General features: G+C 40.4%; 8 protein-coding genes, 2 non-coding genes and 1 pseudogene across 12 annotated transcripts; 7 read left to right on the top strand and 4 right to left on the bottom strand.

Annotated features, from left to right (window-relative positions):
• Positions 1-37,448: 37,448 nt before the first annotated feature.
• RCSD1 (RCSD domain containing 1) lies at positions 37,449-48,673 on the top strand. The gene is made up of 7 exons (XM_054388318.1): positions 37,449-37,508; positions 37,823-37,930; positions 40,421-40,510; positions 41,820-41,891; positions 44,744-44,947; positions 47,150-47,786; positions 48,610-48,673. Exons 1-6 carry the CDS (start codon positions 37,449-37,451, stop codon positions 47,771-47,773), a joined length of 1,158 nt encoding a protein of 385 aa, XP_054244293.1. The 3' UTR covers positions 47,774-47,786; positions 48,610-48,673.
• Positions 48,674-52,843: 4,170 nt separating this feature from the next.
• On the top strand, positions 52,844-52,915 carry TRNAP-CGG (transfer RNA proline (anticodon CGG)). The gene has a single exon. It is a non-coding gene; the product is annotated as a tRNA-Pro (tRNA).
• Positions 52,916-53,354: 439 nt separating this feature from the next.
• TRNAP-AGG (transfer RNA proline (anticodon AGG)) lies at positions 53,355-53,426 on the bottom strand. The gene has a single exon. It is a non-coding gene; the product is annotated as a tRNA-Pro (tRNA).
• Positions 53,427-57,616: 4,190 nt separating this feature from the next.
• MPZL1 (myelin protein zero like 1) lies at positions 57,617-90,191 on the top strand. The gene is made up of 6 exons (XM_054391202.1): positions 57,617-57,746; positions 70,148-70,302; positions 73,461-73,674; positions 79,291-79,423; positions 82,661-82,766; positions 89,967-90,191. The coding sequence occupies exons 1-6, from the start codon at positions 57,617-57,619 to the stop codon at positions 90,066-90,068; spliced, it is 840 nt and encodes a 279-aa protein (XP_054247177.1). The 3' UTR covers positions 90,069-90,191.
• A 9,693-nt stretch (positions 90,192-99,884) lies between these two features.
• MPC2 (mitochondrial pyruvate carrier 2) lies at positions 99,885-109,294 on the bottom strand. The gene is made up of 5 exons (XM_054386805.1): positions 109,118-109,294; positions 104,954-104,994; positions 103,037-103,121; positions 100,791-100,902; positions 99,885-100,170 (listed from the first exon to the last, which is right to left on the bottom strand). Exons 1-5 carry the CDS (start codon positions 109,221-109,223, stop codon positions 100,134-100,136), a joined length of 381 nt encoding a protein of 126 aa, XP_054242780.1. The 5' UTR covers positions 109,224-109,294; the 3' UTR covers positions 99,885-100,133.
• A 757-nt stretch (positions 109,295-110,051) lies between these two features.
• DCAF6 (DDB1 and CUL4 associated factor 6) lies at positions 110,052-203,234 on the top strand. The gene is made up of 23 exons (XM_054391004.1): positions 110,052-110,145; positions 126,648-126,709; positions 132,628-132,720; positions 142,255-142,440; positions 148,593-148,706; positions 149,759-149,894; positions 151,735-151,949; positions 154,315-154,408; positions 159,125-159,244; positions 159,487-159,732; positions 161,098-161,102; positions 163,910-164,075; positions 170,915-170,974; positions 177,366-177,471; positions 180,024-180,136; positions 180,940-181,023; positions 181,186-181,513; positions 185,891-185,932; positions 192,098-192,236; positions 197,357-197,513; positions 198,669-198,757; positions 201,168-201,273; positions 202,810-203,234. The coding sequence occupies exons 1-23, from the start codon at positions 110,052-110,054 to the stop codon at positions 202,872-202,874; spliced, it is 2,820 nt and encodes a 939-aa protein (XP_054246979.1). The 3' UTR covers positions 202,875-203,234.
• Positions 203,235-255,076: 51,842 nt separating this feature from the next.
• GABRR3 (gamma-aminobutyric acid type A receptor subunit rho3) lies at positions 255,077-294,385 on the top strand. The gene is made up of 9 exons (XM_054384824.1): positions 255,077-255,201; positions 262,785-262,897; positions 279,248-279,315; positions 280,737-280,960; positions 287,212-287,294; positions 288,116-288,256; positions 291,685-291,837; positions 292,924-293,120; positions 294,083-294,385. Exons 1-9 carry the CDS (start codon positions 255,077-255,079, stop codon positions 294,383-294,385), a joined length of 1,407 nt encoding a protein of 468 aa, XP_054240799.1.
• Positions 294,386-314,849: 20,464 nt separating this feature from the next.
• RIOX2 (ribosomal oxygenase 2) lies at positions 314,850-333,821 on the top strand. Its single transcript, XM_054386066.1, has 10 exons — positions 314,850-314,871; positions 315,933-316,368; positions 317,866-317,985; positions 319,118-319,246; positions 323,013-323,116; positions 325,031-325,133; positions 325,788-325,953; positions 326,459-326,547; positions 332,250-332,357; positions 333,602-333,821. The coding sequence occupies exons 2-10, from the start codon at positions 315,937-315,939 to the stop codon at positions 333,758-333,760; spliced, it is 1,410 nt and encodes a 469-aa protein (XP_054242041.1). The 5' UTR covers positions 314,850-314,871; positions 315,933-315,936; the 3' UTR covers positions 333,761-333,821.
• A 104,597-nt stretch (positions 333,822-438,418) lies between these two features.
• On the bottom strand, positions 438,419-454,988 carry ARL6 (ADP ribosylation factor like GTPase 6). Of its 2 annotated transcripts, XM_054383989.1 has the most exons (8): positions 454,866-454,988; positions 451,128-451,189; positions 449,345-449,413; positions 446,945-447,039; positions 443,055-443,184; positions 441,570-441,625; positions 441,446-441,458; positions 438,419-438,483 (listed from the first exon to the last, which is right to left on the bottom strand). In XM_054383989.1, the coding sequence occupies exons 1-8, from the start codon at positions 454,986-454,988 to the stop codon at positions 438,447-438,449; spliced, it is 585 nt and encodes a 194-aa protein (XP_054239964.1). In that variant the 3' UTR covers positions 438,419-438,446. The 2 variants fall into 2 exon arrangements, with proteins under 2 accessions (XP_054239964.1, XP_054239954.1); XM_054383979.1 differs by lacking the exon at positions 441,446-441,458 and having other exon boundaries at positions 438,458-438,483.
• A 16,062-nt stretch (positions 454,989-471,050) lies between these two features.
• LOC128974830 (ephrin type-A receptor 6) lies at positions 471,051-1,075,318 on the bottom strand. 2 transcript variants are annotated; one of them, XM_054391568.1, is made up of 19 exons: positions 1,075,216-1,075,318; positions 1,014,257-1,014,321; positions 919,470-920,133; positions 758,020-758,175; positions 749,054-749,389; positions 643,126-643,250; positions 620,421-620,468; positions 619,815-619,977; positions 607,165-607,273; positions 602,088-602,158; positions 598,402-598,527; positions 590,220-590,405; positions 571,384-571,506; positions 551,949-552,010; positions 538,435-538,644; positions 495,506-495,655; positions 485,454-485,647; positions 474,344-474,493; positions 471,051-471,165 (listed from the first exon to the last, which is right to left on the bottom strand). In XM_054391568.1, the coding sequence occupies exons 1-19, from the start codon at positions 1,075,316-1,075,318 to the stop codon at positions 471,051-471,053; spliced, it is 3,156 nt and encodes a 1,051-aa protein (XP_054247543.1). The 2 variants fall into 2 exon arrangements, with proteins under 2 accessions (XP_054247543.1, XP_054247550.1); XM_054391575.1 differs by lacking the exons at positions 620,421-620,468; positions 1,075,216-1,075,318 and having other exon boundaries at positions 1,014,257-1,014,313.
• LOC128974986 (U2 spliceosomal RNA) lies at positions 938,978-939,154 on the top strand (annotated as a pseudogene).
• Positions 1,075,319-1,104,669: the final 29,351 nt, after the last annotated feature.

Here is a 1,104,669-nt window from a genome sequence, read left to right as displayed (position 1 = left end):
AAGGGGGCTTGTTTTGGTCCCCCATTTTCTTGGATGGGTAGCACAGAGTTGAACCTAATAGGATGAGGGATATGGTCTTTATCTCTTTTAGGTTTGTCTGAAACAATATGCAATTAGAAGTAAGTCTCCAGGCTCCTCACTTCCTTAGTTTGAGCTCAGAGAAAGGAGAAGGATTCTCTATATTATGGTGCAATATGTCTAAAGGCTCCCAGCATCCTTGCGTAACAAGGTCAAGAAAGTATTGCTAGCCACTAGTTCCCCTTTTCAACTCCTGCTTATTTACATTAAAAAAAAAGGAAAAAAGAAAGAAAAAGAAAGAAAGAAAGAAAGAGAAAGAAAGAAAGAAGGAAAGAAAGGAAGAAAGAAAAAGAGATGAAAGAAAGAAAAAGAGAAGAATGAAAGAAAGAAGAAAGAAAGATAAAGAAAAAAAGAAAAAGAAAAGGAAAAAGAAAAAGAAAAAGAAAAAGAAAAAGAAAAAGAAAAAGAAAAAGAAAAAGAAAAAGAAAAAGAAAAAGAAAAAGAAAAAGAAAAAGGAAAAGGAAAAGGAAAAGGAAAAGAAAGAAAGAAAAAGGAAAGAAAGAAAAAGAGAAAAAGAAAGAAAAGAAAAGAAAGGAAGGAAAGAAAGAAAGAAAGAGAGAAAGAAAGAAAGAAAGAAAGAAAGAAAGAAAGAAAGAGAAAGAAAGAAAGAAAGAAAGAAAAAGAAAAAGAAAGAAAGAAAGAAAAAGAAAGAAAGAAAGAAAGAAAGAAAGAAAGAAAGAAAGAAAGAGAAAGAAAGAAAGAAAGAAAGAAAGAAAGAAAGAAAGAAAGAAAGAAAGAAAGAAAGAAAGAAAGAAAGAAAAAGAAAGAAAGAAAGAAAGAAAGAAAGAAAGAAAGAAAGAAAGAAAGAAAGAAAGAAAGAAAGAAAGAAAGAAAAAGAAAGAAAGAAAGAAAGGAAAGAAAGAAAAAGAAAAAGAAAGAAAGAAAGAAAGAAAGAAAGAAAGAGAAAGAAAGAAAGAAAGAAAAGAAAGAAAGAAAGAAAGACAATAATACCTCACCATAGATTGAGTCAGTTTACTCCCTGCAGAGGCTGGCCAGGTCATCAAACAATCTTAATTTCACTGTGGTTTACATGTGATGTGGCTGAACCTGGGGGCTGTGTCTCTGGAGAAGGTGTATTTTAGCTAGAGAGTAAGCAAAGTCTCCATCCTGGCTAACATATTATCGTGCTGTGTTTGCCTTCCTCATAGTTGGTTTTGCCTTGAGCTAGCTCTCTTTAGATAGCATGGTTGTTGGACAAGCAGGGCAAAGTTTCTCTTCAGACACACAATCTAGCTACTTGCTGGGCCAGGCTTCCTGTCTGTGAACAGAGACCTTTCTTTGTCCAGATAACACTTACGGGCTGTGCGGTGTCTCTGTGTGTAGTGCTTGTTTTCCCAGCCAGTCCAGCTCTCTACACCCAAATGACAGCCAAAGTGATTAAAGGCACTTGCCTCTGCATTTGATAGAGGCAACGAACCTGTGAGTCAGCTCTGGCAAAAACTGAAGCACTCAGTGCTTTGAAGTGCCAACACTCCATGCCACATGAGACCCACCATGCAAATTGTTTCTAAAAAAAAATAGTTAGATGTCCTCCTGAGGTGATACCATCCCGGCTGAACAATGCAGTGCTACTGGTATTAGAAAACGGCACACAACACAGACCTTTGATGAATGCAAAAATGTGTTGCATGCTTGTGCATAATACATTTATTTGTTCTCATCCTCAAAAGTCTCAAATTAACTTGGCTGAAATGTAGCTTCTGACACTTTTATCAGTATATTTTTTAAAAGATGGGTAAAATGAATATAGCACTGGCCTGGTATTCAGCTAAAGTCCTTTTAATATTTTAACAGCCATGAGTGGCAAGACAAGCTTCCTCTGTGCATAAGTTGTTAGGGACCAGAAATATTGTTCCATTTTCAGTTAGAAATTTTAGATGTTCAGTCAGAGCTTGTGCTACACGCTGAGGAAGCTGTTGCAAAGTCAGCTGTGACACCGCTTTCTAGGATGCTGAGAGATGGGCAGTAGAACAATGTAATCAAAACCATGGTTGTATCCAGCACAGATACCTGAAATTGTGTCAGCACCCGTGTTCTGACTGTAATTTTTTTATTAGTCTATATTAAGCCTTGTTGTGTGTTAAAACTAGCAACTGGTAAAGGAAATGTTTAGTCTAGAAGCAAAATGTCAATATCTGACACTAACAATATCTGTCCCACCATTACATTAATATAACAGGATGGAATGATGTCTCTTACTACCCCTGCTCAGTGTTCTTTGAAGTCAGGCAGATCAGCAGTGAAAGAAGAGCTCTCCAAAGAAATTCAAGTGCTTAGGAATAGGCTTTTGCCCAGAGCCTGTGAGTTAAGAAGACTGGTTAATCTGCACCGTGATGTTAGCCCTCACATGCAGGGTGACAGTCAGGAGCCTGTGGAACGATGCAATCTTTCAGTTAGTCTCTATCACCTTTTTTTTTTTTTGTGGTCATGGTGCAACACACACAGTCTCACAGTCTCTGTCCAATACAGCTTAGCAAGAGCAACTTATAACCATATCCTTTCAGTTAATTCAAACATCTTTGGTAATGGGGCTTTCCCACTCACATCAGTTCCCAGGGGTGCACAGTGCCTGGCACGCTGCTCTCTGGCACGCTGCTCTGTGCGTACACATGGGTGCTGGCACATGCGTGTGTGTGTGTGTGCGCATCTGTGTTCTCAGACATGCTTCACTGCAGCTGCAGAGTTACAGCAAAAAATGTCAATGGTACAAAGGGATCCAGCTGACTTCATTTCCTGCTGATAACTCCCTGAAGAGGAGGGTGAGGCTCAGCGTCCACAGTGTTGGTTTAATGCTGAGGAGTGAAGGCAGGGTTGGCGGGAGCAGACACTTAAGAACACAGCAGAATGGGGGTTTCAAAAAAACACGTTCTCCATAGAAAACACTGTTCACGTTTTCTTCCTGTCAGTTTGCCATTGTCAGAGGAGCTGATGTGCAAACCTAATCCAAAACAGGATGTTGGCTTTTTGAGTTGATTAATCTTTGAAATGCAAAGGCATTTCTTTTTTTTTTTTTTTCCTGTGGTTACCTTCTTTTTTTTTTTTTTTTCCTTCAGTTGTGAGTTGAGTTGCTTGAGTTGGAACAGGAAGAAGTGAGACCCCATTTTGGGGGAGTCAAAAGTCCAACATGGTAGCAGGTGCTAGTTAACAATATGAATTCTGGAAGATTGTATGGATGTCAGCAGTCCGAGTCAGAGCAATCTCAGATACTGGTGCTGATAGATGAGTTTCAACAAATGCCTTAACAAAGTGCAGAGATTCGACCTGCCTTACAGGGATCCACAGCTACTCCGCTCTTTATTCATCCACCACTACCCAGACAAACACATCTTCCCAGACTAAGCACCTACACAGACATATCCAAATAAGATAAATGTGTGGACACAAATATCAAAAATGCTTTCTTTGCTGAGTGAGCAGTCTCCAAACAAAGAATTGACACATCCCTGGATCTCCTATTTGTCTATCTAGCACCCTGTAGAGGCCCCATTGTCCGTACTTCGTAGCCAAAATGCAAGAGGCCGATAAATATTACACATGCTCTTCCTGAGCATTGCAGAACTAGTTATGCTACCTCTTTTGCAAGCATGCTAGTTTGAAGGACTTCCGTGTACCATTCCTTCACATGCTACCTGTAGAAGGAGTACTGGTCATTTGGCCTGAAGCGAACTTGCTGGTTTGGCCTCACATGCTTTGAAAAGAATCAGCTGGAAAGCTGCAAAGTCTAGGGGTCTACAATGGTAACATTTTCTCACTCAAATTAAATTTCCCCCTAGAGTCTGTTTTATTTGCACTTATGATGACTGCATTTATTTCCTCCTGAACAGAACAGATGTAAAAACTAATTTTTTTGCATATATGAACAAGTTAGTCTCATAAACACTGCTATATCCCAGGTCTGTAAACAAAGATACAGACATGCAGAGAGTCATACTATAAAGTACCTCACATTCATACTTGCACATACTCATCATGTAAAAGAGCCAGTTCCTCAGTATAAGCTGCCTTAATAACATTTGTTGTAAGGTTCTTGCAGTTAGAGCTTGTGGTTTGTTTGTTTCAGATTTTCTGGACTAGAGCAAATCCATACCTTATGTCTTCCTGGAGAAAAACATATATCCTATTTCTTCTTGCTCCTTCAGGAAGATTTAGTATTAATAAACTGAGTTCTGTGTACCATGCTCAGAGCAACAGCATCTGGGAATCCTGCTGGCAGAAAAGATTTGCCTTGTGGCAAGATACTTGAGAGCAGATAGAACAAGAAATGCAGTGAGGCAGCCTCAGCTACTTTTGCTTTATTAGTACTGGTACAGTGATACAGTCTCTGTCTAGCAGTTTCCTTTTCTGTAGACCTAGAGCAAACCATTTCCTCCTCAGAGTACAACCCTTGAAAGCAGAAAGAAAATACTGAAAGAGGCCGAGTGACATAAAGTAACCATTGGAGTTATGTGATTTTGACAGTCGGTTACATGGCAGACATCTTGAAAATGACACTTGTGACCAGTGCCCACAGTGGAATCCTTGAGCATGAAATCCTCCATGTGTCCAGACAGCAGGCAAAGCACAGGCAGCCAAAGCACTCTGCCCTCTTCCTCATTCTGTTTCTCAGTTAAGTTCCTGTCCCCACTCCTACTATAGCATTGTTTTGACTTCAGTAAATCAATAGAATTTCTAATCAAGAAGGAATTTGATTTTTATATTACTTTTAAAATTTAAACCTATTTTCTTCTATCTATAATCAAAGCATCTTCTGTTACTTACAGCAGAGGGGTTTCAACTAATCCAATGTTTCAGATTAGTCCTCTTTACCCAGTCTCCAGCCTGCAGCAATGCAACCCATCATTCTTTTGGCTAAGTACCAAGTAACCATTGTATATTGAATTTGGGAGATAACAAAATAATGATTTAAATCTTCTAATTTCACAGGAGTCCTACAACATGCAAGACAGCAACAGTTAACTATATTGTAAGAACAACTATGCTGAGATGATTTATTGATAACAATAACCTAGGATATTGTGATGGTCACTTTTATATCCATTCTGGAGTGTTTTCTGCTATAGCCAGCAGGGACTTGTGAAACACTGCAAAGGAAAAGTATGCATCCCTTTCAGATGCTTTAACCCTCTTCTGCCCCCATGGTGGAGGGGGGTCATTTTGCATCCCAAAATGACGGCATGACATTGTGTCACTTTGCAGCTGCATGCAAGGCAAGGAAGCCAGCGGAAGACAAAGGGAATGTTTCCAAATTCCTCTGCACCACCCTGCTCTCAAGAGGTGGGGACTGAAGTTCTTGAGAAAGAGCATATGCAAGCAGTTGCTAAAAGAGACATCTAGTTGACAATGCTTCTATCTGAATGGAAAGGGAAATTGTAATAAAACACCTCTAAGGATTATTTTTTTCCTGTCAGATTTTTTCTACTGCCACAGAAGCTTCTCACTTCCAGTGCACAAGTCTGTCCTTCCTGGTGAAGGGAGAGAACTTCCTGCACCTTCTGACCTGGTAGCGTGCAGCACAAATTTAGGGTGGAAAAAGCTAGTTCTGCTTTACAGCTCCCCAGTGACACCTTGCATGGGGACCAATGCTTGTTTGCCTGTTTCTGTAGCACCCTTGAAGTGGAGCCCTGAGATCTCCTTGGGGAATCATCCGGGAGAACCAAAGTGCTGCAGATACTATTATCATCCCTTTAAGTCCCAGCTCTGCACCAGACACCAATGCCTTAAATTGTGTTCAAATGCAATCACCCTCACTCTTCTCCTCTTTTGTCCTTCCAAAAACATTAAAACAGTCCACTGCTGACTGAAATTACCCAAAAACGTGCAGGAAGAGAGAAGGGAAGCTGCAGTTAAGGGGAAAAAAGATCCTCCTCACAAACACCAAGGAAGAGACATTGCAGACTTGGAGAGGGAAGTGTGGAGAGGGGAGAGATACAGGCAGAGACACCAGGGAAACAACTGCAAACAATGGAGAGAAAGAGAGGCAAAACGGGGCAGGGAGGGGAATAAAGATAAGGTGATAGAAAACACAAAGGAGAAAGGAAAGGAGGAAAAGCACACACGTGGTGTCCCTAAGTTTGGGTGCAGCAGCAGAGTTTGCCGTTTGTTGTCTCATGAGCTCAGCACTCCGGGAAGGACAGTATCTGCTTAGATTTGTGTCTAAATTTAAACCCTGATTGCCTTGCCTCCCCCTCCTCTCCCCTCCCTCCCTCCCTTCCTCTCACCCACCCGCCCTTCTTCCTTGTTCGTAGTGCAGGGCCACTCGCTAGGCTCTGTCAGTTTTCAAGCTGAGCAGGAGCTTGGATATTACATACCTTTCACAGCAGCACGATTTTGCTCTGGCTTGGCTGAAGTTTTCCCACAGATAAGGTGTGGAGAAGCAAGATTGCCCTGAGGACACCTCTCTCTTGCAGGATATGGAGGTAAAGAAAACTTTTATTTCCACTAGCTTGTGAATGGCTCCTCGATCTGCATTTAGCTCCACCTTGCAAAGCAATTTCTTATAAAGGCAAGTCAAAATATCTCTTTGCCGAGGTTCAGATAAATGGCTTTTTCTTTACACTCTTTTCTTTACACTTTTTCTTTACCCTGCCATGCACCTCAGATAATTTTGCAGGTTTTAGTTAAGATTTGAAAAGTCAGGGGACAGTATGGGAAGAAATTACACCTGTGAAAGGGGACCAAGGAGGAATGCCATTTACTTTTTCAGTCTCTGAAGTGGGAAAGTTACATTTAAAAGGTGAAAGGAGGTTTTAAGAATTCTGTAAAAATGGAAACGTAATGGGATGTGAACAAATTGCGCAGGATTAGTGGGCTCCCTGATGTTGATTCCTACCCAATCCAGGCAGCAGCAGCAGCTGCTGTGATTTGGACCCTAAGTGCTCTGTGTTCGTGTTCCACATGGATTGGGTGATCTCACTTTCATATCAATAGAGCATTTTGCTTCAGAAAAGAGGACCCAAGAACTGTTGTTTTGTCAAAGTAAATGAGAGTTTCCTGTGCTTTTCTCTCCATGCTGTGCGTCCCATGCGCCAGGGGAGTCAGACTTCTTGTTTCTGGGTGGGCAAGTCTCCTGTGTATCAAGGCAGTTCACCTCCCCTTGCCTCTCATCCAATTCATATGAAATGGGAGTCATGGTGCTTGCTTTGCTCACATCAGAATGGATTTGCTAGCTTTTCAAACAGTTTTTTAAGTGGCAAAGAAAAAATATTTAGGAAGGGCATGGGAGATAGAAAGGCTATTACAACATGGGCAAAACCTCAAATGATGAAAGAGGACTTTCAGTATTACTCTCAGCTACACATAGATCTTACTAAACATTTTATATTATCTTCCCAGATAATATTTTTTCTGCATCATTGCAGACTCAACTGCAGGTGACACACAAAAAGGGCAGGGAGCAGCATGCTTGAGGCACCACTACAATTTTTCTTTGAAGATTTCCAGCCCAGAGCTCAGATAATGTCCAGATGCTAATACTGCAGTCCTTGCTATCTGTGTTTGCCTGCCCCACAAGCAAGGGTTAAGCATCAGGCGTGTTCATTACAAGAAACATCCTCAACAAACTATCTAAACAGATTTTGTTGTGGAGAAGGACCAAGCAGTGATCAAACAACTCATGTGGCATGAAAAATACATAGCTTTATAAGGGGTTTTAGTTTTGCAGAGCATGGATCAGTAACAGTTACTGGTACAGGCTTTGTTAAACCTAAAACTTGCTTTATTCTTTTTTGCTAGGTAGTATCTTGAGATGTCTCAGAGGAGAGTGGGAGTTGAGCTCTTAATTTGCTTACTGCTGTTCACAGTAAGCCTCACATGGAGTAAAGAATAATTTAGGGCTGAAGCAAATATTTTGGCATGTTGAGGACACTCTCCCCCACTCCCTCTCATTTCCCAACACAGAGGACTGCACCTCTCAAGTATTTTCTGTTGTCTGCTATAGTGGAGTTTCAGAGTAGAAAGGGACAGACCTGTAATTTCCTTCTGGGAGACAGATATGATACACAGCAGGTCTGCTGGTTAGGAAGCTTCTCTGAGTATTTAACTTAACAATTCCCTCCTCTTGATTCTGTCCCTTTGCTTCTATATCCCACTCTTTATCCATGTTGCCTTGATTTCTGGTCATCTGCAGATTCCTGTCGCATTTCTTATTCTTAAAATATCTCAATTCCCAAGACAATTTTTAAGTAGTGTACTTGGTCTTCCCTTCCTTGCCCCCAAACCTCCAAGAAGGTGGTTAATGTCCCAAAGGTAACAAAAACCAATAGAGGCAAGAGCAAGAATTTGAGTTCCCATCTGTCAATTCTCTGTTCTCATTCTTCCTGACAGCTTTTGACAGACAGCATGAGCAGGGCAAAAACAGATTTAATGGTCCTCGGCAACAGGAATGAGAAGTTCTGTCATTTCCCCATTTGTTTCGTTAGTGTCTGTCAGAGCTGCTCTGTGCTTTCCTGCTGGCATAATTGGCAAGATCTTTGCTCTAGTGGGACACATGAGGGGAAAAAAGGGCAAAGGGCTGACCTAGCCAGCTGATTTCCATCATGTCTTTGGCAAGAAGACCCTATTTTTAAGAAAAACACAAAAGCAAGATAGTTGGGATCTCTTTCTTAGAGTGTTTAGTGTGGTTCTACTACTGCTTATGGGCTTGTACCTACAGCCTTAGCCATTCTGCTGTCAGGAATGTGACCACATTGAAAGCAGTAACTATAACCAATGAATATCTCAAAGAGGGAGAAAGATGCAGCAAACTCACATTTTTGCAATTCATTTAATTTTGTGAGTCTGCTGATCTTCAGATTTTTTTTTTTTTGGTGAAGACCCAGCTTCTTGATGCAAGACAGATTTGAGATTTGAGAATAAGTTTTATTTCCAGTGTTACAACTGATGAGAGGAACTTCAAATCATGAAGCTTTGTATCACAGACTATTAGCATGGAGAGTTCATATCAAAAATGTTTAAAGCTGGAACTGATGAAAACTAATCCACTTGTAAAAAAGCAGCCACTAAGCATTCTTTGCATTCATGCTACAAAAAGGATTGAAAATTATTGTGTTGGTTTGGTAGTTTACATCTTCAGATTTGGTCCAACCTGTCTAATTCCCAAAGCTGCATCAAACCTCGCTGCAGATGTTGTGAATTAAGACATCCACTGAAAGTGCTTGTGGCTTTCTGCAGCCTGTATTCAACAGCAGCCATGACATTGCTTTTGCCAACCTCCCTGTAGGAGCTTGGGAGCTTAGAGGCATTTGAACTTTACTCACACAGCTAAAGGAAGCAATTCAAGACCAAATCTCACGTTGGAGGCTTCCTATAGTGCTATGGGTTTCCTAAGTTGCAAAGGTGCAGCAACCAGGTTTATTTTGGGAAGGTCCCCCTCTTCTTTGTGCTTACCAACAGATTTTTTTTCTTTCTGTGACATCTCCATTTTGCCTGTTGCTACACTATCTCAGGAGAGGGAAAGCTTTTTCAGGGCCAAGAGCAGTTCTCTGCTCACTTTGCCACTTCCCATCTGGCAACCTACTGGACACAGCTTCTAGCCCCAAGCACTGCGCTCTCCCTACACCACAATGTTCTCACCTGGGAAGTGATGGGGCCACTGCTCTTTTCAATAAATCCCCCTCCTGTATCAGGTGAGGATTGCACAAAGAGGCTCTGGGTCCTGCTCTACTACTCTAGCAAGAAGAAGAGCAGCATAGAGAAAACTTCTCAGAAGCCTCTATACCCTGTCTCAGTGGGAAGATGCAGAAACCTCCTGGAGTATCCACTCCCACAACAGAGGTGACATCAGAAGCCATTTCTTCCTTTGTGTTGTGATCAGCCATACATAACAACTGAGCACATTTCCAGGTCCGGTGTCCCAATTGTTGCATTCTTCTAGGAGCCATGGGGAATAATGCTCTTGCTTAGACTACAGGACAGCTTGCTTTCAGCATAGGCACTTACCTTTTCCCTAGGAAAACTGCACTAAGGATATGTGATGAGTTACCCAAAAAGACTGAAGTGGAAGGAATGGAGGAAAGTTAATATGCAGAGAAGGGGGCTGAAATCTGTAACCATTATGGTCCCCAGTATGCCCCACACAGGTGAGCTGGGCTGATTAAGGTCTCTGTCCAACTTTGCACCTGTGGAGTCAAGATTAAATACAGGCATTACACCATGGTTAGCTCTGCTAGGAAACAATTTCCCTTCCTCAGGAAGCTCTGTTGCATGGCTTTAATTCCAGAAGTTAAAATGTTCCTTTTCACTCTTCCTTTTGGCTTAATAGAACATTTTAACCTCAAATACATTTGTTTTCAGTGGTTCCTCCCAAACTCATGACACATTAATGCAGAGTACCTGTGTAGATGAAGGGAAGAGTATTTAAATATACTAGGAGAAGTACTGTATGACCTCATTTTACTCCTCAAATCTGGACAGATTTAGAATCTGCCTGACAGTAAACAGCATCTCTGCAGCAGAGGATCCCGGAAAGGATCATCTTTGCCAGACTTCTACATCCCAGTGACTAGATGAGCCCTCCTTCTTGAAGGACAGAAAAGAACAAACCCAAACCTCATGGGCTGTGCTGTGACCCTTTCTTGTGTGTAGCAGAGACCCCAGAGTGAATGGTTTGCAGAATTAAAGTTTTTCCTGTGTCACCAGAGAAGGATGATTCTTGGGCATCCCTCCTCTCTCCTTCCCGATTTTAACTTCTGTTCTTCTGAGAATATCATGTCATGATGAAAGCCTACTGGAAAAGCTGCCTTTCCTGTACTCCAGCGGCATATTATGCATACCTTCTCATACATTCTGAGGATGTGCTTATCTGAAGAACAAGGGAAAACATCACCATTGCTTTACTGATTGGTGCTGCTAGGAAACAGCTGGTTTTCGTCATGGAAATGACCAAGCCCATACAAACTAGGGTGGTTTTTCTTTCTGTTTCCACGTGGTTGGAACACCAACTCTACAGCCTGAATTTGGGATCTGAAATGGCAGCTTTAACCAGCAGAAAGAGAACCAGTTTGGATGACCTGTCTATTTTACTGGGAAAGCCTTTACTCTTAGGGAGTGTCATGTAGGCACAGATTTAAGTTTCATTTCATCCAAGCCACAATGTATCCAGCTATGAATCTTATGCCAGAAATGCTTTTACATTAACATCAAGTCTAAGGTGTGTATTTATGATATCTTATCATCAGTCTTGGATGAGGTTTATCTGCTCCGTTAGTGCCAAAGGCAGTTTTTACCTGTTAGAAATAAAAAAATATGTCAGACCAAATTCTTGTCAGATATGAACACATTGCTTGCTAAAGGTATTTCTGGAAATCTTCTCCAAGCAAAGACCCTGACCTCACTTGCCAGATTGTCAGCTAGTATAGGTGCATGCCTGTGATGGTTTGAAACTGTCTTTTTAATTTTTCCTTGCAAAGTTCAGAACAGAGAAAGTGAAAGAATGTAAATAAGTCACTATTGGGTGTAAGAAAGCAAAATAACGATTGTTCTAAACACTTCCATTGGATAGATAGAAATGTTTAAGAACTATTACCCAAAACAAAGTAGGCATTCGGCACATTCTGCGTTCGGCAGTGGGGGCAGTTGCTGGGCTGTCTGGCTGCTGTTTTCTTCTTCTCTTCTGGCTGAAGATAACACACTGACCTTGGCAGCTAAGTTAACAACTTTCTGCTTAACTAACTCTGCTTCTCTGTCCAGGGGGGTCTGGGGGGGAAGCTCCTGGGAGAGAGAGAGGCCCCTTTGGGAGGGTCCCCTTGGGGGGAAGCAAAGGGAGATCGATTGTGCTTTTTCTGTTGATTGTATATATTTGTGAATGTTGTGAATTTTGTATATTTGTACATATTCATTGCATTTCAATGTAGATTTTAGACTCTGCTTGTAAATACAGCTTTTCATTTGCTTCCAGACTGAGCTAGCCTGGTTATTGTCAGTGGGGGGGGGGAATTTCAGCTCACACCGACACACTTTTTATTTTTGGCGCTCCAACTCAGGGCTCGATTGCTTGTTTGATTTATTTCTGCTCAGATTAGGAAGCAAAATGAAGCTGTTTTGGATTTTGAGTCATTTTATTTCATCTATTATCGGTGTGATTGTTTACAGATGGGCCATTTCTTGCATGATAGACAAGATTGTGAGATATGTGGCATATAAGTCGTTTCTTTGGGTTAAGAACAAGTTACTGAATGTTGGTGAATTCTGTTGTGGTCTTATTGGGCTAAGAAGCTATGGTAACTCAACTATGGATCTGCTAGCAGACACATATGAGTTTGTTACTCCTCTTACAACTACAGAGGGTCTTTGGAACCAGTGGTACCCTAGATATCTTGTGCTTGCCTTAATTTTGTTGCTTCTTGGAATAATCATATGGCTACTGATAGCACTGTGTCAAGAAAGACATAAGGCTACTTGCTCTTCCAACTCTGCTGTGAATGTGAAAACCAAGCCAGTAAATTTGGTGGCCACTGTAACCAGAAAGCGTAAAGGAGATGCAGATGCTGCAGGAGATGGTGCAGATGGAGATGAGGGTCCTTCTACTCAGGGTCCCTCTGTTAAGAAAGATCCTTCTGATGAGGAAGAGAGGGTTAGCCTTAAAACTCTGGTAGACCTCTTGAGACCCCACATGGATGATGGAGATGTAGGTCAGGATGTAGACCCTGGTAGATTAGCAACTGCTGGCAAAGCCTCTGAACTCAAAGAAATTCAACGGAGGATTAAAATAGGATTATGGGGACAGCGACCTCAGGATGATGATGATGATGATGATGAGGATGACATACAGTCAGCTAATGCACCCAGACAGGAAATTAGACATGTGAGGAAGGATTACATCAGAGGAGATAATGAGCCAGTCCTGTCTTGGCTAGCCAGGTGTTTTGATATGGGAGCCCCAGCATTGGTGGTAGGCGACAAGTCGGCCTCTCAGTTGGGGATGCTCTCAAAGGATACAGGCATAGACAGGCACCTAGGCAAGTGCATTGGTAAAGTTTCTCTGTGGGCACGCCTCCTACTGGCAGTCTCGCTGAGGTACCCCAGCAGAGATGATTTACCATGGAACCCTAAGCCTTGGACCACAATAGCTGAGGGAATCAAGCGTCTGAGAGAGTTTGCTGTGAGAGAAGTAATGTATGGAGATCATAAGACTCTGAATCCTGATGAAATTCCTGTTGGAACAGGCCTTGCCAAAAAGCTCATTAAGCTTGCTCCTCCTAATTATGCTACTATTCTGGCAAGCAGGATTGTGGCAAGAAATTATGGTGGAGTGCCTCCTACTGTTGGCCATTTCACTGACCAAATGAGGCAGTTGGAGGATAGTCTTGCACGTACTTCTTTGGTTTCAGCCATTGAGGCTATGTCTGGAAAGATGGAGAATTGCATGAAAGAGCTGAAGGAGGAACTTAAAACCTCCATATCCAACTTGATGAAGGGGGATGATTCTGATTCCTCTTCCTCCAGATGGATACAAGTTTCAGCTGTTAGGAACAGACGTGCTCCAAGGAGGCCATTCCAGAACAGGTCAAACCAAAACAGACAGCAGAGGCAATCACGTGGCAGTATCTGGATAACTCTGCGTGATCAGTTTGGTGAGAACATGAACAGATGGGATGGTCAACCAACTTCTGATCTTTTCAAGAGGTTACGGGAGCTGCAGAGAGGCAGATCCCGAGGTAGCAATACCAGGAGGGTAGCTGTCGCTTCCTCAGTTTCCCAGAACAACTCTGATAGCTCCAACAGTGATCCTAATTCTGGTGCTGGACGTTGTGCCAGCTGTACATGTGGAGGTAATCCCCACCATTAGGGGTGCCCTGCCTTCCGCCAGGGGGAGGTAAGGGATAATGGAGATAACAGAATCTATTGGGATGTGTACATCCAGTGGCCTGGCACTTCAAAATTTCAGAAGTACAGGGCCTTGGTTGACACAGGAGCTCAGTGCACCATAATACCATCAAATTATCAAGGGGGAGAATCTATAACTATTCAGGGAGTCACTGGTGGATCTCAAGAGTTGTTTATGATAGAGGTTAACATAAGTTTAACTGGGAAGCAGTGGAAGAAACATACTATTGTAACAGGACCTAATGCACCTTGTATTTTGGGAATTGACTTTCTGAGAGAAGGGCGTTTTAAAGACCCTAAGGGTTACAAATGGGCTTTTGGAATAGCAACTGTAGAAATTGATGGAGGAAAATTGAAGTTGTCCATTAGATAAATAAAAAGTGTGTCGGTGTGAGCTGAAATTCCCCCCCCACCGACAATAACCAGGCTAGCTCAGTCTGGAAGCAAATGAAAAGCTGTATTTACAAGCAGAGTCTAAAATCTACAATGAAATGCAATGAATATGTACAAATATACAAAATTCACAACATTCACAAATACATACAATCAACAGAAAAAGCACAATCGATCTCCCTTTGCTTCCCCCCAAGGGGACCCTCCCAAAGGGGCCTCTCTCTCCCAGGAGCTTCCCCCCCAGACCCCCCTGGACAGAGAAGCAGAGTTAGTTAAGCAGAAAGTTGTTAACTTAGCTGCCAAGGTCAGTGTGTTATCTTCAGCCAGAAGAGAAGAAGAAAACAGCAGCCAGACAGCCCAGCAACTGCCCCCACTGCCGAACGCAGAATGTGCCGAAGTGCCTACTTTGTTTTGGGTAATAGTTCTTAAACATTTCTATCTATCCAATGGAAGTGTTTAGAACAATCGTTATTTTGCTTTCTTACACCCAATAGTGACTTATTTACATTCTTTCACTTTCTCTGTTCTGAACTTTGCAAGGAAAAATTAAAAAGACAGTTTCAAACCATCACAATGCCCTTTTATTTTTTTGTTCAGCACCAATTTTTTAAAGAGCTCAAACACCACACAACAGGCAGCAAGGTGGTAAGCTGTTTTTTGCATACAAGTGTCTTTCGCAAATAAACCTATTTACCCTTTGTAATGAGACACACACAGTGTTTTGGTCAGTATAGATTAAGTGGCTAATCTGCAAAGGGTATCAATTTACCATTGCCAGCTCCAGCAAAGTTACTGTTCATCTCAAGCTTCTCAAGTGCATGCTCTCAGCATGACTGGACCACAGCTCAGATTGTGTGTTTGTACAAGTTGGTAGCTGTGGCATGAGTGGTGTTTTTCTGAGTGTCTTGAAGTACTTCACAAAATATCATACCTTTCTCTCGTGCTCTGTCACTGAACCAGAGCATGCTGCTTCTTAAGGCAAGAAATTTGTTGCTCACGTAGATCACTTTTAAGCACAGAGAATGAGCATGTGCACTTTGGAAAGTCTCAGAATCTAAAGGATGAAGACAAATGACTTGTTTGGAGACAGACACAAAGATGCAAAGGAGAGGGAGAACTGACTCAGAAGAATGGACTTGAGTCAGTGTGCCTTTACAGTGAGGCAGAGGATAGTAGTCTAAAACTTTTTGACACAGAGGAAACAGTGCATCAGAAAAGCAGCACACCTGTGAGTAATGGGATACAATCAAAAGGAAGATGTGAATTTCACCAAATAGTAGGAAGGGCTTCTTACAGTGAGGTCTAGCAGGGTTTGGAACAGTGTAGAGGAAACCAAATGTAGTGGAAACCTCTCCCAACAGAGTTTCAAAAATGGACTGGACAGAACATTAGAAGGGCAGGAGTGATCTCCTGTTGCATTCAAACAATAGTATTGATAGGGCCAACAGAGGGGCAGGACCATACTGTTTCTGCAGTTCTTCCACATGTGGGGCTGCTAGCAGAAGCTAGTGCCTATTCAGCATCAGGCCCAAAAAGTGTTTTATTATTTCCTGATACAATACATTGTTCAAGTCCTGCAAAATTCTACGTATGGGAAGCTTAGGTCAAAATAATTTGCAGGAATCTGGGAAACTTCTTTTACTGCTTGTGTAAAACACAAACCCAATTTTCTTTGTATACTTTCTTCCTGTTTTAAGAACGGGTGTCTTTATCCTTAAAACTGCATACTGCAACAGCAATCATGGGTTATTCCCATTTTCTGATGAGTGCCATGTTCCCCTGATGTAAGTTCAGATGAAACAGGTTCTGTTTCATATATGCACACATGAGCTGTGTGACAGGTTTCCTAGGAATTTTACCCATTATGCCCTGCAGCAAATGTGTACTTAACTTGTGAAACATGCACATTATAATTTGGTTTCCCACTTAGTCTTTACAAAGCATGCAGAGTTGTCAACACTCTCCCCTCAAGAAAACCCAGTGCTTTCATTGCTAGTTTCATAGTGTTCATTCCCATTTAGCAGCACCAGGGCTGTCCATGCAAACAAATGCAGGCAGGCACACCAGTCCCCTGGACAGCAGGTGCCTGTAAAGAGGGCAGAGTGGAAGAAAAGGGATGGCTGGCTGAATACAGTGGAGCATGAGGTGATGGGAGTCATAAAGTTAACCAAGTCAGACAAGTCACCCATACTAAAAGGAAACAGTTTTAGCACCTTCCCTTTCATCTCCCAGCTCAATTCAAATTTCTGTTTTCCACTCATATCAGGACTTCTAATCTCATGTAATATCAAGTCCTGGTCTGTACAGCTCTGTACCCTCTCCTCCTTCTCCTTCACCTGCCTTGACTCTGCACTCCCACCCCAGCTTCCTGCCCTTGGCATGGGTATCTCACACTGCTCCAGTTCTGACCTCAAGCTCCTGATATGGGTGACCCACCCATTCTCTACATGCTAGGTCCTGCAGGGCCTTGCTCAGGACGATGATACTGCAGGTTCAGCCTCCTAAGGTTTATCCTCCACTGCAGCTTCACACTCTGATCCAGAAATATGAAGCCTGTGTTATCTACAGCAGCTCATTAAACCTTTGTAGCTGGCACTAGTCTCATCTGAAGACTCTTAAAGGCGAAAGATGGAAGCCTTTTATTTTTGTAGCTCCTGGTAAAGAAAAGCTATCAAGTAATGAAACTGTCATACATTATTTCTTCTGCCTCTGCTCTGCAACTCAAAAATTGCTGGATCATTCACTTGTAAGTTGAATATAGTTTCTCTTCTCAATACCTTTCATTCTAAGGTTCATGAGTTCAGTGACATGCTGGCCAGAGCTTCCTAGTGCTGAGCAGGCATGCAGGCACTGAGCGAGTGCTTCCTGGACACCTGGTTCCAGTGGCCCAGCATTAACCTGAAGAAACTGTGCCTGAGGTTGAAGGAGCTTAGTTCTGTGACAAGATGTCACAGAAAGAACATGTAGGGGTTTCAATCAGTCACTAGGAAAAAGAGAGTACTGAAGTAAGTAGGGTTCTTTAGAGCTCTTGGAGCTCTTTAGAGCTCATAATTGGGTTTCTCCTTTACAGAGTTGCTGAAAATTATTTAAGCAGGTTAACTCAGAAGCAGAGATAATTCTCTTTCTCAGATCACAGAAAAAAACCCAACATGTCAAAGGCTAAGCTGCAGTTCAAGAATTCATAGAATGGTTTGGGTTTGAAGAGATCTTAAGGATCATCTACTTCCAGCCCACCTGCCATGGGCAGGGAAACTTTACACTAGACCAGGTTGTGCAATGCCCGGTCCAGCCTGGCCCTGAACACTTCCAGGGAAGGGGCATCCACAACTTCCCTGAGCAATCTGTTCCAGTGTCTCGCCACCCCCACTGTAAAAAATTTCTTCCTAATATCTAGCCTAAATCTAGTCTCTTCCGGCTTAAAGCCATTATGCCTCCTGTCATTACAAAGCCCTTGTAAAAAGTCCCTCCCCAGCTTTCTTGTAGGCCCCTTTCAGGTACTGGAAGGCTGCTATAAGATCTCTGCAGAGCCTTCTTTTCTACAGGCTGAACAACCCAAACTCTTGCAGTGTGTTCCCACAGGGGAGGTACTGCAGCCCTCTGATCATCTTCATGGTCCTCCTATGGACCTGCTCCAGCAATTTGATGTGCTTCTTGTGTTGCAGGCCCTAGAATTGGACACAGTATTCCAGGCAGGGTCTCATGAGAGTAGAGTGGGAGAAGCCTCCCTCATCCTCCTGGTCACACTTCTTTTGGTACAGCCCGGGTCACAGTTGGCCTTCTGGGCTGCAAACATACATTGCTGGCTCATGTTGAGTTTTGCATCAACTGACACCCTCAAGTCCTTCTCTTCAAGACTGCTCTTGAGCCATTCTCCACACAGCCTGTAGCTATGCTTGGGGTTGCTCTGAGCCAAGTGTAGGACCTTATATTTAGCCTTGTTTAACTTCATGAGGTTAGCATGGGGCCATGTTTCAAGCCTGTGCGAATCCCTCTGGATGGCCTCCAGTGTGTCAGCCAGACCACACAGCTTGGTGTCATCTGCAAACTTGCTGAGAGTGCAGTCAATCCCGCTGTCCGTGTTGCTGACAAAGATGTTAAACAACACTGGTCCCAGTACTGACCCCTGAGGGACACCAGCCATCTCAGGTCTCCATTTGGACATTGAGCTATTGACTGCAACTGAGTATGGCCATACAGCCAATTCTTTATCCCTCAAGTCCATGTTTTTCCAATTTAGTTACCAGGATGTGATGTGGGACAGTGTCAAATGCTTTACACAAGTCCAGGTTGATGACATCAATTGCGCTTTCCGTATGCACTGGTGCTGTAAAGGCCAAAAAAGGCCACCAAATTCATCAGGCATGATTTTCCCTTGGTGAAGCTGTGTTGGTTGCCACCAATCACCTCTTCTTCATTTTCCGTATGCCTTAGAAAGCTTTCAGGATGATCTGCTCCATGATCTTGCCAGGCACAGAGGTAAGACTAATGGCCTGTAGTTTCTGGGTTCTTGGTTTTTTCCCGTTTTGAGCATTTGTGAGCATTTTCCTTAGTAGACTCTTACCTACAGAAATCATTAAATTTTTAATGCATCATGAGAGTTGATCCAGACTGGACTGAAAATTCAGACAGTCGTTTTTAAACATTAGAGCAAATCTCAGCTACCTGGATCTATTTGCTCAGCATAGGGCCTGGTTTTCAGGGGTCTTGCAAACTGGAGACTCCAGACAAAGCTGAAGGGAGGGCAGCTGCTGAGAAAGCAGTTTTGCAGACCTGGATCCTCAGTGCCACTAGGGCTGCTGAGCCCTCCAGGGGCCAGTTAAAAAGACATCTCTGTGGATATAGATTAATTTTCACTACTCAATCTGGCTGCTGGCTCAGTGCTTGCTATTACTTTCTTCCATTCCATATCTGTGTATCTTTTTAGACCAAATTCCTGGCTCAGATAAATACGAACCTCCTTCTCTGACCTGCCTGTATCCAGTGTAGATCTAATTTTATAGCAATGTGTTACAAAGATAGCACAGTCCTAACTGAGGTGTCCTGGAAGCTGCAGCAGTTGGGAGCTCTGTGTAGGCTCACTTACCATTGTGATTTTCTGTTCCCAGCATGATAAATTAAGAAGAGTTGAATCCCTGTGCTGTTACTAGACTGGGTCTAGTATTTTGTTTAAGTGGGGAGGTATCACAGTCTACTTAGAGCATTTATCAAAGGTATTTCAAATTGTCCCTGCTTCTAGCATTCTCTTTGTCCCTTCTTTGACAGTTCAATGATTTCCATTTCCACTTTGACCTTCTGAATAGCCTCAGATTAGATAATTAACACATACAGTATATGCATTTGCTTAAGTTTCTTCCTTTTAAACCACTCTGTCAGTTCAAGACTGGTTCCTTCCTTGTTCCATATGAAGCATCTTGCCTTCTCCAGTTGAAGTTCATTTTATTTCAGATCTCTGCTAAAAGCAGGGCTTTTTTTCCTCACCTCATGTGAGTCAAGCAAGGGAGAAGCTAAACTGAATAGCAGCTGAAAAGTGATTCATCAGGCTGAGACCTTTCCTACTATAGGGGCTGTTCCACTTAGCTGGTTTCCTTCACAGCACATGCCCAAATGTATCTGTGTCTGTAGGTGAGAGCAGAATGCAGCCCAGCATTGTGTCTACAGCGACAGGGCTGTGCAAGTCACTTAGAGCAACACTATGATTTGGATGGTTTAAAATAGTGGTATTTTGCAAGGCACATTTTAACCAACAGAAAGCTGCTCATCTTAGAGGGGGGAATTTTCAACCCACCGCACTGTGGTTCATGCATTTTTTTCCCCACCTAACTAGTATGCACACGTACCCAGCCTTCCTGGCCATCTCTCTCCCCTGTGCATCAGTTGAGAAGACTCTGCTCATGGGAGGTTGGATGCACTTGTCCCTTAGACCACGCTATTTCCCCTCTCTCTGCAGGCAGCCTGGGAGGTTTTGTCAGTGTTCCTCTGTTAGCTCATGCCTCATCCTTCTAGAGCAGCAAAAGCTCCCCCAGAACAAGGCCTGAAAGTACACACAGAGAGGCACCAATTAATTTGGGAAAACTTGACAGGCTGTGTACAGTTCCCAGACCATTAAGAAAAACAGATGTTTGAGAGAGAAACATCACGAAGCTGAGAAGGATCCTGGGGAAAATCCTGGCTAGAAAGTGAGGACTGTACAAGCAGCTGATGCAAACTGTGCACTAGAAAAGCATCCATGTCTTACGGTGGCATCACTGCTCTTCTTCAGAACTGCTATCTCAACCCTCTACTCATGGAGGCATTTGCTAGTAATCGGAGTATCTCAAGGACAAATCACAGATACTGGTTATACAAGCTACTAAAGACACTTAGGGAGCAATAAGCTTCAGTCCAGCCAGACCACTGTCTTGGTTACAGCTGTTGTCAGCTGTGCATTAAGACATCAGCATCACTCTAACATGACTGGAGATCAATCCTTGGCTCCAAAGGAGCTATTCCACATGTGGAGTGTCTGTGGATTTCTAAAACAATACAACCTCTTTCTTTCCCCCATGAGCCTTTCACATAATTATATGTGTTTTACATACCTGCAGTAGCTCATGGCTAGATCAACCAAACTTTCAGCATTTGTTGCTAGAGGCTCCTATCAGATGGAGAGGAGTTAAGGACAGAAATATATATCCTGCCTGACACAGCAGAAAAGTGAAAATTCTTCCTGAACTAAGCTGAAAGTTTAGTGATGTTACTTAAAAGAGAGAGGAGATCTTCAGTTATTTAGGAAAGTGGTGCATTGGCTCTCCAGATACTGAAATCCTGCCCACTAGCCTCCTTCACTGTGACATTCTTTGAGAGAGGAGCTGAAGGCTGTATTTGACAGGGTGTTTCAAAGTAAGAGACCTTGTTTGCAGCATCCCAATACAAATTTTCCTCACCTTGAGTAATTCGAATGTCGGTGTTACTTGCTGCAGGATTTTGCTTCACTGGTAGCACTTATGTTTTAGAGTATTTCTGCCAAAACAGAGTTCTTTTAAGACCAAATGGTCATTATAATGAGCAAAAAAGTGAAAAGTAATTTTTTGAAACTGTTTGTTCTAGATAAACACAGCTAGTATTTTAAAAACAGAAGTATTAACTCAAAGGAAATAATAGGACACTGAGTTTCCAAGATTTCAGAAAGGCAGGTGACACGTAATTTTAGTCTTCTAGTGTAGTCGAACTTAGTGATTGCAGAGATGTTTGTTAAACTAGTTGAGCCTTTGTATCTCTGTGCTTAATGTTACTGATGGCTCAGTTCCAGTTTGCAATGTACAGGGTACCACTAGAGAGTAGTTATGTGATTTGAACAGGGGGTATATAAGGAAGCTGCCCGAGCGCCAAGAGACCTGGTTAGGAAAGCTAAAGCACAGTTTGAATTGAATCTAGCCAGGGAGGTCAAAGGAAACATTAAGAATTTCTACAGGTATATTAATGGTAAAAAGAAGACTAGGGAAGGTGTGGGCCCCCTCAGAAAGGAAACAGGTGAAATGGTCACAAGTGACCTGGAGAAGGCTGAGGTTCTCAATGACTTCTTTACCTCAGTCTTCACTGCAAGGGCCTCCAGCCACACTCCTGGAATAGTCATGGAATCTAATGGCAAGGACCAGGAGGAAGAACTGCCCTTCATAAGTGAAGATCGGGTTCGTGATCACCTGAAGAACCTGAAAGTGTTCAAGTGGATGGGACCCGAAAGGATACACCCAGGGGTACTGAGAGAACTGGCAGATGAGGTTGCTAAACACCTCTCTATTATATTCCAAAAGTCCTGGCAGTCTGGGGAAGTCCCCACTGACTGGAAAAGGGGAAACATTACTCCCATTTTCAAAAAGGGAAAGAAGGAAGAACCAGGGAACTACAGGCCAGGCAGTCTCACCTCTGTGCCTGGTAAGATCATGGAGCAGATACTCCTGAAGGCACTACTGAGACAGAAGAATAATGAAGAGGTGATTGGGTACAGTGAGCATGGCTTCACCAAGGGCAAATCCTGCCTGACAAACCTGGTGGCCTTCTATGACAAAGTCACAACATTAATAGATGAGGGGAGAGCAACTGATGTCATTTACCTGGACCTGAGCAAAGCCTTCGACACTGTCCCACACCACATCCTGGTCTCCAAACAGGTGACACATGGGTTTGATGGATGGACCACTAGACGGATAAAGAACTGGCTTGATGGCTGCACCCAAAGAGTGGCTGTCAATGGCTCCATGTCCCAGTGGAGGCCAGTGACAAGCAGAGTCCCTCAGGGATCAGTCCTGGGACCAGTCTTGTTCAACATCTTTGTCGGTGCCATTGAGTGGCATTGAGTGCACCCTCAGCAAGTTTGCTGATGACACCAAGCTGTGTGGTGCAGCAGACACGCTGGAGGGAAGGGATGGCATCCAGAGGGACCTTGACAGGCTGGAGAGGTGGACACAAGCCAACCTCATGAGGTTCAAAAAGACCAAGTGCAGGGTCCTGCATCTGAGTCGAGGCAATCCCAAGCACAAATCCAGGCTGGGCAGTGACTGGCTAGAAAGCAGCCCTGAGGAGAGGGACTTGGGGGTGCTGGTGGACGAGAAGCTCAACATGAGCTGTCAATGTGCACTTGCAGCCCAGAAAGCCAACCAGATCCTGGGCTGCATCAAGAGAAGTGTGGCCAGCAGGTCAAGGGAGGTGATTCTCCCCCTCTACTCAGCTCTGGTGAGACCCCACCTGGAGTTCTGTGTCCAGTTCTGGAGCCCCTATTACAAGAGGGATATGGACATGCTGGAACGTGTCCAGAGAAGGTCCACAAGGGTGATCAGAGGGCTGGAGCACCTCTCCTATGAGGACAGACTGAAAGAGTTGGGGCTGTTCAGTCTGGAGAAGAGAAGGCTCCAAGGTGACCTTATTGTGGCCTTCCAGTATCTGATGGGGGCCTACAGGAAACCTGGGGAGGGACTTTTTAGGATATCAGGTAGTGACAGGACTAGGGGGAATGGAATAAAGCTGGAATTGGGGAGATTCAGGCTGGACGTGAGGAAGAAGTTCTTCCCCATGAGAGTGGTGAGAGCCTGGAATGGGTTGTCCAGGGAAGTGGTTGAAGCCCCATCCCTGGAGGTGTTTAAGGCCAGGCTGGATGAGGCTCTGGCCAGTCTGATCTAGTGTGAGGTGTCCCTGCCCATGACAGGGAGGTTGGAAATAGATGATCCTTGTGGTCCCTTCCAACTCTGACTGATTCTATGAAATACATTACCACCTAGTAGCCTGATAGTAAACCATCAGGTTTTGAACCTTGCTGAATTATGTTTATTTTATTGAAGCTGTAGAATCTGAAATGTCTTAGTTTCCTCTAAAAAGAAATTACTTGCCTTCATCATGGCAGTGTGAGTCTTGAATGGAGACTCTAGTGCACCCTTAAGATTCAAAAAGGAGAACCCCATGTAGTATGCCTGGTCTTAAAGCCCAGCACAGATGAGTTTTTGAAGGGACACTGTTTCAGATGACAGGAAAAGCCCTCTTGCAAGGAGCTGCTTCAGAGAAAAGTTGTCATATTGCTTGTGTGGGCACAGCCTCTGTGCCTTTCATTGTTTATCCATTTGTGTGGCTGGGTATGATCATATTCTATCAACTATCCACAAGCCTTTTCCTACTGCCTGAAATTATTTCCATATTGGCTTCTTGACCTGTCTGCAAGCAGCTGTGTCAGGCTGGTATTAAGGCAATTATATACACAAGTATGTTTTACAGGAAAGGCCTAGCCTGTTTCTCCTTGAATTGATTGGAGGCTTATCTGTTTTCCCTGCTCTTTCAGTCAAGCCAGTTGCCTTGTCCCTAGACAACTGGTCTTCTGGTCCCCACTTAGACTTCCTAAGCTTTCCTCTTCAGTGCCTGTGAACAAATGTTGTCATTTATCTTTAAAACCTAGTGATCGTAATTATCACAATCTCTTCTTACTGTATTTAGCAAGGCTTCTCCCCACTGTATCCTCAGGGCTCACTGGTACCTAACAGCCTTTTATTTCACCTTTCTACCTCTCATCCCAGCACCCTGTCTTCTTACTGCACCAAGAGTTGCCTTGCCCTTCTAGTAGCTTTTGGGCTTTCCTCTTAAATATTCATCCCTCTGGCACTAAATCTCATTTCTGTTGTTCTCTTGTTACTACTTTCAACATCTTTGAGCTTCTCCTTCCTCTTAGACTGTTGACTTAGTGGTCTAAGGGAACCATCATGTGACTGCTTTGCTGAGCCTATAAAAGTTTACTATGCATAGAAAATTGTTAGGGTACAGCCCTGCAGCCGCAGGCAGGAAGGGTGAGCTGAACAAATGGGATGCATGTGACTGAAATGTGAAATCTGTTGTGTCACTAGCAAAGTGTCTTTAATACTCCCTTAAAATCATGTTGATTATTTTGAAATTTTAAAAAATCTTTAGAAACCAGACTGAAATCCCATTAAAAAGTACAGTGGAAGGGAATCAGTCCTTTGTGGGTGCTGAGCATCCTTACAACTTACTTAGGAAGAGTTTAGGGGCCACAGGCCATCTCAGTTAGTACATGCCCGAAGTACCCTATACTACAGAAAATCCAGATAGCTATTTCTCATGTGCAGAGGTGAAATACAGATACCTGGTTTGGGTACATGACCATAGAGAGCTGTAACTGGGCTAACAATCCCTTTGGTATGAACATAGCACCAAGAAAATGCATCTAGTTTGCTGCCACCATGAGAAGTTGTGCATTGACCATGGAGCTCAGATCTCTTACTACTAGTTTCCTTGGGCTGCTCTGCATCATAGTGTAGCTGTTCTCAGACACATGCATTGCAGAGAATCAGTCTGCCATGGAGGGCCAAGTGTCAAGGTGGAGGACTAAAATTCCGACTGATTTTGAAAAGCTCAGGGCAAGTTATTGTGTCCTAGATCAGCTGCAGTAGTAATATGGAGCCAAATACAGCAATCAATATATCTTCAGCCTGGAAAAAACTTTGCAACCATTGTTTGACTTTGCTGGTTCCTTTGCTTCACTAGGTATCTGCTTGCTTGACATAAAAATTCATCCAGAGCCCCAGATACTGCTGCACAAACCTGGAATTATTCCACCTGACCTGTCCATGGGTGCTTCTGCCCAGGCCAAGCTGCCATTAGAAATTAGGCATTTCCCTGTTACACTTGCCCCTGCCCCACATCCTCATCTGTCCTCTCCACTCCTTTTCTTATGAGAATACTCTGAGCGTGCTGTACACAAAATAGGATCAAGTGTCTTGTAAAAAGCACAGAGAGGAAACTCTAACAGCCAGGTGTTACTGGAGGTTTCTGCAATCACCTCAGTAAAGGACTCACAAAACACTGTACATATAATTTAAATAATTTATTTTAATGGTCTGCCACCTCCTTCCCTGAGAAGTAAGTCATGGCTGAACAGCCAGATGCCTTATCCTACACAGGGCAGAGCAGAGCCAAGAGATGCTCATATCTCTGTGGGGGACAGGCTGAGGTTACATATGTACTGCCCCTACAAAGGCACCCCTGTCTGGCAGGGACCAGATGCTGCTTCTCGGTAATGATGGCACTTGATCAAACCATTCCTGGCAGTCTCTGACAGACACAATGAGACAGTTGCTCAGGAAGTGCACAGCCTGGGCTCTGTTCTGCTTTCATGGGGATGTGGGCTTCAAACTCTTTGGTCCGTGTATGAAGAATCATAGAATTGGCTTTGGTTGGAAAAGACTAAGATCATCGAGTCCAACCATTATCTAACCCTCCCAAGTCTGCTGTTAAACCATGTCCCTTTAGCACCACATCTGTGCATCTTTTAAATACCTCCAGGGATAGTGATTCAACCACCTCCCTGGTGAGCCTATTACAGAGTTTGATAACCTTTTCAGTGATGAAGTTTCTTCTAACATTCGATCTAAACCTCCCCTTGTACAACTTGAGGCCATTTTCTCTTGTCTCATTGCTTGTTGTTAGACGACACTAACACCCACCTTTCAGGTAGCTGTAGAAAGCAAGAAGGTCTCCTCAGTCTCATTTTCTCCATACTAAACAACACCATTTCCCTCAGCCCTTCTTAGAAACCCTGTTCTCCAGACCTTTCATCAGCTTTCTTGCCATTCTCTGGACCCTCTCCAGGAGCTCAATGTTTTTCTTGTGGTGAGGGGCCCAAAACTGAACACCAGCAGTCAATGACTGGTCTCACCACTGCTGAGTACAGTAAGACAATCACCTCTCTAGTCCTGCTGGCCACACTATTCTTGATATGGGCCAGGATGTTGCTGGCCTTCTTGGCTACCTGGGCACATGCTGGCTGTCAATCAACACCTGCAGGTCCCTTTCTGCTGGCAGCTTTCCAGCCACTCTCCCCCAAGCCTGAACCATTGCACGGGGATGTTGTGAGCCAAGAGCAGGACCCATTACTTGGCCTTGTTGAATTGGCCTTGGCCCCATCAATCCAGCCTGTCCGGGTCCCAGTGATTTTTAAGAGGTGATTTTTAATTCAGTGTTTAGGACTAGGCCAGTGCAAGCTCTTGCCAGCCTGCCTGTTAAAGTCATGCCAGGAATTCAAGGTTCCCTGGAGCACAGGGGAGCTCACAAGCCTGCCTGGTGATCTGAATGCTCTCCTGATAGATAAAGTCCTGGCTTCCCTCAGGACAATTCTGTGGGATGTGCAACAGTGCCCATACATTGCCTTTTCAGCAGAGGCTCCTAACTGTGAAGGTTCGAGGTACTGCTGCTGTAAAGAATGAGCCTGTGTAGTGTTGGGAACACGTAGGCACTAGGCAGTTGCCAAGTATTGTCATCACTAAAAGGGAGATTCAAGATCTTGCTTGTAGCTTTCCCAGTGATATTTGCTAATCTCATCAGACTGGTGTTCAGCAAGCACAGGCCAGGCATTCCTGAGATCTACATACCATGGCATGAAGAACAACTTGCATAAATCCAGCCTCAGAAATTTCCAACACCAGCCAAAGAGTAGTGTGAGGTGGCTGGCATATACTTCCTATGTAAGGGCCTTTCCAGGCCAGACTCTTAGGATATATTACAAACTCCATGGAGTCAAACAGGAGGCTGCTTTCTCCACTTTGGGCCCAGAAGACTGAGGACAGCAGCAACAGTCCTACTTTATCAAGTTAAATGGAGACTTCATGCAGCCACTGTACTGAGAAGGGATGCCTTTTGAAAGATGTAGAGAAAGCTGGCACTGGTACCAACTGTCCATCATGACAAACAATGCTACATAACACTTGCACCCACTTTGCTGGCAAAAATGCATCAAAAGCAAAGGGAGGGACTTCTCGGAGGGTAAGATAAAATAAGGATTCTCTCATTTTCATTGTAGTCACTCTCTGAAACCAAAAGTAGATGGTGTATTCAGCACTTCTTACTTTCCTGATTTCTATAGATGCTTCCTGTAATTCTGTTACAAAGGACACAGCTCCTTGCCTGCATGTCTGACACTGGCTGTGCTGTGCTGCCAATCTCCTCCCAGGCACTGGCTGATTTTACTGACAGATGCAGCCACAGCATCACTGGAGCAATGGAGATGCAGCTTCAATTGTGATGTTCTTGAACCTCACCATCTAGTGCTCCCTGTTGCCCTGCTCAAGTAGCATGTTTTTTTATTCATAGATTCATAGAATGGTTTGGGCTGGAAGGGACCTTAAAAAACATCTAGTTCCAACCCCCCCACACACCTTCCACTAGACCAAGCTGCTCGAAGGCTCATCCAACCTGGCCTTCAACATGTCCAAGGAGGGACCCTCCACAACCTCTCCGGCAACCTATTCCAGTATCTCACCACTCTCACTGAGTCAGAAGAGTCTTAAGCCTATCTTCAGGTCTTGTTGTTTCCACAGAATGTCAGCTCAAACTCCAACATTCACAGTATTTTCCCACAACCTGTAGTTTGCTTTCCTTGGAGCTGCAAGATTGAAGACTGAATTTGTTGGATGTGAGATCAACCAGACATGGCAGCTGCTCTGCAGTGGCTGAGGCTTGACCTTAACATAGGAAAAGCTTTTTCTTGGAAGTGCAATGATTCTGCACAGCTGTGCACACTTCCATGTGTTGCAAGTCAACCTGGAAATCTGTTTGCATGACCTTTAAAATGCCAGTCCTGGCAAACAACAGCCAAGGATTTTGCAGAGTGTGCTGGCATCATTATTATGCACAACATACAATTATAGGTATGATTCTTTCACAGCTGGATTGTATGTCCTGATATCAGCCCCATAATTCTCTTCAAATCTTTCAAATAGAAATCTTACCTTGCTCAGCTTTCTGTTGTGTTTCACTCCTGCATGTTGGCAGTGGGGGACCTATGGCAGTAGTGGGGGACCTGTGGCAGTTTGAGGCCAGTTATTTCTCTTTTCCCAGCCATCTGATGGTATCTTGGAGTAATAGGATATGTATGCTGCCATTCTTAAAGCTCATAAAATTCTCATCTGCAATGTGGAGTTGTTTAGCTTCTGGTAAATGTTGATCAAAGAAATCACAATAGAAAGAGACAAGAAGAAAAACACTTATTTTCTAGCATTTAGGATACACCTGAAAAATCTGCAAGATATTCTGGTCTTGTCCTCTCCTGGAAAGTAAATGTGATACAGGTTTGATACACAAAGTTTGCAGAGCTAGCTGAGCCCCACAAGAGGAAGGTATCACAGAGCCACGGCTGCATCCACTTCTAGCTGGTGCTTCTGCCAACAATTAAATTTACCACAATCAGACAAGGAGCAGCTTCATTGCCACATGAATAAATAAACCACATAAATCCCTCCTGAAGCAGAGAGCATTAAGGTCTCCAGAGAGAATGAATTGTGAAGAAGGGTAATGAGAGAGATGAGAAAAAGGACGCTTCCCTGGGATGAAGAGGGGCCAGTGTAGCAAGAAGCAGCTTGTTTATTCAGGGTTTGGGATATGTTCCTTCTTGAACCAGGGGCCCAGCGTGCTGCGGAGCTCCAAGTCAGAAAAAGTATCATAAGACTTCCTTCTAGGAATGTGAAAAATGGGCTAGGGGCAGCATGAGCCCACCCACTTCCTGGGCAATCTGTGCTCAGCCTGCATTGATGCTGTCATGTACCATGAGCAGAATGAGCAGGCTCAGATTGTGGGTTACAGCCTCACCTGATTTTTGCTGCCCAGTTTCTCAAACTGTGATTCAGGTATTTTCCCATCTTCTTGCCTTTCAGTTTGCTCCTTTGGGAGACTTTGCATTTTAAATCTACCCTGCTGACTTACCTCTCCTTTCTCAGCCCAAACAATATCCTTCTTTCAATATGATCCTGATGCAACCGCTGTGCTCACATGGACACAGATAAATTCATCGGTTCAGGTTATGTTGGCAGGCAGGTACAACCCAAGATTCATTTAAATGGCAGATGCAGAGAGATGGCTTTGAATGAAACCGCAGTCTACATATTAGGCAGTAACTTGGGTCCCATCCTAGTTGAAAACTATTCTTGAGGGGTTTTTTTAGTTCATTTAAAGAGAAATTCCTGAAAAGCTGCCCATCTAATATTGTGTGCACTTACAAAGTGTGAGAGCCAAAATAAATTGTGCCTGTAAGAAGAGGCTGAAAATAAAAACTCATTTACCTATTTTCTGCCATTGAACAAGACAAAAAAAAAGTTGCAGATTTGCCCAGGTGAACCTAAACTTGTCCATTCTGTGCTGTTCTCTGCATTAAGGCTAAGACCCACACCCAGGCACCCATTCCAATTTTATTTAGATTATCTTCATCGAATAATAAATGAACCTAAGGGTAGGAAAGGATGGTTTGGTGGATGATAGTTTGGTGGATTGGCCTCTTTGGACACTTGTCTGTAGAACAGGTACTAAAGATACTCCTTACTGAAGGAAAGATTTAATTACTTCAATTCATGAAGACACATTACTACTATGTTTGGCGTCAATGACTTTTCTTGCGGCCTTTAAGAAGGTAGGACTGGTCTGACACACAGCTGTGTTTGGCTCATAATGAGATGCATTGATGATGCATTTTCCAGAGCATAGGTTCATGTCCTATGATAGATCATGCTGCATATGGATTTTCAGTGGTCTTGCCACCAGCTTCCTCAGCTGTGGAATAGAAGATGGGGCAGAGAGAAGGGATTAGCTCTCACCTATGGAAAAGGTCACTGCAAATGAGTGGGGCAGTATAGGAGTAGCTAGTACTGTCGTCACTTCCTTGCTTGATCTGCAAGCGGGTAGGACATCTGGATTCTAGATGCTAGATTCTATGGTCCTGCTCTGGCAGGGGTGTTGGACTCAATGATATTCAGAGGTCCCTTCCAACCTCTAACATCCTGTGATCCTGTGATCTTAGGTTCATCAATCTCCATCTCTCCATGGGAGTCTTTTGAGGAAGGAGGCTGCAACACCTCACTGCAGGGGGAGGAGACGCCTCCTCCCACCCCTGGATGTCCTGAAAAGTGGTATTTTCCTGCTACAGCTTAACATGCCATTCCCAAAAATAATGCTTTATGTGTCAGGAACAGGTACTCAAGAAGTTTGAGAATGGCTCTTCTCAGCCCAGCTGGTTGCAAATGAGTTCATTTACACTAATCAGGAATCTCTAAGGCTGTACTGCTCCTTGTGCAAGCTGAAAGACTACACCCCAGTGTAGGTGGTATAAGTTTTCCCATGAAGACAAGGTCTACGACTAGTTGGCTCCTCAAATCTTTACATCTACCTTACTGTAAAATGAGAAGGGTAGGTATGTCTGAGAAGGTTTTGTAGAGAGATCATTATAAATTGCCTTCAGAAGGCTGAGTCAGGCAGGGAAGAATAGGTCTGCAAGAGGCTCTGTTCCCTCCTGAAATCCAGTGCCTCAGTGAGGGTTGATGCTTTATCTTCAAAGGAAACCACAGCACTGTTTCCCAGAGTTTCTTGATGATCTTCAGCAGAGTGTGGTGATGGTTTATTTTGACTTAAGTAGTTTCCTCTCCACAGATTAGTCCCACATCCCTTCCTTAGCTATGTGGGTCCCGCAGGTGTAGATCCTAGCCTCTACCATGCAGTGAGGAAAACCTGCTCCCTAGCCACCTGTGTGGCTATTGCTGTTTGAAGTGGGGCTTCTGGAGATCTCTGACGCAGTATTTGTGGGGATTTGGTGGATCCTTTACAGAAACAACTTAGCCTCTGGTAATGTGCTCCCTGGGATGCTGCATCCCAGATGGGAGGCAACAGATTGCAAGATGGGATATCAGTGCCACAGACCAGAACAGTCTTTACCAGGAGGCATGCAAAAATATTATTTTTCTGGCTTATTAGCCAGATAAAGATCACATAAGGATGCAGTTTTCTCAGCCCACTCTCCCCACTTGCTATGGTAGTGGAAAGGTTTGTCAGGCTGGGCTGTGAACTGAATTGCTGAAATTGTCTGGGTTAAAAATAACCTTTTAAAGAGTTAAGAGATGTATTTTTAGCCCAGATCATTTCAGTGATCTAGTTTACTGCACAGCCCCACAAACTTACATTGCTGCAAGGGAGGCGGCAAAAGGGGAAGGAAAGGTCAAGGGAAAACGAGCAGTTGAAAACATAAGATGCCCAAACCAGGACCTTATGAAACTGCACCCCAAAAGCACTGACCCTCTCTTGTTTTCATCTAGCATACTGACAACTTCCTGTGGCACAGTGCTGAGAACTGGGTGCTGAGGATCGCTATTTCTGGATCCAGTTTGTGTAATCATGACATTTACCCCTGAGCCTTGGATGCCTTGTTGCCCCTGCCTCTGACACATTATTTGTCATTATTTTTTCCATATTTGCTTTTGCTGAGGTAGAATATATGTGCAGCAATAAAACCCTTCACTGGAGTCACAGGGGAGCTTTGCAGAGCCTCTGTGAGTACAAGGTGTGGGAAGCTGGCTAGGACAATGGACTGGTGTGAGAACAGGCTGCTCTTTAGAAGCAAGGGAGGGATGTAGCAGTAAGGGACTGGTCTCAGAACTATGTTTAGATGCAGCTGCATGATAATAGAGATGGAAAATGCACAGGACAAATTCCACCCCCCCAAAAAAAAAAAAAAGGATAGTGTAACTCACTAATTTCATAGCTACTGAATACTCTAGCCTTGGTGCTATGAAGGTCTTGCATCTCATGAAAAAGTCTCTCTGTCTGTCTAAAATACCATTACCTGCAAAATCAGGCAGGCCAGAGGATTCATAAGGGAGGGAAGGAGAATAAGACAGTGTCAATTTCTGCTGTTACTCAGCCGGCATTCAAGTACTGCTTAAGACAAAAGTCTCCACTGTACAGCAATTAATAGATCTTTGCTCTATTCATGAGCCGAACCAGATGCACAAATCCAAATGTGAGCTTCTCCTTCAGTATCTGCTTCTGACTCCCACTGATACCTTTTCAGACTATCACTTCCAGTACCATATTATGGACAGTGACAAAACTGGTGGGATATCAGTTGTGATAGCTTTCAGTTGCAAGGGGGTGTGTCATGACCAAAACTGCTAGCTCAATGCTGTTGGAGCCAGCACCTCTGGCTCTCCAGTACTCCCCAGGAGTGTTTGCAGTTTTGATTTCATAAGAAACTTGTCTGCAGTGTAGCTTAAATTGATGATCTTTAAGAAAAACTCTCATGTACTCAAATGGGATACACAGGGAAACTCTTCAATCTACCTCTTCTCCGTGGACCTTTAATATGAACCTTCTCTCACCTCGTGCCTGCAGTGGATCTCTCAGGCTCTAGCAGGAGAACTGGCAAATGTCATTGAGCTATGTAATGACATCGGTGTCTGTGAAACTTTATTACTCACATATCAGGCAGCCTTCCTAGCCCTCACATTTTCTCGCACATTAAATTGTCAGTGAAGTCAGCATTGGTCTTCTCCAGTGCTACCAAAGCCCCCAGGTACGGTTTTAAAAGCAGATAAAGAAAGATGGGGTTGAACACCATTTTCAAATTTGCTTAATTTTATAAAGTTATTTGGAAGAAGAAAGTGAAACCCCTTACAGAGAACTTGCAAAGCTGCATTTCCTCTTTTGCAGATACTGCCATGCTTACATTGATGGTATAATTCAATTCCTGTTTTGCTGATCTTTCTGACGTATTGTATTGTATTGTATTGACGTATCACTGTATGTGATGCTTAGACACTTATTTTTAAGGAACACTAAAAGACGTCAGAGTAGCAGTCACCAAATTACTGATGGAATAAGTCTTTTACCTTAGCTTGCTGATTTAAGTCCGTGCAGTCTGACCATGTTTTTATTCTGAAAAGAATCACCACTTGGCTGCAGAGTGCAAAATTAGCATCTGAGTAATTTCACCTTTTTTGCCAAAAAAAGAGCAGAAACACTTCTCTTCATCTTTCATAGAGGTGGTGAGCACTGAGACAGAAAAAATGACCAGGAATGTGAGAGGCTACATTAATATCATGCAGCAGGAGAGAGCTAGCACTGAACTCTTAGGTGAGAAGAGCAGATGCATGTCTTAGTCATGGAAGAAACTGAAGGGTGGTACATACTCTGGGGTGAGAGTGAGACAGTAAGAAAGAAAGGCTTCCCCCCTTCCTCCTGCTGGGAGGGCGATTGCCAGTCCATCATGTGGAAGTCAGGGGTACAATGTTCTCCTGGCAGTACAAAAATGTGAACTTTTGCATGCGAGTGCCCCAGTATAGTGCTTTTACTTGACTGGAAGACATAGAGCCTGGCACACCAGCTGGAGGGAAAAAAAAAAAAAAAAAAAGGGAAAAAATATGGATACAAACTGGCAGTGTAATTAACAGAAAGGATCTGAGAAAGGACTTTTCCTGTTGCAAAGTGCATAACGTAATCTGAGAGCCTGCAGCTGGCAGGATTGCTCAGAAGGACACAGCCCATGGGCTACTTGCGCTAATCTTAGAATGGCATGTCCACTGCTTCCTGCGCCCTGGCCGGCAAGCTTCATGCCGCAAGAGCTACGTTGCAATCAATGCCTGCTGCCAGCAAACCAAGAAACACACAGAATCTTTCCAGCCTCACGGCTTTGATCCAGTCCAAAGAAAGGGAGCTGTGTTTTCAGACTGTAACTGAAAAAAAAAAATAAAAAAAGGAAAGAAAAAACACAACCACCCCAAAACAAGAGGTCAAAGAAGTCAAGAGGAGGCACAGTGAAAGAGGATGTTGGAGGCAAAGGGACAAAGGAGGCAACCCTTCAACCACAGACAGTGAGCTGAGTCCTTAGTTTAGGTGTCCGTTCTGCCAGACCCAGGTATCCTGAGAGCTGGAATGCAGAGCCATGCCTCCCAGTCTGTCCTACCTTCCCCAGGTTCATTCTTTGCTTCTTCCTCTTTCTAGCCTGCCCTCCTTTCACAGAAGGGAGGCAGCCTGCAGCTGAGACCCTCTCTTAGCTGTTACTTCCCCACTCAGCCCAGCCACCATTCTATGTGCAGTAGGTAGCCCTGCTGATGTGCTTAGCTCACGGTTTCTTCCTTTCCCCTTATCTGCCACATCCCCTGCCTATAACTCTAACGAGGACTGAAAAGGTGCTAGAAGTTCAGAGAGAAGACAGCACGATGTGGCTTTTGTGTATGGATGCAGGAAAGTTGATCTGAAATGTATGGAAAGTTTAATGAAGGAGACAGTCAGGATCCTGGAAACAGGGAACGGCATCTACTGGGGCTTGTGGTCCAGGGAGAAAGATGCTAGCATTTATTGGGAGTGCTTATTCACAGCTCTCTGATAAAGGGAAAAGCGATTTTCCACAGTGCAAACAGTCCTTAGCCATGCTGCTCTCTACCAGATATTTCAGACTAGAGACTGCTTCAAGCTGTGGATATGATCCTTAATGTAACCTCTTCAATTTGTGTTTAACCTGGAAAGTAGGAGTCTAAAGACATTCCTTCTTTAATGTGATTTCAAGTTTCCACAGCTCTATCTCCAGCCCCTGTAGTGTGGTGACTCAAATGAAATGACCCATACAGGGGCCAGATGGTTGTTTCAAGGGCCTTTCACCTCCAGCAACGCTGAAGGAGTGGTTGTGTTGATGAGACAGCAGGTCACTCCCAGGCAGACTGGTGTAAAGGAGAAGGAAGGACTCTGCTGGAGCCATTGGCTAGAGGAATGTATTCCTCTAGCACGGACACTGAGGAAACTTTCTGACTGAGTAACAGAAGAATACTGTGGCAGAGGGGTGAGAACTGTGGTGCTGTGTTGTTTTTCTTTCCCGATACGGGCTGCCATTAGGCGACAAATGAAGGCACGAACCCTGTTGCCATATAGCAACGAGATTCCAGAAATGTAGAGGGCAGAGAATCTCAGAAGTTCTCCCCAGAACTCCTTTATTGCTGCATTGTAGAATCCCCAGCATTACAGAGTCTCAGAGTCCCACTTACAGAAGAAGTCCTGGAAGCCCTTAACAGATGAAACAGCTAACCAAAGTAGGAGTCCCAAGCATATCCCTTGCAGCATCCCTACACTGAAGCCCTAGCCAGAAGAAGTAAGTGGCAAACTAACAGAAGTCCTTAGCAACCCTAGCCGAAGCCATTCCTACCTAAGTCCCTAACCTGAGAGAGAGTTACCATTCCTCAGAGTGGCTTTATTTTTTATACTCTTTGTTATCAGTCCCTGTACCAGTAAAATCCAGCCACATAGGTAAGCTAAGATCTTTTCCCAATAAGAGGTGCCAGCATGTCAAGGAGGTGGCTTCTGCAGCATGTTCTGATCAAAGGCTGCCAACGTGAGGCTATTGTTCTTGGCACACATGGAATGTTATTGTTTTGCTCTAGGCAGCGTGCTAAGAAATTGTTCAGCTAAGGAATCATGCACTCTGCATACGTCCAGCAGCTGCCCTCAGAACAGTGGCTGCAACAGTGCTGGTCATATGTTTGTGTTGTGTTGGTGGTACGAGAGGAAAAGGTATGAGGTTCCTTGCTGATGATTCATAGCCTGGTTTGTTGTTTTGAGGTCTCCACTTCTAACAAAACAAAGATTGTTGGTTAGTTGTCCCCAATTCCTCTGGTTCAGTTTTCACTGGCATCAGATATGAGAGAAGAATCACGGAATATTAGGGGTTGGAAAGGGCCTCCAGAGATCATCGAGTCCAACCACCCTGCCAAAGCAGGATCACATAGGGCAGGCTGCACAGGAACACATCCAGGTGAGTTTTGAAAGTCTCCAGAGGAGAATCCAGAGCCTCTCTGGACAGCCTGTTACAGTGCTCCATCACCCTCAACAAAAGAAGTGTCTCACCAGGGCAGAGCAGAGGGGAAGGAGAACCTCCCTAGACTCGCTGGACACACTTTTATTAATGCACCCCAGGATGCCTTTGGCCCTCTTGGCCACAAGGGCATATTGCTGTCCCATGGACAACTTGCTGTCCACTAGGGCTCCAAGGTCTTTCTCCATGGAGCTGCTTTCCAGGAGGACGACTCTTAGTCTGTACTGGTGCCTGGTATTATAGCTCCCCTGATGCAGGACTCTGCACTTGTCCTTATTGAACTTCATGAGGTTCACCTTTGCCCAGCTCTCCAGCCTGCCCAGATCTTAATGGATGTCAGCACAGCCTTCCAGTGTGTCAACCATCTCCCCAGTTTCATAGTATCAGCAAACTTGCAGTTGCTGATGCACTCAGTCCCCTCGTCCAGGTCACTGATGAAGCTACTGAAAAAACTGGACCCAGTACTGATCCCTGGGGAACACCACTGCCACAGGCTTCCAAATGGACTCTGAACTGCTGATCACAACTCTGAACTCTGTTGTTGAGCCAGTTACCAATCCACTTCATACTCCAATCATCTAACCCACTTTACTTGAGTTTACCTATGAGGATCTTACAGAAGACGGTATCAAAAGAACAAAAATTTGCTTTCATCAGCTTTGACTTCCAGCCTGTCTACTTATATTGCTTGATACACATATATCAAAGTAAACAAGAAACAAGGGAAATGTGGGATGACACTAGGCCTGTGTGCTGTGGGAAATGCTGCACCATCCAGGCTCCAGCAAGCCTCCTGCTTCTCAGCTTGTTGTTGACCCAGGGAAGGGGAAGCTTCTCTCAGCGCTGGTATTTCCTCCCTGCTCCCCACCCACATAAGCATTTCACTGCCAAAAAGGCAGAACAGCACAGGGACATCCCCAAGCAGATGCTGGCTTGCCACAAGGACAGGGAATGGCTTTTCCTGGCAGAATCACTGGAAAAGGAAGGGCACCACTGACCAGGGCAGTAAAAATGGATGAGAGGGCTGAGAAGGTGTATAAGAATATCCTTTACTGTCCCACTCCATGTGCTCACTGTGAGAAAAAATGGGGAACAAACACTTGGCTTGAAATGCTTACCTTGAGTCCAGTGAGAAGCACTGTGTAGGCTCTTCAGCTAGAGCTCAAAGGCTCTGAACGAATTACTGTTTTTCTGGGATGTTTGAAAATGCTGCTGGGTTCTGCTTTCCCAAACCTCTTGCTCTCAGGATGGATTATTGATGCCAGATGTGCAAAACTCTGCTTTAAGTCCCTGCTTACTCTTGAACTTTATAACACATGCACAGGCTTCTCTCTAGCCTGTTTGTTTTCCCCAGCATTTACTCATAACTTCTTGTTCCTGATTTGTCAGAACAGGCCAGCAGAGACCAACTCAGAGGTAGACAAGTCGGCATCACCCTCAGTGGCTCAGCTAGCAGGGAAATTCAAAGAACAAGCAGCCAGTAACACTGGCAAAGAGGTAAGGAGCTCTGCAGCCACCAACAGGTAATTGGGTGGAAAATGAGGCACTTGCCTCTGCCTGTAGAAGTTAGAGCATCAGTGATCTGAGCATGAAGCCACCTTGATTTTGAATCTTCACAAAAGATTTGTCTCCTAGTGCAATGCAAACTATGACAGTATCTTCCATGCATTTCTGACTTTTGAATGAGTATTTTGGTACATCTCTACCTTAGGACATCTAGACACTGTAAACTGAGACACTGTAAAGCTATACATGTGTGCATATATACCTTAACGGTAGCTGACAGCAGTGCATGTGCTATTTGTGCTGGCTTTTGTGCGCAGAGGGTAACAATGAATAATGAAAAAGCTGATACTGAGACATGGAAAAAGAAAGCAAACAACAAGTTTTGCAGTGTAGAAACCAGTGGCTGGTCACCAGCACTTTATTCACAAGGTTTCCTGTAGACACTTCCTTCTGTATGGGTCTGAAAGAGAAAGCTGTCTCTTTAGTTGCCTTGTTACCTCTTCCCAATGACATTTCAGACTCTGTGTCTATTTCTGTCATGCTGAAACTTTATTTTATTGAAAGCCCACTAGGCCAAGCATTACCTCACAAGCTGTCTTTCACCAGGTAAGCAAAACACTTGAATATCTCTCTTAGGAAGAAATGAAAGTCAGACTATTTATGGATGGAATTTGACATTTTAGGAAAGCCCCCTGTATCATTATGCACTTTTTAGAAGCATAAATGTTTGCTTTAGTCAGTGGGTGCCCCTTTAAAATTGAACTGCTGCCTTCTGCTGCTCCTCTAATTTCAGTATGTTCCAGGCTGGGCCTGAGGGGATCCTCCCTGTCACCTCTCCTGTCTTTGGGTGAATGCAATGATGACCTGTGTCCTGCAGGGCTGGCAAGCCACCTTCTTTCAGAGGTTAGCGCTCCTATAGCCAGGCCAGGATGGGAATAGCCAATCTCTTCCTAAACACTTCCCCACCCCCCATATTCACCAGCACACCACTCCCATCTGTCCCATTACAGTAATTTCCTCTTTTTTTCAAGGTATGGGATTTAATTGCACTAAGTCCCTAACCCTTCAGAAGGCAAGTTCCCAGACCTCTCCTGTTATCTGCAGACCTCGGCTACTCCCAAGCCAAGGCAGTGTGGAGGGGCCTCACAATGAGGGGAAACTAATTTTCTCCATAGACAGAGAAGGGCAAAGTTTCCTGTCTTTTCTCTCCAAGACATCTGTCCCTTCCCCACAGCTTTCTCAGACTGGCTTCAGATTAGTGGCTGAGTCTTTAACCCTTGACTGACCCATGCCAGCAAAGGGAAACTTATCAATCAGGGAATGTCTGATCATGAACAGCGTTTCATGTTTGCAAAATGGTGAGGTTTCGATAAGACATGATGTTATTGCTTCCTAGTGTGACATAAGGATAAGGGCCAGGATGCCATTGGCTGCTTAGAGATGCAGCATTGCCATGGCTGGGTGCAGCATCAACAGAAGCTAAGTGCCATCGAGTCTACAGGTCTTCCAAGACAGAAAACTCTACAGAGGTCAAAGATGCCATAATCCAACTTTTCACATGCCTGCCTGTTAGAAGGTAAAAAAAAAAAAATATTATATTGTGGATGTTATCCAAGATCCACAATATTATCCAAGTGTTTTGTCTGTTAACACACAGAAAGTGTGTTAACAGCTTGGCAGGAGACTACAAACCTGGTGTAAAAATAGAGACTGTTTGAATTCAAGACCAGCATAATAGTTATGAAGAAGCAACTCCATAGGTGCTGTGCCATGCATTTCTTGCTACTGGTGACCACTTTCACATTTATGAGAGCCCAGGGACATTCAGAAAGAACCATTGTCCCTGACATTAAGTTGTCTTGTTCCTCCTCCCCCACAGAATCTGTTTCTTAGTTAAATTACAGGTTACAGCTGATGGCTTGTCTCTGTGAGCTGCTCTTTCTTGTTAGAGAGAAACAAATGAGACTTTAGGGCATGTTGAAAAAGTCAGAATTCACCTTTTTGCCCCTAAAATATATCAGATGCAAAATAGGAAAATCATGAACCAGGTAGGCTGCTGGGACTCAGTAAAAGGAAATCCTGGTAATAAGACAGGAAAGGGAACAATAACAAGCTGTTCCAATGTGAGGGGGTTTCTAGTAAGATGAAGCTTCTAAGAAGGCTTCTCCACCCTCCACAGCTTACAAGAGTGTTCTTTGCACAAAGTCTGAAGTGTTGAGGTTCATACTGTGGAAAGAGATACAGTCTACTTTTCTAACGCTAGGACTGGACTTAAGATGCTACAAGTACACCTAGCATGCTGCACACATACCCATATGCTAATATCTTGTGTTGCTTTTGGATGACTCCTTTAGGCAAGCTGAGCCCTGCCATCCAAGCAGGTCACTTACAGAGCATGCCCTTTGATGCTTAAATTTAACTTCCTTTTCAAAAAACCCTACTAATTTCCCTGCTGCTGAGTTGGTTGTTTTCTTCTCTTAGGTACCACCACATAAGCCAACTCGGAGGAAACCACCATGCTCCCTTCCATTGTATTCCCACAAAACTGAGACAAGTGACAATGATGAGCAAGTGAGTATCAGTTTAATAGGGGGACAAGGCCTTTCCTCTCTGCAACCTGTTCTCTCCAGAGATGCAAGGTTGGAGGTAGCAGAGAGCTCAGGCTGTGCAGCAAAAAGCAAAAAATCATGCAGCATCAAGCCTTCCCCTGCTCACACATGTACCGACTCAGTCAGCTCCACGCTGGTTCCCACTCCTGTAGCACAGATACTCATCCCATTTCTATTGCTTTTGGTTTTAACCTTAGAGCACTGATGGGATTCAACCAATTACCAGCTTTCAAGCATTTTAAAGCAGGAACTGTTGACATTTTTTAGATTTGAACTGCACTTAGCACAGATAGCATCCATGCTGTTTGTTGCCTTCAGATGAACTCTAAGAGGTTTGACTATAATAGCATAATAGTTCTACTTTAGAGATTTTTCCTTCTTCAGAAAAAGGCAATAATTAATCCAGAGTGAAGAGAGGATTTGTCAGCAATACTCACAGAATACTGTCTTGAGGTGCCCTCCATACAGCATCCTTGAATGAGCAGGTCACAGTAAGGTGGCCGCTACTCAGTAATGTTTTTCTCAGGCACTTACCAGTCAGTTCTCCCCTTATGTAATTCAGAGTATGAGATCTACTTGCCAAATTTCATATTGTCATTTGCCCTTAACAAGGGAGTGGTTCCTTGTCTTTCTCTCCTGACAGCTACAGGCTCTTGCTGCCTCTCTGCCAAAGATGCCCAAGCTTTAAAATCCTTCCTTTTCCTTTGGAACTGATAAAAGCAATATGCCTCTTCTCAAAATGATGTTCTCCCTTTCTTAAACTGTTTTCAGCCTTTCATAGCTCTCTACCTTTCCAGCTACTTAGGCCTTTTCTGCCAATACTAAATGGACATGCTTTAACTCTATTAAAGTCAAGTGGTGGCAGAAAGTCTTTCCCATCACGAATGGTTCACAATGTTTACCAACATTAAGGCTTGTGTCCTTTAAGAGGTATAATTTTAATCTGTCTGGTCCTAAAATAAGAACAGAGTTAATACCTCTCTCATACTTTGGATACTTTAGTGAAGGCTATGTAGCAGCAGAACTATTACACATCACGTAATTCAGATATTTCAGCCAGAAAGCAAGCAATCACCTTTTCTCCCAGAGGAAGGATACTGCATGGCTAGGTAGCAAAATGGTAGCAGGGTCAGGAAAGAAGAAAGCAAACTTTTGTGTGAAGACACTAAATGAGGCTTCATTTGCTCCCCTAGTAGCAATTTCTGATTATCCCTTCCAAGTTTTCCTCTTTTTTACCTACTTTACTGTGACTTTTTCATTTTGTTTTCCAGAAGCGGTCTCCAAATGCCTGCTCTTTTCCCAAGGTCAAGGTGAAAAGCTCCCCCATGATTGAAAAGCTACAGGTAGGTCCATATGGTTGCCACAGCAAATAAAACTGATTGGCATTTGTCACAGCTGCTTCCCTTGTGGAGCAGCCATGGGGGAAGGTGATCCTGAAGCCAGTGGTGGCAGCTAGATAAGCAGGGCAGTGGTCTCACTAATGAAGGCCCAGTCCGACAGTACACAAAGAAGGCAGAGCAGGTCTAGTGATGGTAACCAGCATCAGAAACAGTTTGGCAGTCCTCGGGCATGTTCATAGGCATGTCAGTGTATGGGTCAGGGTCATTTGATTTGCAGGGTACATGGCTGGGCACAGGCACAGCAGCAGCACAGCTCAGGTAGGGAGCAGGAGCCTCAGTTTAAATGCAGCTGGTAAGAGAAAGTGAGGGAAATCCTGTCTGAGACTTCTTCCAGCTCTTTGTTCATGGCTTCTCAGCCTTTTGGCCTGCATCCTACTAGGGAGCTGGCCTTGAGCACAGGCAGCTACAATCCTGGCAGTGGAGAATGCACTCTGGGCTCTGGCACTCCCCTGCATATGCCTGGAAGCACTAAGCTTTCCTTGCCTTGATTGCCCCAGTGTCATGGAAAGGGGGATTAGGGATGGAGGATGGTGATTATGAATTATGAATGATGAAAATATGAATTATGATAATTAATTTTTATTATTATGAATATTCGATTAATCACTTAATATATATAGATTTGGATGCATGGTTGTAATAATATAGACTATAACTAGTTTAGTATTTACAATTATACCCAATTATAATATTTACAGTCAATTTCTAATTAATGGAACAAAAAGGTGCAGTTCTGCCACTTCTCCACTAGATGGAGACTCGACAAGATGCTTGCGGCTGCTAGCTATGTATAGAGATATATATAATGTTATCACGAGGCAAGTTAAGCTAGAAATATCACGCAGCTACGCGTGGGCACTTTGAATAGAATGTTACTGAATGTTATATACATGAAAGATACATTCTGTCTTTCCGTGTAGTGAGACAAGTTGCCGGGTCACGCTGGCTGCTTGCTGCTTATCTGCCCAGGGCTCATATCTGGGTGGCGACTTTCTTTCTCCCTCCCGGCTCTGTGGGAAGGGGCAAGGTTTGCTTTCTCCTCCCGCGGTCTGCGGGAAGGGGCGGTTTGGCTTCTTTGTCCTCCCGCGGTCTGCGGGGGTGGAGTGGCTCCCTGACCGGAGGATCGGCTCAGCAGGGCCGGGTCCTTTCGGTGGTCAGCCCTCGCAATCGAGGGCGGTTCCCGCAGGTGGGTTTCGGTGGGGGTGCGGTGAAGCGATGCTTTCCCCCTCAGCTCAAGGTGAGCTGACACTGCCGAATATCAGCGACTGCTTTCCATTTAAATTACAATGCGGCTGTCATTGCCTTTGACTTCAGTGGAGAGGCTATCTTTTGCTCTCTCTTTCCCCGGGGAAATCCCAGATGCTTTGCCCTGGCACGGGGCTTGCAGAGCTGCTACAGCTCCCTTTCTCTCCCGCAAGCGGCGGGGGCTATGCAAGACACATTTCTGCTTATTTGGCTGCTTATGGCTACTTAATTAGCTTGCAGCAAATGTGGACTGCCTGGTTCGGGCTGGTCCTTCCCCCTTTGGGCTTTCTTACCCTCTCTCGGGGCTTCCCTCAGTCCTTTCGACTGGGCTTGATTTCACCCTCTTTCGGGCGTACGACACTGAGGTTCTGTGTCAGCGAAGGGGTCTCCTTTGCGGGTCCTCGAGTGTCTCGGTGGGCTGGCTTCTGTATTCACAGAGGCTTCCAGTGTGCTTGCGTGTGAGAAGACTTACAGCTTATGCATCACGAGTTACATAACGAGTGAAAGCAAAAGGAGAGAGCAAAGTAGTAAACAAATGGAGGAGTATTTATAGATTCTTGAGGCTGGAGCTAGCCAATGGGCACACTCGCCAACAACCTGCTTCCACCTATAGAAAAGGTGAGGCTAGAATTATGCCCTTAGATGGCAAGAGCATAGGCATGCCATGTGATGGGTGCATGCAATTGTTTACCCCTTAGGAGACAGGCTGGTGCCTAAGCCTTTTGTTCTCCTCTCCTGAAAGGAGGGTGGAAGGGGGGACTTACCAGAACATGTTGGGACAAGTTAGCTGGTATCTGGGGGCATAATTCTGGGCATGTGATGCCTTCACTACACCCAGTTACTCACAAACACACCAGTGCTTCTTGCCCTTTTTTGCATTTCTCCATGGCACCTGATTCATGCTACTGAGGGCAGCTCAGCACACAATAGCCTGTAGACTTAGTGCCCTGCTGCTGCCAGCTGCCTCTCCTGGCATCATCTGTGACTCCAAAGCACAGTGCCTCCTGGCTGCGCTGACACAGTGTAAACATAGCAATGCAGCCAATGGACATTTGTCTGTGAGACCTTCTTAGTGACAGGCCAGCAAGAAGTGTTTTGCCAATTAACCACAAGCTCACTTCTTTCCATGATCTTCTCACTCCTCATGACTGCACAGATCATTCAGAAGACATGCAGACTGAGCTTGAAAATGTGAGGTCTGCTTGGGCACACATAAAAGGCCGATGGTTTAAATCTTGAAATCTTTGCTGGCTGCTTGTTCAGACTTTCTCCTGGCTCAGCCACTGTAGACTGTGCTGGCTTGGCTGGGTCATTGGAAAATCCCAAAAGGCCTCAGGATAACAAAAGGACACGTCCTGAGATCCAGCTGCTGGGACAACTGTGCAGTCATAATTTCTCTGCTGGACTTGTTTGTTGACAGTGTCACCAGGAGAGACCCATAGCCAGAAGGTGGCAGCTCCCGTGGCAAGAGCAAGGGCTCCTCCCTGTGGTTACCGCCTGTAGTACACGTTGATGTTATGCACGCCCGTGACAGGGATTTTTCTTTGCAGGCCAATCTGGCTTTTGCTCCAGCTGCTCTGCTGCCAGGAGCATCTCCTAAGAGCCCTGGTCTGAAAGCCCTGGTTTCTCCGTTCAGTACTCCTCCCTCAACGCCCAGCAGCCCAGGGATTCAACCCCAGCCCAGTGAAGTGACTGAAACACCGGTCAGCTTTGATCAACCCCCAGAAGGCACTCAGCTGCAATTCTATAACAAGGTAGAATATGTACTAGGACTTACCATCACAGGTAAGGCTTGCTTACCACTTGAGCATGAAGAGGAAGAGGAGGACACAGTTCTCAGTTCTGCCATGATACCGTGCATTTGTCGCCAAGGGAGGAGGAGATCTGCACACTAGGTTCAAAACAGCCTTTTAGTGTAACTCTGTGGAGTCTCCACTTTGCCCATCTTCACATGGAGCTTCATGGTCCAACAGCTCTGGCAGCCTTCCTGGCCAAATGGGTAAAGGGAAGGGGTGAAGTGGCAGGATCCAGTAACTTCAGCTCAGCAGTAACAGAGTGGATGGTACCTGGACAAGGAGCACTGGGAGGAGATGGTGCCACATGCCAGCTGAGTGGCTGAGGCGCAGGTTAGGGAACCATGCAGAGCACAATGATTTGCCAGGTGTCCCCATAGAGTGCTCAGCACTTAAATGGGGAGCTGTAATCTGTATTCATCATCATCAACTAGAGTGCTGACTCCTTCCTTCCTCAACCTCTAAACTGCCTAAACTCTAAACAGAAGGCTGGGAAAGGAGGCCTACAAGAAAGCCGAGAAGGGACTTTTTACAAGGGCTTCTAAGTGACAGGACAAGAGGGAACAGCTTTAAGCTTGAGAAGGGTATATTTAGGCTACATATTTGTGTGGTCGAGCGGGGAATTATTATTAGTTAATTACCCTCACCACAATAATAAATGATATGGCAAATGGGTATTAATAAAAATAGTAACCCTTCATTAATAAAAATATGCCAAAACTCATTGAATAGGATCATTGTACGGTTGGAATATATATTTACAATGGGAATATGCAGTCTTAGGGCAAATACAAACTATTCTATGCAAATTAGGAGGCAACAACTTGGAAAGAGAAAGTCCCTGTGAGCAGATAGCGCTCGATTACAGCGGGGTAGAGGCTCAATAAGAACCTTTAAGCCCAAAGGGCTATGAATTAATTACTCACAGCTACTTTTACCCACATGGGGATGCTGCTGCTGGTGCAGTGTGAGAGTTTACCGCGTGGTCCCAGGCTGACCTGGCTTCAGCGGACGGTGGGCAGTTAACGACACTCTTTGCGACGGGCGCTTGCTGGGTTTCTGGGTAAACTGAGGCACAGCACAATTCTAGTGGCAAGGGGAAGCAGTCTAGGCTTGTGGCTTCTCCAGCTTGCATGTGTATGGCTCATGGCTTTACCCCAGGCTCTGGACCAGGCACTTGAGGCAGGGCAGGGCAACTTGAGGCAGCTTCTACAAGATGGGTCCAAGTAGGCTTGAAGCAAGATTTGAAGCAAGGCAAGGCAAGGCAAGGGTGACTACCAAGTCATTTGTATATATACATCTTGCCAGAGATCAATTGGTCCAATGGGGCACTGAAGCTAACATGTAGCTGCCCAATAGAAAAGCATTCTACCAGGCTATAGCCATAAAAGGCAGAAACAAGAAACTTGTATCTGGGGGAACAGTGGTCAGTTTACGTGCTCTCACCCCAGACAAACAGCTTGTTTACCTGACAGGCAGGAGTCCTGTCCCCTTTGTTCTTTTTCCCGTGTTGCCCTGTTTTTCTGCAGGAAGGAGGGGAGAGAAAGGGACCTTGTCTGGACATCTTAAGGCCTGTCTGGGTTTGTACTGGGCCGCGTCATCGCCCTACCATGACAATATTAGGAAGTAATTCTTTACAGTGAGGGTGGTGAGACATCAGGCTGCCCAGGGAGGTTATGAATGTCCCTTAGCTGGAGGGGTTCAAGGCTAGGTTGGATGAGGCCTTGTGCAGCCCAGTCTAGTGGAAGATGTCCCTGCCCATGGCAGCGGGGTTGGAACTAGATGGTCTTTAAGCTCCCTTCCAACCCAAACCATTCTATGAATCTATGAATCTATGAAATCCAAAGTTAGCAGCATGTCATAATGAATGCATTGCCCTTGGATGCAGGGTCTAACTTGGACAAAGAGCCATAGTTTACGTTACAACAATGATCTCCAGCATGAGCTTTACAGAAAGAAAGAAGGTTTATATTGAAAGCTGCTTGTCCTCTAGTCTTTCAGGGGCAGGAGCCCTCATCTCCCTGTCTCTCAGTAGCAGAGCAGGAAAAGTGAGGCCAACAGGGTAGCAATCAAGTTTCCCATGGTATTTTCCTCTGTTGTACTCTCCTGCTTTCCAGTACCTCTCTCTTGACTGCTTCAATGTCTGCTTTTCCTGCCTCCAAGGTCCGGACGCGGGGATCAATAAAGCGCAGGCCTCCCTCAAGGAGGTTCCGAAGATCTCTGTCTGAGTATGGAGATGGGGAAAATCTAGGAGTCAACATTTCTCCAGAAAATGGTGCAAAGGAAGACGGGGATGAGCTGCTTGGGACCAAGGCCAAGAAAGAGGAGGCAGAAATAGGGAGCAAAGCCCAAAAGAAACAGAGAGAGTCTGATGAGAATCCCTCATCTAGGAGAGGATCCAGCAGATCAGAAGATGAAGAAAAAGGGGAAAAACGTGCAGATGAAATAACTCCTTGCAAGAGCAACACAGGTGATATGAAAGAGGAGGAAGTGTGTTGTGGTATTGCAGGGAAGAACAACTCTCCCCAGCCTTCCTCTGGAAACAAGGAGGAGGTGTGTGAGGGTCCCCAGGGAGAAGAGCTGCAAGGCAGCGCCTGTGAACAGGACAAGGGGGACATGGAGAAGGAAGAAGCTGAAGCAAAGGAGACCAGTGAAAGCACAGACACTCAGAGAATGCCAAGCACTGAAGAAACACTGCTGGCACCTGAACCACTGCAGGATACAGTGGGCTTAGAGACTGCCAGTGAGCCTTCAACATCAGCCATGCAGGAACAGGGCACAGCATAAGCATGACACACAGGTAAGATGGGCCAGTATGATTATGGCTCCCTAAATCACCGAAGGGGTTTGCTTATTAATGAAAATGGTATTTTTGCTGCTTCTTACACCTCAAGTATCAAATCTCAGACCTGAAGAGGCCTCAAGGCACTTAAAACAGCCAGCCCTCCTGTGTGGTGTTATAAAGTCAATGGAGATGCAGCAAAGCAGCTTCTTGATTCAGTAAAATGGAGAGGCTTTGCTCACCAGGCACCTGGCTCAATTGCTGTTTTGAAAGCAATTTGAAATTACTACCACTTTTCCCCAGCGGTAACCACACATACACTATCTTAACAAGCCTCCTTTACCTATACATATTTATATGTCTATGTGTGCACACATTGTATGTGTACCTGCATGCATGTATATTCTTTCTATATATATGTCTATCTTGTTAGCTTTGCCAGCAAAAATAGTGTTTGCATGCGAACCAGCCTTGTAATCAGACAGGGAAGCACAGAAACACAGGCCTTTGCCACTTGGAATAAAAGGGGATTTCCACGGGCTAGTGCAGGGCTTACACTGTGTAGCTCATTGCATATTCTCTAACCACAGAACACGTAGCCACAGATGCCTGTGGTAATACCTCATTCTACCTCAACCACTTGTGCCCTCTTCGAATGCTGCCTTGGTTTGGCAAGAAGCAACTGAAGGAAGCAGGATGCAGCCCAGGCTGCAGCTCTCCTTTGCTTCCTTGGTGTGGAAACTACCAAAAATACTCATAGGTTACAGACTCCCCAGCACTGTAATTACTTAACGAGTCATGATTATTTTTCATAATATACTTACTTGTCCCCTCTGAAAAGGACATACCCAATCAGGACACAGGAGAATAAACAAGTGAATAGGAGCCATCTAACCCAATCAAGGTGGAAGCTACTGGAAGACCTACAGTGGCAGGAGAGGAGCAGAATATGGATGTCCCTTGAGGTCCAGACTCATCCCAGAGCTGAGTGGCCACTTGCTGGCTCTTTGCGTTGCACTGTCCTATTTTGGGACAGTCAGAAGACACTTTGCTTGCAATCATTTAGGAGTTCAAAACTGATGTGTTGGCTGACATTCCTTGCTGATATTTGTGGACTGTGAGATCTGGTATGTGCTGTCCTCGAGCTGACAACCACCACCACTCCTGGACCTTCTGCTCCTTCATCCTGCTTCAAAATGCTTTTTTCTTTTCCCCTGCATTGGTCTTAGATGAAGTTCATCGGTTACATACATATGCATATGGTGCCTTTTTGTAGCTTCTTTTGAACTATTTTGGGAGTTCAAATTTCAGTAAATAATGTTTTAACAATTTGAAAATGTATGTTTTCTCCACATGTGCCATATGACAGATAGTGTGAACCCTAAACATGGGGAAAACTCTTTGGGCGTTGTTCGTAACATATGAAATACCCTTGAAATAGGAGTTAAGCTGAATGATCTGTGAAACAGCCAGGCATAGTAGACAATTATTCTGCGTGCTTCAACTTTGGGGCATTTTTAGTGGTAGTGGAAAGTAACAACCAACAGCTTTGATGCACAGAAAAGATGTGCTGTGTAGAGCAAGTTTTCTTATCTGGCTCTGGGCTCCAGCCCAGCCATTCAATCTTTCTCACTTCCAGACCCTATCTAATCTTTTGACTGTCTTTTGAATCTTTCAATGTGTGGCCACTGAGTCCCACTTACAAGAGCAAGCATCCTGGCTTCCTGGAAACAGTTGGTCAAAAAAGAGGTCTTAGGTGACTTTTTCCAGTTGTATGGCCTGATGGAATATAAATTGGTGGTCAGATGGCCAATCCCTCTTAGGTATTGTTCTAGACATTGTACAATGCCTAAGAGGGCATTGTTTTTAATTGATTTTAATTCACTCCTGGGGTACTAGTTAAGACATGGATCTAGCATTTGTTAAATAAAATAAATTTTTAAAAAAGCTTTTCTATGTGGAGAGTATTTGTTGCCCAAAAGAAATAATTTATTTGGGGATAGATAGACCCTGAGCTGAGCAGCTTCCTGACAGTAGTGCTAGAATCTGTATCTGCAATAGTGAATAAAAAGCTGCCTTGGCTGAAGGCCATGTGGATAGCTAGCCAGACATGCCAATAGTTGAGTCAAGAAGATGTCAGGCAATGTGCATGATCAGTGGCCATCCAATACCCAGCAACACAGACCCAGCAACAGAGACTGAGAGCCAAATCAGGCAGCTTTTCTTCATTCATCACAAAGCTGCTTCTAGCAATCATTAAGCAGAGCAGGGTCAGAGGCTGGGGTTGTCCCTCTCTCTCTGGATACACATAAGCCTTGAGTGGGCTCTGCAATGCAGCAGTTTTACAAACCAAATGGTTTTAAGAGATATCCCCTTTCCATTCACCAGCAATAACATCTCAAGGAAAGAAGTGTTTCTGGGCCTTTCCTTTCTCTTTCCCAGGTGAAAGCACTGAGGTATAATTTGCTGAGAGGCAGTGGTGTTGCCCCTCCATGTAGCACAGGTTTGTTGGCAAATGTGACCGCCAAATCCTTTGGAGTCATGTTGTGGAGGATTGTTGCATTTGAATCCATTTTAACCTGTTTGTTAGAGCTTGTATTCCAGGGCAGGCTGCAAATATTCACTGTAACATTTCTTCTCTCAGCAGAGTGTACCATCTGGATGTGAGTGATTGTATATATAGATATACGTGTGCCTGCTTAGGGAATGTGTGTCCCGAGCAAGGGAATGGAACTCTGAAGGAGAGGCAGACGAAATAAATGGTGGAATTAAACCAAACCAAAGTCTGTGTGTTTCCTCTTGCAGAGATGAATGAACCTGAGGACAGATGGAGAGCTGGTAGTAGCAGGCAAAATAGGGGTGGGATTTCCACTGCCATTGTAACAGTTTAATGTTCAATTTTAACTTATTTTGTGGTATGTTTTACGTTTGGGGAACCGCAATAACCAGTGTACTTAATCCACAAAGAAAGGTATTCTTTGGGGTAAACAGTGACACCAGTCTGACGCACTCCCTGTCCCAGCCCTGCAGGTATCAGATATCTAAGAAGAGAAGGCAGCAAAGCCATCTAACTTAGTGCCATTTCTCCAACAGTTCCCTTAGTTCAGGGCATAAAAAACTCAGGGTGACACACAGAGACCCTTCCTGTGAGATTTCCCAGCTTCTGGCAATCAACAGTTTGGAGACTTTCTGTGCTGGAAGTTGCATCACTATCTTCATCCTTGATAGCTTTACTCGTTGCAGGAAAAAAGACACTCGCTTCTCAGCTCAAGGTATCCACATCCCTCTCAGGTGATGTTTACTGAGGTGGCACACAAACCTTGCCTCATCTTCAACCCAAGTGAGAGCAATTTTAGAAAAGACTCTTTGCCAGTATTAGTATTGTGACACTGCAAAGCAGAGGATACATGTAGGTTCAAATCCCTGCCCCATCCATACTATCAGGAAATGGTGGCTTGGGCAGTGTGGTCTTGTATCCATGAGGTGTACCAAGTCAAAAAGTTTTGACTGAAATGTAGCCCATGTCATGCTTTGGTGTATGAGGCAGCGGTTTTTGAGGGGTGGTGTGCCTATTCAGACCTATATATGTCTCTCAAATTGCTGAGTCTGGAATGTATAATCATTGACTCATAGAACACTTTTGGTTGGAAAAGGCCTTTAAGATCATTGAGTTCAACCACCAGCACAACACCACCATTGCAAATAAATCATGTCCTGAAGTGCCATGTATGCACATATTTTGATCACCTTCAAGGATGGTCACTCCACCACCTCACTGGGCAGTCTGTTCCAATGTTTGACCACTCTTTCACATGTATGCTGTAAGAACGCTGATGGCTGAACATGAAAATTACTTTGACAAGAAAAATCTTATATAATTTATGCAATTCCTCTGGTGTGGATGGTGCCTGAAAGACTGGGGCAAAAAAGTAAAAGCACAAATTTTATGGGGCAGTGATGGATAGAAAACAGAATAATAAAGATAAAATGGGGAAAGGAATGCAGCACAAGAGCAAGCTGTTTGGCAGAGTTCTTCCCTTCATGGTTATTTTATGATTGGACCATGTTTAAACTGTAGCAAGCCACAACAGAGTGTTGGATGGTAAGGACTGGGAGCAGTAACTGATGGGCGGGATTTTTGAAAGATGTGGGATGCAAAGAAGGCTTGTACAGAATCGTGGAAACATGAAGGAGAAGCTTGAGGATGACAGGGTGTTATTAACAGGATACAGCATATCGAGGCTGAAGTGGGAGCTGAAGAAGCAGCATGGAGCGAGTTCAGAAATCAAAGGGAGTCAAGGGCTCCTCTGGGCCCCAACACATAAGAAACACAACCCAACGCTGAGGCACCTTTTCCAAGATGCCCAAGGCCCTTTCTCCTGTACACCTCAAAGGCCACTCCTAGGGCCTCCTGCTGTCGCCCACGGGCCCGGCCACCTCACAGGCCGTCGCTTCAGCTGCCCGGGGGGTGCTGTCATGACAGGATTCACTCACGCTTGCATACGTAGTTGCTTGCGTATCCCCCACCCAAGACCCGACCGGCACAAAGATGTCGGAGTTTAATATCCCCGCCCCTCTATCGAGCCATCCGCACCAGGAAGGGGGCGCAGCGCTCAGGGGTTAGGGTGGGATAAACCAAACCCGGGAGGAAGGGGAGAGTGGGTGGTATCCCACTTCCCCGTTTTCATCCGCTGAGAACGCGCTTGCCCATCACGCACGTCTGGCGCGGGCACGAAGCTAGCGGGGGGAGTGGTACCTGCGCGCCTGTTACTCATGAGGACTAGGCATCCTCTCTGTCAAGTGCAGCCGGGGGGTACGGGAAGGGCATGCCACGGGTTACGCTGGCACGGAGGAAGTTGCTGTAGCCTCCGCAGTTAGGGAGAGGAATGGAGTGTTCCGAAGAGGTGGGCAGAACCATTTGGAGTCAGGGGGAGTAAAAGGGCAGCCCCACAAAGATACTGATGGTAGGTGGGTAGCGCTGGTAGTAGGCGGGAAGGAAGGAAGTGAGTGGAGTGAGTGGAGGGAGGGAGGGAGGGAGGGAGTGAAGTGCTGGGCTGGGAAAGCGGATACCGAGCGGCTCGTTGGTCTAGGGGTATGATTCTCGCTTCGGGTGCGAGAGGTCCCGGGTTCAAATCCCGGACGAGCCCGCTGGTAAAGGAGGCGTGCTTAGAGTCTCCTCTTTTGCCGAATCTGTTAGTGCCGGGATTTTTTTTGTATCTCGGCGGCTCAGGCTCGCCTGCAGCGGGAGGGAGTGCGTGAGTGAAGGAGCTGGACATAGCGCCCGCGGGGAATCGCAGTCTTCGCGGTGTTGCAGCAGTTGTTTGCTTCTTTTGGGTTAATTTCGGTCCTCTGTGCGAGGTGGAGAGGGCATAACGCCAGAGGGGTAATTCCTTGTATGTTTTTAACGTTGATTCCTTGCTTTAAAAAGGAACGTGTCTCGGTATATGACGCCCGTATCCCCGAGTTAAGCGTGGAAGCCTATCCTGCCTGAAGCAGAAGCAGGGGAGGACGCTGAGTCGGTTCCCTGCAGCTGGGCAGGCAGAAACGCTGGGAAGCAGAGAGAAACGAATGAATTTTTAAAAAGTCGGGCTCGTCCGGGATTTGAACCCGGGACCTCTCGCACCCTAAGCGAGAATCATACCCCTAGACCAACGAGCCGCGCTACGGCATGTTTTGTTCCCTTGCAGAGGAACGTTCCACTGTTGCGGCGTTGTTCGGCTCTATCTGTGGCCGCCGTTTCGCTGCCACGGCCGTTGGGGCTGCCCGCCACAGGAGGTGGCGCAGGCCTGCGTCTGCGACCTCGGCTGGAATAGAAAGGGGCTGCCAGTCAGCACGGGGATCACTTTCTAAGATGCTCTCTTCAATTACAGCCGTGCCTATGAGATCATGGTAGAGACACATGAGAAGCCCCAGAAAATCGCATAAACGTGGTAAACAGGATTCGTGACAGTCAAGTGTGCGTAGTCCGGTCATCTGACTCGTTGAAGCGGAGTATGACGTTTCACCCCTGCCTCAGCCTAGGAAGTCGCGACGGCCGTGGTCTACCCCGGCCGGTGTCCGCTCGGGTATGGGGTGCCCGTGTGGAGTGAGCGTGTCCCGCCGGCAGCCACCTGAACCTCTGCCCTGCCCGTGCGCCAGCCGCGCCGCTGTGGCTAGCAGCCCACCAAGGAGCCGTCAGTGCTTACGGGGACTGTTCTTCACCACCGGCCTTGTTGGGACAGCTCAGACTCAGTTGTGCAGCCTGTCCCATCTGTTTTGCAGCGCTCCATATTCGTAATGAGACACAGGCGCTGTTCCTGCGTGTGTTGTTCTCCAGGTTTTCTCCAATCACTGGCAAACCCTTCTACCCCTGTGTGCAAAATCGGTTTAATCTGTCTAGCCGTTGACCGCAGTAGCCAAACTGCAAACCCCAACTCAAAGAAGGGAAATTCATGGTTCATTGTGGTAATTTAAAACTGCACTCAGCCAAGTTGTCCTACTTTACGGGTGATGATTTTATGCAGACTTTCCTACTTTACAGGTGATGATTTTACGATATTTTATTTAAATACCAGAGCCTTCTTACCACAAACACTGATGCTGGTCAAGCTAGAGAAGTCAGTGGTACCCTGTCTCTGCATAGTAACAGGTACCAAACTGATTTTGCCTGTATACCAAGAAACTATAGGGGGAGGAGAGAGGAGATGGGTGGCAAAGTAGGAGACAGAGAGAGGAAAAATGATTGCTTTAACTTTGTGGGGTTTTTTATATATATCAAATTTATTGAGAATACCTGTGGCTCAAGTTTTTCATTCACATCAATTCAGTACTGGAATATCTAGTCATTAGCATAATTTTTCATTATAAGGTTTCCTCAGAGCACTTACCCTTGCATGGTGGGTGATTCAAGACATTTTTCTTAAGTTAAGGACAAATAATTATCAAACTCTTTAAATTCCATATGCAATTCCCGTGCTGCTGCCAACTCGTGAGTTTTGAAAGAACCCCTATGTTTCTGTTTAACCAGAGGAAACATAAATAATGCACTACTTGCCAGTCACAATTTTTTTCAACTTGAAGAGGAAAAAGTAATATTGTAATAGACACTAAATATTTTCTTTCATAAATAGAGCCTGGTTTTGTTTGTTTTCAATTCTTCTCACCCTGTTTCAGAATAAGCATGTTGGGTGGGTTATTTTTTTTCAGGAATGCACATCTCTGCACACTAAACAGTGTCTACTATACAGTTCCTTTAGGAGGTACAAAGGTGCAAGCTCAATATAAAACCATCAAAATCATTAAAAGTGTAAAATCAGTCACAATATATTTGCTTCTTCTCCTAGGGATGTTACCTTTACTTTCTTTGACATAATCCTGCTTGTCTCTCTGGCAAGATACTAGAGAGCTCTACAAAACAGTAGGCTACCACAGGTCAGAATTTCTAACATAAAAGGCAGCCATGACACAAAATGATTTTTCCTTATCTTCTGAAACTGGATGTTGATTTTACTGCATGTGAGAATGCTCAGAAACCAGTTAGGCAACTTGACAGCAGCCTGCCTCACTGTCTAGGCAGTCATGCTTTCTCACTGCTGATTGTCTCACCTTGCAGAGACAGATTCAGTGTGATGAGAAGCAACTTCCCACCTCTCCATATTCAGATAGAAGCACATGCACAAACAAACAAAGAAAAAAATAGTTTATTGCCAGCTAAGTGAGCTGAATTACTAAGAAATTTGATAAATACCAGTATTATCACTAGACAGAGTTGCACAGCTGTACAGAAAAAGGATGGCATCAATTACAGCTTTATTTGGGTCAGCTTTTGTGCCCAATGAAGGTGACAATGGGATGCTCACGAGGGCTGGCACAGCCGAGTGCTTGGCACAGCACTTGGTATACTTCGTTCTTAGTAATAACACATCACAGCATACAAATGTAATATATGTTCCTCAGGACAAATTAAGTTGTTCTAGCACCCTGCATCCTCCCTGGAAATAGCAGAAGACAACAATTTGATCAGTACTATTTGGTTAAAAAAGCATGGTCAACAGGGGGCAGAGCAGATACTCTCCCAGATGTTCTCCATATTGAACAGCAGTACCACTACACAGCAAACAGGACACTCATAAGGCTGTACCTGTGGCAACATTATCTCATCTCTATCAGGGAAGGGAGAGATTGTAGGAAGCCTCTGGCATGGGGCATATGTGGCTGAATCTGGCTAATTAGTACATGAAAAGTAAGCATGTGAGCTGTATGAAGGACAATAAATGTGACAATAAGGATATATTTTTTAAAAAAGCTTTAGGTTGGCTCTCTTGAAAAAAAATCTAGAAAGGTGAAGCATGACCTGTTCAGAGAACTAAACGTTTTTAAACTCTGGAGTACTGAAGGACCTGAAGGTGAATAGTGAACTGTGGGTACTGAGGTGCTTCCATGTTTGCAGAGCATTTCCCATCACCGAGGAGAGCTGTAAGGATGGGTGAAGTTTCCATAGGAAGAGCTCTGAGGCAAAAGGTCTTGAGATGAAAGGCTTATCAGTGTGTATCTGCTCTGTTGGGAAAATGGGGATATTGATCCGTTGGCTAAAGACTCAGCTGCAAGGGAAGTCAAAGTTACCTGTGTTGATCTTTATCCCAAATTGTTGCCCTGGATTCCTGGAATTCTAGAAAACGTGCAAGTTATCTGAGGAAAAGGCTTGGAGCTTCCCTCCAGGGTGTAAATAATGACTGCATACACTGTTACCATTTTAAATGTCATGAGAACTGTAATCCTGTGGTTTATATCGGGGTGGGGAGGAGAGAGGGGAAAGCCTGTGTTTTGCAGCAGCTTACTTTGTCATGGCCCTCCTCAAAATGGCACACAGTAGCTGGGACTTTCCTGTAGCCTCTTTCATCTCCAAATGTGCATAGACGGCCAGAGAGTGACAGAGAAACAGGTAGAACGTGCGTCTGGGAGAGGACCAGAATCCATGGAGCACTGGGCAGGAATGAGGGGAGCAAACCGCATGCCTCTATAGTCTCATGGATACCATGAGCAGTAGCTTTGTATTATGACTAAGCTTGAATTCAGCTGTGATCGTCGTAGACTGCACAGCAACAGACTCACAGCTCTTGTGTAGATCTTGACTAACAAATAATACGTTTATGTGGCTGTCAGCTATTTTCAGTATTTTAAAATGTAAAATAGGAAGACCGTTAGCGTGCCTCCAAAGTATTCAGCCGCCCACACAGGTAGTTATCTGGGACCTGAGACGACAGCATTGAGCGCTGGGCTACTTTGTGCTTCCTCGCGATGTCCCTACGGAGCCAGGGCAGGACGGAGGCAGGTCGGCGGCCGCCGTACCGGCAACGTGAAAGCAGGCACCCAGCAGCGCGGGCAGGTTGCGGCCGTACGCACCACGGCACAGGCTCGTCCTGATGCCTGAAGAGGCAGAAGCGTTTTTCTGCGGCCACACCCGGCGTTTCTAAGCATTTCCCGCGACAGCACGGCTGGGGACCCCTCCTCCGCCACGCCTCCGACCCCACACACTACACCCAACCCGTAGCAGCTCCAGCTGACCCCCATTTCCTGGACCCGCCACGCTTGGGACGGCTCTCCCACAGCACCGCCCGCCGTCGGGGCGGGAGGAATCTCGGTACGTGCCCTCCTCGGAGGTGGGCAGATCCGTAAATTCCCTGTCTGGATAGGGCTCCCAGATTTGATGGATCGCTTCTCTGACCAAACCTCGGGAAGAAGCTGGGCAGGGTCGGGGCGGGGACAAGAAGGAAATAGGAGGTGTGTGCGAGTGACAGCGGTGGGACCCTATCCCGGCGAGGAAATGGGGCTGCGGGGCATAAGGGGCGGGCCCGGAGCCGGGGCGGACAATGGGGGCGCGGGGAGGTGGCGGCTGGAAGATGGCAGCTGCTGGAGGCACTGTGAGGCGCCTGGTGGCCGTCGTTCCTGCGCGGTTCTCCTGCTCGGCGTGGCTGCTGGCCGCCGCTGCACTGACCGCTGGTGAGTGAATGCGGGCCAGGCGCCGCCGCTTGTCTCCGCGGGGCTGCACTCGTAGCCCGGGCCGATTTTAATGCGGCGAGGGGAGCTGCCCTAATCCACCTGAGGCGCGGCTGGCAGTGGCGGACTGCGCTCGTCGGCGTGGGTCGGGCCCGGTGAGGGAGAAGAGAGGGGTCGGCCCAGGGCCGGCCTTTGAGATGGAGGCGAGGACCCTTGAGGTGGAGGCAGGTGGAGGCGAGGCGACGCGACGCGACTCGACTCTTCCCCGGCCTGTACCTCGCCCCTCGCGGAAGGTGCCGCACGGGATGAGGTTTCTTGGGGAGGCTCTGGGTCCAGCGGGATCGTCTCTCTAAATACAGCTCCAGATCGTCGTCGCGAGGTTACTGGAATGGAGGGCGGTTTTGCGGGCATCGACCAGTTTTACTGTTTCTGTTCACCCGGTTCAGAGTCGGCACTCTCCGCCTCAGTTGGTGGGGCTAGGACTGGCGTCGTGGGTGCATTTCCCGCGTGGCTGCGGGACGCTGCTCGCTCCCTTCTCGGCGCGCCGGCGGCAGGCCTGGCCCACGAGGGACACTTGGGTTCGTGAGGGACAAGGAGTCCGGTCCCCCAGGAGAGAAGGAAGGTGTAGCGTACCGGGGCCCTCCTGGGCAAAGCCGGCATTGCGAGGGCCCGGTGATGTGTACCGCCGGCGCCATGCATGACGGCTCCATAACAGCGCTTGCCAGTTTTGTCTTGGTTGGATTATTAAGGCAGAGGACGCGAGTCGTCTTTGTTGAGAAAAGGTACAGCGTGGCGTGGAGGTGACCGGCAGATGGGGACGCTGGAATTGCGGTAAATGACTTGGAAAACCTTTGATTTTGTCAGTCGTGGTGTATTTGGGTGGAGGAGTAATTACATCAGCTAAAATGAAGCGCTTATTACTTGTATAGATGGAGAATAAGCATAAAGCAATGGAGCGGTAACACTGTCAAGGGTAATGATTAACTTTACTGTGGCTTGTATTCTTACGGAGCAATGAGTTCTATGTTTCACGTAGCATCCTGATGTGAAAAGGTCATGCACATTTTCTGGGGTAGCATAGCATGAGTAGATTTTAGGTGTAGGCAGTGATGGTACATTATCTAAAGAGATTTTTGTTTGACAATACTTGCTTAGTGGGTAAAACTTTGCAAAGTTTTCTATAGGAATCATCAAAGAAGCCCAATGAGTTCTCAGTTCAAATGTCTGGAAAACTGTACATCTATAAGCCCATTTGGAAAGAGGTTTAAGAAGGAACTGTGCTGAGTGGTAAGAAACTTAAAACTTATTTCTAAATAGTGCTGTTTGGATTTAAGATTGCCACATTTTGCAATAAAAGTAGAAACTGTGAGGGCTTGCTGTAGATCTTCAGAGACAACCTTAACATTTAAAATTAAATAGGTAGATATATACATAGCTTGCAGTAAAACTAAGTTCTTTGAAAGTAAATGTAGAGACAAGAGAAGAAGGAAGCATATTTTCCCTGACCACAACAAAAGGTGCAACTATAGTAATGCTATGGATAGCTGAGAGTTGTAGATCATTCTACAAAGTCTGAGGTATGTAACTAAATGCAGTATTTTTAAACCAAGCAAAGTACAAGACACTCTTTTAGAAGAGACCTTCCCTAGGGTGGAGACTATCTAAAAAGTGAGATTGCAATTTAAAGGAATAAGATAGTGCTTTTAACCCTCATTTATCTTTCTTGAACTTTTTTTGTACTCATCCCTACAAATGTTGTTTTTTTTTTTTTTAATTACTTTTATTTGTTTTCCCCAACTCCAAGTCAGAAGTTATTTCCATGTTGGCTACTCTCTGCACTTATACTGTACATCTTTAATCCTCCTATCTGCTTTGAAAAGACACTTATAATTTTTTTGTCCTTGTGTGGAGTTGGCATAATGTTTATGTATTTGCACAAGTATAAATGACCAAACTGCAGGCTTTTCACTTCTTTTGCATATGTGAAATAACTTGGTGATTGTTAAGGAAAAGATGGCCTTCTAGAGTTTGAGGTTGTAAGGAGTCCTGTGTAATAAATATGCTGCCTTTTTGGCTTGTATGTGTCATTCCAGTTCCCGCTGATTTTCATGGACCCTTTTTCCATTCCCTTTTCTGTTGGATTTTCATTTAGTGAGAGGTTCAGAAATCAAAAACTGCCAAGCAAAAGGGGAAGGGCAAAAGTGGCATTTGCAGAGAGCTGTTACTGCTCAGTTGATCATCCGATGTGATGTGTGGCTGGGTAATGTGGTGCATAGCTTAGCTACCATGGCTTGTGGCTTCTGTTTCTTCACATGTCCAATGACAGAGCTGTTTCTTGTGGCAAATAACCTGCAGTGCGAGAGAAATATTACTTGGGGGACTGTGTTGTATGGACCTGTTTTTTGCCAAGCCAAGCAGGCTACTGTTTCTTCACAGGTAAATACACATAACGGGTCTAAGCTTATTTTCTTGTGTCCATCCATGTGTGTGCATTAGAAGTTCATCTTGCAGTGATAAGTGGGTTCTGCAAAGGGAAAAAGTGAAGGGGTGGATGAACTCTGCTGGTTGGGCTGAGAGTGAGACTGTTGCTCAGGTCACCTCGCTTGCAGCAGCAAGATTTTGAATATTCTGAAAGGACTGTAGCTCAATATTTTGGTGATAAAATGTGGTTTAGTGGCACCTTGTAAATTGGCTAGGTTCTTCACCACCCCAGCTACCCAAGAGTTGTCTACCACTATGTTAAATAACAGTGCTCATGACTCTTGCTTGCTATCTGAATTGCAATTGATTGTGTTAAGCAGCAGTTCCTCTGTCTGTGAACTTACCTTATCCTAAGTGGTGATAGTAGACAGTGAATGTCTTGTCTAATGTACTGGGTACCTTTAGTCTAGATGGAAGACCAAAGAAATGAAACCTAGTTTTACAAGGCAGATGTCTTATACTGCAGAGGCAGAGAAATAATATTTTGTGATCCCCACAGAAAAGCAGCTAGAACACAACTAGATTGGTCTTCAATCTAAATAAGCATCTGCCCAAATATGTCAAGTGACTGCCTCTGCCATGGATGCATGAAGCAGTGCAACTATAATGCTTACTTGTTCATGGATCTTGGTGCTTTTGCACGCATCTCAATTTTATGCTTCCGAGATTGAGAGTGATGCATCAGTGAAATTTATTTTCTTGGTCATTAACTGGCAAGGGAACTCAAATGTTCTTTGCTGTTTCTGATGTCTTTTTCTTGTATCTGATTAAAAGGAGGGACTTCAAAAGTAAATCTCAGCATAGGTTTTTCTGCTGCCCTTTGGCAGAACAATGAGGAACTCTGCATCATGTGAAAAAGACTACTTGAAAAACTGTCTCTCTGGCTTGGGAGTAGAAGGTAGTGCCAAAACTTATTGACTGACAGAATTTAAAAACAAGACTTCAAAGTAGGTGCAATGGAGGTACACAGGACTGAGATACATGGATTTTATCGACTGCTTTGACAGCTTTGCCACAACTCGCTTAAGACTTCTCAATGAAACTGTTTTCCTTTCACTTGGAGTGACAAGATGCTATTTTTTTCCCCCTCACTGAGTCAGGCAGAGCTTAGCTGAATGTGCAAAGAGGCCAAGAGAAAGTGAATATTGTATTATTAGATGCTCTTCTGAGCTTGTCTCTGCTTAAGGGATGAATATTCCCAGCATCAAGGTGACAGGAGGTGCTAGGTGCTCATGGAAGGTGTCAGCAGCTTTTATTTCTTTTCCATAGAACTAGTAGAGTGCTGCAGGACTGACTGTGTTACTGAAGACAGGAAGTTCCCTTTCCTTCAGCAGCCTGAATTTATGAGATTGGCAACCTGGGGAGCTGTTGCAGCAGCAAAAGGTTGGTCTGGTGATTGGCATTTGAGAGTGAAACTAATAGGCAGCAGAGTTTTAGTTGCTTTGAAACTTAGATGTCAACATTGGTTCTCTTGACTGTCTAGTTACAATTTTTGTAGCTGATGTTACTTTAAATCATATATGAATGAGTGGGGTGTAGATGGCAAGGTTTTGATGCTGGTAGGGATGCAGGAACAGTCTACGTGAAGAGTGGCTGAGGCTGCTGTGTGCCTTGTTTGAACATAGCCAGTTCCAGCCAGGTTCATCAGACTCAGGGAACAGGGGCACAGCAGAGTCCCTCAGTTGAGCTGGTGGCCCCTCTGCAATAATGTTTCAAGAAAGGAGAAAGCACTCGTAGGCAGTGAGGAGTGAGGGGAGAAAATGTGTGAGGAACAGCATTGCAAATCCCAAGGGGAGAAGGTGTTCTAGGTGCTGGGGCAGAGGTTCTCCTGCAGCCCCTGGGAGTTTTGCAAAGAGACTACAGTGGAGCAGATACTCACACTGCAGCCCATGTATGACCTCAGGCTCAGTAGAGTCTCCTGAAGGACTGCAGGCTCATGGGAAGAACCCGTGCTGGAGCAGGGGTGGGTGTGAGCAGCAAGGTGCTGTTATGGACTGACCACAACCCTCCTTCTCTCCCTGGCTACCTGGGAATGACAAGGTAGAGGAATTAGGAATAAAGGAATGAATTTGAGCTGGAGGGAAAACAATGTAAGGAAAGGTATTTTAATTTTTGTCTGGTTTGCACCTTTCAACTCTGTTTCAATTGGCAATAAATTAAAGTAGTTTTCCCCAAATTAAGTTTATTTTGCCTGGGACAATAATTGCTAAGAGATCTCCCTGTCCTTATCTCTACTCATGAGCATTTTCATCATAATTTCTCCCCGTGTCCAGTTTGGGAAGAGACAGTGAGAGATCAGGTGGATGGACATCTGGCACCTAGCTGCTTTGCAGAAGAAAGGAGTAAATGCCACACACTGTAGTTGAGAGTCATTTCAACAGTAGACTTCTATGTTTTCCAGTCTTGACGATGTTTCCCAGTCTTGGCGTGTCAAGTAAGAGTATTACTGAAAGCACTGTTTCACAAGAGTGTGTTGGTTTTGTGACTTATGACCCCTAGTCATTAGGAAATCTCACATTCTCCTTTCTGATGAAACTTCTAGTCTCCTGGGAAACCATAGTGAACATACTGGCACTGACTTTTCTGTCATTTTATTGAGAGTTTTAAATGTGAACTGCTCAGAGTCTCTTGTATTAATGCATTTCTTTCCATTTTCCTGCTCTGTGACTGTCTCATCAACTTGTTATCTGTAGCAGCCTGTCTGAATCTTTTAATCTTTCATCAGATTTTTTTTATTTCCTAATCTGTAAATGCTTTATTTATAAATTTTATAAATTACTTTATTACCAGATGTCTAAGATAAATAAAGTGAGTTGCTTGTATCAATTAACAAACCGATGACTAGCAATTTCAAGAGGAAGCAAATGTAATGCTTCTCCCAGTGTAGGATGAGAACTCCTGCAGCTGTAAGCATCCAATATTTAGAGATCTGATAAAAGTTTCTGCTTAGGCTGTGTTTGTGCTTGTGAAAGTAAGATGCCTATGATTACAGTGTTAGTTTTTTGCACTCGTGGTTTGTGAGGACTCTTAATGGTCAAGCTGAGTTGGACCCAGGGGAATTGAATTTGTTTTGGTGTGTTCATAGTCTTAATTAACAGAACTTTTTCATTGGTTCCATGATCTCAGTGGAGACTGGTCTACAAAGAAAGTAAGAGCTGTGTGTTAATCAGTGTAAACTTTCAGTGCAAGGAAGGATTTCTATCAGAGTGGGGACTATATTTCTATATACAAAAATGTAGAATAGAAATGATTAAATTCCAAAAGTTTTTTGTTTTCAACCAGTGTGAAACAGGTGTAAGCAACCAGGGGATACAAGTAATCATAGGGAAATAAACACTGTGGCTTTAGTAGGTATTGTTCTCCAAGCACTGTCAGCTTAGGCAGTGTTGGATTTATACAAATACTGTTACCAAATGTTTTGGAGGTGCTTAAGAGGGCCTGAGTGAAGTAAAATAAGTTTGCAGGTTTTGAGCAGATCCTTGTAAATGAGAGAGACAGTGCTTAGGAGAAAGGCCTACAATTTGAAAAGTCTGGTGAAATCAATGCTATAACATGGTTGGGGCCAGGAATCTTTTAATACATAAACAAGTCTGGATGCTTGATGAGTCTTGGCTGAACTGGCCACAGATGTCCTGGAGAGTATGATGTGGGGAGGACTCCCATCAGTGTGCTATAGACAGTGCCTGGCTGTCCTCTCGAAGAGTTTATTGAGCAAGGATTCCAGTTGAATTCACTTACCAGTGCAGTGGTCTTTTATGTTACTCTAGTGAAAACTGTAAGCTTGACTGCTTTTAATATCACTAAAAGATAAATAGGGAACCACAACTTGGTTAACTCACTAGATGTAAACTCTTGTGGTTAGGAATGCTTATCTGCTATCAATTCTGAACGACATCTTTCCATACTTTGCTGCTTGGTAACTGTAAAGGCCTCTTCCACAGGTGAGATTTCAGAGCAGTATATTGTTGCCTCTCTTTAAGAGTATCAGCGATGGTACAATATGTGGGAATTGTGAGCTGGGACAGGGATGAACTGCCTGAAAACATGTAGTCTTTTCACTAGTTTTGTGCAACCTCGCAGACATGTTAGGTTCCTACAAAGTTTTCAAGAAGCTCTGCATCTTCAGATATGCTTAAGGTCCTGGAGAGCTACGTATTTGGAGTTAGGAAGGTCTCGTTCATTTGCAGCAAGTACTTTAAAACAGTATAAAGTCAGTGAAGTTGATGAGGTGGTGATACTGTGTAATGAATAATGCTTGCTCTGGGCATGCTTATGTTGAGTACTACACCTTCTATAGTCAGTTCATGGAAGAAAGCAATGATCTTGCATATACTATGCCTTCCCTTTAACAGCACCCTTGGAGCAGCTTGGTTACAGGAACTGCAGTACTTACTGGTCTGTTACTGACCTTTTTCCAGAGCAAAAAGGATATTGCAGTAATGAAGGCCATGATGCAAAATGAACTTTAGACCTGTATAAGTTGAACAGGTAGCTGGAAACTCTGCAAGACTCCCGCTTGACCTTAAAAAGGTTAAAAGCCGAAGCTACTGTACGTGTTATGAGTTTGAGAGACATACAGAAGTTCCATGGTGATAAATGCAGTTCTGGAGGGCTCTGAGGGAAGCAGTCAGCCCTGTTGCACCCCCATTTAGTGTGAGCTGGCAACCTAGCATTGACAAAGATGTCAGACTGAGACTGTTGTTTGAAAATAAGGACACAGTTCCTGAGCAGAGACACAAATTTGAGTGGTCAGCGTAGTGACTGGGAACAGAACTGGTTATGCAGATCAGATCCCTGAGATGAGATACTAAGGAAAGAGACCTGAGAATAGAGAGAGCATTGAAGAATGGAAATAGTGATGATGAGAACAATAAGAAAAGGTTAGTAAGATTAGTAAGTTAGTAATTACCAAGTATGTGTATTTTGAGAATAGGAGGGAAGATTAGGATGTAGTCTTTTCATTGAAGTGCGAGGGCTAAAATTTAGCTGGCTAAAGTTTACAGTTAATGTAATTGGAGTAAAAGTGCTCTAACAATGCTAGAAATGTAAAAGAAATGTCTGAAGAAGCACAGGTGGGCTGCTTTTTTCCCCAACAGTTTTGATGGTAGGTAAGAAAAATAGAAGCATTTTTCTGTTGAACAGAATTAAATCAACTGAAGGGTAGAAGAGATTTTCAGAGGGAAGTACTTGGGATACAGGCAGTTGGACAGGGTGACAGGATCAAGGAGGATCTATGGTAGAAGAGCAAATGTTTATCTTTGCCCTGTATACCTTACAGATCCCTGCCTAAAGCTCTTGTCTTTCTCAGTCTCCTATGATAAATGATTTCCTCTTGAGAGGAACCAAGGCTGAGTAAGCTTGAGGAATGGAGCAGCAGGCAAGTATGACTTGAATATTACTCAAAATTTAACTTTCTCCGAAGTATTTAAAATAGATGGAGGAGCTGGAACAAGGATGTAATCCTGGCAAATGTGGAAAGGAAATGAGCTAGAACTGGAGATGATCGTATGGATTTTTTATGGCAGAAGAAGCCAAAAGAGTTCAAGGTACTGAGAACTGCCACTGCATCAGTGAAAGTGTGGGACCAGAGTGCTAAGGTTGTTGAATTGATGTCAAATGTTGTGGCCTCTCTGCCACTTCCAAGCTATCACATAACTATTTGAGGAGCTTATGTCTCATGCTGCAAGACAGCAGAGGCAGGAAACAATTTTTCAAAGTGGTGCACACTGAAAGAGCAGCTAAAGTAAGGGACGTTTTTAGGCTGGAGGGAGAGAATGAGCTAAGAAAAACATCAGTTGGAGACACTAGTAGAAAAATTAAACTAGCTGTACTCTGTACAAGATTGTATAGTTCCTGCCTTCCTAGACTGTAGGGAGAAGTTGTTTGTTTTTTCTTTTGCGTTGCTACGGTTCTCTGGTGTATTGCTAGTGAGTTACAACAGTTCTTCAGATTAAGTTGTCTGTGCTACCCACTGCCTCTGTGTGTGTGTGGCAAGGAGTTTGTGGTACCACATACAAACAGACAATGTCTGTGCAGACTCTTTTGCTCCCACGTAAATGCTGAGGGCATCTTGCTTGTTTTATGCTTGAAAGGAAGGCTTGTTCTGTGGCATGGACTCAAAACAATGGATTTTATTTTTCTTTTCTACTCCATTATCTGGAAAAAATACATAAAGAACAGCAGTTCTGAGTCTATTTCATTGAATTACTAGAAGCCTTTATATGTTCCAAATAAATATTTGGTAATTGTTTTACAAAATAATATTTTTATGGCTTATAGAGTACATACAAGGAAAAGGAAGTTCTGATACAACCTCTTGATGAAAATCCCCCTCACTTAGGATGTATTTCTCTTTCACTCATTTGAAGTGAGAGCAGTGATGACAGGGCAGTCCAAGGGAACAGGGATAACATGACCAGACTGAGGCATTAGTGAGTTTGAGAAGTGAACAGTGTGGGTTCTGACTGGCAAAGTAAATGAGTGGTTGTTTCTTTTGGGTTTGGTTATTGTAATTAAACTGGTATGCTTAATTCTCTCATCCCTGCAGTGCTTAACATTCTCATTCCGTATCCTCTGGGTATGTATTCTGCCTTTCCCTGGGTTGCTATGCTGGTTGGGTGAGAGACAGCAGTTCCTACACAGCCACAGTGGTTGTTGGGTATACCCACATGATCAGGGCGTTTTCCATCTCTTTCATTGTTTGACCACTTCACTGACTGAACTAGAGCTTCTGGGACTTGCAGGTGGCCTGTATTGCAGGGCCAGTTGCTGCTCCTTGCTGTGTTTGTGGCCCTGTGTTATAGCCAGTCAGCTCGAGTTGACCAATATAGTTGGTAATCTGGAGAAAGGGGAAGTGGTGCAGCTCATGTGAACTTTGTTTTCCTAGGAACAAGGCTTAAAGTTGTGTATGTAAAAGATGGTCTCTAAAATTATCTGTGAAGCATGGAGTTTGCTTAATTTTAAGCTCTGATAAGCAGGAGGAGTTGGGGATCTGTGTTCTGTAAGCATGTGTTAGAAGCAGATCACAGAAAGGAAGGGGTTGTAAGGGACTTCCAGAAATCATAGAGTTCAACCCCCCTGCCAAAGCAGGATCACCTAGGGCAAGCTGCACAAGAACACATCCAGGTGGGTTTTGAAAGTCTCCAAAGAAGGAGACTCTACAACCTCTCTGGGCAGCCTGTTCCAGTGCTCCATCACCCTCACCATAAGTGTCTCACTTATTGTGTTGAGGTGGAACCTCCTGTGTTCTATCTAGCTTGTACTGTTGTTCCTTGTCCTATCACTAGGCACCATCCAAAAAGAGACTGGCACCTTCATCTTGACACCCAACCCTCAGATACTTCTAGATATTGATAAGATCCCTTCTCAGCTCCCACCTCATTCAGCAGTGGGCCCACATTTACCCTACTCTTTCTTTTACCACTGATGTATTTGAAGAAGCCCTTGTTCTCTGTTACTTCCTTTGACAGATTTAATTCCAAGAGGACTTCGGCCTTCCATGTTGCATTCCTACATACCCTGACAATATTCCTATATTTTTCCTACAAGACCAGTCCCTTTTCCCACATACTATGAACTTTTCTTCCACATGACTTTTTTCAGCAGCTCCTTGCTCATCCACACAGGTCTCATTCCTTCTCTGCTTGATTTTTTTTTTATTCAAAGGAATGCACCTATTGTGAGCTTGGAAGAAGTGATGTTTGAATATTAACCAGCACTCTTGACCCATGGAATTCCTTGAAGTAGGTCTTTGAAGAGGACAATGTTAGCCCTCCTGAAGTCCAGGGTTGCAATCCTACTTATTGCCCTGCTTCTTCCTCATAGGATACTAAACTCTACCATGTCATGTTCACTGCTGCCAAGCCTGACTCCAACCTTCACGTCCCCAGACATCTCTCCTGTGAATAAAGACTGAGAGAACTGGGGCTGTTTAGTCTTGAGAGGCGAAGGCTGAGAAGGGATCTTATCAATATCTAGAAGTATCTGAGGGTTGGACGGACAGGAAAATACTAGAGAGGGTCCAATGGAAAGCTATGAGGATGATTAGGGGAATGGAACATCTGCCTAGTGAGGAAAGGCTGAGAGACATGGGGCTGGTTAGTCTGGAGAAGACTGAGAGGGGATCTTATTAATATTTACAAATATCTGAAGGGTGGGTGTCAAGAAGAAGGTGCCAATCTCTTTACAGTGGTGTCCTGTGATAGGATGAGGGGCAGTGAGTACAAACTAGAACACAGGAAATTCTACCTCAGCATCAGGAAAAACTTCTTTATTGTGAGGGTGCTGGAGCACTGGAATAGGCTGCCCAGAGAGGTTGTGGAGTCTCCCTTGGAGACTTTCAAGGCCCTCCTGGATCTGTTCCTGTGTGATCTGCCCTAGGTGACCCTGCTTTGGCAGAGCAGTTGGACTCGATAATCTTCAAGAGGTCCCTTCCAGCCCCTACCATTCTATGATTCTAAATGACCTGATTTATGACAAATCTATACCTCCTGAGTGTCATATTACTTTAAAGAAGCCTGCCATCTCACTTTTGAAGTTTGCTGAGCTTGTAGCTCTCACTTACTAAAAGTATAAACCCTATGATCTAAGGACTGTCATAGATGGACTTTTCTTTTTCTTCCTTTTTTTTGGGGCGGGGGAGTGGACACGTTTTTGTTTGGATTTTTTCCAATTTTTATTTGTTTTGGTTTTAAACTGTGTTTAACTGGAATCTTTCTCTTCAGTTGCCTACTTCAAGAGCTAGTTTACTCAAAGCTGAGAAATAAACAGCTAAGATAGAAGAAGCAGAAAGGCTTGCTCTCCTCTTCTAATAAGGGAGGAAACCCTCTGAATTTGAAGATATACTTGCCCAGAAACAGAATGATGTGATCGGAAGCAGATTACTTGTACCATCTCTGTGCAGACAATTATGGTTTAATAAAAATCAGACCTTACATTTGAGTTGCCAGGGATGTGTCACATGTGCACCTATCCACAGTGATTTTACAGGATGTTTGCTTTCATATGGATATGACACTAACACTGAAAGACTCCTCTGTGATGCTACAAGGTCATGCTTTGTTTCTTAACATGAATGAATGTACAGGTGTATCTTTGCTTAAATCTGCTTAGGGATACTGTCTGCAGTTCAAGGGTGCCAGATAAAGTATATATTCAACAGGTTTTCCAAATCAAGCTGACTTTCAGTATTCTGAAGGAAAACTAACAGCACAAGCACAATATTAATCTTGATTCCTTTAAATTTGGAGAGTGATTGTGATTTGCTTGCTATTTTGATCATGTGTAGGTCTTGTGGTAGAAAAAAATTAACTACTCTGTTGCTTCTGAGCTATAGCTAAGTTACCATTTAAGAGCATTTAAGCACATAAGTAATGTTCCGCAAAAATAACCAAAGACCTCGTAGCGTGCCAGCGAGCAGAAGCAGATGGCATAGCTGGAAGCCAGAGAGATTTACTCCTCAGCTTTCTAGGGGTGAGTTTTTGTACTGTGTACAGCAGAAAAAATCAGGAGATAGGAAACAAGATGCGAGACAGAGGGGAAACTGAGTAGTAGCTGGATCTAAGATGTTAGTTCCTCCAATGGGGCTGATTTATTACAATGTCTGCTCACAACTGGTAGGAAAGAGTTTTAAACTTATCCTCTTCAGTATATAGAGTTGACTTCCACAAACTGTTGTAGAGGAAACATCTGTAGGTGGAAAACATCCTGTAAAAGATAATGCAAGGAAAGAAGTGAACTAGTCTGCTCTATACTTGTTTGTGTTGCAGGTATAATGCAGTGACTGCACATGCGCTTGTTGTAAGAGCTGTTGACATCTCTTCACTTTTTCCCTTGCAGGCAGTGTGATAGGAACTTTATAATGCTTGTAACAGCACTGATGCCACTTTTCCTTCTGCCTCCACCTCTTCACCTTTCTCACACAGTATCAGCAGTAGAGGTCAACACGCCGGAAGAGATATTTGTGGAGAATGGGACAGATGCAAAGCTTCCATGCACATTTACATCTGTGGAAGTGATCAGCAGCGCAGCATCAGTTTCATGGAGTTTTCAACCAGAGGGAGCTGCAACTCGTATCTCAGTAAGCAATGGCTGTAGGGGAACAAATCTGGGAGGGGAGACTATGATAAATGTGCAGAGGTCTTGGTTCTGAGGAACAAGCAAATGTGGATTTGGAGCCTTCTTTCATGTGTCTTGTCTCTGTCACTGTGATTTTGGGGGTGCTTTTTTAGAGTTGTTTAAAAATATTGCCATATGCTAAATCTCTGGAAGGAGTAGAGTGTGCAGTGGTAGTAGTTTTAGTCAGAGGAGAGGGTCGTTGATGGGGTAGCAGTATTTAGGAAATAGTTGAGCATATAGATGAGTGAAATTTACTGAGTTCTGCATCCTCTTGTGCTTGAAATGAGCTGTGGGGCTGTGAACAGAATGATAATGGTCACGGAATTTGAATTACTGTTACTACAGTGTTACATTTTGTTGTGCATGTTTTTTATTTTCTACTTATGTATAGCCTCTATTTGCAGGGGTTTAATATAAGACCAGTCTCCCTCATTTCTAAGCAGAATTTAATCGGTCAAATCAGTAAGCAGTTACAGCCTCATATTTTAGTTATTTGACAAGTGAAAAATCAGACTTGCATGCAACTTAGGCTATTTTAATAATTGCCATCACCCATTTCCTGTATGTTGATCCCAAGTGTGCTCAGATCCTTTGAAGGTGTGAACCTTCAAAGAAAGTGGCTTTGGTAGGTTGTTAGCTGTCTTTTTCCTCTGTTGTTTAACCTGTGTACTTCTGAGTCTGCTCTCTGATGTTTCTGTTTCTGTCTTATTCCTTGCCCTGAGTGAGAATTAAGAGGAAGCAGAACAAAGGGTTCTTGGGCAGCAAGGAAGTTCTGGGGACAGGAGGTTTCTCAGCCTGTTAGTGTTTGTCTCTTTCCCTCTGCTGCAGACATGAGATCATTTCAACCCTAGGAGCCCTTCAATGCTCCGAACAGAGATGATCCAAAACAGTCTATGAGCATCTTGCTTAATATATACAGCTCTGAAGAGTCACCTTCTGAAATTTCAGTGAATAAATACTTAGTTTTGAAAAGGGAGCTCTTTTCTTTGGAAAGTCAAAGCAGTAGCTGGGCATATTTCCCACTAATGTTGGACAGGATGGTGATGTTTTCTACTCGCCATAGAAATATCTGCCATATATCCTGTTTTGTCCTTCCCTTTCAGCGTCACTGTTCAGATCCCTTATTGTAGAAATACAACTTCAGGGCATAACATTTTTTTGGAAGTGAAGTCAGTTTAGATATTCTGCCTGAATGTAGTTATCAGCACAACTGAAAGAAAAGATGTTATCTTTGAACAGATGTGACCCCTTATGATCTGATGTTTACTGCCTGTTTCTTTTGAGGGGCTGGGAGGGATGGAGAAGGAAGATGAATTTTTATGTTTATGAACCTAAGTCATGTCAATTACGTGGATTGGTGGACATTAATTTGAAAGATCAATCTCATGACCACCTTATGTCTGAGCTAAGTATTTGCTTGTGAAAAGGATGGTCATGTGCCTCTTTAAAATCAGCACTGGCAATCTTGTGGCCATGTGGGGAGGCAGACTTGACTGAAAGCTTCACCTGCTTGAGCCCTTCCTTCCCCCTCTACAGGCCTGGTCATAGAGGTATCTCTGCTTGAATGAAACCTCTGTTGACAGCAGAGTTGCATAATCAGCTTTAGGCTTCAGAAGAAGTCTCGTGTTACATCTCTTAAACACAAACATGGAGTGGCTTGAGTAACTTAGCCTGTGCTTCAGGACATACTTTGTGATTTCTCCTCCTTCAGGTGAGCGCACGTAGAGAGCTGAGGAATCTGCCTCTTTCTGTTAAAGACTTCCAATCAGATGATTCCTCCCTGTGCACAGAGGTGTTGTAATGCAGTGTCTCTGTGCTAAAGGTTATAATCCATCTGGAAATGCTGCAGACTGATGCAGATTTCCTCTGATATGTTGACAGATGACTGTGTGCTAGCAGACTTCCTACCAGATGAGGTAGTTTGTTGGATTCATGTTAACCTGACAACAGATTGTCAAATTGACTGCAGCAAAACAGGTGGTCATGTGCACATATGTGATCTGGGCAAGATTTGTGCTGCTATATGATCAGGCCTGATATTCAGGGTGAGGGTCTGATAGAGAGGACGTTGGGAACAGGAAAAGAGATGAGAGACGACTTCAGTGGAAAGAGGACTTGTTTTGTTCTGTGTTGAAGGCATAGCTTCCCAAAGAAGGCTGTGGAATGAGGAAGCTGGAATATTGTCTTAAATTTTTTTAAACATACTTCAGAAATTGAACTGAAGAGAGTTCAGGTTGATTCTTGGTTAAGTTTGTGAAATGAAGAATGCATGTGCTCCTGCAATACAGCTTTGATCCATCTCTTACGGTTGTAGACAAGTGTTTAAACAAACCGTGTTTTTGAAAGCAGAGTTGTCCTGTAGACATAGTGCACAGACAACTCTGTGCACTTCTGTTGTAAATTCCAGATTTGGTCAGGTAGAGAGGGGAAATATGCAGTTCTTCCTCAGACTTTACTGAATGGTTCATTCTGCAACGATTTTTGGTTGTGTCCAGGAAACGCAGGGCTCGAGTGTAACATAGTCACCTAAACCCTGAGAAACTATTGTATTTAGTCACTGTGAAGGTTTCTGGAAAACAGATGTGCTCTAAATTGTCCATAGCATTTTTTTGGGGGTAGAAGGTAGGAGAGGATTGCATGTTAATTTAGCTGTTGCAAGTAACACACAGCAAAGGATGAGGCAGGAAACTTGGTCTTTTCCTGTGCAGAAGGTTTCCTGTGCTTTAAAGACAGATGATTGTGGTCCAGAACTGTTGTGTCCTTTAATTATTCCCAAGTTACTATCTCTTTCCCCCACCTCGTTGTCTGCAAAACCTTGTTTCCCTCAGAGCAGGAAAAAAACACCCTGAACAATCCAACCACAAACCCAAACTAACAGTAATCCAAACCTTGCAGTCTGTTGTAGTAGTATGATTGAAGTATAAGCCATATCATGATTATGGGATCAAGAAGCAACAAACCAGACTAAAGTGGTGAGGCAGGAGGGGAAAAAAATAATCTCAAAAACTAACTGTGTATAATACAGTGGATTCTGGGAGAATAATGTTATCATAAGAGAAGCATGGTAGCTCTGTAATCTCTAATTGGATTGTTCTTATATCCTCTTTTCCTTGACTGCAGTTTTTCTATTACTTTAATGGAAAGCCATACCCTGGAAAGGACATACCATTTAAAGACAGGATCACTTGGGCTGGAGATCTTAACAAGAAAGATGCTTCTATCAGTATATCAAACATGCAGTTCCGAGACAACGGCACTTACATTTGTGATGTCAAGAACCCGCCTGACATTGTTGTCAAACCAGGAGAAATCCGAGTTAGAGTTGTGGAGAAAGGTATTCCCCTACTTATGATTATTTTAATTCCTTCATTTTATTTATTTGTTTGCTTGTTTATTATTTTCCCCTCTTTGGTATCTATGTCACTTTTCTTGAGGGTGAGGGGGAGTAGCCTGGAGGGAACAACTATCTTTTTAATTCTTTCAGGTTCTAATAATGGAGCAGATATTCTGAGAGCTGTTTAAAAAAACTGTATGTCCTTTGTCTCTATACCCAGTGATTTCTATGCTTTTAAGAAGTATTAGCAAAACCAGAGGGAAGCCTTGATGAAAATCCATCTTCTTATTTCAAAGTCCTGTGAATTTTCTTGGTAGTTTTTTTTTTTTAATTTTTTATTTGTATTATGCTACATCAAGGGTTAGGATGATTTTTGAAATCTGGGTAGCAGGGAGAGAAAGTGGCAGAAGCTTCTTTTCAGAACCCACCTTCTATACATACTGGAAAACAAAACTAATAACCCAGCCTGAGCATGTACTGACTAACAGTGAATACTACTGTCTTCCCTGCAAAGGTGTTTGTTTGGGATGTGCATTCAGTCTTTTACCTGGATGTTCTTACAGTATCTGTGATAACCCTTATAAACTGCAGGGCTGGCTACTTGCAATTATTCAAGGCTTCTGGTTAGCATTTGGTAACAGTGATCACACTTGATGAGCACTTATGTTCTGTATGTCAACTTGGCTCTTTATTGCCTTTGGCCATCCAAACCATTTGATTGTTCTGTCTAAGCTGGAGGTCAGCCAAGTGGGACTTTTTCTACAATAAACTGGTTCTTACAATGATCAAATTTCCAAATGTATATAAATTTAATAAGGACAAAAATAAATGTTGAATTAATGGCAGTGCTGAGACAGCTTTTGAGACAGATTTTAACATGTTAGGGTAGATACCTGCATGTATACTCTAACTAGAGTGCTAACTGCTGCTGTAACAAGTGTGTAACCCTGCTCATGAGGTTGTTCCGTATACTTATGTAGGCAAGGTCTATCTCTAACTATTCTCTTCAAAGAGCAGTTTGAGTTGCATGGGATCTCTGCAGATCCTGCCATCACTTAGAACTTCCTGTTTATTTTTAGCTTGAATTCTGTGTACAATGAGGTTTATTTTATGATGACATACTGATAGTCTCTATGAAGAAGCAGTAAAGTAACTGCTGTCTTGGTAAAGCCTCTTTATATTTTAACCCAGGTGAAGCAAATGAAGGCTGGCTACACTAACTTGGCTGATTTTTTTCCAACAGAATTGCATGCTGGCTTCCCCATAGGTCGAGCATCTGGACAGGAGAATCTCGCTGGTTCTGAGGGGAGCCCTATGTTTCGCATACTTCTTATCTTCAGAAAAATGCTGCAACAATTGTCTTCAGACTTCTAGGAAGAGTTTGAAAACAGGTTTTTTCAAGCTATAGCTGTAAATGTCTTGCATTCTCACTTAGCTTGAAACTACTGTTTTGCTGTTGTAATAGGCTGTGACTCATGCTGAACTGAGATGGAGAAATCTTTTAGATTGAAATAAGCACATGTTGACTCTTCTGCATTTTTAAAAAATACATTTAATTGTTCTGAATTACAATTCTGGTGGTGTAAATGGCTCAAAGCCACCACTGTGGTTTAAGCCCACCCAGCTGGCACTAAACACCACACAGCTTCTCACTCTCTTCTTCTCCCTCTGGTGCGATGAGAAGAAAATAAAAGGCTTAGGGGTCAAGACAAAGGACAGGGAGGGCTCAGTTCCCAGTTATGGTCATAGGCAAAAGACGGACTTGACTTGGGGAAACAAAACCAACTTCATTTAAACAACAAAACCACAACTAATTTACCAATTGCATGAGAGAAGGATAGTGAGAACTACAACTAGATCTTAAAAATATCGTTCCCCCCTTTTCGCCTTCTTCCCAGGCTCAGTTCTGCTCCTGAGTTCTCTGCCTCATCCACTACAGAGGCACAGAGGGGTGAGGAATGGAGGTTAGGGTCAGTCTGTCCTGTGTTGGTTTTGCCACTCCTTCTTCCTCAGGGAAAAACTCAATCCTCCCCTACTCCAGTGTGGGGTGCTCCACAAGTGGCAGACAGGATTCGCCAGGAGCTGCAGTGGGTCAGCCTGCCATCTCATCATGGGCCACAGGGGAACTGGTGCTCCAGCACAGTGTCCCCATGTGTCCCTCCCCTTCTTTGCTGACCTCTGTCTCTACATGGTTGTCTCACACATACCACTGCTCTCCCAAACAAAAGAACCTCCAAAGCAAAAGAACTTGCCAACAGAGTTTCTCCTCTTAAATATGTTAATGCAGAGATGGTGATTGGCTTGGCCTTGGCCAGAGCCAAGTCTGACTTGGAGCTGGGGGAGCTTCGTGAAGATTCTTACAGGAACCATGCCAGTAGACCCCCCCTTTGCTACCAAAATCCTGCCAGACATAAACCCAAGACAGCTACATGCATACTTACACATTTAAATGATCTCGTAGATGCTTGATTAGTCTTGATTAGTTTTGATTAAACATTTAATATGTTCTGGGTTGGCTTAGCTGTTTTGAGTTGCTAACTTGGCATCATTCATCTGATTTTCACTGCAGTATCTATGTAGATTTTGCACAAACAGCTCTATGAACTGTCCTGGAAGAACGTTACAGGTAGGGATGAGAATCAGGACTGTTCTTTTACTTGTGCACCTGATACTGGAAAGGACTATTGTTCAAAGCCTGAATGGCAGAAATTTGTAGGGAATCTCATGTCCTTACGTTAGGCTGTCTCTACTCGTAATAGGAGGCTGTATTCAAGAGAGTTTGTATTCTCTGGAGGTAGTCCATCTCTGATCTGAACTTTCATGGGGAAAATAATTAGCATTGTCATATTAACATCATTATAATTTGCAGAAGTGGAAAACTTCATTTTCCTGCCTACTTCAGAAAGCTGAAACTAACATGTTTCTAGCCAAAATGGCAGTTGCTTTGAATTCTGGTGACATTTAGTGAAAAGTTCTCTTTGGGAGGCAGTATTTTTTTAGCTTGTGTTAAGCTATTAAGTGTTAGCTTTCAGAGATTTGGTTGTGTCGCTGGGACTGTTACAATGAGGTGATCTGCTACTCTGCAAGTACTTATAAGGAATTGTGGAACGCTGAAAAATAAAAAAGAACTTTGCACTATGTAATTGTAAAATTGCGTGAGTTTTTCTTTGGTCTGTTGGACCATGTTCTGAATGGCAATAAAGCCAAACTCTAGTTTCATGTGCAAGCAGATGTATTTTTTTTGGTACAGTCTTAACCTAGAACATAACTGTTCTGTCCTTTACTCATTTTCAACCAATCAGACTCAAAGAAACAATAAAACTAAGAAATGTTAGTATCAATCTTTCAGCAGGCACTGCTGTATAGTTTTGGAATGCTGCTTACTTTTTTGCTCTGAAAAAATATTTTTTTTCTTGTTTCAGGTCTCCAGGTGCTATTGGGAAAATTTGTATTATTCTGGGCAAGACCAGACACACATTTAGGGGACATGATAACAGAAACAGGCTCATGATGTCCTAAGGATATTTAAAACCCTCAAAAGATGAAAAAGTGTTTTCTGTTCCTTCTGTCAGCTGGGTGAAATTACTAATAAATGGTGACACAGCATATGAATACCAGCTTAACCAAGTGACCAGTGGAATAACGTGCCAGACATACCAGTAACGAGCACAGTACCACCATAGCTTTAAGTCAGTTTGTTGAGGTGAAAAACAGTACCACAGAGGACACCATGTGGAGTACAACTGCATTATGCAGCATAACCAGAAAGAGAAATGCACTAAATGCGTTATCATTGTGAAAATACAAAAGTGAATAATAGGAAGCATACTGGAGCAAATAAAACAAAATTACTTTAGCAAAACTGAATTCTCTCATCTCATCTCCTTATCGATGCCCCACATTGGGTGCCAAAACAGTCTGTCCTGGTTTAAGACAGCCTGCTTTCACAAGCAAACCCACACACACACAGACAGAAGGGAAAGTAACACTCACCCCCAGGTTTAGATAAAGAGTTTAATGAGATGATACAATGTAGAATTACCTTAGCCTTTTTAGCAGAAAAGCACAGGAAAAGCAGAAGCAGCAGCAGAAGCCAGTGATAAAATGACTCCTCTGCCCCTCCAAGCCTGCAGCCAGTACAGCAGAAAAGACCAACACCCCAAAACTGGAAGCAGCAACTGGAAACAGAAAGCCTTTCATGATACAATCTGAACTACAAGCCGAATGATGCTTTGCTCCAACCAGCACTTTCGTTTTAAAGCTGGCATGACATCAGCGTGGTATTGAATACTCATCCACAGAATCAATTGGCTAAACACACCTTGTGCTAATTCACCTGTATTTGGTGCAAGTAACTAGTGTAGCATGGAGTCTTTCAAGAAACCCTCTGGTCTAAGATGTTCCTTGCATTAAATATGATGCAAAGGGAGGGACTTTGTTTCTTACGGGGGAAAACTAGAATGGTAGTCTGTGTGTTCTTTATCTTGTATGTCCAACTGGCTTATGTTTCTGGCTACTCTTTCTTAAACTACACTTCCCCAAAAGTACATTAGGGAAAACATGAGTAAAGCAATATTGTGTTCTTATAAGCATATGTAGGAAGATAGCAAACCTTTGAACAACTTTTGAGAAGGCTATGTTTTGTCTTTGAATTGGAAAGAATGTAAACACTTTGTAACTGAAGAGAAAGACTAGGCAGAAGTTGATTGGATATGTTGAGAAGATTGTTTGTCAGTATTAACCTATTGTATGATTTGCTTGGACCCATGTCACTGAAAGGATAGCCAATTGGGATGTGACAGCTCTGTATGTAAGGTGACTATGTAACAGAGTAGTAGACTTGGGCTTTGGCTTTGCCTTATGCTTCAGCTTTTGCTTTTGCCTGTGCTTAGTACTTTGCTTAGTTACAAAGGCAATAAATGCTTTTGCCTTTCACAATAAGAGTCTTCTTGTCTTGGCATCACCTGGAAACACCATAACACGCAGTCTGTGAGAAGAACACTACTGCTACAATTATAAGCATATTTCTAGTATCTTACAATGATTGTGGTTTAAGAAGGGAAAGACTGATTCTATAGAAATATACAGAGATGTATTATAAGACATGAGAATCACTTATGAACACTCTTTAAGAGTGGTCATGGGTAGTAACCAGGCTGTTTGCTGCATGTTACCCAGGGAACACCCAACCTTCAGCACTCTTAGTTGGTTATTAATGTGCTACCTTCAAATCTGCTTTCAAGTGTATCTGTCTTTCCCTGTTGGCCTCACAGGGAATTGCCGTATGAATGTAACTTGTGGTTTTTTCCCTTCTGATACAAAATGAGATGGGGTAATCCTTATTGTCACTTTGGTTCCATGATAAAAAAACTTTTGGTTCACTATAAACTCTCTTCTGAAGGACAGTGACATTAAAAACCCTATTGGTGTGTGCTCTCTTTGTGTGTTATTCTGTTGGCTACCTGCTTTCACTACCACTGAGGCTGTATGCTGTAATTCCTGGATATTAAACTAGTGCCTTCTGCTCTAAACCCAAGGTCAAGAGCATTTGTGATTTGCACTTCTGTTAATCAGGGAATGCAGAAGAGTTGAATGTTTTCTCCCTTTTCTCCCCAGACAGCCTGCCTGCGTTCCCAATTGCCATGGTGGCAGGGATAGTCATCGGTACGGTTACAGGTCTCTCACCGCTCATCTCTATTGTCGTGTGTCTTGTCATCAGAAAGAACAACTCTAAAAAACGATACTCTGGGTAAGAGATATCCCTCCTCACCTGTGGATGATGTGAGGAACAGTAGCAGGATCAGAGGGAGGGCTTAGAGGCGGTTGTTTCAGCCAGGTCTTAGAAACTGTGGTTAGAGGTAGGGTATGACCATGTGTAATACTGGTCATCTGTCTATGATTATTTTTGTACTGTGCTTGAAAAGCCCCACTGACCATGAATTGCACCTGAAAATTACTAAATGTTGAAGTCGTTTCCCAACCACAAGCATGTATGCTCTAAGAGCATTTAATCCAAGATTCCCTAGATCTGGTCTATTCCCCTTCCCTTCTCTCCAGCCCTCTTTCCTGCTACTACCCCCATCCCCCAAAGGAAAAGTATCACACATGCACTTTTAAGGAATGCGCTGTGCTGAGATTTGAGATTGGATTTTTCAGTTACTAGTGTCTGGTTTCTGAACCTGAAGTATACTTGCCAAAATCCCATTTATCATACACTTTAAAGTAAGGAAGAAATACCCACCTTGCATCCATTCTCATTCACTGTCTGGTTTTGTTAGCAATTACAATCACTGCAAAGTTTTTAATGCTAGAGAGATAACTCCAAAGCAAGGCACAGATCTTTGTGTGGGAATACAAAAAAGCAACGAGCTAACAAAAGCAGACTTGAGTCCTGTGGAGATGGAGGTTGGTGTTGGTGGGGGAGGCACATCCTTGTTTTCTCCTCTCTAATTAGCTGGTAGTTTGCTTCTAATAAAAATAATTACATATGTAGTCTTAGAAACAAAGCCCAAACTTAAAACTTTCTTCTGTTCTTTCCCCAATAAATACTCCTGCTTCCTACAGGTTCTTTCGGTTGCCTGTGGGATCAAAGGAAATACCTCAAAAATAATCTTGTGGGCATTTCTAAATTAAACTTTGCCCTGTCCTTTTCCCAGTTGGAGAGCTTAGAGAAAGTCAGTTGGCTATTGCCCAATGGTAAGGCTAAATATAGCAAAGGTGGCGGTGTGTGCTCAAAATTGTGTCGGAAGCCTGGTTTTCCCCTTCTGCATGTGTCCTTTCCCTAAACTGAAAAAAAGCCTGCAGTGGTGTGCGTGAGGGGGCCCACTTGCCTTGTTTCCCAGTGATCAGGTCTCCAGTGTCTTCCTGATGAAGGGCACATCCTGAAGCAGTAGTTTGTGCATTGTAATTTCTTGTGGTAGAGTTAACTGCTGTCTTGGGAAGGTAATTTCTGAAGTATAAATACTGCTTTCACTGACCGTGCCAGCTCTGCATGACATGTAAAGAGAAACCAAGTGTGCTGCGACCTCTTCCAAACTTGCAGACTGTCTTCCACATGATGCTAACCCAGTGCGTGGTGCTGGTGAGATACACTTCTAGATAACTATTCTGCCTTGAGCTGAGATGGGCTGGGGTACTGTGTGGCACCTGGAATCCCTGCATGGCCATAGTCTCCGTTCATGCTCTGACTTTGGTGTTTTTTTATTTTTATTTTTTCTTTCTGCCCTGTTGTGCTGGGATCGGATCCTGCTTACCTTCCTCTCCTTACAGAGATCCTGATATAGATGCCAGATTGGGAATGTAACGGGGCTGGGCCTTCTCTTCCAGTCCCACTAGACACCATGGTAACTAATCAATCAAGTTGGTGGTTGCTGTTAATACTTGTGTGTATGTGTACACATTTCCTCTTCTTTTGCTGACTAACCAGCTAGCTCTCTACTAACATAACTTCACTGTAATTTGTGCTGGAATCTGTTGGCAAAGGGATGATGCATTTCACTGAGTGCTTGGGTTTCATTGTCTCATGTCTGGCTGGGGTGGGATTGCTGCTTATCCCAAATGGTGTCCCTCCATCTCTTCCACTAGTGAATTTGCCAGCCCGTTGACTGAAGCACAGGAAATTCAGAGCCCTTTCTGTGTCAAAATAAAAGTAAATTCCTTGTAGGTGTTCCCTGGCTTAGGCAGCTCAGGTGTTTGCAAACTTGTAGTGATCTAAGTACACCTGCTTAAACTGGAATTATGACTTTCAGATATTATAGATCTGAGGGATTTTGTGGATAAACCAACTCATGTTTATATAATTTTGGTAACAGAGTGGCAGATTTGTCTCTGAGACAGTAGATGCCTCTTGCTGTGATGGCTGGGGCAATATTTTTTTTTTTTCTTACTGCTGCATATATGAGGAGCTAAGTTTTCTATGGGTAGACCTACCAAAGGATGAAAAATTATTGCCATGTGAGAAGGTGGTCTTCTTAATGTTACTGTCCTCATTTGTTTGTTTTTGTACAGTGTCTGTTTACAAACACTGGGGGAAAAGGATGCCTCAGTGGTCAAAGGGTTATAGTAGGAAGGGGAGCTCTTGTGTCTGCAGTCCAGAAGGTGGCTAGTTTTCTTTCCTGGGTGCCTGGGTATGAGGAGGTAGACCTAGCATTAAAAGACCCATTATTTTATTGCTTAGAAATTACTAACATTAAATTTAAGAGCATTTACTCATATGCTTAGCTCTGTGATATTAATTTCTGTCTGTCACAGGCTTGTTTTCAGTCTTGCTTTAAGCAGATGGAAAGAAGCAGAGAGTAAAAACTGGCAACCTTATTTTAAGGGTATTGGTTCTCACTACCAGACAGTTTTCTTGTTTGAAAAACAATATTTGTGTGATTAGATATTCAAGTAGCTATATCAGGGCACATAGCTTACATGTCACATATGATTCTTAAAGTATTGCTACAGAGACTACTGTCTGCTGAGTGGGCAGAATTATTTCGATATTGTAGCCCAACCAAAAGAAAGGGAACTAATGCAGAGTTGGGTAGGAAGTACCTTTCTGGTGTGGAGAGCTGGTGGCTCTTGCAAGTGTTCACTCTAACTATAGTATTGGTATAACACTTGCTTCAGGGACTGGAACTTTTTAGGTTATAGTTAAAAGAGAATTCCTGTTTACCACTGTTAACTGAGTCTGAAGCCTCGGTGAAGAAAATACATATGGTTTTAGACTGGTTGGGTTGAATGGGAATATCTAGAGAACAGGGATTTTGGAGGAGCTTCTGTCCTATGTTCACGCTGCCTACCACTGAGACTCTGGGAGGAAGGGGAGAGATGGAGAATTGTATGTATTTCAGAATCCATTATATTTGTTTTTATTTTGGCATAATCTGCCACATTCATCTTTCCATCACTCGTTTTTTGTGTTCTTTTTTTTGTTTGTTTGGTTCCCCCTTTTGTGCCTCTTGAACGTTGTCGTGCAAACTCTGCTCTGCCACCTCGTCAGCTGCAGTACATCTGAGAGCTTGATGTCACCAGTTAAGCAGGCTCCGCAGAAGTCGCCCTCCGACACAGAGGGTCTGGTAAACAGCGTGCCCGCCAGATCACACCAGGTAAACTGCTTCCTGCTGCTTCCTGAAGCAGGATCCTCCCAGAGCGTAGAGGAGGTGGTATGGAAAAGATAAAGGCAGGCTGGGACACATGAATTAGGTGCTGTCTGTCAGTGAGGGCTGAGGGGTAAAAGTGCTCTGATCAAGGCATGGGCAGTAAGCTGGAACTGGTGAGCTCTTCTGTAGAAGGCTGACTGCAATTGAAAGAATAGCATGTTGATGGTAGTTGAGATAAAGTTGCATGCCCTTTTAATCACAGAATCACAGAATTAACCAGGTTGGAAAAGACCTTCAAGATCATCAAGTCCAACCTATCACCCAACACCACCTAATCAACTAAACCATGGCACTAAGTGCCTCATCCAGTCATATTTAAAACACTTCCAGGGACAGTGACTCCACCACCTCCGTGGGCAGCCCATTCCAATGGCCAGTGACTCTTTCTCTGAAGAATTTCTTCCTAACATCCAGCCTAAACCTCCCCTGGTGTAGCTTGAGACTGTGTCCTCTCGTTCTGTCACTGTTTGCCTGGGAGAAGAGACCAACACCCACCTGGCTACAACCACCCTTCAGGTAGTTCTAGAGAGCAATAAGGTCTCCCCTCTTAGCCTCCTCTTCTCCAGGCTAAACAACCCCAGCTCCCTCAGCCGCTCCTCACAGGGCTTGTGCTCCAGACCCCTCACCAGCTTTGTTGCCCTTCTCTGGACACGTTTGAGCAACTCAACATCTTTCTTGAATTGAGGGGCCCAGAACCTGACTCAAGGTGTGGCCTAACCAGTGCTGAGTATAGGGACAGAATGACTTCCCTGCTCCTGCTGGTCACACTATTCCTGATATAGACCAGGATGCCACTGGCCTTCTTGGCCACCTGGGCACACTCCTAGCTCATGTTCAGAAGTACTAATGTATCAAAAAAGATGGCTCTGATCTTGTTCACTAATGTACACAAGTGAATTTCAAGGATGAGAGCCTGTCAAGAATGAGAACTGGGCAGTAGGTAGCTGTTTAATGTAGAGACAGCATTATCTACTACATGTGTAATCACTCCATAAAGCTGCCTAACCTGTCCTAGGATTGTATGGGGAGGAATTCTACTTAATTTGTCATCCTCGTGAACGTGCATGCTCTGTGGCATATGCTTCCTTCACAAGGAAATGAACCAGTGCAGTGCAAACGTTGACCAGTGACTATTGCTGCTAAGAGCTCTCCACTGCTCAGCCACCCAACTTTTGTGAGCTTGAAATTGCCACACTTTATCTTGTGCTTGCTCCTGTTGGCAAAGTTCTGCTGACTTTGAAGGAAAAAGGTGGCTTTTATCCAGACTTAGCATCCCAAGGGAAATCAGTTGGAGGGGAAAGAGCATGAATCTGACAGAGATTCTACACAATATATAACTACCTATTAACAATATATAATTACTTCTTAGCAGTGTACAAGATTTCCTTATTTGTAAGCTCTTTCTTGCCTCTTGGTTTGGGATTTCCCAGCAATTTTCCTGGGAAGGTACAGATCCTGAGTGAGTGTAAGGCTGAAATTAGCCACCTTTTAGCAAGTGGTGGCAAAGTAGTGTGTGAACTAACAACAGTTCTAAGAGTTACTACCTGCTATCTTAATTTCTCCCAACAAAATGGTGGAAATGTGTGTTAATGTGTTAACACTACAGGAAAAAAAATACAGTGCTAACAGTAAGCTAGATAAAGTGAAAGTCCTTGCTCAGTTTGGCTTCCAGTCTGGTTTTGAAATGCATCTTCTTGGCAGGTGCAGTATTTCCAGAGTTTTAGCACATGGGCCCACAAAGCTATCAGTTGACTTCAGAGAATATAAAGGCAATATACTTAGGTTACAAAGTTTAGAAATACTTCAGATTTTGGCTGGTGTGGGTCTAGTAGCAGCAGGCTGCCTATAAAGCCTAGGTAAAGCTCTTATTTTCTAGTGCACAGAAGGGTTTTTTGAAATGGGTGAACAAGACAGGTGATTCCCACCTCCTCTCCAACTCCCACTGATAAAAAAAGAAAAAGGTTTGTGTGGGATATATGTTGCAGTAGCTGTTGGTGTCAACTTCCCTATGGCAGAAGACCAAGATGTTTTATGTAATTACTGTAATGGTGTGAAGCAGTACATGCACATGGCCTGAAAGCTACATAGAGGAAGAGTTTCGCACTTTTATCTTGCAAGCACAAGTACTTTCATCTTCTCCATTAATGTTTTGGTGTGAAGAGTTGCTGTGCCCTCACCCTTCCATGTCTCCAGTGTTTTGGATCTTAAGGTACTGTAAGGAACATGTCAGAGTAATTTTAAAGTTTGTAAATATTACTCAGAATCAGTGAGCTTTTGCCCTTCTGTAGACACTCCAGTCTGTTTGTTCCTTGACAGAGTCCTCCAGGACCTTCCCACAGGTAAGTTCCTAAAGCAAAACCTGAAGTGTGAACAATCCTGACCTCAAAAGAAAAATAGAGAAAATAGTTTTAGTTTTGTTTAGGTTTGGTTTCATTTTTTAGACTTAAAATCTGTTTTGTCAGGCAAAGAGAGCTCTGTCTATATTTTCTTTGCTTGGCAGACATTTGTGGCAGAAAGTGGTTCCTTTACGTTCTGCTAAGCATTTGGCTCAACAGGAAGTAAACATATTTACTTATCTTTAAAAAGATCCACAGTAACATCAGGGTAGTCAGATTTTGAACATATTGTTTGAATCAGGGAAAAAATTAAATTTCAGTGCTAATACTCAGATTCCTAGCAGTTCCCAAAAAGCTGTTGCAGCCTCCTTGTTGATTCAGGCACACTTCTGTGTCTTGGATTGCCTGGCAGTTTTAGACCAGTGGTTCACACAGTCAGTGGTGCAGTCAAAGAGGAAAGAGTTGTGGACTTCCATTTACTCAGGTAAGATGTGCAGAAAGTGACCGAATGCTTTGTGCTTCACTGATGGTGAAGAGCTGTGAATACAAATGCACAACCTCTGTTTCCACAAATTAAAAGAACTGATAGAGGTGTTCACTCTCAAAGAGTGACATTTAAATTAAATTTATTAAATTTATTCCTTTTAGTATTCATATATTGGTTTAATAATCAGTGATGAAGAATTTGTCCACATCAGATATGAAAGTGAACTTGAGGCTGCACTTTTGTGGTTTGGGTGGACATTTGTCAAGTGTAAGCCTTGCTTTTTAGAGTGCCCCAGAGTGTGTGAAGTATGAGTATCTGATTCTGTGAATGTTCAGCTGGTGGAATGACTCAATTTGTTTTCACTATATCTTCTTTCTCAGCAGGTGTGCTTTGTCCCATAAAATTTGTATGTAGTGTTTCTTCTCCACACCACCATTCCATAGTGACTGGTATTTGGATGAGTGAGAAAAGCATTTCCAGTGAACGTGAGAACTATGTTTTTCCACATGGATGTTCTTGTTTAGCTATTAATCTGGGCTGCAGCAGGCAAGCAGGAAGGCAGATGCGTGTTGTATCAAGATAAGGCTAATGCCAGGATGGCTGTCATTTATCTTAATGCTTTGCAAGTAACTGAGTATTTTGTCTGGGCAGGCGGAAGGACCACTGATCTTAAAGTGTAATCTCCATAGAAGTGCATTTCTGATGTGCAGAGCAGTATGGTATAGAATTCCTAAGCAGGACCTGTCAGTGTAAGAGGCAGGAAGCACTAAAGCTATATTAGCTTAAGTGCAGATCTCTGGCTTTGCTTTTTCCAGTTTAAGACATACCTGAGCAGGCTATATTTGATCTCTGTTCCAGACTCTGAATGGAGCCCAGGACCCTGTGAAGGAGCAGTTCATGGTCCAGGAATTTTGATTTATATTTTAGTTAAATCTCCTGAAGTTAGAATCCATGGTAGCTTCAACATCTTTCAGAATCTGAACAATCTGAAACTACTGTAAACCACAGTTGAGACCATGATGGTCTAACTTTGAAATTCCTTTTTCTTTGCTGTAACTTGTAATTCATGACTTTGACAAACTATTAGCATGGCATTGGTACACCTGCTACATTTTTCCCTTCAGCTATGAAGGGAAAAATGGCAAGGTTTAGGGAAATGCTGGATTTATATGGCAGTGCTGGTCATCTTCTGGTTCTGAAAAGTCAAAATAATATGATTTGGGATTAGGTGAAAGTTCTGAATTGCTTAGACTTTTTTGAAGCTTCTAATTGTGGAAGAAGATCTTTTTAAAAACTCAGATCACTGGAGGTATCAAGTACAGAGGAAAAAAATGGCCCTGGTGCAGATTATAATCAGCTAGAAAATCAACTGGCAGCAAGTCTATGGTCCTCCTTTTCTCTGCGTTAGCTAATCTACCACTTATTTAGGTAAGAGTGAACCCATCAAGACAGTGATCACACCAGTTGGTCTCTCCACCACCACCTAACATTCTGGTTACAGCAGAATAACTATATTTAACTTGACAAAAGTCATAAGTGATCCTGAGTAAAATCCTGTGGTGGAAAACTGATGTATCAGAATTACTTACCCAAATTTGAAATGCCATACTTTATACAGTTGTAGATTAAAAAAAAAAAAAAATTAACTGAGAAGAATTGTTTTCAAGCTGAATTTGTTATATCCTTGACCTTTGGCCTCAGGCAGATGAGACTTCAAAAACTGCTCTACAAATAAATTTCAGGGTAATTTTGCCTTAAAGTTGATATAGACACTGCACTCTAATTGGAATTAGTAATGTAATCCCGATACAATTCTGGGGACCAGAATAACACGAGAACCAATAGCAGAAAAGAAAAAAAAAAAGTAGCTCTAATAAGTCTTGAAATACAGAATTTTCTAAGACATCTGCAATGAGTTTTAAGCATTTTCTTAGTCTGTTATTTACATTCAGGATTTTATATCCACTCTCAAGTTTTCATCTTTCTGTCCATCTCCTTCCTGTACTCTATCACTTGGGAAATACTTTACTCAAAAGGAAGAAAATTTGGATTTAAACTACTTCTGAAAGAGAACAAGGTATTTATTGGTGTGTGCTTTGCTGTTGTGTTGGGGTGATAGGGAGGAACAGCTGTGCATAACTGTACCTGTGGTCCTTCAAGAACTTAGTTTTCTGCACAGAAGGTCTCTTAATCTCTGTCCCCTAATTGCTTTGGAAGATAGGTGGAGTCTGGGTCAGTTCCATAGAGATGTTTTTTAATTTGTCAGGATACCAAAAGGACTGGGGAGAAAGGAGTAGGAGAGATGCCTGTGAATCACAGAATTTTAGAGGTTGGAAGGGATCTCCAGAGATCAAGTCCAACCACCCTGCCAAAGCAGGATCACAAAGGGCAGGCTGCACAGCAACACATCCAGGTGGGTTTTGAAAGTCTCCAGAGAAGGAGACTCTGCAACGTCTCTGGGCAGCCTGCTCCAGTGCTCCGTCACCCTCACTAAAAGAAGTTTCTCCTCACGTTGAGGTGAAACCTGCTATGTTGGAGTTTGTATCCATTGTTCCTTGTCTTATTACTGTGTACTACCAAAGAGATTGGACCCCTCCACTTGACCCATCAGATACTTATAGACATTGATCAGATCCCTGCTCAGTCTTCTCTTCTCAAGACTAAACAGCCCCAGATCTCTTGGTCTCTCTTTATAGGGTAGGTACTCAAGTCCCCTAATCATCCTCGTGGCTCTGTGTTGGACTCTGTCTAGCAGATCCCTGTCTCTCTTGAACTGTGGAGCCCAAAACTGGATACAGTATTCCAGGTGTGGTCTCACCAGGGCAGAGTAGAGGGAAAGAAGAACCCCCCTAGACCTGCTGGCCACACCTTTCTTGATGCACCCCAGGATACCACTGGCTCTCTTGGCCACAAGGGCACACTGCTGTCCCGTGGAGAACTTGCTGTCCACTAGGCTCTAAGGTCTTTCTCCATGGAGCTGCTTTCCAGCAGGGCAGCCCCTAACCTGTACTGGTGCCTGTTGTTATTTCTTCCCAGATGCAGGACCATGCACTTGTCCTTGTTGAACTTCATGAGGTTTGCCTTCACCCAGTTCTCCAGCCTGTCCAGATCTTGTTGGATGGCAGCTCAGCCTGACGGGGTGTTGGCCACCCCTCACAAGGCTACTTCTTTGTTGGTCATAAGGGAAACAGAAACAGAGTTAAATGGATGAAATGATTTTGAAGCAAAACTGTTGAAAAAGCTGAAACCAAGATAAAAGACTTCTCCTTGCAATTTTCACACCCCCACTACCCTAAAAAGAGAAAAAAAAAAAAAAACAACAAAAAAAGAGAACAGTCCCTTTCCCTCCTGCACAGGGCCATGTGTATGGGTGTATGGTTCCTCTGCTGAGGTCACCTGGTAGGTGGTTGCAGCCTTCTCTGTGCTAATGCCAGGTGGGGCATACAGAATGGGAGCTGCCGGTAATACGTTTCCGTGAGGTCCCATCTGTCTTGCTGGGTACTTTCTCTCTATAGGCTACAGTCCTATCCTCAGCCCATCTTGAATAGCTGCAGTTCTCTTTCCTGTGGGATATGTTTTGGAGGACATGGTGTTTTAGGAGGTACTGGCATGCTTGTGTGCTTTGCTGAAAGATGGTGCTGTACTGCCCTCCTCTGCACCCCAGCAAATATAATGAGGGTATGTGGCTGTGCTTGCCCAGTGTGTCTGTGGAGGGGCTCACTCCCTGGGTTGACTCAAAAGTCAGGTAAGAATTCTTCATTACTGCATTGTTTCAGTATATGCTGGCTCACTGCTGTGTAAGTCTTGATCCTATCACTTGCTTGGGCAGTGACTGGTGTCATAAGGTGGCTGCAGGTTTGTTCTCTCCCTCCGTATCTGCATGGTACAGCTTTGCTGGGATTTGCAGAACTTGAGTGGGGCAGTACAGGAAGTGTGCTCTGCTGTCTACTGGTAAATCTGTAGTACAGTTCCTCTTGAGATATATCTGGCACGCATCTTACTAAGCCTGCATTTTTGCTCCATAGCATGTAAGAATTGCTGCTTTTCAGAACAAAGGATTCCAGATTTTGCTTTTTGTGAGAAGCAAGCAATCTTAACAGTATGAAAGGGAGTAAATGATGCTGTTTGGCATGCTCCTGATAAGAGAAAGGTGGCAGACTAGAGCTCATTTGTAATTGAGAGTTCATTCCACCTGCTTCAACGTGCTGTTAGCAGTCATAAAAGCTCTGTGGTCTTGGTTTAGCTTTGGTTTTGCTGCCGTGCAAGCAAAGGGTAATATGGTCTTCTCTGAAAAACACTGTGCTTTTTTTATTCTTTTCCCAGGGCCCAGTCATATACGCGCAGTTAGATCACTCCGGAGGACGGCACAGTGACAAGATTAACAAGTCAGAGTCTGTGGTCTATGCTGATATTCGGAAGAACTGAGATGATATCCTAAGCTATCCAAAGGAGAACACACATTCAGACTGGAATTGCTTGAACAAGATTTGACCAGAGAACTCACATGTGGCCTTTGATGCCTAGGCTAGGACCAATGCATGTGCATACAGAGGGAAAGATATATATGTATTGTGTGTAAATAGTCTATTTAATCGTACAGAAGTGAGACCAATGTTGCATGTTGAAATGCGGTAAGAATTTTGCTTATAAATTGCCAATATTCTTTTTTGTATCATGTATGACGAGAGAGAAAGTGAAAACTCACATCACAATTTCAAAATATTTTTATCTTGATTAATAATGGAGAAACTGGAAGATGCCTGGAGATTCTAGATTGACTTGGAGATTCTTTTTTTTTTTTTTTTTTGCTTCTAGGGCTCAATTTATTTTGTTGAGTTGAATATAAAGAAGATATCTTCTTTATAATTCACAGAGTTCTTTATGTATACAGAGTATTCATCTTTCCTTGGTCAGATTCTCAGTACAAGCTGCCTTCTCATATAAACCAGATGCACTCACTTGGTCTTGTAAGCCAAATCGTGACTCCTAGTTATCAGAAATGTATGTCTAAGCAGTGTTAGTGAAGGAAATGTTTAGGCCTACCTGACCTGTGTAACACAGGCTGCAGAACTACTTACTTCTCTATTGAGGCCATCTATTTAAGCTTGATTGTTTAAAGCACAGGGATAGTGTTGATCTAATGAATTTTGTGAAATGTTAGTTTTCCCATGAAAACTTATGAGTGAATTAAAGAGATAGGAAGCTATAGGTAGTTGCCTCAGTCTCCATTGAACCTTTCAAAAAAAGATTTCCTTCTCTTAAGTTCTGTCATTTCATATAAGCATGAAAAAGGGCTCCGAGAGATCTAGAAGCTGTAGTACTCACTCACCTCTCTCCCAAGGCTCTATTATACCACTGTCACTTCCTTAGAGATGCTTTATCTATCCTTAAAAACCTGTAGTGGAGGCTGAATGACCTCTGAAGGAAATCTAGGGCTCCACTACGGGTTTTTTGATGTGTGTTTTTTTTTGTGTAAACTATATTTGCACAGAGGATGTGGAGGGCAGTTTATTTCCTTCCTCTCTGCAAGTCTACTACTTGAATATTATTTCCTAGCATCTTATTTCTGAATTAAACTCCTCATAGATTGTTAAGGATCTCTGATCATTCTCTTCTGCTGAAGAGGATCTTTCTTTTGCTGACTCATTTTTATCCTGAAATCCGGTACTCAAAACTAGAAGTGGCATTCCAGCTGATGTCTACTCAGATTAGCGTAAAGTAGAAGGATTTCTCTTTTGTACATCCTAATGTGGTCTTGGCTATTTGGTAGTACAGTAAGTTTTCAGTTTGATTTACTATAACCCCTTCTCTCCAATTCTTACCCATTTCCTAGTTCAGTCTATTTCGCAGAGTCAGTCACAAAATGGTTGAAATTGGAAGGAAACTCTGGATAGCATTTAGTCCAAACCCCCAAGCAGGGTCAGCTGGAGCAGGTTGACCAACACTTTGTCCAGTTGGTAACATCACACAGATGGAAACTCGACAACATTTCTAGGCAACTTGTTCCAGTGTTTGATCATTTAGAGTGATTCAACAGTGAAAGAAGTGTTTCCTTGTGTTCAGGTGGATTTTGTTTTCAAAAAATTCTATCCATTGCCTCTTTTCCTACCAGTGAGCAGTACTGGGAACTATCTATACATGTTGATACAATCCTCCCAAGCTTTTGCTTCTTCAGGCTGAACAATCCCAGCTCTCTCAGCCTTTCCTCATATGAAAGGTGTCCAAATTCCTTTGTCATCTTTGTGGCCCTGCACTGGACTTGCTGTGGTAAGTCAGTATGTCTCTCATACTGGACAGCCTAGAAATTCCAGGTGTGGTCTCGCCAGTGCTGAATAAAGGGGAAGGATAACCTCCCTTGATATGCTGGCAACACTTTGCTTAATGCAGTCCAGGAGAGCATTTGCTGCCTTTGCAGCTGGAGTACAATGCTGGCTTGTGTTCAATCTGATGTCCAGCACGACTTTCACGGTAACTTTTCTGTAAAGCTGCTTTTCAACCAGGCAGACACCAGCATGTACTGGTGCTTGGGGTTGTTCTTCCTCAGGTGCAGGACTTTGCTCCTATCCTTCTTGACCTTCATGACATTCCTCTTAGGTCAAGTCTCCAGTTTGTCCAGGGACCTCTGAATGGCAGCACAACTATCTGATATGCCATCTGCTCTTCCTGTTTTTGTATTGTCTGCAGTTTTGTTTCTACTGAAATTGTATAATGGGGTTTTTTTCAACCCCCAGATGTAAGAAATCAGGCAAAAGAGGCAAGAGTTCAACACAGCTGAGCCGACAGCTGAAGGTCCAGAAGGAAATACACAGGCAGCAGAAGCAGGGACAGGTATCCTGGGAAGACCATAGGGACACTGCCTGGTTGTGTGTGGATGGGGTCAGGAACACCAAGGCATGGCTGGCAAGGGATACAAAGAATAATAAGAGCTTCTGTAGCTATCAGTTAGAAAATGGTCAAAGAAATCTTACCTACCCATGATGAGCAAGACTGGCAAACTGGTAAGAATGAGACAAGGAAAAGGCTGAAGTAATCAGCAACTATTTTGCCTTGGTCTTCACTGACAACCTTTCTTCTCACACTTGGACCATAAGACAGGGAATGGGGTAGTAAAGTCTCGGTTTCATGGCCATCCAAGGAACTTGAGCATGCATAAGTCTATGGGACCTGAAGGGATGCATCCCAGAGTCCTGAGGAAATTGATGAGTTGCCAAGCCATGATATTTGAAAAGTCATGTCAGTCAGGAAAAGTCTCTGGTGAGTGGAAGAAAGGAAACATTGCACTCATTAAAAAAAAAAAGGTAGAAAGGGGGACCCTGAGAACTACTGACCTCTCAGCTTCACCTCTGTGTCTGGGAAGATCATGCAGCAGGTATTTCTAGAAGCTTTGGTAAGACACGTGGAGGACATATGCTGGAGGGAGCCAGCATAAGTTTCACCAAGTGCAAGTCCTGCCTAGTGGCCTTCTGTGATGAAGTGACTACAACAGTGGACAAGGGGAAAGCTATGGATGTCATCTATCTGGACTTCAGTAAGGCTTTTAACACAGTCCCCCACAATGTTCTTCTCTCCAAACTGGAGAGAGGTGGGTTTGATAGGTAGATTATTCAGTGGGTAAGGAATCCATTAGATAGCTGCATGAAGAGGGTAGTGGTCATCAGCTTGAGATCAGTGACAAGTGCTGTTCTTCAGGGACTGTACTGGGACCAGTGCTGTTTAATATCTTCATCAGTTACATAGACAGTGAAGTCAAATTTGCAGATGACACCAAGTTGAATGGTGTAGCTGACATGGCCACAGGGGCATGATGCCATTAAGAGAGACCTGGATAAGCTTGAGAAGTGGGCCCATGCGAACCTCATGAGGTTCAACAAGGCCAGGTGCATAGACCTGCACTTGTCTTGGGGCAATCCCCAACAATACAGGCTGGGGCATAAAGGAACATTGAGAGCAGCCCTGCAGAGAAGGTCTTGGGAGTACTGGTGGAAGAAAAACTGGACATGAGCTGGCAAGGTGCACTTGCAGTTCAGAAAGCTGACTGTACCCTAGGCTGCATCAAAATTAAGTGTGGCCAGTAGCTTGAGGGAGGTGATGTACTGCATCTGCTCCTTTGTTGTGAGACCTCACTGGGAGTACTGTGTGCAAGTCTGGGGCCACTGTCACAAGAAAGACCTGAACCTGTTGCAGCAAGTCCAGAGGACGGCCACAAAAATGGTCAGAGGGCTAGAACACTTCTATGAAGAAAGGATGAGAGTGTTGGGGTTGTTCAGCCTGGAGAAGAGAAGGGAAGACCTTGTTGCAGCCTTTCAGTGCTTAAAAGTGGCCTACAGGAAAGAATCTTGCCTGCTGCAATAGGACAAGGGATAATAAACTAAAAGAGGGGAAATTTAGACTGGATAGAAGGAAGACATTTTTTAAAATGAGGATGATGAAACACTGGGACAGGTGACTGGACAGGGCTTTGAGCAGCCTGATCTAGTTAAAGATGACTCTGCTCCCTGCCGGGGGTTTGGACTTGATAACCTTTAAAGGTCTCTTCCAATCAAAAACATTCTATATTTCTATCTTCTATAATTTTTCAGACCTCATCTTCATTTTGCTGGCTGAAAACTTGATTTCAGTTCTCATCCTGTCTTCCAGTAAGCTTGAAACACTCTTAGCTTGATATTTGCAAACTTAGACCTATGTTTCACTGTAACATCAGTTAAATGAAATACAGTTTTAGGCCCAAGGCAGGCCCTCTTAGAACCACATTAGACAATTCTTTAAATTATAGCAATGCAACTTGAAACACTGTTTTGGCTACAGTGGAGTTTTTTTCCAACAAGGCTGGGTATGCCAACACTACTTTCTTTCATCAGGATCAGACTTCACTGATTACCTGACAACACTTGCCTTTCTTAGAAGCCTCATTAAGATCAGGATGAATCCTGCTGCTGCTTTCCTTATCTACCAGGCTTGTTACTTCCAAATATTTGTTTTACACTTAGTAAGATATTAATGCTTTTGACATGGTTGGTAGAGAAATTTAATTTTGATCTGTGTTCATCCCTGTACATCACCATCTTTCTCCCTAGACATTTTACAGTAAGAGGGAGAAATGTGATGAATGTAGTGATCAAAAACTTGCTGCTGTGAAAAGACAGGGCTGTTGTTTGCTCTGAAGTATGCTACTAATATTTGTTTCTTTTCCTGCTGGAATATACTGGAGAATATGAGTTGTGATCTGATGCTGACTTTAAGAAACACACTGATCTGTCTGGTGCTAACTTTAAGAAACTGATCTGATTGGTGCTGACTTTGAGAAACATTCCATTGCTTTTGTTTAGCTATGGGTATGTTCATAGTGCCTGTACTGAGGACACTCATTGCAAGGCTGCTGGTATCCTCTTTGTGAAGGCAAAATGAACTTGTAAGCATTCTTTTAAATTTCTAAACATCTTTTTACAAAGAAACAAGTCCCTTCCCTCAGGTTCAGCAGAAATCAGTCTGAATCCCTTTCTAGTGTGAAGGCTGTTAAGAATCTTTTTTTTGGGTCATGTTTCTGTGTAGCTATTAAATAACTTACTCAGGCTAAAGTCAAAAGAACTTGAGGCAATGTGAGACAACACTTAGGAACCTTCTATCCCTCAGGTTATCTTAGCTTGTTTAATCATATGATAACCTGTGCTAATGAAAGGGAAATTGGCTTATTTAATAAAGTGTCAGAAGACAGAGGACATAGACTTCATTGATGGGTAGCAAGCAGAGATTAAAGTCAGACAAAGGTCATCATGCCCTGATGTTATAGATGACCAGAATTTTAACTCTGTTTGCTCTGTCTCTATTCGCTTGATTCTCTGATACTGTTTGTCGCAGATGGAGAGGACCAGCTTGGACTTTGAGGAACTCTAAGTATGTTGTCCTTGTTCTACTGTAGTACTGCTGCTAGCTCTCTTTAGGACCATTGTTTTAAAAACAAATGCTGTGTGACAGGCTTGCACAGCACAACTAAGGGGTAGGCAGCCTCTCTTTGGACAGTAGCAAATGGCTGAAAATGTAACATGGGTCATCACATGGAAGCTAGACTTGGTCTGTGTGATGTAAAAGACTTGCAGTGAATCATCTTTTATTAATCATGCAAACAAAAACTGGGATCAATCTGAAATCCATTTCTCAGCTGAGGGGAAAAAAATTAAAAAGTTCTTCTGCAGTTAAAAGTGACTTTTTATCCATTGCAGGAGTGCTGTTCTGGCTTGCCAACCTGGCTCCAGCAGCTAAGCCAGCTGGCCCCCCCTAGAGCCAAGGATATGAATGGCATCGTTCATCTTCCCTGCTTTTAACAGACCTGCAAAACTGTGAAAAAGTTTTGGCTTTTTACTAAGAGTGGATATAGTCTTAATTTTTTTAATTACTTTTATTACCTCTTTTGAGAAGAGGATTACAAATAATAATAAAGTATCAGTCAGTTGGTAGCTGCATTCAGTATATCAAATCTCCATTGCCTCTTTTGACTTCAGGAGCTGTTCTGTGAGGGAGTCAGTCAGCGTGTTCACAAAATGTCATTGAGAGCCATTACAAGGTGGCAGGTGGCATTACAAGGTGGCAGGACATCCCTGTAACTATTTGAATGATGTGTCATTTTTAACCACAGACCCCTAGGGTTTTGTTTTCTCTCAAAGCTTTAGTGATATTTCAATTTGTGACTAGAAAGGCTGGAATTAGGTTTTAAACTTTTTTCTAAACCTGTGAGAACTATTTAGGTAACTATCTGTCTTGTAACTGCAGTAAACGTGTATATGCAACTTAGAAGCTGCATTGCCTTAGAGTGGATCCATTGAGATCAAGTGTGAGCTGTTTTGATTTATACCCAAAACACCTTTACTCTGTATTGAAATCTTATCTTGGGATTTTACATTATTAATGTATTTATCTAGGACCTCAAATACAAAATGTTCTTATTGTGTAATAGGTGATGGAAATATTTTCTCCTTAAAACCATCAAAGCTGAGAAAGTGGGTAAGACTTCTGGGCTGTAGCCACACCCCTGTGGTGCTACTCTTTAGGTAACTTTTATATGAGAGACTACAAAATCATATTAACTCTGCTCAGCAATTATACTCATTCTGAGGTTTCTCTTTCCCTTCTCTTCACTGTCCTAAAGCTAATAAGCCCTTTCATTTAAAGGTATTTTTCACTCTAAAATGTAAGTTCAATGCCTTTGGAGTGTGCTGTGCAATCTTTTCTGTCTCCCTGCAGTGCCAGCTGTTTCTGTGTGGTAAATGTGATTGGAAACATAGACTGAGTACTTTCATTTTATAAACCTCTGTCTTGGAGGTATGTAAGAGAACAAATACCTGTAAGACAGGTGTATAATCTGTGTGAGGGAGCTAGATATGCATTGCATGGCCTGCTTACATGAAGAGATAGTCAACCAACTGTTAGTGCTTTCGCTTTTACAGACTCATCTGGAAATGGTTATCTTGGATATTTTTTCTTGAATGGACTTTCATGTTTTCTATTGTAATCTTGTGAATATTTTAATACATTTTTTCCCCCATTACTGGTTTGCTGGACAAGTCTTACTTGATTAGGGACTGGGGAGGGAAGGGGACAGAAATACACTACATCTCTGACAATATTCTTAGTCACTGCAGTCTCTGTTGGCTCACAGAACAGCAAAGCTGGAGAGTTCACTATTTGAACTGATACTCTGTATAACAACTTCAGTAGGAGAAATGTGAAATGCAAGTGAAACTAGCAGAATACACATAGAAGAGAAATAGCTTTGTGGCCAGGACAGCCTCTGAAAAAGGCGGGGCTGACAGACTATCAGGTACATGTCTTGAAAATGCTTTCCTTAAAGTATCCTGCACAAAGACTTTGCACAGGTTAATACAACATTATACATCAGTGCCACAACAGTTTGCTGTAGGTCTTGTAACTATAGAATGGTTTCCTTTCCTCTCCACCCTTACCATGCTGGTGTGAAAACGGATGGGACTGGTAGAAAGTAGGGGTGAAGAAAGGCTTAATAATAGGACTTTGCAAAACTCCAAGCCTTCATATCCTGAAAGCCAAGTCCTGAAGAACCTATTCTTTTACACAGTTACCTTCTCCTGGATATAATATCGCTAATGATACAAAACTAGGGGAGGGGGGGGTTGGCTGACACCCTGTCAGGATGTGCAGCCATCCAACATGACCTGGAGAGGTGGGAGAGCTGAGTGTAGGCAAACCTCATGAAGTTTAATAAGGACAAGTGCAGGGTCCTACATCTGGAGAGAAATAACAACAGGCACCAGTACAGGTTAGGGGTTGCCCTGCTGGAAAGCAGCTCCATGGAGAAAGACCTTGAGTGCTGGTGGACAGCAAGTTCTCCATGGAACAACAATGTGCTCTTGTGGCCAAGAGAGCCAATGGGATCCTGGGATGTATCAAGAAAGGAGTGTCCAGCAGGTCTAGGGAAGTTCTTCTACCTCTCTGCTCTGCCCTGGTGAGACCACATCTGGAATACTGCATCCAATTTTGGGCTCCCCAGTTCAAGAGAGACAGAGACCTGCTGGAGAGAATCCAATGGAGAGCCATGAGGATGATTAGGGGACTTGAGCATCTCTGTGAAGAGAGACTGAGATCCCTGGGGCTGTTTAGTCTTGAGAAGACTGAGAGGGGATCTCATCAATGTCCATCAATATCTGAGGGTTGGGTGTCAAGTGGAGGGGCCAGGTGCATTTCAGTGGTTTACAGTGATAATACAAAGAACAATGAGTTCAAACTAGAACATAGAACATTTCACCTCAACATGAGGAGAAACTTCTTTACAGTGAAGGTGACAGAGCACTGGAACAGGCTCCCCAGGGGGGTTGTGGAGTCTCGTTCTCTGGAGACTTTCAAAACCCACCTGGATGCAGATTACCCTAAGTGATCCTGCTCTGGCAGGGGGGTTGGACCTGATGATCTCTTGAGGTCCCTTCCAAACTCTGATATACTGTGATAAGTTCCTGAGCTCTCTTACTGACTCCTTGCTTTGGTGGAAGATGTTTCGGAGTACCTGCCAGGGAAGCTCATTGATGCCATGCTCTGAGCACAGCTGTACTTCTCAGTAAACAGATGAGCTTTTGTGATGTAATGCAAATCCTTTGCTCAGAAGCTGTTTCACTTACACATTTTTCCTGTTTATGGGTGAGCAAGTAGGGAGAGATGTTCACTTCCAGGGAAGGGTTCAGTGTTTATTCACAAACATGTCACAGATGGAAGCAGACTACTGCCTCCAAAGCTTTGGAGAAATGACATGTACATGTTTCCTGAGTACAGACCTTCACAGGAAATCTGTATATACTTAAGGAGGAGGTGAAAAGTGAGTAATCGAAGTTCTGGCTGTTTATTTTTTACACTTCCAAGAGCCAGGTACTTAAATGCACCCACTGCCTGCCTCTAGTTGTAAAGATGTCTGGTGGATTGAAGTTACTCCCCAAAATAAAATCGCCAGACCAGCTCAGTTGGAAAGCAAATGAAGCTATATTTACAAGCAAAACTACAAACTAGAAATATGAAATGCAATGAATATGTACAAAATATGCAATATTTACATGTATTTACAATTTATAAACAACACAAGAACCCCCCTGGACAAAACCTTCCCCCCACCTTGTACAAGGGAAAACAGGAAGAGAAGAGCCCAGAGTAGCTAAGTTAGTATTTAGCCACAAGAAGAATGCAGCCAAGGTCAGCAACAGCCAAGCAAAAGCACCAGCTGGTATCTGCTAAAGCAAAGAAGCTGAAAATAGTTTATACAACTTTGTTATCAGACCAATGGGATTATTTAGACCTTATCATTTTGCATCCAATGGTAATTTATTTACATTCTACCACTTTCCTACTCAATCTGTGGAAAATTTTCCTAGGCATCAGCCTAGAACTACTCCCAGGTGACAGAAGCTAAACCAACGTGGCACATACTAGCTTACCTTCCTCTTGTGAAAAGACTCTGGTGGATGGGGAATGAAAATATACACAGCTGGAAAGAATATCCTTACACTACCAGGAAAGAGCATCAAGGGAATGAAATGCAAATGCTACTGCTGTTGGTTACTGAAAGTATGGTAAAACCCCCTGCAGGTCTGACTGTGACATGAAAGGTGATTATTTCAGCCTGAGGCTCTGGCTGACCGTCTCCAGTATCTTGTCACTGCTGGTACTGTTCACTAGAGTCAGGTAAAGTGGTGCACACCAATTACATCTAGGCACAATCCACAATCAGTTTCTTTTTAAAAAGGACAATATAAGACTCACAATTTTACTTCAATTTAAAAGGTTGTACTTTATTTAAATGTAGAAATGTAGAGAGATACTTTGTTATTTGCAGTTAGAAAACACTTGCTCTCTAAACATTTAGATTTCCTCTTTCATTTTCTCAGAAGGAAAAACATTAAAATTAGTGAAGCTAGGTCCCATGGGGAAGGGTTTGTGCGTTGTTGGATTTGACTCATTGTATTAAGCATCTCTTTGCTGCAGCTATTCTTGTTGCTTTGCCTTTAGCTCCTGGTTATACCTGTAGGGGAAAAAAAAAAAAAGCACATACTAAAAATATAACACCAGTTATAATAATAGTGTCTTCCTAATGATCTGTTCAGCAAAGGAGGTTTAAAATTACAACAGCCTTGAGGGTGAAAACTCAGGATAGGATAATCTAGTTCATGTAAGGAGTTCCAAATTAGTTGTTAAGGTTGCATCATTCCTAGTAGAGAAAACAGAAGTACACATTTTCCCACAATAAATAATAACAAAAAATAAAAACTCTGCTCTGCTTAAGAACTCTTTGATCCATCTGGAATTGGGACAATTCAACACTGAAAACTGACAGAAGTGCAAATCTTATGAGGAGGAGGAAGTCCAGGCTGTTTTGCAAGTCAGACCTACAGCTTTTAGGGAATGCCTCAAAAAGCACAGCTTACATAGATAATTCCTTAAAAACATGCTCAAACTATACAGAAAATATTTAAAGCTTTACTCCCACTCAACTGGAAAACTAACAAGGTATCAAAAGAACTCTGCAATGTTTAATTAACTGCTTAGTTCCTCTTGCCTGTTGCAATGTATCAATTCGTGGTTAAGATGACCTTGTATGGATGCTTGGTTGTAGTATGTAGAGTAACCCTTTTCAATACATACCTCCATATTCGGAAAAGCTGAGAGCCACCAGCACAGCCAACAAAGAAGTTCACAGCAAACAGACTCCAGTTTTTCGGAATAATAACTAGAGAGTACCTTGACCAAATGAGGCCTGTTGAATGCAAGGGAAAGTTTAAAGATGTTAAGTCTTTAAAGTGAAATATTCAAACATTACTCTAAGTTTGGAGACAGAATTAGGGGCCAATTTAAGTAAACAAGTGTTATAACTTCTTACTAGAAAACTGATTTTCTTATTACTATCCATTTCTCAGTGGGATAGCTGTAGGTATGGCATTCCCCCAGGGATCAGTGCTGGGCCCCATCCTGTTCAATATCTTTATTGATGATCTGGATGAGGGGATTGAGTCCATCATCAGTAAATTTACAGATGACACCAAGCTGGGAGCAGGTGTTGATCTGTTAGAAGGTAGAAGGGCTCTGCAGAGGGACCTTGACAGGCTGGACAGATGGGCAGAGTCCAACATGATGGCATTCAACAAGTCCAAGTGCCGGGTGCTGCACTTCGGCCACAACAACCCCATGCAGAGCTACAGGCTGGGGTCAGAGTGGCTGGAGAGCAGCCAGGTGGAAAGGGACCTGGGGGTACTGGTTGACAGGCGCCTGAACATGAGCCAGCAGTGTGCCCAGGTGGCCAAGAGAGCCAATGGCATCCTGGCCTGCATCAGGAACAGTGTGGCCAGCAGGAGCAGGGAGGTCATTGTACCCCTGTACACAGCACTGGTTAGGCCACACCTTGAGTACTGTGTCCAGTTCTGGGCCCCTCAGTTTAGGAAAGATGTTGAATTGCTGGAGCATGTCCAGAGAAGGGCAACGAGGCTGGTGAGAGGCCTTGAGCACAAGCCCTATGAGGAGAGGCTGAGGGAGCTGGGACTGTTTAGCCTGGAGAAGAGAAGGCTCAGGGGAGACCTCATTGCTGTCTACAACTACCTGAAGGGAGGTTGTAGCCAGGAGGGGTTTGGTCTCTTCTCCCAGGCAACCAGCACCAGAACAAGAGGACACAGTCTCAAGCTGCGCCAGGGGAGGTTTAGGCTGGAGGTGAGGAGAAAGTTCTTCACAGAGAGAGTGGTTGGCCATTGGAATGTGCTGCCCAGGGAGGTGGTGGAGTCACCATCCCTGGAGGTGTTCAAGAGGGGATTGGACGTGGCACTTGGTGCCATGGTTTAGATAGGCATGAGGTGTAGGGTGACAGGTTGGACTCGATGATCCTTGAGGTCTCTTCCAACCTTCTTGATTCTTGATTCTTGATTTTTCACAAATAACTAAACAATAAGGTCAATCACACTGTTAGTATCAAACAAAGATCCTCTGTATAGCAGTCTAAGCCTTAATTCTCCAGCACAGTTGCAGGGTAGTGACATTCACAGTATCACGGTATATCAGAGTTTGGAAGGGAGCTCAAGAGATCATCAGGTCCAACCCCCCTGCCAGAGCAGGATCACTTAGGGTAGTCCGCATAGGAATGCATCCAGGTGGGTTTTGAAAGTCTCCAAGAGAAAGAGACTACTGACATCCTACTGTAGTATATCCATCTTGTTGCACCAGCTAAGGGATTACAGAAACTGCCAGTCAAGAAAGGTTTATATATCATGCAAAATGCACAGCACTACATCAGATTCAAAATAAAGTCCAGAGAAAGGAGAAAGTGGCAGCTGCAGTTTTGATTTTCAGCTTTAGCTTCCACCAGTCTCACCCTTGGCAAGATCTGGTGGAACACTTTGAATACAGAATATTGTTTCTGGCACTGTGAAAATTCACAGCAGGCAGCAGTGCAGCAGTCCATGTACCCCTGCTTCCAAGCTCTTTTAACACAGAGACATTCTTTCCAGTTACATTAGTGTCATTACCCTACCATTGTTTAATTCCTTAAAAGTCTGTTCTAAAAAAAGTCACCATATCCTGGACAAATTTCAAAATTACGTGACCTGAAGCAAAAGAGGTCCCTTAGTGGAACGAGTGGCATTATTAGAACTTAAAGGATTAAATTCATATCCTAACTCATAAAAACTTACTCTGGACAATTCCAAATTAAGACACGTGTAGAAAACTGTTACGTAATCAAAGAACCCTTACAGGTTTAAAAGCGAGTATAGATCTGTCCTAGAATAGCAATAGTGAGAGCTAGCATAAGACAGTTTTCTAAGAGGTACTGACACAGGCCTCAGAAGGAAGCATATATGGCTTTAGAGAGAGTGTTGTAGAAAAGCATGGAGTAACTTTGCCTTTACCTGTCGCCATTAGTACTGCAGACTGTGCTGTGCTGAGCTTTTCTGCTGGTCTGGCCATATCAGCCAGTCCAGCACATACCAAACCCTGTGAAGAGAAATTCAGTGGACACCAGTTGAGTACCAGGAAGGACCTCCTGTAACAGATCAAACACTTTACAAGGGGAAGTTGCTTCATAGCTCAGTGCTCATTCTATACGCATTATGCAGGAGATGGGATCCAATATATGAGCAGAGTAATTAGATTCATGGAGACAACATATACTTTTATTCCCTTGTGGTAGAAATAAGAACACAATTATGGGGTGTGCAACTGGCTTGCAGTAACATCCCAGGCAGTGGAAATTTTGTATTCATTTAAGAACAATGTTAATTTAATCCCAGTTGCTTAAGAAAGCAATTGAAAAAGAATTGGTTTTCATGCAACAAGTAGATTACCTAAATAAGGCCTAAAGCTTCTTCCTAAAGCTCAGCATGAGATATTGCTGGTAAAGATATAGGTGTGACACCATACAGTTTTCATTCAGCTTCATCTGAGGAGGTAAAACTGCTTCTTTTTAAATATAATTTCAACAAAGGTTTAAAACTTCCAGGTGGAGTGAGGAATAGCTTGGCTGATCTACTTGACACCATTGCTAGCAAACACTTGATTTTTTTTCTGTTAAGTCATTGCCCTCTACTGGAAATACAATTTCACGCTATATGAGTTAAAAAAACCAACAAAACACCAACCAAATCCCACAGATAAGAGAGTCCTAATGTTTTAAATTAACTGACTGCCACTAGAGACTCTTTTGGCTCCAATTAAGAAACCAGTTTTCAAAGGCAGACTTCCATGTGCTCTTCTCTTACAGGATTGATACTGCCACACTTGTGCCATGGAGACTTTCAGCACACTTGGGTAACTGCAGTAAATGCACCTTTGCCATCTAGGGGGGAAGTAATTTTAAACTTCTCAGTGAAGAACTTCACTGTGAGCTTAGAGAAGTCTTCCTGTATGTTCAATTAAAAAAAAAAAAATCTGTGTATAAGCTCTTTGATAGAGCAGCAGTAAACAGCAGCCTGCTCAGAAGATTTCCCTGTATGCTCAGGCTCAAGAATATGCTGCCTGGGTGAGTCTCTGAATAAGGGAGAGGTTAACCATGCTACTGCAGCTCCAGTTTAGCTTGACATCAAAACCAAGCTACAGCTCAGAGCACAATGCATTGCCTGTGACCTATAAAAAGCTGAGGTTCACAATGGACTTACGAACCAGATAGCAACTAGAAGAGTAGGTAATGTCAAACAAGTTATCAAACAGTTTTATGAATGTAGAGGTAATTTATCTGTACCAATACAATTGGGAGGAGGTACGACTGTAGAAAGAGACATATACTTCACTAGTGCACAAACATAACCAAGGGGTGTAACCAAGTGGGAACCAGAATTGCAAAGGAAACAGAGAGCTACTGACAGCCAAAATGGCAGTTGCCTTTTTAATTTTGTTTTCTCAAAATTACCTCGCACTCTGACACACTTTAACCTACCTTCAAACTATGAGGCTTAAGAACTGGTTTCCTTAAGATAGTCTTCAACTTCCTCTATCTCAGAAGAAATACATGGTTTAAGAGTTTTGAATTATGCCAGCTCATGCCTATCTTGAGCAACAGTTAGTGTTTCACAGGAGAAAGCTCTTGTGAAACTTTCAGTGAATATTACAAATTTTCCTCAAACGATTTTCACACACACTGCATTCTCTGCATGTTGTGCTACTGTTATTAAGGCTAATTTTGTTTCTCCCTGCATATTAAGAATTAGAGCCTTAATGTGAAATCTTTTCACAGGCTCAGATATCTGCTGAGAAACCGTTTCTTGCTGAAAGGGTTACTGCTGATTGCTCTCTGACTGACATCCGGACAGCAGCTGGCATCTCATACTTACCCATTTCATAATAGGTGCCCAGAAAAACACTGTTTTGGGACCTGAGGGAGTGAAAAAAAAAAGTTAAATTATTCAGACAGATGTGGCTATTAATACATATAGTAAGCTTGGTTTGTTTTAAATAACAAATTGTGTATGGTGAATTTTAGCACAAGATGACAAGAAACTAAGTCGGTACATCAACATTCTGTTGAGCAATCAGTCCACCCATTTCTGCCACAGATGAGTAGGATTTTGTATTTCCACATTAAAGCAAACAAGGACACTACAGCAGGTAAAATGCATTCATAATGAAAAGAGTTAGGATAAGGTGTAGGAATAGTGCAGACAGTTTCTGCAGAGTGATTCAAAGCTGCCCTACAGCTGCACTAGCAGAATTAGTATTTGAAATCTTTATAAACTAAAACACCACAGTATTTTATTACTGATACAAATCAGTTCCTCCTTTCCTTCCCAAATCACAGCCCACTTCTTCCTGCTACAGAAGACATGCTGCACAGCAGTATGACATGGTTAAATTGAGTATAAATTGCAAACATAAGTAGCAGTAAATGGCAGGAGGACAGTGTCCTCATTCACCTCTAATTTGCACCTCTGAATAACAACGTCTTTCCAGCAGAAAGAATCTTTCCACTCAGTCAAACCTACAACCTAATAATCTGCCAAGAGGCAAAGGACAAAATCGACAGAAGGAAGGGAGAAAACTCAATGGAATAGGATCTAGGAGAAAACATCTCTCCTATAAATACATACTACAACAGTGCTAATATGGCCATTAGTTGATTAAAACAAAGTACTGTAATGCCACACCTACAACATACAGACTGCCAACAATCACTCATTTAGGAATGCTACTCAAAGTCTTAAAAAAGAGAACATGATACAAGGTATCAATGATCTCAGAGGTATTTTCCAGTCAAAATGATTCTATGATCAACCCACCACAATAGTTCCAATTTCATCAAAACACATTAAGTTTTAGATCTTGCTCAGCATTCTGATAATGTGCAAGATGAATCACAGAATGATAGGGGTTGGAAAGGACCTCCAGAGGTCATTGAGTCCAACCTCCCTGCCAAAACAAGAACACCTACGTCAGGCCACAGAGGAATGCATCCAGGCAGGAAGCCAAGTTTTCACTATAATAAGTTACATATTATGAGTAAAGTTTTTGAGTATAAACAATAAAGACTTTGGTGGCTTGTTTTTTATGTAAGCTAATTTTCCACTAACTACTCACCCTTTAAAAGGCCTTGCAGTAACTATTTATACCCCTGTTTTAAGAAACCTCACATTTAAAACAATGAATTCAGAAAAGTTAATCATCAGATTTCTACAGCAAACATCTGTGAAGCAACTTATCATTTAGGGGATTGTTACAAATATCAGTTGTTCCACCACCTTAAAGTCAACTATGCCCTATAAAAGGGGATGACAACTGCAGCACAGAAAGCAACAAAAACTGGCTTGGTAGCTTTGCATAAAGCCCTGTTAGACACACTGCTTGCAACACTGATCAAATTTCAAAGTGCGGTTAACAACTACTAGCACGTTACTTTTTGCTTGGATAACTGAATGGTTCTACCTACACGGGATGTCATTTTTTTTAGGATGCCTGGGGCTGCATATCCACTAAAACTGTCTAGTTTTATTGAGTAAATACAGCTCAATATTCATGCTTTAAAGATATAACTTTGTTGCTACTCTCTTAGGCAGCTACTTAGTATATTAATATCAGACTGCAAATAGAGCTCTTAATGTATTAGTCTTACAGAGGTCCCACAGGAATAGCTTTAATTACTGTCATCTATTTTCTTCTACAACACAAATTCACATATGGGAGTACTAGGCAACAGCTAGTGAAGTTTTCAAGAAGACTGAAATAAGTTTTTATCAATAATAGATGACCAAGTAATTTAAAACTGTTGACTACAAAAGTAAGAAATGAATCAAGAAAAGTAAGGAACCAAGCCAAGGTTGTTAGAAGGGGAGACTCTCTGATGCCTTAAGCAGAACATCTCTCCTGGAAGCACTCCAGTAAGCACTCAGCCAGAGTGAACTCTTCCTAGATCATGACATCCAGAATTTTTCATAGATTAATTTGACAGTAGCACATCAGAGCAGAGGCATACCAGAGACCAACTTGGATATTATGTGTGTGACCACTTTATAGAATTTATGACTGTTATTAAATGTAAGAAGTCTTTGTCCTGGAGAACCTAGGCAAAGTGAAAATCAGGCAAGGTGAACCAAAGAAGCCAAAGGAAAGGGAGTACAAGCTCAGGCCACATTTCCCTGTGTCTGCCAAGAGCAACATTCCCTGCTGTGTGGCAGTCTGAAGAGTTGGTGTGATGTGCCGCAGGCCCTTCAATGTCCTCCAGCAGCCTTGCTCTGTGCAGTGTCAGCCAGAGAAACAACTTTTCAAATCAGATATCAATTATTTTACTGGAAGTTTACTTTGTGCCAGAAAAGAAGTAAGCCTGGTTCCTAATTTCTCATATGTGATTTATAATTTCATGATAATGACACTTAATATTCCTTAATTAGACTAGAAACTTAGATATCACCAGAACTAAAACGTGAGCTTTTAATTTTTAACATACTTGTTTTGCAGCCAGAGTGACATCTATTGCATAACTTTGTCACAGACTCACCTTCAAGACATTCAAGGCTGAAACAGAAGTGGCAGAGGTTCAGTTTTACTACCTGCTTGCTCTGTGAGTTTTCTCACTTATACCATCAGTATGGATTATGGCAGATATATAGGTGTGTGTATATACACACACACACACACACACACACACACAGAATCCCTAAAAATGGATTTTTACTAAATCAACATTATGATTCTGAAAAAAAGTTTCCCACAGGCAGTTGCATGACGTGAAAAGCACTGCAAGAGAACCCCCAAAGCCTTTTTCAGTTAGTATTATAGTTCTAATGAAGAATGAACACAGATGTTCCCAGAGCTCGCCACGCCTTGTGTTCAATAAAAGCAGCTGGGAGCTGCCACATTTCACACAGCATGTATATGTCAACCAGAGGCTTGTCATCTTTACAAAGGAAGCGGTGGATATACTCCTGATATAAAAAAATTACATTAATATTAAAAATATATATTCATCTAGTGAATTCAGTACATACCAAACATTTTGATAACTGCAGTTTTCAATCTTTAATTGTGATTTCTTTAATGCAACAATTTCTGTGTCAAGAAAGGACCATTACAGGAGGAAGGAGCAACTGACTAAAAACTAAAGTCCATTTCCACAGTGCATATTCCACGTAGGTGAAGAGTTAAGGGTGCTTATCACACTGAAACAAAACAGTAGGAACAACAGCCTATGGAGCTGCAGGATTTTATTGAGTGCTCTTTTTAACTACCTTATGCAATTTGTTTACATGGCAAACATCACATAGATGGTACTGAACCTGATTACTTTACAACAGATTTCTCCCTAACAGCACGAACCCCCCTATGTTTGCTCAAGTAAAGGTAAGCTTTAGGTCAGGTAAGGGTAGCTCATTTCACAGAAGGCTCGAGCTCTTCAGCTAAGAGAATGGACTCCAGTTGTCTCTGGTACGAGTGCAGAAAAAGAGAATAAAGCAAACAGCAGCTTGACTTAAATCAGACTACATTTCAAGATCAGACACCCATGCAGTGCTTCCCCCTATTTTTTCAGCACATCCATTTAAAAGAAGTGACTACTCCAAAGCCTTCAGGCCCCTTTGGAAATCATCACATCCCCTGACCTGGGACCACGTAGCCCAGCCGTCCCCGTATTCAAATCGCGGCGTAACGTGACATTAACAAAGACTCAAGTACATTGCGGTAGACGGGAGTAACAATTCTTATCGTGTCTGCCTTTTTCTTCTTTTCTACATAAAGTATGTTTCCTTTCGTCAGAGTAGCAGAACTTCGGCCCCGATTCCGCGCTCTCAGCCGCAGGACACATCCCTACCCACCCCCGACCCCAGCGGGCCTCACTGCCGAAAGCTCTGACAGCCTCGTCCCCTCCCCCACGCCAGGCAGCTGCAGCAGCCCCCGGAGGGACCCGCAGCAGTCCTCCACCACCTCCGCGGACCTCACCGGGGGTCGAGGTGACCCTCAGACAGCAGACCCTAGCGCGAAGGCGCCCTGACCGGGGAAGAATGCCCTCTTACCTGCCGGATGGTTGTAAAAGGGCCGGAACCGCGGCGGCAACATAAGCTCGATACGGTCGAGCAAGCGGTGGTAGGAGGCACGGAGCCCCGCGGCAGTGGCCGCCATGGCGAGACGACGAGGGAGACGCGGGGGCCGAGTAGCAGCGACGGGTCAGTAGGTAAGCAGGTACCGACAACTCCGTTCCTCCGCGACCGACCGTCCTTCCACCGCCCCCCACAAGCCCCGCCTATCTGTCAACCTCGTGCTGGGGGGAGGAGCGCTGCGTTTTGCGTGCTGATTGGCGACTTCTGCAAGAGGCGGTGCGGGGCGAAGGCGTTCGCGAAACGCTACTGGCTAGGGTAGCCAGCCCCCGCCTCCTGAGGAGAGCTGGCGCCATGGTGCTCCGAGGAGCTATCCCGGCCGTCGCGCGAAGGGCACGAGCGCCCGGCTCAGAGATGGCCGCTAGCGCCGCTTCGCTATCTCATTCAAGATGGCCGGCGCGAAAACCCCTGAGACGTGACTATACACCCAAATCAAAGATGGACACTGCGGCTTCATCGTTTGGCCCGAGAGCCGGTTTGGCCGGCGAAGCGGAACGCGTTGACATCATCCGTCATTTCCGCCACAGCTGACGGAGAGGGGCGGGGCACGGTGTCCCGAGGCAACGTTTCCAGGTCGCGCGAGATTCCTGTAGTCTCGGAGCGCGGCACTCCCTCCTTCCCGGTAGGGGGCGGGGCGCGGTGGGGCGGGGCGCGATGCATGGGGCGGGGCGTGGAGCTGTCTCTGGCCCCGTCGCCGCTCGCTCCCCGACGGTGGCTCAGCGCGAAGCGGGCGTGAGAACGCTGCGCGTGCGGGCCGATCGGTTTCCATGGTGATCGCGCGGGACGGCCGGTACCAGCGGAGCGCCCGACGCCCCTCCTTCCCCTTCTCCCCGCGCTCCTTCCGCGCGGGGCCATGTCCCGTGGGCACTGCCCTCATCTGCTGTGGGACGTGCGGAAGCGGAGTCTGGGTCTGGAGGAGCCCGGCCTGCTGCGAAGGCACTACCTAGGTAAGGGCGGAGGCAGGCGAGAAGGGCATCGTTGAGGTTTTCTTAGTTGCCCCCCTAGGCGAGGAGAGAGGCGGTCGACCCTTCTAGCCATCGCTCTCCGTGCGGCCGGGCGCCCCCTCTCCCGAAGCGTGGGGCCGTAGTAGGTAACCGCGGATTCTGCCTCCCCACGGCGAAGCGCGCGTGCTGGGGGCGGGGCGCGGTGGGGAAAGGGTTCGCGCGTGGTGGGGGGCGGCCGAGCGGCTCCATTCCCGAGCCCCATTTCCCCGTTCCCCGCCTCGGCGCTGTCGGCGCGTTCCGCTCCCCCTCTCAGCCCGGCTGTCCCGCCGTAGCGGTGGCTGCCGGTTGCGAAGTTTCCTGTGCCCTGTGTGGGGCGGCCCCCTTGCTCCCCTTCCCAGCCCTCCGTGCCCTCGGGAGGATCCCTGGCACGGTAGGGCCTTCTGCTTTCTCCGTGCGCTCGGTTTGCTGCCCGGCGGCCCTCGCCCGCCACCCCTATCTCTGTCCCTGAAGGAACTGTTGCATGAGGAGAGATCCAGCGGGGAAGTTGGGCGGCGGCGGATCGCGGCGGCTCAAAATAGACCGGGAGCCGTGGTTTATGCCTAGGGCTGAACAGGCTCCGGATTTACCGGCCTTGAGCCTCTAAGGATTGCTAACAAAACGCGTAAATGCCGGGATAATAGCGTCATTGTTCTCTGGGCTTTTAGGTGCTTCCTGGGTTTTGAAAGCTGAATGCTGGGCAGAGCCAGTTGAACGTGTTGGGTGCCGGCTTATTTAGCGTGCCTTTGTGTTCGCAACTGCTCTGCAGAGATCGTAGGGGGGGTCTCCAAGTGCGCTTCAGCGTCTTGATGCTGTCTCTTTCGAAGGCTACCAGAGTTATTTTCGCTTTCCGGGTGCTCTAATTTTAATTAGTTTCCTTTTTAGTAGAGTAGGCTTCGAGGAGATTCCTTCAGTGTAAAGGAACTGTTGATATTCTTTGTAATGGCGCAGGTTACATGCATTCTGAATCTCCCTCTTCGCAAAAAACCCAAAAAATCTATTCGCGTGGTTTTGGAGGTGTTGCATATATCTGTTGCATGTATCATAATGACGTTTTGGTTTAGTGGGGTGGCTCTCCAGGGAAGATGACTTAGTGGTTGTAAACACATTCTTTTATGCTTATCTAGCAAAATAATTCCTGCTTCTGGTCGAAACGTTAAGTACTTGAGGTGGAATTTATGTACAGCATTGTTAAAAGTCTGTATTTTTTTTTAACTTCCTAGGCATTTCTGACTGGTTGGTATTGGTTTTCATTTCGTTTCCTGGAGGAATTTAAGGTGGCATATCACATTACCAAGTCTAATTCGGTAGTTTTCTGTCTGTGGTCCTTGAGCGCTCGGTAATCCACAAAAGGTAACTGAGAAAAGCAAGGTTATTACCGGTGGGTTTCCACGTATTATAGTATAACACCTATAAGTGGAGGAGTCCTTTAGGAAAAAAAAAAAAGGTCCAAAAAGTGTAAAAACCCCTGAAAACTAATGGTCTAAGTGCCTCTGAATTTTCTTATGTATTGAGAGCTGTTCTTGGTCGAGTCTTAGCTGAGGATTGTTCTCACTTTTGTTAGTGCTCAAATATGAATGTACTTTCTTACTGGGTTCTTAAGGATTTTTTTTTCCCTGCTCGACTGGAGCAGAACAGCTCAGTGTTAAAAGTAGGTCTGTAGTGTGTAGATTTTGAAGAAGCAGTGCAAGACTGTTTTTTTTATTTATTTTGCTTTTCCATGATTGTGTCTCTGACAGTTGAAGCATTAAGATTTGATCAGTAGAATCATCCTTCTGGATTTATTAAGATATTTTTTCTGGACCCTGCTCCCACAAAACATTGATAACTCCAGCTAAAATTAAAATCCTTCCGGTGACTAGGTTATCATCTCATATTTACTGTTTTTGATTTAATCTAAACACATTCAGTGGCTTTATAGCCTTGAAAAAATAGGATCTGGAGATGCTTTCCACTGAAATGATTTTAAGATCTGCATTAATGGTGGTAAGAGTTGCTCAGTCCTTAATGACTGTTACTTTTAATGAGAGGTTAGTACATGGTCTGTTACTCTTGTAGAGCCAACTCACTTGTGTTCAAAATTGCATTTATGGCCTTAACAGGCCCACTAATTTTGTTGGTAGTCGGGAGTGATTGCTCGAGTGTGCATTTACCAGATGACAGGCCTGTTCTGCTTTATGTACAGTTTAGTGTATATATATATATGGGTCTTTTTCAGTGTTATGTAGGAGCGTTCTTATTTGGACATGAATTGAGACCACAGTGATTGGATTAGTAACACTGTTGGTTGTTGCTGATCTAGTCTGAATGAAAGGTAAGGTTCCTTCCTATTTACACTGGTTTTCAACAGTCTGACAGACAGAACACAAGTACAGGTCAAGCATTTAATTTTGACTTAGTAACGGCCAATAGGGAGACTCGAGGCATTGTCTGTGTGCATTGTTTGGTTTTTTGTTTGTTTGAAGTTTTTTTTTAGGTGGTTTTGGGTTTTTTTGGTAAATTTGTAAGAATAGTTATGGATACCAGTGCAAAATAAAGAGGATGGTATATCTTTGTTGTCTGGTGCTCTTTTTCAGACGACAAATCAAAGGAATACTCTCATAGCAAGTCTGTAACTAACAATGCAGTCCACAACGTGTTGGAAGGAAGATGTGTGTGCGTGAAGGATACTTTCATAATGAACCATTCGTTTGGATGATGTTCTTGTGCTGCAGTGTAAAATATGGGGAATATTGAAGGTGGTGTTTTGAGGGAAGGCATCTGACAGCTAACTGCTTTCCTATTTACTCTGTGTTTTAGTTTCATGTGAACTGGCAATCAAGTGACACTCTATTTATAGTCTCTTTCAGCTTTTGAAAACAGCTGCTCCAGGAAGGATTGGTGCATCATACTGTACCTTTCCATGCAGATAGTTAACTCCTGAAATTTGTGTTCTTGCAAAACTCTTTCTGATTTTGCAGGATCTCTAAATAATTGTTCTGAAACCTACACTGTTCTGGACAGAGTCCCAGAGGAAAGTCTTGGGCATATGGGGCAATATATATGTAGCTGGGACGTGTCCTTCAGATGTGATCATATGATAAGAATTCTCACAGTTCTGAAGGAAAATGTGGGTCTTATCAGTGTATCTGCTAGCTGCAGCATTTGTAGGCTAGTTAGTCTCAATTTCAAGCAGTACTTTTATCTGAGGTCTCCAGAGAAACCCAAGCCTCGGAGAGGCTGTCAGTAACACTTACCTTTAATTCAGTTAGAGCATAGTCTTAGCCTAATGCTAGTGGGAGGAGTCCTGCTGCCGCATCAACTTTCCCTTGTTAAAAACCTCACAGTGCTTTAACACTGAAAAACATTGATAGTAAACAGTAGTATTTACTTAAAATTCTGCTTTGAACCTGGCAAGTGTTCAAAGTCATGATACTTTCCCAAGAATCCCCAAATCTGTGTTGCAATTTTGTATAATTGTGTCAAGTTTTCAGTGATTAAGTAACACATCATTTCTGATTGCAGGTAGAATGATCAGTGCCATCACAATAAAGGTCTCTATGTAGATGAAGTACAACATATAATAATTTGACTAGAGAAATGGCGGTACGGGTTCCTTGTAAGAAGGAGGAAAGTCCATAATTTATCTGAAGTATTTTGTGTGATGGGTTTATTTGCTTTTCTGTGAAGGGTCTTGCTGCTGAGGAAGGCTCTGTTTAGCCAGGAGGAAGACTGAAGAATTCTATATTTGCTTGCTTGCTTGTTTGCTTGTTAACTGGCATGGCAGGTTATCCAGAGAAAATCTGCATTAGTCTGAAATGGTAGGCAGAGAAGTTGATTCAATTTTTTTTAGCTCAGAGTGATTGTCAGAAGTTGTAGTGCAAGTACCAAGATAAATCAGTTCTCCCTAATCTGATATCCTTGCTTACCTTGTGCTTTGAATTTTTAAGTTTATTGGATTTCTTAAATGGTGTTGCAGTACTACCACCTTGTTAAAGTCCATTTAATATTTTGCTAAGTTTTGCTCAATAGATGTAGATAGAGTTGGGTATTGCTGTTGAACATGCAGTTCTTCCTAAAAATATATTGCTTCGTGGTGCAAGACTGAAATTAAATCCTTAAAGTACCGAAAATATTAATTCTGTTGTTTTTCCTTAGACAAACACCATCAGAGATGGAAACTTTAGTTTTTGGGTGAACAACTAGAAAAAGATGTGTTATTTTCCCCCATTTTTACTCCAGCTGTATTTCAATACATGGTATCTTAGTCTTTGAAAATAATGGTGAGTTGGAAGTGTTGGACAGCTTTAAATGATCAGCTTTGCAGCTTGTGCTCTTGCAGACTTGAAGATAGTCACAGAGTATTTAATCAGCCTTTCTTCTTTAACTCTTTGCATAATACTTTTGATGGTTAGTTATTTTCAGGTGCAGTGCTATATTTCACATCCTGAACCTCTGGCATCAATTTTCTTTTCCAGCATGGGTTAAAAACGCTCATCTGTCACAGCTAAACCCCAGGATTGCTAGAGGTGTTTTATGTGTTTTCCTTCTACAAGTCTAACAAATTAACTGCTGCTTGAAAAAGGACCATTATAAATTTACCTGACTGTCTGATTATGAGGACACATATGATTGACTGCTCTTGTGTTGCTTCCTGATGTGTGGCATCTTCCATTGCACTTTGGTGTGTGTTCAGAAAACTGATTCTGTAGTGATATATTCTGGCATACACCAAATACTTTGTGAAATGAGACTGACCCAAGATTTTAGAATACAATTGAAGTCTCCTTTTTTTTTTTTCATTAGTGATGTTTTCTGAATAGAAATAAGCAGAGCCAGATTTGATATTCACAGTGTAATGAATTAATTGTAGGTAAATACACCCTTGAATCAAACTCAAATATCTTTAACAGGCTCAATCTAATATATTTTAGGCAGGAAATTTGGTATAGTCACTGGTTTTCAGTGGTTGTATAGAAAAGTTTAAGATGTTTCAGAAAAAATAATGTTGCCTGTTATTTATAAGAGAGTATAGCCATTAGGTATGGTCATAGCCTGGGTATGATTTGGGTGTTTTTCCCTGCTGATAAAAGCAAAACTCAATGACTGCAGTTCTTAAAAATGTGTTGATGGGCACTTGAAAGAGAAGTGCATCATTGGGACCTGTTGATAACAAATTGAGTTCAGAGGATTTTAATTAAAAGACTGTCTAAACCAAATTGCCTGATACCATCTCACTTAAAACAATAACAAGAAATACTAGGGCACAATGGATATGTGTAAAGCAGCTTTTTGAAAAAATAAAGATTAATGATTTTTTTCCTAGTTCCAAGTAAATCAACTGAGATAATAAAGACAGCCATCAAAAATGTCTTAATATAATAATTTGTAGGAAGTAGCACATTATATATATTGTTAAAGGAGAATAAAAACGTAGTGTAGCAGAACGATCTGGACAACACAACAAATAAAGAAAAGGTGGCTAATTCTAATTTGATACATACCAGAAAACCAGAAAGATAAGTGAGCTGGGAGGCAAGATTAAAGTTGCATGAGTATTTCTGGCGTCAGAGTACTGAATACTTAGTTTTCATTTCAGTCTAATCAGCCTTCTGTTATCTTTGGGATTATTTCACTCACAGATTAAACAGCGCTATGGAAGTGGAGGCACAGAAGCCAGTTGGAGGTGCAAGAAAGCCCTACAGCCATGTAGCACTACACTATGTAAATTTGATAGCTTGTTTTGTTACTATTTCAGGAACCTCTGCTTGTAGTTAACAGTATGGTTGACCTTTTCTCTGTTACATCTTCCCTGTGTGTTTTGTGGTTTAATTGTTATGGTTTGTGTTATGGCTTCTGTCTCCTCAGTGTTGTCCCACTTTGCTCCTACTCAGTGATGAAGTGTTGACATTCACTTCAGTTGATTTATGAAAAAAAAAAACCAATTACTCCATGCCTTCTGTCAGTATGTTGTGAAAGAAGAAAATAATATCTAATAGTAGTTTTTAGAATGTTTGGGAGTCCAGCTTCAGTTTTTTATGTATTAATTTGTGAAAAAATGTAGATCCTTGCAGATCACATTTGTGTGTCCTTCGGTGGGACTGCTTTGCTGAAGCTTATTTTTTTGGTGGTTTGTTTTTTTTGTTTGTTTGTCTTGGTGTTTGTGTTTTTTTAAACAATTGGTTTGGATTAGGATTTTTTTGGTTTTGTTTGTTTTTAATAGTACTGTCTAGATCAATTTTCAATAAACCTACTTACTGAGTCTTCGTGTTTTAATTTTCTAAATCACTGATTTTTTTTTTTAATTATTTTTTTCCCCTGCTATTATATCTGTACACACAGCATAAAAACATTAATGGAAGAGGGGTTTCTGGCATTGCATAGAAATGGCAGCCAGCATAAATGGAGCTAGGAGGAAATAAAAATTGGAAAAACTAGTTTGGACTGTTGCTTTTTTTCTGTCCTTCAGAAATTCAAGAGGCCTTTTAAATTATCTGCAGCTTTGTGAGTTTTGCTTGACATAGGCTGAATGATACAGATGTATTTGTGTATTTTAAGGAGGAATAACCTTATGTATGGTGTGTGTTCACAGAACATTAATCACGTGTGTTAATGGTTGCCAAGAAGTATGAGTAGTATATGTGTGTTGTAGTCACAAGGCTTTGCATGTATAATTATATTGTTTGAAATACACTCTGTCTTAGGATACGAATGTATTTGCTTTATATCCTTTGCAGTCTCAGTCTTGTCATGCAACCAGATGGAGACTGTAAAGGTTTGCGTGCACTTCAGATATATTTTTGGTTTTGATTGCAGCATTTGATTGAATTTACATTGTATGCTTTTAAAGGCAATCTTTGTAAAAGTAATGCATTTGCTTTGTATATAACTGCTTGTGTCTTGATACTGAGTGTTTCAGACAGCTTCATAGTTAAGTTGCACCTTGATCTTGTAATAAGGAGCTTTGAGTACACGCAAGCTGTTTCTTGCTGCAAAAACAGCTCGTGTACTGGATTTGTATTTCAAGATGAGACAGTGATGTGAGAGATCACTTCAGATTTTTTTTTCTCAATATTATTTTCCTGTAGCCTTCTTCCAGTTGGATTGCTTCCATTAACTGCATTAGGGTAGACCATTAAGCATATCTGTGTTTAGTCACTTTCAAGTTGTTGCACTGCAATGCTATGAGTTCCTGTGATTCCCGATTTTCTATTGTTGAATGTCCCCAAAATAGTCTAGTGGGATATAACTGATTATGTACCCAGAACTTGTTGACTCTTCAGACTTGTCCTGTCTCAGCAGTAAGGAAAAATTCAGTTTCAGGTATAAAGTATGCCAGCATTCAAACAAAGCTGAATTTTTCACTGATTAAGCGCACAAGTCTCAGCATTTTCATGTCTTCGGGGCCTAGTGAGCTGCTGATTCAGATATGTCCCAAATGCTTTAGTGTGTTGAACTGAATCGTTAAATATTGAATGTGAGTATCGTGAGATGGGATCTGAGTCACATCAGTGAATTTTAATATCCCCTGTTTTCCTCATTTTGTTCTTCCAGGATTTGCAGGCTTTTATCAGGAAAATTGAAGATGTTGTTAATGCCACTGCTCTGTACTTAGCAGATATCATGAGTAAGATGAGGATCCATCCTTCCCCTCCCTGTGAACTGAATGCATTCCAAACCATTTGTGATGTTTGTTCAGCCTTTATTGTACTGCGGAAACTTCAGCAATATAGAAAGCTATTATGCAAACCCAAATCCACCTCTTTCTTGTGGTTATATGGCTTTGTTATTATTGAGGTGTGTTCCCATTATTTGCCTTTCCTAGGAAATAAGGAAAAATGGGGTTCCTTTTTAACTGGTTTTTATTTTAGAAACATTATTATGTCCTGAAAATTCTCTTCAGTAAAAAAGGAGTCTCTTGAGTTAAACAACAGGGCATTTTGGTCATTAGGATGAATACATACAGTTTAATGCAACAAACAGCTTTTACAAGTAAGCTTTTTTTACATGTTCAACTTGTGTCACAGTGTTACTTAATAGCAGAGTTCAAATAAAAGCACCATGTATGAATGATTTTACACCATAAACTTGTGGAATAGCCTGCATAGTCAAATGCTATTTTACTCCAAAACCAGAAATTACAATGCTGACTGGAGATAATGGGGCTGAGAAACCCCTGAGAACCAGAAAAAAAATGCTCTGGATGGACTCAATGAATCTGAATCTGGTACACCATAGTATTGCATTTTTCTGGTACAACCTGTGGAACCAAGTCACTAGCTTTTGAAGCTGTAAATACTATGTGTAGTTCTTCAACTTTCATTCTTTCCAATTCTGATAATTCTCCATCGTCAATGGGGGAACCATGTCTTCCCCTCCCCCCGCTCTTTTCTTTTTCTACATCATCATCTAAACACCACCAAGACTCAGATTTCTACTTTAACTCACACTATCTATCTTTAAAGCCTAATCCTGGACAATTTACAAGTGTTTACACTAGTAATATCACCAGATTATGTACCTATATCTGTTAGGGTGTGTGTATCTCTGTCTGTTTCACAACTTCACCCAAACCTGGCAGTGTATAATTTCTATACCTACCCAGGATTAAATGGTATGTTTAATTAGGTAGGTGTGTGGATTAGTAAATGCTTTAATTCGGTTCTACCCTGTCCAAAATCTTAGTTTCATGGAGATATCCTTGTGGGAAGGCAGGCCCTACTTTTTTTGCTAGGTATGTCTCTTTAGGTATGCTGGCGCACCTATATAATTGCTTCTTAATCTGTTTAAAAATGTGTATTGAGTTAGTTTAAACAACTTTATTTACCCCAGAATTTTTGTCTGAAATGGACTAGGGGCTATTCATGTGACTAGCCCTGTTGGCTGATCAGAGGAAGCAGTAGTCTAAGACTTAAAGATGGTGGAAAGACTGCTGTATTGGGCACATGCATCTCAGCTGTGAGAATATGTGCCTGCTAGGAATGTGATTAAGGGCAGATTCCTGTAACTTTTTCTTCTGCTGGTGTTTTTCCATGTTCCAGTATTCATTTTGTCTGGTTGCTTGAGACAGTAGATCATGGTTCTGTTGCTAGCAGTATTAAATTATGCACTGGGGTTGTCGTACCCCTGTTTCAGCTTCTTGGACATTGTCTCTTCTTGATGAAAAGTAGAGCTCCTAATTAACATTGGTTGTTACACAAATAAGTAGTACTTGAGAAAATACAGCAGAGTATGTGATGTGATATGTCTTTTTCAAAATTTCTTAACAATTGTCTGTGTTACTACATTAATACCATTTTTACAAGAAAATATTCACCATACAGTAGTGTTGCACATGCTATTTAACATAAAGACTTTTCAAAGTCAGAGAAGAACATTTCCAAAGACATGTTGAAACCTGCAGTAATGCTATTTACTTTAGCTTAATATTTTTGTTTTCAGTTAATAGAAGCCTTCTTTCGTTCCTTTGATTAGAAGAAAACAGGGCTCAATTGTATTTTTCTTAATTTGGTAACTGTTCAGTTTTGTATTGGTATCTCTTTTAGAATTCCAATTTGTTTACTTGAGTCATGTATTTCAGTGCTGGTGAAGAAAACAGAAAATGCTTTTGCATTCGTTTATAGTCACAAAGCCAGTTAATCACACTTAAGCTATTTCAGGTAGTTTTGTGTTGAGAAGAGTAAGATGGAGCATGTTATCTTTTCGCCTTTGGTTGTTTTTCCCATGAATACAAATTCTGTTTGTTTTATCATGATTTCTTTTGTCCTCTGCTCTGCAGGCATTAAAAATATTTGTAAAATAATATGAAAATTTCAAGTGTCTTTCAGTGAGTAGTTTGTATATGAGCATTGGACTCCTTTAAAGTACTGAATGAATATCAAAATTGCTGAAACCTGCTGTGTTTTTTCTTCTGTCACAAAAACATGCTTGTTTTATCATCTTCTCAGCTGCAATCTGTGGCAAAAACAATGCAGAAGGCTTTATTATGGGCAGTGCAAGTGGGGACAGGATAGCTGTCAGAATGTGGTGTACTTGTGAATGAGATCCACTTAGTGCTAGTCAATATAGCACACTCACTCAAAAGCCAGTTCTTAGAATTCACAGATAAAATGCCTTCTCTAAGACAGGTAGTTGTATACTTTATGCCATGATTTTGCAGCTGAGAACACCTTAAAAATTATATTGATAAAATTAAATTTTATATATAAAGTGTCTTTCAAGCATAAAATATGGTAATTATCAAACAAATTGAACACGTTGGTCTAAACTGAAAATGCTTGTAGCCTTACCAGTGATGGAGCCCAATAGAAGCCTATATTCAGGAGTGGATACCTTTAATAACTGAAATATGTTTGAAAGTTAATTGCAGGCATTGCTAATAATGCAAATAAATCTTACCTGTGCTGTTACCTATAGTAACTTACTCTTGCAGGTTTGGTAGAAGCAAATCCAAAGTATTTTCCAAAATGCTTATTAATTACCCTAAAATATATGACATTGCTGAACCCTTTTTTTGTTCCTTCAGCAGATATCCTTTTGTGTTTCTTTTGTATTTCTTCATACACTAGTATATTGATTTCTTCAAGATACGTGTGATTTCTTCATAAATAGAATCATAGAATAGAATCATCCAGGTTGGAAGAGACCTTAAGATCATCCAGTCCAACCCATCACCCAGCCCTAACCAATCAACTAGACCATGGCACTAAGTGCCTCATCCAGTCTTCTCTTGAACGTCTCCAGGGATGGTGACTCCACCACCTCCCTGGGCAGCCCATTCCTATATATATTGATACAAAATTTTCTATCAATATACTTGCTAGGAGATACAGGCTTGCTACATTGTAATTCAGGGCATAGTGTCTATATTCTGTAGTTTCTGTCATAGTGTTAATGCATGAATGTTTTGTGTTTCTTAATACATGAAGCTTATTCTGACGTGTATCTTTGGATTTTAGTGAAAGCTTGATTAACCAACAAGCTGCTTGATGCTGGATGTTTAGTAGCAAAGCTCTTGCATATTAAAATTGCAAGTTAATCTCTTCATAGCAATTAACATTTTGTATTTTCTGTAGTGTTCAGACCTTCAAGCTTAATGCTGTGAAGAGCAGAGAAGAATTTGGATTATCTGTTTCGAATTTAAACCATAATGAAGTAGCTGCTCATAGTAACTTGAAAGGTAATCTTAAACATTGATGGAACCAAGAGTTACCATTTTTTTACATTTATACAGTAGTGCAAAACAATAAGGAAATACAATGCAAGGCCTTGTTCAAAGGACTGGAGGTCACATCAGTGGATTTGGTTTCTGGCAGTACTGCTGATTCACCCTCTTCTTTGATAAATTGTTTCAGTTTTCTGTGTCACAGTTTCAGTGTCTATAAAATTGGTCTGCTGTCAGTCTATGTAGCTAACAAATGTTTTCCATTATTTTACTTAATATTCAAGGATTTTTAACACACCTTGATGGAATTTAATTCAGTGCATACAGCATATAGAAGTGATTATGCTATATGGAGAATTCTGGAAAAACTGTGTTGAGATGTACATCAAAAGTTATGCTATGCAGAGTTTGATGTAGTTAATCCAGAAAAATACCCTATATACATATGAACTGGGCTTGCCATATTTTCGTGGAGTGGCTTCAGAAATACGTCAACTCTACCCTGGAAAGTTGAGTAGTTTTAAAATGCTCTTTGAGTGCAAGATAACATGTGCTCTGCATTGGGAGCAGATGCTGGCTCTGTTTCAGTTTTAAACTAGAGCATTCCAAATGTCACTGCAAGCTAGTGCTGAGGGACTTGGCCTTGGAAGGAGCCAGCTTGACATAAATGAGTGTTCATTTGACAAATAGGATCTATTACTGGTTTTCCAAATAAGTGTGTTTTTTTTTTTTTTTTAAACATCTTATACCAATGTGGTGCTGCTTTGGACCAAAGTTTAGTTGTACTTCTGTAAAGCACAAATGTACTTTAAAGCTAGACCTTCATCATTTAACCATCTGTACTTTTTCAGTGGTAAATTCTGGAATATAGTTTTAAATATATGAAGGTTTTACTTACTTAACGCATCAAACTTCAGTGCCGTCATCAGTTCTGAAGTAGCATTGACTAAATTGCTATAAATGTGATCAGGCCCAGTCAGCATGTGTTTGTGAAAGATAGGTCCTGCTTGATGAACTTGATCTTCTTCTATGACAAGATGACTGGCCCATGGATGAGGAAAACGCTGTGGATGTTGTCTGCTTGGACTTCCGTAATGCCTTTGACACTTTCTCATAGCATTCTCATGGGAAAACTGGCAGCTCATAGCTTGGGTGGGTGTACGCTCTGCTGAGTAAAACACTTGCTGGATGTCTGGGCCCAAAAGTGGTGAATGGAGTTAAATCCATTTGGTGTAATCACAGGTGATTTTCCTAAGGGCTCAGTATTGGGAGCACTTTTGTTTAATGTCTTTATCAATGACTTTATGAGGAGATAGAGTGCACCCTCAGTAAGTTTGCAGATGACACCAAGTTGGGTGGAAGTGTTGATCTGCTTCAGGGTAGGGAGGCTCTGCAGAGAGACCTGAACAGACTGGATTGATGGGCTGAAGTCAGTGGTATGAGCTTTAACAAGACCAAGTGCAGGTCATGCACTTGGGCCACAACAACCCAATGCAATGCTATGGACTTGGGGCTGAGTGGCTGGAAAGCTGTCTGGAGGAAAGCAGCCTGGGGCTGTTGATCAACAAGCAGCTGAATATGAGCTAGCAGTCTGCCCAAGTGGCCCAGAGGCTTCGTTCTCTGAAAGGGTTGTCAGGCATTGGAACAGGCTGCCCAGGGAGGTGGCTGAGTCGCTATCCCTGGGTGTATTTAAGAGCTGTATAGATGTGGTACTTGTGGATATGGCTTAGTGGTGGGCTTGGTAGAGTAGGGTTAATGGTTGGACTCAAATGATCTTGAAGGTATTTTCCCATCTAAATCATTCTGTGAAAAGAAAAGCATAAAAAGTGTATCTTTGCCAAAATAACCCTGTAGAAAGCACCTGATCAGCAATTCTAAAACCAAGCATTGCCACCTAATTGGTGTCATAACTGCTTTCAGTGGGGAGTAAAAGGGACATTGCGTATTTTGGTATTACTCCCTGAAATGAGATTAGAGTAGCATGTACATGCGAAAATACCCTTGTTAGGTAATTCTCCAGAGGGGAGTGGCAAATCATCCTTTGGTTTGCCATTGTGGAACATTTTGAAGAAGTTAAAAGGAAAGAGCTGAAGTTTCTCTTTTGCCTGCTTTTCCATATTTAAATTCATATTATGAATGACTAAAGGTAGTGCTTTAGTCATAGTGCTTTAGCATAGAATGTAGTCTTGGAAATTGTCCTCTAGTCTCTAGCTTAATGTGAACAGAAAAAAAAAATTGTTAGTGCACAAGGAGTGGTACTATACATTGAGGCGTCAGTTACTGCACAATATCTAGTGAAAATGCATGGGTGGAGCATTAGTTTGAGTGCTCAGATATGTAAACACTTCACAAGGAGGTCATCATTTGCCATTTGGAATTTAACAGCTTTTTTATTCTTGTTGATAGTTTCAACTTAGTGATTTCAAAGCAAACCTTGCCTATGTTCTGCACAGCTTGATCACTGTATGACTGTTTTAAAGAAGCATTACTGAAATATAAGAAATGGTATATGGAAGCATCCTTGCAGAATTAAATTACTCCATTTGTGGTAGCACATAATGGGGGAAAAGAAACAGTTTTTAGCTCTTACAGAGCCTGTTATACAGTACTGGGGGAAGAGGGGAACAAAACTCTACAGAGGTCTTGATGCTGATATTGTAGAAAAAAGTACTCTACAGTATTTTGTTAAAAGATTGGGTTTCTTCCATCATCTTAGCTGAAGGAGGGGAGTCAGGAAGGACCACCTTCATTGGAAGGTGGAAGGAAGAGGTAATCACTGGATTAGATGAATGAGAATTAAGGATTGTGAAGAGTCTTTCACCTGGTGGAGCAGAGTCCTTGACATGGAGAATTTGACTGTTTAGATCTAGCAGTAAGAGTTGTAATGCATCTGGAGAGTAAAAAAATGAATGTAGCCCGCTAATAAACCAGATAAACAGTATTGTTCTTTAAATTTTTTAAATGTGACAAAAATATTCAAGTGATGTAAATATCAGAAAGCTATACTACTTACTGCTGAGTCTATCTTGTCAAACCAATCAACCTGTGAAAGTCATTGCTGAAGTACAAGGAACACAGATTCACTGACCTTACTCAGCTTTTAACAACAGCAAATGTGGAGACAGTATTTTCTTCAGATCAGTCTGAGTAGTTCTTGTTTTTTATTTTAGAAAAAAAAGTCAGGATCTGGTTTTCTAATTTTGAGTGTTAAGATAAACTAGAAACAATTCATTCAGTTGTCTTATTGTGTTTAGTACTTCATCAAATAGGAAGAGTTTGGAGCCAAACCACTGTTTCCTCCATTGCCCCCTTTTTAGTTTAGAGAATAAGGAAACTGTTCAAGTGTTGTAGTTTTGCTTGGTTTTTATTCCACCCACAAGTCAATATTTAGATAAATAATGATCACATGATAACTAACTAATCATATTAAAAAATCACATATGCTAGCATGTGCAATCCTAATAATGTTTTTAATGTTTTAAATGGTGCAATGTAAGTATACAGGGTTATCTCAAGTTAAACACTTAATGAAACATGTATAGCTACTGTAGTCTTATTAAGACCAAAAAATCCTAATCTAACAGCAACAACAAAGCAGTTTATACCTAATTTTGTCAACAGACTTCTTCAAGGAAAGAAAAAAAAATGCAATCAAGGATGTGATTACATACCCTTACTGTTTCTTGCTTGCTTGCTGGTTTAAGTGATTTGGATTAAAATTAAAAAACCATGGTCCTTAAATTTAAGTGCTTTTAGGATTTAAGCACAAAGATTAAGTTTATCAGTATTTGTCTTCTCTGAAAGTGCATTCTGGGAATTATTAGGTTCATTAATCTGGGTGATCCTGTTAGGGGGGTTGGCCTAGATGATGCTGCATCAAAAGATCTAGTGAGGTGATTCTGCCACTTTACCCTGCTCTGGTGAGACCTCAGTTGGACTACTGCGTCCAGGTCTGGAGCCTTCAATATAGGAAGGACACAGACCTGATGGAGCAGGTCCAGACAAGTGCCACGAAAATGATCAGGGGTTGGAGCACTTCTGCTACAATGACAGGCTGAGGGAGCGGCGGTTGTTCAGCCTGGAAAAGAGGAGGTTCTGGGGAGACCTAATAGCATGGTAGCCTTACAGTACCTGAAGGGAGCCCAGGCCTACAGGAAGGATGGAGAGAGACTGTTTACAAAGGCCTGTAGTGATAGGATATGGGGCGATGACTCCAAACTAGAGAAGAGCCGATTTAGATTGGATGTTAGGGACAGGTTCTTTACCATGAGGGTGGTGGAACACTGGAAGAGGTTGCCTGGGGAGGTGGTTTGGACCCCATCCCTGGAGATATTTAAAGTGAGGTTCAACAGGGCTCTGGACAGCCTGATGTAGTTGATGATGCCCCTGCTTACTGCAGAGGGGGTTAGACTAGATGACCTTTGGAGGTCCCTTCCAACCCAGACCATTCTATGATTCTGTGATTCTATGATCTTTCAAGGTCCCTTTCAGCCCCTAACATTCTGTAATTCTCTGTGATAATAGCCTACTTTCATAAAGTGGTTGCACTTGAAATGAAAGTTAGTGCTATTGTTTAAACATTGGGTTTAAACATAGAGACCACATTGTTTTCAATATAATTTATTTTCCCCTCTTCATGTGTATAGTATAGTAGTGTTTTTAAGTGCAGTGGTAAATCAGCTTGTATATAGGGAATAAGGACTTAAAGTTCCTGGGCCCTTACCTTATTCAGTATGCATCTATAGATTTCTTCTTCATTTCTTCCTGTCATGTCAGCTTTCCAAAAGTTTCTTTTGCATTTTATCCCATAAATATATGTCAAATGGAATGGTAGTGAACTTCAGTGTTACTTTTCAAATGGCAAAATTAATAATGGAATTTAAATTTTGTTTTTTGTGCTTTAAGAGATGTAGAGTTGTAGGTAATGCTTGGAAGATCGACTTCCTGTTCATTGTTGAAATTCTAAGACCACTTTTTACTTTCTGCTTGAGACCTAAACCTATTCTTCTTTATATTTCTATAGAAAATATTGTACTTCAATTGTTTGTTATCTTGCTGTCTTTCAGCTAAGTTAACCAAATAACCACAGTTATTTGCTGCTTTGTAACTGTTAGCTTTAGAGAAAGCATCAGCCTGTGAACCTGTGAAATGGTCTGTTTGTTAAAAGAATGCTGTTTCTGCACTCTTATTAAAGGTGAAGAAGTACTATCAAATGTGATGCTTTATTATTTAGGTCTTTATCTATTAGTGCGCATTAGTAGGATCTTGATTACTTCTGCAATGTTACTGTTTTGAAAAAGTATGTAATTAGTATTTTTCTTCACAGGCAGAAGAGAATTTATCCAAAGGTTAAAACTTGAAGCAACCTTGAATGTGCATGATGGATGTGTAAGTCACTTGTTGCTTTTTTTGTTTGTTAAAATATGTTAAATTGTAATTTTGTTGCCATGATGTTAGTTCCTTAACATAAAAAATGCAATTACTATGTATTAATGCTGAGCTGGTACTTGGTGAGACCTACATCTGAATTCTCTAGGTACATGTCTTTTCTTAAACATGTGATGCTTTACCTTTGAAGCAAAACAAAATCCCATTCTTATACCTATTACTGAATGAATTAATCTTCTATGCTAGGATAACACATGCTTATCTTTTCAGTTAGAACTCATCTTAAACCTTTTACATGGAATCTTTAGTAGTATTGTGTTATGTTGATATATTTTTTTGACTTGAAGATGTATTACAGTTTTGAATGATTCTAAAAAGCAAATGGTCAAGTGCTGCGTGCTTTTTTAAAGAGACAATAAAACCAAAAATAAGGTTCCCTGAAAGGCAATAATATAAGTTAAAATATTGTTTATTGAATTTTTGCAGTTTTTGAAAGTGGTCAAAATATTTTAAGTCTTTCTTTTAAATAAAAGATTTCACTTTAGGTACAGGGCAAAGAGATTGCCATATTACTTTTGATGAATAGAGCAGAAATTAATGATTGTTAAAGCATTGTGTTTGTTGTACAAGATATACAAAAAGTGAAAGGATACTAGATGTGGTATACAATATGAAAATGTGTAAATTTTGTTTCAACACATACAATTACATGTGAGATATTTCAAAAGCTGTTCAAATGTAGAGATTTTTTTTTCTATCTTGAATTGCTTACACTTGTAGCTTTACTTCAAGGAGTGTTATAATTGTAAACTTACACAGCAGTACTTTTAAAGAAAAAATATTAACAAGCTAGCCTTTTGGCTTGAGATCAGAAGTGTGATTTTTGACTTCTATGTGTTTTTGAGAGACTAGGAAGACTGGGAAAGGTAGATATTAGAAATGCTTTATATAAAAGTCAGCTGCTTTTGTTGTATGGACTACCATTGTAAGTTTAATGTTCTGGTACAGGTGGTGCTGACTTAGAGAAAACAGATGCATTAATTTCTGATTTATTTTCAAGAAATGTTGTAAGAATAACAATGCAAGGTCTCTTTGAACCCTGGCCATTTTGTGGTTCTGTGTGTAGAAAGCTATTTATCAGGGTTTGCATTCAAGATTGTAACAGTGATTTTTACTTCAGAATTTCTTTCCAAGTATTTTTCCATCTCCTCAAATATACATAAGATGACATTTTTCAAGTTTCTTTTCCAGAAGTTGGTTACGATTCTTGATTTTTTTTTTTTTCTTTTTTAAAAATAGTTATTTTTGCTGATAAAACAGGATACAGGAAAATAGTGTTTCTTTGCTTCTTGTTAAAATTTGAGTGAATTATCTCTATTTCAGTTAACTACCTCTGTGTCATGTCACAGAAATATATATTATTTAGTTGGTGTTGCTTGGGTAGGCCCAGTGGATACATATTTGAAAATTAATTTTTAATTTATTGGGTTAGCCTTTAAAGTATGCTTTATGTGGTCTAATTATAACATTTCCCAGTAAAACAATTAAATTGTGATTGTTACAGCATTGTATGCAGATGCTTAAAATACTGCTGCAATTTGAAAAATTTCTTTAGAATTTAAATTTGCTCAGAACTATCCACCTTTAAAGAATAGTGGTAGTTTTTGCCTCCTTTACTGTGCCTTTTTTTTTTTTCCTTTAGTTCCCAGGGAATAGTCTTTTATGGCTAACAACAGTGCAGTATAATTTCTTACTTGTTTCGAAAAAAAAAATCTGTAAATAAATAAATAAAAGTAAAATGAAATTGCTGTGCCTTTACTGATTAAAATGCTTATATCATCAATGGCAAATCACTACATCATAGTTTATTCTTTTTACACTACAGTTGTTGAATCGGTGTGAATTTCAAATGTGAGGAATAAATGCCATAGGTGTCTTAAGGATGTTTTTAGGTTTGTGGGGGGTTTGGGAGTGTTCAGAGTTTTTTGGAGGGCTTTGGTTTTGGTTTGGTTTTTTTGTGTGTGGGTTTTTTAAGAACATTTGCGCTCTTCTGTGAAACAAATTGTGGCTTTTATTTTCTCTGTAAAGCATGCTGAGTAATTGGACATGGTGGTTAACTTAAGGCAAGAATTTTTTTTCTAGCTGAAGATAAAAATAAAGTTCAACTTCCTGCCTACCGTTTGATCTATGTTTCCCAAAAGAGAGGTCCTCTGGGACCCTTTCTAGGGCATGGATTGCCTCTTTCAACAATGTTCATATTGTCCAAATTTGGAGAGGTTGTATGTATGCCAGAAGTTACCATTTTCCATGTGAATTCTAAAGGGAGCTTAAGGTGATAAGGAAACGTCTAGACTTAGGTGAGATGCTTTCTGTATGAAGTGTTGAAAAAGAATCAGTTTGGACTAGCAGCAATATAGCATGAGGAGAGAAGAAAGCATCTCAAAACCATATTGAATTGGAATAAAAGTACTACTTATTTTCTTCCAGTTCTGGTCCTGTGAAAGTTGAGGAAGGTACAACTGCAGAATGCATAGGTAGATGAAGCTTCTGACAAGCAAATACGAAATTTTAAAATAAAGGGTTCATTAAGTTCAGTAACAAACAAGCATCCTGAGTGGTATACATCTCCAGGATGGCACATGTGAGCAGATCGTTTTGAGAAGAAGTTCTCAAAGCTATACCTAAATTACTATAGGAAGTTTGTTTGCATGTTAGAATATGCAGTTTTTACCTATTCCTCCACAGATGAAAAGTAGTACCTTTTTCACTCGTTTCCTTGCTTGGGAGATCTTTCTGATGTTCTGGGTATCCACAGATATTTGTATTTCCTTTGTTCTATTTCTTGCATTCTGTTAATCTATCTTGTTCACAAAAGAGTAGATTCTACTGTTACATTGCATGGAAGTGTGAAGTTTGCTTTTTCCATTTTTTTTAAAGGATTGGCTGTACTTCCTCCTTCATTGTCTGGAGAAAGTACAGAGAAGGCAAATTTATTTTTGACATTTTGACTAAAGAATCGGAAGTGCCTGCTGCTTCCTTTCAAGGCTAGTTGAGTGGCAAATAAAACTAAATACAGTTGATGACATGGAGTGCTTAGAAGAAAAGAGCTACTCACCCATCCTTTGACTGTTCTTATCTTGTTTGTAACCGTCATTTCCATTTCTATGCATATCCTTTGTTTTGGCTTTTACATTATGCTTTTAGTTGGGTGCTGAGTGGCTGTGAAGGTAATAGATGCATAGCTGTTCTAGAGGGCTTTGGGAAAAAAAAAAATTCCATGGTAGAGACCTGAGAACTTTTTTTAATTTGCTTTCATTGAGCATCTGGTTTTAGGCATTGCTTCATATATTTATTGGGGTTATTCACTGTTGGTCAGTAGATTGTACTGAACACTGAGAAATGTGTATTGACTGATTGCTTATTGGAAAGTTGGTGTTCTCTGAAAAAAAAAAAAGAATAAAAATCAAGCCTATTCCACTGTTATTTGACTTATTTTTTGACAATAACATTGAGAAGGTGATCTGGTACAGAATAAAAAGCCTACTTAGTTATGGATCTCTAGCTTCAGGATGTTTGAGAACCAACTTTGTCCTGGGTAAGGGTGTATTGAAGCTGCTCAACCCTGAGGCTATCTGTGCAATGAAATTGAAATTTAGAAGGAGGATGATTGATGTGTTGTGCAGGCTTGTGATTCTGCAATTTAGATAATCATGTCTCCCCTTTGCATCTTCAATGCTTTCTCTGCTTTTCTGTCCTCCAGATTTTGCTTTTGGTTGCACTCACCCATCCTTCTCTATTAGTTTAATTTTTGTGATAGTTTTTTCCCCTCTTCCTTTTCTTTTTTCCCTTTTAATTTTTGCTCAGTTTCCTTGTTTGTATTTATACCACCACCACCTCTGCCTCCCCCCTCCATCCCCCCAATTCTTGTTTCTGATATTCTATCCTTGTATTAACATTTTGGGGGTTTTAGGTCAATAATAGTATTTTTCTGCCTGAAAGGAAATGTATTCTTGGGTTTTGCGTTTGCCCTAGCTGTAGCACTGTGCTGTGGTTGTCAACATTTTGCAAAGTATATTCATTCACATTGTCAGGACAGGTTACTTCAATGATAGATGTATCTTGGGGCCAGTTGAATGCATGGTGCTTGATTGACAGACAGGGTTATAAAACCATAAGAGTAGCCAGTGCTCAGTCGAGCCTGATAACTGGTCCCTGGCAGTAGACAGTACTCATTTTTGAGGGTAGTTGAGATAAGGCAATCAAGCAGTATTTGAAGGGTATTCCAGGGAACACACCATACAATAATAGAGAGGTGCTGGTGAAAGTAGCATTTTTGGTTTTGATAACTTTTAATTTAATTGATGAATATGTATATTCTTCCATTTTTGGTGTTTAGGACATTCCATGACAGTGAATTCCAGTTTAAATAAAATGCCATGTGTGTTATGTGGTGATTTCATTGAAGGCCTTGTCTTTTTTTACTGTAAATATTCACAGAAAATGATTTCTTTTTCCATGTCATTCATGATTTCATAAGCTTCTATCCTATCCCCTCCCCAGAACAGTACTAATTAATCGCTTGTTGCTGTAAAAAGTAGCATAAGCTTATGGCCACCTTAGTCATTCTTTTTTATAATTTCTCTTTTCAAATGTGTAGTAATAGAAACGGAGAATATAGAAGTGGGATATGAATCAAAACTGTATAATGTGGAAGACACAGATTTGCCATGCGTGATGTATACACTGACAGAATGATGTTTGCTTTTCTGTGCATTTCCTAATGATTCTTAAAATTATTTGACTGCTGTTGAGCATTGAGCTAACTCTGCCATAGGCATGCGTAATGTAACATGAAGATCCTTTTTTGAGTTGCAAAAGTTCATTTAAAACTCCTTAATAAGTCAAGTTGTTGTGCATGTGATCAATCTAACAGCTAATTCTGATTTTGCAACTTTGCCTAATTAAGGACCCAACTAAGCTTGATATTAAAATAGTAACTAAAATGGCTATATTAATTTTAAACAAAAAGCTTTTCATCTTTTGGAATCAGAATGAGAGATGAATTTTAAAAAGCATAAGAAATGGATTTAGAACAAAGTGAGTTTTCTACCAATTATATAGTCTGTTCTGATACGTGACACTAAGGTAGTTATTCTCCCAACACAATATAGCCAACAAGATGTTGATGGTTGCAGTTTGACACTTCAAGCTATTTTAGAGGCTGTTTGCAGTAATAATGGTGATGCATGCAATTCTGTGCTTGAGCTGCTGCTTGAAAACAGGTTACTGTAAGGATAGTTTTTGAGCTTCCTAGACTTTGAGTGCTTTTACAGATTTAGTGCAGTGACACATTATTTAAACAGTCATGTGAGAAGGAGTATTGATAAGGAAATATATTGTAAAGTTCTCCCAATACAATTCAGTACCTCTTGGATTCTTCATTCCCAGCATACTTGCTTCCCGAAAGGGGTATGGGACAAATTCTGTGGTGTTTTTCACGTGATCCTTGAGAAGGTGTGGTCACTGAGAAGTATACAAAGCAGTGGATGGTCAGAATGTAGATGTGGTGAAGACAAAATATGGGAACATTGTGATAACCTCCATTTAAAATGCAGAGAACTCTGTGGAGTACTTTAGTACATTAAAGCACTGGAATGTGTAACATTGCGGGTACTGTGGCCTTTGTGGGAAGGCTTAATTTACCTGATGGACTCTTCTGGAGCAGAGGAAGTAACTGAGATTCCATAGGTGAAGCAAGTGATTGATTCCCTTATAAATTTGTTTTTAAATTATTTGTGTTTGTGTGTGTGCTAGCTACTTAGAAATTACATTTGTTAACTCCAGTTTCTGTAGTGTTGGGTGAGTATTGATGTTAGAATATTCTGAAAATGTAAATATAACCTTTTTGTTTCATGTAGGTGAATACAATTTGTTGGAATGATACAGGAGAATATATTTTGTCGGGTTCAGATGACACCAATCTGGTAATCAGTAATCCCTACAGCAGAAAGGTATGTTCGTTCTGGATACTCAGTAATTTTCAAATAAGATTTACATTATTATTTTTCAAGATATTAAGGTATTTTTCAAGGTATTATTTGAAAATTATAATATCAGGCACTTTATAGTTTTATAAATGGAAATAAAACCTCACAGTGCTTTAAAGCCTTAGTATTCTAATCCTTTGCAACATAGGTATTATCCCATTTTACGGTGGTGGTCTGCCACAAAAGGAACATGGTCTCACAACAGATTAGTGTCAGAATTAGCAATAGGATTAAGTAACTCCTGTGAAATCTTATAGTCATATAAATTGTTTTCTGTTTCATTTTAGTTTTAAAGTACTGTCTTACTTTTTGCTATACTCGATATACTGAATTGTCTTTCTGCGCAATGTTCAAGTGTCAGTGTTGATTAAAATATTACCATTTGAAATTACATTGCCTTGTGTTTGTGTGTATTTGGCTCCTAAATAAGGGAAGTACGTTTGTGAAGGGGAAAGTGCTGTAAAGGCCTCTGCTTTTCCAGTTCTGCACTTACATGGGTTACAATGAAGTCAAATGGCTTCCAGTAATGTCAGCTGGTACCTAGCATGTAGTAGCAGTGTTCCATGCTTTGTTCTTTAAGGATGTGTTGGTGGTTTGATACAAGAGACACTACGACCTGTGCCCCTCAGTGCTATGCAGCAATGTTCAAGTGAAGTCTTCTCTCTTATGCTTTCTCAGAGGTTGAGAACTAAAACCTGAGGAGGTGCTGAAAAATTAAATGCAGTGGGGGAACGAAAATGTATGGTTGATATGGTGAAAGAGAGTTTGAATACAGAAGGTTATGGAAGTAGCAAAATTTTACCTTCCTGTAAAGCTGTGGTGGGAAAATAATAGTAATCAGGAACAAAGCCTGTGCCTATAGGTAAGGCCATTTTCCTCCCTTCCCAAAATGAACTGTAGCTTCTAAACTTACTCTTTTCCTTTCAACCATTGGTATCAGATTGACAATGTTCAGATCAGTGGGGTTAGACCAGAGTTTCTCAGACTACAGTTCAGCTGAAGAATGGCTATCTAAGACATCTATAAAACAGATTAAGGCACTTGAGAAGTAAAAATTTTTCATGCAAGTAAAGGATGTTCAATATTGTAGAGAATTTATTTTATTATATTGCTGTGGAATAATGTTATTGCATAATTATGCGTCAATTTAAACTTTATTTTTTCACGGTATCATTTTTTCCCCCACTGTGTACTACTGTTGCCAAATGAGAAATACAGAGATACACACACATACCTTTCTTTTCATAGAATGGGAAAGATGTTTTGTTTTCTTACTTTTAATGGTTAGTTCTACCTAAGAGCAGAGCAGATTTACCCCCAACCCGTATATGCAGATGCAATTATAAAACAGCATGTACTAACAAGAAGACTTAATAATCAGTGTTTTTCCTGAAATGTACTAGAGATGCAATTTTTAATGACTTACAATTGTGTTACCTTATTTTCTCTGGCTTCAGTAACAGAATCAATATAGGAAAAGGCAGCAAATTGGTATTGGTAGCAGAAATGTACTGTAATTTGTCATTTTGGCAGATACATTGTCTGTTATGAACTACCTAGAGTAGCAAAAATACACTTCAGCCATCAATGTAGTCCTCTGTGTTAATAAATATCTAATCTGATAAGGAAGCATTTAATCTTGTTTATTTAATCTTATTTTTTGTGAGTTTTAAATAAGTAATGTCACTTCATGTAATGTATGGACAGATGCAAATATTAATTGCTACTGTGTGATGTGTCTCAGAAGGAGAAATTTTTGAGTGTTAGTCAAGCTTGAATGGGTTATGTGTTTATAGTGCTTGTGCATCTCTTACATTACAGGTAAGATCCTGTGTTCTGCCTGTCTCAGAGCCCAGGACTCTTAATAAAACTATTTGGCAAAATTAATGTTTGCCTCTCATTTTCTGGTGCCTCAGGGACTTGCACTGACACAGCTTCAGAAAATTTAAACAATCAAGTTGATTAATTGTCCAAAGCAACAGATACAACATATTTGGAATTGCTGGTGTTAAATGCACTGATTGCAAGATGATCTCACGTTAATAAAACCTGGATAACATCATAGAATTGTTAGGGTTGGAAGGCACCTCAAGGATCATCTAGTTCCAACCCCCCTGCCATGGGCAGGGACACCTCACACTACATCAGGCTGGCCAGAGCCTCATCCAGCCTGGCCTTAAACACCTCCAGGGATGGGGCTTCTACCACCTCCCTGGGCAACCTGTTCCAGTGTCTCACCACACTCATGGTGTAAATCTTACTCCTAACATCCAATCTGAATCTCCCCACTTCCAGCTTTATTCCATTCCCCCTAGTCCTATCACTACCTGATATCCTAAAAAGTCCCTCCCCAGCTTTCTTGTAGGCCCCCGTCAGATACTGGAAGGCGACAATAAGGTCTCCTCGGAGCCTTCTCTTCTCCAGACTGAACAGCCCCAACTCTTTCAGTCTGTCCTCATAGGAGAGGTGCTTCAGCCCTCTGGTCATCCTGGTGGCCCTTCTCTGGACACGTTCCAGCATGTCCATATCCCTCTTGTAATAGGGGCTCCAGAACTGGACACAGTACTCCAGATGGGGTCTTGCCAGAGGGGAGTAGGTAAGGAGAATCACCTCCCCTCGACCCTGCTGGCTATGCTTCTCTTGATGCAGCCCAGGATCTGGTTGGCTTTCTGGGCTGCAAGTGCACACTGGTGGCTCATGTTGAGTTTCTCATCCACCAGCACCCCCAAGTCCTTTTCTTCAGGGCTGTTCTCAAGCCAGGCACTGCCCAGCCTATAGTGGTGCTTGAGATTGCCCTGACCCAGCTGCAGGACCTTGCATTTGGTCTTGTTGAACCTCATGAAGCTGTCATGAGCCCACCTCTCCAGCCTGTCAAGGTTTCTCTGGATTCCCTCCAGCGTGTCTGCTGCACCACACAGCTTGGTGTCATCAGCAAACTTGCTGAGGGTGCACTCAATGCCACTGTCCATGGCACCGACAAAGATGTAGAACAAGACTGGTCCCAGGACTGAGCCCTGAGGGACTCCGCTTGTCCCTGGCCTCCACTGGGACATGGAGCCATTGACAGCCACTCTTTGGGTGAGACCATCAAGATCGTTCTTTATCCACTGAATGGTCCATCCATAAAACCCAGACTTTACCAGCTTGGAGACCAGGATGTGGTGTGGGACAGTGTCGAAGGCTTTGCTCAGGTCCAGGTAAATGACATCAGTTGCTCAGCCTTCATCTATTCATGTTGTCACCTGTTCATAGAAGGCCACCAGGTTTGTCAGGCAGGATTTGCCCTTGGTGAAGCCATGCTGACTGTACCCAATCACCTCTTCACTATTCTTCTGTCTCAGGAGGGTTTGCTCCATGATCTTAGCAGGCACAGAGGTGAGACTGTCTGGCCTGTAGTTCTCTGGGCCATCCTTCTTTCCCTTTTTGAAAATGGGAGTTATGTTTCTGCTTTTCCAGTCAGTGGGGACTTCCCCAGACTGCCAGGAATATAATTTTGGAATATAATAGAGAGAGGTTTAGCAACCTCATCCACCAGTTGCCTCACCACCTGTGGGTGTAACTCATCAGGTCCCATGAACTTTCAGGTTCTTTAGATGGTCACCAACCTGATCTTCACTCACAATGGGCAGTCCCTTCTTCCAGTCCCTGCCATTATCTTCCGTGACTCCGGGCGTGTGGCTCGAGCCCTTGCCAGTGAAGACTGAGGTAAAGAAGTCATTGAGAGCCTCAGCTTTCTCCATGCCACTTGTCACCAGCTCCCCTGTTTCCGTTCTGAGGGGGCCACACCTTCCCCAGTCTTCTTTTTACCATTAATATACCTACAGAAATTTTTACTGCTCCCCTTGATCTCCGTGGCTAGATTGAATTCTAACTGAGCTTTGGCTTTCCTAACCAGGTCTCTTGCTGCTCGGGCAGCTTCCTTATATGCCCCCTGTTCTAGCAGTCCTTTCTTCCACTCCTTGCAGAGTTTCTTTTTCTGTGATAGTGTGTCCAGCAGCTCCTTGCTCATCCAGGCAGGTCTTCTAGCATTCTTTCCTGCTTTCCTCTTTGTGGGGATACTTTGCTCCTGGGTACAGAGAAGGTGATCCTTGAATACTGACCAGCTGTCCTGGGCCCCTCTTCCCTCTAGGGCTTTGTCCCACAATACTTTAGCCAGTAGATACCTGAAGTGATCAAAGTTTGCATGCCTAAAATCCAGGGTTGTAAGCCTGGGATGTACCCTCCTAGTTGCCCTGAGTATCTTAAATTCTATTGCATCATGTTCACTGCAGCCAAGGTTATCCCTGAGCCTCACATTGGTCTTCGACCCTTCTCTATTGTTGAGAACAAGGTCCAGCATAGCACCTTTTCTCATTTGGAGGAGGAAGTTGTCATCTATGCATTCAGGAACATCCTGAAATGCTGGTACCTAGCTGTGTTGTCCCTCCAGCAGATGTCAGGGTGGTTGAAATCCTCCAAGAGGACCAGGGCTTGTGCCCGTAAAGCTGCTTCTATTTGCCTTTGGAGGGCCTTATCTGCTTGGTTCTGCTGGTCAGGTGGCCTGTAGCAGACCCCTACAGTAACATCTCCTTCCCCTGTCTTCCCTTTAATCTTCAACCATATGCTCTCAACCAGCTCTTCATCCTTCCCCAGGTGGAGCTCCACTGATTCAGCTGCTTACTGATACAGAGAGCAACACCTCCTTCCTTCCTGCCCTGCCTGTCCTTCCTAAAGAGCTTGTACCCATCTATCCCTACATTCCAGTCATGGGAATCATCCCACCAAGTTTCAGTAATAGCCACTATTGCATCCTAGCAGCGCAGCGGCCCTTAACTCGTCCTGTTTGTTGCCCAAGCTGTGTGCATTTTCCTAGAGGCACTTCAGCTGGGCTGGCTGTGGTACCCTCTTAGTGAATCCCTCTTGATTCCTTTGGGGTGTCCCAGTGCTTTGTTCTTGGCTTGTCTCAGGGCAACATGTTGAGAGCCCTCGCTAGCACTCCATCCCTCTGCCTCTGGTGAGCAGTGTTTGTCACAGGCAAGCATGAGATTAACAACCCCTTCCCCCTTTGAATCTAATTTAAAGCCCTATCAATGAGCCCTGCAGACTTCATCCAACACTCATAAGAGATGCAAACCTTTGCAATAGCTCTAATATAACAGAAATGTAGCCAAAGTTAAGCCATATATTGAAGGTGCAATTCTTACCGAGAAAGGTGTCCCTGTCTTGGGTGAAGGAAAAGGAGCACAGCCCATCAACAGTCCTTGTCTGTATCTTTCCCTCCTGACTGCTGATGCACCTATTGCTGCTGGTACTGGTGCCCCTGAATGCTGAGAAACGTTCTTCCTGTGGGCTTTATTCCCTAGCCCCAGCTGTTTCTGCCTTCTGGGTGATATTTAGCATGATTTGGGAGAAGAATTGAATAACATCATTATATGTGTTTAACATGTACTCAGTTTTGTTCATTGGCATACCGAGGGGTGTCAATGTTAGTATTAAAATTGCAGTTAATTAGGGCAAAGTCTTCGCTCAGCTACCCTGAGCCTCAAAATCTGTTTTGAAGTTGGGTGTTTGCTATTTTAGCCTTGTTTCATCAGTTCTAGCCAAAACAGGGCTAAAGACTCTTCCGTCAGCTTTTAGGCAGGCCAGCTTGGCAAATCTTCATTTAACACAAATACTTACTGGTTGTAAAATGACCTTGGTCCCAAAGTGTGCTAAATCAATTTGCATTCCTGTCCCATGGTAAGGTAGGCAGGCATCCCACAGCAACTGAGGAGAAATAGGTTACTGTGATTTCTACTAGTAATTGCAAATCCAAATGAAAACGAGTGCTTTATTATACTTTGGAATGGCTGAGAAGAATTCTTGTTGTAGATCTGTTCTTCCTCATTTGTTTTAGGCATCACATTACTAAGGGTGGGGAGCAGAAAGAGTTTGGCTGGAGCTAAAGCTCTGTCTGTCAGAAATATGGTACAAATATATGGGAATTTATGTATTTGCCTCTGGTTGAGCACTCAGTTTTCAAAGCCTTTGAATGAAGTCTGAGACTTATCTTGGCTAATACCAATGTGAAGACATGATTCTTATGAGTTTTGGGATTTTTGAGTCACTCAGGATTTTTGAATCTTTAGCCTGGTTTGCCTTCTGGAAGAGGAAAGGTTCAGCACATGTGAGAGTGTTGGGGAGACTTTAGAAAGTGCTTGGTGAGGCTGAGGGTATGCAGCTTTTCTATAATCTGGATTGCTACTTTTTACTTTAGGGTGGGGTTCCATTAAGTTTGCTTTACTTATAAAAATGCTTTAACCTCTTTAAAGGAAGTACTATTGAAGAGATTGGATTGTAAATTGTTCTGCACTGAGTGTCTTGAATGGGAACCCAAAATTAACTGATATTTGATTTGCATTTGTTTGAACAGACTTTTTTTTTTTCTTAAAAAAAAAAAAGGTAAACCAGAGTGGAAATAAAATCTGTTTTAAAAATGGTTTTGTTTTTTAATGTGGCTCTAAAGATACTGTTTTGTTCATCATGGTGACTTTTTATTGGAAAGATTTTCCATTTAGATAGGGAACTTAAACATTTCAGGTTTAATGAAGCCAACAGGGTAGCTGCCAGAAATTCTGTTTTCTTGGAGGAAAGTACTTGCTGTTATGGATGGAAGCTTGTATGCAAGATTTTGGGATTGCCACATGAATTAGTAATCCTATTTTAGAGATGTAATCTGTGATTTTATGAGATGCAATTTGAATTCTTTAATTTGTTGCCTTTTCAATTTTTTTCTGTATGCCATATTACTTAAGCAATTGTAGAAGGTATGAATATATAATTACTACACCAAGTTAAGAGCTTTGAAGAACATCTGAAATTCCTTGCTTCCCCCCTCCTTCCCCTTTTCTTCAGTCATTAAGTGTTTATAGCCTCCTACACGTTGATAGTCAAATGCTCAAATGGAGTGAGGTGGTGGTATTGTTTTACTCTACACTGTGTAGCTAACAGTAGGCTTTTGAGGGATGATTGTGTGTGGAACAGTCTCTAATCTTTTTCTCTACCTAGATACCAGCAACTTTTATACCTCTTTCTCCTCTCTGTAAGGCAGTAGAAGAGGATGTTCAGTGCAAGCAATAAAGGCATGGAAAATATTGTGCATGTAATACATACTGTAATACTTTATTACTTTTCATTGCAATGCTGTGCAACAGTCAGGAAATTGAGGGGCAAGCAAGGTGAGATCTGCTTTTTGAGAAAACTTTTTACTGAAAATGTTTCAGTTTACAGTGGATGAGAGAAGGGAGGGAAAGCAAAACCTGAGGTTTTCTCAAGTTTGTGGGCAATCATCAGATGCAGATTTCTGTGTCTAAACTGAGATCAGTAGATGTGAAAAACTGAAGGAGAAGACAAGAATAAGTTAGGTGTTGTGACTTCATGAAAACCGGGGGCATTAGGTTGAGGTTTGTCAGAAAAAGTGGGAAAAGTAAGAAGCACTTGTACCTTGGTAAGAGGACTCTGTACAGCAGAGTAAAGAGAAAAAAAAGTCTGCCTGGTTATATTCAGTAATAGGGAGGAAGTGGTGAACTGGCAAGATCTAAGCCCCTAGTTTAGAGTTTTGGCTTTTTTTTAGTTATCTGTTTTTATTGTGGAGATCAAAAATAATTTCATGTCAGGAAAAAAATTCCTTCATAGTAGCAATAACATAAAATCAGAGGTGGGACATCTTTAACTTTTATCTGAATTAGGGTACCTTACAGACCTCTTCTTCTGAGTTGCTCCTTTGAGACTGAGTTCCTTCTTTCCTTTGAATGCCTGGGTTTTGAGTGTTTTCATTAAAATGCAGAGATCTGAACAAATCTAAATGAAGAGACAGATTTATTGATACATCACATCTTTTTTTTATATATATGTGTGTTTGTATATATGTGTATATATTAAAAATATTAGGCCTTGTGGGTCTTTCAGCTGTATTGGTTTAAGCTGACTAGCCCCAGTAGAAAGGACAGGGCTACCCCCTCCCCTGGCAGTGGTGCGATGCAAGCTGGCTGCTGTATTCTACACCATGCTAACATCATGATCACTGCATGGCAGGAAGGGGTTGACCAAGGCTTAGTGGACTTGGAATATATTCTATAGCTTCTAAAGTTTTCTGTTCCGTGTGTTGTGTGGAGTTTTGGGGGTTTTGTTGTTTTTTTGTGTGTGGCTTTTTTTTTTTGGCTCTGCTTTGTTTGTTTTATTTTGGTTTGGTTTGGGGTTTTCCTGTGTTTTGTTTGTTTGTTTGTTTTTCTCCCCTGGCTTCCGGGGCAGGGCTGCCTTCAGTTTTGCGGTTTGGGGGCGGTTTGTGTTTTGCCTGTTCCCTTGTTGTTGCACAGTGCCAGTACGGCTGTTTTCCTTTGTGTAATCTGATATCCCTGAAATAGAGTAGTAAATTGTCCGTATCTCAACTAGCATCTCTGCCTCCCGGGTCCTTTTCCTCCACCCGGAGGGGTCAGAGTGGGGGAAGGAGAAATCTCTCCGTTGTGAGCAGATTTACCCGGGCTGAGCTGCCAGCTGAGTTAAAACCAGGACACAGAATATGCAGATACACCATTATTATGTGCGTGTGAATTGTTTAAAAGGTGCAAAATAGCACTTGTGAAGTATTAGTCATGAACTATCTCTGAGAGAGCAACTTCATTTGCATAATGTTTTATCGGATTAAGTTAATTGAGTGGAATTTTAGAAGTAATTAGCATACTGTAAACAACTTGGTAAATATCTTTTTCCTATTAGGAGTTTGCTTTAAGTGCTGCAGATGGGAAAAATAAGAACAGAATGTTCACTAATGTTTTTTTTTCAGTTTTCAGAGGCTAATAAAAAATAGGTTAGGAATTGTAAAGAGTTATCACAGTGGATGGAACCAGCTGCAATAGTGAAGTAAATTATATGCTTCTCTGCTGTACTGTGGGTGAATGACATTCATTGACATAAAGCCAAATTTCAATTTATTGCCTTGTAATCATGTTCTTACATGTGGTTTGTTTTTTTTTTTAACTGGTGTCAAATCATCCTTTCTTATAAACTTTGGTTCTCCTTTTTAAAGTGAGTTTATTGTAATAATATAATAATTTTTAAAGCCTATAAAGTTGTCTTGTAGTACAGTGCCTTATTCTTGACCCAGGATATCCTAGATCCTCAAGTTTTTTTCTCATTGGCATGCTGTCTGGCTGCACTATCCTGGACTGATGTTTTACTTTGAGAAACCTGATGCAATATGTAACTAGCATTTTAAAAACAGAAGGTGGCAGTTACATTCCAGTCCTTGAATTTTGCAGATTACTTTGTACGAGTGCGTAAGTGAATGTCTCTTGTGGAACCACATTGTTCTTAGAAAAAATTTTGGGTAAAGACAGGTTCTCTGTTCTATTAAACTATGGGTTACTGGCAACCTGTAGGTAAATGATGTTTTATAGTACCAGAGATTGTGTTATTTTCCCATCGTTTATTTGCTTGGGAAATATCAATCTGATACAACCTTCCTTTTCCTTTCTTCCTTAGGTTTTAACAACCATTCGCTCAGGACATAGGGCAAACATTTTTAGTGCAAAATTCTTACCATGCACCAATGACAAACAGATTGTATCTTGTTCCGGAGATGGAGTAATTTTTTACACTAATGTTGAGCAAGACGCGGAGACCAACAGACAATGCCAGTATACGTGCCACTACGGAACTACCTATGAGGTACCTCACAAAAGTAAATCATGATTTCAAACTAGGTAGAATACAGTATTTTCTTGTATTGTTGTCCAAGGTTTCAAGCAGGCTGCTAAAAGCTTTATTTAAGTGAGAATTAAAGAACTTTCCTTATAGCTTTGTTGTGCTGGTTTAGTTTTGGGGTTTGTTTTTGGTGTGTTTCTGTTGTTTTGGGGTTTTTTGGGTGCTTTTGTTTGTTTGGTGGTGTGATTTTCTTTCTGTTTGTTTTTTTTTTAAATAATTACAGTATGCTTTAAAAGAGAAACACATTGTCTGAATTATATGGAGGACTTTCCAAAACAGTGTCATTAAGGCCATTTTCTTTGCAAATACGTCACTGAAAGAATCCTCTGCAGAGCAAATGTGATTTAAATTGTCCTGTGAATTTGTTATCCAAAGTAGGTTAGGGGGTGGAGGCAGTGGCTCTGTTCCCCAACCCAACTTTTCATGAGTTGAATGCCTTTTCCACACTTGAAATTCTTCTAAGACATGCTTATTTTAGTATGTTTGAATTAGTTAATATGAAAAATATATTTAGATAATCTCTCTACTTTGTATGAGAGATAAGAGTAAATTTCAAGCCACTGCATTCAATCCTACCTTGGAAATTTTTTTCATATAAATAGACAAGTGAGGAAGTAAAGTATTATGTTAGGAAGGTAATCAGCAAAATCTACTGCTTGTAAAACTATGCTTAAAACAAATAAATAAAACCTAGCTACTTCCTAGGTTATAAACATTGCAGGTTTTTTGACTATTTTTGGTTTCAGATTTTTTTTTTTAACATTACCACAGTACGTGCATGGGGGGAAAAATCACAAATGCATTACTTGTTAAACTAATGTAGCTCACATTTCATAACAAGTTTTTCTGTCTCTTTCTTTGTATTGTTAAGTGAATTAAACATTTCAAAATCTGTGTTAAAAAATGGAGTCTCTGCAGGGTTATGTGGAAAAAAAAATGATTGAGGTACTGCCAGAATTTTTGATTATGTAGTGAAAGTATACTTAGATATTATCCTTACATGTGTTCTGTTAATGGTTTTGTCAAAAAACATTTTTTTGTCTACAGGAGAACTTCGTAGATCATTTGAGCAAGCCTTGTGATACTCTCTTCGAGATTTGTGGTTTTCTTGTTGTCTAGTTTGGTGTTGCCTGTGTTTAATATGAGACTGTATTTTCAGTTTTGCAAAACATGGTTCTGGATCCCAGGCTCACATAATCTGCTTTTATTTTTAACATTTGTTTGAGAAACTACTGCTTCCTTAGAATAGCAACAGTCCTTTTGGCCTCAAACCAGAAGCTTAAATTGCTTCAGTTCTCACTGAAGTTTACTATATATAGTAGTCTGTCTGCTAGACTGTGGATTCTGAAAGTTGTTGATTGGATGTTCTCTGTGTCCCAAGGAAAGCTTGCCTTTTCATAAGAACATCTGGAGACTGAGATGCTCTTTCTTAAAGGTGAAATGTCCTTGTTGAACAGAGGGTCTATCAGGTTGTTGTATTGTGACTTCCTGGGGAAATAAAGCTTCCCCTTAAGGAGTGGTTGCAGGGTTGATGAGTAACCAGTTACTGGCTCACCTAGTGCCTCTATGTCCTGGATAGCTTGCTATGAGTATTATATAAAACATTTCTGAGCCTGAGAATAAGAGAATAACTATGGGTACTGTGCAGAACAGATGTGAAGGTATAGTGGTAGAAGTGGGAGTGGGTATGTGCAATTGGAGGTCATGGGCTAGGCTGCTCAGAGTAATGCAAATGGAAGAGTTGGTGGCAGCATAGAATGCATCAGGAGAAGTCACTGCGGCTGTTTCAATCTGCCCGAATTTAGGTTGACTATTTGTTTGGTTGATTACGTGAAGTGGCTGAAAGGAAGTGCAAACCAGTGATCAAACGTGGAAAAAAATCAGTGAAAGCAGTTGCCAGTTGTGCTTAAGGGTCAGGACTAGTAATAGAGACTGTAACTATAAGACTTTTAGCCTGTAATATGAGATGCCAGCTGTCTCTTTGCAAGGTGTCATCAGTAATGATGGTAACACATGTTGCAAGCTACTAAAGCAATGATAAATTTGGTAGGAACAAGAAATTGGCCAAAGACACTGGAAAAGTTTCAAAAATATTTTAGAAGAAATATGGGGAACCAAACAACCTAGCAAATCAAGATGCATGTTTTATTGTTGTCTGTATAGAATGACTATAGCTGAACACTAACTATTCTAACTAAATATTTGTATGAATATTCAAAGTCATTTCTTCAAAATCATTAGTTGAGAGTATGGATGTTTGACTGCTATATTGCACAGTCAACATGGTGGTATTTAGGATGATTTTTATTTAGAAAATAATGTTAAGGGTATTACTGTTGTTTTGAATGATAGTGGAGTGATACTGTTTTGTTCATACTGTTTTTAAATGCACTTAATGGAAGTAATCTGGAAACCCCTATATGACTTGGATTATTTGTAAAAGGTTAAAGCGCTGTGAATGGGTTAACTTGTTTTCCCTAACAGAGAAATGAGGGAAAAGTAACACCGGCCCCGCCCCCCAACACCTCTGGGTTTAGATAACATAAAAGGAGTTTAATATAAATGTGATAACATAATGCACAGTTACCCTAGCCTATTTGCAGAAAAAGCACAGTAGAAAGCAATAGCAAGCAGAAGCAAGCGAGCCAAACCACTACATCAGTCCTCTTTCCCCCCAGGAAAAAAGCCAATACCTAAAACCTTGCACCCAAAAGCAGCCATCAGAACAGGAAGCCTCTCATATTACAATATGAACTTCAAGCCCCATAATACTTTGCTTCAGCCAGCACTTTCATTTTGAAGCTGGCATGAGGCAGGATGGCATAAATAGCAGGAAATTTAAACACAATCCAAACGTGGGTTTAACAACTGTCTCTTTTTGAAGTTACTCTTCTTAACCTGTTTTGCAGTGAGGTTTCACATATTTATATTTGATCTCTTGTCAAAATGTCTTTGAAAAGACAAGTTTATGAAACATTTTGAGAAGTACTTTTTATAAAGCCTATAAATTCTGTTACTGTGTCTGAAACCTGATGTTTGAACATTCAATGCATGTGTTGCTATGTGGTGTAGCAGACCTTTTTTTGAGCCTTGGCATATGAAAGTGTAATAGAGTAAATAGCAGGATTTTTTTTAAAGCTGTATCTCAGCTTCAGCTTCTGACATAACACAACTTTGTCATTGAGAAGTTTCTGGAGTGGGAAAATAAATTCAAAATATGACTTTACTACCCAGCTGTATGTAACCATATAATTGTATTAAATATAGAACTGGACTCATTGGACTCTCTAAATAACAGAAGCTAACATCATCTGTCCCTGACATACTAATTTTAAATTTGAATGTGGTTAGAATTTATACTCCACCTTAAAACTGAAGTTAGTGACAGTTCAAGACATTACAAAACCCTCTGAAACAGAGGAATGTGGAAACTCATGTACTTTGTTATGAACTGTGAGATAACCGGACAATTGTTTTTATATCTGGAGGAGAATAAAGTAGAGAGGGAAAAGGAAGCTCTTGAAATGCGTTTCTGGAGAACTTGTTGTTTACACAAGACCATTACAAGTTTATTTTCACTCAGATGAATGCAGTTCTTTGTTGCCCTACATGATAATTGCATTTAAGAAAGAGAATGTGCCTTTATGGATAACATTTACCTCTGTACTTTCAATACAATAAAATGATCACATAGCTATACATTTTAAAAATAAATAAAATATGAAATAAAAATACTTTTTACTTAGGAAAAATGATTTAATGTGTGTAATGTGTACTTCTTGAATTTAAATGTAGTAACAAGGACTCTTAATTGTTGGAGTCTGCACTTTATAAACACTTCTAATAGAGAAATTGAAAAGTACTTATGTTTTTAAACACCACAATAAAAATTGACATATACAGCTTTATTACATGTATAATGTGAAACGGTACCAGTGTGAATAAAATAAAATACAGCTACTAGAAATAAGTTTGCTGTGTTGTACCATAACATTCAGCAACATTCTTAGAACAGAGTACATTTCCAGTGAAAGCTCTGCATTGATATACAGCAAAGAGGATGGAAGGATTTAGTGGATTTAAGAACAATTGCTGGCATTATGACTACAATAATAAAATTAACTTGCGTGAATGTGTAGTGAAAACCATAATTTTCAATATTTTTTGCTAACGTGTTGTGAAATAATGGTCATAGCTCAGATGTTATTGTTCCATTGTTATTAAAGTGGCATGGATTGATTTGAACCTGCTGCTGTTACTCATAGCATGCTGCAGTCGTACCAGCTTCAAAAAATGAAAGTGCTAACTGGAGCAGAGTGTTATGAAGCTTGAATTTCAGATTGCAACATGGGAGGCTTCCTGTTCTGGTTTCTGCTTCTGGGTTCCATATTCTTGGGTGTTGGCTCCTTTTTCCAGGCATGGTGGCAGAACAGGTGGGATTCAGCTAGCTGCTGGTTTGGGATTTTTGTTTTATGCTGGGTTTTTTTCCTGTATTTCACGGTGTTCCTTCTGCAAATAGGCTAAGCTAAGGTTGTCATGCATTGTATTATTAGATTAATTGGATTATTAGCTAAGGTAATTATACATTGTGATTATGATATATTAAACTGTTTTCTCTTTATCTCAACCCTGAGTTTTGTGTGTTACCTTCCCCCTCACTTTTGTGTTGGGGGAGCAGGGAATTTAGTCCTTGTGCTAAACCATTACAGCTTTGTTCCGTCTGTTAAACTTCTTGTTTGTCAGCGGTAAGATTTGGCACAGCACACAGTAAGTTAATGTACTAAACATTAAAAGGAGAAATGTTGAATCCTGCAGAGACTGCCTTTGTAATCTCACTTTAGGTAGTGATTTACAGATATTCATAGATTACTTTTAAGAGTGGGGATGGGATGAGAATAAATCATAACATAAAGTGTAAAAAGAATCACTCATTTGCTCTGTGTTCAATTCGTGTACTACACTATTGCTGATTTTTGTAGATTTATAAATTACTATTAAGTTACTGATAGTAGCTGTAGTGTAGGAAAAGAAAATACTGTGAGTTTCTGCAACAGTCTTTGTTTTGTATTTAACATCATCTTGGTTTAGACCTGGCTGGCAGCTGAGCTCCACGTAGCTGCCCCTGCAACACTCTGGTTGGATGGGAAGGAAAATTGGGAGGAAAAAGGCAAAACCCCTTGGGCTGAGATAAGGAGAATTCAATAAAATAGCACAAAGAGAGAAAAAGCATCAGTAATAACAAAAATACTAATGAAATAGTATATAAAGCAAGTGATACAAAATGCAGTACTGACTGAGATGACCTGGCCTGACCCAAGCCGTCTTCCTGATCCTGCCCCAAACACCCTCACTTGCTCCAGCTGCCCCTCCCCTTACAGTCAGCTATCTTGGCTGTGGCTCCTCCTAGCTTACTGTGGAAAAAATGGACCCTATCCCAGCCAAAACCAGGACAAACATGGTATTTCATTATATTCATTGACCTGCGGAATGAAGCTTTAACATGATAGTTCCTTGCCTTTCTATTTTGTCTTAAGCAGGCCTTCTTGAGTGAAGCCATACATGTAAGACCCAATCTGAATCTCCCATAGTTTGAGCAGGGCTGAAGTAAGGAAAATTGTGCAGTACAGTGCTCTTAAAAAAAATGACCAGTGAGGGGATAGGTTAATAACAGCCTTTAATTCACAGATGCCTCAGGAGACTACCTTTATTCCCAATGGGAATAAAAGTCATCTGTTATTTTTATATCATTCAGACTTCTGAGGGTTTTGTTTGTTATTGTTGCCTATTACCTGATAGAGAATAAACTCAGCTTCCAGTGAATTATTGCAGCAACATTTGGAATATTGATTGCAGTTGTTTATTAAAAGATAATTGAAATAATTGTAAGCTTTCACCTGTAAATAAGCTTTAACCTTATGTGACATCTACAGTTTTATCTTTATTTAGCACAAGCCTTTTTTTGAAGTAGCAGTTCTTCCATTTACCTCTTTATTTAAAAAAAACCCTTGACTTGAGTCATAATTGCTTCAGTCTTTACTGCTGCTTAAAATGTTAATGCTTTTATTTTCAGATTATTGGTATTTCTGCACGCATTAATAATTTTCTTTTTTTAACAGATTATGACAGTACCAAATGATCCCTATACTTTCCTCTCTTGTGGTGAAGATGGCACTGTAAGATGGTTTGATACTCGAATCAAAACAAGTTGCACAAAGGAAGATTGTAAAGATGTAAGAGTGAAATCTTTTACTAAAGATGACCTAAATGTAGAGCTGTACATCATACAAACATAGGATATGAATTCTGGTAAGGCTTTTAGAAATAATAGGTTTCAGGGTCGTTGGTGGAGATGACAACATGTTTCCCAAGAAACAAAAAAAAAGTTTGGGGAGTCTTTTTTTCTTTCCTTTTTTTACTTTTTAATTTATTTTATTGGAATATCTACTTTGGCATTTTTTAGTTTATGAACTTTGGTGTGAAACTTCTGATATGACTGAAATTTAACCTCTTGCTCTGCTTTATGTTAGTTTCTATAGAATACAGAATTGGAGACAAAAAATAAACTTTGACAATCATCTGCAGCCCTGTATTTTTGAGCATCCTTTGTCCCTCCATTACAAAAAAGAAAAAATACTGATAATTAATTATACTAGATCAAATTAGTCACTAGTATTACTCCCTCAGAGGGCAAGGTATTTGTGATTTGTGTTTTGATTTCAGAAATAGTTTTTCTCCAATTATATATTAAAACTGACACCAAATATGTATTACTACTGTCAATTAATTTATTCCAAATATGCATTGTGCATATTCACCAGTTCTAGGGGTTTCTTTCTTGATTTTCTTCTATCCAGTTATTTGCTCATATATGAAATCTATTCTAATCCTTTAAATCAATTTAGCTTGTTTCTGCATATTTAGTACTTTTCTGACTCAAGAGTTACGCAAGTTTCCATAGGAAAATCTAAGGTGCAAGCTAGTTCATAAATCTGCAGTTGTTACACTTACCTGTTCTGAAATATTTGTTCCTATGGCTTGTTTTGGTTTATTTGTCTTCTTCATTTCTTTTTTTTTTTTTTTTTAATTTGAGATACGTTACATTTCTTTCTCTGATATTTTCCTGCTCTGCAGTGTCTTTGTTTGACTTATTTACAATCTATCTTCACAGGGCCAGACCTAGCTTTCTCAAAACCTTCTTGACTTCTATCCTGAAGCAATAAATAGAATTAAGCTTATAATTTTTAGAGTTATTATTTGAATGCTGTGTTTTGGTTTGTTTCAGGATATTTTAATAAACTGTCGGCGTGCTGCCACTTCTGTTGCGATCTGTCCACCAATCCCATACTATCTCGCTGTAGGCTGCTCTGATAGCTCAGTAAGAATATATGATCGGCGAATGCTTGGTACAAGGGCAACAGGTAGGAGCTATACCGTACAGTAAGCTTTTCTAACCGTTTGTGGTGCCACCTTCAGGCTCTTCTTTTCATGGTAGATAGTGAATGACTGAAGTGTGTTATACTGAGTGAAGTAGATTTCTCTGAGAAGTATGATTTGTAATAGTATTCCTCTTACTCTAATATTTGCTAATAGAGAAATCTTTTGTAGGTCTTAAGGAAATCTTTGGAAATCTTAAGTACACTTAATCCTTCTTAGAATATGTGGTATACTGGATGCAGAAAAAGACATTTTGTAATGTCTCTTCTTGAATTTTGATTAAGATCTTATCTTCTTGTACTCTGCCATGCTGGAATGTGTTGCTTCTTATGGAAAGGGATTTTATGAGCTCTGTATCATGCAATATGCTTACCTTTCCAGTGGTTGTTGCTGTTTCTAACCATTTCACTGAAAAGCTACAAATTCTTCAGGTGAAAACTAATGTGCATCAGATGCTTATTTAAGGATTTTTATTAAAAAAATTCAAGTCACTTGAAGCAAAAGTGCATTATGTATTTCTAACATACCTCTTTCTCGTGTGGTATGATCAGTGTTTGGACACATATTAATCTACATAGCTGTGCACACGCATTCATGCAAACAATCAGTGTCACAAAATCTGTCATTTCTTGCAGCATTTTCATGTTGATCATTGTGATGGAGGAGAAAGGAAACAGTAAAGATGATTCAATAAACAAATCTACCCCTCTCACCAGGCTAACACTCTCATAAGATCTCTCCCATCCATCACAGTGGTCAGCAAAATTCTGTGAGAACTGCCTGAGAAACAGGTTTCAGGGGACTGATGAAAAGGTACTATGTACCTTGTATTGTAACAATACGAGTATAAGACAAATTCAAATATGCCAGCTTATGGAGTAAAGGAAAAACAAAAATTTCAAGATTGTAATTTTTCTGGATATATTGATATAGTATTCTGTTTGGGGTTTGTGTGTTTGCTTTGAATTTTTTAAGAGGTGAAGTATTCTATGACTACTGAGGAAACTATTGGTTTTCATTTAAACTTTGTTTTAGTCCTAATGTAAAAGGAGATAATAAACTGAATTTTACTTTGGTCAAGGACGGATTGTTGCACATACTAAGCCACAACAGATATGCCAAGTGGGAAACGGCTACATGAAAAATTATGAGGTTTTGGAACAGTCTGTTTTACTCAGTACTAGACCTTCTAACTTCATCTCTTCACAAACTTGTAATTCTAGAATCTAAGATTATTTACTGTGTGGGATGGAGATGAGTTTTAAGGGGGAAGCATAGTAAGTCCAGTGGGTTGTATGGTTCTGGTGTTTCAAATTGATGGTATTATTATGTCTTGAAGAAAACCTAGTATTTTTTCAAACATTTTGGGTAGAAAAGAGGAGATGTATGTCTTAAATTTTCTAAGTTTCATATAATGAATTTCTTTCTAGTTTGGGTGTAGATAGATTTATATTATTACTGTGTAAATGTCTTAGCTTCTAAAATTTCCATTTGTACTGCATTTGACAGGTAGCATTCATACACTGTCATGTGGGGAGTATGACATAGAAGAATGTACTTGCATGTGCGTTTTTTCATAGGTTTTTAATAATGTATGTAGTGTTGGTAAACAAAATCATATTAAGATTTGATATGTCACTGTTCAGACCCAGCTTAATGCAGAAGATACAGACTATGTAGCCTTTCTCTAATCCTCTGTTGTTGAATGTAAATAAGCAGTATACTGAAACAGTTGAAAATTTGCAATAGTAAATGTGCCATTTTTGTCTCTCTTCCCACCCCCCAACTCTTTTTTTTTTTCCTTTTTTCTGTTTTTTATTACAGGGAATTATGCTGGTAGGGGCACTGTTGGAATGGTGGCACGTTTTGTTCCTCCTCATCTCAGCAACAAATCCTGCAGAGTAACATCTCTGTGTTATAGTGAAGATGGTCAAGAGATCCTTGTTAGCTACTCCTCGGATTATATATACTTGTTTGATCCCAAGGATGACACAGCACGAGAACTTAAAGTTCCTTCTGCTGAAGAGAGACGGGAAGAGGCAAGTGATTAAGATGACCTGTATGCATGCTTGTTATTTTTTTTCTAGTGTCACACTTAATATTGGTTGTATTTCCCTTTTAGATTAATCTTAAATTATTGCAGTTCATAGATTGAGATGTGCCAAGTAGATTGTTAAAAATTTGCACATTTACAATATTTAATTTTTTTTTTTAACATTATTTTGTCACTTGGTTTTCTTGCTTACCTGGTTTAATTCACTTAGAGATGAGCATGCATGTATGTGAACCTCAGGTTATAAGATCAGCAAGGGTGGCAGGTTATTCTTGTAGTTGAGGCATAGTCTGTTACTTTCCTTGCCACCAATGGCATATTCCTTGAAATCAGGTATAAATACCGTTTCTTAATGACAGAGATGAAGGGAGGTAAAAGGTTTAGATCAAGGAGGTAAGCCACTCCTACTGATCAGTAGTAAAAGTTTTGGCAGCGTAACCAAAACACCACAAATTTTTCAGCTATAATTTTAGTCTAAATTTTCTGATCAGTATAAAACAAATTTCTTTAACTCCTTTATATCCTAAGTTCATTACCTTTAGTCTGCGACAGGAGCCTCAATGGAGTTTACAATGATTTGTCAATATCCTGCTATCTTCAGCTGGAGTATGAGTATGATAATAACGACTGTGATTTCTTCTTTGTATTTGCTGAGACAAGCATGATGTTGATGTTTTCTTCCTTATTTTCCTCAAAATCTATTTGGAGGCCATTTTTAACCCATTTTTCCGGATATTTTACATGACATGTTTTCTTTATTTGTCAGACACTACGGCATGGTTTTGCTGTTAAATACTTGTTCTTTATCCTTGTTGTTGTCCCTAAAAAAGCTGTTGCTTGGGTCCAACTTTTATAGAGCAGGTAACAGTCATGTGTGAGTTGCTGAGATGTCTCTGGTATTCTTGTGTGTTCACATCTGCAGGATATCACCCTTAGCCTGTGCCTGTACTACTTTTTGTTGCATCGATATCCTGTATTGATAGGTATTTTTTTTCTTGCAGTTTAGCTAGCTGGCATTGTTATCTCTCTCTCTCTCTGTGTATATCTATCTATCTATCTATATATATATATCTATATATCTCAAAATTGGTACACCACATGTCTATGCAAATCTAAGCAAAACTAAAGCAAATTAGGTGATAATCACCTGGTCACTAGAGAATTGCTTTTGCAGCTAAATAAGCTAATAAAAGAATGGGCCAAGCAAGTGAAGTCCAGACAAAGCCTGACACATGTGAGTCTTCATGTTAAGTGTTAGTTTCATATTAAGCCTGTGGCCTGTTGCTAGCAATGAGCATCTTGTATTTACCAGGCCATAGGCTTCTGTTATTATTGCAAATATTGTTGATTAGAAGGGACTGTAGATTGATAGTATGAGGGAAGAATGTCCAGCTCAGTTACATTGTTACCTCACTGACACAGAAGAAAACAGAGGAACCCAGAAAAATTGTGATTCATGAATGGCTCTGCCCTTCTCCTTTTCTTCTGCATAATTTTGATTTTGAAGTAATTTGGTGGAGATTTGACTGCCCAGTTCTTATAGAAAAAGATGATTGTGGCCACCCGTTAATCACAGATCCTATGTATTTTTTTGTTTTGTAGGCACAGAGTATGTCCTGTAATCTCTTCTATTGGATCCTGAAAGTTAGCACTTTAATATGCTGTCACCACAGGGGTTTTACATTTAATTTAAAACTGTCAGCACAACTATTCATGGTTTTGATTTTTTTTTTTTTTTAGAGCCAGAAACATCCATCCAATAAACTTAATTTCAAACTCTGTTTTGCCTGTCTGAATGTATGAAGCATTATCTGTTTCTGTTCAAGTCACTGAAAGTAAAACTACTTATAGAGTACTTTTATTTCCTACTGGCAGAAAGAAAAAAAGTTATAAAAATTTTAAACCCCACAATGATTAAAAAGTCAAGCTTATTTTCATAGAATTTCTTTATTTTGTTAATGTCCAGCTGTTTGGTTTGGGCTTTTTTTTTTACTTAATTGCAAATCCACATTTCATTAAACTGAAGTTGCCATGTAGGTTTTTTTTTTAATGTATAAAATAAAGCCTGCATTAGTTGTGAGTATTATTGATTTACAATGTTCAGCTTTTGTTTAGCTAAGCCTCTTGCAATTCTGTTGATAGTATTGTGATTATTCCTAGCTGATCTGAACATATGGCTGACGTTGTTTGTTTTTTGTTGGTTTTTTTCTGGCACTGATACAAATTTATGTAGCTTAAGGAAATGGAGATACTACATTTACATTTGGACTTAGAATTCTGTTCTATCCAACATAAATAGCTTTGTCATGCCTTCTTTTTTTAATGCTATTTTAAATGTTTTTTCCTCATAGTTACGGCAACCTCCTGTTAAACGTTTGCGTCTGAGAGGGGATTGGTCAGATACTGGACCAAGAGCAAGGCCTGAGAGTGAACGAGAAAGAGATGGTAGAGTATTTGCATGTTTGAAGTTGGAGGGGAGTTGTTTTCTTTGATGTGTTTTGTCATAAGATGATTTTCTTAGAATTTAATACAACAGTGATTTTTTTAAATGTCTAAATTGAAAAGATTCTTATCTGAAAAAATTGTTGCTTCAGTTAGACCTATGCAAATCAAGAGAAGCTTACTTCATTGTCATTGGTCAGGTAGTAACAAAAATAAATACTTAGGCTTTTGTGGTCAGGTCTCATACTGCATTCAAAGTTACAAATGAAATACTCTGTAACGGTTACAGTAGAGAGCTGAGAACTGAAATTCAGAGCAATAGGATTCTAATATTCTTTCATTTTTTTATGAAACAAATGCAATGGCTAAATTTATATGCCTATATTTTAATGTTTGAAATATATGATTCAATTACTTGAAGTTTCAGTAGTCTAAACATTTCCAAAGCTTTAGTGTTGGACAAGATACACCAATGCAAGGCAGTGAAGGCTTTCTCACTGATCTTACTCTTCATCTAAAGATGTTTCTGTTTAAATCCAGCAGGTTACAGGGGTACAAGTATTTGGTTTAGTTCCCTTAAATCTGTCTCCTTTTTCTGCCTATCATTTCCCTTTCCAGATTTTCTGTGTTCATTTTCTCATCTTCCCCATTCCCCAAACTAGAACTGCATAGCTGTATCAGACCAATAGTCTATGTAGAGTATGATTCTGTATCCAACACAGACAGTAGGAGGTGCTATTGAAGCAGCAAACACAAGCCTGTCCTCTTACCCTAGTCTGTTGTCTTTGTTGCTCCCCCAGTATTTGAAATTAATGGGTTAGAAATGCTAGAGAGCACATTCCCATCTCTTCCTTTAGAATCTGTGTATGGTTTTATTGCCTGTGAGTTTCTGTAATTCTTTTATTAACCTGTTGCTAATATTTCCTATGGCAAAAAATTCCAGCAGTTCAGTGCCATTGTGTAAAGGAATACTTTATTTACTTTCTCTTAAACTCCTCTCATGTGCCTTCTTAATCTAATATTGCTGGACTTGATTATTGAGAGGTTTACATTCTGCTTACTTGGTGCTTCCATTCCACAGACTGTATTAAGGACAATTCTACTATCAATTTTTACAGGTTTTTCCCATCAAAGTCACTTGTGGTTTTTGCCTTTACACAAAGTTACTTTTTAAAAAGTTCTTTTTTCAGCTAAGTATCTTCAGTGTCCTTTTAGCTGTTTATTATTTCTCCATATCAGTTTACTATTCCTCATCTAGCTGATAATAGTATTTCCACATAATATGAAGCAAATCTGCTGGATAAAAAAATAAAGCCTGTAAAAAGGCAACTCCTCTATATAGACAATGCTAGACTTTATTGTCTCAAAAGAAAGCTTCAGTATCTTTATGGTGTGTTTTGATACGACTGTATAGTGACTGAGAGTTGTGTTAGTTAGGCATATGATGACCTGTGACTTACTTTTCTGTTAACTGTTAATGTGCCCCTCTGTCCATCATCATCCACCTTTTGTCTGTTTTCTTCAACTGGTGCATTCCATTATTTGTGTTTCAAGCTTCTCAGATCAAAACACCTCTGTCTGAGGTACAGGAAAGGAATGAAGGGATCCCAGGGGAGGGTCAGGGGAAATGAGGATAGACAAGGGTATTTGGGTCAGATTGAGGAGCACTGGTTTTTGGTGGGGGGTTGGTTAATGTGTTCCCCTTCCCTTCTCCATTTCCAACAAAATCTTTTAAACTCAATCAAATAATCTAAAACAAAGTCTAGTGAGTATATATTCATGCTATATACTAGAGGTGAAGATTATATGCAGTCGTGAAAGATAGTCACTTGCTCCAGGTATTTGATTCTTTCAGCTTTTATAACATCTGTGTGAGGAGCAGCACTGATCTTTGAGAAGCATAAACTCACGGTACATATACTTCCCAAGTACGCTACATAATCTTTCGGTGTTAGCTTTTGTATGTTATACTTTTCATGTATGTCACAGAACCTCTGTTTCTTAAGGTCTTCAATTGCAAAACTTTTCCAAAAGTTCCTTACACATCACATACTTCCAAAGTGGCTGAGGGGCCAGCAAAGTTAATACTTCAGTATGAGTGGAATGATTTAGTCCAATAGAATGATCTACTGGAAGATGCCAATGTGTTTTTAAAACAAATCCCAAATGACCAAAACAAACTGAAAACCCCCGAACTTCACATTTCATAAAATACACAAAACAGAGATTCAAATATTCTATTTCAGCCCTCTACAGATTAAATTTTTCATGTCTTCTGTCTTGAAACAAATGGTTTCATATGTAATGAAACCAGAAACAAAATGTTTTGAGTTTTCATAATCCTGGCACTTTATGCAAAATGTGAAAATGACAAACCCTAGGAGAACACTGCTGTTTCATTAAATTGTGCTTATAAGGAGAACCTAAATCATGAGAAGCCTTTTGGAAATGTTTAAAACATCACATGCTGATGTTATGTTAGTCTTTTTGTTCTTTCATTGTTTAATGATAAAATGGGGTATTTTATAATTTGCTGGAAAAACATAAAGTTCTAGACTTCTTTAACTTATTTATAGGATCACAGAATGGCTTAGGCTGGAAGAGACCTTAGAGATCATCTAATCCAACCTCCCTGCCATGGGCAGGGACACCTCTCAACTAGACCGGGTTACTCAAGGACCCATCCAACCTGGCCTTGAACATCTCCAGGGAGGGGGCATCCACAACTTCTCTGGACAATCCATTCTAGAATCTTGCCACCTTCTTAGTGAAGAATTTCTTCCTCAGATCCAATCTAAACCTCTTCTCCTTCAATTTAAATCCATTTCCCTTTGTCCTATTGGTGGACACCCTTGTAAAAAGTCCCTCTCCTGCCTTCCTGTAGGATCCCTTCAGGTATTGGAAGGCAATAAGGTCCCCTTGGAGTCTTCTCTTCTCCAGGCTGAACAATCCCAGTTCCCTTAGCCTATCCTCATAGCAGAGGTGTTCCTCCAGTTCCTGGATCATCTTTGTGGCCCTCCTCTGGACTTGTTCTAACAGATCTATGTCCCTCTGAAAGTGGGGACACCAGAACTGGATGCAATATTCAAGATGGGGTCTCACAAGAGAAGAATAAAGGGGGAGAATCACTTCTCTTGATCTGCTAGCCATACTCCTGATACATGGCCTTCTGGGCTGTATGAGCATTCTGTCAGCTCCTGTTGAGCTTCTCATCTATCAACACCCCCAAGTCCTTCTCTCCAGGGATACTCTCAACCTGCTCTATACCCAATTTATATTTGTGCCTGGGATTAGCCTGACCCATGTGTAAGACCTTGCACTTTGACTTTTTGAACCTCATGCAGTTTGCATTGGCCCAATTCTCAAGCCTGTCAAGGTCCCTTTGGATGGCATCCCTTCTCTTGAGTGAGTCCACCACACCATGCAATGTCATTGGCAAATCTGCTGAGGGTGGCCTCGATGCCATTGTCCATGTTGCTGACAGAGATGTTGAACAGCACTGGACCCAGAACAGACCACTGAGGAACTCCACTTGTCACTGATCTCCACATGGGCATTGAGGTGTTAACCACAACTCTTTGAGTGCAGCCTTCTAGCCAGTTCCTTATCCACCAAGTGGTCCATCCATCAAATCCACATCTCTCCATTTTAGAGACAAGGATGTCATGTGGGACAGTGTCAAATGCCTTACACAAGTCCAGGTAAATGATGTCAGTTGCTTTTCCCATGTCAGCCAATGCTGTAGCTCTGTCATAGAAGGCCACCAAATTAGTCAGGTAAGATTTGCCCTTAGTGAAGCCATGTTGGCTGTCACTGATCACCTCGTTATTTTTCATGTGCCTTAGTACAGTTACCAGAAGGATCTGTTCCATGATTTCACTTGGCACAGAGGTGAGGCTGACTGGTCTGTAGTTCCCTGGGTTTTCTTTGCTTCCCTTTTTAAAAATAGGGGTTGTGTTTCCCCTTTTCCAGTCTGTGGGAACCTCACCATACTTCCACGACTTCTCAAATGTGATGGCTAGTAGCCTAGCAACTTCATGCGCCAGTTCTCTCAGGACCCATGGATGTATCTCATCAGGTCCCATGGACTTGTGCACTTGTCCAGGTTCTCTAGGTGTTCCTGGACCTGATCTGTTCCTACCCTGGGTGGTTCTTCATTCTCCCAGACCCTGCTGGTACCCTCTGTTATTTGGGTGGAGTGGCTCAAGCAGTTACCAGCGAAGACTGAAGCAAAAATGTTGTTGAGTACTTCAGCCTTCTCCATGTCCTCAGTAACCAGGTCACCTGTATCCCTCCAGAGAGGCCCCACGCTCTCTCTTGTTTTTCTTTTTTTTTTTTTTTTTTTTTTTTTTTTTTGCTCACATAGATGTAGAACCCTTGCTTCCACGCTTCATGGATTCCTCTTTTGTATTTGATTTTGGTCAGGAGTTCCATGTTCATCCATATAGGTTTCCTGGCATTTTTGCCTGATTTCTTCCTTTTAGGGTTGCAGTGCCTTTAACAAGCATTCTGCTTTAAGCAGAAGTACGTAAATTTCACCATGTCATGTGTAGCTCTAGGTAATTGTAAAACAGAAAAGGAGGAAGGATGAGATGTTTTAGGCAATTGTAAATTGCACAACTTACAGTGCAGGGTTTTTCTATGGAAGAAAAAATGGCAGGAAAAAATAAACACTGTTGTAAACTTGCAAATAAAACTTTAGCATTGCTTGTTTTACAGGGGAGCAAAGTCCTAACGTCTCTCTAATGCAGAGGATGTCAGATATGCTGTCAAGATGGTTTGAAGAAGCTAGTGAAGTTGCACAAAGCAATCGAGGACGAGGAAGATCACGTTCCAGAGGTGATTTCCTTCCTTTTTTTCAAGAGTAATAATTACAACAGAAAGTATGTACTGGATGTAGAGACCTTGAATATAAGCCTTTCTGAGCTGTAAACTAAAAAATTTCTGAGCTGTAAACTAAAACTGAAGACCTGAGCACACTTATTTGCCATATGAATGGTAATGCAAAGGGATCTTTAGAGACAGTTGTATGTTTACCTTTGGACCCTTGTTTTTCTTGTTTTTTTTATTTTTAATCAAAGGTGGGACTAATCGGACAGATGCTCCGACTGCTACTAGCATTGCACCTAGTACAGAATCAGAAACTGCAATGGAAGTAGATGGTTCTGAACAACTTCCGTCATCTTCCTCCTCTACAATGTCAGCCCAAGCTCCTTCAACATCATCTTCAACAGAAAGTCCCCCTTCAACTTCATTATTGTCCTCTCCCGATAATGAACAAAGGCCTTCTCTAGGGGCCTCAACTCAACCTGTATTCCATCAGTCTGGTGAGAAGAAATCCATCTTGCCATTGTTTATGACAAATGCTTTCAGTAAGAAAAAAAATTAGGATATTCTGAGTAATTGATCTCAATCTGCACATCCTTGATAAGACTAGGTATTTTATAGTTACCAAGTGACTGCAGCTGTGGTTTACATAAAGAGTAAAACCATCAAGTGTATATATATTTGTCTGAAGAAGGAATGTCAAAGGGAATAACCAGTATTGTCTTTTGAAGTATAAACTTAAAAAAATACTGCTTTTTTTTCCTAAATTTACTCCACAAACAATGTCATTCCTTCTTCAACTGTGATTTCTCTGTAGCAGCATCAGTGCAACGAATAGCACAACCTATGCCTGTTACAATCAGAGTAACAGAGAATATTTCCTTCAGCACTAATCTACATACTCAACATTTCAGATTTCAGCAATATTGATAGCAGGGCCCACCTCATATGATACTCCATTATAGGTTAATAAATTGTGTTCCATATTGTTTTTTAAGTTTGTAAATCTTGAAGAAACTCTTCTGTATTTAATGCAGACATACATTCTTATTGTGGAAAAATGAATAAATTTTCTATTTGAAACTTATTTGGGTAGCAAAGAGCACCTCATGCTTTGACTTGCCCTTTTCCATCTCTGTGTGATAAAAGATGCCACAGCCTTTAGAGTTAAATATTTGTGTAAGTGTTTATTTTTACTTTTTGAAAGTGACTTTCTAAACCTCACAGCTGTGGTGGAAAGGCTCACGTGGTCCAAAACCATCTGCAGGTTCAGATCTGATTGTCTTAAAATCAGGGTTGTTCCATAAATTCGCCTTTTGTCTTGTACCAATTCTGTGGTAAACAATCAAGGTCTTTGTCATTGGAAAAGGTAACTGATAGCATCTTCAGGCCCTAAACTGGATTAAAGGAAAGATGGGGCTTTCCCTGGGAAATGTGTGCCATGTGTACTGTGACTGTTGCAGGCAAAATCTTTGAGACAGGTGAGAAATAATTAGGTATCTGAAAGACAGAGAAGCTAAAGACACGTGTTGAAATTCATTAAATGTATCATTCTCACCCTTTAAAACCTTGCAACTAGTCTGATACTTACTTAAAGGAAATAAACAATGAGCATAAGTGTTACAATACACACAGCCCAGATACTGTTTCTATAGTAAGTGAATGGTAGAAAATTTGTTAGCAGAGGCTTTTAGTCACCTATAGTTTTTATTAGTATTAGTGTCAGTTTGCTGCAGTCTCAAGTTTTTCACAATATACACTCAAAACATTAAGGAGTCTACTCTAATTCAGTGTCACCCAGTTTAGCGGCCACTATTGTTGGTACAGGGAGACAACCACCAAAGAACACACATACCATTACCAAGAGTTCGTTTTGATCTATTTATTAATGTCAGTGGTACATTCTGGAACTTACACTGGCCAGGAGAGTATGTCCTATATTAAAATAATTGCTTCAAGCTAGATCACTGAAACTTTGTGGGTTGCATAATGATAATAGGCTAGAAAGAATTTCTGGAATTAAAATGCATTTTCTATCCTGCATTTTAAAGAATGCACGCTGACTAGAAATAGTGTTTTTCTCTGTTTTCTCTGAAGCTGTCTGAATTTCTAAGCAAATGCTTATTCTGCCATAATGAAGCTGAAGTTGTTACTTCTTATTCCAGGTCTTCTCTAAGAGCACTTCTTCTTTCCCAGTATTACTTTGGACTAAGACTTTCCATATATACAATTTTGACAGGGGTGGTAGTGTTTGTTTCGTTGACAGACAGTGGATATTTTTTAATTTAGTATATAATATTTGATGGGTTTTTGGACTACACCTAAACAGGGTGTCAGATTGGCTACTGATTCTTAAAAAAAAAAAAAAGAAAAAGAAAAAAGAAAAAAACACTACTGCTCCTCATTCCTCCACCCAAATTCAAAACCAACAGATATAAGCCAAGCAACCTCTATCTGGTATTCTTTATGGCTGTAGGCAGATTTTTAGTGTTAGGACAAGGTGTCATCTTTAAATTGTCTAAAGGAGATTTGCAGGACTATACTTAATAGTACTATATGTTTGCACATCTAGTAAGCATCTTCTCTACTTTGCACACTTTTAAAGTGCTTCAGTTACTGTAAAAGAAATCTTTGGGTAACATGGACATGTTCAAGGAGAGGGGAGACTCCTAGGCAGAAGGCGCAGGTCATGGCAGAGCAGTAGCCGTGTGTATTGTGCATTGTCTGTATACATTATGAGATTTTTGCTTTCAGTCTCTAGTCTGTAAATGTGAAAGCACTGCATTCTGCATCAAGAACAGGATTCCGTGTGTTTGTATAGCTGCATTTAGAGGTGAATAAAGCCTGCTACTTTTGGGGGTGACAGGATAGGGTTAGTGGTAATAGGAAGAGTAGTTTAAATACAGTGGGGTTGAGTAGGAAGACCAGATAAAGATGCATTGTGAAAGATGGATGACTGGGGAAGCATTTTAGAAAATGGAAGAAGGAAAGTGAGATGCTTTCAGCCATTAGTTTGCATAAAGTAGTGGTAGATACAAGATTTTAATGCTTGCCACTAAGGAGAAAACCCCAATATTGGTGTCATTGAGAGAGGGAGGGTAGCTGGGCTTTTATTTTAGATTTTGAGTGGGAAAATGGCAATAGGTGGTTGGATTTTTTTATTTCTATTTCTTCATTTCATTTGCTAGCAGAATAAACATTTACTTAGAAATTCTGAAATATGTTAAAATCTGTTGTCATATTCAAGATAGTACTTATCTCTTCATATTTTGAATTGTAGCTCTTGTTACATCTTAACTTGTAACTGTGGACTGAATGGAACTGAGTCAGCTGCAAGTACTGAAAACTGCAAATTTAGACATCATTGAAATTTCCTTTTAAACCTTTTCTAGACTGTTTGGAGTTGTAATTTCCATAAGTATTCATGGCACATGAAAACTGTTCATAGAAGGTTTCTTTGATGCCATGTCTCATCTAGGAAGTATATATTTCCTTCCTTTATACCTCATCAACCATAAACTGGCAAGATACATTTTCACAAAGTAATATTAGATTGAGGATGTTAGAGCTCATAACTACACAGCATTAACTGGTGTTTGCCACTAATTTTTGATTGATCAGATTCTGTCTTTGTGCTTGTTTATGAAAGAAAACTTAAAATTTGCTTTATAAATATTCTCTAGTTCTATTTCGCTAAGTGAGTAAGATCTACAGAATATTTATAGAGCTGTTGCTTGGACAAAAGGCTATATGCCAATGTGCGGCTTTCCAGTATTTTAATATTTAAGATTTTACTCCAGAGTGTCCTTGATACGCTTTCAGGATAGGTCTAGGCTTGCCATTTGTAGCAGAATTAGCTAGAGCATTTGATGTGGATATTTGACTCTGAATTAGCTTCTCTAGCCTATTGTATTATAGATAAGAGTAGTTCAGCAGCAGTTCAAGTCAATGTTGTGCTTCAGCTGTTGCTAATAAGGGCACAATCTATATTGTGTAAAGAAAAGCACTTGCTACACAGCAGCTAAGTGGAGGAAATCAGCAAAGAGCATAGAAAGAATTAAAAATTACTTGGACATGTAGTTTTATAGTAGTAGGCAAAAAATACTGTTAATCACACAGTGAACTGCTACATGCCAACATGGTATAGCTGACAAATAAATAAGGGCAAAATAGTAAAACTAACAAATTTTATAATGATGACACTGAAAAAACAGTCTTTTAAGAGAATTATACTAAGAATTGTTTTTGGTGTAATAAACTACTTTCTCTGTAGGACCACATAATAGTATTTTTAGATTTTGAACCCTCACCCACTGGGAATGTCTGATTTAAAAGAGAGTTCATAGTAAACTGTATTTTTTTGTTAGATGCTGTTCTGCCACCTGTTTCTGTGGTCCAAGTTTTTTTCCACAGGTTTGTTTTGATCAAATTATGCTAAATTTCATGCATTTCAGAAGAGAAAAACAATTTCAGTATTTTTTAATAGTTTCTAAATGCTACTACATTATTTACATAATTTTTGTCACTGTAATTGCACTTAGTATCTGTTTCTTGTCTCTTGATCAGTCCCCTATCCCTCTTCCCTGTTCTGTATATTGCATGTTCAATGCGTCTTTGTTTTACATACCTTTTTTTTTTTTTTTCCCCCTCCTGCCTCCCCCTCCCTGTTTGTCAGAGTTAATGGGACCTGAGTTAGCTATAATCCGTAGGGGTCTACAGCGACTGAGGCTGAGGAAGGCAGAACAACAGAGACAGCGAGAGCTAGCTGAGGGTTCAGCGCCACAGTCATCCTCCTCTGATCAATCTTCCTCTAAGGGCTCCTCACAGGACCCTCAGACATCAGGTTGTCATTTGTCAAGGTTACTTAAGCAGCTAACGTAGTTTATAGTTTGTGCTGCTGTTATTTGCTGAGATGCTTCTCTTCCAGAACAAGACAGTTAATGCATTTGCTGCTTGTTTTACCTTGCACGTGGTGGTGGTTATCATCACATGGTTAGGCAAAGAGTAATAGAGTTTTCATTTATCTAACATGTTTGGATTATATAGCTACAAGATACTGTATGAAGAAAGTTTCCTAGGTGCATGGTATTGGATATGTGCAATGTTTGTTAGAGCAGTTGAGCAAGGAGTTGCTGTGTCCTGAATAGAGTAAGGTACTTACACACTTGAAATTTTCATGTTAATTGTACTGAATATTTAAGACTTTGCTGTTGTTTAGCATATGTTCTAAATCAGTAAAACAGAATTTTGGCAGTCTTAAATGCTATGCTTTTACAATAAGTGTAGTGAAAATACACTGTTTTGAATACAGTGACTTTTCAGTTCATCATCCTCTTTCTCTTGCCTTACTGAGATTTAAAAATATTATAAGAAAGCTTTGGAGATTTGAGAAAGTTAGTGTAGAAGCATGCATGTGAATAAAGTAAACCATAAAGCATAAACTTGAAGCAAACTCTGTTATGGTGCCATGTAAAAAAGACTAAGTTGCATGCTGTGTGAAAAATCAATAGATTTTTGTGTTCTGAAGTAATGGCTAGCAGTGTTTCTTCTGTGAATAAGTTTTGTGACAATTGAGGTGTGGCTAAATTACTGATAAGGATTGTCATACATCACAGTTTTACTTGCTATGGTTCAATATATTCATTTATCTAGAGCCTTTTACAGAACAATTTCATGTAACACTGGCTAGTGCTCTAGTAACAATATGTGGTTATTGAATTTTTAATAACTCTGTACACTAGAAAATACTACAGTGAGTAGAATTTTCAGAATGTTGGAAACCAGTAAATCCTGGAGGGCTGTGTGCTTGTCCTAGGGGTGGTGGCCATAGGTGCTTGTTACTTCTAGCAGAACAAGAAAAAGAACAGTAGCAGTGTTCTTGGCTGCAGTTTAGTTTCCTGCCAGGAAAAAAACCCCAAACCTAAAAACATGAAACTACTGAAAAGCAGAGTCAACATCAGAATTAATTAACTCAAAGAAATGTATTGATACAGGCAAAACCATATCTAAAATTTGCAGTCAATAGATTTAGATCTTCCAATTTGTTTTGGAATGGCTTCAAATCAATTCATTTTTTTACTAGATTGTTTCCCATTGAATTGAAATAGTAAAAGAAAAAAAATTGGTTACAATCATATCTGCAGAATTTTCACTTGGGGGTATCGCTGTGGATATTTACTATCTCTGAAGTGTGTGTGCTCTGGGTTTCACTTTGTTTCACTCTGGGTTTCACTAAGAAAGATACTGTCTTTCTTAGAGTTCCTTCAAGGATGAAATGTAATTCTTTACTCCCAGTTCCTTGTAGGTCAGCGTACTGTAGGCTCCATGCTGACTCACATTTGAAGCTTTAAGCTGAGTAATTGCTTTGACAGCTCAAAGGAGTCAACTCATTAGGATTTTTTTTTTTTTTATTTTGTTTTTTTTTTTTTCTGTTTGGCCTGATTGCTAGAATTTGTTAGTGTCAGCGTTATAGACAGTGGAAGAGTTAAAATGAGGAATTCAAATGTAAGTATTTAATGTGTTTGGTCAACTATTCATCAAAAAAAATGATTAAAAAATATCTTTTCCTTTCTACTTCTATGTGTAAATACAAGATATTCCTGCTGTGCTTCATCAGCTTCTTATATGTATTTCATAGAATCATAGAACGCATCAGGTTGGGAGGGACCCTTGAAGGTTGTCTTGTCCAACCCCCCTGAAGTGAGCAGGGACATCAACTAGATCAGGTTGCTCAGGGCCCCATCAAGTCTGACCCAGGGATGGGGCCTCCACTACCCTCGTTGTGAAGAACTTCTGCCTTATATCTAACCTAAATTTATTCTTCTCTAGTTTAAAACCCTTGCCCATTGTCCTATCACTACAAGCCTTTCTGAACAGCCCCTCCTCAGTCTTCCTGTAGGTCCCCTTTAGATACTGAAACGTAGCATAAGGTCTGCCTGGAGCCTTCTCTTCTCTGGGCTGAACAACCCCAACTGCCTCACCCTGTGTTCACAGGTGAGGTGCTCCAGGCCTCTGATCATCTTTGTGGCTCCAGTGGGTCCATGTTCTTTCTGACTGGAGGGCCCCAGATCTGGACACAGTATTTTACACAGAGCAGAGTAGCAAAATCACCTTCCTTGACCTGCTGACCATGCTTCTTTTGATGCAGCCCAGGATGCCATTGGCCTTATGGGCTGCAATTGTACCTGTTGGTTCATGTCCAGCTTCTTGTTCACTGGTACTCCCAAGTCCTTTTCTGCAGGGCTGCTCTCAATCTCATCATCCCCCAACCTGTACTGATGTTAAGGATTGCCCAATCTAGGTGCAGGACCTTGCACTTAGCCTTATCGAACCTCTCCTGAAGCAAATGAAGCTCTTTTATTTTTTTTTTTTTTTTTTTTAATTAGAGAACCCATATAACCTTTGCATTGTCTATAGACTTTATTGCACCCTCAACATGAAATATTCTCTGCATTTGCTCATTTCCTTTTATGCTAGTTACTTTGTTCCCTTTTTCTGGCTTCCTCAGACTTATTTTTGGAAGGTGCGTATCCACAATCTATTCCTTTGGAAAACCAGAGCTGTTGATTTTCGGTCTCTTGCTTCTCCATAACAACAATTGCTTGATGGCTCTGTGGTAAGCTAACATTTCAGAATAGTGATAGGAGAAAAAGAAGTTCTTAGTTTGTTGTTTGGTTTTGGGTTTTGTTGTTTATTTAGTGGACGGGTTTGCTTGTTTTTTTGAGCAAATTCCCATACATCAACAATCTCCACGTTTTCCTGCAAGGTTGACTTTGATGCTCTGTCTTGAGGGAGGTGTTCTGTTTTTAGGCATATCCTAGTTGTAAATTTTCACACAAAAAACTACACCTCAAAATGTGTCTGCCACTATGTAGAATAGCATCGTAGCTTCTGGCCAAGGGCTGCAAGGTCTCAGCTAAAGTTCTCTGACAAATGTGATTTCTCCTGAGGTGTGTTTAATTCTTAATCCTTATCCTCAGTTGTAATTGCAGACAGAAAAAATACGCCAGCCATGTAAGAAATTATCAGTAGAAAATGTCAATAGCTGAAAGCTTTTACAGGTATAATAGAAACTTAGACTGCATGGTAGTTATTGTGTCCTCTATACTAAGGACCTGTAATATTTACATGAGGATTTGTGACCTGTATCTGTAATAGTTAGCCTTCACTGTTTAGAAAAAAAATAGTCAAAAGTTTATGTTGTTGAATGTGATAGTGAGTTAACTGAGTAATGATACACAGTTATTAAATTTTTTTAAATCAGCATTAAAAATTAGTATTCTTAAGGGTTTCTGAAATGGCCAGTGTGCATGATCTTACAGAAATATGAAAGGGAAAATTTGATTTAGACTGAGTTATATATTTCTATTTTTTATATATATAACTTTGTTTCAAGTGTGTTTAAAGTGGAACAAATTGGGTTTTCATTTCTGTGTTAATACTTTCTGTGAAGAACAAGGGAATGACTGGAGTTTTAATTACTAGATGCTTTGCACACTTTGTACAACACACAGATACAGAAATGTGTCTATTTGAAGCCCAAAGTATATAACTGTGCAAAGCGATTGCTCCTAATTATTGAAACAAGTACTTAATTTCTTAGTATAAGGTCCACTTTATATACCAGCTTTAGGAATTGGGACTCTCTGCTTCAGGCCTGATTGTCACATTGGAACTGGTGTTATAGTGATATAAAGAGGAATTATTTTTTTTAACCAAAACAATACAGGTGGAATTCTAATACTTAAGTCAGCTGCTGACTGCCCAAACTATAGGAAAATCCTTCAGCATATAACTGACTTTAAAATTATCTTCTATTTTCTGTTTGAGGTTCCCCAAATTTATGAATCTCCAGTTGCCTCTTTTAAGTGGTGGTCCAGTTTAGAATGTACTGGTGGCATTACAACCAGTGAACTGCATTGGGATATAGACCCAGTCTGTGAAGGCTCAGGTAAGAGTTTGGATTTTTGTTTGTTTTTTTTACTATATGGCACAGTTTTGGTAATACTTTTTACAAAAGCTTTATCATCAATGATGAAAGTACTTTTTCAGAATTTTTACAAAACAAAGCCATATATTAAAAAAAGAGGCATTTACCTGAACTTCTCCAGGCTGGTTTCATGGTCGTGTTTATTTCCCTGCCTGAGGTGTGGGATTCCAGACTGCAGTGCCACTTCAAGAGATACTGGTTCTCTGTGGCTTCAGGAGACTTGAAAAAAGGGAAAGAAAAACAAAATCAAAAAACCCCAAACCGAGCTCTTTTCTTAACTACATTAATTGGAATATTTAGGAAGCTTCCTTATAATGTTTAAAAAAATCTTGTGTTACAGGCGAAACACATTCACAAAGTTGTAAGAAAACATCAAAATAATAGTGAAATGTGGGAGATCCAAGCTTGCACTGGCATGGACAAACTACCTAGAAAACCTTTCACTTTTTGCTGACTGTGATTGCATGATGTACATGGTGAAACACACCTACTTTTTACTTACTGTTGTATAATGTGAGGTCTTAATAAAGTGCTGATAAGGGTAGTAAATGTAATTTCTTATGTTTATATTTAAAATATACTAGTTCAGTCATACTTTCTGTGTTCATCTTGGTCTGAATTAAACAGCTGATGAGATTAGCTTTTCCAGCCAAGTAAAATGCTTGGCAGGATGATATGCCTTTTTAATAAAGGATATTTAAGCTCATAGAAAGATTGACTGTGTAAGAACAGAGCGCAACTGAGAATCACTGTCTTTTGTTATTAGTCTTCTCAGTTTGCTGTCCAAGACCTTCCCTCCGTTTAGCACTTTTGATACAAGTTAGTCCTAATCACAGGCTTCACAGTGGTCAAAGCCAGCCTGCCCTTGAAAGATGCACTCAGATTCCTGTGCTGAGTCAGCTGCAATGCAGCTAGATTGTGTTACGACTAGTGAATCTTTCCATGAGCTCTTTGTTCTGATTTACAGTCTGAAAAGTGGATTACTAAGCCACTGAAAAAAGTCCACTTGAAATACTTCTATTGCAGCCTGATATAGTTGGAGACATCCCTGCTCACTGCAGCGGGGTGGACAAAATGACCTTTGACGGTCCCTTCCAACCTGATGCGATCTGTGAATCTGTAAAATTGTGTGAAAAGCACACTTCAGTTTTGAAAAGCCAAATACATTTAATGTTACATGTTCCATAGTTACGAGCTGTGTCCCAAATCTAGATTGACAAATACAGTGGTCTGGCCTAGGTGTGTTTGGTGCAAAGCGTGGCTGAATAAACGTGAAGACAAAACAGGACCAATTTTATGTTCCCCAATTATGGAACTAAAATGCATAAGCCTAGTTACCAAAGCAAGCCATCCTCCAAAACACACTGAGCTTGCCTCAGACTTTCCTGGCCTCTGGTCTTCACTCCTTCTCTCCTGCCCTACGCTAGGTTTCAGTGTAATGATGGAACAGACTGTGATTCCTGTACCAATGACTGGGAATGAAGTATCATTTGAGGATGTGTTTTTAAATCATCTTGTCAATTTGGCAGGTTTTGTGGCTGTATTACAAAATGGGTCACGCTGATGATTCTAACCAAAACTTGGAAGCTAGCCTCTGTAGGAGGGGATATATAATTTCATTGCTTTCCTTGTACAGGATTTAAATTTATGTTAAAATTCCTTCAGCATGCTTTGGTGTTGACAGACTGTGACTCAGTTTATAATACAGGATATCAAATCATTTTAGCTTACATGAATTTATTTGTAACAGAAGATTAGCAAATGGAACCAAGATAGCCTAGCCAATGTCTTTGAAATACTGCACTAATCTATGTAGACCAGCTCATCTTACAGTAATACAAAGTAAGTCTTCAGAAGTGACAAGGAAAATACAGAAGATACTGAATGTTGCATCTGTCAATTTTCTGTGCAATGAGTGTAGTGCTGCTGATAGTTATTAACTGGTAGTGTCCAGTGCTGGCAGGTGTGGAGGGAGGCATGTTAACTGCTGAGGGGTTTGATTCATTTTATTTATTTTTCTGTGATGAGATGAGCATTTTTGTAAGTCTGACTGGTGTGGTACTGTGATAAACTCACAAAGATATGTTCTCGGTCTTCAGATGCTACAGGTGCATCATGGAACGCAGAACTACTGGATTGTCATATGAATGGGATGTGTTTTGGTGCTTTAATATTTTACAGTCTATACCCTGTTAAATCTGTAAATAGTCTCATCTTCTACATTTTATGCTTATAGGTATAAATATTGAAGACATTGGTATGCCACTGAGTATGTTATGTTAAAGTATATATACTCTGAAATTTATATTTAGCACATGATTTGAAATACTAGTGTCACTTGGTACTCAGAGCAAAGGCTTTAGGAGTCTTGATTCTTCAGTGTTTTTCTTGACATGTCAGAAGTTAGAAGAACATGGTAAAAACTTTATTGATGGACAGGCCTTTTTAATACCAACATGTCAGCAAGCTTCAGGCTGTTCAATGACTACCTAAATGAGTACATAATGGTTTGAAACAAGTGGCTTTGCTTTTGTCATGCCTGAAAAATGCAATATGTCTGGCTGCTCATAAAACAAACCCAAAGCTTCCTTATGTTGCTGCTTTTTTTTATTTTAAACTAACATTTGATCGTGTCATTGCTATGCAGTTCTCTGCTGCTTATGTTTTAAGTTGAAATCTCGTTTTTGTTTCAGATTCTCCTTCTTCAGTGGTTAACAAACAGCTTGGATCCATGTCACTTGATGAGCAACAGGGTGCGTGTGACAGGAAATGCGCTATACGCAGCCATAGTTCATTGCAATGCTTCCTTTTAAAATTGCCTTTCATGATGATAAACAGTCTGAAAATGCTGTTCATCTACATAAAGTAGAATTCTGTAAGCAGATCTGCTGGAAACTCGTTAATTATTTAATCCTCAATATGAGTACCAGAGTAAGGCTAATTGTTGTTTTCAAAAGCCATCTGATGCTCAATTCTTAATGCATTCGATGTAGGTACAGTAAATATCTTGTGTACTATAGAGACATTTCAAATATTTGTTTTTAAATGCAAAGTAAACTTAATTCTTTTTACAGTGTTTCTGAATGATTCTTCTTGGATCAGCGTGCAAATATGAAGATTGAATAACTTCTAATCATATAATGCCAAATTATTTTTCTTATGCAGAAAAGAAGTGCAGCTTCTACCGTTTAAGTAACTCAAGAACATCTCTTGCACTTAGGTGCATCTTAATTCTGTAACACTTTGACCTACACCATTTCTGCTAAACAAGTACTAGTGTTTCTCTGCAGATGCCCCTTGGGGTGGTGGTAGAAAGAACAGTTGTGAGCTTTCTCTATGCCCATTATTCATCTGTTTTTTAATTGTGAAGTGACCCTATTTCAACTGCACCAGTGTCATCTGTAGTGAATATTTATGTGTGAATAATTAATGAGTGGTAGACGGTAATTTAAAAATAGGTTTCCGTACACTTACTTCCGTATCAAAGCCTTTGCAGAGATTTACTCAGATCCCACAAAAGAGTTGGCTGTTTCTTGTTTCGTGTTCTAAACTAGAATGCCATTTTGAAATTCCTTTTCTGAAAAGCAGTCTATTTGGCATCTCTTGAGATTATGGTTTATTTTAGCATGCCAGAACACTAGAGAGAAAAATAAAACAAGCTTTGTTTTATATTGACAAAATCATGATGTGAAACTACATTTTGTGATTAAATAGCCTTGAATCTCAATGCGTAAACTTGCTAATTCACAATCCAGTAGTCTACATCACTCTAATAGTCAGGTTTAGCTGAAAACTTGCTTATAATTAGTGGCCAAGTTGTGCTGTCTGTTACAAACACAAAATAAATTATTATTTGATGAGAGTAGAATAAACTAGAATGAACATAGAAAGTCTGTACGCTTACTGAACTTCTTACAACTGCAAAAATTTAGGAAAAATGTTTTCAATGATGTTGAGATTTAAACCCATCTGAAAGCAAAAATAAAACTAGAAGTTTGGGTCCCAGAAACCAGTTCCCAACTCTGCATCAGATTCCTTTTCAAGTAGCCTTACAAACTAGTTTGTGTACTGCTATTCTTAATTGTATAGTTGCAGTAGACCCATAGTTATAGTAGATTCTTAGGAGTTATTTCTAATATTTTTTTCCTGCACTAAGAAATTACTTGAACTAATGTAAAGGCAATTATTCTCATAAAAACATTCAGGTTTTCAAATACAAAAACCCCCCAAACGCAAAGCAAACAAAACCCACCAAAAAACAAACCCACCCCAAAATACATTTGTTTATCCAGGCTTTATTTGATTAAGACAGTGTTTTTCTGTTGTGATGATAAGAATCACCTGAAGAGACACATAACATTACTTCTATGCTGGAAAAGTAGGAATTTGGAAAAGGAGGTAATTTATTAGAAAATCTGTTGTCCAAATGATAACCAGAAAGAATCATTTTGCTGAGATGCAGTTCTGTTTTTCAAGTTAAACTGCAATAGTTTGAATGTAAATCTCAAAAAAATTACAAGTAGCTAATGGAGGAAGCAATATAAATTCTTTCTATATACACATGCCTTCCCCACTCCCCATTCCTATCTTATTTTGGTACTGAATCAGCTGTTGACCTTTATAAGACTGTTTCTGGGTTTAAACCTATTTTGATACTTATTACAAAGACATAAATTTATAATGCCATTATACTGATACTCCAGCAGAAGCTCTTCAGTCATTCCCATATGTACAAAATTAATTTACAGTGATCTATATTGGAATTTTTATTTTTAACTGTGTTTGTAATATGGTGGGGTTTAGATTTGCTGCAGTGTAAAGGCAATGTTTTGAGTATAAGGTACTCCCTGAATTGGTGTGATTAAAGAGGGAACCTGAAGCCAAAGGGATAGTTTGGCATCTTAGAAGCGTAAATGAGCGTACGCATCACGTGCCATCTTAATGCTGCTTCCTACACATAGAGAAGCCATACCAATAATTTGTATTACTAGATATTTGCAAGTTAGTTAATAATCCCTTCTGGTGACACCCATACCAGGCTGTTCAGTGCCACATGACAGATAGTTGAGCAGGCCCAGGATAAGCGGTATGTCAGCTATTGCAGAGTTAGCTCCTCAGAAATGGTAGTGTGAGTACGTTAAACTGTGCTGGCGTGTGTTTGTCCCAGCTAAGTAACTCTGCCTCCCAGTCAGACAAACTGGTTGAGTGTTGGTGTGGATAGAGAGCTTTCTAGACCTATTGTGAGCTCTGCAGGTGAGCTCCATAATTGCAGACCTGTGCTTCATCGTAAGGCCCTGGTGTGGTTTGTACCACCTCCTACATAAAAGTGCAGTACTCAATTAGTGTAAGAACCACCTTGGCAAAGAAATTGTGTGCCATTGGCTGGAAAAATTGATTGATTTCTGGTCTTCCCTTAGATGTCATTGTGCTTTACAGTGACTGGTATCCGTGTAACACTACTCAGTCAGTATTCGTCACTAGATAAACGAATCTCCACCCATCCCTCATTCATCAGCTGCTTCTGATGAATTTTCATTTGTTACTGTATTCATGGAATTCCTTTGTTATGAAATATATCACTTGTCTTCTCTTTGGATCACTTTTTCCCCTTTCAAAAGTAACTGTCTTTGATTTTCACCCAGGATATAACGCTGTCTTCAAAATGTACAAAGCTGATTTTCTTATGATATCATGATTACTGCTGGACAGAAATTATTTTTGCAGTTTTTCATGCAAAGTTGTCTGTGCTGTTCTTGTGGGGTTGCCAATAGACTAGTGAATAGGTCAGCATTTGAGATGTGCGAGGCTAGCTTGAAGTTCCCTACAATGTTAGTTTAACTTGGTAAACCTTTCTATGCACTTACCACTTCATAGTTAAGAGCCCCAAGCTTTGTGAATTTACACTCGCACAGGTTTATTTTCTAATGGAAAAAAGTGTGTATGAAGGATATTGCTTTCACTTGCAGGGTTTGGGTATGTTGTTTTTTGGTGTTATGTGGTTTTTTGGGTTTTATGTTTTTTTTAAGCATAGGAATGAAGTTCTGGTCTTCTGCTTTAAGGGTAGTAGTATAAAAGGACCTTCCTCCTGTAGACACACGGAGAATGGAACATTTCATGGAAGTGTCTGGTTTTGGACAGGGTTGCTTATGAAGTAAGAGTGTAAGTTGTTCATAGTGTCCTTAAAGTATAATGTGTTTGGCTCTAGAATTCAAGTAAAATTTCAAGGCATTTTTGAGGAACTGGAAACAGAGTTTAGTAAGGTGTTAACAAGCTACAACTTTCTCTGAATCAGTTATTGCCCTACTAGAGCTTGCAATCAGATTTATAGTTTTGGCAGTAGATCTTCTCTAAATCAAAGGAGCAATAGAGTTTTTCCTCATCTTCCTTTCTATTTTTTTTTTTTATCAATGTTAAGTAGGTCTGACCTGGGGTCAACCTAATAGTGAAAGAGTCCTTCATTCTCATCTAGTCAGTCTTTCGCAATCACAGGGTTCTTGAAAACAAAGAGCTTGTGACTTCAGGATTTTGCATGGCTTCTCTAAAAGAATGTTCAGTTATGTACTAGGGAAATGTTATTAGTTTTCTTCAGAGGCTCCAATTCAGCTTTCATTAGCAGTATAAGTTCAATACAAAAAAGCGAACTACATATCTGATTGTTACCAGATTCTAGTCTCATCTGTGTTTTAAAAATTTTCTTGTTCTTATTAGTGCCAATTTCATGCTAGTTTAAAGAAGAAACTGACCCAGTCTAAACTGTAGCTTATGTTACTAGATTTAAGAAAAAGCTATTATGCAATATGGTTTAACAGCTGTCCACAAAAATAATTTCTCAGTTAGTGCCCTCTTTAGATAAGTCTACAGCAATTCTTCCAGCTTTTTGAGTGTGAATAAATATGAGCAGTAAGTGTAGTCAGAATATAGGCTGTATGCATCTTGGTTACATTTTTTGATGTTGAGGTTTTAAGACAGAAAAGCACTGTAAGATGGTCTGAGCTTCATAACAGAAGCTTTATAGTCATTTAGGTTCATTGTAGGGGAGCAATGTTTGGTTACTTTGGTCAGTAACAGTAACTTGTTTTGTGCTGAAGCAAATACTGCATAGCAGTATCATTATTGCATAGCAGTTTAATCATTGTTTGGTGGCTGTCTTGGACTATTCAAGGCAGTAAGTTGTCTTTTTTTACCTATCTGGGTTCCCAGTTCAAAGATATGTCCTGTCTGAACTTGTTACAAGGAAAGTAAAGAATTCTCCAGCAATGTATTTTTGCTTTTGCAGTGTCCAGCTCCTGTTGACTTGTGCAGTATATTGGAACAGTCAGTATATGTACTTGCTTAAGAAGAGATGCTCAGAATTTGAACAGGCTTTTGTGTTAAGAGATGTTTGCTGATAGGTTGCCAAAAAAAAAAAAATAATCTTAGATAAAGCACCATTTTGGTTAAGAAAGAACATGTCCTTTTTGTTCCAAATATCTTTGTACTCCCCTATAAGATATTTTCTTATGTTTGTTTCTTTCCTTACTCAGTTTATTTCAGGAACTGGAAATTTTCCTTTTGATCAGTTTCATTCTTACTCCAGTGTAAAAAGTGTAACTGGGACCTGTATTTTAGAGAGACTGTGAGCTTTTCTCTGCATAGAATGAGGCCCATGCCCTATGTGTGGTTAGGATCATGGTTGTAATTGGTTATTCCCTTTCACGTATATAAACATTTTAATTTTTCTTCCAGAATTTTTGTGTTTGGAGGGAGGGGGTTGTTGTTGTTGTTTGGTTTGGCTTGTTTGCTTTTTTAAATGTCTCTTCAGAATTTAAAGTTCTTTGGAGCAGCTGATCACTGCCCCGATCTTGTGAGTGGGCTTCTCTCTGTCAGCAGTTAAAAAATAGGAGCATTGATTATTAGGTTAAATTGTTATGTGCTATTACATGGTTCCTATAATTTAATTGCATATTTTAAAAGATATATCCTGTGGCAGTATTGTAGCCATTGCTGTTATAATAATAGCCTTTTCAGTGGGGGAATTCGTAGGTTTGTGCTTGAATCAATTGTTAGATTTTAATTGAAGTTTCCCCTAATATGATCTGAAGTTTTAACTTTATAATAAAGTGTCAGTTGGCTGCCAATAGTGCAAGTATACTTAAGAGTCAGATTTCTGTCCTTTATAAGACAAAGAAAATATGGTGTGATTTTGTCCAAACAGTCACAAGATAAAAAACTCAGCATTCATGAAAAGCAAGATGAACATACGTAAGCTACTTGCTGTCTAGTACTGAGTAACCTGTCCTATGTGAGTTCTGAGAGAATGGCACCTCTGTAGTGAGGCTGAATCTGATGGTACTTTACATAATTTTTCAGTATTGCCCAAGGCCAGCTACACTATTAATGGCAGTTGTGCCATGCATATAGAAAGACTGTGACCATGAATTTTACTCAAGGGTGGTGGGTGAATGGATGTCTTAGCAGTTCAGTTTTAAAAGGAGTCCTACTGAACATTCTTAAAACTATGTATGCAGCAGGACTCATAGTAGTAGACTCATAGTGGTTTTTGATTTGAATAGTTTGCAAGTACTTACTGTCATTATAATATGAAAGGTTTTTTTAAACCCAGAGTTCTCAGTGTTTGTATGACAACTACTTGACAATTTGCAGCAGGTCTGAGGATATTGTATTGGTAGTGAACTGGGTTCCAAGTAGGAAAAAAGTAGAAGGGATGGTGATTCCTCTAGACAACTGATTATGTCTAGGTCTCATAATCTTCATGTCTGTTATAAGGAGGCAAAATATAAACTGAACATCACTTTGAAAAACATGTTATATTCTTGCTACTAATACACTTGATAAAAAAGGGGTCTGCTTATAAAGGATAATATTGTGTGTACACATACCTATCTGCAGTTTTATTTACCTGCATGTTGAAGGACACTGTCTTCTTTGTTTGCTCTTAGGCCCTTTTTAAAGCATTGCAAATTTGGTGTGTTTACTCTAAAGCTTTTTAATTTTTTGCTTGGGCTGTAAGGGTTCTTAAATAGACATTATAATGTTACTACCACATTTGGCCTTTTTTAGGATAATTAAATGAATCTTTCTAATGTAACAGCTCTACGTATATTACTGATACCCATCCCAATTTTATCAACCCCATATTTACAGAGAATGATAAGCCACGAACAGGGACAGGAGAGCCAGTTTTAAGTTTGCACTACAGTACAGAAGGAACAACTACAAGCACAATAAAACTGGACTTCACTGACGAGTGGTAAGTTATTTTTGTTTGTCACTGGTTATTGATCAGCACATACAACTTACAGTCATCTAGCACAAACAGAGGTTTTCTGTATGGTATATGTATATTTTTAGGTGTATACAGACAGTTTGAAATGACTCTAGTCATTAATGTATTCAGAACATAAGGTGGTCATACTTTACTGTGAAGTTTATGCGGGAGGGTTTTTGTGATATTTAATGTAAATATTTTTAATACTAATATAATTTGAAACATTCCATCTTCTTCAAATCCTAGTTCACTATCTTACTAAAGTAATGCAGTAGAGTGATGGAAAAGTGGTCCAGGGTCTAGCACTTAAGATTTAAATCTCTGCTCTACCAGACTCCTCATATGTTATTCTGCAAATTTGTCTTTCTGTGGCACAGTTACCAAGTTGTAAAACACTAAAATCAGTATTTCTGTCTGAGGAAAGTTGATAAAAGCATATGGTTAAGATATCAACTTTGTAGACTGCTTAGATATCACAGTGATGGCATCCTTTTCACATAGTAAATACATACACTGTCTATAACTGCCCTGACTTGAATTGGTATTGAAGTCTATCACTAAAGCATCTTAGCATCTCTCAAAGTAACCACAATCCTTGTTTTATCCCTTCTTATATCTATTCCTTTGCTTACGTTTTCAAAATTATTGTAAAAGGCAGTAATTAGAAATGCTTGCTGGTATTTGTTACTGGGGGAAAAAAAAAACATAACACCACATTTAGCACCTCTTAAATGCTGTAGCTTTAGACATAAAACGCACACCTTGCCCATTGCAGTCTGGAAACTTTAAACAGTGAACTGTGAAAATGAAGGTTTTGCTCATGTGAATCTCAAATACTGTGACGGTTGTCTTCAACCAATCTATCAGGCTGTATTTCAATTTAGAGTCCAAATCCAGCAAACTTTGAATTAATTAATTTTGCTGTAATGCTTTTAACTAATTCTGCATTCAGTGTTCTTTCATTCATCTTTGTTTAACATACCAGGGTAGGCAAATTTCACAAGAGGACCATACCATTAGCAAATATTTTGTCCATTTGTTCTAGTGGGTTTATAAATGTAATAATAAAAATATTGCTACCACTGTATCATTAAACAACATTAACACTCTGTTTCCATGTTTATTTTAAAACAAAATTTGAAAATTGCATTTTACACTTCCAACAATTAATGATATAAGGGGTTCTGAGGATTGAAAATTTGAACGAATAATTACCTCAAAAATAATATTAAGGAAAAAATAGAGTGTGAAAGGAATGGGGATGATGGATAGGAAGATTATTTGTTAGACAAATCTATATTTGGGAAGTAGAGACTAAAACTTCATGTAGATATTCTGTCTAATAGCAAGTATTTTAGCAAATCTCTTGGGCCAGAGGGTGAGCACCACATGAACAAGAAACATCAAATGTAATACCAAAGGAGAATGAAGGACTTACACATAATGAACTTTTAATGCTAATGGTAGCAATAGACAAGGTTTTAGGACAGTTTTTGTCGAAAGACATATTAAAACAAGTATTACATGGGAAATAAACCAAAATTATGGGAAACAAGATTGTGCGTAATTCAGTACCTTTTATTTGAAAGAATAATGGGTTCTAGAAACATACATGGCATAACAGAGAGAAGCTGCCTGGATTTCCAGAAAGTATTTGATACTTTGCCACATGTTGAACTTGTATTAAAGGTGGGACAGATAGCTTACTACCATGTTCAGTTTCTTTATTGATCTAACTTAATGGAGCTTTCGTATCGGGTAGTGTAGTACTGGCAGCGAGAGGAAGGAGCGTTTCCTAGTGGGACAAAGTTGGAAGGCATTTTCAGTTCAGAGGCTAATTAAAAACATCGTGCTAAGGAACAGAATAATAGAAGTAGGATGCAATTCCATTTAACAAAATGGTGCAGTTGAGGACCAATAACAAGAAAATAATATGAAAATTGGGAGCATTCTGAAAATGAACTAAAGGAAGACATGGACCTACTGGTCACTTAATTTCCACTATCATGCAGGTACTAGAAAGGCAAGAATTACAATCCTAGATGTCAACAGCTGAAAGACTTCACCCAGGGGTGACAGTTACTGGTGCTCCTGCACAGTTCTGTTTTGCTTTATGATTTAGAATGTTGTGTGCAATCTTCATCCTGCTTTTAAGAAAAAAATATTCAAATTGACACATTCAAAGAAGGGGTATGCAGAGAACTGGGCAAACAGAAAACCTTATATGGAAGCAGATAGTAAGGCTTAATGTAACATAAGCACAGGTTATTTTGCTTTCTCAAATGCATCTTCTTCATGTAACTGCTGGTATGAAAAGTAACATTTTAGTAACAATTAAAGCAGAGGATTACATGAATATAAATAAGTTTGGGGGATTTTTTGTTTTGTTTTGGGGTTTTGCTTTTTCGTTATTTTAGGGCTTAGACTGATTAAGTTCATAGAAGTGATTATATCATCTGTTGCATGAAATAGCAAAAATCCTTGACTTGGTGTCTAGCAGTACACTTTTTTTTTTTAACACGTTATGTTTCCAGGAGCAGCACAAATTCAAGCTCTAGAGGGAATGGAAGTCATTGCAAAACTGAAGGTCAAGAAGACTCTGTAAAAAAAGCCTCAGAAGAGTCAGGGATTGAAGATGAAGAAAGAAGTAAGATACACCGTAATTTCTGTAGTGTTGAGGCAATGTCCGTGACTACCTTTGAACAAAATGGGATCCTCACACACAAGCATACAAAGGCAGCATACAGCCATAATAGAACATGGTTTTTTTAGTGTATAAAAAAAAAATTACCAACCTGAGAGAGCTGCCATAAGCAAAATTTAGTTATCCTATCTTTAGTTCTTAAATCCTTGCTATTTTTAATTCTTACAGACATACTCTGCCTCAATTTGTATTTAAAAAAAAACAGAACTGCACTTTGCAGTTGTAAATGAGTGCTAGGTATTTGCTATATTTCTTCCAAGCTTTCACTGTATTTTGCTACATGTGGTTATCTTGCTTGGTTAATTGCCAAAAGAACAGTCAGGTCAAATGACTGGTCCCAGAGGTATGGGACTTTTTTTAAAAAATACTTTTAATAGAAGGATAATTTAATTTCTGTCTTCAGAAATAATAGCTTTCAGTAAGTGATCATCTGTTTAAAGAGTATTAGTGCTATTTTTGCAGCTGAAGTTGTCATAGTATAGGATATTACATATATTAAGGAACAAGAAAGACTTTTTTCCTTTGTTAGTGTATTGACTTGGGCAACTGGATAGTGACTGAGATGTGATTAGTGTCTGAGATTTCAGTAAAATGATGTGGACTTTGGAGGGTATTGCTCTGATTAGTTGGATATAGGAGTGCTAGTATCATTTAGATTTTCTTACATTTATATATATATATATATATATGTTTGTGTGTGTATCTAAATGAAATCATGGGATTGAGTACTATCTTGCTTAATTCAGGAGTTCCTGATGAACATCACAGGGAAGATGCAAGTGCTGAAGATCTGAAAGTTACAGATCCAGCTGTAGAGAAGACAGAAGCGAGTATGTATCTGTATTCTTTCAAATACAGTTATATAAAGTAGAAAATGAAAAACTAAATTTCAGGTATAAACTCAATACACATAATTTAACTTCTGTGACCATTTAGAATGTCTTCTAAAATAGGCTATAATCATTAATGCTTTCCTCAACATTTTATTTTAGCTGCATCAGATAAGCCTGGTCCTGAGCATTCTGGAATCCAGCCAGAAGAAAATGGTCCTGATGATGACACTGTTTCTGGAAATGTAGAGGAAGAAGCATCCTGTGAGAAAAACATAAATCAAGAAGTTTCAGGTCAAAGTACTGAACCCACTGTCAACTCTGTTGCTGCAAATGATGAACCTCAGCTTCAGCCATACCCAGAATCCTCAGGGCTTGCAACTCCGGATGAGTCCTCCACCAGGACCTCAGCTCTCCAAGAAACTGATGATAGTGATGATGATCCTGTTCTGATCCCAGGGGCAAGGTATCGAGGAGGACCAGGACACAGGTTAGGGAAACACTTTTCTCTGCTATTGCTTGGTAAAGTGCCTTTATTTATTTACTTACTTTAAAGGAAAAATCTAGAAACCTGTGCCTCATATCCTTAATTAAAATAAATTGGTCCTTGACAATTAGCCAAAAGCTTCATGTCTGAGTAATTTGTCTATATGTAAGATAGCTCTTTTTATACAGCTATATATGTATAGCCATATTTCCTTCCTAGCCAAGCAAGCTCCTACAGATCTAATACCTGTTTGTGCTTATTTCTTGCCTGCTGAATACCCCAGTGCTAAATATCTGCAGTTCATTTTTTATTGTTCTCCCCATAGGAATAAGTATAGAAAGTTCATAAATTAGTGTAAAGGGTACTGGAACCTATGTTTTCTTTAAGCTTTACTTCAGGTGTTCTTACACAGGCAAAGCAGGAGCTTTCAACTGTTGTTGTTTAGCAGTGCTGAGTTTGTAGGACATATGTGAAGACTGATGTTCAGTTTTTCACTCTTTCTTGGAAGGAGAAAGTCTGTAATTCTTTTCATTTTGATGGTTATTGAATACCAGTATGTGATGGTAGGTGGAAAAGGTAGATTACTAATTGTAGTCATTAATAAAAGACACAGTAAGATTTGTGTTTGTTTTTTTCATTTTTTTTTCTTGTAAAATATAAACAGCTCATTCTGATCATTCAGTTTCACTAATTTAAATTCTTGGACTTTTTAAAAGCTGCAGTAACTATTTACCATCTCTTAGCATCTGTTAAGTCTACTATTAGACTTAAGAAAATACCTTTCTTACTTGGTATATATGTTATGTAATCCAGTGTCTGATGCCTTAGTTTTACTCCTAACCTGTTCAAAGACAGTGTTGTTTTGCTATTCATTTCCTAGACCGGCAATGGAAATTCTTTACAGGATGCATTACAGTATGTATTCATGAGAAAATCAGAAATAATTGAATAACTGTGTATTTAAAAAGTTTTGAATAATTTGCAGTTAAAAAAATGAAAAGTCATAAGCCACCACATTGTCAAAAGTAACAAAAAGGCAGCCATTGGCAGCACAACTAATTCTGCTCCCTAAATGACAGTTTTTATTTTGGAAGCCAATATAAGATTCCGTCTTAATCCACTGAATTTCCATACAATTCTAAGTAATTGTAGGTAAATGTATAATGGTAGAAAGAGTTTCCACTGCAAAGCCAGTGTTCATTACAATCAGTGATAGAAGAACAAGCTATGACATTTTAATCCCATTTGTGTTTTCAGGCAGGATTCTTAGCTTCTCTTCATGCACATTATGTTGTCTAATAGTTATAGTAATAGTTATTGTAGTAATGTATTAAGAATGACACTTCAGATACTGTCTAGCTGTTACCATTTCCTGCTAGTGAGGGCATCTTAAATGAAGTTACACTTTATCTGAAATGCTTTTTTTTCCATGTGGAACAAGATTTCTTCCTGTCGCAGTTTAAATTTATCATATAGGAAAAATCATTAAACTAAATTAATGACATAATTAAAATTCTTTATGGGGCCCCTTGCTCCCTTATTCTTTCCCCAAATACAATCTGACAAAAGTTGCTGTGTAGTCAATACTGGTTTGGTTTAGGATTGTCTCCAGACTTTCATTACTCAGGTTTAATGCCTGGCCAATTCATTTTGCTTTGCTTTTGTGTGTAAGCAGCGAAGTTTTCCAATTCAGGTTCTGAGCAGTCAGATGCATGTTTACAGTGTATCCCTACTATTCTTCTGGTTTCAGGAATTTTTAAATGCTCTCTGAGATACTGAAGAGAAATAAAACATCCTAAGTGTACTCAAAGGAATTTGAATTTCCAGAGGGAAAGCAAGCACTGGTGGTCTCAAAGGCTAGATATAAGCCTTCTTAATATTTGTATCTTACATGAAATAGAATGAAAGGAGCTGTAACTCCTCTCTTCTGTTACAGTTGCTGTATCATATAATCCTTTTCATAAACTGATCAGATTTATATCAAATCCCATTGGCCCCTTAACTAGCAGGAAGCTACCTCAAAACTTTGCTGCTATGATGGGTGCAAATTGATGATGGTTTGTACTAACTTGTTTTGATTGAAATAAGTTTTTCATACCCACTTCTTATTTAAATTGTGTTCATAGTGTTCCTTTTCAGCTAAGATTGCCAAGTTTTTCTCACTCTTAACAGTAAACATTTGCGGGTTTCCTGACATCATGCTGGTTCCTTTCTGTGCTTCTCCATGTTCCACTTCTTTCCTGAATATACTAGACCAGAATTATGCACGGTGCAATGTTTGGATTTTGCTAGGGTTAATGGTATGAGTATTACCCTTGGCTAGAGAAGATTCTCTGAGAAAAATGTGTGCCGTAGTTGTATCATTCTGCTCTCTTGCTTATGGCTCTCTTTGTTTAAAAACTATCAACGATCTACTGAACAAAACTTCCTTCAGGACTGGTGCTTAACTCCACCAGTACATTTTCTCTTTTTTCACTTAGTAAATTGTGTTACCTAACAATTCCTTTACTAAATCTCATTTTTGCAAGTTTATCTAATAATTTTGTTTCATGTGTTATCCTATAAGATAATTAATGGCATTAATATAGATGCAATGAAGTAGATTTTTCATTTGCTTTGAGGCTTATTTTCTTTGTTTGGTTATTGTTTGGTTGGGATCTTTTTGTCTTCTGGAAAAGGTAATAATGGTCTACCTTTTGTGAATGTATTTTATGCAGTGACAAGATGTGTACTTGTAAATTTTCTCTAGGACCAAACCGAAAAAATAGGCTGCAGCCTTTTGAAACAAAATGCTTAATGCTAAAAGATTAATAAATCTTTTCCAGTATATATCATTACTAGTTTTATTTGCAATCAATTTTAGGTTTCTTTAGGTGCTGTTATTTATACACCTAATAAGAGAACAAATTTCACAGTTGAGGAAACAATGATAAAGCCTCAGAGTCATTTTCCCACTTTAAAGTACAACTTTTTCCACTGAGAAAGGGCAGACTTCTGATTCTACTCTAAAATGGAGAACTTCCTGCTACATCACACTTTAGTAAGATTAAGTGTAGAGTTCAAATTCACAAATAAAATGTTGTCTGTTTTGCAAATCTAATATTTACAGAGCTTCCATTATTTGAATTTTGACTACAAATCCAACTTTTAATGTTTTCATACCAAGGATTGGATCTTTCTCTCTCTCACATAATCTAAGAATAGATACAAGAGACATAATTTCTTTTTTTTTAATGGATGCTTATAAATGAGGATAGCTAGTTTCTCACTAACTAACCTGAAACTGAAGTGTTGGGAATGGCTGTGCAACAGATCGGGAAGCACAAACCTTGGACTCGCTTTGGTATTTTGAGAAGGACTTAAAATAGCAGCAGCAAAATTTATAGAAATGCCATGACCCTTTGGTTGATAGATAGGCTAAGTCAGCTGAATGTTGATTAGGAATCAGCTAGGAATAGTTTTGGCACAGAAGGACATTTATTTGAAATAAATTGAGAATATGACATCTGACTCTTTTTCTGTAGGATTTCTGTAGCTATTGAGCATCACTACAGAAAAAGCGAAGACCAGTGACTGAAAGAATATAGTTATTTAACTTTTTGTTGTCATTGGCTATGAAGAACTGCACAGGTTATTTCTAAATTAAAAAAAAAAAGAAACCTGTTTTGTGCAACAGAGGAGTTTAGCTGGATATTCAACACACAAAATAACTTCATGGGAATTTTAGGGAATCCACAGAAAAAGATCTTTTGTCTTATAAATATGAGGAGATATGCAGGTTTTTAAGTCTCTAAGTAAGTGCATAGCACATCTTTGAAACTTACTAGATCCATAAAATTTAGGTGGAATAGGGATAGATAATATGGCTTGTCTTAGCACTGTACTTTGTAATTTAGGATGAACAACAGATCTACACAAAATGCAAGTTCTTCCTGAGCAGAGAGTGTAGTTTTCAATGAATTTGTCTTAATTTGCACAAATTAGCCAAAATAACTCTCCGACGACTGCTTTCCTATTTAAATGACTGAATTAATTTTGTTTACACTTTGACAGAAGTGTATGATCTATGAGCAGAGGCAAAGCATGGAAAGTTGAACTAGTAGGTTAAATTTTCAAATGTGCGTGTAAAATGGAAATGATTATTCATCTGCTTCTACTTCTACAATATATGAAGAATCGCTGCATTTTATAACATCTTTATGTATCATTATGTAATTTGAATTCTATTTTTGCTGAAATCAAAGGTTTGTACTAACACATTGAGGGGAAAGAGTCTTCTCAGTTGAAATACGTAGAGCACATTTTGCAATCGATGCTAACCTTTTAAAAAAATGATACACAGCATTTTTTAATGACTTCAGTTGTTGTTCCTTTTACTAGATATAATATCAGAGGAACAGCGATAGGTGATAGAATAATGAGGTAATTAATTATTTTCTTCCCTCTTCCTTTTTATTGCCATATAATGGACTTATTAGGTTCTTGTTTTTCATATCTAACTGACATTTTAAGAATTGCTGTACTGAAAATGCTATGAATTAGAGAGCGTATTGCTTGAGTTATATTTAGCTGCATGTATTGCATGGAAATTGAAAAGAAATGGCAGTGTATAAATTTAACACCCTATTAACATTTTTATTGTATGCCATAGAAATTAATGGAATTTGAAAAGTGAGTACTTTGTGAAAAGCACATTTTTTAAATTTTTTTTTTATTTAGCTGCTGAGGAATGTGTTATATTTGCATGTGCCACTGCTGACTTGCTTTGTCTGGTAGCAGAGAACACCCAGTTCTGGACAAAAATATAACAATACGTGTATCAAAGATAGTTTCTGGTTTTTGCCTGAACAAGGTTATGGAACTGAGCATAATTTTAAAAGCTATATTTGATAATACATATTTAGGAAGATGCATCCTAAATTTTATACAGTATTTCTTTTAATGAAGTTTAATGAAAAAGTCACTTGAACATATAATCTTCATTGAAATACTTGAGTGAACGGACTATAAGAACATACAAGGCAATTTACGCAATTACGTTTGGCTACACTGTGAGAGGGACAAGCTGTCTACTGTGATTTAATGTAAAGGCTATATGTAGGGAAAATGGCACAAAATAATTCTAATGATGAAAATTATGTCTTGGATTTATGTTCCTGAAAATGAAAAGACTCAGGATATGGTTTCATAAAAGACTTAGCCTGAGTCCTATATTTTAAATGCCTACAGGAAAATAATACAGGTATTTATTTCTTTGTCCTATATTACATTCTTAGCTGCAGTTAGCATGCATGGATTTAACTGGGCATCTTTCTTAAAGATTTAGGAATCTGTATGTTTTTTGTACTTCAAATTTCACATTAGGCATTCTTTCTATATTAAGCATGGAGTTCTATAGCTTGTGAGCATAGCCTATGGGAATATTTGTTTCATATTGCTGTAAATTTAATGGAATTTTTTATCAGTGTATTTTTCTCCAGTTTTCACTGTCTTTCTGCAGCCTATCAGGTGAAAATTCTAAAAATATTCTGTAGCTGAGAATAGCAGAAACATGGTTGTTTTGGAAAGCCAGGAAATTACTTAGGAGTTCATTATGGCAAACATTTTTTTTTATATGATCAGCAGTGAAATAACTTGGACTTTAGGGCAGAGTCACCATGCTATTAACATGATGGTTTTGACCTTGGTTTTGAACTATTTCAGTGCTCAAAATTTGACAGCATTAGAGAATCTCTTTCAGAGATTTGGAGGCTTCTAAAGGAGCATGGTTATCTGGTCATTAAAATCAGAAATACAGTTAAATTCTTGATATTTAGAAAAGGCATCTATTGTAATGTGATGATTGTGAATTAACCCTGTCATGCAGCTCAGCTTCACCACACCAGCTTACTCACTTTCCCCCAGTAGGAGGGGGGAGAAAATCAGGAGACTAAAATAGCGAGAGAACTTGTGGGTTGTGATGTAAAGACCAATGCAGTGGCTTGTTAATTTGCCACCTTCCTGACTCTCGTGGTGCTCGTAACAAGCCAGCTTGTTAAGACACATAATTGGAGTTCTTGGATAAGAGCATGGTAGCTGACCAGTGAGTTCTCCTACATGGTCAACAAAGAGTGACCATAGGGCATCACAGAAATAGGTTCTAAATTAATACTTATAAGCCTTAGATCCTATGCAGTTGTTTTGCATTGGGGAAAATAGTTCAAATGAGAAGATAGCAGCAAAAGGGAGGGGGGAAAAGTAATCTTAACTGTAAAGAGCAGAAGAGAAGGAGCCAGTGTTTCTGGTACTTTGAAAAAAGATACTGTAGTGAATATTATTACAATATTCATAAAAGAATATGTGATTTGTGTCAACTAAAGAGTTAAGTTCAGTGAATTTCTTTTAAAAGGCTCGAATTGACTTCTTACCAGACAGACCACAGATAAAAGCGACCTTCCTGGCTCTGCCTTGGAATGTGCGGATTTCAGATAAGAATGTGGGAGGCCTTTCAGCGTTCTGTGAGAAAGATTGTCTTACTCTCTGATCCTGTTTTTCTCCCGAGTACCTCAGAACATTCTGGGGACTCATTGTCATATCCCTGCCTTCTTTTTAACATAGGCCTGTTTATCTAAATGAGATAGCTATATAAGAAGGGAAAAAAGCTATTGCCTTTGCTGTATTTTCATCCTTTTTTCTCAGCCCAGCGCAGTGTTTCCTTGCTTGCTTCTTTATTCCCAATAAAACTTTAAAAGATATTTTTGGCTAGTTTATTCACTACAGAGAGAGTGTTTTTATGTAAGTGCATTTAGAAATACAAGAAATGACAAAAATCCTTAATCCTGGAGAATAAATACTGAGCTCAATTCTCAGTACAGAGCTGAGATGAGAAGGATGGAAAATGGAAGCAAGTCTACGTGAGCTTTACAGCCTAGCTCACAGCCTAGCTGCCTAGCTCAGGAGGCAATCAGTCTGATAATGGTGTTTGGAAGAAACAGGATAATCTAGGATACAGCATTAATTTTATGGCAGCCTCTACATCTGGACTTCTAGTGGCACAAAGTTTGTACTAGAATTCCTCTATGTAGATTTTACTTTTGAAAAACATACAATTAATTTTGACTGCCTCTGTTCTAACTAGTAGATGACCATATTTGTTTTAAAACATGTGGGGCTAGTTAGCCAGAAACTGTTGAGTAACTGAGGTCTGCAATTGTCTCAAAGAGTATTATTTTAAAAGAGTAACATGTGACATACTGTGCTCTATGAAACAAGCTAGTTGTTTACTTGTGCAAATTGTATAGATGTCAGTTTAAAAAAAATTCTTACTACACTTCAGAATTTCTAAACATGCAGGAAATGCCCTGAGAGGCAACATTGGTAAATTAAGCCTTTAAAAAAAATTTTTTTTTTCATCTTTTTAATTTCCCTATGTATAATATGTAGTTGTGAATTACAGGGTTTTCATGGGTTCTGTGATGGGGGGTTTTGTTGACTATTTTTTTTTAACCTGTGCTTAATTGAACAAATATAATGGCTTCACTTCTGAATCTCAATTCAACTCATTTAGGGATTCATTTAAATGGGCTCTTGATAATTAATGTTTACAACAATCGACTTTGAAGACTTCAAACCTGGCTGATAATAGTCAGTTCATGTCTGTATTCTTAACTTCAGCAGCAATATTTCTAAATTATCTTTCCATAAGGTACACTCCATTGAAGTAATGAGTGTCACACATCATCTTGGGTTCAGTCTTACTGAAGAATGCACACGCAACCTGTATTGTAATGTATTACTCTAAGATACTGCAAAATTTGGCAAAACACAATTAAATGGGCTGTGTGCCTGCAGACCAGACCATAGAACTGAATTATTCTCAAGTCAGAGCACTACCTACAGTATAGGGGCATAACTAAAAGTTATTTTCATTGGCTTTACAATACCTAACATTTTCTGTACCATAAAATTAATAACATTAATCTATATCAAACCTTTCTCAGGCTTCTTCATTATTTGATTACTGAATGTGAATACATAATACAACTGTGTCAATTGATGGAGGTGCTTCAGGAGTGTTGGCACAATGTGCATAAATGTCATTATATGGCATTTTGTGCTTAGAAGTGTACACAGATTGGAAGAGAAGCAGCGACTTACAGTCAGGCTTAGCTTAGGCTGAACATTGTAACAGTATGAATTGCACAGTGTGCTTCTGTATCTGCTGTGCTCCAAGTGATTAAGCTGCTATCTAAGTTTTATGTTGGTACAGGCAGGAATTGCTTCTCACAAATATAAATTAAAACATTTTGGTTGGTTGTTTTTTCTTTGTGTGACTCTAAGACTATAGAAGCCTGTAATTAGGGACAAGTAATGCCTCTCAGAGAGAATCCTTTTCCCTATGATGTTCTTTATTCTGAAATATCGTTAGATTGGGCTCATGTTTATCTTTTCTGGGAAAGACTTGATTCTGTCAGGCTCCTGCTTTTGTGGCATGTTACTAGAGTGCCCAATAACAGTATTAGCGTTATAGCCATGCGTGCTTGGCTGCATTCTCTCTGGTGAAAGGTAATGATCAGCTTTACAAAATAACTAAATATCACTGCATTAATGCTTTTAAAATAAGACACAAAGCCAGGATTTTATAGTAAGAAATGAATTTAGTTGAAAGACACTGTTTTTACCAAATGTTGTTTCTGTGCTTCTGCTTTTATTTAAAAATGCATAATTCTGAGCCACTGCTGAATAGCCTCCAGGGTTGCTTTTGTTGTTTGGGGATTTTTTGTAATGTCTGCATTCAAGCCTAGGGATATTTAGAGGAGGAGATTACTTTTTCTAGAGATACTATGATGAAAAATCATGCACAAAACTACTTTGGATTACCAGTTAGGTACTTTAATACCATCTTCTAATCCCCAAATTTGCTATTGCTGTCTAGCAAGTAACTCTCCTGAACAAGCTATACAAGCTTTGTCAGTACTAATGATGTTTAACTTCTCAATTTTTTTCACTGCTCATCTTTTATTAATTAATGTAGAGAATACTAATATATAAGTGATAGGTGTAAAGCTAGCAGGTTTACTCCTGAAACCAAAAGGGTCTTCCTGTATTGAAGAGTTGTGTGTGATGTTTCCAAAGTGTGTGGTCACTTACAGGGTTGGCAGCAGAGTAGTTGTTTTCAGATGATTCTTGCTTTCACTTTTCTCACAGAAAACCATATTTAAAAAAAAACAAACAAAACAAACATGTACAAATAATTGTTTGAGGTTTCTGTGTTCTATGTAGCCTATCATATAGATGCCACTCTTCTTTCATGTAGAAATAAGCTGGTGGGGGGAATAACTCTGTGATCTTTAATGTACAGATGTGCTTTCTATTCTTGATATCTTTATAATGATAAAGAATGTAGCCTTTTGCCCCCTCTACTGTATGATGACTTTGTTACAAACCCTCTTCTTAAATCTATTTAAGTTTGAGAATCCAGCAATCTGGGATTGTTAGCTAGACAAACTTCAAAGAACTGACACTGTTATATGTGTCTGTTGGCTAGTGCTTATAAAAGTCTTCTGGTTTCTATAAAATCTAAGTATTAAATTCAGTATTAAACGCTTAGTTGTATTAGATGATCTGCCTTAGTATGACAGTTTGTGTTTTGGTCATTTTGTGTTTGCTTTTTTTTTAAAAAAAATCTGTATTGATGACTCACTACTTGCATTCCTTTTCCTTCTTTACCTAGCTGTAGGACAACACTTACTTTAATTTTCTCAGTCCAACTTTCTGCTATGGCAAAAATGAAACATAAATTCCTGTAACAGTCTGACTCCTTTCGTTCTTCTAAAATCTCTGCCTGCTCCTTCTTGAGAGTGACATTCCCCTGGGACTGTGTTCAAGACCTCAAAGCTAATAGCAGCCCTGGCTTGGAATAAAAGAAGAAAAAACTTAGGTACAGGTGCTGCAATGTGACAGTTTGCTTATTACAGACATCTGCAAACTTAGAGCTAAAATTTGCCACCAGGGTCTTTCCACAGAGTAATCAAAAATAGCCTCCTGAAATTAAACATTTACAAACCAAAATACATAATTTCTCCATTTCTTTTTATCTTATTCTAGGAAATTTTCTGCTGTATCACTCACTGCTAACGTAATGGGATCTTGCCTTGCTAGGAACTTTTTCAAGCTGTCTAAATCTTGAGTCTTGTCATACAGAAACAGTGAATGCATTTAACAAATTTTTTAAATTTTCAAAACTTCTCGTTCGGAATAGATTCTTCACTTTAGAGTTTTGCTTCCTCTTTACAAGTGGGGGATATCTCTAGCACTAAAGAATAAAATAGCATGTGTATTTTGCCAACAGCTGGAGTTTGCTCTTCAGAGGGGAAATCCAGTTTTGCATCATTTGACGTTCCACTGTGTTGCATGCTATTCTTGTTCTGAGCCAGGATGGAAAATGAAAGTCTGTAATTTTACATTAGGGATTAAATTGTTATATGCTCCAAATTTATGGAGAGTGTGTTTGAGTGTTTAATTATTATTTTATAGTCCTTTTTGATAGCCTATTTCAGTATTTAGAGATGGGCTCTCATTAGTGTTCTCTTTGTCTGCAATTTATAGACGGTCTGCTGTTGCCCGCATTCAGGAGCTCTTCAGAAGAAGGAAAGAAAGAAAAGAAATGGAAGAACTGGAAACGTTGAATATTAGACGCCCTTTGATAAAGATGGTTTATAAAGGTCATCGCAACTCCCGAACAATGGTACAAACTCTTTGTACACTAAAAAAAGTACTCTGAAAAAATTACTGTTTTCTGAAGCAGTGGTGCAGGAGAAACCAATGCTGTTTTTTCTTGCTGTTTCTTTTTTTTGTTTTTTACAGTATTTTGAAGAAGGAAGTTCTGAGTAGTAGGTGGTATTTTGTAGAAGTAGCAGGTGTGTTATGGTGCAGATGATCTGAGGAATAGCACCTCTGCCTCTAAAGGCAATTCTCTAGAGTTTGTGTGAACATCATTCATTACCTTGGAGAAAATGCTTCAGTAAATGCATATTTCAGTCTACAGAAGAAAAAAGGCTTTGAAAATACTTTGATTAATGACAAGGAGTTTTGCACTGCATTTGAATAATTAATTCTAATTGTTTAAAAATTCATTAATTTGAAAGTAATAGCATCAAGAACTTTGTAGTTAAGAGATAAGAGACTCAGCTTTCCTAAGTGATCTTAATTCAGTCTCTATCTGCATACATGTTGCTATACACATTATTTCATAGTCTGTGTTGTTTGTTTTCTTTTGGATGTGGGTTAACGTTTTTGCTTTTCTTTCACATGAATATATATGCCATATATATGACAAGGAATGCACACAATGAAAGCTGATGTAATTTTCCCAGTTGGTTTTGATGTTGACAAAATGAATTTCAATTTCTTTTTTTGATCAATACCCTCTTTCCTGCAAGGCAAGGGCTGATGGTGTTTCCCTTTTACATTTGTGAAGAAGACTGCTTAGAGAGGTCTTTCTTCTTACACAACTGAGCAGCCCAATTAAGTGAGCATGAATTATTTTGATACCTCTGTGTGTGTGTGTGTATATATATATGCATATACACACACACACATATTAAATATATATTATATATATTAATTGTATATATCCATGTAATTAAGATTATGCAGGCAAATTGATTATTTCTGATACTTCCATAATTCTGAGAACTGAATTTGACAATACTGTAATGATTTTAATAAGTGTATTTTAAGTGTCATTCTTTGATTGTCAAGCAGCAATAGAAAGAGCATTATATTGATGTTTGCTTGCACCATTGTCAGGGTTAGAACATTTTTATATCCATCAAACAGATCCCTGCCATGTAACCCACTCGAATGATGTCATTAGAGCCCTGAGTATGGCCAGCTTTTCATGAAACAGTCCTGGAAGTATGGCAGCTGGGGGTGGATGGTAGTGATGCAGGGTGGGATTTCCTGTTTCTCTTTAGGTCGTGGAAGAAAAAATCCTCTTGTGTGCTCAAATTTCCCTTTTTTTCCCCCCACGTCTGTCTTTTGCTATATACCTTCATCTGTTCTTTGTGTGTCTTATCTCTTCCTCAGTATTTTTCCCTCCAATCCTAGTCTTATTTCCTTTTATATATACACCATTCTTCCTCTACTCCACTCACCCCAAGTCCTCAGTCCCCCCTACAAACTGTTGAATTTAACTTTTCGTCAATAGAGTATCTGTGTGTAACCAATAAATGGGTTAAGTTGTGTATGCATATAGAAGTGTGTATGTGAACTTGAAAACACCTTTTTCAGATGTGAATTTTTATTCTTAATTTATGTGGTACTAAAATTAGATTTAATGAATATTAAAAATGTAAAATCAGCAGTTAAATAGCAGAATAAAAAGGCAGGAAGAAGTCATAATTGAGAAATAAAATATGAAGTTATTTATTATTGGAGATAATGTAGATGTACTTAGGATAATAAAAATTTATATTAGGAGGTACTGTAAGAGAAAAGCTGCTGTAAGATGAATGTATTGGAAATGGGTCTTTCACTAGAGCAGCTAGGAGTGCAGTTTCTGTGGCTTATTTTTAGACATGAGGACAATTTTATTGTGCTAACTGCAATCAGTGGTACGTTTTCTATAGCAAAGATCTAGCAATCCTGAAATGTAAAACTGGATGTACTCAGGTTGGAAATAAAATACATATTTTTAACAGTGGTAGGGGTTAACTTGCTAATATGATTCTTTATCACAGTGATTTTTAAATCAAGATAGCTGGGGCAAAGCACAGAGCAAGACAATGTCTCTGTCCTTTTCTCTAATGCTTTTCTGAGAAAAATATGCACAAAGAAAGATAAGGATTCAGGTGCAGTCTCCCTTATAGCTTTATTATGATGTGTTACTTGAAAAATAATTCCACAGTAGAATTCTGTGTAAATGATCTCAAAATCAAAATTTGGTCCCTTATTCCAAAGATACTCTAAAATACTTAAAATTATGAAAATACTTATGCTAAACTTCAAACATTGGACATGCAGTTACCCTTCTCCCTCTGCCAACCTGTCTAATCTCACACCCCATAGATGATGTAGGACGGCAATGGAAAAGGATACCACTGAAATCAGAAGTGATTTCTGAAGAAAATTTTTGTCATTAGTGAAGGAAGTGACCCATTCTTGTTCAGTCAGACTAATAGTTTGGCTTTGATTGGATCAGGTCTCTTTATGAAAGGAGGACAAGTGAGGCATGAAGAGATTATTCTACATTTCACAAACCTAGTAGTTGCTTCTTTTAAAGAAAGATTCTACGGTGGCTTTTTATGGCTCAAAAACTGAATAAGCCACTCTAAGTCTATAAACATAAGAGTATTTGGAATGTAACAGGTGAAGAATAATATCAACGTTGTATTTCAAGGAAATTGATACCTGATACTACTGCAACTTTTTCCTGGCTTGCAATTCCTCTGTCATTTGTATAATTACTTTCATTGTGACGCTATTGTTTCATAGGACAGACTGTTTCAGCTGCCTTCAGATGAGATTGCAGATCTATGAAACACTGGAGTCTAGATTTTCCCAATGAATTAGTAAATACACAGTTAATAAATAATACAGCATATACTAAAAAAGTAGTTATTTATAAATAAATAACATTTAAGAAATAAAAGTAGTCTAATATAAATAATAAGTCCATACAAAAAATATAACTAGTATGCAAATATGATAATCAGATAATACATTATTCTTATGATCCTATGATAATATCTCATTTTAGGAAGAGGGATGGGAACAAAGAGGAGAAGAAAGTTCAGATTTCTTGAGTTGCTTGTCTTGCGAAGAAGTTTTCAAGTCAAGTACTTGTCAAGTTAGCTATCCTGTCATTGAGTGTATCTGCTATTTTCTTTAGTTCTCAGAATCGGCACAAGACAGCCTAGCCATTCTAAAGGGAGAGCTGGTTACTTCATTTGAAGAGTATTCACAGCATTGTTAGCAAATGCATGCCCAGAACAGCAATGCTGACAAGGCCATGAATATTTAGGGAGCTCAAGACAATAGGTTTAAATACCTACTGAATTATAGCACTTCACACAAATAATGGGAAGCAGCTGATGTAATAATCTGTTATTATATAGTAACTAGCCTAAAACATGGGCATACTGTTCCCTGAAACCATCCTTTTTCTTTTACCCAGAGGATGATGATGTTCCACTCTTCAGAGGAGGCTGTGTTTTGATGGCAGGGGAAGAAAGGCAGAATGCAATGTTCCAGCTTTGCCTTCTCTGCTGACATGGTCCCCCTGCCCCAAAGGAAGCCTTTCGTCAGTCTCCTTTACTGCTGTCAGAGCTTCCTGGAGAAGCGCCAGAAGGGAAAGGCCCAAGTGCATGCTGTCTGCATCACTTCCTTGACTGTGAAGTGCTGCAACACACTGAAATGGCTGTTTTCCTGGAAGCTTTTTGAAACTTATACAGTTGAAGTGAGAAGTGGCTGGTTTTCTGGAAGCTTTCTCCAAGGGCCTTGATCTTTCTGCAATACCCTTCATTTGATGATGTCATGTTCATTCACAAACTGATGTGCACACTTTTAAACCCCATTTTGTGTGTGAATGTTTGTGAATTTCCTCACATCTTTCTTGGTTTATGAAAAATTCTCAAGTAATTTGTGTCTTTCAAGTAAAAGTTATCACAATGTTACTCTCAGAGGTGTAGAATTTCCTCCTTCAAACATACAGTTCTCCAATCAGAGAAGTCTTCCTTGAAAGTTTTAATTATGACCAATTATAAACCAGAGTCAAACTACTGTGTTATCAATAATATTAGAGAGGAGTTAGCTATAGGCCAAAACCAAAGTTTGTAACTTCTGGGAAGTGAGTGACTTTACTGTAATTTGTGTAATGCTAGTCCAGTCAGTGCAAAGTAAAATTCCATAAACTGGCCCAAAATGCTAGAATAACCACTCAGTGTGAACAGTAGGCCCTCAAAAAATTCACTTCCTTTGCAAGATAGGTTTTGCCTTGCTCTCTAAATTTATAGCAACATGTGTATTTAACTTTATTTTTTCAATAATAGATAGTCCATGTTGGCAGTCTATCACAGACACTCTTTGCCGATAGCAAGACTGATATGTGACACCTGTGAGCCATATCACTTCAAATCTTTTGCAAAGACTTGGATAATTCAACAAAGTAGTGAAAGGAATGACTATATAGAATAGAATATATCGTGATGATATTGGTTCAGCTTGCAGGCAGAGATGCTTTTACTTTCATCAGCTATAACCATACTAGCTGAAGCTGAAGTCACTTTTACCTGGATACCTTCCTTGTTTGCTGGCTTATAACTTTACTTTTGGCCTTGGACTAAGAATTCCTAGTTCTTATCTGATTGAATACAGAGAGTTGAGAGAAAAATTCCTAAGTTTGATTTCATGATCCTTTTTTTTTAATCTGTCAGATAATTCCCACCTCCCAGTTTTCATAAGCTTCTGTCTCATCTCTGTAAATGGAAAATCCCCAACAGATTAGCCTGTCACTCACTTTAACCTACCAAACTCTTCACAGAAACTGTTTCACATAGCCTTGTCTCCACTATCGTTCTTGTCACTTCTGAAAGTGACAAATCTGCTGTCATTTGTTTTCAAACTGCTCAGTCTGCCCCAGCTCCTCTTATTTTTTCTGTTAGCAGCCACTTTGCTCTGAAGATTAACCTTCTGAATTTTCTTCTTTGATAATTTCTTTTTAAATGTTTCCTTTAAATTTTTATAATTTTTATAAATGTTCTAGAGCTCTTACTTCAGAGGCAGTGTTATTTCAGAAATGGAAGTATACTTTTTTATATGCTTTCCAAGCTACTCAAGTAATTGTTATTTTTGGTTTCACTGCAGATAAAGGAAGCCAATTTTTGGGGATCTAACTTTGTCATGAGTGGTTCAGACTGTGGCCATATTTTTATATGGGATAGACATACTGCTGAACATCTCATGCTGCTGGAAGCTGATAATCATGTGGTGAACTGTCTTCAGCCTCATCCATTTGACCCAAGTAAGATGATAACTTTTCATGGTTTGCAAGTTCAGGTTATCTGTAGTAAAGCATTTTAAAGCACAGCCTTAAATTCTTTGTTCAATAGAGTGTTGTAATGATTAATGAACTATTATTCATTTCTTCCCACGTTATCTAATTTATACGGCTTTTCATTTTGTCTTTTACTACTAATGACTCTTGGCCTTTAAAACCCTCCTTACTCAATAACATATTGGAATGAAAATATAACTAATGTAGTACTTGTAGAAAGTTAAGATGAAGAATATCTATTTTTCAATCCCCTCAATAAACTGAATGTTTTCTCTGACAGTAATGAGAGAAATATGGAGTCACTGAAATACCAGCAACCATTTGGGAATTGATATTGGAATCTGGTCTCTACTTGGCTCTCAGTGCTTAATTGAAATTGTGTTTCTGTACGTGTTTGGAGTGTGTGGTTAGGTTGGACACATCTTTTGGAAGCATCTTTCAAAATACCCTGTAGCTTTACTGATTTCTTGGAGTATGACTGTCTGAAATGCAACAAAGAGGTCATCTTCCTTGCAGGACAGTTAATCATGCACAGTTTTCCAGTTATTGATACCTTTCTATGCAATTTTTATTCATATAGGTGCTCTGTGATTTAGAGAATGTTCAGCAACTTCTTGTTTTCCATGTTTTAACAAGTGTTTATAAGAGCATCCATTACACCTTCATATTTGAATATTTAATAAATGTACATGGAATACACTGAAATTATCAAATGCCAAAGCACGTTGGAAATCATCTTGCTTCTGCTTTTGTATCTGGGTCTACAAATTCTAAGGCTTTATCATTAATGCGTATCCTTGTTAGGCCATCAGCAGAAATATATTAGTAGTGGCTGCATTTGTTCTTGCTTTCTGCTTCTATCTTATGTATATTCTGATGACTTCTTTGAATTAAAAAGAATAAACGTTTGCATGTGTTTTCATCATATATATATATTTTTAAGTGTACAGCCTAGCTCAGATCTCATATGAAGACAGTAATCAGATGTATGTTCAGCATGAAAGCTGACATTCGCAATTAAGTGCTTCAACTGAAGTATTTTTCTTCGTCTCCAGTTAAGTGCAGGAAATACTGATACAGATATAACACATTTAATTTAGAATTGCTGTTGCTTACTTCTAGTTCTGGCCTCTTCGGGTATTGATTATGACATAAAAATTTGGTCGCCATTGGAGGAATCCAAGATTTTTAACAGAAAACTTGCAGATGAGGTAAGAACTTTTCCTCCTTTTTCACAGTAATGTTGCATCTTGCAATCCTATAAAAGCCTTTGGTGCAAATTACTGATACTGATTTAACAGTTATTTAATGTTCAACAAATAAGCTACAAATAAAAAGCTACCCTTTATAATATCTAACTTTCATATCACTGGCAGCACACAAAGGCACTTTCTATTTCAGTAAACTCTCCTAAAAATTATATGATGTGATCTGGTATTATGTACATGAGAAAAGTACCAACAGTCAATACAGAAGGAAAACTGGGAAGAATTAAGAAATGAACGTCATGCCTGTTTTTAAACAAGTAAGTTAGCTGAAGGAAATACACTGATATATAGAAGAACAGGGATTGCAAAGATCAAGCCTATTAAATATTCTGTGGCATAAGAGGGAGTTAAGGTTAATTTTGCAAATCAGGAAGTTCATGAAATAAAGAAAACATTGCAAGCCCAATCAATTATAAAAATCTTTCTGTAAAGTCACGTAACATACTGTTTTCATACCCCCAAAACAATAACAATGTGTTTAGCAACTGGCCTGTGATGATCATATGCTGCATAATTGTATTTTAGTGATTTACGTAAAATAATTTATTGAAATGTTAGATGTTTTTCTGTAAATAATATATTAGGGCAAATTCGGCCATGGGGTGGTTTGAAAGCTTTTGTGGTGCAGTGTCTTGGACAGCAGGGATATGGTAACCTATGTATTTTTTAAATTGCTAGTTTTCGGAATTAGTGCTATATATATCTTGAAAACAAGCAGAAATCCATAACCCTCAGCCACCACCTCCCCATCACACTGATAAAAACCTCAAACCATACACTTGAGAGTTTTGAACCTTTTCCATTATTTTAGCAACAGTAACACAGCGTGAAGTGATGCTTCGTTATATATTGTATGATAGTTTTAATCTATTGTGTGTTTTGGAGCCTTTAGTGTTTAGAAATACTGCTAAACACAAATATGTGCTAAAAGTAATCATATACTATATTTTTGTTGCTTAATTTTTAAAAATAGTAAATTATTTAATTATTTTTTCTTTAATAAAAAATTTAGACCTTTCATAAAATTTGTCTGCTACGTGGTTTGCAATTCTACATATTGGTTGAGTTTTAAGGTAATAATTTATTGAAATATCTTTGTAAAGGGCAGGGGAGGTTTACCATGTTAAGTTTTGCTACAGTAAGTATCTAAAATACCTAAACTGAATTTTCCATAGAAGGGAATTTGTCTAATGAGAAAGTATTGTGTTTGGGGAAAGTTTAGTATAGTTATAGAGCTGTATTTAAAACTGCGGCAAGCCATGACCTTAGTGAATAGGAAGAAACAGCAAGGATGGGAACAAATCTCTGAATAGAGAATAAGCATCAGAAATAGTCTGTCAAAAGGGTGTTACTGATGATGCACTGGAGAAATAGAAGGCAAAAGGCAAAAAATTGGCACCCTGCTGTCATCTTAGTTTGCTTCTTTTCAAGAATGATCAGCAATTCAGAGTGCCTGGTAAATAGATAAGAATGACATTTGCAATAACGTGTTCTTACCAGAGCAACAAGGCTTTTGAGGAGTCTCAGAGAGAAAAAAAAGAAATGCATTATTTCCCTGCCTTGCAGCACCTGATCTGGGAGAAAGGTCAGAATTTGTTACTACCTGAAGTTTTTATGCCTAGTGATAAGGAAAGAGAGACAGTGTGGAATTAGAACTTAACAGCAAAGTGACAAGGATGTTAAGGAAATACAAAGAGGAAGGAAGGAAGCAAAAAAGCTAAAACTTTGTTTAGTGATTTTTTTTCTTTGAAACGAAGACAGTAGGAATTGGTTCTTTCAAGTCATTTGGAGGCAAGCTGTAGGTCTGTTTAGGAGTTACTATGAAGTTGAACCATGTTAATGAACAGGGATAGAATAATTGCTTGTGTTCCTTGGAGTTTCTCCACAAGTTTCAAGCAGCATGAAGGTAGGACTTTAGGGTAATGTCATCTCTTTTCCTTCCCAGGTTCTAGGCCAGTACTGATGCTAGAACTTTGTTTTTTACAACAGCTGCTACCTCTAACAGCACTTTCTCTCATTGGTCCTCCTTACTCCTTGCAAAATCTCATTTCCAGAAGTTTTTCTCAGTTGTTTGTCTTAATATCTGCTATACTTATGTACAATGCAATAATAATCTTACTAGAATATTCTCTAGATAGACAATTAGATGTTTGTGGGCAGTGGCCACTCTCTGAATTTCTTACCACATACAATAAGCGTAATTGTATGCAATAGTAATCATTAAAATATTGCTCCCTTATTGTAATTTTGGACTCTGTATATATTTTTTTTTTCATAGGAACTTTATATCTGCCACCACAGTACAGTTCTGTGTTTATTTTTGATGCTGTTTTTTCCCCTTCCCTGCCTCCAGGTTATAACACGTAATGAATTAATGCTGGAAGAGACCAGAAACACTATTACTGTTCCAGCTTCTTTTATGTTACGAATGCTGGCTTCATTGAATCATATAAGAGCAGGTAAGAGACTTCTGAAGAGCTTGTCCACTGCATTGGCCTAAGAAATAGGAGATAGATTGGGGAAATATCAAGAGCTTCATCTGTCTGTAGCTACACTTGGGGTTGGTAAGAAAATTCAAGGGTTGTTCAGTGGTCTCTTAATAGAAGTAGTAAGGAATTGTGTGAGACTTTTTGCAGTGTTTTTGCAGCTGTGGGTGTGGTTTTGATGGTGGTGTTTTTGTGGGCCTTTTTTTCCCCCTCAACACAAAAAGCAAGAAAAGAGAAAAATGTATTTTCAGATGTTACTGTACTCTCCATCCTGGAAGAGCTGATTTGTGATGTAGTACTAATTAGATGTCGAAAAATACTCTCTTTAGTAGGGAATGATCTTTAATGTGCAATGGAAAAGCTATTGGGGATGACTGGAATGAGTTGCAAGATAAACCGAATGTCTTTGTTGGCTTACAATTGTGTAGAGACAACGGAGGGTGTGGGAGACATTAACGTTGCTGCTGGGAGCTGTTCCTGGGGCAGCAACAAGGCAGTTCCCCAGGGGCTAAACCTGGTGATGGGTTTCATGGAGAATCGTGTTCCTGGATGTTAGTTATGAAGAAGCTGGATGCAGTGGGTTCATACTGAAGATGTAGGGCAATGGGAAGACATCATGCAGGGCAGGAAGCAAGAAGATGAAGTTCTGAGAGGCTGATGTGGCATATGGGGTGGAAGTCTTAAAGTGACTGTAGTTATTTAATACAGGGACTCTGGCACTGACTGAGCAGAGCAGTGGGCTTACAGTGATGAGGTATGAAGGAAGCTCTGCCTGGCAGCAGCTGCTGTTCCTCTTTCATCTCTTGTTGATCTGTGAGAGAGTGAGGAAGATGCCACTGTATCCAGCCCAGTGGTATGCTTCAGCACTGCTGTAACTGAATATATTGGTTTAGGTTTTTCTTCATTCAAAGAACTGCCCAACATTTGAGTTACAGCAGTTTCAGCAAAAATCTGTATTATGGCTGGTGCATGTTGTTTGAGTGATAGATCTTGAGCCAATTATGTTTCCTCACACATTTCTGCATTTATCTTTCTCCAAACATGAACATCAAGAGGTACTTTTTCTGATGTATACACTGACAGACAGTGATTCCCCAGTTTTCTGGAGTATATAAATGCTATTTGTATGGTATTTCTGGAGTATACAAATGCTAATACTACAGCTATTCTAGTTTTAGCTCACCAGAACAGTCTTTCAATTCCTTGTATTCACCATCTCTTTTTAATATTATGTTCACAGTCATCCTTTCTGTGCTGACAGCTGGTCAGCAGCTACAAGGTTTCTCCTTTGGTACACAAATTTTGCTTTTATGCCTAGAAAACCTTTTCAGCTTTTCTTCTGTTCTCCTCTCCTGTGGTAACATTTCTGCTGTCAGTCCATAGAAACTTCTTCTGTATAACCCACAGCCACTGTGTTGTTTCATAGCCCAGGGAGATAGTATGCTATAAATTTTTACCAAAACCAGAAAACTTTAGAAGTTCTCTTTATTGTATCTCTGTGTCTTACAGACCGATTGGAAGGTGACAGGTCAGAAGGATCTGGTCAGGAAAACGAGAATGAAGATGAAGAGTAACTGGCAGTTGTGTGCAAGCACCTAGACGTTAATGGAATTTGTATAAGACATTAATTATATTTTTCCTTACAGAGCTTTAGTGCAATTCTAAGGTATTGCTTTTGGAAAACTTAACCTTTTGTTTTTGAATGACTGTGTGCATGACTTTGGGAGAGTGTGCAAGTAAAATAAGCAAAAATGTTTTTAAAATGTTTGCCATGTATGAGGGGTGCTAGAAGATGCAAAGTGCAATATTTTCCTGAACCTGCAAATGTGGGAGCTTGGATTAATGTTTTAAAGTAACTTTCATTATAGTAAAAACGTTGGTTCAGATAAATTTCTATACCTGCTGTTTGCATGTTTCTTGCTTTCTAATTAAAAGATTTGTTTGGTTTAAGTAGTTCTGTGTTTTTTTTTTTTCTTCATGCAACCATTGGTTTTTCACCTTGCAACTACAACCCCATTACTGCCTTCCTTTGCATACTTTCTTGCAATGTTTGTGAAGTGATGAATACAATTGTTTGTTATGATGAGCACTGGGATTTTCAGAATCACAGAATTAACCAGGTTGGAAAAGACCTTCGAGATCATCAAGTCCAACCTATCACCCAACATCATCTAATCAACTAAACCATGGCACTAAGTGCCTCATCCAGTCTTATTTTAAACACTTCCAGGGACAGTGACTCTACCACCTCCCTGGGCAGCCCATTCCAATGGCCAATGACTCTCTCTGTGAAGAATTTCTTCCTAACATCCAGCCTAAACCTCCCCTAGTGCAGCTTGAGACTGTGTCCTCTCATTCTGTGTCATCTATCTACCTGGGAGAAGAGACCAACTCCCACCTGGCTACAGCCTCCCTTCAGGCAGTTGCAGACAGCAATAAGGTCTCCCCTGAGCCTCCTCTTCTCCAGGCTAAACAACCCCAGCTCCCTCAGCTTCTCCTCATAGGGCTTGTGCTCCAGATCCCTCACCAGCTTTGTTGCCCTTCTCTGGACATGTTTGAGCAACTCAACATCTTCCGTAAACTATACATCTTCTGTAAACTCAACATCTTCCTTGGACACAGTACTCAAGGTGTGGCCTAACCAGTGCTGAGTAGAGGGGCAGAATGACTTCTCTCCTCCTGCTGGCCACACTATTCCTGATACAGGCCAGGATGCCATTGGCCTTCTTGGCCACCTGGGCACATTGCTAGCTCATGTGGTGACTCTGACAAGCCATGCCTCTTGGTTCTTGCATTGCCATGGGTATAAGCCCATGATGGCAGTGGGGAAGAGGAAGTGAAGGAGGGAAAAGAGAGCAGGGAGAAATGCAGCTTTGCTCAAAGACTTCTTGTCAGGGGTGGCAGATGCTGAGAGACTCCATTGTGAATTACAGAATGCTGGGAAGAATTCTAAATCAGCTGGATGAGAGTACTGGATAATGATAATTCTGTTATCATTAAAGTATACATTCATCACGCAGTCCTCACTAATTTTGCTTACATCAGCAAAAATAATTGCCTGCACCAAGGTCTAAACAACATTATCACAACATCCTGGTATCCTGATTCATGATGCAGACAGGCTGAAAGGTCTCGGGGAAGGGATCTGAATCACAAAAATAGAGTGAGATGGGAAAAACAGAATTATTTGAGGAGAGGAGAGATTTGTGAGGAATGAGAAGTAGGAATTATATGGAACTCAGCTGGCAGTCACAACAAGACACTTGGACAAGGGAAGAATAACATGAGGGGAGAGGAAAATGTGCAAAGATGGACTGAGTTGGTAGCTTTTCAAAAAAAGCAGAAGATAAGAAATCACAGAGGAGCAAAGTATAGAAGCTTTGAAAGTGATCCAGTGAAATGAATTTAGGAAAGGAGAAAATAACTGGGTGGGAGAGAAGACTTTGGAGACAGAGGGTGCTGAGAATAGAACACTGGAACATTGTCAAGAATGAAAAACTTCACACCAAGAGAAGTGTGTGACAGAGGCTGGAAATCTGGTAAGCATTTGAGAATGTATCCACTGCGATTGAGGGAGAGTAAGAGAATGCAAGGTAAATTGTTAAAAGTATGGAGTGAGTGTAATGTTCAATATGGGTTTGTTGTTGTGTTTTGGGTTTTTCTGGTGACACAAGGAAAAAGCCTAATCAGTCATTAGAGATCAAAATATTAATTTATTCCCATGGCATATCATTCTGGGCAAGCATTTCAGACTAGCAAGAAATGAAAGCGTATATTATTATTTTTTTGGTACACCTGTTTGGGGAGGGGGGAACACAGTGGTCTGGAACTCTTCAAACTTTGCCTGCTCATAGCACTGCACTGAGCAGTATCTTTACTATTTCATGTAAGTTAGCCTTGAATTTTTTAAACGGAGCAGTGTTCCTCTCATATTTTAAAGAACTATACAGTAAATATATATAGTGTACTTAGTGTATATGTAAGTAGAGTTCTGTGCTGAACTTCAGCTGTTAGCTTTATTTCTCATGTTTGTGTTTTGTGTTACGTGTCATCTATTGCAGTGGTGGTTCTGAGCATTTCTATGACGGTAACATAATGTTTGATGCAATTGTTAGGTCTTCTGTAGATATTTGAGATGCATCTGCTTTCTAAAAGAATGGCCGTTGTGTTTCTATAGAAGCCTGACTTTTTAATTAGAAATTAGTAATTTCTACCTTTTTAAACCAAATTCCTTCTCAAGAGGATACCCCTTTGTCCTCACTAGAGAGGTTGTGTAAATCAGCACACATCTTTCTAAAAACAGAAAAGCTGCTTCTGCCGCTTTTGCTTTAGTCATAACCATTGCCAGCAAAGGCATATAATAAAACAACAGTGTTGTAAATATTTCTGTTCAGAGTTTCTCAGTAAGTACATTATTCCCAAAGGGTCTCTTACTTATTCAAAGGCTAAATAGTAATTTTAATTTGACATGCTTAATTGTGGGTTTACTGATTAAAAGGAGGGTCAAGTCTCAATTAAGGGCAAAAGTGTAATAGTTGGAAGATTTTTTTTTTCCCCCCAAATTTCAATATCCATAGTTGTCTGAGTTGGTTATTTTGATAAACATTTAGCTATCAGGCTGTCTCAATTCCTGGAACCATGCAATAGGAGCTGTTGTCAGGAGCAGGAGAGATACTGGTAATTCTAGAGTTTGTAACAGAAAAGAACATTTGAGCATGTTGTTCAAATGTGCATAGAGGTGAAAAATAAATAAACCAACCCACAATCCAAAACCTTGCCATTTTAGACACAAGTCTTGTGATTAAAGTCTGATTTCAGACTTGAGTCTTTGAGGTGGGTGATGCTGCAGGAGCTCCCTCTAGTGCTATCGTTCGGGCTGCATTGGTAGAAGCATGCATCCTGTGTGCAGAAATTAAAACGGGAATGTGTACCTCACACTAATACTGATGCAAGAATTGAGACCATCATTCTTTTCAGTGAAGCCAATGAAAAGACCAATTAGCAACAGTCTATAATGCTCCTGGCAAAAATCAAATGACCAGTTGATTTCGCTGGCCACTAAAATATATCAAAATCTTTCAGTTTCTAATTACAATAATATCCCAACTTTGATAGATAGGACAGAGAGTGAGACTTTGGGGAGGACCTTATTTTCCCCCTTTGCACGCTGGAGATTGCATATATGCTCAAGCTGATCTTGCTGTCCCATGACAGCTTGCTGTTAATGTTTACATCCTAGGAAGAGTACTTGCGAAAGCAAGAGTTCAGGTGGCATTGAACTCAGTTCTACGAAGGACATTTCTTAAGACCATTGCAAAGATCATAGGCAACTTTTTTTAATGTGTTGATAGAATTCCTAGTAAATAATTTGGTATCTCAAAGCTTGGATAGATGGTTGCTGTAGGAAGCAATCTCTTGTTTAAATGCCAAAGATGTTCAAACCACTATCTGTTGAAGTTTAGTTCTTCATGCCTTGATGAGGGTAGGACAAGGTTCATACAACATCCTGAATCATCTTTATTCTGAAATATAGCTTGAATAAAATGTTATCATAAACCATTGTGTATGTCCTAAGCTCTTTAGAACAACCCAGAGGATGTTTCTGAGAAGAAATTGTAGAAGTAAATGTTTAATACAGGTTTCACTGCATTTGCACAACCAAAATAGCTATCATTGAAGTGTGTTCTTGTGTGCAAGGGATGGGAGAATATGCACAGAGATGCTGCCTTGGAAAGCTGAATGGTCATGTCTACAAAGTAATTTTTTTCTGAGCTGGGTTCAGTGTGTGAGGCTCAGGCCTATTGCAAAGGCCATTAACAATTCTTGGGAATTCTTCATGCTGCACAGTTTCATGGGCCAGGCCTGACAACACTTTTGAAAATATGCTAATTAGTACCAGTTAGGCCAGAACCCATGTTCCTTCTGGTCCACAGTCAATCCCTTACAAGAGGCCAACTCTAAAAGCCACAGCTGTAGTGCAGAAAATAACATAGAAGGCAGCTGTGAGTACATCTGCCCTGCCTAAAAAGAGATTGATACAGATTTTGAAATGTGGGGTTAAATCAATTAAAAGCTATTTTCATGTATTATAACATGTCCAGATGCCTTTATCTGTATACGCATCTAGTTTGTCTCAGTGATACCTACTGTTGAATCTGAGTTGCATTTTAGGGTCACAGGCATTTATTTTCTATTATTTCCAATTGGTTTGTTCTTTAGATGAAAAGGTACCACCTATCTTTTCAGTGCCTTTAGGGCTGTACACTAGCATAATCCATGGAATTTGACAATATCCAAGTCAGAACTGATGGCTACTAATTTAGGAAGGTCTCACTTTAGTCAAAAAACTCTCTAAACAGACTTTAATAATGGGCTTTGTTACTAATTGGAAAACAAATCCCAGGAGATCTGCAGCTCTTCTCAAACAGCACCATAGACCTTCTCCTTCCCCTCTAGGATGACAACGCTCAGACCTCATTTCCAGTATTTTCTCCTTTCTTCTTAACCCCATGCAATCTGGCCACTTCTAGCTACTATTTTTAGCACTGGTGTGTAGTGACAGAAGGAGAGCCAAGAAGAAAGATGACTCTTTTTGATAGCTAAGAACTGCCTTTGCCCAGCCAGCAAGGCAACCCAAAGGCAAATCCTCAGTTATTCTAGCTCCTTTATCCCTGGTAGACTCATGCATGCACCTCAGGTATGCTCATTTCCATGCTTTATTGTTTTCCTCTGATAAGCTGATGTCCCCTCTGAGTCCAGCATAAATGCACCTTCACCTCTGTTTATACTGACCATCCCACTCTACTAATCTGGCATGGCTATGGCAATGCCATGAGCCCAGGACGAAGAGTTCTGGCCCTACTCTGCACCTTTGAAGCCAGCTATTATAGACCCAGGTCTTCTACTAATTATCTGGCTGTTTTGAACTGAATACAACTGCTTCATGTTCTATAATTAGCACAATAATTTTTAACTGGCCATTTTGTTATTCAGTTTTCATTTGTTTCCAGGGATAGATAAACCACCAAGAAAGATTCACCTATACTGAGACTCTGATGTTCCTAATCTATCTTACACATAACATTTCTTGCATCCTAATTCTCATTTTTGCATTGGATCCCCATGCATGACTGAAGAAATTTTACTACAGTCAAGGCAGATTAAAAATGACCCTGTAATTGTTAAACCATCTAAAGGAGCAACAGTTCATACAAGGTACTTTTAATGGTGAGTTCAAAGGTGATAGACTATTTCAATTCCTCAGGATGTGATGACTATTTGGTAGTAAGTGCAAGATGCAGTAGGTGCTCTCACTTAGTTCTGGGTGACTCAATGTTGTCTTCATTGTCATGCTAGCTCTGAGAGCATATGATGCTGATTCAGCACTTTTGTCCATGGAAAAAATTGTCTGGGACTGCTATCTGTCTCATGTCATGAGCATTCAAAGAGAATGTTTTAAAATAATGTGTGCTTATTTCATCTAGGACTATGAAGAGCAAGAAAGGTTTCTGTAAATTTTTAAGTCAGTATGGCTTTTAAAATAAAGTTTGGTGCTGTGATAAAACCATTTGACTTGAATATTGGTTGCACTACAGCAGCCTTACAGGCTCAAGTACTAACTACAAAATTATCTTCATTTTTTTCTCCTTCCTGGGGTCTAATTCAGCTTTTCATTTATCTCTCTGTTTGCTTTCTGTGTGGAGGAAGTGGAGAGCAAGGAACTCTCAGTAAAACTCAAAAATAAAAAGGAGCTTTACAATATGTGGAAAAAAGGACTAGTTAATTGGGAGGATTATAGAGGTAGAGCCAGAGAATGTAGAGATGCAACGAGGAAGGCCAATGTCCTCCTGGAACTGAATCTCACCAGAGGGGGTGAAAGAGAACAAAAAGAGTTTTTTCAAATACATCAATGATAAAAGGAAGAGCAGGGGAAAGGTGAGCCCACTGCTGAATGAGATGGGAGATATGGTAACTGATGATGCAGAGATGGCAGAGTTGCTGAATGCCTTCTTTGCCTCAGTCTTTACTCCTAAGACCAGCCCTCAGGAACCTCAGTCTCTAGAAGCAAGGGAGCAGAACTGGAGAGATGTGGACATCCCACTGGTCAGGCAGGACGTGGTTAGAGATCTCTTATACCAACTCAAATCCATGGGGCCCAATGGGATGCATCCACGAGTGCTGAGAGAGCTGCTGATACTGTTGCTGAACCTCTCTCCATCATCTTTGAAAAGTCATGGAGAACAGGAGAGGTGCCTGACTACTGGAAGAAAGCAAATGTCACTCCAGCCTTTAAAAAAAGGCAAGAAAGAGGAGCCAGGCAACTACAGACCAGGCAGCCTCACCTCCATCCCTGGAAAGATGATGCAGCAGCTCATCCTGGAGGTCATCTCTAACCACACAGAAATCAAGAAGGTTATCAGGAGCAGCCAACATGGATTTACCAAGGGGAGATCCTGTCTAACTAATCTGATAGTCTTCTATGAAGTTATGACCAAGTGGGTAGATGAGGGCAGAGCAGTGGATGTCATATATCTTGACTTCAGTAAAACTTTTGATAATGTCTCCCATAACATCCTCACAGAAAAGCTCAGGAGATGTGGCATAGATGGTTGGTCAGTGAGGGCGATTGAAAACTGGCTCCACAACAGAGTTCAGAGGGTCATCATCAGTGGCACAGATTCAACTTGGAGGCCTGTGGCCAGTGGTGTTCCCCAGGGATTGATACTGGGTCCAGTTTTGTTCATTGTCTTTATCAATGACCTGGATGGGGTGGGGTGGCTGACACCTGTCAGGCTGTGCAGCCATCCAACGTGACCTGGACAGGCTGGAGAGCTGGGTGCAGGCAAAACTCATGAAGTTTAATAAGGACAAATAATAACAACCCTGCATTTGCAGGGTCCTATATCTGGGAAGGAATAACAACAGGCAGCAGTACAGGTTGGGGGCTGCCCTGCTGGAAAGCAGCTCCACAGAGAAAGACCTTGGAGTGCTGGTGGACAGCAAGTTCTCCATGGAACAACAATGTGCTCTTGTGGCCAAGAGAGCCAATGGGATCCTGGGATGCATCAAGAAAGGTGTGTCCAGCAGGTCTAGGGAAGTTCTTCTACTCTGCCCTGGTGAGACCACACCTGGAATACTGTATCCAGTTTTGGGCTCTCCAGTTCAAGAAAGACAGAAAACTGCTGGAGAGAATGAAATGGAAAGCCACAAAGGATGATTAGGGGACTTAAGCATCTCCTCTATGAAGATTGAGATCCCTGGGGCTGTTTATTCTTGAGAAGACTGAGAGGGGATCTCATCAATGTGTATAAATATCTGAGGGGTGGGTGTCAACTGGAGGGGGCCAGGTGGTTCACAGTGATAAGACAAGGAACAATGGGTTCAAACTTGAACATAGAAGATTTCACCTCAGCGTGAGGAGAAACTATTTTACAGTGAGGGTGACAGAGCACTGGAACAGGCTGCCCAGGGGGGTTGTGGAGTCTCCTTCTCTGGAGACTTTCAAAGCCCACCTGGATGCATTCCTGTGGGGACTATCCTAAGTGATCCTGCTTTGGCAGGGGGGTTGGACCTGATGATCTCTTGAGCTCCCTTCCAGCCTCTGATACACTGTGATACTGTGATTTTTTTTCTGAAGTGAGGACTTTTTTCTTTGAAAAAATTAAATGTATTGTGCATCTGTACTGTCACTGTAAGTGCATTGCATGGGATGGCCCTCTCTCTAGCAGGAGCTATGGCTCAGTACCAGTGCAGGGAGATGGCTGGAGCTAGTCGTTGCCTCCATCAGCACACCTTCACTGTGGCAGAAGCAACTCCCAGCCTCTTGCCCATTCACAGCCATGCTAGGTCTGTCACCAATGGGGCCACTTGTGCACTTTCCCCCACCATGCTGAAGACCCATGTGATTGCTCAGAAATTCAGCTTAATTTGCACCATATGAATTTCATATTACTGCAGTGAATAGACTTGCTAGCAACCCGGAGGTTCTAAATTTGGTCTGTTACATGCTCTTATAGAGGAGAGTTGGGTGAAAGAAAGGAGAAACTGAATGAGCGTTATTTAATTTGAGAAAATATTTCAGCCCTCTTCTCACAGTCTCTCTCACCTTGATTAGCTGGCTATCTATAAAGTGGTCTGGAGTGGGTACTAAGATGTAAGACAGGGAGCCCAAGACGCAGGGGGTAGCTGGAACCCTGGCCCTTTGGGCCATCCATGGTCAGGCAGAAAGCAGGCATGAGGTGCTGGAGAAGAAAGCACTCCACTTCCTCCATACAGAAAGCAGAGAGCATCTGTAAGAGAACAATGTGAAGATAAATGAGAAGCTGAATTAAACCCAAGGAAGAAGAAAAAAATTCAATGCAGCAATCATTTCTAGTTCAGTGATTTTCAATAAAGAAAGGGATGCTGGAAGTGTAGCAGAGCTGCAAGAAAACACTCCAATGCCACCTGCATGCACTCTGGCAGGGGGTATACTGCATTAAAATTGATTGTCAGATTAATATGGCTTCCTGTGTGGCTCTGTAACAGCTGTATGACAGCACTATAAGAAAGCATTTTTTAGTTGCAAAGATGCAGGAAAATAAGCTCTGCTGTGCTACAATATCCTGAAGAAGAAAAAACTCTTCTTTTCTATGAGAAGGTAACTGGTATCTTAGGGAAACTGCAGGTTGAAAAACATACCACATGCACTAGGATATGTTACTGAAGAAGGAGTAGACAGGAAAGTGAGGCTAGGAATCTCTTCTGTTTGGCACTGGAACCTAGGATTTGTCCCCACCAGGGTTTTGAAGCTAAGTTTGTTGGCAACCAGAGAGACAACAGAAGATGCTCAAGCAACACAAGGTTATCAAAGTCCGAGGCTGTCATCTTCTGACAGTGCTCCAGAATCACCTGAAATGACAATGTAAGTGTGATGATGTTAATATTTAGCTTTAATACAGCTTTGCCTTGAAATGCTGTTGGATCCAGTTTACAAAGAAAGACACCAGTGTCAGAATTCCCCTTCAACAGATGGAGAAATTGGGCATAAAGGAGGGAGGATACAAATTTCTTTACAAACACTAACAGGGTAGTAATGAATCCAGAATGCAGATTATTTAAGACTTCTGAGGTGCATCCTTTACCCCAGCCTTTATTACATCTTAAAGAACAGGAAGTCAAAATTTTTGATCACAGTCCTTCACTTTGGCAGCTTGAAATTCTCTCTTGAGGCAAGAGAGCAAATATATTTCTTGATAAACCATTAGTGGCATTGTTGCTGTACAGATCTACGTGATAATAAACCTGAATGCTCCTAGGGCTCTGTCTCAATACAGTAAGTGTAAAGAGGCTGGTACAAAAATGCACTTACTTGTGATTGATATGGGAATAGTAACTCTGAATGTGGCTGGTTTGTGCAGGTATGACCTGAGCTCTTCAGTCACTTCAGATCTTACAATAAAGACTATAAAATGTGTCTTCCACTTACAACTAGTCTGTTAGTAATTTAGCTGTAGCCTGACAGAAGTGGAGCTGCAGCAGCATTGGCATCTGACAATCTGTCCCTGGGTTGCCATGGTAACTACCTAGAATGGGATGTGTTTAAGAGAAAACAATTTCTGGGCTGGAGGGCAGCAGATGAATGGGATTCTGCTGCTTCAGGGGATGGTACTCCACAGCCAGACACAGATTCAGAAATCTTCCTGGGTAGATGAGTTGGCAGTGGGGAGGTTCTGCCCTGGAGAGGGAGAGAGGAGATCCAGTTACAAGCAAAATTTAATTTAAAACATTAATTTGTTCCCAGATTTGCTCACTGAGCCATGAAACATGCAAGGTTTGATGAATTCTTGCATACCCTAAGCCTGCCTGAAAGCCCTATAGATTGCCCCAAGCCCAGGACTTAGCAATTCCTCAGCTCATTCTCAGGAGCAGCCAGCTGAGACAGGTAGGACTTCCCATTTCACTGGGAAGTTAAGCTATTTGGCAGCCTTTGGTACACCCAGAGCCAAGGACTTGGGATCCCAGGCAGCTGCAAGCTGGAATTGATGTCAGAGTCATTGAACCCTTCTCAGAACACAGGAAACATAATCTGTCACAGGAATGTTTCCAAAATTAAATGTCCTCAGAATTTTCTGTTTGCCAAGCAATTTGAAATGAAAAAAAAAGGAAAGAAGAAACATCTTGTTCCAACATGGCCCAAGATCGTGTTTCAACAAGGACATTTCTCATAAGGGAAAGCATGTGGTATGGAGTACACAAAATCTGAGCAAGTGGGATGCTCCCATATCTAGGGGCAGAAATCAGGAGAGAGGAAAAAAAAAAAAAAGAAAAAGAAAAGCAGCAACATAGGTGTATAAAAAGTCAGTTTAGTTTGAGACAATTGCTGCTTTGGGCTTTCTTTTGGTGGCGGTGGGGAACCACTTTTATTGTGGTTCCTTTATACTGTGTGCAGTGTTAATTCTATCATAGCATAAGTGGTGTTATATTAAATTCATTTTCTAACATTGTTTTCAGAAATGAAATATTTCCCAGTATCCACAATCTATGGACAATCTCTGTGTGCCATATTTTCCCTGCACTGCTCAACTATGCTGTTGCTTTTCACTTGCAGCATTATTTAAATAATTCCTGTTTTACTGGTATCTCAGGCTAGGTTCTTTGGGGTGCATTGAAGTACTACTTCTGATAACAGATTTATCATCATTCAAAGGTAAAGAATTCATATTTAACAGACCTGAGTATATAAGCTAACTAGATTATGAACAATGTATTCTACACTTTGAAAAATGTAAACAAATTTTAGGATGAGCAAGCAAGTATATAGCAGACAGGTCTTTCACTTCTTAATCATATTGTCATTTACTGAGGAAGAAAGGAAATTAAACATTCTCTTCTCCCATGCCTTCATTTTTCTGAAAGAAATTTGACCTTCCTAATTATGACAAAGCAAAGAGAAATTAAAGTCTATTTCAAGAGATGATTCTTCCTGTAAATAGTGCCTGGGCACTTCTGCCTCATCTCATTGCATTTGGGCTGTCAGATGAGCACAACAAATAACTCGACCTATAACCTCCATTTTGTTGTTCTTTTTTTTTCTGTTGCAAATATTGTCAGTTCTAGCCTTTGCCTGCATGTCACCAAATGAGTTTCTAAAAGACAAGGATATGGGAGCCTTGGTTAAGCTGGAGATAATTTTAGCCTCTCTCTTCCAATAAAAATTGAATGGGCTAAGTTTACATACCATTTTCTTGCTGAACTAGTAATATCTGGTTTATCTTTTGTTCTGTTTTTGTTTTCTGCTTGTTCAACAGTCCAAGTTATTTATTTTAAATTATTTAAGATAGACTATCAGTGTGTTAGCTTTTTTTTTTTCCTAACCAAAGTATCTACCTGTTCTGCCAAGGAACATGATACATGTTAACAGTTTTTAATGCACTGTCTGGCTTTACAAGAACATTTGAAAACCCCTTAGCTTCCCTTGCTGAAAAATGCAGACTGTGAAGAAGTTAATTGGGTCTTGAGGAAAAACAAAGTACCTTTTTGCTCACTCAGAAAAACAGCATAAGGAACTTCACAAATATTCTGATTGTAGAGCACAGTGAACCCACCTAAAAGCCTGCACACATTTTGTCATTTTGGTAGAATTCACTTGTATCTACTGTGTTCCCTGGTTTTTGGCTGTAGTGGCAGGAGTCATCCTAGGCTCAGGGGTCCAACAAAAGCTCTCAAGCAATCAAAAATGCATTTCTTGTTTAATAATATTAATGTTTTCTCAGACAGACTGTACCAATAAAATCTGTGTTGTTTTTTCCTTTCCTGATTCCAGGTGAGCTAGATTTTCTGGATCTGGTAAGTAGAAGTGTAGATCAAGACTCTAGATCAAAGGATGACCAGGACTCTGACACATCAGGATAATACATCAAAAGCAGCATCATTAGATAAACCATACAAAAGTGATACATCAGATGTTAAAATCGTGGTGAATGCTGCAGAGATCCCAAACTTATTTTATGTAATAATTTGTAGTTGCTGTCATTAAACTCAAGGATCTAGTTGAATTTTTCAGGGGTGTGACAAGTGGAGTGATAATTTGTGTAAAATTTAAAGAAACTATGAAGTGAGACAAGGAACCAGACACCAGAAACTCTGGTATATGCTTGTGTAACTTGTGTAAAATGTTCTTTATTATATTGTTTGCCTTTGCTATTAATTGTTTATATTTTGTTTGCTTTAATGCATTTATGTAGAAGCCTGGATAATAGAGTGAAATATCAGCATAACTAAGGGAAGCTAACAGCTAGCAGTTTGTGTGAAAAATAGCCTATGTAGCAAAGTATATATATATATAACAGTAACAAGTTGCTCAAGGAAGAGTCGGTTGCTGGCAAGAAAACATGGGAACAGGAACTGGGAGTAACGCTTATGCCAATAGAGACATAATGGCAATCAGAAGGACCTTGGATGTAACCAACGAGCATGAGACATGCTGCTGACCATCTGAAGGATTACATCACTAAACTACCACTAACTACACCTGTGCAATATGCCTATAACTAATTTAACACATCTTTTTGTATGAATATGAATTAGGAATAGAATATTTAAAGAAGAATTAGATCATGTAGTGCGTGCATGTTGGTGGAGTGTTTACTCCACAGCACACCCAGTGCTGTTTCCCTGCCTTTATTGCCTTAAATTGCCTTAAATTGCCCTTTTCAAAATAAACTTTTTTTTTAAATTCCAAGTTTGTTTGGCTTTGGCATTTATAACACGGGGGGAAAAGGAAGTCTTAACTCCCCAACTGGAAACAAGGATGTGATGTGGCTTTTGGTATACTGTTTAGAAACTACCTTCTTATGAGGAAAGGCTGAGAGCCTTGGGGCTGTTTAGTCTGGAAAAGACTGTGAGGAGATCTTATTAAGGTGGGTGTCAAGAAGAAGGTGCCAGTCTCTTTTCAATGGTGTCCTGTGACAGGAGAAGGAGCAACAGGCACAAACTGGAACACAGGAAGTTCCACCTTAACAGGAAGAAAAACTTTACTATGAGGGTACTGGAGCAGGTTGCCTAGAGAGGTTGTGGCATCTCCTTCTCTGGAGACTTTCAAGACTCATCTGGATGCATTCCTGTGTGACCTGCCCTTGGGGATCCTGATTTGGCAGTGGAGTTTGACTTGATAATTGATCACAGTCCTTCGCCTTGGCACCTTCCCTTCCAACCGCTACCATTCTATGATTCCAGTTCACTCCTGTTCTTTATATTCCATATGCAGTAAATGAATGAACATTTGAATTGTATCAACAGGTTTTACCACCATCCTCTGGATTTGCCAAGTTTTGCCTGAAATTTCTCATCTGTATCCTGTTCTTTTAAGAAAGCCAGCTCCAAAATGGCAGAACCAGCAACGTCCCTTTGCCAATGAACAAAGGAGAAAAAATATAGGAGACAACAGGAAAGGGGATAGTTAAAATTACTGAATAAAAATGACCTTGTAATAGCAGCAGTATAGAGAGTTTTCCTCCATTCTCTGCATAATTCCTTGTTCATGACTTCGTGGTCTGTCATCTCAAACAATACATGGGCTTGTCATGGTAAAAAAATTGCAGATCTTTTTTAGGGGGTCATGGACATTTTGGGGAAAGAGGAGGGTAGTCTCTTGCCCAGTTCCTGATAGGAGAAAGGACTGCAGCTCTGACATCATAGCTTTCATGATGACATTGTGAAGCTTCCACCTTCAAATACTGGACAAATGGTGTCCTACATACCTGTCGAGACACCCTCACCCCAGCTTCCTCACCATTCCTGGTTGAAGTTTTGCCTGGGCTAGGGGGAGTGGGGCTGGAGGACATGGGTGGCTATAAGGAGGGCTGTGATTTAAGCATCACAACAGTATGTGGTGTGGGTCCCAGCTGCCAAAAAGTCAGTGTGCTTATATAGATCAAGTCCATTGTCTCAGATGAGGCCCATTTGGAGCTATTTTTGACACCCATTTATTTCTGCTGCCTTTGTGCTCAATATCAGCCATTTACAATTTGAATCGTTTTGCTTGAAGGTTCTCAATGCAGAATCACTTCAGAAGTCCATGCCTTAAACCATGCAAGGCTGAGTATGGTTTCCTATTTCCTTGATTTCTTACTCCGGGTGGCGGAGGTGGGGGGGTCGGGGGTCGGGCGGAGAGGGGTGATACAAAAAAGTGGCTGTTCTAAATCCTCTCTAAATACTCCACTCAGGCTTTCTGCCTCACTATAAATATCTCAAATTAGAAACCCTGTACCGTACAAATCTGACACATATCCCTTTCTGCTTCTTGTGTAAAGCAGTCGCCAGCTGGCAGATGTGCTGCTTTTAAAGACTGTGGCCTTCAGCTGTAAGGGATGGTGGCTGTAGAACACATTCATTCATTCTGGGGTCTGTGTCATCTGTTTGCATGATATAAGCTGGAAAGTCCAGGATGAATGCACCAGTTTTATTCATATATCAACAATCTTGCTTGAGGGACAAGTTCAGAGATTTTATGTGGCTGAATCTGCACATTAATTAATCTGCAGATTAATTGAGCATGTAGTAATTGAATTCTAGAACTTCTTTAGAGATTAATATTCAATCCTACAGCCAAGGTATATATTGGGGGGAGCTCCTAAAAATCAAAAGCCAAAACAAGGAGTATTTCCCAATACCACATTGCAGTTTGGCATACAATGAAAAGCGAAGAACACACCAGATTTCTTATTATATAACACAGAGTAAAAAAAAAAAATCCTTATTGTTTGAGTGAGATAAGGATTCTTGTTCAGTTTCACTTGAGAGATCATCAGCAATATTTTTCTACCCAGTGGGAAATTGCGCAGCTTGGCATTTTTGCTAAACTGTCGTTTTTTAAAGGCACAGAATCTAAATCCTACAATTAAACTGAACAATTCTGGATCAGGACAAGGAAGCACCATTTTTTGTCATTTTTGTTAAGACAGTTGTTCAGTTCTGGCTACAAGGAAACACTTGCCCTTATCCTCGTGGTACTCCAGTGAAAGTAAAAGACATGGCACTTCATTGGTTCAACAACCCTACAATTATTTTCAGTTATCTAACTTGTGTACCATCTACACCGCGCTTCAGAGACTGTTCATGGTTGTGCAATCTGAACTGTAAACTAGCATTTCACTGAATCACTGAGAAATTAATTACTTCACATGAAAACAAAACCAACAAAACCCCCACAAAACCCCCAACAACTGTAACCTATTTTATATACAGTGATTTGCATTACGCATAGGGATCTTTTTTCAAGTAAGATAAATTCCTAGGTGCTACTTTGTCACAAGCATCTATGTTTATAGAATCTCTTCTACCTTAGCACTAAGATAAGGTCTGAAGATCATATACTTATCAGCCCATGGTTTTATTATGAAGATGAATAATTACGGTACTTGTCTACTTGGATGTGCGTAATAATTTAAGTCAAGGTTGTTTCTTCTTTTTGTCACAAGATGAGCACAGTTGGTTCTGTCAGCTACAAAAAGTGTTTGGCGTTTCACACCTGTGTATTTTTCTGTTAAATGTTAAATGTTGTCTACATAGAAATGGCACTGCTAAATGTCTATACTGCTGATCTTAACCAAATCACAGAATCACAGAATCAATATGGTTGGAAAAGACCTCAAGGATCATCAAGTCCAACCTATCACCCAAGACCTCATGACTACTAAACCATGTCACCAAGTGCCACGTCCAATCCCCTCCTGAACACCTCCAGGGATGGTGAATCCACCACCTCCCTGGGCAGCACATTCCAACGTCTAACAATTCTCTCTGAAGAACTTTCTCCTCACCTTGAGCCTAAACTTCCCCTGGTGCAGCTTGAGACTGTGTCCTCTTGTTCTGGTGCTGATTGCTGATTCATGTGATATGTCTCAGCAGTGATATGTTGATGTCAGCTGAATTCCCAAAGCATTTAAGCTATCAGACTCTGTTGTACCATCAACTTGGGATCATGGGGGTGGCAGAGGCAATGATAAGTGGTGGACTGGAGTACAGATCTAGTCTCCTAATGATTTCCTTCTGAAAAGAAAAAAAAAACAAACAACCAAACCTGTGGAAAACAACGATTTAAGATATTCTTTCATGTTCCTTTCTTAACACTTTCTTTAGCCATTCCCAAGAAGAGTTGATGCATTTTCTCTCACAGGGTTAAATTTCAGTCAGAAAGCATTTCAGACCATATCTTCAGTATCCTCTTGGTGAACAGCAATGTTTCTTCTCACTTTCTTTTGCTGTCTTTGCAATAGCTAGAAGACAAACCTTGATGGGCAAAAAGTATATTTCCATATCTGGTATTTAATCAGACCCTCTGGAACAATCACACTACTGCAATCTGAAGTAACTACTGTGGCATGAAAAATGATCAATGGAGCAACAAAAAATTACTTGTATGTAACCACTTGTGTTATGCTTTCTTTTCTCATTCTAGTTTCCTGTATCTTGGATGGAATTCTTGGACATATATTATCATTTTCCTAACTGGTCTATCAGTTTAATAGATTTTAAGACTTGAAGGTGCCAGGATGATCAGACCATGGAATTTTTCATCACTTTTTAGTGTATCTTGCATGCATTTTTATCTCAGATATAGACCCACAAGGAATGGGAAGTGATCTCTGTGATGGAATGTTCTCACTGCAATATTTAAATGTATTTTTATTCTTCCAGCCCACCATGAGATAGAAAAATTGGTATGCTGAAGCTGAATTTAATATTCCAAGGATGATCTCTATGAATTGGCACACTAATGCAATTACCTCCCTATATCCAAGAAGTAAAGGATGAACTCTAGATTTTTATTGACAATTAGCTTTTAGAATTACTCTTTCATTACTTGAATTGTATAATGCATGTTTTCTTAGGACAGCTGTAATAACATTTCAGAGGAAAATGGAATGAGACAATGCAATTACCACCTGTAATTACTCTTTCTCTTCTTGTCTTAGTCAGTTCTTGGGGGGAGAGAGGGCTTCTTGTTTAGTGCTTCATAAATTATCTCCTATTGTAACAGTTTTAAGGCTACATTTCATTACATGATTTGCAGTGGTAGAAGTGCCAGCAGAAAATAATTATATTCCTAAAATGAGGTATCAAATGCAGAGGACAACTAATGTGAAATGTAACGTGGGAGTAAAAAACTGGTACATAATGACAACTAAAGAAATGCACTCATTAAAAATAATAATGTATTGAATTATGCTGATGAGCACCAACTTTACCGCAGAAAAACAAGATGAAATACATACTGGGTTTACAGATACATCTATAAAATACCTTTGCATATTATACATGATGCTCTTGCGAGACTCTTCAGTGTTTGCAGCACTTGACTCAAGGTATCAGTAACTGTAGTGTCAAACATTAACAGTTTTACAGAAGATGCCAAAAAGCTATAAATTGGAAACCACCTGTGGTCACAGATGGACAGTGAGAAAAGGTTCCAGATTGTACCTTGAGTTTTCAAGCCAGCAAGCTAATGCCAAAACCAGCAACATAGGAGTAAGGTTTTCCAACCATTTTCAATGTCTTTGAGCCAGCTGATCACCTCCCCGTCTTTGCCTTCCACAAAATGGGTCCCCAGAGTCAACACATGACTCTTTGGGAGCCACTAATAGTTTTCTCCAGGGAAAACATCCTTATTCTTAAAAAGTCCCAATGGACATTTTTTATCATTTACAGAAACATTTTAGCAGAATATATATATCATTGATGGTCTCAAAATACTGAACTCTCAATGACATGACTTGTGTGGCTTGTTGTAGTTTCAAGTAAGCACTGTTTACTGGAGTTTTATGTGCCTCAGTCATTTTTCTCCAGATGACTGAAGTTAGCAAGAGCTCATAAACCATAGACAATTGGGCTTGGAGAACATTTAATAACCCAAATTGCCTTTTTCAAAAATTATTGATGGAGAAAATTAATTTTGCCTATAAAGATACTGAAGGTCTTTGAACGAATCAGCAGCCAACTCTGAGTTGCACAGTATCACAGTATATCACAGAGTGTCAGAGGCTGGAAGGGAGCTCAAGAGATCATCAGGTCCAACCCCCCTGCCAGAGCAGGATCACTTAGGGTAGTCTGCACAGGAATGCATCCAGCTGGGTTTTGAAAGTCTCCAGAGAAGGAGACTCCACAACCCCCCTGGGCAGCCTGTTCCAGTGCTCTGTCACCCTCACTGTAAAAAAGTTTCTCCTCATGTTGAGGTGAAATCTTCTACGTTCAAGTTTGAACCCATTGTTCCTTGTCTTATCACTGTGAACCACAACTATGAGTTGGCTGTGCAACAGTAAATGCATTAAGCCAGCTGTTCCAACTATGTTAGTTCTTCCAAACCAAACAAAAAACAAGAAGGAAAAGTGAGATTTCTGGGATTTTTATGTTTGTTTGGTTTTCCGACATTTTTTGGTGTTTAGGGGATTGCTGGGGTTTTGGTTGGTTGGTTGGGGTTTTTTGTGGGTTTGTTTGTTTGGTTTATCACTGATTTTGGTGGTTTGTTTTTTTTTTGTAGTTCTTTTGGTGTGTTTGTTTGTTAATTTAAAGGAAATAATTGATCCCAAGTGCCTCTGCCTAAAAGATATGAAACATGAAGAAATTTCAAAAGGTCATTATGATCTTGTCTTTTACTCACTCTTTGTTTAAAAGCATTGATTCATGAAACTATCACTTTGATGTATTCTGATACACAGATTGAAAAAGATGCAGCATTATGTTAAGATGGTAAAAACTGGACTGATGTTGACTTTCGCTCTGCTGTTAATTGCCATATAATCTGTTCAAATTCTCATTTGCAATGTGCGGTAATTTGAGGAGGCAACACTTCTCAATTTCTCCTACAAAGCCCTTACTGTGCAGTTCTGTTGCTGCATAGCCTTAGGAGGATGGGATGTCCATATGAGGGAGAGGTTGGTGTACATCTGAATTACATTTCCAAGTTGTCTGCAGACTTCAGGTAGCCATGTTTAGGGACTAGGATTTTAGGGTGACAAACCTAGCCCTAAATCTGCCTCTTTCAGCATCCAAATGAGTAAGGAAGCAAATTAAACCAGCAGTATCAGTACTGCTAAGTACCCTTATGGTCAGTATCTAATCTTCCTGCTGTGAGAAGGATGAGTACTCAATGAAGTGTTAGAAACTTTCAAATCCAATTCTGTTTTAACTCACAACAGAATTACACTGCACATTTGATTTTTAACTTTGCACCAACCAATGTGACAGCTGTTGCAGGGGTAGAGAGGGTCTTTTGTTTGTAGGCAAGTGGATACTCAGGCATTTTCATGTTAATGTTTATTAACTGTGGAATACTAACGTAGAAGAAATTATTTTTGTTGTGATAGCTTATCTCTGAGGTGCAGTATGCTCAGAGGAACCCTTGTCACACGTGTTTTGATGCAACAAATGGCTGGTTGCAGCATGCAGGGCAATGTTGAGGTTGATTGTACAATGCAATGTGAGGGCTGCTGGAATATAATGTGTAGTGAGTTTTTCAAAGTGACCCAGAGGCTTCAAATCTATCCAGCTACTTCAGACTTTCACTGCTTCCTAGGGGGCTGTACCTTACCAAAGTATGCCCTTGAATTTTTTGGACTGCTGTCATCTCAAGCCTCAATAATTCTAGAGATGACTAGAGAGAAATCTGGCCTTAAACTACAACATATGTTAAGCAGATATCAAATTCTGTGCAATACTGAGCCTTTGAGGCAGTGAAACTGAAAATACTCTGTCCAGATTAAATTTGGGTAAAGTAACACTTCTTGATTAATAAGCAAAGTTAACTTCATTGTATTTAATGTGATTATAATATAATGTACTTTAGTATTTATTATAATTAAATATTGTTCAGGAAGAATCTGGAGCTTGTCTTTGCTAAACAAGAATTGCAAAACAGTTGCCAGCTTTAACAGTTGTCAGTGCAAATGGAATAAATTGTCTTTCTCTGACTTTAATATAACATCTTACCTACTGATGCACTTTACATAACAAAATCTTAAAGTTCAGAAATCTTTCCTGTCTTTGCCTAAACAAGGAGAAATCAAGTTCAGTTTTGAGGAGATTAAATCTAAATAACTTCCACCTGAGAGAAAGATGGGGCTTGAAAGTTTGAGCAGGGAAAGCTGCACACAGGGTTGTATCCTGTTTAGGAGCAGTGGTGAGTAAAGGCAGTTTGGACAGGGGAAAAAACAGTGTACAGGGGTTGTACCTCTATGAAAGAGAAGCTGTGTGGTTAAGAACAAGGCAGAAGGAATGCAAATGTATATTTAGTTGAAATTAGAGCCACCTTTCTAAGTCTGCAGGCAAATTATCTAGGCTCTTCTTACGCAAGGCAAGAACTATCCTGGTGACTTAGCCTCACAATGACAAATGTGCTCATGAACCAGTTAAAAAGCACAGTCACATATTGTTGGAATGTTGTACATGCAGAAGTTTTCTCCTGGTTTTGCTACCTCTAGAAGATCCGCAAGTCAAAACTTGCGGAGAAATAAATAATAAAATTACTTCCAGATTTCCCAAACTGAGGAGCTATGGCAGGAATATAATTTTCTATGGGCTGTCAATGCCAGCTGGGAGCAGGGAAGCCACTCAATATGTGACGCAAGGGAGCTATTTAGAGCACTAAGAAGCTGATAGCAGCACAGCTAGTGGCAAGGAATTTGCTATGTGGCTGTGGATGAAAATCACTCCACTGTGTGTGGAGCAGGCGGAATATTGCTAAGCTGATTACAAACAGAAATTCTGAGCATGCTGCAATCCATTCAGAAGCAAGGACATGCTGGTGCCTGAGGTGAAAGGTACTGATCCAGGCTAGGGCATCAGCACAGGCCTGCTAATGGTTTCCTCTCCACTCAGTGACGGTATCTCTGTTTTCTTTGAGTTAGCCTGTCTGCACATATTTTTCTCCTCATTCTACAGGAGTTTCTCAGTGTTATCAAAAGATGCTTAGGACAGAAATACGCTCTCCATAGTTGAGAATAAATGAGATTATAGCTTTCTTGCTGGAAGGGGGATTGACAGCTGACCAAAGATAAAAGCCCAGCCTGCTGCCCATAAAAATCACTAATAAATTGCAGTGTTTTTTGTTGGTGTGGTTTGGGTTTTGATTGTCTCTTTTTTTTTTTTTTATACATATATGTGGGATTAGAGGATGTATTGGTCCGTAGGGAGACAGAGCTTTGTTGGCCATGGCTTTTTTTTTTCTAACTACATATCAGACTTTTTGCAGGAGCTGAGCCTATATCCTCTATGCTGAGAAAATCTGACCAATCTCTAGTCTCCATTTGGAGAGCACGAACCTTGTTCTCTTTGGTCTCCACCCAAGTGTCCCTCGTTTTAGTCTGAGACTTGATGTTAGTATTAGATGCCTACCATCTGCAGAAATGTAGCTACAGAACGCCTCTTTCTGAAAGGACAGATATCCCTATGGGTCAAAAACTGGAATAAGGCAGTTAAGGAGACAGTTAATAATATTTTACAGGCCTCCCAAACCAAATTATTACAGACTACATTCCAGTCATAGCTTGATAGTGGAGAAAGCTAAGCAGGTATTTTGGAGTCTGCTTACCTTCATTTTTTTCTACTACCAAATAACAGTGCCACTACTACTACTACTTCTAACAACAACAATAACAATACTTTTTAAAGCCTTCTCAAAGTGCTGGTTTGGGTGAAGAGCTTGAATATTAGGAATGACTGCTCTTCTCCCCTTACCACAGGTTTGCAGCTAGACGCTCAGCTTGTTTCCAGATACAGCTTAAGACTTTAAATGATGGTAGAAGAGATGAGAAGCAATCTTTCTCACCTGGTTTGATTAGAATAATAAGCAATAAGTCTACAACATTTGATATGAAACCTGTTGTTTGACTCTGTTGAGCTGCTTAAACTGGAAGTGTAAAAGCTGAATTACCACTTGCATTTTAACTGTACATATAAAGTAAGGACTTTTTTTATCTAGTTTTGTGGGAGAAACAGATGAGAAGATGTTAAGCAAATGGCTGGAGGTACAAAGCTATCCAAGGCTGTAGAGATGGGGTAAAGGAGCATTTAATTTTGCAGTCAGCAGCACAGAGCTGCTAGGTGAAGGGCTCCAGTGAGAAAATGTTACAAGACAGAGGAAACATTCTGGCTGATGCACAAACAGAAAATTGCAAAAGTTTAGTCAAAATAGTCTGTGAAGCAGGCAGAATAAAAAGAGAGCAATCATTGACAGCCAGGGAAGGAAATGTTCATTGAAGTGGCAGAACAATCGGGTAAAACAGCACCAGAAATGTCTCCTCTAACTTAGCAGTTACTGTTGAAGTGTACTGGAGGAAAACCAGGGAGCAAGCTGTCAAGGGAGAAGACAAGGTCCCATGAAAAGACAGCCTGCCTGAGACCTATGGTGGCAGCTTGAGGAGATGTGATATTGTCATAGAGGCACCAGCTAGTTTACTGAAAGTCAGAAAGGTAGTGGGAGGAAGGGTATTTTTTCCAAGATTAGAGTAGTACAGCAATTGTAAGCAAAGAAGATAAAGCAGTTGAAAATAATGGAAGGAACACTAGGACATGAAAAGCAAAGGAAATGAAGGGGCAGTTTAAGCAGCACGCAAAATGGATTAGCTTCCCCTGAGGCGGCGCAAAGACCAAGCTTTTAGCACAATTGCCATCTTTGTAGAAAACAGAATCTCCTGAAGGCTGACAATAATACCTACGAAATCACAAACTCCTAGAAAAGAACTGCTTTACTGGGTTTCAAGATTAACTAGCAATATTCTAATGTATGGATGCTGTGATGACCAGACCATCAAAGGGATCTATTCTATACTTCCTACCACCCCTCAACTCCCTTAAGATAATGGAGCCTCCATTTGCTCTTCACAATAGAGAAAAGCAAAAACCTGTGGTTTTCCTTGGAAGGAGCAGAAATTCTGCACAGAAAAACAAATTTTCTCTGCCTCCTTTTCATGGTGATGCTGGTGGGTAGGACCAGTATCTGATTAATTAAGAGCTACCAAGATTAGTTTCAGTTAAGCATGCTTCAAAAAAGAACAGCTGTTACCATCTCATCTTGTACCAAGGATACATCTTAAAGTGAACATCTAATTCTGTGATAACCTCCAAATCTTTATCTTACAGCTCTGCCTTTCATCAACTTCTCTGAGGAATGCTCCTTTTCCTCTTCTGCTTGTGCCACAGGATTTCTTTCTTTCAACATCTTGTGCACATCCAAACTTGCCAGTAAGTAACAAGGACATTAATACAGGACCTTTACTCTTTAAAAAGAGACACAGAGAAACCTGAAGCATTACTTTTAAGTTTCATTTGCTCATTTGCCTCACTGTGGCTAAGAATAATGGTGATAAGAGCACAAAAAGTTTAAACTGCAGAGGTTTAAGAATCCTTTGATAGTTCAACAGAGAGTGGCAGTAGCAGAGATGCCAGTCCTCTGTTTTGTTCTCCTTTTCCTTTTCAGAAAGGAACATATTCCTCTCTAGAGTGACTAGCACTCCTGGTAACTACTGAGGGGTCACTTCCACAGCATTTCCCTCTGCAATTTAAGGGTACTGTTCCACAGCCCACATCTGCCTGGTCTCTGGGTCTTGTTCCTTCTCCCTTGCCTGCCTGGGAGCCACTTGTTATTTGACAGCAGCACAGGCTGTGACTACATAAGGTAGGAGTGAAGAATGGCAATGCCTCCCGTAGCTTTTCAAAAGCTCAGAATGATTTGTCACTCGTGCAAATAAAAGTCTGACAGAAACATATGGGTAGGAATGAGCAATAGCCCCCTACGCTCACTCACATGGAAGCTGGCAGAATTGCTTGATGTACAGAAGAAAGGAGAAATACATTTCTTTAAACTAGGGAATTAAAATGTTCTCAAAAGTGATCTGTGCAAAATAGCTGCAATTCCAACTCTTTGTGTATGACATTTATCTGCAATTGTGTCTCTCTGAGTCTCCTCCAGTCTAACTGTTGCAGAAAACAAGCAGCAATGTACTCAAGTTCTCCAGTATGGTCTATCTTGCGTTTGAGCTGATCTCCTTGCCCTACCATACTGTTGTGCTTCCTCATCACTTTTGACAGCCTACTGTTCAGATGCAGAGCATGTCTGCTATCATCCTGTGAGTTTTGCCCAGACATCAAAAATTTTCAGAGCCTTGCTGGGTGAATTATGGTCTTTTTTTCTTTGTACATACAGTAATGGTCTACAGTGGGATTAAGAGACAGAATTGCTGAGATTCAAGCAAGAGGTGAACAGCAGCTTTATCTTGGCAAGTCTTACAACAGGATTTTTCACACAGACTCCTCCAAGGTTCTGATGCTGCTGGATCAAGTGGCCTTGGGCAACCCCAGCCCATGGGAAAAGACACAAGGATCCAGGCAATATCCAGCACCAAAATTCCACTCCATACAGCTCTTCTCCTTCCCCTGTTTTATCTCAGGTGTTAACATGGTAGTTTACTTTTAGGGAGTCTTCCTAAAACATAGAAAATACCTGAGTATTTTCTAAACTACGATCTACAGAAAAAGAAGTGTAAGCTGGGGGTCATGGGGAAAGTTCTGGATGTGGAGGCTAGAAGGACATCATTTGTGGCAATGACTCCAACTGGTCTTTTAGAGCAGTAGAGGGACTGCCTGCTTACACCATTGCCTTTTTATATCTCTATATAAACTAGGGGAGGGAGGCTCTCCAATTACATGCTTCATTTTGTTCTCCAGAGTAGTACCTCTCTGCCAATGGCCTCTCTATACAGTGTTGGTGGCAAATTAAGATTCAACACTGCAGGTATGTGAAATGTAAGGGTATCAGGGAAGAACTACATAATTCCTTTACAACTGATTATTCAGGATGTAGCATTTTCTCCCTGCTGCTGTGAGGGATATTGATCAGAGAACTACCCAACGTTGTTTTTAAAATAATCTTGAATTTCAGGGATTTTGCACAACCTCAACTCCCAAGTCAACCATACCTGAAGGGATTGCCTTCAGAATACTCTCTTACCCTGCCCACTTGAGTCTGCTAATTCTCCAGCACTGTGCATACTTGGTATCAACTTGTCTGAATAACCACCATGTCCACATAGAGAAAGAAAACAAAAATTAACGCAGTTAAAAATAAGGCAAGAGCACAGCATAGTTTTTTCTTTTCTTTTTCTTTCTTTTTTTTTTTTTTTTAAATCTTCCTCATTCAGACATTGAATTCCTGGGCATGCCTACTCAAGATGTTAAGCTGTAGGTCAATGGTCTGTATCTGTTTTCTATAGGCTGTTCCTGGTGTATGGTCTGTATTGATTAATGATAAAGATGATATCCACTTGTCTCTCATGTTTTCAATCTTCAGATGACAAATTTCTTTCAGATTTTCCTCAGTAGAAGCCAAGATCACATTCTCTGTAATTTTAATCTGCTGAGACGGCAGTCTTCCTCCTGACTGCAGGGTTTTGATGCTTTTCTCATTTCACAACAGTTGCATACTGCAACTGCTTCATAAGCACAGAAAGGTGGAGCTCCTGTAGTGTGCAGTAGTCCTCCTTGGAAATGCAAAAAACTCGTACTTTCTTAGTTCCACTGTGTGAAGCAATGAGTTTCAAGACTGACAAAAGAAGAGGAACTTGTAACCTTATGCTCAGTTAACATGGCTTACATGGCTAGGCTTACAAAGAAATGCAATATGCATCTGTGTGACTAATTAAAAGCTGCAGTAACACAAAGCTTCCACATAACCAAACAAAAATAATTATGGCATCAAATTAAAAAACAGAATGGATCTTTTAACTAACTTGTAATTGGTGCAATTGCCACAGAAAGGGTATAAATATCCCTACTTTTCTCCCACACTTCCACCTGCTTAAAATTCACTAGACTTGAGGACTTGCAGTGTAAGTTTAAAGGCTGTTTTCGGGTGTCTGCATGACCTGGAATCTGAAGATTTCCAAGGAACTGTGTCCCAGACTTCTCAATGCCCATTAGCTACACTGTGCCATTAACTGGCAGGAAATCTCATGAAGTTGGTGGAGAAATTGTGTTTTGGATTCAGGCCAGACTAAAGTTAGGAAAAATTCTGAATTAAACAGACTCTTCCATCAGAAGTTTAGTGTTTGTGAGACATTGTTCCTGACCATCCTTCACAGCTAAACAGATATCCCTGGGAAAACACCACTACTTTAGCCTCTTTGGGTTGTTGTTTTTGTTTGTTTGGTTTTGTTTTGTTTGTTGGTTTGGTTTTTTGTGTGGTTTTGTTTCATTTTAAATCCTGGAGCTAAATAACTTAAGAAAAGTTGTTATTTTGATAGGTATTTGTTTAACAATTCGTTTCATGGTGGATATCCCTTCATATCAGATACTTGTGTGAATTATCTTTTCTATCAGTCCAGTTCAGTCTCTAGAAAAGACTTCTGTTTTTTTGATGAAAACAGTATTTTCTATTTTTGAATAAATGAAAAAATGCTTTTCTGTAACTCTTTCTAATCTTGTTGAATGTATAAAATGAGATATAAACAGAAATTAAATTAATTTTACTCTAGATGCTAGATTTATGCAGTCATGAGTGTGCTGACTTCAGCTATGAGCTATATTCAACATATGAAGCCTGTCTGCTTGATGATGGTCTCCTCTTTCTCCTTGCCCTCTCTGCTGCTGGATTTATTGCTGTCCTCTCTGCTGGGAAAAGGCATATAACCCCTGCCTGCCAGTAACAGCAGCATGGCTTACTTGCATACCAGGTGCTAAGACAGCTGTGATCACCTTCCTACTCATCCCCTGCATCCAGGCTCCTCTTGGACCTGGATTAGGAAGCGACTGCATGAGTCAGGCTTTGCAAAGTATTTTATGTAAAAATGACAGAGAGAGAATGTTGCAGGGAGAGGGAAATTGGTTTCCTCCTTCAAGATTATTCTAATGAATGGACAAGAATTCTGCACAATCTCATTTCTATGGCACACTAAAGCTGGCCCAAAAACCACAGCAGCAAGGAGCTTGATGGCAGCTAATTTCTACTGCTCTGCCTGTGCTGAGCTCTGCCCGAGCTGCCAGGCTGCTCCTGGGAACCAGCCTCACTGACAGTCTGCTTGCAAATCTCTGTGTTTCAGAGTCTGCAACATCAAAGTAGCTTTGGATTGTCTATAAGCTGGGAACAGACCTATAGATGGATGGATCACAGGCTTCATGGGTCTGTAGGCAATGACACTGAAGAAATAACATGCTGCAGGCAGCACTATGCTTAGCTCTGCCTGTCAGCTTCAATTTTAGATTTTTAATTTCCTGTGGTTGCAGATGATGCTGAAGGGCTGTGCTATCACATAAAGACTCTGCCTTATACTATGTGTTGTTTTGGAGATTTTAGATTTTTTTATATCCATCCATAGGATATTGACCTCCTGCTGCTTCTTGACTAAAGTCTTTAGAAACTTCCCTAGGTTAAAACTACTAATTTTTATTAAGATTTTAAAAATACATTCAAGTGGCTGAAAAAAATCAGTTGCTGCCTTCTAACCAAATAAATGTTGGGAGCCATTTGTTTTATTTCTAAAATTCACTACTAAAGAAATAGGAATTGTGTTGAGCCTGTCATATTTGTGTGCTGTGCTGTTTCGATGAGGTGTGTTTGCATTTGCTGTCTTTCTCCTTACTGTCTGCTAATCAATCCACTGGGTTATGTAAAATGGAGAAAGTGGAATCTTACATCTGTTGTGAAATGAAAGCCAGTGGCCAAAACACTGGATGGCACTTTTAGACCACTTTAAAGACTCACCACCACCACTACCAAAAGGGGTAAAATGGATTTGTGATGATCTCCTGTTTTTTTCTTGGATTGTTTACATTGATAACAAGTGCTCTGCATTCGCATTTTAAAAATTAAATAATAAAAAATAAATAGAGAGGCTTTGACACTGAGTGAACCATGCTGGAGATGATTCATAAGCTTTTAATTCAGTATGATTCTCACAACCTATACTTCTCTTTCGAATTACCCTAGCTACATCATGGTAGATACTATCACCTTGTCTTGTGTAAGATCTTAGAAAAATAAGGATATTCCAGTGTAATGAATATACATTATTTCCAGTGATGATAAAGCCAATAATAATACCTTTACCTAATCCTTTTATATACTTGGTAGGGTTTGCTGAGAGTTACAGCCTTTATTTGACGAGCTGTGTTCTGGGCAGGAGAAGATGAAAGTGAGAAATTGTCTTGTGAAAACACAGGTCCCCAAAAGAAACTGTAAAGCAAAGAGGATTTTCAAAGTAAATAAAAATGCAAATCATTGCCAATATTGGGGTGTAGAACCTCGTGACTAGTTTTTACTTCAGCTTGCAATGTTGCACTTCCATGATGACTCTAGGTAACTAGATACAATCTTTCTAAACCCTTCATTTTCTTTCTGTAGGTAAGGCTTCATATCAAAGCATTGTTGATCTAGTGTTTAAGAAGCAAAAATCTTTAGCAGCAGTGATAGGGCTGCCTACCTCACTGTTGTGGTAGTAGTAGTATTTGTATTAATATATATTTTTATACCAGTTTTATACAGGCTGGAATTAAGATTGTGCAGGATCAGGAGTAGAGGAATAGAAACTCTACAGACACTTAGCAGTGGATGCCTGCCCAATGCTTTCAACTAAATACGATAAAAAAATACCAAAATAGGTACGTACATCTAATGCTGCAGGACTGAAAGTAGCTTTTCAAACACCTTTCCTTAAAAAATGCTGAAACCCCTGCAGGCTGTAGATGGTTTAATAATTGACCCTGTCTTCCTGTTGCATTGAATCATGATATGCTGCACTCTGTATCCTTTAGACCATTCTTTTCTTTATTACTGAACGCCTTGATCTGCAGGTAAAACAAGCCTTGTGAAAAGCAGAAAAGAGAGAAATAGTTTTTCAGTGAAACAATCTGAATGCGTTTCTTTCCCCTTGGCATTTCACAAATTGTGATTTTTAGAGCCCTGAATCTCTTGTCTTTTATTCAGTTCTCTCTTGATGCAGTGGAAAGAGACTCAGCTGATGCAAATGGGGATGCTATCACATGTATTTTCAGTGTGATTTTTTTTAAAAAATGCTATGAATAAAATCCCTATCAGCATTGGTGGGAGGCACCCAAATATCCAACAAGCCATCAGGGCATACAGATCTGTGTTTGACAGAAGCTGACAAGGCTGGGAGTTGGGTGTTGGCTGAGGCTGCTGACTGTAAGTCTGGAAGCCCAGGTGTGTTTGAGTCTGCCTGCACTGGGACTGGGTGATACCTGCAGGAGGGTCACACTCTTTGGGAGTGATTATGCCCTACCAAGTTACACAATGGGGTGCATTGGTAACAGCTGCACGTTGCCCTCCACATGTTGAGCAAAGCTCCTTTGTTAAAGAAAGAAAGAAAAAAAAAAAAACACTTCAAGAATAATGGAGAGAATTCAGCAGCAAGTCTAAAGTACCAAGTCCCCAAGCTTGTGAAATCCATGGCTTTGCTACAGGTTTTAATCAACTTGGTGTTTACCCAGAAAGAGACAAAAAATCTACTGCTCCTAAAAATTAACCTTATTTTTGACTAAGACTCAAGGTCATGTCTCATCTAGCTTATACTTCTGGAAATGACTCAGCCAGAGTTTGCATGTACATTCCCCCATCCACACAGTACTAATCATACTCCTGCCATCTTAGAGTACTGGTGTTTCTCTGTGTTTCCCAAATATGAATTTTTTTTCTTTATATTCTCCAAGTCCATGCACTATGGACTAACCTCCACAGCTGTATCTAGCAATTGCCTTCCTTTCTATGGCATTTCCTGAACGCTATACATCTAGGAAAGATTGTAATGTAATATTCTGCAGATCCACACTCCATGTAAAACCAAACTTTGTTTGCTCTTGTTATTGGAAAAGCTGTTAAATGTGACCACTCAAGACTAACAAAGCAGAAAGCAAGTGAAATAGTATATCGTGTCTGCTGTTTAAACTCACTAATCTTCAAGCCATCCTGAATTTTTTGCTCTTGACAGATTTTGAAGTCTAGGGGCAAAACGCCTACTATATTGGCCCCCAAATTATTTCCACACCAGCAAATCTGTGGTATTTATTTGTACTACACATTTGCTTAGTCCCTAGGAATGCTTTGTGCCAATGTGATCAGATTAAAAGTCAAAAAAGGATGTGGGTAAGAAGCCTCTGCTCTCTTCCCCTTCTTAACGTGCTACAGAGTGATGTGATGATTGAAGAAAAGGAGGAAAGCCCAACAAACAGGAACCAGGACTTCCATCCCCTGTATAGATAACCTTTGACTTTCTGTGAAATATTGCCATCCCCTGTCATCCTTAGATAGATAACCTTTGTATAGACAGGAGGAAACGGGGTTGCCTGTGTAAACCTCAACATCCCTCTCTCATTTTCACATTGCTGTATTTCCGAATAAGAAGCATGGACTATATAAGTTTGTACTGAAATCTCTTTCGATACACAGGTCATTTGGAGAGATCCTGCCTGTGTCCAGCGCTGTAATAAAGGCATAATACAAGAAACTTACTGAGTTTCCTGTCCTTCTCTAAATCATTTTGGCGACCGAGGTAGGACCACTCTGTTTGGCTGCGGGACCTGCTGAGGAACAGGACCTCTCAGGGTGCCCCCAAGATATTCTCGAGGAGAGCTCCTCTACTCTACTCCTCTACCAGATCACTGCAGAACAGACAAGACTGCTGACGGAGAGAAGGCATGCTTATAAAAGGAGGAGGAGTTGTATCCATAAGCCGCAGAGGGACGCCCTGCACGGGAGAGGAGCATTTATTGCCACCCCTAGGGAAAAGAGCTCTTAGATTGGGCCAGGGGGGTCCAACCCCCCTGTTTATATTTTAAGTGTGCAGGTTTATATATGAAGTGTGCAGGTTGGGACCAGGGGGGTTCCTAAAGGACTTAAAGTATTATAAACACTGTTTATAATTTGAGTGTGTGGTTGAGTGTGTGTGACTGAGATGTAGAAAATCTACGAAGCGAGAGGGAGTCCCACTCTGTGGTTCCATTTCTCCATGAGGAGGACGGCCAGAGAGGGACAAAGTGAATGAACGAATGGGAGTGTGGCCAATAATTGTATGTTTGGGACCGGTCATTTTGTCATAATTGTATTTGCTGTGTGTTGCAAAAAGCCAGTACTGTGCTGTATTGTGTAGAATGGGGGGGAGAAAAGTAGTGAGATCCCAAAACATACCCCACTTGGTTGTATACTTGCCCACTGGGATGAAATTGGAGGCCCTCCAGGAGGGTCGACAAAACAAAAGACCCTAATTAAATTTTGTACCCAGTGGTGGCCATTATATAAGTTAGGCGATGGAGAAAAATGGGCTGTAAATGGGAGCCTAGAGTATAACACTTTATTGCAATTGATGTTATTCTTAAGAAGAGAAGAAAAATGGGAAGAGTCAATATATGCTGACATGTTTTTCTATCTCCAAGAACATCCCGAGCTTCAAAGGGACTGTGGTATAAGAGCTCCCTCAGATCCATTAGTTTTGGCCCTTGAAAAGGAAAATAAAGCTAAGAACAAGAGGCAGGCACGTTTGAAAAGGTGTTGTTCTGCATGTAGCATAGGGCAGAGATGCCTTAAACTTGAGGAACCAAAAGACCTGCCTGAGTTTTATCACCCCCCAGGAAAACTGCAAGGGGTAGTGACAGCAGGTCCAGGAGATAACACAGAGGGTCCTGGTAACAGCAGTGATTCTGATAGTGACACTGCAGTTAGCTCCACAACCCAGGCTCTGGGAAGCCCAGTGGCAAGAAGGACCCAAAGACAACAAGTAACTGCCCTGGCTCCCCAGATATCCATTCAGGCCCCTCTGCGACAAGCAGTAGGGCCAGAGGGTGACCCAGTCTGGATTAAGGTACCCTTTACAAGTCAGGATTTGGATAGCTGGAGGAAAAAGGCTAAAAATTATCGTAATGACCCTACAGGGACAGCTACTCATTTTATCAAGCAGCATAACCCAGACTGGCATGATATCCAATTACTACTGGAACAAATGACTGAAACAGAAAAACAATTAATTGAAAGACATGGATTGGAAGTGGCAACAGAAGAAATACAATCCCGGGGAGGGGGAGCAAATACAGGGGATGTATTTCCACTCCAAAATCCAGGATGGAATACAAACAATGCCCTGCAAAGAACTAGACTGGAAGAATACTGGGAATTTATAGCCAGGGGAATGGAAAAAGACATCCCGAAAACAATTAACTTGTCTGTATTATACTCAGTCAGACAAGGGCCTGGTGAATTGCCCTCAGAATTCCTAGATAAATTGAGGGAGTTCATGAGGAAAAATACCTCTCTTGACCCTGGGTTAGAAGTAGGTACACAACAACTGGTATCATTATTTATTGGGCAATTTGCTGGTGATACCAGAAAGAAGTTGCAAAAATTGCCAGCTCCACAGGGAAGGGATTTGGAGGCACTTTTGGATGTAGCATGGAGGGTATTCTCTAACAGGGAAGAAGAGAATAGAAGAAAAGAATCTGTAAGAAGAAGGGACACTGGAAAAGAGAATGTCCAGAAAGGAAAAGAAATTGGAGTTTCTGGTTGATACGGGAGCAACCTTTTTAGTCTTAAATGAAGCTTTGCTACCTTTGGATGAGAGCTATGTTTCTCTGGTAGGGGCTACAGGTCAGACTGAGAAGGCGTATTTTTTTAAACCTCTTAAATATAAATATGGCTTACATAATTTTTTATATATGCCAAATGCCCCAAAGTCATTACTAGGAAGGGACTTGTTAGAAGCATTGGGAGATGAAATTAAATTCAATAAGGGGAAGGTAAAATTTAGGGTAAGGGAGGAACAGTTAATTGAAGTTTTAAGTCTTGCACTAATGAGCCCTCAATGAGAGGAAAACAAAATAATAGAAAGCATAAAAGATCAGAGATAGCCTGGGGTTTGGGACACCGAGCAACCTGGAAGGGCCAAAAATGCCTTACTGATAACAACAGATCTTAAACCTGGAGCCCAACCAATCAGGATAAAACAATATCCTTTAAGGAGAAAAGATAGGGAAGGAATTTTGCCCACTATAGAAAAAATCATAAAATATGGGCTGTTAACAGAATGTGAATCATTATACAACACCCCAATTTTGCCCATGAAGAAACCCACAGGAGGGTATTGGCTAGTACAGGATCTAAGGGCCATAAATAAAATCACGAGGGACATTCATCCGGTAGTAGCAAACCCATACACTCTCTTAACTCGATTGAGGACTGAGTTAGAATGGTTTACTGTCCTGGACTTAAAAGATGCTTTTTTCTGCCTACCTCTGGCCCCTGAAAGTCAGTCATTGTTGCTTTTGAATGGGAGAATCCAGAAACTAACAGAAAATGCCAACTGACCTGGACAATGTTGCCCCAGGGATTTAAAAACAGACCCACTATTTTTGGAAATCAACTGGCAAAAGAATTGGAGAAGTGGGATCAGCCAGAAGGAGACGGAGTCCTACTACAGTATGTAGATGACATCTTGATAGCAACTCGAACCACAGAAGAATGTGAAAAGTGGACTGTTAGAATGTTAAACTTTCTGGGACTTAATGGGTATCGAGTCTCCCCACAAAAGGCCCAAATAGTACAGGAGCAAGTGACTTACTTGGGATATGAACTGACTGCGGGACAACGAGTACTGGGCCCTGCAAGGAAGGAAGCCATATGCTCCATTCCACTTCCCAACACAGTAAAAGAACTCCAAACCTTCTTGGGAATGACAGGCTGGTGTAGGTTGTGGATTTATAATTATGGCCTGTTTGTCAAACCTCTTTATGAATTATTGAGAAAGTCTGGTAGGGCTCTGCAATGGAATGGAGAAGCTAAACAAGCCTTCCACACTTTAAAAAGGGAACTGATGAGGGCACCAGCACTAGGCCTATCTGATGTCACTAAACCCTTTTTGTTATATTCCCATGAAAGTCAGGGAATAGCACTTGGGGTCTTCGCACAAACTTTAGGACCCTATCGAAGAGCAGTGGCATACTTCTCTAAACAACTGGATGAAGTAAGCAAAGGATGGCCAGGATGCCTGAGGGCTGTGGCTGCAGTCGCAGTCAACATTCAGGAGTCCCGCAAATTCACAATGGGACAGAAAATCACAGTCCTGGTATCACATGCTGTCTCTGCTGTGCTGGAAGCTAAAGGGGGACACTGGTTGTCTCCACAACGATTCCTTAAATACCAGGCTGTATTAGTGGAGCAGGATGATGTGGAGATCAAAGTCACTAATGTTGTCAATCCAGCCTCTTTCCTCCAGGGAAGTAATGGAGAGCCAGTAATCCATGATTGTTTGGAAACAATCGAGGCCACTTACTCCAGCAGACCTGACCTGAAAGAAGAACCCCTGGAGATGGCAGATCATAACTGGTATACTGATGGAAGCAGTTTTGTGATCCAGGGAGAAAGAAAGGCTGGGTATGCTGTAACTACAGAAGAAGAGGTGATTGAGGCAGAAGCACTACCAGGTAACACTTCTGCCCAAAAGGCAGAAATAATTGCTCTGACTAGAGCCTTAGAGCTCTCTCAAGGAAAAAGTGCAAACGTATGGACAGACTCGAAGTATGCCTTTGGAGTAGTGCATGCCCATGAAGCCATCTGGAAAGAGAGAGAACTATTGTCAACCCAAGGAAAAGGCATTAAGCACGCAGAAGAAATATTGAGGTTATTGGAAGCAGTACAAAAACCAAGCAAAGTAGCTATAATACACTGCAGAGCACACCAAAAGGGAAACACTGGTCAAGAAAGAGGTAACTGGTTGGCAGACAAAACAGCTAAAACAGTGGCCAGGGAAGGGAAAGAGGTGGCAGAATTTGTTTTAATCCCAGATGGTAAACTGACAATTGAGCAAAAGGAACCAGAGCCTGTGTATAACACAGAAGATCAGAAATTAATTAAGGTCCTTTTAGGGACTAGGATAGAGAAAGGATGGGCTAGGACGCCGGATGGGAAATTAGTCATACCTACTAACCTCCTTTGGGCATTTGTTCAGATGGAACATGGAAAAACTCACCGGAGAGCAGAAGCTCTGTATCGAAAATTGGTTCAGGAGTGCACAGCACGAAAACTGCACACCACTGTAGACCAGGTAACTCGACAATGTGAAGTATGTCTTAGGGCCAACCCCAAGGTGGTGAAAGAAGTCAAACTGGGACAGATTAGTAAAGGAAATTTTCCAGGACAACAGTGGCAAATTGATTTCACTGAACTCCCAAGAAAGGGGGGATATAGATATCTTTTGGTACTTACTGACACCTTCTCTGGTTGGCCAGAAGCGTTTCCCTGTCGCACAAACAAAGCTCGGGAGGTTACCAAAACAATGTTACAAGAAATAATACCCCGGTTTGGGGTGCCTGCTACTATTTCCTTAGACAGAGGATCACATTTTGTGGCCAAGGTAGTACAACAAATAAGTAAAATCTTAGGAATTGATTGGCAACTCCACACTCCTTACAATCCACGCTCAAGTGGACAGAACTTGAGTGGAGAGAACTTGAGTGGAGAGAAAATGAACAATTTAATTAAGAATCAGATAATAAAAATTGGACAGGAGGCAAAACTCCCTTGGCCACAAGCATTACCAATTGCCCTGCTGCGAATTCGAACTAAGCAAAGGACTAAGGAGAGGCTAAGTCCATTTGAAATTCTATTTGGAAGACCCTATGTGGTGGGAACAATGGATCCTTCTGAACCAGGGCAGTTCAGAGAAGAGATGCTGAATAAATATGTCCAACAGATTTATAGGAATTTAAACATGATTAACAAACAAGCGACTGGAACCAATGTGAGGGGACTAGACAAACCAGTTCATGATGTAGAATCAGGAGATTATGTCTATATTAGACCTCTTTCAGAAAATCCCCTGGAACCCAAGTGGACAGGACCATATCAAGTGTTGCTGATATACTTCACAGCTATCAAAATCAGAGAGCAAGCTGCTTGGATACACCACACACGAGTAAAGAAGGCAAAAGGCAGCCCTTGGAAAGCAGAAGAGCTGGGAGATTTGAAGTTGAGAATAACTCGTCAATAATGTTTACTTATTTGCTGTTATTTAAAATAGTAATAGTGGTAGCATGGGATAATAATTTGTGTGTACAAGTAATGAGAAATGTAACTTTAGGGTTTAAGCTAGAATCATGTTGGTTATGTACTACTCTCCCAACTGATCAATTAGAAGTGCCACTTTATGGAATACCTCATAAGAATTGGACATTTGAAGTTAAAGTAGGTAAAGATTTTTCAGATCTTACATGCCAATATGGAATGGGGAACGGAGAAAAGGGAACAAAGTAAAGGTATTCCATGAAGTGAGCAGGGATGATATATTATACGAATTTTCAAACCTCTGGGAGAAGTTAACCTCGTGGATGCCCAACATTTTCTGGCTTAAACAATTATTAGTAGGAATTGTAATGATTATCATATTAATAGTAGTCTTGATTAAGGTAATTATGTGTATTGGAAAGAGTGATGTAAAATCATATCAGAGGTATAAAAATGATAAACATAGGCATGAGTTGGAAACTGGAAATTATTTTAAGAAAATATAGTATAGGAATATACTATTGGATGTAAGAAAGGGGGGAAATGATTGAAGAAAAGGAGGAAAGCCCAACAAACAGGAACCAGGACTTCCATCCCCTGTATAGATAACCTTTGACTTTCTGTGAAATATTGCCATCCCCTGTCATCCTTAGACAGATAACCTCTGTATAGACAGGAGAAAACGGGGTTGCCTGTGTAAACCTCAACATCCCTCTCTCATTTTCACATTGCTGTATTTCCGAATAAGAAGCATGGACTATATAAGTCTGTACTGAAATCTCTTTCGATACACAGGTCATTTGGAGAGATCCTGCCTGTGTCCAGCGCTGTAATAAAGGCATAACACAAGAAACTTACTGAGTTTCTTGTCCTTCTCTAAATCAGATGCCACCTGCATCAGGTCACAGATGTCAGGCACATGGTCTGTCACCTTATGTAATCTGACAGGGACCAGACAACAGTAGAACACTTTGTCTGGGTGAGGTTATACAACAGAGTATCTGTTTGAGTCTGATAGCATTGAACCAGCATCTGGACTGCTGCGTGTGTCCCTCTACATGCAACACAAATTACAAGGATTCAGAGAAATCAGGACCTGTATTTAATGTCAAAATAAATTAAAGTATTTTACTTCAGATCACCAACATAACTAATCACAAGTAAATAAAGAACAAAGCAATGCACGAAGAATGACAGTAAAAGATGGTGGCAGTAATAGCACAAGTACAAGGAGCTTCCTTTTTGATGTAGACTGTTGCAGATGCTGATGCTTTAAGACTAGGTCTCTGTAAACAAGAACATAATTTCTCATCAGGTTCCTCCTGTATACTATCATTAACTAAAATGTTCTTAATCCACAAAAGGTAATTAGGCTATTACCAATGCTACATTATTTGCAGAGAGGTGTGCTCATTTCATACTAATGAATGCCTTCACCTTTTCCTAGTGTTATTACTTCCTATCATCCTGATGAAGGCCCATTTCACAGGATCACAGGATGTTAGGGTTGAAAGGGACCTCTGGAGACCTTTCAAGTCCAACCCCCCTGCCAGAGCAGGACCATACAATCTAGCATACTTCACACAAGAATGCATGCAGATGGGTCTTGAAAGTCTCCAAAGAAGACTCCACCACCTCTCTGGGGAGCCTGTTCCAGTGCTCTGAGACCCTTACAGTAAAGAAGTTTTTCCTCAGGTTGAGGTGGAATTTCCTGTGCTGTAGTTGACATCCATTGTCCCTCGTCCTGTCACAGGACACAAGTGAGAAGAGGCTGTCTCTTCCTTCTCGACATCCAGCCCTCATATATTTAAATAGATTTATTAGATCCCCTCTCAAACTTCTCCTCTCCAGATTAAAAAAGCCACAGGTCTCTCAGCCTTTCTTCATTTCTTCATCTACAGTTGTTTATCATACTTTATGAAGCTCCTACCTCTATTTAAATTTTGAATCACTTCTAATGATCTCTGGTACCATGTCATATACCAAGGATGAGGTCAGTGAGACTCTGGAATAGGCTACCCAGGAAGGTTGTGGATGCCTCCTCTCTGGGGGTGTTCAAGGCCATGCTGGATGAGGCCTTGAGCAGCTGAGTCTAGTTGATGTGTAGATGTAGATCTAGATGATGCAGTAGATCCCTTCCAATCTAGGACATTCTACGATTCTACAATTCTCTGAGTACTGAAGGAATTAAGATTATAGTCACCAGAGCACATTTTAGTCTTGTGCTAAGGGCTTGGAAATCAGTCCCTGTAAGGAATGTCACAGAAGTTGCTGTGGGCAGCCTGTGGCAAAAGTCTGCTGAAGAAAACCAGACTGCTGAACACAAGCTTGAGTGAACACAGACTAGTGGCCAAACATTGAACTAGCCTCACAACCACTTGCCTTTGTCCTGTTGTTGTCTCATCCTATCTGCTTGTATTTTCTGAAAAATTCCAGCTCAGACCGCCTGCTGCTTCTTCCAGCTTTTCTCTCAAATCGTGCTTAGGACCCTCTCCCTCGGGCTTGCTCAATAGCCGCCCTCGCCCTCCATCAGGGCCGCCCTCGCCCTCCATCAGGATCGCCCTCTGCTCCGCTTGCCACCGGCAGAAGCCATTGTCTCTCCTTCCCGCCTTCCCAGCCCTTCTCGCCCCACAACCTTCCCCGCCGTAGCCGCGGGAGGGGAAGAGAGGCCGTACAACAGCCGAACCGCGGGCCCTTCCGCACGCCAGCAGGCGCTGAACCTGCACCGTTGTTAGCTAGGGTGCGACCCCCGGGCGCCGGAGAATCTCGGGGCCGCGGCGGCGTCTTGTCGCGGTGGCGAGGAGCGCTGCACGGGAGTGGCTGAGGCTACCATCTCGCGGCTGTTCGCCAGTTACTTCACAGCCGCCGTACCGGCGTTAACCGCCGCTCAGCTCCTGTCACCGCTGAGCCGGAGTGCGCTGGTTTCTGGCCATTTATCTTGTGGCTTCGAAAGGGAACGATACTCCTGTGGAAAAAACTAAGATACTCAGGCTTTTGCCAAGATGCTTCCAGAATGCAAATAACAATTAAATGAGGAAAATGGGAGAGTTCATCTCTCTTGGGTTCCCTGTCAGCATCCAATGCTTAATAAGGAAGAGCTGGAAGAAGGAACTAATTTCTCATCATGCTCTTTTGTCTGCTTCTTTCTCTGTCAGTTCTTCTGTTGTGATGGAATTGAGATAGAATGTGTCTTTACAAATAAAGATACTAGTATATGAAACTTGAGATAACAAAGAGAGGACCAGGCTAGGACTATTTGGGTTATCTCAGCAATTTGACCTTATCTTTGTTTCCTGTAACTAACAAAGAGTCTTCGCACCCTTCACTGAAGCCTCCTCATGGATCTTTCCCTAAACTGTGCCCTTTGAAGACAGCAAAAAACAGGAGTAACTAGATACCGCCTGAACTTTTGAACTTTTAGGGTACTGTTCAGGCTTAATAGGGTAACGAATATTGACTTCTCCACCTGGGGACGTGCAAAGTATTATTTTAATGAATGTGCGATGTATGATGCAGAGAGGTGTACATGTCGGGGGGAACATGTTAGTAGGCAGACTGGGAAGTCTGTATATTTCAATTACCTCAGCTGATGGGGAAAGGAAGAGCATTACTTGCAGCTGGGAATTTAGGATAAAAGGAGGCTGCGTCCTCCAGCAATTTGAGAGACCCCACAGGGATATGCCCTGTGGAATCTCCCATTGTTCAAGTAAAGTTTTACAGGACTCCTCTGTCTCCTTTGTGTCATTAACCTCTAGTGAGAAAAGTTTTCCTTACAGTTACTTATTTTGATGCCTTTTTTATATTTTATGTGTACACATTTGTGAGTGATTGTACAACTTTTTATTATATTACATACAAGTAATCCTCTGTGCACTGACAGCCTGTAGAAACTTCCATTGATTGTGGAACATCTTTATAGAGCTATGAAGAGATATATCTCTGGTCTGTCTTGGCTTTGAAAAGCTGTTGCTATGTTCTTTTTGCCTGCGGGTGTCTGTCTGTCTGTCCTTTTGTGACAAAAAACACTTGTAGCTCTTAGGGAAACTGTGTGCACACATTCAGATAGTCCCTATAGCGTTTCCTGCACTTAAGGGCAATTACCAGTTCAACATTTCTGCACTGAAGGCAGCACAAGAAAGGGTGATCTTGCAGTGAAGGTGTGCCATTTTGTTTGTGATCTCAGCTATACTTTACATATCTTTTACAGATGGAACATGGCATAGCTAGGATACCTGTATTGTAGCTCACGGCCCAAACTTTTGTATGGCATTATCTTTATATTAACAGGGAAATAATGGACAGGTGAACTAGAGCTTGGGCAAGGTCTCAGAAAACAGATTTGATATAATGCACATTCCTGTTCGCCTCACCTGTCAGTCACAGAAAGGTGACAGACTTGTTGAATGCCTACATCACTGTGTCTTTCAGTAGACACTGTGAGACACTAGGACACTGAAAAGTGCAATCACCAGCGTAACCATCTTGCCATTTTGTGGGACAGTTTGGCATGAGGGTCTGATGACTGGAGGAGTGACTTGCCAGTACATGGAAGTTTTCAGCAGATAGACTAAAACTTTTTCTCCTCCCACTTCCATCCTGGTTATATCTGTCTTGATTTGAGCAATTTTTATTGAAGTTATGGGAAGGAACAGCTTCTGCTGGGAACATGCATTCTCAGACATTGAGCAAATTTAAAACCAACTTTCACTGCTACTGTCCATTACTTAATTTCTCTCTCCAAGGTTTTGTTAATGCCCAAGTATTAAAAACATGCGTGAAAGAGAAATGGAAAAAGCCCAGCAGTAGCATTACCTGTAAATTCTCCAGGAAAATATTCCTGTTGTACACTTGGATGCTTCATCTTGGAGCTATTGTTTCTATAACATGCCAATATGAATTTATTAATTTTTATCAGTTGCTTCACTTAAAATATTGCTCATTTCCTCTGTTTCTGGATGAGTCCTTTGTTCATTCTACTTTGCAAGGTATGCGCATTTGTAGAAAAAAATAGTGGTTTTTTATTCATTGACAGGAAACTCGAGTTGTTCAAATGTTTAATATTTAGAATTACATTCTTTTGGCAACCACTAGGAAAACAGTGGTTGTAAAACCTTAGTAGACCTAAATATGGGTTCCCCTTGCTAAGTCTTAAGTGTATAAAACTTAAGAATAAAATTAAGATAATTAAAATTGGCTTCCCAGTTTGAAATGAGCACCTGCTCTGTGATGTCAACATATGTTTATCTGGCAGTTATCCAAGGAAAAGAAAAGTCTGGAAAGCAGCCTTCTGAAACTGTTTTGTCACCAATAGAGATCAGGCTTTAATCAATAAATCTGTCCCTGTTTTGACTGTAAGATGAAAAAAGTTTGCAGTGCCAAAGCTGAAAGGTACAGTTTCCCCACTATGAGTCACTGGTGGCAGCAAATTAATTTTGAAGAGGTGCAATAAATTTCATAAATTACTTCCCATTGGAGGTATTGTTGACTCATAGACAACAAACTGGGAATGTTCTGATATATCCTTTTTAGAAAATGCTTACTAGGCATCAGTGTGGCAGCAAGAAAAGGGAGAACACAGTTGCTGAATACTTTTGTTTCAGTCTGTGGAGGAAAGTGAGCCAAAAGAACTTGACAGCAAATGATAACTCTCGAATAAGAAGAAAAGTCAGGCTACTGAAGTTACATTTGATTTCTAGAATTTTGACTGCTCATCAACATGTGTTTCTGACTTGACTGTGTACAGAGTACAAATTTTAAGATATATTTACCACTCAGTAGCCAACTAGAAGCCAAATATTTTGTATTTCTCATGCTGGCTTCTGAATTTATGTTATTTCCCAATTGTGCTTTAGAGTCTAGATTACATATTTGAGATTTAGCTTTACTGATAATAGGAATGTTTGAAGGGTTAAAATAGTGGATTACGTTCAGATCCATGGCAGAAGGAATGGTTAGAACACAGAATTTCTTAGGCAAACATGCTGGAGACTCCGTGATCAACATGCTAAAGCAGTTGTGAAGTGGGACAGACTTCACAAGACATCAGAAGCAAGACGAAACTGGATCCAGGTGATCTGCATGTGCAGGCTGTAGCTGGTGACTGTGCATTTGTAGATGGTCATTTTCCTTTGCAGTATGCTTTGTCTGGTGTCAGGCATGCTCCCTTTAATGATAGGAGAATTCCACAGACAGTGATATAAGAAAATATAAGAAACAATAAGTCCAAATTCCTAATTTCACAGGAGGTTTGTACTTGGCCCATCAAAAAATATTGTGCTTACTTCTATATTATTGCTATTTTTCATATTGCCTAGCAGAAACCAACTGTACAGTTTCAAGGTTGGCTTAAACCAGACTAGCCAAAGAGAGGGGGCTGGTCCTCCCTCCCACATTGCCCATTCCTTTAACAACTGCTTAAACAGTTGATGATGGTGAAGTAAGGGTAGCAAGTACTAGAGCACTACAGGGATAAAAGGGGGGACAGTGTTTCATCTGTGTCCTGCTAGTTCTCTTTAAGCTGGTTATAAAAGCACAGAATGACAGTCCATCTCAGTAAGCACCATTCTAAAATTTTGCATAGATTTTGAGCTGAGCAGTGGTTTTTGATGGCTTGTAATTGTTTCCTCTTTTAGTATTTTGCAGTCCTTATTGTGCCTGGTTTTGTACCTCAGACTATTTGGGGCAGTTGATGAATGCTCACTCCCGTACTAGGAGACTTAATAAGGAACAGGAATTATAAGAGCTGAGTCCCACTACAAGTGTTAAGTAAAACACTTAATCTGTTTGAGATATGTAAACTGGAGTCATAATACCCAGTTTCTGCTTTCCTTTCTCTTTGTCTTGTTAGGAAATGCGAATTACTACCTTATTTCTGGTAACTTAGTTTCTCCTCTGTGTTAATATAAGCTGGACAAACTGTCCTTAATTCCGAATAGTATTTTTGCAAGTCACCTGTCCTGGTTTTGCTGGGACAGAATCACAGACCAGCCACAGGCTGCAGGCCACCAGTGGTTTCAAGTCAGCCAGGACATCTGATTCAAGTTGGCTTGCAGCTGTATCCAATATCATGAGCACCACACTGAGTATAAATTAGGAATTTTGGTGGTGGTAGAGGAGTCTTGTTTGGACACATCCTCACACCCCTTTCCTGTTCTTGAGGGCTGCCTTTCTGGCTATCATGATTGCTGTGCTTTTGCTGGGCTGAGTATAACTTTCTATGTCTTGTATTGATACTGGTATTAATTTGACTATTTCATTAAGTATGTTTTCATTTCAGCCTTTTGTTTTTTTTCCTGATTTTTCCCCTTCTTTGCTGGGAAGGGGTCTTTGGGTGATAAACTAATTGCTATGGTTTAGCCCAGACGCACACTATATGTAGACATCACAATATAAATGGTTAAACGTTACATGCTGAGTCTGTTACCATGGAAAAGAAAAATGCTCCCTGTTTGTGTGCTGTAGTATTGCATTCACACTCTTGCAGTCATTGCTCTGTGATTTTCTGTTTTTTTTATGAGAAGAATACTTTTTAGAAGACTCTTGGGAATATCACCATCCCTGGAGGTGTTCAAGAGGGGATTAGACGTGGCACTTGGTGCCATGGTTTAGATAGTCATGAGGTTTAGGGAGACAGGTTGGACTCGATGATCTTTGAGGTCTCTTCCAGCCTTCTTGATTCTATGATTCTATATAGGGCTGTTTTTTTGGTTTTTTTTTTTTTTTTTTTCCTTGTGTTTCATCCTCTGATCAGGAGAATAAAAAAAAAATATGTGCCAGGTAAAACTGTGTGCCCTGTTCCACATCATATCTCTTCTCACTGCAGCTAATTTACAGGTTGTTAAGTACTAGTGTGCTATGGCATTTCAGCTCTTTATGTCTAAAATGTCCTTTAGATGTGCCCAGATTTCTGCAAAACTCCAGCCTCTGAAACATGTCTTAATCCCTAGAATTTTTATGTTCTTGTTTTTATAATAGCTGTTGTCAATTTACTTTGCTTTGTGGTCTGTGGCAGAGAGGGACCTGTAGTTACAGTCTGTAATTATCTGAAATAGTTTCATTTTGCTTACTAAAAAAAGGTGTCTTTTTTTTCTTTCTTTAGCTTGTTTGGTTGTTAGTAAACCGTTTCTATGAGCTTATGCACTGCTACCATGCACTGGGTTTTGTCCTTGAAAGATCAGCATTACAAAACTCTCATGGGCTATAGAGGGGATAATTTAAAAGAAATATCAATGTTAGCAAAGAAAGCATGTTTTGCATTTAAATATGAGGACTTCCACAATACAAGCAAAGTGTATTAGCTTGTTTTTATTCTTCTGCGGAGATGGGTGTTTTTAGAATTTATTATTGAAAAATGCATGGGAGATTAACCTGTTTTTTTTAATGGTCATTTATAATGATATTATAATCTGCTTTTGTAATACTCTGTTATGCACTCCCCCGCTCCTCCCACCTGGGAATGAAAACAACTCTATTGTGAAGAAACACTATTGCTGTGGGTGACACCTAGCTGCCTTCACTGATATTACCCACCCATTCATGGAAGTGTTCATTTCCTTCTGCAGGAGTTCAACCTGAACTATGCGTGCTAGACCATTAGTTTCTGGAAATAGACATGGAATGGTGGTGCACAGATGTTCAGTTTAGTTAGGCAAGGCTTCTTAAGGTAATGTAGTGTTATGACATCAATGATGTGAAGGTGGTCGAACATGTCGGTGCATCTGGTTCATTTTCATTAAAGCTGATTTTTAGTAACAACATTACAGCTAGCAACACAGGTAAGTAGTAAAGTTATTGTTACAGCCAGGAATAATAAAACATCGGGGTGCTGATAGCTGAATGAAAGCAGCACGTAACTGCTGCTTTATTTTTAAGACTCCCCTCTTTGCTGACATCCTTCTGGAGGCTGGGATGTCCACATGCAGCTTGGTCAGAGGCCCAGCAGTCATTCTGGGAAGACAAACTGTTTGTCTTTCAGATATTTCTGGTGCAGAGAGGTTCTAACCACTCCCTTTTTCAGCTGGGAAACAAATGAACAAAACAACTTCTAATTATTTTTAGTGGGTTCTTTAGACTTCTTTGAGATCAGCACACAAAATCAACACATCTATGTATTCACATGAGATGAACTAACCTTATGTCCCCCTCAGAGCTCCTGGTGAATAACCCCAGCACCTGGAATATTCTCTCCTTCATCATTCTGTGTCTCCTACTTCAGGAAGAAAACAACTAGCAGTTTCAGCTAAGTATGATGTCAATGTCTAAATTACAGCTTTCCCAAGTGTTACTGGAAATAATATGGATGATTGCTATTAGCAGACAGTATAAATGCATATTGTTATTTTTTTGTAGTTGAGCAGAATGGTTGGAAATTAGTTAGCACTGATGAATGTACTGATAGCTGAGCATGCAGAAATGTGGTAACATTTATCAGGCAGCCTGCAGTGTGGTTAGCTTTTTATGTGATTTGCTATTGTTGCTGCTACTGTTGGGCCTGTGCCCGAATGGGGAAAGAGAAGAATCCAAAGGCTCTTGGATTCTTTTTCTTATGTGATTTAACCAGGTATGCTGATACTTTGGTATATGTGTTGTGGATGAATGTTTGACACAATCTGATTTTTCATCAGTTTAAGATGTATTAATAAAATGAGATAAAGCAAAGGCTGGCTTTAGCAACACTTAGCGTAAGAAGTGATTTAGTAAAACAGTGACTTCATTTGACAACAAGGTTCATGAAACTTACTACAAGGTATCTCAAACCAAAGTATGTGTATGTACATAAATGCAAAACATACAGACACAAAAATACTTAGCCAGTGAAATATGTAAATACCCACACTCATAAATAAATGCATAAAATCAAACACCCAGGTAAGGAGACTGTTGTGGGTGATTAGGGATGGAGAACGATGGTTATTAATTATGATTTGTGAAATATGAATTATGAAAATTATTTATTACTTATTAAATTATGAATAACCAATTAATCACTGTATATATATTGATTAAAATGCATGGTCGTAAAAATAGAGTCCATGACTGGTTCAGTATTTACAATTATACCCAATTATAATATTTACAGAATCAATTTCTAATTAAGGGAACGAAAGGGTGCAGTTCTGCCGCTTGTCCACTAGATGGAGACTGGACAAGATGCTTTGCAGCTGCGGCTATATACAGAGATATTTATAATGTTATCACAAGGCAAGTTAAGCTGGAAATATCACGCGGCTATGCGCTGGCGCTTTGTATAGAATGTTACTGAATGTTGCACACATGGAAAGATACACTCTGTCTTTCTTTTTAGTGGGGCAGATTGCTCGGTTACGCTGGCTGCTCGCTGCTGATCCCATCTGGGCAGCGATTTTCTTTCTCCTCCCACCTCTGTGGGTGGGGGCAAGGCTTTCTTTCTCCTCCCGCAGCCAAGGGAAGGGGCAGCTTGCTTTCTCCTCCCACAGTCGCGGGGAGGTGACTTTCTGCCGATCTGCAATTTCCCTTAGCAGGGTTGGAGTGGCTCCCTGAACAGAGAGTCAGCCCGGCAGGGCCTGTCTGGGGAGTAGTCCTACACGATCGAGGTGGCGGTTCCTGGTGGGCAGGGTCAGTGGTCTCTGATCCCAGAGACGGGTTTCGGGAGAGGGGTGCGGTAAAGTGGTGCTTCCCCCTCGGCTTGAAGTGAGCTGACAATGCCAAATCTCAGCGACTGCTCCCATTAAGGTGATAATGCTGCAGTCTTTGGCTTCATCTCAATGGAGAGGATATCTTTCACTCTCTCTCAGGAAATCCCGGGTGCTTTACCCTGACGACACAGGGCTGTGGAGCGGCAACCGTGGGCAGCTCCTCTTATCTCTTTCTCGCAAAGTGCAGGGGTCACACAGAATGCATTGCTGCTTAATTAGCTGCTTGATTAGCTTGCAGCAGATCTGGACTGCCTGGCTCGGGCTTAGTCCCTTGCCTTCTGGGCTAAAGTTTACCCTCGGGGCTGTTCCTAAGTCCTCTCGACTGGGCTTACAACACTGGCTATCTGTAGCTCAAGCGAAGGGATCATCCTTTGCTGACTCCTTAAGCAGCTTGGGGAGCTGGCTTTCTTTCCGTGTTGCAGAGGCTTCTAGTACGCTTGCATGTGGGAGTGAGAAGACTTAGGGGTTGCGAGCTTCTGTAACTCGACCAAAGTGAGAGAAAGCAAAAGGAGAGAGCAAGGTAGTAAACAAATGGAGTAGTACTTATAGATTCTAGAGGCTTGATCTGGCCAATGGGCACACTTGTCAACAACCTGCTTTGGCCTATAGAAAGGGTGAAGCTAAAATTATGCCCTTAGATGGAAAAAGCATGAGCATGCCATGCAATGGGTGCATGCAGTTGTTTACTCCTTAAGAGACAGGTTGGCACCTGGGCCTTTGTCCTCCTCTCCTGAAAGGAGGGTGGAAAGGGGGGGGGGGTGTTAACAAAACATGTTGGGACAAGTTTGCTGGTGTTTGGGGGCATAATTCTGGGCATGTAGTGCCTTCACCATAGAGACAGGTGGGTAAAAGAGGCTAGCCTATAATCAACATTTCCCCCTTGGACTTTAGGGTAAACACAATTCATAGGTGTATTTGGTTTGGCTGAGCTGGAGTTAATTCTCCTCAAAGCATCTGTCTAGTGCTGTAGCTGATAACACAGCAGTGTTTTGGCTGCTTCTGAACAAGCATTCAGGCTTTTCCAACATTTCCCTGCCCCAAGAGTATGCTGAGGGGTGGACAAGATCTTGGGAGGGGACACACCCTAGCCAGCTGACCCCAAACTGGCCAAAGAGGTATTCCATGCTCTATGATGTCAACTCATATATATGAACAAAGTGAAAGAAGAAAGAGTGGGGATATTTGTCCATGGCATCTGTCCTTCAGAGTGTGTAGAGCCCTGCTTCCTGAGACTGACCACTGTCTGATGATGGGAAGTAGAGATTAACATTTCTTTTCACTTTTGCTTTCTGCATGTGGCTTTTTCTTGTTGTTGTTGCTCTTATTATTATTAAATTGCTCCTATCTTATTGCTGTCTTGTGTTATATTTCCCCCTCTCCCCTGTTCATATAAGAAGGGGAGTGACAGAGTGGTTTTGGTAGGCATTTGACCAGGGCCAATCCACCACAATAGGCATGTCTCAATAGGTGAGAGTTGAGACTTGAGGAGATGGTCTTGCACAGACCTTGTATCAACTCTACCAACAGACAGTCCTGAGAGGCATCCCAGCTTAGGGAGATGCTGGATGCTGCCCAGTGTGATTAAGGAGAGCACAAAGAATCTCATTTTCACAGAATTGCCTAGATTGGAAAAGACCTTTAAGATCACTGAGCCTAATCATGAGCCTAACACTGAGAAGTCCTTGACTAAACCACATCTACTTGGACTTCAGCAAAGCCTTTGACACCATGTGCCACAACAAGCTCCTGGCAAAGCTGGCAGCTCGTGGCTTAGACAGATTCACTCTGAAATGGGTCAAGTACTGGCTGGAGGGCCAGGCCCATAGAGTGGTGGTGAATGGTGCTACATCCAGTTGGTGGCCAGTCATTAGTGGTGTCTCCCAGGGATCAGTGCTGGGCCTGATCCTGTTCAATATCTTTATTGATGATCTGGACAAGGGGATTGAGTCCATCATCAGTAAATTTGCTGATGACACCAAATTAGGAGCGGGTGTCGATCTGTTGGAGGGTATGAGGGTTCTGCAGAGGGACCTTGACAGGCTGGATGGGTAGGCAGAGGCCAATGGGATGAGATTTAACAAGGATATAGTACAAGGTTCTACACCTTGGCCACAACAAGAGAAAGGGACCTGGGGGTGCTGGTTGATAATAGGCTGAACATGAGCCAGCAGTGTGCCCAGGCAGCCAGGAAAGCCAATGGCATCCTGGTCTGTATCAGGAATAGTGTAGCGAGCAGGACAAGGGAGGTTATTCTTCCCCTGTACTCAGCACTGGTCAGGCCACACCTTGAGTACTGTGTCCAGTTCTGGGCCCCTCAATTCAAGAGAGATGTTGAGGTACTGGAATGTGTCCAGAGAAGGGTGACGGAGCTGGTGAGGGACCTGGAACACAAGCCCTATGAAGAGAGGCTGAGGGAGTTGGGGTTGTTTAGCCTGGAGAAGAGGAGGCTTGGGGGTGGCCTCATTGCTGTCTACAACTACCTGAAAGGTGGTTGTGGCCAGGTGGGGGTTGGTCTCTTCTCCCAGGCAACCAGCAGCAGAATGAGGGAACACAGTCTCAAGTTGTGCCAGGGGAGGTATAGGCTGGATATTAGGAGGAAGTTCTTCACAGAGAGAGTGAATGCCCATTGGAATGGGCTGCCAAGGGAGGTGGTGGAGTTGCCGTACCTGGAGATGTTCAAAAAAAGGCTGGATGAGGCACTTAGTGCCATGATCTAGTTGATTGGATAGGGCTGGATGATAGGTTGGACTGGATGATCTTGGAGGTCTCTTCCAACCTGGTTGATTCTATGATCCCTACACACTGCATCTACATGACTCAAATACCTCCAAAAATGGGGCTCTACCTCATCTCTGGGCAAGGTGATAATTTTTTATGAGGTCCAAAGTAATTGTCTATTGTCAGATACTTTTTCACTTCAGTCTAACTCAAGTGATGTAATATTCTGATTTGCACATGCCCAGAACTTGTTAGATTTTAAGGTTTGGTAGTTTTCTGTTACTTTCTTATGCCCTAAACTTGCTGCATACTGGGGTTCTGATAGCCCCTCTTCAGGCCACAACTCAAATGTGCCAGTTGTAAGAGGGTCAACTAATCATAATTGTCCTTGTTTTCCCCAGAGAATAGGGGAGGCAGGAGCCAGGTATTTTGAGGTGATGCCTTAATACTCCGGTACACTGCCTTTCACAATGGATTCACTGACTTTTCCAATGGATTGATTCTCAGCACAGAGAGAATAGTCACATACTGTACCAAGCAACCTATGAGTGAGACTGAATTGTACCACTACAGTATGTAGGCTGGACAAGACTAGACAACTTAATCACACTGGCTCAGGAACAACTATTATCTCTACCTGGAATAACTTATCATTAAGGTTATTGTTTATTTTTCCTTTTCTACCCAAGTGATAGTGCAAATTAAAGAACCTTGTTATAAAGGATTTACTAACTATATCTTGTGTCTGCCTTATCCAGAAACACCCTGCCAATACACCAGACCTTCTGGAAGCACTCCCTGACTATCCCTGGGTCAGGCTATAAATCTTCCATAAATGTGCTGAACAGGAAGGCTTTGAGCTGCGTCCACTGTAGAATAAGGGTAACAAGGGTGAAAGCCTTTTTGATATAGGACACTAAATTCAGTCTAATACTGAGAATATTTTATGCATGGTTGGGAAGTACTTGTTTTTATTTCAAATTATTTGGCAGTTCAACTGCAAGTGGAAAAAGCACTAGGAATTAGCTGTCCTTTGGTAACCTCCTACTGAAAATATTTCTTTGCCCAAATAAAGTTCGCTGGGAATCTCAGGGAACTCCTGAGGAGGCAGAGGCCCACATCACAGAATTATTATCCCAGTGTTGGAGTTAACAGCCTCAGCGGACATGGTGTTGAATTCCTTTTCATTCCTCTGTTTGTCTTACATAGGAAGAAGCCTACTGCTGGGAGACCTGAATTGCTTCTAGATCTGTTAGATATTGTTGAGTATTTCAAATTCCCTACTTGTGTCTCTAATTTTCTAGATAAATTAAAATAAGCATATTCTATCAGCTTTATAATTGCTCAGTTGCTGATGGCTTGAAAAGGATAAATGTGATTGCCATCTAAGAAGGTGTGTCCAATGTTGTATAGTTTTAAGCCCACAGAAATCTTATCATCTTCATAGGAGAAGCAGGTTTGTTCAAGGTGTTGCTGAAGCAACATTTTGTTAATGAAATATTTTGCGATTCATCTGCTATTGAACAAGCGGAGCAGGCAAAATGAAACAAAGGTAAAATTAGGAGTGGTGGAAGGATACTAGATCTTAGACATGCACATTACATTTAGGGCAAATTAAATTAATATCTGCAGAGGTTAGTAAAAGGGGAAAAAATTATTGGTATTTCCAAGTGTTACTGAGGAATATTGAAACAAAACTTCATTTCTAGTTTGGACCTATTCCGCAATATTGCGCTGTCCGATAGTAGTTCTCTATCTATAGACCAAATACTTGCTGCCGCAGATTACAGAAACGGTATTAATGATTGGGAAGACAATACAACGTAGCCAGTTAATGAAAGAGCTTTATCTGTACAGAAAATTATTTTGAGCAGATAGACATATAGAAAGCAAGATTAATTTAGAGACCTTTGTCATTAAAGCAGATTTTTGTATGGTTTTGTGTGGGATTTAAGGGGGATTAAATGTTTGACATCACTTTGCCTGCACAGACTACGTTGAAGAGGTTACTGTGTGCGTGATGGAGAATTCAAGTATGCGCCTGTGCTGAAAGAGTGGAAGCAATGGATCAGACCACAGCCTGGACAAACAAATTGCTGTATCTACTACATTACTAAAAGCAAGATGCTTCTGGTTTGACAGCAGATACTGCAGGGATGTAGAGCTGAAGGAATTTTCATGAGGGAAACTCAGTGAGGGTATCAGAACTGGGATGCTCCTGTCTTCTCTCTTCAGTGATGCCTTGCTTCACATTCATCCTTTGTATGCTATGTTGTTTCTAGACATTAAAAACACTAAAAATAAGTCAGCAAGGTGGATTGGCTGATCACGTGCATTTCTCTTTTTTTTGGAAGAGATGGTCCTGGTTATGAAACTTCTGTTCCTCACCTGCCTGTGGCCAACAGCAATGCTACACAGTTCTCAAAGTCAGCATCACCATCTTCATCAGCAAAAATTCTCATTCTTGAGAAAGCATAACAGGTAAGCAATATACCGTGTCTGTTCACTGACAAACTGCTGTCGGCAACCTTTCAATGCACCCTTTTTGTTCATAGTTTCTGGATTAATAATATGTAAAGTATTGATAGGATATTTCCAAAACAAAAATGGTGTACTATTAATTTTTCATAACTAGACATTTCATATTATGATTTCATGAATGCTTCATGTATATGCAGGTATGTACACACACACACACAAATCTTAACTTGTGTGATACCAGGCTACTGTTGTGGTACCAGCCTACTATTGTGATGTACCAAGTATTCTTGTCCTGTCCTTCTCACTCCCATTACAAGAAGCTGAAATGCCTTCCAAAGCTCTATGACAATGTTATGAAGTGACTTCCACTAATGGAACAGCACAGTAGGTATGATATCAAGATACAAAAGGTATTTTTATGCCACTAAATTAGGGAAACTGTACCTTATTAGTAGTGACGATATAATGTGTTGCATTTTTGGGATATATTTACGCTCTGAGATGTGAAAATTGTCTCTATTAGTTTTTCTAATCAAGTAGCTGGTTTAGAATGAATAGTAATACAAAAGTTTTTACATGTAAGTTTCTGTGCAAAGTGTTAGTGATTTTCACCACAAATGCAGTTTTAAATCTTCCTTGTGATGTGTTCACTTCCTCTAAATGTGTTCACTTCCTCTAAATGTGTTCCTTCCTCTAAATGTGTTTCCAGATTAAGAGTATGTAAACAGACCAGTGACTCCCAGTGATAATCCAAGCAAAATCTCCCTCTGTTAGGAAGTAGTAGAAATTGTAATAAGTAGCTCCATTTAAGGAAGGTGAAGGAATACAACTTTTAACATTTTTCTACATCTTTGCCCTGCCTATTAAAATAATCAGGGGAACTCATAGTTTATTCATACAGTGTCTCATATTGAGGAAAAGTGACATAAGTGGGCTCCTGATATGTTTAAGCTGTTTTTTCAAGTTGCATGCTTTACAGCAGGTTGTCATGGCTTAAACCCAGCTGGCACCTATGCATCATGCAGTGGCTTGCTCACTCCTCCCTCTGCAATGGGACAGGTTTGTGGGGGAAGTAAAACTCATGGGTTGAGCTAAGAACAGTTTAACCAAAATACAATATTGATAGCAATGTTGATTATGATGATGGTGATATTAATATCCATCTCCCTCACCAGCTCTCCTGAGTTTATATACTGAGCATGATGTTCTATGGTATAGAATATCCGTTTGGGTAGTTCAGGTCAGTGGTCCTGACCATGCTTCTTCCCATCTTGTTGTGCACCTGCTCACTGGTGGAGCATGGGAAACTGAAAAATCCTTAATTTAGGATAAGCGCTGGTTAGCAACAACTAAAATGTCAGTGTTATTAACATCATTCTTACATTAAATCCAAACAACATCACTGTACCAGCTACTAGGAAAGAAATTAACTCTATCCCAGCCAAAACCAAGACACAAATGTGAAACTATTTACCTTCTGTATCACTTGATAATCCAGTGGTGACATCTCTGAGTCCCTTCATGTCTTGATAAAATCATGTTTAAACAATTCAAGGCAACAGAACATATCCCAGTGACACAGTGGAGGTGCCTGGAGATGCTGTATCTCTTAGGGCTTCTGGATTTCAATTTAAGGCTTAGACCAAACTTGAACTTGTGACCAAAAAGCTCATGAAAGGAATGATTATTCAGCAGAGTATTTCAAACTCACTGACAAATTTGGAGTGAGTGCTAGTGCACGATTATTTGTAATAACAAAACAAAATAAGCAGAACTATCCTTAATACCTACATAAGGTCTAATCTAGTGCTTTGCTAATCTCAGGAAACAGTTAAGAATCAAATAAACAGAATAAAATCTTATTGCTGTAGTGGTAAGGAAGGTCTATTTTAAGCTCAGATGATAGTTCTTTGTTAGTGGTAAAAGGGAAGCAGATGCCACTGCTGCTTGCATTTATCCTGTTCTGCAATAACTGAGAAGAGTTGCTCCATCACTGATATAAAAAAAATCACAAAGCAGGAGGGAAGCCTAGTGGTAGAAAACAGTGTATTTTGTGGCTTTCTGCTGGGCATCCTCTTGCCACAGGACAGCCGTAACAATACTCGCACAGTGTCCTCTCCGTCTTCACAGATCTTTGCTAATAAATACAAATGAACCCATACAACAATCCTATGAGACTGGCAGAAGAGTGCTAAGAGAAAGGAAGAATAGAACAAGGAGGAATGCCAGGACTGCATTCTCAGCTGATGCTGACTGCTGTGGTGCTTTGGCCTCCCATGTCTTCGTTTCCTAAGTCTTAGTGATTTGGAACTGAATAGAAGACTAAAATCAGAGCCACAGGAGATCCCAAAGCTTGACAGCTGCAAATCAGCTTTTCTGTGGAGAGGATCCAAATACGTTTAATTTTTTCTTTGCCCAATTCTCTGGTTTTGTTTTAAAGGCAGTGTTATCCAGCAGTATCTGCAACAGGGTCTGACTTTCCACCAGTCTTTTTCTTTCTGGGAAAAAAACCTTTCAGCAAGCACTTGAGTTATTAGGGACATGGTTGACAGATGGCCTTGGTTAAATGGGTGGCATTTTAAAAAGAATTCCATGTGAAAATGTTACTTAACCTACAACTTCCACTGTTTTAATATAATAACCCAATTCTCCCTCCAAAGCTGTATTCTCTTGTAAAGAAGATTTTAAAGCATTAACTAAAAGTACATGAGAAAGAGATTATTCTCATGGTCCATTTCTGACAGCAAAGCACAAAATATTTGGCTGTCAAAATATTTAGGCATTTTGACAGTACATGTTGCTGATGCTACTGAACATTTAGAAATTTATACTTATGTGAGAACTGTGCAATTTTGATTATTACGTTTATCTAGACCTCAAGATTTGATAAATATGTTAAAACATTTAAGAGACCATACTGCTATATAACTCCACAGTCTGTTGGGAGTAAGATTTCTGTAACTTCTGCCTTTTGGATAACATTGATTTGGGAGTAACTAGCATATTTTTGGGACATAACACTGTAAAGAAGCTTATGGCCATTAAATCTAAGTATTCTTGTCATAAATGGGTTTGTCATTTGCTGCCTTTTATTCTGAATAAAAGAACTTTTTTCCCTGTTACCCCCATACCGCTGGAATAATGAAGTGAGGTATCTTTTATATTAAATTAATGTAATTGAACCCAAAACACCTCCTAACTGTACTTCTTAAGGCATGAGTTTCAAATTTTTCAAAACCTGTCATGATGAGGATGGTGCTGGAAATGTGTTTATATCTTTCCTATTACCCACAAGTGCTTCAGCCTTCCTGCAGTCTCCCACCAAGAACTTTTACCATATCATTAGTTATGTAGGGCATTAAAAGAGAAGGACAGACATACAGGATCTTACCAAAGGTCCATGCACTACAGTGACATGTTTCAAACAAAGGCTGTATGCACAACTTTGGAAAAATATGGACAAGGCAAATAGATATTTTCCCCTTATATAGGGGAATGCATATGGGGAATGCATATCCCCTAATATGCATCCAAGTCCAGATACCAGATTTCCCTTAGACTTCCTGTGTTCAGTGTGATTTCTGCAGATTTAGTGATCTTCAGCGGATTTAATTTCCATGAACTTGTCTGATTTCTCCTTGAGCCAGCATAAACTTTTATAATGTTGTAAGTTAAAGATAACCAGATGTGATAATAACCACATGAATCCCATGGATGCCACTGGCTATGGAAGTATGCTGATTTAAATGCTTTAACCACAGAAGCTACTCAAGTATCCTTTCATTGACCTTTCATTGACTATTAGGTATTCATTTGACCTTTGACTTTTCATTGGCTATTAGGTATTCAAGGTTATGTAGGAACAACTAAATTTGTTTTTAAAAGCCTGCCACATATTTGTCCATTATTAAAGCATACTGAGTTGCTTTGGTTTTGCAGGCAGTGACTAACTGCTTTCTGAGATCTCCATCAGATACCAAGGTAGTGAGCCATGAGTCTATGTAATGGTATTGGGTAGTGAAGTGTCCAAGGTGTGTACCTCACTTTTTTTCATCCCAAGAGCTAGTGCCTCCACCAGCAGGGGTGTCTTTCCTATGTGATCTGAAATGCTTCAAGTACTTTTTATGACCTCTATTGGAATTTAATTATAGGCTACCATTCCATCTGCATAATGTAATATGTTGTCTGGAATACAGCTGTGGAAAAGAATTATTATGACTGGAAGCAAAATCTTCTTCAGCATGTGCCTCACTGAGACCAGCACAATTATGTTTAGAATTGCCCAGATCTATGCCAATAGTAAGGCATCTGTCAGAGTTCTCTTTATTAGTAGTACCTTAGATAGGTAAAGAGAGATTTCTTTCCTTAGGTGCATGCACCTGCTGCTGATTTCACAAAACTTTCTTTACTGAAAGGGATATTCAAGGAAGTGGTTAGGTTACCATCCCTGGAAATATGTAAAAGAGGTGTAGGTGTGGTGCTTGGGAAGTGGCTTAGTGGTGAACTTGGCAGGGTTAGGTTTATGGCTAAACCAAATCTTAAATGTCTTTTCCAGTCTAAATGCTTCTAAGAGTCTCTAATTCTGGGTGGACTTTTCTCTCAAACACTGTAGCCTGACATCTACCCTACAATGAATGTGCAGAATCCGTAACTGCATTTAGACTTCTAGATTACAGCCAGCTGGCCAAAGCTGTGTGATAGAGACCAGGGTGCTAGGCCACCAAAATATAATCTGTACTTTGGCTGTGCTTCTGGAAGACTGAAAAGTGTATCTTGACTGACCTTGGGAAGCTTTTCTGAGACCTAGGCCAGCTAGATGTGCCTCTTCCTGCTTTTTAATGGAACTGGTACCATGGAAAGAAAACATCTACAGATGATTTCTCAATGCTATAGTGCTGATCAATAGATAGACATGTGTCTAGGATATCTTGGAAGTAAACAAATACATAGATGTCTACATGGAAGCCTATTTTCCTTTACAGTTAAAATATATTTTGCCAAAGGAAGATATTGGGAGAAAAAAGAATGTACCATGTTTGTAATGAAAATGGTGTTTTGAACCCTGCGAGAATTTACCTAGCTTGAAAAACCACTTATGATAGCTACTAGAAATAATCATGGCTACTTCACCATTTGTATATAAAACATCATCTGTTTGTGTAAGTGGGCACAAAAGATGCTTTTCATAGGGGCAGCATTTCTGCTTAGTTTGCCTCCATCCAGGAAAATGAAATGAGTATTAAAAGCCCATACATCTAATTAGCTCATTTAGAAAAAATATTCCTGCCCCAGAAACTTGTTTTTTTTACGTCCTATGACTAGGGATATTCTTCCTTAGTCACAAGACTTGCTTCTACTAAAAAGTTGTAATACAGATGCATAATAGTTTTAGCTTGCTTTTCCCAGTGAAATCAACAGAGCATCAAGCAGGTATCTTCCTTGGCACATCAGATAACCACTAACTTAATGAGCCCAAATTGCATTAGCTGTGCCATGGCATTCTGAACATACTTCCTCATTTTCTCTTATGCCAGTTCCCAAGCAGCAGAATTTCTCTGTTGCAAACGTTCAGTTGTACTGCCCATTCTGTTACGGTACAGGTTTGCTCTGTGGTGATTTTAATTCTCTGAAGCATGGGGTTTCATTTTAGCATCCACATAATTTTCATGCTTAGAAAACTAAAATCTGTGTTGGAAATGTCTGATGGATGTTCTAATTGCCCTGATAGTTTGGTTCAGACAGTGCTGCCAGAGACATTCAAGATTACTAAGGCAAATTAATTTGTTCAAGCCCAATGGTTCTGACTAGCCCAACAGCTACTTCAACATTCCTGCAAGAGAATTTTAAACAGTAATTTCTTGGGCTTCATTATTAAGAAAAAAGGGGGAAAGGAGCAAAATAAATAAATAAATAAATGCTGGCACATATGTTATTCAAAGGTATTCAATGCCTCATCTTAAGCAGTGTCTGACTACAGGACAAATCTGCAGAACAGATTTCTGTAATTCAGTCTAAAGTAATAATTAGAGCTGCTAGCAGTGAAGTCCCAGAGAATCACAGAAGACATGAAAGAAATTATGTCTAGGGAGAATCCCTGGTCTATGACAGAGCAACTGTATTTAAGTAAATCCTAGACAGATATATGTCTAACCTATTCTGAAATAGCCTTAGTGAAAAGAGTCTCAAAATTTGCCCAAGCAATATGTTCCTGTGTTTCAACTATCCTCCCCATGAGAAAGGTGTACCTAATGAGTATCATAAATCTTCCTTGTTGCTGCTGCTTCCCTTGATGGGGAATGCTGTCACTTGGAACAAAGGGCCCTGTAAAAGCTCATCATGTATTCTGAAGACTTCTGTGTTCCCTTAGTCATTATCTTCTAAATTAAACTACACAGGTTTTACAATCTTCCCATGCCTTTCCTGAAATGGGGGTCCTAAAGCTAGGCATAATTCTGTAGCCAAAGTATGGTTAGTTCTCTTCTTACTCAGGGCCAGCCACTTAAAAAGCAGGACATGCTACAAAGAGTGGAAGTGTAAGGAGACAGCATAGAATTTTCTGTGTAGGAGACCCAAATAATGTAATGGATTCTTTCTAAAGCCTGTACCCTGAATTGCCAGATCTGACTGTAGATCTTGTCTGTGCTTTAATCCAGTATCTTAGTAATATGGGCATGTGCCACACCTCTCTGCTCTCTATGCCATGGTTTCTGTTTACAGGAAAAATGGAAAGGGAGTTTGCATTATGATGAGCATCTGCTGTTCATTTTAAATGCAGGCCTAGCTCATGAAATTTCCATCTGGAAACCTCAAGTCCATTCTTAGATGTGAATTTCCCCATGGATTTTGGGATATTGTGTAGTGCATTCTGTGAAGGAAAGAAAGTTAGCAACAATCACCAGAAAGAAGTACAGAATTCATGGTGTCCTTTGTAGAGCACAGGTTTGTCTGTGTTGCCTTGATGCTGTGTTGAAGCTCAGTTATGCATGGCATGGGAAAAAAATGCAGAAACAGGACTCTAAATGCAAAGAAATGCTGCCTGACTGATCAGCAAATAAAGAGATTAATAACTTGGCCAAATCTGAGTGATATTTAAGAGATCTCAGAAAACAAGTCCCTGAGTCTAGGACTATCAGTTTCTCAGTCCTTCATAAAAATTACTAACTTATTTGAGCTCCTAGGGGCAAAAAAAAAAAAAAAAAAGTATTTTTGTCTCTGTAATATGAATAAGGTATCAAGTGGTTTAAAAGCATAGATACACGGTGTTACTTCCAAGTCTGAGTTGCAAGTGGCTATGTGAATAGTATTTTTTTTTTTCAGGCAGCTCTAATCTCTTATATAATGGTAGATACAAACCAAAGAGCTAGATGTTCTTCCTGGGATGTTGTCACAGAACACCCTCTTACCTGATTTCCCTGCCTTTTCCAATAATCTTTCTCCAACTTTATTAGCATGGTTGTTTCCCTTCTTTTACCAGATTCAGCTGTCCAGTATTCTTTGATGTTTAACTAGCACTCTAAATGTAAGGCAGAAAAAACCCCACACAAACAAAACTTTCTTAACTTTTTTTTTTTTTTTTTAAATAGCAAACGAGAAATTAAAATGAGGAAACTTGACAGCACAAAAGTACGGCCACTTAAGTCTGAGCACCTTCTTCACATACAGGACCATGACTTTGCACTGAGACCTGGATTTGGAGGTAAGCAGCGCATGCTTGCCCTGTGCTGGTTAATAGTTCATTCTCTTTCTGGAAGCTTACTTAAATTGTCTGGCAATGCCACTTAAAATGGAATGACAGACTTAATTACAGCTCACCTATTTTGTTGTACTCAAGGAAATAAAGAAAGAAATCCAGAAACAGTTGCAGGCAAGGGACTTTTTTTGTGTTTAGCATATTGTGTCAGTGTGAGCTGATATTCCCCCCACACCAACAATCACCAGGCTAGCTCAGTCTGGAAAGCAAATGAGAGCTGTATTTACAAGCAAATCTACAATCTATGATGAAATGCAATGAATATGTACAAATATACAAAATTCACAACATTTACAAATATATACAATCAACAGAAAAGCACAACCAAGCTCCCTTTGCTTCCCCCCAAATGGGATCTTTCCCAAGGGGCCTCTCTCCCAGGGACCTCCTCCCCTGTGGCCCCCCTGGCAGAAAGCAGAGTTAGTTAAAAGCAGAGAGGCTGTTAACTTAGCTCGCCAAGGTGAGTGTGTTATCTTAAGCCAGAAGTGAAGAAGTAGCAGCAGCCAGACAGCCCAGCAAGAAAGCGAACTCCCCACTCCGACTGCCAAAACTCCCCAACTTTGTTTTGAGTAGTGGTTCTTAAACATTTCTATCTATCCAATGGAAGTGTTTTGAACAATCATTATTTTGCTTTCTTACACCCGATAGTGACTTATTTACACTCTTTCACTTTCTCTGCTTGAACTTTGCAGAGAAAAATTAAAGAAACAGTTTCAAACCATCACACATATCAATAGGGAAACTGTTCAGATTGTCTCTTTTTCAGAACTAATTAAAAAAAAAATACTAAAATTCTTTGAGAACAGTGATTAAAGTATTCCTGTAAACTGCATAGTCTAGTAACAATTAGCAAATTACCTATTCACCGTATTTTTTTGAGAGATTGAAATGAACATTCAATTCCTAAATGTGTTTGCTCAGTACAAAACTACCCACAGTTTGTTATCATGTTGTTTCTGTGTTGTTGGACACTTTGATTATTTATTCATTTAACTAAATTGCATGAGGATAAAGGGAGTATTCAATGAGATTTTCACAGTTTGGATTCCATTTTGACTCTCCTTCATGAAATGTAAAATGACAAAGCTGCCTCAATAAGCTTTGTCCTAGCCTTTGCGTCACCAGTTCTGTGTTCATGATTCATGAAAATAGACTGAACTGCTCTGGATTATGAAGGCAAAATAAAACATATGAAGACCAGTAATCTTCTGTGTAAACAAATATAAATCTGGGAGACTAGCTGAAGTATGTGGAGCTATTCTTGTTGACACCTGCTGCTGGGACCTTGGGCCTGGCAAGCATGCTAGGAGAGACCTCAGATAAGAAATACTGCTCTGGAGAGGATGTGAAAGTGTTTATTGTTACCCTACGAGTTCTGTCTTGTTAGAAAGCAAACGTCTTGTCAGATTTTGAACAATAGTTGAGATACATCTGTTTTCTGACAACCAAAGTTAGGATTGCCTCTTGCATAATGCCTGTCTAGTCTAATATCTTTCAGTCTGGACATCTTGTTGCCACCTGCTTTGCCACACAAGGAATTTAAATTTTTGAGAGTGTTATCTCAGAAAGGAAGTAGCATGCATTTCTATGAAAGCAAATAACATTCTGTGATGTACTTTATCACTGGATCATCCCAGAAAACAATAACTATGTACATAAAAGCAGCTTTCAGAATATACCCTGTTATCTGGCAGTTGTAATTTTCCACAGGCACTGAGAATTGTTTTACACCCAGCAATTCTGTACTAGGCTTTTCCCCCTTGTCCTTTTATTTTCAGGTCACTACTTATAGAGCCCATTCAATTCCTATGGAAGCCAGCTGTAGTTTTTCCACTGACTTCATTGCACAAGCCTCTCAATAATCGCGTTGGCAAGGGTATGATCTTAGCTGTACTCCCATCTTTCAGAAATAACTTTCAGCAGAAGTGTGCATCAGCTTTCCTTCTATCATCCATGGGGCATGGAAGGCACTTCTTCCTGTGACATTCAACAGTTCATACACTTCCAAATTTTTCAGAACTCTCTTAATGTGTTGAATACTTATGCTTGAATCTCTCTAAGGCTAAAACATGGATCCATTAACAATGTTACAGCAAACAATGAAGAAAGTCTCAGTGAACTGAATGTTTATCCCAATTTTTCACTCCATTATTTCTGTCTTACCATTGTTTGCAGTGATGTTACAGTAATAAAAAATGGTTTGTTTTTCACAAGTATGACCTCATCAGAGGACTAAGCTCACCAACTGAAATATGAATCCAAATAATATGCCCAGAATTATCCTACAACAGCAGAGACAGGTTATGGGTTTCTCTGAAGAATGCTGATTAAGAAGTGTGCAGCAGACAGAAACTTAATTAGAGGAAAATGTGAAACAAGATTGCTAGTCATTGCCATGGCATTCATAACATAGCCCTGAACTGGATAAAAACTTTCAAAACTGTGGCTTTATGCACTTAAAGTAGGTGAAATTTTGGGTTTGTTTTCACATTCAATGAAGCGTTTCAGCACTGTGGTTCATGAAGGGCTTGTATCTATCACATGCCACAGTGCATGATCTATTCAGCTGAGCACAATGCATCAGTTCGCAATACTGATCAAAAAAACCTAACAACAAAAAAGAAAACTAAAAACATCTGAGTGAAAACCAAATATTTTAAAATTATTCTTTCCCTTCATAAGGGGACAAATTTTTGCCCTCTTCTATATCCCCATTGTGATTTTCTGAGTATGTCAGGGAGCTGGAATGAAAAATTTTGTTTATCTGGCTCCACTGTGCCCCTTTCCCCAAGAAAGTAAATCATCCTCTGTGCCAGTCTGGGAAGAAAAGCAACTGGAAAATTCATGCTGTTTTGAACCTGCTGGAGATCCCTCAGTTCAGAGAACTCTTAAGTAAACGAGGCAGACTACAGGACCCAGAATTTTTAGTATTTATGATAAAAGTAACAAAGGAAAAAGTGAGAGGGCACATCCTGAACTGAATTTGTAAACTGAGCAAACATGCACAGGAAAATCTGGGGGTAATGAACATAGGATTGTTGGATAGTGATGCTACCAACTGCAGTGTTACTGGAAATAATTGTGACTTTGTTTACATGACTGACTGTTGCATTCTCATGAAAAGGTATCGTTGCATGTGAAAGTAAGAGATCCTGTTTTTGACCAAGTGAACACAACTCTGCTGTCATTTACATGAATACATTTTGGCATTTTTCTTTTGATTGCAATGCCATTTCAGCTGCATTCCAGTCAAATCAGAATTTGACTCTCTGGCTTTTGATCTTAACCTTTAGTTCTGTCATTGTCCACTTACTATCAGAGCAGAGATCAAAGGCTGAGAAGCATACTGTGTCAAGATAAAGCAAAGTCAGTAAGCTGCTAGTAAGCTGTTTCTACATTTTTGCTATAGACATGTTACTTTGTTTACGGTTCATTTTACAGTGATGTTGAGTGAAATAAACCAATAATTTGGTACACCTAAACCTTCTAAAAAGTAAACGTACGTTGTTACATAGCACTTACTCTCTAAGCCAGGCTCCTGGATTGTTGTTTGTGGGAGGTTGTTTTTTGTTTGTTTGTTTTTTCCTTTTTGTTTGGTTGGGTTTGGTGTTTTGTTTTTGGTTTGTGTTTTTCTTTCCTGGATTTTTTGTTTTCTTTTGTTATTGCCTTCTGTGTAATGCCATGGTCCTCTTTTGTTTGGAAGTCTCCAATAGATGAATCCCTGCTGATGCTGACAGATGTGGACAAGCATAATGATTTGAGTAATTCCACTAGACATTGGACTAGGTGCATGGATGTTTCCTTTGCTCGAACAGCTTCAACAACTGCATCAGTGAACATTGTAGGAATTAAATTTAGCCCATGCTGCTTCCAGAAATATTGATAGAGGCCAGGAGATGGGTATGTGATGGGTCCTGCAATGGTACAATAATGCCTGCCATTTCTGGTAAGTCTGTTTGTATAGGTCCTACCAAAGGAAACAAAAGACTGTCACTAGATTAAAATCTTTTCATAACTTTTAATTTTTGTACTACTATAGCCTAAACTGGTTTTTAAGTAGCCAAATAAACTGGTTCTCTGTGAGAAGGTATCTTAAGTTTGCACTAGAGAAATTAAATTATGTTGCCAACACTTCTTGGAATGGTTATACCATGTTTTAAACTCAATGAAAAAGAGTGAGCATAGGCCAGTATCAAGGAATGAACTGAGACTTCTAGTACCTTGGATCTGAGGGCCACAATGCAGGCTGCCTTAGCAGTCAAAACTATGTACACTCTTTTAAAGTGAATCCTTGCAAACACTTTAAAGTTACTTTCTTCTCTTCTATACTTCTATTTACCTATATCCTATTATTTTCTGAACTATCTTATTTCAAAACTGGCAGAAGTATTACAACTTATTTTTCTTTTACATTTTGTCTTAAGGACTTCTCATTTCCTGTGGTAAATGTTAGTTAAAGAAGTTTTAAACTTATACTTTTACTACCAATATAAAGGATATTAATATTATTGAGTATTAGAAATGATGGAAAATAATTTAGTAGTGATTTTAGACAATTTGCATCTCAACCTGCAATTAAGCATAATCATAATTCCAAATTTTCAGGGGATCAGAAATCCCACTAGCTCACTGTCCTTTATGCCTTCTCCCTCCTCAATCTAAATTAGTAGCATCTATATTTATCTGAAGGTAAAAGGGAGGGAAAAGAAAGAAAAATAGAGCTCAATAAATGTTAAAAAATGCTGCACTTCTAATAGCTCTTCTCTACCAAGTTTCTGTACTCCATCCCACCCTGAAAGGTCAGAACTATTGTCTCACTGTGGTGAAGATTCATTCTGACAAAACTGGAATGGCTATTTTCTCATGTGTTACTGGAAAGAATAGCAGGAGTCCAGAACAGGAGGGAAATAATTTGCAGGACAACTTATAGGCTCCTTCTGGATTTTTCCTTTTGCATTGCTAATTCTTCCATTCCAAGACATGGCTACTGCTGATAGCAATCTTAATTTCTCATATAAATTAGAAAGAAACAGAACAGTAACAAGAAGAAAATACCATTGCTAATAATCCTTTTGTTCCAGTCATTACCAGAGAAAGCAAGTACCTCCACATGGCTTCACTTTGCTGGGTTTACATTGATAGCCAAATTTTCTTTTTCTACTGGCCCACAAGTCTTTTAAAGAAAAAAGTACCCCTATAGAACTTCATTTGTCCCTGGTCTCTGTTTCTTACTGGGAGCTTTCTGTAGACCTAGCTTTCCCACCCCCCCCTCCCTTCTGTTTTTATTCCCAGCATATGCTGTTACAAAGGCAATTGGGATATAGTGGCTGGTTTTTCTAAATTAAACATTTATCACACAGAATTTCTGGTGAAATCCACTGCCTGTTCAAAGGTCTGAGAGTTAAGAAAATACTATAGAATCATGAAACCAGTCAATTATTACTGTAGAAATTGATTGCAAATTGCTAAAAGGATATCCTTTTTATGTAATACCTGTTCTAAAAAAGGTTTTACAGAATTTGTCTGCTGTGCTATCTATTAAAAAATTTCCATGTTCACCTAGGAATTCTTTTGCTATGTTTAAATCTTTAAAATGAAAGATTGGAAATGGCTTGTGTGAGGATAAACCGATCTGAAAACAATTCTATTTTTTCTTCTGAGGAGTAATTATCTTGCAAATCTGTGGAACCTCCATTGTGAAAATCACTAATCCATCTAGAATAATGATTTGTAGGAATGCTACAGAAACAACTGAGGCTGCTCAATTTAATAACTAAATCCTCTCTGCTATCCCCAGTTTTGTCAAATGGGGAAATAAAAACACACAGCTTTGCTCTGGTTGCTTTTTTTTCATAGTGAATTTGCTGTTCTTGTGTGATGGTCAGCCAGAGATTGAAATTCTCAGTATACTAGCAGACATAGAGGTAGACAAATCACTGTTCTGGCTGGTTTAGAATTTTTTCCAATGTTTTTTGAAATGCCATTAAAAAAAACCCCAAACCCACACGATAGTGGTAAACCAAATCCAAGTGATGTGCAATCTGCTCTGCATGAGCCTCCTCTGCATGGGGACTGGTCTAGATGATTTCCAGAGGTCCCTTCCAACCCCTATCATTCTTTGATTCTGTGTTAAAGAAATTACAGTTCTCCCAAATGTTAATTATTACTTTTTCTAGTGGAGCTGGTTTTTAATCATAAAAAGAAAGGTTCCCAAAGCTCAGAAGGCCTAGACCAGAGAAAGGACAATATGTATCTTATGGGGGTGGTGGATTTGATGATAACAATCTAAAAATGCTTCAGATTAGAAAAGTGAAGAGCCCACTGAAGCGACTTGAGTTGCATATATGTGCAGTGTTCAGTGCCTTTTTCATCTGCTAACATTTGTTGCCAAGGTAGAGTCACAATAGGAAGAAAATATTTGCAGATGCTATGATCTGTCAATAATAGGTCAGGACTAGGATGTGGTTTAATAATTGTCTGTGGTGAATGCTAGACTCAACAGTATTTTCTCATTAAGCAGCATGAGTACAGTCTCTGTCCTTTCCCCAGATACAGAACAGAAATCTCTTTTTAGGAGTCTGTTTCACAGTTCCCACATTTCTACCTTAAAAGGAACATATTTCATTGTAACAGTTTCCTTTTTATTTAAATCACTTTACAACCATAATACCGTATTTCTCCTGGCCAGAGCTGTTCATCTCTTTTATGCCATCCAGTATCCTCACTGACTTGGTTTTGTAACAGTTTCCAAGTTAGTGCAAGCTGTCCTTTCAAAGAATCAAGTGCCTCTGTGTGTATTTATGTATAACTTGCACTTCAGTTTGTGTGCAGGTAACCAGTGTAATCATGAGTTGCCACTAGTTTCTAGTTCTGTGATCAGTTCCTTTTTGTCTGCCCAGATAAGGTAAACTATTGAAAGAAATTGTGCCCACACTGGAACAGTGCCTGTTAGGGTAGGAAATTGTCTGTGATTTTTGCAAATCCCAAGAATGTATTAGAACTGCCATTATCACACTTTGAGCAGCTGTCAATAAGAAAAACCTTTCCCTCATTACATATGGCATGTGCTTAGAAAGCAAATTATCCTATTGATCCTGTGATATGATTTGTGAGTAGCTCCTTGCTTGTTTGAAGAGTGTTGATGGTAGATATTAATCTTAATTTACTTTAGATTTGTCCTTGACTCAGAAACTAGTAAAGCCGTTGTTTTATGTAGAGAGCTTCTCACATCTCCTCCCCTTCAACTCACAGAATCCCACATAAATAGGACTAAGTTCACTGTTTCTAACATGATAGTCAAGCAAATAATTTCCCAAAGTTTTCATAATAGCAGTTAAAATCAAATGTATGTCCAGATATAAGCATTTTCAGTACATCCTACCATGCTCTGCCAGAGTCCCTGAGCAAGAGCTTGGACATACATTAAATATCAAGAAATTGAAGCTTCATGGTGGATAAGGTGAGATAATGTACAATTTGCAATACTCAGACACAGGCATTTCCAAGTCCCAAGCCACCTCACCTCACCTCAGCCTAAGTATGCCTGTTGAACTGCATGGACTGAGGCCAAAGTCTGAGGCCAGATTTCTGTCTTTAGTGCTGTTCACTTATTATTCAGCTTTTATACTGATCATGTTCCTATACTGGAGCACTGTACCTGCTCCCCAAGCCACCCTGCCTTGTGTACTGCTAGCTCAGGTGTCAGCTCTGAAACATAGGCTTGATCTATTTCATTATACAAATGAGGAGCTTGATAGACAACATCTCATCTTACTGTCTTGTTTGCATTTATGTGTTATTGTAATTTGTGAACAACTTCACATAAATCCCAAAATTACTTCAATTTAGGCTAAATATGACTTCAGAAGGTAGGTTACATTGCAACGGAATATGGAGAAGATGATTCCATTCAGATTATAGCAAGGCATTTTTGGTCCAGTACTTACAGAATTTTGTATTTAGCATACGTAAGCTATTTGTGTGTTGAAAATAAAGACAAGATGGGGTCAAAACACAATGCATCTTCACCTGTTCTGTGCAGAGTCAAACTCTCCATTAAAAAATGCAAGTCAAATGAAGAGATTACAGCTCTAGATTTTAAAACACCTCTAAAATAGTTCTAGTTCTCTACTGGTAAGAACTGGAGGCAGCTGTATAATCCTCAAGAGCTGCTATTTTAGTACAATTCCAAAAAAAAAGGCACAGTATTGTGACCAGTTATCAGGACAGTGATATTTCTGGTCTATTTTGGCTTGACAAAGATAGAAGGGAAAGACAAGTTAAAAAAGCCGTTGCTATCTCCTGCTGTACAGACTTCCTTATTGTCATATTTTGTACAGACTTATTTTAAATGCATACTTTAAAAATATTTTAACTATGTTAAAAAAATGTAATTGGAACCCCATGTACAATAATTATTATTGATTTTCACGCCAAATGCAGAACATCCTTCAGGATAGGGTGTATACATATAAATGTATTCATCTCTCCTCTCCCAACTCCATAAGGAAGTGATTAGTCAGGTGCTTTAGTGTAGTGACTTGCTTGATGACAATTAAATGGGTACCTGTTGTGATGGTTTGAAACTGTCTTTTTAATTTTTTTCCTTGCAAAGTTCAAACAGAGAAAGCGAAAGATTGTAAATAAGTCACTATTGGGTGTAAGAAAGCAAAATAATGATTTTCTAAACACTTTCATTGGATAGATAGAAATGTTTAAGAACTATTACTCAAAACAAAGTGGGCACTCTGCACTCTGCATTCTGCAGTGGGGGCAGTTGTTGGGCTGTTTGGCTGCTGTTTCTTCTTCTCTTCTGGCGGAAGATAACACGTACTGACCTTGGCAGCTAAGTTAACAACTTTTTCTGCTTTAGCTAACTCTGCTTTCTGTCCAGGGAGGTCTGGGGGGGGGAAGATCCTGGGAGAGAGGCCTCTTTGGGAAGGGTCCCCTTTTGGGGGAAGCAAAGGGAGGTTGGTTGTGCTTTTCTGTTGATTGTATACATTTATAAATATTGTGAATTTTGTATATTTGTACATATTCATTGCATTTCATCATAGATTGTAGATTCTGCTTGTAAATACAGCTTTCATTTGCTTCCAGACTGAGCTAGCCTGGTTATTGGGGGGGGGGGGGGGGGGGGGGGAGAGTGGGGGGTTCATGTCACACTGACACATTTTTATTTTTGGCGCTCCAATGCGAGGCAATTGCTTGTATGATTTATTCCTGCTCAGATTAGGAAGCAAAATGAAGCTGTTTTGGTTGGTTTGGCATTTTATTTATTCTTGTCTGACCCTGGTGATCTACAAATGGGCCATTTCTTCCATGATAGACAAGATTGTGAGATATGTGGCATATAAGTTGTTTCTTTGGGTTAAGAACAAGTTGCTAAATGTTGTTGATTTCTGTTGTGGTCTTATTGGGCTAGGGAGGTATGGTAACTCAACTATAAACCTGCCAGCAGAAGCATTTGAGTTTGCTATTCCTCTTGCAGAGGATTATGTGAACCAATGGAATCCCAAATTGATTTTTATGATAATCTTGATTCTGGTGTTTGTGGCAGTAAACATTTGGCTATTGGTAGCACTGTATCAAGAAACACATAAGGCTACTTGCTCTTGCAACCTGCGTAGACGTAAGAGGAAGCATAGAAAAGCTCAGAGAGATTCAGAATTAGGTTCTGATTCTGATTACAGTGTCCAGGAGATCACAGTTAAGGTTTGTGAGAAAGCTGCCGATAACCTTGACTCAGAGCCAGCAGCAGTTGCTGCGGGATCTCTGCCAGAAAGTCTGGGAAGCATGCCAGAATCTGAGATAACAGCCATGACTACCCAGGCAGACGCCATTAACGAGGCACAGGCAGACTCCATTAATGAGGCACAGGCAGACTCGACACAGGCAGACACAGCTGCGCAGGCAGCCGCCATCGATGAAGCACAGTCTCCTCCTCCTCCATCTGCTGTCGTGACGGACGCAGAAGTGGCTGCAGGACCTCAAAGCGTATCTGCTGACTCTGCACAGCTTCCTTCTGCTCCTGCTAACTCTGCACAAAATTCCTCTGCTCCTGCCAGCTCTGCTGTGAATGTGAAAGCTAACCCAGTAAATTTGGTTGCCACTGTCACCAGAAAGCACAAAGGAGGGAGAAGGTGCAGATGGTGCAGATGGAGGTGAGGGTCCTTCTACTCAGGGTCCCTCTGTTAAGAAAGATCCTTCTGGTGAGGAAAAGGTTAGCCTTAAAACTCTGGCACACCTCTTGAGACCACACATGGATGATGGAGATGTAGGTCAGGATGTAGACCACGGTAAAACAGCAACTGCTGGAAGTGCCTCTGAACTCCAGGAAATTGCATGGAGGATTAGAGTAGGAGTATGGGGACAACGACCTCAGGATGATGATGAGGATGACATACAGTCAGCTAATGCACCCAGACAGGAAATTAGACATGTGAGGAAGGATTACATCAGAGGAGATAATGAGCCAGTCCTGTCTTGGATATCCAGGTGTTTTGATATGGGAGCCCCAGCCTTGGTGGTAGGCAACAAGTCGGCCTCTCAGTTGGGGATGCTCTCAAAGGATACAGGCATAGACAGGCATCTAGGCAAGTGCATTGGTAAAGTTTCTCTGTGGGCACGCCTCCTACTGGCAGTCCTGCTGAGGTACCCCAGCAGAGATGATTTACCATGGAACCCTAAGCCTTGGACCACAATAGATGAGGGAATCGAGCATCTGAGAGAGTTTGCTGTAAGAGAAGTGATGTATGGAGATCATGAGACTCTGAATCCTGATGAAATTCCTGTTGGAACAGGCCTTGCCAAAAAGCTCATTAAGCTTGCTCCTCCTAATTATGCTACTATTCTGGCAAGCAGAATTGTGGCAAGAAATTACGGTGTAGTGCCTCCTACTGTTGGCCTTTTCACTGATCAAATGAGGCAATTGGAGGATAGTCTCGCATGTACTTCTTTGATTTCAGCCATTGAAACTCTGTCTGGAAAGATGGAGAATTGCATGAAAGAGCTGAAGGAGGAACTTAAAACCTCCATATCCAACTTGATGAAGGGGGATGATTCTGATTCCTCTTCCTCCAGATGGATACAAGTTTCAGCTGTCAACAACAGACATGCTCCAAGAAGGCCATTCCAAAATAGGTCAAACCAAAACAGACAGCAGAGGCAATCGTGTGGCAGTATCTGGATAACTCTGCGTGATCAGTTTGGTGAGAACATGAACAGATGGGATGGTCAACCAACTTCTGATCTTTTCAGGAGGTTACGGGAGCTGCAGAGTGACAGATCCCAAGGTAACAATACCAGGAGGGTAGCTGTCACTTCCTCAGTTTCCCAGAACAGCTCTGATATCTCCAACAGTGATTCTAATTCTGGTGCTGGACGTTTTGCCAGCTGTATATGTGGAGGTAATCCCCACAATTAGGGGTGCCCTGCCTTCCGCCAGGGGGAGGTAAGGGAAAATGGAGATAATGGAATCTATTGGGATGTGTACATCCAGTGGCCTGGCACTTCAAAATTTCAGAAGTACAGGGCCTTGGTTGACACAGGAGCTCAGTGCACCATAATACCATCAAATTATCAAGGGGGAGAATCTATAACTATTCAGGGAGCTACTGGTGGATCTCAAGAATTGTTTAAGATAGAGGTTGATATAAGCTTAACTGGGAAGCAATGGAAGAAAGATACTATTGTAATGGACCTAATGCACCTTGTATTTTGGGAATTGATTTTCTGAGAGAAGGGCGTTTTAAAGACCCTAAGGGTTACAAATGGGCTTTTGGAATAGCAACTGTAGAAATTGATGGAGGAAAATTGAAGTTGTCTATCAGACCTGAGCTTTCAGATGAATCTGCAGTTGTGGGACAACATGAGATAGAGGATGTAAAGCTGCCGGTTGCTTCTCAAACTGTGCATCACTGACAATACAGAACCAACCGTGACTCTTTGGTGCCCATTCAAAACTTGATTCGTCAGTTGGAGAGTCATAAAGTCATCAGCAAAACTCATTCACCTTTCAACAGTCCAATCTGGCCTGTGAGAAAGCAGAATGGAGAGTGGCGTCTGACAGTTGATTTCCGTGCCTTGAATGAAGTAACTCCACCCATGAGTGCAGCTGTACCAGACATGATGGAACTCCAATATGAGCTGGAATCCAAGCAGGCCAAATGGTATGCTACCATAGACATTGCTGATGCTTTCTTCTCTATTCCCATAGCAAAGGAATGCAGGCCTCAGTTTGCCTTCACCTGGAGAGGCATTCAGTACACATTCAATCGTTTGCCCCAGGGGTGGATTCACAGTTCAACCATCTGCCATGCAGTGATCCATGATGCTTTGGAGAAAGGTGGAGCTCCAGAACACATTCAGTTCATCGATGACATCATCGTCTGGGGTGAGACTGCTGAAGAAGTCTTTGAGAAAGGTAACAAAATCATTGACATTCTCTTGCAAGCTGGTTTCGCTATCAAGCGAGACAAGGTGAAAGGACCTGCCAGAGAAATCCAGTTTCTGGGAGTGCGGTGGCAAGATGGTCGCCGTCACATCCCAATGGATGTGATAAACAGAGTCTCCACCATGGCAAATCCCATCAACAAGAAAGAAACTCTGCGCTCCTTAGGCATAGTGGGATTTTGGAGACTGCACATTCCTGGATACAGTCAGATTGTGAAACCTCTCTCTGATGTGACTCGAAAGAGAAACAGTTTCCAGTGGGGCCCTGAGCAACAAGCAGCCTTTGACCAGATAAAGCGAGAGGTAGTCCAAGCGATGGGTCTGGGACCTGTCCGAACTGGTCCAGACATTAAGAACATTCTGTACACAGCCACGAGTGACAATGGTCCAACCTGGTGCTTATGGCAAAGAGCTCCAGGAGAGACACGAGGATGTCCTTTTGGTTTCTGGGGTCGTGGCTACAGAGGCTCAGAGGCAAACTACACTCCAACAGAGAAAGAGATTTTAGCTGCTTATGAAGGAGTGAAAGCTGCTTCTGAAGTGATTGGAACTGAGTCACAACTTCTTCTAGCTCCTAGATTGCCAGTTCTGAATTGGATGTTCAAAGGCAAAGGTTCTTCACCACATCATGCAACAGATGCTACCTGGTCTAAGTGGATGGCTCTGATAACACAGAGAGCTCGAATGGGAAATCTCGAAAGGCCTGGTTTGGTGGAGGTGATCACAAACTGGCCAGAAGGCACAAGCTGTGCAAAACCTCCAGAGGAGAGAGTAACTCGTGCTGAGGAAGCTCCTCCTTACAGTGATCTGTCTGATGATGAAAAGAGATATGCTTTGTTCACAGACGGTTCCTGTCGTCTTGTTGGGAACAAGCGGAGATGGAAATCTGCAGTGTGGAGTCCAACGCGCAGAGTTGCAGAAGCGAGAGATGGAGAAGGAGAATCCAGTCAATTCGCAGAGGTAAAAGCTGTCCAGCTAGCTCTTAACGTAGCTGAACGTGAGAGATGGCCAAAGCTTTATCTCTACACCGACTCGTGGATGGTAGCCAATGCCTTGTGGGGTTGGCTGAAAGACTGGAAGAAGAATGGCTGGCAGAGGAAAGGAAAGCCAATCTGGGCTGCAGATCTGTGGCAAGACATTGCTGCTCGCATTGAGAGAATCCCAGTGAAAGTGAGACACATCGATGCTCACATTCCTAAGAGCAAAGCTACTGAGGAACAACAACACAACCATCAGGCAGATCTAGCTGCAAGAGTTTCCCAGGTGGACACAAACTCTGATCCTGATCCTGATCTTGACTGGAAACACCGAGGTGAGCTGTTCTTAGCTCGGTGGGCCCATGACTCGTCAGGACATCAAGGCAGAGATGCAACCTACCGATGGGCTCGTGACAGATCCATTGACATTTCCATGGATGCTATCACACAAGTCATCCATGACTGTGACATTTGTGCTGCTATTAAGCAGGCAAAGCGGATCAAGCCCTTGTGGTACGGTGACCGATGGTCCAAGTACAAGTATGGTGAAGCCTGGCAGATTGATTACATCACTCTACCTCGTTCTCGATCTGGTAAGCAGTATGTGCTGACTATGGTAGAGGCAAGCACTGGATGGCTGGAAACTTATCCAGTTCCTCATGCAACTGCACGTAACACCATTCTTGGTCTGGAGAGACAAATCCTGTGGAGACACGGAACTCCAGAGAGGATTGAGTCAGACAAAGGAACTCATTTCAAGAACAATCTTGTAAAAAACTGGGCCAAAGAGCACGGCATCGAGTGGATATTCCACATTCCCTACTATGCACCAGCTGCAGGGAAGATCGAACGCTACAACGGTTTGCTGAAAACCACTCTCAAAGCCATGGGGGGTGGATCTTTGAAAAACTGGGAGAAACATTTAGCACAAGCAACCTGGTTGGTGAATAGTAGAGGTTCAGTGAATCGAGCTGGACCTGCCCAATCAGATTTGTTGCGAAAGGAGGAAGGTGATAGAGTTCCTGTTATCAGAGAAAAGAATCTGTTAGGCAAAACTGTTTGGGTATTTTCTCCTTCAGGAGAGGCCAAACCTGTCCGAGGGGTGGTTTCTGCTGAAGGTCCTGGTCACACCTATTGGGTGATGCAAGAAAATGGTGAAATTCAGTGCATTCCACAAAGAAATCTAACTTTGGCTGAGAGAGGTTAAATTCAGAGTGTTGTGCAGATACAGCATCGCGCCCAAGAGGAGAGTTCATGAGATCTACGGTGCACGAACCCTGAGAGCCCTGAGTCACCTGAGAGTCCCTGTTCCTTTCTTCGCTCCATCTGCGAGGAAACAAGCTGTTTGCTGTTTTTCCTGTGATTTGACTCTTTTGAATCATCTACATCTGGGATAGCCGGAATGGACTATGGTCTTTATTCACCTATTGTTGTAGATATTATTTTAGATTAGATAAATGATAGAAGCAGCCAATGGAATTGTTTAGAAGGGGTGGACTGTGATGGTTTGAAACTGTCTTTTTAATTTTTTTCCTTGCAAAGTTCAAACAGAGAAAGCGAAAGTGTGTAAATAAGTCACTATTGGGTGTAAGAAAGCAAAATAATGATTGTTCTAAACACTTCCATTGGATAGATAGAAATGTTTAAGAACTATTACCCAAAACAAAGTAGGCATCTGCATTCTGCGTTCGGCAGTGGGGGCAGTTGCTGGGCTGTCTGGCTGCTGTTTCTTCTTCTCTTCTGGCTGAAGATAACACACTGACCTTGGCAGCTAAGTTAACAACTTTTCTGCTTAACTAACACTGCTTCTCTGTCCAGGGGGGTCTGGGGGGGAAGCTCCTGGGAGAGGAGGCCCCTTTGGGAGGGTCCCCTTGGGTGGAAGCAAAGGGAGATCGGTTGTGCTTTTCTGTTGATTGTATATATTTGTGAATGTTGTGAATTTTGTATATTTGTACATATTCATTGCATTTCATTGTAGATTGTAGACTCTGCTTGTAAATACAGCTTTCATTTGCTTCCAGACTGAGCTAGCCTGGTTATTGTCAGTAGGGGGGGGGGGGAATTTCAGCTCACACTGACACATTTTTGTAGGACTAAATCCTTCTGGAAACAATGTTTGTGGGGTTTTGGGGTTTTTTTTTATTAGTAAAATTTATTTTTTAGTCACTTCATTGTAAAAATGCAAATATGGTTTTACAATTCATTCAGATCCCATTGTGTTATAAACTCATTGCCTTTTTGAGTAGCATGAAGTAGTGGAGTACTATACAAAATAAAGTCACCTAGTGCAGTTCAATATGCATTGCGCTTGTTAATAAATTATGTACTCAGTAAAACACAGTTCTCCAACACAGAACATGCTTAGTAAGTGTACAGCTTTTCCCACATGAGGTAGTGATCAAACAATCTTTTTTCACAATTTTCTAATCCAAACTTTAAATAGATAAGTAACTAAAGATAGTTATGGGGTGTAATAGATATTTTGCTTGTAAGTGTGGGAATAAGCATGGGAACCAGTAAGAAAGCTTTGCAGTCTTTGCTGTATTTGATATATTTACTTAGCTTTTCCCTGTCACAGTTCTAAATAGCACTCCAAGCAGTTCATTAGGAAGCTGTCATTGCTGTCCAAACTGCAGTGCCAATTACAACTAGTCTGGCCACAAAAGGATCACTGAAAATGTTGTACTTATTTTTACAACAGTTTAGTATTGGGTTTTACTTTTTTGTGATGGACTTATTCAGTGTACTAAGGTGGATGGACCATAGTAACTGCTGGGATGGGGCCCTCTGTTTGTTAATAAACTGTCTTCCCTTTAAAAAAATGGATTTATGTTCCTCATCAGTCTTTCACTCTGTTACATTAAAGGGTCTCCAATTCCTGTGGGCATTGATGTGCAGGTAGAAAGCATTGACAGCATATCCGAAGTTGACATGGTAAGTCGATTAGTAGAACCGGAATAAAGAATTTCAGCCAAAATTCAGGGGCTCAAAAAACCTCCAGCTGGAGGATCTAGAATAACACACTTCAAAGAAAGCAAACCCTTAAAGAGCAAAACCTTTCCTTGAACCATGCAAGTAATTTTGTTTAAACTAATGTTATATGAGAGCACATGCTGAATATCTCTCTGTGCAAGATGAACAGATTAGAATGGGCAGTGCTCTGATTTTAAAATGCCAACCATTCAGTAAGCTCCATAGGCTTCCACATGAGCTCTTAGTGCTCTGCACGTTAGATGATAAGGTTTCACGCCCTTGCTTATGCACATCTGAATATTCCCACAGTTTCTGTCATGGGTGGAGCTGTGGCCATAGCAAACAGAAATAAAAAGATTAAGTTCCAGAAATGGTTCTAGGAACGAGACATCCTCACTGCAATCAAAGACTTGTGGCACTGGAATGTAAGCTGTTCATTCCTCAGCCAAAATTTCCACTAATAAATCCATCCTAGAACAGCAGGGCATGTTAACTTTGCAAAAAGATCTCATTTACAGTATCGTTTGAGAGTGACTGAAGCTCCAGTTTAAGTGTTGATTTTGCAATGTCAGTATGAACCCTTGCATTCCTCTGCAAACCTACCCAAATCATAAAAATAGTGTTTTAGGGGAAGACCTAAATGTCTTCCCAATAATCTTATCAGAAGCAAGTCTTCTACTGAGATAAATGATGTCTGCCTAATAATGCAAATTTCTGTGGATGAATACAGAGCACTCAGTATGTGCAGAAGCTCAGATGGGGCTGCAGCATCCTCTCCATCTCTTTCCACATGTGTACTTGCTGTCATGTTATTTCTCTAAATAGGTATTTTCCAACTGAAACAATTCTAGGATCCTATGATATTAATAATATTGTTACTTTATGATGCATTTTGTTCATAAATTTACTAATCTAAAACCCTGTGTACAAAACATAGAATTTAGTGGATTTTGCAAACTGACCTAATGCTGAAGAAGAATTTAAATGAATATCTTTGTAAAGGAATGACAGCTGATTCTGGGAAAAGCTTGTGAAGATATTCAAAGGAAACCTACTTTCATTTGCCTTTGATTAATCTTCTAGTTTCTTTGTGACTTCCTTGATGACCCAATCAGGCAGACCACTGAAATCTGTACAAGTTTTATCTAAGCATAAATGAAGTATAAACCTCAGATTTAGACACCAGTGACAAGACAAACGGCCAGTATCTCAGAGAGAGTTCTAATCTGTATTTAGTGGCATTTGATTCCTCTCATTGAGGATCTACCAGATGATGCCCAGAGAAGAAATTGATCCTTTGCATGAGTCAATTACATTGTTCTGTTTTCTATTGTATGTGAATAAAATAAGTGTTGTCTTCTTTTATTTTTAATTAAACAAAGGACTTCACAATGACTTTATATCTCAGACATTACTGGAAGGATGAGAGACTTTCATTTCGTAGTAACAAAAACAAAAGCATGACTTTTGATGGAAGACTGATAAAAAAGATCTGGATACCTGATGTATTTTTTGTACACTCCAAAAGATCTTTCATCCATGATACAACTGTGGAAAATGTCATGCTTCGAGTATACCCTGATGGCAATGTACTCTTCAGTCTACGGTAAGAACAACATCTTTTATAAGAAAATATATGACTACAATTGTGGACCAATAGTGTGTACAGTGAGAAATTACTGAAAATACCTGCAGTTAAGATTCTGATACTGAACTGGCATTAATCCCCTGGAATCTGATAGCAGAAACTGGTTACCATTGTATTAGTGGGAAAATAAATTTAGGATCTATAACATATAGATAACATCATCCACATATTGTTTCCTGTCAAAGGTTCATGGCATTTTTTCACCTGTTGCAAATGGCACAGAAGCTTGTAAAGTGTTGATTCATTGCCAGTGGTTTTAGCAATATTGTGGGAGTTCACAGAATCACAGAATTTTAGGGGCTGGAAGGGACCTCAAAAGATTATCCAATTTCCCTGTCAGAGCAGGATCACCTATACCAGATTACACTGGAATGCATCCAGATGGGTCTTGAATATCATCAGACAGGGAGACTCCACACCCCCCTGGGCAGTCTGTTCCAGTAGCCCATCACCCTCATAGTGAAAAAATTCTTCCTCATGTTTACATGGAACTTCCTATGCCTCAGCTTCCACCCATTGCCCCTTGTTCTGTTATTGGACATCAGCGAGAAGAGCTTCACTCCATCCTCTTGGCACTCACCCTTTACATATTTATGAACATTAATGAGATCATCCCTTGGTCTCCTTCTCTCCAAGCTAAACAGCCCCAGCTCCCTCAGTCTCTCCTCATAAGGAAGATGTTCCACTCTTTTAATCACCTCTGTGGCTCTTTGCTGGACTCTCCAGTAGCTCCCTGTCCCTCTTGAACTGAGGGGCCCAGAACTGGACACAGTATTTCAGATGAGGCCTCACAAGGGCAGAGTAGAGGAAGAGGAGAACCTCTCTCGACCTACTAACCACACCCCTTCTAATACACCCCAGAATGGCATTGGTCCTCTTGGCCACAAGAGCACATTGCAGGCTCATGGTCAACCTTCCATCCACTAGGACTCCCAAGTCCTTTTCCCCTTCACTGCTCTCCAGCAGGTCAGTCCCCAACCTAAACTGATAGATGGGGTTATTCTTTCCCAGGTGCAAGACTCTACACTTGCCCTTTCGAATTTCAGTAAATTTCTCTTTGCCCAGTTTCCATTGTGTCTAAGTCTCACTGAATGGCAGCACAACCTTCTGGTGTGTCAGCCACTCTGCCCAGTTTTGTGTCATCAGCAAACTTGCTGACAGTTTTCTCTGTACTCTCATCCAGGTTGTTGATGAATATATTGAATAGAACTGGTCCCAGTACTGACCCCTAAGGGACTCCGCTAGATACAGGCCTCCAACTGTTGGAGACTTCATTGTACTGTTGAGTACAATGGAGCTCAAAATTATTAGCAAAGAACAAATGTAATTTTTTTTCCCCTGAGTCTTTGTTCTAGTTAGATTCTGAAGTGGCCCTGGTCCTGCCAGACCCATGGACAAAGGCACTCACACACATACTCATATATAAGCAAAGCATTCAGTGTGTCACTTTATTGATTCCCAAATACACACCAGCCTGAATGTAACCACAGAAGCAAGGGTCCAGGTGCTACTGCTTTTCCCCATGGTAGCTGCACTGGTTGGAGGTCAGTTGGTGTAAGTCTTCACAGGCATCCCTGTGAGGGCAGTGTAGGCCCTCAGTCTTACAGCTGCCCAAGCTCCTGGTGAGAAGTCCCCCGTTTTATTGTACGGTGGTCCAGCCCCTGTCCCTGCATGTTTGGCCAGAACGTGGAGGGAGAGATGCTAAACCCCACCTCTACATACAAAAGGGTGAAGGATCCTGCACATGCATATGCTAGGTTTGGGGAGGTCAGAGGCACTGGTGAGGGTCATTGCTAAAGTTCCAGCTGTTGTTTTTCCCAGTCATCCTTGCATGCTTTCCTAATCAGCCTTCAAGACTCCCTCCTGCCAGTTCCTTATCTTGGAGCAGTCAAAAGTATTCGTGGGCCAACCACAGACCATTTCCCAATTAACCCATTCTAATACATGCCATATTAACCTGTCCTAATACAGTCTTTTAAATCTGTATCACCTAGTTTTGCCCTGGTGTACTGAGTTTGCATGGCAAGGTTTTAGTAGTGGGAGAGCTACAGGGGTGGCTCCTGTGAGAAGCTGCTAGAAGCTTCCCCCATGTCCACTTTCAGTCATCTCCAGATGGACAAACAACTAGTCAAGGCTGAGACCATCACTAATGCTGGTAGCACCTCTGTGATAATGTATTTCAGAAGGGGGAGCAAATCTGCACAACAGCAGCTGGAGAGAAGAGTGTGAATATATGAGAGAAACTCTGCAGAAACCAAGGTCAGTGAAGAAGGAGTGGGAGGAAGTGCTCAAGATGCCAGAGCAGAGATTCCCTGGCAGCTGCTCTGGTGAGACAACAGGCTGCTCCGCTGCTTCCCATGGAGGTTAACAGCTGAGCAGATACTTATGTGCAGCCTGTGGATCATCGTATGACAGAGATGATGAATGCCTGAAGGAAGTTGTGGCCTCATGGTCATCCCATGCTTGAGCAGGCTCCTGGTAGAACCTGTGGACCTATGAAGAGAGGAACCCATATGGGAGCAGGTTTGCTGGCAGGACTCACACGTGAACTTGTGATGGATTCACACTAGAGCAGTATTTTCCTGAAGGACTACACCCCATGGAAAGCACCCATACTGGAGCAGTTCATGAGGAATTGTAGCCCATGGGAGGGACTCTCATGCTGGAGAATTTCATGGAAAACCCCATGCTGGAGTGGTGTGAAGAGTCCTCCCTGTGAGGAGAAAGGAGCAGCAGAAAAAATGTGTGATGAACTGACTGCAGTCCCCATTCCCTGTCCCTCCAGTGCCACTAGGGGAGAGGAGATAAAGAATTCAGGGGGAAAGTTCAGTCCAGGAAAAAGGGAGGAGTGGAGGAAAGATGTTTTATGATTTGAATTTATTTCTCATTATCCTACTCTGATTTCATTGGTAATAAATTTATTTTTCCCCAAGTTGAGACTGTTCTGCCCATGATGGTAATTGGTGAGTGATCTTCCTTTCCTTATCTTGACCTGTGAGCCTTTCATTGCGTTTTCTTTCCCCTGTCCAGCTGAGGAAGGAAATAATAGAGTGGCTTGGGTAGGCACCCAGAGCCCAGACAGTGTCAACCCACTGCACCTTGGATACACCTGAAAACACAGAATTTTTATTAATTTGGGCTTCAAATAGACATAGAGAGCAGATTATTGCTGATGATACCAGAAGTGTTAGACAGGTGCATTGTGTTACTACAACTGGAAAGCAAAACAGAATCCAGGACTGGAACAACAAGGTCATCAAATATGTCTGCCTTCTATCTACATGTTATTTCTTTTCTTGATGAACATATTTGGATAATGTATCAGAATTAGTTTTTATGGAGGAATTTTTCCCCTAGGGTAAAGGCCCTGAGGCCTATGCGTTGTAGAAACTATGGTTCTCCAGTTTGTTACTAATTAGGCCTGTGCACAGAGGTGAATAATTCACCTCATCTGGGTAATTTGAATATTTATGCAAGTAGTTGAAAATCTGGCTGTGTAATAATTGTTCCAAAAAGTAATGAATTTATCTACTCGGTCATGAAGTCATGCAGAAACCCTCACAACAGCTGCATGCTACTTTAAAACAGTGTATGTTCGAAAATCACACCAGCCAGCAAGAAGCAACCAGGTGACATAGGTATTTTATTGCTATATTCATTTCCGTGCTTCATGAGAGAGAGGAAGGGAACAGAGAAACTGCATTATTACACTAAGGCTTATAGCAGTGGCTCTCCATGTGAGGGGTATGATGTTCAATCAGCTGGGGGAAGGAAGAGTGGCACAGAGACATACGATAGGTGAACACATTCTGTCAGTTTGCTGGAGAGGTAAAGTGTCCTCAAAATTAGCAGTAAAAAATTGTGCACATATAGTTATAAACCAAAGGGAGGATGTGATGGGAAGGACAGAAATGGAGAGAAAGGGAAAAATGAGATGGAAGGGATAGAAAAGTGGGAAGTAGAGATGAGGGACAAACACAGTGTGAATCAATTTGCTAAGTTTTCTTGTTGCATGGAATCCTCTCTGTGATGGCAGTCCTTGCTGTGTGTCATGCATTCCATTTGCAAGCTAGTGCTCCACTTTTCTCCTTGCCTTTGGCCTCTCTGCTCTCCCAGTTAACCTAACCCTGATGTGTGTACTGGATGAGTCTTCCTTGCCTGGACAGGTGAACTTGCAGCCAGACCCACCTTCCTGTGCCAGTGAATAGCAAAGCTCTCAAACCTGTGGATTTCTTCCTCAACATAAGCAAGAAGGGCAGGTGTCATATCCTCTTCCTTTCCTTCTCTATCAGTCCTTATCAAACTGAGAAGCAGGGAAAGGAGTGACCTAAAGGCTGCTGAAGCAAGGTTTTTAAATTATTAAAGTGAAACAAGGTGTTTCTAGCCTGAGTGGTGTTAACCACAGAATTGTCAGGGCTGGAAAAAGAGCCTCATCTAGTTCCAACCCGCCTGGCCATGGGCAGGGACACCTTCCGTTAGATCAGGTTGCCCAGAGCCACATCCAGCCTGGCCTTAAAAACATCCAGGGATGGGGCTTCCACCACCTTCCTGGGCAACCTGTTCCAGTGTCTCACCACCCTTATGGTGAAGAAGTTCTTTCTAGCGTCTAATCTAAATCTATCCTCTTCTAGCTTGGATCCATTCCTCCTAGTCCTATTGCTACCCAACACCCCAAAAAGTCCTTCGCCAGCTTTCTTGTAGGCCCCCTTCAGATATTGGAAGGCCACAATAAGGTTTGCTCAGAGCCTTCTCTAAACTAAACAACCCCAGTTCCCTCAGCCTGTCCTCATAGGAGAGCAGCTCCAGCCCTCTGATCATCCTTGTGGCCCTTCTCTGACACGCTCCAGCACGTCCACATCTTTCTTGTACTAGGGGTGCCAGAACTGGACACAGTACTCCAGGTGGGGTCTCAGGAGAGCGATGTATAGGGGAAGAATCACCTCTCTTGACGTGCTGGCTACACTTCTTTTGATGCAACTCAGCATACAGTTGGCTTTCTGGGCTGCAGATGTACAGTGGCAGCTCATATCGAGCTTCTCATCTACGAGCACCCCCAACAAGTTAATGCGTATGTTCCCAAAGAATCAGATGTTCATTAAAATATCCTTTTTGTACTGTCAGTTTGACATATAGTCTAAATACTTATGTCTGAGAAATTTGCATATTCCACAGTTTTTATTCAGTGCTTAGAATCCAGGATTTTATTAAATGGAATGAAAATCCAGATTTGTTGCTAAAATAGTCTTTCTCCTTTTTTTCTGGCCAGCATTTTCTTGTTTCCCTAACCCTTTAGTCAATAGCTCAAAGACAGAAACAACTTCCATAAATGGAAGTTCTACACATAATTTTAAAGATGTAGCACTCTTACAATCTAATTTTAAGACAGTAAAATCCTATACTTGTAAAAATTCAATTACAGAGTCATTACTGATCACAAGTTTTCAAAGAACACTTATATACCCACTTACATCACTTATCACTTAAATCATTCAGTTTGGGGAAAGCTGAAAAATCAGAGTGAAAATTCAAATTACGTGCAAGCTGTGATAGGAGAGGAAAATTTGTCAATATTTATTGTATTTCAGTTTCTGCCTCTAGTCTTATTTTTTTTATTGTTTAAAATGTCAAGGGATGTTTATCTTCTAAACATTCGTGAAAAAGCAGGTGGAATGCAAAATAATGTCTTTACCTATATTTCCTTAAGCTTTTTAGAGTATAAGGCATTTCCATGATGTTGAAGAGAAGAAAAGGCTTCCAGAGATTGCAGTTTATCTTTTTATGCAATTAAATCTTATTCTAGCTGGGAAAATAGCACTTGGAATAATATTTGCTCTAATCTGTTCTACTATCTACTTCAATCTATGAAAAATCCAGTCATGAAATATGAACTGCATTTGTTAATCTATGTAAGTGTAGCTCTTCAACGCAAAATGTGTAAAAGTCTAATGAAGGATCAGGCCAGTAAAAGGTTTAAAAATTGTAAGTAATGTACTTAATAAGAAAGACCATTTATGTTTAAAAAGATATGCTTTCTTACTGATTTAGATTTATCTCACTATCTTGAAGTAATTTTAGAAGCATCTATAAAAATTAGGAAAACTCAGTCATTAAGGATTCTAAACAGCAGATTGATTGGACAGTTGTCTGCACAGCCCCAAGAAAGTGTAAATATTTTGATTTAATGTCTGTTTTTCTGTTCCTTTCTGCAGAATAACAGTGTCTGCTATGTGTTTCATGGATTTCAGTAGGTTTCCTCTGGACACTCAAAATTGTTCTTTAGAACTGGAAAGCTGTAAGTTTAATTCATACCTGTTCTTCACATGCACTCTTACCAGCACTCCATCTTGTTCATAATGCCTTTTTCACTTACTTTGATGCGTGACCTGAACCATTCAACCTCTATTATATTAAACTGTGACCTGTTGGGGATCTTTCTAGAACTCAATGAGTTTTGGGACAACAGAAAACCCATAATGCACCCTGCTTTCTTTTTACTGGGTTGATATTCCAAGGCCTAAATCTGAAAATGCTTCCTCTGTCAAAAATCATGGATTTTTTTTTTCCTGGGAAAAAAAAAGGTGCAAGTTAAAAGTAAAATGTCAATATTTGACCTCATGAAAAATGGAAAATGTGTGCTTGTGTTACTGTGAAATGCCTGCTTTCTCAGCCCTGACTCAGCCTTTTGTAGTAAGCTGTAAAGATGGACAACAAAAGGTAATTCTGTTTTGCAAAGCCTTTTGATGTCTTAAAATATATTCTTACTTGGATTGTGAGTAAAACTAGGATGCTGGCTTGTTGTTTAGTCTTGGAAAAGAGAACAAATCCCAAGCACACAGCAGCTCCAGAGCTCTGGTCCTATGTGCCCTATGGCCCTGAGCATGCCCATGTCCTCCATCTGCCAGATAAGCTGGTGGCAGGGCACAGGACTGGCCTCCACTGGGAACAAGATGGAAAATGGTTCTTGCCATTTTTTCTATGTCAATTAAATGGCAAATTGATGTGAAAAAATATTTCTTTGGGGTTTTCCTAAATTGTTGGAGTGGTCTCTTATCCCTAAGAAAGGAAAACAGGAGCATTATTCCAGCAGGTGATTAAATTTTTACTTTTTCATAGATGCATACAATGAAGACGATCTGATGTTATACTGGAAACATGGAAACAAGTCCCTGAGCACAGATGAGCACATCTCCCTCTCACAATTTTTCATCGAAGAATTCAGTGCTTCCAGTGGACTAGCTTTTTACAGCAGTACTGGTATAGTAAGCCTCTGTCATTAGAAAGAGGAGCATGGGATACAATAAAGCAGAATCTTTCACATCCAAACTCATTACTAAAGAGAGATCTGTTACAATGAGGTCTGTCAACCTAGGTCCTTTGTTCTTTTTATATTTTCTTGATATTACAAGAAAAGACCATAGTAATACTTGCAACAACATCTGACAATAAGAACCTGAAAAAAAAAGTACAACAACCAAATATATGCTGTTGTGAGCTCCTGCAAAATTGTGGTGCTTCTCTGAAGGCCCCTGGATCATTGAGTTATACAGAAAAGCTTGAAAATGCATACCCTAAAGGATGAAGTACTGGGAAGCAAATAAGAGGAACTCCAGTTTGGTTTATTGTCTAAAATCTCCTCGTTTTTGGAGCTGTAAAATGTCCTTAAAGGTGTAAAGAAAACAAGATTTCCACATGACATCATTTATAACCTATTGAACTCTAATTCATGGTTTGCTTAATGTTCCATAAAGCTGTAGAAAACAAATCCCATTATGTCAGTGCTGCACTGTTTAAATACGAGTATCTTCCCCAGACAGGTTTTTATTTTTCCCTGTAGATCCTTTCTGGCAAACTGCACAAGCCTTTAGGAGTTTATCATAGTTTGATTTCATTCAAGGTGGGCTTTATTTTCTTTGTATTTGTGCATACAATTTTTAAATACATTTTTAAATACTTCTCTCTGAAAGTAGACTATAACCATACAGAATCACAGAATCACAGAACATATTTGGTTGGAAGAGACCTTCAAGATCATCTATTCCAACCTTTGACCCAGCACAGCAGGGTCAACATTAAACCATGTCCCTAAGTGCCAGGGATGAGGACTCCACCACTGCTCTGGCCAGACTATTTCAGTGTTTGATAACACTTTCAGTGAAGAAATATTTACCAATATCCAGCTTAAACCTCCCCTGGCACAGCTAGTATCCATTTCCTCTAGTCCTGTCACTTCCTCCAGATAGCAGGGGCTGGACCCTCACTCCAGCCTCCTTTCAGGTAGCTGTAGAGAGCAATAAGGTTTCCCCTCAGCCTTCTTTTCTCCAGACTGAACAACCCCAGCTTCCTCAGCTAGGGACTTGTGCTCTAGGCCCTTCACATGCCTCATTGCCCTTCTCTGGACATGCTCCAGCACTTCCATGTCCTTCTTATAGTGAGGGGCCCAGAACTGAACACAATATTCAAGGTGTGGCCTCACCAGTGCTGAGTACAGGGGGATGATCACCTCCCTGCATATACTGCTGACTCAGTTGACTATCAACCAATACTCCCAAGTCCCTTTCCAAGTTTCAGCTTTCCAACCACACATCCCAAGGTCTGTAGAGTAGCATGGGGTTGTTGTGACCCAGGTGCAGGAGCTGGCACTTGGCCTTATTGAACGTCATACCATTAACTTTGGCCCATCTGTCTAATGTATCTAGATCGCACTGTAAAGCTTCCTACCTTCTAGCAGATTGACACACCCAACAAGCTTGGTGTTATCTGCAAATTTACTGAGGGTGCAGTCAATCCTCTCATTCAGATCATTAATAAAGATATTAGAGAGAACATATGCTTTTAACCAGATAAAATAGCAAGTTTGCTATTGTCCTGAGGCAACTCATTTCAATGTGGATATTGCCCTTTATATCAAGGTGGATTAATGAAATAGCAATTATTCAATATAATACAATTAAATGCATATCACTTTAAAAAAAAGGCCTTTAAGACATCCAGGAAAGCTGCAGATTGATTTATTTACTGTATCTTATTTACAAGATAGCTTCTTTTTGCATTTTAAAAAGAGCCATTCAAGTTTGCAGTGCCTGATATGAATGCAGAAATCCCAGTTTAACTTATGGTGCAGCCTAAGTAGTGAGGAATTCACAGCTCGATCAGGTTCCTCATGCTTATCTCTAGCTTGTATATAATCTAACAGCTCCAGCTTTCAAGAACCACTGTCACATGAGAGGAGAGAGAGTGATACCTTGCTATCATAACTGCTGTGCTGAGAGCTACATCAAATTTGTCCTTGTTGTAAGAAGGAGACTAGGATATTTTCCACCAAATTGCTATCACTGTGTTGAAATTGGGTTCTGGGAACTCAGCTGACTTCTATCCGCCTTGCTATTCTCATTAAAAAAAAAAAAAAAACACGCAAGCAAATACGGCCTAGGGCACAACAGTGGAACCTCATGCCACCCCTTTATCCAGCCTTTTGTAGCACCTTCATAGCACCCTTGTCTTTGCAAAGTTTAACTGCTTAAAATTTAAATGCAGATATTTTGATGATGAGTTTACCCAGTAAGGTAAAGGTAAGAGGAAGGATTTTTTAAAGTCACACTGGGAAGTACCAGAATAATGTGTATGCCATATTTGTTAATTAGAACAATGCCTTTGTAGACATACACCTCTATTTGGCTTTGAGGTTTTGCTTCATCTAGGATGCTCCACTTTCTCTTGTTCTTTTATTTTGCTTCTTGTTGGAAGAAAACAATTACACACAGACCCTGCCTTCTGAAGTAATAGTGGGGATCAATCAGCGCAACTCTAATGGAATCCATCTCCTCCAGATGAGTATTGAGCAAAAAGGGACAAAAATGATGCTCAAGAAGCAGCCCTCTACATTTTAGGTTCTGTATATCCTTTCCTGTGAATCTCAGTGAACTACACAAGCACAGCATTTAGGCTTTTGGAGTTCTTTGGCATCCAATGGAACAGTAATGTCAATCTATTTTTAAGACAATAATTTGTAAAGCAAAAAATCTTGTCCACAACTGAAAATACATAGTGCGTGTTAAACATTAATAGGGTAATTATTGAGATATTCTTTCTTACAAAGTCGCTCTTTGTGGTAGCATGACAGCTTCAGCACAGGCTCATCGATGTCTCCATTTGCACTGGACAGGCAGATGCTGCGCAACCAACCACTTTTGTCTTCTCACTTCCCTGTAAACTGATTTCTCTCCCATGGCAGCAGGTATAGCACACAGGCACACAGGCAGAGCATGCCTAACAATTCACTAGATGGCAGCCGCTCCTCTAAAGTCAGCACTGAGCAGGCAAACCCTCCTGACTGCAAGGAATGAAGTGCTGTTTATCCCTTGTAGCTTGAGAGAAGGCAGCTACTTTTTTGAGGGAGGCAGGGTGTTGGCTTCACTGTCCTAGCTGGACTGGACAATTACATTCTGTCTGTATTCTCCTGGGAGCTTAATTTGAAGTCTATTTACTCTTCTCTTTTTTTACTTTTTCCTTTTCTTCCCCTCCCAGCAGTATGCAAAACCAAGGTGGTGGTAATGTATCTTAGGCATTTAGTATTACTGATGTGGATACACCATTTGTACTGGAGGCAGGGTGCCAGTGCAAAGAGCTCACAAATAACACAGCTCTCTTCTTCCCCAAACCATTCCTCTCTCTTTCTTGAACAGGTTGGTACAATCGACTTTTTATAAACTTTGCACTCCGGAGACATATTTTCTTTTTTCTGCTACAATCCTATTTCCCAGCCATGCTGATGGTGATGCTGTCTTGGGTTTCATTTTGGATTGACAGAAGAGCTGTTCCTGCCAGGGTATCACTAGGTAAACCTTTAATGTATGTTCTTTTGGGAAGTATAGAATGGATACAGGAGAGGTTTTGCAGTTACCATAGCTACTTATTTAGACAGGGCAAGAGAAGTTTATCAGACAATTGCCTGAACAACACTTATTAGTGCCACTGTTGTCACTACCATAAACTCTTTTAGTTAATGTCAAGATTTGGAAATGGGATGTTTGATCAGCAAAGTTAAGAGATATTAATAAGTAATCAGATCCCTCTCTGCGTCCATGGTTATGAGAGAGACTTAACAGATGCAGCACAATCTATCTAAAAGCTTTGCAGCTCTGCTTATTCTCTACAAACATTTGATATCTTCCTACCAACCTGAAACCATTTCTTGATTTGTCCTATGTAGCAAAGTCTTTTTTTTTTTAGGCACCTGGGAAATATTTGCTTTAGTGTCTTATCTCTGCAATGCACACAGGCTTCTGTGGAAGCTGAAGAGTAAAATGGGCATGTTTCTGCTCTCACACTTCTAATTCAGAATACCACAGCTCAGGAGAAAAAGGTTAATTAGCACCTCTGTCAAGATCTGATGGAAATTTGTTACCTAATATAAATATAATGCAGCTGAGTCCTGAACCATTGACTTAAGAATTAATAAAAAAGCTTCTGTTCTTTCTTCTCACTGATGCTGAGAAACAAACTATGTTGCTTCATTTCTCAGACAAGTGAAAACTTGAGGAACTTGTGTAAGAAACACACTTGTGTGTACTGAGAGAGCTTCAATGTTTTCCTGTACCTGTAACAATCTAGGAAAAAATAGGACTGTAGCTACCTCAGATCCCTTTCTAACTGTGTTCCTTATGCTACACAGTCACCAGTGTTGTGTCTGTCCTATTAGAACCTGGTGTGCCACAGCTCTAACTGCACACACTGAGCAGAAGGATGATTAACTGGTTTCAGTATTGTATGTGATAAGTCCTTCATGGGTCACTCCACTGTTCAGAGCCTGTGCAATGAAGTTAAAGGCAGTGTCAATCATATGCCCTTACAAAGTTGTGCTTTCCAAGCTAAACAGAAGAAGCTGGCCGGTATTATAATAGCCTCCTCTTTTTCTTTGGCAGGTATAACTACAGTGCTGACCATGTCAACCATCATGACAGGAGTAAGTGCCTCAATGCCTCAAGTGTCTTACATAAAGGCTGTGGATGTGTATTTATGGACCAGCTTCCTTTTTGTCTTCCTGTCTGTCATTGAATATGCAGCAGTGAACTATCTCACTACAATTGAAGAGAGAAATCAACTTAAAAAGAGGGGCAAGGTACAATTCTCTGTTTTATTGCCTTCAGAAAGCATCACAGAAACCAGAGTAATCTTGATATACACTGTGATAACAATACAGTAACCATCTCTGTGACTCCACTCTGTATCTCACTTGGCTGAAGGGAGGAAATATATCATCCTCTTGAAAAGGTCTGTGCTTTCTCTCCCTTCTTTTTCCTGTGGCAGAGATTAGGGAATACACTTCCTGCTTTATTTATGCTCCCCCTTTTTTTTCTTTTTGCCCAGAAGAAGGTAACATGCATTCTGTTCTCAAATATTTATTGATCAAGGTATTTTTTTCTCTCTCTGAAAAATACTCAAGAATGCACTTATGTAATATTTCTTCCTGAGTCTATTTTTCCTTCTCCTGCTTCATCATTTTCAGTTAGGAAGATGGGTTTAATGATGCCTTTTCTCCCAAGATCAGATGAATGATCATTTTAAGAAAAGTTTCTCTGAAGCAGAAATATTCACATTAAATACTTGATTTCTATGAAGCACTCACTTAAAATCTTTGTTTCAAGAATATCTGCCATGTAAACTCATTTGTTGGAAAACCACAAGGGGGAAAACACAAAAAAGGTGCCTATGTTGCTCACATGATTTGATAATCTCATTAAAAAACTACTCATGGAAATTTTGGAAGTAATTTCCCACAGCTCCAGCAGCTCAGACCTTCAGGACAGGCAGAATTTGATTTTTTTCTACTTTAGAAACCAGGGCATATATTGCCAGACAGAATCTGGCAATAATCAGTCAGACAAGTATGTTTTATCATATGCATCCCTTTCCTTGCTCTTGCCCTGCCCAAGGGAGCAAAACTGTGAGGTAGCCTTGTTCTCCATTTGCTCTTCACAGAGGGACCAACACTAAAGAGTAACCTTTCTTTTCTGTATTATTTATTTATAATTTACTAAGATGGCTCCTGCTAGACACAGAATAACTATTTTTTGTTGCCAGGCTTCAGGAATGTATAGTATTGATGCAGTGCAAGCAATGGCTTTTGATGGCTGCTTTCACGACACGGATGTGGACATGGACCTGACTGCTTTCTCAGACCGCTGTGAAGAGAATGAGACTCGGGCACAAGCAGCAGGTGTCTCCAGTACAGACACAACTCGCATAAAGAGGAAGAGATCTCTGAAGGGAAACGTGGGCAGGATTATCTTACAGAACAATCATGTTATTGACACATATTCCAGGATTATATTTCCCAGTGTGTATATTGTGTTCAATGTTTTTTACTGGGGTTTGTACATATGAACAAACCCACCATAAGCTAGACATTAATTGCGTATGAGGGTAGCATCATACTCAAAAGTAATGCAACAGCAATGGAGGAGAAGGTTAAAAGTTTCTGAAACTGACTTCTGCATCATACCAGGACTACTTTGGGTAGCAGCAAAATTATTTAATGAAAAAAGTTTGATTTCTTTTCCAATTGGACTGTGCAATGCTTCAAAGGGGCAATCTAATGCACATAGTACTACTACAGTAGCATAGGAGTGGTTTGCTCACTAAGGGAGCCCTTTGTCACACACCTAAACAGCAGCTGCCACCTCAGGTAGTATCCAGTTTCCATCTACATTCTAACCACTCCTCTGTGATCAGCCTTTCTGGTTGTTCTCCACTTGTAGTCCATTTCAGTAGACAGCACCAATCACCTTCAAATATCTCCTACCCTTATTTCACTTGTTGCATTTTAATTTTGCTAGGCACCTCAGCAACAATTGTGCTCAGATGGTAACTAGGAGGAAAGTGATCATGACTTAGCAGTGAAGTAGGGGCCAGCAGAAAGCAGGAAGCAAAGCTGATGAGACTTTGTATGTTGCACGTAGTCCACACCTCAAGAAAACCCCTCAGCCTGTTTAGCTGTCCCTGACTTTCCACAGGACAATTAGGAAGGGCCTCGATTTTGAAGAAATCTGGCTCACTAATGCCTAAGTCAGCACAGAAGCAATGTCCCAGACCCTATGCATGCAGTGTTTTACAACCACCTCCGAGGTAGATGACTAGCATCACCTGCACAAGCTCTGCCTCTCTAGTGACATCTACACACTTGGGCCTCATGTAGACCTGCTGTAGTAAGCTGCTTTCCATATAACTGTTCATTTCAGAAACATAGGCTTTGAGGAAGAGCTTTTAGAAAACTTTGTGAAGAAAACAAACCATGTCTTCACCAGAATCCGGTTCTTCTGCTTTGCATTGCATACACAAGTGTGGGATTTTGCCCCCTCCCTCTCCCTTTGGCTTTTAAGATCAAATGTTACAGTGTGGAGAAGCTACAGATGCTTTCTTGCAGCAGTGATCCTGTGCACAGTTCAGGATATCACAGGAAATAAAAGGAAGCAGCTGTTCCAAAGCAGACCCATATACAGGAATTGTGTTGGTCCCAGATGAATCCTGCATGGCAACAGCCTTAGGTTCAGGCTAAGGAAGTTGAATTAAAGATGTTCAGGGACACACACAAAAAGTGTTCACAGCTCTAGAAAAGAATCAAGATTATTTTTGTCACCTTCCCAAAATAAGGAGCATTTTCCACTTAAATTCCTTGGGTTTGTCTATCATTTAATGAAGTGAGTTTATATTTACAAAGTCAATTCAAAATGATAAGTCACAAGGCAAATGCTTGGTCGCTGCTTGGTCAAGATGAGGAAATGGGAATAAATTTGGAAGCCTGAAGCACTCTCTGGTTTGTTTGATTTTCCTGCTCCAGCCAATACTGTTTGCTCATAGCATGGTGATCTCTCTTTCAAAAAGATGTATTTTTCAAGCTCACAGTTACAGAGCTGGAGAAGCTGTTAACACACTGCATGCCAGCTAATTGAAATCTGATGGAGTGAGTGGGTACTTTGGCAGCCAGTTCACTGCCGAACAAATGATCAGAGCTAAGATGGCTTTGATACTCTTCCATGAAATCCTGTCACAGAAAGCAGAGCTGTACCAGGAAGGACAATACTGGGAAAACCAAAGGACATGCAGCTTTGGCAACATCAACATCACACTAGACATCAAGTTGAGAAAATATGTAATACAGATACATAAAAAAATTACCATGACATCCTCTTTATTGCACTGCCATTATTGAGGCACCCTGCATACATGTTTGTGTCAGTATGAACTGACATTCCCCCCCCCCCCCCCCGACAATAACCAGGCTAGCTCAGTCTGGAAGCAAATGAAAGCTGTATTTACAAGCAGAATCTACAATCTATGATGAAATGCAATGAATATGTACAAATATACAAAATTTACATCATTAACAAATATATACAATCAACAGAAAAGCACAACCAATCTCCCTTTGCTTCCCCCAAAGGGGACCCTTCCCAAAGGGGCCTCTCTCCCAGGAGCTTCCCCCCCCCCCAGGCTCCCCTGGACAGAAAGCAGAGTTAGTTAAAGCAGAAAGTAGTTAACTTAGCTGCCAAGGTCAGTGTGTTATCTTCCGCCAGAAGAGAAGAAGAAACAGCAGCCAGACAGCCCAGCAACTGCCCCCACTGCCGAACGCAGAATGTGCAGAGTGCCCACTTTGTTTTGGGTAATAGTTCTTAAACATTTCTATCTATCCAATGGAAGTATTTAGAACAATCAGTATTTTGCTTTCTTACACCCAATAGTGACTTATTTACACTCTTTTGCTTTCTCTGTTTGAACTTTGCAAAGAAAAAATTAAAGAGACAGTTTCAAACCATCACAATGTTCCAGATTGGTTGAGAAGATCCTGTCTAATAATTGCTCCAGACGTGTGCATCCTAAACTTTCCACATGAACTAACATAACACCATTGTTTTCACACAATTTTTAAATCTGCCTTACAGGAAGAAGTATTTGTTGTGTAGCCAACAACAAATCCTCAGTCTCCAACAGAAAAAATACCCATGTGCTTCTTGACCCAAACCCATTCACCCGTCTACATTTCTTACGCGATCTACAGCAGAAGCCCCACAGCGCAGCAGAAGCCCCACAGCACAGCAGACCCACACATGGAAGTGTGGAGGTAAAGAGATTCCTGCCTACCTTTACCTTATGGGCATGTCCCATACAGGTGCCTGAAAGCCGCACAGCTTGCTTTGACTGAGGAAACAGTTAGTTACCTTCAACTGTGAATGTACTCACTGACAAACTGTCTCCCCTGGGGAGTACTACATAGCAAGTTTTGTTATGATAATGAGTAAGACTGCATGTTACAATGATGAAACTCAACTGCACACCTTTACAGCAAACCTGATAATTTTTATTTTCTTAATCCAGTGACAGGGATGATATCAGGATCAATTATTACTTCAAAAATCTATTTCTTGTATAAACAAGTAAAAATTAAACATTATTTAAAAAACATTTCTTGTTTAATGCTAGAGGGCTGACTAAAACTCATATGATCCCCATCTGAAGCTTGTCTTATCTTCCAGAAAGGGATGTTAGTAAATACTTTGAATCAATTTGTCTAGACAGACTAGCGTGGAAGTCTTTAAAAAAGCATTCACCAGTATTTGCCATCCCTGTTATTTGTGGCTGGTTTTGCAGCCAATGTATGGAGTTTACTTCCCACAGCATTTACTAAAAGTTAAAACATCACAGCCATTTTGTAAATACATATTTGTTTGAGTATTCATCTTAGTGGTATTCAGGCAGTTATGCTGAGAGTACTTTGTGGATTTTTGGAACAGAAGTAACAGCTTGCAATGATTCTGTGATCAGCTGAAGTGCAGGATGTAGCCTCCCTATTTTTAGCATCTGCTGCTACAGCCACTGGCAGTAAGAAAACATCCTGTAAGTGTTAATGGAGGTCATAGAAACTTTTGCATTTGAACTACTTAATTCTTCAAAGCTTCATAATTCTCATGAAAAAAGTAAGCAGAATTTCAAATATGTGACCTTTTTTTTGAGAGCCAAAAAAATGCATGCCTTTGAATATCCCAACTATTGGTGGGTGTTTACACTAAAATACTCACAATTTAATAAATTTTGCAGTGTCCAGAATGTTGAGTGACATCATGATGAACCACAAATGAATTAGGAAGTAGAAAATGTCTTTTTCTTCAAAATGAAATGGGTGAGGCACTAGCAGAGCCACAGCTTTGGCAGGCTATTTAGAATCACAGAATTGTCAGGGTCGGAAAGGACCTCAAGAATCATCTAGTTCCAACCTCCCTGCCATGGGCAGCGACACCTTCCACTGAATCAGGTTGCTCAGAGCCCCATCCAGCCTGGCCTTAAAACTTCCAGGGATGGGGCTTCCATCACTTTCTTGGGCAACCTGTTCCAGTGTCTCACCACCCTCATGATGAAGAACTTTTTCCTAACATCCAATCTGAATCTACCCACTTCTAGTTTCGCTCCATTCCCCTTAGTCCTGTCATTACCCAATATCCTAAAACATCTCTCACCAGCTTTCTTGTAGGCCCCCTTAAGATACTGGAAGGCTACAATAAGGTCTCCCTGGAGCCTTCTCCTCTCCAGACTGAATAGCCCCAACTCTCTCAGTCTGTCTCCATAGGAGAGGTGCTCTCTAAACTGATTGTAAATGATCAGATTGCAGAGATCAGCCTCCAAGATCAGCCTCTGGAGCCAAACCATCCCCATCTCGGTTTGGTAGAGTGGCAGAGCTTAGCAGATGGGGTCGTTTTTTTTATCCTGAAGCTGGGTTACAGGTGGCAAGCAGAGCAACACCCCGTCACCTAACCAGCTGGTCTCGCAAGAGAAGCAACTGAGGTATGAGCGGAGTCGCAGCTTTGGTGCGCTGTTTAAATGGCCTCTGAACTGATAGTAGTGGTCAGTTTAAAGAGATCAGCCTTCAGAGCTGAGCCATCCATGTGGCAGTTTGGCAGAGCTCACTGGATGGGGTCTTTATTTTTTTCTTATGCTGGAAGTCAGGAGTCAAGTGGAGCAATCTGTCACCAAGCCAGCCAGTCTCATAAGGGATGTGGCTGAGGTGTGGGCAGAGCTGCAGCCTCAGCGTGCTGTTTAAATGCCCTTTGCACCGATTGTAGTGGTCAGATTGCAGAGATTATCCTCCAAGATCAGCCTCTGGAGCCATACCATCCCCACAGCAGTACAGCTGGGTGACAGACCTCAGCAGACAACAGACCTCAGCAGACAGGGCCTTTTTTTTCCCAAAGCTGTGTTACACGTGGCGCGTAGAGCAATCCCTTGTTAGCAACCTGGCTGCTCTTGCAAGATAGGTGGGTGAGGTGTCGATGAAGCTGCAGTCTCAGCAGGCAATTTAAATGGCCTCTAAACTGATTGTGGTGATCAGGTAGGTACCAGCAATCAGCCTCTGATAACAGTCTCTGGAGCTGAACTGTCTGGAGCTCAGCAGAGTGGCAGAACTAGGCAGACAGGATTGGGTTTTCTGGTTTGTTTGGTTTTTGTTTTGCCCCTTTTTTTTTTTCTTTTCCCAAAACTGGGTTACAGGTGGTGAGTGGAGCAACCCCCCATCAGTAAGCAGACAGTTCTTGAGAAATAGTTGGGTGAGCTGTGCATGGAACCAGAGCTTCAATGGGCTATTTAAATGGCCTCTAAACTGATTGTAGTGGTCAGGGAGCAGAGATCAGCCTTTGAGATCAGCCTCTGGAGTCAAACTGTCCCCAGGTCAGTTTGGCTGAGTGGCAGAGCTCAGCAGACAGGGTCTTTTTTCCCCTAAAGCTAGGTTATATGTGGTGAGTGGATCAACCCTCTGTCACTAAGCTGGTCACTTTTGCTAGAGAGGTGGTCATGGTGCTCTAGCACCGTGGGGAAGCCACAGACTCAGCTGGCTATTTAAATGCCCTCAGGGAGCACAGAGATCAGAGATCAAGGTTGAAGAAGGGGTCACCTGGGTATTCTGTGGCAGTTTGCACAGTTAGTCATATGAGAAGGAACAGCTATGGTGGCAACCCTGCCATTAGCTGGTGGCAAAAGAAATGTGGCAACCTAGCCAGTGGTCCCATGTAAAGAGGTAGGCTGCAGGGAGCGCCAGAGTCTTTCACTTGCAGTGGTGGACTGCAGAGATAACATCTGTGTTTGTTGTGACCAGGTAAATTACCTGCTCTGCCTAGTGGCTGAGCTGAAAAAGGAGGTCAAAAGGATGAAGGTTATAAGGGAGTGTGAGAGGGAGATAAACTGGTGGAGCCAGACTCTACCTTCCTTGAAACAGTCCCAGCTGGCACAGAGAGCTAAGGAAGCAGAGGGTTCCCCATCCTCTCTGCAGCTCACTGCACAGGCTGTCTTAGAGGATAAGGTCAAGTGGCAACAAGTTCCTGCCAAGTGTTGTGGGCATGTCACCTCAGTACCTACTGCACCTCCACAGGTGCCCTTGTAAAATAGACTGCTCTGCAGGGAGAATCAAGTACCAACAAGGGTGAAGATTCAGGTAACTTCAACTGGAGTTGCCAATACTAAGTCAGACTAAGCCTTGTATCAAAACTGCCTCAGTAAAGAAAAAGATTACCCCCTTGTCATAGGGGATTCACTTTTGAAGGGGACAGATGGCCCTATCTGCAGACCTGCCCCACTTTTTAAGGATGTCTGCTGCCTCCATAGGGCAAGGGCCAAGGATATAAAAAGAAAACCTCCCATCTTGTTCAGCCCCCAGATTATTGCCTATTACTAATTTTTCTTGTAGGTAGTGATGAATTTAAATCGAGAAGTCCATGGGAAATGAAGAGAGACTTCAGGGCCCTGGGACACCTTGTGAAGGGACTGGGAGTGCAAGCAGTGTTCTCTGTCCCACTAATTGCAGGGATTGATGAGGGCTTTGACAAGATGGGCCATCAGATGATCTTTGATCAGCTTTGAGCCTGGTGTCACTGGCAGAACTTTGGGTTTTTTGAGCATGGGTTGGTCTATGAGACACCAGGCCTGCTAGCAACAGATGGTGCCAACTTGTCTCAAAGTGGGAAAGGAATCCTGGGACAAGAATTAGCAGGGCTTATAGGAACAGCTTTGAACTAGATTCAAAGGGTCATGGAGTGGGAAGAAATTGGGCTTGCCTGTAACAAAGAGAGAGTCACCTCACTGGGAGCTCCTGAGGCAGAAGAAGCCAGCAATGAAACTCACATGAAATACTCAAGGAAACCAAGGGGAGCTCTGCTAAGTGATGCAGCCAACTGCCCAGATGAAGTGCCTCTACACAAGCAGACGCAGCATAGGCAACGAACAGGAGGAGCTGGAAGCTGTGGTGCAGCTAGGAAACTATAACTTAATAGCTTTCACCGAGACTTGGTGGTATGAATCCTATGATTGGGGTGTGGCTATGAAGGCTACAGACTTCAGAAGGGACAGGTGAGGAAGGAGTGGTGGAGATGTTGTCCTCTATGTCAGGAAATGGAAAGAGTGAGAAGAATTGTCCCTTAAGAACTGCCACAAACAGGTTGAAAACTTATGGATAAGAGTCAGAGACAAGAGCAACAAAGGTGGTTGGCATCCACTACAGGACACCTGATCAAGGGGAGCCCACCAACCTTCCTACTCCAGGTAGAAGAGGCTTTGCACTCACAGGCTCTTGTCTTGCTGGGGTGCTTTTGACTACTCTGACATCTGGTGGAAAAATAGCACAGGATGTTCTAGGCAAGCAAGGAGCTTCCTTCCGTGTCTTGATGATAACTTCCTGAGCCAGATAATAGACAGCGCTACCCAAGGGAATGCAATACTGGACCTGATGATCACAAATGTAAGTGAACTGATCAGTGACATCAAGACTGGGAGAAGCCTGGGCTGCAGTGATCATGCAGTGGTGGAGTCTGCAGTCCTAAGAGATATGGGACAGGCAAGGAGCAGAGTCAGGACTCTTCTTTTTTAGGAAGGCAAACTTCTGGCTGCTTAGGGAGTTAAGTCAGCAGGACCCCATAGCAAAAGATTCCCAAGGACAGGGGAGCAGAGCAGAGATGACAGATCTTTAAGGACATTTATCTTTAGAGTGCAACACTTCTCAATTCCTGCATGTAAGAAATCAGGTAAGGAAAGGAAGAGACTGACATGGCTGAATAAAAACCAGCTGGTCAAAATAAAGAACTGTACAGGCAGCGGAAGCAGGGACAGGTAACCTGGGAGGAGTGTAGGAATACTGACCAGTTGTATAGAGAGGAGGTCAGGAAGGCTAAGGCACAGCTAGAGCTGAGCCTGGCAAGGGACACAAAGAATAACAAGAAAGGCTGCTACAAGTACATTAACCAGCAAAGAAAGGCTAAACAAAGCATTGTGCCTCTGAGGAGTGAGAATGGAGAGAGAAGAGAGAGGTGTCAACAGAGAGAAGGCTGAGGTACTCAACTTTTTTGCCTTAATCTTCACTGGCAATCTTGTTCCATCCCCTTCCTGGGTTGATGGACCACTAGGTGCAGACCAGCAGAGTAAAGTCTCTCCCACTGTAAAGGAAGATCAAGTTCAGGACCACCTGAGGAACCTCAAAAATACCTAAATCTATGGGACCTGATAAGATGCATCCCAGAGTTCTGAAGGAACTGGATGACGTAGTCACAAGGCCACTGTCCATAATATTTGAGAAGTCCTGGAAGTCAGACGAAGTTTCTTGAGACTGGAAGAAGGGAAACATTACACCCATTTTTAAAAAGGGTAAAAAAGAAGACCCTGGAAACTACTGACCTGTCAGCCTCATCTCTGTGTCTAGGAAGATCATGAAACAGATCCTCATGTGAGCTATACTGGAACACATGGATGATAGGGAGATGTTTCAAGACAGCCAGCATGGCTTCACGAAGGGCAAGTCCTGCTTGACCAGCCTAGTGGCTTTCTACAATGGTGTAACTACATCAGTGGACACGGGAAGACCAACAGATGTCATCTGTCTGGACTTTTGTAAAGCGTTTGACACAATCCCCCACAACATTCTTCTCTCTAAGCTGGAGAGTTATGGATTTAATGGATAGACTGTCCAGTGGATAAGATACTAGTTGGACGATTGCATACAAAGGGTAGTGGTCAATAACTCAATGTCCAGATGGAGAATGGTGACAAGTGGTGTCCCACAAGGGATCAGTGCTTTTCGATATCTTGATCAATGGTTATCATAGGTTGAGTTGAATCTGCTGCTGATATTCATACCATGATATGTCATGCCAGCTTCAAAATGCAAGTGCTGGCTGGAGCGAAGCATTATGGGGCTTGAAGTTCAGATTGTAATATGAGAGGCTTCCTGTTCCAGTTGCTGCTTTCATTTTTTGGGTTTGGGTTGTTGCTTCTTTTCCACTGGGATGGCTGCGGGCTGGGACTGGGTAGGAGGCAGATTGCTGGTTTCTGCTGCTGCTTCTGCATTTTTCTCAGCTTTTCATCAAATAGGCTAAGGTAATTGTGTACTATATTATCTCATTTCCAGTAAAATTCCTTATCTCAACTCTTTATCTCAACACAGAGAAGTTTTTTAGTGTGGGGAGAGGGGGGGCAGTGAGAACGGGCTGTGTTAACCCAGCACAAAGATAACAGAGGTCAAGACTGAGTGCACCCTCAACAAATTTGCAGATGATATGAGGCTAAGTGGTGTGGTTGATAAGACTGAAGGATACAATGCGATCCAGAGGAACCTGGACAGGCTGGAGAGGTGGGCTGAGGAGAATTTCATGAGGTTCAATAAGGCAAAGTGTAAGGTCCTGCACCTAGGTCAAGGCAATCCTCATTATCAATACAGGCTTGGGGATGATGAAATTGAGAGCAGCCCTCCAGAAAAGGACTTGCAGGTACTGGTAGATGAGAAGCTGGACATGAGCCAACAATGTATCACAGAATCACAGAATCAACAAGGTTGGAAAAGACCTCAAGGATCATCAAAGTCCAACCTATCACCCAAGACCTCATGACTACTAAACCATGTCACCAAGTGCCACATCCAATCCCCTCTTGAACAACTCCAGGGATGGTGACTCCACCATCTCCCTGGGCAGCACATTCCAACGTCTAACAATTCTCTCCGTGAAGAACTTTCTCCTCACCTCGAGCCTAAACTTCCTCTGGCGCAGCTTGAGACTGTGTCCTCTTGTTCTGGTGCTGGTTGCCTGGGAGAAGAGACCAAACCCCTCCTGGCTACAACCTCCCTTCAGGTAGTTGTAGACAGCAATGAGGTCAACCCTGAGCCTCATCTTCTCCAGGCTAAACAATCCCAGCTCCTTCAGCCTCTCTTCATAGGGTTTGTGTTCGAGGCCTCTCACCAGCCTTGTTGCCCTTCTCTGGACATGTTCAAGTATCTCAATGTCCTTCTTAAATTGAGGGCCCCAGAACTGGACACAGTACTCGAGGTGCGGCCTAACCAGTGCTGAGTACAGGGGCACAATGACTTCCCTGTTCCAGCTGGTCACACTATTCTTGATGCAGGCCAGGATGCCATTGGCCTTCTTGGCCACCTGGGCACACTGCTGGCTCATGTTCAGTCGGCTGTCAATCAGTACCCCCAGGTCCCCCTCTGTCTGGCTGCTCTCCAGACACTCCAACCCCAGCCTGTAGCTCTGCATGGGGTTGTTATGTACACTTGCAGCTCAGAAGGCCAATTGCAAAAGCATGGCCAGCAGGTCAAGAGAGGTGATTCTGTCACTCCTCTGCTCTGGTGAGACCTCACCTGAAATACTGTGTCTAGCTCTGGGGTCCTCAACATGAGAGATGTACCTGCTGGAACAGGTCTGGAGGAGGGCCACAAAGACAATCAGAGGACTGGAGCACTTCTGCTATGAAGACAGGCTGAAAGAATATGGACTGTTCAGCCTGGAGAAGAGAAAGCTCTGGGGAGACTTTATAGCTACATTTCAGTATCTGAAGGGGACCTACAGGAAAGCCTGGAAGGGACTGTAGTAATATGATGAGGGGCAATGGTTTTAAACTGCAGCAGAGTAGATTCAGGTTAGACATAAGGAAGAAGTTATTTACAATGAGAGTGGTAAAACACTGTGTGTCGGTGTGAGCTGAAATTCCCCTCCCACCGACAATAACCAGGCTAGCCCAGTCTGGAAGCAAATGAAGGCTGTATTTACAAGCAGAGAAATGCAATGAATATGTACAAATATACAAAATTCACAACATTTACAATATATATACAATCAACAGAAAAACACAACCGATCTCCCTTTGCTTCCCCCCAAGGGGACCCTCCCAAAGGGGCCTCCCTCTCCCAGGAGCTTCCCCCCAGACCCCCCTGGACAGAGAAGCAGAGTTAGTTAGAGCAGAAAGTTGTTAACTTAGCTGCCAAGGTCAGTGTGTTATCTTCAGCCAGAAGAGAAGAAGAAACAGCAGCCAGACAGCCCAGCAACTGCCCCCACTGCAGAACGCAGAATGTGCAGAGTGCCTACTTTGTTTTGGGTAATAGTTCTTAAACATTTCTATCTATCCAATGGAAGTGTTTAGAACAATCGTTATTTTGCTTTCTTACACCCAATAGTGACTTATTTACATTCTTTCACTTTCTCTGTTTTGAACTTTGCAAGGAAAAAATTAAAAAGACAGTTTCAAACCATCACAGTCCACCCCTTCTAAACAATTCCATTGGCTGCTACTATCATTTATCTAATCTAAAATAATATCTACAACAATAGGTGAATAAAGACCATAGTCCATTCCGGCTATCTCAGATGTAGATGATTCAAAAGAGTCAAATCACAGGAAAAACAGCAAACAGCTTGTTTCCTCGCAGATGGAGCGAAGAAAGGAACAGGGACTCTCAGGTGACTCAGGGCTCTCAGGGTTCGTGCACCGTAGATCTCATGGACTCTCCTCTTGGGCGCGATGCTGTATCTGCGCAACACTCTGAATTTAACCTCTCTCAGCCAAAGTTAGATTTCTTTGTGGAATGCACTGAATTTCACCATTTTCTTGCATCACCCAATAGGTGTGACCAGGACCTTCAGCAGAAACCACCCCTCGGACAGGTTTGGCCTCTCCTGAAGGAGAAAATACCCAAACAGTTTTGCCTAACAGATTCTTTTCTCTGATAACAGGAACTCTATCACCTTCCTCCTTTCGCAACAAATCTGATTGGGCAGGTCCAGCTCGATTCACTGAACCTCTACTATTCACCAACCAGGTTGCTTGTGCTAAATGTTTCTCCCAGTTTTTCAAAGATCCACCCCCCATGGCTTTGAGAGTGGTTTTCAGCAAACCGTTGTAGCGTTCGATCTTCCCTGCAGCTGGTGCATAGTAGGGAATGTGGAATATCCACTCGATGCCGTGCTCTTTGGCCCAGTTTTTTACAAGATTGTTCTTGAAATGAGTTCCATTGTCTGACTCAATCCTCTCTGGAGTTCCGTGTCTCCACAGGATTTGTCTTTCCAGACCAAGAATGGTGTTACGTGCAGTTGCATGAGGAACTGGATAAGTTTCCAGCCATCCAGTGCTTGCCTCTACCATAGTCAGCACATACTGCTTACCAGATCGAGAACGAGGTAGAGTGATGTAGTCAATCTGCCAGGCTTCACCATACTTGTACTTGGACCATCGGTCACCGTACCACAAGGGCTTGATCCGCTTTGCCTGCTTAATAGCAGCACAAATGTCACAGTCATGGATGACTTGTGTGATAGCATCCATGGAAATGTCAATGGATCTGTCACGAGCCCATCGGTAGGTTGCATCTCTGCCTTGATGTCCTGATGAGTCATGGGCCCACCGAGCTAAGAACAGCTCACCTCGGTGTTTCCAGTCAAGATCAGGATCAGGATCAGAGTTTGTGTCCACCTGGGAAACTCTTGCAGCTAGATCTGCCTGATGGTTGTGTTGTTGTTCCTCTGTAGCTTTGCTCTTAGGAATGTGAGCATCGATGTGTCTCACTTTCACTGGGATTCTCTCAATGCGAGCAGCAATGTCTTGCCACAGATCTGCAGCCCAGATTGGCTTTCCTTTCCTCTGCCAGCCATTCTTCTTCCAGTCTTTCAGCCAACCCCACAAGGCATTGGCTACCATCCACGAGTCGGTGTAGAGATAAAGCTTTGGCCATCTCTCACGTTCAGCTACGTTAAGAGCTAGCTGGACAGCTTTTACCTCTGCGAATTGACTGGATTCTCCTTCTCCATCTCTCGCTTCTGCAACTCTGCGCGTTGGACTCCACACTGCAGATTTCCACCTCCGCTTGTTTCCAACCAGACGACAGGAACCGTCTGTGAACAAAGCATATCTCTTTTCATCATCAGACAGATCACTGTAAGGAGGAGCTTCCTCAGCACGAGTTACTCTCTCCTCTGGAGGTTTTGCACAGCTTGTGCCTTCTGGCCAGTTTGTGATCACCTCCACCAAACCAGGCCTTTCGAGATTTCCCATTCGAGCTCTCTGTGTTATCAGAGCCATCCACTTAGACCAGGTAGCATCTGTTGCATGATGTGGTGAAGAACCTTTGCCTTTGAACATCCAATTCAGAACTGGCAATCTAGGAGCTAGAAGAAGTTGTGACTCAGTTCCAATCACTTCAGAAGCAGCTTTCACTCCTTCATAAGCAGCTAAAATCTCTTTCTCTGTTGGAGTGTAGTTTGCCTCTGAGCCTCTGTAGCCACGACCCCAGAAACCAAGAGGACGTCCTCGTGTCTCCCCTGGAGCTCTTTGCCATAAGCACCAGGTTGGACCATTGTCACTCGCGGCCGTGTACAGAATGTTCTTAATGTCTGGACCAGTTCGGACAGGTCCCAGACCCATCGCTTGGACTACCTCTCGCTTGATCTGGTCAAAGGCTGCTTGTTGCTCAGGACCCCATTGGAAACTGTTTCTCTTTCGAGTCACATCATACAGAGGTTTCACAATCTGACTGTATCCAGGAATGTGCAGTCTCCAAAATCCCACTATGCCTAAGAAACGCAGAGTTTCTTTCTTGTTGATGGGATTTGCCATGGTGGAGACTCTGTTTATCACATCCATTGGGATGTGACGGCGACCATCTTGCCACCGCACTCCCAGAAACTGGATTTCTCTGGCAGGTCCTTTCACCTTGTCTCGCTTGATAGCGAAACCAGCTTGCAAGAGAATGTCAATGATTTTGTTACCTTTCTCAAAGACTTCTTCAGCAGTCTCACCCCAGACGATGATGTCATCGATGAACTGAATGTGTTCTGGAGCTCCACCTTTCTCCAAAGCATCATGGATCACTGCATGGCAGATGGTTGAACTGTGAATCCACCCCTGGGGCAAACGATTGAATGTGTACTGAATGCCTCTCCAGGTGAAAGCAAACTGAGGCCTGCATTCCTCTGCTATGGGAATAGAGAAGAAAGCATTAGCAATGTCTATGGTAGCATACCATTTGGCCTGCTTGGATTCCAGCTCATATTGGAGTTCCATCATGTCTGGTACAGCTGCACTCATGGGTGGAGTTACTTCATTCAAGGCACGGAAATCAACTGTCAGACGCCACTCTCCATTCTGCTTTCTCACAGGCCAGATTGGACTGTTGAAAGGTGAATGAGTTTTGCTGATGACCTTCTGACTCTCCAACTGACGAATCAAGTTTTGAATGGGCACCAAAGAGTCACGGTTGGTTCTGTATTGTCTGTGATGCACAGTTTGAGAAGCAACCGGCAGCTTTACATCCTCTATCTCATGTTGTCCCACAACTGCAGATTCATCTGAAAGCTCAGGTCTAATGGACAACTTCAATTTTCCTCCATCAATTTCTACAGTTGCTATTCCAAAAGCCCATTTGTAACCCTTAGGGTCTTTAAAACGCCCTTCTCTCAGAAAATCAATTCCCAAAATACAAGGTGCATTAGGACCTGTTACAATAGTATGTTTCTTCCACTGCTTCCCAGTTAAACTTATATCAACCTCTATCTTAAACAACTCTTGAGATCCACCAGTGACTCCCTGAATAGTTATAGATTCTCCCCCTTGATAATTTGATGGTATTATGGTGCACTGAGCTCCTGTGTCAACCAAGGCCCTGTACTTCTGAAATTTTGAAGTGCCAGGCCACTGGATGTACACATCCCAATAGATTCTGTTATCTCCATTATCCCTTACCTCCCCCTGGCGGAAGGCAGGGCACCCCTAATGGTGGGGATTACCTCCACATGTACAGCTGGCACAACGTCCAGCATCAGAATTAGGATCACTGTTGGAGCTATCAGAGTTGTTCTGGGAAACTGAGGAAGCGACAGCTACCCTCCTGGTATTGCTACCTCGGGATCTGCCCCTCTGCAGCTCCCGTAACCTCTTGAAAAGATCAGAAGTTGGTTGACCATCCCATCTGTTCACGTTCTCACCAAACTGATCACGCAGAGTTATCCAGATACTGCCACATGACTGCTTCTGCTGTCTGTTTTGGTTTGACCTATTCTGGAATGGCCTCCTTGGAGCACGTCTGTTCCTAACAGCTGAAACTTGTATCCATCTGGAGGAAGAGGAATCAGAATCATCCCCCTTCATCAAGTTGGATATGGAGGTTTTAAATTCCTCCTTCAGCTCTTTCATGCAATTCTCCATCTTTCCAGACAGAGTTTCAATGGCTGAAACCAAAGAAGTACGTGCGAGACTATCCTCCAATTGCCTCATTTGGTCAGTGAAATGGCCAACAGTAGGAGGCACTACACCATAATTTCTTGTCACGATCCTGCTTGCCAGAATAGTAGCATAATTAGGAGGAGCAAGCTTAATGAGCTTTTTGCAAGTCCTGTTCCAACAGCAATTTCATCAGGATTCAGAGTCTTATGACCTCCATATATTATTTCTCTCACAGCAAATTCTCTCAGACGCTTGATTCCCTCATCTATTGTGGTCCAAGGCTTAGGGTTCCATGGTAAATCATCTCTGCTGGGGTACCTCAGCGAGACTGCCAATAGGAGGCGTGCCCACAGAGATACTTTACCAATGCACTTGCCTAGGTGCCTGTCTATGCCTGTATCCTTTGAGAGCATCCCCAACTGAGAGGCCGACTTGTTGCCTACCACCAATGCTGGGGCTCCCATATCAAAACACCTGGCTAGCCAAGACAGGACTGGCTCATTATCTCCTCTGATGTAATCCTTCCTCACATGTCTAATTTCCTGTCTGGGTGCATTAGCTGACTGTATGTCATCCTCATCATCATCTTCATCATCATCCTGAGGTCGCTTTCCCCATAATCCTATTTTAATCCTCTGTTGAATTTCCTTGAGTTCAGAGGCACTGCCTGCAGTTGCTAATTTAGCAGGGTCTACATCTCCATCATCCATGTGGGGTCTCAAAAGGTCTGCCAGAGTTTTAAGGCTAACCTTCTCTTCCTCACCAGAAGGATCTTTCTTAACAGAGGGATCCTGAGTAGAAGGACCCTCATCTCCATCTGCACTATCTCCTGCAGCATCTGCATCTCCTCCTGTAGCTCCTTTACACTTTCTGCTTACAGTGGCCACCAAATTTACTGGATTGGCTTTCACATTCACAGCAGAGTTGGAAGGAGTAGAGGAATTTTGTGCAGGGTTAGCAGGAGCAGAGGGAGTCTGTGCAGGGTTGGCAGGAGGCGTGCTTTGAGATCCTGCAGCCACTGCTGCGTCCGTTGGGGCAGCAGAGGGAGGAGGAGGAGACTGTGCCTCGTTAATGGCGTCTGCCTGCACAGCTATGTCTGTCTGCGCAGCCATTTCTCTCTGTGTAACTATGTCTGTCTGCACAACCATTTCTCTCTGTGTAACCATGTCTGCCTGCACAACCATTTCTCTCTGTGTAACTATGTCTGTCTGCACAACCATTTCTCTCTGTGTAACCATGTCTGTCTGTGCAACCATTTCTCTCTGTGTAACTGTGTCTGTTTGTGTACCCCTGTCTGCCCGTGTACCCCTCTCTGCCTGTGTAATCGAGTCTGTCTGTGTCGCCGAGTCTGTCTGTGTAACTATGTCTGCCTGTGTACCCGAGTCTGTTATCTCAGATTCTGGCAAAGGTCCCGCAGCTACTGCTGCTGGCTCTGAGTCAAAACTATCGGCAGCTTTCTCACAAACCTGAACTGTGATTTCCTGGTCACCGTAATCAGAAACAGAAACCAATTCCGAACCTCTCTGAGCTTTTCTATGTTTCCTCTTACATCTCCGCAGGTCAGAAGAGCAAGTAGCCTTACGTCTTTCTTGACACAGTGCTATCAGCAGCCATATGATTATTCCAAGAAACAACAAAATTAAGGCTAGCACAAGATATCTAGGGTACCACTGGTTCCAAAGACGCTCTGTAGTTGTAAGAGGAGTAACAAACTCAAATGTGTCTGCTAGCAGATTCATAGTTGAGTTACCATATCTTCTTAGCCCAATAAGACCACAACAGAATTCACCAACATTTAGTAACTTATTCTTAACCCAAAGAAACGACTTATATGCCACATATCTCACAATCTTGTCTATCATGCAGGAAACGGCCCATCTGTAGACAATCACACTGATAACAGAGGAAATAAAATTACTCAAAATCCAAAACAGCTTCATTTTGCTTCCTAATCTGAGCAGGAATAAATCATACAAGCAATCAAGCCCCACGTTGGGCGCCAAAAATAAAAAGTGTGTCGGTGTGAGCTGAAATTCCCCTCCCACCGACAATAACCAGGCTAGCCCAGTCTGGAAGCAAATGAAGGCTGTATTTACAAGCAGAGAAATGCAATGAATATGTACAAATATACAAAATTCACAACACTTACAAATATATACAATCAACAGAAAAACACAATCGATCTCCCTTTGCTTCCCCCCAAGGGGACCCTCCCAAAGGGGCCTCTCTCTCCCAGGAGCTTCCCCCTCAGACCCCCCTTGGACAGAAAGCAGAGTTAGTTAGAGCAGAAAGTTGTTAACTTAGCTGCCAAGGTCAGTGTGTGTTATCTTCAGCCAGAAGAGAAGAAGAAACAGCAGCCAGACAGCCCAGCAACTGCCCCCACTGCAGAACGCAGAATGTGCAGAGTGCCCCACTTTGTTTTGAGTAATAGTTCTTAAACATTTCTATCTATCCAATGGAAGTATTTAGAACAATCGTTATTTTGCTTTCTTACACCCAATAGTGACTTATTTACAATCTTTCACTTTTCTGTTTTGAACTTTGCAAGGAAAAAATTAAAAAGACAGTTTCAAACCATCACACACTGGAATAGGTTGCCAAGGGATGTGGTTGAGGCCCCATCCCTGGAGACATTCAAGATCAGACTTGATGTGGCCCTGGATAGCCTGATCTAGTTGGAGGTGTCCCTGCTGACTGCAAGGAGGTTGGACAAGATGACCTTTGAGGATCCTTTCCAACCTGATGCAATCTGTGAATCTAAGTTTTTCATGTGCACAGTGAGGACTGTAAAGATTTCTTCAAGGGAGACTCAGAGGAGTTCTGGAACAAGATTTTGGTTCAGGAAAAAACAATGCAGCTAAAGCCCAGGCACTTTCGTGTGTGTGTGAAGTAAAATGTTATACAAATAACAAACAGAACAAGGCTTTGTGTTGTATCTTCTAATTTAATCAATGTACTATCTTGGATGGAAATATTGTTAATTTCCTATTGGTTTAAAAAATAGTTTTCCCTCTCACAGATACTTGAAGGAGAACTATTTCTTGCACAGGTTATGCTTTTAAGTGGTGATTGCTTTAAAACTTTCTGTTTGGGAATTAAAAAATGGGTGACATCACCATTAATAAGGCTCCATTAAACAAGGCTAAATGGCCTGAAACACTGGCCACCATCACCTGCCAGCGTTATTCCCTCTCGACAGCTTATTATATGTCTCTTCATCCACAGACTCTTTCTTCACCCTCAGCAGCCCCGACAAAATGTTCACCACTGCAAATCAGGTTTCTCCACCATCTGGCACACGGCACCCACTCCCACGGTGGAGGCCGGAGCACAGGGAAACAGGCCGGAGCAGATCCTTACTCCCCGCTCTCCCGGTACGCGGCCAAGTGCGCGGGAGGGCTCCTGTTGGCTCCCGAAGTGGCGGCTCCCCTGACAGCCAGCACCCCAGCAGCAACCTCCCCCTCCTACGCCAGCCCGTCAGCGCCCAGGCCGCCTGCCTGACTCGGCACGGCCATCCGAGGGCGCCCGCGGCACCCCCCTCTCAGCTCTACCGCCATTTCCTCCCGGCTGCCGACCGCCTCCTCCGGCCCCGCCCTGCCCGCTGCGTCTCGCGTGCTCGGGTGAGTGCGTGCCGCGGGGTGGGGGCGTCCGACCGCCCGGGGCGTCGGGAGGCTGTGCTGGAGAAGGAGGGTTGAGTTGATGGCGGCGGAAGGAAGGAGCCAGCCGCCGCCCCGCCGGGACGCAGGGCACAGCGTCTGTGGGTGCGGGGCACGCTGTGGCGGCGCCGGGCCCGGCGGCCGCGTGGTCGACCCACCGGGGCGCCGAAGGCGTTAAAGCGACTTAGGCGCTGCCCCTCTGTCCCAGGGCTAGTTAAGTCGGGGGAGGGGGTCCCAGCAGCCCGGCTACTCCTGTGAGACTGGCTGGGGGCAAGGGTCGTCAGCTGCGCTCTGCTGCAGATACAGAAACACAATTGTCTGCGTTTTTCCCTTATGGAAGGATTTTAATAGTAGCCCGATGGGGCCCTGCGGGGGGGGGGGGGGGGAGGCCTGTGTGGCCTCAGGATCGCTTCTTCCCGATAGCTTGGGAGGGAGGCGAGCGTTTGGGCCGGTTTAGAGACATGCATGTGGAGTGCGAGTTGAAAAGTACTGATCTGAAATTACTGTTTCAGGAACAGGTCCATTCTGTTACGCGTTTTTTCTCTAGCCCTGCAGAGCAGGTGTTGGGAGTATTGGTATGCGGTAGATTCTATGGTCCTGTTAGAGGGGGTAGGACTAGATGATCCCCGGAGGTCACTTCCAACTCCTATGTGAAGACTGGACCTGACTCGGCAATGTGCTCTGGCACACAGAAGACCAATCTTATCCTGGGCTGCATCAAAAAGGCTGTTCTGCCTCTCTACTGCGTCCAGCTCTGGGGCTTTCAGCACAAGAAAGACATGAACCTGTTGGAGCCGGTCTAGAGGAGGGCCACAAAAATGATCAGAGGGCTGAAACACCTCTCTTACGGAGAAAGGCTGAGAGAGTTGGGGTTGTTCAGCCTGGGAAAAAAAAGTTCCAGGAAGATCGTCCTGCAGCCCTTCAGTGCTTAAATGCTGTAAGAACGATGGAAAGAGATTTTTTTTTTTTTTGACAGGGCCTGTAGTGACAGGACAAGCGGTAATCATTTAAAACTGAAAGGATTTAAAATAAAAGGTTTAGATGAGATATAAGGAAGAATTTCTTTCTGATGATGGTGGTGAGGCCCTGGAAGAGGTTGCTGTAAGAACTTGTGGATGCCCTATCTCTGACAATATTCAAGGTCAGATTGGATGGGTCTTTGAGCAATCCAATCTAATGGAAGATGTCCCTGACCATGGCAGGGGGTTTGAACTAGATTATCTCTTCAAACCCAGGTCATTTTGTGGTTGTACAGTTGTAATAAGTAACAAAACACTACAAACAGTGCACTGTGTAAATGAAGTTGCATTCTATGAATAGTATTTTAACTTTGTTAAATATTTCAGTGAGCTGAGAGGTTGATACAGATTTAGGTCTGGAATTTATTTTATTTTATTTTATTTTAGTATTTTATGTTATGTTATTTTTACATAATGATAGACAAACATATTACCTACCTGGAAAAATGAAGACTTCCAATTTTAAAATTAGAAAGTGGATGAAAGTACTTTTTATTCTACATAAACAAGAAAGCTTGACAGCTTTGCAGAAATTAAGGCAGAATTTTAGCTTTTGGTGTAATTGCATAGCATCAACAGAAAGGCCAAACAGTGTTTCCTCTTTTTTGTAAACTTAGTTTTACTAAACCTGGCCATGCATGGAGAGCCTGACAGAGGATAAGATGTCAGCTGCTGTTACTCTGCGGTGAGCATCACTAGACACATGGCACTTCCACATCATTGAGCATAAAATTGTTCTGAGAGCCTTGAGACCTCGAGCAGGTGTCAGTCCTTCATGTTTCTAAAATCTGCTCCACCTGCAGGGGAGTCTCCTCTTGATTTTCCTGTTTCTTTGGAAGCAGTTTTAACATTCCTGCCAACTGAATCATCCTTGCTCACTGAAACTGGTTAAATACTCCTTACCTCACAGCAATCTGTTCTTGCACTTTGCCTCCCTCTTTCCCTACCCTAATTCCCTGTGTTTTCTGTTCACTGTATTCTTGCATACCCCTTAGTGCATACCTTTGTACTGGTGTCAGTTTCTTCTCACTGCCATACCTGCCTTCTCTGAAGGTCCTGCTGAAGCTTTAAATTGGTAGCAGGTACAGCTATATAAACACTGGGTTTATGATACATAAGTCAACTTGACAGGAAAGCTTATGTCAACACACAGCACACCAGCCACTGCGTTTAACTGTTTGGGTTCTGCATTTGAAATACCATCATACATTCCCCTCCATCCTGCTCTGTCTGGAAAGTCACTGGGAAATATTCATTGTGCTTTTTTTTTACCGCCCCACTGTAAATATATCTCAAGAAAGTGGGCACAAATTTCTGATCCTGTCCCATCTCTCCACCCCTCTCTGCATATTGCCATTAAGTCTCTTAAAGCTGAGTTAATTTGTTATTAGTTTGCAGCTCTTTATGCATAAGACCAGTCTACCACAGGTTCTTTGGGTGGATTATTGCATTTTTAAAGATCTATTGTGCAGCCATTGGGTTTCATTTTATGTGTTTTAATATAAACTCAGGTGTGGAATTTGTTCTGTGAACAGCAGCTCCTAGTAGAGCTTTTCAGTTTGCAGAGGTTTGAGACAGGATTGGAGACCTACGGTGGGCTTGGTGCTAATAGCGAGCATCTGAAAGAGCTGTTTCTAGCATACTGTGCTATGGCATTGGATACAGCAAGAGGAGCTGTGCTAGGCCCATGAGCTCTTGAGGTTGTGTTACTGGATGACTGTTTTGGTTCTTTCTCCTCTTGAGCAGGAACATGCCCAAGAAAGGAGGGAAGCATGCTGAAATGGGAAAAGAAATGGAGGCGCAGTGTAAACGAGCAAAGGTAGAAGCAGCTTGTTCTCTGTCAGTCATGAGTTTTGAGAACCCAGACAGCCTCTTCAGAAGCTTGATCTCTCCCATCAAACAGGAGACCTTTTTCAGGGAATATTGGGAGCAAAAGCCGCTGCTGATTCAGAGAAATGATCCTTTGCTGGCTGCTTACTACCAGTCCCTGTTTCAGCTGTCAGATTTGAAGGAACTGTGCATCCAGGGTCTATACTATGGACGAGATATAAATATCTGCAGATGTGTGAACGGAAAAAAGAAAGTTTTAAATAAAGAAGGCAGAGTGAATTACATGCAGCTGAAGAAGGATTTTGACCAGAAAAAGGCAACAATACAGTTTCATCAGCCTCAAAGATTTAAGGTTGGATCCTTTCATTGAATATAATTAATGCATGCTTTATAGTATGGTATATATTGCTTGACTTATGCTAGACACAACTTCATCTCTAGCCCTAGTAAATCCAGGGGAAGTGTCTGACATTGATGACCTGCTGCAATCTATACATTAACTATATTAATTAAAACATGGTTTATTTCTGATGGTGCTGTCCGTCAGAACAAAATCTGTTTAATGCTGTAATATTAAGTATTTTCTTTTTAAAATTACTTTTTCACAGAAAAAATTTAGAAAAAAATAAATGCACAAAGTTGATAATTATGCATGTGTCTGCTTAAGTGATCTCTTCTGCCTTGATGTTTCCTTGTGCAAATGGAGGTTTTACCACTTTTCTTTATTGAAGGGCAAGGTGTGAAACCGTGGATATGGAAAAAAACATGAAACCATGTGAAACCATGAAAGAATATTTCCAGGACACTCCACTGTTCTTGACAATGGACTGTCTTTTGACTTGCACCATTAAAGTGTACCACCCCTTTTAGCTGAGTGTTTCTGTCTTGTTCTTTTGATGCCTCTTTTCCCTTCATGTATGGAGAATGAGGCAGTGTTGAGTAGAGGACTCAGATACTGTAGGTACTTGTATTTAGGGAGTAATAGAATCATAGAATGCACTGAATTTGAAGGGACCTCTAGAGATCATCTGGTCCAACCCCCTTGTAGTAAGCTTGGATATCTCCAACTACATCAGGTTGCTTGGAGTTTTTTGTCCCACAGTGTCAACGTATTTTGGTTGTGAAGTGACCCATAAGGACTGAAATACACAGCTTGCGCCCAGGTACAGAGTTTCTGGCTGATTTCAGTTTTGAGTGTAGCTGTAATGGCCAGTAGCAGTGTGATCTGCAGGTGAAGTTCATTGCATGGCTTGTGCTGAAATCCAGAGCTTGGCCTGAACAGAAATAAATTCTGGTTGAAGTTGCACTTGCACAGGTCTGGTGGTTAGCATCATCTGATACCATCCCTTTGGTGCGTTGTCTGCGCACGAGATGTGGATGTGTAAAGTTTGTTCTCAAATACACCCAAGCAATTGCAGTCAGTGGAAGAAAGTCTCTGAAACTTTGTATACTCTGATGCTAGGGCATATAATGCAAGTCCTGCATGTGTTTATTGTTTTAACGTATTTTGTTTGTGGGATGATGGGTGGTTTATTTTCCTCTATCTAGCTCTGTTTAATTGTTTTCGCAACCTAAAAATGGTGGGGGGTGGAGAACAAATACCAACGCCTTGTTGGGGCAGTAGACTTCTTGGCTTACTGATTACCTTCATGGCAGATGTTTTGGGTCTGTAATGCTCGTGTTCAGGAGAAACACTCATACAGAGCATCTGCCTTCCTAGCCTCTGTCTCCTTATACAGACGTGGTCATTCTTTAGAAAAACCTCTCAAGTGATGGGGGGGTTGTGGGTTGGGTGGCAGCCTGGCTTGGCTGAGCTCTTCAGTAATAACAGCATCATTTCTTTTTAAAGGAGGAGCTGTGGAAGATTCAGGAGAAGCTGGAGTGCTACTTTGGGTCTCTGGTTGGGTCCAATGTTTACATTACTCCGCAGGGGTCACAGGGCCTTCCCCCTCACTATGATGATGTTGAGGTAGGATTGCACAACCTTGTCTGTGAAACTGTGTGTGGGCTTTTGCTGGTGGTAGTGAATAACTGCGAGTGCACATCTTTCCCCCCTCTCTCATAAATCAACTTATTCTAGATTTTTTTTTCCTCACTGAAAACTTGTTTGCAAGTGTTTCTTTGTAGTTGTTTTTCTTCTGTAATTTTCTTCTGTAATTTTTACTGAAAAGGTGTGTTTTCCCAGCTGCAGAAGCTTTCTAGCACCTTCTTTTTCATTTTCACTTTATTCAGACCCCAAAAATGTAGAAATCGTTTTTCCTTCATTAAGTACGTGCTCTTCAGTTGGACAGTGAAAACAGACTGGTTGTTCTGGTTCCCATTTGCTGGTCATACTGTTTGTAAGAAGCTACTGTTAGAAGTCCTGTAGTCCAAATTAATTTTAAAGTAGCTTCTAAAAGAAATACTCAAATAGACACTGCACTAAAAGAAAAAAAGGGCTATCCCACTTAAACCAAACCAAGAAAACTCAACCCCTCACATGTACTTTTCTGCTTTTTATTATTTTATTATTTATATATTTCCATTAAATACATCTGAGTTTTATATTCCTTATACTCAGTGTTCAGCAGCCCTGCAATCTGCATGGTCTGGTGTATGTTGTCAACCCTCACAGCATCCCCTAGATGTTTCTGATGCTCTGTTTATGGATAAATTGGTGATAAGACCTTTCTCACCTGATATTTTGAGTATGTTTGTGGCAGACATTACTTTTGAGTTTGTACTTTGGCACTTAAACGACTGGAGAGAAACAAGGATTTCCAGATGCCTACTTTAAGATAAAATAAATTGCACTTCACAACTCTTCCCTCTGTGGTCTCTAAGTTGAGCCTTTGTAATGTAAACTTCTGTATCGTAGACATCTAAAAAGTAACTTGAGAGGAATCCTGTTTGCCATACTGTGGAGTAGCTGGGAGCAGGGAAGGTGAAATCTGTTTCTTCTGTTGTTGGAAAAGCAACCAAGGTTGCTACTGTTTGCTTTCTAGCCTTGATTTCTGGCGTGGTTCCACAGACAAGAAAGAAGATGATTGAATTTCTGATCAGTTGGATGAATGTGGTGCAGCAAAGGTTCCTTATGCTTTTGGATTTGTGGTCTTTTGCAGGTGTTTATTCTTCAGCTAGAAGGAGAGAAACATTGGCGACTCTATAAACCAACTCTGCATTTAGCTCGGGAATATAATGTTGAACCAGAACATAGGATTGGGAGTCCCACACATGAATTCATATTAAAGGTATTATAATTGAATTGCTTTTCGTGGTCTAGGATATGGTTGCCAGAAAAGTAGTAATGTTTTAAATGGTCTATTTCTTGAAGACAGTGTTTTGAATGATTGTGGTTATTAAATTGAGGGGAGGATTGGTGCACAGAACACTGTGAGCATGAGAAATCTGGGTAATAGTCATCTAACCCATCCTTTCTCAAAGGTATTCTTTTTTAGAAACCAGTTATTTCTGGAAATTCTCCAATATTCTCCAAGTTGGACACCCTGACTCCTGGTTCTAACTCCTGTGGAGTTAGAATCATAGAATGGTAAGGGTTGGAAGGGATGTCTGGAGATCATCTAGTCCAAACCCCCAGCCAAAGCAGGATCACCTCACCTAGGGCAGACCACACGGGAACATGTCCAGATTGGTCTTGAAAGTCTCAAGAGAAGGAGACTTCACAACCTCTCTCATCAGCCTGTTCCAGTGCTCTGGCACCCTCACTGTAAAGAAGTTTTTCCTGATGTTCAAGTGGAACTTCTGTGATCTAGTTTGTACCTGTTGCCCCTTGATCTATCACTGGGCACCACTGAAAAGAGACTGGCACCTCCTTGACATCCACTTTTCAGATATTTGTAAACATCCCCTCTCAGCCTTCTCCAGAGTAAACAGCCCCTGGTCTCTAAGCCTTTCCTCATAAGACAGATGTTCCAGTCCCTTAATTATCCTTGTACCCCTCTTGGACTCTTTCTAGTATTTTACTATTCCTCTTGACCTGGGGAGCCCAGAACTGGATACAATACTCCAGATGTGGTCTCACTAGGGCAGAGTAGAGAAGGAGGAGAACCTCCCTCAACCTGCTGGCCACACCCCGGGACACCATGGCCTTCTTGGCCACAAATGCACATCGCTGTCCTATAGAGTCATGTGCAGGGAAACTATTTGGTTTATATATGGTTATGAAACGTGTTATGCTTTTACCTGCTGTCCATAAACAGTCTAATCCTTCTGAGCACTAGGACTTGCATTACTGAGGGTTGTCACTGTGCTGATGAATTAGATTTAAATATTTGTCCTTGGCTGATAAGCAAAAGCATGAACTAAACCCCATATTAATTTGCTGTATCAATTGTTTTTCCTTTACTCAAACCTGAAAATCAAGTATTTGGCTGGTTTTTTTTCTTTTTTTTTTTTTTTTTTTTTTTTTTTTTTTTTTTGTTTTATTTAAAGTAAAAATAACATTTAATGAAGATTAATGAATGCAGCCCCTTTGACAGCAGGGCCTCTGCTGCTTGTCTTGTTCTGTTCTACATGCCTGTGCTTTCAAAGCATGTTATTTATCCAGCAGACAGCGCTGCTTTGTGTTGGAAGCCTCATTAATTTCCCTGCCTTGTGGCCTGTCATAGGGCCTTTCTCTGCAAGGTCTGTGCTCTTCCTGGCGTTCAGACCTGCCTTTGTCTGCAGGTAGCTTAGGAATGCTCTGACACATTGGGTATGACACTGACGTAACTTGCTGTGTCATTCGATAGAAGGTAATACTGAATTGTCTTGATGTATGTGTGATACAAAGTCTAGTGGAATACAGTTCCCTTTTTAATTTCTGGAACACTTTGGGCTGGACTTCAATGCCTTTGACTTTTATTGAGTAGGGATACATTCCATAAACCATTACACTAACACTAGTGGAGTGAAAATACTGATCTCTGAAGGATTTAAAAATGAACTAAAATGTCTTCTGTTTGATGTGCTTCACTTCTCATGACCCATTTATTTGGGTGACCACTGTCAGATTTTGATTATCTGTGTGGAGCTGTCTCTGACAGCAATACTGGCAGATTACCCCTGTTTCCTCCCTAAACATGTTTCTAGAGTATTTCCTTCTTTTTTGCATTTCTGTCTGCAGTCTGCCATCCTCAGGCAGATTAGACAAATGGACCAGTTAGAGACTATGTTAGTGGTGTTCTCCCTTCCCACCAAAAACTGGTAGCTGACTGACAATAAAGGCATACAGTTTTGTATATAAGGTCCCAAGCTGCAGAGTGTTTTGGTGACAGCAGGCTATGGCTGGTTCGTTCCTGATGTCAAGCACGGGCTTACTTGGTAGGGGGCTATCTAGCCTACTTCATGTATGATTTTCCATTTAATTTGTTGTTGTTTCGCCCTTGTCTGCCTTTCCTTCCTCCAATTCAGAAGAAGACAGCAGAGTGATCATATCTGTGTTGTTTCTTGTCGCATGCTCTGTCCTGCCCCTACCCGACTGTTGCCATCTGGAGTCTGATTGTTTTAACTGAAAAGGGTTGTGTTTGCTGGCTCATGTGTATGGTGTTGATGAGAGTACTGAGCAGATAAGATGAATAAGAGTTGTATTTCACAGTGAAGACTGCTTTCAAAAATCATGATCCCAGCTTCTTAGTGGTAGGCATGGGATACTACAGCATGAAGTAACTTGCAGACTTGTTTGTCATTACTCTGGTAGGTGTTCAAGGCTCTTACCCTTCCTTTATGTAACTTTCCCTTCAGTTTGTTTTCTTGCTGGGAATGTGAAGTGTAATAAATGAACAGAGTATCTTGATGTAGATGTAGGTGTTCCTACACTGGTAAGGAAGGCAGTTTAGTAAGGGCAGAGAGAGGCCTGCTTCAGAACTAGTAAGTTGTATGTAGCTGATTTATGCTGCTTTACAGCTTGTAAATGCATGGAGAGACTTGATCTTGTCAAGTCCTGTGAAGCCTCATAATCTAAAAAGACCTTTCAATTTGGTGAAAAAGTAAGCAATATTTACTTGAAATACATGTGTGAAGTGTGGTTTGGTAGGCTCTTAGTAGGTTATGTGACCAAATATAAGGAACAGTAAAATTAATATGGAATCAAATTGCATCATTGTTGCTTTATGAATTTTCTCTTTGACTGTGCTATCCAACTATATAGATGTTTGTAGGAGAAGCCATAAATAAACTGACTTTTCCTTCTTGGGTGCATTTCATGTGCTTTGCACTTCTCTTTTATCTTGACTTTCTGTGATAAAGACTGTCTTTAATTTTTCTTCTCACAAAGTTTGAGCAGAGAAAGACTGTAAATAGATCACTATTGGTTGTAAAAAAAAGCAAAATAATGATTATTCTAAACACTTCCACTGAAGAGATAGAAATGTTTAAGAATCACTACTCAAAACAAGGTTGGGCAGTCTCGCAGTCCGTCTTCTCTCAATCTGCCATAAAATCAGAAGAGGCTTTCCTAATGCAAGTTTTTATCAGTGTGGAGATTTAATTTAGATAGGGGAGAAGAAAGATAGGAAGGACAAAGGTTGTGTTTATTTTTAAAGTATTTTAACTGAAAACAGTACTGTACAGATGATTATCTCTATGGACTATTTGGCTTTTCTTGTGGAATACTGGGCTTTCCTTTTGGTGTGATTTGCACTGTTCCTCTGCCAGCCCATGGTATTGTCAGCAGGTTCATCTCAGTTGCTTCTTTGTCCCCTTTATGCAACTGAATTGGGGTGTTCATGTTCTATAATAGTGAAAGCTTACTTTGTTTTTTTCAGACACGTGTACAGTAAATACTGATGGAAAGTTAGAATCATAGAATGAACAAGGTTGGAAGGTGCAAGGTATCCAACTTCTGACTTAGAGTACTGTATTTTATGTTATTAAAATAATGGAGGATCTCACTATTTTGTGATTTTAAAAACCGTATGTTGTTGGTCTGTCTGCTCAGAGAGTATTTTTCTATTTTTGACTACAATAAGGTTTGACCAGGTGCCCTAAATACATAAATTCTCTTTAATTTTCTTGCAGCCAGGTGACTTACTGTACTTCCCAAGAGGGACTATTCACCAAGCTGACACTCCACTTGGGATATCCTATTCTACACACGTGACCATCAGTACCTACCAAAACAAGTAATTATTCTTTACCTTTTTTCCTTTTTTGTTTGTATGTTTTTTTCTTAAAATGGCTTTCCTCTGCTGGATGATGTGTGAGTAGTACAGACATGAAACCAGTATTTCAAAGAAGTGATGTCCTGTTTCTTAAAAAAAACACCTTGTAATGAGCTCTGTTTAGGTCTTTAATGTGTTCTATTTAGCCCTTGAGTGACTTGATTTTGTTTCTGTAATACAGGGATAGGGCAGGTCACCTTCCCCTGAGAGATGTGGGGACATGGAATGTGTGTAAGCACTCCACATGGCTTAGTGTTAACCCTTCAGTGCTGGGTCAAGGGTTGGACTGGATGATCTTTGAGGTTTCTTCCAACCAGATATATTCTGTGATTCTGTGATTATATATGTGCCCTGCTGTTAGTAATGTAATCTAAGATAGTGTTCAGGTAACAGTAATTGAGGATTTGGGGTAACTAGGGGAGTGAGACCCTTGTGGTTTTGAAGCAGCCTGTTTACCAGGTTTTCATACAGCAGGCTGATTGCTTTTTAAGAGCTTATTTTATTATTTATTAGCTGTAGACTTTAATGTGGGAGATAATGTTACAGCTGCAAACTCAAGTGCTGTGTTTCAAAAATCTCTCACCAGTGGCTGAAGGAAAAAAAAAAAGTTCAAAAAGGAAAAAAAAGAGTTTGAAAGCACTGACTGCTGTTGCAAAGAATGTTTGATTCCATTTGTTATGCAGGAGGGAATATGAGTGTTAAACTGCTTTGGCAAATTTCAAAGTGACTAGCAGTGAGTGACCTTCAAAGGGATGTCCTGCTCCTCCTCTCTTTCCCTGCTTTTTTTGTTCCACCACTTCCTTGTGTTGAATGGGTGCTTCTCATCCCTGGTTCAGTAAATTGTGTGAAGTGGGTGTTTGGCATGTTGATGGAGGCTTGGCTGAAATGATGTTTTACTGACTAGGAGTCCTCCTGAATTCACAGAACAGGGTTTGTCCAGCTTAATCCATAAAGAGTTATTGGTCAAGTAGTGCTAGGGAGACAAGAATTCAGTTCCTTATAACAAGATTGCTGGAGATCTGACAGGCTTGTGTGGAGTCAGTGTAGTTTCTCTGTGACAGCATAAGCCAAGCACCAGTCCACTGTATAACATGAGCCCTAGGGGACCATGTTCCTTGTGTCAGAATGAAGAACAGGGAAAGGGAAAAGCTTGAAAAATGCTGTTCTTCTAGAGATAAAAAGTGGAGTAGTCATTTATTAAGGTTGTTGTTAATGAAGTGTAAGAGGTGGAGGTGTTCAAGGCCAGGTTGGATGGGGCTTTGAGCAACCTGATCTGGTGGAAGATGTCCCTGCCCATGGCAGGCAGTTTGGAACTAGATGATCTTTAAAGTCCCTTCCAACTCAGAGCATTCTATGGTTGTATGACACGAAGTGATCTGGTTCCTGGGGTCACAATTAAATTCGTAGCAAAGCTAAAAAATGATACTATGTTGGATTCTGTAACCCTGGGTACATTTCCTCCTTCAATACCTGGGTCTCCAAAGCATGTTAAATTACATCGGCTCATTGTGTGCAGTGGGACTCTATGTACCTGCAGTTGGATGATAATGGCCCCAGTGGGAATTTCTTCATCACTGAGGTCAGCTTTAAGATGATAAACGGCAAGCACCTGAAGCAGAACAAACTGGACACTTCTCAAGCTAGTTACTTCCTCTGGAGGTGTGCCATTGACCTGAAGGCTGAAGACACACATACAGTTCAGATGAGAGTGAGCTGTTGCATGATACTACAGAGTGGTAACGGAAGGGCCAGAGGAATAAAGATTTGGAAACAGAGCACTGTGTTTCTGGCTCTTGACATCAGTTAAGATGTCTGTTTTATTTCAGTGTGACTATTTTAAAAAGTTGGGGTTTTTTTTTCCTTCATGTCCCTCAGCTCTTGGGGAGATTTCTTACTGGATACAATTCCTGGCCTTGTGTTTGAGACAGCAAAAGAAGACGTGGTGCTGCGCACAGGCATACCAAGGCAACTGCTTATGGTAAGTAGATGGGACTATGGGAATAACAGTGCATCCAGATAAAACTTCAGCACTAAGAAGCAAGCTTGTGTCTTCTTGTTCTGCTCTGAAAGCTCAATGCAATGGCACTATTTTGTCTAGCAGCACAAACACTTCCTTTGAAGTCTTCAGGATGACTGTTCAGAGGTTTGTTTCATCTGAAGCATTGCTTAGTTCGTTGCACTGCCTTTCTTTCTTATCACAGTGTCCTTGTATGGCCTATTTAATTCTGTAAGTACTGGTGGTAGCTTTGGAGCTGTCAGACAGGCACAGTTCTGTCACACCAAACTTCTGAATCTTTAAAAGTTAGCAAAGCTGTAAATTGTTCTGTGACCTTTTCATGGTAGTTGTTGTGCTGCTGATTAGCTCATCGGCATGCAGAAGGAACGAGTGTCTCTTTCACCTACACTTGCAAGTCCTTTCGTGTTGCAGGTAGTCCCAGAGTGGGGAAAGTGAGCATTGGCTTTGGTATGTGAACATCTCGTGAAGAATATGTAAAAGAAAGTTTGTTGTTTTGAGAGTAAATGTTGCCCTTTGCAAAGATAAAAGTGTCCTGATTTTCACTGCATTACTGTACCTCTTTAGGCTAGTTTGTTTAGCTTGAATTCATGTGAGAGCAACTCTGTGAATATTTAGCAGGTGGATATAGGTGACTCAACAAAAAAACTCAGTAGCCTTTTGCGAAGGCTTGCAGACCATCTGGAAAACACCAGAGAACTGAGATCATCTGACATGAAGAAGGATTTCATTATGAACCGATTGCCGCCTTGCTTGGGATGTGACTCTGATCATTTGACTCCAGGTAGAGTTTTTAAACTACCAAACTGGCTGATGTGATGGCAGAGCTGTTGCCTGCTCTGCCTCTTATGACTGTGTTTTTCTTATGCTAGACTCTGGTATTTTATGATAGGTAGTGTCAGCTTCATGTTGTGCTAGGCTCTGTGTGTGCATTTGCACACCTTTTGGTTAATTCCCTGTGTCTAGCAGGAGAGATGATGTCTCCTAAAAGTCTCTTACATGGAAATTGGCAGCTTTACTAAACTACTGTGCACTGAGAATATTTAACTGGCAGAATTCGCCCTTACGGTCTAGCTTGCTATTACAGCTAGTTGTAGACTGTAAAGGTGATAGACTTAAAAAGTATCTTGTTTCCCTCCCCTGCCCCTCCAAGTTTGAGAACATGATCAAATACTGGTTAACAAAAAAAAAATTAGCCACAAGAGAGTGAGTAGCACAGAGAGAGCTCAATTTGCACTGTTCATCTGGTTTCCTTCCTTTCTAATGGAGAATGATATTTTTTTTCTTAGGTGGGAAATTGCCAAAAATAGATAGCAAAATCAGGCTGCAGTTTAGAGATCATGCTATTATTACAGTGGAACCAGATCAAGAGAATTATGTAAGTATGAATTCTAGTACGCTTGGGTTAGGAGTGGGAAATGTGAGGTATGTGAATTGTTGCTTTGTTGTACTGGTCTGAAAGGATCACTCAGTTTTACTTAGTGGGATCTGCATCCCATTAGGGATTGATAGGAGATCACAGGGTTGTTGTCAAGCAGTAGTGTGGCACATTGTTTCCTTCTGGACGAGAGCTACAGAACTAAATTTATGTGATTCTGCATGGTAGTATGATGGCTTTTATCTGCGGTTAGATGGAGAGATCCTTACAGTTGCTACAAATGGCCATTATAGCTCTTGATACTGGAATTGGTCAATTTTTTATTCTTTGCATTCAAGTGCACGACTAAATTATAAAAATGCATTCCCTCAAGAGAGGGAATTCTGTTGGTTACAGCTTGCTGCTTGGTGTGGTTGCAGTTAGTCTTTATTTTGGAATTAATTTTTGTACCTAAACAGGTACCAATGGTGTGCTGCTCAGTTGTTCCACAAAATAGATGCTGGCATCTTGGATTATGTTGTGTTCAGACTACTTCTTACCTCTGAAGGGTTATTAGTATGAAGCTGTAGAAGTGCTTTTTCTTGGCTTAATTTAAAAAAAATAAGTAAAAAATGGCAGAACTTAAGGCCATTTCCTCTCATCCTATCACTTGTTGCCTGGGAGAAGAGGCCAGCCCCTACTTTGCTACAACAATCCTCAGCCTCCTCCTGTTCTCCAGGCTGAACAACCCCATCTCCCTCAGCTGCTCTACGCAGGACTTTCGTTCAAGAGCTCTCATCAGCCTTTTTGCCCTTTTCTGAACACACTTTAGCACCTCGACGTCCTTCTTATAGTGAGGGTAACAGAGTACTTGAGGTGCAGCCTCACCAGTGTCAAGTACAGGGGCGCAATCACTTCCCTGGTACTGCTGGCCAGGTCCTGATACAGGCCAGGATCTGTTGGCCTTCTTTGCCACCTGAGCACACTACTGGCTCATATTCAGTTGTCTGTCAACTCTCCAAGAAACTTTCAAGCCACTCTTCCCCAGGCCTGTAGGGTTGCATGGGGGTTTTGTGACCAAAGTGCAGGATCCAGTACTTGACCTTGTCCAAGAAGGATCATAGAATCAGTCAGGGTTGGAAGGGACCACAAGGATCATCTAGTTCCAACCCCCCTGCCATGGGCAGGGACACCTCACACTAGATCAGGCTGGCCAGAGCCTCATCCAGCCTGGCCTTAAACACCTCCAGGGATGGGGCCTCATCCACCTCCCTGGACAACCTATTCCAGGCTCTCACCACTCTCATGGTGAAGAACTTCTTCCTCACATCCAGCCTGAATCTCACCACTTCCAGCTTTATTCCATTCCCCCTAGTCCTATCACTACCTGATATCCTAAAAAGTTCCTCCCCAGCTTTCTTGTAGGCCCCCTTCAGATACTGGAAGGCCACAATAAGATCACCTTGGAGCCTTCTCTTCTCCAGACTGAACAGCCCCAACTCTTTCAGTCTGTCCTCATAGGAGAGGTGCTCCAGCCCTCTGATCATCCTGGTGGCCCTTCTCTGGACATGTTCCAGCATGTCCATATCCCTCTTGTAATAGGGGCTCCAGAACTGGACACAGTACTCCAGGTGGGGGTCTCACCAGAGCTGAGTAGAGGGGGAGAATCACCTCCCTTGACCTGCTGGCCACACTTCTCCTGATGCAGCCCAGGATCTGGTTGGCTTTCTGGGCTGCAAGTGCACATTGACAGCTCATGTTGAGCTTCTCATCCACCAGCACCCCCAAGTCCCTCTCCTCAGGGCTGCTTTCTAGTCAGTCACTGCCCAGCCTGTATTTGTGCTTGGGATTGCCTCGACCCAGATGCAGGACCCTGCACTTGGTCTTGTTGAACCTCATGAGGTTGGCTTGTGCCCACCTCTCCAGCCTGTCAAGGTCTCTCTGGATGCCATCCCTTCCCTCCAGCGTGTCTGCTGCACCACACAGCTTGGTGTCATCAGCAAACTTGCTGAGGGTGCACTCAATGCCACTGTCCATGTCACCAACAAAGATGTTGAACAAGACTGGTCCCAGGACTGATCCCTAAGGGACTCCGCTTGTCACTGGCCTCCACTGGGACATGGAGCCATTGACAGCCACTCTTTGGGTGCAGCCATCAAGCCAGTTCTTCATCCATCTTGTGGTCCACTCATCAAACCCATGTGTCACCTGTTTGGAGACCAGGATGTGGTGTGGGACAGTGTCAAAGGCTTTGCTCAGGTCCAGGTAAATGACATCAGTTGCTCTCCCCTCATCTATTAATGTTGTGACCTTGTCATAGAAGGCCACCAGGTTTGTCAGGCAGGATTTGCCCTTGGTGAAGCCATGCTGACTGTACCCAATCACCTCTTCACTATTCTTCTGTCTCAGGAGGATCTGCTCCATGATCTTAGCAGGCACAGAGGTGAGACTGCCTGGCCTGTAGCTCCCTGGTTCTTCCTTCTTACCCTTTTTGAAAATGGGAGTAATGTTTCCCCTTTTCCAGTCAGTGGGGACTTCCCCAGACTGCCAGGACTTTTGGAATATAATAGAGAGGGGTTTAGCAACCTCATCTACCAGTTCTCTCAGTACCCCTGGGTGTATCCCGTCGGGTCCCATGGACTTGAACACTTTCAGGTTCTTCAGGTGATCACGAACCTGATCTTCACTTATGAAGGGCAGTTCTTCCTTCTGGTTCTTGCCATTAGCTTCCATGACTCCAGGAGTGTGGCTGGAGGCCCTTGCAGTGAAGACTGAGGTAAAGAAGTCATTGAGAACCTCAGCCTTCTCCAGGTCACTTGTGACCATTTCACCTGTTTCCTTTCTGAGGGGGCCCACACCTTCCCTAGACTTCTTTTGACCATTAATATACCTGTAGAAATTCTTAGTGTTCCCTTTGACCTCCCTGGCTAGATTCAATTCAAACCGTGCTTTGGCTTTCCTAACCAGGGCTCTTGCTGCTGGGGCAGCTTCCTTATATACCCCCCATTCTAGCTGTCCTTTCCTCCACTCCTTGTCGAGCTTCCTTTTAAGTGATAGTGTGTCCAGCAGCTCCTTGCTCATCCAGGCAGGCTTCCTAGCATTCTTCCCTGCTTTTCTCTTTGTTGGTATACATTGCTCCTGGACACAGAGGAGGTGGTCCTTGAATACTGACCAGCTGTCCTGGGCCCCTCTTCCCTCTAGGGCTTTGTTCCACGACACTTTGGCTAGCAGATCCCTGAAGCGATCAAAGTCTACACGCCTAAAGTCCAGGGTCGTACGCTTAGAATACGTCCTCCTGCTTGCCCTGAGGATCTTAAATTCAACTGCTTCATGGTCACTGCAGCCAAGGCTGTCTCTGAGCCTCACATTGGTTACCAGCCCTTCCCTGTTGGTGAGACCAAGGTCCAGCATAGCAGCTTTTCTTGTTGGTTCCTCTACCATTTGGAGGAGAAAGTTGTCAACTATGCATTCCAGGAACATCCTGGATTGCTGGTGCCTTGCTGTGTTGTCCCTCCAGCAGATGTCAGGGTGGTTGAAATTCCACAAGAGGACCAGGGCTTGTGACCTGGAAGCCACTTCTATTTGCCTGTGGAGGGCCTCATCTGCTTGGTTCTGCAGGTCAGGTGGCCTGTAGCAGATCCCTGCAGTAACATCTCCTTCCCCTGTCTTGCCTTTAATTTTAACCCATACACTCTCAACCAGCTCATCATCCTTCCCCAGGTGGAGCTCCACTGATTCCAGCTGGTCACTGACATTGAGAGCAACATCTCCCCCTCTCCTTCCCTGCCTGTCCTTCCTAAAGAGCTTGTACCCATCTATCCCTACATTCCAGTCATGGGAATCATCCCACCAAGTTTCAGTAATGGCCACTATGTCATGACATCCCAGCAGCACAGTGGCCCTTAATTCATCCTGTTTGTTGCCCAAGCTGTGTGCATTTGCCTAGAGGCACTTCAGCTGGGCTGGCCCTGTCCTCCTCTTGTGCCAATTCCCCTTGATTTCCACAGAGTGTCCTGGTGCATCATTTGTTGCTTGCTGTGGGGAACCATGTCGCAGGCTTTACTAAAAGTCCTGCTACACACATCCACAGCCTTTCCCTTATCCACTGAGGGTCTCCTTGTTATAGAAGGGATCAGGTTCATCAGGCAGGACCTGCTTTTCATAAACTCATGCTGACTGGCCCTGATCCCCTGGTTGTCCTGGATGTGCTGCATGATGGCCCTTGAGATGATCTGCTCCATGACCATCCCCAGCACTGAGGTCAGACTGAGAGGTCTGTAGTTTCCCAGACCCTTCCTATGGCCTTTCTTATAAATGGGTGTCATATTTGCCCATCTCCAGGCAAGTGGAACTTATCCAGTGACCCAGGAGTGCTGATAGATGATGGAAAGGGGCTTAGAGATCACCTGTGCCAGCTCCCTCAAGCACCCTGGGGTGGATCCTGTGTGGGCCCATAGACCTATGTGTGTATAAGTGGCAGAACAGGTCCCTGGCCATTTCCTCCTGGATCATGGGAGCTTCATTCTGCTCCCCATCTTTGTCTTCTGGCACAGAGGGGTGGGTATTCGAGGTTCTTACTATTAAAGGAAGATTGAGGCAAAGTGGGTGACAAAGAACCTCAGCCTTATCCTCATCCTTTGTCACTGTGGTTCCCTCTGTCTTGTGAAAGGTGGAGGTTTTTCTTGGCCCTCCTTTTGTTGTCGATACATTCAAAGAAACATTTTTTTATCTCTCACAGACTTGGCCAAATTAAGTTCTAGTTGGGCTTTAGCCCTTCTCATTTTCTCCCTGCATGACCTCTCTTCATCCTTGTAGTCATCCTGCATTGCCTGCCTCTTCTTCCAAAGCCCACTGACTTTCCTCTTTTTCTTGAGATCCAACCAAAGTTCTCTGTTCAGCCAGGCCGACATACATGTCATTGTTTGGGTCCCCTTGCAGAGTACTGTGCCTGTTTTGCATGGAGACATGGGAGGCTGTGTCAGGCAGGGACTTGTTGACATTGCCTCCCATCCTCTAAGTTACCATGATTGGGCAGGCAGAAAAGAAATGGGAGTCCTCTGTGGTGGGAGTGCTCTGGCTACCTGAAGGGTTTGTTGCGGGGAGGTCAGGTTGTCTCTCCAGTTGTCCATCTCTTCCTTGCACGCCCTGGTAGTTCACTTCTTCCTGATGCTCCTTCACCTGTGCGCACCTCCCACAACTGTGCACACTGCTGCCATCTGATACTGGTGCAAGAGCAGTGCACACCCTGCAGCTTGACACCTGGGTGGCAGCACGCTCAGGCTGCAGTGCCGTCTGGGAAGCTGCGTGGCCCCTGCTGAGTGCGGAACACAGGGAGGCCATGGCTTTCAGCTGAGTGGTTATCGTCTGTCCCTAGCTGTGTCTTAGTGCCCTGCCTGTGTGGAATGCCATGCAGACTGCCATGCCACTGTCTGCAGTGCTCTGGGTTGCTGGTGATTCAATAGCCCAAGCTTTCTCCTGGCAGTGCCCACTTGGTGCTAGGTCAGCCTCCCTTGTGAGAGCTGCTGAGTCCTGGCAGGACTGTGCTTGGACACTGACTGCCTGTTACCAGAAATCCCCCCAATCTGCCTGAATCTAGCACCCAGCACTTTCTGGTGAGACCACACTGTCAGTTTTTTAATTAGCTAGAATTAACTGTCACTTGAGTGAGATGAACTTGAGGGTATGGATCATCAGTAACTGTTTTCCTCCTACTGTCTTTTTAGGATGAAATTCGCAGAGACATGGTTTACGTGTATCATTCTTTAAAGAACAGGAGAGAAACTCATATGATGGGGACAGAAGATGATACTAGTGAGGAAGGCACAGTACAGGTTTGTTGCCATAAACACACACCAAAAGCCACATTGCCATGTTGGGTTTTGCTGCATTAGATGAGCTTGACTGAGACGGTATAGCAGGGGCCTAGGTTCTGCTGTGTTCCTCAGTACCCAAAGCATTTCTGCTTATCCCCAAGTACCCAGAGGAACTGAGGCTGCAACACAGAGGCAGTTAATAGTAGTACTAAGTACTGTAATCTCATGTTTAATTAAATGTTTGAGATGATGAAAACCATTTCTTGCACATGCCTTAAGTCCTAACTAGCAAAGCTACCACCGTGGCTAGAATTGTCTCCTACTTCTCTGGCCTGTAGACCATACTTTATTTCAGCTACTGACATGCTAGCACCTGGTCAGTAGCAGCAGGGATCAGTGTGCCATGTTTATTCCATGTTAAAAATTCTGAATCCTGTAGCACAAGACAAGGGTGGAGTGTGGCAGCAGTGGCAGTGAAGAGGTAACTCTTTCACTGACATATGAGAGAACTTTTTATATTTTATAAGGCTGCAGATCTCCATTCTTACTCGTTACAAACAGCATGCTTTCAGTTGAATCATAAATACTCCTGAAAAGCTGTAAGCTTTGCTACTTTATGTTCCACTCTATGATAGCAAGACACTATCTTAAGTCTGTGACCTAAAATACTTGAAGTCAACACAAACACACTATGGAGGCAAAACAGAACAATTACTGTGACAGGAACAGGCTCTAAGAGCAAAGCATTTTGTCTGGCAGGTATTTACCTCATTCATCATCTAGAGCAGATAATACAGGCAACTGAGGTCCTACTGTGGCACCTATACAGTATGTGCAAATTCCAGAATATACCTTCCTGCCCTTAACTACTCCTACCATGGAAATGCCAGCCCTCTGTGCTTCTGTGAAAATGTGTCCAAAGACTGTGTGGCATACAGAAAAAAACTTAAATGACCTTTCAAAAATAAGGGGTTAGGTAAGATTGTAAACGCAAAGTTAATCAATTCTTCAGTGTGGAAACCACACAGAGGAAGCCACACATCTCCCTGCCTTATAATGTGTGCTACAACATACGAGAGATTTCAGCTTTTTTTCTGTTAAGAAAGCTGGTGGGATAATACTGCATCTTTTGGACACTGCTCTCAGAAATAGCAGTGTGATGTAAGAAAGGAGCACAGTCCTGTTGCTATAGCCTAATACACTATGGTGCTGCACTCAGCTGAAGGACTTCTGTTAAATTCCTTTTTTTCTCCCCCCGGCAGACTCATGGACTGCGGTTTCCTTTGTCATACTTGGATGCCCTGAAGCAGATCTGGAGTAGCAGCACAGTTAATGTTAAAGAGCTTAACCTTATCTCAGATGAAGAGAAAGAAAACCTTGCTTTGTCCCTATGGACTGAATGTCTAATTGAAGTTATTTGATAACTTTTATGAATTAGCTGCTCCTGTAAGTAGTATTTCTGGACATTAAGTATCTCTTGAGAGAAAGGCTTATTAAATTACTTCTTTTATCATCCAGCCTTTGGTTTGTATTGCTGTCTAACAAAGCATAGTAACAGATACTTTGCTACTTCCTGGTGGGAAGTGGTGGTTTCCTTCCTTAACCTTGGGGAAATGGGCATCAGGAAAAAAGCTGCTCAGTGTCTGTGGACAGATGCCATCACTCACAGTAACACCAGCATTCTGGTATCCCCTTTCCTCTGGATATGTGTCTTGATGAAGAGGACATCTAAAGGCCCCAGGACTTGGGGAAAATCTAGTAACTTTTTTCACAGCAAGAAAATCTATTTGTTCTGTTTGCCCTGGGAGAACAAAGGTTTCTCAGTAGAAGCAGTGTATGTTGTTTCCCAAAGGGGTAAGACTTTTTGCCCAAGAAAAATCTCTTTCCTACCCCTAGACTACACAAACAATATTGTTTAACACCTCTACTTCCCCCCAGCACCAGTGACGTGAAAGTAACTCAAACACATAACTGCTCACTTGACTGGGTTTTGATGGGAGCAGTGCAGTCATCTTAATACTTGTCTGTTGATGTTACTAATGCAACAGCACTGTCACATTTTCAAATGTATTTCTCTTTTTTGTTCATTTGAAATAAAATATTTTACAGGAACTAAATAGAGCAAGTTTTTAAAAAAGAAACAAGCAAAATGTTTCCTCTAAAAAAGGCTTTATACAATTAAAATATACGTACTTAGCATTTTACATTCAAGACCTCTTAAGGACAAAAACGAGCTTTACTTTGTTATGTAACACTGATAACACCAAATATGATGCAGTCATTCTTGGTTTAAAAGACAAAAACTTTTTACACAGGCATTTACAATTCCATATAGAAAGCCAGTCTCATGTAGAACACGATATACTGACATAAAAAAAGCTGAGCAAGTGCTTTAGTTGGAAAAATATATGCATACATTTGAAGATCTGTTACTTAAACAGGAGATTTATGGTGACTTTAGAATGTAAAATAGTAAGTGCAAGTAGATCTTTTTTTAAATAGTGCTATATAGAACTCAATTTCATATAAAAATAGATATCCATATATTTAATTCTGTTGCAAACTTAGGGTTATGTGTTTTTATTTGTTTGGGGTTGAGTCCTGTTAGAATGCACAACTGCAATAGTTACAGGTCATGGAACCTAAAGAAGCATATGGTAACCTAAACTCTTTAGGTAACCTAAACTCTTTTAAATAGTTCTAGAAATATGTATCCTGAATATATAAATAAAAAAAAACCAGAAACCCAAACAAATGATTTATTTTCAGTAAAGTAGATTAATTCAGTGATGCTGAAATCAAATGAAGTTACCAGTGATCTAAGGGACCTTCCTCCACATCAGGTGTTCACAGCCCTACAAAAGTCTACAGTTCCTTCTGTGTTTGTTGAGTAAGGAACATGCGTTTCGAGCCTACAGCAACTGCAGTCCAAAAAGCTACTTGGCTCTGTCTCAAGTAATAGCTAAGTAGGCTGGTTGCATAGTGCTAAAATTGAGGAGAGCATCAGCATGCCGATGTCTGGACCACAGTTTAAGTCCTTATACTTTGGGCTAAAATATTACATCTTTTTGATGAGCCACAGTAACGTTAACATGCAGTTATGCTGTTCTTTTAACATGAAACGCATCGAAATACAGGCTGCTAGCACCTTCAAAAACACCTACTGGAGTGAGCTATTTTGTTATTTTCTGAAGGAAGACGTGATTTCAAGATCAAACTATGTTGTATTAAATTAATCTATATACATCAAAACATAAAAATCATTACTGCTCTAAATGCAGCTAGCCCTTCTAGAAGCCTAGCCTGACACAGGATTGTTATTTTCTTTTGATACGTGCACATAGGCCTCCACGTTAAAGGTGATGTTCAGTGATGCTTCAGAATCTTGTGGGTTGGAGACAGGCCATGGGTCAGTGCAAAACCAGATCCTGAATCTGGAGATTTGGTACTGTTAAATGAAGATAGAGGTCTACCAATAATGTTAGTGGAGCAAAAGTCAGGCTTTGTCTATTGCCTCATTTCACAAGCTGAGCTGGTAATTCCAGTTCAAAGTTGTCTTTATGGACAAAATAAATTGCATTTTAGCAAGAGGTATGATTAGCTGCAGGACTTGTTGGAGCCTATGTACTTTTGCTTGGGCCATAAAAGTTCAATCCAACCTCTTTCACACAGTAAGCTTCCATCAGTTTGAGAGGAAGTTTCTCAAGAGCCTTTCCCATGTTATCTCTTGCAGTTTGCATCCTGCAAAATTTAACTTATAGTTTTTGCATTTATTTCACACTTCAGATGAAGAGAAATAGTGGCTTTCATAGGAGCAGCCTCTAAAGAATCAGCTTCCCTGCAGAAAGACCCAAGATCAACTTTTCATCTTCCAGATCTGTGCAAAATCCAATTGCTTAAGAGTTGGTGCTTGGTATGAACAAAAGTGGAGAGGAGGTGCTGTCTAAGGCAGACTTCAGAAGGCTTTTTTTTTTTCCCCTCTAGATATTAACCCATATGAAGTCCATCTGTGTAGTGGGTTTTACTCACAATATTTCAATGTCCCATTTTTGTGAATGTTTGTTGTCTATCTGCTGATTCATAATGATGTGATTCTTGTCGTAATAACTTCCTCCTTAAAAAAAAAAGAAGAAAAGAAAGTTCTAAAAAAGAAATGCACAGCAAGGTCTGTGCATAATCTTTAAGAAATGTGACTTAGTGGGAAAATTAATTGAAAAATAGAAATTCCCTGAGGTAGAGGGCTTGTGTCTGCCCCTCTCTCTCCTTCACACAATCACTGTAAGCTTAGACCCTGAACTGCTCCATTAGTCCAGAAGCAGAGTGTACCACAAACCAGACTCCTCAAAGGTACCTTTGGGCACAGAAACAGCACCTCTAAAGAGATTTTACTTCTGGCAGATGCTGAGCTCCCTGTGTCTGGATCTTTACTGTAGCATATTGCTACAGCAGAAATACACGGATTCACAGATACATGTGAGATTATTTGGGGTAGCATATCCATATCAACAACAAACTTAGGAAGTCCTTAAAATTTCTAACCTTCAAATACATGGGGCATTGCAGTGATAATAAAAAAATACACTATTTGACCATTAATAGAAATCCACTAAGTGTTTTACAAGGAGCTATCTTGCCACCCCAGCTTTTAACAGTGTATTTTGCAGTAACTTAGGAAGCATAGTTCTATGATACTGTAAGAGTTGCCATCTGTGTCACCAAGTAGCATTTAATGGCTTTGTAGTAACTTTTTAAGAATTAGTAATGGTAGATAAAATCCTAAGTTCCAGAAAGCAGGAATGCTCTATTAATTCAGCATCACAAGGCAGAGAACTAATTGCCATTATGTTTGAGCCGCAGAGGTCAGGTGTATAATGGTCAACGGACATTCATTGAAAAAGCTGATGACTTCATCCATGGGATGTGCCCTTACCCTTGTCTGTAAGCCCTGCAGATGTGTTACCCTAACGATTAATTTACTTCAGATTTCCATCTGAGAAGACAGCACCATGGAGCCCCCAACCTCATAACCAGCCACTGCCCCCCTGCCTCTTCTAGGAATAAAACCATAGGAGCAGGAGGGCTTAAACAAATTGTGTGTGAGGGGCAGCCATTCTTCAGTGAGTTAATTCTACCATGATGGAAATTAGAAAGCCTAGGACTTGAGCAGTAATAATTTTAACTAGCCTGAAAACATCAGGAATGAACACTTTTCTTTGAGCCACGTATATTCCGTGGTTGCTTTCTCTTCACCATTTTGTCTTCTGTAACTTCCATTTCTTGCCATCAGCACTACTGAACTCCCTGAAGCAGAATCAAATAAAATAAAACTCTGGGATCATGAGTAAGGTTCTGCCCTGCCCTGTTATTCCTTGTCCTACTGTCAAGCAGCTGGACATAAACTGAACAGGAAAGATAGGACTCAGTATTTAACCCTAGGTACAAAAAGAGCTGGAATACAGGAATTAACCTCAATCAAAAAATGCCCTTAGAACATGTAAGGTTTAATTGTATCTGGTTTTAGTGGGTTTTGTTTGATTTTTTTTCTTTTTTTTTCATACCTTTAATATCAAGCACAAGTTGGTCACTGAGGTATGAACTGATGGTTCTATCCTCATTGAGTCTCCACTTCTGCCTGTCCTTCCCATGTTCTGCCCAGAGCGCAACTTTGGCCCCAGGCACATCTCTGCCACCAATGACATCAAGGCAGGCGTTGTTGGCCTAAGAAACAAGAAGAGAAGTGAGATCCAGGCCACAAAGCCTTGGTTTTGTGTCTGACTTTCTGTTCTGGCACTGAGCATATTGCAATAATTGTGCTATAGCTGGCAACAAGCCTGGGAAGCAGGCTGGGAACAGATGATTCAAAACTAAGTTGCTTGATTTAAGGTGGTGGTCTTTGCTACTTCAGGCATCTCTTATGTTAAATCATCAGCTTTCTATATTAATAGCAGTCTATCAAGGGCACCATTAATACAAAATCACTTTGCATGTTACTTTTCAGAGAAATTCTTAACTTTTTAAAGGTTATAAACTTAAACTTGCAACTTCAGATAAAATCTGATTTCTACTTTCAGGAACATCGGTTGCATTAGACATTTGAAAAGTAGTCCAACTCACCAAATCAGACAGATTAAATCTGTCTATACACAGTAGAAGGAATGTAGAACCTAAGAGGTTTGGTTTAAGATGCATAATCTCGAGAGCCTGAAAGCTACCATGGTGTTAATGGTAGCCCACAGTAAAAGCAAGAAGTGAAGGTAAAAGGATGGTAAAGCGATACAACGCACTCACTTCCAACATGCGGAAACTCACCTTGGATTTCAAGAGTCCATGACAGTAGTGCCAGATCTGGGTATTTTTGCCATTATATGGGGACACAAACACTGATGTTGCTTTTGCATCTCCTGGGCTTCCAGCAACTGTTAAGTATTTACCTTGGGCTTGGTTCTTCACTCTGAAGTACACTGCTGGCTGAAATAGTATGAAAGAAAATAGTTACAAAACCAAGATGAAGAAAACTAATGTGAGAATGCCTCCCCTCCATCTTTTATCAGGTTTCTAAAGTATATTTTCCAGTTTCAGATTAGGATGTTCAAAAACATTTTTGTTGCAAACAAATATGCACCTGAAGAAGCAGAACGTGTTTTTCACAGGCAGGCAGACAGCTGTTAGAAGCAATGGCAGATAAGCACAGGTAGATGACTGCACAAACTCCAGAAAACTCTCTGTTTGCAGGATTTAAAACAAAGTAAAACCCATAATCCCACTACCCCCAAATGCCAAAGTCCTAGAAAAGTAGCTGAAATGGCCTTGTATCGCTACCAAATAAAAAAGCTTTTCAGATTGCTAACTGAAGAGAAAATTCTGTTTCAGAAATCAGCACAAATTATTTCCAAAACCAGAGACAAACTGGGATCCTTTCACAGTTACTACTTCCAAAAAATTCCAGGGAGCTGTCCACTTCTTGGACTGAAAAATCATTGGAGGATGGAGGGAATTTTTTGTTTCTTTTTTCGGGAAGGCAGGGTGAGAAGGACAGAAAATTCCTTTACTTTTTTTGAGGAGGGGCAGATAATGCATAATGCTAGAGACTATTATTTGTGTTCACTGCAACATCTCCCCAGTTGCATCTAGTGTTTAAAAATAAAGTAGAATTTCTCACTAAATATTAACAAGTTCTTCTGTAAGAAGCGGAGCTAACAAAAATTCTTTTTTAGTGGAGTTACTGCTCATAACATTCCTGGCAACTCTCTCCCTGGTCCTTTTCCTATCTGCCCAGACGCTGCAAGGCTGGGCACGTGGCAACACATGCTTTGGCCGGTTTGGAGCTTGTGTGAGTCACCGATTACCTGACATGTCCTGGAAGGAGAGAGAAGTAAAACTGCCTCCTTTACCTTGAGTGAGGGGCATTTATCTCAGTCTTGCTTCTCTCTCTCTTTCACTAAGCTCTTCAGAACTTTAGTTTCCAGACCTGAATCTTTGAATGAGACTGAAATTGACATTATTTGGGGTGAGGCAGAGAGGGAAAACCTGGTAGGACTTCATAAACTTGCCTTCTTTTGGAAATCCAGGCTTCAGCGCAATCAAATTTGGCTTTGCTTGTTTATGCTTATAGCGAAACAAGCCAATGGAGAATTGGTTCTCTGATTATTATCGTTATATGTCAAAAAAGTAAAAACAGAGCATCTACAGAACATTCTAGTAAGCCATTCAGTAAACAAAACTTGGCCCTAAGAAACTAGGAATTATTTCCCTTCATGAGTCTAATACAGATTTTAGTAACTGCCACTGGAGGAATTTTCTGCTTCAGTTATCTTCCAGTAGGTCCTCCTGGCTGTCATCATTTGGCCTGATTTATGGAGTACAAAGCACACCATTATACTATGTTAGTGGTTGAGCTGACATTTGTGCAGTAAACCCTGTCAAAAAAACCCCAAAGGTCCTCATACAGTCTTAACATACTTGCTTCACAGGACGAAGAGAGCCAATTGCTTTCCAGCCACTGTGCTCATTCCAGTTTGAAATCTCACTGGGCTCCAGCAGAATCTGATTTCCTGAAAAATTACATCCTTCATATGCAATCCACCTGGATGCAGAAAACAGAACACAAAAGACTGCACATTAACTATACCAAACTTGAGCTACAGACATGTTCAAGATGGTGCTCCTGAAAGCCCCCAAAGTTTTCTATAGCAGTGCTGGTATCAAACCTCTTGCCACACAGCAAAATGCCATCCATTCCAGTGGTTTCACTGTTTGTCTAAATTAAGACGTGTTTTCTGCTTGCTTGCCTGAAAACTGTAAACTCATACTCCCCCTCCCAGTTTTTTCACAGAAATATGAAAACCTCTGCATGAACCTAGATAGGAATAACGCAGGTTTCAATGGGCACTAGAAAACTATGAAGACAGACAGCAGGCTGCACTACTTACAGCTTTGCCTGGTTGTACATATGCGGTGGGTTGAAATTACCCCTTGAACTCATTTGAGAGAATTGTCCCCCAAAGCAAAAATTGCCAGACCAGCTCAGTTTGGGATGGAAGCAAATGAACCTATATTTACAAGCAAACTAAAATCTAGATATATGAAATGCAATGAGTATGTACAAAACATACAATATATGTACGATATATATATATTTACAATTCATAACACAGAAACTCTTCAGACCCTCCTGGACCCAGGGGGACTGTTCACCTCCTCCCCCACTCCCTCCCTCCTTCCAGTTACCTCCCACAGTAGTCAAAACAGAGAGACCCTGGCAAGGCCATGGAAGAAAGAGGAAAGTTGCAAGCAGAAGTGACAGCAGAAGAGAAGGGAGAGAAAGAACTGTTTATGCCTCTGCTCTATATTCCCATTAGCAATCCAATGCAGACCTTAACATTATTTTTCTTTTACATCCAATGATAATAATTTTATTTTCAGCCTTTGTAGTCAGGATCTAGGCCAAAGTTCTCCCTTCAAAACTGTAATAATGTATTAATTATGAGAGGATATTTTCCAATGTTTTCTTTTGTTACAGTTAAGGCTTTTTAAAGCTGCTCCACTTGTCTGAGGACACATTTAAAATATTTACTCTGAAATCTATGTAGTGAATGTATCTGAGCCACGGACGTGGCTGAATCCTCTAACAGTTAAAGCATTAGCACGCACAGATCTTTTGTTATCTAGACATCTGCTTGGTCAATTCTGCTTACAAAGGCAGTCTCAGGATTGTTTTTGTTTATGTCAACAAGATGTTGTGCAGACAGTGAATACTAAATGCTTGACTCAAGTTCTCTGAACACAAAGCAAATACTGTTTTCCCCAGTTTACCTATTTTATAGATCAACTGCCAAGAACATGAGGGATGGTTTCCCTCTAACTCAATGAAAAAGCATCCACAAACAGTGCTCAAAGCACCTGTAATTTATTTTTTTTATACTATAAGTAATTTGGAGAAATTGAAAGCCATCCTTGCTCAGGACTTCATGGAAGCTGGAATATGTTGACTTTGAACTACCTTCAGGCTGCATCACTGTTTCTTCAAATTAAGTCCCATATCTCCTGACTAATAGGTATTCAGAGAAACCTGACCACCACTGTGTGTTCCTTATGCTTCTAGTACATTCCTGACCTTCTTGTGATGCTTTCTGTGAAGTCACTGAGAATTCACTGTTAACACTGTTCTTGGAGCATCAGTCTCATTGGAAATGCAGTTTCTGTTGCCAAAGCAGGCATTTATAGGAAACAGAGGAAGGATTGTTACAGTAATAACCAGGTTTGGCTTCTGGCATTCAGTGACACAGACAAAACTCATCTTGGCACTCATGTAAGCCCAGCAGCCTCCACTGTGTTATCTTTCCTGCACCAGGCAATTGCATGGGCAAAGTGACATTCCCCATTTAGACTGTAACACCTCCACAGAGGCATAAAAGTTTACACACTCCCACCAGATATAAGTCAGATGGTCTCCTCCAAACTAGCTTAGATTCAGGGAATGCATGTGTGGTGGTGTCAGCTCCAAAGGGCTGCCACTTGCATGGGGCACCTCAAGACACAGCAGCTCAGGATGGAAAAGGCACAGATGTTAGGGACTAGAGCTTATAGTGAACTAGCAAAGCTCTGCAAGGAAGCTTACATTCACTATGGGCCCACAGCTAAATTAGACAGCTACTGACTGTTCTTAAAGAAAGGGAGGCTCAATCCTTAACCAATCTTTCAGGAAAACACTTGTGTGAAATTCCTGCAACAAAACAGTCCGTGGTGCTCGAAAGCATGAGTCAAGCTCAAAAAACCACAGGAGCCCTCAGTAGTGCTAGCACAGGTATCTGTAGAATGGTTTTGACTTCTAGGTGGCAACAGACTTGATGCATTAGAAAAATTCATTGTAAAAATCGCTACAGGGATATAGCTAAGCTGTCAACATACTACACTGATTCCAATTAGTTCAAATTTTGTGTGTCTTTCTGCCATCCCCTAGGATCTCTCAAGAAAATTACAGACATATTTACATGAGAAAGGTGGAGAAAAGATGTAAAATAAACGCAGGAAATGTGTTGCATTAGAATTAAAGCAGTTTCCAGTCAGTCTCCACTGCAGGACAAGACTCTGCAAGTTATTTCGTGCTGCTGTGGATGTGGAAAACCTGGCTGAGACAGAATACTTGAGAGTGTATCCAAAAGGTGAAACAGGGAGATGTGGAAGAGGTTAGGTCACTTCTGCAGAAGTGCAGTAGTTTTCACCAAAGACCCTGGGTGTTTATTCATACTCCTGGAGGCAGGGAGGTAAACAGCAGAAGCAAATTCCTGTTCAGCTGTTAAATCTACCCCAAGCTTTTCTTAGATAGTTGCTTCCTCTTTGGCAGCTGATCAGCACATCAAGCTTCACTGAACCACTCTAGTGGTTTAAGTTAAATCACTGCATTTTATAGCTGTATTTTACAGTCAGTTAATAGGGGCATTTTGAGTTCATTCAACCTGTCTTTGTAAGTCAGCAATCAAAACTCATTCTTGGCTTGAACAATGGACTCTATTGTTCATTACTATATAGGGATAAATGCACAATTCCTACAGGGGGAAATACACCCTCTGCCCAGAGTTTTTGTTCATCTTGGGTCCTGATAGAAAAAGTAGGTCTAGCATTTAAGTGGATTTTAGAATTTTGTCTCAAAGTTAGAATGTAAAACCTATCCTGTGACAAAAGGCAGTAATCAAGAGCAAATGCATGCTCAGTATTAGCTCCTATAATGCAAAACTGACAAGAATATTTCCTCCATACTTACAATCCACTTTTAACCCATACAGACTGAGTATAAAAATGAAGGTCCTCATTCAAAACAGAATTGATGGATTCAGTGAAGTGCAGCTCTCTGCCCTTGCAACATTCCAGAGCAAACAGACTGATGGAGGGCTCAGCAAAAACCTAGTGGTAGAAGGAGAAAAAAAGCACAAAGTTTTACTAGTTATAGCCTACCTTCAGTTACTAGGCACAATGTACATATTTGCCCACTTCAGTTTAATTTCCATATGCATTTGGATTAGATCATGCTCCCTCAGCAAATGCAACAGCAAGGCAAAAAAAAAAAGGTACCCCCCCCCACCAAAGCACCCAGAGCTGAAATAGACTGGATTTATCAGTGGCTTTGTCATCAGAATACAGTGCCTCACTGACACATCCAGACATGGCGAGTTGCTTTGAAATGCAGAAAGACCTCTGTCTGCATTTGACAAAACTCTTTGATCTCATTTGCACCATCAGGGCCTTGATTCCTTTTCATTGGTCCAGTTTATTAATTTATTGATGAAAACATTACATCAGTCTTCAGCATGATCTGCAGACTGCATCCAAGGCAGTGAGGCAAACCACAAGCCTACTGTCCATAGACTTTAATTAGTAGTGTTTCACTGGAAAAAATTTAGGGATCTACAAATTGGAGAAGGTTAGAAATGTCAGAATAAAAAAAAGTTCTCAATGTTTTTAACATTCTTGTTTTTCTTCTGACAATCTTGAACAAATTGCATAATTAGCAACCTCTTCAAGCTCATTTAGAATTGGAGCATTTTTCATTAAATGTCCTTTCTACAGTTGACAGCTTGCCTATGAAAACAAATAAAAAGATTGGCTTGCATGAAAATGTGGTACAGCTGTAAGATCAGCAAAAAAGCACAGAGGGAACATTTAAATACACAAAGTTGATACCTTAAGTACAAGGAACACTTGTTTTTCAGCATTTAAAATTTGAAACCATAAGGGAAGTATTACAAACAAAATAAAAAGCACTTGTAATTTATTTCTTGATGCAGCTGTTACATTAAGAGGGAATAGGTCTGAATAACTGCTACAATTAGCAGCCTCTCCAGGGAAGTCACCCTGTTCTTAGGAGATGTTACCCTGAGATAGCAAGCCCAGGAAAAGGCATGATTTCTTTTGCAGTGAAGGCATGGCCTCAGGTGGAATGAATGAAACAAAATCTTGAATTGAAGTTGACACAGGCACTGAGTAATTAAGAGAACTTAACTTTCATGTTTGGAGAGGCATATGTATTGTGCTGCAGGGTCTCTGAAGGGCTCAGTGGTGACTCAGGACTTACTAATTTACTGACACTGAGTCAGCGAACTTGGTATGTAGCCTGTTCAAATTCTGCCTCAGAGAAACTGCTTTCCTCTGCCAACCAGTGCAGGGACAATGTGCAACACTGCATGGAAACGGAGTTTGCAGAGACATTTAAAGAAAAGTCTAGGATCATCCATGCAGACAGATTTATAAAGCCCACTACACTCCTACAAAACTAATGTCACAAAACAGAAAGAGATTACAACCCAGTGTTTTTATTTTGGAATGTCAGTTCTTCCCACTTGCATTCTGCTGCATGAGGTGTGTCTATAAGCTTACTCTGAAATCCAGACCAGCAGAACTAGTGCAGGCAGCTACTTCTTTGGCTGCTTTGCTCAGCAAGGCAGTATGATTTTGCACTCCAGTCTGCAAGAGCCTACTCCCTTGGCACTGGCTTTCACTTGAGAGGAGACCAGAAGCCACGTCCAGAACAGATCCAACAGGGAAAGATTTCACAAGTGCATTAGTAAACATGGGAAACACCACTCGGCATTCTTGTTGTTAGACATTTTTACCAAAGTCTACAATGTATCCTGTTGTTGCTAAATTCAATACCTTAAAGAAACAACAATTCCCTACTAGATGGGCATATCCTTTGATCCAGTATATACATTTATACACCTAGAATCAGAACAGCAAATCACTGAAGTCAATTAAAATTACTCTAGCTCTCATGTGGTTGAGACTGCTTGAACTCAGTGTTCAGGCCTGAGAAAGCCTTGTCTGGTGGCTCAGAGTTCCAGCCTGTCAGCAGGCAGCAGACATTGCATCTATGACATAGACACCCAACTGACCACAAGGACTGATACCATCTTTCCAGAGACTTCAGAAGGACTCCACTGACCATGGCACAGACAGGAAGGACAGAAAACACTCTGCTGTGTCAAGCACTGAAGCTCTCATAGCCATATACAGAGCAATGAGATGATTACTCATTTTATAGATAACACTTTACACCAACAGCTGGCAGCAGTGACTTGGCCTAGCTTTTTTCTGATTTTGTTTTCATAGCTCCATGTAAACTACCAACAGTACAAAACAAAGTTTTGAAGCTATGCTGTTACATTTACTACAAAGGAATCTTGTTCCCACCCTTCATTGCAGACTGCTGAGATGCGCTTCTACCCATTTTCAGGACGCAGTCATTACTGATAGAGAAGTGTGGAACTGACAGGATCAGCTTTCTTCACAGAGGTCCAATTCTGACAGGCTAGGCAAGAACAGGGCTTTCTGAGAGCAAGAGAAAGGGCAACCAGGCAGAGAGTACAAGAAGGGACAACCTCAGATTGTGGTGTTACTTTAGGTGGATGCCAGTCCCCAATTTTGAAAGGTCTGGTCTACATTTACCCACAACTGGTAGGTCATTGCCATGTCTAGGTCAGGATTACCAGAACTTACTTTCATAGCTGTTTCAAGGAAAATGCCTACAGTGCCATCCTTGGGGGAAAGCTCGCCACTTGCAGTAATGACAAAGCATTAAAGAATTACTTAACCCGGTCTTTGTGCATAAGGAACTAATTGTCTTTCTTAAACAGCACCAGTAAATTCTCAAGAGGATTTGCATGTCCTGTTTTGTAATGACAATGTCCAGAGAGAAACCTGAAGAGATTTAATATATTCCATAGGCCAATGATTAAAAAGGGCTATATTTACACAGTATTTCAAGATAGGAGCAGCCTTGTGAACTGTTAAATAGAGTGATATTCTTTACTTAACAGGTGTGGTAGTCTATGGCTAATACAGGATGTGATGTCGTGAAAATGACAAAGTATTATTTCAGAGATAGGCCATGGAAATCTGGAATCAACACACCAAAAATCTCTTGCACAGTTCAATTTAGCTCATTATCCCTCAATGACTTGCACTTTTTTTTTTTAATGGAGAGAAGCTGTGCACCACAATTTTTTCACAATTCATAACAGAATTTTATACTTTAACTTTTCAGACAAAAATGCCATGCAAGTCTGAATTGTCGGATATTAGGAAAAGATAAGTGCCAGATGAGCTTCCTTTCAAATGCCTTTTGTTTGCAGTGCAAGGTTTAGGTGCTTGAAAAATACTAGTGTACTGACACAAGGAAGCTAACCAAAAAGTGCTGCAACTGAAACACAAGGGCAAAAATGAATTTGCACATATGCTTATGATGAAAACAAGTATAGTTTTAGCTATGGGTAACATAAGAATAATTTTTCATTATTAGTTTTGTGAAAATTATTGCTAATAAAGCCCTTTTGAGAAGGGCTGACTCCACAACATATTTGTCCTTGCACTTTCTTTTGCAAACTTTGATAGGAAAACCAAGGAAATAAATCAGAGCTGGACTAAGGCATGACTGTAACCCAGTCATGGCAAGGATTATTACACTTCTCCATATTGTGCCCCTGCTGATCTCTTGCAACGTAAACAGCATTTGCTGGTGCCTTAACTGGAGGAGACTCCACAGCTGTATTACAACATCTTTGGAAAAATCATTAGTCTTGGCTACCTTCCAATTTACAACTGTCCTTACTGAAGCTACATCCGCCTGGCTATTCCCTTCAACATGGGAAGGATGCCTAGCTGAGGGAGAAGAACACAGTGCTGGATGACAGTAACCCCCATGGTCCAGTCCCAGCTACACAAAATGACTCATTGCCTGACACTGGGAAACAGCAATTAATTTCTGTATTTGATTTCATTATTTGCCTCACAGGAATGTTGGGGAGATTAGTTAACACCTGCATTTAGCTTAGAAAAGGTAACTCCTGTATTTCTATGTTGATTATCACAACTGATTACAGCAAGAATAAAGAATGCCTCAGAAGAAGAGAGGAAAAAAAAATCCAGCTGTTGCACAAACTACTATATAGACCTCATTTTTGCTTTTAGAAACTCTGAGAGTGGTTTAATTTTAAGGCTGAAGCTAACATTTTAGAAGGAAAACTAATTACTGCAACTATGCTGGATACTCTTGTCCATGTAAGTCACACCAAATATTACAGGGAATTTGACAAAAAAACATACCTGAGAAAAGGCAGCACTAAAGCTGAACTCCCCCATTGTAAGAGCATCTCTTAAAGAGTCCCAGAAGATTAACCTCTTCAAGCAACAAAGACTGGAAAAATGCCCCAATAAGCAATGAAGGCACTCTAAATGGCCCAACTGACTTCACCTGTTCTCTTGCCACCAGGTGAGCAGCCCACACTTTCCTGTCCATGAGTTCATGGCAATGCAGAATGCAAGTCCTTGCTGAGGCAGGCATGGAAACCAGCACTGCTGCAGCAAACGCAGCAACCATCAACATGTGCTCGGCTTTTACCCACCTAATGACTATTACCAACAATACCAGCAAATTTCATCTATTTCTAGTCAACATCTGGGATGCAGAAACCTCACACACTGAAGAAATACATGGCTTTCTCCTCTGTCACTACTGAATTCAATAGAATTACACAACAATTCCACTTGGGAACATGCTTGTTGCTCTCTTGAAAGAGCTAGCAGAAATATTTTGTAATAAAAGGGGCACTGTTCCAAGAACAGTGCATTGCAGACAATGCACAGAATTAGCACCGTCTGTTTCTGACCACACTCACTGCTGCGTGCTCAGCACCACATCTGTAGTACACAATGCCTCTGAGCACTGTCCTGTGCCATTAGCACGTAAAATGTGTTAGGGGCCTATGAGGGAATTTCTAAAACAGGTGTGGATCCAAAAAATTTTATGCTCTTTAGTGCCTGGATTTTGTGAAATACAAGGGCTCCTATCTGCAAAAAAAAAAAAAGAAATAAACTAAGAGTGAAGCCACATACAAAGTACAGGAAGATGTGTGTATGTTCTCACACACAGCCTGCCAAACACACTTCACCCAGTAATCAAGGCTTTCAGTAATCAAGGACTGCCAGTAGCTTCCTACTATGTCAAACTGCATAGTTACTTTCCTGTTAGATTACAGGCTGCAGGACTTGGATGAGACCAACCATTTCATGTCAAAACTTCACTCCGATTGAGCAGGGCACAGTCCAAAAGTCTAATACAAAAGGAGATCTTTAATCTGAAAGTCAGGCTCTCAGCAGGTGGGAAGATATAACTCCACTGCAGTCACTGAATTGGTGGTGAAAAGACCAGCTCTCAAATGAGCTGTACATGCTTCCCACCATGCCCATGGCTTTTGGTGTTAAGGGCTTTTGGGGGGGTTGGTGTTTTAGTTTTTTATTTTGTTTAGTTTTTAAAAATCTGTTCACAAATGGAAAAAAAAAGGACCTAATACTTGAAGAAAACAATTGAGTAATCTTTAAAGTTTGGTTTTGTAATAGTTACATTGAAGGGCACATGTCACATAGAGTGTGTGTTCAGTGACCAGGGAAGAAGAAAGAGTTTTAGAGTTGGCCAGTGCTATGGAGGATTAGGCAGAGTAGCCACTTGCTTCTCTTTGATGCTCTTGCATAGGAGTATACCAAGATATGGAACCAAGACATGGAACCAAAACTCCACAGGCATATGACCCGTGTGCAGGATTACAGTAGGATGTACAGAAAGCTGTATCTATTTTGTGCTGGACAGTAGAATGCATTCTTATCCGATCGCCTGGCCATACAGGAGGACCTCATATCTGAGCTTACTGCTACAATATGTCACTTGATTCCAAGTTGTGGACTTGTGATAGCACAACAACGTGTATTGAAAGTCATATGCATGTGTAACAAGTACTTGCCCTGGATCTCAGAAGTCATCAAGAGAGAGAAGATGTCTACCTGAGCTTTTGACCAAACTAATTATCATACACAGCTCACGTGTGGTATATGATACCATTTTAATGACCCATGACTTGAGGTGCCATCAGGAGGTAAAAATATTTTTTTACATTTCTGTGAAATAGTAAATTAAACAGCATTATGGCAAGTACAATTTCCTGCAATTTCCATTTTCACGTTTTGTGTGTACTTTTCTTTAAGACTTAACCTTGGCTGTACACCTCATAAAAGAAACCCCAGAAGCTTAGACAGCATGACGAAATGCCTCACTGCATACTAAGCTTGCAGAGATGTATTATAAGTACCAGTCAGAAAAATGCCACCCAATGTAAATTTTCCAAAAGAGAGCAACTCTGGGCCACCCAACAGCATGCACCTGGAAGTGACCATGCGCACGCACGCATGCAGCCTGGCTTGTTCCTCACCCAAAAAAATCAGAAAATCAGACGCGGCAGGAAAACAAACTTCACTCTTTTCCCTGAGTGGGAGTTTGTTTAGCAAAAGCACTTGCTTCAGACATCTGAATAAAAAAAGAGTTCTAAAATGTGGTGCTTTTTTTTTTTTTAAATAAAGTCCTTACATATTTAATAGGCTTTAGGGATTTGATTGTAGCAGTTGGGCAGCCACAGGAACTGAGGTTAACATAGAGGCCTTCTTCCAGCACACAGTGATTGTCAGTGATTTCCCCTTGATAATACAGGAGCCAACTGCAAGAATAATATAACAACAACAACAACAACAACAACAAAAGATTAGCTGCTCTAGCTGCTTTTTAACAGTAAGGGTTTTTTTGGTATTTAGTATTTGCTAAGGAAATAAGGAATAAAAAAAATTGTTTGTTCTTGCTAAGCTTAAAAGTAAGGTGACAAAGGCTATGTGACAAAGCAAAATCAAATCATGCGGTACAGAAATCTCAGTTCCAGAGTCAAACTACGTGAGTGCAATGTAGACACTTCTACTGTACCAAGTGATCAAAATCTGGAATAAATTCTATCTGAAAATTTCCCACAGGGAAAGCAAACTGCATATTAGACAAGCCAATTACACGACGGCAGTTACTGAGAAGCACAGCAAGACAAAGAGTCTAAGACATGATGGAATATGATGGTCATGTGTAATGCACTTTTGGTTGTCTGAAATTTAGTAGTGTTTTAAAAAAAAACCTCAAACATGTTACTTAAAATGTTGGCATGTAATACAGACTTACCATCCCCGAAGAACCTTAAATGAACATGGTATGAATGATGTAAAATCAGAAACTTCTGTTGTGAAATCTATACATGCTCCTTGGAAATGTGTATTACTGAAAGCTCTGAGCTACAAGAACAAAACAAAACAAAAGCAATGACTAGAAGGAAAACGAAGGCATAATTATTAATGTAAACAGAGACAGCTGTACTCTTAGAGTACAAAGATAAAAAACAGAATTAATTCTCATTTAAGATATTTTTTACATTTCTCCAGCTCCTATATTTTTAGAAAGATCAAGTGTTTTATGATCTCTGGGCTAGGTACAGGATGCTTCCCAGTAATTTTAAGGCAGTGGTATCAAGCGTAAGTTCAAATGTAGCAAGAGATGGCCTAGAGAAAAGGAGAAGGCTAGGACTGAAGGATGTTATCTTCCATCCAAAGTACCGCTGTACTGCATCTAGCTCTTGCAACTCAGCATTCAAAACAGGATGATGAAGCACTGATCAAAAGATACAGGACTACTGTTAACAAACTGCCTTGAAATCAGTGACCACGGTGATCACAGAACTAGCAGGGAACTGGGGACAGCCTGGTAGATGCACCATGAACCTCTGAAGTTCGGATAAGCTGTTTTTTACATGTCACGGTGAAGAATTTAAGCCATAGTGACCCTATACCACCAATAAGATGTGACCAATTCACCCTGAAAAAGCAGTAAGGTTGAAGTTGTTGCAGTAAAGGGGGGGGAGGCAGGGGGAAAGTAGTAGGATGTAGTCTATGCTCTATAGCAAAGACACCTAGAATTCTGTACCCTTGGGCTGCCACTATGTTACTGAGGTGAATTTCACTTTAAAGCCTGAAAGAGAGGCTGGAAAAGGATGAAACATGTAACTGTATCAAGACAACAGCTCATTCTTTAATGGAAGAAAACCACCATGGCTGTTGCAAGACCTACTTCCCCCTTCATGCCCCAAATCAGCTTAGCTTCCTGCCAAAGAAATCAAATGCTTTTGCCAGCACAGAGTGAAAAGGCCAAACACAAGTATCACGGATTTTTTTTTTTAAAGCTCTATGTTTTTAAATGAAATTAATGTTTCTTGTTAGAAAGAACAAGAAAGGCTTACCCTGGCCTTGCATTCTGTGACTGTAAATTGGAGAACAGAAATCAGCTACAACATAATGAATAAAGTGTAACTGATATTTCTGTAAATATACTTGCACTGCTATTTCACAAAGCGTCTATTTAGGCTGCAATTACACATTATTTTATACAGCTTATCTCAAAAGTTCTTTATAAAGGAACATATAGAAACACTTTCTTTCACAGGTCAGATGTTATACAAGGCTTTTAAAAAGTTCTATGACTCATTTTTATACAGAATATATCTAATAATGAAGGATGGTACTTGACAAAAGCTGGGGTGAAGTACTGATTCCTCAATGAAAATATTGCATATCTGCAATTGGTGTCAAGGTACAGCTTTGTCAGGCTTTGACATTTCTATATGAGGTTTCACTCCCTAAAAAGTCAACAGACAGCATGTTAAAATACAAGCTATCACAGCAATTCACTCTGCTTCCTAAATAATTTGTACAACTTACTTGTATTGAAAGAGGTTTTGTTCTTGCCGGGCAAAATTAAGTTTTATTTTAAATAAAGCGAAGGGCTTTTCAGAGCTGGTGATTTTAGACATTCTTACAATATATGTACTTTATCAAAGAGTCTGGCAGGAGGAGAGTCTGGGGAGTTACTGAGAGATTTAAGAAAATTTAGTTGCTTTTCAATTTCTGACAAGCAACTAAAAGCAGAAGTGAAAAAAGACACACTCTTGCAGACAGTGAAAACAGTTTTCTTAGCTCACTCATGTTTTTTAAAGGTAGGGGAATAATCAAAATAACAGGTATATGGCATATACAAGGGTCAAACACCATGATCCTTAAGGAGTTGCCAGCTCATATGTACCATTCTTTGAAGTTCCAAACAGAGATTGTTGCATACATGGGCAGAATCCTATTGAAATCAGGATTGTGGTACATCAGGACAGTATTTTTACAAACTAAAGCATGGTCTTAGCATCCATTCTGCAGGTTTAAGTAAGTTTTAACTTACTTGTATTAGAGAAACACGCAAAGCAAAACAGTCTCACACAAATGTGCAAACAAACACATTTTTGCCAGTTATTACTGGAAATAGAAAAACTGTAAAGAGCACTTGATTGAAACTTCTGAGATTTGAAATTGGTCTTTAAGGTTTGTCAAACTGGATTAAAGCACTAAAAATAGTTTCGGGGAGAGCTGGAGAGAAAATTACTTTCAACTTTGTTGATCCAACTGGCTTCCTCCAAGTCAGTTATTTTACCTGGTATCATTTACCAAGGCCTTACTGTGAGTGTACTTGCAAGTCTTTCAATTTGGCTGCAAACTGCCATATGAATAGGTCTGGCAGGAAATCAGTGTTTAAGACTAAAATAATACACCAATTATGTCTTCAGACAGGAAACATTTCCTGTAGTCCTGGGTTAATCATAAAATTGTAGAACTAGAATACTTGGGGAAAAAGAAGGGTGTGGCCAACCTGCTAAGCAACACAATGTGTGTGTTTCCCACGCGCTTATGGCTATTATACTCATCCAAACAAGAAAGTACAAAACTCTGTCCAGGTGACAAAATAAGACTTGGTTTTCTAAAGCAGAACCATTGAGCATTACAGTTTCTCTAGTTTGAAAAAAAATGTCATGTTTCCTGAAATAAAGCTTTCCGAATGTGCTTAATTAAAAACATGTGGCCATTGGAATGTGCTGCCCAGGGAGGTGGTGGAGTCACCATCCCTGGAGGTGTTCACGAGGGGATTGGACGTGGCACTTGGTGCCATGGTTTAGATAGTCATGAGGTGTAGGGTGACAGGTTGGACTCGATGATCTTTGAGGTCTCTTCCAGCCTTCTTGATTCTATGATTCTATGTCATAGAGGAAGCAATGTAACTGCTTAAATTATCACCCATGCTAGCAGCACGCTCCAGGACAGAAAAGTGAAATCAAGCAACTCATCCAGGAAAGGAGGAGAGTCCTGTCTGAGGGTAGGAAGGCTCTGCAAAGAGATCTGGACAGACTGGATCAATGGGCCAAGGTTAGTTGTATGAGGCTTTAAAATAGCCAAGTGACAGATGCTGCACTTGGGTCACAACAACCCCTTGCAATGCTGCAGGCTTGGGGCAGAGTGACTGGAAAGTTGCCAGGCAGAAAAGGACCTGGGGTATTGGTTGACAGCCATCTGAACGTGAGCCAGCAGCTCGTGGCCTGTATCAGGAACAGTGTGACCAGCAAGAATAGTGAAGCGATTGTGCCCCAGTACTCGGCACTGCTGAGGCTCCACCTTGAACACTGCATTCAGCTTTGGGCCCCTCACTACAGGAAAGACACTGAAGTGCTGGAGCATGTCCAGAGATGGGCAAAGCAGCTGGTGAAGGGAACAAGTCTTATGAGGAGTAGTTGCGTGAACTGGGAGTGTTTAGTCTGGAGAAGAGGAGGCTGAGGGGAGACCTCAGGGCTCTTTGCAACTATCTGAAAGGAGGTCGTAGTGAGATGGAAGTCGATCTCTTCTCCCTAGTATCAGATGAGAACATGTGAGGAAATAGCCTGAAATTGGGCTGAGGGAGGTTTAGACTGGATATTAGGAGAAACTTCTTTCCTGAGAGAGTGGTGAGGCATTGGAATAGGTTATTCAGTGAGGCCATGGTGTTAAGAAGAATGTGGAGATGGCACTTTGGGACATGGTTTAATGGCCGTTGTGGTCGATTGACGGTTGGACTTGAGGATGTTCAATGATCTTCCAACCAAAACAATTTTATGATTCTATGATAGAACATTGTGGAAGACTGTGATTAAAACAATACTCAGAGCAGGTTTTTGTTCTAGGAAGACATCATGAAGGTACATTAACAGAAGATAATGGCCAAAAGACTAAAATCCTGAACTAACTTGTTCTTGAGACTGAAAGTGAGTTATAGAGACCACTTTCTTTTTGTAATGTCTTACAAAGTTAGACACAACTTTCAGGGAAACTGTCAGAATGTGTTGTAGAATAGATTTGTCATAGCTTTATCATAACCAGGATGCGTTCAGGTAAAGGTCACATGTCACTATGAGGAAAATGGAAGCACAGAGCAAGTGGTGCCTACTCTTTAAGGAGTGGCTATACATGCTTGAGAGACTATGAAAAGTGAGCTACCAGCATACAAGACTAAAAATTCCAATTTATCCTGTTGATGCATCTGCAGTTTTCCAGAGCACAGTTCACTTTTCTGCAGTTATACCTTCTTCTTCACCTTGAATTTGAACAAGATAGTGACAAACCAGATACAATGCAGAGTAATGAAAAGAAAATAAGCCATAAAAAGGAGGGATGAATGCATGTGCTAGCAAGCTTCCAGAAATACGAAGGAAATAAGAGAAAAACAAATAGTCCTCGAGATGCAAAGTTATTCAAAACCTACTGAACTGCTTACATTTTTGAGTAGAAGGGTATGACCTGGAATAAAGCCAACAAAAAGCAGAACATTAGCAAACTTAACCTTTATAAATCTACCAGTTACCTCCATCAATGGTCTGCTTAAGGAAATGATAATACTCGATATCACTGGAAGTACCAAAGCAAGAAATTAAAGATTACCTGTATTTAAATATTAAATGTGGTGTAGTGCTAGAGACTATTATATAATGTCAACATACCAGATGTGGAGGCTCATTCATTCCAAGTGGCTCCTGAAATAATAAACATATATGCATACATATAAATTAATAAAATTATTTACACTTATTGTACTAGAAGACATGTCAAGTTCCAGAAATTTGCTAATTATGAGTTCAAGAGCAGAGTAAAAAAATGCACTTTGCAGGCTCTTGGCACAATTCCCTTCCCCAGCCTCTGCCATTAGATGTCTGCAAGGTCACACCCACCTGTCTGACTCTTCACTCCCTCTCAGAGAATATGCATCAGGATTAATTATTAATTCACATAACGTGAAGCAGAGTCCATGTAAATGTCTCTGCATTTATTTTTGGGTCTATTTCTTGAAAAAAGACATAAGCAAAACCAACAGAAGACACTGACACCTCTTTTATCATGTGCTCTTCAAAATAACGTTAAATGAATCTTTCCTATTTTCAGTGCAGTTGTATCATTTATTATATACTTATTAGTGAGAATTGTCTTTGTTTTACACTGAAGTTTTGACCTATTTGGGCAAGTTACACTATCTTTAATAATAGATTAAATGTATTTCCTGTCTTTTTTCACTACATGTATTATAAATATTTTAGCACAAAAATTAAAAAAAAAAAAAGTAAAAATCAGACCTCTGTTATACAACAATATGGGCCAGATAAATTCTCAAATTTTTATATCCATCATAAGTTAGGCATTACAAATTACTTAGTTTTAAGGCAAATTAATCTTTCCAGGCTAGGTTATTCTTTCCATGAATGCAGTCTACCATAGGGAAGTTCTCATGAAGCTTCCCTGACAACCTTCTGCATAGATAGAAAGATCCGAAGTGTCCACTTTGGTGTCCATTCTGAACAGACTCACTATGTCATTCAGATGGGTCTTTAAATAGTTTTCAATAAATAGACAAATTGATTTAACAGCACAGCCCAAATGATAACATTATCATATGCTCTGAACCCCAGAGGTCTCATTTCATTCAAGTTTTCCCCTTAGCTAGTTCTGGTAACTCACCAACTTAATAGGTCGAACTGACATGATGATTTTACTAGATCCTCCCCAGTCAAAGAAACATTTGTATTTTCCTTTCTCCAATATATATTGTTCTCCACAGAAATATTTCTGCTGATATGCAACCCACCTGGAGAATGACACAAAAATTAAACTAAAAACAACACATTTTTTGGTATAATTTGATGAAAACACTTAAACTACTTTGGAGTTTTCTTGGTAAGTCCATCTGAGTGTAACATTAAATCTAGTGGGAGAAGTATAATTCTCACATTTGATTTTCTGCTTTTGTTTGACAAAACACACAACAGTGGGTGTCTGCCGTTCTATCAAATATATACTCAGCATGAGATGATGTCTTCTTCAGAAGCCCAGAGGAAAGACACATAGTTGATGGGTTTTTAAATCTCTCTCAGCTGAATCTTTATTTGTTTGGCATCCCACCAGATGGTGTTTTCTTTCGATTTTTTCAGTTGGATTTAAAAAAATGTTGCAAGAAGAAATATGAGGAAGCCTTAACATAGGGAGATAAAGTAAAAGCTTGCAACAGTTGGCAGTTCAAATTTCTTTCATCCTGCTTTCCCTGTTGTGATTTAAGAATAAACTTCCAACTACTGAGACTAAAGATTCCTCTAGCCCTGCACAAGCTCTTTATCAGTGGCAAAAATAGATGGAAACTGGCTAGAGAGATGTCACCAACTTAACCACTTTTGGTGGTGCATTTCTTAGTCATCTAGCACCTGGGACTATTATGTTAGGGGTATCAGAGGGTACCTCCTTTCCTAGTAATTTTAGCACCTGTTTATGAATCTGTTGTGAATTTGTCTAATGCTTTTTTAAAATTCCTGGTGCTGTCTGCTACCACAGCCTCCTTTAGCAGCAAGTTCCAGGAATTCATTGCTTCTAGTGTAAGAAAAACTTTTTGCTCCTCACCTCTAATCTGTTTTAAAATCATCTTAAAATAGTTTTGTAAAGCATCCTCCAAATATTGTCAGGCAGGATTCTGCAAACACTGCTGCATCAAGCTTGTTTATCATCTTCAGAATTCTGCATCCACATCCCTCCTCATCCATCTCTTTTCCAAACTGAGTCCGAGGCTTTCATCCTTCTGCCTCATTCTCATAAGACACTACTAATATCCAGTCCCTAAGTTCAAATCTCTCACTATAGCTATCCATCCTAAGTTTGAAGCTTTTTCAGTCTCGCTCAACAGCTGATAATCCCTATCATCATCACCATTAAGGTAGGTATAACAATGTTAATACTGCACTTTTAAAATTACTAGTGAAGTCAGAAATTTCCACTCATGACTCCATAACGGTTTTCCCCCCACATTTTAAGTTTTATCATGCGATATCATTCTTTATGCACAATATCAGCCCCTTGTCTTTGCGGTATCTGCTATATCAGAGCTGTTATTTCACGTCAAGCATTCTAGTTCCCCCATACTTTTTTTAGGCTTTAGAATTTTAAAGTTTTGTTCTTGCTCCATCAGTTTACCATCAATATGAAATGCAGGCAGCCTAGTTTACCTTCCTTACTCATTGTAACTGTGCTGTTTGTTTTTCACTGGGACTTCACTATGCACACCAAAAGTTAGCCAAGTCTACCCTGTCAATCTCTTCTACATCTGTTGGTTTAACTGCCTGTTTTCAGTTGAAATAGTTCTCTAAAGAATATTTTAACTTTTGGTGCCAGCCTACTACAATAAAGCACAGTTCATCCTTTCTTAATATAACTAAAATCCCTTTTCTGTGTTACTTTCAACGCTCCTATATCATGAAACTACAAGTCCCTGTGACCTCTGGTGGAACAGCACAAGCTTTCTCTAGTAGCAAGGATGTCCAGATCCAAATCAAGGCATTGGCATGGGATTTAGAAAAAGCTAAGATTCTTTTTTCTTCCATTTACCAAGGAAACTGAAATAAACACTATTCTCCCCCAGATGTTTGCCATCTGCACCATGTGAAATATAGTCTCTCAAAAGATGTACTCAAGCCCAACTGTGCACAAAAATACTTAATACTTCCATTCATATACTTCAGTAGACTTACACTCCACTTCTCACAAGAATTGAGCTCGTCTCTGGGCCAAATCCAGCTTGCTCCAAATCAGGGATTTCTTCATTGATGATGTCCAATGCTTTCCCATCTTCATCATCAGACTGAAAAAGCGTCACTGATGATTCAATGAAATCCTAAGAGGCAGCATAGGACTTAGGTGACTGACTGTCACAGTTCAGTGAGAATTCACAACATAAAACATTTTGGAAAAGAGCTGTAGCCTGAAATAAAATTCTATAAAGCAGTGAACGAACTTAGGTCATTTGTGTGGGTATTTTTTGTTATTGAAGTGCTTTGCTGAAAGCCTGGCAATCTCATGTGGTCTTCAGTGGTTTTCACTGAGAAGAGCCACCACCTGCTGCTCCTTAGTATCATCTTTCCTCTAATGAGGATGACAGAGTACGAAGATGCTTGTGTGGGAAAGAGAAGGGTTGGGGATTTACCACTGACCTTCCCGCACCTTCAAAAATGACTACTTCAAGCATTATTGTGACTACAGTCTTTTACTTCAAGTTCTCCTTCCTAATCCAAGCAGCAAGAGTTGAGGCTGTTCAGCCTGGAGAAAAGAAGGCTCTAGGAAGACCTTATAGTGGCCTTCCAGTACCTAAAGGAGGCCTACAAGAAAGCCAGGAAGGGACTTTTTACAAGGGCTTGTTGTGACAGGACAAGAGGGAATGGACTGAAGCTTAAGGAGAGTAGATTTAGACTGTATCCAACCAAAGCCATTCTATGATCCTGTGATCCCTTCCCAGTGACAAGGCAGTAATGGTGGAGAAGAAAAGATGGGGTAGGATCACCTTTCCCACATAAAGGGCTTGTAGTTTCTGGATACATCCACTATATAACTAATCACTCTAGCTATAAAATAAATCCCACATGACACTGTCCTGTTCTTTCTTAGATAGCCATGTGACATTGCTTTATGCTTTCAGCTAGCATAGTTACTTGCACAGCTTCAAATTAACTGAATTTGAGTTTCAAATCTTTAACTTTTTAACAACTTTGGAATTTTAAGCACAGAGTTCAGGCACCGCTGGGAAAATGGCAAATTGCAATCCGATCACTGTATTCCTTTAACTTTTAAATAAAATTTGTTTCTGAAACATTCAGTAGTGTTCTAGTAACTTGAAAATCAGAACATCGTGCAAACCAGAGAAAAGGTTATCGACAAATACATGTATTGACACAGATTCACAAGCATATGAGGACACCATCACAAGAATTATTACACTAAATACTTGCTGCTGTAGCCCTTACAAGCTATCAACCAGACAGCAGTATGCTGAAGACTACACTGAGAAAACAAAAACTTACAACAATCAAAAACCACTTAAAAAAAAAAATTAAGGCCAGATCAAGCATGTAGCCAGATTCGTTTAGTCAGGTGAACCTGATCAAACAGGCTCTTTAGAGGATGCCATGCCTTTATATGGTGAATAATGAATACCAATTTTAGAACTAACATTTGGTGTGGCTCAACCTCTCTGAGTTGCATACAGGACACTAAAAAGGGATGGAACAAATTCTGTAGTAAAAACTGGTTTGCCTACTGTATTGACTATCTCCTGTATGAAGCTGCAACCACTTTCAGGTATACACCAGAAAGTCAAATGCCAGGTCTGTCAAAATCATCATGAGCAGCTTTAGATTACTTTTTAGGAAAACCTCCACAACCTAGTGCCATTTTAGCTTATCATGAAAAACAGCTACCCTTAATAATGCTAAAGCAAAGACTTTGTAAGAACTCACAAAAAGCCATTTAGATCAAATCTGCACAAAATGTGACTAAATTTTAAATACTGAAATATATCCACAATTTTAATTACATTTAAAACACATTTCAAATTCAGCCATCAATTTTCCTCCCTAAACTTTCACTACAGCTTCTCTTGCAATAAGGAAATAAGAAATACTTAAAATTGGACTTCCAGACCAAGGCAAATAATTCTAGACTTCAAAATATTAGTGGGAAAGTTCCAAAGACAACATATTCTGCTCTACCAGAAGACTTGGAAACTTTGTTCTCTCCCTGATCATGACTACCATGAGCAAATCTCAGCTTCACAGAATCTGTTATTTCTAATTGCAGAAAAGAAGCAAATGAACCAACACACAGTGCAAACTACTGTCTGCCCTGAGGAACAAGCCTATATTTGATGCCAGTATGTTTAAATAGATGCTGCTAACAGAGCTGGTGGTACACTGGTGAAAACAAATCTACAAGTAATTTCTGTCTTTGCTTTCAAAACACTCCCCAAATACCCATATCAGAGCTCAAGACTGTTCACAGCAGAAATATGCAAGACAAACAAAAACTGAGAGCTCTTGCAGTATGCCTACACCCCAACCAATGGGTGGGGAGGGGTGACTTCCAAAAATCCGTCCTTTGTATGTGATGTTTAACCTTTTTGATTTGTCAGGAAATTAAATTAATGCATCAGCTCAGCTGTAGCCACTGGTATGTGTACACAAACACAGGTTGGATTTTCTTAACTCTGGTGCACCGTGGCACTGGAACATCTGAATAGCTTTGCATAGTACTAAGCCACATTGACGGAGCTGGTACTGACACAGGCTAATGAGGCACCCTGTATCCAGCCTGGCTCTTGCAGAGCCGTTTATGTGCTTCATTACCATGCCCCCTGTTTTAGGAGCATGGCACAAGGACATCTTATCGAACTTGGCCTGAAAATGATCCGGGTACACTGGGCTCATTAGCTTCAGCTTCATGCCATGTGAGCCAGGATAAACTGTTTTCAGGTCTGGGCTGGTCTTAAAGCAATCATAGTCAAGGTCACTGTGTCATGCCCAAGCCAAAAACCCCCCAAAACCACAAACAAAAAAACATAAGACCACAATGGCGAATATGAATAAAGAACAGGATTAATGTCTAGTCTCACTCCCAACCTAAGCTAACTATGAATAATGTCACTCTGCTCCATTTCATAAAGTCCTTAATATTCTATAGAGACTCTGGAATTCATCTGACAAACAGAATTTTTAGGGAAGATCAATAAAGACTTGATATCAAGGAACACCCCTGCAAAGATCATTGCAACCTTGACTGAAGTTCTCACTTCATTTCTCACTGAACTTCTGAGATTAGAGAGAAGAGCTACCATGTTCACTTCAACACACAGAGCTAGTTTTGGATTTTTTCCCCAGGTCCCCCCAAAAAAAAAAGTTTTGTACCAAACCATTTTTAAAATCCTGAATTTAACTATCATATACAAAGCCACAAAGAGAGCATTTGGTAAGTCTGAACACTAACCTATGTATTGTCCATCAGAGAGGTAGTCAGTCTGTTGGTCAATTCAAACAACAAAATGCCAGTGCCATTTGTCATTTTATTGGCAACCAGCTCATTGCCTTTAGTTACGTGACAATTTCAGGAAAACTATTATTTACACCTCTATAACAATATGTACATATTGGTATATATTTATATGCCAATTTGAATGATACATGAGTGCCAGTGATACGTGTTTTTCAAATGTTAATGACTAGAGCATCCTGACTGTTCTAGGTGTGAGTCAAATGAAACATCTGCCTGTACATGGAAAATCATCCTGGCTAGGCATGTGCACGATTTGAAACTTGTAATTATGACCTCTGCCAAGAGGAAGATGCAAAATTATCAATTTAAGTTACTCAAATATCCTGTATATAGCTTGGAAGTAAAGAAAAACTAAAAATTAATCAGTGGTTGTATATTCAAAACAGGGAGTTAGAAGAAAATTCCTGTTTTGGATAACTGAAAATTATTTATTTAGAGAAGGACATTTTTCTTCAATTTGATTTATTCTCCTCTCTTTATTGTAAGTTACGTGATAGATTCTGATTACAAACATCGCTGTTCCTAGGTGACTTTCCTAAAAATCAAAACTGCAAATTGTGCATGTAGCCATGGCCTCTTGGGTTCCCATTAACTTTACATTTTTTAAATTTATTTTTATTTAATAATGCCTGTTGAGACAATGGAAGTTTGCTTCAAATGCCTATGTTCAAACTTCACAAAACTCTTGGGTCAGGAATATCACTGAGGATAAGAGTAATCTGAGTATACAAGACTGAATAATATCAGAATGAACAACCTAATTCTCAAATGAAGTCACTCTTTGCAGCTGTATTTGAAGCTCACAGAGTTACTATTATATTATTTTTTTAAAATCCTTAAACATCCAAATGTACAAAAAAATCCTCCAAATCAAAGCAAACCATAAAAAAATTCTAATCCCACATTTCCACATCGCTAAAAAAGTCTAACTTTGTTTCCAACACTGGACACTGATGCAGTTCTTGTTGTTTCACCTTTGTCCCCAACTAAACACATTTTAGTACAAGGGATTTTTTTTAAACCATGATGATTTTTGCTGCCAAAATTTTCTGGCACAAAACCAATCACAGAACAGAGGGTAATGCTGTTTTAAGGTTTGCAACAGCTGCTGTGTTGAAAAGCTGTTTTTATTTTAATAAAGAACTACACTGTGCATTTATGCATGTTGAACTTGAAAGAAAAATGTTCTAGGGATTCTAATTGCTTACAATGCAAAGTGAGATATCTGGAAAATCTGGCAGGTAGGCAAGGAATTCTGCATGATACACTCACTGTGTGACATTTATAAAGGCTATTTAGAACCTGCTTCTGCTTTACAATGTATCAGTGCAGTCTGTAAGCAAGTAGGAAAAGAATGAGAATGAACTTGGGCAAAAGGTGGAATGTCTAAACCAAAGACAGCTGTACCATTATGAAGAATAACCTTCTTTTTTATGTAAAGAACTGTGCATAATTTGTGTGGAATCCATACAAGTACTTACAGCCTGAAGGAACCGGAAAGACAGGAAGATATTGTTGGTTCCCTGCCAAGAGGGTTTGTCTTCATAATCTCCCTCCTCCAGCAAATATTGATGGCCTTTGTAGCTTTTCTTATCATAGGCAACCCATCTACAGCAACAACACAAGAAGAGAAATAATTGAAAGCAAACCAACTGCACCCATGATAACAAATAAAAGGGGAAGATAACACTAAAACAAGTATCACAAGCTTAGCTAACAAAGCAATGCTTGTTTGAAATCACAACAGGCACTCATGAAGCGTCCTTTGTGGATCAAAATCACACCATGTGATTCTTTCTCAAACAAAAAGTTTATTTGTGTAGCGCTTCTGCATGTACTTCCTCTCCATCAGACATGTTCCCAATACCAGCGTTTGGTACTCTGGAAGCTACTGTGCATCTAACAGCCAAAACGCTGTAAACAACCAATTGTCAATGATTAAAAAAACAAACAAGCAGTGGATCTTTTTAGTATGTTAATAAACAATGAGATTCTGACCTTGCTGGTGACAAAATTAATAGATTTCAGCAGAAAAAAAATTTCACCCACTTATATTGTTTCCTGCTCTTATATAAACTATACATATTAGACAACTGAACTGAATATATACAATATATTGTATATGCAGTATGTTTTACTACTAAGGCAATACAACTTTTTAAAGTATTTTGAACAAATAGATAAAGCTCAAATAAGAAAAGGCATTTCCACTCCAACTTTGAAAGCTCTGATGGATCTTAACTTGAAAAAGTGCTCCCCTCTCCTTCTTTCTTGTAAGGGTTCCTTTTATTAAAGCTCCCTTGCAATTATTAGAACTGCTGTACAAATTCTGTCAGCACTGAAATCTGGTAGGCAGGGATAGCTGTCCTTTTAGTACCATTTAGTTTACATTAATTCAGCTGTTTAAGTTACTGCAGTATTAAAAATAAAGGCTGCCACAACAGACATAAGAATGATTTTTTAATAATTTGAGGCTTCCCACATAGTGAATACATAATGCATTTATTTTTAAATTTGAGTATTCACAACTAAATTAATTTTGAATTTACTGCTACGAAGTGTCTGACAACAGCCTGAAAGCATCCATGTTATAGAAGCTTTACACTGAAGTATTACCATAAAAAAAGTTTCTAAAAACTATTTTATTGTTAAACTCTTTGCAGAAACAATCATATTGCATGTTTTTAAACAGTCCTGTCCTGTTGGGTCCTGGGAGACATTAAAAGAACAATGTGTGGGGTTGGCAGCTCTCTCACTGAGCCTACCTCGTGAGCAGTCCATGTAAGGACTATATTACACAGGCCTTTTGTGTATGTGTGTGTGACAGAGAGAGGGGCATGGCAACACAGCATCAATCTGAGGCCTCAACAAAGGAAAATTAGCATATGTTCTTAATTCCAGACAGCATGCAGTGGGTGGCAAAGTAAATTAAATAAAGACTACAAGTATAAAGCAATATAAATTAAAGCTCTACGTGAATGCTATTATTAAGGAACAAAATGACCCAGTATATTGGCATCCAAATGGTAAACACTGACTTCACACTTCTCACACACTTAGTTTTATTTTCCTATGTTCCCTTAGACAGATAAGCTATAATGGAGAGGTGGTTGTATCCAAAGCTGATAATTAACAAAGGAAATATGTATCTCTTTCTTTTAAAAACTTTACCAGTGAAAAATTTTAATCACCCCTTTGTTACCACTTCTTAGTCTTAAGTTATGATTCCCTACTTTAAAGTAAATAAATATAAAAGTGAAATATACTTACACTCCACCAATTACACGTATTGATCCAATTCCCTGAAACTCTTCTTCGCTAGCAAACAGAGCTGGGACAGAATTGACATTTTCTGAAAACTCTTTGGACCACCCTTCAAAGTGGGTTTTCTCATATATTATTATCTAGAAAACACGATGTTGAACAATGCCTTGAGTACGCCCCGAGGTATGTGGAAAGCACTTTTATTCCCCCTCCAAGAAGAAAATTCAGAATTGCATTCCTCAGCCCATCTGATTCTTGAGTGTCCTGCAGGCTGAAGAGATCCTACTTGGATGTAGCCAGGTTTGTCATGCTATTTGCAGGCATTTCCAGAGAAGGATAGTTATTCACACAATTCTATATACAAGAACACACTCTGCAACTACATGACTGTGACTTATCCTGCAATTCTGTGCCTGGGCATTGTCTATTAGCCTGCAGTGAATCCCACCTAGTCAAAGCTATACACACTGAGCTTAATCCTTCGCAAGCAGACAAGATGCTTTTCTCTGTACATTGCTAAGTTATTTAAGTGACTGCAGTTAACACCTCCCTGAGGTCACAGAGAGGCTATTAATAGTACTAACATTTATTGCAGTATTTAGCAGCGAGATGCTGTATTGCATTGTATTTGTTACCTAAAGCATTAGCATTTTTGTGGAGAACTAGAAAAAGGAGGGAGAATGGGCAATAACTCTGGATTAGCTTTCTACTAATGGGGTCATGATCTCATTTATGATTCATCTATTGAGATTGAGTATAGGAAGGAAATATCCTATTCCTTCCCCCTTTCTCCTCTCCTCCTTCGTTTGTTTGAAACTTGGTACATTACATTAAATGCAAAAATCTCTCCTGATCTTTTTCCATTCCTGATGTCAGTCAGGAAAACTCATTTTACTCTGTACAAGATTTGCAGCTTTTCTATACCAAATTCACATTCACCTAACACATAACACAAAGTGGCTACTACTTTTACATCTCATGAAACACAGTAAGACAGCATTAATATTTTTTTTTAGTAGTAAAAACTGCATACTTAATCAAACATCACAACCAAACAAAACCAAAACAGTTTAAATAAAGATTTTATATTTCCAACATGCTCATATGTTTTTCTCAATGCCCTCAGTGCTTACCTTGACATTCATTGGCATTTGTACCTTTAGTCCACCCTAAAAAAAGATGGGGGAGAAAAATGGTATTTATATATATACACATATATACACACACGTGTCAAAGCCTAAGTAACATTATAGTCTTATCATAACATGAAGCCTCTGTAATTAAATTCACCATTTTCAGTACTGGCCAAATCAAGCGCTAGCTTGAATACTCTGGCGATTCATAAAGGCCAGGGACACTATAAACCTGACCCCCAAATGAATCAGTGTGTTGCCAAGTCATTAGGGGGGCAAGCAATTTAAATATTCCTTCAGTGTCTAGCCATCTAAAGCAAATATTTACTATGTTGTTTCAACATAATTTATATTGACCAATTTTTAACACTAACTTTTAAGGATTTGCTGTATATATTTCAAGTTTCTTAATCACAAATGGTAGAAACCTAAGAATCTATAAATAACATGAGAGAGAAAATATAGGCTGACATATTCATGTCTGCAGTTGAAGGGAAAATACAACAAATGCATTTTCTCTTTAAATATTAGTGAATGATGTTCAATGAAGGAATAAGCCATCTACCTCACATCAGTGACTAAAAAGACAGCTGTTAGGTCTTACTCCTCCGTGGCTTTTAAACTCTTTCTGTAAGACTTGCTATGTATACAGTAGAGTTACGTGCAATACCCTTCCACATCGCCTTCATATTTAGATCTACATGCTACTTATCAAAATAGACATTTGATGCATCTCCCAAGATTTTTGTGCAATAGGTAGTCACAGGAACGCTACTGGGTAATAAAATCCTCCCTCACCTGATCTTCCACCTCCAGCACACTCTAGCTGTACCATTATAAAGAAAAACCACAACTTCTGAAGATATTTTTTAGTTAATGAATTTGTTTTGGCTGCAATATAAAGAGCAGCCTTTCGGTTCTGTTTTATTTGATCTTCACTCAACAACAGCATTATTTTGGGAAGATGCCCTAGTGAATCAGATGCTTCCACTTTACTACATGCTCTTACTCAGGCAGATGCAGAAGCCTAGCAAGCCACAATGACAATCTGTGACATTACAACACTGCAAAAGCACCATGGCGTGAGATGAGTGTTACAAGTATAAGGATTAACCTTGAAAGGACGTTAGAACCTTGCTCTATCTAGGGTAAAACCTTTGGGGGAGCAATAACAGGAAAAGGAAGACACACAACATTTTACAGAATTGTCAAGTCCTCACCATTTTTAAGGGACGCAGAGATTTTACATCTGCTGAAGGAATTTCAGATGGCGAATCACATTCTTCCAAAACCTTCACATCTCCCTTGTAATTGAAGTCTGAATAAGCAAGCCATCTGTAACAGTAAGGATAAAGAGTTTATTAATCTCATTAGATTACAAATAGAAACATTGTATAAAAATTGTTTTACTTTTTCTAGTCATAAGAGCTAGATAACATGTTTGAGATACAGGCAGCACATCAAAACAGAGCTGTATTTAAATACACTAACAACATCAATGTCAAGATCTCAAGATACTTTTTCCTCGGTCCAAGCTAAACAAATGGAAGAGAACTACTGATTCCTTCACTTTAAATAGCCAGCTCATTGCACTATGCGTACACAAAATCAGTGTCAGTACTGAGGACGAGATGCATCAAATTTTACTTAGGATTGTCAGCTTAGGAGTTAAAAAGCTTCTAATATCAACCATACTTTTTTTCAGATGAGGTTATTAAATACAGTGATTTGTAACACTCCTTTGGAAAGCAGGCTATTGTCATTTTGACATAGAATCATAGAATCAAGAAGGTTGGAAGAGACCTCAAAGATCATCGAGTCCAACCTGTCACCCTAAACCTCATGACTATCTAAAGCATGGCACCAAGTGCCACGTCCAATCCCCTCTTGAACACCTCCAGGGATGGTGACTCCACCACCTCCCTGGGCAGTACATTCCAATGGCCAACCACTCTCTCTGTGAAGATTAAAATGCTGAGACTCCTTCACACTGTTTTAAAAGGAAAAGCAAAAGATGGACACAGGGTTAGCCGACCAAATCAGCAATGGAGGAAGAGGTATTCAGTCATATGGAAAGTAATTTTCTTAAAACTACACACAGAGACCATAAACAGTTAAAAACTATACTAAGTGCTATCAAAACTAAGACAAGACTCTGTTTTTAATTCCTCTACCACCTCCAGTTTCACAGACATATTGCAAGACTGTGGGAGGGCAGGCTTGGCTCACATAGAAAGGCAAACTCAAGACTCTTGCAACAGAATAGCTAATGTCATTCTGCAACAATTTGTGGGAAGAGACACTAAACTCTCAAACTTCAGAACTGTTGTGTTGGCCATTTGTCCAAGAAAAACTATTCTTCTCAGTACAGGAAACTCTGGGCTACCAAGGGGACTCTATCATATTGCATCATCTCTCTCCAGAAAATCAGGATATGGCTATAGCTTGAGAAATGTTTGGATGATGTAATATTAATTTTCTGGTATTCAGTCATAGTGCTATAGCTATAACAGGACAGTGACTAGGGAGACAACATCTATTCTCCAATGAAATAAAAGCTAAATTATAGCTGAGCTGCTGCATCTATTTATAAAGATACTAGAAGATGGAATTACAGATGACTTCTGCCAGCAACAGGAGGAAAAACGCCTTCAAAAATTTGGTTCCGCTACTAGAAGCCCACACAGCACAATGCTGAAGTGTACAGCTGGGAATATCAAAGCTTATATTAAAAGATCTTAGCAAAACCCCCTAAATATTGCTTATATCGCTGACTTCCATCCCAGGACATTACCCTCTACTGCTGGCAAAATGCTATTAAAAAGGTTCAGTACTCACACTCCTGATTTGACTCTTATATAAGGGTTTTTCTCAACATCCAGTTCTTCTAAATTGGCAGCTGCACTTTGTATGCAGATAGGAAGCCGTTCTGTACCACCAGCTGCCAGGCAGAATTCAACTTCTGGAACACCACAGTCCTGCAGAAACAAACCAACGGGTCAGGCTTATCCATGCTTGAAGAGCCTGCTTCATTGCAGCAGGGGAAGGACTGGTAACGTTTCCTTCTTTTTCCCCCGTTTTCTTATCCTTCTAACCTAACTCCAGGCTTTATATGACGGAATGGTTTTAGTTTTATTAAATGAAGACTGGAATTTTTAGAAAAAATAATGGAAGTAAATTCCCAGCTCCCACTAACTTTTAAAGAAGAACTATGGATTTGTGTGTTAGACTACCTTCAAAAAGCTTTCTATGTAAAGGATCTGACAGTATTTACTGATAGGCATACAGTGCATAAATACTGCCCACTTTTTTTTTTTTTTAAGATAGTGCTTCCAAAACACACATATGGATATATATGATGCATGCATAAATAAACATTCCCACCTCCTTCCTTCAGTGATAATTAGGTTCTGTAATGCATCAAACTAGGATACAAGCCATATTATGTTCAATTTTTCTGTCGAGGCTAAACAAACCTACAGTATTTTAGGCAAAGAAATAAAAAGATCAGTACTAGAAAACGTTTGTTCCGTTAAACAGACACCTCAGCAATTCTGCTGTTACTATGGAGCAACAACCTCTGAAGTTTTTATACTGATAGATACCATGCTGGAGAAAAAAATTATTAAACACATGCTCTTCTTTATTAATTTGAAGGCATTCTATTGGACCACATTTTGTAATATTTCTATGAAATGCATTGCCAAACACACTATGAGTCAGCGAGGACCTTCTATAAGGCCCTGTTTCAGCAGTTGTTTGCAAAACAATCTTCCTGTTACAGCAAAAGGCAGCTCATGTGCTTACAGCTTGCTTAGCTGAAATAGGAAAACTTCAGATTTTAGAGTTAACTTCACACAACCCTCATCCTGTTGACTCATGGGTCCATTTGCATTAGGTCAAAGGGTGTGGACAGCATAAAGGGACCAGGTACATCCTAAACATGGCTGGAGGAAGATGCACCTTGAATGCACACTAGAGAAGAGTGATGAGAAGTTGTCCCTCAGGGTGCTTTCATAGAGACACCTGCTTACTGAATTGGCAGAGGACAAAAGGGAGGGTCACATCATGACAGAGGTGTGTCTGTCTGCAGCTTCTGACAGGCCCAAAACGCAAAAACCACAACAGCTTGCAGAGAAACTCTGCAACGGTACACAAAAACTCTTGAGGTTACAGCATCTCATCTCATGACAACCCTACATAGTCTCCTTTTTCACATTGTTTTTGAGTGGAGCTTTCAAAAGATGGAGTAACTTCTCACCAACAAATATGTTCCTTCTTAGTTAGCAAAGTTCTTTTGGTAGTCATTTAACTATCAGCAGTAAACTTAGCTATTATAACAGATGGACTTCAGGATATTATTTGACTTTCCTCATAAGACCCAAAGTAACATGGTATACTGTTTTGGCAACTCTCCCTCATGCACAATTGTATTTCCTCTGTATTGTACCTTGCAAACAATGCATACTACTTGTTTTTAGAACAAAGTCTGCAACATCACCATTTTTATTTTCAGATAAGCAAAGCCAGTAAAGTTAGGAAAAAATACCTTCTAGTACAATGCTGCTTTATGACAAAGCGTTAAGGAACATCATTCCTCAATTCTACATCTATGGCTAGGCAAGGTTTTGTTTGTTTGTCTATTTTAGAAGACAACCAAACCCAGACAAAACAAACAAACAAACCCAGCCACAAAAAAAAATCTCCTCATACTTTTCATATGCATATGTATTTTATTAAATCATAGTTAAGAAATATTTTATGGTCCTTTCTTTTTCCTACTAATACCTGATACATGACAAGGATGAAATCTGTGAATCCAACAACAAAGCTTGATATGAAAAATCAGAAGTTGCACCATAAGAATTCCACAAAGAACGATGGTAGACTCTTAATGGTTTCAGATAACTTCTGAAACAAAATACCTACAAGACTAGACAAGTGGCAAAATAAAGCATCTTTGCCTGCAGGCTCAGACAGAATATGAGACAGACTATGCTTAATTTTAATTCAACAGGAGATGTTGTGGATTTTTTTTTCCCCTTCCATTTGAAGTATGGAAAAAGTCAGTCTGTATTCTCTTTTCAAGCCTGCTCTCCTACTCCGCTCAGTGTGATGGTATTTTTGTATATACTAGATTAAATCCACAAAGTCCTTTCATAAAGTGTCATATAGTAAGCTGAGGCCTTCATCAAAAGAAATTCAAATATCTGTTTTAAAGGTCATAACATGTTTAAGGAATAAGTATATTAGATTTTCAAAGAACATTATTTAAAAGTCACAATTATGCATTTTTTCTTAAGTACGGGGTTCAGTTGACATATTACTCCACAGACTGCTGAAAAGGTAAAATTTAGTCCTACTTCATGAGGTGAACACTATGTATTTGCAGATGTACATTCAAGTGCGATGTCATTAATTTGTGTATTTTAAGCACATAAACTTCAGCTTGCTAAACATTTGCCCTTGCATGCTCATATTTGCCTGAGCATAATTAAGAGGCATCATTACTTTCAGAGGCTTAGCATTCCTAATAAAAATCATCGTATTTAGAAACAAAATGGAAACTCCACAAACATGATGGCATTCAGGTTGAGAACTAGATCCTTCACTCTGAAGCCCTATCATTTGCAAGGCATCAAGACTCTGAAGTAAGATACCTACATGCAAAGCTATTACCATGCAAAACTCTTGTAACAGTGTTTCAGGACAGATTCAAAATGAGGAAGTCTCCTCCCTACACTCCTCTGGCCCTGCCACCCCCATTACAAGCAGTTAAAACTCATGTCATACTCCTTATTCTACTGACATGTCAGGCAAAAACAGAATTAAAAGCATGGCAAGCATGTTAGGTAGCTGTGTTCACATCCAATGATAATACAGAACCAGTAAGTGCTCAGGAAGGTCACAACCTAGAGCATCCTACTTTGTCTTGCTTTATTCTGTGGTACTCTCCTCCTACCTTTACATAGTCATCCTGGAGTGCCCATGCCTCCCTCAGTCATTTGAGGGCAGAGATGTTTACAAAAGCATGGAGAACAGACATTTACAAACAGTAATGGGATCTTGAGCAGAAAGGTTAATGCTTCTGGCAAAGAGATTTAAGACAACCCTCGATACTTTAGCATGAAATATTACTCTTCAATGGCACCTCTGATGTTCTAGTTTGACCAAGAGCTCTATGAGAAGTGAGAGATCTAGAGCCTTCAATGCCCTCCAGGTGTGGTCTTGGCCTTTTACCCTTCTTCTGGATCTATGGAAACAGCATCAGCGGGGCTAAATAATTTCTACATTGTCAGGTCTTCTCCTTGGAGCTGTGGTGACTGCAGTAATCAAGCTAGCCTATTTAAATGAGGTACCCTTTTATGTTAATAAGAGGATAAAGAATGACTAAAGTTTGGCTCCTTAATTAAGCTAAGTGCCAAAACAATGATGAAACAAGAGTCTATTGAAAACCAGGCCTGATTAGTTCTGGTATTCACGTGATTGCTTTTTAATACAGTCTAGACAAGCATCTTATTTTTGATACACAGTTTGACCTTAGGACATGTCAGTTTTGGCAGCATTTTTCATTTTAAATCTCTCTGTTCGTCCTCCAGCTTTCTTACCCATTCAAAAGTCTTTATCCCAGTTCTCCTGCTGGCTACCACTCTTGCTACCACCCATCACCACCAAACTAAACTACAGACCTCAATAGAGCTGGCAGTAAAATAAAATATTAAGGAAATTAATGATTAGTGTCCTGTAAATACCAACTAACAGATGAGACAATATGAAGCTGCTGGGTGTCTTCCTATGGCATCAGACAAAATAATTCCTGCTTGAATTAATAACTTCTTTTCACCTAAACAACACAAAGAAACACACGTCACCTAATACTGTGAACATCCCCATTACAAAGAGGTTTGCTTTAAGAGTGTCCTGAAGGAATCCAGTTATTCCCTGCCCAACCATCTTGCAGAGAGTGATTATAAAACTGCTGTTTTGAATCTCCCGTCACCTTGCAAAACAGTGGTTTACAAGATTACTCAAAATGAAAACATCAGAACTCAGCTCTTGTTTTGGGGAAAGTAATGTTTATCACTCTCTTTGCGATAGCAAAAGCCCTCCAAGACCATAAGATCAATATATGCATTTACCATGGACCAGAGAACTGGCTTGGCTAAACAGACTCCACTGCAGGAGCTGCACTGAACCTGCATGTGCAGGGAGATTTTGCTAGCTGAGTCTCATGTTGCCTTAGTGGAATTCAGACTCCCCATTACTTTAAACAGGTCTTCATTTTACTAGTTGCATGATCTGTTCCTTTGGGATCTTTTTTCCCCCCTCCCAAGTTTCCTCATATTAAGCACATACTGTAGATACATCTAAAGTGTATCTACAGTAAGTCAAGCCACAAGCCAAATCAGAGTATGAAGCTACTGGCAGGATGTTTCTCAGCAAATTAACATCTGCTATAAAATAAAAATATTAAATATACCTGCTACTATTTCTTTAGAAAACATCCAAATTTTTAATGCTTGGCAAACCATTTTCTTCTCAAATATTTAGCTAATTTTCAAACCTGTTAATCCAAGGCACCTGAGTAGCCATTAAACAAACATCACAAAAAGTTCCTTGAAGAACTAGAAGACAAGCCAGACAGCCTGGACACACAGTCAGTATGACCAAACTAGGCAGGATAAAAAGCTGCTAAACTACTCAGCCTATGAAAAAGAGAATGACAGTGAAATGTGATCCTGCAGATCAAATATACATGAGCTGCCTGAAAAAGAACTGTTTGTCAATTAAAAACAATGCCTTTTTTTCCACAAAAAATAAACAAATCAGGTTGCACTTCAGCAAACTGTTCTCTAAAAGTTGTTCCGCAGCAGCTGAAGTGTAACATACAAAAAAAGAGGAATGCTTTCCCAAATCAAGGTTTAGAGGACAAAACCTGGCTTAGCGAGTTCCACACCCTCACTAGCTCCATACATCCCTATGGAACAGCAGCAGAAGTCCTTCCATCCAACTAATCATACCTCCTAGAGGTTTAAGTTACATGAGACAGTGTTAATTACCTAACTAGAGTATTGTAACAAAGCTTTCCACCTATGTTCCAAACTAATGAACCACATACTGAAAAAGAAGAACACTCAAACCTACTCAGCTGTATTACAAAAGATTTTTGTCAAGCACGATGAAGGTAACCACTATTTCCTGTATTTCCTACAAGGGTTATTACAAAGACACACATGGCTTCCCTTGGTTCCACATATTATTGTGGTATTTCTTTAATTTTCCAGCAGATTCCACATTTTTGATCAATATTCATATTTCAGGTATGTAAAATATTTATGTTTCATGTTTAGCTCAAATAAATGTTTAACTTCATTATGCCTTCAGTGACCTTCTATTGAATTTATTTATTGTTTAGTCTTTAAGGGAATAAAAAAGTATTTCTGATTGTTATGACATTATGCCCCTGTATTGATAACAAAAAGGTTAGCAGTTCTAAAATGGCCTCTATACCAGCACAGAATGTTTTTTGAAAAACTTTCATGTTTCAATACAAATGATAATTCACTTGCACTACAGGGACATTTCCCTGTGAATAAATGGAATGTTATGTTAAACAATAGGAACACTAAGCCTTCTTAAATCACAAGATCTGGTAAATATATTCCTCATTCACTGACAAACAACAGATACATTATGTTAAGTTTTAGGCATTTGATTCCAATCTTTTCAACAAAATGCCTTTTAAACTTCTGGCTGTACTAAGAGCTAGATACTGTAGGTATACTACTTGTCCATGTGGAAATCCTGTAGATGGCACAACGCTGAGGAGGAAGAGGCTATGTTGTACAAACAGGATTGGAAATCCAACCACTAAATTCTGAAACAAAAGCCATACAGATGAAGTAGATAGTTTAAGGTTAAGATAAACATTTTGAAAAATATTAGTTGATTCCATTTAATTTCTATTAACTGGACAGGCAAACATCTAAAAGGAAGGGAGTCACTGTGTCACATAACAGTTACGAAAAAGAAAGATGATCAATCTGTCCACTATCTCCGGGAAGAAAAAGAAATTCAGTGCAGGAAAAGCCCTGGAATTTATCTTGAAGGTGAAAAATTGTAAATTTGAATAAAGTCAGAAATGAAGCATAAACATGTTGTTCATTGCTAGTAATACACTACTATTATAAACCTAAATTAATTATGTATATATGAGTATATTATTAACAAAGTCTATACCTTTGTTACATGTTTGATTGAACCAACTGTGAGGTTCCTTCGATGATGTTTCATGCCTGGAAGATCCCAAAGGTGATCCAGCACAGCCTCTCCTTCCTCTAGTACATATTTCCGACCCTGGAACTTTGGTTTCTCATACAAAATCCAACTGTAATAATGATACAATGAACTGAGTTGTTGCTATTAGGTAGGACTGTCCTTATATAGCCTGTCTGCTTCAAAGGTCAGTAATGAGCTCTGCTTATCAAGCCAACTATTACACCTTTCTTATGCTGCCCCTCAGTAGTAACATTCACTTTAGATAAGCATGGGGCTTATACTTTTGTGCTTTAGAAGTAATATACATAGTTCTCCTCCAGGATGAGTCTAACATAAATTATAACTGTATGAAGACACAGGTAAAAGAGAACGTAAATAAAATTCCTTATTTTACCAGAACAAGTGTATTAATTGATATATTAAATAAAGCATGTCCTGCTCAGGCAGATACTATGCAAGGTGTAAGTAATATACATATACAATGGCATTCCTTATTTCTTAGGATGTGAAAGAAACGTATGCAAACCCAAACGAGGTTGCCTCAAACTGCATGTCATGTATTGTTACTGATAGTTGGCTGATAGTCAGAAACATTCACTGTAATCGCCACCAATTCTAGTACAACAGTTGAGATGGTCCCAGCCCCAGCTTCCTAAAGCAACCTGAGAAACACCAGCAAAATCTGCCTTAAAGATACTTGCACACACTTCTGTATCTACTTTCCTCTAGATGCCTCATTACAAACAGCAGCTGAAACTGTTCATTTTATGGTCCTTTTCCAATAGCTACTGTATAACGAAACTAAACTGTAAGAAGAACCCTTTTCATTAGCATACACATGCTTCCAGGGATGATTATGGCAAGTCTAAACTTAACTGAGGTACTATTAGAAACTTCTGGTTTGAAACTCTTTGTCAAGAGACACAAACTTATTTTTTTTCACTGCAGCATTGGATGCTTGAGTGGGTTTTTTTTATGCTTTTTTCATTGTTATCAGTCAAATTATAAAGAAAGAAAAAAAGACAGTCTTGCAGATCAGGTGTGTCACATATAAATGAAAATACAAGAGAAACATAGAAATCTTTTGGAAAGAATCTACTTAAATATGGTCTGGATTTCTTACCATCCTCTAATTATTCTAAGTAACGTTCCAACGCGGAAGATCCAGGATGCGGTATCCAGTACATCAGAATGAACTTCTCGTTTTCTTTTGTCACCACAAATATCATAAATAATAATCTGAAACAACATGCAATGTATACAAATGAGGGCTTATTTCAACATAGAGTGTAGAAATTTATTTTTTGCTTGGAATAAACCCCATTTCACTTTGTGCCCACTCAACTGATATGTTACACATTTTCTTCTTTTATGAAACACTCTAGTGAACTAAACCATCAGTTGCAGATAGAAATACAGTAAAATTAGTGGCAGGATTTTTAATAACATAACCTCATTATTAGCATGATGCAAGCACATACATCATTAAAATACAGAAAACTGGATAACTTCATGCTTTCCACTCTGAAATGCTGGTATAACAAATTATTCCATGTAGAAAATAAATGATTCTGCCACAACTCCCAGGAACGCTGTCTGCTTCCTGCAGACACCTCTGGGATTGGCAGGGGATTGGAACTAGATGATCTTTGAGGTCCCTTCCAAGCCAACCCATTCTATGACTCCATGACTCCGTGTATCATACTAAACCAATTCTGCTTACCTTTCCTGGTCTTGGATTGTATTTGAGACTTGCCCTGTCAATGAGGTTCTGAAATTAAAAAGACATGGAAAATAACTATTGACATCTACAAACTGTTGCACAAAGCACAGACAGATTATTCTGGGTCCACCATTTCTGTAAATTTATGCAACTGTCACTAGCAGACACAACTGGGATTTGTTTCATTGTTGTTCAGAGGTGGTCTTAATGGTTCAATGACTCAATCAGCAGAAAGCAGTATGTGCTAGAAAGGAAGAACTATTATGGAAGCTCTAATTCCTGGAAAAATATTAGCCCCTCCTAAAAACAAATAAACTGTATGCCTTTACAGTGGCAAAACCAAGAGACTCCTAACAGACTGAAATATTCCCAACATCATGGAAAGACTTGATTCTTCGGTTTCACGTTTGGTCTTTGTAGCACTTAAAATTTCTAAATGCTGTTTCCATATCATCATCTGCCATTGCCTTAAATAAACTAAAAAAGAAAAGCTATTCTATGGACGAAGCTGTATTACTTGTAACTGAACTACAATTTGTAGAAGACTGTGATGAAACAATCAAATATCCCAGTAAACAGGTATCCTTTGGACAATACAGCACGACTAATCTCAGAAACAGAAAATATGAAAATTGTTCATTCATACAAAAGGCACTTCCATCATCTTCAGGTTGAAATGTCCTCAATGTGGACAAGTCTGTGTCTTGCTTGCTTTTACACAGACTTGTTATTACACGTATTTTTCCCATTATATTTTCTGTTCACATGTTCTGTTTTACAACTAAAGTCACTTTCACCTGTGTGCTGAACCAAGGATACTATGGTTTTATAAGTATTGTATCAGAAGATTTTTTTAAAGAAAAACCCTGTGATCCTAAACAGCCTGATTACCTTTGTTTATGATAAAATAATTAACCTTAAAAAGAGGGGAAGGAAAATACATAGAAAGCAATTTTGAATCTTGGTTAATCAGTTTGATTATTATTATTATTATTATTATGTGACATGACATCTTACCTTTGACAGTTCTCCCAGTTTTGGCATGGTGTTTTCTGGACACCAACGAACCCTTGGCTGCACCATATCCTGGAGAATGCTTCCAAACCTTGTCCCCTTCTCAGAGGAGCAATTGCTGGCAGATTTCAAATACTGGTAGTACACGCTTGCAGAAGGATGCTTTAGAGCAGCATCAGCTTTCTGTGAAACTGGCTTACAAGATGTTTGACTGGGAGAAGCTGCATCTGGGAACAGTTCAAGTTGCTCCTTAGAATCAGGTTGTTCTTTTGAACGAATAAGTGATTGTTCAGGAAACAAATATCTATTGTTGTCATTGGAATGAAGGGTTTCTTTTGAATTTCCTCTCCATTGACTAGAAAGACAGTAATTTTCCTTCTCAAGAATATTTTCTTTATATGATGATTCTTCTTCATCCTCCTCCTCCTCTTTACTGAGCTGAGTAGTAAACTGTAAGCGCTCAGAAACTGACTGGAGAAGGGAAAGCACAGAAGCATGATCAGTGTTACCTTTAGGTTTTCCAGTAGGACAGCCTTCTGGTGACATGTTTGGGGAAAGTACATCTTCTTGGGAGCTGTCATCTTCATATATTGGCGACAAAGAGAAAGGATATACTCTATACCGCTTGGCTTCCACACTCAGAAATGACTCCGAGCTACGGTTATCTGTTGCTTCATTCAGTTTGTTACCCATCTCATAAAGACAGGCTGGCTCAGGTTTATTCTTTGCCCTTTCATACATTAGGTGATCTGTATTATCTGAAAGCAAATCAGAAGAAGAAAGCAAACCAGTTTGCACATCATCAGTTGAGACAGATCTGTTCTCAGTTTGAAGTGCACCTTCATAAACGATAGTAAAAGAACTGTTTTCCCAATGCTCAATTAGCGGAGAAAAGGCCAAAGCAGCTGCTGATTCGTTCATGTCATTGACAAAGTCCAGACCATTTTCTTCAAGCTGATTATTTCTCTTCATAACTTGATCCTTTATTTGCACCTGCTTCAGATTCTCATTATTTTGGGCAAGGTCTGTGCTGAAGCAGTTTTTCCCTTCACTGTCCTCTCCAGTAACAGACAATTCAGATACAATGAATTGTGTGTTTAATGCAATATTAACATCTGCTATCTCACTTGCACCTTCTGCTACATCCTCTTTACTCTCTACTGTCGTTGAATCGCCTAATGTTGATTTTACTTGTGGAGGTATTTCTGCAGCCTCTTTTCCACAGTGTTTATATAGACTGTCTTCTGCACTGTTTTCCAGAGATACCTGAGGACTGCTTTTATCTTTGGATTCACCCTGCATGCCAATAGATGCTTCAGCAGGCATAAAGGATGACAAATTAACATTTACAGTTGGCAGCAATGTGTGCTCTGGTGTATTTGTAGTTCTGCACAAACATTTTGAGTGCAATGACAGAATCATCTCTTCAGTTGCAGTAGCATCTTTCTGTACTAAATGTGAAGATCCATCAGATTTTCTACTAGTTGCTGATAATCCATCTTTGCCATACATCTCTGCAGCAGCCAGATGGTCACACACCTTTCTGTTGTGTTTCTCTTTTGCTGATGTCACAAGATCTGATTCTGGGCTTGCTGAACTACCAGTGGGTAGAAATCCATTTGTTTGACATGCAAATGCATTATTTGGTATCTTTTCACCTTGTTGGGGACAATCTATAACATTTTCTCTACTATTCAGAAGTAAAGGAGGACCTGAGCAATCAGCTTTGTCACAATTTACAGTTACAGTTTGAGTTTCCTCCTTCTCTGCTGGTTCCTGTGTTTTGGCAGGTAACCCCATATCTAAATTTAAGAACTTTGGTGTTTCAGCCTTAGGTTTAGGCTCAACCTTTTCAGAAGGCCTTTCACTCTCACTGCCTTGCCACTGATGGGATACCAATTTTTGTTTGGCTGCGTTGATGACTTCATCAGTTGTTTCTTTTGCTTTTAGTGCTAGTGCACTATGCAGATCAGTTTTGTCAGGGGTGTAAGACAGTATCTTCTCATCTTGATTATTTGCATCCACTGTTACTTTTCTTGGCAATGAAAATGACCGTCCTCCACTGCTCTCACTTAAATGTTTTGTTGACTGCTCAGATGACTGTATTTCCTCTGCTTCCAGTGGCACAGTTTCAGCTTTCTGATCATTTTGAATATCTGTACTTATTAAACTATCCTTACTCCCATAGAGGATACTCCCATTGGTGTCCCCTGTCCCATAAAGACAAAGGACACCAATAGTGTGTTTTGCTATTATTTCTTCTATAGCCAAGTGTAAAACTGAATCCACTATTTCCTCAGCTTTTTTGAACAAACCATCAGCATCTTGGAGTTTAGTGTGTTCTTGTCCCTTCACATAGGTATCTTTCCACAGTTCCTCAAAACAGGGATCATTTGACTTTGTAGGTGCAGCAGCTGTTTGATCATCCATCACAGATGGAGTTTCTGAGGTAGCATAAACATGGTTACCAAGAATCGTCTGTGCCACTTCATTTCTGCACAAGCTCACAGTGCAGGCTGATTTGGAAGCCATTTCCAAAATTTTCAAAGGACAGATGGGTTGTGGCCTTGCCTCTGACAATTCAATGTTGTCAGCCTGTTGTCTGGAGTAAGCCTCCTCTGCCCCATCACTAACTGTGTGACTGGAAGAACTATGGTTCCCCGGAGCAAAGCCCAACATTTCCACAGCATAAATGGAAAAGTTGGAGGCTTCTCTGGATTCCAGAGTAGCTGAAGTGCGACTAGGGATGGAAACACCCTGTGCATCTACTTCAGCCACAGAGCTATCAAGCATAGCTGGAGTAAGTTCAGATTCCAGAGAGCTTGCAGGGCATAAAGCAGTTGGGTTTCCTGAGCAAAATGGCACCTCAGTCACTTTGTCCTCAGGGATTATCATACTAGACTCAACAGCTGCAAAAATAAAGCTGTCTTGTTCAGAGGCAGCAGACCATCCAGCAATGTGGCCATTTTCAGAGTTAGTGGGAGGAGAATGCATTTTTCCTTTGTTTTCAGATGAAGAATCAAGGTAGGTAGGTAATATCTTAGGCTTATTACTGTTTTCCTTCTTGGAAGAAAAGTTAGTACAACTATCTTCAGAGACAGGTAGAGATTCAGAAATGATGTCTACATCAACATTTTTTTCACAGATGAAAGCAGAATGGTTCGTCAAATGTCTTCCTCCACATCTCAAGGAAGAATGAGAAACCTCTAGATTTTTTTCTTCTGACTTATAAATGCGAGAGGAAAGTTCAAATATGCAATCTTCATACTCAGAAAGAACAAGAGCTACCTCAGACATACCAGTCTTGTCAATTTTAGAAGCAGCAGGAGTACAATTGTCTGTCTGGTCAACGGTGATTAAAGGGCAAAGTGCAGGCTTTATTGTGTTATCTTCTGCCTTGGCACCAATGTCTTGAACAGTTTCAAGGGAAACAGGACGATGGTTGTGGAGAGGAATAGAGTTTACTGAGAGGCTCATCTCTGCAGGCTCAAAGGATTTACTCTTCTCATATTCAAGATCAGGAGAAGAAAGTGTCTCGCTCATACCTGGTAAGCTAACTTCTCTTTTCCCTGTAGTTTTATTTTTTAATTTGAAACTAGAATGAAGACAAGCTGAGCAACAGCCTCCAGTTTCAGAAGAATCGTAAGTTATAGAGAGAGCTGCTGTCAGCTCATCAAAGTTAGATTTCAAACTTTCACACCCTTGTATGCATGACGACACATGGGCAAGATTTTCCAGTGCGACCTCAGATGAAAACTTCATTGTTTCTGAACCCTCAGTTTCTAGAGAGGGTAAATCAGTCTGCTGTGTGGCAGTATCCCTGGAATTCTCCACATGGATTAATTTGTGATCATTTTGTATGTGCATTGGTTCCCCTAACACACTCAGTTCTTTATTACAAGTCCCCCTCTCCATGACTACACCTTCATTAACAGATGACACTGAAATAGTCTGATTACCTGTGGCTATGCATTTTCCTCCTTCAGACTCTGTTCTAAGCAAAGTGGGTATTTGTTCATTAAAAGTTAACAGAACAGAAGCAAGAACTTTCTGCGGATTTTCCTCTCCTCCTACAGCTGCCACAATTTTCTGTGTATCACTGTCTTTATTTGCACTATCTTTATGCTGATCTACTTGCTGCTGAAATGCAGTGGTACTGGACTGCAGCATGTGGACATCCACTGGTATCTCCGAGTTACTATACATTTGATGAGTATAGCAAACTTCCTTATTCACTTGTAGTTCTTCCTTAACTCTCTTACTTTTTGACTTGGGTGAATGTAAACAACCATCCTGCATTTCTTTTGTGGACTCCTTATTAGCTGTTTTACTATCATCGTTTTCTTTAATGAAGTTACAAGTGGCATTTTTGTCTTCCTGAAACAGAGTTTCTGCTTCTCCCAGCAGTCCATCATCTTTTCCAAACAAATCATTTGCAGAACTCATTTTAAGGGAATTTGTGATCTGGGAAGTGGAATTGGTTAGAATATCACTGTTTCTACTACTAGATGATAATAACGAATCTAGTGAATATGCCCTTTTAACTTTTGTTGTGGCTAAAGCAGGTATATGTTGTAAGTCCATCTCATGAGATGATTCAGTAGATGAAGTTGTGGCCTTTATAGTTATTTCATGTTTACTGCTATCCAAGAAATACCAACCTTTACCACACTTTTTCCTTCCCATTTTAACTGCAGAAGAATTTAATATGGCATCATCTTCATGTCCTTTACTCTCATTTTCTCCATTTTTTTTAATTAAGTATCCTGATTTTGGAGAGAAGGTTGCTTGGATTTCTCCATTTTCCTTTACCATTGTAGCATTTCTGTTCTCAGTATTTTCTTCTCTTTTTTCAGCTATCTCTAATTGATTCTTCAGTAGTTGCCTAATCCTGGCAGAACCTCGATATGTTGCATAAGTGACTGCGGGTGCTTCTGGCTTCCGCTGCATCTGCCTGTAACAAGGATCATCATTAGCACAAGGCAGGCTATCCAAAGACCTACTGTGATAATAAAGGTTAATACAAACCAAAGGCGATGTGCAGTACTGTTTTCCTCCACTGGACAGCACAACCTGTAGACCGCATACAACCCTATATTCCTCCTGCCCTTCCTAAATATGGGTTTGTGTGACAAACGACACATACACTTCCTTTTACTGAAAAAAGCTAACTATAAGCAAAAAGTAGATGCTGCTATAAGCAACTTCCATCATTTGCTTTCTACTAGACAATGGAATTGCTATTTACAAATGCCACTGCAAGCCTACATTTGCAGTGACAGAAATAAGCACGCTTTTGTAAAGATGTTCACAGGATCACAGGATGTCAGGGGTTGGAAGGGACCCAAAGAGATCATTGAGTCCAACCCCCCTTCTAGAGCAGGACCATAGAATCTAGCTCAGGTCACAGAGGAACACATCCAGATGGGCCTTGAATGTCTCCAGAGAAGGAGACTCCACAACCTCTCTGGGGAGCCTGTTCCAGTGCTCTGTGATGCTTACAGTAAAGAAGTTCCCCCTTGTGTTGAGGTGGAACCTCCTGTACTGCAGCTTATATTCATTGCTCCTTATCACAGAGAACAAGTGAGAAGAGCCTGTGCCCTCCTTCCTGACACCCAGCCCTCAGATATTTATAAGCATTTATTAAATCCCCTCTAATTCCAGACTAAAAAGCCCCAGGTCCCTCAGCCTCTCCTCATAAGGCATATCCTACTATATGTTATATGGTATATTACATCCTACTAAAGCATGCCTAAACTTTATAATTGAAAAGCCTAAAAAAAATTAGTAGTGTTCATTAAAATATTGAATCAAAATTTATATTTTTACCCAAGCTCTCAACACATTGTTAAGGAACAGGATAAGAAGCTAAATAAGTGGATAAATGAAAGAATACAGTGGGGAATGCTTACTGAACCAGAGTAGTAAGGAAAAAGAATGAATGAAGATCAAATAAGAATGCAGACTACATGATTGTTGGAAGAAATACCAAAATGAGAAACCTAGAAGTGTGATAAGAAATTGGTAAATATAACCATTTATTAGCCTTAAATTTAGTAGCAAAAAAAGTGAATGCAAAAAAAGTGAATGCAAAAACTAAAAAATGAAAGAATCACCATGAAATCACACCCCCCCACACCCTTCCCCTTTTTTTCCTCTTTGCTTTAGGTCAAAGCAGATGTTCTGATTGTGCTTAAACTCCATTCTGCCTCAGTCTTCACCTCTACTAAGAACAACCCCTTACAAACTCTTACCCAGTCTGACTCTGTGTCTGCTAACCCAGTGCCTGGAATTGGCCATTCGCCCCTCCTCCACAGACATGACAACTTTAGGATCTCTGACTTTCGATAAAGAATTTGCTGCTCAGCACATTATAAAAGCTTTGCCAACAGACCTTTTAGTACTAATGCATTTCCTGTTAGAGCACACAGAACGGTGTTCAATCTGAATGCTCACATGAAACAAGATGACACTTAAAAAATTAAAATCCATGTTCTTACGTGGCAGCAGCAATTCAGCCACAAGTCTTATGAAAAAGTCTTTAGAAGCAGATGGAAAAACCTTCTATGAGTGTCACTAGAGACCTGTTTTGCAGACATTTAAAGTAACAATTCATTTCTGACATTGAGAACTTACCTTAAAAACTGCAAAAATTTTTCCTTAAACTCATATGAGGATATGGATGAAAGCCTAACTATATACAGAACCCTGTCTATATTCTATCACATATTTCAAATACTGGGAGATTCCTTCCTTCCCTTCTTCACAGGAAGATATTAAATTCCCTATAAAGCCTTAATTTAGTTTCACAAAAGACTATTTGGCAGCAACAAAAGAGGATGTCAACATGAGTTATGTTAAATTTGTCAAAATTAGATACTTGTAGAGATTTCCTCTGTTCTGAAAGAAAAATAAAAAGTTCAAGAGGGGCTAACTTAAGGAGGAGAAGGGGACATCTGACATGTCATATGATAGACATCTTGTGCAACTTGCCCAAAATGTGGCATTAGTTATGAAACATCTTGTTAGTTTTGAAGCCCTGTAGCTGGAGGGAACCTACCTTAAATACCTCATCTCAGTGAAACCAAAACGGCCACACAGTTTGCATCTTTAAGCGTATGCCATCAAAACGGTGACCCCCTCCAATCCTCATAAAGCAGAAAGCAAACAACCCTAGATTATTTTCAAAAAGATGGAGGAAGAACACACAGAATGACATAGCTCTATGTGGGTCTCAGATCCCCAGGGAGTGCAGCTTTATTTGCACAGATAGCATCCATGCTAGAAACCAACATCACTACTTTGCTCTGGGCTCACTATCTCAGGCTCAGCAGTGCTAGCTGGCCTGTTTCTGCATCATGCAACACCTGGATTTCCCAAGACATGCACTGGCCATTTAGTCCTCATACCTCACTCTTCCAGGTATTTTCTCCCCAGCCCAGCAGTCTCCTGTTTTTTTCAAGCACATGTGCATGTTTCCCCTAATCTTCTTCTCACAACCCCCTCACAATTAGCTCCCAAAGAGATCTGCAGGCTGAAAACCACTGATCTAAATCAGTAAGTCTTGTGGTTCCCATCTACCCTTCCATATTTTAAAATTACACAGTTGTTTTATTTTAATTTTTCTCACTTAGCTTTTTTTCTATTGCATACTTAACTGACAACTCTTAAAATTATGTTAAGGTTCTTTGTCTGGAAACAACTGTCTTAAAGTCACTTTGACAAACCTTCTGGTGGAATCCAACTTAGCCAGCCAGCTGATGACTCCTGTCAGATCTTCATAAATGGAAAAAATAAAAGCCTTATTGAAAAAAAATAAAATACTGTGGACTAACTGAAAAGTTGCAATATGCAACTTAGAAGAAATAAAAATATATTTTAGTCAGAGGGAATAATTCCATGATTAAAATCTAAGGCTTGAGACGGCATCCTAGGACTTCGCAATGTATATTTTGAGAGGCCAAAAGTTGAGTTGAACAAAGTTATTTGCACACGTTGATTCTGCTGGAAATGTCAAAGCTAATGGTCCATAAGGAACAACTAAGACTCAATGACAATTTTAATAAAACCAAATGTAGTCTTTGAGACCTTAGAAGGAACACTTTTCCTTCCCCCTGTTCTTCATGATTCTTGATTATTTTCCACATCTGGGAATGCAACCCAAGTCTGTGTCTGAAGGAAAAAAAAGCACAAATCAAAGCTGACCCAAAACATCAACATCTGCAAGACCAAGACCAGTAGGAAGAGCCTGGATCTTCAATGCCATCTTTCCCTGTTGGCCCTGGGAGCAGCCAACCTTTCTGGCTCATATCTGTGAGAAGTATCCATGCACACCTACCTGCTACCCTTGCCCTCCCACACCCCAGCTAACCCTTCCTTTCCCTCTGTCACACTCAGATGCCTGTGATCTGCCTCATCCAGGGAGAAGGGACAAGCATAGCCTGTGCTACCTGTACAGCAGTTTGCCATGTTCTGCCTCATGCTAACATGCAAGGTGGGATTGTGAGATGCTGCAAATCCCAGAGAAAAGCAAACTGCATTCTGAAGCTGAATGGCACAAAGTTACCTTGTGGGAGATGGCCTTGCCTTCAGGCACACAACTGTAATATAGGCTGGAAAGGAACATGGAAGACAGCCCAATTCAACCCCTGTTCCAACCTGAGCCAACTAGATCACATCTGACCACGTGACTTCAGCCAGAAGCCTTGTTTGACCACTCTCACGGTGAAAACACGTTTCTCAATGTCCTATGTTCCTGCTGCCTTTCACCCCAACTGTCTCTGTGAGCAGTCTGTCTCCGTCTACTCTAGGGTCTCCATAAGACAGCTAAGGATAGCAGTGAGGTCTTCCTGTAGCCTTCTTATGGCTGAAGAGACACTCTTCTTGGTGTATCCTTGCACATAATACAGAATTAAAGATAGGACATCCTTTATTTCAAGCAAGAGTGTAGCTTCAGATGCAAGAAAACCAAAGGATTTGACTTTGGGATGCCAGAAACAGAGAGATTATTCTTCCCTTTCACATACACTGATGCTGGAGGGAGGTAGGCAGATACATCATCAGGAGATCATACTGGGACCTGCCTCTGAGCACACACAAGTGTGGGGTGCTACATGTTCTAGCAGTTCACATGCCACATTAAAAGAGGAACCCAGTGACACTCTGACACTATTTGCCACCCCAATAACAGTCAAGCATAAGGTATGAATATTATGGTCTTACTGACTATAAATAAAGGCCTAGGAGGCCTGAACAATTACACTGCAGGTAGCAATTTTACTTGAAAAATCACACTGGAAAATGCTGCTTCTAAAAACCAGTCTCTATTAATTGAATACATTGCAAAGCTTGAACAACCCTATTAAAAGAAAAGTTTAGTGGAAAAAATAACCATTAATTTTCAGCTTAATTAATTTAGCTCCATTTTGCATTGTACATCTGTTACGAATTACTCTTACACTAAGAAGCTTTCAACCTTTAGAAACACAGAAATCTTTGCTTCGGTGCCAACAAGAACCTTTCCTTTGGCCCAGGTCCCAGCTCAGTGAAGGCACCCTTCCCTGGCAGGCAGGCCTGGGCCTGCATTTCTCCTACAGCAAAGCTGTGAAATTTGCCCACACCACTGTTGGAATGCATTGCTAAATCTCAGCGCAGCACCTACCTTGACAAGGCCTTAATTGATTCACCTAGACTTGGGCTCTTGTCCAAATATGTAAGTCTGTGATAGTGTTACAGGGTAGCTTGTCCAAAGCAGGGTATGCAGTGAGACGTGTTTCTAAGAAAAAAAATTAAGAATAATGACGCCCTCTTCTTTAATGACCTAATTATTAAATATTCCATAAGAATTTGGGTATACCCCTGCCATCACTCCTAGAGGCCTTCCTACACAGTTTACCAAGAAAGCGAGGCAGGATGATCCTGATCCTTCCCCAGTACAGCCTTCTAAATACATTTTGGGCCATATTTGGCTGTGCTAGAAGGCTAGAGCCACTCACATAGTTCATCCTTCTCTCAAACAGTAGTAGGTGAGTTTCAGCAAGGGTTCCCTGTCCAGCTGAGCACCAGCAACTGAACAACATTTAACTGTCACAGTTTCTGAAAGCAGAAGCCAGAAAGCCATGGGAAGAAGAATTACTAAATCCTCCCTTCCAATTTCCCCACCCCAAGATGGATACCTCTGCCCTCCACTCCTTTGTGCTGCCTGAAGTCTCTGTGCAGCAAACTAAATCGGAATTAAGACCAAAAGTGACTGATCTAAATTCAAAGAGCAATGCTTGCAGGCATGCAGGGCACGTGCTGGACAACCTGTGGTCCTCAGCTGTCCTGGTGTTCCAAGAACCACCACCAAGGCAACTTCTTAATACAAAGGGAAGAAGTAGCTGTCTCTCCTGTCTGTGACAGGCTACATATAAATATATAAGCCAGTACAATGGAAATCTTTATGCAGGTATTATTATAATAGAAGTAACCAGTGCTCTTACTTTCCTGAAGGTATTATTACAATAGAAGTAACCAGTGCTTTATTTTATTTTCCTTTCCAGTGTCATAATCAAACAGATGGTTTCAAAGGCAGATGAACGATGGCCATGCTGTGTGCATAATTATGGTTTTAAACATTCAGGTCTTATATGTAAAATAGGTCCTGGGTAGCAATTACAGAGAAGGACATGGCACTGACCACAAGATGGATTTGATTTCAACAAATGCAGCAGCAGCTTCCTCATTCTTCTACATTATTGTCTGGCAAGACCACTGCTTGGAATTAAATGATTTAATTTCCACACACTTAATTATCTGCCAAAGGCACCTATAGGGCAAGATAAATGCTGCTGCTACTGACTGAATCAAAACCACAATATGCACCCCATCAGAAAAACTAATGGATATGTTTCTGTGTCACCACAAGCCTGCACCTGACCAGTGACCATTCACAAAGGTGAATGACAAGCTCTGAAACAGACATATTGGTTAGAATAATGTAGACCCGAAAGATTTTATTAGATGCAAAATAAAAGGATAAGATTGTTGACAGTACTAAGATCAGAAATGATATGCAATTTGATGTATAGCCACAGGTTTGTTTCACTTTAAAACAACTTTAAAACCCTTCATAAAACCCGACGATGCATAAGGAAGTAAACAGTCTGAAATTTGTCTCTCCTCAAGGATACCAACCTTTTGGAATGAAATAGCAAGTAATGGTCTGGCTAAACTGTTACTTAGCTCCTGGTAGTGTGTGAAGTACAAAAGCATACCAATTTGAGCATTTGCTTTTGAAATCACTTCTTTTCTTCTTCTACCTACAGCTAGAAAACCCTTGAAGTTGTGGAGTTAGAAGCTTTTTCTCTCTTACAAGTTCACAAGGTTCATAACAGAAGGGAGATGTCAGCATCTTACATATTTTGTTGCATTGGGGCATCAGCATCTTAACCAGTGTTCAGGATTGTATAAAAGGACATCTAGAGTGGGTACAACTTTGATTTCTATCTCATCAATCATGTTCAATGACGTGATAAGGTTTCCAGGTTTCTTCCTGAACTCCAGAACAAGCCATGTATTTTTCACCAGTACTACTGTTTTGCACATCAATATATACAATATCTACTTACTATTACTGGAAGTTACAAAAATAAGAAAAAAGTTTTCTAGAAGATAGGCAAATGACAAGCAGTCAATAGAATAGATCTGGGTCACTATTTGGTTGTATTTTCCCTATTTTTTCTAGGGGAAAAAGACGGCAGGTATGTTCTACTGAATTCTATTCTTGGAACTGCTAGAGAAACAGCCTCAATTCTGAAGTCAAATTGTTGCTTGTTAGTGAAAGGCAATACATGTGTAAGTGAAAGAATTTTACATTATAGGGAACAAAAATGATGGGGGGAAATCCATGTTTTATATTTGTCACCTACTGTTGAAATCTTCATCACTCTCATGTAGATTTTCAGCAGTGAGGAATTAAGTGAAGTGCATTCCCACTGTTCCAGTTTTATTTTGGGGGCTTATTTTATCAATTAAAGGTTGGCTTTTAACATCATGAATAAAGAATGCAAAGGCTAAAACTAAATATAAGCTTTTCACTTTTATACGTACCCCTCCACCACTGGGGACTATTCTACTCAAAAGCTGCCATCTTACCTAAGAGATTTTTCTACACTTAGCAGGAAATATCGTACTTTGCATTTTTCTTTTCTACTTACAGTTGAATAAGCGTTACTTTAAAGCTGTTATATTTTACCGAACTCACTCCATCATTAACCTTTTATAGAACAATGCAACCCGAATTTCTAGCTTTACTTCTGAATGGCAAGGAAATCTTTAGCTATCCCAGACACATGGAAACCTAAGGGATGCAATAACCAAAGACTTAGCCAACTCAACTCTCCTCACCCATCTTATGTTACTGTCTACAGTAATTGTAATTGTTGTCTAGAAACTACCAAATTCATCATAGTTTTGTCTTTGTGCTTGCTGCTCCTTTACCACTTGCCACTGTCTACATTAAAGGAGAAGTCCTCAAGGTACTATTACTTCTGAGCCATCCAGCCAGGGTGATGCAGAAATAACATGGCCTACACGTTCTGTCCCTCATAAACATGTACTTCACAGACTAAGCTTGTGAATTCCACTTTCCTTGGCTCAAGGTCTGGAAATTTGAGTCTTTACCAACTGCCAGGCCTCCCACTAAGGGCAAAATTAACCTTGGTCTACAGGTCAGAGCAGTCTGATTTCCTTGTATTTTGCAAAATATTGCTTTAAGGATATGAATTTAATGAAGTTGTCTGGATAGAGGCATCTGAGACCATTTGGTAGGTATTATAGTTATGAAAAGTTGTTGTTTTTTTTTTTAAAAACAATTCTAATTGGGTAATATTATGCAATCTAACTACTTATCTCTTATCTTTCACTTATCATTGTAACCTCCTCCCTAGCCACAGATAGCCTCTAATTTAATATTTAACAGTAGTTTAGAATTAACACATTTGTTTAAATATCCCTCATGACAAAGGAAACAGTTGTAAAATTAATAATGCAGTGGTCTCGAGGATTTGTAAAGCCCTCAGCTTCAATTTGTGTCTACATTAAATGCACAAATTGTAGTTTAACACACCAATCAATGGAATCAGTAATACCTTTGAATTTATGTCTCACCTATCTTTTGGGACCCTGCTTTCAAGAGATTAGCAAAACACCATGTTCACACCATCCCCTCCCTTCACGGTATCCATCAACTCTCCTGTTTGTGCTACAGCTTCCCCCCATCATTATTCACATGCTTTTTAGTGTCCACTTCCAACTACTTCTTACTACTTTGTACAAAACTATCTAGTCAGTTGTCAGGAATCAGGAACACTTTTACAGTTTAACTATACTGAATATTAACTAACTGGTATGCATGTAGCAAAGAAGCTAGCTAGTACTGAAGAGAAAAAAATCTCAACTGCTCTACATCCTTTAAGCTTTTATAAAGTCAGAGAATAAACATGGCATAAGCACTTCCATAACAGAAAAAAAGAGGTAGCCTTGATTCTAAATTTTTAAAAGGTAAATAGCACAAACTTCTGCTTCCACATTGTCATTTCAATTTCTCTTTACTAATTGCTTCAGAAACAGTTCACATTGTGTAGAAAGACAGATAAAAACCATACACAAAGTTACACAGAGATTGTCTAACCTGTTTGTATCCTGAGCAAAAAAAGGTAGAAGGTACACTGTACTTATGAGAATAGTTTTAAAAGGAAAATGACTGGTTTGATGTTTGCCTGATTTTACAACAGCTACCACAAAACCCCCACAAATTTTCTTTCATTAAGAAGTAGTTCTCCACAGAAAAACTTCATTCTATATATAGACCAATTTGTCCCTACCTCTAAGCTAGTAACATACATTGTTGTAGTGCTTTCCTGGCCATGAGAAAGTGTCTACTGTCTTTTTTTTGACTAAGCTCTCTTTGAGGCAAGGAGTAACTTTTATCTCTTCATAGCCCCTTGCACAGAGGCATGCAAACTACCTGCTGGTTTCGAAGTATACCACAGGAAGACCAAATAGCAACAAGAGACTAATGCAGCAAACCAGCCTGTCCAAGAGGCTTTAAAGAAATACAGTCTGCTCAGGAACTAGATTGAATAACATAATGCTCCTAGGCCTTTCCAGATAACAGCTAAGGGGGAAGAAATTTTCTTTAATTGATAAAGAAGCGGTGCTGGGCTGCCACATGTAGTTTAGAAAAAGCATCAGTCAGATGTGTGCTACCACAGTAAGAATCTGTAATAAAAACCAGTCAGCCGTGTCACAGACAAAACCAGGGTACTCACAAGAACACAACCATTATTATTAAACAGTACTGTATTTTAGTATTAGAAACAATCTCAAGTTCACCCAAATAGGCATCACATCCTTTATTCATATCCTGATTAACCATTACATTTATAATATAAGGGTGAATGATAGACACCTCAAATCATTAGTCTACTGAATAATAAATAAGGACAGAGTGGAGACATCCACAATACAGAAGTGAAATTAATTAAGCAGCTACATTTAGCAGCATCTCCTATACAGAGATGATGAAATTTCACATAGGATAGCTAAATATATTGAGCATAACTCAAATTAGTTTTACAACCTTAACAAAAAAAAAAATCCAACAAAACCCAAAACCCCTCAAACCAACAAATCAAAAAGCCAAAAAACCCAAACCAACAAAACAGAACAACTAAAACAAAACCAACAAAAACAAACCAACCAAACAAAAAACCAAACCAAACAAAACAAACACCAAACACCAAAGGAATAAAGGTATTCTTAGTACATCCTTTTAACAATACAAGCAGGGACACTCTGACAGACTAGCTGGTTACCCTAAATCACTACTTCAATACTGCCCAGGATAATTATTTCAAATTTAAGACTGAAAATCTGAGTAAACAGAATTTACAGATTTGTTGCTTGGGGATAAATCCCTATTCTATGTAACTATCAAAAGCCAGTCAGGGACCACACACACACGTAACTCCAAACCTCTGCTGTACTGGCCCACATGTAGTCTAATGCTCAACAGATATAAATGCTTTTGAAGTATTATTATCTATGTATATGCCACAGAAAGATTTTGTAAAACATGGTGTGGAACAGAGCCAATGTTTTCACTTTTCTACTCTCAAACACACATTAGTGCCCTTGGCACCATTTTTGTTCTAGAAATATTACAGGTGTTTCACATTTAGGCTAATTGAATATTTTATATAGCCTTCTTTACACCACAGGAAAACTCCAAAGAACAAGGGGAAATAAAACACGTGAGCAAAAATCACCAAGTCAAATAAACCAGCAAAGATAATTTTAAAATGAGGAAACCTTACTTGCAGAAATAAAACCATTGATGAACTAGTGAGATAAATGGGACAAACATTCAAACCTTTATTTAGCTCATAACATGGGCAAAACCAAGCTCTTAACTCTTTTTTTTTTAATGTAGATTGACAATACTGAATGCTGCATTTTTAACCTCACTTAACACTTGGATGGATCTACACTGGATTCATTCACAGGAGAATTCTAGAAAATCCATCTTTCCAGTTAGATTTTGTTGCAGTCAACTTCTCTTCATTTATTTAAGGTACTTGCTACTAGAGTTTTGCACAAAGTTGAATCAAGGACACTTCAACCATTCTTAGCAATGACAGCAATTTGTCATACTGTCAGCAGAACTCAGTTAACGTATTTCTGTGCATGCACACACACACACACACACGTTAACATATTTAATACTCAATTATTAAACTTACTTTTGTGCATCTGCAGATGGTTTCTGGCCTCCTTGCAGATCCCATGAGATTTCTTTCCCGGCATTATTTAAGATGGCATCAGCTTTATTTACATAATCCTCTTTTATTTTAGCAGCAGAACTGACAGTCTCTTCAATTTTTGGATGCTTTGGCTGCATGTCCAGGGTGTTTCTGTTCTGCAAATCCTTTTCACATTTGTTGCATTCATATTTGAAGGTTGAGGCTGGTTTAGATTCTACCAAGGAAGATTTTGTAGTAATATTAAATAAACTTCCAAGAAAATGAAAAAAGCCTTCTCGGGGTTGTTTGTCTTTATCTGCTGTTCTGACTGCAGGACTCAAACTAGGAAGGCTATTAGCCTTTTTTAGCTCCTCCTGGATTTCAGACTTGTCAAGTTCTCCAGTGGAATGGTTCTTCTCTTCATTTTGATAAACCTAAGATAAATATAAGAAGCACATTAAGAAGACATTTCCTCTCATTTTCCCACATACCCAAATCCCTTAATTTTAATTGGCTCCCATGCATTGTATTCCTTTCAGGAGATCTGTTTAAAAGTTCATTTTAAGATAAAACCCCTGTGCTCTCTCTTCTTCTGTTGTACTAAGAAGGTCCCTACTCCACAAAAAGCCAAATGGATTACATAGCCTAGAAGACTCAAAACCTGCTGCTGTGGAAGTAAAACACAGAAGGACAGATGGAGAACAATTATTTCAATTGCAGAAAAATTCCCCAGGAAGAAGCAAGGAGCAATTTTTCACACTCCAGATTCTACTCCACTCAAGAAGTGCAGCTTCACAAAGAAATCTGTATATACTGGTGAGATGAACGGTTTTCAAACACACAAGAACACCACAGCAAAACACAAACATACCAGAGCTTTAAACACAAGGGTAACCTGTACTTAGAAAACATCCAGGAGAATTAAGAACAGTATTTGGATAATGGGAACTCACAGCTCATATGCCAGAGATTAATCCTACCTGCTACCCTTAGCAACCTTATGTTGCACCCTTTGGCCATCTTTCCATCAACTCCACATACTTGGGAGAAAAAACCACGTCACTACAACCTTCTTTCAGGGAGTTGTAGAGAACAGTAAAGTCTACCATGAGCCTCCTTTCTCCAGGCTAAACAACCTTGGTTCCCTCAGCTGTTCCTCATTAGACTTGGTCTCTAGACCAAGGGCTTCATTGCCCTTCCTCCAGCACCTTGATGTCTTGCTTGTAGTGAGGGGCCCAAAACTGAACACAGTATTCGAGGTGCAGTCTCACCAGTGCTGAGTACAGAGGAACAATTGCTTCCCTACTCCTGCTGGCCATGCTATTCCTGATGCAGGCTAGGATGCTGTTCGGCCTCTTGGCCATCCGAGAGCACAGCTGGCTCATATTCAGCTGTCTCTTGATCAACACCTCCAGGTCATTTTCTGCCAGGCAGCTTCCCTGCCACAATTCCCAAAGCACTGCATGGGGTTGTTGTGGCCCAACTGGCACTTGCTGTTGTTGAACCTCATATAACTGACCTCTGCCCATCGATCCAGCCTGTCCAGGTCCCTCTGCAGAACCTTCTTACCCTCAAAGAGACCAAGACTTCCACCTAACTTGGTGTCATCTGCAAACTCCCGCAGAGTATGCTTCAACCCCTTATGCAGATCACTGATAAAGGTATTAAATAGAAAAAGCCCCTGTAGGTATAAACCATTATAGACTATAAACATTTATATTACTACAATTATCTATGAAGTTAACCAATAAATGCATTAATTAGAAAATATTACTCTCAGAACTTGTCAACAGTTCAGTATTATGGGGTTTTGGTGGTGTTGCTGGTTGGTTGTTTTTTGTTTTAAAGTAATTTGTGTCCAGGAATTAGTGGGGTTCTTTACTACAAATAACTGAGACTTCAAATATGGCTCAATCTCCACATGAAATTCTTCACCAGGCAGCTCTGAGACATAACACTTGTGAAGACTGCTTCTTATTTGTAAGCATAAATCATGCCCTGCACAAAAAGCTGTTCTTTAGTCTCTCTTTCCAGAAATAGAAATCTATTTAGGCTTTCCTTACTCTTTAATCATCCTTTCCTTGCTTCACTTTTGATACATCAAAAGAACAGGAAGTTTTAATTTGAAAGGGTCCTTCCATACCTTTAAGATGTCTTGCATAAAACAACAACAAAAGCAACCTGGAGAACATTTACACTGTGCATACTTGAAAATACACACAGATATTAAGTCCCAACACAGAAACTATGCAAATCCTTCTTTCTTCTCTTCAGCATAATCAACCCTACTTCTCCATATATTCCCCCTCCTGCTCCACTTTGCTATAAACAACAGTACAGTCTATTAGTGTTTTATCATTTGCCCACAAAATCTCAATTCAAAGTTTGAATCACATTTTAGGCATTACACAAATAAAACTGTTGCTGCTACATATTTCAAAATTTGTATTTTAAGATAGCGCCATACTCAAATTACTGAGATGAAAGCACATGATCTGTAAAGCCAGTAAGCCTTTAACACAGCAGGAGCCTTCAGGCACAAGTGCCTGATGAACACAGCAGTATGATGGCAATTCCACAAAGCAACATGATGATAACTTTCACTTATTATTTCCTAAGCCTCCTTTTGAGCATGTCTCTGACAGAAGCACCCAGCAAGTGCTCAGGAAAAAAAAGGCTAGGGTGTAGTAGCAGTAATCCTTTTCCCAGTATATTCCACCAAGTTCCAACAGTCGGGGCCTTTAGTTGACCTTGACAGAGCAATTGCATCTGTGTCACAATTGGGCTTGACCAGTTTGATAGTCACAACACTGGAAGCACACCAGTGACTCTTGTATTCGTTACACTTCACACCATCAGTTTAAAGAACAAAAATAAAACCTCTTCCAGCATCACAGCAGTCTGAGCAGTTTCTGTGGCTTACCATACAAACAATAGTTTTTGGATTAAAACCTACCTTCCAGATCCCCTTTGAGATTGTGGCTGTTGCAAAGAATAAAAGCTTTCCTGCCGCAGTTTTGTTTTTCTGCTGTTTTTCTATAGGAACTGTCATCAGCCTTCCCCTTGCCTCCCTTTTCCCATTCTCTCTGAGCCTTCCTTCTTGTGACATGCTTCATAAAGCTTTAATTAGTTTTTGTTCCTTTAACAACTTGTTACTGACTTTCACTGGCAAGCCCTGGGTAACCTGGCCTGACCTTAGAGCTGAGCCTGCTTTAAGCAGGATATTGGGCTACAGGTCATCCTGGGGTCCCTTCAACCTTAATTATTCTATGGTCCTGTGACCTCAAATGCAATGAAGCTGCTGCAGAGCTCAGCAGAGAGTGAAACAAGATTATGACTTAGATCAGGTGACTGAAGAGACAGTAGCAATAACTGAAGCTCTATCTCCTGTGCAGTCAGGTAGTGTGGTCTCACCTTGCTGGGAGCAAGTGCTGAAGAGAAACTTGACAGCTGGCACTCAGAAGACAAGCCTGCAGTGTCATGTATTGAGCATGGTTCTTACCTAATCTTATTTATTCAGCAGTAGACTAGGTGTTTTCCAGGCTGTAATCCACTCCTAACCGTAGCACAGACATGCTCAAAGCCTACATGCCCCTATGCAGTCAAGCACAGGCTTGCTACCAGTGTGAACCACTGAAGTGTAGAGAGTGACTCCAGCAACACAACAGCACTCTGAAGCAGGACTGCTTTGCCAGATTTGCCTTGCCTCCCATATCATCCAGGAATTGTCACCAAGTAGCCACTGTCTCTCTTAGCAGTCAGATGGCTAAAGTTCAAAATGCCAGAGGTTCTCATTCAGCAGAGCTTACCTCCTCTGCCAAGAATACAGTCTCATTTATTGCCCTTACAGGTGAACAAAATGAAGATATAAAGAGCATTAAAACAGATTCAAACACACAAAGAATTAGCTTCCAGCCACAGAATCCAGATATTTAGGTTTTCATTCCCCATGAACCAACATTCATTATGAAGCAAAAACTCCAGACAGCCATGTGAAGACCTCTCATAGATCATCTCTCCTGTTGTGCTGGGAGCTGCTGATGGAGAACATTCTGCGTATTGCACATTTACGCTCACATACTTTAACCACATCTCACCGTCATTTGTGAGAGCAGATAGCTAGCCATCAGGATTTTATAATCATTGACTGACTAACCCCAGGGACATTCAACAAGTCATTTAACCCCAACATCCAAATTTACTCATCTGAAAAACTGTCACAGCACTTCTTCAGAATTTCTGTTGCTAGCATGTAGAAACAGTTTAAGAGTTTTAGATTCAAGTGTTGGATGTGCAAAGTAGCACGCTCAGGCACTGCTACCTCCAATACTGGAAAATTAACCATGTTCCTAGCTTAGTTGTTATCTTTCAACATAACTAAGATGCAGTATTTCATTTAACAATTACAACCATCTCATTCAGTTTGAACAGCAATACAGCATGTGAATTTTCTAAACTAAACAAAATTGCTGCTAGACTAGTGCATTCGCACAACAAATCACTACTGCCTGTTTGATAGCAGACTTCCCTTCCACAGGAGGCTGAAGTATCTTTGGCATAATCTCCCACTTGTTTGGAATGAGTGGGACACACTGAGGTACATTAAATCCACATATGAGACAAGTTTTTGCTTTTTCAACTACTGCAAAGAAAAGGGATCTAGGAATTCTCAACCAACAGGAAGCAATTCATAGGGGGAACTAATAAGAAAGAACCAGATATAGTGAGATATAGATTAAGATTAACCAGAAAATTAAAGAAATCACAGCATCTTCACAATCAGGAGCTAAAGTTAAACAACAGGAAGGGACTTTTAATTAAACTGTATCAGTTTTGCATTTCTGTAAAATAAACATTTGAACTCAATGACTACTTAGCATTTGGGAAGACAACTGCCTCATTGAAGTTCAGCACCAGGGCTTCAAAAATTTGTTTATCCATTTCGATTCTTGAAACACCAGAGTCCTAATGTAGATTTAATTTGTCAAATGAGGAAATAAATGATAACACAAACATTCTCTGAAACTCTAGTGTTTTTCTTAAATTTGAGGAAGCATACAGACTCACCTTCCCCGATGAGAAGAAAACCTAAAGTAGTAAGGGTAAATGCTTTAAACTAAAAGTTATAGAATAAGGAGGTATAATCTGAAACAAAGTTTTTTCTAGGTCACCTTTATCGGGAATTGTAAACTCAATGAATGCCTCTACAATGAGAGTGAGCTTTATAAAAAAAAACAAAACAAAACAAAACTGTTTACAACATTTTCAGAACTACTTTGAAATTTCTGCCTTCTGAACTTTCTCCTGAAATTACTGCAAAGCTCTGGTTAAAGATTAAGAATTGGTACTCACTTCTCAGAGTGTAACCACTGCCTTGTTACTACTAGGCCTAGTATAGAGTCATAGAGAACAGAAGTAAATTGTCCGTCTTATTTTTGTTCTCCCACTATTACACTTCCATTGCCTTTCAGTGAAAGCTTTTTCACAAACAGGAAGTAATTTTTATTCTCTTTCACTTGATGATTCCCAGACATTTGAATATAAATTAAAAAAAATAAAGGTAAAATTCAACTTTTCTCTACAGAAGGCATGCAGAAGCCAGCAGTACTCTGGAAATAAGGTGAGAGTGCAATTTCCACCTGTACTTATTTTCTGTTGAGAGGCTGTAACATCTGACACCACAGTTCTGCTTCTCATCTGTTTCCTTGGTGGCTTTCGGTGCTAACCTGAAAAAGGTTAAAGCTCCTTTTTTCCTACTGATCAATGAATTTTCCTGCTCGAAATCCCTTCTTTGAAAAACTGAAGTAGTAGCAAGGAAAGCACCTTTCAGGATTGTTATTTGTAAAAATGTTGAGTATGACAAAGGATTTTACTAGGACTTTAGATAGGATGATCTTGAAATGTCTTCCTGAACTCCTCCGTTGTTAACTCCACCAATTTAACAAAGTGTCCTGGGACAACAGAGGTGCTATGTACTCACCTATAAAATTCCATTTCATCAAAAGTCTACATCACTGATGAAGAAAATAAAAAAATCTGCTTTCAGGTTCCACAACAGAAATCTTGATTATGCAAACTCCAAAAGCATTTTGGTTTTGACTTTCATTTGTTGTTGTGGGCAGCAACAGTTTTAAAATATAACTCCCAATTTAAAAAAATATTTGTGGTTGGCAGTAATAGCCCACCTCCCCTGACTCTCAAAAAAGTCTCTCTCTGATTTCTAATTACTACATCTTGACATTGTGTCTTAACAGCAGATATTATAACATAGATATGAAACAGAATTAATATAAAATAAAACCATGACAATACACAAAACCTCCTTGCTATATGGAAAAGTAATGTGACTGACCAAATGAAAAATGATGTGACAGGGAATTATAGAACAAGTTAGGCTGAAAGGAATGTGGGTGTGAAGGTCATGCCACTGCTCAAAGCACCTCCAGTTAGAGCAGGGCTTCAACCAGCTGCATTTTGAGTATTTCCAAGGAGAAAGATTTGGAACGTCTTTGGGCCACTTGTTCCAATATGTGACCACTTTTATGGTAAAGGAGGGGGAAACAAAAGAAAAAAAAATTCTTTGGGGTGACTGGAATTCCCCTTGTTCCAACCTACATCCCTTGCCTCTTGACCTATTTGTTACAATTCCAAAAGGTATCTGGCTACGTCTTAGCACAACTGCAGTCCTTTCTGCCAAATTTTAATACTGTGTCTATTATTAAATACACCCATCTTTATGTTACCTTGAAATGAAATTCATATGAGAAACCAGGGCTACAGAATAATCTCCTCTCCATGTTTACAGTACACACTAGTACTTGTCAGAGGACAATTAGCAACAGGTTTAATTTGTAGCAGCAAAGCTTTAGATAGGATGCTAAGAAAAAGACTTTCTAATTACAAGGTTTATGAAATTCATAGAACAGTTGTCTGATGAAGATGCAGTGATCTTAGAGATCTCCATCCCTGGAGGTCCTTGAGAACAAGTCAGACACACTTTTATCAGGTATGGCAGATGCAGAGATCTCACCTTGGGGGAGAGGAGTGAACTATATAATCTTTGCAGTACTTTCTGCTCCTTTGTTTTCTATGAAGGTTGAGACTGCCTCTGGTTAATCTAGGTGACTAGCACCTAGGCTTGAGCTTGTGGGCCGAATTATAAACTATTTAATGACATTGACATACTGAAGTCTCGATCATAAATTTGGTATATTGCATTTGTATACACTTTTAAAAATTTTTGCATTTGTCTGACAGATCTCACATAGCAGTTACTGTGCTGAGACACTTAAGAATTCCTTCCTAATCAAGTTATGAGAGAATATGATATTTCCTCCTGCTACAGAAAGAGTATCTGCAGACAATCAGCAAGCAAGTGAATTCACCTACATTGTCAAGGCAAGCATTCAGCTGGATGAGAACCCCACACAGGGCAAGCCTGGGACCTAAAAGCCATTCACTACTACTGAAACTAACTCAAGCACCTATCACAGCTGCAGTACGGTAATACCAATAGAAGCCAAGTTAAAGTTGCAATTCAAGTATGCCCAGCGGGAGTGTTGCGTGATTTCTTCCAAACTTCCATTAATATGACATTCTCCAGTACATGGCTAGCTGCAGCAGTGCTGTTAACTTGGTAGCTTTTCCCCACAATCCAGCTAATACTTATGTCCCAGCTGTAAATCTCTGTTTTAAGGGCATTACCAACATTACCACCTTTATGATACACCTTTTAAAAACAAAGTCCCTGTAGCACTAAAAGTGTTAATGATACATCAGCATGTATTGTACACCATGTAATGCAGACTTAGAGCATTGCACAAAGTTCAAGAAGCGTTTACATCCACACTACCACCTGTTCAACAAGCACATCACTCAAATGGTGCATTTACACAAAGAGCGGTGTTTACACCTCTAGTTCAAAGAAACAGAAGCAAACCAACACCGTAAATAAATAGTGGTGGTTGTTGGTGTGTATTCTGGCAATGAATTCATAGACATGGCAAATATATTTCAGTAATACTTTCCCAAAAGTGATCAAATGATGATTGACAAAGTCATCTTGGCACAGAAAGCTTAGGCTGCATGCTTTCGTGAAGGTGAGTACTAAAATATCTTTTACTCCCTTTATGAGATAAATATTTAACTTCAGGAGAAAAATAACAGGAGTAAATGACAGAGCTGGTAACTAAAGCGCTCAGAAGAGCCAAATCACTGCTGCAGGTCAGCATGTTTCCCAGCCCCACTCACCTAGTCAGCTATAATTTTAATTGTCCGACCTTTGCTGCTAAATCAGAGACTTGCCATTCCCTCACTATTTTGCCCTGTCTCCTGCTGAGATGGTCAGTAAACATATAAAATCACAGCATGTAAGTCTACATGAAAGTCTATCAGAAACATGATAGCTCATTAACTTGGTGACAGAGACACAATATGGTTTCAACTTTTAATCACCATCCACTAGACATGACTAAGTAGAAGCATGGTTCTGACACACACATGTATGTATACCTGATCCTTGTAGATATATAGGTTTAGACACTTCTCACAAAGCACACTTTCCATAATAATAAAACACTATTTTTTTATTCAGCCCATAGTAACCTTGATGACTCAATGAACAAAACTGGAATGTCCTTCAATAGCCCTTTCAAATGAGACACTTTTACTTCTTAAGTGTTCAGTTTCATTCTACTGATTTTTCCACAAGATAGTTTATTTCGGATACTGTCAGACATTGGACAGTGTGGTGTTACCAAAATGCAAGTGTGTGCTGCAGGGAGCAATGGTAGGGAAAAACCCCACAACCCACCAACCAAAATATTGTCTTCCCCAAAAAATTAAAGGGGAGAATGGCTGTCCAGCAGTAGAAAATAAATACTTCCTCCACCTCCTCTGAATCAGTATTTAATATCTAGTTGTAATTTCAGGGCACACAATATATAAAATTATAATGATAAAGGTATTCATTGCAATGCATATAAAATTGTTCAAGCGCATCAGAACATTTTTGATCAGCACAAGAAAAGGGGAAGTAAGTTAGACAGGAAGCTCTCGGTACAGTTGAGAGGCTGGCATGTTCTAGTAACACCAGATATTATTTAAAAGAATGTAATGTATACTGTAACACTTTACTAACTAAACATACATCATAAAAAAAATATGACAAGAAAATACATATTTGGAACAAAGCTCTACAGCATTAATATGTGCATGAGCTTTTAATACAGTTCTGAGAAGACTTCAGTGTCTTTAAAATGTAGAAAAATTGCTTCTATTGTACTATAATCTCCTCTGTTTACCAGAATCCTTTCTGCCTGCATTTCTAGCACGAAATTGATAATCCGTGATGTATGGCAACAGGAAGGTATTCAGTGGCATCTTCCAGGAGCTCCAAACTGACAGTTGGCTTGAATCCATAGGGCTTCTGAACAAATGTCACTGCATTGTTTTGCACCTTGATGTAGATAAACTACATTCAGCATGGAATTGTTTTGAGCTAACAATCCTGTTGGACTAAAACAGGTCTCTGTAGAGGCAATCACAGTATCTCTTCACCTCTGGCAATGCCCAAACAGTTCCTAGATGCTACAGATGCAACTATGGAGACTTTCCTTCTCCATACAATGTTAGTGCTCAATAAACACAACAGAGAACAGAATTCTCAGATTCAGTGTGTTAAGAAACCTAGAGCATCCCAAAATAAATCTGTATGACTAGTCAAGGCCCTTTCGGGGAAGTAGCCACAATATTATCTGTATTGAATGACTAGGAAAAGGAACAAAAAAAAACAAGCAGAAGTGCTTTTTGAACCCCTGATCTGACAGTAGCAAAGACAACTGTTCTGTACATAAGTATTTATAATATTTGACCAAATCTAAACACAACTTCATGGGCAGTCACTACTTTGTGTCAAGTGACAAAGAAGAAAGCCCCAATCGCTAAGAAGCATGCCTTTTTATTTTTCATCAGTAAAAAGCTTACAAGGCAAGAGAAGCACGATTAACATGGATTACACCGGTTAAGAACAGCCAACATATACACATTTCAGCAGAAAGCTCTTACAGTGCTCTGGTTGGCAACCAGCAAACCTTCAGCCAAGCAAACACTTGTTGGTTAGGCATTCATAAATCACATAGAAATGGTGCTTTAGACAAATGCCTGAAACCATTGTTCAAAAAATAGTACTAGCTTCCCTCTTCAATGGCTAACCATGTAAAATTAGCACTAGACTTCCATTTCCCATTAACTTTTGAAGCACAGTTCTTCTGTCTTCTGCATGTGTACTAGTACCCTGACATATCAGATCCTAACCTGGAATCATAGAATGGTTTGGGTTGGAAGCGAACTTAAAGACCATACTGTTCCCATTCCCCTGCCATAGGCAGGGACACCTTCCACTAGACCAGATTGCTCAAGACCCTGTTCAACATGACTGTGAACAATTCCAGGGAGGGGCATCCACAAGTTCTCTGGGCAACCTGTTCCAGTGTTTCACCACCCTCATTGTAAAGAATTTCTTCCTAATACCTAGTCTAAATCTACCCTTCTCCAGCTCAAAGCCATTCCCCCTCATCCTATCACAATAAGCCCGTGTAAAAAGTCCTTTCCCAGCTTTCTTGTAGGCCCCCTTCAGGTACTAGAAAGCCACTATAAAAGTCTCTCTGGAGCCTTCTCCAGGCTGAATAGCCCCAGTTCTTGCAGCCTGTCCCCATAAGACAAGCGGCTCCAGCCCTCTGATCTTTGTGGTCCTCCTCTGGACCTGCTCCAACAGGCTGATGTGCTTCTTGTGTTAGAGGCCCCAGAATTAGATGCAGTACTCCAGGTGGGTCTCATGAGAGCAGAGTAGAGGGGAAGAACCACCTTCCTTGTCCTTCTGGTCACACTTCTTTTGATGCAGCCCAGGGTATGCCTGGCCTTCTGGGCTGCAAGCTTGCCAGCTCATGTAGAGGTTTTCATCAACCAACACCTCCAAGTCCTTCTCCTCAAGACTGCTCTCAAGCCACTTGTAGCCTAGCCTATACTTGTGCTTAGGATTGCCTCGACCCAGGCGCAGGACCTTTCCCTTGGCTTTGTTAATCTTCATGAGGTTGGCTTGGGTCCACCTCTCAAGCCTGTCCAGGTCCCTTCCCTCCAGTGTGTCAACCAGACCACACAGCTTGGTGTGATCTGCAAACTTGTGGAGAGTGTGCTCAGTTCCACTGTCTGTATCACTGACAAAGATGTTAAACAACACTGGTTCCAGTACTGACCTCCAAGGGACACCACTTTTCACCAGTCTGCATACAGACATCGAGCCATTGAGATGGCTCTTGCATGCAGTCAATACAGCAACCTGCTGCACAGTGCAGGGGTACATCCAACATCACAACACTAGCAGTCACAAACAGAGGTGGCAGGCTTTAGCTCATTTAAATATTAGAAAATAATTTTAAAAAATCATACCTTCAAAAGTGCAGGCTGAGTTGTGCTTTCCTTTTGGTTGCCCCTTAAATTTATGGCTTCTCTCCCTTTGTTTTCAGAACTGAAAAACAAAGATATTTTGTAACACTGAGGACTTTAATTATTCAAGTCTACCAGAGAGCCAACACAGTATCATTCAATTTAAACACAAGCAAGCGTTAAATTATAAGAACTGATAAAGCCAAGCCCCTAAAAGCTGAAGATGGAAGCAACGTGTGTGTTTCACCTCATACAGTTTTCAAACTCAAGCATTCTGAAATGGTTTACAATATTTCAACTCCTCCAGCTTAAAAAACCCCAAGCTTTCTGTGCTTATTCTCTGCTGAAAAAATGATACTATAGTTGATCAATCATCTACTACAGCAGCATATATAGCACTATGTGCACAGTTGGTAGCCAGAAAGTACTCCCAAGACTTGTGATCAAGTGGGATGCGTTCAGGGCAGATGGAATCATTAAAAATTGCAACCATCACATTTAACAGATCTTCACTGAACATACCTTAATGGAGGTTTCCAGGCAAATTCAGAGAGATTTTAGAAAGGGTACAACACCTGCTGTTCCATCTTAAAAGTCAGATGTCTAAAGACATGTACATTCTTATTGCAAATTTACCTTGATCCAAATTTTTTTCAGAGCCCATCTTTGGAATGAAGGGAATCATCCACCCTGATTCCCCCTCCACTTCTTAAAACAATCCTTAAGGACAATCTAGCAGGGAATATTTAAATCAAAACCTTTATGCTACATGCAACTTCAGAGCAAAAATGTATCAAGAAAAATGTCAGAGGATGTCAATGAGAGACATCACTTCCTGCACTGTTTATCGTAAGATAAAGAAAATAGCTGTACCAATTGGTCATATGAGAAATGCTCAGCATTGCATCCTTCATCAACTTTAGAAACTAGCTTTGCTGACAAACGCACATGTCCTTATTTCTGAATTTGTATGAAGACAAACTGAAAGCTGTTTAAATAAAAATAAAAAAATAATTATTTACATTTTGGTGAAATTCTGCCAGGATCTAGACAAAGGATTTAAATGTAGTGGTGCTCTTACTGCTACTAACTGTTAACCACAGGCAAGCTTGTCTCAGTAAGACTTCTGAAAATTAAGATTTTCTTCCTATTGTGGATTAGGCATCTAAGTTAAATATATGTTGATACACACATAATAAAACAAAAGCCAGTCTGACTACTTATTAGTTTCCCTCTTAGCTGCTTAGAGGCAACATTCCCTGAAAAAAAAAAAAAAAAAAGAGAACACAACTCCCCTGCAATTAAGTTTTTCAAGACCTTTCAGATACATCAAAAGAAAAGCTCCTTCTCTTTATAGATTCTCTTTAAGTTGAAACCCATGTACTTTTAGATCACCTTAGGTACTCTTTCATAATGCATTCACAAACACAAATATGCTTTTGCAGGGACAGCATCAGACAAAGTCTTGGCTGTTCCTTGCCTCCCTGTAAGACAGAGCAGATGAATTTATATTCTATCCTATTAATTTCTTCTGCTGTTCATGTGTTTCATGAATGAGATGTCACAATTACTACTGGGCAACGTAGCACGCTAATAAAAAGTGCTTCTCAGTACATAACCTATTTTCTCCCTTCTAGTGTTAATTAAAAAAAAAAAAAAGCATCCTTCTCAAATATGCATAGCTTTTCCTCGTGCTGACGCACTTGACATGAGCAAGAATGCCCTGTACTTAAGAGTGGAATAATGAGGCTGATCTCCACCAGATGTTCTTCCTGGCTTCAGGATATCACTCTTTAGGGAACTTGTCTGCAGCCCACAAAAGAGATCTTTGCTTCTGTTAAGTATTGCCAGCATAGATCACCAGAGTCCTATTCTTCTATCACTTTGTTTTGCTCATATTCTTCCCTTATCAGTTTTTTTCCCCACCTTTTTATTTTTTCTCCTTTCTGTTCCCCATTTTCCTACTTCTTGTTTGAATTTGAAATACATGCCTGTGTTACTTTCTTCTTGCTAACCAGGCTTGGACAGGTTACTATGAAACTCCATAGTGTACATATCAAAATGGGAAGAATGCAATTCATCAGATAGGAATCTTAAAATCAACAAGTGAAAAAAAAAATCCAAACCAACCAACAACAAAAAAAAAGTATCAAAACTTTACTTTCCAGCATAAAGTAAACGTGGAAGTAATTCCACACACCCTTTCATGGCTTATATTCTAGCATTTCTACATTCCTGAACCTTTTCCTTCAGGGTGTAGCTTTTCAAGGTGCTCACTTCATCAGCAGAACCAGCTTCAGAAATTTTCAGCCTTCCTCCTCAACCTCAGCTATCTCTTTCCACCCTCAACTCAGCCAAGCAGGGCTCTCAGCAGGGTGATAAAATCAAAGGGGAAACATTATTTTCCACCAGGAAAAAAAAATCAGCCTGTAATCCAGTTAACAATGGAGTAATTTGCACCAACACAAATGAAGGGGCAACAAATGCCACTCAACAGGCAGGAACAAGCAAGCACACACTGCTGCAGCTCATTTCACCACTGAAGCTACTTTTTGTGAACCTCTTTTAGTAAGGGCCCAATTTTAAATGGATCTCTGATTGAGCCCAAATGACTCATGCCGAATGAATGAAGTTTACAGCACAAAAGCTTGCTTCGCTGGAAACAAGCCTCTTGGACTGTTTAGAATAACATTATTTTGTTTTTCCCAAAAAGTCAAGATTACCTTCTATAGCTGAAATACAACAGACAGTAGCTGGTGCCATGCTTGGTACTTGGGACTGAAGAACAGCCTGACTACTGCTCATTGGGTTCAAGTGACACAGTTTATCAATCTCCATTACCAACCTCTTACAATTTTTAGGACTTTCCCCCTTCTTGTCACTGCATCAATCACATAAGTCACTAATGCTGAATTCTGGAACACTGCATGGTATTTTCCTCATAAATTCTCAGAAGAGCAAAAAATAAAATACTTAGCCCACACACAATCCTATACTCCCCTGTTAAAAAACCCAAACCAAAATGGTGAAGCTAATGTAATTATGCCACATACTTTTATGCTGCAATGCAAGCCCATGTTGACCATATGAAGTCTATTTTCAGAGATGCAGTGAACACTAGTATTAAAGTGCTGCATTCACGAAGTTAACTCTCAGGAAATACATAAGGCATTTAGTATTTATACTAAAAATTATCCATTCTTTAACTTTTATGTGCTCATGCTACCCAATTATTAATTGCTAGATGTTATACTTCTGAAAACTGTACTATAAGGGGCCTTATATATATACATTTTTTTCCCCCCAGGACAATCTCTGTAACTAAATATTGTTATAAAGGTTGACTTGGAAGCTACATGATATCACACCACTGAATTCTTACACCTTTGCTAAGAAGTGAAAACAGCAGACTGGTAGTATATACAAGCTCACCATGACTTAGGGACTCCATCACCCCACCACACTCATTCTGGCTATATCTGTATTATTAAAGTTTGGTTCCACAGAGTGTCATTCTTGCTTTACATTTTCCCAGAGTGGTACATTTTTTGAGTGCTTTGCTATGGCAGGTACTGAGCATACTATCTCTATTTCAGCATACCTGAAGTTAGGCTTGTGCTTAACCACCCACATGGCTTTGCTAGATCAGCCAGTGATCTCTGAGAGAGCATTTCAGCACTTACCAAATTAGGGAGGTGAATTGCACGGTTCGTCAACCCTAAGATCTGTTGGTATATTTTATACCCAGCAACAGGACTCCACTAACCTGAGTTCAGAATCTGCTTTGTACTTGCTTTTAAGAAGTGAAAAAGCAAAGCATGATCCTTGTGGTGGTAGGGCATGACACATGGCCCAGTACAAATCCAGACAGGCCTCAGGATGTCTAGACAGGTCCTTTCTCTCCCCTCCTTCCTGCCACAACAACAGGGCAACACGGGAAAAGGAACAAAGGGGACAGGACCTTGCCTGTCTGGTAAACAAGATGCCCATCTGGGGTCAGAGCATGTAAGCTTCCCCAGATATGAGGTCCTGGCCTCTGCTTTTTATGGTCATAGCCTAGCAGAATGCTTTCCATTGGGCTGCTACATGTTAGCTTTAGTGCCCCGTTGGACCAAGTGACCTCTGGCATTTTGTATACATGCAAGTAGCTAGGGAGCCTAGGGGCTGCTGCTCAAATCGGCTTTTGCTCAAATCGGCCTTGCTCAGATCCTCCTCACTCAGATCTGCCTTGCTCAAGCCTTGCTCACATCTGCTGAAGCCTCGCCTCACTTCAAGCCTTGTCATCTCGAGTGTCCTGCCTTGCTTCGAGTGCCTGGTCCAGAGCCCTGGGATAAAGCCTGAGCCTCGAACTGGATTACAAACCGACAGTTTCTGGAGCCTGTCAACAGAGAGAGTGAGCTAGGGACCATCTCCAAATTCCCACTCTAATCCTCATGAGTAAACCCTGGCCTGCTCATATTTTCCTAAGGGTTATTGGTTGGCCTTTGGTTTATAAGTGGGTGAAGCTATTTGTGTCATAGCTTTTTCCAGTCTCTGTACTCTCTAAATTGCATCAAAACTGCCAGAAGCATCCTGGAAGAATTCACGACAGAATACAACCTGTAAATAATTCTATCAGTTTTGTACATAGTTTTGGGGTAAGGTTTTTGGGAAAATAAAATAACTATATTTTATAATTTCCGCCTCGTTAATTTAACCCAAAACTAATACAATCCTAGGAAGACAGAAAACAGCTTTACCCTGCCAACTTGCCTCCATGATCTTTTTAACTATACAAGCAGTCAGTGAAGGCACGGAAATGTTAAATAATGCCCTAGAGTAAAGACACTGTTGAAATTAAAACTAGAAACTAAGCCTCTCAACTGTTTCTCAAATATGTAACCTACTGCCTTACTGCTGCTATTTCTGCCATACATTTCCTTTTCTCTTACATATTACTGGATCCAACATGGATAGGCTAGTCTTCAGCAAAGGTAGAGGGATCTCTTCTCCTTGAATGTTTTGCTGCTATTCCCTGCTGACTTGCTTGTATGCCTACCCTGATTAGCATCACTCTTATTCTTTCAACAATCAAGATTAAACTCAAGTTACAAAAGATCCCTTTGTATATTTTCTGCACAAACCCTTCTTTGTGTGATTTTTCTAATGTTACCTTTCTGTAATACTTGGACAGGTGGTGTCTGAATCAGAAGCAGATTTGTGGTTCAAGTTTTTAATTATTACACCTATACAGGAGAGGTTAGAGATTCTTAAGAGAGGAGACAAATGTTCCTATTCCGCATTGCTGCTCGCACATAAAGTACACACAGATAAACACATAAAAACTCAGGTCAGTTATATTAACTGAAAGACTAAAGTCAATTTAAAAAAAGAAAATCAATTTAATGGAGCAAATTTAAATACATGGTTTGTGAAACCTTTTCCAATTGCCTCTAAAAGCAGAACAAGACTATCACAAAAAAATCACAACTTCAAAAGGCCCTCATGGCATTTCCATATGGTGCAAGAAGACTGCTTCCTCCATCCTTGTCCTTCATAACAATCCCTCAGAACTTGCAAATTAAAAGCCCATCACCTTCTTCCTTTATTAATCCACCCCACCCATGTTATGCATATAGCAGATTGTGAATGTGTTGTCTCAGATAAAAAAAAAAAAGTTACAGGCAGTATGTAAGTGCAATAAAGCACAAACCCCACTTTTGATCAGACTGAATAGATGCAGAGTTCACCAGACTGAAAGCAACCTCTGCGATATTTTAGGTTCCTTTTACAAGGAGAAGGTACAGTCTGCTGAATGCTGTTTGGGGAGGGGGATAAATAAAGGACAGTCTCTTAAGGAAATGGAGAGTTGTCTAAGGCTCAATTTCGACAGCACTGTGACAGCGCTTCTGGATGTTTACCCTCTCTCCTTCTCTCATTGCTTAGAAGTGAAGTCTCTCCCAAAACAGCAGCTCCAGCATTTACTTGTCATGCAGTCCAGATATTACCAGATAGGCAAGTGCTCTGTCATTTTGCCATCTCTTGCTCTCTTTTCAGGGACAAATGACTCCCTAAACAGTCAAATCCTCTTTGCAACTGCATTATTTGTTTTAAGTAGTCTTCAGATTAATTCAGAAAACACTTGGCCATTTAATGTCATGACTTTTAATAGTAAGACCATTAGCAATACCTAGCCTGAAAGATGCTCCAGGATGCCAAGAGGTGAAAAGCTTCTACATATGGCATTAGTGACATAATGCTAACAAAATAAAGTCTGACCTATACAGACATCTATCTATTCAGGTTTTATGACATCACTTATGACATAGCCTTCCCAATATTTTCTCAAGCTTTCTTCAAGATGATGTGTTTTCTGGAATTGTCGATACAGTTTGCTTTAACCACAGTCCTCATTTAGAATCATAGAATCAGTCAGGGTTGGAAGGGACCACAAGGATCATCTAGTTCCAACCCCCCTGCCATGGGCAGGGACACCTCACACTAGATCATGCTGGACAGAGCCTCATCCAGCCTGGCCTTAAACACCTCCAGGGATGGGGCCCCAACCACTTCCCTGGACAACCCATTCCAGGCTCTCACCACTCTCATAGTGAAGAGCTTCTTCCCCACGTCCAGCCTGAATCTCCCCAATTCCAGCTTTATTCCATTCCCCTTGTCCTATCACTACCTGATAGCCTAAAAAGTCCCTCCCCAGCTTTCTTGTAGGCCCCCTTCAGATACTGAAAGGCCACAAAAAGGTCACCTTGGAGCCTTCTCTTCTCCAGACTGAACAGCCCCAACTCTTTCAGTCTGTCCTCATAGGAGAGGTGCTCCAGCCCTCTGATCATCCTGGTGGCCCTTCTCTGGACACGTTCCAGCATGTCCATATCCCTCTTGTAATAGGGGCTCCAGAACTGGACACAGTACTCCAGGTGGGGTCTCACCAGAGCTGAGTAGAGGGGGAGAATCACCTCCCTTGACCTGCTGGCCACACTTCTCTTGATGCAGCCCAGGATCTGGTTGGCTTTCTGGGCTGCAAGTGCACATTGACAGCTCATGTTGAGCTTCTTGTCCACCAGCACCCCCAAGTCCCTCTCCTCAGGGCTGCTTTCTAGCCAGTCACTGCCCAGCCTGGATTTGTGCTTGAGATTGCCTCGACCCAGATGCAGGACCCTGCACTTGGTCTTGTTGAACCTCATGAGGTTGGCTTGTGCCCACCTCTCCAGCATGTCAAGGTCCCTCTGGATGGCATCCCTTCCCTCCAGCGTGTCTGCTGCACCACACAGCTTGGTGTCATCAACAAACTTGCTGAGGGTGCACCCAATGCCACTGTCCATGTCACTGACAAAGATGTTGAACAAGACTGGTCCCAGGACTGAGCCCTGAGGGACTCCGCTTGTCACTGGCCTCCACTGGGACATGGAGCCATTGACAGCCATTTAGGCTAATGTAACTTTTAGGTTTTCTTCCTTGCTAGTTTCTTTATTTCAGCATTCTGAGGCATAATGTTAGTTCCTGACCCCTGCCTTTTATCACTCTTTGAACAAAGGTAATGCTTCTCTCTGGGAAGTAGCACCTTATTTGGTTTTGATGTCACAATTTCTTTCTCCAATTTTATTTACTGACAGCACAGCAACACATTCAGTATTGACCTTCCAGAATGATATTTCAAGAGAGGAACAAAGAAATTGTTAACAAGGATCTCTTAACCTTGTACTTTAAAATCCATGCAATCCATCCATGCAAGAAGCTCCATGAACGTGAATGAGTGGAAAACCACAAGTCTAATGCTACTATTAAATATAGATGTACAAGATCAAAATCTCCATGAAATGTCAGCACATCACAAGTATTCTCAAATCACATCCACAGATGAGCAGTAGCTATGAAACTTTTACTATACATAAGCAAAGAGCCATCGGTTAGCTAGCATTGGCTTCTCTGTCCTGGCTTCTAAGAGGCAATTAAGAAGATAACTGCTAAAAATTCAGACCTATATATTTTTCTATACAAACCGGTAGTTGCCCTACTTGCTGTACAGACCCTTATCACTTAAAATGGCCTCCTGCATAATTCAGATTAGGGAATTTCACTGAGGGAGATGTGTCAAGCCTTTAGCACCTGACCAAAGGATGCAAGTTTTAATTAAAAAACATTAATCAGTGAAAATCATTTTGATACTTAAAATTAGACTCACTGGTCTGATTTGCCACGCCTTATCTCTCAGCCACAAGAGCAGCCTACATCTATATGGAACAGATTACAAAGGCCTTAGTTCAAATATCCTCTTCAAGCCACAGGTCTACTACAGCGTTAAGCACTTAACTCACATTTCCCTTGCAGTTATATACCCTGAGGCAGAGCTGTTCCTCAAACTGTAACCCTATCATTTGAAAACCTTCTCTTAAATGAACAAAATGTTATTGAGCTACTTAATTTTATTCTGTAAGGGAGATTTTCCAGGTATGAAATTGTTCTGTAGCTCTTCTGAAAGCCTTTTTTAGTTTGTCAGCACCTTTTTCATAATCAATTGTGAACAGTGCAAAAAGAATCAGTAAACAACATTCATCTACAGCTTAAGCTGAGCTGACTGTCAAGCATGGCACTTAGCCTGCTTTTAATGTTGTCACCTGCAGGGTGATTTCCATACTTTTCATTCTAGCCATTCACAAACTTCTCCTCTTTCAAATTATTTGTGAAGACTGTAAATAAACTGATTCAAACCTGCATCCTTTTAATTCTCTTCAAATACATGAAGTAGAAAATTATTTTTTCAAACTCAGTCTTTTTCTCTCTCTCTATGCTGATTTTTAGTCCACTGCCATTACACTTGCAAGAATATTAAATGGAGCACCTGAATGAAGTCAGATGTCTTAAAGAGTCTAAGGATATTATTCCAGCAGTTTGTCAACTGAAGCTGTAATGTCATAAACAAAACTGTGTTTGCCAATTCTCATCCTTCAGTGAAGTTAGGAGCAACATCATGCTCACTAACCTCTTGGGTAATCCATGGGACCTGGTAAATCAATTTTTCAATTCTTCCCATTTAATCCAACCAAATAGAACACACATAAAAGTGAAATGCCAACACCTTACTTTAGATAATGTCACACTTGCAAAGCCATTTGTGTGTTGTGTAGCCAGAACTAACGATCTATAAAGAGAAGTCAGACAACTCTTCAAGAGTCAAACTTTTGTCATGTATATTGAATGGCATACACTAAAATTTTGTTAAATGAATCAAAATGAAAATATTACTGTAAAGCTCAATAGCAACTAGATGCAAGGAAATCTATGAAGATTCTTGAAAAATGCTTTCTGCATTGAATTACATTTAAAATACCTTAGCATTTTATCAGAAAATAAAGATGCTGGCATTTAAACAGAAAATAGTGATGAACAAAGAGCTCTTTTATCTGCTCTCTTCCCTTCCAAAATAGAATACTGCCCTTTCTGCAAATTTACAAAATGAAGGATTTTGGCCAACTTCTCAGCAAGACTCACAAAACTAACACCATTCCTGGGAAAACAAATGGTAGTAACAATGACAAAGCCTACCCCTACTCTCTGGTAAGGCTGCTGGGGCTTGTCTTGAAAAATCTGAAGGAGTGTTTGCAGAGAAATCTGAATGTAAAATTTCTGACTTCTACTTCTGAGCTTAAGCTTAGGCCACACACATAGGGGAGAAGTAAACTGTTATAAGATAAATAGAAATTATAAAAACAAGTTAGTAAGCTTGAAAGTAGAGGGTCAAGGGAAAGCTATTTCATTTAAAGCAAATAAGAAGAGAAGTGGAGGAAAAGGAACAGAAAGCAGGGAAAGATAAGAAAGGAGAAAATGGAGCCAGGAGGAGGAAGGCAGGCAGGGACTTGAGCAGAAGTGTTAGAATCAGCTGATCAGCTTAAGTGCTGGAATAGGACAAAACATATTATATTCATTTAAACTATGCCACTTTGAAACTGGTTTGATTACAGACAGCACTAAGTAATTTAGATTGTTGTAACAGAAACATTTTTTTCCTCTCAGATCTGTTTATGCTGCTTATTTACTTATTGCCCTTTGTTTGTATAGCAAAGCTAGGTCAGCTTCACATTCTGCATTAGCGGTGCTGTGTCACATAGCCTATGCAAGCTACATGGAGTGTGTTAGTATAAAATGAAGAGATTTTTTTTAATCCTCTTTCAAATGCGACTAAAAATACCATGGAAAATGAAGATGTTATAAAAACCACAGACATGCTACATTTTACAATGAAAATTTACATGAGAAATGCAAGAATCAGACCATGTCTTTACACTGAACGTGTACTTTTAACTAAGTGAAATGTGTCCATAATCACCCTGTGAATAACTTAATCTGTTCTATATGCAAGGGAATGGAACATCGGTACAAAGCCTAGGGAAAAGAAATGTAACTGTTTCTGAGTAGAGCCTACTTTAATATTCAGCAGTACGATTATACTGGATTACATCAAGGTTTGTCTTCTGGCATCTGTCAAGCATAGTAACCAACATTAATGTAGAATCTGCTCTGTATTTGCCAGTCTGATTGGTTAGATTAAGTTTCCAACATTGTTACAAAACAAACGTTACTGGCCACTAGTACATAAACTTAATATAAAAGCAGAAACAAATTTATAAGCCATTTAAGTTTATTAAGGTTAAAATTATTAAATAAACAGAGGACAGTCCATTATAGAACTGTTTTTGAATGGCACATTTACAGGGCTGGGAAGCAACAATGGTGCTCACAAATGGCATGGAAATTTGAGACATAAAAAAACCCAACCCCAAACCCAAGAAAACAAACCAACCAACCAACCAGGAAAGCTTTAAAGCAGCAGCAACTGCTGCCCTGATAGACAGAGCACAACAAACTTTTAAAACTATGTCATTGTAGCAGTTTAGGCTGGGTGCCCCCTGTTACTGCCACATAAATTACACCTCCGGTGTCCTGAACGTCCACCCAGTAGGGATGGACACAGGAAACGGCGTATTTCTACCCATAAATCCTGCCCCCTATAAATCCATCTGCAAAGTCATTCTCTTCCTCTTTCTTCCCTCTCTGCCCCCATGGGAGATGCTCTCTCTTATCGGGTAATGGTGGGGGAGTATCTCAGGCCTCTTAGGCCTGTCTAGGCCTAATGCCAGGAGGAGAATGGAGGGGGGGGGGCAGTCTCAGACCTGGCCAGCCTGAGACTTCCCTAGCAGCAGGGGGGGGGGGCAAGAAAGAGCCCTGAGGGTTTTGGGTATACCCTCAGGTGGGTGGAGGGAAGGATTGGGAAGCCTCTGGGAATTATGTAAGGGACTCTGTATGCTTTGGGATGTTCTTGGCACTATACTTTGTAGTGTTTTGTAGCTTCACCAATTGCTTTCTTTTCCATTTAAACTTTCCATCACCCTCCAATCCGTTTGTGTGAGTGTCATTCTTTTGTCTCTCTTGGGGCAAGAGAGGATCTGTCTGGCCCCAAACCAGCACAGTCATTAAGGAAAAGCACCCAGGAAAAAACAAGCAAGAGAAACTGGTGTCACCACTAAAAGACAGTGAGCTCTTCTAGTCAGGCTTAAGCAGAAGACTCTTACTAGAGGCACACAATACTACCAGTTCAGCAGAAGAAAATACTTCTCCAGTTCTCCCATTTTCTACTCGCAAAATATACAATGAGAAGCATCCTATAGACACTTTCCAGTCATTACCAAGGTTCCCTCTTGGTTGAAAGTACACATTTTTCCATTCAACCAAATAAATTTGATTGCTAAATTTGTAGCATTTAATTGACGATTAAACAGAAGTCTGTTGTCACTGCAATTCTTTCCACATTTGTTCTTCATGTGCTCACAAGAAACACTTCCAACATTTTTGCCCTACACAACACCGTCCATAGGTGAAACACAGATCTGCACAGCATCAAGGCCTCCAAAATGTTTAAACAGAAATACTGCCTTCAGTAAAACATTTCAGCGATTTAAGAAACACTAGAATGTTCAGAAAACCAAGACTCCTTTCAAAATAAGTCAATTAATAAAATTACACTAACAGAACACAATTAGACACTGTATTTCATGTCACAAAACTTACATGAGAAAGTGAAATGACTATGGAAACCCACATTTCTGATCTTTAAAGTTTTCAAAACTGACACTGTAAAGTCAGTTAGAGTCTATAAAAAAATATGTGAGAAATGAAAACTGACATTACAGAAAGACAGAGGTATTAATAACCTCTGGAAAGCCTGAGCAACACAGTGCGATGCTATGCTACTGTCTGGAAGCATAAGAGCACATGCTAACTAAATTGTACAAAATCCAAGAACCTCTCAGAAAATAAAAGCAGTAGTTGGGTTTCCATCCTTTTAAAATGTTTCAGTAATCAGAAATTCAGTCCCCATAGCAAAATATTTCTGAATTTTGCCTTTTTTCCCCCCCTCCACCTGTGAGCATTTTATTTACCAGAAAAGACTAAAGAGTTTTAATCTTTGCAAAACTGTTCCTTAAAACCACAGACTCATAGCTGTCCTGGAAATATTTAAGTATTAACTCTAGTACTTATGACAGTAATTGGAAAGGAGACAATGCTGTTAGTATTTAAAACAGCAGGGAAAAAAAAAATAGATGTTACTTTGTTTTTTCCAAGAAGTACTAGTCTTGCTACTAGTAACATTTCCTTGAGGAAATGTCTCACACGGCCAGCTTTTGGGCTTTCTCCTTCTAGTCTCAATCGCATGAGACATCTAGGTATGTGCCTAATTCTAATTAAACCAGTAGCCCCCACTGTAGAGCTCACAAAACTATTTACTTAATTATAGGCAACCACTTTGTTATCCTGCTGAATCAGGGCCTTGCTACTGTTTTGAGTTGTCTTGCAATAAAAGTCATAACAGAAAAATCCAGGACACGAGAAGAAACAAAAAAACCCCAAATTAACAAATGAACAGAATTTTTTCATAATGCATATTGCTTAGGTAAGTCCACTTTGAATTCTTCTACATGGTTGGAGTATTCTCCTTGACAGTTCCACAAGTCATTATCCCTAATATAAGCTCATAAACAAGTTAAAATTTAACAACAACAGCAAAAAAAATCTGCTCTGCCTTTTGAAAGAAAGTTTCTTTATTAGAAAGCAGAGACTGACTTTTCCAACAAACTGTATTTCTTCAAAGATGCTAATGGTACCTGAATCAAAACAAGCCAGGAGGTAGCAGCTTCAGAAGAAGTAAGTTTGAAGAGTATTACTCCCCCTTTAATCAATTCCCAGCAGCCCCCAAATGCAGTTTTACAACTACAAAAATACATGTTCTTTGTAAACAGGAACAATGACTGGCAGTCTCAGGGAAGAAAGAGACTCTCTAATCTCTCCTCAGGTAGAATAACAAAGTTCTTCCATCTCTGAAAGCTCTTAGTTAAAAAGTAATGGATGAACAGATTAATAATCTCAGCCTGAAAAAAACAACAGCTCTCTGAAACCAAATAGAAGGTCGCTCTTCCCTGTTAGATTTCCCTGGCATACTTCAGTGATGCAGAAAAACATATCTGGACAAACCTAACAAAGACCCACTTGCACTGGTAATTTTTTGACCAGCCAAACAACCAACAGCACTTGAAGGGAAAAACATAAACCTGAATGAACCTGCTAAACCGTATATAGAATAATTAACAAAATGAATGCATCCTTTAAAGATTTTGGTGGTAGCTCTGGCTTAAAGTGACCAGTGAAATTCTAACACGACCTGAAAGGTCACGTTTATTTGTAGCACAACATTAGCTCAGCCAGGAAAGCTGCATATTTCTGAAAGAATCTTCATTAGACTGACACTGTAAAAGCTGTATCTTCATCTAGACAGACTAAAAAAATATAATAAAAAAATTTAGAAAAATCAAACTCCCATTAGAATAGTGAACATTCAACAAGACTTTTTCACTTTGGGGATTTAGACTGTTCCCAGACAAACACTGAGGTTACAAATAATCAATTTCATATTATTGAAAATAGCAAATAGCATAATGACTGCCTTTGATTGTAGTTAATGATAAAGAATTGGGATGAAAAGCACTGAAGCCTTCATTCAAAGCAGCCCCAACTCTGAAGGACACACTTATGCAGGCAAGTACTCTGTGGGAGATACTTCATGTTTGTCTATATTTTATGTAAAAGCCAAATAAGCCCTTAACACGTCCTGTGCTCTTTGCTGCCACGAAACTTGCAACTAATCTGCACGGGTTATTTTCTCCACAAGCAAGGAAGCCTCCAGCAATTCTCATGTTCATCAGAGCTACAAAGTGCTGTAAAGGCAAGTTATTAACATAAGCTCTTTGTCAAATAAGGTTCTCAGAAGAGTCTAAGACACTGATTAACAAACTGTGCAATTCCCCCTTCCCCTTTCTCCTATTTTAAACTAGGGCCACAGTAGGTTTGTGGGGGGGAGGGGGTGGTGGTTGTTTGGTTTTGTTAGGGTTTTTAAGTTTGGTTTACCAAACAACTAAGCCTGAACACAATGCCTGGAGCAAAGGCAGCTATGGGGTTTGGGGAAAGGAAAGCTGGGGGTTTCTATCCAGCTGCTGTTGCCAAACTTACACGAGCAGATGGAGAAGGACTTTCGGACATATACAGGCTCATTTCTGAACATTTTTAAAATTTAAGAAACTGTTCTGCACAGGCATCAAGCACAATGCACATCTCCAGATGTGCATCAGGTACACTGAGAGTGTATTTGGCCCTTCTCTCTCTCCTGCCACCTTTTACTTTGGTGTTTGCTTTTTGAAACCAAACAGTAGATAAAATATATCCACATGAAAGTTTCTTTCTTTGTATTTCAAATTTGATGTGGTTCCAATGTATAACACACTGATAATCTAAATGGGAAAGTAACCATCCTAATGTACCCATTTCTTATAATACTGCACAAAAGACAGATTCCCTAACTCGCCTCACACACTCCACACGTTAATAAACATACAAAGCAGCTTAGGTTCCCCCTCCCCACATGGATGCTTTCTTCAGTGATCCATTTTTCTACAGTGTCAAGCTCACTAAATAAATATGACGAGCAAACCCGCGGCACTCATCCCAAGTCAGCACTCTTTAATTTATGTAATTGTGCTAATCTGTAAAGAAGGCTGCCAGTGGAAACCAAATACCAGAACGTCAGCATTCCTAACTAACGTGCCACGCTGCAGTGTAAAAGAAGGGGGGCGGAGGGAGGGGAAAAGAGCTCCTTAACATATCAAACTGGACTCTTCAGAGCAGGAAGGGTTTTGACTGTTCCAAGTCCAGAGAGGAATCATGCTTACCACCCTCCAGCTAACCACATGAAGAGTTCAAGAACAAGGCCAAGAGGACTATCCCAGCTTCCTAGTAAATGAAAGGCTCTTGGCCTTCAGGCAGAAAATGAAACTGTGATTTAGATAAAGATAATAGTCTTCAACCCAATTTAAGCAGAGCAGGTCTACCCTGAGTGCTACCTACAGATAGGCTATTTAGCGTGCAAACCACCGAACAAGCATCACCTGTCTTTACCAAGACAACTGCTATGCTTTTTTGTTTATTCTGAACCACAGCTGTAAGGAGCTGGCAAGTATTCCAATGAAATCTCTCCTATTGCTTCTTCAGATTCTCAGCCTGATCAAAGCCTTTTCCTTCTCCTACATCTTAACCACCCCTCCTGGACTTAACAGTCATGTTATTCCTGCAACTGTAAAGATGCCCTTGATCCAGAAGCCTTGCTCCTGATCTTCTTTTTTTTCCCCCAGGAAATATAAAACAATATTTCATGTTCATGGAAGGGTGGCAGATCCTTCATGGTGTACAGCTGTGATAAACGCTTACAGTAAAACAAAACCCCCAAAATGGGAAACTCTTCATGGTGCACTTATGAGATTGTCAGTGTAAGACATCGATACACTCTGCTGTTTTTCATGACTATTGAGAATACACAGAGTAAGCTTCTAAAGTTTTTCACTGAAAAAGAGTATTGTGATGCCAACTATTTATCTGATCAAACTGTACTTCCTTGTCTGCTGGTTTAAATATTAAAACTAACATGTTAAAGGCAAAACATAAATATTACACTTGAGGAAATAAGCCCTAGCCAGCTAGCACCTTTTCACCACAAAAATATCTTAATTAATTAGGGCAAATAATACAGCTGAATATGAAACAGAAGGAAACTTTATCTGTGCTTCCTTCCTACATACATACCCAGACACTAGAGGAAGGGGGAAAAAAACAAAAAGAAAAAATACACAATAAATTTCTGAGCCTTTTAATTTTGTAGTCTCCCTAGACTAAAAAAAAAATTATTAACAGCCAGGTTTCCATAAACCACAAATTTTGCACTGAGACTTAAACACGCCAGTAATATTTATACGGCATTAACATCTGATTTAGACGAGTCCAAAAGAACACTACAACTGTAAAAAAATGAAACAAACAAACAAACCCAAAACCACAAACCAAAACCAACCAAAAAAAACCATCAACCCCTCTTTTATGCACTGCCCTGCTTTCAGTTTCCAACGAAGGGGCTGCAACCTGAGAAACTAGTGGGTGAGACAACCCCACCGCCGACACCCACACCACCCTAACCAGGGCAAACAAGAAGCCCCAGAGGCGGCTATTTACAGCAAACGTATTTCACAGAGGACTCCATCATTCCCCTGAGCTCGGCAGAACTTCACAGGGCCGCGGAGAGTGGGGTCGTTGGATGCCGGTGCTCGTCCGACAGCCAGACTCACTCCTAGCACACCCCTAAACATCCCCACCGCTCGAGTGGCGACCTGCCTCACATCACACTCCTGCTACGTTAAATTAAAAACTCACGAGAACGGTGAGTCGGACAACGCCAGCAGCCAGGCTAACATCCCCTGCTCCCAGTTTCAGACTCCATGTGACAAGCCGCCCCGGCTGGGACCGCCACTTTCCCACTGCTACTCTCAGAGGAACCGAACTCGGCCCCGCCAGGCCCACACCTGCCCCATCACGGGCCGAGCTGCACCCCACCGCTGGGGCTGCAGCCCCGGGACGTCCGGGTAACCCCCCCATCCCGCACTGAATACAGATGTTTCTTCTCTGTCCCCCACCCACCAGCGTCGCAACGCTAGCCAGGGTGGCCAGCTGAGGGCTGGTGGCACGGGGATGGCAGTGAACACCCAACCGTGCTCGTCCAGCCCAGCCTCATCCCCCACATACCTGTTAGCGCCCGCCGAACGCCCTGGCACCACCGTCCCCTCCCCGGGTGGGCTCCTGGCGAAGAAGCGGGAGAAGGTGCTGTGCCAGGAGGAGCCGGTCTGCTGCCGGCTGCCCCCGCCGGACATCTTCGTTCCCGACGGGACAGGACAAGACGTTGAAAGGCCGGAAGACACCGTCAACAGCCGCCCAGCACCAAGCTCCCGCGGTGGCGGGAGGCGGTAGAGACGCAATCGCCTCTCTCCTCCTCTAGCGGAGGCAGCCACTGCCCGCCCTCGGGGCGGAGACGCCGCTCCACCTCCGGCCAGCGGGACGGCCGCGACTCAGCGGAGGGCGGGAAGGACTAAAGCTGCGCCTGGGCGAGGCGGGAGTTCGGCTCCTGCGCAGTGCAGTAAGCAGTAGCATGAGAGGAAGGCGCTGAGGAACGAGAAGGCGTTTCACCAGTGCTCGTGCCCCGGCCACCTCCTTCCTGTCATCAGGCGGGGTCCCAGCTTGACTCTGGCGTTCGCAGCCACGAGGAGGCAGGTCCTGCCCTGAGGAGAGCACGGGGTCGCGACAGGAAAGCGATGGCAGCAGCGAGGGAAGTACCGCTGCAGGCAGCTGACGCCTCCTCCCAGGGAGCGGTGTGCGGTTGGGTTTCTGTATAGGTTTGTTGTTGTTTTGTTCTTTGCTTGTTTGATCGGAGTTTTTGTTTGTTTGGGGATGGGGTATTTGGGGTTTTTTGTAAGTTTGAATTGTTGGTTGGTTTGGTTTGTTTTTGTTTTAAATTAATGTGTCATAATTAGTGTGAACAAAGACGAAAGGTCAAAGCAAACATCAACTCCACAAGCAAAACTACAGAGCCCCTTAAGAATTTATACTCCTGCCTGACTGCAAACACGAATAGTAGCCTACTGTTTTTAACTTGTATCAACTTTGAGATCCCAAGCATGTTGTCTATGCAGAGTTAGTTTAGTACCTGATTTCACACTGTCATGTGGCAGCCAGACCTGCCCGACCCAGAAGGTACGTGCCTGCTCTGCCAGCACAGCAAAGCACCCGTGTCAAAGGCACACAGCAGCAGCAGCACAGCTATGCCACCACTCACGAGGGTAAGTTCAGGTTGACTTGAAGGCAGCTCTTCTTTTAGAATAGAATCTTTTCCTAGGAATGAGCTTTGGGGTTTGCTGTTGGGTTTTTTTTAATATGGAAACATTTGCTCTTCTCCCTCTCACGACTGTGGCCTCCTTGACTTAACATCAAACTAGAGACTACAAACAAAACCCTAGTGATTCACACAGTGTGAATTACTGGTATTCTGAACTACATTTTCCTGTTTCATCTTGATGAGTATTTCTGCTGTTCTTGTGACTGCCTATGCCTCACACCTCTTTAGCAGCTCCTTTTTGCATTGTGCCATATCACAGAATCAGCCTGGGTTGTAAGGGACCTTGGGTGGTCATCTGGTCCAAGCTCCCTGCTCCAGCAGGTCCACCTAGAGCAGGTTACCCAGGATCATCTTCAGACAGCTTTTGAATGTCTTCAGGGATGGAGACTCCATGGTCTCTCTGGGCAGCTCACCACTTTCCTGTAAGAGTTTTTTTTACATTCATTAACCTTGATCAACTCCTTCTAGACCCAAGGCCTCTTTATCCATAATCTTTACTGCTGTGCCATGGTATCCAGCCAGCTTGGGGTGGATATGAAGCTAGGCCTATCTGCAGAGCAGCAGCAACAGAACAGCCTGAAAATACACTGTTGGCTACCTTTCTATCTACTTTCCACTGCCTCAGCTATGAGATAAACCTTTAAGAAATGCTCAAACAGCTACCCTTCTTGTATAGTTTTGATGCGGATTTTAAGAAACACCAACACAAGTGGATGTTGGTCATGTACTTAAATCTAAACTGGTCACTCTGAGTTGCGACTTGCTGGTTGTTTTATGTGTTGCAGAAAGTAGCTTTCTAATGGTATAAATACCAGTCACAAACTGGTCCTTGTGGTTACTGCACAGCAACGTCCTGCTTAGTTTTCAGTATCTTGACAACAAGCAGTCAATTCTTTCAGTGATACAGATACTCCAAACCTAGCATAAAAATATGAAATGTATAATTCCAGAACAGTACAGAGAAAAAAGAAAGCACTTTTTGAGAGTATGCACACAAAGACATCCGTTCTCAGGGAAATTGCAATCAGGATTGAAACTACAAAATGTAACAGCAGTCCCTTAGGAAGGAACATTATAGAGGAGACACTCCCTCTGACAGTCAAAAGTAATTAAGGCTCCAAAAATAAATTAGAAGAGTGGCGGTTTACTGAAACTACACGAACAGGCTGCAGGGAGGCTTAGGCCCTCAGTGACTGTTTATTACTTTTAATTCTTTGCCACATACATATCACAGCTTCATATCCATTGCTTAAGTAAGGTCTCATCTCTAAGCTGTAGCAAACCTGAATATAATAATTAGCATTTATAAAGCATCCAGTATCTTCAAAGTAGTTAAGCATTAATTAATTCTCATAACCACCTCAGGATATAGTGAGTGGTTTGCACACAGAGACAGAGGCAGTAGAAACACCTAGCTGCATCCAAAAGCTGTCCACTCTACCAGGGAGGCACCTGGAAGGGTACCACAGTGCAGCACGAAGCATTACCAGGACTGTGCTTGTCCAAGAATAAAGTGACAACTTAATCAGAAATGCTAATCACAAATTGTAACATTTTGTGCTCAGATCGGTTTTCACCTTTCTTCACTGCACGGAAAAGCAGAAAATATAGAAACAAACCAAATGACAGTTCCACCAGAGGCACAGGAGTAAATTCTAATCAACAGATTAAAACTGTATCAAAAGATGAGCATGGCCAGGTTAGATAATCCTGCAGATAATCTGTACCTGAGAATAATTGAGTACCACATGACCTAAGAGTAAATAATTCTGACACATTTAAAATAATAAAATGGGACCTGCCACCAAAGTCGCCAACAAGAATCCAGTTTTAGCTATCTATGCCTTCCACAAAGGGAAAAATGTTAAGCTTTTACCCAAAGATGCAGTATCTACCATGTGGCAGGTGGCCTTGCATATTAACACAGCTGTCAGCATAAACAGCAGCACCAACATGTGCAAGGCAAAACAGATGGGAGAGAAAGGTTCCTTTCCACCTCAGATTACAGTACTCACTTGTAGCCCATAGGAGGTAATATTACAGAGTCAAAGGCAGTAAGAAAGCATTACAACACAAATGCAGATGGATGCAATGGCACAGAAAGAGTGTCAAGAGGAAAAGGTTGAGCCAAGGCTCTCTATACATTGTTTTCAGAATTTATCCTGAACCAAGTTTCACTTGAATCAGTATTGAATAAGAGAGGGGAAGGTGCTGTACCTATTCCATATGCACTGATTTTCTACTGCAATTCAGATTATACTATTTATGTGCAACGGAAACCTCCCCATTCTCCTTACTACTTTCAAATGAGCTGATGGTGAAATTTTAACTGAGATTTCTAAATTTATTCCCTTTTACAAGTCTTAAAAATCTTGACTCAAAGCTTTTGTTTTGTTTGAATACCAAAGAGGAAAGCAAGTTTCCATCACATTGGTTTATGAAGAGCCCTCCTATTACACCCAGTTTTAGAACTTTCTGATACATTAAAGTCATAACTAGGGGAGAAATGTAGTCTGAAAATCACCAAACTAAACACTTTTTTTCCTGCAAGCATGTTAGCAGGACTATTAAATGAAAAAAAAACAACCCACGACATTCTCAAAACTGTTTGAATTGTTGGACCACTACAAGAAGAGATGGTGTTATGTTTTGAGGTACAACCCTGCTAAACAAAAGTATATTTCTGTTTAATTTCAAACATGTCTAACGCATTTTTCTATAAAAATATTTTGTATGTCTTGGCTACATTTTCTTGCTAATAGCCAATTCCTATTTTCCAAGTTTTTACATAATGCATCTACAAGTATATGTGGCACAAACAGCAATAGTATTTTTAATAACAGATAGTCCCTTACCTATCTTCTTCCTTTCCTGTGTATTATGGCATTGTTTCTAATAAGTGGCATGAGATTATGAATTAATAAATGCACATAATTGAATCATCACATGTAATGTTTTCTGTTAATTTTTCAACACGTTAGCTGTCCAGGTGTTGAAACAAATATTGATAACTTTAAAATCTCTAATCTATGCTTATTCTGAAGTGAAGTCAAACAACAGAATTGAAGATTGAGGTCTTGGATATGGTATTACACAGATGAAGCACATTAGCAAGGACTTCTAGGATATATTTTCTATGTAATTATGACCTTCTGCTAAAAAACATGCACTGCACAGCTTCAAGCATACAGTTCCTCCATTTCATTTACTGAAAATGGTTTAAAAGAGCCACATTATCAGCTGCTATTGTTCAGATGCCTTCATGTCTGGATAAGACAGCCGGAAATGACTTATGGTCTTAACTGCAGTTACTGAGTTCCTTATTAATTTGGATAAGATTTATACACTGTTGCCACCTATGGCCAAAGTTCAATGTAGTAATTAAGATCTTAAAATCAACTGTTTGGAAGACCTCTTCTATTTGTTATCCACACTATAATTTGTGACATTTACGTTTACCTAGTGACAGAAGAGCTAAAATAAAAAGCTAATTGTAAATAATAAAATAAAAATGACCAATACACCTACAGAACCTCATTTAAGATAAACTTCTGCTGCACCTGGGTGTGGAGCAAATAGCATTTAGAAGCCTCATCATACAGTGGTATGTATGCACCTAACTCTTCTAGATGAGGACTGAAGTCCTTTTCTGTCAGTATCAACAGAACTGATTGGAAGGGTTTGATAGCACCTTATGTCAATTACACCTGTATAAATACAAAGATCAAACTCACTTGTGATCTTACAATGCTAATCGCTGCAGAACACAAACCATTCTATGGTTCTTGGAAGACAACCTACTCTTACTGGACGTCAAGACAATCTGCATTTCGTATAACAGTATCTCTGTAAAAACATCCTATTCTGGGTTATGATTCCTTGCTAAGTTGTCTATTGACCACCAACCTTGCTAGAAAGATTATGGTTAAGCAAAGTACTTCAGTAAGCTAATTTCATCCAAATTCTGACATATATCCTATGTATGGTAAAAAGCAGTACATTCTTCCAGTTCCATGTGACCAGAAGAAAGTGAGAACTTTCAAGAAAAGGTGTCTTCAATGCAAATAAAGGAAATGCATTAAATACATAAGCAGCAACTTGTACATTGTAATTTATTTAACGTCTTTCCATCTAGAATGTCTTTTGAGTATCAGACTAGTAGTTAAAAAAGTAATATACACCTTTTCATACAAATCTACAAACATTCAAATATCCAATCAAATTACTAATGGTCAAAGGCTTACTCTATTTCCATGCATGTACGTAGAAGTACATTTTTTAATTTGCAGAATACTAAGTTTTGAATTGTGGTGCAAGTCTATGTACAATAAACATATGTCTCTGGACAGCAGAGCTGACTTTTTTAGTTACTTTTCAAAGAATTCTTAGAACTAAGCCCTGGACTCCAAGGCTTCCTAGAACCACTGACTGCAAAACACTGTTAGAGACACACCGGTTCATCTCTTTGTCTATCCTGCGGATTTCACAACACAGAATCCCTTTTAACCCAATGATCTGAACCCTTTAGAAAACATTTTCAATAATCAGAATATCAGAATATATAAACAGTTAACACACGACATTCATAACAAGCACATGTATCAGCATATTCCAAAAGGAAGACTCATCTTTAGTGTGTGAAGTACACTGAAAAATATCCAGTATGTAAGAATGATTTTAAGTACACTAGTCTCTAACAAGCAGAATTATTTTAGATTTGAGCCAAACAGGATCATAAAAGCTTTTGGTTGAAAATGTTGCAGAAACCCATCTGGTTTCATGGAACAGCTTATTTTCCTCTCCATTTAAGCTTCCAGAAATAAACTTTAAAAAGAAAACAAAGAGGAGACCTCTTACATATACAAATTATATCCATAAATTAATCCAAATGGGCAGCAAATATTTCAATCTCATTACAGAACAGAAAACAGTCATTTTTTGCATACAAGTTTTGCATAACATTAAACAGTACATATACACACAGAAGAAGGGGAAGAAAGAAATAAAGTCCAAGTTGACAAGAAAGAAATTGACCTGTAATCTGACTATGCCTATTTACCATAACTGAATCCGTCTTTGTTTTTTTAAAGCCCAACACAACAGAACCTTTAGTCAATAAAGATTTCTCTTGATATACAAGAACAAAAATTCTGAATAATCCATGTTTCCCCATTAAAGCATTAATTGTTATTCAAAGTCAAAGAAGAAAAACTTTTTCAGTGAAGAAAACACCATCAATAAAGAAATGTGTGGTTAATGGGGGTGGATATAAGCTTGAAGCTCAACCTTTTTATCTAATGTTGCTCTTTAGAAATATTTTCTGTATGTAATGTTTAGCCTTAGTTCGGGGGTTTCCCTACAATGTAAGAGCATTTTATAGGATGATCTTACTGTAGTTCATAAATATTAGATGTACAGCTTTTCCAAATTTTGTTCAGGGTGTCAAATGATGTCAAATGATAGGACAAGTGGCAATGGGTGCAGGCTGGAGCGTAGGAGGCTCCACGTGAACATGAGGAAAAACTTTTTCACTGTGAGGGTGAAAAACTCTGGAACAGGCTGCCCAGAGAGGTTGTTGAGTCTCCTTCTCTGGAGACATCCAAAATCTGCCTGGACGCATTCGTTTGTGACATACTCTAGGTGATCCTGCTCTGGCAGGGGGGTTGGACTAGATGATCTTTCAGGGTCCCTTCCAACCCCTAACATGCTGTGATTTTGTGTGCCAAACTGCTGCTGAAAGGAAAGGTTCACATTATTTGTTCATTAAATTAATTCCATGAATAAAGCTGTACATTTTATATTAGGAACCGATTGAAGTGCCCCTCTTTAGTATGATGCAACCAACAAATCTACTGACATTCACTTTACACCTTGGGCATTGCTACAATCTGGAAGATAGCACACAGATATTTTGTATCCTACAAAAATCAAGTAAAATATTAAAATGCATTTCCTGGCATGATGACAGAACACACACCTCAAGGAAAGCATGACACTTATTACCTACAAAAGTTTTTTTGTTTTTTTTTTTAATCCTTTAACTATTGCATTAACCATCAGAGTGGACAGAAAACTAAGAGGTACTTTGAAAGTTATGAAATGAATGAAAAGGAAATTTGGTACTCAAAAATATTCCTACAACCTGATGTGTCTTCATTTCCAGAAAGAGTAATACTGCAAGAAGTAAGGTCTTTATATATGCTAATATTGATAAGTCAGCACTAATGTGGCTATTCTACTATTCTTTTCTGAGATAACATTTATTTGTTTTATTTTATAATGTTGCTAATTAAATAACAAGGCTCAAGCTTCAATGCAGTACACAGCAATTCTTCCTGGCCACTAGACTGGATTATTTTATAGATAATTCAGCCTGCTTTAAAACCACCAAAAAATTTTAGAGCATTAACTTGCTCTTAATTTAAACCTCAGTAGAGGAATTAAAAAACAGACAATTATCCATGGGTTCTAGGCACCTCAAAATAGAGCAATGCCTTCCCTTTGAAGAATACCTTAAGAATGTAAAAGATCCCCTATCAAAGAGCGTGGTAAAGTATTACAAGAGAAATATATCACCTTTCCTGACAAAAACATCCACCCTTACTCCTCTACATCAAGAACGTGACTGCTGGCCACCAAAATCGTATCACACACATGTTATATTAGGACCAAGTTGCTTCTGCTGATATAATAATACATGATAAAATATTATTGGAATAGTGTTAGAATTGAAAAAAAATACAATTTGTGGTTCATCGAATGAATTTGTTATGTCATTTTTTTCAACAGTTTTTTTTCCTTGTTCAGTTATGCTGGATGGTGGATAAGATTAAAACATACAGATATTTACCTGTAGAGTGAGATTTTAAGTAAAAAAAAAAAACAAAACAAAGCATTGGAAAGTTTTTTCTCTAGTAACACCTTTAAACTCGAGTGATTACAAATGCTGATAATGTTAGGAACAATGACAATGCCTGACAGCTGATAATAACTCTTACTCACGATTGCCTGTTTTGCAGAGCTCACACTATACTATCTTCTCTGAATGGGAAGTATAACCACTTAATCCCTGTCTAATGGTTATGTCCTTTATTAGTAGAACAAACTTTTCCAGATCCAATGGGATAATACTACAAACCTGTATATTTATGTTTCACTGGAATTATTCCTGAGAAACCTTGGTGTCTGGAGATCTCTTGCCAAATTCTGCTAGTCTTTTACATGGTTTCAACTCCATGGTTTTAAAACTTTGGGACTGCTTCCCTCTTAAGTTTGTAGAGGTGTGCCCACACTAGTTAGTTCAGGTCATTATGATACTTTAGAGATTATCCTCACTAACAGTGCTTTTACATCACAAAGTAGGCTTGGAAGTACAAAAACTATTTTTGGATGAAACCTCATTGGAAAGCTCAGTGTGCCCAATGTGCTCCAACAACTAAGGCACTCAATCTGTTGAGCCAGAAAGGGGGTGGGCCAAAGGAGTCAAACACACAATCTGGGGACATCAGGTCCTCAACACCTTGCCCTGGAAAAGCAATTTGATAGGGCTGCTCTCCTTACAAGGGGGCCTGTATTGCCAAGCATCCATTTCATTAATTATGGTTCTTTCATTAAGCCTCAAGAAGCCTGAGTTTCTTTAATATTTTTTAGCATTAGCATGACTGTAACCAGCACCAGAACAAGAGGACACAGTCTCAAGCTGCACCAGGGGAGGTTTAGGCTGGAGGTGAGGAGAAAGTTCTTCACAGAGAGAGTGGTTGGCCATTGGAATGTGCTGCCCAGGGAGGTGGTGGAGTCACCATCCCTGGAGATGTTCAAGAGGGGATTGGACGTGGCACTTGGTGCCATGCTTTAGATAGTCATGAGGTTTAGGGTGACAGGTTGGACTCGATGATCTTTGAGGTCTCTTCCAGCCTTCTTGATTCTATGATTCTATGATTCTACACTTCAGCTCAAACAAACTTCTTTCACACATCACACTTTCCCTGATTTTTGACATCCTTTCCTTACTGTCTTTTCTTCTCTTTACTGTGTAGTTAGGCTACTTTTCAGCAAAACAAATTTGACCCAATAAGTATCTTGCTAAGCCTGCAATTGTAATCTACTTATGGATCCCCAGAAAGTTGTTTTTAAAAGATGAAGTTTCTAAATTTACATTTTATTTTGAAAAGCTAATCTAATCTTCAGAAATGCCCCCTGAATCACAGAGAAATTACACTCCCTTGATGCCCAAGTAGTATGATTATCTTTTGATAATTTGTAAAGCATAAGATCATTTAATAGTAGGCAAGAGACGTTAACAATCTTTCATTTTAAGGATTCATTTTGAAAAAATAGTAGTGGAAGTGAATTTCATGCTATCATTACAAAAGTGGAATAAATTAAACATGGCTGACTGACATGGAAATGTCATGGTAGGGCCAAACAGGCCCAGCACAAAACCCAGAGAGGCCCTAAGGTGTCTAGACGTGGTCCCACTCTCCCCCCTTTTTCCTGAAGAAAGTCAGGGCAATGTGGGGAAAGAAACAAAGCTGACAGGACCATGCATCTCTGGTAAACAAGCTGTTTACCAGGGGAAGAGCACATGTACTGGCCACTGCTCCCCCAGAGCCAGGACTTTTTTTTCTGCCTTTTATGGCCACAGCCTGGCAGAACCATTTTTTATTGGGTAACTATGTGCTGGCTTCAGTTGCCCTATTGGCTCAATTAGATCTCAGGCAAGATATATATACAGGCTGACTTGTATATAAGGCCTTGCTTTTAAACCTTGCCTTGCTTAAATCTTCCTCAAATTACCTTGGACCTATTGTGCTTGAAGTTGCCTTGAGTTGCGCTGCCGGGCCTCGAGTTGCACAGTCCAGAGCCACAAGCCTACACACACGGCAAGCCAGAGAAGCCATGAGCTTAGGAGCCGGAGTCAAGCCTGCTTCCCCTTGCAACTGGAATCGTGCCATGTTTCAGTTTACCCAGAACAAAGCAAGTGCCCATCGTGAGAAGCATTGAAAACTGCTGTCTGCTGAAGCCAGATCAGCCCTGGGACCGCATGGCACTGTCTTGCCCCAAAAGCCTCTGCAGCTAATACACAGCAGCAGCACTCCCTGCTTGGGTGAAACCAGCTGTGAGTAATTAATTCATTGCCTCTTGGGCTTAAAGGTTCTTACCAAGTCTCTCCCCCCAACCATGCTGTGGTTGAGCACCGTTTTGCTCTCGGATCCATGTTATTTCCTCCCAGTTTGCATAGAATTATTGTTGTATTTGCCTAAAGACTGTACATTCCCATTGTAAATATACATTCCAACAGTACAATGAACCTATTTAACAACTTTTGGCAATTTTCCATATTAATAAAAGGTTATTAATATTTTTATTAATACCCATTTGCCAAATTGTTTATTAGTTAAGTACAATCCCTTAACAGGAGAGAGCCTGACATCCACTGCAAGAGAATGGCAGGCCATCACACACTGTACTTCTGAGAACAAGAACTTCATATGACTAGAAATATTCAACCAATTAAATAGCAATCCAACTGATGGAATACTGGTAAATTGATTATAAAGTGCTGGTACACAGCAGTACAAATGCTTTCATGAGGTAACTTACTGTGACATGAGCTACAAAGCCTCAGAATTAAAGTATGGTTACAAACATTACTAAAACCCTTTGACATTTGCTATAAGATAGCAGTATTAACTCCTGAATGTTGATTAGCTAGTACACTAAGTATTAGTTTTGCATAGTAACAGTAGAAGTGGTCAAGCATTAAAAAAGATTAGGGTATATCACATTAATCTTTCAAGGCAAACTTCCCTGGCCTTTCTGAAAGAGAAGAGTTGAAACTTTTTTGAAGTAGTTAATTTTCAATCTTCAACTCCAGTCTTCTGTGACCTTCTATCATCATCTACTTTGTTTCTCAACAAAACAAAACAACAACAAAAACAACCCAAAACCAACAACCAAAACAATACATAAAGAAGCCACAAAATTTTGCTAGTAGACTACTCAGCAGAAATTAGAGGAAGCAGACCAAAAAGTTTAGGAGCAAGATTTGTAAGGATTTCTGTTAAACAGATTTAAGGCAGGCCAGAAATAAGTAAATAAATAGAAATTAATCATAAGGAGAGTGATTTACCAAAGAAGTAAAACATAATAATAAATAGAACTTATTTATATAGATAAATAATAATAAAATAGAACTTTTAAGATTAAACTGTGTTTCTTTGCATACGAAATATTTGCTTTTAAGGACAAGTATTTTGAATCAATGTTAATTTTATTTTACTAACAAATTGCTTTTTCCTAGTTACAGCTTCTAACAGATGCATTCTGCGACACGGGGCTGCACAGTTGTTTTAAGGAAGCACTGAAACGCAACATTACCATTCCACGTATTACCACATCAGAATGCCTTCCTGTAACTAAGTGCTACAGCCGAGCTGCTATGTCTAGTCTTTCACAGGAGCTTACCTTTCTTATTAGTAAATAATCCTCCCTCCACCCCCTCCCCCCGCAAAGTATACGATAGTTAAAGGGCTGAGATTAAAAGAAGAATCCATTACATTTACATCCTAATACTCAGAACTTAATAGAAAATTGCCCGGCCTTCACACCAGGCAGACTCTCAGCACACTTGCAAGCAGCTACAGGTTAAACGCAAAGTTCCCATGAATTCATGTTTTAAAAGAGTAAGCAAGGCAAGACTAGAAAGAATTAGGATTCACATGTTTACTTGATAGCCCAAACTTGTTAAAGAAGAGACATAAAAGGCAGCAGTTTGTAATGCAAGAATAATTACCTCATGTTTCAGCTGAAGAATCCTACAGTCTTAAGCGTTACTAGACAAATACTTAGGAGGGCAATATGTGATATTGTGTGGGGTTGTGTTAGTTTTGGGTTAAATTAATGAGGTGGGAATTATAAAATATAGTTATTTTTATTTTCCAAAACCCCACCCCAAAACTATGTACAAAAACTGATAGAATTATTTACAGGTTCTATTTGGTCGTGGATTCTTCCAGGATGCTTAATGGCAATTTTGACACAATTTAGAGAGTTCAGAGACTGGAAAAAGCTATGACACAAATAGTTTCACCCACTTATAAACCAAAGGCCAACCAATAACCCTTAGGAAAATATGATCAGGCCAGGATTTACTCACGAGGATTAAAGTGGGAATTTGGAGATGGTCCCTAGCTCACTCTCTCTGCTGACAGGCTCCAGAAACTGTTGGTTTGTAATCCAGTTCGAGGCTCAGGCTTTATCCCAGGGCTCTGGACCAGGCACTCGAAGCAAGGCAGGACACTCGAGACGACAAGGCTTGAAGTGAGGCGAGGCTTCAGCAGATGTGAGCAAGGCTTGAGCAAGGCAGATTTGAGCAAGGAGGATCTGAGCAAGGCTGATCTGAGCAAGAGCCCCTAGGCTCCCTAGCCACTTGCATATATACAAAATGCCAGAGGTCACTTGGTCCAACGGGGCACTAAAGCTAACATGTAGCCACCCAATGGAAAGCATTCTGCTAGGCTATGACCATAAAAAGCAGAGGCCAGGACCTCTGGGGGAGCTTACCTGCTCTGACCCCAGATGGGCATCTTGTTTACCAGACAGGCAAGGTCCTGTCCCCTTTGTTCCTTTTCCCGTGTTGCCCTGTAGTTGTGGCAGGAAGGAGGGGAGAGAAAGGACCTGTCTAGACATCCTGAGGCCTGTCTGGATTTGTACTGGGCCATGTGTCATGGCCTACCACCACAGGGGTGTAAAGGTCAAACTCCCTGAGTCTATTTTATTCACACAATTGCATTTCAAGTTCCCACAATGCAGACACCTACAGTAACATGAAGAAAAAAAATTTGGACTGTTCTACAAGTCTTATTTAAACCCCTAAAGGAACTTCTTTGCTTTATGTTTAATGCACAATGAACTCATTCACAGAAATTATTTTGGAGCATTGACATAGAACTCATTAATTATTTCAATATCCTAAATGTAATGGGAGAACAACATCGAAAACTTGACAGCCACTGGGCCTTTGGAAAATGACTCCAAAGAAGCCTTTTTGCACAGATGCATGCGAGACTTTTGTGTAACACAATCATAGAATCGTTTTTGTTGGAAAATACCTTTAAGGTTGAGTCCAGTTATTATCTACCAAGTGTAATATATGATTCTTGTACCAAATTCAACGTTATTAGAGCAACTCAAGGCTGTAGCAACTGTAAGTTAGGTACCTATACCTGTATGCCATAGGGGAAAGAGGTGAACATACAGACATACCTCTAGTAGTTTTATGTTCACAGAACAATCACATGTGTTGTAGAAGAGACATGTCATGACTGAAGCAGTAACAGGAAGAAAAGAAAAAGTAGTAATAATAAAATCAAGCATTTAATTAATGGGACTATCTTCATTTCCACTCCTTCCAACAGATCTCCATACAGCCCCATGTCCTGGTAGGAGAGCCATAAAAAGAGCTGCTGAAAAAAAAAAAAAAAAAAAAAAGCCCCAATCCCCCCAAAACCAACCAACCAACAAAAAAACTCCATACCAAACAAAAAAAATCCAAGAACAATCAACATAACTGCTGTTTTCAAAAAGGGCTTACTAATCACATCAGAAAGGAAAATGTAAGACAATATGGTACTTTCCTTAGATTTGTGGGTGTAAGAACAAAGCAGTAGGTTCAAGTAGCTTTCCATGATAGTAACGGCAATCCATGACATAAGCATAGTAGTGTGCAGTTCCATATAAACAAGCAAAAATAATCAGAAAGCCATTGAGGTCCAGATTATCCAAGAAAGTAAAAAATACAAATAAATTTTATGAAAGAACTTAAATTATCTTTGGTTGAAAAAAATTAACGGCAACTTTTATTTAAGTAAGTCACAATAATTACAAAATACTTAGCAAAAGATGTTTCCAACAAGTACTAGTTTTGTTTCCATATTATCCAATGCAAGGTAAACCAGAAAATCATCAGCTCAGCCATTCAGTTAGAAAATCATCCCAGAATTACATATGGTTTCTCCTTCTTTGCATTTTCTTTCATATTGATATTTAGATTCAGAGTTGACAGAAGGCCAAAGGTGTCATAGAAAGGAACATGGAAAATACTTTCATAGCAAACTGTATTGCCAGAATTACAGTATCCTGTACAACAGGTATGTGTTTTTTGCGGTAAGATCTAGTTCCCCCTAGCACAGCAGAGTTAAACTGTTAAGAATAACTGTTCTACCATTACAGTCAGGTCCCTTTGCTCCAAATATTCCTCTATTAAGTGAGACCTTGAAGGCATGCGGAGAAGACTTGTATGTCTTATATGATAATGGGGTGGGGAAGATGTTGCTAGGCCTACATATTGTATTTCCCACAGGAATCAGTTAAATGCAGTCTTCAGCGTTCCCATTGCCAGTCTGCTTGTTTCTTGGACAAGGCAGGAGAGATTGAAGGGGGTGGAATGACAAAAAAAGTTCTTAGCGTTGGCTCAATTTGTTACCTATGATACATCTTTGAAGACGGAAAAATTATTTTTTTTTATTGAAAGTAAACCAGCTTCTACACAAGTATAAGATGTTTCATATTAATGATCCAGTAAAGTAGTGAACTGTCTCTAAACTGTTTCAGAATAGAACTTTCAACCATACACTCCTTAAATATGTGGAAGAGGAGGTTAATTTATTAGAAAGTGTAACAAGTATAAAACAAACAAAAAAGCTTGGCAAAGAGACACCATTTTATTACAGTATACTGTGCTAATTCCATCGAAAAAATGGACAAAATCCAAATGAAACTAACAGAAAAAAATAATTTCTGTATTTAAAGATCATCAGTGAACATACTTCAGTTAAAAAACAAACCAAGAAATTTTGTATATTTTAAATTATATTAATGAAATGCAAATATAAGCATGGCATATCACAAAACCAATTAATAACATTTCATTAAAAGCAGTTCCTTAAAAACACCTGCAACCATCCATAACAAATACACTGGCTACATGAATCCTTGCATCTTAAATCAACACATTCCTCTAGAAGCCTTTTTGCAGATGGTTATTAAAAACACACCATCAAATTTTAGAAAAATTTTAGAAATATCTGCTGCTTTTAGGTGCCCATTTTTAGGTATATCATGCATCTGTATTTCAGGAAGTGCTGATTATTAGTCTCTCTCAGGAAAATAAATGTTCTAATTTGTTCAAAAGGTGTCCCCCAAAAAACAGAAAGGCATTTTCTGATGGCTAATTATCATCTAAAATACAAACAAATGAAGATGTTTATTGTTAACACGAATCTTTAAAAAAAAAAAAAAATGCTCTCCAGTCAGAAGATTCAATTTAATTCATCAATGTGCATACCTGAGGTGCTATGTCATCTACATTCAGTTTTCCTGGAAGAGATACTAAAAGGAAACAAGTCACCACAGTATATTTCAGCTGAACTGTTCATTTTCCTTAATTCTTCTTTTCCATGGAACTTGTACACCTACTGACAATGTTTGTAGAAGAACACCGTACATCTTTTATTTATCTCTCATGTCTTCGTTGCTTGGATCTGATCTGTTCGTGAAGAGAAATGGCTTGTCTTAACAAAGTTGAATTCTTGTTATATTTTGCTTTCTGAAAACACAACTTGGTATGTTATATGTGGGACAATGCAGTTAAGAGTTATTTTCAACATGTGCTCTCATCCACTGCTGAAACACCTCCACAGCCGTTTCCCCCCAAATATTGGTAATATAATTCAAATTTTATCTTTTTCATGCTTTTAAGGTAACTTTGAGAACAGTAAGGTGTAGAATTCTACTTTCTGAAGCACACATTTCAGTTTCTTGTACACACTTCAGCTGTCATATAACTGAATGTGAACTAATTCCCCAACAGCAAAGGATTAAAAGTTTGGTTTTGAATAACTCACATGAAAACTTCTTTCAGTAGCCACAGTTCTTCATACTGCTGCCTAATTGGACTTCCCAATTCACTTCAAGCATTTCCTTAGTTAGCATAAATACACTGCACTCCATTACAAAATGTGGAAATCAGCACAATTTCCCCTACTAATAGGGAACATGAGCTGGGTTTAGACGGTTGTCAGACAGGTTACTGATGATGGGTTGTTGCAATAGTAACCTCATTACAAAATAGAAATGTGCAAACTCAGCCTTCATTAGGGGAAAAAAAGGCAAAACCTTTTGCCCTTGCCACCCCAGATCTGCAAAAGGTAACTAAGGAAACATCGCTGTTGACAAGGAGATCTGTCTGTTCATTAACCATTTCCTCCACTGAATTTTATTGCATCCACAGGTTGTGATTTAGGGACCACTATAACTTCCAAACATTTCGATCTAGTGCTGCTGTAGGAATGAGGAGAATCATAGTAAAAATTTGTTCTTGAAATATCAAAGTCTTCATCCACTAAAACTGTAACTGCCAAACTGCATGTGCAACATGTATTGTTGCCCCTCTTAAGCTTTTGTGGACACTAAACTGGCATATTTAAAGAAAGTTCTTAGATAAAGCCCATCCATGGAGAAATTCAGCTTAGAAAATCAAGAAGTTTAACAATCTGTTATAAATACGCTAGCCAAAAAATGTCTTTTAAAATTTTATTGGGAATAAAAGCAAGCAAACAGTGCATGCTGGGCTGAAAGGGACAAAATCACAGCAACACTACAAAAGCTTCTACAGTCTTATATAGAACTTTATTGCTAACTCGCCCTTGAACACAAATCACTTATTATATTCATAACAATTCACGAGAAATGCTATGAAGAGCTATGTGAGTTGACAACAGAAGCACATGCTTACTGTGCTTAGAAATCTACATAAACATCTTAAACTTTTGTCAAAAATATTTAAACCAGCATTTGACATCCTTTTATGTAGCCTGAAGTTATGAACAAAACCATGGACTCAAAATTTGGATTGAATGTTCCTCAAAGATAAAAGACCCTAAAAATCATGGAAAAGATTGCAAAATAAGAACTGTGCCTGAAATTAGGAAAAATACACATGATTTGGCACCTCCCTCTATGTTAATAGGATACACCATTGAAGGAAACTTGGTAGTAAGATGCTGCTTCCTTATGCCAGAACTCTTTTAGATGATGAGGATGTGTCACTGTTCTTCTGCAGGGCAGTAAATCTTTTTATAAAGAGTATTTTTGGCTACTACACATTCCTCTGAAAACAAGATCAAATGTTTTTGTATTCTGTAATAACACAGTAAAATAAACCATCTCAAAATCTTCGGTGTAGCACTTTTGCTTAATTGTGCAGCTTGCCCTACAACTTCATGACAGATGTCTGGAATGCAAATAAAATAATTTGCTGTACTTGGACCTTAGAGCTGCCTTCCAGAAAGGGTGGAGACAGACTTTTCATAAGGGTGTCATGCAATAGGACAAGGCAGAATGCTTTTAAGCTAAGGAGGAGTATGTTTAGATTGTATCTTAGGAAGAAGTTCTTCAGTTACAAGGGTGGTGAGACTCTGGAACAGGCTGCCCAGGGAGGTCGTGGATGCCTCCTCCCTGCTGGTGTTAAAAGCCACCAGGCATGAGGCCTTGAGCTGTCTGGTTGAGAGGTGGCCCTGCCCATGGCAGGGGAGTTGGAGTAAATGATCTCTAAGGTCCCTTCCAACCTAAGCCATTCTATGATTCTATAATCTCCTTCTGATTAAGAGGTAAGGATTCTAAGTAAGAATGACAGTCTGGTATCCGTAGATAAATGGAGAGATTTTAAATCAGGGGCTATAACGAGTATTACTCGGTTGTACTGTGAGGGAAATGAGGTTAGCAGCACTGACTCTGGAACATCGGTGACATCTAGCGGCTGCACGGCACAGGACACACCAGTACAGAGAAACTGCCTTGCAGATTTAGATTATACTACACCAGCTAATACACTCATAACGTAAGCAACATAAATTGGGAAGATAAAATTAGAATGAGTCTACCACGACAATACCATACTTCACTATTCTATACATTTAGCAGTATGCAGGAGGACAAGAGAGGACAGATCCTTACCACCATATAATAGAAGGATACACAGCATCCAAATCAAGATTGTGATTAAAAATATGTATACATATTTTCAGATGGATCTGTTGTTCTCTATGTAGTCATGAATGTCTGCATATGCTATGATGGTTATAATGTAAGCTGTTCCTATTTTGGCTCTAGATAAAAGAACTGAAGCTGAATACTCAAAACAGGTGTAATTGTCTCGGTACTTCACTTAATTTTCTAGCCTGGTAATTCATCATTTCCTAATACATAACATTAAGTTATGTAAATCTGGGACAGGACAGATAGAATAAATTAAATAACAAACTATCACAATAATAAACTGAAGAGCAGGAGCTGGTATTATCATTGTTTACAAGACAGTGTTACACTGTTTGCAAGAGTATGAATTAATATTTCATAGCATGCGCTTGACAAGAGAAACTGACATGATCCTTTGTGCACACTACGGAGCTAAATTAAAGGCAAATATGAGACAGAGCACCAGTACTCACTGTGTAATTTGATCTGACAGCAGAATAGGACAGAAAGAAAACAAAGAAAATAATAAAGAGAACTTAAAAAATGAAAAAGTTTAAACAGAGTGAAAGTAGAGCAAGAGAATCACATATGATATACCTTGGAGCCAATCCACACCTTCTTGTAATCCTTCTCCTTTAAGAGCATCACTAGCACTGAAACAAACAAACCAAATCACCAAAACATTGTAAAAATACCAGTTTTAGTGGAATCATCACTGCACTTGCAATTCACAGAATTGCAAATTAGCATCAAGTAATGAAGAAAGTACATGAAGAAAGCAGCACCTTCCCAATATGGAAACACCCATTTCAACATGTAATCTACTTTAACTCCAGTTTCAAGGCTGAGGAATCATTCCTAGAACATGAGGGGTCCTGCAACAGCTCTCGCTGAAATCAGCCACGTTGTTCCGTGGCACCTCCACTTAGGTATCTCCCTCCACAAACTATGCTTATAAAAGATATTTACTACCTACAACAACAGTAATGAATTATAGAATTGTTCAGATTGAAAAAGACCTTGAAGAACACTGAGTCTAACTGCCCTTCCATGTAGTTCCTATATATAGTAAGAATGTTGGAGTACTGGACGAAGTATAGTGCATACACGCTTCATTGTAACAGCAACTCTACAACTGTCTTTTAATATATATTAATATTAGCCTACACTGAGGACAGTGTGAATCACAAGGGTGCAAATATTTAAAAGAACCTCAGTCTTCAGCATACGAAAGCTAGACAGCAGTGAATCTGGACTGTTGCTATGGTTAGTTATAAAATTGTTCCACAAAGCTTGGGAATTAATCAGTGTAATCTCTGAGACAAAAAGCAGTGACACCTGGCTAATCAGGTTCATATTAAAAGGGCAAAAATGAAAACTGTAGCTTTTAGGAGCATTTACCTTATGACTTTACTTATTTTATTTATAATATCTGAGGACTTGAATAACGCAGAAATCTAACTTCCATAAAACACTTCTGATATAAGGAGAGTTTTTTTCCTTGTGAACACTGGTCTTTCTATTTATATGAAAGTCTACATCCTTCAAAGAAAAGACATTGGCTCCTACAACTAAAAATCCTATAAAACATTACATGGTACAAAGAGTAGTGTCCCTTTGAATTCATGTGACAAGTTTATTTATAGTTTTTCAACAGTAGTTTACTGAAGCATCTGCAGAGTGGAAAAAAAACAACATGAAATGTTTTATTTCTGAAACCTGCAAGACAAACTACCAGCAGCGCTGTGTTAACAATTCTACTCAATTTCCCATCAAAAAATAATGACAGCTAATTTTCTGATAAGAATACTACTTTCCGATTCCACTAGAGGCCCTTCATTTCATTAATTAGGTAACAGTTCTATCATGAAGATTTTCAAGACGGTCCACATAAATTTATTGTGTGTTTAATACAAGTTTCATAGCAAGTACTGTAATATTACTATTGTTACATGTGGCAGCACAGCATGTTATCTGGCTGATTTCGTCTATATTATGTAACACTGAGTGTTATGATAGAGCTAAAATTGAATGTACAAAGTAATACTAATAAAAGGTTAAACAAAAAAGAGGGAAATTTACCAGATATGCCAGGGCTTGTCTTTGATGTTTTCTAACGACAGTAACTGAGATACTTTCACAGATGATATTGCATCCCTGAGGTCCATCTTGTTAGCAAAGAAGAGAATAGGTAGTCGACGGTGCTTAATATCTAGGTATGAGCGGAAGTAGAAGTGTCATGACATTAAGCAACACTTACTAATCTCTACACGTAATAAGCTACAAACAATACAGGAAGGTATTTTGCTCACCTGTAACTGCAATTCTCTGAAGGTTGTATCCTACCAAGATGCACATTGTTGGGTCACATGCATGCTTCAAGAACGCTCACAAACTTTCTGGCAGGCTTTAGGATCTTCCACTCCCTCTCCCCCTATCTTATACATACATTTAAAGATGTAGGTATAAACAGCTGGTGAAGCTGAGGAACAAGACATCAAATCACTGCCTTCAAATACTACTCATCTTCTGTTTAGTGTGGACTGGATGTGTAAAATGATTTGCGTTCATTCATAACCTCACAACAATAATTGCGTAAGGGTAGTCAATCATCCTTTGCCATCTTGGAGAGCATGCATGACTTCATAAAATGGGAAAAAACGCATATCTAAACATCCCTTACCCTGCCTTCACTTGCAGAATTATTTCTTTTCCAGAAGCTCTTTTCAGCAAGCATTGAGAACAACTGACCAAATCAAGTACACTGGCAATTTGTGGCATACTTGCACGCTCAAAAGCATAAGCTTCGCTGATTACCACAAAAGATTAGAGAGTCAGTGGATGGAAACAAAGTATACTCTCTTCAACTTGACAGATGTAAAACTGCCAAAAAATTTCCAGCACTAAGACTAACTAAGAATTTTTCACATGAATTAAATAATGGATAAATTGCAAGATTAGAGAGAAAAAAAAAAAAAGGACTCGAGTCTATCAATCAGTTCTTGACGGGAAAAGAACTTAGACCCCTCCTTCCTACCCCATGATGAAATCTGCTATATGGGCTCTTTTTCAAATAGTAAAACTAAAAGGCTATTTCACACAGGAAACAAGCTAAAGATGTATTAAAAAACTTCCAACCTAAGCCAGCTGCCCCAGCAGGGTAGGGGCAAAGTGGATAAGGACAAAATAAATCCCCAAATCTCATACTGTCACTGCTGAACTTTTAAAATTTTCAATTACATTACTTTCAAACCCCCTCCCCCACCCTGTGAAATCTTTCCACAAAATCAGTGGAGATAACGCTACCTACCCATATTCAGAGATCATGGCTGCTGACCAACACACTGATAATTTTCACAACTATTGACCCTCCCTAGACCAATTTTTTCCTCTGATACCCTTCAAAACAAATCAAAGGCCTCAGAATACAATCATTAAATCTTTGTTTTGATTTCATAGTTGTACAGCTTTTGTGTCTCCTGATTGAGACTTGCATGTTAATTTATACTATAATTAAATGAAATGCAGTGCCCACAGGTTGCAGGTTATGGATAAATTAACTTGACATCACATATGCACACAGCCAAGTTAAACAAGAAAATTTCAGTGTGTTTTAAAAGCAATTGAAAAGATGCACAACCTACCCACATACTCATAAATGTACACTTAAAGATATTTGCTAAATAAAGTGGTGGTTGCAGAAATTCACACTATTTCCTACCTTATGACATTGTTTCCCACTATGCTGTATTCCCTACCCCCTCTTTATTTCTTTTACAGTTATTAATGGAAAGCTAACATTTTCTGGTTGCAAGTAGCTATGAGTTAAGACAGTTTTAAAATTCACAGATGCTAGATGTGCGTGATATGTGACTTTATGCAAAGAATTTAAAATTTACATGAATTTCAGTTCATTTTAGAAGCATGTGCTGTAAAGTCAAGTGACCCAAGAGTCAATATCTAAAGACTACCATCTTGCAAAATGCTGAAGAATGAACTTGATTAAAAATGTACTAAGATCCAAGTGATCATTAAATGAGCTGTTTAATGAGCTGCCACTTATCTAAGTACAAATAGTTTATAGTTCTGATTCACAAAGCAGTCCCAGCTAGTACAACTTCCGACTCATTAATGCTTCACAGTACACATTCATTCCTTTTCCCCTGACAACTCCAGGCAAAGTTTGGCAAAAAGAGAGGGAATTTCTTTTACTGAAGGATTGCTAAGATTTTTAGACAGGAACTGATTCAAGGTTATTACACTGCATCCATTTACACCTAAAGCAAACATGTCAATTTAAACCACTTCAGAAGGTTCATAGAGGCAGAAATAGATGGGGAGAAAGTAGAGTATGCAAGAAGAAAAGCAGAACAGCAATACAAGTAAAAATGTAACTGTTTTACTATATCAATGCACTGATTAATTTAACAGCTGCTTTTATCTAACATTACTACTAGAATCACTTTTTATTCTCTTTGGTTGTCTTACATATCATCTATCAAAATACGAAACAATAGAAAAGGAACATTGTTCCTTCATTTGAGCTGAGCTGCTACAAGGCAGAAATACACAACTCTGGCCTTTTCCTAGTTTTATGGAATGTACTAGGTGGCCATAATCTCCAAACTAGATGTCTCCAAACTATAAGACCCAGACACATCAATAACTGAACAGCACTGACCTGCGACATTAGCATTAATAACCTATCAATGCCTAAATGAACAGCCTCACCTAAGCTTGCATCTGCACCATCTTAACGTTTTCACACTTTTTCTAGTAAACCAGTAAGCCTATTACACAAGTCTTTACCACGCGCCCTTGGTACTACATGGTTTCCATTTTACCAACAGAACTGCCTTTTACTACTGTGGTTAATAACTGCTTTAGCACAAAGTGTCCTGGCCCCTGTGTAATGCACCTGCAGCCTTTGTTTCACCTCATCCTCCCCTTTGACATTTGCAAGACTGTCTTTTCAGTGTCTGCACCTGAAGTGGCTCATACCCTTGAACAAAAAATTGGGGGCCCACTGAGCTCACACAAACTCAGTTACAGCATCTTTGCCAATTAATGTATTACATGTAGTCTTCATGGAAAATAAAATCATAGTAAAATAGCTGCCCCTACCACATTACATGTCTTGATTAGAAATGCAAATTAGCTTCTCATTTCTTACTTTCAGCATGGCAACTCTACAAGTTGAAGCTCTGCCATCTTAATACATATACAAGGAATTACAGGAGTTATTTAACTTTTAAATTTCTTGCATGATTTTTTATAAACTGTTTAGTCAGAGCAACTACCTGAAGTGCTTGAAGTCAAAATTGTGGAATGTTTACAAAAACATTCCAGTAATTTTGGCTATACAGAAGGGAGAAGAAGTGAAGAACTAACTGGTTTCAGAACTTAAAAAAGTGTAGCCTCATGTAAAACTTACAAAACAAACAAAAACCCTAAAACCAACCCTCCAGTCATGAATCATCCCGCATCTTCTTCCACCCCATGTACCTCTTTATAGGCAATAAAAGCCGACTGGTATTATTATCCCTCCTTATTTCTAGCTCAAGCATAACAATAATTTAAAAAAAAAAAAAAAGTTACACTAAAGGAATTAGTTATATCTTCATGGAAAAATCCACACAGGGAGTACTTTTTTGTATATGTTTCTCATCACACACAGGCGCTCCAGCTTCTGAAGAATAGTCAAAGACTATTCTTCCTTAAAACAGTGCCACTTTTGATCTATATTGATTAATGAAAGACCAGTCCAGCCCACTATAGCCAACTGAAGCATGATCATTTGTAACTGTGGATATATATAAAAAAAAACCCTCCCAAACTTATTGAAGGCAATTATTGTCCTCGTATTCCAGAACAGCTAAAATACTTATAAAATATTCAGAATGAAGAATGAATCAGGTCTTTTAAGACAATATAGCAAATATGAAGACAGAAAGGGAAAAAAGCCTCCTCACCTGGATGATTCAGAAGGGTGTCAAGTTCTTCTTTGGCCACAACCATTCTTAATTTGTCACTGCTATCAATGACAAAAATAATGGCTTGGCCTTCTCTGCATAACATAAAAAGAGCAAAGAGGCAAATTATAGGTTCTCATAAACTGTGATTAAGAAAAGGCTTCAAAAGAAATACCAAAAAAGCAAACAAACCTGATTTCCCCTCCCCCTCATTGTTCATTGATGTTATTTACCATTAACATTTGAATCCAGTACTATTTCTGAAATTCAGTATCTGGTAACATGCATAGTTTTTTGAGACATAAGGTTAGCTACATGACTCATATGAAGTTCAAACTACACAAACCCTCAGAAAAGCTTTATTTCACCACTAAACTGAAAAATCAACTCTGAAAATGTAAATAATTCTAGTCTGACAGTGTGGTCAAGGTGGAGAAAATCTCAAGACAAGTTTCTCTAGAAATTCTTTATTTACCACACTAAAACAAGTTTATTTAGAGAAAGGTCAATTACCTTTCTTAAAAAAAAAACTGTGTCCACAGCTGTTTAACAACTAGGTATATTAGCAGATTAATTCAACTTTTACAAAAATCTGCATAAACAAGATCTTTTATTTTGAATAACAGGTAAAATCTTTCCAGTATTTCAAATCATTAAGTCATTTTGCTGGCTGTATAATCACAGTCACAATATATACAGTACTATTCAATCCATTATTTCAGGAAACTTTATGACTTGATGTTCCACTTACTGAAAATTATTTGAAAACAAAATAAAGTCTGACCAGTTCAGATGAACAGTCATAAATACTCACAAAAATTTTTAATTTACATCAATGTTTTATACACTTCTCCTTCCTAACGTTTCTCTTAGAGAGCACTGTGCCTACATTCTTCACCCCCCAGCACCATCTACCTTTGTATTTTTATCAGAAATAGTCAAGACCCACTGCAAACCAGAAATAACTTGACCAGCCCAAGATTGTATGAGAAGGTCTGTTCTTTTCTGGAGCACATGGTAACTAACAGCAAATGAAGCTTTTGCATATCAGCTGAAAATGCCTAAGTATTTTTCTAGAGTAATCAGAGTTCTAATACAGTTACTACCAAAAAAATAACTTTGCAAACAGATAACTGTAATAGACACAACGTGCCAGGAATTTACAAACATTTAAGATAAGCGTACTTTGGATACATCCTAGAAGATAGCTTCAAGCCAAACAGAAGAAAGGGCAACCTTCAAGTACTGCAAGGCAACTATTTAGACACTTGATCAGATTTGATTCCCACTTTGCAATTCTTGCAAAATAAAATTTTGCTTAACTTCATAATGTACTGTTCAGTTTATAATTTCTAAATTATTCTTATAAATTAATCTTAAATATGTGACTACTGCACTGGATCAGGAACAGAGGCAGATATAAGTGCATATTTATCTCACTTGTTAGCATTATCTAACTTTTTGTCTTAACCTACTGTTAAGACAAAAAATGTTGTTTATGTCACACAAAGGATAAGTTACTGTGCAGTCAGAAAAACAGCTGAGTGCTTCATAAGAGTAGCCTGAGAGCATCAGTTATTAAAACAAAAGATTTGGGAAACAAATCTACCACTCTTGAACAATAAAAACCTACCCACATGTTTTCAAATTCTAACACATATTTTGCACAGAAAGTAAATGAAGTGTTAATCCTCAATTAAAGAATACTTTAAGATCTATCAAATTAAATACTAATATTTGACTATAATCATCAGAATTTCTCTGTTCTTTTTCTCTAAGCTCTTTCTGTGTGATTTACTATTGTTCATCTTAAATCAGCATCAGGTATTACAGAACAAGACAAAATAAATGAAGATTCAAGTTTCATTAGAAACTAGAAAGCCAGAAAACAGTAACTAAACAGTAAGCCAATTCTATAGTGTTATACAGTGAATATCCTGCTTTATAAATAATATTCAAGATTACTTGGTCATGTTCTTAGGTAAATGTGTCTAATTCTCTGAGGTTATTGTCCTCACCCCTGAAAATCTTAGCCATCATCTTTTGGTTAAGTCACTTACCTACAGAAGAACAGAAAAATAGGAAACCTAACTCATCTTGATGCTTTCTTACAGGATTAGCTTTCAAGTTCCAACATTTAAATCCCATCTCTGGTATGCTTCCCCCAGCTTCGAGTGAACATGATGTCTTCAAAAGCACGTGGATTAACAGCTTTTTTTTTTCATTTTTTAAAACAGGAAGAAAAGTTTTATTTATCCAGAATGCCCTTCTGTCAAACAACAGGTTAAGTATCCACTGAATAATTTCTAACCACTGTTTTGGTTTACCATACTTCTGTTTAGATAATGTACACAACAGCTCATATGAGCAGCAATGTGTTAAAATAAATGATAGGCTTACTTGTAATAATGTTCCCAGAGGTTTCTGTATCTCCCTTGACCTGACATATCAAACACTGTGAAAGACAAACTGCAAAGAAAAGAAGTGTGTGAGGCACAAAACAAAACACAAAACCTCAACTATTTTCTTTGTATCCTGATGGAAAAAAAGATCAACTTGAATTCTAGTCAGCTGAGAAAGAGTAACTAGAATTCATTTGGGACTCTATATCTGCCTTCAAAATATCTTATTCAAGTTTGTGGTCTTATTATAGAAACATTTCACAATGGAAAATGGGTTTCTTTATTCTCCAAATAACAGAACTAAACCAATTATAAATATTTACATAAAATAGAAAATAAGTTCCCATTCGGCCTCTCTTTTCATCAATATTGAATATTTATAATGTTGAGCAAATGAAATTCAGATGAACTATGACTTAAAATCCATAGCCTGTCTTAAATTCTGCCCCTAGACAAGCATCAGTAGCATCCAAAGGCTTCTGCTCACAAAATAAAAGGCTTATAAAAAAAATTTGAAAATTTAAAAGATATCCCACTTTCAGAAAAATAATCATCTTCTGGTAATAACAGGCTACTTCAGGTGACCAAGCCAAAAAAGGTAGCCTTTGCAACTTTTGAGTTTTCACCATATATACAGCAAGTCAACTTAAAGAACATCACAAAAAATACTGACCCCCTGCTGAAGCAAAACTGACTGCATTATTAGGCTTTCCTAGGTAGTCCCAAATAGCTCCCCAACCTCCCACATCTAAATGAGGAGGTTTAGAAATAGAAGCTCTCCAGACATTCTTACCATTCTATATCTACACATTATCTGATTTTAAACTAGCTGTTCTGCAATGTATAAAGTTATTAGCAATCTGCAAACAACATTTTGATTGTAATACTAGATTAACGGGGTTTTGGACTGGGAGTCAGTTTGTGTGGCTTGGGTTTTTTTATCATTCCACACAGTACATTTGCTGGCCATCTTTCCTACAACAGGATCAAAATAAAGAAAAGCCACATCAACTGACTTACATCTCACACAGTCAAACCCCAAAACTGCATCATGTGGATTACTGAGACAGAATACAGTTGTTGAGCCTTCTATAAAAACATAAAATCTATCAGTCCCACATATCAGCTCAAGGAATAAACAATTTTCTTGCAGATTTCTCCTTCAATGGCTCGTGCTACTTGACTAACTGCACCCACTGAAATACATTGAAGGCTATAGGATAAAAAAAAGAATATTTACTGTTACCTCCTTGAATTATCTTTGTCTCATGACACTCTAAATCTTAGCCTTCATTCAGCTAATGACTTCCTTCTCCCTTTCCTGACCTTTGCACTTGCCATCTTTACATTGCTAATGCTGTGACCACCATTTTTCATTTAATGAGATTAGACTGCAATCTTTTCAGAGTTCCTCCAGTGAGAGTGCAGCTGTCTCTCCTAAAGTCTGTAACAGTGCCCTGTTCTGAAATTGTAAGAGACGGGAATTAGAAGCTTACATACACTTAATTTTTTCTTTTATTTATTATTTATTTTTAGTTTAATACCTGCATAATTTTATAACACCACAAAACATACAACATATTATAATGCCATCTGTCCTGGATCATGATCAGGATCCATGATCATGTACTACAACATTTCAGCAAACTGCATGTTATTTCATTATACCACTACATATTATACTCCGTTACATCCTACTGAAAGAGGTAATTAAGTCCAACTCTTGCACATTAATCATTACTGTTAAATGGAGATGTTAAATGTTAAATTAAAGAAACTACCTCGATGTCTTGAATTTCTCTATACTGAATCCTATTGTTGGAACGATGTCCTGAGTTTGAGCCTTTAAAGCAAAGAAAGCACAAATTTTACAACCACATTAGAAAACTTCAATATTGAAGTATATTTGAAAAATTAATATGCTACAGATCTTTTCCCGGTGAACTATGCAATACAAAGAACTTTCTACAAATTCAGACACTACATATTCAAAAGCACAATAATTCAAAATTCAGGTTTTGTATTTCCTAGGAAATACAGTGGATGTTATTGGACAACAGCACTGAAGACATTTTAGCCTCAAGAGTGAGATTACACCCTTCACGTTATTCTGTATGCACATATATGTGTAGATATTACCTATGAAATAATTAGTACATAAATTAACACAGAAGATAACCATGTAATAGTTACAAAAGATAACCAGTGTAGTGGTCAGTGGCTTGATGTCCAGATGGAGATAGATGAAAAATGGTGTCCCTCTAGGGTCTATACTGGAACCAGTGCTGTTTAATATCTTCACCAATGAGACAGACAGTGGGATTCAGCACACCCTTTGCAAGTTTTTGGATCATACCAAGCTAAATGGTGCAGTTGATATGCACCAGGGTCAGGACAGTTCCCATTATCAATACAGGCTGGTGGAAGATGTGACAGAGAGCAGCTCTGCAGAAAAAGACATGGGGGTGTTGGTGGACAAAAAGCTGAACATAAGCCAACAACTTGCAACCCAAAAGGCCAATTGAATTCTGGGCTGCATCAAAAGAAGCATGGCCAGCCAGTCAAGAGAGGTGATTCTGCCACTCTTCTCATGACACCTCACCTGGAGTACTGCATCCAGCTCTGGGGCCCTCAGCACAAGCAAGATACTGATCTGTTGGAGCAGGTGCAGAGGAGGAACACAAAGATAATCAGAATTGGGGCTGTTCAGCCTGGAGAGGAGAAGGCTCCAGGGAGACCTTTAAACTACATTTCAATATCTGAAGGGGAGTATCTACAGGAAGGCTGGGGAAGGACTATTTAGACAGGTTTGTAGCACTAGGACAAGGGGCATTAGGTTTAAACTAGAGAAGGGTAAATTTATATTGGACATTAGGAATAAGTTCTTTACTATGATGGTGGCAGAACACTGGAGTAGGTTGCCCAGGGAGGTGGTGTAGGCCTCATCCCTGGCAACATTTAAGGTCAGGCTTGATGGGGCTCTGAGCAACCTGATGTAGTTGGGAATGTCCTGGCTTACTGCAGGGGGGTTGGTCTAGATGATCTTCAAAGGTCCCTTCCAACCCAATGCATTCCATCATTCTATAACAGCTTACAGATTATTATAGAAGTCAAAGTTCGTAATATTTGTGCACTTTGGAAATCATAACGTCAACCCAAACAAGTTCGCATAATACCTTAAATCTCTTAGATGAAAGAGAATCACAGAATGGTTTAGGTTGCACGGGACCTTAAAGATCATCTAGTTCCCACCCCTCTCCCCGCCAATGGGCATGGACATCTCCAATCAGATAAGGATGCTCGAAGTCTCATCCAATCTGGCCTTGAATGTTTCCAGACATGGGGCATCAACAACCTCTCCAGGTAACCTGTTCCAGTGCCTCACCACCAGTAAAGACTTTCTTCCTTACATGTAATGCAAATCTACGCTCTTTAAAGCTGTAACCCTTTGTTCTACGACTATATCCTCTTGTAAAAAGTCCTTCTCCATCTTTCTTGTAGGCCCTCTTTAAGTACTATAAGGCTGCTATAAGGCCTTGTTGAAGCTGTCTCTTCTCCAGGCTTCTATCAAGAAATTAGATTGGCCATAGTCCCTGCTTCTATTCATAGGCTGGAGAAGTCTATGTGACATTGAGAATTATACAGCAGACATTACATAATGGCCTAACTGTAGTTCTATTCCAGCTACTAGACTACTGTAAGAAATCACCATTTACCACAGAGGAATGGCCAAAACATAAAGCATTATTCACAGATTTGTCTGATAACCAGGTTTACTTCTGAGCTAGCCAAGGAACCTATCAGCCAGGCTGGTGCAACAGAATAGCTCTTTTAAGAAGCATTGATATTAAGTAGGGAGAAAGGTCACATCCCTTAGATTACAGAGCTGTCTGAGAGTGTGACATGCAATCCTTATTAAAAACTGTGTCTGTAAGCAATTGACTCCTCACATACAACTGAAGCAAGGTTAGCTTATTCACCTGCATCTGCATTATGAAAACGGAATTCCACAATTTTAAACAAACATTTTAGTCAGTGGTTCACGTCACCAAAGGAATATTTGTGCAGAGCAGAAGAGGTTCTACTTGTTTAATATTTATTTCAAATGTATTTATCAGGTGCAGAAGAAACAACTGCAAACATATGGAGAAATGCTTGTATTTGCCAGACACCTTATGTTGCCCCTAGGGTAAAGTAGCAGTTCTTAAGCAGACTAGGTGTTGATCCAGAATCTGTCTGTGGAACTTACTGAAAAATAAACAATTTCATCAAGCCTAATCTAATGACATTTGTTGCAAATTTGTCATGTCTTCAAAGGACAGGATATAGATGGTATGCAAAACTACCCTCCTAAGGCATCACATTAAATAAAAACATCAATAAGTAAATTCTCATTATATGATCTACAGTAAACAAGTTCTATTTATTCTATTGTGCAATTCCCTTGGGACCTTCTCTAATACCTAATATTATGATATATCTTGGAAGTCTACACTCTAGTTAGGAATTCTTTAATGCTTAAGGCACGATATAAAAATCCTACTACAATAAAGGTCTCAAAAATTACATAAATATATAATTTGCCTGATACAAACTGTACCATTTCTCCCAAACAACTGCCAGCAGATAGTAATCAGTTTATATTCTTTATTTATAAATCTATTTAATTTCCAGTGGAAGAGTAATTGCCAGGAGGAGCACCAGATTCTTCACCATGTTAGATTTTTAAAATAATGCCCAGTGGTACTCTTCAGGAAAAGTTCAATGGAAAAAAAAAAATCTGATGTAAACAGCAGAAACTGCAGTTTTCCAGATGCATATAACTCAAGATGCACAAGCCTCTGGCTTCACACATGCCTATGAAAATTCATCTATTTCTATTCCATAACTACCTAGAAAGAAGGTAATGCTACTTTAAATTTTGTCTAGAATACTACACACTCTTAGTGGACTGAAACACTTTTCACTGGATGAATGAGCTGCAAATATAAATGCTACTTATTTTGAAAGCTATTCTGCTTTAAAAATGCTGAAGCCACCATTGAGTGTGTATCTTCATATTATTTCCCATTTTATTATTTATTACACACTTACTACATCTCAGGAAGAGATTAAAATAAACATGATAAATGCAGGCAAGTTGTACAAATGTGTTAAACCCAAACGTTCAACACCACTTGTAACTGCAACCTTGTAGCAATTATTTAAGTGACTTAATAATAAGTGTTTTGGTTTCTGATTTGAGCGATCATAAATCCTTCTGCAATTGGGTGTTCTTAGAAAAAAATGTGCCACACTAACAGCAGTGTTTTTTTAGGGAATGTTTTGATAATATGCATGAGGATGCTTACATTTTGTTTAATTGGAAACTCTTAAAATATATTTGTTCCACTGCACTAAACCAAAAAGCTTTCCAGATCCTTTCCATAGTCAGATTTAGTATAGCAACACACAAAAACTTTAAACAAGCATCAACTGTACAGTAAAAACTTCAACAGTGAGCTAAGTAGGCTACTTACATTTGAAGGTTTAAGTTTATTTATGATTGTTGTTTTGCCGCTGTTGTCCAAGCCAAGGCACAAAACATGAACCTCCTTTTTCTTCAGCCCAAGCCATCCTGCTAGCTTGTCAAACAATCCCATGCTTCTGGCTCAAGTGCACAGGGATCACCTGTTCAGAAAATCAGAGAAGGAAATAGCTTTTGGGAAACAGTTATATGCACAGCAGCGCTAGCACAGCAGGTGGGCATGTGGCTAAGTAGTTCTTAAATTTTTAAAAGGACAGAGTGAGTAAGACACCATACAAACACTGCCCAACAGGTTTGCTTGGTATACTAAGTAAATGGAGTATAAGCTGATTATAGCGAAGAGGACTTGATACAAAAGTAGATTGGCCGTTTATAGCCCTGTCTAGATAACACAACGTCCTTGATTCACTGGGTAGCAATATTGCCCTCACTCTGAGAGTCCCCAAATAGGGGCAAAACTGCTATGCTTCCTCACCTTCCACCAAGCTGGAAAAAAGAGGAAGACCGTTGTTGCACTTTACTTCATATTGTCAGTAGTCTACTCTCTTATGATAATTTAGACATCAAAGCCAAACAAGATTTCCTTTCTTAAGCACCTACAACATCACTGAGCCCCAAAGTAAAGTATCCTCTGTCAATTCAGTTCAAACTCTAACTGCAGCAGGCTTTGCCAATATTAACATGTATAAATTAGGGATTGAGTCACTACAAATAGAAACTGATAATAGATCTAATGGACATGAAAGCAGACCCCGTAACATTCACCCAAATGTCAGGTAGATGCCAAACTCCTAGTCCTTCCCAGAAAAGGACTAAAGTTAGCTATCAGTAGCATAATCTAAGGAGTTCACATCACACATGCCCTTGCGGTATCTGACTGAACATAGATACCCTTTGTCTGTCCACCAAGAATAACTTCAGCAATCAAACATAGCTGAAATATTTGTGACTCATTTAATAATAAAGCATTTAACTAATGTCAGAGGTATTTTGTGGAGTGATGAAGGCTGTTTTTTCTCTTACTAAATAAAATTCACACAGCACTGGACAATTCAGATTGCGATCGTTGTTACCCCAGGAAACAATGGCAAGAGGAAGAAGAAGAAAAAATGCCAGTGACAGGTATTAAGTCTCACTTCACTGATTACAGAATTATGATCAACTGTATTTTAATAGAATTGTAAAATTTTTGAATAAAGTCACATAAGTCATCACCTTTTTTACTGCACTTTAATTTTTAAAAAATGCAGATCCTTTTAAAAGCTTTATCTAGTGCATTTGGATTCAAGACTGGTAGTGATCTACAGAGAGGCTATGTGTGTAACAGCTACACACAATTGTCACCAGATTAAACAAGCCCAGCATTAGTTATAGTAATTCCCTCAAATAAAAACCGCATGATTTTTCTTCTAACACCTTTTGGTTTCTGCCTTCTCCCTTTTTTAATATACATACAGCTCTGTAAGCAGATTAAGGCTTAATGTTTATTATCAAACAAATGTAACAAAACCCTGCTCCAAAATGCACTACTTTATAGTCCAGTCAAGAGCCTTTCACAAACATAGATATATACATATAGATATATACATACACACACACACACACACATATTCTAGATTATAAGGTAAAAAAAAAAAAAGTATCTTGCAAGTACTTTTCCAACAGAACAGGAGAAAATGCAAGAACTTAAGATATTCCTAGGGTTTCACTTTTAAACCCAGAAGCCTACATACACATTCTTTGAAAACGATTCCTAACAACATTTAATTAGAGCCATTTTTCCCTAGCAGTTTTAATAGCAGTTAAGTAATTTTTAAAGAAAACAAAGGGAAAAAAATGTACCCTTGGCTTCTTGCCCTGGTCCTTTTCTCCCCTTATTTTTCTCAGCTATGAAAAGTTACAGAACTTACAGCTGGTACAGGCTCCTACCTCTGCCAGCTGATGTTTAGTCTACAGTGCCATATAGCTATACGCGTTAGACTTGTCCTAAAGTTATTTAAGGTAAAATTTGGCATTGGAACCTGTTATCAAACTCCATAAACCTTCATCGATAACTGTAAGCCCGTCCGAGGCATTAGTGATTAACACTTGTCACTAATCACGCTGCGAAACTCCTGAAGATAAACCAGCCACGTTAAGAAGCGTTTGCAGAAGCAGCGTCAGGTGACCCGCACAGATCTGCAGACATTCCCCGGAGAGATGCCCAGGTAGGCACTGCCAGCTCTCTCCGGTACCTGATAAAGCACCGTAGCGCGACCGGCTACTCCAATTATCAATTATGACAGCGACAATCCATACAATGCTATACATATCGTGGTTTTGAGAAGGCGATCAGACCTGCGATGTCCCTTCTAAACTAAACGACACTAAAAGTCCATTTCATTCACGTGAATTACTGAAATGTAAACGCTGAGGCGTCAAGGCTGCACACGCCACTTACAGGAGGCCGTTTCAGCGGTACATTACCGCTCCAGCTATAGTGGGTTTTGGTTTGGTTGGTCGGTTGATTTTTTTTTTTTTTTTTTTTTTTTTTTTTTTTTACAGGACCCCTAACTGCCACCGCACTGGATGTGAGTGGACGAGGAGCCAGGGCCCACCACGTCCCTAGCAACGTCTCAGGCCAATTCCCTGGGCGCCCGGGATCGGGGTCAGGCTACTAGCAGCTGCCCGGCGGGGCTTCCCTTCCCGTCGGTGCGTGCCCCTTCAGCACCACCCCTCGCAGCGGGCGCTCCCGAGCCGAGGCGCCCCGGGCAGGGCTGGCCCAAGCTGTCGCGGAAAGCGGCAGCGGGAGCGAGTCCTCAGCCCCAAAGCGCAGCACAGGAGGCCCAGACAGCGCCCTTCAGATCCCCGCCACCCGCAGCACAGACCTCCGCCCGCGAGACGTGAGCCCAGCTCAGCCTGGCCCGGCCGTCACCACCCGCCGCCGCTTGCGCCGTTGCCGAGGAAACTGCCGCCCCACCCCCCACAATCACTTCCCCGGCTAGGGCGCGCAACGACTCCCTGCCCGCCCTCAGCACCCCGCCCCTTCCGGCCAACGGTTGAGGCCGGCGATTGGGCGGTGCAGGCCCGAGGGTCCGCCTTCCATGTGGGGCCCCTGGCAGACAGCGAATGGGAGAGAGGGAAGCGTTGGTCTTCCCGCGGGGGTAGTGGTGGGGCAGCTAGTCTGCGGCGGTTGCACGTGTTGCAGCTGTGCCTGGCCGCCTGTCACGTACGGCGGGCAGGCGTCGCACGTTGCACGTGCGAGCAGCAGTCGTTCTGTCCTCTGTGTACAAGGCTTGTATAATGTTTTTCTGACCCATGCATCTCTGTCTTGTACAGCTACCATAAGAGTGCTCGGATAAATCCTCTTGGGGATTTACAATTAGGAAGAGAAAGCCTGGTAAAAAGCACCATCGAAGGGATTCATATCGACTCCTAGTTTTAAGCAGGCAGTTTGGTGGAGTGCAATGTTCAGGGAGAATCTTAAATCTACCTGTCACACAGGTAATTACGGCAACCAGGCTTTGGAAAGAACACAGCTTGTTTAGATGAGACACAGTGTCCAGAAATACATGTAGCAAAGTTTTTGCACAGTTAGTCAGGCTGGTTCTAGGGCTGCTGCACAAGCTTAATGTTACTTAACTCAGAATCACAGAATGGAAGGGATTGAGAGGAACCTATGGAAATCAACCAGACCCCCTGCTAATACAGGTGAGCCTAAAGCAGGATGCAGCTTCAGATGAGCTCCAAATGGGAGCACATATAAATTGAAGTCCAGTCTCTTTTCTACCACATGCTTTCATTTAGCTGCAAAAATTGCATTGTGCCATTGCTTGTCTTCAGACTGACACCCTCCTACTCTGCAGGCCCTGAGGACACCCTGTATGGTCAAGAAGTTGAAGCAGGTAAGAGCTCAGCATGCTGTCCCACACATGCCTCAGTCTGGCAGTGCAAGCCAAATAGTTGGAGCAAGAGTCCTTTACACTCCTCTTACTACAATGTGATTCCAACCTTAAACATATTCTGCGGTTTGTCCTTCACTTTTGAACAAATATAAGTAATGTGTGAAGAGTGGCATGTGCAGTTTTGCCTCTGCTTCCCAAATGATGGTCTGTAGAAGCTTGAAGAAGCAATTTCCCTTCATAGAGCCCTCTTCATTTTGAAAAACTCTAGATTAAATTTCAGGTTTGCTTAACATAACTCTCAGTCTACTCTCTCAACTTCTGCCCTGGGGAAAGAAGTGAGAGCAGTGGAAATAGCTGTTTGATAGTGATGTGGACAGTTTGTTTTGCATTTTGCATTCAACTTCAAAGATTAAAAATACTGCAAACATTTTGTCTGTTCTTTGGCTAATTCTTATTGTTGCTTTCATTATTTTTCAAGGTTTGCAGCAATGATTTAATTATTTCCCTATATCCAGAAAGGTTCAGACTAGAAGGTGAGATTCCCTCATAGTAATGTTATGAGTAATTAAAGGAAAAGCAAGTAGCGTAAATCTCACAGTGGCATTCAGTGTTCAAGCACTTTTTAAAAGCTAATCATGTTGTGGAGTAAGTATGTGTTAGAGTGTAATCTTCTTCTTTTTATATTGAAATCAGTCCACATCTATAAACTAGTTCTAAATTCATCGAAGAACAAAGAATAGCAAGGCATTCTGCAAATAGGTCTAAAATGAAATACTCATTCTTCATTATACATGCTATGTTAAACCTGACTGTCCTTAATGAGAAAGCTCTTCCAATGTAACATATGCAGGATGCAATAGACTGTGGACATCTGACATTGATTTCCTATTGATCTACACATACTTCATTTTTTTATTGCATGCATATGATATGATGAAACAAAGGGCTAATTTGAAAATTCTTTTTCAGCTACAGTTTGGTTATTGTATATGGTGTTTTCCTCTTTGTGAATCACTGTGTATGGCCCTGACATTGTTTGCATAATAGGATCAGTTTTTAAACTGCATTTGCCAGTGAGAGTTTTGGGGAAAAAGAAATAAAGAATTTGTTGCATCACTCTGTGAATCACCATATTGAGAGTGAGGAGTACTGCAGAATCCTAGTAGCAAATTAAAATATATTTAAAATTCATGTTCCTAGTGTTTCTCAAGAAGGAGAGAGTGGTGTTGTTTGGAACTTTTAATGTGTATATTTTTTTCCTGATGGTGTTAACTGTATGGGTATTTTGACAAGGTCTTTATCAGAGCATAAATGCTCAGTGGTACAACTGAAGAGGCCACTCTTATTAAGCTTTTCTTTAGCTAAAAAAAACACCACCCCCACCCACCGCCCCCAAACATCTCAAGTGCTAGAACATATTGCTGGTCCATCTTTATTAGTACACCACCCTGTATTCAACAGCTGAGGTTTTTTTGCATGATCACATATGACAAGCTTCACTGTGTATTATTGTATTACTAACCTAAGGCAAAACAGACACCATTAATTCAGAAATAACCACCATTACCGTAACTTTTATTTGTTAATAAATATCTCAATAAACAGGCTTACCCCATCTGTAAGACCTGATAATGCCTCTTAGGAAATCATAGAAAAATAAAATACAATAATTATCAGTAACTTGTACTTTGTACAAAAATCTTATTATGTTGCTCAGCAGGTAGCTTTGCCAAACCCCATATTCTTTCTGTAAAGAGATGGCATATGTAATGCAGTTCACCTTAAAAACACCCTAATGGTGAGAGCTGAGCATTTGATTACATTTAAATTTGTAGGCATGCCAGCATATGAAAATTTACATGGAACACCGTATTATAATAAGAATAGAATAATAATTAAAAAAAAAAAGACCACCACCTTTCAGTAAAGAATAACAACATTACTTCTAATGTAAATTGCCCTTGGGACTGCAGTTTAGTCTAGATATAGATATATAGGCAGAAAGAAAAATGCAGTGGGAACACGTATGGGAAACACATGATGTAAAGAAAAGTCATTATGAACAGTGAGGCAGTCCCAGGGGAAAACCAGCATTACCAGCTGTGAAATGTTCATTCTCTCAGAATGAACAGATCATGCCTGCTGTGTGCAATACTACATGAGTTCAGACCAATGAAGATATAACATACAGGTACAGTACCAAGGCTGCTTTTCTGTGAGATGACCGGTGAAGACTGAGCCACAGGTATGTGTCATTATTCAAATACATCTTGGTAAGATGAAAAAAAGCAATGAAAAGGAAATGTTTGCAGAGGTTTTTAAAGAAAAGGTGGGTTTCAGTAAAGGTGAAAGGGTCTGTGCTGAGACCACTGCTTGTCAAACAGTTTGCAAATATTATGAATATACCATTACTTTTGAAGCCATCTACCTTTTAAGTTTTGACATGGCTGCTTAAATACGTAATCTAAAGTGTCTGTCATCAAATATTATTCATATATATACATACATTAATACATTTTATGGCTATGCTAGAACAGCAAACTATGAAGAGCAGTCATATTTAGTTGTGCACAATATAATTTCACAGAAGAGATAGAAATTTAAGCCTCTTTTAATTCAGATACGCTTAAAACCAACACAAAGAAATAGGAACTATCCTGAGAAAACATACCAACCATGTTATCTTCCAAGAGTAAATCAAAGCTAATTTTTGGAAGGTAGTCAAGTATTTTTCTTGTATTTTTCTGTAAGTCAAATTGATTTGTTTACTAAAAAAACACCCTGATGACAAAATTAAAACAATTAATTCCAGTGGAGGTTGCTTTGCCAGAAAACAAACTATTTTCTTTCAGTAAATGGAGTTTCAGACAGTCTTTTAAAGATTATTTATTTGTTGTTGTTGAGCTGCAGATGCAATCCTGAGAAGTGCAGAGTACCTGTTGTTACTGAAGTCAGTAGGAGTTATACTGCACCAAACAAGAACAATCTCTTTTTGTTAGTCTGGATTTTCAGTTACAGCATCACTTTGCATTATGTAACAGATACTATCAGAGAATTTTGTCATTGGCCTCAACAGAAGCAGACACAAAGCTGTAGGTAAGAGCAACACATACTGAAGCACTGACTGAATCCAGTTCGTTCACCAGAGTTAACCGAGAAACAACTTTTCCCATGTTTAAGCTGAAATAGCCCTCTCTACCTTATGTAGTAAAGGAAAAGAAATTGCTGCAAATGGAAATGATATTAAAAATGATACATTGCCAATTAAAGCTGTTTCTTGGGGAAAGGCAGATAGGAAATCATGGCCAGAAGCTTCAAAAAGCTTATGCATTTACGTGTCAGGAATTTTAGAGTAGGACAGTTTTCTTGAGATAAACAGTCCAATAAACAGGATCACTAAAAGGATGTGGTTATTTGCTACCATGTCTTTCATTAACTGATAAATTTCAAAACTTATAGGTGTAATGCACTAGGAGTAAAAACAGCTTGTTCAAAGAGGCAGGTAAACAGAACTTCTATTATGAAGGTGAGATCATATTGCGTAATGGTGTATGCTTAGGAAAGAAGAAAGATAGACAAATCCTGTTCTTTTGTAGGTTCTCCCTGTTTGATCGGGATAATGGTTTTATCCTGATATTAAACCAGGAGTTTTAGGAATTTTCTAAGGAAGAAAGAATAATCCCAAACCCACTTCTATTAGATATGCCATAAGATACATAGGTCATTTTAAATACTTACTCCAGGCTCAGAAACAGTAGCCCATTTCAAATAAAACAGTGCAGCAACCAGCCATCTTTTACACGTTGAAGTTCACTTGTACCATGTTAAAGGTAACCTTAATCTATTTCAACGCATCCCTGAGGTAGTAATCTTGTCTTTTATGCTCAGTGCACTCTCTTCTCCCTTATAAAATGAGGCCATCCTGTCCATGCAAATCTACAGAAACCTTTGACCCAAAACCTGCTTCAGTCTATTGACATCTATGAATTTAACTGACTTTGGATCATGCCCTGGAGGACCAACTTACAGCTCAACCTGAAACTCTCAACAGATGAATTTAAACCAGGAAATGGTTTTAGCAAAACATTTGAATGGCAAGAGAGCATGCGACCTAGTAAATGCTGGTTCTCTAACAACAAATCAAGCATGACAGCAGTAGGATGTAGGAAAGGACAATCTCTTCAAAGAACTGAATCTTATGTACAGCAAGTATAGCATAGGACTTCATCCCACTGCATTCAAGTTAGTAACAACTCTTACGAATTTTGGTCACAGCAAGATTGTGGTTATTGACACCAAAACAATTAAATCCTCACGGTTACACCATTTCCCCATGAATTATTCCATCAAGAATTTTATTAAAATCATATCATCATATTAAAAACCTGGAAACACCAAGTATTTTTAAAGCAGAACCTTCCCCAGAAGAAAACTTAAGAATTTGACATTTAGTAACTAAATTAATCTACAGATTTGAAACATTGGCTGCACTTTGTATTTTTCAGCTAGTCTTATTGTACATGGACTGTGATGGTAAATTATACAGCTGAGAGCATTCAACCTATTAAAAAATAATCCTTGCTTATTTTTTTTTCTTTTTTTCCTTTTAATCATTCTCAACTGAGCTCAGTCTGAGTGAGAGAAAACTGAAAATTAAGTTTGTAAGCCACTCTTAGCTGGATAGCTCTACTCTTTACTGTTTATTTAGGTTTCTCTCAATAAAGCCAGTATGCAACAAGAAGAAAGTAGTCTTTCAGGTACAGAATTATGTCTACTGGAGGTTCTAATCTAAATTATGTCAGTTGTTTGTTGTTTTTTTTTCATAGGCTGGACCTGACCAAAAAACAGATTTTTTTTCCCTATCACTGCTGTAGAGGAGTTTCAGAATATTATGCTGTGATTATACTACAAAAATACTCTCTAGTTTGTTTCAGTGGTCACTTTTTCATCATTCACAAGCAGAAATGAATATTTGGATTGCAGTGCGGATTTTCCTCAGATTATAGGTTCAAAGTTACTTTCTATACAATCAAGGCCTCATGCATCACACAGTTCAGAATAGAGAGAGCTAGATTTCCCTTTGATTTGCGAATTTTCATTTCCAGGGTTTTGGGTTCTTTACTGCTCAACATACATGCCACTGCTTAGCAGTTCTTCACTGGGGTATCAGTAACAAGAATTATTAGTATAATATTGTGGTTTATTCACAAATTTGTAATCAATTTACTGATGTGCATGTTTGAGACAAAAATTCCCTAAAATATGTAGTATTTCCCAAATGAAAAGTTAGCGATATCTCCTCACATATCAAGAACAATAGGTGCAGAACGTTTTGTGATAATATCAATGAATACGCTTAACTCCTCAAGGAAATAAAAATTACAAAGTATGTTATTTCATGCTGCCTTACAAATATTTATAGGGGCTTCAATTTGAAATGCCTAACTCTACTAATGTAAATATTCCCATTTCTAATCAGCCTCCTTATTTAAATTAAGCTACACAAACATGTAACTGCCTACAGATTCAAAAGTTTCTGGGCATGGCACACTGCATGCATTATTAATGAGACGTGTAGTTTCCTACTAGTCAACACTGCTCATAGGTCAACATTTTGCACAGGAATGAAGTAAAAAAGTTATGAAAACCTCAAATGATTTTGAGAATGATCTTTTAAATATAGGGGTTTTTCCACATTTTCACTGCCATGATTTGGCAGTTTTTTCTTCCAGTTTAATTACACAGGTATGAAAAATCAAATAATATGCTAAGCCTTTCTGGGAGAGAGATGTACTTGGGAAATCTCTTGCAAGAAAGGAAGATATACTCATGCAGAGTATTTGAAGAAATGTCCATACAAATAAAGTTCACTGAACTGGTGTTACGTTATTTTACATATAAAACCTGGAAATGCATTTTAACTCTAATCCAATTTATAATCTCATGTTTTTCAATAAATCATTTTTGCTGGTTTTAATTTTTAAAATTCAGCACAATTTTGTACACTATATACTGGCATAGCCTTATTCATATTCTCTTGGAAATCTCCCTTAGTTTAACCTCCTAAGTGTATATTTAAATGAAAATAATTTTTATGTTGTTTAAACATATTTGGTGACTTGAACAGAGGGACTCAAACTTTTTATAGCATGGGCTATATCTTAGTATATATGCTGTTTTATGGGCATCTTCCTTCCCCTGTATGATCAGTGATGATTTCTATACTAATTAGTTGTATGGAAAAGAATCAGTAGAAAGGGATTTGGCCTGCTGGTGGTGGATTGGTCAGCATCAGGTGATGAGGCAGATTTCTGTAAGCCAGTTTGAAATTTTATTTCTATTTTTTTCTGCCTGTGGAAGAAAAGAGGTACTATCCATTGGATAACAAGCCAATAGATGTCTGGGAAGTACTATACACATACAGTGCATGCCATTGAAAATTTTAAAAGGCAATGGAGCAGATCAACCCTATTATTGTTACTGGGAAATAGGTAATTCATTCTATAGGTTTGAAAAATCTCAGACATTATGATAAACATTATATTTACAACTCTTTATGTACACATATGGTAATGCTTTATTTCCATAATGTGCTCAACATGTCCTGGTGCATTATCTGAGGAGCTATACACAACCTCATGGGTGAGCAGTATGCTCTAGTAAATACAGCATATGATGGTATAAGGTATTTGTTAGATGTTAGTACATGGTTTTTGGGTTTTTTTTTTGTTTTTTGTTTTTTTTTTTAAAGAGCTCCTTAGCACAATATGGAAATTTATTCCTTTTTCAACCTATTGAAGGCTTTAGGGATTTTTTTTTTTCCCTTTTCAGTGCTGATTCAGTTGTCTCTCTAGGAGATTTCAAGATCACTATCCTACTGTTAGCCCAGCCCAATACATCTTTCCCTTCCTTTCAAAAAATAATATTAGTACCATTATGATCTCTGGAGGTCCCGTCTAACCCCTAACATTCTGTGATTATAAAAAGGGGGTGGGGAAAAAGAAGATTATCTTGAACATTGATTATAAAAAGGGGGTGGGGAAAAAGAAGATTATCTTGGACATTTATTCAGGAAAGATCAATTACAGTTGATGAACAAGGGTATTCTGGGAAAAATATGTTTAACAGAATACAGTGCTCTTCAACCATGTGCAAATGCTATAAGTAAAATACCTCTATTTTTATTACTTTCCCTAAAAGATGCAATGGAAGACACACTTTTGTTGTGACTCTAACTTCACTACTCTCTGTGGGATGTATTCCAAGGCAGACCGGGCTCATGACAGGGCACTTACAGGTACCTTTTTGTTCATAAAAAAATTCTCAGCTGCCAGATCATGTCTCATAGAGCCAATTCTATTCCTGAGTTAGAACAGCTAAATACATGCTTCAGGTTGCAATGGAGCCAGGTGAAATTGTCTTCGATATAAGTTAAAGTATGTTCTATGCTGCTTTACCTTGATGGCTGATATGGTCCTGTGGGATCAATCTAACATGGAAATTGCTGCTATTAATAGTCTTACTAGGCACCTTCACAGTCCCTGCTATTCTACATGGTAAATCTTCATTGCATCTGAATACTTATGACCCACCTTTGGATGCTGTATAAGTCTGTATCAAAAAATAAATTAATGGAGCCCAGTATTAGGCTCGTCATATTAAAAATGGAAAATGGATAGTTAATCTTAAATTACAGAAAAATCAAAGGACTAAAATCTCTAAATTTCATGTCAGGATAATTTAGCTAATGCCTAATACAATTTTTGACATGGGATGCTTTGTCCGGAATAACTAATTTATTTGAATTTATTGTTGAGTGAACTTTTTAAAGGATTGCCTCATTCTGGAAAGTATTAACTGATGTCTTAAAGCATGTGAATAAGCTTTTATTGAACAGATACTCGGTTTACATTCATAGGAAACAGGATAACTTTTGTTTAAGAAATTGTAAATTACATAGCCAAATTATCTTCCTTTCGCCTCATGGAGTCCCATTTCTTTCTGGTGATTCCAATGTGTAAACACCTCATAAGCAAAATCTACTAAACCTTCTGCTGTTACTTGAACAATTTTAACACCCACATTATGGACAAGATCCTCTCTTTTTCACAGGTTCGGTATAAGGACTAGACACAATCAGTGCATGAGATTCATCTGACCAAGCACAGATGGCTGGCCATGACCTAGTGATTTTCATCTCTTTGAATGCAGAGAAACAGGTGCTTCTTTGGTTCAGTACATTTAACTCACAAGTAAATAACTGTTTTTGTCAGATGACTCACATCCTACAAGGACCTACTTCTCTTCATTGATGAAAAGGAATCTCAGATGACTAGCTCAAATGCAGACCTCCAACATTAGGTGAGAAGAATTGCTGCAACAAGTCTCAGAACTATGACTGACAAGTGAGGCTATCTTGAATAAGGATGCCTGATAATGGTTACTGTGTTAGATGACAATCCTACTTGGCTGCATGGACATCCAAGTTGCTTGTCAGTCAACTTTGGAAGCACTGTGGTTGGCATATGATGGACAGCTGGAGCAGTGTACTTGTTGGACAGAAGACACTAACCTGGTCCTGCTCAACAGTCAAGGTCCTCAACTAAGCTGTGTTTTGGAGGCAGAAGTGATAAACGAGTTGTAGTAATAACAGTACAGATGGATGGGTTTTATCCTAGATTAATGCTAATTGTATGTGTGTGAAAAATCTACATAGAGATATTATTTGTAAATAATGTAGAACTATTTCCTAATCTCTGCATACACGTCAATGCCTTTTCTTTTCCCCTTGCATATAATATGCACTTTAATTTTTGAATTTTCAATGAGTACTTTTAGTCATGAAGCACTCTGCAATGTAGGCCAGCTTCTCAAACCCAACATACTAGATTTGCTTAAATGTAAATTGTAACTGCACGTTGCAATGTGCAGGATAACTAAAAAGAGGTAATTTTCATCTGAAGAAAGTGTCCCCTGTAACAAAAATGTTGCTGTATTTTCTCATATATGTTTGTGGCCTGCACAGATTTAAGCTCACATTTGAAAAATAACACCTGTTGTTTCTTTGTTTTTCAATGAAACAATTAGGGAAAAAAACAATCCCACAACAAGAGTAGGCTTGGAATCAGAGCAAGAGCAAATAAAATGTTTCCAAATTGAGAAAAATGTAAACTTGATCAAAATAACTACTATAAAAGTGTCATACTGCACCACCACAACAACAAAACTCCAAACTATATAAGCTCACAAAATCCTGGATTTACAAATTTTTTTGATAAGTGTCCTCACCCTATGCTCTTCCCTTTCTGGTTACCCAAACTCTTGTTTCTATAAAAAATATTTCTAATTAATAAACATTTAAAAATTGTTACATTTTCTTCTATTGAAAATATATTTTCATTAGTGTGCTGAATTTTGAAATTAATTTCCATGAAATATATTGAAGTTGTCTGCACATAACATACCGCTCTTCATTCACACTACCAGAAATGGAAAAACATGCAAAGGGAAATTTAAATATGCACATACATTATCTAAATGAGTAATGAGTAATTTTGAAACCCCATTAACAAATAACAGACTTATGCCTCCTCAATAGTGTATTTAATTGTGAGAGAGGTTCCTTCCACAGATAGCACATTGTTGGCCACACAAGCAATGACAGGCAAAGTGTCTAACAAAACTCTAAGGGCTTCAGGTAAGCGTGATTTTCTTTCCATAAGAGAACCTTTTCTAAAACATTATTCAGATGTGTGATTGGGGCAGTCACAGAAAAGAAAAAAATGCTTTTTTAACTGCTAAAGGCCTGTGCTCCTGCAAAACCTACATGCATGTACAGTCCTACTGAGTTCAGTGGAACTATTTATGCTGGAAAATTTTGTAGTTAAAAGAGGATTGGAATTGCCCTTCTTTAAAAAAGATCCTCAAATTGATGAATCTTAATCTTTAGAAAACTTATTCCTCAGTTAAATTCTTCCTTCCTTCCTTCCTTCCTTCCTTCCTTCCTTCCTTCCTTCCTTCCTTCCTTCCTTCCTTCCTTCCTTCCTTCCTTCCTTCCTTCCTTCCTTCCTTCCTTCCTTCCTTCCTTCCTTCCTTCCTTCCTTCCTTCCTTCCTTCCTTCCTTCCTTCCTTCCTTCCTTCCTTCCTTCCTTCCTTCCTTCCTTCCTTCCTTCCTTCCTTCCTTCCTTCCTTCCTTCCTTCCTTCCTTCCTTCCTTCCTTCCTTCTCCTTCCTTCCTTCCTTCCTTCCTTCCTTCCTTCCTTCCTTCCTTCCTTCCTTCCTTCCTTCCTTCCTTCCTTCCTTCCTTCCTTCCTTCCTTCCTTCCTTCCTTCCTTCCTTCCTTCCTTCCTTCCTTCCTTCCTTCCTTCCTTCCTTCCTTCCTTCCTTCCTTCCTTCCTTCCTTACTTACTTTCCTTCCTTCCTTCCTTCCTTCCTTCCTTCCTTTCTTTCCAAAAGAAAGGAAAATTTACTTAGTACACTTGTCCCACCTAAATTTATGCAGTTATTCCAAAATATTGTGATAACAGTGAATCAGGCTTAGTACGTCTTACTCTGACCTGGTTGGAAGCATATTCTTTTCTTGAGTTGCTTTCTGATTTTCCTTCTTTGCCACCAGTATACAATGGCAGCCTTTTCCAAGAGTTACAAAATATGTTCTGATTTACAAGCTGTAAATTAAGCAGTAAATACCATTATGATTACATGAAGTAGTTCATTTTGATATACATATATGCTATACTAATTACCCAAACACAGGCTTTAAAGGAGGAGTTGTAATGCTTGAGTATATTAGAATGCCACATAACTCAAAAACGTCCTCTAAACCGCATAAATCAATAAAAGCATCTGCACCCAATTTACGTGTGGCATGCATGCAGCTCTGTGTGTGACTTCTACAGCATGCAGATATGTGCTTGTTCCCCTGTTCCCAGCAGCGCATATCTCATGAAAAATTTTGGAAATGTAGCCCAGCACGTCTGTGTAAGTTGCGTGAATAAAAGACGAAAACTGTAAGTCTTAGGTACAAATACTAAGTTAGGCCTTTGCAGAAGTTTTCTTGCATGTAAATATGGCTATTGAAGAGTTTTAAAAGGTAATTATCTTTGATGTCATTTAGGTATCTGTACTAAATGAAGATCTAGCCTGTTGTAACCAGAGCTCCATTTCAGCATCCTGCTTTTAAATTCTAAAAGCAGTTAGAAGTAGACTCAAGGCAACATATTACACTGCTGTTCTACGTCTTCTTTTCTGCCTATGTACAAGATAACTGAATACCAAATTATGTAACTTCCAGCATTAGTTTGTGGTTGTACCACTGCCCTCAGCTGGAGGATGATATTGGCTGGCCTTTTCCCTTGGGAATAAGTACACCACCCACTGCTGGCTGGCTCCCCAAGGTCTGCTGCCACTGGTGGAAATTATGCTTAATTCAAGTAGTTGAGGCCTGCATTTTTTGAACAGAAAGTTTTCTGAAGTCTGTGTGGCCACAATATAGCTGACAATCATGGTTTATATGTGGTTATGCAAAGTTACAATTAGTTTTGCAATGAGTATTTGCCATGTAGTAGAAGCAAATGCTGAGTTAAAAAAAGAAAAAAGGTCTGGCGTAGTGAAGAATCCCTAGGATGAACAAGTTTTCCAACCTAAACTAAAATTTCAAACATAAAAAACATTGAGTGCTAAAGAGTTTCAAAATCACAGACTGTAACATTTCAAACAGGTTTCTTTCTCTCTCCTCCCAATTATTCACAGAATGAAAACTTGCTGCAAACAATATTTTCAGGCACCAGCATTCAAATTATTATAATAGAGTGATAGGACCCATACATTTGGATTTAATTAAGAGATAAAATTAATACTTGTGTCAAACTTATTTTTGATTGCACATTTGGTATTGGAAGTTACATGGTCACAGAACATTAAAGAAGTCAAATACTTTTTGATCTACCAGCAAACTCTAAATACATCAATAAAGAAGCCACACCAGGCCAAACAGATTACTACTTTCAAGTAAGTTCATGAAAGTTCCCCAAATACTGTTATACAAAGTTACACATCCATGCTGAGTTATTCATCAATGTGTAGCAATAGTCTTGCAGTAGGCCAGGATTTTATCGGCAGATAACTGGTGGAGGAACTACGCAGTGTGATTAAAAATTCCAGTTTGGAAGCATTAACATAGAAATTCTTTTATAGTCTGAATAGAAGTTCTTGAAGTTGGGAAGAGCAGAAGAATGAGAATATTTTTCCATTTTAGAAATGCTGAGGCACAAAACACAGTTGATTCTAGTACTTTCATATATTAAATCCTTTCTCCTGTATGTGCATCATGTGTAATTGCAAGGTCTGTAAACTGCTGACTATTCGTCTCTGGTGTCCAATGAGTACAACTCCGATTCTTCTAATGTCACTGCAAGACAAAAAGTTTAATCTTGGATGCAAGTATATTAAATCCTCTTATTAAATACTCTTTACAAAAGAGTAAATATATGATGCATTGCTCTTCTTCAGGACAGTTTACCTTCCTACTTGGAACATATAAGAAAGAAGCAAATGTTCAAGTTTTCTGGACTTTTCAATTCCAAATTGTTAAAGACAGCCATTTAAGAAAAAAAATAATATTTTGTAGTTAGAGCACTGGTATCTTTTGTGATACTAATGGTCAAATAATTTTTCTAAATCTCAATGAAGGACCTGAGATACAGAGTCTAATAGCCCATTTCAAAGCAGTGTGTTAGTAGCAAATGTTTCCCACTTTTTCTTGCAACTCACTCTTGCAGCCCTGAGCTGGAAATTACAGTCTGTGCTTTTGATGATTTGGGGAATGGTGGTGAGAGGTGGTCTAAAGATCAGAATAGCAGCGAATCTTTCAGTTCGACCTAGTTTTTTGTTCTGGTTTCCCTTCATTTCATCTAGACTTGTACCCTGGAGTGGGTAGCTCGCTTACAGAGCCTGACTCTTTGGCAGGAATGAAGTCAACAATACTCAGCATCTATCACAATCACTAGTTTTGTGGTTCTCTAAATATCACCATCTGCAAGATGCTGAAGAAGATCACAGAAGTGGCAAGGGCAGGAAACTTTAGATATGCCTTGTCAGTTGTGCCAGTCACACACCAGGACATAGCATAGATACTATCTGTTCAGGTATACCCAAAAAATCTTTGACATAGCTAGTAAAGAAGCTCACAAGAGGAGGCATGGCCTTCATGAGCTTCAAATTTTCAGTTCAAGATACCTGCCTCTGTATCCTTCAAATGAAGAGCTACTGGATAGCAGCAACTATTATGTGCTTAGGCTTTAAATCCACACAACACTTAAGGTCATCAGGTACTGTCCAAAAAAAAAAATTATTGTGTGTCTTGGAAGCTAAAAAGAGTCAGATAGAAGAATAAAGGTTTAATGAGGGAAGAGGTACTAGAAATGCAGGAAGAATGCTTAGCATTTATTAGGCCTTGGTAAAGCTCAGAAAGAAGCCAGAAGGCCTAGGGTAACAGAAGTTGTTTGAAGAAAGAAGGAATGTTTCAAAGAGATGAAGAGATATCTAAGGAAAAAAAGTACAGATAACGTTAGATTATCTGTAAAAGCATGGTAAGGCAGGCTAAAAAATGAATTTGAGGAATAATCAGAAAAATTACATTTAATAATAATACATAATAAACCCTTTTGCAAACTCATTGGGTACAAGAAGCCTTCGAGATTATCTGTAGAGTCTAATGATGATTTGGTTATTAAAGAGCACTGAAAGACTGGCCACTGTTGGAAGACCAACACAATAACCCACTTTCAGAACAAGACTATATTTAGCCAAGAGTTTTGAAAGAGCTTAAGGATGAAATGGTGGAATTACTAAAAGGGATTCAAGAGAGGAAGATATCGTCTGTGTTCCATGTGCTTAAAAATATCTTGGTGCTTGAGGCATGGGGAGTGATGCCCAGATCTTGGGAACTACATACCTGTGAGTCTAAAATCACCGCAGAGCATAATGGAAACTACAGTAAAGTACAGAATTATGGAACGGTTGGGTAAATGATCTACTTGAGTCACTGTGGTTTTGCAAAGAATTCTGTAAAGTTACTTATTTCCAGTGGAGGAATCAGCACACATATAGATGGAATTGATTCACTTGATACACTCCACTTGGATTTCCAAAAACTTTAGAGAAGATTCCTTATCAAAACTTCATAAAGAAAAGAAGGAATTGTGGCTTGAAAAGATCTTTGTGTGACTAAATGACTGGTTTAAAGGCAGGATGTCAGGAGTAAATTGTCAGGGATCTATGCTAGGGTAATGTTGAACATTACTGTTCAACAAATCTGTGAATGGTCTGGGAAAACAGATGAGCACAGAGGTGAAAAAGTCAGTTGGTGAGGCTGAATTGTTCAGGGTAGTAAGGGAAAGGGGCCAGTTCTGAATAGTTTTAGAAGGATCTTAGAAGTCTAAGTGACTATGCTATAAAGCAGTAAATGAAATCTATGTAGGTGAATGTAAAGTGATAGACATGGAAGAAAACTATTAATAGAATGTGGTGGGTTGAAATTACCACCAAAATAAAGTTGCCAGATTAGCTCAGATGGAGGCCAATGAAGCTGTATTTACAAACAAATCTCCAAGATAGAAATATGAAATGCAATGAATATATACAAAATATACAATATTTACACATATTTACAATTTAAAAAAAAACACAAGAACCCTGCTGTCAAAACCAGGGGGCTACCAGTAGTTTTGCCCTCTCACTCCCAGACAAGGGAAAAAAGAAAGAAAGGAAAAGCAGAGAGTAGCTTCCTAGCACTTAGCCACAACAAGAACGTAGCCAAGGTCTACAACAACCAAGCAAAAGCACTGGCTAGTATCAGCTAGAGCAAAGAAGCCGAAAAGAGTGCGAGTTAGTTTATACAACTAACTTCATGTTAGTTATCAGACCAATGGTATTATTTAGACCTTATAATTATTTTCCCTTTACATCCAGTGGTAATTTATCTACATTCTACCACTTTCTACTCAATCTGTGGAAACTTTTCCTAGGCATCAGCCTAAAACTACCACACCAGTCCTAACTTCACATATAAAGTTATTGAATCTTAATGCAGACTGTCCCAGAATGAAATAAAAGATTAAGAATTCATGTGAATAAAATAGAACAAAGTTGATCATATCTTTATCCTACCTTATTAATCCGGGCCCTTATATACTGGGTGCAGTGATGTCAGAAAGGAAGTAAGGTGTGGAACAACTTTCTTGTGAGGACTGACATGGGCTTGATGATGTTCATAGCAAAGTAAGAAGAGATTTTTGCCACAGATTTCAGTGGTCTAGATCAAAATTGATTCCCCAAGAAACGTTAAGTATGATCACTGCCTGACCTTTGGTAGTGTTTGGTATAGTCACAGAATGAGTTCTGAGTCTTTTAACGATATCTTTCTCCTGTATTGTCATTAAAAAAAATTAAACAGTATTTGTATTTTATTATCTTGGGTTGGTCAGGAAATGAAAGCACTGCTCCATACATCATGATAATTATGTCATTTCAGCATCCAAACAAATTCACAAATTAGTCACTGTAGGGATAAGAGATTACATACTTACTCAATAGTCATTCTTGAAACCATATCCAAAGTTGTGAAACCTCCTGCCATGAAGTTATTTTTATACTGACCCATTTTTATGAAGTCCAGCCAGTCACTGACTGAAACAAACAAAGGATATTCTGGAACTTCACCAGGTGAATCTGACATTCTGTAGAAAAAAAAAAATGCAAAGGTTACCAAAGCAGTACAAAATATGACTCTCAATTTACTCTGGTAGCCACTGCCTTTATTAAAAGTCAGAAGAAGAGAGGAGCCTGTGCAGTAAAGATCAGATCTTAATTGTCTAAAACTTAAAAATTGTGTCATGTCTGATAGTTGTACTACTTAAACAGTACATCTTTTTAAAGCACTGTAATTCAGTAAAAAACTGAGGAACAGACCTCTCCCACTGCTCTTACTTTTCTTCCCACAGTATTTATTTAGAGATCTCATGTGTTCTGGATGAACAGTAAATACAGTAGTCAAAGTAAAGGACAAACAAAATTTAACATGAGATATAATTTTAAAATATTTAAATACTGTTACATTTATCTAACAGCAACAACAACAACAATTCGCAAACAAACAAACAAAACCCACAACAACAAAAAAAAATTCCAAATGGCTTCTTATTGCTATATCCTTATGCAATGGGAAAAGTTTGGTTACAGTATTCAAAGCATAAAACTAATCCTAAAAGAAGCAAAAAATAATAACATTTTATACCTTTGCTTTTGCATATGATTATATAGAATAGCAGATAAAAATCAAGCAGCTAATTTAGTTAGGATTCTGTTTCAACTCTTTTCCATAATGCTACTGCAACTGAAACAAAAAGATGGGAAAACAACAGATTCCAACTTTGGGAAATATATTTCCAATCTTCTGTTGTGCACCACACTGGTGAAGGCTCACAACTTCCTTTGACTTTGTACATTTGTGTAAAGAAACTGTAGGATCAGAATGCAGTAAAAGCACACTGCTGTCTATAAAAGATTTATGATATCTTTTAGGAGAGAGGTATAATTTCTTTAAAATTAAAATCTAGACATCAAAAGCCATCCAACATTAACTAATGGAATATAACTTGCATATAATGTAGAAAGCAACATACCAAATTTCAACTGTGTATATTGAAGTATATTCAACACACTGATTTTCATTCATATTATCAAAACGATGGAAAGAAACCGAAGGGCAGGAGAACACGGGTAAATACAAACCTCAGTTAAGTACTTACCAAGATCCCTTCTAACCTGAATTACTTTTATGATTGTACAGTTCTACAGAATAACTGCTGACCTCGTAAGTTCATAGTAACACAGTAATCCTTCAGACTGACTGTATCAAACATTCTCAAATGAATGGAGAAATTTTCCCAAGCAAGTGAGCTCAATAAAAGCTTGATTGCAAGAAAACAGGCCTAACTTTTTCAATCTCAAATAATGTTTTAAAATAAGAATAGATAAAAATGCATTACTCTGATGCTAAATAAAGTGACCCAGTGGCAAGTCATATATGTATTTACATGCACATACACAGAGACCACTAATTCTAGTGCATGGACATTAAGTCCGAGTAGTTTGTGGTAGATAAAATGGCTGTAGCCCTAACTCTAGGCTTTCCTATTAATCTCTAGGTTCAGCCTTTCTCACAGCAAGATACCAGAAACACTCTTTACCCTATTGCTCAGCCCTTTCCCAAACCGTATAAAACACCCTCTTAATCCACGGAAGTTCTCACCAAGGCCCACACAGGCCTTATAAACCCAGGGAGTCTCTGACTGAAGAAAAGAAGGAAAAGCCCAACAAACAGGAACCAGGACTTCCATCCCCTGTATAGATAACCTTTGACTTTCTGTGAAATATTGCCATCCCCTGTCATCTTTAGATAGATAACCTTTGTATAGACAAGAGGAAACGGGATTGCCTGTGTAAACCTCAACATCCCTCTGTTATTTTCACATTGATATTTTCACATTGATATATTTCCGAATAAGAAGCATGGACTATATAAGTTTGTACTGAAATCTCTTTCGTTACACAGGTCTTTTGGAGAGATCCTACCTGTGTCCAGCGCTGTAATAAAGGCATGATACAAGAAACTTACTGAGTTTCCTGTCCTTCTCTAAATCATTTTGGCGACTGCGGCAGGACAACTCTGTTTGGCTGCGGGACCTGCTGAGGAACAGGACCTCTCAGGGCGCCCCCGAGATATTCTCGAGGAGAGCTCCTCTACTCACCAGATCACCGCAGGAACAGACAAGACTGCTGACGGAGAGAAGGTATGCTTTTATTAAAAGAGGAGGGGTTGTATCCATAAGCCGCAGAGGGACGCCCTGCGCGGGAGAGGAGCATTTATTGCCACCCCTAAGGAAAAGAGCTCTTAGGTTGGGCCAGGGGGGTCCAAAGGTACTTAAAATATTGTTTATATTTTAAGTATACAGGTTGGAACCAGGGGGGTTCCTAAAGGGACTTAAAATATTGTTTATATTTTAAGTGTGCAGGTTGGGACCAGGGGGGTTCCTAAAGGACTTAAAGTATTATAAACACTGTTTATAATTTGAGTGTGTGGTTGAGTGTGTGTGACTGAGATGTAGAAAATCTATGAAGCGAGAGGGAGTCCCACTCTGTGGTTCCGTTTCTCCATGAGGAGGACGGCCAGAGAGGGACAAAGTGAATGAACGAATGGGAGTGTGGCCAATAATTGTATGTTTGGGACCGGTCATTTTGTCATAATTGTATTTGCTGTGTGTTGCAAAAAGCCAGTACTGTGCTGTATTGTGTAGAATGGGGGGCAGACAAAGCAGTGAGATCCCAAAACATACCCCACTTGGTTGTATACTTGCCCACTGGGATGAAATTGGAGGCCCTCCAGGAGGGTCAACAAAACAACAGACCCTAATTAAATTTTGTACCCAGTGGTGGACATTATATAAGTTAGGTGATGGAGAAAAATGGGCTGTAAATGGGAGCCTAGAGTATAACACTTTATTGCAATTGATGTTGGTTTTAAGAGGAAAAGAAAAATGGGAAGAGTCAATATATGCTGACATGTTTTTCTATCTCCAAGAACATCCTGAGCTTCAGAGGGACTGTGGTATAAGAGCTCCCTCAGATCCATTAGTTTTGGCCCTTGAGAAGGAAAATAAGGCTAAGAACAAGAGGCAGGCACGTTTGAAAAGGTGTTGTTCTGCATGTAGCATAGGGCAGAGATGCCTTAAACTTGAGGAACCAAAAGACCTGCCTGAGTTTTATCACCCCCCAGGAAAACTGCAAGGGGTAGTGACAGCAGGTCCGGGAGATAACACAGAGGGTCCTGGTAACAGCAGTGATTCTGATAGTGACACTGCAGTTAGCTCCACAACCCAGGCTCTGGGAAGCCCAGTGGCAAGAAGGACCCGAAGACAACAAGTAACTGCCCTGGCTCCCCAGATATCCATTCAGGCCCCTCTGCGACAAGCAGTAGGGCCAGAGGGTGACCCAGTCTGGATTAAGGTACCCTTTACAAGTCAGGATTTGGATAGCTGGAGGAAAAAGGCTAAAAATTATCGTAATGATCCTACAGGGACAGCTACTCATTTTCAATTTATGATCAAGCAGCATAACCCAGACTGGCATGATATCCAGTTATTACTGGAACAAATGAGTGAAACAGAAAAACAATTAATTGAAAGACATGGATTAGAAATAGCAACAGAAAGAGACCAAACTCGGGGGAGGGGGAGCAAATATAGGGGATATATTTCCACTCCAAAATCCAGGATGGAATACAAACGATGCCCTGCAAAGAACTGGACTGGAAGAGTACCGGGAATTTATAGCCAGGGGAATGGAAAAAGACATCCCGAAAACAATTAACTGGTCTGTATTATACTCAGTCAGACAAGGGCCTGGTGAATCGCCCTCAGAATTCCTAGATAAGCTGAGGGAGGTCATGAGGAAAAAAAACCTCTCTTGACCCTGGGTCAGAAGTAGGTACACAACAACTGGCATCATTATTTATTGGGCAATCTGCTGGTGATATCAGAAAGAAGTTGCACAAATTGCCAGCTCCACAGGGAAGGGATTTGGAGGCACTTTTGGATGTAGCATGGAGGGTATTCTCTAACAGGGAAGATGAGAATAGAAGAAAAGAAAAAAGGATGTTGGTGGCAGCACTGCAGGAAAATAGGGAGACTAAAGGGCCTACCAGCGCACAGTTGGAAAAGGATCAATGTGCAATCTGTAGGAAGAAGGGACACTGGAAAAGAGAATGTCCGGAAAGGAAAAAGAAAAATAGGGTACAGGCATAGCTGGAAGACGTTGATTAGGGGGGACCGGAGGGAATTACCCTGGCAGACCCTCTGGTTGTAATAAGGCCAGGGGAAAAGGAAAAGAAATTAGAGTTTCTGGTTGATACGGGACCAACCTTTTCAGTCTTAAATGAAGCTTTGCTACCTTTGGATGAGAGCTATGTTTCTGTGGTAGGGGCTACAGGTCAAACTGAGAAGGCGTATTTTTTTAAACCTCTTAAATATAAATATGGTAAAACCTGGGGCTTACATAAGTTTTTATATATGCCAAATGCCCCAAAGTCATTACTAGGAAGGGATTTGTTAGAAGCATTGGGAGCTGAAATTAAATTTAATAAGGGGAAGGTAGAATTTAGGGTAAGGGAGGAACAGTTAATTGAGGTTTTAAGTCTTGCACTAATGAGCCCTCAATGAGAGGAAAACAAAATAATAGAAAGTATAAAAGATCAGGTATATCCTGGAGCTTGGGACACTGAGCACCCTGGAAGGGCCAAAAATGCTTTACCAATAACAATAGATCTTAAACCTGGAGCCCAACCAATCAGGATAAAGCAATATCCTTTAAGGAGAAAAGATAGGGAAGGAATTTTGCCCACTATAGAAAAATTTATAAAATATGGGCTGTTAACAGAATGTGAATCATTATACAACACCCCAATTTTGCCTGTGAAGAAACCCACCGGGGGGTATCTGCTAGTACAGGATCTAAGGGCCATAAATAAAATCACGAGGGACATTCATCCGGTAGTAGCAAACCCATACACTCTCTTAACTCGATTGAGGACTGAGTTAGAATGGTTTACTGTCCTGGACTTAAAAGATGCTTTTTTCTGCCTACCTCTGGCCTCTGAAAGTCAGTCATTGTTGCTTTTGAATGGGAGAATCCAGAAACTAACAGAAAATGCCAACTGACCTGGACAATGTTGCCCCAGGGATTTAAAAACAGACCCACTATTTTTGGAAATCAACTGGCAAAAGAATTGGAGAAGTGGGATCAGCCAGAAGGAGACGGAGTCCTACTACAGTATGTAGATGACATCTTGATAGCAACACGAACCACAGAAGAATGTGAAAAGTGGACTGTTAGAATGTTAAACTTTCTGGGACTTAATGGGTATCGAGTCTCCCCACAAAAGGCCCAAATAGTACAGGAGCAAGTGACTTACTTGGGATATGAACTGACTGCGGGACAACGAGTACTGGGCCCTGAAAGGAAGGAAGCCATATGCTCCATTCCACTTCCCAACACAGTAAAAGAACTCCAAACCTTCTTGGGAATGACAGGCTGGTGTAGGTTGTGGATTTATAACTATGGCCTGTTTGTCAAACCTCTTTATGAATTATTGAGAAAGTCTGGTAGGGCTCTGCAATGGAACGGAGAAGCTAAACAAGCCTTCCACACTTTAAAAAGGGAACTGATGAGGGCACCAGCACTAGGCCTACCTGATGTCACTAAACCCTTTTTGTTATATTCCCATGAAAGTCAGGGAATAGCACTTGGGATCTTCGCACAAACTTTAGGACCCTATCGAAGAGCAGTGGCATACTTCTCTAAACAACTGGATGAGGTAAGCAAAGGATGGCCAGGATGCCTGAGGGCTGTGGCTGCAGTCGCAGTCAACATTCAGGAGTCCCGCAAATTCACAATGGGACAGAAAATCACAGTCCTGGTATCACATGCTGTCTCTGCTGTGCTGGAAGCTAAAGGGGGACACTGGTTGTCTCCACAACGATTCCTTAAATACCAGGCTGTATTAGTGGAGCAGGATGATGTGGAGATCAAAGTCACTAATGTTGTCAATCCAGCCTCTTTCCTCCAGGGAAGTAGTGGAGAGCCAGTAATCCATGATTGTTTGGAAACAATCGAGGCCACTTACTCCAGCAGACCTGACCTGAAGGAAGAACCCCTGGAGATGGCAGATCATAACTGGTATACTGATGGAAGCAGTTTTGTGATCCAGGGAGAAAGAAAGGCTGGGTATGCTGTAACTACAGAAGAAGAGGTGATTGAGGCAGAAGCACTACCAGGTAACACTTCTGCCCAAAAGGTGGAAATAACTGTTCTAACTAGAGCCTTAGAGCTCTCTCAAGGAAAAAGTGCAAACATATGGACAGACTCCAAGTATGCCTGTGGAGTAGTGCATGCCCATGGAGCCATCTGGAAAGAGAGAGAACTATTGTCAACCCAAGGAAAAGGCATGAAGCATGCAGAAGAAATATTGAGGTTATTGGAAGCAGTACAGAAACCAAGCAAAGTAGCAGAGCACACCCAAAGGGAAACACTGGTCAAGAAAGAGGTAACTGGTTGGCAGACCAAACAGCTAAAACAGTGGCCAGGGAAGGGAAAGAGGTGGCAGAATTTGTTTTGGTCCCGGATGGTAAACTGACAATTGAGCAAAAGGAACCAGAGCCTGTGTATAACACAGAAGATCAGAAATTAATTAAGGACCTTTTAGGGACTAGGGTAGAGAAAGGATGGGCTAGGACACCGGATGGGAAATTAGTCATACCTACTAACCTCCTTTGGGCATTTGTTCAGATGGAACATGGAAAAACTCACCGGAGAGCAGAAGCTCTGTATCGAAAATTGGTTCAGGAGTGCACAGCACGAAAACTGCACACCACTGTAGACCAGGTAACTCGACAATGTGAAGTATGTCTTAGGGCCAACCCCAAGGTGGTGAAAGAAGTCAAACTGGGACAGATTAGTAGAGGAAATTTTCCAGGACAACAGTGGCAAATTGATTTCACTGAACTCCCAAGAAAGGGGGGATATAGATATCTTTTGGTACTTACTGACACCTTCTCTGGTTGGCCAGAAGCATTTCCCTGTCGCACAAACAAAGCTCGGGAGGTTACCAAAACAATGTTACAAGAAAAAATACCCCGGTTTGGGGTGCCTGCTACTATTTCCTCAGACAGAGGATCACATTTTGTGGCCAAGGTAGTACAATAAATAAGTAAGATTTTAGGAATTGATTGGCAACTCCACACTCCTTACAATCCACGCTCAAGTGGACAGGTGGAGAAAATGAACCATTTAATTAAGAATCAGATAATAAAAATTGGACAGGAGGCAAAACTCCCTTGGCCACAAGCATTACCAATTGCCCTGCTGCGAATTCGAACTAAGCAAAGGACTAAGGAAAGGCTAAGTCCATTTGAAATTCTATTTGGAAGACCCTATGTGGTAGGAACAATGAATCCTTCTGAACCAGGGCAGTTCAGAGAAGAGATGCTGAATAAGTATGTCCAACAGATTTATAAGAATTTAAACATGATTAACAAACAAATGATTGGAATCAATGTGAGGGGACTAGACAAACCAGTTCATGATGTAGAACCTGGAGATTATGTCTATGTTAGATCTCTTTCAGAAAATCCCCTGGAACCCAAGTGGACAGGACCATATCAAGTGTTGCTGATATACTTCACAGCTATCAAAATCAGAGAGCAAGCTGCTTGGATACACCACACGCGAGTAAAGAAGGCAAAAGGCAGCCCTTGGAAAGCAGAAGAGCTGGGAGATTTGAAGTTGAGAATAACTCGTCAATAATGTTTACTTATTTGCTGTTATTTAAAATAGTAATAGTGGTAGCGTGGGATAATAATTTGTATGTACAAGTAATGAGAAATATAACTTTAGGGTTTAAGCTAGAGTCATGTTGGTTATGTACTACTCTCCCAACTGATCAATTAGAAGTGCCACTTTATGGAATACCTCATAAGAATTGGATATTTGAAGTTAAAGGAGGTATAGATTTTTCAGATCTTACATGCCAATATGGAATGGGGAATGGAGAAAAGGGACCTAAATATGATCTTTTACCTTGGGATGAGAAACAAGAAATTAAAGCATACACAAGTTGTACTGACAGAAATATTACCAGATTCCCATTTGGGAATAGGCATTTTTTAAAAATCTTTGAGTTACCAAGTTGCATAAATACTACTAAAATAGGAAAATTTAGAGAACTCAAGAGGAGGCTAAAACAGTATTATGATTTTAAAAAGCAATCATATTTGAATCAGTGTAAGATGGCTCCAGGTTGGTGGTGGCTGTGTGGAGATGGATATGCACGAAAAAGCTTACCAGAAAACTGGGAAGGACATTGTGTAGGGGGACAATTGATCCCACAGTATACAATACATAATGAAATAATTACAGGGATTGTAAGAAGTCCCTGGAGAAGGGTAAAAAGAGTACTGAACCCACTAATAGAGAGACCGACGGGATTCCATAGTTTTGTCAGATGGCTGATTCCTATGATAGGAGTGAGTGAATTAGAAAAGGCTATAGTGAATATCTCAGCCAGTATGGAGATTGCCCTTGCAGCAACTGAGGATGCCATTCGTGCAGAGCAGAAGGAAATAGAGAGTCTGCATAAAATTACAGGACAGTTTAAATACGCTCTGGATTTTTTATTTGCCAAAGAAGGAGGACTATGCACAATAGTGAATGATAGTTGTTGCACATATGTAAACGAGGAAAAGAAGATAGAAATGGACTTGCATAAAATATGGGAACAAAGTAAGGTATTCCATGAAGTGAGCAGGGATGATATATCATACGGATTTTCAAACCTCTGGGAGAAGTTAACCTCGTGGATGCCCAACATTTTCTGGCTTAAACAATTATTAGTAGGAATTGTAATGATTATCATATTAATAGTATTAATAGTAGTCTTGATTAAGGTAATTATGTGTATTGGAAAGAGTGATGTGAAATCATATCAGAGGTATAAAAATGATAAACATAGGCATGAGTTGGAAACTGGAAATTATTTTAAGAGAATATAGTATAGGAATATACTATTGGATGGAAGAAAGGGGGGAAATGATTGAAGAAAAGAAGGAAAAGCCCAACAAACAGGAACCAGGACTTCCATCCCCTGTATAGATAACCTTTGACTTTCTGTGAAATATTGCCATCCCCTGTCATCTTTAGATAGATAACCTTTGTATAGACAGGAGGAAACAGGATTGCCTGTGTAAACCTCAACATCCCTCTGTTATTTTCACATTGATATTTTCACATTGTGATATATTTCCGAATAAGATAAGAAGCATGGACTATATAAGTTTGTACTGAAATCTCTTTCGTTACACAGGTCTTTTGGAGAGATCCTACCTGTGTCCAGCGCTGTAATAAAGGCATAATACAAGAAACTTACTGAGTTTCCTGTCCTTCTCTAAATCATCTCTATGAAAACACCTTCATCTTCAAGTGAATTTCAGCTGGTGAAGTGAGTGAGGCCATCTGGACCTTCACAGATTTCAGCTGATATCCAGGGACATCTTGGATCAATAAGCCTAAAAAATTTGTAAGAAATGATGGATTCTTCTACCACAGCCTTGTTTCTCCTGTTCTGCATTTATTTCAGTAATATTATTATTAATGTATAAAACTTTAGGCAACACCATAGAGAATTTGTGGTGGAATGGCAATAGCATGATCTCTTATTTGCTCACTGTTGCCATTCTTCTATAGATAAATACAGATTCAGCAAACTAAGACACAACTGCTTTCTGCAGGAAATTACTCCAAGGCAGTTCAGAAATTGCTTGAGCACTGTCAGATGGAGAGACAGCCTATTCAATAGAGAAAAAAAATTACAAAGAGCAAGCAAGCACACAGGGGAAGCACACATACACACAAAAAAGTTGAACAAAAAGATTCACAAAGATTAAGGACAGAGTGTTGTGGTGGTAGGCCATGACACATGGCCCAGTACAAATCCAGACAGGCCTCAAGATGTCTAGACAGGTCCTTGCTCTCCCCTCCTTCCTGCCACAACAACAGGGCAACACGGGAAAAGGAACAAAGGGGACAGGACCTTGCCTGTCTGGTAAACAAGATGCCCATCTGGGGTCAGAGCAGGTAAGCTCCCCCAGAGGTCCTGGCCTCTGCTTTTTATAGTCATAGCCTAGCAGAATGCTTTTCCATTGAGTGGCTACATGTTAGCTTTAGTGCCCCATTGGACCAAGTGACCTCTGGCATTTTGTATATATGCAAGTGGCTAGGGAGCCTAGGGGCTGCTGCTCAAATTGGCTCTTGCTCAGATCCACCTTGCTCAGATCCACCTCGCTCAGATCTGTTGTGCTCAAGCCTTGCTCACATCTGCTGAAGCCTCACCTCACTTCAAGCCTTGTCGTCTCGAGTGTCTGCCTTGCTTCGAGTGCCTGGTCCAGAGCCCTGGGATAAAGCCTGAGCCTCAAACTGGATTACAAACTGACAGTTTCTGGAGCCTGTCAGCAGAGAGAGTGAGCTAGAGACCATCTCCAAATTCCCACTTTAATCCTCGTGAGTAAATCCTGGCCTGCTCATATTTTCCAAAGGGTTATTGGTTGGCCTTTGGTTTATAAGTGGGTGAAACTATTTGTGTCATAGCTTTTTCCAGTCTCTGAACTCTCTAAATTGTGTCAAAATTGCCATTAAGCATCCTGGAGGAATTCACGACCGAATAGAACCTGTAAATAATTCTATCAGTTCTGTACATAGTTGTGGGGTGGGGTTTTGAGAAAATAAAAATAACTATATTTTATAATTCCTGCCTTGTTAATTTAACCCAAAACTAATACAAGTGTACAAAGAGCTCAGACAAAAAAAAAAAAGCCTAGTACAATCTGCTTGACTTGCGAAAAACAAACAGTGCATTAACAATAAAACAAACCTTAGAAGAGGCTTTAAGTTATTTGAACCCCTGTAACTTTATGAATTCAGAACTTCGTATCTCTCTCCAACCTCCAGTCAATGCACTAAAACATTTAAGGTTTAAGGTATAGCTACCATGCATTATACTAAAAAAAAAAAAAAAAAAAAAAATAGTCTTACACAAGTATGTCCTCCAATAGGGTGTGAAGGGTGCTTGGATTGCGGATCAGTTTGTCTAGGAAGTTGACAATGTCACTAAATTTTGGGCGGTGGTTCCTCTCCTTTTGCCAGCAGTGAAGCATTAGTTGGTGAAGAGAAGCTGGGCATCCCATGGGAGCTGGAAGCCTGTAGCCTTCTTCAATAGACAGTATAACCTAAAGAGATACAATGCATACAATTACTGGGCATTAGAGTTAAATACTGAAATGACAGTGTTAATCTGACAATTAGAAACTAGTGATTAATGGCATGACCACCCTCACTTCATACATTGGGGGGGTTTTACTCAGCAAATCCGGAATGGCAAGAGTGTGACCAGAGGATATATGAAGTATTTTGTAAGCATATGAAGCACAATAGGCACTTTTTAAAGGCTCTCTGTCCATCCTCTTCAAACAGCCAAGAAAGGAGGAGGAAGAGAAGAAAGAACTATCCAGTATCATTACCTTTTTCATCCACTTCAGGTTGATGTACTGATGGGGGTTACAGAGCCACAAACTAACCTTATATGGCCACTGCATACTGGAATGCTCTAGTATTTGCACCCTGATGAAGTGTCAGTGTGTGGAAACCTCATGATACAATGAAGCACTACAATTACACAGTGCAGCATCTGGCAAGTTTATTTAGTGATAAGTTTCTGCTGATTGTTAAGAGTATGATTAATTCCAGAAATGTCTCACACTGAGTTGCAGTGAAGCACAACATTATTTTGCACACTCTTTCTCAGAAACCTAGATGTCCAAGCTGCTTATGATGAAAAAAAGTTGTTACTGTGTACCCTAAAGTGAGTAAAAATTTGAGATTCAGCAGATATGGAAAACCTATCTGATCAGGGTTTGGAAAGAAACAGATCTGATGTCACAGATAAATCCCATGTATTAAAAATCACATTTGATCACAGTTAAGGGAGGCTTTCTTTAGTAACAAAAAGCAATGTCTGAAAATGACATTAGCAGCCCTGTGTGATAGGAGGTAATAAAAGTAGACGGGGTCCATGGAAAGCTGTCTGGATTCTTTCTATGTAAAATTTTTAAAAAGAGAAGGAAAGGTTATTAGATTCTGCAAGGAGTGGCAGTGGTGGTGGGGATGGTGATAGAAATGACATTGTAAAATGAAATGGTGGTGTAAATAAAAAAATGGAAGGATAGTAAGTGGATGATCAAAAACAAAGCAAGGAGAAAGACCAACATACATAACCCTTACAAGTAAAAATCCAACTAACGCTATGTCGTGAAGGCATCACATGGCCAGAATTATGCCCCCAGATACTAGCTAACTTGTCCCAGCATGTTCCGGGAAGTCCCCCTTCCACCCTTTTTCAGGAAGTGAAGACAAAAGGCTCAGGCACCAGCCTGTCTCCTAAGGGGCAAACAACTGCGGGCACCCATCTCAATGGGATGACTATGCTCTGTCCATCTAAGGGCATAATTCTAGCTTCATCTTTCTATAGGTGGAAGCAGGTTGTTGGCAAGTGTGCCCATTGGCTAAGTCCAGCCTCAAGTGTCTATAAAGATTACTCCATTTTGGTGCCACGTTGCTCTCTCCTTCTGCTTTCACCCATCATGCAACTCACAATTGTGTAAGCTATAAGCCTTTCATGCAAGCGTACTTGGAAGCCTCTGCGAACATGGAAGCCAGCCCACGGAGTGTGCATTGAGGACCCTCAAAGGATGACCCCGTCGCCAGAAGTGCCGTAGACCCAGTCAAAGGGGACTGAGGGAAGCCCCCTAGAGAGGGTAAGCTGTAACCCAAAGGGGGAAGGACTAGCCCAAGCCTGGCAGTCCAGAAAATGCTGCAAGCTAATTAAGTAGCCATAAGCAGCCAAATAAGCAGAAACGCATCTTGCGTAGCAACCCTGCCGACCACGGGAGTGAAAGGGAGCCACCCCCTGTAGCCGCTCCACAGTCTGTATCAGGGCGAAACACCCAGGCTTTCCCCGAAGAAAAAGAGAGAGCAAAAGATTAGCCTCTCCATTGAAGTCAAGGCAATGACTGTACCATTATAATTTAAATGGAAGCAGTTGCCCAGAGAAGCAGCAGTCAGCTCACCTCGAGCCAAACTGAGGAAGCATCGCGTCACCGCACCCCCCACCGGAGACCTGCCTACGGGAAAACCGCTCTCAATCGTAGGGCTGAGCACCGAAAAGACCTGGCCCTCCTGAGCCATCCTCTGGTCAGGGAGCCAGCCCCTCCCCACAGACCGTGGGAGAACAAAGAAGCGAACTGCCCTTCCCGCAGACCATGGGAAAGAGAAAGCCAACCTTGCCCCCCCTCCCAGAGCTGGAAGGGAGAAAGAAAACGCCACCCAGATACCCAGCGAGCCCGCGTGATCCGGCAATTTGTCTCGCTGCATGTATCTTTCATGTGTATAACATTTAGTAACGTTCTATTCAAAGCGCCCGCGCATAGTCGTGTGATATTTCCAGTTTAACCTGCCTCGTGATAACGTTATAAATATCTCTTACATAGCTAGCAGCCGCAAGCGCCTTGTCGAGTCTCCATATAGTGGACAAGCGGTGGAACTGCACCCTTTCGTTCCCTTAATTAGAAATTGACTGTAAATATTATAATTGGGTATAATTGTAAATACTAAATCAGTTATGGTCTATATTATTACAACCGTGCATCCAAATCAATATATATAAATTAATTAATATAATATTAATAATAACAATAAACAATTTCATAACTCATATTTTCATAATTCATAATTAACAATCACCATCCTCCATCCCTAATCCCCTCTCCACGACACGCTACTGTTCTCTAAAGTATAAGTGATTGCATACACATAGCAACACAGTGCACTTATTAGAAACATAATTACTGCATTTATACCCACACTTATCCTGCTTTAAGGAGACATTTATAATTTTCACTTGATGTGTGTAGATACTGCAAACATATTATTGCAATTGGAAGGGGGTACATTAAACTGTTTACAGAAAATAAGTGCTTTATAACACAAGCTGTAGCTACAGTATATTCAATCTTATTATCCTGAAATATATCCTCATACTCTTTCTGAATTCTGAACTGATATTGTTGGCTTTGTTCAGCAATGCCTAATGTTTATGCTGCAAGCATTATGCAAATAAATAAGAATAATGAAACTGCATTATAACCTTAGCTACCCTTCATGGCATGGTAAAAAATGGAACAAGTCTTGTAGTTGGACACAGCTGGGGGTCTGAGTTTTATAAAGTGAGGTGACTTTGTCCTGCAGTGTATAACCCTCTTGTATCATGGCAGAAACACCTACACATGAAAAACAAGTATTTGCAATGCAGTACAATGGATCTGCACTGGGCAAGAGTCAGAGCTGTTGGCAACAGCACTGGGAATTACAGGCTGCTCCAAAGGCAACATTACTTGCTGTAGGCATCTCTGAATTTTATGCAGCTGTAAATACTGACAGATCACATATGTGCAGACAGGACTGGCTACATCTAACAGTAAATGATATGTCAATATGATAATCCTTCCACCTGCTGCTCTGGCTATTTGTTCATCTCCCCGGGTTTTACTTTAATGGTCCAAAATCCAGGCTGCTGAAATGGATGCTATAGGGAAAAATACCATCAGATTGTCAGAGAAATACGTCCTCCAAAGCCTTGCCTCCTAATGATGAATATGCCTCTCAGATTGCTCCTGTTACAGACTCAGGATGGGTGAGGTATAGTCCCGCATGCATGAAAGTTTATTCACAAAACCGTCCTTCTTGTGTGTCTAAAACAGTTTTGTCAAAAGTGGCTTCATAAAGCATAGGTATTTATTGCAGTGTGGGGTATAGCATAGCTGATAGTGACTGAAGAGGCAATCTTTAGTGGCACAGAAATGCAGATATCACAATCTTTGCATGTAAATGTACCTGTTGCAAATGATGAATTTATGAAATATATTGTGTTTTTAAGGCAAAAGGAAAGCTTCTCTGCTTTTATGAGATACACAGTATTCACTCAACACAACAATAGAGAGCTGATGAGGTGTTTCTGGAATAATTTATTCAGGAAAAAAACCCCAAAGCAACCACAATTTCCCAGAAATTGTATTTTCCCTGACACTCTATTTCACCATATTTTTTTGAAAAAGAAGTTTCAGTGTGTTTGGTTTCCTCTCTTGTTCCAGGGGAACATTTTGATATGAAGAGAAATGCCATCTGGTACTGGGATAATTATAATTTCTCATTAATACCAGCACATTTTAAAAATAACCTGCAAATATTGCCTCATTAGTATCCCTTGTGAGGCAAGTATTATTTTTAGAGCTTAAGAAACAAGAGTAAAGATATGATAAGTATCTAATACTGCAATGGGAATTAAATCTCAAAGGAAGAATTAGAGGTGCTTAGTTCTTTATTTAGTTAGTTAGTTATTTTAGCTCATGCTTTGCTACTTGCATAGCACCTGTCTCCGAACACAGGAATTAGATATCCATATACCTAAAAGGGAACTTTTCTTGGTAATGTAAAATTGTGTAATATTGAAAAGTTATTCCTGTCAACATCTTTTAAATGTCTTTTTTTCCTTGTCAGTTTAAGGTGAAAAAGCAGCATCTGTATCTCCAGGAGGATATAGCAGCAGGTCTAGTAATTGGTGTCACTCTTTCCACATCGGCAAGTCAATGTCCCATCTATTCAGCCCAAAAGAATCAGAGCATTAGCTAAGTTACTATGCAGTCTAAGCCCTGAGTCTGATAACAAAATGGCCAGTTACTGTTTTCTGTTTCTGATTTTATGATGCACACTTGATGAGTATCAAATGGAAAACATGAAATTACTCTGCTGCATCAAACACTGAGAAAGAGGCTGCATGTTTCTTTACAGTGATGACTATATTTAAAAATCATTAGGTCTTGTTGGCCAGCATTAAGGTGAATAAAATGGGTCAGGTATATTTTTATAAGTAACACTTCTGGGCAGGTAAAACTATAAACTTGGAAAAGGAATATTTTTGCAGGTAACATAGGTAATTATTTCCATGCTTTTTAATGCTTAGGCTTTTATTTTTATAAAGGGAACTATACTTTTTATATAGTTTTGTAGACAAATGAAATTGAACACTGGAACCTGTAAAATACATTCTATCATTTTTTATTTTATGTTAGACACAGCTGTAAAGGTTGAGGGCAGAGTTAAAATTAAATACTAATTATGGTACCAAATTATCTGAAAAATATTTTATAGACCTCTGCATAAAATTTATGCATGCTTGTACATGTTTAGCTTCAAAATAATTTGAAATTGGCAAAAGTGGCATTCGAAAATTAAGCTGTAATCTTTCTGATAGTTTAATCATTAACAGTAGCATAGATTTTTGCTTCTGAAAGTTAACTGACAGATTTTTAATGAGACTGAGACAGAAGATAATCCAAAGGGACATTGTCCCTGTGTCCTAATGACATCTGAAAAATATACCAGGAGGAAGAAACAGCTGCTCATGCCTCATGGTACAGAGCCAATCCCAGGTGCCTGCCAAGTGTTTTGTTGTCTGTGGGATGAAATAACTATATTAGGGTAGGTTATTTTTACTGTTACAAGAAACTTTCGTAGATGTAAGGACTTCTATTCTGTTTTTTATAGTAGTTTGCTTGTATATTGATTACAAAACATTTTTTTCTTAATGCTGTAGTTTTACAACATGCCCTAATTTATATAGTGGCCTCTAACAGGTGTCCCAGTAGACTTCACTCACAGCTGTTCTGCAAAACAAATGCATGGAATATAAATCTTACTTTCCTCACATGAGCATTAGCAAGCCAGGCTCTTAGTCCAATCTGTTCATCAGTACACTAGTTTCCTTGGAAAGTTCAGTATCTTAGCTAATGTTTATTAATTAAGCAATAAGATATGACAGACTGTGCAGCAACCCTAATTAGGGACACCTCTGGTGCCTGGCACACACATATGAAGTGCATTAATCAGCACCAACACAAATTGGAAGTGACTTACCAGAATAATAACATGGTTATTTACTTTAACATTAACATTTCTCAAAGTTAGTTATGTTTTTAAGCTTCTACATTACACTGTGTACAGTGTATGAGAGGCATTTTCAAACTCAGTTGCCTAGAGTTCAGTCTCCAAATCCCTGCTTATGAATATAAATAGAGGATGCTAAATTTGCAGAAGTGTTGAGTCTGTCCAGCTTGCACTGACCTGATAGGTACTTGTGAACAGTTGTAATCTCTGATAATCAGACTGGGTTTATTTAGGTGGCAGGTATCAGTTTAGCACTTCACATCAGCTTGGGCTCTGTGCTACCTGTACTGGCTGCTCGTTATTTGATAGCTGTGATTGAGGGGTCGAGAACAAGAAACCCTCAGCAGTCTTAGTTCAACACTACTATACATCTGCCTGAAGATGTGTTAACCTAGCAAACCTGCATCAGGTGGCCCTGAACTCACCTCTCCTAACATTGTCTTCCTTTGGGTAGGGGTGGGCATATCATTGGCTTCTATGTTATGCACGTAAGAAATAAACATTTAACTGGCAGCCACTGAAAACATCACTTGCCTATCCAGAGTCTAAAAGTGAATCAATTTCCAAAAGTTAATTAGAAAAACAAATTGTAAGACGGAATGTAAAAAAAATAGACACAGCTCTGTAGATGTTACATTTGCAAAATTTTCAGTACTTTACAAAATCCCACCCAATTTGATAAACATTTTTACGACTAACTAGAGAAAAGTTCTATGAGGATTAAAACACAGTTAAGTGTTGTAATGTTAACATTGCCAGGCATTTTTTTTTTTTTAGCAGAACCTCTGACTATACTTTTGTAAGACCTTACTAAGACTTGTTCACATACTGTGTCTTATGAATCTGCTTAGTGCATGCCCTTCTCTGTTACTTTCTCTGCCATAGGTATAGTATCACTGACCTTTGGGAAAATACTATTATTTCTGCAAAATAAGCTCATGTGAATTCAGGGCAATTTATTGTACTAACAGAAATGTTCCAATATCCAGCAAAGAAAGCTTTACAATATGTCTAAGGACCTGAAGTTTCCTCATGACATTTAGAGTCACTAAATGTAATTAGAAGGTCACAGGTGCTCACATTTAACATCTTGGCACTGAAAGTCTGTGGGTAGGTCTCTGGAGAAAAGGAGTCCATTGCTGTGCACTGCTGAACTGCAGGGAAGGCCCCTAGGAGTCAGCATTGATAACAAAAGCAGCATCCATAAGGCCCACACCATTATTCTGTATTAACAGATAAATGTTGCTACATGAATGTAGGAATAATTAAATGTTGCTGTCTTAATGTTTTAGCAGAATATTTAATATACTCTAAATGGAGGGGTTGCTTTATGAATTCTAACTGATGCCATGGACGTGAATAGATGGTCATAGGGTCTGATGGAATGGAAAAGGACAGGCTGAAGCCAGCCTCAAAGAAAGGGAGAGCAGCTGGAATGAAGGTCTGTGTTGTGCACTACTCTCACCTGGTGTCTTGGACTGTATCTGAGGGTCCTACCAGTCATTCAAGCCCTCTTCCTAGGAGGTGAATAGTGGGGCAACTGGTTCTCTCCACCAGTTCCCAGATAGTGGTAACAGAACTGGGAGAGTCAAGAGGTGGGCTGGTAAAAGAGACAGTGTGAAGAAAAGGATTAACGTTATAGAAAAAAAGATGATGGCAGTTGGGCTTCTCATGGAGACTTGACCTAACATCAGATGAAATTACAGCTGGCAAGATGACACAGCAAAAAACCATCTTCTTCCCCACCACCTCCTAGAGCTGCAGTCAATACCATCACCTGCAGTTAGATAAACAGACTGTAAAGATGAAGGGCAGAAGCAGAGTTACAGAGAGCTGACACTGCAGTTGGAAGCACTGGCACTGCACAGAAGCCAGGCACCATGGTGTGGCTGACTTTATTCAGAATTTTCTGTCTTCATGGGCTTCTTTAATTTCTAAAAAAAAAAAAACCCAACTATGAATGGGGTGCTGCAGAGGGAAGGGAGAAATGAAATGCTACTTATATGGCAAAGAAAACCAGATAAAATTCTACTGCACAATACACTCAGAGGATGTGCTAGTGGCAACTGACAGGAATGACAGCTGCATTTTGGACAGCGCAGTCCATCAACCCAGCAGTGATAAAGGGGGTGGAAGGGGAGTCTTGCTTGTAAAGGCACATGTAGACATTGTACTTACTATTCAGAAAGCATTGAGTGGACAATGAAACCCAAGAAATTCCATCAAAATGTGATAAAATGCTTTTCTATTATGCATGTGACTGAGCATTGGCACAGACTGCCCAGAGAGGTTGTAGAGTCTCCATCCTTGGAGATACTAAAAAACTGATCAGAGCCAGCCATGGGCAGACTGCTTTAGCCAACCTGGCTTGACCCAGCTCAGTGGGACTGGACTAGATGATATTGAAAGGTCCCTCCCACCTCAGCTGCTGTGTTATTCTGTGATAGCTAGCACCGTTTTCCCAGTTTCTTGTATTGTTCAGTATCCAGTTAAAAGAAAGCTCACAGTGAAACTAACCAATGCATCTATTAGTTTGGGAAGGCAGAAAATGTGAATTTTGATAAAAAGTACATTCCATGCAATGCAGGGTAATCAGGTTCTGCAACAGCATACTAACAATGGCTAGGCTGATATTGCCTATCATGAATGAGGAGCTCAAGAATAGCACCCTCTGCTATTGCAAGCAATGTCCCAAACTCTTTATCAATCAGCTCCTAAAACACCACACCCTTTTTTTTGGAAAACAATGGCAGTTTGCCTTAAGCTGGTGTTTGCAAGCTGTAGTAGTTTAGGACCTGGTAAGGGGTTCTCAGTTCAGGCAAGGTACTGAGGCTGCAATACTCATATTGTTAGTTGGAGTATGCTTGTTCATTCTCTCTTATGAACTTTGAACCCATTGGTCCACTTCAATCAAATTAATTTTGTGTAAGAATTAGCAGGTGGGAAGAGCCATAAAGTATTTGTAGGACATAGAGAGTTGAATATATGAGAAATCTATAGATAAATAATTTCACACTGTGCCCCAGGGAACAGAATAGCCTTAATTCAGTTGTCTAAGCTTAGCTATCTAATTTTAGATTCCTTATCCTTTTAGATTCCATTCTGGCATTCAATTATTCCTCCAGAAAGACTCAGGTTTCCTTCATGTCCTTTGTCAGCCTGTTTTGGTTATTCTAGAGCACCTCAAATGCTAACAGATTGCTAGTTGTGGGAAATAGAATTTAGCCTACTGGGCTTATCAGTTTATTTCACAGTACATCCATAATGTACTTATAGCTCAGACAATACCAAAAGAATGTCTTCACTGAAAAGAAAAGCACTGTCTCAGATCTGTAGTTATTTGGTCTCTTCAGATGGGCAATCAGCCACCACGGCCTGGTCAATCAACAGCCCTGCTAGTGTGTTTCTGGATGTTTTGGGGTGATATTTTTTTCTTTCACATTTTCTTTCAGAAACACTCTGAAATGATATTTTTTAAAAATTAAAATCTCTCTCAGATCCTTAACTCAAAATGGCTGATCATCCTTAACAAGCTTGAATACTTGAACAACTGAATATCTTAGCAACGATATAAAACTAGCCATCTGGGAAAAGTCAACTCTCCAGAACGAACGCAGAGGTGTTTTAGGCACATATATGAGAGGTTAAGATGGGTTGCCTAATATACTGCATTTTGATATAGATATTGATGGCTGGTGTGAAGACTGAGTATACCAGTTTGATCTCACATTGGCATACATCAAAGAAGAGAATTAGTGAAAATGTTAATCACGATGGAGAAAAAAATATTTCTTCCATGCTTCATTTCCTAGAACAAGACATCAATTTTATTATAAGCAAATGTGTTTGTTTTTTGGTGTTTTGGGTTGTTTGGGCTTTTGTTTGTTTGTTTGTGGTTGGTTGGGGTTTTTTGTTTGTTTGTTTGTTTGTTTTTCCAGTTGGGAAGGATTAAGCATAGCAGGGCAGGGAATGAAGAATAATTTTAAAGAAACATTTCAATAACTTGCAGATTAGTCCTAGGCAATACTTACATCCTGGTTGGACATCTCCCAGTATGGTCTCTCACCGTAGGACATCACCTCCCACATTACAATCCCATAGCTCCATGCATCACTTGCTGAAGAGAACTTCCGGTAAGCTATAGCTTCAGGTGCAGTCCACCTTATGGGAATTTTTCCGCCCTGGAAAAGATGTTGAAAACTGGTCAATATGACTAGAATACAGAATAATATATGTTTAAAAGAAAATTAAAAAATGGATCCAGGAGATGCTGAGATTCTACATTCTCTCCTCTGTCAATTTGCTGCAAGTGAACAGAAAGAAATATACATTTTTTAGAATTTGATAAAAATTTGTTTTCTTTGGTACTCTAATTCACAAAACCCAGCACTTTTAGAGAACAAAACTCAGTTCAAAGAAGAGAAGGCATTTTAGATAATTCATGTTTGTTCAGTCATATAATTAGTCAGAATATGTCTTTTCACTGAAAACATCCAAAGCCCAAAATTCTTAGTATATTGACAATTAAACTCTTTTTCCTTAAATGAAATAGAAACATCTATTGCAAAAAATGTTAAAGCATTTAATAAAATTATATAATCAGAAGGCAACTACAAGTTCTCTATTATTTTTTACTTTGATAATCTCCTTTCATTTGTGTTGTGCCCTTTACATATCCAGATAAATAGCAAACCAAGTGTGCTAGGTGTTTCCTTAGGATATTTCATATTTTTTTTTCTGTAGCTCTCAACTTAAAATCCAAGTGCTACCACAAAAACCAAAACCAAACAAAAACAAACAAACAAACAAAAAAAAAACACAACCAAAAAAATTAACAAAAAAAGGCCAAACCACAAACATGACTTGTTACAAGACCACAGAATGCAGCACTTTTCTCTGTCATTAGTAATCTAAACCATTGAATCTCTTCTATGCTAACATAAACAGTTCTGTAAGAAAACTACTTTTACATTTCAGAACAAAGTATTAATTCTCCAGATATATTTATCTTTTCAAAAGTATACATTTATTATCATTCTTCATTTCAGTCAATTTGTTAAGTAGAGAGAGAGCAGTATGCTTAAACTGCCAGTAGATGGTAGAAGGAGGCAGTCAGTAGAACTGAGCTCATTTAGCAATAATTGCTTTCAACAAGCAGGAAGATTTTGCTTAGCATTTTATTTCTGACAGAAGCAAAAGAAGAAATGAACTAGAACATCTGTTTTGCAACCAAAGAGAAGCCACACTTTAAGTATGTAAATCTCTGTTAATCTGCTTTGAATATATAAAAAGTTGTCTCTGAGTTGTTGAGGCCTGACTTCAACTGATTGAGAAGGTGATTCTTCTGCCAAATAAGGGTTCAAAAGCAAAGCTCTGTGTATCTGATGATGTGCCAGTAAGCTAACTTCTCATCACTGAGTCTCAGGTGCTGCTGAAAAATATATGGTTAACATTTATGTTGTATGATAATAGCCAAGATGTTGTTTGTATGATACAGTTTTTGCAGCTGCTTTTTAAAAGTGTTTTCTTGCTCAGTACTGGTTGAAATCAGTAGCAAACCACTTACTGATTTTAGCAACAGTAAGGGAAAAAGAATTATTTTTTATTTTTTACAAGAACCTCCCCTATCCCCTTTTCTTAATGCAATAATCTGGTGGTTAGATCACTACTCTAGCATGTCAGAGGTGCAAGGGAATTTATGCCCCATGTGCTGCTGTCTCTGAGCCTGCCCTAGCCAGCCCTGCATGGTGTGATGCTTTTGGTCCCCTTCTGGCACAATTGTTCCATTTGGGAAGTAATTACAAATACTTTTGGATATGAAAATGAAGAAATAAGGTGAAAAGGTAGATTTGTGATAAGATATTCTCCAAGGAAAGAACAGCATAGTTTCTAATTTCTTCCACAGGAAATAGTTAAACCTTCTAAGCAAATTAGATAATAGCAATCTGGTTGCAATAGTATTTTGGTGGGATACCTAAGTCCCAGTCAGTGAAAGATTTACATATTTGTTGCCCCAGACATACACTACATGCTGGGCTGTCAAACCAAAAGGACATGACCTCTGAGAAACAGACCCTTTTAGGTCTAAATGTAGTTCAGAATATCTCCTCACATTTTATTCTTTTTATTGGATCAGGCTCAGTCCTTTATTTTTGAACATTTAAATGCCAAATGTAATTCCATCCTTAGGTCCCTGGCTTCTGCAGATTTTTGGGGACAATCAATATTTTTTCTGGCCTAAATTTCAGGGTTGTGGTAGGCATTTAAATCCTTCTTTGGACCTAGATACATGCACTTAAAAATGTAAACAATAGTCATGCTGATCCATCTCATGAGAGACACTAATTTAACAACATAAATACCCTTCCTCATCAGCATTCTGTCAGTCCTGGCTGACAGCGGACATAAGAAGGTGACCATCAGGCAAAGGCATGGCAGCAAGCCAAGATGAATCCAGCACTCCAACACAAGAATTCACTGGCTGAACCTTGTCTTACTAAGCAATCCCCCTTGAGGCCTTTTACTTTATGTACTCTCCAAATACCTTTTGAAGTGCCATACCAGCATTCAAGGGAGGATGCAAAAGAAAAATTCCATATTTTCTTTCCTTGTCACAGATCTCAGAAGATGACAGGGGAAAAAAAAGTCTGAAAAAAGTCAGGAAAAAAAAAGTTTAGATGGTTGTGTTACTGTAAAACTTGTTTTATCAAGACAAGCTGATGAATTGACACATTTACTATAAGCCCATACATTTAATTTGAAGAGTTTTATTAATTATTTATTTTTTAAAAAAAATTTAATGAAAAGTCTTAAATACTTTTAGGAAAAAGACAAAGCTGTACATGCAAAGAAAAGGTAGTTGGATATTTATAAATTTTACTTTTAATGTTTATAACATAATATACATAACAAAACAGGAAAAAAATTTAAAATTAATTTTAGTAATCAATTTTATTTATTTTATTAAAACAATTTTATTAATTTTAAAATTAATTTTATAAACCTGATTGGGTGTTCCCAAAGTATACTCCAAGAAGAGGTCACATCTTTAACAGAATTTGCAGTTAGATTTGTGACTCTTGGCTAAATATAAATGGGTTTTAAAGAATCTGATCAGGCCTTACCTCTAGTTTCAGGATACAGCTTTACTGACTGATCCCTTTTGGACTGAAAAGTGGCTCATTAAGTGTGAAAATGAGAAGGGAGAGCAGACTCTTAACAGAATTCAAGGTAGTTCACGTTCAAGGGCATAAGATGTATTCAGTATTGTAATTTCTGCTAGCTCTAATGACAAAGTGAAGCAAAAGCTCTAATATTTTTACAGTAGATTCATCTTCTGTATGAAGATATTATGTTCATAGAAATGTAAATTTTAATACCGAATTATGTTTGCAGAGTATCTTTTTATGCAGAAAAGTTGGTTTATTTATTTGAAAGCCATTCAAAAGGTGAGGAAGGTACCTTAAGAGATGTAGATAACTGAACAGTAGTAACAGCTGCTCATGCATAATAAAAACCACATTACGTTTAGAACAGCTGAAAGTACATTTCTTCTTTCTGATTAGAGTAATAAATAGTTACTGATATTGGACATAACTTTTTACATTTGGATCTAACTGGGGGAATAATAAGTGCCATACTATTTACACAATGCTTCACCTTCAAATTAACACAATGTGTAAGCTGTATACATTTTACCACTGTAGCAATTAAGTCTGTCACAGCTCCCTGTATCAGAAAGCCCTTATGCAAGCTCATTTTTGCTTTTAGGTTATTCTCTCTTTATGGGGGGCCAGGGGAAAGGGGCAGAAAGGGTGTTGCAAACTAAGTTATATTTCTGCCTCATCTCATACATTAATGATGATAGCAGTAAGAAGCTAGTTTTATTTTCATAGTAAAAAAACACTATGAATGCTATTCAAATAATTAGAATTCAGCCTTTTTCCTTATGCTTTTTCCTTATCTTCTGATTTTTTCCTTGGCTGTAATTGAATAAGCAATTTTACTGCTTGCCAAGAGTGCCCTTGCAATCAGAATATTAGGCTTATATTCCTTAGCTTGTAGAACTGTTTAGAGACCAGCCCTTGAAATGAAATTTACCCCTCACCCACACACTCCCATGCACAGGCCTGCTTTCCTTACAGAGTTGGCAACAGTACAGTTTGCCACATATTTAAAGACAGAATTGGAGCTACATATTGCAGAATGCCTCATTCTTTACCTCAAGTCATGCAAGAGAGATAGAGACAGTCTTCTCAAAATGCCATCTCTTTTTCAAGTTTGGAACAAAAAAATCTGCTTATGATCTTTTATGTGAAAAGACCCTGGTGAAGTGACAGACACTGACATTTCCTGTTGTCAACGGGCCACAAAATCTTTTCCTTACTCTGCATTTTTGCCATCTACCATTCCTTTTTAAAATTTATTTTGCATGTTGCAACATATTTTTCAAAAAACAAGAGGCATTACAGTTTCTTTAATTAGATATTGAAACACATTTTAAAATTCCAGCAGAACAATGTAATGCAGCTATGGCACACTATTCTACCAAGGTGAAGTTCATGATATATAAGTAACCTCAAAGTGCTTAGTGTGCAATATGACAGAGAGGGCACAGAAGCAAAGAAGGATGCCCAGAACTTTTGGCATGCCCTGGTAGCTAATTACAGTGAGGACTGACACCACTGAGAACCTTAGATATAAAACTAAAGGTAAGATTTATGAGCTCTTACTGGGTGTGCAGAGATAGCAGTACACGTAAGTGGCCAGAAACAAACTCACGATGTCATCAGACTCACAATGTCCCAAAACTAGCAGTGATGTAAAACAATGCCTGTTTCTGTTGAAAAGCCTGTTCAGTCTTTTCCTTGAATGACTCTGAAAAGGGGCTGTCATAGAGGTGGCTGCAGTTTTACTAAATGGTGAGGTGAAAACCCATCAGTTGCAGATGTACAGACATCTAGAACTGTCTATTTCTAGGACATTTCTAGGTATTGAACTTTGTGTACTATTGTGCACTGATTCCTATGTATCTGTCAGTCAACAGTCCTTTTTGTTTGATGCTACTGAATCATGTCCTATGACATAAGCGTAGTATATATCTTTTTTTTTTCCATTCCAAATGATAGAAATGAAGGAAACAACAACAACAAAAAACCCACAACAAAACAAAACAACTTTGCAGTGAAGAGTGACAAAAATAATGAGAGATAATAGCTTTAAATATTGGACATAATTCATCATTCCATACAAAAGTCTTATGCCACTTTACTGGAGTGATGCTTTTATTTGAGCATATGAATATTTTTTTTTTATGTGCGGTTATAAACATTCAGAATTTAGCATCCTCAAATAATAATTTAGAACTATTCCATATTATCAACAGTCTCCTATACTGTCTATTGAAATACCAGAGAAACTACACGGTAAGATTACAAAACTGCTCTAAAAAGGCATTTCAGAATTTGCTCTCATTATGCCAAATTCCAATCAGGTCTACCAGTCTCTCAGTTGCCTCAGAAATAAAATGAACCCCCTTAATTTAAAAAAAGAATCGATTTGCTTTTAATCTCTGGGAAAAATACTCATTTTTCTTTCAAATATCCCGATTAACAATGCTGAAGTGAAACATGGAACTTGATTTTTTTCCCCTTAATTTGGCTATCCAGTCTTTTAGAACAAGTTATTTGTGATTGAATACAGTACACATCTATTTGTGTCTTCTAAAAGGGGAAAAGCTGCTGACTGTTGGAAAGAATCAGCATTTAAGATAATTGGCAGAACTAAACCAGCCAAGATGAAGTACTTGTCCTCAGATAATCAGAAACATTTCATATTAACTAGCATTAGGGGCATAGCAGGATGCTTCTCCAAAATACTCCACCCAAACTGCCATTTGGTCAGTTTAAAGGTCATCAGTAAGATGAATTGAGCAGTGGTATATGCACACACAAAACCTCCAGAAAGACAGATATAACCTACTCCATTGTCTTCTAGTTAAAAATTTAAAGAATTAAAATATTATATTATTTTCTAAAAATAGCAGAATTATGAAATCAGGAATGCTCTCTAAGACATCTGGGATTCTCATAAGTAGTAAGAGCATTTTCTTTGAATCAAAACACTTCAATGAGTGGTACCTTACCTGTTCGGAGGCACTGATCTTCACTTGTATTGAAAGATAGCAAGTCTGATAAAAATGCATAACTTTGACCCACAAAATCCATGTAAATGAAGTGGTAGTGAATATTTCTGACAACATTTTTCCTGCATTCATGTTTTGTTGACAGTGCAATTTAAAGAACTTTATAAAATGACAGAGATACATCAAACTACTGAATACAAGTGGTTGATAACATTATCTCGTTTGTGTAACTAAATGGACTACAGACATCTTTTCTTGTTAGCCATGATGTCCTAATCTACAAGGTGTTCATTGAAAGGCCCAAAGTTTTTACCCTTTTACTTTTAGATTTATTTTTTAAATGAACAAAGTAGTTCATTCCAGAGATCAAGCAAAAGGGGTCTATGCTTGAAGATGGGCAGAGATCTCATTCTTCCAGAGCTGAAAGTTCAGTATGCCTTTTTCAAGAAAGGAACAGGAGAAAAAGTATAGAGGAAGAAGACTGAGAAGAGACAAAAAAAGATTCGACTTTGAGAAGTTTGCATATCAGTGTAGACAGCTAAAGCTGTCAGAGCAGCAAGAGCAGGGACGCTCCCTAAGAGCTGAGTCAGAAGCAACCATCACTCAGTCTTCTGCCCTTGTGGACAGAGCATACCCCACAGTGCCTGGGCCAACGAGCAGGACAGGATGGTGATGCAAAGGGTGCTATCAACAGTCCTGTGAAGGCAACATAGCAAGCTAGGATGAATCCAGCAAATCCAAATATCTTCAGTCCAGCGGGGCTGGCCAGCTTAGATGTCACTAGAGCAGGGATTGATGACCCCAAGCTAAACTGAAATAGAGGCAGAGACAGGGGAAAGTCTCAGGGGTAGCCAGTAAGGACTGATGGTATACTCAGTGCCCTGGTAAGAACTGTACAATTGTACAGACAGATAAATAAAATTATTTTGCAGAATCTTTTTGAAACTGGTCTCAAGGGTAATAGTGAGACTGGTGGGGCCAAGGAGTCTCATAACATTTTAGAGGGTGAGACTTTGCATTTCCCTAGAATAAAGAATGGACTGGTGAATTTTGCAGTACTGGGTGCTTGGCCCTCAATAATTGAGAAATCCCCTGCTTTTCTGAAATTAAATATCAGAACCATACATCTCTACCAAATTCAGTTTAGAAACTATGGCACTATTTGACAGTAATGTGATTTTTCTCAAACCTAATATTTCTGACAAACATCTATCTCTTTTCAAGAGCATTTTCAAGATAATTTTAAGCTATCTACCAGCTGTGCCAGCACAGCTGAAATTATATCTGTAACCAATTTATTGAAAATTAGTCCTACAGAACCCTTAATAAGTCTGCCCATCCAGAGCCTCTCCACTTTTCCTTACACAAGCAATCCTACTGAAGTCAATGAAGGATTTGTTCTGAGATGCTTATTTGAAGAATGCCTTACATTGCACAGCTCTGTAACGAAGGAATTTGATACAAGGTCCATTCTTACATCTGAAACTGGTTTACTGAATACAAATATTTCTCTAAAAGAAGGAATTTAAATTGAAAAAAAAAGTAAAAGTTACTAGGCATTATGCTTTTTAAAAAGAATGAGTGAAGGCTTGCCCCTGACTTGCCCAGGGCTTCATGAAGTGTTATTATATTTCAAAAGTAAACTGTTACAATGCTCTGCTTGAACACTTTGTGTCATTAACTATTATTAATAATTTCACAGCAAGTAAATTCCACACATGTATCTAGTAGACATGCACAACGAACAGTTCTCATTTTTCAGCAATCAAAAGGCTGCCATAATGTCTAGATCATTCATTCTCTCCTGCCTAGACCCTGAAGCCCTGCCTCAACTCCTTCCACACCATACAATTTCAGGTGGCCAATAAAAAACAGAAGCATATAGAAACTTGAAAATTGAGAACAAAGTGAAAATGGGGGGCATATAAGGAAAATGCCTGAGCAGCAAGAAACCTGGTTAGAAAAGCTAAAGCTCAGTTAGAATTCAATCTAGCCAGGGAGATCAAGGGGAACAGTAAAAATTTCTATAGGTATATTAATGGCAAAAAGAAGTCTAGGAAAGGTGTGGGCCCTCTCAGAAAGGAGACAGCTGAATTGGTGACAAGTGACATGGAGAAGGCTGAGGTTCTTGATGACTTCTTTGCCTCAGTCTTCACTGGCAAGGGCACCACCCACGCTCCTGAAATCACAGAATATAATGGCAGGGGCTGGAAGAAGGAACTCCCATTGTAAGTGAAGATCAGGTTTGTGAACATTTGAAGAACCTGAAAGTGTTCAAGTCCATGGGACCCAATGAGATACACCCATGGGTACTGAGGGAACTGGCAGCTGAGGTTGCTAAACCACTCTCTATTACACTCCAAAAGCTGTGGCAGTCCGGCTGTGGTGAAGGCACCATATGCCCAGAATTATGCCCCCAAATACCAGCAAACTTGTCCCAACATGTTTTGGCAAGTCCCCCCTTTCCACCCTCCTTTCAGGAGAGGGGGACAAAGGCCCAGGTGCCAACCTGTCTCTTAAGGGGTAAACAACTGCATGCATCCATTGCATGGCATGCTTGTGCTCTTTCCATCTTAAGGCATGATTCTAGCTTCACCCTTTCCATAGGCTGAAGCAGATTGTTGACAAATGTGCCCATTGGCCAGATCCAGCCTCGAGAAATCTGTAAGTACTATTCCACTTGTTTATCAATTTGCTCTCTCCTTTTGCTTTCTCTCGCTGTGCTTGAAGCTACATAAGCTCGCAGCCTCTAAGTCTTCTCACTCCCACATGCAAGCATACTAGAGGCCTCTGCCACACGGAAAGAAGCCAGCTCCCTGAGCTACTCGAGGAACCAGCATAGGGGATCCCTTTGCTGATGCTATGAAAGCCAGCGTCGTAAGCCCAGTCGAGAGGACTGGAACCCTGAGGGTAATCTTTGGCCCAGAAGGGGAGGGACTAGCCCAAGCCTGGCAGTCCAGCCATAAGCTGCTAACCAAGCAGCAATGCATCCATCTTGACTGACCCCCACCATTTGTGGGAGATAAGAGGAGCCACCCACTGTCGCCGCTCCACAGCCCTGTGCCATCAGGATGAAGTAACCTGGGATTTCCAGAGAGAGAGAGAGAGAGAGACACCCTCTCCTTTGAGTTCAAGCCAGGGACTGCATTGTCACCTTAACGGGAAGCAGTCACTGAGATCGGCATAGTCAGGTCATTTCGAGCTGAGGGGAAGCGCCACTTCACCACACCCCTTCCCCGAAGCTGAGGCCGTACCTGCCTACCGGGAACCGTCACCTTGATTGCGAGGGCCAGCCCTGAAGGACCTGGCCCTGCTGTGCAGGACCACTGCCCCAGACTGGCCCTGCTGGGGCCTGACCTCATTTACCTGGACCTGAACAAAGCCTTTGACACTGTCCTGCACGACATCCTGTTCTCCAAACTGATAAAGTATGGGTTTGATGGATGGACCATTCAGTGGATAAAAAACTGGCTTGACAGCCGCACCCAAAGAGTCCATGTCCAAGTTGAGGCCAGTGACAAGTGGAGTCCCTCAAGGATCAGTACTGAGACCAGTCTTGTTCAACATCTTTGTTGGTGACATGGACAGTGGCATTGAATGCACCCTCAGCAAGTTTGCTGACGACACCAAGCTGTGTGGTACAGCAGACATGCTGGAGGGAAGGGATGGCATCCAGAGGGACCTTGACAGGCTGGGAAGGTGGGCCCAAGCCAACCTCATGAAGTTCAACAAGATCAAATTCAAGGTCCTGCATCGGGGTCGGGGCAATCCCAAGCACCGCTATAGTCTGGGCAGTGCCTGGCTTGAGAGCAGCCCTGAAGAAAAGGACTTGGGGGTGCTGGTGGATGAGAATCCAACGTGAGTCACCAGTGTGCATTTGCAGCCCAGAAAGCCAATCATATCCTGGGCTGCATCATGAGAAGCATAGCCATCAGGTCGAGGGAGATGATTCTCTCCCTCTACTCAGCTCTGGTGAGACCCCACCTGGAGTACTGCGTCCAGTTCTGGAGCCCCTATTACAAGCAGGATATGGATGTGCTGGAACATGTCCAGAGAAGGGCCATGAGGATGACTGGAGGGCTGGAGCACCTCTCCTGTGGAGACAGGCTGAGAAAATTGAGGCTGTTCAGTCTGGAGAAGAGAAGGCTCCAAGGTGATCTTATTGTGGCCTTCCAGTATCTGAAGGGGGCCTACAAGAAAGCTGGTGAGGGACTTTTTAGGGTGTCAGGTAGTGATAGGACTAGGGGGAATGAAGCAAAAATAGAAATGGGTAGATTCAGATTGGATGTTAGGAAGAAGGTGAGACACTGGAACAGATTGCCCAGGGAGGTGGTAGAAGCCCCATCCCTGGAGGATTTTTAAGGCCAGGCTGGATGTGGGTCTGAGCAATCTGATCTAGTGTGAAGTGTCCCTGCCCATGGCAGGGGAGTTGGAACTAAATGATCCTTGAGATCACTTCCAACTCTAACAATTCTATGATTCTAAATGCAAAATTAAGACCATGTTGGTTATGGTACTGTCTCAAATAGAAGTGGCTTCCAGGTCACAAGCCCTGGTCCCCATGGGGAATTTCAACCACCCTGACATCTGCTGGAGGGACAACACAGCAAGGCACCAGCAATCCAGGATGTTCCTGGATTGCATAGATGACAACTTCCTCCTCCAGATGGTAGAGGAACCAACAAGAAAAGGTGCTATGCTGGACCTTGTTCTCACCAACAGGGAAGGGCTGGTAACCAATGTGAGGCTCAGAGACAGCCTTGGCTGCAGTGACCATGAAGCAGTTGAATTTAAGATCCTCAGGGCAAGCAGGAGGACGTATTCTAAGCTTACAACCCTAGACTTTAGGCGTGCAGACTTTGATCGCTTCAGGGATCTGCTAGCCAAAGTGTCGTGGAACAAAGCCCTAGAGGGAAGAGGGGTCCAGGACAGCTGGTCAGTATTCAAGGACCACTTCCTCTGTGTCCAGGAGCAATGTATACCAACAAAGAGAAAAGCAGGGCAGAATGCTAGGAGGCCTGCCTGGATGAGCAAGGAGCTGCTGGAAACACTATCACTTAAAAGGAAGCTCGACAAGGAGTGGAGGAAAGGACAGCTAGAATGGGGGGTATATAAGGAAGCTGCCCCAGCAGCAAGAGACCTGGTTAGGAAAGCGAAAGCACAGTTTGAATTGAATCTAGCCAGGGAGGTTAAAGGCAACACTAAGAATTTCTACAGGTATATTAATGGTAAAAAGAAGACTAGGGAAGGTGTGGGCCCCCTCAGAAAGGGAACAGGTGAAATGATCACAAGTGACCTGGAGAAGGCTGAGGTTCTCAATGACTTCTTTACCTCAGTCTTCACTGCAAGGGCCTCCAGCCACACTCCTGGAGTCAATGGCAAGAACCAGAAGGAAGAACTGCCCTTCATAAGTGAAGATCAGGTTCGTGATCACCTGAAGAACCTGAAAGTGTTCAAGTCCATGGGACCTGATGGGATACACCCAGGGGTACTGAGAGAACTGGCAGATGAGGTTGCTAAACCCCTCTCTATTATATTCCAAAAGTCCTGGCAGTCTGGGGAAGTCCCCACTGACTGGAAAAGGGGAAACATTACTCCCATTTTCAAAAAGGGTAAGAAGGAAGAACCAGGGAGCTACAGGCCAGTCAGTCTCATCTCTGTGCCTGGTAAGATCATTGAGCAGATTCTCCTGGAGGCACTACTGAGACAGAAGAATAGTGAAGAGGTGATTTGGTACAAGCAGCATGGCTTCACCAAGGGCAAATCCTGCCTGACAAACCTGGTGGCCTTCTATGACAAGGTCACAACATTAATAGATGAGGGGAGAGCAACTGCTGTCATTTACCTGGACCTGAGCAAAGCCTTCTACACTGTCCCGCACCGCATCCTGGTCTCCAAACTGGTGGCACATGGGTTTGATGGGTGGACCACAAGATGGATAAAGAACTGGCTTGATGGCTGCACCCAAAGAGTGGCTGTCAATGGCTCCATGTCCCAGTGGAGGCCAGTGACAAGCGGAGTCCCTCAGGGCTCAGTCCTGGGACCAGTCTTGTTCAACATCTTTGTCAGTGACATGGACAGTGGCATTGAGTGCATCCTCAGCAGACACCAAGCTGTGTGGTGCAGCAGACACGCTGGAGGGAAGGGATGCCATCCAGAGGGACCTTGACAGGCTGGAGAGGTGAGCACAAGCCAACCTCATGCGGTACAACAAGACCAAGTACAGGGTCCTGCATCTGGGTCGAGGCAATCCCAAGCACAAATCCAGGCTGGGCAGTGACTGGCTAGAAAGCAGCCCTGAGGAGAGGGACTTGGGGGTGCTGGTGGATGAGAAGCTCAACATGAGCTGTCAATGTGCACTTGCAGCCCAGAAAGCCAACCAGATCCTGGGCTGCATCAAGAGAAGTGTGGCCAGCAGGTCAAGGGAGGTGATTCTCCCCCTCTACTCAGCTCTGGTGAGACCCCACCTGGAGTACTGCGTCCAGTTCTGGAGCCCCTATTACAAGAGGGATATGGACATGCTGGAACATGTCCAGAGAAGGGCCACCAGGATGATCAGAGGGCTGGAGCACCTCTCCTATGAGGACAGACTGAAAGAGTTGGGGCTGTTCAGTCTGGAGAAGAGAAGGCTCCAAGGTGACCTTATTGTGGCTTTCCAGTATCTGAAGGGGGCCTGCCCGAAAGCTGGGGAGGGACTTCTTAGGATATCAGGTAGTGATAGGACTAAGGGGAATGGAATAAAGCTGGAAGTGGGGAGATTCAGGCTGGACGTGAGGAAGAAGTTCTTCCCCATGAGTATGGTGAGACCCTGGAATGGGTTGTCCAGGGAGGTGGTTGAGGCCCCATCCCTGGAGGTGTTTAAGGCCAGGCTGGATGAGGCTCTGGCCAGCCTGATCTAGTGTGAGGTGTCCCTGCCCATGGCAGGGGGGTTGGAACTAGATGATCCTTGTAGTCCCTTCCAACCCTGACTGATTCTGTGATTCTATTCTAAATATATATTTTAATATCCATTCTTTGGTATGCTGTGCTAGAGAGACTGTAGGAACAGAGATACTGAGTTCATAATCAGATTGCTCTGAGATACACTAGATTTTATTTATCCAAGGCTTTTCTAAATCCTAGAAATTAGTCTGAAACATCACAAAAATTAGGCTTTTCTTTTGAGAGTTACAGTGTCACACACCAGATACACAATTATGATGATCATAATTATTATGAGGCTGAGTGTGGCAGTTTAGGCTGGGTGCCCCCTGCCACTGGTACATGAGATACACCTCTGGTGTCCCAGGTGCCCACCCAGTAGGGATGGACACAGGAAACGGCGTATTTCTACCCATAAATCCTGCCCCTATAAATCCATCTGCAAAGTCATTCTCTTCCTCTTTCTTCCCTCTCTGCCCCCGTGGGAGATGCTCTCTCTTACCAGGTAACGGTGGGGAAGTATCTCGAGGCCTCTTAGGCCTGTCTAGGCCTAATGCCAGGAGGAGAATGGAGGGGGGGTGCAGTCTCAGTCCTGGCCATCCTGAGACTTGCTGAGCAGTGGGAGGGGGGAAGAAAGAGCCCTGGGGGTTCTAGGTATACCCTCAGGTGGGAGAAGGGAAGGATTGGGAAGCCTCTGGGAATTATGTAAGGGACTCTGTATGCTTTGGGATATTCTGGATGCATTCCTGTGCAACCTGAGCTATATTCTATGGTCATGTTCTGGCAGGAGGGTTGGACTTGATGATCTTGGGAAATCCCTTCCAACCCCTAATATCCTGTGATCCTGTGACCTGTAAAAGTTCTGCCCTGACATACTGGGGTCCTGGCTAATGGGTGAGTGCTCAGAGGTCTCCTGCTTGGTCCATGGAGGGATGACACTATCTTGTAAAGATTTCGGTCTTCTGTCTTTCATCAGCAAATAATTAATTTCACTTACAAAGAAAAGGGAATCAAATTACTTTGTCCTCAGGAGGGACAAAGGTGAGGCATGCCGAGGCCAGGGTGGGCAGTGAGGCTCAGCAAAGAGGATGGTAACAGCCAGTTCTCCTGCACTAGACCAAAACACTCCGAATGCCACTGTGCTGCTTTTCCAAAGAAATAAAGAGTAGGAGCTGCAACTGCACCGCTAGTATCTCTGTCTGTCTGCCACCCCCTGGGCAAGGAGCTTTGAACCTTTGGCATTTTCAAGAAGCATGGATGACAGGAAGGTAGAGACAAGAAAGACAAAAATATAAAAATGCTTAAACATAGTGTCTACTGTCCCTTTAGGCACTGTCACTTGCTCACTAACTGTCATTTTAGGAAAACACAGGCCTCCCACTCTCTTGTGCCTGCCAGTCCTCTGCAAAGATCTCTGGTTCCCTGTAGTATCTCAGAGGGCATTTAACCTCTACATATAGGCAGCCGATCCCTTCCTGATATCCCTGTACTAGTTAGAAGCTTGAAGGCAGTGGCTCAGTGGCTGATCAGGCTGTACCTTGTCAGGAACAAGTGTTATTTCATAATAAGAATTATTAAATATTAACAATACTATTAATTATTATTTATTAATGTTAAAAGTTAATATCTTTTAAACAGTATATATGTGCAGATTCTAGGGCATGATTGTAGGTATAATTCCATAAACTGGTATAGTTTAGCATTTTTGAACCAAATTAGAAAAATACAAACCAGTTACTCAGTAAGAGAACTAGGGCACTGTCTGTCACTTGGCCACTAGGGGACAAGTCAGAAAGACACCTGGCAGCTAAATACAGTGGTGAGGAGAGGTGTCAGGGCACATACAACTAAAGGAACCTTTCAAAGAGACTTAAACCATTTTTTTCTGAAGAATTGTAACTCTTGGCATAACTGGGGGTTGCAGCTTTTATATTCACAGGTTACAACACCATGTGGGCTAAAGCACAGGGAATTTAAACAGAACCCAAACTGGTGTTAAACGTGAACACTGGAAAGATAGTTTCACTTGCTAAGCTGGCTGCCAAGCTGGTTACTAAGATGGTCACATTGGAAGCTCGGGGTCTTGGCAGGGCTGTGGCTGGCTCTAGGGGTGGTCCCTTCTGGATGCGGTGGAGGCAGGCTTCTCCTATGGCTGCGGGGGTGCAGTGTGGGCTGGTTTACCTGGAACAGACTCCTGGGCAATTCTCTTGGTGCTGGTGGCACTATGGAGTCTGCAGGACACTGTGGGAGGTGCAGTGCAACTTCGCCCCTGGCTCAGCTTGGAATGAGTGAGAGTTGACGATTCCCCTTGGCGGCTGCTTTTCCTGTTTCTTCTCAGGGCTGGGGCAGCTGGGTCGCCCTGGCACTAGGGTGTGTGGACTAATGAGCGGCTCCTTCTCCCATGACTTAGTGGCTGACACAGGAGTGGCTGGGTGAGGATCTGGCTTTTTGAGCGACGCACAAAAGGTGGCTTTGGCTCGCAGGTCTGCAGCTTTATGCTTGCAGAAGGCATGCTTAGAACTGCCGAAAGGAATTTGGCCAAGTTCTCCCCAGGGTTTGGCTTCCTGATCTCTGTCCCTTCAGGGCACAGTCAGGCAGCTTCTTCCTACCAGCAGGACTGCAGATACAATGCTAAGCTGGCTGTAGTTTCAGTGAAGCTTATGCAAAGGACTCTTTGCTGGCTCCTGGGTAAACTGAGGCATGACGGCTCTTCCTGGGAATAGTGAAGGCACCATATGTCCAGAATTATGCCCCCAAATACCAGCAAACTTGTCCCAACATGTTTTGGTAAGTCCCCCCTTTCCACCCTCCTTTCAGGAGAGGAGGACAAAGGCCCAGGCACCAACCTGTCTCTTAAGGGGTAAACAACTACATGCACCCATCACATGGCATGCTTATGCTCTTTCCATCTAAGGGCATAATTCTAGCTTCACCCTTTCCATAGGTGGAAGCAGGTTGTTGACAAGTGTGCCCATTGGCCAGATCCAGCATCAAGGAATCTATAAGCATTCTCCATTTGTTTACCAACTTGCTCTCTCCTTTTGCTTTCTCTTGCTACATAAGCTCATGCTGTGTAAACTGTAAGTCTTCTCACTCCCACATGCAAGCGTACTGGAAGCCTCTGCAACACGGAAAGAAGCCAGCTACCCAAGCTGCTTGAGGAACCAGCATAGGATGATCCCTTTGCTGAGCTACAGGAAGCCAGTGTCGTAAGCCCAGTCAAGAACACGGAAAGAAGCCAGCTACCCGAGCTGCTTGAGGAACCAGCATAGGATGATCCCTTTGCTGAGCTACAGGAAGCCAGTGTCGTAAGCCCAGTCAAGAGGACTGAGGAAGCCCCGAGGGTAATCTTTAGCCCAGACGGGGAGGGACTAGCCCAAGCCTGGCAGTCCAGAACTGCTGCAAGCCATAAGCAGCCAATCAAGCAGAAACACATCTTGCGTGACCCCCGCCGTTTGCGGGACATAAGAGGAGCCACCCACTGTCGCCGTTCCACAGCCCTGTGTCATCAGGGTAAAGCAGCTCGGGATTTCCTGAGAGAGAAAGAGAGAGAGAAAGACATCCTCTCCTTTGAGATCAAGCCAAAGATTGCTGCATTGTCACCTTCATGGGAAGCAGTTGCTGAGAGATTCGGCATTGTCAGCTCACTTCGAGCCGAGAGGGAAGCGCCGCATCACTGCACACCCCTTCCCAACCCCGCCCACCGGGAGCCATCATCTCGACTGCGAGGGCCGATCCCGAAGAGACTCAGCCCCTTCACGCAAGACCACTCCCCTGGACTGGCCCTGCCGAGCTGACCCTCTGTTCAGGGAGCTGCTCCAACCCTGTTCAAGGGAAGCCGCCAGTTGGCAGAAAGCCTCACCCCTCCATGGCTGCAGGAGGAGAAGGAAAGCCTCGCCCCACCTGTGGAGGCGGGAAGAGAAAGAAGGGCACCGCCCGGATGGACCAGCCCCAGGCAGACAGGCAGACCGTAAGCTGACAGCTGCAAGCAGCCAGCGTAACCCAGCAACTTGCCTCGCTACAAAGAAAGAAACCCAGAATGTATCTTTTCATGTGTGCAACATTCAGTAACATTCTATTCAAAGCACCCTCGCGTAGTTGCATGATATTTCCAGATTGACTTGCCTCATGATAACATTATAAATATCTCTACATAGTTGCAAGCCACCAAACATCTTGTTGAGTCCCCATCTAGTGGACAAGTGGTGGAACTGCACCTTTCGCTCCCTTAATTAGGAATGATTCTGTAAATATTATAATTGGATCGAATTGTATATACTAAACCAGTTATGGACTATATTTTTACAACCGTGCATTTGAATCAATATATATAACGTGATTAATCAATTATTCATAATTTTAATAATCAGTAAACAATAATTTTCATAATTAATATTACATAATTCATAATTATTTATAACCATCCTCCTCCATCTCTCCTAATTCACCACACTGGGTAGCAAGGCTACTCTCTGGACTGCAGACAAAGGTAGAACATGTGCAGAAAGGCAGAGCGCATGCAAGAGAGCCAAGAGCAAGAGCAGAGCAGAAGAGCAGCAGGGCAAAAGAGTGCGTTGTTTACTATTTTGGGTAATATTTATAATTTGCTTGAGGCTTGGATTTAGCCAATAGTCAAACTTGGACAACACACCATTAGCCAATGGCAGAGCATATAGCCAGAATATGCCCATACTTGGAAGAAGCACAAGCATGAAGCACAAGCATAAAGCACAAGCATAGTACAAGCATCCCATAAGGTGGTATGTGCTCTTGTTTACCCTAACAAGGCAGGTTGTGTTGTTTACCGAGACTTCTTGATGCCTGGCCCTTTGTTTTCTCAGCTCTGGGCTGAGTACCCACTCCAGAAGGGAGGGGGAAGTGAGGTTTGAGCAAAACGTGTAGGGACATGGTTTGGGAATATTTCGGGCATAATTCTGGGTATATGCACCCTTTACTACAACAAGACACTGCTGCTTGCCCAGCTGACAATCAAGGCAAACATGTGGGCTACTAGGGAGATAAGCATAGAGATGTGGAAGGGGTTCATGAGTAATTAGATGTTGTATAAGACCACAGAGACATGGGAGGGATCTAAGCTTTACTAGGAAAGTAAAACTTGTGGAGCACATCAACAGGCTGGAGGCGAAAATGCCATGGGGAGAATCTGAAAAGATGAGAAGTTATGCTATTGAAGCTGAAGAAGACAGTCTGTTAAGGACTTCCAGGACTTCTGTAAGTGGGACTCTGAGAGTCTGTAATTCTGGGGATTCTACAACACAGCAATAAAGGACTTCTGGGGAGAACTTCTGAGGTTCTCTGCTCTCTGCATTTCTGGAACCTCGTTGCTATGCGGCAACAGGGTTTGTGCCTTCATTCATCACCCAGTGGCCACCGAGCTGGGGATGAGAAAACAATATCATACCATAACTGAACAAATACAGATCAGGCACATCACAAAAAAAATTACAAAGAAATGAACACGTGAGGAAGTTCTCAGTGAACATTAAGGACTGCTTCACAAACTTTGTTTGCTTTTCTATTTGATTTAGTGACATACTGCTGTTTTCCATAGATTACTGCAGTGTGGTATCATGCAAAGTGTTGAATAACATCCATTTGATGATGAATAGTCTGCCACAGAAGTATGGTCAAGCCTTCCTGTAGATATCCATGTTCAGCTAAAACTCTGTCAGCTGTCTGAATAAAGTTAGTTTCTATTTTGCTGTCATCAGTTTAACAGGACAAAGCTTTGACTGATTCTTATCATGGCAGCTCCATTCTTACAAATGTGAATGCCTATTTAATATAGAGTGTTTATATATGCTAATGTAATGTTGGTTTACAAACACTGAGAATCTACTTCTGACCTTAACTATAGTGACATTTCTTAGTATTGCAGTTCCTAGACTCTTGTACTTCTTTTCTGTATCTTGATGTATTTTAATTTAGGCTGTTCATGAATTGTGGCACTGGGTACATTTTGTCCTGTGAGTCAGTTGATTTTACTCCTCATACCTACTCCTTGAATTTACTTTTTTATGCCCAGATGGTATAAAGGTTCGAGTAATACCTTTGTATTGGTTTAAGCTGGATAGTACATCCTACACTATTCTGAGCAATGCTTGCAGCATGACATAAGTGGGGGTTGCTGTGATTTGTGAAACTCATGGTGTGTTATATAGTTTGTAAAGTTCCTTGTTCTGGTGTTGGGTCCTTGGTGCTTTTTTCAGTTTTGATTTGGCCTCCTCCAGTATCAGTGGGGAAGAGAGAGGAGGGAGGGGGGAAAGGCAGCAAAACTCAGACTATATTAACCCATTACAACCTTACTAGATGATATTTTTCTGATGATCATTATCATACTAAATCATCATCTGACTGATCATAATATAATGGGAATACCATATTAATATAATTTATCATCCTTGTATTTTGCTCAGGGAATATTTTACTTTATCATATAATATATTGGTTGTCACTTTTATGATATATTACATCAAGACATCATCAGAAGGAAACATTTTGATGAAGTAGTACTTAACAGTAGAATATTATATAGGAGTAAACAGCCCTAAGGGGTACTTTGTTTAACGGAATAGTGTAATACAAAGGTAAGAAGATAAATGGCATAATGAGAGATGTGATTATTCTCTGACATCAGAGAATGTCAGAGCCTCTAAACAGTGATGACTTTTGCATTACATTTATGAATTCACCAAAAAGCTTCATCAAAGGAGCTGAAATTTACTTTGACCTTTTAGAGTGTCTCTACAGACAAAAAAAAAAAAAAAGGCAGTATGCTTATTTCACATCTACCTAATTCTGAATCATGAAACATGGTGAGATTTTGCTCTTGTTTTTGGTGGGTTTTTTTGGTTTTGTGAGTTTTTTTTGTTTGTTTTTAATCTAGAAATGTTAATTTATCAGAGATAGCTTGGCAAATGACAAATCTTTTTAACCACAAATTCACTGCATTTGACAGCAATTGAAATAATTTCTAGCATCCAGGCTTCATGTAAATGAAACTTATGCATCTGGCTAAGTTATGGCAAAGCTGGATAAACTCCTGCCTTTAGGCACAGGTGCATGGCAATCATGTGTTTACACGGCCTGCTTGCATAATATATGGATGCAGCTTTGCAGAAGTTCCTTTTTTGGTGCTATAATGAAGCATATGCATTGACTCTTTCTCAATCATCTCAGTTACATTTAGGCACTGAAAAATTAATATACACACACATACATATATACACACAAAATAGTTGGATTTCCAAAGGTCTGATGGATGGTTAATACATGTTTCAACACCACCTCTTTGGAACAGGTCGCCCAAAGAGGTTGTGGAAGCCCCATCCCTGGAAGTTTTTAAGGCCAGGCTGGATTGGGCTCTGGGCAACTGGATCTAGTGGAAAGTGCCCCCGCCCATGGCAGGGCAGGGTGGGGGGGGGGGGGGGGGGGGTGTGGAACTAGATGATCCTTGAGATCCTTTCCAACCCTGACAAATCTATGATTCTAAAAGGCAGCTCTGGCACATCTGTGCTTGCAGCATCTGAAGATAAACTCTCAGATAATAGGACTGGGGAAGAGAGAGTAAATCAAAGGCATTCAGCAGAACTTAATGACATTTTAGGGAAAAGCATTTTCCTCCTTTATCTATAGATAGTTGATAATTTACATTTTTGCTTGCCTTGATTTCTGGATTATGACCTTGTATACTTAAGGAAATTAAAGCCAACTGGTTTTGATGTCAATGAAGTATGAAGTTCTGGAATACTAATGCATGGGGTTTGTTCCTTAATTTTAAGATCTTCTGTGTAAATTTTTAAAGTTAAAACCTATCTTAAAATTTGTATCATTCCAAGAGCCATAATGATAACTGAAACACCACCAATTTTCGCACTCACAATGAAGTGGGTTATATTTTATAGCACATGCATCCTTCCATTTCTTGTTTTGGCCTAGATTTGACAAATTCTGGAGTAGACTGTTGATCATTTTCAGTAATTCCCAGCAGCCCAGAGGGTCTCCTTAGTTTCCGTGAAAGAACTAAGAAAAAACTTGAATCTTGCAGAGGGATGGCTATCATAGTTACACCCAGTAAAAACAGTGGTATCAAGATGAAAACCTTGTCTGGTAATCTCAGTGTCCAGTGATTTAGTACCATCAAAAACAACACTGAAGAGTTATCAGCAATTTCCAGAACAGTACTTGATTTATTCCAGGTACAGGAGAGCTTACTAATTACAGTCTTAAGAATGTGCTCTGGGAAATTATCTAGGTAAGCCATATATCCTCCTTAACCAATTTCCACATCTTCTGGCATACTCTCTGAAACTTTCTTCATGTCTAGGACATCAATATCTCCACAGGACATATTGTTATGACTAATGAAAGGTAGATAGAAATCAATTAAAAGGAAAATGCATATATACCCATGCATTATTTTCTTCCTAGAATAAGACCTAGCTTACAGAAAGGGAACCTTCACTGCTCTTTCTGTCTGGCCTTTCTGTGCTGCACCCTAGAGGATGTACACAGGATACTGATCCAACAATGTAGTCATTCTTTTGGTCATCACATGTTGAGTCCATGTACTTGAACTGTTCACTGGGCCCTCACAATTTAGTTTCTTGATGAAATGCTTTTCTCTTCACATCCATGTCTCTGTTTTGCTATGATGTGCCACAAGTGATACTCAATTAGGGAGCTTTTGCTCTTTCCACAAGTGGATGCTAGAAATCTTCACCTTTTTAATATATCTGCTGCTGCTTCTACTAATTTATCCTGACTGAAAAAAGATCTTCAGTCTTAATCTATCTGGGGTCATAGAATTCAATTAAACATCTTTACCTCTTGTTCCATGGTTTTAGGCATTTTTGTTAGTGAAAGCATCTCACTCCTTTTCACTTTCTCTCTTTACAAAGCAGATAAAATTGTAGCTGGCTTTCTAACCATCCCCAGGCAAATACATGATTGTTTGCTTTCCCCAAACTCTGTTTTTCTGAAGACAGTGTTTTACACTCTAGGTTTACGTTGGGATGTGGGAGTGATCATCACCTCATCTGTCTAAATTAAGTTGTTGATGGCATGCTTTTGGTCTTTCTGGCCCTCTCTACCCATTTTGTTTACAGTTTGGAACTAAAACAAACAAACAAACAAACCCCAAGTATAAAGGAGAAAAAGAATTTTCAACTTCTCACAGCTATGTATGATGAAAGGAACTGATCATTTTTTTTCATGTGTATTGCATTTTACAATATAATCACACAGCGTGTCCATGGACTAAAGTAATGATATTTTATTGCACATTTGGTCTTTAATAAGTGCCTCAAAATCTATCAACTGTTTAAGGTTTTCAGGAATGGAATATGGACAATTGTGGCTTCAAACCAGAAATAAGCATGAGGATAGTGAAATAATTTAGTTTATTTTGGCATTTATCACAGTATCACAGTACATCAGAGTTTGGAAGGGACCTCAAGAGATCATTGGGTCCAACCCCCCCGCCAGAGCAGGATCACTCAGGGTAGTCCACACAGGAACACATCCAGGTGAGTTTTGAAAGTCTCCAGAGAAGGAGACTCCACAACCCGCCTGGGGAGCCTGTTCCAGTGCTCTGTCACCCTCACAGTAAAGAAGTTTCGCCTCATGTTGAGGTGAAATCTTCTGTGTTCTAGTTTGCACCCATTGTTCCTTGTCTTATCACTGTGAACCACTGAAAAGAGCCTGGCTCCCTCCACTTGACACCCACCCCTCAGATATTGATAGACAATGATCAAATCCCCTCTCAGTCTTCCCTTCTCAAGACTAAACAGCCCCAGGGATCTCAGTCTTTCTTAGGGGAGATGCTCTCTGTTGGATTCTCTCCAGCAGGTCTCTGTCTCTCTTGAACTGGGAAGCCCAAAACTGGACACAGTATTTCAGGTGTGGTCTCACCTGAAGGTAGAGAGGTAGAGAGGTAGAAGAACTTCCCTAGACCTGCTGGACACACCTTTCTTGATACATCTCAGGATCCCATTGGCTCTCTTGGCCACAAGAGCACCTTGTTGTTCCATGGAGAACTTGCTTTCCGCCAGCACTCCAAGGTCTTTCTCTGTGGAGCTGCTTTCCAGCAAGGCAGCCCCTAACCTGTACTGGTGCCTGTTGTTATTTCTCCTCAGATGTAGGACCTTGCACTTGTCCTTGTTAAACTTCATGAAGTTTGCCTGCACCCAGCTCTCCAGCCTGTCCAGGTCACATTGGATGGCTGCACAGCCTGACAGGTCTCAGCCAAACCCCTCAGTTTTGTATCATCAGTGAAGTTGCTGAGGGTACTCTCAATCCCCTCATCCAGGACGTTGATAAAGATATTGAACAAAACTGGACCCAGTACTGATCCCTGGGGGACACCACTTGCCACAGGCCTCCAAGTTGACTCTGTGCCGCTGACCCTCTGAACTCTGTTGTGGAGCCAGTTTTCAATCCACCTCACTGACCAGCCATGTATGCCACATCTCCTGAGCTTTTCTATGACGATGTTATGGGAGACAATATCAAAAGCTTTACTGAAGTCAAGATATACGACATCCACTGCTCTGCCCTCATCTACCCACTTGGTCATAACTTTGCAGATTAGTTAGACAGGATTTCCCCTTGGTAAATCCGTGTTGGCTACTTCTGATAACCTTCTTGTCTTCCATGTGGTTAGAGATGACCTCCAGGATGAGCTGCTCCATCATCTTTCCAGGGATGGAGGTGAGGCTGACTGGTCTGTAGTTGCCTGGGTTTGAGGGTTAAAAAGCTAAGGGTTGAAACTGTCTGCTTTAGATTCACGGTAATCATAGCAAATGTACCATACAAAAATCTTGAGTCAGAAAAACAAGCTTGTGTTTGTATTGTTCTCCAGTGGTCTTCCAATTACATAAAAACCTATAAAGCAGTTGTTTGAGGCATGCTGGCCAATAAGGACTTTTAATTAGATAATTCACAATGGTCATTGTTATTCACACTTCATGTTTTGTAAGTATTTCCAAAAATAATATGACAGCAAGAGGCTTTTTCTTGCTTTTATCTATACATCTCATAATCCACAGGAAGTTTAGCTCCATTGTGATATACACAGGACTAGAAACAGGCACTCTGGCACAGAGGAGATGCAGCTTGTTACACTGCAATCCACAACTCGGACATCTTGGGAATCAATCATCCAATAGCTTGATTTAACAGCACCTGGCCAAAAAGCATGGCTGAAATGACAGTTGCATGGACTTTATTAAAATAAGCACATTCAGTATTTGGCCAACAGTTTTGTAATGGAGAGAGGCTTCCAGAGGAGCCATGCAAAGGAACCTTCTATGCATGCTGTCAAGAAGCAAGTAGAGCTTGCTACCTTTGCCCTGGGATACCACATTGGCACTGGTGGGGATACTAAATAAAAAGAAAAAAAAAAGAAAATCATGCAAAAGGGGAAAAACTACCTCAAGCAAGAGTACTAAGAGTATTGCTCTCCTAAAACTGGGAAAGTGGAAAGAATTGATGACTTTCTTTGGGACACTTGGAAAGAAGCTGTCCATGTATCAAATAATCAAATGAGAATATTTTTGTACTTTATCTGTGGGAGAAAGTACATTTTGCCAAAACATAAAATCCACACCAATGAGGCTGGATTTCTGATCTGACAGGATACATAGAAAATGGAAGAAAAAATATGGGTCAATTAGTGTCAGATGGATGGAGTAGAAGATGTAAAAAGTTATAACACAACAAACAGGCTTCTCTGTCTTCTCTGAGTCTTCCATTGTGGCAAATCTTCCCTTCAAGGGAAAAGAAATCTTGTCAAGGAAGCCAGTAAACCATTACTCATGTTATATCTTTAATAAGGACCTGGCTCAGCCTTGAGGTATAACCTATCAAAAAACATGGTTCCTAGCCATTCAGTCAGGAGGAGGAGTAGTAATAGGCCTTTTTTGAACAAGACACAGGAAAAAGGCAACAATGACAAGTATTTCTTTGTTTTGTTTGCTTCCACCTGTTTCTTGCATAAAAAAGTGAGGTGAAAGACCCAGGAGAGGTGCCATGTTTTGCTTCTGATGAAGGCCTCTTTGCTTGGGGTGCTACTGACTCTGCTCAGGGAGAGATGTGTTGGGAGAAGGTAAGAAGTGACATGCAAGAGACAGCCTTGAGAACAGCTGGAAGAACGCATACTGAGGAACGTGGAGCCAAATCTCACGGAGAAAACTAAGAACTTCCAAGACATAAGAAGGTGTTGGTACAATACATAAAGTCATTGACTAAGCCTAATCTGCAACCAACATCTACACATCTGCCTAAAGCTCTGGCTGATTCAGGGTCCTGTCACAAACATTTTCTTGCAGATTACCAATAGGGACTTAAAAGGTAAAGCGCTGAGGGTGGTAAATCCAAAAGAACTGCTAATGTTAGAATATTAACCATGGAAACATGGTATCTGTAAGCCACATGACACTGTAGATGATTCTGCCACACAGAGAAGTGTGATATTACTGTTTTGTGGAGGACAGTTAACGCCAAAGATACATACAATCGCTCTCCATTATCCTTTCCCAATGAAGAAGCAGATGTTACTTATGTTTTTATTTCTGATGGAGGTCAAATGTTGTATATGCAACTGTAAAGAAGTAAACATATTAAAACCTCAATTTACCAAAGCTATGGATGCCATTGCTTTCAAGAAGTGTGTAGCAGATCCACTAAATAATTTACGTGCATGACAGCTTCATGAACTTTTGACAACTCACATTTAGAAAAGACTTTGAAAAGAAAGTCTGCACACACAGTGTGCATTAATTTAATTGAATAATTTATAGTGCTTGTGGTGTGGATTTCCACCACCCCCCCTTCTATGAACTGAGAAAATTTTAGAAGCGATATTATGCAGTGAAATATATTCCTTTTGTTAGTCACAGCTTCCTTTCATTGTAACATTGCTGAACCATGAACAAAGGCAATTTGATCAAGAGACTAAAGGGATCCATTGAAGTCTTTCAATCTTTATGACAAAAAAAATCTACACCAGGAAATTTATTGCTTATAAGAAATAAATCATTTCTATGGTATAAAGTGTGCCTTCCTGTTCTGGCTGGAAATACCTGTCATCAGCACATCGACAACACAAAACATCATGGTGCAGAGAAGAGCTCTTGAGAAGCAGGTAGGCTAGTCCATGTGGCATGCCTCATTGATGGGACAGTACTACAAAAATGTAAGCAGAAATTCTATTGATTTACTCTAGTGTGACCTACAAGACAGCATGTAGAGCTTTCCAGAGTACCACATGAAATGAAATCCCAGTTTAATAGAGTAGTTCTAGAGTAGCAACTATCTGATCCTAAAGACAAGGGAAAATGAAGTACTCCTGCTTCCCTTCCTAATCTAGAATATCTTGATAAAGGAATATATTTTTTATATTACATAATAAACCAAAAATTCAGTGAAACAAAATTTTAAGGATGCAGTCAAACACTGAAAAATTAAGATAGAACTAAGTGGGTAGTTACAAAATGCTAATAAGAAGCATTCACTTACTTGTATATATTATTTGGTAACTTGAATTAATTATTCTGGTTTGCAAGAGAAAAGGCTGAAGAGAGTCCCTTTAGGTTAGATACTTTTATGAAGTGAATGCTGTGAATAATTTGCTTAAAAATTAAATTATCAATTCAGAGAAATGTGATTTAAATAAGTATGTTAAACATAATACGAAAATGCAATTACAATATTTGTGCAATGTTTATTCATTAATACAGAAACAAACCAGAAACAGACTGCTGGATATTCCATGCTTCTCCAGGAGAAAATTATTACAAACAGAGAATGTCTGACAAATTGTTTAATCAATAGAAGCTCTCCTGTAGTGTTGGGAATATATCTACACTAAAAAGTCTTTCAAAATAAATTAAACACAACCATGACATTGCTATGGAGGGTGAAATAAGAGGAATTGGTAAGTGTGGTGGCTGAGTTGCAGGATTCAGGCAACTGTGGTTATTTTCTTAGAGTTCACTGTATGTATTACTACAGTGACTTTATAGGGACTCTGAGTAAACAGAAGTAAATATTTCTTAATTGTCACAATATTGTCATTTTAGAGAAATGGATCCAGTATGGTTTTTTCAGGCTACAACTCTTTAACAGATATACATCTGCATTGCCAATGAGTGCTGGAGTGGGAGAAAGAGCCTACACACTCAAGCTAATTGTTCATGTTGAATAACAGTTTATCCATGACTAGAGGTATTTATCTCAGTGGAAGCACTAAAGATTTGGGAGCTCTTTAGCCTGAGTAAGGATAAGAAACCTTTGAAGGAAATGTGGAACACATTTATTATGAGATTTACTCTAGGGCTTTTTCAAAAGTAAAGAGTAGAATGACTGCATTTTAGTCAAAAGGGTTTGGATTAAAACTTCAGATGTGGATCTTCAAAAGGGAATTTAAATTAAAAGCAGAGTGCCTGATGGAAAAAACATGATCATTCCAGTCAGAGGTTCTGATATAGTGATGCAATGAAAGTTACAACTTAAAAACACATGGAGCAATAACAGGAAACACTGAGAGTGAAGATAAAAGCAGTCAGAAATTGGAGTAGGAATGAAACCATGGTTAGTCATGTGGTATTATGGGAGAATATGACAAGTCTCATCTCAAAATGTACTTCAGTTAGTTTCAGAAAACACAAGATCAAGGCAATAAGCATGGCCACATTACAAAGAAGAAAACTTTTTCTTCCACATGGTTTCAAATCTATATGTGCCTTTTCTTATTTCCTATTTCTTTTTTGTGCTCTTTCTTATTTCCTTATTTCCATTTCTTTCCGAGGTCAGTCAAGCATGTTCACCTAATGGTTTCCTGAAAAGAAAAATTATTTCAAGCAAGCAGACTAAATTTGCCTCATGTTACTTCACAAAAATTTCTGTGCTGGCCTAACCCTCATTGAATGGATTTCTGGCATTTGAATGGATTTCTGGCATTTGAATGGCGAACGAATGGCAAATGAAATAGGCCATAATATGAACCTGTGAAACATTTTAGAAGAGAAGACAAAACCCCATGAGATTTCTTAAGAGAAAAGTTTTGTTTGTTTGTTTGTTTGCTTGAACCCGAAATGCAATTCAAAGCAAAAACCTGAAGCTCTAGAGTAGGAAGAAGGGGAACAAGTAATCTAAGTTTCATCAATAATATAAAAGAATAATGCATGCAGATTTTATATTTACTTCAAAGATAACAAATAGAGAGCTTCTCTTTTATTAAAAAAAAAAAAAAAGAATAATCCCAACTATGAGGATTAATGTTTAATGCCAGGAGACAGAGTATTCTGCCACCTTTCAAGATGAATACAGCCACAGTGGGGCAGTCAAGGACAAGACACGTGATTTACTTCTAGAATGCTTCCAAAGTGCAAGGAACAGATCAAATATTTTAGATACTAAGGGCAAGTTCCTGCAGAGCTTATTCAGGCAAAACTCCTGTTGAAGCCAATGGGAGTTTTGCCTGAATAAGTACTGAGCAAAGATTATGATGTTTGGCCCAGATTTATCAGAGTCATACAAATCTACGTCTAATGTGTTTTTAAGACAGACAACCACTGTGCCACAATGTTCCTGTGGCATTCTGTTTAAAGGAAATCCTCCCTCCCTCACTTATATAACATGGGAAGAACTCACACCTGGGCAAGGAGTTGGAAAATCTGCTGAAGAATGGGAATAAAAAGAATAAATTCACTGTGGCAAAGTCTTGGAAATCTAGATAAATACAGAAAAGTGCGCAAGTGAGATTCCTGAGGGATTGTCCCTACATAGCTGTTTAAGATTTGCCTACTTCAATGGGTTCAATACCAGTAAGTTTTGAATCTTAAACCAAAGCCAGACTTTACGCTCTTGACTGCAAGTTGTCATAGTTATCAAAGTTGATTATATTACAATATAATATCACAGTTATCAAGAATTTATCACATTATCTGTGAGGGGAAAATAAAGCTCTGTTTTTTTCCTCTAGCTATATAACCACAAGTAAGGAATGATTATTTTCCCCCAGATAACTTTCTACATGTGCTACCAGTTAATAATATAACAACTGGGAGTGCCGGTTGACAGCTGTCTGAACATGAGCCAGCAGTGTGCTCAGGTGGCTAAGAATGCCAACAGCATCCTGGCCTGTATCGGGAATAGAGTGATGGCCAGCAGCAGTAGGGAAGAGAATATGCCCCTCTACTTGGCACTGGTGAGCCTGCACCTCAAACATTGTGTTCAGTTTTGTGCCCCTCACTACAGGAAAGACATTGAGGTGCAGAAATGTGTCCAGAAAAGGGTAACAAAGCTGCTGAACAGTCTAGAGAAAAGGTCTTGTGGAGAGCAGCTGGAGGATTTTTGTTACATTTAATAGTCTATATCAAATTTCATTAGCGCCACATGAAATGTTTTAAAATACTGCAGATCTACATGCTAGCACTGGTCTACCTGGTTTTACTGTTTAGAGTCTTTCTGTTGGATTGTATTCGACTACATAACTGTTTCCATTCAGATGGTGAGTCCCATGGTCATATTTTGTCATCACTTTCACTAACAAATGCATTTTGCAGAATTAAACCACTGAAAAGCAATGACTTACTGAAAAATCTTGAGGCCAGGATGGTTTATTTTTCACCATTTTTCATCTATGTGGCACAGGATTTCAGTGTGTGAATCTAGCACAGCCCTTTCTGCATATGACAGGGTATGTCTCTTAGAATAGATTATCACAGGTATCTTGTACATCCATGCACTGTTTCAGGGTTTAGAGCTACTCTTACTACTTGAAGCAAGAGGTGTGGTAGTGAATCAAACCCAAAGTACTCTAATCCCATAATCTGTAGCAGTAGTCATATCAATTGTGTGTGTCATATCAGGATGGTGTGGAATCTTGAAAATAATCCACAGTCTGCTGTTTCTCTCTGTTACATTTATTTTCTTCCTGTCCTCCTTTCTTTCTTCCTTAGGATAAAATATGAGGTTTCATCTCTTTAAAATTGTTTTGGATTGTGTGAAAGATCCTTCTCTTGAACATGCAAATCATCTGGGGAGGTGATGATTACATAACAACTGAGGAATGTCTCAACAAAGACAAGCACATCCTGGATGGCTTGCCTGATAAACAGCTACCGCCCAGGGGTATGGCGTAAAGACCTCCTGAAATGTGCAACAAAGAAATTCATAGTGAACAACCCACCTGATGTGTCAGCTCTGCCCACCAAGACCTGGAAGTCACATACGCATTGTAAATGTGACTAGGGTGTGGGCCAGATGGAGATGCAATGAATGAAACAGGAACAATATAAAAGCCCTGAGCTATACCTGTTTATGGGGGGAGACATCACTGGGGACATCTCAGGCTGGAAGCAGCAGCCCAGGACATCTCTCCTGCCACCAGCACCAAAGAAAAACCGTGGGGTGGTAACTATTTCTCCTGCTCTCTCTTTCTCCATTTTCCCTCTCCCTCTCTCTCTCTTTTCTTCCTTTCTGTGTTTGTTTACTCTGTTCTCTCTCTCTAATAAATAGTCTTGTCATGACCTCATTTGTGTCTTAATTTCACTCAGGAGAATGTTCAAAAAAGAACCGCATCTCCTTCCCAATCTTCAGATCAAGACACTGTGGTAATTTGGGTATTATTTCTCCCCAAGAATATTGACTGCCTTTTTGTTTAAAAAAATCAAATCTCCAGCAAGCAAACAAAAAAACCCAACCTGTTGAAATCTTGGCTCAAAATTTTTCTGTAGTGACCTGCTGCATGGTTAATTATGCATTTTGTGATAAACCTACTTGCCACGTTCAAAATACTTTTTAATTTCTTATCATTTAACTTCACCGAAAAGTATCTTTATTTTTGTACTTTATGAAATAGGAATGTAAATTTCTAATCTAGACTGCTTGTTATTCAACATCCCAGTGATCATTTGGTCCTCATTTTTAATCTAAATAAGAAACTCACTTATGTGAATTTCCTCCAGTATTTTGATATCTCTGCAAGATGCAGATACGCTTTCCTGCTAATCCTTTGGAATAGCAGCTGAGTTTAATGGTATTCACAGTCACAGCTAGGCAGATCTTTTCTGATTGTTGGGATACCTCTCATAACCTGGGATATCTTTCTTAACTCTAATTCCTATGTGTCTCTTTTCTACAGCAGCTACCATGAGTTCAATAATGTACATATGCAGTGAATCAATGGAAAATACCCCAACAGTGAGCAAGTTTTCAGCCTGGGATATATGAACCACTGAGAGGCTGTGGAATACTTGAAATACCTGTGAAAGATACCAAAGTCCAAAGTGCTATGCAAGACCCCACAAATGGGCATTTTCTAACAAAGTATACATCTCCATTGGATACATTAAAGGAATACATGCACTGAAGGAGGTTGACAACCACTGCACCAAAATGTTTGCCATATTCAGACAATATTAGAACAAAAATAATCAATGCAATCACTATTAAATGTCATAAACAGATTCACCATTTGTCTCCTAGATGCAACAATCTTCATCACCAACACTTTAGATCTGTAAGTACTTCATTCTCAATCCTACGCTGTAAGAAATTTGTAAATGTTTGAGCATGAAAAAGTGAAATGAAAAATTTTCAACTGTGTTTCTCAGCCAAATACGATATTTGGAGTTCTTACCTGGGTGCAGAAAAGCAGGGATGAGACTGTTATTATATTGTTTCACAATAAATTTGAACACGATTTAGAAATCTATCTGAATTAAACTCTTTGGACTCTCTGTACATCTAAATAAAACTTCTCATGCTTTTTTTCATATGTTCTTAGAACTCAAATGACAACCGTTTAACAAAGTTTGACAAAGTTGTGATAAAAAACAAAACAAAGAAAAAACCCCAATCCAAACCTGAGTGAGGAAGAGAGTAATTACAGAAGTAGAAAGTTAGACAAAACATGGAGAAAGAACGTAATTTCCTATTTATGGCTCATTCTTTTTTTCTTGGACTTTCCTCCTAAGGGTCTGCTTTTCTTAGAATCATGGAATCATTAAGGTTGGAAGAGATCTATAAGATCATTGAGTCCAACCATAACCCAACTACCATGACCACTAAACTATATCCTGAAGCACCACATCTACATGTGTCTTGGTCATCTCCAGGGGTGACGACTCCACCACCTCCGTTGGCAGCCTGTTCCAGTGCATCAGCACTCATTCAGCAAAGAAATCTTTCTTAATATCCAATCCAAACCTCCCCTGGCACTACTTAAACCTGTTTCCTCTAATTCTATTGCTAATTACTTGGGAGAAGAGACCAACACCAGCCTCACTACAACCTTCTTTCAGGTAGTTGTAGAGAGCCATGAATCTCTCCTTAGCCTTCTCTTCTCCTGACTAAACAACCCCAGCTCCCTCAGCTGCTCCTTGTATGACACGCACTTCAAACCCCTTGCGAGTCTTGTTGCTCTTCTCTGGACATGTTCAATGTCTTTCCTATACTGTGGAGCCCAGAACCGAACACAGTACTCAAGCTGTGGCCTCACTAGGGGAGAGTACAGGGGTACAATCCCTTCCTTACTCCTGCTGGACATGCTGGTTTTGGTACAGGCCAGGATGCCATTGACCTTCTTGGCCACCTGGGCACAGTACTCGTTCATGTTTTGCTGGCCACTGGGCTGCTTTCCAGCTGCTCTTCCCCAAGCCTGTAGTGTTCCTTGGGGTTGTTGTGACAAAAGCACAGGACCCAGCACTTGATCTTGTTAAATCTCATCCCATTGATCTAACCTGTCCAGATCTCTCTGCAGTGCCTTCCTACCCCTGAGCACATCAACACTCCTGCTCAATTTAGTGTCATTTGGAAACTTATTCCAGCAAAGAGTCCACCTGTCCATGCCATGGGTCGTAAGTTTCTCAAGGGAGAAATCTATGGGAGATGGTGTCAAAGGCTTTACTATACTCCAGGTAGACAATGTCCACAGCCTTTCCCTCATCCACTAGGTGGGTCACCTGGCCATAGAAAGAGATTGAGTTGGTCAAGCAGAACCTGCCTTTCATGAATCCATGCTGGCTGGGCCTGATTCCATGATTATCCTGCAGTTGCCATCTGAGTGCACCCAAAACAAACTGGTCCATAATCTTCCATGGTACTGAGATCAGGCTGACAGGCCTGGAGTTCCCTGAATCCTCTTTTTGGCCCTTTTTGTAGTAGGTGTCATGTTGAAAAGCTTCCAATTGTCTGTTATCTCTCTTGTTAACCAGGACTGCAGATGTATGATGGAGAGTGGCTTGGCAAGCTCTTCTGCCAGCTCCCTCAGCATTCTTGCATGAACCTCATCTGGCCCCATGGACACCCCATAGTGTCCAGGTGGCATAACAGGTCATTAACTGCTTCCTCCTGGATTATGGGGAGTTGATGCTGCTCTCCATCCTTATCAGGAGGCTTAATACCCTGAGAATTAAGGGTATGACTATTAAAGACTGAGACAAAGAAGGCATTAAGTACCTCATCCTCAATAGTAATGTTCCCCCTGCCCCACATCTGGTAAAGGGTGGACATTGTCCTTGGTTTTCTTTTTGTTGTTAATGTATTTGTAAAAACCTTTTTTGGTAATCCCTGGCAGTGGCCAGGTTAAATTAGAGCTCGGCTTTTGCCTTTCTGATGTTCTCTCTGCATGACCTACCTAGATCTAGTACTCTTGAGTTGCCTGCCCCTCTTTCCAAAGGTGCTAAAATCTCCTTTTTCCCTGAGCCCCTGCAAGAGCTCCTTGTTCGGCCAGGCTGGTTGCAGACTGTGTTATATTCTGTTAACATTTCTATTACTAACTTTCAGGAGGGTTAAATAAAACAGAAAACCTCCTAAATGAACCTGAGCTCACAGCTGATAGAAGCTGAAGAGAGAATTTAAAAGCATGGATGTATTAAAATACTTCCCTTTTGTTGAAGACAGATCTTCATCTTGAAGGGTGCCCTGGGTTAACAAAGCCTCCTGTAACAGGCAAGCCCTCTGCCCCACACACAGACAGGAGGGAAAGTTATAGAAAAAAACCTCTTGGTTGAGAAAATGAGTTTACTGAGATTGTATGCTATAGAATCACTTTAGCAAAGACAGAAGTAGCAGCAGAAGCCAGCCATGAAACAGTTCGCCCCACTCAAGGATGCAGAAGCCAGCACAGAGGAAAAGACGCCTCAAGAATGGAAACTAGAAGCAGGAAACAAACTTCAAGCCCCCATGATACTTGGCTGCAGCCAGCACTTTCATTTTGAAGCTGCATGATGGCAGCACGATATTGAATACACATCAGCAGATTTAACTCAACGCATGACAAAGGGCTATTACAAATAAGCCAAGTATATAGCAAACACCATATCCTACACTGGATGAATAAGTTTGGGATTTCTGCATCTTTTAAACACATAAATATTTATTAAAAGTCATCACATCCCACAGTTAAAAAACAGAAGGCAACAAGACTTTTTTTTAAAGACACTCCTTCCTTTGGCTACTCCTTTACCCACTGGCTATTTGTCCTTGAGCATAACCTAAGCAGATTTTATCTTTGCCTAGGCCAACACAACAGAAGACAGAGGCTTGAAGGGCACACCTGCAGGGCCTCCAAACCCATGAATCCTCTGAAAGTGGGGAATGTATCCAACTGAAGCTGACAAGTTACATGAAGGTCATTCATCTCACCGCTACTTGACCAAATCCCAACACACAATTCAAAACTAGTTACTGTATATCCCAATCCCTAGTGCAGGCTGAGCACGTTAGCATAGTTCTTATTAACTTCCTTCTTGACTTCTTGCTCATACTCTGAAATATACTCTGAATATATTTACTTTTCATGTTAGTACCCAAGTCCTACTGGAGTTACTCCTACTATTATATTGTAGTTAAAAACAACCCGTTGCACTCAGCAGGCTGACACCCAGCTGAGAACAGGGATTTGCAGCGTCTGGAGATAGGCAGTAGCTACCAGCAGTTGGATTCCTGCACGGAAGCAATATGATTCTGCTTGCCTTATCAAAAGACAACTCATTCTCCTTCATGGTTCCATTGAGTTCTGTACCTCTAATTTGGCAAACAATATTATAATCTCACATAGCAACTCTGGAAGCACACAACCTTTAGTTAAAAGATTTCTCCAAGTGTCAGTGCTTGTCCTAAAAATGTGTGAGTCAGATCACGAATGACACACATTTAATCTTGTAGCCCACAGAGGCTAAATATTTACCTCTTAACTAAGTGGTAAGAGTAATGGAAGTAACGGTCCTCTTCCTTTTCCCTCACTTCCAGATAATCTGTTATTTTACAAAGCACTGTCTCAGCAAATATGCTGCATCTGGTGCTTGGCTATACAGCATATGTGATGGGAGAGACAAGAAAAAGACTGCATATATGATTACATATATGTACATATTTTGCTACAGGTAAACAGTTTTTCTGAAGTCATGTGGTTCATTTTGAAATACACACAAATCATCACTATGTTTTGAACTAAATGAATCTATATCATATAATAGTATCTCCGAAAGCAGTGATGCAAGATCCTGGATGTCTTTTTATAAGCAACTGTTACCTTGGAAACCACTATGGAAAATGAAGATTTTGTCTTCATGGAAAAAGTCCATGCTATCCAGTTATCCCAAAATTTACCTTATCTTTTCCTGACCAACCTGAAACACAAAGATTGGCTGTTGGATGTACCTAGCTCCTTCCCTTTCTAAAATTATACCTTCTTGTAAGTTTTGCGATTTCCAATAGCAAAGAGAATCTCTTATTTCCTATCAACTCTCTTATCAAAAACTTATTTTCATCCTTTGAGTCAATAGTTTGGAAGACAAGAATGAAGCCTTCATGGAAATCAGAAAGATGCTTTGTGAAATTTGTCTTCTGATGCACTGTTTTAAGGCATTCAACAGCGCTCCAAACAGTACTGTCACTGTCTGAAATTCTTGGGAAATGTAATGACCTGAAATTGTGTTGTTTAGGGGCATTTGTCAAGTTTTCTGCAACTGTTTAGTTGAATATAGTCTCCTAACCAGTGTTTCAGCATGAGCACACAACATAGAAGTTTTCTAGGTGGCTTCCTTTTCAAATTTTCCCCTGTAAGCATTACTGCTTTTCCTAGATTTTTATTCCTAATTTTTTGAGCTGCATGTGAGAAGATATGTCAATAGGAAGAACACAAGATCTATTCTAAACCAGAAGCAGAAAGAAAGATACATATATTAAACAACAGGAAGGCAAAGCAAAAGATGATTATTTGACTTGAGGCTGAACAGATGTGGTAAATTACCAAGGTATGAGGGCCTGTCAGCTAACATTTGAGAGAATGCAACCCATTTGACCAGATTGTTTTTTGCATCAATTTAAATTTTTATGTCTGGGAGTACATTCACATTCACATTCAAAATATTGACCACAACATCACAGATAAAAAAAATTCCTAATTTCTTGGCTTAGGCTGTCTTGTAGCTCTTATTTCCAAAGAAAACATCTAATTGTACCAGTCTTATTTGTGACATCAGGATTCAGACAAAAAGTGGAATAAAAATAATCACAGTTTCCTCTGAGCACTGACAGACAGTGCTGTACTGGGAGCTATGAACCTAAAAAAAACACTATTCAATATGCAGACTCACCCTAAGGACTTTTTGTAGCTGCAGGTACTGTGCTGTTATCAGGAAAAATCTCTGTGGAAAAGAAACATGAATTCTAAGAGCATGAAATCCTTCGTAATAGCATTGAGGGTTTAACCTTGATATGGTAAAAGCACAGTACGGAACTAAATAGATGCTATAAAAACTTCTAGTAATACACATGTCCTGCTGTTGGGAAAATGTTCATGATGAGGAAAAAGATCAGTGACATGGTCAGTAAAAGCTGCAAGAGGACATGACATCCAATGTGAGGTTCTATTCACTGTTACCATGAAATATTGCTTGCAGTGTAGAAATCTTTACTGAATCCTACACAGCCATTGTGATAAACATTTCCCTCTCCCCTGCCAACTCCATCTTGTTCATAATTCTCCTGTGTTCCTTTAAAAAAATGACAGGGCTATTTGACTCCCTGCAGAGTATTCTTACAGAGAATATCTGCTGGATCAACACAAGGGGAGGAATACCCTGAGGATGGAGCATATGGCAGGAAAGAGCAACTCTCAGAAAACTTGGAAATCGCCAGATCTTACACAATGACTGCAACATAGAACAGGGACTGCAGCAGTCAATCTACACTCAGGGATGAGGAAAGGACATTTTCCAAGGACTGTAGGCAAAAGAGAGTAGGGCAGACTCAGGCACAGTGATTGAAATAGTCTGGATGTAAAAACTCACTTTCAAGGACAGAAGGAGCTGAAGCTGAAGGAACAAGTGATTTAAAATGCTTTTAATTTCTGTTATGCCTGACTTTTTTGCTTTGAATTCTTCCTATGTTCAATGTTTCTAGTTCATATTATAATCATAGAGTCATAGAATCATAGAATCAAGAAGGTTGGAAGAGACCTCAAAGACCATCGAGTCCAACCTGTCACCCTAAACCTCATGACTATCTAAACCATGTCACCAAGTGCCATGTCCAATCCCCTCTTGAACACCTCCAGGGATGGTGACCCCACCACCTCCCTGGGCAGCACATTCCAATGGCTAACAACTCTCTCCGTGAAGAACTTTCTCCTCACCTCCAGCCTAAACCTCCCCTGGCGCAGCTTGAGACTGTGTCCTCTTGTTCTGGTGCTGATTGCCTGGGAGAAGAGACCAAACCCCTCCTGGCTACAACCTCCCTTCAGGTAGTTGTAGACAGCAATGAGGTCTCCCCTGAGCCTCCTCTTCTCCAAGCTAAACAGTCCCAGCTCCCTCAGCTTCTCCTCATAGGGCTTGTGCTCAAGGCCTCTTACCAGCCTCGTTGCCCTTCTCTGGACATGCTCCAGCAATTCAACATCTTTCCTAAACTGAGAGGCCCAGAACTGGACACAGTACTCAAGGTGTGTCCTAACCAGTGCTGTGTACAGGGGTACAATGACCTCCCTGCTCCTGCTGACCACACTATTCCTGATGCAGGCCAGGATGCCATTGGCTCTCTTGGCCACCTGGGCACACTGCTGGCTCATGTTCAGCCTACTGTCAATCAGTACCCCCAGGTCCCTTTCCACCTGGCTGCTCTCCAGCCACTCTGACCCCAGCCTGTAGCTCTGCATGGGGTTGTTGTGGCCAAAGTGCAGCACCCGGCACTTGGATTTGTTGAATGCCATCATGTTGGACTCTGCCCTTCTGTCCAGCCTGTCAAGGTCCCTCTGCAGAGCCCTTCTACCTTCTAACAGATCAACACCTGCTCCCAGCTTGGTGTCATCTGCAAATTTACTGATGATTGACTCAATCCCCTCATCCAGATCATCAATAAAGATATTGAACAGGATGGGGCCCAGCACTGATCCCTGGGGGACACCACTAGTGACAGGCTGCCAGCTGGATGTGGCACCATTCACCACCACTCTCTGGGCTCGGCCCTCCAGCCAGTTCCTAACCCAGCGCAGAGTGCTGCTGTCCAAGCCACAGGCTGACAGCTTGGCCAGGAGTTTGCTGTGGGGGACAGTGTCAAAGGCCTTGCTGAAGTCCAGGTAGACTACATCCACAGCCTTTCCCACGTCCACCAGGCTGGTCACCTGATCATAGAAGGAGATCAGGTTGGTGAGGCAGGACCTGCCCTTTCTAAATCCATGTTGGCTGGGCCTGATTCCTTGGCCATCCTTCAGGTGCGCAGTGATTGCCCCCAAGACAATCTGCTCCATGATTTTCCCTGGCACTGAGGTCAGGCTGACAGGCCTGTAGTTCCCAGGTTCTTCTGTCTGCACCTTCTTGTGGATGACACATTGCATTTTCCCACCTGAGTTCCAAAGCTTTTTGATCTTTGAGGATTTCATGGTTGAAGCAGATTAAATTCCTGGCAGACATGAGGTCCTGTCACTGGCCATCAGCCTCTCTAATGTCCCATTCTTTCTTGCAATAATCTGATGAACATACTATTGATACCTGCTTAGCATAATTTTCTAGTACAGCTTGTGGATGAAACCTAGGAGATGTCTAACTGGCCCCCCAGTTAGAGAAGGACAGGTAACTGCTCAAGAAAGTACAGTAAAGGGCTATGAAGATGATTAGAGGACTAGAGTATCTCTTTTATGAAGAAAGGCTGAGACACTTGCGGCTTTTCAGCCTAGAGAAGACTTATAAATACTTACAAGTGTTAGAGTCAGGAGGACGTGGCCAGTCTTTGTTCAGTGGTGCCCAGTGACCCAACAAGAGGTAATGGGCACAAACTTGAACATAGGAAGTTCCATGTAAACATGAGGAGGAACTTCTTTACTCTATGTCGTGAAGAGGGGGAATAGGGATGGAGGATGGTGATTATTAATTATGAATTATGAAAATATGAGTTATGAAATTATTGTTTATTATTATTAATATTAGATTAATTTATAGATATTGATTCAGATGCACGGTTGTAATAATATAGACCATAACTGATTTAGTATTTACAATTATACCCAATTATAATATTTACAGTCAATTTCTAATTAAGGGAACGAAAGGGTGCAGTTCCGCCGCTTGTCCACTAGATGGAGACTCGACAAAGCGCTTGCGGCTTCTAGCTATGTAAGAGCCATTTATAACGTTATCACGAAGCAGGTTAAGCTGGAAATATCACATGGCTATGCGCGGGCGCTTTGAATAGAACGTTACTAAATGTTATACACATGAAAGATATATGCAGCGAGACAAATTGCGGGATCACGCGGGCTCGCTGGGTATCTGCTTCTGCCCGAGGATGGCCCCGTTCAGGCGGCGCTTTCTTTCTCCCTTCCGGCTCTGGGGGGGTGTGGCAAGGTTGGCTTTCTCTTACCCGCGGTTTGTGGGAAGGGCAGTTCGCTTCTTTGTCCTCCCGCGGTCTGCAGGGAGGGGTGCGACTCCCTGACCGGAGAACGGCTCAGGAGGGCTCTTTTCGGTGCTCGGCCCTACGAACGAGGGCAGTTTTCCCGTAGGCAGGTCTCCAGTGGGGGGTGCGGTGACACGCGATACTTTCCCCCCTCGGCTCGGCTCGGCTCGGCTCGAGGTGAGCTGACTGCTGCTTCTCTGGGCGACTGCTTCCATTTAAATTATAATGGTACAGTCATTGCCTTGACTTCAATGGAGAGGCTAATCTTTGCTCTCTCTTTTCCCTCGGGGAAAATCCCGGGTGTTTCGCCCTGATGCGGTCTGCGGAGCGGCTACAGGGGGCGGCTCCTTTCACTCCCGCGGTCTGCGGGGTTGCTACGCAAGATGCGTTTCTGCTTATTTGGCTGCTTAATTAGCTTGCAGTGTTTCTGGACAGCCAGGCTTGGGCTAGTCCTTCCCCCTTTGGGTTACAGCTTACCCTCTTTGGGGCCTTCCCTCAGTTCTTGTCGACTGGATCTACGTCGCCTCTGGCGATGGGGTCATCCTTTGCGGGTCCTCAATGCACACTCCGTGGGCTGGCTTCCATGTTCGGAGAGGCTTTCAAGTACGCTTGCATGAAAGGCTTATAGCTTACACAATCGTGAGTTGCATGATGGGTGAAAGCAAAGGAGAGAGCAACGTGGCACCAAAATGGGGCAATACTTATAGACACTTGAGGCTGGACTTAGCCAATGGGCACACTTGCCAACAACCTGCTTCCACCTATAGAAAGGTGAAGCTAGAATTATGCCCTTAGATGGACAGAGCATAGGCATCCCATTGAGATGGGTGCCTGCAGTTGTTTATTCCCTTAGGAGACAGGCTGGCGCCTGAACCTTTTGTCTTTCCCCTCCTGAACATGCTGCCCAGAGAGGTGGTGGAGTCTCCATCTCTGGAAGGATTTCAAAGCTCACCTGGACACATTCCTGTGCAACCTGCTGTAGGTGAACCTGCTCTAGCATGGTTGGTTAGACTAGATGATCTCTAGAGGTCCCTTCCAACCCCTATAATTTTGTGATTCTGTGACTGAAGCAATGGCTCCGGGGCATTCCACCACCTGTTAATTGCTGCCTCACAGACTCTCATGTTATCCAGTTAGGTGGACTAATAGAAAAATAGTGAGCATTTCATCAAAGTTTGTCCCATGTCTCAAGAAGGTCCTTCAACACATATACATTGCCATGAAACATTCCTTTTTCGAACAATATCACATTTCCTGATTAAAAGCAGCTCTAGCTATGATGAAAAAGGCACGTATTAACTACTCTGAAAATACGATTGCTCAGTATTGGTACCCAGTAGAAACTTACAAGATTAACAATAGCTGAAAGCCTCAAATTATCATTTGGTATTTTTCCTGAACCTAAATGGGCAAGATTGTTTGGTAATTTGCAGTGCCTTCCACCAGCTGAGCTGATTAGTCCATGATCCATGTTGAGCAACTTAACTTGCCTGTTACTGGGAGCATTTGCTACCAGCAGAGCACACTCACAGGGACAATTAGCAAGGCTCAGCCAACCTGCAATCCCTTGTTAAGGGACGATAATGTTTATTTTTCCTTTCAAGCTCATACTAAGAAGCAGTGTGAAGCAAAACAGGTTTTGAGAACTAAATGAAGAAAACTTCCCGTATAAAATGAAAAACTGATTCCATGCGCTCCCCTACCTTGCATATTAATACTGATAGAGATCTTTGCAAAGTGACTGGATTTGGTCCAGTCAGTTCTATGTAGACCTTGTTCCAAGAAGGGGAATTTACACTTAATTTATCAGAATACCCCTATTTCTTGTTTAAACTATAAATAAATAAATAAAGGTATAAAACATCTGTAATCCATTACAATAGCTATATAGAATTCAATAGATACAACGGAATGCTTACAAAACAGTTAACTTGAATGAGTTCCTCATTTTGGCCATACATCACTTTTTAAAGTGAAATAGGAAAGAAGGTTGAAATAGATCAAAATAAATGTAATGCCAATTTATTATCCCAATTAGAATCTGTCATTGTGCCCTTTCATGGGAAATACAAATTCTGTGTGAGAATATTAATGAGAACACACTCTGGCTCTGAAATAATTTTAGTTTTAGCAATAGGAATGAAAATTACTTGAAATCAGCTTATAATTAGCTAAGATTCTTAATGTTGTGGTAGTAATCATAACAGGAATGTAACTGAACGTTTTGTAATGGTGAAAAAGTGCTGTATCGGAACTTGTAATATTATTAGCATCAACACACTCCTCCTGCTTTCTTCATACTGCAATTTATGTTTTGCTTCTAAGGCAAATTTGAACAATCTCCTCCATGTTCAAGAATTTTTCACTTTAGTTGAACCCCTCAACCCCCAACACCCACTCAAACCCCGTTTTCCACTACGTGAATTTTCATATATAATTCCATCACATAAGGAATTCAAGCATTAATGAAATGAGATTTAAACCTTGAGGAAAAGGTTCTACATATCCTGTTAAAAGGTAAGTTTAAGTGAAATAAACTTTAATTTTTGAATAAGGCTTGACACCATGCTTACAACAGCAGAGTTGGTGAGATTATGTCCTTTCCCATTCCCCTCTTAGAGAACCCCCATATCTTTGTAAATGAGCACAAGTTAGAAGCAGCAGAAATTATATGGAAAAAAACCAAACCCAAACAGCAAAAGCCAAACAAAATCCAAGCAAGAACATAACATATCTCACACTTATGCTCACACATTTGCTTAAAGACTCTTTTGCCTGGGTTTATTATACTTTCCCTAGACAGCCAAAACCCAAACCATCTTCCCTTAAACATATTTGCAGTGCTATTAAACTGTATGGACTGAGAATGTAACAAAACCATTTCAAGCTACTATTCCCATGGCATAGGCAAATCTGAATCTGGAATAAAAGAGGTGCAAGGCAATCAGCTGTTCAAATTAGATAAGACAAACTTACGCTTGTTGTGTAAGCAGCTTCAGGATCATCCTCTAACACTCGTGACAAACCAAAATCAGAGACTTTACACATGAGGTTACTGTTGACTAAGATATTACGGGCTGCCAGGTCACGGTGTACATAGCCCATGTCTGAGAGGTACTTCATACCAGATGCAATCCCCCGCAGCATGCCAACCAGCTGGATGACTGTGAAGTGGCCATCATGCTTCTGCAAGTAAAGATGCAGGATCAAAGAAAGTAGCTACTTTTCATTATTATCACATTAATGTAGGTAACAGCTTATATTTAAATACATTTGTAACCCATCCAGCCAACCTGACTGAGCTTATTTTTCGTGTATTTAAGTTGGTCAGCAGTTCAAGCTATCCCATTTCTCATTGTGAAGTTTATCCCCCTTTTCTTACATATTTTCATGCACTCCACAATCTTTTTACTAATAGCAGTTAATATCTTTTACCCTCAGATATTAAGAACTCCTTTCCCATACTCTATTTTTTAATACAAGAATGACAATGCACAGGAAAATCGTAGAATCTTAGAATCATAGAATCAGCCAGGTTGGAAGAGACCTCCAAGATCATCCAGTCCAGTCACCCAGCCCTAAGCAATCCAGTCTCCTCTTGAACATCTCCAGTGATGGTGACTCCACCACCTCCCTGGGCAGCCCATTCCAATGGGCAATCACCCTCTCTGTGAAGAACTTCTTCCTAATATCTAGCCTATACCTCCCCTGGCACAACTTGAGACTGTGTCCTCTTGTTCTGCTGCTGGTTGCCTGGGAGAAGAGACCAACCCCCACCTGCCTACAACCTCCCCTCAGGTAGTGAACAGGACGAGGCCCAGCACTGATCCCTGGGGGACACCACTAGTGACTGGCCACCAACTGGATGTGGCACCGTTCACCACCAATTTCTGGGCCCGGCCCTCCAGCCAGTTCTTGACCCATTTCAGAGTGAATCTGTCCAAACCATGAGCTACCAGCTTTGCCAGGAGCTTCTTGTAGCAGACAGTGTCAAAGGCTTTGCTGAAGTTCAGGTAGACTACATCCACAGCCTTCCCTGCATTCACCAGATGAGTAACCTGATCATAAACGCAGATCAGGTTGGTCAGGCAGGACCTGCCCCTTCCCTCATCTCTTCATCTCTTACTCCATGTCCTCAGGAAACAACTTGCTGTTCTCCTTTTGCCTCTGTCTTGATTGTCTGTGTGAGGTACTGACGTTACCTCTCTATTTGCTTTTTTGGAGGGCTTGTTTGTTCAGAAAATAAAACAAACCTGGAAAAAATGTGGGGCTTTACCTTCTATCTGTTCTGCACCTAACGCTATACAATCTCTGAACACTAGATTAGAAAAGAGATTCAGGCTGAAATTCAGGGATCATGTAGCTTTTCCAAAGTCTTCCTGGCTGACTTAAGCCCATTAAGCTCAAACCCATGAATGCGTGAAGCAGCTTTACTCCTGCCGAAATCTATTGGAGTTGAACATGTAAATAATACTTATGTGATTAACCATCAGCCACCTGGTCAGTCTTGGTGGGCCTTAATTTCCCACCTGCAAGACTGAAGTTAACACTTCTATGCCTGCTACACTAGAAGGCTCCTGAATTATGTGGCAGTGGGGACCAAGTGGGTACCTGTACAGAAATCTGCCTGGTTTGTGTCCGATCTATCTACCATTTACAGTGGACTGCTTACAGCAGTATTTTTTTGTGACCTCAGCTGGCAGACGTTTAGCTTTTCATGGATTATTCAGCGAGCCAGGCTTTTATGGTAACAAGAACAGTCTAACAAAACAGCTTCTCTGCAAGCAAGTTAACTTTTCATTTTTTCTTGTGACACCTTTGGCACTGGGCTACAGACAAGTAGCTGTTTTTCTGATAAGCATTCAGGGTATTCCTATTGTGTAGCTCATACATTTAAGCATGATATTTGTGGGGAAAAAGTTCAGTAAACTTCCACAGATTCACAGATAGCATTGGGTTGAATGACATTCTCAAAGGTTATCTTGTCTGACTCCCCTGCAGTGAGCAGGGAAACCTCCAAACATATCAGGCTGCCCAGGTCCACACCAAGTCTGATCTTGAATATCTCCAGGAATGTCTTCTCAACCACATCTCTGGGCAACCTGCTCTGGTATTTTACCACTCTCATTGTAAAGAACTTTCTCCTTATGTCCAACTTAAAACTACCCTGTTCCAGTTTAAAACCATTGCCCCTTGTCCTATCACTACAAGCCCTTCTTCCCCCTGTGTCAGTGCTCTGGAACTTTTTTCTCTAAATTGCCCATACAAAAATGCAGACAGATCTCTCAGAGTAATTGTCACACCTATTGCAAACCCCACTCCTTTGTTACCTCCATCGAAGCCACCTGTAAAGCAATTAGTTCTGCAAACCATTCAGATGAGGGCGAAGACACAAGTGTGATAGCCAGGCATTTTACAGAGGGCCATGTGCTGTTATGGGCCTATGACATTTTCTGTCACAGGCCCCTACCACAAAGGGAACTTCTCAAAGTCCAAAACGTTCCATGTAGCCATTAAGCAAAGAGAGACAAAAGACAATATTCTTAAATACTTCAAGATTCTTCCAATAAAGGAAAGACATGAACTCTATCCAATATTTCTTTTATTTTCTCTTTTCTTTTCTCTTTTCTCTTTTCTCTTTTTTTTCTCTTTTATTTATTTTTTAGCTCACTGTAGAATTAGGATTTGGAACAAAGCACCTATGACTTGCTTTTGCAAAACAACCAACCAAGTCCCTCCTGCCCCCACCACAAAGCACTAAACAAAAGCAAGCCCATAAACCTCTAGATCTTACCTCCTCCTCATTGTCATTAACAGCTCCATTCTTTCAACAAACTCCAGAGTTATCTGCAACACCTCCCTTAACCTTTTGTCCCCTTAAATGACAAGCAGTCATTCCTTCCTTTTTCAATTTGTGCTCTTTCAAATCCAGATCATGCCTGACTGATTTTTCATAAAACATAACCTTTTCCTGCTCTTTCCAAATCTCAAAATTTGGCTTATCAGTATAGCGGAAATGCTTGAGTTAAAAACAATCTCATATTTTTGCCATCCTCTCCCTCCTTATTTCAAATTTCTTTGGTCATCTGCCTTGGAACAAAAACTTCAAGCTTATCTCCACATTTAAAGAAATGAGAGACTTTCTAATATACCAGTTGCAATTTTATTCTTTTCTCCCTCTTCTGTTGTATATTTCTGTGCATCCTCTTCTGCATGTATTCTCCTCTGTCCCTTCTCATGCTTGGTTTTATATCTTTTCATTGCCAACTGCAACTTTTCCTGTCAGTGTTAACAATCTTCTCTCAGATCTCTCTGTAATCACTCCTGCATCAGTTTCCATGCCAGTTGTATTCCCTTAAAATCTATAAACTTTTATTTTCCTGTATATCAAAATACTTATCTGATTTAAGCTGATCAGGACAGAACCTGTGGGCCGTATTTGACACTTGGAAAATTCAACTAAGTATGAATCTGTCCTTGTGTTTTCAGCATTTGTAAATCCCCACGTACACCTGTAAATCAGACCAATCCTTTGGCAACTTTCCATTATCCTGTTTCATTCACATGTCATTTAGGTACATAAAACCCTCATCTGAATTATATGGCCATTGTTATCCAGAGCTTCATTCTGATTCCTATGACTTAGATTTGAAATATGCTTTTGACAGGATTCCCACTGGGGTGTTAATCAATACTGGCAGCAATTCAGACATCAGTGGACTTAACTACATTTATCCTATAATTCCATAAAATTTTAATCAGGCTTTAATGGCTTTGCCAAATAAACATTTTTTTAACAGTTGAGTATAGAAGCAATGTCTGAGTAGTTGCCATTGTATTTATGTAGCCTTGGAAATGCCCTGAAATAAGCTTTTTTTTTTTTTTTTTCCTTCATTAAGCTATGGTTTGTTTTTGAAAACCTTATATACAGGAAATATTCTTCTTCTGTTATGGACTTTTCAATATCACTGACAATAGCTGGTGAAGAGGGTCAGTTACTGTAGGGGAGAAAGGATGATATCCTAATTTTCTTTCATTCCTTTTCACACTCTAGTTTCCAGTTACAGTGGACACTAATTTAGTGCTTTTCCACAAGCCTGTGGAATTTTGTTTCATCAGAAGATATTTTCCCTATTAGTACTGAGTAAACTTTTAGAGTCATGGTCACTGATCTTTTCTGTACTGTTTCTGGACTTTTCTCTATTCTAAAATCCAGTTTCTTATTTGCCATATAAGTCAGAGCACTTTTATGCCCTTATATTCTGAGAAGAGCATAGGATTTCCTACAGGTCTAAATATTTTACTGAAGGTGATTTAGATATTATTTTAGATAGAGAATAGCATTGAAAATGGCGTGTCTATGTCTAATTTAGATCATAGTTAACAGCAACAGTTCCTACTGGTCAGTATATAGAAATATATAGCTTTTGCTATGTATTTATTGTTCCTATTCTAACATGCAAAGTAAATAGTAGAACTTTATCAGGATAAATCTTCCAATATTCAAGCTGCAATTTGGTATTTACAAGTATAACTCATGCATTCAGATTTATAGTACTTGTACTATAACTGTCAATTTCTTCTATAATCTACTGTTAACAGGGTCCCATATAATTAGTAGTAACTAATTTCATTAAATGTAATACACAAACCCCTGAAATTACTTTAGTTCATTTTAAATGCTGAGTGATCTTACACAAAAATACAAGTGCCTCTTCAACCATTAAAATTACCTTTTTTGTTATTAAATATTTTTTTGCAAGATTAAGCTATTCCAAACTTATTTTAGGATGAAATAGCCTCAGAATAGCAGCTGTAGCCTTTCAACTTGCAACCCTGTTTTTCTTTCTCAGCTACATCAGTAAGAGAGGGATGTCCTGGAATAACCAGATGTCTCTACTCACTTTGGTGCACTGGAATACAGGGGTCAGAATTACAGAGCTGGAAAGGATTTTGAGGTGGCATCAAATCACCTTTCCACCCTGTGTCATTCCTTACTTGCATTACTAACCTGCACTTAAAGAACATTAGGGTCAGTATTTTTTATCCCACCCACTCTATACCACACCTTAAATAAGATGCTTGCTTAAATAAGATGCCTCCCTTGAGAACGGCACTTGGACTACCACAGATTTCAGTTCTTATTCACAACTGTTTTTTATGCCCATGATGACTAAATATCTATCTTGCACTTTTCTTTGGGCTTAATGATTCATTCCAGAGATCTCACTCACTTGGTAAATATTCTTTGTGATTCTATTGTGGACTCTGCCCACATACTCCATACAGTTCCTGAAGCATTAAGTTCTGAACAGAATACAGTACTCTGAGGCCTCATCAAGCAAAAGTTACTTTACAGACCTTGTAGGGGATAATCCTGTTTCTAGATTCTGTTTCACTGCAATATGATATCCCAGACCTACTGCAACCTCCAGAGTAATTTCTTCTAGCAGACTTCTTTCAAACCAGGTATTCTCTGTCCTCTATAGCTGATCATTCCATCCTTGGTGGAGTGTCATGTTCTTGTCTTTACTTATTTCTAATTAGCTTTTAAATGTAAGTAGGTGCTAAATTATTTCTTAAATCTGTTGAGATTATTTTAAATTCTAGCTCTGTCCTGCTGTCTGCCTGTGTTTCTGCTCAGCTTTGCACTGACTGAAAATGTCCTAAGTTTAGTTGCAGTCTCAGGATGCAGAAAGTTAATGAAAATATGAGGAACACAGGCAGCAGAACAACTCTACTTCCATCCGAAGTCCATTCTTTCTATATAGTACATAGCCAGTACGATGTCCAACAACAGAAAATTAATGAAAATTGTGTTGCTCTAGCTGCTCTTAAGGACCTCATGTGAGAGAGTTTTAAAGCCTTACTGAAGTCAAGATCTATGACATTACCTGCTTCTCCCATACCTACAATGCCTGAGCCCTGTTACAGAAGGGAATCAGACTGTGCGATGTAATTTGTTCTTGACAAATCCAGGTTGGCTCATACTTATCTTGCCGTTATCTTTAAGGTGCTTATAAATACTTCTTGATAATTTCTTCCAGAAATGTTACAGCAGTGGACATTAAGCTGACAGGCTGGTAATTTCTGGCTTCTCTTCCTTTCTTTTTAAAGACGGAGATGACATTGGCTCAGTTCTGATTTCCTGGTTTCTTACATATTCTCCACATATTCACAAAGATAAAGAGCACACTGAAAAGCATGCACATTCCCTAACAAATTCTTTTTGGCTTGAATACAAGACAGCTTGTATTATTACAAGACAGCTTGTATTATTATTTCTTGTGGCTCTGTAGGAAGAATATATACAGTGATTAAAAATACGCAGAATTTTTAAATTAACTACTCAGAGCAGTATCTGTCTCCTTTAAGCAGGGTAAAACATTGCCTGAGAACAAATGTTGGCTCTGCAGCATCAGTGACAGCTTCTCAGTGTAATCTTCAATTACATAAATACAAACTGCTTATAATTTCACTATTGAGGTAACACATTCGTTCAAACTTGGTTTCTAGTCGCTCAATTTGTTTTGCATTTGGTTCAGAAAAAAATGTTGGTATCAACAGTCTCCAATACTGTTTTTCTCCTTTACAGAGTCACTTCTGAAAGCAAAACACCACCTTTATCCTATGAGGAAGTGAACATGCCTCCAATAAATAAAAGTGCACATGAATGCTGCATGAGAAAGCAGAAGAAGGTGTATTAGTTATGAGCTTTAATGTTGCCTCTCTGGATGCAGATAAATAATAATAGGCACCATTAAACTTAGCAAAGGCCACCTGGCCTCTTTCCCTCAAAGCTGACTCTGTCTTGTGAGGCCATTAGATGGATGTACAACATATACTCCACAACATTGTTTCATAGAACTTTCTACAGGTCTTCATTTTTCTTTTTCATGTTTTCCTCCAAACACACTAAATGTAGGTGTCTGCCACAGCATCCAACTCTAGTTAAAAGAAGGGGGAGCCTGACCTGCTCTGAGCACTTCATAATGATTACTGCATCACAGAGCAATATATTACAGTATTTTCTCCTTCTAGTATCATTGTTTTTTAAAACACATTTTTACACTTATCTTAGCCTCTTAGAGACAGGCCTTTAGGGATGAAAATTTGGTGATGATTTCCAGGGCTTCATTTGCTGTACAGTCTGCTGCAGTTAGTGCTCTAAAGCTGGTAAGCATACTTTTTTATAGAAACTTTAGAAAATATTTTCTTTGGAAGAGCAAAATATATTTTACAGCATTTTTACCTACTATGCATGACTGTAAATAAATCTAATATTTTCTTACAAGTATTTTAATATTCTGAAGTGGAAGTATATATATCAGTCATAAGTTTTAAGGTAGCAAGAGGAGCATTACTATTGCCAATAATAACAATGAAGAAAGCAAGATGATTCTGTGATTACTGTAGGTAAATTCATTGCTTCCTCCTACAGCTTAGAGATTCACAAAACTGGGTAAGACTGGAGCATCTTTCAAACCTAAACATCTATCTCTTTTAAGGTGCATTTAAGGGAAAATGTTGCAAAACCTGAGGAACTTTCTCTCCCACATTCGTGCCCGGAGAGTGCACTTTCCCTTCCTGATAAAGAAGGGTGAGAAAATGTACTGCAGTGGATACAGCAGACAGATTATTTTAGTATCAGGACTGCTACACTACAGAACCTGCTGCACTACAAGTTCTCATCTGATTAATATTTCTGTGTCCCCGGTTCTTGCTACCACACCTTGGATACTGAGCAGGAATAAAATACTGACAGTAGCCTGGTAGTCTACAGCTACAGAAATATAGCAAAGTATTCTGGTCATAGATTTTTTTGTTCATTTTACATGATTCTATGTAGCTAACCACTAACAAAAATCCATAAAGTCTCTTCCAGATGTTTTCTTTTTCTGTGATTTAAATCTATGCCCATGTGTGGCAGTTTAGGCTGGGTGCCCCCTGCCACTGCCGCATGAGATACACCTCTGGTGTCCTGGGTGCCCACCCACAGGGGTGGACACAGGAAACGACGTATTTCTACCCATAAATCCTGCACCCTATAAGGCCATCTGCAAAGTCATTCTCTTCCTCTTTCTTCCCTCTCTGCTCCCACGGGAGATGTCCTCTCTTATCGGGTAATGCCGGGGGAGTATCCTCAAGGCCTCTTAGGCCTGTCTAGGCCTAATGCCAGGAGGAGAATGGAGGGGGGGCAGTCTCAGACCTGGCCAGCCTGAGACTTGCCTAGCAGTGGGAGGGGGAAGAAAGAGCCCTGGGGGGTTTGGGTTTACCCTCAGGTGGGAAGAAGGGAAGGATTGGGAAGCCTCTGGGAATTCTGTGAGGGGTTCTGTACGCTTTGGGATACTCTTTGTCACTATGCTTTGTAGTTTGTAGGTTTTTTTTGTAGCTTCACCAATTGCTTTTCCATTTAAACTTTCCATCACTCTCCAATCCATTTGTGTGAGTCTCATTCTTTTGTCCCTTTCAGGGCAAGAGACGATCTGTGTCTGGCCCCAAACCAGCACAGATTTTTTGGTAGCAGAGGATGGTTCCTGTGCTGAACTCTGCAAATTGGATTGGAGAAGAGCAGGGGTGGAAAAGTTAAAATGGTATCTGGGCGTTGTTGGTTTTTGGTGGCTGGGCTCAAGGTTTTGTGCTGGGGCGACCGTGTGGGCGTTTTATGGGTTCCGAGGGGACACCCTGGTGCGTAGCCGTGGCGTGGAATCCCTCCTGCTGTTCCGAAGCGGCAGCGGCGATTCTATAGCTGCAGGCACTGGGGGAAAGCTTAAGAATGCGGTGCCTGTCCCTTTCCTTTTGTTCCCCGCGGCGCCAGCGGCGAGCAGAGCGGCGCGGAGCCGATTAAGGGGGAGGGACAGTCGGAAGCAGACCAGGGTCGGCTTGTCCCGCGGCGGTGGGGGCTAGCCGCAGCGGGGCGGTGAGCGGTGGCTCCCGCAACTCAAGAAGGCGGGCGGTGGCTCCAGTTCAAAAGCTGCTTCCGAGGACCCAGGGAGCGAGTATAGCTTTGGCTGGAAAAGCCTCTCTTGTGGCCCGAGGGGTGGCGGCGGTTTTGATCTGTACCGCGGCTGTAGAGGTGACGGCGGCTCTCGCTGTTATCTCTCCCCTGATTTTCGGACGCGCTCCGAAAATGGCGCCTAGCACCTGGCTCCGCCTCTCTTCTCGGTGGGTTGCAGTGCAGCCACTCCCTCTCCGGGGGAGGGCTGTGTAGCCGGATGCCTCCATGCCTTGGCATGCGTACGCTCAGGGGGAGCGGTGTGCCTGTGCGTGGTGTGCATCCGTATTAGCCTCGGGCCGCGGCTGGAAGCGGTCAGCACTGGGCTTGGGAAAGGTCCGTGCAGCTTTGGAAAGTCTCAGCGTGCTGTTGCCTGCAAGGGGTGGAAGGAGTCGAGTTGAGGAGCCTGATTGCTCAGACTCGATTGCCCCGAGGGGTGGAAACATGCCGCTTGAGTGGATGGAGAAATGTTTGATTGAGAAGTTATGAGGTTGTTTCCAGGTGGCCAGGATGCTCCATCGGATCCATGAAGAGTTCACCGTGCAGAAGAATGAACTCTGCGTCGCTGGGAGGTTCCACAGGATGAGGGAGAATAGCTGGACTGAACTGTTACCTGAGCCCGAGGGAGAAACTCTTTGGAAGGACGCCCAGATGGAGGGGTGGACTTTGCCAGACATGTCATCTGAAAGTTGTTTCTGATTTGATGATATGTTTTGGGTGCAGGAATTATGGGTATGAAATAAGGGGTGGAATGTGGCAGTTTAGGCTGGGTGCCCCCTGCCACTGCCGCATGAGATACACCTCTGGTGTCCTGGGTGCCCACCCACAGGGGTGGACACAGGAAACGACGTATTTCTACCCATAAATCCTGCACCCTATAAGGCCATCTGCAAAGTCATTCTCTTCCTCTTTCTTCCCTCTCTGCTCCCACGGGAGATGTCCTCTCTTATCGGGTAATGCCGGGGGAGTATCCTCAAGGCCTCTTAGGCCTGTCTAGGCCTAATGCCAGGAGGAGAATGGAGGGGGGGGCAGTCTCAGACCTGGCCAGCCTGAGACTTGCCTAGCAGTGGGAGGGGGAAGAAAGAGCCCTGGGGGGTTTGGGTTTACCCTCAGGTGGGAAGAAGGGAAGGATTGGGAAGCTTTGGGAATACTGTGAGGGGTTCTGTACGCTCTGGGATACTCTTTTGTCACTATGCTTTGTAGCTTGTAGTTCTCTGTAGCTTCACCAATTGCTTTTCCATTTAAACTTTCCATCACTCTCCAATCCGTTTGTGTGAGTCTCATTCTTTTGTCCCTATCGGGGCAAGAGACGATCTGTGTCTGGCCCCAAACCAGCACACGCTGTTGAGTGATGCACAAGAAGAATGAGTGAAGATCACAGCCAGCACTTCAGGTGTCATTCTGTGCAACTGAACCCAAGAAGCAGCAACCCCATTAAGCCACCTAGGTGTTTAATCACCCTGTTGCTGTCTATGTGATGCTAAATTCAAATTATTTTATCCAAGAATGACATATTAAATGGAACTGTGAAAACAGTAGATGACTCTTGATAGCTTCATAAGTCTGAGGCATCTACTTAGAGAGTGGAATAAGCAGAGGAATGTGTGTTGGGGTGAACAGACCAACCTCAGGGCAAAGGACTTTTGCAGAAATTATTACAGTCATCTGATGGACAAGACTGTGGAAAAAAGTGATGAACAGAGTGAGACTGGGATTCAGATCTGGGTATCACCCAGATACCGTATCACCCTCTGAACTGTTGCATGGGCTTGAATGCAATGTGGCACTCATCTCTACCTTCCCACAGCAATAGGAGTGCATTTATGTCACATATGAAGACTGCAAGATCAATATCAATATGGTTCAATATCCATGTGGTTTACTTAGTCATGGCCATGCTCAGAGAACAGACATATCAAATCTATAGCAGTAGCAAACTGTTTGTTAAAAATTTTTTTAGGGTCAGGTGTGAAGGGGAGTTTTACTTGGACCTTGTGATTTGTGGTACAACTTGTAGTGGCATAAAAGCTAACATCCTACCAAGGCTGTGAGGAGGGTGATGGCAAATGTCTTCCATGAGGATTCTTTCTTCTGGAACACCTTAACATGGTTCTCACCACAGTCTCACTTTGAAATTTTAAGACTGATCCATTTTGGTAGGTTTTTGGACAAGGACAGGTTGGAGGGATATGCTGGTTAATTTTTGCAGGTTGCAGTTTGGGGCTAAATAATTCTTATGGTGAGAAAAAGATTCCCTCCCTCCCCCCCCTCCCCCCGTAAAAACACTTTGCACTATAGCAGTGCTTCCTTTAAATAATAAGAAAGACAGGATATCTTGTAGGCCCTTCCAAATCCCACCACACAAGAACTTATATTCACTGAACAGCTTTCATTAGGATTGCTAAAGATAAACCCTCTCTGCTTCTTTTCATGATCACAAACCTTTCTTTAAAAGGGTAGACTTATAGCAGGAAACAACTATTATTAATGAAGCATCTGCATTCCCTCTTAAATAGCTTACTTTGCAGCCACTTGTTCTGCTAATTATTAACAGAAATGCTGATGATACATCTACAGTGCTTTGGGATGCTGAATATTATTTACAGTCCTTTAAAAAATCATTTTAGAAAAATAAACTGTATCTGAAATGCGAATTGAAACTGTAAAATAACATACATGGAAAACAGTTGCAGAAATGATTAGCTCACATTTCCTTCCAGCAGTTTTGCTTAAAATTGTATCTGATGCAATGTGAGAAGTATCACTTCACAATAACATCATAATTTTGCTGATATCAGTTTTTTCCTAATAACTAGTAACTTCTAATTAATAACTGTATGTGAAGAATTATTGGAATATAGATATTGTACTAGACCGATTTAGAGAAAGGTAATTCTGCCACATGAATTATTTCAGCATTTGGTTTCATTCTTTTTGAAATTCTACACACACATAGATGTACACACACAGAGCAAATTCAGGACCAGGCTAGCCTTCCTGGAGCACTAGTGAAAAATTACAGACGAGGAGAGCCCCAGGTACTCAAATCAGTGTCTGCTGCAGATGGATTGACAGATGAGCCAGAAAGGCAAAGGGGGTGAATTTTCAAAACCTACCCAGTTTCTAAGAAGAACTTGGTGATATCAAACTTTCCAGAAAAACAACTTGATTTTGAGAGATCAACAAATTCTGACCAGAAACTGTGGTGCTGGAGTGTTTCTGAAAACACAGCAGATATCTGTCATGTATCTTGACAAAGGAAAAGAAAATAATTATTTGGGAGAGCCAGTGAATACGACAAGAAATGTTGGAGAAAAAATACTATGGTGTAATGAAAAACAAAAGGAAGGCAGAAACAATGTCTAGAGTTATCTAAGATAATGGCTTTTATGCGCTTCTAGGGTATTAATCTCTGTACCCCATGTTCTTTTCTTGTAGCTGTCTCTTTTCTCAAAATGCTATCAAGCAATTATTCTTTATATAACTTCATTTCTCTGATCAAAGTCTTCTTTCTAAAGTGTTGGCTGCTTTTCCCCCTCCTGCTTATGCACTCTTCTAGCAGTTCCTTCTTCCCACTACCAAAGCATCCTTGAATCACCATCATCTTAATTTTTGTGCAAATATTTCCACAGCTCCTTGTTGAACACCTTTCCTTTGCACTTGGGATACCCTTTCAAGGAACTTCACAAACCCATAATCTCCTTACCCCCTGCCACAACCCTGCCTACAGACCCATCTTTAACATTCTGCAAGTGGGCAATGGCAAGGCAGCACACTAGTAAAAGCTGAGGTATACTTTTTTAGATGCACTTTAAATACCTGACAAACAAATTATTTGTGGAAGATCTTAAGTCAGTGGGCCTCCAGAGCATTTCCAGAAGTGTTTTTTAAAAGAGATTATTTTAGGATAAGTTTAGCATAGGGAGGGTCATCCTTTCCTTCTGCTTTTCTAAGAGAAATTAAATACAATTGTGTCAACATATTAATGCTTTCTGTAGCCCTTCTCTAATGTTCATTAGTGACTTCTAGGGGTTAATTAATGCCAGGACATGTCACCCACAAATTGTTTTCTAATTAATTTTGTTAAATGCAAGTAATCATGAATAGTTATAAGCCAATTAATGAGCCTGTTCTACAGTTCATCAACCAAAAAACCAATAAACTATTTCTGAAGGTGTCTGAGAAAAATTAACTGCTAGACATTTGTGCTTCAATTTCTTTTACCTCCACAAAAATACTATTTGAAATATATTCTGCTAGATATGGAAACTACTTTTGTAGAAGAAATCAATTATATTCTTAAATTTAAATCTTCTTTTTTACCAGCTATCCTCTAATGTATCACTGTACATTGGAAATGTACCCTGGGGAAAATGCTTCTATTCTTCACTAAAAATCCATTAATAACATGTAGAAATTATTTTATGATAAATGATTTAAAATCTGAAGCCAGAATGGTGTCTTATTCAAATGTCATCATAAAATGGCACCTCACCCGCAGAAAGGAGTCAAGGGATCCATTCTCCATGTATTCAACTACAATCATTACTGGTCTGCCTGCAAAACAGCAAAGGAACACATTAGGATTATATATATTATGGGACTTTTATAATTCCAGCTGTTAAGCACAGATTATTATTAACGTACTTTCAAAATCCTACTTTATATCACAAAACCAGTTTCCTGTGGTGTTCTCTAAGAATTTTTTTCTACTTTTTTTTTTGTAGTGGATTAGATGACTGTGCATCATCTGCTACATTGTATTCTCTGCTTAAAAAGGATTAAAGAAGAGCCTTCTATTTCAAAAATCAGCTCTTTCTGTGTAACATTTTGGAATATAGTCAAGCAAAGTAAAAAAAAATTAAAAATTGATAAGCCATGTTCAAGAAAATACATCAATGAATTAGGGGCATACAAGTAGACAGATGGAAAGGGATGTCAGAAAAAAAGATCTCCAGGATGGAATGTTTTTATTAGGTGTGCGTAATCCATCAAAACTCTGAATTAATGTTTGTACCTATATTACATATACACACATATACTTAAAATATACTATAGTAATCATATACTGAAAGCTTTGGCTTCACTCAACTAGCACAGTATGGTTCCAGAGTAGGATTGGAGTAGAATAACAGGTAATATTTATTTCTTAAAAGAATATCCAAATCTGAAGGCAAACTTTTAAACTGGGCACTTAACTAGATACCATTTCACTGCTGAAACCCAGGAACAAACTGCCACTCTAGAACTGTTTGATAAGAAGGGCCCAGTTATCATGCTGATCAGGCTATACAAAAGAAGTTTTTAAAAAACTAATAGATGCAAAACTAATATAAAGAATAAGCAAGTTAGTAAAACTGAGAAGGAGGTAAAAAGTTTTAAATTGGCATACTTTTAGTTCCCTGAGAATTTCTGTCTCTTTTGGGGGTTTTGGGAAGCTGGAGGTATGCCAAGTGGTGACACCGTGGGTCTGCCAGTTTCACTTGCTTAGTACAACACTAGATGTTACAATATTTTTTAAATCCAAAGTAAACCCCTTTCATGACATTTTTTCCCCCTCTGCTTCTGAAATTATGTTTGTATTTATTTGAATGAGGGGACAAGAAACAAAAACAGTGTTCAGGGTGAGAAAGTGTAGAAGGGCATTATGAATGTTCCAGCAAAATTGTCAGTTTTGGTACAAGATAGCTCTCTGTTCAGTTTGGTTAATAGTGGAAGTGTTTATTAAACTGTTCATGATATACAGTGAGCCACAGCCAATTATTTCTCCTGGGCTATTACAGCTAGCTAACCTTGAACTTGAGAGTAAGTCGTTTCTCTGTCCCAGTCTTGGATTACAGATCCCCCAGTGGCACTCATTCACATAGCTTAGTCTAGTCTTTCTGGCCTTCCCCAAAATATTCTCTCCTTTCTTCTAGCAAAATTTAGGGTTCTTTCTATTCACCCCCATGTTTAGGTCCTCAATGAATAAAACAGTGTTTCATAATGTTCACCCAGTAGTAGTTCTCTTCCTGTGTGAAAAATCTCAGGTGCCTTAACAGTCTTTTGGATAACTTTTCTGAAATGTGAAGAATTATCAGCTTCTTTTTATCAGTTGTGTGTATAGTCTCAGCTGCAGATTTGCATCTGCCAGCCAGTCAAATTATACTAGTCTACATCCATTGGTTACACCCTGGTTTTGCATTACAAGCTTAAATGATACGTTACTTTAAAGCTCTCAGAGATCACAGCATTTTAAACATTCATGATTTCTGTATTTCACCTTCCTAAGGATGACTAGTTGTATAGCTTAGTCTCTTTAGTTTGAAGCACATGAATGACCTAGATCCCATTCCTTTACCATTTGTTTACCATCAGGGGGCTGACATTTCCATATGAAAGGAATATTCTAAAACCTAGAGAAATAAACCCACAAAACAGTAGCCTGATTCTAGACCATCTTAACAATACGCAGAACTCTATCAAGTAAGTAGTAATTTCTAAATTGTTGCAGACAGCAGTGTCTTGTGATAAATAGGGATGGTATATTTGGTCAGGCATAAGTTACGGAGAATTTTCTCATTCTGGGTAAATCAACAACTAAAACACCTTTATGGAAGATTTGCATTCAAAGGAAACCACAAGTGTAGCTACTGAGCTTCAAAACAGTAGCCCTAGTTTCCTGTTAATAATTTTTTGCACCCTATGTTTTCCAGAAGCTATTTTGTAAGATTCTTTAGAATTCATAGGCTGTTGATACATCTTTTATGCTCCTTAGATTCATTGGGTTGAATTTATCTAGAAAGGGTAAGAGGGTGCTGGCACTGGAGTTGGCAGGACTCATTGGGAGGGCTTTAAACTAGGTCTGAATGGGGTGGGTGAGGAAACCAGTCTCCCTGGAGAGGAGGGAGGACCACACAAACTGGTGTAATCAGCAGCCCAGCTGAAGTGCATGTACACCAATGCACGCAGTATGGGCAACAAACAAGATGAACTGGAACTCTTGGTTCACCAGGAGAAATATAATGTAGTTGCCATCACAGAAACATGGTGGGACGATTCTCACAATTGGAGTACCGCACTGGGGGGTTATAAGCTCTTTAGGAGAGACAGGCAAGGGAGAAGAGGAGGAGGGGTGGTCCTGTATATTAGGGAATCCTTTGATGCCTCAGAACTTGAGGTTGCAGATGAAAGGGTTGAATGCTTGTGGGTTAAAATCAGAGGGAGGCCGCACAAAACTGACATCCTGGTTGGAGTCTGTTATAGACCACCCAACCAGGATGAGGAGGCCGATGAGATATTCTATAAGCAGCTGGAAGCTGTCTCAAGATCATCAGACCTTGTCCTTGTGGGGGACTTTAACCTACCAGACATCTGCTGGGAACTTAATTCAGCAGAGAGGAGACAGTCCAGAAGGTTCCTAGAGTGCATGGATGACAACTTCCTGATGCAGCTCTTAGGTGAACCTACCAGGGGTAAGGCTCTGCTTGATCTGCTGTTCTCAAATAGAGAAGGGCTGGTGGGAGATGTGATGGTTGGAGGCTGTCTAGGGTGCAGTGACCATGGGATAGTGGAGTTTTCAATATGCAGGGAGATAGGGAGGAGCAGTAACAGAACCCTCACTTTGGACTTTCGGAGCGCAAACTTCAGGTTGTTCAGGCAACTTATTCGGAAAGTTCCCTGGGTAACAGCCCTTAAGAGGAAAGGGGTCCAGGATGGTTGGACCTACTTCAAACAGGAGCTCTTAAAGGCACAGGAACTGGCAGTTCCCACATGCCGTAAGATGAGCTGGTGGGGAAGACGACCGGCCTGGATGAGCAAGCAGCTCCTGAAGGATTTAAGGGAAAAAAAGAGGGTTTATCACCTTTGGAAAGGGGGGAAGGCAACTAGTGATATGTTTAAGGATGTTGCTAGATCATGTAGAAGAAAAACTAGAGAGGCAAAAGCAGAGTTAGAAATTAAACTGGCCGCTTCTGTGAAGGACAACAAAAAGCATTTTTATAAATTTATATTTATATAAATATTAATGCTAAAAAGAGGGACAAGAGGAGCCTCCACTCTTTATTGGATGTGGAGGGTAACATTGTAACTAAGGATGAGGAGAAGGCTGAGATTCTAAATACCTTCTTTGCCTCCATTTTCAACAGTAAGGCAGGAGGACTTCAGGATAACTGGCCTCCTGAGCTGGTTGATGGGGTCAAGGAGCAGTGTTGTACTCCTGAAATCCATGTGGAATTAGTGCGAGACTTCTTGAGTCACTTGGATATTCACAAGTCCATGGGACCTGATGGGATTCATCCTAGGGTGCTGAAAGAGCTGGCAGATGAGCTGGCCAAGCCTCTCTCCATCATTTTCCACCAGTCCTGGCTCACTGGAGAGGTCCCAGAAGACTGGAAACTGGCCAATGTGACGCCCATCCACAAGAAGAGACGGACAGAAGAACCTGGGAACTACAGGTCTGTCAGCCTGACCTCAGTGCCAGGGAAAATCATGGAGCAGATTGTCTTGGGGGCAATCACTGTGCACCTGAATGATGGCCAAGGAATCAGGCCCAGCCAACATGGATTTAGGAAGGGCAGGTCCTGCCTCACCAACCTGATCTCCTTCTATGATCAGGTAACCAGCCGTGGACATGGGACGTGGAAAGGCTGTGGATGTAGTCTACCTGGACTTCAGCAAGGCCTGTGACACTGTCCCCCACAGCAAACTCCTGGCCAAGCTGTCAGCCTGTGGCTTGGACAGCAGCACTCTGCGCTGGGTTAGGAACTGGCTGGAGGGCCGAGCCCAGAGAGTGGTGGTGAATGGTGCCACATCCAGCTGGCAGCCTGTCACTAGTGGTGTCCCCCAGGGATCAGTGCTGGGCCCCATCCTGTTCAATATCTTTATTGATGATCTGGATGAGGGGATTGAGTCAATCATCAGTAAATTTGCAGATGACACCAAGCTGGGAGCAGGTGTTGATCTGTTAGAAGGTAGAAGGGCTCTGCAGAGGGACCTTGACAGGCTGGACAGAAGGGCAGAGTCCAACATGATGGCATTCAACAAATCCAAGTGCCGGGTGCTGCACTTTGGCCACAACAACCCCATGCAGAGCTACAGGCTGGGGTCAGAGTGGCTGGAGAGCAGCCAGGTGGAAAGGGACCTGGGGGTACTGATTGACAGTAGGCTGAACATGAGCCAGCAGTGTGCCCAGGTGGCCAAGAGAGCCAATGGCATCCTGGCCTGCATCAGGAATAGTGTGGTCAGCAGGAGCAGGGAGGTCATTGTACCCCTGTACACAGCACTGGTTAGGACACACCTTGAGTACTGTGTCCAGTTCTGGGCCCCTCAGTTTAGGAAAGATGTTGAATTGCTGGAGCATGTCCAGAGAAGGGCAACGAGGCTGGTAAGAGGCCTTGAGCACAAGCCCTATGAGGAGAAGCTGAGGGAGCTGGGACTGTTTAGCCTGGAGAAGAGGAGGCTCAGGGGTGACCTCATTGCTGTCTACAACTACCTGAAGGGAGGTTGTAGCCAGGAGGGGTTTGGTCTCTTCTCCCAGGCAACCAGCACCAGAACAAGAGGACACAGTCTCAAGCTGCGCCAGGGGAGGTTTAGGCTGGAGGTGAGGAGAAAGTTCTTCACAGAGAGAGTGGTTGGCCATTGGAATGTGCTGCCCAGGGAGGTGGTGGAGTCACCATCCCTGGAGGTGTTCAAGAGGGGATTGGATGTGGCACTTGGTGCCATGGTTTAGATAGTCATGAAGTTTAGGGTGACAGGTTGGACTCGATCTTTGAGGTCTCTTCCAGCCTTCTTGATTCTATGATTCTTGATTCTAGTTGCATGATGAGTGAAAGCAAAAGGAGAGAGCAACGTGGCAGACAAATGGAGCAATATTTATAGACACTCGAGGTTGGACTTAGCCAATGGGCACACTTGTCAACAACCTGCTTCCACCTATAGAAAGGTGAAGCTAGAATTATGCCCTTAGATGGACAGAGCATAGGCATCCCATTGAGATGGGTGTCTGCAGTTGTTTATTCCCTTAGGAGACAGGCTGATGCCTGAACCTTTTGTCTTCCCCTCCTGAAAGGAGGGCGGAAGGGGGAATTCCCAGAACATGTTGGGACAATTTAGCTGGTATCTGGAGGCATAATTCTGGGCATGTGATGCCTTCACGACAGAAGGTTGAGGCTGGATGTTATGAAGAAATTCTTCACAGAAAGAGTGATTGGCCTTTGGAATGGGCTGCCCAGGGAGGAGGTGGAGTCACCGTCCCTGGAGCTGTTTAAAATCAGACTGGATTAGGCACTTAGTGCCATGGTTTAGTTGATTAGATGGTGTTGGGTGATAGGTTGGACTTGGTGATCTTGAAGGTCTTTTCCAACCTGGCTAATTCTGTGATTCTGTGATTCTTCAACACAAATTATTTTCGAAAAAAGAATAATTTTCTATTCTTCTATGTTGTCTCACAAAATATTTCCTCCTCCATAAAAACTCCAAGAATCTGTGCTTTCTTTTACTCAGATTAACTGTATGAACTTCTAGTCTAAAATAGCTATGAAATGTATTTATGTACATCTATCTGTGGATTTAAAAAAGAGATTTCACTATTTGTCACTGGATAATGTTTATGCATTTTAAAACTGCTCGATGTGTCCATTTAATCCCTTGAAATTATATTAATTAACAGATCTCCAGTTCTTCTACTTCATAGCACAGGAATAGCATAATCCGGTAAATACATCAAAATAAGTAGCATTTGTCTTTACACAGCATGTGGACACGGCACTTTGGGACATGGTTAATGACTGTGGTGGTGTTAGGTTGATGGTTGGAGTCCAGAAAAGATTAAAGTCTGTGTTCAACTACGTACAAACACAGAATACTGCTTTTGGTTTTCAAGAGAACTATAAAATTGACTTTTAAGATTTCTACACTAATGTGATGTTTGCCTCTAGACAAAGAAAAAGGGCTTTAATTTATGTTATGAAAATCCATGTTGCTGTCATAGTACTAAGAGAGATGAATTCTTCATCCTCAAAACAAGGACAGGAACAAGTAAGTGGTTAGGTGTGGGCAGAGAAGTCTCTGAGATGGAGAAGCAATCTGATTATTTTATCATGGGTTAGGTTAATGCAATTCTGGAAGGCATTGGATTAATTTCCTGTGTTTATGATTATTTACACATGCAAAACATGGACAACTCTACTTGAAGAAACAGGTTTAAGGACAAACAGGAGTGGAAGGGGGATACAGATGGGGGTTGGGAAAGAATTCAGGGCTCAGCAGGATGACATAGGCTGCAGCAGACACAGCTATTCCAGTGCTCTGTGGGCCTGCTATGTGAGTACCTGTGAGAGCTCACACATAACCCCAGGAAATTTGGTACAGGCAAGAGAGCATGTAGCAAAAGACACTCTTGCAGCCAATGATGAGCCCACTCTGTGGCATGGGTCCACCAGATGGGTGGACACTCAAACTCCAGTTTAAAGACTTGACCAGGTGTTTTCACACAGATACAAACACAGGCACTGAAGAAGTATTTGAAGAAGAATCAGGTTAATTTTACAGCCAGGATCTGCATAAGAGAAGGCATGGATACAAGATGCTGTGGAAATTGTGTGCTTGGGCTGAGAACATGAAATAAAAGACAGGAGTCAAGAGCATCTAGGAGCCTAAAAGTGCAGATGCTGCTGGAGGAGAGTACACAACTTCATGTTTGAATTGAGGAAGGACAAAATACAAAAAGATTTGAAGATGGATTCAATGATTGAATTAGTCAAATAATTCTTAAAACAATTTTAGATACCTAGCAGTGCTGCAGTAGTGAGCACTGTGAGAAAAAAGATTTTTCAAATAGAGGAATTCTGAGGCAATAGGTTTTAATCCCAATTACAGATTTTACACCCCAGCTATATAACATTTAGCATTTGCAGCACTTAAGTGCAACAGATTTAGCATTTTACCACATACTTGAAATAACAATATTAAATTATAATCATATTTATACATGACATATGCTGACACCATAGCCACATTCACAGTTTTTCATGTTTTGTGAACCCATAAATATTCCCACCCCATATATAGGCTAAAGCAGGTTTACCTCCTTGCACATGAAGTAACTCTGGTTTTGGCATATCCATTTCAGACTCCTACCATCTCAGAAAGCCAGACTGAACATGCAAGAGCAGTTGCAGTGCTTGGCATGATGCAGGAAAAGGATATCAATTCCATTACTCAAAAGTTAAATGAAAGTGTAGAAGATTTGGGGGCTACTAATTGTTTTGGTGCAACTACTACCCTATGACAAGAGGCTGAGTGGTTTTGACATGGGTTTTCTTCCCTGAGAATATTCTTCACTGCAGTGAAGAACTGCAATGAAGTACTGCAATGCCATTCAAATAAAACTAGCCTAAATGACAAACTGTATTGATGTCATGCCATCTCAGAGCATGTTGCAATTTTGTATTTTGTGTGGATCAATCTGCTTGATTTTTTTATTATTAAACAGAAATACAAAAAAACAGAAACTCATACATTAAAGAATAATGTAAAATGCCAGTTATATTCAAAACTCACCTCATATGTATTTTCAGTTCTCTTTATTTTTTCCATGATACAAGATTTTTATAATAGGTAATTAACTGAGGAAGGAGAATTTGAAGTGTCATATCCATGACAAAATATTAAGCTTATTGCCTCCTTTTATCATTTAAAATAATTCAGCAAAGCCTGCTATAATGAAATGTTTATGCAAGATTAATCCTCCAGAAAGAATACAGTTAGTACATGTTCATTTCTACAGTCTTTACTTATAATGAAATCTTTAATACCCATTAAGGAGAATAGATTTGTTAACATAAACATGGGATACTTAACGTTCCACTTAAAACAGCAAAGATCAGAATCTTTTTTCTAGTTCATGTAAGAAAATACTGCTCCATCACTTTGTGTCTCAGAAAATCACCTCCTTGTCAGGCATTTTTTCACTCCAAAGCCATGTTTTGCATTTGGTTCAACACTGACTTACCTCCTGCTAAAACTGCATGGAAAAGACTAACAGAGCAAAAAGCACAGGCTCTCCTTTAGGTAGCACTGGGCCTTTCAGCACTCCAATAGCATGCAAAGCATCCACAGTAAAACTCTCTGTTCCTCACTGAAATACCCAGGGCTCAGATCTCACACCAGTTCAAATAATTTCATATATCTCAAATAGGAGAACCACTTCCCATAGCCCAAACTTTGATACTTTTCTCCCCCCTGCAATTATACTTTCCAGCCATATATCTTTGAAAATAAAATTCTTTTCCTTCAAGTTTACATTTGTTGGGTGGGTTACCTATATATCTCTTTCAACATATTTATCAGCATTATAAACACAATATGGATGAAGAAAGTTCCAGTTTATTCCTGCTGCTTATGTTTGCATGAGCAGAATGTTTATATTTATAAGCAGAAATAAGAAAGAAATACCTTCCCCTTTAGGACAAGATGGCTTATTAGAATTCTGAAGTACACATGAAGTGGAACAAGACCTGGTATGTTTGTAGACCAGTTCTGAAAGCTGCTGCATGAATTGTTTTAAGTACAACTAATGCAACTGATTTAAGAGCTTTATACTATTTTTTCAAATACTCACCTAAAACCAGATAAAATCATGTTATATGTGGTGAAAAAAGAAAATGAGATGAAGTGACTTGGCCAAGGTACTACAAAACCCAAGACCTGAGCCAGCAAGAAAAAGCTGTGGGAAGCACTGGATCTGCAGGAAGTGTTCACAAAGAGGACTTCACACTGTCTTCATGTTCCCCTGATCCTCAGAGGGCAGTGTGCCAACAGCTTCCACAGATCATTACAACAGCTCATGTTTTCATCAAAACCTTGCTCATGTACTCTGGAACCATTCTGTCATTTCCATGCCTAATAGGACCACCTTATACTGATTTGAAAGAGGTTTTAAGAGATGACATAATTATGAGTGAGAACAACAAGCAGAGCTAAAGGATTGAATTTTTTACCATCCTATATCAAATACTAAGTTATGCCATCCCATTTTAAACCAAGAAATCCAAGCATTAAAGACAGGCTTTACAAGTGTATAAGAAGGAGGAGGAATGTGTCTCTGCAAGAATAGGTTTTTATTGTTTGTTATTTACCAGCCACAAAAAAATCACCACTCACTTTTATTTTAATTATTTCCAGGGAGGAAAAAAAAAACCATAATTGAGCAGATTATGGCATAAGATTTATATTGCTTGCAATTTATTTGGCTTATAACCCTAAAGATTCTAGCACCTTCATTTTAGCACTTGAGTAAAGAACAATAGAAAAATAATCCATCAAAATTAACAAATTCTGTTCAGATTCAGTTTGAGAGATTTACCAAACCAATTCATATTACTTTTTTTTCCCCCGTTAACTGAATTTCAGCATGTTTTGCTTAATCTAATGACATTTCACCCTTAAGTTACTCTTAACATATTCAATGTTCATACCACTTTACATTCTCTTGTGGAAAGAGCAAGGGATGTTCTTTGGTTCAGAATTAATCTACGGACTAACTGCATCAAGGATCACTTGCGCTGTTGAGCCTAGAGCATGTAAATGAATTTTAAAAAAATTAAGTCCATGTATCAGGAGATTTGGCACTTCAGCAATATTCAGTATGCCATGATACATAACAAGTACTTATGGGATGTAAGAAACAGAATTTATTTAATTTTCATTGTGAGTGTACCCATTATCCTATGTGTGTTGTATTTAAAAGCTGTAAGCTACAACAGAGATTTAAAAATGAGCTGAAAAAGAATTACATACATAAGGTTACCGTAAACCTGTTTTTTATGCTTTCATAAGTATAATGACATGGTGAAGGTGTTATTTTAATCCTACTCTGAAATGTCAAGGCATTTTTTTATTATTCATTACTGGGCGTGATTATGATTTTCACAAGATGCGGACATGTCTTGCACTTTAAAGTATGCTTTATGCATTTTTTCCATTTTTTCCATTGAGCACACACATTTTGCCTCTATTTCGCTTTGGTCTACATAACTTGAAACTTCTGAGCTAATACAAAGCTTATGAGCCACCACCTCTTCCTTCACTGCTTATGTGCATCTTGCTTCTTTCTACAAACAAGAAAGGCATCATTTCTCATTTTAAGATGCAGGGGAGGCCACATATCAGTTCTCCCGAAGCTTTGGTTGTAATGTGTAAGTTGCTAAGCCCAAAATTAAGAAAACAAAACCATCATGAGTCAGTCCTTAAGGTGCAGGTGACTGAGAGTTTTCATTGGATCTAACAAACCTAACTCATCAGCCATTTGGTGTTGATTCACCTGAATTTATTCCAATGGAAATTTTTGAATCTTAGCACGACCCCTGCAGCCCAGGGTTGGCTTGGGATATGGGGTTGTGACAAGAGGTTCAACAAATAAGGATGCATTGCACCTAACATTGTGACAATTTTACAGTCTCATCGGGTTTTGTCTTATTTCTCTTTGCGATTTTGTACCTTCAGGAAATGGAGGCACACATTCTCAAGTTTCTCCCTTTAAGTCTGACTTTGATCAAGAACAAAAGCCAAGTGTTACAATGAAGACAAGTGAAACAGAAAACTTCAGATGCAGAAATTTTTAGACAAATACACAGATGCTGAAGAAATAAGAAAACTATGGAAACTCATTGATACATGAGGAAGAAAAGCAAAACCATTCATCTCCCATAATTCCTGTAACTGTAGAGATATCCAGAGAGGCAGCAATACCTAGATTTTTTTCTGAAAAGAAAAAGGCATTTCAAGGGAAGGAGTCAATCTTTCATAACTACATAACACAAACAGATTATTTAAATCAGTTCATAATTGTGTAGTGTGTAGTCTTCACCAACTGTATAAGGCACCTAAATGGGCTTGTAAAATAGCAGTGTGTAAAATACAGAGTTCGGCAGATTATTTCTCATGCACAGTATCAGGCCCTGAGAAATTAAACTCCAGCAAACTGAATTTCTAAGACATACACTGAGTTCATACCCAAGAGAGACCAAACTCCCTTAATATCATTCAAGTTAGCTATGCCCTCTGTCCCCCACCTTACAAAAACTAGAACAATTTTGAATTTGTTTTCACATCCAATGCTTTACTACTAGGCTAAAAAGAGAGTTCAGATTTTTTTCTCCCCTTTCATCCTGAAACAAAGATTAACTGTGTGTATCTCACCTCTGTGCCTGGTAAGATCATGGAGCAGATCCTCCTGGAGGCACTACTGAGACAGAAGAATAGTGAAGAGGTGATTGGGTACAAGCAGCATGGCTTCACCAAGGGCAAATCCTGCCTGACAAACCTGGTGGCCTTCTATGACAAGGTCACAACATTAATAGATGAGGGGAGAGCAACTGATGTCATTTACCTGGACCTGAGCAAAGCCTTCAACACTGTCCCGCACCACATCCTGGTCTCCAAACTGGTGACACATGGGTTTGATGGGTGGACCACAAGATGGATAAAGAACTGGCTTGATGGCTGCACCCAAAGAGTGGCTGTCAATGGCTCCATGTCCCAGTGGAGGCCAGTGACAAGCAGAGTCCCTCAGGGCTCAGTCCTGGGACCAGTCTTGTTCAACATCTTTGCTGGTGACATGGACAGTGGCATTGAGTGCACCCTCAGCAAGTTTGCTGATGACACCAAGCTGTGTGGTGCAGCAGACACGCTGGAGGGAAGGGATGGCATCCAGAGGGACCTTGACAGGCTGGAGAGGTGAGCACAAGCCAACCTCATGAGGTTCAACAAGACCAAGTGCAGGGTCCTGCATCTGGGTCGAGGCAATCCCAAGCACAAATACAGGCTGGGCAGTGACTGGCTAGAAAGCAGCCCTGAGGAGAGGGACTTGGGGGTGCTGGTGGATGAGAAGCTCAACATGAGCTGTCAATGTGCACTTGCAGCCCAGAAAGCCAACCAGATCCTGGGCTGCATCAAGAGTAGTGTGGCCAGCAGGTCAAGGGAGGTCATTCTCCCCCTCTACTCATCTCTGGTGAGACCCCACCTGGAGTACTGTGTCCAGTTCTGGAGCCCCTATTACAAGAGGGATATGGACATGCCGGAACGTGTCCAGAGAAGGGCCACCAGGATGATCAGAGGGCTGGAGCACCTCTCCTATGAGGACAGACTGAAAGAGTTGGGGCTGTTCAGTCTGGAGAAGAGAAGGCTCCCAGGTGACCTTATTGTGGCTTTCAATATCTGAAGGGGGCCTACAAGAAAGCTGGGGAGGGACTTTTTAGGTTATCAGGTAGTGATAGGACTAGGGGGAATGGAATAAAGCTGGAAGTGGGGAGATTCAGGCTGGACGTGAGGAAGAAGTTCTTCCCCATGAGAGTGGTGAGAGCCTGGAATGGGTTGTCCAGGGAGGTGGTTGGGGCCCCATCCCTGGAGGTGTTTAAGGCCAGGCTGGATGAGGCTCTGGCCAGCCTGATGTAGTGTGAAGTGTCCGTGCCCATGGCAGGGGGTTGGAACTAGGTGATCCTTGTTGTCCCTTCCAACCCTGACTGATTCTATGATTCTATTTACAAATACATTTCTTTGTGGAGGCTTCCCCGGCTCTCCTCTTTCAATCTTTCTGCTTCTGTTAGCAGTGAACAGAGACTTGCTGCAATTCACACGCTTGAACAATATATTTTCTATAACCAGATTTTTAAAAATATGGAATAGCAGTGTATAATATGTGAAAATGACCACTAAAGGAAATAAAGTTTTCTGAACTTTTAGGGCTAAAGTGTTTGGAATTGTTTGTGATGACTATCTGAGCTACTTAGCAAGTGTGAAGGAAATGACTACCACCTTTAGAAAGGAGGTGAAGACCTCCTTTTATCATATTCTATACTCAGAGCTTGATCCCAGTTCTACTCTTCAAGCAAAATCTTAATGGACCAGCAAAAAAAAAAAGCTTATCACACTATTCATATTAGTGCTCATTCATATTTTGGTTCTGAAGTACTCTCTGCTACATTTGAACTTCTCAGTAAATGCACACCATTATGTATTAGGTGTAGGGTTTATAGGGTAGGTGTGTCAGGGAAATAGCACTGAGGCTGGAAAGAACAAACTGAAATAGTCACTTGGCTCGGATATCCTATGCATATTAAAAGAATCAATTTGCTAGTCATTGGGAAAGCTTTAGTAACTGTAATTTTAAAACAAATACAGTAGTTCAGATACTGGAATTCAGAGTAGAGAAAAATGCATTAACTGAAAAAAAAAGAAGTAGAAATTATTTTTCTCATTTTTGGAGTACTATAGTTATAGTTGAGTTTCAGTATGAACAATTGTTCCTTGATGGTTCATGTTAAGTAATTATGTCAAGTAATTTTGTTCATAAGATTTAATACCATTTACTTTCAGTTGTCATCTTATACAATGTCAAGAATAATGGGCTCACTCTGGTGCACTTGGAAATTGTAATAAAATATTAATTTGGGGGAAAAGAAAACTGATAATCATCTGGTTTAGTATTTTACAGCTATGTGTGAGGTTTTGAGAATTTCCCTGAAATAAATGTGAATGTTACAATGCATGTTAGATAAACGTTCACAGACAACCAGGGGGTAAAACACTGAAAAGGGAATATCTATCCATTGTATAATGTGCCTTATGTGGAGGAGGAGTCCTGTTATTTCCTAGTCTACGACAGCAAAGAGCAACCTGTCCTGTGTCTCTTCTGGGTTTCTGGAAATAACTGCATCCTCATTGTCTGCATATAATATGTTTTTATATGTTTACATGGACTTGTTCAAGCCATGACCTTTACTTCAATTTTCCTAAAATGTAAAATAAGTAGTAGGAAACAAATGATGCTCATATTTCATTTAAAAAGTCTCATCAAGATAGTCTTCTTGAAGCTTCGAGAGATGCTTTGTGAATAGAATAGGGGGTGTTGATGCAGATACTGACAACATGGGGAGATCAGAGGATGCACAAGCAAATCTCAGCACTGATGTTCATAGAAAGGCATGCATGGAAAGAATAATGCTGACAAGCTGAACAGTATGAAGGATGTCTGGTGGGGGTTCACTTAAATGAAACTCTTCTATAGTTTCTCAATAGTCTCACCCCATCTCTAGTTGTTCCGGCCAACAGAAAAACTCAGGAAAGGAGTTTATTTGAAGAAGACAGTAGGAAATGTATTTGCTTTCCTCCTTTCCTTTCCAACTCAGCAAGCTTAGTGATCTGTCTGACGCTCTGCAAAGGCTGAGGCATACTATACATTTTTGTCTGCATCTTCTCGGGCAGTATGAATACACATTGATATAACAAATCCTTTACATGTGACTGAAATCAGAAGCTGCCAATAAACAGTAAAAGTAGGAAGCTAAGAACTTCCCGAAAATGGGGCAAACAACACTGTGCTTAGTTTGGAAGAGCTGGACTGTAAAGAAATAGATGTAGCAGTAGCAATTTAGTTACTTGGGTTTTTACATGTGTGTAATAGATGTATGTTTGTGTGTGTGTGTGTATATGTAAGTAGGAAGGTAGGGGTAAGCTACCACAGCTTGTGCCATTGTGAACGATGAGGAGTCTAAACTGTTAAATGGTTTAAGAATTCTACTTAATATACACAAGGGTATAACTTGAGCAAAAGTACTTATAGCTTATGTGAATCCATCTGTCATTAATAGACCTCCGTCAGCTAAGTCAGAGAATCATAGGATTGTTTTGGTTGGAAAAGACCTCTAAGATCATCAAGTCCAACCATTGACCTAACGGCACCTTGGTCATTAAATCATGTCCTGAAGTGCCATGTCCACACATATCTTGACAATCTCCAGGGACTGTGACTCCACCACCTCCCTGGGCAACCTATTTCACTGTCTGACCACTCTTTTAATGAAGAGATTTTTCTTAATATAACTCATGGGAATTTGTACTATTATCAGGTGGGATACCTAGAAACTAAGTAATGTGTGGCATAAACGATAGTCACATAAATATAAAAAAAGCAATTGTCTGAAAATGGGCTTGTTTTTGCAAAAATGTAGGATAGATATATGGAGGCCTGCTGCAAGCTTTGCTTTTAGTCAAATGGCTGTGTAGTAGTGAAAGATTTTTGATGTGACTATCAAGAATAACCACAATTGGATTACCATAAATATGCCTAGGATTAAAAGCCACCTATATTTGAGGCAATCTGTTTATGCAGAAAGATGTAATGCACCATGTCAGCAGTGTAAATTAATTTCTAAGTTGGCTAAATGGCCATACCTTCTACTTAAGTGAACTGCTGCACAGTGCAAGACACCAAAACATACAAAACTGAACACAAGCTGTCAGTGCAATGGTAAAAGTCATACGCTCCTTCCAGCTATTGAGTGACAAGTAGAAAAGGAACAAAGGAAACCAATAGCTACACTGCCCTGACAAACTATTTTCTGGGTATTTATTTATAGCAGACTTTCCAGTTTAGTTCTATGTTTCACTTAAAATGTCTGTGGGGAAACATAGTAAAAAAAACCAAAACAACAAAACCAAAACCCGAAAAGGAATGCATTTTCTGACTATTTTGAAGTAAATCTACCACTTAGCTTAAGTTAAAGGTTTTGATAAATAAAAGTAATCTCATTATCTTTGTTCTTACTGATCCTAATAGCAGAATAATGCAGATATTTTAAGCCTTCCATGTAGTTAAATTCACTGAAATCTTTCACCCTTGTTATATGTGAAGCAATTAGGTTAGAGTTCAGTAAATTTATTGAATGTTTAGTACTTCTGTTAGACTTATGAAAGCTGCTGACAATATGAGGCCAGCATCTCAGATGGAGTGGGGTCACTGTGCTCTCCAAGGCAGCAAACTAGTGTGCTTCCTTCTGGAACCAATATACAAAATACCCAAACTGCAGACCTCTCACTTTTAATGAGAGGCTAAGTCTCAAGAGACAGTATCAAGACCGCAAAGGGCGTTTGATTTTGCCTGCTTATTGCTGTTCTAACAGCCAGAGTCTGCCGTGATAACAAGGATATCACTGCTTAAGTACCTTCTTGGAGCATTGTTGCCGTGGGTGTCTTTGTTCCTTGGTAAAGCAACACTCAGAAAAAAGGTCGTTTAGTGCAGTAAGTTTTGATACAAAAGAACAAAGGGTGCATACCATTCTCTGTATTAAAGTGACAACAGATTCAAGGACTTAACATTTTCACTGAATCATGAGTAGTAACACATTTAGTTCTGAGTCTCTCAAATCTCAGATCAGTACTATCTTCACCAGATTTTTTTTTTTTTTTGGTAAAAATGCAGTAAATGTGTGGGATTTTGCGTCACACACACACAGGAATTTAGCAATTTAGCAAGGCAGAATTTAGCAATATGGAAAGTTTAGCAATTCAGTTAGAAGGTCATCATGAAATGGAAACGGCATTCTCTGGTCATCTCTGTGACAAAGAGGCAATTAAGATTATGCTTAATATAAATACAAGTAGTATAGAGTAAAAATGGAAGAGATAAATAGCAGCACTACAGATAATTTTGTTAGGTTTCATTTGTTACAAGCAGCTTCTGTACTGCACTTTCATGACACCCAGCCCCCTCTTTCAAAGGAATGCATCTCCTCCACTGGACTTACAACATTTCTTCAGTGGTTTTCAACTACATGACAATCATCACTTTCCAGAAGCTGGGCAGCCTCTCCGTTTCTGTGGGGTTGCTGCTTGGCTCACTGTGGTAGTTTGAGGCTATGCCTTTAAAATTTGTTACAGATTTCGAGCAGAAAAATAGAAAAGTGTAAATAAATCACTATTGGGTGTAAAAAGAAAAAAAAAAAAAGGATTGTTCTAAACAATTCCATTGGAGGGATAGCTTCCGTAACATTTGCTTCTCAAAACAATCTTTAGCTGACCTTGATTGCATTGCTTGGTCTGGTATTAACCTTGTCTGCTTCTCTCTCTCTCTTTCCTTTGCCAGGGGAGTCAGCATGAGACAGGGAGGGGGAGGCAAGGAGGCAACTTTCCCTGGTCTTTTGGCTGTTTCATTAATTGTAAATACCTGTAAATATTGCAAATAGTGCATATTTGTACATATTCATTGCATTCCATTGTAAATTGTAGTTTTGCTTGTAAATATAGCTCCATTTGCTTCCAAACTGAGCTAGTCTGGTAGAGTTAATCTTGGAGGGAGGTGTGGGGGGTGGTGGAATTTCCAACCCACCACAGCTCATTTTTTTGTTTGTTGTTGATGTGATCAAGCAATAACATTTATTTCTATTACCTTGCCAGGCTATATGTTGCAAATGCGGTAAGACTGAATCTTTGTTTAATTCTTTGCTAAAGACATTTAATAACTAGAAATCGTGAACTAGTTTTATTAAACAAATTACATTTAAGAGTACTGATTTAAGTCCAAAAGTGTGATAAAAAGCTTTATGAGTGCTCAGAAAATAACAGTGCTGAGGACCTTATAAAATGAACTTGTAGGTACATAGTCAAGAAGCTGTTTCATAAGTGCAGTTGCGCTATCTGTAATATAATAGAATCAGTAATACACACTATACATAACACTATGTTCAAAAGAGAGAATTTTACAGGGCCTGGAGTATTTCCTCTTCCACAGGGTCTGGTTACAGATATCAGTCTCATCGTGGTGCTGACTGCCAAAATAGGCTGACAACTTTTAAATGCTCTAAGATACCCCAAGGAGAAAAAAATATGGAAAGTATTTACAAACTGTTAACAAAAGACACCTCAACAGTCATAAGAATCAGAGTTGCTGAGGAGCTTTTAGTCAAAAAAAGAAACAAAGAAATAATAGCACTTAAAAATATAAGTATCACCTTGTATTAATAAGGCCTGTAATTCTTGCAATAGATAAAAGGGAGCACAGAGAAGTAGAACATTTTCTTTTGTATAGCAGATCCACTACAGTGTGTAATTTTTTTAATTTTCTCCCTACTTTGACCATAAGAGATTTTTCCTCTTTAAGCAAAACTGTAAGTAACATTACAAGTAAAATATTCTGAAAGGATATGAATGTGACATTAGCCCACGTACAGATTAACTTTACATAGAAATATGTAGTCTGAAAAGAAACAAAACTGAACTTCGATCCAATTTTAACTATAAGTAAGATACATGTATTTATTCTTCATTTATCAGATTTGGTGGAAGATGGTGTTCAATGGCTCCAGAAGGGAATGGGGAACACATACGACCTTTGTGGGAAGGAATGTCTCTAATACATCCTTCTTTCCTGTTTCAGCCCAGTATCTGACAGAACCTCATTTAGCTGCCATGGTGTTCTCACTCTTGGCCTATGCTCAATCTTATGACAACCCTCTGGGGTGCCTTGTGCCATCATACAGCTGTGCCTCTGATGAGGACCTCAACAAACGCAGTGCAGTAGTGTGCTGGCAATACAAGCAACTGGTTGTTCTCACTAATTTTAAGAGAATTATAGTAGTTCAAATTGTGATAAAGGTTATTGTAAAAAGTTAAGGCAGATTTCGTGAGACAGAAGTTGCAACTAAAAAACCATACAAAGGCTTTAAACACTATATCAATACATAATTAAATTTTCCCTTTACAAATTTGTTTTTCTTCCATATTTTAGCAAGAGATTGGAAATTTTTAGGAAAGATACATAGAGTTAAATAAAATCTTAATTTTTGTAGATGCATTTTAAAAGTTACGTTTCCCTGGTGCACACAGGCATGCTTGACAAAGTGCATGATTAGAGGATACCAGGCTTCGTCTTTCAATATATAGGCTGACTGCTTAACTACAGATCAGTGTCATTTGCAATTTCCCCTAGAAGTTCAATCAGGTAAACAGCTATTTGCTGAAAAGTAGTTTATCTTTTCAATTTCCTTTCTGTTTGGCTTTTTATTGAAAATGGCATCTAATCTCCCTATCTTACAAATACCAAATTTTGTTTCCTTCAGATGAGGCAGAGAGTGAAAGAAAAAAATTGATGTGGGGAAATAGGCTGGAATACCTACCAGAGGAAATGCTGGGGGGTAAAGATCCACCCCCTGACACTGGATGTGAGGCCAGGATGCTATTTAAAAATCCCACCCTCAGGAATCTCGAAAGAGACTTCACCCCAATGGTCGGAAAGGATCCTTTTAAAGAGATAAAAATGATCATTAATCAAATGACTTGTTCTTTGGCTGACAAAAGAAGTTGACTGTTTAAAGAAAGAATAACCAAATCTCTGCAGAGTTAACAGTGATTTCACTGGAACAGATCCTATAAAAAGTAGTTGAAAGTCGTAGTTTGCTTTTTAAACAAATCATACAATACACAGCTGTAACTATAAAAAGTTTGCTTTCTGCATACTTCACAAATGAAGAATCCTGAATTTCCATCCCAGGGAATGGAAAAATTTGATATTTTAAAGGTGAATTACACCTGCTGGATATTCAGAATGCATTCCAAATGAGTCTACCATAAAGATATTTTACAGTTTTCTATACAAACCAAAGGAAGACCACTAGAAGTGAAGCTGTATTAGGAAAGCTGTGGTTTATTCTGATATTTTAAAGCCACCTGACAAAAGTTTTGTCAGGGAACTGGAGAACAGGAACCAGAATTGGCAGCTACGTTATTGACTTCTGTGTCAAGGCAGCAACATCAGTTGGAGCTTCTGTCACAATTCCTAGCACCTGTCAATACACTAATGCAAGCAAAACCCAGGAGTATAGACATGGCCCCTTTCTGCTTTGGCCTTGACAGAAGCTTAACACATTTTATGCTTTCAATAAAATAAACTTTATATTTTTTTCATTTCCTAAATGTACAGTTTTATTCCTGGAAAAAATGATTATCTCATGAACCTCTTTTAAAATAAGTACATGTGACATATCTCTTATAGTCATGATAAATAAGGACTAATAAGACAGGATAAACTGTTCCAGCTTTCAGTGTACATACAGAGAACTAGGGACATCATTTCAGCTAGTTGAAATGCAAGTGTTCAGTGAATGCCAGCCTCAAAGATGGATCTGAAATGAGAGGTCTAAACATCTTGATTAAAAGCACAGAGTCAAGATTGTCCTACCTTGCAATTGAAATCAACTATCAGAATAATTAGTGTATTTTTGCAAGTACATCAGGCAATAGCAAGTTTGTTTACATCATTTTGTATTATATCTTGTTCTTTCAGAGAGACAGAAAATATCTTAATATTTATATACAATGAGGAAAAAAGAAAAGGAGTAAAATATAGTAAGGAAAATTTAGCCTCAAAACACACATATATATTTAGTGAACTTAAAGTGGTTTATGAGAACTCTTAAATTTTCTCTTATTTTTAGCCAAGAGTTTTATTGTTACTCCTCAGTACAGTTGTTTTTAGATTTGCTATTAGACCTGCTGCAGTCTGTGGAAAAATAATTTACTTAATTAGTTCTCTGAATGCAGTATTTTTCTATCTGAAAGCTGAAGATAAGGCTATTCCAGAGAATCCTTTGGCGTTCTTGTAAAAGTGTTTCCAAATTCCATGACTCCCATTTAAAAATATTTTCAGAACTGATCATGTGTAGAGTCCAGAATGCACTAAACAGAATTTTGATTTTAACATGGAAAATTGTTCCATTAATTCTAAGATGTTTAGTACTAAACAGCATCTTGAAACATGAAGGCTAAAGAATTGACATATTAAGACTTCCCAAACAAAACCTTGCTTCTCTGTTTCAAAATATCAGTTACAGAACCATTAAGTGAGTCAGATGCCATATACACAGACCTTTGGAAAAACCAAACAGCTTGAGCTTCACCATTGACATTTTCCTTCACATAAATGTTGCTAAATGGCAAATAAGTCAAACTTCCTAGTAGTATCACAATAAATTATTTTGTTACAGAAAGTAATGCAGACATAACCAAATTTATTTCAGTTATGGTACATATTGAGAAAACAGAAAGCAGTAATCCAATCTGTGATACAAAAAAGAGAGATAGAGGGCTGAAATTATTGAGGCTTTATAATCAGCAAATCACTAAAAGAATGCACATAAATAGTGTTTTTCTCTCACACTTACAAGGTAGGATTCAATTGCTTAACTATAAATGCTTTGTGTCATTTGCCTCTGGAAAATCTGAGACATTCACGTTTCAGCGCCAGACTTGACAAGATCTGCAGATTTGCACTCTTTGACAGTGGCAGCAAAAGGCAAAACAGTGGTTGGGTATCCAACAGTAGGGACCTACTGTCATTTTGGGCAACAGAATCCCAACCAAATAGTCTGACCTTATGCAAAAAATGTCTCTGATTAAGCAGAATACAGAGTTACAAGAACGAGACCTCATTTAGTCTCTTCTAGAAGTCCACAAACAGTTTCTGAGAAGAAAAAGGTTGGTAACATTCAGTCCTGATCAGCATCCATCAATATAAAAATGCACAAAAAGGAGAGGTTGAAAGGTCGTTCATCTTAAAACGTGCCTGGTCCTAAATTAAAATACAGCAAATGTCCCAGAATGGGTGCCTTTGTTGTCATTACCTGCACAATGAGTAGAGTATGAGAGTCTGTTGCATGACTATACAGTCATCGATTATCCTTGCAGGTAGTTGAGAAAGAAAATTAATTCTCATTAAGTCCCATCAGTTATCACCAGAAGGACAGAGGTTTGATAAGAGCTTTGGGCATTTATAGTAATTTACAAGCTTACTCAAATTTCTTTTTGTTTGCATAAACATTCTGTAAATAGTTGAAAGAAGATGTGCAACAAAAAATTGTGTTCAATAGCTTTCTAACTCTCTGCTAATACAATAAAAAAGGAAGTAAGAACATGATATTAAAGAGAAAATACCAGCTTCTTGGAAATATAAACTCTTGTATGGAAATCAATGATGAACAATTGCATTTCCTTCTATCTGAACATTATGTTTTTTTTTTTTTTTTTCTCAGTTGGGCACTGAAGGTGTAGTCTTTCCTCCTTTTCTAATTTGGAATTATGTTTAACTAAAGAAAAGATCTACCCACTTTATATCCTGCTGCTTTACACTCCAAATTACAAGAGCAATATTCAGTTTTTAGAGTTGTGTGCTAGCCACAGAAGGTTCAACACTTAATTCAATCTCTTTGAAGCGACCACAGTGGGCACTTCTAAGATGCTAGTATATTATTTCTTTAGTTAATCTAAACTTTCTTGAGAAATGCCATTCTGTCAGTGCACATCATATAGACACTAGTGTTTTACACCTGTTCTGTTGTTTTCTCTGAAAATTAATACTCTATTGTGCAGCAGTTATAATAATGGAAAGAGTCTTTAGTATAAAGTCTTACTGGTTCTAAACTGGGCAAAGGAAGCATGAATATTAAGCCGTGATTCCTCAGTGCCCTGAACTATAGCTGGTTTTTAGCAGTTTGCAGGCATGGATTTATTGAGGAAAAAAAAATCCAACCTCTTCCCCTCCTTCACACACATTCACATGGAAAACTTCATTAGCTACAGATATTAGTTAGAAAAGTGCATTAAAGCAATCAAAATATATGGCAATACTCTGATACCTGACAGTTCATAAAGTATACATGATTTACAGTGTCCTGTGATACCAGTTTATAACTTGGTGTAAATTCTTTTGTTTCACAATTATTACAGCTACTTGGCTGTGCTCAGAGGCAGTCTGTGAGAGCTGAATCAATTAGCCTGTATTGCACATTCATCTATTGTTCCAAAGGGCATATCATCCCACAAATTGTAGAATTTGATAGGGAATCACTCATACAGCATCCTAAACTGGCATGATTTTAGTAGCTTATTATCATACAGAATAGAAGGGCAAGAGCAGATAGATGGGTAAAGGAAACACATATGCTCAGTTCAGCTGCAGAGCACAGGCATTATTTTGCACACATTTACTAGCACTTGCATCACAACAGCATGGCCAGTGAGAAGGAACAGACATTTTTTCCCCACGCCAAAGGCACATTGTATGGTCTGGTGCTAGATCTACAAAGGACATAAAGTTCTGCTATGCATATGGCTCAGTAGTGAACAGGTGGATGGATGGATGAAAATAATTGGCACCAAACACACCCACTGCAGTAGTGGTGGAACAAAATGGACTAGAGTTAAATACAAGTTCTGTTTAAATGGGGAGTGGACAGGCCCCAGTAAGCTATAGTAAAAAGCTTCAAAGCTCTCAGGGATTGAGCAATCTGAGAAACGTTAACCTGATCCATGATTTTTGTTGCTGACACTTTGCAGAAACTTCCAGCAGAAGAGTCTCAATATTTTCCACAGCAGCTGAACATAGTTATATTCTATTAATGACAGTACACTTATGTCAGCACTTGTGTCTGCTGACTTGAATGCAAACTTTCCCACCAGTTTTGGTCTCATATACAGTAAAATACTATCCTTAAGAAGCCCACATCCCACTCTTTCTTCCTTGCCAGATACTGGCTTCTCTGTGCCACTACCATAAGCAGCACTTGAGCTAATGATGTGGCAGCCTCTGGCCCCACAAGACTTGCAGGAATGGAGTCTTGGCTGGTTTGGCCCTAAGATGATCACACGTGGGTGGTAATGGCATATCATAAAATATTAGATCACAACAACAATTAACAAAAACAGAATCATAGAATGGTTCAGATTGGAAGAGACCTCTTGAAGTCACCCAGTCCAACTAAATCATGGGAAGATTTCTATTACCTTGCAAATAACAGTAAAAATTTCTGCTCTCAAATACCAAAGCTAGTAAACCCAAAACTTATATGAAATACATTTTGCTGTGCAGATGCAAATTTATACTGTAATATTCAGCAGCAGCTTTTCAAAGGGTGGTCTGATTTTGTTTGTCCAGTAACACGAGTGTTTCCACTCAAGTAAATGACATCATCCCAGAGCACTCACAAATAATTCTTTCATTCCTGAATGCTCTTTCAAGAAATTGTAGGTCTTAAACTGCATTCTAAAGCAGCCTGAATTTTTAATCTTACTGTTGTAAAATATAGAACTTGTAATCTTTAAGTAGCAAATGCCAATCCAAAACTTAGAACATCTTAATTTACCAGTTGGAATAAATAAGTTAGAAAGAGTAATGTCCTGACACATCTCCAAGATAACACCTACAACAGGAATTATAATTTATGTTAGCAGATATAGCAAGGTGCCAACATATACGAATAGAAGAAAAAGGAAAATGGAAGATAATCTACTGTTGGAGGGATGTGTCTGAGAACTGCTCACTGTGATATTTTTAACTAGTGAGACTGATATTCCTTCTGAAGGAATTTATGCCAACATCTGAACCAGGAAAAGACAGGAAAAGACCTTTGCACCTGTTCTGTTTCCCTTCAGGTCTGAAATTCAGGCAATATAGGGAATTATTTGTCAGAACCTTTTCTGATAATGAATTTTCACAATTTCAAATACAAATCAGTGTCTAAATATTGAAGTTGAGAGGAATCTGTGTTGGAGCAGAGTCGCCTAAGCAAGGTGTCTACTACAAAGCTTGGGTGTTCTTGCTAGATCTTAAGACTAGAGGTTAACGATAGCCAGGCATTACTTTTGTCCTAGAATGTGGCATGGGTATATATTGTCTCTCTGACGTGCCCGTGGAAAGGAAAATTCTATGTCCTGTTTAGAGGGGAGCTGTAATGAGTTCAGCCACATTCTCAGTCTGTGATGTGGCTGTCCACACATGGAATAGTCTAAAGTTCCCTTTGTCTGCCTCTGAATAACTACGTCAATTTGTTGGGTTTCAGTGTCACACTTCAACTGGTGACCCAGATTTAATTTTAGTTCTGTCAGGATAGTGGCTTGATGAAGGAGAAGGATCACTGAAACTTGCCTGCAACACCACAACCAAAGAGTGAACAGTTAAATTTTTGGGATGCTGTTACATATTCAATGTTGGTGATTTCATCGAAGAATAAAGTCTGCTGTGCATTTAAAGCAATAATTCATCTGGTCCAAATTTATGAGTATTACTCATGAAAACTAAATAGATTTTCTGAATATTTGTGAGCAAGTTTTCTACTTTCAAACAAAACACACCTTAATAAAGACTTTCTACACAGTTGAACAAACTGCATCATATATTTGGCCTGAATAGTCTTAAAAATTACAACAGATGCTTACAATTTCTCTTTTTACTGTATGTTAGAGAGGTTGTATGCACTTAGAAGTTTTGTTTTACAACAAAAAGTAGGCTTTCCCCTGTTATTTTGCATATGAAAGTTTCTCTCTCAGAAAGGACTGAAGAGTAATATCCTATGGCACGATGGCCCCAGCAAGTCAGCTGTCATCATTCTCAATAGGACTGAAATTATGTCTTACCTACAGCTGGGTGGTTATTTTGAGAAGTTCATCAGTCTTACAAAATACTTAGTAAGTCCAGATTCTGCCTCTTCCAGTAGGCTAAGGAAGACCTAGTGTTGCCTTGGTTTGTCCTGGTGTGGGGGCAGAGACACTGCAATGTCACAAGCACAGCTGGAGTTCTGATGACCTTGTCGAAATACTATACAAACCCAGAGGTTTGTCTCTTTTAGTATCTAAGTAATATTGAGGGTGACAGATCACTGGAACAGACTGTCAAGAGAGTTTTTAGAGTCTCATCTGGAGATGTTCAAAATCTGCCTGAATGCATTCTTTGTGATCCTGCTCTGGCAGGGGGGTTGGACTAGATGATCTTTCAAGGTTTCTTCCAACCACTAAGCTTCTGTGATTCTGTGAACATTTTTGTGAAAAGCAGAGAAACTTTCAGACACCCAGGCTCAACAAAACACTCTGAAGAAGGACTTTTGTGTCTGAAAACATTTCTGTCTTCTTCTCCAGTGAAAATAACTAATAAATATTAATAACAATAATAACAACAACAATAATAACAACAATAATACCACCACCAAAAACAATCATCATCATCATCATTCTGTTTTCTCCAAATGCTGTTTTGCTTATTTTCACTGTGATGTTGGTGCACGATAGCATAATGAGTAATTCAGATGTCTGGATTATTTATTCCCCTGCTTTTTTGGGTTTACTTTTCACTTCCATTTTAACTTTCAATTTCCTTAATTTTATTATTTGGGAATAATAAAGCATCCACATGTTTAGGCCTCACTTCTGAGAAATAGACCACTATAAGCTAGTTCTTAGAAAAAAATTTTAAAAGGCCTGCTTCTCCATATCAAGTCCCCTAATCTCTGCGCCAGATTTGAATTTAGGGAATCTGTCTGGAAACGTGAAGAAGACAAACATTTGATAGGGCAATGATGCTGTTCAGGTCTCCATCCCTAATGAATTTATCCTTGTGAAAGACAGTACCTTCCTATGAACTTTAAGTGCTGAAGTTGTCTTATTTCTTGATTGGCAAAGAATAAATTTAGATTTAGGAATATTTACATAGAATGAGATTATTTTAGAAAATCCCAATTATAGTAAGTTTTAGCTTTACTTACGACTTCTCTGGGAAAAAAAGCAAATGCTAAAAGAAGTTTGTAATTCCTAAGGAGGAAATGATGGAAGTTACAGAACATTTGGGTAGAATATTAACATCTAATTTAATTTCCCTTGTTGTTTCTAGACAAACAGGCACTTTTGGGGGGACAAAAAATGAAGGAATTGCTTGAAAAGAGTTCTACAAACAGCATAGCTATTTATTTTGTGATGTGTTAAATGTTAGTGCACACTGGTTGCTGAAAAGACTGGTGTGACAATATTAATTTAAGGAATTTAACAGCAATAGCAAGTTTTTTGGTTTTTTTCTTGTTTGTGGGTTTTTTGTTTTATTTGTTTTTTTTTTTTTTTTAACCATCCATATAGTCATAATGGAATAATAATTGAAAATGCTGTTCTTTTGTTATGGGGTAAACCACTCTGTGTATGTTTCCGTTGTCTATTAAGTATTTTTTGGTCAGTGCTTAAAATGAAAATAGATTTAGCATGATGCTAAACAAGAACTCTGAAGTCTTCATGTATTTATACTTATATATGATAACCAGAACACCATTCCAAGCACTATATGCTGTACATTTTGATTTCATGAACCTGAGTGTATTATCAAATTAGCTGGAAACTAAATACTTTAAAAGTATTTTCATGCTAGAAAAAACAAAGCCTACAATATAGCCTAAACTTTTATGATTACTTCTGTACACATCATGATTCTGAGGACTGATTAGCCCATTAATAATTAACAATACGAGTTCATCTTCTGATCACTCAGTTTTTGTGATCTTAAGAGGAAAGCTCCTGAGTAAAATCTTAGCGTTCCTATGATACGGATGACAGGATCCTCTCATGAAATATCGATGGGGTCTTATAAATGGGATGGTTAAGAAGTTCCAGGGGCTTTTAGATTTTCAGATGTCCCTTTCCATATGGTATTCCCATAAAAAGAGAGATAATAGGTTTTAAATTTGTAATTCGTGTTTAAAAACGGCAATGAGTTTTAATTCTTTGAGTGAAATAGCTTTTCATGGGTGACATCTGAAGATGAGTGTATTCATGCAGCCTGCTGTACATGCTACAGTTCTGCAATTAAAGCTCTGATTATTTACTTTCAGCCGTTCGCTAGCCCGTAACAACAATGAAAAAAGAGTAGGAGATAAATGTTCTCCAGTTTTAGACAGCAATTAGTATAATTGAAAAAGGCTCACTGTTTTCAGTTACGCCAAACATTGGGCCTGAAGTTCCAGGGAGTCAACTGACAAAATTATTTTTTGCTAAAAAAATGCAGAGTATAAATTGAGGGTGAGGATTGCTTTCACTATTCAAATTAATTTAATTCACATTTCACTAATATTAGTGACATGAAGTACAAAAATTTGATTTTCTTCCTGGTTACAAATATATCCGTTAATTAAGTGATACCAAGATTATAAGTAAGAAGATTGTTATCATTATCATGGCTGTGACCTCAGATGGACTCTTTGATTAGGAGTGTGTTATAAAATGGTTAACATTTATAAATCTCTGTGTTAGATAAAAAAAAAAAAACCAAAACCTCTATGCCTGGATTCAAGGAATGCATCCTTGAATCCTTTTTTTTTTTTAAATACTACTGAGAAAAGAGCATGGCTATGGTTTTCATCTATGTCTTTATTGGTATATTCAGATGATTTTCCTTCCAGCTCCAAGACAACTTAGTGTTAAGGGTGAATCTGATCTGATCTTCCTTGTGCTAGTTTTGGCAACAGTGTTTCTAGCAGGATGAATACTGGGTAGTCAGTGTTTCAGGTTTCCACCATTAGGAAAATTCTGTACTGCGCATCCCTAGATGAAATATTGAAATAAAGTCATTATTAGGTAAACTAACTTACTTTCAAACTTCATTCAGCAGAAATTACCTTGTTAAAATTTAGTAGGAAACTGACAATATTTACCAGTTGTCATAGTCATGAATCTATTCTGAATGTCAGACTGAATACATTTGCCTCTCAAAACGTGTTTACAGGATTGTCTCTACTGTTTTGCACTTATATTAAGGACGTACTTAATTTTGTGCTTATATTAAGAATGTACTTAAACTCTGTGAACTCACACCATCTAAAGCTGTTGCAAAACAATGTATTATTTTTTTACACATTGTCTTCTCTCTTTCAATTGTCTTCCCTTTAACAGTTTAACCATCTACTCATGCTTTATAAACAGTACCAAAGATATGTCTATCTGTGAAGAACTGTTAAGATTTAAGAAACTAATTTTTGCAAACTGTATTCTGAACCAAAACTTCAGGAGTCTGGTCTGGATCCCAGAGAGTTTGCATCTAAATTATTTACTCATCTGGAACCTAAACTATGTATGTACTAGGAATCAGGAAGATAATTATAGTCTGTGAAATGGATACATTTCACAGCAGAGTGAAAATAAAGAAAATAATTTGGAGATCAGAAATATATTAAGAATGTAGTGATGGGCTGAGTTAATAGATTCTGAATAAATTGTTTACAGATGAAAACTCTATTAAAATGATGACATTATTTTGTGTGGATGTTGATGATTGTGCTAGAGGAAGGTCTGAAGCAGAAATAATTTTCCTGCCTTGGCTGGAGCTGCAACACTGAGTGAGATAAGGAAGCAAAATGCATGGATGTATCTTCACTGCAAACCTTTGTGACTTGGTCTCCAGGAGAGAATACAGAAAACACATGGCACTTCTCAACAGACCATGACCCAAGCAAATCAGTACAGATTCCCATTGCATCATAGGACTGTTCTGCTTTCAAATTTCAAAGATTTCTTGCTACTCACTGAAAACAGTTACTTTCATCAGCTTTTACTTCTGTACACTGGAAAATTTATCTGTCTGTGAGAAGCATGTCCCAGCTGGCAATATTCCATACAACAGCTTTGATTCCTGTGTGAGGAGGATGTGTCTGGTTTGAGATAAACTCTTACTCAGAGAAACTTATAACATTTTGCTACAACAAACTGGTATTACCTCCTTCAAGAAGTTCATTTCTTTTCTCATCGGCTGTCTTTCTGGTCCATCTGAAGCATCAAAACTGTAGTTGCTTACAGCAATATTTACATTAGAAAGAAGATTAAGTAAATTACAAGAGCTTTCTTTTCCTCACATCCAACTCTCGTGTTTCCAAAAAATACAATACCATATCATTTACATCAGAGAGCTACCAGTCCATATTTTATTTCTTCATACGAGTCTGCTATTAAAAACATCTCAAGTTGGTTGCTTTCCATTACACATGTAAGTATGAGCCTTCAAGCTATAGTAAAGACCACACCATGATCTCCTGAGGCAGAGGCTTATACAACAGAACATATGTGACATCTGGACCACCAGCACCATAGTTACCTGAGGAACTAGCAGTTTCTTAGGGCTGACAGTGTCCATATGTTGGGGTCATAGGTTCTTTCTTACTCTAGTTCAGGTAACTCTGTGGACTGTAACTTGTCCTACCAACTGCTGGCATTCTCCCTTCAACTAATTATTGATGTTGGTATTGCATGTTCTGTTTCACCACAATTTGGCAAAGGGAACTGGTAGGCCTAAGCTACTCAGAATAAGAAAAACTTATTACTTCATTCCTTATTCACATACTTGCAATTAAATGTAAACTTTAAAGAGATATGAAAAGATAACTGTGCTCTATTTTCAATGACACAGATACCTACATTAGTTTTGAAATAGTAAGGATCTCAACTTACCAGTAAAAACCTAATTGCTATCTTGCACCTGTACCTTGAAAGATGATCTAGTCCAACATCCCTGCCAGAGCCTGTCACACAGGAACACATCCAGGCAGGTTTTGAATGTCTCCAGAGAAGGAGACTCCACAATCTCTCTGGACAGCCTGTTACAGTGTCTTGTAAAACTCATAGTGAAAAGGTTTTTCTTTACGTTCATGTGGACCCTCCTATGCTCCAGCTTGCACTCATTGCCTTTTCTCCTATCATTGGACATCGATGGGAAGAGCCTGGCTCTGTCCTCCCAACTCTTGCTCTTCACATTTACAGATATTAATGAGGTCACCCCTTAGTCTCCACTTCTTCAAGCTAAAGAGACCCAGCTCCCTCAACTTTTCCTCTTAAGGGAAATGTTCCACTCCCTTAATCATCTTTTAGGCTCTGTACTGGGCTCTTTCAAGCAGTTCCCTGTCCTTCTTGGACTGAGGGGCCCAGAACTGAACACAATATACCAGATGTGGCCTCAAGAGGGCAGAGTACAGCAGCAAAAGAACCTCTCTTGGCCTACTAACCACACTCCTTATGATAGAACCCAGGATACCATTTGCCTTCTTAACCACAAGGGCTCATTACTGGCTCATGGTCATCCTGTTGTCCACTAGGACTCCCAGGTCTTTTTCCCCAGAGCTGCTCTCCAACAGATCAGCATCCAACTTATACTAGTCATGGGGCTATTCTTTCCCAGAAGCAAGAATCTATGCCTGTCCTTGTATTTCATTAAATTTCTCCTTACCCAACTCTCCAGCCTGTCCAGGTCTCACTGTCACCTCAAGGAGAGGCTGTGTTTCTTGGTATCAGACATGGATCTAGACACATCTGCCATGGGTCAGAAATATCGAATTATCTCAGTTATTTTGATATCTTATCTATATTTCACCCACAGAAGTGCAGTATTAATGTAACATCTCCACCCAGAAGATTGTAAACCAGGTAAAACTTGGTTTAATAAGGCTTCTGCCTTAAGACACATTTGTTAGCTTATCATCAAGAACCAACTGTAATTCTTGAAAATATAGAGATATATTATCCCTAGCATTCCTTTTACATGGCATTCCTAGTACATAGTCTTAGATTACTGCAGCCTACAGTAGCTTTGTTGTCACCCTTTCATTCTTTAGGTAACTGGTAGCTGTGCTGGTTTGAGGCCAGACAGATCCTCTCTTGCCCCAAGAGGGACAAAAGAATGACACTCACACAACTGGATTGGAGAGTGATGGAAAGTTTAAATGGAAAAGCAAATGATGAAACTACAAAAAACTACAAAGCATAGTGAGAAGAATATCCCAAAGCACACAGAGCCCCTTACGTAACACGCAAAGGCTTTCCAATTCTTCTCTTCTCCCACCTGAGGGTATACCCAAAGTCCCCAGGGCTCGCTCTTCCCCCCCTACTGCTAGGCTAGTCTCAGACCGGCCAGGTCTGAGACAGCCACCCCCCTCCTTTCTCCTCTTGACATTAGGCCTAGACAGGCCTAAGAGGCCTTGAGATACTCCCCCACTGTTACCTGATAAGAGAGCATCTCCCACGGGAGCAGAGAGGGAAGAAAGAGGAAGAGAATGACTTTGCAGATGGATTTATAGGGCGCAGGATTTATGGGTAGAAATACGCCGTTTCTTGTGTCAGCCTGATTGGGTGGACATTCAGAACACTGGAGGTGTAGCTTATGTGGCAACAACAGGAGGCACCCAGCCTGAACTGCCACAGTAACACAAGAACTAAAACTGGAAACGAAGACATTACTGGCAGCATAGAACAAAGAAATTAGCCTGAGGCAATGAGATTTTAGTCCTGACTATACCACATCACAATCCATATAAGCTTGTATTCTAAATTTAAGTCTTTTTTCCTTAATGCTTTCCTCAAAGTTCCCCAGTTGCTGATGAAACTACTGCACAGTCGGAGTAATAGCAGTTGGGAAACTGTCATCAGTGATTCACTATAAACCAGGAAAGAACAAAAGAGCTTTTGCTACTGTTCTGCTTTCTTAATGACTGCAATGCTGGAAGTAGGAATGTGTTTCTGAATCTGAGAAAGACAGCAAAATGAAAGGATTTGGCATTTTAGGAAAAGGTGTGAGAATAGAACAACATTCTGGAAGGCAAAGCAGGTCAGGTCAACAGAAATGTCAGTCAACAACCACCAAAATACATCCTGGAGGAAAAACTAGACAGCCAGCTGTTTTAGAGTAGGATCTATGGGTGATAAGAAATAAAAAAAAGGAAACTCAGCAATGATTGCTATTGAAAACCATATATATTTAAAGATAAATAACACAGTTTACATTTAAAATAAGTATTTCCTGCTTGATAGTGGAAAGTAGGGCTCAGCATCCACTGTGGATGCTCTTGAAAGCCATACTTTTTAAAAAAATATAGAAATATAGAAAGAATCCAAAGGAAAGCATTAAGAATAACCAAAGGTCTAGTAAACATATGCTGGGAAGAAAGACTTGATGGAACCTGGGTGATTTATTGAAGACTGTAAAAACATTTTAATGGTCTTCAAAGGTAAAATGTTGCTGCAAAGAGGAAAGGCACAAACTCTTCCACCACAGACATGAAAACAGTAAGTGGTATAAAGAAGCAGGAAAAAACCCACCAAAACAAACAAACAAACAAAACCAAACCTAACTCTAGGAAGTTTGAGTATAGTTAAACAGTTAGATTGCTCAAAGAGGTTGGAATCTTCACCAGAAGGGGTTTCTGAGAATAGGATAGGCAATCATCTATCCAGACTAGTCTAAATATAATTGATTCTGCCTTGGGGCAGGAAGATGGACAAGATGACCTCTCAGTGTCCTTCACAGCCCAATGCTTTACATTCTGTGAATTACAAGAAAATGATTTATCATTGAAAAATGTCACCTTCCAAAATGAATTGTGAACTCCATTTAACAGTCTCAAGTTGTTGGCAGGTTGGAGAAAAAAACAACATTAAATTCATTACACTAAGTGCTCAAAGGCCTAGAGTACAATGTCTTGGCTGAAAAAAAAAATCCTAAATTCATTGTTATTTCCTTCAGTTTTGAAAAATGGAAAATGGGCCAGATATGAAGAACTACGTACTGCAGATTGTAGTGATAGAGGATTGTGCTGCTCTTTTGCCTTATCGACAAGGTAAGGTACACTTCTTGCACTGGACTTGCAAGGACTCTTCTTTCACTGAATATACAATAATTTAAAAAGAAACTGAACGATTAAAAAAATTTGATCTATTATGACAGATGAAAAGTTTCAGAACTGTGATAGCACACATAGTTTGAAAGACACCAAAGCAAAACATGAGAAGGTTGTCATTCCAAACCCTGATTTGTTGCTATGAGGATGCTGAGTATACACACAACCAAAAATCAAGGTGCTCTCTTCATTCAGCCTCCTTTTGTGAAGAGTTAATTTGAAAATTCTTCTGGAGAATAACGTTTTTGAAGAAAATGAATGCATTAAAAAATTTCTCTTTTTGTACATGTGACAGGTGCAAATCCCCCAGTACTCAAAAATCAGAATAGAAATAATTCCTTATGAATTAATTTTAACAAAGTTATGTGGGATAAAGTCTGAGCGGGAGGAGGGATAAATTAAGATTATGATGACAATAAAGCCCTTACATGCATTGATATTTTGTATCGACACAGTATTACACAGTACCAACAAGGCTGTTCTTTATTGTGTGAGACACCACCAAGCTAACTATGGATTCCAGCTCAGCTAGTGCAACACTAGTGCTTTATTCCAGCACCATTACAATGGTCAGAGATCATTTTTCCATGATTCTAGATATAATTACGTCAGCAAACGTTTGCTGCAAGAATTGCATTAACTTCAAAATTTACTTCACTTGTAATGCAGACTTCCACATGATGAAGAAGCAGAAGATGCATTTTACTGCTAAACAGATCTCAGTGTTGGTTACATATGTTGATGCTGGAGAAAGAATTTTTTTTCCATATACTTGTTTATGAAATAGCAGCAGTTTGGACAATGACATACAATTCAGCTGAGCTCGTCCTGACACACCTAAGAAGAGTTTCTAAAATGTTCACTGTGCTAATATGACTTGAAAGGGAAATTTGGATGCTTTTACAAAGTGCCCAAGCATCTCACAAGTTTGCAAGGCAATAAGCAGCCTTTTTATGGCAAATCATGCAAAGAATGGTGTTACTAAACCAACCCAAACAGGAATGAATTTTCCCTTGTGACTTCTCATTAGCGATATAAGTGAAGGATCGGATCCAGACTCTGTGCTATAGTGTATTTACCTTGGTCCCACAAATTGCCCTTGAAATGAACTCTGCTAACAGAATACTGTACTATAGCCACTGTTTCACCTACTGTGAAGAGGGATTGAAGTCAGGACAAATGAGAAATTAAGCAATCAGAAAAGGGGATTAAAACTGTTTCAGACCTACTTTTGAGGAGACGTAGCATTTTTTCATCCTGTACAGTATATATTCCATAACTTTGAAAACAGTATCATTTAAAAGTTAACATCTGCTTAGCTGGTAGCACCAGATAAAGGCTCTCATTTGTAATGAACAGGCAAATTTATTATTGCCCCAGCCAACAGCTATTGACTTGGTGGAGCACTCCTGCTTATTACAACCAAATTTATTTTTATTCAAGAGTCAATGACACTGTGACATGAGGTACTGTTTACAAACTGATGCAATATATATCAGCAACTGCTAGAAGTTAATGATTAATGGTTACAAAGAGGAAATCACATGCTACGAAAAGCATTACGTGCTTACTAATTATATTTGCTGCATTAAATGTGCCTTTATAGGTTAGTGGAACTGTAATGCACCTCAGATAATTTCTCCTGTTATTAATGTGAGTTTTATCATGAAACACCATTTAATCATGCTATCATTACATAAATAATTTGGCTAGGCTAAGGTTCTATCTTACTTTTACAGCACACCTTTTAGTTACAGGAAATTTCTGTCAGATGTCAGCTTGTGCAATCCTAGATTTAGGATTTAGTGAAATGCAAGGTAACTAACTGTTCTTGCTTCCAGTTGAAGCCATATTATTCTCTAAATACTGCAGATGGAGCAATATAAATGCAAGGCAACATCTTAAACATAGACTGACAAAAGAAAAGCATAGCAGTGTATGTCCTTTGCTCAGCCTGCCTTCTAGCTTCCTCCCTGCAGCAGAGCAATACTGCTCAACTTTGTCCTTTACACTTTATATGCTTTGCACTTTCCATGCCTTAGGGTAAAATTTGTTGATAACTCATGTATTTTGTCCATTCTATAATTATTGCTGTATAATTGCATGTTTTTTTTAACCTGCTTGACCCAGTAATGTTTTCTTTCCACCTTTGTCTGCTAATTTTGTATCTGGGAGATGCGTATTTTATAGGACAGTGTGACTCTAAAAGTAGCATTATTATTTTTATATTATCCCTAAGTAAACATTCCAAAACCAATAATCAAGTTTGTTCATTCCTTAGAAAAAAGCAGAACTGCTAATGATGACTTCTTGACTTACAGTTGTGCATAATAACTCTTCCTGCAGAAGAAGAATACTCTAGTCTTGGAGCACTGATTTATCTGTTTGTTTCTGTTGTCTGAATGCAATCTTCATTTCCCTCTAGACTGATGAAAGAAAATGTATAAATGTGGCAAAAATTAAATACTTGTGCCATTGCCAAGTATACCATACTCTGTTTACACCATCTAATTAGATTTAAACAACGTTCATAAATTACAGTCATTGATCTTTTTCAGAAGTGAGACATACACTACTAGATTCACCACACGGATCCTACTTGTATCTGGCTCATAAACTGCCTATGCTACTGAAGACTGACAGAATTACGCTGTACTGCTTATTATGAAGCAAAGAGTTAAATTCAAAGATGTTCCTACATATTTGTGACTCCTGACAAAGATCTCTAATACTCGTCAGCCATTATTAACTTGTACTCTTGCTTGCTGTCAGCAGAGCAGTTGCTGACAGGAGAGCAATAGAGGAGACTAAGTTCTATCATTCCAGAAGCCTGCAACATTCCTAAATAATAATAATGAATTTATCCTTCCAATATTGTGTGAAGAAAAAAGAAAAAAAATCCTCTTCATTTTAATTTAGAACCACAGAGAGGCAGATTTGAACAAGGCCATTCAATAAATTTTTGAAATTCCAATCTAATAACACGAGTTCAAGAACTAGACTTTCCTCTATGTTCTAGTAAGTTGTCTTTTACAAATACAGCTTTTGATGTTGTAACAAGGAAATATTCATAACATTTATTGTATTTACTGTGATGGTAAGAGGCTATTATTGCTTTAAACACACAACACTTGATCTTAAAAAACCAAAAAAGTACTTCACATCAGCAACCAACATGGCTTATTTGAGGTAATGACTACTTTTGAAGAAGAGTAGAAGTTATGATTTTTTAAGTTCATTACAGCAAAAAGTTGGCATGAAAGAAATTACATGCATGTTAATAAGACTTTTTACTAAATTGATATCTAGATATATAAGCCTTTCAGAAAAGTTTGGAACACCACTAAAAATGCTAGGTTTTGGAGGCAAGGGATGGCTCTTGGAAGCTCCAACAAATATTCCAAAGAATAAGACATTTCAGACATTATTCTGGAATTTTAGTGAATCATTGGCAAGTGCACAATTAGTTTGAAAGACATTACATTTAATTCTCTAACCCAGGAAATCGTACTGTTCTGGTACCAAAAGTAGTAAAACAAAACCGAATAAATAATGAGTAATTGTAGGGGAAAAAAAGGAATACAGCTGTTACAAGACAATTTGACTTCATTGTCAACTCAGTTGAATGAGGAGAATTTTAATTGTAAGATAAACCTAAAACATTTGTAATTGAAAGCAGACAGACTATGCATTTCCTCTTATGGTCCCAAACTCTGCAGTATCTGCTGTCACATTAAGATTTGGATAATTTCTGGGATCTACTGTGATGGTTTGAAACTGTCTTTTTAATTTTTTCCTTGTAAAGTTCAAAACAGAGAAAGTGAAAGAGTGTAAATAAGTCACTATTGGGTGTAAGAAAGCAAAATAACGATTGTTCTAAACACTTCCATTGGATAGATAGAAATGTTTAAGAACTATTACCCAAAACAAAGTGGGGCACTCTGCACATTCTGTGTTCTGCAGTTGGGGCAGTTGCTGGGCTGTCTGGCTGCTGTTTTCTTTTTCTTCTCTTCTGGCTGAAGATAACACACACTGACCTCGGCAGCTAAGTTAACAACTTTCTGCTCTAACTAACTCTGCATTCTGTCCAAGGGGGATCTGGGGGGGAAGCTCCTGGGAGAGGGAGGCCCCTTTGGGAAGGGTCCCCTTTGGGGGGAAGCAAAGGGAGGTTGGTTGTGCTTTTCTGTTGATTGTATATATTTGTAAATGTTGTGAATTTTGTATATTTGTACATATTCATTGCATTTCATCATAGATTGCAGATTCTGCTTTGTAAATACAGCTTTTTATTTGCTTCCAGACTGGGCTAGCCTGGTTATTGTCGGTGGGGGGGGAATTTCAGCTCACACCGACACACTTTTTATTTTTGGCGCTCCAAGTCGGGGCTCGATTGCTTGTATGATATATTTCTGCTCAGTGAATGTGGAAATAATGCTTAATTTTGATACTAGCTCACACAGAATGGGGGAAACAAAGACAAGCTTTTAAAAGTAACTTACTTTTTGTAACAACTCCTTCAAGGCGAATTATGTTTGGGTGATCAAATTGCCCCATGATGCTAGCCTCTCTCAGGAAATCTCTTCTCTGTCTGTCCACATATCCACCTTTTAGAGTTTTAATTGCAACAGGTATCTCTCTTTTTCCTGGTGTCTTCAGACGTCCACTGCATACTTCCCCAAACTCACCTTAAATAGATAACACATTTGTTGGATCATTCATCTTGCCTGGAGATCAACAGCAGTTTGCATTGATGGACTTAGACACGTCATTTTTCAAAATAACCTTCAATAGATGTCTTAAAAGCTGTCTTTTAAAAATGTTATTCATAGTTGTCAGTTAAAACAGAATGCAAAAATATCCAAGAAACTGACACATCCTGTAGAAGCGGACAGAGAAATAATAGATGGAATATTCAAATCGCTGGTTTTCATCACATCCCAGAAAAGCAAAATATTCAGCATTACTTCACAACAAATAATCACCTTTCATTTGTAACACGCCATGAGATCTTTGAGACTTTCACTGTGAGTGAAACTAGCTGCCCCGCAGTGTGGTTCATTTTGCTTTGCCGACACTTTGAGACTGAACTTTGATATCAATATCTTTGTGAAACGACTCAGTATGCTATCAGAAAGGAATGTAATGATACTTAGATTTTAATTCTAATGATGACAAAACATCAGTCTAACGTATCTATTTATAGCAGTATCTATCTATATGGCTGTCACGCCCTAAGACCTATATGAAAAGAAATGCCAGGAGAATATAGAATACCTGGTTATCCTTCAATTGTATAAAGCGTTTAAAATAGACTTACTGTTATTGAACCCCAAAAAGGCATTTGTATATGATTTATTTAAATGGACCTCCACACTTACTTGTATTAAATTATATATTTCACTGTTCAGACACCCAAAGACCAACAGGTTCAGCAAACCAGGACTGAATTGTGTAACGAGAGGAATCTCATTACCTTGTTCACCTGATGTTTTCCTGCATATGTAAGGGCCTTTAAAGAATGCTTGTCTCCTTGAATTCCCTTTACACATTTACTAATTTAGTTTATGTGGAAATCACAATTTTCCTTTGATCTTGAAGCCACTCAAAAGTTATTTAACCCCACTACCAGATACACTCTGGATGCCTGCAGGTCAGTTTTCAATGGGTAAATGAAAACTGATGTTCACAAAAATATTTCAAAGCACTTTTCACTGCAGGGTACTTCCATGCCAACATATAATTTCTCTACCTCAGTCATTTTTGAATCAGAACTATTTAAAAAGAACAGGACTCATAAACAGATGAATATTTCTCTGGAGGAAATAATTTCTTACCTTTTCCATTGAGTGCTGTCTGAATTGGATTTCCTTAAACTTTAAGGGCAGAACAAAAGAAACCAAAATAGGAGGGCTCTATCCTGTAACATTGTGTCTTCAGTTATGAACTGAATCTAGCAGAGAGAGGCCTTAACATCAGAAGCTTCACTTCAGAAAATAATAACTCCCTGATGGTATAGGATTAAAATGGATATTGTCATATTGCCTTTATTTTATTAGGTTCCATCCTTCCACAAAAATAAAATAAGGTTTTATTAACCTAGAAAATCCAGGAAAAGTGGAGGAACTAAAAAACCAATTTCACAGCTTGCCTTTCTCTTCAAAATAGAGACTTCATTAAGCGCAATATTACAATTAACAGATGCTGAACATAACCTCTGAATAAATAGGCAGCTTCTTAAACATCTAACAAGAGACAAGTCTTTCTGCCAAGAAACCTCTACTTATTTTATTTCTATTTAATTTAAACAAACAAATCAAACCATGTGCTTCCCTAGCTATGTTTGAAAGTGGTTCAGGCCCATCTGGCAGTCAAGTCCCAAGCAGCTGCTCACACAATTGTCTCCTCCCACCCCAGCCCCAGAGTGCTGGGAAGGAAAATTGGGAGAAAAAGGCCCATGACTTGAAATAAGGAGGGTTTAGTAGAACATCACCAAGAGATAACAACAATCATGAAGAACAATAGTATGAATTAAATAGTATATACAGTGAGTGAGAAGAAATGCAGCGTTGACTGTGATGGCCCGGCCCGGCCCGGCCCAGCCCACCCAGACCTGTCCTGACTTGGCCACCTGATCCTGTTGCTCCCACCACCTCACACAAACCCATGCTTGCCCTGGCCAACCCTTCCTTTATATAGTGGGCATGATGTCAGTATGCTATCAAATACCCTATTGGCTGGTTCAGCTGCTTTTCTAAAGGCCTGCTCACAAAGTGTTTTGAAATGAAGGAGGCAGTTGAAGGACTTACAATCCCAAGATTTATTACCTGTACAACCTCCAAAACAGGGGAAAGAACATTGTGTCTTCTCCCTGACCCATTTCTTTTCCCTTTTTTGATGCAAGATTTGTATGGTTAGAAAGAAATTTCACTCCCCTTGGATATTGGGATAGATAAACTTGTGAACGTAAAAACTAAGAGCGTTTTTTTAGTGACATGATGTCAGAGACAGTAAGTGGTCATCATCTCACAGAATACAGTTACTACATTTAGAAACCTAAGGTATGTGCAACAAACTTCTAATTCTGGTCTGATATGCAGTCTGGTATTACTACATGGGATCAAAAGAAATGCCTTGCAACACATGATGAGGTTGCTATTGATAGAACTGAAAAATGACATCACTGAATACCGATCAACCAGTTTTCCATGGTTTTTAGTCATTAGACCCACAGTAAAACTGGTAGAAGATGTAGATTATAAAAAGAATAGGGTATACTTTCTGTGAAAAAATGAACAGTTCACCTCTGCTTTGAGTTTCAACACTTTAACAAAGTAAATAAGAGGATAATTTTAACTTTTAACCCAGAGTAGACAAAGTATTGCTGGGAATTCCTCTCATGAAGAGGCGGTGAAGCCTTAAACCAAAGAGCAAGAAGGGATGGAGTAGAAAAAAATGTTATGGACAGAACAAAATCAGTTGATATGATAACACGTAGGAGCAGTAAGTTTAATATAAAGAGTGGCTGAAAGGGGCCATTGGAAGAAAATCTACAGTAAAGAAAAGATAACAAATTGCAGGAATCAGTACAAAGACACCCAGATATCTTTGTAATGAACAAATGGGAGATTTCATGGAATTTTTGATACTATTGGCAAAAAAACAAAATCAAAACCAAAAACCAAACCAACCAATCAAAAACTCACCAAAAACCCACAAACAAAACCCAAACAAAACAACCAAAGCAATCAAACAAACCCCAAACCAAAACAGAACATGGACAGGAGTTTTGAGTCCAAAAATATATAATATAAAATTAAAAAATAGTAAAGCTTTTTCATAAGCAGTGGTTAACATAAAAGAGAATGGAATAATAAATGTCACCATTTAAATAGTAAATATTGCTAGAATGTAAAATTCATTAATAACTATTTATTTGATTGATGTTGCAATGAGAAACATAAGTTAAGCATTTACAAATAGGTTCTGTTTTAACTTTTGGTATTGCAATGCTTTTAAATTTCCATTTTGGTTTTAAACTGTTCCCTCTACTGCCTTAACTCTTCAGTTTGGACCAAGATACCAGCAGACTGAAAAAAGAGAACACTAACAACTATTAATCCTAGTAATCTTTTATTTGATCAAAATTTCTATAAAACAGTATTTATTTATTTTTTTTCCGAGATGAACCAGATGTAAGGTAGGAGATGATGGGAAACAACTTGAACAGAGTAACCTAACTACACATCTTTGTTGAATCTGTATGTATGTGCAGCTAGAAGTTGCTACTTTGGTGGAGATCCCTTGCATCTATACATGGAGTAAGTAAACCACAACAAATTTAGGAAGGACTTTGCAAAGCCTATATTTTACTTGCTTGATTTTCACCAAAGCATCAGAATGACAGCTATTCAGAGAACTGCAGACTGGAACACCAACAGCATGCAAGGGGAGAAGCCTGGAAGAGCTGAGACCAAAGTTTCAATTAACTGGCTCCACAGAATACAGTGGGTGCATTCAAAAACATCAGCTCTGTAAATGCCCACTAGAAGGACATGAAGAAGGATTTTAACAAGAGAGTATTCTAGTTTTTTTTCTCACAGTAATCTTGCGAGCTCAGTATCCTTTCTTAAATTGTTACTGCTTTGCATTCCTATTACTACCTGCCTAATGATACGACCTTACAATAGAAATGTTTATTACATCTACCACTAATTGTATAGATATTCTCTTTTTATTTTAGCTATGATGTCTTTGATTTTGTAGGCTAAGCGTGATCTAGATTTTTGCAACAACAAAGCGATATTTTCTGATCTGCTATTACTGCTTCAAGATTGTGTTACTTTTTTTAATTTGACCATTTGTTGCCATCTTCTTGGAATCTGTTTTTAATATCTGATGGAAAAACATTATGATGTGGAGCAGTCACTGTGTAAACAACAATTTTCAATACTTGCTCTCTTTTTTTTCCTTATCAATAGGGATACCCTTATGTTACTAGCACTTGGCATCAAAGGAACAGAGCAGTGTCTGTTATGACTAATAAATGGTCATAGAGATATTCCAGTGCCTTTTTGCAGCATTCTGATGGGTCTGTAAACACAGTGTAAGTTCATAAATATTTAAACAAATGTGGGTCTTAGATTTTTGCACTTCTAAGCAAAGACTGAAATATAAGACAAAAATAATAAATAGGAAGCCCTTGTTTTTCAAGTCTATAGTGTACGTGTAACTCAGGTAAGTAGAGTGGTTAGGAGATGTGAGGTTTTAACAGTGCTGTAATCACAAGCTTTATTGAAAATATTACTGATTTGATGTTATCATCCTCAAATAAATTACCAAGCATCAAAAAATATAATTTATATTTTTCAATTCACATCATCCAAGATTAAAATTACCAAAAACTTCAAAAAAATAACTTGGGTACAGATTTAGGTAAGGTGAAAAAAAAAAAACCCTAGAAAAAATATTTGCTGTGCTGTAATCTGCACCGCAACTCATGAATTGTCAAGAGGTTTTGGACACAACTGTTTCTATTGAAAGACAAAATTGGAAACAGATCAATTTCAAAATTTTTTGTAACCAGGAATGTTAAAAAATTTCAAAAAGTTGCAATGTTCCATGTTGACATTTTCAAAATAAAAACTTTCAGCCCTTGAATGGAAACCATTTTTGTTTTGAAAAATTAAGGTTACATAAATTCAGAATGAAAATAATTCATCAATACAGAATGTTCATACAAAACAATTTGAAGAAATGCATACATTCACTTTTAAAAATATTTTTATGCTTCATTTTTAAAAGATTTAATTTTTTGGTTTCATGTAGGTGAAAATTGTAAACAGCTTTTAATTCTCCTATGATAAAAAATACATTTTGTATCTGATTGCAATGTTTAATACAGAATTAAGAGAAGGCACAAAGTAAGGACTGCTGTGAATTTTAATAATACGTAATATTTCCTAGCCGCTTTTGCAGAACTCTGTGATTTGGTACTCTCCATGCCTCAGGCATGGTATTTAACCTGTATCTTGTCTTCATGGAAATGGGTTTAAATTTAATTGCAATCAGTTTGCAAGTTGTGCTAGGCAAATATCTTTGAAGATGGCAGATTACCCAAGTAATTTTAGAAGATGAAAAAAAAGAAAAGAAAATATTTGAAAGCAGGAAAAAATTCACTCCCACATATATAAGAAAAGAGACAGAAAGATGATTAAAGAATTGAAAAAAAAAAACAAAAAACCTAAGTTGAGAATAAGGACAAATTTTTTATCTGAACTAAAATAAATAAGCTTTCCTGTCATATTCAGCTGCTTTGAAATAAGCAGTTATACTAGTGCTGAATGTAGTTAATATGCTTTATAATCTAAGACATCAATATAGTATATCTGAAGAAGAGGGAAAAATAAAAGAAATCAGACAGAATGTTTTCTGGTTATTTCATCCCTCTGGGGGTTCTCTCAAGCTCATAATTTCAGTGGTGCACAGTGCAGGCTACATATTATTTAGCTTAAGCAATCAGTAAACTATAAAGTACTCTACTGATATGGACTGCAGTGTGAAACTCTCTTACTTTGATAATTTCTCTCCCCTGTTTGTTAAAAACCCTGTGTTTATTTCTGTTATTTTTTTCCACAACATTTTCTTGTGCATAATATGATTTTTGGCAACATTGGAGACATTTCCATTGTTATCAGTGCAGTAATATATCATTAAATGAGGGGTTTAAACTGAAAAACACCTTTCTTAAGTGACAGAGATAAGAAACGAAGGTGAAAAAGAAGGATCACAGTGCATTATGTCTTCAAATAGTAATTTTTCTGACAATACCATTGGCAGTTACTTAGTAGGTAATAAAACAGTATTAAAGAAAGCTTGGAATAGATAGCTCAAAGATGGGCATTGGAGTATGGAACATGCTAATGAAATAAAATTGCAGTGAGGTGAAGATGAAAGATCTGTGTAATCAGTATTATAAGTACCTTTCAGAAAGCAAGTTACAAAACTCAGTCACTCTTAATATCGTGAGGACACAGAGAAATACCCATATTGTGTAAATTGAAGATAGGTATAGTGTTAACATCTTTCACAGGAAGGAATTACATTACAGGACTGGAATTAGAACTCAGGATTCTGTTCCCATGTTCATCAAAATTTCTGACACAGACACTTAGCTCTCCTACCTTTCCTTTTCTGTTGGGGCTGAGAAATGATTAACAATCTCCAGCCAATGACAGTGTATGAGTAACACAGAGAACACAATGCACAGGAATTTAAAGCTCTCCTCGTCAGTCAGTTTTTTGTTTCAATTTGTTCTAACTGTGAAAAATGCTGTTGGGCCTTCTGATAACACGATAACAAACCATGCATTGAGATCCACTAGTTAGGTAAGTTTGTAAGGCTTTTTTCTAGCTTTGTCTCTCTAAGTCCTCAGTAAACTACAACTGGGTAAAACAGAGAGTAAACAGTCTCAGGACCTGCTCAACAATGAAATGCTCTCTGCTCTAGATAGGCAGAACACAAGTTACATGAAATGGTCTTACTTGATCTTTATAAACATTTCACTTTTGTTGTGTTAACTGCAAGTGTGTTTTCTGTCACCACTGAACTCCCACCAGAACCCCTAGTGAGCTCTATACAGCAGCCATAAGACTTTATCCCTACAAAAAAGGGATTTCCAACAGTGAATGCATAGGAATGCTTACACAGCACTTTCCCAAGTAGCAAAGCCTGGTAATTAAACCAAAGCTAAGACAAGAAGATAACACTTACAAGCCTATAAATACAGCATATTAGCAAAGGTTAAGACCCCTGAAAATACAAAGGCCATGGTATATTCCTCTGAAAAAAAAAGGCCAAAATACACGCTAGATTATGGACTTCTGCAGCTTACTTTCAAACAGATGTGAAACAGCTTACAGCTCCAATGAAGTGTTCTCAACCAAAGGTAAACATCCCATAGATGAGACCAGGGTCTAAAACAATTGTTTGTAAGTAATTCCTTTCTATGCTCACCACACACAGACAAAGACAAACTGGGATGTAAGAAACCCTGCTGCTATTTTTCTCATTCGTTCTGCTTCCTATCTCCATAACACCTTTCATACTGTCTACACTTTCTCATCAGATTTCCCTTTTTTTCCTTTCTGCCAAAGATCCTTCTCCACACAGCTACAGGAAAACTTATCCCAAGCCAGCTTCATCTTTTCCTCTTGTACTCCTCCTAATTTCTGGTTTTTGTTTTTGTTTCTCTCAGTCAATATTCCAACCATATCTTCCCATAGAAAGAGATTCTTATCTAATCTCTGCCTCAGTGACAGAGAATACATGACACTAACTATCGCAAATGCTGTGACACAGTGTTTTGAGTACATTTGGAATAAAGAGGAAAAAACCCCCTGACCCTAACCAAAAAAACAACCCTACTCAAAGAAGGGTTAAAGCCTTAAAAAAAGTTTGGGTGAAACCTATTGCTTTAGAAATCAGCCTGTCAAGAACTTATCTGAACATACATTTGAAACATCAGCCAAATACAATGCCTCATGTACACTAGACTTGAGAGTTAACTCATGTGATCAGAGAAATATGTCCATGTTTTATACAATACCTGACCGAGTGCATTGGTGATTGAGGAAAAGCAGCCTTTCCATGCTTAGATATTTTAAAACGTAGGTATAATTTTACCTGCTCCAATAACTTTCTCAATACGAATTCTTGAAGGATCTATCTCCTTTGCAAACTCATGGACAGCAAGAGATGGGTCTTCATATGTGTCTGGATCAATGTATGTTTTGACTCCTGGGAAACTTACTGCAAAGAAAGAGAGAATACTAGGAATAAATAATTGTTTGACATTCGTGCATTAGAACAATATATTTGGTTGGTTTGTAATTTTGGTTAGTTTGGTTTGTCTTTTTTTGGGGGGGTGGGGAAGGAGGTGTGCGTTGTTGTTTTTTTTTTTTTTACTGAAGAATTGAAAGGATTTGAAATAATTTATTGTATCTTCCACATTTAAAGTTCCAGAACCCAACAGATGAAACTAATGACCCCGAATTACTAATCTTGCTACTGATTTCACAGAAACCAGCTCCAGAATGTAAGAATTGCTTTATTCACTGTCAGTGCCAGAGGTTTCAAAGAATGACTGAGCATAGAGTTAAATATTTCAGGTGAGGCTTCTGAGACAGCAAAGAGCTGGGTGTTACATCTCCACAAATAGAGGATAAACCTCTGCCAAAACAAGATTAGAACAGCTTTCAAAAGTACTGGCATGGCTAATATTCCCTGTGTTCTTGACAGGTTCTGTTAGACCCTGCTCATCTCCTCAGATGGATGCATGGATACTTCAGGATTGCTGCTGTGCACTGTTACATCAAACATCCTTTCAGCTTATGATAGGTGATAACCAGTGTTAGTGTAAAGAATGGAGGATACAAAGGCATTAGGTTCTCTGAATGCTATTTAGGCCTCTGGTTACTGTCATGTTTGCTAGCTACATGGTCCCAAGTTTTATCCTGTCCTACAAGAACAAAAAGTCGAAGGCCTTTAGAAAGTTCAGCCTTTGATTGTGAAGTGGTAAGATAGTGCCAAACTCCTATGCTGTTTTGTTTCTATCCTAGCTGAACTCAAGGATCTCGTGAGGAGATGTTCAGAATTAAGATGACAATAAAAATTTTGGAAGCTTCTCCTTAAGAAAAAATAACAGACCTAGCTAAGTTTTAAGGAAAATGCTATTTCAGGTAAGACTTTTTTAAAAAACATTTTAATTGTAAGCATTTAATTTGTAAATGCTATTTAGTACTTTAGACTGAAAAGGCTCCTTGCAGCCTCTACACTTAACTGTCATCCTTAGGGAATGCTTCAAGTACAGCTGGTAAATCTGGAAAATGTGGCAAGTCTGCTGGTCACTTGAAAGGGTGTCTACAGGGACAGCAAGTGAGTGTTCAAAGATACAGGGAAAAGCAGATCCTCAAGACTGACAGTGATTACTGTCAAAGCCATTTATATTCTCCTTTGCTGCTCCTTGGGTGATTTAGGCAATCTGTACCTTACTTTGATAGCAATGCTTCCTAATTCACTCCATTTATGGATAGATGGCTGAACGTTCTTTTTGCCAAGAATGTCCAGCATTTGAGATCCTTTTCTCTGAGGATGGGTCCTGCGGGAGTGTTGTACTTTGTTTTCTTCTGATCAGCTGGAACAACTGGGGAGCCAGATGCAAGACAAGAACAAAAATATTCAAATCCATTTAAAAGTCTTAAAGAATTTCTGTCTGCTTCCTTAGAGACAGCAGGGGCAATAGTTGGTTGATGCCAAATTTCTCTGGCAGGCTCCAGCAAACCATCATTTTCTAGCATGACTAATATCCCCTGTGCTACTAAGGATATCATGTTCAAGAATTTACATTGCTTCTCTTGGACTGTTTGGATGGGGATTTTTTTAGGCTGCTGTGATGCAGTGATTGAGTTTGGAAAACTTTCAATCCATTAACAGAAGTTGATGTAGATAATGCATGAACTTATCAGGATCAGAGGAAGATACTGTGGCTGGGTCCTGAGAACCTCTTTTAAAAGAATTAAGTACATCTCAGTCTTCTTCGTTGTATAACATAATATCTGAGTTTAAAGCAGCTCATTATCTGATGTGTATAAATGCATTAGGTGAAGAACACGCGTTTAGTACACATGAATGTGGCTAGACTTCTTTAAATTGTATGCCACAAGCATTTGGACCACTGCAACACACTGTACAGGAACAAGGAGGACACCAGACAGAATCACAGAATCACAGAATGGTTTGGGTTGGAAGGGACCTCCAAAGGTCATCTAGTCCAACCCCCTCTGCAGTAAGCAGGGGCATCATCAACTAGATCAGGCTACCCAGGGTATCATGAGATGTCATATCATCAAGGACCCCTTACAAACTCCCTTCGAAGAGTTTATTTCCTGAAATCTTCCTCTGATTCACACTGAGCTCCCAAGGGAAAGAAAGGTGAACAGGAGATGGTTTTCTTTTGCACACAACAGAAGCATAGAATGTAAAGTGTGGACTTGACAAATCTAGGAGCAGGAACCTATCATGGTCACCAGTGCAGGTTTTGCAACAGAGGTTTTTTTAAAATAACTTCAGTGAGTCTAGGAGAAGTCACCCTTATATTGAGCTCATCAGAGACTCTGCAGCCCCACAAATTGTTTAAAGCTGAGATGTTAGATATCGAATCTATAGGTAATCACCAGAGAGATAAAGATTGCTACTAGCACGGAATCAGTTCTTATGGAGGCACTGAGTACTTAGGCTAAAGAAGGGAGTATTGTTGACTGTATAGTTTTAGATGCTGGACTAAATCACAGTAATTTTTCTTTAGCCTTGGTTGTATGAAGCACATACACTAGTAGAGACTTGCCTCGTCAAGTCTGTTACTGTGGTAACTGCAAATGAATGAGGAGCCTCTGAGATGAAGCTTTGTGTCAGCACAAGATACAATTATCATTTAACCTGGTCTTAAAAACACTAAGTGAGGCTTTTTCTCTCAGAGGCATATATCAAACTCTGTGGCAGAAAGGTTTTTGTCTTCTTTCCTCTCTGACCATGTTTGGAAACAAACGACAAACAAATTTTCCTATCCTTTATGAGGCAATAATCCCTTTTCCTAGGCAGAAAGAGCCACTTGGCTGGATATAATGGTGTCACCTGAAAAAAAATATTTTACTTTTGGTGATTTATCTTCTATCTCGATCATGGTGTTTCCAGGGACGTTATAAAAGAATAACAAAACCAAACCAAAACAAAACAACAAAACACAAATTTTCTTTGAATGAATAAAAACTTGAAATGGTTACTCTAATGTAGAACAATGAGCATGGTAATTTAAAATAAGTAGCTAAACTAAATAACCTGATATACTTCCCATAAGAGACTGACAGGTTTTTATATCACTGTACTGATCAGTGAGCAGGAACACAAGGGAAGGCAACTCATTCCACTTTTTATTTCTTGGATGGCTGGAAGTGTAGATCCCAAAAGCCAAAGAGAACTGAGTAGAAATAAGACACATAGTCACCAAGAGAGGACTTTTGTGGCAGAAATTCAATATGGCCCAGATCAGTTGAGAATTCAGACATATATCTGAAAAACTGATGAATTAGTAGAATACAAAAAAAAAAAATCTCTTATTAGGTAGAGTGAATTCAGTAAAATTGTTCAAGAAGACATACAAATAAAAATAAACATTCTTGATGGTACAGACAATAAGGAACTCTTAAACTGGTCAAAATAAAATGTTAAGGGCAAAATCTGTACAGAAAAGAATGAACATTCTCAATTTCAAAAATGATATAGATATTATTGTAAAACAGTGCTGAACTACTTACAATGTCCATTTTGCAAATGAGCCCTTCTTTTCTCTTCCGATTTCATTTTGGCCTTTATGTACCACTGGCATCTTTAAACAAAAACAAGTGAGTTTTTAATGAAAATACTTGTCATGCATAAATGTTTTATCTTCACTTTTATGAAAGCAAAAATCTTTGCATTTGGAATATTTAGTTATGACTCTAAAGAGAGAAATATGCTGAAGGACTAAAAAGATATTAGATACAAATAAAAATAAATCACAGTTCAATGATTGGTATGAAAATGACTGCTTAAGTTCAATCTTGAATCACTAAATCACAGAATCACATTAACATTCAGGTTGGAAAAGACCCTCAGTATCACCAAGTCCAACCGATAACCCTACTCTATAAGAGTCACCCCTAAACCATATCCCCAAGCACCACATCTAAATGACCTTTAAGCACATCCAGGGCTGGTGCTTCGACAACCTCCCTGGGCAGTCCATTGCAATGCCTGACCACTTTTTCCATAAAACAATACTTTATTTTACAGTTGGACTCCTCCAAGGAATCCTGATACTTTAATAAATTATTACTTTCCTGCATTCTTTTTTTGTATACATTAGTTTGTGCTGATTTAACCTTACCCTATTAACTTTATATCCACTTGTTAGAAAGAGTTCACGTTTTTTTTTGGTAATAGTTTCTTGTGGCACAGAGTCATCTTGGATGACTGTGGCAAGTGGTGTTCCCCAGGGATTAGTACTGGGTCCAGTTTTGTTCAATATCTTTATCAACGACCTGGATGAGGGGGTTGAGAGTACCCTCAGCAACTTCACTGATGATACGAAACTGGGGGCGGAGGGGTGGCTGACACCCTGTCAGGCTGTGCAGCCATCCAATGAGATGTGGACAGGCAGGAGAGCTGGATGCAGACAAACCTCATGAAGTTTAATAAGGACAAGTTCAGGGTCCTGCATCTGGAGAGGAATAACAGCAAGCACCAGTAGAGATTAGGGGCTGCCCTGCTGGAAGCAGCTCCATGGACAAAAACTGTGGAGTCCTAGCAGACAGCGAGTTCTCCATGGGATAACAACGTGCCCTTGTGGCCAAGAGAGCCAGTGGTATCCTGGGGTGCATCAAGAAAAGTGTGTCCAGCAGGTCTAGGGAAGTTCTTCTACCTTTGTACTCTGCCCTGGTGAGACCACACCTGGAATACTGTGTCCAGTTTTGGGCTTCCCAGTTCAAGAGACAGAGACCTGCTGGAGAGAATCCAATGGAGAGCCACAAGGATGATCAGGGGACTTAAGCATCTCCCCTATGAAGAGAGACTGAGATCCCTGGGGCTGTTTATTCTTGAGAAGAGAAGACTGAGATGGGATCTCATCAATGTGTATAAATATCTGAGGGGTGGGTGTCAAGTGGAGGGGGCTAATCTCTTTACAGTGGTGCACAGTAATAAGACAAGGAACAATGGGTTCAAGCTTAAACACAGAAGGTTTCACCTCAGTATGAGGAGAAACTTCCTTTCCGTGAGGGTGACAGAGCACTGGAACAGGCTGCCCAGAGGGGTTGTGGAGTCTCCTTCTCTGGAGACTTTCAAAACCCACCTGGATGCATTCCTGTGTGGACTACCCTAACTGAGCCTGCTTTGGCAGGGGGGTTGGACTTGATGATCTCTTGAGGTCCCTTTCAACCTCTAATGTACTGTGATACTGTGGTATGAGCTCACCATGTTTCATGAACAAAGAAAATATTTTTTTTTCACATCAGGACAACGTTTTCCTTATGAGTTTTTTTCCTCTGTGGAGTCTGAGCCAGACACTGACATTTTTTCTAAGATAGCAGTTATCATATAGGATAAACAATATGTAATATGATGCATGCATGATTGCTGTAAAACTGCAAATCCTTGACAAACCACAGGCAGCTCTGTGGATGTTGATGAGTTGTTAGCAATATCACTTGACAAAGCAAGGATATGTTGGAGAAAACTGCTACATGGCAAGCTTTCGGGTTCCCTGTAATGAAATCTCCCCTGCTGCGGGACTGTTGATGCTGATTTAGAGAGTCACATGATAGGAGCAACTCTTTCAGTGAAGAAGAAAAGATGTTTGCTCTTAGTCAAAGCCTTTTCTCACTCACTGAACAGCCTAATAAGTAGAGGGAAATCTTTTGGTCTAAGGGCAAGGCTAAGGGCTAAGGACTTTTGGTGTATTGACATCAGTGGAGAACAGCAGTGCATGTGGGCATGTGCTTTGATGTACAGACATTAAGTTCCAAGGCCAGCCTGCAAAAACTGACTGGCCTATTTGTGACAATAACAGTGGACATATGAGAAATATCTCATTTTAGTGGTTCATTTAAACTACTGAAACAGAGTAGGAACGATCACAGATTCATTCATTATTACAGATTGATGATGAATACCTCCTTCTCAAAGGCAGAAGTTTCTGAAGCTGTTATGATTAGGTACCCTTATGGAGGGAAACTAGCAGATCCTCAGCTTCTGTGGAAATGTTTTGAATGTACACCAGTTACTGGGATCACTAAACATGCCAGTGTCACTTTTAGAACCTGAAGAACTGGTCTGCAGGTGACAACTGTCAAGCACACTGAACACAAGCTTTTAAAAGAGTTTGCTCAAGGGAGTACTCAAAGAAACAAGGTTTTAACCCTCACCAATCCTTCTAAGTATGCATGTGGCCCCAAAGTTTGACTACAGAAGACAGTGAGTAATCACCAACAGAGCAGTCTTCTAGCTCCCCATTCCTTATTAGCATTGGCTACAGAACAGAGAGGAATACTTTCTGTAATGATAAGAATAAATCACACTGAGCTTTAACATTGTGTTTCCTGGAATTTAGCCAAGACCCCCATCTCACTGCATATCCTGCACCTTGAAGTCTCTGTTGCTTTCATTTTTCTATGTGCAAATAACAACCATGCTTCCTGCTTGGTGGATAATCAGTGAAGTGCAGAGGCAGGTGCACATTTAACCCAGCCTCTCTACTATGAACAGATTCATCAGCGGCCCTATGACTCAACAGCTCATCAAATTGTTAATTTCAAACTGTGAAGTAGAGCACATCTATAGGGCACCAGTCCCATTTTTTCACACAGAAATTTGCCTCCAGTCCTAGAGTAAATTAAGTATTTATTCACCGTTTTCTTGCTCTGTCTTCTGTGGAATGTACTCTTATCACTGCATTTAAGTAGCACTTCAAAATGTATCAGTATGTTATATAACTGAGGTGTTGCCATTGAGTAAGATGTTAGAAAGCTAACAGAATCTTTAATATTTTAACATTAGCAAACAGGGGGAATAAACACAGAAATAAACGAAGTTTTGTGATTTTTTTTTCTAAAGGAAATGTTTGAGTTATGTTTTAAAATTCTGTGTAAGGATTCCACACAATCATTTTCTCCAAAAATTTGTCCTTTTATAATTCCTCTCTCTTCTGAAAGACATTACTGTTTGTCAGTGTTTGCAGTGATCAAGAACTATTAACTTAGTTTCCATGATTTCCATCTAAGGTGTTATCCAGTGTTAACTGTTCCCATTAACTTCATCAGAATGTTAGATTTAACTGATTTTGTTATTTAACAGAGAGATCATTATTTCACATAATAGTAGCTTTATTTGGTCATCTTTTCTCTAAGTGTAAACACAGGCAGTAAATCAGGACAGGAATAGTTTTTTTTTTTTTTTTTGTCCACAAACCAGGAGAGAAGGATTCTCTTCCACACAGAATCCTCCTCACATGGAGTGTGTTCCAACAGTTGTTTTATGTATCTGAAAGGGGGAGAGGGGAAAAGGGTAAAGAGACTCCAGAGTCTACACAAACCTCTCATAGAACCTACTGCAGGAGTTAGGAGCCTGATTCCTTTCCTCAAAGGCCCATAGCTCTATACAATATCATTCAGGTTTTAGCCTTTCTTGATCAAAGGCAGCACTGTGGTGCTACTGCTGTCTCACAGAGTAAATGGGGACACATCTTTGTGCTTTTAAATCTTGTTTTGCTTCCCACTGGAGGCAGGTGAAGTCCTGAATCATAGAGGAAACACTTGGAGGCTTATTGAAAAAGGAAACAAGGCATCATGGAAGCAGCTAAGTCCATTGGAATCTGAGTTCCAGAAAAGACTGGCGTTCCAACATCTATGTGCATTTCCTAGCATGTTCAATTAGAATTTGTAAGTCATCTTAAAATCATCAGTGTGTGACTGAGAATGGCATCTGGCCACTTATATCAAAATACATAATGTCATTATTTGTTTCTGATCAACAGATCAACTGAAGGAAGGTGAACAATTATCACCTTACTAAAAGATTAGTAAGCATAAGAATCAGGGTAGTTATAAAAAAAAATAAAAAAAACCCCGACATTGTCCAAACTGGTGAATTCCCCTACTTGTGCAACAGTATGTTATAATGTAGATTTAACTGGAATATCTTTGAACCAATTAAAAAAAACCCAAAAGTAAAAAAAGCAATAAAACAGGACTTTTGGGAAGCTATTTTTCATTCACCAGTGATGTCACAGATAGTAGAATCATTCTAGTATTTTGGTGTAAAGTTTACCTTAGTTTAATTTCATTACTTAATTTTATCTTAATGGATGCAGAAATGTGCATATAAAGTATATGCAGAATTGTGTATTATTTTCCCTACAAACTTAATATTCCAAATGTACTAAAAAATTGTACACTTAAGTGCCTTTAGCAAGCTACAGTCAACATCAAGACATCAAAAATCATAAGGTTATACTCTCCAAAGCTTTCAATTTAAAGTTAGGAAATTTTGTAAAGCGTTGGGGTTGCAGATACATTGTATTTTTAAATTCTCACTCTGCAGGCAAGAGGTCCAGAAACTTATCTTGATAATAGCCAAACTATTTCCTGATTTCACATAATTACTTAGTTCCCCAAACTGGGTTTTTATGAAAAGCAACGCTGTCAATAGAATTATGAATATGAGGAATGCTGAAACATTCACCTCACTTAACCTAACAGTGATTTTAGCAGTGAAAACATGGTTTAATGACTGCACCATTATTCTTAAGTTCTTAGTTTTGGATGACTCTGACCCTGAGAACATTGTTGTGTCAATTACCTCCCAGTGATCAAGAAGAACAAAGTGAGGATGACCAGAAGAGTGAATCCACCAACAGCAGCAGTGGCAATCACAAGAATCTGTCCCTGCTCTGCAGCCATATGAGAAGCTGAAGGAGAAGCACATAAAAAAAAAAAAAAAAAAAGGTTAAAGCTCCATCACCCAGGGTTCTTGCAGAAGAGGTAATAACATTTCATTGGTCAAATGTTGTAATTACTCTGTAACAGTTTCACAGAATAACAGAATCACAGAATGCATGGGTTTGGACAGGATCCTCAAAGTTCATTTTGCCCAACCCCCCTCAAATGAGCAGAGACACCTCCAACTAGATCAGGTTCTTAGGGCCACATCAAGTTTGACCTTGAATATCTCCAGAGATGGGGCCTCAACCACATCTGTGGGCTACCTGTTCCAGTGTTTCACCACTCGCATTGTAAAGAACTTCCTTCTTATATCCACCATGCTCCAGTTTAAAACCATTGCCCTTGTCCTATTGCTACATGCCCTTCTAAACAGTCCATCCCCAGCCTTCCTGTAGGATCCCTTCAGATATTGAAATGTAGCTATAAGTTTTCCCCAGGGCAGCCTTTTCAACAGGCTGAACAGCCCCAATTCTCTCAGCCTGTCTTCGTGGCAGAGGTGCTTCAGCCCTCTGATCATCTTTGTGGCCCTCCACTGGACCTTCTCCAGCAGGTGCATGTCCTTCTTGTGCTGGGGTCTCCAGAGCTGGACACTGTAGTCCAGCTGAGTTCTCACCAAAGCAGAGAGGCAGAACCACCTCTCTTGATCTGCTGATCATGCTTCCTTTGATGCAGCCCAGGATGTGATTTGCGTTCTGGCCTGCAACTGTGCGTTGTTGGCTCATGTCCAGCTTTTTGTCCACCAGAACGTCCAAGTCTTTTTCTGCAGGGCTGCTCTCAAATTCATCATCCCCCAGCCTGTACTGACATTGAGGATTGCTCCAACCTAGTGCTGCAGGGTGCTCCAAATCCCCCCACCTTCCCTCATTGCCTATCAGCAGAGGTCTGAATAGGCGAGACAAAGGTGTGAAACGCTCTTCCCCTGCCCCAATGACAGTAATAACCACCTATTGTCTCTGCTGGGTGGAGGCCCCACAGGTATTTACTGGTGTGGGGAGAAGCCCACTGGGATTTGGAAACGTGATAAGGGGGATATTTCACATTTTGGCCTGAACAGACTGTCTAGGAATATATAAAAGGGTGAGCAGAGAGCAGTTGGGGCTCTCACTTTCTGCCGCTCTCAATTCCACACGGCTCACCTGTGTTTTGGGGCCTGCTCATTTCGTCTCTGCCATTTTGGGCACTCATCTCTCGTCGCTCTTGCTCACTTCTCCCCAGACCGGCCCACCAGCTGTGGGACCTGCCTACCACAGCCAGCCTGGGACTGATCTTGCTGGGACCTGACTGCTGTTTCTCTTCTCCCTGGGACTGATTGCGTAAAGCCTGAGCCTCGAATTGGATCACAAATTGACAGTTTCTGGAGCCTGTCAGCAGAGAGAGTAAGCTAGGGACCATTTCCAAATTCCTACTCTGATTTTCATGAGTAAACCCGGCCTGCTCATATCTCCCTAAGGGTTATTGGTCGGCCTTTGATTTACAAGTGGGTGAAGCTATTTGTGGCTTAGCTTTTCCAGTTTCTGAACTAAATTGTGTCAAAAACTGCCATAAGCATCCTGGAAGCATTCGCGACCGAATAGAACCTGTAAATAATTTTTTTATCAGTTTTGTACATAGTTTTGGGGTGGGGTTTAGGGAAAATAAAAATAACTATATTTTTTATAATTCCCACCTTGTTAATTTAACCCCAAACTAAGACACCTAGGTGCTGGACCTTACACATTGCCTTGTTGAACCTCATGAGATTCTTTGCAGCTCACTCATGAAGTTCAATGAGGCAATAAGGTTCACTTTTCTTGATGCTTATCAAGGACCTTAAATGCAATGCACTTGTGAAGTGAAAAATCATAATCCATGTCCTAACTATGATGAAGAAGAGAAGATGCTTGCAGGTTTTTAAGATGTGAAGTTAGTCTTATTAGCCACTTGTACTAAAGTGAAGATATGACAAGGTTGTGGATTTTTTCTTTAGCTTAATATTGCACTTAATTCAGAACTTCTCTCCATACAACTGTCCCAGTGAAGTTAGCAACAGTACTATCTATGTAAGAGATATAGAGATATTAACCCGAGCTTAGAAGAAAGCAAAGCAGAAGAAGCTCACTTAATGTGTAGTCTTACACAGACTTCTGTATGACTGGTGCACCTTTAACACGGTCTCATGATTTGCAACACTGCAATTGAAAAAAATGTCTTATGCCTTGTTTTTTTCTCTATTTTTTGGGGTAGAACATTAGGAGTTGAAAAAGATCCCCTGAAATCATCTGGTCTCCAGACACTCAGTCTTTTTATTAATTTATTCTGTATAGTACTAAATCTTCACATTGACAAATTACCTACTTACAGTCCAATTGCTACTCACCGTCCAAGTACTACATGAGCAGAAAAATAATTAGGTCAACTTTTTTGCATTACCTCCTGTCTTATGATTCCAAAGTTTTACTTTTTAAACTCAGTTACACTTGACCATTTTCACCACATGATGTTTAGTAAATTCTTACTGTCCATTTCCACAAGAAACATAACATTGTTCGGAAAGGAGAATAAAAAATTCTATTCAATGACCTCTGAAAATGGTAATAAATGCAGAAAATAAAACAAAATTTAGATTTATCAGGAAAACTAATTTTTGTTGGTTTGATTTTGTAAACTTAAAAGCTATTCTATTAGCAAAATATTCAGCTTTCACCAGATGATTAAAGCTTAGGGAAATCCCCTGGGCTTCTGACTAGAAGGCTTAGCAGGCTATATTCTCTCACTTTGCCATTGATGAAGCCCAATACAATGAACATATTACTGCCCAAAGTCTCATAAAATGCTATTTCCAAGAAAAACATTTGTCTTCTAAATAATATTTGTGAGTGGTTTAGAAATAGCAGTATAAATTTGCTTTGTAATAGTAGTAAAATCACTAAAAAGAATTGTAGATAATAGGACAAGGAATAATGCATATAAGCTAGAACACAGGAAGTTCCACCTCAACATGAGGAGAAACTTCTTTGCTGTGAGGGTGATGGTGCACTGGAACAGTTTACTCAGAGAGGTTGTGGAGTCTCTTTCTCTGAAGACTTTCAAGACCAACCTAGGCCTGCTCTAGATGATTCTACTTTCACAGGGGTGTTGGACGCAATCATCTGCAGGTCCTTCCAGCCCCTAACAACCTGTGATTCTGTAATGTTAAATTTTCTGCAAAACCAACCTGTTAAATTTCTGCCATTAGGTTTCTGTCCATATAATTTAATGGAGATATGCATAGTCAGTAAATTACAAGGCATTCACTAGTTGTGGTCGTAAGCTGTCCATAGACAAGTGAAATATATGCACCTTCTAATAAATGATGCAGCAAATACTCACTGAATAGCTAATCTTTAAAATAGTGTCTAGTGATATTATGGAAGTGGATTCTAGCCTGTATTGTATTATGATCCATAGGGTCAGGTATTGGAAAAATAGAACATAATGTATTATGTCACAAAATTAACAATGCAAATAATAACAGGCTCTCCAAATCAAATTCATAGATTCATGAAATATTTTGTATTGGAAGGTACCTTAAAGATCATCTAGTTACAATCCCCCTTCCATTGGCAGGGACACCCTCCACTAGACCAGATTGCTCAAGGCCCTGTACAACCTGGCCTTGAGCACCTCCAGGTAGGGGACATCCATGACCTCCATGGGCAACCTGTTCCAGTGTCTCACCAACCTCAATATAAAAAATTTCTTCCTAATATCTAGTCTGAATCTATCCTGCTCCATTTCCTCTAGTCCTATCACTACAAGCCCTTGTAAAAAGTCCCTTCTCAGCTTTCTTGTAGGCCTCCTATAGGTACTGGAAGGCTGCTATAAGATCTCCCCGGAGCCTTCTTTTCTCCAGGCTAAACAGCCCCAAATCTAGTAGTCTGTCCCTGTGAGAGGAGGTTCTCCAACCCTATGATCATCATTGTGGCCCCTCTCTAGACCCACTCCATCAATTTGATGTCCTTCTTATGCTGGAGGCATGAAAACTGGAAGCAGTACATGTGGGGTCTCGTGAGAGCAGAATCACCTCCCTCGTCCTGCTGGTCACAATTCTTTTGGTGCAGGCCAGGATGCAGTTAGCCTTCTAGGCTGCAAGTTCACATTGCTGGCTCATATCGATTTTTCATCAGCTGACACCCCCAAGTCCCTCTCCTCAAGAGTGCTCTTGAGCCACTTCTTGCCCAGCCTGTATTTGTGCTTGTGGTTGCCCTGACCCATGTGCTGGACCTTATACTTGGCCTTATTGAACAGTGAGCATGGCTTGGGCCCAGTTCTCAAGCCTGTCCAAGTCTCTCTGGATGGCATCACTTCCCTCCAGTGTGTCAACCAGACCACACATCTTGGTGCCATTCTCAAACTTGCTGAGGGTGTACTCAATTGCACTGTCCACATCTCTGGCCAAGATGTTAAACAACACTGGCACCAATACTGACCACTGAGGGACACCACTTGTCAGTGGTCTCCATTTGGACATTGAGCTGTTGACCACAGCTCTCTTGAGTGTGGTCATCTAGCCAATTTCTTATCCAGTGAGTGGTCCACTCCTCAATGCTCAATACTATTTTCAGACTAGCTGAGGTTGGGCTAAATGTTGCAATAATTGTTAAAGTCAGGCAGAATTTGAAGATGTCAATAGAGAAGGAAGATTAAAATGAGTCTATCTTGCCTATCATTGCAATGGCAGTGAAAGAACGAACTACAGCCCTGAAAAAATAATTAATTCAGCAGGAGAAAAGCAACCATGTGCTCAGATAAATTAGCAAATTATCTGTGGTTTTCTTCAACAGAGATTTATTGCCAAGGAGGCAATTAAGGACCTTTCTTTCTAAGAAAGGAGGGATTGATTCCATGGTCAAAAGAAGAACTCTGTAGCTATCCAGATGAAGAAAGTAATTTTTGCTGAATAGAGCTGATATTTCTTGGTATTTTATCTAAATCAGAATGCAAATTTAATAACATATATTTTCCAAGGAACTGTAGTGAAGTCATCACATGCCGAGAATTATACCCCCAGATACCAGCTAACTTGTCCCAACATGTTCTGGCAAGTCCCCCCTTCCACCCTCCTTTCAGGAGAGGAGGACAAAAGGCTCAGGCACCAGCCTGTCTCCTAAGGGGTAAACAACTGCATGCGTCCATTGCATGGCATGCCTATGCTCTGTCCATTTAAGGGCATAATTCTAGCTTAACCTTTTCTATAGATGGAAGCAGGTTGTTGGCAAGTGTGCCCATTGGCTAGCTCCAGCCTCGAGAATCTATAAGTATTGCTCCATTTGTCTACTACTTTGCTCTCTCCTTTTGCCTTCACTTGCTATGTAGCTCACGCTGCGTCCGCTGTAAGTCTTCTCACATGCAAGCATACTGGAAGCCTCTGTGAACATGGAAGCCAGCCCACTGACCTTGCTTCGAGGAACCAGCAAATAGGATGACCCCTTCGCCAAGAGGCGTCGTAGACCCAGTCGAAAGGACTGAGGGAAGCCCCGAGAGATGGTAAGAAAGAGCAAAGGGGGAAGGACTAGCCCGAACCAGGCAGTCCACATTTGCTGCAAGCTAATTAAGTAGCCATAAGCAGCCAAATAAGCAGAAATGCATCTTGCGTAGCCTCCGCCACTTGCGGGAGAGAAAGGGAGCCGCCCACTGTAGCCGCTCCGCAGCCCCGTGTCAGGGCAAAGCATCCGGGATTTCCCTGGGGGAAAGAGGAGCAAAAGATAGCCTCTCCACTGAAGTCAAAGGCAACGACAGCAGCATTATAATTTAAATGGAAGCAGTCGCCAAGAGAATCGGCAGCGACAGCTCACTTCGAGCCGAGCCGAGGGGGAAAGCGTCGCTTCGCCGCACCCCCCACCGAAACCCGCCTACTGGGAACCGCCCTTGATCGTGAGGGCCGACCACTGAAAGGACCCAGCCCTGCTGAGCCGATCCTCCAGTCAGGGAGCCACTCCACCCCCGCAGACTGCAGGAGGAGAAAGCAAGCCTTGCCCCCACCCACAGAGCCAGGAGGGAGAAAGAAAGTCACTGCCTGAAATGGGAGCAGCCTGGGCAGATAAGCAGCGAAGAGCCAGCGTAACCCGGCAACTTGCCTCGCTACACAGAGAGACAGAATGTATCTTTCATGTGTACAATACTCTGTAACATTCTATTCAAAGCGCCCGCGCGTAGCCACATGATATTTCTAGCTTAACTTGCCTGGTGATAACATTATAAATATCTCTATACATAGCTAGCAGCTGCAAGCGTCTTGTTGAGGCTCTATCTAGTGGACAAGTGGCGGAATTGCACCCTTTTGTTCCCTTAATTAGAAATAATTGTAAATACTAAACTAGTTACAGTCTATATTATTATAACCATGCATCCAAATCAATATATATAAAGTGATTAATCGAATATTCATAATAATAATAAATAATAATTTCCATAATCTGTATTTTCATAATTCATGATTAATAATCACCATCCTCCATCCATAATCCCCCTCTCCATGACAGGAACCAGAGTCAAATTCATGAAGAAGAGAAATTCCAGACTGACTGACTTCTTTCCACCTCTAAGCAATGCCATTTTTAGTTGAGTCTGTATGTACTTAAAAAGCGAGCATTTTGTTTCTCTTGTTTGTACTTTACTGTATTGGCAGAGATGCCAGAGTCCAACACATAGGGATTTTTTTTTTCAAGTAGCCAAATCACTCTAAGGGGCTTTCAAGCCTGAAACTTCCCAACGACCTTACTTACTTGTCAGATAAAAATGTCAAATGACAGAAAAGTATAATTGGAAAACGTGGATTTGTTAAAAAGTGGCAGAGAGGCAAGTAAGGCAAAATGATGGAAATACTTGTTTTTACTTGAAGTGATCCTTCTAGAAATCAATAAAGGCAGAGTGAAGTGACCAGCACAAGTATAACCGCATATACATGTTCATACACAAACACAGGCAAAGGATTCAATAAAATACTATCTAGGAAGTGAGAAAATAGTAATGTGTATCACAGAATAATTAATTTTTTTTACATAATTTTGCCATTCTAAGTTAAATTCAGCATACTTCTCAATATTTCTGTTCTTTTCTCATTTCTCCATTTTTATCTTAAGGTAAAGTCCAGGTTGTAAATAATAAAATCTTTAACATGTTTTGTTTTTGTTTTTCTGTTGTGCATGTTCTTGTATCTTCTTTTTTTGTCATTTCCTGCTTCCCCCTTCCCTCCCCATCCCCCCACCCCTTCAGCTTTTCCTCTCCATCAGCTGTGCATATTGGTATATGACCCTCTGTTTCTCCTCAAGACTACTTGGTCATGCAAGACAGAAAAACTCAGTTTAAAAAAAAAATTAGGAAATTATGATATGTGGCAAATCCAAGCAAGCTTCTGCAATCTTATTTCATCTCTTCCTGTGCATATATTAGAGTTCTGCATTTAATCAGAGATGTACATAACATTTTCCCCAGAATCTCTTTTGTTAAACTCCATAGCCAGCATTCATACAGATAAAATCAGTATTTTGTTGTCTCTACACTGTCCAGTGTACAGTCTGCCAACTATGCACCAGCCAAATCTGTCCAGTGCAGGGATAACTAGTAGCAATGTGATCCGAGGGATGAATGTGGCTGTAGCATATGTGTAGCCATACTCTATTTGGTAATTAAAGCTAATAGGCAAGGGGTGAGGAAATGCTGGTGCCACAGTAATACGAAAACCACTTTTAGTACTAAGACTCATAAGGGAAGTTAGTACTTATCTAACTGGTTTGGCTGTTTTATCTGATAGTATATCTTGCCCTCTTCACCTGTCTGCTCAGTCAGTTCATTTTGAGAAAAACATAATTTAAAAAATGAGTAGCATAAGACAAGGAAAAAGATTATAGTATATTATGATGTTTGTGTGTCAAAACTCCCCAAAGACATTGTAGCTGCAACTAATGTAATTAGTCAAAGCTGTGATTAGATTTCAAAACTGCAGCATGCATCATACATGTACCCAGAACTTTGTAATACAGATAAACTTTTCACTCCCATTACTCTTCATGCTTAACTCAGGATGCTTAACTCAGGATACATGGCCAAAATGACATATAAAGTGTCTAATTCTATTGTTCCAGCTTTGTTGCTTAACAATATACCCAGAAATCCCTTGTGCATACAGCCTGGTGACAGTTTTGTCCCCACCGTCTACTCTTTACATATGTTTCAGGTCCTCTCTGGATTCTTCAGCTCCCTGTGTGGAAGAGGAACTGCTCCTCCTCCTTGGGCTGAAAGTAAATATCCTGAGGCCTCTTCACTTCCTCATTGTGCAGACTGGAAGAAATGGTGCACATAGTTATGGTGCAAGAGGATAAAAGAGAGGATCTTCCAGCTCTGTTTTCCTTTCTTTTCTTTGAATAAATTTCTCCATAATCTTTAAAAATATTGTGTATTTTGTATAAAAGGTCTGGAAGCCCTAATGACAGCTCTCTTCTGCCTCTTACCTATGTCCTTTAGTTATTTCAATTTGACATCTATCAGGTAGCAGACCTTCCCACAGACTGAAAGATAAAAAACTGACAGACAGCTAGACAGATAATAGTGAGTATCTGTATGATAGTTAAGTGTAGACAGTGAGAACTGGAGTTCTAACAGGAACTGGCTGTCAGATGGATTTACAAGGCATTGTAAACAAGAGTGCTTAAGAAAAGTAAGAAAGAAAACTATATGGGAAAGGGAGGAGGCAATGGGAAGATTATTAAAAAGGACTTTTAAAAGGGAAAAATAATGCCATCACTATCTTAAGAATACAGAACCTTTTTAGTATGTATTCACTTGAAAAACCTTCTCTGAGGTGATGCTCCTGGCTTTAGCTTCCTCAGCAGTGGATGAATGGAAAGCCTGTGCAGTTTGAGATCTGAGCTAGGATGTTGCTCTTGTTTAGGAAATGCAGAGGTAAAAAGTAGAGTTTCTGGGGCTTTTAGGCACATACAACGGAGAAATCAGATAGGCTAAAATCAGGTTTGAGGAACAATAGCTGAAAACATAAAACACAGCAGTAAGGAAATACTTCAAAATTAAAATGAGACATTCTGAGGTATCCAGTGCTAACTACTACTGAATGAACACTAGGACTAGCCAGACATGGAGAGAGATCCAGCAAGACAGTTCCTAAATCTGCGATGTTTGCCATCTCATTTAATTCAGACAGAAATTTAATTTACTGTTGTAAAACCATTGAACAGTCTAACAAAGAACAAAACAAAACAACTCAACAAACCCAAAGACCCCCCAGAAAAACTAACCCAAACAAAAAAACTAAACCTCTATCTTGCATTGGCAATTCAGTATATTTCTAAAAATCCTGGGGTTGGTTTCTCTGTTGTGGTATGAGTCAGAATATGTGCTTGAAACAATATTTGACCTCTATCAGAATCAACAATTCAGGACCCTGTCCCTTGAGCTTTGATATTTTGGAAAGAAGTCTATATTGTATGTGGTGGCAAATCCAAAATAGCATAATTTGAGGCTGGAAGAGTTAAAGATAGATTTTGTGGAAGTAAGAAGAGGAAGAATGTGAGAATTCAGTAGATCTGGAAATACAAGAAAATCATCACCTGTGTCTATGGTAAGGAAATTAAAACTACCATTCCATCAAAATCAGTGTTTCATTCTAATTAATTTTTTACAGCCCACAAATTTACAAAATAACTAATCAGGTATTCTGTCAGAATAGCTGAATATTTTTTAAAATTGCTTATATTATTTATTTGAAGAACATAAAATTCTACATTGCTTTTTGGATTAAAAATCATATGTACTTAGATTTATCAGTATTCAGCCCAAGCACTAGTCCACACCACACACATGTTAATGCCTTAGGCACCTTCTGAAACAAGCCAGATAGTTTGCTCTCTCTTTTTTTTTTTTTTTTTTTTTTTTTTTTTTTTTTTTTATTAATGATGGGAAGACTGACATGGAAAATACCTTTGGTTTTAGAACAAGTCCTTCACAACAGAGCTTCAGCCTGAAAATACTGCACTACGTAAGAGTTGGAAATTGGTCAATATTTTACAAATTCCTTTAAACACGAGGGCCTCTGAGGTGACATAATAAGAAACATTCCTCCAGAATGAAAAAAATTCTTTGAATATTTTTTTGCTTAATTAAAAAAATCTCAGCAGCCCACAAAATAAAACCAAACCAAACCAACCAACCAAACTGAAAAGTTCCATAAACAGCTAGCTAGAAGAGAGAGAGAAATAGAGAGGTAGACAGAAAACAGATAGGGATTAAAGAATGTTTGCACTTGGACAAATAATTTTTTATTCTAAGAATACACTTTATTCTATCCTAGGAAAGACGAATGGGGTTTTTTTGTGATGACAAGTAATCGGTACTCCTGGTACATAAAATTAGGAATATGAGTGAGGTTGTGCTTCAATTTATAGCCACAGCAGTGGTACACATGTGTGTACTGGAATGTATGAAACCCTGCCAGCTTTGCTAGAAGCTTACTTCTTTGAAGAGGATTTTTCTGACTTTTCTAAGTAACTGTTTATTTTCACAGAATTTTTCTTTTCACACAAATTTTACTCTTTTAGATGTTTCATTTATTCATCCCTGCAGCACAGGAAGAATTCAACAACACTCTCGCCAAGCAGTGGATGCCTCAGCCTGCTGGTTAGTAAGTGAGAATGCTTCCTAAAAGCCAGGTGAGCATTGCATGATTAACTACCTTCTTCTTTACTGCTACAGAGTTTGTCTTCTTTCTGCCTCGTGTACCACCGTTAATAATTATACCAAAATGTCTTAGTGTTCCTAGTCATGATGTATCTAATGTTACCCTGTATAACTGAAGTGGCACGGAGAGTATTTCAACCAGTAAACTGGAAAAGGCATGACAGCGTTGTCCTGCCAAGAACAGTATGTTTTAGGAGATTGCTGTACATTTCTCACAGTCAATTTGTCTATTACGTTAAGGAAAAATCCTAGACAATGCTGTAGTCCAGGCAGCAAGTTCTTAGAGCTATAATTAAAAGAAAACTGAATTGTAAGGAAGTAAGTGGTGCTAGGTCTGTTTATGGCATCATAAACAGAACTCATTTCCCAGTTCAATTCAGCATCAAGTTCAGCTCTCATGTTATACTTCAAAAAAGATGTTAAATTTTTGAGAGCTACAAAATGATTTACTGTTTGGAAAAAATGGAGTATTTTTAGAGTGAGAGACAACATTTATATCACTTATGGGAAAGAAAAGAGAATTCTTTAAAATGACATATACACATTTAGGTGAAGAAGGCATTTCTTACACTATTTGTCTTTTTAATTTGTCAGAAAAGGGTCACAAGGTAAAAGCTAATTAAAAAAATCAGGCTAGTGATAAGGTGAAAATTTTTATTTACGAGGCTTATGCACTGGCACTATCTGCCTATAAACATGCTGAGCTCCTGTCATGGGTTAAGTTGAATATTTGCTGCTGTTTTTCAAAACTGCCCTGCCTTATGCCAGCTTCAAAATGAAAGTGCTGGCTGAAGCAAAGTATTACAGTGCCTGAAGTTCTGATTGTAACATGAGAGGCTTCTTCTCTCAATTGATGCTTTTGGGTTCTGGGTTTTGGGTATTGGTGACACTGGTGGGAGCTGGTTAGCTCACTGGTTTTCTGCTTTATGCTGGGTTTTCTCCTGCATTTTGCTGTTCTTTTTCTGCAAATAGATTAAGCTAATGTAATTGTACATTGTATTATTAGCTAAAGTAATTGTGCATTATGTTATCTTTTCTATCTGTTATCATTTGAGGTCCTAAACTCTAGTCAGAGCTCAAACCACCACAGGTGCTCTTGAAAACACTTATATAATTTTGAGTCTGTACTTTAGCTTAAACAACCCGAATTCTAGAACAGTAACAAAAAACACGGTATACATAATTGGTTAAATAAAGTAGTTTCATTAATGAGTGTTTTAGTGTTGTATCTACTACAGTAATTTTATCTGAAATTCATGTAAATACCTTGTTTGCAGTACAGGACTTAATCACAAAATTGTTCCAAACATGAACATAATACATAGCATCAGGTCTTTTCTCATCTTCTGTAGGAATATGTAGGCTTTTTTCTTCTTACTGGGCAAATTTTGTAGGCTTATTTGTTGACAGAAAAATAAAAGATTTACTTTTTTATCATTTTTAGAGTCTGAGAGCACTAACATCTAGAGAGAAAGATTCCACCATTGCATTCTGGGAGCTTGCATGAAATTGCTGGATTTACATAAAGCCTGACTAGGGGTATTTCTAGATGTGCAAAGAAAGGCCTTCTTTAGGCAAAGAAAGGATCATAGAATCATAGAATAACCTCAAGCTGGAAGGGACCCATAAGGAAACTCTGCAGAAGAAAACATTCCTTCTGCAGCAGCATTGGGCTAAATTTTCTATTTGTTGTTATAAGCAAAAATAGATTCAGCCATTCAAACTCACAATGTCTTATTGTTTTACTAGTAGATGCTACTTCTACTGTATTTGTTTTATTTTTCCTTCAGTGAAACTTACTTTCATCTCCAGTTTCAAATTCAAACTTCTGGCTATAGCCGCTGTATCCTGCTGTTGTCCGGACTCTTATATAAAATATATACTTGGTGGCTGGCTTGAGACCTGTGATGATAACACTTGGAGCCTTGGACCTTGTGGAGGAATAGCTGAGCTGTTCATGCTCCTGAGGGACAAAAGAGGGGAGAAATGATTTCAGGTTGAGTTATACAAACTTCACAAAAACGATATAGCAGATCTGAAGCTCCATAGCCTTCTCGTGAATGCAAAATGTGTTTATAAAAGGAGGTGCAGCTATGGATTCGTGTACTTTGATTTTGTACTATAGTCATAATGCATGACATGGCCTTGATTTAGATTTCAGCTTTTGTCGTTAATCTTGCATATAAACATATTACGTCTTTGTGACTTGGATTAGTAATTACACTGTGGTCAAAACAATACAGAATTAGTACGAGACTGCGTTCACAGAAAATGGCAGCTAAAATGGTAGCTAATTATTTTTGCACAATGGACAAACTAGGAGGGAAGTAAATACTAGTAAGCCATAAAGTAAGGTGTAAAGTTGTAAAGTAAAGATGTGGGAGTATTCAAATACTCGCTACTCACTTCTACCCGCAGGTAGTGCCAAAATGCTGGCGCTATCCGTGGGTAGACCTGTGGGTAAAAGGAAATAAAAATTAACTTTTTCTTTAAAGTCTGTAAACTTCTAGTATGGTTCAATTGTGTTGCTGTTGTTGAACTTTATTTCTCTTTCCAGGTAGCTGCAATGTTGTATACATGTGTGGCAGTTTAGGCTGGGTGGCCCCTGCCACTGCTGCAGGAGATACACCTCTGGTGTCCCGGGTGCCCACCCAATAGGGGTGGACACAGGAAACGGCGTATTTCTACCCATAAATCCTGCGCCCTATAAATCCATCTGCAGAGTCATACTCTTCCTCTTTCTTCCCTCTCTGCTCCCATGGGAGATGTCCTCTCTTATCGGCTAATGCCTGGGGGAGTATCCTCAAGGCCACTTAGGCCTGTCTAGGCCTAATGCCAGGAGGAGAATGGAGGGGGGGCAGTCTCAGACCTGGCCAGCCTGAGACTTGCCTAGCAGCGGGAGGGGGAAGAAAGAGCCCTGGGGGTTTGGGTTTACCGTCAGGTGGGGAGAAGGGAAGGATTGGGAAGCTTCGGGAATTCTGTGAGGGGTTCTGCATGCTTTTGGGATATTCTTGGCACTATCCTTTGTAGTCTTTTGTAGCTTCACCAATTGCTTTTCCATTTAAACTTTCCATCACTCTCCAATCCATTTTGTGTGAGTGTCATTCTTTTGTCCCTTTCGGGGCAAGAGAGGATCTGTCTGGCCCCAAACCAGCACAACATGAAATTCCCTTTCACACTGTATAAGGAGAAATGCTTTCTGCCAAAGTCCCCTGTTAATCTCCAGGCAGTTGATCTTAGGCATCTGCTGAGAATTTCTGCCTCTTTGCAGAGATCGTTGAGAATTACCATGTGCAGAGATCATTGGGAATTACCACTGCAGACCAGCTGCTGTAGTTTGGACACCTGCCACATCAATTGCTATGCTGTTTTTCTAGACAAGTCACTGATGATACTTTTGCATGAGGGGATGACTTTTAAGAAGAGAAAGTTTATTCACTATCATTAGTTACTGTCACTTGGTAAATCAGTAATCTGTAATATTTTATATGATGCCTTAAGGGTAGCTTTACTTTGTTGCAGCAGGGTTTGTCTCCAAATTGACATAAGAGTAGAAATGTCCTAGCCATATGCTCAAGGATCCAGTTGTAACAACCATAGGGCACCATACACATCTATTATACCATGCAGTGATACTAGTGTATGTAGAAGCTTTTCAAAGGGTGCTTCCAGTCTGTTAAGAAGGAAACAATCTGTTTCATAGAAGAGAGATAAACAGGAGAAGAATAGGTTTCAGTTGGATTATGTTGGCTCAATCTCTTCTGAGCAATAATGAGATTTTTTTTTTTTTTAAATATAAACCAAACAGTTTTATATAAAATATGCTGAGTCAGCTCTGGTCATGGTTTAACAAAGTCACATTAGCATAGGGCTCTGGGTATAATCAGTATTCCCTGAGCAGGCATATAAGGAGATGACAAAGAAAACCATATTAGAAAACCCCAAACAAACACACAGAAATAACCTAATGATTCTGTTAAGTGAAGGGGTAGAAAAAAGGCAACAATGACCAATGTCTAAAATAATTGCATTTAATATTTACTTCAAGCAGTAGAAATAATTTAAAAAAACTATAGTAAGAGGAAGTGTTGATTTGTTCTACAGTCTATTTCCAAATTCTGAAACAGCAAGTATACACTTAAAATAGTGAGACATGGTGTTGCTATAATCTTATGATTAATACATCATCTAAACACTTCTGTAACTGTCAGATTCCTCCCAATTCTGTGCAATGCTGTAACTTCACTTTGAACAAGTCAGTGAATTTTAGACACACACTTTTAAAAAAAAAAATTCAGAATATATCTATTTTCTCCTGACAGTAGACCATCTTATTAAAATGATGGATTTGTTTTTGCTTGAACTTGAAAAATAGATTGTGAGTGAAAAAAATTTAAAATAGGTTATTATTCACCTAGAGGGAAGTTTTCATATTAATGGATACTTCACAAACATTCAGTGTGTCATACATAGCTATTTTTTATTCTGTAGACTTTTTATATGTGCAGATTCCAGAGTTGTCATGTGTAGAATGGTTGTATAACTTTACACATAACTTGGGCAGGGAATGCAATGTTGGAGAGCACAATACTTGAATTTATTTATGAAGCTGCTATCTAAAGTATACACATTTGCCCAAAGAAATGTAACACTAGCTTGCAACCATCTCAAAATTAATAAGTGAATTAGGAAAAACACTATACTATGTGATTTTGCACTATCCTGCACCACACCAATGGTTCGATGTTTCTCATCTTGCCTCTGAAAAACTATATCAATACATGACTCTGTTTCTGCACTTCAGTTCACCACATCCAGTGAAGAAAAGATTCTGGATATCTTCATTAAAGGCTATGTGAACAGCAAATGTTTATTTTATGCAGGTACTGGCATGCTTCAGTTCGAAGTTTTAACAAGTAACACATGTTCCATCCATCATGGACCACACATAAGTGGGCAGAGACTTTGCACTCTGGAATGTTCTGGAATTTTTTATTTAGGTTCTGCAACCTAAGGAGAAGATCAGCACCTAAAGGACTTAACTGTGCAACGTAATAGCTGCAAGTATTTCCTTTCCCCAGGCAACCTTGCTGCCTGTAATTGAGTACTAAGCATTTAACAACTTACTGTTTTTTTCTGACCTAATGGAGAGATTGAAGAAATAATTGATGGAATTGTTAAAAAAATAGGTTCCTTCTGAAGAGGATGGAGATGGAAATTTTGTCAAAATGTGGTAGAGACTCCCCAAGATCCAATGATAAGATTTACTTCCTGAGGCGTACAGAACAAGGCTAGTGGCAGGAAAAACCTGTGAATGACTTCTGAAAAACACCCACAATCTGAGCTATATCTTTATATCCATTATTACACTGCTTGTGTAAAACAGTATTTGGATGTAGTGGTTTTCCAAACAGGGACACGAACACAGTTATCAAGCATAGTTTATTATTTGTAGTTGGTCAAAGATGAGAAGTGTGGCAAAAGATTATGATGCAAATATTTAATCAACAAAATGGGTCCCTCTGTCCATGTGGGCAGGCAACGTCTTGAGGGACAGTGGAAGATATTTTAGTCACCTCCAAAATCTGTCCCCTCACCCCCTTCCTGGGGCTGCCTCCATCTCTGTGCCGTTTCATCTCCTTTCATCTTTTCTGCATCCTCCTATACCTCTCATCACACAATCTGAAAAAAATGGTGTTTAGGAGTACATGATCATAAAAGCGATACTGCTGTCATACAGAAAAGGGGGTAGGATTTGTTACCACAAGTGAACTGGGGAAATGGAAACTTGTCACCTTGGTGTGTTTGAGAATAAGAAGCTTTGGAAGCCTGTATCTGAAAAGAGAGTTGCTCAAAATTGAGACAAAATGATAAATAACTGGAAACTTCACAGTTTTGTGTGAGTATTCACACAAAGAAATCATCCTTTTTAGGCTGGATTCACAAATAAGAAAATTCTCCAGAGTGGATGCTTTGCCACTACTGTCTTCTCAAAACAATGCCACATTCTGCAGCCAAAAGCGAGAGTTTTCCTGAGAGACAAAATTTGGGGTTGGTGGGGGTGGCTTTCAGTGTTGGCCACTCTTTCTGCCGTGGTATTTCCCATGAAGGCTAAAGACAGTCTCAAAATAAAAGAATACAATTCTAGCCTGCAGAAAAGTATGGGATGCTTTGCCCTATTCTTGCCCCAGAGAATATACACTTAGTTTTGCATGAATTCTGGTTTCAAAACGTAAATTTTAGACTGCAGGACTTAGATGTACTTCCTGTAGGTTAGTGCATGCTTTTACCTGATCCTGATTTTATGTTGTGCCAAAATTTTGACATGTATCAGTACTCCAGTCATGCACCCTATTTTCCATAGAAAGGAAGGATGATTTTGTGGGCTAGAAGAAACTACACTATGGTCTGTGACAGAACTCTGACCTGGACAGTAACAGCACCAAGATCAATGGGAAATGTCAAGAACTGCAACTATTGTGTATTTCTTGATAACTACATGGGACTACTAAAAAAATCTGCAAAATAAAAGTTTCACTGATATGGCTGCATTTCCCATTGCATGTAAGCATTAAGTGCACTATTGGCTATTACATACATCTCAGAGTTTGTTTAAAAGAAGCAAAAGAAGTGCTATGATTCTTCATATTCGTATCAGAGCAGCATTTGAGATCTTAAGATGGCATAGGACTCACAAGAATCAGTTCTGGGAACAAAGTGGCTGGGTGTTTAAACATAAGTGAAAGGAATTTATGTAATATAATATACTGTTGTAACTACCATTCAAAATCTGATACAAAGAAATTCATAAGACATCCTCCATATCAGGTTGATCTTGGTGAAAATCTGTAATTAAAACATAAATACAATCAAAATGACAAGTGATGCCAATGTTATTACACAATGAAATACAGAGCCTATGACTAGCTTTCCACATTGAAGATTTTTTTAAATGAACTTTGAAAAGGCTATCTCTATTTCTAAGGAAATTGTATTTTTCTCATTGCTTGTATGATTCCTCTTGTCAGTGGGTTCAGTTCTGAGTTCACAGATCTGTGACGCTTTCCTGCAGTCACCGCTGCATGATTATCTGAACCTGTATTGTGGTAGTTTTAGGCTATGCCTTTAAAAATTTTTCACAGATCTTGAATAGAAAGTGGTAAAATGTAAATAAATCACTATTGGGTGTAAAAAGAAAAATAAAGATCGTTCTAAATAATCCCATTGGAGAAATATCTACCATAAGATTTGGTTCCCAAAACAATCTTTCTCTCTTCTTGCTTCCTTGGGCCGGGAGATACTAACTCTGTGCTTCTGCTGGCCTCTACTTAACCTTGGCTCGATCGTTTTGACTGGTGTTAACTTCTCTGCTTCTGTCTCTTGTCCCTTGTGTACAAGGTGGTAGGGGAGGAGGCAAGGAAGGGAGAAGCTGTTGCAGCTCCCCTGGTCCTTGGCCAGGGTGGTCCTTGTGCTGTTTATTAATTGTAAATATCTGTAAATATTGTAAATACTATGTATTTTGTACATATTCATTGCATTGCATTGTAGACTATAGTTTTGCTTGTAAATACAACTTTCATTTGCTTCCAACTAAGCTGGTCTGGTGTGATGGTTTGAAACTGTCTTTTTAATTTTGCCTTGCAAAGTTCAAGACAGAGAAAGTGAAAGAGTGTAAATAAGTCACTATTGGGTGTAAGAAAGCAAAATAACAATTGTTCTAAACACTTCCATTGGATAGATAGAAATGTTTAAGAACTATTACTCAAAACAAAGTGGGGCACTCTGCACATTCTGCATTCTGCAGTTGGGGCAGTTGCTGGGCTGTCTGGCTGCTGTTTTCTTCTTCTTCTCTTCTGGCTGAAGATAACACACACTGACCTTGGCAGCTAAGTTAACAACTTTCTGCTCTAACTAACTCTGCTTTCTGTCCAAGGGGGATCTGGGGGGGAAGCTCCTGGGAGAGGGAGGCCCCTATGGGAAGGGTCCCCTTTGGGGGAAGCAAAGGGAGATTGGTTGTGATTTTCTGTTGATTATATATATATATTTGTAAATGTTGTGAATTTTTGTATATTTGTACATATTCATTGCATTTCATTGTAGATTGTAGATTCTGCTTTGTAAATACAGCTTTCATCTGCTTCCAGACTGGGCTAGCCTGGTTATTGTCGGTGGGGGGGGAATTTCAGCTCACACTGACACATCTGGCAAAGATAGTATGTGTGTGGGGGGTGGAATTTTCAACCCACCACATGTATCTATCCTAATTTTAGGCCTGGCTTTATAGTTAAGACACTTTTTCATATCTAAAGAAATAGACTGACTGAATGGAACCTACATTGGTGCCAACAGTCTAAGACTAAACACACTGATTTAATGGAGTAACAGGATCAGAGTTAAAAAAAGGGAAACAACAGCAACCAAAAGCTTTCAGCTTTTGCAGTGCACTAGAACGCACTAACTGAAAGCAGCTACTTATGAATGTAGTATTCATTCAATATCCAGATGTTATCATAAAGACTATTATAATTTTTGTCATATGCTTTGATGACATTAACACCTGCAGAAATATAAATCTCCACATGCCACACTTCTGTAAAGTTGCTGCTCTCTAATTTTATTCCCACCTTCAGAGAGAAAACAGAAATGGAGAGTTTGTGCACATATATGAAATAGATAAAGACTAATCAAAATATTACGACCTTTTGTCAGTTTACACTCACACTGCAATCAGTTTACTTTGTAATGCTCTGGGTGAGAAAAAGTACATGAAACTAAAAACCAAAGGGTGAAACAGAATTTTGCGTGAAGTGTTCAAATAACCTGTAAAAGAAGAACTTTACCAGTAAAGCACTGATAAAAATCTAGGCACAAGAGGAAATGGCCTGAAAATGCACCAGGTAATGTTTAGATTGAATATTAGGAAAAAAAAAATCACTGAAAGGGTGGTCAAGCCTTGGAATAGGTTGCCCAGAGAGGTGGTGGAGTCACAGTCCCCAAAGGTGTTAAAAAAATGTGTAGATGTGGCACTTCAAGACATGGTTTAATGGCCATGGTGGTGTTAGGTTGACTGTTAGGTCTTTTCGAAACCAAATGATTCTGTGATTCTCTAATCAAAACAATATCCAGGAATTGCCACTCTCTTGCAATTTACTCTGTCTAGCTTATTTTATAAATGACAGTCAAGGTATTCAGTGCATTTAGTCCCATGAATAACTGAAAACCTTCTTCATGACAGCTGAAAACATACTTATCCTGTAGCTACAACTTTCAAATGAATGTCTGTGGAAAGAAGCCAGGGAGAGAGTAGATGAAATTAGTATGAATTGCTTGCAAATACATTGTCCATCTTATATCCATTGTCCTCCAACATGAAAATTCTATACTTAAGCTGTATAATCCTGCTTAGCTTTTTTGCAGTGCTATCACTTAAAGAGAAAGAAATATTAATAGAAATTAAATCTATATACCACAGGGATGAGGTATTTCTCCTGTGCACTAAAGCACAATGTCAGAGCAGTTTAAGTACCACATTAAAGCAAAGAAGATTCGGAGTTCCATGGTTCAGACAGTATCAATGGTTAAGGAGAAGCACCAATATTAAAAAAGAATATTTTTTTAGAGTATTTGGTCATGTTTTTCCTCTTTCCTAGATATATATGTCTGAAGGATATACACATTGTGACCTGCAAATGAAGCATCATTATTTGAAATAAATGACCATAATTATGTATGGTAGGAATTTTTATGAATCATAGCTCTGGTCCCTCACAAAATGAAATCTCCAACCTCTTCCTTTCTTTTCTGATGGAATCAACTATGATGGCAGTCAATTACCGCCAGAGGCACCTGAACTTTAACATTTTGATACACATTAGAATAAAACAGTAACTGCTAAATTAATCTCAGCATCACAGAATGGTACAGGTTGGAAGGGACCTCCAGAGATCGTCCAATCCAACCCCCCTGCCAAGGCAGGTTTACCTAAAGAAGGTCACAGAGGAACACATCCAGGTGGATTTTGAATGTCTCCAGAAATGGAGACTCCACCACCTCTCTGGGTAGCCTACTCCAGTGCTCCATCACCCTTAAATGAAAGAAGTTCTTCCTCGTGTTTAGATGGAACTTCCTATGCTCAATTTAGTACCTGTTACCCCTTATCCTGTCACTGGGCACCACAGAAAAAAAGACTGGTCCCATCCTTCTGACACCCACGCTTTAATTATTTATAATCATCAATAAGATTGCCCCTCAGTATGCTCCTTTCCAGACTAAAAAGATTCAATTATCTCAGTCTTTCCTCAAAAGGGAGATGCTCTAGTCCTCTCTTTGTAGCCCTTTTCTGTATTCTCCCTGTCCTCTTGAACCAGGGAGCCCAGAACTGGACAGAATACTACAGATATGGCCTCACCAGGGCAGAGTAGAGAGGCAGGGGAAACTCCGTCAACCTGCTGGCCACAAACTCCTTGATATGTCCCAGGACGTCATTTGCTTTCTTGGCATGTTGGTGGCTCATTGTCATCCTGCTGTCCACAGGACTCCCAGGTCCTTTTCCCCAGAGCTGCTCTCCAATGCTTCATATACACAAGGCAATTAACTGATTATAACTGTATTCTGCACAGGCCCTATCCTGCAAGCTGTGAGCTCAGAGCATCAGTGCATATCAGCACTTCAGTGTCAATTAAATAGGTCAACTACCAGCCCTGATCTGACGCCTGAAGTGCCCTGCTGCCTGAAAGTCAAAATATTCTGCCTCTTGTAAAATTACAGATTCACAGATTGCGTTGGGTTGGAAAGCACCTTCGAAGGTCATCTTATCCAATGGCCTCACAGTCAGCAGGGACACCTCCAACTGCATCAGACTACCAAGGGCCACATCAAGTCTGATCTTGAGTGTCTTCAGGAATGTTCCAGTATTTTACCACTCTGATTGTAAAGAACTTCCTACTTATGTCTAATCTAAATCTACCCTGCTCCAATTTAAAACCATTGCCTCCATTGCTATATGTCCTTCTAGGCAGTCCTTCCCCAGCTTTCTTATAGGCAACCTTCAGGTATTGGAAGGCTACTATAAGGTCTTCCTGGCATCTTCTCTCCTCCAGGCTGAATAGCTCCAAATTTCTCAGCCTGTCTTCATAGCAGAGGTGCTCCAGTCTTTTTATCATCTTTGTGACACTCCTCTGGACCTGCTCCAGCAGGTCTATGCTCCTCTTGTGTTGAGGGTCCAATAGCTGGACACAGTATTTCAAATGAGATCTCAGCAGAGCAGAGCAGAGTGGCAAAATCACCTCTCTCAATCTGCCACCCATGTGTCAGTGTGAGCTGAAATTCCACCCCCACGGACAATAACCAGGCTAGCTCAGTCTGGAAGCAAATGAAAAGCTGTATTTACAAGCAAAGTCTAAAATCTACAATGAAATGCAATGAATATGTACAAATATACAAAATTCACAACATTCACAAATATATACAATCAACAGAAAAAGCACAACCGATCTCCCTTTGCTTCCCCCCAAGGGGACCCTCCCAAAGGGGCCTCTCTCTCTCCCAGGAGCTTCCCCCCAGAACCCCCCGACAGAGAAGCAGAGTTAGTTAAGCAGAAAGTTGTTAACTTAGCTGCCAAGGTCAGTACGTGTTATCTTCAGCCAGAAGGGAAGAAGAAACAGCAGCCAGACAGCCCAGCAACTGCCCCCACTGCCGAACGCAGAATGTGCCGAATGCCTACTTCGTTTTGGGTAATAGTTCTTAAACATTTCTATCTATCCAATGGAAGTGTTTAGAACAATTGTTATTTTGCTTTCTTACACCCAATAGTGACTTATTTACATTCTTTCACTTTCTCTGTTCTGAACTTTGCAAGGAAAAATTAAAAAGACAGTTTCAAACCATCACAACCCATGTTTCTTTTGGATGCAGTCCAGGATGCAATTTGCCTCCTGGCCTGCAAGCGTGCATTGTTCGCTCACATCCAGCTTCTTGTCCACCAGTACCCCCAATTCATTTTCTGCAGGGTTGCTCTCAATTTTGTCAGCCCCCAGCCTGTGCTAATATTGAGGATTCCCCAACCTAGGTGCAGGACCTTGCACTTATTGAACCTCATGAAATTCTCCACAGCCCACCTCTCCAGCCTGTCCAGGTCTCTCTGGATGACATCCTGTCCTTCAGTCTTATCATCCACACCACTGAGCTTGGTATCATCTGCAAACTTGCTGAGGGTTCACTCAATCTTGCTGTCTATATCACTAAGGAAGACATTGAACAGAACTGATCCAAATCAATTAACAGAACTGGTCCCAATCAAATAACAGCTAACTATGGACTTTGTGCCTCTTGTTTGTGTTTTCCAAAAAATACATAGCCCCCACAGCTCTTGGTTTTGGAAATTGCTTCTGATTTATACTGCTTTCACAACTAATTTGTCCCAAATATTTCTCAAACATTATTGTCTTTCTTTGGAATAAAATATTTCCATAATATGGTCTATGAATTTGTAATGGTTTAAATCAGAACAAATTGGGTCAGACTGAACCAGCAGTTTAACCTATTTACCCAACACAGAAGTGAGGGAAAACTAACACATGAAAACTTGGATTGAGGTCCCCCCCCCAAAAAAAAGGTGAGAGAAGAATAGTGTTTGCTGAGCAATACCAGATAAACATAGTACAAAATGCGTAATTACCTTAGCCTATTCACAGAAAAAGCACAGCACAAAGCAGCATCAAGCAGAAGCAAGCAAGCCAAAAGCCCAAGCCAGAAAACTACTCTCCCATCCCTTTTTGTCCCACTGCCATCCCAGAGGAAAAGACAACACCCAAGAACCCAGAAACAGCAACCAGAACAGAAAGCCTCTCATGTTGCAGTCTGAACTTCAAGGTTTGTAATACTTTGCTCCAGCCAGTACTTTCATTTTTTGAAGCTGGTATGACTGCAGCAGATTCAACTCAATCCATGACATAATACCTATTCTCCTTGTTGCATCTCACTTCGTCGTATACAGATTGTTGCACGAGGAGTAACTGTACTGAAATCAGTAAAATTGACCACATCTGGGAAACTCAAAGACTGCCTTCGAAAGTTTCTTTGTATTTACTAAATTCATGCATGATTTTCTCTTAGAAGACTATTTCGACCTGCAGTATATTTATTAATATGAATGCCAGCAGTAATATTTGGAAGATATTAAAGCACACTCATAAGTTAAAAAATGTGCTTCTAATATTAATTAATATGTGATTACAATATGATCAACAAGATTAGGTAAATTCTCATCACAATACAGTGATAAGAAAAAAATAATTAGAAATAATGGTAAATTCATATTCTTTAAAAAGCATTTCCTAGAAATCTTATACCTTTGGTTTCCACATGACCAAGAAGCTTGAAGTAAATTTAGGAAAGTGAATAAAAAGATTTGAGGACCAATCTGAGCCAAGATGAAAATTCTGACAGGAAAGAGTGAAAATTCCAGTAGCACTAGTATATGCTTCCGAAGAGAAACCTGCAACCACTTCAGGCAGTAATCTTCTTGCCTTTCCTTCTTGACCTTCCTTATGATTAATCTGAGACATAACAGTTTGGAGAAGCTGAAATACTAAAGTATGCTTTACTTATTTGGTCTTTCAATATTTTATATTTTGATTACCTGTCAGTCAGCTCCTCACTTTCTCTATACATAAAGTGAAGCTGTCAACAAAAAAATTGGAAAGAACAGATAACCAATCATAAAGAGGATATGGAAAGGCCAAAACCCACCCAAACGTCATTTTAATTGCATTGTATACTTGGAAAGGCAGAAATGAGTCAATGTGGTATGAATTATGAAAAAGAGTAAATTAAATGAGGAGAGATGAGGACAGGGTGACTCTAAAACAGTGTTAACTTTATTGCTAGGAAAATGAGGTGAGAGATGGGCAGAGCAAAAGCAGGAGGGTGAAGCAGGAACACCAGGTGTGAAGACAGCTGATGTGATCCTGCTGATTGTACTTAGGAGGAGATTAAGGAATAAAACCAAGTGTGTGCCTTAAGTTGGTGATGGAACAGGATGCAATTCAAAACCCAACAAAGCAAGGTGGGAAGCATGAATTGAATTGCCAGATAAGCAGAGATATTAAATTCCATCTTCCTAGCAGTTATGAACTACTCTAACAATATTTGTTTTGTAGTTAAAAATATTTACCAGAGAAAACCTCTGCACTAATATTCCAGGAATCTTTCTAACTTCAGCCCCTCTAGATGTCCCTGAAGATTTTTGTTATTTTTTTCACTCATTTTCATTTTCTTTTCCCCTACACTGTCTTTTCCAGTTGGGAAGAAACAAGGAGCTTCTTGGAGCATGAACTGGCTTACCAATAGTAAGAATCAACCCAAGCAATATAAAAAAATGTTGATGCCATCTTTGGACAGTAAAAAACAGTTTCTTCTGAGATACTTAAGAGTAAGGTGTACTTCATGAGAAAATAAACTTTTTGACAATACAGCTCAACAGGAAACATGCAAAATTAGAAGACTGGAAGCCTGTGACTTTCTTTGTTGTGAAACAAACCCAGAGAACTATACACATGCAGACAGTGGGCTAATTCCCAAGTTGCACACTTGGTATATGAGACTCATAGTTCAGATCTCTGAATCAAGGCTTGTGAATGCTGCTGCAGACTGTACATAAGCAGTGCAGATTCCTTCTCCCCATGCTCACCTTTAACATTCCCCCAGACTCCAGCAATCTGCAGATTAGTGGTTTTCTGATTTAACTAAATATATTTCATTATATTTTATAGCTCATGGACTTTTCTTCCATGAATTTACTTCATTTTTTTTAAACCCATTTTGTTTGTGGCTTCCAAAACTTCCCCAGGCAACAATTTTAATTACAAACCATTTTTGAAAAACACTGAGTTTCTTTCTTTGTTCTTTGCTTTAAATACACTTTCTAACTATTTCGTTGAATATACTCCAATTCCTTGTCTATATTAAACAGTGAATAATAACAAATATCACTGATTTGTTCAGCGAAATTCAACATATCTCTGTATATCACAGGAATAGTATTTCTAGTTACAGATGGGAAGTAGAGCTCTGGATAATGAAATTTTAAAACCGAAAATACAAGACTCTGGATAAAATAACAACAAAAAGGAAAAACATATGTGATTTAGAAAGACACAGTCCAAACACCTGAAGGTCTTTAAGTTGCTGAGCCATATCACAGGCAATCTTCTCTCCATCAACAGCATCAGCATTGGTAAAATCACAGCTGTACACACAAAACTGCTGCATTCCTTCATGGCAGAACCCCAGATTGATTTTCCTTTGTACATGTTGAAGTGTGAAGACATTTTCAATGTAAGGAAGTGAAATTTCATTGTGTGAGCAATGATCCAAGGATGGTGATACCTTTCTTTCTTTTTCTCTCTCCCTATCTTTTCCTCTAGCTACTCACTTTTCCCTTCTTGTCTTTTGATAGCCATAACCTGGTTGTGCCTTGTGTTAGAAAGAGATAAAGTTTGTCAAACAGAATCTCCCCATTGTGAACCCATGCTGCCTTCCTGAACTCTAGCCCTTCAGGACTGCCTCGCAATGGACTCTGTCCACCAGTCTCTTAAACAGGCCAAAGACTTCTAGCTGGAAGTCTCGGGTGCTAGTTCTGCTGAAGTTCCTCTTCTCCAACAACTGAGAACTCTATCATTAGAGTTCATTAGATCATGATAAGGAGACTTTCACAGACTATATGCAGTTGTTTGGGAGAATTAGTTTTCATTTTCAGAGAAAACTGGGACTTATAAATATAGAACAATGTTGACAATATTAATATAGATTTCAACACCACACAACAAAAATCAATTATGGAGGAAGAATTTTGACTCTAAAATCTGAAGCCTAACACTAACTGAAATTTGATTTTAATCACTCCAATACAAATGCAAGGCAAGAGTAAGCCTGCTGTTCTATAGGGACAATCCTTAGAGATTGCATTTTTCACTATGCAAAGCTCTTCAGATATACATGTATCAATAGCAATTAAAAGCCACTGAATTACCATATTCTTTGTGTATTTGTGAGCATGTGTGAGCATTGTGTCTCAGTGCAGGTAGAGAGCAAACATATATCTTAAAATATTAACTCAGAAGGGCTGAATTAATCTCTGGTGTGATAACTAAATTACAGATCCTGGCATTACATCAACAATAAATATAGCATATTATTTGAATTTATTTTTAATTTAAACATCTCACTGAGTTTATAAAGGAGTATAAAGCAAGGATGGAAATATTTTTCTAAATAGTTTAAATGAATTTCAAAGGAGAAAGTAAACAATCTAACAAGTAAACTAAAATAGTGATTTTACACATTCAAAAATGACAAAGTTAGTTTTGTTCCCATTTTTGTACCAGGGAAGAGCCCATTTTTAATTTGAGTAACTTCAGCAGAAATTATATTTTTGGAGTTGGCAAAAGCAAAACGAAGAAAAGTTTGAAATCACATTAAAGAAATTTACAGGCAGGTGACAAATAGGAAGAGCTGTATCAGTCACTAAAGAATTTCCATTGTGTTAATGTAGTATGTTAGTACTTCTCACAGTATATTGAAGAAAATAAAACAGTTTGTGCAAGGTCATTGCAAATACAAGATGCATCAACCTGCTGAAGTTCCTATAGTAACACAAATGTGTTTTTGAGCAGCAGGTGAATTCCTGCAAAAGACTTGAAAGCTATTAACAGCTTGGTAAGAAGAACATAGTAATAGGTTGTTAATGCAGCCTCCTTGACAAGTACAAGGGGAAACTATTAATACTAATACATTAAAAAAAAGAGAGAGAGAGAATTTTTATGTTATGTGTTTGTTTTAATCAACAAAAGAAATATTAATGATTTTATTGGAGTACAAAACAAGCAAAATTGTGTGGGAGTTATGGAATTCCATACACTTTCTATCAATTCAAGTTGGTTAAAGAAGCAATGCATTTAAATGGGAAGCCCCTCTAATGTTGATTTTTCATTTCACCAGCAGTTCACCACCACCAAACCCAGAGCTTTTACTTAATGCATATTAAAATGCTTTTACTAATATTAAACATGGAAATAGTAAGTTTTATTGCATGAAAATGGGATGGGTCTCCATAAAAGCTTCCTTTTCCCTTTGTATTTTTCTCCTTCTAGAATAACTGCATTAGAGGCAACACTACTAAAATAAAAGAGTTTCTTTATATTATGCAGTCAGTGTGTTTGTCCCCATTTCAATATGAAAAAATGTTAAAAGCAGTAAAGTAGTAACAATCCGTCCTTTTGCATGGTTAGTGTGCAGTTGCAATGCAGTCTCAGAAATAGAGAGAGAAAAAAAGGAACTTTCTCATATTTTCCACCCTGAAAGAATACTGGTCTCTTTACATGGATATCCCTAAGTATCTTCAGAATGCGTTAAAGACGGCAGGAAAAAAATGTAAGTGAAATGGTACTTCATATCAGAACATTCCTTCATTTAGACAAAGACACAATCTCACTTATGTCCCAGAGTACATATCTTCTTCATTTAATATGTGAATCCACCTTTATGGTTGTGAAAGAAGACTTTTTGAACTCTAAGTAGCTTCTGTATTATGAAGGCACTGTTCTAGCTTCAGTTTTTAAAATAGTTTGGGCTCATAGATGAATACTTTGGAGAACTTTAAGCTGGTTCTTATTTCAAGAAGATCTGGAGGAAACACTTTTACAGGTTTTAGAGAAACGGAGACCTGGACACTGTATTTAACTTACAAATAAGGAAATTATTTTGGCTATCTTTTGGCAGATATACTAATTATATTTAGGTCATTGCTCATGAGACTCACCATTCTCCCAAATTTTGATTTTTGAATATGTGTTAAGGCACCTGAGGAAACTACAGCTCTGATTTCAGATATTACTAAAACTTACTGCACCTAAGCTCAAAGGCAAAGACACTGGTTAATAAAAATATCAAGAACAACAATAATAAAATGTTCTAAGTTGAGAGTACATTAATTCAGGATTAAACATGTTATATTTCCTACCACTTTCTTTTGTGCAATCGATATATTCTATCTGAAGAAACAACATTTCTTTTTTACAATGTTCATCAAAATAATCTAAAATTTGTTCTCAGGCGGGAGCTTAAACTTTCTATAATATAGCTGATATTTGACTCTAATTACATGCTTAAGATTAATAGCCAATTTCTGTGGTTAATATTATTATTCTTGCTGTGTCAACAAACTATTAAATTTTTTTCTGAAGTTCAGAGACTGAATGACTAGTAAATTTTTTTTTTTAATTAGGAATCAGTCTATGCTATCAGTGGATTTAGCTTTCTTAGCTTTCTTCAAGGTACAGAACCAGCTCTGTTGCTTTGTCTGTACACCTCCCACGCCTTTGAAAGAGTTTGAAAACCATTTACTCAAAACCATTAATGCATTTTTACTACATTTGCACATCTCTCCTAGCAGTTGCTAGAATAAACACTATATATGCAATTTTCCTTGGGGAAAATGGTATTAGCTACAGACATAAGATCAGGAGACCGAACTATGCTTTTTAAAAAATCAGATCCACTAGGCTTGCTTAAACAGCATTATATTTCTTTTTGAGATATTTTTGGTTCAGCAGAAGTAACAACAATAATAATAGGCTACTTCGTTATTAAATAAAAAGATTTGGAAACTATCTCTGAGTAATTGACAACAATGATTAGGAGGCTAGCCTAAGCAGGCATCTAATGGAGAAGGCCTAGGTCAGAAATTCTTTGATAAACCCTTTGCTGCATGTAATTGATATTTAGAGGCCAGATTTCTTTTTCTCCTAATAGTAATTATATCAATGTTACAATGTGAGAGCTGAAGTCCCCCTCCCACACTGACAATGACCAGGCTAGCTCAGTTTGGAAGCAAATGAAAGCTGTATCTATAGGCAAAACTACAATCTATGATGAAATTCAATGAATATATACAAATATACACTATTCACAACATTTACAAATATGTACAATCAACAGAAAAACACAACAAAGCCCCTTAGGCCCCCCAAAAGAGAGGGGATTGTGTTTCTTTTTCCTCCCCCTCCCAGAGCAGGCAAAAAGGAAGAAAGCCAAGAAGCAGAGAGAAGTTTGTTAGACCTAGCTTGCAAAGGTCAGCATGTGTGTTATCTTCAGCCAGAAAAGAAGCAGGGAGACTGAGAGAAGATGGACTGTGAGACTACCTGACTGCCCGACCTTGTTTTCTGTCTCTCCAATGGAAGTGTTTATAATAATCATTATTTTGCTTTCTTACATCCAATAGTGATTTATTTATATTCTTTCACTTCACTCTGCTCGAACTTCGTGAAGAAAAATTAAAGACAGTCTTAAAACCATCACAATCAGTGTCATTGATAATGGCTGTTGCAATGTACTTAGATTCTTTTCTGCAGGCAAAAATTATATCTGGTCAGAAAGCCTCATAATTATTCACTCTAATTTTCAACAGTTCTGAGACCTGTATTTTCCTCTTTTGAGAAACCAAGGCTTTTACCAGTCTTCCCTTAGGACACTAGGTTAATAACAGAAAACTGAGAAGCTTGTTCAACATCACTGACTATGCTAAAGTAAGCAAGGAGATTTCATTTTAATAATTACCTCCCAAAGCATATTTGTAGTGATTATTATCAAAAAATAATCAGCAGACATGATTCATTTCCCTGGAGCTCTGAATGTCTGAGAATGCCAGAGGCACTCCTTGAAGGCCTGACATCTCACTGCAAAATGCTCATCTGCTCTTGCAGCTATGGTCAGATACTAAAAACTGCTTAATGCTACTGTCCAAAAGCTCTTATATATCCAAACTGTTCAATGCTCTTGTTTTTACAAGAATGTGCTGAAAAAGTTATGAAAATGTATTATTGCCTAAGCCCCACATTTCTGTCTTCTAATCATATTAGAAACATTTTACTTTAAGGCAGCAGACTGATACTCATTGTAGTGAAGGCATCAGATGCCCAGAATTATGCCTCCAGATACCAGCTAACTTGTCCCAACATGTTCTGGGAAGTCCCCCCTTCCACCCTCCTTTCAGGAGAGGAGGACAAAAGGCTCAGGTGCCAGCCTGTCTCCTAAGGGAGTAAACAGCTGCAGGCACCCATCTCAATGGCATGCCTATGCTCTGTCCATCTAAGGGCATAATTCTAGCTTCATCTTTTCTATAGGTGGAAGCAGGTTGTTGGCAAGTGTGCCCATTGGCTAGCTCCAGCCTCAAGAATCTATAAGTATTACTCCATTTGTTGCTACTGTGCTCTCTCCTTTTGCTTTCACTCGTTATGCAACTCACGATGCGTCCGCTGTAAGTCTCACATGCAAGCATACTGGAAGCCTCTGCAAACATGGGAGCCAGCCCACCGACCTTGCTTCGAGGAATCAGCAAATAGGATGACCCCTTCGCTGATAGGACATCAGCGTCGTACATCCGAGAGAGGTTGAAATCAGACCCAGTCGAAAGGACTGAGGGAAGCCCCGAGAGAGGGTAAGCATAAACCCAGAAGGGGAAGGACCTAGCCCGAAACTGGCTAAGTCCAAAATCTGCTGCAGCAATAAGCAACCAAGTAAGCAGAAACGCATCTTGCATAGCCCCCGCCATCCATGGAATATTCATAATAATAAAAATAATAATTTTCATAATTCATATTGTCATAATTCATAATTAATAATCACCATCCTCCATCCCTAATCCCCTCTCCATGACAATCATGCCTCAAATAATTTCAATAATTGAAAAATATTACAAAAGTAAAGACTGCTTTAGAAGAGAATTATTAGCATGAGGCTAAAAGTTACCTGAACAATTCAAAGCTAACAGCACAGTATTTTATATGGAATTGGCTTACTGACTGTCCAGGCACTTGAAGTCCTCCTACGTTCATCCCTATTGCTATAAGCCTTTTCCTGTTCCCCAATCTTGTCACTGATGTTAACATTGAAGCATGAAAGATTATGAAGCATGCTATGGTAGGTATAGCAACAATGAAAGAATGTGCCCATAGAAAGAAACAGTACATGCTAAAAATCTCCAGAGACAACAGTACCAAATGAACTATGGCTGCTCATGAATAATGTCACACAGTCTGCCAGCTTCCTTCATGTGGATTTGATCTGGTGCCAGTATTATTCTTCATGATCTAAAAATCTAACATAGAAGCAAAATTTTAGCAAAGAAAGTAATAGTTGGTGCTTAAGGGAAATAAGGAAGTTAATACAGTTGTGTCTAAAAAAAGTGATTGTTCTGACTTGTTAAACATTATGTAAATTTGTAATTAAAGAGGTGGAAAAATTAGAGCAGTTTAGCTATAGTAAGTAGTGGGGAGGCTAAAGGTCAGTGCACCTCACACATGCCACACAGACCTCACAGAACAGTATAGGGATATAGAACAGAAATGACTTTCCAAAATATCACCCAGAAATTCAGAGGATTGTCTGATCTACATGATGTGGCTTCTAATAAGAAATATCCATGACTTGTCTAACTGGAAGATGTATGGTTCTTGCATGCATGTTTAGGAATTTTTGTTCTCACAGGCCAAGTCAGCTCTCTAAATATGGCCTAAGCCAGATTATGTTCCTGTACTGATTTGAGGCCAGACAGATCCTCTCTTGCCCCGAGAGGGACAAAAGAATGACACTCACACAAATGGATTGGAGAGTGATGGAAAGTTTAAATGGAAAAGCAATTGGTGAAACTACAAAAACTGCAAAGCATAGTGACAAGAATATCCCAAAGCATACGGAGCCCCTTACACAACACTCAAAGGCTTCCCAATTCTTCCCTTTTCCCACCTGAGGGTATACCCAAAGTCCCCAGGGGTCTTTCTATCCCTCCCACCCCCTGCTAGGCTAGTCTCAGGCTGGCCAGGTCTGAGACAGCTGCCCCCCCCTCCTTTCTCCTCCTGGCATTAGGCCTAGACAGGCCTAGAGGCCTTGAGATACTCCCCCACCATTACCCGATAAGAGAGCATCTCACACTGGAGCAGCGAGGGAAGAAAGATGAAGACAATGACTTTGCAGATGGATTTATAGGGCGCAGGATTTATGGGTAGAAATACGCCGTTTCCTGTGTCCATCTTATTGGGTGGACACTCAGAACACCGGAGGTATAGCTTATGTGGCAACAACAGGAGGCACCCAGCCTGAATTGCCACAGTTCACTACAGTTTTGGCTGGAAAGCTGCAGAACAGTGACCTCTTGCCAGACAACCATATAAATGCGTGCCTGTGTATTCCTAAATAAGAAACTAAAAATCTATACAGTCCATATAGAACTAGTTCACAACAAAGTTTTGTTGTTGTCTCAAGATTTTGATTTTTAGTGACAGATAGAAAGTCAAACAATATTTCATGAAGTTATAATTCTGAGTATTTAGTAGCCATTTGCTGAAGAAATGAAGGTCATACGGGAGAAGGTACTTTAAAGAAGACACATTGCTGAGCTTTATTATATTTTTAAACTAATTTATGTGTTACATACTTATGGCTTATTGACGACCTTATATAGCTTTTCTTTGTACTTTATTTTGTTGTTATTTGGTAAAATCTTTCTTGGAAGATGTGAATAATTTACACAGAGAAGGCTTTATCTTCCAATGGTGTCCAATTTGTACTGCACAAGAGTGCATATACAAGTTTCTTGCATATTTGGAACAGTTTATCCTCCTTCTGTTTTTCTGCATATGCATGGAAAATAGTTCCAGTAGTTCATGCTTGTATGATGTTTAAATCTTGCAGAGTTCTTGAGAGTTTCACTCTGATTGTATTGATACAGCTGGGGGATGGAGTGGTTATATTGTATATCAGAACAAAACCTCTTTTTTTTAAATGTAAATGACAGGTAAAAAGGAACAAGGACAGGACTGCAAAAGCTGTTCCATTTTAAAAAATATTTTTTTTATTAGTACCTGAGACTATTTATTTCTGCCTTTTTCTTAACTCCTTAAGACATTAATAAAACTTCCGAGCTTTTCATACTGATGTTCTTGAAATTTAGCCACATTTTTTTATTCTTCAGTAGAGGGATGTCTCTTGAAAATTCATGCTAAAATATAGACAATTATTTCTCTTCTGTCACATTTCTTATGACTATGCAACACCATTCCAATTTTGTCAGTGCTGCTGAGAATGAATGCTGTTGCCTGCATATTTGAGGGTTACTGAGAAGCCTCAAAAATTACAGTTTCACTTGCTATAACTAGACCCGATGTTACACAAACCAAGGTGAAGAAGAATGAATTAACTGAAACTATCGATAATGAGCTGTGTTAGGAAGCATCCCTCTTTTTCTTTAATATACAAAGTCCATTTACATTTGACCACTCTACTTACCCAGTGTTTTTTCAACATTATTTAAATATAATTATAGTGGAATAAACTAATACTTTCTATGTTTTCTAACTTAATTGGGAAACAAGCAGACTGACTTGCAGTACTAGATGATTTGTCTCCTCTGCTCTACAATTTGGGATCCAAAATCTTGAAGATCTGTCACATACCTGTTCCTCTGACCTAAGAAGAGATTTTCTTACTGCTGTTGCTGGATTGTTTATCTCTCATTCTGTCTGTTATATATCATTGCCAGGGAGCATGCTTGTTCTAACTTATTAACAAGAAAATAATGTCTGTGCACCAGTACTGGAAGATAACAACAGTGCTATAAAACATGACAACAGCAAATGATTCTTTTTTTGTTAGAAACAGAAATGAGTGGTTTAATATGCATGTATCAAAGGGCTGTGAAGCCTGTGTATGTAGTCTTAGAATGGAAAACTCTAAGCAATGTGTAGACCTCTAAGGACAGCTATTTGTCATGTCACTCAATGTTGACAGATATTTTCAATCTATTGATAAAGGATTTTTATGAACTTAATAATGTGACATCTGTATAAATGATTTTTGATCTTTGACATTGTTCCCATTCAGATGAATAAAATCTCTCAAATTCTCTTGTTTAATTCACCTGGTTATTATTTGAAATAACAATAAAGGAAACAAGAGCAACTGCTCACTGCGGTAACGGATTAAAACCTCAAGGACAGGAATATAAGGTTTCCTGGCCTTGGCTACAAAATATTCTAAGCAGTCTGTCTTCTCCTGTTAGCTGTGATACTTAAGTTGTTTAGACTTTTGTCCCAGTTTACCTTTTTTTTTTTTTCCCCTGCATCATATAAACTTCAATTATTAAATCTCAATACAGAAGTGCAGCCAAGGATGAAATTTCTCAGATATTTACAGGGCTTAACATTCCTAAATTTTTCCTTCATGACTCAGTTTATATTTGTGTTCTTTGTGATCTTCTCACATATCCATTAGCTTATTGTGACTTTCAGATAGGGTCAGAGAAACAGCAAGTACTGACTTAGCAGGCAACTGTTTAAAATATGAACACAAAAAATTCCCTGGCTGTGTCTTTAGGAATGAAGGCATGGATTAGCCCTAAATTTTACACTGGTACAAGGCCACACAGCCAACTGGAAAGGATAAAATATGATTTGTGTTTTGGGAGAAGCAGACTTCAAATTACATTTTCACATGACATGCTACATCTTGTGCACCTTTGTACCTTTACTCATAATGCATATTGCTACCCTCTTTTTTAGTAAAATCACATTAATTTCACAGAATGCCAGAAATTTGATATGACTGTAATGCAGTTTCTCTCTCTTCATAACTCTCTAAACAAGGCTGGTACACACTAGCATTTAAGCAGATTATTGCTAGGTAATACTGCAAAATTAAATCACATTGACATTCATTTTAACTGTATTGTTCCAGTGTCACACGAATGTAATAAATTTTTACAGTCCAAAATATGTTCAAACTCACGATTCTTTATTGATGTTTGTAAATTAATTGATATGAGACAGGTATATCTACTGCATACTTACTGCTCTGCTTGATTGTGATGTGAAAGAAGACAGTTATTAACAAGTTAGAGGTAAAACAGCAAAAAATCATAAAATAAAATAAAATGTCTACTTATACAGCATTGTATGCAGGATCAAGTGAAATGTTTAAAGTATTTTTAATTAAATATTAAAATACAAAACATACTTTTTTTTTAGGATCTGAGTTTGGGGATACTATAAGTGAAACCTACTTTCTCATAGTACTTGATCTCGTAGTCCACAACTGCTCCATGGGGAAAGTCCGGCTCTTGCCAGGAGAGGGCAATGCTGTTTTGGGAAGCCCAGTCCTTTCTTACCATACCTATCAAGGAGGGTGCTGAAAGGGAAAAGGATAACTAAGGGTTAAAGACAAAGCATACTTTTATCCTTTCATCCTACTGTCTTAGGATACCAGCCTGAGGTAACTTTGAGTGACGTCCAGACAGAAAAGCATCACAGATGGCAATTCTCAGGGAAACCATATAACTTGGAATTAATGTCCCAAGTGCATACTAGTAACTTCTTTGTTCAGTGCAGACCAGTTTCTGAAAAAAGGCTACATATAAAAATGTGGAAATAACCACCTGTGCCAGTCCTCACTGTCAGCTGTGTACAACCAGGTTGCACTGCTGGCTCCTAGGACATTATGTCCAAAACCAAATTTCAGAGACAGTAAATTCTACATTCACAATAATCTTCACTAAATGTTAGAATTCCATTGTGTAAAATGTATATTCACTTTACTCTTTGGGGTAAAATAATGTGACACAGCTTGAAACAGATGCAATGAATTCTGTTTCTGCTAGCTGGACTGACAGCAGCAAGGGCATTTGAACGCATAATGAGGTAGCTGTGTGCATGGAAGAGCCAGCTTCTTAGTGGAAGCCAGTGGCAGGGACTGGGTTACAGGGAAACTATGGGGGCAAAGATGCCCCCAAACCTGCTGTAACTGATAATGAAGGTCTGCAACAATGCAACAACAATGAACAACTTCTAGCAGCTTTTGGAAGAGGTTTAACATAGGTTAACATAGCCAAATTATCTCACTTTGGGGTTAATTAATTCTAAGAAACAGATTTTCTGCCCTTTTGGAAAAGAAGATGCACTATTTTCTGTGCAATAATTTCAATCATTGCAAAAGCAGCATTCTAGAAAATGACCTTTGCTTATTTTATTAATCTGATCAAACATGTCAAAAGAGGTCTAATCTTCTCCAGACATGGATTCTGTTCTAATAATATTGATGTGTGGTTTTCCCAAATATTACAAATAATGTTCTTCAACAGTCTTCAAGACAACTGAGTAAGCTGAACAAAGCAGTAATAGTTAAAAAAAAAAGTTCTTCCAGTGTTCATGGATTTTCACCATTTGTCTTTCCACTAACAAATATAAGTTTATTCCACATCCTTCCCCACTTACATTATGAATCTTATTTAACCTGTTCTAAGCTTCCAGGGATCTGTCTCCTAAAATAATACATTTTTATGACTTCTGCTTTTTATCTTTTGAATGAAAGACTCCCTATAAAAACAAAATAAGAATCTGCTTCTGTCACAACATTTCCTGTAAATATTTCAGGACACTGAAGAAATGAAAACAATAAATAAATTCTAGGATGCAAACAAACACTAAAGAGAACAAACCTGGTTGTTTTTCTTTGAAAAAATGAAAACTCTACACACAGACGTTCACATAGCAGTCTCTTTCTCTGTGACAGTGCATTTATCTGAGAGAGAAAATAAACTTCCACCCACTATCTGTCCTCCCTGTGGATGGCTATTCTGCGATATAATGGTCTGGTCCTGTCTGATGTAAAAATAAAACTCCCAAAAGTCTTAAGTGGGTAAAACAGAACTTAGGCAGAAATCTCTACTACAACTATACTTATGTCATTTTAGTCACAAGTCTGATGCAAGCAAATGAAAAAAAAAAGAATTCCTGCCATGCTAAATAAAAGATCAAACTATTTTTCAGGAAGACCTTAACCAGCTTAATATAAGTAACTGAAGAGAACAAAATAACAAATAAATAAATAAATAAATATAAAGCATTCATAGGTTCTGGGCCAAAACATTATCTCTGGGTACATATACTCCTCCCTTAGCTAAAAAAGAAATTTTAAACTTGAAACTGAGGGTGGAGCTGAGCTTTTCTAATATTTCTCCTGGGTAAAATCAGCTACTCCAAACAAGGAACAAAGACAGGGGTCACAGGTGATGGACACCAGTTGGGTCACCTTGAACAGCACATTATGGTTTCATCTCACTGCATTTTGGGGTTCACTGGTCAGGTAACCAAATCCTTGCAAAACTATTACAGCTGATTACAGAAAACAGCAGTTTAAACTATAGAGATATATAATGATATTCTTGGCCTTTCTAGGCTTTTATAATATACTTCAAATTACAACATAGTCTTTATAAACTTTTCAAATGTACAGTACCGCACATTTTTCCTTGGGTTCTGATTTTCAAGTTTATACAGCAGATTATGCATGTTTCCATTCTGAGTTCACGGCAATAACTCTTCCATTTGAGGAAGCGAATGTCAAAACAGTCCTGGCACATAAGAAGATCCTCTCAAAAGTTTGGTGTAAGAAACAGCTCAGATCTTTTTCCTGGGAAACAACTCAGTAGCAAATTAATGGAAGACAATGACTTTAGTCCTCTTGTAAACCAGCTATGCTTGACCTGCACTTGAAACTCAACCCCCTGTACAGCAAGGCTGACATTACACGTGTAGCACTGGTACATAAGGCTATGAATAGAAGAAACATATTTGTGCTTCTATTGGGGTACCTGGCATGAAAAAAAGAATACTTCTTAACAGAATGCCACAAAAGTGCCAGCACTGACTATTAATATGTTCAGAAGAATGAGCCTATATTTGCCATGCAGAGGTTATTTATTCACATCTCAGAGGAAATAATGACTTTTAGGAAAAGGATTCCAGACAGAAACTAATTGTACCACGAAACAAATAAACCAAGTAATTAAAAGCTGCTGCTATCTCAGTTTCTGTTCCTTTAGTTGCTGTGAACTGCTACTAAAAGCAGTACTTTCTATGGAGAAATTTTAGGTTCTTGTAACAGGAGCTCACTAAAGTTACTCAGACCCTACCCATTTATTGTTAAAGCTCTTTTCAACAAGAAAATTGTGAGGCAGGAAAATCTTATTTGCCCACTTACATGACTGCTCTAATTTTCCTATGATGAATGAATGGGAAGTCCTTTTTTTTTAGTTCATTCAAATCTAGTAGCTGCAGAAGAGCTCTGATTTGGTTACCTGATGAAGCTATATGAAAAAAAATGCTTAGAAACTCAGCAAGGCTTTTAATCATTTTAATATCTGCATTTTCTTGCCAATTGATACTTATCTGAAGGATGGTTTCTGGCTCTTGAGTTCAGTGATGATCTCTGTTTTGTAGTGAGGATGCTTTGCACCATCTGTTCTCTGTGTTTCCCTCTGCACTGTTAGAAATTTCTTGAATTATGAATCATCTACAATGCTGTGAGCTCCTTAATTTAACATATTCTGAGAAGTTTCTTTGTCTTTTCCAATTTGTGTTGAATAATGAAAGTTCATGCCATAATTCAGAGTGAGCTCATTTTGTTCTTAATCTGTTTGGCTATTCTTTTTTGGAATCTCTTTTCTCATACACTACACAAAGGACAGAAAACATGCACTTTAAATGATGACTGGATTCCAGTGTCATTTCTCTAAAGACTTTCTCTTCTGAACTTGACTTCCATTATCTGTTCTTGATGTCAAAACAGGTGATCTGTAGAGTTTCTGAAACTTTTTTTTATTTTTCTAATTTTTTCATTTTTCTAGTTTTTCAATTTCTTGTTTCATACCATTTAAAGTAGGCAAGAATTGCCAGCATCTTCCCCCTGGTTTCCAGGGTTGAACAACTTTAATATGGTGTCCATGTGCTAAAGAGAAGCTTCAGACCCAACATCAACTGATGACAAAATATCACTTTATGTCTGTCTGTACATGGAGTACTATACCCCTCTGGTATCTCAAATCTTATTTCTTTGGTGAAGAGAAACCCTGACAGCTGAATGGCTTTTTACTCACTGTCAGAATCGGCCCTACCAGGTATTCACAATCACTTTCTTCTTGCCTACTATCCAAAACCCAAGACCAGCTGTATAATCAATGTCCTCTTTTCTCCTTGCACCCTGTATTGTGTCAGTTTTGGTGAAAGTCAATTGATAATTGTAATAATAGAAAGTTCTTTTGTAAACTAATGCTATATTGAAAAGGAAAAAGTTGTCTAGATATGTCTTTATATTTATAAATACAGCTATACTTAAAAAAAAAACAAGACTGTCAAATTTTTGTCACAACATACATATGTGGTATTTATAATAGTTAATTATAAAGATGTATCAAGGTTCCATTTCAAAGTTTTTTTTCTGGATGGTAAAAACAACATTTGCAGCTTTTTCTATACCAGAAAATATGATTATGTTTAAACAATGTTTTCACAGGATCACAGATCATAGGATCACAGTATGTTAGGGTTTGGAAGGGACCTCTGAAGATCATTGAGTTCAACCCCCTGCCAGAACATGACCATAAAAATCTAGCACAGGTCACACAAGAACACATCCAAATGGGTCTTGAAAATGTCCAGAGAATGAGACTCCACTACCCCTCTGGGGAGCCTGTTCCAGTGCTCTGTGACCCTCACAGTGAAGAAGTTCCTCCTCATGTTGAGGTGGAACCTCCTGTGTTGTAGTTTATATCCATTACTCCCTGTCTTTTCACAGGGTGTAACTGAGAAAAGCCTGTCCCCTCCCTCTTGACCCCCAGCCCTCAGATATTTGTAAACATTTATTAAATCCCCTCTGTGGCAGTTCAGGCTGGGTGCCTCCTGTTGCTGCCACGTAAGTTACACCTCCAGTGTTCTGACTGTCCACCCAATAAGGTGGGCACAGGAAACAGCGTATTTCTACCCATAAATCCTGTGCCCTATAAATCCATCTGCAAAGTCATATTCTTCCTTTTTCTTCCCTCTCTGTTCCCATGGGAGATGCTTCCCTATCAGGTAACAGTGGGGAGTATCTCAAGGCCTCTTAGGCCTGTCTAGGCCTAATACTAGGAGGAGAAGTGGGGGGCAGTCTCAGATCTGGCCATCCTGAGACTAGCCTAGCAGTGTGGGGAGAAGAAAGAGCCCTGGGGGTTTTGGTTCTACCCTCAGGTGGGGAGAAGGAAAGTGTTGGGAGGCCTTTGGGTGTAGTGTAAGGGACTCTGTATGCTTTGGAATATCTTTGCCGCTATGCTTTGTAGTTTCTGTAAAACACTAATTTCTTTTCCATTTAAACTTTCCATCACTATCCAATCCGTTTGTGTGAGTATCATTATTTTGCCCCTCTCGGGGCAACAGAGGATCTGTCTGGCTTTAAACCAGGACACCCTCACAGTCTTCTTTTCTCCAGACTAAAAAGTCCCACGTCTCTCAGCCTTTCTTCATAAAGCACATGCTCCAGTCCCTTAATCATCCTGGTAGCTCTCTATTGGATTCTCTCAAGTAGATCCCTGTCCCTCTTGAACTAGGGAGCCCAAAACTGGATGCAATATTCCAGGTGTGGCCCCACCAGGGCAGAGTAGAGGGGGAGGAGAAGCTCCCTCGATCTGCTGGACATACTCCTCTTAATGCACCCCAGGATCCCAATGGCCTTCTTGGCCATGGATAACTTGTTATCCACCAGGACTCCCAGGTCCTTCTCTCCAGGGCTGCTCTCTAGCAGACCACCTCCTAACCTGTACTGGTGCAGTTTGTTATTCCTTCCCAGATGAAGGAAGTCTAGGTTCTATAACTGTATTAGAATTTCTATACTATTGGACACTGAGTATGATTTTATATTACACATAGCAATAAATTACATTTGAGAGTTTACTCATGATCCCATCCTTGGAAAAATTGTTATTTCAGGGCACAGTAAGAAAAATACCAATTTTAATTCTGATTCTGTAAGAAAAGCAAGTCTGTAAGAAAAGGAAGAAGTAACAAAAACATGTTTTCTTAGGGAAGACATTTTACTCCAGTAACAGATGTGGAAATAATGAATCAACATTTCCTATCAACGATAATGCCTCTAGCATTACTAGCATTTGAGCTATTCACCAAGGAAGAAAAGCCGAAAGTCTTCAATAACTGTTACTAAAGCCATGCATGACATGTATTATCAGTAACTGACAAGGATGTAGTTCTGCTGCCAATCACCTACAGTTTTCATTCATTAGTCCTCGATCAGAGATGCATTGCATCCTTTTATTTTTTTTCCTTTTGTCTTTACTTGTTAATCTTTCTCTTTCTATCTTTGTAGGATAAGGGAAGAGAAACTATTTTCTGACCAAGGAATTCAGGACTCAGGAGCCCTGTATTTATATTCTTTTCTTGTTGTGCTCTAGAGATTCTCTTTAATCTTTTGGCTTAGCAATCCTAAAATACAACACAAATGTCAGTATCTTCCATTATTTCAAATATGTGAGCACTTTCTTATTAGAAATGTATGTGTGTCTATACAAAAGACTGAAAATTACGCACAAATATGCATGGAAAAATCATGGAAACGTGAACATAAATTAAAAACACAATTCATAACCCATATCTTTGTATATTAAAGCTATTGACAAGGCTGAAATACCTTTGGATTTCTGTTGAATTCTGTAAGAAATCATCTTCTTACCATACAAGGCTGCTTCCATTTAGTACAGTGAATAGATAGGGTATTTGATTCTTCATATAATAAAGTCTATTATCTTCCTAATCACTTCAGTGCTAATTCACAGTGATAATGCTTGGAGGGATACTATTGCTAACACTAACCTTGGAGTTCAAAGCTGAGCGTGGACTTTTCCTGACAAGAGCCTGATAAGAGCCAACAAATTAAGAAAATTGGGGTGAAAATTAATGTTTTTACTTTACTTTCTTACACTAATTCCCAACTGTTTGCATTCAAACAACATAACAGTATGCTTCATTTGAAGCACTTCATTTACTTAAAAATAGGCCTCCAACAAGCTAAAATTATCATCTGTTTGCCTTTGCTTGCTCAGAAATGGTGGATGGAAGACATATGAACCTAACACTACCGTTAAAAAATAGATTCTGCTGCAGTGCTGTGGACTAAAGGTCATGGTAGATGCAACCCTTAAATTTCTGCTAGGCTAAACATAGATTCAACATGTTTTTTTCCTATTATGTTCCATAATGCAATTCTTTCTTCTGTGCTGCTTAATCTCTCTCTGCTCTACTGTCAATCTGATATATGAAAAGAGTAATTATTTACCCATACAGTTTTTCAATGCTACATATTTTCTTTCACTTACAGAATGTGCTGCCATCCAATATTTTGCAAGCGTGAGACAGAAGCACTTCTAGATCTTTTCCTCTAACAAGACCTGCTCAGTCCCTGATTCTTCAAAATGATTTACAGTAGAAAATACTTAAAAGCAATTGTATAAAATAAAACCTTATCAGCTGTCAGTCAGCCTGAGTGGATATTCTGGTCTCTCTCATGTATGTGCAAAACTCTCCAAGTTAAAGAACATTGTGAGGTAGCTGACATATTTTGTAATGTAGTGAATAATTTAAAATATTTTAATATTTTAATAACACGTTTCTTTAAATAACAGTAGCTAAAAAAAGATTTAAAATCACACCAATGTCTTAAGGAGTTACTGTATTTTTGAAAGAAGGGGAATGAATGAAGTTCAACAATTGTAGTGGTTCAGGAAATTATTTCAGGAAATCACATGCAAACAAAAATAATCTGCAAAACTGAATAGGTTCCCTGCCAAATCAATGGAAATCATGCCAAATCATACCATAGCAAAGGGATTTGTGTCAGAATAAGCAGATTCTTGGCTCCCTTACATTGCCTTTTATTACTGGAGCAGCAGGAGATATTACATCGCTTACAGACCGAATAGGTCACTGTCATTCCTGAGGAAACAGCTCTCCCAAAATTAGAGCTTCTCTGCTCTTATTTGGCAGTACAAAACACTATGGTTATGTGGCACTGGTATAGCAACCCACGTCAGGTAGCAACAACATATGTGGTTGAATGCAAGAACATGGCAACTTAATTTTCTTAAATTCACTTAATTTTCTTCTTTCAGACTTTTTGTTCTGGATCAAGGAGCATATTATTTGATGGCAGAAGGAAGGGTTCAAGAGACATCTCGGGCAAATAATTTCCCTTTTTATCACCTCTTACGATGATTATTAAACCCTGTTGTGGTACCTACAGCAGAAGTAATGGAAATTTGTGCTCTTAACCAGTAGATTTGCTGCTTTCACAAGCTCAAATGTTAAGTGTTATATTGTTCACTGTTTCTCCTGACTCAGACATTGTGGCAAACTCCTGATTGTCAGCCACTGCCAATTGAAATTGGTGTGCATGGTCTTTCGGGGAAGTACTACTGATATGGATTCCTCTTAAGAATAAAGGCAGAACAGCTTATAGGGTTTCCTTTTTAGAAAATCTGTACTAAAAAAGAAGGCGGTAAGGCAGATCAATTTATCAGCAGATTGAGATTGTTACTATAATGACGTTAATCAGCATGAAGAAAGGATGTGATGTGCTCCAGACAATGTATTATTTAAATCATAAATATTGTGCCAGCACTTCTAGATGCCCTGTGATGCGAGGACAACCTGTGGTGACACATTTCTCTGGAAAACTTTGCTTCCAACTTCCTAATGTAAACTGGCAATTGCTATAAATTTATTAGAAATACAACTTGAGGTTAAGAAGACAGCGGTTTTTTGCAGGAAGGTGTCATTATAGAAATAGAAATGTAAGTAAGTCTCATTCAGCAAAAACCTCTCCAGGGTCAACTGGAACCAAATTACTCTGCAGAACTTCCTGCTGCTAAATTGATCTCAGAATTTTGAAAATTAAATAAGCAGGTTAAAAAGCACTAGGAAATCTGCAATCTTTCCACTCTACTAATTGCTACTCATCCTGTGATGTAACAAAGACAAACCTAAAATGTGCACTCACTCCAGCAAATCTTTCCTGAACTTGTTTATATCAGATTGTAGGTAATTTTCTGTGAAGCAGTACTTTATAGGTCAAAAGAGGTTTTTCTTTTAGCAAGAAATTAATGAATATTTTATTTTGTGGCAGTTTAGGCTGGACGCCCCCTGCCACTGCTACATGAGATACACCTCTGGTGTCCTGGGTGCCCACCCACAGGGGTGGACACAGGAAATGGCGTATTTCTACCCATAAATCCTGCGCCCTATAAGGCCATCTGCAGAGTCATTCTCTTCCTCTTTCTTTCCTCTGCTCCCATGGGAGATGTCCTCTCTATATCGGGTAATGCCGGGGGAGTATCCTCAAGGCCTCTTAGGCCTGTCTAGGCCTAATGCCAGGAGGAGAATGGAGGGGGGTCAGTCTCAGACCTGGCCAGCCTGAGACTTGCCTAGCAGTAGGAGGGGGGGGAAGGAAGAGCCCTGAAGGATTGGGTAGACCCTCAGGTGAGAGGAAGGGAGGACTGGGAAGCTTTTGGGAATTCTGTGAGGGGGTTCTGTATGCTTTAGGATGTTCTTTTCCACTATGCTTTGTAGTTTGTAGTTTTCTGTAGCTTCACCAATTCGTTTTTCCATTTGAACTTTTTCCATCACTCTCCAATCCGTTTGCGTGTGTCATTCTTTTGTCCCTTTTGGGGCAAGAGATGTTCTGTCTGGCCTCAAACCAGCACAGATTTTAACGTCTTTTGTGAACCTTTTTAAAAAGCTGTGTTTGTTGGCATGTGCAGAAAATGTCAAGCTGCTGTACTCCAACATTTTGAATGAATATGTGTAAGTGCATGGAGATGCATCTGATACTAACTTAAGAAGTAGATCAAATAATTCCCTGCAAATGATGATTTTGACAAAGCATTTTCTAGATCATAGTGTGCCCAAAATAAATATGCCTCAATAAATTATTTTTTTCATTGATATTACAAACAAAATTATATACTATATAATAGCTAAAATTATTCCAAAGGTATACTTGCATCTGTTAATTACAAAGAATCACTAGATAACAATAAACTCTATGGTGTAGCCTATCTCTGTCTATCCTAGGTTCAAGTATCTTTTAAACCTTTATATTTAGACCTTTGTAAAGAATAGCATGTCCTTTTAAACTTTGTCATACAGACAACAAGAAACACTCCTAGAAGGCCAGTAGTCAATGGTTTGTACTTAATTGTGTTCAATTTCTAGTTAAGGAGGTGGGTGGAATTTATACTACTCGGTTCAATTTAAAAACTAGGATTTAGTTTTGGCAACCAGCAACAGAACAAGAGGACACAGTCTCAAGCTGTGCAGGGGGAAGTTTATGCTTGACCTTAGAAAGAAGTTCTTCACAGAAAGAAGAACTTCTGCAATGTCCAGAATTTGAGGTTCAGAAGAGGCAATAGATTATTCTGATTACTGTAGTAACATATTCTGAAAAGATGTCAGACTAATATCAAATGCATTTGATTTTTTTTTGTGTTTTTATCTATCAAGAAGATTTTTTTTTTTATTCACAAAGACAAAACTCCCCAGAGGTGAAAAACCATTGAGAGCTAAAGTGTTTTCATCTTTCTGACTTTTATAAAAATCAAAACACCAAGAAAAAAGAGCAGCCTAGAAATTAGATCAGATGATGGGCAAGAAAAGATGTTTCAACTGAAAGTTTATGGAACCATGGGCATTTATGGAATAATCTTTCAAAAGGAAAGCTTCAACCATTAGCTACTAGTTAGCTCATGCCCTGAAACTTGTGGTTTTATACTTAATGCACATATTGATGTTTATGAACAATAGACAATCTCCTGACAGATAACCAGGTGAGAAACTTGTGCATTCACACCTGCAGATCAGTGTTTTACTTAGCTTGAGGAGTCTGAATTTTGTTTCCAAGAAAGTAATTATCTGATAACTGCCCTCTAACCAAGAGCCTCTGAATTCTCAGAACTCTTCCATTCAGCCTCTTTGACATTTCTGTTCTTTTTTTTTTAGCACTGTCTTAACCATTTTTTGTGTTCTTCAATGTTCCACACACTGAAATCTGCCCTTGTATTTTTTTCCCCTAAATCTATTCTTCATCTCCTATCTCCATGCCAAACCAGCACAACAGAGGGGTTTTATACAGAAAGGAAAAACAAGAAGTTTTGAGGAGGACTGATGAGCACTGCTGTCTTTCTCTTCACAACCTCTTCTGCTCTAAGGGAGAAAGCCTAGGTGACCAGCCAACACAAGCAGAGTTTACAGTGGTAGCTTTCTGAAGAGGATCATAAAAATTTTGTGGTCTCCAAAAGCTTGGGAAGTTGAGAGAAACTCAGGCAAGAAACAGAGAAAACATGCCTTAACTAACAGGCTAATGAAGACTGCTGGGAGCTAGAAGAATATTCAAGTATTGTCTGATACTTTCCTGATTTTCTTCCATTGATGTTCCTGGTTGCTAATTGTCAGAGACAAAATAATGGACTAGATTGCCTTTTAAAAATTAGAAATATTACCTGATTAGAGAGTCTTCTGTTCAACTGAGTCCCAAGCAGAAAGGCTAGTTTGTTACACACAGCTCTCCTCTGGAATAAGCATTTATCTATCCCTGAACAATCTCCTGCAACGCAGAAATTTTGCAGAGAGAAAACACCCAGCTAAGCAGCTTAGGTAGTTGATTGTCAGAGCTAATGGCTTACATCCACACAGTACATTGGTGACATGGAGCTGAGTGCTTCAGGGTCTAACTTTAAAGTGCCTGATCCTCAAAATGAGATTTAAAGTTAAATTATGCTACTTATCCAAACTCCTTAATACTTCCAAAACAGAGACAATACAGAGTATGCACAGAAACAGAACTTGAAAATTGAAACAACTTCAAGTTTGAGAGCAGATTTGGGTACACATGGGTGTTAAATACCATCAGGGTTAGACATTGGTCTTGCACTACTGGTTACAACTAATAATGCGCTCATGAGGAAAACATGATCCAGCTTCTTTTGCTATTATAATTTATCCTAGTTTGTCATAGAACAGAACTAATTTTGTTCAGTGATTTCTTTTCAGCTAAGTGTCTTTCTGGAACTTCACCACAGAGTCAGAGGGGGATTGGGTTGAATATTGATATTGTATATATATATAATGTTATCGTTTTCACTACAGCTCTTTTAGTTTTATTTTCCAGTCATAATGTCTCTCACCCTTATTCCCATTTGGGAAGGAAGAGGGTTTAAAAGAGAATCTATCACTTGTCTAGCAACTGGTCCAGCCCTAATCTATGACTTCACTAAGTAAATCTTTCTGTTTTGAATCCTCAAGTATTTTAAATAACTTTGTTTGCTCAATATCACACTTGGTTTTGTGATTCTGTTGTGAGTATGGAGTTCAACTGGAAAATTTGGGAAATTATTGTGTTCACACAGGATATTTTAAATCCTTTAGGAATATAAAAACAAAGTCCCTTGGAGAGTCCCTTTTTACAAAGAGTCACATGGGAAAAACAAGGAGTAATGGGTACAAGTTACTCCTGGAGGGATTCCAACTGGACACTAAAGGAAAATTTTTCACAATGAGTCATTGGAATAATCCACTAGGGAAGTGGTGGATTCCACAACATTGGACAACTTTAAGATTCACCTGTACAGGGTGCTGGACATCTTGTCTAGACCAGGTTTTTGCCAAAAAAGGTTGAACCAGATGACCCTTGAGGATCCTTCCAACCTGGTATTTTATGATTCTCAATATCAATCTGCCACAGTAAATATTCTGCAACATTCAAGGCAATCATCTCACATCCCTCTGTATGCAAACATTTGGCAAAACCTGAGCAAAACCACCACTGAAACATCATAATTACTAAGGGAATCTTTGATACAGGTAAAATATCTTCCACATGTAGCAATTCCTTGAATACCATCTAGAGGACACCATACTAGCATGGCTATGAAAGGTTCCTGACAAAGTCAGATGTGTGCACTCCAGATCTACTAGTTCTTTATATATATTGTTCAGAAAATAAGAGTTAGAAAAATGTGATAAAAAAGGAAGTTTAAAATATTGAGAAAATAAATCATACAGAGTAATTTCATGATAACTTTCTAAAAATATTATTCTGCTTGTACAGAGTAATTCTGTGCTGATAAGCTTTCGTAAAGGAGTTAATGAAAATGAATGGGATATTTATGTATCGCAGGTTTTTTATCCTAAAGTACACTTAGCATTTTGAGGAACCCACACTTTGACTGATGCATAAAATCTTGAGGAATAAAGGTTGTTTTGATAATTAATTAATTTGCTCCAGCTGACAAAGGAGGATTCAGCTGCTGTGGGAATGAACTCCCCTAGCTGTAACAGTTTTGAGTTTGTCAGTGTTTATTACTGGTGCTCATTTACTGGTCAGTTCCCATTACATCTACACCAGGGTATTCAGATCATCTACTCTCGGTTACTTTAGGCATTTAATTCAATGGTAACATCTGAAGTTAGGAGCATCAGGACCCTGTATAAATATTGCAGACAGCTAACACCTCCAGATGCAGAGAGATGCAGAGGACTGAGCTTAGTGTCCTGGTAGGGCCATGACATGGCCCAGTACAAACCCAGGCAGGCCTTAAGATGTCTAGACAGGGTCCCTTTCTCTCCCCTCCCTCCTGCAGGAAAACAGGGCAATGCAGGACAAGGAACAAAGGGGACAGGACTCCTGCCTGTCTGGTAAACAAGATGTTTATCTGGGGTGAGAGCATGTAAGCTGACCACTGCTCCCCCAGATACAAGGTCCTTGCTTCTGCCTTTTATGGTCACAGCCTGGCAGAACACTTTTCCATTGGGCAGCTACATGTTAGCTTCAGTGTCCCGTTGGACCAACTGATCTCTGGCAATCTGTATATATACAAGTGACTTGGTAGCCACCCTTGCCTTGCCTTGCTCAAACCTGCTGAAGCCTTGCCTTGCTTCAACCCTTGCCACCTCGAGTTGCCCTGCCCTGCCTTGAGTGCCTGGTCCAGAGCCTGGGATAAAGCCACGAACCATACACATGCAAGCCGAAGAAGCCACGAGCCTAGAAGCCAGAGCCACTTTATCCTGCTTTACCTCGCTACCAGAATCGTGCTGTGCCTCAGTTTACCCAGAAACCAAGCAAGCATCTGTCGTGAAGAGCGTCGTTATCTGCCCGTCGTCCACTGAAGCCAGATCAGCCTGGGACCATGCTGTAAACCTTTCTTGCCGGCAATATGCCGTGCTGCGCCTTATGAGAGCACCCCAAAGCTAACACAGCAGCAGCAGCATCCCTATATGGGTAAAACTAGCTGTGAGTAACTAATTCATTGCCCTTTGGGTTTAACAGTTCTTATCGAGCCTCTCCCCGGCTGTAATCGAGTGCTACCTGCTCTCGGGGACTTTCTCTTTCCAAGCTGTTGCATCCTAATTTGCATAGAATAGTTTATATTTGCCCTAAGACTGCATAATTCCATTGTAAATATATCTTCCAACTGTACAATGATCCTTTTAATGAGTTTTGGCATATTTCCTTAATAAACGGTTACTATTTTCATTAATACCTGTTTGCCATATTGTTTATTAATTATTGTTGTAAGGGTAATTAACAAATATTCCTTCCCTCGACCACAACACTTAGATGTCTAACTTTACTGAACACACCACAACTTCTTTGGTGCTCCATGAAGTAACTCAGGAGCTATATGGATTTTTGTCTTTTAGTGCTGCTTGAACAGAGACAGATGACTTCCCTTTCTTTCAAAAAAAGTCCTGCACTGTTAATTTTTCAAACAGTGAAACAAGACCCTAGATTGGATATTAGGAAATACTTCTTCACTGAAAGGGTGGTCAGGTATTGGAACAGGCTGCCCAGGGAGGTGGTAGAGGATCCTGGAGGCGTTAAAAAAAAGTGAGGACGTGGCATTAGGAAAATATGTCTTTAAACATGATTTCTAGGCAGTTTATATTAATAATAATAATTTGTAAATATAATTGTTATGATAATACATAATTGAAATATGCAGTTATCATAATTTTGTTTCAGGCACCATATATACACTATTCTCAGTCTCTGAACCATGTTCATATTCTACATAATCAAGTCACAAGTTGAAAGAATTCTTATATGTATGATATTACCAAGCTATCTATACTTTTTATCTCATTAAAGTAATAGGTGAATGCAATATATTTTTCTCAATGAATAATGCATATTTACATATAAAGTGGCACTGTGAAAAAAACCTCAGTAGAAGTGAGATTGCTGTTTTCCATTTTCTACTTTAAACACACAAAAAACAAATGTACATTTACAATTCCAGAATATAAAAATATGAAATCAGAGGTATTCTTACAATAGCAAATCAAATTAGGTTTCCTGTATTTTTAGTATTATTTTTTGTGACTAGACTCAAAACATAATCGTGATTCTCCCTAATCTTCCTTTTGCTGTTAATGTATTTATAGAAACATTTTACTGCTGTCTTTAACAGCAGTAGCTAGGTTGAGTTCTAACTGAGCTTCAGCCCTCATAATTTTGTCTCTGCATAACCTCAACACATCTTTGTAGTCCTCATGAAAGGACTGCCCCCTCTTCCAAAGGCCATAAATTCTTCTTTTCTTCCTGACTTCCAGCCAAAGCTCTCTTTTCAGTCAGGCTGGTCTTCCCTGATGACTTGTCTTTCAGCACATGGGCACAGCCTGCTTCTGGGCCTTTAAGATTTCCAACTTGAAGTATGTCCAGCCTTCCTGGAGTCCTTTACCCCTCAGAACTGCCTTCCGAGGGACTTTGTCACTCAGGCTTCTGAACAGATCAAAGTCTGTCCATTGGAAGTCCAAGGCAGCAGTTTTACTAACCTTCCTCTTCACTTCCTCAAGAATTGAAAACTCTATATTTTGTGATCACTATACTCAAGACAGCCTCCAACCCTCACTTCCCTCACAAGTCCTGCTCTGTTCACAAGAAGTAAGTCCAGGAGAGAACCTTCCCTAGTTGGTTCCTTCACCAGCTGCATTAGGAAGTTATCCTCTACACAGTCCAGGAGCCTTTGGGACCGTTCTCTCTCTGCTGTATTTCCATCAGACATCTGCAAAGTTGAAGTCCCCTAACAAAACGAGGAGTAATTGTGAAGCCTCTCCCAACTGCTAATGGAATATTTTGTCCACCTCCTCATTCTGTTTGGGTTGTTGATAACAAACTCCCACCACAATATCAGCTTTGGTGGTCTTCCCCCTGATTCTTACTGTTACAGTGTGAGAGCAGAAATCCCCCTCCCACACTGACAGTGACCAGGCTAGCTCAGTTTGGAAGCAAATGAAAGCTGTATTTACAGGCAAAACTACAATCTATGATGAAATGCAATGAATATGTACAAATATACAATATTCACAACATTCACAAATATGTACAATCAACAGAAACACAATAACAAAGCACCTCTGGCCCACAGAAGGGGCTGTGCTTCTTTTTCCTCACACCCCACCACACACCCCCCGCCCCAAGCAGGCAAAAGGGAAGAAAGCCAAGAAGCAGAGAGAGGTTCATTAGACTTGGGCTTGTCAACATCAGTATGTGTGTTATCTTCAGCCAGAAAAGAAGGCGGCAGACTGAAAGAAGATGGACTGTGAGACTGCCTGACTGCCTGACCTTGTTTTTAGTAGTGATTCTTAAACATTTCTATCTCTCCAATGGAAGTGTTTAGAATAATCATTATTTTGCTTTCTTACACGCAATAGTGATTTTTTTACGTTCGTTCACTTTTCTGCTCGAACTTTGTGAAGAAAAATTGAAGACAGTCTTAAAACCATCACGCTTACCCACAGGGACTCAACCTCATCATCACTCTCATTAATTTGTAGGCATTCATATGTATTCCCAATATAGAGGGCCACCTCATCTCCTGCTCTTCTGCTCCTATCTCTTCTGAAAAGTTGGTAGCCATTGATTGCAGCACTCCAGACTTGTGAAGCATACCACTATGTTTCTGTGATGGCAACTATATAATAGTTTTCCTGTTGCACAGTGGCCTCCAACTCCTTCTGTTTATTGCCCATGTTGTGTGCATTTGTGCAGACACACTTCAGCTGGATTAATTGTCCTGCCATATTTTTTGGGAGACAAGCCCTAAATCCCACCTGACCACGCTCAGACACTTCTGTAGTTACCAACCTATCACTACCCTTCATGTCTTTGCTACCAAATGGATCACCATCCTCCACTGAGACAACAGACTGCAAGTCTTTCCTAGCACTTTTGCCCACAATCACTAGCATGCTGCTCCCAGGCACTACTCCAGTAATGGTGGTTTCTCCAAGCCGCTTCAAACATAGTTTAAAGCCATTTTAATGAACCCTACTAACTGTTGTACCAAGATCCTTCTTCCCCTTTGGGTTAGGCTTTCCCCAGCTGTTGCCAGCATACATGGTCTCCTGTATATTAACCCATTGTTAAAGAAGCCAAAATTGTTACAGTGGCTCCAGATACGGAGCCATGTATTAACAGACTGAACTTGCCTGTTTATTCCACTGTCACTGCCTGCAACTGGGAGAAGAGACGAAAAGATAACCTGTGCTCCTGAATTCCTCACATCCGCCCAGGGCATGAAAACCTCTTTTGATTGTTTTAAGACTACTAGTCACAGCCTGCTCCCCACCCACATGGAAGATAAGTAAGGAATAGTAATCCGAAGGCCAGACTAAACCAGGAAGATTCATAGTGATGTCCTTTACCTGAGCTTCAGGAAGACAGCACACCTCCCTCCTGGGAGGGTCCATCTTGAATATTGGACTCTCTGTTCCCCTCAAGGATGAGGGGATGCGTATAGCATTTCACGTGAGTTGCTATTCAGGTGGATCAGAATTCCTACACGCAGATTTCCCTTCTACTTGCAAAGTAGGCAAATAATCCTTGGGACATCAGACAGCTGTGACTGATGTAAGATGCTGTTTGACAGAGACATGAGAAAATTACACCTCTTGTCACAGCCAGATTTCAGTTTTCAAGTGTTTGTTTCTTAAATAGAAAGCAAAATCTTTTCAATCAAAACAAACTTTGTATAGGTAAAAATGAACAGTTATGATTAATTTAATGGAAATTTTTTACCCAGTCTGGCTACATTTACATCTACAAGTTTTCTTCTATAAGTTTTCTACTTTCTCCCTGTATGATATACTTACATACTTAAATATGTCAGAATGACAAAAGATTTGGATGCCTGTGAACACAGAGGTTCATCCTGGAGTGCACAGGGTTTTCTGGAACACATACCTGGGACACAGGCAGGGTACATTTTCTAAATAATTAAAAAACCCTCTTATCATAATGATGTACTAAAATCCTACAAAATTTATACAGTGCAATGATCAGGGGTGACTGCTTGCAGCTAGCCTGATGAATTCTAATTAATTCCACAGCTCCACATGTTGGTTCACCACAACCATTGCAAATGAGACATTTGATGAATGAACAGAATTTTCAAAATCAGACAAAAGTAAGAATCTTGGTTTTGCAATAAATCAAATCTAGTATCACACAATTGATGACACAATGAAAGGAAGCTCTTAAGATACAACAGAAGGAAAAACTGGGATTGCATATCTGATTTCTTAGTCAATGAGACCATAAAGATTAGAATACTGGGAGGCCTGAGTCTCAGATTTACCACATTTGGAAACACTAAAGGAAAGTGTAGACAAGCTAAATGCTGGAGATTACATTGGCAGCTGATAGAAGTACTTCAAAGTGCTCGAATGTAATCCATTATTTATAATCTAGGAAGAAGAGTGTGAGTAAGAGGAAAAGGCCCCTTTCTCAAAGGCTTGAATCCAAGAGATGGGGAATTAAAGAAAGAACAGAAGGGAAAAAAAGATATTATTTCCTAATTGAAAATATAAACTGTTTTCCTTTCATTCCTAGCAGGCTGTATCAAAGTTTGGAATATGTAACAACATTAATAAAATTACTCAAAATTATCTGAGACCATTTCTTTCCTAAACAATGCATAAGCAGTGCTGGTTGCTGTTGGAATGTTTTTAGACTAACCAAATGTCAGAAATATTGTTCTAAACAGAATCAGCTGCATACTGACCTCTCTGCACATTACACTGAAACTGCCTTTCAAGTAGAATAGGCTTGGGTCCAGAATCCCTTAATTACAGTCAAAGCCAAAGGTATAATCTGTTACAATTAAAGATTAAACGTAAATTACTCCCAATTTTGAAATAAAAAATGTGTCAGTGTGAGCTGAAATTCCCCTCCCACTGACAATAACCAGGCTAGCTCAGTCTAGAAGCAAATGAAAGCTGTATTTACAAGCAGAATCTACAATCTATGATGAAATGCAATGAATATGTACAAATATACAAAATTCACAACATTTACATATATATATATACAATCAACAGAAAATCACAACCAAGCTCCCTTTGCTTCCCCCCAAAAGGGGACCTTTCCCAAGGGGCCTCTCTCCCAGGGGCCTCCCCCCAGACCCCCTGGAAGAAAGCAGTGTTAGCTAAAGCAGAAAACTTGTTAACTTAGCTCGCCAAGGTCAGTGTGTTATCTTCAGCCAGAAGAGAAGAAGAAAGAGCAGCCAGACAGCCCAGCAAGCTGCCCCGACTGCAGACTGCAGAGTGCCCCACTTTGTTTTGACTAATAGTTCTTAAATGTTTCTATCCATCCAATGGAAGTGTTTAGAACAATCATTATTTTGCTTTCTTACACCCAATAGTGACTTATTTACATTCTTTCACTTTCTCTGCTTCAACTTTGCAAAGAAAAATTGAAAAGACAGTTTCAAACCATCACAGTCCACACCTTCTAAACAATTCCATTGGCTGCTACTACTATTCGTCTAATCCAAAACAATATTTACAACAATGAGTGAATAAAGATCATAGTCCATTCTGGCTATCTCAGATGTAGATGATTCAAAAGAGTCAAATCACAGGAAAAACAGCTTGTTTCCTCACAGATGGAGTGAAGAAAGGAACAGGGACTCTCAGGTGACTCAGGGCTCTCAGGGTTCATAGGGTTCATGCACCGTAGATCTCATGGATTCTCCTCTTGGGCGCGATGTGTATCTGCGCAACACTCTGAATTCGGCCTCTCTCAGCCAAAGTTAGATTTCTTTGTGGAATACACTGAATTTCACCATTTTCTTGCATCACCCAATAGGTGTGACCAGGACCTTCAGCAGAAACCACCCCTCGGACAGGTTTGGCCTCTCCTGAAGGAGAAAATACCCAAACAGTTTTGCCTAACAGATTCTTTTCTCTGATAACAGGAACTCTATCACCTTCCTCCTTTCGCAACAAATCTGATTGGGCAGGTCCAGCTCGATTCACTGAACCTCTACTATTCACCAACCAGGTTGCTTGTGCTAAATGCTTCTCCCAGTTTTTCAAAGATCCACCCCCCATGGCTTTGAGAGTGGTTTTCAGCAAACCGTTGTAGCGTTCGATCTTCCCTGCAGCTGGTGCATAGTAGGGAATGTGGAATATCCACTCGATGCCGTGCTCTTTGGCCCAGTTTTTCACAAGATTGTTCTTGAAATGAGTTCCATTGTCCTGACTCAATCCTCTCTGGAGTTCCGTGTCTCCACAGGATTTGTCTCTCCAGACCAAGAATGGTGTTACGTGCAGTTGCATGAGGAACTGGATAAGTTTCCAGCCATCCAGTGCTTGCCTCTACCATAGTCAGCACATACTGCTTACCAGATGGAGAACGAGGTAGAGTGATGTAGTCAATCTGCCAGGCTTCACCATACTTGTACTTGGACCATCGGTCACCGTACCACAAGGGCTTGATCCGCTTTGCCTGCTTAATAGCAGCACAAATGTCACAGTCATGGATGACTTGTGTGATAGCATCCATGGAAATGTCAATGGATCTGTCACGAGCCCATCGGTAGGTTGCATCTCTGCCTTGATGTCCTGATGAGTCATGGGCCCACCGAGCTAAGAACAGCTCACCTCGGTGTTTCCAGTCAAGATCAGGATCAGGATCAGAGTTTGTGTCCACCTGGGAAACTCTTGCAGCTAGATCTGCCTGATGGTTGTGTTGTTGTTCCTCAGTAGCTTTGCTCTTAGGAATGTGAGCATCGATGTGTCTCACTTTCACTGGGATTCTCTCAATGCGAGCAGCAATGTCTTGCCACAGATCTGCAGCCCAGATAGGCTTTCCTTTCCTCTGCCAGCCATTCTTCTTCCAGTCTTTCAGCCAACCCCACAAGGCATTGGCTACCATCCATGAGTCGGTGTAGAGATAAAGCTTTGGCCATCTGTCACGTTCACTTACGTTGAGAACTAGCTGGACAGCTTTTACCTCTGCAAATTGACTGGATTCTCCTTCTCCATCTCTTGCTTCTGCAAGCCTGCACGTTGGACTCCACACTGCAGATTTCCACCTTCGCTTGTTTCCAACCAGACGACAGGAACTGTCTGTGAACAAAGCATATCTCTTTTCATCATCAGACAGATCACTGTAAGGAGGAGCTTCCTCAGCACGAGTTACTCTCTCCTCTGGAGGTTTTGCACAGCTTGTGCCTTCTGGCCAGTTTGTGATCACCTCCACCAAACCAGGCCTTTCAAGATTTCTCATTCGAGCTCTCTGTGTTATCAGAGCCATCCACTTAGCATCCAGGTAGCATCTGTTGCATGATGTGGTGAAGAACCTTTGCCTTTGAACATCCAATTCAGAACTGGCAATCTAGGAGCTAGAAGAAGTTGTGACTCAGTTCCAGTCACTGCAGAAGCAGCTTTTACTCCTTCATAAGCAGCTAAAATCTCTTTCTCTGTTGGAGTGTAGTTTGCTTCTGAGCCTCTGTAACCACGACCCTAGAAATCAAGAGGATGCCCACGTGTCTTACCCGGAGCTCTTTACCATAAGCACCAGGTTGGACCATTGTCACTGGCGGCGTGTACAGAATGTTCTTAATGTTTGGACTAGTTCGGACAGGTCCCAGACCCATCACTTGGACTACCTCTGGCAGGTCCTTTCACCTTGTCTCGCTTGATAGTGAAACCAGCTTGCAAGAGAATGTCAATGATTTTGTTATCTTTCTTGAAGACTTCTTCAGCAGTCTCACCCCAGACGATGATGTCATCGATGAACTGAATGTGTTCTGGAGCTCCACCTTTCTCCAAAGCATCATGGATCACTGCATGGCAGATGGTTGAACTGTGAATCCACCCCTGGGGCAAACGATTGAATGTGTACTGAATGCCTCTCCAGGTGAAGGCAAACTGAGGCCTGCATTCCTCTGCTATGGGAATAGAGAAGAAAGCATTAGCAATGTCTATGGTAGCATACCATTTGGCCTCCTTGGATTCCAGCTCATATTGGAGTTCCATCATGTCTGGTACAGCTGCACTCATGGGTGGAGTTACTTCATTCAAGGCACGGAAATCAACTGCCAGATGCCACTCTCACTTCTGCTTTTGCACAGGCCAGATTGGACTGTTGAAAGTTGAATGAGTTTTGCTGATGACTTTCTGACTCTCCAACTGACGAATCAAGTTTTGAATGGGCACCAAAGAGTCACGGTTAGTTCTGTATTGTCTGTGATGCACAGTTTGAGAAGCAACCGGCAACTTCACATCCTCTATCTCATGTTGTCCCACAACCGCAGATGCATCTGAAAGCTCAGGTCTGACAAACAACTTCAATTTTCCTCCATCAGTTTCTACAGTTGTTATTTCAAAAGCTCATTTGTAACCCTTAGGGTCTTTAAAACGCCCTTCTCTCAGAAAATCAGTTCCCAAAATACAAGGTACATTAGGTCCTGTTACAATAGCATGTTTCTTCCACTGTTTCCCAGTTAAACTTATGTCAACCTCTATCTTAAACAACTCTTGAGATCCACCAGTGACTCCCTGAATAGTTATAGATTCTCCCCCTTGATAATTTGATGGTATTATGGTGCACTGAGCTCCTGTGTCAACCAAGGCCCTGTACTTCTGAAATTTTGAAGTGCCAGGCCACTGGATGTACACATCCCAATAGATTCTGTTATCTCCATTATCCCTTACCTCCCCCTGGTGGAAGGCAGGGCACCCCTAATTGTGGGGATTACATCCACATGTACAGCTGGCACAATGTCCAGCACCAGAACTAGAATCACTGTTGGAGCTACTGGAGTTGTTCTGGGAAACTGAGGAAGTGACAGCTACCCTTCTGGTATTGTTACCTCGGGATCTGCCCCTCTGCAGCTCCCATAACCTCCTGAAAAGATCAGAAGTTGGTTGACCATCCCATCTGTTCATGTTCTCACCAAACTGATCACGCAGAGTTATCCAGATACTGCCACGTGATTGCCTCTGCTGTCTGCTTTGGTTTGATCTGCTTTGGAATGGCCTTCTTGGAGGACGTCTGTTTCTGACAGCTGAAACTTGTATCCATCTGGAGGAAGAGGAATCAGAATCATCCCCCTTCATCAAGTTGGATATGGAGGTTTTAAGTTCCTCCTTCAGCTCTTTCATGCAATTCTCCATCCTTCCCGTCAGAGTACATGTAATACTATCCTCCAATTGCCTCATTTGGTCAGTGAAATGGCCTACAGTGGGAGGCACTCCACCATAATTTCTTGCCAGAATAGTAGCATAATTAGGAGGAGCAAGCTTAATGAGCTTTTTGGCTAGGCCTGTTCCAACAGGAATTTCATCAGGATTCAGAGTCTTACGATCTCCATACCTCACTTCCCTGACTGCAAACTCTCTCAGATGCTTGATTCCCTCATCTGTTGTGGTCCAAGGCTTAGGGTTCCATGGTAAATCATCTCTGCTGGGGTACCTCAGCAGGACTGCCAGTAGGAGGCGTGCCCACAGAGAAACTTTACCAATGCACTTGCCTAGATGCCTGTCTATGCCTGTATCCTTTGAGAGCATCCCCAACTGAGAGGCCGACTTGCCGCCTACCACCAATGCTGGGGCTCCCATATCAAAACACCTGGCTAGCCAAGACAGGACTGGCTCAGTGTCTCCTCTGATATAATCCTTCCTCACATGTCTAATCTCCTGTCTGGGTGCATTAGCTGACTGTATGTCATCATCATCATCATCATCATCATCATCATCATCCTGAGGTCGTTGTCCCCATACTCCTACTGTAATCCTCTGTGCAATTTCCTGGAGTTCAGAGGCACTTCCAGCAGTTGCTAATTTACCAGGGTCCACATCCTGGCCTACATCTCCATCATCCATGTGTGGTCTCAAGAGGTCTGACAGAGTTTTAAGGTTAACCTTCTCTTCTTCACCAGAAGGATATTTCTTAACAGAGGAACCCTGAGTAGAAGGACCCTCACCTCCATCTGCAGCATCTGCATCTCCTCCTGCAGCTCCTTTGCGCTTTCTGGTGATAGTGGCAACCAAATTCACCGGTTGAGATTTCACATTCACAGCAGAGTTGGCAGGAGGAGAGGAATTCTGTGCAGGGTTAGCAGTTATAGAGGGATTCTGTGCAGGATTAGCAGGAGCAGAGGGATTCTGTGCAGAGTCGGCAGATTCAGAGGGATTCTGTGCAGGGTCAGCATGTGCAGAGGGATTATGTGCAGAATCCACACCCTGCAGCCACTGCTGCGTCCATATCAGCAGCAGAGGGAGGAGGAGGAGGAGGCTGTGCCTCGTTAATGGCTCCTGCCTGCGCAGCTGTGTCTGCCTGTGCCGAGTCTGCCTGTGCCTTGTTAATGGCGTCTGCCTGAGCAGTCACGGCTGTTATCTCAGATTCTGGCATATTTCCGGCAGCTCCTGGCACAGATCCCACAGCTACTGCTGCTGGCTCTGAGTCAAGGCTATCAGCAGCTTTCTCACAAACCTTAACTGTGATTTTCCAGACACTGTAATCAGAATCAGAAACTAATTCTGAATCTCTCTGAGCTTCTCTATGTTTCCTCTTACGTCTACACAGGTTGCAAGAGCAAGTAGCCTTAGGTCTTTCTTGATACAGTGCTATCAGCAGCCATATGATTATTCCAAGAAACAACAAAATTAAGGTTAGGACAAGATATCTAGGGTACCACTGGTTCCAAAGACCCTCTGTAGTTGTAAGAGGAGTAACAAACTCAAATGTGTCTGCTAGCAGATTCATAGTTGAGTTACCATAACTTCTTAGCCCAATAAGACCACAACAGAATTCAACAACATTCAGTAACTTGTTCTTAACCCAAAGAAACAACTTATATGCCACATATCTCACAATCTTGTCTATCATGCAGGAAACGGCCCATCTGTAGACAATTGCACCGATAATAGATGAAATAGAACGACTCAGAATCCAAAACAGCTTCATTTTGATTCCTAATCTGAGCAGAAATAAATCATACAAGCAATTGAGCCCCACGTTGGGCACCAAAAATAAAAAATGTGTCAGTGTGAGCTGAAATTCCCCCCCCCACCGACAATAACCAGGCTATCTCAGTGTGGAAGCGAATGAAAGCTGTATTTATGAGGAGAATCTACAATCTATGATGAAATGCAATGAATATGTACACATATACAAAATTCACAAAATGAAATCTCCCCTCAGCCTCCTCTTCTCCAGACTAAACAACCCTAGTTTCTTCAGCTGCTCCTCACATGACTTGCTCTCCAGACCCTTCACCAACTTTGTTGCCCTTCTCTGGACATGATCCAGCACCTCCAGGTCTTTTGGGGACCCAAAAACTGAACACAGTACTCAAGGTGTAGCTTCACCAGTGCTGAGTACATGGGGACAATCACTTCCCTAGTCTTGCTGGTCACACTAATTCTAGTATGCGCCAGTATGCTACTGGCCTTCTTGGCCACCTGGGATCACTGTTGGCTCATATTCAGCCAATTTTCAATCAACACTCCCAGGTTTTTATTGGGCAATGTTATGGTTTTAAGGCTATGCCTTTAAAATTTTCCACAGATCTTGAGCAGAAAGTAGTAAGAATGTAAATAAATCACTATTGGGTGTAAAAAAAGAAAAATAAGGATTATTCTAAACAATTCCATTAGAGAGACAGAAACCTTTAAGATTCAGTTCTCAAAATGAAGTTCAGTTCTCTCTGCAGCATTCTAGCAGGGTGTTTCTGCTCTTCTCTTCTGGATTTGCTTCTGAGCTGAGCTAGTCTGGTGTGGTTTCTGTGGGAACCCACTACACTACAACAATTAATTTTGGTGCACCCAATAGTGATTTATTTACATTCTTACTACTTTCTGCTCAAGATCTGTGGAAAATTTTAAAGGCATAGCCTTAAAACCATCACAGCAGCTTTCCAGCCACCCTTCTACAATCCTGCGTGGGGTTGTTATGACTTCAAATCAGCCTGTCCAGGCAGCTCTGTAGAGCCTTCCTATTCTCAAGCAGATCAGCAATCCCTCCCAATTTAGCGTCATCTTCAGACTTACTGAGGGTGCACTCATGTGATGGTTTGAAACTGTCTTTTTAATTTTTCCTTGCAAAGTTCAGAACAGAGAAAGTGAAAGAATGTAAATAAGTCACTATTGGGTGTAAGAAAGCAAAATAACAATTGTTCTAAACACTTCCATTGGATAGATAGAAATGTTTAAGAACTATTACCCAAAACAAAGTAGGCATTCTGCACATTCTGCGTTCGGCAGTAGGGGCAGCTGCTGGGCTGTCTGGCTGCTGTTTTCTTCTTCTTCTCTTCTGGCTGAAGATAACACACTGACCTTGGCAGCTAAGTTAACAACTTTCTGCTCTAACTAACTGTGCTTCTCTGTCCAGGGGGGTCTGGGGGGAAGCTCCTGGGAGAGAGAGAGGCCCCTTTGGGAGGGTCCCCTTAGGGGGAAGCAAAGGGAGATCGGTTGTGCTTTTTCTGTTGATTGTATATATTTGTGAATGTTGTGAATTTTGTATATTTGTACATATTCATTGCATTTCATCGTAGGTTGTAGACTCTGCTTGTAAATACAGCTTTTCATTTGCTTCCAGACTGAGCCAGCCTGGTTATTGTCGGTGGGGGGGGGAATTTCAGCTCACACCGACACAACTCAGTTCCCTCATCCCGGTCAGTGATAAAGATATTAAACAGAACTGGCTCAGTTACTGAGCCCTGGGGAATGCCGCTTGTGACCAGCTGCCAACTGGATTTAGCTGCATTTATTGCAACTCTTTGTGGTACATTGGCTGTAGCAAGCACAGGGAGTGTAAGAGGAGGCCAGGAGGAGACAGGCGCTTGCTCTCTGCTGTAGGCAAACCACTAGTTGTAAGGCGGTGACAGGTGGCAGTCACCTGGGAAGTGCCTCCAGGAGGAGTAGCATCTCAGCCAGCAAAGCATTGCTCAGCAGCCCCAAGGAAATCCTTCAAAGAGCTCTGTGTCATGACGCTCCACCATCACAGATACTCTTGCAAGATGGTGGTGTTCACTTTTGTTTAGAGAGAATTTAAGTTCCTTATAATATGTGCCAAATTATAAATATGCATAACAAAAAAACTCTGGCTCTACCAGAACCCATGCGAAAACAAAAGCAGTACAAAATGTTCTTCCTTTGATATTATTATGACAAGACAGGCATGCCTCTTTGTTGTCAATGTGGCAACATATTTTTAATCATGCTATGCTATAAAGGACTTTAAATTGCCTGGAATAAGGCAGTGGAGATGGGCAGGGAAAGGACACTTCGTTCTTCATTCCATCATCCAGGTGGCCTCTTAGCAGCAAGTTGGCTCAAGCATGTATTTGAATTGTAAATTGCTTTGTCTTTGCTTCTGTGCATATTAAGCAAATCCTGCTGTCCTCTTCCGGCTCTATCAGCTAGCATCTTTCAATCAACAAATTGCACTTTGGCATGAACAGAAGGTTTAAGATGGACCTCTGCCACCCTCACAGTCCCAAACTAAATGGTTATGAATATATGCAGAGATTGTGTTGTTCATTTTTAGGGCTTCATGATGGCACATTTAATTGTACTAAAAGTGCAACTGATGAAAAGTGAGTTACAGATTGAATAGGCAGTACAGCAGATGTATAAGGTCATTCAACAAGGACTACTCATTACTCCAAATTACCACCCTTGAGAAGAAACTATTGTATATGCCATGATGGAGCTTTTTCTCTGACATCTCATCCTTCAGCTTCATCCCAGAGGCCATCTTGGTTTTCTTAGAGACAGCATTTCCCAATTAGAACCGGCTACCTTAAGTTAGCGTGATTGCCTTGCTTAATGTAATTCACGTATGTGAAGTACGCTTCTGCTGCTTCCATTCATTTTAAGAAAGGCAATTGCCAGAAATTACATACAGTGTGGTTGTTTGTTCACAGACCTGTGCTTCTGCCTCATTTGAAAAGCAGATGTCTTGTTTAGTTTTAAATCACATTAGTGTTCTGTTTTCACTTATCTTTTACTTTCAGAACTCTTCACTGAATTGTAGTCTGACAAAACTTGTCAAAAAAGAGCATTACTTGCTTAACAGTTTATAGGGTTTGGCAGCATTGAAATGTTTGCTTCTTACTTAGTTGTCCTGGCATCCATAAAGAGACACAGTTAACTAGATGGACACAGCTAACTAGATCACATCTTTATTAATTCTTATGGGAATCAGCAGTATTTTATTCAAGATAATTAATGAAAATTTTTAATCATCTTCTGCCTGACAAAGAGCCAGCATCACAGCCTTCATAATTTCCAAGTGTGCTAGAAGGAGAGCATTGCCCTCCCCATACAGGGAAGATGTACGTTTAGGCGAGATAGAATCAACAAGGCATTTACTAAGGAATGCTCATTCCAAGACTTCTTCCAAATTTGCTTAGCAGAAAGTCAGACTTCCTATCAAAGGAATATCTGCCCTAAGCAGAAAAAAGTGACAGCAATTAGCTCAGTCTCTGTAGTGTTGCTTTGCACCTATTACATGCTGCCTTACTGACTTCTTACAGGGAAGAAGGGGTTCCGTGTCCTGTCCATTCCTTCAAGGCATGCTTTTCTGTCCCTTCATCCCCTTTGTTGTGGACTTGAGGCTGGATGTCTTAACCAGAGAGTACAGTCCTCCAGAGGGACTAGATTGCTCAAGAAGTGGACAGCAGAAAGTGTAATCTTTAGTTATTTCATTCCCGCAATGCATGTATCTTCCCTTTTTAAATGTACAGCACAGGTGTGCTGGTCTGAGGCCAGACAGAACATCTCTTGCCCCGAAAGGGACAAAAGAATGACACACGCAAACGGATTGGAGAGTGATGGAAAAGTTTAAATGGAAAAGCAAATTGGTGAAGCTACAGAGAACTACAAACTACAAAGCATAGTGGAAAAGAACATCCTAAAGCATACAGAACCCCCTCACAGAATTCCCAAAAGCTTCCCAATCCTCCCTTCCTCCCACCTGAGGGTCTACCCAATCCCTCAGGGCTCTTCCTTCCCCCCCCCCCACTGCTAGGCAAGTCTCAGGCTGGCCAGGTCTGAGACTGACCCCCCCCCCTCCATTCTCCTCCTCGCATTAGGCCTAGACAGGCCTAAGAGGCCTTGAGGATACTCCCCCGGCATTACCCGATAAGAGAGGACATCTCCCATGGGAGCAGAGGAAAGAAAGAGAAAGAGAATGACTTTGCAGATGGCCTTATAGGGTGCAGGACTTATGGGTAGAAATACGTCGTTTCCTGTGTCCACCCCTGTGGGTGGGCACCCAGGACACCAGAGGTGTATCTCATGCGGCAGTGGCAGGGGGCACCCAGCCTAAACTGCCACATGCCACCCTTTATTTCATACCCATAATTCCTGCACCCAAAACATATCATCAAATCAGAAACAACTTTCAGATTACATGTCTGGCAAAGTCCAAGTCTCCATCTGGGCGTCCTTCCAAAGAGTTTCTCCCTCGGGCTCAGGTAACAGTTCAGTCCAGCTCTTCTCCCTCATCCTATGGAACCTCCCAGCGACACAGAGTTCATTCTTCTGCACGGTGAACTCTTCATGGATCCTATGGAGCATCCTGGCCACCTGGAAACAACCTCATAACTTCTCAATCAAGCATTTCTCCATCCACTCAAGCGGCATGTTTTCCACCCCTCGGGGCAATCGAGTCTGAGCAATCAGGCTCCTCAACTCGACTCCTTCCACCCCTTGCAGGCAACAGCACGCTGAGACTTTCCAAAGCTGCATGGACCTTTCCCAAGCCCAGTGCTGACCGCTTCCAGCCGCGGCCCGAGGCTAATACGGATGCACACCACGCACAGGCACACCGCTCCCCCTGAGCGTACGCATGCCGAGGCGTGGAGGCATCCGGCTACACAGCCCTCCCCCGGAGAGGGAGTGGCTGCACTGCAACCCACCGAGAAGAGAGGCGGAGCCAGGTGCTAGGCGCCATTTTCGGAGCGCATCCGAAAATCAGGGGAGAGATAACAGCGAGAGCCGCCGTCACCTCTGCAGCCGCGGTACAGATCAAAACCGCCGCCACCCCTCGGGCCACAAGAGCGGCTTTTCCAGCCAAAGCTATACTCGCTCCCTGGGTCCTCGGAAGCAGCTTTTGAACTGGAGCCACCGCTCACCGCCCCGCTGCGGCTAGCCCCCACCGCCGCGGGACAAGCCGACCCTGGTCTGTTTCCGACTGTCCCTCCCCCTTCCTCGGCTCCGCGCCACTCTACTCGCCACTGGCGCCGCGGGGAACAAAAGGGAAAGGGACAGGCACCGCATTCTTAAGCTTTTTCCCCAGTGCCTGCAGCTGTAGAATCGCCGCTGCCGCTTCGGAACAGCAGGAGGGATTCCACGCCACTGCTACGCACCAGGGTGTCCCTTCGGAACCCATAAAACGCCCACACGGTCGCCCCAGCACAAAACCTTGAGCCCAGCCACCAAAAACCAACAATGCCCAGATACCATTTTAACTTTTCCACCCCTGCTCTTCTCCAATCCAATTTGCAGAGTTCAGCACAGGAACCATCCTCTGCTACCAAAAAATCTGTGCTGGTTTGAGGCCAGCCAGAACATCTCTTGCCCTGAAAGGGACGAAAGAATGACACACGCAAACGGATTGGAGAGTGATGGAAAAGTTTAAATGGAAAAGCAAATTGGTGAAGCTACAGAAAACTACAAACTACAAAGCATAGTGGAAAAGAACATCCTAAAGCATACAGAACCCCCTCACAGAATTCCCAAAAGCTTCCCAATCCTCCCTTCCTCCCACCTGAGGGTCTACCCAATCCCTCAGGGCTCTTCCTTCCCACCCCCCCCCCTACTGCTAGGCAAGTCTCAGGCTGGCCAGGTCTGAGACTGCCCCCCCCTCCATTCTCCTCCTGGCATTAGGCCTAGACAGGCCTAAGAGGCCTTGAGGATACTCCCCTGGCATTACCCGATAAGAGAGGACATCTCCCATGGGAGCAGAGGGAAGAAAGAGAATGACTTTGCAGATGGCCTTATAGGGTGCAGGACTTATGGGTAGAAATACGTGAGATACACCTCTGGTGTTCTGGGAGCCCACCCACAGGGGTGGACACAGGGACGTATTTCTACCCATAAGTCCTGCACCCTATAAGGCCATCTGCAAAGTCATTCTCTTTCTTCCCTCTGCTCCCATGGGAGATGTCCTCTCTTATCGGGTAATGCCAGGGGAGTATCCTCAAGGCCTCTTAGGCCTGTCTAGGCCTAATGCCAGGAGGAGAATGGAGGGGGGAAGGAAGAGCCCTGAGGGATTGGGTAGACCCTCAGGTGGGAGGAAGGGAGGATTGGGAAGCTTTTGGGAATTCTGTGAGGGAGTTCTGTATGCTTTAGGATGTTCTTTTCCACTATGCTTTGTAGTTTGTAGTTTTCTGTAGCTTCACCAATTTGCTTTTCCATTTAAACTTTGCATCACTCTCCAATCCGTTTGTGTGAGTCTCATTCTTTTGTCCCTTTTGGGGCAAGAGATGTTCTGGCTGGCCTCAAACCAGCACAGATTTTTTGGTGAGAATGACTCTGCAGATGGCCTTATAGGGCACAGGATTTGTGGGTAGAAATACGCCATTTCCTGTGTCCACCCCTCTGGATGGGCACCCAGGACACTAGAGGTGTATCTCATGTAGCAGTGGCAGGGGGCACCCAACCTAAACTGCCACAACAGGCTATTCGCCTCCTTCTTCTCCCTTCTCCTCTCCCTCCTCCCTTTCCAGCATGGACTACTATCTCTTGTGATGCGGGTGAGTGGGGCCTGGTGCTGGCAAACTGGTTTTTAGCTGCATCATTTGGGCCTGGTATGGGAGGGGGGTAGGGAGGCATGGCATGGGGGAGATGGGGTGGGGGGTGCTTTGAGGCCTGGTTAGGGAAAGGTTTTGGAAGGTGATGGCCTAGTGAGGTTTTGGAGAAGCCCAGGCCGGATAGCTGGGCTGAACATGAATTGTTGGGTATTTTTATATGTTTTTGTACTGTGGGATATAGTTGTGAATAGTACGTCCATTTAAACTTCCAATTCTTTCCAGTCCTGTGTGGATCATTTTCTTTTACTCCTTTGGGAAGGGGTAAAAGAGTATCTGTCCACTCCCTAAAAACCCAAGACACCCTTCCAAATCCCAGACCCCTCTCTCTGCAGGAATTTTAAAGAAAAGCCTCTCTTGAACCTCACTGGAATAGAATAAATACGATAGAGAAAAATGATGGCTCCTGTTCTTATTGCCTTCAATCTACAGGCTCAAAATTGCTAGTCTAATAAATGCTATGGAATGAAAAAGATAAAGCTGAACTAGAGATCAGTAGCAATGATATTTGCAAACACTTTATCTGCAGAAAAACATCAACCTTTTTGTCAGAAATAATTCAAGATAACTGATCAGGTATCTCTACTTTGAAATATTGTCCAGTATCTTTCAGAATGTGTCATTAGTTGTCCTGAAAAATATGAAAAAATACAGGAGTTTGTCTTCAAAATGCAAAAAAGAAGGTGTAAGGGAACTATTTACTCAGTATATGTAATAATGTAATTAATAACACTTGTACTATATTGTTGCAGAACACACAGTAATTACAACGAGCAGAGTAATATTCTCTTGCTCATTTTGTTGTCATCCTGTTTATTCTATGGCATAAAAACGTTTATTTATTTATGAGTGCTTAGCTATAAATCTCATAATAAGAAACGTTTCTTAAAATCTAAAATCCTGATACAACATGTTTATTTAACAAATTATTTTTATCAGTGTGCTGTGTAAATCACACTGCCGGTCCAATTTTACTAGATTCAAGTACTATGGGGCTTTCAGGAGTACCAATCAGCCCAGCAGAAACACTCACTGCAGGCGGTATTGTGTTTTAAAATTATATACAGTGCACGGAGTTCACGGCTGTCACAAGTGATAAGAGCTTGAGTCAGTGCTGGACATATCCGGCCTTATTGCATTTTTCTTCCCTCATTCTTTGTCATTGTTTATCTCTTTCTTGTAACATAGTTTTTGCAGTGGACAAGTACGGTTTCTAATATTAATATGTTTTCCTGCAAAATGTTAATCTCACAGTGCAAAAGAATTTATATTTTTCCCCTCTGTGCATCCAATTCACATACCATTCAAAGGCATCCATTCCCATGTATGTCACAGCAGTACTATGTTTTTTGGTTTGTAATAAGGACTCTGCTAAAGAAATGTCTAGAAACAGTACTGGCAGTAGGAAAATATTGCAAGAAAAAAACAGTTGAATGAGAAATTTATCAGCATTGTAAGAGTTCTTCTAAAAGCAAGTTTTTAAATAATGGAATAAGATACAAAAACTTCTACTTTGTTTTGCTTTGTTTTTCAGAGGATGCTCCCCATGCTTAATGTAAAAAAGGTATTAAACATTTCTCAGATTAAAGGAAATTATCACAGATCTGAAACTAACAAAAAAATATCAGAGGTCAGTAGTGTAATTTAATTTCCTGATAAACAGACAGACACCATGTCTAGGTGCTACTAGTAAAGTATCTGTTCTGATATAAAACATAGAACCACAGAATGGTTTGAGTTGGAAGGGACATTTAAAGACCATCCAGTCCCAACCCTCTTGCCATGGGCAGGGACATCTTCCACTACATCAGGTGGAATGCTATAGATGAAGACAAAACACTTTCTGAAGTAGTACCTCTGTGTGGGACTCAAACTATGCTGATCGGTTGGTGTCAGATCTCACTATCCCTTGTACTGGCATTGTTTTCCACATTAATATGAGCTGGGCCTCAAATTCTGCCACGTGTAATATTTAAAAAAGCAATACAGTCACTAAAACTATTTTTATAAATGAAAAACTTTCTTATATTAACAAATGAGTAAATTAGATATTATTTCTGCTGGTTATTGATTAGCTTTCATAACATTCTTGAATTTCCACTTTGCTGTGCCAATTCTAACTTCTGAAGACTCCAACAGTTTATGAACAAATAAATTATGTTTAAATTTTCATTTTTAATTGACTTGCTATCTAGCCTTTTATCAATGTTACAGGGATGGGGAAGATTTCTCTGGGATTTTAAAAAGAAATCTTTGCTACTGCTATGGTATTACTACCATTAAATTGCTCTTCAAAAATGGGTTTTTGGTTTGAAAGTGTATGCAGGTTATTCAAGTAGCTATAACTTTATTTCAAGATTAAACCACAACATATTTACAAATGAGAATTCTGCCAATGTTAATGTAACAGTGCCTCAGAAAATTAAGTAGTTCAATTTTGATATGGATAATCATTAATTAAACATCTACATGGCTTGATAAAAACTAATACAACTCTCTGTACAGTGAAAGGTTTTTTTTTTTAAAAAAGAAGTAGAGAAACACATAACTCTTCATACCTATGAAACCTTAAGAAACTGAATAATCTCATCAAAAGGCTGAATGCTGGATGTGCTGGAGCCAGCAATTCATAAAATCTTGTGTCTCAAATTTAGATTGACTTTTTTTAGAGAATGTTAAATTCTTATTTGCTTAGGGGCATGTCTATAATTTCATGAAAGTGTTAGCAGGAGCTAATAGAAGAAATCTTGAAAAACATATGCTGCAGAAAATTGGGTCCTAGGAAGTGTATTGAACATGATGATGAGGACATAGAAACTGGACAAAGCTTTATGCAACTACTGCCATGCCCAGGTGGTACTAGACATATAATAGACAAAGAACAGAGAAGCTTTTCAAATATTAGTTAATCAGCCTTCATTGCATGAAGATAAAACCTCAAGGATCAGTTCCACAAATTGAATATTCACAAGTCCATGGGCCCTGAGAAGACGCACCCAAAAGTGTTGAGAGAACTGGCTGATGTTATCCCTCTGCCACACTCCATCATCTTTGCCAAATCGTGGCAGACAGGAGAAGTGCCTGAGGACCAGAGGAGAGCCAATGTCACTCCAGTCTTCAAAAAGGGCAAGAAAGAGGTTCCAGGGAACTATTGACCAGTCAGCCTCATCTCCATCCCTGGAAAAATGATGGAGCGGCTCCTTCTGGAAGGCATCTCAAGGCACTTGGGAGAGAAGAAAGGTTATCAGGAGCAATCAGCATGGATTTACCAAAGGGAAATCATGCTTCACTAATCTGATAGCATTCTATGACGCCATAACTGAATGGGTAGATTCAGGGAGACCAGTGGATGTAGTCTGCCGTTACCTTAGCAAGGCCTTTGACACTGTCTGCCATGACATCCTAGCGAGCAAGCTCAGGAAGTGTGGGATGGAAGAGCAGACAGTGAGATGGATTAGGAACTAGTTACAAGATAGAGTTCAAAGAGTGGTGATCAATGGTGCCAGGTCCAGCTGGAGAGCTGTAACTAGTGGAGTCCCCCAGGGATCAGTGCTGCGTCCGGTGCTGTTAGCGTCTCCATCAATGACATTGATGAGGGGACAGAGTGTCTGCTCAGCAAGTTTGCTGATAACACCAAGCTGGGAGGCTTGGCTGATACAGCTGAAGGCTGTGTGGTCATTCAGCGAGACTTGGACAGACTGGAGAGCTGGGCACAGAGGAACCAAATGAGGTTCAACAATGACAAGTGCTGAATCCTGCATCTGGGGAGGAATAATAAACTGCACCAGTACAGGCTGGGAGGTGATCTGCTAGAGAGCAGCCCCATGGAGTGGGACCTGGGAGTCCTGGTGGATAACAAGTTATCCATGGGACAGCAATGTGCCCTTGTGGCCAAGAAGGCCAATGGGATCCTGGGGTGTGTTAAGAAGAGTGTGTCCAGCAGATCAGGGGAGGTTCTCCTCCCCCTCTACTCTGTCCTGGTGAGATGTCATCTTGAGTACTGTGTTCAGTTTTGGGCTCCCCAGTTTAAGAGGCACAGGGATCTGCTGGAGAGGGTCCAGTGGAGGGCTACAAAGATGATTAGGGGAAAAGAGAAGGCTTAGAGGGGATTTAATAAATGTTTATAAATATCTGAGGGCTGGGTGTCAGGAGTGAGGGGACAGGCTCTTCTCACTTGCTCCCTGTGATAGGACAAGGAGCAATGGATGCAAGCTGCAGCAAAGGAGGTTCCACCTCAACACAAGGGGGAACTTCTTCACTGTGAGGGTCACAGAGCACTGGAACAGGCTCCTCAGAAGAGTTGTGGAGTCTCCTTCTCTGGACAATTTCAAGGCCTGTCTGGATGTGTTTCTCTGTGACTGGAGCTAGATTCTATCGTCCTGCTCTGGCAGGGGGCTTGGACTCAATGATCTTTTTGGGTCCCTTCCAACCCCTGACATCCTGTGATCCTGTGATGATGGGCAGATAGCATGCTCCCAGAAACTGCTTTTGTGGAAGAGACGTTTTCTTTCCTTTTAAAAGGCAATATTTCATCTTACCTAGAATTATTTGTCTTACTTTAAGACACAGACAATGATAAAGGCAGACTAAATTCATTGCAATTTTTTACTCATATCAGGTCTGCATTTTCTAGACACAAACACTCATAGGGACATACATATAAATATATATGCATGCATGCATACACACATATTTGTGCAGAGAGAGAGAGAGAGAAAAAAAAAAAAGTTAAAAATAAAATCAACAGGTTTCAATTCTTTTTGCCTGCCATTATGGGCAATGCTTGGCCAGTACCAGCTTCACTCTCTGGGCTGTGGCACAGTGCCATTCCACATCTCATCTCTGCACCTTGGCTATTTGAAAAGACCAAATTAAGAAATAAAGATATTTCTGCCATTTGGAGAATGAGCTCTTTGCTTTATTACATTTTGTATCATCATGTTAAGCTCCGAACAGCAGTATCAGAAAATAAGTAATAATCTGTGTTCTCCCTAGGCTGCCCCACAGAACCGTATCTAAACAGTAAGAGTAGGAACCTGAACCGAAGACTGAATGAAGAGGCCAAGCTCCAGGTTCTGTGCAGATCTGAACTGGGGTGTCTGGGCAGCTTGCCTGGGTGTGGCTGCTGATGCTGTTCCCTCAGAAGCAAGGCTGATGCCAAATTGCACTCCTTCCTAGGACAGAACAGCTTTCAGCATAGATTTTTGTCTAATGTTTGATGGGCATAGAGGAATTATAAAAGCTTTTACAAACTGAGTTTTGCTTTTCAATCCCTGTTAAATCAACATTGCAGTAAACCTACTCGATGTTGTCCTTCACAGTCATGTAGGTGACAGATCTGTCATGTCATGTAAGACCTCAGAGACAGGAGAGACACAGACACTGTGCTGAAGAGGTTGCACGTTGATCTGGAAGCCAGATCTGACTTTTATCAGCAAAAAGCCTTGCACTTCTGTACTCTTGGCAGCAGCTATTGCTTTACTCTGAAGTCACCTGAAAATTTGGACAAGATCATTTCTGGAAGATCTGGCAGCTTCAGTATGCTAAAATTAAGTCATGTATGATAATCACCCCTGACTTAATGTGTTTGGTTTGGCCTAACTTAAAATAATTAGGAATTGCTTTAAATTCAGTTGAAATAACTTATTTATAATCTGAAAAGAAAAAAAAAAATTCTGAAGCTTTCTACATATGCAAGTTACATGTGAAGATGCAAATGAAATTATTAGCACCAAATGCTTGTAGGCTTGGAAATTATCAGAATCCATTTCCTGCACTCTTGAATTACACAAGAGTCCCTTCTCATGTGCCTCAGAGTTCTGGAAGGTGTGCTGTGGGAATAGATGCAGGCAGGGAAAGCAGTGAATGGCATCTTTGTATTTGTAAACACAGGGCAAAACCAGAAATTTCCAAACAGAAAAGAGTTCAACAAGGATAAGTGTAGAGTTCTGCATCAGTAGAGTGTAGGAGGTTATCTGCTAGAGAACAGCCCCATGGAGAAGGACCTGGGAGTCCTGGTAGACAACGTTATTCATGGGACAGCAAAGTGCCCTTGAGGCCAAGAAGGCCAATGATATCCTGGGGTAGTTAAGAAGAGTGTGCCCAACAGATTGAGAGAGATTCTCCTGGCCCCCTACTCCCCACTAGTGAGGCCTCCCCTGGAATATTGCATCTGGTTCTGGGCTCTCCAGTTCAGGAGGGACATGGATCTCTACTTGAGAAAGTCCAATGGAGGGCTACAAGGATGATTAAGGGACTGCAGCATGTTCTTTATGAGGAAAGGCTGAGAGACCTGGGGCTTTTTAGTCTAGAGAGGAGAAGACTGACAGGGAATCTAATAAATGTATATAAATATCTAAGGACTGCATGTCAGGAAGGAAGGAGCAACCTCTTCTCATTTGCCCTCTGTGATAGGACAAGGGGCAGTGGATGTAAACTATAGCACAGGAAGTTCCACCTCAACTTGAGGAAGAAATTTTTCATGGTAAGGGTCACAGAGCACTGGAAGAGGCTACCCAGAGAGGTTGTGGAGTCTTCTTCTGTAGTGAAGGCACCATATGTCCAGAATTATGCCCCCAGATACCAGCAAACTTGTCCCAACATGTTTGGGTAAGTTCCCCGCTTTCCACCCTCCTTTCAGGAGAGGAGGACAAACGCCCAGGTGCCAACCTGTCTCCTAAGGGGTAAACAACTACATGCACCCATCGTATGGCATGCTCATGCTCTTTCCTTCTACAGGCATAATTCTAGCTTCACCCTTTCCATAGGTTGAAGCAGGTTGTTGACAAGTGTGCCCATTGGCCAGATCCAGCCTCGACGAATATATAAGTATTCTCCATTTGTTTACCAACTTGCTCTCTCCATTTGCTTTCTCTCGTTTTGGTCAAACTACAGAAGCTCGCAACCCCTAAGTCTTCTCACTCCCACACGCATGCATACTAGAAGTCTTTGTAAATTGGAAAGAAGCCAGCTCCCCAAGCTGCTCAACGAACCAGCAAACAGGAGATCCCTTTGCTGAGCTACAGGAAGCCGGCATCGTAAGCCCAGTCAAGAGGACTGAGGAAGCCCCGAGGGTAAGCTTTAGCCCACAAGGGGAAGGACTAGCCTAAGCCTGGCAGTCCAGATATGCTGCAATCATAAGCAGCTAATCAAGCAGAAGCGCATCTTGCGTGACCCCCACTGTTTGTGGGAGAGACCGGAGCCACCCACTGTAGCCTCTCCACAGCCCTGTACTGTCAGAGTAATGCAACCTGGGATTTTCCGAGAGAAAGAGAGAGACAAATAACCTCTCTGTTGAGATCAAGCCAAAGACTGCTGCATTGTCACCTTAATGGGAGCAGTCGCCGAGATTCAGCATTGTCAGCTCACTTCGAGCCAAGGGGGAAACACCGCTTCACTGTACCCCTTCCCCGACCCCGCCTACTGGGAACTGCCACCTCGATTGTGAGGGCCAACCACGACTGGCCCCGGCCCCATCACATAAAACCACTCCTCCGGACCGACCCTACCGGGCCGACCCTCCATTCAGGGTGCTGCTCCAACCCTGCGAAGGGAAACCACCGATCGGCGGAAAACCTCGCCCCTCTGCAGCAACGGGAGGAGAAATAAAGCCTTGCGCCCACCTGGGGAGGTGGGAGGAGAAAGAAAGTCGTCGCCCAGATGAGACCAGCCCTGACAGACAGAGAGCCAACAAGCAGCGAGCAGCCAGCGTAACTCAGCAACTTGCCTCGCTAAAAAGATAGAGTGATTCTTTCCATGTGTGCAACATTTAGTAACATTCTATTCAAACCGCCCGCCTGTAGCCGTGTGCTATTTCCAGCTTAACTTGCCTCGTGATAACATTATAAACATCTCTGTACATAGTTGCAAGCCGCCAAGCGTCTTGTTGAGTCTCCATCTAGTGGAAAAGAGCCGGAACTGCACCCTTTCGTTCCCTTAATTAGAAATCGATTCTGTAAATATTCTAATTGAACCAATTGTATATACTGAACCAGTTATGGACTATATTTTTACAATCATGCATTCAAATCAATATATATATAGTTATTAATTGATTAGCCATAATTTTAATCATTAATAAATAATAATTTTCATAATTTATATTTCATAATTAATAACCATCATCCTCCACCCTTAATCACCCCCCCCACACACACACCCTTCTCTGGATACTTTTAAGACCCATCTGGATGCGTTCTTGTGCGACCTACGCTAGATTCTATGGTCCTGCTCTTTCAGGGGGGGTTGGACTCAAAGATCTCCAGATGCCCCTTCTAACTCCTAACATCCTGTGATCCTGTGATTCTTTGAAATGTTTTATTGTGGTTCCTTTGACAGCTTCTGCTTACATACATTTAAACTCTTGCATGGCATAAGTAAACTGTATACACTTTACTGTTTCAAAAGACATTTCCCAAGTCCTGTTTATCATCTTGCCAATGTACCTTCCACAAAGACACTCAAAACACAGGATTTCTCTGTGTGAGACATATGTCTCCTCCCTCATGAATCCTGAATGGGAAGTTTCTGAACAATTTTAAGGTAATGCTGCCCTTTAGGAAGTAACACACAGGGAAGGATGAGAGGTGAACATTTCAGCAAATACTGAAGTAGCTAGCAGTAGCTAACCTCAGCTTGAGCTGTCAAAATGAAATCCTAAACATGACAACAGCCTCTATAATTTCCTGGTGGCCAGCTCCTCTCTGGTTTCTGAGGTGAGGCACACACCTTAGATCTCTTGATAGGACACACAGTTTGGTGTGTTTCTTGGAGGGTTTGGTGGGATACTACACAGTGAACAAATATCGTAAGTTTTCTTTTCAGCAGCCATTACAGCGATTTTGATGTGTGTTGGAGCAACCTTTAGAAAGACATTCAAGTTCACACTGTGTTCTGGAAACTCTTCAGCTTTCAGTCAGATGTTGCATCTGGATAGCAAACAGGCATGAAGTTGAACAGTTGCACCAGTTCTGTAACAAGTTCAAGTTCATGGTGCTGCTGACTTTTCTCTGTTGAGCTCAGATGGCCAGTTTCCTACTCCTCTTGTGCCTTATGCATCCGTTGACTACAAATCTAACTATTAGGTGAAGAAATGTCAGGAAATGCTATCTGTTACTTCTATAATATATACTGCATTAGTATGTTTCACCTTTGCTTTCTATAACTTTTCCAACACATAGCATGATGTTGCATAAAGGCATTTATCCCCAGAGAGCTTTTTTTCATGAAATGCGTTGAGATGCTGCAAATCTATCCAAAACACTGCTGCAATATTTGACTTTGATACAATTAGCTGTTTAGTAAAAAAGCACATTGGAATATTGTAACAGTGTGAGAGCTGAAATCCCCGTCCCACACCTGACAATAACCAGGCTAGCTCAGTCTGGAAGCAAATAAAAGCTGTATTTACAAGCAAAACTATAATCTATGATGAAATGCAATGAATATGTACAAACATACACTATTCACAACATTTACAAATATGTACAATCAACAGAAAAGCATAACCAAGCCCCCTTTGCTTCCCCCAAGGAGCCTCCCCCCCAGCCAGAAGAAATCCCCCAGGGCCTTTTGGCAGAAGGCAGAGAGTCAAGAAGCAGAGAGGCTGTTAGACTTAGCTTGTCAAGGTCAGTGTGTTATCTTCTGCCAGAAAAGAAGAAACAGCAGACAAAGTCGAGCAAGCCGAGTCCCAGACTGCCCAACTCCCCAACCTTGTTTTGAGTAGTAGTTCTTAAACATTTCCACCTCTCCAATGGAAATGTTTAGAATAATCATTATTTTGCTTTCTTACACCCAATAGTGATTTATTTACATTCTTTCACTTTCTCTGCTTGAACTTTGTGAAGAAAAATCAAAAAGACAGTCTTATAACCATCACAAATATGCTTTGAAGGAAACTAAAAATATGGTCTCTCAGTTCCAAGTTGATTCAGTGTTGATGTGTTTAGCCAACTGTCTGAAAAAAAGTAGCAAACCATTTCAAATATTACTCTTCCCAAACAATAAAAAAAAACCTACCTTAAACTTGACATTTCCAAAAAGGTGAATCTTGGACTAAATAATGAGAAATGTCAAAATGAAGTGAAAAAGAAAAATCAATAGCTGTGCAGATGAAGCAGTGTGAGGTCAGTTGTGCTGTACTGCCAGTAGCAGGCCACCCATGTCTTTTCAACAACAGGGATTAATTTTCATGACTGAATACCTCTTAACAAATTATTAAACACTTTTTTTTTAGAGACTGAAGCAGAGGCATAATAAAATGGCATATATTCAAAAAGGGTTTTACTGCATCCTTGAGATTAATTCACCAACGATATTCACAGCATTTCCTGTTACATGAATTTTCCTTTGAATTTGACCTGTTTTTCCTGCCAAGTAACCAAAAGCTTTAATCAGAGGAGGCAAAAAAAAAAAAAAAAAAGGCTTAGACATTGTCACTGCTTTTGAAATGTGACCTGAGTCTACTGTTAACCCTTTTACGACAAAACACAGTATTTTCCTATGAAAGCCGTAGGTGTGGTGTAAGTACACTGGACAGTATTATAATTTTGGCATGTTCTGAAGGACCATGTGCCTCTCACTCCCAGGCTGTGTGGGTAGATGAAGGTGGGCACTTAAGCTGGTTGTTTAATCCCATAATGTAGATGCCCAAAGGCAGACAATATGAGTATTCCCCATATTGTATTTCATTGTGCATAGTTAAGAAGTAGATCTAGGGCATTAATTAGCTTTCATGTACTTAATACTCAAGTTTTTCTAAATTTATTTTTAAAGTTATAATATATTTGCTATTTTTGACTAGTCTGAGACTCAGTTACATTTACAGAGAGATGACATGAGCTCATGTTGATGTCTTTAACATTTGGTTCTCTGCGTGTACATAAGCAGCTTTCAATCAATCTGATGATGTAATTGCTAACATACTGGTAAAGATGGGTGATAAGCATCCATTGCCCTTGGACTAGGCAGAGGAACCTGCTGAATCCTGACAGGTACTTATGAGCAATGAAGGATGATCACCTAGTGGGAAAACTCTTTTATTGCTCTAGAGATGCATACCGTAATGATTTCCCTATTACCTGTAGTCAGTGTTTTTATTTAGGTTAAAAAGGCTTCTCAGTTAAAATATAGCACAGACATGGAATATCAGCAGAACTGGTTTTAATGCAGCATCATATACACTTCAGAGAAAAATAAAAGTGAAGTAGAACTGGATTACTCTTGGACAATTCTTTAAGAGTGGACGGAGAAGAGAGAAGATTTTGCTTCTGGTCAGCAAAATATGATGAGTGGGACTGAATATTTACTCGAAAAGAAAGACATAAAAAGACATTTCAGTGCAAATGGGATGTTTGAACTACTCTTAGAGTGTTGCAAGCTACACAAAAACTCCTAAAGCTAACTTCTCACTCTAAAGATAAATGGCACAACACTACCCCTAACCTCTGTAGTTCTAGGACCATATAAAATGGTATATTTTACAGTCTGAACTGCTTTACAGCTTTAAGATAGAGAGAAAAATGAAGACTACAGTTAATGCTACTAAAAGAAAACTGTCTGTGAAGTTTTCAAGTTTTCTTATGATAGTTATTATTGATATTTTTTATTGCTGTTAAAAGAGGAAGTAGGGGGAAAGCCTCACTTTGAAGCATATGAATACATTATATCAAAACCAGTTTTTTATTTTAAGACTTTTTTACAGCAAGGAAAAAAATCAGCTTGCTTTTGAAATAAGATTTTTTTACTCAACCACCCACCATAGATCTAACATAATTGTGGTGTTGCACTATACCAGCCTTTATCAGTTCTCTCTGTAATTATTGAGCTGACAGGTCATTTCACAGCATGACCAATTGTTGTTTCTCCAAATCTGGCAGCAATCTTACTCAACCAAATGTGGTCAATATGTTAAAATAAAGTAACACTTATTCTCTTTGATAAGATGATGGTTAAATAGCTTCTTCAAAAATCTTAGCTTTTGCCAAGGCAATATATTCAGAAACATGCCTTTGAAGAAGAGGGGGAAAAGTCCCAGCATCTCTTTCTGTCATTAGCAAGTACACATAAAAGCAAATTTAAATGGCTTTATTCAAAAAGTCTTAAATTTGGGAATGTGACTGTGCTGTATGACATCCACAAGCAATCCTATAGAAGTGATGTTTTCAACAACCTCTGCTATAAATTACTCTCCTATACTGTGCCTTCCTTTCTACCTAAAAGACACAGAAACACATATAGGTCTTGTAATTACTGTAGGGAGCATTTTTCAAATATGGAGCTCAAGTTTGTATTTACCTACTAAAAAATCTTAACTTCCCTTAAACTTGAACTCATTTACACAAAAGTCTGAAAGCCAACAGTAAGAATAATAAGAGAACTATTCATTTCTTTTTAGCTTATGAACTAGTATCTTTTTTTATCTTTCTATTCCTGTAGTAGAAGCATGTACCAGATGTTTGTTTAAAAAAAAATCCTGTTAATAAGTCTATTTAAACCAATACAACTTCACATTTCAACAGTGTTCTATAAAATCAGATTGCAGATTCTAATTACATGAGCCAAAACTCAAATGCAAGTGAAAAAAGCTCATACAAGTCATTTGTGTTTTGTTATTAAAACATATTCTGCAGATACTTGTAACTAAATTTAGAGTACTTATATCACCCTGTTTATTGTTAGCTTAGGATAGTATTAAAAAAGATCACCATGTCCTGCCATATCTATGCTTGTCAGGCTTCTGAGTTGATGGTCAACACCAGTCAAGCTGAACATGGAAACAAGGAATAATTTTGGACTGGAAAGGACTTTGGAGGACACCTTGTCCAATCCTTTGCTAAAAAGAGGGCCAAACTGGATTAGATTTTCAGGGCTTTCAGTAGTAAAGTTGTGAATATTTCCAGAGAGTAGAAGTCATCAAGGTATCAAATTTCCACAAGTACTAAGTATGTAGATCAGCAGACTAGAAAGCTTTTATTAGAATCCTTCGCTGAATAAAAGCACAGCTCTGAACTCTTATGAAGCACCAGACGATCCACATGGAAGTGCCTGAAACTTGAAAGCACAGGAAGCTTCACTGGGCTTATTGCTTTCAGAACTAACATTGTGCCTGCAGGACAAAAGCTCACAAGAAAAAAACTGACAAAACTTTCTAAAATCTACACTACAGACAATGAAAATAACGTATTAGCACAAAAGCATCCATTTAGTTGTGTACACTAAATTACACTAATCTAATAAATATAGGTAAATGATTGATTAATTGTGAATTAAATTAAACTACAGATTTAACCTGGAAAAAAGTGTAATGAACCATTTTTAGTTCAGTCTAAAGTTTGCCAAGTGCTAGACAGCCCAACTTAATAAGTGAATTAAGCATTGATAAACCTGTCATTCAAGAAATCACAAATCAACTCTCTAGGAAAAAAAACAATCAAACAACCAACAAAACACCCCCCACCACTTAAGAATCATGCAGTTTCGTGAAAAAAAAAATCTAACCTTTTGGGCAGTGGCTTTTAGCCACTCTGCATAGTGTTCTTCATGCCAGCAACACTGTCTTTGATCTGAGAGTGAGTCAATGCAGACACATAGACATAGCCTGGAGACATTGATTTTCTGGTGATGCATCACCCTGGGTGCCATGAATTTCCCTCAAACCTTTTTTCTGTGGTGCATGCAGTACATTTTTTAGCAGTACCAGTTCAGCCAGAAGAAAGATTTCATCCTTATGTGGTAGGAGACCTCTGGCTAATTAACTAGGTGTGATTAAAAATCTTTACTGGTTACAATACTTACTAGGAATACTTTAGAGAAAAGAGAATTATAGTGTGCAAATTTACCTTCAAGCATATCTTGCAAGTCTACTACTGTGTGTAGAGTCACAGTTCAGTAAATGTGGTGTTGCCATTGCTTGTGACAGGCCAGATGGAGTTAAGTTAACAGTGTAGGTGTCTGGATTTACCTAGACTTGCCTGAAGTCTACTTCAGCTTGGTTAGCTGTAACTAGTGCAGCTAATCACAACTATCTTGGGACCAGGGGATTGGTCCTCATTTAACTTGTTTTAGCTTTTTCTTATCTCTGTATGATTATGTGGTGTAGTACTTTGTGTTATATGTATACATTCTGTTACTAATAGGCAGTAATGACAAGGAGTTATTGTATGTTGAATGAACTATCTATAATTACAGAATAACTGCAGCATAAAGGAATACAGGCACAGGACAGCAGACACCTTCAAAGTAGCCACATCACGATAACAGAAACCCTAGGGCTGTAAGCAGCTCAGCAATCACCAATTACCATCCTCAAAGGAAGGCAAATTTTGGAGTTAAATAAAACTAGTTTTAGAGGCTTTAGGGGAAAAAAAATCTAAGACACCTAAAATACCTTACTGGGGCCAATTTCACTTAATGACATCATTATAATTTTAGACAATGTGATGGAATAAATTCTCAGCAAATTTGTGGTCAGTACCAAATTTGCCTGAGTGGCTGATACGCTGAAGGAAAAGGGCAAGTAAATGTTTAGATATCAAGAATTTTTTTTTACCATTTGAGTGATCGAATATTAGAACAAGTTGACCAGAGAGACTGTAGCATATATCTTTTTCATTGGAGATATTCGAAACTGAAATGGACAAGACCCTGAGGAACCTGATTTCATTAGATCTGTTTTGTTTTGGGCTTGGATCAGATGATTATTCAATGATTATGTTACTATAAGAGTTATGATAAAATTGCGTAAGTTGGTAATGTTCTATCTGTCTTGTTTCCATAAATAAAATTATGCTTAGAAGGTAAGATTGCAGAGTAAAACATTCAAAATTTAGAACAGTTCAGAATTATGGCTGCCTATCAAGCAAATTAAACACTATATGTTTAAACCATGATAAAATTCTTAATTACATGCACGAATTCATTATTCCACTACTTCAGTTACAGAATTGGGTGAATCATATTCATTGAATGAGTAGTCATTCAACACTTCTTATATGAAGCCAGCCGGGTCCCAGGTCATATTTGTTATGGCTCTAAAAATCCATGTTCCCATTCTAGGATTTTGCAAATATAATACCAAAATACAGTGCCAAATTTCTCATTCTGCATTTTACAGGGAAAAAAAAAAGGCAAGCATTTAAAATGGATTTTTCTTGAAATGTGTGCATGCTGCCTTTGATACAGTGAAATATACACCTTGATAAGGTATACTGTAACTTTCTATTACACACTATAGGAGGAAAAAACATAACTCATGAACTTCACGGCACACTGGGAACTACACTAGCAGTGCATGTTACTCATTCTTCCTATGTTCTGAAAATAGCAGTTCAAGACACCAGAGCCTGATATACCTAAATCAAATGGTAGAATGGCCTAGGAACATCTGACATTGGGACTTGCGGTAGAAGATCCTGCTTTTACATGGTGACTTGTATGTCGTAGCAACCCACTGCCTTTGTTAAGACAGAAGCACATACAGTATTCAGAAGCATCGATTTAATAAGAGAATCTCAAAGAGAAATTCAGCCACAGCACATATATTCCACAGTGATTTACTACCTATAAAGGGATGAAGCTTTTGGGCTAAAAAGCATGAAATGCTGACATATCACATGCTGAGATTGTAGAGGAAGAGAATGGAGAAAACTTTAGATAAAGAGAAAATTAGCAAGAGACAACAAGCAGAGAGCACACAGCTGAGGGGGAGGATGTGGATTTGGTGAGCTTGTTTAGTTTAGTTTGAAAGAAACAGGCTCAAAGGCATCTGAAGACAATAGGTTTTCTATCAGTTGAAAACTAGAAAAAAACCCACTGTTTTCATGACATGTCAGAATACAACTTACATTAAAAAGTACTGCATTTGCTTCAAGTATTCAACAAAGATTAAGACTGTATAATTCAAGATGGCAAACATATTCTTCAGATAGTGCAAGCCCCAAAAATAAAAGAAAATGGTTTGCAAGCCAAGATTATATGGCTCTACATGAATCTCACCTTTGCATGGCATTTGCTATGCATTTAATTAAGGGCACATTTTGAATAAGAAGGCTGACTCAAGAAATAGTCCACAGAAATCAGAGATATCCCAAGACATACATTATTGAAGTAAAAACTATAAATCTGCTTTTATTGTATTATTTAAAATTTGCTTCAGTCAGTGACATTCAAACACTAACAGCTCAATAAAAAACTTATATAAAATGTTAGCAAATACCACTGCACTGCCTGTAGAGAATAAGGGGCTTATTGACATGCCAGTTTCCAGCATAAAATGTCATGATTGCAGTATTGACTAAAAGCATATAAAAAATAAACATCTGAAAATCAAGGTAATGTTTGGAGTAGCTAATGACAATCTTCTTGAACCACCAGCTCTGCACTTAAAAAACCCCAAACATACAAGAGAAAAAACAACCTCTTTTTAAAACATAAACTATAAACTCTGTTTAGAGTGGTTCAGGGATACCATAAAAATCCTATGTTTAGACTACTGTGTCAGGCAATTTATCTTTTGTCATTTTTCTCATTATTTTTGTTGTCTTCAATAAGTATCATTCTATGGCCATGGTGGCAACACTTAATCAGCTACTTGAGAAATTATCTTGGGATTGCCATTAATAGTGAAGCAATATGTGAAACAACAAATTGCCTCTGCTGCTGATTACTAAACCAGCACTGAAATGTTTATAAAAGTAAAGGCCATTCATCTTCAGCAAAATTGAACCAATTTACCTTATTCGTATTGTATGTGACACAGGAAAAAAGAATCAACAAGCCACGTTATAATGACTGTCATATGTCTTCTCGCATGAGGGTTTGGAAGTGCATCAATACTGATACCTTGTTAGGCTTCCCACTGACTTTAATATTGGAGTTTGCCATGTATTAATTTGTCCAGTAGAATAAAAAAGACCAAGCAGGAAGAGTGGATTTGGTTAGAGTCTCCCACAGCAATATTTGGACTCATCTTTAGTGGATGATAGATGTCTGAAATACCTTCCTGCATTTGATCTGGTATCTTCATCCATTTTATACTGAAGTAAAAGGAAATATGGGTGATTTTCCAGTATTATCTGTGAGGTTTTATTTCTTTACAGAATCACAGAATGCTGGATTGAAAGACTCCTCAAGGATCTTCTGGTCCAACCTTTCTAGGTGATAGTGTAGTTCAAATGAGATGGCCCTCACCCTGTCAAGCTGAGTCTTAAAACCGAACAATGTAGGGGAATCCACTACTTCCCGTGGAAGATTATTCCAATGTCTAACCATTCTCATTGTGAAAATTTTTCTTCTGGATTGCAATTGGAATATCCCCAGGAGTAACTTATACCCATTACCCCTAGTCTTTTCCATGTAAAAAGGGTATTGATCCTCCTGCTAGCTACCCTTTATGTACTGGTACATGGTAATAAGGTCTCTAAGCCTTCTCTTCTCAAGGCGGAATAAATCCAGTTCTCTCACCCTTTCCTCATATGGCAATTCTTCCAGTCGTCTGATCATTCTCCTGGCCCTTCTCTGGATGCTTTGCAGGCTGTCCACATGTTTTTTGTACAGCAGGGACCAAAACTGAAGGTAGTACTCCAGGTATGGCCTGGCAAGTGCTGAGTAGAGTGGGATAATGATTTCTTTATCTCTGATGGTAATTCCCTTTTTGATGCAACCCAGATCCTGCTGGATTTCTTTGCCATTGCAGTACACTGTTTATTCATGCTAAGTTTGTTATCCATCAAGACCCCCAGGTCCCTTTCCACTGTGCTATTCTCCAGATGGTGGTTCCTAGTTTGAACTCCACATCCGAGCTATGTAGTCCCAGGTACAAGACTCTACAATTGTCCCTGTTAAACTTTGTAAGGTTGTGGCTGGCCCACTTATTCAGCCTGTCCAGGTCTTCCTGGAGGGTGGCCCTCCCTTCTGGAATGTAAACTTCCCACTTGTTTTGGTGTCATCTGCAAACATCATAAGGATGCTCTTGATCCCAAAATCCAAATTATTTATGAAGATATTAAATAACATTGGGCCCACGGGGGGACCCCACTTGTGAATGGCTGCCAGGGTGAGAAAGAACTGCTTACTACCACCCTCTAGGTATGGCCTCTTCCCTACCCACAGCACAGACCATCTAAGCCACAATGTATTAGTTTCTGTAGGAGAAGGTTTGTGGGGGACCATGTCAAAAGCAATGATGTGGCAATGTGGCCATCAGGAGCAGGGAAGTCATTATGCACCTGTACTCAGGCACTGGTTAGGCCACACCTTGAGTACTGTGTGCATTTCTGGGTCCCTCAGTTTAAGAAAGATGTTGAGTTGCTCGAACATGCCCAGAGAAGGGCAACAAAGCTGGTGAGGGGTCTGGAGCACAAGCCCTATGAGGAGCAGCTGAGGGAGCTGGGGTTGTTTAGCCTGGAGGAGACTCAGGGCAGACCTTATTGCCATCTACAACTACCTGAAGGGTGGTTGTAGCCAGGTGGGGATTGGTCTCTTCTCCCAGGCAACCAGCAACAGAATAAGAGGACACAGTCTCAAGCTGTACAGGAGGAAGTTTAGGCTTGATCTTAGAAAAAAAAAATTCTTCACAGAGAGATTGCCCATTGGAATGGGCTGCCCAGGGAGGTGGTGTGTTTGACATCCCTGGGGGTGTTAAGAAAAGACTGGATGAGGCACGTGGTGTCATAGTCTAGCTGATTAGATAGCGTTGGGTGATTGATTGGACTTGATGATCTTGGAGGTCTCTTCCAACCTGGCTGATTCATTGATTCTGTGATTCTGTGATCTGATTGCCCTGCATCAACTGAGCAAGTCAGAGAAGGTGATCTGGTTTGTCAAGCACTATTTGCCTCTAGTGAATCCTTGTTGGCTTTTCCCAAATACATGCTTCACCTGACTTGTGACAGTCCCCAGAGAGATAACTTTTCCAGGGATTGAAGTGAGAGTAATGGGTCTATAATTACCTGGGTTCTTGAACCCTACTTATAGATGGGGGTGGAATTAGCTTTCTTCTAGTCTTTAGAGATGCCTCTTGATCTCCATGACTCCTCATAGGTAATGGAAAGCTTGCTCACAACAGCATCAGCCAGCTCTCTTAGGACCCTTGGCTGCATGGCATCTGGACCCATTGACTTGTATTGATTAACCTCCGGTAATAGTTGACACATCAACTCTTCCTTCACTGCAAGCAGGTCTGTGTCTGCATCAGCCTGCATTTTTGTAAAGACAGAAGTGAAGAAGGTGCTGAGGACCTCTGCCTTTTCAGCATGTTGTACTCTAAATAAGTAGCTTTTCATACATGCTGGGCACTCCCAGTTACCTGGACATTTATGAAGGTTAAATAAGGGTATACTTTTGTGCAGTCTGCAAAACTGTAGCTCACAGCATCCCTAGTTCTGTCTCCTGCCTATAAAAAAATATTGTTTGAGGTCAAGTAACACAAAATTGCTCAGCTGTTTGTGACAGACTTAAGTTGCAGCCTAGAAGCCTTTGTCTTTTTCAATGTAGACAATTTCCATCTTTGCATAGACTGATCCATAATCCATAGCACTTTTAAAATAACATGAATAACTTCACACAAAGTAGTAACTTTAGATGGTATCAGACATAATCTGGCATTGGTGCCATGCATATCTTCCTTTGTGGGCTGGCCTGGTCTTTGCTTGGTATGTCACTTTGTATTCCTACTGAAGTTAACAGTAGATATATTTCTCAGTTCATCTGGTGAAGCCTTAGGAGTGTCCTAATTTCATAAGATCATTAACTTTCTTTTGCGGTAGATATATTTTATGGCAGATATATGCACATGAAGTTGGGTCAAACAGTCATGTGTAAATTAAATAATTCCTTTTTTTGCTGACAGAAGTAGCTAACCCAGTTTTAATCTGAATAGAGATATCAGCAATTATTCAGTTACTATGGTGAAGAAACATGAAACGCTAATTCATCTTTTTTTTTTTCTTTTTTTCAGATGAGAGATACCGCTGTTTCATTGCCTGAAAGAAGATTCTCCATTAAAGCTACTGCATCTTACTGTGAAAGAAGGTTTTTTTAGTTGGAATTTAATCTGAATTCAGTTTGGATGCTTCCTTGGAACAGATTATAGTGAAAAAATGTGATTACACATGAAGTAATAAGGAGATAGGAAACAAAGAATCTCAAACCAGACTAAATCCTACTAAAACTGTGCTCTTTGACACCCTTCAAGTTGACAGATATCATAAACTGATATTGTAAGAAGGCAAATTAAAGCAAAACAAAATAAAATTTCTATTTTTTCCCCACTTGTGTAAATATGTTTTGGTGTCTACATGGGTAAAGTTTTGCCTGTTCAAAATTTTGAATTTATCAAAACAAAAGATACATTCTGAAGGAGCTACCAAGCATTTCTAAATGTGGACATAATATTTTTCCACTTGGGTCCAGGGAAAGAGCCTCTTTTGAAAAATTTCTTGACTTTCTTTAGGTCTGATGACAGGACCAACTTTGAATGCTCAAAGGCAAAATAGAAATTGGCGCCTGCTAGAAGGAGAAAATTAAGCAGCAGGAGTGAGAAAAGCAAATTACAGCAAAACCTGCTCTCTTAGGAAAATTAATAAACCTCACACCTGTCACATCTTAGGACTTATTCCTGCAAGCTTGTGTCAGTGTGAGCTGAAATTCCCCCCCACCAGGCTAGCTCAGTCTTAAACATTTCTATCTATCCAATGGAAGTGTTTAGAACAATCATTATTTTGCTTTCTTACACCCAATAGTGATTTATTTACAATCTTTCACTTTCTCTGTTTGAACTTTGCAAGGAAAAATTAAAAAGACAGTTTCAAACCATCACAGTCCACCCCTTCTAAACAATTCCATTGGTTGCTACTACTATTTTTCTAATCTAAAACAATATTTACAACAATGAGTGAAAAAAGACCATAGTCCATTCCGGCTATCTCAGATGTAGATGATTCAAAAGGGTCAAATCATAGGAAAAAACAGCAAACAGCTTGTTTTCTCACAGATGGAGCGCAGATAGGAACAGGGACTCTCAGGTGACTTAGGGCTCTCAGGGTTTGTGCACCGTAGATCTCATGGATTCTCCTCTTGGGCGCGATGTCGTATCTCTACAACACTCTGAATTTAACCTCTCTCAGCCAAAGTTAGATTTCTTTGTGGAATACACTGAATTTCACCATTTTCTTGCATCACCCAATAGGTGTGACCTGGACCTTCAGCAGAAACCACCCCTCGGACAGGTTTGGCCTCTCCTGAAGGAGAAAATACCCAAACAGTTTTGCCTAACAGATTCTTTTCTCTGATAACAGGAACTCTATCACCTTCTCCCTTTCACAACAAATCCACCCCCCATGGCTTTGAGAGTGGTTTTCAGCAAACCGTTGTAACGTTCAATCTTCCCTGCAGCTGGTGCATAGTAGGGAATGTGGAATATCCACTCAATGCCGTGCTCTTTGGCCCAGTTTTTCGCAAGATTGTTCTTGAAATGAGTTCCCTTTTCAGACTCGATTCTCTCTGAAGTTCCGTGTCTCCACAGAATCTGTCTCTCCAGACCAAGAATGGTGTTACGTGCAGTTGCATGAGGAACTGGATAAGTTTCCAGCCATCCAGTGCTTGCCTCTACCATAGAAAGCACATACTGCTTACCGGATCGAGAACGAGGTAGAGTGATGTAGTCAATCTGCCAGGCTTCACCATACTTGTACTTGGACCATCGGTCACTGTACCATAAGGGCTTGATCCACTTTGCCTGCTTAAATAGCAGCACAAATGTCACAGTCATGTATGACTTGTGTGATAGCATCCTTGGAAATGTCAATGGATCTGTCACGAGCCCATCGGTAGGTTGCATCTCTGCCTTGATGTCCTGATGAGTCATGGGCCCACCGAGCTAAGAACAACTCACCTCGTTGTTTCCAGTCAAGATCAGGATCAGGATCAGAGTTTGTGTCTACTTGGGAGACACTCGCAGCTAGATCTGCCTGATGGCTGTGTTGCTGTTCCTCAGTAGCTTTGCTCTTAGGAATGTGAGCATCGATGTGTCTCATTTTCACTGGGATTCTCTCAACGTGAGCAGCAATGTCTTGCCACAGATCTGCAGCCCAGATAGGCTTTCCTTTCCTCTGCCATCCATTCTTCTTCCAGTCTTTCAGCCAACCCCACAAGGTATTGACTACCATCCACGAGTCAGTGTAGAGATAAAGCTTTGGCCATCTCTCACGTTCAGCTACGTTAAGAGTTAGCTGGACAGCTTTTACCTCTGCAAATTGACTGGATTCTCCTTCTCCATCTCCATCACATCAGAGAGAGGTTTCACAATCTGACTGTACCCAGGAATGTGCAGTCTCCAAAATCCCACTATGCCTAAGAAATATAGAGTTTCTTTCTTATTGATGGGATTTGCTATGGTGAAGACTCTGTTTATCACATCCATTGGAATGTGACGGCGACCATCTTGCCACGGTACTCTCAGGAACTGGATTTCTCTGGCAGGTCCTTTCACCTTGTCTCGCTTGATAGCGAAACCAGCTTGCAAGAGAATGTCAATGATTTTGTTACCTTTCTCGAAGACTTCTTCAGCAGTCTCACCCCAGACGATGATGTCATCGATGAACTGAATGTGTTCTGGCACTTCACCTTTCTCCAAAGCATCATGGATCACTGCATGGCAGATGGTTGAACTGTGAATCCACCCCTGGGGCAAACAATTGAATGTGTACTGAATGCCTCTCCAGGTGAAGGCAAACTGAGGTCTGCATTCCTCTGCTATGGGAAAAGAGAAAAAAGCATTAGAAATGTCTATGGTAGCATACCATTTGGCCTGCTTGGATTCCAGCTCATATTGGAGTTCCATCATGTCTGGTACAGCTGCACTCATGGGTGGAGTTACTTCATTCAAGGCATGGAAATCAACTGTCAGATGTCACTCTCCATTCTGCTTTTGCACAGGCCAGATTGGATTGTTGAAAGGTGAATGAGTTTTGCTGATGACTTTCTGACTCTCCAACTGGTGAATCAAGTTTTGAATGGGCACCAAAGAGTCACGGTTGGTTCTGTATTGTCTGTGATGTACAGTTTGAGAAGCAACCGGCAGCTTTACATCCTCTATCTCATGTTGTCCCACAACTGCAGATTCATCTGAAAGCTCAGGTCTAATGGACAACTTCAGTTTTCCTCCATCAATTTCTACAGTTGCTATTCCAAAAGCCCATTTGTAACCCTTAGGGTCTTTAAAATGCCCTTCTCTCAGAAAATCAATTCCCAAAATACAAGATGCATTAGGTCCTGTTACAATAGTATGTTTCTTCCACTGCTTCCCAGTTAAACTTATGTCAACCTCTATCTTAAACAACTCTTGAGATCCACCAGTGACTCCCTGAATAGTTATAGATTCTCCCCCTTGATAATTTGATGGTATTATGGTGCACTGAGCTCCTGTGTCAACCAAGGCCCTGTACTTCTGAAATTTTGAAGTGCCAGGCCACTGGATGTACACATCCCAATAGATTCTGTTATCTCCATTATCCCTTACCTCCCCCTGGCGGAAGGCAGGGCACCCCTAATGGTGGGGATTACCTCCACATGTACAGCTGGCACAACGTCCAGCATCAGAATTAGGATCACTGTTGGAGCTATCAGAGTTGTTCTGGGAAACTGAGGAAGCGACAGCTACCCTCCTGGTATTGCTACCTCGGGATCTGCCTCTCTGCAGCTCCCGTAACCTCTTGAAAAGATCAGAAGTTGGTTGACCATCCCATCTGTTCATGTTCTCACCAAACTGATCACGCAGAGTTATCCAGATACTGCCACGTGATTGCCTCTGCTGTCTGTTTTGGTTTGACCTGTTCTGGAATGGCCTCCTTGGAGCACGTCTGTTCCTAACAGCTGAAACTTGTATCCATCTGGAGGAAGAGGAATCAGAATCATCCCCCTTCATCAAGTTGGATATGGAGGTTTTAAATTCCTCCTTCAGCTCTTTCATGCAATTCTCAATCTTTCCAGACAAAGTTTCAGTGGCTGAAACCAAAGAAGTACGTGCAAGACTATCCTCCAATTGCCTCATTTGGTCAGTGAAATAGCCAACAGTGGGAGGCACTCCACCATAATTTCTTGCCACAATCCTGCTTGCCAGAATAGTAGCATAATTAGGAGGAGCAAGCTTAATGAGCTTTTTGGCAAGGCCTGTTCCAACAGGAATTTCATCAGGATTCAGAGTCTTATGATCTCCGTACATTATTTCTCTCACAGCAAATTCTCTCAGATGCTTGAATCCCTCATCTATTGTGGTCCAAGGCTTAGGGTTCCATGGTAAATCATCTCTGCTGGGGTACCTCAGCGAGACTGCCAGTAGGAGGCATGCCCACAGAGAAGCTTTACCAATGCACTTGCCTAGGTGCCTGTCTATGCCTGTATCCTTTGAGAGCATCCCCAACTGAGAGGCCGACTTGTCACCTACCACCAATGCTGGGGCTCCCATATCAAAACACCTGGCTAGCCAAGACAGGACTGGCTCGTTATCTCCTCTGATGTAATCCTTCCTCACATGTCTAATTTCCCGTCTGGGTGCATTAGCTGACTGTATGTCATCCTCATCATCATCATCATCATCATCCTGAGGTCGCTGTCCCCATAATCCTATTTTAATCCTCCGTTGAATTTCCTTGAGTTCAGAGGCACTGCCTGCAGTTGCTAATTCAGCAGGGTCTACATCTCCATCATCCATGTGGGGTCTCAAAAGGTCTGCCAGAGTTTTAAGGCTAACCTTCTCTTCCTCACCAGAAGGATCTTTCTTAACAGAGGGACCCTGAGTAGAAGGACCCTCATCTCCATCTGCACCATCTCCTGCAGCATCTGCATCTCCTCCTGCAGCTCCTTTACGCTTTCTGCTTACAGTGGCCACCAAATTTACTGGATCGGCTTTCACATTCACAGCAGAGTTGGAGGGAGTAGAGGAATTTTGTGCAGGGTTAGCAGGAGCAGAGGGAGTCTGTGCAGGGTTGGTAGGAGGTGTGCTTTGAGATCCTGCAGCCACTGCTGCGTCCATCTGGGCAGCAGAGGGAGGAGGAGGAGACTGTGCCTCGTTAATGGCGTCTGCCTGCACAGCTATGTCTGTCTGCGCAACCATTTCTCTCTGTGTAACTATGTCTGTCTGGACAACCATTTCTCTCTGTGTAACCATGTCTGTCTGCGCAACCATTTCTCTCTGTGTAACCATGTCTGTCTGCACAACCATTTCTCTCTGTGTAACCATGTCTGTCTGCACAACCATTTCTCTCTGCGTAACTATGTCTGCCTGGACAACCATTTCTCTCTGTGTAACCATGTCTGTCTGCACAACCATTTCTCTCTGTGTAACCATGTCTGTCTGCACAACCATTTCTCTCTGTGTAACTATGTCTGCCTGGACAACCATTTCTCTCTGTGTAACTATGTCTGTCTGCACATCCATTTCTCTCTGTGCAGCTGTGTCTGTTTGTGTACCCCTGTCTGCCCGTGTACCCCTCTCTGCCTGTGTAATCGAGTCTGTCTGTGTCGCCGAGTCTGTCTGTGTAACTATGTCTGCCTGTGTACCCGAGTCTGTTATCTCAGATTCTGGCAAAGGTCCCGCAGCTACTGCTGCTGGCTCTGAGTCAAAACTATCGGCAGCTTTCTCACAAACCTGAACTGTGATTTCCTGGTCACCGTAATCAGAATCAGAAACCAATTCCGAACCTCTCTGAGCTTTTCTATGTTTCTTCTTACATCTACGCAGGTTGGAAGAGTGAGTAGCCTTACGTCTTTCTTGACACAGTGCTATCAGCAGCCATATGATTATTCCAAGAAACAACAAAATTAAGGCTAGCACAAGATATCTAGGGTACCACTGGTTCCAAAGACCCTCTGTAGTTGTAAGAGGAGTAACAAACTCAAATGTGTCTGCTAGCAGATTCATAGTTGAGTTACCATATCTTCTAAGCCCAATAAGACCACAACAGAATTCAACAGCATTCAGTAACTTGTTCTTAACCCAAAGAAACGACTTATATGCCACATATCTCACAATCTTGTCTATCATGCAGGAAACAGCCCATCTGTAGACAATCACACTGATAATAGATAAAATAGAATGACTCAGAACCCAAAACAGCTTCATTTTGCTTCCTAATCTGAGCTGAAATAAATCAAACAAGCAATCGAGCCCCACGTTGGGCGCCAAAAATAAAAAGTGTGTCGGTGTGAGCTGAAATTCCCCCCCCACCGACAATAACCAGGCTAGCTCAGTCTGGAAGCAAATGAAAAGCTGTATTTACAAGCAGATGAAATGCAATGAATATGTACAAATATACAAAATTCACGACATTCACAAATATATACAATCAACAGAAAAGCACAACCGATCTCCCTTTGCTTCCCCCCAAGGGGACCCTCCCAAAGGGGGCCTCCCTCTCCCAGGAGCTTCCGCCCCAGACCCCCCTGGACAGAGAAGCAGAGTTTAATTAGAGCAGAAAGTTGTTAACTTAACTGCCAAGGTCAGTACGTGTTATCTTCAGCCAGAAGAGAAGAAGAAACAGCAGCCAGACAGCCTAGCAACTGCCCCAACTGCCGAACGCAGAATGTGCAGAATGCCTACTTTGTTTTGGGTAATAGTTCTTAAACATTTCTATCTATCCAATGGAAGTGTTTAGAACAATCGTTATTTTGCTTTCTTACACCCAATAGTGACTTATTTACATTCTTTCACTTTCTCTGTTCTGAACTTTGCAAGGAAAAATTAAAAAGACAGTTTCAAACCACCACAGCTGAGTTTAAATGATTATGTGTATGAAATTTGATTGACATTTTTTAATAGTTAAACAGTTGTAATTTCTGAACTTATGATTAGATATTATTAGTAGCATTCTGTTGTGTGAGGCACTTAATTCATATAATGAAAAGATTAGCTTACCCAAGAAAGAACTTAGAATAGAAATACATTCATATAAAGACGATTAAATTAAAAATATTGACAATTTTATACATGTTTCCTTGGCAGCATCATAAAATTTACAGGTTTCAAATGCATCTTCATCATACAGGAAAATAAAACTTGAAATTTTTTCAGCAGTGACTACAATGACATAGTAAAGTCCACTGGCTAGTGCAAAAGACGTGTAAAACTTCTCATCGACAAAATGCCTCCCTCTTCTTTTTCATCACCATCATCCTACAATAAGTCCCTTACTATCTCCACATATTTTCCTCTGTTCTCCAGCAATTTAAAACCTTCACATTTTTTTCCAAACAAGCCTTAATCTGGCATGCTCCATCCAATATTTCTTCTCAAAGTTTAAATGGTACAGTGCATTGGAAGATTTAAGCAAAATGTCCTGTTGATTATAATACTTCATCCTCCCTCTAAATCACTTCCTGGCAATGATTTGGGGGTTTCTTTGCTATTCAACCCTTTCTTCATTTTTACATCTCTTCTAGGTGCTTTTTCTATGCCAGACTTTCCCTAGGTTGTCACTACTAGAAAACCAGTTTTCCAGTAACTGTATTTTGATTGGCTACTTTCTAGCCTCACTGTAGGTTATAAATAATTATTTGCAAAAGACTTCTTTCTTGCAAAGATACATACATTAAATTTTACTCTGTTCACATCAAGAATGTTGCTTTTCCTAACAGCTGTGGTAGAAATTTGACAGCTTAGAGTCTGTCCAGCTCACAGGACAAAACTTACTTTGAAAGCCTTCTACTTATAACTGCATTTTAAGGCCATGAAGTACACCTTTCTCATAAGTCAACATTAAATCTTTCAGTTTCTAGTCAATGTTCACAGATGTAAGGTCTCAGATATAATTTGTTCAAAAATTCCTGAATTTTCCCAAAATTTATATGGCCTATGTATTGTTTAATGGATGACTGCTGTATCACATTATGTAATGAACGGTGAGACACAATTTAGTTCTTTTCAGAATCTGAAAGTTTCTGAACCCTCAGGAATATGATTTTTCAGAGGTAGGCTTTCTATCATTGATCTTGGTGACAGTTCAACAGAAAGAACACTATAGCATTACTGGTTTAAAATTTATTTTGTTTTAAATTTTGAACCCAGTGGGAATTATGAGATGTTTTCACAAAAATAACTCTGTAGAGATCTTTTAATCTTTTGTTCTCCTTTCAGTAATTATGATTATATTAAAATGAACAATCATTTACAAGACAGGTGCAACATTAATAATGGATTAAAGTTTTGGAATAAAACAGCATAAAAGTTTCAAAGAATATGAAAATATATGCATTGACACTTCACTAATCTTTTAAAATCACTTGGTCTTAATGAATTCATTCTCCTTCAGAAGTCAAGCATTAGTGAAGTGGAAAGAAAAGACAGTTTTCATGTCACTGGGGTAGTCTGAGTCATGATATTTGCCTCCTGGTGCCACTAGGAACTCACAGGAGCTGTTCAGGCTTGTGCAGCCTTAAATACCTTGTGTCTGCTCTGTATTTTGGGATGGCCAAGGAACAGTGGGGTCACAGGGCTTTCTGGAAGAAGCACCTAAACAAAAAAAAGGAGATTCCCAAAGGAGTAGTTCTGTTTACATGATGCTGCAAAAACGTGGGAGAGAGAAATCAGCCCTCCTTCATAGAAAGTTATTTGATAGATAGATGTCACCTGTGGTGGTCATTTAAGATTCAAACCCTATAACTATGTTATCAAAGAAAACGCTTTTGAGGACAATAAAAAGAGTTTGCAGTAACATACCTTCTGCTTTGGTTATACAAGCAGAAAATGCTCCAAACTACAACACTATGATTATTAGTCCTGCCTCATACCCTCATCTTAATAATAATAATAATAATAATAATAATAATAATAATAATAATAATAATAATAATAATAATAATAACAACAACAACAACAAACTACACACTTTACACTTTTCAGTATTAGTTTGTGTGCTGAGTTAAGCTCAGCCCAGGAGGAGTGGGCTGGAAAAACCCTAGCCTCAGGTGGGCAAAGGAAATCTGACCCAGGTGGGCAGAGAGACCTGGCTCCCTCCCAGGGGGAGGGGTACCTAGGTCAAAGTCTATTCCACTCCCACTTCCTGTCCACAACCCTATTTTAAGGGGGCAGGGGACCACAATTTTCTGCCTTGTTCTCTCATCTGCCCCTTGGCTTGCTGGTACTCTGCTGCTGTTATCTATGTGGTTAGGCCTGGTTTATGCAGTTCCAGACACCTAATGGAACTGCATCTAAAGAGAATCCATCCTTACATCCAGAGAATCCTTTAAAAGTGGTGTCTGGTTTTGTATATATTTTTATTTATCCCTTTTCCTTATACCTTTGTAACCTTCCTTTTACTCAAATGCCTTTATATTTTTGTTATGTTTACTTTTTTACTTCCAAATTGATTCAAGATGGTTCTTTTGTAGTTGTACTTCTCTGTTCTCCTCCTGCCTAATTTGCTTTCCCTAGTGGGAAAAGGGGAGAGAGGAGAGGCACCCTAAATCTGTTCCATTGGGCTTTTGGGCTCTGGGAAAAGCTCAAACCCTAACAGTTTGTTTGGAGGAAAACTATATGCATGGATGACTTGGAGAAACACGTAAGACTGCACAGAGCCTGTATCAAGTATCTGTGACTTTTTTTTAAAGAATGGTGTATATGTGGAGCTCTTCCTTAAGGAGATATTGAGTCTTATTCTTTATTGCACTGTATCTTCTGTAAGTGGTTATATTCATGAAGTATGTGAGCTAAAAGACATCAGTTCAGAATTTCTCCTTGCAAAACTGTACATATCTACACAAAATGAAATGAAGTAAAGAACCTGCCTCTAATTTCCATGTGCTTTATTGCTACTTGTCCTTCTGGCTGAAACCAAGTGTATCCATAAGTACAGAATGAGATTCATTCTCTATCAATTGAGAATATCCTGCAGTAACATTAGAGACATACTAAACCAACCAAAATTACTTTTTCAACAGTATGACTCCATTTTATCCCCAGAAATAAGTGGGAACAATAAAGCAGTTTCAAGAATGCACATTACTGCTTTAAAACTGTGTTCTTTGTTTAGCTTTAAGTAAACTGCAGTTAAAAACTTCTTGTTGTCCATGACTTAGGGGGCTGAAATGTGAAAATTCTTTTGCTGTCTCATCTAAGATTAAACAGTCAATTCTGGTAATTGTGGTATACTGTGTTAATCACATATATGTTTTTTCTTTTCTGACCATCTCTTTCATGAGATGCAGAATTAGGATTCTCACTTTCAGCTTTACCTTCATTCCATGCCTACAGCAATACCCTTCCAGCTATCACCTTGTCATACATGGTCAGTAAGAATCTGAACACAATACAATTAAAACAAATTCAGACACCAAAGTAATATGTTTCTTGTTGCTCAGTAGTTACTACTCTCTAATCAGAATTAAGGCAATGTTAAATTCAACATGTGCCATTTCTTTCAAGTAAGATATATACCCAAGTTTCTGATCACCAAAGGCCATTCAGTTCACATAAGTATTTTCAAGTAGTACTATTCAAAATGCCTTTAATTCAAGAACATATGTTATTCCCACTTCTGCTGTTTTCTCTCTCTTTCCTTTTCTAAAAACAATAGTGTGCTACTTTCTTCCTGGATCCTGCTGCATTAACTTTGACTTTCTTTTGTGAATCTTTTTCATGAGATCCCCATGTTAAGGGTATGGTATGTGTTGAGCTGAATCTGCTGCTGATATTCGACACCATGATGTCATCATTCCAGCTTCAAAATTAAAATGCTGTCTGGAGCAAGGCATCATGAGGCTTGAAGTTCAGATTGAGGCTTTCTATTCCAGTTGCTATGTCTGGTTTTTGGGGTGGTGTTCTTCTCTGGTGGGTGGGCTGCAGGTTCTGGGGGTGGGGTGAGGTCATTTGCTTCTATTGCTGGTGCTGCATTTTGCTGTGCTTTTTTGCAATTAGGCTATGGTAATTGTGCATTGTATTATCTCATTTCCAGTAAAACACCCTACCTCAACCCAGATTTTTTTGGTTTTGTTTGTTTATGTTATTTTCCCTTCCATTTGTGTTGGGGGAAAGGGACTTATGAGAGCAGGCTGCATTAATCCAGGACAGCATTACTTCTCAGTATTGAGATCAAACATGCATTTTCTAATTGTCTCATTTTGTGTAGGGATAATATAGAGTGGTGTAATCTGAATGAGCGCATAGAAAGGATCACCTTCTTTTCCGTATTCTTACAATCTCTCTGTGTCTGGGAATCTGCCCAACATACTTCTCCCTCTTACTACTCAGCTTTCTGTTTTCTGAGTCTACTTTGTAATTCTGCATGTGGCATTGCTACGTTCTTAAGAGATCAGTTATAAAAAATTAAGCTCTGAATTGTAGAAATATGCATATGGAAAAGGACACCTTCTCCCTCATGAAAGGCAGTAAAGAAACTAGCCAGCAACACCATATAATTTTGTAACATTCCTGCAAATCTGTAAAGGCCACCAGGTGCACTTAATTTTGCAGCCTTTGTGTGCATTATGTTTCCTTAATTACCTTTCATTTTAATTGAGAAAATATTTTCATAAACACCCTATTATTTCTCAAAGAGGCTGGAGGCAGAAATTGCCATCTATGGAATATTGCAATTTTTTGTCTATGGAGGAGTATGTACTACTATTAATCTCAGTTTCCTGTTACTGTGTTTTTAAATGAAAAATATCCTCATATACCTCAAACTTAAAATATTACCCTAACCTGATAGTACCTTCATGCACTCTTGCAATGAATCTGCAACAGGTGGCTAATAAATTAATCAGAGCTATGCAATCTATTATTGTGTTGATTTTGGCTGGGCTGGAGTTAATTTTCTTCACATAGATGGTGTGGAACTCTGTTTTGGATTTGTGCTAAAAACAGCATTGAAAATTCAAGGATGTTTTAGCTATTGCTGAGCAGTGCTTACACAGATTCAATCACACCATACCACCCCTGAGTAGGCTGGGGGTGCACAAGAAGCTGGGAAAGCTGACCCCAGCTGACCAAAGCGATATTCCATGTAGTATGATGCCATACTCAGCATGTAAAGCTGAGGGAAGAATAAGGAAGGGGAAGACATTCGGAGTTATGGAGCACTGTTTTCCTGAAGGTGGCTGAACCTCTGCCTGCCCATGCAAAGTAGTGACTTAATTTCTTGTTTTGTTTTGGTTGTTTGTGTGGATTTTGCTTTACCTATTAAACTATCTATCTCAATCCAGGAGTTTTCGCACTTTTCTGATTTTCTTCCCCCATTCCACTGGGAGTGGCTGGGTGGGGCTTTGTTCCTGCCTGGGGTTAAACTACAACAATTGTTGACTGGCAGCATTTCAACCACATAGCTCTCAAATGACAGCTTGTTTCATGTAAGCATTATTCTATTGAAGGTTTCATTTGTTACCAAGAGACTTCTTCCTTAAATAGAGTAATACTTGAGAAATAAAAAGGAAAGCAAACAATCTTTTCTTCCAGGCCTTTTAATCTGTAGGATGTTAGCTAGCAAAGGAAATATGTTGAGAACGTAGTAGTTTGGTAAACAGATAGATAAAAAAAAACCAAACTCTAAAGAGCTAATAGTTACCTGATTTAGTGCTTTTTCACACTGCTAAATAAAACAACTCTGTCTGAAGCAGATTATGAAGCTCTCTATAGCAGAGCTCTCAATAGCACAAAAGTATCCTTATTTTGCCCTATAATATTGTATAGATTACTGAGTACACTTTAAATCCTTTTTTACATGGAAGAAAATAGTTTCTTTCATTAAAGATCTTTGATATCAACATAGAATCATAGAAATTTTAGGGTTGGAAGGGACCTCAGGGATCATCTAGTTCAAAACCCCCTGCCATGGGCAGGGACACCTCACGCTACATCAGGTTGCTCAGAGCAACATCCAGCCTGGCCTTAAAAACCTCCAGGGATGAGGCTTCCACACCACCTCCCTGAGCAACCTGTTCCAGTGTCTCACCACCCTCAAGGTGAAGAACTTCTTCCTAATATCCAATATGATTCTATCCATTTCTAATTTTGTTCCATTCCCCCCTAGTCCTGTCACTGCCTGACACCTTAAAAAGTCCCTCACCAGCTTTCTTGTAGGCCCCCTTAAGATACTGGAAGGTCACAATAAGGTCTCCTCAGAGCCTTCTTTTCTCCAGACTGAATAGTCCCAGCTCTATCAGTCTGTCCTCATAGGAGATGTTCTCCAGCCCTCTAGTAATTCTTGTGGCCCTTCTCTGGACATACTCCAGAGATCCACGCATCCACTGATACTGATCCCTAAACCTGTCAGTTAAAGGCACCTATCCTTCCTAGCTGTTTCTTTATTTCTCTGTGGGTATGAAGCCATGAGCAGAATATTGTTAGGGAATTTATTCTGGAAAAAGATTTGTATTCATGAAGGACAGCCTAACTCTCTCCCTGCAGTTCCTACATCAGTTTGCAGAATATTTTCTTGCAGAAATTCCTGCAGGACTGTAGGAAGGGCATGAAATTGGCTGTACCAGCTGTGCATGACCAATTAATGCACAAGGTCTGAAGCCACAGATCTTGACTGTGATACATTAATTTAAAAGGGATATAGGACAAAGTAAAACAGGCACTCAGAAAGGCTGCATATTTTCATGAGTAACAGGAAATTGAGTTTTCCCTTGAAAACAGTAGTAAAAATTATTTAATTTTGCCTAAAGAAAAATGAACCAGAAATTATTATTTAAAGAATATATTACTTATTTTTTTTTTACAGGGAATTGATGCTTTCTTCCTGTAATATGAATGAATGAATATGTTCTTCAGAACTGATGATTTTCTTTGTTAATCCTTTCTACCTAACAATTCTACCACGATAAATATGATGAACAGTGCACCAGAAGCAATTCAGGTATTTCCACAGATAGACCTATCTTGTCCTGTACCAATTACTTTGTTCTTTAATAATCTATTCTTTAATTCTGGATTTGGAAAAAAATAAAATTAATTCTGCTATGAATTGTAGTTATCAATCCTGTATTTCTCTGCCAGTACTTCCTGATTTTTTTAATGCTGATGTACTAAGTCTGTTAAGAGCTATGTTATTTTTCACCATAAATAAAGCATAATATTTAGCCATTTATCGAAAAGGCTGTATTATACAGAGAAAACACAGCAGTCTGATTCTGTCTTCTCTGTAATAACTGAGGCACATGTAGAGAAGAAAAATGTTGATATTTATGATATCTAAAACCTGCTAATCAGCTACAATTTAATATTTGAAAATTAAATAGCAAATAAAAATGAAGTACTGATTTTGAGTTTTTAAATGTGCATTCTCCAAGTGTCACTGCTATTACAGACCTCAGAGAGTCTTTTGTAGCCTATGTAAGTGTTACAGCTATTTGTCTTGAGAATTGCTATATGTAAGGGTCTGTCAGCTTGAAGTCAAATACAAACTTTTCCTCGCAAATCCTGTCAGGCATAGTATGTCAGGGTTAATATCTATGGGATAAGCCACATGCCAGTCATGCTAACATAAAATTAACATCAAGGACCATCAACTACTGCCCAACTACTATTCTGGCCCAGTGGCAGCTGATGAAGATTTCCATATTTTCAGTTTGCTCTGGTATTTACTGCATACGTAAACATAGTAGATGATGATAAAAGCTGGCCTGTTGTCATTTGTTCTCATTCTGTGCAATCCCTCTTAGAGGCACAGTATGGGATTAAGGCAAAATGATGACAGCAAGAACAGTCACACGTACAAAGGAAACCAGCCAGGGACATTTTCACAGAAGTGTAATGCTAAAGGCAGTACCGCAAATAAACTTACATCTGTCAAATAGATGTTTCAGAGTTTTACTAAGCAAATGTCTTCAGAACATACATAAAAAGAAAAAAATAATCTCAAGTCAGTAATGGAATTTGCCAGTATAATGCTATTAAATAGGAAAAAAAAAGAATGCTGTTGCATACCATTTCGTACAAATTGGATAATCACAATGATTCTTCATTATTTTTGTTTTCTAAACAAAAATAAAGGCCAGCAAATGGGCTGTTCTGACGTTCAAATAAAAAAGCAAACAAAAAGCCAAGTAATGGTTTTGTACATAGGGAAACTGTAAGCAAATAGCAGTAGAGTAAAAATGAGTTTTCAGTGTCCTGGGGGAAGCCAGATACCTGTGTTGGAGATAGACAATTTCCATGTTAGAACAGTAATACATGGAGTGTAACACCTACTTTCTAAAGTTGTGTGTTGCTATATCCTTTTCTGTCCACATTTGGGATAATATGCCGGCAGAGATGGTGACACAATGCACTATCAAGCCATAGCATTTAAAATAAACAGCAAAACTGTCAGCAGCTCATCTGTCTTTGCTCATCAGATTAATTACATTTAGGATCTACTGCAGCTGTCTAGTGCACTTTCTCCTCAGAAGCAGAGATGCTATGTCTGGGAAGCACAAGAAGCCCTGGGAAATTACTTGGTCCAAGATATATTGTATATTTCTAAAATAAATTGATCCTTCCTCAGACTGTTATCAATCATGTGATACTGCCAGAATGAGGTCAGGTCCCTACCATGCACAGGCAGACAGGGCTCCAATTAATCCTCACAGATCACACAGAGAAAAATTCAACCAATCTTTGTCACCTTTCTGACCTCCCTCATAGATTCACAGATTGAATTTGGTTGGAAGGAACCCTCAAGGTCATTTTGTCCAACCCCCCTGCAACCTCCAACTAAATCAGGGTGCCCAGGGCTGCATCAGGCCTGATCTTCAAAGTCTCCAAGCACAGGGCCTCAATGACATCCCAGGACAACTTGTTTCAGTATTTTCTCTCTCTCTCATTGTGAAGAACTTCTTCCTTATGTGTAATCTAAATCATGTCCTTTCTTATTCTTTTGAATTCCTTTATGTTCTAATCACATATGGCTTTTTTTTTTTTTTTATTAAGTTGACATGAAGTGTATTCCCTGTTACTTTTCTTGCCATTTTTTTACTAGATGGCAATATCAAGCCAGGTATTAGCAATGATCAGCTTACTAAAGAGATGTTAATGGTACTAGTTTTATTGAAGTTGTTTTGGAATGCTTAAGTGAAAATGCAGAAAACAGTACAGAATGTATTTAAGAAATGGTTAAAATAATAGAATGAAGTACAGATATTTACATTAATTTTATGCATGTGAAGATCTCCTTATTCTGAAAACCATTTACAGAAAACCCAAATAGTGATAGACTACTTGTGCCATCACTTCTGCAATAATGTTGTTCTTGTTACTGCAAAATATCCTACTACGTGGGCTATTTCTACCCCACCATGAGATGCACTGGTGCCTCAGGCAGCTGTGTTCCTTCTGTAGTGTAATACTAGCAGTTAAACAAATAGGAAAACCATTTTAAAAAACAAGCCTTTTCAGCAGATCATGTAGATATGTTCCAACAGCATAAATTTAAAGACTACAAAATTTTAAAAATATATGGAAGGAAGGAAAATAAGATATGGTAAATGAAGAAGTGGTGAAGGAGTTAGCAAAGTAAAAGGAAAAAAAAATAAGCAACAAAAAAGTGTAACCCTGCTGACTAGGCAAAAGGCTGGACAGCAGCTTTTATAGAGCATTGCAGCTTTATGGAGAATTTTGTGTTTTACTGTATTGTACCACGGTACAATATGTTGTGGCAGTTTAGGCTGGGTGCCTCCTGTTACTGCCACATAACACCTCCGGTGTTCTGAGTGTCCAACCCAGTAAGGTGGACACAGGACACGGCGTATTTCTACCCATAAATCCTGCGCCCTATAAATCCATCTGCAAAGTCATTCTCTTCATCTTTCTTTCCTCGCTGCTCCCATGGGAGATGCTCTCTTATTGGGTAATGGTGGGGGAGTATCTCAAGCCTCTTAGGCCTGTCTAGGCCTAATGCCAGGAGGAGAAAGGGGGAGGGGGAGGGGGGGGCAGCTGTCTCAGATCTGGCCAGCCTGAGACTAGCCTAGCAGTGGGGGGGGAGGGGGATAGAAAGAGCCCTGGGGACTTTGAAGGGGCTCCGTATGCTTTGGGATATTCTTGTCACTATGCTTTGCAGTTTTTGTAGTTTCACCAATTGCTTTTCCATTTAAACTTTCCATCTAAACTTTTCATCACTCTCCAATCCGTTTGTGTGAGTGTCATTCTTTTGTCCCTCTCAGGGGAAGAGAGGATCTGTCTGGCCTCGAGCCAGTATGGACTATTGGTAGCAGAGGATGGTTACTGCGGGGAACTCTGCAAATTGGATTGGAGAAGTGCAGAGATGGAAAAGTTGAAATGGATATCTGGGCGTTGTTGGTTTTGGTGGTCGTGCTCAAGGTTTTGTGCCGGGGCGACCATGTGGGCATTTCATGGGTTCCGAGGGGACAGCCTAGTGCATAGCTGTGGCGTGGAATCCCTCCTGCCGTTCTAATATGGCAGCGACGATTCTGTAGCCACTGGCTCTGGGGCGAAAGCTTAAGAACGCGGTGCCTGTCCCTTTCCCTTTTGTTCCGTTCAGGGTGACGAGCGGCGCGGAGCTGAGGAGGGGAAGGGACAGTCATAAGCAGACCAGAGTCGGCTTGTCCCACAGCGGTGGGGGCTAGCTGCAGCGGGGAGCTGAGCGGTGGTTCCTACAGTCCAAGAAGGCGAGCAGTGGCTCCAGTTCGAAAGCTGCTTCCGAGGTCCCAGTGAGCAAGCATGGCTTTGGCTGGAAAAGCCGCTCTTGTGGCCCGAGAGGTGGTGGCGGTTTTGATCTGTACCGCGGCGGTAGAGGTGATGGCGGCTCTGTCATTCCGTTTATCGGGCGACGGCCGCTGTTATCTCTGCCCTGATTTTCGGACGTGTTCTAAAAATGGCACAGGTTTGAGGCCAGACAGATCCCCTCTTGCCCCGAGAGGGACAAAAGAATGACACTCACACAAACTGACTGAAGAGTGATGGAAAGTTTAAATGGAAAAGCAATTGGTAAAACTACAATCATAGTGCCAAGAATATCCCAAAGCATATAGAGTCCCTTACATAAGATCCAGAGGTCTCTCAGCTCTTCCCTTCTCCCACCTGAGGGTATACACAAAACCCCCAGGACTCTTTCTTCTCCCACCCCCCCCCCCACCCCACCCCCCGCCACTGCTAGGCTAGTCTCAGGCTGGCCAGGTCTGAGACTGCCCCCCCCACTCCTTCCTCCTCCTGGCATTAGGTCTAGAGGTCTTGAGATACTCCCCCACTGTTACCCGATAAGAGAGCATCTCCCACGGGGCAGAGAGGGAAGAAAAAAGGAGAGAATGACTTTGCAGATGGATTTATAGGGCACAGGATTTATGGGTAGAAATACATGGTTTCCTGTGTCCACCTTATTGGGTTGGACACTTGGAACACGGGAAGTATAATTTATGTGGCAGTAACAGCCTAAACTGCCACATATGTGCACCCAGTCCCTTAACCTTCTACCTTTGAACTGTTCAAGGCAGTGAGCAGAACCTTCTCAGTGAACTGTCTCCAGCTCAGGAAGTCACACACACCTTGAGTCTCTAGACGCTTAAGCTTTACTACAATTTTTATGACAGTGTGCAAATTCCTGGCTAAGCCTCTGAAAATCATAAATGTTGTGCTTTCTTTTTTCTCAACTGCAAATTTGTCATGGATTGAATTGAATCTGCTGCTGTTATTCATAGCATGCTGCAATCATGCCAGCTTCAAAAATGAACTGTGCTAACGGGATCAAAGTATTATGGGGATTGAAGTTCAGATTGCAACATGTGAGGCTTCCTATTCTGATTGTTGCTTCTGGGTTCTGGGTTCTTGGGTGTTGGCTCTTTTTTCTGCAGGCATGGTGGTGGAACCGGTGGGAGTTGGGTATCTGCTGGTCTTGGTTTTCTGGTTTACGCTGTTTTTTTTCACTGTAGTTCTTCTGCAAATAGGCTAAGCTAAGGTAATCATGCATTGTATTATTAATTAGATTATTATCTAAGATAATTATGCATTGTAATTATGATCTCTTATGTTATATTAAACTCCTATCTGTTTATCTCAACCCTGCGTTTGTGTGTTACTTTTCCCCTCACTTTTGTGTTGGGGAACAGACAGGTTAGCACTTGCACTAACGCATTACAAAATTACAGAGGGTAATGGAAATATTATTTATGGAATAAAACAATGTTTATCTTCTAAAAGGAAAGTTTAAGGTTTTATTTTTGTGGTGGTGAGGATTTCATAGTGTTTTCTAATGATGGCTACATGCCTACATTGTCTCAATTAGCTTGCAAAGGGATTTAAACTACTTTGAAATCCCTGCAGACAGTCAGATGCAGAAATAGGAAGATCCCATCCATCCTGAGCAACAACAGCACCATTGGCAGCAGTCATGTACATAGCCCTGTGTACAGATCCATTGAAAGTCACTGAAAATGGTTGATGTTTCCTGCTTAAAAAATTCCTGCAGCAAGTTACAGAAATTAATCTCTGTGACAGTGGAAATCCTCTGTGTAATCATCAAATTAAAGAAATTACTCAGACTTTTTAAGTACTTTTAATAGGTTTATGTGACCATGTGAAATAATACCAATCTGATTCTACCTGTCATAAATTGTCGCTAGCTAAGGGTAAATGCTTACCAAATACCTCTAAAACAAACTAGATGCTGATACGTAAAGAACAGCAAGCCCTAAAGCAAATAAACATTTTGAAAGAGATAAATTTTAACAAATATTATAAATTATATGACATTTCTCTTTTGAAGATAATCTTGTAACTGAAAAATAGTTATTGAATTTTCCTTATTATCTGGCATTGATAATTATCAGAAAAAATAATTACTGGACTAAGTGAACAATTATCATATAGCACATTTTCCACATTTAAAACAAACCAACCAACCAATTTTTTGTTATTGCTGGTCAGAAAGGTTTTTGGAATCACGGAGTTTAGAAATTTCAGGAGAGGAATGATTACTTTATAAACAAAATTATCTCAGTCTGGCATATTTACTCTCATGAGAAATTAATTTTGGTTAGCTATATATAACAAAGTATATTTATCAAGAGAAATTTCCAGAAGGAAAGATAGGTTTCTTCATTTCTCAGCACAGGCAGGAAATTCTAAAAAAGTAATTCTGGGACCTACTTTCAAGGTGAGCAAAAGGCAAAAGCCTCCCTGACTTCAGCAGTGACTGGGACCACACATCATTGTGTGATGTCAGTGACCTATTTCCCTCTGCCCCTGTATTTCTAAAACCATTTTCAAAGTCTTTCTTTGATAATCAATCCATAATAGTAAAAAAAATAAACAAACAACCAAAAAACCTAGTATAAATCAATCTCCTTGTGTCTTTTGCAGTAAAAGGTTTCATAATTGCTAAAAATGAGAAGGATTTATTAGGGAATGATGTAAAATCTCTGTAAACAAAGAAGAGAACCATGACAGTATTTAGCCTTAGCTAATGTCAAATTTGGCTTTTTAAGAGCAAATGTGTTTAGGAATCTGTTTTATCAGACAGAAATCTGTCTGATTTGACAGAAATCAGTGGCTAGAATATGTGGAGATTCTCAGACCCATCATTTACGCAACCTGCAATTTTAAATGAACCCTCCATCATGTCTAGCATTTAATTATCTTGTCTAAGTGGTTTTGCTAGGCAAGGAAGGTAAATAATTAGCATGAAGGGTAGTGAATTTAGAAAATTCAAAGACTGAATTTGGAGAAAAAATAAAGCTTTGGTTGCTACCTGCATGCCTGAGCTGAACCTATCGTTTAGAAGCTTTTAAAATATTCACCTACTATAAGTTCTTTAATATTCATTATAGTCAGTGAGATGAAAAATCAATTAGTCACAAAGCTTTGCGCAGGAGACTTAAGTAGTAATGAGCTGGAGAATCATGAAAAAACATGAAAATAGTGTAGTTTAGAGAGGCAAAAAGTTTTAAAGCTTTCCATATTTACTTGGGCTGTGAAATATAATCTGAACTTGAATATACTCTCAAAATTATTTCTTTTTATTTAGTTAAAACTTGAATAGTTTCTTATTTTAATATGCTATTTCATATAATTTCCTGCTTCTAAAATCTTACACAGTTTCAACTCTTTGTTTGCTGCCCTTCTCTGGCCACAACTCCTGTTTCCAAAGTATGCATTTTTGCATATGTTTTTTTCACAGCCATTGTTTTAATACTTTAGAAAAGTGTATGTAATCATACAAAGCTTAAAGAAAATCAGATATACCCTTCATTTCTTTGTGGAAAACCAGAACTAGTGCATAAAAGTGAGAAGGTCTATACCTAAAATATCCTCATCAGCACTTTTGTCTGAATCAATCATGTTTCAGAGCGCATTTCTGACTACTTACATGGCAAATTCCAATAGAATTACATATCTCCAGTCACTCCATTCCAACTCTCAAACTTCAATGCTTTTGCCTTTCAGCACACAGGACCTTAATTAAATATACTCCAGTGGAAGTGATGAATCCTGCACATGCATAGTGCTTTATTAGCTAGACAGCTGATAACTTTGCACTTACAATAAAGGTGTGCTATCCTCACATTATTTTGTATGTGCTCCAATTACAAGAAATACTCAAGTAATCAGCGAATTGTATAATTGAACTCTAGGCTTTAATATTATATTTTATTGAAAACAGAAAAGCCATTTCTTAGGACAAGAACTGTTTCAAAGATCTGAAATTGTTTCAAATACTTCTAAAATTATTTAAGTTCAGAAATGAATAAATCCTTGACATGTCTCACTCTAGATGTGAACACATAATCTAAGGCGATGTGGCTAAATTACAGCATGATCATTTCTAACATTTCAGCATCACTCAAATGCTCTGCTGAGGTCCCAGTGGAGACCTGTTATATGGCAGCCCATCACTGGGAATTTTATGCTGAACTAACATGTAATATTTTTATGCACACTAGTCCCACACAGAAGGACTTAAGAAAATACTATTGCCTTTGGGGTACTGCGAACAGTTCACTTGGTGGTCTAGAAAATGTTCACTTTAAAAAATGACACCCAGGTGTTGGTAGCCCCACTTGCAAACACATTGGCAAAGGTGCAAGGACAGAAGACAGTCTCTCTACAGGAGACTTTTTGAGCTTCTGCTCTGTGTCCAGAAGGAAGCAATTCTCATCATGCTTGCAAACAGAAGCATTGAGACACTGGCGAGGGGTGATCACTGAGGAGGATCTCACTAGCTTAGGGGGCAGAGAAGAGATCAAATCTTCATCTGCATTATCATCACCAGCAGCACCAGGAGATCAGATCACTCTTGCAGTACCTCATTTCATTTCAGGGGTTTGAACGCATTCCCAAACTAGGATTCAGCAACTGCAATAAGTGTTCTTTTAGAACACTGATTTGAAATGGAAAATAGGTACCTGACCTGAACTGAAAAACTCCCTCAAGAGTAAGTTTAGCATCTCACAGCCTGGTGGGGAAAGATATAATCCAACTAAGAATTTGTAACTTTTCCTTTAAAATTCAAGCACTTGACTGTTCATAGGGATCATAGGAAGGACAGTGATATTTAAGATAAGAGTAGTAGTATCAGTAACAATACTGTAGTAGGACAGGTAGTACTATTAAAATAACAATCAATGTGCTACGTTCCGATTACTCCAGGCTTTGCTATTGAGCTACAAACTGGAGAGTTGCTCACAACTTGTCTGACCCCCAGAGGTCTAGAAATCAAAATGAAAATGCCAAGGTAATCAGAACTGTCACAATCTTCACTCTGCAGCATATGTGAAAAACTAAATATCTTAAACACTTTTCTGTTTGGAGAATTGCTATTTTTGCCCTGTGTTTACAAATACAAAGATGCCATTCACTGCTTTCCCTGCCTGCATCTATTCTCACAGCACTCCTTCCAGAGCTCTGAAGCACATGAGAAGGGACTCTTGTGTAATTCAAGAGTGCAGGAAATGGATTCTGATAATTTCCAAGCCTACAAGCATTTGGTGCTAATAATTTAATTTGCATCTTCACATGTAACTTGCATATGTAGAAAGCTTCAGAATTTTTTTTTTCTTTTCAGATTATAAATAAGTTATTTCAACTGAATTTAAAGCAATTCCTAATTATTTTAAGTTAGGCCAAACCAAACACATTAAGTCAGGGGTGATTATCATACATGACTTAATTTTAGCATACTGAAGCTGCCAGATCTTCCAGAAATGATCTTGTCCAAATTTTCAGGTGACTTCAGAGTAAAGCAATAGCTGCTGCCAAGAGTACAGAAGTGCAAGGCTTTTTGCTGATAAAAGTCAGATCTGGCTTCCAGATCAACGTGCAACCTCTTCAGCACAGTGTCTGTGTCTCTCCTGTCTCTGAGGTCTTACATGACATGACAGATCTGTCACCTACATGACTGTGAAGGACAACATCGAGTAGGTTTACTGCAATGTTGATTTAACAGGGATTGAAAAGCAAAACTCAGTTTGTAAAAGCTTTTATAATTCCTCTATGCCCATCAAACATTAGACAAAAATCTATGCTGAAAGCTGTTCTGTCCTAGGAAGGAGTGCAATTTGGCATCAGCCTTGCTTCTGAGGGAACAGCATCAGCAGCCACACCCAGGCAAGCTGCCCAGACACCCCAGTTCAGATCTGCACAGAACCTGGAGCTTGGCCTCTTCATTCAGTCTTCGGTTCAGGTTCCTACTCTTACTGTTTAGATACGGTTCTGTGGGGCAGCCTAGGGAGAACACAGATTATTACTTATTTTCTGATACTGCTGTTCGGAGCTTAACATGATGATACGAAATGTAATAAAGCAAAGAGCTCATTCTCCAAATGACAGAAATATCTTTATTTCTTAATTTGGTCTTTTCAAATAGCCAAGGTGCAGAGATGAGATGTGGAATGGCACTGTGCCACAGCCCAGAGAGTGAAGCTGGTACTGGCCAAGCATTGCCCATAATGGCAGGCAAAAAGAATTGAAACCTGTTGATTTTATTTTTAACTTTTTTCTTTCTCTCTCTCTCTCTCTGCACAAATATGTGTGTATGCATGCATGCATATATATTTATATGTATGTCCCTATGAGTGTTTGTGTCTAGAAAATGCAGACCTGATATGAGTAAAAAATTGCAATGAATTTAGTCTGCCTTTATCATTGTCTGTGTCTTAAAGTAAGACAAATAATTCTAGGTAAGATGAAATATTGCCTTTTAAAAGGAAAGAAAACGTCTCTTCCACAAAAGCAGTTTCTGGGAGCATGCTATCTGCCCATCATCACAGGATCACAGGATGTCAGGGGTTGGAAGGGACCCAAAAAGATCATTGAGTCCAAGCCCCCTGCCAGAGCAGGACGATAGAATCTAGCTCCGGTCACAGAGAAACACATCCAGACAGGCCTTGAAATTCTCCAGAGAAGGAGACTCCACAACTCTTCTGAGGAGCCTGTTCCAGTGCTCTGTGACCCTCACAGTGAAGAAGTTCCCCCTTGTGTTGAGGTGGAACCTCCTTTGCTGCAGCTTGCATCCATTGCTCCTTGTCCTATCACAGGGAGCAAGTGAGAAGAGCCTGTCCCCTCACTCCTGACACCCAGCCCTCAGATATTTATAAACATTTATTAAATCCCCTCTAAGCCTTCTCTTTTCCCCTAATCATCTTTGTAGCCCTCCACTGGACCCTCTCCAGCAGATCCCTGTGCCTCTTAAACTGGGGAGCCCAAAACTGAACACAGTACTCAAGATGACATCTCACCAGGACAGAGTAGAGGGGGAGGAGAACCTCCCCTGATCTGCTGGACACACTCTTCTTAACACACCCCAGGATCCCATTGGCCTTCTTGGCCACAAGGGCACATTGCTGTCCCATGGATAACTTGTTATCCACCAGGACTCCCAGGTCCCACTCCATGGGGCTGCTCTCTAGCAGATCACCTCCCAGCCTGTACTGGTGCAGTTTATTATTCCTCCCCAGATGCAGGATTCAGCACTTGTCATTGTTGAACCTCATTTGGTTCCTCTGTGCCCAGCTCTCCAGTCTGTCCAAGTCTCGCTGAATGACCACACAGCCTTCAGCTGTACCAGCCAAGCCTCCCAGCTTGGTGTTATCAGCAAACTTGCTGAGCAGACACTCTGTCCCCTCATCAATGTCATTGATGGAGACGCTAACAGCACCGGACGCAGCACTGATCCCTGGGGGACTCCACTAGTTACAGCTCTCCAGCTGGACCTGGCACCATTGATCACCACTCTTTGAACTCTATCTTGTAACTAGTTCCTAATCCATCTCACTGTCTGCTCTTCCATCCCACACTTCCTGAGCTTGCTCGCTAGGATGTCATGGCAGACAGTGTCAAAGGCCTTGCTAAGGTAACGGCAGACTACATCCACTGGTCTTCCTGAATCTACCCATTCAGTTATGGCGTCATAGAATGCTATCAGATTAGTGAAGCATGATTTCCCTTTGGTAAATCCATGCTGATTGCTCCTGATAACCTTTCTTCTCTCCCAAGTGCCTTGAGATGCCTTCCAGAAGGAGCCGCTCCATCATTTTTCCAGGGATGGAGATGAGGCTAACTGGTCAATAGTTCCCTGGAACCTCTTTCTTGCCCTTTTTGAAGATTGGAGTGACATTGGCTCTCCTCTGGTCCTCAGGCACCTCTCCTGTCTGCCACGATTTGGAAAAATGATGGAGAGTGGCAGAGGGATAACATCAGCCAGTTCTCTCAACACTTTTGGGTGCATCTCATCAGGGTCCATGGACTTGTGAATATTCAATTTGTGGAACTGATCCTTATCCCAGTCTTCAGTGACCAGTGGGGAGCATTCCTTCCTCCAGGCTTCCTCTCCTTCATCCAGGGTCTGGAGTACATAGGGGCGTTCAGTCTTAGGTGTAAAGACTGATGCAAAGGCAGCATTCAGCAACTCTGCCTTCTCTGCATCCTCAGTTATCAGGGCTGCCTCCTCGTTCAGCAGTGGCCCACACCTTCCCTATTCTTCCTTTTCCTTCTGATATATTTGAAGGCGGCCTTCTTGTTCTCTTTTACTTCCTTTGCCAGTTTCAGTTCCAAGAGGCCTTTGGTCTTCCTTATTGCCTTCCTACATGCCCTGACAACTTCTCTATAGTTCTCCCAAGTGACAAATCCCTTCTTCCATGAATTGTAAGTTTCTTTCTTCTCTGAGATTTTCTTCAGGAGCTCCTTGCTCGGGTGTGCAGGTCTCCTAGCACATCTACCCGATTTTCTACTCAAGGGAACACACCTAGCTTGGGCTTGGAGGAAGTGTTCTTTAAAAATTAACCAGCTTTCTTGGGTTCCTTTACCCACCAGGGTCTTAGCCCATGGGATTTCTGCAAGTATGTCTCTGAAGAGTACAAAGTTAGCTCTGCAGAAGTCCAGGGTTGTAATTATACTTGTTGGTTTGCTTCTACCCTGTATAATACTAAATTCCACCATATCATGATCAGTGTCACCAAGGCTGTTCCTGTCCTTAATGTCCTCAACCAGTCCTTCTTTAGGAGTTAATACAAGGTCCAGCAATGAACCTCTCCTTGTTGATTCCTCCACTACCTGCATCAGGAATTTATCACTGATACACTGCAAGAGCGTTTTGGACTGACTGTGCCTGGCTATGTGAGCTTCCCAGCAAATATCAGGGTGATTGAAGTTACCCATGAGTACCAAGGAATTTGCTCTAGAGGCTACCTTCAGTTGACTGTAGAAGGCCTCATCAACGTCTTCCTCTTGGTTTGGTGGTGTACAGTAGATACCTACAGCAATTTCACCTCCTTTCCCCCATCCCTTAATTCATACCCACAAGCTTTCAACCTGTTCTGCCTCCCCCGTTGGACAGAACTCAGCACATTTCAGTTGCTCTTGCACGTAAAGAGCAACTCCCCCACCTCATCTTGCTGGTCTATCCTTCCTGAACAGTACGTAGCCATCCATGACAACAATCCAGTCATGGGAACTGTCCCACCATCTTTCAGTGATGGCAATTATGTCATAGTCATTCAGCCTAACACAGATCTCCAGCTCCTCCTGCTTATTCCCCATGCTCCGTGCATTGGTATGTAAGCATTTCAGGGAGGGAGTTAATCTATTGGCTTTCACTCTTGCAGTCTGACCATTCCCAGCCACTTCCATGGCCACCAACCACGCAGTGGGCTCTGCATGTGCTGATTCCCTATTACTTGATCCCTATGGTACATCTCTGTAAGACTTTAAGAGTTCTTGTGTGTCCCCAGCATGCTGCAAGGTAACAGGCTGAAGTCTCCTATTAAACTCCCACCTATTCATATTCCCTTTTGTTTGCTAGTTCTTCACAAAAAACTTTTGACCCAACCAGTAATTTTCAGCCAGATTTAGAGAAGTCCAAAAATGTATTTCCACAACTTTAATGAGAATTAACATATGCATAAAGACATACCCCAAAATAAACAGATAAATTGTGAATTAGTCACAGCAATTATTACCAATGTTTCAGCCAAGTCAATAGGAAATACAGGAAACAGCCCCAAGCACAAATCTGAGGGAAGTTATGTTATACTAGTACTCATACTATGAATAATTTTGTATTAAAGAAAACGAAGCAAAGACATTTTAAAGAAAACATAAACATATTTGGAAGTGGTAAACACCTAAAATTATGTAGGCCTGACTTTGCATAAAGACATTATAAGAGAAATTCTGTATTTAGTTATTGTTTTCCTATATTCAGTCAGTGATATTATTGGATATGAGAAAAAGTAATTAAAAAAAATTACAAAAGAAACACAGAACCAAGTTCAAATTAAAGTGCATTACTTTTGAGGGACCAGTACAAGGATAATTAAAATTTCCAGAGATAAATTAAGTGGAGTCATTTTTCTTAAAGAGCATCCTGTTTTTCATAACATGAGATGAGAGTTCACTCACCACCTAAAATGGAAGTATTTTGATTTTGACATAAGTGTTAAGGCTTTAAGATAACATGACATCTAGCTTATTCCTCACTTCTAAATGAATGCAGAGTAGTTAAGTCTCTTTTTTAAAAGCATGCTTATAATTTGTCACACACAGACCCTCACTGAAAAAGTTACAGCAGAATCTGTAACGGCTTCAGAACATGCAAGGAGAATCTATTCTAAGCACATTTCTTCCAAGACATAATGCTTTATATGGAGCTACTTTGACGTATTCAAGAGAAGCAACATGAGTGGCAATCAATGCAGAATCTTTTCTAATGCTGGGTGCAGTATCTCCTACTCATCCAGCAAGCACAAACTGAACTAGATGCTTTTTCAGGTAATCTCTGTGAATGCTGAACTACATTGGATCTGATATATTGAAAAAATTACAAGCTCTGTGTTACAGAGATTTTAGAAAAATATAAGAAATGGGCTTTAATGATCTTTGAGATGTTGATGCTATCCCTTGCCCAGTCACTGTAACGTTTCAGGAAAGAACCTGCCCACAGCCAACAGATAGTGCCACCAAATGAGTACACAGTCATCACTGTTCCGAAAAGACATAATTAGTTGACTGAAACAAACAAAAAATAACTATCAGCAGATTTTTTGAAGTGTACTTTAACAATTCTATTAAAAAATATATTACAAAATGGTGGACTGGTCAATTTCAGATCACACTAACAATCCATCTAGGTTTCTTTTAAAGAGAAAGGCTGTAAAAAGTATCAAATCATAGAATCATAGAATTGCTAGGGTTTGAAGGCACCTCAAGGATAACCTAGTTCCAACTCCCCTGCCACAGGCAGGGACACCTCGCACTATATCAGGTTGGTCAGAGCCATATCCAGCCCGGCCTTAAAATCCTCCAGGGATGGGGCTTCCACTACCTCCCTGGGCAACCTGTTCCAGTGTCTCACCAAACTCATGGGGAAGAACTTCTTCCTAACATCCGATTTGAATCTACCCATTTCTAATTTTGTTCCATTCCCCCTAGTCCTATTGTTATCTGACACCCTGAGGAGACAGGTTGGCACCTGGGCCTTTGTCCTCCTCTCCTGAAAGGAGGGTGGAGGCAGGGGGGGGGCTTACCAAAACATGTTGGGACAAATTTGCTGGTATCTGGGGGCATAATTCTGGGCATTTGGTGCCTTCACTACAGTCAGCTAAGGAATCGTGAACTCTGGACATGTCCAGCAGCTGCCCTCAGAACAGTGGCTGTAACAATGCATTTTTAGTTGCATGTTTAGTTGCAGCAACCAATGGGATGCACCTGTCCCAGAGGGGGAAAAGGATTCTAAGGCAGAAGTTGGCAGGGCTCATTGATAGGGCTTTAAACTAGATTCAGAGGGGGAGGGGGCTGTTAATCTCATGCTTGCCTGTGACAAACATTGGGCAGCTCACCAGAGGCAGAGGGATGGATTGGTAGCAAGGGCTCTCAACATGTTGCCCTGAGGCAAGCCAAGGACGAAGCACTGGGACACCCCAAGGGAATCAAGGGGCATTCATATAAGAGGGTGCCATGGCCAGCCTGCTGAAGTGCCTCTATGCTAATGCACACAGCTTGGGCAACAAACTGGATGAATTAAGGGCCACTGTGCTGCTAGGATGCTATGACATAGTGGCCATTACTGAAACTTGGTGGGATGATTCCCAAGACTGGAATGTAGGGATAGATGTGTACAAGCTCTTTAGGAAGGACAGGCAGGGTAGGAGAGGAGGTGGTGTTGCTCTCTGTGTCAGTGACCAGCTGGAATCAGTGGAGATCCACCTGGGGAAGGATGATGAGCTGGTTGAGAGCATATGGGTGAAGATTAAAGGGAAGACAAGGGAAGCTGATATTACTGCAGGGGTCTGCTACAGGCCACCTGACCAGCAGAACCAAGCAGATGAGGCCCTCCAGAGGCAAATAGAAGTGGCTCCACAGGCACAAGCCCTGGTCTTGGGGATTTCAACCACCCTGACATCTGCTGGAGGGAAAACACAGCTAGGCAGCAGGAACCTCCTGGAATGCATAGATGACAACTTCCTCCTCCAAATGGTAGAGGAACCAACAAGAAAAGGTGCTATGCTGGACCTTGTTCTCACCAATTGTGAAGGGCTCGTGACCAGCATGAGGCTCAGGAATAACCTTGGCTGCAGCGACCACAAAGTGATAGAATTTAAGATCCTCAGTGCAACTAGGAGGATGCATCCCAGGCTTACAACCCTGGATTTTAGGCATGCAAATTTTGATCACTTCAGGGATCTGCTGGTCAAAGTACTGTGGGACAAAGCCCTAGAGGGAAGAGGGGCCCAGGACAGCTGGTCAGTATTCAAGGATCACCTTCTCTGTGCCCAGAGGCAAAGTATACCCACAAAGAGGAAAGCAGGAATGAATGATAGGAGACCTGCCTGGATGAGCAAGGAGCTCCTGGACACTGTCACACAAAAAGAAATTCTACAAGGAGGGGAAGAAAGGACAGCTAGAATGGGGAACATATAAGGAAGCTGCCGAGCAGCAAGAGACCTGCTTAGAAAAGCTAAAGCTCAGTTAGAATTCAATCTAGCCAGGGAGATCAAGGGGAACAGTAAAAATTTCTATAGGTATATTAATGGTTAAAAGAAGACTGGGGAAGCTGTGGGCCCCCTCAGAAAGGAAACAGGTGAAATGGTCACAAGTGACCTGGAAAAGGCTGAGGTTCTCAATGACTTCTTTACCTCAGTCTTCACTGGCAAGGGCTCCAGCCACACTCCCAGAATAATGGAAGATAATGGCAGGGACTGGAAGAAGGAACTTCCTATTATGAGTCAAAGATCAGGTACGTGATCATCTGAAGAACCCAGAAAGTGTTCAACTCCATGGGACCCAATGCTGCTGAAGGAACTGGTGGTTGAGGTTGCTAAACCACTCTCTATTACATTCCAAAAGTCGTGGCAGTCTGGTGAAGTCCCCACTAGACTAGAAAAGGGGAAACATAACCTCCATTTTCAAAAACGGAAAGAGAGATGAGCCAGGGAACTATAGACCTGTCAATCTCACCTCTGTGCCTGGTAATATCATGGAGCAGATCCTTCTGGAGGCACTGCTGAGGCAGAAGAATAACAAAGAGGTGATTTGGTACAATCAACAAGGCTTCACCAAGGGCAAATGCTGCCTGACAAACATGGTGGCCTTCTATGACAAGGTAAAACATTAATAAATGAAGGTCGAGCAACTGATGTAATTTACCTGAACCTGAGCAAAGCCTTCGACACTGTCCCACACAACATCCTGGTCTCCAAGCTGGTAAAGTCTGGGTTTGATGGACGGACCATTCAGTGGATTAAAAACTGGCTTGATGGCCACACTCAAAGAGTGGCTCTCAATGGGTCCATGTCCAGCTGGAGGCCAGTGACAAGTGGAGTTCCTCAAGGATCACTCCTGGGACCAGTCTTGTTCAACATTTTTGTTGGTGACATGGACAGTGGCATTGAGTGCATCCTCAGCAAGTTTGCTGACGACACCAAGCTGTGTGGTTGTGCTGGTTTGAGGCCAGCCAGAACATCTCTTGCCCCGAAAGGGACAAAAGAATGACACACACAAACGGATTGGAGAGTGATGGAAAAGTTTAAATGGAAAAGCAAATTGGTGAAGCTACAGAAAAAAACTACAAACTACAAAGCATAGTGGAAAAGAACATCCTAAAGCATACAGAACCCCCTCACAGAATTCCCAAAAGCTTCCCAATCCTCCCTTCCTCCCACCTGAGGGTCTACCCAATCCCTCAGAGCTCTTCCTTCCCCCCCTCTCCCACTGCTAGGCAAGTCTCAGGCTGGCCAGGTCTGAGACCACCCCCCCCCCCCTCCATTCTCCTCCTGGCATTAGGCCTAGTCAGGCCTAAGAGGCCTGAGATACCCCCCCCCGGCATTACCCGATAAGAGAGGACATCTCCCATGGGAGCGGAGAGGGAAGAAAGAGGATGAGGATGACTCTGCCGATGGCTTTATAGGGCGCAGGATTTATGGGTAGAAATATGTCATTTCCTGTGTCCACCCCTAGTGGGTGGGTACCTGGGACACCAGAGGTGTATCTCATGCAGCAGTGGCAGGGGGCACCCAGCCTAAACTGCCACAGTGGTGCAGCAGACACGCTGGAGGGAAGGGATGGCATCCAGAGAGACCTTGACAGGCTGGAGAGGTAGGCCCAAGCCAACCTCATGAAGTTCACCAAGACTAAATGCAAGGCCCTACATCTGGGTTGGGGCAATCCTAAGCATCACTATAGGCTGGGCAGTGCCTGGCTTGAGAGCAGCCCTGAAGAAAAGGACTTGGGTGTGCTGGTGGATGAAAAGCTGAGCATGAGCCATGAGTGTGCTCTTGCAGCCCGGAAAGCCAATCATATCCTGGGCTGCACCATGAGAAGCATAGCCAGCAGGTCGAGGAGGTGATTCTCCCCCTCTACTCCTCTCTGGTGAGACCCCATCTAGAGTACTGTGTCCACTTCTTGGATCCCCTGTTACAGGAAGGATCCTGGCATGCTGGAGCATGTCCAGAGAATGGCCACGAGGATGATCAGAGGGCTGGAGCACCTTTCCTACGAGGACAGACTGAAAGAGTTGGGGCTGTTCAGTCTGGAGAAGAGAAGGCTCTAAGGTGACCTTATTGTGGCCTTCCAGTATCTTAAGTGGGCCTACAAGAAAGCTGGGGAGGGACTTTTTAGGGTGTCAGATAACGACAGGACTAGGGGGAATGGAACAAAAAATAGAAATAGGTAGATTCAGATTGGATGTTAGGAAGAAGTTCTTCCCCATGAGTTTGGTGAGACACTGGAACAGATTGCCCAGGGAGGTGGTTGAGGCCCCATCCCTGGAGGATTTTAAGGCCGGGCTGGATATGGCTCTGACCAACCTGATGTAGTGTGAGGTGTCCCTGCCTGTGGCAGGGGAGTTGGAACTAGGTTATCCTTGAGGTCCCTTCCAACCCTAAAAATTCTATGATTCTGTTTCTTCAGTGAGCTCATGCCCAGCTATATGAACTTCACTGAACTGTACAAAGACTGCAAACTCTTGTCTTTCAAGGTCTGAAGGTCCCTTGCTCTAGTCCTAGCATTAGGGTTCATATGGGCAGAATATACAGGCAGATATAGAAGACACCAGAATATACACAGAGCGAAAAGTTTTGTTTCCAAAATCCAGTCAGATGTTACAGCTTTCTCTGTAGTTCATACAAAGCTTTAGTGTTTTTTCTTTCAGTACACAATTTATCTTAAGCATTTAGTACTTTTGCATCACTTGTTCTGTATTTACTGTTATCTTGAAACTTTTGTTCTGCTGCAAGGCCAGCTTAAGCTGCTCACGAAGGGGTTTCCAAATCAATAAGATCTTCTCTCTAGTCATGATACCAGATGAATACATTTGTTATAACACTTTACTAAAATTTTATCTCTTGATCTGAGACTCTGCAACAAAAATTAACTTGAACAAATGCTTACGGTTGAATCATAAATATTTGAAAATGTGTATGATGGCAGTATTGAAAGACTATGTAAGCAGAACAATGTAGTTCAGCAATAAAATTTTGCAGCTCTCTCCAGGACACTGACATTGACTCTGAGTGTATACAGCAATTATCTCACTTCATAGAATCATAGAATCATAGAATCAGTCAGGGTTGGAAGGGACCACAAGGATCATCTAGTTCCAACCCCCCTGCCATGTGCAGGGACACCTCACACTACATCAGACTGACCAGAGCCTCATCAAGCCTGGCCTTAAACACCTCCAGGGATGGGGTCTCAACCACCTCCCTGGACAACCCATTCCAGGCTCTCACCACTCTCATGGGGAAGAACTTCTTTCTCATGTCCAGCCTGAATCTCCCAACTTCCAGCTTTATTCCATTCCCCCTAGTCCTATCACTACCTGATATCCTAAAAAGTCCCTCCCCAGCTTTCTTGTAGGCCCCCTTCAGATACTGGAAGGCCACAATAAGGTCACCTGGGAGCCTTCTCTTCTCCAGACTGAACATCCCCAACTCTTTCAGTCTGTCCTTATAGGAGAGGTGCTCCAGCCCTCTGATCATCTTGGTGGCCCTTCTCTGGTCACGTTCCAGCATGTCCATATCCCTCTTGTAATAGGGGCTCCAGAACTGGATGCAGTACTCCAGGTGGGGTCTCACCAGAGCTGAGTAGAGGGGGAGAATGACCTCCCTTGACCTGCTGGCCACACTTCTCTTGATGCAGCCCAGGATCTGGTTGGCTTTCTGGGCTGCAAGTGCACATTGACAGCTCATGTTGAGCTTCTCATCCACCAGCACCCCCAAGTCCCTCTCCTCAGGGCTGCTTTCTAGTCAGTCACTGTCCAGCCTGTATTTGTGCTTGGGATTGCCTCAACCCAGATGCAGGACCTTGCACTTTGTCTTGTTGAACCTCATGAGGCTGTCTTGTGCCCACCTCTCCAGCCTGTCAAGGTCTCTCTGGACGCCATCCCTTCCCTCCAGTGTGTCTGCTGCACCACACAGCTTGGTGTCATCAGCAAACTTGCTGAGGGTGCACTCAATGCCACTGTCCATGTTGAACAAGACTGGTCCCAGGACTGAGCCCTGAGGGACTCTGCTTGTCACTGGCCTCCACTAGGACATGGAGCCATTGACAGCCACTCTTTGGGTGCAGCCATCAAGCCAGTTCTTTATCCATCTCATGGCCCGCCCATCAAACCCATGTGTCACCAGTTTGGAGACCAGGATGTGGTGTGGGATAGTGTAGAAGGTTTTGCTCAGGTCCAGGTAAATGACATCAGTTGCTCTCCCCTCATCTATTAATATTGTGACCTTGTCATAGAAGGCCACCAGGTTTGTCAGGCAGGATTTGCCTTTGGTAAACCCATGCTGACTGTACCAAATCACCTCTTCACTATTCTTCTGTCTCAGTAGTGCCTCCAGGAGAATCTGCTCCATGATCTTACCAGGCACAGAGGTGAGACTGTATAATAATGACTTGCTCATGAAACTGACACGTACTCCACCCACTTGAATTATTTTTGAAGGTGTTTGTCTTATTATTCCTAAAAATGTGAAGGCCATATTTTAAATGTCTGACAATATAACCCTTGTCCTAAAAAGAAAAAATTAGAAAAAAAATACTTTATTTTCATGTATTAGCCTGCCTTTTGGAATTGCTGTCCAGATAGTATTGTGGCTATCATCTTTTGTGCTTATGTAGAAATGTCAGGTCATTTTTATGAACCGGTCATGCCACAGGTTAACAGTTATAACAGAAAATAAAAAATGTTAAGGGGGAGAGTAATGAAGCAAATGTATGCTGGAGAACTTGTAGAACAGCTAAAGATACCCTGAAATATGTCCTTGATCCTGCACAGAACTGCACTGAGACATACTTTGGAATACGATGTAAAAACACCACACTATCGTGTTAACGCCTTAGTAGTGTGTTTGGTGCAGGTGGCTCTACGGGTTACAGAGGCTGCATCAGCCAAGGGAGGCACTGAGACACAAATTTCTTCTTTTTACATCAGCTGCTATGGGCTCCAACATGAGAAAATATTCACAGTGCAATCTAGCTTCATAGATCTCAAAAATATCCCTTTGTTAATCTGAAATTAATAACTTTTTTCAGTATTACAATATGTTTCATGCAACAAAAGTTACCACTGAAACTGGCACTCCTGAATCTGATTGTTTCAGGGAATGGTCAGGGATATAAATGCAGGTAAAACTACACTTTTCTAAAGATAATCTCTGAGCACCAAAGTAATATACAGCAGGGAACTAAGTGAATACATCTTTGCAGTATCACATATTTTTTGAAAAGTTAGAGTTCAGTCTTCCATGCTATCAACTTGATTTTTTGACCATAAAAAATTCACTTCCAAGTACAAGCAACCATTTAAAAAGATAAATAATATTTATTACCACAGCAGAAAAAGGTGATTTTGTCTATTTCTTCTCTCCAAAGATTTCGTATTCTAGTCAGTTACATTATTTATAAACTGCAATGGATACTTTCTGTTAATTGGCATAGAGAGTTAGTAAATATCTTTTTTTTTCATTTATTAGAGTAAGTTATATGTATGAATATATGAATATATGATCATAAGATATCAGAATTTCACTCATGTCTAATTAGTAAATGATGTAATAGCTTGACAGAAAAAAGTTGAAGGTAGAAGACAGACACAGATTTTCTCTGTTGTTGGTAGACTGTAGCCCATCGTTCGTGAACTATGGATTGAATTTCCTAAATCCCATTGCTCTATTATCCTACCTTATAAAAAAAATATTTTTAGCCTTTGATGATCTTCAATTAAAAGATAAAAAGTATTGTTTGGTAATTTTAGGAGAACAATCTAATTTTGAAAAATGGAGCTTAGCATTTATTATTATGTACGCATGAACCAGTCACTGGAATCAGACAATTTGTTTTCCAGACAGATTTGAGTTAATATAATAGAACAACAATTATTTCTAACATGTAAAATAGAGTTTTGGAAACTGGCTGAATAACACTTCAATAACTTAGGAGGTCATTCATCAACTGTTTGCAACGCATAACAAGTTAGAATTTATGAGTCACTTAGATAATGCACATTAATCTCTAAACACTTCAATACAATTATAGATCAAACACATACTGTGTGTTTTACTTAAAACGATATGTAAAAGACAAGTTTAAAAATATAAATTATGTTATATTCAGACAGAATAGGCACAAAGAAAATTCTTGGAAATGTAGATTAATAAAGTGAAGAATGAGATTTAATTAACACTGGAAAAATTTAGAAGGTACGCCATTAACTTCACCAGAAAGATGTTATTAGTAAACCCAATGCTGTGAATGAAGGCAAAAGAATTATGCAAGAGCAGACAACAGAAGTGTTCAAGAAACATTAGTTGAGACAGACCTTACTTGCATTTTATCCAGTGGGACATCTGTAACTGACTTTCAATGAAACAATTTTGGGAGATTAAACATAATTTTGCTATTAGAGATTTCTTCTAAATATTTGCTTTAAAATGTCGGTTTTCAAATATTGAGTTTTTTAGAGTACAAGATAACATTGGCATTCCAGGAAAGAAATAAGGTCTAAGAAATCAGTCTAATTTGCTGAATCTATGTTTTTCAAAAAAGTATTAAATTGAATATTTGTTAAAGTTTATTTTTTATATCATAAATTCTTTACTCTTATGCCTCTTCCTTTCACTTATGTTTTCCTTGGTATGGTTCTCTGTATCATCTTTCTTCTCCTTTTGACTATCATGACTCTACATGTAGACAGCAAAATCAAGCTCTTTTATCTGATGCACTCTTTGCTAAATTCCATGTCCCTTAGTAAGTTAAAACAACCAAGACAAAATACTATGAACAGTTAGTCCTTTATGGAATTAGTTGCACACACTCCAGCTGGTCAGCAAAGTTGGAAACTTATGGGTTTACTGAAAAAGTCTACTTTAGAACCTGTAGGCATGTCCTGAATATCTGAAAATATTCCTGTTTGAGTGAAGATTTTAGGGGAAGTCTTGAAAGAAGACAAAGAAAAATATGTTTATTTAATATGTAAGAATCACTTCTCAAAGGAAACTGGAGTTTGCTAGATGGAGAAAAATTTGGCAGATTAGGAGTTTCTTTTTTTCATTTTTTCGCTCTTAGTCAACCAATATACTGTCCAGTCTTGATGCTGGTTGTCACCACTTGCCTCATGTCTGTCAGACTAGGATTCAGTCACAAGTGGTGTTCCCCAAGGCTCAGTAGTGGGACCAGTCCTGGTCAAATTCTTTATCAATGGTTTGGATGAGGAGATTGAATGCACCCTGAGTAAGTTTGCAGACAATAAAAAGTTAGGTGGGAGTGTTGATGCACTTGAGGGTAGGGAGGCTCTACAAAGGGATTTGGATAGTTTTGACCAATGGGGTGAGGTCAACTGTATGAGCTTCAACAAGGCCAAGTGCCAGGTCCTGCATCAAATCTGGGCCACAACAACCCCATGCAATGCTAGTCTTGAGGAAGAATGGCTAGAGAGCTGTGTGGCAGAAAAGGACCTGGGAGTACCGATTGGCAAGTGGATGAATATGAGCCAACCATATGTTTGGATGGCTGAGAAGGCCAATGGCATCCTGGCCTGTATTAGAAATGGTGTGGCCAGCAGGAGCAGGGGGGTGATTGCCCCTTTGTACTCAGTGCCGATGAAGCCACACCTTGAGTACTGTGTTCAGCTTTGGGCACCGCAGCATAGGAAAGACACTGAGGCACTGAATTGGGTACAGAGAAGGGTTACTAAACTGGTGAAGGGCCTGGAGAAGAAGTCCTATGAGGAGTGTCTGAAGGAACTGGGGCTGTTTAGTCTACAAAACAGGAGGCTGAGGGGAGACCATACTGCTGTCTACTACCACCTGACAGGAGGTAGACACTGGTCTCTTCTCACAAGTAACTAATGATAGAACAAGAGGGAACAGCCTCAGGATGTGCCAGCAGAGGCTTAGACAAGCCATTAGGAAAAAAATTTTCACGGAAAGAGTTGTCAGGCACTGAAACAATTTGCCCAGGGAGGTGGTTGAATCGCCAGCCCTGGACATGTTTAAAACCTATATAGATCTGGGGCTTGGGGAAATGGTGTAGTGACAGACTTGGTGGAGTGGGTGAAATGGCTGGACTTGATGATCTCAGAGGTCCTTTCTGGCCTGGATGATTCTGTGATTCTATGAGGATGAATCAGGGCCATCATGGGAACATGCAGAAGAGCCAGAGGTAATCATTTGATCTTTATCCTTGGGTGAGATGCAGGATATATGGAAGGACTCTGGCTGCCATCCAGATGAGCCCATTGTCACCTGGCTGCTCCAAGCTGGGATATTGGAGCCAATGGTTTGGAATTGGAAGGCAGGGAAGCCAAGCAGTTGGGATCCCTGTCTAGGGAAGAGGACATTGACAAGGTTATCGGGAAAACAATGCAGGCCCTCGAACTCTGGAGATAGCCTCTAGCAGGTGTAAGGGGTAGATAGCCCTTCAGGAATTATATGAAGGATCATCTTGGTAGATGGATTGCCATGGAAAAATGCATCCAGTACTTGAGGGAACTGGTTGTGCTAGAAATGCTCTATAATGACATGAATGACAGTTTCCAGCCTGTAGACCCAGATGAGGTAGTATGCACACCAGCCATGTGGAAAAAGTTCCTATGAGCTGCCCCACCATCATATGCCAGCTCATTGCAGTCTGAGCCGTGGGACAGGGCCAAGTACAAACATGGATGGACCTGGTTAGCCTGTTCTGGCAATACCAAGGAAGTCTCTCTCCTAATGTACAGGCTTGTATTTCAGCTGTCGAGGAACTGTATTGAAGGTTTGACCAATTCCAAGGAAACCTGTACCACTCTGCTCCTGTGCCAGCCTAGTGTTTCAGCTATTAGAAGAAGGCGTCTCCCTGTCCAACAGAGGGAATCTGGGAAGCAGACACCATGAAGCATCTTCTGGTTTTACTTGCATGAATGGGGGGAGGACATGAAAAAGTACACAAGCCTGCGAATTGCAAGGAAACCTTTCTCAGAAGAATGCTGCCCTAGTTTCCAGTGGGAAATCTTCCAAAAAGAGCAAATAAATTAATACTGCCTCTGATCCTCCCACAGGGACCTCTAAGATATTCTTATATTCTTAGAGTATGCAAATGATTCTGAATGCAATTAGAGGGGCCCTACCTCCAACCAGCTGGAGGAGAGGGACAATCAAGTCTATTGGACTGTGTGGATCAGATGGCCTGGTACATCAAAACTATGAGAATATAAAGCTTTAGTGGATATAGGTGTGCAATGTACTCTGATGCCATCAAACTATGAGGAGGCGGAACCTATCTATATTTCTGGTGTGACAGGGAGATCACAACAGCCAAATGTGTCAGAAGCTGAGGTGAGCCTAACCAGGAGTAAATAGCACAAACACCCTGTTGTGACTGGCCCAGGGGCTCCATGCATCCTTGGTATAGACTATCTTAGGAGAAGGTACTTCAAGAATCCAAAAGGATATGAGTGGGCATTTGGTATAGATGCCTTAGGAACAGAGGAAAAAAAATGCTTGGCTGCCTTGTTTAGTCTTTCAAAGGACTCCTTTGTGGTGGGGCAAATACCAATTGCCACTGCAACTGCGCACCGGTGGCAATATTTGAACATCTGGGACTCTGTAACTCCCACTTACAAACTAAATCAACAACTGGAGAGACAAAAGGTGATCACCCTTCAACAGGCCCATACAGCTGGTGCAGAAGTCCAGTGGTGAATGGCGACTGACAATGAACTACCATGCTCTGAAAGAGGTCACACCAGTGATGAGTGCTGCTATGCCACACATGCTGGAACTCCAGTACCAGGTGGAGTCTAAGGCAGCCAGATGGTATGCCACAACCGACATCACTAATGTGTTCTTCTCCATTCTCATAGCACCAGAATGCAGGCCACAATTCGCCTTTACCTGAAATTGAGTGCTCCAGGGACGGAAACACAGCCCCACCTTTTGCCGTGGCCTGATCCAGACTGTACTGGAACAGGGTGGAGGTTTGGAACTGTTGCAATACATTGATGACATCGTGTGGAGTGACACAGCAGAAGAAGTTTATGAGAAAGGAAAGAAAATAATCCAGATTATTCTGAAGGGTGGGTTCACTATAATGCAAAGCAAAGTCAAGGGACCTGCAAGAGAGATCCAGTTCTTAGGAATAAAATGTCAAGACGGGCACCACCAGATCCCAATGGATGTCATCAACAAGATTACAGCTATATCTCCACCCACCAATAAGAAAGAAACCCATGTTTTTCTTGGGTGTCATGGGTTTCTGGAGAATGCATATCGCAAACTACAGTTTAATTGTGAGTCTTCTCTACCAAGTGACTCAGAAAAACAATAATGTGCCCTGAGCAGCAACAGGCCTTTGAACAAATCAGACAGGAGATTGTGCATGCAGTAGGCCTTGGGCCAGTCGAGACAGGACAAGATGGGACAAATGTGCTCTACACTGCAGCACAGAAGAACAGTCCCACATGGAGTCTTTGGCAGAAAACCCCTCTGGGGTTTTAAAGTTGAAGCTACAAAGGAACCGAGGCCAATTACACTCCAACGAAAAAAGAGATACTGGCAGCATATGAGGGGTTTGAGCTGCCTTGGAGGTAATCGATACTGAAACACAGCTCTTCCTAGCACCCTGACTACCAGTGCTGGGCTGGATGTTCAAAGGAAGAGTTTCCTCTACCCATCATGCAACTGATGCCACATGGAGCAAGTGGATTGCATTGACAACACAATGGACTCAAACAGGGAGCCCCAATCACCCAGGAATCTTAGAAGTCATCACCACCTGGGCAGAAGGCAAAGATTTTGGGATGTCTCCAGAGGAGAGAGAGGTGGCATGTGCTGAGGAGGCTCCACCATACAACAAATTGCTGGATAACTGATGGATCCTACCATGTTGTGGTAAAGCATTGAAAGTGGAAGGGTGCTGTCCGGAGTCTTACCTGGCGGGTTGCAGAAGCTGCTGAGGGAGGTGAATTGAGTTCACTTTGCAGAGGAGAGAGGCATCCAACTGGCTTTAGATATTGCTGAGCAAGAAAAATGGCCAATGCTCTATCTCTCTACAGACTCTTGGATGGTGGCAAATGTTTTATGGGGTGGTTGTGGCAGTGGAAGGAAAGTAACTGTCAGTGCAAAGGTAAACCCATCTGGGCAGCTGAACTGTGGCAAGATATTGTCACTCTGACAAAGAACTTGGTGGTCATCATGTAGATGCTCGTGTACCCAAGAATCAGGCCACTGAAGAGCATTGCAATAACCAGAGGTGGATCAAGCTGCTAAGATTAAAGTGGCTCAGGTGGCTCTGGACAGGCAACATATGAGTGAATTATTTCTTTCTTAGTGAGCTAGAAACAGGCCCCCAAGGAAGGGGTGAAATATAGAAATGGGCTCAGGATCAAGGGGTGGACTTCAGCATGGACACTATAGCACAGGTTATCCATGAATGCAAAACATGTGCTGCAATCAAACCAAGAAGGTAAAGTCTCTGTGGTATGGGGGGCAATGGCTGAAATATAAATATGGGGAAGTTGGCAAATTGACTACATCACACTGCCACAAACCCACCAAGGCAAATGCTATATGCTTACAATGGTAGAAGCAACCACTGGATAGCTGAAAACATATTCAGTGACCCATGCAACTGCACAGAACACCATCTGAGAAACCACTTGAAAAACAAGTCCTGTGACAACACAGCACCCTAGAAATTGAACTGAATCAGATCATGAGGATCATTTTTGAAACATCCTTATAGACACTTGAGACAAGGAACATGGCATCAAGTGGGTATATCACAACCCTTACCATGCACCAGCTGCTGAGAAGGTTGAATGTTACAACTACCTACTAAAACCCGTTCTGAAAACAATGGGAGGAGGGACCTTCAAAAACTGGGATGCATGTTTAGCACAAGCGACTTGGATGCACCTGGTGGGTAATGCAGGAAGACAGAGAAATTTATTGTGTGCCACAAAATAATCTCACTTTGGGTGGGAATACACAGTAAATTGTATATGGTGTATGATGTTAATTGCTGTTGAGTATGGTCCAGAACAGTGTAGGATAAGGAGTGGAGAATGTAATGTTTTGAGCCACATGATATATCAGACACTGTTCTGAGCAATGATGGCAACATGACAGAAAATGGATGTTTCTGGAATAACACTTGCAAGATGGGGGGGCTAGGCTTTCTCTCAGCTGTTTTTTTTTTTTTTTTTCCTCTGTGGTGGATATTTTTTTCCTTTTTTTTTTTTTCCTTTCCTGCAGTAGAGTGGTAAATCATTTTGTGTAACTCAACTAAAGCTTTTCTTTTTTTTTACTCCTGCCAGTGGGGGATAGGAGAATGGGGAGAAAATGGGGAGTTAAAACAGAAGTGGAGTTAGTGCCTGACAGTACCATTGACCTTCTTGTCCACAAGGGCACATTTCTGGCTCATTGTGAACTTGTCCACCAGATCCTTCTCCACAGAAGTACCTTCCAGCACATCAACCCCTAGCCTTTACTAATGCATGGAGTTATTCCTCCCCAGGTGCAGAACTGTACACTTGCCCTTGTTCAACTTCAAGAGGTTCACCTCTGTCCAGCTATCCAGCCTGTCCAGGTCATGCTGAATGGCATTACAGTCTTCTGGTGCATCAGCCATTCCATCCAGTTCTGTATCACCAGCAAATCTGAGAATAATAAACAGATCTCTTGTTGTCAGTTCAGGCAGAAAGAGGTGAAAGCATGTAATTAGAAATATTATATTGAAGCTAATAGAACTGTAAAATAAATAGACTTCTGAAGCTTAGGAAACTATGTAATTTTGAGTCCACTCTAAACCTTATTCCAATATGCACAACTTAATGCCATTACTGCATATGAAAAAAAACCCCACCTATTTCCAAATTGTGAGCTTAAGCCAAATGCATACGGAAGAGTCACAGAAGCAGAAGTGGATGGAGAAGGGTTATTGAGTGTAATGACAAAACTACATTTTTCGAAGCAAATAAATCAGAGCTACCTGCTGCCAATCTAATTGCTTTAAAGACCGCATAGCAAACATGAGCAAAAATGGTTTGTAATTTACCATGTCCTTCATTTTGAACACACTCCCTAAAGGTTTGTGTGAAAGTCCCAACATCTAAAACCACAATTTGTTTCAGATTGACTATCTGTGATGAATGTTTTCCTTTACTGCCATTGACCAAAATCATTCCTCTTCATTTCACTTCTAATATACTGGGAACACTGGAGTTGCATTTGTTTCTTTTTTAAAAAGTTAAATAGCTTTCAGAAATGTTTAGGTAAGCTTTGAAAACAGAATGTTCCTAATGTAACTGAAGAATTTTCTAAGTTGGTTAATTGACATTTGTGGCAGAGGTTTCTAATTAATTAAGTTAGCAGTTTATATCTGGAGTATCTGTACTCTTACCTTGACTGGAATGATTCTTCTGTGTATTATTAATTGTGAGAGGCTGCAGCTAATTGGAATGTATTTGATTATCCTAAATCAGTACTTAGCTGACTGGTGTGCATGTAGCAGCAATAAGCTTATTTGACATTCTTGTTTAAAATTACCAAAGTTGATGAGTAAACATTCTTAAAGGGCTTAAGTGCTGAATGCCCTTCACAGTTACTACCTACAATGGGAACAAAAAAAGTAAAAGTATATTTCTTATCTGAGTGGTGCATACCTGCCAGTTTATTTGTAATCATTATTTTACATTTTTCTCCACAAATGTCCCTTTGACAAATTGAAATAAACAATTATTATTAACTATACAATTGTTGCATCATTTGAACGTATTTCAGTGGCTACGCTTTTAATGAGAGGCTGGATGAAAACACATCACAGATAAATTGCCAGTGGTTATAAATAATAGTGTGCAATGCAATGAGAGAAACTATTATAAAAGGTGAAAGAAACACATTGATTAAGTATACTATGGGAAAAATAATTTGCAGTATTGATTAACCTCTTCTCCTCCTTCCTCATACTGAAGAAACAGATGTTAAAGCTATGCATATTCCGACCAGCTTAATGGATAATACTGAAGAATGAGAAATGAAAATAAATTGAATTAGAGCTTAATGGATAATACTGAAGAATGAAAAATGAAAATAAATTGAATTAGATTGACTTTTTCTGCACTAAAGAAATGGCTGAACATTAATGTCTACCAGAACAAAAAAGACCATATTTGTTAAAGAAAATGTATAAATATGTAAAAAATCTTCACAGTGTATCTAAAGATTACATTAGCAAAATGTAGTCTAAAAGTACAGAGTAGCAGATGAAAATCTGTGGGTAATAACTAAAACCTTGCCTCAAAACTTTGAATTATGGTGGATGTGAAGAGCATTCAACATGTTCTGTTCCTTGAGAACAGAGGATATTAGTTGAACAATTCTGAGAACTGAGATTTAACATTTTTTGCCTTGTGGCTTTCTTTCCAACTGTAAGTGCATAATTAACACACATGCTGATATAAACATGCATATACATTCATATAGTTTAACACATCGACCTGAATATTATCTGCATAATGTTGAATACCGTTTCTTAAAAATGTATCGTTTAAATGTATTGTTCAGAAGTGACTTAATATAGGGAGTACATATCTCAAACTTTTTGTTGTTGTTAGTAATCCCTCTTCTTGTGTTCATGTCGCATTCAGTCTTGACATTTACACATTATTCTTAGCCTGTAACAACAATTTGATATTTATCTTCACTTCGCCCCCCCCCCCCCCCCATAAATAGCACCAGCAGCGCCGTTCTGCACTGCTCCCATGACAACACAGAGTTTGATAGAACTATCAATACTGTGTCAGTTAAAGCAAATGCCATAAATTTCTCATTGTTACCAATGAAAATTTCATGCTCTTTCTTTCATGTGGCTTGAGTTCAGGCAATATATGATGGTGGTTGTTTCATAACAGACTTCTGTGTGACCTGCTGTTCCATTTTGACAATCAGTGATTAGAAATAGCTATTCCTTTAGATTTATAAACCATTAACATAAAGAGTTTGGAAGGCAGTTCAAAGGGCCTCATCATGTCATCATGAAAAGAGAAGCTTTCTTGAATTTAAAGTTACAAAGGACAATCACTTCTATAGAGTTTTGAGTCTCAAAGGTATAAAACAGAAAGTTAACTTTTGATTAGGGTGAATGTCAGATGCTAATACGGGAAGCAATTTAGGATGAGTGAACAAGGAACATCCTTGCCACCCCAGTGAGCATCCTGAAAGTATACTGCCATCAGCTAGAAGAATTAATCCTGATAAACTCTCCTGGTACTGTCACTGAGAAGCTTTTCTGCAGTTGGCCGAGGCTCTTAACAATTTACACCACCTGCATCGTTATTGCAATTTATATATACCATTGTTTCATGGTGATACTGTCATGTCTATTCCTGCAAGAGACGGTGAAATCCATCCACGTATTCCTCAATTCCCATAGCTCTAAGAGAGAGAAGAGAAGCTGCTGTTGCTACAAACAGCTGTACTAGGCTACAAATAAGTCTGAGGAGCCACCTGTACTAGGAATAATGAATTGGCCATAACTTATTTGGAAAAAGGAATTAGATGAAAGGTAATGCCTTTCAGACACTGTCAAGAGTATACCGTCAGATTAAGAAATATCACCTAGGAAATATTTGCTAATGGCCCACACAAAATGGACAAATGAATCCTGCCAGTTTCTGAGTCTCTCTGAGAACCTCAGGTAGTCACAGGCTGCCAAAACTAGACAGACATGGCAAAAGTAGACAGGTCTTTAATATAGCAATAAAGTCTGTGCCCAGAGTAAAGTCTTTCATGCCTCAGATTTTGCCCATTGGTATCAGGTCTTTTATGTCATGGATACCACAGACAAAATGAAGAACTGAGGAGGGAGAAAATGAGATTTCCAGGAGGCAATGGCAGAAGGAGTATTTCTGTAGTATAAACTTTCGACCAAGGAAGAAAAGACTTGCAGAAGGAGTCCACAACTGCAATGATGTCTGTGGAGTCACACGTCTGGACTCCAATTTTAGGGCAGGACACTGCTCTGGGACTTTCAGGCAAAAGGTGAGGTGGGTGTGGCCAGCATGGAGTCGTACAGCAGGGACATGATTCAGTGAAGATGCAGATCATGCTATAGGGAGATCATTAATTCAGAAAACCACGACAGCTACAAAGCATCACTCATCAGTGGTGGAGTTGAAATGGTGAACTGAAACAGAGCAGGCCACTATCCATAGAACAATGTACTTGGGATATGTCTCATGACTCTGCTTCCACTCTGCACAATGAAAAGTTAAAAACTCCTCTGCTCTTGAGGAATAGAACATATGAATACCCACTGAGTGAATGCATATATGGACTATTATCTGGAAACAGAAACAATTGCTTTAAGTTCTGTTTTGCTTAATTATTCATTATATACTACTTTAATTATGCATGAAAAAGCTCCAGTTCTGAATCTTCTTTAGGTAGTACAGATACTAATCTATGCTAAGAAAGTTATATATAGTGGGGTGCCTCTTTCTTCCATTAGTCATAAGAGAAACATGAACTGCAATACAGCATATATTTCTCTGCTTCTTCACACAATGATTTAAAATCGAGTACAATTACTTTAAACTCAGCAAATTTACTGCTGTATAGAACTTTCTCAGTCTCATAAAGAAAGGGCATTGAGACACTTTTCCAACAACAGGACTATTAAACATTTTTTGACAAGAATTTTTTTTCTGGGGGGGGAAAAGAACCAAAATCTTTTCACTTGTCTCCAAATTAATTTAGCAGTGCTTTGGTTAAATCCTTTTCTGAGCAGAATCTTGTTATTTGTTCATTTATCTGACCTTAAAGTAGGGATTATTTTCATAGATTCATAGATTCACAGAATGGTTTAAGTTACAAGTGACCTTAAAGATCATCTAGTTCCAAGCTCCCTGCCAGCGGCAGAGACACTTTCCACTAGACCAGATCACTCAGGGCCTCATCCAACTTGAATCCCTCCATGGAGGGGTGTGATGGTTTTAAAACTGTCTTTTTGATTTTTCTTCACAAAATTCAAGCAGAGAAAGTGAAAGAATGTAAACAAATCACTACTGGGTGTAAGACAGCAAAATAATGATTATTCTAAACACTTCCATTGGAGAGGTAGAAATGTTTAAGAACTACTACTCAAAACAAAGTTGGGGCAGTCTGAGTTTGGGCAGTTCTTGGCTTGCTTGCTGGGCTTCTGTCTGACTGCTGCTGTTTCTTTTCTGGTTGAAGATAACATACTGACCTTGACAAGCTAAGTCTAACAGCTTCTCTCCTTCTTGACTCTCTGCCTTCTGCCAGGGGTGTCTGGGGGGGGAGGTCCCTTGGGGGAAGCAAAGGGAGCTTGGTTGTGCTTTTCTGTTGATTGTACATATTTGTAAATGTTGTGAATAGTTTATATTTGTACATATTCATTGCATTTCATCATAGATTGTAGATTTGCTTGTAAATATAGCTTTCATTTTCTTCCAGACTGAGCTAGCCTGGTTATTGTCGGTGTGGGATGGGGATTTCAGCTCTCACGCTGTTACAAGGGGGCATTCATAACCCCTCCCTTCAGCAACCTGTTCAAGTGTCTCACCACCCTCACTTTAAAGAATTTCTTCCTAATATCTAGTCTAAATCTACCCTTCTCAAGCTTCAATCCATTCCCTCTTGTCCTACAAGCCCTTGTAAAAAGTCCCTTCCCAGATTTCTTGTAGGCCCCCTTCAGGTACCAGAAGGTCACTATAAGGTCTCCCTGGAGCCTTCTTTTCTCCAGGTTGAACAACCCCAGCTCTCTCAGCCAGTCCCCATAGGGGAGGTGCTCCAGCCCTCTGATCACCTTCAATGTCCCTCATGCTGGGGCCACCAAAACTTGATGCAGTACTTCCGGTGGGGTCTCATGAGAGCAGAGTAGAGGAGCAGAACCACCTACCTTGTCCTGCTGGTCACATCTCTTTTGATGTCCCAGGTCATGGCTGGCCTTCTGGGCTGCAAGTGCTCATGTTAAGGTTTGCATCAACTGACACCCCCAAGTCCCTCTCCTCAAGACAGCTCTCAAGCTACTCCTCACATAGCCTATATTTGTGCTTGGGATTGTCCTGACCCAAGTGTAGGGCCATGCACTTGGCCCTGTTGAACTTCATGAGGCTGTCCAAGTCCCTCTGGATGGCATCCCTTCCTTCCAGCTTGTCAAAAGGACCATCACAAATGGACCACCACAAATGGTGTCATCCTCAGACTTTCTGAGGGTGTACTCAATCCCACTGTCCATATGGTTGACAAAGATCTTAAACAGCAGTGGTCCCAGTACTGACCCCTGAGGGATGTCACTTTTCACTGGTGTCCATTTAGACATTGAGGCATTGACTGCAATTCTCTGAGTGTGGCCATGCAGCCAATTCCTTACCTAGTGAATGGCTCACCCCTCAAGTCCATACTGTTCCAGTTTGTTGACCAGGATGTCATGTGGGTACAGTATCAAATGATTTACACACCAAAAAAAAACCCACAAAACCCACCACCACCACCAAAACCACACAAAACCAACAAAAAAACCCACCCACAAAACACCACCAAAACAAAACCAACCAAAAACCCAAACTTGTGAAAAAAAAAAACCAAACCTGCTTTTTTATTTTTTTGATAGCTCAAAACATTTTTAAACAAAGTTAGGCAAGACTGGCAGCTAACCTCCCTAATATCTCCATCTGCACAATCAACACTTTGTATCACATCCCATCCTTGTATGTTTGCCACACTTGCTGAACAAGGCACAGCACATGCTGCGATTATAGAGAAACTATATATATAGTTCCCTTAACAAGTAGCCAACAGACAGGTGAAGTGGTCAGTCAGTTGGCATCCAGTAGGCAAGCCTTACATAGCTGAACCTTGCTTTTCAACTTGTAGACCAAATCAACAGCTTGTTGGCTAAGTGGATACTTTCCACACTTGTGTTGAGAGAACATAATATCTATGATTTTTTTTCTCCATTATCAAATTCATATTGGCTAATAGGTTCACAGTTCGTCACAGTATCTGACAGACTCTGACCACACAACCTTTGTTTCCTTATGAAGCCCAGAGAGAAAACACAAAACCAGAGATACTGAATTTATGAATACTTACACAAAATTAATAACTAAAAAAAGTCATGAATGCTACCAAGCTAACTTTATGACATGTTAATGTTGGTAACTTTTTTTCAGTATTTTATCAAGTTTGGTAATGCTTCAGTCATCAAATCATAGGAAGATTTGCGGGTTGCTGTTTACAAGGCCTTTTCAAAGTGTTACTTTCCTTTAGTCTGGTTGTCATTGTTAGAGCTGAGCAGTATACTTAATCTTGTTGATACTGATGATTGCATTAGAAGGCAGTTAAGATTTTAATATTAGCTGTGGTAGAGCTCTGTGCATAATGATGAGCCTTAATCACATTTGAATTAGTTCACTTCTGCTGTTAGCAAATTCTCCCTCTTTGATGCTTTCAGACTACTCTACTCACTAACTGTGGTAGAACACAATTATTCAGTGTCTAGGGATGCCAACAAACATATCTTCTCCAAAAAGAGAAAAAAATCCCTGAAAAATAAACTAATAATTTTGCTAGTGGAAAGAAAAATCTGATAATTTCACATAAACCATCACAAAGAAGGGGCCACTAGCGGCAAGCAAATCCACTATGCTTAAAGAAAATAAAATGCTATCTCCCCAGTTACTGTAAATTATTGTAGTTAACAGAATGGTCTGGATTTACAACACCTGAAGATACTGTTCTTATTCTTAACAAAGGAGTGACAACTGAAGACAACAATTTACATGTTTATAAAGAGGTATAGCACTTCATACAATGTGTATAGCAAAAACATTGAAATAGAATGTATAAAAAGATTACATATAAAAAGGTAGCATGAACATGGAATATAGATGTTGTGTAAGTATAATTTATTACAGATATCGATCTTTCACATTAGACACAGCAAAAGAGAAAAAAAACCCCACATTTTAAACCATCATGATTGGACTTCTGGTAATGCAGTCCTTCTACACATTAAGATATTTTTGATTTGTTGTCACATCATGTTTACATCTTGGATCTTTGTTTTATAGGAGCATGTGTACAAACCTGCGATAATACTGTCCATTTCAGTATAATTAAGAATATAAGGAAAGAATGTAACAATGAGTTTACTATTTGGGGGTATAGATAGAAAACAAAATTCAATATAAGGGTGATTATTTGGGGTTTATTTTGGTAAATATGGCAAATGCAGAAGCGTAAATTTTTTACTAAAAGCTGTCTAATAATAAAAATTAAAAAGGTCACTAATCCTTTTATCTGAGAACTTAAATTTGATCTATAAAAATTAATAAAATTACTGCAATGTTCTGAAGCTTTAGTTCTACAGCTACCTTTTCTGAGGTTAGATACACTATTTCTTTCTGTATCACTTGTTACTTGTGACTAAAAGCAACCCACAAAAAAATGTTTATTGTCCTCTCAGTTTTCATCAATGAAAACACCATTAATTTTCTTCCAAATTTTACATATTATCCTTCTCTTTTTTACTTCTAAATATATAGTTAATGTACTTACAATTTTATATAACTCAAAGTTTCTAAGCCTACAAAAAAAAGGGTTTGTATTTATAACTACATTTTATAGATGCCTCTGCTTCATTTATTACAATGCTTTTTTCTGCAAAGCTATCCTTTTATATCCAAATACATTTAAAGGTATTGTGGAAATGTAGTTTTAACTGAGAATTTAAGAAGCCTTTCTAACGGCATTTTTAGTCATTGAAGAATTATCACAGGGAATGCAAACAGTCTACGTTCTAGAGTTTACTGTCAGCATGTCACAAAATACCCAAACATTGGTCTTTTCCCTGTTTTGAGTAAACTGCAGTGAAAATCTATATTCTTAAACCAGGAATATCCAACAGCAAATGTCATTATTTTTTTTAAAAGCCCACTGGATAAATATGTATGACAAGCTGTGCTCACACAGCTCTTAGTTTAAAACCTAACCGTATCTCTGGTGATTTCCACCTGTGCATGCTTGGTGACTTGCATTTAGTAACCTGTAACAAAACATCAAAAAATAAGTATGCATAAGGGATGTTTCTAGCACCATGGGTTTTTTTCTTTTAATAAGAAAGGAAAAGAGAGATACAGGTTCACAACATGATACATAGCCTAAGAGCTTAAGGCAATTCTCAGTGCAAGGCATATATCATTAGGCATTGTATATAATTAGCTTTTGTTACCATCATCACACAAACAGGGAGTAGTTTTCCTGCTTCTTCTAATCCATTTTAATTAATATTATTAGTGTTACCATCGTCATTATCATGATCACCATCACAGCAAGATGCTAATTTTTCTATGCCCAAAGGCAAACAAGTCATTACTTATTCATCAACAAAATTACTTGTCCCAGATACAGAGGTAAGAAGATTTTTGTTAGGCTGGTCAGTGAAAGGACCTAGGGTCTTCCTACAATTGGAGCATAACAGGATCCTCCTGAACATTAACACTGTTATTAAATACTTTCATATTATCAAAGATCTACTCAAAACAGTGGTTTTGCCAGTTTAGTTCCTATTCTACAAGGAACACCTCAGTTGCAGTTGCAACGTCACAGCACAGTAGGTGAAAAATGCTTTTGGAACTGTGGTGAATGATGCCTACGCCCAAGGTTATATCCTAAAAGTGGCAGGACATGTTCCTACATGTTCATCTGGAACCCCCTCTCCCCTCTCCCTTCTGGAGTGGGGGGGTAAGTCTTGGCGCCACTTCGTCTGAGTAGACAATTTCCTGGGCCATTTGGGGCAAATAATGCTCAGGCAACATGCTCATGCTGGCTTTGTTTAGAAGTTATTCTCACACTATATTTGGTGAAACATCATTTCATTGGTTAATTGCTCTGTTTAACAAGGATGCTCACTGGACCAGTGTTCGTGCGGCAAATGTTAAATAGGGGTTGTTTGGTAGACCCGTGTCCCATGTTCCGTGCCTGGTATCCGTGCTCTGTGCTCCGTTTTTATATCCATGCCTGTTCCCGTGTGCGCGCCTGTGTTTGCCTTCTGCATTGTGTTGCCGAGAGATCCGCTTTGCCCGGGATTCGAACCAGAGTGTTCGGGTGCATCGCCGTAGACCGCTGCTTCTGCCCGACTGACCAGCAAGGACTGGCACCTTCCCAGCTGATCTCCTTAAATCGTGGAAAGGGTTGCCCCAGCTTCACAGAGGAGACACTTTTGGCTGTATCCTGTGACCGCAGCAACAAGGCTTTTCCCCTGGAGCGGCAAGCATGTTTTACACAGCGCACCCCACAAACTGGTTTGCAAAAGCCCCTGGGATTCACTGGCAATCTTCCAGGACCCTTTTGTTCCAAGAGGAGCCGCAACCACGTGGCACAGCGCCACGCGGTTGGCGCCATTTCAATTGCATTATTACGATACATCCGTGCTACAATTTCCGGGAATATAAAACAGTATCAAGAAAAGATCTCAAGAAATTTCTTCAGTTAGTGAGTAAGCTGAATATTTCTTCATAGAGTTTCTGTGGCAGTTTGTGCAAACTGCCTGTTTGTGGGCTTGCCGATCCCCAACACTCACCCCCCCACCTCATTCCGATTTAGTTTCACTTTCTAAACATATAGATTTCCTCAAACCATTTAAAGTGCCTGTATATATACATTCTGCAGAATTGATTCTTCCAAATGAATATTAGAATCTGTAAATATCAATTGTATATCACTTGTAATATAGTGTTAATAAATATTTATTAAGCCTTTATAAATATCTCCGCCGCTTATTTTTGGTGAGAATTTACATTTTACAACAGGAACAAATGTTAGGAAGGGATAATTTTTAAATAACCTTCTCCTCTACAGTAACACAAGCCAGAAGATAATGCTGCTATATAGATTGTTTTGCTGGTAACCTATGATGCTCTTTCCTGGCATAGTCAGAGAAAGCTGCAGAAATAAATAAGGATACAGAGCTCTTTTAGTTTCCCATGTTTCTCATAAAGGTTGACCATTTGAACTAAAATGGGGGAAGGACAAAAGGTCAAAAACAATGAGGCAAAGCAGACAATTATAGGAACAAAAAAAATCTATTAGGATACCTCATCTAAAGAAATGGCGTGTACAGACACTGAAATATCTTACAGTGCAGAATATCTTATAGTGCAGAATACAGTGCATTAATACTATGAAAAATGTATCCTAAGGGAAGCATCTTCACTTTCATTTTGCCTGTAAATCGTGAAATTAGGCTAACCGACAGTGTTTTATTCTTTCAAAACTGAAATCATAACGAAAGACTTGGAACCAGACACAGACTCCAGTTCTGATCAACCACTGATATAGTTAGTCTCAGGTAGTTAAAACTTGCGTTTAAAGAGCAGGCTATGTTTTTGTGCCCTGCATAATGGGGTCGAGGGCCAACTGCAAAAAGCATTTAATGTCCTCATCAATGGAAGCTGTAAGTTCTCACTGAAGGCACTTAAAAACATTTAATCTGCAAAACATTTTAACTTGCTGACCAAGACTTCTGATTAACAAAACAATCCCCCTAGTAACTGTGCAGATGACAAGGTCACAGTAACAGCCATGCAGTGCTGGGACTTACCATCTTGGTCTGTGGTAACTGTGATAGTTGTGAACTGCTTGGGAAAGAAACTCAGCTCTGAGACCCCATTCATGGCTTCTATTTCAAAGGTGTAGTTCACATGTGACACAAAGTCAAGCACCGTCACAGAGGAGTTGATGAGACCTGTGTGCCTGGGGATGAAACGGATACCTCCCCCACAAATCTCACACTGGCTGGCATCTGATCCACATTTCTTACAGATGACACTGTAAGTGAGATCTTTCCTTCCTCCAGTGTCACTTGGAGGGCTCCATTCCAACATGAGAGCTGTTTCATTAATGTTAAAAATCACATTCCTTGGAGCAGAAGGTGGCCCTGCAGGGAAGGAGAAAGCCTGGTAAGTGACAATTGTCTATCTTGGAGAAAAAAAATCAACATGAAAAAATTTATTAGTCTTCAGGCAATTATATGCAAATAGAAGCTAAAAGATTTATCTTTCAATAACAAATCCAATGCAAAAATTAAAAGTTATCTAAATATTTACAGTGTTTGAATATTAAGCAAAAAAAATAAATGGGTGAGATCATGAAATGCTGAATAATCTAAGCAAATCAGAATTCATTCAGGTATTATTTAAGGTAACATAAAAATTACTTGGGAATATCAAATCTAGACTTGATAACATAATTTGTACTAATACCTTGATCCTGTGAGATACTGAGGGAGAGTTTCAACCATAAAATTTATTTTCTACTTTTATGTCTAGTTTTTTCTGATACTGTTCTGAAACATCTTTTATGTTTTATAAGATTCAATTCAGCTTTAGAATAACTGCAGGAGGTAAAATTGTTTCTATTAGTTCTAGTGTCAGCTATTTTTTTTCATCCTTCACTCTCTAAGGATTTCCTTGCTGCTGTCCATTAACAGAGTTAGGTAACTACAGGCCATTACTATTAGGCACAGGAGATAGTTTACAGGTTTTTTTCTTTCCCACCTGGCACCTAACTGTAATGAAGGCACCATATGCCCAGAATTATGCCCCCAGATACCAGCAAACTTGTCCCAACATGTTTGGGTAAGTTCCCCGCTTTCCACCCTCCTTTCAGGAGAGGAGGACAAAGGCCCAGGTGCCAACCTGTCTCCTTCAGGGGTAAACAACTGCATGCATCCATCGCATGGCATGCTCATGCTCTTTCCATCTAAGGGCATAATTCTAGCTTCATCCTTTCTACAGGTCGAAGCAGGTTGTTGACAAGTGTGCCCATTGGCCAGATCCAGCCTCGAGAAATCTGTAAGTACTACTCCATTTGTTTACTACTTTGATCTCTCCTTTTGCTTCCTCTCGCTTTGGCTGAGCCACAGAAGCTTGCAACCCCAAAGTCTTCTCACTCCCACATGCAAGCGTACTAGAGGCCTCTGCACTGCAGACAGAAGCCAGCTCACTGAGCTGCTCAAGGAACCAGCAAAGAATGATCCCTTCACCGAACCGGTGTCGTAAGCCCAGTCGAAAGGACTGAGGAAGCCCCGAGAGAGGGTAAGCTCTAGCCCAGAAGGGGAAGGACTAAGCCCAAGCCTGGCAGTCCAGATCTGCTGCAAGCTAATTAAGCAGCCATACGCAGAAACGCATCTTGCGTGACCTCCGCCGTTTGCAGGAGAGAAAAGGAGACGTAGCCGCTCCACAGCTCTGTACCATCAGAGGAAAGCATCCAGGATTTCCCCAAGGGAAAGAGAGAGCGAAAGATAGCCTATCCATTGAGATCAAGGCAAAGACTGCAACATTGTAATCTTAATGGAAAGCAGTCGCCGAGATCCAGCATAGTCAGCCCACTTCGAGCCGAGCCGAGGGGAAAACGTTGCTTCACTGCACCCCCCACCGAAACCCATCTGCGAGATCGGAGACGACCGGCCCCGCCTACTGGGAACTGTCACCTCCCTGCGACCGTGGGAGAAGGAAAGCAAGCCACCCCTCCCCGCGGCCGTGGGAGGAGAAAGCAAGACTTGCCCCCGCCCATGGAGGAGGGGGGAGAAAGAAAGTCGCCGCCCGAATGGGACCAGCCCTGGGCAGACAAGCAGCGAGCCAGCATAACCTAGTAACTTGCCTCACTACAAAGAAAGACAGAATGTATCTTTCCCTGTGTGCAACATTCAGTAACATTCTATTCAAAGCGCCCACGCATAGCCGCGTGATATTTCCAGCTTAATTTGCCTCATGATAACATTATAAATATCTCTGTACATAGCCGCAGCCGCAAGCATCTTGTCAAGTCTCCATCTAGTAGATAAGCGGTGGAACTGCACCCTTTTGTTCCCTTAATTAGAAACTAATTCTGTAAATATTATAATTGGGTATAATTGTAAATACTGAACCAGTTATGGACTATATTTTTGCAACCATGCATTCGAATCAATATATATGTGGTGATTAATAGTTATTCATAATTTTAATAATTAATAAATAGTAATTTTCATAATTCCTATTTCATAATTCATAATCAATAACCATCATCCTCCATCCCTAATCATCCCCCTCCCACGACACTAACAAGCATTAATGTAACAGTGAAGACATCAACTTTGAAAGTAAAAGGTCTGAAAGGATGGCTGCAAAGCTGAAGGAAAAATAATTCTTGAAGACTCTGGGGAGGGGTGCAAAGATAGTCGCTGTAGGCAGAGCATAGGAAATCTCTCAGCTAGCAAGCAGGTAGTAAAGCTCTCTGTATACTATCAGCCAAAAGTGAACTATTTTGCATAGATCTCACAGAATCTCACAGATGGTAAGGGCTCGAAGGGACCTCCAGAGACCATCAATAAGATTAGCTTCACTATAGTCAAGGTATGACCAAAGTTCTAAGGTGTTAGGCTAGTCCACTGTGTAGCATCATGTGTAAATCATCTGAAGCTTTATGTATCAGCTTCCATAATCTGATGGAAGAACTTCATCACCTAGCGATTTTTTTTTCTTTACATGGTGAAGGAAAGGCAGAAATTGTTAAAGGAAGTCTGAAAAATCTTATCTCCATTTCTTACGATATTATTCTTCCACAACATATTTCAACCAAGCACTTATGTGATTTTCAAAAATCATATATAATGCCAAGATATGCCCATAAGAATTATGTAAGAAAGATTTGGCAAAGTGCAAGGCCTTTTACTCTAGGTTTTGATACATTTAAGATGACTGTGGTAAACTCAGCTAATGATCTCTAGGGTTTTGAGCTGAATGAGTTGAGTAAGCACCATATTCCCAGCTCTCAACACAAAATCAGAGTGAACTTGATTTCCTTCACCAATGGTTAACAGAACTTTGAAAATTTTCGGCTTGCTTTGCAGCTTTCTAGATTTATAAAACCTGCCAACAACACTTATTTATAAAGTTTTGATTAAGACTCTGTTCCAGCTTTGAGTGAGCTTTTCATTACTTCTGGGCCTCTTAAAAGGGCTGAAAGACTACATGAAACATTTGCAAATGGCATCAGCTAATTCTTACACAGAATGTATTTCACCCAACAAACTGAGTGGCACAACAAATCTAAGACTCAGATAATTAAAATATCATGCCCTTTATAAAAATTTTAGGACAATGAGAGAAGAACTAGAGAAACAAACAAACAACTATATTAATCAACACTCTTGTAAATTCCAGACCTAAAACTTATAATTTCTCCCAAAATGATGATCAGAACTTTGTATTGGGAAGGAAAGAGATATCCTCTTAAGATTTCCTGCACAAATTAGGATCTCAAATCTAGAAAGTGAAGGTTGTTAAATTCATGATTAGGGATTTAATCTTCAGTTGTAAGAGAAAACACGAATTCTTATACGTTCACATTCACATTTCAATGAAAAGAGAGAAGATTATCAATTATGTTAGAAGTGTCTTAAAGTATATGGCTGTCCACCTGCAAATACTGCAAAAGAAATCAGGCACACTTTATACTTGGGGCTCCTCATGCCAATTTGCATGACAATTAAATAGCTTTTTAATTGCTGTTAAATTATGCCAGATAAACTGATTTCATGGAAATATTAAGCTGTAATGACATGCAGTGAATCATTTACTAAGATTTAGAACTTGGAACAAAGACAGACAATTAATTCTATTCCTCAGATTCAGCTAAGCTATGTGTCACTAGGCTTTTATGAATGTGGCCTGATTGCTTTGTTATCATTTGTACATTATACAGATTATTTGACACACTGGAAAAACTTGGCAGCAACTACCGTTCTGCAGATATCTGTGTGCAAAGCTCTCAGGGACTTTTTAAGGAAAACAAACACATTGGTGAAAATGATGGATCCTTTCCTCACAGCAAATTTCATGACTTTGGATTTATGCAAAAGAGTAAAACACGATTCAGATGGTTAAGAATCAAAAGATATGCAGCTTTCCTAGTTCTTAGATGAAACATAGCCCAAATGTGAGCAGTGTCTTTTGTTTCATTTACAAATTATAGTGTAAAAAGTATTTCTACATTTTCTGCAGAGTAGACTGGCATTGATGTCTTACAGAGTAGCAGTATAACTCCAAAAGCAATAAAACTGAGTTTATACCTCATGCAATGATTAGCACCTCATCTTGGTTTGCATATTGTCTCCTGTGAAGGTGAAGTGCATTTTGCCCTTTATGGAAAGAGAGATGAGCTGCAGAAGTTCAGTGAGGGCAATGCAGTATTTTAAACACTATAGAGCAATGGCTACTTGGAAAAAGCCTTGTTGTTTTTCAAGTGAGAACAGTCCATTACGGACCATTGGACTCTTAGAAGCGTGTGTTATTTTGACTATTGAATTTACATAGAAGGGCAAAGAGTAGCCATTGTCTTCTGAGAATACTCAGAGTCAACATCTGCCTGTGCTCTTTGTGTTTGTATTTGCTTTTTTATATACATATATATAAGCAGCATAGATAAGTAGTGTCATGATGTGGAACGCTGTATTATATCTTTTCCTTTTCAGAATCATTTGCTCTCTTTCTGTGAGGCAGGCAGGAGGAATGGAAGCCAATGATTGCAAAACAATACTCTTAAGTCGAATGTAATGATAAATCACAAAGAAAAAAATATATATAAGTAACTATAGAGGCAATAGAGTCAAAGGCTTAAAGTATGTTGTTCTGTTTTGCTGCTAGAATACTGTATTGACTCTTAAAAATAGAGGCTACAGTTTGTGGTAAAGATTACCAAACAAAGCATAACTTTCATATTTTTTTAGAGCATAACATGAAAATAGATGCATTCTGATTCAGATACCAAATATAAGCCTGTGTGCCTTGAACCCTGAAAAGATGGACTAATGCATCCAATTACATTATCATGATAGATGTTAGATTTTATGTACAGAGTAATCAGACAGGGGATTAGATATGCTATTTGTCGCTCACTGTGTATGCAGAGAGATCACTGACAGGGTGCTTGCATATGGCAAAGAAATACAAAAAGGAGAAAGACCAGCAGTAAGAGATTGATACCAAGTGCAAAACAAATGAAAAAAAAAGCTAGGTGAAAGAGATTAACAATATATTCTAAGAAAATTTTCGTCTTATTAAAATTAGATTTCTATTATGCTTTTTTCCTTGTGCACACTGTTCTTTTACAGTTATATGGAGTAAAAATGTACAACTGTACAATTTTTAAAAAGCAGAGTGTATGCACTGTCATAGAATTAATGAAATTAGATTTGAAGCTTATCTTGAAAAAAGTGGATGCTTGAAGCTAAACTCTTAATTTCATAGTCTCTTAAATCAAAGTTCTAACTTTCCATAATGCTGCATATGCAAGTTTTCCAGTATTGAGGAAACTTACAGAGTGAGGAATAATGTCTAACCCTATACAGGAATGAAAAGAGAGAATAAAGTAACTACCTATTGTAGGCATATTGCTTTGCAGGACTTGGGGAATCAAATAAAATAGGTACAAATGCAGATAGTTCAAAATGCTTGAATTTGAATGATTTTTTAAAGGGAGTTCATTATTCATTCTGTGTTAATTCAAGAACAATTCTCATTAAAAAAAGTTGCAAGAAAAATTTCCAATCTCTTACATCACATCTCACATCTCAAGATCCAAATATCCAAATGAACATCCAAAAATGCAGATCTGCCCAAAAATGGTTTTGTGGAAAGGGTATATTCTTACTAAACAGCCTTTTCTCCCTGTTTAGTGTAACTGGTGCCCCACTGAAGAAAAAAAAAATCAATCAACTTCTACTACAGTAAAATTTAGACAGACAAATTAGAAGGGACAATCTAAGCCACTCATATCAATATCTTTGTTTATTAAATTTAAATTAGTCACATCTGTACAGACCCACCAAAGGCAGTGAGCTTGTATTTATTACAGAAACCTAATTGTAATAACTGAGAGCATAATCTGAAAACAGTGGGGCTAAAGATACAACTTGGTGAATAAATTGACCTGCAGATTCTTCATTACTGCTGATGTGCAAAAAGATAAGAGCATAATCTGCCTGTCAAGAGCCTCAGTGTCATTTGCTGAGCTTTCAATTAGTGAAATAATCATCATAGATATAAGATGAATACATCTGCTGTTACATTCAATGAAGTACTCACACCTTGCAATCTAGGCTAAATAAGAAACAATGCAGTGTGGCAGTGAACCTAGAGCAAGGCAGAAACTAAAACATAGTTCACTTTCTCCTTTATTTCATATTTCTTCCAAATCAGGGTGAAACTGGTACCTCTGCTGTGGCTGATTTCTTCCCTGTTTCCACTCATTCAGTCACTTGGGCTGACATCCTCAGCATGAACGGAAAGGTCTAACAGCATGTCCTCCCCTGACAGTTTTTGGCCAAAGCAGCTCTCTACAGTCTGCTTTTGTTTGGAAAGCATCAGGGTGTTGTAGCTACCTGCTCCCTGATGCCACAGGGATCTCATGCTTCTCCTAACCTTATTGATACTAATGGCCAGTAAGGCTTAAAATTGTGCCCTGAAAGATAATTATCAAAACATAATGCCGTGTATGAATAATTTTTTTTCTGAGAAAAGCTGTCTTCTGGAGAAGAAAAATCAATTACTTATAAATAATATGGAATCACATCTGTATAACACATGACTGAAACCATCTTTCTAAGCATGAAATTGTCAATAGTACAAAGGATGTGTGTTAGTTCTGTGCATAATTTTTTAATGGCCTGTGCCAAGGGCATTCATTTAAGTGGAATTATTTGAAATTACTATTTTCTTGTGGGAAGTCTGGAACAACATTGTCTATTCCGACACATATTTTGTGCAAAAAGACAGGTCGATGATGTCTTGCTCTAAAGGGAACTGACAACAGATTGTGTGTATTTGATTGGGCTGCCTCTCTGAACCCTATGTTCTTTAAGTACCTGGAGGCTGGTACTTATCCTTGCCCCCTGTAAACTCTGTGGTTAGATTAGACAGCTTTCTGCTAAGTGCCTGGGATCTGAGGAATGCCATTTTTAGTGACCATCATTCCCATGTAGTGGATGGGCAATGTCTTGGTCTATGTAATGGCTTGAGGATTACTATGCTTTTGTAATCATCTCCAATCAATCTGGTATATTCCAAATTTTCCCAGTATACTACCATTTGGAGAGACTAGCATCAGTACAGGAGGTAGTTCAGTTGTGTTAGCAGTAGTGTTAGTAGTTCAATTCTGTTGGCTCAGTTATTTTTACATGATGTGGTCTTACACAGTGTAAATATACCAAAATGATGACAATACACTAATGGTTATTGTAACAGTACTTTGGGTTTATGGTTTTATCTCTTAAGATTTTCCTATACTTAGTCTATTAAAATACTTCATGCATTTAACATGTTGATTTTTAAAGAATTTTCTCAACAGTGACCTGAAGGGTCAAACCCCAAAATATGTCCTAGCCCAGACAATGGGCTAAGCACCTGCGAATGTGCTAACCTGGACAGTTCCTGGGGTCCAGATGGTCAAGGCAAATGTACAGCATATGTAATTAACCTTGTAAGCACCTGTGAATGTGCAAACCTGGACACTTTCTGGGGTCCAGACAAATGTGTAACACGTGTAATTAACTTTGTGAACTGTGTGTACCCCTGACCATGTTTTGGTATGCCCCATCTGATGGGTCCAGTTATCAGGTTTCTGTGTTACCAAAGGGCATTAATTGTCTTGGGACATTATTTAAAGGAGAGGAGAAGGTAGGCAACTTGCTTTGTTCTCACTCAACAAGCAACAAGAGCCAAACACTGCCAGAAGACCAGCTGAAGGGCTTGCACTAGCAGACCAATTACACCTGGGCCTTGTTCTTACCACAAAAAAGACAAGGGTCAAATGCTGCCCAAGTAGCAGCTGAAGGATTTATCCTAACAGACAATGACTGCACCCAGGCCTTGCACCTGGACCAAGGCAGAAAGGCTTCTAGAGAACTGAATCCCAGAAGAGTCGTGGAAAGAGTACAGCCCAGCAACAGAGCACACGAGAGAGAGGCCCCCTCGCCCTCTCTGAGACAAGGGCAAGCTCCATACCATGAACTGGGCATGAGAAGAGAGAGGTGCCCTAGCCAAGGCACCTCTCTGAGCCAAGGGCAACTTGAATTACAGTCACAGCATCTGGGAAGATACTGGACAGAGGAGCAAGTCGTGAGTCCCTGGCTGATCTGCCACAGAATCCCATTTGTGGGAAAACGCAGATCTCAGAACCTTTATTTCCAATTTGAATTGCTCTATTGGAAACAGATCTGTGCTTAAATCATTTAAGTGTCTTTATATCTGGAATGTAATACCCACAAACGAATAATAGAACCTGTAAAAATACTTTGTAAATAAGTTATGGTGGTGTTTGGAAATACCACCGCCCAAGATATTAAGTAGTAAAATATATAAAAATATACATTTTATTACAAACAGGAAAACTGTAGCACAAAATGTGCTAGAATCAAATCTGGAATGGAATTTTTCACAAAATGTACAAACTCATATGGTTTTTAAATACAAAAACAAATAAATGAGATACAGGAGAACTGAAGACACTGGTACTGATCAGACTTACGGGTACATGCCATAGTTGGTGGATCCTTCTCAGCTCTGAAGTAACCTTTCTCACACTGACAGACTGATGTTGCTTCTATGTGAGTTGAACTGTGTGGAGGGCACTTGGAGCACTTTACATTTCCAGCAAACGCTTTATAGAATCCAGGCCTACAAGCTGTAAAACAAGAAAATAAGTTTCATTATTAGAAGCAAATTTTAGACATAAGTAAAGTCTGTTCCATGAAGTTATAATACACTTTCTTTCCTTTCCAGCGTAGATATATATGCCATTTCAATCATGCAATTCTTCATGGTTTTTATTTTGGTATGTGGTCTTAAAAAAAAATATGTCCTTGGCATGTAACAGGAAATATTTAAAAGAGACAGTTTCCAAATTTACAGAGTCCTTACTGCTACCTGAAACTATCTAGACAACTTTGCTAGAATACTAAATATAAGAACATTATCTATGATTTATGTATGCTCCATCCACCAAAGCTATTTATATGGCTTCAGTGTTACAATGCTTAATATGTTTACCCTCAAGATATCTTGATGACACAAAGATAACATCTTTATAGATGAGTCTGACTTGTCTGCAGTTCCCTGAGAAGAATCTGACAGAAAGGCTATGTCAGCTAGGTCCTCTGTACCCTCTTGGCATGAGAAGCTGGGAGGTGCTGCTACAACCATCTGCAGAGATGTAGGAAGGAGATGCCAATATCCTCAAGCACAAAATAGTACAAGCTACTCTTAACTGTGTCAGGAAACAACCTGGATAGCAGCTGCCCTGAGAATGGGGCATATTGCAATAGTCAGAGCTCACTACATTTCTAGTGAGCCACGCCCCACCACAGCACAACCTTACATGCCTTTTTGTTAGTCTTTAAAGCAGAAGCAATTAATTAAAATAAGTCTTATCATAAATCTGCCAGCTTTGCATTCTGAAGTATTTTAAAGCTATACTCAAGACTTCATCGCACATGTTTAAAAAGGCTTTCTTTCTCATGCCAGCTACCACATTTACATATGCCAGTATGTATTGCAGTTCTGTCTTCTGATTTCCCATACCAAAAATAGAACTGAAACAAATGAAAAAGCAACTTAAATATGCATAGACCATACAACCCCATGTTCCTTCTGACTCTTCCAGCAGTACACTTGAAACCATTGCTACAAATATAATTTTGAAGACTCCTGTGGCTTTTTATAATTTTTGACATATACAAGACAGCTTTCTTTAGATTGCTAGGGGAACTAGGCAGTACTTCCATCTCTTGTAGTAGGACAAAATAACAATATTAAAATGAGGTGTTCTGTAAAAAGTACCCACGAAAGTATGCATTCACTGTCAGCTCATATTAAGTAACTTTTAAAGAGTATGAACTTATAAAAACCCATATATATAGACTAGTTCTTCTTTTGATTCCAAAGGACTTGCCTGATATAAAAGCAGTTTCACTATTAGATGAGAGAAAGGAGAAGATGGAACTAAAACATAACAGTTGATTGCCTGTCAGAATCCAGGAACCATTTTTTCAATATAATTTTAAGAGCTTATTTTTGACCTAATGTGTCAGTGTGAGCTGAAATTCCCCCCCACCGACAATAACCAGGCTAGCTCAGTCTGGAAGCAAATGAAGGCTGTATTTACAAGCAGAATCTACAATCTATGATGAAATGCAATGAATATGTACAAATATACAAAATTCACAACATTTACAAATATATACAATCAACAGAAAAGCACAACCAATCTCCCTTTGCTTCCCCCCAAAGGGGACCCTTCCCAAAGGGGCCTCCCTCCCAGGAGCTTCCCCCCCAGACCCCCCTGGACAGAAAACAGAGTTAGCTAAAGCAGAGAAGCTGTTAACTTAGCTCGCCAAGGTCAGTGTGTTATCTTCTGCAAGAAGAGAAGAAGAAACAGCAGCCAGACAGCCCAGCAAGCTGCCCTGACTGCAGACTGCAGAGTGCCCCACTTTGTTTTGAGTAATAGTTCTTAAACATTTCTATCTATCCAATGGAAGTGTTTAGAACAATCATTATTTTGCTTTCTTACCAAATAGTGACTTATTTACACTCTTTCGCTTTCTCTGTTTGAACTCTGCAAGGAAAAATTAAAAAGACAGTTTCAAACCATCACACCTAACAATTCCAGCAGTTCTCCTCTCAGTGTGTTCTTCTGAGTTTGCTGAATAGACATTAGGGTGGCATCCTACCATGCTGTCACTGACAAGAAAAAGAAGTAAAAACATTTCTGGTATTAGAGATAAAAGGGGTGGGAACAGCAGGGATTTTCCCCTTGAGAGAAGGGTCTTAGCGAATGGTAATTTTCTACTGATTGTAAAGACAGCAGGTCTAGTGCACTGAAGGTGGCGTTGTCAATACAGACCATAGGCATTGACTCCTCTGGAAGGAAGGGAGGAGGCAAGGCAAAATCAGGGAAGGATGTTATGCTTGCCTACTCCTCTCTTCTTTTCTCAATCCTAAATACTGCCCCGGTTTATGTCAGGATGAATTTTAAATTCTTGCCTTTAGTATCTAGTTTTCATATGCATAGTGTGATACAATGAAGTTTCCAGTTAAAGAGTTGGCAATTCTAGGTTACAGTGTCAGTTAAAGCAATATCAGTGCTCTTTAAAATCCTTATTATTTCTGAAATTTGTGTCTGTCATTTCTGAAATTATTTATTCCTCCCTTCTGTAACCCAAATCACAAAGAACTTTGGATCAAAAGAAACACAGTGCTGTCTTTCAATCAAAACATTTTGTTAAACTACAAGTGGTTCACTACTGCAAAAGAAAACTCAAAGAGAACTGTAAAAAGTGAATGATTTATTCTGAAATGTTCTTCTGTAACCTGTTTAAAGCAATTATGGTTTTGTTATGGTATATCTCTTAAAAGAAAAAGGGGGAAATGAATATGTAGAATATTTTACTTCTTTTGAAATCAATCCAAATACATTTTCCCATTAAGCCAGTATGCACCACAAATTCTGAGGCAGATGAAGATATCAGGGAAGCTTTTCAATGGGTAAGTTTCTAAGGCTGTTGAAAACCCACTTTCTGCCCAGATGCAGAATCATATAACCATGATTACTAGATACTTTCAAATAACAAAATCACACTTCATAAACAAGATAAAATAACACATGCTCAATATCTCTAAATGATCACAAGCTTGAGATAACTCACCTCTGGATAACTCAATGCTGATTGCTAACATTCAAGGTGAAAGAAAATAAACTGTTACTCTATCAGTGAAGATGAATCTGAAATACAGCACTTCAGATGTTGTACAAATACTGTGTTGCAGCAACACAATTGACAAAAACAATTGCTATATTTACCATTTTCCACAGGAAATTTGTGAGCACTAGACTTACTACTGAGGCTTTTAAAAGCTCATTTAGAAAATGGCTCAACTGCTGTGATTTCAGAGATATATCTCCCTCTGAAGAAAAGAATCTCTGTTCTTTCACCATAAGGTGTCTTCATGGAATTTCAAGGCTGTATAGAACTACGGTAAGACAACTGTAGCCCACAGCAGTTTAAATTAAAATTTACAGGGAAACTGCACACAGGAGCCAATGGTATATGCATTCTATTCTAATTTCTGATTTATGCATAATGTTTTGTTAAAGTGGGATTTGCAAATGTTTTGCTATGAGATTGCAGATTGCATTACTACATGTAAATCACTGTGTGACTTGGTTGTGATATCAAACCACACACAAGCACTCGATGTTGTATAAAACCTTAGAGTCCTAAAGTCACATGTTATCTAAAATAAGTAGTAGGATACTACTCTGTAAAAGGATTGATCAACAGGCTTACTTATGTACTTAATGTTAACCAAGTTCCTCAGATTTTGCCTACAATCCTGTTATTTTTACTGTTTACTCTCTGGTGGTGGTTTCAGTCACACAAACCGCCTGATGGGTAACAGAAACTTTAATTATGAGCTGTAGTTTTGTATTTGGAGAAAGAGAAAAGCCATTATTTCCCATGCAAAACTGTTCTCTATGTAAATATGTATTAGTAAGAAGTTTTTTTTCAGATGTATATATGGAGAAAGTTCCATTTTGTATAGGTTGATAAATCACTATTTTCAGATTGTTTCTCATACCGTTTTATTGACTTAGCTAAAGCTATTGCATCAATCATTTTCAAAAAACATTTGAGCATATGTTAGTGTAAACTAAAACTTAAACTACAAAAAGCTGCCATCTGAAAAAAAAAAAAGGTTTTTTAAAAAAATTTTGTTACCACAGATTATTTCTGTCTTTCAAATCACTGGGATGCATCTTATTTTCCCTAATGTTATCTAACAGAAGTGACTTTGTGAGTTACTAATTATATGAACTGTATTAGATTTGACTTTTTTAAAACCTGAGGGAAGACAATGTATTGTCTTAATGGTTAAGTAATTAGCAGGGTATCTGAACAATTCAAAGACGGGAAAGTTTTCTCCTATAAAATACCAGAGATCATGCAAAGAAGCACTGATTATTTAATTGGCACCATGAAAGAAAACACACCTATAAATGTGGTTTGCTGCAGCTTTATCAGGATATGACTAGTTTTTAAACTATAGAAATTTTGTAATTAATTAATGTTTAATTTATGGAATTTTGTTTTTGTTTATATTATACATAGACGCATACAAAAGGAAATTGACACTATACAAAGCTCTAGTGAAGTCCTGAGGAAAATTATTGAAGCAGACTGGAAAAACTTTCAAGGTGCATTGTACACTTACTGCCTAAAATGAAATATGATATCTTAGCTGTTCCAAACAGGATGGTATGTATGTGGGGCAGGACTCTGTGGGACACCACCCTTCTCCTTGCATGTCTGCAGTGTTGATCTATGGTGGTTACCACCCTTAAACATCCCTGATTACATCTTCTTGCAAGGACTTTGGCTGCATGGACTTATGTACAGCTCAGCAGAAGTGTAACTGAGGGAGGCCCCATCTTGGTGGGGCTATGGGAAAAGGGTCCCTGAGAGAGTGGTCATGAGACTGACCTCTGCCTGTGAAAGCTGCTTTTGGGTGAGGACTTGGTTATTGCTTGGGCTACAGCTTGGCCATGACACAGCCCTACCTTGCCTGGCGATAGAGCCTGCCAAGCTCGGGTCACCTGCAGACTGACACTCTGGCCCAGCCCACCACTGAAAGCCCAAGGTGGTGGTACAGGCCATGCTTGGGAGCCCTTGCTACTACTGAACCCCAGGGACATGCTGGCCCCATGGTGCCACAGTGACCTAAACCACGAGCTGGATATATATTATAGCAAGGGCAGAGAAAGCCATACTTCACTGAGATCTGTCTGGGAAACCAGACATATTTCAAATCCAGGGGAAAGCAGATGAAGTCTGCAGGCTGTGTGCAGGCTGGTAGGCCACAGATGTGGTCTCATGGCATTATTCAGGCATTGAGGAGTGAGGGTTTCATTTCATGCTGGACAGGACAGTATTTTTAAGGATCTTTTGAATCGATCAGTTGAGTGAGTAAGGACAATTGTCACAAAATGTAGTTGTGGGCTCTCTTGCAGATGAGACATTACTGCTTGAGACCATTATGGCCATTAAGTTCTTTGCCAGCATGGGAGGTGTACAATATATAGACACAAAATCCAGAAAATGTCAATATGGCGGTCATCAACATTGTGGCTTTGAAAAAAAGGAGTCTTTTTGCTGCTCTGTGAGAGCATGTCACAGTGAAAGAAAGAAGCTGATTCTAGTTTTTGGTTGTTTCAGTTTTAAACATCTGAATCAGTAGATGCAACAGGTGAATAATCTGCTCAACCTTGTGGCTGAGCTGAAGGAAGAAGTTGCAAGGCTAAGGGAATATGAATAGGAGGGAGACTTGTGGAGCTGGGCTCTGCCATCCCCGAAGGAAGGGCAGCAGGTGTGCGTGGCACAATAAGCAGGGGATCCCATGTCCTCCTGTCACCCAGAAAAACAAACCTAAGAGATGGGGGACAATGGAGACAGGTCTCTCTCCAGCAAGGCAGGAGAGGCAGGTGAGCGAGCTCCCAATCCCCCCCTGTCTTCCCAGTTGTCGACACACAACAGGTATAGGACTCTTGAAACAGAGAACTGGACAAATGAGGATGGAGATGAATGTCCCTGTATGCAGCTACCCAGGACTTGTCAGCCAGTCCCATGACTTAGGACTAGTGCAAACAAGAAAAAAAGAAAGGTAGTAGTAGTAGAGGATTCCATTCTCAGGGGAACTGAAGGTCTCATTTGCAGGCCTGATCCATCCCACAGGAGGATGGGAGGTCTGCTGCCTGCCTGGGGGATGATTTAGGGAAATTTTTAACAGACTCCCCAATGTAGCATGGCCATTGGACAATTACCTGCTGCTGATGATGCAGATTGGGAGTGATGAGGCAATGGATAGGACTAGAAAAGCTATTAAGAAAGACTTCAGGGTTTTGAGGAGATTACCTGAGGGCTCAGGAGCACAAGTAGTGTTCTCCTCAATCCCTTTTGTGACAGGAAGAGATATTGAAGGAAAGAAAAAAATCCCTGTGATTAACATATGGCTTAGAGGTTGGTGCCACCCACAGAACTTGTTTCTTTTTGACCATGGGTAAGTTTTCTTGGTACCACATTTATTGGCAACAGAGGGAATTCATCTGTTCCATAAGGGGAAAAGAATCTTTGCACATGAGTTGGCTGGACTCATTGACAAGGCTTTAAACTAGCTTTAAAGGGGGACAGGGATGTAACTGGCCTTGCCACCAAGAACCTTGGGTGTAGTAGCCCTAACGCTTGTGGAGCAGTGTGTTGGCATCTTAGATAAGTAGAAGATCTAACCCCCAACAAGGTTGAAAATTATGTACTCCACACCCTTCCTGAAATGTTAATACAGCAATGCATGCAGCATGGGCAATAAACAGAAGGAGCTGGAGGCTGTTGTGCTACAAGGAAACTAGTAGCCATCATAGAACCCGTTGGGATGACTCCCACAACTGGAGTGCTGCAATTGATGGTAGCAATATTTCAGAAGGGATAGGCAAGGAAGAAGTGGTAGAGTGGCCCTCTATGTTGGAAACATATGAAACCATGCAAATTAATGAAGGTGATGATAGGGTTGAGTCCTTATGGGTAAGACTCAGGAGTAAGGCCAACAAGAGTGATATCATGGTGGGAATCTGTTATAGACCACCCAACCAGGAAGAAGAGGTAGATGGATATTTTTTGTAAGCAGTTGAGAGAGGTTTCACAATTGTTACCCCTTGTCTTATGGGAGACTTCACCTTCCAGGATGTCTGCTGGAAATACAACACAGCAGGGAGAGAACAGTCTTGGAAGTTCCTGGAGTGTGTGGAAGATAACTTCCTGACACAACTGGTGAGGGAGCCAACCAGGGAAGGTGCCCTCCCGGACCTGCTTCTTGTGAACAGGGAGTAACTGGTGGGGGAAGTAAAGGCTGGAGACCGTCTAGGGCTCAGCGATCACGAGATGATTGAGTTTTCAATCTTTGGGAAAACAAGGAGAAGGGATAGTAAAACTGCCACCTTGACTACCAGAGAGCAAACTTTGGCCTGTTTGGAAGACTGATTGACAAAGACCCTTGGGAGGTCACCCTGAAGGATATAGGGGTCCAGAAAGGCTGAACATACTTCAAGAGGTCTTAAAGGCACAGGAGAACGCTGGCCTTGTGTGCTGAAAAATGAGTTGGCAGGGAAGGCGTCCAGCCTGGCTGAATAGGGACCTTTGGCTGGACCTCAAGAACAAAAGGAGAGTCTGTGGCCTTTGGAAGAGGGGACAAGTCTGTCATGAGGACTACAGAGATGTAGTGAAGCTATGCAGGAAGAAAATTAGGAGAGCCAAAGCACAGATAGAGCTCAACCTAGCTATAGCAGTCAAAGATAATAAAAATGTTTTTAGAAATTCATTAATGACAAGAAGAGGATTAGGGAAAATCTCCATCCTTTGTTGGATGCAGAGGGAAGCATAGTGACTAAGGATGAGGAGAAGGCTGAGATGCTCAATGCCTACTTTGCTTCAGTCTTTAAGACTGGAACCAGCAGCTCCCTGGACACCCAGCCTCATGAACTAGGGGTCAGAGAGGGGAATCAGAATGAGGTCATAACAATAAATGAGGAAGTTGTCAGTGATCTGCTACACCACTTAGATGCACACAAGTCTAAGGGGCCAGATGGGCTACACCCCAGGATGCTGAAGGAGTTGGCAGATGTGCTCACCAGCCACTTTCCATTATTTCCCTGATGTCGCGGCTAACTGGGGAGGTCCCAATGGTTTGGAGAGTAGGAAATGTAGTACCCACCTACAAGAAAGGAAGATAGGAGGATCCAGAAAACTATAGACCTGTCAGTCTGACCTTGGTACCAGGGAAAGGCTTGGAGCAGGGCATCTCAAGCACCATTACATGCCATATAGAGGACAACCAGGGGATCAAGCCCAGACAGGATGGGTTTATGAAGGGCAGGTCCTGCCTGATGAACCTGATCTCCTTCTGTGACAAGATGACCCAACTACTGGATGAGGGAAAGGCTGTGGATATTGCCTACCTAGACGTTTGAAAAGCCTTTGACACTGTTTCTCACAGAATTCTCATGGACAAACTGGCTGCTCATGGCTTGGATGAGCACACACACTGCTGCATAAAGCACTGGGTAGACAGACAAGCCCAAGGAGCGGTGCTAAAGGGACTTAAATTCAGCTGGTGGCCTGTCACAAGTGGTATTCCTCAGGGCTAAGTGTTGGGACCACTTCTGTTTAACATGTTTATTGATGATCTTGATGAAGACATGGAGTGTGTCATCAGTAAGTTCACAGATGACACCAAGTTAGACGGAAGTGTTGATCTGCACAAGGGTAGAGAGGCTCTACAGAGGGATTTGAATATATTGGATTGATGGGCCAATGTTAATAGGATGAGCTTCAACAAAGCCAAATACCAGGTCCTGCGCTTGGGTCACAACAACCCCAAGCAACACTACAGGCTTGGGGAAGTGTGACTGGAAAGCTGTCTGGCAGAAAGGGACCTGGGGGTTCTAATTGACAAGCAGCTGAAGATAAGCAAGTAGTGTAATTAATTCATTCAAGTTTTCCTTCTCTTTTCTCTTTTCCCCCTTTCCCCAGCATACATGTAGAACTGCTTGCAGAACTTAGTTCCAAATTTTATTAATTACTGAATTGTATTTACATACATACATTTATGACTATCTGCTCTGATATATACCACACATTGCTTTCTCTACAGTAGGAATACTAACTATAGAATAGTGAAGAGCAATATTTAAGTGCAGCCTTGGATTTATGCAAGAACCACAAACTGATGGTAGCAATGAATGACCATTAAGCAAACGCTACTCAACTGTTTTGTTAGAAACAATTAAAAAAAACCCCAACACCCTCCCGCCCCAAATATTTAAAGTTTTATATTTGCATAAAACATAGACCAAAACTTAAAATGGTTGAATTTCATAACCAGACATTTCCAACTTCTCCAAATTCATCATCATGTATTTGGATTTGTATGAATTTCAATATATAGTCAATGCCTTGGTAACCCAAGGGAAAGCTCTGAACATTGTCTCAAATATTCCTCTATTTGCCTTATATAACAGGAATAACCGAGTCCTTTGGTGATGCAAATCCAACCCCATTTTAATAAATCAGAAATCATGAAGGTGCCCTTTAGCAGAAGAGGGTTTCTACCGTGTGTTTCACCAAAACAAGTTATGTGGCATTTACCTTCAATCACTGTGTCTGGAATATTTCACTTGATTAATGACCAGCATTAGAGTTAAGTATTGCTACTGAATATACTAAGTAATTTCACAGGAATCTCACTGTGATGAACCATGGATTTAATATAAATTCTCAAATACCCACGTTGATGTGAGAAAAGCTCCCTCCAGTAAGACTTTTGATGTGGACAGAGAAATCTGAGCATAACAAAGGTAAGTGTTACTACAAAAGCACATTAATTCTGCGTAACATCTGAATGTTTCCTAGGTTTGCTGAGGTACTTGAGCAGCTTATTTCTAGTTTTCAGCTATAATGGATGCACAGTACACTGTTCAGTGCTTTCCAAATGAAGTATAAATCATTATTTACTTCCTCAAAAAATCCCAACCAGAATCTTAAGCTTAGAGAGGTCATAATGACTTAGAGCAGAAACAAGGACACCCAGCTAATTATCCTGACTACAGGTGCAACACCTTTGGAAGCCATAGGCCAGACAGGGGACTGTAGGTAGTTTAATGAGGAGCCAGACAGCACAGAACCGTAACCAGCAACAACAAGTTAGCATACAATGGAATTTTTTTTCCCTATGCTTCTTCACAGCTGCAAACCAGACACACACTTGGCATAAAATTGAACTTCTAATTACAGATCATTTAGCTTAAAAGCTCTTTTTATAGTTACTGGCATCATTTAAGTATGATTGTGTAACTGTGCTATCCTGCTATTTTTAAATATGTTAATTCATATGACAGATTTAATTCCGAAAAAACCAAACAAGTATGTTTAAATTTTCTAACATGTATAGTAACTTTTCAAGGCAGTCTTACACTTGAAAAATAGAAACACACAACAAAACTAGCGACAAATTTTACAAAGAGAATTTAAAAATTTTTAACAAATGATCAAATATCTCTGGAAGAAAAATAGTTCATTGACAACTACTGATGCTGCATCCCCATTTCTCATCAGATTATGACTTTAATTCTAGTGAAGTTTAACTCCATTTCAGCTTTTTAAGTACTCACTAAGAAGCATGCAAGATAGTTTTGGGGTTCACAAGTATCTGCTACTGGAACTGGGTTATAGACATGAGACAGGAAGCAAGAGAGCTACCGCTCACTCACTGAACTATGGACCTTAATTGTGTCTTAGCCTTATAGTGGCTAACATTACATTTATTTCACAATTGGTGATGGCAAATTCCTCATATAAAGTCAATTTTCATCCTTTTTTTTTTTAAATCTATATTCGCATTTGTCATACTGTGAAGAAAATGACTGGAAGACAAATGTCAGGATCTACAATTGTGATAGCAAATGAGATACTACTGCTATCATTGTTCAGTATTTTGAGTTGTAAACCTCAGTGATCTGCATTTATCAATATCAGCATACTCCACCATTTGGCATATTTCTTTGACAGCATATTGGTCTTATTTAATAGATTAATTTTTTGATTGAAAACTGAGGAGGGACAAACAGCTGTTCTCTATTAATCTCAGCCACAATACTGTATTTTACACTTGCCACCTACATTTTCAATTAATATATAAAATCATAAATATGCTCATAATATAATGCTTAGTTTTAAAAAAATTTGAATTTGTCACAGCATTTTAGTTACAATTTAGTTATTTTAATTTCACAGTATGGTCATTGGTAACTGTCAGTATGATCACCTATTTTGAATTCCTGCACAATAGATTTCCAGATCTATTTCACATACCACATATTTTAGAGTAATGCCATGGATCACTTGTTTTATTCATTTCCTTACTGTTTTCATTTAAGAATCTGAAATTTTTCTTGTCTACCATGATGATCTTACTTGCCTCCTAAGCTGGTTTTGCCATCTTTTCCTTCTGCAATTATACCAGAATCGGTTTTCCTCCTCTACAGATTCTGGTTTTGAGTACTGGAGCATAATGCTCAATATTTGTGTTTTTTTGTTTTGCTGGGTTTTTTTTTTTTGTTTGGTTTTGTGTTTTTGTTGTTGTTGTTGTTTTTTAAGGCATGATAAAATATGTTCATTATATGTGGGAATTAATAAAAACTATTTTCATGTTGGCTTTTTCCCCCAAAAAAATCTTGTGCCTTTTCTACCTTTCTTCCAATTTCTTTTGTCTATGCTCTATGTTAGTACTATTAACATCGCTGTTTAAGGCTACAACTCTGTGTTCCCAGTTTGAAGAGGCCCCATAAGACAACATGCATTTTCTGTATTTTCATTTTTAAAAAAGTTACACAATTCCTCAGTGAAAGCATGTGTACATCAGATGCTATAGAAGTTAAAAATGGTTAAGTGCTTTGTTCCCTGGGAAGTCTAAAATAAACTAGACTTTAATACCACCGTGTCAAAGGTGGAATCTACATCTTATATTATCTGGAGCTCTGGGTGAGACTAGAGTCTTCACTATGATGCACATACTACAGATACAGATGGATTGTTTATGCTCCTCAAAATTTGTGTAAGTTTTCTGAAATAAAGTTTATTTGAAAACTCAGAAAAACTGAAACCCAAAACATCTTTCCATTTGATAATACATGATGCCACTTACGTGATACAAGAACTCTTTTTGTTATGAAATGGAAATAGTGTGTAAAATGAGAAGACTCTCTTATATTATCTAAGGATAGTAAATAGCAATCCACCTCTTGATATTGGAATTCATAAAATGATAAATGTTTTAGGGATAAAAGGAAGCATCACCTTAGGTCAAAACTGGAAATTAATATGAGCTTATGCTACCAATCTATGATTTATAATACTTATAATAAATAGGAATTAATTACAAGCTCTCTCTATTGTCCCCCCCAACTTCTTCCATCATATATTATAAATACTGCATGTACAGAATGGTTACCAATCAGTCTAACCAATCTCCTTCATATACCACAGATAAGCTTTCAAGGCATATAAACACCATACAAAGATGACTGTTAGTTAGATTCCAGGTCAATTTTGATTTTTTGGAAGAAAATAATGAACTCAGATCCTCTTTGAATATTGATAGAAAAAGGACTTAACATAGCTATCAAGAAACATAAGAACAGAAAAAAGCCAGCAGAAAGGGGATGTCTGTGAGTCACTGCGTTTTAATATTGATGAAAAATGAATCTGGAAGCAGGCTCTTTTCAGTGGTACAGAAAGTGTTAAGGCTTCATAATGCTTCTAGTATCTCCCTCATGATCTCAATTAAGTCTTTAAAACTTCATCCATAATATTACAGATGCTTCTTTATAGACTCCATTCTAATGCAAAACTGAAGTAATGCAACCTTAATGTTTGTGGATTCATGAGATTTGATTCAAATATAAGACTCTTAATCTTAATTGGCACGAGGTGTGGGAAGATGAAAAATCTCTTTTCCCAATAATCTCATCAAACCCAGCAATATCAGCTTCCAGGTGGCAATGTTAGCCTTTCAACTGAGAGGATGAGCATGAAGTTAGGAAAAAATAATTGTAAACATTAATGTAAATACCAAAAGTTCATACTGGTCACACTAGGTAAGCCACCTCAGCAACAATTGTGCTCATTTTTGTACTCTTTCACTTATGCTGCTGTCATGGCTTTCAGCATCCTGCCTGAAAGCAGAAGCTGTATTTTGAAGCATTTCCCAGTGGGTTGTTTGAAAACTCAAATTGCATGCTTTCATAACATAGCTACAGGAACTTTGAAATCAGAACTACTTCCAATTCATCTGTTCAAAGTCATAGTCAGGAGGAACTTTAAACTGTAGTTCTCCAATTCAGAAAGAAAAGCTTGTTTTCTAAAAGATCATTTCTGCAAGAGCTTTTAGGAAATGAGTGCCTACCAGTTATCACTGTTACAGCAAGGGACAGAAAAGGACTTCTGTGGTGTCTGTGACAAACTGGAGCTTCGAGCTGTGCCAATACTACATTGTGGCTGCAGACACCTTCCTATCGTGGATGCTAATGTTCATCAGGTGCATTGACAGTTCAAGAACACTGGGGAAGACAGACGTATTGTCCCCGAGTTCTGAAAAGTAACTCTCGTAACTCACTTCCAGCAAATTGGAAGAGACCAGGAGATGCTTGCTTTGACACAGTATAGTTCTGTAGCCATGAAGATGAGAACACTGTTCAGATCAATGTGATTTAGCTAGCTAGTATGTCTGATAGAGGTGAAAGATGTAAACAGTGCCTTTCCCACCCCGTTCAATAACTGTCAAGGAGCCTGAGAATCAGGCTGAGAAGACATCGCACCACTGCTGAGGCAAGTGTAAGTAACCATCATGATTCTTGGATTATTCATTCTCATAGCCAGTAGCAAATTGCTAGAATTCAAAAAGTAAATTGACTTTTCAAAAACATCTAGAAAGGAGTAGCTCTCCTCACAATATAAACAACAACAATCCCTTTATGGCCCCCTGAATGTACATAAGGAAGTTTGCCTAGATTTCTCAAGCCACCCCTAAACAGTAAAAAGATAAAGATACTTTTGTGTTAGCCTCTGCATAGATAAGAAGCTGAAGTCCTCAAGACCATATCCAAGACAGGGGTGTCTTTTTTGTCTGCAAAAATATTTCAGTGACCACTGACAGTATCACCTCTCTCTCATCTTTTGTATAAAACATACAGAAGCAAAGGTCAGGTGTTTGATACACAGTGGAGTGAGAAAGAAACTGGAATGACTGTAATTTATGCATAGTCACCCAGCCAATCTGTTGCAATGGGTGACTACATTTTTTTATAACTTAGTGCTGATTTTGTTTTATTAAATATTACATTTTATGAAAGACATCCTTTATTACTTAATATCAAACAACTCGCTGCTGAAGTCAGTGATTTTAGCTAAACTGTTGAACTGCCATTCTACTGGGCAGGCTTTTTATACACTAACCAGAAACATGGAATGAAACAGATATTGCTAGCAGATAATAACATCCTCCCAGTGGGAGGGCAAATCCAACAAATGTACCATCAGGTTCAATGTTAAGTATTGTAATGGTGAGGCTTTACTATATCATAACAAATGAACATTATTTCAGATGCAGTGTGACATAGCTTCCACCTTTCACTTATCTCAGTCCACTAAAATAATTCAAGGGACATGGAATTACTCTTTTCTCTACTTCTTTGACACATTGAGTTCAAGCAAAGCACACAGAAATAGAACTGACCCAAACAAATGACTGTTTCTCTTCAGAGGCAAAAAAGTGTTACAGGAAAAATGCATCCTTTTACTGACTGTAGATTTTACCCAGAATAGAGTGGACAGAATAGAAAGAAACAGAATTTGTTAGTATATGAAACTAGAGAAAAACATCTGGCAACTGACATCATTTCCTTTCTATTAGACAATTCATAGGAATACTATACAGACATTGAAGTGCCCAGCAGTTAAACTGCAGAGGAGGCCTGTTAAGGTGGTGATGCATTATACATCAAATAATAAATTACAATAAATACTTGTATGGACTAGAAACTCTTTTCCCTAATCTCCCAAAGACTCTGACAGGGCATATGGAAAATGAGGAGGTGACTGTTGGCAGCCAAGATCACTTCACCAAGGCCAAGTCCTGCCTGAGAAATTTGGTGACTTCTTAAGATGTAGTCACAGTACAGGGGGATATGAGAGTAACAACTGATGTCATCTTCCTGGTCTTGTACAAAGCGTTTGACATTGTCCTGCATGACATCCTGGTCTCTAAACTGGAAGGACATGGATATGATGGATAGACCACTCATTGGATACAGAATTGGATAGATGGCCACTCTCAATGAGTTCAGATCAATGGAACCTAGCAACAAGCAGAGTCCCCAAGGGACTGATACTGGAACTGGTGCTCTTTAAGATCTTGGCTGCCAACAGGATGAAGTGCAATCTCAGCAACTTTGCGAACACAAATCTGTGTGGTGTGGTCAACATGATGAAGGGAAGGGATGTCATCCAGAGAGCACATCTATGAGGCAAATTTCTGTAATGCATATACAAGCAGTACCAAGGCACAGAATTTCTTTTTATATCCCAAAATATGCTCTGCTCTGACATGGAAAGCACAGAAATCCTTATTCTATCAGTCAATGTCTTACAGCAACTAATTTTCCACCAGTGATCAGAACACTCTTTCATCAACCTCCAGGGTAATTACCTTCTGGTAATTCAGTTTGGTTTAGATTTTGTGACAAGCTTTGCGTTTTGCCTAGGTTTAATGTGGCAATACAGCTGCTAGGTGTTTCACTTTGTTACTGCCAGGTCCACAGATACCATAACCTGGAAAAGAAAAACAAATTCTTGCAACAACTGATTGTCAGGCATTAAACACCTGGGAAATGTCTACTGTGCAAGAAATAATGGCTTAGAGAAAAACAAATTAGGAGCGGATTTATATTCTGGGAGATTTATATTGCGTCCCTCTCTGCTCCCCTGGGAGATGTCCTCTCTTATCAGGTAATGCTGGGGGAGTATCCTCAAGGCCTCTTAGGCCTGTCTAGGCCTAATGCCAGGAGGAGAATGGAAGGGGGGGGGGGGGGGGCAGTCTCAGACCTGGCCAGCCTGAGACTTGCCTAGCAGTAGGAGGGGGAAGAAAGAGCCCTGGGGGGTTTGGGTTTACCCTCAGGTGGGAAGAAGGGAAGGATTGGGAAGCCTTTGGGAATTCTGTGAGGGGTTCTGTACACTTTGGGATACTCTTTGTCACTATGCTTTGTAGTTTGTAGTTTTTTTGTAGCTTCACCAATTGCTTTTCCATTTAAACTTTCCATCACTCTCCAATCCGTTTGTGTGAGTCTCATTCTTTTGTCCCTTTCGAGGCAACAGAGGATCTGTCTGGCCCCAAACCAGCACACCATCCCACTGAAATACTGTGATAGATTGGGGTGAGGAGAATTCCCAGGTTCTAGTAGTGACAATTTGAACAACAAGGTGAAGGAAGCTCACCATTCTCTGTCCCTCACCAGAACACAGCTTAATGTGGAGGGAATTAAGGAAGGGAATATGACTCATTAGTCACTGAAGGCACCTCAAGATATGTTGTAGGTATGCACTTCATGCTGTGGGCATCATTAACCCTAAATTCTAGTGAATGTTAAGGTCTCTATTCTAAAATCAAACTACAAAGACCGAATTCATATTAAATTAAGCTCTACCTGCTTTCTATGGAGCTATAACCCAGCCAGAATGAGATCTATCCATTTGTGTCTACAAAAGTCTTGGTGAAAGGCGTGGAAATGTGTTCTGAAAATGTTGATAGACTAAAACAGCAATTGAAAAGGAGCCACAAACTCCTTCTTCTTCGCTACCACATGATTGGAAATATTTGGGTGAAATACTAGAACAGAGATGAAAAATTCTGATAGCTCTTCCCTTTGAGAAGGTGAATAACAGAAGGACTGTTCTCTGAGTTGTTTCTTGAAGGGACCAAATGGCTAGCACTGACATAAATACTTCATAATCTTTTTGTGATTCTTTTTTTTGTTGAAGAATTTTTGAATTATAAGAAATAAATTCTCAGAAGAATAAGAGGAGACTACTTGAGGGATGAGACCTTGGGAACTGTTATACGGATGGAGGATGACTTTATTCTCTGTCCTTGCGTTTTTTGATGATCTGAACTAGATAGCAAGGCACATGTCTAAGTCATTCTGTGGCAGAAGCAATGCCTTTCCCATGCAGATTTCTATGATCTTAGATAGAGACTGAGCCTGAGGGCATAGTAAAGGTAGGGATAAGAGATCAAAGGAAACACTGAATTAAAAAAGGACCCAAAAAGAAGAAAGGAAAACCTTTTCTCCTGACAGGAATATCTCAAACAGGAAACAGGCAGAAATACTTTGAGTCTTATAAGTACTCTGTACAGATATATGACAAACTAAAAGAAAGGGTTTTTTTTCTCTCAAATTTGGCTTTTCAGATCAAACAGATTTGGGTTTGGGAGAAAGGAGGAGAGCGTGGAATGGAAACTGGCCACAGGTTTGTTATGGAAGACATTGTGAAGAAAAACTCAATGTGAGTAGGTAGTGCATCTAAAGAAAAAGAGCTAGGAAACAAACATTCTGAAGATGATTGCTGTAAGTGGCAAAACCCAATGATGCTGAATCAAGGTGTGAGAAATCACAGAAAAATAATCTTGAATTTATAACTAAAGGTTTTGACAAGATCATTGGACAGCTGCACAATTGCAATCTTGAGAAATGAACTTTGCTGGACGTTTCTGATGCTATTTTAGCTGCAATATTATTTACATTTCTGGGAACGTCTTTTCCAGAACGAGCTTAAGCAGCTGGAATTGTATAAAAGAAAAGCAATAATGGGAACATATTGTGCTACAGAAACTAACAAATATAAAAATGGCTAAATAATAGGAGCTTTGCTAAGAAGCAGACTCCAGAAGAGGAAAGCAGTGTAGAAACATGTAGAGCATGTAATCACATAGAAAAGATACTTAGTGAGGATAAGGTGGGTAATAGGTTAGTGAGAGTAACAGTACAAAGTTAAAAATAGACAAAGGAAAACAAAGCGAAAAGTGCAGTCCAGTTGCTAAGAAAAAATTTTTAAACAACAATATCATAGAATCATAGAATCAACCAGGTTGGAAGAGACCTCTAATATCATCCAGTCCAACCCATCACCCAACCCTATCCAATCAACTAGACCATGGCACTAAGTGCCTCATCCAGTCTTCTCTTGAACATCTCCAGGGACCTCAACTACACCACCTCCCTGGGCAGCCCATTCCAATGGCAAATCACTCTCTGTGAAAAACTTTCTCCTAATATCCAGCCTATACCTCTCCTGGCACAACTTGAGACTATGTCCCCTCATTCTGTTGCTGGCTGCCTGGGAGAAGAGACCAACCCCTACCTGGCTACAACCTCCTTTCAGGTAGTTTTAGACAGCAATGAGGTCACCCCTGAGCCTCCTCTTCTCCAGGCTAAACAACTCCATTCCCTCAGCCTCTCCTCAAAGGGCTTGTGTTCCAGGCCTCTCACTGGTTTTGTTGCACTTCTCTGGTCATGTTCCAGCACCTCAACATGTCTCTTGAATTGAGGGGCCCAGAAGTGGACTCAGTACTCAAGGTGTGGCCTGACCAATGCCTGAGTACAGGGGAAGAATAACCTCCCTTGTCCTTCTGTCTATACTATTCCTGATACAGGCCAGGATGTCATTGGCTCTCCTGGCCACCTGGGCATATCTTTCCAGGTGTGAAATACTCTCCCAAAGGATAAGGAAGTTTTATAACCTATGCCATTTAAAATTCACTGTAAACAATTTACTGATGTTATAAAAAAGAAAAACTCAAAAACTTCTGGCTCTGGACAAAGCAATCTAGTTTATTCCTCTACATAAATATTCAAAAATTAATGAACATTTATGTTATCCTTTTCTCCAAAGAGTAGGCTTATCAGACAGTAGAGTTTCTAATGTTTCATGCTCACCTAAATTACAGTTCTATATATGGTTCTTTACATGTTAACTATTCAGCATTAATAGCAGAATTTTCATTGTGTAATACTGATAAAGAGATTTAATTTATGTACAAGAAAAAGATCTGAAAATGTATCATCCAAGTTGAAGGTGTGCTGTGAGGTGAGACAGCAATTATCTAGATCATTATTATAGTACATTAGTGTCTAATGGTGTGTGATAAGGATTGTATAATGCCTGCTATGTACTTAGTTATCTTTCACTTGGCATTCAGCAACAAAACAGAAAATTATCTGTATCACATGTATACACTGAATGACTGAGAAAATAGAAAGCAGCATCACATGCATAGAGATGTAGAGAAGAAAACCAACAACATATTAGGAGAAAAAAATTCAATACTTTCTCATTTTTATAATCACTACTGCCAGTTTTTAAAAAAAAAGACCTATAAGAAGGTGCTGAGATGGTGTCTTGAGTTAAGCAATTTCTGTTTTTAAATAAAAGATGTCAATGTATGTAAGTGTTAATGCAAACATAGGCACAAGGAACCACCAATTTTATATACAACTTTTAAACAAAATGCTTTTCTTTCACTGCAATTGACTTTTTGAAAAAAGATGTCTGGCTGAATGATGTGAAATGTAAATTCTCGCAGAAAATAAGCGGCGGAGATATTTATAGAGGTTTTATAAATATTTATTTACACTATATTACAACACATTTACAATTGATATTTACAGGTTCTATTATTCAGTTGGAAAGAATCAATTCTGCAGTGTGTAGATATATATATATACGAGTGCTTTAAACACTTTGAGGAAATCTAGAAGTTTAGAAAGTGAAACTAATTCGGAAGGAGGTAGAGGGGAGGGGTGAGTGCTTGTCGGGATCGGCAAGCCTACAAACAGGCAGTTTGCACAAACTACTACAGAAACTCAATGAAGAAATATTTAGCTTACTCACTAACTGAAGAACTTCGCGAGGTCTTAATACTGTTTGTATTTCCAGAAATTGTAGCATGGATGTACTGTAATAAAGCAATTGAAATGGCGCCGACCGCGTGGCGCTGTGCTGCGTGGTTGCAGCGTCTCTTGGAACAAACGGGTCCTGGGAGTTTGCCGGTGAGCCTCGGAGGCTTTTGCAAGTCAGTTCGCGAGGTGCGCTGTGTAAAACAAGCTTGCTGCTCCAGGGGAAAAAGCCTTGTCGCCGCGGTCATAGGGCATGGCAAAAGTGGCTCCTCTGCGAGGCTGGGGCGACCTTTTCCATGATCCGCAGGGATCGGCTGGGGGGGATGCCGGTCCTGCCGAAGTGATGTCCCCACCTGAGGGCAGCTGTAGCGATCCAGAAAGGGCGGTGTGCTTGGCGATCGGTCGGGCAAGGGTGGCGGTCTGCGGCCGATGCACTTAGACATGCTGGTTCGAGTCCTGGGCAAAAGCGGATCTCTCGGCAGCACAAAGCACAAGGCAAGCACAGGCATGCACACGGGAACAGGCACAGGTACAAGCATGGAGCAAGGAGCATGGGGCACGGTACACGGGTTTACCAAAACGATCCCTATTTAACATTTGCCACACGAACACTGGTCCAGTGAGCATCCTTGGTAATCAACGCAATTAACCAATGAAATGATGTTTCACCAAATGTAGCATGAGCATGACCCTTAAACAAAGCGAGCACGAGCATGTCGCTGGAGCTTTGTTTACCTAACGGACCCAGGGAGATTGTTTACCTAGACTAAGTGGCACCAAGACTTCCCCCCCCACACACACTCCAGAAGGGAGAGGGAAGAGGGGGTTCAAGCAGAACATGTAGGGACATGTCCTGCCACTATTTGGGATGTAGTCTTGGGCACAGGCATCATTCACCACACTGAATCAAAAAGCAACATGGAATTTAGCAGCAATCCATTTCTGGTGAGACTAAACCAGGTGCTACCAAATCCATTGATACTTTTAGCTATTGATTTGTTAATTTAACAAAAAATGAAGTTTTCGAATGTGAGCAAATTCACAATGCTGATGAGACAGGATTTTGATAAGCTCTGCTGTTAGACTAAGCTGGTTACACTGCCAAATGAGAAAATCACACATGATTTAAAACAGTAAAGATTTTCAATGTGGCATGTTACTTAAAATATGATGCCAAAGTGAAATGTGACCTGTTAGAAAAAAACTCTCATTATTAAAAAGAATAATCTTAAAAGTAACAGATCTGCCCCTTCTGACTTCTGTCCACCAATAACAGTGATTAAAGCAATTTTGTCATATTTGATGCTATTTGCTTTGAAGAGCTAAATTATCCTTAGAAGAAAACAATAGATTTTACTATTATAAAGAAAATTAGCTCAACTTCTAACAAAGGCTCACCCTGAAATAGCTCTATGCCACGACAATCCTTACTGTGCAGCTCCCAAATTTTGTACTCCATCAAGAATGCATTTCCAAACAGGCAGAGACTTTGCAGCCTGAACATGCCACGCTCTTAGTAGATACCCACTCTGTATCTTTGGCACTCTAATTCTAATGTCTTGTTCCCTACTTGAGTCATCATGCCCATTAGCATGTACTCATTTTCTCATGAATTCAATTCATGTAAATGAATGTTTGTTACTCAGAGGGTCGTAGCTAAAGCTGTGTTTTAAGACTGCCAAACTGACAGTGGCCTCTCCTGCTGGTGTTTTTTAGAGCAGATCGACACTTTACCAACAAAATAGTTTTTCCCTGGAAAATGCTAGTTGCAGTAAATGGATGTTATGGGGAAAAAAAAGAAGCTTCAACAAATCTCTAACAACCTACCTATTTTCCTACTAGCTGTCCTGACGAACTGCCAGGGATCCCAAGCTGTGAACAACCCAGTCCTGGGCCCCTCAATTTAAGAAGGATATTGAGATACTTGAACGTGTCCAGAGAAGGGCAACAAGGCTGGCGAGAGGCCTCGAACACAAACCCTACGAGGAGAGCCTGAGGGAGCTGGGATTGTTTAACCTGGAGAAGAGGAGGCTCAGGGATGACCTCATTGCTGTCTACAACTACCTGAAGGGAGGTTGTAGCCAGGTGGGGGTTGGTCTCTTTTCACAGGCAGCCAGCACCAGAACAAGAGGACACAGTCTCAAGCTGCACCAGGGGAAGTTTAGGCTTGAGGTGTGGAGAAAGTTCTTCACGGAGAGAGTTGTTAGACGTTGGAATGGGCTGCCCAGGGAGGTGGTGGGGTCACCATCCCTGGAGATGTTCAAGAGGGGATTGGACGTGGCACTTGGTGACATGGTTTAGTAGTCATGAGGTTTTGGGTGACAGGTTGGACTTCGATGATCCTTGAGGTCTTTTCCAACCTTATTGATTCTGTGATTCTATGATTCTGTGAATTTGCTGTGTGGACAACATGATAGGAAGAAATACAAAGACTTTCGGTGTTGCTGTCCATATAAAGTGGACTCAGATATTAGTTGGAAAGATCACACAGCCAAGCACAAACAATCCAAAAGGTTCCTGCAGTGCATTGATGGCAACTTTCTCCTGCAAGTAGTTGAAGAACCAACAAGGAGAAATGCAATGCCTGACCTAGTATTAACAAAGAAGGAAGGACTGGTTGTAGATGTCAAGGTTGGGTTGGGTTAGGGTTAGAGTTAGGGTGGTCTTGGTTGCAGTGACTATGACATGTTAGAGTTTAATGTCAACAGACAAAGAAGCAGGGTGATAAGTAAAATTTCAACCCTGGACTTTAAGAGGGCAAACTTTCCCCTATTCAATACTGAGAAATATCCAGTGGGCTAGGGCTCTGGAAGGAAGGAGGGCTCAAGAGAGCAGGTTAATATTCAAACATTATTCCTCCAAGCTCAAGAGAAACGTATTCCCTTGGGAAAAAAAATCAAGTAAGACAAGCAGAAGACCTGCATGGATAAGCAAGGAACTCTTAGTAAAACTCAAAAATAAAAAGGAGGTTTACAATACGTGGAAAAAAGAAGTAGTTAATTGGGAGGATTATAGAGTGTGATGGTTTTAAGACTGTGTCTTTAATTTTTCTTTACAAAGTTCAAGCAGAAAAGTGAAAGAATATAAATAAATCACTATTGGGTGTAAGAAAGCAAATAATGATTATTCTAAACACTTCTATTGGAGAGATAGAAATGTTTAAGAGTCAGTACTCAAAACAAGGTACAGTCTCGCAGTCACTCTCGGTTCGTCTGCATGCTTCTTTTCTCTGGCTGAAGATAACACACACTCACCTACTGACCTTGACAAGCTAAGTTTAACAAAACCACTTGGCTTCTTGGCTTTCTTCCCTTTTGCCTGCTCTGGGAAGGGGGAGGGGAAGAAGCACAGCCCCTCTTGGGGCCAGAGGGCTTGGTTGTGTTTTTTCTGTTGATTGTACATATTTGTAAATGTTGTGAATAGTGTATATTTGTACATATTCATTGCATTTCATTATAGATTGTAGTTTTGCCTGTAAATACAGCTTCATTTGCTTGTGTACTGAGCTAGCCTGGTTATTGTCAGTGTGGGAGGGGGATTCTAGCTCTGCACTGTAACATAGATATAGGCAGAGAATGCAGAGATACAACAAGGAAAGCCAAGGCCCTCCTGGAAGTGAATCTTGCCAGAGAAGTGAAAGAGAACAGGAAGAGTGTTTTCAAATACATCAATGATAAAAGGAAGAGCAGGGAAAAGGTGAGCCCACTGCTGAATGAGAGGGGAGATATGGTAACTGATGATTCAGAGATGGCAGAGTTGCTGAATGCCTTTTTTGCCTCAATCTTTAATCCTAAGACCAGCCCTCAGGAACCTCAGTCTCTAGAAGCAAGGGAGCAGAACTGGAGAGATGTGGACATTCTGCTGGTCAGTCAGGACTGGGTTAGAGATCTCTTACACCAACTCAAGACACACAAATCCATGGTTGCCAATGAGATGCATCCACGAGTGCTGAGAGAGCTGGCTGATACTGTTGCTGAACCTCTCTCCATCATCTTTGAAAAGTCCTGGAGAACAGGAGAGGTACTTGAAGACTGGAAGAAAGCAAATGTCACTCCAGTCTTCAAAAAAGGCAAGGAGGAGCCAGGCAACTACAGAGCAGTCAGCCTCACCTCCATCCCTGGAAAGATGATGGAGCAGCTCATCCTGGAGGTCATCTCTAACCACATGGAAGACAAGAAACTTATCAGGAATAATCAACATGGATTTACTAAGGGGAGATCCTCTCTGACTAATCTGATAGTCTTCTATGAAGTTATGACCAAATGGGTAGATGAGGGAAGAGCAGTGGATGTCATATATCTTGACTTCAGTAAAGCTTTTGATACTGTCTCCCATAACATCCTCATAGAAAAGTTCAGGAAATGTGGCATAGATGGCTGGTCCATGAGATGGATTGCAAACTGGCTCAACAACAGAGTTCAGAGGGTCATCATCAGTGGCACAGAGTCAACTCAGAGGTCTGTGGCCAGTGGTGTTCCCCAGGGATTGGTATTGGGTCCAGTTTTGTTCAGTATCTTTATCAACGACCTGGATGAGGGGATTGAGAGAACCCTCAGCAAGTTCGCTGGTGGTACAAAACTGAGGGGGGGTTGGCTGACACCTGTCAGGGTGTGCAGCCATCCAATGTGACCTGGATAGGCTGGAGAGCTGCGTGCAGGCAAACCTCATGAAGTTTAATAAGGACAAATGCAGGGTCCTCCATCTGGGGAGGAATAACAACATACACCAGTAGAGGTTAGGGGCTGCCCTGCTGGAAAGCAGATCCACAGAGAGTGCTGGTGGACAGCAAGTTCTCCATGGAACAACAATGTGCCCTTGTGTCCCAGAGAGCCAATGGTATCCTGGGATACATCAAGAAAGGTGTGTCCAGCTGGTCTAGGGAAGTTCTTTTACCTCTCTTCTCTGCCCTGGTGAGACCACAGCTGGAATACTGCAACCAGTTTGGAGCTCCCCAGTTCAAGAAAGATAGAGAACTTCTGGAGAGAATCCAACAGAGAGCCACAAGGATCATTAGGGGACTTGAGCATCTCTCCTATGTAAAGAGACTGAGATCCCTGGGGCTCTTTAGTCTTGTGAAGAGAAAACTGAGAGGGGATCTCATCGACATGTATAAATATCTGCGGGGTGGGTGTCAAGTGGATGGGGCCAAACTCTTTTTGCTGGTTCACAGTAATAAGACAAGGAACAATGAATTCAAACTTGAGCACAGAAGATTTCACCTCAACATGAGGAGAAACTTCGTTATAGTGAGGGTGATGGAGCACTGGAACAAGCTGCCCAGGGGAGTCGTGGAGTCCTGTTCTCTGGAGACTTTCAAACCTCACCTGAATGCATTCCTGGGCAGACTAGCTTAAGTGATCCTGCTTTGGCAGGGGAACCTGATGATCTCTTGAGGTTCCTTCCAGCCTCTGATATACTGTGATACCGTCATACTGTAAAGTGGATGGAAGTTCTGTATTCCCAGCATAAAACTGAAATAAGCAAGGTATATGGAAAAAAAGTAAACATTAATGTTGAGGAAAGTATTCTCTCATTTGGAAAAAAATAATGAACAAGAATTATCTACAAGTTTAATGATCACTCAGTTTAGCCTGCCATACCACTCACATATGAGCACTGTAAGCTGCATCCACACTTAGAACAAGAGGCGCATTAGTAAAAATTGACAAAACAGAATGAGAAATGGAAAAAAAATCTAGCAACACATGACTGACTCCAGCTTTATCGTGACCTTCCTGAGGAAAAGGAGAAAAGTTCTTCAGGAGTTGATGCTGGTCTCCATTCCTATCAGGAGGCTGAATACCCTGAGAATAAGGATCTGACTATTAAAGACTGAGGATAAGAAGGCATTAAGTACCTCAGCCTTTTCCTTATCCTTGACAGCAGTGTTTCCCCCTGCATTCAATAAAGGGTGGACTTTCTTTTTGTTGTTAATGTAGTTGTAAAATATTTTTTTTGTAATCCCTCATGGCAGTGGTCTTTTGCCTTTATGGTATTCTCTCTGCATGACATAACTAGATCTCTGTACTCTTCTTGTGTTGTCTCTTTCCAAAGATGGTAAACTTTTCTTTTTTTCCCTGAGCCCCTGCAAAAGCTACTTGTCCAGCCAGGCCAATTGTCTTCTCCAGCAGTTCATAGGGACAGCCTGCTCCTGGACCTCTAAGACTTCCTTTTTCAAGACCCATTTGCCCTTCAGGACTGTCTCCCAAGGGACACTCTTAATTAATCCAAAGTCTGCCCTCCAGAAAGTCCATGGTGATTTTACTGACCCAACTCCTTACTTCGTCAAGAACTGAAAATTCTAATATTTCATGATCACTCAGCCCAAGATGGCCTCTGACCACCACATCACCCACCAGTCCTTCCCTGTTTGTAAAGAGCAGGTCTAGCGAGGCACCTTCCCGGTAGGCTCATTTACCAGCTGTGTCAGGAAGTTATCTTCCACACACTCCAGTAAACCTCTTAGATTGTTTATTCTCTGCTGTGTTGTATTTTCATCAGACATTTGGTAAATTAAGGTGCCTCATGGGCTCATGATTTTCAGACTTCAGCCTCCTCATCCTGTTTGGGTGGTCTGTAACAAACTCTCAACAGGATACCTACCTTGTTGCCTTTCCCCTAATCCTTATCCATAAGCACTCAACCTTACCATCATAGTTGTTGAGTTCTACACAGCCAAAACACTCCTTAACATACAGTGCCACTCCATCACCTTGCCTCTCTCTTCTGAAGAGCTTACACCCATTCATTGCAGTACTCCAGCCACAACAGTCATTCCACTATGTTTCTGTGATGGCAGCTATGTCATAGTTGTCCTGCTGCACAATGATTTCTAGTTCCTCCTGTTTGTTGCCCATGCTGTGTGCATTGGTATAGATGCACTTGAGCTGCACTATTGGTTTCACCCCTGACATGGGCATGCCACCCCCAGGCTCATCTCTAATAAGCTTGGTTTTATCCTCTTTCCCTTATCAATGAGCCTCACTAACTCATGTGCAAGAATCCTTCTCTCCCTTTGTGACAGCTGAACCCTGTCTATCTCCAGCAGGCCTGATGCTGCAAAAATGTTCCATGAGCAGAGAAACCAAATTCTGCTTGTGGTGCCAACCCCTGAGCCACATGTTAATCAGCTGTGTTTTCCTATTCCTTTCAGTGTTCAAGGCAGTCTTCCCTGCCACTGAAGGTATTGAATAAAACTCTACCTGCACTCCTGATCCGTCAACTAATTGCCCCAGTGCCTTCAAGTCCTATTTTAATTCCTCTTGCACTTATGTGCTCAACCTCATCACTTCCAATCTGTATGACCAGTAATGGAAAATAATCAGAGGGCTGTACCAGACTAAGGAGTTTCCTAGTAAGAGAAGCTGCTTTCCAGCTTCAAAAAGTCCCCAAAAGAATTTCTTCTTGGCCCTGTTCAGTGCCATTCCCTGTGCCTGTGTGGACTTACCCATACTGGAGCTGGTCTCCTTGGTGAGTGACCCTTAGAGTGCTCATGCCTTGTCTAGACATGACGTTGGGGATGCTGTTTCTACCCATGCTGCCTGACCAACCCATCCACAAGCTGCCAGACCTTAGCACAAGTATGCCACTTTTTTGGCTTCAAAAAACCCCCAAAAGAGCTCCTTGTTGGCCCTTTTTGGCACCTGTCCCTCCCCCAGTGCGGACTTACTTATACAGGATCTGGTCTTGTTGGCAAGTGACTGTTAGCGTATTTACACCCCATTTAGAGTCTATACATTTAATAAAACTTTTTTGTCACTTTGAATATTAAACCTTACTCATGAAGGTTAGGCTATACTAGTATTTCCCTCTTTCTTTCAAAAAAGCCATTGATTGCTCTGCTACCTTTTGTGTTCAAAAGAGATATAACATTATCTTACTTTCTGAGGAATGGTCATTCATATAATGTTGTATCCTTTAACATTTCATCTCAGTATAAAAAATGAGTCCTTCTATCATGGTAGATGACTGATTTTTCCACAGTGCTGTCCCCTTCAGCCTTGTGGGAAAAATAAATTCTAGAAATTAATCCTGAAGCATAATCATGAATTAAAACTTCAGATTGTTGTTGGCCACAACAACCCTAAGCAGTGCTACAGGCTGGGGACAGAGTGACTGGAGAGCAGCCAGACAGAAAGGGACCTGGGAGTGCTGGCTGATAGTAGGCTGATAGTAGCAGTGTGCCCAGGTGGCCAGGAGAGCCAATGGCATCCTGGCCTGTATCGGGAATAGTGTAGACAGAAGGACAAGGGAGGTTATTCTTCCCCTGTACTCAGGCATTGGTCAGGCCACACCTTGAGTACTGAGTCCACTTCTGGGCCCCTCAATTCAAGAGACATGTTGAGGTACTGGAACATGTCCAGAGAAGTGCAACAAAGCTGGTGAGAGGCCTGAAACACAAGCCCTTTGAGGAGAGGCTGAGGGAATGGAGTTGTTTAGCCTGGAGAAGAGGAGGCTCAGGGGTGACCTCATTGCTGTCTAAAACTACCTGAAAGGAGGTTGTAGCCAGGTAGGGGTTGATCTCTTTTCCCAGGCAGCCAGCAACAGAATGAGGGGACATAGTCTCAAGTTGTGCCAGGAGAGGTATAGGCTGGATATTAGGAGAAAGTTTTTCACAGAGAGAGTGATTTGCCATTGGAATGGGCTGCCCAGGGAGGTGGCGGAGTTGAGATCCCTGGAGATGTTCAAGAGAAGACTGGATGAGGCACTTAGTGCCATGGTCTAGTTGATTGGATAGGGCTGGGTGATGGGTTGGACTGGATGATCTTGGAGGTCTCTTCCAACCTGGTTGATTCTATGATTCTGTGAAATATGCAGTATTAAATTTGCAATAGATGCAGCCAAGAAATTGTCTTCCAATAGAAATCAGTAACTTCAGTATATATTTTTAAGAATCAGTCCCTCTATTAGTTGATGCAATTACAATAATTTGTTTCTAATCGCTTATATTTCAAGTATGATTGTGCTGAATTGAATTATTCCCTACTTATCATGAAAGTAATGGATGAACATTCATCGTTTTCAACCCATACTTTGATTTCCATCCACTTCAGCATGACTAAATTTTTAAAGTAGGCAGACACTCTGCACTCTCACGTGCTGTCACAAGTAACAAATCTGATTTAGAATGTAAAAACTGTGCTAAGTTGAACTTATCTATAAAGCTGCAAATGGGAACACACATAAGTAAGTCTATACATTGTCATCTGTGGCTCCCTAGCTCAGAATTTGACTCACACATAACAATAGGATGTATTTTCTTAAGCTTTCCATTTAGAGATATGTGATTGTTAATGTGGTTTCCTCATCAAATCAAACAGTATGCAATAAGCAGTTCCATTCTGGAGAAAGTATGAAAATCCTCACAATCTCTTCTGCACAGGGATATCTAATGAGGTACTTCGAAGAAGCAAATGACTTTGTACAGTCTGTCTCTCTGTGATACACAGAAACTCCTCTTATAACTATCCAGCTTCTCACAGAAACTCTGATTCATAGAATTCTGCCCCAGTTGATGGAGTGAACATGTCTCTTCCCTGAGAAGTTAGCACAACATGAATGATAAGCAAACATTTTGCATAGTAAAAATTATGACTCCTTTGTAATGTGGTTATATAATTAATGAATATGGGATAGTAGGGTTTTAGAATAAAAATAAAGCAACATTTGAAAACCTTTATCCTATTAATGTAGAGTTATATAATTAATGCATATGGGATAATAGGGTTTTAGAATAAAAATAAAGCAACATTTGAAAATCCTTGCCCTTTAGATGACACCTTTTATTAAAGGATAGCAAAGAGAATTTTAAAGCTGATAGTTTTAATTCCTAGCACATTTTTGTGTCTATTAGCAAGAAAAAAACATTTGTTGCAATTAGGAGATATGTAACAAAAGAAGAAACTTCTTACTGGACACTATTATACATCATACAATAAATGAATTTCTACCCCAAAAAAGGTCATAATAATGAAATACACAGATGTGAAAGAAAAGCTAATGGAAAAGTCTGATAAATGCAAAAATCAGAACTTTATTCTATTCAAATCATATCTTGCTCACAATGTCCTCAGCAATTTTACTTAGGACTAAGGAATGAGACTCATGTATATAGAAAAAAAGAGATGCTGCTCCTACGGAATGGCACTAAGGAACTGGAGCACAGAAATTAAATAATGGTCTGGTGGATCCTTAGCGATGATAACTAGCAAGAGCCAGCAAGTAAAAAGAAATAACTGTCGAGAAAGATGATTAAGAATTTTAGGTCTTGTAATGGTTTGAGCCACATCATTTATATTCTACACTACTCTGATCAATGCTGACTCTATGATAGAAAGCGTGCTTCCAAATTCAGTGTCAAATCTTGTGCTTGCTGAATGGGTACTCACCTCAGTGTCCAGCTGGCTAACACCAATGCTAAATGGTCTTTGTTGCAGTATCAATAGCTGAGGTGTACCACTGATAATCATGCTAAATGGTCTTTGTTGCAGTATCAATAGCTGAGGTGTACCACTGATAATCAGCCATCAGCTGGACCTCAAACTGCTAAACTTTACTCTTTATTCCCATCAGCAAAGACAGTTTTCCACCATTATCCAATACTATGGATAATGCTTCATTCCCACTGGTGCTGAGGGACTGTGGAGTCTCAATAGCAGATCTTACCAGTTAAGATCAGTAAAATAAAACCCCAGCACTACTCTTATTTTGTATCTGTATGTAATAAAGATGAAGGAATTGATTTAGGGATCAGCACCCCAGACACTGGAGATGCTGTATCTCTAATGGGTGGCAAACCCTGGGAACAGAGTGCAGCTGTGTGAAAGGAAAACACAGACAGGTCGACTCCCTGGTGGTCACTGTGACCTGTGGGGATTACGCAGTTACCTGATAACAAGAACAAAGCAAAAGCTAGGTTACATGGAATCCTTTATCTCTTGCCTGACACTTGCTTAAGCCTTAGAAAAAATATATGCGTTTGCGTGATACTTTCTCTCTGCAGCCAATCATGAATCTACAACTATAACTTGGACATACTAATGACCAATTACAAGCTGCCTTCTGATATTATGTTAACCTATATAAAGAAAAAGCTTTGTACAATAAATCGACATCTTGCTTGTACCAAGCAGTGTCCCGTCTCTCGCATCATGGCATAATCATAATCTTCCTGTAACATTTGACTTCCAGATGTCACTCTGACTTCTACTAATACTCCTCAGTCAACTTACATGGTTTATCACTGCTGCATAGTTTTCACTCATTGTCCACTCACTGTGAATGGGAAAAATTACAGAAACACAGAATCACAGCGTGTTAGGGACTGGAAGGGACCTTGAGAAATATTTTAGTCCAACCCTCTGCCAGAAGAGATCACCTATACCAGGTCACACAGGAACTCATCCAGGCGGGTGTTGAATACCTCCAGAGAGGGAGACTCCACAACCACCCTGGGCAGCCTGTTCCAGTATTCTGTCACCCTCACAGTGAAATAATTCTTTCTCCTGTTTCCATGGAATTTCCTATGCCTCAACTTCCACCCATTGCCCCTTGTCCTGTCATTGGGCATCACCAAGAAGAGCCTGAGTCCATCCGCCTGGCACTCACCCTTTATGTATTTATAAACATGAATGAGGTCACCCCTTAGTGTCCTCCAAGCTTGTAAGGAAGATGTTCCACTCCATTAATCATTTTTGTGGCTCTGTGCTGGACTCTTTCAAGCAGCTCCCTGTCCTTCTTGAACTGAGGGTCCCAGAACTAGACACAGTATTCCAGATATGGCCTCACTAGTGCAGAGTAGAGAGGAAGGAGAACTTCTCTTGACCTGCTGACCACACCCCTTCTAAGACAACCCAGGGTACCATTGGCCTTCTTGGCCACAAGAACAAATGTCTGGCTCATGGTCAATCTTCCATCCACTAGGACTCCCAGGTTCTTTTCCCTTCACTGCTCTCCAGCAGGTCAGTCCCCAACCTATACTTGTACATGGGATTGTTCTTTCCTAGGTGCAAGACTCTACACTCGCCCTTCTTGAACTCCATTAAATTTCTCCCTGCTTAACCCTCCAGACTGTCCAAGTCCCACTGACTGGCAGGCAGCACCACCTTCCGGTGTGTCAGCCACTCCGCCCAGTTTTGTGTCATCAGCAAACTTGCTGACAGTGCTCTCTTTTCCCTCATCTAGGTTGTTGGTGAATATATTGAACAGCACTGGTCCCAGTACTGACCCCTGAGAGACTCCACTAGATACAGGACTCCAGCTAGACTTTGTTCCATTGATCACAACACTCTGACTTCTTCCCTTCAATCAGTTCTCAATCCACCTCACTAGCTGATCATCCAGACCACACTGCCTCAACTTAGCTGCAAGGCTGCTGTGGGGGACAGTGTCAAATGCCTTATTGAAATCAAGGTAAACCACATCCACTGCTCTACCATCACCTATCCACCTGGTTATGTCCTCATAAAAGGCTATCAGGTTGGTCAAACATGACTTCCCTTTGGTAAAGCCATGTTGACTGCCTCTAATGACCTTCTTGTCTTTGATATGCCTAAGGATAGTGCCAAGGATAAGTTGCTTCATAACCTTTCCAGGGATGGAGGTGATGCTGAGTGGTCTATAATTACCTGGGTCTTCCTTCTTACCATTTTTGAAGACTGGAGTGATATTTGCCTTTCTCCAATCCCCAGGCACCTCTCCTGCCCTCCACGACTTACCAAAGACGATGGAAAGTGGTCTGGCAATGACCATGGATTTATGGATGTCCAGATGACTTAACTATTCTCTAACCCAGTCCTCATCAACCAAGGAAAACTTTTCCTTTGTCTTGTCTTTCTCTGGGGCCTCAGGGGCCTTGGGCTCCTGATGACAGCCTCCAGCAGTATAGATGGAGACGAAGGCATTTAGCAAATCTGCCTTCTCTGTGTTCTGTCACCAAGGCACCCACCTCATTCAGCACTGGGCCTACATTGCTTCTGGTCTTAGCTTTTTTTGAAATGTATTTGAAGAAGCCCTTTCTGTTGTTCTTGACCTCCCTTGCAAGGCTGAATTCCAAGGAGGCCTGAATTCCAAGTCAGTCCTTTCTATCATATAAAGCTGCTCACATTCTGAGTTCAAATGAGTCTTCTAATAAAGTGTTTACGCCCACAACAAACTGTTTAGTCTACACTTAAGAAAAGTGTCTTATACCTTTTTAATGTCCTGTTATAGAAGCAGAGAATTGTAGAATTGTTTAGGTTGGAAAAGACCTTTAAGATCAAGTCCACCAAGCACTGCCAAGCACTACTAAACTACATCCACAGGTCTTTTAAACACCTCCAGGGTTGGTGACTCCACCACTTCTTTGGGCAGCCTTTTCCAATGTTCGACAATCCTTTTGGTGAAGAAATTTTTCCTGATATATCATCTGAACCTTGCATGACACAACTTGAGGCCATTTCCTCTTGATCCATCACTTGTTTCTTGGGAGAAAAAAACAAACTTTACTCTGCTGCAACCTTTTTTCAGCATACGTATAGATTTATTTGCTAACCAAACATTGCAAAACACAGACTAGCATTAAGAATCAGACAATTTTGACTATAAATATTGTGGTCACGTTCTACTGCCTGCAATGGTAACACAAGCATCTCCCAGCCTCTCTCCTCATCTACTTGTATGCTGAAAAAGAAACTTCTTGATACATGGCTTTCATAAACACTTTGAAGTATTTCACACATTGCCAAGTTTAAGAATGTCAGATCTAGGTTTTTAAAAATTTGTTTCACTTTGTGCAAAAGAGAGGCCAGAGAAATCCCCTTATTCAATCTGTTAATTTTCTACTTTGTATGTTCAGTATGACTTTCTATGCTTGAGTTTCTTCATCTAATCATACTGAAAACAACCTCAGTCTGCTTATGCTCCACATTTAAGTGGCTGCTTCTCTGTTCATTGAATCTGAGCAATCTTCTGTAGGATGCAAAAGAGAATATTTTTTATTACCCATTTTTTTTAATGCTCATACAGTTTCCTGCTGATCCAAGAAACTGCAATGGCTTAATTCTTCACTTTTTAATTATCTGTGACCATATTTCATGAAAGCAATAGTTGTCATTCTAATTCTAGTCCTCTAAGTGATACATACAGTATTCTGTTATAAACTTACTGTAGTAACTGAAATACTCAATAAACTTCAGTTTTCCATAGGTGTATTAGCAGTTTCAACACATTTTTTGCTTTTGTGTCATGTATTTAGATTTAATTTCAGTGTCTCCACCTGTTCTAGCACATTTTGCACTTATTTCAGTAAATTTCCAGTCAAATTACTACCACTGACAATGCACAGGTATCTAGTTGCAAACCAAAGATAGATTCACTGTCACAAATACAAGCTCTATAATTCATCAAGAAATTACATACAGATTACTCACCTACTCTTATTTACACTGCAAAGCAAGTTCAGGGAGACTTTTAGAATTTATATCAGTACCTTGTGCTGTTACTTGTTACAAAAGAAGCATGTGAAGTAATACTATTGACAATGAAAACTCTAGGAAAACTAGAAATATTTTAACTATCATTTTTTATAACAAATAGAAATCTTGTGTCTAAATACAATGTTAAACTATGAACTGAAATTTTTTGTTTCTGTTTTATATTCTGTTATATGTGGGAAGTTCTAAGTAAAATACCAGTCTCCAACTCTTATTGGTCTCTAACTCTGTCATAGGACAGCTAGACAATAAATGCTTTTGTTCTGATTTTGAAAGAAATGTGATATCAAGAAATTCTCTTGCAAAAGAAAATCTACATGTTACTAGATTGTTGGGAATGGTGCCTTCTCAGCTCTCATGTCTGATGACAAAAGGAAGCTCACACTGGGAGCTTAGAAAACAAGAAAATGATTGCTACCCTGATCATGTGGAGTCTTCCCTTTTGGTTTCACACATTTCCAAAATTGCTAAGTGCCTCAAGGGGATCTTGGTAAAAGAAGCAGCCTGAGTCACTTTGCTGTGGAAAAGAATTTGAAACTTCTTTAATGGAAATCTATTTCAGCCAGCTACCAAAAGAACTGAAGCTAAGGTCACTATTTTCTTTTGCAGGAACCACTAAAATCTTTTCATGGGTAACAAGAAGAATAATAGTATTTCATGTGCACTGATAAAGGAGAAATCCTTCCTTTTTTATTCAGTCATAGTGAGTTAAAATTTCATTTCAAACCACTTTCAAAGCCCAACAGGAGTGGAAACACACTCATGAACATCATTTAATCATGAAATTATTCTCAGGAGCAGCAAAACCATTGCTTTTATTGTTGCTTCCTGCTAAAAGGTGGGGAGTTTATCCTTGCTGCACTGAAAGCAGTTTGTACAAAAAAAAAAAATCTGTTCTTTTGTGCTAAAAAATATAGCACTCCAAAACATCAAATTCAAAATCTCAGAAGCTCTCTACTGTTTTCTGCCAGGTTTCTCCTTTATTTATGACACCTGTACTGCCCTGTCATAATACTGGCACAGCAGGAAACACAAATGAAAGGAGAGCCACAGTGGAGTAGTGGGTGGTAGAAACGATAGGGCTTATGTTGCTACGTGCCCTGAAGTAAAATGTTAATAATGAAGCAAACAGCCTTATGCTTTCCTGTCCCAAGAGGGGAAAAAAGGTTCTTTTAAATTGGGAAATTGGGTTTTTTTATGCCCCTAAAGGTTGCTCACTAGCTTATGAATGCGTATTACTGCACAAGGCTGTTCAAATAGCTCATAACATAAGGGCTAGTTCTGTCCAAGAGATTAAGTGCTCATGCCTTCCAAGATGGCATGCCATAAGTTTTTCAGATAATCCAAAAGAGAGGGTTTTATTCCAGCACAGCTTTATTACTTGTCTTGGTACTTCAGGATTTTCATATTAGATAAGTGTTTAGAAAAGAAATACTATGGTCTCTTGTCTGCAATATTAATCTGTATACATATTTTGATAGAACACAGGAACAAAATTAATTTGTACTTTACCGAAATCTGAAGGTTTAAGTCTAGATACTGAGAAAGCAAATGGATTTTAGGTGATCTTGGTCACTGTCTTTTAGTATAGCATTCTACCCATAACCAGTTCTGAGCTTGTGATTATGAACTTGGAAGGAGGAAGAATTAAGTACTGTGTTCGTTTTTCTTGATAGATCCAGAAAACATTCAGCATCAAAATCATGCTCCTGATCTCATCCTAGATCAAACAAAAATAATCTTCCCTATTTCACCACAGAAAATCTTTGCCAAATATCAATCCTGAAATCCTAAAATGTAAGAAAATTAATCACATATGACAGAAAGGATTTCCTCACTGTGAGAAATTTAGAATCACTCTATTATGCTCTATTGTTATAAAGCATAATCATTGCTGTCTCCAGTATTTCTGCTAACAGGAAATATATTCAATACCTTTGCTGCCACTTTCTGATACTCACCAGGCACTCCTGAAATTACAGATATAAGAGGAATTCTTACAAATTTTGCTCTAAGATCGTTACAGTTGAAAATGATTTTTCATTTCCTTTGCATGGCTTCCCAATCCTTCCCTCCCCCGACCTGAGGGTATACCCAAAACCCCCAGGGCTCTTTCTTCCCCCCCCCCCCCCCCCTGCTAGGCAAGTCTCAGGCTGGCCAGGTCTGAGACTGCCCCCCCCCCCCCCCACTTTCTCCTCCTGGCATTAGGCCTAGACAGGTCTAAGAGGCCTAGAGAGATACTCCCCCACCGTTACCCGATAAGAGAGTAAGAGAGAGCATCTCCCACGGGAGCAGAGAGGGAAGAAAGAGGAAGAGAATGACTTTGCAGATGGATTTATAGGGGGCAGGATTTATGGGTAGAAATACGCCGTTTCCTGTGTCCACCCTTATTAGGTGGACATTCAGGACACCGGAGGTGTAATTTATGTGGCAGTAGCAGGGGGCACCCAGCCTAAACTGCCACACTTAGTTAAAGAGCAAAACAAATAAATCCTTTCCCTCGGGGCAATCGAGTCTGAACAATCAGGCTCACCGACTCAACTTCTCCCACTCCTCCAGGCAACAGCATGCTGAGACTTTCAAAAAGTGCATGGATCTTTCCCAAGCCCAGTGCTGACCGCTTCCAGCCGCGGTCCGAGGCTACACGAATGCACACCACACACAGGCACACTGCTCTCCCTGAGTGATAAGTGTACCAAGGCATGGAGGCATCTGGCTACACAGCCCTCCCTTGGAAGAGGGAGTGGCTGCACCGCAACCCACTGAGAAGAGAGGCGCAGCCAGGTGCTAGGCGCCATTTTCGGAATGCGTCCGAAAATCAGGGGAGAGATGACAGCGGCCATCGCTGGATATACAGAAAAACAGAGCCTCTGCCGCCTCTGCAACCACAGTACAGACCAAAACCGCCGCCACCCCTCAGGCCACAAGAGCAGCTTTTCCAGCCAAAGCTACACTCGCTCCCTGGACCTTGGAAACAGCTTTTGAACTGGAGCCACCGCCCGCCTTCTTGGCTACGGGAGCCACCGCTCACCTCCCGCTGCGGCTAGCCCCCACCACCGCGGGACAAGCCGACCCTGGTCTGCGTCTGACTGTCCCTCCCCCTTCCTCGGCTCCGCGCCGCTCTGCTCGCCGCTGGCGCCGCGGAGAACAAAGAGAAAGGGACAGGCACCGCATTCTTAAGCTTTCCTCCCGAAACAAGTGGCTACAAAATCACCGCTGCCGCTTGGAACAGCAGGAGGGATTCCACGCCACAGCTATGCACCAGGGTGTCCCCTCGGAACCCATAAAACGCCCACACGGTCACCCCAGCACACAGCCTTGAGCCCAGCCACCCAAAACTAACAACGCCCAGATATCCATTTCAACTTTTCCATCTCTATACTTCTCCAATCCAATTTGCAGAGCTCCTGCAGAAACCATCCTCTGCTACCAATAAATCTGTGCTGGTTTGAGGCCAGACAGATCCTCTCTTGCCCTGAGAGGGACAAAAGAATGACACTCACACAAACGGATTGGAGAGCGATGGAAAGTTTAAATGGAAAAGCAATTGGTGAGGCTACAGAAAGGCTACAAAGCATAGTGCAAAGAACATCCCAAAGCATACAGACCCCCTTACGTAATTCCCAGAGGCTTCCCAATCCTTCCCTCTCCCGACCTGAGGGTATACCCAAAACCCCCAGGGCTCTTTCTTCCCCCCCCCACCCCCCCCCTGCTAGGCAAGTCTCAGGCTGGCCAGGTCTGTTACTGCCCCCCCCCCCCCCCTCCTTTCTCCTCCTGGCATTAGGCCTAGACAGGCCTAAGAGACCTAGAGAGATACTCCCCCACCGTTACCCAATAAGAGAGAGCATCTCCCATGGGAGCAGAGAGGGAAGAAAGAGGAAGAGAATGACTTTGCAGATGGATTTATAGGGGGCAGGATTTATGGGTAGAAATACGCCGTTTCCTGTGTCCACCCTTATTAGGTGGACATTCAGGACACCGGAGGTGTAATTTATGTGGCAGTAGCAGGGGGCACCCAGCCTAAACTGCCACATATTCCACCCCTTATTTCATACCCATAATTCCTGCACCCGAAACATATCATCAAATCAGAAACAATCCTTAGATGACATGTCTGGCAAAGTCCAAGTCTTCATCTGGGCATCCTTCCAAAAGGTCTCTCCCTCGGGCTTAGGTAACAGTTCATTCCAGCTCTTCTCCCTCATCCTGTGGAACCTCCCAGCAACACAGATTTCATTCTCCTGCACAGTGACCTCTTCATGGATCCGATGGACATCCTGGTCACCTGGAAACAACCTCATAACTTCTCAATCAAACATCTATCTCCATCCACTCAAGCAGCATCTTTCCACCCCTCGGGGCAATCGAGTCTGAACAATCAGGCTCACCGACTCAACTTCTCCCACTCCTCCAGGCAACATCATGCTGAGACTTTCAAAAAGTGCATGGATCTTTCCCAAGCCCAGTGCTGACCGCTTCCAGCCGCGGTCCGAGGCTACACGAATGCACACCACACACAGGCACACTGCTCTCCCTGAGTGATAAGTGTACCAAGGCATGGAGGCATCTGGCTACACAGCCCTCCCTTGGAAGAGGGAGTGGCTGCACCGCAACCCACTGAGAAGAGAGGCGCAGCCAGGTGCTAGGCGCCATTTTCGGAATGCGTCCGAAAATCAGGGGAGAGATGACAGCGGCCATCGCTGGATATACAGAAAAACAGAGCCTCTGCCGCCTCTGCAACCACAGTACAGACCAAAACCGCCGCCACCCCTCAGGCCACAAGAGCAGCTTTTCCAGCCAAAGCTACACTCGCTCCCTGGACCTTGGAAACAGCTTTTGAACTGGAGCCACCGCCCGCCTTCTTGGCTACGGGAGCCACCGCTCACCTCCCGCTGCGGCTAGCCCCCACCACCGCGGGACAAGCCGACCCTGGTCTGCGTCTGACTGTCCCTCCCCCTTCCTCGGCTCCGCGCCGCTCTGCTCGCCGCTGGCGCCGCGGAGAACAAAGGGAAAGGGACAGGCACCGCATTCTTAAGCTTTCCTCCCGAAACAAGTGGCTACAAAATCACCGCTGCCGCTTGGAACAGCAGGAGGGATTCCACGCCACAGCTATGCACCAGGGTGTCCCCTCGGAACCCATAAAACGCCCACACGGTCACCCCAGCACACAGCCTTGAGCCCAGCCACCCAAAACTAACAACGCCCAGATATCCATTTCAACTTTTCCATCTCTATACTTCTCCAATCCAATTTGCAGAGCTCCTGCAGAAACCATCCTCTGCTACCAATAAATCTGTGCTGGTTTGAGGCCAGACAGATCCTCTCTTGCCCTGAGAGGGACAAAAGAATGACACTCACACAAACGGATTGGAGAGCGATGGAAAGTTTAAATGGAAAAGCAATTGGTGAGGCTACAGAAAGGCTACAAAGCATAGTGCAAAGAACATCCCAAAGCATACAGACCCCCTTACGTAATTCCCAGAGGCTTCCCAATCCTTCCCTCTCCCGACCTGAGGGTATACCCAAAACCCCCCGGGCTCTTTCTCCCCCCCCCCCCCCCCCCCTGCTAGGCAAGTCTCCGGCGGGCCCGGTCTGAGACTGCCCCCCCCCCCCCCTCCTTTCTCCTCCTGGCATTAGGCCTAGACAGGCCTAAGAGGCCTAGAGAGATACTCCCCCACCGTTACCCAATAAGAGAGAGCATCTCCCATGGGAGCAGAGAGGGAAGAAAGAGGAAGAGAATGACTTTGCAGATGGATTTATAGGGGGCAGGATTTATGGGTAGAAATACGCCGTTTCCTGTGTCCACCCTTATTAGGTGGACATTCAGGACACCGGAGGTGTAATTTATGTGGCAGTAGCAGGGGGCACCCAGCCTAAACTGCCACACTTAGTTAAAGAGCAAAACAAATAAATCCTTTCCAAAAATCTAGAAGGCAGAAAAGGGAAGAAATCAGACTGAGAAGTCAAACTTCTTTTTTCCTGAGTGACTTTAATACTACAAGCAATGTGCTAGAAAATTCTGGGCTTTCTGGAAGACATAGACTTAGGGACACAGAGTTAGCACAATCATATTTGGGGCTCATGATGTTTGCAAACATTTCAAACACTTGCACATTAGCTACAAAGTAGACTGTAGGAAGCCCTATCTTTTTTTTTCCTCTCTAAACTTGGCCACTATTAGCAGACTCCTCCCTTGTTTAAAATTTAAGTGATCTTATGAGTATGCAGTGACTTGTATCAGTCTGAAGAGTTAAGAGAAAACTTTCTTTTTCTTTTGACAGTTTCATATTGTGTCATCAAATGACAGCTGATCTTTCTCACTGTGTGGTTGCCAAACTACTAACACAGATGAATGGGAAGCTGGAACAGGAGCGTGTGGCTGATGAGGTAGGCCATGACTTTTGACAGACACACAGCTGGACTGGAATAAAGCCATTGTAAAGTGAAACCCCAATTTTTTTTAAGTACATGGTTCTTGTGCATGAGTCACCACAGGTGTCATCCCCAGAGAATATATCAACATGATTAAGACCAAGGATGCAGTGATGAAGTTAGGTCCTTCTTGTTCTGGCAGCACCTGGATGATCAAGTTGAGTGCCCATAGGTGAGAATTAGAGGAAAGGCCAACAAGGTGGTGGGAGTCTGTTATAGACCACCCAACGAGTATGAAGAGGTTGTTGAATTATTCTATAAGCAGCTAGAAGCTGTCTCAAGATCACCAGACCTTGTTCTTATGGGCAAATTTAATCTGCCAGATACCTGCTGGGAACTTAACACAGCAGAGAGGAGGCAGTCTAGAAGGTTCTTGGACTGTATGGAGGATAGCTTCTTACCACAGCTGCTATTCAAGCCTACAAGGGGTAAGGCTTTGCATGGCCTTCTTTTTACAAATAGAGAAGGGCTGGTGGGAGATGTGGTGGTCAGAGGCTGCCTGGGGTCCAGTGACCATGAGATAATTGAGTTTTCAATATGCAGTCAAACTAAGAGGGGCATCAACAAAACTTCCACTCTGGACTTCTGGAGGGCAGGCTCCAGATTACTTAAGGAACTAACTCAGAAGGCACTTGGGAAACAGCCCGTAAAAACAAAGGTGTCCAGGAGGGCTGGAACTACTTCAAGAGAGAAATCTTGAAGGTGCAGGAACAGGCTGTCCCAATGTGCCAGAAGATGAGCTGACAGGCTAGACGGCTGGCCTGGATGGGCAATGAGCTTCTGAATGAATTAAGGGAAAAAAAAGAGGGTGTATCACCTTTGGAAAAAAGGGGAGGCAAGCCATGAATGTATAAGCATGTTGCTAGGTCATGTAGGAAAAAAATTAGAGAGGCAAAAGCCCATTCAGAACTTAGACTGGCCACTGCTGTGAAAGACAATAAAAAATGTTTTTATAAATATATCAATGGCAGAAGGAGGGACAAGGACAATCTCCACTCCTTAGTGGACATGGAGGGGAATATAGCAACAAAAGAAGAGGAAAGGGCAGAGGTACCTAACACCTTCTTTGCCTCAATTTTCAATAGTAGGATAGGTTGTCTTCAGGTCAACTGGCTTCCTGAGCTGGCAGATGGAAAAAGGGAGCAGTATGGTACCCCTGTAATTCAGGAGGAGGAAACAGTTAGAGACCTGCTGAGCCAATTGTATTTCCACAAGTCTATGGGACCAGATGGCATTCATCCTAGGGTAATGAGGGAACTGGCAGATGAGCTCGCTAAACCGCTTTCCATAATTTTTCACCAGTCCTGGCTCACTGGTGTGGTCCCAGATGACTGGAAGCTGGCCGATGTGATGCCCATCCACAAGAAGGGACGGAAAGAGGAGCCAGGGAATTACAGGCCTGTCAGGCTGACCTCAGTGCCAGGCAAGAACAGGTCATCTTGAGTGCAATCACAGCACACCTGCAGGATGGCCAAGGGATCAGGCCCAGCCAGCAGAGGGACAACTGGAATCATAAGGAAAGACAAAAAATATCTGGGAAATGAATGAGAATGTGACTGAATGACAGTTTTGAGAAACAGTGCGTATGAAAAAAGAATACAGTAACAAATGCCTTATGTTTATGTGTAAGGAAAGGGTCCTCTGAAGGTGCACAGGAAAACTGCTGCAGTGTGTAGCAGTAGATGAACCTGTGCCTAAACAATGCAACCTGAGATGGGAGATAAGGCATTGGCATATGATAAATGGAGGCAAGGTCGGGGAATGAAGGAGGTGAGGACTACAGCAAAGTCTCAGTTGAAAAACAAGCATGATGGCAGGATGATGGAGAATGCTGAAGAGATCAAGTCAGCAAAGGAGGAGGAGAGGGAATAAGGACTGTATGCCTTATTGTTCACAAACATTATAATGTTATCCAGAAATCCAATGTCTCCTATTTTAGATGCAGCAAACTGATGTAAACTACTGCGTTGCTCATTTCCATTTCAGTAGAATATCTACCAGAGCAGGGCAATGTCGTGAAGGCATCACATGCCCAGAATTATGCACCCAGATACCAGCTAACTTGTCTCAACATGTTCTGGGAAGTTCCTCCTTCCACCCTCCTTTCAGGAGGGGAAGACAAAAGGTTCAGGCGCCAGCCTGTCTCCTAAGGGAATAAACAACTGCAGGCACCCATCTCAATGGGATGCCTATGCTCTGTCCATCTACGGGCATAATTCTAGCTTCACCTTTCTATAGGTGGAAGCAGGTTGTTGGCAAGTGTGCCCATTGCCTGAGTCCAGCCTCGAGTGTCTATAAGTATTGCCCCATTTTGGTGCCACGTTGCTCTCTCCTTTGCTTTCACCCATCATGCAACTCACGATTGAGTAAGCTATAAGCCTTCCCACGCAAGCATACTCGGAAGCCTCTGCGAACATGGAAGCCAGCCCACGGAGTGTGCATCGAGGACCCGCAAAGGATGATCCCGTTGCCAGAGGCGACGTAGACCAAGTCGAAAAGGACTGAGGGAAGCCCCCAAAGAGGGTAAACTGTAACCCAAAGGGGGAAGGACTAGCCCAAGCCTGGCTGTCCAGAAACACTGCAAGCTAATTAAGCAGCCAAATAAGCAGAAACGCATCTTGTGTGGCCCCCGCAGACCACGGGAGTGAAAGGAGCTGCCCCTGTAGCCGCTCCGCAGCCCGTATCAGGGCAAAACACCCGGGATTTGCCCCAAGGGAAAAGAGAGAGCAAAAGGTTAGCCTCTCCATTGAAGTCAAGGCAATGACTGTACCATTATAATTTAAAATGGAATCAGTCGCCCAGAGAAGCGGCAGTCAGCTCACCTCAAGCCGAGCCGAGGGGGGGAAGCATCACATCACTGCACCCCCCACCGGAGACCTGCCTATGGGAAAACCGTCCTCGATCATAGGGCCGACCACCAAAAAGACCTGGCCCTCCTGAGCCGTCCTCCGGTCAGGGAGCCAGCCCCTCCCTGCAGACTGCGGGAGGACAAAGAAGCGAACTGCCCTTCCCGCAGACCGCGGGAGGAGAAAGCCAACCTTGCCCCCCCCACAGAGCCGGGAAGAGAAAGAAAGCGCTGCCTGAACGGGGCCATCCTCGGGCAAAAGCAGATACCCAGCGAGCCCGCGTGATCCGGCAATTTGTCTCGCTGCATGTACCTTTCATGTGTATAACATTTAGTAACGTTCTAGTCAAAGCACCCGCGCACAGCCACGTGATATTTCCAGCTTAACCTGCCTCGTGATAACATTGTAAATATCTCTTACATAGTTAGCAGCTGCAAGCGCTTTGTCGAGTCTCCATCTAGTGGACAAGCGGCAGAACTGCACCCTTTTGTTCCCTTAATTAGAAATTGACTGTAAATATTATAATAGGGTATAATTGTAAATACTAAATCAGTTATGGTCTATATTATTACAACTGTGCATCCGAATCAATATATATAAAGTAATTGATCAAATACTACTAATAAACAATAATTTCACAACTCATATTTTCATAATTCATAATTAATAATCACCATCCTCCATCCCTATTCCCCCTCTCCACGACAGGCAACCCTCTTCTCTTTTAGCCAAAAAGGAGGGAGAGAGAGAGAAGAGAAAGGAGCTGAGACAGTTGGTAATACTATATCCTGGTGACACCAGCAACTCAAAACAGCCAAATGGGTATTTTGCCTTCCTGAACTTTGCTTTAACCTAGAATCGACCTCTTCCAGATCATACATAGAAATAAGTAAGGAATATACTTAAAATAACATTGGCACTGTAATCTGGAGAAATTAATTGGAAATTAATAGGATAAATAAAGAAAATTAGTTATTCTACTTATATTCCTAATTACATCAAGAACAACTGATGATTAATGGTGAGACAATCATTCAGAGACTGCTGAGAATGCATTTCTTAGTGTGCCTTCTTTATACTTGTGAGGGTAGATAATGAGCTTCATAATGATTTTTTTGACTGATATAAATTAAACTGACATTAACTAGATACCTTTATCTTTAAATATAAAGCTTTTTCCCCATATGTTGATATAAATGTAAATTGAATACAAAATATACTTAATGCATTAGCTATTAATAGTAACCTACATTATGATAAAAATGCATATAATTCAAGATTATAAAAATGGTAAGCAGAAAAAATATTTCTTGTATAAAATACAGCTATTTTCTATTCATTTTCATAAGAAATCAAAGTCCACAGACATCCTGAAAAAAATATTTTTAACAAGTCATGCTCATCCACACAAATTCAAGAGTTCTCATTTATTTCACTAGCTCTCTCAAAAGTAATCAAGCAAACTGTGACAGTCAAAGTAATAAACCTAAGTATCCAGAACACTTTGTACACATAATATTTCTAGTTACACAAACCTAATATCACACTAAATGAATTTGTTAGTATCTGCTGTACATATTTAAGGGTGAAATTTGCTGTACCCCATGGGCTCGCTCTCCACAAAACTGTAAATGAGAGTTGCGATTATCAAATAATGTAATGTGCAAAACCCCACACTCATTCATATTTGCATATACACACATTCCTACAAACACATTTAGAAAGCAAAGGTAAAATATCACTAGGCCTTTGCCAGCTGTTTGAAACATGGAAGTCTAGCAAAATCTCCAGACACCCAAAGAATCCATTAAACCACAAGAATATGTGCTTTACGGGGAAGCTTTGTACACTGATCTCCTACAAAAACTCAGATGGAAGAGGGAAATTTACAACATGTGGGAAAAGTGTCTGGCCAATTGGGAGAATTAGAGAAATATTGCCAGAACATGTAGAGACACAACATGAAAGGCCTAAGATCCCTTGGAACTTAGTCTAGCTACAGAGGTAAAAGAAAACAAGAAGAGGTTCTTCAAATATATCAATGAGAAAAAGAAGACTAGGGAACAAGTGGGCCCACTGCTAAATGAGGCAGGAGATACGATAACTGAAGATGAAGAGATGGCAGGATTGCTAAATTCCTTCTTTGCTTCAGACTTTACTCCTAAAACCAGCACGCAGAAATCTCAGTCACTGGGAATAAGACAGCAAAACTGGAGGGAGGAAGATATTCCACTGGTTAGTGAAGATTTGGTTAGAGATTACTTGGATTAACTGAAACCACACAGATCCATGGTCCCCGAAGGGGTGCATCCATGTGGGCTGAGGGTCCTGGTTGATACTATTGCTGACTCGCTCTCCATCATTTTTGACAAATCATGGAGAACGGGTGAGGTGTGTGAAGACTGGAAGAAAGCCAAAGTCACTCCAGTCTTCAAAATGGACAAGAAGGAAGACCCAGGCAAATACAGATCAGTGAGCCTCACCTCCATCCTTGGTAAGGTAATAGAGCAGTTTATTCTGGAGACCATCTCTAACCACATGAAAGAAAAGGTTATCAGGAGTAGCCAACATTGATTTATAGAAATCTTGCTTGACTAATCTGATAGCCTTCTGTGAAGGCGTGAGCAAATGGGTAGATGAAGGGAGAGCAGTGGATGTCATAGACCTTGACTTCAGTAAGGCATTTGACAGTCTTCCATAACATCCTCTTACGTGGGATAGATGATTGGACAGTGAGGTGGATTGAAAACTGGCTCTACAACAGAGTTCAGAGGGTTGTGATCAGTGGTACACAGTCAAGTTAGAGGCCTGTCACTACTGGTGTTCCTCAGGGATCAATACTGTGTCCAGTTTTGCTCAGTATCTTCATTAATGGTCCAGACGGGATAGAGTGCACTCTCAGCAAGTTTGCTGATGATACAAAACTGGGAGCGGTGGCTGACACACCTTAAGTTTGTGCTGCTATCCAATGAGATCGGAACAGGCTAGAGAGCCAGGTTAAGGTGAACCTCATGAAGTTCAATATGGACAAATGTAGAGTCCTGCATCTGGGGAGAAGTAACACCAACCATCAGTACAGACTAGGAGTTGTCCGGATGGATAACAGCTCCAAAGAGAAAGACGTTGGAATCCTAGTGTATGGTAAATTATGTCTGGAACAGCAATGTGCCCTTGTGGCCAAGACAGACAATGGTATCCTGGGCTACATAAGTTACAATATGTCCAGCAGGTCTAGAGAGGTTCTCCTCCCTCTCCACTCTGCCCCAGTGAGACACCACCTAGAATACCGTACCTAGTTTTGGGGTCCTCAATTCAAGGAAGACAGGGATCTACTGGAAAGAGTCAAAGAGCTAGAAGGGTGATTAATGGACTTGAACTTTTCTCCTGTGAAGAAAGATTGAGAGAACTAGAACTGCTTAGTCTGAAGAAGTCTGAACCACATTGGCAGGGCAGTTGGACACCTTCCAACACCTAACATTCTGCGATTCTGTGATCCCCTGAAGCCATCTCTGGTGCAGCCCACGCAGCAGCAGGAATACCCCCAGTCAAATGTGTGTAGTGGATATATGATCTCTCTCCAGCCATAAAACTTTTGCAAAATTAGTCCACTGGGGCTATAAGCAGTGGGTTTATAGCACAGTGCATCTCAGACTGATCTAAAGCCTATTGAAGCCAAAGGTAGCCTTTCAATTGATTTTATAATAGCTTCGGCTCAGATTTCTAAGTTAGCACACTGGTCAGATTAGCCAGACACAAGAGGCTGGGAACATGAAAAAGTCCTAGATGTAGGCTTTAAATAGAATTTTTCATTTAGTTGTGTTTAAATAAATATAATTTTGTGTTTTGGATGCAGTGGAATGTTTAAGACGGATCTTAATTTTTTTAGAAACAGTTTTCTCACTTTTACTAATTTAAAAGCTTAGTTGTGATGACACCGTAGCTGTAATAAGCCCTATACCTGTTTAGTTGTTGCAGGAGTTAACATAGTAAATGTTGTAGAAAAACATGAAGTAGAAAAACATGTTTACAACTGATTTATTTTGTTTGTTTTGTTTAGAAACACTTATTCCAAAATCCACAAAGCTGAGAGGAGTCTAAAGCTAAGAGACTTACTTCAAAGTTCATGCTAGCATAAGCTCTGTGTTGATTCTTTTGTACAGATGAGAATTTCACCATCATCATCTGTGGTTTACAAAAATCCAGAGAACCCTCATTATGTGAGAAGTATCTGTGGTTTACAAAAATCCAGAGAACCCTCATTATGTGAGAAATATCTGTGGTTTACAAAAATCCAGAGAACCCTCATTATGTGAGAAATGTGTTAAGAAGAGATTTCCTGAATGCTGCTTATCCTCTGAATTCAAGTCTTGATTAAAAATTTTTGGGGTGATGCTATGTTTGCTCACACTCATTTATTAGTTAAATGTTAACTCATGTGTATGCATTCTTAAAGAACGTTATGAGGAAAAATACTTCCCTGTAACTTGCCTCTTGCCACAAAATACTGGAAAACCTGTTCTGGCCATTATCTTCACTTTTGATCTCAGGGACCACTGGCTTCAGAGTTTCCTTTCTACAGGTGACTTTAGCCACATGACCTTGTCATCTCAATTATAACATCTCCAAAGTGTTTCACAAACATCTTGCAATTATCTCAATAATGGGATTTGCTAGCTGTAACAGACACATGTCTTTTGTAAATAACCCACCCAGGAATGTGTCTGCAAAATCCTGATCTTTTCAGCTGCTCAGAGGTAAACAAACAGATAGGAAAAAAGAACAGGATGCTGTAATAATTAGCCTGGAAAATTCTCAACGTGGAAAGTGCACCAGCAGCATATACTGAAAATATAAACCTATGAGTTTCAGAATGTTGTGGGTTCGATTGCACCCCAACAAATTGGAAATATACCCCCTCTACTCCCCGGAATAAATTTACCTCACTTTGCTCAGAATTTCAGAAGTAAAATGAAATTATATTTACAAATTATGACTAAATATAAAAGTATAAAATGCAATAAACATGTACAAGGTATATTTACTTGTATTTTACAGATCAAAAACAGCACACCACCACCTCCCTGGAGAAATGACCCAGGGAGCTGGATTAACAGGCACCCTGCTGTCTCTCCCTCCCCCCTGAACCTTACACAGCCAAAATAGAAGACAGTTCAGATGGCATGCAAGGTCAGAAGCAGCCAGAAACAAAGCAAGAGGCATCCAGGAGTGCAGAGACAAAATAAATTTGTGCTACAAAATTCAGCAGGCCAATGGAATGAGATAAACCTATCTTGCATTATCCTGTGTCCAATCCCTAAAACCACTTAAACTTCAATTCTCTGAAAAAAATCAGGCATTGTCTTAAAATGGTAACACAGAGAAATTTCAGTGCTTCTGTAAATTGTGTTAAGTACCAGTTAGCACCTCTAAAAAGTTGGCTACTCAACAACTACTTTCCAAAGACGTTGAGAAAGGTATATATGCACATCAAATGGACTAAAATTTTAAAAATTACACTGATGTGGTTTTGACAACTTTACTCTGATCCAAATGTTTACATCCCAGAAATTTCATAATCTTTCCCTATGCCAACTGCCTAGTTAATACAGATTTGCTATTTTTCTTTCTGCATGCTGTGCAAAGTAACTTTTCATTATGATATATGCTGTGGAATTGCAAAAATAGCAATAACATTTCCATAAATTCATTTAATTTGGCAATTCATATTCTAAATACTAAGGGATCTTTAATTCAAAGTAACTGATTATCTTCTAAAATGTAACTAAACCTACTAATGTGTGCAACTTATTACAGTTAACATTGCCATGGAAAGTTTTATATCCATAATGAATTAAAGGGAAGGATATATGTATGTGTATATAACAATAGAACTTACCTCTACTCTTTATCAAAGTATACAATGAGTAGAGTCAGAAGTGTGAATCAAATGGTTTATGGCTTAGAAGAATTACAGCTACATGTGGAACTGTATATTGCAATTGGATCCAAACAGGAATGAAAAGAATTCCTCATTTATGTCATAGTATACGCTTATTGGTACCACTCTTTGCTCCCCGAGACGGTTAACCTCTAGAAAGTGTAATCCTTTCCAGGGGATGCATGGCCCTATGTTTGGTTGTTGCTCAAATACACCCTTACAGCAACCTAATTATTGGATGTCCAGATAACAGCTAACATGTAGCTGATGATATCACATATGTGGAGATCTTAAATTTCCCCCAAAAGTGTTTGATATTGGTTTTATGAAAGAAAGGAAGTTGAAATAGCTGTATGTTGTCTGCATGGCAACTTCTATTTTTCTACTGAATGAAATGTTATGACCCAGCTGCTAAGAAAAGACTTGCTGTGTAATACAAAAAATCATATAAAGTAAAATACTGCATTTAGTTTGGCTGAGATGGAGTTAGTTATCCCCACAGCATCTTTTGTAGAGCTGTGTTTTGTAGCAGTAGCTGGAAGGGTGTTGATAACACACCACTGTTTTTGCTACTGCTGATCAGTACTTGCTTAGCACCAAGGCTGTGCTTTTCCAATGTTCCCCCACTCTCAACAGTAGTCTGAGGGGTGGGCAAGATCTTAGGAGGGCACACGGCTGTCCCAAACTGACGTAAAGGGTATTGCATACCATGTGACATGAGCTCAGATACAAAAGCTAAAGGAAAGGGGGAAGTGTGTGGGCATTTGATGACGGAATTTGTCCTCCAGTGCAATTGCTATGCATATTGAAGTCCTGCTTCCTGGGGAGCAGCTGAACTTCATCTGTTAATGGGAAGCAGAGAATAATATTTTTGTTTCCTCTTGCTTCCATGCATGGACTTTGCTTTTGCTTTATTCAACTGCTCTTATCTTGTCCCACAGGCCTCTTGTTATATTTTCCCTCTCCCCTGTCCATCTAAGAAAGGCAGTGATAGAAAGGCTTTAGAGGGCATCCAGTCCCCAGCCAGGGCCAAATCACCACAAACATGTAAACCTAACTTTATAAAGCTCACTATAATATACAGGTGTTTTAAAAATCAATAAATGCACAGTAAAAATTTTAGTTTCTTGAAAAAAAGCTGACAAACAAAACTCTAAGAAATGTCACTAGTACATTTGTATGAGTGCTTAAACAGTCATTCAATGGAAAAAATAGAAGCAATTTAAAGTAGATTTTCTCCTGATAACAATGTTTTTTTGTTTGTTTGTTTTTCATGAAGAGACCCTCACAAGCATTTATTTCCCAGATCATGATATCTTTTCATTATTCACTTGTAACCTGAAGAAACCCTAATTGCAGCATTTACTATATAAGTGACTCTTCTCCTTTCTCTCTTAAAAGTCACAGTATTGATTTGCACAATTTTTTATTTTTGAAAAGAAGTTTCTTTATTACAGTTTCTTGCAGAATAGCTTCAGGTAAAAAATAACTTATCTTACTTATTCTTTTCCTTTATAAAAATAATCCTTTGTGTTTGATCCATAAATTCTATTTACTCTCCTCCAACCCAGTATAACAGCAACATATGTTGTTCCCTGACAGATTACTAGGAATAAATATGTCTCCCCCATGCAAAAACAGATGGTGCTGTATAATGTCCAGAAAATTGGGTGAAAGGTAAACATACATATTGGAGCCTTGTCAGTGTTTTGGTTTTGGCACACCACTGTGAGCTGCCTGGAGCACTGAACATGAAAGGCACCAGGGCTTGCTGAAGTCTAATAAGGAGACTGCAGTGTTGGAAGCATAATGTGCTCCTCACATTTCACAGCTTTAGCATTTCCTTTGATGAGGTCCTCAACAATTATAGTTACCCTTTGTTCCATCTTTTTAAAGATGGTCAGTTTCCTATAAACCTTTCTATCTGCCTGATAGGCAGGCACTGAACATGCAGTTCAGCAGACACATAACTCTTTAGTTTTCCAGAAAACTACTAAAATTGACTTTCAGGAAAATTCTAGAAATTTACTGGTTTAGGTATAAGGGAAACCTTCCTGAAGCTGTCAGTTGAATATCAGGAGGGGAACTGCCTGTTAGAGGCTTTGAGAAAGGCAAGAAATTTGTTCCTATTCTGAAAATGTGAGGGATCTACATGGATCCTTCACGCACAGCAAAACGTGCGTGCCCCTGACCTATGTGCTCTTGAGCATTAATCTCTTTGCAAATTACAGTCATTATTTATGGATTATCAACTGTCATTTCTTCTTGATAACACAGGAAAAGAAGCCTATTAAGTCAAGTTAAGAAAGGCCAGACACAATCAAAATACAATTTTTAACTGTCTTGCCTTCAGTCCTCCTGATAATATATACTGTTCTCACCATATTCCACATACTACGGAAAAGAGCTTCCAAGATTATGCAAGGAATCAGTATTGCACTGATTTTTCTTTAATAACCATTTCACTTAGTAACATATTTCAAAGTGCACATGGATGTTTTTGTGTCTGATGAAGCATTTTAGCTGAATCCTAGTTGGATATCCCATCAGAACATAAAACAAATTATAAGTAGCCATCACACCTTTAATTCAGTAGAGGCAAGGAGAATTTCTGAACACTCGGAAGTCAGATAATTCTCTGCATCTAACTAGTGAGGTTCAGTCCTAACTATGCAAGTAGAAAAGGGTTGATGAACTTAATGGATGTAAAACTTTTTAACACAAACAGCAATAGAGCATTAGAGAGCCCTCAGAAATCTTCAGCACTGAACAAATATGCTGCTTCTAATATGGAATGCTTCAGTCATATAAATTACAAAAAGCAGCAAAATGTTTTATAATCTGACTACAATATCATCTGCCTCTAACAACAAGAAAAATAGTCTGTAGATTGTAAATGAGGATTGGGATTTTCACTTATTTTATTTCTGAGAGGCTTTTTATATTATTATACAATGAAATTCAAATGACACTGCATGTTTCAAGCTGATGCAGATTGATACAGTTGAAGAAATACCTGTTGGGAAAAGAATGCATGCAAAAGAGTATAGAATTGTTAATGTTATTCTAACAATATGTCCCAACATGTTTTGGTAAGTCCCTCCTTTCCACCCTCCTTTCAGGAGAGGAGGACAAAGGCATAGGCACCAGCCTGTCTCCTGAGGGGTAAACAACTACATGCACCCATCACATGGGATGCTCATGCTTCTTCCAAGTAAGGGCATAATTCTAGCTTCACCCTTTCTATAGGCTAGAGCAGGTTGTTGATAAGAGTGCCCACTGGCCAAATTCAACTTCAAGAAACTTATAAGTATTACCCCAACTTGTAAACAAGTTGCTCTCCTTTTGCTTGCTCTCCTTTTACCTGAGTTTGTAAGCTTAAGCCTTTGCTATTAAGTTCATTGCCAGTAAGTCTTCTCACTCCCACATACATGCATACTAGCAGCCTCTGCAGTACGGGGAGAAGCCAGCATCCCTGGAAGGCTGCTGTGCCTCAGTTTACCCAAGGAATCTGCAAAGGAGAACCCTTCGCTGAAGCTGTGGAAGACAGCATCGAAAGCCCAGTCCCACTGGATCAGAATAAGATCCCATCGTGTCTTAAAGAGGACTGGACCCTCGAGGGTAAGCTTTTAGCCCAGAAGGGAAGGGACTAGCCCAAGCCCGGCAGTCCAAGCGTCAGCTACAGCTATAAACAGCAGACTGACGAGCTGCGATCTTGTGCGTACTGGCTCACAGAAGCAGGAACAAGCGCTCAGTCACCCTGTGTGACCCCGCTGTTTGTGGGAGATAAAGGGATCCACCCACGTCGCTGCTCCACAGCCCTGTAACACCAGAGTAACTCAAAGTTGGCACCACGCTGAGGGAGAGTCCTGGCCTCTCCTTTGAGCCAAGCAAGGGACTGCCTTGTAACCTTAAAGGGGAAGCAGTCGACAAGAAGAATCGGCACCTCCAGCTCACATCAAGCCAAGCAAGGGGAAGTCGCCACTTTGTGTAACCACACCCCTTCCCCAGGGACCACTCTGCCGGCCCCGAAGCCCATTTCTGTGGAAGCCTGTTACTGTCAGGATCAGAGACGTCCAACCCCGCCTACCAGGAACCGTCGCCCTGCCCTGCAGGGCAGGCTGACTCTGCAAGGGACCACCCTGAAGGGCCTGGCCCAGTCTCACAGGACGACTCCCCCAGGACCTGCCCTGCCAGGCTGACTCCATCCAGGGAGCTGCACGGGCCCTGCCATCCCTCAGCAGCCGCAGCCGCACCAGGGGACTGCCTTGCCAAGGCAAGCTGTTGACCGTCGAAAGTCTCGCTCTTCCTGCAGAGGCGAGAGGAGAAAGAAAGTTACTTACCCCGTCCAGAGGGAAGCCTCCTGTGGCCTGCCAGCGACTCAGCCACAGCCTCCCCCTGCCTGGAATGGACCAGCCCTGGTGTGGTGGTTTGAAACTGTCTTTTTAATTTTTCCTTGCAAAGTTCAGTACAGTTTCAGCTGTTAGGAACAGACGTGCTCCAAGAAGGCCATTCCAGAATAGGTCAAACCAAAACAGACAGCAGAGGCAATCACGTGGCAGTATCTGGATAACTCTGCGTGATCAGTTTGGTGAGAACATGAACAGATGGGATGGTCAACCAACTTCTGATCTTTTCAAGAGGTTACGGGAGCTGCAGAGGGGCAGATCCCGAGGTAGCAATACCAGGAGGGTAGCTGTCGCTTCCTCAGTTTCCCAGAACAACTCTGATAGCTCCAACAGTGATCCTAATTCTGATGCTGGACGTTGTGCCAGCTGTACATGTGGATGTAATCCCCACCATTAGGGGTGCCCTGCCTTCCGCCAGGGGGAGGTAAGGGATAATGGAGATAACAGAATCTATTGGGATGTGTACATCCAGTGGCCTGGCACTTCAAAATTTCAGAAGTACAGGGCCTTGGTTGACACAGGAGCTCAGTGCACCATAATACCATCAAATTATCAAGGGGGAGAATCTATAACTATTCAGGGAGTCACTGGTGGATCTCAAGAGTTGTTTAAGATAGAGGTTGATATAAGTTTAACTGGGAAGCAGTGGAAGAAACATACTATTGTAACAGGACCTAATGCACCTTGTATTTTGGGAATTGACTTTCTGAGAGAAGGGCGTTTTAAAGACCCTAAGGGTTACAAATGGGCTTTTGGAATAGCAACTGTAGAAATTGATGGAGGAAAATTGAAGTTGCCCATTAGACCTGAGCTTTCAGATGAATCTGCAGTTGTGGGACAACATGAGATAGAGGATGTAAAGCTGCCGGTTGCTTCTCAAACTGTGCATCACAGACAATACAGAACCAACCGTGACTCTTTGGTGCCCATTCAAAACTTGATTCGTCAGTTGGAGAGTCAGAAGGTCATCAGCAAAACTCATTCACCTTTCAACAGTCCAATCTGGCCTGTGAGAAAGCAGAATGGAGAGTGGCGTCTGACAGTTGATTTCCGTGCCTTGAATGAAGTAACTCCACCCATGAGTGCAGCTGTACCAGACATGATGGAACTCCAATATGAGCTGGAATCCAAGCAGGCCAAATGGTATGCTACCATAGACATTGCTAATGCTTTCTTCTCTATTCCCATAGCAGAGGAATGCAGGCCTCAGTTTGCTTTCACCTGGAGAGGCATTCAGTACACATTCAATCGTTTGCCCCAGGGGTGGATTCACAGTTCAACCATCTGTCATGCAGTGATCCATGATGCTTTGGAGAAAGGTGGAGCTCCAGAACACATTCAGTTCATCGATGACATCATCGTCGGGGGTGAGACTGCTGAAGAAGTCTTCGAGAAAGGTAACAAAATCATTGACATTCTCTTGCAAGCTGGTTTCGCTATCAAGCGAGACAAGGTGAAAGGACCTGCCAGAGAAATCCAGTTTCTGGGAGTGCAGTGGCAAGATGGTCGCCGTCACATTCCAATGGATGTGATAAACAGAGTCTCCACCATGGCAAATCCCATCAACAAGAAAGAAACTCTGCGTTTCTTAGGCATAGTGGGATTTTGGAGACTGCACATTCCTGGATACAGTCAAATTGTGAAACCTCTCTATGATGTGACTCGAAAGAGAAACAGTTTCCAATGGGGTCCTGAGCAACAAGCAGCCTTTGACCAGATCAAGCGAGAGGTAGTCCAAGCGATGGGTCTGGGACCTGTCCGAACTGGTCCAGACATTAAGAACATTCTGTACACGGCCGAGAGTGACAATGGTCCAACCTGGTGCTTATGGCAAAGAGCTCCAGGGGAGACACGAGGACGTCCTCTTGGTTTCTGGGGTCGTGGCTACAGAGGCTCAGAGGCAAACTACACTCCAACAGAGAAAGAGATTTTAGCTGCTTATGAAGGAGTGAAAGCTGCTTCTGAAGTGATTGGAACTGAGTCACAACTTCTTCTAGCTCCTAGATTGCCAGTTCTGAATTGGATGTTCAAAGGCAAAGGTTCTTCACCACATCATGCAACAGATGCTACCTGGTCTAAGTGGATGGCTCTGATAACACAGAGAGCTCGAATGGGAAATCTCGAAAGGCCTGGTTTGGTGGAGGTGATCACAAACTGGCCAGAAGGCACAAGCTGTGCTAAACCTCCAGAGGAGAGAGTAACTCGTGCTGAGGAAGCTCCTCCTTACAGTGATCTGTCTGATGATGAAAAGAGATATGCTTTGTTCACAGACGGTTCCTGTCGTCTTGTTGGGAACAAGCGGAGATGGAAATCTGCAGTGTGGAGCCCAACGCGCAGAGTTGCAGAAGCGAGAGATGGAGAAGGAGAATCCAGTCAATTTGCAGAGGTAAAAGCTGTCCAGCTAGCTCTTAACATAGCTGAACGTGAGAGATGGCCAAAGCTTTATCTCTACACCGACTCGTGGATGGTAGCCAATGCCTTATGGGGTTGGCTGAAAGACTGGAAAAAGAATGGCTGGCAGAGGAAAGGAAAGCCAATCTGGGCTGCAGATCTGTGGCAAGACATTGCTGCTCACATTGAGAGAATCCCAGTGAAAGTGAGACACATCGATGCTCACATCCCTAAGAGCAAAGCTACTGAGGAACAACAACACAACCAGCAGGCAGATCTAGCTGCAAGAGTTTCCCAGGTGGACACAAACTCTGATCCTGATCCTGATCTTGACTGGAAACACCGAGGTGAGCTGTTCTTAGCTCGGTGGGCCCATGACTCGTCAGGACATCAAGGCAGAGATGCAACCTACCGATGGGCTCGTGACAGATCCATTGACATTTCCAGGGATGCTATCACACAAGTCATCCATGACTGTGACATTTGTGCTGCTATTAAGCAGGCAAAGCGGATCAAGCCCTTGTGGTACGGTGACCGATGGTCCAAGTACAAGTATGGTGAAGCCTGGCAGATTGACTACATCACTCTACCTCGTTCTCCATCTGGTAAGCAGTATGTGCTGACTATGGTAGAGGCAAGCACTGGAACGTTGGAAACTTATCCAGTTCCTCATGCAACTGCACGTAACACCATTCTTGGCCTGGAGAGACAAATCCTGTGGAGACACGGAACTCCAGAGAGGATTGAGTCAGACAATGGAACTCAGTTCAAGAACAATCTTGTAAAAAACTGGGCCAAAGAGCACGGCATTGAGTGGATATTCCACATTCCCTACTATGCACCAGCTGCAGGGAAGATCGAACGCTACAACGGTTTGCTGAAAACCACTCTCAAAGCCATGGGGGTGGATCTTTGAAAAACTGGGAGAAACATTTAGCACAAGCAACCTGGTTGGTGAATAGTAGAGGTTCAGTGAATCGAGCTGGACCTGCCCAATCAGATTTGTTGCGAAAGGAGGAAGGTGATAGAGTTCCTGTTATCAGAGAAAAGAATCTGTTAGGCAAAACTGTTTGGGTATTTTCTCCTTCAGGAGAGGCCAAACCTGTCCGAGGGGTGGTTTCTGCTGAAGGTCCTGGTCACACCTATTGGGTGATGCAAGAAAATGGTGAAATTCAGTGTATTCCACAAAGAAATCTAACTTTGGCTGAGAGAGGTTAAATTCAGAGTGTTGCGCAGATACAGCATCGCGCCCAAGAGGAGAGTTCATGAGATCTACGGTGCACGAACCCTGAGAGCCCTGAGTCACCTGAGAGTCCCTGTTCCTTTCTTCGCTCCATCTGCGAGGAAACAAGCTGTTTGCTGTTTTTCCTGTGATTTGACTCTTTTGAATCATCTACATCTGAAATAGCCGGAATGGACTACGGTCTTTATTCACCTATTGTTGTAGATATTATTTTGGATTAGATAGATGATAGTAGCAGCTAATGGAATTGTTTAGAAGGGGTGGACTGTGGTGGTTTGAAACTGTCTTTTTAATTTTTCCTTGCAAAGTTCAGTACAGAGAAAGTGAAAGAATGTAAATAAGTCACTATTGGGTGTAAGAAAGCAAAATAACGATTGTTCTAAACACTTCCATTGGATAGATAGAAATGTTTAAGAACTATTACCCAAAACAAAGTAGGCACTCTGCACATTCTGCGTTCGGCAGTGGGGGCAGTTGCTGGGCTGTCTGGCTGCTGTTTCTTCTTCTCTTCTGGCTGAAGATAACACGTACTGACCTTGGCAGCTAAGTTAACAACTTTCTGCTTAACTAACTCTGCTTCTCTGTCCAGGGGGGTCTGGGGGGGGAAGCTCCTGGGAGAGGGAGGCCCCTTTGGGAGGGTCCCCTTGGGGGGAAGCAAAGGGAGATCGATTGTGCTCTTTCTGTTGATTGTATATATTTGTGAATGTTGTGAATTTTGTATATTTGTATATATTCATTGCATTTCATTGTAGATTTTAGACTCTGCTTGTAAATACAGCTTTTCATTTGCTTCCAGACTGGGCTAGCCTGGTTATTGTCGGTGGGGGGGGGAATTTCAGCTCACACTGACACACCTGGCCAGACAGCAAGCAGCCAGCTAAGCATAGCCTAGTAACTTACTTCGCTAAAAGCACAAGACGCAGTGTATCTTTTCAGTTTCACATGTACAGCACTCACTAACATTCAGTTCAAAGCACCCGCGCCTATCCACATGACAATCTAGCTTGAACTGCCTCTGAAACCCTTTGTAAATTGTTCTCTGTATATAGTTAAAGCAGCCGCAGCATCTTGTTGAGTTGCCATCTGGTGGACCAGGGGCAGAATTCACGCTTTTTTCCTTTAATTGAAATTAATTCTGTAAATATTCTACTTGGGTCCAAATTGTACATACTAAACCAGTTATGGGATGTATTTCACAGCCATGCACTAGAATCTGTATATACAATAATGATTAATTGGTTATTAATAATTTTAATATTTAATTAAAAATTATTTTTCATCATTCAAATGTCATAATTCATAAACTAAAAACCTTGCCATCACAGTTGTGCAGCCAGAGCAGAATTTGGTTAGTGGTTGCTCTCATTTCCAATGATCTTCAGCATTCCCTTTCTGTTTCAGACAGTGAAGTTTCTGAGGAATGGTCTACTTCATACAAATCACTGTTAATTCAAAATAAAGCTGCTGTGAGGACCATTATCATCACAAACTATTTAAACTATTCTTCTACCCTTACTTTTTTTTTTTCAGCTAGGAAGATACAGGAGGCTGGAAAATAGAGGGAAATCCAAAGAAGATGCATCACATCTTTGAGTGAGAAACAACAAAGTAAGAAAAGGAAAAATATCAGTTATACAGCAAGTGCATGGATCCATTGACATTATTGAAGTTTTGCCCATCTAAGACATATTCTATCATCTGGAGTGACATAAGCATTTTTCTCTGAGATACCAGGATTTAAAAATAAACCAGAAGTTTTCAAGAGACATGCTCAGGTAAGTGAAACAGCTGTATTTTTATACTAATTAGCAGAAGTATGTGTAACACTTCCATGATTAAACTTTAATAGTTTTACAGGCAGTGGAAGTTGGATGTATAGATGAGTGTAGCAGAATTCAGAGGTTTGGGCATGGCAGAGAAAGGCAGAAATGACGGAAAGTACAGAGGAGGATCCAAAAGTGGTGGGCAATATTCAGGAACCCCTGTAATGACAGTAACTGGGAAAAGGACCACCATAAAAGAAAAGCTCACATTCTTGTGGTAGGCATCTACAGATACTCTGTAGGGTTTTCAGTTGTGTGAAACAATAAAAGGGGGCAAAAGTAAAACACAGACTGAATGCAATTTCCTAAACTTTATCTCACATCACATAATACTTTGAGAAAAAAAAATACATCCCTGCTTGTGGTGGTTTGGCCCTGGCCTGGAGGCCAGATGCCCACCAAAGCCGCTCTATCACTCCCCCTCTTAAATGGACAGAGGGAGAGGGGAGGAAGAAAAAAAAAATTGACCAAAGCTAATAATAAGATAGAAGCGAATTTAATAACAATAATAGTCAAAAGCAATAGACCGCGCGGAAGCAAGAGAGAGATGTTAGTCTCTACTTCCCATCAGCAGGACGATGGTCGGTCTCGGGAAGCAGGGCTCTCTAAGCTTGGTAGTTGCTTGGGAGGATAGACGCCATGGACCAATCCCCCCCACTTCCTTCTTTTACTTCATTCTTATATCTGAGCTGACGTCATATGGCATGGAATACTTCTTTGGCCAGTCCAGGTATGCCAGCTCAGCCATGTCCCCTCCCAAGATCCTGCCCATCCCTCAATGTACTCTTGGGGCAGGGAAACATTGAAAAGACATAGCCTGGGTACTTATTCAACAGTAGCCAAAACACTGCTATGTTATCAACTGCTGCTGCAAAACACAGCACTGGAGAATTAACTCCAGCTTGGCCAAACCCAATACACTGCTTTACTGAGGTAGCAATCAATCTCCAAGAGAATCAAAGCATTCAACAGTTAAGAGACACAGTAAGTTTCCTACTGACACATATTTATTAATTAATTCAATTTTGGATTCAAAACTCAGTGTAATAATTTGGAACAAATGTTCAAACTTCATTCTGCTAAATTGTCCGTTGTAACAATGCAATATACCATGAATTTCTTTCTAGAAGAAGTGAATATGGACATAAAAAAGTTACTAGAGACAAATATACATAAGTAAAGGATTGGAGGGAGACTGATTTATGCTACATGAAGACTTGGATTGAAATGATTAACAGAACTGATTTCAATTGCATTGCCTTTATCTCCATCTGTCATCCTAAAAGTTGTACCAAATATCTTTAAAGGAGTGTTTAGATTAATATTTAGGTTTTGTGCTTCATATAAAGACTGTAATTAAGCTTATATCAAAATGAGTAAAAACAGGAGGGACAGTCAAGAGTCAGTTCTTTGATCATTCAGTCAAAATTTCAGAAAAAGAATGTATTCTAATAGATATACTCAAAACTGAACTGGTTCATTTTTATTGTTACTTTTAAATATCAATGGAAAAGCAATTCAAGGATGAACTGATACTGCAGAACGTGCTAATTATTCAATAAATTGCACTATGCATAATCATGAATCAATAATTATCTGGAATTGGCCCTTATTAGTTAACACCAATTTATCAAAGATAAGGGCCATGAACATTATTTTTCATCTAAATATTAACACAAAAGAAAATGCAACAACACTGAGAAAATAGAGACAATTAAATAAACTACACTAAGTAGGTTAAGGTTGTACTACCCCAATTGATCGAGTTTTATAATCCAATGTAATTACCATGAATTTTATATGTGTATCCTGATGAACAGACTAATATAAAATATCCATTCAAACACAAATATTTCAGATTAATTAATTTTTACTTCTACTTTTCCACTTTATTCAATACAATTCATCATCCTAAAATGACTGACATGCTTCAATCGGCTGCCTTCAGATATTTTATATTCTTATTATGGTTGAAAACACTGAAAATGTTGTTTACTCTATGCTTGAAATATATACTGAACTTTTTTTTGTTTTCCCCTTTTTTTAATAAGACTGCTAAGACTGCTGACTGAACCAAGTGTTGCTTTTTTGTTTATAGAGGTGTAGAAAAAAATGGCATGCTATACTTGCATAGCAGTGTAGAAATAAGGCAGTCACTTGTGATTCAAGCTTAGTGAATGACAACTTTGGGAGTTTATATTCTTCATCTTGAAAAAATATTACCTTGAAGTTTTGAGGTATCGCTTTGTGGGCTGTAAAAAAATACATTCTCTTTTTACAATTTAATGAAGCAAGGATGAAATCTGCCAGTGAATCCTTGAAATATTTACTTAAAATGAGAATGTTATTATCCTTTAGTTTTTTTTAAAAATCACAGTGTAGTGGTTTGTAAAATCCCCAGTCTTACAGAGCTTTTTGACCAAACACAAGACATATTAAAGAACCTCAACACTACTTTTTCAGGGAATAAAAAGACGCTACCCAGTTGCAAGCAATAAATATCTTAATTTCCTTGGAAATTGTAAACCATAATGGAAAAACAAACACCATTACTATTTAAATAAGGAAAATCTGACTTTTATCCTTTTATGGTCAGAAATTTAGTTGCTTATTACTTTTATAATGGCTATTGCAAAATATGTAATGAAATATGAGTAGAGTGAAAAGGAATTGAATTTGAGACAGGTAGAAGCATAGGAAAATGGATTGCTTAGTACTACATGGCGACAAAAAAAAATGGTAACTAATAGAGCTGTTGGAAGAATAGATACTGAAAATAGGGAAGCTTATGACTGCTTACAAGTATCCAGAATTACAACAGGCAAACACTGGGTGAAAACCCAGCTGTCTGTGCTCTATGACATCAAGGAGAAAGGTAGATTGGGGCTGACAGTTAACTATTCCCAGCCACAACCAACTTTTCCTGGCAGAAGACATCAAGTCTGACAGGCCCATCAAGAAATGTTTGTGCAGCTGAAAAGCCCACTTAATTATATGTCTGCAGCCCAACCCCCACACTTTACACAACAGAAAAATGAAGTATAAATATTAGCCCTTTTTGGAACCCAGTTGGTAGACAAGAATTCGACACCAAAGCCCTAGAAGCACATTGATAGGCTTTGTCCTTCTCATCCAGCCCAAAAGTGATGCCTTTTAGAAAGGCCTTGGCTATAACCGAGTATGTATTTTGCCCTGGCTAATTATGCATGTAATTGCAATTGTATTTTCTTAGAGCTCTATGTCAGAGAATTCTGCTGCTAAGTGCTTGCCACTGGCAATTGTAAAGAATCTAAATATATGTTGCAAGTATAAATAAATCATCTTAGTTTTGCATCTGACTGCTTAAATGCAACCAAACCTACAGGAAAACTGCCCTGTTGGAATGCAAGGGGATTTATCTCTTACCAAATTTACCCATCATTTCATTCAACAATAGTAAAGTTAAGAGACACCACAAAGTCTGTGATTTATGAGGTAAGAAAGAGCTAACTGCATCTTTAAAAAGAAGACCAAAAAGGTGCCTGTCTACAGAAAGGAAGAAGTGAACCTGTAAGGAAGGACAGTACAGATGCCAATACTAAAGATAATGAAGACCTACCTATATAGGCAAATTTGCCAACTGTGTGGGTGAAGACTCTCAATTAATGAAGCTCGCTAGAGACTGCAGAATAAAGGAAGGGCACACTGGGCAGCGAAGAGAGACTCAGTTTTGTGAGGAATTGCATGTCATGAAAGGAACTAAACGGACTAAAGACTTAAGTAAGAACCTAAAAAGGAAACAGAACTGAAGTAAGGACTGATTTTGTGGTTAGAACAGAAGCAATCTACTTACCCTCCTCTCCTCCTACATATATTGCTACAAATACAACTGTACAAAATGAGAAAGCATTTAGCAGAAAGTTTTACTTTATCTGCACATTCATCCCACAGTAGCACCACGTCCTATTCTTACAACTGCAATGTTACAAAATAGCATATTGCAAGCTGGGGAAAGGTAGCATAGTGGTCCCACCACATGTCCATGATGTCAGACCCCCCTCTGTTGCATATGTGGGTTTCGGAGCCTTCCTGTCTCTGTACACTGGAACATGCCTATCCTGAGACAGGAAGACTTCCCTTTTGACTTCCAGGTAGTTGGAAATGCACCAAAAGCATAATTTATCCAGAAAACAGAAAAAACAATGTAACCTCATGCCAAAATTACTCTTGCTTGTTTGTGGGTTTTGTTGTTTGGGTGGGGGTTTTGGTTTGTTTGTTTGTTTTTTCAAAGGGTGCCAGGATCTGGTACTGAGAGTATTCATCTCTGGCTTCTTGCCTCAAAATCAAATCATATATGCCAAGGTTGGCCTGTCCCCACTAACTCGCCAGTCTGTCCCCAAGTATCTTGTGTTGCAGCTGAAATCCTACAGCAATTTCTGTCATTGTGCTCTGTTTTTTCACTACTCTAGTTCACATTTGCATTTTGCATTTCCTCATGTTTAAAATTTATATTGCTGTGCTCCCACCTGAATCACTCTTACTGGCCACCAGTACTGATTGCTGGCTTCCCCTTGGCTGCTGTGTCTAGCCAAGCCTAAAATGCAGCTGATCCTTTCCACCAAAGAAATAACCTTGCATTTGTTTCTAACATGAATTTGAAAGGTTTTAAAATAATCAACCTAGATAGGATACAGCAAGGGAAGAGAGCAGAAAAATACTAGCTGGAAAAACGTGGCAGCCCTACTGGCATAAGATGCACACTGTTACTGTATACTTACAATCCTCCCATACACAAGCTCTCACATTTTTTATTTCTTTCTCTACATACAGATAAATACATAATATCTTATAAACAAAGTGCTTAGGTGGATTTTTCTATCTGCTGATCTTCTACTGTGGTAGCTGTCCTAAAAGTGAAGGAATGCTGGAAGTCTTCTGAATAATACAGGTTAATACCTTGGCTGATTCCTCACCACCACCGACAACAACTGCCAGAGAGCTTACCAGAAGAAGGTTCTTTTGACAGTTCACTAACCAAAAGTATATAAGGTCAGCAATAAAATTAATTATTTTTAAAAAGCTTATTATCTAAAAATTGTTCATATTCTTTTCTTGACAATTATTTCACTGCCCTTCAGCATTCACTTTTAAATGTTGAAAATGGAAAGAGAATACAGTTTTGTCTTCATCAGACAGCAAAGGGCAAATTGCAAATACCGTAGGCTGCTATGCAGAAAGACATTTATATTTTTTATCTGACGCTGTTGTTCAGCATCCTCCTGCAAGTGCAGAAAAAAACCAACCTGACACTACTCTCAATTGCACGCTTCAGTCAAGATATATTGCTAGCCATTAAAGACATTTATGTATAAAAAAGAGATTCTAAATCCCATGAATTGCATCCACTTTGTATAAAAATCCCAACCAAAGAGTCCAAAGGGAGAGGGAGTGAGAAAAGGAGAAAGTTACGGTGCAATAGTTATGGTGCAGTAGTTATAGTGCAGTAATTACTGACTGAAGGTGCTTTTTGCTGTCAGTTTATTATGTTGACATATTCAGCCTCATATCTTAATCCATGAGCAGATTTTTGTGATTGTATTGCTAGTGTCTTCGTGTCTTACATTATTGAGAAATATACTTGTATAACAGAACAGTCCACTAACTTTGCTATGTCAGCATACTCATTCCCTGGCCTGACTGAGTCATTACAAGTAAAGACAGAAGGTGCCTTGATTTTCAAAGATCCCCATTTCAGTTCTGTGTATGCATGCACAATCACATTGCAGGATCAAAGACTCCTTAAGAGGAATTTGTCCTGATACCTGAAACATGACTGAGTATTCTGGAATAACTCTATGTTCATACATCAAGGCACAATGCTTTATAAGTCTTTTCATAAACTATGTCATCTTACTATACAAGATAAGTATCTGAGTATCCTAGCCCATTCCTTTTGCAAATAATACCATAAATGGAAATAGCCTCTAGTAGCAAAAAGTAGCTATTTTTTATATGACACAGATTTTGTCAGTCTATGAAAAGGAGAATCGTAAACTGCCTCTATAAGAGAAGCAAAGGCTTCTCTCTCTGAGGGAACACTGGACTTTAGGGGGTATTTGTATTATATTTTGCAATCTCACCACAATCATTGAGGTGTGGTGCCCTGAATTTACATTGTATCAGCTAACATTCAAAATTGCAGTTGACTTCAATTCTATGATATACTAATTCTCCACTGTCTGGTTTTGTGAGGATCCTGCTGAGGAGTGGAGGATTTGACACTGGGTAATAGTGACAACCAATATATCTTGAAAATCTATGCTGCCAGTCAGACGATAAAATTTTTGAATGCTGAAGAAAACGTGCCATTTCTGATCAATGCATTGGCTAATTCAGTTAAGCAGTGCATGAACTCCTTTCATTTGAAAAGCTGCAGGCATGGAGGCCTCCCTGATGGAGATCTGCACTGGACTCCAGGAGAGGGACACTGGCTGGTGATAGGAGGCACAGCTGGTGCCTCTCTGTTTCCTCTTTGTCTGCAAAACTTGGAGTTACACCTATCAACATTGATGAAATGTTTTGCTGTTGCAAATAACTCCTTCAGATGAAATTTAGCTTCTAGGATGTTAAAACTGGTAGCCTGACTTTCAAGGTGTAGTGAAGGCACCAAATGCCAAGAATTATGCCCCCAGATACCAGCTAACTTGTCCCAACATGTCCTGGTAAGTCCCCCCTTCCACTCTCCTTTCAGGAGAGGAGGACAAAGGCTCAGGCGCCAACCTGTCTCTTAAGGGGTAAACAACTGCATGCACCCATCGCATGTCATGCTTATGCTCTTGCCATCTAAGGGCATAATTCTAGCTTCAACCTTTCTATAGGCTGAAGTAGGTTGTTGACAAGTTTGCCCATTGGCCAGATCCAGCCTCAAGAATCTATAAGTATTACTCTATTTGTTTACTATTTTGCTCTCTCCTTTTGCTTTCTCTCACTTTGGCCAAGCCACAGAAGCTCAGCAACCCCCAAGTCTTCTCAATCCCACATGCAAGTGCACTAGAGGCCTCTGCATACGGACAGAAGCCAGCTCACCGAGCTGCTCGAGGAACCTGCAAAGGAGATCCCTTCACTGATGCAGAATACCAGCGTCGTAGCCCAATTGAAAGGACTGAGGAAAAGCCCGAGAGAGGGTAAGCTCAAACCCAAAAGGTGAAGGACCAAGCCGGAACCAGGCAGCCCAGATCTGCTGCAAGCTAATTAAGTAGCAATAAGCAGCCAAATAAGCAGAAATGCATCTTGTGTAATCCCCGCCGTTTGCGGGAGAGAAAGGGAGCCACCCACTGTAGCCACTCCAGGCCCTAAGTTGCCAGGGCAAAGCACCCAGGATTTCCCTGAGGGAAAGAGAGAGCAAAAGACAGCCTCTCATTTGAAGTCAAAGGCAAAGACTGCAGCATTGTAATTTAAATGGAAAGCAGTCGCCGAGAGATTTGGCAGAGTCTGCTCACTTCGAGCCGAGCCGAGCCAAGGGGGAAAGCATAGCTTCACCGCACCCCCCACCGAAACCCTCCTACCGGGAACCGCCACTTTGATCACGAGGGCTGACCCTGAAAGGACCCGGCCCCGCTGTGCAGAGAACCGCTCCTCTGGACCGGCCCCACGGGCCAACTGACCATTCAGGGAGCCGCTCCAATCCCGCTAAGGGAAACTGCCAATAGGCCGAAAGCAAGCTGCCCCTCCCCGCAGACCGCGGGAGGAGAAAGAAAGTCTTTCCCCCACCAACAGAGGCGGAGGGAGAAAGAAAGTCGCCACCCGAATGGGAGCAGCCCCAGGCAGATAAGCAGCGAGCCAGCATAACCCAGCAACTTGCCTTGCTACAAAGAAAGACAGAATGTATCTTCCATGTGTACAACATTCAGTAACCTTCTATTCAAGGTACCCGTGCATAGCCGCGTGATATTTCCAGCTTCACTTGCCTCGTGATAACATTATAAATACCTCTGTATATAGTTGTAAGCTGCAAGCATCTTGTCAAGTCTTCATCTAGTGGACAAGCGGTGGAACTGCACCCTTTCGTTCCCTTAATTAGAAATTGACTGTAAATATTATAATTGGGTATAATTGTAAATACTAAACCAATTATGGACTATATTGCTACAACCGTGCATCTGAATCAATATATATAATGTGATAAATATATATTAATAATTTAATAAATAATAATAATTTTCATAATTCATATTTCATCATTCATAATTAATAACCATTATCCTCCATCCCTAATAATCCCCTCTCCACAACACAAGGGAGCATAACAATCCACATTTTTTCAAATGCAGCTGCTGGGTGCTAGGTAACATAAAAAAACAGGCCTCAGGCTTAGAATCCTGCTAACAGCCTCAACATGCTTGTTCCTGGAAAGCTAGTGAGGCAGTGAGTGTGACAGGCTTCCTTGTCACATACACTTAAGGATATTTTTTAATCACTGAGTTTTTTAATTCATGGACTTACTGATTGCATTTTAGTTGTTGACACTAAAAGGCAGAATTATGTTTTTCTTTTTACTTGGAAGAAAGCACAGGATCCTGAATCTAAATAAAAGCTTCACACATGGACAGTTCCTCTCTTCAAGGCATACAACAGCAAACAACCTGAAAACAGAAGTATTCGAAACCCATTTCAGAGTAACACATACTCATCAACAACACTCTCTTTAGGAGATGGAAGCCAAATTGTGTACATAATAGCTACTGCTAAAACAAAGTGGAAAATATAAGTCCTGAAAAATTAGTTGGCCAATACCATGACATATTGTTCTACTTGCTCTGTTTGTGAACACAAAAATATTTTGATCATCCAGTTCCTTCAGGAATAACATTTCAAATTATGACTCACATTTATTTTATAAAAGTAATGCAGTGATGATTTATAATTTAGATAGTGAAATCCTCCCAGGGTTTAAATACAGCATAAGAGAAAAAAAGACATCATTCATTTTTCCTTTATAATTTGAATGTTATTGTTTATGCCTATATGTGCATATTTAAAATTTCATATATATGTTTAAGCAAAACACTGACATAATATTTAAAAGATTATGTTTTACAGACAATTAACTCACAGTGTTATTTATTTCTACCTCAATGTTCAGTTACAACTCCTCTACAGCTCCTTTCTCCCATTTTCCCCTTTTCCATCCAGTCACACAATTGTGGAACAGCAGGTCTCCCACACTGTGTGGGACACAGCTGTAGAGACAGCTGCTTTAAGTTAATCAGCACTCTTAGCAGAGAGGTGGAGTTTCAGAGAGCTGTAAGTGCTACAGGAACTGTCAGGGGGAGGAGTAACTACTTTATTTCACCCTGTATACCTGGCAGGGTTCCCTGCTGTCCTCCTCCCAGGAGTGTCTCCCACATACTCTCCTGCTGCTCAGCTTGAGCCTATGGCAGCTTTGGAGAAGCAACAAATGAAAAAGGATTTGTAACAAATGGGCTCTCTGCACCAGCAGAAAGGACTGGTGTAGGTGGAGAGGAAGGATCACAGAAAGACAAGGTGAAGTATCTGAGAACAGGGCTTTCTGTTTCAACAGTAGTGCCTGGAGATACTGTGATTTGGACCAGGGTTTACCTCTGCTGTAACCTGGACTTTGCTCACAGCAGAGATAGAGAAGAGCCAAAACCCATCTCCTCAGCCACAGGCAGAACAAGTGACCTGCAGTTCCCTGTGGACAGCACTCACAGACACCTCCCTGCTTTTGAGCTGGCTCTGTATTACTTAGAGATGTCAAGGACCAGTAGACCTAGGCTTTCCTCAGGAAGGGAGGGAACATCTGTGTATTACATTGAACCAAGAGAATAGACAGTGAAAGAACAAGAAAATATTTGTACATAAAGTCATGCTGAAAAACAACAAAAGGACACAGCTGATAGCAGGCTATGCCTTTCCTGAGTGCACCACTTGTGGAAAAGAACTCTCCACCACTCCCCATTCCTGGTGACTTACCAGGGACTGAAGTTTACTTTAAAATTTCCACCTGCTAGGTATCTTGAGGTTTTCTAAGTCTAAATGAAAATTTTCCTTTTACCTGCAATGAAAAAAAGTGGTTTAGTTGACAGCCAGTCTTAAGTGGCCCTTAAAGAAAATGGGAAATGTTAAGCATTGCCTAAAAAAATAAAAATATTAAATCTCAGCCAGTCCTAGGAAAAGTGCTTCATAACCAAAGATCAAACTCATTTAATTGTCTGTTTTTTGTATATTTTCTTTCTCCCTAAATTGAAGTTTAATTTATAATGAGTGGAATTTTTGTAGTAGGGGTGAAAAATCATTCCAGACTCAAGCTAAGGTGTGTTATGCTGTTTGCTCCCAACCACCTGATGAGTGTCACTTGGCTGATGCTTAGACCTATGTTTTTAGCAAAGGAAAAATATCACAGTGTCACCATATATTAGAGGTTGGAAGGGACCTCAAGAGATCATCGGGTCCAACTCCCCTGCCAAAGCAGGTTCACTTAGGGTAGTCTGCATAGGAATGCATCCAGGTGGGTTTTGAAAGTCTCCAGAGAACAGGATTCCACAATCTCCCTCGGCAGCCTGTTCCAGTGCTCTGTCACCTTCACTATAAAGAAGTTTCTCCTCATATTGAAGTGAAATCTTCTATGCTCAAGTTTCAACCCATTGTTCCTTGTCTTATTACTGTGAATCACCAAAAAGAGTTTGGCCCCATCCACTTGACACCCACCCTGTAGATATTTATACACATGGATGAGATCCTGTCTCAGTCTTCTCAAGACTAAACAGCCCCAGGGATCTCAGTGTCTCTTCATAGGGGAGATGCTCAAGTCCCCTGATCATCCTCATGGCTCTCCATTGGACTTTCTCCAGAAGTTCTCTGTCTTTCTTGAACTGGGGAGCCCAAAAACTGGACACAGTATTCCAGGTGTGGTCTCACCAGGGCAGAGTAAAGAAGTAAAAGAACTTCCCTAGACCTGCTGGACACACCTTTCTTGATGTATCCCAGGACACCATTGGCTCTCTGGGACACAAGGGCACATTGTTTTTCCATAGAGAACTTGCTGTCCACCAGCACTCTCTGTGGATCTGCTTTCCAGCAGGGCAGCCCCTAACCTCTACTGGTGTATGTTATTCCTCCCCAGATGGAGGACCCTGCACTTGTCCTTATTAAACTTCATGAGGTTTGCCTGCACGCAGCTCTCCAGCCTATCCAGGTCACATTGGATGGCTGCACACCCTGACAGGTGTCAGCCAATGCCCCCAGTTTTGTATCATCACAGAACTTGCTGAGGGTTCTCTCAATCCCCTCATCCAGGTCGTTGATAAAGATACTGAACAAAACTGGACCCAATACCAATCCCTGGGGAACACCACTGGCCACAGACCTCTGAGTTGACTCTGTGCCACTCATGATGACCCTCTGAACTCTGTTGTTGAGCCAGTTTGCAATCCATCTCATGGACCAGCCATCTATGCCACATTTCCTGAGCTTTTCTATGAGGATGTTATGGGAGACAGCATCAAAAGCTTTACTGAAGTCAAGATATATGACATCCACTGCTCTTCCCTCATCTACCCATTTGGTAACTTCATAGAAGGTTATCCTACTAGTCAGAGAGGATCTCCCCTTAGTAAATCCATGTTGATTATTCCTGATAAGCTTCTTGTCTTCCATGTGGTTAGAGATGACCTCCAGGATGAGCTGCTCCATCATCTTTCCAAGGATATTTGACTGTTGCCAGAGCACAGCTGAACTAAATGGATGGAGGAGAATCTCAATGATCTGAAACTGCACTATGGGACAAGACACCTGTCACAGAAACAGCAGAAGAATTTTTTTTCATCTGGTCAGGTTGTAAAATTGCAGACTTTTTCTTTGTGAGGTGGAAAGTTGGTTGCAATTGTCACCATGAGGATCTGTGACAAGATCTGAATGTATGAGATGTCAGCTCAGCCTACAGCTCTGGAGGCACCCCCACAGAGTCTCCACATAGTAGCATTCTTTAATAAATGTTTCAAAATATTATTGGCAATATTGTCAGTAATTTTTGGTAATGCTTAAGATACAGGATAGAATTTAAAGCAGTATCTGTTCCTAGGCCAGACTGGAATTTCAGGAGTTTTTTATCATATTTTACTAAAATATCCCAATTAAATTTGTTCTATTTATTTTTATTTCCTCATAAGCTGATCCACTGAATGGTGAGTGCAATATGAGACCTCTTACAATGAGCAATATGATCAAATAAGATTATAGGGAAATAATGAGAGGAAGGGAACATTAGTTTAATCTCTGTCCTTGCACGAAAATATCCTCTGTCGATATCTCCTCAGCTACAAAACCAAAATGAATAGGATACGTCTTAAGGCACAGTGGGTTTGGACAGAAGAGAGTATAATTTTGTAAAAGGTTACTCCTTTAATCCTTTTAACGTGCTTACCAGCTTTCTGCCAGTATGATACTTCACTTACATATTTCGACAATGATTTATTAGAGAAAACCTTATGATGCAAATGTTACAGTATTTCTAGAGAAACAGATTTTATATTTAAAGTCATATAAGAGAAAACAATTTTATTTTTCTTTCTGGTCAAAATATTTTAAATACTTTAAATTTAAATTACAGTGACCCACATGCCCAAAAGCTGCCTGCCTATCTTTTGATCTTGCAATTTATCAATAGATTATAACATGCATGGTGCGTTGCTTCCTTGCTGTTGTTCCATCCACATGGCATAAAAATCTGTATTATGATAGGACATACTGTTTATTAGGCTGAAGTCACAGTAAATCCCCTTGTCCTTTTTATATCTAATCTTATAATTTACAGTTCAGTTGCACATAAATGTCATACCGCACGGAGACTGAAAATCTTTTTAGCTTCAGAAACTCAAGGGATGGCATTCTAAGTCAGAACCTCAGCCCTATTAAATCAATAGTATCTGAGAGTATTTGAATCCTGACTTTTTAAGCTGCTGTGAATCACAAGCTGAGCACCCTGAAAACTGAGGGTCCTCCTGCATCAGCATTCTCCTAATGCTCCCTCAGTATGTTCATATATGAAATCCTTTCCTCATGTGGAGAATGGCATCACTTAAGGACACAATAATGTGACAGTGACGTGCAACATGGATATCCACAGTGACAGGGATATTGGTAGTTTTTCTCTTGGGATGTGAATGGCAGACTGCAGCTGTGGCCAGGTCACTGCCCAGGCCATTTTTGAACTGATGGAAATGGTTGGCAATAGTCTCCTCTCTCATTAATTACTAACTGGAGCTGGCAGATCATGCTCTTGTATTTTGCTGGGCATGATAATACGGATCATTCTCAACTCTACATATTTTTTTTTTTTCTGGTTTAACAAAGTAGATTTGTAACAACCATTACCATGTTTATTCCACACGTAAAATGCTGCACTGATTAGTAAAGCAGCCTCTAAACTGTAAAAGCAAGAGCACCTACATGAAAGCAGTAGCAGCAGTAGCTTCTCTTGAAGGAGACTGTCAGTCTCCACAGATGTGGTCAGTATGGTTTCTCACTCTAGATATCATTTAACACTAGAAATATTATGATAGCTGTTGATAGCAAATGTAGGTTCTTCTGGATTACACATTTGCAGCAAAAACCTGGTACTTCAGATTTTTGCAAACTTTTGGAAACAGTCACAGAAGCATCTTTATTACAGTATGAGTCCCATTTTGTTTTGTTTGCATCAGCTTGCATATGTTAAATGTTAGTGTTGTCAAATTTTCAGCTATAATTCAGAAAGATAACCATGGAAGATGGACTTTTTAGATCACTGGTCATGTATTAAAAAGTTTCCCCAGCACAGCATAGTTATAAAGCAGCTCAAGACATTTTCTAAACAAAATAGACTGTATTGCTACACCTTTTAATTGTAGAAATAGATCTGAAATAGTCTATAAATCACTCAAAACCCCCTCAACTTCAAAGATAAAAGAGTTGGGTCTCTTCAGCCTGGAGAAGATAAAGCTCCAGGGAGACCTTACAGCAGCCTTCAGTACCTCAAGGAGACATATAAGAAAGCTGCAGAGGGACTTTTTACAAGGACTTGTAGTGATGGGACAGGAGGGAATGTCATTAAGTTGGAACATGATAGATCCAGCCTGGATATTAGAAAGAAATTCTTGAGGGTGGTGAGACAGTGGAACAGGTTGCCCAGGGAAGTTGTGAATGCCACCCCCCTGGAAGCATTTAAGGCCAGGTTGGATGAGGCCTTGAGCAACCCAGTCTAGTGGAGGATGTTGCTGTCCATGGCAGGGGAGGTTGGAACTAGATGATCTTAAAGGTCCCTTCCAACCCGAACCATTCTATGCACAAACTATTTAGATGGGGGATTCCAACTCCTTTGCTGAGTATTATTGAATTACTTTTAAAAAGATTCAGGTTTTCTGAAATTTAGAAAGAGAGAAACAGGGCAAAACCCCAAAAGTTCTGTTTCATAGCTGATACATATACTATTACCCATCTGCCTGTTTGGAGTTTCGTATTGAAATAATTCTGGCAGTGAGGGCTCTGCCAACCACATTTGCAATTTTCTTTTAGTTCTAAATAGCAGGCAATTTTAGATCCTACTTACATTACTCATACAATTTTCTCCAACTGCAAATCCTTCTGTTACTGTTTTTCACTGACAGAGAAAATATTGTTTGATAAGCAACCTGTTCCTTTCCTTCCATATTTTGAATTTAAGCTCATCTCAGAATCAGCTTGCTATTTTCATAAATAAACCCTCACCTCAGCATACACACAAAATAAGCAGCATGAAAAAAAGTTAACAAGTTACTGCCATCTCATACATGCATTCCTACTGAACATCATACAAACTCTATCTAAGAGAATCTGCTGAGGGATTTAATTGTATGTTATTCTATGGAGTTATTTTTAAAAATTGAGGTATCTCACAATACCTGGTAGTGATACAGCTATTGCAGTAACAGCAGGTTAACATACAGGCTTGCAGAACCATGAGTGGCCTATGTGCATTAATATGCAACAGGCAACTTTACTCATTGTGACATTGTGTCAGTGTGAGCTGAAATTCCCCCCCCCCCCCCACTGACAATAACCAGGCTAGCTCAGTCTGGAAGCAAATGAAAGCTGTATTTACAAGCAAAATCTACAATCTATAATGAAATGCAATGAATATGTACAAATCTACAAAATTCACAACATTTACAAATATATACAATCAACAGAAAAATACAACCAAGCTCCCTTTGCTTCCCCCCAATGGGGACCTTTCCCAAGGGGCCTCTCTCCCAGGGGTCTCCCCCCAGGCCCCTATGGCAGAAAGCAGTGTTAGCTAAAGCAGAAAAGTTGTTAACCTAGCTTGCCAAGGTCAGTGTGTTATCTTCAGCCAGAAGAGAAGAAACAGCAGCCAGACAGCCCAGCAAGCTGCCCCGACTGCAGATTGCAGAGTGCCTACTTTGTTTTGAGTAATAGTTCTTAAACGTTTTTATCTATCCAATGGAAGTGTTTAGAACAATCATTATTTTGCTTTCTTACACCCAATAGTGATTTATTTACATTCTTTCACTTTCTCTGCTTGAACTTTGCAAGGAAAAATTAAAAAGACAGTTTCAAACCATCACATAGCATGACCACAGTGTGATAGTCTGACATTGAAACAACTCCATCCTTTGAAATTGTTTATGCCCTTTAAGCAAAAGAGATGATTATGAACTTCAATATTTTTGATCAGTCTAGACAGAGAGAATTCATCAAAACAGATCCAACTATGCTTAATGTTAATAAAATCTAATACAATGTAAGTACTAGCAGATCTTTATCATGGATAAATGAAGTATTTCTTGCTTCAAGTCTATCTTCAGCTAAATCTTCTTGTAGTGGCTGGTAGGAGCACAATATCAGTCGACATTGAATAAAGGGTAATTTAATAAAGCAACTTTAATTTGAATAAATCTCCCCAGATTATGTTGTGTGCACCATTTTGGCCCTCATTCAGAGGGCTCCTGTCCTAGGCAAGCAGCGTTCCCCCCCAAATTTTGCTCCACCAAGGACATGGCCACAGCACCAGCTAGATTTCCTGCTCCAGCTCCTCCTCCTGTGGAAAGACTATGGACAAAAGGCCATGGCCCTTCTCCTTGGAGGGACTAGAAAAAGAGAGAGAGGGGAAACGCTAATCTCCAGGAAGAAGGAACAATTTACTTCTAAGGACTAAAAACTAATAATAAAGACCCTCCCTCCACATGCCTCAATGCTTTTTGATTTCCACCACTTTGTCACTTGTTAGCCACATGGGCACCCCATAAAGCTGACAAAGCAGGAAAGTGGTTGCTTAATAAATTCAGTTCCTCATCAGCCCTGTCCAGCAGATGGAGGCCACAGGTGCTTGCAGGTATTTCTGAGAACATCCCATGGCAACCCTGTAGGGCCTGTTGAGCATCTGACAAGGAGGCAAGTGCTTTAACCTGACCTGCAGCAGCTGGGCAGCTGATTTATTTGGAGTCATCACAGCTGTCATTAGATTTGAGCCAAGTTCCCAGTTCTTGAGAGGTGACATTTAAAGTTATCTTTTTGGCTCGCAATTCAGAAGTCAGGCTTGTGCTATTTTAAATCCAGATTTTGTATACACAGAAAACAAGGGTTTCCACTGCTGACATGCAAGATGATGGAATTAGTAAGGCTTTTTTAATCTCTGACTTCCATTATTTCCATAGTCAAAGGCTATATTACCACTGTCCTAAGAGGTCCTGCATACTCCACAGTTAAAAACTTTGCTTAAAATGAATAAAATGTGAATTTTTAAAAGAAATAGTATTTCCTAACACTATTTTCTTTTCGTTAAGAATAGTTTACAATAGGAAACACACACACAGAGTTTACTAACTTCTATTCAGTAATACAGAACAGTAGTCACCACTTGCTGGTTCAAGAAGGACAGGGACTGGAACAGGCTGCCCACAATGGTGGTGAAGTGTGCATCTGCCTGGATGTGTTCCTGTGTGACCTTCTCTAGGTGAACCTGTCTTGGCAGGGGTGTTGTGAATATTATTACTAATATTCATAAGAATATGTCATTTGTGTCAAGAGTCAGGACTGAAGTTCAGGGAACTTCTTCTAAAAGATCGCAAAGAGCTGTTTTGAAAAGGCTCGAATTGACTTCTAACCAGACAGACCAAAGACAAAAGTGGCCTTGCCTGGCTCTGCCTTGGCATGTGTGGATTTCAGATAAGAAACCCTGTGAACGTGGGAGGCTTTTCAGCATTCTGTGAGAAAGATTGTCTCAGTCTCTGATCCTGTTCTTCTCCCAAGCACCCTAGAACATTCTGGGAACTCATTGTCATATCCCTGCCTTCTATTTAACATAAGCCTGTTTATGTAAATGAGATAGCTATATAAGAAGAAAAAAAAAAAAGCTCTTGCTGTTGCTGTATTTTCATCCCTTTTTCTCAGCCCAGCGCGCTGCTTTGCTTGCCCTTATTCCCAATAAATTTTTAAAAGATATTTTTTGCTAACGTATTTATGACAGGGGGGTTGGACTCTGTGATCTCCAGAGGTCCCTTCCAACCTCCACCACTCTGTGATTCAGATAACATGTTACTAGCATCTTCCCAGATCAGATTAAAAGCAATATTAATGCCAAAAACCAAAACGATCATTGTTATGCCTTGGTACAGAAAAGGAATTTCAATTACAGTTCTTGAAAACACTTCCTTCCCCCATTCTGCTTTCCTTTAGCCCCCGCCTCCTCTGCGACTATTCCACAATGTATCCTTTGGCAGAGGAGTGTAACACATCTAGGGTTGCAGAATGTATCATGGAAACCATAGGTATAAGGGTCACAGTTGACAGACATTCCTACTGAGTAGCTGGTGTGAGAAAAGTCTAAGGCAGCCCTTGAAAGTCTTGGTGAAGAAGTCTTAATACTACTACTCTGTATCCTAATGTGAGGACCACATTTTGAAACATGTTTCTGAAAAGCAAGGAAGAGTGCAAAAGAAAGCTAGAAAATATTTGAAGTCTGGAGAAAGTGTTCTCAATCTATTTATTTGTTTATCACAAACAAGATTTTGTGGTGATCTAATTACAGTGTAGGGGACATTCAAAGGAAAGAAACAACAGATACTAAAAGAGCTTTTTGACATATTGGAGGAAGTAAGGACAGGACAAAAAAACCCAACCAACCAACAAAATCAACAAAAAAAAGAACTTCCATCAGCCAGAAACAGAAGCAGAAGAGATTAAGCCAAGACTAAAGCTGTGCATTTTAACAGTGGACTAACCAGAGAGGGTTTTTTATCCATCAGTATCTCCAAGTACCAGCTGGATACAACTTATCCATCAATATCTCCAGCCTAGCCAAATTAAGAGCTACATTGCTGAAATGTGTTTTAAATAAGTATTAATTAGGCAATTTCAGAAAAATGCTCAGTGTTTGTGTGGGTTTTGTTTTTGCTGTTGTGTTTTTAATTAAGAAGCACACATGATAAGCTTTTCCCTTATTAATGCTCACTCATCACTAGTCAGGAATTTTTAAAAAACAGATACAAATTTACTAAATCAATTTAAAAAATGAGAAATATAATTTCAAAAAGTTCTTTTTGTCTCTTCAAGAAATGGTTAGCATTATTGATGAAAACAGTGAAGCCACAGACATGGCCCTTTGGCATGGAGTGTTTCTTGAGCCTGTGCTACTTACTTTTGTAATACATAGGTTTAAAGACAACTTTGGCAAGACCTCCCCAAACTGGTAAAATACACTTGGACTGTGAGTTGTCTTTTACACAGATATGATGAACATCCGGGAGATGCTAAGGTTAATGAGTATGTGACACAGAAAGGTGGATTAATTTACACAACGCTTAATTTACACATTCATAAATATTCACAGGTCAACTAGACCTCTAATTATTCCCAAAGTCTTAGAGAAGCCCAATCTTCTATTAAAACCTTCACCTTTTGTCTTTTTATCTACTAGGGGGGGTTTTGACCAAATATTGAATCTGTCAGTCAACAAAAAAAACCAAACCAAAACCAAAACAAACCAACCTGCAAATTACAGACTGCTTATTAGAAGTTGGAAAACTCATTCCAGTGAAAATTTAATTAAATTAAAGCAAAATGAAATATGAACAGCATGGTGCAAGAGCTGAACAAGGAGCACTAAAATCATATAATACACTGGTCTATTTCAGGTATAATGCCACTTCATGCTACAGTAAAACTCGAGGCAAAACCTATAAGAGGACTTACTATTTTATTGTACAGATACATGAAAACATCTCACAAATCTGTGTGCAAATCAGACAATGAGTCTGTCCCTATGCTGCATAAACATGAATCTCATGTCATCTCATTCTCCTCCACAGTGGCTTAACCTATGCCATTTCTCTACACCAAACCATGATAGGATCCACTTGCCCTCTTACATACAGTATGCCAGAAGAGCACAGAGCAGACTGTATTGAAGGTGCTGGTAAAGCATCCTGTCCTCTATTAAGACATTTTTAATACACCTATTTTTGCAATGCAACCCTGCAGGTGGAACAAATGCAGATTTCCAGCTAAGTCCTGCACTAATGCAGCGGCAGCATTTATGGCAAGTTGACAGAGGCATCTGCACTGCTGTGTGTATTTCAATCCATTTTATTCACACTCATTTTTCTATTATATCTTGCTCCTATTTCCACTCATTATAGTTGTGGGTTTTTTTTAATTTTCCTTATTTTCCTTTTAATGACCTCAAGACTATACAAGAACTATATTGTCAGCCAATAAGCATTTTATCACAAAACAATGCATCATACCAAAGTGAAATCAGTTTCCTAAGAATAACCTGGTTTAAAGACTTCAGGAATTATACCCATATAACAATGACAGACAAATACAAAACAACAGATAACAGTTATTGCTATAGGTATCCAATACACAGCAACTATTCCTATAAGAAGCATAATCTCACAGTGCATGTATCAAAGAACGTAAGTTACTATTGAGTATTTTACGCAATTTTACACATGCAAACACAAATTAGATTTTGATACAAATTCAGTTAGTGAACTTCAAAACTGTTCAAAAGTATTGTAAACATAATTATAAATCCAGAGAAAAACATCTAAATGGCATCAGTGTTAGCATGAGATCTCTGAGACAACAAACAAAAAAATACACTTTCCACAATGGCACTTCCCTCATTGCAAACTGGCTATGCCCCCATTACATAGCATTTGGAACCCTGATTTTAAAACATAATTGTTCTCTTTAACATTTCTTTAGTTCAACCCACCACACTTAGTTAATATAAAAGCTGAGCAAATAAAATAAATCTCACCCATTCCAGTTACTGATGAAATCCTAACAGCAAATGATAAATAGAACTGCAATAAAGTTTTGTTTCATAGGGAGTTAGTTGAAGAGTTGAAAAGAAAATTATTATATTTGTATAGTGGGTACTCAGGAGATCAAAACTTAGGATGAATTGAAGAGACAGGTTTTTGATTGATAGGGTAAAAAACATGTCCCTTGCAGAGAGGCTGAATTTGCTGTTACTCATCTTGCTTTTTGGAAAAACATTGTTTCTAGGATAGTGAACTGGTAGTGTTTGGATTCTTGAAACAGTTTTGAGGAATCCCTCTGAAAATCAGAGTATGAGGATATCATGGTAGGGTCATGACATAGCCCAGTACAAACCCAGACAGGCCTTAAGATATCTAGACAGGGTCCCTTTCTCTCCACTCCTTCCCACAGAAAGACAGAGCAATGTGGGAAGAAGAACAAAGGGGACAGGACTCCTGCCTGTCTGGTAAACAAGATGTTTACGTGGGTGAGAGCACATAAGCTGACCACTGCTTCCCCAGATACAACATGTTTGTATCTACCTTTTATGGTTATAGCCTGGCAGAACGCCTTTCTATTGGGCATCTGCACATTAGCTTCAGTGACCCATTGGATCAATTGATCTCTGGCAATTTGTATATATACAAGTGACTTGGTAGTCGCACTTGCCTTGCTTCAAACCATGCTTCAGACCTTGCTCAAGCCTTGCTTCAAACCTTGCCTCAAACCTTGCTTAAAGCCTTGCTTCAAGCCTACTTGGACCCATCTCGTAGGAGCTGTCTCGTGTTGCCCTGCCCTGCCTTGAGTACCTAGTCCAGAGCCTGGGATATGGCCACGAGTCATACACAGCAAGCCGGAGAAGCCACAAGCCTAGAAGCCTGATCCACCTAGCCTGCTTCCCCTTGCCATTAGAATCATGCTGTGCCTCAGTTTACACAGGAACCAAGCAAACGGCCATTACAAAGAGTGGTGTTAACTGCCCGCAGGTCGGCTGAAGCCAGATCAGCCTGGGACCATGCAGTAAACTCTCCTTGCCGGCCATGTGCCGTGCCCGCACCGTACAAGAGCGCCCCAAAGCTAACACAGAAGCAGCAGCATCACCCATGTGGGTAAAACCAGCTGTGAGTAATTAATTCACTGCCCTTTAGTTTCAAAGGTTCTTATTTAGCCTCCCCCCCCCCTGCAATTGAGTGTTACCTGCTCTTGGGGACCTTCTCTTTCCAAGTTATTGCCTCCTGGTTTGCATAAAATTGTTTATATTTGCCCTAAGACTGTATATTCCCATTTTAAATATATGTTCCAACCGTACAATGATTCTATTTAATGAGTTTTGGCACTTTTCATTAATAAAGGGTTACTAATATTTTTATTAGTACCTGTTTACCATATTGTTTATTATTATCGTAAGGGTAATTAATAATTTTCCCTTTTGAGACAATTTGGCATAGTTGGCAGGATTGTACAATGAGAAATATTTTGCAAAAATTGGGATAGGTACCAACAGTCTTGGAATTAGATTGGGCAAAGAAAAATTGCAAAAACCTGGAACACATCTCACAGAAACTGGTCGAGAATGCCAGCAAATCTAGGAGGGTACATGCTATAATAATGGGCACATGCCTGGTAGAGATGCTAGGGGAATTTAAAAATTATGATGAAAAGATTTTTCATCTGGAAAGAGAATGAGAAATTATGGAGACTCAGAACCAAAGGCTATTCAAATTATTAGAGCTGCAAATTAAGGTGAATGCATCATTAAGAAGATGCACAGAGGTAAAAACAAATTTTGTCCCTGCCCCAGCAGAGCAGCCATGAGAAAAATATTTTAAACTGCTTTTGCCTCAGACCGCACTGCCTGAAACTGAAAACTAAAGTGGCACAGAGACCACTCTGAGGGAAGCTGCTCCCCTGTTGCCAGTCGCTCTGATCGACCAGCCGTGTAAAAGGGACTCTACTGATAACACACTAAACTTGCCTGTACATGGCACCGCTGGAAATAAACCGTGAAAAGCAGCCTTACCTATTACGGTGAAAGCAAATTGACTTACCCATCACATGAAAGCAAATCGACTCGCCTGCTGCTGATTGGAGAATGCAAAGACGTCCTCTTGCAACAGTCATGAAATTCTCCACGCTGTGTGTTTCAAAAGGGAAAAACATGCATGCAGCCCACGGAGAGCTTAATCTGATACATCTAGAACCTGGCTCACAGAGAAACTGCCACACACCGAGAGCTAAGACGCTACAGAGTAATGACTCCTCTGATTCAGCATATGACTCCAGCCTGGCACCATATGAATTTAGTCCTCAAAATCACGATTTTAAAAGAAACGCGCTCCTAAAATCCAATGCCGACTCAAGCTGCGAGCCAATCCCAGAACCCGTCTGCTGTAAGCCGTGAGAAAGCCGAGCCGCGCCGGCAGCGAGAAAAGAGGCTACACCCCGCCGCAGAGGAGAGGAGCTAGAAAAAAATTGTAAGCATGTCCGCCACCCAAGAACAAACTCCTGGGGAAAAGCTGTGAACTGTAAGTTTGAAAATGCGTCTGCAAAACCCAGTCCTGGTGAGAGACGCCATTTTGAGGTGCACACCAACCACCAAATGTGGCGAGACACAGGAAGTGCTTTGCACTCAGATCTCTTTGGCCACTGTACCATGCCCTGGCCTGGGGGAGAACCGATTCTGTGCAGAAAGGGTCCGCCAACAACACCTCAGTTGCTCCAGCTGTTCCAGTAGCCGAAGGGAAACACATTCACAGAGCCACCCTGAAAGCTTCAAGCCAGGTGAGAAAGGGATGGGAGTAAAAAAATAACAAAGAACTGCCTCTTAGAAATGGATGGGAAGGCAACTGGGGCGGAAGGCACCTGTTAAAACAAAGATAAATCAGTGGGCTTAACGAGGCAGGCTGTGGGAAGTGGAACTGTAATATTCACATATGTCTCAATAAATAGCCACCAGCAGGTCAGGGCCATTTTGCCCACTCTGTGGTAGCAGTCACTTCTTCACAACTGGTCTCTTTTCTGCTCAGGGTATTTCTGCTGTCCATGTTGAGACTGGCAGGTTCAGGACCAACATGTCACTCGATATGGTCAGGAAATCCCACACTTCAGGCCATGAAGTATTTACCTGTATGAATTTGTATAAATATAAATATATATATATATATATATATATATAACCAACATCTTGGTCTAACAATAGGTGCTATGGTTAATACCTGGAAAACATTTCTGGCAACACCATGAGATAGTAAACGTAAGCATCATGAACTCTAGAAGTAATTTGAAACATACTCATTAATCATTAATAGGGTAAATATTTGCTAAACTAGCAAGGCAACTAGGAATCCAATGGGGTTTTTTGTGTTAAAAAAATCCATTATTTAAGCATTGACTAAACACCTGTGTTATTTATCAACTTGTATAATAAAAATAGCTGTTCCCACACTTGGTGCTCGTGTTACTCTCCACTTCAGAAAGACCTTCTGAAGCCAAACCACTAGCTGCTTATATCCTGCATTTTCTTTCAAGACTACAGTAGCATTAAGCACATGGCTGCTTCAAACTGTTTTACAGTATATACTCAATTTCTAATGGAGTACTTATAGCTGTGTGCTTTTAGGGGCTACAGCACTTAAAAGAATTTTAAGGAACATTAAACTTTTATCTGTCATTTGTGGCCTTACTGACACAGTCTTTATAAATCTCTATGAGAATTCTGACTGGCATAATTAGAGTACAAACATGGGATAATGTCACTGCCCTCTTTCTCAGAAAAATCAGAATAATCTTGTGGGGTTCTTGAACTTGTGAGGATTAGAGAGTGGGAAGAGAGAGAGAAGAGCGAGAGAGAGAGTATCACTCAAGTTTACTCAAGTATCAGGATCAAAATATGTAATCTTACACATGGTAACCAGATTAGAGCTGGGAGAATACTTCTTTGTCTGAATGGTAATTACACTTACTTGATTCAGAGATTATTTGAATAGTTCTGTATTTTTCACTATAGTGACAAAAACTTTACTTCAGGTCAAACTGCTACTACTAATTTTGAAATTTTTTGTTTATAACCTTTTCATTATCATTTCAAATGATAAAATGAAAAAAAAAGCTAGACCAAACCCTTTTTTCACTAAACGTAGTCTCCTACCTTAAGTCAATCTATATAGTATCTTCCTTCAGGAAGAGGCACGATGCATGCTAGACTGTAACAGGTAGATGGAAATGAAATGCTTTATGCAGTCATGCACACATACATGTGGTATCTAAATACAGAAGTTATTAATATAAAAAAATAAAATTGATTAAGTATCATTTGCTTGCCTAGACATTTTTTCACATGGTCTAAATCTAAAGTTAATTATGAATCATACTGTGATGGTTTTAAAACTGTCTTTTTAAAATTTTTCTTCACAAGTTTAAGCAGAGAAAGTGAAAGAATGTAAATAAGTCACTATTGGGTGTAAGAAAGCAAAAATAATGATTATTCTAAACACTTCCTTTGGAAAGGTAGAAATGTTTAAAAATCTCTACTCAAAACAAAGTTGGGGCAGTCTGAGTCTGACTCAGCTTGCTTGCTGGGCTTCTGTCTGTCTAGCGGCTGCTGCTTCTTTTCTGGCTGAAGATAACACACTGACCTTGACAATCTAAGTCTAACAGCCTCTCTGCTTCTTGACTCTCTGCCTTCTGCCAGGGAGGTCTGGGGGGATTCCTTCTGGTTGGGGGGGAGGCCCCTTGGGGGAAGCAGAGGGGGCTTGGTTGTGCTTTTCTGTTGATTGTACATATTTGTAAATGTTGTGAATAGTGTATATTTGTACACATTCATTGCATTTCATCATAGATTGTAGATTTGCTTGTAAATACAGCTTTCATTTGCTTCCAGACTGAGCTAGCCTGGTTATTGTCAGTGTGAGGGGATTTCAGCTCTCACACTGTTACACATACGATTCCAGGCTGTGCCATTAAACAAAGCCTTTACATCTATTGCCCTCTACAGCTACCTGAAAGGAGATTGTCATAAGGTGGATGCTGGCCTCTTCTCCCTAGTAACAAGTGATGAGAGGAAACGGCCTCAATCTGAACCAGGGGAGGTTTAGATTGGATTTTAGAACAAAATTCTTCACTGAAAGGGTTATCAAACACTGGAACAGGCTCCCCAGGGAGGTGACTGGATCACCATCCCTGGAGGTGTTTAAAAGATGTGGTGCTAAGAGACATCGTTTAGCACCAGACTCAGGAAAATTAAGTACTGCTTGGACTTGATGATCTTGAAGGTCTTTTCAACCAGAACAATTCTATAATTCTGTGATCTTTCACTTAAAAATAAAAGAAGTAATGTATCTCTGGAATGTAATTATTGTGTAATATTTTTGATGACACATTTGATGATCACATTTTAAATTCAACTTCTTCATTTTCCTGTGCAATAAATTGAACTAAACTACAAAAAAGTCAGAATGTATACATCTACATACTTGTAAAAGTATGCAACCCCCTCCCCAAAAAAACCCCAACCAAAATCACAAACAAAAAGCCCACCCCAAACAAACAAAAAAAAAGCACCCTGAAAGGAAGTATAAAGAATGAGAAGAGATTAAAAATCATGTGGTGAAACTGAAGGAATGAGTTTTATTTCATACAAAAAAAGAGGGAACAGAAGAAGGAACAAAAAAAAGTAAGTCCTTCTGTCTCATGACGAAGAGGATATTATCCAATAGGTTATGATGTACAAAACCACAATAAGCTACAACAAAAAAATCAAGGTATGTAACAGGGAGACACTGTATTTGCAGAATAATACACATATATTTTGTGAGGCTGCCCTTCAAATGCAGAGAAACATAATTAAGTTTTACTCAGAGCCCTCCAGTCTGAAACAGATACAGAACATGTACAGTCAATCAGAAATTTATCAGATTGTGCTGCTGAGTGGGCATGCAGTTTTCACACATAGTTGCATATATTTAACAAGCCTTCGTTATGTAAAACCACTAATAGCTTCTGGCTCAGAAATCAATAGTTCTGTCATACATTTGTAAAAAGGAGTGATTACAATACCCATTTTACAAACAGAAAAAGAAAGAAGCAATCAATGCAAAATGCCCATTTACTGCAGATAAAGGAGGCTGAAAAGTCTGTGGTAATAGCTGAGGCCAGAAATAGGCTGTAAGAAGCAACTGCGTAAAGAAAAGAGAAGGCATAAGAAGTTTCATCTTCTATAGATTTAGACTATGAACCAACTCATAAAAGTCACGGAAAAGAGCAATGACCTTTACCTATCTAGAAAACAAGATTTTAAAGAAAGGTTAAATATCTTGGACTTATTTAACTGCAGGAAATGAAAACTGAAGTCATGATAACAGTTTTCAGCTGTATCAAAAGGCCACTTTAAGTATTATGGGACGACCTGTACTTCATACCTGTATCAAGTGGAACAAAGACAACATTTAGGTTGGAAGGATGCTTAATAGTAAGGAAAGTGAAGCAGGAGGACTTATTTTCTGTATCCATCACTGACTCACCTATTTAAATAGTTATTAGGTATGCTACAAATATTAGTAATCTAATTGTGCCAAGGACATGGTCTTAATGACTTCCAAAGTTCATGTGGGAGCTTTCTACATACTGCGAAGTTAACATATCCATGTCTTTAAAGAGGTGTGTGCACAAAACTAGTTTCATTCTTTAAATATGCTTCACTGACTCTTTTGGACAGAGCAATCATCTTTACAGAGCTGTGTGAAGATAAGAAAAGTCCCATACATTAAGTTAAAAAAAAAAACTTAATAGCAAGCAACAGCACTGCAGGTCCTTGTACTGACTAATAAAGAAGGACTGTTTGGGGACATCAAGGTCAGGAACAATAGTGATCATGACATGGTAGAGTTTATTATTATATAAGGTAGAAGCAGGGCAATAAGTAGGATTACAACCCTGGACTTCCACAGGGCTAACTTTGTACTCTTCAAAGATATACTTGCAGGCATCCCATGGACTAAGACTCTGGAGGGTAAAGGAATCCAAGAAAGTTGGTCACTTTCTAAGTGTCACTTCCTCCAAGTCCAATATAGGTGTGTTCCCTTGAGTAAAAAATCAGGTAGATGTTCTAGGAGACCTGCATGGCTGAGCAAGGAGCTTCTGAAGGAACTCTTATGGAAAAAAGAAACTTACAGTTTCTTACAGAAGAAGGGATTTGTCACTTAGGAGAACTATAGAGAAGTTGTCAGGGCATGTAGGAAAGGCAACAAGGAAGACCAAAGCCCTCTTGGAACTAAAACTGTCAAAAGAAGTACAAGAGAACAAGAAGGGCTTCTTCAAATATATTCGGTAGGAAAAGGAAGAATAGGGAAAGTGTGGGCCCATTGCTGAAGGAAGTGGCAGTCCTGATAACTGAGGATGCAGAGAAGGCAGAGTTGCTGAATACCTTTTCTGCTTCAGTCTTTACTCCTAAGACTAGCCCCTGTGAACTCCAGACCCTGGATGAAGGAGAGAAAACCTGGAGGAGGGAAGACTCTCCAGTGGTCAGTGAAGACTGAGTCAGGGATCAGTTACACAAATTGAATATTCACAAGTCCCTGGGGCCTGATGAGATGCACCTGAGAGTGTCGAGAGAGCTGGCTGATGTTGTCACTCTACCACTCTCCATCATTTTTGCAAAATCGTGGCAAACACGAGAGGTGCCTGAGGAGTGGAGGAAAGCCAATGACACTTCAAATAGGACAAGAAAGAGGTTCCAGGAAACTATAGACCAGTAAGCCTCACCTCCATCCCTGGAAAAACAATGGAGCAGCTCATTCTAGAGGTCATTTCTAGGCACATGGATGACAAGAAGGTTTTCAGGAGTAATCATCATGGATTTACCAAGGGGAAATCATGCTTGACTAATCTGATAGCCTTCTATGATGACATAACTGAATGGGTGGATGCAGGGGGACCAGTGGATGTAATTTACTTTGATCTTACTAAGGCTCTTGACACTGTCTCCTTTGACATCCTAGTGAGCAAGCTCAGGAAGTGTGAGATAGAAGAGCAGAGCGAGATAGATTAGGAACTGGTTACACAATAAAGTGCAAAGAGTGGTGGTCAGTGGTGTCAAATACAGCTGGAGAGCTGTAACTAGTGGAGTTCCCCAGGGATCAGTGATGGGCCTGGTCCTTTTCAACATCTTTATCAATGACATTGATGATAGGACAGACAGACAGTGTCTGCTCAGCAAGTTTGCTGACAATCCCAAACTACGAGGTTTGCCTGACTGTCCTGAAGTGCACCACACAAAGGCATCCCCTGCTGCCACAGTGTCTTCAAGCCTGCATTCCAACCTAGAACCAAACCCACACAGCACCCGAAGCACCAGGATTTCATGGCGAGAGAACTGGATGCATCATGCCATTTCTCTGGGTTTCCCTGAACACCATGTAAAGCAATGGCCAACATGGCTGATCAAGTCCTGAGTGCTGGGCACAGAGAAAGCAATGTGGAGGGAGACGGAGCAATATGGTGACAGAAAAGATTGGGTGTGAGAAAACTGGATGCGGTGTGCCATCTCACTGGATTGTGACAAGCACCATGTAAAGCAATGGGAAATGTGGCAAGTTAAGTCCATAGTATGGATCATAGAGGAACTGATACAACAGGAGGAAAGACAGTACAGAAATGCGTCACAGCCAGGGGGTAATGGGTTAATTAAAAGAGCACCCAGAGCTGGTCTCAGAATCAATGCTGCTTTACATTACACTCTGTCTAGAATGACGGTTTATTATACTGTTTATATATGGTTATATATAATATGTACAAGGTTGTATTGTGTTATAGACATGCTATGGTGGTTACTATACTCTGTTTTAGATACCATGTTTTATATGGAAAAGATAATATGCATTCTTTAACTAAGTTGTAAGGGCAATTGGGACCTTTGACAATGAATGCCCATAGGAAAAGGGGTGAGATATCCCGAAGGGATAAAAGCCTCAAAAATGCTCTGAATCAGGCAACGGAGCAGGAGCCAGGAGATCTGGTTTTTCAGGAGATTGCCCACATTGCCCAGGCTTGTCTGAACATGTCCTGAGGTCCAAGTGGGCCAGGTGTGTGTGTCTTTGGCCACGTTTGGAGAAAATTGATTCTATAGGTTAAAGTATCAGGTTTCTATCTCTTAAGCTGTGTTGTCACTGGCCATAATTGTCTCTGGAAATCTATAAAGAGTGAGTGCCTTGCCTTGCCTTGTCCAAGGTCTGGGAGAAGCCACAAGCCTTAACCCTGCAAGCCCGAGAAGCCAAGCCCTGCTCACCTTGCAATTTGGAATCTGAGCTGTGCTTCAGTTTACCCAGAAAGACTGCAAGTGCCCCTTGCAGTAACGTGTTGTAAAGCCCAGGAGTAGACAGACATGTCTTGCTGGGCTGAGAGAAAAACCCTGGAGAAGCCAAGACCCCTGGGACAATTTTGTTTTATTGGAAGAAGCAACAAGAACCACTGCAGAGATTGCAGCTGGCAGAACCTCTCCATAACAGGCAAAGCTACAAAGCTGACAAGCCCTGCAAGCCTTGGCAACAAGCAACCACTTTTCTACAAAGCTTTCAGCTACAAAGCCTTCAGAGATAAACTCTGTATGTGCTACAGCAACAAGCTGCAGAAGCAAACAGAAAGTGAAACTGCATTCCTTCAGCTCCCACATGTTTGATGCCATTTTGATTTGCTTAAATCCCTGCACATGGTGCATGGTACCGTCATCTGTGGATTATAAATATGGCCACTAAATGTACCGGACTGAAGTGATTTGCAGTGAGTAATCTAGGAATTTTGATTTTTATAAGCATCTGTTAAAAGGTCTGTTGCCCTAGAGAATTCTAGAGTTCCCCCCCATGCACCCAGAATTATGCCCCCAGATACCAGCAAACTTGTCCCAACATGTTCTGATAAGCCCGCCACCTACTCACTTTCCACCCTCCTGGGACAAAGGCCCAGGCGCCAACCTGTCTCCTAAGGGATAAACAACTACATGCACCCATTGCATGGTATGCTCATGCTCTTTCCATCTAAGGGCATAATTCTAGCTTCACCCTTTCTATAGATCGAAGCAGGTTGTTGACAAGTGTGTCCATTGGCCATATCCAGCCTCGAGAAATCTATAAGTACTACTCCATTTGTTTACTACCTTGCTCTCTCCTTTTGCATTCTCTTGCTTTGGTCAAGTTACGGAAGCTCACAACCCCGAAGTATTTTCACTCCCACATGCAAGTGTACTAGAAGCCTCTGCAACATGGAAAGAAGCCAGCTCCCTGAGCTACTCGAGGAACCAGCAAAGGAGATCCCTTTGCTGAGCTACAGGAAGCCGGTGTCCTAAGCCCAGTTGAGAGGACTGAGGAAAACCCTGAGAGGGTAAGCTTTAGCCCAGAAGGGGAGGGGCTAGCCCAAGCCAGGCAGTCCAGAACAGCTGCAATCATAAGCAGCCATAAGCAGCAACGCATTCTGCGTGACCCCCGCTGTTTGAGGGAGATAGAGGAGCTGCCCACTGTTGCCACTCTGAAGCCCTGTGCCGTCAGGGTAATGTAACCTGGGATTTCCCAAGAGAAATAAAGTGAGACATTCTCTCCTTTGAGATCAAGCCAGAGACTGCACTGTCACCTTAAATGGGAGCTTTGAGCCGAGGGAGAAGCACCGCTTCACCGCACTTCTCTCCCGAACCCATCTCCGGGATGGGAGACAGCTGACCCCGCCTACCGGGAACCATCACCTCGTTGCATAAGACCACTCCCTGGACCAGCCCTGCCGGGCCAATCCTGCTAAGGGAAACCGCTGATCGGTGGAAAGCCTCGCCCCTCCACAGCCACGGGAGGAGAAAGCAAGCTGCCCCTCCTGCGGGAGGAGAAGGAGTCACCCCACCTGCAGAGGCAGGAGAAGAAAGAAAGCCTTGTCCCACCCACGGAGGCTGGAGGAGAAAGAAGGGAACCGCCCGGACGGACCAGCCCCGGGCTAACAGCCGACAGCCAGCTGACAGCAGCGAGTAGCCAGCATAACCCAGCAACTTGCCATGCTACAAAGACAGAATGTATCTTTCCATGTGTGCAACATTCAGTAACATTCTATTCAAAGTGTCCATGCGTATCCGCATAATATTTCTAGCTTAACTTGCCTCATGATAACATTATAAATATCTCTGTACATAGCCACAGCCATCAAGCATCTTGTTGAGTCTCCATCTAGTGGCCAAGCGGTGGAACTGCACCCTTTATTCCCCTAATTAGAAATTAATTCTGTAAATATTATAATTTGGTATAATTGTAAATACTAAACCAGTTGTGGACTATATTTTTACAACTGTGCATTCAAATCAAGCTATATAAGGTGATTAATTGGTTATTCATAATTTTAATAATTAATAAATAATTTTCACAATTCATATTTCATAATTCATCATTAATAACCATCATCCTCCATCCCTAATCACCACACCCGTCTTGTGGGCAAAGCTGGCATGTTGCCAGTGTTCTTTTTTTGTTTACAGTTTAAATTTCTCTTTGTTGTTTCTTGTTTATTTCGTTAGTATTGTTACATGTTCCTGCTGGTGAGGTGTCTGTTTCACAACTGAATATTTCAAACCAGTAAACAGGTTTCGTTAATCTTTTCCATGGGATTTTTTATTAATAAAATTATTAATATCTTTATTAATAGTTTTGCCTATTAAATATTAATAATAACCATACATTCATGCCACTGATATACCTGAAGGCTGCGCAGCCATTCAGCAAGACTTGGACAGACTGGAGAGCTGGACAAAGAAGAACCTAATTAGGGTCAACAAGGATGAGTATGGAGTCCTGCATCTGGGAAGGAATAATAAATTGCACTAGTACAGGTTAGGAGGTGATCTGATGAAGAGCAGCCCCATGGCGAAGGACATGGGAGCCCTGGTGTACAAAAAAGTTATCCATGGGTCAGCAATGAGCCCTTGTGGCCAAGAGGGCAAATGGGATTCTGGGGTGCTTTAAGAAGAGTGTCCAGCATATCAAGGACGGTTCTCCTCCCCCTCTACTCTGCCCTAGTGAGACCTCACCTGGAATACTGCATCCAGTTTTGAGCTCCCCAATTCAGGAGGGACAGGGACTTGAGAGAGTCCAGTGGAGGGCTACAAGGGTGATTAAGGAACTGGAACACATGCCTTATGAGGAAAGGCTGAGAAACCTGGGGCTTTTTAGTCTAGAGAAGAGAAGATTGAGAGGGGATTTAATAAATGTCTATAAATATACGAGGGTGGGGTGTCAAGAAGGAAGGGACATTGCCTTCTCACTTATGCCCTGTGATAGGACAAGGGGCAATGGATATAAACTATAGCACAGGAATTTCCATCATTTCAACACAAGGAAGAACTTCACTGTGAGGGTCACAAAGCACTGGAACCCAGAGGGATTGTGGAGTCTTCTCTGGAGACTTTCAAGACCCGTCTGGATGCGGTCCTGTGTGACCTGCACTAGATTCTATGGTTCTGCTCTGGCAGGGGGGTTGGACTCTATGATCTCCAGAGGTCCCTTCCAACCCCTAACATCCTATGGCCCTGTGATTCTGTGAACAAGAACAAAACAAAGCAGCAAACAAAACAAACACACAACCCGCCAAAAATAATTTGGAAAAGCTCAAAGTTATTATTTTTCCTATACAGGTTTTAGAAAAGCCAAAACTGAAAGCTAAAAGACTTTCTTGGTTCACATTATAATCTCCTGAAATCCTTTCCCAGGTAGAATTAGCAAAGCAAAAAGAAGTTTTTCCTAGCTCAGAGTACACAGCTTGAAAAGTCTCTACTGAAAAAAAAAAGTAATGAAATTTACCGTAAAGCAAAATTTGATGCTTCCTTCATGTAAACCAAACAAAACTGAACAGACATAACCATTAATGACATTTTTTAATGTATGGCATGGGTACTTGTTTGGTTTGGGATTTTGATGTTTGTTTTCGTTGTTGTTTGTTTGTGTTAATAAACTAATGAACAGTTCATCATACTGTTCACACTGAGTTAAAGGAACTATAGTGATGAGAAATATATGTAAACAAGATACGGTTAGCCCAACTAATGAACCTGAAGGTGCACAAGTCCATGGGACCTCAGATTCATCCAAGGGCCTTGCCAATGGCAGAGGGGTTGGAATTAGATAATCTTTAAGGTCCCTTCCAACCCAAACCGCTCTATGATTCTATGAAGTTGCAAAGCCACTTTCTATAATATTTGAAAAGTCATGGTGGTCTGGGGAAGTTCCCACTAACTGGAAAAGGGGAAACATAACCTCCATTTTTTTTTCCAAAAATGGAGGTAAGGAAGACCAAGAGAACTACAGGCCACTCAGTCTAACCTATGTGTCCAGAAAAATAATGGAACAGATCCTCCTGAAAACTTTTCTAGGGCACATGGAAAATATGGAGGTGGTTACTGGAAACCAATATGGATTAACCAAGGGCAAATCCTGCCTGACAAATTTGGTGGCTTTTTATGATAGGCTGACAGCATCAGGGGATAAGAGAAGAGCAACTGATGTCATCTTCCTGGACTTAGGCAGTGTTTGACACTGTCCTGCATGACATCCTGGTCTCTAAAACGGAAGGACATGGATTTGAGGGATGTTCATCTTACAAAGCAAAATCTGAATCTCTGGATTTTTGTAGTTAAGCTGCTGACAGGCTAATATCATGCTTCTCTAATGCGAGCCATATATCATAAGAACCACACAGTATTTTTAAGCACTCATTCACAAAGCAGCTTGCCTAAAGGAAGGTCATATTCAGTCATTATATTGAAGAATCCTTCTGCATGAATGTTAGCTATGTGGTGTGTCACTTTATGTTTATAGCAGCATTACTCCAAGTGTAATGTAAATTTTATGACCCAGAAGGTTGTATCACTTAAGCACTCCGTCAAATATGCTCAAGCACATAAGTCAGGCTACTTTTTGACAGAAGAAAGCAAAGCCTGCACATAATAGGAAGACCAAAGGGTCTATGCTGTTGTTTTGCTGTGGTTTGATCCCAAAGGATGGAGGACTACAGCTAGTTTAGTTAAGGAGTTGACAGAGCAGTGTGTACAGAGCACTTCATGACCTTCTTCAGGAATTCATTTCTCAAGGTTAAGTCATATCAGAAAAATAGTGGTTCATAGTGTCTGAAGCCTGAAATAACGAAAGTGTGCATCCTTTCCACCACATCACTACATAAGTAATCTGTTGGAGAAACATGAATCATTTTGGTTGCACTGGAACAATGCCAGAACCATTGCTTTTCCTATTCACTCTGCCTAAGGAAAGGAGAACATACATACATACATACATACATACATACATACATATTCAGGCAGTTTCTCACAGTGTACTAGTGCCAAAATTGTTAAATGTGAAGATACATCCACAGAACAGAATCACAGAATTATTTAGGTTGGAAAACACCTTCAAGATCACTTAGTCCAACTATTAATGCTACTTTACTGAGTCCACCACTAAGCCATATCCCCAAGCACCATGGCTTTTAAACACCTCCAGGGACCATGACTCAACCATGTCCCTGGGCAGACTGTTCCAATGCCTGACAACCTTTTTAGTGAATTCTTTTTTTCCCCCTAATTTCCCACTTAAACCTCCCCTGGTGCAGCTTGAGGCCATTCCTCTTGTTCTATAACTAGTTACCTGGGAGAAGAGACAAACATCCTCCTCAAGACAAAGTCCCTTCAGGTAGTTGTAGAGAATGATAAGCTCTCCCCTCAGTGTCCTTTCCTTCAGACTAAAAAATCCCAGTTCCCTTAGCTGCTCCAGTACCCATGATAACTTTCCTTTATTGATGTGCCCGAAACTGAACACAATACTTGAGGTGTGGCCCCGCTAGTGCAGAGTACAGAGGGTTGATGACCTCCATCATCCTGCTTGCCACAGTATTTCTAATACAAGCCAGGATGCTGTTGGTCTTCTTAGCCACCTAGGCACACTGCTGGCTCATATTCAGCCTCCTGTTAATCAACATCCCCAGGCCCTTTCCACTGAATAGTTTTCCAGGCACTCTTCTCAAAGCCTGTATCACTGCATGGAGTTGTTGTGGCTCAAGTGCAGGATCCGGCATTTGGCCTTGTTGAAGCTCATATATCGATCCAGTCTGTCCAAGTCCCCCTACCAAAACTCCCACCCAACTTGGTGTCATCTACAAACTTACTGAGAGTGCATTCTATCTCCCTATTAAGATCACTGATAGACATGCTGAACAGAAGTGGTCCCAATACTGAGCCCTGAGGAACACCACTTGTGATTAGCTGCCAGATGGATTTAACTCCATTCACCACCACAGTTTGGACCCAGCCATCCAGCCAATGTTTACCCATCAGAGCCTATGCCCATCCATGCCTTAAGCAGTAATTTTTTTTTGTTAAATGACAGTGTTATAAGAAACAGTGTCAAAGGCTTTATAGAATTTCAGGCAGACAATATTCCCAGCCTTTCCCTCATCTACTAGGTGGATCAGCTTGTAATCATAAGGTTCAGTAAGGCAAAGTTCAAGGTCTTGCACCTAGATTGGGGCAATCTTTGGTATCAATACAGTCTGGGGGTTGATGAAATTGAGAGCAGACCTGCAGAAAAGGACTTAGGCATGCTGGTAGATGAGAAGATGGACATGAGCCAACAATGCACACTTGCAGCTGAGAAGGCCAATCATATCCTGCGCTTCATCAAAAGAACTGGCCAGAGATTGAGTGAGGTGATTTTGCCACTCTACTCTGCTCTGTTGAGACCTCACCCAGAATACTCTCTCCAGCTTTGGGTCTCCCAACACAAGAAACACATGGAGCTGCTGGAGCAGGTTCAGTGTAATGGTTAAGGAATTGCACTTAACTAATAAATGATATGGCAAATGGGTATTAATAAAAATACCAGCAACACTTTATTAATATGAAAAATTGCCAAAACTCATTAAATAGGATCATTGTATTGTTGGAATATATATTTACAAGAGGAATATACAGTCCTTGGGCAAAATACAACAATTCTATGCAAACTGGGAGGAAATAACATGGAAAGAGAAGGTCCCTGGGAGCAGATAGCACTCAGTTACAGTGGAGGGAGACTTGGTAAGAACCTTTAAGCACAAAAGGCAATGAATTAATTACTCACAGATGATTTTACGCACACAGGGGATGCTGCTGCTGCTGTGTTAGCAGTGAAGCTTTGGGGTGCTTTCATGTGGCACTGGCATGGCAGGTTGCCAGCAAGAAGGGTGCCATGTTGCCCCAGGCTGATCTGGCTTCAGCGGGCGGTAGGCAGTTAACGTCGCTTCTCGTGATGGGCACTTGCTTGGTTCCTGGGTAAACTGAGGGACGGCATAATTCTAGTGGCAAGAGGAAGCAGGCTAGGCTGATCCGTCTTCTAGGCTTATGACTTCTCCAGTTTGCTGTGTATGGGCTCATGGCTATATCCCAGGCTCTGGACCAGGCGGTCAAGGCAGGGCAAGGCAACTCGAGACAGCTTCTACGAGACAGGTCCAAGTAGGTTAAAGAGCAAGGCTTGAAATCAGGGCTTAAGCAAGCTTTGAAGCAAGGCTTAAGTAAGGCAAAGGCGACTACCAACTCAGCTTGTATATATGCAATTTGCCTGAGATCGATTGGGCCATGTGTAATGTGTAGCTGCCCAATGGAAAGGCATTCTTCCAGGCTATAACCATAAAAGGCAGAAACAAAGGCCTTGTTTCTGAGGCAGCAGCGGTCAGCATATGTGCTCTTATCCCAGGTAAACAACTTGTTTACCTGGACATGCACGGATCCTGTGTCCTTTGTTCCTTTTCCCACATTGTCTTGTCTTTCTGCAGGAAGGAGGGCAGAGAGCAGGACCATGTCTAGACATCTCAAGGCCTGTCTGGATTTGTACTGGGCCATGTCATGGCCCTACCATGACATCCAGAGGAGGGCTACAAAGATGATCAGAGGGCTGGAGCACCTCTTCTATGAAGACAGGATGAAAGATTTGGGGATATTCAGCCTGGAAAAGAGAACGCTCTGGGGAGACATTTCAATATCTGAAGGGGACCTACAGGAAGGCTGAGGTGATGGGACAAGGAGCAATGGTCTTAAACTGGAGTGGGGTAGATTTAGGTTGGACATAAGGAAAAAAACATTTCAGTAAGAGTGGTAAAATACTCGAAGAGTTTGCCCCAGCACGTGGTTGAGGCCCCATCCCTGGAGACATGCAAGATTAGACTTGATGTGGTTCTGTGCAGCCTGATCTAGTTAGAGGTGTCTCTGCTCACCTTTGAGGGTCCCTTCCAACCCAATGCAATCTGTGAATCTCTGAATCTGTGAGGTCAGGTTTGTCAACCAGGACCTGCCTTTCAAAACCCATGCTGACTGGGCCTGATCACCAGGTTGTTCTGTATATGGTGTGTAGTAGCACTCAAGATGACCTTCCCTGGCACTGAGGCCAGACTGACAGGTCTGTAATTCCTTGGATTCTCTCTTCAGCCTTTCTTGTAGATGGGTTTCGCATTTGCCACCCTTCAGTCCATTGGGAAATCCCCAGTTAGCCATGGTGAGCACATCCACCAGCTCCTCTTGGGTGTAACCCATCCAGACCCGTAGACTTGTTTATGTTTCAGTGGTGCAGCCCATCACTGACCATTTTGTCTTCACTCCTGCAGGTCTCATTCTGCCTACCCCGCCCTGTCTTCCAGCTCAGGGATCTAGGAGTCTAGGGAACAAGTACTGCTAAAGATTGAGGCAAAAAAGGCACTAAACACCTCAGCCTTTTCAATACAGAGTGGTAAAGAAAGTTTAGCCTATAATTCATTACAAGCAACTGTTCAAAAAGAATATTAGATTGTTATGAAAGTGTTTTCATCTATCTTTTGTATCATTCCGTTTCTAACTTTTTATCATTGGATAGTCATTCCTCACCACACCTAATTTCATAGCTTTCTAAGTCACTAACAGTCAGAGGATATTTAGGATGAACTCAGGTGTCAGAAGCACAAAACAATGGAAAAGCACAAAACTATGGGTAAACACAAAATGGTAATGATGATCAGAGGGGACACAGGTTGGATGAAGATCTGGTGGTCTGTGTTCCCATGGTAGCAGGGAGGAATGGGGGAGGTGGAGGTGAAGGTGAAGGTGAAGATGAAGGCTGCATAGCTCCATTAGCCGACCTGCAAGATTGCCGACATGACACCAGGATCAGGAAGTGTTTCTGCAACTGGTAAAGAAACAATGTCTTGACCACAGTACCACCCCAGCACTCTGCACCACTGTAGAGTTTTAAATATTACCTTGATTTCACACCTAACTGGAGGATAGTTTGATGACAAATTACAGGGAGAGATTAAGTTTGTCCTCCTCACCCCCCAGAATGTGACACCTTTTTGTAAGATTTGTGACCTCAGCTATGCTGAGTGCTTCCCCAATGTATCAAGTTCGTGATTGCAATCATATTCTAGAGCTATAGAGCTAGTCTGTAGTTTAATGTATTTATACCTGCAATCTTAAAGAATCTGTATATGTTGCATATGAATAAACTGCACTATTCATGCACCTGATTGCTTCTTTTGAATGCAGTCAGACCTACAGCAGACAGGCTGTTTGTGCATCTGATGTCAGGCCTATAGTCACAGTAAATCTCTTACCAAATTTATTCATCGCTAAACACAATACTCAGGCAACCATGTTTCCTTTATCCCCAGTCCTGTGCACGCTTGCATAAACAGCAGCATGCAGGAAAGTGAGCTATTAGCTTGTAACACAACAGTGAGAAATAAAGAGTACATCATTGTGGTATAAAATATCTGCTGTGCTGTAGAACTCCAGACACCTGTAAGATGAAAAATGTTTGGAAGTGGTGCAAGCATAAAAGTGCAGAACAGGCACAAAGCTTTTTTTTCCAGTTGAACTTTTGATAGATTTTTAAGGACGCTGTGACCAACTACCCTGAAAAGCTTGCTAATGTATGATAAATAAAATGAATAGTATGATAATAGAGCTTTTGACATGGCATGAAAAACCTCAAATGACCACATTTCCGGGGAAAGGATTTTATTTTACGGATACCCAATGCATGACCACCTGTCCTTAGATCTAACTGGTTTTAGATAAAATTAAAAGCTGGAAAAGATAGAAGAAAAGTAAAAAGTTACAAATGTAGCACTGATGCAACAATAAATTCCATAAAATAAGAAATTCTTCCTGTAAAGCAGTTTTACCTGTTCTGTGCAGCTGATCAGCCATTTTAAACAGTTTTGACACCAAATAAAACAAAACTGAGCAAAAAAACCAAACTCAGTTGTTTCAACACAGGTGACCTACTGGAAAGAAAACCTGCACACACACAAACATGCCTTTGCAACAATATAAAAGGGTATGTGTCACTGCAGGACAAACAATGTCCAAGAAAGCTAAAAATACTGTAAGATACATCTTATTATATAATAAAAGAGTATTTAATTCTTGTACATCAATTAAAATTCTGGAAATACCAATTCACAGATATTTAAGTATAGTTCTACTTAAACAACAAAACACTCCCCATAAAAACCTCTTTCATCCTTAAAATTTCAGGTGGTTCACATTAATTTATCTTGTTAGGGAAACAGTAGTATCATAGAATCACTTTTGCTAAACTGTGTTTACGTGACACAGATCTTTTTCTTTATACTATGAATGTCTCATAAAAATTTTCACTTGAAAATGCAATTATATATAAGTAATTATGCAAAATTCAATTCATCAATCCTGTTCACTGCTCTCCCTTCGTCTTCAAATAGGCCTGCCCCTCCTGAGCTATTTTCTTTCCACTTCACGAACAAGAACAGCAGCAGCAGACTCAAAATATCCTTTTCCTGATACTGCTTAGCAGATTCATTGCCATGCATATTCATATTTAATCAGGATTCTGCCATTTGCAGATTTCAATTTTAACTACCGCCCTTTTTCCCTTCTGAGAACAATTATGAATGAATAACAAGACTTACAGTTCATCATTGACTTGTAATACAAGCTATTTTCTCAGTGATTTGTTTTGTACATTCAGCATTATCCATGGCTGTTGTAATTCTTCACAGGAAAATATTATTAGAACTGTAACTTTGCTACTCTTTCAATGTCATTGATTATTGGAACATACAGCATCAATTAATAAATACAAAGTAAAAACTAGGATGTTAAAGGAAATCCGAAGTCCTCAGTATCTGGGAAAACACAAAATACCCTATAGATGATGCCAAGAACTTCTTTCTGGAAACTAGAATTTTAAATATACAGTCTGATATGTCTGAGAGCACTAATATAACCTGGACAGTGCAGTTTGCAAAACCACTTCAGGTTCTAAGCATTGTATGTTTTAAAGTTTTGTAAAATTTTTGCTGTGCCTTGTAATATTTGACACTATTCTGTGATCTTAAAGCACTTGTAAGTTTGTGAGGCAAGGACACAACAAAGTAGTACCTCTACAATACTTGAAACTGAAAGCTCTTTGCAAAACATCCCACTCCAGATAACTCAGGTCTCTAGCAGACATGTCCAATGTGATACCTCTGAAGAGGACTATTTTACCACATGTAACATCAAAATAACCAGGAATCCCTTCTGAAATACTAATAACTTAATCGCATAAGATAAGGATACTTCCCTGGAAATAGTGTCAAGGACTGGAAGGATAAGGCACTGTATGTCACAGGGATAGAGAAATAGGAGAGGAGAAAAATACCGCTCTTCTGAAATGGCTTCCAAGAACTCAAATTTTCTTCAAAAACCTGTCAAGGTTTCAGGACAAAGACTACACTTATCAAACATCACTTTACATTTCTTTTACAAGCACTATTAGTGTCTATACTCTTGAGACATGTCAAAGCTACTATTCCCCTGTTGTTGTTCTTAAGGAGAGGATTAGGTACCGGCTTATGCATGCACAGCATGATTCACTTAGACACAGTCACACTTACAGCTGCTACTGTGTAAATAATCACTAATGTGGGAAGAAAAACACACATGCACACCCAACTAAATCTACTTCTTTTTCTATTGAAAGAACTTAGAAAACCGGTACCTAAATTTCTTATTAATACCAAGATAAGGATGTACAAAAGCAGTTCAGATCCTTACAGATCTGTTTGGTAAAACACTCCTGAAAATGAAGAAATTAAAGAAATAATTGCTTGTATAAAATTAATACTTCCTTTCTGGCTGATAAGATTGCCTCGTAAGTCTGATTAACTCCTGAACACAACTTATCTGCTATTTCCTTACAATCTAACACTCTTTCTGCAAGAATTTTCGGAACTGCTAAACATCTGCTAACATCTTCTGAACGTCATCTAAACATCTGCTAAACTTTATGACTACTTGACTCCTGTGATCATTTCAGAGCTCCATCACAGCTCTGCCAATCTGCTTCAACAGATTGCTCACTATAAAGTGAAACTGTGTAAACTGATGAAAAGAATTTCAGCAACCAGTTCTGGGGACTGTAAGTAGGGTAGTTTATTTTGTAAAATAACAGTCAGGAGCAACTCAGCATCTACTGAACGCAATCTCTGCTCTGGCATCTGAGGCACCTCCTTCCCCTTCTTCACTGACCTTGGTGTTTGAAGGGTTGTCTCTCTCACACATTCTCACTGCTCTCTCGAGCACTGCTTCTTAAATATATTATCACAGAGGCACTACCACTGTCACTCATGGGCTCAGCCTTGGCCAGTGGTGGGTTTGTCTAGGAGCTGGCTGGCATTGACTTTATCAGGCATTAGGGAAGGTTCTAGCAGCTTTTCACAGAAGCCACCCCTGCAGCACCTCTTCTACCAAAACCTTGTCACACAGATCCACTATGCTTTTCCAACAGCAGGATATTATGCCTGATTTTACTTTTGGTTTTCCTTTTAATACTTCATGACATTCTTTAACTTTTCCATTAGCATTTTCTCCCAAAGTCTATATAAAGGCTAGTCAGTGTTTTGATTTGTCTGCTTTCTGGTGTTGGTTTGTTGTTTTGTTTTTTTTTTTTTTCCTAGAAGTTTAGAAAATATTGACTTCACAGAGATACCACCCTCCTCTTTTCCTGCTCTGTTTCCCTTAATTGTTCTTTGTAGCAATTTTCCACTCATCTAGTTTCTGAAGACACTGTGTCATAGTTAGCATGAAAAAGGGAAAACAGCCATTTGCCTTTTTATACCTGCTTTTTCACAGCCACCATTATTTTTCTGTTGTTGTTTTTGTTAACTGGAAAGTTTGTCTGCAATTGTCTGCACATATTCCTATCACAGGTTCAATTCCTGAGGCATTATACATATTTACTACACTGTAATAAAGTTTTCTTCTATGGCCTTTTGTCATTCACAGCACTGGTGCTTGCATTGGAAGAATGTAAGTAGTAAAATCAACTACACCTAAAAACGCATTCACACTAAAAATGTAATGAATACAAAATCTTTTAATATATTTTCTATATCATTCTGTGTGTTCTATTATCATTAAAAATGAATTATCTCCCCACTGAAGAAGACATTCTATTCACAACCAAAAGAAATGTTTCCTTCCTAAAAATATGTATATATAGAGATATCTATCTATGTCTATATCTATATCATCTATATCTAAAGAGAATAACTTCTCGTCTTGTCATCCTCTGTGCTTCAGACAGCAAGGTAATGTTTAGAGTACCAATTTTAGAAAATTTATACTTCTTTATTGATTGCAGTCAATATGTGAAAAACTCAAGATCAACAATATTTATTAACATAACTTCTATCATTTGTTAGACATGGATGATTTTCCATTTGACCATGGAAGTGTCTTGAAATTGCTCTTAGACAAGAGAGCAACAGGTTCTCTGCAAGGACCACTGAAATGGCCAGAGAAATTATCCAATTCCAATTCCTTTACAGTTGTCTCCACTAGTAATTTTTTATCACTTTGTGCAGTATCAAATGTATTTCGTGCAGTAAGCAAATGTGCTCTGTCACAGCATTTCGGAGACTGCAATGTGGTGAATTTTATTAGTATATTAGACATTTTCTGTAACATTTCTGCAACATGATTTAAAACCCAGAACAAACAAGCAAAAAATAATAAAAAAATAACGAACCTGAAACCAAGTCAAGCAAAACAACACTAAAACACCAATATCAAACAAACCACAGAACCCAATGCTACTTTGTTATTCCATGCAGGCCATCCTTCTTGCATGCAATTCACTTTGCATCTTACGGCCTTCACCTATTTTTGAATCATAGAATGCTAGGAGTTCGAAAGGACCTCCAGAGATCATTTAATCCAACTCCACTACCAAAGAAGGATGACCTAGGGCAGGTCACACAGGAACATGTCCAGGCAAATCTTGAAAGTCTCTAGACAAGGAGACTTCACAACCTGTCTGGGCAGCCTGTTTCTGTGCTCTATCAGCCTCACAGGAAAAGTTATTCCTCACAATGACGTGGAACATTTTGCATTCCAGTTTGTATCCATTGCCCCTTGTCCTATCACAGGGCACCACTGAAAAGAAACTGGGCCCTTCTTCTTGACAATCACCCTTCAGGTATGTCTAAATGTTAAAAAGATCTACTCTCAGCCTTCTCCACACTAAACACCCCCATATCTCTCAGGCTTTCCTCATAAGACACATATTTCAGTCCCTTAATCATCCTTATAGCCCTCCGTTTGACACTCTCTAGTATATCCTGTCCCTCTTGACCTGGGGAACCCAGAACTGGACACAATACTCCAGATGTGTCTCACCAGGACAGAGAATAAGGGAGAGGAAAATCTCCCTCGACCTGCTGATGTTCTGAATGCACCCCAAGATACCACTGGCCTCATTGGCCACAAGGGCACATTCCTGGCTCGTGGATAACATACTGTCCAGGACTTCAAGGTCCTTCTCTTTCTAGCAAGTCAAACTCTAATCTGTACTGGTGCATGGTGTTGTCCCTCCACAGATGCAGGACTCTACACTTGTTGAACATCATTAGGTTCCCCTTTGCACACATCTCCAGTCTGTCCAGATTTCACTGAATGGCCACTGTTGTGAATATTTTTACAATATTCATGGAGGAATATGTGATTTGTGTCAAGTAAAAAGTTCAGTGAATTTCATTTGGAAGATCGTTTTCAAGGGGCTCAATTTGACCTCTTATTGGACAAATCAAAGATAAAGGTGGCCTTGCTTGGCTCTGTCTTGGAATGTGTGTGTCAGATAAGTATGTGGGAGTTCTGCAGCGTTCTGTGAGAAAGATGCTTTTACTCTCTCTGATCGCTTTTTTTCTTCCCTCCTGAGCACTTCAGAACATTCTGGGGGCTCATTATCATGTCCTGCCTTCTATTTAACATAAGTCTGTTTATGTAAATGAGATAACTATATAAGAAGGAGAGAAAAAATATTGCTTTGCTGTATTTTCATCCCTTTTTCTCAGCCCAGCATGCTGTTTTCTTTGTTTTTCCTTATTCTTAATAAAACTTTAAAAGACACTTTTGTTTAGTTCATTTACTACAGCCACCTAGTAAATCCCCCCAGTTTTCTGTCATCAGCAAGCTTGCAGAGGATGCACTCTATGTCCTCATCCAGGTTGTTGATGAAGACACTGAATAAGACTGGACCTGGTACTTACCTTGGGGGAGCACCACTAGCTATAGATCTCCAAACAGACTGCACCATTCATCACAACCCTCTGAGCTCTATTGTTTAGCCAGTTCACAAGCCACCTCACCATTCGCTCTTCTATCCCATGCTTCCTATGCTTGCCTATGAGGATGGGAGACAGTGTTAAAAGCCTTGCTAAAGTCAAGGTAGACAACATCCACTGCTCTCCCTGCATCTATCCATTCAGTCACACCGTTATAGAAGGCTATCAGATTGGTCAAACATGATTTTTCCCCTTGGTATATCCATGCTGGCTGGTCCTGTTAATCTTTTTTTCTTCCATGTGCTTAGAGATGACCTCTAAAATGAGATGCTCCATCACCTTTCCAAGCATGGAGGTGAAGCTGATGGATCTGTTGTTTCCTGGATCTTCCTTTTTGCTTTTTTTGAAGACTGGAGTGACCCTAAGTTTCTTCCAGTCTTCAGGCACCTCCTGTTTTCCTTGATCTTCTGAAAATGATGGAGAGTGGTAGAGCAACATCAGCCAGTTCTCTCAGAACATGCAGAAGCATCCCATCAGGTGTTCATTTTGCCCATATGATCCCTAACCCAAACCTCATTGACCAGTGAAGCACCTTCCATCAGTCTGTCTTTCTTACTTTCAGTGTCTGGGCTTCCTGAGGGTTGGTCTTAATAGCCCTCAGACTGAAGCAAAGGCGGCTTCATAAACTCTGCCTTCTACACATCCTCCAGTCACATGAGCTATCCCACCATGTCTCAATAATTGCAATGAGATCACAGCCTTGTGAACAAACACCAATCTCCAACTCCTGCTTATTTCCCATGCTGCGTGCATTGGTGTGTAATCATTTCAGAGACGGAGTTGGGAAAATCTAGTTTAAAGCCCTGTCAATCAGCCACACAATCTCTTGACAAAGAGTCTCTTCCCTCTTTGAGAATGATGTCTCCCATGAGGTGCCAACAAGGTTGGTGCTGTATGGGCCAACCCATTGTCAAAAAAGCCAAAATTGTTATCCACAGTGGAGCCATGTATTAACAGATTGTATTCTTCTGTTTATTCCAATGTCACTGCCTGCAACTGCAAGAAGAGAGAAAAAGATAACCTGTGCCCCAGAATCCCTCACTGCCTGTTCCAGGGATCTAAGGTGTCTTTTGATTGTTCTTAGACTACTAGTCTCAGCTTGATTTCCACCTATGTGGAAGATTAACAATAGGTAGTAGTCCTAGGACTGTACCAAACTAGGGAGTTTCCTAGTGATATCCTTAAGCTGGGCTCCAGGGAGACAACACATGTATCTGTGAGGAAGGTCTATCCACCATATTGGACCCTTGGTACCCCTCAGGAGGGAATCACCTACAACTATAACCATTCTTCATTGTTGTTGTCTTCGTAAGATGGGTGGTAGGCCTATCTGATTATAGACATACCTCTCCTGTGGGCTGCCCATCGTCCAGATCTTCATTTGACTGATCTTTCTCAACCAGGGCCTTATATTTTTTTTTTTTAAGGCCACTCTGGAGGATCAGGTGGGTAAGAAAGAAGTTTGTCAGCTACATGCACCATGAACCTGCCTCCATTCGCTCCACTTGTCCAGACAACTGCCTCTCATCTGGCAGGGTCAGGATACAGGGGCCCCCTGCTCCTGAGTACTTTCTGGTGTCTATTCCTATTTTTTGTTTCAGGGATCACAGAACCTGGCTACACCAGTCTATCTTCTGTTTGGCATCCCTGATGCTCCTCGACCATCCACCTGCTTGCAGCACACACCGCGGTTATCATAACTGCCACTCACTGTCAGTGAAAAGTTCTGACATTCCCTGCAGCCTATCGCCTGGACAAGCACGATTCCATGAGGTTCTGGGTTCCCATGCCTCAATACTTTTCTGTACCTAACAAACTAGTCTCCAGAGCAGCAGCTCTTGCTCACATAAACAGGTTAACTTTCAAATGTTTTTGACAAAGGAAGGCTGGTCTCTTTCAGGTGTTCACAGATCACATGAAACCGAATTTGTTGCTTTTGTTAATTTAAAAAGGTTAAATTCTTTTTAGTAAACAAATGCTTCAGGAAAAAAAAAACAACTAAGAAATTTCAAAAGAAAGTATCTCCTCCTGTTGAACTGAGATTAAAATATTAATTTTGAAATTGGTTCCACAGTAGCAGGTTGCCAATACTGTAATTTACAGTACAGAAAATCCAAATTACAATATTTACGTATACGATATTTAGCTATCAATATTTAGGTTTAATCTACTTTAAAAAATGCCTTAGAAGAGTATTATTTAATTCTTAAAAGCACAAAAGAAAAAAAAAACCTTGATGTAGGTTTACTTAAAGAGTTAGTCTCTGAACTTTATAGCTAAATTAACTAAAATGTTGGATTGTCAAGATCTTCAAAAAACAACAATAACAAAAAACCCCACAACACAAAGCAAACCAGCCTCTAAAGGATTATTTTACCTGGAGACACCTGTCTAGTAGAAATAAGCAAACACAGAAATCTTAGTATATTTTTTCATGACTACACAGCTAGTTTCATGCAATGGAGGAGGCTTATCAAAGAAATTTCTAACTAATCCTTTCACACAGCTTAATTTTCGGATTTCCCACTACTTATTCCTATACAAATTGTTCATTATACCTAAAACTATGATAACTGAAGTAATTTTCCATGACTTCATGTATTCAAAAGTTAAGAAAGGTCTTACATTAATATTACCCTCTTACAATATATGCTTCTAATATATCAAATCTATGGCTAATTGAAGCATAGGTGGGAGTTTCTTATGTGACTATGAAAAAACTACCTTCACATTCCCAAGGATAAAGCATCTTCCAAATAATTAATTTTTAATTAAAATCTCAGGGAAGTGTGTGTGTGTATGTTGTGAATAGGGGAGGTTACTATCTGTGATTCTGACACAGAACTTACAGAGAATGAAATGATCGAAGTGAGCATGAGATTAGTATCAGTGACCACCACTGTTTCTATAAGGATGTTTCAGCTGTTGAGAGCAGAAACCCCAAGTAATATCTACCTCTGTATGGTAATTGAGCCAACAACACAATCATCTTATCTTCACCTCCTGCCATCATAATTCAAGAATATTGAAGTAATAAGCAAGGAATCTCCCAGTGATTTAACAGTGAAATCGAATTCTGGGAAGATTACAAATCTTTATGAAACCTAATGACCTAGTCAAAAAGTCTTCCAACAAACAAGATAATTGACCTTGTGGAAATCAGTTTGTGTAGACCATCAAATTCATTAGGAATTGCAAATTCATCAATTACTGATATGTCTATAACAACTTCCACATCACAGTAGCAGGAGACTTCTAGTAAAAGTAGACAGCAAAAGCTTCTCAGCCTAACTCTATTTTATTAAATAGTTATAAAAACTGATGATTATTATTTGGAAGTTGTGTTTGTATTCAAATTAAGTCAAGCTTTGATTGTATAAGTAATAGTATCCATTCTTCTTTCACTGTTACTTCTGTGGAAGTCAGAGAATTATACTACTATAATAAATTATTTTACAAGAATGTAAGAGAACAATGAAGTCTGATGTCTCAGTCAGATCATGGCAGAGTTTCAGTAGCTTCAAGCAGTTGGTACAGAATAAATGCTGTTTTTCTGAACTATAAATCCTTCTTACTAATTTTGGTCTTTATAATTTAAAAGGTGTTCACAGAATACTGCCAATATAGAGAAAATATACCAGAAGATAAGTCTGCATAACCGTGAATTCATTTATCTCATTGATTTTATCTCAAGGATTTTAATTTGGTGCAAAAAGATAGAGGGGAGATCTAACAAACACCCACATGTGCCTTCCTGTCTCTCCTTGTTGTAAGGCAGAACTCAATCTGTACAGATGTACCTGACACAAAACTGTCTAAGTTTGGAAAAATTGTGGAAGGACTGTCTTTATCCCAGAAACTAATAGCCAGCATTATTTGCATTTTACTTCTTTACATTTTTAATTATCATATAGGTAGAAGAAGGGAATTTAACAGAAATATGTCTTACAAAGTCTTACACACTACTCTCAATGTCACAAGAGACTAGTACCACCCTCCCCAAAGCTGTAATGTAGAAAGGTTTTAAAATTTGTTCCCCGGAAGGATTACAACACCCTTGGTGTTATGCAATACAAAAATTGAACAAGGGAGACAGTAAAAGTTATGCTTTCTGCTGCTGCAGTCTAACTCTGAAATAGAACTTCGGAACTGAAGGCAAGTGGCAGTCTTAATGGTAATTTTTCAATATCTAAGGCAGCAGGTTTGTACTAAAGCGTTCAGTGAAGCATCCTTGTAACAAGATTTGGATAAAAAGATGTACTCTTATTTCTGTATCCTATGTCAAAATGTATTCTTGAGAATTAATTAAAGTTTTCAGAACATTGAAGCTTCAGACGGACATTTCAAATTTTTTGAAAAGAAATTGTCACTTAATGTTGATGTTCTTAAGTATTTTCTCCATCGTTTCTTATCACCTGGAAATCTAGAGGCTGGGAAAGTACAGAAAAACCAAAATCTGCTTTATTTTGGATATTTTTTCTCAGTTTCTCCATTAGGAAGACATCTAACAATGTAACTGACATCTCTTCTGTATTTTGTGAAATTAATCTTATACATGTTTTTAATCAAGATGCTATGGTTTTTGCTTCCATATGCCCACTCACAATAGGTTCTTTTCTGCTTTAAATGAGATGTGCTATTTTTGATAAATTCACTTTTTAATTGTTCCCTACAGGGAACTGAATGTGGACCTAAACACTTAAAAACCAGCAGCCTGCTTTTCTTGTCTTCTTGGCTATGTACTGCTAAATAAAATCAATCCTTGATGCCTAATGACTTTTACTAGCTATGATCAGTCAGAAATTCATTGTGTAAGCAAACTCCCTACTTCCCCTCCCCCCCCCTCCTTTTTTTTTTTTTTCACAACACAGAGCCATTGGGAATTAAGTCTTTTTGATGTTGAACAAATTCTTAATAAATTGTGTGGGAGATTAAGATTGTATGCACAACCTGAGAAACCTTCAGCTATACAAAAGTGAAAAAAGATATGTGCTTTTGGGAAATATTTTATTTTCAATATCCATAAGACATTGTTGGAAATACCTACATAGAATGGAGAAGAGGAATATGTCAATCAGATTGTGCTTTGGATGTTGCACATCTAAGGGAGGAGATAGAATTTGAAAACTACATTACATTGAGCTGACAATGTGGCTGAGGATGCTGTAAGCTGGCCATAGTTTGCAGACAGTTTTGTAGCATGGGACAGGGAAGGCTGCCTCTGATCATCTTCAGGAGGAGCAGACTGGAGGGTCCTGAAGTATCATGAGCCATTTCAATACCCTCCTTCACTCTCTAACAGTTTGCTTATGCATTTTCTATACTGTAGACACAATGGTCTACAGAATTCCTCCTTATTACCTATAAAGTGGCATTTGCTGAGGTGGTAAGTAGTAAGTGCTCCTGCTAGACTCCAAAGGTAAGTCAGAAGACACTGCTGTTCATCCTGGTTCTGCCCCTACTTAGTTGACATTGTCTGGATGGATGTGTGGATTTCACAATGACATGAACAATGAAGACAACATGCCTGTAAAAAGCCTACATGGGTTAAAGAAAAGTTTCTTGCATTTGGATTTCTTAAATATATAAAATATTAATATAAAGTATTTCCTGGGACAATTCCGAGCTTTACCTAGGATACACTGTCCTACAGCTCTTTTTCATAACTCTACAGGAAATCAGGTGAGATACAGATCAGTTAATAGACACGTTGCAGTTTGAGCAGGAAGCACTGTGAAAAATAAAAATTAAATCAAGATTTTTTAAAATTATTTTTTAAGCTAAAAAAATCTACCCATTTTCTATTTGGCAAAAAAAAGCAGCATTTTCTTTGTAAGACTTTGACACGGGTGGATTGCAATCATTAACAAGCCATGGATTTGAACGATGCAGAATTAGAGTGTGTTCAAGGAGATATCAGAAAGTGAAAGAAGATGAGAAATATTTGTTTTGATATTTGTCATCGTTCTGGAAGACCAATACAGTAATACTATCCTAATGATACAGAAAGGTAACGAGACTTACTTCATGTAAGAAAAAGAATGTATTGCAATGAAATCAAGTCTTTTAGCATACAAAGTTTACAAAAATTAAGTAAGCAATAATCAATGATCTCAAAAGTATTCTTCCTTCATTTTAAAGAAAGGAATGTTAACAGTCAGAAGAAAACCAAATCAGTAAAAATAATTGTAAAAAAAATGCTGCATGGATCATAAAATTTGAGATTCATAAAACCTCTGAAATACAGCAGATAAACCCTACTGATTAAAAACTTTTCATTCCAGTATAATAAAATTATGTCAGGCTTAGAGATAACAACTATCCCATAAAGTATAAATTTTCTAAATTGCTCTTAGTATCAATCAAGTATTTCTTCCCAGGAGGAGCAATGGATATGTGAGTAGACACACAAAATGTATGTTCACGTATATGTGTATAAATACAGCCACAGACATATATAGACATGTACATATTTAAATACATGCTGGTATTCTTAACTATTCTTTTCACCCATACTTAGAATAGCCATATTGAAAATGAGTAATGAAACTATCATAAATAAATGAGGACTAATGAAAACTTTAGCATATATTTATATATTACACTATGCATATTCTTAGCACAATGATGATCATGCTGTTGTCTCAGCAATTCCTTAAAGATCACAAGTAAAGATGATTTTGGAGTCCTAAAAATGCAATGCCCTGGTTGTTATAAATTCTTTCCTGTAAGACTCATGTGGAAAAGGAGATGACAAGTACAAAATGAAATTTTTTGGTGTTATTGGGGTAGTCCCTCTTTCTACTGTAAATATGAACTTGTTTTAATGTCCTTTACATTTTTTTAGGCATTGTCATAACTCTAAATATTTTCTAAGGAGTTTTGGTAATCTTAACAATAGTGGGTTTTGCATTTCTTCATTAAATTACTAGTTTAACCTCTCAACTTGCCTTTTAATGTATTTTTTAGTGTACATTTTCTAACCACTTTCTAAGAACTAATTAATTTACATAGGCAAACTATAAGCCCCAACATAATAGTAATAAACAAAAACTAGGAAAGACTTTGGAGGCATCATCAGTACCCACAAAGAGTAACTATAGTACAATAACTCAGTAAGCTGGGTTCACAGCTGCTTGCTGTCATCAAAGGGATACTAAGCAGCTTAAATACATGGATAAATACAGTACTTCATTTATAATAATCTAATTGATATGTATCATTTAGCTATTTTGTCAAGTAGGGGTGGAAACTAGGCCCACTGAGATTCACTTCTAAACCTTAATAGCCTTTTTTACTGATAAAAAGGCAAGGCAAAGCAAGTCGGTCTCAGTCAAAGCTAAGTGCATATACAGCTAAACCTTGTTTATTATGTTGCTTCACATTATACTGGTAGTTTAGGAACCAAATAAATGGCATCTGATAAAATTTTAACAGGTAAAATTGTTTAATAGATTAAAACTTCAGTGCAGGATATGTGGCTAGCTCAAGAGTTGAAGAGCTAGGAGGCAGACAGGTGAGGTGACGAAATCACAGTAAAATGATACAAATACAGTTTCACAGCTCTGCAAAAAGTAGAGGTAAACAAGAATCAAAAGAGTATCTTTCTAGAACAAGTTTTATCTGTTGTTTCCTGTATTTTAGCCCTAATCATCTCTCATTTAGTCTAATAGGATACATATAGCAAAGCTGAAAAGTTTAACACATTAAAAATACCCAAAATATTTGCAAGATGTTCAGCAGTAGTTAATTCAATTGCATTTTATTTTTTGTGATGGTACACAATTACATCACTCTTCTAGTATTAGATGGAAGAGTCACTGCAGGATTCAAATAATAGAATTAAATTATTCTCACTCTAGTGACAGTTTAACTGATAAAACTGTGTATATTTGGATCACTACAAACATGTTAGAATCAGTTAGAATTGATCAGTGATAATATAATTTTCATCACTATCAAATAAAAAAAACCCAACTGTAGTATGTACAAGGTTCCAACACCAAGAATATTTTGTGTGGCACATCTGATTCTAGGAGTTCAAAGCACCAAGCATCTTATTAGTTTGACTCTTTGATTTCACTATACCACTTTTTATGTATCACATTATGTACCAGTCAGGATATTCCACATGATGCTTCAATTAGTGCATATCTAGATGAATGTTTTTCAAAAGTATTACTCCAATTAATATTTAAAAGTAGTATAGATTTTGTATTCAGTTTAAAATATTAGTGCCATTCCAATTGGTGCTTTGCAGTAAATTCCATTCATCAGAAATTTGATTGTTTTGGAAGAAAATCCTAAAGGAACCCCTGAATATTATTCTATATCATGGTCAGTTCTGAGTCAGATTATCATGCAGGAAATACTGAAATACATTGCCGCCAAATGCACGTTCCTTTACCAGGAGTCTTGTGAAAATGAGAGTCACATTGCCCTTCGGATGATAAGGTCTGTCACCCTAAAATTCCCTTCTTTTCCTCTCTCTTCACTGTTCCTGGTGATCCTCATATCACTTTCATATGATTTTTCCTGTATCACAGTATCACAGTATATCAGAGATTGGAAGGGACTTCAAGAGATTATCAGGTCCAGCCCCCCTGTCAAAGCAGGATCACTTAGGATAGTCCACACATGAACACATCCAGGTGGGTTTTGAAAGTCTCTAGAGAAGGAGACTCCACAACCCCTCTGGGCAGCCTGTTCCAGGGCTCTGTCACCCTCACTGTAAAGAAGTTTCTCCTCATATTGAGTTGAAATCTTCTATGTTCTAATTTGAACCCATTGTTCCTTGTCTTATCACTGTGTATCACTGAAAAGAGCCTGGCCCCCTCCTCCTGACACCCATCCCTCAGATATTTATAGACATTGATCAAATCCCCTCTCAGTCTTCTCAAGACTAAACAGCCACAGGGATCTCAGTCTCTCTTCATACAGGAGATGCTCAAGTCCCCTAATCATCTTCCTGGCTCTCCGTTGGATTCTCTCCAGCAGGTCTCTGTCTCTCTTGAACTGGGGAGCCCAAAACTGGACACAGTATTCCAGGTGTGGTCTCACCAGGGCAGAGCAGAGAGGTAGAAGAACTTCCCTAGACCTTCCAGACACGCCTTTCTTGATATATCCCAGGATCCCATTGGCTCTCTTGGTCACAAGAGCCCATTGTTGTTCCATGGAGAACTTGCTGTCCACCAGCACTCCAAGGTCTTTCTCTGTGGAGCTGTTTTCTAGCAGGGCATCCCCTAACCTGTACTGGTGCCTGTTGTAATTTTTCCCCAGATGCAGGACCCTGCACTTGTCCTTATTAAACTTCATGAGGTTTGCCTGCACCCAGCTCTCCAGCCTGTCCAGGTCTGGATGGCTGCACAGCCTGACGAGGTGTCAGCCAACCCCCTCAGTTTCGTATCATCAGTGAACTTGCTGAGGGTGCACTCAATGCCCTCATCTACGTCGTTGATAAAGATATTGAACAAAACTGGACCTAGTACCGATCAGCACTTGCCACAGGCCTCCAAGTTGACTCTGTGCCATTGATGACGACCCTCTGAACTCTGTTGTGGAGCCAGTTTGCAATACACCTCACTGACCAACCATCTATGCCATATCTCCTGAGCTTTTCTATGAGGATGTTATGGTAGACTGTATCAAAAGCTTTACTGAAGTCAAGATATATGACATCCACCATACTTCAAAAAGTCAACAGTGAAATATTTTTAGCCTGGGGGTTGGCTATATCTAGCATATAAGTTCTCTTCTTCACTTCAGACTAGGTGCATAAAGATAAACTTTGGTAAAGGTGTTTCAGCAGTGTTTTCAGTACAAGATAGGTGGGATGGACCACATAAAGCTTCCAAGTGGTAAAGTGACTTGATGACGTGAGACATTTTGAAAGAGAACCTCTTCAGTCAAAATCTAAGTGTATAGTTTTTTGGTGGACACTGAAAGTCCTTTAAGCAATTTAGTTTCCAATACTGCTTTGGTTTTCTGTTTTGTTCTGGATATCAAGTGCTTGTTTACAAGAGGACAACCTAAAAAAAAATAACAAGGTAACATAAATAAGTAGAGGTTTATACAAATCTCAAGCAATTTTCGATATCATGCAGATTCACTGTTAGGAAAACTTCGCAATCAATGTATTACACAGATAGGCCTTAGAGAACAAGTGATTGAAGATGCATTTGCTGATGCACAAACAAAAGCAAAATTCTGTCAGAGTCAGGTAGACTTTTTCAGGCTGTACTGAAGAAACACAAAGTGGAGTGGCAGCTGTGCCTTCTTTGGGGAATACCAAAAATTGCTTCTTGGGTGATGCACTGGATTAACTTTAATGGACAGTGAAAAGAAAAGAGGAGGTGCCAGTAGTCTGGTGCCGTTATTTATGCTCCTAGTCCTTTGGGTTACTTCTAATAATACCACTAGTTTTGGTAAACTCAGGAAGACCAAAGGTTGCAATTTAAGTATTGCTATAAAACCATGGGAAGACTCTCTGCAACCTGTTCTCCCTTTCACACTTAGATGACATCAAATAATTCTTGTGAATATCACAGATAAAATCAAAGCTTTCTGAATTAAGCAAGTTTATCACATTTCCATGGCAATCAACAGGAATATCTCTATATTATGATTCAGATACTAGATAATTGGCAACAGCACAAAATGCTAAGACAGATGGCTCTTCTCTCTATAGCCCAGAATTATGTATAGTAGCAGTCATCACTACCCTCACACACAGATCTTTAAAAAAAAATGTGGTGTTTATTTACCTTTTTGCCAAGTCTTATGATTCCCTTTTATAAAACAAGTGCTGGTGACTAGGATAGTCTACATTCAAGAGCATCACTCACAGCTAGATTCAGGGTAAGTAATGCTATAGAAACTCTTATCTGGTTCACAATTGTTCACTCAGAGGACTGAATTCCCATTGTTATGGATTGCCCCAAGGAAAACGAAGGCCCGCATACAGAAATCCTCTGTTAAAAAGGACATATATGTCTTTTTAGCTCCCAGTATCATCACTAGTGATGCAAGAGCAAAGGGTTAATTTCATTTCAATGGGACGTAGAATATAAACCCAAACCCCATCACAGCCTCGCCTTATCCATAATTAACAGAACACTGCTGTACAGAAGCAAGATGAAAAATTAATGCCTTAGGTCAAAAAATAGAACTCTACCACAAACCAGTTCATTCCAGGAACAACTCCCTTACTTGGATTTAAATTCAATCAATAACAAGAAATTTTGGAAGATGAAGATAGAAGAAGCTGACAAATCAAATTCAGGTCCTTGAAAGTGTGCAGCTTATTCGTGGAAAAATATATCACCTCAAATAAAAGGTCAAGTGTTACAGAGTAATACTGAAATGAGAAATAGTATTTTCTTGCAGTTATGTCTTTAATTTTAAACAGCATTGGCAAGCATTGTGCTCTCAGTCCAAATCATATTTGTGTATAACAATAGCTCTATCTCACACTGAAAAACAGCAATTGTTTTTTAAGGAACTTAATGCTTCTAGGTAAACATAAATAGAATTCCAATAAAAGTAATTAAAAATATAAACAATAAATGCAGGATTTTAAAATACAATACTTTCTAGTAGGATAATTGAAATTATTTCCCTTTCTGCCTTAATTTGAAGCTGTATGAGAGCAATTGAAAGCTTTATACAGACAAAAAGTGACACACTAAATTGGAATAAAATGAAAATACCCGGCACTGAAACAATGTTTAAAATATCTCTAAAATTTACTAGATATTTGTCAAAATGAACAGCCTGGACTTAAAACAAAATTACAATGTTGGATTTATTAGGAAACCACTGAGGACTACAAGCATATGTTCTGAGAACATTAAACAAAAAGAATGCTTTGACAGAAATTTCACAAACATTTGAAAATTCAGTTATGCAAAAAAAGCCCCCCAAACTTGACTCAGACTCAAAATCATATCAGTTCTTACTTGATCAATCTGAATCACACAGTATTCCATGTGAAATGGAATCCAATCTCTTTAATTGCTATGATACCGGAAAAGAACAGTCCATCTGTGAAGGAATTCAGTGCTGTATCACATAATTTCAGAAATAAAAGAATATAGGTTCAATATGTGGGGAAGAGTACATGTGTGTAAATATCTATGTATGGGGAATGTTTTTTTAATACACTTTCAGAGGATCAATAAGAGAAAGTATTAAACAATGATGTATTGTCAAGGTTTTCTATAGTATACAGTAAAATTAATATGTAAAGGGGTACTAGTCAGCAAATAAAAACATAAAAAATTCATCCTTCTTAGGAGTCATGTTCAGATAATTTACATATACTAATTATACACAATGTTTCTAAGGCTTTAAGTCCCTCTGTGCTATTGCAACTCCTCTTACATAAAATATTCAAGGTATTCAAAGTTTTCTATTTGATACTTAATCCTATTAATTAAGAGTAAATAAACAGTAATTTTAGGATTATCTGAGGAAGCATTTATTGATAAATAGGCTTAAAACCACTAAGTATTCTTTCCAAATGGACTTTGATCAACTTTATTCCAGCACAGCTTTATAAGTATTGTTCCTATGCACTCTTGCAGTAGATTACATGACCAGGTTATTATCTAATTCTTGCTTTCTGCCCCATCAAGACAGATTTTGTCTGTGTTTTCCTATCAAGACTCCAAGTCATCTGCTCATTCAACGTCATTTATTAGGACTGAATTACTGTAACTCGCTCTCTTGCCTCGACAACACACTTTGTTCATGCCTGTTCAGAATATTATTGCAAAGATTGCTGCTGCATATATTTGCATCTTATTTTTTTCCTTATTCCTTCCTTTCATACCCTTTTATAACATCAAACATAAGCACCTTGTCTTCCTGAAAGCTGCTTGTGGTCTATCCAAGCACACTTATCTCAGTCTACTACGAACTCTGCTACCTCTAGTTGGCTTCGTATACCATTCCTCATTGCCACCACCCTGTCACCTTTCCAGTTGGGCACTTCTGTGCTTCCCTACTCCATATGTGTAGAAGTGAGGGAGAAGCTCCCTCACTTTCCCATCAAGCCTGAATAAAAAGACAAACCAAACCACCACTTAAAAAAGGCAAATTCTCTGTTAAGACTGTAAACAAAATATGGCAAGTAGTCTTTATCATCTATTTTCTTAGTATTATCATGTCTCTATAGAATGTAAGTATTTTTTTCTGACACACACAAATCATCTGGCTTCTCGTTTTTGTTGTGATTACTCCACCATGCTACCACAAGTCCTAACTCCTTCCACAGGATCAGCTTGTGTTATTTGTCTCTCTTGTCAAACAAAGCTCTTGTTGCATTTGAAATTCTCAGTTCTCTTTTCCTCCAGCTGCTGTCTAAATCAATACTGGAATAGTTGTACTCTCAGTAGAAAGCCTTCTCACTTCTGACACTACAACTGGCCAAACAAATACAGGCAGCTTTGGTTCCTTCTTGCTGAGCTCAGTTCCACAACACTGTTGACCTTGTAAAGCCCTAGATTCCTGGAGATATTGAATAATCTTCCTGCATTAACCTCAGCCATAATGGATAAGATCAGTTTGATTTTTTCCATTGTTTGAATAGTTCAGGCAAATCCTTTGTATGTATCACTCCAATACTTTTCACAGAATCACAGAATCATCCAGGTTGGAAAAGACCTCAGAGATCATCAAGTCCAACTTATTACCTAATACCTAACACCTCATGCCAACTAAACCATGGCTCCAAGTGCCACATTCAATCTTTGTTTGTACACCTCCAGTGACAGTGCCTACACCACCTCCCTGGGCAGCCCATTCTACTGACCAATTACTCTTTCTGTGAAGAACTTTCTCCTCACCTCGAGCCCAAACTCCCCCTGGAGCAGCTTGAGACTGTGTCCTCTTGTTCTGTTACTTGTTGCCTGGAAGAAGAGACCAACCTGTCTCTTCTGTCTACACCACCTGTCTACAACCTCCTTTTAGGTAGCTATAGAGAGCAATAAAGTCTCCCCTGAGCGTCCTCTTCTCCAGGCTAGACAACCCCAGCTCCCTTAACCTCTCCTCATAGGGCTTGTTCTTGAGACCTCTCACCAGCCTCATTGCCCTTCTCAGGACATGCTCAAGCATCTCAATGTCCTTCTTAAACTGAGGAGCCCAGAACTGGACACAGTACTCAAGGTGTGGTCTAACCAGTGCTGAGTACAAGGGCAGAATGACTTCCCTGATCCTGCTGGCCACACTATTCCTGATACAGGCCAGGATGCCACTGACCTTCTTGGCTACCTGGGATATCTTCATGTCATCTTCAATGTCTTTGGAGGGGATAAGACTGTTAAAAACCTTTTAATGTAAAATATATGTAACTCCTTTAATTAAGATTCTAGTCTTGACACAGACACTGTGGGGTACCTTGCTGACACACAGATGTGTGTACATAAACAATTTTGCAAAATATTACCTTGCAATTTAAAACTCACAACACTAACTTTTAATCTAATCCACATGAAATGGAAAATAAAAAAAATAATCTGATGTTTTCATTACCAACCCCACATAAGCCCTCTGTTGGACACTTCCTAGTATATCCCTGTCCCTCTTGACCTGGGGAGCCCAGAACTAGACACAGTACTCCAGATGTGTCTGACCAGGGCAGAGAATGAGGGGGAAGGAAAACCTCCCTCGACCTGCCGGCCACACTCTTCTTAATACACCCCAAGGATACCACTGGCATTATTAGCCACAAGGGCACATTGCTGGCTCATGGAAAATTTATTGTCCAGGACTCCAAGGTCCTTCTCTTTCTAGCAAGCCAAAGCCCAACCTGCACTGGTGCATGGTGTTATTCCTCCACAGGTGCAGGGCTTAATCCTGTTCAATGTCATTAGGTTCCCCTTTGCCCAGCTCTCCAGTTTGTCCAGATGTTACTGAATGGCCACCCAGCGAATCCTCCCAGTTTAGTATCATCAGCAAGCTTGCAGAGGATGCTCTGCAAGCCACTCTATTGTGGCAGCTGCTGTTCTGCAAACACCAAAAACTTCTAAGATTGATGCAGATGGCATGAAATTGATAACTGAAGAACTACATGCTGTGAACTTGTTTATTAAGAACAAAAAAAAATGCATTGCATGCATATCAAAAGAAATATCCTGCAGAAGCCAGACCTGTGGAGGTGCTGGGACCTGCCTTTTATAGGGAACTATTTTTAGTACTTTTACAGGGAATTATTTTTAGTTTGTGTGCAGGGCTGAATCCTATTGGGTCAGTGGGTTAATGTGCAAGATAAGATATAGTATATATAATCAGCTACTTCAGGCAATAGAGGGATTCTGGCAATGCTGTATTAAAGGAGATTTAATTCTATTATTCTATTTTATTCTGCAATTCTGTTGTGAAGCAGCAGGGTTTGTGCATCTTCATTCCTTGTACTCTATCCCCTCATCCAGATCGTTGATGAAGATGTTGAAGAAGACTGCACCCAGTACTTACCCCTGGGGAACACCATTAGCTACAGGTCTCCAAACAGACTCTGCATCATGACCCTCAAGCTCTATTGTTTAGCCAGCTCACAAGCCATCTCACCGTCCACTCTTCTAACCCATGCTTCCTGAGCTTCCCTACAAGGATGCTATGGGAGACAGTATCAAAATCCTGACTAAAGTCAAGGTACACAACATCCACTGCTCTCTCTACATCTGCCCATTCAGTCACACCATTATAGAAGGCTATCAGATTAGTCAAACACAATTTCCCCTTGGTAAATCCATGTTGACTACTCCTGATATCCTTTCATTCTTCCACATGCTTCACATTAAAATGAAGAAGAGACCAGAAACTCAGCACTGAATTTGGATTTTCATTCTCCAATGAAATGCTGCTTCCATGGTAACAAATGCAGAGATTGGAGAGAGCAGAGGACCTATTGTTTTTTTCCTTGCTGAGCCTGTGGAGGCCATCACAGAAGTAGTTAATAACCAGAGGAACTGTTGTTCCCTTGGGATCTTTACATAGCTGCTGCTCAGCTCAGTGAGACCCTGCTAGGACCACACTTGTTTGTGCGGGGCACAGAGGGGTAAGCTGAATGCTCACCAATATGCTCCCAAAATAAATGAGTTCAACTTTCAAAATAAACCTGAAGGCACACACTAAGAATAATGACAATCTGATTTCTGCTGGCATGCTCTCACATGTTCTTAATACCAGTTTCTGAACAAACTAATTCCTTGAGATGACAAAGAAAAATTGCTACTGAAAACTAATGCAAAAGCAGTGAGAAATGAAAACAAAACCTGGTCTTATTTTCAGTAGCTACCAAGGAAGTATGCCTGCTTTAGAAAAGAGAATTAAGGAATATTAAATTTGCAGGAAGGTGAAGATGTGTAGTGTTGAAGTTTTATTAAAGGAGAAAGATTGGAGGCATTCTGAGATACTTTCCTTGTTCCTTTTTAAACATTAGAAAATAAAAAAATTAAGAAGGAAGGCATTCCGGTTTTTTTTTTTCAGAAGTACCAGTTTTTCAGAGTACTGATTTAAAATTTTAAGGTAGCTTCAAGCAAAAGATCTTAATACAAAGAAACACAGTGATAGAAAACTGTATGTAGGCATCCCTCATATTTCAAAGCAAAACAGTATAGAATTACACAATAAAAAAATAAACCTCTTGCATGCTATTCTGTTCTTATTTTGTGTCTCAATGGGAAGAGAATGACAGATCGAAGTATAAAGTATTTGATATGCAAATGCTTCTTCTGAAAGAATGAGAAAAACAGTGACCAGCAGACATCCTCTCAGAAGAGGAGCATCACAACCTGAGGGAAAAGAAAGATAAACACTCCTTGGCAGATGCAATATGAATACTGACTATGGCAAGTTCCACCACAATGCTTTCCTGAGGGAATCGTTATGTTTTGAAACGTAAGATCTTGACAATATTTAAACACAAAGAGTAAAAGAAGTGTGAAATATCTCTGGGATGATGCAAATAAATAAAATTCTTTCACTCATTTGCGCCTTTTTTTTTTTAATTTCAGCACACTGGTAATTCTATTGTAAAGCTTAGAAAAGATCTAACATCAGCCTCACAAGGCTTGCCTTGAGAATCTTTTTGGCAATGATGAGACATCAGTTGATTCAAAGGAGATATCAGTGTATGATGTTTGAGGCCTGCTCTGAATCACTGGCTCATTCCTGTTAACTGTACAGAGAATGAGAGGAGACTGTCCTCTCAGACCTTCCAATACAGTGCATCTCTAACAGTGACATTATCAGCCCTGATATTAGCTTAAAACCTGATCCAAACTATTTCAAAGTTTGTGACCTTAAAAAAACCCAAACAAAGCAACCCCACAAACAACAAAATAACTCTGCCTTACAATACATTCTAACAATTACTTGATAATATGACAGTGCTTGCTGCAACTCTTTACTGATGCCAGGATTCTTTTCAAATGCACCCAACCTCTTTTCCACATGTGAAAAGCCAGCATTGTGTCTCTTCCAGTCAGCTACAGAGCAGAGGTGGGACACAAAATAAATGCTCCATAAAGCTCAGAGTGCAGGAACATGGCAACATTTCAGAGTCAATAAAGAATTACTTTAACAAATGTAGTAAGGATAAATAATGACATTTTCCAGCTGATTATTTTAACAGGGTATTAAGCAAGATCACTAAGATGGTAAAGCCCAAAATAATACCACCACAGTGTACTGATTTTTAATTTTTTAAAGGATTCCTTAGCTTCTCCAACCATCACTAGCACAGAAATCTAATGCATAAATAAAATACAAGGATTTCTCAAGATACTGATACATCTAATTGTTCACAGTGGAACCAAGGTGATTCATTTCTCCCAGTTACAAGAGGGTTTTGCGAAAAGACCCATGATTTTAAATAGCTTTATTGTGCATTTTTTGTCAGCAATGATAGTGATTATAACCATTTGTTTGTTCCTCAGAATGCCCACATTTTGCAACCCTGCTGTAATTAAAAACAAACAAACCCACAACCCAAACAATAGCAATAACAAACCCAACAAAAACCACCAAACCCACCCCCCCTAACTCCCCACTCCACCTCCCTGACCCCACCCCAAGGAAAGCACAAGCCCATGGCCTTCACAAATGTGAACCCAAATAGCTGCAGAAAGACCTAAAAGAATATAGGCGGAAAAATCAATACACTGCTGTTCCGGAAATTAAAGCCAAAAATAAAGAATATCTTTACTATTACTACTACTCATTTCCAAAGGAACAGAAAAGTTTCATTGTGCTCTTGTCCTTGTGCTTCAGATTAAATTGCTCTGTTGATGCTATTTAGGTTAAAAGAGATAAGGTACATGTATAAAGAACCAATTAAATACCACTTACTCACATTGCTTCTCTAGTAACTGCACTGTGGGTCTTACGAATGCAGACAACTGTAAAAAATTACCAAAGACAGATATTCAGTCAAAAGTCAATAGGCTGTTTTACAGCTACTATGCCTTCATTTCTTTCAGGTATACTTAATTTATTTCTAAATAGTAGGAAAGTCCATAAATCAGGAAAAGTTAACAACTTTACATCTTTCTCTTGAAAGAATTTTTGTTGTTGTTGTTATCACATTGTGGTAGGTTGAAATTACCCCCCAACTAAATTTGAGAATTACCCCCCAAAATGAAAATTGCCAGACTAGCTCAGTTTGGAATGTGTGGTAGTTTTAGATTATGCCTTTAAATTTTTTTCACAGATCTTAAGAAGTAAGTAGTAAAATGTAAATAAATAACTATTGGGTATAAAAAGGAAAATAATTATTATTCTCAACAATTCCATTGGAGAGATATCTCCCATGAGATTTGGTTCCTAAAACAATCTGGGGAACTGTTCTCCACTCTTTTATCGCTTCTTTACTCTGGGAGAGACCAACTGGTTTTACTGACTTTGGCTGCATCGCTTTTATTTTGGCTAAGTCTAATATCACATTACAGAATGGAAGCAAATGAAGTTGTATTTACAAGCAAACTACAATCTAGAAATATGAAATGCAATATATACAAAATATACAATATATGTGCAATATATATATATATATATATTTACAATTTATAAACAACACAGAAAATCCTCAGATCCCCCTGGACGGATCCAGGGGACCCAGTCACCTCTTCCCACGCTTCCTTCCTCCTTCCCAGTACCTCACATAGTAGTCAAAACAGAGAGACCCTGGCAAGGGCCACAGGAGAGAGAGGAAAGTTGCAAGCAGAAGTGACAGCAAAAGAAAAGAGAGAAAGAACTGTTTATGCCTCTGCTCTATAGTCCCATTAGCAATCCAACAAATTATATAGATTTTATAATTATTTTTCTTTTACATCCAATGGTAATAATTTTACTTTCAGCCTTTGCGTCAGGATCTAGGCCAAAGCTTGTCCTTCAAACCGTAACACACATACAATTCCTTTTCTGTTAACTGTAAACAGCAGATTTCCCTATGACCAACTATTCCTTACACGTTGTCATAGGCTGAGTTTTAATCTGCTGCTATTCGTACCTCATGCCAGCTTCAAAATGAAAGTGCTTGCTGGAGCAAAGTATTATGGGGCTTGAAGTTCAGATTGTAACATGAGAGGCTTGTGCTTTTGGGTTCTGGGTTGTTGACTGTTGGCTCTTCCACTGTGATGGCAGCTGGACGGGGAGGGATGGGGGAGCAGCTCCCTGGCTCAGGGTTTAACTCGCTGTCTTTCTGCTTGCTGCTGCTTTCTGCTGTGCTTTTTCTTCAAACAGGCTAAGGTAATTGTGCATTATGTTTTCTCATTTATATTAAACTCTTATTTTACCTAAACCAGGAGGGGGTTTTGTGTGTGTTACTTTTTGTCACTTCTGTGTTGTAGGGAAAAAGCTGTGTTAAACTAGCACAGAGGTTAATTATTTTTGTTGCTACAAGACTGTATAATACTTTAGAAAAACCAACCAATCAAATAATAACAACAAAAAGCTTTAAAAATTTGAAATTAGAGTTTCCATGCTGTGGATAAAATACTTAATTCTGATCAGGAAATTATAACTTTCACAATGCAGTAGTTTCTAGTGACTGAGGAGTAATTTCAGGCAAAAGAGTTGATACTATAATTAACAACCTCTGCTACAGGGATTTTAGGATCAGAGATGCTGGCTGGTCATGTCTGACAATACACCAGCGGACACTCCAGGTGCTAAAGTGCTTGCAGGCCTTTTCATGGACACTGTAGCACTGGTAAAAAGAGGTGATGGGTAAAAAGACTTAATAAAACGTATTTTGAAGCTGTAAAGTAACTTGATTATCCATCTCACTTTTGGATCCTTGGCCATCCCTATCACACATACTGTTTCTCCTCTAGTCTTTCCAAGATTAAAAACCTTATCACCTTGTCTGCTACTGGGGGAAAAGGGTTTCTTGCCCAAGCTGCTCCTGGGCGTCAGGGGTGGCCGTGCCCATGTCAGCCCCCTTCTGCAGGAACTGTGATTCAGCTCCATATGTCTCCATTATGGTAAGAAATAGGAGGAATAATTCAGTCAAATATATTGATTCCCATTAAACACCCCAGCTAGCACAGACACCCAGACAAGACTGCAATAAGACATTGTCTACCAGGAACATCTTCAAGCAACCAGCCCTGGTCCCATTGCCTGCACACACCTGTATCTGTACACATACAGGGGAGGAAGACATTTCTGGTAGACTATTGATAACATATTCCTCAAACCTACTACCAGGAGATGTGTACAAAAATAGTACCACCCAGGCACTGGTACAAGAATGGAATGATGTGAAAAAATGTTTCTTCTCTGGATCTTTTTCCCTTGCAATATTGTCACACAGATTTATTCTTATTCAGCACTGATGGGGTAAAACAATCTCAACACTGCCTTTTAAAATTATGTGGCTAGTTTTGGCTTGTTAGACTAGCAGTATATTTTATGAAGGCATAGGATTTTAGCCACAGACAGCTTGCAAGCAACTTCTCTGCATTTTCTGTAGGCTATATTTTTAAAGCAACAAAATATATCTACAATGTCAATCCTACAATTATTAGATTTACATTGTGAATACTTCTTTTCCTGCCAGGTACCTGGAAGATGAATGGCTTGTTTTAAAATTTATTCTCACTTATTCAGGCCATTTTTTCCTTCAGAGGAAGAATTCAGTTTATGCAAGGTTTCTCTGTTCACAGTAGTTTGTGTTATGGCATTTTTAGATTTAAACACATCACAAAGTTAGTTCTAAGTTTTAAAATGTTGTGATAATGCATCTGTGTTTAAATGTCAGATTGGTAACATAAAACAGGCTGAACTGTTAGCAGAGATTTTTCCTACAACTTCATATATTGGTCATTTATACTTCAAAAAAACTCACACCAAACAAAATGGGAACAGCTGCTGCATAAATCTTAAATCACAATAATGGAGAATTATGGAGGTAGCTGTGCCTGTTGATCCCTGTAAGTGTTGTCTTCCCTCTAATCTGTGCCTATACAAGTATTTAAAAGGTAAGATGTCGATGACTAGATTTTTATTTCTGATTGTATTTGCACAAATATTAACAATTATTTAGTCAAGCAATGACATGATTCTGATTTGTATGACCTTAATGGAAATTAGCCACCATTTTCCTTTTGAAAGTACAAAATTTACACTTACTATCTCTAAACAGTATAATTGTCTCACCCTCAAAATCATGAACAAAAATAAAAATCCAATCAGGTTCATAGCCCAGAGCTGCCAATGATTACATTTTTCAATGATTTATTGCAAATCTGTATCATGTCTTACTTGAAAGAAATACTCAGTCTGCCTCATATGAACGTATACCACCTCACTCCCACTATCAGATTAAAGTCTCAGTTTCAGAGACACTAATGCATCAATAACCAATTTTTGCATTGCAGTTATTTACTGCAGAAAAGTTTAGAAATTTGGTTTATCAAGCACCACTACACAAAATAGGGAAGAGAGAAATGTACTTTCCAAAGTATTTCTTGGATCCTCTTAATTTGTGATCAAACAGAAAATATTTTTATTATTATCATTATTGTTATTACTATTATTATTATAATTTTTATAATTATCATAATCAATATCATCATCACCATTATTAAATTCTGCTATTCACCACTATTATTTATGTTATTCTGTTACGTTACAGTATATTTTTCAGTATTGTAGCTGTAGGACAGAGATTCGCATTCTTTTAACTGTTTTACCCTACCTTTTCCCCATTTCCAAGAGAATTTCTTAGGTTACAGGTGGGACTTAAGGTGGGACAGTCTCCCTTGGTAGGACAACTGTATCTTATTCAGGCTAAGGTGAAAAGTCTTTACCATAGATAAAGGTTTGATTCAGGCTCGTCCAAAACAATCATTTAATGCCCAGTGATAGGACAAAGAACAACAGGTACAAACTGAAACACAGGAGGTTCCACGTCAACAAAAGGAGGCGCTTCCTTACAATCAAGGTGTTGGAGCACTGGAAGAGGGTGCCCAGAGAAGTTGTGGAGTCTCCTTCTCTGGAGACTTTCACAACCCACCTGGATGTGTTCCCGTGTGGCCTGCCTTAAGTGATCCTGCTTTGACAGGGCCATGGGACTAGACAGTCTCCAGAGGTCCTTTCCAACCCCTAACATTCTGTGATTCTGTGATTTGGCTGTAACAATTGTGAATAATTTCTTCCTCCTCTTACAATTTTTATTTTAAAATCGGTAATGCCCAAATGAGAGAATTTGATGGTGCTGAACAGGCTGGGACACAATACCTAATAAATCACTGACACATTAGTTCCATAGAAAAGAGGCATGAGAATGGCAGTGATCTGGAAGTGTTGCTGTACTTCCATATACATGTGTATGTGTTTGAAGTCATGAATTTTTAAGCTAACCAGAACCATTCATCAAAGGGAAAATCTAATGAGGTTTAGAAAGTGGAGCCTAGCCAAACTCCCACAGATTGGCCAGAAGCCATCCAGAGATCTTAAGCATTTCAGAGCACTGAAAAATATCTGTAATGGGACTTTGTCAATGTGACAGCTATTTCCTTAGGGATGTTAAGGATATAAAGGTTCTCTTCTGCCATCCCTGTTTAACTGCCTTTCTGTTAAACAAAGCAGTTTATTTTCACTAAGTATTTGGAATTTCAGCAAGCATTAAAAACTTTCACATAAATTTTATTTCAAAACTTTAGTCACCTGTTCAAGTTACAAAACCAGTATATCCCACACAATCCATGTCAATATATGTCAATATAAGAAAAGTAAAATAATTAACAAAACCGTAAAACCACGAACGCCTCAAAACCCAGTTCCTAGCCACTTCTGACAAAAATGAAACATTTTTGCATGGTTGTGGTTTTTAAAAAAGGATCCAACAACGTCAAGATATCCAAAACCCACTCAAAAGAGAGCTTTGAATTTTCTACTCTGCAGTCATAATCTACTTATTTATTGCTCCCACATAATTTTGTATCATCAATATGCTTCAAGTGTATAAGGAAAGCATTTTAAAATGCATAATACAGAAGCAAAAAAAAAAAATCTTCTAATCAATTTAAATTTCCTCCCCTAATTTTCCTTTGAAGAGAATCCATATTTTTATTGAGAACTGTAAAAGGTATTTTGCAAACTCAAATTCCTCTAAAACACAGAATTTCTCTTACTAACAGGGTTCATCATAATTACGGTAATTGTGTGTATAATTTAAAAAGCTGACATAAAAATACTAACTATGCATAGTTTACAAAGAGAAGTACATGCAGAGGTAATGGAATTTGTTATTCATTTAAAGAATCCCTATTCTGATTTTGAAATGAAATGTATCCCTTCTATTGTGAGATTTGCCTTTACTGACATCCTAAATGCTGCAAACCAACTATCTCTTCAGGCCTCTGCCCAGGATCTTTATTGCCTCCTAACTTGGTGTGATTTTGTAGCTTTTTTGTGTTGCCTATTAAATGTGGTGGAAAATTTATTCTGAGTCACAAATAAAAGAATACCTTTTTATCTTTAACTATTATTCCAGTCTCTGATATCCCAATGATTCAACAATAAAACCTCAGTATCCCTGTGAAGGAATCTTGAACACACATTTGTATTAAGCTCCTTTCTCTACAATGCAATGGTTTATTATTAAATTATGTTACATAAAAAAGTGGTTTCTGCAATTATTTTAAAGCAATATTTGAAACAAAATTGAAAGAGGTGAATATGATGGTGAACATAATCATTAAGATCATTCTCATCAAGTGAAATAAATACTTCAGGACAGTGGAATACTCATGGACTTTTAGAGTTTTTTTTTTAACCTCCCTGGTTTCTTGCTTAAGCTTCCAATATATATTGATACTGATATGTAAAATACTGCACATATTCCAATTACTTTTAAATATATTTTTTTCACAGTTTTTCTATCTTGACTATTCAGTTTTTCCTTGAAGATTGCTTTACAGTAAAATTGAAATTTAATTTTTGACTCTGCATAGAATATATATCAATATTAAATTTACTGTTCCAAAGGGACTTTATTAGGGGTTTTACTGAACTGTGCATCATTTTAATTAAAATTAACACTTTCATCTTGTTTATGACTATATGTAAGATAAGCTTTGAAATATTTAACATTTGGGAATACTGTCAAGTTGTCACAGCAAAATGAAGATATTTCACACAAATAACTATTACTATATAATTGCCAGATACCAAATAACTAAACATTCATTGTTAACATTTGGAGTATAACCTCTCTATGCATACATTTCCATGTGCTTTGGGAATTTATTCATGCTTTAATCACTATCCCTTTGAAGAAACACTTAAAAAAAAAAAAAGACATTTCAAGTTGACTATGTTAGAAGTTTCACTGGTAGATATGAGATGTATTTTACATAAATTATTCTACCACTAGCAGACATTTCCCTAGAACACCACAAGCTTACTCCAGTGGGTTGGTTCCCAAAGACCTGGGCTGAGATATTTACTTTAGGATAGAAATTCATAGAAATTAAAGTTCAAAAGACCTCTGTTGCCAGGTCAGCAATGTCTTATTAACTCAAGATTCTTTCCTGCAGAATATGCATCTGTGATTCAATGGGATGTGGGGGAGCAGCATGTGAAACCAAACCAAAAAAAACCCAAAACCCTTCAAGAAAAACTGAAGCTAAAACACAATGGGACTGGATCTGAGATGCATCCAGCAGCCAGTCAGTCTCTTTAATTATCCCTTCAGATCTATTTCAATCACCACAACCTCTGTATTGCTACTTGATTATTGCAAGTCTTAAACATGATAGACACATACCAGGTGAGGTCCAGTTGGCAGATTAACAGTCTGGAGATAAGGTCTGAGATGGACTTTCTGTGAAGTTCTGGTGAGGAAACACAGGGAGCAGTGACCAAGAGCTACTGCCTTGGAGAAGGAGCTAAGGAAGGGGAAAGTCATGGGAGATTAACAGCAGTAGAAAAGGGCTCCTGCAAGGGTGCTGAGAGCTGCTCCAGTGGAGGCTGAGTCCAGAGGTAAGTTAGAGACACTTCTAACTGCAGTTGAAGACATCAAGATATCTTAATTCAAATGGCAGTTAAGAAGCTGTTGTGAACATCAGCTGTGACAGCACTACTTAAAAACTTTTTAAAAAAATTTTTACATAAAAGCAAGTGGAAAAAATCATATAAAGAGGAAATCCAAATGAAAATGGGAAGAATTGCAAAGCAATGCAGTCAGATGTAACCCCTTTGTCTGAAAGTGTCTTAGATACATCCACTGCTTAGAGCAGGCTGACACACGAGAAATAGAACTTAAATACTTTCTAACTTTCCAAAAAATTTAGACTAAACAGATACTGGTTCTACAAGCATACTGGAACTACAGTTTTCACATATAAAACATTCGCTGAAACTAGTTACACTCTTCAAATCCTACAGTCAAGTTTCATTACTGATCAGTATGCAGACTATTTCTTTTGTTCTATTTATCTTTGGAAGCATTTACACTTTATCAACAAAACACTAAAAATTTAACAGAAAAATGTTTGCCTAAAAGGAGAATGGAAGACCTTTGAGATATAGATGTAAACTTGTCACCAGGACCTTCCAAAGATTCACCAGCAAATGAACTCTTTAGATACAACTTACTTGTTATACACCATAATAAAATTTTCTGTCTCCAGGTCATGCTTTCAAGGTATTTTTTGTTTGGGTTTTTTTGTTTGTTTGGGTGGGGGTTTTTTTGGTGGTGGTGGTGGGGGGGTTTTTGTTTATTTGTTTGTTTGTGACATTGCACAACAGAACTGTACAAAATGTCTTGTGTGTATCTTTTGAATATGTGAATCAGCTTGTTTTAAGAAATCTAAATTATGCAAGATAGACACAAGGAATTTAGAGATACAAACTTCAAAATATTTACTGAATGCCAGGTGCCTTCCAAAGCCACACTATTACTCCCCTCCTCAGCTGGACAGAGAACAGAAAAAATAATTAAAGGCTTATTGGACAAGCCAGGTCTGGGGATCCAGTCATCCTGGAGAAATTAGTTTAATCAGAAAAGGGTAATGAGAAATAAGACCAAATCTTAAAAATACCTCTCCTCTACCTCTCTCTTTTTCCCATTCTTAACTTTACTCCAAACATTCTATACCTCCTTCCCAAACTGAGTGACACAAGGGGACAGGGACTGGGGGTTTGGTCATATGTTATGTCTGCCACTTACTCCTCAGAGGGAGGACTTCTCTCACTTGTTGCCTGCTCCATCATGGGGTCCCTCCCATATGAGACAATCCACCATTAACTTCTCCAACATAAGTCTTTCCCACAGGGATGTAGTTCTTCATGACCTGCTCCAGTATAGGTCTCTTCCATAGGGTTCAGTCCTTCAGGAACAGACTGCTCCCATGTGTTCTCAAGTATTGCCAGCAAACCCGCACAAGTGCAGTCTCCTTCAATGGGCCACAGCCTCCCTCAAACACATCCACCTGCTCTGGCATAGGGTCCTCCATGGGCTGCAGGTGGGTATCTGCTCCACCATCCTCCATAGAATGCAGGGGAACAGCCCGCCTCACCATGGTCTTCACCACGGTTTGCAGTGAAATCTGCGCTCTGGCATCTACAGCATCTCCTCCCCCTCCTTCAGTGACCTTGGTGTCTGCAGAGTTATTCCTCTCCCATGTTCTTAGTCCTCTCTCTGGCTGCAAATTGCTCTTGCACAGTGACTTTTTTTCCCTTCCTAAATATTTTATTACAGAGGTGCTACTACTGTCAGTCATGGGCTCAGCCTTTTCCAGTGACGGGCCCATCTTGTAGCCAGCTGGCACTGCATCTGTTAGGTATGGGAGAAGCTTTCAGCGGCCTCTCACAGAAACGAATCCAATACCATAAACTTGTCATGCAACTCCCATACACATAGACATCATCAAGAATGATGCTGAAAGAGCAAGAGGGCCAAAAGACCAAACTGGAAGTACTAGTACAAGATATTTGTTCAGACTACATAAGATATGGGAGCTGAGATGCTTAGCAATTAGGAGTATTCCACATAGTAGATAAGTAAATAACAATAATAACAATAATAATAATAATAATAATAATAATAATAATAATAATAATAATAACAATAATGCAAAAAGTAGTAAACCAAGTACCAGCAAAATCACCTTTGTAAGATTATGACAGATTTGTAAAAGCAGGGACAGATGTTTGAAAAAAAACATTTCTAAACTGTCTCAGAGGTTCAGCTCCATTTCTTTTTCATATTGCCACCACGTTCCATATGAAACAGTTCTGCAACTGAGTTCTTAATGATGCCTGCCTAGTACAGTTCTTTCAGCCATAAAAAGAGGAGCTCAAGTTGTGTTCTCCTCTATCCCTCTAACATTAGTGATGGACAAGGAAATATACAGAAAGAGCCAAGAGACCAATTCATGGCTCTGGGGCTGGTGTCAGTGACAGGGCATTGGGTTCTACAATCACAGGTCAGTTTACAAGGCACCAGAGATGCAAACAACTAATGGGATGCACTTGTCCCAGAGGGGGAAAAGGCTCCTGGGCTGGAATTGGCAGGGCTCATTGATAGGGCTTTAAACTAGATTTGAAGGGGGAAGGGGTTAATAGTCTTCAGCTGGCCAGTGACAAACAGAGGGACAGCTCACCAGAGGCAGAGGGATGGAGAGCTAGTGAGGGCTCTCAACTTACTGCAATGAGACAAGCCACGAATGATGCACCAAGACACTGTGGAAATCACGGGGAATTGGCACAGGAGGAGGACAGGGCCAGCCAAGCTGAAGTGCCTCTACTGAAATGCACGCAGCTTGGGCAACAAACAGGATGAATTAAGGGCCACTGTGATGCTGGGATGCCATGACATAGTGGCTATTACTGAAACTTGGTGGGATGATACCCATGACTGGAATGTAGGGTTAGATGAGTACAAGCTATTTAGGAAGGATAGGCAGGGAAGGAGAGGAGGAGATGTTGCCCTCTATGTCAGTGACCAGCAGGAATCAGTGGAGCTCCACCTGGGGAAGGATGATGAGCTGGTTGAGAGTGGTTAAAATTAAAGGCAAGACAGGGGAAGGAGATGTTACTGTAGAGGTTTTCTACAGGCCACCTGACCAGCAGAACCAAGCAGATGAGGCCCTCCACAGGCAAATAGAAGCGGCTTCCAGGTCACAAGCCCTGGTCCTCATGGGTGATTTCAACCACCCTGACATCTGCTGGAGGGACAACACAGCAAGGCACCAGCAATCCAGGATGTTCCTGGATTGCACAGATGACAAATTCCTCCTCCAAATGGTAGCAGAACCAACAAGAAAAGGTGCTATGCTGGACTTTGTTCTCACCAACAGGGAAGGGCTGGTAACCAGTGTGAGGCTCAGAGACAGCCTTGGCTGCAGTGACCATGAAGCAGTTGAATTTAAGATCCTCAGGGCAAGCAGGAGGACATATTCTAAGTTTACGACCCTAGACTTTAGGCATGCAGACTTTGATCGCTTCAGGGATCTGCTAGCCAAAGTGTTGTGGGACAAAGCCCTAGAGGGAAGAGGGGTCCAGGACAGCTGGTCAGTATTCAAGGACCACCTCCTCTGTGTCCAAGAGCAATGTATACCAACAAAGAGAAAAGCAGGGCAGAATGCTAGGAGGCCTGCCTGGATGAGCAAGGAGTTGCTGGACACACTATCACTTAAAAGGAAGCTCGACAAGGAGTGCAGGAAAGGACAGCTAGAATGGGGGGTATATAAGGAAGCTGCCCCAGCAGCAAGAGCCCTGGTTAGGAAAGCCAAAGCACGGTTTGAATTGAATCTATCCAGGGAGGTTAAAGGGAACACTAAGAATTTCTACAGGTATATTAATGGTAAAAAGAAGACTAGGGAAGATGTGGGCCCCTTCAGAAAGGCAACAGGTGAAATGGTCACAAGTGACGTGGAAAAGATCACCAGAAGAACCTGAAAGTGTTCAAGTCCATAGGAACCAATGGGATACACCCAGGGGTACTGAGAGAACTGGCAGATGAGGTTGCTAAACCCCTCTCTATTATATTCCAAAAGTCCTGGCAGTCTGGGGAAGTCCCCACTGACTGGAAAAGGGGAAACATTACTCCCATTTTCAAAAAGGGTAAGAAGGAAGAACCAGGGAACTAAAGGCCAGGCAGTCTCACCTCTGTGCCTGGTAAGATCGTGGAGCAGATTCTCCTGGAGGCACTACTGAGACAAAAGAATAGTGAAGGGTGATTTGGTACAGTCAGCATGGGTTTATCAAGGGCAGATGCTGCCTGACAAGCCTGGTGACCTTCTATGACAAGGTCACAACATTAATAGATGAGGGGCGAGCAAATGTCATCTACCTGGACCTGAGCAAAGCCTTCTACACTGTTCTGCACCACATCCTGGTCTCCAAACTGGTGGCACATGGGTTTGATGGGTGGACCACAAGATGGATAAAGAACTGGCTTGATGGCCGCACCCAAAGAGTGGCTGTCAATGGCTCCATGTCCCAGTGAAGTCCCTCAGGGATCAGTCCTGGAACCAGTCTTGTTCAACATCTTTGTTGGTGACATGGACAGTGGCATTGAGTGCACCCTCAGCAAGTTTGCTGATGACACCAAGCTGTCTGGTGCAGCAGACATGCTAGAGAGAAGGGATGCCACCCAGAGGGACCTTGACAGGCTGGAGACGTGGGCACAAGCCAACCTCATGAGATTCAACAAGACCAAGTGCAGGGTCCTGCATCTGGGTCGAGGCAATCCCAGCACAAACACAGGCTGGGCAGTGACTGACTAGAAAGCAGCCCTGAGGAGAGGGACTTGGGGGTGCTGGTGGACGAGAAGCTCAACATGAGCTGTCAATGTGCACTTGCAGCCCAGAAAGCCAACCAGATCCTGGGCTGCATCAAGAAAAGTGTGGCCAGCAGGTCAAGGGAGGTGATTCTCCCCCTCTACTCAGCTCTGGTGAGACCCCACCTGGAGTACTGCGTCCAGTTCTGGAGCCCCTATTACAAGAGGGATGTGGACATGCTGGAATGTGTCCAGAGGATGATCAGAGGGCTGGAGCACCTTTCCTATAAGGAGAGACTGAAAGAGTTGGGGCTGTTCAGTCTGGAGAAGAGAAGGCTCCGAGATGACCTTATTGTGGCTTTCCGGTATCTGAAGGGGGCCTACAAGAAAGCTGGGGAGGAACTTTTTAGAATATGAGGTAGTGATAGGACTAGGGAGAATGGAATGAAGCTGGAATTGGGGAGATTCAGGCTGGATGTGAGTAAGAAGTTCTTCCCCATGAGAGTGGTGAGAGCCTGGAATGGGTTGTCCAGGGAGGTGGTTGAGGGCCCATCCCTGGAGGTGTTTAAGGCCAGGCTGGATGAGGCTCTGGCCAGCCTGCTCTAGTGTGAGGTGTCCCTGCCCATGGCAGGGGGGTTGGAACTAGATGATCCTTGTGGTCCCTTCCAAACCTGACTGATTCTATGATTCTAAATCACTGAAGACATTAAAGCATTACCATGCTACAGATCCAAAAGAATCAGTTTCATTTTCAGGATTAGGCATACAAAAGTAATACAGGGGCTGACCTTTTCAAGTTTTAGTTACTGATCCTCCGTTCTTGCCAAGTATGCTGCAAAGCTTTGAACAGCACTGCAGCTCAAAAGACCTCTACCTTCAATGCTTCTCTTATAAACTGTAGGGTCAGTGTGGGAAGTTGCAGCAGAGAACTGATCACCACCACCAGCAACTCCATCAAATCAAAGGTGTTGAGTTCTTCCCACAGAACAGAGGACATAAAGCAATGTGCAACCCTCACTCTGACTCTGCTTCAACTCCAGGACATGTTGTACTTGAGCAGCATGGCAAGGTGTGTTGGTGTGAGCTGAAATTCCCCCCCCCACCAACAAGTAACCAGGCTAGCCCAGTCTGGAAGCAAATGAAGGCTGTATTTACAAGCAGAGTCTAAAATCTACGATGAAATGCAATGAATATGTAAAAATATACAAAATTCACAACATTTACAAATATATACAATCAACAGAAAAGCACAACCGATCTCCCTTTGCTTCCCCCCAAGGGGACCCTCCCAAAGGGGCCTCTCTCTCCCAGAGCTTCCCCCCAGACCCCCCTGGACAGAGAAGCAGAGTTAGTTAAGCAGAAAGTTGTTAACTTAGCTGCCAAGGTCAGTACGTGTTATCTTCAGCCAGAAGAGAAGAAGAAGCAGCAGCCAGACAGCCCAGCAACTGCCCCCACTGCAGAACTCATAATGTGCAGAGTGCCCACTTTGTTTTGGGTAATAGTTCTTAAACATTTCTATCCGTCCAATGGAAGTGTTTAGAACAATCGTTATTTTGCTTTCTTACACCCAATAGTGACTTATTTATACTCTTTCACTTTCTCTGTTCTGAACTCTGCAAGGAAAATTAAAAAGACAGTTTCAAACCATCACAGCGACACTTTCCCCTTCGGCTCTGCTTGAAGTGAGCTGACTATGGCAAATATCGGCAATGCTTTCCATTAAGGTTACAATGATGCAGTCTGACTTGACTCAACGGAGAGGATATCTTCTCTCTATCTTTCTGTCTCGGGGAAATCCCAGGTGCTTTACCCTGACATAGGGCTGTGGAGCAGTTACGGCTCCTTTTCTCTCCCGCAAACAGCAGGGGTTATGCAAGATGCGTTTCTGCTTGATTAGCTGCTTAATTAGCTTGCAGCAGATGTGGACTGCCAGGCTTGGGCTAGTCCTTCCCCTTCTGGGCTAGAGCTTACCCTTCTCTTGGGGCTTCCTCAGTCCTTTCAACTGGGCTTACGACGCCGGTTCGGCGAAGGAATCATCCTTTGCGGGTTCCTCGAGCAGCTCGGTGAGCTGGCTTCTGTCCATATGCAGAGGCTTCTAGTGCATTTGCATGTGGGAGTGAGAAGACTTAGGGGTTACGAGCTTCTGTGGCTCGGCCAAAGCAAGAGAAAGCAAAAGGAGAGAACAAGGTAGTAAACAAATTAAATAGTACTTATAGACTCTCGAGGCTGGATCTGGCCAATGGGCACACTTGTCAACAACCTGCTTCGACCTATAGAAAGGGTGAAGCAAGAATTATGCCCTTAGATGGCAAGAGCATGAGCATGCCATGCAATGGGTGCATGCAGTTGTTCATCCCTTAGGAGACAGGTTGGCGCCTGAGCCTTTGTCCTCCTCTCCTGAAAGGAGGGTGGAAGGGGTGACTTACCAAAACATGTTGGGACAAGTTTGCTGGTATCTGATGGCATAATTCTTGGCATATGGTGTCTTCACCACAACATTGAACCTATTTAATAACTCTTGGCAATTTTCATATTAATAAAAATATATTAATATTTTTATTAATATTAATATTTGTCATATTATTAATTATAAATTCATAACTTATATAACACCTTGTTCCACAACTGAAGAGGTTTCACTATACTTCAATGCACATTTCAGTATCAAAATGTGGCAGTTTAGGATGGGTGCCTCCTGTTACTGCTACATAAATTACAACTCTTGTGTCCCAAGTGTCCAACCCAATAAGGTGGACACAGGAAATGGCATATTTCTACCCATAAATCCTGCGTCCTATAAATCCGTCTGCAAAGTCTCTCTCTCTTTCTCTTTCTTCCCTCTCTGCTCCCATGGGAGATGCTTCCCTATCGGGTAATGGTGGGGAAGCATCTCAAGGCTTCTTAGGCCTGTCTAGGCCTAATGCCAGGAGGAGAAAGGAGGGGGGGGCAGTCTGAGACATGGCCAGCCTGAGACTAGCCTAGCAGTCGTGGGGGAAGAAAGAGCCCTGGTGTTTTGGGAGAAGGGAAGAATTGGGAGGTCTTTGGGTGTTGTGTAAGGGACTCTGTACGCTTTGGGATATCTTTGCTACTATGCTTTTCCATTTAAACTTTCCATCACTCTTCAATCTGTTTGTGTGAGTGTCATTCTTTTGTCCCTCTTGGGGCAAGAGAGGATCTCTCTGGCCTCAAACCAGCACACAAAGTCAAAAATTAGCAATTTCTTAGGATTAATTCAGTTTGCAAACAATGATTTTTTAATATTTGCATAATTTATGCAGATGCATTAAAAAAATGAAGGCTTTAGTTTGAAATATTCTGGAAACGAGGTTATGGTGGCTATTGTAAGGTTCCTTATTTGCTCCAAATAATGCAAGGTAAGTAAGTAAGATCATAGAATCATAACTTCATTTCAGTGGGAAAAGACCTTTAAGATAATCAAGTCCAACCGTTATCTAATTCTAACAAATCTAGTGTTAAACCACATCCCTTAGCACCACAAGTATACATCTTTTAAACACTCCCAGGGATGGGGATTCAATCACCTCCCTGGCAAGCCTATTCCAGTGTTTGATAACCCCTTCAGTGAAGAAGTTTCTTCTAATAATCCCATCTAAACCTCCCCCGGTGCAACTTAAAGGATTCTCTGATCCTATTATTTGTTACTAGGAAGAAGAGACCAACACCCTCCTTGCTATAAACTCCTTTCAGATAGCTTTAGAGAGCAGAAAGGTCTCCCTTTAGCCTCTCTTCTCAAGACATCCCTCAGATGCTCCTCATAGGACCTGTTTTCGTGACCCTGCACCATTTTCATTGCTGTTCACACAGTCCACCACACATAATTTTACTCCTACTGGGCAATAATGTTATTTTTTAATTCATGCCAATTGGAAGACTTAAGGACAAAATTATTCTCTATGTGCAAGTGGAAAAAGTACACTGCTAATGAAAGAGATACACAGCATGAAAGAGCTTGCCACATGACCTGGCATTTTGGAATTAAGAACAGTAAGTGTGAACACAGAAGTGCTACCAGTAGCATCTGCAATGTCACCCCCACAAAAGAGAGCCAATAAAGTTTTAGCCTATTATAAGTATATGCTCTTTCTTCATAATGTATACAAGTTCTTGAGTTCATATCAAGTCCAATTTTTTGCAATATGCTAGAAGTTATACATGGTTAAGTATATTCAGAAAACTTGAAAAAAATTTTATTGTTTTTCTATACTGTTACCTACAGGTCTGCTATTATCCACAATTCCTACATTTTTTAAAAGTGTATTATTAGATTGTAGTAAAAACACGTATTTAGGGGTTCAAATTAAAATTTAATTTGGAAATGTCAAACTGCAATGAAATTTTATCCATATTCAGAATTCAGGTTAAAATATACAGTGAGTGTTCATAGATGTTGGTCAGCCTGACATAAGCTAGAGAGTAGGCTCTTCTACAGAAAATACACATCACTAATAATCAAGGTCTTAAATTTTACTGTTGAAAATGGTAAAATCTAAAGCTCTCCCCACTTCCACTAATTATGAAAAATAAACCATGGTTTCTTATGCACAGTAAAAATTTGTGAACTACTTCCAGAGCACTTGCATACTTAGCAATCTGCTACAAATTCCAATAAATGAAATAGCTGTTTACTTAAAAAAAAATGCAACCATTTACTAATTGCTTGGATTGGACAATAAATTGATTTTAAAAACAATAAAAACATTCATCTCAATAAGAAATCAGTGCAGACAAGATTGTGATATGCACTGCTGTCTCTGACATCCCAGATGGGGAAAGAATTCAGTGAATTTTGTAGCCTTCCTGTCCTGCCTGCTCTCTGGGATGTTGTCAAGGGATGGATGTTAAAACCTATCCTGTAATGCTACAGAGAAAACAAAGGATAGTGAAGAATAACTAAAGAGATGATACTGATATATATCACCATACCTAACAACTCCTATCTTCATGCTATCTTTGGTGTTCCCTCTATGCATGCTTCCACCTGCCTCCTCTCCTGCTCCTTCACAAACTGAGAGTGCCTTTCTGCACAATATTGATGCATGTGCACACTGCAATGATCATCTTTGTGAGGTTTCTTTGGATGAGGAAATTCAAAGTCTCAGTTTCAGGGGGGAAATGAGGCATCAATTAGAATTTATTTTTTATTTATACTTTAAGCCTGTACTATCATTCTTCTTACTTGTCTGCCCTGTATTTTGAAAATGAAAAGGTACTGAACCAAATTCCATCTGCAATGTCACCTGCAGTGATCTGAGACATCATATCAGCTAATGCAGACATGTAGCTGCAGGAAGTCCCAGGATCTTCTGCACCTGTCCCATTTCAAAACAGAAAGAACAGTGAGTGGATCTTCCGAGTCCTCCAATCATTCAGTCTTTCTGACAAACTCTCATCTCTGGCTATCCAAAAGAATTGCACCCTTTGTTGTAGGAATCTTCTCTAGTGCAAGAGAACTGTCCCAGCTCTGCTGCAGCTGGGACTCTCTGAGGGGAAAAGATTTTATTTTAAAAGGGACTCAGAGTTTACTGAATAAAACTTCATCTTCTTTTGTCTTTTTATTTGTAGTCCAAATCTTTCTACATCTTTTCTTTACCGATGTTCCTTCAGTGTCTACAGGCTGCCAAAGCAGAGTAGATCTCATGGGTAAACAAATACCTGAAGAAAATCAAAAGGAGCCTTACACAATATTGTATCTCTATAACTATTAGGAAACTTGCCATTCCAAAGTACATGCTTCTTGCTTTTCCTTTTTCATGACAGCAGACATGCAACTAAAGCATAACTGTAATATTAACTTCTAGGCTTCCCAGCAACAAAGACATGCTATTATATGGAGTCAAGGTTAATTCATATTGTCTAACTGAATCAGTTGAAACGGCTGAAGATAGACTGCAATGATAGAAAACCTTACACTGAAACATTACTACAGTGATTACTACTCAGATTAACTCTTCTTCGGAGGAGGATTCTCTCTATGTCTGTTCACATCACAACTTGTGTGAGTGGTCATAATAGCGGCAATACCACTCCGAAAGAAAAACAGTGGCAGGGAGTGGTGGAAAAGGCAGACAAAACTGAAAAGCTGTTAACAGAAGTAATGAAGAGATTAGAGAATTTGGAAGCTGATAAGTCTTATAACAAAAAGTCAGTAAAAATTTTATCTTCAGCATATGAATATGCGCAGCAATCTAAAGTTGCAAAAACTGAGCCTTCTGCCCCTCCAGTGCAACTACAACCTTCTTCGACACAAATGGGTCAGCGATGGTCGGGAGTAATAAGAGATGCTATTTTAGAGGGATATTGTCAAGCAGCATCTGCTATTGCCTGTCCTGTTGTTATTGATCCTACTCAAAATAATGCAAAATGGAAAGTGCAGGACTGGAAATTATTGCAACAAGCAAGAAGGGTGGTTACAGAGTATGGTCTTAATTCAGAACCAGCTGACAGTTTGTTTTACTAGGTCTCTGTCACAAAGGCTGATAATTGCTGTTACAATAACACAGAATTCTGAAAGTATTCATGTAATGGCTATGTTAGACACTGGAGCTGATGTTTCTATTGTTAGTCAAAAATGTTGGCCTTCAACTTGGCCTTTACGGGTACCAGCATCTGGTATAGTGGGAGCGGGAGGTGGATCTAATACAAAAATCAGTGTAAAACCTATAGCTGTGTAAATAGAAATGGAAAATCCTGTTGTTACTTTTGTATATGTCATGATGTTACCGGGAAACTTGCAGGTGTTAATTGGCAGAGATGTTTTAAATCAAATGGGAGCCATTTTGACTACAGATAAACAAAATTTTTAGTTACGGCCACTGTTGAGCAGCTGCCCATATTATCACTTAATTGGCTTTCTGATGATCCTATTTGGGTAGAACAGTGGCTGTTAATACAGGAAAAGCTGCAACATGTACAACAATTAGTAGAGGAACAGCTGGCAGCTGGTCATATTCAATCTTCTGTTAGTCCATGGAATACACCAATTTTTGTAATTCAAAAAAAGTCAGGTAAATGGTGATTACTGCATGATTTGTGTAAAATAAATGATCAGATACAAACAATGGGAACATTACAGCCTGGTCTTCCATCACCAGCTATGCTTCCACAAGATTGGCATATTTTAATAATTGATTTAAAAGATTGTTTTTTCACTATTCCATTGGCTAAACAAGACTGTCAGAGATTTGCATTTACAGTGCCTTCAGTAAGTAAGTCAGAACCAAATAAACTATATGAATGGGTTGTTTTACCACAAGGGATGAAGAATTCCTCTACGCTTTGTCAGCTTTATGTAGCTTGGGCTTTAGCACCTATTAGGTCAAAATGGTCCTCAACAATTATTTATCATTATATGGATGATGCTTTATTTTGTAAATCTGAACCTTCTACTGATGAAGATGTGTCTTATGTAATCAAAGTTTTTGAACAGAAAGGATTGATTGTAGCATCAGAAAAAAATCAATGACAGACACCATGGACCTATTTAGGGTGGAAGATTTCTGATTCAGTTATTCAAACTCAAAAGATTGAATTGGACATTAAAATTTATACTCTTGCTGATGTTCAGACTCTGTTGGGAAATCTGCAGTGGGTACGTAATATTGCGGGTATTACAAATGCAGATATTGCTCCATTGTTACCATTGTTACAGGGAACTGATGCTGCAAAACCTGCAAATATTTCACCTTTTCTTCAAACAGTGTTGCAAAATCTGGCTCACAAGGTTGCCTCAGGAATGGTTTGTAGGCGAGTGCAGAACTTACCAATTTCTTTGTTATTGTGTAATCACAAAAATCATCCATTTGCAGTTCTTTGTCAATGGCAAAAAGAAAAACGGGGAGATAGCCTATTACCTTTGTCTAATGCCAACGACAAATTGATAATTTTAGAATGGATTTTTCTGACAGTACGACCAAAAAAGAGCATTCAGACTTGTATGGAAGCTTTAGCAGAACTGATTTGAAAAGGTCGAACAAAGCTGTTAGAAATAGCTGGGTGTGAGCCTAATGATATAGGTGTTCCTATTCCTATGGAGCATTTAGAATGGTGTTTGCGGAACTCCCAGGTATTGCAAGAAGCCTTAATAGGATATACAGGAATAGTGCATACAAAGGGTCTTGGAGGTCCTTTGTGGCAAGTTCTCAGCAATTGTAAATGGCTGGAACGTCCTGAAAGATCAGACAGTCCTGTGAAAGGTTTAACAGTTTTTACAGATGCAGGCAAATTTACAAAATGAGCAGCTTGTGTATGGAAATCTCAGGATCAAATTCAATGGAATCAACACATTATTTTAGGTAAAGCAGATGATTCTTTGCAGACATTAGAATTGGCAGCAGTGTGTTGGGCATTTCAGCAATGGCATAATCAGCCACTGAATGTTGTTTCAGATTCTCTTTATGTTGTGCGTGTAGTGCAAAGGACTGAGGATGCTCTTTTGAGAGAAGCACAGAGGCCACGACTAGTTGAATTATTTATCCAGCTTAGGACAGCTTTGAAGGGAAGAAAGCATGAGTATTGTATCATACATACTCGTAGTCATCAAATACCAAAAGGTCTGGGAGAGGATAACGAAAAAGCAGATCATTTAGTTAGTTCTATACAAGTAAATCAACCAGTGGATATCTTCCAACAAGCTCGTTATAGCTCATGATATGTTTCATCAAAATGCAAAATCACTTAGGAAACAATTTGGCCTTACACATGCGGAAGCAGTAAGTATTGTGCGAACATGTTCACTATGTAGTAATCAAGGACCAGGAATAGGTTTGGGAGTAAACCCAAGAGGTACTAAAGTTTTAGAATTATGGCAGATGGATGTTACTCATGTACCTAATTTTGGAAGATTGAAATATGTGCATGTTAACATTGATACTTATTCAAAAATGTTATGGGCTACAGCTCTACCAGGAGAAACAGGGAAACATGTATGTAAACACCTGATGGCTTGTTTTGCAGTAATGGGAGTACCACGGAAAATTATAACAGATAATGGTCCGGCCTATACTGGAAATAGAGTACAACAGTTTTTAAAGAAATGGGGAGTACAGCATATCACAGGGATACCACAGTCTTCTACAGGACAAGCAGTTATAGAAAGGGCTCATCAGACATTGAAACAGTACCTTGAAAAACACAAAGACATTATTGATGTACAAGAAAGATTGTCTAAAGTTCTATTTGTTTTGAATTATCTCACTTTGACAGGAGACAACAGTGACCCGCCTATAGTATTACATCAAAAAGCAGTGTCTGATGTTCCTGTTCCAAAGATGCTGGGGAAGTATCGGGATCCCAAAGGAGGTATCTGGAATGGACCTGTTCCAGCAATTGTTAACGGTCGAGGTTATTTTTGTGCCTCTGCAGGTGGAAAACAAGTCTGGGTACCTGCTCGATTTGTGAGACCAGTACTTGGTGAAGTGAACGATGACATCGTTCCAATGGATGATGTTAGTGACAATTCTGTTTGCCCAGCCCTGGAATTGTTCACTATTTTTGGACAAGATTGATCCAAGAACTAATATGTGGGTTACCTGGGCAAATCAAACAGGCAATCAAGAACTTTGTATTGCTATGGCTTCTGCATCAGATCCTTCTAGAACATGTTTGATAGGAGTGCCTTGTTTACATTTAAGTGCTGTTGAAAACTATAGTACAGAAAAGTGTCAGAATACTAATCGTGTTGCTGAATGTTCTGCTAAACTAATTCAGTGATTGAATGTAACTTTGCCTTGGGATCCTCAGGAGCTGAACTTATTAGCATCACAAACAATAGGGAATAAGTCACAAAATTGGACTCAAACTTATTTTGTATTTGGAAATCGATATCAAGGGAAAAAGGCTTTACAACAGCACTCTGATGTTCCAGCTGAGGTTCAGATTTGGAATGACTCTGGTTGGACTGATGTTTCACCTGGACCTGAGTATGGATTTTGGAGTGCAGGAGGTTTTTGTGAAACTAATGATACTGTCATTAAGCAGGCTACATCTTATGAGATATACTTGGAGATTATGGGGCTATATTCTTTGATAAAACTGGAAAAACTCTGAATTTATTATGGAATAATAAAACTTCAAAAGCCTTCCCTCCTGGTACTTTTTTAATTTGTGGAGATAGAGCTTGGCAAGGAATACCAAAAAATGTGATAGGTGGTCCTTGTTATTTAGGAAAATTGACAATATTGGCCCCTACTCATAGACAAGTGTTGAAATAGGCTTGATCAAAAAGATCATTGGGCCTTACTCCTACTTGTGATGCTCATGTACAGCTCTTGAGTCAAGCATCCCATCTTGCTTTAGCTGTATTTGTACCTGGAGCTGCAGCAGGAAATGCTTTGTGAGAATTAGAAAAATTCGCATGTGGGTCAGAAAAAGCAACCAAATGTAACCACTGAAATTTTAGAACAGTTGCTTTTAGATCAAAATAGCATGAGAAATGCTTTATTACAAAATCGTGCTGCTATAGTTTTGTTGTTAGCACAGGGTCATGTCTGTGAAGATTTTGATGGAATGTGCTGTATGAATTTGTCTAGTCATGGTGAATCAATTCACAAAGGAATTCAATGGTTAAAACAACATTCTGATAAAATTCAGCAGCAGATTAGTCCTTTGGATAAATGGTTAATGAATCTTTTTGGAGACATTCCTGGATGGCTTAAAGGGTTACTTATAGAGGGTTTAAAGGTTTTGGGTTTAGTATTAATTATTTTACTTTGTAGTTGTGGAGTTAATTCTTGTATTAAGCAGAGTCTTCGAAAAATTGCAGATCAAGCATGGATTGCTCAAAAAGAAAAAGGGGGACTTGTGGAGGAGTTTCTTGTGGAGCAAGGACATGGACTAATGTCTGTGAGCAACCCATGCTTTAACAACAAAACAATGCCTTCCTTTGAGGATCTGGAGGAATAGAAGAAGAAAGTAAGAACTGTCTATGTGATAGTGGAAAGATACATTTATGAATCAAGGACAGATGCAAAATCACAAGATTATCTACAAGAGGAGGTGCTGACGTGTAGTTATTGAACCAATCATATTTTATGTGAATTAGATACCCTTATAGAGTATTATAAAAGCTGTATTGTTGTTAAGTAAAATTGGAGTATAATGACCTTAAACCATATTGGTATTGTGTCTTTTCTCCCTGGTGCTCTCTCTGGCAATTTTTGGCTAGTTTATTTACTACAATTTGGTGCTTGGCCGGGAAAGTTTTGATTTTTCTGTCTTTCAGCCTCATTTGAAGGGGGCCCCCCACCGAAAGTTCCAGTGGCTTCAGTGTGGCTTCGGAAGACAGGAAATCAGTGCTTTCTGAACCCGAATAAGAGCAAGCAAAGAAATTCCTTTTGTTCAATTGGCAATACGTTATCTTTGTGCACGAAGACCCACGCGAGGATGAGTAACACTGTATTCTGTTTGGGGAGGGAGATTACTTGGCTACCTATGTTTGTTTTCGGCTACGTATTTGAGTTCCGAGGCGATCGGGTTTCGGGATCTCTTAGTTGTGGCTTCTGTCTGAGCCGTTTGCCAGGGTTGTGACCCTTGGTAACCTTGGTTACCGGTCTGTCAAAGACTGAAGTTAAGTGCTTAAGTTTAGGTACTTAAGAAAATCCGTGGGTGGGGGGCTGGGATCCTTCTGCTTGCATGAGTTTTTTGAGTAGCTGTGAAATAGTATTCGCGGGTGAGAATTATTCAGGTTCTTTCACTTGCATGAATATTTGTGGTAGCCACGAGACAAATTAATTAAGAAAATGGGACAAAAGAAGAGTAAATCTTTAGAACAGGAAGGAGGAAAGCTTCTTGCCTTTATCCCCCCAGAAAGCCCACTCGGTTTGATGGTAGAGTTTTGGGGGGAATGAGGGCTGTTTAAAGGTAAATCAAAGGAAAATATGATCCACTACTGTATGAAGCTATGGCCAAAAGGCCCATTAAGATTATGTGTATATTGTCCTGTTTTTGGATCTTTTGAGAACTGGTTTGTCAAGCACTGAATTTTCACGTGAACTCTAAAAAGCCTTTTAGTCAGGAAGAGAGTGAATATGCTGCTATTTGGGTTAGGGTCTCGTGTCCTTCCCCTGTTCCAATATTAGCATTAAAATCTGAAGATAAGGATGAAGATAAGGAAGGGGATAAAGATAGGGAAAAGGAAAGATGGGAACCCTTGGATAACTTACCACCTCCTTATTATCAGGGCAGGGGTCGAGATCCCCAACAGTTCCTCAGCTGACCCCTCCTCACCCGCTTGAACAAGAAGCAGGGCCAGGGATGAACAAAGAGAAAGCAGTGTTGGATCATATCCACTCAGGGAAGTGCCCCTGGGGGGTACTCAGGGGGGAATAGGGTTTGTGGCCGTGCCTCTCAATACATCAGATGTGCGTAATTTCAAGAAAGAGATGGGTGCTTTGTTGGATGACCCTTTAGGTGTAGCTGAGAACTTGGATCAATTTTTGGGTCCTAACACATATACCTGGAGAGAAGTACAAGCAATTTTGAGTATTCTATTTACTGCAGAGGAAAAAAATTTGATCAGACAGGCTGGAATGAGGGTATGGGAAAGACAAAACCAAGGAGGGCCACCAGGAGATCAGAAGTGGCCTAATCAAGATCCTGGGTGGGACAATCAACAACCTCAGGGGAGACAGAATATGAGTGACCTGAGGACTATTATTAATACAAGGAATTAAAGAAGCTGTACCCAGGGAAAAAAATATTGACAAAGCTTTTAGTGAACAACAGAGGAAGGATGAGTCTCCCACTGAATGGATAGAAAGACTAAAGAAAAATTTGCAAATGTATTCAGGAATAGACCCCAATTCTGCAGCTGGAGTGATACTTCTCAGAACGCAGTTTGTAGCAAAATCATGGGGAGATATTAGAAAGAAGTAGGAGAAGATCGAGGATTGGCAAGACAGAGGGTTAGAAGATTTATTACGAGAGGCTCAGAAGGTATATGTAAGAAGAGACGAGGAGAAACAAAAGGCTAAAGCTAAGTTGCTTGCAAATGTTTTAGAGAAAGTCAGAAAACACTAGGAGTAGAAACAGACTGACAGGGTTCAGAGGGAAAAAATTACCATTTGCTATTACAGCAATAAAAAGGGCGCCTTAAGCTAGTAATTGATAGCTTATTGACAGCTTGTAAATGGTGGGACAAGAACCTTTTCCTACTCCGCATCTTCTCACCCTCTTTCATCCCCCCTTTACTCTCTGTTCTCTCCCCCACACTTGCAGGCAGCTGCAAGCAGCAAATTTAAAGTAACAGTGTTAAGATTGAAAAGAAAGGTATTTTAGCATTTTGTGAAAGTAAACTTGATATGGGTAGTGGTTTTGGTATTATTTTTTTGATTGTATGAAATTTTGGACACTTATTCTTTTGAGTAAGTCATTGCATTTTTGCACTAATGATAATGATTAATAAGTAAGTGTAAGTTGTTTTATAAGTTTGTAGGTTAAGGTTTTTTTGGGGTTCGAACCTTTCTTTCTGAGTGTGCCGGCAATTAAAAAAAAAAAAAAAAAAGCTCTGTAAAGAAATTTTCATTTTGAAAAGCGCGCTTTATGTGATATATATTCTTTTTGCACTTTTCTTGTACATTACTTTGTTAGTTTAATTTTCACATAGTTCCTTGAGTTTTTAGGATGCCTTTTTGGTCTTGGCAGGATTTAAGAGCTTATTTTAGAAACGTTATAGAATGTTGTTTTGGTCTTTGTGTTTATAAAGGTTGTTAAGATAAGGATTTTATTCCTGATGCCAGCATGGCAAAGTACCAGACTCAAAGGATGGGACAAACAGCAATGTCCACGAATCTGAAGTGGATTTCACGAGTGTCCTCCCTGAGGAAACCTCCTATTTGGGGTTAAATATCTCAGTGCTTTAATATTGTGTAATTAGGGAATATGTTCATGTGTGGATTTATATGTTGACTCACTGGAAGGTTAAACAATAATATCACATCCCTCATTATTATGAGACCTACCCTGGGGGGTTGTGAGCTTTTCAGGTCTGGCATATTACTGAATTTGGCAGCTTAAAAATTTGCTCATGTAACTATTAATACATTTTCCTTAGTCATCATTGCTACTGTTCATACAGGAGAAACTACCAAAGATATCACTCGCCATTGGCAGTGAGCCTTTTATTGCTGGAGTATCACATCAGATAATGTGTCGGTGTGAGCTGAAATTCCCCCCCCCACCAACAATAACCAGGCTAGCCCAGTCTGGAAGCAAATGAAGGCTGTATTTACAAGCAGATGAAATGCAATGAATATGTACAAATATACAAAATTCACAACATTCATAAATATATACAATCAACAGAAAAACACAACCAATCTCCCTTTGCTTCCCCCCAAGGGGACCCTCCCAAAGGGGGCCTCCCTCTCCCAGGAGCTTCCCCCCCCGACCCCCCTGGACAGAGAAGCAGAGTTTAGTTAGAGCAGAAAGTTGTTAACTTAGCTGCCAAGGTCAGTGTGTTATCTTCAGCCAGAAGAGAAGAAGAAACAGCAGCCAGACAGCCCAGCAACTGCCCCCACTGCCGAACACAGAATGTGCCGAATGCCTACTTTGTTTTGGGTAATAGTTCTTAAACATTTCTATCTATCCAATGGAAGTGTTTAGAACAATCGTTATTTTGCTTTCTTACACCCAATAGTGACTTATTTACATTCTTTCACTTTCTCTGTTTTGAACTTTGCAAGGAAAAATTAAAAAGACAGTTTCAAACCATCACAGTCCACCCCTTCTAAACAATTCCATTGGCTGCTACTATCATTTATCTAATCTAAAATAATATCTACAACAATAGGTGAATAAAGACCATAGTCCATTCCGGCTATCTCAGATGTAGATGATTCAAAAGAGTCAAATCACAGGAAAAAACAGCAAACAGCTTGTTTCCTCACAGATGGAGCGAAGAAAGGAACAGGGACTCTCAGGTGACTCAGGGCTCTCAGGGTTCGTGCACCGTAGATCTCATGGACTCTCCTCTTGGGCGCGATGCTGTATCTGCGCAACACTCTGAATTTAACCTCTCTCAGCCAAAGTTAGATTTCTTTGTGGAATACACTGAATTTCACCATTTTCTTGCATCACCCAATAGGTGTGACCAGGACCTTCAGCAGAAACCACCCCTCGGACAGGTTTGGCCTCTCCTGAAGGAGAAAATACCCAAACAGTTTTGCCTAACAGATTCTTTTCTCTGATAACAGGAACTCTATCACCTTCTTCCTTTCGCAACAAATCTGATTGGGCAGGTCCAGCTCGATTCACTGAACCTCTACTATTCACCAACCAGGTTGCTTGTGCTAAATGTTTCTCCCAGTTTTTCAAAGATCCACCCCCCATGGCTTTGAGAGTGGTTTTCAGCAAACCGTTGTAGCGTTCGATCTTCCCTGCAGCTGGTGCATAGTAGGGAATGTGGAATATCCACTCGATGCCGTGCTCTTTGGCCCAGTTTTTTACAAGATTGTTCTTGAAATGAGTTCCATTGTCCGACTCAATCCTCTCTGGAGTTCCGTGTCTCCACAGGATTTGTCTCTCCAGGCCAAGAATGGTGTTACGTGCAGTTGCATGAGGAACTGGATAAGTTTCCAGCCATCCAGTGCTTGCCTCTACCATAGTCAGCACATACTGCTTACCAGATGGAGAACGAGGTAGAGTGATGTAGTCAATCTGCCAGGCTTCACCATACTTGTACTTGGACCATCGGTCACCGTACCACAAGGGCTTGATCCGCTTTGCCTGCTTAATAGCAGCACAAATGTCACAGTCATGGATGACTTGTGTGATAGCATCCATGGAAATGTCAATGGATCTGTCACGAGCCCATCGGTAGGTTGCATCTCTGCCTTGATGTCCTGACGAGTCATGGGCCCACCGAGCTAAGAACAGCTCACCTCGGTGTTTCCAGTCAAGATCAGGATCAGGATCAGAGTTTGTGTCCACCTGGGAAACTCTTGCAGCTAGATCTGCCTGATGGTTGTGTTGTTGTTCCTCAGTAGCTTTGCTCTTAGGAATGTGAGCATCGATGTGTCTCACTTTCACTGGGATTCTCTCAATGCGAGCAGCAATGTCTTGCCACAGATCTGCAGCCCAGATTGGCTTTCCTTTCCTCTGCCAGCCATTCTTCTTCCAGTCTTTCAGCCAACCCCACAAGGCATTGGCTACCATCCACGAGTCGGTGTAGAGATAAAGCTTTGGCCATCTCTCACGTTCAGCTACGTTAAGAGCTAGCTGGACAGCTTTTACCTCTGCAAATTGACTGGATTCTCCTTCTCCATCTCTCGCTTCTGCAACTCTGCGCGTTGGGCTCCACACTGCAGATTTCCATCTCCGCTTGTTCCCAACAAGACGACAGGAACCGTCTGTGAACAAAGCATATCTCTTTTCATCATCAGACAGATCACTGTAAGGAGGAGCTTCCTCAGCACGAGTTACTCTCTCCTCTGGAGGTTTAGCACAGCTTGTGCCTTCTGGCCAGTTTGTGATCACCTCCACCAAACCAGGCCTTTCGAGATTTCCCATTCGAGCTCTCTGTGTTATCAGAGCCATCCACTTAGACCAGGTAGCATCTGTTGCATGATGTGGTGAAGAACCTTTGCCTTTGAACATCCAATTCAGAACTGGCAATCTAGGAGCTAGAAGAAGTTGTGACTCAGTTCCAATCACTTCAGAAGCAGCTTTCACTCCTTCATAAGCAGCTAAAATCTCTTTCTCTGTTGGAGTGTAGTTTGCCTCTGAGCCTCTGTAGCCACGACCCCAGAAACCAAGAGGACGTCCTCGTGTCTCCCCTGGAGCTCTTTGCCATAAGCACCAGGTTGGACCATTGTCACTCGCGGCCGTGTACAGAATGTTCTTAATGTCTGGACCAGTTCGGACAGGTCCCAGACCCATCGCTTGGACTACCTCTCGCTTGATCTGGTCAAAGGCTGCTTGTTGCTCAGGACCCCATTGGAAACTGTTTCTCTTTCGAGTCACATCATAGAGAGGTTTCACAATCTGACTGTATCCAGGAATGTGCAGTCTCCAAAATCCCACTATGCCTAAGAAACGCAGAGTTTCTTTCTTGTTGATGGGATTTGCCATGGTGGAGACTCTGTTTATCACATCCATTGGGATGTGACGGCGACCATCTTGCCACCGCACTCCCAGAAACTGGATTTCTCTGGCAGGTCCTTTCACCTTGTCTCGCTTGATAGCGAAACCAGCTTGCAAGAGAATGTCAATGATTTTGTTACCTTTCTCGAAGACTTCTTCAGCAGTCTCACCCCAGACGATGATGTCATCGATGAACTGAATGTGTTCTGGAGCTCCACCTTTCTCCAAAGCATCATGGATCACTGCATGGCAGATGGTTGAACTGTGAATCCACCCCTGGGGCAAACGATTGAATGTGTACTGAATGCCTCTCCAGGTGAAAGCAAACTGAGGCCTGCATTCCTCTGCTATGGGAATAGAGAAGAAAGCATTAGCAATGTCTATGGTAGCATACCATTTGGCCTGCTTGGATTCCAGCTCATATTGGAGTTCCATCATGTCTGGTACAGCTGCACTCATGGGTGGAGTTACTTCATTCAAGGCACGGAAATCAACTGTCAGACGCCACTCTCCATTCTGCTTTCTCACAGGCCAGATTGGACTGTTGAAAGGTGAATGAGTTTTGCTGATGACCTTCTGACTCTCCAACTGACGAATCAAGTTTTGAATGGGCACCAAAGAGTCACGGTTGGTTCTGTATTGTCTGTGATGCACAGTTTGAGAAGCAACCGGCAGCTTTACATCCTCTATCTCATGTTGTCCCACAACTGCAGATTCATCTGAAAGCTCAGGTCTAATGGACAACTTCAATTTTCCTCCATCAGTTTCTACAGTTGCTATTCCAAAAGCCCATTTGTAACCCTTAGGGTCTTTAAAACGCCCTTCTCTCAGAAAGTCAATTCCCAAAATACAAGGTGCATTAGGACCTGTTACAATAGTATGTTTCTTCCACTGCTTCCCAGTTAAACTTATGTCAACCTCTATCTTAAACAACTCTTGAGATCCACCAGTGACTCCCTGAATAGTTATAGATTCTCCCCCTTGATAATTTGATGGTATTATGGTGCACTGAGCTCCTGTGTCAACCAAGGCCCTGTACTTCTGAAATTTTGAAGTGCCAGGCCACTGGATGTACACATCCCAATAGATTCTGTTATCTCCATTATCCCTTACCTCCCCCTGGCGGAAGGCAGGGCACCCCTAATGGTGGGGATTACCTCCACATGTACAGCCGGCACAACGTCCAGCACCAGAATTAGGATCACTGTTGGAGCTATCAGAGTTGTTCTGGGAAACTGAGGAAGCGACAGCTACCCTCCTGGTATTGCTACCTCGGGATCTGCCCCTCTGCAGCTCCCGTAACCTCTTGAAAAGATCAGAAGTTGGTTGACCATCCCATCTGTTCATGTTCTCACCAAACTGATCACGCAGAGTTATCCAGATACTGCCACGTGATTGCCTCTGCTGTCTGTTTTGGTTTGACCTATTCTGGAATGGCCTCCTTGGAGCACGTCTGTTCCTAACAGCTGAAACTTGTATCCATCTGGAGGAAGAGGAATCAGAATCATCCCCCTTCATCAAGTTGGATATGGAGGTTTTAAGTTCCTCCTTCAGCTCTTTCATGCAATTCTTCATCTTTCCAGACAAAGTTTCAATGGCTGAAACCAAAGAAGTACGTGCAAGACTATCCTCCAATTGCCTCATTTGGTCAGTGAAATGGCCAACAGTAGGAGGCACTCCACCATAATTTCTTGCCACAATCCTGCTTGCCAGAATAGTAGCATAATTAGGAGGAGCAAGCTTAATGAGCTTTTTGGCAAGGCCTGTTCCAACAGGAATTTCATCAGGATTCAGAGTCTTATGATCTCCGTATATTATTTCTCTCACAGCAAATTCTCTCAGACGCTTGATTCCCTCATCTATTGTGGTCCAGGGTTTAGGGTTCCATGGTAAATCATCTCTGCTGGGGTACCTCAGTGAGACTGCCAGTAGGAGGCGTGCCCACAGAGAAGCTTTACCAATGCACTTGCCTAGGTGCCTGTCTATGCCTGTATCCTTTGAGAGCATCCCCAACTGAGAGGCCGACTTGTCGCCTACCACCAATGCTGGGGCTCCCATATCAAAACACCTGGCTAGCCAAGACAGGACTGGCTCGTTATCTCCTCTGATGTAATCCTTCCTCACATGTCTAATTTCCTGTCTGGGTGCATTAGCTGACTGTATGTCATCCTCATCATCATCATCATCATCATCCTGAGGTCGCTGTCCCCATAATCCTATTTTAATCCTCCGTTGAATTTCCTTGAGTTCAGAGGCACTGCCTGCAGTTGCTAATTCAGCAGGGTCTACATCTCCATCATCCATGTGGGGTCTCAAGAGGTCTGCCAGAGTTTTAAGGCTAACCTTCTCTTCCTCACCAGAAGGATCTTTCTTAACAGAGGGACCCTGAGTAGAAGGACCCTCATCTCCATCTGCACCATTTCCTGCAGCATCTGCATCTCCTCCTGCAGCTCCTTTGCGCTTTCTGCTTACAGTGGCCACCAAATTTACTGGATTGGCTTTCACATTCACAGCAGAGTTGGAGGGAGTAGAGGAATTTTGTGCAGGGTTAGCAGGAGCAGAGGGAGTCTGTGCAGGGCTGGTAGGAGGTGTGCTTTGAGATCCTGCAGCCACTGCTGCGTCCATCTGGGCAGCAGAGGGAGGAGGAGGAGACTGTGCCTCGTTAATGGCGTCTGCCTGCACAGCTATGTCTGTCTGCGCAGCCATTTCTCTCTGTGTAACTATGTCTGCCTGGACAACCATTTCTCTCTGTGTAACTATGTCTGTCTGCACATCCATTTCTCTCTGTGCAGCTGTGTCTGTTTGTGTACCCCTGTCTGCTCGTGTACCCCTCTCTGCCTGTGTAATCGAGTCTGTCTGTGTCGCCAAGTCTGTCTGTGTAACTATGTCTGCCTGTGTACCCGAGTCTGTTATCTCAGATTCTGGCAAAGGTCCCGCAGCTGCTGCTGCTGGCTCTGAGTCAAAACTATCGGCAGCTTTCTCACAAACCTGAACTGTGATTTCCTGGTCACCGTAATCAGAATCAGAAACCAATTCCGAACCTCTCTGAGCTTTTCTATGTTTCCTCTTACATCTAAGCAGGTTGGAAGAGTGAGTAGCCTTACGTCTTTCTTGACACAGTGCTATCAGCAGCCATATGATTATTCCAAGAAACAACAAAATTAAGGCTAGCACAAGGTATCTAGGGTACCACTGGTTCCAAAGACCCTCTGTAGTTGTAAGAGGAGTAACAAACTCAAATGTGTCTGCTAGCAGATTCATAGTTGAGTTACCATATCTTCTAAGCCCAATAAGACCACAACAGAATTCAACAGCATTCAGTAACTTATTTTTAACCCAAAGAAACGACTTATATGCCACATATCTCACAATCTTGTCTATCATGCAGGAAACCACCCATCTGTAGACAATCACACTGATAATAGATAAAATAGAATGACTCAGAACCCAAAACAGCTTCATTTTGCTTCCTAATCTGAGCAGGAATAAATCAAACAAGCAATCGAGCCCCACGTTGGGCGCCAAAAATAAAAAGTGTGTCGGTGTGAGCTGAAATTCCCCCCCCCACCAACAATAACCAGGCTAGCCCAGTCTGGAAGCAAATGAAGGCTGTATTTACAAGCAGATGAAATGCAATGAATATGTACAAATATACAAAATTCACAACACTTACAAATATATACAATCAACAGAAAAACACACCCAAGCTCCCTTTGCTTCCCCCCCAAGGGGACCCTCCCAAAGGGGGCCTCCCTCTCCCAGGAGCTTCCCCCCCCCCGACCCCCCTGGACAGAGAAGCAGAGTTTAGTTAGAGCAGAAAGTTGTTAACTTAGCTGCCAAGGTCAGTGTGTTATCTTCAGCCAGAAGAGAAGAAGGAACAGCAGCCAGACAGCCCAGCAACTGCCCCCACTGCCGAACACAGAATGTGCCGAATGCCTACTTTGTTTTGGGTAATAGTTCTTAAACATTTCTATCTATCCAATGGAAGTGTTTAGAACAATCGTTATTTTGCTTTCTTACACCCAATAGTGACTTATTTACATTCTTTCACTTTCTCTGTTTTGAACTTTGCAAGGAAAAATTAAAAAGACAGTTTCAAACCATCACAGATAACTATGTACGTTTTAAAAAGTCTTTTTGCATTTCTCTGACAATTTTCAGGAGATCCTAATGATACACCATTCAAATTCCCTGACCACCACCGATGCCACACCTTCAGGTGCCAAAGTAAAAGTTTGAAACCTACAAACAGGTCAATGGTCTGATTTCTGTGAATTAATAAGCTGGGGTAGAGGATATGTGCCTCAACAGGTTCTGGACTATGCTGGGTCTCAGCAAGATGGGTTTAACCGGTGCTTTTATCATCCTCTGAATGCAGACTGCAGATTCAGAAATGGCAAAATTTACAAGTGAGGCTTTTAATTTAGGTAATTCTTATGTTTGTGGAGGGCCTATGGGCCTATCCTGCTGGCCTTGGACCTCTATACCCCTCACATCAGGACAAATCAGGACAAATTATGAAATTAATCAGATTCCCCCTTTGGAGGGACCGTTTCTTGTTTTATTGACAACAGATGCTGCTGTTCGAACTGTGGAGAAAGGGTGGATGCATGTCTCACGAGTGAAAGGACTAATTCGGGAATGGACAGTGACCCCTGAGCCTGGAGAGACTAGAATGATTCTACAGAGAAAGTGAAGCTGGAACCAGCACTAAACAGGTGGTTTGAAGTATATCCAAGACTGTGGTTAGTGCCGACAGACCAGATAACTACCCAAATAAAGGTAACACCTTAATCCAGGAGCTCTGGAGCTCACGAGACAGACTCGACCTACCCTCTCATATTGAATCTGCATTGCGAGAGAACACCAAGGATTTCTTACACCCCTATTTCATATAAAGCATCCTAGAGTTTGCAGATGTTTTTAGATGTTGTAAGAAATGGTATTGTATCTGTTATAATTTTACTGTGTTTTATAATTTTGTAATTTTATGATTTCATAGTGTTTTATAATTTTATAATGTTATAGTATAATAGGGAAATTTTAGTTAAGGAATACTGGGAGCAATTGAGGGAATTAGAAAAAAGAGAAAAGAGGAAAGAGGTATTGGTACAATAAAAGCACTTTGGGAAATGATAAACGAGCTAACTGAGGAAGTAGAAAAGTGACTCCTACTAAAATCTTAAAGTGGGTTAAGAAGTCTGCTCCTGAAGAATGCAATTGCTGCTGAGAAGACATCATACCTAGCTGCTGGCTGCAACCCAGTAGGCCAAGGAGTCAGAATTGACATACAGGTGGAACGAAACTCTGATCCTAATCCTGCTTTGTACAAGGAGTCCAGCCAAAATCAAAGATATCACCTAACATATTCCTAGGTATAAGTAAATTAGGTAGAGATAGATATGATGATATGATATAAATAAAGATTGATGGTATTTTCAAAATACTTACTCAAAATAGATTAGCTTCAGATTTGCTTTATGAATAGGTATTGTTTGTAATGCTTCTTAGAATAATTGTAATACTGATCTGTATAAGCCTTAGTAATTTGTAATTATTGTCCTAAGATGATAGGTTCTCTAGGTAAAAGGTAGATGGCAGGTAGTTTTAAAAACTTAGAAATCATAACACAAATCAATTATGGCTAAAAGAGAAATGGGGGAATTGTTGTGAATATTTTTACAATATTCATAAAAGAATATGTGATTTGTGTCAAGTGAAGAGTTAAGTTCAGTGAATTTCTTTTGGAAGATTGTAAAAAGCTGTTTTCAAGGTGGCTCGAGTTGACCTCTTACCAAGACAGACAATAGATAAAGGCAGCCTTGCCTGGCTCTGCCTTGGAATGTGTGTGTGTCAGATAATAACGTGGGAGGACTTTAGCGTTCTGCGAGAAAGATTGTCTTACTCTCTGATCCTGTTTTTCTCCCGAGCACTTCAGAACATTCTGGGGACTCATTGTCATATCCCTGCCTTCTATTTAACATAAGCTTGTTTATGTAAATGAGATAGCTATATAAGAAGAAAAAAAGCTATTGCCTTTGCTGTATTTTCATCCCTTTTTCTCAGCCCAGCATGCTGTTTTCCTTGCTTGCTTCTTTATTCCCAATAAAATTTTAAAAGACATTTTTGGCTAGTTTATTCACTACACCACCCAACGCCCTAAGATACCCTGTATATAATATACAAACATAACATACAAAATAAGCACAACTTTTGTCTTGGAATGACTTTCAGAGAAGATATGACATTAAACTTGCCTATTCTAACTGAAGTTTGTTAGAATCCCGTGCAACGTCTAATTCAGCTATATGGTTTGTGAACGGGGCTGGTACCAATGATTTAAGCAAAGCAAACAATTCATATTAGAGACATGATTATGTTAGCATTGAGAAATTATACATACTGACTTCTTTACTAATGACTGAAAAAAACAGAAGAATATGTGAATGGGGATAATATTGAAGGATTTTGAGGAAAAATATCTTGGAAGGATATTAAAATAAAAGTGCTATAGATTGTCTATACAATCAATTCAGAGATTAAATTGTTTTTTTCAGGTTATGTGACACAGAAATAACTGTGAACCTCTTGCAATCAACATGACTTTTCCCTCACTGACTTCAGAAAATGAAGACAGTCTCCAAATTAATGAAAAATTCTATATCAGTGTGTCTCTTAAATCTTTTAGTCACATTGGGGTATGGATACCGTGAATTCTCTTTAGACACTTTCACTCTGAAGTGATGCTTTTAAAAGCAAGTACAATGGATAGGGAATACTGACAGATTCACACAGATATTCATAAACCAGATTTATATTGAAATAACTGAAATGTTGCTGGTTCATTTATTTTCAACTCCCAAAATCTACTTTACTTGCTTCCCCATGATTTTAACAGCAGTGGTAAAACTGATCAAGGATATTTTTTATTCTCCTTCTTGTTGCTTTGTGAAACTATGAGCAATGTCAAAGGCAGAATATCATTCCATATGCTATTTTGTACTTCCTGAATAGAGTGCAGTATCTCTAATATCAAACCAGAAATTTACTTTTCAAATCCTGTGACAGATAAGCCTTATTTGCCATGAAGAGCTTATTATTTCCCACTGAGCCTTGTGTTGGTGCATAATTTACATTTTGACACTATTTGCAAGTAGTAATAGCAGAAGAAGATGTAGAAGCTTCCCTTCTTCCTCCACCTATCTCCCCACTGCTCTCTTCTATGAAAACACACTAAATAAAAGTGTTAAAAATTTTCCCTTAGAAAGTTAGTAATGTTCAGACATTTTAATATTTAACTGACGGAAGAGTTAGTTCAGGATGTATTGATAAGTTACAAATCTTTCAAAACTTAAATGTCTGATCCATGTCTCAGTCTCTATGGCTGACAAGATTGCTATCAACATAGGCAGTGATTTCAGTTCAGTTCATAACGGTCAAAACATTCCCATTATAAAAAGATATCCAGGTGCCCAAGTCTGCATCTCCATCAGCAGCTTTGGCACAAATGGAAATGTGCCCTTCTGACAGTAACTCTTTCAACTCTTGGTTTAACCACAGAAGCTGGAATGTGGGCACAAGTAAGATTAAGTCATTGTTCTTTAGTTCTGAAAATATTTTATACATTGGGACTTGCCTTAGGTATGACATTCATGAAAGAATGCAAAATAAACATACTTTTGAAAAACAGTCAGAAAAACTAATGCAAATATTAAAATATACTGAGAATGACTGAAGGACAACATTGGGCACCTTTGAAAACTATTTCAAAACACATATGGAAGTTCTACTGGATTGTAATTTCCTAAGATAATACTTTTTTCCTCTTGGTGGAAACAGATACATGCAAGCATTCATAGCTTTGGCTATTCTGTTCCAGTCAGGAGATGTTTGTTCAGTAGGAGACTGGATGACCAACTGAAAAAAAAAATGAGTGGAGTCAATACATTGCAGAAAAATTTCCTACCATTTTTTGTGGGCTTTGGTTGTTGGTTACATTGCTCCAGAACATGTCTTACACAACAGACAGAAATTCATCAAGAGTTCATGTCTTGAAGAAAGTGATTGTCCCATTAGGAGAGAAACATTTTGACCTTATGTAGAAAATTATATTTGCTTCCAGAAATGACAATGTCAAAAACTACTATTGCAATCAGTATATTTTGATAATTAATGCCTGCAAATCTGAGGAGCCCTTAAGTAAAATATTTGGGCAACTAGCAATGTCATTTATGTAATGTATGGATATAGACTCTTTGTCCTTTTTGTACAAAGAAAATGTTAAACCAAAGTGGACTGGTTATCTCAGTGGCTACTGAAGCTTTCTATACAATCATTATTACTTGAAAAAGTACCTTAATTCTCAAGTGATTGTGAAACCATAACATACAGAAGAGAACATAGAAAGTACACATATCCTTAACTCTTACAGAAGCTATCAAAACAGCTAAGAAACTCTGCAGTATGAAAAGAGGCAGGCCTTTTATGATTGTCACCTGTCCAGCAGTCTTGGCAGGTGTAAAATAAGTCTCAATGTGCACATTCTCCATGGGAAATAGTCTCAAATCGAATCCTCAAAAGCTCAAAATCCTGGCATTTACTCATGTATACCAGAGCACGTGCAAAGCGTAATTACATTTACAGATTTTTTCCATTTGTGCATGAACTGCAGCAACCAAAAATTTGCCAAATGCAAACACTCTTTTGAAAATGGCAGAAAGAGGGTTAATGAACCACAACACTTGGACTGTGCAGAATACATACATTTGATTTGCTCCTGCATATGTTCACTGTTCTATGTATGAAAGTAAGGCACTGATAAGGGAAGAAAATACACTTCCCTTGTAGTCATTTCCAAGTTTTAACCTTGATTTGAAACATCTTTAATTTGCTGTCATAGTGACAAGGTGCAATGCCATGTTGTGTGGTCTATTCCAAAAAGGGCTTCAAACACCTCAAACTGGACTTCATATCTATTGATTTTTTACTATGGTAAAATGCATGTTATTCATCAAAGCATTTAAAACTCTCTGTTTTAGAGAATCATTGATAATGTTATGTTTTCGGGTAAATCCATCTCAATTTTTATGTGCTTACAAGAAAGATTTGAGTCAGAGTTAGTTAACTAGATTCCCTTTTAAGACACATGGAGGAAAAAAGATTCTTTTTCACTCACTGCTCATCTCATCTTGCGATAGATATCTAAAACAGGATAGAGGAATACTGCTCCAAATCTTGCATTTATCTTGATTAGATACAGAAGGAGTGAAGGTTACTAGGTGATCTATACACATGTACATTAGACAAAGTGAAGGTCATCTTTAGTAACTAAAAGTTTTCTTAGAAATCCACAATATTGTAACTTCAAATCACCTTCCTTATTTCTGGACAAGAGGCATTACTTGGAAAAGTGACACAATACTTCCAATATAATATGAGCTATTTGCTGTGCATACAGCATTTTAAGATTTTTTTTTAAATTAAAAAAATAGAAATAAAAGTCAAACAATGTTTTCTTACCATGGCAGGAGCCATCCAGTTCTTCATATCCTACACTGCAGATGCATTGTCCTAGAGGCACAACCCAATCCCCATCTGCTCCACAATACAATTTTGGAGTATCACGTTCCTCTGCGCTCTTCACGCAGGAGCCCCGTACTTCCACCAAAGAGGAAGAATCAACCCTTGGAATAGTATCAGGAAACTTAGCCAAATTACGGACTGTGAAAGGGCACTTTTTGTAATAAACACGGACAGAGACCAAAGCAATGCAAGCTCCAATGTCTTGAAAAGCAAGATAAAATCCTTTCTTGTTTATTGGCCCAACCTCACGAACCTCTGTATTGAGTTTAAGAATCCTGTCACCCAAGTCCATCTGGGTAAAGCTCTCATCCGCTGCAATAGTATCAATTTTAGTGTACTGGTTTGCCTTGAATTTTGCTCCATGTGACTCATCTGACTCCAGGTAGTAGAGATTGAAAGTTTCCTTGCAGGTTCCCAGTACCCATGGAATACTGTTGCAGTCCCTCAGGGTAAACTTCATTTCGACATAAATTTTCTGTGCAGCATCACGGGAGATCCAGTTTGTTTGAAGCCAGTTGTTTTGGTTTGGTTCCATCACATTACATACCTGGTAAGTATGAATAGGATGATTGTGTTCATCCATTTCAGTTATGGAATCCCACTGGAAAGAAAATAAAATCGGTCACATTTATATTAGAATATTCCTGGGTTTGTCATTCCATCAGATATGCAGAAAAAAAACCCTGATAGAACATTACTGTTTGGTATACTGGTGGGCTGGCCCAATGGCAGTCCACAAAGCAATTCCCACAGCTCAGGCACATGACACTAGCCAGGCACCTGCAGCAGTTAGCAGCTAGGTGTATGGTGTAGGATGTCCTGGTTTACACAACTGCCTAAGAAACATTTGACTGTGTATATATAAGGGATGTTACATTTCTGGCTCTATAGGGCCTGCATTAGAATTCCTTTCACTAAAAAACCAAGAACAACACAAAACCAACCAAAACCAAGCCAAACTAACCCACCCAAAACTGTCACAGGTATCATACATGGTTGTTGCCTTCAAAATTTCTTTTTTAACAGATGAAAGAAAAGTGAAGTAGGACTGCTTACTTCAGAATTACAAAGTAATGTTTGCTTGTGGCCTACAGGATTAAGAAAACAGGAAGTACAAGTTCAGTTAACCATTTTTAAGCAATAAAATTTATAGAAACACCTTAGAAAGAAAGACTTTTTCTGTTTATCTCTTTCTGTGAAAGAGTAAAACTTTATTTAAGATTTAGGTCCTCATTTTTGGATAAATTCCCATACTCGTAAGGCCCGTGTGAACATATATATGAACCTGGCTTTACTTTGAGTTTTAGGAACAAATAATGTCACAATACGGAGGTGGGGGAACATGAATGACTCCAGGACCTTTCACACAATCTTTACGTAATACTGAAACAACACAACGCAAAATCACACAACAACATCCATCATGGCAGAAGCAGCAGGAAAAATAAATAAATAAATTTTTAAAAATCTGTGGCTACATTAGTCTGAAATTTTTTATTTTAAATGGCGGCTGGAATTAATTCAGAAAAAGGAATTCCAAATGTTGCTAGATGCAATCAGAGGACTGGGATTCCAGGTCAGTGTAGCATGCGCCTAGGATCTATGCAGAAAATAGGGTAAGTGAAGACATTTACAGGCCATCACTTTTTGGGACAATTCCTGCAACAGCAAGATTGATAACCTCATCTAAAGATCCTGTCCAAAGAATTACAAACCATGTTTTTTTAGATAATAGACAGATGATGGCAAATACTTGTCAAATAATCTGCTGACTCGTAAGCGATTTTACGGGTAAGGTGATAATGGCTTTTCTCTTCTGACTTGTTTGCATTCAGGACGGGCAAAATTGTTGCCTCAGCAAGACAACAACAAAATCAGATTTGTCTGAATTGCACAATGAAAGACTAGTTAGCATAGGGTTTCTCATGCCATTCTCCCCAAAATGGTCTGAACTATGATTGAAGTCCACCCTGTAGAAAGCAAAATTATACACCAAGTAAAATTTGGCTTTTGGAAAAGAAAATCAACTTTCATGTTCTGGTGGGCCAGGCCTCGTACCTTTTGCCAAGCATGAACAAATACAACTTGAATTGATTCAGAATTCCACAGCCATGAAGGATTAAAGAATATAATTAAAGTTATGTTTAGAATTTTATATAAAATTAATTAAAAACAATGACTCCAATATCCTTAAAGCTTCACCAGAAGAGGTTCTTTAAAAACAAAGCAGGTAAGTCTCTGTTGCTGATTGCTACTTTGTCTGCTATTTCTGTGCCAAGGACATACCACCCTTTTCTTCAGGTACTGTAAGTTTAAGGACTATTATACAAATGTGTTATACACAAATATAACCACAAGTTAATCAGAAGAACAAAAAAAAAAAATCCCCAATGTGGCAGTTTAGGCTGGGTGCCCCCTGCCACTGCCGCATGAGATACACCTCTGGTGTCCTGGGTGCCCACCCACAGGGGTGGACACAGGAAACGACGTATTTCTACCCATAAATCCTGCACCCTATAAGGCCATCTGCAAAGTCATTCTCTTCCTCTTTCTTCCCTCTCTGCTCCCACGGGAGATGTCCTCTCTTATCGGGTAATGCCGGGGGAGTATCCTCAAGGCCTCTTAGGCCTGTCTAGGCCTAATGCCAGGAGGAGAATGGAGGGGGAGGCAGTCTCAGACCTGGCCAGCCTGAGACTTGCCTAGCAGTGGGAGGGGGAAGAAAGAGCCCTGGGGGTTTGGGTTTACCCTCAGGTGGGAAGAAGGGAAGGATTGGGAAGCTTTGGGAATTCTGTGAGGGGTTCTGTACGCTTTGGGATACTCTTTGTCACTATGCTTTGTAGCTTGTGGTTCTCTGTAGCTTCACCAATTGCTTTTCCATTTAAACTTTCCATTACTCTCCAATCCACTTGTGTGAGTCTCATTCTTTTGTCCCTTTCGGGGCAAGAGACGATCTGTCTGGCCCCAAACCAGCACAGATTTTTTGGTAGCAGAGGATGGTTCCTGTGCTGAACTCTGCAAATTGGATTGGAGAAGAGCAGGGGTGGAAAAGTTAAAATGGTATCTGGGCGTTGTTGGTTTTTGGTGGCTGGGCTCAAGGTTTTGTGCTGAGGCGACCATGTGGGCGTTTTATGGGTTCCGAGGGGACACCCTGGTGCGTAGCCGTGGCGTGGAATCCCTCCTGCTGTTCCGAAGCGGCAGCGGCGATTCTATAGCTTCAGGCACTGGGGGAAAGCTTAAGAATGCGGTGCCTGCCCCTTTCCCTTTTGTTCCCCGCGGCGCCAGCGGCGAGCAGAGCGGCGCGGAGCCGAGGAAGGGGGAGGGACAGTCGGAAGCAGACCAGGGTCGGCTTGTCCCGCGGCGGTGGGGGCTAGCCGCAGCGGGGCGGTGAGCGGTGGCTCCCGCAACTCAAGAAGGCGGGCGGTGGCTCCAGTTCAAAAGCTGCTTCCGAGGACCCAGGGAGCGAGTATAGCTTTGGCTGGAAAAGCCGCTCTTGTGGCCCGAGGGGTGGCGGCGGTTTTGATCTGTACCGCGGCTGCAGAGGTGACGGCGGCTCTCGCTGTTATCTCTCCCCTGATTTTCGGACGCGCTCCGAAAATGGCGCCTAGCACCTGGCTCCGCCTCTCTTCTCGGTGGGTTGCAGTGCAGCCACTCCCTCTCCGGGGGAGGGCTGTGTAGCCGGATGCCTCCACGCCTCAGCATGCTTACGCTCAGGGGGAGCGGTGTGCCTGTGCGTGGTGTGCATCCGTATTAGCCTCGGGCCGCGGCTGGAAGCGGTCAGCACTGGGCTTGGGAAAGGTCCGTGCAGCTTTGGAAAGTCTCAGCGTGCTGTTGCCTGCAAGGGGTGGAAGGAGTCGAGTTGAGGAGCCTGATTGCTCAGACTCGATTGCCCCGAGGGGTGGAAACATTGCCGCTTGAGTGGATGGAGAAATGTTTGGTTGAGAAGTTATGAGGTTGTTTCCAGGTGGCCAGGATGCTCCATCGGATCCATGAAGAGTTCACCGTGCAGAAGAATGAACTCTGCGTCGCTGGGAGGTTCCACAGGATGAGGGAGAAGAGCTGGACTGAACTGTTACCTGAGCCCGAGGGAGAGACCTTTCGGAAGGACGCCCAGATGGAGACTTGGACTTTGCCAGACATGTCATCTGAAAGTTGTTTCTAATTTGATGATATGTTTTGGGTGCAGGAATTATGGGTATGAAATAAGGGGTGGAATGTGGCAGTTTAGGCTGGGTGCCCCCTGCCACTGCCGCATGAGATACACCTCTGGTGTCCTGGGTGCCCACCCACAGGGGTGGACACAGGAAACGACGTATTTCTACCCATAAATCCTGCACCCTATAAGGCCATCTGCAAAGTCATTCTCTTCCTCTTTCTTCCCTCTCTGCTCCCACGGGAGATGTCCTCTCTTATCGGGTAATGCCGGGGGAGTATCCTCAAGGCCTCTTAGGCCTGTCTAGGCCTAATGCCAGGAGGAGAATGGAGGGGGGGGCAGTCTCAGACCTGGCCAGCCTGAGACTTGCCTAGCAGCGGGAGGGGGAAGAAAGAGCCCTGGGGGGTTTGGGTTTACCCTCAGGTGGGAAGAAGGGAAGGATTGGGAAGCTTTTGGGAATTCTGTGAGGGGTTCTGTACGCTTTGGGATACTCTTTGTCACTATGCTTTGTGGTTTGTAGTTCTCTGTAGCTTCACCAATTGCTTTTCCATTTAAACTTTCCATCACTCTCCAATCCGTTTGTGTGAGTCTCATTCTTTTGTCCCTTTCGGGGCAAGAGACGATCTGTCTGGCCCCAAACCAGCACACCCACAAACAAATGCAAAAGGTTTTCTGCATTTATTTGTGATCAAAGAAATATGCCATATGCTCCAGGAAGGTCTCACAAAAACCCCAACCAACCAACCCACAAACAAACAGAAAACAAAATAAAACCAACCAACCAACCAACCAAAAAAAAAAGGTTACCCACAAAAATCCAAACGAAAGCCAAACCCACCAAACAAAAAAAACCAAACCCACAAAAACGTAAATAAAATCCAAACCACTCTACCACTCCAAAGCCAGAACAAAAGAGAAGTAGGTGGGACTGCAATGTAGTTTTTAAAACACAGATGAGTCTTCACAATCGGAATAAACTAGCTTAAAGAAAAAAGCCTCAACACACTACTGCCTCTTAAAAATAGTATGAAAAAAAATCCAACATATCCTCCTCATACTGCGAGATTCTCTTCAGAAATATTGTTGTATTCACTTTGAATCAATACCTCAATTTGAATTTAGAAATTAGAGTCCTGAAGTTAGCTGCTAATCATGTAGTTAATAATATAAATCTATTACTTCTGTAGGAAAGAAAAGACTCATCACTTCAATAAATGGTATACATGAATATAACAAGATGGACTGATCAAACGTGGATAGGGCTTTGTCTCATTCAAAGCAAGTCTTCTGTGCTTCATGCCAGCTGACAGCTCCCCATTTATAAGAATTTAGTGCTGGGCAACAAAAACACTTTAAAGTTATTTGCAAAAAAAAAAAAAAAACCCACAAGTAGTAATCCTATCATCAGACACAACATATTTTTAAAGGAGATTAATATCAAATAACTCATGCTATATCATGTTGCATATAAATACAGCTGTGGGGTTATTGACATGTGGTTTTAATTATTAGTCCCATATTCTAAGTGCAAATTAGGTGTATTCCACCACCCTAAAATGTCAACGTAATTTACTGAAAAATCTTACAGGACTCAGTCAGTGACAGTCTGACAAGGACACTTACTTCCTGGGTGAAATACAATCTGGTTTTAATTTTAGGCAAGTGGTGCATTTTTATTCTGATTAAAACAGATAAGAAATATTAAGTAATAATTAAATCCAGTGCTGATTAAAAAAAGCAAAACAATTTATTAAATACACAGATGGGAGGTTTTGGGTGTGTTTCATATTATAGTCTCTAATTAATCAAAAGTATTTATCAAGATTTTAGTTGTACAAATCTATTCTTCACTGAAACCTTAGAAACAAGTGAATGGAAATACCTCATTGATGATTTTTTCATGAGAATGTGGTAGCTTCTTCACAGAATATCTAGCCTGACATGCACAAAGGCTGGAAGATGCTGTCTGGTTTAGACAAGTTGACAGTTCAGACCTCCTTCAAACTGAGCCTCTTGGTGTCCAAATGCACTGAATTACTTAAAAAAAAAAATCTTCCTTTCAAATGAGGAAAGCCTCTGATAATTTTGATTGAAGTAGCAGCAGTAATTCTCACAACTGCAGTTTCCAGGATTTATGAAAAAGAAATGTCAGAAATGGTTTGGAGGAAAGACTGCAAAATTCTATTTTAATATTGTAATCAAGAGCTGCATGGATAAGAGGTTACATTTTACTGTCTTGCATGGCATAAAGCAGGAGTAAATGTCACTAAAATAGGTGAACATGGAATTTGAATATTGGTGGAGAGATTATGTTAAGATTACTTACGACATTCTAGTACTAAATATGAGATTAGGCTACAAAGCACTTAGATTTTAGTTAGGTAAAACCTCAGCTGTTTTCATACCTCTCCACGCTGCTTTACAACCTTTCTGTTTCATTTTAGAACTTCACTAATATTTAACAGTTGTGTAGAACAAGTTACCTCACTTAGATCTTGTACTAGCTATGCATAATACTGTAATACTAGATCTGTTCTCAGTGTTCCCTACTTCTTATTTTAAACCAAATGCTATGGATTTGCAGCAGGAACCATTTAATACAATTCAGTAGACTGTTTCGCCACAGGTTTTATGAACACTACAAAAAGAGAGATTTCATTTCACATTTTATGTTATTTTTTAACATATCACTGTTTGATAAGGAGATGTCTAAGTGATACGATGCTACAGAGACGTAAACACAGTGGACTGTGTAAACACACTTCCAGACTAACGGAAGCAGTCATGAACATCTCTGAAGACACCAGTTATTTAAACAGATTCTGAAGAGATGATAAATTGATGATTGGCAAGATTTTCCCATTAATAGCCGTACACAACCTTGGATTTAGGGGGGAAACACAAAACAGAAAAGACTGAGAAGATACTAGCTCAGCCTGTTACCTCCCAGACCTCTGTGGCAGCACAATAAAGCTACATGTTACCACATCAACCCTATGGCTTCTCTTTTACTTATAGTCCCACGTGCTGCCTACATGCAGCAGAGAGCAGTCATGGCACTGCCCTAGAGCCAGGAACAGTTCATTTTTTCTTATGTGAAGACCTGCAGTGCAGGCTCTTCATCATGTCACTTGAGCCTCTCATTTCCCATGTCAGCAGTCTCCACCGGGCCAGTTGCATAGCAGTGAGGCCAAGCATATTCTCATCTGTTTAGCACCAGCCTTATTTGCACTGAAGGAATTAATTACAGTATTTCATTTGTACGTCAGACTTTACTGTGAGAAGATTTTCCATTTAACAGGGTAGCTATAGCAACTGGTTGAAAATGTCTATTTCATAATGAGCTAATACCTAGGTAACTTCACCTTGTTGTCACACTAATTGATATATTAATAGGGAGTTCTTGATCTTCATTAAGTTATTCATTCACTGATCCCAGAATAAATTTGGTAATCCAGGATAGCAGTTTTAGCATGATGCACAGTTTGAAATTCTTTTCATTTACATTTTACTTCATTTAAAGGAAAAGGTAGTGACACTGGTTACTTAGGCCCATAACCTTACTCAATAGTTTAAGGAATGGAAGAGACCATCTATCCTTACAAATTTTGCTGTATTTCTAACCTAAGATAGGAAATTTCTCCCCTTTTTCCTTTTCCTTTTACTCAAAGTACAATTCTGCACTTAAAAACACTGTATTGGTTTAATCTGACTGGCCCCACTAGAAGGGATGAAGAATGGCAAAGGCAGCTGTTCCTGACTGTGCCATGACACAGTGCAGGCTGGATTGTTATTCTAGAGCATGCTAAATTTATGCTCACTGCATGACAGAACGGGGTTGGCCCAGGTTTATGGGACCTGAAGTATATTCTACAGCTTGTAAAGTTTCCTATTCAGGGTTTTTTGTGGGGTTTGGTTTTTTTGCCTGTCTTACAGGCAGGGGTACATCCACTACTCTGGTCCTTCAATTTTTGCAGGTGCAGGAGATTCATGTTTTGCCTGTTCCCTCACTGCTGCATATGCAGGTAACAAGCCCTGGTCCTCATGGGTGATTTCAACCACCCTGACATCTACTGGAGGGACAACACAGCAAGGCACCAGCAATCCAGGATGTTCCTGGATTGCATAGATGACAACTTCCTCCTCCAAATGGTAGAGAAACCAACAAGAAAAGGTGCTATGCTGGACCTTGTTCTCACCAACAGGGAAGGGCTGGTAACCAGTGTGAGGCTCAGAGACAGCCTTGGCTGCAGTGACCATGAAGCAGTTGAATTTAGGATCCTCAGGGCAAGCAGGAGGACATATTCTAAGCTTACGACCCTGGACTTTAGGCATGCAGACTTTGATCGCTTCAGGGATCTGCTAGCCAAAGTGTTGTGGGACAAAGCCCTAGAGAGAAGAGGGGTCCAGGACAGCTGGTCAGTATTCAAGGACCACCTCCTATGTGTCCAGGAGCAATGTATACCAACAAAGAGAAAAGCAGGGAAGAATGCTAGGAGGCCTGCCTGGATGAGCAAGGAGCTGCTGGACACACTATCACTTAAAAGGAAGCTCGACAAGGAGTGCAGGAAAGGACAGCTAGAATGGGGGGTATATAAGGAAGCTGCCCCAGCAGCAAGAGCCCTGGTTAGGAAAGCCAAAGCACAGTTTGAATTGAATCTAGCCAGGGAGGTTAAAGGGAACACTAAGAATTTCTACAGGTATATTAATGGTAAAAAGAAGACTAGGGAAGGTGTGGGCCCCCTCAAAAAGGAAACAGGTGAAATGATCACAAGTGACCTGGAGAAGGCTGAGGTTCTCAATGACTTCTTTACCTCAGTCTTCACTGCAAGGGCCTCCAGCCACAATCCTGGAACAGTCATGGAAGCTAATGGCAAGAACCAGAAGGAAGAACTGCCCACCATAAGTGAAGATCAGGTTTGTGATCACCTGAAGAACCTGAAAGTGTTCAAGTCCATGGGACCCGATGGGATACACCCACGGGTACTGAGAGAACTGGCAGATGAGGTTGCTAAACCCCTCTCTATTATATTCCAAAAGTCCTGGCAGTCTGGGGAAGTCCTCACTGACTGGAAAAGGGGAAACATTACTCCCATTTTCAAAAAGGGTAAGAAGGAAGAATCAGGGAACTACAGGCCAGGCAGTCTCACCTCTGTGCCTGCTAAGATTATGGAGCAGATCCTCCTGGAGGCACTACTGAGACAGAAGAATAGTGAAGAGGTGATTGGGTACAGTGAGCATGGGTTTACCAAGGGCAAATGCTGCCTGACAAACCTGGTGGCTTTCTATGAACAGGTGACAACATTAATAGATGAGGGGTAAGCAACTGGTGTCATTTACCTGGACCTGAGCAAAGCCTTCTACACTGTCCCGCACCACATCCTGGTCTCCAAGCTGGTGACACATGACAGGCTGGAGAGGTGGGCACAGGCCAACCTCATGAGGTTCAACAAGACAAAGTGCAGGGTCCTGCATCTGGGTTGAGGCAATCCCAAGCACAAATACAGGCTGGACAGTGACTGACTGGAAAGCAGCCCTGAGGAGAGGGACTTGGGGGTGCTGGTGGACAAGAAGCTCAACATGAGCTGTCAATGTGCACTTGCAGTCCAGAAAGCCAACCAGATCCTGGGCTGCATCAAGAAAAGTGTGGCCAGCAGGTCAAGGGAGGTGATTCTCCCCCTCTACTCAGCTCTGGTGAGACCCCACCTGGAGTACTGTGTCCAGTTCTGGAGCCCCTATTACAAGAGAGAAAGAGACATGCTGGAATGTGTCCAGAGGATGATCAGAGGGCTGGAGCACCTCTCCTATGAGGAGAGACTGAAAGAGTTGGGGCTGTTCAGTCTGGAGAAGAGAAGGCTCTGAGGTGACCTTATTGTGGCTTTCCAGTTTCTGAAGGGAGCCTACAAGAAAGCTGGGGAGGGACTTTTTAGGATATCAGGTAGTGATAGGACTGGGGGGAATGGAGTAAAGCTGGAAGTGAGAAGATTCAGGCTGGACGTGAGTAAGAAGTTCTTCCCTATGAGAGTGGTGAGAGCCTGGAATGGGTTGTTCAGGGAGGTGGTTGAGGGCCCATCCCTGGAGGTGTTTAAGGCCAGGCTGGATGAGACTCTGGCCAGCCTGATCTAGTGTGAGGTGTCCCTGCCCATGGCAGGGGGGTTGGAACTAGATGATTCTTGTGGTCCCTTCCAACCCTGACTGATTCTATGATTCTATGATTCTGTTTTCTTTTGTGTAATCCCATAACCCTGCAAGAAAGTACTAAATTGTCCTTATCTCAGCTAACATCTCTGCCTCCTGGGTCCTTTTCCTCCTTGCTCTCCTGGAGGGGAAGGAGGCAGGGGGTGGGGGTGGTGAAAGGAGAAATCCCTCTGTTGTGAGCAAACTGCTGGAGCTACAAACAGGACACACATCCAATCAGTGTATCATAGTCCATTCCTGAATAGGTCAAGGTTGTGGTGGACTTAATATCCAAATGATTTGTGTGCTAAATACACGAGACCCCTGAAGAAAAAGTTGCACACAGTTTTTTTGCTGTTGGGCAAAACACATTCAGATAAGTACTGGCTTTCTATGCAGAGCATTGAAAGAAAAAAGCTGTGCCTGAAAAACATGCGAAAAGACTGGGGAAGAAACCCTATTAAACTAAGTCATATTGAATTTGGGTACCTTTTAAGAACACATATGTAGATGCAAGTCCTCAATGGCAGTAAGTCTTACTGCCTGTCTGGCAGCAGAAGAAAGTTTTCCTTTCTAAATCATGGAACAAAATATGTAAAATGAATGCCACATAGTTCTGGTTTACTCCATTTTTTCAGAGTGCTATGCAATTTCAGAAATTCAGGTGTCAGCTACTTCTTATGCAAAAATATATGCCTGCATCTGAAAATTCAGTGAATATGAGCTGTGGCAATGTAATTTCCTGATGTATACTGCCTTCATTGTGCACAGATGTCCACCTGGAATAAGTCAGGATTGTAAATGAGATGGACTATGTTTTTTACACAGAGTTGCTGCGGTCCTAAAAAACAGTCTGGAGAAAGTTACAATTATGTCATACAACTCCTACACCCAAACCATTTCCATATTTATGACATCCAATAAGGACAGAAAGAAAGCAGATAGTATTTTTTCTAATGTTTTAATTGGTTCTTAAATTTTATCATTTTAATAAATGGTTTATTAATCACTTTGGCCACCAGTTTTTGCTCAGTTAGGTGTCACCTGGTGAATGATGAGGGATCCTGAGGGCCCTAGGGGAACTGCTAGGTGAAGTTGGGAAAACACTGTCCATCATACTTGAAAAGTCATGGCAATCTGGTGAAGTCCCTGATGACTGGACAAGGGGAAACATTACCCTCATCATCAAAAAAGGAAAAAAAGAAGAAACTGGAAACTTTAGGTCGGTCTCACCTCTGTGCTTGGCAAGATTATGGAGCAGATGCTCCTGAAAATGTTGCTAAGGAATATGGAAAATGAAGAAGAGATCATTGGTGGTATTCAACACTGAGGACAAATTATGCCTGATTAATCTTGTGGCTTTCTATGATGGAGTTACAGCATCAGTGGATAAGGGAAGAGAAACATGTAGTTTGCCTGGATTTGTGTAAAGCATTTGATATTGTCCCACGTGACATCCTGTCATGGTTTAGAGTGGGACAGATTGCTCTAATGACCCTGGGGCAAAAGAAAACCACTTCACACACAAGATTGGAGTATTGGAAAGTTTGAATGGAAAATCTATTTACAAGCTACAATACTACAATGTTACAATGCCTAGCGGTGAGCACAGCAAAGCACATAAAATACAAAGGAATGCATGATCTGGGTTTAACATAGAAGCTAATTAAGCCAAAACATTTCACACAAAACCTCCACCAAATCAGACCAAAAAACCAGTACTCCTTTCCTCCCCACTTGGGGTGTAACATATGCCCCAGGGCTCTTTCTTCCCCCCATTGCTAGGCTGGATTTAGGCTGTCCAGGCCTGAAACTTCTTCCCCTTGGTCTCTGGCATTAGACCTAAAGAGGCCAAGATTGCACAGTAAAAATTAGTCAGGCTTTGCATGCCACAGATGGTACCATCCTCCCCCCATACCAAATAAGGTGGCTTACTGTGTTCAGGTAAGTTCAAGAGAGACAGAGACCTGCCAGATTGAATCCAACAGAGAGCCACGAGGATGATTATGGGACTTGAGCATCTCCCCTATGAAAAGAGACTGAGATCTCTGGGGCTATTTAGTCTGGAGAAGAGAAGACTGAGAGGGGATCTGATCAATGTCTATAAATATCTGAGGGGTGGGTGTCAGGAGGAGGGGGCCAGGCTCTTTTCGGTGGTACACAGTGATAGGACAAGGAACAATGGGTTCAAACTAGAATGTAGATGATTTCACCTTAATATGAGGACAAACTTCTTTACCATGAGGGTGATAGAGCCCTGGAACAGGCTCCCCAGGAGGGTTGTGGAGTCTCCTTCTCTAGAGACTTTCAAAACCCACCTGGATGTGTTCCTGTGCAGACTATCCTACGTGATCCTGCTTTGGCAGGGGGGTTGGACCTGATGATCTCTTGAGGTCCCTTCCAACCTCTGATGTACTGTGATACTGTGATACTGTGAGAAAGGGAAGAAAGACAAAGACAATAACTTTGCAGCCAACTTTATAGAGATGCAGGATTTACGAGAGGAAATACAAAGATTACACCTTCCGGTACACCTCCTGGATACTCTGTACGTTCTGGGGGTCTGCTTTGTGGTTCATTTTTAAAGGCACCCAGCTCAAACTGGGACACATCCTGGTCACCAAATTGGGAAAATATGGACTTGAGGGATGGGCCACTTACTGGATAAAGAAATGGCTGGATGTTTGCACTCAGAATTGTTGTGGTAAACAGCTCAATGTCCACATGGAGATGGGTGACAAATGATATCCCTCAGGGGTCTGTATTGGGACCAGTTCTGTTCAATATCTTTATCAATGATATAGACAGTGAGATTGAGTGCACTCTCAGCAAGTTTGCAGATGACACCCAACTGTGTGGTCCAGTTGACATGCTGGAGGGAAGGGATGCCATCCAGAGAGACCTAGACAGGCTTGAGAGGTGAGTCCAAGACAACCTCATGAAGTTCAACAAGGCTATACACCTGTGTTGGAGCAATCCCAAGCACATATATAGACTGGGTGAGGAGTGGCTCAAGAATAGTCTTGAGAAGAAGGACTTAGGGGTGTTGGCTGATGAAAAACTCAACATGAGCCAGCAATGTGCACTTGCAGCCCAGAAGGCTAACCATATCCTGGGCTGCATCAAAAGAAGTGTGTGGTGGTAGGCCATGACACATGGCCCAGTACAAATCCAGACAGGCCTCAAGATGTCTAGACAGGTCCTTTCTCTCCCCTCCTTCCTGTCATAACAACAGGGCAATGCAGGAAAAGGAACAAGGGGACAGGACCTTGCCTGTCTGGTAAACAAGATGCCTATCTGGGGTCAGAGCACGTAAGCTTCCCCAGATATGAGGTCCTGGGCTCTGCCTTTTATGGTCATAACCTGGCAGAACACTTTTCCATTGGGTGGCTACATGTTAGCTTTAGTGCTTCATTGGAACAAGTGACCTCTGGCATTTTGTATATATGCAAGTGGCTAGGGAGCCTAGGGGCTTTTGCTCAGATCCGCCTTGCTCAGATCCTCCTCACTCAAATCTGCCGTGCTCAAGCCTTGCTCACATCTGCTGAAGCCTCGCCTTACTTCAAGCCTTGTCGTCTCGAATGTCCTGCCTTGCTTCGAGTGCCTGGTCTAGAGGCCTGGGATAGAGCCTAAGCCTCGAACTGGATTATAAATTGACAGTTTCTGGAGCCTGTCAGCAAAGAGAGCAAGTTAGGGATTATCTCCAAACTCCCACTCTAATCCTCATGAGTAAACCCTGGCCTGCTCATATCTTCCTAAGGTTTATTGGTTGACCTTTGGTTTATAAGTGGGTAAAGCTATTTGTGTCATAGCTTTTCCAGTCTCTGAACTCTCTAAATTGTGTCAAAATTGCCATTAAGCATCTTGGAAGAATTCACGACCGAATAGAACCTGTAAATAATTCTATCAGTTTTGTACATAGTTTTGGGGTGGGGTTTTGGGAAAATAAAAATAACTATATTTTATAATTCCCGCCTCATTAATTTAACCCAAACTAAATTGGGTTAAGTGTGACCAACAGGACAAGGGAGGTGATTCTCCCCCTCTACTCTGTTCTCATGAGACCTCACTTGGAGTACTGTGTCTACTTCTGGTGCCCTCAGCATAAGAAGGACATCAAACTGCTGGAGTGGGTCCAGAGGAGGGTCACAAAGATGATTAGAGGGCTGAAGCACCTCCCCTTATGGGGACAGGCTACAGGAGTTGAGGATGTGCAGCCTGGAGAAAAGGTGGCTCTGGAGAGACCTTATATCAGCCTTCCAGTACCGGAAAGCGGTCTAGTAGAAAGCTGGGAAGGGACTTTTTACAAAGACTTATAGTGATAGGATGAAGCCTGAGAAGGGCAGATTTAGACTGGATATTAGAAAGATTAGAATGAAGATGTTTAGACTGGGTGCTTTGGATATTAGAGACACTGGAACAGAATGCACAGAGAGGTTGTGGATGCCCCCTCCCTGGAGGTGTTCAAGGTCAGGTTGGATGAGGCCTTGGGAAACCTGGTCTAGTTGAAGGAGTCCCGGCCTATGGCAGGGGTGTTGGAACTAGGTGATCCCTTTCAGCCCAAACTATTCTATGAATCTATGAAATTTGCAAGTCAATGCTCATTTTCTATTCACTACTGACAACCTTTAGGATCCTATTTCCATGGAAACAAGCTGAATGGTAAAAATAAAGGAAGTTTTAAGAGTTTTTGAAATTCCCTTGTACTATCTCTAGTGATATGATCTCCATAGAAATGAGATCAAAAAGGCCTAAGCTAGAACACAATAGAGAAGTACCTGCACTTGGCATGTGCAGCTGCTGGTGGCCATCTGGAAATGCAGATTTAAACACCTAGCTGCTGTAGCGACATTCAAGCTAAACCAGCCGTATTAGATAACTGAAATGCAGAAAGAATGTCCTTCTCCCTGAAATTAACATGCTTAGAAAATTAATATTTTTAAACACAGTTGGCATTGAAAACTTGACACTAAAAACAGCGAGATTAAAGAGTATTTTAAAACTACAGAATTACTGTAAATTGAAAGTATTGAGTTAATACTTTCCCCCATTCCATCTAAATAATTTTTATTACCTTCAAATCCTTTTCCCCTCCAGGTCTACAATTCTGTATGTGAAAATAAAGGCTCAGACATCCAAAGTTCATTAAGACAAGTGATAATATTGAACATATAAATTGTGCCTATTTGAAAAAAAAAATAAAATAGGGCAGATAAAAATCCACAGCTATTCTTGTATTTCCTAGCAAGTACAAGATGGCATAGCTAAAAAAATAAAACAGCAATTGAACTACTTATGAACTTATATTTAACTCAAGCTGATTCAAAGCTGCTTAGGGAATGCATATAAACATATAGTATCAATTAGATTATCTCCATAGAACTAGAACTACAAATGCAACACAGCTTTGGAAAAAAATGTGATGTTTGTTTTCTACATAGGCAGCAGCATATAAGCATAGACTATGACAATTGATGGCAAACCTCTCATAATATCTGTAGGAGTAAATGTAATTAAAAGGGAAGAACAAAATCAGGATTTTACAAAAAGTTAAATAAAGAATAACTAGGCAACTATGAAGAAGAGAATACAGGAAAGTGGCAGATTATTCTGTGTTCTCCAAATGCAAGTATTGATAGGTTTTGGGCTGTGGAACAGCTGCTCTCTGGCTGAAGTGGCCAAGATGATTCAGAAAGCTGTTACTGCATTTCAAATTGAAAATCCAAACCAGTGAGTCACTTTTCTGTTATTTACATGAAACACTGAATACCAAACAGCCATGAGAACAAGCTGCGCCAGATGATTCAGCTTTGCTCTGGAACACTTCAGGTTCACATGAATACTTTCTTCAGGCAAGCAAGAGTAGGGTCTGTTAAGATTTGCAAGATGAGCCCTGGAATCCAAACAAAACCAGTTTCAGATACAGGAAACAGTTGACTCTCATCGGGGGATTGGCCAGCGACTTCAGGACTAGAAGGTAAAATAGAAGAGCTCTGCTTTGTAAAATGCATCATAGCCATTTAGGAAGAAAAGGGAATCACAGGTCCTGAACATGAAATTTTATGCGTATAAAGAAAATTTTTAGATGCCAAGAAATATGTTTATAGTTCAAAACATATAATCTGGTGTAGGGCTCAAACTACTGAGACAGTTCATCCATTTGAGCAGAATTTAAACAGCAGTATCTTAAGTTTAGGAAGTTCCACCTGCATCAATGAAAATGTTGCTCATGGAATAATGTTTCTGCTGTCTGGGTATGGCAAAGATAGTATAAAACATGACTCAGAAATAATAATACATATTTCCTTCCATTCTCTTTCATAAGAAGGCAAAGCACATTCAGAAAAGGGATATATAGAAAATGAAAAGAAAAATGAAAAAATAATTCACATATATGTGTACACATGGAGGCTGTTTATAAGAAACTGATATACAAATGAAGCTAGCCAATAACATAAAAAATTCCATTCTCCTCAGTACTCTGAGGATCATTGTTTCCCTGAATCTGTTATGGACTATAAAAGACTCAATGACTTGCATCAAGGTTCTGCAAGGGTAGCATGCCAGACTATAATTTTCTTTCTAAACGAGACACGTGTAGTAAAACCTCAGGTGGCAAGGGATGCCACAATTCAGTAGTGAAAACTGCTGCTGATCACCTTTCAGGGGGTATCATATCCCTGTGTAATGCAACACTTTCAGTCTATTCGGAACTACACAGAAAGTGAGAGCAGAAAGTCTATACCTTTTCCAGATACTATAGCTCTTAGGACTCAGTTCTGCTGCATGCCCTTCAAAATCTGCATCATCTCTGTGACCTGTGCCATAGCTTTCTGATCTCTGCTTTGCAGAAAGAATAATAGTAATAAAAAAATATGTATATATATATGAAACAGTGGTTTACAGGCATCTGGTAATCTGATACTACAACAGAACTAGATCTATCTGATCCTAAATGCTATATGCTACAATTAGCAGAGAGGCTGCCAGCAGCTACAGAGTCCCTCTGCTGAAACAAAACTGTGTAATGGTGATGCCAGCAGGATAATCAGAACAAGAGACTAGCAAACCTCACCTGGCTGGATATTTACAGGATTAAGAATAAATGCAACAACACATGATAACATACACAAGTCTGTTGTGGAGTAACTGATGCATGTATGTAAGAAAAAAGTTTTGTCATCCGTTATGTAAAATACAAGAGTGTAAATTCTCATACTTCCTTATTATAAGACAAACAGGGATGGAGAAAAAAATTTACAACTAAAAAAAATAAATAAATCAGACTATGTTCGGTCTGACTCCAATAGATACTAGCTGCTTAACAGTGTTTATTTGCTGCTGTGTTGTGTCATTTTCTCAATATAGGTTGCTGGAAAAATCCTGGCTCTTCCCCTCCCAGCAGCTTGTACGATCAGAGTAAGTGGAGCAGAATTTTATAATACCGTTAAGCTACTGTACAGGGTACATTGGTAATGCTGCACAATAGCTGGCTGCATTTCATATGTAGCCTGGGGAAAATTCCTAGATCTCCAAACTAGCAGAGATAGTGCTGCAGCAGATGTTTTTGAGTCCAGAGATATTTAGAAACACAGAAAAATATAGATTGTAGGGATCTTTAAAAAACAAACAAAAACTCACACCAAAACATGATCAATCTCTACATTTCTAGTTTAGAAATTTCTACAAGTTCAAGGGTCATCTATTAATCTTATTCAGCTGCTTGTGACCAGTTTGCATTGCTACATCAGCACTGACTGACCCAACAAGCCTCATGATATTGGTGCTGTTTGAAGACTTCCCTTCCTGCTCTACCCCCGCTTCCCACATGATGCAACCCTGCAAATTGTTTTTGCCTGCTGAGAATAACATCAGGGCAGGAAGAAACACTAGGTAGATGATATTCTCAGCCCTCAGTCTGAGAGCTGACCTTTTCTGCTTTATGATTTAATGCATCCAACACTACAACTGATGCTTTTATCAGTTAACCCCTTCAAAAATTGTACACTGCATCAAGTCACAAATGTTCCAAATATTGGTTCTGTTTCACTTGCTTCCCAGGCTTTGAATCTTCAGTTCTGGTATTTGAAATTCATCCTCAGCAGCAGGAAGATCTTTTTTGCCTTCACCACCTCAAGAAGTAGAGCTTCAAATACCACGAACTCATGGAAAACAACAGTCCTGACTGTGCACCCAGAAAGCAGGCTATGACTCAGTTTCCCACTTTCCTGACTAATATCTCAGAGAAAATCCATTTCAGTACCAGTGAGAGCAGAAACTGTATCTCACAAGCTCCGGGTTTTCCCACTGAAAAGCAGTGGATCTCAAAGTCTAATATTATGTAGGCATTGGCATATTTAAGTTACTACAATTAGCAAGTAGCCAATGTGGTTAATATGGGTTAAGTAAAACCCATAAAAATATCTTTCTATTGCTTCTTCCCATCTCTCACCAATTCTTTCCTGAAGCCTCTAGTGTTTAAGAAAGAAAGGGAAAAAATAAAAAAACCCAAACTAGCAAAAAAAACCCCACCAAAACAACCAACCAAACAAAATCCCCCCAGAAACACAAAAAACAAACCCCCCATCATTTCTGCTTCTTCAATTAGTGTTTTTAATTGAAACTATTCCAAACAGAAACAATTAAAAGTAATAACTATAGAAAACACCTACATAAGGCTTTTCATCTTTGGAGTGCTTTACAAACAATAACATTAATTCAAAACATGATATAAAACTAAAGAAGCAAAACTAAGAATAATGAGAGGAAGGTTAAATGACAGATCACTCAGTTTTACTAGCATATGCTACAAGTTATGGTAATAAGGGGCTTGCTGCATCAGCATGGATGCATTTATCTGACACTACACATGCCCATATGAACTGAATAGATGCCACTTCAAAACCATAGTGCATCACAACAATATTCCTTAATAGGCTCCTTCAAAGCTGCCATTCATTCATCTCCAACTGATGTGCTACCAGGTAAAACGGAGCTTGTTTCTGCTGCAGCAGTCAGTATCCCTTTGTGTAGTCTAGCATCCCAAAAGAAGTTAGTATATCCATATTATGACTAATAATTGCAGCATAGACTGTAAGGCATATAAGGCATGTAAGGCATTGCTTCTCAGCCTTTTGGCTAAGATCATGTTTAGTATCTGTTCTTAACAGTTTAATATCTGATACATCATTGAGAAGAGGAATTTATATTAAACAGGTTTTCAGATCTGGAGCTTGCTCTTTCCACTCCATGCATCATAAATTGGTAAAAAATGGGTTTGATGGATGGACTACTCCATGGATAAAAAACTGGATAGATGGCTGCATCCAAAGGGTGGCTGTCAATGGGTATATGTCCGAGTGGAGGCCAGTGACAAGCAGAGTCCCTCAAGAATCAGTACTGGGACCAGTCTTCTTTAACATTGTCGTTGGTGACATGGACAGTGGCATTGAGTGCACCCTTAGCAAGTTTACCGACAACACCAAGCTGAGTGGTGTGGCTGACACACTGGAGGGAAGGGATGCCATCCAAAGGGACCTTGACAGGCTGGAAAGGTGGGCACGTGCCAATCTCATGAGATCAACAAGACCAAGTGCAGGTTCCTGCATCTGGGTCGGGGCAATCCCAGGCACCGATATAGACTGGGAAATGACTGGTCTGAGAGCAGTTCTGAAGAAAAGGACTTGGGAGTGCTGGTGGATAAGAAGCTCAATATGAGCTGCCAGTGTACACTTGCAGCCCAGAAAGCCAACTGTATGCTGGGCTGCATCAAGACAAATGTGGCCAGCAGGTCGAGAGAGGTGATTCTCTCCCTCTACACTGCTCTCCTGAGACTCCACCTGGAGTATTATGCCCAGCTCTGGAGTTCCTGTTACAAGAAAGATATGGACATACTAGAACACGTCCAGAGAAGGGCCATAATACTCCACCGACAATAACCAGGCTAGCTCAGTCTGGAAGCAAATGAAAAGCTGTATTTACAAGCAGAGAAATGCAATGAATATGTACAAATATACAAAATTCACGACACTTACAAATATATACAATCAACAGAAAAGCACAACTGATCTCCCTTTGCTTCCCCCCAAGGGGACCCTCCCAAAGGGGCCTCTCTCTCTCCCAGGAGCTTCCCCCCAGACCCCCCTGGACAGAGAAGCAGAGTTAGTTAAGCAGAAAGTTGTTAACTTAGCTGCCAAGGTCAGTACGTGTTATCTTCAGCCAGAAGAGAAGAAGAAACAGCAGCCAGACAGCCCAGCAACTGCCCCCACTGCAAAACGCAGAATGTGCAGAGTGCCCACTTTGTTTTGGGCAATAGTCCTTAAACATTTCTATCTATCCAATGGAAGTGTTTAGAACAATCAGTATTTTGCTTTCTTACACCCAATAGTGACATATTTACACTCTTTCGCTTTCTCTGTTCTGAACTTTGCAAGGAAAAAATTAAAAAGACAGTTTCAAACCATCACAGTCCACCCCTTCTAAACAATTACACTGGCTGCTACTACCATTTATCTAATCTAAAATAGTATCTACAACAATAGGTGAATGAAGACCATAGTCCATTCCAGCTATCTCAGATGTAGATGATTCAAAAGAGTCACATCACAGGAAAAACAGCAAACAGCTTGTTTCCTCGCAGATGGAGCGAAGGAAAGAACAGGGACTCTCAGGTGACTCAGGGCTCTCAGGGTTCGTGCACCGTAGATCTCATGGACTTTCCTCTTGGGCGCGATGCTGTATAGGCGCAACACTCAGAATTTAACCTCTCTCAGCCAAAGTTAGATTTCTTTGTGGAATACACTGAATTTCACCGTTTTCTTGCATTACCCAATAGGTGTGACCAGGACCTTCAGCAGAAACCACGCCTCGGACAGGTTTGGCCTCTCCTGAAGGAGAGAATACCCAAACAGTTTTGCCTAACAGATTCTTTTCTCTGATAACAGGAACTCTATCACCTTCTCCCTTTCGCAACAAATCTGATTGGGCATGTCCAGCTCGATTCACTGAACCTCTACTATTCACCAACCAGCTTGCTTGTGCTAAATGTTTCTCCCAGTTTTTCAAAGATCCACCCCCCCATGGCTTTGAGAGTGGTTTTCAGCAAACCGTTGTAGCGTTCGTTCTTCCCTGTAGCTGGTGCATAGTAGGGAATGTGGAATATCCACTCTATGCCGTGCTCTTTGGCCCAGTTTTTCACAAGATTGTTTTTGAAATGAGTTCCATTGTCCGACTCAATCCTCTCTGGAGTTCCGTGTCTCCACAGGATTTGTCTTTCCAGACCAAGAATGGTGTTACGTGCAGTTGCATGAGGAACTGGATAAGTTTCCAGCCATCCAGTGCTTGCCTCTACCATAGTCAGCACATACTGCTTACCAGATTGAGAACGAGGTAGAGTGATGTAGTCAATCTGCCAGGCTTCACCATACTTGTACTTGGACCATCGGTCACCATACCATAAGGGCTTGATCCGCTTTGCCTGCTTAATAGCAGCACAAATGTCACAGTCATGGATGACTTGTGTGATAGCATCCACGGAAATGTCAATGGGTCTGTCACGAGCCCATCGGTAGGTTGCATCTCTGCCTTGATGTCCTGACGAGTCATGGGCCCACTGAGCTAAGAACAGCTCACCTCGGTGTTTCCAGTCAAGATCAGGATCAGGATCAGAGTTTGTGTCCACCTGGGAAACTCTTGCAGCTAGATCTGCCCGATGGTTGTCGTGGTGGTTCCTCTGTAGCTTTGCTCTTAGGAATGTGAGCATCGATGTGTCTCACTTTCACTGGGATTCTCTCAACGCGAGCAGCAATGTCTTGCCACAGATCTGCAGCCCAGATAGGCTTTCCTTTCCTCTGCCAGCCATTCTTTTTCCAGTCTTTCAGCCAACCCCACAAGGCATTGGCTACCATCCATGAATCGGTGTAGAGATAAAGCTTTGGCCATCTGTCACGTTCAGCTACGTTAAGAGCTAGCTGGACAGCTTTTACCTCTGCAAATTGACTGGATTCTCCTTCTCCATCTCTCGCTTCTGCAACCCTGCGCGTTGGGCTCCACACTGCAGATTTCCACCTTCGCTTGTTTCCAACAAGACGACAGGAACCGTCTGTGAACAAAGCATATCTCTTGTCATCATCAGACAGATCACTGTAAGGAGGAGCTTCCTCAGCACGAGTTACTCTCTCCACTGGAGGTTTAGCACAGCTTGTGCCTTCTGGCCAGTTTGTGATCACCTCCACCAAACCAGGCCTTTCGAGATTTCCCATTCGAGCTCTCTGTGTTATCAGAGCCATCCACTTAGACCAGGTAGCATCTGTTGCATGATGTGGTGAAGAACCTTTACCTTTGAACATCCAATTCAGAACTGGCAATCTAGGAGCTAGAAGAAGTTGTGACTCAGTTCCAATCACTTCAGAAGCAGCTTTCACTCCTTCATAGGCAGCTAAAATCTCTTTCTCTGTTGGAGTGTAGTTTGCCTCTGAGCCTCTGTAGCCACGACCCCAGAAACCAAGAGGACGTCCTCGTCTCTCACCTGGAGCTCTTTACCATAAGCACCAGGTTGGACCATTCTCACTCGCGGCTGTGTACAGAATGTTCTTAATGTCTGGACCAGTTCGGACAGGTCCCAGACCCATCGCTTGGACTACCTCTCGCTTTATCTGGTCAAAGGCTGCTTGTTGCTCAGGACCCCATTGGAAACTGTTTCTCTTTCGAGTCACATCATAGAGAGGTTTCACAATCTGACTGTATCCAGGAATGTGCAGTCTCCAAAATCCCACTATGCCTAAAAAACGCAGGGTTTCTTTCTTATTGATGGGATTTGCCATGGTGGAGACTCTATTTATCACATCCATTGGGATGTGATGGCGACCATCTTGCCACTGCACTCCCAGAAACTGGATTTCTCTGGCAGGTCCTTTCACCTTGTCTCGCTTGATAGCGAAACCGGCTTGCAAGAGAATGTCAATGATTTTGTTACCTTTCTAGAAGACTTCTTCAGCAGGCTCACCCCCGACGATGATGTCATCGATGAACTGAATGTGTTCTGGAGCTCCACCTTTCTCCAAAGCATCATGGATCTGCATGGCAGATGGTTGAACTGTGAATCCCCCCTGGGGCAAACGATTGAATGTGTATTGAATGCCTCTCCAGGTGAAAGCAAACTGAGGCCTGCATTCCTCTGCTATGGGAAAAGAGAAGAAAGCATTAGCAATGTCTATGGTAGCATACCATTTGGCCTGCTTGGATTCCAGCTCATATTGGAGTTCCATCATGTCTGGTACAGCTGCACTCATGGGTGGAGTTACTTCATTCAAGGCACGGAAATCAACTGTCAGATGCCACTCTCCATTCTGCTTTCGCACAGGCCAGATTGGACTGTTGAAAGGTGAATGAGTTTTGCTGATGACTTTCTGACTCTCCAACTGACGAATCAAGTTTTGAATGGGCACCAAAGAGTCATGGTTGGTTCTGTATTGTCTGTGATGCACAGTTTGAGAAGCAACCGGCAGCTTTACATCCTCTATCTCATGTTGTCCCACAACTGCAGATTCATCTGAAAGATCAGGTCTAATGGACAACTTCAATTTTCCTCCATCAATTTCTACAGTTGCTATTCCAAAAGCCCATTTGTAACCCTTAGGGTCTTTAAAACGCCCTTCTCTCAGAAAATCAATTCCCAAAATACAAGGTGCATTAGGTCCTGTTACAATTGTATGTTTCTTCCACTGCTTCCCAGTTAAACTTATATCAACCTCTATCTTAAACAACACTTGAGATCCACCAGTGACTCCCTGAATAGTTATAGATTCTCCTCCTTGATAATTTGATGGTATTATGGTGCACTGAGCTCCTGTGTCAACCAAGGCCCTGTACTTCTGAAATTTTGAAGTGCCAGGCCACTGGATGTACACATCCCAATAGATTCCGTTATCTCCATTATCCCTTACCTCCCCCTGGCGGAAGGCAGGGCACCCCTAATGGTGGGGATTGCTTCCACACGCACAGCTGGCACAACGTCCAGCATCAGAATTAGGATCACTGTTGGAGCTATCAGAGTTGTTCTGGGAAAGTGAGGAAGTGACAGCTACCCTTCTGGTATTGCTACCTCGGGATCTGCCACTCCCGCAACCTCTTGAAAAGATCAGAAGTTGGTTGACCATCCCATCTGTTCATGTTCTCACCAAACTGATCACACAGAGTTATCCAGATACTGCCACGTGATTGCTTCTGCTTTCTGTTTTGGTTTGACCTATTCTGGAATGGCCTTCTTGGAGCACATCTGTTCCTAACAGCTGAAACTTGTATCCATCTGGAGGAAGAGGAATCAGAATCATCCCCCTTCATCAAGTTGGATATGGAGGTTTTGAGTTCCTCCTTCAGCTCTTTCATGCAATTCTTTAACTCTCCAGACAGAGTTTCAATGGCTGAAACCAAAGAAGTACGTGCGAGACTATCCTCCAATTGCCTCATTTGGTCAGCGAAATGGCCAACAGTAGGAGGTGCTCCACCATAATTTCTTGCCACAATCCTGCTTGCCAGAATAGTGGCATAATTAGGAGGAGCAAGCTTAATGAGCTTTTTGGCAAGGCCTCTTCCAACAGGAATTTCATCAGGATTCAGAGTCTTATGATCGCCATAGATTATTCCTCTCACAGCAAATTCTCTCAGACGCTTGATTCCCTCAGCTATTGTGGTCCAAGGCTTAGAGTTCCATGGTAAATCATCCCTGCTGGGGTACCTCAGTGAGACTGCCAGTAGGAGGCATGCCCACAGAGAAACTTTACCAATGCACTTGTTGCTTCTTGGAGTAATCATATGGCTGCTGATAGCACTGTGTCAAGAAAGACGTAAGGCTACTCGCTCTTCTGACCTGCATAGATGTAAGAGGAAATATAGAAAAGCTCAGGGAGGTTCAGAATTGGTTTCTGATTCTGATTACGGTGACCAGAAAATCACAGTTCAGGTTTGTGAGAAAGTTGCCGATAGTTTTGACTCAGAGCCAGCAGCAGTAGCTGCGGGACCTTTGCCAGAATCTGAGATAACAGACTCGGGTACACAGGCAGACACAGTTACACAGACAGACTCGGCGACACAGACTCGATTACACAGGCAGAGAGGGGTACACAGGCAGACAGGGGTACACAAACTGTGTCGGTGTGAGCTGAAATTTCCCCCCCCCCCAACAATAACCAGGCTAGCTCAGTCTGGAAGCAAATGAAGGCTGTACTTACAAGCAGAGTCTAAAATCTACGATGAAATGCAATGAATATGTACAAATATACAAAGTACACAACATTTACAAATATATACAATCAACAGAAAAGCACAACCAATCTCCCTTTGCTTCCCCCCAAGGGGACCCTCCCAAAGGGGCCTCTCTCTCCCAGGAGCTTCCCCCCAGGCCCCCCTGGACAGAGAAGCAGAGTTAGTTAAGCAGAAAGTTAACTTAGCTGCCAAGGTCAGTACGTGTTATCTTCAGCCAGAAGAGAAGAAGAAGCAGCAGCCAGACAGCCCAGCAACTGCCCCCACTGCAGAACGCATAATGTGCAGAGTGCCCACTTTGTTTTGGGTAATAGTCCTTAAACATTTCTATCTATCCAATGGAAGTCTTTAGAACAATCGTTATTTTGCTTTCTTACACCCAATAGTGACTTATTTACACTCTTTCACTTTCTCTGTTTTGAACTTTGCAAGGAAAAAATTAAAAAGACAGTTTCAAACCATCACAACAGGCTGAGAGAGTTGGGGTCTTCCAGTATCTGAAGGGGGTCTGCGAGAATGTTGGTGAGGGACTTTTTAGGGTGTCAGGTAGTGATAGGACTAGAAGGAATGGATCTAAGAGAGAGGAGGGTAGATTTAGATTAGACGTTAGGAAGAAGTTCTTCACCGATAGAGTGGTGAGACACTGGAACAGGTTGCCCAAAAAGGTTATGGAAGCCCCATCCCTGAATGCTTTTGAGGCCGGGCTGGATGTGGCTCTCAGCAATATGATCTAGTGGCAAGTATCCCTGCCCATGACACAGGGGTTATAACTAGATGATCATTGAGGCCCTGACAATTCTGTGATTCTGTGAATGTCAGCAAGAAAAGAGAACTTTGCAGTTTTAGCAAAGGTGAGTTACACAGAGTAGAAATGAAAAACTACCTCACATTTTTATTTTACAATGTATACTTTTTTTCCCAAGCCTTGTCAATCATGTGTATTATTCTCTACCTATTATAGCATGCTTAAATATCAGATACTACATATCAAACTATGTTTGGAACAGGTCTTCAATAATTAAAGTTTATTTTTGTCCAGATTCAAAGGACAGAAGAGTGTGTCCTGCTTTTGGTTATATTCTCTTCAACCCCAGGAAGATATGTGCTGCCTCCTCCAGATCAAACATGAAAAAAATCACCCTATTTGAAAGAAGTTTAAAACACACTTTGAAGTGGTCTTCCTGTACCATGAATCTGTCATGAAAAAGGGCAAATCAATTGTCCACTCCCTACCTGGCTGAAATGCTGCTTCCAAACTGCTGATGACCAATGGAAGATGCATCTTTCACTGATCACTTCATGCCTTTCACCATCATCCTGAGAAGAGTTACTGCTAGATTACCAATAACATGATTCCTGACTTCCTATTATTTCCAAGATATTTAACCCTTCTAAGCAATCAGAGTATCAAAAGGGGAAAAACTAAGATTAGAGCTATGGTAAGGCTTAAAAGTATATTTATTGGGTTGCCAGGGATTATTTATACACTCAAGAGAAAGTCAAAAGCAATAGCATAACATTCTGCTGTTTAACTGACCCCAAAAGTTCTGGAAAGAAAATCTGAGAGGTGAACAGAAGAACCAATTTTTGGAAGGGGAGCAAGCTGAATAGTATAAGCAGCAGCTAAGTTTATTTGCCTACTCTAGCTACATGCATTATAGCTTTGTTCACTTTCTAGGTTGAATCAGAGTGGTGCATAAAGATTCTGCTAATAGGTTTCATTATAGGTTGGGGACATCTTTGACAAAGTGTCCATAACATGTACAGAAAAAAAAAAAAAACATAAAAATCAGAAGTCTGCCATTTTATTTATTTATTAAAATAAAATGCTGCTACTATCAACCTTATGCATATAAACTTTGAATTTCAAAGAGATGAAATCAAAATTGGAAGAGAAAATAAAAGAAAACAATAATCAATGTTTTCCAGCATTTTTTTTTCATTCTTCTCATGCAATTGTTTATTTATCGTGAGCTGGTAAAGTAGCACTGTCTCCTGGGGGAGCCAAGGTTCAACCATACTTGTTACAACATACTGAAAGAAAACAATCTGTTACCCTTTCCTGGTGCTCTTTGCTTGTATCCCACTTCTGAGCACACAAATGGAGGAAGCATAAAGCTCTTAATTATCCTATAATGCATATAAGGGGGTATTGAAAAATACATTAGATTCCAGTACAGTGTGACCAGGGCAACCTCTCAGATGTCTCCTCTTTTCTACATTGTGCTGCATCCTTCAGATATGTTTGAATAAGAAAAGATATGAACTATGATAATGAATAATTCATGTGCTCTTTCAGCCTCCCTCCTCCCACATTGCCCATATTTTCAATTAGATAAAACCCAAAGATACATTCTAAATCAATTTCTGGCAAAGCTAATGACAGTAAAGGAGAAAATTTCATTTTACTCTATCATGGTTATTTTGGTACACAGAATAATGTTTTTTATAGCTTTATTCATAAACTCTGTGTAAAGTCAATCTTCTCTTTGTGTTACATGAACAAATTTCAATCACATGCGTACATATTGAGAATGTGTTTTTTCATGTCTGCATAGTGGGCAGAATCATAGAATGGTCTGGACTGGAAGGGATGTCCAAAGGTCATCTAGTTCAACCCCCCCTGCAGTAAGCAGGGGCATCCTCAATTAGATCAGGTTGCCCAGAGTCCTGTCAAGCCTGACCTTGAATACCTCAAGGGATGGGGCCCCAACCACCCAGGCAACCTGTTCCAGTGTTCCACAAACTTCATGGTGCAGAACTTGTTCCTGACATCCATTCTAAATCTACTCTTCTCTCGTTTGGGGCTATTGCCCCTCATTTTATCACTACAGGCCTTTGTAAACAGTCTCTCTCCATCTTTCTTGTACGCCCCCTTCAGTGGCGATTAGGTCTCCTTGGAGCCTTGTCTTTTCCAGTCTGAACAACCCCAGCTCCCTCAGCCTGTCTTCATTGCAGAGGTGCTATAACCCCCTGATCATTTTTGTGGCTCTCCTCTGGACCTGCTCCATCAAGTCCATGTCCTTCCTGTATTGAGGGCTCCAGACCTGGATGAAGTACTCCAGGTTAGGTCTCACCTGAGCAGAGTAAAGTGGCAGAAACACCTCACTCAGTCTGCTGGCCATACTTCTTTTGATGCAGCCCAGGATGTGATTGGCCTTCTGAGCTGCAAGTGCACACTGCCTGCTCAGGTCCAGCTTCTCATCCATCAGCATCCCCAAGTCCTTTTCTGCAGAGCTGCTTTCTGTCACCTCATCCTGTAGTCTGTATTGATAGTGAGGATTGTTCTGGCCCAAGTGCAGAACCCTGCTCTTGCTCTTGTTGAACCTCATGAGTTCACCTGGGCCCACCTCTCCAGCTTGTCCAGGTCCTTCTGGATGATGTCACGTCCCTCTGTTATATCAGCAGCACCACTCAGCTTGGTGTCATCCGCAAATTTGCACTCTAGCCCACTGTCTATATCATTGATAGAAATATTAAATAGCACAAGCTCTAGTACAGACATCTGAGGACTCCCTCTGGACTTCAAGCCATTGAGCACTACTCTCTGGATACAACCATCCAGCCAACTCCTTGTCCACTGAACAGTCCACTCATCAAATCCGCCTCTCTCCAGCTTGGTGAGTAGGATGTTGTGGGGCACTGTGTCAAAGGCTTTACAGAAGTCCAGATAGATTACATCCATAGGTCGTCCCTTATCCACCAACACAGTCACTTTATCATAGAAAGCCACCAGGCTGATTAGGCAGGATTTGCCCCTTGTAAAGCCATGCTGGCTGTCTTGAATCATAGAATCATTAAGGTTGGAAAAGACATTTAAGATCATCCAGTCGTACTGCAACCAAGCTACCATGAGTACTAAACTATATCCTGAAGCATGACATCTACATGCTTATAGAATACCTCCAGGAATGGCAACTCCACCACCTCAGAGGGCAGCCTGTTCCAATGCATCCATTAACCACAAATCTTTGGGTCCAGCAATCCAGACAGTTTTTAATCCATGTCTTGTCTATGCTATGGGCTGCAAGTTTCTCGAGAAGAATGTTGTTGGGAGATGGTGCCAAAGGCTATACTAAGGTCCAGGTAGACAATGTTGACAGCCTTTCCCTCATCCATTAGGTGGGTCAACTGGTCACAGAAGGAGATCAGGTCAGTCAAGTAGCACCTGCCTTTCAGGCTGACTGGGTCTGACTGGGCCTGATCCTACCACTATCCTTCACTTGCCATGTGAGTGTACCCAAGATGTGTACTCCATAATCTTCCCTGATACTGAGGTCAGGCTGACAGGCCTGTAGTTCCCCAGATCCTCCTTTCATCCCTTTTCGTAGATGGGTGCCACATTGGCAAGCCAGCCAGGTCTGCTGATAGATGATGGAGAGTGGTTTGTCAAGGTCCTCTGCCAGCTCCTTCAGCACTCTCAGGTGAATCCCATCTGGCCCCATAGACTTATGAGTGTCCAGGTAGCATAAGAGGTCATTAACTGTTTCTTCCTGATAGGCCAGGCTACCTTATCATGTAGCTTTGCAGTCTCTTTAGGTTCACTCAAATTAGAAAACATCTGTAATGTATTGCTTCAATGAATAATTTCCTATGATAAGATCCATTCAGATCCTCAGTAAAGTACATTTTTCCATAAGTCTGTTCAGATTTCTAAAGGAAAAGTGCCTAGAGAGTGACTTGGAGACATTTCTCAATTTGTTCTATTTTTAGTTCACATAATTCCCCTCTAGATATGTAGAATAAATTTCAGCTTTCCAATAGGACCTTATTTGTGACATGAGATATCACTCTGCATGGGCATTCTGTGTCAGATCAGGTCAGATCAAGATGTCCTGATCAAGTCGTGGCTGTACTTTCTGGGAAATAATTTCTCAGTGGTGGATAAAAGATGTGTAAGTTTCTATCTTTTATCTCTTTGAAGAGATGAGTTGAACACAGAACTAAAAAAGTAGAAATGTGGCACCTAATGGAGGCATCATCACTGTATTTCTTACTTTTTTTGTGGGGGAGATTTTGAAGCTTCTTCAGAGACTTATGGTCCCATAGAAATTATCTCTTTCTAACTGAAATAACATTAAATGTCTCCGCCTTCAATTAATCAGTACTTGTTTCTGTTATTTTACACTCTAATATAAAATCAGAATCTGAGTGTAAATACTTCTAGCTGTCCAGTGTTGACTATTGTGGTAAAGCCAAACAGGCCCAGCACAGACCCAGACAGGCCCTGATGTATCTAGACATGGTCCTCCTCTCCCCCCTCCCTCCTGCAGAAGTTGGGGTAATGCATGAAAAGGGACAAAAGAAAGGCCCCAACATGTCTGGGTAAACAAATCTCCTTCTGAGGTAAGAGCACATGTACTGCTCACTGCTTCTCCCACACCAGGCCTTTTCTGCCTTTTATGGCCACAGCCTGGCAGAGTCCCTTTTCATTGGGTAACTGCTGGCTTCGGTTGCCCTGTTGGCCCAATTGAATCTCGGGCAAGTAATAAATACAGGCCAATTTGTAGTGGCCTTCCCTTGCCTGCTTTAATTTGCCTTGCCTGGACTGCCTTGCCTTGAGTTGTCCTGCCTCGAGTTGCCTGGTCCAAGACCTGGGATAGAAGCCATGAGCTCTACTCACTGCAAGCCAAGAAGCCACAGGCTTAGGATCGCATCCTCTCTACCCCTTGCAACTAGAAATTTTGCCATGCCTCACTTTACCCAGGAAGACGCAAGAGCCCTTTGCAAACGTGTCGTGTCGCCCGCTGTCCTGCTAGAGCCAGACCAGCCATCGGAGACCATGTGGCATTCTTGCCAGCAACCAGCTGTGCTTGGCACATGAGAGCGCCCCAAAAAGCCTCAACAGCTAAGAGCAGCATCCCCCTGCTTGGGGTAGAACCTTTTGTGAGTAATTAATTCATTGCCTCCTTGGCTTAATGGTTCTTGTCCCCACCTTGGTCAAGCGCCATTTTGAGCTGGGGGATTCTCTCTTTCTGTTATTCCTCCTGGTTTGCTTAAAATTGTGTGCTGGTTTGAGGCCAGACAGATCCTCTCTTGCCCCAAAAGGGACAAAAGAATGACACACACAAACGGATTGGAGAATGATGGAAAGTTTAAATGGAAAAGCGATTGGTGAAGCTACAGAAAACTACAAACTACAAAGCATAGTGGCAAGAATATCCCAAAAGCATACAGAGCCCCTTACATAACACCCAGAGGCTTCCCAATCCTTCCCTTCTTCCCACACCTGAGGGTATACCCAAACCCCCATGGCTCTTTCTTACCCCCCCTTCTCTCACTGCTAGGCAAGTCTCAGGCTGGCCAGATCTGAGACTGCCCCCCCTCCATTCTCCTCCTGGCATTAGGCCTAGACAGGCCTAAGAGGCCAAGAGGATACTCCCCCAGCATTACCCAATAAGAGAGGACATCTCCCATGGGAGCAGAGAAGGAAGAACGAGAGAGATAATGACTTTGCAGATGGATTTATAGGGCGCAGGATTTATGGGTAGAAATACACCATTTCCTGTGTCCACTCCTATTGGGTGGGCACCCGGGACACCAGAGGTGTAATTTATGTGGCAGTAGGAGGGGGCACCCAGCCTAAACTGCCACAAATTGTTAAAATTGTTATATATTGCCTAAATATTGTACATTCCCACTGTAAATATATATTCCAGCTGTACATTGAACCTATTTAATAATTTTGGGGCATTTTTTCATATTAATAAAAACTTACTAATATGTTAATTAATATTCATATTTGCCATATTCTTAATTATAAATTTAAAAATTCATAACATTGACAAGTGAAGTCAGCAACATGTGCTCACCTCACAATTCAACATACCAGGTGTTTTCAAGACTTTTCGCTGAGCAGAGCACATGGCTGTGTCACGTCAGTTGCATGAAATTTAACGAGGCCAAGTATCAGGTCCTGCACTTGAATGATAACAACCCCATGTAATGCTACAGGCTTGGTCAGAGTGTCTGAAGAGCTGCCCATTAGAAAAAGAACCCTGGGGAAGCTGTTTGACAGATGTCTGAATATCAGCCAGCAGTGTGCTCAGGTGGGCAAGAAGGCCAACAGCACCCTGGCCTATATCAGGAATAGTGTAGCCAGCAGGAGTAGGGAAGTGATTATGCCCCTGTACTCAGCACTGGTGAGGCCACACCTCAAACACTGTGTTCAGTGTTGGGCCTCTCACTACAGGAAAGACATTGAGATGCTGGAGCATGTCCAGAGATGGGCAACAAAGCTGGTGAAGGGTCCAGTGAGTAAGTCTTATGAGGAGTGGCTGAAGGAACTGGGATTGTTTAGTCTGGAGAAGAGAAGGCTGAGGGGAGACCTGATTGCTCTCTACAGCTACCTGAAAGGAGGCTGTAGTGAGGTGAGGGTCAGTCTCTTCCCTCTACTATCAAATGATCAAACAAAAGGAAATGGACTGAAGTTTTGGCAGAAGAGGTTTAGATTGGGTATTAGGAAAAATTTCTTTACAGAGTGTCAGACATTGGAATAGGTTGCTCAGGGAGGTGATGGAGCCACCATTCCTGGAGGTGTTTAAGAAATGTGTGAACATGACAATTCAGGACATAGTTTAATGGCTATGATAGTCTTAGGTAGAAGGTTGAACACAATGATCTTAAAGGTCTCTTCCAACCAAAACCATTCCATGATTCCATGTGCATGTCTGGCACAAAATTCACAATGGCATTTATAAGGCTTAAAATTGCCAGTGAAAGTATGAGAAAACACATTACAATAGCAAACTCTTAAAAAGTTCTTACAGCCTACTATAACACTTAGGCAACAAAATGAAATTCTGAATGCTTCTGTTAAAAAGCAACTCCATATCTGACACAGGATAACAAGCTTGAGCCATAATTTTAATTTTAAAATCACACAATTTAGGACAAAGATTTAAACTTGACATACTCTTATTTGCTTTTAACTCAGGGGGATACTTAAACATATATTGACAATTTGCAGCTTAATGTTTTAAATACCTCTCCAAATCTATAATATTTTCTAGATTCTGCAAATGCAAGGGTAGTAACTGACTTCATTATCTCAAGTACAATGTGACTTTTTTCACCTGAAAACTAAAGCCATACTTAGACTCCGCTATAGATAAGTTGGTTTACACACACATTGAGCAACCACAAACTAGTGTGCAGATATGGATGGTCATGGAATAGTCAGATGAGACACGGGGCTCTTTTATAATTTACAAAAAGAAGGAATACTCTTTCCACATTTTCTCAAGAAATTCCCATTAAAAGGCATCATTATAGTTGAACATAACTGTTGAGATGTTAGTCCAATATCCTTATTATATTGCCTGCCAGAAGGATGTCTTTTCAACATGAAAATAAAACCTATTTATGTATGTAATTTCTGAGCAGTAAAAAGACAAAACAGGCTTTTTTTGGCATATGCCTTTATAGGTTTGTTTGTTTGTTTTTGATGAAGGACACTAGCAAAATTTTTATTTTTTTATTTAGAACCCCTACATCTGTAAACGTTTTTACATATCATTTATTTAAACTATTTCCATGACTATTTTGTCCAATTAAGAAACACTGAATAAAGCTTTGATAAAAGTGAAATTAATAGAATTGAAAGAATGCATACCAAAAGCAGATAATCTGTATAACATATTGTTAAAAATCTTTAACTTTGATTTTGTAGAGTGAGTTTATTTTTTGCTATGAAACACAACTATTTCCTAGGGCTTTTTATTTAAGTTATGCTTTTAACAGACCTTACTCTTTTCTAGAATGTAAATGTTGGCAGTATTTGTGGGATCAAGGGGAAGAAAGCAGTAAAGTTAAGTTTTGAGAGTTACAAAGATAAATTCCACTCTGTATAATTAAGACATTATGCAAACACTGAAAGTCCAAGGAAAGGGAGCAAAAGATAACATCACATTCAGTTTTTATCTTTCCTATTCTTTTCTCACTCCAGGAACAGTCCTATGGACCACAGCAATGACTTTATTTGCATGCAATATATTATCCGACTGGTTTCTTAGCACAGTATTTAGCATCTTGCTCTTTATAGCATAATTAAAAGAGGATTTCAGAATGTAAGTCTGTCTCATTATTAAAGAATAGCATTTCACTGTCTAAAACTGTAGGACTATATACCATTTCTGTAGAGACAAAACATCTATCACACTGTTTAGTATGTAAGCCATTGCCATAAAATAATTTAACATATGATAACTGGCTTGTAGTTTTCTGGCATTCAGGTATTATTGTTTACCTTTTGTTACTGCAGAATAATAGCCATGGAGAAACACAATATTCCCAGTTCTCTAAAAATTTACTTATTTACTTATATTAGCCTATAATGAAATTAGGAAGCTGAGATTTACAATTCCTTTACAGTGACAATGCAAAACAAATCACAAGCAACATTTCTCCTTTTTTACAGACATGACATTGCACATTTCAAAACTTCATGACTCTTTGACTTTTCTGTATTTGGGCCAGGATCTAGGAGCACACCATATCCCTAAAAATCCTGATTATTCTGGAGAGAAGAATGGGAGTGTCTAGAAAGGAAGAAGCTGTAAGTCTCCTTAGATAAAGGAGCAAGGAACTGAGACTACCTGAGAATGAAGACATAACCCAAAACAGGTAGAAAAGAAGCATATAACCACAGACACCAGAGATCAATCTCTCATTCCTTCATCATGTTTTTCTCTACTTCATCATCACAGCCATGTAGGTGGGAGTAGACAGACAATGGTCATGTATGATTAATTAAAATAGGCTGTTGTAGTGAAGGCACCATATGCTCAGAATTATGCCCCCAGATAGCAGCAAACTTGTCGCAACATGTTTTGGTAAGTCACCCCTTCCACCCTCCTTTCAGGAGAGGAGGACAAAGGCCCAGGCGCCAACCTGTCTCCTAAGGCGTAAACAACTGCATGCGCCCATTGCATGGCATGCTCATGCTCTTGCCCTCTAAGGGCATAATTCTTGCCTCACCCTTTCTATAGGTCGAAGCAGGTTGTTGACAAGTGTGCCCACAGCCGCAAAGCATCTTGTCGAGTCTTGATCTAGTGGACAAGTGGCGGAACTGCACCTTTCATTCCCTTAATTAGAAATCGATTCTGTAAATATTATAATTGGGTATAATTGTATATACTGAACCAGTTATGGACTATATTTTTACAACCGTGCATTCAAATTAATATATACACGATGATTAATAGTTATTCATACTTTTAATAATAAATAATATTTTTCATAATTCATAATTATTAACCATCATCCTCCATCCCTAATCATCCCTCCCACGACAATTGTTTCCATTAACTTCACATAAAAATATTTATATTGTTTTTACTGCATTGTATTTGTTTTATATGGCCACTTAAGTCGTACATTTCTTCTGTACCCCATTTTCAATACAAAGCTCTCTGATTCTCGTAGGAACACCCATCTCAAGATTCTTGCTCTCATTTACCAGATACAAGGCTTGCATATAAAGTGTAGGTACCAAAAAATTGACATACACCATCTGATATTTGTAGTCTCATAATCATTTTAGTTGAAATTACATGCTTGAGAAAATAAGTACTTCCTCAGAGCACAGTGTGTTGAATTCAAGTCCTTTACCACCACCCACAGCCCCCAAAACACAGTACAAGTCTTGCCCATTCTTCCTATTCTATTTTTTTGCTGAAATGTGATGTCAGATAGTCAAAAGGAAAAATTATTTATGTACAGTATTCACCTGGAATCTCTTCTCAAATTGGCAGAGTCCTTTCTGAAACATATGTTAAAATAAATATGCATGCTTTTGTGTGTGCATCTGGTTCCTAATGAGATCTAACACAGTAATTTGTGTGCAGCAAGCTGGAGGAGTTTAATATACTTCCCTCCTCATTTCTATCCAACTTTATAAAAGTTTCATTAATCTTTGTTACCAACAAGTGGAAAGCAATAAAATATGAATAACAAAGTAAATAACAGCATTTAATAACAATATACACTTTAATTTTAGTTCCAGTATTAAATATTGGTTTCTGAAAATAAATAGGCCCCTGATGAGAAAGGCTAATTATCTGGTTAGTCAGTTCAGATAAACTAGGTACTCTAAAGCTCACCTTTCGTATTGCTGCAGATGAGAAGTATCACATAAACCATGAGTTTCACGTGAGAGGAAAGAGTAACACAGTTGTCAGTATTCACTTTTTTTATGCTCTTATATATTGCTCATTATCCTGGCCACAGATAAAAAATGTTATGTCTTTTGCATTGTACATACAAAACCAGTATATGATTAACCAAAACAGAAGACAGGTAGAGAATAAACTGTAGGGTTGGAAATAGAAAAAATTCCGCTAAAGCCTCAGGTTGGAAAATACACAATTCACACACAAACAAATGAATTAAAAAATCCTCAAGGCAGGATCTAATAGTTTTATTCTCTTCATAAATAAAAATAAAATCAGTGTTTTCCCATGAACTGAGATTTCTATATCAACTTTATATAGAAGATCTTTATTTAAAGTTTGATACAAATAGCCACTCTAATATTATTCATAAATTTCCTAATCCTTTACCCTGCATCTGTATTCCTAGATAAACTTTGCATATATAAAAGAGGCACTTGGACCCAAGATTAAAAAGGGGAAGAAAAGAAAAACACTAAAAATGTTCAGATTAAAGTGATTTTAAGCAGTCTTTACATGATAGGGAAGAACACAAGAGCTCTTCAGAGTTAGTAGGTCTTCTCCATATCCTAATTCCTTGATGTAGTGTCAATAATGCTGACTCTTAGACACTTGATAGCAATTTCTCTTTTGACTCCACTTTCCCTAAATATATTAAAGATTACTTGCCAGCATTGCCTATATATATAACTTTATCATATTTGTCCTAGAGAGAGAGAGGACTCTAAATGCATGTCTGTCTTGACTTCCACTTGCTCATTTCTTGCTTCCTAGCATCTACACAGTCATACAAAATAGAGTTTTGTTTAGACTTATGGCCCAGCTTTTTCTTTCAAGCTAGAAAAAGCAAATTATAATAAGCTGAAGGTAGAAAACAGCCCTGGTCCAAATACAACAAAGTAAAAGACATCTTATTTAGAGGTTCTAAGTCTGATCAGAAGCATTGGGGGCAGGTTCATAGCTACACCATACTTGGTTATCTGCTATTTTGAGCAACTACTATTTCCACCTATCACTACTTACGTTTCTTCAGAGTTAGGTGTTCAAGGTACTCCTAGGACACTGCTTCAGAGTGCTATTTAATGATATCTAATACAATAGAGTTGCTTGTGCCAAATATTTTCAAAGTCTTTTTCTACCTCTGCTGTACACACAAGCAGTCTGTAAATCTGCCTCTTCCCCCTGCTGCAATGCAGTTCACTGCAGTTCAGCTATTTTGGGCTGAAACAATTGCTGTATCAAGGAACTTCACAAGCCTACCAATTTTTAAAATATTATCTGCTCCCTTTTGAATGCATTCCTGTTGCAGAAAAGATATTTTTGGTTTTGTCATTTCAGCAATATGATTTACAGTAAACTGTAATATAATGACTGAGAAATGAAAGAATAGAAAGTAGCATAGCAGAAGCAGCTTGGGCCTTAAAATACGCACACTATCTTTACTGCCAAGGTATCAATAATCCCAGAGCTAGCTCCTAAGACTTCACTCTCCCTTTCTTTTTCATATACTGTTACCAGAATGTATGAACCAGGAACCTAACATCTCTTTTTAGCACTGGATATCTGGAGTCCTAAGTACACACCATTTTCTTAATTCAGTGTTACAAAAGATGATTAATTATACACATAGTATAAATAGATATATATAGTACAAATTAGGGAAAATCATAATCAAAATGGCACAGTTCTTTGATAAATCAAACAGCAGGACTCAGTAATTTTTGTGCCTAGTGTTGTAGCACCCTGCCCCTACCATGATATCTACTTATTTCCCCAACAGTTTTCCATGGTAAGTTCACCAAGTACATTGATAATGCACACAATGGGTCCAGCAAGCAAATCCCCTGCTCTATCCACTGTTTTGAGGTTGTTGAGCACAACAAAAGCCTCCCACAATGTAATGTGTGCTGATGCAAGTACCAACAGCCCTATAGGCAGCCCCTTGACCACAACCATCAGATCTCAAAGCAATCCAAGTTAACAAAGCATCAGCTCTCACCTCTCCTGCAGCTTCCTGCCTGTGGTCAGCCTCTGCCTTGAGGATCATAAGGAACAATGACAACCCCAGTGGTCTATTGCACCTTACGGTCTGTATTAAAAGGAGCTTTATTATATGAACTAACCACTGGCACGTCAGTGCTTATAACTAAATAGTTGTCATTTTTCCAGGATTTTGTAGTCAATGCAATGAATGTAACAGTAAAATGAAAACAATACTCTCTTGTATACAAAACAACAGCTCTTGAGTCAGCTTGGGTAATTCAGAGGCTCTGTTGGGAATCTCAAATGCAGGGCTAGAAGAGTGAGCCACCCCCCCCCTCCCCAAACAATTTAACTAGGAAGTGAACATTTGGCATCTTTGAAATCAAGGGCTTGAGTTTTTATTTTGTCTTAGCTGTTTCATTTTACCTGTGCTTTTTTCTCCTATTATGTTCACAACATATCATTTAGACTTTAGCAGGTCACATATAAAGGAATCTTACACTCTATAGTTTGAAGAAACTCTTTTTTGTGGCCTTGTTCTGTCGACAAATTTGCTTTGTTGAAATTAGTAAGTATTTAAATGATGTATCTAAGTAAAGGTATGCTATTTTAAATAGAGCTGTTGAAGTTTTGTTGGAAAAAAAGAGAAGAATATACTGCATAGGTTCTTGTTTTTCCATAAATTTTTAACTTATCTCTTCCCACATAATATTTAGCCCTTAAAACTGCTGTTCTGCTGGAATGCTCTACCAACAATAGTAATATAAAGCACCATGAACTGATAGCACTTCATGAAACATTTAATATAAACTAAGCTACATGAACCTTCTAGATTTTGAAGCCAGTTTTTGCTTATTTTCAACACTGTATTTTGAAATGGCTACTAAGCTTAAAAGAAACAAAGTGCTCCAGTAATCACTGTGCTTATGTCATTTTGTTGTTGTAGTTTCTCACTGTAAGGTATATTACATGACTGTATTTTTATTTTAGTTTGAGATGATGGGATTAAGAGTAGGTAGTGTCTTTACAAAGAACAATTGTTTAAGAGGGAGTTGGAAGAGAAAGGGAGGAACCAGACAGTTTACTCTATCTATGTGTATGCAAACAACAAAGGGGCTCTGCTAGGTACCTTATTTTGAACCTTGCTGTGAATCAGTAGGGGGCCTGTCAAAAGACGACAGACACTGAACACAGCCTGAACTTCTGAACAGTTAGGACAGAGCACAGGCTTAATAGACTACTGAATATTAACTTCTCCACCCAGAGAAGTGAAGAACCTAATTTAAATGAACATAGGATGTATGATGCAGGGGGGTTGCATGTGAAGGGGAACATGTAGTAGGCGTTTCGGGAAAGACTGTAAATCCCAAGTACGTTAGCCAATGGGGAAAGGGAGAGGGAAATTCGTGTCAGGGAATTTAGGATAAAAGGGGAGCTGCATCTCCCGGCAATTTGAGAGACCCCACAGGAAATTGTCCCATGGACTCTCCCTTTATTTGAATAAAGTTTTAAAAGACTCCTCTGTCTCCGTTGTGAACATGAACTTCTAAATCAGATTAATTTTTCCTTACAAATGGGGCCTTTGTCCGGGAATCTTCCACACCTTTCAGAGCCAGAAGTCGAAGAACAGGATTGATGGAGCACCTCACCAAAATTCGGTGATCAATTCCCTTCAGTGGCTGCTGGCACTGAAAGATTGACTGAAGACCCAAGTCCGTTCAGGAGACAGACGAGTAACGGACCAGAGGAGTCTGCAGGGTGGCCGTAGGACAGACCAAGGAGGTCTGTTAAGAGGTCCAGAGGGAAAGGACCTCAGGAAATCTCACCGGTGAGTACTATGGGAACTTCGGGGTGATACAAATGGAAAGGATGCCCAGGGAGGGCATTAGAAAGGCTGGGGTGATGACCCTGGATATACCTGAAAAGTTCCTAGGGGAGGATGTTGAGATCTTGGGATAGTCTGCATATTCCTCCAGAGGTAACTAAGGAAATAATGGTTTGCAGGAGCTGGAGCTTGCAGCTCTCCTTGCTGGTGGCAGGGAGCAGGGAGTGCGGGGCTTGCCTGAGGGCACAGGGAAACACAAGTGGGGGCAGGGTTGGAGGATCTGTGTTTGTAATTGTCTTACCATCCAGGACATAAGGTTGAGTGGGGAACACCCAACAGGATCGGGGACTCAAATATTTGTGGGGGTGCTAATTTGTGGCAGCAATAACAGGGTCAGTCGTGTGTTAAACGCAACAGTTCTTAACAGGAGGGTAAGAGCTGTCTTGTGACAAAGGGGGTGTAAACTTTGCAGGTAATTAGGCAAAGGTTTTTGCTCAGGCACTATAGCCTGAAAAGTCTGAAGTTGTATGGCTTTGTTGTTTTAGACTTGTTCAGTAGTTTTGGTGAAATAGGGGCTGCAACTTCTCCCCTTGTTGGGGCGGGAGCTAAAAACTGAAGCTGCTGTCAGTCCAGTGTTGAGAAGAATTTGGGGAAATTAGCATATATGCATATATAGTGCTGTTAGAGTTGTAATGAGGATTTACAGTCCTAGCTGGGGAAATACACAGGCTCTGCTGGAATTTGGTTTTGGAAGAAGGCAGCAAAGAAAGTAGCATTAAATTGTATCTCCCCAGAAAGGATATGAAATTCTGATAAAGCTGATAAATTGGAAAGTCTAAAGGAGTATCAAAATTTAATTTTGTATGAAATATAAATTGATATGGAAAAATAAAATTTTGCTTAAGTTGTATGAAGAAAGGCATTCTTTTGGTTCTGGGATTGGAGGCCCCTTTTGGTTCTGAGAATCTGGATCTTTGATAACCTGCATTTTGTTTACTGGAAAATGATTATTGTCTAAGCGTATTAATTTAATATTGAAGTTAAAGTTATAACTATGTGGAATTGGACATCACTCAGAATCTAAGCCCAGCCCCTCTGATATCTGAGGATAAGTTGGAACACAAAGGAGGTTTATTTTCTGCCAAATTGGTTAATGATTGGATTTGATTCAAATGGGGGCAGGTCAATCTAGAGAAGAAATTTTGAAAAAGTGCCCCTTAGGCTGTGTTTTAGAACACTGGAAACAGCTAGGGTAAAGTGTTGGTGAAAGTTTGAGAGGCAGAGTTCATGTGGAAATGTTGGTTGTATTTACTGTAGAAAAGGTGGAGAAGGAGCATTGGAAAAGAGGATGGTGGTGATGTGTTTGGTGGCAAGGAAAGAGAATGAAGGAAGCAGTTGGAATGAAATTGTATTACACTGAAAGGGAATAGAGGAATTTAACAGTCTCCCAGCTAAGGCTCTGGCTGTAGCTAAGCTGGGGAAGGAAACATTAATTGATAGAGCTAATAATAAATAGCTTTAAGAGACCTATAGGACGGTACAAGATTTCAGAATAAATGAGATTGTTAAGCCAAGGCACATCATGGCTCCATATTATACCATTGTAAACCAAATTCCCTCCTCACACCATTATTATTTGGTACTTGATTTAAGGCATGCCTTCTTACAGAGGGGAGCAAACAGCAGATTGCCTTTGAACGGGAGCAGGAGGGAAAAGAAAAAACAGTGAAGCAACAGCTGGTGTGATTTGAAACCTTTTAGCATGTGTGTTTTAAGTTTTCTTGCTGAGGACATTCCTGGGCTTTCTGTTTGCGTTAGAGCTGTTCCAGGCACTTCATGGTGCAAGACAATACCTGCTGCAGCCTAGAAAGCTTTCTGAGGTGGCTTTACTGAGGTTTCATGGACAAGTAGCAAGCACTTCCTGCTGTAGGCTAATGTTAGATGAAGCCCTTGAGCTAGGGAAGGTTATTAAGACCTGCCTGGAGTTGTTTGTGGTTGTTCTTGAAAGAATTGGCTAGTTGGGCTTCTGGTGGTCTTGAGCTGATGGTTGGATCTTAGAGGCCCTTTTCCAACCAAAATGATTCTGTGAAAGCCTTGCAAGGGATACCGGGAGAATTCGCTTCATCCCCAGGGATCAGGTTAATGCAGTGTGGGGATGATTTGCTACCACACAGGAATGGAACGGGGTGGTAGAAGAAGCCACAGTGGAATTGCTTAATTTTCTTGCAAAAAAGGGACTTAGGATATTGGAGAAAAAAAGCAAAATGGCAGAAAGGAAGGTTACATATCTGGGATGTATTCTGGCTGAAGGTTTGCATCCAGAAAGAGCCCGAGGAGTTTTAGAAATACCATTACCTAAAAAAAAAAAAAAAAAAAAAAAAAAAAAAGCGCAATAGTTTTTAAGGCTAGTAGGGTATTGCAGGACCTGGATTGAGGATATTTCAATTCCAGCCAGACCCCTGTATGCCCTTTTGACACAAGATAACTGCAAGTGAGGCAGAACTTTAAGATGTTAAAAAGCAGGTTAACTGAAGATCCGGCCCTAGCCCTTCCAGACCGGGAGAAAGAATTTGAATTATATGTCAGTGTTAAACAAGGCCATGCTAAAGGAATTCTAATGCAAGAACATGATGGGAGTCTGAGACCGGTGGCTTACTTTTCCAAACTATTTGATCCGGTGGTTAGAGGATGGCCTCACTGTCTGCAGAATTGTGCAGCTACAGCTTCAATGGTAACTGAGGCCCGAAGGCTGACAGCAGGGAGATCTCTCATTGTAAAGGTCTCACATCAAATTAAGGCATTAACTGAAAGGGCTTCTAAATGGATGACCAGCGCTGGGTTGTTACAGTATGAAACGTGTTTAATGGAACAGGAGGATTTAGAATTAAGAAGTGAAGAAGGGTTTAACCCGGCCTCTTGTTTAACTGGTCCTGAGGGGAGGGATCTGGGGGAAATCCATGACTGTATTCAAGTAACAGACCTTCAAACCCGAGGTAGGGAGGGCCTATGAGATATGCCTTGGCCGGGTGAGGAAAACGTGGATCTTCTAGATCTTCTAGAGCGATAGGAGGAAAAAGAGTTACAGGGTATACTATAATAAAAGGAAGGGAATTGCAAGAAGGAGGAAAGTTATCCTCTACATGGTCAACACAGACTGCAGAATTGTATGCATTAATTAGAGCATGGGAATTGCATCAAGGAAAAATTCAATTCAAAATATGCATATGGGGTCGTTCATGCATTTGGGAAACTGTGGGAGGAAAGAGGATTTTTGACCTGTAGGGGAAAAACTTTAGTTCATGAAGATTTAATTGTTTGCCTATTGGAGGTGATAAATTTGCCAGAGGCAGTGGCAATAACACATGTCCTGGGGGCACCAGTCAGGGTATTCAGAGAAGGCAGTAGGGAATCGATTGGCAGATGAAGAAGTTCAAAGAGCAGCACTTCTGCCAGAAGTATCTAAGATGCTTCCTTTGCTCCCAGTGACTCAACTGCTGTCAGAGGAAATGTCTTTTCCACCAGAGGAATTAGAGATAGTTAAAAACAGTGGAGCAGAAGAAAGAGGAAATAATTGGTTTACAAAGTATGAAAAACAATGGGTGCCAAAGGCTTTGGCACTGCAAATAGTGAAGCAACTCCATGAAGGGAGCCACTGGGGCTCTCAAGGACTGGCGGAAGCGTTCCTCAAGATGTATGCTGCTTTGAGTCTTTTTGGGCTAGCCAAAAGAGCTGTTGAAGGCTGCTTGATTTGCACCAAAATTAATAACCGAGTTACAAGGGAAGTGGCCAGGGGAGGATGGCCCTGGGCTGTATGCCCATTCCAACGGTGTCAGGTGGACTTAACAAATAATTCCAAGGTATGGAATAGTGGAGGTGATAGACTCGGATAGAGGAACTCATTTTGCAGGAAAAATTCTTCAAGGGGTTATGGCATCCTTAGGAATACAATGGGACCTACACAACCCATGGCACCCTCAAAGTTCAGGCCAGGTAGAGAAAATTAATGGGGAAATCAAGAAACATCTTTTGAAGCTAGTTTTAGAAACCAAAATGCCATGGACACAGCTTTTACCATTAGCTTTGGCTAGGATACAAGCCAGACCAGGGGGGATATACAGCTATCTCCCTTTGAATTAATGTTTGGATTTCCTTATTCTGCAAACTCTCTGCCCAGTAGGGAAGTGGAAATCAGTGATGTGTATTTAAAACATTATGTGTCCAGGATACTGCCTCTTGTGAAATCTCTCCGACAGGAAGCTCAGCAGGCACAGACCCTGCCTTTGGATTTTACTGTTCATAACATCCAACCAGGAGATCGTGTCTTAATTAAAGAGTGGAAGGAAGCACCATTGCTAGCAAAGTGGCATGGACGATACCAAGTGTTGCTAACCACAGAAACAGCAGTCAAAACAGCTGAGCATGGGTGGACTCATCACACACGAGTCAAGACCTCCAAGGCCTCAGACAACTGGACTTCTAAACTGGAGGAAAAAGACAGGAAATTGTGGTTAACTCTCCACAGAAGTGGATTAGACCAGTGATCAGTAGGTCAATGTTGGGAGGATTGCCAGGTGCTTAAATCAGTCTGGAAAAAAACTCCCTCCTTTTGATCTTTCAGTAACTGGCTGATGCTAGTGATCAGACTGTTTTTGCCTTCTTGATACGGGAGTATTTTTACACATTCGTTGAGAACATGCAGAGAGCAATAGGATAGTGAAGACACATGTTGGATTAAAGGAAGAGCTGACATCTGTTGCCTATCTAGTCAAGGGCAAGACTGGATTGGTCACTGTATTTGCCACCAGGAAGAACTTCTTGCTCCGCTGTTGGCTGCAACCCAATAGGCGTTGAGTGGTGGAAATATATACTGTACCAGACCTTGACATAAGATGGTTTGGGCTGGATGCCAGTTATTTCGGCCTATAATGACTTTTGTTAAAGTCATTAAAGCCATACGTTGTACCCAGTACCCAATGTAGTTAGGCAACAAAGGGTCTCAGATAAAGATTCTGTTCCCATGTTATGCATGTTGGAATACCACATGTCTTTTTGAAGTTTCATTGTGAGAAATTAAAAAATGAAAATACCATTAAAGAAATAAAAGTGTAATTAAAAGCGTATACAAGAGAACCTTTACATGCCATTTTTTTCTCCTTAACGACTTCTATTAGCAACAAAACAACAAAGCAATTTTCCAGTTCCTTGGAAAAGATGAACTCTATAAACTCTAGCTGAGACTTTATTCAAGACCATAATTTTTCCACAGAAATGTTAAGGAAAAAATAACTTCTCACATTATTTTACCAAAGAACTACATTGTAAATGCCCATATTAACCGCCTTAGCACTGAAAAGCTCTCCTTCTAGTCCTCAAGTACAATGATCAAATAGGATTTTTCAGTCCTTTACAGTTATTACACTGCTTAGTATTGATTAATTTGTATTTTTAATTTAAAACTTTATTTTTCCTGTATACTAGTACTAGTTTTTGTGTATACCAGTACTATTAAATTATAATTAGTACTGAATCAACAAGGTCATAGAATCATAGAATCATAGAATCATAGAATCATAGAATCATAGAATCATAGAATCAAGAAGGCTGGAAGAGACCTCAACGATCATCGAGTCCAACCTGTCACCCTAAACCTCATGACTATCTAAACCATGGCACCAAGTGCCACGTCCAATCCCCTCTTGAACACCTCCAGGGATGGTGACTCCACCACCTCCCTGGGCAGCACATTCCAATGGCCAACCACTCTCTCTGTGAAGAACTTTCTCCTCACCTCCAGCCTAAACCTCCCCTGGCGCAGCTTGAGACTGTGTCCTCTTGTTCTGGTGCTGGTTGCCTGGGAGAAGAGACCAACCCCCTCCTGGCTACAACCTCCCTTCAGGTAGTTGTAGACAGCAATGAGGTCACCCCTGAGCCTCTGCTTCTCCAGGGTAAACAGTCCCAGCTCCCTCAGCCTCTCCTCATAGGGCTTGTGCTCAAGGCCTCTCACCAGCCTCGTTGCCCTTCTCTGGACATGCTCCAGCAATTCAACATCTTTCCTAAACTGAGGGGCCCAGAACTGAACACAGTACTCAAGGTGTGGCCTAACCAGTGCTGTGTACAGGGGTACAATGACCTCCCTGCTCCTGCTGGCCACACTATTCCTGATGCAGGCCAGGATGCCATTGGCTCTCTTGGCCACCTGGGCACACTGCTGGCTCATGTTCAGCTGGCTGTCGACCAGTACCTCCAGGTCCCTTTCCACCTGGCTGCTCTCCAGCCACTCTGACCCCAGCCTGTAGCTCTGCATGGGGTTGTTGTGGCCGAAGTGCAGCACCCGGCACTTGGACTTGTTGAATGCCATCATGTTGGACTCTGCCCATCTGTCCAGCTGGTCAAGGTCCCTCTGCAGAGCCCTTCTACCTTCTAACAGATCAACACCTGCTCCCAGCTTGGTGTCATCTGCAAATTTACTGATGATGGACTCAATCCCCTCATCCAGATCATCAATAAAGATATTGAACAGGATGGGGCCCAGCACTGATCCCTGGGGGACACCACTAGTGACAGGCTGCCAGCTGGATGTGGCACCATTCACCACCACTCTCTGGGCTCGGCCCTCCAGCCAGTTCCTAACCCAGCGCAGAGTGCTGCTGTCCAAGCCACAGGCTGTCAGCTTGGCCAGGAGTTTGCTGTGGGGGACAGTGTCAAAGGCCTTGCTGAAGTCCAGGTAGACTACATCCACAGCCTTTCCTACATCCACCAGGCTGGTCACCTGATCATAGAAGGAGATCAGGTTGGTGAGGCAGGACCTGCCCTTCCTAAATCCATGTTGGCTGGGCCTGATTCCTTAGCCATCCTTCAAATGTGCAGTGATTGCCCCCAAGACAGTCATAGAGTGTTTTGCTTCTTTGTACTAAATTCCAACTCTGTTTACAGGACTGATTTCATTTTACTAACATACCTGAGCATTTAGAATCAAAATATCTAAGAAATAATTAACATTAAGTGCTTTCTTATAAGTCTATTTCCATATTAATTACTTTACAGTTAAATATTGAGAATCAAGGTTTAAATTCAAATGAGACATATGAATAAGGCTATTGCTGGTGTTCAAGAAGAAAGCTATTCAAAGTTAATCTCATTCTCACAGTAACATTCTCCTTTAATGATACAGCTGGGTATTTTCTGACTACTAGATTTTAACTCTTGTGAACATTAATTGACATAAACAATAATAAAATTTTCAATAGTCAAGATATATAGAAAGATGTGTTAGTTCATTTGGGAGAAGCAAAACTATAACAGGACATGACAAACCAGAAAGCCTGTTTCGTATTTTAAAGACAACTGTGAAGCTATTTAACACCCACATATTCTCCAAAAAGACAAAATAAAAGATACATATTTAACAGATATACAAAAGAGTTGACAAACATTTATTACAAAAAAAGAGACATATTTGTGGTATCAGAAGAACTCTAGTGTTTGGTCTCAGTTTCCTTTCCTCTCCAGGAAATCCTTGAGAATGCAATTCAGGGTAGTATCAATGGTATATGATTGATATCCATTCTTTCAAATTTTGCATGCTAAATAATTTTTCTATTTTAATATTTGTTTAAAAGGTTGTTGATCTCTATACAAATAGCACCATCACTACCTTTGAAATGGGATTTTGATGTTGTCTTTAATGTGTGCAAGCTTGTCTTACTGTGGTGTACTAAGGGTACAGCCTTTGGCCAAATAAGCAGCTATCAGTTGTGACATTTGAACCTACATTTGTGCCTTCAGTTTTAATGGAAGGTGACTTACTCTAATGAATGGAAAGTTCTAAATGAAGCCTTTGTGGCGGCATCTAAAACCCTAACACAGTATTTCATGAATGCCCCTAGAACATGAAGGATCCTTTGATATTGGCTTCCTGGGATCAAACCGTTGATGTTTTGAGCTCCTGTTTGCTACTTTATTACCCCTTTTCCATGGCAGTCTCCCAAAGAATCTTAACAGTTCTTCTGGAATCTTTAGAAATCACTATGCATATTTAACCAGTAATTTTAGGCATTAGATAAATATACCAAATTAAACCATTAATGACCAACATGACAAAAAAATACAGAAAAGGTTTTAAATCCCTTAAGAAAATATGCATCTTTAAGCAGCACAGTTGAACTGATTTTCTAAATATTGATCATTTGCAGACAAAACAGAAAAGCAAATTGAAGTTTATTAGGTGGTGAGAAACTGACATTCTGAATCAATGAATCAGATGGCATATCATAAAGTGCAAGGCAAAAGGAAATTTATTAAGCTATGAATCCTTTATTACTTAAATTCAATAAGTTTTAAATGGCTCATCCATAAACAGCAGCTCAAGCTCTCCATGTTTAATTTTTTTAACACAATAAAAAGCTTTAGCAGATTTGACATGTTGGTCTAGTGGCAGCTAACTGAAACCGGAGCTTAAGCATTGCTTGTAGCCTAAAGGAGAGTGGTAAGGCCACAGGCAATGGGGGTGCAATTCCACAAAGACTGAATGTTATCACTGAGATCTTGAAGCCAAAGATGAAGCTGACAGATACAGAGAGAGCAAAGTCATCCCTTCCCAGCAGAACTGAAATCTCTAAGATATAGGGTAAAGATTAAATGATATACTACTGATTGATGAGGAAGCAAATGAATACCTATTACTACTGTGCTACCTGGATGGACCGAGATGATATAGACTGCAAATTTCAACATTAGAAAATGACACAACTAGGGCATTGAATAAGCTGTCACAATTCAACATGCATCCCACTCCCTCCATATAACTCCTTATACAACTGTTGCCTATCAAGCAAGACTAATTTGAGTACAAGTTCAGAGTACAAAAAAAACATGCAATAAGGATGCCTTCTTTCATCAAAATTCATTCTTGCAGGTAGTCTTGTCCTAATGAAGAAGAAAAGATACTGCTGTGGCCACGAGTTTTGCTTCCTCTGAAAATCATAGCAATACAGGCTGGACATTAAGGAAGTCACAACCACCACAGCATGCAAATGATATGAGAATTAGACAACACAGAAGCTCTTGAAGAAGTAGTAAGAGACCACCAAAATGGACATCAGAACATTTACATTCCTAAATTGCTGCAACTGACAAGTGCCCTTTTTATTTAGCTCCTGGATGGAGAAGATTTAGCTCTTGCAGTTCACTCAAATGCAAACACAGAAATGCAACAAGCTCATATTAATTGCCTTTTGGGACTCAGTTCTAAATTAGTTTTCATATTCAGAACACCTAATAAATAATACTGAAGTCCAACACAGTATAAGTTGACAACATTGCTGGTGTAATTCTGCAGAAAAATACTATAAAACACCATTTGGAGAAGTATTCTATACAGCATATGTTGAGAGAGAGAGAAAAAAACAACAAAACAACCACAGCAATGACAACAAAACACAAAACAAAACCCCACAAACGTCCCATCATCTACTTGTTGGAAACATGTCCAAGCTAATTGCATTGGAGCAGCAGCCTGGACATCCATAGAAGCAGCAAGGTGTGATGCAGATATTCTTCTCAAGGTCATCATCCTTTTCTCTCATGTTTTGAGCAGTACTGAGAGTGGGTCTGGAAAACCACACAAAAGCTATAGCAAATATTTTTTTTGGTGGTCTTAGCAGCTGTGCACTGGGTAGTAAAAATGCTGCATGGCATCACATCAGCACAGTCCTTCTGTGCCATACTATTTGCTTATTCACATTAAAGTGTTTACTAGGCAGTGACTGATAAATGAAGATGAGGTAATGGATAAGCAGCACAGGAATTTAACTCCTGGTATGTGCTAAATGGCAAATAAATTGCTAAACACTTTCTACTGCAGGGGGATATAATCAAGAGTACCAACACTGAATGTATGTTTGTCATAAATAAATAAAATAAATAAAATAAATAATGTTTGTCATAAATAAAATTAAACTATGGAATGGAAATAATGCCGAACTAATTTTCACTATCAGAAACATCTAAGAACTGACTTATTTTGTTTTAGTCTGATATTAAGACATCTCTTGATGTTTATTTGAAACACAAGTTATCACTATACTGTAATAGGATGCAGTTCTCTACAATTTTAGCTGTAATAACACATTCTCATCCCAATGAATTAAATGCAAGTTTCATCATTACTTTAACAGCATAAAAAAATTCCCCAAAATATGCTATTTGGATTGGACTTGTTAGGTCTTCATAGAAATAAGATTAAAACGAGCCAAATATGAAATTCTAGACCAGGAAGTCTGTGAAAAATTTCAGCAATTACTTCAAGAATTCCTTCAGAAGATGCATAAGCTATTACTTTACCAGTAACACTAATCTTTTGTAATCATTATGGGAATGTATCCCAGAGCAAAATAATTATTCTGTCATTTAGTGACCACAAGGAAGAAAACGGAATTGAAGCAAAATAACGATTTTTCTTTTTGTTAGCAAAATAAAATAACTTTAAAAATATATATACACAGACACTTTAGTCAAGCAACATCAGAATACACTCAAAAATAAAGAGTGGACTAAAACAGCCCACCCTGTTTTTCTGTTCACTTTTTGGAATCTAGATCTCTTAAATTCTATATGCAACATATGAAAAAAATTAGCTTAAAATATATGAAAGCTTTAATTGCTAAATCCTCCTTTAATTGCTAAATCCTCCTTTAATTGCTAAATCCTCATATCCAGATACACAGCTTCATTTTGGTAATTTTTTTCTAATTGAGAGCTTCTCTGTGCTTCTTACCACCTTTTGGTCTTCTCCTTCATTTGTAAATTCTAGGATAGTGATCATCATCTCTGTCTTTGTAACACACAAAACACGTTAAGAACTGATTGGTAAATAGCAACTTTTTGCAATATAGAAATATGACTACAAAAAGTATTACAGATTATTTTCATGGTCACCTTTTTACAGGAACAATCTTAATATAGCCTGACCAGATCATAAAGCAAGCCTAAGGAAAAAAATACCAGATAGCCTTGTATATCCTATATATACCCCTACAAATTCAATTATAAACTATCTTATAAATCATGCATAAGGATATAAAAGCCAAGGAAGACTTTAAAGAACTCAAGATCCCTGCTTGAACTGTAAGAAATGTGCAGATATAGCAAAGAAAGATAACTCTGATGTCATATTACCCCTCTAGAAGTTTGTAGGGAGGATTGTTTTGTGGGTTTGGGTGGGCTTGTTTCGGTTTGAATTTTTGGGGGGTTTTTCTGGGGGGTTTTTTGTTCAGTTGGTTGGTTTTTTGAGTGGGTTTTGGTTTGGTTTAGTTGATTTGGGTTATGTTTGGGTTTTTGTTGTTGCTGTGGGTTCTTTTTTTTAATGTCTTCAAGATTTACACAAAAATGTACATATATATATATATATATATATATATATATACACACACACATATACGATATGTAAATATATGTTAGGACATTACCTGAAGGAACAATTGATATTGTATGAGTTAAAATATGGATAGAAGCAGGACAGCAAAAATTTTTAACAAAAATAGTTAGTTTCAGAAAATATTATTCAATTAAAATGCAGTTATTTAGGTTGATTCTGGTAAAATTAAGTCAGAAGAACGTGAAGAACAATTTTAATTTGGAAATGCTGTTTTCAATATGGAAAATTACATCAATATGCAGAATCACTTAAATATTTAATATACTTAAAATGCAAAGAGTTTTCACTCGGGGTTTCTAGCTACATATCTCTGGAAAACTTTCATTCTATAAAAATATTCATTGCTTTCCCTTTTCATCCTTTATAAGTTTTTAATATGCTTTGTTGCTCAATTATTAGAATTTCCAACAGGTCATAAATTCTACTTTTTGAAACGTCTCTACTGACAGACTTCAAGACTGGAATGAGATTTAGATCACTTGCATCACTTTTTGTCAATTATTCACCTATTACTTATTCACTTAAGCTATCCAAGTCATAGAGTAATACATTAATAATTTCTACCTGAATTCCTATGCATTATTTTTCAGTTGTGACCATGACAAATAACTATATCATCACCTCTGTCAGAACTTTTTAATCAGTAGATCTCAAAGGTCTTTGCAACGAGGGAAATGACTGCCAGTTACCATTGCTTTAGCAATTCGTTATTTTTTCACAAAGAATCTGCTTGTTTTAACAAACTGTTCACAAAACGGGACCAATTTTCCTAATTTCCCAATTTTGACTCCTTAAGGATGGTGGAGATATTGCTCACTATGGGTTTTAAAAAACAAATCAACAAACGAAAAACATTTACTATGGCAGCATGTTAAAGTTTTGCAACTATTCTAAAGTTCAGAAAGTTTTCATAAAACAAAAGATCCTAAAAGAAAAATTCTGATAAAGCAAATTTCACTAATGTTTTGCTTCATAAATAAATAACTAAAAATGTTAGATTGTATTTTTCATTCTGGTATGAAAGATTTCTCTTATCATTCCTCCTGGTACATGAATGCAGTATGCCATCCATCACCAACAAGCACCTTGGCCTTCTGTTGTAAATAAAAGAACAGAGACTCAGAAACACCTGGAGTAACAGCAGAAACCTGGATCTTCTTCCACCTCTTCCAGGCTACGTTGCCACCTGTGGGGTCTATTTACATAAATACATAACAGAACACTTGCAGGTTGCATTTTGATGTTAACAGGGCACAGTCATGTATCCCTGAAAACTTGCAGTGGAGTTATTTTAAGTGCATTAAAAGATAACTTGCCCTTCAATTGCTCTCTTGTCTACACATCAAAGCATAACTTCTCAAGAAAAATTAGCAGATTAGCAGTGCTATGAGCCTTTCCCACTCCAAACAGATGCCTTTGTGGGGATCCAATACCTGCGAGTGCTCTGTCAACACACCTTTAACTCAAGTGTTCCACACATCAAAAAATCACTATTTCTAGTCCTTCTTGCCAACAAAAAAAAAACCAAACCAAACCAAACCAAAACCACCAAACACCTTACCTCAGTGAACTTTTTTAAGAGGGTACTTTAGTAATGGACTGTAATAGCATATTCATTCACAATACCGAAGTGGGTATATGGAGCAAAATTTTTGAGGGGCGAGTTTTCCCAAAGCAGGGGGTTTGTATATTAAAATCTGCCACTGTCATTGGGCAGAGAGGAGTTGATAAGCTGTAGTGATATACTTTAAAAGACAGGAAGGACTAAATAATGCAGTATGGCTTAAACAGCAACTAAAGGGGAAGCTTGAGGGAGTAAGTAACATTTCTGATTAATTTTCCATCAGAATTGGTAACAAAATTCCATTTGAAAGAGTCTTGAGTTCTGTTTCTGACCAATTTTCTCCAAAAAGAAAGCTGCATATAAAAGATTTTTCTTCAGGGAAATAAGATAATCTGCTCAGACAGTCACAAATATTTATAATAGATTATGACGCATATGAGTTTGTTGAAATCCTGACAAAACTGGTACATTTTTTTTCATTAACCAGGCTTTGAAGGCTAATTTGTAGGAAGACCATGCTCTTATAGTCTCTCATGAGCTAGAGAATTGGCCAAATAATGCAACTAAGTATGGAAAACAGCTATTGTTCTACAAGTTCATAAACCCATAGCTTGGAAAAGATTGTCTCATATAGTAAGATTTTAATACACACACAGACCAGACAAATGCTTCCCCTTTGGTATGATCAACATGTATAAATCAGAATTGATGTCTGTAGAGACACTCATCAACAGCAAAGCCACATCATTTGTTAAATGCAAGCACATAGATACTTTCTCCTACAAGGCTATGCACTTCACAGGTGTCTGCAATGGGATTGAGGCCTCTCTCCCATGATTCCTTCACTAACCTGATGCTGAACCAGAAGAGAAATCAGCCTGGCAAATACCAAATCATCCATTCACATGGAAAACTAAAGCTTATTGATGTGATGGGCTAAAAAAGAATTCAGTTTGTGGCACAGCTGATACACAACTGGATGGTATGATGTAATTGGTGCATGTGTGCTTGGAGGGAAATAAAGACCCTGCTGTTTTTTCACAGAATCACAGAATGTTAGGGGTTGGAAGGGACCTCAAGACATCATCAAGTCCAATGCCCCTTGTCAAAGCAGGATCACCTACGGCAGGCTGCACAGGAACACATCCAGGTGGGTTTTGAAAGTCTACAGAGAAGCAGACTCCACAACCTCTCTTGGCAGCCTGTTGCAGTGCTCTGTCACTCTCACTGTAAAGAAGTGTCTCCTTGTGTTAAGGTGGAACCTCCTGTGTTTCAGCTTGTACCTGTTCTTTGTCCTATCACTGGGCACCACCATAATGTGAGATGTTTCCTCTGGAAATTGAAGAATGTTATTCATGTTCTTTATGGGTTTGTTTTCACCTTCAAAGTTTGCAGGAGAATACTATTTAGCTGTTAGAATAGGCCAAGATTCACCTTTGTTAAAAAGTTCAGGTAATGATTTGAAATACAGATCAGTAAGAGTAGTAAGTGAAACGATGAAGCCAAGCATGTCAGCTACATTGATCAGCAAGGTGTATTATTTAAAGTTTTACTAATAAGATTAACAGGTGGAATAAATAAACAGAGAAATGAACTATATTGTCTTATATAGTTTTTCCATCCTAACACACGGTAGAGAAGCAAGAACAAAACCTAGGATACTAATAACACAACTGCTATCTTAAAAGCTATTGTATAATTAAAATTCCCTAGAACAAAATTTTGGAATTAGCACCAGGATGAGCATGAAAGAAATGTATATAGTTCACAGAATGAATAAGAAAAGTCCATTTATTATTTCATACATAGAGCATGCTAATTGTTCTAAAGTATACATTAGTCAGATTGATTGCATTGGATTTGTATCAGGTCTGTGAAGGTTCACTGAGCTTGTATAGTACACGTGCTCTAGATATGGGATCAGCAAAACATAGGCAGCATATCAAATGTTTCAAATATATATAATGTTCATATTTCAGTTCCAAAAAAGAATAATACAGGGAAGTTCCTGAAAGAGAGTATTTTGAGAATACTTGGAATGAACAACTTTGAAATATCATAGGCTTCTTTTTCATCTTCCTAGAGTAAAAATGTAGGGTATACAAGACGAGCCAATTTTGCTGCAACTCAAATGAAAGATGGTCAAGCATATGTCAAATTCAAAGGACACCACAATAATGAAACTCGCTTCTGTTTTTACCTTGAGATAACTGTGCATGCATGAACTAGTGGTAAAATAGCCCTCTCTAATCAGTGAAAAACAGAACTTTATTACAGAGACGCTTGCTGCAGCAAGTGTTCATTAAATTCAAACATTTGATTATTTTAAACCCTTCCTGCACCACTGAAAAATGGCTTTACCAAGTGACCCAAACCATTTCTGTTCTTTTGAATTTTTTTCTTCCTAATTTACTTTCAAATCAGACAAATTTTAACTAGCACCATTAGTGGAAGACACTCACTGCTTCCACTGACAATCTGAGCCTTTGCTTCAGCACTAGTGATTAAATTAGCAAGTCAAAAAAGGTAAACGTGGGAGGAGAAAATAGAGATATCATTGTTGCACATTCTATTCCAAACTAATTATGCTGAAGGCCACATTTTGGTTTTAAATCACTAATGTATCTGCCCAAACAACCCATTTGACATTGTTTTTGCAAATAAGAACAGAAATTTTTCACAGAGCCTAATCAGCTAACATAATAAAAGGGAAGAATTGAGGGTAAAAAAACAAACATGGGTAACTTCCAAACATTGGCAATTTGCCTGTTCTTTACAGGCAATATATCCTTTATTGATTTATATGCCAAATATGTCCTTTATTGATTAAAATGGACAAAACATTCTCTACTTGTTCAGCCAAAGACATTTGTTTTAGCAACCTTAAATTCAAGGGCAATCCAAAAAGAAAGGAGTAGAACAAACTGCTTCACAGAGCGTTAAAAAATCCATCATACTGACAGAATTCTCTTCTCCAAGAAACCAAGAAACAATTTCCAACACAAGGTCCTGAAGACAAGACTACTCCCAGATATCTTCATGACTTAGAACTGGAAAATAGAATAGATTTTGTGTTTATTTAAATAGTCATTTCATTCATTTGTTTAATTAATTCTTATCTGGATTTAAATAATTATTTGGTTTGATTTAAGAAAAGGCACTGGCCAGACTACATATTCTTATCTTGAATGTAACTGTTGCTATCTTTTACATTAAGTCGTTTTATGTTTTCACTTCCCCAAAGATGCTATATAAGCTGTGCTTTTGAACAATAAAGTTGAGACTTGCTTATCAATCATATTGATTGTGCGGGTCTTCCCTCGCCACCCTCGCCGTGGGTTCTCCCTGACAAGTTCCTGACAAGCAAGTTCCCCAACAAGTGGTGCCCGAACAGGGACATGAAGGATCAACAGGGACCCGAAGGATCAACAGGACGTGAAGGAGCAACAAGGACAGGAGGGAACTGTCGGAGACCCCACGGCTGCTGAGGCACACGGCGGGCCCGGAGAGGCGTCAGGCTACGATTGCAGCGGCCAGCGGGTGAAGTACGACTTGACACTGGCGTAAGAGGTTCGTACGCAAGGTGTGTTTAGTATCGCCTGGGTAGGAATTCTACAGAAATTCCGCTCGCTATCTGGGTAAGGGCTGCAAGCTTGGTTGAAAGCTGCACTAGGAAGTCCCCGGGGCATGGAGAGCGTAGTGGCCCCTTAGTTTACTTAAAAGTTTCCTTGAGAAATGCAGAGTAGAGGATGTGGATTTAAAGAAACATCCAGAATTTTTATTGCAGGTTGGTAAAGAGCATGGATGTTTTAAAGCGTCAGAGAATGTGTTTAGTGCTGAAGTGTGGAGAGAAGTAGGTAATATTTTGTGGGATAAGGAAATTGATGATGATAAAGTTGTTATGGACTGTTTGAATCGATATCAGACTGAGAAAAAGATTGCAGCAGTAGCGACAGCTGCCCTAGATGGAGTGCGAACGGGATTAGAAGTGGGAGGCACTGACCCTATCACAGCCCCGCAGACAAGACAAGACGGGCACACAGACGCAGGTTGCTGGACAAGCGGCAACACCACAGCCCAGCCTGCCCGGCCTGGCCCCAGCATGGCCTCGCCGCCAGCCTCCAGCGGCTGGAGTTCAGCCAAGGGCAGGGCAGCACCGACCCACCGCCGCTGCCACGGGCAAGGGACCCGGGGGCCCCCTGAGTCGAGAGAACTGCGCTGCGGCCCGCCTCCAAGGCGTGCGGCCCCGCAGGAGAAGCCCCCCAGCCTGCATCATAGGAGTCCACCTCAGCCCGGACTTGTACTTTGACACCTATTAAGGTGAGCCACCAGAAACATAATGGGACAGAACCTAACAAAAGAAAAGGGAATTGAGCTGGGCGTGGGCGAGATAACTGAAGCAGTGGATGACATACCAGCAGTCTCCGCATCCCCTGCCCCTAGCTGCCCAGCTACTCTGTCAGTGCCAGAAGAAAAGGGTGCGGGAGAGTAGAAAATCCTCTTCCTAATGAGCAACTTAAAATCCCTGTCAAGTGGAAAAGTCCCCGAGATTTTGTTATAACAGCAGCAGCAGTAGCATCTACAGCTCTTGATTTTTTAAAGAAATGTCACAGTTTTTTCATCAAGAAATTAGTGAAAAAGCAAAGCAACTTTGGAGCTGAAGGCAGTGCTCATGCAGTCAGAACTTTCACTTCGAAGTTTGAAAATCTGCACATTTCTGAAGACAACAGCATGTGAACAACGAAAAGAAAAAAAAAAGGAAAAAAGTGTCTTCTCTACTGCCGTTTGCTGCCCCCCTCTCTCTCTCCCCCCCTTCTTTCTCCCTCCTTATCTCACTCCCTTGTTTTGCAGCTGTTGGTCTGCAGAAAGCTGTGTTTTGATTTTAAAGTAACAGTGTTAAGTTTTGTTAAGAAAGGTATTTCACCATTTTATGAATGCAACTGATATCTATGTATTGTTTTTATGATTAATTTTGATTGTAAGGCATTTTGGAAGTTTATTATTTTAGTGTTTGTAATTGTTGTGTTTTTTATAATAAGTATGATAATTATTGACTACCCAAAAAAACAAATTTGGTACTTGTGATAAGGTATATTGAGTGTTACAGAAAATGATGTTTGTTTATAAGTTTTTAGTGATTATGTTAAAGTATGTTTTTTAATCAACAAGCATAATATCGTATAAGTGTTATTGGTTTTATGAGTTTATAGGTTAAGGTTTCTCTTTTTTCCTTTTTCTGGTTCGAACCTCTCTTTTTTTTTTCCGAGTCTGCCAGCAAAATTTTAAAAAGAGCTCTATATGGTAAATAAGTTTTTATTTTGAAAAGCGCACATTATCTTTTTTTGTGGGTTTTTTTGTGTGTTATATTGATGGTTTAATTTTTATGTAGTTTTTTAAGTTTTTAGGATCTTTTTTATATATATTAGTAGGACATAAGATTATTTTGGGAACGTTATAGAGTATTTTATTGTTTTTGTGCTTATAAAGGTTTTAAGATAAGGTTATAAGACTATGAAAAGCGACACAAACAAACAAACAAAAAATTTATTTTCCTTTTTGATACAGAGGTTTACCCTAGGGAAAACTCAGGGCTAGGAAAGGGATTCATCTTTTCCCACCTACAAGTTTTCCTGATGCCAGCATGGCAAGGCCCAGCGCAAGACTCAAAGGATGGGACAAACAGCAGTGCCCGTGAAGCTGACAATCCAATGAGTCTGGCCACAGTGCCTGTTTAACTGAGATCAGAAGCACCGATCTGAAGCTGACTGCACGAGTGTCCCCAGAGGAAACATTTCATTCGGGACTGAATGTTTCAATGTCTTAATGTTATGTAATTAGGGAATATGTTTATGTAGATTTATATGTTAACTCACCAGAATGTTATAGTTAAGCAGTGGTTACCCAGGAATAGACAAATAGCCCAGCCTATCTATTTGGTAAGATTAATTCATTCTTGCAATTGTGGGGTATCGCTTATGTTCCCTGTATTTTTTATTCCCTCACACAGTATACTGAAGTGACTTTTGCAAAAACTAAAGAAGGGGAGTGGTAGGGGCTTCTTCAGAGGCCTGGTTAAACATATGTATTACATTTTAAAATTTAAATTTTTTACAGCGTCCTAATGATTCCCAGGAAACCCCAATGACACGTCATTTTAATTTTTTAACTACCATTGGTGCATTAATAACTTCGGGTGGAGGATATGCTTGTATCTAAACAGGTTTTGGACCATATTGGGTCCCAGTGCTTTCATCATCCTTTGGATGCTGACTGCAGCAGCAGCCTTAGAGATCCCAAAGCAACCACAGCAAAATGTGTGGATCACGCTTGCCAAGGCCATAGGACGAGACATGCTGTGCCTCTCCATATTAACACCTGCCAATCCCTTCAGTACCTGTTTGGTGGGCATATCAGTGAATGGGTAAAAGGACATCACTGAAAAAATTGAACCACTGAACTTGAAAAGATCATTCTACATGTGCTTCCTGGCACACTTAAAAGCTTTCATAGTTTTGGGTGTAAAGGATTTGAAAAGACAAATCTGACTAGCCTCAAGAGATAAGTATGTTAGGATTGGTAAGAATGCATTACTGTGTTGTGTTTAATTCTACATCATAGAAAGCCACTGATATTCAGGATGTTACTCTAGCAGGGAAGGGGTACAGAAATTATACTGCATCGTGCAATCGAGCTGAATTTATAGAAGTGAAGAGGCATTCCCATCCTCATTGTCTGCCTGCAGGTGTTTTCCTTATTTGTGGGGATAGAGCCTGGACAGCTCTGCCCTCATGAATCAGAGGAGGACTTTGCAGTCTCGGTCTTTTAACCATTTTTGGCTAGCTTCGTAGTCTTGCTGAAACAATCATTTATGCTTTTGCTGTTTTGCTTCTTTTATTGCTTTTTTATCCTGAATATTGTAATGTCTATAAGGCTTAATCAATTGATTTCTTAAGAGAAATTAGCTTGCTGGTCAGTTAAACAAGCTAATGTTATTACTGAAATTTTGAACCAATTGCTTTTAGATCAAAATAGTTTAAGACATGCATATTTGTAGAATAGAGCTGCTGTTGATTTTTTGCTTTTAGCTCATGGTCATGGTTGTGAAGATTTTGAAGGCATGTGTTGTTTTAATTTGTCTGATCACAGTCAATCAATTCATAAAAAGATTGCTTGGTTGGAAAACCATACCAAATCAATTGTCAAAAATGTAAATCCTTTTGATCAATGGTTTCAATCTTGGTTTGGGAATATGTCCCCTTGGTTAGTGGGCCTACTCAAAGAAGGTTTACGTTGGATTGGTATTGTTTTGTTGATTTTGATTGTTTTGCGTATTGCATATGAATGTATCATGCGAAGTGTCAATGAGGTCACATCCCGGGCTTTTCTCGTACAAAAGAAAAGCGGGGGAATTGTTGGAGAATGGCTCAAATCTAAGGGACATGGTTCTATGGAACAACTGTTTGAGCAAAATGTGTAGGCTGTACTCCATCTTGTTGCTTATTGCTCACAGATAGCTTTTAGGCTGATGTGTTGCAGCTGTGTTATCGAACTACAGGACATGCCAAGGTTACTATGGCCTTGTGGTTGTCCTTGCAGCTGTGTTTAACAGGATGAAAACAAGTACCTAATGAGAGAGAAGTTTGTGGAACTGCACGTAGGATTAATTGCAAGTAGGCGTGACATTATGATCGAGCTTTTTACCTTAAACCAATTAAATGATGACACTTGGTATATTCAATTAAGGTGTACCAATAGAATTATGCCACCTGTGCATATTTAGCCAAAGATGCTATATAAGCTGTGCTTTTGAACAATAAAGTTGAGACTTGCTTATCAATCATATTGATTGTGCGGGTCTTCCCTCGCCACCCTCGCCGTGGGTTCTCCCTGACAAGTTCCTGACAAGCAAGTTCCCCAACAACTTCAGTAACAGCAGGATTAGATCTCTGATGGAAGCTTTACTGCATAGGAAGCATTGATTTCAGAGATTAGCAATACAGTGTTGTGGTAAAAGATATGATTGATTGCAGCTAAGTAAAACAGGTTACCAGACAGTCACTTGAGATGTCTTATATATTTTCATCAGCCTGTGCTACTTTTTTCAAAGCTATAGTTGATTACATAGACTCATTTCATCAGTAAACTGGACTGGCATTAAGTAAGCAATTTGTTTGTACTGTGAAATATTCCATGGGCAAGTAAGAACGTTATTTTCCTAATTTGGAAAAAATGGTAATATTGTTAAAGGTGCATACTCCTGATTTAGTGTATTCCATCACACAAATTTTCAGGAGGAAGTGTGATTCTTTCCTTAATCTTTTCCTACCATCTTTCCTCAGAAATCAGAATCAGATTTGCTGTAGTAGGATTATTGGAAACATTTACATTTACAAAATAGAGCTGCAGAACTCTGAATTTTTAAGTAAAGGGTTCCTAAACTATTATGTAAAAAACAGCTGAGGTGGTACAATATTACTGGTAACACTAAAGGTTCCTGAATTTCCACATTACTGTGTTGAAAGTCTGCAAAATAGTTTAAGATATTTTAAATTTCCTTTATTATACAGATTGAAGCACTATACTCAGCATACATGTCAAATATACATAACATTCATTTGTGATCATTCAGATGTATTAAGGACCATCCCTTGTATTAAGGTATCAGCAGTATTTAAAAAAGGAACACAAATATTGGCATAAGCAGCTCACAGATTGGATGAAACTTTGCTTGTTATTAAGGGCTGTCCACATACTTTTAAAAAATATTTTCAGCTCCTTTCTGGATTCTTTTTAATCTGGGACTACATAAATAATTTCATTGGGTCTACATACAGTTCTAGTTAACATACACATCTGTTAAATTACATCTCATGAGCTGTTTAATTTTCCTCCAAACTGCCTTAATGAAACAAGAAATCAATAGGACAGTTGTTCAAAAACTTTTTATGTGTGGTCCTTGTGTTCCTACAAGCAACATGTTTTAGGGTCTCAATTTTCACTGAATTGAATGGAAATGTGAAGGAGTTGTTGATCTCATACTGGCCTAAGTTATACAGAATCTGGACTTCTTGTGCCTGGTTACATATCATAGGGGTGCAGATCTGTGGAGTGGCTTGAGATGTTTAATATGAATAAGCAATTACTCAGCCTACATATTCAGCCACACCATAGTGAGCTTGTCTCTTCGCTTCTGTGTCAAACTCATTTTTCTAGAAATGTATAATATATTTTAAGCCTTTATATTGCAAACAGTTAGGCATTTATTAAGATTTTATATGAATATTTTATGTGAAGTTATTTCTATAAGTCCTCCATATATTTAAATGAACTTGGGCTAAAGATTTAATTATCTACAATGTCACCAACACTATCTAGGTCTGAGGAAGGGTGCTGCTGCTTTGGCTTGGAGGAGATGTCATCCCTGTTGGCTAGTGCTGTCACAGAATCATAGAATCAGTCAGGATTGGAAGGGACAACAAGGATCATCTAGTTCCAACCCCCCTGCCATGGGCAGGGACACCTCACACTAAATCAGGCTGACCAGAGTCTCATCCAGCCTGGCCTTAAACACCTCCAGGGATGGGCCCTCAACCACCTCCCTGGACAACCCATTCCAGGCTCTCACCACTCTCATGGGGAAGAACTTCTTCCTCACTTCCAGCCTGAATCTCCCCACTTCCAGCTTTATTCCATTCCCCCCCAGTCCTATCACTACCTGATATCCTAAAAAGTTCCTCCCCATCTTTCTTGTAGGCCCCCTTCAGACACTGAAAAGCCACAATAAGGTCACCTTGGAGCCTTCTCTTCTCCAGACTGAACAGCCCCAACTCTTTCAGTCTCTCCTTATAGGAAAGGTGCTCCAGCCCTCTGATCATCCTCATGGTCTTCCTCTGGACACGTTCCAGCATGTCCATATCCCTCTTGTAATAGAGGCTCCAGAACTGGACACAGTACTCCAGGTGGGGTCTCACCAGAGCTGAGTAGAGGGGGAGAATCACCTCCTTTGACCTGCTGGCCACACTTCTCCTGATGCAGGAGAAGTGCAACCAGGATCTGGTTGGCTTTCTGGGCTGCAAGTGGACATTGACAGCTCATGTTGAGCTTCTTGTCCACCAGCACCCCCAAGTCCCTCTCCTCAGGGCTGCTTTCTAGCCAATCACTGTCCAGCCTGTATTTGTGCTTGGGATTGCCTCGACCCAGATGCAGGACCTTGCACTTTGTCTTGTTGAACCTCATGAGGTTGGCTTGTGCCCACCTCTCCAGCCTGTCAAGGTCCCTCTGGATGGCATCCCTTCCCTCCAGCGTGTCTGCTGCACCACACAGTTTGGTGTCATGAGCAAACTTGCTGAGGGTGCACTCAATGCCTCTGTCCATGTCACCGACAAAGATATTGAACAAGACTGGTCCCAGGACTGATCCCTGAGGGACTCCGCTTGTCACTGGCCTCCACTGGGACATGGACCCATTGACAGCCACTCTTTGGGTGCAGCCATCAAGCCAGTTCTTTATCCATCTCGTGGTCCACCCATCAAACTCATGTGTCACCAGTTTGGAGACCAGGATGTGGTGCAGAACAGTGTAGAAGGCTTTGCTCAGGTCCAGGTAAATGACATCAGTTGCTCGCCCCTCATCTATTAATGTTGTCACCTGTTCATAGAAGGCCACCAGTTTTGTCAGGCAGCATTTGCCCTTGGTAAACCCATGCTGACTGTACCCAATTGCCTCTTCACTATTCTTCTGTCTCAGTAGTGCCTCCAGGAGAATCTGCTCCATGATCTTACCAGGCACAGAGATGAGACTGCCTGGCCTGTAGTTCCCTGGTTCTTCCTTCTTACCCTTTTTGAAAATGGGAGTAATATTTCCCCTTTTTCAGTCAGTGGGGACTTCCCCAGACTGCCAGGACTTTTGGAATATAATAGAGAGGGGTTTAGCAACCTCATCTACCAGTTCTCTCAGTACCCCTGGGTGTATCCCGTCGGGTCCCATGGACTTGAACACTTTCAGGTTCTTCAGGTAATCACGAACCTGATCTTCACTTATGGTGGGCAGTTCTTCCTTCCGGTTCTTGCCATTAGCTTCCATGACTGTTCCAGGAGTGTGGCTGGAGGCCCTTGCAGTGAAGACTGAGGTAAAGAAGTCATTGAGAACCTCAGCCTTCTCCAGGTCACTTGTGACCATTTCACCTGTTTCCTTTCTGAGGCGGCCCACACCTTCCCTAGTCTTCTTTTTACCATTAATATACCTGTACAAATTCTTAGTGTTCCCTTTAACCTCCCTGGCTAGATTCAATTCAGACTGTGCTTTGGCTTTCCTAACCAGGTCTCTTGCTGCCGGGGCAGCTTCCTTATATACCCCCCATTCTAGCTGTCCTTTCCTCCACTCCTTGTCGAGCTTCCTTTTAAGTGATAGTGTTTCCAGCAGCTCCTTGCTTATCCAGGCAAACCTCCTAGCATTCTGCCCTGCTTTTCTCTTGGTTGGTATACATTGCTCCTGGACACAGAGGAGGTGGTCCTTGAATACTGACCAGCTGTCCTGGACCCCTCTTCTCTCTAGGGCTTTGTCCCACAACACTTTGGCTAGCAGATCCCTGAAGCGATCAAAGTCTACACGCCTAAAGTCTAGGGTCATAAGCTTAGAATATGTCCTCCTGCTTGCCCTGAGGATCTTAAATTCAACTGCTTCATGGTCACTGCAGCCAAGGCTGTCTCTGAGCCTCACATTGGTTACCAGCCCTTCCCTGTTGGTGAGAACAAGGTCCAGCATAGCACCTTTTCTTGTTGGTTCCTCTACCATTTGGAGGAGGAAGTTGTCATCTATGCAATCCAGGAACATCCTGGATTGCTGGTGCCTTGCTGTGTTGTCCCTCCAGCAGATGTCAGGGTGGTTGAAATCACCCATGAGGACCAGGGCTTGTGACCTGGAAACCACTTCTATTTGCCTGTGGAGGGCCTCATCTGCTTGGTTCTGCTGGTCAGGTGGCCTGTAGCAGACCCCTACAGTAACATCTCCTTCCCCTGTCTTGCCTTTAATTTTAACCCATACACTCTCAACCAGCTCATCATCCTTCCCCAGGTGGAGCTCCACTGATTCCAGCTGGGCGCTGACATAGAGGGCAACGCCTCCTCCTCTCCTTCCTTGCCTATCCTTCCTGAAGAGCTTGTGCCCATCTGTCCCTACATTCCAGTCATGGGTATCATCCCACCAAGTTTCAGTAATAGCCACTATGTCATGACATGCCAGCATCACAGTGGCCCTTAATTCATCCTGTTTGTTGCCCAAGCTGTGTGCATTTGCATAGAGGCACTTCAGCTTGGCTGGCTCTGTTGTCCTCTTGTGCCAATTCCCCGTGATTTCCACAGAGTGTCCTGGTGCAGAGTGTCCTCCCTGGAGAAGGGAAGGGAGAGATCCCAAAGTCCAAGTCCTCTTCTGAACAGCCTCCAACATGTGGTGTCTTCAGTAGGATGTCTTTTCTCTTCTCCAGTTATTCTTTTCGTCATGGTGAAGAGAGGGTTCCTGGACTGCAGCTTCTAGGCTGCATGATGATGTCTTTTCCTCTCAATCTGTCTGAGCTGCTAAAGCGGTTAATGGCAGCTCCCCCTAGCCGACACCCTAATCACATTAATGTATTTGTGACTGCCAGGTGTGCTATCAGTAGGCAGAGCTGACCCACCAGGCACTGTTCACAACAATCTTATCTTTTGTTGGACATTCCAGAGGGTCTTTTCACCATCCCCTCCCTGTGCAGCTGTTCTCTGGAGGGAGCAAAGGTGGTTTTATTTTTGTTGATTCACATCAAGAGACAAGATTTAGTCTCTAACAGCATACTCTGTAGCCAGCAGGTTGAGGGAGGTGATTCTCCCCCTCTACTCTGCTTTGGTTAGACTCCACCTGGAGTACTGCACCCAGTTCTGGAGTCCGTATTACAAGAAGGACCTGGACGTGCTGGAACATGTCCAGAGAAGGGCCATGAGGATGATCAGAGGGCTGGAGCACCTCTCCTGTGAGGACAGGTTGAGAGAGTTGGAGCTATTCAGACTGGAGAAGAGAAAGCTCCAAGGAGACCTTATTGTGGCCTATCCAGTATCCAGGGGGCCTACAAGAAAGCTGGTGAGGGACTTTTTAGGGTGTCAGGTGGTGATAAGACCAGGGGGATGAAACAAAACTTGAAATGGGTAGATTCAGATTGAATATTAGGAAGAAGTTCTTCCCCATGAGGATGGTGAGACACTGGAACAGGTTGCCCAGGGAGGTGGTGGAAGCTCAATCCATGGAAGTTTTTAAAGCCAGGCTGGATGTGGCTCTGAGCAATCTGATCTAGTGTGAGGTGTCCCTGCCCATGGCAGGGGGGTTGGAACTAGATGATCCTTGAGGTCCTTTCCAATCCTGACTGATTCTATGATTCTATGATTCTATGATTCTATGATCTGGACAGGCTGGAGAGCTGGGTGAAGGTGAACCTCAAGTTCGGTAATAACAAGTGCAGAGTCTTGCATCTGGGGAATAATAAAACCAGGCAGCAGTACAGGCCAGGGATCACGCTGCTGCAAAGCAGCTCCATGGAGAAAGACCAAGTTATCTATGGGACAGCAATGTGCTCTTGTGACCAAAAGGCCCAATGACATCCTGGGGTTCATTAAGAAAAGTTTATCCAGCAGGTCCAGAAGGTTCTCCTCCCACAGAATCACAGAATGTTAGAGGTTGGAAGGGACCTCCAGAGATCGAGTCCAAACCTCCCGCCAAAAGTAGGATCACCTAGTGTAGGCCACACAGGAATGCATCCAGGCGGGTTTTGAATGTCTCCAGAGAAGGATACTTCACAACCTCTCTGGGCAGCCTGTTCCAGCACTCCATCACCCTCACTGTAAAGAAGTTTATCCTCATGTTGAGGTGAAACCTTCTATGTTCAAGTTTGTATCCATTGCTCTTTGTCTTATTACTGCACATCACCGAAAAGAGATTGGCCCTCTCCCCCTGACACCCACCCCTCAGATATTTATAGACATTGATCACATCCCTTCTCAAGACTAAACAGCCCCAGTTCTCTCAGTCTTTCCTTGTAGGAGAGAAAATCAAGTCCCACAATCATCCTCACAGGTCTCTGTTGCACTCTCTCCATCAGATCCCTGTTCTCTCTTGAACTGGAGAGCCCAAAACTGGACATGTATTCCAGGGAGGGAAGTTTCTTCTCCCCCTCTACTCTCCCCTTGTGAGACCACATCTGTACTATAAAGAATTGGTCCCCATGTAAGTTCTCACTGCAATAAATAGTTTTTTAAATATCAAGTTAGAATATTGAGCATATTACCAGCAATTGCAAAATTTTACTTCTTGTAGAAAAGCATACCGTTGTACAGAATGTAGTGACATAATAATGGAAGAGAAAGAAAAAGCCTTCACAAGCTTTAAGAGCTTCTTAATTGCAAACGTGGGTCCACTACTGGCTGACCCCAAGGTGAAATAAGCCACTTACATTTTACTGCATTTCCCAACTATGATTTGATCTTTCTTTTGGGAAGAATTTGGTATGAAATGATCAGAATTCTATTAATTTCAATAAGACTAAAAGGCTTGGTTTTTTTGCAGAAATATCAGGTATGTTAGGAGTGACAGAGGGGAAATCAGCACAAGGCAGGAGGGCAATGCATCTCTTGGGACACAGAGCCTCACTGCTACTTGCCACAAGGCTATTCAACAATGTACTTTATTATTATATATCTTATTTGTTAAAATGAGCTGTTCGTTTTCAAATGCTGTTAGGCCAGTGGGTCAAAATATGTTTTCATCATTATATATGTTCAATTGGGTATCTGCAAAACTTTGAACACTACATAATACGGCATCACATAAATTTAATGACATTTACCTGCTAGCATTAAGGCTGACAAAAAATGTTTTGCTTCCACAAAACATTTTTATTCTACATGCAAAAGAACAGAGAAGACCTGCCACGGTGGATTGGATTGTGCACTCCAGTTTGATAATTGAAGACATTTATTATAGCATCTGAGGGTCCTTTTATACCTGCCCAAAAATGGGTGATGTAACACATAAAAGATACAAAGCCCAGAGCTGTACCAATTAGCTCATTCTAACACAATTGGCATAATATATGGGTAAAGATAACAAGTCTTGCAGCTACACTAAAATAAGCATACATTCCTTTCCTCTTATCTTACAAGGTCAAGACACAAACAGGACAGTTGCCTCTTTCAGACAGATACCAGAAATGTTTCATCCCACAGTTTCAGGCCCCAAAATACAACTCTTCTTTGTTTTGTCTTATCTCTTAAAGGAAACTTAGAAACTGCTATTTCCAATCCCCACATTTCCCCCTTTTTTATTAATAAAGATGACTTGGTTAACCATATGAATTCACATGCCCTGAACACACTGTACACAGGGATTAAGATACAAAGACCTACAAACACATCAAACCCAATCTTCAGCATTGTCTTCACAATCTGCTTCAAAGGCATGAATGTTACACCTCTGCCTTTTTCTAAGATGGGTAAAGATCATAGAATTGATCTGTGAGGGTAAGGCTGGCCAGGCCCTATCCCAAGAGATGAGGAAAATACCTGCAAGCAGAGAGCAAGGGTGAATAAACCCCTTCATGAATTCAGTCTTTATATTTCCTCCCTGCCAGAGTGACATCCTGAATATTCATAGTTCTGCCCAATGTAAAATTAAACATAACACAATAATCCATTTTTATTGATCTTAACATACTGACCTCTTGATGCTCTGTTTCTGCAAAGGGAAGGTACTGAGTCCTATTGTTCCTACCGTTGGCCTAATGTTAAGTTTGTTTTTTCTTTCAAATTTCTCCCAACTAAAGCCTCCAAAATTTTTAATCCTCCATAAATTTTGTAAACCACACTAAAACCCACATATAAAATGAAAATTTTAAAACATAACATGCTTTAACTAGTCTTTCTTGTGACATAATACATGAACTCCCCATTTTTGCTTTTGTAACATAGAATGTCTTTTGTGCTATAATCCATTTTGACCTTCCTTTTAACCATTTGACATTATTACTTAACTATGACATTCTGGTGAGTTAACATATAAATCCGTGTGAAAATATTCCCTAATTACATGACAATTAAGCAATTGTGATATCCAGTCCTAATTCAGATGTTTTGTAATATCATTCTTGTGCAATCAGCCTCAGATTTATGCTTTTGATCTCAGTTTATCATGGCAGTCATTGTGATCAGTCTTAGGTCTGCTGATTTTCAGTTTCACAGGCACTGCTGTTCGTTCCATCCTTTGATTCTTGTCTTCTGCTGAGATGTTTGCAGCACTGAGTTACAGAACTGATCTTTCCAGTTCATGACATGGATTGACTAAAGCCTGCAGGTGATAAAATATGCACTCCTTTCCTAGACTTCACCTTTTCTTAGGCTAAAGCTCTGTGTGATATATCAAAAACTATCTTTTTTTTTTGTTTGCTTTTTATACTTTTATAATCCTTATCTTAAAGCTATTGTGAATACAAAGACCAAAAAAAATGTTATAATATCTGTATACCAAACTTCTAACTTATGTTAATACCAAAAATCCCTAAAAAACTTAAAGAACTACGTTAAATTATCAAATCAATGTTTTAAAAGATGTTACATTACCTAAAGTGTGCTTTTTACAATGAAAACTTATTTTACATACAGCCCTTTTTAAATTGCTGGCACACACAAAAAAAGGAGATTTGAACTGGAAGAGAAACTTAGCCTCTGAACTTGTAGAATAATTTATTCTACTGAAATATACCCATTATTACTTGTATATTATCATTATTATCATATTTATCATAATTACTTACTAATTATAATAGTATATGATAATTACCACATGCTTATCACTTCATTATTATTACTTACTATTTAACATATCCTACTATAATTACTAAATATTTCTCATAAGTACTCATTATTCATTATCCTTACTGTTAAAACTTAACTACTGCAAACATCATAATAACAAAACTCCAAAATCCCTTACAATCAGAAATAATGCTAAAATCTTTGTCCATATCAGGTTTGCATCTACAAAATGTTGAAATATCTTTCTTAACAAAACTTAGTAGTGTTCCTTTAAATCTTATATACAGCTTCAGCAAAACTGCAAAAGACTGCAAGCAACGATAACAAAGAGAAAAGGAGGGGCATGAAGGAGGCAGAAAAGCTGCTAGAGATCATCTAGTCAAATCCCTCTGACAAAGCAGGATCACCTAGGGCAGCCCATACAGGAACAATCCTGGGTTTTGTCCAGTCAAGTCTTGACGAACTCCAAGATGAAGAATCCATGGTCTTTCTGGCCACCCAGTCCCATTATCTAACTCTCCTTAATGGAGAAAAAGTTTTTCCTTATACATGGTCAGAATTTCCCCAGTTCATTTTATTCTCACTGTTCTTCACCAATTTGCAAGAAGTCTGGCTCTGTCCTTTTCCCCTTGTAGGTACTGGCAGACTGCTATTAGGTCCTCCCAAAGACTTCTCTTCTTTGGGCTGAACAAACCCACTTCCCCCCAGTGTCTTCTCAAAGGATATAACCATATTGATGACCTGCTCAAGCCATTTGACACTTTTCATGTATCAGAAGCTCAAAACTGGGTGAAGTACTCCAGTCACGGTCTACCGAGTGTTGAGTAAAGAGGAATAATAATCACTGCTGGCTATTCTTTTGTTAATACAGCACATGCTGTTAGTACTTAGTGCTGCAAGAGCACACTGCTAGCCACCACAACTGGACAGTGAGCTGCTAGCCAATCAGTTAGTACTCAACTTGTACTGCTGCAAAGGATCGCTTCACCCCAGACACAAAACTTTGTTTCTGTCCTTGCTAAATTTCACAAAGTTTCTATCAGGACATTCCTCTGACTTGCCTAGGTTACTCCAAATGGTAATCTTACCCTCAAGGATATTAACTGCACTCTCCAGTTTGGTATCAGTCACAACATGGGTACATTCATACTTATCTGTATGAACAGCCCTTAATGTCAGCTTTTTCTTTTTTTTCTTTTTTAACAAAGTAAACAGGCCAAAAATCCATCTCCTGGTAGAATCATAGTAGTTAATACAGGCAGTTAATTACTTCTTTGATAAAGTCATATTTCTTTTCAAAAGACAAAAAGAACAGTTCCTTTGGATGGTGATACAGTCAAGAAACAGAAATTAGTCTTTCTTTCGAAGCACCCAGCTAACCATCACTCATCCAAAGAGTAACTTTCTGCTTTTTCTCAAGACCATGCTACTAGTGAACCTGGGAATAACTTTGTATGCTTGCTGTCATCTTTCTCAAGACCTGTATTGTTTGGATTTGGGGTATTTTCGTTTGGTTGTTTGATGGGTTTTTTTTTCATATTTAGGGTCGAAGGTGTTTAATTTTTTTTCATTTGTTTTTCTGCAGTCTCTCACCAAATAATTCTGAAAAACATTCCTTACCCTCTTGTTTTTCACAAGCATACTTGTGGTTCCAACGTAGTGTGACTAGTTTGATAAATACTACCATCATTTCAGTTTCATGGCTTCTAATGACTATCTTAGGAAAACAGTAGTAGTTACAAGCAAATCACACAAGTATACATGAGTCATAATACAGAACACTGTATTCTATAGATTAAAATAATACTTCTTTTTTGGTTTCTTCAGGTAGTTCATTTACTAACTGATGTTGAATGTATTGATCTTTTCACCTCTTGGAATTCATGCATTTGCATATATATATATTCCAACAGCATGTAAGACTCATTAAATATAAAGAAAAGAAAGCTTTTGACATGTGGTATGCTCACAGGTAGAAAGAAAAAAAGACACTCTTCATGTGATTTTTTTTTTATACTTGCCCACAAAATCCATTATACTTAAAAAATTTAACCAGTGTATTTTGCATTAATAATAAAAACTTAATAATTTTGCCTTCTATAAGCTAAACATAAATAATATCATGAATATCAAAAACCTGATCAAAATACCTAAAACCCATCAAAAACTTAAACCTAGGTATCAAAATGTTATTACATTTTATCATAACCTAAGCAAAATCCTACATCTGCAAAGGGTCTCTAGTTTCAAGGCTGGATTGGTAAGGTGTTGTTTTGTTTATTTGTTTTTGTTGTGTTTTTTTTTCCTAGAAATAGAAAAAAATACCAATAATCCATATTTACAAATTTATAATAACTACAATAGATGATTTATTTTCCATAAATATTTGGTTCTCTGCTGGCTTAAATAATACTACGAGCAACAAACACAATACTGGTAATATTCCCCTCTTGTTAAGGATATTAGGATGAAACTCTATTTTAAAGATTTCATAAGCCTTCTAGCACTTGGAAATATGACTTTGGTAGGTTTTGATATGAAATAAATGCATCCTTTTTCTCCACTAACCTTAGTGTATTCCATTTATAATGTGTTTCCTTTTTCTGTATCACAGATAATGGGCATGAAAACTTGTCTTTTGACGTTACTGGTACAGATTAAATTTATTATAACTTTTTGTCATCCAAAGACTTGTGTAGAAGTTTACCTGATTAAAATTCTGCAGATAAGTGCTGCGATGTGAGAGACGAGACGAGGCCTGATGCAAGCCAAGTGTCAATTTATTGTACATAGCTTTTTCTTTATATAGGTTAACATAACATCAGAAGGCAGCTTGTAATTGGTCATAGTATGTCTAAACTACAGTTGTAAATTCATGATTGGCTACAGAGAGAAAGTATCACACGAACACATATATTTTTCAGAAGGCTTAAACAAATGTCAGGCAAGAGATAAAGGGATTCCATAATTCTGTCCTAAGTTTTGCTTTGTTCTTGTTATCAGGTCCCTGCGTAACTCCCTTAGGTCACAGTGGCCTCTAGGGAGCCGACCTGTCTGTGTTTTCCTTCTGGCTGCGCTCTGTTCCCAGGGTTTGCCACCCATCAGGGTTAAAGCATCTCCTTCTATCAGTAAGACAGTGTCTGGGGTTCTGGTCCCTAAATCATTTCCTTCAGATAAGATACAGAAAAATTGCTTAGCTTTTCTCAGCTTACTTCTCCAGGCAAAAATATATTTTTTTTGTTTATATTTGCATGACTCAAATGTGCCCTGATATTCCAGACTGGTCTCCTATATTTGGATGATTCATCTTCTAGCACAGGAACAGACTGTTGCAATAACAAGAAACCAAGCAAAAATGGCAGAATGTCAACATGGAAATGGGAAACTCCTAACTAAGCTCATACACAAAAAGGATGTGTATAGAAATTGAACTGACCTGAATTCAGTTGAATTGAAGCTGGCCCTGAAGTGGGATGTAACAGGTGGCAATAAAGGTCTCTGAAGGTACATTAGCTGTGTGGAATTACTGCTCAATGAATTAGAGGACTTGAGAACAAATGACATTGAAAAAGCTAAGGCATTCACTGTATTTTTTGTCTTCACAGGAAGGTCTGAAAAAGCATATGTCACATCCATCTTCAAAAAAGACATTACGGAAGATTTTGGGAACTACAGTCTGGTCAGCCTAACATCTGCCCCTGGAGGATTATGGAAGAAATCTTTGTCAAAAGAATGTACATGAAGGAGAAGAGTGTAACTGAGAACACCTAGCACAAATTTACCAAGGGCAATTTTAATCTGAACAACATGATAAATTTTTACAATGAGATGAGTGGCTGTGTGGCCAAAGTGAGAGCAGCATGTTTTGACTCTCTCTGGGCTTTTGGCATGGTCTGCATCTGTATCTGTAGATAGATTGGAGTAAATCTGCAGATAGTTTTCATATGACACTTGGTAGGGGGACAGGATGATAGTATGGAGAGCAAGAAGTCATGGGTTGAGTTGAATTTCCTGCTCTTAATTCATACCATGCTGCAGTCATATCAGCTTCAAAAATGAAAGTATTGACTAGAGCAAAATATTATGGGGCTTGAAGTTCCACCAGAAAATTCTGAAAGCTAAACAAATATGAGTGCCAAATTTTGCAACTGGAAGGGAATAAGTGCAGTGGTAAAGGTTGAGGACTAATTGGCCAGAAAACTGCTTTGCAGAAAAGGGAGTCTTGAAGGACAAGTTGATCGTGACTTCCTAGTAGAAGAGCAACATTGATATACTGGGGTGAATCTAATAGCGGTTCAACAAGATAGTGAGGGGCTGGAGCACATGAGGTGTTAAGGACAACCTGTGTTGAGCCTGAGAAAAGAATGCTAAGGAACTGTCCGTTATGTTGTCTGCAGCTAATTAACGCCTAGTCACAGAAAAGTAACAGCCAGACTGCTGTGCACAGTTAAAAGACACAAGAAAATTGTCTTACACTGCAGCAATGAGGACTCTGTTCAGGTATGAAAAAGACCCACATTCACAACTAAGCCAAGTTCTGAACTATGCTGCCCAGAGACTGAGGAATATCCATCCTTGGAAACATTCAAAATGTGCCTGGAAAAACCCTGAGCTCTGCCTTAGTAAGAGGTTAGACTCCTAAAGGTCCCTTCCAACCTAAACTGTGTTATGATTTTATGATTTTGTGAGTTTTCTTGTTTGATTTATTGGCATTGCCTTCAACAGTCTTTGGATTGTCAAAACATTTGACAGTTTTCCTCTTAATAGGGACAGGATCTGTCATTCCTGACATCTGACCACATTCAAATATTGACCTCTTCCCCAAATATCATGGACACAATCCTTTGTGGGATCATTCTCACTTCTACAAGCCCATTTCAGTTTATGTAAAACAGGACTGATATGGCTTTTTTAAAAACTGTCTGTTGCCCTGCCCATGTCACCCCCCTCTAAAAATCCTCACTGTTTTTTCATTTTTCTTTGTTTAAATCATATCAGAACTCTGTGCCTCCTTCACTGGTGTGTCTACCATTGTCTACCAACACAAATAACTAGGATGTCTGGCTTTTAAACCATTTCTCATTACTTGTGTTTGACATTTCACTTCTAAGAGATTAGGTGACTAATAATAGCTAAAGGGACAATAAGAAAAATGGATTACTTGTAATCTATGAAACCAAATAAAACATTCATTGCAGCTTAGCTTACTGTTCACTTACATCTATTTAGCATAGTGATTTCATTTTCCAATATGATGGTTCGCACCTAATATCAAGTGAGAAATTTGAAGAGGTAAACAAATTCTACTACTCCAGCAAAGACCAACTCTGTATTGTACTGTTTTACAGTTAAAAGAAACTTAAAAAGTCTAATATATTCTTCAAAGTTTTCCTTAAATGTCTATCCCCAAAAGACCCATACTGATAAAAGCAGAGATCATGCATGTATATGAACTTTTCTGGTCACACTTCTGTCAGTGTCCATCTGACAATATAAAATTTCTGGGTTTGGCCATCGGACTTGCCTTTCACTACAAGAGCTAATTATAAATGTAGTTTCCCTTTATTTTTATTAAACAAGTTGTGGCCTTTATGCACACTTTTTCTAATAGAGTTTTGTTCTCCTGAAGCAAAAAACATCAGATCACATGAGATAATCACATGCTGTAACAAATACTCCTGTAGTGTTTCTTTTTGCTTGTGGTAAGTGTCCACTGATCTTCCTGATCTCCAAAAAGTTTATTAAAACTCTGGTGTATTTCACCTGTTGTAGGCAGTGTATAAGGCAGTGGTGAGGCAGTGACAGTAAATTTTCTCACAGGTGAAGGCAGGACTTTTAAATTGAGTATGCATACAATGTTTGAACACAATTTTTCTTGTGTCTTGCGTCTATTCATAACAGCATCAGAATTACTTGCAATCTGAATGTAAACAACTCATTTTCTATGGGACAGGCAAAGACTGCAACTTAAACCTTCTGCTATGCACAAATTCTAAACCAGAAAACTTGTATTTCAAGAACACAAACACATATACACACACAGTGGAGACTTACTACATATTATTAACCAGCACAACTATAGTTTGAAAAGCCATCGTTTTAAGTCTTTATTGGTATAACTTTATCCATACAGCTATGCTTGTAAAGCCAATAGTGAAGCACGGTTTATATCAACAAAACCACTGCCTGTGTTCATATATGTAAATTATCCTCCGCAGCAATACCTACTACATAAAAGTAGATGGTTTCTTTCCATACTTTTTTGACCTAAGTACTGTATGTAATTTAACTGACCATAATCCTGGATCTCCATACAAATCTAACAGCTGTTTTGTGACAGTAAAAGCAGCTGGATAACCTGATATGATGACATAGTTATATGATCTTCCTAATCAATGTTTTTCTATTCTTCCATTTGATTGCACAGAAATTACAGATTCTAATTAGATTTTTTTCCTAATAGACTGATATTGTCCAAAAGTGTTACTTCAATTTAATCTTAAATTAAAATTAAAATTAAAAGGATAGTAATATGTAGGCCACCACAGAGGAGAAACAAAATCTTCCCTAACTGCATCTGTACAAGCAGAGGATTTTCACATTGCTGGAGTGCCCTGATCCTGCCTTAATCAAAAGGAAAACTACCAAGTTTATTTCCTGACCAAGTCCTCTTCCCTTTATCTTATTTTCTATGCATTTTTTCTTCTGGATCAGGCAACATGAACAATATATCCACTGGGAACCAGCCTACCTCTATCAAAAACAATCTGAGAAATAATTTTAGCTGCTATACATAGTAATAAAATACTTCGAAATTATATTGAAGACAGTATGAATACTAGGATTTTGAGTTGGAGCTGTTAACAGGAATAAAGTAAGCTCATCATAGAAAGATGGTCTGTATTTACCTACAGGACCTTGAGTAAATAAAACAATTCCCCAACTATATTTTTAAAATATATTTCAAAAGTTCATGGATATGATCAATCATCTTACTGTAACAGAAAGAGTACCATCAAGCAAAAGGTATTTTCCTTTTATTATTTCCTTTTATTATTTTCTTAACACTTTACAATCATTGTGAAGGATCTATCAACTGAACGATCTGTCAATAATACTCAAAATTACATTATGGCAAGTATTCAGTCAGTGTAATGAACACTGAGAAATAACCGAACAATGTTGACTTGCCTGGACTAAAATAGTTCACTATAAATTGTGAAGTACACAAACAGTACTTCCGTGTAACATACCATTTCAGCCTCTACTTTTGGTTTTCAATTGGAAGAGTGTTGCACTTGTAAAGAAAAACTGGACTCTGTAAACTACAACAGAAAAATACAAAAGAATAAATTCAAAGATTTCTAGTGATGTCTTACAACAGACCTAAATGAACCACATGCAAAACCTTTACAACAGAGTTTATTTCTGTGGGTGATTTTAGTGAATCACAAGCTATTCCAGCAGTGCTCTCTCAAAGCCAGAAGCCCAGATGATTCATCACTAGATGACATAAGGTTCAACAAGTGCAAGTGCAGGGTTCTGCACCTGGGCCAGAACAATCCTCACTATCAGTACACACTAGGGGATGAGGTGATAGATAGCAGTCCTGAGGAAAAGGATTTGGGGATGCTGATGGATGAGAAGCTGGACATGAGCAGAATTTGGGAAGAAAAAATACAGGAATAGAAATGGAAACAAGAACAGAAAAAGCAAGAAAAATCTTAATGCAACCACATGGGCAGTGAAAGATACTGCCCTTAGTTATTTTTTCATGGAATGAAAAGCTAAAGTTAATCCCCTTAGCTTTCTCATGTGAAAGCGAAACTCAAAACTAATCCTTTTATAGGAGCTATACCACATGAAATGGGATGTTTAAACAAATCCCTCTAATCATCATGGCAAAAATCAGGGAGCTAAAGTCAATAACCTTAGCTATCCTGCACAAAACAGGGAATCAAAGCAATCTACTTAGCTATGCTAGTGTCAACAATAAACTCTATTAACCTTTTAAAATACTTTGATATAAAATTATTAGTAGTGTTCCTCTGACATACCAAGCCCCAACATGAGTATGCAATAGCATCTATCATACAATAAGTTGAACTTTGTTAGTCAAATGTTATGACATAAATTACATGTCTAATGCTCACCACTTCATAACATACTGGTCATGAGCATAAAGAAAGAATATTTATGTATATGTTGAGTGAGAGGCAAAACAAAATGTCTTGTGATCTTCCTTAATAAAAATTAAGAAAATGGGAGTATTTCTTACAGTATGGAAAGTTGATGAAAAATACTAGCGGACATGCATAGAAATCACTGAACAAGGTTATATCAAGCATATATTATTTAGCTGTTGCATCTCCTAACATAAACTGTTATATTTTTTAAACTTACTCTGCAATATGTCCAGTTTCTTAAACTATTGGTCAACTACAAAGAAACATTAATAGACTTCTTAAAATAACTTTTGCTAGTTGAATTAATATATATTTATTCCGTTTATTGATAGCCCTTTTCATAGAATCATAGAATCAAGAAGGCTGGAAGAGACCTCAAAGATTGTCGAGTCCAACCTGCCACCCTAAACCTTATGACTATCTAAACCACGGCACCAAGTGCCACGCCCAATCCCCTCTTGAACACCTCCAGGGATGGTGACTCCACCACCTCCCTGGGCAGCACATTCCAATGGCCAACCACTCTCTCTGTGAAGAACTTCCTCCTCACCTCCAGCCTAAACCTCCCCTGGTGCAGCTTGAGACTGTGTCCTCTTGTTCTGGTGCTGGTTGCCTGGGTGAAGAGACCAACCCCCTCCTGGCTACAACCTCCCTTCAGGTAGTTGTAGACAGCAATGAGGTCACCCCTGAGCCTCCTCTTCTCCAGGCTAAACAGTCCCAGCTCCCTCACCCTCTCCTCATAGGGCTTGTGCTCAAGGCCTCTCACCAGCCTCGTTGCCCTTCTCTGGACATGCTCCAGCAATTCAACATCTTTCCTAAACTGAGGGGCCCAGAACTGGACACAGTACTCAAGGTGTGGCCTAACCAGTGCTGTGTACAGGGGTACAATGACCTCCCTGCTCCTGCTGGCCACACCATTCCTGATGCAGGCCAGGATGCCATTGGCTCTCTTGGCCACCTGGGCACACTGCTGGCTCATGTTCAGGCGGCTGTCAACCAGTACCCCCAGGTCCCTTTCTGCCTGGCTGCTCTTCAGCCACTCTGACCCCAGCCTGTAGCTCTGCATGGGGTTGTTATGGCCAAAGTGCAGCACCCGGCACTTGGATTTGTTGAATGCCATCATGTTGGACTCTGCCCATCTGTCCAGCCTGTCAAGGTCCCTCTGCAGAGCCCTTCTACCTTCTAACAGATCAACACCTGCTCCCAGCTTGGTGTCATCTGCAAATTTACTGATGATGGACTCAATCCCCTCATCCAGATCATCAATAAAGATATTGAACAGGATGGGGCCCAGCACTGATCCCTGGGGGACACCACTAGTGACAGGCTGCCAGCTGGATGTGGCACCATTCACCACCACTCTCTGGGCTCAGCCCTCCAGCCAGTTCCTAACCCAGCGCAGAGTGCTGCTGTCCAAGCCACAGGGCTGCCAGCTTGGCCAGGAGTTTGCTGTGGGGGACAGTGTCAAAGGCCTTGCTGAAGTCCAGGTAGACTACATCCACAGCCTTTCCTACGTCCACCAGGCTGCTCACCTGATCATAGAAGGAGATCAGGTTGGTGAGGCAGGACCTGCCCTTCCTAAATCCATGTTGGCTGGGCCTGATTCCTTGGCCATCCTTCAGGTGTGCAGTGATTGCCCCCAAGACAATCTGCTCCATGATTTTCCCTGGCACTGAGGTCAGGCTGACAGACCTGTAGTTCCCAGGTTCTTCTGTCCATCCCTTCTTGTGGATGGGCGTCACATTGGCCAGTTTCTTGTCTTCTGGGACCTCTCCAGTGAGCCAGGACTGGTGGAAAATGATGGACAGAGGCTTGGCCAGCTCATCTGCCGGCTCTTTCAGCACCCTAGGATGAATCCCATCAGGTCCCATGGACTTGTGAATATCCAAGTGACTCAACAAGTCTCGAACTAATTCCACATGGATTTCAGGAGTACAACACTGCTCCTTGACCCCATTGACCAGTTCAGGAGGCCAGTTATCCTGAAGTCCTCCTGCCTTACTGTTGAAAATGGAGGCAAAGAAGGTATTTAGAATCTCAGCCTTCTCCTCATCCTTAGTTACAATGTTACCCTCCATGTCCAATAAAGAGTGGAGGCTCCTCTTGCCCCTCTTTTTAGCATTAATATATTTATAAAAATGCTTTTTGTTGTCCTTCATGGAAGCGGCCAGTTTAATTTCTAACTGTGCTTTTGCCTCTCTAATTTTTCTTTTACGTGATCTAGCAACATCCTTAAACATATCACTAGTTGCCTCCCCCCCTTTCCAAAGGCGATAAACCCTCTTTTTTTCCCTTAACTCCTTTAGGAGCTCCTTGCTCATCCAGGCCGGTCGTCTTCCCCGCCAGCTCGTCTTACGGCATGTGGGAACTGCCAGTTCCTGTGCCTTTAAGAGCTCCTGTTTGAAGTAGGTCCAACCATCCTGGACACCTTTCTTCTTAAGGGCTGTTACCCAGGGAACTTTCCGAATAAGTTGCCTGAACAACCTGAAGTTTGCGCTCCGGAAGTCCAAAGTGAGGGTTCTGTTACTGCTCCTCCCTATCTCCCTGCATATTGAGAACTCCACTATCTCATGGTCGCTGCACCCTAGACAGCCTCCAACCATCACATCTCCCACCAGCCCTTCTCTATTTGAGAACAGCAGATCAAGCAGAGCCTTACCCCTGGTAGGTTCACCTAAGGGCTGCATCAGGAAGTTGTCATCCATGCAGTCTAGGAACCTTCTGGACTGTCTCCTCTCTGCTGAATTAAGTTCCCAGCAGATGTCTGGTAGGTTAAAGTCCCCCACAAGGACAAGGTCTGATGATCTTGAGACAGCTTCCAGCTGCTTATAGAATATCTCATCGGCCTCCTCCAGGATGTCAGTTTTGTGCAGCCTCCCTCTGATTTTAACCCATAAGCATTCAATCCTTTCATCTGCAACCTCAAGTTCTGAGGCATCAAAGGATTCCCTAATATACAGGGCCACCCCTCCTCCTCTTCTCCCTTGCCTGTCTCTCCTAAAGAGCTTATAACCCCCCAGTGCGGTACTCCAATTGTGAGAATCGTCCCACCATGTTTCTGTGATGGCAACTACATCATAGTTCTCCTGGTGATTCAAGAGTTCCAGTTCATCTTGTTTGTTGCCCATACTGCGTGCATTGGTGTACATGCACTTCAGCTGGGCTGCTGATTTCACCAGTTTATGTGGTCCTCCCTCCTCTCCAGGGAGACTGGTTTCCACACCCACCCCCTTCAGACCTAGTTTAAAGCCCTCCCAATGAGTCCTGCCAAGCCCAGTGCCAGCACCCTCTTACCCTTTCTAGATAAATTCAACCCAACTTGGTCCAGCAGGTCAGGTGCAGTAAGAGTTGCCCCATGATCAAAGAAGCCAAAATTCCGCTGCTGGCACCATCTCCTAAGCCAACTGTTGATGGTGTGGGTTTTCCTGTTCCTCTCAGTGTACACCACTGCTGCTGAGGGAACTGAGCAGAACACCACTTGAGCTCCTGCCCCGTCAATCGATTTCCCAAGGGCCTTAAATTCCTTTTTAATCTTCCTGGTGCTGCTCTTTTCAATTTCTTCACTTCCAGCCTGGATTACCAGCAATGGGTAATAGTCAGAGGGCTGGATTAGTTTAGGTAACCTTTGGGTGATGTCCCTCACCCAGGCCCCAGGTAGGCAGCACACCTCCCTATGGGATGGGTCGGGACGACATATGGGTCCCTTTGTTCCCCTCAAGAGAGAGTCTCCAATAACTATAGCCTTTCTCTTTTTCTTTGTAGCACTGGTCCTTAAGGTTTGGGGGGGCTGCTTCGTCTTTGGCATCTCCTTGATTGGTTCCTCTACAATACTCTCATCCACATTGCCCTCAGCCTGCAGAGTCTCATAGTTATTGCTCAAGGGCAGCGGGGGAGGGGAGGAGGGTCGGGGTGCATTCCCTTTGCTTCCCCTGACTGGGACCTGTATCCATCCTCCACTGCTCCCCTCAACTGGAGGGGGTTTCAAAGCCTGTTCCCACATATCCAACTCTCTTTCACATTCTCGTATGGTCCTGAGCCTTGCTACTTCTGCTTTCAGCTCAGCCACTTCATCCTTCAGCTCAGCTACTAAATTTAAGAGACAATTCGCCTGGTCACACCTGACACAGGTGTCTCCTTCACCCTCCACACCAAGTGCCAGGCTCGAACACTCACTGCAGCTAGAAGCCTGAACATCAGCATGCTTGTAGAGAGACTCAGTCTGGGAACGTACTGCATGTTTAACACCCTTTGTCTGAGTTGTTACCATGGTAGGTACCTGCTGGCAAGAGATCTTGAGATCGGAGATTTTATTGAGAGGTTGTTTTTTTTTGTTTGTTTGGTTTTTTTCCCCGTATCCTGTCAGCTAACCTGGCACGTGCAAGCAGGCAAGAAGCCCAGCTCACCAGCCAAAATGGCGTCGCGCGCTCAGCCCCGCCGGGTTTTAAAAATTCCCGTGGCTGACGTCACAATCCCGAGCAGGCACGCGAGAGGACGACCGCTGGTTGTCGCTCTCTGCCAGGATCCTTCCGCCCCACAAACCCCAAAAACAAACGAAAAGAGAGAGAACCCAAAGCAGGCACAGCAGACCCGGTGTCGATCCCGATCAGCTCACCAGCCAAAATGGCCAACTTTACTGACCAAGTTTTGGGGCAACTTTACTGGTTTGGTTGATAAGATTCTTCCCCAACATTAAAATACCCAGTGGCAAGTTTATCTCTACATTGCCTCAGTGGAAAATGTTTGGTTGTTTCTGAAAAGTCCCACCGGATCATCAACCTGCAGAAATACAAAGTGAAACCATCCATTTATGGTCAAGTGAGACCATCCATTTAAGTCTTAACAAAACAAAACAAAAAGCTAAAAGAACATCTGCATTCTTCAAATGTTGTTCTACATCTCAGCAGTATATGTGATTTCTTTTTCTGTAAGTACCATATTTTAAACACTTAAGAAGGGATTCTTTCAATTAAATGCAATAGAGATGGATTATCCTCTTAAATCTGAAAGATGCTTATAAATTATTATTATTAATAAACACCTGAATTTTCTACTGGGTTTCTTTATATTTTTGTTCTCCAAAGAGTTGTGATTATTTTTTTTTTAAATATCCTTATTAGCAGTCAACAAACACATCTACAGACGATCTATTCTTTACTTTTTGAAGTAGTTTATTAGGATTAGGTGAAGAATATACAATTTTGCTATGACTGCTTAAATAAATAATGCAAGAAGTAGAAGGTCTCTGTACTCAGTTGGACCCCTTTGCAGGCTGTGCACATTAAACCATGTGTTCAAATTACCATGTAAAGCTTCTCTTCCTAAATTTGAAGTTTTCAATTCTTTATATTTTAGGCTATCAATTGCTGCAAACTTTAAATGTTAACTGTTCTTCAGAGAAGAGTTTTAAAGCACTATTTTTATACTAGAGATTTAGAGACAGACATCTCTGGCAGAGAGCAAAGCAGAGAAGAATTTCTACAACACAACACTTTCAGTCCAGCTGAAGTAATTTTTTCAGAAATCTCAGGTCTAGTTTTACTACTCCAACATTTATCAGAGGGCCAGGATATCAGCTCAGCCCTGTGTTCATAGAAGAGTCATCTTAGAGACAATAGGTGGGGTCACTGCAAAGAAGCAAGAAGGAGTTTAATAGCCAAGGAGTGTACACAATTTAGCACTACTCTACTACTGATTCTTGGGCAGCTTTTAACTGTATGTCTGCTTGTGTTTTCAGCATGAAAACATGGACTAAGAATGACATGTCACTAACTGTCCTAGTTTAGACAGATGCTCTGTTGCCCCAGAAGGAGCAAAAGAATGATGGTCACACAAACAGATTGGATAGTGATGGAAATTTTAAACAGAAAAGGAATTAATATTCTACAAAAAAACTACAAAGCATAGTAGTGAGCATATCCCAAAGCATACAGAGTTCCCTTACACCACACCGCAAAACCCAGTGCTTCCCTTCTCCCCACCTGGGGTGCACCCAAAACCCCCAGGTCTCTTTCTTCCCCCACACTGCTGGTCTCAGGCTGGCCAGGCCTGAGATTGCCCTCCTCCACCCTTCCTCCCCCCCAAGCCCCCTCCCTTCTTATCCTGGTATTATGCCTAAACAGGCTAAAAAGGCCTGAGATAGCCCTCCACCATTGCCCTGATAGGAAAGCATCTCCCATGGGAGCAGAGAGGGAAGAAAGAGAAAGACAATGACTTTGTAATCAGATTTATAAAGGTGCAGGATTTATGGGTAGAAATATGTTATTTCCTGTGTCCACCTGCTGGGATGGACACTCTGGACACTGGAGGTGTAACTCTGTGGCTTCAGTTTATGAGGCACCTGGACTGCCACACTCACAAAGCTGGTAAAACAGAGACCTTTTGACAGAAGATAAAACACAGACAAAGGAAAAAGAAGTGGAGCTTAGAGAAAACTCTTTACCTACCAACAAGGAAGAAACCAAATGTATTAAGCCCTGCAACTAACACAAAGATGATGCACAATGCCAAAGTGATAGTGATAGACTCCTCCTTGTTCCACACTTTCTCAAAATGAAATGGAAAAGCCTGTCTCAATATTACAAGGAAAAAAAACTCCAGGAAATAAAGCCCCAAACTGCTGGGCAAAAGGTGGGGAAGGGACATATCCCACATGCCATGCTCAGCAAACAAGCTAGATAGGGGTGGTAGTTTTCACAAAGTAGCCATTTCCTGACGACTGGATGGGCATTGTTCTGCTACTAAACTGTCATTATTTTGGTCCCCAAGTTCTTGCCATTTCAGTTTTCCTCCTCATGCCACTGGGAGGGAGTGAGCAAGCCACTGGCGCAGAGGCCTAGCTGCTGGTGAGGGTCAATCCATAATATACCATATTAAGAAGTAGAGGATGTCTTGGAACTATGATGCTGTGCACTCAGTCACAGCTCTCCAATGACAAAGAAGACCAGGAAGTGATAAATACAATTAGATTTCTTAATTCTGGCTTAAAATGCCCTAAAGCATCTTTCTCACCCCACAAATCCTGACCTTAAACTACTTACAAAGATGGTTTAATGAACATAAGATGCTGTGACCTCTTTCAGCCATTCTACTGAGTGTCCTGTGATGCATAATTAAAAGTAGTTTACAATATTCAAGCACGGATTACAGAGACTAACATCATGGGTTGAGTTGAATCTGCTGCTGATATTCAATACCATGCTGCTGTCACCCCAGCTTCAAACTGAAAGTGCTGGCTGGAGCAAAGTATCATGGGCGTTGAAGTTCAGATTGTAACATGAGAGGCTTCCTGTTCCAGTTGCTGCTTTCAATTTCTAGGTATGGAGTGTTGGTCTTTTCCACTGGGCTGGCTGCTGGTTGTGGGGGTGTCAGGGGTAGGTTGCTGGCTTCTGCTGCTGCTTCAGCATTTCGCTGTGCTTTTTTTTCTGCAAATAAGCTAAGGTAATTGTGCATTGTATTATCTCATTTTCCAGCAAAGCTCTTTATCTCAACACAGAATTTGGATTTTTTTGTATTACTTTCCCTCACTTCTGTGTTGGGGGAGAGTGGGGTCTGTTAACCCAGCACAACTATGATGTATTATCATACATCACATAGTCATATAGCATCATAAATATCATATTGTAGCTATAAAAATGAAAGATTGTTAAAGTTTTTTTTTTCTACTGAGGCTTTTAAAAGACAAGTTGTTTGGTAAATATTTAGAATGTTTAGAATATTCATCTGTTGTTATCTTTTGTAAAATGTAGTTCTCTGCTTGTGAATAATAAGATAATACAGAATGCAGAACTAAACTATGGACACCAAGCATCACCATATCTACTAAAAACTCTCTTTTTCTTGTGATGTCATACTGCCATCTGGGCATGTTTAAAACAGTAACTCCACTTTCTGTATTACTGAATTTACTAAGCACATCTTAGTATATTATGTCAGATACTTGCTTATTTTGGTTTTATCACTTTCACATTATTTACTCTGTTCTCTCTTATTTAGCTTCTCCCCACCTTACATTCTATTTCACTACATTGTGTATTGTGCCTGAAGCTGAACCTGATACTTGTACTATTATTTCATACAGTGAAGATGTACTGCTCTTCTTTCTTCAGTCTTTTCTTCAAGTCAGCTTCCTTTGTTAACTTTTCTCCCTGTTTTCCATTCTTTATGCATTCAATTACTTTGTACAGGAGAGTACTACTTTTTTTTTTGCTAATTGCTTTGTTTATTGATTATTTTATTAAAGGAAGGGGCTTAAGCTTCTCTCTCTTTAGAACTGTTTTGGGTTTATGTAACTTCAAAGAAATTAGGACATGTCTAAAAAAGAAACAATCTACTTAAGAAAATTAATAGTTAAAAATAATCTAAGTATTGAAAATTATTCCAAGGTACATTGACCCAATCACCTTCAGAGATACCACCTAAAAAACAGAGGTAAAAATGGATGACGCTACATTGAAATAAATGTTTGCAGGTTGGTACTGAAAAATATCACAAAACGAGTGTGTTCTGGTGACAAACGGTAGCAAGCCATTCAAAACTGTATTAACAGAAACTAGAGAAATGTCTTCTAATTACCCAAGTAGGAATCACAGAATTGCCTGGTTGCAAAAGACCTTAAGATGATCAAGTCCAACCATAACCTAACATCTCCCTGTACACAGCTGTTAGACCATGTTTCTAAGCATCTCATCCAAAGATCTTTTAAACACCTCCACCATTAACCCACTTCCCTGGACAGCCTGTTCCAGGGCCCTATGACCTTTTTGGTGAAGAATGTTTTCCTATTATTTAATCTAAACTTCCTCTGGTGCAATTTAAGGCCATTTCCTCTCATCCTATCACTTGTTACTTGTTTGAACAGAGTGACCTCCACCTCATTAGAATCTCCTTTCAGGTAGCTGTAGAGCAAGAAGACCTCAACTCAGCCTCCACTTCCACATTCTAATCAACCCCAGTTCCATGAGCTACTTTTCAGAAGACATGTTTTCCAGACCCTTCACCAGCTTTGTTGCCCTCTCTTGGATCGCTCCAGCACCTCAATGTTTTCCTTGCAGTAAGGGCCTCAAAACCAAACCCAGTACTCAAGGTATGGCCTTATCAGTGCTGAGTACAAGGGGATGGGACAATCACTTCCCTTGTCCTGCTTGTCAAAGTATTCCTGATACAAGCCAGGATGCCATTGGCCTTCTTGGCCACCTGGGCACATACTGGCTCATATTTGTCCAGCTGTCAATCAACACCAACAAATCTTTGTTTACTGGACAGCTTTCCAGGCACTGAAATTAGATTAATCTTTCATGATTCTTTCAGAGATTTTTTGTTGTTGTTTGTTTTTAAGTGCAAAATGTCATTCTTTAAGCCTTTGTCAGAGGATCATGAAATGGGAGAAATAATTTATTTATATTCTTCTTCTAGAAATATTTAATAGTTTCTTCTGGACTTCCAGACTGTCAACTTGCATTAATCTAATCTTGCCATCTCTGTAACACAGGCAGAATAATTTTGCCTGACAACAGTCACAAAATTCCTGCAAATGCTGTTAGTACTATAGCCTCTTCCCCTCTATACATACTATTTGTGTACTGATTCTGAGGTACCAACTGAAATTACTTCCTATCATGACTTAGTTACTTCCTCATCTTCATCCTCTCCAGCTCATATCTGTGAGCACTGAGTGTTGTACTCTGATTTTTAACACCTTCATTTGAAAGTTTCATTTTTAAGAGTGACACGAGGGCCTGGAGCTTAGGACCACACTGATGTAATGCTTCTTTATCTAGAATAAAATGGCCTCTAAATTAACGAGTCCTTGTTTTGCATTTGTTTCCTTTTATGCAGTTGTTACAAAGTTCACAATTGACCTTGCTTTTGTTTGCTTACAAAAAAAGAGAGAGAATAATAAAAATAGAGGAAATTATATTTGCTCCCATTTGATGGAGGGTAGAAGTTGTCCTGATGCACTGTTGCTTCTAGGAAAATAGGATATCTTACATGAGTAGGGTAGGAATCCTTAGGCTGTACTTAAATACATTCCAGTGGTGGACTTCAAACAAAAGAGTAATTTCCCTAAGCAGTATAGATATAAAACCTAGACTGAGTAGCCTTTTAGAAAAACAGTGAGTTTTAACTCCTTTTTTTTTTTTTTGCAACAGAAAGAAATAGCAAAGGAAATGTTGCATACCCATTCTCCCTAGGATTTCAGAGCAGCCCAGAGAAAAAAAACCTTTATAAACTGTTTGCAGTAAATCAGCCTGTTCATCTTTCTGTAACTTGAACTTTAAGATGACTTTCCATGAGTCACCTCCACTATTTTACCTCAGAGAAAGTGTTGTCTGCTCATGAAGACATGGGGGAATAAAAGTGAAGTTGTACTGGCTCAAACCTTCTATGTTAGCCTTCAGAAAGTGCTTAGTTCAGAACTGTTCTGGTCAGCTGTAATGTTGCAGAGGACAAGACAGTTATTAAGTCAGTGGATTCTAGGTGATGTTCCTCTTGGGAACTTGATGTTTAAAAAATTAATTACAGACTGGTATATTTACTGTAAAACAACTAGCAATTTAATAGACAGGGTAGAATAATCAGTCTGGTACATTTTGCCTACTATGACAAGTCAAGGTAGTTTGGTACAATCTCCTTCCACATGTAAATAATTTCTCACATCTTTGTTATGAGTCACCTTGCCCTTCTTTGATACTATTTTTTAAATGTTTTTGGAGTTTATTAAGTGGCTACACACAAGTTTAAATTTAGATTAATATTAGAAGCAGATTATTTTTTCATTATTATTTTTCTTCTTCAAATAAGAATACTTTATTTTAAAAAATAGTTGGAAAATAGGTTCAGCTCATGCAAATTAAGGGATTTTTAGAGTAAAGTAGAAATATTTGTGGTAGAAGTTTTCAGGAATAGGCAGGCCCTTATGACACTAGTCTCCAAACCATAGCTCATAAACAAATTTTGCTCACATAGTTGTGTTACATTGATTAATGTCATGGAAAATAATTGTTATTTTTTAAAAATTACATTGAAGTGAGAAGGAAAAAAAAAAACTGGAGTTGCCCAAGGTACATTATTTTATTAGCATTGCTGCTAAAGGATAAGTAAAGATGGTGGACCACTACATTTCTGTCAGGCTTTCAGGTTTTCCTTTCCTCCCTAATTTTCAAAACCTTACTATCAGTGCTTAATTTCCTAGAAAAAAAACCCCTACCTTTCCAATAGTCACATCAGAAAAACTAGGGAAAATAATCCTATTCCCAAGATCAGCAAACTGACTTCTAATAGAACCCTGGATAATAGCTCACATTAAGTCAACTGGCCTGCCCAGTAGCTCACATTCACATACTCTTTTGAAATATATGAAAGGGTTCTTCCCTTTTTTTGTACCAATTCAAAAACATTTGCTCTGCATTTCAAGGTTATGGAGTGACAGTTTGTTGAGTAAAGACCTACTTTCATTCCATAGCACGTGCTTTTTCATAAATCAATCGGTCATTTTGAACTGTAGCCCAAAGAACAGAGGAAGTATCAGATATGTCCATTATTAAAGTAGAAATTTTAGACAGCCCATCACCAAGAAGCTAAACAGGAACTCAAACAACAAAAGTTGATTCTATTGACCTCAAAGATATTAATGTTTTATGCTGCATTTTTGTAGCTCTAAGCACTTAATTCATTACCTGTTCAAAATATATGGAAAAAGTCTGACAGGCAAATAAAGAAAACGTGTTTGTAAGAAAAAGCATTGTATTCTCATGCTTCAGGAAGGTTACACAAATAACTGGGAAGAAAATGAAAAAATAAAATCATGTATTATATTACCAAGGAATGAAGAACACACTTGTGCATGACTCATCTCTGCAGCTGAATGATGAGATTGCATACAAATGCCACACACAAAACTACTGTGTTGTGTCCTTACTTGCTTGGGTAGGTAGTTCTAGAGGTTATCAAAACTGGTGAAAGCTTGCAAACATGACATTGTGATTCTACTACAAAGTTGGATGTGAAGGTTAAGGTTCTGCAAATTCCAGAAGAATATCTCCTATTTTTTTTCCTCCTACTTCACCATAGCCTGTTTAAAATTTCTGAGGCATACTCAATATTACCGAAATGTTAATATTACAGTTACTATTTAATTTAATAGAAACATTATTTGTGACTAAGCATGACAGTAAATTAATGACGTCTGTTTGTCTCAGTCTCATGAAAACCTAGCATGTCATCCTCCTAACTTAAAAAATGTTAATCAGAGCAGTAAATATCTGTCAATGACATTTTTCATACACATGTAAAGATCACACAGGTACTTATTTGGGGCAGGGGGGGGAAGAACAAAACAACAAAAAAATTGATTAAAGTAACATGTAAGATTTGCACAGTATCTGAACAAAAACTCTACCTAAGACACAAGCAACGCAAAACCTGTCACTCTCCTCCAGGAAAACGGAAAATGCTGATGTACCCATCATGGGACTGATGTTTGTGGAAGATTTAGAAAGACAACAGTTCTACTGTTCTTTACAAAATCAGTAAGTATAATAGGAGTTACATTAGCTGATGACAAAAACACTAACAATTGACATGAACAGTGGCCTTTATTCGTATTGCATACAAAAGTGACATGGAGCATACAAATGTATATTCTGTTTAAATATATAAGCAGTTGTATGCTCGTTTTTATTCTTATAGTATCTTTCTTAAGTTGATTGTACTCCTCCAATTTGTGTACTCGCACCTGTACATCTTTCCCAAAAGATGTACAAAAACTTTCATTTAGCGCACAAAAATCTTTATCCAATTTTCAGCTTAGGTTAATTCACTGACAGTTTAGACATACTTTCTTCCTTAGCTAACAGTACGCACACATCTCTTACCTGCCTCTCAACACTTCATTTGTTCAGTTACTCTCACAGCTCACTCTAGCCTACTTTTTTTATGTCCCTTATTCTGTACGTTTTCCTCATGCTACAAACTTCTCCCACTTATTTACTCCATCTGCTTAAAAAAAAAAAAGAAAAAAGATAATACTTACTTGCAATATTCTCTAATAACTGAGTCCCAACTACTGACTCAAATGTAAACCCCGTGTATTCTAGTAAGTGCAGACAATTTCTAAAACACAGCAAAGGTTTCTAAGACACCTGAAAACATCAATGTGCTGCAAAACTATACATAGAATCACCAAATGGTACTGGGTGGAAGGGACTTTCGGAGATCATATATCACAATTCCCCTGCCAAAGGAGTATGACCTAGGGCAGACCACACAGAAACACATCCAGGTGAGTTTTGAAAGGCTCCAGAGGAGACTCCTCGACTTCTTTGGGCAGCGGGTTCCAGTGCTCCATCACCCTCCCAGTAAAGTTTTCCCTGATTCATGGATTCACAGATTTTATTGGGTTGGAAGGATCCCTCAAAGGTCATCTTGTCCAACCCCCTTGCAGTCAGCAGGGACACCTCCAAATAGATCAGGCTGTCCATGGTCACATCAAGTCTGATCTTTAATGTCTCCAGGGACAGGGCTTCAACCACATCCCTGGGAAATCTGTTCCAGTTGTGATGGTTTGAAACTGTCTTTTTAATTTTTCCTTGCAAAGTTCAGAACAGAGAAAGTGAAAGAGTGTAAATAAGTCACTATTGGGTGTAAGAAAGCAAAATAACGATTGTTCTAAACACTTCCATTGGACGGATAGAAATGTTTAAGAACTATTACCCAAAACAAAGTGGGGCACTCTGCACATTCTGCGTTCTGCAGTGGGGGCAGTTGCTGGGCTGTCTGGCTGCTGTTTCTTCTCTTCTGGCTGAAGATAACACGTACTGACCTTGGCAGCTAAGTTAACAACTTTCTGCTTAACTAACTCTGCTTCTCTGTCCAGGGGGGCCTGGGGGGAAGCTCCTGGGAGAGAGAGAGGCCCCTTTGGGAGGGTCCCCTTGGGGGAAGCAAAGGGAGATCGGTTGTGCTTTTCTGTTGATTGTATGTATTTGTGAATGTTGTGAATTTTGTATATTTGTACATATTCATTGCATTTCATTGTAGATTTTAGACTCTGCTTGTAAATACAGCTTTTCACCAGTCTTTTACAACTCTCATTGTAAAGAACTTTCTTGTTATGTCCAGCCTAAATCTACCCTGCTTCAGTCTAAAACCATTGCCCCTCATCCCATTGCTATAAGCCCTTCTAAACAGTCCTTCTCCAGGCCTTCCTGTAGGTCCCCTTCAGATATTAAAATGTAGCTGTAAGTTCTCCCTAAAGCCTTCTCTTCTCCAGGCTGAACAGCCCCAGTTCTTTCAGCTTGTCTTCACAGGAGAGGTGCTCCAGTCCCCTAATCACATTTGTGGCCCTCCTCTGGACCTGCTACAGCAGCTCCATGTCTCTCTTGTGCTGGGGGCCCCACAGCTGGACACAGTACTCCAGGTGAGGTCTCACCAGAGCAAAGCGGCAGAATCATCTCTCTTGATCTGTTGGTTACAGTTCTTTTGATGAAGCCCAGGATGCAATTTGCCTTCTGGGCTGCAAGTGCATTGCACATTGATGGCTCAAGTCCATCTTCTCATCCACCAGTACCCCCAACTCCTTTTTTGCACGGCTGCTCTCAAATTCATCATTCCCCAGCCTGTATTGGTATTGAGGATGGCCCCGGCCTAGGTGCAGCCTCACTGTTTATTTCAGTTGGAGCTCATCACACAATGCTAGAGCAAAAAATTCCTTGCTGTATTGTCTCATTGTGGTATATGACAGCATTTGCTTTTTGCTACAGCAAAAATTCCTCACTCTGTTTTCTCATCACAGTGTATGGCAGCATTTGCTTTGTCTAGGATTTCTGAAGGAAATAAAACTTTCAGAATTATACCCCAGGTTGCATGAGACTGCATACAAAATGAAGAACACAAAAGTAGCTGTGATAGACTGAAATTATATCTGGGAACACAAAGAACTGGAAAATTCTGGAAAAAAAGAAGTAAACCATAAAGTCGAAAATATACTGAGATTCAGAAATGATACATTGCTTGAAACCCCTGAGGGCAAAGACACAAAAGGTGTTCTATAAAAATAGATTGTTAAGGTGTGGAGGATAGACAATTCTTATTTCCTTTTGGAACAGACCACAAGAAATAAGATAATTACAAATGAAACAAGATTTTTCACTCAGAAAACTGGTATTTTCTGAGCTCATTTCAGAGAATCAAGTAATTCTATGCCACAAACACAATAATTAAGAGCTAATGTCATCTAATATAAGTGATATACAATAAATACAGTGAGATCAGAACTAGAAGCTGATAAAATAGGTATTAAATGCTCCAGTATACTGTATTTTAATTAAAAACTGAAACTACAAATGCCTCTGATATTCTGTTATATGTATTTGCTGTGTGGAAAGACAAGACAAGGTTTGGAAGTGTAGCCACTGGCAAAGAACTGATGGTTGAACTTCAGAGAGTAAAATTTCTCCTATTCCCCACAGATACTTGGACACACAAACTCCAAGTATACCAGATACCTCTAACACTCTGGGCACCTGTACACATTGTCAAGTGCCTCCTAGAAATCTGTGCTAAGAGTACAGTGAACCCCTGTAAGACATTAAATGGAACAACAAACTTTAATCTATAATGGTGAGTGCAGGAAAGAAAGCAAACCATTTCAATATTTGCTCTAAATGTTTAAACCGGTATAATGACATTAACATATTTATAATGTTTTTCTGATTTACTTGATATCATTTTACCAGATGCTAAAATCTGTGTCAATACTTACTTAAATCATTAAAGTTTTAAGTTATAAAATTTGAAATGATTTGATTTCACAAGAAAAGTAATCATAACACATTCCTCCAACATAGCATTTTTTTAATATGGAATTTTATGATGTGTAACACTTACAATCATATTTAAAGATAGATTCGTAGCACTCAGGAAAACAAGAGTAGGGCATAATAATATGTACTCATGTAATTCTCACATCTGTTACTCCTACTTAAAACAGGCTCCTCCAGTCCTGAAAACAAAGAAAATCCTTCTGACAAGTCTACAGACTACTGACAAGTCTATATCCTTGCAAGGATATTGAACCAGGTATAACAGCCATTCACTTCCAGAGTGTTAAAATGTCAAAATCTAGACATTAAAACAAAAATGGTGAGTGACTTACCCCATTTAAAGGAAATGTTTTCCATCCTAGTTCCCCGAGGGCAGTTGTAGTATCAAGTAACACAACTGAAAATGGAAAAATAAATGGTATGTTAGTGGTGTTGTTTGGAATAGACAAAATAGTTAAGAATTAAACTGGTATAAATTGAACTAGCAGTATCAGCCAGGTACATCTGCTTAAAGTTATTAAAGCAATTAAAATATTGGAGTATAAATAAAAATAGAATTTAAATATTTATGCTTATATTTCATTACTAAATGTCTCAGAAGATATAACCTTTATTTTTCCCAGAAAAAATTACCAGGTCACAATACACTACCAATGCTTAATCAGTAAAAAGTGCCGGCACAGTTTTGCAATCTGCTGCCTGGAAATCTAGAAATTCTCTACACCTTTAATTAAAGAAAAGTGGAGTTTCAAAAGTAAGACTTTTTAAAAATCCCATGAACTTCTCATAAATAAGGTTATGCAATACACAAGTTGTATAATTCAGAAAGAACAAGGAAAGACCTAACAACTTTGGAGCTGATATTTTAACTGGAATACCACAGTGCTACTTATATTTTGCATTACTTCTGTCATATTCAGTCTGTTTTCTAAATATATGACAGGATGTGCATTACTGTATGCTACAAAATATTTCTGCATTATTTTAATACATTAAACCACATTAAATTAATTTTTCTGTTCTTTACACTAATGCAAAAATTATACAAAACACAGGTTATAGTGATAAGGAAGCTGACTGCAAACAAAATATTTAGTACATGAGACATTTTACCTACATGTACCTCTACCCTCTAATTTAAGAAACATAACATAATTTAGGATTTAAACATAAAATTAAATATTGCGTATGGCAGTTTATTTTAATTGTCAAGTTGGTGTGTTTTGAATGATCAGCTCCTCCTTACAACCCACAAATTCCAGTTCTTCTTTGGATGGTTAAATGATGGAGAAAAAGAAAGTTTGGAATATGACACCACTATCCACGCATTTGGGGGTTTTATACTGTTGCATATCTTCCACCTCTTATCAATGTATGGTTATCTATAATGGATTTCTATAAAGCCGTAGAGCAGCAGCAGAAGCCATGATTTTTTGCTGTATGGAAAAGACACATTCACGTGGTAACTGTATGAACTCATCAGTTCATTAGAGGAAACCTGACCTGGCATCTTACTTTGTCTTTTGTATTAATGATAATTAGTCTGAATGTATGTTGACTTTTAACCTGAAACTGAAATAGCCTTATCAGCAAATATACAGTCAGGTAACAAGCTCAGCATTAACCAAATAAAAGTTTAATGATTTATTTGAAGAAACTAATGACATTTTTAAAATATTCTGCTCTTTACTTCTTTACCACTTCACCAGTGCATGATGCTTTGTGAAAACTTGAAGATAAATGAAATAGTTTTTTACAAGCCCTATTTTATTTCCATAATATGTTATCACTTACTTAGAAGCAGCGATTTACAGCTCTCTTAGCATTTTGTGTTTTCATATGGCTACGATCCTCATGTTGAAGAATTAGAAAAGCATCTTCCCATTTGGCCTGTGATGAGGCAAGTTTCCTGTGTAAACTTTCAAATTATACTGTACTGGGGATCTGTCACCTCCTGAAAAGTTAAGCCACTTGGTTTAGATATTTCATTTTCATAGGGAAGACTAAATGCTGACCTGGTTTATAAGAATATTTCAGTTTCCTTAGGAGTTTTTCTTCTCTTCATTTCTCATCCCCTCCTCTCTCCATCTAGCTAACATGTACTATTTTTAACTGCACTTGGTTTTCAGCTGTTATCTCTTGCTATTTAGCAAATTCAATTCTTATAATATTTTAATTTTTAACAGATAACGAAATAATGAAAAATACTTTATGTTACTGCTAAACCTGTGGACTGGCAGGGAGAGATGAACTCTTTCTACAACCGTTGTCAGAGAATTAAGTGTCATTTCAGTTTTGCAGATCTTGTGGTAGCAGGACCATGATTTAAAATGGTACTCAAAAGGAATACAGGAAATAAACCCAATACATTTCTGATTTAATTATTTCCTACCCTGAATTAATCAACTACTATTTGAAGGCTCAAAGCTACACATTAAAAAACACAAACCCAGCCTAGAGTAAATTGATCAGTGAAAATTGCATGTTTTATTTGAACCATGACCTAATATTTCTGGTATGCATGATCCAAATGATTCCCATCAAATAACTGAGTTTTGTTAAAATACAATTTTTGATGCATCTTACATAGCAAGCCTCTTGTATGATCACATAGTGAGGAGTCTGCATGAATCTCACAAGGTTTAATAAATCCAAGTGCAAGGTCCTGCATATGAGTCCAGGTAATCCCTGGTATCAATACAGGTTGGGGCATGAAGAGATTGAAAGCAGCCTGTCAGAGAAGACCTTGGAGGTGTTGGTGACACTTAATGAGAAACTGGACCTGAGCTGGCAACGTGCACGTGGTGCAAGCCCAGAAGGCAAACTGTATCCTGAGCTGCATCAAAAAAAGTATGACCAGCAGATTAAATGAGGTGTTTCTGCCCATTTTTGTGAAACCTTATCTGGAGTAGCATGTCCAGCATAAAAAGGACATGGAGCTTTTGAAGTGGGTCCAGAGGAGGGTCACAAAGATGATCAGAGGGCTGGAGCACCTCTCCTATAGAGAAAGGCTGTGAGAGTTGGGGCTGCTCCACCTGGGGAAGACTTTGGGGAGACCTTATTGGGACCTTCCCTTATCTAAAGGGGGCCCATAAGAGAGATGGTGACAGTATTTTTAGTAGGGTCTGTTGCAATAGGATAAGGGGGTTTAACCAGAAAAAGGGAAGATTTTACAGTGAGGGTGGTGAAGCACTGGAACAGGTTGCCCAGAGAGGTAATATAAGTCCCATTCCAGATCAGGTTGGATAGGGTCCTGAGTAACCGGATCTAGTTGAAGATGTCCCTAGTCACTGTGGTTGAGGTTAGATTAGATAACCTTTAAATGTCTCTTCCAACCCAAAGCATGCTATAATTCTATGATTCTAGATGCTATCAAACCTGTTAGAACTTCAAATTGGAAAATTCAAACAATCACTAGCCAGAACTAGAATTCTGTCACCTCCTGAGTCTGAAATGAAAAGTATAATAATCAAAAGGTTGTATTTCCAACAATACACTATATACAATATAAAAAAAGATTAAAATAAAAAATGTACAAATACTGACAGATCAAGTAAACACTATGTTTACAGCAAAGAAATAGAAACACCAGTAAAGCGGTGAAATCAACAGGGCCAGCTATACAAATGAGGAGACAAATAAAGTAATAAAATCCTCACACATTTCAGTGATTTGGAGATATCTACATGACAGACTTCAGTGTGTGACCGAGATATCCAAGCTGTCTTTAAATGAGATAATTAAGAAGCAGTCTATCCCCAGCAGCACAAACCTGATAGCAGACAAGTCTGCACTGCCAAGAAGCTTCCAACTTGCTGCTCATTGGCAAAAAAATCACCCTGCTAAACAAATTCAGAATAAGACTAATGACCTCGTTCATACATCTGAATTGCATTCAGGAATGAATGCTTCTCTTCTGACTGCAAAGTAGTAAAAGTTTCAAAAGAATTGGAAATTCATGTGAAAAGAGATGGTGGACACTACATGTATGATGCTTACAATGAGAAAAAAGCTAATAGAACAAGGAAGCTATAGTTAGTGACCTTTATCCCTGCATTTACTTATGCAGACATTTTTATGGCATATAAATGCCATAAAAAGCCCCATTCCTCTTAAACGAGGCTTCATGCAAAGATGCCATTATGGACATGCCATTAGCTGCCAACATAAGCAAAAGTGTGTGTCCAGAACTACTGCAGTTAGTAGTAACTAACTAATGCTACAAATAAATTGGTTGCAAATAAGCAATGTTACTGTCATTTCTGACATCCAGCCTCCACTTGTAGCAGCCAGTTTTCCGACGTGACCTAGGGTATAAAACTTGCAGAATGAACAAGAGTGAAAGCGTGTAAGTCTGCCATTACAGTCATGTCATGAATCACAACAAATTCAAAGATTTCTTTGGGAAAGAACTTAGATTTGGGACCTGCATGTCCTTCCCTAAATAACTGAGCTAGGGATACTGTTGCCCAATGATAATATACAGTTATAAACCTATTATTTTACTTAAATGCACTTGGAATTTGTTTGGCTTTGTTTTCCAGCACATACTTCAATAGCTATTTCATTATTATAACTCATTATGGTATATTGAGCTCCAGTTACTTTTTTTTTTTTCAACATACCTTACACTGCTCTTGTTAGACTTTACAATTGAAATTAATCTTTCCAGAGGCTTTCCCCAATCCTGAGGGAACTATTTTATTTAAAATTATGACATGCAGAGCTCAGACGACTGAGTGTGGAATTCTAATTCTAATTCCAAAATACCATTCTGAAGATGAACTCTACAATCTTGCCTGTACAATCAAGGACAAAACCTTGATTTTGGCCAAATTTCATGTATTATAGTCTACCATCAGAACAGGTCATCAGATCACCCAGTTTGATCTCCTGTTCATTGTGGTCTAATACATTTCAGTTACTTCTATAGTGGGTAAGCCAAACATTTGCAAGGAAAACAGAATGACAAACAGACATTAATTTCTTAAGACAACTCTAGTAACTCAGGGAGCTGCAGAAGAATACCAGGGCATAAAAATCCCAACAAAAAGTGCTGAAAGTCAGAAGATGACAACTTGGCAAGACTGCACACCAGTTCTCCCCAACACATCACACTCAGGTGACAGCAGCTGGGCCAGCAGAGAATCTCCAGGTGCCTGTCTTGAGAATGTGGATAATTTGTTGCCTAGCCTGATAACGTGCCCCATTTGTGTGCTTTGCAGCTTAGCCAGCAAACACATGCCATACACTCAGGTGCTACAGATGCCCTGTGTGCAATGTATCTCATCTGCACTGGGTAAAAGATGCTGATGGAAAGTTTCACTGTCTTCCAGAAGGATAGGCAGTTATTACAGAGGACATCCAGAAACAGGCAACACTGGATTTTTTTTTTAATATTCTCTGAGAACTTATTTACTGTAATCAGTTTATAAGACAAACACAGTGAGCTTATAAAACCTTTCACTTCCAGCCCTCAAGAGACTTGTTGCTCTCTTCTGAATTGTCTGCACTTTTTCTTCAGGTTTTATGGTCTTTTTCATTTTTATAAATAGGATCACGTTCACTATTCTGAAATCTAACAATATATATTAAGATAAAGAAACCTGACTATTTTTATATCCTGTGTATACATCCAAGGTCACATTAACCTATTTTTCATTTCAGCATTGTACTCATAGGCAGCTATTAATCTATTAAAATCACTGTTCTTTACAGAACCACTCCCTCTTCATCAGTTATTTTTCAGTTTGGGTTGCATTTTTTTCCTGACTGTACAGAGATTAATTTGTTTATATTAAAACAAATTTTACTTTTAATGTTTTACTTAATGTTTAACTTTTTGTGGCAGTTTGGGCTGGGTGCCCCCTGCCACTGCTGCATGAGATACACCTCTGGTGTTCCAGGTGCCCACCCAATAGGGGTGGACACAGGAAACGGCGTATTTCTACCCATAAATCCTGCGCCCTATAAAGCCATCTGCAGAGTCATTCTCTTTCTCTTTCTTCCCTCTCTGCCCCCGTGGGAGATGCTCTCTCTTATTGGGTAATGCTGGGGAAGTATCTCAGGCCTCTTAGGGCTGACTAGGCCTAATGCCAGGAGAAGAATGGAGGGGGGGGGGGGCAGTCTCAGACCTGGCCAGCCTGAGACTTGCCTAGCAGCGGGAGGGGGGAAGAAAGAGCCCTGAGGGATTAGGTAGACCCTCAGGTGGGAGGAGGGAAGGATTGGGAAACCTCTGGGTACTATGTAGGGGACTCTGTATGTTTTGGGATGTTCTTTTGCCACTATGCTGTGTAATTTTTTTTTCTGTATTTTCACCAATCGCTTTTTTTTTTCCATTTAAACTTTCTATCACTCTCCAATCTGTTTGCGTGTGTCATTCTTTTGTCCCTTTTGGGGCAAGAGATGTTCTGGCTGGCCCCAAACCAGTACACTTTTACTAAATTATCAAATCTATTCCCTGTTTCTTTCTTTACTTACTTGTTGGCTATTCATATTAGTTTCTGTATTACTAATGAAATATTGAGGAGTTAGATTTTTGAATGCTGTATGAATAATGTGCCAAATTCTGTGATATAACAGTCACTGAAAACTATTTCAAAGTTTCTTAGACCTCAGTTTTAAAAAATCTATTCATTAAGAATTTCTAAGCTCTTTACTGTCAGAACAATTTGTGGTATTTTGGCATACCTTGTTAAATCTAAGCATATTATCTCTGTGGCTTGTCTGCTTGAGGAACACAGAAAGAAGAGGGAGATACACAATATGCAAGTTAACCTTTGACAATTAATGTGTAATTAACTGGGAAAAACTATTTAAATGCTTAGTTGTTGTTTTTTTTACCAGGTCTGTTTTCCATAAAACAAAGGAATAGGCAATCATTATGTACGTATCAACTGAATCCTTTTCCAGCATTTCCATTACTGTGCATGTTTAGGCAACATTAATGAGCTGCAGTAATGAAGGATGAGGAGTGCCTGTTAAGACAGCAGTATATAGGAGTCATAGCAAATCATAGAGTAAACAAAGTATTGACAAAGCTGTTTGGCTGAGATAAACAGGATTATATCCAGCAAAACATATAGAATAATCCTTCCTCTCTCTCCAGAATTTGTAAACCTTTAGCAGCAGTGCTGTGCCTGGTTTGCAAAGACATCACAGGATTGCAACAGGAATAATGAGATCTCTAGAAATGTTGTCCTCTGGGAGGTCTGAGTGCAATCACTTATTTTGGAGGTTAAATTAGAAGGACTTCCCACTAAAAATCTTCTAGTGTGTAAAACATTGTTTAAAGCAGAAAAGAATAATCTGCTCTCTATTAATGATCAAAAAGGAAGAAAGCATTTAAAATAAAGAATTTTATGTTAGACTTCAGCAGAAACCTTACTTCCCCTGCAGTTGTAAAGAAGAGGCATAGTTGTGACTAATTGGGAAGCTGGGGCATCTCAACTATAGGAGGCTCTTAAGACACCTTAAATACTGTCAGACGTGGTTTCTACATAATCTCATGCTGCCTTGAGGTAGAGAGAGGAAGCGAAACGACTTCTCAAATGTGCTACAATGCTGTGATTTTTATAAAAATATAGTTACCTGATTAATAGTGCTTTTCTTTTCAAACCAGTACTCTAACACCTACGCTTTTCCAATATTCTTGAATTCTCTGAGTCCCCAAACTCATTAAATTTACCATCAGTAGCCCAGAGACATCCTCAGCTAAATCTTTCAGGGTTCTTGGAAGAGAATTATTTATGACAGATGGGAGTACTTCATATTCTTCATGTGAGGTGAATAAATTACTAAATCTCTGATTTTCTCAACTCTGACCATCTTATTTTCTTCATCTTTCTAAAAAATATTCAATACCATTCACACAAACATTTTTATTTCTAATACAATAGAGAAATTCCCATTATCCTGACTGTCCTGAGACTTGGCCTTTTACCTAACACTTAGCTTCTCTTTTCTGTTTTCTAGACTTCCTATTTTCTAATGTGCATTCATTTCCACATGTATCCTCTCTTTCCCATTAATTATTACAAGTATTTCTATTTCCTGTTTCTGCTTTCATATTACCTCCAATGTAGGTTGAACGGTTGTCTTAAACTGGCCTTTTTATGTTTATCAATGACTTCTCAATAAGAACTTAAAAAAGGGTTTTTCACTTTTGCATTTTCACATTTGCACACTCACACAAGCACACAATTAGAATTTCCCACTAATGAATAAGAATTGGTCCAAACCATCATTCATATACAAACCCAGTGTTATGTTGGTAACATTATTGAACAGGATACAATACTTTTAAGTTATGCCCAAATCAACTTGGTCTCACTTCCAGTTACATGAGGTCTCCAATAAGCACCTTCAGAAATCAATCCCCGCACAGCACCATTTTTAATTTCCATACATTACATACAGATGCTTCAGGAAGAAGTTACCCTATTTTCTAATTCGATCAGTTATCTGTTTCAGTCTTACTATTCCCTACTACTACCTGGATGGATATAATTTCAAATTCTGTGGCTCTAAACTAACAAGGTTAAAACAAATAGTGGGTTTGTTTTGGTTTTTTTTCATAAAATGACATTTCAACCACTTTTCTTAGAGAACCTTATTTTCTATTCCTTAGCAAGAACAGTTTTTAAATTAAATTAAAATTTATGCTTTTATACTTTTCTATACTTTCACAGTGGTCCTGCTATTTCAGAGCAAATATAATTATTCTTTCCATACCTTACATGCAAACATGCACATTCTTCTGAGTGGAAGGATGCTTTAATCCTACTACATCATCTCTTACCAATTAAGACCACAGTTTCATAAAAAAATAAAATCAGTTTTACATGCCCTTTTTCACATTGCCTTTCTTCCATTTGCACTTGAAAAGTCAAAATGAATCCCTTTATTCTCATGTTGCATTATTATTAGCCTTGCTAACCATAGCAGACCCTCAGTGAGAGTTACCTCACTGGATTAAGTGTTAAATAGAAAAAAAAAAAAAAAAGACAAAGCTCTGATTTGTTCTCTTCTTATTTGGTGTAAGAGTTCATTGAATTTGGACTATGAAATGCCTACTTTTATAAACTGTTCCATGTAAATAAACAAGATAAAAAAACCAAATGATGTACTTTGCTCCTGTTACCTAAAGACATAAGACACCACACTAAGCAATCTAATTTACGTAATTATTTGAAATGAAAGAGTAACTCATGTATATACTGAGATAGCTGATGAAGGCAGAGGCAACTGATTCCAGCTGTATCTTCAATACCATTATTCCATTTACTGTCAAACCCCTGAAGCTAGTTAAATGGAAGTTGTAACTAACTGAACCTCAGAATGATATGGTCTTTCAATATTTCACATTGAAGACCAAGGCTTTTATTACATATCACTTTTGCATCTTATGTGTTCCTTTATGTTTGCAAAATTATTTGCCAAGTATTTATTTTTTCAATAGCGTATATTTTTCAACATTCAAACTTTATGAAGGTAGAAGGAAGAAATAAGTCGCTTGCTTCACAAGCCATTTGGATTTTTATATTTGTAATTCATTCTGTGTAATTGATCCCTAATTCTGTCAACACATTACTTTAGAAGAACAAGTGATGATCATATATGAATATCCTTTTCACCTACATCTGCATGAAAAAAAATTGCAATTTTACATTTTTTTCCAAATAATAAGGTGTGTAGCCATGGAGATAAAAAAACCCTCACATTCATCACAGAATTGTGGAATGGTCTAGGTTGGAAAGAACCTTAGAGATAATCTATTCCAACCTCACCACCATGGGCAAGGACTCCTTTCAACTAGATTCGGCTGTTCAAGGTCTCAGCCAGCCAGCCACAACCTCCCTGGGCAGCCTATTTCAGTGTCTCACCACCCTTGTATTGAAGAACTTCCTGAAATCCAGTCTAAACCTTCTCTCCCTCAGCTTAAAACCATTCCCTCTTGTTCTGTCACTAGACAGCCTTCTGAAAAGTCCCTCTCCAACATTTCTGTAGGATTCCTTCAGGTATTGGAAGACAGCCACAAGATTTCCCCAGAAGCCTTATCTTCTCAGGGCTGAACAGCTGCAGCTCCCTCAGTCTCTCCTCATAGCAGAGGTGTTCCAGTGCTTGGATCACCTTTGTGGCCCTCCTCTGGGCTTGCTCCAACAGCTCTTTGTCTTTCTTATGATGGGGACACCAGAAGTGGACACAATATCCAAGGTGGGGTCTCAGAAGAGCAGAGTAAAGGGAAAGAATCACCTCTCTTGCCCTGCTGGCCACATTCCTCTTGATGCAGCCCAGGACACAATTTGCCTTCTGGGCTGCATGAGTATGCTGGCCTATGTTGAGCTTCTCATCAATCAATACACCCAAGTCTCTTTCTTCAGAGCTACTCTCAACCCACTCTGCATCCAGCCTGCATTTGTGCCTGGGACTTGCCCAACCCATATGCAGGACCATGGCTGGTTAAACCTCTTGCAGCCCTTTCCTCAAGTGAGTCCACCACACCACACGGCTTGGTGTTGTTGCTAAACTTGCTGAGGGTGCACATGATGCCACTGTCCATGTCACTGACAAAGACGTTAAACTGCATTTGACCTAGTACAGATCCCTGAAGAATTCCCATTTTCACTGGTCTCCATCTGGACACTGAGCCATTGATCACAACCCTTTGACTCTATTCATCTAGGCAGTTCCTTATCCATCATTCTAAACAACAAATAATCTAATGTGCATTTCAGCACCTCCAAAGTCTCTATAAAAGAATTTATTGAGAATTAATACACAAAATTGACATTCAAAATTCTACAAATAGGCCTAATCCATTTTATGACTTCTACAGCACCTAGAGATTAAGAATTTGCCTTTTGTCAGTGTGATGGTTTTAAGACTGTCTTATTAGTTTTTCTTCACAAAGTTCAAGCAGAGAAAGTGAAAGAATGTATTTAGGTCACTGTTGGGTGTAAGAAAGCAAAATAATTATTATTCTAAACACTTCAATTGGAGAGGTAGAAATGTTTAAGAACCACTACTCAAAACAAGATTGGGGAGTTGGGCAGTCTCAGTTATTGGCGTGCTCAGCTTCTGTCTGCTGTTTCTTCTTTTCTGGCTGAACATACTGACCTTGATAAGCTAAGTCTAACAGCCTCTCTGCTTCTTGACTCTCTGCCTTCTGCCAGGACGGTCTGGGGGGATTTCTTCTGGCTGGGGGGGAGGCCCCTTGGGGAAAGGCCCCTTGGGGGAAGCAAAGGGGGCTTGGTTGTGCTTTTTTGTTGATTGTACATATTTGTAAATGTTGTGAACGGTGTATATTTGTACATAATCATTGCATTTCATCATTGATTGTAGATTTGCTTGTAAATACAGTTTTTATTTGCTTCCAGACTGAACTAGCCTGGTCATTGTCAGTGGGGGGGAGGAGGGGATTTCAGCTCTCACACTGTTACAATTCATTATTTTGGCACCCAACATAGGGCAATTGCTTGTATGATTTATTTCTGCTCAGATTAGGAAGCAAAATGAAGCTGCTTTGGATCCTTTGGCATCTTATTTATTCTGTTATCAGTGTGATGATCTATAAATGGGCTGTTTCTGCCATGATAGATAAGATTGTGAGATATGTGGCATATAAGCTGTTTTACTGGGGTAAGAACAAGTTACTGAAAGTTGTTGAGGTCTGTTCTGGTTTTATCAGACTAGGGAGTTATGGCAACTCAACTACAAATCTGCCAGCAGAAGCATTTGAGTTTGCTATTCCTCTTGCATAGGGTTATGTGAACCAATGGAACCCTAAATTGATTTTTATGATAAGCCTGAATCTGGTGTTTGTTGTAATAATTATGTGGCTACTGGTAGCACTGTATCAAGAATGACATGGGGCTATTTTCTCTAGCAGCTTCCGTAGACGTAGAAGAAAGCACAGAAAAGCTCAGAGAGATTCAGAATTAGGTTCTGATTCTGATTACAGCATCCAGGAGATCACAATTAAGTGCAGGGAAGAAAAGGCTTATGAGATAGCCTTGGCTCAGAGCCAGTAGCAGCAGCTGCAGAAAACTCTGCCAGTAGCTCCGGGGACTTTGCCAGGATCTCAGATAACAGACACGGCTATGCAGGCAGGCGCCATTAACGAGGAACGGTCTCTTCCTCCCTCTGCTGAAATGGAAGCAGCAGTGGCTGCAGGGTCCCAAAGAGTACCTGCTGACTCTGCACAGAATCTCTCTGTTCCTGCTGTCTCTGCTGAGAATGTGAAAGCTAAACCAGAGAATTTAGTTGCCAGTCTCACCAGAAAGGGCAAGGAAGCCACAGGCTGAGGTGCAGATGCTGCAGGAGAGGGTGCAGAAGGTGCTGCAGGAGAGGGTGCAGAAGGTGCAGAAGGAGATCAGGATCCTTCTGTTCAGGGTCCCTCTGTTAAGAAAGATCCTTCTGATGACGAAGAGAAGGTTAGCCTTAAAAGTCTGGCAGACTTCTTGAGACCACACATGGATGATGGAGATGTAGGACAAGATATGGGCCCTAGTAAATTAGCAACTGCTGGAAGAGCCTCTGAACTCCAGGAAATTGCATGGAGGATTGCAGTAGGAGCATGGGGACAGCAAGCTCAAGAAGATGATGATGAGGAGGAGGATATACAGTCAGCTAATGCACCCAGACAGGAAATTAGACATGTGAGGAAGGATTACATCAGAGGAGATACTGAGCCAATACTGAGTTGGCTAGGCAGGTGTTACGATATGGGAGCTCCAGTCTTGGTGGTAGGCAACAAGTCGGCATCCCAGTTGGGGATGCTCTTGAAAGATACAGCCACAGACAGGCATCTAGGCAAGTGCATTGGTAAAGTTTCTCTGTGGGCATGCCTCCTACTAGCAGTCCTTATGAGGTACCCCAGCAGAGATGATTTACCAGGGACCCCCAAGCCTTGGACCACAACAGATGAGGGAATCAAGAGAGTCTGTTGTGAGAGAAGTAATGTATGGAGATAATAAGATGCTGAATCCTGATGAAATTCCTGCAGGAACAGGCCTTGCCAAAAAGCTCATTAAGCTTGCTCCTCCTAATTATGCTACCATTCTGGCAAGCAGAATTGTGGCAAGAAATTATGGTGGAGTGCCTCCTACTGCTGGCCATTTCACTGACCAAATGAGGCAACTGGAGGATAGTCTTGCACGTACTTCTTTGGTTGCAGCCATTGAAACTCTAACTGGAAAGATTGAGAATTGCATGAAAGAACTGAAGGAGGAATTTAAAACCACCATATCTAACTTGATGAAGGGGGATGATGCCGATTCCTCTTCCTCCAGGTGGATACAGGTTTCAGCTGTCAGGAACAGGCGTCTTCCAAGAACGCCATTCCAAAATAGCTCAAACCAAAACAGACAACAGAGGCAATCATGTGGAAGTATCTGGATAACTCTGCATGATCAGTTTGGTGACAACATGAACAGAAGGGATGGTCAACCAACTGCTGATCTTTTCAGGTGGTTACGGGAGCTGCAGAGTGGCAGATCCTGAGGTAGCTGTCACTACCTCAGTTTCCCAGAACAACTCCAGTAGCTCCAACAGTGATTCTAACTCTGGAATCAGACGTTGTGCCAGCTGTACACGTGGATGTAATCCCCACAATAGGGGTGCCTCGCCTTCCACCAGTGGGAGGTAAAGGGATAAAGAAGATAAGAGAATCTATTGGGATGTGTGGCCTGGCACTTCAAAATTTCAGAAATACGGGGCCTTGGTTGACACAGGAGCTCAGTGCACCATAATACCATCAAATCATCAAGGAGGAGAATCTATAACTATTCAGGGAGTCACAGGTGGATCTCAAGAGTTGTTTAAGATAGAGGTTGATATAAGTTTAACTGGGAAACAGTAGAAGAAACATACTATTGTAACAGAACCTAATGCACCTTGTATTTTGGGAACTGATTTTCTGAGAGAAGTGCGTTTCAAAGACCCTAAAGGTTACAAATGGGCTTTTGGAATAAAAACTGTAGAAATTGATGGAGGAAAGTTGATGCTGTCTATTAGACCTGAGCTTTCAGATGAATCTGTGGTTGTGGGACATCATGAGATAGAGGATGTGAAGTTGACGGTTGCTTCTCAAACTGTGCATCACAGACAATACAGAACCAACCGTGACTCTTTGGTGCCCATTCAAAACTTGATTCGTCAGTTGGAAGGTCAGAAAGTCATCAGCAAAACTCATTCACCTTTCAACAGTCCAATCTGGCCTGTGCAAAAGCAGAATGGAGAATGGCGTCTGACAGTTGATTTCCGTGCCTTGAATGAAGTAACTCCACCCATGAGTGCAGCTGTACCAGACATGATGGAACTCCAATATGAGCTGGAATCCAAGCAGGCCAAATGGTATGCTACCACATGTTTTCTTCTCTATTCCCATAGCAGAGGAATGCAGGCCTCAGTTTGCCTTCACCTGGAGAGGCATACAATACACATTCAATCGTTTGCCCCAGGGGTGGATTCACAGTTCAACCATCTGTCATGCAGTAATCCATGATGCTTTGAAGAAAGGTGGAGCTCCAGAACACATTCAGTTCATCAATGACATCATTGTCTGGGGTGAAACGGCTGAGGAAATCTTCGAGAAAGGTAACAAAATCATTGACATTCTCTTGCAAGCCGGTACCGCTATCAAGCAAGACAAGGTTTAAGGACCTGTCAGAGAAATCCAGTTTCTGGGAGTGCAGTGACAAGATGGTTGCCAACACATCCCAATGGATGTGATAAACAGAGACTCCACCATGGTAAATCCCATCAACGAGAAAGAAATTCTACGTTTCTTAGGTATAGTGGGATTTTGGAGACTGCACATTCCTGGATACAGTCAGATTATGAAACCTCTCTATGATGTGACTTGAAAGAGAAACATTTTCCAATGGGGTCCTGAGCAACAAGCAGCCTTTGACCAGATAAAGCGAGAAGTAGTCCAAGCGATGGGTCTGGGACCTGTCCGAACTGGTCCAGACATTAGGAACATTCTGTACATGGTCGTGACTGACAATGGTCCCACCTGGTGCTTATGGCAGAGAGCTCCAGGAGAGACACGAGGATGTCCTCTTGGTTTCTGGGGTCATGTCTACAGAGGTTCAGAACCAAACTACACTCCAACAGAGAAAGAGATTTTGGCTGCTTATGAAGGAGTAAAAGCTGCTTCTGAAGTGATTGGAACTGAGTCACAACTTCTTCTAGCTCCTAGATTGCCAGTTCTGAATTGGATGTTCAAAGGTAAAGGTTCTTCACCACATCATGCAACAGATGCTACCTGGTTTAAGTGGATGGCTCTGAATGGGAAATCTTTAAAGGCCTGGTTTGGTGGAGGTATTCACAAACTGGCCAGAAGGCACTCCAGAGGAGAGAGTAACTCGTGCTGAGGAAGTTGCTCCTTACAGTGATCTGTCTGATGATGAAAGGGATATACTTTGTTCACAGATGGTTCCTGTCATCTTTTTGGAAACGAGCGAAGGTGGAAGCCTGCAGTGTGGAGTCCAACACGCAGAGTTGCAGAAACAAGAGATGGAGAAGGAGAATCCAGTCAATTATTTGCAGAGGTAAAAGCTGTCCAGCTAGCTTTCAATGTACCTGAACACGAGAGATGGCCGAAGCTTTATCTCTACACCGACTCGTGGATGGTAGCTGAAAGACTGGAAAAAGAATGGATGGCAGAGAAATGGAAAGCCTATCTGGGCTGCAGATCTGTGGCAAGACATTGCTGCTCACATTGAGAGAATCCCAGTGAAAGTGAGACACATCGATGCTCACATTCCTAAGAGCAAAGCTACTGAGGAACAACACCACAACCATCAGGCAGATCTAGCTGCAAGAGTTTCCCAAGTGGACACAAACTCTGATCTTGATGTTGACTAGCAAGACCGAGGTGAGCTGTTCTTAGCTCGGTGGGCCCATGACTTGTCAGGACATCAAGGCAGAGATGCAACCTACCGATGGGCTTGTGACAGATCCATTGACATTTCCATGGATGCTATCACGCAAGCCAACCAGATCCTGGGCTGCATCAAGAGAAGTGTGGCCAGCAGGTCAAGGAAGGTGATTCTTCCCCTCTACTCAGCTCTGGTGAGACCCCACCTGGAGTACTGCATCCAGTTCTGGAACCCCTATTACAAGAGGGATATGGACATGCTGGAACATGTCCAGTGAAGGGCCACCAGGATGATCAGAGGGCTGGAGCACCTCTCCTATGAGGAGAGAGTGAAAGAGTTGGGGCTGTTCAGTCTGGAGAAGAGAAGGCTCTGACGTGACCTTATTGTGGCCTTCCAGTATCTGAAGGGGGCCTACAAGAAAGCTGGGGAGGGACTTTTTAGGATATCAGGTAGTGATACGACTAGGGGGAATGGAATAAAGCTGGAAGTGGGAAGATTCAGGCTGGACATCAAGAAGAAGTTCTTCCCCATGAGAGTGGTGAGAGCCTGGAATGGGTTGTCCAGGGAGGTAGTTGAAGGCACATCCCTGGAGGTGTTTAAGGCCAGGCTGGATGAGGCTCTGGCCAGCCTGATCTAGTGTGAGGTGTCCCATGCCAGGGGTGTTGGAACTAGATGGTCCTTGTAGTCCCTTCCAACACTGACTGATTCTATGATTCTATGATTCTAAGTCTTACGTGACTGTGACATTTGTGCTGCTATTAAGCAGGCCAAGTGAATCAAACCCTTGTGATATGGTGACTGATGGTCCAAGTACAAGTATAGTGAAGCGTGGCAGATTGACTACATCACTCTACCTCGTTCTCGATCTAGTAAGCAATATGTGCTGATATGGTAATGGCGAGCATTGGATGGTTGGAAACTTATCCAGTTCCTCATGCAACTGCACGTAACACCATTCTTGGTCTGGAAAGACAAATCCTGTGGAGACGTGGAACTGCAGAGAGAATTGAGTCAGACAACAGAACTCATTTCAGGAACAATCTTGTAAAGAACTGGGCTAAAGAGCATGGCATCAAGTGGATATTCCACATTCCCTACTATGCACCAGCTGCAGGGAAATCGAACATTACAATGGTTTGCTGAAAATCACTCTCAAAGCCATGGGGGGTGGATCTTTAAAAAACTGTGGGAAACATCTAGCACAAGCAACCTGGTTGGTGAATAGTAGAGGTTCAGTGAATCGATCTGGACCTACTCAATCAGGTTCGTTACAAAAGGGTCCTGGGCACACCTATTGGGTGATGCAAGAGAATGGTGAAATCCAGTGTATTCCACAAAGAAATCTAACTTTGGCTGAGAGAGGTTAAATTCAGAGTGTTGTAGATATGACATCACGCCGAAAAAGAGAATCCATGACATCTACGGTGCACGAATCCTAAGAACCCTGAGAGCCCTGAGTCACCTGAGGATCCCTGTTCCTTTCTTCACTCCATCTGTGAGGAAACAAGCTGTTCGCTGTTTTTCCTGTGATTCGAACCTTCTGAATCATCAACATCTGAGATAGCTGGAACGGACTATGATCTTTATTCATTCATTGTTGTAGATACTGTTTTAAATTAGATTGATAGTACTAGCAGCCAATGGAATTGTTTAGAAGGGGTGGATTGTGATGATTTTAAGACTGTCTTATTAATTTTTCTTCACAAAGTTCAAGCAGAGCAAGTGAAAGAATGTAAATAAGTCACTATTAGGTGTAAGAAAGCAAAATAATGATTATTCTAAACACTTCCATTGGAGAGGTAGAAAGTTTAAGATCTGCTATTCAAAACAAGATTGGGGAGTTGGGCAGTCTCGGTTCTCAGCTTGCTGAGTTTCTGTCATTTCTTCTTTTCTGGCTGAAGATAACACACTGACCTTGACAAGCTAAGTCTAACAGCCTCTCTGCTTCTTGACTCTCTGCCTTCTGCCAGGGAGGTCTGGGAAGAGTCCTTCTGGTTGGGGAGGAGGCCCCTGGGGGAGGCCCCTTGGGGGAAGCAAAGGGGGCTTGGTTGTGTTTTTTTGTTGATTGTACATATTTGTAAATGTTGTGAACGGTGTATATTTGTACATATTTATTGCATTTCATCATAGGTTGTAGATTTGCTTGTAAATACAGCTTTCGTTTGCTTCCAGACTGAGCTAGCCTGGTTACTGTCAGTGTGTGTGGGGGATTTCAGCTCTCACACTGTTACAGTCAGAAGTCTAGAAGGTTCCTGGAGTGCATGGAGGATAGCTTCTTATCCCAGCTGTTACATGAGCCTACTAGGGGTTCAGCCCTGCTTGACTTGCTGTTTACAAATAGAGAAGGGCTGGTGGGAGATGTGGTGGTGGGAGGCTGCCTGGGGTCCAGTGACCATGAAATAATTGAGTTTTCAATATACGGTGAATCCAGGAGGGGCAGCACCAAAACCTCCACCCTGGACTTCTGAAGGGCAGATTTTAGCTTATTCAAGGAACTAACTCAGAAAGTTCCTTGAGAAACAACCCTTAAAAACAAAGGTGTCCAGGAAGGCTAGACTTACTTTAAGAAAGAACTTTTGAAGGCACAGGAACAGGCTGTGCCCATGTGCTGGAAGAGGAGCTGACGAGGGAGACAACCGGACTGGATGGGCAAGGAGCTTCGAAAGGAATTAAGGGAAAAAAAGAGGGTGTATCACCTTTGGAAAAAAGGGGAGGTATCCCAGGATGAGTTTAAGGACATTGCTAAGTCTTGTAGGAAAAAAAATGAGAAAGGCAAAAGCCCATTTAGAACTTAGACTGGCCACTGCTGTAAAGGAGAATAAAAATATTTCTACAAATATATTAATGGCAAAAGAAGAGGCAAGGACAACCTCCACTCCTTATTGGATGTGGAGGGGAATATAGTAACGAAAGATGAGGAAAAGGCAGAGGTACTTAACACCTTCTTTGCCTCAGTCTTCAATAGTGGGACAGGCTGTCTTCAGGACAACTGGCCTCCTGGACTGGCAGATGGAATCAGGGACAAGTATAGTCCCCCTGTAATCCAGGAGGAAGCAGTAAGGGACCTGTTGAGCTAGTTGGATCCTCACAAGTCCATGGGACCTGATGGGATCCATCCTAGGGTGCTGAGAGAGCTGGCAGATGAGCTGGCCAAGCCACTCTCCATCATTTATCAGCAGTCCTGGCTCACAGGTGAGGTCCCTGATGACTGGAGACTGGCCTATGTGATGTCCATCCACAAAAAGGGCCTGAAGGAGGAACCAGGAAATTACAGACCTGTCAGCCTGACGTCAGTGCCAGGCAAGGTTATGGAACAGGTCATCCTCAGTACAATCACACAGAACCTACAAGATGGTCAGGGGATCAGGCCAAGCCAGCATGGATTCAGGAAGGGCAGGTCCTGCCTCACCAACCTGATCTGTTTTTATGATCAGGTTACCTGTCTGGTGAATTCGGGGAAGGCTGTGGTTGTAGTCTACCTGGACTACAGCAAAGCCTTTGACACTATCTGCCACAAGAAGCTCCTGGCAAAGCTGGCAGCTCGTGGTTTGGACAGATTCGCTCTGAAATGGGTCAAGAACTGGCTGGAGGGCCGGGCCCAGAGAGTGGTGGTGAATGGTGCCACATCCAGTTGGCAGCCAGTCACTAGTGGTGTCCCCCAGGGATCAGTGCTGGGCCCCATCCTGTTCAATATCTTTATTGATGATGTAGACGAAGGAATTGAGTCCATCATCAGTAAATTTGCAGATGACACCAAGTTAGGAGCAGGTGTTGATCTGTTGGAGGGTAGAAGGGCCCTGCAGAGGGACCTGGACATGCTCAGTGGGTGGGCAGAGGCCAATGGGATGAGATTTAACAAGTCTAGGTGCAAGGTTCTACACTTTGGCCACCACAACCCTAAGCAGAGCTACAGGCTGGGGACAGAGTGGCTGGAGAGCGGCCAGACAGAGAGAAACCTGGGGGTGCTGGTTGATAGTAGGATGAACATGAGCCCGCAGTGTGCCCAGGCAGCCAGGAGGGCCAATGGCATCGTGGCCTGTATCAGGAATAGTATAGCCACCAGGAGAAGGGAGGTTATTCTTCCCCTGTACTCAGCTCTGGTCAGGCCACACCTTGAGTACTGTGTCCAGTTCTGGGCTCCTCAATTCAAGAGAGATGTTGAGGTACTGAAACGTGTCCAGAGAAGGGCAACAAAGCTGGTGAGGGGCCTGGAACACAAACCCTATGAGGAGAGGCTGAGGGAGCTGGGGGTTGTTTAGCCGGGTGAAGAGGAGGCTCACGGGTGACCTCATTGCTGTCTACAGCTACCTGAGGGGAGGTTGTAGGCAGGTAGGGGTTGGTCTCTTTTTGGGTGATTGCCCATTGGAATGTGCTGCCCAGGGAGGTGGTGGAGTCACCATTGATGGAGATGTTCAAGAGGAGACTGGATGAGGCACTTAGTGCCATGGTCTAGTTGATTGCTTAGGGCTGGGTGATCAGTTGGCCTGGATGATCTTGGAGGTCTCTTCCAACCTGGTTGATTCTATGATTCTATGATTAATTTCTTTTAAATGGCCTACTTCATGTCTAAATTTTCTTCAATACATGATTATTGAAACTAGCCCTGTAATTTTTGACAGATAGTTGTAAAAGGACCCTTCTGGAGAAAGCTCTTCGCTTTCATATTCAGGGCATGATACACATCAGTCCTTATGTGTTATTTAAATACTAAAAAGACTATAATTAGAATATATAATCAGCTTTTGCCTAGTGCATTTACTATGGATTATTTTTAGTATTGTTAACACTTTTTCTTTCTGAAAGCAGGTCAGTGGATTTAAAAAAAGTGACAACTGTGGCTACAGGCTGTCAACCTTTAAGTTAATTTTAGGGTTTAAAGTATCAAACACAAACATTTCTTACTTTAACAAGAGCATTTTTATTTCCTTCTTAATGCCACATTATTGCAAAATATGCAATTGTAATACTTTAAACACCTATCAAAATGCTCTGATAGGCAATTATTATAATTTACAATTTATAAGCTGTACCTAGACCATTGAACATACCTCCAACTTTTATCTCTGTTCATAATACAGACAAATATTCCAAAGAAAGAGAAGAAATTAAACAGCTTATCAATCACAGGCACATAACACCAGTTAATAAAAGATATGTCCTTTCCCAGTAAGGTAAGTTGCATGTTTCCTTTCATGACAATCAAGTGGAGCCTTGGAAATCAACCTGATATATCCAGTGGCACCAAGCAAAGCATGCAGAAAATGTATCTGTTTGCAGATAACACTGTATCCTGCCTTTGCTGGGACAGAAGCATGGGCCAGCCATGGCCTGCAGACCATCATCAGTTTTGAGTCAACCAGGAAAACTGACCCAAGTTGGCTCACAGGTGTATAACATAAAATATCATCCTCACTAAAACAGGGAAAGGTTACTGAAAACAGAGGCTCCTCCTCTTTCTGATTTTCATCCCTGGAGGGGCTTGCTTATCATTCTGTGCCTTTCTGCCTGCTTTGACTTCTGTAACTTTGTGTACTTTACATTTCGTACTTTATATTTACATTGGTATTAGTTTGGCTGTTTCATTACAGATTCACAAATTGCATTGGGTTGGAAGGGGCCCTCAAAGGAGATCTGTCCAACTGCCCTGGCAGTCAGCAAGGCCACTTCCAACTAGATCAGGCTGCCCAGGGCCACATTAAGTCTTATCTTTAACATCTCCAGGGACAAGGCCTCAACCACATGTCTGGGCAGCCTGTTCCAACATTTAACCACTCTCACTGTAAAGAACTTCTTCCCTATGTCCAACCTAAATCTACCCTGCTTCAGTTTAAAACCATTGCCCCTCATCTTATCACTACAAGCCCTTCTAAACAGTCTTTCCCCAGGCCTTTCTGTAGGTCCCCTTCAAATATTGAAATGTAACTATAAGGTCTCCCAAGAGTCTTCTCTTCTCCAGGTTGAAGAGCCCCAATTCTTTCAGCCTGTCTTCACAGGACAGGTGCTCCTGATTGTCTTTGTGGCCCTTCTCTGGACCCGCTTCATCAGCTCCATGTCCTCTTGTGCTGGGGGCTCCAGAGCTGAACACGGTACCCCAAGTGAGGTCTCACCAGAGCAGAGCAGAGTGGCAGAATCACCTTTCTTGACCTGCTGGCCAGGTCTTTTTTCATTTTCCCAGTCCCGATTTTCTGCTGTGGAAGGGTCATCCAGTGACAGAGTAACTGCTGTGGTTTAGCCCTGGATACAGACTAAATGTAGCCACAGTTACTGGCCCAAATTATACACAGTTAAATCTTAACTATGTATTCTGCTGCCTTGCAGATTCTTTTGCTTTAAGACAACTATTGTGAAGTTTTATGTAAGTATTTGCTTCTCCAATGTGAGTCTTATTCACAAGCATGATTAAAAATAATTACTATGGTAAAAAGAAAGCATATTCACATCTTAAAAAAAAAATGCGTTTACCCCAGAAACAGATGAACCCCAAGTTTTCCTCTGGTAGCTGTGGAATGGAGAATTAATAGATAATATCACATAATCATAAAATTGTTTGGGTTGGAAGCAACCTTAAAGATCATCTGGTTCCAAATGCCTTGCTGTGGGCAGGGATATCTTCCACTAGATGAGGATGCACAAAGCCCCATCAAATGTAGCATCAAATGTTTCCAGGGATGGTGCATCCACAAATTCTCTGGGTAACTTCTTCCAGTGTCTCCCCACCTTCACAGTAAAGAATTTCTTCCTCACACTTAATCTAAATCTACCATCTTTCATTTTGAAACCATTATCCCTTGTGCTGTCATGACAATCCCTGATAAAAAGTCCCTCCCCATCTTTCATGTAGGCCACCCTTAAGTACTGGAAGACCCCTATAAGGTTTCCTTGGAGTCTTCTCCAGGCTGAACAATCCCAACTCTCTCAGCCTGTCCTAACAGGAGAGGTGCCTAGCCTTCTGAACATCTTTGTGACCCTCCTCCAAAGCCACTCCAATAGGTCCATGTTTTTCTTACGCTGGGGACTGCAGAGATGAGCACAATACTCCAGATAATGTCTCACAACGAGTAGATGAGCACAATTACCTAACTTGACCTTCTGGTAACACTTCTTTTGATGCAGCTCAGGAGACAGTTGGCCTTCTGGAGTGCAAGCACACATTGTCAGCTAAGGTCCAATTTTTCATCCACCAACACCTCTTGGAAGTCCTCTGCAAGGCTGCTCTCAATCCCTTCATCCCCCAGACTGTGTGAATACAGGGGATTGCCTTGACCCATGTGCTGGACCTTGCACTTGGTCTTGTTAATAAACTCATGAGTTTGCACAGGTCCACATCTGAAGTTTGTCCAAAGTTTTCCAGATGGCATCTCTTCCCTCCAGCATGTCTACCACACCACACAGCTTGGTGTTAGCAAGTCTACTGTTCACCTCACCAACAAAGATGTTAATTAGTACCAGTTCCATTACTAACCCCTAAGAAACACTGCTCATTACTGATCTCTGCTTGGACACAGAGCTGTTAACTGCAACTCTTTAAGTATGATCATCCAGGCAAATTCTTATCCACTGAGTGATCCATCTATCAAATCCATGTCTCTCACATTTAGAGAAAAAGATGTCATGCAGGATAGATGACATCAGTTGCTCTTCCCTTATCCACCAAGGTGAGAGTGACTGTCCTGTAGTTCCCCAGGTCCTCTTTTTTTTCCTTGTTTAAAAATGGGGCTGCTGTCTTTTCTAGTCAGTGGGAACTTCACCAGATTATCACATCTTCTTGAATATGATGGACAATGCTTAGCTGCCTTATCTACTAGTGCCCTCAGGACTCATGTATGCATCTCATCAGGTCCATGGACTTGTGCAATTTCAAATTATTTAATCTCCTACAGTGGGAGCTTTTCCATTTTTTAACTCCCTGTCTTTGCTTTCTGCAGCTTAGGCGGTATGGCTGGAGCATTTGGCAGTGAAGACTGAGGCAAAAAGTCGTTGAGTACTTCAGCGTTCTCTCCATATGTCAACAGACCAGGTCTCTCATTTCCTTCCAGAAAGGGTCCACATTTTAACTAGTCTTACTTTTATTACAGATGTACCTACAGAAGATTTTCTTGTTGTCCTTGATGTTCCTGTCCAGATTTAATTCTGTTAGGGCTTTGGCTTTCCTAACCTGATCCTTGGCTACTTGGACAAATTCTCTGTATTCCCCCCAGATACTTCTTGTTTCCAACATCTATATGCTTTGTGCTTGCGTTTGTCCAGGATCTTCTTGTTCATCCACACAGAAACTCCTGGCATTTTTACCTGCCTTCCTTCTTTGTCAGGGTGAGGCATGCTTGGAGGAGCATCCTTGAATCATAGAATCATACAATCAGTCAGGGTTGGAAGGGACAACAAGGATCATCTAGTTCCAATGTCCCTGCCATGGGCAGGGACACCTCACACTAGAGCAGGCTGGCCAGAGCCTCATCCAGCCTGGCCTTAAACACCTCCAGGGATGGGGCCTCAACCATCTCCCTGGACAACCCGTTCCAGGCTCTCACCACTCTCATGGGGAAGAACTTCTTCCTCACGTCCAGCCTGAATCTCCCCACTTTCAGCTTTATTCCATTCCCCCTAGTCCTATCACTATCTGATGTCCTAAAAAGTCCCTCCCCAGCTTTCTTGTAGGCCCCCTTCAGATACTGGAAGGCCACAATAAGGTCACGTCGGAGCCTTCTCTTCTCCAGACTGAACAGCCCCAACTCTTTCAGTCTCTCCCTATAGGAGGGGTGCTCCAGCCCTCTGATCATCCTGGAGGCCATCCTCTGGACACATTCCAGCATGTCCATATCCCTCTTGTAATAGGGGCTCCAGAACTGGACACAGTAATCCAGGTGGGGTCTCACCAGAGCTGAGTAGTGGGGAAGAATCACCTCCCTTGACCTGTTGGCCACACTTCTCTTGATGCAGCCCAGGATCTGGTTGGCTTTCTGGGCTGCAAGTGCCCATTGACAGCTCATGTTGAGCTTCTTGTCCACTAGCACCCCCAAGTCCCTCTCCTCAGGGCTGCTTTCTAGCCAGTCACTGCCCAGCTTTTGTTTGTGCTTGGGATTGCCTCGACCCAGATGCAGGACCCTGCACTTTGTCTTGTTGAACCTCATGAGGTTGGCTTGTGCCCACCTCTCCAGCATGTCAAGATCCCTCTGGATGGCATCCCTTACCTCCAGTGTGTCTGCTGCACTACACAACTTGGTGTCATCAGCAAATTTGCTGAGGGTGCACTCAATGCCACTGTCCATGTCACTGACAAAGATGTTGAACAAGACTGGTCCCAGGACTGATCCCTGAGGGACTCCGCTTGTCACTGGCCTCCACTGGGACATGGACCCATTGACAGCCACTCTTTGGGTGTGGCCATCAAGCCAGTTCTTTATCCATCTCATGGTCCACCCATCAAACCCATGTGTCACCAGCTTGGAGACCAGGATGTGGTGTGGGACAGTGTAGAAGGCTTTGCTCAGGTCCAGGTAAATGACATCAGTTGCTTACCCCTCATCTATTAATGTTGTCATCTGTTCATAGAAGGCCACCAGGTTTGTCAGGCAGCATTTGCCCTTGGTAAACCCATGCTGACTGTACCAAATCACCTCTTCACTATTCTTCTGTCTCAGTAGTGCCTCCAGGAGAATCTTACCAGGCACAGAGGTGAGACTGCCTGGCCTGTAGTTCCCTGGTTCGTCCTTCTTACCCTTTTTGAAAATGGGAGTAATGTTTCCCCTTTTCCAGTCAGTGGGGACTTCCCCAGACTGCCAGGACTTTTGGAATATAATAGAGAGGGGTTTAGCAACCTCATCTACCAGTTCTCTCAGTACCCATGGGTGTATCCCGTCAGGTCCCATGGACTTGAACACTTTCAGGTTCTTCAGGTGATCACGAACCTGATCTTCACTTATGAAGGGCAGTTCTTCCTTCTGGTTCTTGCCATTAGTTTCCATGACTGTTCCAGGAGTGTGGCTGGAGGCCCTTGCAGTGAAGACTGAGGTAAAGAAGTCATTGAGAACCTCAGCCTTCTCCAGGTCACTTGTGACCATATCACCTGTTTCCTTTCTGAGGGGGCCCACACCTTCCCTAGTCTTCTTTTTACCATTAATATACCTGTAGAAATTCTTAGTGTTCCCTTTAACCTCCCTGGCTAGATTCAATTCAGACTGTGCTTTGGCTTTCCTAACCAGGTCTCTTGCTGCTGGGGCAGCTTCCTTATATACCCCCCATTCTAGCTGTCCTTTCCTCCACTCCTTGTCAAGCTTCCTTTTAAGTGATAGTGTGTCCAGCAGCTCCTTGCTCATCCAGGCAGGCCTCCTAGCATTCTGCCCTGCTTTTCTCTTGGTTGGTATACATTGCTCCTGGACACAGAGGAGGTGGTCCTTGAATACTGACCAGCTGTCCTGGACCCCTCTTCCCTCTAGGGCTTTGTCCCATGACACTTTGGCTAGCAGATCCCTGAAGCGATCAAAGTCTACACGCCTAAAGTCTAGGGTCGTAAGCTTAGAATATGTCCTCCTGCTTGCCCTGAGGATCTTAAATTCAACTGCTTCATGGTCACTGCAGCCAAGACTGTCTCTGAGCCTCACATTGGTTACCAGCCCTTCCCTGTTGGTGAGAACAAGGTCCAGCATAGCACCTTTTCTTGTTGGTTCCTCTACCATTTGGAGGAGGAAGTTGTCATCTGTGCAATCCAGGAACATCCTGGATTGCTGGTGCCTTGCTGTGTTGTCCCTCCAGCAGATGTCAGGGTGGTTGAAATCACCCATGAGGACCAGGGCTTGTGACCTGGAAGCCACTTCTATTTGCCTGTGGAGGGCCTCATCTGCTTGGTTCTGCTGGTCAGGTGGACTGTAGCACACCCGTACAGTAGCATCTCCTTCCCCTGTCTTGCCTTTAATTTTAACCCATACACTCTCAACCAGCTCATCTTCCTTTCCCAGGTGGAGCTCCACTGATTCCTGCTGGTCACTGACATAGAGGGCAACATCTCCTCCTCTCCTTCCCTGCCTATCCTTCCTAAAGAGCTTGTGCCCATCTATCCCTACATTCCAGTCATGGGTATCATCCCACCAAGTTTCAGTAATTGCCGCTATGTCATGGCATCCCAGCAGCACAGTGGCCCTTAATTCATCCTGTTTGTTGCCCAAGCTGTGTGCATTTGCATAGAGGCACTTCAGCTGGGCTGGCCCTGTCCTCCTCTTGTGCCAATTCCCCTTGATTTCCACAGTGTCTTGGTGCATCATTCGTGGCTTGTCTCAGTGCAGCAAGTTGAAAGCCCTCACTAGCTCTCCATCCCTCTGCCTCTGGTGAGCTGCCCCTCTGTTTGTCAAAGCCTAGCACAAGACTATTAACCCATTCCCCCTTCAAATCTAGTTTAAAGCCCTATCAATGAGCCCTGCCAATTCCTGCCCCAGGATCCTTTTCCCCCTCTGGGACAAGTGCATCCCATTAGTTGTTTGCATCTCTGGTGCCTTGTAAACCGAGCTGTGATTGTAGAACCCAAAGCCCTGTCACTGACACCAGCCCTGGAGCCATGAATTGACCTCTTGGCTCTTTCTGTATATTTCCTTGTCCATCACTGATGTTAGAGGGATAGAGGAGAACACAACTTGAGCTCCTGATCCCTTTAGCAGTTGCCCTAAGGTTCTGAAGTTTCTTTTAATTGATTGTGAACCTCTCATTGTTACATCGTCACTACCCACCTAAAAGATCACAAGTGGGTAGTAGTCTGAAGGACTATTAACTAATTTTCTTGGGTCCCTATTCCCTCCAGGGCTGTATACTATGACAGTCTATGAAGGAGATTCCTGAAGAGGACAAAGTCTGCTATCAAACCAGGGTAGCATGCTTGCTGTGCATCCTTCTCATTGCCCTAAGTATCTTGTGCTCTACCATTTCAAGGTCACTGCAGCCAAGGCTGCACTTTAGCTTCCCATTCCTCACCAGATCCTCTGCATTGGTGAGAGCAAAGTCCAGTATAGCACCTCTCCTCATTGGCTCCTCAATCACTTGGAAAACAAAGTTATCATCAATACATTTCAAGAACCTTCTGGATTGCTTCTGCTCTCCTGTGTTATCACTCTAACAGATATTAGGGTGGTTGAAGTCCACCATGAGGATCAGAGCTTGTGAACATGAGGCTACTCCTATCCAGCTATAGAAGGCGTCATTTGCTCAGTCTTTCTGGTTCAGCTGCCAATGCCACCTGTCCCAGCCCTCCCTGATCATTAAGAGCTCTCAGTGCATGACAAGCAGTGAACACAAAACTGCCTGGCAGGTTGAAGTAGACTGCTCTACTTTAACAGACTCCTCACAAAGAATGAGATGAGAAAAGAAGTGCTTTACATACCAGTAAACAGTGTGTTCTTAACCATTGACTCATCTTTCATTTTTAAGGTACTCCTTTGCAGCAGAGATTGCTGTTAAGATGAAGTGAGATAAATTAACGCTATTGACAAATCCAGAAAATAACACCAGAGCTAGTTTATCTCACATAGCTGTAGCATTTTCTTAAGATTTTGGGTTCCTGCGTGACATTCAAGGAGGTTAAAAGCTAATCTTGATGAAAACAGGAGTCACAAAATTATGATAGGAGCCCAGCTACCTTATGTAATAATTTTCATTCTGACTTGAAAAAGCTAATCGATATTCAGTTTACCACCATGTTCATGTCAACAGTATAATATTGGACAGATTTTTCCAAATGAACATGAATACCTAACAGTTTTTTCAGCTTTGTTTATTAACCTGCATTTATCTTCATTAGGGAAACTGGAAAAAGTTAAATTCATATATAAGGATTTATCTTTCCCTGCACTGGTAAAGTACAAATTACTTGTGTGTTTAAGTCAGCTGTATGGTTTGTGGAGTCACAATGAGACTCTTAATGTTCTCCACTTTGCTCTTAACATTTTCTATTCTGCATTCTTTAAAGCATTTAAAAATGCCTTTTACTCTTTATTTGGTTTGGATTGGTTTGGTTTGGTTTTTTTGAGTGGTGATCAAATGAACAAAAAGTTTGAGAACATCCGTAACTGAAAAAATATAGAAAAGCTCTTGGGAAAGTAGAACAACACTTAAACAAATGCCAGTCAATTTAATTACAAAGTTAAAAATTGTGAAGCTATTGCTTCTATACACTGCATTTCCTGGGATTTCCTCTTCAAGAGGGGTAAAATCTTTCCACAGCAGTTTTCGGGGATAGCTAAACCCACCCTAAGCACCCATTCGTTCTTGCACTGCACTGATCCAAAGACAGTGTCTCTCTTACTAAAGTATGAAATGGTATTTCAAAGGTTTGTTGCCTTTGCCCCATGCATTGCTGGGACATTGATATACAGGTACCTTTCAACCTGGTGATCCATCTCTTTCCAAAAGGAGTGCAAACCAGAATCTATACAGACCCTTTTCACAAGTCCCTTTAAAGCAAGAAGTTTTGAAGAGAACCACTGATAAAGTGGGAAACAAGGACTGGGAAGACAGATGGCCACTGCTTCTCAAGTAGTTACTTAATAACCATACTGAAAAATCATGACTTCAAGGAACAGAATAGACAGATGTTAGGAGAGTTGCAAAAGCTGAAACAACTGGCAGCACAGCCACAAGATTTGTCCAAGAATTTCTAGCTCATAAACTGAGGTAAGGGACCAGTTCAGGCTTTTTGGCAGGGCCTTTGAGGGTCCATGTTCTTGAATGTATCACCAGAGTTGCAGAATATTCTGCTTCAAACAGGCTGAGAAAATGAATCAAGAGTCTGAAAGTGATGTACAGGCAAATCAGATGTGAGAACAAGTCAGGGAAGTTCCAGGCATGAAACATGAAGCTAGGCACTTATGTGATATTATCTGCTGAAGCCAAAGACTTCGATTACTTCTATAATTCAGCATAACTTCTGAGTTTTCCTATATTTAGTCCATATTTTTACACCATAAAATGAAACAGGGTCATTCCTATTTTGTAGGCAGAAAAACTACAGTATAGTTGTTAGATTTTGCTCAGCCTGCTTTCCCAGGCTGAAAATGCTAACCATGTCTACATGAAGTGGTACAGAAGGTGGAAAAGCATAGCTATTCAATCCCCATATGCTGCATTGGTGAGGTCTGAGCTATCACCCAGAATTTAACCATAAGTCATAGAAACGAGCCTCAAGAAGAGACAGGACATTACTATTATTATCCATTATGTATCTATGCCAATGCCATGTAAACAGAATGGAGTTACTATTTCATACTCAAATAAAAGGACATGTTCTCTGCTCTCCCTAATGACCTAAGGAAGCAAGTGACATACAAAGGATTGGGAAGGGCCATCAAGCCTATATTTGTGTTTTTTCTGCTTGTTAAAGATGTTGTGGTTAGTAATGATTTCAGCTGTCAGCAGTTAAGGAAAGTTATCAGCAGAGCCACAAGATGTTGGAAAATCAAAACAGAAGCAATCATGATTTTCAATGGTGTCAATGCTCTCAGGCAAAATGTTGTTTGTTTTTTTTTCCCCATTGCATCCTGAAGTGGCATTTCATTTGCTTGGTAAGTTATCTACATTAGAAGTTAAATATTTCATATAGTTGGCCTGAAAGTCTGAAAGTCAACATGATGTACAAGAAAGAACTTAGCAGAACTCACATAAAAAAAAAATCCTTTCTGGGTGGAAAACAAAGTCAACTCATAAAATATGAGGTTAACATTTGGGAAGACTAAATGCTTTCCTTTAAATGTAGAGCTTCAACAATACACCAAGTAAATGGGACTTATTAGAAAGAAAAGTTGGTCCACTCATGACAAATATTTCCAGGTTTTCTAGGTTTACATTCATTATGATAAAATGTTTATCTCCTTTGATTAAATATCAACACAGCCAGTCAATTTAATATTTTTCAGTTTTGTAATTCTCTCTTTCACTGAGTCAGTCTGTCACTTTTCCCACTAGCTCTCCATTTATAATTTATTGTGCCAAGGACCAAGCTTTCTCTGCATGAGCATTTTACAGGTGCTAGGTCAGGCTGTCAATCTAAAGTACATGCTAATAATCAGTAGTTTTGAAAATCTTGGTCTCTTCACCCACAACGGAACATCAGCATGAAGGCTTAGTTGTCTTTATAAAATAACCAGGTTTGCAATACTTTTTATGTTATCAACAAACAAATATACAACATCTTGTAATTTACTTGACAGGAAAGAAGTTTAGACTATCCAAGAAAAGATCAAAGATCAAAAGATCAAAAAGATAAAAGATTGTAAAAGCTGTAGGAATTTTCTCCTGAATGTAAATTACCTGGTGGTGATTACACCAAGAACTGAGAAGTGTCTCAAAAAAGGTAAGATGTGTCATCTCTGCCCACCAAGACAGTGGCTGCCCACAGGGGTGGTAGAAACACCCCCTGGAATGTGCAACAACAATAAGAACATCCTGGCCTGACAAGCTCAGGTGTGTGTGGTGAACAGGTGGGAGGCGAAGAAGGGTAGAGGCCCACTTTGGTGCCAACTCCTGCCAGCACACAGGAAAGAACCCCTGGAACTAACACCTGAAAGTGTGCATTATAAGGTAACTAGGGTGTGGAGCCAGGTGGAGCTGTGATAAATGAACTGTATAAAAATCCCAAGCTATGCCTGCTCTGGGAGAGAAGAACTTCACTGAAAACACTACATGCTGGAGCTTGCTCAGAGAGAGAACTTCACTGAAAACACTACATGCTGGAGTCTGCTCAGAAGGCGAAAAACATCATGGACCACACTAAACTCGCCAGGGCTCTTGGACCTCTCCACTCCTGAGGCCGAAGACATCACAAGCTGAAGGGACTCAGTGTCTCCCCACCTCCTCCTGTCTGAAGACAGAAAAGTGCCTTGGGGGAGTAATATCGCTCCTGCTCTCTCTTGCTCTTTCTCTCCATTTTCCTTCCCCCTCTCTCTCTTTTCTCCCTTCCTCTGTTTTGTTTACTTTATACTTTAATAAATAGCCTTTCTTTGATATTTGGCCTCATTTGTGCCTTAATTTCACTCATGTGAATGTTCAAAAAAGAACCAAGTCTCCTTTCCAATTTCCTGACTGAGACAACAGCATTGAGTACTCACCTCTACTATATACAAACACTAGCTTTGAATTACATGCTTTTAATGCTGTGTCAGTGTGAGCTGAAATTCCCCACACACCAACAATAACCAGGCTAGCTCAGTCTGGAAATGAATGAAAGCTGTATTTACAAGCAAATTTACAATCTATGATGAAATGCAATGAATATGTACAAATACACAAAATTCACGACATTTACAAATATACACAATCAACAGAAAAGCACAACCAAGCTCCCTTTGCTTTCCCCCAAAGGGGACTTTCCCAAGGGGCCTCTGTCCCAGGGGCTGCCTACCCCAAGACCCCTCCTGGCAGAAAGCAGAGTTAGCTAAAAGCAAAGAGGCTGTTAACTTAGCTCGCCAAGGTCAGTGTGTTATCTTCAGCCAGAAGAGAAGAAGAAGAAGCAGCAGCCAGGCAGCCCAGCAAGGAAGCGAACTCCCCACTCCAACTGTTCCTACTTTGTTTTGAGTAGTGGTTCTTAAACATTTCTATCTATCCAATGGGAGTGTTTAGAACAATCAATATTTTGCTTTCTTACACCCAATATTGACTTATTTACACTCTTCAGCCTTCTCTGCTTGAACTTTGCAAAGAAAAATTAAAAAGACAGTTTCAAACCATCACAGTCCACCCCTTCTAAACAATTCCATTGGCTGCTACTACTATTTTTCTAATCTAAAATAATATCTACAACAATGAGTGAATAAAGATCATAGTCCATTCCATCTATCTCAGATGTAGATGATTCAAAAGGTTCAAATCACAGGAAAAACAGCAAACAGCTTGTTTCCTCGCAGATGGAGCGAAGAAAAGAACAGGGTCTTTCAGGTGACTCAGGGCTCTCAGGATTTGTAGGGTTCGTGCACCATAGAACTCATGATTTCTCCTCTTGGCGTGATGTCGTATCTATATAACACTCTGAATTTAACCTCTCTCAGCCAAAGTTAGATTTCTTTGTGAAATACACTGAATTTCACCATTTTCTTGCATCACCCTATAGGTGTGCCCTGGACCTTCAGCAGATACCACACCTTGGACAGGTTTGGCCTCTCCTGAAGGAGAAAATACCCAAACAGTTTTGCCTAACAGATTCTTTAATAACAGGAACTCTATCACCTTCCTCCTTTTGCAACAAATCTGATTGGGCAGGTCCAGTTCGATTCACTGAACCTCTACTATTCATCAACCAGGTTGCTTGTGCTAGATGTCTCTCCCAGTTTTTCAAAGATCCACCCCCCATGGCTTTGAGAGTGGTTTTCAGCAAACCGTTGTAGCATTCGATCTTCCTTGCAGCTGGTGCATAGTAGGGAATGTGGAATATCCACTTGATGCTGTACTCTTTGGCCCAGTTCTTTACAAGATTGTTCTGGAAATGAGTTCCATTGTCTGACTCAATCCTCTCTGGAGTTCCGTGTCTCCACAGGATTTGTCTCTCCAGACCAAGAATGGTGTTATGTGCAGTTGCAAATGCACATACTTAGAGATTAAAATTTCAAAGATAACTGAACAGAACAGATCTGAAAATGCTATCATTCATGTAGTAAACTGTTATGCCTAATCTACTGAATAACTGGTGTCATATTCAACAGTATTATAGTTGCTCTCCTTTTTTCCTTTGTGACCATATTATCACCTAATTGGAGAAACCAAACTTTGTTTCTGATTTCATACCAAGAGAAAAACTGCTTTCCCATATTATTTTAGGATTATATTTCAAATTTTCTAGAATGCAAGAAGTGATTTGGATGTGATGCAGGGAACATTTTTTGATATATCTCTTTCTAGTCTACAGATCTTTAAACACCAGCAGAACAGAAAATATATTGTAACCTAACAGTATAGCACTAACACCTTTTTAAAAAGAATTAAAAGAAACCCTTACTGTTAAAACAGTGTAAAGTAAAACTAGACTCTTTTTACACAACTGAATATAATCATTTTGGCAACAAGAAGTTGTCGTGTGTAACGTATATGAAATTGGACAGCATTTGTGAGTCTTCCACTGACTGAAAAGAACAGACATTCTTGGGCACTATGATTTGGCAGGTACAGCGCTGTGTTCTACTGCTGGAAATGCAGCAGCACTCACTGACTTATTTAGTTCAAAGCATCACTTCAAAGGGCTACTTGAGACTTAAATGACTGTTACACAACCCAGTGATGCAAGAGGAATGTCACTGAGGAGCACTGGCACTGCCAAGGGATTTTGAAGGCAATGCCAAATATAGACTATATAATATTACATCCATACTGTTACTGCAGAATATGGGAACCTTTATATTTGAATGATTATCACAATGCTAGTGTTTGAATTAAAATTTGCTCTATATAATTTTTTCAAACAATTTTTCCACTTTCACCATTCTGTCTGAAATGTTTAAGCCCGCAAAATGTGAGCAGACAAATAGCACTGTAATTGTGGAAATGAGTTACTCTATTAAAGGAAAAATAGGCAATAATTTAAAATTGGTTGTTTTTTTTTTTTCTCCTATATGAAAACAACACAGTGAAAAAGCTCAATTTGTCTGAGAAAGCTATTCAGCATATCCTAGAATTATAAGGCTATAGCTGAGTGTGCTGGTTTGGGGCCAGACAGATCGTTTCTTGCCCCTGAAAGGGACAAAAGAATGAGACTCACACAAACGGATTGGAGAGTGATGGAAAGTTTAAATGGAAAAGCAATTGGTGAAGCTACAGAGAACTACAAACTACAAAGCATAGTGACAAAGAGTATCCCAAAGCGTACAGAGCCCGTTACATAATTCCCAAAGCTTCCCAATCCTTTCCTCTTCCCACCTGAGGGTAAACCCAAACCCCCCAGGGCTCTTTCTTCCCCCTCCCACTGCTAGGCAAGTCTCAGGCTGGCCAGGTCTGAGACTGCCCCCCCCTCCATTCTCCTCCTGGCATTAGGCCTAGACAGGCCTAAGAGGCCTTGAGGATACTCCCCCGGCATTACCCGATAAGAGAGGACATCTCCCGTGGGAGCAGAGAGGGAAGAAAGAGGAAGAGAATGACTTTGCAGATGGCCTTATAGGGTGCAGGATTTATGGGTAGAAATACGTCGTTTCCTGTGTCCACCCCTGTGGGTGGGCACCCAGGACACCAGAGGTGTATCTCATGCGGCAGTGGCAGGGGGCACCCAGCCTAAACTGCCACATTCCACCCCTTATTTCATACCCATAATTCCTGCACCCAAAACATATCATCAAATTAGAAACAACTTTCAGATGACATGTCTGGCAAAGTCCAAGTCTCCATCTGGGCGTCCTTCCAAAGAGTTTCTCCCTCGGGCTCAGGTAACAGTTCAGTCCAGCTCTTCTCCCTCATCCTGTGGAACCTCCCAGCGACGCAGAGTTCATTCTTCTGCATGGTGAACTCTTCATGGATCCGATGGGGCATCCTGGCCACCTGGAAACAACCTCATAACTTCTCAATCAAGCATTTCTCCATCCACTCAAGCGGCATGTTTCCACCCCTCGGGGCAATCGAGTCTGAGCAATCAGGCTCACCGACTCGACTCCTTCCACCCCTTGCAGGCAACAGCACGCTGAGACTTTCCAAAGCTGCACGGACCTTTCCCAAGCCCAGTGCTGACCGCTTCCAGCCGCGGCCCGAGGCTAATGCGGATGCACACCAGGCACAGGCACACCGCTCCCCCTGAGCGTACGCATGCCAAGGCATGGAGGCATCCGGCTACACAGCCCTCCCCCGGAGAGGGAGTGGCTGCACCGCAACCCGCCGAGAAGAGAGGCGGAGCCAGGTGCTAGGCGCCATTTTCGGAGCGCGTCCGAAAATCAGGGGAGAGAGAACAGCGAGAGCCGCCGTCACCTCTGCAGCCGCGGTACAGATCAAAACCGCCGCCACCCCTCGGGCCACAAGAGCGGCTTTTCCAGCCAAAGCTATACTCGCTCCCTGGGTCCTCGGAAGCAGCTTTTGAACTGGAGCCACCGCCCGCCTTCTTGAGTTGCGGGAGCCACCGCTCACCGCCCCACTGCGGCTAGCCCCCAACGCCGCGGGACAAGCCGACCCTGGTCTGTTTCCGACTGTCCCTCCCCCTTCCTCGGCTCCGCACCGCTCTACTCGCCGCTGGCGCCGCGGGGAACAAAAGGGAAAGGGACAGGCACCGCATTCTTAAGCTTTTTTCCCCAGTGCCTGCAGCTATAGAATCGCCGCTGCCGCTTCGGAACAGCAGGAGGGATTCCACACCACGGCTACGCACCAGGGTGTCCCCTCAGAACCCATAAAACGCCCACACGGTCGCCCCAGCACAAAACCTTGAGCCCAGCCACCAAAAACCAACAACGCCCAGATACCATTTTAACTTTTCCACCCCTTGCTCTTCTCCAATCCAATTTGCAGAGTTCAGCACAGGAACCATCCTCTGCTACCAAAAATCTGTGCTGGTTTGGGGCCAGACAGATCGTCTCTTGCCCCCGAAAGGGACAAAAGAATGAGACTCACACAAACGGATTGGAGAGTGATGGAAAGTTTAAATGGAAAAGCAATTGGTGAAGCTACAGAGAACTACAAACTACAAAGCATAGTGACAAAGAGTATCCCAAAGCGTACAGAGCCCGTTACATAATTCCCAAAGCTTCCCAATCCTTTCCTTCTTCCCACCTGAGGGTAAACCCAAACCCCCCAGGGCTCTTTCTTCCCCCTCCCGCTGCTAGGCAAGTCTCAGGCTGGCCAGGTCTGAGACTGCCCCCCCCTCCATTCTCCTCCTGGCATTAGGCCTAGACAGGCCTAAGAGGCCTTGAGGATACTCCCCCGGCATTACCTGATAAGAGAGGACATCTCCCGTGGGAGCAGAGAGGGAAGAAAGAGGAAGAGAATGACTTTGCAGATGGCCTTATAGGGTGCAGGATTTATGGGTAGAAATACGTCGTTTCCTGTGTCCACCCCTGTGGGTGGGCACCCAGGACACCAGAGGTGTATCTCATGCAGCAGTGGCAGGGGGCACCCAGCCTAAACTGCCACACTGAGTCACTTGGATATTCACAAGTCCATGGGACTGGATGAGATCCATCCTAGGGTACTGAGAGAGCTGGCAGATGAGCTCATCAAGCCTCTCTGCATCATTTTCCACCGATCCTGGTTCACTGGAGAGGTCCCCGATGACTGGAAGCTTGCCAATGTGATGCCCATCCACAAGAAGGGCCAGATGGATGAACCTGGAAACTACAGGCCTGTCAGCCTGACCTCAGTGCCAGGGAAAATTATGGAGCAGATCATCTTGGGGGCAATCACTGCTCACCTGAAGGATGGCCAAGGGATCAGGTTCAGCTAACATGGATTTATGAAGGGCAGGTCCTTCCTCACCAACCTGATCTCCTTCTGTGATCAGGTGATCCACCTGGTGGATGTGGGAAAGGCTGTTGATGTAGTCTACCTGTACTTCAGTAAGGCCTTTGACACTGTTCCCCACAGCAAACTCCTGGCCATGCTAACAGCCTGTGGCTTGGACAGGAGCACTCTGTGCTGGGTTAGGAACTGGCTGGAGGGCCGAGCTCAGAGAGTGGTGGTGAATGGTGCCACATCCAGCTGGAGGCCATCACTAGTGGTGTCCCCCAGGGATCAGTTCTGGGCCCCATCCTGTTCAATATCTTTATTGATGACGTAGATGAAGGAATTGAGTGCCCGGCACTTGGGCTTGTTAAATGCCATCAGTAAATTTGCAGATGACACCAAGCTGGGAGCAGGTGTTGATCGGTTAGAGGGTAGAAGGGCTCTGCAGAGGGACCTTGACCAGCTGGACAGATGGGCAGAGTCCAACATGATGGCATTTAACAAGCTCAAGAGCCGGGGGCTGCACTTTGGCCACAACAACCCCATGCAGCACTACAGGCAGGGGTCAGAGTGGCTGGATAGCAGGCAGACAGAAAGGGACCTGGGGGTACTGATTGACAGCCGCCTGAACATGAGCCAGCAGTGTGCCCAGGTGGCTAAGAGAGCCAATGGCATCCTGGCCTGCGTCAGGAATAGTGTGGCCAGCAGGAACAGGGAAGTCATTATGCCCCTGTACTCAGTACTGGTTAGGCCGCACCTCGAGTACTGTGTCCAGTTCTGGGCCCCTCAGTTTAAGAAGGATATTGAGATATTTGAACGTGTCCAGAGAAGGGCAACAAGGCTGGTGAGAGGCCTCGAACACAAGCCCTATGAGGAGAGGCTGAAGGAGCTGGGATTGTTTAGCCTGGAGAAGAGGAGGCTCAGGGGTGACCTCATTGCTGTCTACAATTACCTGAAGGGAGGTTGTAGCCAGGAGGGGTTTGGTCTCTTCTCCCAGGCAACCAGCACCAGAAAAAGAGGACACAATCTCAAGCTGTGCCAGGGAAAGTTTAGGCTCAAGGTGAGGAGAAAGTTCTTCACAGAGAGAGTTGTTAGACGTTGGAATGTGATGCCTAGGTGGTGGAGTCACCATCCCTGGAGGTGTTCAAGAGGGGATTGGACGTGGCACTTGGTGACATGTTTAGTAGTCATGAGGTCTTGGGTGACAGGTTGGACTTTGATGATCCCTGAAGTCTTTTCCAACCTTACTGATTCTGTGATTCTGTGGATTAGATGGGACTTCTAAAGGTCATCTACTCTAACCTCCCTGTCATGGGCAGGGATGTTTTCAACTAGATCAGTCTGCTCAGAGCCCCATCCCATTTGGTCTTGAACAGCCAACAACAGGGCATCCACAGCTTCTCTGGGCAACCGATTCCAATGTGTCACCACTCTCATCAGGAAAAGATTCTTCCTTACATCTACTCTAATCCTATCCTCTTTCAGTTTAAAACAATTGCCCCTTGTCCTGTCCCTAAAGACACTGTTAAGAAGTCTTTCTTACAAGCTTCCTTTACAGTATTAAAAAGTTGCAATAAGGTCTTCCTGGAACTTTCTCATCTCCAGGTTGAACAATGCCAACACTCTCAGCCTTTCTTCACAGAAGAGCTGTTCCAGCCCTCTTGACCATTTTCATGGCTCTCCTCTGGACATGCTCCATAAGATCTATGTCTTTATTGAGGACTTCAGAGCTGGATACAGGTACAAATTTTATTGAGCAGTATCCCTCAAGTCCATCTCCACAGGCTGTTCATACTCCAGTTTGTGTTGGTATTGAGGATTCTTCTGATCTAGGTGAAGGACCTTGCACTTTGCTGTATTAAAATTCCTGAGGTTCACACTTATTTACATGTCTATGTATCCAGTATTTAAATGTACAATTGAGCGTGAAATATTTTTTTCCAACACAACAAAGAACAGGCCTGAAAAACTAGCACCGTTCCTGTACTTATCTCCAGGAAAATTTCAAGACCTAAGTAGTTTGAAAAGCATATGAAGAATGCATTTTAAGCTCCTTCTTTAGTAAATTCTGTTAGCTCATACAGACCCTCTCATTTAAGGCTCCAACATACAAATCTTTTGTTTTCACCTTTCATTGAAGATTTTAGCGTAAACTGGGCTGCAGATTAATCTACAAGGAAAAGTCATGCCTAAAGTTTTTAAATTCTACTAACTGAACCTTCCAAAACTACACGTTTTGCTATGCTACCATCCTTTAAAAGAAATACACTATAGCATGGTTATGTCTGCTTGCTGGTGTGGGGAAGCCCTAAACCAGCTTCCTCCTTCTCCAGCTCGTCTTGTGAAAAGAGAGCCCTTTAAGTTAGGGAGCTGTTTTGTTCCAGTATCTCTATAGTACTACCTGTCCTAAAAGTCATAAATTAGAGACAGGAGAAGAATCAGCTAGTTCACCCAATTCCAGACTTAATTCACTGCAGGTGTCTTGCACATCTTACAGAGCAGATAATTTGATGGCATTGTCTTGCCTAAAAATGGTCCTTCCCTGATTTTAAAGTATAGCATCTCTACCTGCACAGTCTGTCAAAGTGTAGTTGGGACTACAAAGGATTTGCAAGTAGAGCTGGAGAAGTACAGTACAGTGTTACCATGCCAAAGACACAAACAGCAATGTAGCAAAAAGGAAGAAGCACTGCTAACAGGCAGCAGATCAGTTGTTTATGGCAAAAAACAGGCCCACGAGATCAACAAACTCTAAGATAAATGGTGAGTTGGTTAAGGACAGATACTTTCATCCAAAGATCAAATGAGTGGATTTGACAATTAAGGAAGAACCCAATGAAAGCACAATGCTGTGGGGGCGGCAGTTTGATGAAGGTGGTTAAGGACCAACAGGCTGATGGTGCCTACAAAGCAGAGAACAGATTGAGTGCACAGACTATAACAGTCAAATAACTAATTTTGCAAGAGCATAATGTGAATTGCTGAGGCTAAAAGAAAATAGAGTATTATGAAGGTAGTGGTAGAGCTTCACAGGGGCCAAAGATTGATTGAGGAATCTGAGGGAGAAATGGCTAGTCTGAAAATAAGCTTGTATGAGAAGAAGGAAGGGAAAGGTAAAGAGAAAGGGAAAATTGGAAAGAGGAAGCAAATAACAGCTTTTGGAAATATTTGCTTTTATTAAGAAAACTGGCCACCAGAATTGTATCTAAAATCCAAAATACACAATCAGTAACTGATTTGTCTAAAATTCTGTATCACAATGTGGTAATTTACAGGACACTACAAAAGAATTATGATGATTTTCTCATTTCAGACTGCACAACAGAAGCCTGTTTGAATTAAAGAAGGTTTCAATTCATTAATGACAGAATTATTCTGGAGTAAACAATATCCTTAACAGAATTAGCATACCATGACTGTTGAATCCAAGAACAGTTTTCAGCCAAATATTTTTTTTTACTTGCATATTTTTTCTACCAATAAAAAGGATTAGTCAGATTATAATGAGACAGATGGAGACAATGAGTGTTAAAAGGAGCATAAAGCATACAATTACAGCCCCAGTTAAAAAAGCAACTATAAAGGGAGGCAATACCTAAAATTAAATACAAATTTATTATATATATTTCATAAAGCCTTATTGATTAAAGGCCTCTTTTGTTACAAGATCTACATACCACTATACCTGAACAATCTAAAATACTGTGCTAGTTACTCGTTTTCCCACCTGTTCAAAAATAACCCTCAGACTATCAATGTAATACTATCCCAAGGCAGGTTTCTCTGCCCTCTACATGAGTGCAATCAATTATTGTTTAATGCTATTTCCCACCAACAATAATGAATGCCTTGATCAGAATCTCAGTGTGCTTTTTTGATTGTCCACAGTCCCTCCATTTCCAGTGCTTGCTTTCAATCAGAACAAGTCTTTTAAATCTCATACTTAATTTAAAACAGATGAAAAGGGAATTTAAGATGTTTCATTTGTGTAAACACCAAATTTATAACAATGAATATTACCTTTTACATTGTTATACAGCTTAATTTATTTCATCTAAGAGCAATAAAACAGAGTAAGTACTGAGTGATCCTAATAGCCAAGTGGAATCAAATTAGAGAAGAAAAAGCTGACATCTGAATCATAATGCATTAAGGTAAAATTACAGCTGAATTTGAGAATGATTTCATTCCATTTGACTTTGAAAATACATACTTCTTTCAGTCTCATTTCAGAATTACACAAACTGAAAAGTGGTTTAAATCTAAAAATTATATGAAATATTATTTGTGGTTTTACAGTTAAGATATCATTAAATTACTGTATGTGTGACAACACTATATTGATAATGAACATTCTATCAGATGAACATTCTATCATTCAGGAATATATTGTTATCTAAATGTTAGAAATAAATCTGGGTTAGGAAACAGAAGTTGAAAACCAGTTTAAACTGCTTTAAATAGAGCAAAAGAAGTGAGGAAGTGCATAAAAGGCATACTTTTTAGGCAGAGAGAATTCAACAATTTATAGTGCGATTCCTCAAAGATTAGTCATGAGACTGATCTTATTTAACTATTGTCCTTGGCCAATGTAGGCTTGTTCTAATAAGATTCGTTTTCATGGGAATATTGGGAGACATTGTCAACAAAACTGAAGGATAGAACACAACGTAGGGAGCTCTGGGGAGAGAAAGAATGATTCTTCCTATCTGTAATAATAAAGAAGAGAAGACATTAAATATAAATCAGTAGACAATCTAAAGGGAGCCATTATGGACTAATATTCTATAACACTGCATTTTTGTGAACCATAGCAGTTTTGAGCAATAAAAATGTGAACCTGATTGGAGTCTACAAATCTGTACGCTTACACCTGGAGATAACATATTATTGAACAACATATTTTTTCCCTGCCAAACTAAGCCCAAAAGTTTGTAAATTAGAATATTCCTGGAAGAGAGTCAGCAGAACTTGATACTTCATCTTCTCATCATTCTTCCTATTGTCTTCTCCTCTCCCATATCAAAAATGTACTGTTCCATCTCAATATCTGAAAAAAGGATAGCCCATTGCTATTTTAGGAACTTTAGTCATAAATTGTATCACTTTACTGCAATAAAAATTGTATTTATGTTCCTTATATCTGCATAAATATATTTACCTCTGCTCAAAGAATACCACTGTCAATGAAGCTCATCAAGAATTATGCTTTATTCATAAAGTATTTAATATCAGACTACTTTTTATAGTTTTCTCTTAGTTTAAACCAAATCTAAAACCTTTTAACATACATTCCACGCTGTAAAGGTGCCAAAACCCAAACATTCAAAGTAATTTTTGTGCATGCTGAATAATTGTGAAGCCAACCTGAGCTACTACTAGACAGTTCAAATAACCAGGTCATTTGATCAAAGTATTCATTGCATTTGGTGTAATCACATCTCATTTGGATAAAAGAACACAAGGTATCAGGAAAGAAAGAATCCCTTAGGTCATAGACTCAGACAACCATAATCACAGTTGAAAGTTTAAATACACTACTGCAAAAGAATGAATAGCATTTCAATCACTCTCTGCACAACTCGAATATCAACTAGCTTTTCCTTTTCCTAAACTCACTGTGAAAAAGACTCTTAACTAAACAGATGCTTAACTGAAGGGTATTATGAAGAATCTGTTCAAAGCAGAAATTTTTTTCTTTTTTTTTTTTTCCAGTCCTGATAAACCTAATAAAGTGTATAACATGCTACAGTGAAGGAAAACCTGTCCAACCACAAATCATTTTGTCAGTCTTATCTGAAAAATGAAAATTCTCATCTGCTCAGATGGTGGCAATTGGTCTTGCACTGAGAATAAGAGCAGGACACATGAACTTGCCACCTGCAGAGGCGGCTTTTTGTACCTCCTTGTGCAGCACATCAGAACACCCAACTTCAGTACTAATTTTAACCAATTCTCTAAGCATTTCAAAGGCAAAATAAAATTCCTACAATTTAAAGGGGGGAAAACCCCAGCAACTTAACAATCTTCTGCTTAACAGCAGTAACTCCGAACAGAAAATTCTGCTCTGCTTCTTCCTTTTCCATTCGCAGCCTTCATGATACACTTTGATTCTGGCATAATTCACACTCTGTAACATCAGCATGGGCTGGTAAAAGTCTGGTACTTAGACCCAAGTTATGTGATCACAGTTACACGATGCAACAACTCCAGTTCTACTCGTTCCTTTTAGGCCTTTTATATGAACTAATGATTGCATCTGTGAATTACAGTGTCTCCTTTATTTACATAACTCAGTGCAGTTTCACATGACTCACTTCAGCCATCTTTGTTTGCAGATGACTCATAGCATGTTATTTTTCTGCTGTGGAAAAATTTTGCTAATTTGCAAACCTTTTCTTTCATTCCTATTTCTGGAATTTTGTGAATTATTAGAACCTTAGACATTCAAAGGTGGAATGAATAAATGAAATAAATGAAATAATCTGATTCTGCCAACACTGGGTTGTGAGAAGTTGCTAAACTCACTGGGATCTGATAAGGAGTTTGCAAAGACCACTAATGTAAATTATCTGCTAACGAGCACCATGTCAACTCCTGTTCCAAGGCATGTGTCCTAGTGAAAAAGACACTTAGACCAGACATCCCAACAGACTTCTCAAAATTACTTTTATGTCAAAAGGCCGCATTTGACTGTTATTCAAATAACATGGATATAATACTGACAGCTAAGGAGAAGAAACAAAAATATGACCAGGTTCTGTATTAAGGCAGCCAAGTCCCAAGTCATAATTTAATAATTTCTTAAAACCCAGCAGCTGTAGCAAGCTACTACCTAACCACCTACCACATATTGTAAGACAGAAGAAATAAAACGAGATCTACTACAGGGTCTACTTCTGATTACCTCAAAATATTTGGAAATTCAGGATTACTAAAACTTACTGGCATGTGCATTTGATTTCAACCACCAGCTTTGGCTTGGCATTATTATTGCACACTGGACATTATAAAATTCCTAACTTCATATTCCATACTCTCTAGTATGCCTTGTGATACCCTCTTCAGACACTGTGGAACTAGAAGCCACAATGTTTCTCTGGGGCCTTGCCATACAGCAATAAAAGGAATATAAAGCATGTATATTTATTGTCTAATTATTGTCTCTCTAGCTTCGGTCTTGGTTTCCTGCTCTGATACCCAAATGGTTCAGCTGTCCTTTCCTATCTCCCTTTAAAAAAGTCACAGTGCCTTTCGTTGTCACACAAGCTTGTTTCTCTTGAATATGTACATATTAATGGTGCCTAGTAGAATTATGTCGTAACTGATTCCTCTTGAAATTATCCTACAGAATACGTTACAGCACAGAAATGCAGATTTTACCAATGCAGATGTTGAATTTATTTATCAGTTCAAAATAACACACATCCAGCTATGCTGGTCCACACACAAGGCTGAAGAGAACAAAATGGATGAAAAAAATAAACATACTTTCTTTTTTTTTTTTTTTTAATATCATTACAGAGTCACACTTAAATGTTTTAATCACTCTTAATTTCCAATAAACTTACTTTCTTCATCCATAGATGTTCTTTATGTGTCCAGGTCCTTGAAACTTGAAAGTTTCAAAATTGCTCTGCTGCTTAACATAATCTACTGCGAAGATGTGTGCCTTCAATGTTTATGCCATGAATGATGGCACCTTTCTTGCCTTAAGTAATTTGTATCAGTACAGGATTACACTGTCAATCTTGAAAAAAACCAAAACCATCACCCTGTATTAATGATATATGAAGAGGAAGGAAAAAAATCTAACATTTTAAAATATAAAAATTGCACTAGGGAAGGAAATTTAATGTAATTTTTATACTGTGATGGTTTTAAGAACTGTGTCTTTAATTTTTCTTCACAAAGTTCGAGCAGAAAAGTGAAAATGTAAATAAATCACTATTGGGTGTAAGAAAGCAAAATAATGATTATTCTAAACACTTCCATTGGAGAGATAGAAATGCTTAAGAATCACTACTCAAAGTAAGGTTGGGCAGTCGGGTAGTCTCCTGGTCCATCTTCTCTCAGTATCCCTGCTTCTTTTCTGGATGAAGATAACACACACCAGCATACTGACCTTGACAAGCTAAGTCTAACAGGCCTCTTGGCTTCTTGGCTTTCTTCCCTCTTTGCTTTCCCTGTGGAAAGGTGGGGGGAGGCCCCTTGGGGAAGGCCCCTTGGGAAAGAAGCACAGCCCCTTGAGGGGAACCAGGGGGCTTTGTTGTGTTTTTCTGTTGATGGTACATATTTGTAAATGTTGTGAATAGTGTGTATTTGTAGGTATTCATTGCTTTTCATCATAGATTGTAGTTTTGCCGGTAAATACAGCTTAATTTGCTTCCAGGCTGAGCTAGCCTGGTTATTGTCAGTGTGGGAGGGTGATTCCAGTTCTCCCACTGTAACAATTTGTATTTTGGTCCTCCAACACGAGGCAAATGCTTGTATGATTTATTTCTGCTCAGATTAGGAAGCAAAATGAAGCTGCTTTGGATCCTATGGCATATTATATATTCTGTTCTGACTGTGATTTATAAACAGGCTATTTCTGCTCTGATAGATAAAATTGCAAGATATGTGGCATATAAACTGTTTCTTTGGGGTAAGAACAAGTTGAGTACTGTTCTGGTTTTATTGGAATAGGGAGTTATGGCAATTCAACTGCAAATCTGCCAGCAGAAGCATATGAATTTGCTATTCCTATTGCAGAGGGACAAATGAAACCCTAAATTGATTTTTATGCTAAGCTTGAATCTGGTGTTTGTTGTAATAATGATATGGCTACTGGTAGTGCCGTAGCAAGAAAGACATTCTAGCAGCTTGCACAGACATAAAAGAAAACACAGAAGAGTTCAGAGAGATCTGGAATTAGGTTCAGATTCTGATTACAGCGTTCAAGAGATCACAATTAAGTGCAGGGAAGAGAAGGCTTATGAGAAAGCTGCCGATAGCTTTGGCTCTGAGCCAGTGGCTGCAGGGACTTTGCCAGTAGCTGCAGGAACTCTGCCAGAACCTGAAATGGCTACCGTGTTTACATAGGCAGCTGCCATGAATGAGGCACAGTCATTTCCACCCTCTGCACCCGAAATGGAAGCAGCAGCAGCTACAGGGTCTCAAAGAGTTCCTGCTGTATCTGCACAGAATCTCTTTACTCCTCCTCACTCTGCTGTGAATGTGAAAGCTAAACCAGTGAATTTGGTTGCTACTCTCACCAGAAAGCACAAAGGAGACACAGGAGGAGGTGCAGAAGCTGCAGGAGGAGGTGCAGAGGGTGCAGAAGGTGCAGAAGGAGGTCAGGATCCTTCTCTCCAGGGACCCGCTGTTAAGAAACGTCCTTCTGACGACGAAAAGAAGGTTAGCCTTGAAAGTCTGGCAGACTTCTTGAGACCACACATGGATGATGGAGATGTAGGACAGGATATGGGCCCTAGTAAATTAGCAACTGCTGGAAGTGCCTTTCAACTCAAGGAAATTGCATAGGGGATTGCAGTAGGAGCATGGGGACGGCAAGCTCAAGAAGATGATGATGAGGAGGATGATATACAGTCAGCTTATGCACCCAGACAGGAAAATCAGATATGTGAGGAAGGATTACATCAGAGGAGATACTGAGCCACTCCTGTCTTGGCTAGGGAGGTGTTTTGATATAGGAGCCCCAGCCTTGGTGGTAGGTGACAAGTCGGCATCCCAGTTGGGGACGCTCTCAAAAGATACAGCCATAGACAGGCATCTAAGCAAGTGCCTTGGTAAAGTTTCTCTGTGGGCATGCCTCCTACTGGCAGTCCTTATGAGGTACCCCAGCAGAGATGATTTACCATGGAACTCCAAGCCTTGGACCACAACAAATGAGGGAATCAAGTGCCTGAGAGAGCTTGTTGTGAGAGAAGTAATCTATGGAGATCATAAGACTCTGAATCCTGATGAAATTCCTGCAGGAACAGGCCTTGCCAAAAAGCTCATTAAGCTTGCTCCTCCTAATTATGCTACCATTCTGGCAAGCAGAATTGCGGCAAGAAATTATGGTGGAGCGCCTCCTACTGTTGGCCATTTCACTGACCAGATGAGGCAATTGGAGGACAGTCTCACACGTACTAATTCATTTTTAGCCATTGAAACTCTGTCTGGAGAGATAAAGAATTGCATGAAGGAGCTGAAGGAGGAAATTAAAACCTCCATATCCAACTTGATGAAGGGGGATGATGCTGATTCCTCTTCCTCCAGATGGATACAAGTTTCGGCTGTCAGGAATAGACATCCTCCGAGAACGCCTCAGTTTGCCTTCTGGAGAGGCATACAATACACATTCAATCATTTGTCCCAGGGGTGGATTCACAGTTCAACCATCTGTCATGCAGTGATCCGTGATGCTTTGGAGAATGGTGGAGCTCCAGAACACATTCAGTTCATCGATGACATCATCATCTGGGGTGAAACTGCTGAAGAAGTCTTCAAGAAAGGTAACAAAATCATTGAAATTCTTTTGCAAGCTGGTTTCGCTATCAAGACAAGGTGAAAGGACCTGCCAGAGAAATCCAGTTTCTGGGAGTGCAGTGGCAAGATGGTTGCTGTCACATTCCAATGGATGTGATAAACATGGCAAATCCCATCCATACGAAATTCTATAATAATAAGAATATAAGAACTATATAGAAATATATGGAAATGATAAGAATATAATAAGAAATGTGATAAACATGGCAAATCCCATCAATAAGAAATTCTCTGTTTCTTAGGAATACTGGGATTTTGGAGACTGCACATTCCTGGATACAGTCAGATGGGAAAACCTCTTCATGATGTGACTCAAAAAAGAAACAGTTTCCAGTGGGGTCCTGAGCAACAAGCAGCCTTTGACCAGATAAAGAGAGAAGTAGTCCAAGCGATGAGTCTAGGACCCGTCCGAACTGGTCCAGACATTAAGGACATTCTGTAGACGGCCGCGAGTGACAATGGTCCAACCTGGTACTTATGGCAAAGAGCTCCACAACAACGCTCTCTTGGTTTCCAGGGTCGTGTCTACAGAGGTACTGTAAGGAAGCTCCTCCTTTCAGTGATCTGTCTGATGATAAGAGATATGCTTTGTTCACCGACGGTTTCTGCCATCTTGTTGGAAACAAGATGGAAGTCTGCAGTGTGTAGTCCAACACACAGAGTTGCAGAGGCAAGAGACAGAGAAGGAGAATCCAGTCAATTTGCAGAGGTAAAAGCTGTCCAGCTAGCTCTTGACGTAGCTGAATGTGAGAGATGGCCAAAGCTTTGTCTCTACACCGACTCATGGATGGTAGCCAATGCCTTGTGGGGTTGGCTGAAAGACTGGAAAAAGAATGGATGGCAGAGAAAAGGAAAGCCTATCTGGGTTGCATATCCGTGGCAAGACATTGCTGCTCACATTGAGAGAATCCCAGTGAAACTGAGACACATTGATGCTCACATTCCTAAGAGCAAAGCTACTGAGGAACAACACCACAACCATCAGGCAGATCTAGCTGCAAGAGTTTCCCAGGTGGACACAAACTCTGATCTTGATCTTGACTGGCAATACCGAGGTGAGCTGTTCTTAGCTCAGTGGGCCCACGACTCGTCTGGACATCAAGGCAGAGATGCAACCTACCAATGGGCTCGTGACAGATCCATTGACATTTCCATGGATGCTATCATGCAAGTCATCCATGACTGTGACATTTGTGCTGCTATTAAGCAGACCAAGCAAATCAAGCCCTTATGGTATGGTGACTGATGGTCCAAGTGCAAGTATGGTGAAGAGTGGCAGATTAACTACATCACCCTACATCGTTCTCGATCTGGTAAGCAATATGTGCTGACTATGGTAAAGGCAAGCACTGGAACGTTGGAAACTTATCCAGTTCTTCATGCAACTGCATGCAACACCATTCTTGGTCTGGAAAGACAAATCCTGTGGAGATGCGTAACTGCAGAGAGAATTGAGTCAGACAACAGAACTCATTTCAGGAACAATCTTGTAAAAAACTGGGCCAAAGAGCACAGCATCGAGTGGATATTCCACATTCCCTACTATGCACCAGCTGCAGGGAAGATCAAATGTTACAATGGTTTGCTGAAAACCACTCTCATAGCCATGGGGGGTGGATCTTTGAAAAACTGGGAGAAGCATTTAGCACAAGCAACCTGGTTGGTGAATAGTAGAGGTTCAGTGAATCGAGCTGGACCTACTCAATCAGGTTCGTTACAAAAGGAAGAAGGTGATAGAGTTCCTGTTATTAAATAATCTGTTAGGCAAAAATGTTTTGGTATTTTTTCCTTAAGGAGAGGCCAAACCTGTCTGAGATGTGGTTTCTGCTAAAGGTCCTGCACACACCTACTGGGTGATGCAAGAGAATGGTGAAATTCAGGGTCTTCCCTGTTCCCTTCTCCGCTCCATCTGCAAGGAAAAAAGCCGTTTTCTGTTTTTCCTGTGATTCGAACTTTTGAGTCATCTACATCTGAGATAGCCGGAATGGACTATGAACTTTATTAACTCATTTTTGTAGGTATTGTTTTAGATTAGATGGAGAGTAGTTTAGAATGGAATTATTTAGAAGGGGTGGATTGTGACGGTTTTAAGAACTGTGTCTTTAAATTTTCTTCACAAAGTTCGAGCAGAAAAGTGAAAGAATGTAAATAAATCACTATCGGGTGTAAGAAAGCAAAATAATGATTATTCTAAACACTTCCATTGGAGAGATAGAAATGCTTAAGAATCACTACTCAAAACAAGGTGGGGCAGTCAGGCAGTCTTGTAGTCCGTCTTCTCTCAGTCTCCCTGCTTCTTTGCTGGCTGAAGATAACACACACCGGCATACTGGCCTTGACAAGCTACGTCTAACAGACCTCTCGGCTTCTCGGCTTTCTTCCCTGTTTGGTTTCCCTGAGGAAGGGCAGGGGGTGGGTGGAGGCCCCTTGGGGAAGGCCCCTTGGGAAAGAAGCACAGCCCCTCAAGGGGGCCAGGGGACTTCATTGTGTTTTTTGTTGATTGTACATATTTGTAAATGTTGTGAAGTGTTATTGTCAGTGTGGGAGGGGGATTCCAGTTCTCACACTGTAACATATATTAATGAGATTATGAAGTCCCATACCCAAAAGTTAAGAAAAGCCAAAACTAAAGTAGTCCCTATGGCTTACAGTTAGCATCAAAGATAGCTGTTCCTAAGACTATGGGAGTCAAAGAGCTCCATGAGCAAGCTGGCCAAGGCTTCTGCTGTGAGGTTGAGATCCTGACTTCAGGAAGGCTGTTAAGAGACTGGATATATGAAATGGCAAGAAAGTTTCAGATCTTTGTGTGGTATGAATGCATTTCATCTGCATACCGCTTTTTGACAAAGTGAGTATTGACAGATCATGTGTTTTCAAGATATGGTGGGTTGACCATGGTTGGACACCTCCAGCATTCTTCATGAACTGCTCCAGCATGGGTCTCTTCCACAGGGTGTAGTTCCTCAGGAACAGACTGCTCTACCATGAATCCCCCACAGGGCCACGAGTCCTGCCAGCAAACATGCTCCAGCATGGGCTCCTCTCTCAACAGGTCCCCAGGAGTCTGCTTCAAAATGAGCTTTCCAGTGGGGTCACAGCCTCCTTTGGGCATCCACGTGCTCTGGCATGGAGTCCTCCATGGGCTGCAGAGGAATCTGTTCTCAGGTGCCTGGAGGACTTACACCTCCTCTGTCACACTGCAGACCTTGGTGTCTACAGAGTTTTTTTCTTTCATATATTCTCACTCCTACTGTAATTCCGGTTGCACATTAACTTTTTCCTATTATTAAATACGTTATCATAGGGGCATACCACTACCACTGATTGACTTAGGCTTAGTTGACTGCCATTTAGCTGTCTGGCATTGGACTTGTCAGACATTGAGGAAGCTTCTAGAAGCTTCTCACAGAATCCACCCCTGTAGCCCACCATCAAAATCTTGCCACACAAACAAAATGTTCCTAGCAGAGAACAAAAAAATAACAAAGAATTTCATTGAAGATGATAACCATGAAAACCTCATTCCTTTGAACATGAAATGGGTGTCACAAAGTGGTCACCCAAGCTGAAAGCTCTAGCCTTTAACTCTTCTCCTTAGCTTAGTGGCTGTAATGACACAGAAACAATAGTGAAAAACAATAGTTATTAAGAGATTCAGAGCTGAAAAAATAACTGCATGCAGCCTAGTGTTCAGACAGAGCCATATGTTAAACAACAGCAACAACAAATGTTGGCCTCCTTCCAACCACTGGCATTTATTCACATTAGATGCCTTGTAGATAGACTACAAAAAAATTGAGTACATGGTAACATTGTATTCATTTGGAACCATCCGTCTGATTTCCTCAATGATTTTTACAACCCAAAATTTCTTCAGAGGCAGTTCTTAAACAGCAACTCTAACAGACTTTTCTTTGCATAGTGTATACAATCATTCCTCTTCCTCTGAATACAACACTTCTTTTTCACTTCCAACATACACCATTCACAAAAGCAAATTCTTATCCTTAGTATGAAATGCTTCTCTATATTTCTTAAATAAACTAAATAATTCTTTGTGAAATTCTTTGTCTGGAAATTTGCAATTTAATGACGTTGTGGTGGTTTTTTTTTTTATCATACACCAAAATCACAGGCTAAACATTCCTACTGATGTCTCAGCAGCAGCAGTCTGAATTTTCATCACATTTGATGGAAGTCTGAGTGCAAGTTTGGCTGAACTCACGTGTGCCTCATCTCTCATCATGTTTGTTCATTCTTAAATGCGAAGAGTATTCATATTTACTTAAATTGCAAGTTCCCTTAAAAGATAAAGTCCACTAAATTGAATGATTAAATCAAAGAGTGGGTGTTCCTACTGTATCGTTCTGGCATATCATTCAGCAACTAAAGCAAACAAAGATTTTATATTTCCTTTACTTTCCCCTTCAAAGATCTTTAATAGCCAGATACAAGAATATGTAGGATTATGTAATTTTTTATGGTCCCACTTTGCCTAGCTCAAAGTCCTGTATTCAAATCACATTTTGAAATATGAATCCTTCATCCAGATGCTTTTCCCACAATCCAGTTCCAGACATGAAGAATGGAAGCACTACAGAAAAAATTGCTAGGTCTCCCTTCATATTTTTTTTTCAATAAATCCAAGATATATTTGAACAATTTAATTCTAAATTTCAACAGAATTTTTCCTATAGAATTCTATTTTAAACCAGCTTCTGGAAAACACTGGGAAAACTGGCCTGGGAAATTCCAGACAGATAATCGTTTTTACCAAGATTAAAATGCTAGTGCATTATCTTACAGAATGCTTTCTAATTTTTTATTCCTTTATTTTAAGCTAAGAAGCAACCAGCAGCCAGAGAATACAAATTAGAGTAGAAAGTGTACTCTAACCAATGGTCACTCGCCAAGACAAATCACTCATATGCATCAATGATACTGTTTGCTCTGTGTGACTTTTCCCCTTTTTTTCTAGGTGCAGAAGCTGTTAAATGGATTGAGACAGTAGAGCTCCCAATAAATACACCTTTTACTATGTCCTTGTTCTCTGTGTACCTTCACAGTGTTTTGTTACAGATGGTGCCTACTTTCCACCTTTCTTTTTGTATAGAAGTGACACAGGACTGATTTTATACTAAGATAAAAACTGTAATTTTAAAAACATGATGGCATGAAAGAATGTGGTATTACAATTGCAGTTAATGCATACACATATTAAAATGTTCACTCTGTTTATGCAATCCAGCAGAGCTTCACTCTGTTTATGCAATCCAGCAGAGCTGCACTGACCTATGAGGAGCTGCTGTGCATCTAGCCCTCATTAGTCTGGTATTGCTCTTTTTGGAGAACCAGTCATCAAACAGTAAACATCTTCAAACACTGTCTGGAATTCAGTCAACTTTGAATAAATAAACCTATCTTTTTTAAGGAAGAAAAACTACCAGCTTCTTGCAAATCTACCTGAACACAAACCAAGTATTTCAATTACAATTAAGAGTATTACACCTTTAAATTCTTCTATCTTCCTATAGACTTTAGGTAGAATCTTGAAGTATGAACATGGACAACACGGGGGACAGTGGAAGAGGAAAAAAGGGAAACAAAATGAAAGAAAAGGAAGACCTCCATGTTTCTTATGACGGGACTGTTTTGTACCACCTGGTGCAAGAAGAGAGATCCATGGATGAGAGGCCAGCCCTGGTCATGTATCTTGCTCCACAGCAGCATCCTGTGGGCTTCTCTGTTGCACCAGCCCCCCTTAACCACCATGTTTTCAGAAGAGTATTTCAAGCAACATTAACGCTACAATGAAGGAAAAGGTAAAGATCATGAGGCTGGTGACAAAGTGAATGAAGCACAGCCTGGTGGGTAACACAAACAAAACCAGGATTTAAATCTTTCCTCTCAATTTCAGTTTGTCTCCTCCTTTGCATAAAGAAAAATCACAGTGACACAGAACTTTGAAATGTGATATGAGGTTAGGCATAGAATTGAATATGAGGGGACTTAAGGGATCATTTAAAAATGAATTTTATAATACCATATTCCTTACAAGAAAAAGATCCAAATCTAAAGTTCTTTATTTTGATTCACCCTGTTTCCAGACTGTGTTTGATGTTTATACAGTTTATTCTGTTGTGCTGTATCTTTTTTTTTTTAATGAAGAAATGCTTCTAAATATTTGAAACAAGATCTCAGAATTGTTAAACTTGGGTTTTTATATTTAGAGACAAAATACATTTTAAATCCAAAGATTATTCTACAGAAAGGAGTTTTTAAATCTACATATAATTTCCTCATAAATGCTTTTGAGTTTAAAAAAAAAAGTGTGTGGAAAATACCCATGCATTGTTTGGGTGGTGGTTTTTTATTGTCTACTGTGATGGTTTAAAACTGTCTTTTTAACTTTTCTTCTCAAAGTTCAAGCAGAGAAAGCGAAAGAATGTAAATAAGTCAGTATCGGGTTTAAGAAATCATAATAATGATTATTCCAAACACTTCCATTGGATAGATAGAAATGTTTAAGAATCTCTGCTCAAAACAAAGTTGGGGCAGTCTGAGTGGGGGACTCAGCTTGCTTGCTCAGCTTCTGTGTCTGGCAGCTTCTTCTTCTTTTCTGCGTGAAGATAACACACTGACCTTGACAAGCTAAGTCTAACAGCCTCTCTGCTTCTTAACTCTCTGCCTTTTGCCAGGGGAGTCTGGGGGGATTCCTTCTGGGAGGGATGGGAGGCCCCATGGGAAGAGGCCCCTTGGGAGAAGCAAAGGGAGCTTGGTTGTGCTTTTCTGTTGACTGTACATATTTGTAAATGTTGTGAACGGTGTATATTTGTACACATTCATTGCATTTCATCATAGACTGTAGATTTGCTTGCAAATACAGCTTTCATTTGCTTCCAGACCGAGCCAGCCTGGTTATTGTGAGTGTGGGGGGATTTCAGCTCTCACACTGTTACATGTATAGAAGTATCTGAAGCATCCTAAAAATACCTTCATTGATTAAAATCAATACATCTCTAATTATTAAATTATCATCATTACCAAGATAGTCAGCATCTGTATGTTTTTTTTTTACAGGATGATAAAATTTACTCCAAATACAGAGATCCAAGACCCTAAGTAACAGAAATGCTAACATACAGAACTATTATGTTGTGCATGAAACATTAAAACAGTAATGTTTTCCTACTGAATAGGAAAAATTTTAGGAGTTTTGGTTTTGAGATTTGTTGGGGTTGTTTTGGGGTGTTTTTTTAAGCAAGAATCAGATATCCAAATAAAGCATGCAGGTGGTTTAAAGCCAAGATTGGTCTCAAAGCTGTGTTCTGTAACACATTAAAAATAGTGTTACAAATGGAGGCTGTATTAACTGAAGAGACTTTAATACCTATTTAGAAAAGCCTTGCTCTTAGATACGTGGACGATCAATAACCTAGCTACACAAAAAGTGGTGTTGCAAGATTGATAACAAAAGCATCCCTGGAACTAACATAAGGATTGCTGAAATAAGCGGTAGACTGGAAGACTAACTCAGGGGATTGCAAGATAAATGAAACATCTGAAAATAATTTCACTGTTAGATTTTACACACTTTTGTACAGTCTGGAAATAATCTGGCATAATTACCACAGAAGACAGAGTGATTATTACTCTGAAGACTAGGTTGAGAAATGGAAAGAAGTGTTTAGAAGTGCATTTTAAAATCTTTAAGGTTTTAACAGGTCATACAAATCTATTCTAAGCAAGAAATCACAAACAGTACTAGAAAAATCCTGACTTTTACACAAATTGACAAGATCGAAGTTCATAAAACCAAAATTGTAAGGAAGTAGCAATCAACAACTAGAAAGTAATGTAAGATAAAGCTCTGGTAAATCACTTTCTCATAGAGTAAGTTGATTTGTACAGACCAGAAAGAAATCATGCAAACGATTTCATGTTTTTATCATGTAAGAGAAATCTGCTTTTTAATAGCAATTTGCAGTCCCAACACCTTATCATAAAGATTGTCATACTATTAACAGGTTCAGAAACAGTTTCTGAAGATATGTTATTCACCACAAATGTTTTTTTATTCACTTCATCTACATGATAACATGCTTCCTGGAGGTCAGGATAGATTTTGGACAAATAATTTATTTCTCTATTTCATTTCCATACTATTTACCATTCTCTCTGTCAGAGTTCAGCCTGCTAACAGGCATAACAAACAAAATGACAGCCTCTTCTTTGTGTCAGTGTCAAATTAAGAGAAATCCAGTGATTCTAATAGCAACATACCATCTATACACACACAACTGGAATAAAAATATATCCCAACATAGCTACACTACATTGGGATATATAGCTTAACAGAGTAATAATAACATGCTTCTCACATTGCACATGTGTATCAGTTTCTAAATATTGCTAATCACTTAAAGGAGATTTTAAACAAGATGGGCTTTCCATTTTAAAAAATACCCAACAAATTGGATATTAACTTATTATTTATCTTACTAATAATCCATTTCCTGAACTTCTAGATGTCTCTACAATTCTGAAGTGAAAAGTCTAACATCAGGTATCATGAATGAACCCTTCACACAGACTTCAGACCTAATTAGATATAAAACTGTGTATCTGGAAACACAGAAATTTCCATAAGAAAAAATTTCCTTAATACTTTTCCCATCTCTCATTTTTAAACTACTGCCAAAAGAGTTATCTGGCAAAAAAAAAATAACTGTTAAATTTACAGGAGCATAAAAATGGCCATTCAGGACCAAACCCAAGGTGCATCTGAACCAATACTGAAGGCCACTTTGAGAGCAGCAAGCAGACACTGAAAAGGACAGTCACCTCCTTTGCACTGGTCTGTTTTCTAGGCATTATGCTGGCTTGTTTCCTGATGGAGACAAGATGCTGGTTGAAACTGAAATCATTGATCTCCAAATAAATCATAAGAGATGGAAAAAACACTGCTCACTGTCAACTATTCTCTTTTTTTTTGTTTAATTGGTGGTTGTTGGTTTTTTCCACACTTCCTTGTAATATTTAGCTTACATTTTAACTTGCCTCCTTTCTCAACGGTAGTTTCTCTGTGGTGTTCTCACACCCTCAAATTACATCAAAACTACTGTACTGACTTGGTTTTAAACTGCATCTGCTTAAACTGTACACTTTTAAAGTTTTTAATATTTCCACATCAATCATTCTCATTTGTCCAGACCAAATTAATAAAATACGCAAACAGCACTGAGTATTGCTAAATACCACATCGGGAATATATCATGAAATATTAACTGAAAATCTGTTCATCTCATATTTATGGCATACAAACCAAGGCTTTTGGATACCAAGTACTTTCATGCATATCTGCAACTACAGAGGTTACAAAGTCCTCATTAGTACACAAGTCACACACAGAGATGTGGGGAATACAGGTAAAAATATTTTTAAAGTTTTTTTTAATAGCATGAAACTAAAATACAATTTTGCTCCTTATTTTATTTTCACATGTAAAGGGTAATGACACACTTTTAGTGAAATGGGTCTGTGTATTTAATTTTCTCATTTTTCCAGAATGATGTAAATGCTCACAAAAATATGAGCTGAACAACTAAACATCAAAATCTATCAGAGATACCTTCTAGCAGTAAAACATTAGTCTCTCTGAGAGAAGTTCAGTCTCTACAGACACAGAATCCTTGTTCTCCTTATTGGTACAGGAAAATTATGAGTGCTGTATGAATGGTGTTTATCTGTGATGGATTGCACCTATGTAAAAATAAACATGTGAATAAGAAATAAGCCAACTTCTTTGAACTCAAGGTTACAAGAAATCTGAAAATGTAGTACCAGAATCAAAAAGCTTAATTACTTACTTTGAACTACCCAATTTGCATCAAGTGTAATCACTGTGAAAATGAAATCTATTTAAATTTCAGAACTGACATTCGACATTATTTTTACCTCTTTTTTTTTAATAAAAGAAAGAAAATGAATATAGGTGCCCTTTAAAAGGACACATAAAAAAAGATCAACTTTGCATAACCTCACAAGATCTATCAGTACATGGCAACTGAAAAAGCAATGACTTCCCATTACAAGTTCACTGATAGACATGACACATTATAAACTCTGCAAGTTCCCTAATTTACTTCAGAAAACACTTGGTAACACATAATGGCAGATGTAGTCTGAAAGAAGCCAAGATACAAAAATTCCTTCTGGTTTACATATATGTGGAAACATATGTATGCATGCTTAGCACAGGATACTGTCAAACTGTTACCCTGATGTGACCTTTATCTAAAAAGCTCATACATGTTTTGTACAAAGAAGCCCTCAACTCAGATGTTATTATCTGTATTTTTAGGTTTGAAAGTAATTGCCCAATTCATTGTGTTCTAGCAACCAAACATTAAACCTAAACTACGGGCTGAATCTTTGCATAATAATACAACTCATTGATAACTGGATGTCATGGACAACTAACAAAAATTAACATGAACCTACAAGCACCCACCCTGCACCATTAACCAAAGCTTATGTTTCAAGCAGTTCTGTTTCAAACAGCAGTAATACATTTTTCCTATGCAGCTTCATGGCCCTGCCTACCTATAGGGTTTTTGTTAGCAGTAAAAGTTAGTCCTTGGCATTGCCACAATTAATTTTTGAATTTACCACTTCATTAAAATGAATGAACAAGTCCACTTCCCCGTCAATATTATCATTTGTGTCTGTTTGCTACAGATACTGTAAGATACCATACATTGATTTACTGGGTGAAGAATAATAAGCTAAGAGTCTTGGAACTACATAAATATAAATATATATTTCTGTTTAGGAAAACAAACAAAAATATTAATCCCAACAGAGCTGTAACAATAATTTGTAAGACGAGTATATAAATTCTCTGAAGATCCCTCTTTAATAATAAGAAATAAAGCACTAACAGCTAAATGGAAGAGTTGTCTGTTTACACAGTCAGATTAATAAAAATTTTCCCCTTCCATTTTTTTCCCACAATCAAGAAACCCAAAGAAAACATTCCTTTGCATTTTAGTATCAGTGTTGTTATGTTTGTAAATACAAAATAGAATATCAAATATATCAAATAGTAAAGCCAAGGTAAGTCACCATTATTAGTGAAAATCCAATTTTTTTTTTGCAATTACTGCATATATTTCCACAATGCACATGCTAAAATTACCACCCTATTGAAATTAAGATTTTTTTTTTCTCAGTTAACTGCACAAGACTAAAAAAAAAAAAAAAAATCTTCACAGCTGGGATTCAAATGTTAGTAATTGGAATTTTAAACTTTTTTTTAAAGTATTTAAGTATTTACACAACGGGCAACTTTTTTGTCTTACTCATTTTCTTACATCCAGTTTCTGAATTCAGAGGAGGTCACCATTAAAACTAAACTCTTTTGCTAGTACTTGATTAGTTGGGTGGAGTGTGTGTTTTGAAACACCAGTATTAATTCAGTAAATTCACATGTATTTTGTTCAGTTACGGTTATTGCTTGACTTCTATGGTATAATGACACTACCAAAGATAAAGGGTCACTCGCTTTATTGGAAGCTTTGAAACAAGGTTCAGAAAGAGAAATTATTCAGAAGTTAGGTAACTATCAGTTCTCTATAAAATACCCCAATACCAAAACTTTTTTGGGAAAAGTTACTTCAACAGTAAAAAGACACTTCAACCTTGACAGACTTTTCTTTGGGCTAAACTGTTTTGGTAACTATTTTCTCCATTTTTCACCTCTTTTTAAACACTATTAAAATACTACTAATTTAACAACAGGAATGTCAAACATTAGTTTAGAAACCTAATCTAGCTTGCATTATTTAATAAAAATTCTTTATCTTTGAAGCATAATGTGTGTCTTGGGTTTCTCTTTAACACATAATGGATACATTTTTTAAACTACATTCATGTGTCCTATTAAGCCTTGCAATAATGTAGCAGTTATTAAAACGAACTAATGAGAGTGGCATGAAAAGAAAAAGGTGTTGTGAGACTGTGAAAATAAGGGCCAAAACTAATACAGCACTGATAAGGCTGTATGTTACACAGTTACAACATGAAATTATTCACCACGTTTAGTGACAAAGAGGTAAAGAAGTAACAACTAAACTTGGAATGCCCCTGTCATAACTGCCTCTGATTGCTTGGGTTATTTTTGGTCATGCTCTCATATTTTCCTATTTCTAGATATTTTATTCTTAGTGTTCCCCTCATAGACGCAATGAATACTCAAAGGAGATTGTAAAACAGAAGTGTGAAAATATATATTTCAGAGTACCATATGACTAAACCCAGTTTGTTTTGTCCGCTCATTACTTTCCTCTATAGCCATTTTCAACATTCCTTTCAATAGTAGCAGGTGAAATAATTCCTGTGAGAAGCACATTTAGTGCTGCCCTTCAGGTCCCATATTTTCACTAGTGTCACCTTAAAATCCCATAATACGAAAGCTAAATTGTACCAAAATATTGAAAGTAGGGAAGACTCTCCTAGTTTAGGAATAATGTATCTGACATCCTCCGTAACTTGAGAGATGCACATTAAACAACCATTTAAGGAAATGCTCTGCTCTATCCAGATGTTTGACAGCACATAACATGATGCTTCACATTCAGTTATGGGAGGGTTTTTTCCGAGTTCTTCTGACAAAATTTGTTATTTCCTGGATGTGCTATGCGTTTTTATTTCTTGAAACAGAATTATTCCCTTCTTAATTTAGAGGCATTTTTCTTAAACATAGACATTGTAATTAAAAGAATTAAGCTACTGTCTTCAGTAAGACCTGATGAGCATGCACCTGTGACAAAGACTTTAAATGGGATTTTTATCGGACAAACAGGCGTGTTAAGGAACGTCAGGCACCTTTATGTGGTTCTCTTAATGTGCGGTGAGCTCGCTCAAACCCATTCTGCATACACTTTGTTATTGCAGGACTGAAGCAAACCTTAAAACCACGTTTCAAGTAAAAAGATGCTAACACAAACACTGCACCGGGAGGTGACTTTTGGCTACTTGCTGTTCAGCATCTCGGTCACAACGCTTGCGGCTAGGAATGCCTTTGGAGAGCCCGCGTGCGCCCCACCAGTCCCGGCAGCCGCGACGTTACCGCTCGGCAGGAGACAGCACCTCGCCCTTCCCTAGACGTAGCCCGGGGAGGGGGGCAGGCAGCAGAATCCTGCTTCTCTCTCTCACCAGACAACCAGCTTTTGCGGGGTCGGGGGCACAGGGGGAAGCATGAGATGGTCGCTCGGTGGGCGACTAGCCGCCGCGCCCGCCCCCGCGCTCCTTTTGCTCCCTCAGAAGCCGGGCGAGTCGCACCTACCGAGAGGCGTCTGTGGGAGCCCGCCCTTTCAGAGGGCACTGGTGCTATTGCGAGCAGGTGCGGACCTTCGCCCCGCCCGCCGGTATCTCACACCCCACGGCCGCCGGAAAGTTGTTGGGAGGCTGTTCCCACCGCACCCGGCGGCTGCCCTTACCGTGGTTGCTGGCGACGCGACCGGTGGCGGCGGGGCGCGCTGTCAGCAGGGGGAGGAAGAGGCCGACTCTCCAGAGCAATCCCCTCACCTCACAACACCCCATGGCTGGTACTCGCCGAGCGCCTCGCGTCCTCGGCCCGCCGAGGCTCCTCGTCCTCCTTCAGGCCAGAGGGGAACGTCACCGCGGCGCCCTCGTCCAATGTCGCGGCGAGGTCCGGTCTGATGCGGCCCGGCCGGGTGGCGCTGCCTGCACTGCCGCCGGGGACTACCCGGGCCGGGGCGGACGCATCCGCCAGCGGCGTCCCCGGGCACGGCAGTGGCCTAGAGGGCGAGGGCGGCCAGGGGTGCTGGCAGCCCCCGCGGCCGCCCTGTCGCGAGGGACGGCGACGCTGGGAGCCGAGAGAGGTCTGACAACTTGAGAGGCAGAGGCGGCGGCGTGAGAGGTCGCACGTTGCTCCCTAAGCCTCCTCCGGCCAGTGGCACCTTCAGCCTCGCATAAGCTCCCCCAGCACCTTCAGCAGCCTCCTCTACAGAAACAGCCTCGTCCCCCGTCCGCCCTGCATTCCTGTCCGCGGGTCGCGCCGAGGGGCTTCAGTTTCCCACGGTGAGCGTCTCGTCCCCGCTGCAGAGCTCCTGAGGCGGGAAGGGGAGAAGGGCCGGGTCTTCCTCACGGTCCCGAAGGCATCAAGGAAACTTGCGGGATGGCGTTCCCGACCCCTTCACCGCCGTCCCTGGCTCTGCCGCTCTACCCTCTCAGTCTGTCTCTCCCCCGCTGCCGCGGAGCAATCAGAAATCAGTCGGCTCTGGTGTGATATTCGCTGCTCCCTCCCAGTTTGCGTGCCGCGCAGCCGGCTGCAGTTTTTTAGTCCCGCCGCTCCCCTGCCTCCCGCGGAGTGATTGCCCCGTCCGGCATGGGAGCGGGGCGCTCCGCTGCGCCCAGCCCGGTGGGTGCGGGGTCCACAGGCTGGCCAGCGGGGCTCCGCGCTGGGGGCGCTCCGCCACACGCGCCCCGCCGGCCAACAGGAGGCCCCGGCGCACGCGGAATAGGGCGAGAAAGGCAGGGAGAGGGAGTGGCGGCCCCTCCTCAGACGCGCTCCTGACGGGAACGCGGCCGTGCGGAGCGGTGCGTGCTTGAGGCTGGCACCGGAAAGCACCCCGTCGCCCCGCCGCGGCCGCCAGCCCGCAGGTCAGATGCGTCGGGTTCAGCGCTAGAGGGGGTTAGCTGACAGAAGACAAACCCAGGCGGCCAAGGGGCTCCGCTCAGCAAAAGGCTACGGCGGGGCTTTGTCGTTGATGCTGTTTAAAGACGGATGGGATGTGGGATAATGGCTGCGCACTGCCCTGGAGGCGCGGGCCTGAGGCGTGGGCCTGGATCAGGGCCTCAACCCGCAGGTAGGGGCGTGGGCGCCAGGCGGGAGAGAGGGGACCCGTCCGCGACGTCATTTAGGAAGCACGGGCTTCCTAAAGTTACGCCAAGGGGTAAACCGGGGACCGACAAACGTGAGCCGGTCGCGTTAGGGCATCCCTGGAACATTCACTCCTGTTTTGGTTTGGGGATTTTTAAATTTATTTTTCCCAGTTTCTCAGGTGATAGGAGCGTGTGCAAAGCTGGGAGTGGGGAAACCGGATCGGACACAAGCGTGAAAGTGTGTGTCCTTATCAGATCTGCCGGTGCCTGTGATCCTTTCCAGGCTTTGGCGCTCACACCGGGATGGACCTGCTGTTGAAGTACCGCACTCACAGCACGGCTCCGACATGGTGCCTCGTTTCTACTATACTGAGCGTGCGAGTATTTCAGTTTCTGAATTTGTACAATGGCTGAAACCAACAACATTTGAAGATACTTATATCCATATTTCTGAATATGTATTCCCAAAATCAGGTGTCTGAATCCACATGTAGAAGAAAAAAACTCTTATGATTCCCAAAGCTCCTGAGTTTCTATAAATCCCATTGAAGTCAATGGGTAATGTTTGTGCTGAGGTGCTTAAATAGATGTTCACAGAAAAGCTATATATGGAAACAATTACTTCACAATGCAAGACTAAATAATAATATAATTTTAATATTAAGGATTGTTTTCAAAGGAGTTGTTCAATGACCAACACAGAAATAGGGATTTTTTTTTTTCAGGTTACAGTAAGCCTGCAATAGTGCATTATTTCCAGTACTTAACTGTATTAAACAACAGTCTGTAATGCAATGAATCTTTATTCAAAAAGGTAACAGGAAAAGCTTCAGGAAATATTTACAATTAGTGAAAAAGTCATTAGTGTTTTGAGTTAATTTCATGGGGAGGTAAGAGGAGAAAGTTAAGTGTTAGAATTTGGGGATTGAACTAGATCACATTTAAAGGTCTCCTACAACCCAAAGTATTCCATGGTTCTACATATCACAATTAGAATTAACATTTTAGAATTAGCATGGTCAAAAGGGAAGTAGCATTGACATCACAAGGTTAGCTTTTGGGGGTAATGAGTGAGAATTCAGATTTTCCTACTGCTTCAATTCTTGGTTCAGAAATAAAATACTTCCCAATTAGACTGTCATATATATAGGGCATCAGGTATAAAGATCCCTCAAATTAAGATGAGTCATTTGGGCCCACATACTGTCAGTATCACTGCTTGTCTGCAGCCCCTGGAAAGGAGTTTTCATTTGTTTATCCAAAAGGGCAATATGCACAGCAAAAGTGAGATTCCTTTCTTCATGTCTACTGTTGCATGATACCTGTTTTGGATTTTTAGAACATATAGCTTTCCTCAGACAGCCCTAGTAACACATGTATATATACGTTTTTATGTGTGTGCACTCTCCATATACTTAAGTGCACTTATGCATCTCCATGTATACCTGAATGCACATCATGAGTGCACACTGCACATTTTCCATCCTTGTTTGCTAGTAATGAATCCATGTTAGACTTCTTCAAGGAGCCTAGAATGCGTGGCTTACCAGAACTACTTTTGATTTTACATGTCACATCAGACTGTAGCTGAATTCAAAAAGGAAGCAGTGAAAGATGTGACAGGAGCACAGACAAAATGTTTTTATGTTTCCTTTCACATGCAAAGCACAGCTTGAACTCCACAAGCCAAAGGAAACTGTTAGGTAGCAGAACAGCTAAAATGGATGGCATTTTCTCTAAAGTATCCCTTTGCCAACATTTAAATGGCTACAGCATTTCTGGGAGACAACTTTGAAAAAACAGTGCTCATTCATGTACATTACATTTCATTCTGTATTACAATGAATTCCACATTAACCACCAAGCTGTATTCTTTTAGATGTGTGCAAACATGGTAAATATAACAGAGAGCAACAAAAAACATTAAATATTAAAAGGCAGAGCCCATTTATGTAGCTTTTTTCCCTCCCAGAAATTTGAACCACTTAGGATTGTGAACAGTGCAGCAATACGTTTTTTAAGGGGTAACTGCACTGAGTAAGACAAAGAAGAGGATCCACAGTTTGAGTACCTTCATTCACAGATTTTTAGAAAGTATGTTTTTGTAGAAGCAAGAAAATCCATGTATTCTCATTCTTAAACCAGAATTAGGTCTGTCCTGGGAACCTATTCTATTTTTATTATTATTTTCTTAGATAAAGGTATCGTCTTTCTTTTAGAAACAAACAAACAATTAAACAAGAAAAGAAATATAGCTTAGTCATCAAATTACATGTAACAGGCTGTCCTTTCATCTTTGGGTAGTTACCTATACATACTTTACCACAATTGTGTTAATTATAATAAAACTGTAAAAATATATTTTAAAAGCCATTACTTTTTATTACAAGTCCCCATAATACAGTATTGCTTTGTGTGTTAGTCCTTTGAACCATCATTCACAATTGCATGTGGTTTAGTGTGATCAAGGGAAGTATTTTGAGACACTGACAAAGAATAAATTTATAATAAACCATATTTTCCATGCAGCACTCAATGCATGGATGTTTAAATTTTTTAAATACTTGGACTGAGACACTTGGATTAGGATTTTGTAGAAGAGTAACACTTGCACATACTGCCCTTAAGTAGAACATGTATACTAAGAAAAAAATACTAATTATCTAAAAAAAAAAAATTATTTAATATTGATCCTTTAAAGTCTGGACCAATAGATTTTTTTCTTTTAGTGAACAGAATGCATTGCAGATTTGTCAGTCTAACCAGAAATCAAGCTTTTCATAGTATCTTTCTGTTCAGGGTTATAAATTACACTTACCCATAAAATAAAAGGGAATTCCATTTTGTTATACATTCTTGTTTATCTAGGCTGATGCACTTTTTTTTTCCCTTGAATGAGTGAGCCTTTTAGTTTAATAGCATATTTAATTTTTAGCATATTTAATGACAGATCAACGATAGATCACTATTGATATTTTTCCTTCTTCCTACCATAGTTCCCAAATATGATCATGGTATATGCAGCAGCTCACTTTAAGTTTTTTTTTCAGTATTTGCAGATTTTTACAGTTTTCTGTGGTCAAAAAACCAATGACCCCACACACTTCAAAGGAAGAAAAAATTAGGTTAATAAGTTCTCAGGCTTATTACCTAACCTATTATTGATACAGAAATAAGATAATGAAAGAAAAAGGGATGACTGTCAAGAAGACAACTGTGTATGCGAAGAAAATTGCTAAAAAGATGAGTACTAAACCAAGGCTGAATAGGTACTTGTATTCTGATATTAAAATTGTATTTTGAGTTACTGAACTAACATCAACACTTTAGTTATTAATTTACTGTGCTGCAGAATATCTTGTTATGGGCCACAATTCCTACACATATAGGATCCGACTGCAAAAGTAATTTGCCAAGCCTTTCATATTAATTATGTAAATTATGTTACTAGACTACATTTTTCTTTTCAGTTAGTTTTGATGTCATCTTCTGTTCTGTGCACACTAATTCAAGTGCTCTGCACAGTGTAAGAAGGTGCAATTTAAGTGGCAATGAACCGATTATACTCAACAATGTTTTAGGGAAATAAGAGACAGAAAGTGGTATATAGTGGTGTATAGTAACTTCATCCCCATAGTGTTACATGCACAAGCTTTGAATTGCCTCAAATTATTTTTACATCAAAGCTACGGAATCATGATTATGAAATTATAGGATGTAGATCCTACAATGTTACACATCTTTGAAAGTTTACACATTACTGTTACAGAAAAGCCTTTCTTCATCTCCAGTATTTCCTCTGGCATTTCCATGGTAAGTTATAAAATAAACAAAGTATCAAAATTTTAAAAGGGTCATACAGGTAAATCAGTTACTATCTGTTTCAATTACAATTTCTTCAAATAAATCTAATTATTTGGATTAATGGACAAAGGGAATGATACAGTCTAAGAAGCTAATATTTTGTAGGAAGGTCTAACAATGATAGATTTGTCCTGGAAATCTTTCAAGAATATCAAATTTGCTGACAGTGGATATTTCCAATATTTAACTTCAGTGAGTGGAATGTTGGTACAGTCGGGTTCCAGAAAAAGACAGAATGAATTAAATCAAGTATCCCAAAGGAGAAGAATGAAACATCTAGAACACAAAAACAGGTATTGTGACCTCACTGAAAATGAAGGAGCCGAAATTTTCCTCATAGTGTTGGCAGAACTACTGTCAGAGATGTAGGTATGGCTGTGGTTTAGTAGAGCACCTGAATTAAAATGAAAGAGAGCAGAATTGCATACTAATCAAACTTCAGAGTCTAAGACAGGTAAGCTTTTATATAAAAGTTTTATGCATCTCAGTTAATTAAATAATTCCAGCTGAATTAATTGCAAATAGAGTTGGGTCTTAAAATGCTAAAATAATTTTATCCACAAACGAAATGCTTTGGGGAGGGGAAAAATTAAAAAAAAAAAAAAAGAAGGAAAAAGCCCCTGTAGTTCCCAGAAGGAGAATTAGATTCTCTTCACACTATCCAAATACTCTGAACTCTGTATCTCCTCGAATTTAGAACACTTACATTACACTTGTAGCAGCATGTAAAGCTTCTTAGCTTCTTAGGTTCTCTTCTAACAATATTTAGAACCAACTAATGATTGTAGTGAGATATTTTCTTATTAACTAGAAGTATTGGTAAATACAGCCATACCTGAACATGTAGTGCTAATGCTATAAGCATTCTTCATCACATTAACAAGACTGTATGCCCAGTTTTATTGACCTATGTTTCAAATTGAAATATTGGTACTAAAACTTTAAAGAACACACTTATAGCTTTAAAAGATATTTTATTTTAGTACCTTTTATAAAGAGACAAGTCCTTAAATTTCACACCATAATCATAAAAACTGTGAAACAAAAAGTGAAGTCAAAAAGATTAATTCTCGTTGTAGGTTGTGATAAAACCAGAGTTTTGCTTTTGAACGGTGTTAGCTATAGACAAACTGAAGCTGTCTCTATCTAAGTATTCTGCTGGAGCTACACAGTACTTTAGGAAAATTGAAAAATTTTCACATGCTTTAATATATACTGCTTCTGAAATCAAACCCTGTGGCTATATACTATCTTACTTGAATTAATACTTCATCTGCTTAAAGTTTTGAATCTTCCTAATTGTTTTCCCCTTTTGGTACTGCTGCCTTGTAGATGGGAATGAGAAAGTGTAACATTGAGGTTGGCTCAGTACAAATAACAATAAAGGCAAACAACCACACTTATTATAAAGACATCTTTTTGCCCTTATCCCACTGCAGCTTAATGCAGAAATTGCTTCAGGCACTGGAGCAAACATGTTTATCATTAGCACGGATTAATGTTCATTTCAAACAGTAACTCCTATGCATGGTTGCATTTCTTAGTAACTAGTGTGATGTGGTGTATACAGTTCTGCACATCAAGCTAAGATAATCTCCTCTGGGAGAAGCAATTTTTCCCATGGAAAACTTCAATGGGATGCAGTTACTCTATCATACACAAGACACAGGTGGTAATTATATCAACATAGTGGATATAATCTGAGCTACTCCCAGAAATGATGAGTACAAATATTGTTAATTGTATGCAATGGTCCTTCATACTACCACTAAACTAATCTGGTGGGTTCACTTAGTCTTAAATTCTACAAAAAATATTCTAACTTTAACTGATTCTGAAAAAGTATTAGCATTTAATAAACTATCCCAAGTTTGATAACATCTGTCTTTGGCATACACTTAAAATGACATATAGGAAGCAGTCATTCCTAATGATTACAGTAAATTTGGACCTCTCAAGCAACCTTTACTTTGCCCTTAAAACGTGAAAAGGACATACTGGAATACAGTCACAACCTATTAACTGAACTTTGAAAAATAGCAATATGCCATCAAGTTTATTTACTTGAAACATACACAAAATATCAAACACTTTTAGACACAATTAATACTTATTAGTGCCAGAAGCCCTGAAACTGCAATTTTACTTGGACGTCCTGTTGCTTTCCACCAGCAATGACAACTTATTTGTTGGACATTTGAGAAATGCATTTGATTTTGGTGATCATAAGAAATTACCCGTTTTGTAAGGGCATCAAGTAGCCTACATATTGCAACTATAAATTAGGCAAATTAACATTTAAGGATTTTTAAATGTGTGATTAAATTAATAATACATTGCAGACTGGTTTTAACTACAATAAGAACATCGTCAAAGTCTATGTAGTTCTATAATATTCATATGTGAATTTCCCAATTTTCCATATAATTTTATAAATTATGTATTTACATTATTAGGTACTAGGTTGTGACAGCTGTATTCCCAGGGATACCTCCTCTTCAAACATAATCTGTTGAAGGTTCTCTGTATCTGTCTAGAAGTAAAGCACATAAAGTGACACTGGGCTAGATTGGACTACAGGGCAAATTCTTAGGTTTAACATTTTGAGTGGACAGCCATGACACTCTGAAAATTCCTATGAAATTTATCCTCTATTCTGTTCTTTCTGCCTTAGAGCGAATGGCCTAAACATATCAGGAAAAGAAGTTAGGGTAGCAGGAGTCCAAATACTCTTTATGATAAAGAATTAATCAAATTGTTAAAGAATGTTGTTATGTGCTAACAAGCCTTATTTATAAAACCTCCAAAATTCCATTTATATGAATAATGTAAAAAAAAAAATAAAATCTGTTCAAACAACAAGGATTCAGTTTTTAAAAATAAAGATTTGAGACTTTTGTGAATAAGTATTAGCAGATTTTTTACTTAGTGTAAAATGTGTTTTAGTGCCTAATCCCTGTTTCATTCAATATGCAGTAGTAGTGTTCAGGACTGTAAAATTGAATGAGGCAGCAAGGTATTAAAAACATCACTTGCTCAAGTTAGAATTTAGCCTTCAGAAAGACAAACTCAATTCTGTTCTGATCTTTGTTACAACCTTTTGCTATGACACCAGTCACAGAAATCGATGTTTAATCGCAGGTAGCTGAACTGATCACCTATGTGAGAGTTGTCAATAACAGGTAAAAAAGGTAATGATCAAAGGTCACAACATTTAAAAACAATATCTCATCCTTTTGACTGTGAATGACCCTCTTCCTGTCTTTCTTATAACCTCCCATTTGTACTGCAAACCAATTCTCCCTTGAGCATATATTTTGGATATGTTTCTTGGTTGCTTGAGTAGATAAAACATTAAAGAAACACAGGATGCATTACTCATGGGAAGTAAGAAACTAAAAGTCTTTCTGAGTTTTACAAGGCCAAAACTACTATGATTCTAAAACTTTGGTAAATGAGAAAGAAATTGCTATACATTTTTTGTATGACCCACACTTAGCAACTAGTTATGGTACATCTTGGTACATCACATTGCACCAATTCTACCAATTTAAAAGGACAATTATAAAAGCAGTCTTTCTAAGAGGAGGTTTGCTTAAATCTTGAATAAAAAGGAGATGCTACTTTTCTTTGTAATACATTATTTTTTGCGTGTCTTCAGGCAGGTATGACAGGTTGGGCTAACCTAAAGCAGAAATAAAAAAAGAAACTGTAACACTGTTGTTAAATCTGGCATGAATTAAGTGAAATTTATCCCATAATATATCACTACAGAAGGGAAAAAATAGGATTACTAAAATGCATATTTTTTTTAACTCATGGGTCTAAGAAGAAATCAATCAAGAAAGTGCCTATCTTGTCAAAATGCTATGGGGAAAAGTTTAAATGTCTTCAAACAAAAGATCAAGTAATAATAGGAAAAAATAAAATCTGAAGTGTGTGTATAAGTTTGTGCCAGTAACCCCTTGGAGGGCTTACTTTGAGCTTTGAAACTTGTCTGCTTATAGTGATTGTCTCTACAGAGGTATCTGTTGCTTTATCTTTGTTATGTTTCATTATTTCTTAAGGACTTCTACTTGAAGTTTCTTTGCAACCATAACTTCATCTGGCTGTCTTTTACTAATCCTTCCAGTGTTTTCTAATAATGTGGAAGAAAATTTTAACACCTGCTCTAGATGCATGATTGTTTCTATTCAGGGTTTAATTCACACTATTTACTATGGTGCTCTGTAAATTATATTAAAAAACTCAATACTTGTGTGCATTGGCTGTTTAAAGTGTTCCCATGCAGGTTAATCGGGACTACGGTAAACAGTTTTATTTAAAGGCTTTGAGGAACAAGTATTGTTAATGTTTTATTTCCACACATTTTCTGTCTAACCCACAACACAATACAAGGCTCCTATTGACTCAAACCTGTCCACCAAAATTAGTGGAAATCGGTGGTATCTCAGTAAGACTAGGATTGTGATCTTTAGAAGATGATTTAAAATAGAATAATTACCTCACATAAGACAAAATAATATTCCACTTTGCTTTCTGAAATCTGTTCATTTTAATCACCTTAAATACTTTGTCAGCTTTGCTAATAATTGTTAGATAACAGAGGAACGAACGGAAATTGTAATGACAAGATTTTACCTGGATATCACCATCATTTTTGTGAAGAACAAGGCACTTCAGGAAATGCAGATAACTAAATATAATTTTTGTAGTCATCAGCTGCCGATGTAATAGCAGAAAACTACAATAATAAAGGATAGGTGGTATACCTGGGATTAGTAAGTGAATTAGTAACTTAAGTCTTACAATATTTTATAGCATTATACCATATGATTTATATAATCCTTTAATCCGTGATCTTTATTTCCCTTGAACTTAGAAATGTGGCTATTTCTAAGAAAAATATTTTTTTTTTCAAGAGGGAAAAATCTATTTGACCCAGCTGGTCGTGGGATAATTAATCCATCTCAGCTAAAGGAAACATTTGAAATAATTTAGTACACATGCTTTTAATAATCTGAGCCTAAATTTCTAAAACATTTTTTTCAAGATGGATTGCTGGTAGCTTTGAAATATTTAATTTGATGCTACATTGAAAGCAAACAGTAGGCAGAGGTTTATGCTTTTTTCTCCTAAGCATTAAACTAAATGGTGTTCTCATGGAGATGAGAAAAATTACATGAAATGGTGTCACTGACACTGCTTTTAAAACTCTATCACTTCTAATTTGAGCAAGGAAGAATATTTTCAAAATGCAGAATACAAAAACACTTTAAATTATTGTACTGTCAGAATTCAGGAAAGGATGAGAACATAGAATTCTTAACTTTTTAGTATTTCAGAACTAACAACTAACCTAACACATATTACTCCAAATACTGTTTTCTAAGACTGAGAGGCCAATGATACCAATAATGCTAATTTTTCAGGAAAATAAATTAAATTTAAGGATGCACAGTATGAATAACATGAACACAAATTGAAGTGTTACAGGGACTATCAAATGAGTTTAAAGCTGAATGATCTCCTACTTGCTCTTTTTTTAAGGTGTTAAGTAGCATATGGATAAAGAGTAAGTTTTTATTTGTTATTACATACAAGATGCCACTAGAGGGACTTGTACAGCCAAGAGTAACTTACATGAACTTCAGAAAGAATTGTTGAAACATTAAACAAAAATGCAAATAGGAAGAAGTATTTATAGCTATATTTTTTAATCATACCTAAAAAGAATTCCATCTCTGTCCTTTCTTGACAATATCCCAAGTTTTTTATAATAATGACATCCCAAAATACAATATCAGGAGTATATGTAAATCACATAGCTAAAAACAGACTTTATTTTAACTTATGAATATGGCTTAAGTACTTTCAAAGTTCCTCACTTCTCTTAATTAAAATTTAATCTGTGCAGTTGGAACAGTTAATTTGTTTCTGTGCAAACTCTACATATATATAGATAATAAATATTCCATGAGGTGAAAGCAACGAAGAATTTTCAAATTAATTTTGAGAAAAAGTCTTTACAGTGGTTTAGCTCCATCACAGGGATAAGCTGCTAAAATGGGATAAGGAATTCTCTGCCCTGTATTGTATTATAAATTGAATACCTGAACTGCAGTAAAGAGATATTTCTGTCCTTTTAGGTTTTTCTACACATCTGTTTCAGGTAGTAAAATATGCAACATAAATCCAAGAATAGAAACATTGTATTGCTATAAGAAATAAATTGACAGTAAAGCATGTAGCCAAACCATTACAAAAAAAGATATTTGTGTAATCGTCTGCTGTGAATTTCAAAGTGTGGTTAAAATACATTGATAGCTGGCTTCATAAGTATTCCAGACAATGCCTCAATTCATATTAGCAGATAAAAAAATACAGTGGCTAACAATTTAAGTTCATGAGAAACACATTTCATGACTGTTTACTTTGATCATTAAAAGGATATAGCCAATCAAAGTCTGACCATAATTTTTAATCTTAAAAAAGTGCACTTTTAAAAAATTTAAAATCAGTGTGCTGAAATTCCAGGCAGAATGAGTTGAGATATTTAAGACAATGATAATTTTGCCCTACTGAAATGGTTGGATCTAACTGAACGTGGAAAGCATCTCTTACCTTCCTAAACAATTCAAGAAAAATATTTTTGGCAAAAAAAGAAACATGTTTAAAACTTCCCAACTCAAATTTTAAAATAAAGTTATATTGCAGAAAAATGCATTTATAAAGAACACGTTCTTATTTTCAGACTGAATCACATGATAAAAACTTGATATTCTTTTTGTATTATTGAGACAGTAAAATATCACAGTAGGGAAAATAATAGAATCAGTCTACAAAACATAATTCATGTAAGAAAAATGCTTACTTAAAATGGAGCAAAAGAACTCAGAAAAATATTGTTACATTGATTAAAAGTTTGGATTTATGTAATTATCTCTTCATGTTTTTTTACAACAGTTTGTTTTTTTCTCATGAAATATCTAATGAGACATCCAATATTGTTTGTATGTGTGGATTTGCTGTTAATTTTTATAAGGGGAATTGAAAATTTCGCAGTAGAGCATTAATCTAAGTGGATTAAGAGACCTTACTGCAATTCACAGAAAGAAAAACAATGAAAAGAAAAATCCTGTCAGACTTAATTTAGAATATTTTTATTAAATCAACAGTGTAAGTAAAGCTTTCTCTCATAAAGTTTCCAGTCACATATGCTGATATACAACATCATGGCAAGTTCTGTACTACAGTGATATGTAGTGTATAAGGATGATTACATGAATCCAGAGATGATAAAAACAAACTCAACTTTTAAAGAAGACAGAGATTTAAAATTAGGTGTAAAAATTACTACCATTTCCTTAGCTTCTAGGGAAGCAACTGTGTCTAATTTATAATTTACCTTAACAACACATACAATCCTGAACATCTGCAAATGGGAATCTCTGAATTAAAGGGACAGAGGAATGCGATCATAGTGCATAATCAAAATCCCCAAAATCTTAACACATACAATGTAAATTAATATGACTGTATCATTGTACCCTAATCTGAATGCAGTAATACACATCTATAGGCAACTCAAGTGTTTTCTTCTAAACTTTTGACCAGGAAAAGTCGTCACTTTCCTTTATCTCACATCTCATGCACTTCCTGAGCATGTAAGATCCACTTAGCCTGGAAAGGTAAACTGACTTTTGCTGTCTGCAATATATACTCATATATACTAAAATACTGAACTGTTTCTGATGGCTATTGTGTATTTTTATGTATTATCTTATTCTAGCTACTAATACTTGGACTTACTGAAAGATGATTAAATGACAGATCTACATTTTGACAAATTCAGATTATTTTTTAAGAATTACAAGGCAAAGTAAATACATGTATCTCCTGAAAGGTTAAAAAAACTAACAGTATCTTGTAATATTTCCATTTCTATTACAATTTCAAGTTTTTAATACAATCATTAGATTCAAAAAAGTGTATGAAACCAATCATTTGACCAGGCAAGGAAGAACTAAATAAAATAACTTGGAATAAGAACATTGCCTATGCGAACTCAGATCTTGACTGAATTCAGGCTGTATTTTTAAAATCATGCATTAAAAATGGTTCCTATTGAAGAAACCTTTTTTTTTTAATTATATATTTATTGCACATCTTGAAGTGAGAATTTATTGGAGTAATTCCACAGTGGTCTAGAACTTTAAATTTGCATTCATATATCACGGAATCACAGAATATTAGAGGTTGGAAGGGACCTTCAGAGATCATTGAGTCAAACCCATTTGCCAAAAGCAGGATCACCTAGAGTAGGCCACACAGGAATGCATCCAGGAGGGTTTTGAAAGCCTCCAGAAAAGGAAACTTCACAACCCCCCTGGACAGCCTGTTCCAATGCTTCATCACCCTCACTGTAAAGATTCATAGAATCATAGAATCATAGCTTTGTTAGTGTTGGAAGGGACCTCAAGGATCATCTAGTTCCAACCCCCTGCCATGGGCAGGGACACCTCATACTACATTCGGTTGCTCAGAACCACATCCAGCCTGGCCAGAAAAATCTCCAGGGGATGGGGCTTCTACCACCTCCCTGGGAAACCCCTTCCAGTGTCTCACCACCCACATGGTGAAGAACTTCTTCCTAACATCCAATCTGAATCTACCCATTTCTAATTTGTTCCATTCCCCCTAGGCCTATCATTACCTGACACCCTAAAACATTCCTCACCAACTTTCTTGTAGGCCCCCTTAAGACACTGGAAGGCAACAATAAGGTCTCCTCATAGCCTTCTCTTCTCCAGACTGAATAGTTCCAGCTTTCTCAGTCTGTCCTCACAGGGGAGGTGCTCCAGCCCTCTAATCCTCCTCACGGCCCTTCTCTGGACATGCTCTAGCATGCCTAGATCCTTCCTGTAATAAGGGCTCCAGAACTGGACGCAGTACTCCAGGTGGGGTCTCACCAAAGTGGAGTAGAGGGGGAGAATCACCTCCCTCGACCTGCTGGCTATGCTTCTCTTGATGCAGCCCAGAATGGGATTAGCTTTCTGGGCTGCAAGTGCACACTGGTGGTTCATGTTGAGCTCCTCATCCACCAGCACCCCCAAAGTCCTTTTCTTCAGGGCTACTCTCCAGCCTATATTGGTGCTTGGGATTGCTCTGACCCACATGCAGGAGCCTGCACTTGGCCTTGTTGAACCTTCTGAAGTTTATCATCATGTTGAAGTGAAACCTTCTATGTTCAAGTTTGTGTTGTTCCTTGTCTTATTACTGTGCACCACTGAAAAGAGATTAGCCCCCTCCACCTGACACCCACCTCTCAGATATTTATAGACATTGATCAGATCCCCTCTGAGTCTTCTCAAGACTAAACAGCCCCAGGTCTCTCAGTCTCTTTTCATAGGGGAGATGCTCAAGTCCCCTAATCATCCTTGTGGCTCTCCGTTGGACTCTCTAGGAGTCCTCTGTCGCTCTTGAACTGGGGAGTCCAAAACTGGACACAGTATTTCAGGTGTGGTCTCATCAGGTGCTGTGGTTTAAAGCTTTTCCATGAGTCTCTGGAATCAGTTTGGAAGTAAAAAGATAATTTTTAACAAAATATATATAGCATTTGAATAACAGGGAAAGTTGCAAAGGTATAGGAAAAGGATAAATAGAAAAATATACAAAACCCAGGCCCATCTGGCATTGGATTCCTTTGATGTAAATGGATGCGATTCTTTGGAGGTCTGGAAGCAACATGGAGGTAGGCCATGCAAGTAGTAATTGCAGGAAGCAGGAGGGCAGCAGATATCTTTTGAGCAGTCGATGTGCAGGGGAAAAGAGTAAACCAAAAAATGCCCCTCTTTAAATAGGCTTGCTGGACAGGAAGAGGGAGTGGAATAGACCTTTGACCCAGGGGACCCCTCCTCTTGAGAGGGAGAAAACCAAATCTCCCTCTGCCCACCTGGATCAGGTTTCCTTTGTCCATGTGGGGGCTGAGTTCTTTTCAGCCCCCTCCAAGGATGGGTGTAATCTGGCACATCAGGGCAGAGTAGAGGAGGGGAAGAACCTCTGTAGGCCTGCTGGACACACTTTTCTTGATGCACTTCAGGATACCATTGGCCCTCTTGACCGCAAGGGCACATATTGCTGTCCCATGGAGAATTTGCTGCACACTGATCCTGCTTTATCAGCATAGGCTATGAGAACAATTCTCATGGATTTGGAAATGAACAAGGAAGGAAGCAGAAATAAGAGCCAGTGTCACAGCAGAACACCTTGTTCTCCTCAGGACGGCTAATGTTCATTATTATTTACCCCTCTAGCCTTTGCACATTTTTAACGGACATTCCAAGAGAATGTCTTCTTGTGAAGATTTGAAGATTTGACTGCTGGGGCTCAGGGCCAGCTTGGAGAGAGGACAGGTGTGTCAGTGTGAGCTGAAATTCCCCCCCCCCACTGACAATAACCAGGCTAGCTCAGTCTGGAAGCAAATGAAAGCTGTATTTACAGGCGAAATCTACAATCTACAGTGAAATGCAATGAATATGTACAAATATACAAAATTCACAACATTTACAAATATATACAATCAACAGAAAAGCACAACCAATCTCTCTTTGCTTCCCCCCAAAGGGGACCTTTCCCACGGGGCCTCCCCCCAAGACCTCCCTGGCAGAAAGTAGAGTTAGCTAAAGCAGAAAAGTTGTTAACTTAGCTCACCAAGGTCAGTGTGTTATCTTCAGCCAGAAGAGAAGAAAAAACAGCAGCCAGACAGCCCAGCAAATTGCCCTGACTGCAGACTGCAGACTGCCCCACTTTGAGTAGTAGTTTGAGTAGTAGTTCTTAAACATTTCTATCTATCCAATGGAACTGTTTAGAACAATCATTATTTTGATTTCTTACACCCAATAGTGACTTATTTACACTCTTCAGCCTTCTCTGCTTGAACTTTGTAAAGAAAAATTAAAAAGAGCTTCAAACCATCACAACTGGCAATGGCTGCCCCACTTTCTTCTGGTAACAATGGGGAAAGTCCTTATGATGGCACTGCAGAGAGGCCTTATCCAGGGCCAACTCCTTGGTTCAAGCCAAGCCTTTAATGCAGCCCCCATCCAAGGTATAGCTCCTGGGACATTACAGCCTGTGTGAGGCCAGAGTGTCCTGACTGGTAGATAGCCTTGCCAGTTTCACCCAAACCTGCCCTTCTCAGTGGACTGTGCCAAACTGTTCTCTGACACTGGGCCTGATCCTAACCCTGACTAGCTAGCTGGTGTTCCCATTGTGACCTTCACCATGACAGGCATGTGAACCTTACAGCATGGCTGTTGGGTGTCTCTTCAGGGTTGGAGTGCTGGTAGCCATAAGCGCTCCCTTAGAATGGCAGGACAGAGCCTTGCCTGCCAGGGAATAGGATAGGTCAGGGTACATGCTGAGGCAGCCCCTACCATGAGCATCGGGCACCTCTCTGGGGACTGAGGGTTGGATAGGGGTCAGTGCTGTGGTCAGCAGGTCCATGACTGGCCAGGGCAGGTCTGCAGTGCAGTTGAGGCTGCAGTTCAGGCAGGGACCAAGCATGAGACCCTCATCTGAAAGGAGCTCCCACGGGCAGGGTTCAGCTCTGACAACAACCTCCTTATAGCACAGCACTGTTGGGGAGCTTCCCTCCATGGCCAGTAGCAGGACAAAGACATCCTTGGCTGCACTGGCTCTTAGCTCAGCATTCCCCATCACCTGCCCCCAGGAACAGAAGTATTCTTAGGACCTTTACAAGAGCCATCTCTTGCTTGGACTTAAGCTTGTTCCTAATGTGTTTTTCTTGACGTGAATCTATGTCATAGCTCCAATCTTCCAAAAATTCCTTGGAATACCCAAAATGTTTATCTAGTTATTCTGAGGCATTGGTGATACCCTTGTGAAAGACAATACTGCAAATGTTATTTGCAGAGCTAAATAGTCCAGATAGAAGCAGTCACAGTGCCTGTGTAGGGAAAAATCGATTCAGATTTCACATAATGCTAAGTAGTTGTAACAAATGGCATCTGTGTACTGTAAATTCAATATCCATTCTGAGAGATCTTAGACCTAAATTCCAAGCATCAGAAGTGGGCAATACTGTAGTATTTAAAAACACACTTAACAAACCCATGAAATGGCAATTCCAACAGCAAACAGATCTCTTTTCTCTGCTGACAAGACCACTTGTATTGCCTCTTCAAGCTGATCTCATCTGCTGTAGTGTGTGCCATAATATACATCTTTTCCTACCTTCGTATTTTACCCAGATGGATAAATGGCTTAATGTCCAAATGGAGACCTGTGACAAGTGGATTCCCTCAGGGATGAGTATGAGACTGGTGTTTAACATCTTTGTTGGTGACATGGTGTCCTGGTTTAAGGCCAGACAGATCCTCTATTGCCCCAAAAGGGGCAAAAGAATGACACTCACACAAATGGATTAGATAGTGATGGAAAGTTTAAATGGAAAAAATAAAAGCAATTAGCATTTTACAGAAACTACAAAGCATAGTGACAAAGATATCCCAATGCGTACAGAGTCCCTTACATCATACCCAAAGGCCCCCTGACACTTCCCTTCTCCCCACCTGAGGGTGTACCCAAAACCCCCGGGGCTCTTTCTTCCCCCCACATTGCTAGGCTAGTCTCAGGCTGCCCAGGTCTGAGACTGCCTCTGCTTCTCCTCCTGGCATTAGGCCTAGACAGGCCTAAGACACTTGAAATACTCCCCCACCGTTACTTGATAGGGAGTATCTCCCATGGAAGCAGAGAGGGAAGAAAGAGGAAGAGAATGACTTTGCAGATGAATTCATAGGGTTCAGGATTTATGGGTAGAAATACACTGTTTCCTGTGTCCACTTCCTGGGTGGACACTGGACACCTGAGGTGGCAGCGAGGAAGCACTCAGCCTAAACTGCCACACATGGACAGTGGGATTGAGAGCACTCTCAGCGTATTTGCCAAAAACACCAATCTGTGTGGTGCAGTCAACATGCCGGAGGGAAGGGATATCATCCAGAAGGACCTTGACAGGCTGAAGAGGTGGGTGTGGTGGTAGGCCATGACACATGGCCCAGTACAAATCCAGACAGGCCTCAAGATGTCTAGACAGGTCCTTTCTCTCCCCTCCTTCCTGCCACAATAACAGGGCAACGTGGGAAAAGGAACAAAGGGGACAGGACCTTGCCTGTCTGGTAAACAAGATGCCTATCTGGGGTCAGAACACGTAAGCTTCCCCAGATACGAGGTCCTGGCCTCTGCCTTTTATGGCCATAACCTGGCAGAACGCTTTTCTGTTGGGTGGCTACATGTTAGTGTTAGTGCCCCATTGGACCAAGTGACCTCTGGCATTTTGTATATATGCAAGTGGCTAGGGAGCCTAGGGGCTTTTGCTCAGATCAACCTTGCTCAGATCCGCCTCGCTCCGATCCGCCTTGCTCAAATCTGCCTTGCTTAAGCCCTGCTCACATCTGCTGAAGCCTCACCTCACTTCAAGCCTTGTCGTCTCTCGTGTCCTGCCTTGCTTCAAGTGTCTGGTCCAGAGCCCTAGGATAAAGCCTGAGCCTCGAATTGGATTACAAATCAACAGTTTCTGGAGCTTGCCAGCAGAGAAAGCAAGCTAGGGACTATCTCCAAATTCCCACTCTAATCCTCATGAGTAAACCCAGCCTGCTTATATCTTCCTAAGGTTTATTGGTTGACCTTTGGTTTATAAGTGGGTGAAGCTATTTGTGTCATAGTCTTTTCCAGTCTCTGAACTCTCTAAATTGTATCAAAATTGCCATTAAGCATCCTGGAAGAATCTGCGACCAAATAGAAACTGTAAATAATTCTATCAGGTTTTGTACATAGTTTAGGGGTGGGGTTTTTGGAAAAATAAAAATAGCTATATTTTATAATTCCCACCTCCTTAATTTAACCCAAACTAATACAGTTGGCACATACCAACCTCATGAAGTTCAATAAGAAAAACTCCTGCAGGTGGGCTGGGGCAATCTCAAGCACAAGCTGGTGATGAGTGGATTGAGAACAGCCCTACAGAGAAGGATGTGGTGGTGCTGGTTGATGAGGCGCTTGACATAAGCCAGAAAGTATGAGGGCAGCCCAAAAAGCCAACCATATCCTCAGTGGCATCAAAAGGTATGTGGCCAGCAAGGAGGTGATTCTGCCTCTTACCTCTGCTCTGATGAGACCCCACATGAAGTATTGTGCCCAATTCTGGAGCCCCTGTTATGAATTTATTAAAATTAATATTGGAAATTATGAATATCAATTAAAATATTAATAACTTTTTATTAATAAGAAAATTTGCCAAACATGTATCAAATAGGTTCAGTATATGGCTGGAATATGTATTTACAGTGGGAATGTACAGTATTTAGGCAGTATAAAATCTAAACAATTTTAAACAAACTGGAAAATAACAGAAAGAGAATCCCTGGTGCAATATGGCGCTCGACCACAGGGGGAGACTCAACAAGAACCGTAAATAGAAAGGAGGCAATGAATTAGTTACTCACAAATGAGTTCCACTCAGATTGGGTGGGGGGGTGGGGAGCTGCTGCTGCTCTATATTAGCCTTTAAGGCTTTTTGGGGCGCTCTTGAAGCTTTATGACATCTATTGCAAAGGGTTCTTGCGTCTTCCTGGGTTAACTGAGGCACAGCACTAATTCCAGTTGCAAAGCAAGCGAAGATTGGCTCCTAAAGCTTGTGGCTTCTTGGGCTTGCAGTAAGTAGGGCTCGTGGCTTCTATCCCAGGTCTTGGACAAGGTGACTTGAGGCAAGGTGACTCCAGGCAGGCAAGTCCAGGCAACGCAAGGCAAATACAGTTCAGCCTGTATTTATCACTTACCCAAGATTCAATTGGGCCAATAGGGCAAATGAAACCAGCAAACAGTTACCCAATGAAATGGGATTTTGCCAGGCTCTAACCGTAAAAGGCAGAAACATACGCTTCTCCTTCTCCTGGTCTAGGAGAAGCATACCCACTGCACATGCTCTTACCCCAAAAGGGGTCTTTGCTTACCAGACTTGTTGGTGTCTGTTCTTTTGTGCCTTTTCCCACGTTACCCAGACTCCTACAGGAGGGAGGAGGGGGAGTGGAACACGTCTATACATACTGGGATCTGTCTGGGTTTGTGCTGGGCCTGTTTGGCCCTACCACCACAGCCCCCAACACAAGAAGAACATAAATCTGTTGGAGAGGGTCCAGAGGAGGGCCACAAAAATGATTAGAGGGCTGCAACACCTCTACTATGAGGACAGGCTGAGGGAGTTCTGTCTGTTGAGCCTGGAAAAAGCTCCAGGAAGACCTAATAGCAACCTTCCAGTACCTGAAGGGTGCCTACAGGAAGGCTGGAAAGGGACTATTTATAAGGGCATGTGGTGACAGGACATGGGGCATCTACTCTACATCAGAGTAGATTTAGACTGGACATTATGAAGACGTTCTTTATTATGAGGGTGGTGAGACACTGGAATGGGTTGCACAGAGAAGTTATGGATGACTTGTCCCTGGAAGTGTTTAAGACCAGGCTGGATAAGTCTTTGAGCAACCTGGTCTAGTAGGAGGTGTTCTAGATAATCTTCCACCTCAAGCCATTCAAGGTTGGACTAAATGAGGTCCTTTCCAACCTGTTATTCTATGAATGAATTCTATCCATTATTCTATAAAGCTCATGCTATAAAAAGCTTACAAGCCTCCTTCAGATAAATCTTTTTCAAGCTACTTAAAGAGCTCTTTTGCACTTGACACAATGAGTAAATCCTGGAAGGACTTAAAAATGACTTCATTTTTTGGACATCCAAAGCAAATGTTACCCCATTAGACATCCAGGAAAAAGGAAAAGTAGTGCTGGATATCTTTAGCTGTTAGGGAGATGCTGAAACTTTTATTTCAGAGATACTAATCTTAATTTTGTTATGTTACAAATATCTGAAATTAGGAACACACAATGTAGATAATTAGAGGTTGTGATGGAAAGCTATAATTAATACAATTTTAATTTTTAAGTGAGTTAAATGGGACAACCTTTTTTTTACATAATCCAAAACTATGTAAAAAGTAACTGTTACTAATGGAGTCTAACATGAGAAAGATGAGAAAATGTCCTCTATTCGTTATTTTTAAATCTCTGCAGATGTTAAAATTCAGACAGATCACAACATACAGAAACAAAACAGAAATAAAGACTCAGATAAGTAGGCTAGCCTTTGAACCCAGCTTCTATCTTTCAGATAATGAAGTTAATTAATACCAGCTGTGATAGTTTTAAGGCTATACCTTTAATTTCTTCTCACAAATTTCAAGCAGAAAAGTGAAAGAATGTAAAGAAATCACTATTGGGTGTAAGAGAACAAAACAATGATTATTCTAAACACTTCCATTGGAGAGATAGAAATGTTTAAGAGTCAGGACTCAAAACAAGGTACGGGCAGTCTCTTTCAGTCTGTCTGTCCTGCGCTTCTTTTCTGCAGATAACATACTGGCATACTGACCTTGACAAGCTTAGTTCTTTAATCACAGGCTACTCTACAAGACTTCAGGCCTGCTGACTATAGAAAAAAACTGCTTATCTCTGCGAGGAAAAAGAATTCTGGGACAAGAACTGGCAGGGCTGATTGATAGGTCTTTAATTTCGAAGGGGGAAGAGGGAAAAACAATCCTCACTGAGGACATTCCTGGGACAACTGTGAGGCAGGGTACCAGCTCCACTGCTATCCCAGGGGCTGTAGGAGATAGCGGATTACATAACACCCACAATGGTAACAGATACTCCTTTGCTAAGTCTCTGAAGTGTCTGTATACCAACACAAGGAGCATGGGGAATAAGCAGGATAAACTGGAAATCTGGGTGCAGTTACAGGGTTATGATCTTGTTGCAATTACAGAGCCATGGTGGGACAGATCCCATGACTGGAATGTGGTTATGGACAACCATGTCCTTTTCAGGAAGGACAGGCTGACAAGGCAAGGTGGTGGAGTTGCTCTCTATGTGAATAAGCAACTGGAATGTGTTGAGCTCAATCCAGGGGGAGATGATAAAAGTGTTGAAAGCTTATGGGTAAGAGTGAAGGGACGTACAAACAGGCATGATACAGTTGTGAGGGTTTAGTACAGACCACTGAACCAGGAAGAAGCTACTGATGAGGCCTTCTGCAGGCAGCTGGAAGTAGCATCAAGATCAAGTGCCCTGGTACTCATGGGTGACTTCAACCACTCAGATATTGGAAAGATCACACAGCCAAGCACAAACAGTCCAAAAGGTTCCTGCAGTGCATTGATGACAACTTTCTCCTGCAAGTAAGGAAGGGGGGCCCAAGAAATCTGGTTGATGTTCAAACATTACCTTCTCCAAGCTCAAGAGAAATGTATTTCCTTGAAAAGAAAATCAAGTAAGGCAAGCAGAAGACCTGCATGGATAAGTCAAGGGACTCTTAGTAAAACTCAAAAACAAAAAGAAGGTTTGCAGTGTGTGGAAAAAAGGACTAATTAATTGGAAGGATTATAGAAATATATCCAGAGAATGTAGAGATGCAACAAGGAAAACCAAGGCCCTCCTGGAACTGAATCTCATCAGAGGGGTGAAGGAGAACAAGAAGATTTTTTTCAACTATATCAATGATAAAAGGAAGAGCAGGCAAAAGGTGGGTCCACTGCTGAATGAGAGGGGAGATACAGTAACTGATGATGCAAAGATGGCAGAGTTGCTGAATGCCTTCTTTGCCTCAATCTTTACTCCTAAGACCAGGCCTCAGGAATCTCAGTCTCTAGAATCAAGGAAGCAGAACTGGAGTCATGTGGACATTCCGCTGGTCAGTCAGGACAGGGTTAGATATCTCTTATACCATCTGAAGACACACAAATCCATGGGCCCTGATGGGATGCATCCATGAGTGCTGAGAGAGCTGCTGATACTGTTGCTAAACCTCTCTCCATCATCTTTGAAAAGTCATAGAGAACAGGAGAGGTGCCTGATGACTCGAAGAAAGCAAATATCACTCCAGTCTTCAAAAAAGGCAAGAAAGAGGAGCCAGGCAACTACAGACCAGTCAGCCTCACCTCCATCCCTGGAAAGATGATGCAGCAGCTCATCCTGGAGGTCATCTCTAACCACATGGAAGACAAGAAGCTTATCAGGAGTAGCCAACATGGATTTACCAAGGAGAAATCTTGTCAAACCAATCTGATAGCCTTCTATGAAGTTATGACCAAGTGGGTAGATGAGGGAAGAGCAGTGGGTGTCATATATCTTGACTTCAGTAAAGCTTTTGATACAGTCTCCCATAACATCCTCATAGAAAAGTTCAGGAGATGTGGCATAGACGGTTGGTCAGTGAGGTGTATTGCAAACTGGCTCCACAACAGAGTTCAGAGGGTCGTTATCAATGGCACAGAGTCAACTTGGAGGCCTGTGGCAAGTGGTGTCCCCCAGGGATTGGTACTAGGTCCATTTTTGTTTAATATCTTTATCAACAACCTGGATGAGGGGATTGAGAGTACCCTCAGCAAGTTCACTGATGATACAAAACTGGGGGCACTGGCTGAGACCTGTCAGGCTGTGCAGCCATCTAATGTGACCTGGACAGGCTGGAGAGCTGGGTGAAGGCAAACCTCATGAAGTTTAATATGTGCACTGCATCTGGGGAGAAATAACAACAGGCACCAGTACAGGTTAGGGGATGCCCCGCTGGAAAGCATCTTCACAGAGAAAGACTTTGGAGTACTGGTGGACAGCAAGTTCTCCATGGAACAACAATGTGGTCTTGTGGCCAAGAGAGCCAATGGGATCCTGGGATGTATCAAGAAAGGTGTGTCCAGCAGGTCTAGGGAAGTTCTTCTACTTCTCTACTTTGCCCTGGTGAGGCCACACCTGGAATACTGTGTCCAGTTTTGGGCTCCCCAGTTCAAGAGAGACAGAGACCTGCTGGAGAGAATCCAACAGAAAGCCACAAAGATGATTAGGGGACTTGAGCATCTCCCCTATGAAGAGAGATCCCTGGGTCTGTTTAGTCTTGAGAAGATAAGACTGAGAGGGAATCTGATCAATGTCTATAAACATGTGAGGGGTGGATGTCAAGTGGAGGGAGCCAGGCTCTTTTCTGTGGTTCACAGTGATAAGACAAGGAACAATGGGTTCAAACTAGAACATAGAAGGTTTCACCTCAACATAAGGAGAAACTTCTTTACAGTGAGGGTGACAGAACACTGGATAAGGCTTCTCAGGGAGTTGTGGAGTCTCCTTCTCTGGAGAGTTTCTAAACCCACCTGGATGCGTTCCTGTGCAGGCTACCCTAAGTGATCCTGCTGTGGCAGACGGGTTGGACCTGATGATCTCTTGAGGTCCCTTCCAACCTCTGATATACTGTGATACTGTGATACTGTGAAGTTTAACAAACCTCTCTGCTTCTTGGCTTTCTTCCTTCTGCCAGGGGGGTCTGGGGAAGGTGGGATGGGGGAGAAGCAGTGGGGTGCAGGGGGCTTTGTTGTGTTTTTCTGTCGATGGTACATATTTGTAAATGTTGTGAATAGTGTATATTTATACATATTCATTGCATTTCATTATAGATTATAGTTTTGCCTGTAAATACAGCTTCATCTGCTTTCAAACTGAGTTAGCCTGGTTATTTTAAGTGTGGGAGAGGAATTCCAGCTCTCCACACTGTAACACCAGCTTTGACTTTTACAAGCATTAACATTTAACAGGAATATCAGAAAATCTTCTTGAAGATCACAACCTTCTTCCTCTGTCTGAGATTTTAAATACTCTCACATTGTCTCTCTCCCTATTTCCTTTTCACTTAATGCAGAAATCTCTTGGAGCTGTAATTCCAGTACCAGTACCAGACATTTAGTCCTCTAAAAAAAAAATTCTAGTAAGAGAGGAGGTCTAATGCAAAGAAATTAGTTTTGCACTGTCTTCATTGTGTAATTCAGCATTTTACCATTGATATATCTGAAATGAGAACTTGTATTCCAAATGACTGTTTGATTTGACCTTGGATTTTATCTTGCTGAGAACAGCGTATAGTTGGGCTAGGCTTCTGAAGGTGACATTGAATGATTCCAGCTGAGGAAATATAAAAATGTATTGCTTTGATATTATAAGGGGACTTTCAAATAATCTATTGTCAGAAAAAAAATTCTCTTTTCTGAAGTCTTTTGTGGTAGTAAACTTTTTGTGGGTAGTAAACTTTTTATTTACTTTGACAGATTTTTACATGAAAAATATCCTTTTCTAATATATTCTTCATTAGTGTGATTTTTACTTGGCACTTTTCTGACCCTGAACTATTAAAATGGATTAATTGTTAAAATTAAGCAATTTTATAGATAATGAGAAATTTGTTTAACTACAATACAAATGTAATTTTTGGTCTCTTAACAATAAACTCAGTGTTCAAGCTACCGTACTTATTCAATACTGCAAATTTTGACAGAAAAATTCCATTATACTTTATCCGTTTTGGAAATTCATTCACAAATGTCTTCTGACTTAAGGAATCTATAACAACACTTACCAAAACATTCTCCATCGACTCCCAACTCCTGGGCATAGTGGGATTTTTGACTTCTAGAGAGTCTTCTGTGCATATCCTCATTTGCTTTATTCTGTGAGATCAGAGAGATGATTTTTCCTTAATACGAGACACTGAACTCAGTTTTTATTCTGGATGCAAAACATAAATACATCTAGAAGCTTGAGCACTGAGTTATGAGTTAGCACAAGTATATTTTAGCATGAAAGTTTCAGGACTTAAATCCTGTAGTGTAGTTCAGTCTTGATTTAGGCACATGTTTTCTACAAAGCATATGGAAATAATGAGACATGCTGAACTAGCAATATGAAATGATGGGAAATTTTGTGCTTCTAAAATGCAGTATTTTTCCGCTCAGAGTTTAAGATACTTGAAGCCACTGTTTTGTGGAGCAAGGTGGCAGGTAGGGCATATTGGTTTGTGTTTTGCATTGCAGATGGAAAAACTGCATCCTACGTCTGTAATTAGCGTTGCTTGTCCCTTGAATAGTTACGTTGCTGCTTTATTTTGTAATGAGCACACTTTTAGTAAGATATAGATTATTTTATTTATTTATCTTGTTGTTGTTTTTTTGTGGGTTTTTTAAACATATGATTTCTATATTTGTAGATGATCTAAATATTAGCAGCCAGGCATTTCAGTTTGTGGACATCCATGTTATGAACTGATTCCTACAGATAGGGTCTAAGATGGGGTGAGGTCCTCTTTTAGCAGTTACTATCACCAACATTATGTTTTGTCCCTTTACATTTTCCAGAAAATGTGGAAGATGCTCACAAAATTGAAAGAAGAAAATAAGCGTTTATCAAAGCTCATACAAAACATACCGGAGAATATCTTTTGAGCTACAGACAGCATGTACAAGAACTATGTAAAATGCTAAGATCTTCTAGAATCTCCTAAATCTGCAAATTTAAGTCACAATGGCTCATGTGTGGCAATATGCAAAGGGTTGCATAACTTTCAGCTCAGGAGGAGAAGAGAACAGAACTATTAACAAGAGAAAAATCCTTAAACTTCTGCTTGTAGCTAAGGAGCCTTTAAAGAGTCTGCAGGAAAAATAAAAATCTTCATTTTTGTATCCTGAAAATGGACCATGTTAAGTTCCATTTCTTTGCTCACAGGTTGCTTGACTCCTGCAATGAGAATGTACAACTTCAATTACGTTCTCTTTCAATGGAACATAATTTCCACAGACACACATGTTATAGATGATATTGTGCAAAATTATTCCTTCCTAAAATTCTGTTCAATTCCTTTTATGCTAATGTCTACCATCTGCCATGTATATGGGCCAAAATAAAGAACATAGAATCATGGAATGGCTTAGGTCAGAGGGGACCTTAGAGATCATCTACTCCAACGTCTTCACCATGACTCAACTAGTCTCAGCTGCTCAAGGCCTCATCCAGCCTGGCCTTGAGCACCTCCAGGGAGGAGGCATCCACAGCCTCCCTGGGCAGTGTATTCCAGAGTCCCACCACCCTCGTGCTGAAGAATTTCTTTCTAAAATCTAGTCTAAACCTTGTCTGCCTCAGCTTAAAGCCTTTCCCTCTTGTTCTATCATTAGACAGCCTTATGAAAAGTCCCTCTCTAGCCTTCCTGTAGGATCCTTTCGGGTATTGGAAGACAGCCATAAGGTCCCCCGAAGTTTTCTCAGGGCTGAACAACTGCAGCTCCCTCAGCCTATTCTCAAAGCAGAGTTGTTCCAGCCCTGGAATCATCTTTGTGGCTCTGCTTTGGATTCACTCCAACAGCTCCTTGTCCTTCTTATGATGAGGACACCAGAACTGGACACAATATCCAAGGTGGGGTCTCACAAGAGCAGAGCAAAGGGGAAGAATCACCTCTCTGGCCCTGCTGGCCACATTCCTCTTGCTGCAGCCCAGGATACAATTTGCCTTCTGGGCTGCCTGAGCTCACTGCTCAGGCAGTTGGGCTTCTCACCAATCAATACACCCAAGTCTCTTTCTTCAGGGCTACTCTCAATCCACTCTGCACCCAGCTTGTATTTGTGCCTGGGATTGGCCTGATCCATATGCAGGACCTTGCACTTTGACTTGCTGAACTTCATGTGCTTGGTTTTCATAATACATCTGTTTTAAACATCTTTGTTTTAAATTTGCATAGTGTATATTCTATCGTTGAATAATTACATTATTTTATTACTAGTGCTATCTTGTATTACTTTTTATAATATCCTCAGAGTTTTTTCAACAATTTCTGACATTTCTTTCCACGTTAGATAATAGCTTTTTTTTTTTTTAATAAGCACTTTCATAAGCTATACAGCAGTCATTTGGTTTATTTGACTTTAAAAAAAATAATTTGCTGAAAGGATATCGTACATGAATGTAGCTTGGTAACAGACTTTGATGCCTTATGTACACCACGATTAAGTATTCAAGATATAAGCAATATTTTATTGTTTCCATCAGAGTTTGTCTATTACACAATCTTCAGACTGTAAATCATTTAAGTCAGTGGCACATTCTGCCTTCAATAATTTATTTACTATGAAATTATAAATTGCAATATTCTGTCAAATTTCATGCTATCCAGTGAAAATAATCCAGTTGATTGAAGACTGATACAATTGGTTACATGATCTTCCCCAGTAAATTGTAGATCACGCTAAGGAGACTTGGTTAGTATAAGGTAAAAGGAAACAACAAGGGTGAGCATAAAGTCAGGAAGTAAACAGATCTTAGGTACTTTTTTTATTGTGACAATGAAATCATTAGCATTCCAAGAACATGAAACCGCACATTTGTCGTATAATTTCTTATAAAATGTCAGAGATTTTGATTATCCTTTAAAACAACTGTCTTTCAAGTGACTGTTTTATTTATATAGCAGTATAAGACTAATGGTTAATTATTTTATGAAAATGAGTGTACAATTTGCATGAGCTAATGTGAAAGTTTAATTCCACAGTGAAACAGTTTGATTTCTTTTTTAAGTAAAGATTTAAAAGATACATTGAAAAAAATAACTGTAATCTTTCTCCCCTCTTTCATTCTATGCAAAACCATGACAAATATAAAGTTAGGATGATTTACAATTAAACATGGAAAATATTACTTTTTTAAGGTTAGTTCCAATAAACTTTATGGAACAAATATTTTTTTAGTAAATCAAATGAAATTTGGCTGAGGAAACAATAATTATGCATCGTTTGGAAAAATAAGCTAGGAGATTGTATTGGGTTTGGCTGAGCTGAAGTTAATTCTCCCCAGAGCATCTTTCTAGTCCTGTGTTTTGCCGTGCTGTAGCTGATTGTTGATAACACCACCAGAGTTTTGGCTACTGCTGAATGAGCACCCAGGCTGTGCTTTTCCAACATTTCCTCACCCAAAGAGCACGCTGAGGGGTGGGCAAGATCTTGTGAGGGGACACAGCCAGGCCAGCTGACCCAAACTAGCTGAAGGAGTATTCCAGGCCATATGACATCAGCTCAGATATATATATACTAAGTGAAAGAAGGAAGAGTGTGGATATTCGTCCATAGCGTCTGTCCTTCAGAGCAACTGTCACATGTAAAGCCCTGCTTCCAGGGAGTGACTGACCACCGTCTGCTAATGGGAAGTAGAGAATAGTATCTCTCTCTGCTGTTGCTTTCGCACACGGCCTT

This window comes from Indicator indicator, chromosome 1 (genome assembly GCF_027791375.1).
Source record: "Indicator indicator isolate 239-I01 chromosome 1, UM_Iind_1.1, whole genome shotgun sequence".
In the NCBI taxonomy this organism is placed as follows: domain Eukaryota; kingdom Metazoa; phylum Chordata; class Aves; order Piciformes; family Indicatoridae; genus Indicator; species Indicator indicator.
This window is presented reverse-complemented; position numbering and strand designations above follow the sequence as displayed.

Excerpts from the sequence above, each read along its gene's own strand:
- MPC2 (XM_054386805.1), bottom strand. The coding sequence starts at position 109,223 with ATGGCGGCCACTGCCGCGGGGCTCCGTGCCTCCTACCACCGCTTGCTC. Across the intron at positions 100,903-103,036 it reads TGCAGTACTAATGGCGACAG|GCCTCATTTGGTCAAGGTAC; the intron begins GTAAAGGCAAAG and ends TGCATTCAACAG. Across the intron at positions 100,171-100,790 it reads CAGCTTTTCCGAATATGGAG|GTATAACCAGGAGCTAAAGG; the intron begins GTATGTATTGAA and ends TTTCCCCTACAG.
- ARL6 (XM_054383989.1), bottom strand. The coding sequence starts at position 454,988 with ATGGGATTGTTTGACAAGCTAGCAGGATGGCTTGGGCTGAAGAAAAAG. Across the intron at positions 451,190-454,865 it reads ATAAACTTAAACCTTCAAAT|GCTCAAACTCAGGACATCGT; the intron begins GTAAGTAGCCTA and ends TTTGCTTTAAAG. Across the intron at positions 443,185-446,944 it reads CACCCTTCTGAATCATCCAG|ATATTAAGCACCGTCGACTA; the intron begins GTGAGGAGGCTT and ends GCTCATACCTAG.
- LOC128974830 (XM_054391568.1), bottom strand. The coding sequence starts at position 1,075,318 with ATGGGGTGTTGTGAGGTGAGGGGATTGCTCTGGAGAGTCGGCCTCTTC. Across the intron at positions 590,406-598,401 it reads TGAGAAAGTTATTGGAGCAG|GTGAGTTTGGGGAAGTATGC; the intron begins GTAAAATTATAC and ends TATCTATTTAAG. Across the intron at positions 538,645-551,948 it reads CCCTTGACTCCTTTCTGCGG|AAGCATGATGGCCACTTCAC; the intron begins GTGAGGTGCCAT and ends CTTTACTTGCAG.
- RCSD1 (XM_054388318.1), top strand. The coding sequence starts at position 37,449 with ATGAGAGGGCTGAGAAGGTGTATAAGAATATCCTTTACTGTCCCACTC. Across the intron at positions 40,511-41,819 it reads CAAGTGACAATGATGAGCAA|AAGCGGTCTCCAAATGCCTG; the intron begins GTGAGTATCAGT and ends TTTGTTTTCCAG. Across the intron at positions 44,948-47,149 it reads AGCTGCAATTCTATAACAAG|GTCCGGACGCGGGGATCAAT; the intron begins GTAGAATATGTA and ends CCTGCCTCCAAG.
- DCAF6 (XM_054391004.1), top strand. The coding sequence starts at position 110,052 with ATGTCCCGTGGGCACTGCCCTCATCTGCTGTGGGACGTGCGGAAGCGG. Across the intron at positions 177,472-180,023 it reads CTGGACTTCACTGACGAGTG|GAGCAGCACAAATTCAAGCT; the intron begins GTAAGTTATTTT and ends TTATGTTTCCAG. Across the intron at positions 185,933-192,097 it reads ATAGGTGATAGAATAATGAG|ACGGTCTGCTGTTGCCCGCA; the intron begins GTAATTAATTAT and ends TGCAATTTATAG.
- MPZL1 (XM_054391202.1), top strand. The coding sequence starts at position 57,617 with ATGGGGGCGCGGGGAGGTGGCGGCTGGAAGATGGCAGCTGCTGGAGGC. Across the intron at positions 70,303-73,460 it reads GAGCTGCAACTCGTATCTCA|TTTTTCTATTACTTTAATGG; the intron begins GTAAGCAATGGC and ends CCTTGACTGCAG. Across the intron at positions 82,767-89,966 it reads TGCCCGCCAGATCACACCAG|GGCCCAGTCATATACGCGCA; the intron begins GTAAACTGCTTC and ends TTCTTTTCCCAG.
- RIOX2 (XM_054386066.1), top strand. The coding sequence starts at position 315,937 with ATGCCCAAGAAAGGAGGGAAGCATGCTGAAATGGGAAAAGAAATGGAG. Across the intron at positions 319,247-323,012 it reads CACATGAATTCATATTAAAG|CCAGGTGACTTACTGTACTT; the intron begins GTATTATAATTG and ends ATTTTCTTGCAG. Across the intron at positions 323,117-325,030 it reads ATCAGTACCTACCAAAACAA|CTCTTGGGGAGATTTCTTAC; the intron begins GTAATTATTCTT and ends CATGTCCCTCAG.
- GABRR3 (XM_054384824.1), top strand. The coding sequence starts at position 255,077 with ATGGTCCTGGTTATGAAACTTCTGTTCCTCACCTGCCTGTGGCCAACA. Across the intron at positions 279,316-280,736 it reads GCATATCCGAAGTTGACATG|GACTTCACAATGACTTTATA; the intron begins GTAAGTCGATTA and ends AATTAAACAAAG. Across the intron at positions 287,295-288,115 it reads TTCTTTAGAACTGGAAAGCT|ATGCATACAATGAAGACGAT; the intron begins GTAAGTTTAATT and ends ACTTTTTCATAG.